This window comes from Melozone crissalis, unplaced genomic scaffold, assembly GCF_028551555.1.
Source record: "Melozone crissalis strain CALT ecotype California unplaced genomic scaffold, PUWL_Pcris_2 ptg000032l_1, whole genome shotgun sequence".
NCBI lineage: Eukaryota > Metazoa > Chordata > Aves > Passeriformes > Passerellidae > Melozone > Melozone crissalis.
In genome coordinates this window covers 5,237,652-6,375,808 of record NW_026535810.1, presented here as the reverse complement: position 1 = coordinate 6,375,808, position 1,138,157 = coordinate 5,237,652, and the positions used below count along the sequence as shown (strand labels likewise).

Sequence of the window (1,138,157 nt, the reverse complement as noted above, 5' to 3'; positions counted from 1 at the left end):
AACCAAATTGGCAACATAAACTGAATCAGTAACTATGTTTACAGAACCAGGAAACAAAGTAAAAGCCAAAAGAACAGCAGAAAGTTCAACCAGTTGAGGAGATCCCTGCTGAATCACTGTCTGATATTCCCAGTGATCATCCTTTCTCCAAGCCACAGCTGCTTTTCCGGTTTTCCCGGACCCATCTGTAAAAACCGTTATACCTTCCACTGGAACGGGAGAACAAATTTGCTTGCCTTCAAAAGGAATCTCTTTAGTCAGTGTTAGAACAGGATGAGAAGGCAAGTGATACGAGATTTGGCCTGTAAAACAAGATAAGGCAGATTGCAATTCATGATTATTTTGAAAGCACCATTCAAAATACCAGTGTTGCACAGGTATCACAATGGTCACAGGGTCCTGTCCCAAAATCTCATGACAACGCCTGCGACCCTTGATGATAATATCTGCAAAGAGCTCATAAAGTCCTGGAGCTGTTTTCCGAGATCTGAAAGATAAAAATATCCATTCCAGAATATGCAATTTATCTTCCCAATTATCATTCCATTGGCACAGTATTCCACATGGTATTTCATGGTCTTTCAAAATAAACAATTGAACACCAACAGAGGGATCTATCCTGTTAACAAATTTGTGTGCTAGGGCTAATTCAACTTCTTCTAGGGTCTTTTTTGCCGCTGAGGTCAATTGCCTCTCATCAGTGGAGGAAGTGATGCCTGAAAGCAGATCAAACAATGGTTGCATCTGATGATTAGTTATGCCTAAATATGATCGAATCCAACCTATCAAACCAACCAATTTCTGTACATCAGTAGCAGTTTTAACATCAATGTCTAACTTTACAGGTTGAGGCATAACTTGAGTGTTGGTCACCAACATACCTAGGTATTTCCAAGGCATGTGTTTCTGCACTTTCTCTGGAGCAATGATCAAACCAAAGTCTTTCAAATTTGTCACAGCACATTGTTTAAGAGCTGACAACTGTTGTTTGTTGTCAGATGCCAACAAGATATCATCCATGTAATGATAGCAGTAGCAGTTTTTAAATTGCTCCCGCACTTTTGACAAGGCCTGTGCCACAAACCATTGACAAATAGTTGGCGAATTTTCCATGCCTTGTGGGAGTACCTTCCATTGATATCTTTTATCAGGTTCAGCATGATTTATAGAAGGCACCGTAAAAGCGAATTTTTCTTTGTCCTGCTCAGCCAATGGAATAGTGAAGAAACAATCTTTTAAATCAATGACAACTATTTGCCATTCTTGTGGAATCATCGTGGGTGTAGGAAGGCCTGGTTGCAAAGCTCCCATTGTTGCCATTACAGCATTTATCTGCCGTAAATCATGTAAAAGTCTCCATTTTCCCGATTTCTTTTTTATTACAAAAACGGGGGTGTTCCAGGGACTGAATGATTCCTCAATGTGTCCTGCTAGCAATTGTTCTGTAACTAATTCTTGCAGGGCAGTAAGCTTTTCAGTAGTCAGAGGCCACTGGCAAACCCAGACAGGCTTATCTGTCAACCATGTCAGGGGTACAACTGGACGTTCAATGCCCTGCAACACAGTGGCCCCCATTAAAAATCCGTAGTAATTTTGACACCCCATTGAGATAAACAATCTCATCCCCACAAACTTTGAGGAGCATCGGCAACATGGGGTCTGATGTTAGCTTGTTGGCCATCAGGATGTTTCACATTAATTACAATGGCTGACAGGCCACCTGTTGTAGCACCACCCAACCCCAGGAGTCCAAAACTTGCATGAGTGAGAGGCCACGATTGAGGCCAGCAAAGTCGTGAGAGTATTGTGACATCTGCTCCAGTGTCAATCAAACCTGTTACTGATATAGTTCCTGGATGACATCCACTGGCGGTGAGAGTGCATGCCTTTTCTGGACGGCTCTCTGTTACTTTCTCAGTCCAAAACACTTGAGGTACTCCTGTCGATCCAAAGCTTCCTGTGCCGCGACTTCGGTCCACTGCATTTGGAACAGAACTCACAAAAGGTACAAGTTGAGCAATGCAAGTTCCTTTCTGAATAGTGACAGGAGGGTCATCAATAGATACCATAGCATGAATCTGCCCTAAATAATCAGCATCAATAAGCCCTAGATGCACATGAATACCTCTAAGTGTAGTACTTGATCTCCCTATCAAAAACGCACTCAATCCCCGTCCTATCGGACCATAGGCATCAAGAGGCACTTTACATATTTCTTTTGTTAAAATAGTTACTGTGTCAGCGGTGGGTATATCAATCCCTGCGGACCGCTTGTTGCCCCTGAGAATTGTTCGCAAATGGGTAGCTTTGCAGGGCTGGGAAGGCCCGCATTTGCTGTTGTGGTTGTTGGGGTATTTGTTTCCCCACGCGCCCCTTCGCGCTCCTCTTTGGGTTTCCCGGCAATAGCTGACCATTTGCATGATATTTACTTCTGCATTGCTTAGCATAGTGCCCAGATTTAGCACAACGGTTGCATACAATATCGCTGCTTGCCCTTGGCCTAAATGTTGTTTTCTGGACAGTACATTGTGACTTTACGTGCCCTTGTTGTCCACAATTATAACACTTCGCTGAAGGTCTTAACACTGCAGCAAGAGCTGCCATTTTATGCTCGACTGAACCAACTTTCGAGCAAGCAGTAACCATTTCAGACAAGGTGGGTTCCCTAGGCAAAGTATCAATAATCTTTCTGCAATCTGGGTTTGCATTTTCTTTAGCCAATTGTACACACAATTTGTCTCGCAAAGTTTCATCATCTACTTGTTTCTCAATAGCGGCAGCAAGTTTTTCTGCAAACTGCAAAAATGGTTCTCTCATTCCTTGTTGTATAGTAACATATTTCTGCTTTGGAGCTGCCATTTCCATTGTTTTAGTTAAGGCACTCATGCCAATTTGCTGAGCTTGTGCCAAAATCGAAGGATCCCACCTTGCCTGTAAATCTGGATTAGCAAAAGGCCCAGAGCCCATTAGGGCATCAACACCCACAGCATGACGAGGGTCGTGTTGAGGCAACTGCATATTTGTTAAAGCTGTGCGCTCAGCCACTCGCCTCCAAGTTTCTTGAAATACACCATATTGTACTGGCTGAAATAGAATTGTAGCAAGATGAGCGATGTCATAAGGTGCAAGCAAATCTGCATTAATCACACGTATTAATTGCATTACCTCTGAAGAATTAATACCATATTGAGCTACTTTCGATTGGAGGTCTTGCACAACCCTCCAGGCGAAGACATGATGACTGTCGTTCTGTCCTGTTCCAGGAGCTGCTTTGAAAACTGGAAAAGCCATAGGGTCATCACAAGCAACATTTGCAATGGCACTGTTCTCCTCAGGTACTCTTGGAGCACCTAACCTTTCTATGATGTCCCAGTTCTTTTCTTCAACTGCTTTCCTCCTAACAAATTCCCAAAACTCCTGAGGGCGTCGAGGAAGCACAGTGACTTGGCACGGAGGCAAAGTCCATGGGGCAGTAAGACTAGAGCTCTTAGGAGATGGAGAGACCAGAGCTCCCTGCCCCAACTCAGGTGTTACTGCGGGCGACTCATCACTTGACTCACTGTTGCTGTCACTGTCAGGTAAAGGAGGATACGGCCTTGCAGGTTGTTCAAGCCACTCAGAGGGGAGCGGGGGGGCAGACGGCTGGACCAGAGAGGAGGGAAGCGGGGGGGCAGATGGCTGGACCTTTTTCTCTGCTAAAGACATTTCAGCTAACTGGCGTAGCGGTGTAGTATATACAGGCACCATCGCGAGCTGCTGCGCAGGTGTGAGATAAGGAGGCTTAGGAGTCTGATAAGAAGAGGCTAGGGCAGGTTGCCCAGAAGTTTTGGCAGCTTTCCCAGAAGCTTTGGCAGCTTTCCCAGAAGCCTTGGCAGCTTTCCCAGAAGCTCTGGCAGCGTGCCAGGTAACTCCCATGGCATCCGAACTTTCTTCACCAAGTTCCCCATCAGAGCCCCCTTCTACCTCAGAGGCCCCCTCTGCCTCAGCCCCCCCCATCAGGTATCAGCCCCAACTCTTCGTCCGTATCTTGCTCCGTTTCTCTCTCTATTCTCCATTCCTTTAAAGCCTCAAAGAGCGAGTTCCAGGTTACTGCTAAATCAACAGCTGTTTTATCTCCCGCTCGAATAACTTGCCAAAGTCTGTCCCCGACTTTCTTCCATGCCTTAACACTAAATGCTGTGTTGGGATCAGTGCCAAAATTCTGTGATTTAGCCCACAGCAATATATTACGAAGCTCATAATCTGATGTATTAATTCCCTTATTTCTTAACAAAACTTTCCATGTAGACAGAACACTTTCTTCCTCTTTAGATAAATTTTGTCCCATTATTACTAGTTGGTGGCTCACCTACTTCCAGGTGTCTTGATTGGAGGGAATCAGGTCCGGACCTCCTTGTGGCTTCCACCTGCCACTCTCAGCTGCACCAACGCCGCCTCCCCCACTATGTCCCAGTGGGTCACGGTTGCCAATTGCTAGGACCCCGTATGGGCCCCCACCGACTATGTTCTTATCACGTCGGCGTCTCCAAAATGTCGCAGTCGAGGCGGTCACGACACAAAGCAGAGACCACAAGCAGTCTCAGTTGGTAACACTTGGCAACAGTTTATTAATGAAAATGGCTGATCTTTTATACACTTTCCAGTTGTTTACCCTTCCTCTACCTTAGCTATTGGCCACAATAATTCAATACCATGCCATTGGTGAAAAGTTACTCTGACTCCACCTAACTTTCTAAAAATGCTTCATCCAGCTGCAGAATGCTCTCATCTTCCTTCTCTCGATCTCCTTGGTTACGGCCTTGGAGAAAGCTCCTTATCAGCTTCTTCTTCTTCTTACTTCTCGCTCCTTTAGCTAACAGGCCCGCTGCTAGCCCCTTCCACAGATGATCATTCATATGGCCTCGGGGAATGGCAAGGGACTCACACAGAAGATAGGAGAGCTGCTGGGCACTGCTGCACGTGTCCTTCTGGGCAAAGGAGAATGGAAGGATCAATCCTCCTACCACCGTGATCTTCCTTTTCTCACAGCGCAAACTAGAAGTTGTGGTGTATGCGATCATGTTTGTGGCTTTGCTGCTTTTTTTCATCTTCGTCTTCCTGATCCTGAAGTGCATCTTCCACGTAAGCCAATTTCTTGTTTGACACAGAGCTGTCTGCCTTGTAGCTGGAGTGCCCAGGTGACAAGCCCCATGTGCCACTGCAGATGGCCCTGCATGTGCTGGCTACCACAGGAGATGTTGTTCCAAGCCTGGAGCTTGTGGCAGCATCCACAGCAGCCAGCTCAGCAGGGTCCAGCCTGCCTCAGGGAAGCTTGTCCTGCCTTGTGTCCCGGCTCTTGCCAGCTTTGCTTTGCTCTCCTGCCTCCAGCCACAGAGCCATGAGAGCTTTTGCCCTCTCCTGTTTGGCAGAATATTAAAGGAAAACTGATGTTGCAAATCTCCCATTTTCCTTCCCCAGAAGCGCTGTCAACGTTGTGAACTTGAGTCCCAACCCCGCATCACCAGGAATTTGTGTCTGAGAAGGTAACTGCTCCCTGCCCCTGCCACTGCTGTGTCACCAAGGGTCTTTCCAGTGCAGAGCAGCTCCTCCTGGGGCCCCGCAGCCACACAGGAGCCGCTGCCCAGGACTCTCCCGGCTGTGTTTCCAACACGTCGCGTTTGGGGCAGCCCCGGGCAAGCGGCTCCTGAGCGGCAGCGCTGGGCACGGCCGGGGGCTCCCAGCCCAACCAGCCCTTGCCACGCCAGCACTGGGATGGATGTCCTGGGCCCCGGTGTGCTCCCGAGTTTCTGTGAGCATCTGCAATGCCTCTGTGTTCCCAGAACAGTCTCCTCTGCTGATGGCTCTGCCCTATTTCTCCCTGCTCCCTCCCCACAGTGGCTGCTGAAGAACTCACTCCCATCCTCTCCACTTGCCTTTTGCATGCAGGGCTCATTCTCTGCATTGCCAGCCATTGCCATCCCTGCTGGGGCTCCCCATCTTCCTTGGGCTCTGCTGGCACAGCCCCGAGCAGGGAGAGGTGCTGGCACCTGCTGCAGCCCTTCCTGGCCAGACCTCCCTGCTCACGGAGCGGGAGCAAGGAGCTCTGGGCATGGGATGGCCAGAAGCCTTTTTGTCCCCATTCACCTCACTCACTCCATTGCTTTGCAGCGTTGGAAATGCCCCTTCCCAACTCCTCCAGCGGCTGCTGCCCACACAGGGCAGAGCACAGGCAGTCCAGTTGCCCACAGCCTCCATCACCAGCTGCCTTCTCTCTTTAACCCTGTTTTCCCTTCCTGATTTTTTCAGGTTCTGTGTAAAACTGCCACAGAGTGGGAGGAAGTATAACAAGGAGGCACAGCATGTAGAACAGAAAAGGGCAGATAGCTTCCTTGTGAATTGCCCCTGTTCCCAGTCTGTTCCAGATTCTTCCCCAAGCTGTTCCCCGTGCTTTTCTCTGTTCAGGAAGTCAGAATTACCATGGGTTCAACGCCTCAGGGATTCCTATGCATCGCAGAGATAAGCATCCCAGCAAGAGACACAGTGTGGAGAACTAAGGTGGAAGACTTTCAAGAAGGTAATGGGATGCCAGCAATTCTTCACTACCCATTTTAGCTGAGGCTCTCCTTGGATGCTGTTTTATTGGTTATTGTTATTTCCTTGGATGCTTTTTCATTGGCTGTTATTTTCTTGCTGCCCCTGCTGAGGGAAGGCCAGAGGGTGCTGCAGGCAAGCACAAGCTCTGGACACCCAGAGGAGGCATCTCAGGGTTTTCCTCATCCCTTGTGGCAATGTTTCCCCCTGCATTCAGTAAAAATAAAGTTTGTCCTTGTTCGTCCTGTAAAAGCAGTTTCTGTTCTCCTTTATGGAATTGGCCAAATTCAGTTTGAGATTGTTGTGGGTTCACCCCAGCCAGATGCCAGTCACTCCCAAAGCTGCTCACTCACTCCTCTCTGCAGCTGGACAGAGGGTAGAAAATTTAACGAAGGTTCATGAGTTAAGGACCCGGAGAAAACACTCATCAAATACCATCGAGTGAAAAACAGGCTTGACTTAATAATATTAAATGAATTTATTACTAACATAATCAGAGCAGGGTAATGAGAAGTAAAAAAAGCCCTTAAAAACTCCTTCCCCTCACCCCTCCCTCCTTCCCAGCACTATTGCCTACACCAGCAGCACAAGGAGACAGGGAATGGGAGTAATTCCCCTGCACTCAGAGAGCAGATCTATCACCCTGCTGCACCACGGGGCTCCTCCCATGGGAGGCAGTTCTCCAGGAACTTCTCCAATGTGGCTCCATCCCACCAACAGCAGCTCACTGCAAACTTCTGCAGCATCAGTCCGTCCCACAGGCAACGTTCCTCCCAGAGCTGCTGCGGCATGGGTCACTCTCCCACAGGTGCAGTCCTGCAAGGACAGGCTGCTCCAGCCTGGGAGCAGGGCCCCTCTCTCCACAGCTCTCCCACAGGATCACAGCCTCCTGCAGGCATCCAGCTGCTCTGCTGCAGGGCCCCTCCACAGCATGCAGGTGAATCTCTGCTGCCCCGTGCATCCCTGCGGGCTGCAGCAGCACTGCTGCCCCACCATGGTCTCCCCACTGCCTGCAGAGGAATCTCGGCTCTGGAGCCTGGAGCATCTCCTCAGCCTCAGTCTGCACTGCCCGTGGAGCCTGCAGGTGGTTCTCCTCACATGTGCTCACTCCAGCTTTTCTCTAGTCCAAATTAAAACTGTGTCACAACTTGATTGTGGTTACTTCTTAAATCTGTTACCACAGAGTTGTAAGGACCATTTCTAATTGGGCCAGCCTTGATAAGGTGCCAGAACAATCTGTCACGTCCGCCAGAGCCAATGCCAGTGGGCTCCAGGGTGGACATCCACCTTTAGGAGCCATCAAGGATTGGTTCTGTGAAAAATGCTAATCACTTGTTTTTTAAATTTTAGACGTTTAATAGTAATAAAATGGTAATAAAAAATTAGTAACGCAGTTAGAGTAATAATAATTTGGACAATTTGAATTAGGAGAATATGAGACAATAAATACAAAGAGTTACAGACGTCTGGGTACCTTTTTCTGGACAGCACGAGCCTGAAAAAGGACACCCGTTAACAGAGGATTAACCCTTAAAAGCAATAGCTTGTTGCATAGTCATACAGTTCATACATGATGCATAAATTCCATTCAAATACAGGATTCTGTCTGGCCATCGTCAACTTCTTCCTCCGAATCCTAACAGCGCCTTCGAGGCGGGAAGAAGTTCATTTCTTCTGATAAGAGGGCAATAAATTCTTTTTCTCTGCAAGATTCAGGTGTCCTGTGGCTGCTATCTCGCTGCGAGTCCTTTCTTTAAAAAAAGTATCCTACATAGCATCGTTTCTATTTTAACATTTTTTATAACCTAAAACTATATTTAACACTGTACTAAAGAGAATTAATACAGCATTTCTTTCTGACACAACACATATAATATTCATTTTAATATTTGCGAAAAGCCATTCATAAAAGACATGCATTTTTCACACTTTATTCTGTCCAGGATGTTGTTCAGGCCAGGATGTGCAACAGAAATCATTTCAGCCACACATTGCCCAGGTGTGTAGAGAAAATAATTCCATGACATATGAATTTTACTAGATTGTTTTCCTAGACTTTATACAGTCAAAATGCATAGAAATTAATTCGTTCAATGTTCATTGTTCCCAAGTTACGCAGGTCTTAGTATTTGGTTTCTTACTGGTTACAGATGTCTTCCCACCTATGCTAATTTGTTGCTCATTCCTTGGTGTTCTTATCAGTCTTTTCCAGACCAGGTGTCTCCAACTCCATCACCAGGGGTGATGTTTGGAGTTGATGATCATTAATGGTCATTACTGGTCGTTATCTTTTGTGTATCTTCTGTGCGACTCCCAGTCTGTTGACATGTTTTGTTTTTGTTGACTTTTTTTTGCTGTTTTGTAACCTGTGCTTGGCAGGGGCCTGGGGCATCCTAGTCCAGGCTCTTGGCTTCAACTGCCTTCTTCCACTGCAATTATCCTTGCATGGAAACTGTTACGCCACAGACTGTACAATGAGACAATTCCTGAAACAGAAATGAATTCCAGCTATGGAAAATCTCACTGACATATTTAGAAATACTTCAGCAAAGACCTTGGAAAAAGCTTGGGAAAGGTGATGTGTGATTACCTAGGACCCAGGAAACAGAGCTGAAGGTGGAGAACAAGCAGATAGCAAACAGCTTCCACTTCTTCTTGCTCCAGCCACTACTTCAAGTGCAGCTTCCCTGGAATTTCATGTCCAGTGTGTCTTCCAAGCTCGAAACATGAACAAACAGGTACTCCAGCACCACAGAGTACAGGTGTACTTTGACACCACAGACCCACCATGAGAACTGGAACCCAAGGTCAAATCTAAAAATTGTCCTTCCAGCTTCTTCCCATTTGGTGCTCTTATCTTTTGATTATTCCTGACTTTTCCAGTACTATGCCTAAGATGATCCTTCGGGCACCCTAAGTACACATCCAATTCAGGGAACACCAAGTTATCCCTGGGCTGGGAAACAAAAGACAAGAAGTATTGAAAAATCATCCCTTGCCTTGAGGGTGTCCAGTCCTGGGAGTATGTCCTTCCCACCACCCTTTTGGCCTTTTCCCAGTCTGAGTAATTCTGGAAATGTACATCCAAAGCCAAGTTAGGCACATTGGAGTGTGTTCTGCACACCAGAAACCACAGCCCCAAGCACTAAGAGTCTGAATATGCTCTGGATTGCAACTCACAACCTCAGTAGAACCTACATGGTAAAGCCTCCTCCGAGAGAGGAAAACACATGACATGTCAGCCCTTGTGGCAGCTGCGTCACTGAGTAAGGTAAAGCATTGGGTCTTACTCTGATACTGTAAAATACTACAAACCCTGTGGATCTGAGGTTTAAAAGTTACTTTTAAGTCAACAAAAAGGTCTCTGAGACAATTCACTGAATTCACGGCTAGACCCCAAAATATGTTTCCAAGTGCATAAAAACCTGTATGAAAAGAAGAACACAAAGCTTCCCATATGCATTTTATTGTATTTCCAGCAAACATTTTAAGACAGTTCACATCAGAATGAGGTCACTTGGTGCCAGCACAGTGTTAGAACAGGCACATCAGGAGACTCACCTGAAAATATTCACTACAGACACTACATCCTATCACTCCATCTGCAGCATCCTGATTTCTCACAGACACTCAGTTGACTCCCATTAGGAAATGGATCGCTGTTCCCAGAAGCAAATCTCCAGGGTGATTTTTTACTCTCTGCAAACAGCAGGAATGATTGAAGACAGCTGCTGTCATAGGGGGAAAAAAAGGAAGATTTTTGTGATCAGACATCTTTAGCTATGAGGGCTTTATTTTCTACCTGGAACCACTAAGCTGCTCTGCCTTGGTACTATCCACCTGCTTCCAAATGCCTCCATCGTGTTCTTCTCTTTGGATCTGCCATCCCCCCCAATCTGACAGGAAGCACAGCTCTGACACCACAGCAAGTGTCGAACACATGAACAGGTACAGGCAAGGACTCACGAAGTCCAGCAGGTTTTGCAGCACAGCTTATTGTGCTTCATGGCTTAAGGTTTTTTGTTACTAATTCACTGCAGTTTAACCTAATCAAAAACATTTGGCAAGACTTAATAATAACCCAGAAAATCAGTGAACCACCAATGTGGTATCGCAGCCAGTTCAGCTGAGTTTTGTGCAAGAAAAACTGTGTGTTTGAACCTTTATTGAATCCTGTTCCAGCGATTTTTGCTTTTCTTTTTCTCCATGACAATATGAGGGCTTTTGGTTTCTGGCTGCATAAATCTCAGGCAGTATCTGAAAGAAACTTCACAGTTCGGGTCTTCTGGGAAAGCCAAATCTACCTGGATTTATGTAGCCAGAAACCAAAACTTTTCCCCAAAACATTTTTATATATTCCTATAATTATTTTATATACATATAAACATATAAATAAATGTAATATAAATAAGATACAAAAATATTAGAATATACTATATATAAAATATAGAAAAATTTTAAATACATATATAATTTATATTCACTCATCTATTCCGACTATGTGCACTTACTCTATAGAATACCTATTTATATTTAGAGATCTATTGGCATGTATCTGTTTAACTTATTGTCCTGGTTTAGGGCAAATTTGTTAAAGAATCTGCAAAGGAGGGCCCCTCCAGAAAGCAAACCCACACGGCCCCTCCCCCCAACCGGTTTGGGAAGAATTCCTCGGAGAGAGGTGGAAAGAACCTGTTTATTTACCAGACACAGCACCCCCCAGCACACAAAATGAACAATACCAGATGACACCGCTCTGAGAAAGATGGCAAAATCAGAAAGTCTCTTTCGGGGGTGGTTGCTCTGTTCTCAGTCCCTCCGGCGCTGGGGCAGCTGCTGCAGGCCAAAACGGTGCAAACCCTCGGTGTTCCCAGGTCCCAGTCCGGAGCAGGTTCGAGATGGTCACAGCAACAGGAGAGGAGAAACAGTCCAGGAAGGAATTTGGACTGTTTAGCTAAACTAGCTAATAAGCAGAAGCAAAAGCGAAAGCAGAGAGACAGCAAGCAAGCAAGCAAAAGCAGAAAAGCCAAAAGCAAAAAGCGAAAGCAGCCCTATGTACTGCCCGTCTCTGTGTCCCTGATAAGAGAAACCCAAACAAAACTTTCACTCCTCAGAGACAGTCTTAAAGGCACAGAACAGATGAATGGGGATACAAGCGTCATAACGTCACCCCAGGACATTCCACCCCTAATGGGTGGACACTTATATATAAACCAGGACACTTATATATAAGTTATTTATAAAAAATATATATTTAGACTGTTTCGACTTGTGTATTTTGACTCTTCAGTATCAGACTTGTCTATTTCTACTTAGATATCTACTTACATCGCCCTACTGACACTAGGAAGTGGATGATCTCCTCAAAGAGCTACCACAGCAGCTGGGACCTGTGCCTGGAGCTCCCAAGCTGCTCCTGAGAACTGCACACGCACCAGGGCCGGTTGCGAGGCAGCAGCAGCCGCTGAAAGCGCCACCGAAGCGCTCTGACTCACAGGACTGGATGTTCCCTACTGGACAGCAGCAGTAAGTGTAAAAAAGCCACGGCAAACGCACAGCCACCGTCGTGTCACTGCACATCCGCACATTTTAGTTGTGGTGCCGTTTTTAGTCTGCAGGTGTCACAACGGAGCCATTAAAAATAGTGGATGTGCGTAATTCCTCGTGCCTATCAACAGGTGACAGCAGCGGTTTAAGTCCCAGCCAAGGTCTCAGATGGCATTTCAGTGACACAAAAAAGCTTTGAATACACAGATCGATTTCTATTGCCTTCATAGGGATCATATTTTCTCCTGTTTTCAAGCCATTTGTTATTTAATTTATACATACAAATGTTCTATTTTCATTTTCGAACCCTATATATCTGTATTTGGAATTTCTTATTCTCTAAGATCCTTCATATAAAGCAGTACATATGGAGTTGTATTTGGAAATCAATTTTTATATAAAGAAGAAAAGTTGCCATTTTTAACTGCCCTAACCACTACTGCTAACCATTACCCCAGACTACTCTAACCACTGACCTTAGAACTACCCTAACCGCTGCTCTTAACCACTACCCCTGACCACTACCCTAGCCACCATCCTAACCATTACCTCCCACAACTAAACACAACTGGGCAACCCAGCCTCCTGTAGGCAGATCAGATGGCCCCCAGGAGTCCAAGGTCAGACAGAGCCATAGCTCCTGGCAGCTTTCTTCTGGGAGAAATTCTCATTCTTTCACAGTTCTAGGAAGCAGAATCCCACTTTCAGCCACAGGCCCCTGGCCTTTCAGTGCAGCTCTTTTCTCCAGCAAGGAAAGCCCAATGCCCAAATGTCTTTGGGACAGCTGAGACACAGCCCCTTAGACACCAAGGCCAGTGATACCCATCAGTCCTGTCAACTTCCATGGCACCCATGACTGAAAGTGGGAGTCCATCTCCTAAAGCTGCAAACTGTCACCCTGTTTTTCTAAGTTTTTCTAAGCCTTCTTGTGTTTACATTCTTGTAACAAACTTTCTCACACACTTTATGTAAATAACTCATTGTTTTGCATTCTTTTATGGAGGAGGAGAAATTTGATGGACTGCTGGTTTGTCCAATGTCATTGGAGAGGCGGCACTTTCACCCTCCAATCCACCGTCACTTTTGTAAATCTATAAATGTTGGAGTCAGAAATTAAAAGCTCTCTTTTTTACTTTGGGAGATATGTATCTCCACGTCATGTTATTTTATGTCCTATACAACAGCAAACATCTGAAGATTGCTTCCTGACAGAAGCTCCACAACTGGAAAAGGACTTCTTGGTAAGATTGCAAAATGCTATTCTTGGATTCTAATGCACAAATTCTGTTCTTTCACGGTTACTCTCAAGTTTCCCTGACTCAAGGGAGTTCAAGCCACGGATAGGACTTCCCTCTGCAAGCTAAACTAAGTAAGATATTAAAACTAGGCATTTTAGCAAACTGCAAATAGGAATTGCCTTCTTCAGAGTCTTTCCAATGTCTTGGCTTTCCTCTGAATGCCTGGTAGGAATCTGAATTCCCACTTCTACACATTACAGCTTTCTGATACTGGCAGCCAAGTAACAAAGTTTGCATGTGAATCCCATGCACAGAGTTGGGTTTTGAAGCTTTGAATTCGAACTGATACCTGTATTCAACTCTCATTTTGTAACTCACAACTTCCTGCCTACACATTCCACACAAGGAGAAGTTGCAAGGCTCATTCCTTCCTCCACATTTTAAAACTAGGATGAATTCCAAGTGTGCATAATTGCTAGATTATTTAGAGTAACATTTTTGTTTCTTTCTTGAGGTGTTTGATATCATATTATACTGCTTCAATTTTAAGGTATTATTTGTGATGTATTCCTAGTGATGCCAAAAGGACCTAAAACATATGGTTAGGTGCCCTTTTCAGCATTTCTACTCATATAAATAAATAATTCAATGTGCCAGAGTCCATCCTATTAACTAGAGAAGATGCACAATCTGGTAGAATTGTCTTTCTCAAATTATTTGCTGTAAACAGTGTGTATTCTGATTCTGCATGCCTTCTAGCATTATACATAAAAGAAAATTATTTCCCAGAATACTGTGTCAGAAGCATTCACCAGCAAACTATTTTCTAGATGGTTGATAAAATACACATGAACACAAAGCCTTTTACTTAGGCTGAGATTGGCTGACACTCAATGAAAGCCTGAAGAACATCATCATGGCTTGAGAAGAAAAGAATGCAGAGAGCTAGAGGGAAAGAGACAACAGTTAAAAGAACAATCTGAGGAACCCTCATAAGCACACTAAAGCATAGAACAACATAGCAAAAAGAATACAAAACCCCAGTTATAGCCTCTCCCATGAGACCCATGAGAGGGACACACCACCACCCCCAAACCACCTAGAGAAAAATCTGAGGTGTTTTGCTCAGAGTCTTGTGTCAGATAAATTCACAGTTAAGGGTGATGCTGCTTCCATTTGTAGGCTAGCTGGTCCTGCCTCTTCCTACTTAAAATTTTCAAAAAGAGTATGGCAGTTCTCAGAAACACCATCAGTAATTTTTATCAAGTTTGAATTTACATTCAACATCCAATTTACATTCAATGTGAATTCTGTATGTGCACATGTACAAAAATCCCTCCTGTCAGCTGTTCTCCCTCTAACGCCCCTTCAGCTCCTCTCTCCCTCACCCTGCCCCAAATCTACACAGCATTTCTTGTCTCTAATCAGTGCAATAGAGCCATCTCTGTCTTGAAATAAGGATTACTCTTCCATGACAGAAATACTGCACAGTGTATTTACAGGGGAAATAATTATTAATTTCTATATATCATGTCACTATTGGTGCTTGGATTTTAATTACAGAGGCAAAATGCAAAAAAAACCCACTTGTTTGTCAAGAGTGAGACAAAATAAATGTTTTGCCTTGAGGATTGATTAGATTCACTATTTGAAGAAAAAGTATTCAATTAGAAACATAGAGCAGAAAATTGGGAAGGCAAAATCAATTGCCCCTCATGGAACATTTCCATGGTGCTGCCTTTTATTTTGTGACAGTTACAAGTACCATGAAATCTTCACTTCCCACAGGTGGTCAAGATCTTTTGCTGTATCTCCCTCAGAATTAGCACTTCTAGAGAGCTCACACCTCTTTCATGATCTGTTTCAGGAAAGTTTAATACCATCTGATTCTGCACCTAGCTTCCCATTGTGCTTTCCTTAGAGACCTTCCATCTAGGAATGTAGGAAATTAATTCCTTGTTTTTCATGTTAGTGATTATTATCTACATTAATTAGATTTAAAAAGGAAGCAGCCACCTCCTTCCAAAAACCATACATGTGTACCATCTCCGGGTTCTGGATTTTACATCTCTAGTTTCAATTGTACCATCACTTTATTCCTTTTAATTTGTGCTTGGTGGTTGCCATTGCTCTTGTCTAATCAGTATTTGACATTTGCTTTCTTCCTGATCTTCTCTAATATTCACTGGGCCAGACCCATATCTCTGATGCCTTTTAGTCATTTAATGTAAAAGAGGTCAAATACCTACCCAGCCACAAGACAGGTTACCATTACTGAAACATGGCCTGAGTGTAGTCAGTTCTACCACCCTCATGTAGTTCAGCACAAAGCAGTCACCAAGAAGGGAAATGCAGATTCGGGTACTGTTATGAACAAAAATTCAGTTGATTTTTTTCTGTGAGAAAAAAAGTTACCACTACTGCTGGGCTGCTGCCTGTGTTATGGTAATTACGGGTCGTTGTTGTTAATGGTTGTTTTTGTATTAGTAAAAGCCCTGGCTAGGGCGAGGTAATGGCCCTTCTCTGACACAGTGAAGGGTGGGAACCCTCCCGAACCGTGAGGAGAAGAGACCTGGAGAGGGGGGGTTATGCAAAGTGACTCCAGGACCAGCATGCTGTGGGGGACTATGGCTCCAAACGTACTGGGAAAACCCCAAAAACAACGAGCCAAATAAGAGTTGAGAGACTGGAGTGATGTCTGGACGTGAGGAGCCGAGTGCTGAGCCTGCAGAGATGCGGAACACCTTCGGAGTCCCTCTTGCCCTGACCAGAGGAGTCGTCCCCGGAGATGAGGGCCGGCTAAGACAGCCAGCAAACCAATAACGGAAGTGAACACCACGCCCTAAGGGCTCCCACGAGGACCTGTTCCCTAGTTCTGTCCCTAGTGGACAGAGCTGTGCATCTCCTCTTGCTCTGAGTCGTCCTGGGAGAGACAATGGGGGACTGCAGCCCCGCCGAGCTGCCCAATCCTGAGCTGATCCCTTTTAACAAAGGTATCAAAAAGGAGAAGTCTCCTGGCCCTGTTTATTTCAGGTACGGGCCATGCTCACATCTAGAGCCTGTGCACCCTCACAAGCACAGAGCCGTGCACGCTGACACACATGTGCGGAGTCCCAGGCCCCAGAACAGACGGGCACACACACTGGCACACGTGCACAGCCCTCCCCCAGAGCTCTCCTGGCCCTGACTTCTTGGTGAATCTCTCCTGTGATGGTGTTCACAGGGGTCCCAGGATCAGGGAAGAGACAAGAATCTTGACTCCATGTTTCAGAAGGCTGATTTATTGTTCTATGATATATATTAACGCTATTCTAAAAGAATAGAAGAAAGAATTTCATCAGAAGGCTTGAAAGGAATAGAAAGGAATGGAATGATAAAATCTTGTGATTGACCAGAGAGTCCAAGACAAGTGGACCGTTATTGGCCATTAATTAAAAACAACCACATGAGGCCAATCAAAGATGCACCTGTTGCATTCCACAGCAGCAGATAATTACTGTTTACATTTTGTTTCTGAGGCCTCTCAGCTTCTCAGGAGAAAAAAATCCTGGCAAAAGATTTTTCATAAAATATGTCTGTGACACTCTCCCTCTGGGATTACATCATGGTGAGGATGGGACAGGAGAAAGTAGTATGGGTGGGACATTGTGTCACAGTCTTCTTCACCTTTTTGTCTTTTTTTTTTTTTTTAAACATGCTACTATAAAGAAAGGCCAGGCCAGTCTGACATGAGATGAACCACATCTACTGCCTGTTACCCTCTGGGCAATATTTAACTGTTTAGCCTCCCAGCATGCCACTCCCAGTGGGGTCCTGGAAAAGAGAATAGTAGCACCCTCTGTGCCTTCGGGGTAGGAATAGACAGTGCTGTCCTAAAGGAAAGGAGAGACCATGCTGGATTCTTGCCTCCTGCCTCTTACCCTACAAGGGCAGGAGGGCACAAAACTGAGCACCTTTTGCTGTCCTGTCTTCCCCAGGGTCTTGATTAGCATGAAGGAGAAGATTGGGAGGATTTATTGAGGAAAACTGCTAGTGAATAGCACACATGGCATCCCTCACCCCTTACATTAGGAGAGGAGGGGAAGGGGAAGTGTAGGTGACAGTAGAAAAACTGTTGTGTTTTGTCAAGGGGCAACTCTTGCCCCTTAACTGAGGGGAGGTACTTGTGGTCCCTGTTTCTGTGGAAGGCAGCTCACAGTCTCTTGGGGACCAGGCACACATGATAAGAAAAGCTCCAGACCTCTCTGCAGAGTTGACAGTGATTTCGAAACAGAGTTCATCATGATTGTATCTCAAACTGAAAGAGGGAAAGGTTTTGACACCCAAGCTCTTCTCTTAACTTGAAAGAGAAGTGGCACTTGTTAGTGTTAAATTTGAGTCTGCAGATGTTGAAATAAACAAGGGCCAGGAGACTTCTTCTCCTTTTTAATGCCTTTATTAAAAGTGATCAGCTCAGGATTGGGCGGCTCGGCAGGTCTGCAGCATCTGTCATCTCTCTCAAGGCGACTCAGAGGAGGAGGATATGCACAGCTCTGTCCACAAGGGGCAGAGCTGGGGATCACGTCCTCGTGGGAGCCTTTAGGGCCTGCTGATCCCCGTCAGATGGTGCCCCTCCCACTCAGTCGGCCTGGTCTCACCGCCGGGGTCGTCTCTCTGGTCAGGGCGAGAGGGTCCGAAGGTGTTCCGCATCTCTGCAGGCTCAGCATTCGGCTCCTCACGTCTAGACATCACTCCAGTCTCTCAACTCTTAGATGGCTCGTTGTTTTGGGGTCTTCTCTGTACACCGGGGGACCCATGCTGCATTGTGGTCTTGGAGTCACTTTGCATAGCCCCCCTCACCTTCTCAGGTCTCTTCACCCTTCTGGGAAAAGAACACTTTAGCCTCGGGCAAGGCTCTGCTAATACAAAAGGAGCTTCAACGACCTGTGATTACAATAACAAAACACGAAGAACTTGGGCAGCTACTGTGCTCTGGCTGCCTTTTTGTAACTTTTTCTCACAAAAAAAATATTACTCGAATTTTGTTCATAACAGTCCCCCTTCTTTTTCTTTGATTGAGCTTAAATTCTAAGCTCACATCAACTCACAATTTTTTGTTTTGAATCTACTATAAATCTCTTGTGCACTTTGGTAATCATGGTTACTTAACCTTGTTACTTTCTTTGGTTTCTTCAGGTTGGTCTGCACGGCAAGTACTATTCTACTAAGACAGATTAATAAGCATAGTAAAAAAACTACCTTTTCTCATACATCTTTTTTGAAAATCTCTAGGTTCTCCCACCTACTGGGATCAAGTGTAGGAGTTTGTTCTTGATTATTTACACATGCTAATCTTTTTAATTCGTTTGAAATGTTCTTAATAATTGAATTCTTTATTCTTAATACTGCCTGGAGGCGGATTACTTTATCTAACATAGAAATTGGGGTCTGAATTTGGCTTTTACAATTTTGGATTTTCTCAATTTCTATTTCACTTTCCCAGTTCTGTTTATTTTCTTCCAAATCATTATATATAGGAACTCTCAAACTTGATCTAGTTTCTTTGGGTAATAAGAAGATTGGTTTTATCACTCTAGTAATGCAGCTGCCAGATGAGATCAAACCTAGGTGTTTAAAGTTCCCCTGAAATGTGTTCCAAAAGGGGTTTATTTCTTTTCTAGTACACTCATATAAATACTTGTAACAAACAATTTTTCTTACTATTTTCACCATTTCTTTGCTTTTTACTAGATCTGCTGAACTTGTTTCAGCAGCATCACATTCAAAGCACAACCAGGCTTCCCCTATAGTACACTCTCTTAGGAGTGGCTGCCCAAAAGTGGCAGTATTGTATGCTCTCCAATACACTCTCTTATTTTTCTGATAAAGGACCAATTGGGAGGGGTTAACACGATCAGGGTCAGAACTGATGTGGACTCTCGACAAGGAGCTCACTTCCTCCTCATAGAGGGGTTGGTAGCATTCACTGCGCCGCTCAGCTGGGCTTCTCAGAGCACTACCAGCAATCAGAGCCATCAGTACTACCCTTCCCAAGAGTCCGGTATGGGTCATCTTGCACAGCCTGCCCACCCGGCCTTGCCTCTTGGGGAATTTTACTGAGGAAAAGCTTCTAAGCTCTTTAGAGTCCCTTCTACTCGCTTCTCTGGTTAAACCCCTCTTGGTCTGTTCTCTACCAATTTTGGTTTGCCCCCCAGGGGAGTGCTCTGTAGAGGATTAACCTGGAGTCTTTAGAATTAAATTAAGGAACTTAACCAGAATTACTTATTTACAGTCTTAAACTTTTTTCTAACATAGTTTACACTTAACAGTTTTGAAACATTTTAAGCAATATTAGAACTCTTGATACTAATTTTTTCCCACACAGTTCAGTCTTTTTGACTCTTCTTTCTGACAGTCAACTTTAAATCACAGTATACTCAGGTGAATTAACTTGTGAAGCAGATGAATCCTTATCTAGTGCTTGGAGGTGAGAGTGGTGTGGACTCTGGCCCAATGCCAGAGGGAAAAACTGGGAGTCTGGCCCAATGCTAGAAGGAGAATGGGGTGCAGTCCAGTCTAATGCCAGAATGCCAGAGGGAAAAAAAACTTGATGTTGAATCCTGGTCCAATGCCAGGGGGTGAGAGCGATGTGAGTCCAACCTTTTTCTTTTGGTCTGCACATTTGAATTAGTAATGAAAAGTACTTGAAACAGGCTTTCAAACAGGCATTATGGTCTGCTATTTAATGATTTTATCAAAACTTAGTTTCTCTGTTTAAAATTATTGGTTAATTTCTCTTTTTCCATAGCTTCCATGTTTCTCTCATCAACTTCTGCATACTCCGTATTTTGCAAGGAGTTGTATTTCTCAGCTAACTTAACTCCCAAAGTATTTTTATTCCCCTATTTTTCTGCGTATTTAATTCACTGGTTTTCTGTTCTATTTTCTAAGATCTTATTTATCTCTTGCTTCTGTTTCTTACTTTCACTTAGAGCTTAAATACTTCTTTCAACTCTTTACACCTCGTCTATATTCACACTCTTATTTCTCATTCACTATCACTTACTCCTTCACACCCTCAAGACACAAACTGGATCATTATTGCTAGAAAATCACTGGTCCCTGTAGCCCCCCCCCTCACCTTGGGGTTGGCCCACAGGTCTCAGTATCCCTGGGCCTCTTGGAAGGGCCCTGACTCTGGTTGCCTCTGGTGCACATTCACCTGTGAGGCTGTCTGTGTGTCACTCACGCTCTTACAGCTACGGCTCCCTCACACATCTGTGGAGCACTAGTCTGGTTTGCAGGTCACACACACACACACACACTTCTACTGCCCCCTTCCCACCTGCCTGGGAAGTTGAGGCTGACTTTGCTTGTGACTCACTCTCACACACACAACAAGACAACAAAAAGGTACCTTTTACTTTCACATAATTTATTACAAGTAAAGCATTACTGGCCAGTCTTGGTGCTATTGGATATCTTTTCTACTTAGCTGTTTTTGTCTAACTTCAGATGTTTTTTCACTATACTATACTTTTTAGTACTTTGTTGAGACAGGACTTACCTGCTCCTGTATCTACTCAAAAATTCAAATTCTTCATTTAGGGGTCCCACTTCAAAGTTTACCAAGGGCTCTTCTAGATGTTGCATCGGGTCCCCTATAGTGTAAAGCCCCTGACCCTCTAATCATCACTTCTAAGGATCTTCTCTAAATTCTCTTGTTCCCTGGCTATTGCAGCATCGAGACTAAGCTTTCTACAAAACTTCTTGACGTGTCCTGGCTCTCCACAGTAATAACAATGTCGTTCTCTCAAAGGGCCTTGACGTCTCTCCATCCCTCTTGTACCTGACAGTACTGGCCTATCCTTGCCTCCTCCTGGTGGTGGACCCACCCACCCTGCACTTTCTCTAGCTACAGCAACCATGATCTTAGCCTTGGCCTTTGCTTTTTCTTCCTCCCTCCTTAAATACACCTTCAATGCTTCTCTTAATAACTCATTAATGTCTTTCTCTTGCCAATCTTCCATCTTTTCCAGTTTTCTCCTTATATCAGGCTAAGATTTGGTAACAAATTGGACTTTTAGCAGCATTTGACCTTCTGGGGTGTCTGTGTCTATTTTAGAGTACAACTGGAAGTTCCACCTTAGGCAATTTAGCTAAGCAGCAGGAGCTTCATCCTTCTCTTGTGCACTCTCAAATGCCAATTGGGTATTAGTTCTTTTGGGAACTGACTCTTTGATCCCCCGTATCATCAAAGACCTATATTCCCACATGGCCTTCCTCCCCTCCTCCTGGTTAGGGTTCCAGCTGGGGTCTGTTAGTGGCAATTTCTGTTCACCTGTTGGCACCTGGGGTCCTGGACTGTTATCTTTCTCCTATATTCTTATGCCAGCCGCCCTTATCATCTGGACCTCTTCTGGGGAAAATAATATACTCAGGATGGAATTCATCTCCCCCCAAGTGTAGATATTTGGACCTAGAAATTGATCTAGTTGGTTGGCTATGCCCACTGGGTCCTCCACTAAATGCCCCAACTCTTTCTTGAATCCTCTCACCTCAGAAGCAGTTAGGGGAGCATTCACAAAGCCAACACCTCCAGCTACTCCTCTCATAGGAACCTCTCTGAGGGGAAAGAGTCTCTCCGCCTTGGAGGTCTTGGATCTGGTGCTGCAGTATGGCCCATCTTCAGATGCCAAACTACTTTGAGGGGCATCTGGGTTACCCTGAACTTCCTGCCCATCAGCAGGTGTATTTGCTGATAGCTGTTTACTGGGCGAGGAGGCATTTGTGTCCCAACTAGGAGGAGGTATAGGGACAGCAATAGCAGAGGGAGAAGAGCCTGAGTGAATATTCAGCGGAGCTGGAGAAGGGGTGGAGAATACAGCAGGTGGAGTAGGTGCTTGTGGTGATGCAGAAGGAACTGGAGGAGATACTGGGTTTATCATAGCGGAAGCTGAAGAGGTAGAAGGAGGAATTTGAGCAGGTGGTAGTGAGATGGCAGCCGGGGGAAGAACCGGACCTGCCATTTGAGGTGCTTGAAGAAGAGGATTATAAGGTGGAGGGGCAGAAGGAGGCAAATAATCCAGGGGGTTCCATCTTTTACTAGTTCTATCATCCCCTCCTTCATTCCCCTCTTTCTTCCTCTGTACCTTACAAATTCACACTCCTTCATCCTCAACAGCGCTCTTTACCCAGCAAGATATATACAGTAATTGCTCAGGATTAGTATCTCTTCGAGCTGTCAGATAATTATTTAATAGTTGGCACATCCACTTATCCTTTGTCCCACACCAAGGCCATCCCCCTTGCAGTTCTAATTCTGGCCACACTTCCATACAATAATGGATTATTTTTACTTTATCTAATCTCTCCGTGGCCTCTATAGAATCTCATTTCACTAACAGTTCTCCTAAGGGACTACCGGGAGGTATGTCTCTCAGTCTCTTGCTGGTCTTTTTACTACTACAACATCCCATTTTTCAGGTCTCAATAACAAAGTCTCAAAGGTGCCTCAACTGACCGGTAATTTCAAAAAAAACCTTGTTTGAGGAGCTTCAGCCTCCTCCACTGAACTTCAAATTTCTGCCTGATGCTCAGGACTTTATACTGAAACAACTGCCCAATCTCTTGATTGCCCAACTTTCCCAGCGTCAGGTCTTACATCTATCGGGACTTGAACACACGAAGCCTCGGCCAAGAATCCGGGTGGTGCCTGACTCCCTCAGTCAGGAAAAACAACTGCCTGATTTTTAGTTTGCCTAACTCACCAATTTTTAGGCCTCACCGTGTCAGGACTTAAAAGCAAACCACAGCCTCCTTCACTGGGGTTTGTGCCTGACTCCCTTTGTCAGGACTTACTTTGCCTGCATGGCTTGTGCAACACCCGAATCCTTCTCGGGACTGACAAATCTTACGTGAATCCTTCTCGAGACTTACAAAAGTGCCTGACCTCCCTTTGTCAGGACTTTGGGGTGCGTGCCACTCATACACAGTAATTCACTCCGCACGCCCGGAGTGGGGGGGCCCTTTATTCCCCCTTGGGAGACGATTTCACTCACGCTAATTCTACTCGCTTTCCCCTGTTTCCGGCGTGCCCCTTCGCAGGGAGTCAGGAAACGCGGTACTGAGGGGTCCCACTCGCTTCGAAGGTCCGGCTGCCGGCCCTCGTCTCACTCACACACATGCGCACGTCTCTCACTCTTGCCACCGGATTTCTCACCAGTCCGGTGCTCCGGTGCTCCTCTGCGTCGCTGTCCTGAGCCGATCCCTCTTGGTCCTGGTAGCCAGCTGTCGTCTGAAGATCCAAGATGGCCAGTCTTGAGTCTTCTTGCGGCGTGGCTATTCCGGACGAGCGCCCCCAGCTGAAATAAACAAGGGCCAGGAGACTTCTTCTCCTTTTTAATGCCTTTATTAAAAGTGATCAGCTCAGGATTGGGTAGCTCGGCAGGTCTGCAGCATCCGTCATCTCTCCCAAGGCGACTCAGAGGAGGAGGATAAGCACAGCTCTGTCCACAAGGGGCAGAGCTGGGGATCACGTCCTCGTGGGAGCCTTTAGGGCCTGCTGATCCCCGTCAGATGGTGCCCCTCCCACTCAGTCGGCCTGGTCTCACCGCCGGGGTCGTCTCTCTGGTCAGGGCGAGAGGGTCCGAAGGTGTTCCGCATCTCTGCAGGCTCAGCATTCGGCTCCTCACGTCTAGACATCACTCCAGTCTCTCAACTCTTAGATGGCTCGTTGTTTTGGGGTCTTCTCTGTACACCGGGGGACCCATGCTGCATTGTGGTCTTGGAGTCACTTTGCATAGCCCCCCTCACCTTCTCAGGTCTCTTCACCCTTCTGGGAAAAGAACACCTTAGCCTCGGGCAAGGCTCTGCTAATACAAAAGGAGCTTCAACGACCCGTGATTACAATAACAAAACACGAAGAACTTGGGCAGCTACCGTGCTCTGGCTGCCTTTTTGTAACTTTTTCTCACAAAAAAAATATTACCCGAATTTTGTTCATAACAGATGTCACTACGGAGTCTGTGCTACACTTGATTAAAAGTTAGAGGTCACAGAGAAAGCGGAAAAGCTAGGATGAGGCAAAAGGAAGGAGGAAAACAAAGCATACACCATGCCAGTATTTTTCTCGAATTCAGGACTTTTAGTTTGGACAGAGTAGGGTGCAGAGTAGCTTTCTTTTGAGATTCAGGACTGAGAAGCTAGAGCTAGAAGGGTTGTTCAGTGAGAAGTCCCTTCTCCCTGATCTGTACTGGCGTTGTTCTTTAATTTTCATATGGACGTTTAAAACCAGACACATCCACTCTTTTTTCTGCTCACTTCGGCCAGTACACCTGGTTGGACCCAGTCTCCCTCTTAGTCCACTTTATCACACAATACTGCATAACCTTATCTTTACTCTTGGTGTTGGGGTCACATCTCCACCAGGTTAGTTTTCTTCCCAAGGGGCTGTTTAGGGTTATCCTTTCATTTTTTCCCTCCCCTTGGGGATTCTTTACTTGTTCTTAGTATCATTTCTTTCTATCAGCCCTCTGCAACAAAACACCCCTCTTAATAGCTACTCACAGATCTTTGCAAGGAAATCTCGCCTTCTTAACTCAGCTAAGAGAAGACAAAGAAAAGGAAAAAAAATAAAGAGAAAAATCCCCGCCTTTCTCTAAGAAAGGAAAAGCAAACAAACAGAGAACTTAGCGAGACACTAGGTGACTAACTGTTCTTGCTAAAATGAGCTGATGAGGCTCATATCTATATATCTCATATCCTTATATCTATATTCACAATTTGAGGACATTATAGAATGGAGAATGGGAAAGGTGAGGTACCATATTAGCATGGTAGTAGGTCTTATGTGCATATGAAGCAGTAGAAATAAGGTTCTAATTTAAGCAAAATGGCAAAAATGAGGATATTTATCTTGACTTTAGTAAAAGCTGGATTTTTATAACCTGTTCTATAGGAATGAAAATGTCAGTTTGCATAGAGGTGCAACCCTCTTGACAATAACAGGAGACATTCCAACCTCATCAATTCTTTGATTTCTGCCCGGGCTTTACTGCACATTGCTAGTGTCGGCTCCTCGCTCTCCCGGCCTACCCAGCAGGAGCTGCTGCCGCCGCTGGGCGCCAGGGACCGCGGCAGGCTGGGGCTCCCCCGCCCCTGCGTGCTGCTCCCGCACTGGTGCCCCCGAGTCGCTGTGTCGCCCACGTGCATTCCCGCGGCCCCCGGCCCGAAAATCGGGTCCGCCCTGCCGGGCGCTGCCGTGCTCGGCGCGTCCCAGTTGCCGCCGGCAGCCCTGCATAGAGGAACCTGCGGCGCCGGGCTTTTACTGCGGCTAGTGTTATGAACAAAAATTCTGCTAATTTTTTTTGTGAGAAAAGGTTACAAAAATCAGCCAGATCGCTGTTGCTGCTGAAGTTCTGCTTGTTTTGTTATTGTAATCACGGGTCGTTGTGGCTAATTGCTCCTTTTGTATTAGCAGAGCCTTGCCCGAGGCTAAGTTGTACTTTTCCCCAAAATAGTGAAGAGACTGGGGGGGGGGGGTGGGGGGGGGGGTGGTGGTGGAGGCTCTGCAAAGTGACGCCAGGACCAGCATGCTGTGGGGGACTACTGCTCCAAACGTACTGAGAAAACCCCAAAAACAGCGAGCCAACTAAGAGTTGAGAGATTGGAGTGATGTCTGGACGTCAGAAACGGAGTGCTGAGTCTGCAGAGATGCTGAACATCATCTTAGTCCCTCTCGCCCTGAGCACGGGAGTCGTCCCGAAACTGGGAGTGGACCGAGAGATGCGGCGGCACTAATATTGCAAGGGGTCACCACGCCTTAAAGCATCCCATGAGGACTGGACCCCCAGCTCTGCCCATAGTGGACAAAGCTGCGCATGTTCTCCTTGTCGTCGCCCTGGGAGAAATGACAGGAGTCTGCAGACCCATCGAGCTGCCCAATCCTGAGCTGATCACTTTTCATAAAGGCATTAAGAGGAGAACAAGTCTCCTTTAGTGTTTATTTCAGCTAGCGCTTTCGTTCGCAGCCGCTAGCGGCGGCCCCGCACACCCGGAACCTTGCGAGCTATGAGCACGATCGGCGGCTCCGCTCACGGGCGGCCCCGCGCCCCGGGTCAGTCCCCGTCCGCGGGCTGGCCCCTGACCATTGGCAGCACCTGGCGGCAGCCTCCTACAGCCCGCAGCTTTCCGCCGCTTGCCGCAGCCGGCGGCCCTGGACGAGCGAGGTCCTGGCCGTTCTAACACCCCCGATATCCTCTAGCTCTTCACCTGACGTTCCCAGGTGAGCTTGAGTTCCTCTCTCGCTTGCGGTTCCCTCCGCGGGTTCTGTTCTTTTTTTTTTTCCTTGCCCCTCTTTCACTCGCGTCCCGCCCTTTGCGGTTCTCCCAGTTCCCTCTTACTTCACCTTGTTAGGAAAATTAATCCACAAACACCAGAAGTTTATGTCCAAAAAGGAGAGAGAGGAATCCTTTTACTTTACTCGAATAAAGGGAGAGGCCATGGGGCATTCCCCTGGGATCTCTCCAATTTTTGGAGGACGCAGCCTCCTTTTTATCCCAATTTCCCGGCCGCATTTCCCTTCTCTCTTTCCCCATGGGCTGAGGTACTTGAGAGGTACGGACTTCCCGGAACGCCTGATACCCGAGATTTCCCTCTAATGTATAACCCTTCCTTTTAATTTTTAATTCTTATGGAATTTTAGGGAGTTTTCTTCTCCATTGTTTTTTTCATCTTTCAATGTCTAATTTCATTTATCAGCAAACCTAAAATTTATTTGTAAAAGCAAATCTTTTTCCGTTCATCAATCAGTGGAATCCTTCCCATTGTTTCTTTTATCTCCCAGTGCTGGTTTTATCTACCAGCAAACCCACAGCTTGTTTGTAAAGACAAATCCACCTTTCCTCTCAGCGTCCCACCCTATATCTGCCGAACCGTGGTGACAATACGGGAGTTGGAAAGGGGACTATGGGGAAAACAGAGGACATCTGAACCACAAACCGCAATAACATAACCATACATCAATAAAACCTCTTTTAACATACACAAAATATTAATCCCCTAATTGTGAGAGCAAATCATTACATTTCCTATCTATAATATTGGGTCACGTCCTCACTGCTTTCTTCTGGCTGTTATAGCACTTTATCAGTTCTCTTTTGTTGTTGAGCTCTTTTTACCAGGAATGACTAAGAAATTAGGCCTATAAGGACTTTTTTGACAGTGCTGATTTACATGAGTAGAGATACAGCCAATGCTAACAAATCACCAACTCTTTTCAGTAGTTTTGGCAGCAATGAATTAGAGAAACTTAAACTAAAGGTGAAAATGAGGGTTTGATGAGGTCTTTTTCCAGCATTGTTCTTATGATAAGCATCCCAATCCATGTGAAAGCTCTTCTTGGCTTAGTGAGTACAATTTCCATCTTGAGAGATCCCTCATTATTCCGCTCATTTCAGGCATACACACAGAAAGAGTTAGGATCCATTTGTGCTGTCATTTGTGACGAAGTCAGAGGGCCAACCCTATGGACATGTCAAATTAGAACCCATTTCCCCTCTCTTAGCTTGTTACAAGCTTCAAAACAGTGGATGAAAATTTCCAGTTAATTGGCAATTAAACTCTGCATGGAACTGTGTTCTGTACCTTGCAAAACTCTCTGGAAGGACATATTTTATGTTTTTAAATTCATAGACTGTCTTTTCACTGGAGTATTAAGGGTGTACTTACTCTGCTCTAAAAAAAAAAATCACATCAACTGATCCAGCGGCTGCCTGTGGTTTGTCTGAAGTCTTTCATCAGTCATCCTGAAACTACAGGGCTAGTGACTTCCTGACTGTCTTGAAGTTGGGAGGGATTTGAATTAGAACCCAGGCTATGAGATGTTGGATTTTTGTGAATCTTTTATAGTCTTCTAATTTTGAAATGTCCGATTTAAAATAACACTGTGATAAGAATAATTATTTTCTTTTGTTGCTATATGTGTATCCTTAAAATTAGTGGGTATTTTGGGCTTAGTTATGGCTGAACATCATTAAAAACAAGACAACACCTCTCAAAAAAACCCAAAGAAACCTCACAGTTTTCTCCTGAAAAACCATTGGTTCACAATAAAAAGTGAAGTAATACTTTGAGATGAAGCACATAAGTCCCCTCTCTGTGGTGTATTAGTTTTGGCAGTTCCACAGATTCTCACTTGAAATATCATTTTGTCTGTCTATTATAATAATATTAAAACCTTTCCATGTGCCATTCAAAAAACAGAATGCAGTGCCAGTGCCAGCTGAACTCAGTGGAGAATTTTACACTCCCAAAAATTGGGCAAAAGAAGGGAGATTAATTTTAGATATCCCCAGTACAAAGCCAATATCAGTTGGCCACAGTTTTTTTAAGGTCGATGTACAGTCTAAGATATAGAAATATGCTCTTCTATATGTGGTTCATCTTACCTTGCAAAAGATAACTTTAACTGGTTAGAGGAGCCTCGCTGTGGAAAATCTCATCTTTTTAACAGCATAACCAGGTAATCTAGAAATACCTCTGAAATTCTGGGTTCAGGTGTGAGATACCAAGTAACAGGTGAGAGGACTAGGTGTAGAATCTGCTCTGGTGGATAGGACTCGTACAGCAGCAGGTCAGAATTATAGCCAGAATGAGTCTGGTTTCTGAGCAGCCTCAATTATTAGTTAATGCCCCAGCATTACATGGTCAAATGTGCTCTGAATTTGTCCAACTCCCTCTCCTGTAACGCAAGCCCGTTCATACATGTGGTACATTTACTGCAAGCAGGAGAAACAGTTCAAAATGCTAAATATTTTGATTTGCTATAATTTTCCTAAAATAATCAGGTATTGAAGTGACAGCTTTAGTGTCAAATAATGCAATGTTGCAGCCAGAAGTTGTAGATAGCCTGGCTGAAAACTCCACTGAGGAGGCTGTCGGCAACAGGCAGAATGAAAGCAAAACCACTTTCAAACAAGCCCTTCAGAGATAATACTGAATTAAAACACAGAGCCATGGCAGGGGTTTGGGTTGGATTTTCACAATCTTTTATCAGTTGATCATTCAAATATTTTGACACAGAATCATTTACATTCAGTTGTGAAGTACATGTACTTTTTGATACCTGAGTTGGTCGGCTCCATGCAATAAATCATCACAGGAAAAACGAAGGAGCAGAGGCACTGTCCCAAAAGTGGCTCAGTGGTGGAACTGCTGCGTCTGTGATGGACAATTGATGAGACTTTGATCCTGTTTTAATAAAAGTTTACCATCAGTACTCTTCTGCTACTGAGCTGTTTGCATAATTTCACCTTTCACTGATGCAGGTCCGTGTTTCTACAGCTTGGATGTGGAACAGGGAGTGAAACCAAGAGCTTTCAGTTATAGGAGACCTTTGGCTTTTGGAAAAAGCCCTGTCTACCCCCCTCCCATCAGCCAAAGCCCAAAGAGAGGATAGAGATTTCCTCATACTCCATGTGCCATCCTGTGAGGAAGGGGCAGAGGGCCTTGATCTGACCCCACAGGTTGTATCAGCAAATGTCATGTTCATGCGCCTCTCTTTGAGTCTCAGTTCAAATTGGACTTGGAAATGACAAACACCAAGTGCAGATGACACACTCTCTCCCACACGAATCTCAAAAGAGTACATTCTTTTCTTTAGTCCTAGTTTAAGTTCTGTTGTACTCCAAAGTTTGAGTGTTATTAGCACGTTATTAAATCATCATTAAATACATAAAAATATCTGACGGTCTGGTAGTCTTTCCCCATGTATAAAGTTAATTCCAAAAGCCAACAACTTAAAAAAAAAATAAGAATTTACAACTCTAGATTTGTCTTAGTACCAGATGCTTAAATGAAACAAATCTTTTAAATATAAAGTAATAGGTGGGTACAATTTAATGGCAAACCAGTCATGTCTGTTTACAAGTCATTTTGATATTGAATGTAATCCAAAGCTTTACTGTATCTTAAGTATTTCCACACTTGTCTTTTTTTTAAGCATTTCCATACCTTATTCTCTTACAAAGCATTCTCTTTGCTTTTTCTAGCTATATTAAATTGTACATCTAATCAGTGTTAAAATGGGAAATCTTTATTGATCTTGGCTGCCTTTCTCCTGATGCTCAAGACAGCTAAAAGCAGAGGAAAATGAAAGTCAGCTTTGGAGCTTAGAACTCCAAAAGACCTTAAATTTTTGCAAAATTCTTATTTAGTTGTTTCCATTAAATATTAACTAACTCCTGAATTGTCAAGAGGGATGTTAGATATAAATGAAACACATTAGACATCAAAAAGAGGGAGGAAAAAATTCAGGAAACGCAAGTTTCAGAAATTAGGAAAATTTACATGGCATCGAGTGTGAAGTAAAGATATTTATTGAAGTTCTCCACAAAAGCAATAAACAATGACAAGTAAAAAGAAACCCCCCACAGTGTACAAGTTCTGGCTGTTGGGCTTTAGTCCTTTAATTCTTTGAAAGTTTGTTGCCCTAAAATTCAATTGGTTCCGTGTTTTATGTGCTGGTGATCCCTGATTCTTCGTTTCAATAAAATGAAATTGCCTGTACCAGCACTTACAAGCTTTTTCTGGAACCTCTAGAAAGAATGCTGGCATCTCTTTAAAGACTTTTTGCATTTAATAAGGCTTTTGTTCTCATCTAATTCTAACAAAGTCACGGTGTTTTCTTTCCTTTGAGCTGATCAGGAAATTCTGCATACCCACCCTGTTTACCAGAGCATTGCTAGCAGTGAGGCATTGACATATGCAAACCAGGGCAAGGAGCTGGATTACTTTTTAAGGTGCCGTGACAAACTAAGAAAATTTCTAATTTCTTATATTTTCTGTAAGAAAATACTCTGCTTTTACTTGCAAGATGATTTTGTATTCTGTGGGTTAGAGCATTGAGCATTTACTCATACAGGTGTGATGTCAAAGAGCAGGGCTCCATCAAACAGAGGAGGAGCCCCAAGCTGTTTTCCACACCAAGTTCAGTGTCTGAACAAAGACCAGCTGAAGCCTTATCCTTTGAGGAAACTTTCTGGGTCGTTTCTTTTCTCAGGATTCAAGACCTACAACTACATTAAGCCATTGGATTTTTAGGTGCCCATCCCTGCTGAGTTCAGAAGGATGTTGGGAGACTCCTAGTAACCTGCTAAAACCTATTCACAGTTTTAATTTTTTTTTTTACCTTGCATTCCAGACAAGAATTTTAAAGAGGTGCTGGTATTACCGATTAAAAAAAATATGTTTTCAGCAGTCTTTGTTGTTCAACAAATTCTTTCAGTCTGTGTCCCCTTTCCCTCACTTCAAACTCTGTTTTGCCTCACAGCTTTTCCTGAATGTGACCATTACTCCAGGAAAATAAAATCATCTTCAATCCTGCAGTACATCTAAGCCACAGAAATACCTACCCCGGAACATATTCTATGAACAAGAGGGTTTTTAATTGAATCAATGAGAAGTAAAGAAAAAAAATTAAATGTAGTTATGAAACTTGCTTGAACTTACTTTTTATTGATACTTCTATCACCTTGTGAGTCAGGGATCACTCACTCCCTATGTCTGAGTATAACACACTCTACATTTGCTCTGTGCCTTGTGATTGTAAATCTGCTGCCTCCATAGTTCCTACTCACAACCTTCACTTTGATCTTGGAGTTAAAATATCCATTGCACAGGTATTTTATCTATTTTCCATTACAGAGGTATTTTTCTTTGTCCCAATTCTGATTTTTATTGGCTATTTAGGCAAAGTAAACTTCATATTTAACTAAGTTTTGTGGACAATGATTATTGACTAAAAAGAGATTAACTCCCTGTTCCTGATGTAACACTGCTGAATTGTGTTACAGAACGGGAATTCCTGTCCCTCAACCAGTAAATGGGGTTGTATTTCTTTAAAAGGCTGAAATAAAATGCAAATACAAGGGTAAGAAAACTTTCTTAATAGTAAACTATTTATTACTCTAGCATAATAATATTCTCCAGAGTGTGAATTTGCCTTCTTTGGCCAAACCAGATACTTTTCCTTTACCTTCCAGGTCCTATTACAATCTATTATCCACGTAGTGAAGAGAAAAATGAGAATCCATATTTTAAATAGGCATTTTCTCAGTGACTGACAGGTATTTTGTTATCTTGCAGATCCATTTACTGAGGAGCTGATGATGAAGTTGCAGATTGTGATGCTGCTGCTAAAGTGATGTTTCTCTTTCAAACGTGCCAGTTGCAGGAAAACAGCACATATAAATACGATTTAAAAGGCTTAGAATGACTGGCAACAATGTGAAATGCCAAACGAGTGGAGCAAGGCTTCAGCTCCTGTGTCTATAACACAACTCACTTCTCAGGAAAGCTCAAACAGCTGCAGTGAGTCCCTTTCCTTTCATGGATGCACTTCCCCTTCCATGGGTTTTGGCCAAAGGATTACTCTTCGGTGCTGTTGGCTGGGGCTGCAGTGACACCTGGTAACTGCTTGACTGATTACAGCTGCGACTTTCACAGGCTCTATCCCATTAGCTCCAGCAGTGAGGAATTCCTACAGCAGGACTTGCCCTTTCCACTTCCAGCACATTGCCTTCCATCAGAGCATGGCGCAAAACATTCTCAAACACAGAGAGACAAAAAGTGACTTGCTGATGCTGACACATTCCTTAGAATATAAAATCATGTTTTGAATTAAATTTTAACAATTAATGATCATGTCTCTTCTAAATAGACCTTCCTGCTTTTTTTAAATAACACTGTCCCCCATCTAGCCACTATGCCAACAGAACTACGTCTGGTAGTTACTGAATGGACCAAATTTACTTCTTATATAATATTGGAGAGTTAACAATGCTATAGATTTGACAAACCCATCAAAAAGAAAACTGCTTCTCCAGCTGTATTGTAAATAATAGCTAATCTAAGCAAGCAGGACTCTGCATGATTTTGCGTGATTTGCAACCAGTGGTTTGAAAAGGTTTTCCACATATTAAAACTTATCAACACTACTGTAAGGATTACAAAATTGCCATTTTAAGCAAAAAGACACTGAGGCATTGCAGTTCTTAGAAGTTTATGTGTAGTGAGAAAACCTTATTTACACCTTGTACTTTCTCACAGTAAGTCAAACTGTATAAATGAAGGCTACATCACAGCCTTTGAATGATGAGGAAGCTGTTGTACCCTCAGATGGGCAGCAGAACCAAGTTTGGAAGGGGTTGTGCAGGTGCCTTAGAGAGCAGAACAGCAAGATAACTGTGCAGATAATGGCAATCAAAATAATTACTCAGTGATTGTTCTCTATCTCCAAACGTAAGACAGCAATGACTTTTCATCTTGTTAGCTTCACTTAGTTTTTTTTCTTGTTGTTGAAGAAAAGAATTCTAAACCACCCTTCGTTCTTTACAGATCCTGACTCTGAGAAAAACATATAAAACTCTCATGACCTTGGAATTCCACCAAGAAGCCTTTATATTAAGTACCCTTTTCACTGTTTTTTTATACTCCTACTTTTCTCCTACTTTAACTAAAGCCAAAACAAGCGTGTTTATGTCACAGTCCTTTTTTAACTTCTACCGTTGTCTTTTAAAGTCCAAACACTGACAGCTAATTACTTTCAAAGACCACAGGTCAAGGTAACCAGTAGTGAAGTCAATGGCATTTCTGTTGATTATGTCCCAAAACTGCCTCACCTAATTGGAAACAGTTGGCTAGTAAGTTGTGTTTATAACTAACCTCCTTTAACTTTTAAAATCACAAGCTGTGGAGATTCCTGTAGTCGCCTGATGTGCGTCTGGAGTCACCTCTAAGACTGACATACTTTGCTTCTGAGGTTTCTTCTGATTAGAGTTTGAGCTTATAAAGTGATGTGATCTTGCCCACAGCTTCCAGCCAAGGGGACCAGAGCACACTTTGACATCTGTGAACAACACATAGAGTGTTTTCTCTCATCTGGAATGTGATGAACTTTCAGGAAAGTTCTTGTATTTTACATTCTCTAATAACTATCATGGCCTCAACAAAGTGGGAATTTTCCTTTGTTTTATGAGGGAGAGTGTAGGCAGAAAGAAAACAATTGCTCAGATCTTGACTTCAATGCTGGCACATAGAGTTGAATCCACCGAAAGCAACTAGAAAATACAGCTGTTATTTGGAAGCGAAGCTAGGAAAGAGCCTGAATGTTTCACTGCACTGTACAGTAAAAAGCCTGAACCATTTGCATCTCAGCCAAATAACTGATCTGTACAAATTTGCTGTATAAATTCTTTCAAGCTTATTTTTAAGGCACAGATTTGTACATGAATTTTCTGAATTCTTGCCTGATTTGCACATTTTCTCAATTACATGAACTTGAAACATTTTGCTTAATACATTATAATTCTTTTTACTCTGTGACAAGATGGTATAATTTTGTAAATTTTAAGGGACTTATTATCCCCTATGCTGCTGGTTAAGTCCATACTGGTTATTGTCCATCACTGGAAACCTGATCCATATGTGGAACTGTGCTCACTGGTGTTCACATTGGACCTTACAAACTGAGTACTGAGTGAATTAGAAGGTAACAATTAAGCATGAACTGGTAATCATCCCAAGTGAGGAGCACCCAGCATATTTGATTATTCCTGAAAAAAATCACTTACTAAGCAGACAGCGCATTCACAGAACATTGGATTCCTACTTTATCCCACACAGATTAATACCTTCTGAGTCAGGCTTATGTCTGGCTTCTGGGAATAAGGAAAGAAAGGTCTTGTGGTGACTAGTTTTGCACAAACTGGTTGTTTTTAGAGCAGCGGTTTTTACCACAGAGTGAAATGAAAACAGCTGCCAAGAGCAATTTAATTCAAAAAGGCAGTGGCCACTGGTCACAGCCCAGACACATCCATGTCTCTGGAAAACCCTGGCCTCTGTTGTGCTGCAACCCCTCAGCACATTCATGTTCCTGAACATGTAACACAGAACTGTGGCCTTCGCAAGCAGCACTGTGCTGGATCTGAGTGGCAGAGAGCAGCTCAGCTGAGCAGGCTCCTCACCCTCTCTGCACTCTGCTAGCTACAGCTTGTAGACAAGCCCACCACATGCCTTAAGTAGAGCTGAGCATGAATTCTGCACTGCCTATGCTCTAGGACTCCCAAATATACTAGAGTGCTTCCCACACACTGTGGATATTGGGGCCATCTCAGTGCATGGCTACAAGCATTCCGTGCAAATGATGAGTAGGGCATAAGCAGCTTAGGCCTGTTTTTACCTATCAAATTGAGGGATTTAGCCTTTGAGGGCAGGATTCTGTGCACATGTCATCAGGTGCTATGTAGACACTGCAGCTCACCAAGCTGCCCTAGTCTCCTCTTTTTATTCAAAATAGGGAACTTTAGGTCACTGTTCACCTGACCCAATTTAGGTCTGCCAACACCCAGTGAGTGCACCAGAACTGACACAACGGGAGTCTCAGGCTGTGCCAACACCCTGGGCTGACTCAGATTTATCAGATGAAGCCCAGCCTGGGGTCTGGGTGTGGTGTGCTGCCCTTGCATATGCTATAAACTGCTTCTGAAAATAAAAGGGACATTTCTCTTCCACACCCCTACACTAGCCTATGATCCAGGGCTGATCTGTGAGCTAACAGGCAGCTCACCTGCCGGAGACTAATTTAGAATGTGCTAGTTGCCTGCTTTGGAGGTGCTGCCTTCCCTCTATCTGATACCTTGGTATTCAGCAGGGAAATTAAAGGGGATTGAAATAATGAGGCTATTTTGTATCCTTCTCCAGATGAATCCATTCTGAACCAGACCTCATGGAATTTTCTAAAGCGTCTTTTAAAATGAGCATGCTCAGTTCAAATTTCAAAGAGTTGATAAAAGGCAGACATTCTTCAGGCCTGTGAGAAAGAGCCTCTGGTTACTAGAAACTGTGCTTTTCCCCAAAGGCCACATTTCTTTTGCATTAAAATATAAATAAATAAACCACATTCTGATCTTCACTGTTTCACACCAGTAGTACAAGCTTTGCTGAGATTCGTTTGAAGAGAAAACACATACCTGACTTCAGGTCAGATCACCCTGAGAAGGTTTAACTCCAGAAGGAAGATGAGTCCAGTTCCCTTTCCCCTGCTGCAGTGCAGTGTCCCTCCGCGTTATTTCTACTGCTGTTTACAATTAAACAGAGCAGCACTCCCTGAGATCCTCTCACCTCTTGGGTGAAAACCAGAAGAGAAAAAGAATTTCTTCCTTCAAAGCATCCTGAGAGTTTCTGCTCCAGGTGCCTGCCCTGTGCTCTTCACCCAATCAAAGACAAAATCAAATGGGCCCAGTAAACCCAAACAAAACCTCATTGAAATTTAAAAGCTGTGTGGATGAGGCAAGTAGGAGCATGGGTTAGTGGTAGTTGACAGTGCTGGGGGAACGGTTGAACTCGATGAGCTTAGAGGACTTTCCCAACCTAAAAAATTCATGATTAAGTGATTCTGTGATTATGAAATCGCCTCTCTCCTGGGCACAGTGGGCAAGCGGGGAAGTGCTGGTTCTGACCCCAGGGAAAGGAGTGCTGGGTGTGCACAGCCCCAGGACAGGGAAGCCCCAAAGAAGAGGGAGGTGAAGAAACAGCACCCAGAGACCAGTGCAAGCAAGGGAAGCCTGATGCGTGGGAGCACTCCAGCCAACACTTCCAAACAACCAGTGGAACAGAGACACCATATCCATGGGACATGCAACCAAAACACACAAGGAATCAATTCAACATCCCCCTCACCTGGGCACCTTGGAACCTCCTCTGCTGCAGGCAGGAAAGGGTCATTTCAGCTTTACAGTCATTACTTGTTGGGGACACAAGGAAAGACAAGTTTTGCTTTTCCCAAATAAAAGGAAGGGGAAAAAAATAAAATAAGTGGGTAAGGAAATTTTATTTCCAAGTTTCTAAAAGGAACTTACAAACCACAGAGAGTAAAAAAAAGCATATATATATATATAAGTGTGTGTGTATGTATATATATATAAATATATATATCTATATATTTGACAGGGTCCTGTTAAGCAATTCTTCACATTATCTAATGGTGATAGATGATACCATGTAACCATATATGTGTTTCCCTGTAATCCTGATCACTGCTGACAGCTCACAAAACTCTTCTCAGACAACATTTCTCCTAGAGTGCACAGATTTATTTTCTCAAAAGCAAAGGAGAAGGAAAAACTACAAAGTAATCCAGAAGAAAGGAAAAAAGAAAATTCTCTTAAACAAGGTCTTCCAGGTTGGACTGGGTGAGAGCCAAGTCTAACAACTCCTGCATGGCTATGGGACCTCCTTCCCAGCCTCTCCATGGTACAGAATTTCCTCCAGCACCTATCACTCCCCACCATCCCACCATTAATGCCCTGTGCTACCCTGCTCCCCCCCTGCACAGGGTCTCATCACTTCAAAGGAGCCCCGACTGCCCAGCTGCACCCTCAGCACTGCTCTGCCCTCGCACCTGCCCATCAATCCTAACCTCAATCTTTATTTTTTAGGACTTCCTAATATCTGACCATCCAGGAGTTAATCCTAGACCTCCACCCCACCAGCAGCACAGCTTCCAGCTCAGGATGCTATTCCAAGCACCCCTGCAGCAAGAATTCCAGATGCTGGGGATGAGAAGGGTTTCATGCTTGGCTTTTCAGGCTCTAGCTCCCACATCAGGAAGGCATGGGCTCAAGGACAGAACCAACTGCTCCAAACTAGAAAGGACTCAGGAAATAAAGGCAGAGAAAGCTGAGAGAGAGAAATGGAGCTGGGGCAGATCTATGTGCTCCAGATTCTTCCTCACCCTGAAATTTCATGGCAGCTTTCGTAGGTTGCCAAAAATTAAACAAAAACTAAGCAGTACCCGGTTCCCCCATTCCACCCCCCAACAATTTTTTTAACACTTAATGTCCAGCTTAAGTGTTCATCAACAGATTTTAAAATGCACACGGGTGTCAAAAAAGAGACTTAGAAAAATTTTCTTGTTCCCGTTCTTACAGCAAAACCAACCCCAACTCGAGCCTCAGAGGCAGAGGGCTAAAGGCAACATCTTTTGTAGGACTGTGTCACCCCACTTCAGAGGTCCAAGGGGCTCTTTGGATCCCATTCCTAGCAGGGAACTGTCGTTGAGGACCTAACAACTCTCGCTGTCTCCAGGCATCCTTCATCCCAGGATGCTGCTGCATGCAGCTGATGGAGGATGGCTCAGCCCTGGGCACCCCCACTCCTCCCTGCACAGCTCAAAAGCCAGGCAGGAAGCCACACACTGCCTTCCTCCTCCACCTCCTCCTCTGCTACACCCTACATGGAAACAGGCGACCACACACACCCCAGTCAGCTGTGTGAAAAAATGTATATATTCAGCACGCACTCAGTACAGTATAGCAACAAAAGCTACCATAATTTCCTTAGAAAACCAACAAACCACCAACTTCAAAATAACCACCAAAACTTCCCAAATCCTCCCCACTCTAGAGCACTGATCCTCAGCATTCTGGGCCCAACAAGGCACCAGCGGCAAGTGACCCCAGCCCCAGGCCATCCCTGCCTGACAAGGCACAGAGGATGGTCCCAGATCTCTGGCAGCATCTCCTGCCCCAGCACCCAACTCCTACTGTGGGCTCCGGGGTGCTGAGGGCGCTCAACCAGAGGGGCTGGGCCAGCATTTTGCTGGTGTGCTCTCCCGTGCAGTTATTTGGGGGACACACACATCAAAGAAAATGGGACAAGCTCTGGCTTACAGAACAGGGAAGCTGCCACAGCGCCCCTGGGGCTGTACACAGCCCTAGGAATGTGCCAGGGAGGAGAGGATTCCATCGTTGATCCTGCGGGGCTCCATGCTAGGATCCCCGCAACAGTGTGTCTGCTTTCTGCTGGAGGCGGGGATGAAGCCGAAGAGAGGGAAGGAGCGGCACAGTGGTGGGGCTGGGAGCTGGCAGGGCCCTTGCCGCTGCACACAGAGGGGAGGTAGATCGGCTTTAGACACCTCTTGCCTGGGAGGATGTCTTCGTGGACACCAGCTCGGTTCGTGGGGGAAGAGCCTGCTGCAGGGCCCTGAATCCCTGTGCTTGCCTTCTCCCAAGGCAAAGGTGTCTTGGAGCCCATTCATGCCACTGGAAAGCTCTCAAACTTGTGCAGCAACTTCTCTCAAAACTTTTTATCTCTGAAACTGCCACCACAGCTGCTGCAGGCAAAATCCCAGCAGCTGGGGACAAGCCCAGAGGTGATGGCAGTGACATGCCGGGCAGGAGGGACCCTGGCTCCCTCTTGCCCACCTGGCTGGACCGCAACCCTGATCCCAGCCCCTCTCCCTGCCCTGCCACACCAGTCCTGCTGCCACCCCTGCCCCGTGCACCATGGGGATAGCATGCATGATGCTCTCCATCCTCCCCCCTCCCCAGATCCCCATCCCCAGCATCCCCTCTGCCATTAGTCCTGCTGCTCGTTCATCTCCATGTCTGACACCAGGATGTTCTTCTCAGCAGATTCACTGGGGTTGGAGGTGGTGCGGCTGTAGCGAGCGCTCTCGAAGGCGCCCTGCTCTGCGCCCTGTCGGCGCTTGTACAGGAAGATGACGACCCCCAGCACGGTGCACAGTGCCAGTGTCGACAGCACAACCACTGCGATGGTTGTTGTGTTCTCTGGCAGAGCTGCAGGGAGGAAAAGGCTGTTGAGAGGCAGACAGATGGCTCCTGTTCCCTGCTCAGCCTGCAGGAGAGGCTGAGGCTGGTGGGGCTCCAGCTAAACCCGTGTTTCTGGGCAGGGTGATTTAATCATAGATTGTCCCGAGTTGGAAGGAACCCACAAAGGTCACCAAGTGCAACTCCTGGACCTGCACAGGACACCCCAAGAATCCAGCCCTGTGCCTGAGAGTGCTGACCAAACACTTCCTGAGCTCTGGCAGTCTTGGGGCTGACCACTGCCCTGGAGAGCAGGACAGGACTGGAATGAGATTAGCTCAGTTGGTTAAGCATGATGCTAATAACTCCAAGGTTGTGGATTTGATTTCCGTATGGGTCATTCACTTAAAGAGCTGGACTCAATGATCCTTGATCCTGGTGGGTCCCTTCCAGCTCAGCATATTCTGTGACTCTGCCAATCTGCTTTGGTGTTTTGTGGACATCTTGCTCTGGGCAGACCTCCTGGGGCTGGGCAGACTCCCTGGGTCTTTTGTGGTGTGTATGAACATTTAGCAGGTGCCTGGGATGGATCTTTGGGATCCTACCAGCAAACATGCTGGCCATCCCCCTGACTGACCAGGCAGTGTGGGCACTGGAAGGAGAGTCTGGCAAGCAGCTGGGCAGACACACACCTTCATGAAATGATGGCTCCTGCTGCTGAGAAGTCCTAAGTCAAGGCCAAAGTCACTTGGGAATGGCATTCCCCACCCGTAAACCCCATTCCTTTCATTATTTACATAAGTCGGGCTGTGGCACAGGCTCCCAGTCCTCGTTTCCAGTCCCAGTACTATGCCCAGGCTGATGGTGCTACTCACCTGCCCTGGAAAAGCTGCTCTCCTCCACTGCAATGGCAACATAGACAGGTGAGTGCATAGCCAAGACACCCTCCCATCTTCCCACAACCAGCAACTCTGGACCCACACTCTGCACTGCTCCCAGTGCTGCACCACACGGGCAACAGGGGATGAATAGCTGGGCTGGTCTTCTGGCTCTGCTCTACCACTGTCCCACCGGCCTCATCCCGCCCCAAGGAGCTGACACAGCCAATGAGACACATTGGGCGCAGCCCCTCACTGAGCCCAATGGAGACCTGTAAACCCCAACACCAACCCATACAAGCCCCTGCACTGGAATTACTGAAAACATGTGGCTGGTGCTGCCACTGTGACAGTTCTGCTGTGCACCATCCTGCCCAGACCCCCAGCTCACCCTACATCAGCCCAGAAGCCTCAAGCAGCAGAGGGGGCCCTACCTCGGGGGATCTTGCAAATGACCCCCATGGTTACGTTTGTGCAGGAGCCTAGACGCCACACGCCGTTGCTGCTCTGGATCCAGTAGCAGCTGTTCTGGCTAAGCATGCTGGGCCCCGTGTCATGCTGGCCCCAGTTGGAGTAGTTCACAGCACTGTTGTCATGCCAAACCAAGGTGCCACCTGGAAAATGGGAAAATTAGGCTTAAGGAAGCTGAAGAGGACACCTCACCTTTGCTCCAGTTCAGAAAGTACAAGGAAGTGTGACAGGGCTCTGGGAAGCCTGGTCAAGTAGAAGGTGGGCCTGTCCATGGCAGGGGGTGAGACTGGATTGGCCTTAAGGTCTCTTCCAACCCAAACCATCCCATGATTCTGTGATTCTATGGTGAGGTGGTGTGATGAGGAGGACCAGGGGCTACAGCGCACCTTCCTGAATCTGCAGGCTCCAGTGCCTTGAAGAAGACTTTGGGTTTCCTATCCCACCGAACCAGAGGAGGGCACACGCAGTATGTCCAGCACAGCCTGAGACTCTAGTGTGCCTGGTCACACTATGGTATGAGCCCTCCTCACTGGTGCCACCACCAAGGGCTTCCTCTGCTCACCACAGACTTGGTGGGAGTTCATGGAGGTGCCTGAGGGAATATCTCAAACCTCATTCCTTCCTTTGTACCTTTGGGGTTGAAGGTCATGCCCAGCCAGGCCCCCTTGGAAAGGCCCTCATACGCCTGGAGATGCTCCCACACAAAGACATTCTCCATTTCATCCTGGATGGACAACACTGTGCCGCCAACTGCAGAGGGAAGACTGTCACGGAGAAGCCCAGAACTGAGAGGATTGAGTTAGGGAGCAGCAGTGCCCAACAGGACAAAGTTCAGGACCCACCCATGAACCACGTGATGACTGGGGAACCCTAACATGGAACAGCAAGGAGATGATGGCTGACCAAGACTGGACAGGGGCACAGGGACAAGGGGGCTCTGCTGCACCCACAAACATCCTGGGGATCCCACTCTTTTCCATTTCCAAGGAAGCATCACCCTCCTTTACCACCCCAGCTCCCTCATACCTTTCTGGCACCTCTTCATGGCATCCTTCTGCCCAAGAGTGATCTCCATGTGGAAGGTGTAGCAGTGATCCCGGAAGGGGATCCAGGACGAGTCCTCCAGCGATTTGGGACAGCTGCCACTGTAGGTCCACTTGTGCGTGCGGGGGTGACCTGGGAAGCACATGGTATATTAAAGGTGTGGTGGGGCACAGGATGTTGGGGTCCCAGAGCACAAGACCCACAAGGACATGTTCCAGAAGGTCCCTGGTGGGATGCCGTCTCCATCCCTTGGTCACACCCCACCCAGACTACCCCAGGCCGCTGGCCAGCACCTGTTTGGAACTGACAGATGCCCCCCTGCAGCCTGGTGTCACAGCCAGCTGTGCGCCAGCTCCCGTCCGTGTCCATGTAGGAGCAGCCAGTGATCTGTTGAGGCTCCCCGTCCTGCCAGTTGGTGTAGATGAGATTCTCCTCCGTCAGCCATGAGTAGCTCCGGCCTCCCTGGAACACCACAGGGAGGAGGTGCTGGGAGGCTGCTGTGATCCCTCTGGGGACCCGTGCCCCAGGTGCCTGCCCCCTTCCCTCACCTCATCATTGGCCAACCCAATCCAGAGCGGAGCCTGCAGGCTGCTGACGGCCTGTGTGAGGAAGGCCTGGCTGTAAGGGTTGGAGATGGTGGCCAGGGTGGCATTGAGGGTCTCGCAAAGCAGCAGCGCCTCGTGCCACCTGAGGGGTTTCTGCAGGATGCGGTAAGTGCTGTTGTGGTAAAAGAGGGTGCCAGTAGGAGAAAGGGGGAATGGTGCCTGCGCAGGGCTCAGGGCCGGGTCTGGAGGAGAAAAGAGACATGGTCAGAGGGCATGGAGGATGTTCCTGCATCCCAGGTGGGTCACCCTTTTGTCCATCCCTACCCAGGCCAGTCTGCCCCTAGCAGTGTTGTGCTGGTTGCATCTGGCAACATCCTGGTGCAACTGGGAAGGGCAGAGGGACATCCTCAGGAACGACAAGCAGTGACATCCTAGCAACATCCCCACCTAGGAGCTGTCCACCAGGATGCACATCCCTGTGGGGACACACTGAGCCAGGTTGGTGTACACAGGTTTGGGGCTGTCCCACAAAAGGCTGGGATCAGAGACCTACCCACCTAAGTTAAGTCCGTCTCCTCAAGCTAAACCCATTGCCCCAGGTTCCCCAGTCCCATCACAGCATGGGGCACCAGGGTGGCAGTGACAGCTCCTCAGCCAAGAGAGTTGGGGCTGTCTCCTCATCCCCCTCCTACCTATGCTTCGCTGGCAGACATAGCCGTGTTTCTCCTCCAGGCAGCTCCGGTCATCCCAGCGTCCCGTGAAGAGGGGGGGTGAGCCATGCCACACCACAACGCAGTTGGTCTGCACAGCCAAACCACAAGGTCAGCACTGCTCTTAGCACTGTTGTCCCACACAGCAGAGATTCCTATGCCAGAAACCCCCACCCTGCAGGGCTGCATCCTGCACTGCCCTCGGAGAGCCATCCCAGCCCACTAAATCTTTCCTTTTCCAAGGCTGGGCCTGGCACTGTGGGACCTTCCTGAGGGAAGGGGGTGCTATGGGGAATCTCCCTCACCGGCTTGTCATTGGGGCTGGAGGAGCTGCAGCCTGAGGGCTCTCCAGGTGCCCAGCTCACGTGCCGCAGCGGTTCCCCCTCCACCCACTGGAACTCCCCCTGGGCATCGTGCAGGCCAATCCAGAGGTCCAAGGAGATGTTGGGCAGCATGGAAGTGATGAAGGCTGCAAATGACAGGTCAGAGGCTGAGGACCACCCCTGGCAGATAGAACCCTGGTGGGGTGGTGGGGCAGAGGAGACCTACCCTGCTCCAGGGGGCTGGCAATGGTGGCCAGGATGGCACCCTGGCTCTCACACAACTGCTTCGCCTCAGGCCACTTCACTGTCTCGCCTTTGTTGTGGCCATTGAAGCTGAAACACTGCAGACGCAGGGGCACAGGATGGGCCAGGAGATGCAGCTGACCCCAGTCCTGAGCCCTGCACCCTCCCCACTCAGCCACCCTCTGCAGCCCCATTCTGCCACAATGGTCCTTCTCCCCTTCACACCCTCATGCGGGCCACCCCCCAACCCCTCTGCCCCTTCCACATCTCTCCTGGCAAACCTGTGCACACACCTCACCTTCACCATCCCATAGCATGTCTCCCAGCATCCCTGTAAATGCACCACCCAGCACTCCCCACAAAACATGTGCAGGCATCCCCATCCTGCCATTTTGCAGCCACTCTCTCTGTGGCTCCGCAGGGCTGGTGGAAGACTAGGAAGCAACTGTCACCTCTCCATCCTGCCATCCCCTTTCCCATCCTGCTGTCCCCTTTCCCTCCACTGGTACCTTGCTGAGGAAGGGCAGCCAGCCTTGGGGACAGCCCCCACTTGTGGCAGCAGGTACCGGAAAGAGGGAAGGCTTCACAGCTGTCGCGTTGCTTCGCTTGCAGATGTAAGGAAGTGCTGTCATGCACTTCTGGTCCCCCCAGTCCTCTGTGGGAAGGGACAGGCTGGGCATGAAGCCCCTCTGCACTGGTACGAGTGCCCCAGCCACTCAGAGCCCCATGTGGAGCCCTGCCCTGCCCTGCCCTGCCCTGCCCTCACCTCGGCTGGCTGTCATGTACACACACTTCCTGTCCTTGCTGATGGGCCGAGGCTTGCCTGGTGCCCAAGAGACAAAGTTGAGGAGGGACCCATCAGACCACCTGGAATAGCATCAGGAGGATGAGCAGTGACTTGGTGAATGGGACCACTTGAATGCCCTAACTGGGAGCGTTTTCCACCACTACCCTCTTGGGTGAGGAATCTCCAGCCCAGCACCCCAGGATGAGACCCAAGATGCAGCTGCTGAGTCACAGCACTCTGAGATGTGGGGACAGTGGTGTGCAGGGACATAGTGGTATGGGGATGTCATGGGCACTGTAGGGTAGGGATGTCCAGGGATACAGTGGTTGTGACTTACTTGAACCTCCCGTCGTTCTCGTAGGTGTGCAGCCCAATCCACCAGTGCTGCTCCTGGCCCCTGGAGAACTGCACGCCCAGAGAGGACATATCAGTGCCCTTCAGGGACTGGAGAGTCTTTGGGGGCAACTGAGGCTGCCATGGGGATCAGACACCCTTCCCCAGCTTGCAAAAGCAAGGCAAAAAACATCACTTTGCTAAGACCCAAACCCACCCCCAGGCATCAGGACCAGCCACCACACAAATCCATCATGACTCCAGCAAAGCCTAGTACCCCCAAATATGGTCCCTCCAGAAAAGGGTGAAAGAAGACAAGGAAGAGCACCCACAAGGTAGCAGAGCCCATGGCCACTGGTGCCCTGGGAAGTTCCTGTCCCCTTGGTACCTTCTTCAGGTTCTGGCCCAGGAACTGCAGCTCGGCCTTGCTGTGCACTGACGTCAGCTCAGCCTGGAACCAGCTGCAGATGCGCTTTGCCTGCAGCCATGTTGAGTGGTGTTCAAAGAACTTGTACTCAGCCTCCTGGTACTTCACCCACTCTTTGCTGCCTGCAGGCACAGACCAGACCTTACAATGAAGCTGACACCCCTGCCATGGTCACCCTGACAGGACATCCACATCCCTGTCTACTGGGCTGCTTTGCTTTTGTCCCTCTCCTGCAATGGAGCTGCAGCGGGATGCCTGGATTCCCCTCCCTCCCACAACCCTGCCCAGGATCCATCCTCTTAATAACACTGCAGCAGACATCCATTGAAGACATCAGGTGGTCTATGCATGACCTGAAGTTGAGCCAGGAGAGGTTGAGGTTGGATATCAGGAAAAGGTTCTTCCCTCAGTGGGTGGTCAGGCACTGAACAGGCTCCCCAGGACAGTAACTATGGCTCCACGGCTGCCAGAGCTCAAGGAGCATTTGGACAACACCCTCAAGCACAGGGTAGGATTGCTAGGGTGCAGGGCCAGAAGCTGGACTCAATGATCCTTGTGGGTCCTTTCCAACTCAAAATATTCTGTGACCGTGTCAAAAGGCTGTGGCTAACACACCTTGGGTTGTGATCTCTGGCTCCTTCACATCAGCACCTGGAGAAAGGGCAAGAGAAGGTGTCAGCGGGGTGCAGGCTGGGATGCTCCCATGGATGCTTCTCTGCAAACCATCCATGGGCTACAATGGCAGGATGCCCCTCCTGAATTCCCCCAGAAGTGACAGTACCTCTCCCAGTCCCTGAATTAGGAATCACCCTCCCTCCTCCCAAGGATTCCACCCCCCTACAGCCCATGCTCCTCCAGGTCAGTCACAGCTGATGGTTTTGGGGACCCCTTTGCCAGCACCTTTGGGCAGTTTGCAGATCCAGTCCAGCTGGGCTTCACACTGCATCGGCATCCACTGCAGGGAGGCCAGATCCAGCACTGTGCAGCTCCGGATGTCATCATCATCATAGTTGCTGCGGTCGAAGTTGTGGTAGAAGAACTGGGGGTTGAGAGAGATGGGCAGTGTTGGTCCTTTCCACCAGCACCAGATTCGTCCCTCCCACAACTGAAATGCCCCCTGGACTCACCCCCAGCCCGTCACTCCACCTCCAGCTCTGGTCCCCAGCAGGGTCCCGCCGGTTCAGGCCAATCCAGAACCAGTGCTGCTCATGAAGCTCCGGTTCTGACTCCCTGTGGGGACCCAGGGGCACATGTGAGTACACAACCTCCTTCAAACCAGAGGGGTTTATACTTCTCTACAAATATATATTTATAATCAAGGCTTTTTCTGTTTGTTTTCAAAGCCCGCCATCCCCACATACCTGAAGATAGGAACTGGGATAACAGGCATGCCATCTCAGGACTGGAGCTGCTTTAAAACCAAGCTCCATCCCCAAATTACACTGAACTTCCTGTGCATCTCCCACATTAGCCACACCAACTGATGCACTTTCTGTACACTGGTCTGTGCTCAGAGAGATCCATCCATCCATCAGTCCATCCGTCCATCCATCCATCCATCCATCCATCCATCCATCCATCCATCCACTCACATGTGCTAGACCACCAGGAGGGCTGTGGGCTTGTGGCAAGCACACACCAGCACTGGGACACACACTGATGCCCCCAGCCTCTCACCCAAAAATCTTGTTGAGGGTGTTGGCAACAAAATGCTCCTCCTCATAGCTGCCTAGGCTGAGCAGCTGGGCTCCCAGCTCCCGGCAGAATTCCTGTGCAGCGATCCACGTCTTCTTCTCTTGCAGCTTTTCGAAGTTGAATACCTGCGAAAGCAAAAACCCACAGCATGGGAGGCTCAACAGCAGAACAGGAGCAGAACCCTGTTCCAACCTGCAGGCAGCCATGTCCCAGGACACAGTGGTGCCATCCAGCCCCAGCCAGGGTTGTGGAGTGCCTCTTGCAAGCACCAAAATGTGCCCCTTCACTCCCCTGCACAGGGGAGGCATGTGCATCCCCACACCAACCTGTCCAACCCCCCTTCACCTTGTAGCAGTGACGAAGTTTGGGGTCGGAGCTCCATCCTGGGGGGCAGGTGGCAGTGAGGCTGGGCGTGGGGAAAGGACTGGGCAGTTCAGGATTGACTGGGGTGCCCAAGTTCTGTCGACAGATGTACTTGGCCTTGAAGGTGCTGCAGTTCTTCACCTCCCACAGCCCCATGGAGCTGCCGGTGGCCAGGGCCACGCAGCCACCCTTGTTGTAACCTGGAGTGCTCACAAGAGCAGGGGAGATGCCAGCCTTAGAGTTGGACTGTTCTGGAGGGCAGTGCCAGCCCTGCCCTCCATGAAGGGGGAGTCCTCATCCCACCCCCATCCCTTACCGGGCTGGTTGCGGTTCCAGTGAGTGTACGTCACCTCATCACCGCTCAGCCAGTGGAATGCACCTGTCTCATTGATGTCCTGCAGAGCTGTCCAAAAATACTCCCCATCCCAGCCATAGATGAGACTGCTCACATACGCCTGCTCAAACCTGAAGGGACAGTGAGAGTGGGATTGTCCACCGAGACACTGAGCTGCCCATGATGCTCCAGCCCTTGGAAGTCACTTCCTTGCAGGGCTTGTTTTGGGGCAAACCCACCACCACTGGCATGGCACTGACCTGTTGGTGATGGTAACCAGCGTGGAGCTGTAGTCAGAGCATGTCTTGCGGGCATCACTGTAGGGCACACGGTCCTCGCCCAGCCAGAAGCAGGATGGGCTGTGCCACTTCCAGCCCTGGGGACGGGTGACAGGGAACATCCACCACTGCCCACCTGGACCTCCCCAGAAGGATGGGAGCAATCCCAGGGCACAAGAGCAACATCCCAAGTTCCCCACCACCGCCTCTGCCTTCTCCTGGGAGGTCTCCTGCCCCCAGCTGCCCCAGCTTGACCCCGCTCAGCTTTGAGCTTCAACAAGCCCCTGGCCCCAGAGGACATGGCTACAAGGGAAAACAAACACCCAGGCAGCTTCAAAGCTGGGGAAACAGCTCTCCCTGCCAGCGTCAAGCCCCGGCCAGGGAGCAGGCAGGGGAACACAATCCTCCTCTTTACACTGCAGGACTGAGTCCAAAGCCAGTACCACCACAGCCAGCTTTAATCCCCTGCCTTGTTGATGTTGGAGTCTCTCCAGGGTTGGAGACACAATAGTGTCTCTTTTCTGCCAGAGCAGGGAGCAGGGTGGCCCTGGGGGTCGCAGCAGTGGTGGCAGAGTCAGGAGGGACATGGGGACTCATCTGCAAGAGGGGACACACACCCTTCAGAAGGGTGAAGTGGCTCAGCCAAGGAACCAAGTGGCTCCAGGCTCATGGATCCCCTGGAAGGGGGAAGCATCACTAGGGTTCCACTCCTGAGTCCCCTGGGCATTGGAAGGACAGTGAGGGCACATGCCATATGTGTCATCAGTGCAGTGTCATCAGCACAGTGAGGAAGGAAGCAGGAGAGGAGAGCAGCTTTGGGAAATGAAAACAACTGCAAATCCCAGTTTTTCCTCCAAGTTCCTGCTCCTACAGACTTTCTCCAAGCTGGCAAATCCAGGTACAGACTCATAAGCTGGGTCCCTCCGGAATAGCATAGATGCAACTGAGCAACCAAGAAAGGAGGCGTGTCCTGGGACAATGCAAGGTCCCCAGATGGGTCCCCAACCAGCACCAGCCTCAGCACCCCTAATACCCCAAGGGTGCACTCCCACATACAGCACCACAACTAGTCCCTGTGATCTAAAAGAGGACCAGGACAGGATCCCCAACCCCAAGTGCTGCCTCCAGCTTCCACCTCCAGTGTGCCCCCACATCCCTCCTGATCTGCCTTTACCATTGCCCAAACCTCTATACTTCATTGCTTCCTTTTTAAGGCTGTTGCTGAAATAAAGGAGATTTTTTAAAGGGGGAAAAAGCAGCAAGGCCACCATGAAAAACCAGCGCAGTGGCTGGAGTGGATAGAACCGAATGCCTGAGCAAGATGTGCCTCCTCTCCACCAGCTTCTGCCTCTGGGTGGCAAAAGTCCTCATTGAGAATGAGTAAGTAGAGGAAGGATGGTTCTTGGTTCATTTGTCCCTTGCATTGGTTCATTGGTTCATTTATCCCTCACAGTTCGTTTCCCAGTGCATCTCTGCTGGGCACCCAAGGCCAAGCTAAGACTGAGGCTGGAGAGCCAAGAGGGAGTTAAATCTCAACAGGGAGTCCTCAGGACCGCTTTGGGGACACACAGATACACGGTAGCAGAACTCTGCAACTGAGTGTCTCATCCATAGTACCTGTGGACACGGAGGCTCTTCCAGCTATGTCTGGCTGCCCTCAAATCTGGCTCTGCATGGCAGCTCTCCTGGCTGCTGTGCTCCCCCAAGCTCTGGCATAGCCAAGCAGCTGCTTGAAATGGGGCTGGGACACGGGAGGAGCCCAGCAGCACCTCCGGGAGCTGGCCTGGAGTGGCTGCTTGCTAGCCAGAGCACAAGCATGCCGGCCAGCTCGGAAAGGCTGGGAGAGGTTCAAGAGCCACGCTGCTGCCAGACTCAGTGCTTGGAGGCTTTGCAGAGAACCACAAAAACCACTTCCCAGCAAGCGTGGGAACAGGCCGGCTTCAGCCCTGTGTGACGGCTGGGGAAACCGAGGCAGGGCACAGGCTGAGTGAGAATCTGCTGGTTTAGTGTCCCCAAAATGCCCATGCCCTGCCCGGAGGAGGCAACCTGCCATCTTGTCAAGGCGTAGGGCTGGCAGCCACCTCCATCCTGCCAGGTTCCCACGTGCTCCTGTGTTTTAGCACAAAGAGAGGGAAGGGGGGATAAAATGAACATCCCTGCTGGCAGCCAAGGCTGCCTGATGGGGAAGAGTCTTGGACAATGTGCCCAGACACATGTGTTTTGTGTCCCAATTTCTTCCCATGGACTCCTCTACCATGGCAGCGAGGGGCTCAGCAGCCCCAGAGTGCTCCAGCTCAGCAGCTCTCAGGCACACACCAGCTGCTCTGGGTGCGGTTCATCGGGGCTCCCCAAAATGGTTTTAGGGAAAGGTCCTCTTGAAGCCTCAAGCACCATGCAGAACCATGGAGCAGCCAGAGCTACTGCTGCCCCATGTGCCCCTCACCTTTCGGCACCCGTGGTCATCCTCTTCCTTCTCCTGGCTCACCCGACCAGGCTTTTTGCAGATGGAGGGCAGGGTCTGGTTACAGGGGCTGTCATTCCACCTCCCTTCCTGCAGGATGGTAAAAAAAGTGGCAGTGAGCCCATCTGACAGCCTGGGGAGTGTCCCCGTCCCTTCATCTCTACACTGGGTCCAAAGACTTTACTTCCCTACACCAAATCCCCAACGATGATGAGATAAATTCCTCCCATCCCAATGGCTCAGATGAGCTAGCTGAACCCAGCTGGAGACACTCCCTGAGGAATGCCTTCCTCAGCAATGAGCATGCTGCAGTGCTCCCTGCAGAGGTGCAGGATAACCTCCCATCCCCTCCGGGCTCTCACCGGTCCCCAGATGGTAACACAGTCCTCCAGGCTGTCACGGAAGTTGTTAGGCTCAAAGGGGTGCCAGTACGTGAACCTCACAGGTGTCCCATCTGACCACTCAAAGTTCATTTGCAGCTTGAGGTCATTTAGGCCAATCCAGAGCTCCTCCACATCTGCCGGGACAGGAAGGGAGGGAGTGAAGTTCGCTCCCCCTGGCTGACCCTGTGCAGGCCCCCCATGACCTCAGCCCTCATGATGGAACTGGTCTCTGCAGCAGCACCTGCCAAAACCCACTCAGGGCTCAGCTCTGAACTCCTTGTGCCAGTGGACAGGAGAGGGCAGGACAGGGCAGGGCAGCTCCTGCCTGCAAGGATGGACCCCTGGAGTAGGAAATTACAAGGACATGGACCCCCAGAGTGGGAAACACACGGACATTTGCCTGCAGCTTTCAGAGAGGGGCTAGCAGTATGGGAGTACAAGTCCAGAACTGCAAGCTCAGGTCCAGTGAACTACTGGTTTTCAACCATTCCTTTTCAGCACATCCCAATCTGCTCCCAGCCTGGGGGCAGCAGTATTTCCTCTCCTTCCTCCACTCTCCTATACCTCCTTGTTGGCCTCCTCCAGCAAGTCCAGCAGGACTTTTTTTCCCATCTTTTCCTACATTAACTAGCTGGGACTAGCACTATTCCCAGCTGCCACTGTATAGTTTTGACTTAGCACTGCCTGCTCTGGGAACAGCTTTTACATTTGCTGGATGGAGGACGCACCCAGATTATGGGCTCCTCCAAGGAACACAGCACCTCCCAGCCTGGGACCTCCGCTCCCTGCACAAGCACAAAGTCAACTCTGCAGTCTCCAGCACATCCAGGGACTTTTCCATGGACCCCATAGGACAGGAAAGGGGCTGCTGGCACAGAAAGCTCCTCTTACCTTGCTTGATCTCCTTGGTGACAAATTCCAGCTCAGAGAGCGTGTGGATGCTGACCAAATCACCCCCACTCCGCAGGCAGGTCTTCTTCGCCTCCTGCCAGCTCTTCTTCTCTCCTACCAGCCGGTAGCAGTTGGACTGGAAGGGCTGCCAGCTGGGCTCGCAGTCCACCTTCACCTCTGACCACGAGTCTGGCAGGACATAAAGCAGCCTGAGGGTTCCTGCCCAGCTATCCAGCCCTCTCCTTGCCAGGGAAAGGACCACAGTCCTACGGGTGCTCAGCAGGCGAAGCCAAAGCCGCAGTGGGAAAGCCACGGCCAAAACATAATAGGCAGTGCAAGGTGTGGGAATGGTGTCTTCAGAGCTCCAGGGACAAAATAAAATCCCTTCTGTCTGCAGAAGAATGAGGACAGAGCAGAGAGCATCCCCTCCCCTGGGGACCACGGGGACAAGCTGCTCTCCATCCCTCCCTTACCACACAACCTGGAATGGCATAAAGCACTTCTTGGAAATGTTCCTTGGGGATGACTTTTCCTAAATCTAGGGAGCTCAAGCCCTGCTCTGCACACTTAGGACACCAGCAAGCTGAGGATACCGGGGGCACCCATATGGGCGGCATCCCCTGACCATGCAGGGGTGGGAGCACCAGATGGGTTATGGAGCTGGCCCATTCCCAGTGCTGGTCACCCCCTGCTCACCCGCCAGGAAGGGGTCGGCCGTGGCGTTGGGCTTCTTCTTGCAGACGTAGGGGAGAGCGATGCCACAGTCACGGTTCTGCCATCCCCCGGACGACTCGGTGCGAATCACCCCGCAGTTCTCCTCACTGGGGTTGTCAGGCTGGTCTGGAGAATGGGATAAGGAGGGGACAGGCTACTGGGGATAAGGAGGAGTCAGGACAGAGCCACCAATGCAGCTCTCCCAGCTTCAACACCATTAAAACCCCTTTTATTTTGTTATTTTGCATGACGAAGACATGACCCCAGAATTATTTATAGTGCCCAGGATTATTTATAGTGCCTCAATAAACAAGAACCCAAAGGGTCACTGTTTTACCTGGAAATGTCAATAGCAGTCAAAGGGTCAAAATACCAGACCTGAACTTCTCCCACCTGTCCTCAAACCTCCTCCAAGAGTATCACTATATTCCCCCAAATGCCTTTGGGTGATGGCCCCAGGCATGACCAATGGGCCCTCTTCCCTCTGAGTACCCCAGGGTTAGGGATGGGTGTCTGCAGCTGGGAACCATTCCTCAGCCACACGCCAGCACTAAGCAGGGATGCAGCAACTCGCCAAACAAGGAATGACAATCCACGTTATCCACAGGGTCAACGAGTGTTTGCAGAGGGCCAATTCCTCCTTAGCACCCTGTGTCCCTGCTCCAGCCCCACAGAGATCCCAGGCTGTTACACAGGCCCTGGGGCTCCCTGTCCCCATGCAGCAATGGGACACCCTGCAGCAGCCTGGGCCACCTCCCTTGCCATGGAGCCACCTCTGGTGATCACTGGGTGTTCCTCAAGCCCCATCACCACCACAATCTCCCCTGTCTCACCATTCTCCCAGTTGAGGTACTTGAGGGGTGAGTTGTCTGACCACTGCCAGCCTCCATTGATGTCCAGGTCATTCAGGCCAATCCAGAGCGTGGAGCTGTACCCAGTCAACAGACCTGGAGCCAACACAGCCAGCAGGGCAGACTCAGTCCCCCAGCCCAGCTCAGTCCTCAGCTTGTCACCCCCTCAAACGTGGGGCAAGCAGAACAAACTGGCAGTGGCAATGCCCACATCACCATCAGCTCTACTGCAGATGAGGAGTACCCAGATAGGCTGCCAGAATCTCACCATTGATGTAGGTCTGCTCATGGATCTCTGTGATGCTCAGCAGGTTGGCCCCTTGCTGCTCACAGCTATTCCAGGCTTCCTGCCATGACAGGGTCGACTGGAAGTTGAACTGGTAGCAGCTGTTTGTGAGGTGGTCCTTGTCCCAAAAGGTCTCACAGTCATTGCCTGTGGGGATGAGCGGGGTGAGCACCCAACACAGACACAAGAAAATCCTCAATAACCCAATAAACCCCAGCAACATGCTGCTCTGGCACTGCAGACTGCTCACAGGGGGAGACGAGAAGCCTGGAAGTCCCTAAGAGGGGATTTGGGATTTTTGCTTTTTTCCATGGGATGTGTCCCCCTACTTACTCTTTATGGGGCAGAAGCCCCACCGCTCATCCTTGCCATAGTCCTGGGTGGTGGCACACCAGAGGTGCCCATCCTCCCGTCCTGTGCTGGTGCACTCGTGAAACCACTGGTTGTCGTACTTGAAGGGGATGGTGCAGGGCTTCCCATGGGAGTTGCCCTGGATGGTGTAAATCTCTGAGGGAAAAGAGGAGGCCTTGCCTGAGGATGTGTCTATGGGGGCTGGAGGGAGATTTGGGGTGAGTGGTGCAGGTTGGCCCAGTGTGGGGGGCTATGCGGTGCCCGGAGGCTTCCCACTCCCCATCGCCCTGATCCTGCCTGGTTCTGCAGCCCCAACAAGCTGGGACTGAGCTTCCCAGGCAGGACTCAGTTGCTGCAGCACCACAGCCTCAGCTCACATTTTGGGGTTAGCTTGAGTTACAGGAAAACACCAATGCCCAAGGAGGCGTTACCAGAGTAGGACATGGAGCACAGATCTTCCTCGGTGCCGTACGTCCTCCACTGTGAGCCATGCACCTGGTCCCCCCTGTCCAGGGAGGAATTGCCCAGGCGGGCACCTAGATGCTGCGAGAGCTGCTCCCCGAGCCCGCGGCAGCTCCAGCGCATGTTGACTGACTCACGGTCGCACTCATAGGTGGCCAAGAGGTGAAGCCCTGCTGTGGCATTGGTCCCATGCCATGATACTCCCAGGCACTGCATGGCCCCCACATTGAACAGGCGATTTCGGGAGACCCATTTCCACTGCTGGGCTGTGGAACTGGCGTTGCAGCCCTTGGCCAGTCGCACCAGCGAGTCCTTGGTCTCCAGGCAGCCCTGCGTGCCCGTGTTGTAGATGAGAAAGACTTTGGAGTCTGGGGAGAGAACAAATGGAAAGGGTGAAAGCATTGAGGGGTGAGATTCAGTACGTGCCATGCATGGCCCTGACTCTTGACAGGATATTCTGGCTCTGTGCAAAGCAAGTTCTGGCATGCATCCCCGGGCACAGCACCTGGGATGCTGGGGACCACCACCTCCCTTCAGCACTGACTCAGGGTTTGCCCCAGTGCCTATTTCCGCTGGTGGGCTGCAGGCAGAGTGACACAGGCGGGTGTCTGTATCTACTGCGGCATCACCAGGGGTGGCTCCTGGGCATGGGACCCAGCACAAAGTGCTCACCCACTCTAACTGCATCGCTAGAGCTGCTCAAAACTGACCTCCCATGGGCAGCAGTTGGCTGCAGCATTCCCAGGCATTGCCATGCTGCCAGTGCTGAGAAGCCAATGGCTTCACACCACCCATCTGCTCCAGGCGGAGAAAAACAGAGCAGGGAAACAGCGCATCCATCAGTGCTGTGACGTGTGTCTGGGGACCTGCTAAAAACTATGGAGCAAACAGGAACTGCTGGGGAAGGTCTCCCATCCTGTGAAGGAAAATGCCTGCACAGCCCCAGTCCCAGCAAATACAAAATGTCATGTCAGGACCCTTTGGAATCCCAGCCCACACACTGGGAGGCGGAAGCCAAGTGAGGGGAATTGCTGCCAGCAGACAGAGGTGCAGCCGATGAGGGAAGACAGGCTGAGATCAATCCTAACTCCACAGACATCCCACAGTCCTGCCTGCTGCCACGGGCCAACCATGATTCCCCAAGAAAATTCCCTGACCCCCACCATGTGACTTTATCCCAAAACCTGCATAAACCAGTAAATCCCAGACATGATGCTGGGACATGCTGCTCCAGCTGATGTGTCAAGTTTAAAAGACACTTTACTCCTTCAAATGAATGTTTCTAAGCTAAAAAGCCACCTCAGGTCTTGTCACTGTCTCTTCTTATCCCAACACCCCAGCAAGAATCCTCCTAAAGCACCACATCAACATCAGCACTTTTGTTGTTCTTTGTTATAAAACACCAACTTTTTTTCCACCACAAACATTCACCAGAAGTCCAAGTGAACTCACAGGCCCCACTATATTTAGCTTTGGTTTGCTTTGGTTTTTTGCCATTGTATGAATTCTTTGGGCTGAAAAGGTTTTCATTTCCTATTTCCCCACAACCTCACCCTGGCCCAGCTCGGTTGTTACAGACAGCTCCTGCACATTCAAGCAACAAATATCTTGTTTCACAGAACTTTTCTGCTCTGTGTATGAAAGGAAAAAAGAAGTAGAGGAAGACAGATATTCCCATTTCTTCTGGGAGTTCCAGCATCGACCCAGTTTTGTGTCCAAAATTATGTCAGAGGCCCCTTCCTCAGTCCAGATGACATTTTTTTGATTATGTCAAATGAACAAAAGTGAAGCTTGTTTGCAGGGCTTTATTTAATTTTAAAGATTTATTTAATATTTAATTATTTTAATAAAATTTTATTTTATTTTATTTATTTATTTCATGTTAATTAAACATTTCATTTCACTGAAAATATTTTTAAATATTTTAGACAGGGCTGATTCTGGCTGGCCGAAGCTCAGGCTCCTTAAGCTGGTGCTGGTGTTTCTCCAGCTGGAACTGGCCTGATCCCGACCTGGACAGTGGGAGACCAACTCCTGTCCCACCAAACACCTTCTCCCACACCCAGCCCATTGCTTTCCCCTTCCCACCTACAGAGAGGGCAGTGAAGCCCCTCCAGCACCTGGGCTGTGGGGGTCTATAAGCAGGTTCGGGTGATGCAGCATCAGGGCTGTGACCCACTGGAGAAGGATGAGGCCTCCCTGGGGCCTGATACCACAGTGGCTCCTCTGCAAGGAGCCAAACACCAGTGCTTTGCTCCTTCGAACAGAAAAGCTGCTCCAATATGAGCATCACCACAGAGAGCATCAGCAACAGGACATCTGTGAGCCCTGTCTTTCAATAAAAAATTAATACCAGGTTGGAAAAGCCCTGGAGCAGCTCAGGAATCGGTGTCAGGGTGCTCAGTGCCACACTGGGGCTGGCAGCACCATGCAAGGGCCACACTCACCAGTGGTCCTGCAGTGGCACCACATTCAAGGAAGCCATCCAGACTGGATGGGGCAGGCCTGGGGCCAGAGAAGCACAAAATACCATTTTACTCTAAAAAGAGAAGAGCTGGAGGTAGGAAATTATAGGCTATGGGATTTGGGCAGCCCCTGCATGCCGCAAGCAGCTCAGCCCATTGGCTCACAGAAGGCAGGAGAGGCCACACAGTGTCCCCAGGGTCAGCTGGGCCGTGGAGGAATGGGAAAGCTCCAGCACCAGCTCAGCCCTGGCATCCCCCTCAGCTCTTCCAGCAAAACTGCTCGCTGTGCACTGCTGGGGAGGAGCTGGGGGATGACCTGCACGAGCTCAACACAAGGCAGCAAAGTGGTGTTTCATCAAAAATACACCTTTCTTTCCCTAATTTCTATGGAATTTGGAATAGACTGGGTCCATGACATTGGCAGTGGTGCTTGGATAAGCTCCTGGGCACTGAAAGGAGCATTGAGCATTCCTGACCCCAGGATACATGTTTAGTTGGGTGGGAGGAGGCAAGTTTGGATCAATGAATCCCTTTCCCCAAGCTGGTATTCTGCAGAGCAAACCCAATCCTTGCAGGAGGTGGCTCCAGAGGAGCATCCCAAAGAGACTGGGAATGTCCCCATCCTTTCCAGGACCTGCTGTCCTGTACTACCCTCAGTAGCCATGGCACAGCTATGGCTGACTCCTTTCAGAGATGTTCCTCACGTTTTGGTACCCACCTGTGGACCTGAAATCACACAGGCAGAACTTTCCAAACACCCCCCAGTTATGCAAACCAAATCACATCAACACCTGCAGATCCTTCCCAAAGAGGGGCTGTCCTCTGGCACAGAACAAAGAAAACACAATCCTGCTGGATGATCTGCCTGGAATCACCAAAATTAAACCAGGGCTGGTATTGGCACACTCCGTCCCTCCCTCCTGCATCCTCCCTCTTTTGAGCAGGGCCAGCTTGGAGCAGCTCTAACCCATCACATCCTGGTCCTCCTCCTCCTCTGTGGAGGACTTGTGAAAGCAAAGCAAAATCCCACACATTCCATCAAGGATGGTGCCTTGCTCCAGCCATGCAGCCGCTGGGATGCTGCCTGCAGCCTGCTGGTGGAATCACAGAAAGCAGCTGGTGCTACAAGGCAGTGTGATGGTGGGGACAGGGGGAACTGGCACTGACAGCAGGACACTGGCTCTGCCAGCAGAAACACTCTCCTCACCCACGTGGTAAATACTGGATGCTCATGCCTGCGCACCACAGGAGAAATTGGCCTTGGCACTGGTAGCTGAACACTGCGGGATGGAGAAGCTGCCATCTTTTGAGGCAGCCCTCAAGGGAGCTTTTATACCCTGTGCTGGCTCCAGATTCTTTTTCTTACTCAAAAAAAGCAAGTTCTTGGCCAGCAGGAAGCCTGAACTGAAGGAACTCAGCTCAACCCTTTCCACAACAGCTTTACCATCCTCAAGCAAATATGGAAAACTGCACAAACTTTCAGCTGTTTTGGGGACTGTGGGCAGCACTGGATGAGAGAGGCCACAAGGACAGTGGACAGAGAAAGCCCTGCAGCACAGCATGGATGGGCATCCTTGGCATCACCCAGCACATTCCAGCTCAGCCACCCACAACACCCAGAGCATCCCTGCTCCATTGCATTTGTCACCCTCCTATCACCAGCAGGGAGCAAATTCAAAAAAGGACCCCAGCCCCAGTTATCCTGGACTGGAGCAGCTCCAGGGCTCTGGCTTCAGTTATAACTGAAGGCAAATACTGTCCCCAACGTGTCAGTGCTGCCAGGCTCTGACACCACATCCCTGCCAGCCCCTGCCACCTCTCTGGCTCCTCGCTGAGGGTGATCATGGCACCGTGTGATGCCAGAGCCCCTTGCAAACCTCTGGAACTCACCCCTGCCCTGCAGCTGCCCTGGGAAAGGTGCTCCCTGCCCTTGTTCTCACTCAAGGTTCCCCTTTATGTGGGAAAAACACATAAAGTCCCAAAAACACAGCTCCAAGTTGCTTGTGCAGGAGGCTGAACACCTCGGGAGCCACAGGGATGGATCCCCCTCGGAGATTCCTGTGCTGCAGACACACGCTGGATTTGATTTGCTCCAAACCAGCCAGTAAAGGCAGCAAAGCCTTGAAGCCCACAAGGTGCCCTAGCCATGCCAGCAAACAGGGCTCCGCTGGCACTCTGAGACTCACGAGCTCCCTCAGGGGCTGCAGCCCTCTGTCCTTACTAACACCTTCATTTGGATTTGTGAGCCCAGGAAAAAGTTTTACCTGTAATGTCCTGCAGCAAGAAACCCACCCTTCACTTGCAAGGTGAAGAAAGGAATCCCCGTTTCAGCCTGAACCTCCTCATGTAATGTTTCTCACCTGCCAGCAAACAGGGCACACCAGCCCCAAGCCACCTACTCCAAACCACCATCTTTTCAGCCCATTTTTGCAGCCCAAGGGTGAGCAGTGGCTCTGAAACCCACATGGCCCTGATGAGTGAAAAACTGTGGGAACTGGGAACTCATTCACAATAAACATGGTGGGGATGCACCAAGTATGGGGGAAAGATCAGCAGCAGAGAAGAAAAATTCCCCTGGCATTAAAAAAAACCAGAAAAATATGACCAAAAAATACAGTCAGGCTGGAAGAGCTGGGGATGTTCAGCCTGGAGAAGTTTCCAGGGAGACCTTAAGAGCTCCTTCCAGTGCCTAAAGGGGCTCCAGGAGAGCTGGACAGGGACTTTGGACAAGGGCCTGGGGTGACAGGACAGTGGCTTTAAGCTGGAGGAGGGCAGGGTTAGATCGGAAGAAATTCTTCCCTGCGAGGGTGGAGTGGCCCTGGCACAGGTTGCCCAGAGAATCTGTGACTGTCCCACCCCTGGGAATGTCCAAGGCCTGGTCCATACTAGTGGAAGGTGCCCCTGGGTCTTTAAGGACCCTTTCAACCCAAGCCATTTTGGGACTCCACAAAGAACCAAAAATCATTGCTCATGGAACACAGGAGAGTTTCACCTGACAGAGCATCAGCTGGGCCCAGCTTGCACAGCCCTGATGAAGAGAAGGAACTGCTGGAATGGGGAGAGACCAGCCCAACAATTCACCTTCCAGTGACATTTGGGAAGGGAGGACCCCAGGACTGCCTCTGACCATTCCCAGACAGTTCTGCTGAGGGATACACCAGGGTCACAGAAAAGTCCCAACTCCATCTTGCATTTCATATTACTGGACAAATTATTCCTCTGCAGGAAAATCCCCTTGCTGGAGAGAAGTTCCCAGCAAAGTCCAGCTCCAGCAGTCAGCGCAGGCATGGCTGATGCTTACAGTCTTGGTGTGGAGAAGAGCAAAAAGCACAGCCATTGCCATGAAGAGCACCAATTTTTGGCCAAAGGAAAGAAGCCTGTGCATCCTTCTATGGGCTGGGAATGGGAAACAGTGATAAAAGCATCAGCTGTGCCCATGGGAGCTCCCAACAGCAGAGCTTGAGCATCCCTGCTGCCAGCGATCATGGGACACGAGAGCATTCCCAGCCTGCAGGAGGGAGATCACGGCTCTACCTCACCACCAGCTGCCTCTGGCGTCGGTAACTCCATGCAACTCCTTAGAGAGGAACTTCAGACTAAAAAAAAAAAAAAGGGAAGGAAATGCAGCCGTTCTGGCAGGCCCAGGACACGTCTGGCTCAAGAAAGGCACCAGTCCTGTCTGCTCCTGAGCTGAGAGGAGACACAACCCCCACCCCTGACACTCCTAAATTAGAGGTTTACAGCATATGAGCAATGATGCCCAACATCCCACAGCATTACTCAGCACAGCACAACCCTGAGGCTAGGCTGGGGCCAGAAGCAGCTCTGGGTGCTCCAAGCCAAGCTTCAGAATAAAAGAGGGTCGTTTTTGTTTTGTTTTAAAAACAGACCTCAGGGAGTTAAGGACGTCTTGCTGCAAAGAAGAAAGTGAAGCTTCTGATAGTCTGGCTATGGAGGGTATGGAGAGGCTGGATGTCCACTTGGAGCTGAGAAACTTCTCTTGGCTGGCCCAGCAGACAGACAGAAGCTGTTGTTTGTATGGTAGGAGCTGTACATGATGAGCTCCTTACTTGGCTGCAATGTTGACGGCTACCTACCACCCTGCTCACTCCTGCTGTCTCATAAAGGCTTTGGAAAGGGGCCCCATACTTCACTTCAGCCTCTCTACAGACATTAAGAAGCCCATTCTCCCAACATCCTGCCTGGGTCACAGATGAATGAATGCATTCCAGAAGGGATGCTTGTCCCTTGGCAGCCCAAGGGACTCACCACAGCAGTGGCCACAAGGGAGACAAGAGCCCCAAAATCTGCCCTCAGCACCCAGCAAAGGACAGAAGGATGGAAATTTTCCCCAATTTCTCCCTAGACCTGGCCCAGGCTCCAGCCCTGCAGCAGCTGCATTCACCCAGAGGTTCTGACTCCCAAGAAATGCAAGGACATGAAGGCAGCACTATCCTTCAAATGGCTCCAGCCAGAATGGAGGAATGCAATGGATTCCACCAAGAACACAGTGGGAGAGGCAAAGGCTCTCTCCCAGGACACAGTGGTCACTCACCCCTGAGCACTGCTCTGGTCCCAGATCCTCTGACTGTCCCCACTCCCTCAGCCACCAGCACCCCAGACCCCCAGTGGTGTGATGTGACACGCAGGACAGCCCTGACATGTCCTCATAGACAAGGTGCTTCCAGCACAGTTGGCAGAAGACTTATCAAATATTTTAAACTACTAAAGGAACTCCCCCCAAAATGATGAAAGATCCATAGATTTCTTCTCTATTGTTTTTCCAGCACCACTCCTAATGTTACCTCCCTGAGCAGTGGTATCACTGTCTCTGGACAGGGACACCCCTATTCACCAAACCTAAGAACATTCACACTACCAGGGGCAGTCTCTGGTGTCCCACATACATATTTATTTTTTAATTAAAATTATTTTTACCATGAAACTTCCCACCAGCTGCCCTTTATCTGCCTCATGCCCAGCACTTCCAGACCAGGCATTACCGGGGTAATGGGACCTTTACTACAGAGCCCCAAGCTGCCGTGTTGGGATTCAGACAGAGGAATGGGAAAAGCTCAATCTGTCCATTCCACCTATGCACCATCCTGCAAACAAGGCTGTTTTACATGGAAAATCCCATATGCGTCCCTATTGCGACATCACAAAGTGCAGTGGAGAAGTGAAAGAAGACAGACATCCCCATTTCTTCTGGGAGTTCCAGCATCAACCCAGCTGTGTGTCCAAAATTATGTCAGAGGCCCCTTCCCCAGTAGTATAATTTCCCATGGAAATTATACTGGAAAATACTCTGTGCCCCCTGAAAGCACCAAACCTTTGCTCCCAGACTAAAGAGTCCTCCCAGGAATTTGCAAGTCAATCCACTAATCATATTCTAATCCTTAAGAAATTACAGATGGGCTCTTTAAGAACAAGAGCATCTGTGTGGGTCTCTTTTGGGCTCCAAGCAATCTTAGGAATGAGAAAAATGTTGATGCTCTGCGAGCTGTGCACAGTTCAGATTAATTAAAATCCTGCTCCTCACTGCACGTGAAGAAACAAATTTTACAAATTGCTTAAACAACCGATCAGGAAATGCTGGCTTAGGCTGGGTTGGAGTGGGTTGGAGGGCAGCTACCACTCCCCCTCCCACCCAAGATCCAGCCACATTGATGGAACTGAGCAGAGCATGATGATCGTGCAGCATTGGGACCTGTGGCAGAACTGGACCAAAGCCTTCCCTTCCCTGCTCCAAGCACCCACCGACTCAATGGGACCAGAGCCTCTTGTGATGGATTTATCATCTGGAAAAAATTATTTAGTACAGAGGGATGACAGCACCCTCAGCACACATTTGCTTTGATTTTGGGGCAAAACGTTTCCTTGGAAAACACTTAAGGAAGTAATACTTAAAGAGAGTGCCTCTGCCTGCAGGGAAAGGTGCAAAATCCAGCCAGAGAGAAAATGAAACCAGAGAGAAAAATCTGCAACGTGGCTTTAACCATCACCAAGACCTCAAAGCCTGAAAATGCCTTTGCACACGCTGTCAAGGAGCATCTCCCCATGGGAAACCACCTGGGGTCCCCACACCAGCTGGGCGGCTTTAGGGGAAGAGGACAGTTTTGCAGTCGAACAGTTTTGCACGGAAGGTTAAATTAAATCTCTTTTCACTCTTGTCATCCCCATCCCCAAGCCTGCTGCCACGTCCCAGTGCTGCTGTGGCTGCAAATGGTGGGGAGGTGAGGTCCCCACTGTCCCTTGTGCCCTGCAAGGTTCCAGCTCTGACCCCTTTTCCTGCTCCCAAACAGTCTGAAGAAGATCGAGATATAATTTCTTGGGACTGCATTTGCCATACAACAAGCTATTTCCATTATGAAAGGGGAAAATGGGGGGGAAATTAATGTAAAGACTGCTGTGTTTGCTCTACAGGCTCTAAATTCTTTCCAGGTCCCTTTTGCATTCTCTCTAACCCACAGCTGACATGGCAGGATCTACACCGAGCACTGGATAGGTGGGAAGTTGATCCAGCAACCAAGTCCTGGCATTGAGATAAGGATCTTGTCCTGCCTGCAGCCATGGCAGGATGGCAGCTGCTGCCTCAGTTTCCCTGAGAAGGTATGCGGGTGCCCACACAACGCTGCACAGATGGGTGAACTGAAGAATACTCCAGCAAGGAGCCCCAAACCTCCAGCCAAGAGCTCTGCTCCACCTTTCTGGCTATCCTGGAGGTGAGGGTTTGGCACAAACCTCTCAAAGAAGCAAGAGCAACCCAGGGGAATCAATGCTTGTCTGCTGGGCTGGCCCCCATTGAGAGCATCCTTGTGAACAAGGAACTCTTGGGACTATTCCATCCTGATCCCAAACTCCCAGTAAGGATCCTCTCTGAGCTGCAGTCCGGGCTGGTGCTGGGGGATCCTGGATGTGGCACCTCCATTGGTGCCATCCTCTGCCCCCTTCACCCACCAGGTCAGAAGCAGGACTGATGCAGGGCAGGAGCAGCTGACAGTGGGGCTGGGGAGGAGGAAGAGCTGCGGGTGCTCAGCACCAGCGAGGCGTGAGTGACGTGGCCCTGGCGGCCGCTGAAAGCCGCCTTGTTCCTCGCCCAGGCCCGGCACGGGCTCGGCCGCCACCGCTCCCGCCCCAGGACAGGATAGAGGTGCCTCTGTCCTCACAACTGCCAGACTTGGAGCCCACTGACATTTTTTGGGATGAAACAGCCAGAATCAGCCTGTAAAGGTAGCAAAACCTTGCTGAAATGAAATAACCCCCTAAAAGCCCACAGAAGGAGGAATTCACGGCCCTCAAGTAAATTATGGGGAGGTCTAACAGGAATTCAGCTGTGAGAAGTCCAGCTGAGATGTCTACAAACAGCAGCAAACCCTGACCGCTCTTCCAAGTGCCCCACGGTGAGGGGTCTCATTTCCCATTTCTTCCTACTTTCTCCATCTCCCAGCCAAGCAGTTTCTCCTCTGATGCCAGAACCGACCCCTTGCTTGCCTGGGATTGCTGCCCACCATCTTTGAGTCCATGTTTGCCCCTTGAGTGAGGCACCCCAGGCACTGTGAAACTGAGGGGAGAGGGGAAAGCCCTGGGGGGGCAAGGGGAGATGGGAGAGGGGATCAGTGTGTTCCTATGCTGCCACTTCCAAGTCTGCTTTGGATTTGCTAAATGTGCTCTGACAAAATAGGCCAAGGAATTACAGTTATTTTCGGGCAAAAGTAGGCAATTTTGCTCTTTTCAAATCTTAAAATTTTCTGAATAGAGCCAAAATAATTCAAGGAAGTCCCAAAAGCAGTTCTTTAGTTCTAGGCTAGACTGTCTTGGGATGAATAGGGTCTCAAACGGCAATTTCAAGGGCCATGAAGAGGAGCCTCCAGCGTCTGGCTCATGGTGCCTTCAGAAGATTAAAAAAAGCTAAAATAGAACCCGTTGACTTAATTGTGAAGACTTACTAGAAGAAAAAAAAAAAGTTTGCAAATACACACTCGGGCCCCGATCCGATCAAAAAAAGATTTTATGAAAATCTTTTTCATAAGATTAACACGTCGGGAGAGGGGAGTGGGTCAGGATGCGAGAGGGCGGCAAGCTCCAACAAATCCCTTCGGCCCCTTCCCGACCTCCCGCTCGGCGAGCTGCGGTCCCCGAGAGACAAAGGGCCGGCGAGGGGCCGCGGAGCGCCGCGGGCCGGGGCCGCCCTAGGCCCGGAGCCCCCCTGGCCCCTCCAGCGGCCGCGGAAGCGTTTCTGCCGCCTCGGCCGGCGCTGCGTGGCCGCTCGGCGCGCGGAGTTAAACTCAAGAGTGATAAAAGGGAGTGAAAACGCGGCGGGACGGGAAGAAAACACGGTGCGACCAAACTGCAGAAAACAAAATGCGGCGGAAGGCACCACGACCGGAGAGGGATGGAGTAAAACAAACCGTAGTAAAAGCAAATGAAACATTCCGCGAGGAAATAGGCCACAGCGATGCGATCCGCGTTAGAGCGAGGCAGACCCCCCCGCCCTGCGCGCCGCCGCCGGGGTCCCGGCACCCCCGCCCCGGGGGAGCCCGGCCGGGGGGGCGTCCCCAGCCCTGCTCCGGCTCCTCGGCGTGGTTTGGCTCCTCGCCCCCCCTTTTCCCCCCGTAAGAAAACTCGGGAAAGTGCAGGGAGGGAGGGAGAGCGCGGTCCCACCTGGGTGCGCAGCGCCGAGCACCAGCTGGAGCCCGAGGAGGCAGCAGAGGGGGCCGCGGAGGGGGGGGCACAGCGCGGAGCAGACGGGCCGCGGTCCCGCCGAGCCGCGCCCCATCCCCGGCGCTGCCCGCTCCGCTCCGCTCGGGCCCCTCCTGCCGCTCCTGCCGAGCCGGGAACGCGGACGGGGAGCGGGGCGAGGGGAGGGGGAGGAGGAGGAGGAGGAGGAGGAGGAGGAGGAGGGACGCGAGCGGGAAAGGGAGGGAAAGGGTGGGGGGAGAAATGTTACAAAATAAAATAAGAAAAAAAAAAAACTGAAGCGTGCTCGCCGGGCTCAGACACTGCGTCAGCAGACCGGGGTCCGGCCCAGCGGGGGCGAGAGTGCGGGGCGCGGCCCCAGCCCGGGGGGGCTCCGCCCGCTGCAGCGCATCGCTGGGGCCGGGGGTCCGGGAATGAAGCCCAGCCTGGCCAGGGCATCCCTGCCGACGCTCGGGGACGGCTGGCTCCCGCAGCAGATACCCACGCAGCCCTCTCCACACGCCGGGCGGCCGCAATGCCTCGGTACGGGGCGGAGGGTGTCGGGGAGATGCCCGCGGTGCCGCCGGTCGCCAGCGTGGGACCCCACCTGGCCGGGGAGAGGAGCCAAGGGCTGCCTTGTACTCCCGCCACAGAACATCGCTTGCACCTCTGGGTGCCAGGCAGAGTTATCTCATTCCAAGCGCAGCCAGCCCAGCTGGATCCTCCTCCATCCATCCCTGCGGTACAGAGCTAGGCAGCTCCCCGTTCAGCTGCGGACGCTGAGGTTGGACACGGCTCACTACACTCCCACCACAAGCCCAATCCCTCCAGCTGTGGGGTGCTGGTGCAGCTCTCCAACTTCTGGTGTTTTGCTTCGGGCATGAGACAAAGAACGTCCACAATATCCAATCTAGGCTTCACATACAGAGCTGAACATAAAAGGCTTTTAAAAACTTTTAAAGAACTTTTAAACTTTTATTTTCACACCTCCACTCCTGCAGGGCTGCCCAAGGCCACAAAAGCCACTCAAAGAAGGCAGTATACATGGAAAACACTGGAAGCAGGCATATTCCCGGCTTTTTACATCCATTTGGTGCATTTGGGTGATGCTTATGGTGCCCATTCTTGTGGGAGCATCCTTAAGGGTGTAGAAGCCTTACCTCCTCAAACCCTCCTGGGATTTGAGCAGTGCAGGGAGAGTCAGTCAGTCCTTGAAACACAAACTCTGCCATACAGATTGATGGGAGATGATGCTTTTGAGGAGACCAAGCTGATGGCAGAGCTCCCTTGAGGAGGAAGCAGGATCTGGCCCCAAGATGGCACAAACCCCTGAGGGGGTGAGGAATGGGTGTGAGCCAGCCCTATTTTGGCTATTCTTCAGAAAATAAAGGAATCTGTTGTTTCCCAGTGGTGCAGGAAGGACCTCCAGGCTGGTGCCAGGATGGGCTTTGGGGATGCAAACCCTCTGGGGGAGCTAATTAAGCACATGAGCATCTGGACTGTTGGTTTTTCTAAAGCAGGGATTATTTTTTAATTGCTACAGCACTGAGAGAAAGGCCTTGCTGGCCTCCATGGCTGCCACAGGAAGCAAGCATGACAGCCCAGGAGAGAGGAAGGAATCAGCCAGATCCTCTCTCCTGTCCCAAAAAATTGGAGCCCACTTCAGGGGGATGCCACGCACTGAGACACCAGGGGCTGGACACGATGGGGCTGTGAAGTCCCCATGAGTGGGACCCTCCACACATCCTGGACAAACCTGACATCCCTTTCAAGGAAGTTGAACTGATTCAAAAGAAGGAACATAGCAGAGTCAAAAGGTTTTGGATCCCATGGAACATTGCTGCTTCCTGGCCTGGTTCATCCTGTGTCTTGGAGGCCCCTATGCTGCATGTGATTAGCAGATAATTAGCACTTCTTAATTAATTTCTTCAACACAAGCCAACAGCTCCTTACCTACTCTCTTCCTAATCTGGTTTAGTACCAGTTGAGTCGCTACTCAACTGAGTGGATCAGGTGGAAATGTGTTTTTCCCTTGGGACGTTTCCAGGCTGTCTGACCCCTCTGGCCCTAATGAGTTGCTGCCAGGCAAGGACAAGGGGACATGGCTGAGTGCAAGGGATGGCCAACTGCACCTCTGGCCACAATCTCAGGAGAGCTCCTTGCCTCCGAAGATTGATTTGGAGCAATGGGCTTATCCCAGGATTACCCAGAACTTGAGATATTCAGTGTCAGTAGCTGGTTCCCACAGTTGAAGCATCTGTATCTGGTCATTTAATTGGAAAAATAAACTCTGGGTTTTGGCCAAAACAATATCCCATGTAGGGAGTGGTCACAGTGGCAGGACTGCAGTAGGATGGGTGAAACAGCATTGGCTCGAGTGAAAGTCATCCTGCAGAAGGTTTGAAAAACATTTCTGCAGATAGATCCAAGCCACTTGCCCGCCTTTGGCTGGAGGTCTGACCAGGTCAGGAGCACTTGGGAAAAAGCAGGTCAGTCAGGATGCTCAGCAAGTTGCAAAATATGTCACCAACGTGGAGTGGGACCCAACCATAACTGTGGGGGAGAAACCTCAGATTTGGAGCAGGGGTGCTCAGTGGCAGTGAGGCACCCCATGACCAGCTAAGGTTGGGGCTGTCATGGGGCACGTTTGTTGTTTGCTTACGTGAGAGGCATTAGAGGAAATGATTTGGGGACCTGTGGACAGCCTCTGTAGCCTTCAGAATTTTCTGAAGGAAGGTCTGGCCACCTATGAGGGCTGGCAGGTTCTAAGGGTCTCTTTATCGTATGACCAGGGAGGCAGCATGTCCTGCTCTGTTACACTCTTCCAAGGGTGTTCCCCCAGCCCATGGCTCTCTGCAGGACTGAGGGCTCTAGGAGAGCAAAGCCTTGCATGTGGGCAGCCGCTGTTGGGGGACTCTGGTGTCAGGGGCTTTGCTTTTTTGGGGATCAGCAGCACCTGCCAGGTTCTGACAAAAGCTCAGCACTGCCTTGGCCTCATTCTGGCCCCAAAATAGGGCTGGTTGGGCCAAGATCAACACCCACCTGGCAGGCACTGTGCTCTGAGGTCACTGCTTGGGGAAGAGGCCGTCTTGGCGTCTGCTGGCTCCTTCTCCCTTATGCCGGGAGCAGCAGCAGCAGCAGGGAATGGCCACGTCGCTCTCTCTGTTGGAGACAGGCAGCAACAGCCAGCCCAGCTCCCTCTCAAGCTCCAGGCTTTGCACAGCAGGCAGTGAGGGTGATTGGTATCCTCTCGCTGGGATGTGAGGTTTGGTGGGGAATCCCATGGGGGTACAGCAAGGGACTCATCCCCGAGCTTTGCATTTGCACCCTTCCCTTTGGGGAGAAGCCTGGGGACACCATGGAGGGGCTCAGCTCCTGCACAGACCCGGGCACGTTGGTTGTCATCAGGGCCCCATAGTGATGCTCCAGAGGGTTTGGTTTTCTCATTATGGTTCAACATGGCAACAGCAGTTCTCGGCGCCGGTGGCTGAGGCTCCACTCCCAAGCAGGGAGTGTCGTAGGGCACCTCCTGTTTGCGTCCCGTGCTCCTCCCAATGTTTGGGATCAGCCCCCTCAACACTCAGCTGCGAGTAGAGGGATCCTGGCCAAAATGAAGGGCCCTTTCCCTGCCTCCGGCCCAACTGTTCCTTTGGCTCTTGCAAGGAGCAAATGGAGCTTTGCCAGGTTCCCTTAATGTGCTTGGTCAGCCTCATTCCCCCGACCTCCTTCCCAAATTTGCTGTCTCCCAGCACTGCAAAAGAGGTCCCTTTGTGGGTGCCCCATACAGCAGCTCTGAGTTCTTTGCTGCTCTGTCTTCTGCAGCCCTGAAAAGTCAGACAAGTTCAAGCTGCAAATAATTTATTAAAACCAGATGTGCTCACTTGGAGCTGCCATGAGGAATTTCAGGGCGCTCCAGCCTTGTGAAGAGCAGCGCTGAGATCCTGGCCTTCCGCTGCGGGGGCGAGACAAGGCTGGGGGCTGCCCAAAGAGCAGTGCTGCCTTCTGAGCCTGTTGCCTCTCCTTCCTGCCTAGCCTCCCCTGGAGGGCTCCTGGAAAGGGGCAGAGAGAGAATTCCAGCCATTTACAAGAAATTTTCCTTTTAGAAAAACACTTGCTCTGCATGACTCAAGAGCAAATTGGCAGAACTGGCCTGCAGAGTGGGGAGGGAAAGCAGCTGGAGAGTAGTGGAGAACAGTACATCCTGAACAGCATCTTCCTCCTGCCAGAAGTGGGTATAAGACCACAGAGCAGAGATCTTAACCCTGTTCCCTGGCCCTTTGCAGCAAGAGCAGCATGGTCCAGTTGGCCCTGAGTGCTTCATTTCCACCTCTGCCACTGCCTTACCTCATAGCCACGGGCACGTTCTCTTCCACTTCTATCCCTCACCAGTTCCTTTAGCCTAGGGGGGTTTTGGCATCAATCCCAGCCAGTCTCCTGGGTTTGGGTGTGAGTGTGTGGTTTTTCAGGATTAGTAGGAGCTGGGATGAGCCAATGCTGAACAAAGCAGGTCTGGAGTCCTGATCCTGATGTGGAGCTGAGCCAAGAGCAAGGCGGTTGCCGACAGGGCAGCGCGTGCTCGCGGTTCTTATGCAGCCGGAGCTTTCAGTCGGGAGAGGACAGGGCTGAGCAGAGCTCTGCATTTTTTTCTTCCCCTGAATGCAAAGCAGAGCCAATCACCTTGTAACTTTGCTGCTGGTGTTCCTCAGGGCAGCCCAGGGGGGAATGGGAGATCTGGCCTGAACATGAGGCTAGATCTCCCTGTCTTCATCTTGCTGCTGCTCACAGCAGCCCTGCATTTTTTTCTTAATTCCTGTGTTTTTATCTCCATCCCAGTATTTTAACTCCATTTGGACCGTGGCACTGCTCTGCACCATCCCTGCAGCCCAAGCAGGGAGGATGGGAAAGCAGCTCCTGGCCAGGGCAGCCTGGGGGCTGCTGAGGCTCATCCTACACTAGCGGGGCAGATGGTGGATAACCTCTATTTTCAGGCTTTCCTGAATCAGCTGAAAGCACTTCAGCCACCCCTTCACTGAATGTGTTTGGAAATGAGTAGCAACAGAGTGAGTGAAACACAAGCTGCAGCTGAAGGTGGAGGGAGAAAAAGACTGCAGTAACTCATCCCAGGAGGAGATCCAGGCTGGGAGCACAGAGGAGCAGGGAACAGCACACAGGGCTGATGGTAGCATGAGCTCTGTCATGAGCATGAGCACATGCCAGCAGCTTCTCCTGGCCTTCACACCCCCATGCAGCTACAGCATGGAATGGGGGTGTGTCTCAGCCCGCTCCCAGAACAGACAATAGTGTCCTTGTGGCCAAGAGCCTGCTCCTGGGTGTGAATGTAGCGAGGGGAGGCAGAGCTGCTCTCCGTTTGTTTGGCCTTTTGCCCCCACCCAGAGTGATGGGCAGGGGGCACCCAGCTGCCCCTGAGGGCAGCACTGGGGCCAGGGAGAAGCAGAGACCACAGGGAGAGCCATGTGCAGCCGTGGAAAATCAGTCTTGGTGCAAAGATGCATGAACATGTGGTAGCAAAGCTTAGGTCCAGGCTCACTGGGTGCCAGGGTTGTGCCTAATTATGCTCCCACACACTCCAGTCTCCTGTTCTCCTCCAAGCTGTGAGTAGGAAGGTTTCGTTTAAGGCTGCTTGAGCCAAGCTTGCGTAGCACCCATAAAACAGCATCCTCCAGCAGCAGATCCCAGGCAGACAGTGGCAGCGGTTGCAGAGCTCACACTGTGGGTTTGCCAGGTCACAAAATAAATTGGGACTGGCCCATTTCGTAGAGGGAAGCTCATTTATAGCATGACTCCCAAATGCGAATGCAGGAGGCAAAGCATCCAGCGAGGCAGCCCCTTGGTGAATCTTGATCCTGAAGGTGTCAAGGTGTGTCCCTGCACGTGCCTACCCACTGCAGGACAATGATGATGCTGCTGATGCTACTGAAACATCATTGCTGCCTCTCCTGGCCCAAATTTGTCACATCATCTGAACTGGAACAGGGGGCTGGAAATGATCAATTGCAGCAGCAGGGAGGGAGCCAAACTCGCACAGTGTTTGGTTTCACTTGCACTCACTGAGTTTGACTTCAGGCACAGTGAAGGTCAGGTCAGGTTTGCAGAGTAACCTGGGGCCTGGTGACTGTTCATCTGAGGAAGCAGCCCTGGCTCCTGGGGGATGCCTGGGGATGGTCAGCACATGCCTGTGGAGGAGCAACAGAGTGAGTTGGGCCCCAGCACTCCCCACTCCAGATACAAACAGACTCAACATCTTCAGCTGCCACCATCCTTTTAAATTTTCTGTTGTGTATTTTTGTAAAGCTGACAAAGCCCAGCCCCAAGAAATTAAAGGAGCTGAGTTTCATCACTGCTCAGGGTGGTTATTGTGGGTGACTGACAGGGGAGATTTGAGTGTCCATGTGTTGGGGAGTGGATGGGGGATTGTGACCCACAGATTATCATAAAGAGAAAAGGTGTTTTTTTGTGTCCTCAACTTATATGGCTTCTAAAGGGCAGGCGCTATTCTACAGGAAATGAGGGACAAATCCACCTCAGCTTTCTAATTTATGTTCCAGGACAAGATCAATATCAGTAATTAGGTGACTCGATAATTTTCAGCGATTCCCCCTCTGATGCAGAGATCTCACTGCTCTGAGCTATGGAATACACCCTTCCTCCATCTTCCCTCATCCTGTCTCGTGTCATCTCTGTGCAGCCACTGCAAGAGAGCTCATGCCAATACCAAGAGCAGAAAAACAGTAAAAGCCAAGCAAATCAGTTTCTTAAAACTTATTTTAATATCCATATCTCATCTGTTGGGTAGAGCCAAAACAGTCTGGCCTGGTTTAAGTTACAAATTCTTCATACACTTTAAGTAAATGAACAGTGTGGCAATAGGGTCTGTTATTGGAAGTGAAACCCATCTTAACAAGGGAAGTGTTGCAGCCAGAATTCTACCAGGGTTCTTCCCTGCTATCAGCCCCAAAAAGCCGTCACTGTCCCCTGGCCCTGAATGGGTGTCGCACAGCAGGAATAAATGCTTTTGACACAAAACTAATCACACCCACAGAGATGCACACACTGGATGGCCAAGAAACAATGGGACCAGGATAGAAAAAAACCCTTTTAGAATTCTCCCCAATGTGGACAGATACCAAATCACCAGTTTCGGCAAATGGGATGAAGCACCAACCCTGATTTCTCCTGACAGAGGCTTAATAAACATTTCGAAGCTCCTTGCTGAACAATTAACTTCTGGCTTAGAGCAGCAGGCATGGAAAGGGCTAAGAGAGGATGGCTGAGGATTTAAAGATGCAGTATTTTTGTTCTTTGTATAAAACACTACAGCAGTTTAGACACCACCCTAAATGCAGCTGCAAGGGAGTAAATCCAATTAAAAGCCCAAGAGTCACTACAAAAATAGTAAGAAAAATCAAAGCAGCAGTTCTCCACTTCCCTGGCCTGTTGCTTAACTCCAACAGACTGCTCCATTTCTCAGTTAACAAGTTCCTGATCAGGTTTAAGCACAGTATTTGCAGATGATGGCTTACAATAAGGCGGACAAGTGGCAGTTCTGAGTGCATGATGGAGAACAGCACTTGCCAGGAGATGCCAGTGGGGTAACAGAACCACCCAAACAGCCCACAGGCCACAGGCTGCCACAGCTGTGGGTACAATCCTGGAGCTGTCCCACAAAGGATCCCCCAGCCCACAGTGGTGCAGGGACTGGGTTGGGAAGTGTGCACAGGGTGGTTTGTTTTTTAACCAGCATCCTGAATTGCAGTAGTGCAGGGCTCGTCTCCCCCCCGGGACAAACCCTGCTCCTTGACACTGCATCTTTAAATATTTCTGGCTAAGAACTCCCGCCACATGTTAGGAGCACTCCAACCTGGCTGCCACATGTTCAATTGCTGCGCTTTTTGTATTTTCAGTTTTCCTTCTATGTGGGAGGGAAAAGGAAGCAGAGTGGGAGGCTCCTGCTACACAGCAGGCAGATCCAGCTGAAGGTACAAGACCCCTCCACACAGATTACAGGAGGGAGACAATAATTAGGGTGTTTGCTCCTTTCAAGAACATTATCTCATTCCCTGCCACCTGAAATCGGATGCAGTGATGGCAGCAAGTTTCATGAGTCAGCAAGCTTGAAAACTGTTGAGGGAGGATAGGAAGCTTTGCTGCCAAGTCACCCAACAGAGAGGAGCAGACAAGGCTTCAGCTTCAGAACACTCTAACATGAACAAGAGCAATAAAGAGCTGTGTGGGCACAGATCACACCTGTGACACCTGAGCCATGCTTCAATCCCCATTTGCTCTCTGCCTGCCAGCCAAGATCAGGCTCACAAGTGTGGAAAGCAATGTGAGCATGATGGACTGGGTCTGCAAAACCAGCAGCACTTCAACACATTAAAACAGTGCAACCGTTGGGAGAGCAATGAAGCAGCAGCTGAGACCTTGTGGCAGCCTGAGCTGTGATCCACTCTGATCACAGAGTGACGCAGGCCTGTCCTCCTAGGGCTTCACCACCCTCCTGAGAAGGTGAATCATTCCTAAGAGGCTGTCCCAAAGGAGCAGAAAGCTGCACCAGCTGCAGAATGGACACTGCCACATACCTGCTAATACGGGTTTCACTAAGACCAGAAAACTGTTTTCTTCCAAAAAAATGTTATTTTAAAAAAATTGAAATTAATTAGGGGTAAAACACTAACTCTAGTGCCATGAACAGGCAGGATCAACTTTTTTCCCCTCCAAAGGGCAAAGAGTCATATACCATCCCCAGCTGAACCTTGGTGCTTCGAGCTTTTCAAGGAGATGTTACCTAAACTTTATTAAAAGAAAAAGAACAATGTTTAAATATCAACACTGGACTAGCCCAGTCTTTTTTCCAAAGTCCACATTCTTCATATGAAGCACACACGGCGTCCTGGATTCCCCAAGGCTGCATGTTCAGAAGTTCACAGTACATGGAACCATGTCTTTTTGTTTTTTTTTTCTTGAGTTTCCCCTCCTTGCTCAGAGCAGCCACCCTTTTGTGGTCACTGACTGGACAAACCTCAAGCCATCTCCTATCCATATGGCTCGGCCTAGATGCTGAAGGCTTTCTTGATGAGAGTTGATGTTGTCATGCTCTATGGATGGAAAAAAGCAAGAGAAAAAAGCACCTGGTACAGGTTTCTTGAGACCCTTGTGGATTCCTCTGTTCCAAAGGTGTTTCTGAAAGTCTTTTTGCCGGTTTCTCAAGCAGTTTTTGGCCTACTATTCTGTCTCAGTTTGAAGAGCTGTTATTGGATGATCCAGAGGTTGATGCAATTGCAGCTCCAGCTGGGCTGCTTGTGGATACAGATTTGCGGATGTGAGGCAGCAAGTAGGGGTCACAGGCCAGCTGCTGGACATCTATCCTGTCCTCCTTCCGATAGGCCAGACACCGCCTGATGAACGCCTGCAGCACCCCAAAGCCAAAGCAAGAATTAGTTTCTATGACAGAAACAGGAAGCTTTTGATTCTTTGGGAGTGGGGACAATGTGACAACCTCAGTGCCAAAATTCCTTCCCTAGACACAGCCCAGCTCCCACACTAAATCTCATTTTGGACCAGGAGAAGCATGGGCAGAGGCACCCAGTGTTCAGTGCTCGGCCTGACAGCTGCAGTAATCATGGAATCACAGAATGGTTTGGATTGGAAGGACCTTATAGCTCATGTCATTCCAACCTCCCTGCCATGGGCAGGGACACCTTTCACTAGACCAGGCTGCTCAGAGCTCCATCCAGCCTGGCCTTGAACACCTCCAAGGATGGGACATGCAAAGCCACTGATGACTGTGTGATAGGTGAGCATTAAACACAGAACTCCTGCTGGCTTTATGAAAATCAGCAGGCTGGAACTGCCTGTGCTGCCTGAACCTCAAGCAGATTTACCTTTGCTTCTGGTGTGACTACTGGTTTTGGAGGGAATTGCACCTCAGTAGCTTTCAGGATTGTGTTCTCCTGCAAGATGTCCTGTTGTGACTGGTTGTGACCGAAGGGCTTCCAAAGGAAAGAAAAAAGTCGTTAAAGGTTGGTGACAGGCATAAAAATCCCACAGCTCTACTGTTTATCATCACCTGACATCAGCATTTTTCCAGGCAAGCAGCCCACAGCTGCTGGGAAGGTGCTGCGGATACCAGAGGACCAGGACACATTGCTCCCATGCTCAAATGAACAAAAGGGATCAAGCTGGAACATGCCTGGCTTGCCCAGTAGGGATCTCCACCTGCTTCCAGACCTTGTGAGTCTGTTAGACCATTGCCATCCACCTGAGCTAGCAGAGATTCACCCACTCATCTCTGCTGGGCTGGTTCCATGTGTCTGACTGACAGCACCAAGCAGCACGTGTGTCAGCCCCAGCTTTCACAACATTTAGTTACCAGGGACTCCTGAAAACAAGAGCCCATGGACTCCTTTCCCTTCTCCATCCTATCTTCCCTGTTGTCATAAAGCTGACAAATCACCTTTTCCTGATCCACGCTTTTTTCCCTTCCAAAAAAGTCATCCTAAAAACTCCTAAAGTGGGTCTACTTCCCACCCCCACCCCATAGCACTTGCAGCCGTCAAGACCAACAAAGACTCAGGGCATGGAAAGTGTCACAGACAAGACCAGACCAAAAACCTCAGATGATGAATGACACACCTGTCCTGCCCAAAGCAGCCTCAGTGGGGACATGCCCGGTGGAAAGGGATGTTCTGCAGAATGTCTTTTCTGAAGGAAATGCTAAAGGTAGAGCACAACACAGCCTAGTCTATGCTCCCCACTTCCATTAGCATGCACTCTGCCCTGAAACTGATGGCAAGGAGACAAGGGAGCACATTCTGAGTCTGTGGAGAAGGAAGCAGAAGCCTGGGTTGCCTCCCAAAAGGTTTGGGAAACACCACTAAGAAAAGAAATTAAACACCTTCTTACCTTTCTGCCATATAGACACTGATAGAAGATGACTCCCACTGACCAGACATCAACTTTATTTGAAATCTTTGGAGGCTCTTTCCCAACCACAAAACACTCTGGTGGTAAATACCTGATTAGAAGGAAGTGTTAAGAAGTTATGAGCAGCAGCTTCAAGTATTATCTATGATTTCCTTTGGAACAGAAAATTCTATGATCAGATACTGGCTTGGGACTCAAGGGTCCCATTTCATTCCTGTGCATCTCTGGGCCAAGATCACCAATGCCTACTCCTTCTGGGAACAGTGATCCCAAGGACTCTCCAGACGCTTGTGTTCTGAGCTAGTCAGCACAGTCAGTTTCTTTTCACCAGAGCACGTAAAACAAGCCCCATTCTCTTTTACCTTCAGAACTTGTATTTGCTGTTGAAAGGGCTTGGCCAATAATTCCACAATGAAAAGCACACAGCCAAAATACATATTTCTAGAAGCACAACCCCATATGCCATGCCCCAGTTAAAGACGCTCAGCTTCACTCAGGGTACAGCTAGTTTAATTTTTAGGAACAAAACAAAGCTGTACAACACAGAATGGCCCAACAAATTTTCTGTTGCCCATGGTGACAGTTTGCAGCTTGGGTGCCATCTAAGAATCACACTCGGTGGCACTCACCAAGTGTCTGCTCTCAGCCAAGGGTGATACAGTGACACTTGGCACAGAAGATAAAGAATTGCTGAAAACATGACATTCAAATGAACAGACAACACCATGAGATTTACGTGTTTTTCGAGAGCTAGTTAGGGATCTTCACCTCCTAATTTCAGAAGAATACTCTTTATCTCCCTGATGCACCTGAATTTTCAAATAGGTACAGTATTTCCCTTGTTCTTGCTTAAGATGCGAGATGGAGCCACTCTGGATTGTGAAAGAGCAGCCAAGCCTCACTCCAGAGCTCGCTATCTCAGCAGCTTTTCATCAGCCTTTTGAATATGAGCTGGTTTTCAAACACTGACCTGTTGAACAGTAAAAAGCTGCCAGCCTCAAAAAGAGCCATGTGACAACAAAAGCAGTTGCCAGGGTCCCAAACCTCCAGTGTGTCAAGCTAATAGCAGCACACACAGAGCTGACACACTTCCAAAGCTGTTTATAAACTGCTCTTGATCTTAACTTGCAAGTGCCCCAGGCATTGCTTACCAGTAAGTACCAGCCCCCTGCGATGTCAGCTCCATGCCATCAACTGAGTTGTAGCTGTCATCGTCCATGATTTTGGAAAGTCCAAAATCTGTGATTTTTATCTCTCCACATGCAGTACCATTGACTAGAAGAATGTTACCTAGAGAGAGGAAGGAAACAACCCTTAGGATACACATTTATCAAGAATAAAATTGCATTGAGCTCTGCATAATGACAAAGGACCTACAGTGAGCTGCACCAGATGTTTTAACTCTCAAAATCCTGAACTTCAGAGACAACTCGGGGACTACCAAGTGCTAGAGCTGATCTGCTCGTCTTGAATGACCTAAGTGACCTCATATTGCTTGGAGCCTTCAGATCCTGAGCCCTGTTAGCCAAATGAACTTCAAGCCCAGGCTTTGACCCCTCCCAAAGATCTTGTTGGAAGGGCAGGTCAAAAAGGAGGATTAAGGAGAGAAGTACACATACACAGTTATGACTCATTCTGCCCGTAAGTTTTGACTTGCCCTGTCTTCTCAACATGCCAGAAATTTTCTCCTTCCTGACAGTGACTTTCTAAGCTCAAAAAGGACAACTACTGCTTAGGCAAGAGTCTTTTATAAACCCATCAAGAAGTCAGATCATCACTGTTTTTCTCCAAGCCTACAATAAAGTAGCAAAACTGTGTGTGATGGCAGCAGATGAATCACAGCTCTAGGCAGCTGCAGGCAGAACCCAGACAACTTGGGAACAGCCGGGGAGGAAACGGGGTCACTACAACCAGTGCAACAGCACCATCTCCCGTACACATTCCTCATGCTGATGCAACAAACCACATCACAAACCAGTTACACAATGCTGATGAGGTGCCACCAGTACAGGGAGACAAGCTAGGGATAATTCATCCATCTCTTTGGGTAGCTTACTGGATTAGGAAAAAAGCTATGTAGCTAATATGCATCATTGCAAAATGAAGCATTTCCATTTTCTCCCTTGTGGCTCTGCCCCAGCAGTAAAAGGGAAATACACAACACCATTTGGGGAGGATCTTCTCCCCAGCAGATGTAACTGAATTAACTCAAAGGCAAACCTGAGCCGTCTGACTGTGCATCCTCAGCTTTGGGAGCTGACACACAATATGAAAAAACAAACATTTCAAAATTAGCTTCTGCCATCAAATTCTCAGCCAGATGATTACAGAAAGAATAAGCCAGAAGAATGGGAACATGAAGCACACCAGTAATTGTGGGAGACTTTATGAAGCAATAACAAGCTCTTGAAGCGGAATACAAGCAGGACATTAAGAAAACTAACAGAGCCACTTGGTGGTTCAAGGTCTCATTCTTGAAAATGTTACATCTCCTTGTTTTACACGTTACTCCTCCTTGTTTTATGTTGCAATTCTGGCAGAAAACATCCTTTACACATTTTCCAAAGGTTCTATGCATTTTACATTTTTTTTCTTGCTGCAAGTTAGCATTCCCAGACAGCCCTGTCTTCTTTCTGCTGCTTGAACAAAGGAAACTGCCTCATATTATCTGTAACCCATTACATTTCCTTAGCATCCTTAAGCATGCCAGCACAGCATACCTGGTTTAAGGTCATAGTGTATGATGGGAGGTTTGATTTCATTTAAGTATTTTAAAGCATTCACAATCTGCATGATAATGGATCGTGCCTCTTTCTCCGACATTAGCTTGTGCTGTTTCAGGTAGAAGTCCAGATCATTCCCCTCACAGTATTCTAACACTGTACAAAACCTGAAAGAAAAACAGGAGTTGTTGCAATTAAGGCACCTGATATAAACCAGAACACTGTTACTGCTTGTCTGTAACTCACCCATTTGGCCAATATATTAATTTAAGAGTCCTTCAGCCTATGAATCCCTTTCTAAAAGTAAGCTACCAGGAGCACAGGCCTCAATGCTCAACAGTACAAAGGTCCAAGATTCCCCATAGAAGACCCAGAGGCTGAAAGCAGTGCCAGCTGTGGGATTTGCCCAGGGTCAAGAGCAGGATTTACCAGTAAAGCACCACATCTGACAGAATACACCACATTAGTTTGTGAGCTGAAGTCTCCAGAAGATCAGCGTATGCTGTAACTACACCTTGGTTATCTCTGCAGTAAAGTCTAACATTGGTGTGGACACCTTCTGGACTTTCCTGAAAAAGTTTTAAATACTTTGTCTTTAGTGAATTGGTCAAAACGATGGGAAAGGACAGAGCAACACAACTTACGAGTCAGTATCCAGTGAGAAGTAGTCATATAGTTTAACTATTCGAGGGTGATCCAGTTCTTTGTGAATTCTGTACTCTCTACATGCATGTCTGAAAACAGCAAAGTCTGAGCATTAGTCATACAAGTGACTTAATTCTAATTTTTCCAGATAGTGAATCCAGACACACCAGACAGCATCCAGCCTCAATCAAACCCATGCACGTTCCTCAGACAGCTTCAGACAAATCAAGTGAAGGAGGAACTGCACAGAACAGCTCTTAGGAACCACAAAACCCCAGTGCAGCTCCAACCCTGGCAATGCTACAAAATAACTCATCTTGATTAATGGTACTGCTTGCCAAAATAGAATAGCCTCATAAATCCTCAAGAGATTCAAGACAGCTGAATACAAAAATCAGCAAGTTCTAGAATTCCATGATGCTTAGCAGCCTGATTTCCAGGCTTCAAATTCAGCTTAATTTGTCCCAGTGACTTGTTGGGGAATTAAGAACATAGCTTTATCTTGGATAAGGCTTGGCTGTTACTCTACAGAGTTATCTAACCCATGGCATTAGGGAGCAAGAGTTACCAACAGCAAAAAGCTTCCAGTAAAGAATTTCTTCCTAAGAACAAATTAATTTATTTTAACCCTGCTCTCTTTCAGGCTGAAGCCATTCCTCCTTTGTGCTGTTACTCCAGGTCCTTGTAAATAAGTTTATTTTCATCTTTCTTGCAGGCTCCCTTCAGGTAGTGGAAAGTCACAATTATGATCACTTATTCTAGGAAACAAAGAGAAGGGGGAGGCTTCCAGAGAGCACAATGCAGGTGTGTACCTGAAAGATGGGGAGGAAAAACTATTTCCCATGGAATTGCTTGAAGATTTCAGAGAGAAGCCACTTCAGCACTTTTCTCACAGAGCACTGATGCTTTAAAATGCAGAGGCACAGGGCTTATACAAAACTTTGCGTGCATATGCACATATTTAAAGTATTTCTAATCTGACCAGAACTTTTGCAAGTAGCTATTGGGATAGAAAGTGGCTTTTGAAATGCAGCAAAGATAGGAAAAAAATTGGCAGCCTGTTCACAGGCACTGGATAACCAAATGCAGGAGGAATTGGGAACGTTGCTGGCTGCTTTACAAACTCACTCACTTGTGATAGTTTTCTTTCTTCTCATCCCTCCAGTTTTTATTTAACTGGTGTATTTTCACAGCTACATATCTCTGTTCTGTTAAATCAAATGCCTGCAGAGAGAAGAGCTGAAAATCAGTAGGAATCACAGTCTGAAGTTAATACTGCAAAAGCAGACAAGCTCTAACAAACCAATATCCCCACCCAGGAAATCAGCATTAAAACAGTGAGGGAAAAGCAAACTCACATTTTCATTTGATAAGTTGCACTAATGAATTCAAGCAACTTTGAAAACAACTGAATATTCTGCACTTTGATCTGACCTTCCCCATGGGATCTAACTCACACTGCATTGATTTTGGCATTTTACTATCAGAGTTGCAAAAGGACCAGGAAGACTAAATTACCAAAATATAGAAAGTTTTTATACTGGGAAAGACCCTGCTATTATTCCCCCAAGTCCAAAATTCATTTTCTACACTTCGGTTAGTAAAAAAGAACCCTCAAAATACAGAAGATTTTTCAATGCTTCGTTTCACACTGGTAGCTCAGCTCTCCAACTTAAAACATAATGTTTCAGCACATGTAAAAACTGGAGAATTCAAGAATTCAGCAGAGCTGTGTGATCCTGTGCTTTATCCTTCCCTCCACTTCTTTATTATTTAAACAGTCCTTAAAGAATGGACCTCTGAAAATGCACTCATGGAGCAATGCAGAAATCTTCTACCTTGCCTGAGAGCAGCAATAATAATATAATGATTTCCAGGCCAGGACAAAATGTTGTGGTAAGCAAACAGGCATAATGTGTGTTCATCTCAAAAGTTGTCTACTTAATTTCTAATGCTTAACAGATTGGCCAAGAGGAAGGGCAAAGCACTTCTTTGTTTTAATAACAGTTACAACTCTTAAGAGCAGGCAGGTAGGAAACACTCATGCCCTCTTGCTTTCATCTGTGGAACCAAAACTTTCTGTTTAGTCAGCAAAGCAGTTCAAAGTACTTAGACACAGCTCACACTTTTCCCCTCCATGTGAGCAGTCTAGTCCCCTTAGTTTAGGTTCTTATTTTTGTGCTGCATCAAAACAATAAAGCACCATGAAGTTTCCAATATTTGCACTGGCACAATTATTTCCATTCTAGCCAAATTCAACATGAATTCCAAACTTCTGAGTACAAATGGGGTATACTGAGAAGTGGAATAGCTCGAAGTGTAATAGTCAAATAACAAGCACCAAAGTATCCCAGGTCTTGGCTGTTAAGAGTGTTGACACCAGGAATTCTCAGCTCTAAGGAATTCCCAAAACTACACAAACACACACACACTGCCCCCAGTCTGCTATTTCAGAGGGTGAAATGAAGGCACAAGAAAAAGAGACACAAGAGCCTTATACCCTCAGGAAGTACAGGCTTTGCTCTTATTATTGGAGCTATTTTCACTTATTTACAGAGATGTTCAGACTTGATGTGCCATCTCAGTAAGGCTTAGCCACTGCAGGTACTTGTGCATAGCATTTGAAGAAACAAGTGGTTTGCTTCTCTGTCCTAACAAAAATTGAAGACTTGGTGCAACACTTTCTGACACTCATTTCAAGGAAATTTGACCCCTGAGGACAAGGCGAGCACCTGAAAATCTCAACTCTGATGTCTAATACAAGCCAGATGCACCATGAGTTTTGTACCCCTTTCTTCCCTCCATAACTTGTACAGCATTGAGAAAGCAAGTGTAAAAACTCTGCTTCCTGCAGATCCAGATTACGCCAGATTGCCATTTCCAAGTTACCTTATATACTTCACTGAAGCCACCTCTACCCAGAAGATGTAGCAACAAATATCTATCATTTAGCGTTGGATGGTCTTTAAATCTGGTAAGAAAGACACAGTGTAAGAAGACAGAAACAATGACCTCCTCTGCACAATAAATTACAGCTACTGCACAGCTAAGAAATTATGTTTTCACTTTCAGACAGACAAATATAATTGTGTTAATGACTGACAAATTTGATGCTATTTGATACTCTGCACTAATGAAAGACTATTTAAGGATACCTTGATGAATGTGGAAGCCTGTCTTACATGAACTTAAAGCTATACCTGTACCACCCCACAATGAAGTGACTATTGAGTTATAAAACCAATTTAAAAAGGATTACCTAAGAGATTATGAAAAGATTGTTTCTCGTTATGAAAAGAACAAATAAAAAATTACTTTAAGTTCTTATCCCTGAATCCTATGTGCTTACTGTGAATTATCTTCATTGTGTATCCTTTTCAATTCCCTGATGTGCAGATTTCTAACCCTCTCTAGTCGTTCCAGTTCTGCCTGGATCTCAGCTTCTTCCTGCACAAGGAAAAACCAAAAGGAAAACACAACACTCTGTAAGATACTGCAGCTAGTGTTTCCACCTGACTTATGGAAACACAAATGGAATTCCACTTTTGAAGAGGTTATTAGCATAAAACGCATCTGGGAGATCAGAGAGATGGTCAGAGTCAATTTGCAGTCATGTGGCGAGTAACAGGAATGGAAACTGACTGGGCAGTTCTATTCACACCTACACAGACAGGAGGAGACATATCTTTACACCTCCTTGTTTATAACAGTTTCTGTAATTAAGAAGTCTTGTGGCTCTGGTCTTGCTCTTTCCCCACAGAAGTGCCATGCAGCTGTTTTTGAAGGAATTTCAGTTCTGGTCGGACAAGAGAAAGAAGACAACCCACAGCAGCTTGAGCAGGGATGTCAAGATGACATATGGGATGGGGCAGCATCTGGACAGGATGGGAAGTGTGAGAGAATGACATTATATTCTACTAGTGATAACTGCTCAAACAGGTCAGAGTGTTCCTCAATGCCACGTGGGAGTTCTGACATAGTGTTTGTCTAGCTGAAAGTTCTGGTGCCCTCAAAAATTACGCGAGAATTCGCATCATTGTGGCCAGGGCTGCAAATCTCAATTCAAACATGCTCCCTGAGCAGTTCAATTTGTGTATGTGACTCAGGGGACACTGTTACCCATCTGTCTTGTGACTCTGCTCCTTTCCTTTCCAACTAGTTCTATTATTAGACATAAAGAATGAGCCAGTTTCCAAAAGTGGAGAAGGGTAAGCACAGCTTCAGACAATGCCACGATCCCAACACATTACTTCATTTTCTATTAAGGTCCATTTCCAAATGGATTCCTCCATTCCAGGGTGGCAATGTTATGCCATGATAGATGGACCTGCAGTTAATCCCCTGGAGCAATATGGGACCTGTAGAGCCAGCATGCCAGCAGCATTCTCTTGCCTGTGTCATTTCTCTTTGTTCCCAGGTCAATAAAGCATAATGGGCAGACTGTCAGCAGATTCTGGGTGAGCAGTAACCTTTCCTCTCCACAGAAAATAACAAGGAGTACAGACACATTAATGAAGCCTTGCATTCAGCTTGTGTGTCAAGGTTACAGGAAAAAAACTAAATGCAGAGCTCGAGCAGCACCTGAGAAAGGAAGAGGCACTCCAGCAAGACATTTACTTCTTCTTTGGTTCATTTCCAAAAGAAAACTCCTTGACCTTAGCAAAGATCACACATAACCAGGAAATGGCAGAAGACATCTACATTTTTTCCCAATATTTCATCTGTTGAAGTGTTCCAAAAAACTTATTTATAGGTCACTGAAATCACTTTCAAGGTAACCAACAGCTTATCTAAATATAACCTCACCTGCAGGTACAGTTTCTACTGAGGCCAAGGTATTTGAGAACAAACGTGCAGTGCCGCTGCCTGAACAGGAATGGCTTGCAACAGCCCAAGAGATTTTATTGGAGTCATAACACTGGTTACTCAATATTGCAAAGAACTGAGCAAGTCAATGACTTGCATTTTTTTGCTGTGTTTTTATAATTTTCTTCCTTTGGTCCATTCCTTACTGTTCCCTCATGTTATACACATTCAGAGTCCACCACTAGACAGGTCACAGTGACAGAAGGTGTATCAAAAAAGTAGAATTTCTGCACGAAATCCTAACTGTAAGGACAGAGAAAGCTATTTATTGAAGCAAAGAACATCTTCTGTGAATATCACCGCCCCCAAAAAATTATTACAAAACTCTGGCTAATCCTTACAACTGCAAAACCCTCTTGATTATCAAACGAGTAGTGACCTCTACCAAGAAATGTTCTTGTTCTCAGAATACTGCACAAAAAGCCTTTGCTGCAATTAGTTCTTACCTTTTTAAGATGACCTAGTCGGAGTTTGAAGATTTCCTCCTGTTCATGGTATTCTGCTAATGTTAACCTGCATGAAAAAGGAAGACTCAACACATTAGGTTTCCAAACATCATAAAGTGAACAATCTACAGAATGCACATTGCCAGTGGAAGTAACAACTCCACAGAGTAGATCAACAGCCAGCACAAAAATTTTTAGATAAACTCTGCAACCTATATTTTTTAATAATCAGTCTAAAGGAGAACAAAACCTTAAACCTCAACAATATTCATTAATTTCAAATTCAAGTTCCTAATAACACCTATATAGGCTACTGACTGACTTTTAAAGAAGACAGCTAAACCATAATCTAAATATAGAAAAGCAAAGCCCAAATATTCCACATCTTATTTTTCTGTGTAAAGTTCACTTTACTAACTCACTTTCAAATTTTTCTTTAAAATAAATGCTGGATAATTCAATCCAGCTATTCACTCTGAGACTAGAAGCACACCTGGCCACACAGCCAGTGAACAGAGCAATGACCTGAGATTCAGAACTTTTTCCTGTTTCAGGTTCTGTCAAGTGGCTTCCAGGGAAACCTTTGGAAATTTACTTTATCATATTTTCAACCTCACATGTAGTTAGGAGAAGCAATGGGATAAGGTAAATAATCCCTATGTTATTGATAGTAAGTTATGTGCAAAATTTCTGCTCTAGGTGGGAGGTCAAAAGAAGTTTCATTTTGTTTTCAACCTCTTTTCCATGCCAAGCATGCTACGAAGGACAAGGCAAAGCCTTATACTAAAAGAGTGACAGAGCCCATCACTAGTGAAATGCAATGACACACTGAGGTCTTTAAGACTAGAAAAATTTATCACTATATTAACCATCTCATTACTATCAACAAGGAATTTGATAAAAGCATCATATGTGAACATAAAGCTATGACATGCTTATCAATTGCATCTGTTCACTCTGTAAACAAGACCTGCACGTGACAGCATACAAATATCTTCTTCTAAACCTAAATTGAGTTCAAAGCATATCCCAGGAGGATTTCTGCAATACCAATTATGCTCTACACAGTACTTTCACACAAGGTTAGTGCAGGAGGCCTCCAGAGCATCAACGCCTCAACTTCTTTCAAGGGGGGACTGAGTCCTAGGGTTGTGCAAGGAGACCTTACTCAGTAAATTGAGAGGTGAGAGCATTCAGCTCATCAAGCACTCATCTTGAAATGTCCAAACTTCCCTCTGTTGATAAGGCACAGAGTCCAGGTATTTGAAACAAGGCCTAAAGCAGTTGTTACCTGATAAATTTAATGAAAAACTCATAAGCCAATTTCCCTATGAAAGAATCTTGAGCAGAAGGAACTGCTTATTACAAATTAAAGATACATAAAAAACAAAGCCGGTACCAAAAATGGTCACATGTTGTCTCATTTCCTATAAAACTGCTGACGGCCCTGAGCTGGACTTGAGGATCCTTGGGAGTCCTCTCCAACTCAGGTTATTCTGTGATTCTATGATTCTAATTCACACACACAGCATGAATTTTATTGAGATTAGATAATCTAAAAGACCGTCCCAAGAGTTTAGGTCTTTGTGATTCTGTGATTCTTTGGTTGCTGTTGCTGTGTAAGGAATAAAGAGTAAACTGAATAAACCAGCAAAAAGGTTTGCACGTGTTTGTGCACAAATAACAAACACCATCAGTCTACTCATTAGGGCAGAGATGTAACAAGCACCACCAGGCTAACAATGCCCAAAATAGCTGTCTGTCACAGCAACCATAACAAAAATGAAGGGGGCTCTGAGACAAACACGGCCCTGTTTCACAGAAACATGCTAGAAACACCCTACACCTACCTCTAGCACAGCTGAAGGCTGCCCTAATGAATCTCAACCAGCCCCAGCGCAATAATCTTCCTGAATGAAATCTCTTTTCTCATTCACAGGCTAGAAAACTCATTTTGGAAGAGATTGTGTTTAAATTTCCATCACAGGACCTTCTTCTCCTTTTTAAGACACAGCAGCAACCATAAACCATAGAGGAACCAAAAATCAAAAAGGAACTTGGCTGTCTGTTTCTCATTCAACTTTTAGAAACATTTATATTTAAATTGCCTAAAAATCAGCCTCTGTAAGAGTTCAAAAACTGAAGGGAAAAGCCTCCCTCCAGAGGTCAAACTGGAGGGAAAAGCCTCCCTCCAGAGGTCATAAAATTTTGTTCCTGATACACCATGGTCCAACAAATGCACTTACTGGATAACTAATGATTAAGCAAGTAGTCAGTCAGTCCAGTTGCTACAGCTGACTTGCAAAAACACCAGTGTTTTCACATAAGCTACAACACTCCACATGAACCATATCCATACATATCCTGGCAAGCAGTTTTTAATCAAGTACATGACAAGAAGCTTTTCTAAACCACAAAAATATCACCCTAAAACATATCAGTGAAGAATGATACACCAGTAAGAAACAGAAAAAGCCTTGGGAGCCCAAGAGGCTTCCTAGCAGAGCATGGTAAAGCTGGATTATGCCAGGGCAGGCTCACAGCGCAAGCAGAAGCATCACAGACATGACCAGGATTCACCAGGAGCTGTGCTGCCACGTCTCCAGAATAAGGTATGCTACAGCTGCACCAGACTGCTGGAGAAAAAGAAGTCCACAAAAATGGGGAAAGCTCATCCTGCCCTTTGAAAGGGAAAGGTCACCACAGTGAATAGCAATATTTCAAAATATCCATGTAGAGACATTCCATTTGCTCCTCCCAGCTCAAACCTGGCAATAAAAAGGATGACTTTAAAGTTTTATCTAGTTCTTTTCAGGCTCCCTTGGCCAGAATGAGGGGGAAATGTCTCCAACCAACTTAGTTATTTGCAGAAAACACACAGTGCTCTCCAACACAACCCACCTAATCTGCAGGCACCTGTATCCCACTCTGGGGTCACAGCCCTGGAGCTGAGGGCACCCTGAACATCACGATTCACACATTTGTGTGCCATCTCTGCTGAGACTGTGAAGGCAGTGGGAGCTTTTGCTTCACATGTCCTTTTAAAGATTAAGACCAAGAATTCAAAGGGCTTCTGGAACTTTGAGGTCAAGTCAAGCCCAGGAGATTTAATAATGAAAAACGAAAAGTGTCAATGAGGGTTATGGTATTAGCCTACAGCAATAAAATTAAGTCTATAAAGGGAACTAGGAGAAGGCAGGGCTAAGTCTATGACTAAATGTATTTCCAACTCACAAAAGCTTCTCAAAAAATAATGTTCTAAAGTTCTTTCAAGTCCCAGCCTTACTCTAGAAGACTATCAAGTCTTTTGGAGCATCAGTAACTTCAAAAGAGGCAGGGGAAAAAAACCCAAAAACAAAACATGAGAAGAGTAGCATTTCCACCATCTCCCTGAGTTGCCTATGTGTGAAGAACTGTTTTGGAGAACAGTCCAATGCTCAATGCACTGTCTCTATCGAGGGCATCTTACTGCTTCAGCATGCCAAATAAATTGTATCAAAACCCTTAACTCAGAATTCTCCACAGTAAATATATAGAAGTTGAGGCTTCTAAATGTGTACAATTTTGTTTTCCTTAAAAAAAACCACCATGTATACCCTGATACTGATATCAATTCTGAACATACAACACTAAAGTGAGTGCCCACTTTTCAAACCTGACCACAACAGAATACTGAAAAAATTACTGGACTCAAAAAAAAATAAAGTTAAGCTCATATAAAGTCTGGACTCAGCAATGATCCTTATTTTACTTCAATGAAAATTATTTAGAACTGGAGCAAGATGTTGCTGAATGCCAGGCTAATTCCACAACATTCATTCATGGATTGAGGCCTGGAGGCAAGGGCAAGATTCCATTTCCCAGGAGATATTTTGTGCTCTAATCAAAGCATGTGGCTTTGCCATACATGAAGAAGGCCACAGAACCTACGTTTCATTTTCTGCTCCATTGGTCTTGCTCTTGCGCTGCTTCTGCTCGGTGCTTGCTGGCGGGGTCTGGCCCATCGCGGGTGGCTTCCTCTTTGCTAACATTTTTCGTTGTCTTTCTATTTCTTCCCGCTGGGAATTTATCCTTTCCTGTTGCCTGAAAAGCAGAGAGGAGAAAAAACATGACAGATAACTATGGGTGTGCACTTGGTTGTCTTCAGCATCTGTTCTTACCAGATTGGACCCATGAATTTCAAATCAGTTGCGCCTGTAAGATTTGTAACAAAATATTTTTGTACAGAAAAGGGAAATGTGCCAAATATGATGAGTCAGAGTTTTAAAGGTATTTTTACGTAAAACAGGATTATTTTCCTGGCTCACAGAAATCTTCCAGTAAGTGAAAGGTTTAATTCATGCAGAGGACATCCAAAGGACTTGCTAACCCCATGGAAACCTAGGATCCATGGCAAGTCACTAACTTTCCACACACTTTTTCCTAAAAGCCTCTGTTCAAAATCTCAAGATTTTCCTGTTAAAACTATTGCTGAAGTCTGGCACTATCTGAGAAAGTATCCTTACACTTCAAAAGTACAGTTAAGCTACCCTAAATTCTCTGGAATATAACCAACATCATTCCCGATTTCACTATGGAACTGTCTCTCCTCCAAGATGAAAAGACTATCTCAAACATTTTATAGTGACAAAAGCACTCTTGAAATTTCAAGTCTAAATGATCTAAGCATTTGCTTACCTATTTCCTTTTAAAAAGGGACTGAGACTGCAGGTAAGTATTCCAGAAGTATTTTTCCATCATTTCCATAAACAAAGGAAAAATTATAAAGTCCTTAATCTGTGCCTAACAAGAGCACCTCCCTATCAGACTACAGAGAAGTGGTGTGATTTTAAAGGATTGCACATAACCCTCTAATGCAATTAATTTGCCAAGTCCTACTTAAAGGTCTAGGCCAGGTGGGAATTGACTGGACATTTCCATTAATATCCTGCATAAAGGGTCTCTGATCTTCATTTCCAGGTTTCTGCAGCCCCTTTGATCACTGTTACCAGAAGGCAAAACAAGTTAAATAGTACGGATTTTCTCTTTCAAGCTTCTATACTTTCTACTTAAGGGAAAAAAAAAAATAGTGCAAGCTAATTAGCCTTCTTTGACTAATATATGCAAGGATGCAAATCAAATTGACTGACTCACAATATATGCGAGATTTTGGTCCACCCCTCCACCCCAAGCACTACACAGCCAGGTGGGTGCACCGAGGATTTCTGACAGGTAATAACAGTTGGCCCAGAGGCCATCTCAAACCGTTTCACTCCAGTTCAAGTCTCTGGAAGTTTCAGTGGAAATGGATTTCTCACTTCAGCGTGAAAAAGTTCCCCATTGTCAGGAGTTCCTATCTGATCCTTCCAGGCATCAGTCACACCATTCTCACATTCTGACATGCAAGACATCACACACAACTGCTAGGGTTTTTTTCCATTTCTGCCTCTGAAGTTAAAGACAATCCTGTTTGTCCTCACTTGATGAGGTTCTGGAAGGCATAGCCATCTGTCCACTGCTCGGTGAAGGATGCGCCGTGCCGCACCGTGGTGAAGTGCCCCAGCCTCAATCGATCCTGCATGCTCTTATCCCGGCATGCCATCTTCTCCTGCTTTGACTGAAAGCAAAATAAAGCCATGTAAAAATACAAGCTATAAATTACTAGCTAAGGGCTGTGCTGCATTTTAAATCACCACCAATTCTTTCCACTTTCTATTATTTCAGTTCTGATTATCTGAAATCCAGCTGAGTATCACTGACCAAATTATTGCTGGCGCTTCACACTGGTCTGGCAAGCATTTGTTCACCTCCACCATGGCATTTCAGCCTCACTCTTCCCTCCTGATGACTACCTGGGCAGCTCACCCATCCTATGATCAGCTGAGATCAGTCTGGCAGTAGGATTATAATTGTCTTTTTGTATCAGTAGCCAAGACAGACTGCAGGCCCAGTTCTCACCAGGCCCTTATTCAGGAGATGAAGAAACAAAATGTACCTTGAATCACTCTTAAGACTAAGATACAGTGATCAGCCAGCTCAGTCCTTGTCCTGTACATGTCCAGAAGTGACACAATCTCAGCTAGGTCACCACTCTGGAGAGGGGAGCCCTGCTCAGCCAAGAACAATCAACTCTGTGACAAAATCAATTCAAACAGACGGCATGTTCCAGCCAGCACCCGAGTAGTTTTGCCCATCCAGTACCCACAAACAATAGGTATAACTGGCCAACAGGTGAAAGAGCAAACAAACCCTCACACTGTTTAACCATCAGGAAAGCTGGAAATCTTTCTGTAATGAACCAGGCTGCATGTTGGTGAACCTGGCACTGTTCCTAGTGTGCTGTTCCCAGTGTTACACAAAGCAACAATCTCCAACTTTGCCATTTGAAAGGTCTAAATCGCCTGCCCATGTCCCAGAGCATATCTGCAATTCCACTGCACAATGGGACACTGCTCCTGCATTCCCAGAGCTGCACAACATTGCTTTTCAAGTGTAGAGCTTTCCAAATCAAGCAATGCCTGCTGCATTTAGAGCTCTTTCATTTAAGCAAGAGATCACTCTGCCACTGTGGAAAGTGACCAAATCTGAACATTGTGAACCACTTCAGCCTTTGGATTACATTCCTGTTTGCAAAGAAGTAATTCAAGACAGAATTCCAGTTATCTTTTATCACTGAAGCAACAGGAGCAGGTTTTTACTGCTAAGACAGAGATATTTTCAAGGACATGAACTGTGGCTGCAGAGATGTCCTCTGCTAACCTTTTCTATCAGAAGCTTCTTGCTCATCGTTACACATCGATTCAACCGCTCCTTGTACTTCTCCAGCATCTTTTGCTGCTCGTCTATCTGCCGTCTCAAATCACAGTTGGCCTAAAAGTGAACAGAGAACAAAGCCTGTGACTTCAAACCACTCAGAAGAGCCAAACTAAGCATCACGTAGGAAGAGCCACGGGGATTGAAGTCAGCAAACCAGCAAGATAAAAGAACAGGTTTTGTTTAGCAAAACATCCAAGACAAACTCCAAAGTTTTTAACTCACTCACACCTTAACATCCCTCTAGAACAAGGAAGTTCTGTCATCCTGGTTTACACGTAAGGAATTAAAGTACAAAGAGATTGAAGACAAGAAGTTGTTTTTGGGCTTTTTTTTTGTTAAGCATTGAAGACCTTGCCACAGCTACAAAGTCTCAAAATAGCTTAGTCATTGCTGGACTATCCTCCCACTTTAGCCACAATATTGGCAGAGTAAAAGGATGGTGAAACTCTGTATTTTCAGATAAATTCTTGTTTGAGTCACTTTCCATCAGCCCTTCTACACAGACTGCTCCCAGTGGCAGCCGCTGGTTCACACCACCACAGCATGCAGCACGACTCTATGTGTAACCACTTTCATTAACAGAGTTAAATGTAACCATTTCCCTTCCAACTAATGGTCTTGTGAAAGCAAAAATAATTTAAAAAAACTGCAACTATTTCCTGCGTCATGGATTGTTTCCCACAAGCACACATGTGCCCCATGTCTCCAATGAGCTTGACTGAGCTCTTTCAGGTGCTGAGACCAGACACACACAAAGCCTTCCCTCTACTCCCTTTAATGTGCTTTCTAACGCTTTCCAGCACTTTACAAGAGCTGCCTCTCCCAGCTGATGAAAGATAAGTCAATTTGAACTCCTCCATTAAAACAAGATCCTTGATTTGAAGGCATTTATCTTTTACTTAAGAATACTAATGGGTTAAGGGCTTTTTTATTTTGGTTTGGCCAAAGGATATTCTCATCTCTATACATGTCTCTGATTCTTCTCAATGAGCATTTCAGAACACGGCTTCCCAGGCTACTGAGAGGCTAGTGAACATGCTGCCAAACAGAAGGTAGAGTCAGCTCCTCAGGGCTTAGAAGAAGGGAGTAACTGGGTGGAGGGAAAAGGGAGTCACCATCCCTGGAAGTGTTCAAAAAATGCAGATGTGGCACTTGAGGACATGGTTTTGTCAGAACATGGTGGTGGTGCTACACTGATGGTTGGACTTGGTGATCTTCAAAGACTTTTCCAACCTTAATGATTCCATGATTCTGTGAATTCTGCAGAGAAACCTGTTAGGTTAACCAGCACAATACACAAGTGTGCAACAGATCAAAGGGAGAACAGCACTGCTGAGGACAAAAACCCCAGAGCTACAACAACTCTGCATTGTACAACCAGGTACTGCTTAGGTTCAATCAGGCCCAAACAGTGTCCACAGGCCAGACAATTATCCTGCTGGTAAGGGATCATTGGATTTGTTTTACCTTGCAAACGTTGGTTCTACACCTGGTATACAAGCCCCTGCTCTGCAGGCCTGGCTGGCACAAGCATTCTAAGTATCTTTAAATAGCAGCATTTAGAAAAGTTGTCCCACTTTAAATACTTACTCTTAATAAGTCATCTATCCTCCCCTCCTTCTTCTCCAAGTCAGAGTTCTTACTGTTTTCTAGTGCAGATATTTTTTCCATTGTGAGGTCAGACTGTAGGGAAAAATCACCATAAACCATGTTTAAGACAAATGGATAATGTTTCAAATAGTCAGCACTAAAGTCCCAGTGTAACCCCCTGCTGAGCCTCAGAAGAACTGATCCCCTGCATCCTGACATTCAGGGGAAGAATGTTCTCCATTATTAATTTTGTTGTTGCATGGTGGGCTCCTCCAGCACAGGAGGTGCAGTCAGCCAGCACAGAGCTCTGAAGAGCACAAACCGGTAACTCTCAACAGCCTAAAATATTCTCTGTGTCCTGTGAATTTTACATTTATAGCTTAGTTTTGCATACTCTTTGGTGGTCTCTATGTAGGAGAGCTTACACAGAAAAAAGTCTTAAGAAAAAAACCCCCCACTAAATCCCAGTCCTTAGCAGGACTATCAACTTTATGACCTTTCATGAGCACACACAGCCACCAGCAGACAAAGACAACACCTGCAGGCTCTAAAGTGGTCCTGACAGAAAACACAGGTATTCATCTTAAAATATTGTAACAGATTGACAACAAGAATATTGGGCACAAGCTTTTGTTTCTGATAAGCTAAACCCACTGGGGACAGGAGCTTTATAGCTCTTCAGTGAAAACTATCTGGAAAGTTTTAGGGGATCCAAAACATCTCAAATACCTTCAGAGAAGCAGTGAAGTGAGAGTTATACCTAAGAACAGAAGACACACACTATATTCTTTGAATATTTCAGATTTAGCACTCCAATTAAAGGGTGGTGAAGGCGAAGGAGTCAGTATGTGCCTGAACACAGAATCTAAAACAGTCAAGTCAACACAGAGGAAACTCTCCAGGATTGTACACACAGAGTTGGCAGGCACCTATTCCATTTCTGAGAAGAGATTGCAGAGGCTTACCTGTGGAGATGTTATATAAATATTCTCCAAATTTCAAGCTTGCCTGGAAGCCAACATCATGGAGTAAGAGACAAACCTGGCTCACTGCGGCTTCCCAACATATGCCCAAGTATGGAAAAGCTCAAACAGAGCTCCTGCCAACATGGCACATCAAGCAAGATGGGTCTAAAATACCAAGAGACAAAGAGGTGGCCTGGGCAGGTCACCTCACTCTGACTCAACTTGGTGCATGCTTCCTTGCCTGCAGGAAAGGCTTTGCCATGGGAGGCACCATGCAGGATGTCTGTGGAGAACCTGGTGCAGCTGGTGGCCAAACAGCAGAAAGTTTCTTTAGTAACTGACTGTTATTTCACCTAGGCAAGGGCAGGGACATGCTTGTCCCATGTCAGATAGTCAGGATACATACCCTTACATGTGACTTCACCCCAAGCCACCTCAGAGCACTCAGGCCTTAGCACTAACTGAAAACACTGAGGAAATCATGCTGATTTGTTTCTTGCACTGCCCCAAGTGATTCAAGCTGGGAATCATCGAAGTGTATCTATTTTTTAACTCTATCAACTCCTAACAGGCTTGGGAGGGAAAAACCAAGAATGTGTACAGGACCTCATCACACCACCAAACATCTTCCCTGATTCTTTCCTGCACATATATGCCCCACCTAGACCTGTGGGGAATATCATGAAGCTGAACACTGGTGGAAAGCTTGTTCAGATAATGTCTTGCTTAGAACATGGACCTTGTGGGTGTGTTAAGCACAGAAGAAAAAACTTTTTGTTTTTTCCTCCAGGTTACACCACTGTTTGACCACTGTTTTAAGCATGGGTCTTGGAACAGCAAAGATGGACATAATCTCTGGCAGGTTCTTGAGTTGTGGCATCATTCTCACACACAGACCTCTACATGCACTGTCAGGAAACAGGGATCTTCCCAAACCAACATTTTAAGAATACAGACAACAAATGCGACCCTAGTAGCAAAATAGAGCCAAGACTTGAGCAAGTGAGTACCCACAGAGGGGAGATTGCTGTCCTTGAACAGAGAACTTCTACCACCTGCAGGGTTAATGGAGAATGGACCTTCCCAGCAACAAAATAACCTCTGAGAGAGACTGGTGCGAGGAAATGATAGTTTAAAAGGGGAAGACACAGAGATCTGAGATGAAAATCCAAAGACTAAAAACAGGCTTGGAGAAGAGATAAACCAGGTGCATTGCAGATAAACCTGGGCATCCTGGTAAGCAACAGAAGATAACACAGCTAAAAGAATCTCAGTAATTTAAAAGGTACTAAAAAGGTTGCAGCGCAGTCAGAAGAGCTACTCCTCTTCTTAACTCCACATCAGTGAAGTTGCTGGGAAGCACTTTCAGGAATACACCATGTTCCACCTTGACAGGACAACTATTCCATGAGTGGACTCTGCAGAGGTCAAAGAGCTGCCAGCAAGACTGTGGTGATCTGTACTGTAAGCACCGTGATGCACCCATGACCCAGTGCCTGAACAGAGACATTCACAACTATCACTCAGGTTTCCCTCTCACCTTCACTTCCAGAGAGAGGAAGAACATTGAGGATACAACAGAGCAGAAACAGATAGAGCTGAGGTGTTCCTCTCCCAAGCACAATCACACACAGCTGACAAACTGCCCACAGCACTGACACAGAAAAGCCTCAGTAGCAGATTGGACAAACTCCAGCAGCAGCAACTGAAAACCTTCTATACAGGATGAGGAACAAAGCTCAGAGCAATTAACTTCATTCAGTAGTTACAGATGGAGTTGGGAATACTGGCTCTTCTCACTGGAAACATCATGCCCACTACCAGCAGCACCCTCTAGCACAGAAGACAAGCTGCGTCAAGCTTCAACCTCACATCCAAGAGCTACGTTGTCTAGTGAGCTATACCTGTGACTGTTTGTGCTGGATGGAAATCTGTTTTTGGGAGGTGCAGGAATGCTCAGTGTTCCCTGATCCGGTAGAAGATGGGCTGCCTTGCTGGGCCTGTAAAAGAAAGTTGTGTATTGTTACATGTCCCTCAGCATGACCACCAGTGCCTGTGCAGATACATTAATCTCCACACTGGAGCTGCAGTCTAGCCTGCACCACACTTTCATGCTCAGGTTTAAGGATGCTTTAGAGATACAGCTCAATAAAAGCAGAGTCAGTTTCTTCCAAGAAGCCTGGTCCAACCTGCTGAAGACAAAGCTTTTAAAAGCCTGATATAACTCACAGCAGCTGAGATTGAGCAAGGCTAATCCAAACACTTCTCTCAACAAGACTATACTTCAATCTTTTGCTTTTCTGCATCTATCACATTATCCCCTCGGATGACATCATTTTGATCTAGGCAAGATTTTGAGCTGTTAACTTAAAACTCATGCCATTTTATTAAATAAGCAAAGCCTGGAACCTAGAACTCTTCACAAGGAAGATGAACTTACCAGAAGGTGACAGACTGGGATCAGCAAAAATGAGGCTGCACTTGGGCAGAAAAGCTTCTAATTCCCCATCCCTTAACTAGACACATGCCTTAGGATTCAAATCTTTTCAGAGCTGCTCACCGAGACAAAAGTAAAACAGAGGCCACCTCCCCTCTGTGCCAGCTGCTCATTCTCTAGCCGCTGCTTCGCCAGCATCACCGACATCAGCGTTGGCAGAGCAGAGTGTTCCTCCTGCGGCTCCTTGGCTGCGCTGCCGTCTACCCCATACAGCGGCTGCTCCATTCGCCGCTGCAACACAGTCAAAAAACAAACAATGAACTACTTTTTTTTTTTTTTTTTTAATTAAAAGAAGCAATTCTCTGACTCTGCCAAAACTGTTGTCAGCGAAGCAGCAGCTCAGGAATGAGCAGGCAGCATGGTGAGGATCTGATAACTCACACAGGACTCCTGCAGTCATTGTTCCAACGGCAGACGGCAACAAGGAAATGAAGTTAACAATTGAAAAAAACCCTAACAAATGAACACACAGGACAGACTTCCTTGTCAGTTAACACATCCTCCTCCTCAGAATCAGTGGAGCAAAATAGATTGCAGGTCCAAAAATCTACATTGGGATTGCAGTCAATACATCCACAAGTATAATTTTTTATGTTTCTTAAGGACTCATTTTCAAACAGCCAATTTCACGATACGTTGCTATTCTGGCAAAGTAAACTGAGTCAGAAGTGCTAAATGGCAGCAACCTAACCATGTCTAGGACCCAGACATCAGGGTATGCTCACTTTTGTCATTACAGCTGGGGCCCATCTCCTGCAAGGTAAGTGAAGTACTAATTCATTACCAAAATCCTTTAAAGTTCCATTACATCTCCTAAGGGCTAGCTCCTTTGTCCTGTAGTAGATTAGTTTTCCAACTGTGGTAGAGGAACTGAGTTTAACAAGAAGAATCATCTGAGCTACACTGATCACAGCACACAGCATCTCAATGCCCTGGCTTCCAAAGCCACACCATCACTGCTAAAACTTGGCAATCTGGGTAATAATCATGCAAGTCCTTCCAAGCTGTAACTCCAGGCCAGGCAAATGCCTCAGAGAAATCAAAGAGTCAGGTCAGGCTTCAGTTTTTCCTAAAAACCTAAACTGCAACCTGTTTTCTGGTTAACATTACCAATTCCAAGAGTGTGCTTCCTTCCCTAAAAGAATGCTTGTGCCTGAGAGTGGCCTCACAAGAGTCTCAAGACCTGCAGATCATTCTAATCAAGTGAGAAGTGAGGCAATTCAAATCAGCCAAGAGATTTGAAGAGAAGTAGTTACATCCTGAGGCCATTACAATTCCTCTGCAAGTTCTGATTGCAGAAATTTTCCAGTACAGTACAGATAAATTCAGATCTGGAGGAGGTTTGTAACATGTGAAAGACATTTTAACACTCTGCTTCCTTCCAAGATCATTACTAACACCTGTAATGGGTAAGACTCAGTGTCCTCCAATTTTCACTCATCCCCTCATTTTTTTGGGGACTAGATCAAAGCGTTGACATTCAGTTTGTAAGAAGAGGACAGATCTTGTAAAGGCCCAGAACAGTTTGTTGCGAATAAGCAAACATCACAGGTTTAGCTGCAAGAGGAAAGAGCAGCAGATAAGCACCTGTGTAAGGAGAGAGACAAACTGGCCTGGCTGAAACTAACTGCAACATCAGTATTGAGCAGAAACACTGTTCCACTTTTACCTACTCAACATATACAGGCATAGAAGAAGAAAATCACAGGAAGAATCTACTTGTTCCATTGTGGGTTATCTAATCTGCTGGAATAAAGAATTGTCCCTAATCCCTCACACATCTGCAACGTTCAGAGATGCTATTTTTTCATTAACTTCTCTTTAAAGAGATGTATTAGTGAATTGACAAATGATAGCATGAAAGTCCATTCAATTAATAAGATCTACTTTAATTTTTAGAAACATTAAAAAGTATCTAGAAGTGTACATGAAGCTCTCCCTTCAAGCAGCATTACAAACCTTCTGAAATCTATCAACACATGGAATTCTGAGCAGTGTTTAGTGTTGAGGTTTAGTTCAGTACATTCAGCAAAGGTCTCTGCAGAATAATGTAATCACTCAAGACTTTGCATTTGGCTTTGGGAATCCCAACTTTCCCACAATGTCTCCAGTCTTTTGTGACACTCAATAAATGCTGAACATTTTTAAAGAGGGGCCCAGCCAACACTAAAGCCCAGGCAACGGAGCCTCTGAATACTGCTTTGCTAGTTGCAACAATTTTTTTAGCTGCTCTGTCCTAAAATGGTTTAAAAACACATGTTACTTCTCCACATCCAGACCTCACAGAAATGCTGCAAGAAAAGTGGAATTACATGCCAAAACCCAGCATCAGCTGGGCATGTACACATATGTCTCTGGAAGCTTTTGCTAACGCCCCTTGCAAGTCATGTGCACACAAACAGAAGTAAAAGGCCTTCCCAAAATAATTATGGTGGGCACATTGTTCAAGATACCCAAGGGGTCCAATCAAAATCGGAATAGCCCTGATAGTGCTGCACAAACACACAACATACTCCCGACTCCATGGAGTTCATGAGCTACAACAGAATAAAGGGTAACTAACAGGTCAGTTCCGCCTTTATTAAGCACCGACATCCCTCTCTGCTCAGGCAGCACATAAGAAACATTCATCCTGTACAATTTAAGCTCAGATATTCATGACAGCTATGGCTGGACTAGCTGCTGTCCCAGGGTCCTAGACATGGCTTTGCTCTCAGAACCCAGTTTCAGATTTAAAATGGAGAACAAGCCAACTCACTCACCAAGAGACAGAACCTTGTATTACCTGTCTGAAGCATGGCCACCAAGTTAACTGATGCCAGGCCACCAAGCGTGTCCCCAAGAACACTCACCGGCAAGGGGTTGGACAGGGAATGCTGCGGAGAGGATCTGGCGACGGGCGGCACACTTCTACCAGGACTGGTTCCTGGGCCACTGCCCCCAGCAAACTGGGCACACAAACAGATTTCATCATCAGGATTTCCGCAGAGATAGTACATTCAACCAAAATTAACACAGACAAAAGAAACACATTCACCTTAAAAATGAAGCTGTAAAGGCTTCAGGGAATAGTTTACATAAACTGAAGATAAATTAAGAGGAAAACCTTAACAGTTCACAGAGCTTCCAAAATAACTGAAGTACCTAAAATAAACTTGTATTTTCACTAAGTACGTTTTCCTTCGTAACTCAAAAAGATATAAACCTGAATGCTTGGCCATAGATCAGTTATTTAGTCTCTGGAATTAGGAAGCCCATTCCCTGTGAGGAGACGTGTCTGATGTGCACCACAGGAGTGGTAGGTAATGTTCATCTCCACTGAAGCACCTGTGCCAGTCAGTGTTAAGAGGCAGAAGAGGTAAGGAGCTGGGGAACTGCTCCAGTTGGTACAGAAACTCCTACAGTGTACTGCTCATAAAAAAATTTACCTGGGAAAGAAGTAAGCACTAATAAGCACTTAATTTCTGACTCCAAGTTACTCCATAAAATAAAGAACAAATTTAAGAGAAAAGCTACAGCTCTGGATTGTGCAGACCTAGAAAAGTTTCAGATATTACACAGTGTAAGAAGAATACTGGTTTTAGAATGTCCATCACTGTTTTGGGGAGGGGTTTGGCCCCTATGGCACCAGCCTCCCATGAGAAGTTTTTCTCAAGAGGGAACCCTGGAAACAACTTCCCACTCCAATCAGCAGGTTTGTGCAGGTAGGCTCTTTTTCAACTCTGGATCCTTATCAAAACTGTTTGCAAACCTAGAGATATCCTCAACTGAGATAGAGGTTCCAATGGAAATCAACCTCAAACCTACACTTAAATGAAAAAAATGCCTTATCAACTGTTCAACTAACTGTTAATTTAAAAATACATTTCTTCATATCCTCTCCCTAATCAGATCTTAAGTGTATCAGGTTGACATCACCAATCCATGATCCCAATGACAGATCAGTAACATGTCACATCACAGATTTCTATCCACAGATTTTGCAAAATGTGAATTAAGGCAGATTTGTCAATGAAAAGATTCTTACCTCAAAATAATCACTAATTTTATGTCCTCTAGGAGTGCCTTTCCCTAAAAAGGAAAGCAAAGGACTAAAATAAGAGTTGTACTTTAGAGAAGTTACCATGCCATCCTAAAAATCTCCTCCTACATTTTGACACTCCTTTTCCTGTTCAGTGCAACACCTATCACAACAAAGCTTCCGCATAACAAAAACCCGCCCCAGGGTGACAGCCCTTGTGCTGTTTTTGGGAGGCTCTACAGTTGACAATTCAATTAACTCTCAATTCCAAACATGTCAGATCCAATCAAACAGCATTTGCACTTGCTGAAGTACTTAGAAAACACTGAAGGTCTTGACTGTTGCATAGGTTCTCCAAAATTTCCTTCAAGATAAGGACAGAGCAAAGGGTACTATTACTCCTCCAGCTTCAGCTAAATTACTGCATATTAGATCTCTCACAAGCATTCCTGTAAGAGTTTGAGAGATAATTAGCAGTGGCTTAACATCAGCTCATTAAAACCTAGTCCTTTTTTCTTACTATCACATTATCAAAGCAGTCTTGTCAACACAATTCTCATTACTTTCTTGTTGAAGAATGAAAGAACTCAAAATCCACCCCTCTGCCCATTTGCTAGAAAATGTGAACTTGGATTGAACACACCAGGTTTTCCACTCAGGACAGCACTGCCTGCTTAGGCACAACTTATTCCTGATTTGTCATGGTGAAAACTTGCTCCAACAAGGCAGGCACATGTCTTGGAAAGCAATACAGACTGCATTCAGAAGTCTGGCTGCTGTATACATAGTGACACAGGACCAAAACACACTTGGGAGCAGAATATGAAAACCTCTGGGCAGCCTGTCCCATAAAAATGCAAAAGTTTGTGCAAATAAACCAAGTATTTTCCTGCCAATAAGGGTAACAAGGCTCCCAGAAGAGAACACACCATCATGGAGTAGTTTATAACAAGCTGCCTGACACACCCTTGAGAAGAGCCATTAGTTTCCTAGGACACTGCCTGTGCACGTTGTGCCCAAGTTACCAAGCAAGCGGCAATCCCATGGCAGGGTGGCAGCATGGATTACCTTGGCTGGTCTCGTAGGCTTCTGCTTTCCTCTTCCTATTCCGCTGGTCATTCTGCTTTTTCTCAGGAGTCTGTTAAACAATACTTCAAAATTAACGTTACTGCAGTTATTCCAAGATTTAAAGAAAATGTCCAAACACAATGACCTGTTCCATATCCCCAGTGGCCATTTCATGTCTCTGGTTAATTTCTTTCTATTGCTGGTACTTAAAGAAACAGCTGCTCTCAAAGAGTTGCTACCGTCTCATAGATGTGCTGCAGAGGGAGAGAATGTGGTTAACAAGAAGGTAATTTATTTTTTCTATTTTAGCTGCTGCAAGCCAGTGACCTTACAGGGTTAGCAGAGCAAGCTCAACATTTATAAAAACCTATGTAAACCCCTTCAAGGTGATCACAGTACTGGTACAAGGGGAATAATGATGAGAGTTTCAAGTACTGACATCCAAATCTGCAGTCCAATCACAGTCTCTAAAGCCAATTCACTTTGCCTGCAGCTAATGCTTCTTCTCAAAGCCCACTGCAGATGGCTGCAAGAACTATCCCAGGACAGCAGGCAAGACAAAGCTGTTACAGATGCAGCCATTCACCTAGACTTCTGTTTGCTCCTCACCAGCTCTCATTAAAGTCATGGGTCAGGTGCATGTGCCATTTCTGTGAGCACCCAGAGACCTGATGGGCAGCTGATCAGTGGATTTATGCACGATCAATTTATTTATGCACAGGCACAACATAGAGCACAGCTGACAGGCCTGAGGGCTCCAGAAGTGTCATGCCTATCTGTCTGTATGAGGCTAGCAAGGCTAAACATGAGAATGGAGGAGACTCTGGTGCTTTCCCCATCACCAGGATCACATCTGTGGCCAAACCTGCTGAAGACATTGGGAAGCACTGCTGGAAGCAGCTCACTGAGGCTGCTGGAAAGAGATGTCTTGTCATTCTCATTACCACTGTCATTTTAAAATTGCCCCAAATAATTCCCAAGCTGTATGTTCTCCAGTCACTGCAACCACCACTGAACCATAGCCTGGGGGCAGGGAGAAAAACACTGTGCAAAACACAGCTCTGGGGGAGGGAAAGCCATGGCCAGAGAGTCTGTGGTAAATCTAAGTTTCATGCTCTTTGGAAACCCAAATCTCAAGTACCCTCTTTAAAGATCTCTACCAAAAGACTTACTCATACTGAGCATAGAAATCAATCTCCTTCCTTTAGTAGGATAAAAAGGAAAAAGTTGAATCTAAACCTGGCTGTGTGCTCCCAGTGGGTGCTGGACATCTACAGCCCCATGTTACGAGCTGGGCACTCACAGACAGGGCTGTTTTGGTAAGACGATGGAGGGCATGTTAAGACAAAGGTGGTTATTGTGTCTGCAAGGTACTTTTTTAGAATGAGGGGACTGAAAACTCCAAAACTACGTAGAGACTTGCTGCTGCAGCCCCTCTATGTGTAAAAGTCAGAGACATTGCCTCCTCAGTGTCTAGTGAAGAGCAGCTCCTGAACAGCGTTGGCGTGACTGTAACACCACAGGCTCCATTACAGCCTCCATGGAGCTGTGAGCATATTAATGAGAATCAGTTTAAGTTGTTTTTCCATTCAAGTACTTACATAATAAAAATGACACACAACATTATCTCTTACAGACTGAAAAAGCAAGGAATGGGAGATTCGAATACGTCAGCTTGGTCGATTTATATCTCTCCACAGAAGTACATTAAAAAGAAAAACAATTAAAAGAATGAATACTCAGATTTTCACTATTAACTACTCTTTATGGAGTTTAAGACACTGCATCCCTAAAATACCCTCATACTAGTACTGACATATAATAGAGGGAAATATGACCCAAAACTTACCTGGTAACTAGGGAGGAAGTTCATAAGAAATGCATAAGAAAATGCACTTTCATTTGAGGTTTTGGTTTACTAACACAGAATTTTAGAATAAAATTAGATTTAGATTTCAGAATAAAAATCCAAAGACAATTCATTTTGCTGCTTTGATGAGCATTTTGAAATAGTTAATCCTAAAGAAGTGAGACTAACCATGGACAAAGCATCAATTTTCACCTCCCCACACTTCCACAGAGTAATGCACAAAATGCTCTGCCTTGTACAGGCTTAGGCAAACTCACATTTTTGAATAGATATGGCAAACTTTTCCATTAATGCTCTCTGGCTTTTTATGTGTATCCAAAAATGTATCCCAATGAGCTGAAAACAGTTTCCCAAACTGAGCTTTACAAATGCTGTGTTTGGGATTAGGTAAAACCTTCCTGGAATGGTGGGAAGCTTCAAGGAGGAGCTTCACAGAGAAGCTGAAAGCCTGCAGGGGCAAGGTAAATACTTCCCTGGTCCCTTTCACTCTCCAAACTAAGACTGTCACCGATTGTCACAATTTCTTCCATGCTTTGAGATGGATCATGTTCACCTTAAACCCAACTACCCAAGCAGTTGTGCCTGCTTACCTCCAACTCTTTATCACTCAGAGAGCCCACGCTGCACAAGCTCTGGTTGGAAGACTCACTATTTAACGGACCCTAGTGAGAAGCAAGCAAAGACTGTTAGAAACAACTTCCTACAAGGCAGACCCATCCTAAAAATCACTCAATCTCTGGGCTAACTACAGTTACAGCAGCAACATGGGTCAAACTCCCAGACAGGGGATGGGGCACTAAGAGCCTTCAGAAGATATTTGCAGCAGGACAATTGTATTGTTCAACTTTCTTTTTCTCAGGATAATGATCCAGCTTTTGGAGTATTTCTGCATCAGTTCGTTTCCTAACTGGTCTATTTACCCACATCCACAAAATAGCCAAGGTGGTATTTTTAGAAGCCTAAGGCTTGAGGAAGAAAACCTAAATTTGTTGAGTAGCAGGAGTTCTCCAGGCAAGCATCTGCTTGACCCTAAGCTAAGCATTTAGATGCATCCTCATCTAGCAAGCCAGCTCTTACTGCTATCAGATGCTGACGGTACCATTGATTTAAATGTGTCATTTTATGCTTTTTTCAACACTAGGAAAGTGAACAAGTGAAACTTGTGTTAAGAGCAGTACAACTGGTACCCATAACACAACCTTTCCCACTTGGCTATTTTATGGACCCACGTGTGACCTGCCCGCAGAGCAGCTGCTCCCACCAGGCCAAAGCAGAAACTCACAAGACCAGAAAAAAGATTTACCAAAATTGTAACCAGGTACCTCAAGAGTCTGCTGCATCTTTTCAGGCTCTGCTGGATACACATCTGCATTTTTACATATCCAAGTAGTTTAAAAATTATTTAAGATCTCTAATAAAACCGGTTTTAAAAGGAAAAAGTGAATCATGCAAAGTCACTGTGTTTTATCCTGACACAAAAGTATCCTCCTACAGATCTAACTTAAGAAATTAAGACAAATTTGACAAAGATGTAAAAACAAGATTCACAATTAACAATGGAATGTATTAACAGGAAGAATGACATGATAAAGCCACTTCTCAATTAATAACTTGGGAGCATCTTTTCCCAAGATGCATTCTATTTTAGCATTTTTAACTTTGCAGTAACCACTTCCCACCAATCAATCTTTCCTCAAAGCAAAGCCACTTCTCATTATACACTTGAGCAGAAGACTCAAGTGGTGGAGTGGGGGAGAAGCCTTAACACCACAGAGAAACCCCACACTAGATAATTTTTAATAGATCAGTTCTCTCTCCCCTGTTTAAGGGCCAAACACCACTATCAAATTGTGACATAATCTAGCTATTACTAACCTAAATTCCCAAGCAGGCATGTGCTGAAAGTAGATGTTTACCTTCTGTGTTCACTGTGAGTGTTAAATATCAAATTCAGTTCTCCTAAAACAACATGCTCAGTTGCTTAAAAAAAAAAAAAAAAAGAAACCCCAACACCTGAATAGCTCAAGAAGCTGAACATTTAGGATTCTCTTAAGGAAAAATTGCAGGTTTACATTCTTTAAGCCATACTATTATCCCTTCAAGGGATCACACAAATAGCTCAGGAGCAGAAAAACTGTTTCATTTCATCTCTTCAGCAATAGTTTCTTTTAAGCAAAACAACAAGCTCCTTACCACCCAATGTGACGGCTCACAAATGTTACAGGTACAACTCTTGGTTATTCCAGGAATTTACTCCTGGGCCAACAGGACCTAACAGAAGTGCCAACATTAACCTTAGCTACATCCACATGAAAGCCTCACTGCTAAAAAAATCTTATGGCAAGTGGCAACAGAAAGTAAATCCTTTCACTCATGAAAAAAACTTGTTTATAAACTGCACAAATGCTGCTCTCCAAAATCTGTCTGTTCTCTCAGGAGCTCCAACCCCAACAGCACATCAGAGGCACCAATCAACCTTCTGTGCCAGGTGAGAACTTTGTGACATACAGGAGCTTCTCTCCAAATGAGTGTTTGCTGGGCTCACACTGGGCTTCTGACATGATAAAGATGAAAGTGAAAGTTGTTTCCACATTTGCTTAAATCTTGCTGTCTCCATTTTGCAGATGGATAGCAAATGACAGGAGCAGCTGTTTCAAAAACACCACATTTGAACTTTCCATGAACATTATGATTGAAGGGGAACATCAGTGGCATACACAGGACAACTCTTCTGCAAGGCCCCTGTATTCTGGGATCACCTGGAAAATAAACTGATGGGGCCACTTTTAGCTAAAAATTATACTAACACTTTTTGCAGAAATGCAAGTTTATCTTCAAGAAATCCACTCAGTTTGCACCTTAATGTAAAGTTCTGGGATGCAAGCAGCTGGAAAAATGCCCAATACAAAATCCACAATGTTTTTCTTACTTCCAGTACTACGAGTACCTGCACTCACTACCCTGCATGGGAAATTTTTAGCTCTACCAGCCTGAATCAAAATCATGTCTCACATCAATAAAAGAGGAGTTCGATGCTGGTCAGATTCTTGACCAGAAACCCCCCCATCCCTTTTTTTTTCTTTATTTCAAATGTTTCTCTAGAACCTACACTGATGATGTGGTAAAATTCTCTCAGTGCAGTAGCAGAAAGGGTGAAAAGGAACCAACTTCTTCATTACGGAACTGGCACAGAACAGCTTGTCATTGTCTACAGGTATCTAGCAATTTCACTGTCACGTGTACTGATTTATGAACAAATGCATAATTAATTCTTCGTAGACATGTTTTGACCCATGCAATGGAGCAAATGCATCACTTTGCTTTTCCCCTGCTTACATTTAAGAGGACCTTCCATTGACACTTTTCTTAGTCTAAAGGATAAGACCTTTACAGACAAGAGCTGAACTTGGCAAAGTTGGCAAAAAGTCTTGTTTTGAAGTATTTTGGCTATGGAAACCCAAATTATTCACTAGAATGTGCTGTACTCAAAGCAACAAAGATGCAATACCTAGGATGTTTCAGGAACATGGCCTCATGCTCAGCTGCACCTCTTCTCATGTAATATGTCAAGAGAAAGGAAAAGCAAGTTTTCCTGATTATCCAGATAACATGGGGTTATGTGTAAAATTAGGTATCAGCTGGTTATAGCAACAAGTTTAGGCATGGATGCGACAAACGATATATCTGAGTATGTCCCTTCAGCTAACAGTCAGTTAGTGCATCTATAAAAAATGCTTCAAATTTATATTTTAGCATTCCTGACTGTTTATATTTAACTCAGCAACTGACTTGGGATAAATGTTCAGTACTTAATTTAGCATACAATTTTTAAGTGGACATGACACAAAAGGAATTGAAGGAATGAACGTGAATTTTGAAAAAAAAAACCTGAAGTAAACAAAGAACATTAACATGAGTATATTGCAAGGGAAGTAGCAGGGTGCACATTAGCGCATAATATACATGCAATAGTTTATACAGATAAGGCTCATGAATTTTATTCCAGAAGTTATCTGATTTTTCTAGCACAGACCACTTTGGGATAATACTGCACTTCTCTGCTCTCACTTCCAGCCCACTCATCCACTGTGCCCTGTCAGGGCAATTGGTGATGGGGCTCAGCAAAAATTCAAAATACGTGGGTCATCTGAAACAAGCTAATAGTACCTATAGTGTTTACCCAAATGACAAGCACAAGAACAGCACACACTTCCTCCTCCACAAGAAATTTCTCTCCAAGATAAGCTGGCATGCTTTTTTCCCTGGTGATTCACCTATCAACTGCTGCTTCAAAGTCTGTGACCTACCTATGCACAATAAAGCCTCCATGTTGAGAATTGGATGCAACAGCAGCAGGCACTTTGAAGACTCCTACTCAAGAGGCAAGAATATAAAATCTGGCCACTCACAGGAGCTGGTTAGTCATTTCTCCCTTTGCCAGAGCCTCTGGAAAGCCCACAGTGAGGCTTCAATGGCTGAGACTTCCAAAGAAACAACTGATCCTGCTAATAGCTCCCACCAGATCATCTAGAACAACACCAAGCAGACTCAGCCCCCCTTACCATTTCTGTCTCCCATGACTTGTACATTTCCACAGCCTCCCCAGCTTCCCAGAAATGATCCATCACTCCACAACTCAAAGTGGGCAGTCTCCATTTTGTGCTCTCCAATTCCTCGTACTGAAAAGGAGCTCTAGGAATTCCAGCTGCCTAGCCAGAGTCTCCAAGAGAGGCTTACAGCAACATGCACAGCAAAATTCTCTTGCTGTCTAAACGAAGGAGACACGGAGATAGACATGCTTCATTACCTCAAGCCAGGATAACCAAGTTCCTCTGAATTCTGTAGCAGATCAATGGATTTCAAAGGCAAAGAGTCAATCCTTCGTTCCACTAAAGACTAGTGCTGACTCCACACAGGTTTACACCAAAGTGAAATGGTCAAATGGCTCTACAGTTACTCTGGTGTAGTGCTACTATGTCAGGTTTAATTAACATATTCTTATCTTATTTCAAGCATCATGTAAGTATGAGAATTACAACCTACTTCTTAACTAGACGTTTAGAAAAGCTCAGTATTACTGCTGATAATGAAATCCCTGAATCACTGAGGTCTTTTTGCCAAGAGAAGTTAATCTACTCTCAGATGTTCACAGGTAACCCCCACTCTATCAGATGGGCAAGTAGATTTGCAGCAGGATTTGCTTGGCTTCCATTATGCTTCGAGAGTTCTCTATGATTGGAAAGATGGTATTTTTACTTTACTGATGGCAAACTGGACAGAAGGGTCACACAACTCATCCTAACCCTCAGCTTAGGAGCAGAAATAGGACTGAGATCTGACAACTATTTCTGGGCTCTAGCAGCCAGACAACACATTTGAAGTAATGTTGCACACAGAAGCATCCAAACAATTTTCAAGTATCTGGCATAAAGTCCTGGCACACTCTGCAGGAGCTGCAAAATTCAATTCTAATTTTTACAACTCTTATTAACTGGTTCTTCTCATGGCCTATGACACCTGTTGGGCACCACCACTGTGCAGCACCACTTCCCTCCAAGGATGATATGATTATCCTCAAACACAAATTCTCCACATGGTAACCTTGCTGCTAAAATTATTGCTGAGTACATCACAGAACTGGAGTTGCTGAAGTGATCAAGACTTCAAAAGTTACAGAGAATAAGTAAAAACCAAACTAATCCAAGCAAATGCTGTTGTTTATGAACAATTCTTTGGCAGCATATATTCTGCATCATTACCTCAGAGCAGGAGGAAAAAGAGCACTAGCTACCAAGACCAAGACTTTTTAAACTCTGGCACAGTCAGATGAATCTACAAGACTCCTATAGCCCAGCTATGCTCCCTAGAAGTACTTCAGCCATTTTAGTTTAACTATAAAAGTGGCACACAGAGCTTTGTTCAGAGATCTTTTGAAAACCAAACTTGTAGAAGATACATGTGCTGCTGTGAGGATCCACCCTGGTTAAGCCTGAGACGGGCAGTGTACAAATACAGGTTCACCCATCACAATTACTGATTTAAATTCTTATCCAGGAAAAGTCTGTGGAAATGACACAAATCCCTTCAAGATAACCTGCCTGATATCTTAAAGGCAGCACTCAAATAGGAGAAAGGGAGGTGGAAGATGAGAACAGACTAAATTAAACAATATTATCTAGAGAAACAACTCACATTTTGTCTCCTGGGCCTCCTGACCTAAGGAAGATGTCTAGTCAGCATAATGCCTCATGGGAATATACACTTAGGTTTTCCCAGTATGTAAATATAAACAGGAGCTAAATAAGCAGGAACAGTCAATGTCAGTGTCATGTGTTAATTCAGGGACTTGCTCTGGGAATTTAGTGAAGAATGGCACTTCACCATATGGCAAGAATAGACATCTAAAGCATCACCAGCTTTATGAAGCTGTCTAGTGACATGGGTGAAGCACAGGAGTATAACAGTTGCCTAGAAACATTCCTTGCTCATAAATTTGATTCAATGAATTAACTCCAAGCTTCTAGTGAGATATATTCTTCAGCTACTAAGTAAGAAACTTCATCACAGACTTGCAACAGAATTTTGAGGCTTTTGGAGCTGCAAATGACCTTGGTCATTGGGTTGTGCCTTCAGCTACCACAGGAGGTGACAAGCACACAGTTGTTTCCAAAACACTTTAGGATTTCTATCCTCTACTGTTGTTACTGGAAAGCTCTTCCAGAATCCCATTACTCTGATGGCTAGAAGCTTTTTTCTAGTTTCCAGCCTGAAAACTTGTTCTAGATCAGCTTGCTCTCATTCATACCTCCAAACACTTACAGCTGCTCTTTAACAACACAGAGGAACTGTGGGCTTGAAGCTGAAGTTGTATTAAGGCATATACGAATGCTTTCATTTTATACAGGTCCAAAATATACTCTGTGCTGCTAAACATTGAAAAACATTAAATGCTGCTAAACATTAAAGAAAGACTCCATACACAGCAAGATACACCCAGTGGGAGGAAGGCAGGAAGCTCAATGCAACTGCCTGCTGCCTTCATCCAATCACATCTGAGATGACACTTCTTCCTTTTATGCAATAAACAGCACCAGATACCTTCCATCCCAGGAGGATGGGCCAGGCCCTGTCCCACTAGATGGCACTCACTTACTCCATGGTTCTTTCGTTAAACATTTCATTGGATCCAGCTAAAAACCTCAGCTGAATCACACAAAATTGTATCACAGCTTTCCCAATATATTCCCTTGAAGACAGTGACCTACCAATGCCAGTGCGGAGCATGACGGACGGAGGCTTGGGGGGGTAGGGAGGGAATTTGAAGCACCAACCTGGGAGGGAATGTAGTAGCTGAAATTAATATTGCAACCAAAATTTGCTGCAACATAGTAGAGTCATGCTAATTTATATCAATGGTTGGCTGATCTATTGCAAATTAGCAAGAATGCAAGTAAATAAATATATTGTTCGCAGTAAGTGTAATGCACTTGAACAGTTTACTGGCTAGTACAACATAAAACCCTGTAACAACAGGTAAAAATAAAACTCAGTAACAGAACAGCTTTGCTCAAAGTGAGGCCTCCAACAAATGAGGCTTTTTTTCCCTGGATTGCTTTAAAAACAAGTTTTCAATATTCACCCCTACAGAAAAGGGCACATACTTTCTGCTCCAAACATATTGGAAACATAATTAAGATTTGCCTTCCTGTATCTCTCAAAGGTTATTCCTTTAAAAGGAAGAGTTCCTAACATTCTTTGTGAAAGCTAAGTACATCGGTACTGCTTTAAAGCTATACCAGTGTCTATGCTTTTAGCTGTTCTAGTAAGATGTTTGGGTTTATCTGCACTGGTACAGCTAAGGAGTCTGAAGTGACAAAATGGGGGGCCAGGAGGCAAGAAACAGGTGATAAAGTACATGAAAAGTTGTAACATTGTATGAAACAAGATCACAGTACAGTAAATGCCATCAACTTTCATGCAATAAAAAGAACTTAATATGTTAGAAGTCTTAAGAGTAGGGGAAAAGATAAAAAATCCCCACACTTACTTCAGCAACTGAAATTGTTACCTCTTAACTTCTAGTGTTAAACTTTCTTAAAACTGAGCATTTGGCTTCCTTTTGCTCTCTTCCCAGACTCAACTCTGTCTGAGACGCAGAGCAGAAAGAAAAGTGAAAATCCAAACAAAACTCTTTCAAGTTTTGAATCACTTTGTGTTTTTCAGAGAAATGTGGCATCTACAAGGTTTTATCTCAAAATAATTTTAAATGGCTTTAGAAAATCATCTAACAATGTGTTGCTTTACCTTCATGTTCAAAATTCAGTATCTCCCTCAAAAATTAACTCATTATCCCTGACCTAGTTTAAAATGAGTTCTGTCACCATTTCATTGCTCAGAAAGTCTGACATTAACACTACCAGCACCTTGAGAACTCACAGCTTAATGCCAGGACACGAAGCAATGACACAAGGTTGTTACTCAGGTGCCTTGCTTTAGATAGTGCCTGACCAAGTGGAAGCTGTACATGAGGATAAAGATGGGATTTTATTGGCAGGTTGTGGATCAGACACAGGAGAGCTGCCATGCAAACATTTTTTTGTATGTTCCGTCTGATGGGGTAGAAAATTTTAGCTCCTGCCCCCAAAGAATAGGACTCAATGTTTCAGTCTGGTTATGTGTTGTATCCAACACACAACACTTGAAACTGTATCCCATCAGCAGCCAAATTCAGCTCTCAAAGATGTTACTGGAGAAAGGAAGGGCCAGATGAGATTTCCAGCTCTACAAAGTTGTCATGGAGTTTTTGGGCACACAAGATGCCTTAAGATGGAACAATTCCTAAGAACTTAATTAGAGCCCAAAATCTTCTGTACAGCAAAACATCTGCTCAGAGATCCCATTTTTATTCCTCTCTAACATACTTCACATATTAGAGTTCAAAAAACAACAAGTGACACAGAATTTGTTTGCAAAGATAAATTAATCATGTAGAAATCAAAAAACCCAATGGAAGCACAAGGCAGGATGGCTAAGCAATCATACCTGTCACCACAGGTACTCACACTCACCTTGGCAACCCCAACCCCGGTGAACCTGGCCTCCAGGAGCTCCTGCCTGCGTGGGTCCAGGCTATGCAATTCTTCCATCATTTCTGCTGCTATGGAAGAATAACACTCAGATTATGAAATGCAAGGAAAGGAGAGAGACATTTAGTATTCCGTGCCACTGACGAAACTTAAGAGTGCCTATTCTGCAGCACAACCATGCAGAGAGCATTTTCTTGCAAGAGAAATGCAAGATTACCATGTAGTAACAACATGACTTTGCCACCATATTATAGTATTTAAACCATAACCCTGCTGGAGTTTCCTCTCCTCTGTTGTACCAGCCATTTCAAGATCTCTAAATCCAAGAAACAAATTATGACACATTTTCCCACTGGATGCTTTATTAAAATGAAAACATGGGACCAGAGTGTTATGACTAAAAGCTTCAGAGCTTTTCATCTGTGCTGCATGACTAGAAGAAAAAAAAGCAACATTCTTTACCCCATAATTTATTTTTGGCCAATCCTGGAAATACTCAAGCTCCATGAACTCCAGATTTCACTGATAACAGCTTTGCTTCTTCTGAGCACAGAATGGGATTATAAGAAGAAAACAGCACACAATTAAACCTCTTAATTTACAAGGTAAAGCATCAGATACTTCTGAAATAGCAGCTTTTACACCCAGGAGGTACCTGGGGTACCTCTTGGCAACCCAACACTATGGGTGGCCTTATTTGAAGGGTTAAAAATCTACCCTGCATAACTGTGTAAACAGGTTAAAAATCAGGAAATACATAATTCAAATCCTGAACTGAGAAAAAAATGGGACAAAATTCACCGTTCATTACAACTGTGAATCACATCTTCCCAACTGCACCAATCAAGTTCATTTCCAGAAATGTCTGTTCCAGTTCCATTTTCTGGACTCAGGTAGAAAAAAAATAAAAAGGCCAGAAACAGAAGATAAAGATTTGCTGTGTAAAGAGCATATGCGATGAGGAAAGTTCTTGAAGGGCAGCAAGTGCCCTCTAGAACAGGCAGTGCACAATTGTTCCTTTTATGAACTGTCCATTTTGTCCCTGCTGCTTCCTCCAAACGCCGCGGCTCCAAATCACAGGGGCAAAGTGAATCCATCCGGGGGCATTCTCAACTGCTCTCCCAAATCAGTCCCAACCTTCAAAAACTAATGGGATCCTAAAAGTGGTTATTAAACAACCATATTTCTGCCACGGGCTCTAAAAGCCCAACAAAGCTCTCAGCCCAGTTTTCAAAACAGGAAATCTGAGTAGCGAGGAAAATGACAGACAAGCTGCAAACGCCAAGATGTTCAAACGCTCCCAGGGCTCTCGTCCATCATGGGGCGACCATCCGCAGGGAATCGCATCCCCACACCGGGATGCTGCTCTGGGGAAGGGGCTGACACAAGTTCCCCCCGCCGGGGGCTGCTCCGGGACCCGCTGCATCCCTCCAGGCAGGGCTAGCATTCCCTCCTGTCCTCCTGGGAGGGGATTTCCAACACCCCTCTCCTACCCACTCGGGACGCAGACGCAGCAGCCGCCAAGCAAGCAGCCTTGCCCCGCTGCCAGCTGCTGCACCGCCTCGGCCTCTTCCTCCTCCCCTCCAGCACCGCCTCAGCCCTCATCCCGAGGCTTCGCAGGCCAAGCCCCTCCGCCGCCCCCAGCTCTCACCCCCGCCCGCCAGGCCGGGCCGGGCCGGGCCGCGGGGCCTGCGCTGCTCCGTGCCCGGCGAGGGGCCCAGGCCGCGCTGCCGCCGCCCTGGCTCTCAGGCCGCGGCCCTGTAACCGTGACCCGGCCCGCGGTACCAGCCCCCGCCACCGCCTTCCCCGTGGCCGCCCCCACCCACTCTCGGGCCGGGCGGGGACGAGGCGAGAGGTGTCCCCACGCTGCCCCCACCGCCCCTGGGGGTCTCACCTGGCGCTGCCGCTCCTGCCGCCGCCGCCCGGCCCAGCGCTCCCCGGGCACCGCGCGGATCCCGCCGCCGCCGGGGGCAGGAGCAGCAGCAGGAGGAGGAGGGAGGGAGGGAACCTGCTGCGGCGGCGGCGGCACGGGCGGGAAGAGGAGGCCGGGGGCGGCTCCGCGGCTTGAACCGCGGGCACTGAGGCTGAGAAGGGCGGAGGGGAAGGGTGGCGAGGGGTGGAGAGGGAAGGCTCCGGACTGGGGGTAGGCCGCGGATCCCCGGCCTCGCGTGAGGGGCCTGGCCGGGCCGGAGCGCGCGCGGGCCGGCGGCGGCAGGACAAAGGCCTCGCGGAAAGACCCGGCGGCCAGGTGGGGCGTGCGGACGGGGCGGGGGGTGCACGGGGCCGGCGGGCGCGGTGGGGCCGGGGCAGGTGCGGCCCCTCGTCCCTCCCGCCCCGCGGCGCTGGGCCCGGCCCGGCCGATGGGGGCACACGCGCTGGGGAAACCGCGCCGCGTCTCGCGAGACTTGCGCGGCGGGAGGGGGGAGGGGGGTCAGAGGGGGCGTGGCTTCAATGGGGTGGGGCCTGAGGGGGCGGAGGGAGGGGCGGGGGCGGCAGGTGGGGGGGGTCAGTGGGGCCGGGGGGTCAGGGCAGGGGGAATGGGCGGGGGTCACACAGGGCAGGGGGGCAGCAGGGATCAGAGTTCTACGGGATCCGGGGTGGGGCTTGGCCCTCATTTGGACCTGCGGCTCAGGGCAGGTCTGAGGGGGCATGGCAGGTGTCACACAGGTCTGGGGGAGCAGCAAGGGCTAAGAGGGACCATGGGGTTACGGGATTCGGAGGGGCTGAAGGGGCAGCAGGCTCAAGGGCAGTTCAGATCTAGCTCTGGGATGGGGACAGGCCTGGGGGGCACTGGGGAGTAATACACGTGTGGGCAGGAAGCAGAGGTTCAGTGTCCGTGGGCTCGGCGGGACTTGGGTGGTAGGCACAAGGTGGGGTCAGAAGGGCCTAGGGGTCAGGGCAGGCCTGGGGGCCGCAGGACGGATGGAGGGTGATTGTGAGACAGGGCTGAGGGGCAACACAATGTCAAGGTGAACTATGGGGTCATGGAGGGATGTGGGGGCAGGCACAATGCAGGGCTTGGATCCAGCCTTGGGGTGAGGTCAGGGCTGAGGGCCAGCAAGGTGGGGCAGGGGGTGATCACAGATGGTGGGGCAGCAAGGGGCAGGGGGCAGAGGGTGCTGGGGCATGACAGGCACAGGGAGAGGGTCAGATCCAGCCAGGGCCTGGGAGTGGGGCAGGGCAGGCCTAGGGACATGCTACCACCAGGGTAGAAAAGGTTGACCTACCCCCTGTCCCAGGATGCCCCAGAGAGGGGGTGCATGTATGACATTCCACCCCCCAGTTCTTCACCTCCTCTCCAGTCTCCATCTTACACACCCACAAGCAATCTCACTCCCCAAACCACCCTCATCCCCCGGAGTAAAGGGTGCAAGGGCGCCTCAGCACCCCCAGCTGATCCCCACTCCATCCTTGCCCCCTGGGAACACCACCTGGAATGGGCCGGGCCCCTGGTTCAGGGCTGATCCAGCAGGTAGATCATCTGTGAGACACAAACCGGGTGCCTCAGCAGCCCCCAAGACACACTCTCGCCTTTCCAAGGCCAAACTGCCACCACAGTCGGGAAAAGAGGCCTCAAAATTAATAAAGATAGGTCTTGTTCCAGCTGGAATGAAGCAATTCCACTGCAGTTCGTTCGGCTCATTGCAGGCAGCAGGAGCAGGACCCACAGCGCTGCGGGTGTTGCACCCGCTCGCTCCAAGGCTGAATCAGCTTTCCTAAAAGCAAACAAGCAGGAGAGGATTGTTGGGAGAGGAAGTGGCCAAGCCTGTCCGAGGGGAGGCAGGCGCGGATTAGCAATGGGAGCGGAGGTTCCTGGAGCTCGATAAAGGATTTGCCAGGGCTGGGAACACAGAGGGAGCTCCGTCCCCTCCCCTTCACTACGTGACATCAAGTGATTTATGACCGAATTGGAGCCGACTAGTTTGGCAAAAGAGACGTGGAGAGGAGCCGGCAGAGCATCGTGGAAAAACTGCTCCTGCAAGGCGATGGGGGAAATTGTGTTATTTTAAAATTGCTAATTTATTGTACTTTGTTAAGTTGGTGCAGCAAATGGCTCTGGGAGTGCTGCCTGCTTGTGCAAGCTGCTTTTCCTGTGCTTTAATCTGTTTTTCTTTCAGTACAAGAGCCACTCCAGTTTCAGCTCCTGCTCTGTAAGTTGCATTTTCAGCATGATTAGTGGTAGGAATTTGTAAAATAAATATTTAAATAAATAGTTGTTTGTGTCTGTATTGGGTTGTGTTTTTAAAGAAAAAATCCTGGAGTAAATATTCCATCAGCTGGTAGCTAATTACAGCCATTTAGGGAACATTAATTAGGACCACTTGCAGTGAACATTGTTCAAGGAGGTTTAAATTTCATTAGTGCATTTCAGTTTGATTTTGGGTGGAGAGAAGAGGAGTTGTGGAAGCTGTTACACCTAATAAAGGGACTGACTTACTGAACCCTCTAGCTCTTCTGGACTCCTGCTCTAAGAAACCCCTCCAACTCCAAAGGGAGCAGTTCACCCTCTCAGAGTGGACACCAGAATTGGACACCAGCAGCAAGCAATCTATGGTACTGTCCCCCACCTTTGTGTTTTAGAGGTTATAGGGGATCATTTTGGTCTAATTTTTCCTGTGCTTTTTTGACAGTGCTTGATGGAGCACTTCCTCCTCCTTCTCCATACATTGCTAGGGACTGCCTTGCCAGGTATCACAATGCCATCAGTATTTCCATGTAGGCCACCAGAAGAAACTTTTGCTGTCACAGAATCATAGAATGGTTTATGTTGGAAAGGTCCCCAAAGGTCCTGTCCCACGCTCTACCACGGACAGGGACATCTCCCACCAGACCAGGTTGCTCTGAGCCCCATCCAACCTGTTCTTTTACACTTTCAGGGATGGAGCAGCCACAACCTCTGTCATTTCCTGATGGTCATTTGCTCACTGTCATTTTCAGTGAAATCACAGACCAATGCCCCTCTTCTCCTTCCCTCCAGCAGGGCCAAATTCCCAGGGAGAGCCTCCTGGAGAATCCACTGCAGCCAGGAATGTTTTTCTAGACATCCCTTGATGCACCACCGAGTTCCAGGCCTGTCACAGGACCCATGGCAACAGCCCTGGGCTCTGCCGGGTCAGGCCAGAACAGAAGGTGGTGACATCTGATAAGGAACAGATGAACTCAGGTTGCACTGTCCTCCTCCTGTGACTCCCCCTCTCCTGCCCTGCATTCCTCTGAAATAACTGGGGTTTCTCTCCTCACTCCCAAATTCGGGACTGGGGCACATCCCCTTCAGCACATCCTTTAAAGGCAGCCCTTGTGTTTTGCAGTCCAAGTGCTCTGCTACCTCAGCTCTGCTCCTGCATGTCCAGAAGCTCACCCTCGCTGCAGTCATATCCTTCCTGACACTCCTCTGCTGCACACTGAACTATGGTCCTCTCCACCTTCATCCTCTGAAGAGCTTCTCAGAGCAACACTTCCAGCTTCAACTTCCTTTCCAAGATGCCAAAATTGCACCTCACACCAGACATGGCAGCTGGTCCCTTTGTGGCACAGAGAGGGAAGGAATCAACAAGTTGTAACTGTATTTCTGGCTGTAAGCAGGAATTTCAGAGCAGCCTTTAAGGATCCCACTTGCTGTCAGCAGAGTACAGGTAGGTACAAGGGATTTTTAGAAAAGTTTGTCAGATAACAGTAGGAAGGAAGTTACTGGATAAATTTCCCAGTGATCTCAGAACTTTTTCCTCCTACACTTCATCAGGACATAGCTCTGAACAGAGATGCACTGCACAGCCCAGCCTGGTACAACACTTCCAACTGTGATGTGCCAGCACACATGAGATTGGGCTCACTGGAACAGCAAACGTCTCTCAGGTAAAATATAATTATCAGTGTTGACACATCACACTTGGACTACTTTTTATGACATATTGTCTCCTGGGAGCTGATCCCCCAGGTTTGGACTCAGCAGAGAATTGGTGGAGTGTTTTTGTTTGTTTTATGTTAGTGGATTTTTTGTTTTGAGGGGTTTTTTGTTTGTTTGTTTGTTTGGCTTTTTGGGTGGTTTTTTGTTGTTGTTGTTTTTTCAATAAGGAAAGCCAACTTCTCGGAAGGTGCTTCTGGTCAGAAAACGTCAGCTTATTTCTGTTCTTACAGGGAAAGGTTTGCTCTTCAAAGTGGCTGGAATATGTGAATAGTTCACCATTTTGTACAGGAAATTTTCTGATTCAATTAAAAATTCTAATTTCAACTTCTAAGATACTACTTCTAAAAGCTTATAAAGCCTCAAAACTAAAACAATGTAAGTTTAGAAATCAAGATTTTATTGACCTCGACTTGATTTCTCCCATCATATTACAGTTAGGGAGCAATTTCTGAGTGTTTCACATTCTGGTCCAGCAAGAGAAGAAACTATTTGGACCTCCAAGAATTCTCATGCAGGAAAACTCCTCCTTCCAGCCCACACCTGAGTGATGTATGAAACTATTCTGTTTTCCCTTTTTCTCATTAACTTTTTAAGAGCCCCTAAGCTCTGGTCCTTTCAGAGGAGCTCGTTATGAGCAACAGAGTATGCACATGGCTGACCAAATATTATCTCATCCATGGGGACAAGCCAGCTCTCTGCCAGCATCGGCTCTGCCAGATCTCTCCTGTCCACATCCTGCTCTCCAGGTCTGCCATCACCCAGTGTTAATGCCTCTGACTACATTACTGTGGTAGCTCTCCTCTTCTTGTCTCAGCCTCCCTGGATGTCAGTCATATGCTTAGTACACAGCACTTGTATCATGTTCTGAAAAACCACTCAGCTGCCACAGCCATCTTATTTCTCACTGGAGCTTGGAGCTCCCCTCCACAAGCACAGCACACTCAGCAAAACAGCAGCAAGCCCTGCCTTCCCACCACAGCTTTTCTGCTAACCCACAGGACAGATTAGACCAAAGTTGGGTAAGATTTTATAGAGATTTTAACAGAGCATATAACAAGTTCCTTCTGCCTTCAATTTTGAAAAGATAAAATGTCAGAAGTAAAGATTCTGATATTTTTAATGTGTTTTTGGTGACTTTGCTTTGTCTCTGCTTGCAAGGCTTGTGTAATACACTAACTGCATTTTCCCAAGCATTTCTGTACTGCCATAAGGTCTGGAAATCTACTGATATAAGGTACACAACAGAAGAGCTGAGAGTCCTCAGTGATACTAGGACACAGGCAGCTGGGGACTGGAGAAAAACAACAAATAGCCCGAATATTTAAAACATAAAAGCTGGCATAAGTGATCTCAAATCCAAAAATTTTATAGCACTGGGGAAAATAAAAAACAACCAAAACTCACAAGAGTACAACACTCAACAGGGTTTTGAAGATTTTAGCACCATGGATGATGTCACCTCCAGGTATCACATCCTGAAGAGGCCTACCCTTGTCTGCACAGCAGATATTGTTAGACCTAATGAGGCATGAGCTGCCAGTGAAGATTTTTCTAGGCTTGGGGCATTCAAAACATGTCCATTCAAAACATGTTGCCCTTGTATGGATTCTTGTCTACTAAGGATAGGGCTTTGCCACTCTAGGAACATTAGTAGTGTCTTTCCTCATTTTCCTTAGGGAGACAATTGATATTTGAGATTTGAGCGCCTCAAAGATAACAGGTCAATGCCTGATTCCTTCCTGAGGCCATTCCAGAATCTCCACCCTCCTACACAATGGAGTTTATCTCTGAGGTTGTTCCTGCCCCTCCCTCTCTCTATACCTTCAGGTATCCCATTAGGGAGGCTTTGATACCCAAACCCAGTAGGAAGGCATCCAGGTCACTCTGCCTTCACAGGAGCAGCAAGCCATGCCCAGAGCCCTGATCCAAGGCACTGTGTGTCCTGCTGCTGGAGGAGGAACGTGGCTGTGGGCAGGCACCTGGAATTGTGCAGCCACCTGCAACTGCACAGCTGCCGTGGCCCAGCTGAGGGGAAACAAGCATTGCAGGTAGGAAAGGAAGATCTCTGTGATCCCAAAGCACACACTGCTGGAAACGTTCGCTGGTTCTGCAAGCATTTGGAACAATGTGATCCTCCTGAAGGTGCCAGCAAGTCCTTCCCTGTCCTTGCTCACTCTTGGATTCCCAGAATATAAGAGGACTTTATTCTCAACAGGGATTGCCCCCTGCTTTTCTTTCTCCTGCATAAAATGGGCAAAACAGTGGTCAGAGACAGGATGGAGCTGAGCTGCAGGCCGTGGCACGCACCTGCAGGAGTGCAAAGAAGCGCATGGCAGCACAGAGAGGCTTGTCTCTGCCTGACCTTGGGGCAGGAGGTGCCACGTGGCAGAGCCCTGCACAGAGGAGCTGCCAGAAGCTGACAGATGGGTGAACAGCCGTGACCACCCCACAGAAGGATTTTAAGAAAGCGCGTTGCTGACGTGGTGATAAGTGATAGGTCGCTTAGTGAGAATTACCGTATAAGGAAATACTGTGTCTTGAAGAAGTCTATAAAACCATCTTGTTTCTTTGAATAAATGATTCTGATTCCTTGCCGGTCTGAGTCCGTGCCTCAGTTGTTAATGGCATCCCAAATTGGGACTTGATAGGCAACAAGTGGTTGCACCGGTAGCAACGCTCGGCTGAACTTTACAGGTGGCTGAAATGAAGCCTGGGAGCTCAAACGAAACTTGGGAGCTGAAATGAAGCTCGTGGTGCCAATCAACTTTTCTGCAAGAAAAGGTAGCAGCTGAGAACAATGGGGGATGAACAGAACGCTGCAGAGACATTAGAAGAGATTTTTAAAAAGCGTGTCAGGAAAGTTGAATCCACAGATTTGGACAAAAGACTAGGATTCAACTTTAGATAACACCAATATTTTTGACCCTCAGACATGGGACACGTTTGGGCACGCACTGTGGGACAGAGTTATGCAAGTCAATGCAGCACTGACAAAGCTTTTGTGTCCGTGGTGGACAGTGTGCAGGCACTCATGGTGCATGCGGCACCCGCAGACTGGACAATGAAGGGCACTTGTGCCACTGCAGGAGCCGTGCTGACCCCTTCTGCACTGTCAGCAAATGACCCTAAGTCTGTTGGGGCTGATGGAGGAGAACCAGGAGATGGCTTCTGGTTCCCCAACCATTTGATCCCGGAGGGGACCCTGATGGTATCCTAGAAGTGCTTGCTCTGCCCTGTGCCATCAGGTGGAGCCATGTTGTGGTGAGCAGCTGGAGCCAGGTGGGCCATTCACAGTACCTGTTCCCACTCTGTGTGCCATTCACGGTACCGTGTTCCCTCTCTGTGTGCCATTCACGGTACTGTGTTCCCTCTCTGTGTGCCATTCACGGTACTGTGTTCCCTCTCTGTGTGCCATTCACTGTACTGTGCTCTCTCTCTGTGTGCCATTCACGGTACCTGTTCCCTCTCTGTGTGCCATTCACGGTACCGTGTTCCCTCTGTGTGCCATTCACGGTACCGTGCTCCCTCTCTGTGTGCCATTCACGGTACTGTGTTCCCTCTCTGTGTGCCCTCTGCAAGAGTGTGGCAGCAGCAGCAGCAGTGGGAGGGCATGGGCAGCTGCAGGGGCACAGCGCTGTAGCCGTGGTGGTGAGCGCAAGGCGCCAAGCACATGGTGGCGGGCACATGGCAGGGCTATGCCATGCTGGCAAGCACATGGCAGGGCTGTGCCATGCTGGCGGGCACATGGCACAGCCAGGGGATGGCGGCAAACGCTGCGCTGGTGACGGAGCAGGGCTGGTGGGATGTGAGCAGCTCTCTGCATGTGGGCAGTAAGAAGGGGGCCCAAGGAGCCTGGTGGCACTGGCAGGTGCAGTGCCACATCCCTGCTCCCTGCACAAGGCGGGGGTTGCCCAGGGGGACTGGGCCGCCACCTTCTGCAGGGGTGGCTGCAAGCCTGGGATAAAGCTCCTGCTGCTGGTCTGTGAAACTGTCCTGGTTTTGTTACTCAGAATGTTGCCACAATCCTGGAGCCTATCTTAAAGACTGCTTTTTTACCACACTACCTTGTGACCCCCTGGATTGTTCTAATTGCTTTTTGTTATGGATGCTCCTGTGTTTTTAAGTATTTTTTTGCTGGTGTTAAGAACTAACTTTATAGTTTCGCTAAGCTGTAGGTTTTAACATGACTGTTAATTAGATTAAAGGTTAACTGGGTGATGGTAGTATATTTCTGGATCCAGAGAGCATTAATACATAGAGTTTTTAGGAAGGCATTTAGTTGTGAGATAATTATTTAATGTTACTTATATGCATTCTTTTGGTTACATTAATAAAGGTTTTCTTGTACATATCTTGGGGAAACCCTTCCAGTCAAGGCTTGGGCCCTGGCCTAGCCCTGGCCCTGGCTGGTTAGGGAAATATACCATCAGACCCAAGTGTTTTTGCACTAGAAATGTAATCAATTCATTTTGACTTGCTGATTTGGTCTTATAAAAGCTGGACTCCCGTTTGAGGCAAACTTAGAAACCTTGTCCAGGAAAAGTTTTCCAGGTCTTCACTGTGAAATGGGTCTCTGTGGTGGCAAACAGCAGGCCTGTATAAGGCCTTGCAGGCTGAATCCTACCTTGGTCTGACATAGGTGTGAGAAAGCTAACAGCTCTTCATGAAAACAGAAGCCTGTAATGGCAAAAACCAACTTGTTTCCCTGCAAAAGAATTCTACAGATTAGGACTGCTTTCTTGTTTCAACAATCCCAACCGTCTCAGCAAAAGAATAAAACAATATCTCACAAACAACCCTTTCTTGCACGTAGACACCTTGTTCAAGACTGACCAATTCCTATGGAGTAACAGCTTATTACTGACCAATAGGGGAGAGACATGGGAGGGTTTGTAAAACTATATAAAGGGATATATAAAATGAAGTGGTAGATTTTTTCACATCTTAAAAGAGTGTGTCTTGTCTCTCTGAAATGAGATCAACAGCAACAGGGCTCTCCAGCGATGGCAGACTGTGGGTGATGGTAAAGTATTTAGGCAGTTAAAGGTATTATCTGGCTTATTTTTGCTCAGTAGTGCTTGTTGTTTTTTAGATGCACTATTTTACTGGGTTGAAACATGTTCATGTTATAGTTGTTAAAACAAAAAAGAGGGAGTGTGGGGATGGGCTATATTCCCCACAAAGGCCTTACATGTTCTTAATTTTTACAATCACATTCAGAATGACCTAACTGCAGTCTAACAACATTTTTGTGAATCACAAGCTCACTCAGACTTACTAAGAATCTTGAAAGTAGAAAATGGGAAGGACTCTTTCCATTGATAACCTGGGGACAAAGTTATGCTTGTGTTTTCACAGATTCCAGTCCACGATGGGTACCTGCAAGAGTGATTCCACCAGCCTTGGTTGTTCTGGCTTTATCATCAGCTTGTGGGGAAGCTGAGAGAACAAGAGGAATGGAGCTTGTTTGGATTGGGTTGTGGGCCAATGTTGGAATGTTCTAATGTTGGGAGTGTTTCGTATAGTGATTCTTGTTTGTATAAAACAAAAAAGAGGGAATTGTGGTCAGAGACAGGATGGAGCTGAGCTGCAGGCCGTGGCACACACCTGCAGGAGCACATGGGAGCACAAAGAAGCGCATGGCAGCACAGAGAGGCTTGTCTCTGCCTGACCTTGGGGCAGGAGGTGCCACGTGGCAGAGCCCTGCACAGAGGAGCTGCCAGAAGCTGACAGATGGGTGAACAGCCGTGGCCACCCCACAGAAGGATTTTAAGAAAGCGCGTTGCTGACGTGGTGATGGGTGATAGGTCGCTTAGTGAGAATTACCGTATAAGGAAATACTGTGTCTTGAAGAAGTCTATAAAACCATCTTGTTTCTTTGAATAAATGATTCTGATTCCTTGCCGGTCTGAGTCTATGCCGCAGCTGTTACACATAACAACATTCTACCTTACAGGGCTTTGTAAAGCCTTATTTAGACAAACTGCTCTACGATTAGTGTAAGAGGAAAATCCAAACAACATCCTATTGTAAAGCCAGAGTTACTGCACACACTTTTTTCTAAGTATATTCAGCCTCTTTGTGAATGTCTGCAAATACATTCCAACCTTCCTAATGAGGCTCATCTCAGTAGGGAAGAAGTCACTTGCAGTTGTGGAAAAGTCAAGATTTAATTTTCTGCGTAACCTCCATTGACCTCTTCACATCCACTATTGGCACCGAATGTGGAAAAAGCTATGTGACTGTGTAATTACAGAGTGCAGTGAGGTACTCTGTAATACCAGGTACTGCTCCCCAGGTGAGGGGGATATGCAGCATGCCTTGAGCTTGGTCCCAGGAATGAAGGAGTCTGAGGGGAGATCAGGCAATTTAATCTCCAAATGAGGAAAGCCACATCCAGTGACCCCAGGGAAAGGTGGCACCTCTCTCGTTACACCTGAGCAGATCCCCTCGTGTTCCACACACAGCACAGAGGTGTGTGCCTGGCCCGTGCAACCACGGACTATCAACAGCAGCTTCCCACTTCCCAGGAGCTGAAAGTAAGTTTCATATTCCAAAGATTTGGCAATCCCCCAGAACTCCCTAACTTCCACATAACATGAAATTACAAGAGCTATGAGTGTCCTTATCCAAAGATAACCTGAATACAGCAGTCACGCTCCACCCCAAAATCAAGATGCTGATCCCATGCTATGTTTGTACTTGCAGTGAAGGCTTTTTAGGTTTAACACAGTTTAGAACAGCAGGGTCCAAATCTCACCAGGATTTTCTTCTTTCCTGGAGACTGCCAGCAGGCTGGGAGCTGCTGGCAGGTGCTGACATGTAAGACTTGCCAGTGAGCTTTGCCATCACTGCTTTCCAACTGCTGCCATTTCCTACTCATCCCACTGTGGGTCAAAGACCAAGAATAAAAGCCTTCACTGGCATGAAAACTGCCATGCCATACAATCCCTGGGCAGGAGGGAAAAGCAGAAGCACACATGGCTCAGATTCCCTTGCCTTTCCCTGCCTGTGTTCCAGCCAAGTGTCCAGGCCTGGCTCATGCTCTTCTGACTCATGCTGTATCCTATTTAGTTCAGATTAGCACTCAGGGCTGCCTACAAAGGTAATTTCCTGCAATGTGTCCCACTTTTTAAGCAACACAAGCTCCTATTCAGCCAGGCAGCCACACACAGGAACTTATGGCCTTCAGCAAGAGCTAAAAGCACAAACTCCAGAGCTTTGCTGGTTAAGCACAGAGCTGACAACTCCTTTGCTCCAGAGCACCTCACTTTGCAGAAGGGTCCTTAAAAAATTCCTCCTAATCATCATTTTCCTGGTAATTTCTGAAACAATTTTCTGGTAATTGCCCTGAAACACAGTTATATTCAGAACTTCTGTTGAAGTCAGTGTCTAGGGACACTACACTCAAGAATGTGTGCCAGGCACCCCCATCAAGGAAGAGAAATAGTAACAATAGCAAAAATGGTCCTGATTGTGGCATTCTCTCTCACGGATTTATTTTCTCCAATATGGCAATAAACCAAAAATGGTGGCACTTCTCTGACTGACATCAGATCCTGCTGACTGATCAGAACAAAGACTGCATGACTCAGTTTCCCTTCATCTGTGCTTACAGAGATGGAAGGATGGTCCCCAAATCCTGTAATAACTTGATCCCTGCAGCCCCATCCCCACTTCTAGGCAGTAAAATCTGTGCATCTTTCACCAGCGCTCAGGAAAAACAGTAAAGTTCAGTTTGGGGCTGCAATTCCTGTAGGGAATCCAGTGGGGACAAGCCAGAGTTCATCCCAATGCCAATGACAGCAAGAAGCTCTTCCAGCTTTTGTTATGATGCAGTGCCAAAAGCAGCTGGTGTGTGCTCAAGGAGGTTCCCTCTGCTCACACTTCTATTGAAAATAATCAGGTTTTATCCCAGAGCTCTAGAACTCACTGCAGATTAGAAATAGTGGTGGCATACTCAAAGAAGGCAGAGCAGAATTATTTGGGAGAGAAGATAATTGTGTCTGATCTCACATACCCCGATCAAAAGAATTTTTTGACGACCATTGTTGTAACAATCCAAATCACTATGGATGACTGTTGTTCTCACTTTGCTGTGCTGTCAGGAAGATAAGGTGAAAGCTCTGGTTTGCAGTGGAATTTACAATTTACTCCATTTTGAAGTGATAGCATCAGAAATACCCCACAGCCCCTTGTTCACATCACCTCCCCTGTTCCATCCTGCCTCCCAATTCATAGCCTGTCTGTGAAACCACAATGCTCTGAGTATGATGTACCTGGGGAGGCAAAATCTTCTTTGCCCTTCACTGGAGCCAGTGAAGGGAGCCCTCAGCGCCACAGCTGGATCAAAGTCCTTTCTGAAGGACTACCTCCAAGTCCAAATCAAAGTCACAGGCTTGACAGCATTATCCCTACATGAAAGGATTATGTGAGGTGTCACAACAGGTGATGATAAAGTTCCCTTCCAGTCAAAACATTCTATGAATCTCCAAGGAAATTCACCATCTTCTGGCAAGACCGAGGACCAGATTTTCCGAAGCGTAACAATGCCTGGCTCCAAGATTGCCGGGGCAGCGCATGTGCAAACTATGAAATCATCTCTTCTGCTTAGGAGGTTCATCAGGCCACACTGGCATTGCCTGTAGGCCACAGACCACAAGACTTTATAATGCTGGGAACAAAACCAGAGCAGAAATGCTTAGGAAGGCTTTAGAGTTAACGTTACTCTCCTAAGAAAGAAGAGGGGAAAAAAACTCCCAAAACACTAGTGGCACTTAACCTGTCTTTTCAGCATGGTAAAAGTCAATGTGGAAATTTCCTTTGAACATGCTGGAAAGCTTGAGCAACCCAGACTGCTCAGCAGACACAAAGCAGGAATGGCAGAAGCTGCTGCAAGTCAGAACCAAGGTACTTGAGCAGAGCTGTGTGGGAGGCAATGCCTGGAGTGGCAGGAGAACAGCAGCTTCTGAGAGAGAGGAGCTGGCAGGGATTAGTTAAGGAAGCTCAAACAGTATCTGTCTGTAGGAGGCCTGGCTCAATTCAAGGGCATTAACTTGTTGCTTTCTGAACACCACCGAGAGGAAGGGAAACAAAAGCACGTCTGCCCAGCATGGGCCCTGCTGAGTGACTGCTTAAACACTCCAGCAAAACTAAGAGCATTAAGAAAGGCAAAGAGCAACTTCAATGGCTCCAGGCTCACAGGGCTGCAAGTTTTTGCTTGAAGTCCAAGTTAAAACCAGGCAACTGGGATACAGCCTTGAAAGCACAAACAAGTAAGCCTTCATTTTCTCCCATTCAGGAATTTGAATTTAAAGGGGAGTCTATCAACTTACATAAATTGTGTTTATAATTAAAAACATATTTTCCTGCACTGCTTACAAGCCTTTGGATGATTAATTAATAAGGCATTTCTCAAATTACTTTAATTCACACTAATTATGCTGATTGTGTACCCCAATAATTTTTTCTTGCAGGGAAATAAAGCTACCCCAGGAGGAGGTCTTCCTTCAGGGACCAAGAGGGAAAGGACCCCAGGGAACTGCCTGAGGACCCAGAAACACAGAGGAGGTCTGTCACTGAGGAAGTTACATGAGTCATGTCAGGTCTAATGCTCACAGGGCTCTTGCTAAGCCTGACTCTGCACCTGGATAAGCTGAGGAGACTTCAGCTGGCTCAGCTGCTGCCAGAGGATTGGAGCTGTGTTTTGCCTAGACCTTGACTGAGGCCTCAGCCTTGCCAGGGAACCAGACTTTATAAGTTTAGCATGAAAACACAGCAGTGACTGCAGAGCTTCTGGGGTGGGTCAGGCCCGTGCTCGGCAGAAGCCAAATAGGAATCTTTACCTACTGGATTCCCAGAGGACAAGAGCTCCATAACCACCACTGGACCTTCAGAGGAAGATCAGACCCTTCTACAGGATCACTGCTTCAACAGAACCACATCTGCCACCTCAAGAGGACTGCAGTCACCATTTAACGGGACTATCACCACCACGACCAACAGGGTGTCAGGTTGTATCCTGACTCTGTCAGGTTAAGCCTGTGTTTCTTGCCTTTATTTACCTTCCCTATTAAATTGTAGCTCTGACCTGAGATCTCCCATTGGTTTGTTTTCAAACTAGCACAGACTCTCTCCTCTGGTTCAAGATAGCAGTTATTTCATAATCTATGTGGCTCTAGAGGTGAAAATGTCAAGCTCCAAATACAAGTGTCTGGCAAACAAAATACAGGGGAACTGTGCTCCAGCCAGCAGGACACACACAACACATCTTGATGCTTCATGTACTAAAATAAGGCAAGAAATACCAGCCAAGGCTTTTTCTTCTTCAACTCAAGGGCAGGCACTAGTGAGACTTGTAACAGGAGAAAACTGTAGTTCCCTAAGGGTGGCCCAGGCTCACATGAGGTTTTTTGTGGGATATGAGGTTGTAACTGTTAAACTGCTGAAGTTGCTCAGGTTATGCTCACCAGAAGGCCCTGTGGGAAAGGCACAGCTGCAGGTCGGACGCGTGGCAGTCGGTTGAGGGGGGAGAGGCAGCTATGAGTGAGGAGAGAGTCAGCTGAGTGACAGCTCAGAGTGAGGTTGTGATTGGCTGGAGGAACGCACAGGCAGTGTATCTGCAGGAAGCTGATTGGCTGAAGGAACATGAGGACAGGGTATGAGCAGGAAGCTGATTGGCTGAAAGAATGTGTGGACAGTGTATGTGCAGGAAGCTGATTGGGTGATAGGATGTGCGTACAGTGTAGGTGCAGGAAGCTGATTGGGTGATAGGATGTGTGGACAGCAGTGCTGCAGCTGAGCTAGCCAATGGGTGCTCTCTTTCTGTTAAGTTCTGTTAGGCCTGGGTTTGGTTTCAGTTATGTCAGGTGGAGATTAAAGGTATAAAAAAGGGCGATTTCTACCATAAAGCAATCTCCTTTGGATGCATAAGGAGGTCCTTGTCACTTTGTTCCCCATCGCTACAGAATGGCTGGCCTGAATCAGGACCTTTAAAGTGGAGCAGGGTGTGTGCTGTTGCTCTGGTAGCAGCTCCCACTGGGCCAAGGGATGGGCCGGCTGGGAAGAGTCTGGGAGGGATCCAACGAAAAGGATCCAGGAAAGTTTGGGAAAGAATTCAAGAATCAAAGGTGCATGCACCTCACCTAGCATAGGTGAGTATACCCATGTGGCAGTGGGGGTTTGAAGATATTGGTCTCTCCCTGCCTATAGCAGTGGGGGTTTGAGGAGTATGTTTCATCTCTGTCTGGGGTTGTTTGCCCCCGTCTTGCTGTGGCAGTTATAATTCCAGATTTTTCTCTGTTTATCCTCAAAAATCCTGCCCCTGTAGATCGTCTGTCATGACTTGTTACAGCCCTTTATCTAGAGAATTCGCTGTCAGTTACAATTTTCCTTTCTGCCATTGGTCTCTGACTTTCCCGCACTAGGCTATGTTTACATTTGTCCCCTCAGACCCCTCCTACCTAGGCAGACAGTCCCCTCCCAGGATTCCACCCCCATCTCCCCACAAAAGACATTGTTTATCTCTGTTTCCCCACTCTTTGCCACTGCACCCTCTTTGAGCCGCGTGGGTTCTGTGCTCCACCTGCGCTCCACCGGCAGCCTCATGGGGCAGCTCTCTGCAGCCAGCACCGCTCTCCGCCGCAAGAACGAACACCACCCGTGTGGCATCAGCTGCCCCGCTCCTGCCGTGGGAGAGATCACTGCCGTGGCCGCCGCCACCCACCGCTGCCACTGCCCATGAGTGTTATGTCACCCGCCAGGCTTTGGTGCTGCTCCTGCCGCAGGAAAGAACAACTCCTGTGCTGCGCTGCTGATTCCACGCGGCGCCACCCTGGCACCGCTTCTGCACGGGGAAGAAATAAAGCAGCTCGAAGGAGCAAGCAGAGTCCATCCTTTTTTCCTTTGCCCCGATCCTTTGGCGTTGGGTCCACATTTATCGGCTGCTTCTGGTGGTCTGGATCCCAGCCAGTGGCCGAACTGTGATCCTGCTTGCCTGCGGCAGAGGTAGGGCGCGGCCATTCTGGCACACATGCCGATCAACCCCTGCGATTGGGACTCAACGCTGTATCCGTGGAAAGAATATTGGAGGTGGAATATCCCTGGAACAAAGCAGGAGCTTGGACCAGGTATGGCGGCTCCTACATCAGCAATCTATTAATATGGCTGATGTGAAACTGAGCATCCTGCTGGACTGGGTGTCTAGTCATGTTAAAGACTTTCCCTTTAACGGACCCCTTTCATCAGACCGGCACGTGATGGGGCAGAGACCTTTTGATACTACCAAAGGCCGCTATGCTGAAACTTGTGGGCACCTGGCCACATGGGGCACAATCATGGTGGCCATTAAAGTAAATTGTGAGTGGCAGCCATTATGTGGCTTCAAAAATTAATTTCTATGAACCCTCAGTGCCACCAGATCCCATACACAACCCTGAGGTTAACCATACTCTGCAGAATTGCCTTACCCCGAGATTACCCAAGCCCCATGCAATTGCCTTACCCTGATGGAAATCCTTGTATAGTTGATCGCCTCAGTGTGGAGTTCTGGTGCCACACATGGGTGCAGGCTCTCTCCCTGCCCAAAATGGCAACGCAGTAGTCCAGCATTGGCAGAAATGCAGGGAAGCCACCATGAAGGAGGGTGACTTGGCGGTTGTTATAGCCTGCTCAGTAATGTATGTGTTGAAAGAACACTGGCGTACCAAGAGCTAGACTATAAAGTAATGAGAGAACTGAGGACGCTAGTAAAAGAAAGTGGCATATCTTCCCATCATGACCTAAGCTACCTAGAGTCTATCAGGACTGTGTTTGTCCTCATACCTAATGACTAGAAAAGCATAAAGAAAATTATTCTAACAGCAGCGCAGTTTGCAGTCTGGCTAACCAATTACTGAGAGCTGTGTACAACACAGGCAGAAACGCTGTGAGACAGAAATCCACCAATTGTCATTGCAGCTGACCAGGGAGGGTGCTTTTGCAGTCCCTACAGCACAGGCAGGCTACCCGTGTATGATATCATCACCCACCTAGCTTTGCAAGCACTGTGGTGACTCCCAGGGACAGGTATCAATTCCAACATGTCATTTGTTAAGATTTTACAGGTCTGGAGGAGTCGTTTGTGTAGCTCCTCGACAGACTACAAGCCACGCTCTCCTGGCAAGTTGATAATAATGAAGCCAGAGTTATTCTGTTGCGGCAGCTTGCTTTCACAAATGTGAATGAAGATATTCTTCGTTCATGAAGATATGCCTAAGAAAGGCATTGCTCGCTGTTCGCAACTCGCAGACTTGTGACATAGCAGATATGGTTAGAACATGCCAAAATGTGGGAACTACTGCTTATAATACTAACTCTCAAGCAGCAGCTTTAGCCACACACCTCCAGATTTTGGACACGTTGGTGGGGGGTTGTTTTAAATGCAGTTCAATGGGTCATTTTAAAAAGGATTTACAAAGGGATGGGATAAAAATACCACCTAGAGATTGTCCTCAGTGTGGAAGAGGGGGAGCTGAGGTGCCCTCATGGCAGACTACCTAAAGCCTTATATGTCCTGAATTTTTTTAAATTGGGATGAGATGGGACAAACTGCATCTGAGAGACAGTATTCCTTCAACACAAAGACTCATCTAAAATCTCCAGCAATGATGAAGGACTTTGGTAAAATAAAATTTAATGGTAAATTAACTGGACAACGGAAAGGACCCCTGGACTTAATGACATGGGGAAGAGGTTAAGCCTCTGTCTCCACAGGCCACCACGTAGAGTGGATTCCATTACGGTGTGTGCCACCTCTTGTTGCACCATTCTGATTCCATGTGCATATAGTTGCTATGTTATAAGCATGTTATAGTTTTTGAAAAGCTTTTATAGTTATTATTGTTGTCACTGTTAATAATGTTTTAGGAGTTTTTTAGGTTTTTTCTTGTAGGTTTTTGTTGCCTAATAAAAAAAAAAAACAAAACAGGCAGGGAGATGTGGGATATGGGGGTATAATTGTTAAAGTTGCTCAGGTTATGCTCACCAGAAGGCCCTGTGGGAAAGGCACAGCTGCAGGCTGGATGGCAGAAGTTGGTTGAGAGCTGAGAGGCAGCTATGAGTGAGGAGAGACACAAGCTGGGACTGAGGTTGTGATTGGCTGGAGGAACATGTGGACAGTGTGTGAGTGGGAAGCTGACTGGCTGAAGGAACGCATGGCCAGGTAAGAGCGGAAAGCTGATTGGCTGAAGGAATGTGTGGACAGTGTATGCGCAGGAAGCTGATTGGGTGATAGGATGCACGGACAGCAGTGCTGCAGCTGAGCCAGCCAATGGGTGCCCTCTTTCTGTTAGGCCTGGGTTTGGTTTCAGTTATGTCAGGTGGAGATTAAAGGTATAAAAAAGGGCGATTTCTACCACAAAGTAATTTCCTGTGGATGCATAAGGGGGTCCATGTCACTTTGTTCCCCACTGCTCCAGTCTTTGCAAGCATGATTTACATTAATCAAACCAACACTGAAAAGCATGAAACTTATTCTAATATCTGTCGTACCACACCCTAAAAATAATAGAAGAAAACAAGCTAAGATAAAAGGTATTTGCTGTCAAAGACAGGGAAATCCCTTCTGAAAGCCACAGTATTGGCTTCCTCTTAAGAAATGAAACAAGAGTGCAAAAATTAAACCTCCTGGAGATTTCAGATTAAAGAAAGTGTCTCATGTGTTTTGGTTTAGCACACCACCATGGCAGGGTAGTCTGTGACCTGGGAGCTGCAGCCAGTAGGAAAAGCAGGTAATTATTTATAAACCCTGGTCCTGTTAGCTGCTTCTGATCTGCTGCACTCTGAAGGTGCCCTAAAATCGGCATCAGCAGCAAACTTGAAAACCTGAACCCTGCCTGAGAGTAATTTATAGCATCTGAGCTATTATTTGCTGATTCCCTGGGAGGACATTCATGTGGACAATGAGGGCAGAACAGCATCATTTGCTTTCTCCACACCTTGAATCATCTAGGGAAAGCTGGTACAGAGAGACTCGCATGGTCTCAGTTCCTGCCCTCAGATCAATGTAGTTTAACTCATGGATTGGCACACACCTGAGTGACTAGGAAATAGCTGCACGAGATAAGCTGGCCAATGGCTTCATATCAGTGAGCAGTTGCAGAGAAGAGCAGGTTTGTCCTTTGTATGCTTGTTGCCAAGACAAGAGTACACAAGACAGAGATAAGGTCAGAGCTCTCCTGTTTCATGTGGAAATGCAGAGTATGAGCAAGTAGCTACTCAACTTGCTCAGCTGCTGTAAGACCCCATGACCATCTCTTAGGTTAAAACCATAAATAATTTTTAAAACGCAGACCAGTAGCATGAAACTTAAAGGGCATCTTCTCAAGCCTGTGCTCTTCAACATCCACATTAATGACCTGGATGCAGGACTTGAAGGAATACTTAGGAAGTTTGCTGTCTGCACTGAACTGGGAGGAGCTGTCGAGTCTCTCAGGGGCAGAGAGGGCCTCCAGAGAAACCTTGACAAATCAGAGAAATGGGCATCACCAATTGTGGGAAGTTCAACAGGGGAAGTGCTTGATTCTGCATGTGGGAAGGGGCAAGCCTGGATGTGTGGGTGGACTGGGGAATGAGGCTGAGAGCAGCTGTAGGAAAGGACTTGGGAGTCCTGGTCCATGGCAAGTTGAACATGAGTCAGCAGCATCCTGGCACCACGAAGGACATCTCTGTCCTGGGGCATTAGGTAAAGCATTCCTGGTCAGGCAGGGGATTGTCCTGCTCTGCTTTGGGGCAGCCCCACCTCAAGTGCTGGGGGCAGTTTTGAGCACCACAATATAAAAAAGACATTAGGCCACGAGAGACCATCCAAAGAAGGGCCATGAGAATGGTGAAGGGCCTTGAGAGGAAGCCATATGAGGACTGGCTGAGGGCACTTGGTCTGTTCAGCTGGAGGAGACTGAGGTCAGACCTCACTGGGATCTTCAACATCCTCCTGAGGGACAACAGATGGGGCAGGGGCAGGAACCAATCTCTTCACTCTCCTGACCAGGGATAGGACTTGAGAAAATGGTAGAGCTGTGTCCAGGGAGGATTAGGCTGGATATCAGGAAAAGGTTCTTCCCACAAAGAGTGGCTGGGCACTGACCTGGTTCCTCAGGGAATGGGTCACCGCCCAAGGCTTCCAGAACTCAAGGAGTGTTTGGACAATGTGTTCACGCACAGGGCGGGATTGCTGGGGTGTCCTGTGCAGGCCAGGAGTTGGACTTGATCTTCACAGGTCCTTCCCAACTCAGTATATTCTGCGATTCTATGACATCTAAAATGCTTGCTCTACTCTCAGGGCATTGATCCTTAGCAAAACTCACTTGAAGTGATGCCAGGCATGGTACAAGGCACTGAGGTCATGGGTGTGCAGAATGGCATGACACACATGTCACCAAGGAGGAGATGAAGAGGCTCCAGCCCAGAGTCCACACGCCTCATGGCTGAAGGGTGCTGGGTTTGCAGTACTTGCACTGGATCCACACCCGATACATCGTCATCTGCTTCCCACGGTTCACTTGCAATCGCCGATCAACCAGATTCTGGACTTTTTCCAACCCAGCTGTGGTGAACAGATGATCTAACTCATCTGGAAGCAAAGAGAAGGAAACTGAGTAGACCATAGCTTTTCTTTAACTGATACCTCCTCACAGGTATCAGTATCCTGCCAGAGGAAACCCATGGTCTCACCTTAGCAGGGAAATGATCAAACAAGACAACTACTTTACTAGGGGAGTTTACCATCACAGTTTTTCAAGTTTTCCTTCTAGCAAAGAAGGAAAGAATTATTTGGAGTACATCTGGAACTAGAGACTTGACAAAGGAAACAGCAGCAGTTTCAAATAAGCGTACTGCTTGTAGTAAGCAATTAAGGAGCATCTTCTGGCAAGCTGGGACAGAGCTATTACTTCTCCCTTGCACAGAGGAATTTCAGAGTCCACAAGAGCAAAGAACAGGATCAGACCTATGCTTTTAAATAGTGGCAGTTAGATCTGTGCTGCCTAGGCTGGAGGGGAATGGGATTCATTAAGGTTAAATTTGGAAAAAAAAAAATCCCCCACACCCTGTTGGGGCCCAATTAAAGCACTAAGAGCCCTTGAGGCTTCAACAATTCCACTGGCAGATAATCCTGACCAAACAAGTAAGTCTCACAGTGCCCCAGTCCTGCTGAGCAGCAGAGCTTACTCCCAGAGCACGTGGTTTGTCTGGAGTTTCTGTAGGAAAAGTCTGACAGGTTTCAGCTTGTGCTTCTTTATCAGATGCTTTCCATTGTGAAGTGTTCACCAAACATGCATTAAACATTCATTTTGTTGTGCCAAACACGACTTGTGCAGAGGGGAACAGTTCAGTTGTGCCACTGCTCTAGAACTGACTGTACTCAGAGGCCTGTAGTGCAGGGACTGGAGGTGCAGCTGGTGATAAATGGGAGAATAACAATTGCTGCTAACACCAAGCAGCAGCTGAACTGGAGGGGCTGCCTCAGCTCCATGCTGAACCACACCCTTCTGATTTCCTCACAGGAGAGCAGGAAAATTAAGGGAAGGCCTGTTAAGTGGTGTCCATCTCTCTCCATCATCTGCAGCCAATATATAAGGAGAGCTCCTCCAATCCCACCCCTCCCAGGGTAGCAAACACACCAGTCTTCCTCTTAAAGGATTTTCCACTAAGGAAATTGACCATGTCATGCCTGCACCAAAAGCTGAGAAGCCCAGGTCACTGTTTAATTGGGAGATACTTAACATTTCACAGTGCTCCAAGAAAGAGGCTGAAAAGATCTAGTGGCCAGTCAGGAGGGCACAGGGACAAGAAGTGGTGAAGAGAGTCAGAGGGATGTTTCTGGCCTCCTACCTTGTGTGAAGAAGTAGACTCTGGTGCCATCACCTCTTACATAGAAGTTATCAGACAGACATTGACCTAAGAGAAGACAGATATAAACAGTTACCAGTGATCACTTAAAAATCAACAACTGCCATCCAACAACAGGCCCTTCTCCAGCACACACTGTGCTTTGCAGAATTAATGAGCTGCTTCCAAACAGGGCAGACACATCTTCAGAGAAGCAGAATCTACTAGTGATGGGGCAAGAATTCCCAGGGGAAAGGAAATACCTTTCTTAAACCGAAGCTGGGCAAGATCATAACGGCCGTAATCTCGCAACAAGATCATTCCCCCTGGTTTCAGAAGGCGACTCAGTCTGGTCACAATGCACTGCATTCTGAGAGAAGAACAAACCAGGAGCACTCAACAAGCTGCAAAATCATGGTTCTTTCCTTCCAAAAAGATGGAATAAAGTTCTTTACGTTTCAACTTCATATAAAGAGCTACCCAAAGCCAGCAGCATTCTGAGCTCTCCCAGAGTCAGGTGGGTTCATTTTATTTGGCCTCTATTTTTTGACATTGCCCGATTATGCTTTTTTTCCTACAAGGATAACATCCTGCCACAGCAGGGATTAACTGCTCTCTCTTCCTGATTACAAAAGGATCTCCACTGGTTTCTGCAAAACAAGAAGTAAGCAAACTTGAAGAGAAGTGTTGTGAAGTAAAACTAAAGGGAACCAAAAAAGCGACTAGTGTAGGTTTTAACAATTATCACACTAAGACTACAGCGCTTTCTTTACATTTTTCCTGAACCTGAACCCTTCTTTCTTGCTGCCTCCCATGTTAGAAATTAATCTACCCTCTGAGCCTGAAAATCCAGCAGAATACTTTCCAAAGTGAGTGCTCAGTGTGGCTGGGGCTCAGAACAGTGATCCGAGCAATGATCACCCTGTCCTCTGTCAGAATTGGTTACAACAGCAAATACCTGCAAATTTTGTTTGCTGAGGCTTCATGGAAAACTGGACCACAAACAGAACAAACTTTAATTTTCTTTGATAGGAGATTATTAAAGAACTCCAGTCATAAAAGAATTATCTTCTGCAATCAGAAGGAATTATTAAAACTTACTTCTCTGGGAGAATTGCTGAGAGGACAAAGATAAGAATAACAATGTCAAGACTCTCCTCTGGCATTGGAAAAGGACTTTGGTCATTGCACAGGTCATGGACAAATGCAAAGCAGCGAGAAGAATCATATTCTGCATTGTTCTGTATTTGAGGGAGAGAAATTAAGAACATTAGTAGCAGACTCTGATCTCAGTATTAGCTGGACTATATGGATTATTAGTATTATATGGAGTATTTTAAATTTCACATTATCAAGAGGTGTGTCCAGAGATCTGTTGCAGTCTCACTGGCCTTCTGTGTCAGGTATATTCCTTGGTCAGGCAAGGAACAGGTGTGAAATGTGAAGAAATATTTACACACAGGAGATTTACAGAGCTTTGGTCTTGTTACAGTCAATCAAAAATACCCATAAAACTGAACCAGGGTTGATCACAATTTTAAGGTCAGAATTTCCACTAACAGTGGTAAGAAATGAGAGATTTATACTGATAAATTGGAAACCTTTACATAAGTGAGAGTATCAGGGCACCTCTCTGCATCACTGAAATCAATATTCATTTAATCTACAAACAGATATTCCCTATACCCCAAAAATAAAACTTGATTGCCTAAAGTTATAGCCTTAAAAAATCAGATTTAGCTGCTGCTACAGATTGCAGAAGCCTCTACAAACAGTGCTTGTGTCACATACAGAAGATGAAATGGATGCTGACTGTGGTCCTATGCTCCCCTGTCATCTCAGGATTGCATTTGATACTTCATATATTCTCAGTACTGCCTTGACCAGAAATTTATCAGTGGTATTTGTCCTTTGACCAAACTCCAACCTCTTGCACCACAAACACGATCCCTCCTCAGGTGCTTGTATAGACGAAATCAGACCATGTTCCCAGAACTGTGGTGACAGTGACACACACAAACCAAAACCAGCTTAAGTTCCTGTTAAAAAACAGCCTGAATGTTTTCAAGGTTTGAGTTTTTTTCAAGTTACTCAGCTAAAAGAACACTGCATTGAGAAAAGTACTGCCAACCACAGGGGAAGAAAATCTGCTCAACTTGTTTGCTGTCAACGTGACATTTTGAGAACTTTTACTTCCCTAATTTCTACTATCTTTGATGCCTCATTTTCCAGATTTCCCAGTGCAAGGGTCAGCACCAGGGCTGGCTAAAACCAGAAAGCTGCCAGCACAGCCAGAGAGTCACTGGCAGCTGGTATAGGTTTGTGTAAATGGGCAATTGGCCCCAGATACTTCCCACATCTTCGTAAGTCACCCCTGAGATTACCTGGACAAGATCCACAGCTGCTGTAGAAAAATCACAGCAATAAACGAACAAGCCTGGGTCACTGCAATAAATCAAAGAAACTCATCATTTATGCTGAGGAATTCAGGAGTGTTTCAAATGCACAAAGCCCAGAAATCCTAGGCTTTAGTTTTTGTGCAAAATCTGGTGGATTCCATTGCTCCTTTATGTCCATTCTTTTCATATGGAACTGACTGCTTCCTTTTCATTTTAAATCTAAAACCAAGGGCTTCCAAGCTCAAACCACAATAACCTGAAGCTGCAGATGGCAAAGATACCATTAGCATTTGGCTTTTCTCTGAGCTTGTCATGGAACATTTTTCCAATTGTTTTTCAGAGGCTGGTATCTCATGCAGGTAAAAGCCTACTGAGAATTACTTCACAGAATCCCAGAATGGTGTGGGCTTGGAGGAACGTTAAAGATCATCCAGTCCCACCCCTGCTATGGGCAGAGACACCTTCCACTAGACCAAGGTGTTCCAAGCCCTGTCCAACCTGGCCTTGGACACTTCTAGGAATGCGGAAGCCACAGCTTTTCTGGACAACCCATGCCAGGGCCTCCCCACCCTCAAAGGGAACAATTCCTTTCTAATATCCCATTTATCTCTGCCCTCTGGCAGTGGGAAGCCATTTCCTCTTGTCTTGTCTCTACTTACTTGTTGGTTTGTAAAATTGGGAAGACTGTATTCCCAGCCCCACAGCCAACCTGCATAAACAGAGCAGATGTATACAGTGAAAATAATTCCTTCAGCATGTACATGCAGATAATTTTCAATCATCTCTCTACAGCCATGTAAGGAAGAACTATGCATTAGTAAAGCTGAGAATGGCAGCGACTATTCTTAAGTGTCCATGCAAGATCTGAGCGTGTTAAGGTCTGAGGAACAGGATTACATGCGTGGGAAACCACTAAGCAAGCTCTCGTCAAAAGCTTAATAACAAGCTATACATTGTTACTCTTTTGAAAGCTGTTTTTGCTGGAATCCCAAGCATAACAACCGGAAAGAGTCACTGAAGCACGGGCAAAGGCCATGGATGAGTTACATTCACTTCCACAGAAAATCAGAGCAATGGAGAAGTTAGGTTTGCTTTACTCTAATTACTCCTTCTGCTTGTTCCCATTTGAAGAGATGATGGCTCACACAACTGGGTTTAGGGAATTTGCTTCTGAATGTTTAAAGGATCAGTAAAATTGAAACAGACTGAGCAGAAAACACCACAGAAGGTTTGCAGTGACAGCTGTAAGTTAAAGAGCTCACTCAGGTGAGATAGGAGATGCATGTTGAGAACACTGTAGTCTGAGGAAATCGTAAAAGTGTCAAATTAAATTTAAAAATTCAGGACAGTTCATACTAACTCTCCCTGGAAGAGCAGGACTTTCATATAATACTAAGTAATAAACAAATCCAGTAATATCTACAGTGAACAACTAGTGGTGACAGAGCAAAAAGGTCACAACCAGCTGTCAGCCATCCAATACTTAAAATTGTCACAAACTTCTCTGGGACAAAGCCTGTATCAGTTTGGGATTCCCTGTTATCACAAGGGCCCTAAGGAACAAACCCAAGAGCATCTTTACATTCTTGGCTTCACTGCTTTGTTTCACATCTCCCAAGGCAAACAGGAGTCAGCACAAACATGCAGAAGACAATGACAAGGTGTCCTAGGGTGACTATATGATGCTTGTATCCCTGCTTGTCAGTTCTGTTTATGCTGGATGTTAAGTTCTGCATCTTTAAGACTGGTTCCAAGAGTGAAGGAGGAGAGAAGAAGTGTGCAGTTTGTTTGCAGAAACTGTACTTGCTCCCCCTGCTCTGTGTTCCTTCTCACGGATTGTGTTGTCTGCAAGACAGGCAGTGGGAGAGAACTCTGCTTTACTCTTAGTTTTTAGCTAGCTGAGCTAGCAAAGTTCCCCAGACTGTGGTTTTTCTTTTCCTTGGAACTGATCAACCCTGCTCTGGGCTAAAAAACCCCAGAACACTGGGAGCACACATCTGTGGCCCACCAGGGCCCAGGATGCAGCATTCCAGCGCTAAGGGACTGATAACAGACTGAGTGAGCCAAGCTACACACCACGACAGGGGTTTTCTGAAGGTGCCATCTCTTCAGAACAGTGAGAGGTTTTATCGTTCAGTATTATTCATTTTTTATGCCTGTGAATACTTTGCTTGTTAAATAAACAGCTTTTTTCCACTTTTCTCCTGGGAAATATTTTCCTGAACCAGTTGGGGGAGGGGCCACTTGAATCTGCTTTCCAGAGAAACCGCTTTGTAAGTTTCCTCCCAGATTTGCCCTGAATCAGGACAGAAGGGGAAGCTTTATGCAGATAGAAGAATCAGCTTCTTCAAAAGATGACTTTAAAATGCTTGTTTGAACATCTGATAGCAATAGTTTGGCTTTTAAACTTGTAAACTTCTTATGGTTCTTGTGCTCTGCTAATTCAGAGTCTGAACCAAAAGAATCCCAACAGATTTAGCTCAGTTCTAAACTACCCTCCAAGTTTTGTGTTTTACTGACTGAAGGCAATCATCCCCTCCCTTGCTGTTTGGCAGTGACACACATTTTTATGTCCCAGTCACACTGACACTAGAGAGGCTTTGATGTGTGACTTTGATTTCCAGCTCTTACCTCTAATATACGGTAAGATGCAGCTGATCCTGGGTAATGCCCATCACTGCTTTTCTGTGCAGCCAACTCCTCCGTGTGGCCTCCAGGTGGGCTTTTGATCAGGTTTAACTGTCTCTCTGTCCTGGTTTCCAACGAGCAATGGCAAATTTCACAGCTTCCCAGCCCTTCCTTTTTGGATTCTTCTTTGTTACTAAATCCATGCACAGAATCTCCATTTTGGCTTGAGCTCCTGTGAGGTGCCAGCTCAGGAAATTCAGTGAACAGCCAGTGCCTGTCCTTGAAGAAGCCGTTTTCGTGGATTTTATAGAAGTCATCCCAGTATTTCTTAGCATTCACCTCATATTCCTCTGTGAACACAAGCAAAAACATCACCAGGCATCAAATCAGAAGGTCTCAGGGTTTAATCAGTTCAGAGAGTGAGGGATCACTGCAGGCACCTATGCACCAACCTGCTGTAATAAGTGACATTACTGACTGAAAATCCTTTATTTAAATTTGCAATCCTACACAAACACTCAGCCTATGTCCTCACAGTCACTTTGTTAGGACTTAAAAAGGGAAAAGAGAGAAGAAGAAACTCTGTCTCCTGGTAGGATTTAAAGGAAGCCGGCAACAGAAAAAGTCTCTTTAAAGGAGATTGGATTAAAGAATTCCAGGTTTTACTTCCATCTCTAACACTGACTTGTTCAGCTGACTGGAACAATTAATTTGGAGCCTGGTGACATAAGTGTAAAGCACAACTCCTAAGGAATTTTCTGAGAGCTGCCTGGAGCTGAAAGCTCCTGTCCAACACACTGCTCTTATTTTCAGGTGGAGAAACCGAAAAATGAGTCAACTCTCCCTGCTGGCAGGAAGCTCAGTTGGAATTCATGCAATCCTGCAGGTAACAGGACAGCATGTTTTCCACATTTTGCTGGAGTCCAGTCCAGATAACTTTACTTTCCATAGTTCTGTGCATGTCAGAGCATCACACATTTATGAACTAAAACAAAAGAGGGGAATCAACAGTGACCACTGCATTAAAGTACCAGTGGAGAACTAAGGTGGACAGGCTAAAGATGAACAGAATTAATTTGAGCAGCAGCACTTTCACATCAAATGGTTCACTTCAGGAGCAAGAGGAGTATTACAGGGAGCTGGAAAAGCTTACAAAGCCACGATTGAGTGAAATTTGAGTCACCTACAAACTTATTTCCACACACTTTCACAGATTTCAGATCAAGTACAGTCTGGGGGAACTATTTCTTCCACGAGAAGCTACAAATCCAAGTGACTTTCTATGACTTCATCAATGTGACGAGTCCTTTGTTCTGGGAATTAACACCTAATTATAGCATCCTGTGCTTGAAATCACCTACAGACATTAACATCCACAGCCAGAAATCCCAACTGCATGCCAATAACAAGTAACTCCTCAACCATCTTTGGATGGCAACAAATGCATTACTGAATAAAAATGACTGTAGGGTATTATTAGCTGAACTGCTGTTTATTTATTAGTCTTCCTGAAGAACATAAAACTGTTTCAAAGTGAGATGGTAAAGTGAACCCAGAACACCTGGAAAAATATGTAGCCTCAGCCAAATATAGACAAAAATGGCTTTAACAAAGAAGCACTAATCAGTCATATGTCTATTTTTAGTAGGATATATCCCTGCAGCACAAAAACCATATAAAAAATAATCTCTTTACCTCAACTACAAGGATTTTCTCCTTTTAAGAAGCCTGGTTCTTACACACAAAGATGAAGGAAACTTTAATGTCTGGTATTAGACACAAGCAGTAAGTTTGCACCATGATCTCACTGTAGGTCACAGTGAACAGGGCCAGGTCAGTTCACTGTTTGCATGGAAGGAGTCAGTGACTGCTGATGCTGAAAGAAGTGCTATTGACCCAAACCCTTGCACACTCTACCCTAAACTTTCTTTCTCCCATGTACCAGCAGGAATATGCAAGGCTTCTGAGGCTGAAACTCTCTTTCACCTAACAAAAATACAGATCCTGATTCCTGCTCATCTCCAACAATTCCATGACAGCCTGACTGCTGTGGAATGTTCACCTGAGACACTGGGACAAAATTCCAGCCCAGCCATTTTGGATTGCCCATATTTTTGCCACATTACACTGGTGAAGAAGACATTGTACTCCTCCTTTGTTACATTAGTTTGAAATTCTGTTGGATGCTATTGAAGAGCTGTCATACTCCAAACTACACGTGGGGAAGCTTTATTTAAAGCTCATTTACCTTGGAGCCTGCTGTTTTCAAAGCCCTGAATAAATGATCAGTAACAATGTAAATACAAAAAATTAAGGGCCAGATGACAAAGATCATACAAGAAACAGATTTAGGCAAACATATGACCGTGGCTTCCTGCCAGAAAAGTTCACATCACACTTATTTCAGGCCCTTTTGGAGTATTAGTTCACAGTGCCATTGGTGTGCAAGCCAGATTTATTTCAGGCCCTTTTTGGAGTATTAGTTCACAGTGCCATCAGTGTGCAAGCCAGATTCCTCCAGACTTTCCTGATAAGGACTCCTGACTTCCTGCTCACCTTTGTAAGAGCATACCCCCAAAGCCAAGCCCATGCTCACCCCTTCACTGTGCAAAAGAAGAGCAAACAAAAGTAACTGTTCAAAAAGACCAGAGGAGAACCAGGGACCTCATGAATTGCAAGGGGGCTAATCCTGAAGCCTCAAAAGGAAACCAAGAAACTTGGATTTCTTTCTCTTTCTTTTCCCAGCCAGGAGACACATGTTCCACATAGCCACAGAGCTTCCCTCCTTCTTCAGAACAAATCCTGACATCTCCAAGTAGTCCACAGAATAATACAGTCATAATGACCAATATTGTGCCTTTGTTCTCCTCCTTGGACATCCTGATTCTCAAACTACCAGACCCTTCAGGCACACTTGCCTGGGCTGCTTTCCCTGCTTTCCAGCCATTCCATTGTCTCCACAGGCTTCCCAGTGAATAGCAGCCATCAACATTTGACTGGCCTCCATTGTTCACTCTGGGAAATACATCATGGAGCTCTGACAAACGGTTCCAACAGCAAATTACTCCACAATTTCCTAGCTGTATATAGGTTCTCAAAGCATGACAGACAGCACGCTTTAATGCTAACCAGATTTTAAAATGAGCTCAACACAATGGGCATCACAATGGAAAACTGCTGGATACCTCTAGGAGTCCAAGAAATTAGGAGGGTTACTCTTTGCTGAATTAAATTTGCTATTGTGAACACAACTGGAAGCTATATGGAAGTGTCTCAATAGTTCCAGTAGTGCTCAGCATCATCTGACCGGTGACACACTCAATTTAATTTGCACAAAAGGAGCAGATACACCCTAGAGCTCAGCAGGGTATAACAAGATCATCATCAGATAAGTTTCTTATCACACCAAAGAACCATTTCACCAACATTTGAGGGACTAGATGATCTCCACCAGGTGTGGAGAAAATGCATTATTAACCATCTCAGAATGGCTTCAACCATGACTTAACCAAAGACCTGAGCACCTCGAGCTTGATTCAGAGACAAGTAAGCTCTGCATTTTGGAGAGATAAATATCCTTTAAATAATACAAAATTCAAACTTTGGAATCCCTTTGCTGTCTATCTGAGGATAAACAATCAAGATAAAATAATTTTTCTTCCTCTGATTAAATTGTTCTCATGTGGTTTGTTTGCTTTGTAGAGATATAAATATCTCTTTGTAGAGATATGGACACTACTTTCTCAGAGCCTTTAAAGAGAAAATCAGCTTGGATCAGGGCTCACTCCACAGCAAGTCAGCAAAATCCGTGTACTAGCAGTTAAGCTTTAAAGAGCAAAAATAAGCAGAGGCAACAACTCTACACTCAGAGAGGTTTGTTGACAATGAACACTAACAAGTATTTAACACACACATCATGACAGAGAAGCACAACCCAATCTGACTCCTCCCAACCAGCAGGAGTCTCTAGTGAAGGTGGAAGAGTCACAGGGACATAAATTAAGAACAGAAAGGTTCCTCCCCCTCAATTTCCCATTATCACAGCTGTGTTAATGCCTTCTGAGTGACTGGGAGAGGGGGAAGAGAGGAACTGATGATGTTGTGATGTGGCTCTGGCCAGACTGTTCCATTCCTGGCACAAAGCTGACTCACATGAGGACACTCTCCAAAAGTACCTTGTTTGTCTTGTGGCAATAGTTGTGAGCTGTTTTCTTGAACTTTACTCCTGGCACTGGCTTCCTGCTCTTCTGACCATTCCACATTATCCCTGTTGTGAAAAATAAGATGAACTAGAGCTAAGCATGGTAGGAAAGAGAAAGGTCCGGAGAGCCCTCCAAATGGACGGGGTGCAGATGTGATCCCCAATTCCAGCCCAGCACCAGCACAACAGCCCAGTCAGCATGTGCAGGTCCTAGTCCTGAAGGAACTCATGGAATTGCAAACAGGAGGGATCCTAAATCTGTCCCATTTTGGATGCTCACTCAAGTCAAATTTGAAGAGAATAGATCCTTGATAAAACCATGAGAGCACTCAGCACAAAACCACATTGTCTTTCTCAAGTTAAAGCAAAAAAGGCAATTGGGTTATTTGGAAGGTAACTGTTAAATGAAATCAAATGATGAGAAAATTAGGGGAAGCTTTAAAGCATTAAGAATTATTAATAACTTAAATGCACATACACAGCTATGCAGCCATTAAAGTGATTCACTTGGCCTTTTTTCATTGAAACAAGTCAATGAAAAGCAGAGTACAAGGCTCAAGAAGCAGTTCTTGTCTCAAAAGGAATCAGTCTTCTGATTTTAACTCAAAAAACAAAGGCTTAAATATTAAGTCTGTGAAAGAACAGATTACTAAGAATTTCCACAGGAAAACTAAGGATATGCTTTTGTAACATACCTTTTGTATAGAACAGTCCCAGAAGGAATGACAGGCTGACACATATAAATATTACTTAATTACAAATTAAACACACCCAATTCTTAACATGGTATAGCAGCCATAGACCAAAAGTGGATCTATTTACCCCAAAAATGCAAAATACCTTCACTTCCCAGCAAATTAGAGAATCTGGATGTTTAACTGACTTAAAACAACTTCTGCATCTACATAAAGAGCTGCTGTTCCAAGCACACACTTGGCACAACCTTACTGAAGGAATGTCAGGTTATGGATATTCTGACAGAAGGTAATTTACCTTTATTGACCACAGCAATAAAACAATTGCTACAACCACAGGAGCCTGAGGAATGCTACTGCTTCAGGAGGAGTTGAGAATGACTCAGAACTCCCTGTTGATCAGTCCTGAAGATTCAGGACGCTCTGGGGATCAATCCCAAAGGTTCAGGAGCCCCCAGAGAATCAGTCCCCAAGGCCCAGAACCCCGCAGGGAGCAGTTCCAAGTGCTCAGGACCCCCGGACACCAGCATTCCCGACCAGCACTGGGCACACAGGGCAGTGCCCCGCTCGGGGACGCCGGTCCCCGCCCGGCCCGCAGTCGCTGTGCGGCCGCCAGCCCCACACCCACCGCTCCCCCGGCCTGCTCCACGCCCTCAGGGTGCCTCTCGAGGCACGCCCGGAGAAGAGGGCGGTCACCGCGGTCAGGGCCCCGTGAGGCGGAGCGGGCGCGTCGGGCCTGGCCCATTACACAGCGCTTGGCCACAGACACCGCAAATAGGAGAGGCGGCGGCGAGCCCGCCCCGGCCACCCCCACCCCACCGCCGGGTGCGGGGCAGCACCGCAGGGCAGCAGAACCCCGGGCGGCTCACGGGGGTCTAGAGCGGGCAGCGGCGGCAGCGCTCACGCACCAGGCGTTGTGCTGGAAGAGCCGGGAGGGGTCGGTGAGGAGCCGCCTCCCGAAAGGCCGCCGCTCCCCGGCCTCGCTGGGCGCCGCCATGACGGGCCGGGAAGCGCCGGAAGCGGAAGCGGCCCCGCGCGCTCCGACCCGAAGGAGGACTGCGGGCGGCGGTCACGTGGGGGGGGGGGGCGGTCGGGTGAGGCGGTGCCGTGAGGGGGAAGGGCCCGCCAATGGCTCTGGGGAGTTTATCTCCATTTATCGCGTTCCAGGGAGTGCCGGAACGGGACAGGGCACTACAGGGCTTCTTCTGCCCCAGCCTTGCTGCTCCAGTGGGGTCATTCCAGAGTACATGGCACAGAATCCCAGAATGGTTTGGGTGGGAAGGGATCTTAGAGACCACCCAGTGCCACCTCTGCCATGGCAGGGACACCTTCCACTGCCCCAGGCTGCTCCAGGTTCTGTCCAGCCTGGCCTTGGGCACTGCCAGGGATCCAGGGGCAGCCACAGCTACTTTGGGTACCCTGGCCAGGGCCTGTCCAGCCTCACAGGGAGGAATTTCCTCCCAACATCCCAGCAAATCCTGCTCTTTCAAATTGAACCCATTCCCCCTTGTCCTCTTAAAACGAGGTATAATGGGTTCAAATTTAAAGGATTTGAATGGATTGCCTGTGAGATGCAAAGCTGTGTTTCATATCAGGTACAAACAGGCGATGTGTGTATTTTGTGAATGCGAAATGTGTGGACCCTGACAATGGGAGAGCTGTGAATTCTAATAATAACTGAGGAAAATAAAGCATGGAAAAAGGCCTTTGAACCTATCTTTTGTTTGCAATTAACCCTGGTTGATTTAGGAGCATTAGAATTCAGGTGTTAAAGATGTTGCTTTTTGCTTGCATTTAATCCATAAAAAGCTCTGCAATAATAACCTTTTGAAGTATCATTTAGAACATTACTTGTATCCTTGAAACTATAGCTTTGGAATATATATAAAGGAAATATGCTTATCTCACGCCTTATTGAAACAGAGAAAAACAGCTTGAGAAAGGAAGATGAACATCACCTCAAGGGTTTATGGGTTCGACCAAAGGGAAGCTGGACATCACTGTAATGAGATTTATAGTCTCTGCAATTAAAAGGTGGACACACATCTGGGGAGCTGGACCGCACCAGATGGGATTCGTCTTTCTTCTTTCGGAAACTGGACCATCACCATCTGGGGATACTCCTTTGAGATACATCCTGAGAAATTAAAATTACAAGAGTGTATAGAATTGTGATGTAATAATTTGAAATAAAAATTGCTGATGAGTAAAAGATTGTAAATGGAAACTGCTGAAAAAAAAAACTGATGAGTACCCCTATAAATACCTGTAACCATCAATTATCGGTGTGCAGTTGGAGAGAAAACTTCCCCCACTGTACGTGGCGCTGTATTGCTCATACTTTACCACATTAATTAATAAATTGATTGCTGCTTGAATATTGGCCTAGTAAAGCTTCTTATTCATCACATTGCCCAGGACTGCCTCCAGACAGTTCTGGAATATCTCCAACAATGAAAGCTTGACACCTCTGGACAATCTCATCCAGTGCTTGATCACTGCACAATGATGAAGTTCTTTTGCATGTTCAGGTGGAACTTCCTGGGCATCAGTTTGTGCCTGTTGCCTCTCGTTCTATTGCTCAGCACCTCTGAGCAGAGTCCAGCTCCATCTTCTTGGCACCCTTTTAGATATTTATTTATTTGGCCTTCTGGGAAGAGGGAGGGAAGATGAAGGAGGAAGGACAGAAATTGAGGAGGGCACCAGGATGATCAGAAGGATAGAACACCTCTTGTACAAGGAAAGACTAAGACAGTTGGGATTGTTCAGCCTGGAGATGGGAAGCTCTGTGGTGACTTGAATGTGGCCCTTTCCAGTACCTGAGGGAAGTCTCCAAAAAAGATGGAAAGCAACTATTTACAAGGGCCTGGAGTGACAGGACAAGGGGGAATGGCTTCACACTGACAGGGGGCAGGGTTAAATGGGATATTGTAAGAAATCCTTCCCTGGGAGGGTGGGCAGGCCCTGGCACAGGTGCCCAGAGCAGCTGGGGCTGCCCCTGGATCCCTGGCAGTGCCCAAGGCCAGGCTGGACATTGGGGCTTGGAGCAGCCTGGGATAGTGGGAGGTGTCCCTGCCATGGCAGGGGTGGGGCTGGGTGGGCTTTAAAGTCCCGTACAAACCATTCTGTGATTCTGTAATTTTGTTCATAGCGTGCAAAAGGAGGCACAGGGTGACTTTCCAAATTTTGGGGGGCATCTTTCTGCAACACTTGAAGGAGTCTCTATCCATCCACACTGGCTGGAGCTGTCTCTGAGCTCCTGTGGGTGGCAAAAGTGAGAGACACTGGCTTGTGAAACAGCCCAGCCTCACTCAGCGCCAGCTGCTGCATCCGTGCCTTTGGAGGGACCTGGTACCTGAGGAGTTTAAACTGCACAGGGGTGTGACATGCCCATGGTGGCACTTCCAGCAGTGCCTTTGCAGAGCAGATGGCAGCCATGCAGATGCTTCTGGATGTGCAACCAGAGAAAAAGCTTTTCTGGAAATCTCATCTTGGGGCCCCTGTGTTTTGTTTATGTTGTTATATAAGGCAGAAATATCCCAGTAGAGAGGGGCACTTCCCTCTCAGTCCCACAGAGGCAACTCCCCTGATAATCTGAAACAATTCTCCTGAGGCAGAGTTGCCAACTCCAACATTTCCCAAGGACTTTGGGGTGGAGGATTCCTCTGGTAACTGTAGCTGCCTGAGTAATTTTTCCTATGGGCTGAAGAGGAGGAGAGTGGTTGGAGCTGTGACTGAGCCTTGTCCTGCTTTCACAGAGCTCAAAGGGAGCAGAGATCCCGGCAGCCTTGAGAAGATCTAGACAAGTTATGCCATGGGGATCCATCCCTATTTTTCACACTGCTGGTTAGGTATCTGGCAGGGAGGACAATTCCCTGCAGTTTATCATTAGCCAGAAGAGGTAAGGTTGACTCTTTCTATGTTCCATCTGCTAAGGGAAGAGCTTGGCCTCTGCTCTTGTAGCCAGGAACATCTGAAACAAACTGGAAAAAGGGGGAAAGTGAGAGTCTGGACTAAATCCAGGGACAGAAATCCCCATCATATCATGATGCCTGTGTGGCACCTGGAGGTACAAAAATAAGGCATCAGACCCTGCTGAGACAGGGAAGGATGACTTTCCTGCTGGAGGAGCCATCAGTCCCTCACCACCAGAGACTTGCTTCCATGTTTATCCCATGTGGGTGGGAACCACTGCAATATTTTAAGGGAACCAATGGCCTCATGTTAACATCACATCCTTGTCATCTGACAAGCACCAGTACAGGCATGCAGGAGGCTTTTAACTAATCTGTCGGTTTACAAAGATTTCTAGGTTTCCTCCAAGGAAAAAGACCGTAGATACCTAGCCTTACCTTCCTCTGTCCTAAGGCTTCCAGCTTTCCTGGCTGGTCAGGTGAGCCCTGCTGGCTGTGGAGCCCAGGATGGAGTTGGGGCCCTGGGTGTCACCCTTGTGCCCTAGGGAAGTGCCCAGGCAATGTTTGAGTGGAGCAGGCGGTGTTGCCAGCACTCCAGGGAGATTTCAGTCTTTGGGAGTGACACCAAAAGGGCAGCTGGAGAGACTCCATCCACAGAATCCAGACCTGACACCTCCCATGGCTCTGGGGTCAAGCGAGTCTCCTCTGTGACCAGATCAAAGCCCAGATTGTCCACAGTGGTTGTGCTCTTTGTAACAAGAAAGTGTTGGAAAACTTCCCTGCCTGCTGGCAGTCAGCACAGAGAGACTTGCCAAAAAGAGGTTAATAATAACAATAATTTTAATAGTGTCTCCTTTGCCTTTCACCCACTCCTTCCATCTCAGGATCTGAAGAAATGTAGCCACAATAATGCAATGAAACTCCCTTCCTCCCAGCAGGGTTGGATGCTGAGGCCAAAGAAGATTAAATTACCTTTCCATGGCCACTCATAACCCATCACTTCCTTCAGTGCTCCACCAAGCATACAGCCCTTTCTCTTATGCCCTGCTGAGGGGTGGCACTGCTGAGACACACCGAGTTCACACTGTGCCTCTCTGCCATATAATGCAAAGCAAAAATTCAACCCAAGATGAAGAGGAGTGCAGAAATAGAGAGAATTTAAGCTGTGCTGAGTGCATGGTGTGTCCCATGCCAGAGTGAGCCAAAGAGAGTTGCAGAGACCCAGCAGCCTCCCTGTGTTTGTGTTGCTGGGTAGCTGAAGGAGAGGCCAGGTAGGAGCAGAGAGCAAGGAGGTGAATGCCAGTCCCCTCCTGTGGTGTGTTCTGGGCTTCCTGCAGCTCCTTGCTGGCCAAGGGGATAGCCGGAATCAACATTGTGGGTGTCAGCCACGTCCCCAGGACTGTGAGGGAGGGTGGAGTGAGTCAGTGGGGAGATACCACAGTCACGGAATGGTTGGGGTTGGAAGGGATCTCAAAGGCCATCTCATTCTACCCACTGCCATAGGCAGGGACATCTTCCACTCAACCAGGTTGCTGCAAGCCCTGCTCAACCTGGCCTTGAACTCTTCCAGGGATGGGGCAGCCACAGCTGTTCTGGGCACTCTGTGTCAGGGCCTCCCCACCCTCACAAGGAAGAATTTCTTCCCAATATCCCATCTAACCCTGCCCTCTGGCAGTGGGAAGCCATTCTCCCTTGTCCTGTGACTCTAGGCCCTTGTAAAAATGTCTCTCTCCATCTTTCCTGTCAGGTTCTTCAGGTTCTGCAAGGTCACAATGAGGTCATTCTGAAGCTTTGTTTCTCCAGGCTGAACAATCCCAATTCTCTCAGAAAATATGTTTGAGGAAGGGGAGCCCAAAGTACAACAACCTAAATTATTCCGTGATTTTGTGCCAAGGAAAATGCAACATTTTGCCTTTTTGTTTTTAATTCCAGCTCTTTCTTCTCTTCTCCAAATCTTAAGTTTTCTGCCCAGCAGATGCTCCAGATCCTGAACTATGCTGAAGTGCTGATGTGCTCACCATCTACAGTCAAGTCCTTCAGTACCTCCTGGAGACTCTGTTCTGGACAGTGGATTTCCATTGAGAGTGTTGGGACTTCAGCACTCCAACATTGACCTGCTTCCCTAGAATTAATGGGGAGATGTGTTTCATTTCAGAAAATTCCCTAGACACGTAGAAAAACACTTTCTGGGCTGTAAATCAGACAAAACACACCTTTTGTCATCTTCTGTCTGTATTGGAAGTGCTTTGCTTTTTTGGGGGGTTTATTAACAGAAAACAGTTTACAAAAGGAGTTGACGGGGTCCAAGGAAAGAGCACTTCAGCGCTTCCAGGAATTAAAGTAGTAGTAAAAAGAATTCTGGCCTTAAGTGTTGCTGTGTTAGTGGGATGGGTTTCAGGGTGTCCCCACGCCCTGGAAACCTCCGTGGGGCAAATGTCCCTGTCCAGTGTGGGAGACGATCACTCAGCAGCCCAGAAAGTGCAAGGCTTGGGCCGAACACGTACAGACACCACCATCTAGTGGTGCCGGGCTCCAACAGCCTCCATGCAGCCCGGAATCCGCACGTCCCGCTCCGTTGGACCTACTACCGCTCCCAAATGGCTTCTCCCAGGGAGCTGAGAGCAACCACAAAGTCCACAAAGCCCTGCCCAAGGAGGGACCTCCGGCTGCTCCCTCTCCTCTACTCCGGCCGGCACAGCGACGCTGCCTTGAGATTTTGGGGGGAAAAGTCACTCCCGACTCCCAACAGCTGCTCCTCGTGGTCATGGGCTTGATCCTGCAAAGAGCCGTGCCCCCTGGCATCAAGGGCAGTGAACTGGGATAAACTGGGGCCTTGCCTCATTCCACAGCTCCATGGAAAATGGAAGTCTCCTGCCTGAATAGCATATGTGGAATTGTTGGAGCTTCTCCTGTGGAAGCAGCCCCAGGCAGCCTGAGGGGAGCTCATCCTGCTTCTTCAGGCTCTGCTTTTGCCTGAGCCCACTGGCAGGCAAAATGATCAGCCTGGGGCCAAACCAAGATGGGCCTAACTCCACTCAAGCCCAGATTCCACTTGGGTGCTGGAATCACCCACTGAGCCCCTGCCTGGCACAGCTGGGGACACTGAACACTGCCCAAGGTGCCTGAATATAGTGTGGGTTGGGAGCATCGGGTAGCACGGGGCATGTATGGGGTGTCAGAGACCCAAGCAAACAGGATGTTTCATGCTGGGGTTCACTCCTCTTCCATGGGAGTGAAGTGCTGCCAGTACCATAGTCTGCAGTGGACTTTGGCCCATCTTGTGCCCCAACTTGTTATTGACCCTAAGGAGGGAACCAGTAACAGAGCAGAGACCCCCATGGGGATCCCATGGCCTTCCTGGCCCTGCTTCTGAAGGATCTGCAGCCACACAGCCCTGTTTGCCCTGGTTCTGCCATCTGTCAACCCATTTCATCTCAAACCAGCTCCCCTAGTTGTGCTGGGGTGTCAGGGGCTGCCCTCAGGGCAGAAACCTGGGCACAGGCTGGGAACCACACTGATAATAGTCCAAGTAGTGTTTGTTTTTTTCCCTGGTTTTTGTTTGTTTGTTATCATTTTTATTTTTGTCATGTGAATCACTGGCACTCTGGTGCTGCCCATCCATTCCTGGCCCCCCTCCAGGGCTCAGCCCCAAATCCCACCCAGCACCAACTGCTGCCCCTGCTCCCACACTGCTGGGACAGGCCAGCCAGGGAACAGGGACACAGGGCCACCACCAGCTCAGCCAACACACTGCTGGGGCCGTTGGGGCCAACCCCACAATGGGAGCAAGGTCACTGTTGCTTTTTGGGGCAATTGAGGGGAATTGAGCCATGTGCTCTGGCAGGGCAGGGACCAGGCTGCAGCACTGTTACAGCCCAGCACTGCTCCTGGGACAGCTCTTTGTTTTCCTCCACAGGAACACACACCCCCAGGCAGCAGGACATAGCCTGATCCCTGCCTGCTCTTCTGGAACCCTGAGCACACACAAGTCCAGGGGTGGTGCAGTTACACAATCAAAAAACACAGTAAGGGGAGAGAGGTCTCATGACCCTCCTGAAGCAGCTGCTTGCACATCCATGTGCACTGTGGCACGGGGACAGTGGAGGCAGGCAGGAGGAGCTCAGCACCATCCCAGGGGCTGAGCCAGGCTGAAGCTGGTACCAGCACAGCTGATGCCACACAGAATTGGCAGGTGAATGCATTGGAGAGAGCTGTGGATGCATTGGAGGGAGGGCACTGTTATGCGGAGCACAGCTTTTCACCACCCTGGGTCACAGCAGCACCAGTGACATATGGCTGCAAGAAGAAAGGAGATGCTGGGCTGCTCGAGCAGTGTCCTGAGCCCCCAAAGCCAGTGATGGCTCCTGCCTGCTGGCAGCTGCCCTGTCCCAAAGGAGAAGGTCCCTGTGCTCAGAAGGACCGAGGCCAGCGGAGAAGGGAACTCCAAGTGGGCAGAACTTCACCAGCACACACCGTGGAGGAGAGCACAGCTCAGCATGTGATTCAAGCAGTTGCTCCTGAAATGCCTGTGGCCTGATGAGCACCAAAGAGTTCACAGACTGACAGAGATCATCCCATTTCTCTGTGTTCAGTGTATGGGGGGGCTGGTGGCTTTGTGAGCGACCTGCTGAGGTAAGGACCGAGGTTTGTCATGGAAAGCACATCCCTGCAGTTACAGTGGGGTGACACACAATAGGGGTTGGAGGCAGTCAGGGACTTGTTAAATCACATACAGTCATTCACACAGGCAGACACAGACAAGCTCTTCTGTAAACTGGGTTCCAGGAGATCCCATGGATCATCAGCTGATCCCATGGCCAGTGCTGGATGGACAGGCATCCTTACATGTTCCCACGGTATGTAACGTTGGTGAAGGTAGATGTGGCCTCTTTATATAAAGGATTGTGGGTCTGGAGGAAGAAAGAAGATGAAAAAGAGCATCATCACTTTGTGCTTGGCATCAGCATTTGTTCTGCTTAACATCTGGGGTAACTGAGGCACTGTCTCAGCATGGAGTAGTGGATCCCTGTCTCCACCCAAGGCTTTGGATAAGCAGTTTAATGGCTCCCCACAAGGTTTCATGGGGCAGAATAGGGAAAAGCTGCTGTGGAGGAAAGGAGAAGCAGCAGGAGCTCAGGAGGAGAGAGACCTTTTGAAAGAGCCTCCCATCCCATCCCATCCCATCCCATCCCATCCCATCCCATCCCATCCCATCCCACACCATCCCTTCACTTTGTGAGGGGTTAGGAGATGGAGGAGAGGTGGGGGACAGGTATCAGTGCTGTCCCAGCCCCCTCCCTTGTGCTCGGGGTTCCTCAGTGCTTTCCAGCATCTTGTGGCAGGAGGGACCTCCTGCCTCACTCATGGGATGGAAACACTGCTGTGAGCAGTGAGTAAGGGGGTCATGTTGCTGACAAGTGCTTTGGATATGCTGGAGGGGTGAAAATAACCTAGGACATCTCCTATCACCTGTGCACAGCCCCTGGGACCACAGGGAAGGGGTGTCCTGGCTGGCAGTGTCACCTTGAGTCCTGTCTGGGACACTATCCCAGGCTTTGGAGAGGAATGGGGCAAGCTGGCCCTTAAGGACCATGTCATGGGACAACAGACAACAGCTGGGCTCCCATGCCAGGAGCACTGGGATCTGGATCCCTCAAGGCAGAGGCTGTGGGGTTTTGGGACTCCAGCCCAGCACACCCAATGCACTGCTCCTCACCGTGTCCCACTTGGCCCTGGCCTTCTCCTCCTCGAAATGGGCGAACTCACGGCGGTCATGGATGGTGATGAGGAGCTTCCAGATGAGCAGAGCAGCAAGGCCAATGAGCAGGATGGCACCTGTCACTGAGAGCAGGACCACCAGGACGTCTGGCCCCTTTGGACAGTCTGGAGCAGAGGGGAGGGTAGGGTTTAGGGGAGCTCAGCACCCCCAGGGCAACTTAAAGCAGCTCTGGGTCTACCTGGCCATGTGTACATGGAGCTCCTTTGGTCTCAGGAGGGCATCATCCTCCTCTGCCAGCAAGCAGGAGCCTCTACCCTGAGCACAGCAGGCTCTGTGAAGGAGTATCCCATCCATGGGGCATCTGTGCCCAAGCACTCGAGTACCTGTCTGTGGGGTGGGGGTCTGCACCCAAGCCTGGAGCTAGATCAGGGGCATCACAGGTCCCACCTGCAGTGGGGGATGACACCAGAGACCAAGTCCTTGTGCTTGTGAAGTTTGCCCCAAACCACCAGCCCACTGACACCCTCCCCAGCCTCTGGCTGTGTGCCAACACTGAATTGGCAAATAGGGGCAGGGAGATCCGTGTGAGACTCTGCAGCTCCTGCTCCCCCTGCACAGTGCCCTAGGCCATATGGCCACTCCAGCCTTCGCCCTGCCTCTCCTCCTCTCCTCTCCCATCTGGCTGTGGGGCTGGGAAGTGTGGGCTGTACCCTGCCCATGGCAGACAGCTGCAATGAGAGGTGGTGGCTGCCTTCCTGGTCCTGCTTCTGAAGGATCTGCAGCCACACAGCCCCAGGCTCAGCTGAGGTCAGTGGAGACCCCAGGGCTGCTGATGGGAGCCTCCTATCTGCTTCCCAAGAAAAATCACCCCCACAAAGTCAAACACAGGATGAGGGCGGTGGGAAGGTTGAACCCCCATCCTTGGTTTCAATGAGGGGATGAAATAACTTAGGAAATGTGATACCTGAGAGGCAGGAAATCATGGCCTGCTGGCACGGAGCAGGGGACAAAGAAGTTCTTTAATCCCTCTCAGCCCCCAGCCGTGGTGCCCCATGAGCCTGGCTGGAGTGGGAGGTACAAAGGGAATGCAACATCCACCCCCACCTGCCCCCAGTCAGCACAGAAACCCAGCAGAGTACATTCTGCAGTCCCCAGCCTAAGCATGGCAGCTGGGTCTTACCAGGCTCCTCGATGACATAGAGGATGGACTTGCCACTGGAGTCCTCGTAGTACTGGAACCTCATCACACAGTCATTTTCATCCTTATAGGTGCAGTTCACAGCATCCTTGCCCCTGTCACCTGCCAGAGGGAGATGCTCAGAGTCCCCATGCTGAGGGGTGCATACACACAGGGAAAGTATGTGGCATATGCAGCCCCCTGGGTTTCCACATATTAGGAAGGGGGTTGGGTCTCCTCTTACTCAGTTCCTGCACCGTCTCAATCTCGTCACGGCACATGCGGCTGCAGGACTGCTGCTCCGCCAGCTTTCCCCGCTCAAACTTCTTGCATTCCACACAATCCCTGTGGAAGAGGAGGGAGGTACCATGAGCTTTTCCAGGCTTTCCTCAGGCAACTGTCACACCTTTCAGTTTCAGACTGTGGAAATCACAGGAGTCCCAACCCTACTGGGCTGCAGATAGTGAGAGCTCCTGCCACCAGTGCTCCATGATGGGATATGACCCTTCTCAGCTCTCTGCCAGCTCCCCTGCATTCCACTGCATATGACCTATCCCAGCTCTCTGCCAGCCCACACTGAGGTATGACCTGTCCCAGTCCTCTGCCCTTTCTCACTTTTTGATGGTGCAGGCGTCTGGGCAGGTGGGGCACTTCTCGCAGGTGTCTCCGTAGGAGCCGGGCTGGGTGCACTCGCAGCGGCCGCACACGCAGGAGCCGTGGCCGCTGCACACCAGCCCATTGCTGGACATGCAGGTGTCGGTGCGCGTGGTGCAGTTGCAGTAGTCTCCTGTCCAGTCTGAGTTGCACACACAGTCCCCACAGCTGCACTGCCCATGGCCTGGGGACAACCAAAAGGCATCAGAACTCTAAGTATCTCCACAGAGCCTGTTAGCAATTCCCCATATGGATGCCTATGACCCAGAGGTGCAACTCATCCTCTGTGGGCACTGCAAGGCAGACCAGCCACCTGGGACAATTCCTTTGCACTGTCCTTGGGATTGGGAGAGTGCAAGGTGTGAGAAGCTCACACCAAACCCAGATCTTCACCATGTGCCAAACACTCCTCTTATCCCACCCAAGCAAGAACTCCCACATTTCAGGCTGAGCTGCCCCAGCTCCGGCAGCAGCAACTGGAGATACTCTATCAGATCTGTCTCTGAGCAAGTCAAGTTCTTTCTGTGGCTTTGCATTTCAGATTGAATCAGGACATCTGGTCAAAGCCCCCAAGTCTGACTCCTTTCTCAGGCCTGGACCAGACAGGGAAAGCTGACTGCTGGGAAAAGCCCAACACACGTTCGCTGAGACTGGTTTAGTCAGACAGACAGACAGGCATGCTCAAATCCTGCCAAACCCTGGAGCTATTTGGATTGTGGTTTATTCCAGCTCAAAGGCCAGACACAGCAAGTGGTGGAAACCCTGTGGACCTGCAGGCGCTGACCTGTCCTGAGCCCTGAGCACAGTGGGAGGGACACATTGGGAATGCTGCTCCCGGCAGGGGATCGGCTGGGCACTGTCCCAGCCATGCCCTTGGAGGCACTGGCATGTGAAATAAATGTATAACCCCATTAATGAGGAACTAGGGGTGAGTCACAGGAAAATAGAGCCATGCTGGGTGACAAGGCATGGAAACAGATGGGTAGGCTGGGGAGAAGTGGCTCAACAGGGTCAGAGAGTTCAGGTTAATTAACAGCCCACCCTGGCCAGGAGCAGCTCTTCATCACTGCCCTTCATCCACCCTGGGGACCTGCAGCCCCTGTTCAAACAGGAACAGGCTCCTTGAGGACACTGACTACTCAGGGTGGGGGACACCCAGCATTTCCACCTCCTTTATCAGCAGACTGTTAAGATAAAGGATCAGTCTGAGCAGCACAGAGGCAGTGTGAGCCATGAAGTTGGCCTGAGGGGCAGGTGGGATCTCAAAAACTCAATTTGGGGACATCAGGGAACAAGAATCAAGTGTCATCCGGCCCCAGGTTTCACCTCATCCAGGCTGGGCTCCAGGAGTGGAATCAGCTTTGGCCACTGATGTTTTCCTGGGGATTTTCGGGATTTCAGCAGGGAAGTGATGTCTTTTTCTGGCATTCTGTTAGTAGTCACCTATCCTGGGCTTACAGAGGGAGGCTAGGGCTAGGAATGGGAGTGGCTACCCCTCTCCCATTCCCCACTTAAATCAGTTTTGGGGTGCTCTGCTCCTGGAGACGATGTGCCACAGTTTCATGCCTCATTCCTATGCACTGTCATCTCTCTCACATCCCTTAAATGCATGAGATGAGCAGAGCACTGCAATTCACTCAGACCTTCAGTGTTTACTGGAGATGTGGGCGGAAGGAACCTTAAATGAAGGTTCCTGGTGGGTAAGAGGCCCTGGCATATCAGGACATTTGGAACTGCTGTTGGGATGGGGTTTCTGCGGGAGGGCTTCTTCACTGGGAGAAGAACCAGAGAACCCAAGGACCTGGTCCTCTCTTTCCAGCACTGAGAGCAGCTGAACTGGAGAGGGGGAGTGTGGGAGCATGTGGCAGAGATGAATATTAAGGAGGGGAGATGTTGTAAGACCAGCAAGGAAGGAAGATTTACTTCCCCCACTTTTGCCAATATGAAGTCTCCCAGAACTGGGTGGATGATAAAACCCACCTCTCCCCACCCTTCCCCCTCCACCCTAGGGTTTCCTCCTGCAGAGCAGCACTTCTGATGTGCTTGAGCTGTATGGTTCAAGCAAGGTCCCTGCTCTGTACACCCCAGAGCTGCTTCGCTTGGTCCCCACCAGGCCTCCTTTTTAACCTTCTAGCCCATCCCCACTCCCCGCTCTCAGGCACAGGAGGTGATATCAGTGGCCAGAAAGGTAATAATTCCCCTTGCATAACTTCAGACCAGGGCTGGTGCAGGGAGATTCATGGCTGAACAAGTCAGAGGTGGGGACAACTCACAGGACAAGCCCCAAAATGACTGGCATCCCCCTTGCCCAGGATCTCAGGCAGCCTAAACAGCCCCAAGCCCAGCACTCACCCGAGCACATCTGGCCCTTGAAGCGAACGCAGGAAAAGTCGTCGCACTCGCAGTACTTGCCCGTCACCTTCCCGAAGTCGCTGCTGTGGCACACGCACTGCCCGCAGATGCACTCGCCGCGCTGGCTGCACAGGGGCTGGCCCGGCCGGGGGCTGCAGTTGTCCTGCTGGGAGGGGTTGTACTCCTCCTCGGAGCACTCGCAGTGCGAGCCCAGGCGCCCGGCGTTGCAGCGGCACACGCCGCACTCCAGAGTGCCATTGCCATGGCTGCAGGAGGGGCTGCTGCTCTCGGCGAGGCTCTCACAGGAGCACTCGCAGTCGAAGTTCACCAGCACCGTCAGGCTGTCCTTGAAGCCCACAGGTTTGATGGTGAAGGATTTCTGCTGCTCCTGGGGGCAGCCCCGCACTTTGGCCTCGATGCTGAAGCTCACCTGGAGGGCAAAGGCGTGTCTGGATGTCAGTACCTGCTCCGGTCCATGCCCCAGCTTAAGGAGCTCAGAAATGGGAGCCACCAGGTCTCTTTGGGCTCATCAAAGTTTATCAAAGCTGTCCCAGCACAATGTGGGCTAGATAATGTGCTTGCCACAGCAACCAGGAAAATTTTAGGTTCAATATTAGGAAAAATTTCTTCACTGAGAGGTTTGTCAGGCTCTGGCACCGGCTGCCCAGGGAAAAAGTAGAATCACTGTCCCTGGAAGTATTCAAAAACCTGTAGATATGGTGCTCAGGGACATGGTTTAGTGGTGGACCTGTCAGAGATCAGTTAGTGGTTGGACTTGATGGTCTTAGAGGGCTTTTCCAACCCAAATGATTCCATGTTTCCATGCCCTGTGGGCAGCAGCCCAGGCTGAGCTAGAGAGATCACAGAGTTTGCATCCAGCAGATTCAAAAAAGCATTCTCCTCCTTGCACCCACCCTGCTGGACCTCTCTCTCTCTCTAGTGCTGAGATTCCAGGGTCCGTGTCACCTGGGAGGTCGTGGGATGGTGCTGGTGCAGAGCAACAGATGACCTGGCAGTGCTGCTACATAGAGGGGAGAAAAGCCAAGCCCATGAGGGGGATCCTCACCGTGTCCCCGATCTTGAGCCCCATGCAGGACTTGAGCCCAGGGATGACCTCGTCGTTGAGGCAGGTGGCATTGAAGGTCAGGGACAGCTCTTCAGGGAGGTCACGCACCTCCAGCTCCACTTTGGAGCGGATTTTCTAGGGAAGGAGAGAGGACTGATGAAGACACAGCACAGGCTGGGCAGGGCTTAGCCCTGGTGGGGTCCTCCCCTGCCCCCAGCACCACAGTGATGCTCCCATGCACATGGGAAAGGAGCCAAGTGCCCCAAGTCTTTCTCAAGCCTCAGCTGTGTCATTCTCTACGGGGAAAAGTCTTCAAGACAGGAAAGGGCAGGCAGTGAACATAGTGATCTCACCCTCGGGGTGCCTGCACACAGGGGTGGAGGCAGATGCTCACAGCTGTTCCAAGGAGGATGCTTGGGACTGGGGGAGCTGACAAATCCGTGGGTTGTTGGCAGTGGGAAGCTGTGGCTGTTTTGTTATGAAGAGTGCTGTTATGGGGCCATCACACTGCACACTCACCCCATAGGAGTCCACTATGAGCTGCAGGACGTTGCTGGAGTCTCTGGACAAGGTGCCCACGGTTGTGCCTGGGATCAGCTCGCTGTAGTTCTGTAGGAGTATCATAAACAAGGTCTGTTTGTTATGGGTAAATGTGCCATGACTGGGTGAAACCCTGTCCAGGAACATGGGAGCTTTGATAGGACAGACCACCAAGCCATGTTCAGCCACCCATGGCCCACCAGACCCCCAGGAGGGTGGCTTTGCAGCTGGTACCTGGTAGAGGCCAACAACTGTATCTGTCACAGCAAAGATCAAATTGATGTTCTTCTGTGAGAGTTTCTCAGTCATCAGGCCCAGAGAGGGATAGTCCTGGGGAAGAGGAGAGCTATAGCCTAGGAACATGTACACCCTCCCACCTTGGTCCCCATCATGCTCTCCAACCACGGCTGAAACACCTTTCCCATCCCATGGGGACCCAACAGGTGCTCTGTTGGGGCTCCACAACCCCATGCCTGGGTCAGGCTTTACCAGTGTGGTGGTGGCAGAGTAGAAATTATCCTTGTCGATGTGGCACTGGGCATCATTGGGCTGCACGATGCCAGCCAGCCGCCCGTCCAGCGCGATGTGGGTCTTGGCGTCCGTGGTGAAGACGAGCAGATGGGAAGCATCATTCCTCCAGCCAATTTTTTCCTGCAGTGAAAGGCAGCTCCCAGTCATGTGTCAGCGCAAGCTGAGGGCAGCCCCGTGTGCCAACACCCCACTGCTGCCTTTGTGCCAGGGGGTGACGGCTTGGCTGTAGAAACCAACCTCTGCACGGAAACCAAGGCAATTGCTCTCGCAGGGAAGTGCTGTGGGAGTGTGGAGTCTGGAAGGGGGGCATGGGCTGCTTGTAGGTGAAAGATGAGTTTAATTGGTTAGAGTGTTTATCACCATGGTTAATGACTCAGGGATGCAAGATCTCCAGCAAAAGCAAGGTGAAGGCACAGGAAGTGTTGTCCTTTCTGGACTGGTCACTGCAGGGCTGACAGGGGATTGTTCTCGAGCACCTGCTCTGCTCCTCTCCCCTAACATGATCTCATGAGAGTCCTCCTCTTCCCTTGACTATTGGGCTGGAAATGTCTCACTTGAATGTTCACCTTCTCCAGAAATCAGTCACACATCAGTTGCAGTGTGTTGCAATTTCCTGTTTTAGACTCCCCAGTCCCTTCCCAGGTGTGGCAATACCTCTCTTCCCCTTCCCCCTTGCCCCCTGCTGGGCTGTCAATCAGTTTTAGCATTCCAGCAAGGCCATCGTGTGGTTGGTCAGGTTCAAAGGATGCCCTTCAGGCCTGGGGTCATTGGCCTGTCTATGTGTCCCTCGTCCCCTGAGACCCTCCTCCTCCCACCTGGTTGGTGCTCACTTGTCCCTTCCCCTCCCTCTGTCCCTGGGCTTAAATTGAGCCAGGACCATGTGTTCAGCATTCTGTTGGAGCTGTTACCAAGATTCAGATGTCTGTGACCATGGAATAAAACTCTGGATTAAATCCTCCAACAGAATCCATCTCCTTTTCCTCTTCACCTTAGCCTGAAGCCCTTCCGCCTGAGGTAAACTGAGTTTCTACAAGCCTGGGTTTGTTTCAGCGCCCAGCTGCAACATCCAGCCAGCCAAAGGTGTCTTCCAACAACTCAACAAGGCTTATGATCATGTCTGGGAAGAATTGATTGGTCCCTGCCAACCCTGCCAACCCTGTCCTGACGCCAGCCAGGCCTTCCTGCCCCTTACATCGCACACGGTGGCCTGGATGATGGCATCGAAGCCGCCCTCAGGAGCATCGCGGTTCCGGGAGACACTCTGCTTCCGCACCTCCTCGTTGAAGCGAGTCACCTCATCCGTGAGCGACAGGACGTGTTTGTACCCAAACATGGGCAGGCAGGTTTCCCCGATCCTGTAGGAGGAGAGCGCTCAGGGCACAGGGCTCATTGGGCTCTTCCAGCTCCCATCCCTGCCCTACAGCCATCCCACATCCCATGGTCCTGCCCAGGATGTGCTGGAGGGACCCAATGCTCCCCAGGAGCCTGAGGCTGGTGAAGGACCTTTTAAATAAAATTGATGTTGTAGGGATGCTGGGCTCAGGTCAGCTCCCAGCCTCAGTCCTGCTGGGATTTTTAGGAGTAATTTTCTTCCAGCCTCAACATTTCTTTTGAGAACATGATGCAAATTTTTTCCCTCAAGAGCTTTCTCTTGATAATGATATTTCTAATTTAGACCTGCTCCTCCTCCCTGTGTCAGCAGAACACAGATTGCACCGAGGTTTAAACACTGTCCAGAATCAGGCACCCACTTTCTCCACTCCCCTCTTCTCCTCCCAGGCTCAACGTCACTTCTCTGCCTACCCCCGTCCTAGTAGCACAGAGGAACAGGGAATGGGGATGAGTTCAGTTCCTAATACCTCTGCCATTCCTTCTTCCTCACACTCTTTCCCTTTTCCAGCCTGTTGTCCTTCCCTTGGGAGACAACCTTTCAAGAACCTCTCAAACACAGGTCCTTTCTATGAGTTCTTCACCAACTCATGTGGATTTCCAGCCACATTGTAGTGGTGTCCCATCAACTTCTGGCCCTTACAGGACTCCCTCAACCTGGACTTACTCATAGCAAGGGTTCTTGATGGCTTCTGGAGGAGATATGTACATGTAGGGGGAAATGGGTTTGTCCACAAAGGCCCCGAAGCCGATGCGTAGGTTGCTGGTGAGCTTACGCATCTCACTGGCCAGTTTTGTGCCCAGGTTCTGGATGTTCCTCAGATCATCCTTCATTGAGTTAGACAGGTCCATGAGGTAGTAGATGTCGACAGGGTAATCTTCCACTTGACGCACTTGCACGTGAAAGACCTGGGAGTCATCTGCAAAGTGACAGGGCAGTAGAGTGAGATCCCGTCTCCTGGCAGGGGGGCTCACCACAGGATTAGGGGGGAGGGATCAGCAGGAACCCAAGGGGATGGTTAAAGCTTTTAGGAGGAGAATATTACCCTTAGACAGAGGGGCAAAGCCCTTAGTCAGGTGCTTGCATAGGAGATGCGCTGTGTACCCCCTGGAAGTGTCCAAGGCCAGGTTGGATTGAACTTGGAGCAACCTGGGATAGTGGAAAGTGTCCCTGCCCATGGCAGGAAGTGGAACAGCATCGTCTTCAAGGTTCCTTCCAATCCCAAAACTGTTCTGGAATTCTATGGCAGATGGGGGTTATGTCTCCTGTTCTCCTAAACTCTCAGTGCTGGGACATGAGCAGATTTTCCTGTCCAGGGTTGACCTCTCAAGATATCCTACAGGAACAGCTGGATGGAGCGAGGGAAACCCCCAGTGTATGGGCAGCAGGTCTTACAGGGATCACAAGGCAGGCTGCAAGACTTCTTCGGACTTCTCTGAGCTTGCAAGGAATCTGGTCATTTTCTGCTCCCTCCCCCATCCCCGTTCCTTTCCTCTCCTCTTGGCTCTCCCAGCCCCTTCTGAGAAAATTTTGGTGAAACATTTTCCATTGAAACAAAAACCTCCTTAGAAATAACCTCTGGGAAACATCCCAGTTTTGATGACTTTTGCACATATTAAAAAAAAAGCTGAAAACACTTAGGGTTGACTTTTTCTTTCTCCCTTTTTAAGAGACACAGGTCCTTTCTTCTGATCTTTGAAATGGTTTCTTTGAAACATAACCCAGGGCACAGCTGCAGCCTTGTCAGAACACCTCACATGTTGAGAAGAAAAGGCCTTAACTGAGCTTAAATTATTATTGTTTTCACATTTCTGTCTAAATCTGCATGCCATGTTCTTTCAGGATGAAGAAAGTTTCAAAATTTATGACAGCTCGAAAAGCTCCATCCCCTCTCCAGCTGTGCTGGGAGCCAGGGGTCCCATTTTTGTGCTTAGGAAGCAGCTGTTTGTCCTCATTGAGCTAAAACCATGAGGATTGTGAGCTTGTGGAACATGAGCTGTGACCTGTCCTGCTTGTACCCTTTGTGATTTGGTATTGGTTCATGAGTCAAGGCAGATGACTTATGCCAAACCTTCTTGGTTCAGCAGAGATGGTATCAAGCTGGGGGTTTCTCCTCTTTATTCCAAGGAACAGGGATTTACAGCACTCAGAGCAGCATACTCACCTTCTTCCTGACAACAACCTCTAGAACTAGAGAACAAGGGCACTTAGAAGCTCCATGTCCTGATTGTGTGGGGATTCCTCTGCCTGCTGTCCTTCCAATGGGGCAGGACTCCAGGGATGTGCACAGAGGCCATGTGCCCTATAGTTTTGTCTCCTGCCTGGCATCCTTGAAACTCCTGGATGCTGGCAAAGGACCAGAGCAGTTAATTGGCTCCAGCCTGCCTGGCTGAGCAGAGCAGAGCCTGGGATATTACAGGGATCTGGTGGCAGCTCCACGGCTTGTTAGATATGAGCTGACTTCCACTCAGGCATTCTGAGCACAGCAGCAGTGCCTCAGGTCTGAACAGCTTTATGAAATACCCCATTGTTTAAGTCACATCCTATCCTGCCCCTCAAATACCTCAGGACTGAGGCAGGAGAACAAACACAGCTATCAGAGAGCTCAGCTGCCCACCAGAGATGTTCTGGAGGATTCTGTGCTGCTGGCATCCTGGCCTTGGCCCTGAAGGACATGAGGCCACCCCGGCCAGTGAGGCAGAGTGATGGCTCACTCGGTGCCTGAGCCCTTTGGGTTATTCCCACTGCATGTCCCCCTTCCTGCAGCAGTCTGGGGGCTCTTACCTGGCCGCAGGTTCAGCTGTATCCTCTGGGGGCTCATCTGGGTGGTGGCAGAGCCCCCCGAGCCCTTGTTGCTGAGGGGCCGGGCCTCCAGGATGGTGACGCTGCTGCTGGGGAACTCGATGTGCTCCTGGCTGCAGCCGTGGTGCAGGAGGTTGGCGTGCAGGTCGCAGCGAGGGCTCGACTGTGCCCAGACCTGCAGGGCAGGGACACATCAGGAGCCTCCCAGGACTCTGCTGAGAGTAGGAGAAAGGCCCCACCTTTTCCCTGGAGAACCCCTGCTTTGTCACACCTAACTCCAGAAAAGGATCAAAGGCTTCTTGGGGCACATGGTCTCTTGCCTGAGGAAGGCAGCAGACAGACGGGATTTGGGATCAGCAACTCCTGCAGGAGCAGCTCCTGCAGGAGCCCATCAGCCCTTGCCAGGGAATGATGGATAACACAGCCCTGCCAACCTGCTCCTGACTCCTAGCAGCTGGAGCCTTAGGTCTGGGTTTTGGCAGAGCTTAAAGGAAATCCTGTCTCTCTGGGATGGCTAGAGGAGGGTGTGGCAGGATGTGAACACGGCAAGCTGGGTAGAGGCAGTGTGGGACTTTTAAAATTATTTATTACTTTGAAAAAAGACAAATCACCTTTCCCCCCATTTTTCCAACATGGGCCCTTAGAAATCCTGCCATGAGCAAGAAGTGTGTCCACTGTGGGCGAGCTCATTGCACAGGGCAGTGCTCAGTTCCTGTCTGGAAGTGGATCAGACTTATCTCCAGCTCTCCAGCTTCCTAATGGATGGAGCCGACTGGGGAAGGGAGCACCAAAAAAGGAGAGAAAGAGTCCAAAGGCACTGGGGCTGCGGGAGAAGCCTTGAAGGGCCTGTCAGGGGTAGGAAGCACAAAGTGTGGAGTCATGGTGAGCTCCAGCCTTGTCCCTCCTTTCCTAGAAAGCTTCTGGTTCCTTGTCCTTATCACAGAACATTCAGGAGGGTTCCTACTCCTTTGGTTGCGTATGAAGACAAATATAGGAAGAATTTATCTCCCAGCCCAACACTGCTGTGATCTGCTGCCTCATGTTCCTGCTCAGGGAGCACCCACCCTCCCCTCCAAAGGGATTCTTTATCTCCCTCCCTCAGCCCAAATCTTTCTGTATTAGAGTCTTCCAGCAGAGCACCACCACAGCCTCTTCCTGCAGCAAAGGGAGGTGGCACAAGTCCTGGTGGGGCTGGTTCAGTGCCCTCCCTGCTCCTGGAATGCTGGAATCCACTGCTGAGCTTTCTAGTGCTAGACAAGTTCCCATGCAGGTTATCAACTGCCCTGAACTGGGTTCAGGCTGGTTGAACCCAGGGATGAATTTGTATGTTTTATGCAAACGAGTAGGAAAACACAAATGGTGTCAGGAGGCCCTGGCTGGCCCACAGCCCTCTGCAAACTGTGGCCAAGCAACAGCCAAAAAATACATCAGCAGGCGTGTTCCTACCCTGGGCAGTGTGCTGGCAGAGAGGAGGACGAGTCATCCCTGCAAATCAGCTCCCTCACACCCACCCAGCCACCCAGCCAGCCATAGGCTTACTCCACAGGGCTCCCTGCTGTGGGAAGGGGTGGCTGGTTCACCCCAGATCCCATCAATCGTCATGTACACTCCTGTCCCAGTCAGGGAAATCACTGGAAAAATATGTGGGCGAAAATCATGCTGGGCAGGTGGGTTTTAACCATGGTGCTCAGAGATACCTGGGGATCGTAAGGAGCTGCCAGGAGCTCAGAGGTCTCATGGCACCTTATGGGATTAGCAGCATCAATCCTGCTGTGAGATTTCCATGGAGAAACTGTTTAACCCCAGGGCTGCATCCTTCCCCTTTCTTTGGAGTCCTAAATATAGTGATTGACTGAAGACTTACAGGAGCCTCCCCAACAACAAAAACTACCACAAAAGTGGGACATTTGGCTACAAGGCCCTGGCAGCCCCCAGTCTGTTTTTGACCCTGGGCTCTGCCACTTTGCTGACGCAAAACCTGGGGCACAGCCCTAGTTAGGAGTGACCTGGAGGCAGCCCAAGCTTGCTGGTGACAAACTCACAGCACAGGGATTTCATCCATGAGAAACCCATTCCCTGTCAGCACAGCCCTGATGGCACCAGCTCCCTACAGGGAGATGTGTGCACCCTTCCCATCCCAGCCATCCCACAGCCATCCCAGAGATGCTCACCAGCTCTCCCTGCCCTGTCCCACTGCAGAGCAGACATCTGTTCACACTCCCTTCAGAATGGGAAATCTGATTGTTTTATCCCAATCACTGCCTCCAGAGCTGATTAGTGAGGGCAGGGGCAGGCAGGGCTCTGGCAGAGCCAGTTCCATCCCTGAGCTCCCAGGGTGGAAGCCTGTGGGGATCTGCATATTCCCCAGGGCATCTCTGATTTCATCTGGGACACAACCACATGCAGCATCAGCTTCTCTGCAGGACAGCTCTTGGAAGTGCTCAGAGCACAGACATCTCCACAAATTAAGCTAAAACCTTCCAGCAGCTTTTCTGAAATCCAAATCTGGTCCAGTCTAGCCTCCAAGAGACCCAGAATGGGTGACATTTTGGGTGGGTGAGACCCTGAAGGATCTGCCACAACAATCTCCAAAGGGATTTTAGAGATTTGTCTCAGTGTTACGGCTTGCCTGGCTTTTTCCAAAAAAGCAGATGAGAACATCTATTTGTTGGTAAGAGTGGTCAAGGTTTCTGAAAAATAAATAAAACTCAACTCTGCTCTGCATCAATGCTCGGTGGGGTCAGTGATGACAAGAAACCACAATGAAATGCTTCTCCAACCCAAAACCAGGACGGAGCAGGAATAAATCATCACCACAGGCTCCTTGGGAAGGCAGTGTGAGCGGAAAAGGGCTGCAGTGGGAGCAGAAGGAGCACAAATATGGGCACTGTCCCTTTAAAAACGGGGGGGGGGGGGGGTTCAGTTTCAGAACCCTCCCCCACCCTAGGGAAATTAAACAAACCCACAGAAAAAACCCTCATTTGCTAAATTAAGACAACGTGGTCCAGATGTTGGAGGCAGAGCTGATGAGCACAGAGCACAGCCAGCTCTCCGGGGGCTGGGTCTAGCAGCAGGACGGCTCCCTCACTCTTGCCCGGCAGCACAGCTCAGAGCAGCACTGGAAATATTTCCTTTTTTGGAAACCTTTGCTGTTCTGGAGGAAAAAACCCCATCACGGCTCCCTCTGCACCGTCAAGCCACCAGTGCAGCCCAGGATCAGCGGCTGGGAAGGAAGAGCCCGGCCCGTTCCCCTCGGAGGGGGGATGGAGAGGGAAGCCAGGCCCCTTATCAAGCTGCACGACTCAGCCACTCCTTGTGGGAGATAAGATGGGCACAAACATCTTTATTAACACCACACCCAAGGATCAGATCTGATGGGCACAGCAAGCCAGAGGCCTCCCCTCTGGATGTGCATTGATCCCAAAGCATCAGACAATTGCTGGCATGATCCAGCAGCCCCAGGTCCTTTCCAAGTCCCAGCGGCATTATGGGCACAGCGGCAGCTGACAGAAGTGGGTCTTCAAGGATAGAGAAGGAGAAAGCAAGGAAAGCCTTTAAGGTTTCATCACCTCTCCCCATCCTCATCACCTCCCTTGGCTCTGCCCTGGGGCTCCTCTCCCATCCCCTTGGGAAACTCCCTCCTCTTACCCAATGGATCAACCCCCAGGGCAGCATTTTTGGAGGGCAACGTGGCAGAGCTGCTTGGCTCTCACCTACCCAAACAGGATGATTTGAGAGCCACAGCTCAGCACTCCCATCCACTTCAGCTTAGTAACCAAAAACAGGTACCTTGTCTTCTTCCTTTATTTCTAATGAAAAAGGTTTTAAAACCCAGCCTTTAACTTCTGATGAGTATTTTCAGTTCCTTCTTGCGAGCCTTCCAGGCCCCCTTCCTGTTTCACCCCTTCCAGGAATTAGGCTCCTTCAGTCAGTGCTTTACAACAGGTTTCCAAGAAGCAAACCAAAAGTAAACCAAGTTTTTAAATGTACATTATTTGAAAGATAAAGTGAATTCCTAGTGGAAACACCAACATTTCCCAGCCAGCTCAATGTAGCTCCCACCAACACACCCAGAGAAGGGGCATATTTTTGGAGCGGGGCAGAAAGCGGTGCCCTCTGACCAAGTGCCTTGAGCTGAAGTTCTGAGCCAGGTGCCACCAAGGGATCTGTTTAGATACAGTGGGAACAGATGGAGGCTGAGCTTGTGGCTGTAACCTATACTTATCCCAAAGGTTCCTCCCCTCCTTTAGATCCCCTGCCCTTCTCAGGGCCCTGCTTAGCCCCCAGCTCTTACCTCAGCAGAGCACCAGGCACAGAGGGGGCTGACAGCCAGGCACTGCTTGCAGGAGTTCACCCCACGGGTGGTGCAGATGTTGCCCCCTGAAACAGCAAAACAGAGCAGTTACAGGCCACAGAACCCAAACTCACACGTGTGCTCAGCCACCAGCTTCTGAGCAGCCAGAGCCCCACCAGGACCCTTCTCTATCCCTTTTCCCACCTGCAAACCCTGGATGTTGTCTCCTTGCTCTCTCTAGCCTGGTATGAGCTGGGCTTCATCTTGCCCACGGCTGAGCATCATTCCCTACCTGCCAGCTCCTCAACAGGTCCTCTCACCCCTGCAGCATCACATGGGTGTTGGAGTGAAGCCCCCTGGCAGGGAGTTCATGTATCCTTGCTGACACTCCTGCAGATGCTTTGGGTCAGCAGGGGTGGAAAGGATGAATTCCCAAGGGTACACAGTGATACCCACAGCCCTGCCAGGGACTGTCTGCCTCTTCCCATCACCTTGATCCAGGGTGTTGTTGACACCTTGAGCAGACACTAAACTCAGTGGCTGGTTTTGGCTTGGCTTCAAATCCAGGGAAAGGAGGGCAGTGAAAGGGCAGAAGTTCAGAAATGTGCTGGTGGTGGTTGGCACCAATGTCCCAGGAAAGCCCGGGCTCTGTCAGTGGCTGTGGGGGCTCTGGGAGATACCTGCTGCTACCAGTCCTGAAGGTCAGAGGCTGGTGAGCCTTTGGGGGAGAACCAAAGGCCATAAAATGCCTGTGGAGCCCAGGGGCAGGAGGAACTCCTCTGCCACAGACCAGGGTGGGCAGCCCTGCGGTTCCTGCTGCCAACGGCCGGTGTGACAAGTGGCGGGGACAGCGCTGCCTGGTGTCACCCTTGGCTCCTCCTCTCTCAGGCACAAGCATCTTGGCAGCTTTAGGATTCCCTGGGCAGAGAAAACTGGAGCCAAGTACCCACTTGGCTGGGACACGCTGCAGCCTGGGGAGCCTGGGGGATGCTGGCAGGGAGCAGTGGGCACCAGGGCCTCCCCTCTGCCCTGTGTGCCCCCATGGTTGCCCAGGGCTGTCTGAGCAGTGTCCCACAACCACAGGAAATGGAACACAAAGCAGAAAGAGGAAATGGTGAAACAACATCATCAGATCTTTGAGCAGAACCACAACCACAGCACCGTGCACTCCTGGCATGTAGCCAGGGAGTGTACACACGTGTTCACACCTGTGTGTGTATTTGAGGGTGGTGTCCCAGGCTGTGCCTGTCCTAAGGACCAGCAGCTGCTTGGGGATGTGCCCCAGAGCGTCCCCATCGCACCTCTGACACCTGCAGCTCCCACTTGTCCCAGACTAAACCAAAGGCTGAGCCCAAGTGCCTTGCTTAGCACCAGTTTTGGGGCAGCACCCACGGCCAGAGCTCTCATCATACCCTGAAATACTCGGCTCCATGTGGGGATGGGACAGATTTCAAATGTAACATTGCCCAGAAGAGTGACAAGTTAGTCTCCAGTGCTTCCTGCACCTCAGCAATGTGCCAGCAGCAGCACTGATCTTTGGGTGGACAGGGCTGGAAGAGGGAAGGCAAAGGGCTCTCTGAAACCAATGACACCACCACCTCCCTGGCTCCTGCCGTGTCCATGAGAAATCCCTCCTGCCCTGCCAAGGGCCGGTGGCTGCAGCCAGAGCACGTGCCATGGATTTGTGCTGTGCGGTGCAGCTGGGAGCCAGCTCAGCCCTCGGGGAAGCAGGGAGGCACTGCCCAGACAGCCCTGGCAGCCCCAGGTGCTCTGGACTAAATGCTCAGGGCTGCCAACCCCGGGGCCACTCGCCCGAACACAGAAACAGCTTCCAAGTCTGCAGGGGAGCCCTGGTGCTTTGATATGACAGCCCCTCGTTCAGAAACGAGGAGACGTGCCAAGGACCCACCTGCCACAAGCCAGGGGTATCCCTGCTTTCCACTCCCACATCCCTCATGCAGTGGCCATGTCCAGCTGCTGGCTCATAACTGTGGTTGCTCAGCTCTGCTCAGGCAGTTACAGCACTGAGTGCCACCAGCAACACTCCTGGTCCAGGCTCCTGTTCAATGCCAGGGTGGGTTTTGTCCCCTCATGGTGGGTTTTATCTGGTTTAGTCACTTGGCCCTGCCCCAGCACCCACCTTGCTGGGGAAGGGCAGAGCTGACAAGGCCTCCATGAGGGCTCTGGGACATGAAACTCATCAATCCAAATCCTTCCTCAAACAGGTTTTCCCTGTGACTTGACCCAGTTCCTCAGCCACTCCCTGCCTCAGTTTCCCCTGTGCAGTGTTAACCCTGGTCTCAACGAGACCAGGTTCCACTAAACTCCATGTGGAGGATTCCAGGGTTATGTCTGCTGGCAGAGCCCCAGGGTGCCTCCTCATGCCATGAAATCCGATCCTGAGCCCCAGGAGCTCCAGGACCCTCTGAGCTCAGCTGCTCCTCACCATTTGGTACAAATTACCTCCTGCCTGTGTGCAGGCCCTGGACCCTGGTGGTTTCCTTTCCTCTCGTTCTGCTGCCACCCCAAAGCCCAGGGGTCCTTTATCTGGTGTCCCCTCTCTTTGCTGGGGATGTAAATCCAGTCTTCTGGTGGATTTTGGAATGACACAGACCTAGGCAGAGCACTGCCATGGCTGGGGAGCTGCACACGGGATCAGGTGCAGGTGCAGCTGGGAGGTCCCTGTGGGAGGGATGCTGCCATTCCCAAGGCTGCCCTGGGGTCTCATGTCACATCATGCCACCGTGCATTGCTGGTGGCTTTGCCTGGAGGGTCTCTGGAGGTCTGGATCTGCTCCCAGACACACACAGCCCTGTGGTCCCTATGATGTCCAACACTCCATGACCAAGACACTTTGCTGGGGATGGAGAGCCCTTCCCTTCCTTGGAACCAATCTCCAGCACTGTACAGGGCCATTCTTGGCTGCATTTCCATGGGGCTGGATGGAGCAGGGCCTGGGCAGTTATGACCCTCCAAACATGAGGCTGGTCCTGCTGTGAGCAGGCAACTGCACACCCCCACCATGGGGAAATGTTCCTTTTTTGGCATTCCCAGCACTGGCTGCATGGCTGGATGCAGGGATGCAGTGTTGGAAGAGTTTTGTGGGAGCAGGGACCTTGTGAGGATGTGGGAACAAAAGCACAGATGGGCGGAAGTGGAGGATGTGGAGGAGGTGAAGGATGTGAAAGATGGGGAGGATGCTGCAGCTGGAGTCCTTCCCAAACTCGGACACTACCTGGCTGTGAGCAGGTCAACACCATCCCAGTACAGCCTATACTAACAAATTCTGTGGTTTTTAGTGACTTTTTTTTTCCATCTTTGGAGCTTTTTTCCCTAGCCATAAAAACTAATAAACCCAAGTACAAAACCTGCATTTTTAAATTATGATAGCAGCTGCTCTCACACAGTGAGCTGATCCTAAAGACTCCAGTTTATGAAAAAAAAGCAGTCCTGAAATACAAGGAAATGGGAGATAAACTGCTCATGATGATGAGAACCACCCACCTGGGGCTGGGCAGAGCTGTGGTCCTGAGAGAGATAAAAGCAGGGAATCCCTGACTGGTTTGGATTGGAAGTGACCTTAAAGCCCAACCAGTTCCACCCCTGCCACCTTCCACTAGACCAGGTTGCTCCAAACCTCATCCAGCCTGGGACTGAATTTAGGGAATTCAAGGAAATTCCCAGACGTTCCATGTCTCTGAAACACCCCAGACGTCTGTGGCTCAGCATCACCCTGTCCTGACTGGAGAAAATTACTCAGTCCCAGTCTGCAACCAGAGTAACCTCCAAGTGGTGCAGGAGCAGCCACGCTTTGTTTTCCCCCTTTGCCAAACTGAGCAAGAATGAGCACAGAGAAAACCTGATAAAGACATTTGAGAAAACTTGATAAAGGTACAAACCACATCCTCTCCAGCCTTTCCCCTGACTACGTGATAAGGACATGGGCTTTCTTGGCAGATCCCCACCCTACCATTCTGGGGGTGTTTCTTCTTTGAAGCCTCTCCCTTCCTGCCAGCATCTTCCTGGGAATGGGATGCCCCAAACCGAGCACAGGCACCAGAGATATGTGCACAGGCCCAAACTGCAGCTCTATAAACTCAAACTCTTGCAGGGGTTATCCCATGTCCTGTACTAATGACAGCTCCATCCGGCAGCAGATCAGAGCCTCAGGCTGTTCCTGGGAATTCACTAAAGTCTGGAATTCTTTAGACAGAACAATGTTGTCCCAAACCCCAAGTCTGGCTGTGAAAACAATGTGATCAATTTATAAATCACCATACTGCAGTTTCTAGATTTCCCTTGAGGCCTAGAGACTAGGAACACACCTGGGGAGGAGATAATGCTTTTCCAGGCTTTTTTGTACTTCTGACATTGGAAAACTTTTTAAAAATACAAACTACATTTATCCTGAGATCATATGATGCCAAAAATCAGATTTCTTAAAGAAAAGCATAAAAAAACCACAAGAAAAATAACACAGGACAGCAATGTTGACATAAATGCCCCCCCACCCCCCCGCCCTTAAAATGTACTGACACAGGAAGGAATTACCTGACGTGATTTCTCCAAGGGAATTTTCTGTTTACAAAGGACGAAGCCCAAGTCACACCCCAGTCCTTGCATTACAAACCAGTAACCAGAGCCAAACACAGAGTGGGTAGATCCAGTAAGATCTACCACATCCAGTAAGAATAACCCACAAAAGTATGTACGCCTTGACCCTGTAACATCCCTGAGAAGTTCCCAGCCCGACCCAACGAAGCCCGACCGGCCCGAGCGGTGCTTCCTATGCGGGAACGCGCTGCAGCTCAGGCTGCCGGCTCCCCCTCCGGGTGATTTTCCCGTGAAATCACAGACCCTGGGAATGCAGAAAGTCCTGGGATTCGTAGAAGCAACAGGCAACATCTTCACTACACGGTTATGAACAGTGACAGAGTGAACCTACCCCAGGTGCCGGCAGCGCAGAGCAGGAGGATGCCGAGGCTCGCGGAGCGCGGATCCATCTCTGAGCCCCGGGCTGGGGGCTCTGCTCGGAGCGGCCCCTCAGGAGCGATGGGCAGCGCTCGGGAGCCGCTGGAGGCTTTCAGCGGCTGAGGCGATGAATCACAGGGCTGGGAGAGTGACACACATGGCCGGAGGAAACTGCAGCCTCGTCACTTCGGAGTCCGGAGTGTCCCCGCCCGCTCTGCCGCCAGCTCCTGATGAGGTTTGCACTCTCTCGGCTTAAACAAGGACCTCATAAACCCTGGCAGCGAGTCCTCCCTCGGCGCTGCTGACCTGCAGCCCCGGCGCTCGTAACAGGCTCTTTCCCATAGGCTCTTCCGCCTGGCTTTAATTCCTTACAAAACCTTGCTCGCTCCTTCCTTTTATTAACTCTTGAAAGGCAGCTGGTTTTAAACCCCATCTGAGCTGCTGGAGTTCAAGGATTTAAGGAGAAATAGAGCAAATACACACTGCTATGGAAGTGTGTGTTCTCAGCTCCCTCACCAGAGAGGGAATATCCCGGCTAAAGCAGAGCTGGAATTGAGGGAGACCCAGCCAGGAAGCACACCTGATGGAGCCAGAAGTTTGGATATAAACCTGGACTTCTCAAAGGGAGGGAAGCTCCACTTGGGGTCACATAATTTGGACCTGATTTTCTTCTCGCTTGTACTGTTTTTTCTTTTTGTGTCCTCAGGAATTGATCATGTGCTGAACAAATCCAGGGATTGGGATCTGCATAGGGACTGCACCCACTGAAACATAAGAACTGCCTCTGGGTGTCTCTCAAAGGTGTTTTGTAAACCTCTTGTTCCCGTGGAATACCAGGGTTGTAGTCAGAGCTGGGGAAACTGAGGCACTTGGAATACACATTGGGAGCAAAAGAGAGAGAGGGGCTGGAGTAATTTCCCTGGGATGCTCTCTCCCACTGGGTGACAGGAGTTGGTGACCACAGCCCTGGGTCAAGACAACCCAGCACACAGAAATACCAAGCTGTGGAAAAAAAGTTTTTGTGAGTGCCAAGAGCTGCAGCCACATCCTGGAGATGCTGGAGGCTACAGATGCCCAGAGCTGTACAAGAGCCACAGCCTCATGCTGGGAGATGGGACAACAGCACTTGTCCCAGACCTGGCAGCTGTCCACAAGAGGTAACAGTTTTTGTGAAAATGAGGTAGAATACAGACCCTTCCTCAGGACCTGGGGACTTTCCTTGGCTTTAAAAGAAGTTTTGGCTCCTCTTTGCTCCTCCACACTGCCCCACCAATCTTGAGGATCCTGCTGTCCTCCTCTGTGGGGATCATTGTCCACCTGGGATCCAACTCCCTTCCTAGGGCTTGTAAATGAAGATTTGGCAAGGGGCACTAGGAGAAGCCCATCAACCCTCATGCAGTATCAAACAGGGCTGTACCCTGGCTGAGACATCAGTACAAACCCCAAACTTGTTTTTGGGCATCTCTAGTCTTGCCCTGCTTCAGATCCTGGAGCCATATCTCACTGCAGACCCCATTAGCCAGTTTTAGGGCATCCAAATTCCTTATTTTCCAGCCTGGACATGCTGCCTATATGGCCTTTCCCATCATGTGGGGCTTTCTGCCCACACGGTTGCCTGTCCCCATGTGCTGCGCTGTGTCATCCTGTGACTGTGTCTGAGTGTTTCATGGAAAGGAAGATTAGTCTTAACTGTCTAGAGAGGACTATGGCATCCTGTTTGGCTCTGCACACCCCCAGACCCAACCTGCCATCCACGTCCCAGGCCCTCTTCACCAGGGACTCATCCTGCCCAGCTCCTGGCTGCCCAAACTGGCAAGTGCTGCTGCTCCCAAAGGACATGTTGCTCTGTGTGTCCTGGAATCTCCTGCCCAGAATGGGCTGTGATACTTTCAGCATGGTGCAAAAACTCTAAAGAAAAAGGAAAAAGTCACAAAATGAAGTATTTGACCTGCCTTCACCTTCCTGGGCTGGTCCTCTCTGAGGACAAGGATGGAATGAACTCAATCCAAGATGCTTAGGTGGAATTCCCTTGCGAACTGCAAGAAGGTGCTGCTTGTCCTAAAAACATTGCAATGTGAGTGTCCCATCCCTGGCAGTGTTCAAGGACAGTTTGGACAGGTCTAGCAGAAGATGTCCTTGCCTGTGACGGGTGTTAGAACGACTTAAGGTTCTTTTCAACTGAAACCATTCCAAGATTCCACAATGTTACCTCCAGGCACTGCATAATAGGCAGTGGGACGCTCCAGATTTTGGGATCCCTGGTGGGATGAAGGCAGAAGCCAGCAGGGGAGTGTTTGGGAGCCCTGGCTGACCCATCACCACAGGCTGTGACCCGGGAGCAACGGGTGCAGCCCAAATCCATGCTGGGGTGTGCCGGGAGAGGAGATGTTGGAGCTGGAGCCACCAGAGGGAGCAGAAACTCCTTCAGTCTGAGAGCACGCAGGGAGAGGATCCCCAGTGCCAGGCTGGGGCACTGGGGATGCTCTGATTTCCCGTGGGATTGTCCCAGGTTAAACACAAACAGATGCTCCTTGGATCAGGGTTTTCCCCTCCTTCCTGCGTAACTTCTGCTGCAACTGCTCTACAGAGTGGGCAGCAACCCAGAGAGAAATGCCAAATTCAGAACAAGGAAGAAAATGCAACAAGTAAACCCTGAACTGAACTGGTCTGAGCCCCTAAAGGCACAGCAGCAGACCAGTGGATCCCAGCTGCCCAAAAGGAAGATCACTTGACACTGTCCCTGCCAAGCTGCCCGCCACCCTCAGCCACCCACATGTTCCTGACTTGAGCTACAACTCATCAACCCTCATTTTTGTTTTATTAGAATCTCCTCGAAGGCTGGGCAAAGGAAACAAGCCAGCATGTACATGGATAAACCAGGGCAAAGCTCTCACATGGTACTTTGGGGGTAATCTGCTACGCTGGGCCATCCAGACAGATTTCCAGGCAAATGCCAATGGACACAGCCAGGGAGCTTGGACATGGCACTCCTGTGGGCACAGCCCTGGGATGAGCAGGAGTAGGAGTAAGGCTGACAAGCTGGGCATCCTGACTCATGGTGTCCCTTTGCAGGCACAGAGAGGGGAGTGATGGTGAAACTTCCCCTGGAATTGCCTTGGTGGGGCCAAGGGGCCTGTGATGCCCTGGGTGCTGCAGTGACGCTGCTGTGGGACCCAAAGCTGGGGATGGAGCAGAGATCAGGGGGCAGTGCCTCCCTTTGGAGGAGCCAAAGTGAGAAGGGGAGGAAAGGGAGACCACGTGCCCGGAGGAAGAAGCCCCCAGCCAGAGAAACGGGATGCAGAGAGGGGCTGTATGCAGCTCTTCTCTGGAGGCACAGGACAGGCATCACCAAGCAGAGCTGGGGGTGGACTGGCTGGATAGGACCTCACTGCTCGGAGAAGGAGTGGGTGGCACAGAGCAGCAAGAGGAGATCGGTGACAGCAGCGCTGACCTGAGGCTTACAGGGACCTGCCAGCAGTCCGGGATGAACATTCACCATGCAGGATGCTTTTGGGAGCAGGTGGGAGGGCTGGAGGGAGGGATGAGCTGGGTACCACCCTGCAGGGCCTTAGGGGTGGGTCAGCCCCCACCTGGGGGTGGCACAGGGGTGGGGGTGGCAGGGCAGAGATGGGTGTGCAGCATGGGAAAGGGGTGGGCAGCAGGGTGAACATGAGGGGGAGGAAGGCGGGCCTGGGGGGAGGCTGGAAGGGGGTGGAGTTGCTGTTTTTTCTTTGAGCACAGTGAAGACTTTAGCTTGTAACTTGCATTTGTGGAGCTCCCAGCCGGCAGACACCAGCTCTCCTTGCAGCGGGAGAAACGCCGGGATCTGGCAGCACTGCTTCACTGTTTGGGGGCAGGTTGGGAGGGCAGGGGGCATGGGGTGGTCCCCGGCTGCCATCCTCTCCCCCAAATCCCTTTCTCCTTTTCTCTGCCTCTCCTTTTGCTTGTCTGGGGGCTCGTGCTAATGCTCTGCCACGAGAGATCTGGGATCCAGACATCTGTCAGCTGCACGGACCGGCTTCCCACCTGCTCACAGCCTTGAGGAAGTTCCCTCTCCATCCCGGGCACTGAGAGAGGAAGCACAGGAGGTTGCTTGGAGCTGCTGAACTCTGGCTTGTGAAGGGTGGACAGGGGGATAACAAGCTTCCCTTTTACCTTTGCTGAAGATTTGGGGTCACACATAGACCATGAATGGATCCTTTTTCAACCAGACTCTCCTGGAGCAGGCAGCTGACCCCAACAGGACTCAGGGCTTGGGGATGCTCCTGGCCTGCTGCAATGGGACCAGCACGGTGCTGGCAACTGATGGCGGCTCCTTGGTCCTGGCACCCGATGAGAGGAGCCTTTTCATCACAAGGGTGGTGCAGATTGCTGTCCTCTGCGTCCTCTCCTTGACTGTGATGTTTGGTGTCTTCTTTTTGGGCTGCAACCTGCTCATCAAGTCGGAGAGCATGATTAACTTTCTGGTGAAGGACCGAAGACCTTCCAAGGACGTGGGCGCTGCAATCATGGGACTTTACTGAAGCCACCGGGCTCTTGTAGGCAAGTGAACTGTATGGACCTGGTGTTGAGATGCACATTCCCATATGTTTGGGGCGACTGGGTGGAGTGAGAAGTGAGGGAGGGGTCTTTTAGTCTGTCTGTGTCCATGGGAAAGCAAACCTGTTTTTCCCAGTCAACAAAACGTGGTGGCAAATGGGAAAACCACCCTAGAGCTGTGTGAAGCACAATGAATGACCAGCATTGTGTTGCATGCAGAAATTGCTTAAGTTTTGCATGAAACTTGCAGAAACAGTGATAGTGTGGAGATCTGGACTCCTTACTGCTGTTACCTTGGATACCGCTACCTGGGATTTAGAGCTAAAAAAAAAAGGCAAATAAGTCGTTACAAAAAGAAAACAAAAGAACAAACTAATGGGAGAGCAAAATACAGGGCACAGACCTCATCTTTGAGAGGGGCAGAGGAAGGGAAGTGTGGGTCATAAAACAAAGTCTGCATGTTAAAAAATGTCAGTCTGTTGTGTTTTGGACCTTGAGCATGCATCTTCTGGTAGTTTTGTAACAGGGAAAGCATGTTGTTCCTTATTTTCCTGACCTATCCTGTTAAATAAACTGGTACTTTCTTCTTTTGCTCTATGGTGGAGGAAGAAAAGAACACGGATAAATATAAACCCCTTTCCACCCTTAAAACAAAAGCATGCTTGTTTTGTACATACTAGCCTCTTTTTCCAAGTGCTACGTTGTTACAGTCTGAGATTTTGTAATTTTTGAAAACTGGTGAAAATTCAGGAAAAAACCAACCTGTTTCAAAAGAATTTTGTGCTGTCTTTATTACTTCTCTGTGTGTGTGTAGTTCAGGAATTTCAATCCTAGTTCCAGGTATAATCATCTCACCTTGAAGTGAAGTGTAATTAGAGGTATTTCTTTAAAGCAGAAACAACTATCATTTTTCGCAGGCAAGTATCACTTTCCACAAGCAAATGAATTAATCAAGAACTGTGTATTCCAGGCTCGTGTTGAATACCTGCACAGTGCTGAAACACAGACTCATAAAAATGCTCTGAGTGCCTCTTGCCAAGCAAGATTTCAGCCTTTGAGGTAAAACCTCTAGCAGATGACCTGTCAAAGTTGAATTATGTGAGAGAAGGAAGACTCCTGACCTTTGTTCTGTTATGGAATTACAGCTCTGGCTGTGGGTGTGAGGTAGAAATAATTTGTGTTTTGTTGCACCAACAGTATTCCTGCTGAGTTCACTTCTGTAGTGGGAAAGCAATCCTGGATACTGGAGGAGCTGATGAGCTGAGCCACTTGGATATACATCTAGAGGAACAGATCTCTGCCTTTCCCAGAGGGAAAAACATGATTAGAGAATGTTTTGTAATTAATCATTATTTGCTGAGTACCTTCTCAAGGTTCCCGCACGATGCAGAGCAGGACCAGTGTGGTGCTGTCTCTGATTGCTGCCACTGACCTGTTGCGTGTGTCAGCCTTAGGAGCACAGTGACAACGTGGCAGCAGGGGCAGAATTTGTGATTCAAAACTTTGAAATGTCCTCTTGGTGCCAGTGGAACAGCTGAATAGGCAGCTCTGGTTTTTACAAGCAGTTGCAGGTCTGCAGACCTGAGCCACCTTCTCAGTGAGAGGGTCTGCTGCCCTGCTGCCACGTGTAAAGTGGCCTCACACAGCAGCCTGGAAGGGGATTTTGGTCCATGCTGCTGCGAGGGGTGTTGTGACCATTGATCTCCTGGAACAGACTGCTCAGAGTGATGCCTTGGATGCAAACTGGCACAGAGTGCCCAGAGCAGCTGGGGCTGACCCTGCATCCCTGGCAGTGTCCAAGGCCAGGTTGGACAGGGCTTGGAGCAACCTGGGATGGTGGAAAGTGTCCCTGCCCACAGCAGGGGCTGGAACTGGATGAGCTTTTAAGATCCCTCCCAACCCAAACCATTCTGGGATTCCGTGATTCCATGGTCTCTTTGCTAGAGTGCAGACCACTCCCATTGGAGGAGCACAGCCTGGTCAGACATCAGGGTAAGACATGAAAAACCCCAAAGCATGCAATGACCAAGCTCTGCAAATTCTTGGGCTGTACTTGTGTTTGTAATCTAAACGTGTATCTGCATCTCCAGGCTGCTGTGCTGTCACAGGATAACCCAGATGCACCCACTGAACTCCCATCCCATCCTGCTTTCAGCTGGCATTTGGTCCCTCTTGCCAATCCATCCACCAGCTGGAGGTCCTCAGAGGAAGCAGTTGGTGGCACCATCCACCTTTGCCATATCACAGCGCGCCCTCGTATGCTTCTGCCTTTCTTGTGCAGGGTTGAGACGCTTAAAACACTTGCACACATCCGTATCCAATTAGATTCCCAATAAAAGGCTGATTACCCCACTGAGGGGGAATTATTTGTGGAAAAGAAGGCTGGCATCATGAAAGAACCCCTTGGGTGAGAGGTTATGGGTCTAAAGACCATCATGGTTGCTTAAGGGAAGGTACTGAGGGTACCACAATGCTCCCCAGATCTCAGGGGAAGAGCTGTGATCTCAGATTCCGAAAACCCAGCTGTCCTGCCCCAGAGACATGAGTTCTGCAGCTGGAGGATGAGGTTGCTACTGAAGGGCCACCATAACAGCTCTTTCTGCTGCCTCTCCCCACAAGCTGTAGTTTTTCATGTAACACCTCCTCATTTAGCAGAAGCTCACAAGTGCCAACCTGCTCCCAAGAAAATTCAAACAGTTTTTTTGTAACTGTTATTTATGACTATATTTTAAATTTTTGTTGGCAATTGTTTCTTGTAGCACAATAACTTCCAGAGTGCCACTGGGGTGCCAGGAGCTGTTCAAGCATGACTGAGAGATGCTGCTGGAGGGACAGGGAGGGAAGGGATGTGCTTAGATGGATCATTCACATCAGTGGCAGACTGAGGATCAGCCATCAAGTCTCATCTAAGATCTCCTCCAAGCAGTGGAACACAAGCCCGTGGGACTGGTTACACTGGTCTGAGTCACTGATCCATTTAGTCTGCATCTCTTCTCTGAAAACATCCATGACTTTAGGCAGTACATGGTCTCGGGGGTCCTTCCCAACCTTAATGATTCTTTGACTCTATGACTCTGTGGTCAGCCAAGTTGTCCTGCCCACCAAGAGCAACCTGTCCTGGATCTTCCCCATCCTCCTCCAGGCACAGCTGCCTGTCTCTGGTCTGGTCCCCACTTGCTGTGATTCTGTTGCAGCTGGAATTTTTTCTTTCTAGACAGGCAGCGGGGAGACAGCAGAGAAAGGCAAGTGATCACATTTTCCCCTGCCTGCGAAGGGAAATCCTCTGATTATGGAATCACTGTCTGTACAACTGCAGAAATAGAGGTGGTTTGACCCACCTGGAAAATGATGGCCATACAGATGTCCCTGTGGTGGGGAAAGCACCAACGTCCCAGATGACACCCACCTCTTTCCCCTGCCTTGGCAGTCTGGACTGAGGGAATGGAAGAGTTAAACACGATGAGACAGACAGACAGATTGTGGGGGGAAGAAGGATCCCAACCTGAGCCTGGCATCAGAGGCACCAGAGCACCTGGACCAAACATGTACAGTATTTAATAATTCCTGAGAATCGCCATGGTAATGAAGCACAGAGTCAGGTTGCTATGGTAACAGTTTGGGTGTTTTTTAGGCAGGGAGGCATTACTCAGGTTGTAATCTCAATCCAGACTAAACACATTTCTGAGAGCTCAGAAAATAAGAAAAGAAGTAAAATGAAATCAAATTAGATAAGTGGCAGTTTCCTGTCTCTTTTCTGGCAGTCCTGGGTTTGTTCTGTAGATAGATGGAGTGAACCAGGTTGTTCCAGACACATGTTGCCCTGCAAAGCCTGAGGAATAGCTGGAGTGCATCTCTGCAGGTTTAAACTGGATGCTAGAGGGGGTGAGGGGCTGAACCCCTCTCATGGTCTGGGATGATGGCCTGCCACCACCTTGGCTCCTTGCCACACCTCTGGCTAGGTCCAGGTGTGTCCCCAGCTGGCTGAAGGGAAGGACACTCTTGTCCTTGCAGGTGTGACACACCAGGGAGCAGTGATGGACAATCGCTGGTCCTGGCTGGGCCCACAGCAGGGTGCAGTGCTCCTGGGTAACATCCTCCCCACATCCCAAGTGATGGATGTCCCAGAGCTGGTCTCCAAGACAAGACAGGCATTTGGGGGCTGGAAAGGGGTGACAGACCACTTTTATAAATCCTCATGACAGACCGAACAAGAGAACACGTTTCCTGGGCCCTGGCAAGGTCTCCAGGCTGCTGTGCTCCCCAAAGGGGCATCTATTAAGCAAGATGGAAATTTCCTGTGTCTCCCTTCTGCCCTCCCAGCTGTGGGCAAAAAGGCACTCCCACCTTCCCTCCCAAGCCAAAGAGTGGCTCCAGCCACCAGCAAGTGTATGAGGTCTGTCCAGCTGATGCTCATATGGAGTTTAAATTCAGTCCTGGTTAAAGCAGCAGCTTTGTGACCCTGTTTTCTCTGGAGGAAGCTGAGGCAGTGCGTGTTGGGTTCACTTAGCAGAGACATGGCTTGAAATCTGCAGTGCCTTTACTCAGGAGCATCACTCCACAAATCCACTACCCTCAGCAGGGATCTCTTGTATGGGCTGTGCAAGAGCCATTAGCCTCCAGATAAAGCCTCTGTAGTCCTTTAGCTCTGCCAGAGAGGGACAAGTTGATGCCATCAGAGTCAGGGACTCAAGGGAGTCTGAGGCCAAACAGTGACAGAGTTCAGAGCCAGCTTTGCCTTGTTGAAGACTTTGCCTGACAGCTTCTCTGTTTGAAAGGGAAATGTTTCCCTCTTTCTGTGTCTTCCAGCTGCTTTGCTGCTGAGGCTGCTGAAGATGTTTTGGTGTGGAATTCCTCAGACTCCCTGCCCTGCCCTGGCCCCGGCCCCATCCTTGAGCATGACTGGAGCTGCCAGCTTGGCACTGGGCTTGCTCTCTACTCACGTTTGCAGAGTACCTGGTACCCACCAAAAACCTGGGGTAAAGAAAGCTGATTACTTCCAAATACATGTGATTTTGCCAAATCAGAGAAGTTTTGGGGTGGTGTGAGCATTTAAAGCCATCCTTGGAATAAAATGAATCTTACAGCTCCATCTGTGCCAGAGAGATGGAGAACACCAGGAACATTTCTGGGCATGGGAACTTCACTGCTGATACTGTTAATGTGTGAGAACGGTTCTGGTGTGGTTCGGACCTGTGCCAACAACCTGACCTGACCAGTGGCAAAATGACAGAAGTAAAAGACCACAGAGGACTCAGGGACATTGCTCTGGGCTTTGCTGTCTGTGCACAGGGAGTGTCTCATTAGATTTTGCAAGTGTAGATGCCTTTAAAGCAGTTATTTGGCTTCCTGAATCCAACTTAGTGTTCTTAAGTATGAATGAGGGATTGAAAACCTCATTTAATTTTAGTCCGGAGGATATGTCTGTGTAAAACAGTGAACACAGGGAAGAACTAAACCTCAACGGCCTTGAAAACTGCCTGATCCAGCTTTCTGTTGGAAACACCTTTGGCTTTACACTAGTTCTGCCATTAGGATGACTTAGCCAAGCATTTCCCATCAATCTGGCAAAATCTGTGCTCCTCTGATTTTAGAGACAGACATTTTCTCGGACTTGTTTGTTCCATAAGCACAGGGTTATGGAAACTTGAGTTAAGAGAAAATCAGAACATTGCCAGCAAAGAGTATGATTTGGCACATCCCTGAAACTGTCACTGTCAGTGAGACAGTGACACACTCAGAGACAGAAACATGTATCTGAAGTGACTGTCTCCAATCTGAAAGATGCTGCTTATCTACATGTATTTCAGGTTGTACGTGAAACACAAGTCTTGCTTCAGAGAGGCCTTTGCTGCTCTCTTCCCTGCCAGAAGCTCATTGCTGGGGATGACATTTTCATAGCAATAATTTAAGGCAGGTTAATCAACAACAAAGCAAAAATGTCTTTCTGAGAGGTGGGTCTGCATGGCAATCTTGGCTGTAGGTCACAGGTGCCTTCAAGGTGAAAGCAGCAGTTTTGTCACTCTTTGTCAGCCCATGGCATTCAGCTGGGAATAAGCACGGTAAAGTGTTCTGTGCTGGGATGCAGTCCAGGACCAGCTTTAATTTAAATCAAATTGATTGATCCTTTTTTTGAATTAATAAGACCTGCCTGAACATGTCATCTCAGAGGAATGGGGCTCTCTTGCCCCAGTGACAGCCTTTGAAGACACCACCTCTGCAGCTGGATTTATTCTCCTAGCAGGGAGCTGTGAGACCAGAGGACTCAGAACCAGAATCCACAGTTGGATCTGCTTTTTCCTTCCATGTGGGCTCAATGGCTGTTTATGAATTTCAGCAGCTCCAGCTGTGCCAGCTGACATGTGCTTTCAGAGAACACCACTACTTCTGGTTTTTGGAATGACTCTAGAGGAAAAGGAGATGAGATCAGCCTTCCTGTGATGCTCCACTTCTTCTGAAAGGATCAATACTGTGAGACCATGAGTTACGACTTCCATCTAACTGCATGTGGGACACTGGAAATGATGGGCAAGACAATAAGCAAGGAAATGAGAAGAAAAATAAACACGGAGAAACATCTACCCCTGTGGTATCAGGCAACAGGAGTGGCCTTTCTGGAAAAGGGGCTGGAATTGCAGAATCAGACAACTCTAGTTCTCCAGAAAGAGCCAGTTTTGTTTCCTTGGTGTGTGTTGATTTTGGAAGCTGATACACATGGGTGTGAGGGTGGACTCAGGTGCTCGTGCATCTTCCAGGAAAACCAGGTGTGCATGAAGTAAGCCCAGAGCACTGTTCCCTTTCCATGGCAGCTGTCTGACTGGTGCTGGATGCTGACTCTCTGCTCTGGCATGGCTCAAGCTGTCACACATGCAGAGTTAAATCCAGAGTCATCCTTTTTGGCAAGCCCTACAAGCATTCCCATCTTACAGGTTTCCAGGCAGCTGTGAGTGCTCCCCTCCTGCTTGCATCCCCAAATGCAGGTTTAATAGGACAAGACAGATGAAGAGCTAGTCAAAATGTAATTAGACTTTAATAAGCTAAGTTCTTTCTCTCAGATAATTGAAAATCAGACTAATTGGTTGCAATGAATTCCCAGGGCAGCCATTCACGCAGCTTGGTGTGTGCTCTGCCAGCTGCTATGAGGACCAGCCTGGAAGCAGAGCACTGCTCTGCCATGCTCTGCAGGGCCCAGCTCCTCAGCCCCAGAGAGGTGTTAAAGGCCTCAAACCCCTCAGGCTGAAGCCAGGGAGGTTACTGACCCATGGAAACAGCAAGGCTCATCCTGCCTCATCCTGCATTTCACAAACCAGGGAGCACATGGGCCACTAAATCTCACGCCCCCGGCAGGACATGCCAACACTCCCGTGTGACAGGACATACCCTTGGACATCTGCAGCAAGCCAGAGGGTCACAGCTGGAAAGGACAAGAGATTTAATCTCCACTTGCGCCCATCATGACCACAGTGTGCAGGCAGCTGACCGATCTCAGAGTCTGGCTGTGAGCAGTCGTTGCTGAGCCAGCTGCTCATCTCCACTCTGCCCAGCTGGGGGGTGTTCCAGAAGCTCTGGTTCCAGTGGTGGCTGCCCTCCCCACCAGGCTTCAAGTTGGAGGTGGCAGTGACACTTCTAGATCAGCCCTGGCAATGATGTCTGGTAGCAACCCACAGATTTAGTGTAGAATCACAGAATTGTTCAGTCTGGAGAGAGCTCCAAGATCACCAAGTCCAACCATCTACCAGCACCACCATCATGTTCATCACTAAACCATGTCCTCAAGTACCTCATCCACATGTTTTCTGAACACTTTCAGGCACAGTGACTCCACCACTGTCTTGGGTAACCTGTTCCAGTATTTGGCAACTGTTTCCATGGAAAATTTTTCCCTGGGCTCCAATATTTTCCCTAATTTTCCTGGGTCTGCCTGCCACAACCTGAGCCTTCTGGCTCTACTGGAGCTCCCTTTCACATGAATGAAACTAAAAATCTCCACCATAAATGTGGATTAGACAAAGTGAAGCACTTTCTGGCTGGGGAGCTTCAAGAAATAGGTTGCTTTGCCCAGGTGCACACAGTTTTTCTACCAAGTCCCTTTGAGACTCCACATCAGTTACGTGGAGCAAAGGCTTGGTCTCTGGTACAGATGGCAATTCCCAGTGGCCAGGAATGGTTCAGGGAGGATGCAAAGGTAGGAAAAACATCATGATGTTATTTTCATTGCAGCACTTGCAAGATCATGCCTAGAAAAATGCCAGACTTGCTCTGCATCCTTGGCTCAAGTTTCCCTTCTCTCTTGGCAGTGTGCTGTGTGCCAGGTGGTTGCATTTCATTACTTAGTTTGTAAAGTTCCTGGGGAAACAAGGAATGAGGAGATGAAAAATCTGTACAGAAATGTGATGGTCCTTGAGCTGGGCAAAGGTGCAGAAGGGGAGCACTGATCACATTTACATTCCCACAGGTCATGGCTTTTTTTTTCACACCTCCTTCTGCCTGAGCTGCATCACTAGGGATATTTCTTTTGATTTGGGGTTAAAACAGCTTCTAGTTTTTGTGCTTCCCACATGACTGGGAAGGAAAAAGAAAGAAGGCAGCTCTGCCGTGGCAGGAAGCCCTAGATAATTCTATTTTCAAGTCAAGACCTGACATCTGATTTTTCCTTTGGGTTGCAAAGCGATTTCAAAGCACTCCCCTCTACTGATCACAATTCACAGAGGTAGAGATGGCTCTGCCCAGTCATCCTCAGGTATTTACTGGATTACTCTTTAACAGACAGAAGGCAAAAAACACTTGGCACCAAGACACAAAGAAACCCAGCTGCCCACTGGATGCAGTGGGCCAAAGGCCCTTTTTATAGCTCCCTCCTCATGTGAGGGGGTTGTGAGATGAAAGAATAGAAGAGCAGTGAAACCAAAGCTCAGCCTCAGCACTGCCCTCCAAATTGTGATGGGAATGCCCAGCTGAGCCCCACAGTTATGGACACTCCTGGAGGAGGGGATTGTTTAGGATTGGGCTTTTATCTCCTAAAGTGAGGGATGGACGGGGGGTTTCACTGTGGGGACGGACGGAGATGAGAGATCTCTGCAGCCAGGTTGTGGAACTTGGGGTTCATTGCAAAGGGCCTGGGTGCAGGGCCCTGCTGGGAGCTGCCAAACACAGCTCAGAGCAGGCTGAGAGAAGAGAGGGGGAGAGAGGATGAGAGGGTGAGAGAGTAAAAGGGTAAGAGAGTGAAAGGGGTAAGAGTGTCAAAGGCAAGAGCTAAGAGACAAGAGGTAAGAGAGCGAAGTTCCCATTCCAATACAATAAATCTTCTCCCGTGTTGAATATTCTGATTCTCACTCACCAATCCAGTACAAGATACAAATCCTATAGCATTTACATACAGCCTATAAGAATCATTACATTACCATACTGTGTTACATTTTAAACCCTAAAAACTCCTCTTTGGGCCCCTCCTGCCAAGCTGTAGGGTCTGCTCTGACCCTTGGGCCTGTCTGCAAGCAGAGGGTGTTGTTCCATCAAAAGGGGATTACCTTCAGCCGGCCACACCATTGTTGTCCAGTTGTTCAGTAACTGAGGTATCTCAAAGCTTGCTTTCATTTCAATCTCGCTTATAGTTTCCATATTCTCAAAATCTTTTGCCAGACAATCATATTTATCAGGCTTTCCTGTTTCATCTTCCCCAACACTAAAGCTCTTGACATGAACAGCATAGAGCATCCCCAGCTTTCTGCATCCTTGCTGCCAACCTGGCAATCCCACACAAAGGGGAGCAATGCTGTGACCCAGAATAGGGAACCTGAAAATATCCCAACATAGTAAACTAACACTAAACATCATTTCCATGTTGCTCAGGTTATTCCCTGGTTCACCAAGCAGCCCCCAGGCATCACTTCTGGCACAAGAAACAGGCTGCTTAGGAATTTGCCATGTGCACAGTTAATTTAAATGTCTCAGGCTTCCTGCCTGCTGTAGGGAAGAGGAGGGAAAGGCTATAACTTTGTGAAAGGTATTTCTCAAACTCCCCAAGAAATATCTTTAGAAGAGTTCTCCTAGGGATTGGATCCAGTAAAACCCCAGGATCATTCCTGTGCCTAGCTCGCTGTTCCTCACCCACAATTCATGGAGCTGATAACCATGGCAGGTTTGCAGAGCTCTGCCTTTGCTCCTAGTGAACCCCATTCCAGGGCTAATTCAAGCACATTTCTGGGCTATTTCTCTGTTTTTCTGGGCTCATTTCAAACTCTTATCCTGTCTCTCATCTTGTCTTGCATTTCTCACACCTCTCCTCCCAGTGCAGGGGTGTGCAAACATATTACACATCCTGGAGCAGATGAACCCCCTGTGATCCCTTCCAACCTTGCAGTCTGTGATTTTGTGATTTTGTAATTCTGGTCTCCTTTGCCCAAACCATCAAACAGTCCTTGTGCAGAAGCCCCCTGAATTCTGTCAGCTTCTCCCTCACTCTTCTTTTCTGGGTGCAATGGGGTACTTTTGGGAAGCACAGGCAGCATGGCACAAATCTGCCACCTTCAAGTCAAAAATGCCTTGCCAAAAGCACCTTCCATGAGACCTGTTGCTCCCTTACTCAAAGCTGTCTTCAGTGTAACTCAGCTCACTGCTGAGATCATTGAATCTGGGAAATCTCACTCCCACTTTGAAGTTGGATGACAATGCAGAGATGGTGGGAGTATGTGGCATTGGTTTCCTGCTGATGGATTATTTTGGAGCTTGGGAAATCAACAGAAAGAGACAAAACATTAAATTCTCATGATAAAACTTGGCTTGCTTTGCCATAGTTCAGCTGCCACATGGTGTTGCCATTTCTCAGGCTTTTTCTCCCTTCTTTTAGTCCCCATTCATTGCACTATGACAGGGAAAAAAGTTTCTATTACAGAATTGGCCCTTGTCACTTTGTTTATGTCAAAATGCTCTTCTTCCCCTACCTCATGTTTTTTTCCCATTTTCCTTCAAATTTTCTCCCTTTGTCCCTGGGACAATCTTCCTGTGAATCCAGACAACTTCAAGGAGATTATTCCACTTAAAAATATCCCAGAGGAACTAATTCTAAGCTTTTTTTGTCATAGACTGTTTTGTGTGGGTCTCCTGCAAGTTATTCCAAACTCAACAGAATAAAATTACCTGTCTCGTTCCCTGAGGAATAATTTCAGCTGGGTAATGAATTGCCTGGGAAATGACTACGGAAGGTTCCTCCAAAGGCCTCCAACAGAACAGCCTCCAGTTCTGTGCTATTAATGCTCCTCCTGAAATGTGTCAAAACTCCACCAGCCCTTGCTGTGTCTGCTCTGGGGGTGCTGCCCCAGGACCAGGAGAATGTGAAGGCGGTGCAGAAAGAGCAGGGCTGGAGGGAAACATCTCCCAAAGGCCAGGGAGCTCTGGCAGAGCTCCTGGGCTCACACAGGGAGCTCTTTGCACTGTGCTGGGGTGAAAGTGGCCCTCAGCACCTCAGGCTGTGTCTGCAGAACCCACCAGGCTCTGAGTGTGCCGCAGTCCCCGGGGCAAAGGCTCCCTCGGCTGCATCATTCCCTGCACTGACTGTGGGCTCAGCCAGCTGGAATCCCAGAGCTGTCCCCTGGAGTGATCCTTCTGAACTGAGCATTGCTGAGACAAGCTGGATGCTGCAGTCAGTTCTGGGCACCTTGTGACAATACAGACATTGAGGGGGTGGAGTGTGTCTGGGGAAGGGTCTGGAGCCACAGGAGCAGCTGAGGGAGCTGCGGGGGCTCAGCCTGGAGAAAAGGAGGCTCAGAGGGGCCTTCTGGCTCTCCAAAATTCCATGACAAGAGGGTGAAGCCAGGTGGGGATCGGGCTTTGCTCCCAGAGAATAAAGAACAGGACAAGTGGAACCAACTTCAAGTTGCACCAGGGACTTTTAGGTTGGATATCAGGGAAAATTTCTTCACCAAAAGAGTTGTCCAAACCTGGCACAGGCTGCCCAAGGCAGTGGTGGAATCCCTGTCCTCGAAATGTTAGCAAAATATGTGGATGTGGCACTTGGGAATATGGTTTAGGGGTGGATCTGGCAGTGCTGGGTTAATGGTGGGACCCACTGGTCTTAGAGGGCTTTTCCAACCCAAATGATTCTGTGAAGCACGATCCCACACTGGTACAGAAAGTGGGTACTGGGTTTCCTTCTCCCATCCCCTCTCCTGTGTCCATCAGTGAGGCAGATCAGGGAGCTGATCTGGCTGGATAGTGAGGGGGTTTTTTGTCCTCATCTGTCTGGATCTGCTCCCTGCCCTGATTCACAGAGAGCAACCACTTGTTGCCAGTTCCATCACAGGGGAGGCAAGTGAGAACATGGGATCCTCCCCTGGCAGTGCCCCATGTCTGCCTGCCCACAGCACCCAGACCATGGTCAAACCTTCAAACAAACCAACTTCCCACCACGACGGGTGGTGAGGCAGAGGAGGGGCCCTGCAGCTGCAGGTGCTGGACATGGAACAGTAAAGATCTCAGAATCACAGAATTAGAGCTGAGTTGGAAGAGACCCACAAAGATCACAGAGTCAAGCTCCTGCTGGTGGCTACAGCAGTGACTGAACCCCAGGGTGGCTTGGGGTGCATGGGGCACCTGCATCCTGTGTTGTGTCCCAGTGATGAAGCCAGTGGTCCCAGTGCAACACCGAACAGCCCTGTGCTCTGTGGGATCTGCTCCTGCTGGATGCTGCTGAACCAAAATAACTCCTTGTTTTTCCCAGCTGGTGCTGAGCTGGGATGCATTGGGAAGGTGGCTGCGACACTGTGACAGATGGCCAAGAAAGCAAATGCTGTTTTTTATGTCACCTCCATGTTTCCTCCTCTGCTGTCTCCTGCACTGGGGGTGGTGTTTGGAGATGGGTTGTGCTGCCAGCACACACCAGAGCTGAGGAGACAGCAGAAGGTGGAGCAAGGTGCTGGCCACCTCACACACATTTCTCCCCCAGCTTTCTGATGCTTTTTGACCTTCATCAAAGCTTCTCCTACAGAGATTTATGCCAAAGGGGGCTCAGAAGTGGGCTGTTGCTTGAGTGGAGTGTTTGCTCTTGCAGAGCTCCCTCATTGTGAGCCCTGTTCCAAACCTCCTGCAGTGGTGCTGGCCCAGGCTGGTTTTTTTTTTTCCCCAAAGAGCCAGATAAGCCAGGAAAGCTTGGCCAGGAGATCCTCCTGCCAGCTGGTGACCAGTCCTGGCTCTTCTTCTGTGGGCTCAATGCCACCTGCATGTAGAGAGGACCCTGAGCAAGTCAGAGCTTCGATAAAAGTCTTTCTGAAATAAGGCTGGGTTGGACAGGGCCTAGAGCAACCTAGTGGAAGGTGACCCTACCCATGGCATGGAACTGGATGGTTTTTCAGGTCCTTCCCTATGAAAACCATCCCATGATTCCATTAAACTTCTTGATGTGCTGGAGCCTCTCCTCCTCCTTTGTACTCAGGATCTTTGGGCAAGAGACCTCTCCTCCCCTCCTGGGGCACAAACATCATGGCAGTGTTATGGAGGCCTGGACTGGTGAGAGATGGAGCCCCGGACCCCTGACATGCAGTGAGAATTCAGCAGGAAGAGCACACTCAGCAAGAGAAGGGAGCACAGGGAAGCTGGTGACAGTGAACTGCTGTCCCTTGGGTTGTACCTTGGAGGAAGCAGAAATAGCCAGCCCAGGGACACAGCCATGAGCCCACCAGCCCATGTAGGTGTCTGGTGCCTCACGCTTGGGCTCTGTTCCCTGGCAGGAGGGGACACTTCTGCCGCCATCTCAGCTGCCAGGATCCAGCTCCTTTCTCAGCCTGCCTGGTGCAGAAGGAGTGATGGACATCGCTGTTGGCATGGCCTCTATCTGCCCCCTGTTCTGCCATGTTGCACTTGGCAATTCTCCCCCTTCTGTCTCTGTTTTTCCAGTAGGAGAGCTCACAGTCCTCTGCCTTAGCAGTGGGCAGACAAACAAGAGGGGCTGGACAGACACATGGTCTCAGAGGCTCTCCTGTCATGAATGGAGCCTCCCTGAGTTCAAGGATCCCTGAATTCAGATCCCTGAATTCAAGGACAGGGCATTGAGCAGCGGGGATCACTGGTGTTTGAGGCACTTTTCCTAAGTGTCCTGGTTTGAAAAGCCAGATGTCTGCTCAGGAAGGCAGGAGCCTCCCTTGAAATGAAAAATGTAAACTCCCTCCCTCCACATTTTGAAATTAAGAGGCTCTTGGACAAAGATATGGGAGTAGGAATAACAGTTCTTTATTAGGAAAAAAAAAAAAAATGCAGTAAAACAAAACAGCCCTGCCAGAGTCAGAGCAGTCCCTGCCCCCTGTGTGTCAGGGTGGTGGCCCAGCCCCATCCCATGGGGGCTCAGCCCTCCTGCAGTGCCAGCTGTGGTTCTGCTGCAGCAGGGATCCTGAACAAGGGGGGAGATTTCCTCTGCAGCTCCAGGGCTGCTGCAGATGGGCCTGGGCTCCCTCTGGCAATGCAGGGCAGCAGAAAGCTGCTCCTCTGGGAATGCAGTGGGCAAAGGCTGCTGGGGTGTCCCAAACCTCAGAATGGATCCAGGTAGGAATGCTTGGCTCCTCCACTGGGCAGAGTATCTCCCCATGGGATGATGGAATTTGATCAGCTGTGCAGGGACACTCACTGGCCATGGACAGAAGAGATCTCCTGGAGGGAAAATGAGTTGTGGAAGAGATAAAGAAAACTGCCCCATCTGGGTTTAACAGGTTGCCTAATTAACAGAAGATAACTGCCCCACTTCTAACAGATGCCAATGGAATACACACCCTCAGCCACATCTTGCATTTCTACCCTAAGATAAGAGAAACTGAATTCTGAGAGGTTGGTGAAAAATCAGTGTCACACAGTGACACAGTTATGAACTGGTCTAATTTCCACTGTGGGCTGGGAGCCCCTGGGGGCTTAGGGAGCCCCAAAGGGCTCAGTGCAGCAGCTTCCATGTTCCCTGCCCCGAGGAGCAGAGACCACAAGTGAAGGGTGAGCAGCTCTGCTTTGGACTGGTGTGCTGGGCTGTGCTTGCTGCCTCCTTAAAACTCTGCAGGAGAAACCCAAGCCCCATTTAGAGACAGTTCGGGAGAATAAAGCAATAGAGACAGTGGTGGGCAGATAGGGAGGTGACATAGGACAGATGTAATGACAGGAAAATTCTGTGGAGAAGCAGCCCAAAGTACGTAGAGGCAGAAAGGGGCTGGTCTGCACCCACACACCCAGGTCCATCCTGGTGCAGGAGCATTGAAATGGAAATTACTTTCTATTTACAGTTCCAACATCCTCCCTGCTCCCCCCAGGAGCGACTGGGACCTTCCCTGCCTGTCTTGGGTGACTCTGTGGAGGGAGCAGAAGGATGCTGGCACTCAGTGTCACAGACAGGTGTGCGGGGGGAACAGGGACGCTCTGAGGCTTTGGGAAGCAGGCTCAGCTCCCTCATCCCCTCTGGACAGCAGACACCTGGAGTGGGCAGCATGCTCATGGTTAAACACTCACTCTGCCCTCAACACCTCCCTGGGTCACTCCACAGTCATTCAGGGGCTCAGGAACAAGGCAAGGTGGGACACACAGGGGCTGGGCAGATTCACAGCTTCCTCCAAATAGCAGAAGAGCCCAGAGGGTATTTCAGACCTCCCTAGAAGAGCATGATCATTATTCTGCAGCATTATTCTGCTGTGCAGAAAGACATATGTGGGAGTGCATAAAAGCAATGTCAGCCCACGTCTGTGCTTCTTTTACCCACAGAGGCAGCACTGGCAGCAGAAAAGAAACTTGTTCCTGTGCTGTACCCACCTGGCCCCAGGGAAATGACTCTGTGCTGCAAGAGCCAGGCCCCAGCATCTGCAACAGGTGCCAGGGAGCAGGAGCTGAGGCTGAGCTGGGCCTGGAGCCAAAACCCTCCCTTGAGCTGTTCAGTGGCTGTGGAGGCCTCCCAGCCTTCAGTGGGCCCTGGAGCTCAGCCTCCCGGACACAGAGCATGGAGCAATATCAGGGATCACTGCCAGGGCCCCCAGGGGATGGATGTGTGGACACAGAGCCTGGGAAGAGCACCCAGATCTTCATCTTTCTCCACACTGCCACACACAAAAGGCCCCAGGCCTAGAAGAGGTAAATACCACTCGTGCTTCACTCTTCAAGAACTAGAAAGGTGGAACTGAAAGGAGATGATGAATTAGCAGGTGTGACAAGGATACATGTCAGTATTTTTGCATCCTTCATTACCCTTGTTGGTTTGTGGAACTCAAGCCATTGGAGACTCCATGTGGGGTGAGAGGCCCTCAGTAAGATCCCCTCACCAGCACTTTTCAGCTGTAAAACAATCCCATGTCATCTTTTCCTGCTGAAGGAACTTGCACAAGCAGAGCTGGGCCATCCATCTCTGCCCTGTTACTCATGTGCTTCAGTAAGCAGCAGTGCCACAGGCAGTGCTGAGCCCCAAACCCTTGAGCTGGACCCTGTCTGCCCGTTCTTACCCCTGTGTGTTGCTCAGCTCTGTGTGAGGAAGAAGAGGCAAATTCCACACCCGTCTGCTCACCTTGGTTGGTGCAGGGCAAGCTTTTTAGGACAAGATTTCCTTGAATAACTCTTCTCATCTGCCGAGCTCAAATTAAAATTTGCTGCCAACAGTCATGAGCCTTCTCCCTCTCCTTCCTTCTTCTCCTCTGTTTTTTTGGATAATTTTCTTTATTAAGATAAATGAGTGATAATATCATGTTGTGCATTAAACACTGGTCCTTGCAGTTTGTGAAACAAAGAGCATGATGGAACTCTGAGATTCCAGCTGTTGCTAGTTCATTATATTTAGGCAAGTCAGATTTTAAAGAAATTTCTCAGAACAATTCTTTCAGATTTCCTAAGGAGCCGATAACATGAAACTTGGTGAGAAAACACTATCACAGAATCACACTGTCATAGAATGGTTTGGGTTGGAAGGGATCTTATAGATCATCCCAGCCATGGTCAGAGACACATGGTCAGATTCTTCCACTATCCCAATTTCCTCCAAGCCCCATCCAACCCGGCCTTGGACACTTCCAGGGATTCAGGGGCAGCCACAGCTTCTCCAGGCAACCTGTGCCAAGGCCTCACCGCTCTTAAAGAATTGCTTCCAAAAAGCCAATCTAAACCTACCCTTCAGCTTAAGGCCATTTCCCCTTGTTCTGTAGATCCAGACCCTTGTCTAAAGTCCCTCTCCAGCACTCCTGGAGCCTCTCTGGGTGCTGGAAGGGTCTCTAAGGCCTCTCCAGAGCAGCCTGAATTACCCCAAATCTCTCAGCCTGCAAGCTGTGAGCCCCAGACCCAGAGAAGTCCTGGAGGGCCTGCTGTTGATGCCTTTTTTGTGCAGGGAAGCAGGCTGGTTCTGGACTGGAAAAAGCAATGTGGGTGAGAGCCACCCAGCTCTGCATGATGCTGTTAGGGTACCTGCAGTGGGATTCTCAATTTTTGACCATCTTTAAGATGATGCCAGTCTGCTTTCCAGGGTAAAAGGTCCTACTTTTCTGTACCCATACCTGGCACTTATTTCAGTGTGTTGGGTTTCCCAGGAAGAAAATTCCTGCAAAAAATGGTCCGGTGGTTTATCTGGCAGATTTTCCTGTTGCTTGGAAATCTACAGGAGTCCTGGGTGCAGTGACACAAACCTACTTCTTCTGCAACAAAGGTGTTCTACAGTCATGGAAAAGTGAAAGGAATGGCTCAATGGGTGGCTTCCACTGGGGAGTTAGTGTGGGCTTTCATCCAGCAGCGATATGCTCACAAAGCCAACAGTTCCCTCTTTCCCTCATGGCAGCAGCCACAGAGCAGATCAGTGGAGTGTGAAACTTCCCAGCAGCTGGGTTTGCTGAAGCTCAGACAACCCTTTGGCTCCCAGAGGCCCTGGGAGTAGCTGTGTGTGGACGAGTGTCTGCAGAGCACAGGAGTGATGGGAAGTGCCCCACTGAGGCACCAAGCAGGAGAGGAGACCCTGCTGAATGGCCCAGCCCCACCACTCGTGGACATCATGCGCACCCTGCCCTGGCAGCCCTGCCGGCAGCAGACCCAGGTCTGTTGCGGTGTGATGTCAGGGTTTACCTCAGAACCCCGAGTTCCTCCCCTGAAGATTCCTTCCCCAGGTGTGTCAATTATCCCTCCTTTCCCCACCCTGACCCCTCCCAGCACTGTCTGTCAATCCTGGAATTCCAGAAGGGTGTCGAGTGATTGGCAGATTCAAAGGATGCCCTCTACCCCTGGGGCGCATTGGGCCATCCAGGTGTCCTTTGTCCCTTTGTCCCTCCCCTCCTGTCCCTGCTTGGTGGCTCCCTGCCCCTTCCCTGCCCTCTCCCCGGGGTTAAAGGAGCAGCAACCACGGGCTCAGGGAGTTCTGTGGGAGCTGGTGCTGCATTCAGAGGCCTGTGGGCCAGAATAAAGCTCTGCATCCAAACCCTCCATCAGAACCGACTCCTTTCCTTCACCATCGCCTTAAAGCTTCTCCACAGAGGGAAACCTGAGGAGCAGCCCCTGTTATGGGGGGAAGCTCCATCCCAGCACCACCAGAGCTCCTGCAGGCCTGGACTTGTCTCTAGTGCCCAGCTGCAACATCCAGCCGGACAAAAGTGTCTGTGGGTGAAACACCACACACCCAGCCAGCCCAAAGTGTCTGTGGGTGAAACACCACACACCCAGCCAGGCAAAAGTGTCTGTGAGTGAAACACCACACACCCAGCCAGCCCAAAGTGTCTGTGAGTGAAACACCACACATCCAGCCGGCCCAAAGTGTCTGTGGGTGAAACACCACACACCCAGCCAGGCAAAAGTGTCTGTGAGTGAAACACCACACACCCAGCCAGCCCAAAGTGTCTGTGGGGTGAAACACCACACACCCAGTCAGCCCAAAGTGTTTGCGGGGTGAAACACCACAGTGCTGCTGTTTGGCTCAGCCGCAGGACCAGACAAGCCAAGGCACGTCCCATCCCCAGTATTGGTAATACCAATACAGATCCATGGCTTCATTTCCCATCACCTCTAACTGGTCTATTCTAAGAGAGTCTGCCTAGGATTCATCCACCCAAAGCATCACACTTCACAGCTTCCTTCCCACACAGAGCTTGGTTCCTTGCTCTGAATAAACATCTCTTCCCTGCCTGCGTCCCCACAGCCAGGCTGCTGCCTGCCTCCCCCTGTCCCCTAGGGAGGTGTGGCATGTCTAATCCATACCTTGGGAGCTGTGTGCTGCTTCCCACCACGTGCAGGGGAAAGGAATAGGGATAAAAACTACACCAGCCTCTTTGGTTTCCATTTCCAGTCAGGGCAGGCAGAGTACCAGGTACTCCTGGTACTCCCAGATGGCAGCACCAAAAGGGTCAGGGCTCAGGGATCCGATCTCAGGCAGGTTCCAATCCACTTCCCAGTGAGCAAATGCCAGTTTTAAGGACAGCAGATGGTTTGTGGTTCCTGAAGAGTTCTCTTCCTTGACACAGAAAGGGCTGGCACTGCTCAAAAGCTCCTGAGTGATGTCCAGAGAATGGTTCCAGACTCTTTTTGGTGGTGCTCAGCACTAGGAAAAGGAGAAATGGCCATAAACTAAAACACAAGTTCCACCTCAACATTAGGAAGAACTTCTTTCCATGGTGGCCAGCAGAGCCCTGGAGCAGCTGCCTAGGGAGGGTGCGGAGTCTCCCTCTGGAGACATTCCGAACCCACCCGGAAAAATTCCTGTGTCACCTGCTCCAGGTGACCCTGCCTGGGCAAGGGTTTGGTTTGGAAGGTCCCTTTCAGCCCTAATGAATCTGTGATTCTATGATATGGATTTTGTCCCAGGTGATACGCATTTTGTCCCAGTCCTTCCTACAACAGAAACAACTAATTTGTGTGAAAGCTCTCTGTCAGCTCCATTGCAGGACCAGTGCAAGAGACTCAGACAACCTCTTGAGGCATCTCAGATGTTACCACAGCCAGAACCTAAGGGCAGGTTCAGAATCCTGCTTTTAGGACTCAGGGTAATGCTCAGTAATGAAAGTGTACTGACCCTGGACACAGAATACCATCCAGCTCTGGAAAGACATTCCAGCAAGCAAAGATTTTGTGACAGTGGTTCATCTGTGACATATGCAGGACAAGTTTTTCAGGAAAGAGATCAAGAACTGGTTCTGTGAGGACTGATGGGATGTGAAAATCCAGGGAAAAACAAAGAGAGATTTGGCCACTTTGGGAATGTATTTGGGGAGAGCCCAGCAAGCCCAGATACTGGAGATGACGACCGAGATGGATGAAAGGACTTAGTCTTAAGCTACACCAGAGAAAGTTCAGGTTGGACATCGGGAGAGATTTCTTCATGGAAAGGGTGGTCAGGCTTTGCAGGGGCTGCCCAGGGAGGCAGTGAAGTCCCCATCCCCGGAGGTGTCCAAGGAAGGGCTGGACATGGCCCTCAGTGCTCTGGTCTGGGTGACAATGTGAGCATTGGGCACAGGTTGGACTCGATGGTCTTGAAGGTCTTTTCCAACCTGGCTGATTCTGTGATATCACCACAACCAGAACCATTAAATAGTGAAACTGAATATTTCTATCCTATTCCAGTCTCTCACAGGGATAGTTGGCAATACATGAAAGCTCCAACAAACCCCATGTTGCAGCCTTACAAACATAATCATCCAACACATTGAATTATCCCAGGGCTTCAGTTATGAAAAATTCAGAGAGAACTAAATTCACCATTTTACCACTTATTGCAGCTATTAGCTCAATGTCAGGCCAACCAGGGCAGGCAGTGGCTCATATCTCTATAAATCTGCTATTTTTATGTCATTTAAGCCCTGAAATTTTAGCCCACTTTGGCCTGAGCAGACTTCAGTGTCCCCAGGCTGAAACCTGAATAACTAAGGACAACTCTTTTCTCCTTCTGCCCCTCAGTTTTGGCTCCAAAGGGCATTCTGCCACTGTTGCATTAAAAAACCCCCAAACCCAACAAATAACTACCATAGTCTGGTAGATGGTCTGATCCAGGGCTTTTAGCAGGTGTGCCTTGAGGCAGCTGTAATCACTCATTTAAATCTCATTTATTTTTATTTTAGAGGGCTTCCTAACAGCACAAAAGATTTCTTTCCTGCATCTCATTGGAATTGTGTGCACATTGCCATGGCAACACATGCCTGAGATTTTTGTGGTCCAGGACCCATCTTATTGGTTATTAACTATCTGTGCAACAACAACAACAAAAAAATTAAAAAAAAAATATATATATAGCTTTGTTCTCCCATCTGTCTGTTCCATCTGTTTATTTCCCAGTGAAATACAATCATTTGGCTCAGCCACAGCTTTCTCCCTTTCCTCATGGGAGTGGCTGAAGGAAACAGAGGTGCATCTAATGGTGGTCATGGAAGTGGTGGAGGGGAGGAAGAGGAATGGAAGACATTGATGTGGACACCAACCTGACCATCACACACATAGAAAATCCTTTAACTGATGATAACACCTTGTAGTCTGAATTGCTGCCCTTTCCCAGTTATCTCCCAGGTGGGAAGGGGAAGAGAAGCTCAAGAGGACTCCAGCCAACATATTCTCCATCTGCTGCTGGTGGAGCAGCAGTGTCCTGGCTGCAGCTCAACCACAGCACGTTTGTTTCCTGCCAGGGGTCACTGGGGAAGTGGAGTCAAACTGGTGTCGCTGGTCAGCAACAGGAAACATTACAAGTCAGCTGCTTCCACTGAGAGTCCTCCTTACCTTCCCGAAAGATAAGGACCAAAGTGTCACTCCATCCCAGTACACACTGTTCTGTGGAATCGAAAAACAGCAGTAAAAAGATCTCTGTGCTGAACTGATTGTGCTCTTCCCAATAGACCCTCTGTGCCACACTGACTGTGCTCCTCCTGACAGTCTCCTCCGAGCTGAACTGACCCTGTTTGTCCAGCAGCCCCGTGTGCCAAAGTGGCTGCTGACAGTTCCCGCCTGGCTCAGAACCCGTGCTGACAGCTGTGTGACACCCCCCCTCCCAGGCACTAATTCCTGCCGGCAGTGTTTGCCTTGCCTGCCCACCCCCACAGCTCCGCCGGGAGAGAGGATGTGTTCCCAGCTTCCCAGCTCCCTCTCATTATTTAAGCTGTCAGTTGTTAATTATAGTGCTGCATTTCAACTTGATACTTCCCAGGGGGCCAAACCATGCCAAAAGACCAAAATCGCTTCCCAGTGGAATATTTTTGGAGACTCAGCTAGATGTGAGCCCGTGCCTCTGTCAGCCAGGGTGAGACATTGCTGGCTGCTCTCAGGAGACTGGAACTGCACTCGCTGCTCTAAGACCCACACCTGCACTTGTTACCCTTCAGAGCCAACATTCCCACTCCGGAGATGGGAGTCATGGCTTTCTTAAGGATATGAATATAAGGATATATTGCTTTTAATGATACAAAGCTATTAAAAAAGTGTCCAAAGGAGGACTATGAAGATGGGGAAGGGTCTGGAGGGGTCACACAAGGAGCAGCTGAAGTAATTTGGCTTGTTCAGCTGGAGGAGACTGAGGGGACACTCACTGGGGTCTGCAGCTCCTCCTAAGGGGCAGCTCTGATCTCTGCTCCCTGTGACAGGGACAGGACCCAGGGAATGGCTGGAGCTGGGCCAGGGTAATTGGGATGGATCTCAGGGAAAGGCTCTTCCCTCAGAGGTGCTGGCACTGCCCAGGCTCCCCAAGGGATGGTCCCGACCCCAAGGCTGCCAGAGCTCCAGGAGGGTTTGGACAGCGCTGCCAGGGATGCCCAGGGTGGGATTGTTGGGGGGTCTGTGTAGGGTGAAGAGTTGGACCTGATGATCCTGTGTGTTGCTTCCAGCTCAGGATATTCTGGGATTCTCTGAATCACACAACCATGACCACCAGGCCTGTGGGACCCACACATTCCTCTCAGTAAGGAAGGTAATCCCATGAAGCTGCCAATCGAGTGGTCAAGTGAGAGCAAACACCTAGGAGATAGATGTGATGCTGATATTCTCTAGCTTGTAGAAACATTACCCAGCCAAGTTTTCCCTTTGCCTCGTGTGACCACAGAAACCTCTGCTTCAAATGCAGAAACCAGTGAACAAGTGCAGTGATCAAACCACCAATCTGCCCAGGGGAAGAGCATGGCGGGTGGGGGGAAAGGAGTAGACTGTACTACTGTGAAAGGCTTGATCTTGACAGAAGAGCGCCCGTCTCCCTTGGCTGTGTTAAATGAGACATTGCTTTGTGGGGATTCTTTTCCAGGAGAATCAGATGAGATGGGTCAGATGGGCCAGGGGAAACTTATGGGCTGGATGAAGAGTGCTGCAGAAAGTACCTGCTGCTGGCACCACATACCAATTGTGGTCACTCAAGGCCAGCTGAGCACCACAAAACACAGCCCAGCACAGGGACAACAGCCAGGAGAGTCCAGCTGCATCTCTGCCTCTCTCATCTGGCCAAAAGCATTTTACTCAACACTTACAGAGAAATCACTGTAAGAGAGTTCACAGCATGCTTAACAGGATGTAACTCATCCTAAAAACAACAAAAAGCAGAAAAGAGGCAATAAATGAAAAGAACTAAAATAGAAACATGAAAATTGTATTGCATTGAGATGTAACTATAGTTGAGAACAGCCTTTGCACCAGGAGATTCAGGGCGGCTGTTCAGCTCCTCAGTACTTTGCCAAATTTGCATAAAACCACCTCAGTAATTATAATTTCGTCATGAATAGGTATTGTTTTAATTGTGACTGCTTTGCCTGCTCTGCATTAACTGTAACAATCAAAAAAGTGCAGCAGGAGGGCTATGGATGACTTTGGCTTCTTCCTCCAGCCATCTCAGTGACCCATCAAGATCCTTGCTCTGACCCCCCCACAGTCTGTGCAATGCAAAACAAACCCTACAGTGTTGAAATAATCACAGCCCCTAATTACAGCCCCAGAGGCACTGTGCAAAGAAACCCAGTACCTTCCTACCCAGGACGATACAGCTCCAGCAAAGCTGCCTCAGAACATGATGCCAAGCACAGAACCACTGTGGCACTTTGTGGTGAGGTCAGCAACTTGAGCTCCAGGTGGTTTCAATTAAAATCGACTCCTTTGACAAGCCACTGGTTCTCAGAGAGCTTAAACCCTCAGCAAACCCTCAGAGAAACCCCTTTAAGGTATCACTCACTGTCATCTGAGTTCAATAATTTAATTCTCATTGCATGATAATCTAATATCCATCCAAAAACCTTGGAACAGTCTGGTCTACTGGAAGGTGTCCCTGCCCATGCAGGATGGTTTTTAAGTCCCAACCTAACCCATTAATATATGATTCTATAAATTATGCTGATTTGCTCACTTGTCTTTCAGTGTATGTGAACAGTCATTTATAAAATATCATTTCTGGGACTGATAACCCCTACCCCCTTAACCTTTTCTGACCTGACCTGACCACGCTTGACCTCACAGTTCTATGGAGGGAGTGGTTCAGGCAGGGACCCCTCTAATTTGTCATCTTTTAAGGCATGATACAAAAAAAAGACAGTGTCCAGCTGAGAACTCCTCAGCAGTGAGCAAAGTGCATTAATTGTCTCCTTCATCTTGCAAATGGCAGTAAGTGCTGTATCCTTGGAGGAGGAAGAGCAGACTAAGTAGTTCGTGGCCCTTTTGAGCTTGAAAGAAAAGATATGCAAAATTACCCAGGAACACTTTTAATTAATTGCTGCCTACTGACAGTGCGGGCAGAGGAGCCCTTTGCCCGTCAGCATTCAGACAATTAACACTGTCCACTTGAGATGGTGGAGCAACTCTGGGTTCATATTTTGGGTGAGTTCAAAGTGAATTGCTTCTGTGATTTATTTTCTGCACAAGAATCTCTACATCTCATTTCTTCAAAGAGTGCTGTCTCCAGCTGAGGGATCAAAGCACTGCCAAAGAGACATTCTCATCTGGGGAGGGTCAGCAATGAGTTTTCCACTTTGCTGGTGCCTTTTGGTAGGAGCTGTCTGTGACAGTGAACCTGTCCTTAGAATCATAAAATGGTTTGGGCTGGAAAGGGCCTTGAAGATCATCTCATTTCACCCCCTGCCACCTTCTGCTGGACCAAATTGCTTCAATGCCTCACCCTCTGGAATGTCTGTGCATCACCACTGATACCAGAATGCTGAAGACACTATGTAGATTTTCCTCTGGAGCATCTCACCTGTGTGCCACCCCTGGCTCATCCCACGTGTCTTCAGGACATGCACTACCGCCCTTTGGCCCCCTCAGAGCCCCAGAAAGGGGGGCCTCTGGTGCAGGAGGATGGTTTGAACAATTCCTGAGAGCACAGAAAGGAGCAGTTGTCATGGATACCAACATGCAATGGAAGGGTCCAATTCAGCTCTGCTCCGCTGGTCCTCCCTTGGCCTGTCATGTGGATCTGTGGAGTACCCATTCCACAGCATGGAGGTAAAGAAAACCGAAAATTAAAATCTGCATGGGAGCAAAAATGCAATATTTAAGGGCAGAGTCCCCTGCCTTTCCAACCAGGACAGCTATTTCCACATACACAAAGCCAGGATGTACTTTGGGGTATACAGTTGCTGCTGCTGGAAAGGAAAATGAGGGAAGAGGTACTTGCAAGGAAAGGTGTTTGGCATCTTGGGGAGATTTAAATCCTGAACTTACTGAGGAGATAAATCTTTTCTCAGCTGGGTTCAGGCCTCTGCAGAACACAAGGCATCAGCTGTACTTGGCACTTTCCCCCTGGCTGCGTAACACTGACTCTGTGACCTCCAGAAATTTGAGAAATTTCACCATGTTTTCATTTTCAGAGAAAAACCTCTCCCCAGCTATATAGCTGACTGGTCTGATTATTTTATGCTGAAATGTTTTGTGTTTCCCATTTGAAATTAGTATTTCTATTTATCCCATACATTTTGTTTGTCTTTCGTTCTGGCTAATCAAATTTTCTCATTGCTTTTTACCCAGAGAGTTCATCACAGTGCTCTGGTTGGATTTTAGGCATAAAATAAATTCTGGACCAAAAGACTTTTTGTTGTTGTTGGTGTTTGTTTGTTTGTTTGTTTTAAACGTCATTTATTGTGGGACATGGGAAGGATGAAACTTTGGTTCCTGAATTACTTCTGAAAGGGTTTTATTATATGCACACACATGCACAGAATTGCTCTAACGGAAGACATTTTTGGATCCAGCAGGACTGAAATCTAACATAAATTAGAATATTTTCAAGATGATTGCTTGCAAACATAAGCATCAATTAGTTATCTCAGTCTGGTTAAGCAGCAGCGTGGGCAGATGATTACAAGTAGTTGTGTTGCTGCCACTTTCTGCCTTATCACCCCACACCAAAAATCCCTCTGGTTTTCCTAATGATCTTGGTCTTTTTCTTAGATCTCAGTCCAGGCAAGCATCTAAACCTACATTGACACAAACAACCCCAGATGCTGAAAGTAACGTGGGTGCTTAACAGGCTTTTGAATTAAACCCAAACAAGAGCAGCCTTTGTTTATCACATTCACTAGGAACGGCAGCCCCAGGATGGCAGGGGGGTTTAAACTGTCACATGGTTTAGGGGAGCACCAGAAATGCACAAAACTTGGTGAACCAAAAGAGATTTTTCATGAATCCTAGGACAGAACATTCACAGACCTGTGTGCCAGACCTGGGCTTGTTTCAGCCATGCTGGACATCTGCCCATCTCCGGGCCACCAGTCCTGCTTGGCTCAAACCTCTTGCATGGCCTGGTTCTTTGAACCCTCCAGGAGGAGACTGACTTGGGTGCTGGGAATTTAACTGCCAGGCTTTTTGCTCAGCCCTCACTGTAGGGGTGAACCAACTTGTATTGAGAACCATCCATTCCTTCCCCATCACCTTGGACTCAACGATCCTTATGGGTCCCTTCCAACTCGGAATATTGTGTGATCTGTGAACTCCCAGTCCAGCCCACCCAGCTGGGGACAGGCGACAGCCACAGCCCCCAGACCCTGCCACAGACCTGCTAACTACACTTGTCTCAAGATTAGTCAGGAGGAATCCGTTCCCTGCAAGCTGAGCTGAGTTTGGGAGCAGCTGCCACTGCCTCCTCATGCCACACAGTGCCAAGCTGGCCTCGTGACACTCTGCTGGATTCCTGGCACTGGCTCAGCCTCCTCAAGGCAGCAGAGGGGCATTAGCTGTGCCTCATTAGCATGGTGGTGCTTTGGGCTGCAGCACTGCAGAGTCATTCCAAAGGGGTTTCATAGAATCCCAGGATATCCTGAGTATGAAGGGATCCACAAGATCATCAAGTGCAACTCCTCGCCCTGCACAGACCCCCCAACAATCCTGCCCTGGGCATCCCTGACAGTGCTGTCCAAACACTCCTGGAGCTCTGACAGCCTCAGGGCCAGGACCATTCCCTGGGGAACCTGGGCAGTGCCAGCACCCTCTATAGTTGCAGCCTCCTTCAGGATTTTGCAGAGGGGAGAAGCTGGGAGTGAGTGAGGAGGTTGAGCACATCCAGACTCCACAGCAGAGAGGGAGCCCCAGTGCTTCTCTGTCCTAGTGTCTCAGGAAACGCACATATTTCCTCTGGGGGCTTCACCTCCAGCCCAGCAGAGAAATTTAGGGGACAGATCCAGAACTGATTCACCTCTTCCCCCATCTCCTTTCGTCAAGGTCTCCCCTGTCCCTGACTCAGACATCCTGGAAGCTAGCACTCTCTTTTTCTACACCTTCAGCCTGCTGATGCCAAAGTTGCGTTTAAACCCCTTCTGCAGCCCCACAGACTGAAGAGCTGTGAGGAGCAGCAGAACTGTGGAGTTTTATAGGGAAGCACAGGCCCTCCTGCAAGCTCCTACCTGCACCTCCCACCTGAAGCCTCACAGTCCTGCCCTCACACAACCACACACTCATCCCCTGCTCCACCTCCACTCCATAGAATTGTTCAGGTTGCAACAACTCTCCAAGACCAAGGCCAACCATTCCCCCAGCACTGCCAAGCCCACCACAACCCACATCCACTAGTGCCATATCTGCAGGTTTTTTGAATGGTTCCAGGGATGTTGATTCTACCACTTCTCTGGGCAGCTGTGGGAACTCAGCACATCACTCCGGATGTCCAGAGTTACCGAGACAACCCTTGGGGGGCTCAGAAATCCTGGAATGTTGCCAGAAGTACCTGGTGGCTTGACTTTGACCCTTTGAGGGATGTGCCACCTGTTTGAGGACATGAGAGTCACTTGGGAATGAATGGTGTAAGAATGATGTATTTACAGGGTGAAATATAGATTTTAGGGTTTTGGTACAGGGGGGTTATGGAGACAAGATGGACGGATCAGGGCGTGTCTTGTCCTTCTTTCTTCTTCTTGTCATCCATTTTCTGTGGTGATGTTGGCACTTTGGGATTGGTGCTTGGTGAAGGTGCACGTGCTAATATGGGTGAAAGGTATTGGGAAATATAGGTAAATATGATGTGCTGCTGGGTTTGCATGGGTCTTTCAGGGTGAAGAGAGAGGCGAGAATCTTGACTCCATGATCAGAAGGTTGGATTTATTAATTTATGATATATATTACATTAAGACTATACTAAAAGGAATAGAGAGAAAAGTTCAGAGGCTGCTAAGCTAAGAATAGAATAGGAATGAATCAACAAAGGAGCTCTCTCTGATTCTGTCTCAGAGAGCTTGGCCCCTGATTGGCCCTTAATTGTAAACATGCAACATGGGCCAATCACAGGTGCACCTGTTGTATTTCACAGCAGCAGATAACCATTGTTTACATTCTTTCTCTGGGGCCTCAGCTTCTTTGAAGAGGGAAAAATCCTAAAGAAAAGATTTTTCACAAAAGATGTCTGTGACAATGATGTACGTAGTTTTTAGTATAAAAAGAGACGACTGCCCAGTGGGAGGTCAGAGTGCACTTGGCTGCCTTGCTGGTCAGACCTCTGTCGGGCTGAAAGAAAATTTTATAGCTCAGTGTGAAGGTGGGTGTAATCTACTCTGACTCCTTGGAAGACTGACTGGAGCCATGGAGAGGAACTAGAGTGAGGTGAGCACTCTAGAAATAATAAACAATTATTTAGTAAACAATTATTTAATAAACAATTCTAAGACTGAAAATCTGAAGAGTCCAGACTCGTCCTTTGAAGCGCGGGCTGTCCCAGAGCCATCCTACGCGTGTCCGGGCAGAGACAAACAGGCGAAGCGGACGGGCAGCCTGTGACAGTGCCTGACCACCTTCTCAGTGAAGGAAGGCTGGTCAAGACTTGAAACACTTTGCTCCTCCCCCTCCTCTCAGCTCCAGGCAGCTCCTAGCATTCCTGCCCAGGATGCTGTGGAGGAATTGTCCTGGTTTCTTTGTTGAACCTCAGCAAACAGTTGCCAGCCCAGACTTCCTCTGAAATTTCTCTGGCCAGCTTCATGCCCTGAAACTACTGAGCACAAGCCTGGAGCTAGGCCAATGCTCCCACTCTGAGTTACATTCTATGCTAAAAAGCAGAACAAGCCTCTCCTCCTGCATTTTAGATCCAGAATATCTATTCTCCAAAAGGACCCAATTTCTGTTAAAAGTGCCAGCTTCCTGCACAGTATTGCTGCCCTCTTCTGGGCTCTCTGGCAGCCATTGGGCTCAGCAAAATTCCGGCTACATACACCAATCCTTGAGGTCAAGAAGGTGGGAATCCTTTCCAAAGCCCTGTGTCCCCACATGCCAAGACCTGGCTCTGAAAACGAAGATATTTGAGGTGGTGCTTTCTCTTGTCCTGTCCTATGAACCTTGACCCTAGTAAATGCTCTGGCTTTAGCTCTTCGCTGGGGCTGCTTTTTCAGTGGTGTGTAAAAAGTGGTATGGGAAAGAAACTGAGTGCAAGACTGACTGGGAATGTTGCTTCCTCTCACCTCAGTTAACCTCTATGGGTCTCCCACTAACTCCCAAATCCCACTGTGTCTGGAGCAGCCAGTGTTACAGAGAACAATTAGAAGCCAATCTTTATTAGCAAAAAACGTGGTCGTAGTCCGAGGTATTTGGGATGAATGATTTAGAGAGAAGGGTGTTCCTCTTGTCCCTTGCTGGATATTTCAGCTATTGTGATGTGGTTGGTGGGACAAACAAAATGGTCAGTGGTGGCTGGAGGGATGCCGGGTCTCATGAGAATCTTTATGTGCCCCTCACCTGCTCCACACACCTGCTCCTTCCGAGCCAGGACCCCACTGCCTTGCCTTTTCCTGCCCAGCAGCAGGTGGGAGCAGCCACCTCCAGCCCAACAGGGTTGTGGCAGTGAGTCCAGCCTGCTCTCCCTGTGGAAGAAAACATGGCCCAGGACAGAGAGGGACACACACGAATGCTGGGGACACATCTGAGGAATTTCAAGGCATTGCAGAGAGCAGGCCTGGAGCCAAGGGGAGAGGAGGGCTGGGAATTCACTGAGGCAAGCTGGAAACCTGTGTGGCATGTGGATGGATGCAGCCCCACACAGGACCATCCTGCAGGCAGACTTGAGGCTGTTTATGAGCTTAGAGGAGGAAAATGTTGAAATAAATGTCAGGAAGTGAGTCTGTGGTAACAGAGCTGTGGAGACCAGAGTCAGACTGGGACACCTCTGCTCATGTTGGCTGTGACTGGGAAGTCACATCCTCTGCCCAGGTCATTGGCAGAGTGGGCAGAGAGGCAGAGTCCTGTCACCAGCACCTGGACACAGGCTGGATGTAGAGCGCTCCAGGAGAGAGGAGCTGTGGGTAAAGGAGGTGTCACAGGGCTTGCAAGGGTCTTCAGGATGAAGAGAGAGGCGAGAATCTTGACCTCATGTTCAGAAGGCTTGATTTATTATTTTATGATATATATATTACATTATAACTATACTAAAAGAAATAGAGAGAAAGTTCTCAGAAGCTAGCTAAGCTAAGAATAGAAAAGGAATGAATAACAAAGTTCTGTGTCCAAGCAGAAAGCAAGAACAGCTCTGCCCTGAGAGGTCAGTAAATCCAAACATCCACAGGAGACCAATCATGGATCCACCTGTTGCATTCCACAGCAGCAGATAACCATTGTTTACATTTTGTTGCTGAGGCCACAGCTTCTCAGAAGGGAGAAAAATCCTAAAGAAAGGATTTTTCACAAAAGATGTCTGTGACAGGGAGGTCCAGCAGGAGAGCCCTGCAGCTCTCACCTCTTGGGGTTCCAGCTGGAGATGGGAAGGTGCTGGCAGGCAGGCACAGTGGCTGGGAGGTCCCAAGGCAAGAACAAGAACAGAGGATCCCCAAGGGGGAAAGCAGAGGGCCATTGCTCAGGCCCAGCTCAGGGAGTGCTCACCTCACTCTAGATCCTCTCCATGGCTCCAGTCAGTCTTCCAAGGAGTCAGAGTAGATTATACCCACCTCCACACTGATCTTTTACCTGAGCAATTCCAAAGCACCACAGTCAGCATCCCTAGGGTGTCACAGACATCTTTTGTGAAAAATCCTTTCTTTAGGATTTTTCCCCTTTCTGAGAAGCTGTGGCCTTGGCAACAAAATGTAAACAATGGCTATCTGCTGCTGTGGAATGCAACAGGTGCATCTGTGATTGGTCTTGGGTGAATGTTTGGATTTACTGACCACTCACGGCAGAGCTGGGTCTCACTCTGTGGGGTCTGTGTCACTCTGTGCTGGGACACAGACCTTTGTTTATTCATTCCTTTTCTATTCTTAGTTTAGCTAGCATTCTAAGAACTAGCTTAGTTTAGCTAGTTCTCTAGAGAGAACTTTATTTCTTTTTAGTATAGTTATAATGTAATATATATAATAAAATAATAAATCAAGCCTTCTGATCATGGAGTCAACATTCTCGTCTCTCTCTTCACCCTGAAAAACCCTTGCAAGCCCTGTAACACTAGGGTCCCCAACACCTTGGGTCCCATGGGTAGACACGTGGAGCACAGGGCATTCTGCCTGCTGGGCAGTGTGGAGCATCCAGTTACCATGGCAACAAGGAATCTGCTGCATCTCCCTGTCACCTTGGTGATGCCTCACAAGCTGGGCAGCTCATCTTCCTGCCCACCTTGCTGACATTCACCAGGTCTGGCCTTTATGGAAAACATGGCCCTCGGAGGAATCTGGGAAGAGAAAATACAGCTGGAACATCCTAGAAGGAGAGGATGTTAGGAGATATGATCAGAGGGATGGAGAAGTATGAGAGTGCAGTTCAAGGCTTTTTTTGGTGGCAATTGTAGCAGAGCAAGAGGCAGGGAAAACCCAGAAACCCAGACTGAAGGTCAATTTGCCTTGCACTTCATGAGGAAAATTCTGGGTCTCCATCTGTGCAGGATACCTAGAACTGGCTCTGGGGTGGCTGAAAAAATAAGACTATATTGAAGAAAATAGGGAATGGTGGTTTTGAGGGGAAATTATATTTACAGAAGTCTCAGGGGAAGAAAGGACAGAAATTGCTGAGCAAAGTTTGAGGTGTGGCCACACACTAGGGAGGACTTCCTGCCAGCTTGGGTCATCCTAAAAAGCACATCAGCAGCTCCCAATAGGAAGCTTGGATTTAAGCCTGGGATACTTGAGGCAATCTCTTAGTTTGGATTGGAATCTCTTTTAAGAAGGGTGTGTTTTCTCAATGTTGCAGTTTGTTCTGGAAATGAAGTTTAGATTCCTATGATTATCTATTGAGATCTACAAGTGAAAAGTTTAAATATACGGACAGCCAGAAACTTGGGAAGAGTAAAGCTAAAAACGCCTTCTCATTTGTACCAGGATTTCTGGAGGTGGGATGCTGGGGGAGGGAGAAGTGTTTTTAGGGTAAATATGTTCAGATCATCCTGCTGGCTTGTGAAAAAAATGTGTCTATAAGAAAACAGCACAAGGTAAAGAAAAAAAGAGAAATATGAAAAACACCCACCACTTCATTTAAGATCCAACAGAAATAAAATGCACACAACAGCTCAGGGAAGCAGAAGGCATGAGCAATTATTCTTGGGGAAAATCTTGTCAGGCTAAGATGTCCCTCCCTCCCTCCCTCCCTCCCTGTCCTCGCAGAATGATGAAATAATGAGAAAATCCATTAAAAACTTACACTTCCCAGCCCCATGGCTGGGAGGGGTGGGGAGCAGACACAGCAGGAGCAGCCTCACCCCTCATCCTGGCTGGAGCCAAAGGAAAGGGCAGGGCTGGGGAAGCGTGTTTGTTTCCAGCCTGTGCCTATGGAGAAAACTTCACCCTAGTGAACAATGGGATGAGCAAATCCTTAATGTTTCTTTTAAAAAAAGAATAAAAAATCGCACTACACCCTGGATCTAAGATTCCCTCCCCCCCCCCCCCCCCCAACAGTTGTAGCACAAATAAACGAAGTCTGGTCTGAAATCATTTGGGATAAAACCAAGCAGGAGAAGAAGTGAAGATTTCCTTGTGGTTTGTGGTGTGGAGCTGTGATCTCTCCTGCCTGGTGTGCGCTGAACCATGGGGATCTCCCTGATCACCCTTTTTCCTGAACATGCTGGAACTTGATAGTTAGTACCTCTGATATCTCCACTTCATGAAATCAGAGTGAAACACATGTTCAGAAGTTATTACAAAGAAGGCAGGCAGCCAGGCCAGACTCTGAATGACTCAATGGATCTCATTTCCTGGGGGAACCAGGCTAAAAATAGAAATGATCTAAGGCAGGTGCCACATTTCTGAAATTCCCTGGTTTTGCATTTATTTTAACTCATCAGCTCATTAAGGGACTTGCTCGTGAGTTCTCAGATGAGTTTAGCAGTCACCGAACATGTGCTGTGGTGGCAGGAGGAGGGATACCCTTCCTACACAGCAAAGAAATTCCTGCTTGAAATACAGAATTCCAGCTCACATGCAAAACTGAACTTGGCTCATCCATAGGAAAATGCCAAGAATATGGATTCACTTTCTTATCACCTTATTGTGTTTGCTATTCCTGTGCTTGTCTTGCAAAGGGAACAATCTCAGTGCCTCAGTAAGTACATAAAAAAACCATCCCATGTTCTCCTGAGTAAGAATTAACCTCCCTCCCTCCAAAGGGGCAAAGCAAGTTACCTCCACATGCTAACTCCATTTATAAATAAGAATTGAGAGTAGTTTCTACACCCCTCCAGGGCTGGAAACAAGGGATCTGGGATTGGTGGACATTTTGCATTGTCCCTTGGCTTGCTTTACCCTGTGAAAGGCTAAGGGTTGTTAATAAAGGCAGGAGCTGCCCTGATACCACTCAGGATTAACCCTGGTGGTGCCAGGCCATTCTCTGAGACCTGAGAAGGGCTTTCAGTGCTCAGGAGAGTCCAGCTCTCCCATGGGCTGTTCAATATTTGTGAGCAATGCCAAGGGAGATGCAGGGTAGAGGCAGGAACAGGGAGACCAGCTGGGAGCAGAAAGAAGAACGTGGAAGAGCAGGATGGGAGTGAAGGGAAGCACAGCTACTCTGTATTTTGGATATTATAATATCTGGGACATGGCTCTGGGTGGTCTGGGGGAGCAGAGGGTTGAGGGGACAGGAGGCTCAGCCTGAAGGCTCCTGAAGAGACTCAGGTGTGGGATTTGAGGGATGATGATGCTGGTGTGGCAAGTGACACAGGGACAATGGAGGGAGGAAAATAGCGGTGGCCTCTGCCAGAGGGAGGTGAGATAGCAGGAAAAGGACAGCAGAGGGTAGCAAATGCCTGGATTCCTCTCCGGGGCTCTTGTGAGCCGCGGGCTCAGCAGCGTGTGCAGCCTGGTGCAGATGCACAGTGCACATCTGGGCAGATTTTGTTTAAAGATAAGAGGGGGAACAAGGCGTTTTGATAAGGTAGATATGTTCTCACCACAAAGGCTTGTTCTGAAAGACATTTCCTTTAGAAATTTTCTGCCAAGATATCCCCAGTGACCCCACTACTGCCAGGGAGAAAAGCAAGGCAGAATGTGAGGCTTTGATTAGAATCAGAGGAGAAGGTTTTGACCAAATGAAAAGAAACTTCTCTGTGTGGGGATTTAATTTCCCAGGAACAGCAGCAACATTGGTTGCTATTTGGGCAGCTTCTTCCTAAATTTTAAGGTCTGAGCTTTGCAGGGGTGTTGTGCCTGTGGATTGCAAAGATGGAGATTCTCACCCCAGGTACCCTCCACATGCCACACTGCTCTCACTCTCTCAGAGGGGAAGCAGGCTTCCTTGCAAACATACCCAGGTGCAAACCAAAAGCCCAGCAGGGCTTTGCACTCATATTTTAGGACCTGAGGCCATCCCTGGGCCTGAATCCCTCTCACAATCCCTGCACACCAGCCCAGCTGCTCCTGCTGAGGTTTCACCCCTGGCATGCCCGAGTCTCCTGCTGCTCTTTGCATGTTCCCTGTTTAATGTGGGGAGGGGTCGGGGGAATGATTATCAATGCTCTAAGTAATTACCAGCCCAGGGCTGATTATTAGGCAGCCTCCTTCTCTCTCCCCCTTCGGATGTAGATTATCCATGTCAGGCTCAGTGCTTGTCTTTGCCCCCAAAGCAGCTGGGAGATGGCCTCCGCTGCTGGCTGTGTCATCACATCAAATGGGATCATTCATCTTCGTGAGAGCTGGCTGAGAAGGGCTGTGTGTGCCACACCATTCCCTGCCCTCTAGCTGGAGGGGATTAGGATTTTTAGGTGGTGAAGGGCACAGAGCCCTGGTAGGGAATAACTGCAGTGGTCAGTCCTGGGGTATCACCAGGTATCCCAGGGCAGAGTTAAATCTGGTCCCTGCTCTTCAGTGATAATAATTTCAATCCTCACTGAGTAATTTTTATGACTGTAGGTGCTTCTACCAAGCACAAAGGAATGGCATATTAAGCTTGATAAAATCAGTTTTCAGGATCATGTCATCTGCCAAAGAGGCTCCTGCAGAGAGACAGGAGCAGCATCTTCTGTGTTCATAGGTGGCACTTAAAGTGATCCCCACTGCTCATTTCTGTGATGAGTCTTGAGTACAGTAAGTGGGTTACACACGGGACAGGAGCATTTGGGAGGAAGCCTCTTACAAGACTGCTTAGATTCACAGGGCCTGGCATGTCAGGCACATAGAGCAGGAGAGAAATCAAGAATCAGAGAGCAAATTGGAGATGCATTTTTGGGTTTGCAGGGTCAATAGTCCCCATTTAGGCTTGAGTCTTACCATCCTGTCCTCCTAGCATGGAAATCCACAGCCAAACACAATCCCCTGGCCATGGGATACTGGAAAAGTGGCAGCTTGAAACATCAGCCTGCATCCCTGACATGGCTGGGAGTACCTCTTCCTTTCCAGCTGGTTTCCCCTGTGTTGATGGCTGAAGAAGCCATGGTTCCTCTCATTTCAGCTGTAATTAGGGGTAATTTAGCCTCTCTCTGAAAGTGTCAGCAAACAAAAATGCAGTGCTTGGCAAACAGGGTGGGATGTTTGGTCTGTGGAATGGGTTATTTGCTGAGGGCTGGAAAGTGAGATTTTCCACGTCTGCTCTGCTTGAGATGATTTGGATGAATGCATCCAAGTTACTTTGCTGCATCTCAGTGCCTCCTTCTATGGGAGAAAAAGATTCTGTCTTCTGCCAAAGTGTCATGGTTTCACACTGGCCAAACACCAGGCATTCACAAAAAAAACCATTCATTTTCCTCTGCTGTAGCTGAGGAGGGGGGAAAAAACCCCAAAAGGCTCATGAACTGAGATAAGGATTAGGAGAGAACACTCTAAGGGCAAAATAGGCTTAAACTTAAAGGTACAAATCTATTATTAACAGAGTTAGAGGAAGATAATGAGAAATTAAATAAGCCTCTAAAACACCTTTCCCCCCGAGCCCCTCCCTCCTTCCCACCAACAGCACAGAGAGACAGGGTGTGGGAATTTTGGTCAGTTCTTCACTCAAAACCTTTTCTCAGTTTGCTTAGGGAGAGGAGTCTTCTGCTGTTCCATGGGGCCCTTCTCACGGGAGACAGCTCCCTGTGAACTTCTCCAGTGTGGTTCTTATTGTCACGAGCAGCAGTCCTGCCCAACCTGTGGTAATGTGAGTTCCCATGGGCAAAGCAGTCTTTCCAAAAGTGCATGGCATGGGTCACTTTAGTCCATGGGGTGTAGTCTTTTAACTATAAGCTGCTCTAGTTTGGAAGCAAAGGCCCTCTCTATCTCTGGAAGCCAGGGCCCTCTTGCCCTCCTTGTTTGGGTCTCCCACAAGATGACAGCTTTTTAGCGTCCACTCGCCCCAGCACAAGCACCTTTTCTCACGGGCTGTGAGTGGATCTCTGTATCCCCCCATGGAGTTAATGAATTACAGTGGGACTGTTGTGTTACAGTCTGCAGAGAGATCTCAACTCGGACACTTGGAGCACCTCCTCTCCCTCTTCCTTCCACTGAATGTGGTGTCGCTATGTTGTCTTCAACCACTTTCTCTAAAGGAAAAAAACCCTTCTGCCTGTAAGCACCATTACCAACAAACTCCACCAGTTCAAAGATTTCTGCAGGATTTTGCAGTGCTCAGAAGTTGACCTCACCCAGGCTCCGTGTTGGGGAATTGCTCGCCAGTCCCATGGCTGCCAGCCCTGCCCTTTTCTGCCCGCAGTGTGGCTGGCCAGAGGCAGCCTGGCAGGCAAAGCTGGCTGCTGGCCACGCTGAGCTGGCTGCTGGCTGTGCCAAACTGGCTGCTGGCCGCGCTGGGCTGGCTGCTGGTGATGCCAGAATGGCTGCTGGCCACACTGAGCTGGCTGCTGGCCATGCCAAACTGGCTGCTGGCCGTGCCACACTGATCTGACTGCCAGCCATGCCAGACTGGCTGCTGGCCACACTGGGCTGGCTGTGCCAAACTGGCTGCTGGCTGTGCCGACCTGGCTGCTGGCCACACTGAGCTGGCTGCTGGCTGTGCTGGACTGGCTGCTGGCCCTGCTGGGCCGGCTGCAGCCACATGGCAACAGCGCAGCCCCAGCTGCAGCAGCTCCACACTCCTCAGAAGAACGTTTTCATTTCCTTCTTAAATATGTCATCACAGAGGCATTAGCAGAGAGGCCAGCAGCGTGTCCATCATCAGATTGGAGATTGGCTCTGACACAGTGGAAGTCTCTAGCAGCTTTTCACAGAAGCCCCCTCTGTGGCTCCTGCTCCCCCCCACCAAAAAAAAACCAAACAAAAAAACCAACAGCGTGTGTTAAACTAACACACAAAGCCAAATACAAAATCCTAGCCTTGATGCTGGCACTTTGTGCATGCAGCAGCCTTGGGGAGTGTGGAGGGAGGAAGGCTTTAGATGCAGCAGACCCTACAGGTGCAGATATTTGTGGCATTGATGCCATCAGTTCTTAGATCTTCCTCCATCCAAAAGAGGGATATGAAGATGCAGAATGGTCTGGAGGGGCCACACGAGGAGCAGCTGAGGGCGCTTGGTCTGTTCAGCTGGAGCAGAGGGGGCTGAGGGCTGAGCTCAGGGGCTGCAGCTCCTCCCCAAGGGCAGCTCTGATCTCTGCCCTGGGACAGGGACAGGAGCCAGGGAATGGGGTGAGCTGGGCCAGGGCAGGGTCAGGTGGGAGATCAGGGAAAGGTTCTTCCTCCAGAGGGTGCTGAGCACTTTCCAGGTGTGATAAATGAATATGATTCTTGCTAACAATTGTAACTATATTAATATTTTAGAAAATATTTGTTAATAAGTAATGGAAGGAAATCTTTGTTAAAAAGTAGAGGAAAAGGATATGTAATTAGTGTCACAAAACAGATGTTTACAGATGTTAATGAGAAAATAGGATGTAGGATGTAGTTTGAGATAAGTGAAATCCCAAAAACAGAATAGGCCTTGAAATGGACAAAATTGAAATGATTCCAGTATCTATGAAATAATAAGGCTTATTTTTGGAATGTAATGCTGGCTTCTATAACACAAGACTTGGGGCACATGTGCAACCTGTGGGGTTGTTCACAGGACAGTGGCGATGAGGAGAAGCCTTCATTGGGGTGACCACCAAAACCCAGAAGACCCCTTAGAAACAAGTGGAGCATGCGCTGTGCAGCAGAGTGATGTAGATTTCAAGAATTGAAAACAGGAAGAGATTTACAGAGAAATACTAATGAATATGTATCAGCATACAGTATATGAGTTATGTTCAGATCCTTTTGCCTTTTGTACATGAGGCAGGGTGGGAAGCCCTCCCCTTACCCCAGTTGTGTCCCAGTCGGTTTTTCTTATGCTTTATCCAAAGCACTGCCAATTTTTTTTGTCTCTGCTTGATTATATTCGATTGTATTATTTTATATAAAATTGCTGCTCAGTTAAAATTGATGCTAAATTGAACTTTTTTGTTTATTGAATTAGACACACAGAACCTCATTCATAACACAGGGAATGGTCCTGGCCCTGAGGCTGCCAGAGCATTGCAGGAGCATTTGGACAGCACTGCCAGGGATGCCCAGGGTGGGATTGTTGGGGTATCTGTGCATGGCCAGGAGTTGGACTGGTTGAGTCTTTGTGTCCTTGCAGCTTGAGGTATTCCATGATCACTCCCACACCACACCCATAAAGCAGCACCCAAAATCCTGTCTCCAGCCACAGCAGCAAGGTGGCACAGCTGTCCTGGATACAAAGGAACAGCTGGAGGGTGCAGAGAGCATGGTGCAGCCTGGGGCTATCAAGGGTGGGCAGGAGCCACACTGAAGAGGCAGCAGGATGATATAGCACAGAAAGGGCCAGCAGCCTCCACTTTTCACAGGAGAGTGGGTCTGGGAGGAGTCTGAGCTCTGCCCATCTCAGCAGCGGCAATGAAGCTTTCTTCTCTCCGTTACTTTTTCAGGAAATAATCTGGCCCAGCAAAGGGCACCTTCTCCTCTGTTGCTCACTGCAGACCCACCAGTCAGGAGCTAAGGCTCTACTTTACCTTCCTTTAAAGGCATTTCTTCTACAAAGATTTTTCCCATCTGGCAATGTCCAACCTTTGCCAGCCTCCATGCTGCTCACCCCAGAATGTTTCAGTCCTTGAACTGCTCAGAGCCTTTGGGATTATTTCCTGTTGTATTTCATATTTCTAGAGTCTCATACTGTCGCAATCATATTTCTAAAGTCCCGTACCTTCTCGGTGATATTTCTTGAGGGCAGTTCTTCACAGCACAGACTTCTTCTTCTGCTTGTTGTTGCTGGGGCTTATCAGGGCAAGGCCTATATACAAATATTCAAATACAATACAGATATTACAGTACAGTACATACATTTCCCCATGACTCAAAGGCCACGTACAACACACCCAGCTCCTTGCTCAAAGGCAATATTCTCACAGCTTCTGGCTGTCACGGCTCCTCGACTCAAAGGCCATGTTCCTCCCCAACTCTTATCAATGTGGCTGTTTTATCCCTGCCACATTCTCCACAGCTCTTGGCTATCTTATCTTCCACAGCTCTCAGGCTGCACATCTCCATCATGTCGGGGTCACCACTGGTTATATTTCGTATTTCTAGAGTCCCATACTGTCACAATAATATTTCTAAAGTCCCATACCTTCTCGGTGATATTTCCTGGGGGCAGTTCCTCACAGCACAGACTTCTGCTTCTTGCTGCTTCTTAGTCAGGGCTTCTTCCAGGCTCTCCCTGACTGGCCAAGCCCAGCCCCTTTTATCACAGTTATCTTCACTAGCTACAGCTGCAGCCCATCAAGAACAACTGGGGCTTATCAGGGAAAGGCCTGTATACAGATATTCAAATACAATATAGATATTTTACTAGGACTCCTAGTATAATTTCCTGGCTCCTCTGGGGACCTCTGGCTCTTCCTTTCCTGCTCTTTCTATCTATTCCTCAATAACACAGAGGTGCCCGGACAAGGGTGGGGAGAAACAGCCTGCTTTGTGCTCAGGCAGTCAGTGTTGGAGCTGGCTGTGGCGGGGCAATGTGGTGAGGGCTGTGCCCAGGACACAGGATGGGGCTGTGCACCCAAATTCCCTCCACAGAGAGGTCACACATCCCCTGGGAAACAGCCCCACCTGCCTGGCAGGGCCTCTTGGCCGGGGATTGCAGAACTTGCAGTTCTGAATAAAAGGAGATATTGTGGGACTGCTGGGGACAGGGATCTAATAATTTCCTTACTTTATATGATAAAATGTCATGAAGAGCAGAGTGGGGGAGGCTAGAGAGCTCTGAGTCAGCTGGTGCATGATTGGTTCCTGAGGGGAACTCACTCAGATGTTGTTTGGTGTAATTCTGAGCATCCCAAATAATGAAGTTTCTAACTTTTCCACTTTTACAGGCTGATACTTTTTCTGACTGCTCGGCCTGGATCATCCTACCTCTGCTTTCACACAGGCAGCTCAGTCATGCTCCCTTTGAACTTTCTCCCACCATAAAATATTTCCTTTCCCTCCTTGGCAGTGAAATCCCTTGATACTTGGAGATTGCAATTATCTCCCTGAAGCTGAATCATCACAACTCCAGCTGGTTCTGCCTCCCTGGAGCCTTGATGTGGCTCCAGCACAGGGATTTTCCCTCCTCTCATTTATAAGCTCCATCCACCGTGTCAGTAAGTGACACTTAAACTCTTGCAGTCCTGCAACAGCACTGCTGGCTGTTCACCCACTGCTCCTAGGATGGAGGAGTTCCATCATCTACAGTTTCTCCTCCACATGACAGCTAAGTAAAACACTGTAGGTGCAGTGGAAATCATTGTGCATTACAGCAATGAGATTATTCCAAGGCTGGATGGAAAATAGCTGGCCAGTTTGGACATGTAAAGTATTTTAATGCTTCAAATGGGAAGGGAAAAATTTCCCAAATGGGAAAAAAAAATCAGGCCAAACTGTTCAGTGATTCATGATGTTGCATTTGCCTCAGACCATTTGCATCTAAATATTTATTTTATTTTACCAACATTAGTAATTAGAGCCAAAATATGTTTTGAACCAGAAAGCTGGCTTTTCACCTCAAAGCAGCCAAAATCAAAATCTAGGATGATTTTAAAGCTTTGCCAAATCTTTCCTTGAGGTCAGGAATACCTGGAGGAGCCATGAGCTGCTGAGGAAATCTTCAATTTATAGGGAGAAACATCACTCTTGGGAAGAACAGGAAAGAACAGACACTGGATGGAAAGAACAGACACTGGATGGAGCCAGAGGTCTGGCATGGTTCACATCCATCCTGGCAGGTTCACATCCCATCCTGTGGCCATGAACTGTCTGGGCCACTGGGGGAGGATTTTGCTGCAGCTCTGAGATTATACCAGAGACATCTTTCAGCATCACAGCAACAAGAATACTCCAAATAAAGAGAAAAAGATTGAGATGGGAGATGTGGGGATCCATCCCAGCAAGTTCTGAAATCTGTGTGGGTGCCATGGCATTTACTGGCATGGCATTCAGTGGTTTCTCTGGCATTTACTGGCTCTGAGCTCCGGGCAGAAGTGCTGCTAATTTTCCTTGCTCTTTCATTATTGACCAAAGGAGTGTTTATTAGGGATCTCTGTGAAGGCATGATGAGCAAAACTGCTGTTTGGAAAAGCCAGATGGCATTGTTCAGTGAGTCAAAACAGAAAAGAGAGGAAAAACAAACCCAAGTACACCTTCCCAGACAGTGCCAGTGTCCCTGCCTGTGGCAGAGGATTGGAACAAGATGAGCTTATTAGATGTCCATCCACACATCCAAGGTTGCCCCATCCCAGGTGCAGAATCCAGCACTTTCCCTTATTGAACTTCACACAGTTGGTGATTGCTCATTTCTCTGATTTGTTGAGGTCTCTCTGCAGGCCTCTCTGCCTCAATGGAGTCAACAGCTCCTCCCAGTGTAGTTTCATCTCTGGACTTGTTTAGTATCCCTTCCAGTCCTGCATCCCAAACATTTATGAAGATGTTGAAGCCCACAGGGTTGAGGATGGAGCCCTGCTGGACCCGACCAGTGACTGGTGCCAGTGTGATGTGTCAGCCACTGTCACCCTTTGGGCCTGACATGCGAGAGCACTGCTCACCCACCACATGATGCACTTAGAGCCCAGCACCAGCACAACCCCCTCTGGGTGACAATTTTTCACTTGGCATCACCTTCACAGGTGCTTTGAAACACTTTTATGCCACCGTGCAGCAGTTTCACAGTGCAGCACAGCAAGATACTGGAAATCTTCCTCAGTTTTGTTTGTTTTATTTCAACCAGTGCAGCTGGTGAGTACCTGTCAGCCCCATTGCCAGGGGTGACAAGGAGCAGGTTAATTGTGCATGGGGTATTTTTAGCTTGTAGACACCCAAACAATGGCAAAACTGGCAGCTGGGATGCTTCCAGTGGGATGAAGAGGCAAACTCCCTCAGGGATATTTTCTCCCTGGAGAACAGTGGCAGAAAAAAATCCCCTCCTTGGAGGATTTGTTTGCTAAAAAAAAGTTTAAATAACATTCAGCTCAGCGTTTACACAGAAAATCATATCTGCAAGCTGCAGTTGCTGGTTGTGGAGCAGCAGGACACCGGAGTTCTCTGATGACCTCCAGTAATAAGCTGGTCTCCAATGCAAGGAGCCAGTGAGGACAAAAACACCTCTAATATCCTGGTTCTCATGTCTTTTGTTGGTGGGATGAGGTGAAGGAGCAACTCCATCCCTTCCATAAGGGCTAGTCCAAGTCACTGTCCTGGTTTAGCCCAACAGAGCAGTTGTTGCTTGCCAAGGATCCTCAGGATGACACTCCCTGCATCTCTGGCTGTGGTTGAGAAGGATGAAGAGACGCTGTGTGGCTTTATAGGGCATCATTACTCAGCTTTGCCTGCCCCCCACTCACACCCATTAGCCCCCTTTGCTTCTCAGGCTGTGGCTCACATCCAACCAGGAGCTTAAGTTTTTAGAAGCTTGAGGGAAAAAACAGCTGAAAACTTTCAGTGAAGTTTGTGCTTATTTTTTTCCTGCAGAACCAATAAAGGCAGAGAAAGAGAGCCCTGTTATTGAAGAAAACCTCACCTAATATGAGGTAATCTTCAGTACATTTTTGTAACCTTTTCCAGCAAAAAAATATTGAATCCTCTTCAGTTTGGGAGGTAGGGAAAGGTTGTCCTCAGGCAATCTGCTTGTGCTGCTGAATATCTGGACACATCCAGGGGATTCCAGCAGTGGTGGGGCGGGGAGAGCTACATTCACACCACCCTGCTGCAAAAAGCACTGAATCCAGAACACAAATTTTGTAACACTACAACAGGAGCAGAGTCTGCCTTAAAACCCCTTTTGGGGATGGGTGAAAGATGAGGGCACAGGCAATGACAAAGGATGGATGGCTGGAATCAGCACCAGCTCATTGCCAGCCTCTGAGACACCGCCAATAGGGACATGTGGTCTTTGACTGCCTCACTATGTGCAATTTCTGCCTTAAAGTCCAAGCTGAGCCATGAGGAACAGTCCAGATTCAGCCCCATCTAGGCCAACAGCGACAGGAAGTTATTGCCACCTGCCAATGCCTTCTGACCTGCACAAAATGGGTTTGTTGGAGCTCAGTGCCCTTTTAAATGAATCCCTGGACAGCACACAAAGAGCCACTGTAGCATTTGGCCTTGGACAGCACTGGGTGACAGCTAGTGGGGGCGATCTGGGGGTAGCAGGGTGTGCCCCATGTGTTGGGTGCTCTCTGCTCAGACTTGCTCCACAACAGTTGGGAATCCACAGGCAATATCCCAGACCCATTCCTGGCTGCAGAGCTGAACAGAGAACAGGTCTCAGGCTGCTGCTCTCAGCCTCCCAGCCAGCTGCCCCCTCTCACACTTGGTCTGTGATTCATGAGCCCCTCCTGCTCTCCTCCTCCCTGCTGCTTTGTCACCACCACCACACTATTTCTGTGCATATTTGATTGATGTCAAAGGCAGGCTCAGGATCTTTCTGTTCCTGCTTTTCACCATTTCCAGCAAGAGAAGAAAGATTAATCCTGTCTGTCTGAGTTATACCCTGATGCCTGAAGGCCTATTTACACTGGGAGGAGGATGCTGCCCTCATCCCTGAGTGTCTACATTGCTGTCAGAGATGCTCCTGCATCACCTTGCTCCAGCAAACACAGGCTGTGGACTCCTGCAGCAACACAGCTCCAGCCTGGCCCTGGGATGGAGCTGAGCCACAACCTCAGGTCCCCATAGTCGTAGTCCTGCCCAGCATAGGAGCATCCTCATGGGTCACAGTGGAAGTTCTTCTCACACTGCACATCATCAACGGCCAAAACCAAGTGCTGGGGTAAGAGCAGAAGCACCCTGAGGTGTGTTCCTCACCTCCAACTATTTGTGGCTTTGGGAATTGGTGAGGCTGAAGTGGTTTCTTTGTGCCCTCTGTGCTCTGACCCCTCTGAATTTCCCTCCTACGTGGTTATCTGGTCTCACTCATACTCCCACAGATGCAGCTGGATCTCCTTGAGCAATCCCCGGGGGCACCAAGCACCGTCCTGACCTCTTCCACACCAACAGACTGCATGACACAGATTTATTAGATAAGACTGAGCTCAGCCTCTGTGTGAGCCTTGGCTTTGGCCCCAGGGGCACCAGTTTCCTATTTGGGAATACTTGGATTTTCCATCAGAAGAAATGAGCAAAACCCTGGTCCCTCCTGGCTTCTCTGATCCCACCCCTTGGCAGCAGCTGAGCTGGATGCCTTTGCTGAACAGAGAGCAGCAGGCTCGGGTCAATTGGCCTGTGAGGCAATAACTGCAGGCAGGGTCTGGGTTAGGCAAGGATTTAGCCAAGATTAGCTGTGTTAACAGGATGTTCAATTCAGCCCTGCAGCAGATTCACTGCAGCTGTGATGGCCAGAGGTGCCAGCCCGGCATGGAGAGGCTTTTTATGATACTGAATTGTATCCCCACTCCTCTGTTTAGTCCAGAATTAAGCTTAGTGCCTTTAAAACTAGATCTGAGAATGAAGGGGGGAGAAGGAAAAGCGGTGGAATTTTTTTGTGGGTGTATTCAAAAACATAGAGATAAGAGCTTCAGCTCTCTCTTGGCTCTTGGTGTGTGTTGTGTGCAGCACGGACAGGGCATGGGAGAGAACTCTCCTTTGCTTTTAGTTAGTTTTTTTGGCTAGCTGAAGCAGAGAAGCAAAGAAGTTCCCTGGACTGTGGCTTTTTTTTTTTTTTTTCCTGGAACTATTCAAACCTGCTCTGGACCAAAAACCCAGAAAAATCACTGAGAGCTCATGCCTGTGGCCCACCAGGGCCTGGGACACTGCATTCCAGCACTGGAGGGACTGACAGAGACTGAGTGAGCAGAGAAACACCCACAGGCGACCCTCTCTGCACTACAGAAGGACTGTAGCCCCACATTTCTCTTCACAGAGAAAAGGAAGGCACAATTCTTCCCAAGAATATTTCTGGGTTTCGCATTCTCTGAACCTCAGAGAAAGAAAACATAATTATTATCACTTGTTGTGCCTGTGTTGTGCAAAAGTAGAATGCAACATGGAGATTGCTTACCCAAAGTGATGGAGTTTTGTTTCCTTGGCCTGTCAGGGCCAGGTGTGTGTGTGTGTGTTGGGACTGTCACTGACAGTCATGAGATTCAGTGCAGTTGTGTGCAGGGTTGACTGCTTGGAAGGTTCAGTTTTAGATGTATAGTATAGTATACTATACTATACATCTAAATAATACAGTATAATAAAGTAATTAATTAGCCTTCTGATATCAACGGTCATGATATGATATCAATGAATGATATCAATGAATGATATAATGAATTGATACCATGAATGATATCAATTGATCATTCTGTCTCCTTCGTTTGGGTTCCCAGAGCATCTATAAAGGACTTTCTGAATTTGTCATCTCTTAAAAAGAGCAAGATGTTTTATTGTTTGATATTATTAATTTCTTATGCTTGTAAATACTTTTCTTGTTAAATAAACAGCTTTTTCCATTTTTCTCGAAGGAGATTTATCTCCTGAACAGGTCAGGGGAAGGGCTGCTGAATTTTGCCCTTTAGGGAATCATCCCTTTGGAAGTTCCTTTCCAAATTTGTCCCAAACCAGGACATGAGCAAAGCCACCTCTCCCTTCAGTGCTGTTTTCCTGTGCCAATGTTGTTCTGGGAAGAGGAGAGCCGAACCATGGATTAAGCCTTAACAGGGTGGACTAAGTGTTCCCATGCAGGAGACCAGGGGGGTGGAAAGCCCTGGGGGTGCAGGTAAGAGTGTGGCTGCCAGGGCTGGGAGGTGATCCAGCCTCCAAAGAGCACGTCCTTAATGCACAGGGAAAGGCAGGTTTTCGGAAGCATTTGGTTGATTTTGGAGCTGAGCTCCGGGAACTGGAGCTGTTCTCAGAGGCAAGTCCCAGAACTTTGAAATCAATTCCCACTGAGATTCACAGAATATTAGGAAATGAGTCAAGGCAGCAGTTTGGAATCAAACACCTGCACGTGTGACTCTTGTCTGTAGTAAGATATTAATTAGTAATATCTTAGAAACAGCCGTAATTACTTAGAAACAGCCCCTGCAAGCTCAACCCTCTGTCCACGTGTTAGGGGCTGATGCCTCATCCCATGGACCAGGGGAAGGCTCTGTGCCCAAAGGTACAATCACTGCCCTGTGGCAAAGGCATCCCTGTGTCCTTCTCACCACAGCTTTTGTATGGATTTTAAATTAATTTTTTCTGGAGTTACACCAATCCCACTTAAGGGAATGGTAGCATGACTGGAGCCCTGTCTTCAAGCAGCAACTTCCTCTGGAAAATCACCATGGAAAAATGGTGATTAAATTGGGACAGTCCTGGAGAAATCTTGGAAGCATCACACCTCTTACAGAGTGTCAGCATGGATATGTACCCATGTGCTATGAACTGCTGGGCATTTACTGCTGCAGGATTCCACAAAAGAGGAATTCTTCAAGAAAAAGGGGAGTAAAAAAAGGAACAGGAAGAAAAGAGAAGGAAGACAGGGAGAAGTTGTTGGATTTGATGATCTTATTGTTCTTTTCCAACCTAAAGAATTCTATGATTACACTTGTGGAATCAATTCCAGTTTAATTCAATTTGTGAGCAGCTGGTGGACTCTTAGTGAAAAATAGGTAAGAGGACAAAAATTAGGTAGGGAAAGTTATTGTAACTAAACACATATAGTATAGCCAGGGAAGCATTCTCCTGATAGAGAAGAAGATAAAGGTAAGTTAAATCTCTGCAACCTGCTGCTACTTTTCACCTTGAAAAAGGCACTGCATGAAACACATTTGGCGTTTGTAGCAGGTGAAGATTTTTTGGTGGGTTTATAGCTGTGAACAAGGAATCAAAGGATAAGAGAATTCTCATGGGAGCGTGTGAGTCAACAAATGTTCATGCTTGGGTCTAAATCTCATCCCTGGCAGCGTCCAAGGCCAGGTTGGATGGGGCTTGGAGCAACCTGGGATAGTGGAAGGTATCCTGGCCCATGGCAGGGGGGTGGAACTGAATGGGCTTTAAGGTCCCTGCCAACCTCAAGCATTTTGTGAATTGCTAATTTTAAATCATTTCCATCCCAGGCAGAAGAAGTGCAGCAGCCTTGGGAAGAACATTCCTCTGGTCATGATAGGATGGCCCAGCGTTCCTGCTTCTTTTCTTTCCTGCATTACCATCTACCTGAACAGGCTGGTTCCACAGGTTTTAGACATAAACTTCATCTGTAAGGAATGGAGAATGGGGAATTGGAAATGAGCAGGAGTAATGTTGGATTGGAAGCCTTGTGGGGTTCGGTTTGGCTAGCTCTGGACCCGGTTAGTACCAACAAGGGCAAAAGCAAAAGACGAGAAGCGCTCTTTCTCCTTGGAAACCAAAGTCCCACAGTTTTATTGTGGAGCCTCTCCAGGGACATCCGGGAAAAGAAAGAGAAAGGATGGCTCATGGTGGGAGATTTTAAACCCAGGGGAAGGGAGGTGGAGGCGAGGGGCCACAGCAAATGGGATACAAGTGATGGGGAGGGGCAAGGGGAGGAGGTTACCTGGGTGAAGACCACCACCACAAGACTGGAAGGAGAGAGGGGGAACAGAACAAACCATGTGATACAAACAAACCACTTTGTGTGCAATATAGAAACTACTCAGTGCAATATTCTAATCACCTAGTGCAAAATAATAACTAAATAAAATACTTAGTGCAGTACAACAGGGTAGCAAGTTAATAAATTCCGTAAGTACTAGAGGTACGGGAGGATAAATGTAAACATAAAACCAATAGAGAGGGGGAAGGGAAAAGGGGATACCAATGAGTGAAGGGAAATATCATAACTGACAATGAAGCTTCTAGATAAATGGGTGCAGCAACTTATGACAGACAAGCTGCAGGGGCAGGATTTTGGAGGATAGACAGGGTAATCAGATAATCTGGAATTATCATAACTGCCATAGAGAAAAGGTGGGAAGACAGGTGGTAAACAACTTTAGGTAGAGACTAAACATGTTATCTTCAAAAGCCCACTCCCACACTGCAGCTCCTATTTATCACCCAACTAAGAGGTGTTTAAATGCTCTGTCACACTCACCTATATCTCTCTGCAGACCAAGAAATCCTCTACCAATAAAGCATAAATTCTCAAAAGGCTTTAAGAGGTTCAGTTCACGCTGCCATGTGGCTGGGGTGGTAATGCTCCAGCTCCACTCCAGGGACCAGGCTGGTCTTTCTCAGAGGCACCATCCTCAGGGAGCCACCACTGAGAGCAAACCAAGTGGCCAGGAGTGATGCTGCTGATGTGGAGGGTCTTGCATTGCTCAGGGCTGGACGTGGGTGTGAGCATCTGATGCCCTCCCCAGCAGTCAGAATGCTGAATTAATGTGATGTCTTTAATTTTACAGGTGGGCAGGCAGGGCTCTCCCAGGAGCTTCCTACCAAGCTGGAGTGACTTCATGGAAATGGTCTTTACATCTTAATGAAGATAGAAAACCTGATTATTCCACAGAGAGTAAATGGATTACTCAGGATGCAGCAGGAGCTGGGTGAAACTGCAGCTGGTCACAATCCTATGGGGAAATCCCATCTGATCCCACTCCAGCTCTCCAAAAGTCTCCTTGCTGACTCCTTTTCAGCCCCTCTGAAATTTCTGTCATCTCTGAGTTCCCCCTGGCTTTGCTGCTGCCTCTCCTAAGTTTCCATCACAGGCCTCTGTGAGTCACCCAGGCATTCCCAAATGTAGCATTGTGAGGAAGGATGCTCCACACAGAGCCCAGCTGGCTCTGACAGCAATAAATACTCCAGACATTCATTTCCATCAATGAGTGCTCATCCTGCCTGTGTGATGGAATTACAGTGCAGTGAAAGCCTCCAGGACTGGGATTCTCCTTTATCTGTGCCCTTCTCTCCCCAGAACAGTGAGAGGAGCCGTCTGAGCTGCCTAAAATCACTGAGATGTGTCAATGAATCCCATGCCTTGAAAAACGAGCAGGTGCCTGGCTCCTCTGGCAGGAGTCCAGCTGTTGGTGTTTGGCTGCTGCAGGTCAGCAGCCAGCCTGGCCTCTTGTTTCTCATTTTGAGCCTGACACCAGTTTTGTGTCTCTCAGAGGCAGCCCTGGAGATAAAAGTGTCACAGTGCTGTGGTTTTACTGTGCATCCATCTCCCTGGAGCTGTCACAGCCAGGAGAGCCTGGCAACACAGGCACTTCCACCCAGGATGAGCAGCTTTGCACTGGGAAGGTGTTTTCTCCTATTTATTCCTTTGTCTTCAAGCAGCTGCCTGTACTGGGGCACATCATCCCTGTGCTATCGTGGCTGCTGCTCTTTCAGTGGGAGCTTGGTCTTGGAGCTGTGTCAGGGGAAGTTTAGGCTGGATATCAGGAAAAGGTTCTTCCCCAGAGGGTGCTGGCACTGCCCAGGCTCCCCAGGGAATTGGCACAGCCCCAAGGAGCCTTTGGACCCAGGGATGCTCAGGGTGGCATTGTTAGGATGCCTGTGCAGGGCCAGGTGTTGGACTCAATGATCCTTGTGGGTTCCTTCCAGTTCAGAGTATTTAATGATTCTGGTGATTTCTGATGATGCTTCAGGATCCTCCAGAAGCTGCATTTCCCCTCCCCCCCATTGCAGCTGAAGCTGCTGCAATGACACAGGACAATGAATGACACAGGACAATGAATGACACAGGACACTGCAGAGCTGCCAGTCTCTTGGGAAACCCTCTGATCAATGCAGAGGTGCATTGGTGGGGCAGGAATATGCCCCAGAAAAGAGCATGGCATGCCTTGAGTCTCCCTCCAACTTTTCTTACATGAATGAGAAGCTTCCCCAGCAATTTTCCTTCAATTGAAAGGACCAGAAGGGAGTTTTCCAGATGAAGTAAACCCCCTAATTTTGTAAGAATTTTAATGGAGGTGAAAGCAATTTAATAGAGAAAAAGGAATGGGGTCACATCTCCATGAATTTCTCAGCATTCAGTATTTGCTGAGAAATTCCTTTCATGGAAAGCAACACAATGAGAAGCCTCTTGGACATCAATTTTCTCCAGGGTCTGTGTGAGCAAACTTCACCTTGCCTCTCCTTTATAGTTTTGAGTAAATGAGAAGAAAATCTCTCCAGCTCTGAGACACTGAGGTTCAGTCATTAATTTTCCATTTGAAGGCGATTGAGGTTCTCACAGCTGCTGTGGCCCATTTTCCCATGCCAAGCTGTCTGTGCTACGCATGTCAAGCTTGGTGCCAACAGTGGTTTCCATCTCCTGCTTTATTTTTGGAAAGGATTGGAGAGATGGAGAGGATCAAGGAATGAGGCTGTTTAAATCAAATAATTCTTCACAAGAAATCAGCAACTCCACAGGTTAAGTTCACTCTTGGGCCGTGAATGAGTGAAGAAAGAGAGAAAGAGGATCCAGATGTGGCTAGGAACATCCAGGACTTCAAAACATTATCAGGAACCATGGGGGAAAGGCAGGTCCAGCTGAGCTGCAGGCAGAAGACATTCCAGTCTCTGCATTTCTCTCTTCGAATTGATTTTTTTTTTTTAATTTTTAATTTTTTTTTTTTACTGCTGCTCTGGAGAGATGCCACATTAGGAAGCTGCCTCCACTCATGCGTTGCTGCTACCCAAAACAGATGCCTTGCTAATATGTCCCATCTTGAGATCCCTTCTTGGGCTAAGGGAAGGTGAAACCAGCTCAGAGCTTCAAATTAACCTGTAAATCACTATGCAGGAGGAGCTGGGATGTGGAAGAACGTGCCAGGGATCCTCAGCTCTCACCCTGCCACAGCCATGAGAACACACAACCTGTAGACAGAGGTGATGAATGCACAGCTGCCTCCCAGACTACATCTGCTCTAGGACTTTTAAAAAAGAAATCTTAATAGAAAACATTAAACACTAAAAAGAGTTCTGAGGTTTTAAAATACTCCTTGGAAATGCTTTCATGATTTTGGTTCCTGTCCAAAACTTCACAGGTTTTCAACAACTGAAAGCTGGACACTTTGCCAGTAAAGTATTGCTTGGGCATTTGATCTTCCAGTGGGAAAGAAAAAAAAAGAAAGAAATACTTTATTAAGGAAAAAATCAGTCAGTAATCAATCCCAAAATGCAAAAAAATATGTATTTGACTGAGTGTTTTTTATGAGCCCTGACTAATTTTTTCCTTTTATTGTAGGAAAAAGATGATGGTGAAAAGAGAAACACCATCAAGCTGGCCATGGTATCCAAGGATATGGTTGTATAATATTATATTGTACATGAATATTATTGAACTGCTAAAAAAGCTCTACTCCCTTGGGTAAAGGAAGCAGTGCAGAGGCTTTTTAAAGTGCATCTCTTTGGAAACAGGATTGGCTATTTAGTGGAGTAGGGAGAGCCTGCAGAGCAGGGGGTATTAGGGACAGACAGAGAACATCAGCTCTGCTCCAAAGTCCCCATTAATAAAGGCTCATACATAAATACAGATGACAGGTATTGATTTTCCTTTGCAAGCTGAGTGCTTCCCCCTGGCTAATGAAATGCAGCCCCTTCCTTAAAAAGAGGTCACAGTGTGGTATATCCACAAAGATTTAATGGGATGGGAAAATAAATAATGCTCCTCTGAGGGAAAATGCAGCTGATCTGCCCAGGTTGTGCCCGCTGGAAAATGTCTGTCCCAGCCTGGAAATAGGAATTCAGACAAAAGAATTTTGTGTTATGAGCAGTGCTGGCACACACTGATGTATGTAGGCCTTCTGGTGGAATTTGTAAGTCTTCCCTAAAATCCAGAATGACTTTTATTTTGTCCTTAAAGCTTGAAATATCTTGCTGTGATATTTCAAAATTGCATGATGTCGATCCTTCCCAGAAGATTGATTTGGATGGAAATTTACTTTTAAAAGGAATGAGAGGGAAGTGTCTTTACAGACAAAATATGGGCCTGCTGGTAGATAAACCCAGATACTGATAGGTGAAAGAAGCAATGGGTGAAACCATAAATTTCATGGGAATTCCACTAATTGACACAGACTTTGCTTACCCAAGATCATGCTAAATTCCTGGAGTTAGAGAAAAAGAACGAGATACAAAGAAAAAGATGGGCATGTCCACATTAGAAAGCAGTCTTTATCAGGCCATTTGGGAATTCTGTACCTCTCAAGTACCTCAGGTAGTGGGGAAGGAGAGAGGGAAATGTGACCGGGAAGTTAGGGTAAAAAGGAGGCTGCATACTTTAGCAATTTGAAAGACCCTATGGGAAATGCCCTATGACCTCTCCCTTTATTCAAATAAAGTTACAGAACTCCTCTCTCTCCTTTTTGAACATAAATGTCTGGCGTTTGTGGATTAATTTTCTTGCCACTTTCAAAGCCTTTTTTTTGGTTGGGTTTGTTTTGCATTTTCTTGGACTCTTATCAGCTCCCATCCACTAAGGAATTCCTAATCCAAGAACAGAGTAAGTGATGGGGAAGGGGGTAAAGGAACACTTTTACTTGACAGAGAAATTTAGTCTAATGCAAGGTGTCTTGGTTTGAAAGACAGGTGTCTTCCAAGGAAGGTGGGAACCTCCCTTGGAATAGAGAATATGACCCCTCTCCCTCTGAATTATTGTAACTTTGAATTTAGGGGGCATTCAGGCAAAGATATAGGAAAAGGAATAACAATTCTTCAGTAGTGTATATGTATAACAAGGCAAACAAACAACAATAATGGCAGTAACAACAAGCAAAAGAAAAAAACAAAACCAGAAAACCCAAGAGTCTGTTCCCTGCTCTTCCAGCATTTCCCCTCTGGTGCAGTTCCGGGCACAGCCAGCAGGGGCGCGGCTGGCTCCCGGCTGGGCAGCTGCGATGATTCCCCCGGGGCTGCAGGGGGCGCTGTGGCCCACACAGCAACGGCAGCTTGGCCAGGACAGGAAGGGATGGAAAAAGGGCTCACTTTACAAATGTCTCGGTTTTGAGACAATTTTAGGAGGGAAATTCTCTGGAATGAACATCTTCTGTACAGAAGGTAGGTTTTGGCATTCTGTCCCCAACTGATATGAAAGGAATCTTGGAGGGAAGTGAAAAATCCTGTTTATTGAACAGCGTGCCCACAGGACATGTGGAAAAAAATGAAGTGTGCTGAACCTCCATGCTGCAGAGAAAGCTGGTGGATTCAGAGTTCATTCTTTAGCCAGCTTCCCCCAAGGTCCAGAGCTGGGATGTGGTGTCCCTCACTGCCCCGCCAGCCCACAGAGTCAGGGGTTTTGTGTTGGGGTTTTTCACGAACGAGACGGGACTGCTAGGATACGTTCCTTGAGCTTTATTGCTGTCAGAAATGACTGCTCACTTAAAAAAATTTAAAGGCTTTATTCATACTTAACAAAACTACAACAAAAGGACTAAATAAGGAAAACCAGGCCTGGAAGCTGCCCTTGCAGCTACCTACCAGGTGGCTGGCTCGACTTCAAGATGGATGCTTGGCCTTTTATACTCCTGGGGGTTGCATCAGCCAACCCTGGCCCCTCCCAAAGTCTGTCAGTCAGCTCTTCTTTGCCATTTATCAGTGCAGATTGCTTTCTTGTAACTGGATTGGGGGTCAGGTGTTGCCATGCCCACCCCCTAAGCACCCCCAAGCTTTTCCATTCCCAACTGTCCCATGTAAGGGGCGCATGTGCAGCCTGCTTTGTACCTGTCCTAGACAGCCCAGGCTGTCTGATGGCAACAGCACAGGGGGAAAGGGAACTGTGGGGAGAACAGAGGACATCTAAACTATAATAACATAACTATACATCAATAAAGCTCCTCTTAATATTCACACAATATTCATCCCTTAATGGTGAGAGCAAATCATCTCATAATTCATCCCTAACAATTGCAGCACCAGTCTCATTACTCATTGTTGAGACAATCGGAAGATGGCAAAAGCTCACGTCCTGCCAGCAGCAGCCAAAGATTTCTTTGTTACAGAGAATTTAAAAACTTTCTAGCCAATAGCATATTGCTAAAGCTTACAGACAGTTGTTCTAACCAATCACTAAAAGCACATGTATACTTTCTTCACACAGTGCCTTCACACAGGGTCTGCTTTCTATTAACAATATACAATACTTCATTATTAAGTTTAAAACCTTCTACTATCTTGCTAAGCATATTTTTCTGCAGTCCTAAGGTCTATCTTAGCCAAGTCTGAAACTCAAGCTATTGTTTCATGTCCTTGCTTGTTATACTATTGTAACTTTTCTACTTTCAGACTTTGCAGCTGCAGCTAGCTCTAAGTTTTCTGTTCTTTCTGTTTCCAAAGCCTACTTTTACAGTTTTCTGGAATTATTTTTACCTTTACTACTTCCCACAAGGCTCCCACTTATGGTCTGGTTTTCAGACCGGAGCTAAGGTGAACAGTTCCAGAAGAAGCCACAGAAGTCACCGGAGGATTGCAGTATGCAGTCCAGGAAAATGTGCTGCCTCAGCTAACAAGAAGCTAGCTAAAAGCAAAGATTGTAACTCCCTCTCTGCTGCAAGGCTGAGCACGGGAGAGTATGAGAGCTTGAACACAAACTATGTCAGCTCCATCCTGCTTCCAGACCTAGCTTAAATTTACAGGACCCATTTCTGGGCATAAAGCAAATGGTAGGGGAATACAGTGTTATCATAAAATCACCTCAAGACAACAAACCTCCCAGGGGCAGCCGATCCTGGTGCCCCAGCAGGACCCTCGGAAGCAGCAAGATGGAACCGCAGGAATGAGCAAACATCCCAGGCTGGTAGATGAGAGGTATCAGAACCTCTGCAGCTCTAGCTGGAACTGTGAGGGGAGTGTCCCAGGGGCTGCAGGGCAGCAAAAAGCAGTGGCAAAGTGTGAAAAAGGCGTAGTTTATGATTGGCTTTTTGCAAATAGTGTGTTAAATATAGTGTGTTTTATGTTATAACAGAATGTTAAAATAGAAACTGTGCTATGTAAGATACTTTTTTTAAAGACAGGACTCGCACTGAGATAGCAGCCACAGGACACCTGAATCTTTCAGAGAAAGAGAATTTATTGCTCCATTCATTAGAAGAAACGAACTTCTTCCCGCTTGCTCAGCCCTGGAGATGCTGTCTGGATTCAGAGGAAGAAGCTGACACTGACCAGACAGAATCCTTTGTTTGAATGGAATTTATGCATCATGTAGAAGATGTATGAATATGCAACAGGTTATTGCTTTTAAGGGTTAATCCTCTATTAATGTGTGTCCTTTTTCAGGCTTATGTTGTCCAGAAAAAGGTACCTGGATGTCCGTAACTCTTTGTTTCTGTTTTCTCATATTGTCCTAACCCAAATTGTCCAAATTATTATTACTCTGATTATATTGCTATTTTTATAACCACTTTATTATCATTAAACTTTAAAAAATTTTAAAAACAAGTGATTGGCATTTTTCACAAAAGCAAGGAAGGGCTGGGCAGTGGCAGCCCAGTTCCCGAACGTGGCAGAGAGAGGCTCCCTAGGACGGGAAATGGGCTCTGGGATCCCGGGGTTTCCCTGAAGCACTCCAGCAGGTGGTGAAGGGTCCTCTGTTTGGTGAGGTGACACAGCCGCTGCTCACAGCAGAAGAAAGGCAGCAGGATGCTGTATTCATATTGTTGTTATTGTATTTCTAGAGTCCCATACCTTCTGAGTGGTTTTCTCAGAGCAGCTCTTCACAGCAGTGTTGCTCCTACTTCTTCATCAGGGCTCCTCCAAGGCTCTCCCTAACTGGCCAACTCACCCCCCTTTTATCCCAGTTATCTTCATTGGCCACAGCTGCCGCCCAATTAAGGACATCACAGCTGCAGCCCATTTAGAACAACTAGGATTGGGGCAAGGCCACTTATACAATACATATATTTTACTAGGACTCCTAGTAAAATATATGTATTTTATATGCATATATTTTATACATATATACATAATATGTATATATTTTATACATATATACATAATACAATACATATATTTGTAGTAGTAAAATATATGTATTTTATATGTATATATTTTATACATATATACATAATACAATACATATATTTCACTAGGACTCCTAGTAAAATAAAAAAATTTACGTCTCCTACTACAGCAGGAGACGGAACCCGCAGTGGTAGCGGATTCTCCCCACAGCGGCCGCAGCCTCTCCCCCTGAATGCCGGAGCACAGGATGCCTCGGGGCCGTGCCGAGCCCCTTTCTGCCCAGCCCAGCTCTCGTAACTTTGTCCTTCCGACAGAAGCTCCTCAGCCCCCGCAGTGAAGCCGGCTGCACGGCTGCCCCTTCTCCGGAGTTACTTCTTTTGTCTCTCTTAAATACCGATCGTTATTGTTTCTTAGCAACAAAAATGGGAGAAAATTCCCCGAGAAAACAAAAGGAGGAAATCCTAAACTCCGGCCCATGGTGTCCCTTCCCATGGCAGGGGTATGGAACTGGGTGGGCCCTTCCAACCCAGTACCATTCCGGTATTCTAGGATTCTATGACTTCCTCCTCCACGAATTGATTCCCAGGTATGTTTTTGACTTGTGTAGCCGGGCAACTCTGGACTGTAGCTTCTGTGGCCAAATTTGCCAAATCAGCGTTGTGAGATGCAAAGCTGTGTTTCATGTCAGGTACAAACAGGCGACGTGTGTATTTGTGAATGCGAAATGTGTGGACAATGGGAGAGCTGTGAATTCTAATAATAACTGAGGAAAATAAAGCATGGAAAAAGGCCTTTGAACCTATCTTTTGTTCGCAATTAACCCTGATTGATTTAGGAGCACTGGAATTAAGGCGTTAAAGATGTTGCTTTTTGCTTGCATTTAATCCATAAGAAGTTCTGCAATAATAACCTTTGGAAGTATAACTTTACAATATTACTTGTATCCTTGAAACTATAGCTTTGGAATATATATAAAGGAAACATGCTTATCTCACCCCTTATTGAAGCAGAAAAAAACAGCTTGAGAAAGGAAGATGAACATCACCTCAAGGGTTTATGGTTTCGAGCAAAGGGAAGCTGGACATCACTGTAATGAGATTTATGGTCTCTGCAATTAAAAGGTGGACGCACATCTGGGGAGCTGGACCGCACCAGATGGGATTCGTCTTTCTTCTTTCGGAAACTGGACCGTCACCATCTGGGGATACTTCTTTGAGATACATCCTGAGAAACTAAGATCACAATAATGTATAGAATTGTGATGTAATAATTTGGAATAAAAATTGCTGATGAGTAAAATATTGGAAATAGAAACTGCTGGAAAAAACCCTGATGAGTACCCCTATAAATACTTGTAACCCTCAATTATCTGTGTGCAGTTGGAGGGAAAACTTCCCCCACTGTACCCAGCGCTGTATTGCTTTACCATATTAAATAATTTAATATTATTTATTAAATTATATATTAAACATACTTTACCATATTAAATAATAAATTGATTGCTGCTTGAATATTGGCCTAGTCAAGCTTCTTATTCATAACACAGATTGTTAAAAATAGGTTAAAAACTGTTGTAAAATAGTTGATAGATTGTAAAGCATGTATTGTTTGTTGTTATATTGTAAAAGGGGTTGAAGGTGTAGTTATAGGAAATACGGTACTCGATGTACCATAATACACCTAAGTAAAGTGCACACTCGCAAAGCAGAACCGGCCAACCTGGACAGAACTGTAATGAGCCAATCAAGCACCTAAAACCTTCATGCAAATGAAGGATCCAAAAAGAAACCGATCCAAAAAGAAACCAATCCAAAAGGACATAAAACAGGATTAAAAGGGGCTTCTGACCCACGGAATCTCTGCCGTTCCACCTGGAACATCGGGGCCATCGCTGCGGAGCAGCCCCAGCATCCTCGACAGGAGCGCTCCTGCTCAGCCCACGGGGCCCCTGGCTTTAGGCCTTTCTTTTATTAGAATAAATGCTGAAATCACTTTAGTACCGGCAGCCTGCTCTCGTTTTTAACACAGATGATTATGCTCCTCCTGCTCCTGTTTGTTATAATACATTGCAATCTTTATTGTGCCACATGCCCTGGGAAGAGATTTGTCCAGTCCCTCCCTCTATGCATCTTTGCCTCCTGAAGATTTTGGCCTACCTGCTGAACAGGCTCTCCAATTAACTGAAAAATTTTACTTCTAAATCCAGCTTTTACCTCCTTCCCTGACACATTTTACTTTGTGAAAAACTCCAATCACTTGTTTTTAAAATTTTTAAAAGTTTAATAGTAATAAAATGGTTAAAAAGAATAGTAACACAATTAGAGTAATAACAATTTGGACAAATTGAATTAGGACAATATGTGACAATAAAAGACGAAGAGTTATGGACGTCCAGGTACCTTTTTTTGGGCATCATGAGCCCGAGAAAGGACACCTGTTAACAAAGGATTAGCCCTTAAGAACAATAGCCTGTTGCATATTCATACACTTCATGCATGATGCATAAATTCCATTCAAACACAGGATTCTGTCTGGTCTTCATCTTCTTCCCTCTAATCCTAACAGCACCCTTGAGGTGGGAAGAAGTTCGTTTCTTCTGATAAGAAGGCAATAAGTTCTTTTTCTCTGAAAGATTCAGGTGTCCTGTGGCTGCTGTCTCACTGAGAGTCCTTTCTTTTAAACAAAGCATCTTACATAGCATAGTTTCTATTTTAACAATTTTTAGAACTTAAAACTATATTTAACACAGTACTTAAGAAAATTAATACAGCATTGCTTTCTAACACAACACATATAATATTCATTTTAATATTTGCAAAAAGCCAATCATAAAATACATGCATTTTTCACAACTTTCTAAAAGACTGTGGTCCTGAACAGCGTCAGGGGAAGAGTAAAGATTATTTAAGTTAAGAGGAGTGCTCTGCTTTGATGGGCTGTAACAAGGGACAGCCCCTGAGTGACCTGCCCCTTGTTAGTGCAGTGCCATGGTTAGGGAAATGGGTTTAAACTCGTCCCAAACACTGCGAGGGTGACTGAACTGCTTGAGGCTGGATTTTGAAGCCAGGACACCCAGCTGCATCCTGCTCCTGCTCTGCTGCCCTCGCTGTGCCACTGCTGCTGTAGTTTGTCACACAAGCAAGTCAAGAAGCATTAATTACCCTCTAGCAAGCAGCAGAAGGCCACAGGGCCTGCGAGGAAGGCGCCTGCGTGTCCTTCTTGCTTAGCACCAGGCTGTGGAACCTCTTGGGAAGAGGAGCTGTGATTGAGGCCGTGAGAAATTCCAGCTCAATTTCCATGTGCCAAAGGCAGGGAGCTGGCGGGGCTGAGGGATGGGTGTTAACAAGTGGCTGTGAAGTGCAGGGAGCATGGGGCCAGCCATGAGAAATAGGAAAAGAGTACAAAAACAGTCCATGCAGCACCTGAGCAGCCCCTTGGCAGGGTCAGTGCCTTCCCCAGGTCCTGCTTGCTTCTTCCAGGCAGGAATAACCCATTTCCTGCCCTCTTGCCAGGCATGCTGTGTGTCCTCTCAAAAATGCGTATTTTATAATTGGCTTTTTGCAAATATTAAAATGAATATTGTATGTGTTATGTTAGAAAGTTATGCTGTATTAATTTTCTTAAGTAGTGTGTTAAATATAGTTTTAAATTATAACAAAATGTTAAAATATAAATGATGCTATGTAAGATGCATTTTGGAGAAAGGACTCGCACTGAGATAGCAGCCACAGGACACCTGAATCTTTCAGAGAAAGAGAATTTATTGCTCCATTATCAGAAGACATGAACTTCTTCCCTCCTTGCTTCGCTCTGGAGATGCTGTCAGGATTAAGAGGAAGAAGCTGACACTGACCAGACAGAATCCTGTATTTGAATGGAATTTATGCATCATGAGATGTATGAATATGCAACAGGTTATTGCTTTTAAGGGTTAATCCTTTGTTAAAATGTGTGTCCTTTTTCAGGCTTATGTTGTCCAGAAAGAGGTACCCAGACATCCATAACTCTTTGTTCCTCATATTGTCCTAATCCAAATTGTCCAGATTATTATTGCTCTAATTGTATTGGTATTCTTATAACCATTTTATTATCATTAAACTTTTAAAATTTTAAAAACAAATGATTGGCGTTTTTCACACCCACATATACCCTGTCTTCCCTTTACAGACAGTTGACACAGTAAAATGCAGCAAATATTAAACAATATTTTATCTAAATATCTGTTATAAATTATCAGCCAGAGATCCAAATTAATAAATGCAAAAGGTTTTATTTTTGTGACCAAAATACTGTCCTCCAAAGCCACAGCCAAAGAGACAGCGTTGAGCCCGGGATGGCGCTGGGTGAACACAGATCTGACCTCTATCCCATCAGAACTCCCTCTGTTCAGGAATGCCATTCCCAGCAGGGCTGTTTTATACAGTTTTTTATGCCTGAGGCAGAGGTGCCCTGGTTTCTTTTGTAACCCTGCATATGTATGAAGGTTTCTTTCACTGTGCAGGGCTGGACAATCGCTGTTCCCTGAGTAGTGGCAGGCAATGATCATGTCAGGGGAAGTCATATATTCAGATGTATGTTCCTTGGCAACTTTGGTTATCTTGATTGATGGTATCTACCAAGGGATGATCACCCTTGGGTGTTCCCTGGTGGCTCGGAGGAAGCCCATCTCCACGCTGGCCAAGTTCTTTTATTAGGCATTGTTCTCCTGCTGCCACCAGGAGTTTCATGATTCCAATATAGTAATCTGTCTCCAGGTTGCTTGTGGTCAGAGGCTTGCTGGATATTAGATGTCACAGACATCTTTTCATTAAAATCCTTTCTTTAGGATTTTTCCCCCTTCTGAGAAGCTGTGGCCTCAGCAACAAAATGTAAACAATGGCTATCTGCTGCTGTGGAATGCAACAGGTGGATCCGTGATTGGTCTCGGGTGGATGTTTGGATTTACTGACCACTCACGACAGAGCTGGGTCTCACTCTCTGCTGAGACACAGACATTTGTTATTCATTCTTTTCTATTCATAGCTAACCTTCTGAGAACTTTCTCTTCTATTTCTTTTTAGTATAGTTATAATGTAATATATATCATAAAATAATAAATCAAGCCTTCTGAACATGAGGTCAACATTCTCGTCTCTCTCTTCATTCTGCAACCTCTGCAAGCCCTGTGATAATTAGATTCTTTTTACAATTTTTATTTTATACATTCTCCCCTTAAGCATGAATTACTTTTTAACATATACGACAATATCTATTTCTAATCAATGCCCCTCTAATTCCTAACCCCATGTCTCAGCCACTCTGTGTCCACCCGGTGCTGGGGCTCAGGCCCTGGGAGAGCCCTGTGGCTGCCGACTGAACATTCCTGGGAGCAGCAGGATGCTTGCAGGAGCAGCTGCTCTTTGCAGGGATGGACAGCTCTGCATGGAGCACGGTGTCACTGTAGAGCTATTAGCTCCTGTTTATGCGTTAGGTATGTGATTAGCATTCCATTAATGCAATTAGCACGGTGGCGTTAGCAAAAGTATGTAACTGGCACCGAGGCAGCTGCAGCTCAGCTGCTGGGCACCACATGGCGCCTGTTTCAGGGTTTATCTGAGCTCGGTGAAAGGAGACAGCTCATAGCCCCCTCCCCAGGCGCTGGACAGGCTGGTTTCTATGTGCAGCCCTGGCTGTGCACCCTCACCTTCTCCTTGCTCACTTTAGCTGCAATAGAAAGCAATTTCCCACCCTCCATTCTGGCTTCAAACTCCCAGAGCTGTTCCAGGGAGCTGACGAGGGGTGTCCCAGCTGCTTCCCAGAGCTGAAGGATGCGGAGCTGGGGTTTATCTTTTAGGAGGTCAGAGGACCAAATCTGACCTTGGTTGGACACAGGTTCTTTTCTAAGCCTTGCATTCTCCTTGTGCCTGTCCATGTGGTCACTGCCAGGGGGATGAGGGTGGACAAGGAAAGGAATCACGTCTGCCCACCGCCAGCCATACCCTGGCCCCATCCCACCTTGGCAAGGTATGAGCCCATGTCACAGCTTGGAGCTTGGCTTTCAGAGTCTTGACAAACTCCTCCCCACAGCACCAACAGCATTGGTGTGATAGATGAGTAATGCGATGATTGACACTCACAATTAACAGACAAATATCATATACAGGCTAGGAAAAGTTTTATAGGTTTATAGTTATGTTGTACCCCCTCACGCTATCAAGGGGCAGCTGGATTTGGGACATTTGGGAGGGTTGGCTTGTTACTATGGCAACAGCTGACCTCCAATGAAGATTTAAGGCAGTGATCTCCAGTGAAGGAGGAGTCGATGGACAGAACTTTGGGAGGGGTTAAAGGGTTAAAAGCAAAACCTCAATTGTGTGGTCAAGCACATGGTGGGAAAAATCCTTTGCTCCCAGTGCCATAACATTTTGTCTATTCAGCCTTCTGTTGTATTTTTGATAAGGTTTAATAAACCTTTCTAAATTTCTGAAAGTGAGTAGCATTTTCTCACAGTTGGTCTTTCAGGATGTCAGGGAAGGAGAAGGGCTGTGTGGGATGGGGACAGGCTGTGGAGGGTCCATTTCCATCCAGCTCCACCAGGGATGCCACCTTCCCAACCACCAGTGTGAAATCCCCAGCCCTTTTCTGGAAAGGCCAACAAGCCACTGACCTCTTCCGACCAGCACATTCACAGGTGAGGGCTGAGCAGGGGAAGCTGTGGAACATCAAAGTTCCCTGCCATCAAAGTTCCCAGCCCTTGCTCCAGCGAAGATGTTTGGTTTTGGGAGAGCTTCTGACAATCCTGATTAACAACCTTTTCATCTAATTCATGCTGGTGATAAGTCATGGGAGCTCTGGGCCGTTGCAGCCCTATAATCAAGATGGTTTGAAAGAAGCAATTTTCTCCTCCTGCAGGTTGGTTAATTCTCTTTTAATTGCTTCCAATTTTGCATAGATTTCCCTTGTTTGCCATGGCACTGGCTCCACACTTCCTCTTCTCCAGCAGTGCTTGACTCACATCTTGTTTTGCCAGGTTGGCATTTATGATGATTTGGGCTATGCCAGGGCCTTCAAAGCTCCCCACACAATTTAGGTGTACCATGCCTGAGTTGCAATTTCTACAGGAGAAAATCTCCAGGGACTGGGCTAGGTTTTGTTCTTGGCTATCACATTATGTGTGGGGGCACTGCTTTTGGAAAAAGAAATGGAAAATATGGGAATTACACATAGGTGGGAAATTTAGCAGCAGGAAATATATCTCCTTTGGAAAAAGCAAACCCAACCAAGCAGAATTAATTATTTAAGACTAAAGTTTTACCCTGGGGTCAAAAGAGATGAATGAAGCCTTTGTAAACTGATCTGAATTAAAATATGTGGGATTTATCCTTTTTAAAGTTGGGTTTGTGTGCAAGGGCTAACAACAAGGAGAAAAGGAGTTAGAACCCTCCTGACCAAAGAAACAAGGAAGCTGATGAAAGTTTTGCTAAGAAGCTGCAAACCAGCATCAAGGTGGACTCAATTATGTTGGGAGCACCCGATCCTGGGTGGAAGCAGTGGGACTGCTCCTGAAGTGGGTGAGATGCACTTTGATCCAGTTTGTGATTTATGTGTCAAACTTCAATTCTGGCAGTGGAAAGCCATTCCCCCTTTTCCTGGTACTCCAGGCCCTTGTCCAAAGTCCCTCTCCAGCTCTCTTGGAGCCTCTTTGGGCACCTGAAGGGGCTCTAAAGTCTCCCTAGAGCCTTCTCCAGATGAACAACCACAGTTCTTGCATGTCTCCAGAGTAGAGGAGCATCTCTATGGCCTCTGGAATCACTGCAGAAGGTTCCATGTCCTTTCTTTCTTGGGGTCTCCAGAGCTGGACACAGCATTCCCTGCATGGAAAGCACTCCCTGCATACAAATGGACATTCCCCAGAGGAAAGAAACAGTCTACTTTACGTGCTTATTTATTATTATTCAATGTGCAGCCTCTAAACACACCTTAGCCACATTAACACATTAAATATAGCTCCCTTCAGCCATCAAATAATTTTAATCAGAAACATGAGCAGTTCTATTACTCTGGCTTGGGTGGATGGAGTGTCACTCAAACTCCAGCCAGGATGCAATTTTTCTTGCCTATAATCCAAGGCTTTTCCTGAATATCTCATCCTGTTTTCCTTTTGAATTAGCTGGCAGAGTCACCCTGCTTTTTCCTGACTTGTACTAAGATCCTGCTTCTGTGCTCGTGTTTCATTCTTAGGCTGCAGTTTCCCCTGTTTGTGTTTCTCCAGGTCTCTGGCTCCTGTTGTGCCAATAATTGTTCCTCTGCTTTTGGGATTACTGGAAGTGTTTAACCCAGGGCTGCCCTTTTTGCCCCGTATTTCACATCCCCACAGGATTCTTCAGAGCCACCAGCTCCTTGGGAGTCTCCAGCCATCCCACTGCAGGAAGAGCCTCATCCACCCTCCAAGACCTCACCTGGCATGCCCAGAGCTGCAAGCACAGGGCAGGAGACCCTACTGGTTGCAGCATCACTGGATCATCTGCTCTTCCAAAAGCTGGTTTCATCCCAAACAAAGCTGACATCCTTCTGGAAGGAGAGAGATGTTAATAGTTCCTGGCAGTCAGAGAAGATCCTTTGGGCCTGAGCCAGGGGCTCTGACACCTCGTGTTTGGAGGTCAGCCACACTCAGCACACAAACCCCAAAGACTTTTTGCTGGTTGGGCTTTGACAGCAATGTCACCAACACCATGTGCTGAGAAGGGCAGGCAGGGACAGGTCCTTGGTGATTTGCCTCTATGAAAAATGGGGAGGCAGAAAATGAAGCAGCCAAGGACTGGACATGGACATCTGGATCTCAAGCATCTGCATTGGGCCCATGAGTACTGGCCCTGTGGGAACAGTGCTGAGTGAAGGAAGTTGTGACCCTTCTCCTGCTGCACCCAAAATCAGGGTCTGGCAGTGCACCTGGATACATCAGCCAGCTGGCTGGAAGTGCAAGCTCAGAACAGACAGCAATCGTGTTTGGTGGGATTGGCTGGGTCAGGGTGGGGTGCTGGGGACATTTCCTTGGGGCAGAAGGAGGTTCTGGGCTGCTGAGGAGGGTCCCAAGCCTGCTTCACACTGAAACAGGTCTCAGACCTGGATGGAGGATGCTCTGGGGCTAGAGGATGCTCTGCAGCAGAGGTGCCTGTCAGGATGGAGCTGAGCTCAGTATTTCCCAAAATCCATGGCAAATCTGTGCCTCAGTTTCCACACTAAGCAGGAGGCTCAGCAACAGATTTCAGCAGCCTAAAGGTAACTTTCTCATGGAAAATTTTGCCTGACAGGGAGGAGGGCAGAGCCAGGGATCTCAGCCATGGTGCTTGCAGAGGCTCTCCTGGGAGCAGGTGGTTGGGGACTGCAACTATTTCCAAGCAAACCTGGAAAACCTGGACAGTCCTTGGTGCAAATCCCTCTGGATGAGGGCACCAGCTGGGAGGATGGACTCAGCTGTGGGTGAGCACACGAATTCCTGGTTGTGGGATTAAGCCATCCCTGCTCTGTGCAGGGGCCAATTCAGCAGGCTGTGTGATCACACACCTCTGCTGCCTTCAGTGTGGCCCAGGGGCTCCTCAAGGATTCTCTCAGTGGCTGATCAGATGAGCTCTCCCATGGAATCACTTGTGTCTCTGATCTTTAGTTTTCCTCCAAACTGGAAAAATATGTCCCTTTGAAATTTTCATGAGGGTGGCAGAGCTGCCTGTCTCCTACCACCACCACGTGTGTCTGAGAGCCATTGAACTGCAACTGTGGTGACAAATATCAGCATGAGGCTCAAGGCTGGAGAGAGCAGTGAAGGAGGGGGGCATCGGAATTAAAGGATGAAATATTTATTTGGGAGTTTAGCAGTGCTCAAAGGACAACATATCACAGATGAGAGGCATCCTAGGGCAGACAGTGATGAAAGCCACAACTGAACTCACTGGGCTGTAAAACTGCCACGAGATTTCCTCTCCCTCCCAACCTCCCACCCTTTCCAGAGTCCTTACCTGCCTGGGGAGGTACAGCAGGGCTCAACATCCAGGAATGGTCCAAAGCTGTGGACCACCAGACAGATGTGTGTTGTGTGAGGAGGGGGAATGACAGCCCCGCTTTGCTTTAAATACCAGCCATAAACCCAGTGATTTACATGCCATGGAACTGGGAGGTCCTGCCTCTGGCAGTGGGCATATTTGCCTAGTTGGAAGGTGGAATGAAGGCACAGACCCTCCACAGGGAATCAGGACCATGAGCTTCCCTCTGCCTCCATTCAGGCTCTGGAGGGCAGGCTTTCTCCGTTGCTGGGGTTTGCTGGGAATGTATCTCAGGGCACCCAAACTCTGATCCCAGGTGGTGAGCCTGAGGGTGGGAAGTGACTCAGGATTGTCAACAACTTCCATGGTGAGTTTAACGTGTCAACCAAATAAACAAGCTAAAGAAAAATCCATCTCACTGTGCTGAAGAAGCTCCTGTGCATCATCCCACTGGGATATCCCGCAGAACCATGAGATCCCATCCTTGGAGTGCTCTTTTGCTTTTCCCAGCCCTGAAAGGTACCAGGATAACATAAAGGGTTAACACAGGAAGATCCCAAGAGGCTTCAGTCTTGTCAAGGGCACTGGATTGGCAGGTCATTAATCTCAGAGTTACTTGATAAGTTTAAATACAATCATGTCATCAGCAGGAACCCGTAATTATTATTTATGTGCATGGTGCTTACTAAATTACAGTGCTCTCCAAGGCTCTGTGTGATGAACAAATTAATTCTGCATCAGAAGAGCTTGACCAGAAATCTGTTTCTGTCTGAATTTCACTTGTAAACATTGATGTATGAAACGAAAGTCGAGTTTAATTGGCCCTCCCTCCTGCTGTGAAGCATGTTACATTTTTATTCTGTATTAGCTCACCTGGCAAAGGGGAAAACGTGGAGGACTTTCTCCAGCCCTGATGGTACTTGTCTGGAAAACCTGTGTGGGATTCTCTTGGTGTAGATACCTTTGTGGAGAGCCACCTCCTTGCTCTGGGCACATGGAGTTGGGGTAGAAAGGAGACAAAGGAGCCTCTGGACCAGTGGGATGCTGAGCCCACTGCAGCGTGAGGATGATCCCATAGAAACTGGGGAGGGACCAGGCCAGGGTTGTCTTTTCCAAAAGATAAACATGCTCCAAAAGTCCTTATAAGAGGAATTGAAGTATTTTTAATCAAACAAGACTGAGAATACACACTCCAGCTACAGAAAGCAAAGTCACATCAATTGGAGCAGACCACCAAGAGGAGAGGGGAAAATCAGTGATGTGAACACAGATGCTTCTGTTTGGGTTTCTTTCTTTGGTTTTTCAGTTTCCAGCTTCTTGCCACCAAAAGACCCCACTTTAGAAAAATCCAAGTCAAACATGTAGCACATCATTTTTTGGCAACATCACTTGCAGGGATGAGGAAAAAAGCTTTCTGGGACATTTCCCCTTCTCCATTGCCAGCAGATCATCATTAGCTCCTGCTGAGGTACCCAACAGAGAAACCAAGACACAGAAGACACAAGTCTACTCCTTGTAGGGCACCAGCAGAAAGTGTCCATAGAGCTGGAAGCTGCCACACTTTTACCACTGCATAACTCCAGGGGACTCTTCCACACCCATATTTTGAAGAAGGGGCAGTTTTGGGGGCTGTTGGCAGTGGCAGAACTTGAACAAAGACTGAAATGTGCTCTATGTGTATGGTCCTTGTTGTGGGCACTGTGTCATACTGGGAACTGATGCTGCTCCCAGCAGATTATTGGAGTCAATGGGATGTTTCCAGTTTTGCTGCACTGTAGACATGCAGGTAGAAAATCAAAATGGGAGGGAAGTGGGAGGAATTTGCTCTAAACTACTGAATTTCACAAATGTTTGAAGAAAGAACCCAGAGGATTTTCCCTATGCTTCTCTTTAAATAAAAAGATGCAAGATTTTATTCCTTTCTGGTGGTATATCCTGAGGAAATCACAAAATACTGCAATTTCAAAGATGCTTAAATCTCCCCATGGCAGGAAACATTTATGCCTGGTCTTTATATTGGGAAAACTGAGGCACACAAGTGTGAAGGGGCTCACACCAGACCCTGCATGGCCCCAGTGGCAAAATCCCTGGGATGCAGAGGGCAGGCAGCCCATAAACCTGCTGTAATCTGTCTCCTGCCTGGGCATCCCCAGACCTTGCATGGGACAAGTAAAAGGTGGCTCCAAAGAGGTCAGGGCAAATCCACTCCTCTGCTCAGCTGCTTTTGGTGACCACAAGGAAGAGGGCAATGAGAGAGGGGGAACTGGGGACAATCTGGAGCCCCCAGAATGGGGAGGGAGATAGGAAGGGAGGGAAGGGAGGGAAGGAGGCTGCTGTTCCTCCAAGGCACTTAACCCCAGCGTGGGGATGGTTTGGTCCCATCCTCCGCACAAGAGCAAGGAGCAGCTTTGGCACTGGGCCCACCTGCCCAGGTAAAAGCAGGGCAAGGAGGAGGGGATAGAGCCAGGGCTTGTCGCCCTGCCTTTGGGGACCTCAGCCACTGCAGGGCTCCCTCACCTTTCCACCCTCTGAGCAGGGACATGGAATCAGCCTGAGGTCCAGGGCTTTGCAGAGACCTGTGGATCCACCTGGGCTGAACCAGAGAATGCAGCTAATTCCTGTGCTTCCCTCCAGATCAAGCCAACTCTGTGTGACTGTTCAGAGCCCCTAGGACCCATCCCCATGGGAGGGGGAGTTACCTCCCCTCTCCCACCCCACTGCTTTACCCCACCTTTGGTGTCAAGATGAGAAATGACCTAGTCAGACCAAGCAGCAGTTACAGGACACCAGGAGACACAGCAAGAGACAGGGGAAGGACCAACCCCAGTGCTACAAAAACACAGCCACGTGAAGCGATGTCTACAATCACTCTGGGGCTCTCCATCCATTCCCTTCCAACACACAGGACTTTGGCTCCTCTAGAGGGTTCCCCACCCACCAGCAACATTCTAGCATGTGCTCACTGGAACTCTGACCCAGCTTCCCAGGGAATTAGCCCCATAAGCTGTCCCAGCATTGTCCTGGTTTCCTGTCACCTCAAAGCAGATAAACCTGATAAATCATGCCCAAACCCCGAGACATTATGCCCAGGATGGAGCTGGCAGAAAGCTGCTGCAACCTCTTCAGGTCCTTCTGGCTCTTTCTGCCATACCAGCAGGTCACATAGCTGCCAGGGAGATGACAAAGCAGCATCTCAGCTGTCCTGTCCTGTCCTCCAGGCCTGCCCAGCCCATGGGGCAGGAGCTGTGCAGGTGTCCCATGACCGAGTGAGTTCATGCTCTCCTTGGGGTCGCCGGCAGGACCTGCTCCCGTGCCGTGCCCCCCTCCAGGGGCTCCCCACAGCAGTGGGGACGTCGGCTCCTGTGCAGCCTCTCGCTCCTGGCTCAGACAGCCGTGGATTGCTTGATGCTGTGGAAGCTGACACGGGTGGGGGAGGTGGGGATGGACATGGCCCTTGCCACGCGGGCACGGATGGAGTGCTTGTCCTGCCACCGGTGCCAGCGCTTGCGCACGGCCGATCGCACCTGGGCGGGATCAATGAGGGACAGTGGTCATCACAGAGGCACCAGAGGCACCAGCCATCCTTCTCCTCAGTCCTCCAGCCAGAAATGGATTAATGATATGTGATTTGCTAACAAAACAGATTCATGCAGGGTAAACTTTCCTGAGTCAGCAAAGGTGTGGGAGTGTTTGGAGGAGGCAGAGGAAAGAACTGCCCAAATATCTGGCCCCAGGATTCACTTCTACTCTCCTTTGCTTTCTGCTTTGTGTTTTGGGGCAGAGCCTGGGAGATATCCTCATCCATGTGCAATCCACATGTGTATGGGGCTCACCCTGGGGAAGGATTTCCCTGGGATGGGGAGGGCCCTTGGCTCTGCTGCACCAATTCACACAGGTGCACCATGAGAGCATCTGTTCTTGGGGGTGGATTTTCCTCCTCCAGAGGAGGAGACAGACAGCACCCATTCCTGTCTGGGCAAAATCTGGGGCTGCAGATGTACCTGGGGCTGGAGGTAGTGAAGCACCAATTTTGATGACCAAAGACCTTTAGATGGGGAATTAGGGACTAGCACCCTCCAAGCCCTGGGCAGCAGTAGAGCCTTTTGCTGAACTTGTCTGCTTGCAAGGAAGGGTGTAGACCCCCACAAAAACCCCAGCCCATTGTGCTCACCTCACTGTTCAGGAAGCAGTAGAAGACAGAGACAAAGAAGCCCTGGAAGGAGACAAGCAGCAGAGTCACAGCAAACAGGTGCCCCCGAGCCCGGAGCTTTGGAACAGCTCTGGGGTTTGGGGATGTTGGTTTTGGGAAGGGGCAGAAGCGGGATGAGGCATCAGCCACGATGGGCTCCTCCTTGGTGAGAGGACTGGGGTGGGAGCCAGTGTGAAGGACCATTACCTGGAAAGACTCCAGAAAGGAGTTGAAGTAGATGAAGACTATCCTGGAGATCTCATCCTCCCCAGGGTTGACAAAGAACAGCATGTAGGTGATCCCCAGCAAGGGCAGCAGCACCAGTGTGGCCTTGACTGCTTTCCTAGGGAGAAAACAGGGACCTGAGCTGCTACAGTGCAGCGCTGGCCACAAGGACTCTGCCCATCCACTCCCAGCACCAGCATGGCTTGGACTGGTCTGCTGGCACTTGAAAACCAGTGAGTAGGGGAGGATGGAGCCAAGATGGGCTCCATCCATTGGTTTTCCAGTGCAGCTCCCAAGGAACTGGGCTGGTTTGAGCACTTGGCCCCTGCTCTGCTTCTCCACCCAGAAAAGAGCAGTGGAGAGTAGAGGACTGACCTTGAGCTGGCATGGAATGATTGCTTGGCTGATCTACAGCTCAATTAAAAAGGAATTAAGGAGGGTATAATAAATCACACCTTTCAACACGAGTTTGTGAACACCGTATCTCAGGTAATTAATTTGATATCTTGATGAAATTACAAGTACAGTTTGTGAAAAGTCATAGTGCTGATACAGAGAGTGTGGGAAGGATCGGGGCTTGGCACCTCATTCCTTTGGATCAGGGGACAAGAACAATGCCAAGTCATCACTTTTTGCTTAAAAATCCTGTTAATGGACAGATTCCAACAGTAGATGGTCATCCTTGGAGGGTCTGAGTTGGACAGGGAGGGGGGCTGGGACCTGTTTTGCATCTCTGATTTAGAGGGGAGAACAGTCCCTGGCACAAATGGGCTGATGACATGGAGGAGCTGGAGGGAACCAAGGACAGGAGATGGAAAACTACAGTGCAGCACATTCACTAGTGTAGCTTTCTCAATATCAGAACCAGAATTTTTCCTTTCTCAGCTGAAAAAGCTACCCTCCACCTCAAAACAGCTTCTCTTGACCAGGCACACCATGAGATTCCCCAATTCCTGCCCACAAAATTATCCAGACAGAGGCAATGATGAAGCCCAAAGTGTCTTCTATCCCAGGTACTCTGGGGAGTTGCTCTGACCATGCACCTCTTACTGCAAAATATTCCCCAACAGGCAAGGAGGGGTTAAATCTTCCTGCCTTGTGCTGTGGGAGTACTGTCTTCTTCTTTACAAGGAGGTGTTGGGGTGGCATTGATTCATCAGCTTCCTCAGCTTTTGCTTTTCTGTCAAGCAGTGATTTAATTCTCACCTCCATGCCAGGATTTGCAGCTCCCAGCCTGGAGAGCTCATCAGGTCCCACCAGAAAAGGCTTTTGCAAAGAGACTCAAATCCCAAGAGTTCACTTCAAAGGCAGAAACAGCCATCCACACTCCACATCACAAGGCTCTCCCTGGCCAGATTTAGTGACCATGTGCCTCCAAAGAGCATTTGAGGCACTCTTAGGTGTCTCTCCATGCTCCCATCCCCTTGCTACCTGGCTAATGGGGCTCTTCCCATCCCCACTAATCATGAGAGAACCCAGTTTCTAGGTTGGCTTCCAGCAGGGTTGCCCATGCTCTTACCTGTACTGGATTGTCTCTGACGTGGTTGAAGCTCGGAGCTTCGTCATGAGGATTCGGACAATGTTGAATAGAAAGATGAAGTTGATCTGGAGGAACAGGGCCACTGCTTAGTGTCTGCTCCCTCAGTATATCCTCCCATCTCCTCTGCAATGGCGGGGGGGGAAGGGGGACCAGGGCAAATGGGAAAGTTTCCTCTTGAACCTGATCTATTGCCTTCCATGCACCATGAGAGGATGTTTGCCTTTTTAAAAAACACTTCAATAATAAGATTTAGGAGTTTGGTCAGGAGATCGGGGCAGCAGGGCGTACCAGGAGATTGCCAAGGAAGGACAAGTGCTAGAGGAATGGCTGAAGGTGAAAAAGCAGAGGGAGAGGAAGAATCTAACGTAGAGAGTGGCTGCCATTACATCCAGGGTCCGCCTGGTTGCTCTCTTGGCTGCCGAATTGCTAATGAGGGAATGGGAAGGAATCTTTGGAGTTGAGCACAATTGACAGGACTTAGTAGTGGCTTGGCTGCCTGTCAGGCTAAGAAATGGGAAACAGGATCAATTATTCCATCATTCCAGTGATTTTTACTCCCTTGAGCTTTCTCAGCATTGGCCAAGGAGGAGGGAATAGTTTTGGGACTTTGTGCATGGCTTTCCCCCTGCACACACAGGTTGGACCCCCAGCTTGTGACCTGCCACCTCTGCTCTTCTTTGTCCCTCCCCAAAAGACAAAGCCCCATCCATCCGACCCTTGGATCAAGCACAACTACTCAGCTGGGGACCAGGAACAGAGAGGTGGAATCAGGATCAGGTAATGGAGTCAAGGATCCCAAGCTTCTGCAAATGCTTGGCAAAGCATCCACCCACATCCAAATAGTGCCATGGCTAGGATGGAGGGGCCTACTGATGCATATTGGAGGCTGGTGATGGGACACCCCTGTCAGAGTGAGGTTTCCAGGCTCCTTCTGCAGCCCACCCCAAGACCAAAATTGCTCAAGGGGCAGTTTGTGTGAGGGGCAGTGCTGCTGTGGGGCAGCAGAACCAGCCCCAGCAGAGTGAAGCCAAAGGAGGAGGCAATACCCTGTACAGAAGCAGCTGTGACCCAGCTGCACACAGAAGGTCTCTATTTAGCACACAAAAGGTCGATTTCCTCTTACCAGAAGCACCAGGATCATGGGGCCTTGGTAAATGTAGTCAGTATAAACACCTGCTCGCTTCCCAAACCAGCACCTGCAAGGCAAGGACAAGCCTGACGTGGGAGTGACCTGGATAGACTCCTGTCCTTGCACAATCTCTGTAAGTCGCTGTCTGTGAGGTGAAAGCACTAAAACTCAAACTGCTGCAGCCATTGTGAAATAGCTTTCGTGGGAACTCAGTAAAAGGAGGTGCATGTGACTTGTGGGAGTGTTTATGGGCCCCATATGGCTGTGGGAGCTGGTTACTGCAGGACAAGCAGGGACACCCTCCTCACAAAGGAGGTGACTGTCCCCACTCTGTTCTGCATGGGGGCAGCCTCACCTTGCATCCTGGGGGCAGTTTTGGGCACAACAATGTAAGAAAGATCTGAAGCCATTAGAGAACATCCGAAGGAGGGACATGAAGATGGGGAGTAGTCTGGATGGGCCACATGAGAAGCAACTGAGAACACTTGGAATGTTCAGCTGGCGCAGAGGTGAATGAGTTTAGACTTCATCAGGGCCTGCAGCTCCTCCCCAGGGGGAGTCCCCATCTCTGCTCCCTGTGACAGGGGCAGGACCCAAGGAAATGATCTGAGGTGGTGTCACAGGAGAATTTGGGATGGATATCAGGAAAGGTTCTTCCCCCAGAGGGTGCTTGGGATGAACAGGATCCCCAGGAAATGGTTACAGCCCCGATGCTGCCAGAGCTCCAGGAGCTTCTGGGCAATGTTCTCAGGGATGCTCTGGGTGGGATTGTTGGGGTGTCTGTGCAGAGCCAGGACTCAGACTTGATGCTCCTTGTGGGTTCCTTCCAGCTCAGGATATTCCATGATTCCCCATAACCTCTCACACAGGTCTGGGTCAGCTCTGTCCTCAGCAAACCCTGCAGGAGCTCACTCAGGTGTATCCCTGTCCTGGGAGCACCTTGTCAGGGTTGTTCAATCAGTGCCCGTGTGAGTAGCACGGGACTTCTGCAGTCGGTAGGGAAAATTACCTCTGGAAAACAGAACACGCTGCCATTCATCTCAACGGGCTCCTTTCAACTTCCCACTCTGGGATGAACTCTCAGGTCCCTGTTAAGACCTTCATCAGCAGGTGTCTGTGAAAATGGCTCAGGTGGGGATAATTTAGATCTCTGCTGGTTAAAACCCAGCTCCCTTTAGCAAACCTATTGTAGGAAATCTGGTATAATATCTCTCTCCCCTTAAAAATCACATTTGCCTTTTGAGGGGAAACCAGCAGGGGCAGGGCTTGTGCTACAGAGAGGTGAAAGGTGGGATAAAAGAAAGAATGGAAGAACATTATCCTTTTTTTCTTCCCTGACAGAATTCTGACACAACTGATCCCTGAGGATTTGGGATAGAAAGAAGAATGGAGGATAAGAGCAATCAGGCTCACTTTTCATTGTCGTAGTAGAGCTTCCCAATGGCCCAGGCAACGATGATGGGAAAGGGGATACCTGCAGGGGAACACACAGGGGAGTCTCAGAGGTGCAAGGTCGCCACAAAACCACACCATAACTAACAGGGGTTTTCTCACACAAAAACCACCCAGTGAGATGAGGTGTCCATGCAAATCAAGTGTCCATCCTCCTGCCCCTGGCACTCTTTTTGCAGCTCTTTGAGTGAAAGCAGAGCTGGAGCAGAGGCTGGAGGGGGCACCAGCCATCACTACAGCCTGGGTATCCCTGGGTGAGGGGAAGGCTGGCACTCACACCAGCCGATGCAGATGAACATCCACTTGCGGAGCTTGTCCGTGGAGTACGTGAGCACGATGGCTGTGTGCAGGTAGCAACCCTCGCCGAACATCCAGAAAAAGTTGGTGACATGGAAGTAATTGTAGGCGGCAGTGACCAAGCGGCACCAAACCTGTCAGGAGATGTGGAACCTGTTGAGCTATCGATGCACAGAGCAGCACAGACCCAGCAGAGCAATCAAACCCGTGTTTCTCATACACAGGGGGTGCCTGCCAGCCACCAGCCAGCCCTATTTGAAATCTGAAATTGCTTTTGTAGCCACATTTGAGTGACTTCAGCCTGAAGGAGGGTAGGTTTAGGGAAGAAATTCTTCCCTGGCAAGGTGGTGAGGCCCTGGAACAGGTTGCCTAGAGAAGCTGTGGCTGCTTCATCCCTGGAAGTGTCCAAGGCCAGGTTGGATGGGGCTTGGAGCAACCTGGGATAGTGAAGGTGTCCCTTGGCAGGGGGGTTGGAACTAAATGATCCCTAAAGTCCCTTCAGCCCCAAACCACTTTGCATTTCTGTAATCTCCAGGGTCCTCACACCCCCCAGCTGCTCAGGACTGGGCTCAGCCTAGAAGAGCTGCACCTACCACGTTGCTCTCGTGCACCTCTGGGTTCATGGTGAGCTGCACCACGAACCAAGTGGCATTGCGTAGGATGAAGGCTGTGATCAGGTTCCAGTGGATGATGTTTCTCAGGCACCGGATGCTCCTGGAGAGGGGTAGAACAAGGCACCATCAGAGCGGGGGGATTGGGGACAGTGCTGTCTGTGCAGCTGAGTGTCTCTGTTGGGACCCCAAGGGTGACCGGCTGGGACCATGCCCTGGGTGAGGGGGGCAGCGAGAAGAGCAGGAGGTGGAAGGCACCAAGGAGGACCCTCTGCCTCCGTAACTAGATGCTTTCAAAAAGCAGCAAAAGAAAAACAGCCCTGAGATAGGCAGGATCCCTCCAGCCTGGAGGGCAATGGCTGTGGCAGAGTAGATGGCAAAGCAGAGGAGCTGCGTCCATCCCTGCCAGAGATGACCTTGCAGGAACACGGCAGCAGGTTTGTTACTCACCGCAGGCGCATGAAGAGGACAAAGGCCACAAGGAGGGCCCCCAGCGAAACACAGTGGCCCAGGTAGTTGATGATAACAGCGATGTGGTAGTGCAGCTTGCTCTTCTTCTGGGAGTGGGGGAGATGGGCAGAGGGTCAACACCAGCCCTGGTACTGGCACAAACCCACCTCCTCCACCACATCACCTTTGGCAGCTGCGCCTCAAATCCTGGGCCCTTTTTCAGGAAGCAATTGGAGCTCACCCTGGGACAGGACAGTGGGAATGGAAGGAGATGGGGCTAATGTGGGAAGAAGAGGCCTCAGCCTGGTTTCACATCTCACTTGTACCAGAGCAGCTCACAGGACAGCTCAATGCTGCGACTTCCCAACCCCTCCCCTGGGAAAACCCTGCTGGAACTCAGTTGAGCTCACTGGAATCTTATATCTCAGTTCATCCTCACTGCCCTGGGGGCAACTGAGAGGCTTGGATGAATTTGGACAGAGGAAAGTGTGAGTGAAAATTGAATTAATTGATCACTTTTGCTCTTAGGCACTCATCCAATCAGTAAATAAGCAATTAAGTGAGTGAAAAAACATTCATGGCAAGAGATATCAGCATTTTAAATATCAGAGCTGATATCAACTGCAAATGAAAAGCTCATTTCTCTTCTCTGCTTCAAGGGGTGGCTTGATCTGCTCAGGGGCTTGATCCCCATTTTTATATCTCTTTCATCTTCCTAAATATCTCCTTTATTTCACTGCCAGCAGGGAAGGATGGGGTTTTCACTGAGTGTCAGGAGAGAGCTGCAGGAAAGTGACAGGGCTGATCTGTACCCAGAGGCCCTGGGGACCTCACCCTGCCAATCCTCTTGGATTTTTAACGGGGATGGAAACAGGCATGGCTTTATTTCTGATGGGGAATAAAAATGCAAATCAAGAAGGGGTCATAATTGCCACATGCCAACTTTATCACAGGAATGTTGCAGCATGCTCAGCCCTCAGCTCCCATGGGCCATTCCTGGCCTGGATGCTGTTGCCTTTCAAAATTCCATCATCTGTCTCTTGCACTCCTGCCAAGAGCCCAGGGACTCCCAAGCTCCTACCTCTTCACTGAGGATCTCCTGGCACTGGGAGTAGTTGACACGTGCTGCCCAGCTCCCGTTCGCAAGGCATTCCCTGTACCCATTATCTGAAAGAGAGGATGCCCATCCAAGGGTTAAGAGAGCATGGGGATAGGCACAGGCATGTGACCTGACTGTCACTAATGCAGGGCACTGCCATCAGGCCAGGCCTGGCATCTTCTGCTGTGAAGGCAGCTCAGCTACTGCCTTGGTCACAGCTGCAGTACCAAAATCCTTGGAGTATTTCAGACCCACTCAAGAGCTTTGGGTCTGCAGCAGCCCTGCCCTTGGCACTGGGGGACCCCAACACCTCCTCACCACACAGAGGGGTGCAGTGGAAGCAGCACCAGTTCTTCTCTTCTCTTTCACTCTGCTGTTTGCTTGGGTGATCATGTGCCAGTCCAGGCTCTCTGCTGAGATGGCAGCATGAAGTTTCACTTCTCTCCCTGAATTAGGAGCTTTTTTGCCTCCCAGGAAGGACAGTAGGTGTCAAGGCTGACTAGGAAGGAATGGCCCAGGCATCCCAGAGAGTCTGTCATTGGTGTCAGCAGTGGGGCAATGCTAGCACTGGGGTGAGACCAGGCTACCATTACAGGAGGCTGTGAGCCTCGTCAGGGGGCTGGGATTAATGCACAGAGGCTCCTACAGCGGCACCACAAAGCCAGAGCTGTGTGTCTGTGCCGTCCTCCATGCCTGCAAGAATGTGCAGGATGGAAAAATCTATGTTTTTTGTGAGAAGCAAGGTGTTTCTTTCATCAAAAGCAGCACTTGGGTGGTCAGAAACTCAACCTTATGCTAGGCACGACTTTGGGCACTTTTCATATCGCTACATCCTCTACTCCCAGCATGTCCCTGGCAGTGACAGTGCAACCACCTGTGCCAGGAAGGGAGGGGTGTTCAAAGTCCCCCAGTCTTTGCTCAGCTGGAAGCTTCAGGCCCCTGTACCACCTTCAAGGGCAAGGCAGGATTACTCCTCTGCCTGTGTCCCCAAGATGGGGACATCAACCCTCTCCTCCTCCCAGGACCTGCTTATAAACCTGCATCTCTGAAACGACCCTCCCTGAAATCTGGGACCTGAGGCACTGTTTTCTTAATGGTTGATGAGCTTTGTCCCCAGAGGTGTATATTGTCACTTGTGTCCCAGCGCCCTCAGTGCTGCCCCTCTTACTGGTGGTGTTGTACCGCACGCCATAGAAGTACTCGGGGCAGGGCCGAGCCACCAGCTGTCCCACAGCGCTGCGGGGCCAGCATGTGCCGATCAGGTCCACTGAGGCGTTGCACTGGGGACCTGCAAGGACAAAGTGCACAGGGTTAGCAGACCTCTCTGGGCCACCATGGGCCACTTCCAGGCTGCTGAAAGGTGAGAATTTGCTTGGAGAGCTGGGGCTGCTGCATCAGCTGGTGGGTCACCACAGGCTCAGCCCCCAGAAAACCCTCATGGCAGACACCAGATGGGCCCTGTGCAAGACTTGCAAGGGCAGGTTGAATCATCATGGCCACGACTTGTAGCAGTGGGAACAAAGCGACACAGACCGCCTTATCAAAGGAGATGGCCTTATTGCAAAATCAGCCCCCTTTTATACCTTTAATCTCCACTTGACATGACTGAAACCAAAGGGAGGCCTAACAGAAAGAGGGCACCCATTGGCTGGCTCAGCTGCAGTGCTGCTGTCCACCCTACCACCCAATCAGCTCCCTGCTCATACACTATCCACGTGTTCTTTCAGCCAATCAGCTTCCTTTTCATACCCTGTCCATGCGTTCCTTCAGCCAATCAGCTTCCCACTCATACACTGCCCATGTGTTCCTCCAGCCAATCACAACCTCATTCCCAGCTTGACTCTCCTCAGTCACAACTGCCTCTCACCCCTCAGCCAACTTCCACCCGTCTGCCTGCAGCTGTGCCTTTCCCACAGGGCCTTCTGGTGAGCATAACCTGAGCAACTTTAACAATTGTAACCTCATATTCTACAATAACTATTACTCTGGTCCTGTCTAAAACTATTGGCTAAGCCAGTAAACTACTAAAGTACTGGCTAAGCTCAGTTCTGGCACAAACTTAGTTTTAGACCTGGCTTCCAAGTCCCCTGGCTCTGGTTTCCCAGCCCTGCTCCTTCCTTCAGCCACGATGTTGGCATCCAGCCCCACAACAGGCAATAAGCCAGACTTGCTCTTCCTCAATGGTGTGTCCACTCTGGTTCTAAGTCTCTCCAAACATCTCACACCTCCTGGCTGTAAAATCTCCTTCCCAGCCATTCCCGTTGGTCTCTTCCAGTCTTTCCCGAGTAGAAAACTCCAAAGCTGCTGCTATTTCAGATTTCAAGGATTTGTGTGCTTTTCCCAGCTACACAAGTGTGCTAACGTAGGCATTAGGTATGCCAGATTGCAGGCTGTTTAATGTATAATTTGTGTATATTTAGAACAACATGTACCATAGCTAAATATGTCCCAGCCTGATCTCACAGTGAGGTCGGAAGCACAATGGCTACAATATCCATATACTACAATCTAGGGTAAGCAGGAAATGGGTGAGCAGGGGATGCTGGAAGAGGCAGAGTTCAGTCCAAAACACTCCTGGGCACCAGAGACATTTGTGCTGCTTGCACAGAGACAGAAATTGCCACTTCCTAATACAAAACACCCCAATTCACAGCTCCTTGGGTGTGAAAACACCCGAGCTTTTCCCCTCCCCCTGGATTTGTGGTTGTTATTTGAATGCCTTTCCCAAAAATTCCTATAGGTAGGAATACAGCTGGCTAAAGAGTGACCAAAGGAAAAAAAGCAAAATACTGTTGATGATGATGAAGAAGGTTTTTATGGAGGAATATTTGTTTTCATCAATTATCGGAAAAATTGACTCCGTGTTATTTTGTGATGTTCTCTCAGAAAATTTTCAGGGCTTTCAGTGTCTTCAAATATCTTAGCAAGGGAAAACAGCTTCCAAGCATGTGAGCTGGGGAAGCATCAGAGCATGGTGAGTGTTACCTTCTGCCTCCCATAGCTTGTAGGAAGAAATTAATTTTAACAATGACCTTTGTTTTAAGCTTTGCTAATGTGTAGGGTTGCTGTGGCAACGTTCCCTTTACGTTAACTGTTTTAAGCCTGTATTTTGTAGGAAACAAGGTGCCTTTTATCACATGTATGTCTGTGCCTTTCTGCATCCATTTGAATTTATTGAGCTCCTTTGTTGTTTAGACCCAAATTTGACAGAGAAATAGAGGGTCACATTTAAAAATTTTATGGTAACATTCATCCTTGTAAGGAAAAAACAACCAGTAATTACTTGAATTAAGGACAAAGTTAAATTACAAGTGCTCTCCCTGTTAGCCACTGAGGTGTGTGTGAATGTCTGGAACAGGAAAAGCTTCACTTGGAACAATATAACACAGGGAAATGGGGCTTGCACAGTACTAATGGGCATGGCAGCTCATGCAGCTATCACAGCCCCTCATGGGGACTGCTAGGGCTGGGCACAAACTCCATTTTCTTTGCATAGTTTTTTTTTGCCTCAGTTCCCCTCCTGCATTTCAGGGTCTGTTCTGGGGGCAAACAGTGATTGCTCAAGGCGGACAAACGGGAAGAGTGAGTAATTAAAAGTCAGCAGGGCCAGAGAGCAACAATGATGATACTCTCCACCAGTAAAACAAACCCACAGCAATGCCATTAATAACCAACCCAAGAGACTCATGGAAATAATGTAGCCAGACAGAGGTAAATCATTCTGTGATACATCTGATCGAGGCTGGATTGAAAATCTTCACCTTTCTCCAAGGCACTTGGTGGGATGCTGCTTGGCACTCCCATTAGAGCATGACAGGATCCCACCAGACACCAAATCCAGTGGGTCCCACCGGTCCCACCACAGGGAAGGTGCACCAGCATCACTAGGAGCTCAGCCCTGTTTGTCCCATGGGTCGGGCTGGTGCTGTGGGGTGACATTGGGGGCTGCAGTCAGATGAGGAGATGCTCAGCCAGGCTGTTGGATGCTCCTGGACCTCTCCCTGTGCTTCACCCCCATGCTGCCACTGGCAGCATTTGGAGCTCTGTCCCACCAGGTTTTCATCTAGTGGGTGGCCACAATATTTTCCCAGGCTCACACTGAGAAAGGCTTGGTGAAGAAAGCAGATGCTGCTCTTTCTGCTCTCTCCAGCATACAGAAAAGAGAGAAAAAACCTCTCCTGATGGGGAAGTGAGTGAAGACAAAGAGTGCCATGAGGGCTGCAACATCCCCTTTTGTCACAGACATCCTTTTCACTAAAAATCCTTTCTTTAGGATTTTCCCTTCTGGGAAGCTGAGGCCCCAGAAAAAGAATGTAAACAATGGTTATCTGCTGCTGTGGAATGCAACAGGTGCACCTGTGATTGGCCTGTCTTGGATGTTTACAATTAATGGCCAATCAAGGACTGAGCTCTCTTGGACAGAGTTGGAAAGAGCTCCTTTGTTATCATTCTTTTCTATTCTATTCTTAGCTTAGCTAGCCTTCTGAGAACTTTTCTTTCTATTCTTTTTAATATAGTCTTAAGGTTATATATATATATCATAAAATAATAAATCAGGCCTTCTGATCATGGAGTCAACATTTTTGTCTCTCTCTCATCCTGAAAACCCCTGTGACCACGGTCACACCCTTTGCCCAGCACAACTCCCTGCTCCAGCTCCCCCCGAATGGCACCTGGCTCCCAGCATTTGGAGCACTGTTTAGCATGGAAATATGTGTCAGTACTAAAGGCTTCCTTGCATGCTCGATGGCCCCTCCATGTCTGCAGGGGGACTGTTCTCCAGCTTCTGCACCCGAGTGCTCCGGCTTCTCAGCTCCTTTGGCAGCACAGGTTTGGTCTCCGCAGATTTACAGCATGAAAGGTCAGTGAATTTCCTACCTGCACTCAATTCCCCTAATTTGGCTTCTTCCCACACAAAAACATGGTGTTTGGAGGAGGAAGGAGCAGGCCCTACTGTGAGACAGGGAATGTGGCACAGGGGAAGTCGCTCCAATCCCTTCTCACCCTATTGCCTTTGTGTTGTGCTGCTCTAAAGCATAAAGCTTCTTCTGAAGAAAAAAGTGTCTGTCCAGGGACTTACACTGAGACAACTATATCACAATAACTGTCTCAGGATAACTGTAGCAATATCCCATCTGTTTCAAGAAAACATGCTTCTCCAGCCTGCTCCCACCACTCACAGAGACCTTCAGGATGGCTCTGAGCTAAAGCCACGGAACTGTGTGACACCTGGCAGGGTAAAGCTCTCCACTCCCAGCTAATCTGCCAAAAGATTTTGACCAAATGGAGTATGGAGCATATTTACCCTGGTCCAGCAGTACCAGACGTGTCGCCACAGTGCTCTTGAGTTGGTGCCAGGAGGTCTGAAGTATTATCATACCATCAAGCCATTGCTGGGATGCTCTGGAGAGGAGTAAAGCAAAGCACATAACTGTGCTGGTAAACACATCCTGCTTTACACTGGGCAGAACTGTGCACCAGCACAATGTCCCAGTTTGCTGCCATGCACAGACAGCCTGAGAGGTGGAAGGATGAAGCCTCTGTCCTGTTCTACAATGCAAAGGGGCCAGGAGAAATGATGGAAATCTGAACGACAGGCTCATTCCTCTGGCTGGGAGTGATAGGGTTATTTATCTAAGGTGTCTCAAGAGCCTAACAGCTGAAAGTTGCTAACTTATATCACTATCTGTCCTGAGCTCTTCTTCAACCATAGTTATCTCTGTCCAGCCCTGGTGTCCTCTGTGACTGCATTGCTGCTGCTGCCTCAAGCCTCTGGCTCCCTGAGAGTGTCCCCTGTGTCTCTGCTGCAATATTTGCATGTGGCAATCAGGGCTTCATCTCCACATCTAATCAAAATACAACTCACTGTGATGTCTGATGCATCAACTGCGAAATTGCACAAAAATCTCTCTGTGCCTCCCAGGCAGCTCCACCAGAGTGGTGAAGAAGAAAGACCCATTTCACACCTTATTGCCCCAAAACAGGGGCTTCCTTTGGGGGATGCTTTTACTTCCAGGTGCTGAAGTGCCAGGGAGGGGTGGCTGGGTCGAGCTGCAGAGTCACTCAGACGTTAAATGCTTGAGTAGCACCTTGAGGCATTGGGGGAAATAGCACCAGGGGAGAATTTATATTAACCTGGGGTGGAAATTGGGCTGGTGGAGCTGTTTGCCTTCACTGTGAGCAGGGGGTCGGTGCTCAGGATGGCTGGGAGCAGCTGTGGCTGCCTCAAAGTAGATCCTTGCTTACACTCTGCCTCCAGCACTGCTTTCAGTGGCATTGGGGGCTTTTATTTACCTTTGTAAGACTCCAGTCCTTAAAAATCCTCCCAAGCATTCAAGTTCCACGCTCCTTGATGTAAAATAATTACCCAGGCTAATTAAGCATTATGATAGCTATGGGCTGTTGTAATGAATTTTTGACTTGTTGCTATTCACCATCACTGACTGTCCCCTCGGGTCTTTGCTGCTGCTCTGGAGAAAAACAAATAAAAGGCACCAAACCTATCTTGTGCTGTTGGTATCTGATGCATCTGTTCAAATGCTGTCACTTATGATGATCCATGTACAGATTTACAGCATATATATGTATATGTATATGTATGTATATATATATGTATGTGTATATATATGTATATATATGTATGTATATGTGTGTATATGTGTGTATATATATGTGTATATATATGTACGTAATATATATGTTTGTAATATATCTAATGCATATAATGCATATAATGTATATAATGTATATAATGTATATAATATAGTGGGTTGTGTTTGGGGCTTATCTTGTTCTCCTGACATGAACCACAGTGTTTGGAGTTGCTTTATAACTAAGTGTGGCAGGAAGTTCTTTATTCCCTGGGGTTGGCTGGGATCTGGTGGTGGGTGAGTGAAACATCAAAACCCTTCCCTGGCAGTTTTCCCAGCAGAGCCTTCTAGTTTGGCTACAACTGAACAGTCTCTGGCAGTAACTTCATTGCATCCAGTCCAAAGTACAGTTTAACTGCTGTAGCTGCTACTCACACTGGGATGTGCCAGGACACAGTTTCCTACTGGAGAACCTCTTCATCTTCCCTCTTCCACTACAGTAAAATCTATGAATATCAGTGAGATGCTGTTAGCATCCCTGTTTCCCAGATAATGGAGCAGAATGGCCTTACCGACACCAGTATATGTTTAAATCCTCTAGGATTTTCCATATAAAGGAGAGTTTTGTTTCCCAAAACTACCCAGTGCCATGTCTCTCCCTCAAGTCCCTGCCTAGACTGCATCTTTAACCCTTTCTCAGCTCCTCATTAATATTTCTGCCTCGGTGGGAGAGATGCCAACGAGACTGAAAAGAGTCACTGATGTGAATTCGACCTTTATGAATTTAAATTCCAGACTCACCCCCGGGAAGTCAGTGAGTGAATGAAAGAGCAGTGGGATGAGGGCTGCTGGAGCAGCGTCAGTGCTTTGGGAGCTGAGCTGGAGTGGGTGGAAAGGCTCTTGGTCAAATTGTCACCTGCTGTGAAAGGTGTTACCAAACTTATCTGATAGTGCCTGTGAAGGATATGTTCTAATCACTCACTGCTTCTTAGCCTAAGGATTTTGCTGTATCTGGAACAATTAGATTTGCCTTATTTAATGCAAAGCTACACTCCCTTCCCCCCTTGAAAAAACCTTCAGTTAAAAACCCACAGACATTTCTTTTTTTCTGCTTAGCTTTGGTGTCATTTTTCTTTGCTTTAGGTGAACTGGCATGAAATGTTTCTTTCCTGACAAGGAATTTTCTGTGCTCCCCTCTCTCTCCTGAGCACACACACAGGATTGAGGATAAGAATTCATCATGATAGCAAGCTTAAAGGAGTGGATTGTGCAGCCAGGACCAGAGGGGGATGAGAGCAATTGGGAGGCAACTCCTTGGGCTGATCCAGGCTTGAGAGCTACGAATGGCGAAACAACCCTTTGAGAGTGCTCGGAACTTGTTCTGCTTGAGTGCTTTCTGCTGAGCTGCTTTGGAAAAGCCTCATTGTTAATTAGGAAGAGGCTTTCCCATCTTCTCAAATTGTCCTTTCCCTCCCCAGGGAAGCACTCCTGAAGCTGCAGGAAATGCTTTGCCCCGGTGGATGAAATGACCTTGCCCCTCCCTGATGGACTTCATGACAGGCCGAGAAGCAGCTGCACACAGACCGTGAGGAGTTGAAATCATCAGCCAGAGAAATCCATGGTCTGAGTCAGTCCATGGGCTGGGAGCCTTTGGGACAGCACCTGTCCACATCAGACAAGGGATGCTGATCCTCATTGTGCTCCTTTTCAAGCCTAATCTGAGACTTTCATGGCTTGCAGATGTTTGGGGGTGCAGCTGACCTGACTTCCTGAATGCAAGTCCAGCCTGATATTCCTTCTTCACTGCTGCTGTGGGAGGCAGCTTTCTGATGGAGCATTCAGCTGTGCCCTGTGTCCCAGTCCCAGCCAAAATCAGGGGCTCAGTGACAGGAATTTTTGATGGATACCTAGACTGTCAAGTTGGAGCACTGCACTGAGCCTGAATTCCCAGGGATATTACCCTGCACTGGGGGCTTGAAGGAAGATGGGTAAAACCATGGTGATAAGATGTCAGTGCAAAGGGGCCCCCAGCCATGTAATAATTAGCATAGACTCCATGCATTTACAGAAGGCTGATCAATTATTCTTTATTAAGAAACCCGTTGCTTTTTTATACCCTAGTTCACTACAGGTGGACCTAATTGGTCCTTCAATTCAAACACCATCACCATTGGCTAATTAAGAAACCACCCTTTGGTAAAGAAATTGCCACAACACATTCCACATGTTCACAACACCAGGTGCAGCAAGTGAAGATAAGAATTGCTTCTCATTATTTTCTCTGATCTTCTCACAGCCTTTCCCAGAATGATGCCTGTTTCTCTCTGTGGCCAGAGAGCTGCTGCCACAATAAGAAGGCAGGACAGGAGAGCTCTGTGAGGCTCAGGTGCTCCATGCCCTGGGATGACAGTTTGCACCACCTGCACCCCCTGAGCCTGGACAGCAACAACCCTGTGGGCCTCCACCCTCCACACCACTGCTGTGGCAGAGATTTTCCAGCTCAGTGCACATGCTAGAGAGTGCTGGCACCCTGGTGACATCACTGTCCAGCTATTTATCATCTTCAAAACGGAGAGATTAAAGGACTGGTGACCCAGGAGAGGAGGAGAGCCCATGGTGGGCTGTGTTTTGGAGGAGGGATGCTGCACACAGGCATGAGGCTGTGTACCTGTCCATGCATCCAGCAGATCCCCTGATGAGCCACGTGCTGGGGGACTGCTGGGCTTGTGTTATCAGCATGTGTCATTTCCCAAGGGTTGTGAAGGCATTAACAAATTAAGTCTCAGGGCCCTGCTGCAATTCTCATTAGCATCATCCTAACAACTCTTCATGTTAAATAGCTCAAATCAAAGTTTCCAGTTTAGTAAATATCCCTCCATAGGAATCACTGTCTCCATCAGGCAGGGCTTAAATGGACCCCAAGGACCAGGACTGGTGCTGAATTCCACTTCCCAGGCAGACACAAGACAATTAGTTTCACTTCTGCCTCTTGTTCTAAGTCCCCTCCTCCAGCTGGAAATGGCTCTCACATATGCCAGCCCCATCCAAATGAGTTGCTCAGGAATTGCAGGTTGCATGTGTAGAAACAATGGACAATTTGCAAATCTGAAGCCTCACGTTCTCCCCCCTGACAGGGGAGATGGACACTGAGGTGCGCTAAATCCTTCTTGTAATCATGTGGATAAATCCCCACTGAGCAAAGTCCAATCCTTGCCGAAAGCAGCACTCAGTGCTTGAGGATGGTGGTGATTCCAGAGCAATCAATCAGCAAACCACAGCAGAAATTCTCCCCCCTTTCGGACCTCTCCCTTGGGCTTGGGAGGTTTCAGCAGTGGGTGGGAAAGGCCATGAGCTGGGCATGAGGATTCTCTGGGACCTGCCTGCTGCCCTGGGTCAAGATTTATCACAGCTTAACTCGGCCAAGGGCAGGCCCTTGCTGAGCAGTGTGATGAAACCTTCAAGGGAGCAAAGCACATGAGTGACCACTAAGTTTCTTCTCTGACCAGACATCCAAGCATTGCCATTCCACAGGCAGCTTTTCCTGTTCCCTGGCTTTCTGCCTCCACCTCGTGGGCTTGGGAAGCTTCTTGCAGGGCAAGGTAGCCTGGATTTGGTCAGACACTGGATCAGCTGGTGCCAAGATGGGATTTGTTAAAAAGGAGCTGTTAATGCTGCTATTAATAGGTAGTGAGCAGCCATCCTTCAGCTCTGGGTCCCCATGGCCATCCCTCAGTGCCCAGTCCTGTGGCCATCCATCACCCTGACAGAGAGTTCCTTGGTGCCTGCTCTGATTCTCATTCAGTCATGGAAAATCAACACTGCAGCATCCCAGAGCTGGGGAGAACTTTTCTCCTTGTCCCTGTGAGCTCCACTCCTTCTCACACTTCTCCCCCAAAACTTGTCACTGAACCAGACCTGTCACTGCTGAGGTGACATCCAAGTCACATCCTGAATATAGGCTAAAAGCCAGTTTTGGCACAAGCTCTGACCTGATTGGATCAAACCCATGTACAATGTTGAGTAGGAGTGGGCTGTCCATGACCCTGCTGCTCCCACCCATCAGGGCTGAGCCAGCCCTGGCCATAGCCGTGTCCCCAGAAGCTCTTTGTGACTGGTGGCCTCCCAAAGTGCTCAATGGCACCTGTGTAGCAATGCTGGGGGGCAAAATTTGGCTGAGCCTGGAGCCATGGTGGCCACACTGCACTGGTGGCATGGTCTCCACAAAAAGTCAAAACCTCCAGTCATCATCCCTGGGCACAGGGATGGTAGAGGAGGGTGGACATAGGGGCCAAAGTCCTGGCGTCCCTGGGCATGGCATAGAACAGGCAGCCAGCCCTGATGTCTCTTTTTCCATCTCTGCCTCTGCCCAACAGACATTTCTCTGTTTTCATCTCCTGAGATCTGCACCTTCCACCTGCCACCACTGTCACTCTGCAAGGAGGCTGCAGCAGCACGAGCAGAGGTGCAGCATCTGCACGTCCCACGTCCCCAGAAAGGATCCATGCAGCAGCAGACGAGCCCAGAGACAGCCCTGACACCCTCCTGCAAGCACTGGCTCCCCGGGGTGGCTCAGCTGGGCTGGGGGACACTCACCAGTGAGGTTGGTGGTGGGCGGCAGGCTCTCGCAGTACTGCTCCTGGATGGAGGCTGCCACCGGGCTGTCCCACAGGAGGAATGCCTGCATGGACAGAGCAGACAGGCTGGGGTTATCTCTGCAATGTGCTGCTTCCCCTTCCCCAAATGCCCCCTTGGGTTAGATCTGAGCTTGCCCATGTCAGGGTGGGTACCACCCCCAAAGCTTGCACGATGGACATGCACCATTTACAGGATGGCATCCTGGGGGAACTGTGCTTATCTGAGCTGAAGGCTGGGGGACAGCTCTCTGTTTCCCACCCAGTTGTCACAGACATCTTCTGTGAAAAATCCTTTCTTTGGGATTTTTCCCTCTTCTGGGAAGCTGAGCCCCCAGAAAAAGAATGTAAACAATGGTTATCTGCTGTTGTCGAATGCAACAGGTGCACCTGTGATTGGCCCATGTTGCATGTTTACAATTAAGGGCCAATCAAAGACCGAGCTCTCTCTGGGACAGAATCAGAGAGAGCTCCTTTGTTCATTCATTCTTTTTCTATTCTTAGCTTAGCAGCTTCTGAGACTTTTCTCTCTATTCCTTTTAGTATAGTCTTAATGTAATATATGTCATAAAATAATAAATCCAGCCTTCTGATCATGGAGTCAAGATTCTCACCTCTTCATTCTGGAACCCTTGCAAGCCCGGCAACACCCAGTGATCCTCTCCTGCCTTGAATACCCCCCTCAGCAAACCCTTCTGCAGCTCCTGCTGAATCATGGAACCTCTGCTATTTATCATTTTAATCAACACTTTTGGGTTTACCATCTTTCAATCCTGAGAGCAGACAGGGGAAACATGATGAGCCTGACACCACGCTTGGATTTTCAATCCCTTACTGAAATCACAGCCTTGTAAGCTGTCAGTGGGAAGATGTTCATACACATCCTTAAGGAGATCTGATCCACAGACAACCAGCTCTGGCTAAAGTATTTTTTTTTTTAGGAGAATTGTCAAGCAAACACCAACATTCCCATTGAGTTGAAAAGCACTGACCACATCTACCCAGCTCTGCTAAAACTCTGCACAAGGAGCTATTTTGGAAAAATGATTATTGAATTATTGTGCCTTTGCAGGAGTTTGGGGAAACTAAAAGTGAGAAAGGCAATTGCCAGAATGAAGGGATTGCAGAGATGGCAGAGGGATGGTGCTGTTGGTCTCACAACTCACCACAGTGCCAGGTGAGGGGAGGAGGGGACCTGATATTTTGCAGAAAAGGGTGACACAGGCTCATCCCCTCTCCTCCACCAGCACTAATGGTGGATGAGACTCAACTTCACTTCTTTCACCTTCAGCGAGTGACCAAACCCCCTGGAGAAAAGTCACTGATTAAATGACAGAGCTGCGCCCCAAAAGACATCACACACAGATCCCTTGGGGAACAGCCCTGAGGTGTTCCTGAAGGCAGGAAGGGCTGTGCCTCCCCTGCTTGCAGGAAAGCTCCCAGCTCCTCGGGGACAACAACCTCTGCCTTCCCCATCAGCCAGGCTGATTCCTAGTGCCTGACCCCCCTTCCTGAGTGCCATTTACCTCCCAAACTGCTCTGAACACGGAGAAGACATTCCTCCTCTTGTCCTTGAGCCATAGAAACACTGTCTGCCCTTGCTGGCATACCCAGCCATCCTCGTGCCTTACCAAGGCATTAACAGGATTTATTCAGACACAGAGACAAGCTCAGCACCCACTTGCTCTTTTCCAAACAACTGTTTACTGCCTTGGGAAGCTGGTTTTGACAGCAAGAAAGATGTCAGGCAGACGTATAAATGGAGCAGAGAATAGCTGCCTTGTGTGACTGCCCCAGATGGCACAGAGGATCCGGCAGCTCAACCCTGCCCTGGTGTGAGAGCTGTTTGGAGCTCCTGGGTGCTGGTCCTACAGGAGCCCAGCATCTCCCAAGTCTCCTTTCAGAACCTGAGACCACATAAACTCCAGACAGGGAGGAATCAAGGTGTAGGGAGTCTTCTCCCCTCTGTGTTGATGCCCACAGCTGGTGTCCACCACACCTGGTGGCTCTTGGCATTGGCAGGTGGGACAGAAGGGCTCTACCCAAAAGATGCCTGGGATAGTTTGTCTATCTGAATAGGCTTTCAAGTGTTAATTGGATGTGTTTCTCCTAATCCCAGCCTGCTCTAGCCTGGTAGTGCCCATTCTTCTTCCAGACACAGGGAGAGGTCTTGGCACTGAGCAGCACATGGACCAAGCCACAGCCAGAGAGGGATGTGGATGGAGCAGTCACTGGCTCTTTGCTGGCTTTGTAAATGAACTGAAACAGCTACAGAAGGAAGAAAGAAAGGAAAAAAACTATCCCCAAAACAGAACTAATACTAAGAGTTTTTTTACCAGGCTCTGAGTCTTGTCTTACTGCAGTGTGGCCAAAGCTCTTGACAGAGGCAGAGTTTTGCCCCACTCCTGTCAGCACTTTGAGGGGAATAAGCAGGGGTGGTGGCAGCTGCAGGGAGATTTGCCCCAGTGAAAAAAATTCTTATTGCTGGTTGCCGTCTTATCTGTTTTGCTCTTTGTGGGTTAGTGCAACCCCTCCCTGTGCTTTTTACAGAGAGAACAGGTCAGAGCTCTGTCCTTGAGGAGCTGCTCGTGCCAGAGCATTGCTGCTCTGTAAGATGCCACATGGTGCCCAGCAGGGCCCAGCCTGGCCGGGCTGCAGCCAAGCTCACCTCAAGAGCCCCGACACGGCAGTGGGTCGTGCCTGGGCCAGAGAGGGGCCGTGTTCCTCCACCCTCCTGACCCTGCCTTCACACAGCCATGGCAGATCCTGCTCTGCAGGCAGGAACACTCTGTGACCTCCCTCAGCCTGCCAAAATCCTGGGGAGCCTCAGCTGAGCTCTCAGCTGTCCGGGAAGGAAAGCAATCTGCTCCTCTGGAAGCAGCCGCTTTGCACAGAGCTCACAGTTCTCCAGGGGAGCTGCTCCCCCAGGGATGGGTGATGGTTCTGCCAGAAGCTGCATGGACCCACCCCGTGGGTGCCAGCAGCTTCTTCTCCATCAGGAGCCACCACTGTCTCCCCTGCTGTTGCCTTAGCATCTGCCCAGCTCCCTTCCAGGCTCTGTAACGTCTGTGTTTTATACACAGACATGGTTCTGGTTTAGTCTTGGACCTCACGGAGCACCAGCTCCTTCCTTTCATTCCCTGTAACATGACCAGCCCCCCCAGTCCTCACTGCACAGCTCAGACACAAAACCCTAACACTGCTCCCATGTTTCCTGCATCCCACACAGAGTAAACATCTGTGGTTGGTGTCCCACCACCCACCATGCCAGGGCTGTCCCAGAGGGGAAACTGAGGCACTGAGGACCACCTGCCTCAGGTCACTCAAGCTGTGGGGCATCATGTGGGACAGATTTCTCTAATCTGGACACACCAACCATGTCCTGGTGCTACCAGGGCTTCAAAAAAACCCCAGCTGTTCCTGTGCCTGTGATGATGGCAGGTCCCCTGGGCCAGGAGATGCAGCATTGTGGACTAGGACAGTGTCAGCTCATCAGCACTGGGAGTCTAGCTGCTGCTGTGGGGGTGAGCAGCACAATCACACACACATGGTGTCAGTCTCTGTGACCTGCCACTGACCTGGCAGAAAAATTCAATTAATAACAATTAGGAATTAATGTCCCCTTGTGGTGCTTTTGCTCTCCAAAGCAATCCATGGACACTAATTAATACATTCACATCCAACTGCAATATCACCCCCTGCACTATGCTACCCGGAGACAAGTGTGTGTGTCATTGTCATCCCCCCCCCCCCCACTATAATGTTGCCTCAGAAAAGAGGGGATCTGCATGGCAGGAAGGGCTGACAGCTCTGAGCACAAGATAGATGCCTTGTAGCCTAATTAGCAATCTAGGACGTCCAGTGCCGAGGGGCTGTAATTGGAGAGCAGAGCGATTAGCAGGATTGAAGCCTGGCATGCAGCCCTGGGAGACAGGGGCTTTGCCCAGAATGGGGAGGGCAGTGGGAGCAGTGGACAGTGGTGGCCACCGTGATCTTCCTGGGAGGGGGGACAACCCCATCCACTCTGGAGTTCCCTTGCTGTAGGGACCTCTCTGACCCATCAGCTCTGCTCCCTGGCTTGGCTGGGCTTGCTGCCCACTACAACACTTGATGTGGAAGAGGAAAGACCTCCTGGAACACATGGGCAGGGAAGGGCTGAGCAGCTGCTGCCCTGGACCTTTGCTGAGGCTCCCCGGGGCATTAGGCTGCGATGGAGCCTGTTCTTGGCTCTGAGCCTGCAGCAAAAGGTGCCAGACGTTGGGTGTTAAATACAGTGATGTTAACAGAGCTGGATGCCAACTTCGGATGGCAGAGCAGCATCAGCGGTGTGGGGAGGGAGCGGCATGTCCTGCCAGGACCGCAGCTGGAGGCTGAAGGTGGCCTGCAACAACCTGAAAGACTGAAAGAGCTGCCCCTCAAATGTGCCTGGAGGTGCCTCCAACCCCCCCATGTCTCCTGCCTTCACTGCAAGGGATCTCTTTGCCTTTGTCTCCTCTGGCTTCCAGGCACTGTTTTCTGCAGCTGGGGAGCTCCTTACCTGCTCCACCTTGAGGGCTTTTGCTTGGAAGCATTTTGCTTGGAAACATTTGGAACAGTTTCCAAATTAAACCTCCAGGCAGCATCTGGTCCATGAAGAACCCTCTTCACCCCTCTTAGACCTGGCAGAAACCTGCTTTGCCAGCCATGACCTCAGGACTCCTCCAAGCCCCTTTGCTGCCCTACCAAGCCCCCACTGCTCCTTCATTTCTCTTCCAAAGCCCATCCCCAGCCCTGCCATCATCGAGACATCAAGGCAAAGCTCAGGCAATGGAACAAGGCTCAAGGCAAGACTCGTGCGGGGATTTTCCATGGCTGGTGTTACTCAGGGGGAGAGCAGGCAGTGAGAACATCTCCCTGCTCCATCGGGCATTAAAATCTGCGAGTTTATTAATTAATCTGTATTAGAGGGCCAGTCCCTGTGGTGTGTAAACAGAAGAATTGGTGAGTGCTTTCTTTGGGTTCAAAAACTGTTCTCACAGACAAACAGTTTATTCTGTTTGGAGTCTCTCTCCAAGTGTGCTGGATGCAGATCCTAACAAAAGAATATCAATCAGGGCTAAATGAATGCCCTGTAAAAACTGATTTATGAGCAATTAAAGGTTTTCCTGGATTAAGCTCAGGTCTCCCTCGCATGCCATAAATAATTCTGATTTCATTTATCTGTCAAGAGAGACATGAATTTTTGGGGACAGGTGAAAAAATGACTAATGGCATTTGGGTGTTGGAAGCTAGAGGCATCATCAAGCTGGGGAAGGGCACGTAATCCATGCAGCTCCTATGGGATCTGGATTTGCAGGGGCAAAGGCTGCTGAGGAAGATTGGAGTGATGGACACAAGTCCAGGGAGGGCTGTTTTTCTTAATTTTAATAAACTGTCCTACAGATTGTACATGTGGAACTCCTGTGAACTGACAGATATTTTCAGTTTGGGATTGGACATTTTCCCCTCCAGCTCTGCTCCAAAACCCTCATCTTGACTGCTCCAAATCTCCTCCTTCACCCATCACCTTTTTAGGTTTGAACATCCACAGTTAAATTCCCCATAATTTTTTTCTGGTTTATTCACATTCACAGCTCAGGAAAGCTTGGCCACACCAAAGCTGCATCTGCCACTGCTTTTCCACGGTGGATAGTGCAGATTTCAGGGTGGAAGAGGGACTGTGATCTGCAAAATACCAACACACTTTGCCCTTGGCCATTGGAATGGAGGCGACTGCTCCTAGGAGGGTGACTGTAGATAAAGCAGAGAAGGAGGGTCTCTTCATAGCTCAGAATACAGTTAGGGAAAAAAGGAAAAACAACAGATGGGCCCTGGGTATGTTATTCCTTCTTCAGAAAGAGCCACCCTCTCCTGAATGACAGCTCTGAGGTGTCGGACAATGGCTCCTGGGCTCTGCTTGGTGGGGGAACGCCGTGGTTTGGGGGTTGATTTGGGCTTTCTCTGGGTTCAAGAACTGTTCTCACAGACAAAGCCATGGATGCAGCCTCTCTAAACACTGCGGACTCAATTGCAGCTTGCACTTGTCCCTCACAGTGAACTTCTAGGCTGACCCTGTGCAGGATTTTGGGTGAGCAGAGCTGGATTTCAGGGCAGGGTTGAGCTGGTGATGCAGGATACTGTGATTGTATTCCTATATATCCTATGGTGACAGTGAAGCTATTCTGGGAACAGGCTGTGCCTTTTCCATTCACTTCTTTGCTGGAGATGTGAAACCACAGGGATGATTTCATACACACTGAATCAAGCCCAGCTTTTAAGGAAAGCGAGGACTTGGAAGAGATCCCTAGGGTCAGCACGTCCTGCAACTGCAGCTCTGCATCTTATGCAAGGATTCGAGTATGGAAGGGGCAGGGGCTGCTTTTTGGGCTTATTGCTGCTGGAGGTGGTCAAGTGAGAGGAGAGGGGAAACTATCACACCCTCATCATCAATCCCTGATTTTTCATAAAATGCTTTTGCAGTTTTATAAGCCCCAGAAATGTAATTGGCTCCTGACAGAGCTGCAGGTGGACTGGTTTATTTTTAATCACTTTTTTAGTTTGTTTTAATGACTTGCAGGGTGCCAGGGAGCACTTGGCAGCAAGTTTGGCTGCCTGTCTCCTAGTTTGTCTGTCCGACCTCCTGAGGCATGTCTGTTCAGTAAAGCAACATGAGCAAACCCATGCTGAAGTGGAGGTGCAAGCCAGGTGCATGGGGAACACCTAAACTGTGCCAACCCAGTGTCTGCAGGGGAGGTTTGTCCCTGCTGAGCTCTGGGTTGGAGCTGGGCTGCTGCAGGTCTCTGCGCTCACAGGCAGGATGCTGCTGCATCCAGGTACACCTGTTTGCAGGCATGCACTCACAGCTGGAGTTTCATGGTCCTTTAGCCCATGCTGTCCCCAGGAGAGGGTTGGGACTCTTCTGGAAAGGTATCTGAGTTTTGAATGTGTGTGTTTATAAGGAAAAATAGACAGCTTGACTGCAAAGGGGCTGGGGGGGGGGGGGGATGGTTGTAGATTGGCTGTTTCTTTTTGAAGCCAGCTGGGAGAGGCTTCTCTTTGTCTGGTCTGGTTTTTGTGACCCCTCTCACCACTCCTGGTCCCAGCCCCAGCACAGGGGCGGTCTTGTCTCAAATTCTGGAAGGTTTGTGAGGACTTGTTGCTCCACCTTCACAAGGAGAATATCCTTGGGGAACACCTGGGGATGGCAGGAGAGCCCTCTGAGCCTAAGGAGCTTTGACAGAGGATGGGAGCTGTGTCTCACACCTTTTGGCTTCTTTTGGACCACTTTTTGCTGACTAAGGTTATTAGGAGCTGTCATGCTCACATGGCTGTCCCCACCAGGACATGACCGTACTGCACTGGGTCTGTGCTGTCTCCACAGACTGGCCAAGAAGGACCTGGGCTGGGGAAAAAGATCCTGCCCTGTCTCATCTTTATTTCTTACATCAGAGCCAAACAAAACCTGAACCAGGGGATGTAACAGCAAAAGAGCTCCCATAAATCCTATCAATCAGGCTTAGTGGGTTACAGCAATAAGAGAGAGCAGCTGCTCAGAAGAAGAGTTTTTAGAAGCAATACCAACTAGGCAGGGGGTATCCTGGTGCACATCAGCTCTTCTCATCATTTAGTGAGAACTTTCCTGGCCCAGAGGAGCAGCAGATGTGTGGGGTGCACAGTGGGGTGCACAGTGGGGCGCATGGCCCGCAGGGTACGAGCCATAGTGGTGCCAGTGGGGAGGGCTCTCCCTCCGCTTTACCTGCTGTTTTAACTCTGCAGTCCCAGCTGGGCCACTGAGACACCATTCTGCAGCCAGCCAGGCAGATTTGCTCTTTTACCCCTCCCTGACACAGAGGTTGTATCAAAACCCTGATCATTTTGTTTAACTGCCACTATAAGCTTGTTCAAATAAAATTCACTGGAAACCCCTTCATCTCATTTGCCCAGAGTTTGGGATTCAAACAAGCTTTGGGCTGTTTCCCTCCTTGATGAGCCCTCAAGGAGAAGGAATATTGCTTCTGACAAAGCATTTGCATATTGTGCAGAGCTGCAAAATTAGCAGTGGCTACAGTTCTACAGCGAGCAAATTAGAGAGAAAGTCTTGTGCTTTGCAGGTGCAGGGTGGTAAAAGAGAGGGTTCCTTAGAAAATTAATTATGGGAGGTACGGCTGGACTCTGTATTTGCACTGTCCACATCCATCACACCCCCAGAGTGGCCAGCCCCTCCCAGCAGCCTGGCAAACTGGTGGCAGCTGGTTTCACTGGGAGGTGCAAGGCTGGCAGTTACTGGGAGCCCTGGGCTGAGCTCAGGAGGACCTGGCTGCAATTTTCCCCCTTCAAATGATCCTTTCACTCACTTCAGCCCCCCTCCCCGATAGTTTCTGAGCATCACGAGCTCTTGCCGAGCCCCAGTGCCTCGACTGGAGGAATTCTCCCGAGGGCCCTTTGTGTTGCGGTTTCTCTTTTTACTTTTTCCCTTCAAAGAAATTGAAAAGTCACTGCGGAGAACGCGGGCGATGCAGGGCGCAGGGGTGATGGGGAGGGGGCAGAAGGGCCCTTATGGGAGAAGAGGACTTAAAGCATCTTACCTGCAGGAGGAGGAGGAGGGCAGGACGCAGGCTGGGCACCATCCTCAGCTGCCCCTGCGCCCAGCTCCGCGGGGCATGGCTGGCAGCGTCCCCGCTCCTGCTGGGCTGCTTCTGCCGTCGGGGCGAGAATCCTCCGGGCTTGCAGCGAAGGAGCCTGGCGGGTCCCCGCGGGGCTGCGCAGAGGCTGCGGCTCCTTCTGCGTCCCGCTCCTGCCTTTTATAACCTCCCCGGAGCCGGTGCTCCGGCTGCCCACCTTCCAGCTCGCCTGGCGATGGGCTGCATCCCTCCTCGCCAGCCTCCCACTCCCCCTTCCCTCCCTCCTCCTCTCCCTCCTCCCCTTTTCCTTTCTCCACCTCCCTGGTGCCTTCCAACTCGGTTTGATTTTTCCCCCTTTCTCCTTCCCTCGCTCAGCATCCTCAGCAGCAGAAACTTCGCCCCGGCCCAGGGACCGCCCTCGCGGCCCTCGCTGGGGGGGTTTCTCCTCTCCCTCCTCTCCACCCCTCTCACTCCCATCGTGCAGACGCTGTGGGGTCTCTCCTGCGGGGCCTGGGGGCTTCCCTTGTGTCCGCAAAGGGTTTGGGGCTGCAGCGTGCCGGGGATGAGGATGAGGATGAGTGGGCGTTGTGCATTCTGGGATCTCGCTCCAGGGCTGTGTCGCAGGAACTGGGACAAGTTTCCCAGTTTCCCCCAGGTTTCCCCCGTCAGCTCTTGCAGCCCCTTTGCAAAGCGGATGGTGAACACGAAGGCAGGGCAGAGGCCTTTTTCTCCTCCACAGGGATGGGGTGGAAGGGGTTTCAGCCCTGCCTTGTGAGGGAGATGCTCCCGAGGGAAGGACGGGGATGTGGGGCAGGTGGATGCAGGTCTTTGACACAGCGGGGCTGTGCGGGGCTGTTTGACCACAAGGGCGGACCCGGAGGAGCTGGGGGTGCTGCTGGCACCGAGCTCTGTCCCGCAGGCTGGGAGGGGCAGAGGTGATGGGGCAGGAGCCTGGGGGCTTGAACTGGTGCAGAACGGGGGGGACAGTGGTGTGGGATAGCCTGGCTGATGCTCCTGAGGTCTTGGATAATGACATTTCCCTTCTCCCCCAGCATAACCCTCAGGCTTTAAAGGGTCTCCTGTCATATCTCTGTGTCTCAGCTCCTGCAGTCCCCAGGCAGCCATCCCCTGGGGAGGGATTCCCCACACCCCTGTCTCTTAGGGTTGCCATGGTCAGGATTGGGTCCATCCCTGAGCTGGATGAATTTCTGGCTCGGTTAAACCCGCTCCCCCATGCCAGGGCAGTTTCTGAGCATGCCTTCTGTACTCACTGAGGTTTGGGGGCTGCCCCAGCTGTGGGCGCTGTGCCTATCCCGGGAGTGAGCCAAGCTCCATCAGCCTGAGGTGAGCCAGAGCAGACAGCCAGACAACACACTGTACTTCCTTCTTTTCTTGAGGAAATAGGGATCAATGAGGTCTACTGCTGGGAGGAGGGTGCTGGAAAACATGGGACCACCATCCAGGGGTGGGATATTTCCCTTAGGTGCTGATGGTTCATCCACCACCAGCCCCTCACAGGGTGCTGGATCACGCTCCCAGCTGCAGCCTCTGCCTCTGGGAATGGCTGCAGACCACAGCAGGTTGCAGATGGATCAATAGGAGGGCAGTGTCCCTTGATGAATTCACAGCCACAGCCTCCATCCATCTTCACTAAGCTGCTCTTTGTTTCTGGAGCACCTGAGAGGGCAGGAGGGGATCAAGGTCCTCCCTGAGCTGCAGGACCAAGGCACAAGGACTGGCCAGGGCTGTGCCCCAGCATGTGGGGGCCCCCAAAGGGTAAATATTCCCAGCCCAGTAACTAAGGAGAATAAACAACACAGACATAAATCTTCTGGCATTAGCTGGGTTAAATTAATTATATCACTGCTTTGGCAAAGAAATCTGAAAATGTGTAAAGCTCTGGTAAATTCAGGAAACTTTTTGTTTCTGAGATTTCTTAGCATCCCTCCCATGACAAGTATGGGATGAGGCAGGTTCCAGAGCCACCCTTGAGTTACCTCTCACTTCAATAAGCCCATGGAAAATGCAGAATTTTCTAAAAATGGCTTGAGAAAGCTTGCTCCCAATAACTTTGAGCATCCTCAGCTGAGTGCATCATAGGATCATGGAATGGTTTGAATTGGAAGATCATGTACTCCCAACCCCCTGCCATGGGACAGCTTCTACCATCACAGGTCTAGGGCACAGCTCCTGGTCACAAAACACACTCTGGTTTTGGGGGCTGCTCAGGGCTTTGTGCACCCAGAATTGGACAGAAGGAACCTTGCTTGCAATGGGAAGCACCAGAGATCTCATTCCCACACCAAGATCAGGGAATGTCTTTCACCATCTCAGCCCGCCCATGGCCACCAAGTGGGACATGTGAGATGGCCATGCTCTGCTCAGGTGCCCTAAGTGTGAGGTGATGCAGGGAAGGCAGAAGTGAACACTAAGTATTTTTAGTTAAGGAATTGGTTGCCAGGGACATGAAGATAATTCCTTCCCCATATATCAGGGAAAAGGCTGCAGTGCTGTTTGAAGCACCTAATTGAGGGGATTTATAGTAAAATGCAACTTGTCAGATGTGGCAAAGGAAAAATAGAACAGTCCCTGAGACATGGGAATCAGTCCATTCGTCATGGTTAATCTCAAACTTCTCGGTGCGGCGCAGAGACAAACGTGGGACATGGGTATTAGGGATGGAGACAATGAAAAGAAATATCAGCTCTCCAGGAAGGAGGGAGGGAAAAGGTTTAGTCTGACTTATCTGCCTTTGGTAAATTATTATTATTTTGTGTAACTGCATGTGGTTTGATGGTCCTGTGTCTAAGCAGCTCCATGACAGCTGCACTTAGGGGCTGTTTGTGGGACTTACAGCACTGCCCTGCTCCTACCCTGTCCCTGCAGCCAACCCTCCCCTGGCTTGGGGAAACTCCATGTGTCCCTCCTGCACTGCAGGGATGAGACTGGTCCATGCACTGAAAGGGAGCAGGGAAATGCATCCCTGCTTCTCACATGGAGCACTGCTAGCAGGGCTTTGCTTCCAGCTGGGACATCTGTAGGAGCAAATAATCCTCAGTGTCCTGGACATTTAGGTCAGGTTGGTGGAAGGGTGGGGTTTGGCTTTTCAGCTGAAATCCCAGCTGAGATCAGCAGTGTGCCTCGATTTCCTCACCTGTGTGCTGGGAGTGTTCTTTCCCAGGAGTGGAGCTGGGAATGCAGCTCGGGGGAGGACAGGCTGTCAGCACGTGGGGCTGTGTTAGCAGCTGCAGGCTGAGAAAAAATGCAACCCAACACATTAAGTTTCTCCCAGGAGACTTGTTTTTTGCCCTGCTTTTAAAATTAGTTTCCAGGTTTTCTGTCCTGTGTACTTTTCCCTCCTCCTAGACCTGCAATGAGGGGAACACACTCTCAAACTCTGCCTGACAAAAGAAAGTGGCTGCTGGGACTGGGTTTCCCTCATTCCTGCTCACCACGTACTATAATCATGCCTCACATGTGGGTATCCCTGTTGTATTGGACCACTCTATCACCTGCTTCACCCCTGCAAGTCTCACAGCTGCTCTGAGATGAAGAGCAGGAAAGCTGAAGGCACAGCCTCGCTGATAACATTGCAGGGAAGGAAACCAAAGATTGTTACCAACCTCATTTAGTGAGTATTACCTTAGAGCTGTGCTGGCAGATTTTCTTGGTCTTGAAGGCCTTACAAAATGTTTGGGTGGCCCCTGGACACTTCAGAGCCCTGTTTGTCCCATCAGACTCTGCTGGAGATGCAGAAGTTGGCCATGCAGGAAGACAAACTAGCGTCCTGCTGGGAGAAGGAAAACTCAGACACATGGAGCTATGTTCACTCTGAATTATTGCTCCATGCAGCAAGTGACTGATTCCTTCATTTACAGACAATTCCCTCCTGCCATTTCTTCTTCCCACATTGTGTGCATTGATAGGAGATCCCACATTTACAAAAACATGGCAACTGCAAACTAAAACAAGCAAACTCAAGGAAACCCACAAAGATCTGGGATCAAACTGAATTTCTCATTTGCTTCCCAAGTTTCTCAAAAGCATTTGCCATGTTTTTCAAATTGCTTTTGGGAGGATGTGTCAATTTTGAATAGAACAGAAACACAAAAGCTTTTGTTCTTCAGCTAATTAAACCTCAAGCCAGAATGCTAAACTGATCATAATAAAAGTCATAATTATTATTTTTCTCATTCAAAGCAAAGTCAACTGAAATTTCCCAATCAGCAGTTGGCATTTCCCATCAAACAGATCACAGTGGTTTGTGGTTGGGAAAAACTCCATGGTTTTATTCTGGAAACTGATCCCACCAAAGTTCCAGCAGAAAGTGGCTCTGTCCTCACACAGTGTGTGACAGAGGGATGCACAGCCCTGTCAGCTTTGAGCCTCTTTGTGGCTGTGTCTGGCAGCACAGGGACCCATCACCATTCTGCTGTGTTGTACAGATGTACGTGAGTTCCATGGATGTACAAGGATGTACAGAGGCTCTTGCATGGATCATGGAATCATAACATTGGAAAATACCTCCCAGACCATGGAGTCCAACCTGTGCCCCATCCTCACCTTGTTACCAAGCCCAGAGTGCCATGTCCTGGTGTTCCTTGGACACCTCCAGGGACAGGGACTCCCAACCTCCCTGGGCAGTCCCTTGCAATGCTTAATAGTTCTTTCCATGCGGAATTTCCTCCTGATGTCAAACCTGGACCTCCCCTAGCAGAGCTTGAGGCCATTTTCTCTTATCCTGTCTCTTGTTCCCTGGGAGAAGATCCTGACCCCACCAGCTGCCTCCTCCTGTCAGATTTGTGGAGAGCCAGAAGGTCCCCCCTGAGCCCCCTTTGGTCCAGGCTGAGCCCTCCCTCTGTCCCACAGAGGAATGGGCATCTCCAGAGTGTTGCACTCACACCTTTTGGCATAACCCCACGGCACCATGGACATGGACATGGCGTGGGTGGTGGAAATGTCCTGCAGAGATTGGGGCAGGGATTGGGATGTCCTCAGAAATAGCTTGTGGTAAAAATACCTCCCTGCTTCTCAGGTCTGCAAATGCCCATCAAGGCAGGAAAGGTTCTGGATGTCTTTCAAATCTGGTTATTTATTCCCTGTATGTTTGATGAAATATTAATCTCCTCATCTCCAAAAGGCAATCAAATAAAACTGAGACGAGATGACGCACAGGGCCTCAACACAGACAACAAAAAGCAGCAAAATAAAAATGAAATAAAATTCCAAATGCAATGTAGAATTCTATAAAAGACATCTCTGCGCTGGCACAAAGGGCAGAGATGAAGTGACCTGGTGTCCTCAGGACTTGGCAGGCCAAGCAGGACCATGCAGGGAAGGGGATGAAGAGGACTTGGATCAGGCAATTGGTCAGGTTGGTCTGAAGCTTTTCTGTGAGAGCTGTTGGTGGGATTTCTTTGAAAGTTTCTCCTTCCGTGTGGATTAATTAGAGGGTTGGTTGGTGCCAAGGCACCAGGCAGCTCGAGCCATTGTGCTGGGAAAGGAGGGAAGGCAGGCGGTGGATGGGTTGGAGGTGGCTGGCACCGGGAGCAGCGTTCAGTGTGATGGAGACTGGCAGCCTGCTGGTCCCCCTGCAGAGCTCCTGCAAGGCCCCAGTTCCATCTGCTTTCATGGTGATGCAGCCTCAAACTGGACTCAGCCACTGTCTGAGGAGAGATGCTGCTCTGTCTGCCTGCAATGGCCCTTGGAAAACATTCACTGCTGCTGTGGATGGTGCTGGCACTAAAGGGATTGCACATGCAGCCAAAAAGAGTCTGGCAAAGGATGGCAAAGTTTTGTTCACTTTGTGACCTCTCAACCCATTTTCTTGATGTGTTTGGGTCACATCTTCTCTGTACAATAATCTCACAGATAATCTCCTGACATTTGATGAGGCCAAAAGCTTTCCATGATCTCTGTTTCTCTGGCTGTTACCAATGTGCAGGTGACGTGGGAAGTGGTGTGAGTACCTTGTTTAATAGTTGCAGTCACAAAATTATTTGGTCACGTAGGCAAAAATCCTTTTTCAAATGTTTTTCTCCAGGCACATGTTAACTGTGATCCTGTAGGGCCTCAGTGCTTCAGCTGGGGACAAAGGCCAGTCATTTATTTAGGTTGTCTTTGGGTTTGCCCTCTTGTTCTATAAAGTCTTTTAGTCTATGAAAAGCCCAGAGATTATTAATATATATAATGTTTTATCCCAGAGAGTTTAAGCTTTTAGCAGTTTGCTAACTATATTCCTCATGCATATTTTACTCCAACATTGCTCAGTCAAGACTTTTCCTTCTTTAGGAATAATTAACCACTGAGTAAAGGCCAGCCAAAGGGCTGCAGTTTATTACAGGGGAAAGAGGAAATCACAAAACTGCTCTGCTGAAAGGGATCTATTTCACCTTTCCTTACATGTCCTTGGCTGTGTTGTGGTGGCACCGTGTGTGAATGGGGAGTTTGTGCATGGCAGCTCATGGTCCCTGCAGGCACAGGGAGCATTGCTGTGGCACTGCCTGGGTCACTGCTGCGGAGCAGCCAGGAACAGGGCCCAGCTGCCCACAGAGCAGGGCAGGTCCCTTGTGGGATGGAGAAGAAAAAATGAGAAAAGAAGAGGGGAGGAGAAAAACCCTGCTTTTCCTCCTTTCCTATCTCACTGAACTGCAGTACCTCCCTCTTGCCAATCTCTCCTCCTTGCTGCCTGACTCCCCCAATTCCCCTGTGTAGGTCCCAAGCTGTCTGGGATGGGAAGCCAGAGGCATCTCCCACATCCAGGCTCCTGTTTGACCTCAGGCTACCAGGGAATTCCTGCTGGCAGAAATGATTTCCACTGGACTCATGCATGCTGATGCAGGGCTGCAGGAAGGCCTGATTTCCCAGTTATTCAGGGCCAGCTCCAGACTGTGTGAGGTCACTAGTCCCTGCCATGACTGGGCTGTGCACTGGGCGAGGACAGTCCTCGCCATATCCCAGCCACCTGGCATTAGCTGTGCTGAGCTGGGAGATGGGACACCATCCCAGAACCTCCCAGCACTGCAATTCCATCTGCCGGCAGAGCCCTCTGGGCTGCACTGACAGATTGCTGCAGCTTGTTCTTCCCTCCCATCCTTCTCCCCTGATTTTTCCTGCCTGCTGCACAGCTGACAGGCTCCAGGGTTTTGGGACCCTGGAGCAGAGCTGGGATGTGCAGCTTCAGCCACAGCATCTAATTCAATCCCACCATCAATCTTGCTGCTTGTGTTTTGCCAGTTATCCAGAAAGGCAGCTCAGAAAGCAGCCCCACAGAAAATGGCAGGGTTACACCTTCCACGCAGGAAGGGAAGGGGAAGCAGCTGCAGTCACCTCTGTTCCTGTGCCAGAGGAAGGTGCATTGGCAGCACTTGCACCTGGGAGCAGATGAAAGGCACAGTCAGCTCTGCCAGGCTCAGTCTGTCAGCCCAGCCCAGCCCAGGAGCTTCCCAAATGCAGCCACATCCACTCCAGAGCAGGGACACGGCCTCGTGGGTCTTCTCCTACTTGGATGTTGTTGCTACACAGGATGACTCAACACAGCTAAAGCCTCCACATTCCAATTAACTCGAGAATAAGCATCTAAATTAATTAATTTGACAAGGTTTGGCTCCAGCTTGGCACATCAGTGCTCTGGTCTGCCCAGAGCTGCCTCTGGCTGGAGGGTGTGCTCAGCAAAGGCACTGAGCAGAATTTGTCCATCTAAGGCTGAGTGAGCTGCTTGCCTTTGAAAGCTTGGTTGCTGCTATGAGATGTGCCCTGTGCTTGTGAATTCCCCCTACATAGGAAGGAACTGGCACTATTTGCTTTCTTGGCACAGAGGTTAACTCTGGGTTTACTCTGAGTCCCAAAATACTGGTCTGTGTTCACGCTCCAGCTCCTGACCCTGCAGGAATGGTCACTGTCCATTCACACAGGAAATTCAAGCCCAAAGTGACCCAAAGACACCCAACTTAAGAGGCCAAAAACCCCAAAGTGCATTTTTTTTTTTCTTTTAATAAATCACATGGAAATTTAGGCTTTTTAATAACTGGGGCCTTCTAGTCAGTGGGGGTGATGCACTGAGCATCAGGTGAGAGGCTCCCCTGAAGCTAAAGGTGCCAAAACATGTTGAATGAGGCACAGAAATGCCCTTTGAGAAGTTCTGGTCCAGGAGATATTTTCCTTGGTACTTCCAAGGGCAGATCACAGGAGCTATGGCTGTTTCATGGGAAGCTGTCACTTCTGCCACCCTCAAAACCTCCCAAATATTTCCTTCCAGGAAGCCACAGGGAGCAACTCAGTTCTTATAGAGTGCCTGGAGCATTCCAGAGGCTTGTCAGCTGATAAAAGGCCTTTAACCCAAAATGAGCTGTGTGGCCCAGGCAGGAGAGCGGGTGGGGAGGCAGCAGTGGCTGCTCAGGACACTCACCAGGGTCTCCAGGAAGGTTATTTATGGTTCTCCTCCATTTCTGGGGTTACTAATGCTGGCTTATCTTTCCCACAGCTAATCCCAGACAGACAATGCCAGCTCTGATAACATCATCCACTCAGCACCTTGTACAGGTTCAGGATTGAGTGAATTGTGGCTTTGCCAAGAGGTCTCTTTTCCCCCCACGGACAAGGTCAGGTCAGGGTGTCCTCTACAAGTTCATTTTGCTCCTCTGCACCAGAAGGATGCAAGGATGAGCATAAAAGCCACTCTGGGCTGCTGGGGTTTATATGGGAGCCTAGTCCACCCTCTGAGCGATGCTCTAAGGTCCTGGTGTCCTCAGATGCTGGGTAAAGGATCTAAAATATGCTTTAGCAAAGGAAAATTTCTTGAAAGAGGAGGGCTGTGTCCTTGTCCTTGGACAAATTATGTCAGAGTGGCTTCCACCAGGGCCGAACCCTCAGCTCCTCCACGTGCAAGGAGGTCAGGACAAAAGGAGTCTCCAATCTGTCAGTGTCTCCAGGCACAGAGCAGAGGTTCATTATCCCGTGGTACAAGCACAGGGAACGTGTGTCCTGCACTCCCAGCACACAGAGCAGCAAGGGCAGCAGAAGTGATGATTTATGTCATGCTGCCAACAAGCTGAGCCAGCACAGGATCCTGCTGCATGCCCAGGGCACTGAACTGCCTCCCCAGCTGAATCCTGTGTGTGCTCCAGGGGCTGCAGTCCCAGAGAACATCCTGCTCTCTGCTGAAGGGAGGTAGGTTGTTACAGTGGTCACAAGGGTTGCAGGATGAAGAGAGAGGCGAGAATGTTGATTCCATGTTCAGAAGGATTGATTTATTATTTTATTGATATATAAAATATCAATTTTATAATTGATTTATTATTCTTTTTAGTATAGTCAAAATGTAATATATACATTTATATATATATACAATATATAAATGTATATATTACATTTTGACTATACGAAAAAGAATAGAAGGAAAAGTTCTCAGAAGGCTAGGTAAGCTAAGAATAGAAAAAGAATGAATAACAAAGGAGCTCTCTCCGACTCTGTCCCAGGGAGATCTCGGTCCTTGATTGGCCATTAATTGTACACATCCAAGATGGGCCAATCACAGGTGCACCTGTTGCATTCCACAGCAGCAGACAGCCATTGTTTACATTATTTTTCTGGGGTCTCAGCTTCCCAGAAGGGAAAATCCTAAAGAAAGGATTTTTATGAAAAGAGGTCGGTGACAGTAGGTCAGGGAGCTGCTTCTCTGAAGCACCTCCATCCCTCCCCACACGGGGGAGAGGACAAATTCCAGAGTTATTTGTAAGGCTCTGCAATCTAATCACACAATCACAGAATGGTTTTGGGTTGTAAGGGACTTTCAAAGGTCATCTCATCCGACCCCCATGCTCAGAGGATAAACCATGACACACTGTTAGCCAGGGATCAGCAGCACTTGACTTCAGTGGTGGGAAAAAGGGTTCTGTGCCTCTTGATTGTGATCAGCCCTTCTTCCCCATGGTGTCATCTGGGTGCTGCTCTGGTCCCTTCAGGTTGCTTTTGTTTCATGGGAATCTCCATAAGCACTCAACTGTGTCTAAGTTTTACTCTGCCATGAGCTCCCTAGGGCTGCAGCTCCTGTCATGGATTGGGAAGGGAAACCCTGCTTGACGCAGACCAGGGTTTGACTGTGGGATTCTGGGCAATGGCTCAACCAGTTTCCATCCCTAAATCCATGTCTGGAAGCTAAAATCATCCTGTTTCCCAACAGCAGGACAAGCCCAGAGCCTGGATCTCCCCCATGCCACGCCCAGGGGAGTCTCTGCTGTGCTTGTGCTGCTGTGCTGGAGGTGAGGGGGGAGCCTAAGCCACCAAAGCAATCATGGGGAAAGAAGGTTGTGTGATTAACCTCATTATTCCAGCCAAAGGACCTGGAGCAGCCCCAGACAGCCTAATAGCTGCTCTGTGGATATTACCCAGCCCATCCATCTTCCATGTAATCACCGGGCTGTAGGGATGAGACAGAGTGATCTATGGATATCTGCTGCCATTTAACCTGCCTAGAACTGGGAATATTTAACACAAAATTATTTGGGGGCTGGAAAACACCATTCAACAGCAAAGGAAATGGGTTCACAGTGGAAAGGGCCTAAAGGCATCCTGGTATTGAACATGGGAGAGGTTTCTAAAGACACTGATGTATTTCGTATAGTGAAATGACATATTTTACCTTTTCATTCAGTTCATTTTGTTTTAACTTTTGTATTCCTTTGTGGGGAAAGGTTGCAATTTTTCACTATGGAGGCGTCCTCACTGGGACTGGTCACCTTAAACTCCTTCTTCCCATCCCAAACAACACATCTGTTAGATCAGATAAATCAAACCCTCAGGGAGCTGTAGACAGAAGAAGAAAGAAAGTTATCAGATACAGGGGAGAAAAATCGGCTTAAGGAATGGACCAAAAGCAGAGTGAAGGACTGGCTGGGCTGTGAGAAACTCTGCTGTGAAAGTCAGAATTATTTTCTGGATAAGACATATAAAAATTTCCTAAAACCTTGCTGAAAAATGAGATCTAGTTGAGCTGATGGAAGGGAATTATCCAGACATACTCTGCTAATGTGTTGTGACAAGGTCCCTGCTGCAATGTGTTAAGTTCCCACTTAAAAGCAGTGGACAGAGAGAGCGTGAATGAGTGAAAGCTGGAGTGAGATTCCTGTGCTCAGCTGTGACACCAGGACACAGACAGGGGCAAAACCAGCCAGAGACACTGATCCATGGCAGGAGACAGCCTGGCTGTGTCAACAAATACTTTGGATTATCATTGGCTCTGAAATTTGGGGTGGATGGTAGTGTTGGGTTTCCAGCTTTGCTGCTTCAATCAAAGAAGCACTGGAGATTAAGAAAACAAGCCAGGGATCAAACCCTGGTCTGGGGAATGCTGGGGAGCCACAGCACATCTCTGGACTCTTCAGTATTACCTGGAGATCAATAAATCTCAGTCAGATCCTACCAGCAAAAAAGGTGATCTTAAAAAAGTAACTCAATGCCTTTGTTCCTCTCTGTCCATGTCTCAGTATGTAGGAATTCATTTCTCCATTTCTGCTCTTTGAATACCAGCTTTTCCCTGGGGGATACTGGTGTTGGTACCTTTTCTCCAGCAGCAGGAGAAAGGAGGCTCACCCATGTGAACTGGGGAGCAGCAGCTTTTGTTCCACAGTGATTTGCAGAGGTTTTCTGACTGTGAGGGTCTGCAGGACCCTGGAGTGTTTGCAGGGAAGATGCAACCAGCAGGTCATTGGGACCAACAGACCAAGGAGGGGGCATCCTTCATCCACCTGGACTGGCTGGATTTGGACAACACCAGAGGGCCCAAGGAATCACAGAATCGGTTATGTTGGAAGAGACCACAGTGGGTCATCTGGTCCAGCCCAACCAAATTCAGAGCATGTGGCACAGGATTGGCATAGAGGGTTCTGGAATGTCTCTGGTGAGGGAGACTCCACACCCTCCCTGGGTGACTTGCTCTAGCCTGTGGTCACCCATACAGCAAAGTTCTTCCTCAGGTTCAGGGTCAATGACTTTAGTTCAGTGCCTGAAGGCAGTTCTGCTCCAGATAAAGAATATCTGAAATGCAGAGTCTGAGCCACCTCCTCAAAGCAGAGCTGGACACAGCTGAGTGTGTCCCCTCCTCCCCCCGACACTGCAGAGCAGGTGAGGATGGGACAGGTGCCTAACAGGTAAAATCCACAGCTGACTTTTCCAGTGTCCACTGCACACGGTGGCTGCTGGATGTCTCACTGCAAACCAGCCAACACCAGTGGATGCCCAACACTGCCCTGGTGGTGATGGGGGGAGCTTCCACTCACAGGGCTGTCCCCCAGGGTACGCTGGGACAGAGGTCCTTCTCCCTTGCAAGCAGAGTGGAGACCTGTGAGGTGAGGGTCCCTAGTGACGCAGAGTCCCCAGGCAGGTGCACAAGGAGAGCTGCTTTATTCCAAAAACTCAGTCTTTTTAAGCCATTAGTCAGTTATCAGCTACTTACTATTAAATAATAACAAACATAATTCAACCAGCCACCATACACCACGATGTGAACGTGTGGTGGTTATGTAACATGTTTTTCCATCCTGGATTCAGCTGAGTGTCTTTCCCATAGTCCTTTTTTACTTAGCCAAAGTAACAAGCCTGAACCGTGATTTTACAGGGCCTCCCTTTTATAAAACCTTACTTATCAGTAACAGAGACCCCTTTGCCTCAGGCAGGCTGCTGGTGATTTCCTTCCTGGTAGAGAGAATTGCCAGAGGCAAAGATCAAATCCAAAGGATCAGATGAGAGCAGTGCCGGAGGGACAGGTGGAGTGCCAGGTCCAAACCAGAGCAGAGCCCCGCAGCTGGGACCAGCTGTGACAACTGCTCTGCTCCACAGGAAGCTGCCTGCAGGACCTTTGCTGCATTAGAAAGTGTATTTCTGCCCCTAATTGACTTGACAAAAGCACTCCCTGCCAGAGACAGCAGGCGGTCCCAGGAGGAGGCTCACAAGTGCCATCACTCGTGCCCTGGCCATTGACTGCAGAGTTTTCAGCCAAGCAGCTCCTGATGGCCAAACCTGTGTGTCCAGGCAGCCCCCACACGCTTTCTTTCCAATACTCTCCCTTGTCATCTCTGAAAGGATGCAAGGGTCAGCTGAGTGACAGAGATAACCAAATTTCTGTCCCCCTGAGTTCTCCCCCTTCACCTGCCCTTGCTCACCCTCCTGCACCCTCCTCTTGCTCTCAGCTCCCTGGTCATCTGCCATGGATCTGGGTAGATGCAAACACTTCTTTCTTTCCTTGACTCTCCCAGCTGACATTGGACATCCAAAGTCTTGCAGATGCCTTTTGTAGAATGGGTAAATACTCGTTCTATGTCTTCCAGACAGACACTTTGCAATGATTCTACAGCCTCAGTAGAATCAGCACAATTTTCTGCAGATTTCCAAGCTGAGTGCCAGTCAAATACAGGAATGTTCTGCCTTCTAATTCCTCCAAAGTATCACACTGAAGTCAGAACTGTGACTCCTTCCCATGGGAATCTATTAAGTCCTAATATTATGAGCAATGTTCATTTAATAATGTTCCTACTTACTCAATATGCCATGAGTGTGTGAAGGGTGATGATCCAGCACAGCTCCTAGGTTAGTGCCCCAGAAATTTAGAAGTATATTGGATTTTCTTTTTTCTGCATGTGCTCTGTGCTGTGAGAGCAGCACTGCATGAGGGTGCTGCAAGGGGGGTGGAGAAAGAAGCCATAAGCTTTATCAGAGAAGTTGTAATTGAAATTAAATTGCATTTGATGTACCCTGCTTAGCAATTCCAGAGTGAATGTGACACAGGTAAAGTGATAGTGCTCATGTGGAATGCCTTGTTCAATCACTTCTCCACATTAAAGTCATTTGGAAGCATCACTCCTTGCCATTGGCATAGTCTTGCCTAATCCAGGAAATGTGAACTCTGAGTATGTCATTCATGGCCCAAAAAGCTGAGAGGGTGGGAAGTGCTTTGCTCTCTGAAGTGTGTGGTACGTCCAGGGTTGCTCTGTACAGACAGTGGAATGACAGGCTGGAGAGCAGCTCTGGGAAAGGGACCTGGGACTCCTGGTCAATGGCAAGGTCATTGAGTCAGCAGTGCCCTCCAGCCAGGAGGGAAATCCATGTCCTGGGAGGCATCAGGGAGGCCAGGCCAGGGAGGGGATTGTCATGCTCTGCTCTGGGCTGTGGGGGCTCCACCTTGAGTGCTAGGGGAAGTTTTGGGCACAACAATGTAAGAAAGATCTAAAACTGTTGGAGAGGGTCTGTCTTGGTTTGAAAAGCCAGGTGTCTGCTAAGGGAGGCAGGAACCTCCCTTGAAATGGAAAATGTAAACCCCCTCCCTCTGAATTGTTATAATTTTGAAATTAAGGAGCTCTCAGGCGAAGACATGGGAGTAGGAATTAAAGTTCTTTATTAGGAAAAATAAAATACAAATGCAATAGTATTAAAAAAACCCCACAACCATGGACAGAGTCAGAGCATGCCCTGACCCCTGTGTGTCAGGGTGGTGGCCCAGCACCATCCCATGGGGGTTCAGCCCTCCTGCAGTGCCAGCTGTGGTTCTGGTGGAGCAGGGATCCTGCACAAGGGGGGAGATTTCCTCTGCAGCTCCAGGGCTGCTGGAGATGGGCCTGGGCTCCCTCTGGCAATGCAGGGCAGCAGAAAGCTGCTCCTCTGGCAATGCAGTGGGCAAAGGCTGCTGGGGTGTCCCAAACCCCAGATTGTATCCAGGTAGGAATGTTCCAAACATCAGATTGTATCCAGGTAGGAATGCTTGAAATCTCAGATTGGATCCAGGTAGGAATGCTTGGCTCCTCCCCTGGGTGAGGCATCTCCCCATGGGATGATGGAATTTGATCAGCCATGCAGGGACACTCACTGGCCATGAACAGAAGAGATCTCAGATCTTCAGATCTCTTCACCCAGTCTCTCACAGATTGGGTGTGGAAGAGATAAAGAAAACTGCCCAATGAATAGAAGATAACTGCCCTACCTCTGACAGGTGGCAAATAGAATACACACATTATCTTTCAATTCAGGACAGGGTCCAAAGGAGGGACACGAGGGTGGGGAAGGGTCTGGAGGGGCCACACGAGGAGCAGCTGAGGCACTTGGTCTGTTCAGCTGGAGCAGAGGGGGCTGAGGGCTGAGCTCAGGGGCTGCAGCTCCTCCCCAACCCTTTCCACCCAGGATGTTCCATGATTTTAAGTTTAAGCCCATTTCTTGCTGTGAGTGTGGAGCTTTGCCTGAATTGAAAGCCTCGCTCTGTGCACTGGTGGGCCAATCCCTACCAAAATCATCCCCAAAAAGAAAAGGGGAGGAATTTAAAACAGATTTGGAAAGACTGGGCTAGAAAGAATTTTACCTATAAGTAGAGATGGAGCTGAAGCCATAACTAGAGTAATCTCTTTCCCCCATGCGTAGATCTGCTGCAGATGAAGGGACCTCAGGAGGATATCCCTGAGGAGGCTGCGTGGTACCAATGACACCATCACACAGCAGCAGCTGTGGTTGGACTCCAGACCTCCAAACTCTTCTTCCTGGGGGCTTTAGCCAGCCCTGGCTGTTGTCAGTGTCCTTCTGTATCCAACTGCAACCTTCTAAAGTGTGGAAGTGCAGCTGGAGAAGCAGTTGAGACCAACTTGGGAACCTCATGGAGCAGTTTATCAGAGGCTTTCCATGTTCAGTTGTGCAGATACACCCTGCAAGCCTCCACATCTGTGTCTGGTGGCCCACTGGGTTGTGATGCCACAGTTACCTTGCATGGTGGCAATGCCTAATAAAACATCTGCTTCCTCCTCACCCTGTTCCTCACCCTCAGTCCCTTATGAGGCTCTTCATTGTGCTATAAAACTTTTGAGTCTGCTTAGTCAAGCTGGCCAGGCTGGATGGGATGCTAAGCACCCTGGTCTACTGGAAGGTGTCCTTGCCCTTGGCAGGGGGCTGGAACTGGGTGATCCTTAAGGTCCCTTCCAACTCAAACCATTCTAGGATCCAACTGAACCATTGAGTTTATCCCTTCTCTCATTTTATCTGATGCACTTCTACCAGCACAAATGTAGGAAAGATGTCCCTAAAGACTCTGTCTCACTGTTTTCCAGGACCAGGTCCAGGTGCCACTGAAGGACGTTTTCTGAATGCAGAGCAACAGCATTTCTGTTTGTTTATTATTCAAAGGAGGTTCCTCAGATGCTTAAGGGTTTTCACCACACTGAACTTGCAGTAATGCAACACCAAAACAATCATTTTAAATCCTGAGAGAATGACTCTTAAATAATTCAGTCAGTGAGAAAAGCAATTCCAGGATGTTTATGAGATGCATGAAAGGTTTTTAATTAGTCAGCAAGACTTCATTTAAACACACGTAACTCCAGAAGGGGAATATCAACTCCTTTGTGGAGTTTTATGCTGTTTCCAGCATGTATCTGATGAACTGACTTTCATCAGAAGCAGAATGCAGCTTTTTTTAGCCATGATGAGGAGAAGCTGCTGGCAGGTCCCGGGTGTGCAGCAGGCAGTGCCAGGGAAGGGCTGCTGGAGGAGAATGAGGTTTCCCTTGGAACAGCAGGAAACTGCTGCTGTCTGGCAGCCTGCCCAGGCAGGGACTGTAGGAATTTCTCTGCCATTGGAGATGCCACTTCAGAAATGTGATGGGAAACACCCTGGGGAGCAGCCACACCCCCAGCTGCAGCAGCTGGAATGAGCTAAATCAGCATTTCAGAATGCTCTTACGCGACGGGGCTTCAACGTCCAGGTACCTCAGACCTGGCTGCTTTTACTTTTTGTTAAGGATGGAAAGGGTAAAGTTTTGCTGGAGTTACATCACCCGGGGAAGGCGAATTCCTCTGCTGCCTCCAGCCCTGCAGACACCCCCTTGTGAGTCATCCCCAGTGCCACTCGCTCAGTGCCTGCTCCCACTCAGGCTGAGTCACTCCCAGCTAGCGGGGTCCCCCCAGGATGGCACCAGCAGCAGGAGATCACCTGGAATCTGTGTTATTGGGGTGTAAATCTGGGAATCACCCCATGGTTCTGAGAGGAGGGAGCTAAAGGAAGGAGCTGGGGTTTGTTTTGAGTTTTTGGAGCAGGTGCATCATCCACATCTAGTTCCCCATTCCTGGACTGTTGCATGCAGGTTCATGGAGTAATCTGTGACTGCTGCTCTCCTGGAGGATGCAGTCCCACTGGAACCCCTTAGACAGGACTGCAGAGTCACTACTCAGTTTTCACATCACTGCTGCTGGACACAGGCTGTTTGCTGGAACAGCACCCAGCTTTGCTCTGGAAACAGCACAAGGATGGCTAGTCTGTGTTGCATGGATTAGTCATGCTCATTGCAGAAAAACCTTGTGCCTCATTTCCAATGCAAAGTGGCCATGGTTCGGATCCTCACCACTGCTTCTGTCTCTGCGTTCAAGAGCACTTGAGTACCTTGTATTTCCTCTGCAGGGAGACACTTATTCACTGTGATCAAATCACTTCTCAAGCTGCCTTCTTTACATTTTTCTTCCCTTTCTGAGCAGCAAACCAGACTGAGCTCTGTATGTCTCCCATGGTGTGGCATTTTCAATAGCTCTCCAATCACACCTGGTCTCTGCTTTCAGGCCCCTCTGAATTTCCACCTTCTTTTCAAGACCACAAATGCTGACAGCACCTGAGCTGTCTGTGTGGGCAGGGCCAGGGCAGCACATCTGCATTAGCTGGGCATTTCTGGTTCCTTGCCTCCAGCCCTTTTGGCAAGGCTGGTGTTTGGTGCTCATGTAGGTTCATTTTCTGAGCTGTCACATTCCCCCCACAGGTAAGCCTGGCTTGTCCTTAATTGGTTTGGGAATGATGAAGGCAAGGAAGAGGCATAAAGAGATGGGTTACAACAGGCTTGTGGTATAGGAGACTTGTAATCACGGGCCTGTCTTCTCTTCTTTGATATTCCTTAAATTTTGAGCTTTGCACATGACTTGGCTGCATGTGATTTTCCATCTGCTTCAACAGTGCTGATGAATCAGCAGAGAGGCATCTCCTAGTGGAAGGTGTCCATGGCAGGGGGTTGGAACCAGATGGTTTTTTAGGCCCTTCCTTACCTATTCTGGGATTCCATGATTGCATGACCTGGTTGCAGTTCTGCAGCTCTCCACCAGAAACATCTCTCCCAAAGATGGTTCCTTTTGGCAGCTCTTTATTCACCTGCTTCATCAGCCCTTGCAAACCTGGTTTTGCCAGGACAGGTGATAGTTTTTCTCAGTCCAGCTGGGCTGATAAAGCCATTTTTGGTTCAGTGCTGATCTTTTAACTGGTGCTAAGCCAAAGGTCTTTCAGAAATCAAAATCTACCAACTGTAGATTGAGTCCAAAAATCCTCTTGACCAAAGACAGCCTCAGTCAATGAATGGCACAACACTCCCAACCTTCAGTTCCCAATTTGCTAAATCCCAAGATCAATTTTCCCATTATGTTTCCCTTGACAGACCCCTGTTAGTGACTGTGGTCTGTGAGTGGCCTGCTGTCTGACAGCCTGCTTTTCTTCTCTGCACAAAGCTGCATTAGTTTCTGCAGTTCCCCAAAGGAAGGATTTCCCACTCATTAGTATTTAATCTCGGTGTGCTGGACAACACCCTGACCATCTTTTTGAAGACTCAGGAATAAAAATGATGTAAAATTACTGATTTGAAATGATATGAATACAGTTTTGTTCCCATCTGAAGTTGCCTAACAACCTCCTTAGTTACTAATGGACCAAAAAGTAGTTTATTTCTCTGATGCCATACCAGCCTATTTTTCTGCTCCTTCACTAATACAAAATATAAATATTATTTGAAATCTTTTCTAGACTGCCAGCATCTGTTTCTCAGAAATTTACAGCAGCATGAAAGGATGAGTCTGGAAATAACCCAGTTAGTGTTCACAGGGAAAAATATGACTGGTGTTTTTGTGAGAGAGGAAGCTATTTCTTAAAATACTTTGAAAAAAAAGCAAAGGCAACCTCTGACTCTTGTTATGCAAATTATACAGTTACACAGAGCACATTAAAGCCCCAAACAATCATTTATAGCACACAGTGTGAGAAACTGAAGCTTCCAGAAAAAGCTAAATGAAAAGGAAGAAGGGCATAGAAACAATGGACTAAGTGTCCCACTATTCCCTCATTGCTGCTGGGGGACACTGCACATTTCAGACACCCACCAGCTGCTCTCTGTCCCTCCCCAGCGAGGAAATGAGTGTTGGAAGGGCAGAGCCTTCCTCCTATCTAAGGCTGCCAAAGAAATTCCCATGCCCTGGACAGTGAGACTTGCCTCGTGGTCAGAGACAGGATGGAGCTGAGCTGCAGCACCTGCAGGAGCACATCAGAGCACAGAGAAGCACACGGCAGCACAGAGAGGCTTGTCTCTGCCTGACCTTGGGGTGGGATGGGTGAACAGCATGGACCACCCCTGTCAGAACCCAGGACATTGCTCTGGCTGCCCTGGAGGACTCCAGACCCTGGCAGGAGGCTCAGAGACCTTGGCACGGAGTCACAGACACCTGTGCCTTTGATTTTAGCCCATGGAAACAATGACCAACTTTGTGTGAGGAGTTACAAGACATGAGAGTTTGAATAGAATGATAGTGAATTTGTCACAGGGGGAAAAAGTAGAGTTTTGGGGGCGTTCAAATGGGGGTTCAGGAGGCAAGATGGAGGAATCTGGGCGCGTCTTCTTCTTCTTCTTCTTCTTCTTCTTCTTCTTCTTCTTCTTCTTCTTCTTCTTCTTCTCCTCCTTCTTCTTCTCCTTCTTCTCCTTGTCCTCCATCTTCTGCTGTGCTGGTGGCACTTTTGGATTGGTTTAGAGTACAGACAGACTGTCTAACATAGGTGATAGGTATTGGAAAATTATTGTAAAGAATGTACACGTAGTTTTTAGTATAACAAGCTAACACTGCCCCAAGGTCAGTCAGTGTGCCTCAACCCAACGTGCTGGACGGATCTCAGCAGGTCAGAGAAAGATTGTTATAGATAACAGAAAATAAACAACCTTGAGAACCAGAGCCAAGGAACCCTGTCTTCTTTGGTCTCAGGGCTGGGAAAAAGAGACTTTCCAACACCTTGGGGTCATCTCATCACCAGAGACCCCGTCACACCACAGAAGGATTTTAAGAAAGCGCGTTGCTGACGTGGCGATGGGTGATAGGTCACTCAGTGAGAATTACTGTATAAGGAAATCCTGTGTCATGAGGAAGTGTATAAAACCAGCTTGTTTCTTTGAATAAACGGTTCTGATTCCTTGCTGGTGTGAGCCCATGCCTCAGTTGTTACATTGCCTCATCCCTGATACACTTTTAACCTGAAAAAGCCTTTGAAATAGGAGGCTGAGTTTTGCAGGCACCTCAGAGGTTTCGCGCTGCCTCCGCTGCTGGCTGCAGTCATGTTCAGGAGCTGAGGGTGTGAGTACAGCCACACTCCTGGGTGTCTCAGGGTGTCCTGGTGGAGGTGCTTTGCTGAGGGCCAGCAGATCCAGTGCTGGGGCTCCTGTGCTGTCGCTACAGAGCGCGACATGGCACAAAGCACCGAGACTCCAGCAGAAGGGTGTATCAGAGAGATTTATTATAGCAACATGTTGCCTTTATAGTTTTTCAAGATACTTACATTTACTTAACAGACACATTCCCTGCCCATTGATCATAAGAAAGAAACGAAGTTCTCAGTAGGTGAACAAGGAGCCACGTCACTCTGTGAGCCAGCTAGTGTCTGTATCTTTGAACTTTCTCTCTTGTCATGGGGATAGCCTTGGTGTCTTCCTCAAGAGAGATACAGGGCTTTCCTTATCTTCAGGAAGCCTTCACTCGCTCACAAGAACAGCATAAAATGTCTTTCCTACACTGTGCTGTAGTGGATACTATGCTGATTAACTTGGAAAAAACCATTCTGTTTTCTTTCTATTGACAGGGGCTTCATGGTCATCCAAACAGAATCTTTCCCACCACTCCATCTGAGCCAACTCTTCTGTTGCAAGCCCTTACACAGAATCCCAGTGCCCAGCAGGAGGGGTGAAGGATTTGTGGAGTGGTGTGGGAGCTGGGGGGAGCAAGGCCCGTGCACTGAGTGTGGATTCAGGTCCATGGAGTGGGCGCTGAATGTTCCCCAGGCTCTGAGGAGAAGAGCGGGGCACATACCTCGTCCTTTCCCAACAAACGCACACACAGACCCAGCAATGAACAAGCTCCAAAATAAAATGGAATTTTGCCCCAGAAAAACCTGCATTATGAAGTTTAGGAGCAGGATGACTCAGGTGTCCCAATCCACCTCTGCAAGTTTAGACTGATTTCCAGCTTTGACAGAAAACACTTTTCTCCATCCTTTCAGCTCCCCGCAGCCATCGTCATGGGAAGCAAAATGTTCCTCAGAAACCCTGGGAGCTCTGAGTCTCCAAGGCCTCTGTGCCATTGCTGTTTGTGCAGCTGCTTGGAGGGGTGAGCACTGGGAGCAAGCACTAAACCCAAATCTGTGTGGCTTCTCTCCATGGCTCTCCATGGTCCCATCCAAGCCCAGCTGGGGATGGTGCTGGAAATCCAGCATGGATTGAAGCAGGACAGCTGAAAGGGCTATCGTTTGTGCTTGAAACTTAGTTTGAAATCTTTACTTATCCCATCTTAGAAAATCAAGAAACAACTTGAAAAGACATCTGGAGCTGATTAGAATTTCTAAAATATTGTGACTTGAATCACTCACCTCAAGTTGTACGAGAGGTGGAGAGGGGAAGGATGAATCCTGATTTCCTAGAGTGGTGGGGGAAGGGGTTTAGGAAAACCAGAATGAGACAAAAAGGTGGTTGTATCTTCATGAGGTGCCAAACTCAGCCAATCTCCATGAGAGTTGCACACATACATAATCCTCATTACATATTCCGCCAACAGCTTCCACTCTGCTTCCAGACAGCCACCCACCAGTCACTGATGTTCCTCGCATGACAACCACGGAGTTCAGCAGCTCAGGAGTCACATAACACAAACCAGAAAGGGAACTGTGCCACCACCTCCCTCACGTGGCTTCACCTGAGGCCAGAGGATCATTGCCCAGTGGAGGGCACAGGTCTGCAGCCAGGGCAGCAGGGTGATTCCCCACACCACATTTTGGGACTGAGACATAAACTCACACAGTGGTTTGGGTTGTAAGGGTCCTTAAAGATCATCCAGTGCCACACCCTGCCATGGGCAGAGACATCTTCCACTCAACCAGGCTGCTTCAAGCCCTGTCCAGCCTGACCTTGGGAGGGTGATGATGGAGAATTCACTGGCAGAAAATAAAAGTACTTCAGCACTGATAGTTTTGGGTCAGGAATTTTTCCTTTGTACCTCATGGCTTCAGTAGAGGCTGACTAAAATTGACACATTGAGTTCAGTTGCCTGAACACACATGGCTGGTGCTGTCTGAAGTGCTACAAGCTGTCCATGTGAGATCCTTGGGGCTGGAAAACAGGATATAGGACCAGTGGGATACTACACTCTTCTAAAGGTACAGCCAAAGGCTGAGGAGCTCCTGTTGCATCCAACACGGAGAGAGACACCTCCAACTAGGAACCACGAGAAGCCCCATGGCTGGTGAGCTGCCCCACTCCTCCTTTTCCCTTCACTGCCTTCCTGCAGCTGAGGCTCGGACACCAGCCCATGGCAGGGGCTGGAACAGGATGGTTGTGACAGTGATCACAAGGGTTTTCAGGCTGAAGAGAGAGACGAGAATGTTGACCTCATGTTCAGAAGGCTTGATTTATTATTTTATGATATATATATTACATTATGACTAAACTAAAAGAAATAGAAGGAAAAGTTCTCAGAAGGCTAGCTGAGCTAAGAATAAAAAAGAAAGAATAGCAAAGGTCTGTGTCCCGGCAGAGAGTGAGACCCAGCCCTGCTGTGAGTGGTCAGTAGATCCAAACATCCACAGGAGACCAATCACGGATCCACCTGTTGCATTCCACAGCAGCAGATAACCATTGTTTACACTTTGCTGCTGAAACTTCTCAGCTTCAGCAGGAAAAATCCTAACGAAAGGATTTTAATGAAAAGATGTCTGTGACAGATGGTCTTTAGGGTCCCACCCAACCCACACCATCGCACGGTTCCATGGGCTGACACACCTCATGCCACCTGTGGGTGCTGAGCCCGCTTTGGTCACAGCCCCTCCAGTGAGATTCCAGCAGAACTCAGCAGGGAGTTTGTTGGAGAAACAAGGGAACAAAGCCACCCTGCTGTCTCAGGCAGCTGAGACGAGGATGACTCAGCCCTCCTGGTTCCTGGGTGCCTGAATTTGTGACATGAACAAATGCTGCAAAACACACTGGGATATGCAGGTCCTGCTCCTGAGAGCACTTACTGATTTTATTCCAGTACATTGATGAATCTGGCTGTGAATCCCATGGGAGCAGCTGGGCAGTGGTGGGTTATGAACAGAGGGGTCTGCAGTCTTCCAGTGGGAAAGCAACTCAACTTACCCCTTCCAAGGGTGAACAAAAGAGCGATCTCCCTTTCCTTTCAGCTCCCGTGGGGCTCCAGTTTCACTTGAGTCCACTCTTCCTGTGGACTCAAATACACATAAAATCCAATTTGGCCTCCGAATTTTGCTTTATTCCACTGCAACGGAAGAACAAATTTTGGGTTGTTAGAACAGCAAGCTCAGGTTGGACCAGATTGGCACAACTTTCCTCCACGTCTTGGTTTGGAGCAGAGCCTCAGGCTGGACATTCAGTTAAGGATGGACCAGCCCTTGGATCTTTGGTATTCAGTATCCCAGGCTGGGAATGTCAGCCAGCTTGGTGACAAAGCCCAGTCATGATTACCTTTTCCCCTCAGTTCTAAAACTGGTATTTTCCATTAACTTCCCCCAAATTACCAACAAATAAACAACAACTAGAACAACTAATTATTTTTATTCTCATGGTGGCTTCCAGCACTGATCTAAACTTGAGTGAAATATCAGAGGGTTTATGTGAGCTCTTGTTTATTGAGATCTGAGCAAGAGACCTCTGTATCTTGGAGTGAGTGGAAAAAATAATGCAAGGGCAATAAATATTTGTTCATTTCCTGCAAAGGAATTTCCCAGTAAGTTTCACCAGTCTCCTAAAATACCCTGATATGTTATTTTCTCTTTTCTCCTGTTGATTCTTGAAGCTGTCACTGTGACAGACAGAGGAAAGTGCTCTGCAAACCCCCCTTTCAACAGGGAAAACTTTTAGCTGCTTTCAGCTTTTTGTTTAATTTGTATTTTTATGCCTTCACTGTATTTTCTGTAGCAACTCTTCAGTTCAGGAGGGGAATCATTTGTTTCCAGTCTAACTTACAGACTATCTGATTTTCTCATTATTGTGTGTTTCATAATTCCTCCCTCATATAACTCTGGAAGCAAGTTTTTGATCTGAGAATTAGCTGTTGAAAGCTAATAATGGGCTGGTTAAAAATTACTTGTTTTGCTTTGTAAGGAAAATAAATAAATGAATAAAGATTAACAGCTGTGCTACTAAAACACAAAATACCAGTGGCTGTCTCAAAGCTGGTTGGTGAGAGGGATGTTTCTGTGAGCCACTGGAGTGGTCTGTGGAGATAATTCCTCAGATGGATCTGCTCCATAGCTCTGGCTTCTCTCAATGAGCAGAGTATATTTCCTGTACATTAATTAACCATCTGAAATGGGTTGAATATATTTATAAACCTATTCCAGATGCCTGAATTTCAGTTCAGGCTTCACTCACAGACTGATTATTTTTTTAATCTTTGGGCACAGAAGAGCTGCTTGATGCCTCTAAGTCTGGTTGCCAGATAACGACAAAGAGTTTTGGAGATGATTCAGATCTTGGATGCTTTTCTTCATTCCAGGAGAAATCTCCACCAGAATGACAGAGGTGGGATGTGACACAAGGAGCAGGGCAAGGAGCAGGGATGAGCTGGGTGCTGGGGCTTGACAGCACAACATGGCACACATTTCTTGTTGAGGACCTGAATAAATTCATGAATAGGATGAATGAGTATCAGAGGTGTTCTGGATGCCCTGGTTCACAGCCTGTGTGTGGACTTGATACAACGTCTGCCACAAAAGAAAGCCATCATGTGGGGATAAGACAGAGCCTGAAATTTAATTTTTTACTATTCTACAATATTACAGTGTTGGCTGTTGTGTTGTGGGGACTGAAGGTGTGTCAAGGTGGATGTGGCAGGACCAGGAGATCATCTCTTAGTGGGGTCTTCCCTTCCTTTCTATAAGATGCTCATGGACATTCCTGTGGGATCCAAACCTCTAACTGAGGATTTAATTTAGCTTTTCTCTTTCCTTCACAGTCAGGCTCAATATGCTTTATTTCTACAAGCACAATAAGGGGAAATTCTAAGGGACTGGAAAAAAACCAGTAACTTTGGAAATGTCAGAGTATTTTAGCAGATTTTGATTGAGTCAGAGACCTCTGCATTGTCAAAATGGAAATGATTCTTTTGTGTTCATTGCAAGCCCATGAAATGCCATTTCACCTCTGCTCAAGTGAGTATAAAGTACAAGACGGCAGGTACAGAAGGGGAGCTGAGAGACAGAAATTGCTTATTCCTTGTGATCTGGAATCCCATGGAGCATGTGGGGAAATGCAATGTGGGGTTGAATGTGTGGTGTAACTACAGGAGCCCTTTTGGCTCCTGCTTTTCCACTGCATCCCTGCTCTGCTGAGACCCCTCTGGGATCTTGGGGATCCCAGCTGAGGACCTGGAGCTGCTGGAGGGAGCCCAGAGGAGGTACCAGCACCATCAGAGGGATGGAGCAGCTCCGTGGGAGGAAAGGCTGGAGAGCTGGGATTGTTCAGCTGGAGAAGAGACCAGAGGTGACCCAATTGTGGCCTTCCAGCGCCTGAAGAGAGCCTGCAAAAAATATGGAGACAATTTACAGGGGATGGAGAGACAGGACAGGGGAAAAAGGCTTCCCACTATTGGAAGACAGGCGTAGATGGGATATTGGGAAGGAATTCTTCCCTGTGAGGATAGGGAGGCCCTGGCACAGGGTGCCTGGAGAAGCTGTGGCAGCCCCTGGATCCCTGGCAGGGCCAGGGTGGACACTGGGGCTTGGAGCAGCCTGGGACAGTGGAAGGTGTCCCTGCCATGGCAGGGAGTGGGAATGGATGATATTTAAGGTCCCTTCCAAAATGGACCATTCTGTGATTCTGTGATTCAAAGGAACAAACCAAGCTCCCTGGGCAGCCAGAAGGAAGTTGATTAGTACAACATCCCCATTAAAAATGGCTCAGTCCTTTTCCAGGTAGGTGAGAAAGAGCTGAGGGTTGTGGGAAGTAAGAGACAAAACTTTCCAGTATCAGGCAAAGAGGATTACTTCCAGGGGCTCTGTCCCAAGAATTCAATTCGCAGGTGCCAAACCACTTCCTCTGTAACCTCGGCTGGAGATAATTAGAGAGCATTTAAAGCAAGCTTCCAACTTCCCCCAGCTCACCTGGGTGCTCCCACCCGGGATGGCAATTCTGCAATTTCCATAGGTAGATTTTTGCTGGGAGATTTAATGAAGTCACGGCAGAGGAACCGCAGGGCATTAGTTACAGGGCTAAGGAAACAAATCTCACAGCATAATCCTGAGGTGCCTTTAATGTTCTAATTAAACCTATATATAGAAACTGCAGGCAGGAAAAATAGTGTGAAAAGTTTCTCATCTGCTGAGTATTTTTCCATCCCTTCCCCCTGCCTCAACCCCACCTCCCTTAACCCAGAGAGGGGCTGAAAAAGATCCTTCACATTGATTTTGATGGAGAAAGAGAGAGAAATGCCAGGCAGATAGAGATCAGCAACATTTGCATTCCCTGGGCCCTTTGGAAAGACACAGCCCTGCCAACATCTGCTGATAAGGCTGACTTCTGGTCTGATAAGGCCAGGCTAGGCCAAGCCACAGAAGGGGTTGAGCATTAGGAGCCTCAGATTTTTCTCCTCTAATTGCAAGGTAGCGCTGGAGATGGGGCAATAAATGTGAGGAGATAGGAAATCACAGAGACTGTCTGGGAGAATTAGTGTTCAGCAAAGGATGGCAGTGGGACAGGAGAAGCTCACTCATCACCTTCCCATTTAGGAAGGGTCACAGGAGACAGATGAGGAAGGAGGACAAAATTCTGCACTCTTTTGCCACTCAGCAAAGACATCAAAGTGATGGATGATGAATCAGATGTTGAGAGAATTGTTTAGGTTGGAAGAAACCTCTGAGATTATCTAGTCCAACCACTGCCCCAGCACTGCCAAGGCCACCACTGACCCGTGTCCCCAAGTGCCACATCCATAGCGCTTTTAAATCCCCCCAGGGAGGGTGAGGCAGTGACTCCCCATTGCCCTGGGCATCCTGCTCCAGGACTTAACAACCCTTTCAGTGAAGACATTTTTCCTAATGCTCAATCTAAACCTCCTCAGGTGTGACTAGAGGCCATTTTATGTTATCCTAGTCAGGACATGAGTTTGGGAGACTAAAGACCCCTTGAAGCAGAAGAGGGTGTTGGGTGAGAGCTGCTGAGACAGCAAGGCCATCCCAGGATCCCAGTGGCTGCCGGGACATGGTGTTGCTCAAGCTCTTACACTTTTAAGTCTTTCACAAATGGTCCTTCTCCCTGCAATTTACCATCTGTGTTTTGAGCTTTCCTCCACCATGCATTGGACACAGAAGTTCTCATGGAAACAGCACAGGAACACAGGAACATACAGGGAGGTGGCACTTCAGGCTTATGCAACACAAGGAGGCCAGATGGAATTTAAAGTGCAAATCCTGAAGAAAGGAATCCCAGCGTTAACAGAAACCTCTTTCAATAATATCAAACATTACCCCAAACCAGGTTTTTGTCACTTGGAAGAAATGCATCTGCTTTGGCAGAGCTCTCACTATTAGTCACAACCCAGTTTGGGGTCCAGATTCCTGTGGGAGCTCCCTGGGCTATCCATGCAGTGACAGATGCTTCAGTGTGATCCTATTCCATCACAGGAGGACTGGCTGAGACCTCTTTCTCCTTTCTTTCATTTCCCTTCACAAGGTCTGCTTGGAGCTAACAGCCAGGGGTATCTTTATCCCTCTTTCATCCCTGAGGCTGAAAGGGAAGGGCCGAGCCTGCTGATGCGGAGGCGAGCTGAGATGTTCATTACCACCCTCTCCATGCCAAAGGAGCCCCTCCCACAGCAGGAATTAGTCTATAATTAGCTTAGAGAGTAAAGCACTTTTAATTAAGGATTAAAATTCAGCAGGCCATCTGCCTCATTTTATTTGTAAGCAATAGGCATCTTCTCCTGGCACCACCATTTTCCCTGGTTTCCCTGGTTCTTCTCTCTAAACCCCTCATTTGGGCTGAGAGTAGGGCTGAGCATGGGTGGTGGAGCCAGGACATCCCATCCGCATTATCCAAGACAATGCACTGCCATTTGCTGGTTGTTACAGTGCAAAGCCTCTCCCAGAGACAGCCATGGGATCTGGGATGGCATCCTGCTTTCCTTCCAGCCTTCCAAGCATTGTGACGCCTGCAAGGATCCCACCCAGGGAATCTCAGCAGATGGTTGCCCTCAGGTCCCAAATAAGCCCTTTGCTTTGCTCTGCAAACATTTAGGGGGCTCAGAAAAGCCAGAAGCACAATTCCTGACACTTTCTGCCTTGCACAGTTTTGGGAGGTAGTTAGGATATTGGGAAGAAATTCTTCCCCATGAAGGTGGCAAGGCCCTGGCACAGGTTGCCCAGAGAAGCTTTGGCTGCTTCATTCCTGGAAGTGCCCAAGGCCAGGTGGGAGAGTGCTTGGACTTTAAGGTCCCTTCCCACCCAAACCATTGTGGGATTCCATAATTCTAAAATTAGGACGGGTCTTATAAACTACAGCCATGGGATTGTTTGGGAAGCACGAGGAAAACAAACACAATTCTCAGCGTCCAAGAAACTTTCAGAGAACTTTGATGTTTGAAGTTAAAACTAAATTATACCTGGTTTGCTCCTTTTTGGTTTTCAAGCTGCAGATGGATCAAGCCCCAGCCTTTCTGCAGTGCCCTGCTGTGAGACATGGGCTGGTGCTGCACACATTGTCAAGGAACCCAAGGGTCTCAAGGGCTCCTTGCTGCCTGGAGCTTTCCCAGTTACCATCATAAAACCTGAGAAAGGCAGGAGGCACACCTGGGGCTGCTCCCTCTATTCTGGAGATGCTCTTAGAAAAGCTTTTTGTGGAGCAGCTGACTCCTACCCACGTGTCTTTTATTTCCAATGACTTCCCATATACACGTTAGCTGATAAAACTGCTGCTGCAGCTCTTTCTACTCTCCCCCAGTATTATTGTTTTTCTTTATTGTCATTGTTACTAAGGGCACAACATGATTTATTTTCTGTAAAACAAGCCATGTTATAGTCAAGGAAAATCAAAAGGGCTGGGTTAGGAAGAGACATTAAAATACATTTTGTATGAAAATGAAAGACCATAAGCAGTTTCTTGGCAGACCTAATGTCTTTCAGGGCTGTTCTTTGGGAATAGCAATTCCAGGCAGGGACTCTGGAAAAAAGTAGAGTGCATTGATAGAATGAGAAGCTGTATCAGAATGGATATGCATGAGCTGGGCAGATTAATATTTAATGAACAGTGAAGCCTGCTATCCCTAATCATGGAGTGCCTGGGATTTGCAAAGTGACTAATTTGAAAGTATTTTGTATGGAATTATTCATGCATTAAAAAGTACATGACTCCCTTGCAGAGAAATGGAATTAAACTCAACAAAATTTAGTCATCAAAATGTCAGGTGTCAGGTCCAGCTGAGACAACAGGACAAGGGTATTGCTCTTACTGAAGGGCACAGTGGAGCTGGAAATGTCAGGATTAGGGCACACAGCTTCCTGCAGGGAGGAATGGCCTCATCCCACTGGGTTTTCTTGGGAACCCAGAGCAGACAGATAATTTTTTTTCTTTCCAAAGCAAGGGAGAGCCAGGAAAAGAAACAGGACCAGCAAGAGCTCCAGAGCAGGAAAATTATGTGGATGGATGAAAAGGCAACACAAGGATTCAGGTACTGGGGCAGGAGCTGGGCTGGGTCAAAACCAGTGAATCACTTGAGTGACATCTGTGACATCACTGTCATAGTCTTTATTTTTGTTTGTATTTTGTTTTGAATGGTCTTTCAAACTTCCAAAAGTCTCTCAAACTTCCTTGTTGATCCACAGATTAATGAGACTTTGGCTTGAACAAATCTTTTTTTGGACCTCAGCTCAGACAATTCTCCTGGCACTTCTTTGTCTTTTTCTCACTGGTTTCTGATAAAAGGAGACTGTTCTAAAGAAAATGTCCTTTTCGCTTGGAAAATGGGATTATAGTTGGGGGTGGGGCGGAAAGATTTTTTTCTCCTGCCATCTTTTAAAGGTTTCCACTTTTTCCCTGACAGAAAACAGTTTGTTGAAGTTACTGTGTCTTTTTAAAAGCCATTGTTTAACCCAAGCATGGATTTTGTAGAGGTAGAGGAGGCCGAGCCTGCCTTGCCACACAGTCTGTGAACACAATAAATTCATTGGTTTCCTGAGAGGAGATATAAGAAACCACATTAAAGGTGTTTACAGCTATTTGAGTGCTACTAATTGCACCAAAGAGCATTCAGGAAAGGAGAGAAAAATTCAGCAATAAAGGTGTGGGAAAGGCAGGGGGTGGGACAGGGGGGGAGATGCCTTTGCTCTGCCTGAGCCTGCCCGGAGCTGAGCCAGGGCCAGCTGGGATGGTCCCATTGTCCCTTCCAGGACCTGGGAAGGTGCCGGTGGCAAACACGGCCCCAGGAATGAGGAAACCTCACCTGTGTCTCACCAGCTGTGACCCTGGAGGAGAAACGAGTTCTGCTGACCAGGAGGGAGGAAAAGGAGGTGGGAGTGCACAGGATCTGCAGCCTCTCCCTGGGTTTGCATGCAAGCAGTTGGAGCAGATGTATTTTGTTATTTTTAGAACAGAATGTTGACTCAGAAATCAATTTATCCTTTCTCTGCCGAAATTAAAACAAAAGGTGAGCCAGAAAATGAGGAGAAAACGTTTCATATCAGCTTGAGAAAAATGCTTTAATCAACCTGAAGTAAACAGGTTGTATTTTTTTGGTTTTTGGTTTTCGGATTTTGTTTTTTCTTTGTTTAGTTTTGTTGTGGTCTAGGCAAGGATTTAGAACTGGGCCTGTCCAAAGGTTATTTATTCTTCCCTCCTCATTTTTTATTAGATCCCTGAAAAGAAAGATCCATTATTTTCACAGCAATTATTCTAAGTACAGCTAGAAAAAGCCATGTTAAGTCCTAATTTGAATATTAAACATAATTAAAAGACTTTTCTACATTGTGAATTGTTCTCTTATCTGCCTGCCCATAAATGTCAGTGTATTAATGGCCAGGATTTGTCTCAGAGGTAGGAAATAGCTTTTTCCTCCCACTGCCTTTTTTGAGCAATGGGGAATCAAGCAGAGCAGGTCATGCCCATACAACCAGGCAAAATAGTTCCTGCTGCACTTTTGCTTCAGCTTCAGTTAAAAATCCATTTCCTTCTGGCCAACTGATTATTTCTGCTCTGAAATACAATCAAGAAATCAAGAAGTGTTATCTAGAAGCAGAAAGAGCCAGAGATATATTTAAAGTCTTTAATTTACTAAGCTACAAGCCAGAAGAAAATTGGAGAAATTAATAACTCAGAGTGTGATTAATATGAAGTTTGTTTTTTTTAATAGCTGGAGAGACAAGGAATTGGAAACTTGATGCTTTCTAATGATGTGGAGGAAATGTTCATCTGAGTGTTTGGGCACTGCCAGTTTCTCACATCCTTGTGCTTGGCCAAGGCTTTTGAGAACACTGACATCCCTGCCATCAAGGCTCTCTAGCTCAGAGAGCTCCTGCTCCCTGTGATAAATTTCCATGGACTTTGTACGGCTAATGGCCTTTAGTTATTTATTTCTTTGATTTGATTTAAAGTCTATCTCTTGGTGACTGAATCTTTTAGATATGCACAAAAGGATGGCTCCACTCCACACTCCATGAAGTGTTGCACAAAAAGGTAGAGAAATAAAAATAAAAAGAAAAAATGTGCAATTTTTCACTCCCTTGGCCAGACCAAAATCTGGGTTAGGAACAATTGGGAATCATTGTCCTTGTAAAAAAAAAAAAGAGGCAAAATACATAAATGTTAGACCTGAGCATCGCTGCAAAATAGGCAGGGAGATGTGAAACTTGCCTATTTTTGTGGTGTGTGACATTTCTGAACTTGCCAGGGACACAAAAGGCAGTTTTCTCTGCTTTCCACAGGCATTTCTTCTAATTTGCACAACTGGCTAGAAGTGCCCCACAGGTTCAGCTTTTCAGCTGCAAATAAGGATTTACAGAAACAGAATGTGCCCCTGAATTGACTGATTTTGTCAAGAGGAAGATTGAAGTGGAAACTGAAGCTTTTCCCATCTGCTTTTATTGAATTCAGGTGGAGAACTGAACAGCTGTGGCTGGAAGGGGCCCCCAAGCCACTGTGGGCTGAAGCATTTCAAGGTTTGTCACCACTTGTCACACTCTTCCAAGGCTTTATTTAGCGGGTGATTTCAGCTTGTCCCCTGTGCTGGAAGGTCCCAAGGGGTGTTCTGGGATGTGTGAGCCAGGAGCAGCAGGAAATGCAGCACTTTGGGTGAGCAGAGCTTTGGCTCCTCCTGCCCACATCTGAATGTCCCTCCCAAGAAGGTGCTGTCGGCCCTTTCCTTGTCCCTGCTTCCTTCTGCATCCACAGGGCTTTGTCTCCTCTCCCTTTCTGTATCCAGAAAAGGACAAAAACCCCATTTGTGGATTTGTTAGGAACTTGCTGAGCACAACTCACCCTCCTGAGTGTGAAGGAGCCCAAGGTGCTGTTTTGAGGCCTTTGCTCCTCTACCTCCTCCATCCCATTGATCCTTCTGCTGCTCTGGAGAAAGGTGGAAGGGAGGTGTAATATTTTCCTGCACAGGACACCTGGAATTCCCAAACAGCCACGGCAGGCTGGAGCTGTGATGGGGAGAGGACGTGGCAGCTGCCTCTGCTGGCAGCTCTGTGTGGCTGGCACAGCCCAGATTCCCCCTTTCCCACCTGCCAGGGCTTTCCCCCAGAAAAACTCCTGGTCCTGCAGAGTCTCAGTGCTGCCATTGGCCTGGCAGAGACACAAAAGTACTGGGTTAATTAAAGATCCAAGAACATAATTGCAATTAAACCCAAACAAATTGCTGAATCAGAACAGCAAATTGCCTGGAGATGGGGGGAAAGCTGCTTTGCTTTGGCTTGTTTTTATCAGAAAGGCTGAGGAGGCACAGGCAGCCAAGCAAATGCTGCAACAAGGACATGCCACTGGCAAAAGTGTTTAACTGCTGAATAAAAGATAAGGATATGGATAAAGCCAGGATTTGGAGCAGTGTGGTTGCTCAAGCCAATTTATGTTGGTTTCACCCTAGGGAAATCCCAGGGGTCTGGGAACTGTCTTGCATCTGGCAAGAGTCTTTCCAACTTGGCTGGAAGCCTTCCCCAGCTGGGGCAGCCCCACTGATCCGTCCCACTCCTGATTCCCTATCCCAGTGCTGCAAACCCATTCTGGAGTGCTCTGATGGCCAAAGTGCCTCCTTGGGCTCCTTGGCCCTCACCAGAATCCTTGCCAAGGATTTGTTCCCAAGGGATCTGCAGGAAGGACGTGGGATTTGCTCTGCAGCCTGCCTGATCCTCAAGGAAAATCTCATGGATACATCAGGAACCACCAGAAAATGATCCTGTGGGGCATGTCTGTCCTGTGCCTGGCCAGCAATGCCCCAAAGGGTGCATGGAGGAAGTTTTGGCACCTTCCCTTCCCATTTGCACTACACAAATTCTACAATCCTTGTTTGCAGCAGACCCAGATATTCACTCATCCCAGGGCTGCTTTCTGTGGAGCTGCTCCAGTGCATCCCACTGAAGGCAAAAAGTTGAAAGAAGCCAGTGAATTATAAGGTCCCCGACAGCAGGACTCAGCAAGTGGCTGCTGTTAATCTTCCCTTTGCTACTCAAGTTTTGTTCTGCCTGTAATAAATCTCTGTGCCCTTTGCTGTTCAAACTGCAGCCTCGCTACTGGAAAAGGGAGGGGGTGTGGGGAAACGCTGGAGATTGCTGTGTGCAGAAATAAAATCAGGGATTCACGTCTTGGGCTGGCCAAAACCACTCCTGATCGAGGTCTGAGCCTTTGCGTGACCAAGCGGTGTTAAATGAAATGCCAGGAGAACTCAGGCTGAACCACAAGAGATTGGAAAAGCTGCTGGATTAATGCAGGAAATGGGGCAGATGGTGCTCTGTGTTTTCTTTGAGCAGGGTAGAATGGGCAGTTGGAGACATGATGTGATGTTGCTTCCAAATCTGGAGTAACAGCAAGCTGGGAATTTGTTAATGAAAGTCTTTTCCCCAAATGCCACCTCTGTGGATTTACAGCTACTTGTGGTAAAGATAATATTCATAATAAAACGTAGAAAAGAAGAAAATCTGAGAATATCTTCTATTTGCTTTGATATAATCAAAATAATAATTACCATTTTGTTCCACAATTTCTTCCAGTCTGGGGATTTGTATAAAACAGAAGTTAAAAATATTGAAAAGTAGTAAGAGAACACAGCACTCGGCAGCACTTGAATTTCTGCACTTCTGTGCAGATTCTTAATTTGTGAAAAAGTCTGGATTTTTGACTATGCACCTGCACCAGAAGCAGGGGAAAAAAAAAAAAAAAAAAGAAATTCAGAGAAAAATGGCTTGAGGGCTTTGCTGCAGAGAAGTAAAGCAGCAGATCTTCTGGTGGTGAGAAAAGCTGTGTCCTGGTGACAATTCAAACATCCCCATCATCCCTCCCAGTTCCCTGGTCCCTCTGCTCACACGCTGCTGGGATTTGTTTCCTGTGGCTCAACAAACCCCTAATCCAAGAGCTGATTTCATGCTTGGGGGTTATTTAATGGGTAAGTCCTGATTCCTGTTGACAACAAGCTAACTTCATAGTGCTGGCCAGGCTTGGAGGGTGCAGAGCTCCATGTGCAGCCAGACAGGAGCTCTGTGGGACTGGCTTTGTGTTCCTGGGGATCACATCCCTGTGGGGCTGTCCTTGGAGCAGAGCTCGTGCCTGGTGCTACAGAAGAGCCAGGTGGGCATGGAGAGACCATAAATGTGGCATGGGTGAAGTGCCATCAGAGGGATAATGCACCAACAGATAGAGCTGGAAAATGGAAAAGCTTTTGACACCTGCCCCCACCCCTGCCTTTAACTTCTTCAGGCCTATAAATGTTACTGGCTCTTTACAGCCATACAAACAACCAGCTCTGTCTGTGAGGCTGTAAAGGATCCTCTCTGCAGGGATTAAAGTCAAGAGGGAAAAATGAATGCCAAGCCACACCATCCACCAGAGCAGGGAAGGAGGTTTGATGGCCTGGGGAAGGAGCTGGAGTGATCTCCTCACATTTAAAAGGCTCGAGAGGTCACCAGCACAGCTCCCAGCTGGGACATGGCCTCTCGCTCCTTCCAGCATGGGACAGAGAGACACAGCAGTGGGACACAAGTATGGAATGAATGGAATCATTAAGGCTGGAAAACACCTCCAGGATAATCAGTTCCAACCTTTGATTGAATAAACCACATGCCCTGTCTGCTTGCTTCTTGAGCCCCTGCAGGGATGGTGACTCCACTCCTTCTCCAGGGTTTGACAACCCTTTCCATGAAGAAATTTTCCGTAGTATCCAATCTGAATCTCTCCTGGCACAGCTTGAGGCCTTTTCCTCTTGTTGTGTTGTTCCCTGGAGCACAGCCTGACCCCTGGGCTGTCCCCTCCTGTCAGGAGCTGTGCAGAGCCACAAGGGCCCCCTGAGCCTCCTTTGCTCCAGGCTGAGCCCCTGCCCAGCTCCCTCAGCCCCTCCTGGGGCTCCAGACCCTTCCCAGCTCCGTTCCTTCCCTGGACACATCCCAGCCCCTCAAGCTCTTTCTTGTGAAGAGCCCAAAAGTGGATACAGGATTTGAGATCCAGCCCCACCGAGTTCAAGCTGCCTGAGACTGGTGGAACTGAGGGGTTGAGCCTGTTACGAACCCCATGGAAATGACACCAAGCAGGATTAATCCTAGATTCTGTAACTCCTGGGCCTTGGTTTCTTCAAGCAGCACATGAATGGTTTACCGGATCTTGAAAATTTCCATCCGAATTCGTGGGAAAGGAGGTTTGTAATGCTACACTTTCTTTGACTATGGTGGGAGAAACCAAGACCAATGGGCTTCTTCCCACCATGTTCCCAGGATGGAACACCAAAGCATTTCCTTTGAGGACAGTTCTATTATTTCCACACCTCCAGTCTGCAAATGCTGTGGATTGGTCTAGAAACCCTCACGATGGGAAGAAACTTGAGCAGGTTGATTTTGACACAGTAGAACTTTTTTTTGGCATGAAAAAGAATTCTTTTTTTGAGCAATTCTCTTGTTTAATTTCCAGCAGACAAGGAGTCACAACGAAGTAGCATTGAGTAGGAGTTTAATATGAGAAACAGACTCCTGCAGAGGGACGAAAGATGTGAACTTAATGAACTTACAGTCTCAATCATATAAAACTGAACAAGAGAGCAATGTGTTTTCTCAAGTGACAGTTGTGTCGCTGTTCCCAAATGTTATTTTTTATTCCAACTACACTAGCTGGGGTAATAAAAGATATGACTTTGCTCCCCATACTTTGCCCAGTTGATTTTTTTTCAAATATCAAATCCTGTTTCATGTCCTCAGTAGATGCAGAATTACCCAGAGTTGCCCCCAATTGCAAGTGTAAATCTGTTAGAAATGGTTTATAGTAACACACAGGCTTGGTTACCACATCACAGGGAAAATGTTTTCAAAAATGGTGTAGACTTACTCCCACAGTATGAAAATCCTTGGTCTCCTTGTTCCATTTACGTCTTACACTGTTATATCGACTCTGGTATTTTTGATACATTTTGTAGGATGTACTGAAGGGATTTTTAATATACTCAGATGTTGAAGAGTGCTGAACATTTCGCACTTTTTTTATTTACCCAAACCTTTGGACATTATTATAAAAAACCTGTGTGATATTTCTGAGGCAAATGCCAGAAATTTCAAAATTCCATAAATGCATTTTCAATAGACAGTGAAAAGCCAGAGCAGGGATTTGAGACTTCCACAGCAGCAGACCCTTCTGCTCTGTTGTGACAATGGGAATTGCCCATGATTTCCTATAAGGGCATTCCCAGTAGGTCTGTTTGCTGCTCTGCCCAAAAGCAAACATGGGCCCTTTCTTCCATTTCTTCCAAATTGCTGCATCCCAGCTATTGGTTGTGGGTCCTTTGTGTAAAGAGAAGAGAAACCAGCTGGTTAAATCCCAGAATGGTTTGGGTTGGAAGAGGCATTGAAGGGTATCAGTCCCACCCCGGGCCATGGGCAGAGGCACCTTCCACTATCCCAGGTTGCCCCAAGCCCCATCCAGCCTGGCCTTGTAAGGATGTGCATCCAAATTCATTGATGGGGGTGTGAACCCCACTCCCATCTCTGCCCTATCCCTGTGGGGCACCACAGCTGGGCAAATGAAAGAGTTAAATGAGCAGGTTGTAAAGAAAATCTCTGTGTTTGTGTATTTCCCCCTTATTTACGCCCTCACCAGAGGTAGCAGGTCTACAGCTGATGACACAGAGTTAAGAAGTAGAAACTTTTAGCTGCATTTTGGCCTTTGTGAGGAAAAAAGACGATAACACTGGGGACTGGTGGGGTGGGGGGTGACATCCTTTGTAGGGAAACACATGGCAAAGCTGAGAGTGAACTATTGTTCTCCAGGTGAATTATTAATGTTGACATAGGAAGGGATATTCCTTTGAAATTTGTTATAACTGAAATAACTCCTGCTTTTCCCCTCTGCCAAAAGCTCTCAGACAGGGTTTTAGGCCAAGGGCAGCAATCTTTGGGACTCTAGGGAAAACAAGCTTAGAGGTTATGAGAGAATTTCTCCCAAAATTCCGACTTTGCTGCTGGACTGCAGCCACTCTGTGCCTTTGTGAGTCCCAAGTGGTGACAGGAGTTCAGAGGGGTCAGTGCCCACGGCTCAGAGCCCAGCACTGACACCCCATGGCTGCAGCAGGGCATGGATGGATGGATGATGGATGGATGGATGGATGGATGGATGGATGGATGGATGGATGGATGGATGGAGGGATGGATGGATGTGCCTAAGCCCCCTGTAACTGGCTTTGCAGAAAACCAGCACTGTCCAGAGACTGCCACCAACTAAAGCCCAATGAATATTTCCATCTGCAGCTTTGTCATCATCTACAACTCCTTGGGACAGAGGGGTTGCTCATTTCATTGCCAGAGAGGTAATTTGGGGAAAAATTTCCTTTTTACCCCCCACTGTATCTTCCTCATTTATGCAGTGGAGCTTGGTCTGCTTGGATGTCCCCTGGAGCCCTGAGGTTTTTACTTCTGGGAGGTGCACACTTTCACTCAGGGATGATTTTTTTGGTTGTTCATTAGTTTGGGTGAGGATTATTTTCTTACAAGGTTCCTTTTGCCTTCTGCTTTACATACAGAGCTGATTTCTGAACGCTGCTGATGGATTTGACTGGAGTGGTACAGGACCAGAAAGGGGCAAATCCTGTACCAGTGGGAGAACACATCTCTCTGTTCCGCATCTCAGCCCAGCTCTGGGGTGCCCAGTGCCGAGGACCTGGATAGAACCACTGCAGCTTTTTCCTTTGCAGGCACTCCCACCTAGCGCAGGGCGCTGGAACTTCACGTTTTCCACTTGGATTTTATCCCACAATTGCAATCGATTGGTGGGGCTGGTGGAATAATTGGTGCTTAATGAATTAGGCACTGCTCCGAGGTGTTTGTTTTTCTTAACCACTGCAAGCCGTTCTCAAAGGGAGCACGATTTCCCCAGCCAGGCAATGGGTTCATTGTCTCCAACAGGGAATTTGCAAAGTGACTGCTGTGGTTGCTGTCAAAAGAAAGACCTTTTTTTGGATTTTGAAGTTGACTCAGTCCCTGTCTAGGCAGGCAGGATAAAATCACAGAATCCTGGGCTGGTCTGAGTGGGGAGGGACCGTAAAACCCATCCAGTGCCACCCCTGCATGGGCAGGGGAGGATACCTTCCACTGCCCCAGGCTGCTCCCCTCCAACCTGGCCTTGGACACCTCCAGGGATGGGACAGGCTCAACTTCTCTGAGAAACCTGTTCCAGTGTCTCACCATCCTCACAGGGAAGAATTTCTTCCTTATATCTACTCTAAACCATGAGTAGCCATAAGCAAAAGCGAGGGAAAGGGAAAATCCTCCCCTCCTGGGAGGTTTGTTTGTGAACCTCACACCAAGTGAGTCAGGGCTGTGGACCTTTCCCAAGGGAACTGGAGAACTGAGTGGAGCTTTCACATGGAAAAGCTTCTCCTCTGGTGCTTCCCTGCTTGTTTACCCTTCAAAGCTCTCCATGCTTCTCAGTCTGGCTCATTTTTCACGTGCTCCAAAGGGATGCAGCACTGGCCTGCTGTGCAGGAGGTCTCTGCTCCTGCCCCCAGAGCCCCACTGCTGCATCATGTGTGCAAAGTGGAAGGTGCAAACAGAGATCCCTTGGCTTCTCCATACCTGAGGAGTACCTCAGAGTTTGTCTGGATCATGCCATGATTTTTACAACCTGCTTTTCTTTCCAGGGTGCTGGCATTTCTCCCAAAATTAAAGAAAGAGGGAGCAATGTGACTGCTACCTCCAGGTGAGGTAGCTTTACATTTTGGTTTGCCTTGAGATACTCCTCCAACACAGGTTTCAAATAGAGGCTGATTTTCCCAAATATGAAGACATGTATGAAGACAATTCCAGACTTTGTGGAGATCTGCCTGCTAAGACACGATATAAAGCCATGGCATGTGCCCCCTGTTTGTCCCCAGGCCAGAGCATCCTGTTTATGGTCACAACTTGAGCCCAGAACCACGGAGCCATTCCAGTTGGAAATGACCTGTAAAATCATCAGGTCCAAGGGCCTGCCACGTTTTGTGGGAGTGAGCAATGAGCAGAGGGCTGCAGGTGGTGGTAGTGTGGGTCCTCAGCCACCTGAGCACTCTCCATCCCCACCACTCACTCACAGTCAAGCAGAAATTTGAAACAGTGGAAATTAAACGATATTATTCCAGGCAGAGCTGATTTCATGAAAAATATATTGTCTTTTCACGGCTTCAGTGAAAATATATTGGTTTCTGCCAGATTAAATTAGAAGTCATCTGTTCTTAGAACCTGTGAGGAACTGGCATGAGAGGGGAGTGGATATAAGAGACTTCAAATATCTTGCAGGGACTGAATTAACTGACTGCAGCCCTTTGCCTGCAAAGAAAATTAAGTAATGTTTCCTCCTACTAAACACGCACTACAAAATAATAATATGAAAACACTAAAATATTCATTTATTTACAATTCTAGCTCAGGAATTACTGGTTTGCTTTGTTTTTGTTTGACAGGGATGGTTTTGTATTAAAATTGAACCAAATGAGTATAACTATAACCTACCTTAAAAACAGGAGTAATTTTGGATAAAACAGGAAGTTGTATTCAACAACAACAAAAAAGTTTCTGTTTAATTTAAAAGGCCTTAAAATTCTGTGTTTATCTGTTTTTCCCAATACTGTATTGTGGCAGTTTCTGAGCTGAAAGCACAGCAATGAGAAATCAAGACACTTCATTTGGCAAGTGTCAAGACAAAGAAGCTTCACTTTTCCAGTTTTTCCACCATTTCTTTTAAGCTGAACTCATCAAATCCTCCTAAATCTTTGGGGCTGTCGAAAAGGACTCAATGTCTCTTTTTAACCCTGTTGAAACTTTGAAAAGATAAATAAACAGCCATTTGCTAAAAGGTGGTTGTGTTGATCAAAGACTGTTGGCATTGTCTTTGCTACCAGACAGTCCCAAATACATCTTCCTGCAAAATAAATGGGCTTGGATTAACTCCGTTTGGATGCTCTTGAACTGCAGTGAAGTCTCCTTGTGGTTTACCCTCTGACACCAAATTAACCTTCCCCTGAGCAAGGCATTTATATTCTGGAGTAAATGCACTCTCACACAGAGTTATTCTGCAATTACATGAACTTATCTTTGGTCTCAGTGTGACAAGAGCAAGCGTGGAGAGCACAGGGTGAGCAGAGGATGAGCAGCTCGAGCTGCTGCCTGCAGGGATGGGCTCCCTGTGCTCGCCTGCACTGCTTTCTGAACTTGGTGTTTGTGCAGTGAAGAGCAATCCTAAAATGAACCAGGACAAATGGGACTGCCCAAAGCTGCGGTTTGCACCTCAGGAATCCCAGTGAAATCCTCACCAGGGCTTTCACACCTGGCCTCTGCAGGAGGGCAGTGCTTTAACAGAGGGGACATGAATCATCCTCAAAGAGGTTTGCACATTCTCTGACTTTGCTTTCAAGTGGTCTCATGTCCATTCCTCTTAAACTGATTGGAAACTAGGGAGAGGATGAAACCAGAGGATGATTTCAGAGCCTGTAAACATTCAAGGCTGGATTCAACTGGGCTTGGAACAACCTGGTCCAGTGGAAGGTGTCCCTGCCCATGGCAGAGAATGGAACTGGATGAACTGAAAGGTCTCTTCCAACCCAAACTATTTCAGGATTCAATGGAAGAGTGTAAACAGAAATATGCCATCCGACAGCTCACCCTGACAGCAGACTCCACTGTTTGAACCAGACTGGTTTGGTAATACTTGGGCAGGGAATGGAACATAGAAATGCTTCACCTTCCTAAATACCCGAGTTCCACCACCACAGAGCAGCTTCTCCTGGAAATTCAGCCAGAAAAGCAATGGCATGCTGAAAGTGACTCCCCCAGGGCCTGGGGCCATCCCAGCCACTGAGTGCTGGGAATGTTGAGTAAATGTCGGTGGCTGAGCTCTGGCAGAACCTGGGTGCATTGCTCAGCTCTGGCAGAGCCTGGGTTCATTGCTGTGCCTGCTTTTGATTTACAGGAGTCAGCCCTGCATCTATCCTGCAAGTCTCAGCAATTTCCCTGAGAAGAGGAAACAAAGCAGCTTTTGGCAATGCTCGCTCAAGCAAATCACAATTTTCTCTTTAAGGGCTTTTATCACTTGCAAATTTGCTTTTCCTGTATTTACAGCTCCTTCCTGGCCAGACTCCAGCGTATGGTGGTGACCCACAGCAGAAATGCTAATTGCAAGGGCATGATGCTGAAGAGTTGGAGTGATGCCACCACGGGAAATGCTTTCAGGAAGATGCTTTCAGAAAGATGTTTTCAGTAGATGCTGTCAGGAGATGGTTTCAGGAGGATGTTTTCAGTAGATGCTTTCAGAAAGATGCTTCTGGGACATGCTTTCAGAAGGTGCTTTTGGAAGATGGTTTCAGAAGAGGCTTTCAGGAAAATGCCTTTGGGAGATGGTTTCAGGAAGATGTTTTTGGTAGATGCATTCAGGAAGATCCTTTCAGAAGATGTTTCTGCTCCACCATCTCTGCTGCTCTCTCTAGCTCAGCTACAGTGACTGCACTGGGGATCCTTTCCCACTTGCTGGGCTTTGCTCATAGAATCCAGACTGGTTTGGGTTGGAAGGGACATTAAAGACCACCCAGTCCAATCCCCTGCATGGGCAGGGACACTTCCCACTGCTCCAAGCGCTCTCCAACCTGGCCTTGGATGCTTCCAGGGATGGAGCAGCCACAGCTGCTCTGGGCACCCTGTGCCAGGGCCTCACCATCCCTTCCTAATCATCCTCTCAGCACTGATTCAGTGAGACCTTTCCTGGCCACTTTGTGAGTCAAGATCCTTGAAATGCTCTTCCATTCTTAGTAGCAGGAGCTGCAGCTGTGCAGTAACTGCTGTCACACCTGGCTTCAAGCACAGATGAGCGATTTTCTGCTGGTTGAGAAGCAGATTTGCTTTTGAAGTAAATTTGCTTTTGAAGTAAATTTGAAGCAAATTTGCTTTTGAAATTTCCCACCTGCCCTGGACAGCTGCTCCCTCACCACTCAGGGCAGCACCTGGGACCTGAGTCCCAGCTCATTTTCAGCTATCAGCAAACCTCCACCACATCCTGCCTGGCCAGAAATATGACCAGACATGGAACTACAGCAGGGAAACAGGCAGTGCTTGCTTTGTTCTTTCATTAGAACTTGATTTGGTGCCGTATTTAAATGTGAGTTACTGAGAAGAAAAAGACAGGGCTCTGCTCCTTGCTGGATGTTATTAAAGCTCTAAATCAGGCTGCCTACAGAGCCATTCCTGCTACCTTTGCAAAATGAAACAGGGAATTGGCCCCTTCTGTCTCAGAGGGGGTGCAAGCACTCTTGGCGATCCTAATACAGCCCCTGGATTCTCCTGAACTGCCAGGTTGCCATGTAAATCACCACAACAGGGTTGTGGAGGAAAAAGACTTGGAAATGTTCCTCCTAAATGGTAACTCTACTGTAACTCAGAGCAGCAGCTGCCCAGATCTCGTTCAGCTGTGAATTCAGTGATGGATTTCTTAGGGGTGGAGATTCATACCCCAAAATCCCACATCCAGCCTAAAACTCCAACCCAGAAACATCCCCCTTGCTGGGGCATCTTTGACTGCAGGGACCATGTGGGAATCCTGGTTTAACCCCAATTGCAACTCAACCTCACCCACCCCAGAGGGATGGGCAAAGAGAATCAGAAGGGTAGAAGTGAGAAAACTTGAGTTGAGGAAAACACTTCAATAAGCAAAGCAAAAACTGTGTGTGCAAGCAAGGCAAACTAAAGAGTCCATTCCCTGCTTCCCATCACAGGCAGGTGCTCAGCCATCCCAGGAAAACAGGGCCTCATCACTGGCATAGTGACTTTGGAAGTAAAAACCCATCACTCAGAATATCCCCTCTCTTCCTTCCTCCCCCAGCTACCAATGACTTCATGTGGTCTGGGATATCCCTGGGATCAGCTGGGATTAGCTGGGATTCTGGCTGTGCCTCCCCCAGCTTCTTGGGTACCCCCAGCCTCCCCTCTGGTGAGTGAGGAGCAGAAAAGGCCCTAAAGCTGTCAGCCCTGCCCAGCAAAAGCAAAACATCCCTGGATTATCTCCAGCACAAATCCCAACCACAGCTCCATACGAGTTATTGTGAAGGAAATTAACTCTCTCCCACCTACATCCAGCACATGGTGGGATGGGGACATTATTCTATTATATTTAGGCTGATAGAACTGATTCTCTGTTTCAAACTACTTTAAAAAAATGCAAAATTTTGGTTTTGTTTGGATTTTCATTGCTATTACACAAGATTTAGGTTCTTTCAATTTCATTTTCCAGACAGCCTTTTCCTGCCCAGATACTACTGACCAGCTTTACCACAAGAAGCTCTGACTGACCTGAAAATGCATTTCCACTGCTCAGATAATTGATCTTCACTGCTGCCTGCCAAGTGAGAGCACTGAGTCACTCCATCCCCACCAGCCTGGTCACAGCCTCCCCCAGCCAGGGGAAAGCTCTCACCCACAGAGAGGACTCAGCAGAGGGTTTTTTCCTCTATGATGGGAAAACAGAACCTTCCTTCATCTTCTGGAATGAACTCTCTGCCCTTCAGTAGAGAGGAGACCAGCAAAGACACCGAGGTGAGGAATGGTGATGTATTTCATACCATCAGAGTCCCAGACTGGTTTGGGTTGGAAGAGACATTAAGGCTCATCCAGTGCCACCCTGGCCATGGCAGGGACACCTTCCACTGTCCCAGGCTGCTCCAAATCCCGTCCAGCCCGGCCTTGGGCACTGCCAGGGATCCAGGGGCAGCCCCAGCTGCTCTGGGCACCCTGTGCCAGGGCCTCACCACCCTCACAGGGAAGGATTCATAGACAGAAACAAACTTGGATAAAAGATCTCTTTAGTCCAATCTGCAAATCTTTTTTCCATCTGAAAGCAGACAAAATTATTCTTTAGCTTTTCTGAGCCTTTTTTTCTCACCCATCACCTCAGATACCCTCTCAGAGAACATGTGATGAGCAAAGGGCTCAGGGCAGGACCCTCTTCTGTCCCATCTTATGTTACAGGGCTTGCAAGGGTTTTTCAGGGTGAAGAGAGAGATGAGAATGTTGACCTCATGTTCAGAAGGCTTGATTTATTATTTTATGATATATATTACATTATAACTATACTAAAAGGAATAGAAGGAAAATTCTCAGAGGGCTAGCTAAGCTAAGAATAGAAAAGGAATGAATAACAAAGGTCTGTGTCCAGGCAGAAAGCAAGAACAGCTCTGCCGTGAGTGGTCAGTAAATCCAAACATTCACCCAAGACCAATCACAGATCCACCTGTTGCATTCCACAACAGCAGATAACCATTGTTTACATTTTGTTGCTGAGGCCACAGCTTCTCAGAAAGGGGAAAAATCCTAAAGAAAGGATTTTTCACAAAAGATGTCTGTGACAATCTTACACAAGCTGAAGGGATGTATTAAATTGGGGCAGCTCCATGGAGCAAAGTGCCTGAGCTGCTCAGCTCTGCCAAGAGCAGCTCTGGGCAGTTGTTACTGACTTAAATCACATCCAAAGGGAACACAAATCTCATGTGCTCTTCCTCCTCAGAAAGGGCAAGGATTTAAGATGAGGTTTGTTCTCTCAGTGCAGAAACAGCTCCTCTGGGGTAGATAGAATCCTGCTGAGAGTAAGTACCATCATCTAGTTCCTGTCCCTGCTGCTTCTCAGCCCATTGGATAACCATGAACTAAATCCCCAACATTCCCGAGGGGGCAGAGGATTAGGCCCATGCAGCACCCTGGGGAGCACAAATTCAATTACATGTTCCAGCTGAAAGCATCTCACATGGCCTCCAGCAAACTTCACCCCTTATCCATGACTCTGATTTCCATAAAGTTCTAATGATGTCACAGGACACATCTCCAGTGTATCAGCAAACAGTCCTTTCAGAAATCTTCAGATTTCTGCCTTTGGGAGGTCTTCCTGCAGAGCTGCCTCCAGCCCAGTGGCTCCAGCTCAGGCAGGACCTGCAGCTGCTGGGATGGGTCCAGAGGAACCATGGAGCTGCTCCAGGGCTGAAGCCAGGCTGGGGGAGCTGGGGGGCTCACCTGGAGAGGAGAAGCTCCAGGGAGAGCTCAGAGCCCCTTGCAGGGCCTGAAGGGGCTCCAGGAGAGCTGGAGAGGGACTGGGGACAGGGATGGAGGGACAGGACACAGGGAATGGCTCCCAGTGCCAGAGGGCAGGGATGGATGGGAGACTGGGAAGTGGAAATTGTTCCCTGGCAGGGTGGGCAGGCCCTGGCACAGGGTGCCCAGAGCAGCTGGGGCTGCCCCTGGATCCCTGGCAGTGTCCAAGGCCAGGCTAGATTGGGTTTGGATCAGCCTGGGATGGTGGAAGCTGGGATTTGCTCTCAATACAAATGCAAGCAGAAGTTTTTACCCATTGGCCCAGACCCCCAACACTCCCACCCTGGGCACCCCTGGCAGCTCCAAACCCTCCTGGAGCTCTGGGACCATTCCCTGGGGAGCCTGGGCAGTGCCAGCACCTCTGGGGAAGAACCTTTCCCTGAGATCCATCCCAGATCCCCCTGGCCCAGCTCACCCCATTCCCTGGCTCCTGTCCCTGTCCCAGGGCAGAGATCAGAGCTGCCCTTGGGGAGGAGCTGCAGCCCCTGAGCTCAGCCCTCAGCCCCCTCTGCTCCAGCTGAACAGACCAAGCGCCCTCAGCTGCTCCTCGTGTGGCCCCTCCAGACCCTTCCCCACCCTCGTGTCCCTCCTTTGGACACTTCCGACACCTTTGGGTCTCTGGCACAGAGAGATGCCCCTGGGGACCCCCAAGGACAGCTGTCCCCTCTCACCTCCCAGCTCTTTGCGATCCTTTGGCACCAGGATTGCAATTAGCTTTGAGATTGTTTTTTTCTTGTTTTCCCTTATCAGCCATTTGAAGAAGGACAATCAGGGTTGCCATGGTGATGGAAGGATGACTTCTTAATTTGTGGGATTCTTTAATTATTCTGAGAATCATAGTCCCATGAAAACTGCCTCCTTTGGAGAAATTCAGTTAAGAGCTGCACAGGCTCTGAAGGAGAAGTTAAAAAGAAAGGAAAGCTAATGAAGATGGTTTTTGGGCAAAAGAATGAAAAAAAAATTGGTGCATTTTTTTGCTTCTTTCATGTGCCAACAAGAACAAATGTCTGGTTTTATCCAGAAACAAGGGCCTGGAATGGGTCCTAAGCTTGAATTATTCATGAGAAATTCAAGGTGTTTTTACAGACTTTCTGAGAAACAAGAGTATCAGGCACATATAACTGAAACACATATAACTGAAAATAAAACTGTGTAAAACTTAATGGATAACAAGTAGGATTTCAAGGGCTATTTAAATGGAGAGGCACCAGAGAAAATATAATTTTTTAGTACATTTTTTCATCCCCAAATCTTAAAGCTCAAGACACAGAACAGAAGCAGCCCTACTTTCATTTTGTATAGGATGAAGAGACACCGTGGCTTGCTCAGGGTGGGCAGTGAAGCACAGGCACAGGAGGATGAAGCCAAAGTCCCTGGGATGTCCCAGCTGGCTTTGGAGCTGAGCAGGTGCCACCTGAGTCACCTGTGACAGGAGCACCTTGGAACCCCCATGCACAGAGCCCTGGAGCTGGTAAATCAGTTCTTGCAGAGAATGGGAATGCCAGAGGGAGCAGGGCTGAGAAACACCTCTGAAAACCCAACATTGCCTCACTGGGGCCCACAGCCTCCAGGGGAGTATTAATGTGCTTTAATATTTCTGCAGGAGGAGGAGGGGGAGGAGGAAGGCACCTGGAGCATCCTCTCTGCTGCTGGGGGAGAAATCTTCCCCCCAAATCATTCTTCCAATGGAGAATGCTGGTTCAGCTCTCTGCCAATCTGATGTTTTCATCATCACCTCTCTTGGAGGGAAATGGAGCATTGAACTGCCTTACTTTCAAACAGCTTTGTTGTCCAGAGCAGCTGGGGCTGCCCCTGGATCCCTGGCAGTGCCCAAGGCCAGGCTGGACAGGGTTGGAGCACCTGGGATAGTGGGAGGTGTCCCTGCCATGGCACGGGGTAGCACTGGATACTTTTAAGGTCTCTTCCAACCCAAACCAGTCTGGGATTCTATGACCTTTCTTTGGAAGGCATTTCATGCAGCCATTTAAATATTTTTTGGTTTCTTTCAAGGAGACTTCTTTTTCTTTTCAATTGCTTTCATTGCTTTCATTTTATACTCCATTATAAATTCAAGCACAATATTAAATGCACTGAAATAAAAATTTCAATTTTCTCTATATATTAAAAAGCTGTTTAACTGAGCCAAAGCTACTTTGGAAGTGATCAGATTTAATTTCAGGGGAAACATTAACATTCAACATTCAGTTGCATGTTTAGAAAGGTGGACTTAAAGTAGCTGAGCCCTCTCTGCTCATGGGAGCTCTGTGTCCGCACTTTGAAGCCACTGGCAGTCAAAATTTAAGTGACAAGAGAGTCCAAAAAGATTGGGGGAAGCCTGAGAAATGGAGGGGAGTTACAGATCACAATGAACTTAACCAAAGTCCTTCTTCCAGGAGTCATTGTGGTAGGCCTGATGCTCCTGTTGTCCTTTCTGCCTTCAGAGCCCATGGCAAGAGCAGCATCCAGTGAGATCCCAGTGGGACATTGATGGGACATTTCAATGTGCTCAATGCAACCACAGAATGCAGCTGGGCCAGGGAAGGATCTGGAGCAGCTGAGGGAGCTGGGCAGGGGCTCAGCCTGGAGCAAAGGAGGCTCAGGGGGCCCTTGTGGCTCTGCACAGCTCCTGACAGGAGGGGACAGCCCAGGGGACAGGGACAGGAGAGGGAACGGCCTCAGGCTGGGCCAGGGCAGGTTGGATTGGACATCAGGGAAAATTTCTTCACTGAAAGGGGTGCACAGCTGCCCAGGGCAGGGCTGCAGTCCCCATCCCTGCAGGAGTTTAAAAGCCTTGTGGATGTGGCACTTGGGGACATGGTCAGTGGTGGCCTTGGCAGTGCTGGGTCAACTCAGTTGGACTCAACAGGCTCAGAGGACTTTTCCAATCTATGGACTGCAGCCATCATTGCCTCATTGCTTTTTTTATTTATTTTTTTTTTCCTTAATCCTTTTTCTCTTCAAGCCCAGAGGGGAACATCAAAAGAATGACCTGGCAGAAAAAACACAGCGATTTCCAGGGTTAAGGAGAGGGCTCTGGCTCAGGGCCGTGGGGACCATGTACTCAGCCACATGGGGGACCAAAGCACCTCATTTTCTTTGCAAAACATCCCAGGGCTGTGCCTGTGAGGTCAGTCCTGCCTTTCTCATTGCAAACCCTTTACCTGGGCTGTGCTCCCGGGAGGGCTCAGGTGGGGCTGTGGAAGCAGAGGGGCTCACACAGGTCGGGACCTTTCTTTATCCCTTTTTCTTCCTCTCATAGAGCCGTTTCCCGGGGCGTCGGGGTGGGACCCCGAGCACTGCAGCGAGTGCTGGAGACACAAGAGGGCAGGCACAGGCTGTGCAAAGGAGAGAGGGCTCTGCACAGCCTGTGCTTGCTCTCTTCCCAGCCAGCCTGGCCCTCTCCACTTTCCTCCATCTCTGCAAAGGGGTGAAAAACAGGGATATGGCTTCTGGCCCTGCCTGGCTCGTCTGCTGAAGCAAATTTGCAGCAGCATGTTCTGCGAGGAACATCCAGGGGCTGAGGCTCAGCTATGAGCTCCCTTAGCAGCTCCACCTGTCAGGGATGTTCCCATTCCCAGGCATTCCCTAGTGCAGGTGTCCTTAGCTGGGCTCTGCCACCTCAGATGGCAGAGGCTTTATGGGACCAGCCAGGCTGCTGCCTTTCCTCCCTGGCTTCATGGGAACAACCAGGCTGCCTTTCCTCCCTGGCTTCATGGGACCAGCGAGGCTGCCTTTCCTCCTGTGCTTCATGGGACCAGCCAGGCTGCCTTTCCTCCTGTGCTTCATGGGACCAGCCAGACTGCTGCCTTTCCTCCTCTGCTTTATGGGACCAGCCAGGCTGCCTTTCCTTCCCTGCTTTATGGGACCAGCCAGGCTGCCTTTCCTCCCCTGTGTGTCCCTTGGAGGGGATGTTCACATGGGTGGCCAGAGGGGCCATCAGCCCTTAGCAGCCCTTGTTTCCCACGTCCCTCAGCCTTGCTGGTGTCAGCCCACAGCCCATCCCCAGGCACTGCTTTCCTTGGCTCCCAGGACACGGTGGCCCACGGCAGCTCTTGGGCACAGCCCGAGCCACCAGCCCTCACCAGAGTGGGACAGTGCCCAGACAGCTGTGGCTGGCCCTGGATCCCTGGCAGTGCCCAAGGCCAGGCTGGGCAGGGCTTGGAGCAGCCTGAGACAGTGAAGGTGGGGTGGGATGAGATGATCCCTTCCAACCCAAACCATTCCATGATTCCGTCGTTTGTCTCCCTGGTTTGTGCCCATCCCCAGGGGCAGCACAGCCCGAGCTGGTGCCCAGGCCAGTGCCAGGCAGCTCTGCTGGGCACGGGGCCGTTCCCTCCAGGCTGCAGCCAAAGCTCCCCGCATAGTTCAACAATGAAAGGCAGCAGATGGTTTATGGTGTGAATTACAGCAAGCGGCATTGCAAAGGCAGCACTAACCGGGAGCAAATGAAAGCCTTAACGGGGAACAAATGAAAGCATTAACACACGGCCGGCCAGTGCAGGCGTGGGGAAGGGAGGGGGATTTGCAGATGGGCTGGGAGTGCCCATTCCAGCCAGGGATTTTTAGAGGGGAAGGGTATTGTCCCTGACCATGCAGGGGTGATGAGAACAAGGGGAGACTGGCAGTGAGGTCTGGAGCCAGGAGCCAGGGTGCTGTGGCCACTCTGCTGCTGTAATTCTGGGCCATAGCTTGTTTGGGTGTGCTCAGCTCTGCCTTTTCCACTCTCCTGGAAAGGGCACCACAGGGTGCAGGAGGTTTGTGCATCTGTCCTTGTCCGAATTTCTGTGTAATGCAGAAGGAACACAGCTCTGTTTAGTCACCAATGGACTGTACTGAGAGCCTGGCTTCACTCACAGGTACAGGTGCAGGAGGAGGGACCGTATTTTGCATTTCAGGGCTGATGTGGATTTGTACAAGAGCAAACCAGACTCTGGAGGCAGCTCCTGCTCCCTCTGCACCCCAGCCATTCATGACAACAGAGTGCTGGAGCCTTCTGGCTATGGAAGGAGGCTGCAGCTTCAGGGCAACGACCTGGTACAAAAAGTTCTCCTGGCAAAACCATCTCGGGGCTCCCAAGTCCTTTGTCCCCTCTTTGCCTCAGATACCCTGGTGTAAAATGGAGAAAGTAGCGTTGTAGCAGGGCTGGTATGGGTAGCTGAGACTGAGGGATATTCCCATAGGAACATCCATGCTGGGGGATGCCACAATTCCCCTTGCCTTTGGCTGCCAAGGCCCAATGTGGACACAGCAAAGCTGAAATTACCTCATCATTGGATGAAAATTGTCAGGGGGAGGACAGGGTGGCTCAGGGATGGGGACAAGGGTCTTGGGGGTCCATCAGTGAAGTCAAGCACCTGACAGGTGAAGGGGCTGAATGGTGCAAATGGTCTGTTGTCATGGTAACCACACTCAGGGTTATAAATCCAGAAACTGGGCTCATTTAATCCTTAAAGGTGGCTGAGAGTCATGAGGCATTGCCCTGCAGACCCTGACAGGCTCTGCCTGTGTTTCAACCCTCTGCTCCCACCTCATTCCAGCTGGCAAAGTCAGGTTCTGGGCGCTTGCATGCTCTGGGACCCTCACCTGCTGTAGGGCTGGGTGCTGTACAGAGACAGAAATCCTGGGGTTTCATTCTGCGTCTGAAAAAAGGCGAGCAAAGCCCCTGCTGTTCACGGAGCCGGTGTGGGAGGGAGTTACTCCGACCCTGCTCAGACCCAGCCCCTCACACCTCAGTGTGGATCCCCCTCGTTCGCACTCCCGCAGCCGCACCACGCATGCACCGAGGCATCGTCACGGATCTGCAGCATCTCCTGGGTAGAAAATCCAGTTTTCCTCCCCTCCACCCCCTCCTTCCCAGCCTCCCGGCTGCATGCACATCTGGGAGCGCCTTCCCCAAACACATCCGTCACAGGTGCCTTCGGGGCACACGGAACATCTGGAGATCCTCCGGGGGCCGAACCGGGGGCTCAGGAGCTGCTGGGCACAGCCCCGGCCCCGCCGAGGCACAGCCAGGGCCGGACAGCCCCGGCTGGAGCTGCGGGGCTCGTTCCCTCTCCCTGGCCTGCCCGGCCCTGCCCGGCCCTGCCCTGCCCGGCCCGGCCCTGCCCGGCCGCGGGGCTCCGGATTCCTGTGCGACCCACGGCTCCCAGCGCTTCTCCCTGAGAGTCCTGCAGGGCAGGAGAGCTCTGAGGCAGCTCTGAGCTCTGAGGCGGCTCTGAGGGAGCCCTGAGCTCTGAGGCGGCTCTGAGGTAGCCCTGAGCTCTGAGGGGGCTCTGAGGGAGCCCTGAGGCAGCTCTGAGCTCTGAGGCAGCTCTGAGGGACCCCTGAGCTCTGAGGCGGCTCTGAGGTAGCCCTGAGCTCTGAGGGAGCCCTGAGCTCTGAGGCAGCTCTGAGGGACCCCTGAGCTCTGAGGCGGCTCTGAGGTAGCCCTGAGCTCTGAGGGAGCCCTGAGCTCTGAGGCAGCTCTGAGGGACCCCTGAGCTCTGAGGCGGCTCTGAGGGAGCCCTGAGCTCTGAGGCAGCTCTGAGGCAGACAGAGCAGAGACGCTCCCTCCCCTCCGCTGCCCGGCTCTTGCCCTGGCTGGTTTTTGCTCGGAGCTGCCGTGATAAAGAGAAGCGGGTTAATGCACCTCTTTCCAATCTGCGTGTGTGCGTGCGTGCAGCTGAGCAGCAGTCCCCTTCTTTTCTTTTATTTTTCAGCCTTTCATTTCCCCTCCCCCTTTTGCTCTTCTATTTCTCCCTCTGAATTAGCTGCCCACCTTTCCCTTGCAAATCACACCGACAGCACAGGCTGGGTTTTCGGGGTGGTGTTTCCTGCCCAAAATGGAGAGGTGGGGAGGAGGAGAGATGCCTGAATCCTGCAGCCGCATCCCCGGAGCTCGGGGAGCATCTCCCGGTCGGGCTGAAGAGATGCGGGAAGCAGCGTGCTCGGCTTTCCGCACTAGTTAACAGCCTGGAAGCTGCCTCCGCTTGTTTTAGGCTCGCTCGCTTAATCTCAGCTCCCCTCGGCGCGTGTGTGCTTGTGTGTGTGTGTGTGTGTGCAGGGGGAGGACTTTATTGCCATTGGCTCAGCTTTCGCTGCCCACCCACATCTCTTCCACATCACCTTGGTGTCTCCCTAAATAAAACCGGCCCTCCTTATCGCGCCGAAGAAATCAAGAGCAAGAGTTTGAATGGATTTTATATAAATATTTACCCTGACGAAGCTACTGCTGAGCTCGTGGGATAAACTCGCAGCAGCTGGTCTCACTCTGCTTCCCTCGCCTGCCTCTAAAAGGGTTTAATTACTTTGGAGAGGAGAGGGGAGAGATCCAGATCCCAGTTCTGGCTCCAGACTGACCCAAAAAGCAGGACCAGGATTTAAATGAACTATGGATCTGAAGGACAGCACCAGCGAGGGCAGCATGGGCAGCCTGCAGCCTTCCAGCATCCAGATTTTTGCCAACACCACCACGCTCCACGGGATCCGTCACGTCTTCGTCTATGGGCCGGTCACCATCCGGCGCCTGCTCTGGACCTTGGCCTTTGTGGGCTCGCTGGGTCTGCTCCTGGTGGAGAGCTCGGACAGGGTGGCTTTTTACTTCTCCTACCAGCACGTGACCAAAGTGGACGAGGTGGTGGCGAACAGCCTGGTGTTTCCTGCTGTCACCATCTGTAACCTCAACGAGTTCCGCTTCTCCCGGCTCACCACCAACGACCTGTACCATGCTGGGGAGCTCCTGGCGCTGCTGGATGTCAACCTGCAGATCCCCAACCCTCACCTGGCTGACCCTGCTGTCTTAGCTGCCCTCCAAGAAAAGGCCAACTTTAAGCAGTATAAACCCAAAGTTTTTAGCATGCAAGAGTTCCTGGCACGGGTTGGCCACGACCTGAAGGATATGATGCTGTACTGCAAGTTCAGGGGCCAGGAGTGCAACCACAAGGACTTCAAAACTGTGAGTATGAGCAGACACTCTGCTTTTCTCTTCTCTGGGCATGTGGACCATGGTGTTGCAGGACCAGGACAGCCCTGGAGGTCCCTGGCTGAGCTGTGTGGGTCTGGGGTCTGGTGTGGTGAGACAGTGGCTGCCAGGCTCTGGCATGGCAGAGGAGGAGCAGGAGGAAGCCTGTTGAGCTGAAGTTTGTTTGTTGGAGTCCTAATGGGGGTTTTATGGGGCCAGACCTGCAAAGGGTTTGTAGCAGGTCCAGTCTCCATGCTGAGTAAGGCCCACGGCTCGCAGTGTTTGCTCAGGGTCAGATGGATGCTGCTGAGCATCACAGGGGGCCTGAGGGTCTCTTGCCATGGCCAGTGGATGTCAGCCAGCTGAAGGAGGCTGAGAGGGCTGGACAGAGCCAACAAGAAGGGCAGGTGCTCGGGGCTGGTCTGAGCAGTGTCCAGCTGTGTCTCTCCAGGTGTTTGCAGCGTTGCTGGAACTCTGGAATGGGAAATTTTTCTTCTTGTTCCTGGTGTTCATGGCTCATAAATTCTGGTTTACTGCAGAGTGTGGGTAGCAGCTGGGTACCTGCCTGGTACTGTGTCCTTCCTGTGCTGTGTTAGATGAAAGGAGGGGAAAGAGAAGGAGAAGAAAAGCAACTGAGAGGCTGAGCTCTGATCCCGGTCTGCTCTGAGAGGGGGGAGGTGGAGCGAGCCGGGTGCTTGAGCATGCTGAGGGAAGGAGCTGCTCTGAGTTTCCAGCCTCTGGCTGGCACCCTGATGGCAGCACAGGCTGGCCTGGGTGCTGTGGTGGTACATGTGTCAATGTAAAATAAATATTACCGGGAGGTTGCCTGGCTGAAGTGATGCCCCTCTGTGCCGCTGGGGCAGCTGAGGGGACTGGGCAGGGGCTGCAGAGGGGGCTGAGCCCCACCCTGGCTGAGCTGGGGCGTGCTGGGCTCTGGGCTGAGTCCCACTGTGCTCTCAGGCCGTGCTGGGCAGTGCCTTGGCTCTGTGATCCCGGAGTCAGCAATGTGACAGGTTTCAGGTGGTTATTGCTTGTGAGTTCTGCTGGTTGTTCTGCTAGTTATGGTGTGTCCTGCAGAGAGCAGGTCCTGGGCAGGGTTTATGATCCCCTGGTTCATCAGCAGAATCTTTGTCTGGTTTTGGGAGAAGGGAATGTTTTCTGTCTGTGCTGCTTTGGATCTCTGAACAAATGAGTCCAGCTGACTCCAGCACCTAAGTCATTGCCATCTCCTGGGCTGTGCTCTCTTTACACCTTGGAGCAGGAACATAGAATTGTACACCTAAGTGATTACCTGTGCATATCTCTGATGTGTGTCTATTTCAAACTGGCCATTCAGGCAAACCATTCCCTTGTTTCTGCTCCCTGGGCAGTCTGAGCAGGGGTTGGGTGATCCAAGCTGTAGGAAGGCGTCAACCAAGTTCCAGGGAGAGGGGCTTGCTAAAGGGAAGCCATGTGTGAACAGGTCTGGACAATGGGATAAAAAAGGAGAAACAGATCCAAAAGTCCAGGGGACAAAAAAGTTGGGAAGTGAGGTCAGATCCCAGGAGAATGGACAGACCTCTCTTGACTGTGGCAAAGTGTGGGGAGTGGGAGCTACTCTGCCTGTGGACTTGCCAAGAATGAAATAAGAACTAGCCAAAAGCAAAAACCTCAAAGCCAGGGAGCAACCAAACTTTCAAAGCACCTGCAGGGCTTAAAAAGGACTTTGAAAAGCGGAAGACAGGAGCTCTTGGCAGCCCTCCTGGGACCCAGCAGGGTGTCACCCCTAGCTATTGAGTTTTTGAGATAATTGCTTCTGAAACAATGATTTTAAATTTTTTTTCTCATGGGGAATACTGTAGTTTCCAGAAAGACAAACATTCCCTGTCTGCCAAATAAATGCTCTGCTAAAACAGATCAAGGCAAGCTAGAAAGAGACAAGATATTATGGACTGACAGCACTTGTCCTTGTCAAAGTGAGAGATTGAGTGCAATACTTCAGCCCCTTGTGCAAAGCAGCTCCTACCTGAGCCAGAAGACAACATTGTCTCTGACAGAGGCAGGGCTTCCATCTCCCTGACTCCAGGTAATCCCCCAGGTTATGGAAATCCAGGAAGTAGCACTCAACAGGGACACAACAACCCTGTTTTTCTTCCAGATTTTACCTCTCAGATAAAAGGCAGGGAAAAGTGTCTGTTTGAAGGATGAGTAGGTGTTTCCACAGGGAGAATGCTGTAAAGGTCTGTGAGCTGCCTCCAGGCTGAATCAGAACCTCATGTCCTGGATGAATTTTGCATTTAATCACCACCAACCTGTTGCAGCTGCACACAGGCTCAGTGACAGCACATCCATCCTGCTGCAGCACCCGCTGGAGAGGAGTCATCACTGGAGCCTGATTTGTTTCCTGAAGGGAAGCAGGGTGTAAATCCCAGGGCAGTTCTGCAATATGTCATCAGGGTGAAGAACTACCAGGGTTTTATGTACACTGCCCAGATTCTGGCAGCTGGGAGCAGAGGAGGCAGGAGCTGTGCAGCAGAGGCTGCACCAAACAGGAGCTCTGCAATGAGGGGCTGCTGAGGAGTCCGTGCTGTGCTGCCTCTGGTGCCTTGGGGGGGTTTGTGTGCTGGGTGTCCCTGAGTAAAGCTCACAGTGCTGCTGCATGGAGAGCAGGAGCTGAAATGAAAACACTTGACTTTACTCTCCTTCCTCCTCCACTGTCCTGTTTAAATCTCTGACACTGCTTTAATAACAGGATGTGAGCTGTGTTTTCCCTACACTTCCTGTTCCTTCTCCCCCCAGTACCTCTCAGACAGCATTTCCCATGTTAAGGGCTGCTCACTGGTGTTATCTTATTGCATTTCATATTTCTGAAGTCCCATGCCATACCAAGCTGTTCTTCTCTGCAGCACAGTTCTTCATGTCTTCTCAAGGACTCCTCCTAGGCTCTTGACCCACCCCTTTTTATTCCAGTTACCTTCACAAGCTACAGCTGCTGCCCAACTAAGGACTTTGCAGCTGTAGCTCGTTTGGAGTAACTAGGACCCACTTATTTAATACATAGATCTTACAATACATAGATCTTAACAGGGACTCTCTTCATAAGGACCTACTTATTTAATACATAGATCTTACAGGGACTCTCTCCATACACTGGAGTGAGTACCCACAGCCTTTTTGCAGAAATGCCCCAAATGGAACAGCCAGGTCTTAGCAGGATGTGCTGATACTGTGCTGGCATTGCCACACACAGAACAGCAGGGAAGATAATGCAGAGCTCTGCTGTAGGCAAAGCCAGCGAAGAAGAGAAAATTGGCAGAACATGCTTTAGCAAAGCCATTCCCTTGGAGTATGTGGAGGAGGGAAGCCTGAGAGCAGCAGCCAAGGAAATCCCCTCCTTGCTTTCTGCATTGCTCCCCCCAGGAGGTCCTGGTTGGAGCTGACCGGGCAGATGGCATTTGCTGGAGGAGCTGTGCTCCTGCTGCTCCATGTGACATCAAGGTCTTCATCCCACTGCTGCTGAGCCTGGCACAGCCTGGGCTCACCAGCCCTGGCCACAGCACTGTGATGTTCTGGGAGTGCCTGTGGCTGTGCAGCAAAGCCTCTGTCCCAGGGCACTGGGGTGGCTCGTGGCCTTCACTGTTCCAGCCTGGGGTGATGCTGGGCAGTCACAGGGGGCACTGGCAGGAGGATGCTGTGTGGGGCCCAGCAAATGTGGAGGGCAATGGGGAGAAAACCTCTGAAAACCCTTTCAGCCCATGGGGCAAACACGGAGTGAGAGATGGGATGGCCTGGGAGTGGATGCTGGGAATGTGAGCAGCAGGGGAATGGGATCCCTCAAAGCTGAGAAATGCTCTCCAGCAGCACAGCCTGCCCAGCACAGCCTGGCCCTGCCTCTGGGGGCTGCTCTGGGTGTCTGGGGTGGTACCGTGTTCTGTTTGCTAAATGCAGCATTGGGCTGTGCTTCCTCACGTCCAGTCATTCCAGCTAACACAAACTTTTCCCTCGTGCCTGCTCTGCCTCATCAGGTGTCTATTTATTGCTAGTGGCCATGACAATTGAAGGATAGAACTAATTTATTTTCAATACACATTCTTCTGACCTACAGGGTCCACATAATGAAGTGTATCTCATGTGAATATAGCTATTTTAAGACACGAGTTTCTGTCAATCTATCTGGCTTTCTCTACACATATTTTTTTTCTGCCCTTCTTTCTAGTATATCTATCAGGCCAATGTTTAGTGAATAGCTTTGGCTTTTTAGACTAACTAGTCCATTCTCATCTGTTATACAATTTTCACTTTATTCAAGAAAAAAAGAATAGTACATACTTGATTCAGAAAAACATTACATTTCTTATTTACCAATTTTTCTGGAGAGTCACAACTTTTCCCAAAGTTTGCTCCACAGTCTGAGATGCCATAATGAGATCTGCCATTATGAAATGTGCAATAATGAGATGTGCAATTCAAAAGTGGTAACTTTTACACAAAGAGGCTGTTTTTCCAGTAGGAAATCATGTAGGAAATCCAGTCTGCACTGGAATATCTCAATTTTGCAGGTACTGTTGAGGGTCTGGGTGTGGGCACAGGCACAGAGGGAGTGCAGGGTTATAATTTTGCTGCTGGTGGTGTCTCATTGGGTGTCTAAAAGGAGGTGGATTGCTCCTGGCTCAGGTATCTAACAAACCCTGCCCTTGGGAAGTGCAGACACTCATTCCACCCAGTGGTTTACTGGATTGAATCTCTCTGTCCTCTAAGGATTTATTTTTAATAAATAAAGGAAATACAAACCCCTGTTACACTGATGGGGTTTGTATTTCCTTTATTTATTAAAAAATGGTAGGGTAATATTTTATATTTTGTAGGAAGTTTCTTGGATTGATGCCAGTTGAGATCAATGCTCATGAAAAACCATTCCTGGGTTGGAATGGTCAATAGAGTTAAAATCTAATGAAAGCTGTGCAGCTTCAGTGGGGCCTTTTGATGGCAAATCCAGTTTTAAGTCCTTTAATACTATGTGTTGGTTTGGCACAGCCTGGATTTTCATTGGGGCCACAGGGGTGGCTTCTGTGAGAAGCTGATAGAAACTCCCACCATGTCTGACAGAGCCAGTGTCTGATGGCTCTGAAGAAGGACATGCTGCTAGCCCAGTTGGAGAGGTTGGCAACACCTCTGTGATGACATATTTAAGAAGAAAGTACAAAACATCACCCGTTGTATTGGAATATGATCTCAATATTAGCAGGTAGATTGTGCCTGGGCTCGTCTGACCCTTGCTGCTGGCCAAAGGTGGCAACTGTGATATTTCACCTCAGAGACACCTTTAGCTGGCTGGATGCTACAGCTGGGCAGTTAACAAGTCCAGGCTTGTAGAAACTCAGTTTACCTCAGTTTGGAAGGCTTCAGGCTAAGGTGAAGAGGAAAAGGAGATGGATTCTGTTGGAGGGTTTAATCCAGAGTTTTATTCCATGGTCACAGACATCTGAATCTTGGTAACAGCTCCAACAGAATGCTGAGCAAATGGTCCTGGCTCAATTTAAGCCCAGGGACAGAGGGAGGGGAAGGGACAAGTGAGCACCAACCAGGTGGGAGGAGGAGGGTCTCAGGGGACGAGGGACACATAGACAGGCCAATGACCCCAGGCCTGAAGGGCATCCTTTGAACCTGACCAACCACACGATGGCCTTGCTGGAATGCTAAAACTGATTGACAGCCCAGCAGGGGGCAAGGGGGAAGGGGAAGAGAGGTATTGCCACACCTGGGAAGGGACTGGGGAGTTTAAAACAGGAGATTGCAACACACTGCAACATCGCTGTTTTACCCAGGGTGGCCTGGCAGCGCTGCTGGGGCCATGCCAGCACTGAGCCTCCCCTGCCTGGCTGCCCCCAGCCAGCCCTGCCAGGCAGAGGGGCAGGGGCAGTGGGGCAGCCTCCCCTTGGCAGTGCCTGCATGAGCAGAGGCATTAATTGCACCCACGAGGTGGTGGCAGGGCCGGCAGGGAAAGCATGATGGGCGATTGCCAAGGCAGAACCCAGACAAGATCAACTTGGTGTTGCAGGATTTTGCAAGGTCTTTGAATTGGTGGAACTTGTTGGCCATGGTAGCTACGGGCATGTCTTGGTTTGGAAAGCCAGGTGTCTGCTAAGGAAGGCAGGAGCTTCCCCTGAAATGGAAACTGTAAACCCCCTCCCTCCAAATTGTTATAAATTTGAAATTAAGGGGCTCTCAGGGAAATATATGGGAGCAGGAATAACAGTTCTTTACTAGGGAAGAAAATAAAAATAAAATAAACAATGCAGTAATACAAAACAACACTGATGGAGTCAGAACACAACCTGACACCCTGTGGGTCAGGCTGTTGGCAGCAGTCCCATTGGAATTGTGGCTCAGCCCTCCTGCAGTGTCAGGGCTGGTTCTGCTGGAGCAGGATCCTGTAGAAAGGTGCAGTCTTCCTCTGAAGATCCAGGGGAAGAGGCAGCTGCTGTTCCTCTGGGGAATCCAGTGGAAAGGCTGTTCTGGTGTCCCAGAAACTCAGATTCTATGCAGGTAGGAATGCTTGTCTCCTCCCCCTGGGCAGAGCCTCTCACAATGGGATACTGTAATTTTTATCAGCCATGCAGGGAGATTCAATAGCTGTTATCAGCAGGTGTCTCCCAGGAGGGAGGATTGGTTGTAGAAGAGATAAAGAAAAACTGCTCAATGAACAGAAGATAACTGCCCCACCTCTGACAGATGGCAATAGAATATACATTGCCTTGCAATCTAGGACAGGGCAGCAGCTTTTCTTCTAGTCAGAGAAGAGGAGGAAGTGAGGAGATGTGAGGGAAAACAACGTGGTGGCACCAAGGTCAGTGGAAAAGGAGTGGGAGGAAGTATGAACACTGGATGAAACAACTCCAAAGGAGAGAAACTGCAGAAATAGGCTGCAGGTTGTTAGCTTGGGGCATTGGTGCTCCACAGTTGGGATGCTGATCTGACTGCAGACCTGACCAGAACAGTGACAGTCCTCCTTTAAGATCTTTGAAAAGGCTCTGTTTGGATGTGTTTTGAGCTGTTTCTTAGCCAGCATGCTGCCCTCCCTCACTCAGGCTTTGGGATGGGAATGATTTAAACAAGTGGGAAGTGTCAGGAAGAGGCACAGCCAAAGTGTCAGAGCCAGCTGGAGAGCAGAGGGGGATGGATGATGAGGGAGATGAGGCATGGGGAGGGCCCTGGGAGAGGAAGGACAAAGAATCTGTGTAAGAGCCAGATGTGGGCTCTGCTTCCCTTGCTGGAGCAGCTGGCACTTGGTTTGGAGGAGAGCAAGAGCCACTCCTCACTCCTGAGTGATTCCCATTTGTTAGAGTTATTTATCAGGAGTCCAGATGAGAGCTCCTTCGTCCTCCACACCCCACCTGCCCAGGGGTTTGCACTCCTCATAGCAGCTGGAGCTGGAGAAAATGCAAATCCACCCTTGGGATGGGGAAGAGCTGCTGAGCAAGGGGGGAGTCATTGGAGTTCCAAGGATAGAGGAGATGTTTGAGGGCTGCCAGGGTTTATCAGAATTGTCCTGGGAATTGTGTGAGGCTTTTCTTAGTGCTGGAAATATCTCTGAGTGCAGCTTCTTGTGCTTCAGCTCATTTCTCCTGGACAGACTCTGAGAACTGAAGTGCCCAAAGCAGTGGAGAGCCAAGGTTGTCAACAAGAGAGAGCAAATCTGATAATCATCTGGCACTCTGTCCTGGTGCCTCCTTGGCCCCTGGCTCTCTGTGACTAACACAGTTCATGTCACAGGCTCTCCCTGACAACTGGCCTCGTGTGAGCGAGTTCCCCTGGGTGCAGTTTGCTGTCTGCAGTGGGTGGAGGGTGAAAACACAGGAAGGTTTCACATGTACTTGTGCTCTGTCTGCAGGAACCAGACTTAGTCTAGTCATGTCCAAAGCTAGAAGTAAAGGCCAGGAAAGACACTGGAATATACAAAAAACCCCAGCATGGTTTCCAGCTGGAGAGGTAAAGTAGAGCAACAGAGCTTGTCCATACCCCTCCATGCAAGGGTGCTTTGGAGTCTTCTTGGCACATAATAAACAACGTCCCAGATGTCCTCCCTTGAGGAATCTTTGTGTTTATCTGACCAAATGCAGTGATGCCCTGGGAAAAATCATGGTATGACTCCTGTGGGTTTAATCTAAACCCTCCCTGAGAGGTTCTGACTACCAGGTCCATGATCCCCATAGACAGAAATGGGTGAAAATTTAAACCAGTTGTCATTAAGTTAAACAGGAGAAATTTTCACTTGATAAAAAATGAAAACAGGTCTGACTTCAGTGAGGGCCTCTGGCCTCTTGAGGTCCCATCCAAGCTGAATTATGATTCTATAACAGAAAGCAGGTGCAGACCTGCTGGGTCTTAAATCCTTTTGCTATTTTTGGAGCATCTAATTTTTTCATAGAAACATAGAAACCTGGAATGGTTTGGGTTGGAAGGGACCTTTAAATCATCCAGTTCCACTCTCCACCATAGGCACCTTCTATCCCAGACTGCTCCAAGCCCCATTCAGCCTGGCCTTGGACAATTCCAGAGATCCAGGGGCAGCCACAGCTTCTTTGGGCACCTTGTACCAGGGTCTGCCCACCCTCCCAGGGAAGCATGTTCTCCTAATATCTTATCCAAACCTGCTCTCCTTCAGTTTAAAGGCATTCCCCTTTGTCCTGTCCCTACACGCCCTTTACCTCCATCTCTCTTGGACCCCTTTGGGCACTGGAAGGGGCTCTAAAGGAGATCAGTCTCTTCAGAGCTTCTCTTCTCCAGGCCAAACAGCCTTGCAGGACCTTGCACTTGGCCTAGATGGACTTTGTGAGGGTCACTCATTCTCACTTCTCCAGCCTGTTCAGGTCCTGCTGGATCCCATCCCTTCCCTCCAGCGTGTCACACAGCCTGGTGTCATCGAGCCAAAATCCCATTGTTCATCCCCAACAGTGATGGAAACCACAGCTCCAACCCTGAGGAGCTCTGCCCATCTCTGACCTGCTCTTGTGCTCAGTTCACCCTCAGCCTTCCTGAGAAATGAAAGCCGCTTTGAGAAGACAATCACCTTCCTCTCTGTGAACTCTGTGCACAAGTTTGCATTATTGACCTAAGGACAAAAATTGCCCTAAAATGCAGAGTTGCTGACAGCTCTGTCTGCACCGAGCATTGAGGCATTCACAGCTCTGATTCCATAATGAGTCTACCACAGTTTCTCTGAGCAAACCCCTGTCTTTTCCCATTTTCTGAAACTATCCCTATTTACTTTAGAAGCAGACAGTGGTGATTCCATGAGAAAAAACCCCTCAGATCCATCACTAAGCTCCTGCTGACAAAAAATGTGTCTGGCAGCTCCCGAGGAGCAGCAGGATGGGGAGGTCATGTCCAGCATCTCCATCTCCCCTGACAGGGTCTGGAGTCCCTCCTGTCACTACAGGACACAAAATGAAACTATGTGGACACGCAGCTCTCCAAGGTAAAAAAGAGGGATGTTTAATTTCTGACTCCAATATTTATAGATTTCCAAAATGACAGTGGATTGGAGGGTGACAGTGCCACTTCTTCAATGACACTGGACAAACCAGCAGTCCATCAAATTTCTCCTCCTTCATAAAAGAATGCAAAACAGTAATTATTTACATAAAGTGTGTGAGAAAGTTTGTTACAAGAATGTAAACATCAGAAGGCTTAGTAAAACTTAAAAACCAGGGGGATACCTCCTATGCCTTCCCAAAGGCATTTGTCACAGGATTTATGCCTGGAGTGGCATCCAGGTCAGGCTGGCCATGCAGCAGGGTTCTGCATCCATTGGCGAGGTCAGGGTGATAAGGTGATAAACTATCTTGATAAGGGGGGTGTCAGGTGACTGGATTGCTGCCACAGCTACACCAGCTCTATATGGGACTCAAAAATCCAAAACCACTCTGCCTGCTGGGCTGATGAGACCCTGCAGCATTCCATAGGAAGAGCTCTTTGGGAAAACAGACCCATGGAAAACTTTCTTGCTTACAAAGTAATGACAGCTATGAGAGGGCTGGGAGTGGGGAGGACTCAGATCTTCCGGAGGGAGGAAATGGTGATGTGTGGCTAAATGTGAAGGTTGTGAAAGTCAGTTGACACCTGCATCTGCTGAGAGGTCATGATGAAAAGCCTTAAACAGGTTGACTTTGTTGAGGGATGAGTGCAACAGAATGGTCCTCTAGAAGCTTGTTGGGACTTCCTGACCTCTGGAAATCCGTGAGGAAACCTCTCAGGCATTAGAAGCTCAACAAGCTAAGAGGGAAAATGAGGTAGATGAGGTGATCATGTCTGGCTCCATCTGCCGTGGATTAATGTATGAGACCTGCACCAAGAAAACAAAATTGCCCTTGGAGGTAAAAGAGACTGAGAGTTATTTCAGCACGACTGCCACCAGCGTGCTCAGGGCCATCAAGAACCAATTTCCACCCAGCCATGAATATTTACAACCAAGCACATGCCATTACTTGAAGAAAAGCTGAATTGTTTTGATCATTTGTTGCTGTTGTGCCATGGAAGGAAGGATTTAGCCTGTGTGTTAAGGCAAGGAGCATGAAGTGAAGGAGTGAAGGGTAATGGAAAATGCACGTATATTTGCTCAGGGTGAGATGGATGAAAGGAGGCTTAATCTGCACTTGGATTTCCCAGAGGAGCCCATCGAAGGGAATGGAGCCATCAGGGATTTTCATGTGCAAGAGGAGCTGCGCAGTTGTCTGTTCCTGTCAGAGGAGGTAGTTCTGCTTCATGATTTCCTCAGGGACTGAAATTTGAAAAGAAAATCAGAAGTGAAAAAGACTGAGTCAAATTTCATCTCCTCCTCAGGTGCTCCCCCGCACTGGTCTGGCCTTGCCACGAGAAGGGGATTTCAGACTCTTGTCTCATGCCAGGTCTGTAGGCTTCCCTTTCAGTCAGTCCAAAGGTTGTCCACATCTCACTTCCTGTGTGAGTTTTTTGGGAATTTGAGTCTTTCCTGAGGGAAACTGATAGAGATGAGTCTGTCCACCTTGCCTATATGAAAAGAATCCCAAACCAAAACCCAAACCCCCAAACTAAACCACTGGAGGTCCAAAAATTTTAGAAATTTTATTGGGAACAAGTTTTAGCTGCTCTATAAAATTGAGTTTTCATGATGCTGTTTCAGCAGTGATGAAGACTAATATATTGTTACAGGGCTTGCAAGGGTTGCAGGGTGAAGAGAGAGATGAGAATCTTGACCTCATTTTCAGAAGGCTTGATTTATTATTTTATGATATATATTACATTATAACTATACTAATAGGAATAGAGAGAAAAAGTCTCAGAAGCTTGCTATGCTAAGAATAGAAAAGGAATCAAAAACAAAGGAGCTCTCTCTGATTCTGTCCCAGAGAGAGCTTGGCCTTTGATTGGCCCTTAATTGTAAACATCCAACATGGGCCAATCACAGGTGCACCTGTTGCATTTCACAGCAGCAGATAACCATTGTTTACATTCTTTTTCTGGGGGCTCAGCTTCCCAGAAAGAAAAATCCTAAAGAAAGGATTTTTCACAAAAGATGTCTGTGACTATATATAAATGTAATATGAAGATAGGCATGAAATTAAAGTAATTTAAAATGAAATTAAAATTAAAAACTATTAAAACTTATTTTGCTTTTTAAAGGTTTTGTCATTATTGGAAGAAGAAAATCAAAGCAACCCGTTTAGACATTTTTTAGTTTCTCGTTCCATTCATGTTTTCCAGGTTCTCTGAAGTCCCACGCTCGTGCAGTGGAGGAGTAGGGCAAAAATTTAACTTTATGAAAGGGGCTGAATCCCATAACAAACAGTGAACTTCATCCCATAATAGTGAGTCAAACTTTGGTTCACTGAAGGTTTGAGGGATATTAATCTTAGGCCAGGAGAGAGAATAAACAAAACTCAGGCAATGCTCTGGGTGATTCAGCTGTGTTACTGTGAGAGGGGGAATTGAAGGGCTCCGTGACAGGAGGCTCAGGAGAAGATTATGGAGCTCTGGAACAGCAGGAGGACAGGGAAGGACAGGATTCACATGAGGTTGCTCCATGACAGCCCAGCAAACATCACTACAGTTGCCATATATATATATATTTTATTTTTTTTTTATATATACGCTAAATTAATTGGAGAGGAGAGTTAATGAGCAGTGGGAGGAATTCATAGAAGCTTAACCCTTGATTATCTAAACTTCCAACAGCACCCTCCACTGCTCCCTGGCACTGAAATGGATGGTGAATGCTGAGACATCCAGGAAACCTCTCCATCCCTTCCAGGGCCTCCTGCAAGGCTTTGGAAGAGCAGCTCATGGCTCTGTTGTGTGTGAAGTGGTGTCAGCAGAGCTGTGAACTCCTCAGCAGCTCTCCAGTGATGGAGGAACCTGTGAAAGATGAACCAGGATGTCAGAGAGGTGTCAGTTCAACCTTGAATGGGGGATGGAATTATGCATTGGGACATGGGGGGACTCTCAGCCATCTCTAATGGGATGGTTTAGCTGCAGGGGACCTTGGATGGGAGCTGATATTCACCACCAGGTTTCTTGGTGTTTCTGTGAGCAGGTGAACCAGAATTCTGCTCAGAAGTACAGATCCTGTTCATCATACTGGTATTTTTGTCTGGAAATACTGCTGGGATTAGGGTTAGGGGTGGGGATCAGTATCTCACAGAACATAACAAGTTGTGTGCTCTTCAGCTCAGGAGCTGCTGGGGGGCTACAGCAGTCACACTGATATATTAATTATATATTAATTTCTTCCTTTGAAGCATTTACTGTTTGGGGATTTTTATTTTTTTTAAATGAAAAGTGGCAAGTTTTCCCATAAGGCTTTGGGAAAACTGCTGCTCTGGTCATTTCTCAAACATTTCCATTTAAACCAATCTTTATATAAAAGATGGGAACAGTTTCCATGGATAGCATGACCAGGGTGTGGAGATCATGCTGGGGAGAAGAAGCTGCTGTGCTGGATGTTAAGATTGATCCTTGTTAATTGAGCTGCATTTTTCATCCTCCACCCTGGCCTCAGATGCTGCAGCCAGCATCCCTCCTGCAGATGCTGCAGGATCACTCACAGCCATTAACTAATGCTAAATTATGATGAAGCATCTCCTGAAATACGTGTGATTTGCACATGAATAACACATGGATTTGTTTCTGTCAGGTATGGCAGGAGTTTGGAGCTGATCCACACCAATCCCAATGTTATGTTTGCCCAATTATCCCATCAAAAAAAAAAAAAACCCAAACAATATTTAAGGTAGCAGCAATTTTAATTGAATAGTTTAGAAAATACATAAATAAGGGATAATTTGGTTCAAATAATAGCGCATAAGCAAAAGAGAACTGTGGGGTACGGAGGGCAGGGTTCTGGGACCCTTGCCACCTCACGTACAAGCTTGCCAAGTGAAAGTCACCCCTTATATGCCATGTGTCAATGTCATCTCCTATTTTTGGTTCGTCATATCTCTATCTCCGCCCTCATTACCACCCTTATCACGCATGCGCCACCACTCGGTTTGGTGGTCGCACAAGTCTTTGGGGGTCGTTTTGCATGAAGGCCTCTCCTCTTCCTCTTTGTGCTTTAATTCACCTTTGGGTTACATATGCGCACAAAGCCAGTACAATGTAAGCCAAGACTAACGTATCACTGCATCTACATATCAAGGCAATAAATCCCTTATAATTAGCATTTTCTGGGACCCAACCAGGTTCTTGCTCATTTTTAGCAACTGTATCTTCAGCTTCTTTCCTGTGGTCCTTGTGAACATCTGCTAGGAAGGGGGGTGGAGCCCCTCCTCTCCTCTCTTATTTGGCATCACAACTTTTACCTATTTTATTATTCTCAAATATTAATTACTGTATCAATATATCACACCAACAAGTCCCCCAGTAATTCCAGGACAGGCATGGAGAGAGGAGGTGCTGGGGAGTGTGTGGCAGCTCAGGATGAGCTGTGGGAGGAGAGGAGTTCCAGGCTGCCAAAGCAGTCCTGGTTTATAGAACCCCAGTGGAGTTTGCCTCCTCAAGACATTAATGAGGGTGAGATCCCTTTGTTAGCCCCCACAACTGCAGCCATCCCTGCAAAAAAGAATTCTCTCCTCATTATCTCGTGGTAGAACAAAAAGACCCTCAGAGGTCAGCCTTGTGATGATGTCTCTGTACATCTGCATCTCTCTGGGGAAAAACAGGTCAAGAGGGAAAGGACTTTTCTATGGTGTTTGTGCATGATACCAGAAGAATGTCCAAGTGTCTCCTGGGATGAGATTTTCTGTGTGAAAAATGAAAGCTTTTTGTCTTAAAGCGTTTCTATTTTCCATGAAATTAATTAAAATAAAAATCTCAGTGCAAAATAAAACACTGAAACCCTGGGATGCCTCATTAAATGGATCATCTGGTTCAGAATTAAGTTGTGGAAAAAGTGATGCAGAGCTGGGGAACCTTTCACCATGTGCTGCCTCTACATCTTGCTCTTGCAGGTGAGCAGGTTCTGTTACACCCAGGTTCTATTTTATAGGTTCTATTTTTTGAGGCAAATCCTGGTGTCATCTGAATTAGTGGGTGGGAGCCCTGAGTTACTTATTCATGTCTGGCTTTCCCTGAATAGGGGGATCTAATTTACTGCTTTCAAATGAGTCCCCTTTTTCAAAGGGCAGTCAGAGCAAGATGCTTCTGACAGCCTGACCTCTGAGCTTTCTGGAGATGGTTTTAGGTTTATTTCCTGGTAAGAGAAGGTTTCAGCAATTTTCCTTCATTTGAAAGAAGAGGAGAAGTCTCAAAACCATGTGATTTCTACGAGTTTCACAAAAGCTGGCAGCTGGGAGAGACCCAAACTGGAGCCCAGAGAGGAAAAACAGGGTCAGTGCTTGTGTTGTACATTGTGTCTGACAGGGACCAGCTGGCCAACAAGCACATGTGCCCCACTTTCTGCAGGAGCAGCCTGGCAATAATGAGACAGCTCACACTTCTCTGGCAGCACAGCACAAGCAGGATCAAACGAGGGTGCAGAGAGCTGTGCTCCCCATGGGGCACAGGGAACCATGCCAGGGGGCGTGTGGGTGTGAAGGATGGGCAGGTCAGCTCCTCCTGGTTCCCTCTGATGCTGCTTGGGGTCCTGAGGAACCTGGGACAGAGCAGGGAGAAGTTGGAAAAGAAAATCCTCAGGAGCACGAGCTTCATTCATTCTTCTGTTTCAAATTCTGAATAATTCCCAGCACTGGGAGGAGGCCCACAGGGCTGCAGGACTCGGAATGCATGGAGGGACCACAGCTCTGCATCCTACTCCTCAGGTCCTGGTGGGACCTCAGCTCTGCATCCTGCTCCTCAGGTCCTGGTGGGACCTTGTTACAGGGCTTTCAAGGGGTTTTCAGGCTGAAGAGAGAGATGAGAATGTTGACCTCATGTTCAGAAGGCTTGATTTATTATTTTATGATATATATACTACATTATACATATACTAAAAAGAATAGAAAGTTCCCAGAAGCTTGCTGCGCTAAGAATAGAAAAGGAATGAATAACAAAGGTCTGTGTCCCAGCACAGAGTGAGACCCAGCTCTGCCGTGAGTGGTCAGTAAATCCAAACATTCACCCAAGACCAATCACAGATGCACCTGTTGCATTCCACAGCAGCAGATAACCATTGTTTACATTTTGTTTCTGAGGCCACAGCTTCTCAGAAAGGGGAAAAATCCTAAAGAAAGGATTTTTATGAAAAGATGTCTGTGACAAGACCTTAGCTCTGCATCCTGCTCCTCAGGTCCTGGTGGGAAATCCTGCCCAGCTCAGAGCCCCCAGTCAATCCAAGGCTCTCACTCCTCTCTTTGGGGTGGCAATAAATCTGCCATCTCCTTGAGACAAGGGCTGTTTTTCTGGTTTATGTTTGCTATTAAACATTTATTATGAAAATTGATTAAACTTTAACTGAGGGAGGGGAATTGCTTTAACCTGCTGCAGAGAATGACACGGGCTGTGATTTTGTACGGACAGGAGAAAATCCATCATTCCTGGTTGGGAGGAATTGAAACCAAACAGATTTTTCTACAAATGTCTTCGCTCAAAAAGCATTTTGAAAGCCTTTCTTACTGCATTTGCAAATCAGGTACACAGAGTACCTGAACACCCCCAGCTACTGCAGCTCTGCAAACCCGAGAGAGCCGCTGCAAGTGCCTGCAGGCTGCACAGCATCCTGAGGTAAAGCATCACCTCCCTCCACTTTGGAGTGCTGGTAATGTTGGTGGGGGTTTCTGAGCCTAAATCACTCCTCCACTGGGGGTGCCCGTGGCTGTTGGTTGGAACAATTAACTACAGCATATTTTCTTCCCATGTTTCAAACCCATCTAGCACCAGGTGTTGCAGCACAGTTACCACAGGTAAATTCGTGTGACAAACTATTTCTGGAGATCAGGCAAGGACAGTGAGTTACCAGGGGCAGGGAAATGTGGTGTGCATTTATTTTGTTGTAAATAAGGCAGGTTAGTACAGTCCTGTCACAGACATCTTTTGTGAAAAATCCTTTCTTTAGGATTTTTCCCTCTTCTGGGAAGCTGAGGCCCAGAGAAAGAATGTAAACAATGGTTATCTGCTGCTGTGGAATGCAACAGGTGCACCTGTGATTGGCCCATGTTCCATGTTTACAATTAAGGGCCAATCAAAGACCGAGCTCTCTCTGGGACGGAATCAGAGAGAGCTCCTTTGTTGATTCATCCCTATGCTATTCTTAGCATAGTAAGCTTCTGAGAACTTTTCTCTCTATTCCTTTTAGTATAGTCTTAATGGAATCTATATTATAAAATAATAAATCCAGCCTTCTGATCATGGAGTCAAGATTCTCGCGCCTATCTCTTCCCCTGAGGGACCCTTGCAAGCCCGGCAACACAGTCCCCATTTACAAAGTAATATTGAAACCTGGGGAAGAGCTGTCAGTTGTTAACACAGTTACTGTGGGTCCTTTGTGTATTCTGGTCTTCCCATGGTTTGGTTGTTTTGTTTTTTTTTTTCTGTCAGGAAGTGAAATGAGTGTCTTGAGTCAAGTATGTTCTTGTAATCCCATTTGTCTTTCAAAAAAGACACACTTTGATTAAACCCAACAAAACCAGAAAGCAGCACTGTGGCTTAGGTGCTGAGAAACCCTGTGGTTCACCCCTTCTCTGAGCTGTGCCTGAGCAGCTCCATCTCCCTGCAGTGCTTCTCACTTGGAATAATTCCTCTCCTCTTTCAGTCCAGGCACATCCAGCTGTGTGATTTTCCAGCTTTGTGGTGTGCACCAGGGTTCTCCTGTGGTGTTTGTCAGTCACGGTGTGGGCACCTGATTGTTAAAGATGATGATGGTTCAAAGATGCAGATGATGAGTTTGTATCAGTTATTGCAACAGTGATGCAGTAAATCCCAGTTTTAGGCTTGATATTCACAGGGAATCTCACATTCCTAAAATATCATGGGTAAGAGGTAAAACAACATCAAGTAGCTCCAAGGGAGGTTTAGATTGAATATTAGGTAAAATTTGGGAAAATTTCTTCACAGAAAAGGTTGTTAGCATTGGATCTTAACAACCAGGGCAGGGCACTCACCAGCTGCCCCTGGGAGTGTGAATTATGGATGTGGCACTTGAGGACAGGGTTAACAGTGACCATGGGGGTGGTGCTGTGGGTTGGACTTGGTGATCTCAGACGTATTTTCTAACCTTAACTATTCCCTGATTCTGAGATCCAGCTGGACACCCCCACAGCAGAGGTTTGGTGTCCTGTTCCTGAGCTGAGTGTCTGGAAACTGGGCTTTTCTGCCCTGCCAGTGTGCCCTTGGAGAGGGAGAAAGGGCTGCAGGAAGGGGAATGGTTGGGAGCAGTGCCTGGGCTGCTGGGGATGGGGAGGAGATGCAGGGAGGCAAACAGGAGCAGCAGAGGACATTGGCAAGGGGTCACACTGGCATGGGCAGCCTGTTCCTTCCAGGCACCAGGAGGGGCTGAGGGAGCTGGGCAGGGGCTCAGCCTGGAGCAAAGGAGGCTCAGGGGGCCCTTGTGGCTCTGCACAGCTCCTGACAGGAGGGGACAGCCCAGGGAACAGGAACAGGAGCAGAGGGAACGGCCTCAGGCTGGGCCGGGGCAGCTCAGGGTGGGCACAGCAGGAATTTCCCCACAGAAAGGGGGTCAGGGATTGGAACTGCCCAGGGAGGGTTGGAGTGCCCATCCCTGGAGGTGTCCCAGGAATTCCTGGTCATGGCACTCAGGGCTCTGGGCTGGGGACAGGGTGGGGATCCGGCACAGCTTGGATTTGATGATCCTGGAGGCCTTTTCCAACCTCAGTGTTTCTGGGATTCTATGATTGCTGGAAATAATGCGTATCTATATTCTTTCTCCACATTTTTCATGCCAAGCTGACATAAAGAATACTTTGATGCTGCATTTCATGCCTTTCCTCCCTCCCTTACTAGTAACATGGAATTATATCCCCATTCCTTTAAAATCCTGAGGTTTAGCAAGCACATAAAGTACACTTAAACCCCAGCCCTGACTGTAAAGCAAATATTCCTTTTTCTCTCAGGAAACCATTTCTTTGACTTGTTATTTTGAGCTCCATCGTGGTCGTTGCATGCAAAGGCAACTTTGTGGAAAAGAAGGTTAAGTGCTAAGGTTAAAACAGGTTCAAGTATAATCCAGAGTGCCCTTGGCAAAGACAGAAGGGTTTTAGTGGGTCTCATTTATCATTGCCTGACTGCTTAAAGTGCTTGACTGGCTCATTATTGTTTTTATATGCCTGTAGAAGAGCTGCAAAAGAGCCAGTGAGAAAAGTATCGCTGTTTTCCTCGTTTAACCCACACTCAACAGGGAACAATAATATTTAAGACTTCAGAGTGTAAAAGGTTTCCTCTTCAGAAACCAAATTCCCCAGCATGAGCCACATGGAGCAGCTGGGGCCCAGCTCCAGGGGGGAGGTTCCTCTTGGTGTGGAGTTACATCTATGGCAGAATTTTAGAGGTGAGAGCCTGGAGCTGCTCCTGCCAGCTGGGGCTCCCAGGCCTCCCTGAAACCACTGCCTGACCTTCAGCCTTTCCTCCTCAGCCATTCTGCCAAAGCTTTGTCCTCCCCCTGCTGGGGCTGCGGGCTCTGCAATGGAGAGAATGGTTGGACCATCCCTGGAAGGCAGGGAGCTGCTGGAACAGTTTTCCCCATCCCTGGAAGTGTCCAAAGCCAGGTTGGACAGGGCTTGGAGCCACCTGGGACAGTGGAAGGTGTCCCTGCCCATGGTATAGGGGGTGGGAATGGGAAGAGCTTTAAAATCTCTTCCATCTCAAACCATCCCATGATTCTGGGGTCATGGAACACTAAAAAGAATATTTTGGAGCACAGATCTCAAACATCAGTGAGCAAAGACCTGCTCCATGCTCTATCCTTCCCTGTTTTGCAGATGGATCCTGGGGGATGCAGGCAGTGCTCCCAGTGCTCTGCACCTGAGTGTGGCATTCACATTCTCTGAAAAAATCCCTTGGCCCAGGGTTTTTCTCCTGGGAAGCCGAGAAGCCTCAGATAAAAGGAAAACAATTCTTACCTCATTTGCTTCTCCTGTGTTCTACTCATGTGGAATGTGTTTGGAGATTGTTTACCCACAGGTGATTGTTCCATTGCATTCTGCTGTGAGTTGTTTTCACTCTTTGGCCAATCAGGGCCAAGCTGTGTCGGGACTCTGGAAAGAGTCACAAGTTTTATTATTATCTTTTTAGCATTCAGTAAGTATCCTTTCTGTATTCTATAGTATAGAATTGTATTCTTTAATATAATATGGTATAATAAAGTAATAAATTATCCTTCTGAGAACATGGAGTCAGGTGCATCATCCCTGCAAATGCAATACCTGGGGATTTGTGGCCAGTTGTGTAAATCACCAGGATGATATGGCAGAGGTCCTGACTGGGGGTGTGTGGGGGTTTAATTAAGTGGCTGCTTTAATTCATGGTACCTTGCCAAGGCTCTTTACAAAGCTCTTCTGGAGCTCAGGAGGTGTTAATGCCACTGGAAAAGGCTGTGGCTTCATCCCAAAGCAGCTGAATCCAACCTGGAACAGGTACAGAACGAGACTGGGAGGAGGATTAAGGAAAAGAAGCACCTGTTCTAGTGGGGAGATTATGAGAATTGAGCTTGTTTAAGTGAGTCTGACAAAGGCTGTGTGAAGGACTGGGATAACTCCGGAGAAATCCATCAAGGGAACGATGACTGGGGAGGGGAGAAATGGAGCTATTTCACCAAACCATGGTGCTGGATTTGGAGCAAATGGTACAAATTGGTCATGGATAACTTGGTGCTGGAAGTTGGAAAGGTTTTTTTATTGTTATTATTTCTTGAAGGGACAAAATGCTGAAGTAATGGGAATAAAGAACCCAGCAGGGTTTTAACCAGGATCATCCCTTGGTGGTGGGATTGTGTGAGGTGGCTGCCAGGAACAGGAGGGTTCAAGGACCTCTCCAAATCCATGGACAACAACCTTGTTCTGGACTGAAAGAATGGATGGGTGCACACCTGGATTGTGGGAATCAGGCACCTCTCACCCGGGGTCAGCAGAGTGCTGGGGTGCCTGGGAAACCTGGAGAAACACAGCCATGGCCTGGAAAGCTTTTCCCCTCAGTTCTGGAGTCACACGCTATCAATTCTGGGTTTCCTGATCCTGAGGAGACTTTAATAACCAGCTTGTGAGTTCTCAGAATTCAATTCACTCAGCCCCTGTCCATGTCTGCATGGAGACAGGAATATTGAGTCCATCGGGGTGCAAATCCTGTTAGTGCTTAGCCCGGGCCAGGGCTGGGTGAAGATCCCACGTGGAGGCTGCAGCAGCTTCCCTTGAGGGTGTTCAAGCTGCCTGCAGTGAGAATCTGCCCAAAACAAGACACCCCAACTGCAGACACTCTCTGATCTGAGCTTCCCAAAATTACAGGTTAATGTTAATGTTGAGGACACCCATGAGTGTTACTCAATTTCTCCCCTGCAAGGGAGGGTAGGAACACCCTGGGATGCTGTTAATGGCCAGTCTGACTGAAGTCAGGGCATTAGATGTGGTTGGGTTTTTGTTTACCCATATTCATATCCCATCTGGGAGCCCCTGGGATGCTGTTGTATTAGACATCACACAAAAATGGAGCAGGAATGTGATCTCTCCTCTGCTGCTTAAAAATAATAAAATTTTCTCTCTGATTTATGGGCTCTCTGAGCAGCAAGGGAGAAAAGGGGGGATTGCATCAGTTTGGTTCATTCTGACCAGTACTCACAACACAGAAAGAAAGGGAAAACCTTTTTTAAAATACATTAATAAATTTCCTCTGCAGAAATGAGTTACTTGGGCTCAATTTTACCCACCTGGGAACTCTGATTGTTGTGTCACGAAACAGAGCACCTGCTCTGTTATCCCATAAACAAGGGAGAGCAAATGCATTGTGTGCTCGTTCCAAAGCCTGGCTCCCCCGCAGGGCTGGAATGCGCTGCAGCAGAGGGAAGAGATTTGGAAGTTTGCCCTCCGGTTTCCTAGAGAGACGAGGCTGTGGGAGCAGTTAGAGAAACATTCTCTGTGCCCGCCGGGGTTCCCTCCGTGGCTCACAAGTGCTTGTTGGTGCTGTTAATTAGAGCTGCGTGGAAACATCCCCGGCAAAGCTGGAGCCGCAGCGAACGTGCCTGGCAGGGTTGTGGTCCAGGCTCCCACTGCAAATCAGCTGCTCTGCAAGGTTTGGGAGGGAACAGGAGAGCTGGAGCTCTGGCATCAGAGCTGTGGGAATGCTCTCAGGACAAACCAAGGTCCAGATGTGGGCTAATTAAGACCCACTATGTGTTGACTTAGTGGATATTTAGCTAATGAAGATAGGGCTGGCAGCCCTGCTTTGTGCTGAATGTGCAGTTCAACCTCCTTTCTCTTGCTTTTAGTGGCAGCACTGGGAGTTTGCTCTGAGTCCATCCTGTCCCTTTTGAATCCTAAATTGTGACCTCAGAATCTCCTCTGGAAGCAGGGCAGTGATGACCCTGCTACAACTCGTTTGTGCTGCAGGCAGAGCTGGCATTGCTGGCACCCTCGGGTGCTTTGCAGGGTTCTGTGCCCATCTCCAGAAGTGGGTGAAGGATAGATCAGGCTGCTAGAGCTGGGCTGCTCCTGCTGCAGAAGGAGAGATGCTCTGCTTAGCCAATGCAGAGAGCTTAAGAGGTAAATCCATGCTGGTTGTTTGGGATGAGGGACAATAAAGCTGTCAGAGAGGGTGGGGATTTTGCTGGAGCTGCCTCAGACACTGAAATCCCGTCTGGTCAGCAGTACCAGGTTCATGCTGTGAACAGAGCCAGGAGTGTGCAGGATGTGCCTAACTCACAGCTCAGCCTCACCCTGAGATCCGTGTCAGACTGGGGAGTGAGAGCTTTCCATCTCCTGCTGCTGTGTTCCAGATCATTTGCTGTGACTCTGGGCATATGTTGTCAATTCACCAGCACCTTTATGCAGTCAGTTATAATTCACATTTGCTGGTTTTAATGAATGTTTGTGCACTGGAGCATTTGCCAGGGAGTGTGTGTGGTGTGCAGAGCCGGCCCACATCCCAGCAGCCTCCAACTTGAGCTGAGCCGAGGAATCAAGCTCAGGAACAAACCAGGAATATATTTTGTGACACGCACTGCCTGCGGTGTGAGACGGAGGGGACTCTGTGAATGGGAGTCTTGCAGGAGAGTCCCAGCAGCCACATGGATGGAAGACTTTCCTGCCAAAGCAATGGAAAATCCCAGAGACAATCAGGGCCCTGCTGAAATTCCCTTAAAATCCAAATCTAGGCTCAGTCACTACCACTCTGGAGCACCTCACTGTCTGCTGCTCCCGCTGCAAGGTTTGTTGTCCTGCCTGGTGTTCCCATCATCTGGACGGGGAATGGAAGCAAACCAGGATATCTGGAATGCATGGTGATGAGGGGCCTTTGAGGAACATCCCAGGAGTCCCAGGTCCTCAGGAAGGCATTGAGAGACACAAGGAACACTGTGGGATTTTCGGGGTCCCCAGGATGAAGGAGAAATTGAGAATCTGACTCCATATTCTTAGAAGGCTAATTTATTATTTTATGGCATTATATTATAACAAAGAATGCTATACTAAAACTATACTAAAGAACAGAGAAAGGATCCTTACAGAAGGCTTAACAAGATACTGATGAAAAACTCGTGACTGACTCCTCAGAGTCCGACACAGCCTGACCATGATTGGTCATGAAGAAAAAACAATTCACATGTTGGATAAAAAAAATCTCCAAACCACATTCCAAAGAAGCAAACACAGGGGAAGCAAGGAGATAGTATCGTTTTCCTTTTTCTCTGAGGCTTCTCAGCTTCCCAGGAGAAGAAATCCTTACAAAAGGATTTTTCAGAAAATATGAGTGACAGAATACAGACAGAGCTAAGGCTGAATGTGATTGTTTTAAAGATGCAGGACTCACTCAAAAAGGGAATGTGGGGATTTGGTAAACACTTGAGAGTGTTTTGGGAGCCCAGTCCACTTTGTTGGTAGAGCGAGCAATGCAAATTCATAATTACTGCAATAAACATGTGGGAGTTAATTACTTCTCCCATTTTCTGGCTGTGTAAAAGATGCAGTGAGGAACAGGGACTGCTTCCCCTGTCCTTTGCTGGGAGAGCCAGGGCTGCAGCCTGTGCCAGGGAAAGATGTGCCAGGGAAACCAAAGAGCTGACAAAAGAGTAGGCTACAAAGCTGAGCAGCTCTGAGTCCTGCTGGGCAAAAACCTCTGACCAGGAAACTGGATTTCAGCAGCTTCTCCTTCCATCTCTTTGCCTTCAAGTGCAGCTGCTGCTTGGACAAAATCAGCCTGGCTTTAAAGTAGGTCAGAGCTGAAGTCATCTCAGGATGCTCTTAGAAGAAGAAATACATGTCAGTGTGGCACCACTGTGGCTTTTGACAGAGTCGTTCTCCACTTGCTGCTCCGTGGGACTCAGATCCAGAAGAAAAGCTGCAGCCAGGTGGGACAAGCCGTGGATCACAAATCCTACCTGAAGGGATGCACTCCAGCAGAGACGAGGACAGCACAAGGGGGATGTGGGAGTGGAGGTCCAAATTCTCAAAATACTTCCAAAAAAATGGACTTGGAGAAGCATCAGGGTCCTGAGCACCTTCTTATCAGTTTTGGGGTCCCAAAAACCTAATTATCCACTCAGAGTCTGGTGTAGTACTGAGTAATCCAAGGGGGTTTCTGGACAGACTGACAGCGATCCAGTCTGGGCTATTTTAGTAGCATGAAGACATCCTGGGTGCTCCTTTTAAGTCTCAGACACGTAATTAGCAGTTCCAGGTTCTGAGCAGCTCATTAATGTTTGGGCAGTCAGGAAGGGACACCAATGAGTTATGATTTCAAGCACCTGCTCAGCAGCTGTGAGTTTTGGGTTAGCAATGCCAGCGAGTTCCAAACCTGCTTTCAGGGAAGCATTTTCATCAGGCTGGAGAGAAATTCACACTTTTGTTCCCTGTTCCTGCCCAGCAGCCAAATTCTCATGCCTGGTTTCCTCGGGAGGAGTGCTCCAGGTGTTACGAATAAGAAGCTTGACTAGGCCAATATTCAAGCAGCAATCAATTTATTATTTAATATGGTAAAGTATGAGCAATACAGCGCTGGGTACAGTGGGAGAAGTTTTCCCTCCAACTGCACACCGATAATTGATGGTTACAGGTATATATAGAGGTACTCATCAGCTTTTTCAGCAGTTTCTATTTCCAATTTTTTTACTCATCAGCAATTTTTATTCCAAATTATTACATCAAAATTCTATACACTATTGTGATTTTAATTTCTCAGGATGTATCTCAAAGGAGTATCCCCAGATGGTGATGGTCCAGTTTCCGAAAGAAGAAAGATGGGGTGGGGTGGGGTCCAGCTCCCCAGATGTGTGTCCACCTTTTAATTGCAGAGACCATAAATCTCATTACAGTGATGTCCAGCTTCCCTTTGGTCGAAACCATAAACCCTTGAGGTGATGTTCATCTTCCTTTCTCAAGCTGTTTTTCTCTGCTTCAGTAAGGCGTGAGATAAGCATGTTTCCTTTATATATATTCCAAAGCTATAGCTTCAAGGATACAAGTAATATTGTAAAGTTATACTTCAAAAGGTTATTATTGCAGAGCTCTTTATGGATGAAATCCAAGCAAAATGCAACATCTTTAACACCTTAATTCCAGTGCTCCTAAATCAACCAGGGTTAATTTGCAAACAACAGATAGGTTTAAAGGCCTTTTTCCATGCTTTATTTTCCTCAGTTATTATTAGAATTCACAGCTCTCCCATTGTCGGGGTCTACACATTTCGCATTCACAACTACACACATCGCCTGTTTGTACCTGACACGAAACACAACTTTGTATTTCACACAGGCTGAGCTGCAGTTTCACTGGGCTCTAAGAGCTGCATTTAGCTGAGCACATTGAGCCCATCTGCTCCCCAACCCCAGCAGCAGCTCCAGCCCTCTGGGGCAGCCTGGCAGTGCTGCTGTTCTGGCCCAGCTCAGGCAGGAGGCTTTGTGGGAAAGCAGAGAAGGGAAGGAGAAAGAGGAGGAAGATGTGAAAGCAGATCAGCACAGCGCCTCAGAGGAGCTTTCCCTTCTCCCGAGCCACCCACCACACCACAGACACACAAAAGAGAGGAGAAACACAATATTTGCTGGCTCTCTGAGGAATGTGAGGCTGGAGCGAGCTCCATGTGAGGGATCCATGCATTATTTATGGCTCTGGGCTGTGCTATCCCCTGCTGGACGAGCCAAGTGTTCTCACAGAGAGCGGCTCTTGCCAGGCAGTTTAACCCCCTGCCCTCTTGTCTCTGCTGAGCTGACACTGCAAGACACAGAGGCAGAGCCCGGGTGGGCACAGCCAGGAGGGTCTGAGCCGTGCCTGGCATGGGATCCCCGGCCCTGGAGAATGGGAATGCTGCCAGTGCCCCCCAGTGCCGCCTCAGTGCCCCCCGGTGCCGCCTCAGTGCCCCCCAGTGCCTCCCCAATGTCCCCAGTGCCACTCTAGGGCTCCCCAGTGCCTCCCGTGCCCCCCAGTGCCTCCCAGTGCTCTCCAGTGCTCCTCAGTGCTCCCCAGCGCCACTCCAGTGCTCCCCAGTGCTCCCCCAGTGCCCCCCAGTGCCACCCCAATGCCCCCACAGTGCCCCCTCAGATCCCTCCCAGTGCTCCCTCAGTGCCCCCCAGTGCCCCCCCAGTGCTTTCCAGTGCCCCCCAGTGCCCCCCCAGTGCTTTCCAGTGCCCCCTCAGTGCTCTCCAGTGCCCCCAGTGCCCTCCATGCTCCTCCCAAGCACCTCCCCACTGCCTCCTCAGTGTCCCCCAGTACCCCCCCCATGCTCCCCAGTGCCTCCCTCAGTGCCCCTCCAGTGCCCTCCAGTTTCCCCCAGTGCTTTCCAGCGCCCCCCAGTGCCCCCCCAGTGCCACCTGAGCCAGCAGCACCCAGATAAAGCAGCTTTTTGGGACCAATTAATGTTCTCTTGCTCCGTGGTGCATGTAAAATCCATCAGAATGTAAATCAGAGCAACGCGAGGTGTAGGCTTGTTTGCATTTTACTCCTTTATTGCCATAAAATATGGAACTGTGTTATAGCATGATAAGGTTTTATACTGTGTTACACTGGGCTTCATAGCTTGTAAAGAATTTGTATTAAATATGAGGTTAAGTGGGTTTTCAAGCACATGTATTAAGGGGATATTTAGTATATAATAGATGATTTCATTATTATAAAATGCCATCAATATTTCAGTACAACAACCTGTTACAGATTAGAGGCAAGTTGGAACTGTCTGTTTTACCAGCCTTGAGTAAAATACTTCAGCAGTTTTGGAACTAAACAAGAAAACCCATGTGATTCATTTGGACTTTTGATCTGAAGTGGATTTCACTAAATCAAATTGACATTTTGCAGTGAAATGTTAGACACGAGATGAAACCACATTTTCCTCTCCAGGGTTTTCTGATCTTCATGGAAAGGGTGGTCAGGGATTAGAAAGGGCTGCCCAGGGCACTGCTGGAGTTCCTGTCCCTGGGGGGTTTAAAAGCCTTGTGGATGTGGCATTTGGGAGTATGGTCACTGCTGGCCTGTCACTGACATATTTTCTGAAAAATTTTTCACTACCATCTTTTCTCCTGAGAAGCTTCAGCTTCTCCATGTTTTACTACCCCAGTGGCCTTGGCAGTGTTGGGGATGGTTGGACTCAGTGATCTCAGAGAGCTTTTCCAACCTGCACAAAGCCATGATTGTGTGATCATTTCCCCACACAGCCCCTGCCCAGTGGGAGCCACCAGAGCAAAGGCTCTGAGTGTTTGCAGAGGAGAATGTTCAGTGCCTTGAGAAAAACAGCACATGTGGGCTTGTTGGGGAAGATGAAACAGGAAAGCCTTATAAATATGATTGGCAGAAGATTTTGAGAATATGGAAACTATAAGCGAGATTGAAATGAAAGCAAACTTTGAGATCCCTCAGTTACTGAACAACTGGAAAACAATGGTGTGGCCAGCTGAAGGTAATCCCCTTTTGATGGAACAACACCCTCTGCTTGCAGACAGGCCCAAGGGTCAGAGCAGACCCTACAGCTTGGCAGAAGGGGCCCAAAGAGGAGTTTTTAGGGTTTAAAACGTAACACAGTATGGTAATGTAATGATTCTTATAGGCTGTATGGAAATGCTGTAGGATTTGTATCTTGTACTAGATTGGTTAGTGAGAATCGGAATATTCAACACAGAAGAAGATTTATGGTATTGGAATGGAAACCTCATACTCATACTCTTACTCTTGCCTCTTAGCTCTTACCCCTTTTACTCTCTCACCCTCTCATCCTCTCTCCCCCTCTCTTCTCTCAGCCTGCTCTGAGCTGTGTTTGGCAGCTCCCAGCAGGGCCCTGCACCCAGGCCCTTTGCAATGAACCCCAAGTTCCACAACCTGGCTGCAGAGATCTCTCATCTCCATCCATCCTGACCTTCCTACCCCCGTCAATCCTACATGGGCTCATCCCCCTGTGCCCTCTGCATCCTTGTCTCCTGGGCTCTCCACACCACTGGCATTCCCCAGGCAGCACAGGCAGAGCAGCAGGGCTGTGGGAGCTGCTCACGTTGCATTGTGCATCCAGAGGGAGCAGGAATCCCAAAAGACCCTCCATGAACTGGGAGTGACCTGAGCTACTGATACACAACATCCCACAGAGACACAGAGGGAAAACATGCCAGAAACACACCAACATTCATCCAAACTGGGCTTGTGGTGACTGCTCTGGGCTTGTGGTGACTGCTCTGGGGTGTTAATGACTGCTCTGGGGTGTTAATTACTAATGCCTTCTTTGTTGCTATAAGCCCATCTTATACCAACAAGGTATAAGAGTGACAGCCTGGGACAAAAGGATTTGTTTTGCTTTATTTTGGCTCTGGATGTTGGATTTCTGAGGAGCCTGAGGAAGTGGAGCAGAAACTCAGTGAGGCAAGGAGCTGTTTTGCCTCCGTGGAAAAAGCTCGAGAAGGCTCGTCCAGCCACATCTAGCCATAGGAGAACCCTCTGAGGGAGCTTTGGACTGAGCTGGGGCCTCAGACCCTGCAGTGGTGAGAAATCTGTGCCAGGGGAAGGCTGGAGATGTAAGGAAAGCTCTGGCTTGGGGATCTGCAGGGATCTGCTGCTGTCTCTGTTTACTGGCAAGATATGGCCTGAGGGAAGCCTAAGGTAAATTAACAACAAACAAGGAGTGTGAGTGTTGGGAGGCAGCAGGGACCTCTCTGTGCCACAGCAGCTTCCAGGAAGAGAAGGGAAGTTTGAGGAGCCATGAGGAATTTCTGAGGCAGATGCTGATGGGTTTGGGCTCAGACAGCTCAGCAGATCTTCTAAACACATCCTTCAAGGAAGGCAGTCAAAAGGCACTACAATTTGGGCCAGCAGATCTGAGAGTGCTTCAAGGAATATTTGATTTTGGAGCTCCTCACCCTAAACTGGACCTTCCCCAGTCAGAAGGGGAAGCTCTGAATCTTCATTGTTGTTATTAAAACAGGAACAATAGGAATGTGATTTCTTAATCAGTGGACCATAAACAACCCTTCTTCCTAAGGGATGATATCTCTTATTTTTTTATCCATGGAGGAAGTAGGAAAGAGAGATTTCTTTTGGCTCTGCAACCCATCTGTGATAGAGAAAACTGTTCCCTGAATCCCACCCTATGGCCGGCCAGGGGCTATGTACAAATTGTGAAGAGGATGGGACTTCTGTGGAACACACCTTGAGCTGTTTCATTTTCCAGCCTCAGTCTCATTACATGGTGATGACAATGGGAAGATGCCAGCAGTCACATCCCAGGCAGCAGACCAAGAACTTAATGTTACAACTCACTTTAAAAGTTCTTTGACCAATCACACAAAGCAGAAGCACACTGACAGTAGTTCTATCCAATCACTATCGGCACAGGTACCTGTGGTTAAAACAAAGCTTGCTTATTTCAAATACAATACCTGCTTGTGAGCCTTAAAACACAATGCACAGAGCTCCATTATTAAGCTTTAACCTTCCTAATATCTTGCTAGATAAACTTTCTGTAGCTTAGGGAGTTATTCTAGACAAGTGTTAATACACAGACCATTGTTCTATTTGTCCTTGCTTTTCCACATTTTACATATTTTTTCTGCTGACCAATCTCATGGCTGCTGCTTAGCTCTAATCACAGTTTGCTGTCTCTGGAGCCTGCCTTTTGCAGCTTTCCCAAAACTCTCTGATTTATGGATTCCCACACACCCTGATGGTTCAACCCCTGCAAAAGCCCCTGGTTATGGGCTGCCATGGGGGTGTGCAACCAAGAGATCACCTTGGGATAAATCCTGGCAGAAGAGGAAATACATGATGTGAGGGGGTAGGGAGGTGTCAGAGCTTGGTCCAAGCACCTGGGAGGTTCCTCTCCTGACTGCTGGAGGATTGTCCCACTCCCTGGTTTGGAGCCAGGAGGAATTGGTTTTCCCAGATGCATTTGTCAAGGGCTCCATGCACCACAAAGAGAAGCACTGCACATCTGTCAGCGTGGCCCTGGGAAGACATCTCCAGGGAAAGCACCATTTTTCCTGTCTCTTCGAGGGTCTTTCGCTTTTATCCCATACCCACACAAGGCAAAGATCAGACTTGTGCTGCAGAAGGAACCCCTCATCCCTTCCAGGAGGCTTTCAGCCAAAGGGATGGGCTGTAAATCACCCTTGTTTCCAAGTGCAGCTCTGGCTTTGATATTCTGGGCTGAGGAGATAAACACACTTCGTACTCACAACAGAGAGAGTTTGTAGCATTTATTTCCAATCCTGTCCCCCCACGTGCCCACCCTGGCATGACAAATCAGATGCTGTAATTCTCTGGGAGGCAAGTTTTATGGGAAGCAATGCATTTTTCTGTCCCAGCTGCTAAACAGTCTGTGGCTCTGCAGCTGATACGAGGTTTGGGCAGTTTATTCTCTGGCAGACTTGCCACGATTTTCCGATTCACTGATCTAACATAGGATGATTAAGAGAAGTCTTCCCTTCTTGCTACTGTCATTCTTCCCCTCCTCCATGTAATTCTTTCCCAATTTACTTTCGAACAAAGGGAGCTCTTCTGTCTCCACACAGGTCTGAGTTTTTTGTTTTCTTTAGTCCCAGAGAAAGTTCAAGGAGCAGCTTTGTGTGGGTGTCTCAGTCTTGCTGAAGTTCAGTGTTTTCAAAGCTGGGAATTGGGTGATATTTAAGGTCCCTTCCAACGCAGGCCATTTTAGGATTTTATGAAACCTGAAGAATTTCTGCTGTGACCTTTAACTTTTTAAAGCCATTTAAAACCACCAGCTCTGCAGAAGAGGGGGATATGCAGCAGATGACCCCGAGTCTGAGGCACAACTCTTTGCTGTGTTGAAGATGTTTAGCTTTGGATTGAGGTAAATCAGCTCCTGAGAGTGACCTGTGCTGCCACCAAGCACTGTTTTATTTAAAACAGCCCGAGGTCCCACCAGCCCCTGGGCTCTGCCATTTTCAGCACTGTTTCTGTGGAATGTGTTGGCATGTTTGGCTCTTTCTGGATCCTTGTGCAATCTCTGCTGCTGATCCTGGCATTTAACTGGCCATCATCATTATCTTGACACAATTTGAATGCAGTTGTGTGGTTACCAGGTTATAGTGCAGCTCTCTGCAGCACAAACACAGCCCCGTTCCTCCCCCTGGGAAATGACAAATAACCTATTAAAAAATATCTGTTGTAGTGAGGTGGGGCAGGGCTCTTCTCTCAGCTAACGAGTGACAGGATGAGAAGAAATGGCTCAAGTTTCACCAGGGTGACTTCAGGTTGGATATTAAGAAAGATTTCTTCATGGAAAGAGTTATCAAGCACTGGTAGAGGGTGTCCAGGGCAGTGGTGGAGATTCCATCCCTGGAGGCATTCAAAGAACATGTGGATGTGGCACCTGGGGACACAGGCAGTGCTGGATGTGGTGCTGGTGCTGGCCTGGTGGTTGCACTTCATGTTGTCTCTCACAGACGTCTTTTGTGAAAAATCCTTTCTTTAGGATGTTTCCCTCTTCTGGGAAGCTGAGGCCCCAGAGAAAGAATGTAAACAATGGTTATCTGCTGCTGTGGAATGCAACAGGTCACCTGTGATTGGCCCATGTAGGATGTTTACAATTAAGGGCCAATCAAAAGACCAAGCTCTCTCTGAGAGAATCAGAGAGAGCTCCTTTGTTGATTCATTCTTTTTCTATTCTTAGCATAGCACGCTTCTGAACTTTTCTCTCTATTCCTATTAGCATAGTCATAATGTAAAATATATCATAAAATAATAAATCCAGCCTTCTGATCATGGAGTCAAGATTCTCGTCTATCTCTTCACCCCTGAGGAACCCTTGCAAGCCCGGCAACAGTTGTCCAACCTCAACAATTCTGTGATTCTGTAAAAAGGGTTTGGGTTTTTTTCCTGATGGTAGAGAAAGAATTACAGATAAAGGCATTGCACTGGGTTCCAGGGAAGCTGAGATGAACAAGACAATATTCTGCTTTTGTTTTGAGCACAGCATAGCTGCATCATTCAGGGGAGTTGGTACCTTGACTCTCCTGTGCTTTTTATTCACTCTCTGCACTGACTGGAGGGTGCAGAGTGCCAGGACGTGAAGGGCAGGCTATGCACACTCTGTGAACTGACGTGGGAGCACAGAGCAGGCATAAATTCCCTCCTGTACTACAGGGGTGTGATAATCTTCAACACCAGAGCAAAGAGGAGCTGCACAACTGAGACACAGCACACATTGCCAGCCCAGCCTTGGTGGCTCTGCTGCATTCAGAAACAGCACCATCCTTGTTGGTATTTGCTTGTGAAAAACGCCAATCGCTTGTTTTTAAAATTTTGAAAAGTTTAATAGTAATCAAATGGTTAAAAAAATAGTAACACAATTAGAGTAGTAATAATTTGGACAAATTGAATTAGGACAATATGAGACAATAAAAAGAAAGAGTTACGGACGTCCGGGTACCTTTTCTGGGCAGCAGGAGCCCGAAAAAGGACACCCGTCAACAAAGGATTAACCCTTAAGAACAATAGCCTGTTGCATATTCATACACCTCATACATGATGCATAATTCTATTCAAATACAGAATTCTGTCTGGTCATCGTCAACTTCTTCCTCTGAATCCTAACAGCGCCTTCGAGGCGGGAAGAAGTTCATTTCTTCTGATAAGAGGGCAATAAATTCCTTTTCTCTGAAAGATTCAGGTGTCCTGTGGCTGCTATCTCGCTGCAAGCCCTTCTTATTAAACAAATCATCTTACATAGCATAGTTTCTATTTTAACAATTTTTATAACCTAAAACTATATTTAACACAGTACTTAAGAAAATTAATACAGCATTATTTTCTAACACAACACATATAATATTCATTTTAATATTTGTGAAAAGCCAATCATAACATACATGCATTTTTCACATGTTTGTGTTGTTTCTGCCGTGGGATGAGAACACACCAGGAAAAGGGAGCAGGGAGGGGCAGGGGTTATCCCTGGTCTGGGGACAAGTGGAGGACGCCACTTGGGACTGAGAGGGAAAAGGCAAAGGCAGATCAAGGCAAAGCATCTCAAATGGGGACACAAGAATATGAATGCACTTGTACATGCAGAAATTCGTCACACGGACTAAGAATGGATTTCCCTTGACCTTCCTTAGGCTGCCCCCTCTGGCAATACCCAGACCTGGCAGCAGCTGAAACCTTCAGCAATGACAGCTCCAGAGCAGTGGCCACCATGACCATTCCCTGGCAGGGGCTGTTTGTCCATGAATGGATCATTACTGACCCAGCAGCTCTTTCACACACAGCTGGGGGCTGCTGGGACAAGCTGGTTGCGGGAGGGAAATATTGTCTTAAATGGGAAGGTTAGGAGAGCCCTTCAGCCTGTGAGGCACCTGCAGCCAGGTATCTGTGTCCCTACAAAGAAAGAGGGACCTCGAGCAAGGCCTGGCAGTTGTCTTTGCAGTGAATATCCATGACACCCTTTTATCCAGTGATTCTCTTCAAGGCTTAGCTAATACCAGAACAATTTATCTGTGCTACATTCTGTCCTTGCAAATGTAGGGTCATCTGCCCCTGTTAAAAGCATGAGAGTGCAGACAAAGTCCCTGATGGCAAGGCCTTAAATCTAGAGAGATGCCCAAGTGTGCCCCAGGTGTTTCCTTGAGAGCCCAGCCTTGCGGCAGTCATTAATTCAGTTTTAGGCCCCTCCATGTGCTTGGCTCCAGGGATGCCAGTTGTACCTGTTCATTGGGTTTGCAGCTCCCCCTCTCTTCTGGCCCAGGCAGGATCATCACTTCCCATTATTTATTAGTGTACAGCATCCTTCTCCTCTCCAGAGGCGTTTCCCCAGACTGTGGCTCCCCAGTCCAAGGGGTTTGTGATGGGAGATGATGCTTGTGCTGGAGCTGCAGCACCACAGAGAAAACCTTAATGTGTTTGTGCCACATTTACAGGCAACATTCCCACAGTTCAATCCCATGGGTCTTTGATTCCCAAATGCAATCAAGTGTTTGGCTTTGCATCCCACAAAAGGTGCTTTTGCCCCATTTTGGGGTCATAACTTGACAGATGGCACAGGTGGCATTAACTGAGCCAGTGTAGAGGAATCTTAAAAAAGGGGAGGGGTGTTTCCAATGCTCAGAGTGTCCCAGCTTCCTCTGGAATAGGAATTGCTGCATTTCCCCAGTATCCTGACTGCAGAATTGAGCAGCTCATTTCTGTCAACCATGAGAAAACAGAGCAAGGAAGACAAAAAGAGACAACAAACCACTACTGGGTTAAAGGGGGAAAAAAAGGCAGGGAAAAGTGTCTTCTGCCTTTGGTGTGCCACAATGGCTGCAGCTTCCAACAAGATTCAGGAAGGGATGAGATAAAGACAGCAGAAGAAATGAATGCCAGGCAAGACAGCTCTGATCGTTGTGGGAATTTTAACCCAGCCTGAAGCTATGCACTACAAAAGTCTGAAAGCATAACCTCTCCCTGACCTTGGAAAAGATTTTCCCCTGCTTGAAAATAAAATTCAGAAGGGAAGAAAGGAGGAAATTGGTAGAAAAAGCCCTGCAGCCTTTAAACACAGATATTATGAACACAGCCCATGCAAAGCTTTCTCAATCCCACAAGCAATTCCTTATGAAAAGCCCTCCCTGTTCCTGCATCTCACCTGCAGCTGGAGTGGCTGGCAGGGGAGCAGGGCAGAGCCTGAGCACCAAGGTTTGCAATCCCTGCAGCAGGCAGAGCAGAGCAAGGCCTGGGATGAGGGGTTGTGCTGTTACCTGCCTGCTTGAAATGCAGATCCAGCTGCTGCAATTCTTGCCAGCACCTCCAAGCTAAAAATAGAAATGTTTCCTTCACAGTTGGCATGCAGGAAGAATCTGAGTCTGGGGAGTTGGGCAATTACGAAGTTTTATGGGAACATCTCTCCTGTGCTGCGTTGGAGCAGCAATGGCAGAGCAGCAGCAGCGTTGTCAGAGCATCACCAAGAAGAGTTGGCCCAGAGCCTACAGATGCTGCAAGATCTCAGAGCACAAACTGAACATCAGAGATGCTTCTGTGGGAGCAGAATGTCGGGCAGGAAGCACTTGGCCTCTGCATCCCACGGGAATGGAGCATTTCAGCTGCCACCTCCACCCTCCCTGAGTGACACCAGGTGCCCAGAGGAGCTGTGCCTGGGGTTTCTTTGCATTTAAAGCTGGGGCAGGTCCCTGCAGCGTCCCAGCCTGGGCAGCTTCGTGGTGGCTGTGGATGGTGCAGCTGGAGTGGCCACAGCCCTCCTGTGTCAGTTCTGGGGACGAGCTCCAGAGACTGCTGAGGGCAGAATGAGCTAGAGAAGGTGTAAAAATCCCAGCCTGGCACTGGTCATAACCAGATTTTGGGTCAAGGTGAGTTCCTGAGAGGCCTGTCCAAAGAAAGCTTGGCTGGGCAGGGCAAAGGGATTCCTACCATGGTTACTAAATGGAAGGGAAGGTGGAAACACACAACACTTAAACCAGTTTCTGTACTTTATTCCATGATCAATCCACTCTGCAATCAATTCACCCACAGCTAACTCATTAGCCCAGGATCCATCTGACTTGCCACCAATGCCTTGCAGGTGAGCTGGGCCATGATGTTCCCTGGACCACACTCAGCAGTGACAGCTCCTGATATTTAACAGCCCTCCCTCCTCCTCCAGCCCACTGTCCACAGGATCAACATCTGGACTGCCAATCCCCAGCAGAGGATGCCTGGGGGCTCTGGGCCTCTTTGGGAATCTTTGCCCCTCCTTGGACCAGCTGGACAATGTCAGCAGCCTGCCAGGAAGAACAGCAAGGCAGCTTCCATCCTCTGGAGCTGTAGGAAAACCTCGACACCTCTTCAGCCCTGTTTTGGCTGCCCTCAAACCCTGGTGATCCAAGAGGATTCTGCCTGCTCTCCTGCCCCTGACACTGCAGTGACAACAGTGCAGGTCCTGGGAACCCTGCAAGGGCTGCCACACTTGGGCTCTCCCAGCCTTCTGAAGGAGCTGCACCCACTGTGGGTGTTCAGAGGGGACAGAGGGACTCTGAGCTGGCAGGACCTGCTCATGGAAGGAGCCCAGTTTGGACTGTCCTTGTTGAAGGACACACTGTTAGAGTGTTGCTACCTTGTCATGTTTGTTTGGGGCAAAGCATTGACTGGGAGTAAGGTCCATCCCTTTGGGGTTTGCAGTAGGAGAGCCCCCTTCTTTCTGTGTGTGTTGGTGAGGAGTCCCGTCTCCTCAGTTCCATTCATGAGCAGGGTGACCATGCTGTGAAATGCCCATTTACAGCCACACTTGCTCTTTTTCAACAGATCCTTTCACTCCTGGCAGGAACTCCAGCTCTGCTTTTCCTTTGGGAGGCTCAGCCCTCCCATCGTGTGGTCCTGCTGCCCACTGAGGAGCTGAGGGTTGTGTGTGGTAACGTGTGGCCCAGGAAGAGTCAGGTCCTGCTCTGTTTGCCACTTTCCCAGTGATGTCTCAGGGATGTGGCACAACCTGTCCCCCATTTGTCAGACCAGAACCCTGGGGTGGTGTCCAAGCATCAACAGGATCAACCTGAACCTTCTGAGCATGGTTTGCTGTGGAGGGAAAGGGGGAGGTGAGGTAGAAGAGATGGAAGGGAAGAGTGCAAAGCTCTTTATGCCAAAGGGAGAGGAGCTCATGACCCTTTAACTTGGATACTCTCCCCCCCCACCCCCAAAGCAGGCAGATCGGGATGGTGGCATGGGAGGAGCAAGGATTCTGTCAGTGTCATCTGTTTCCTTTCTCCACAGCTGCCACTGGATGGGAGTAACATGGAGCCCCAAACAGCACAGGTGTGTGGTGTGGCCATGCAGGGAGGAGGAGAAGCCTTGAAGCCAATACTTGGCACCACCCCAGCTCGGACCAGCCATCCAGGGAGGGATTCACTGAGGGTGCCTCCAGCACAGGCATTGCCCAGGAGGTGCCACCTGCTCAGGCACTGCTGTGAGAAGAGGACAGTGGTTCAGGAGTGACTGCAGGAGGAGCAGAGCACCCACTGTACTGAACCCCCCAGGCTCTTGTGAAGAACCAGTTCACAGTCTGTGCTTTGAGGAGAGATCATTGTACCGGGTTTGGATTTCAGACAGCCTTTGGATACCACCTTTCCCTGTTCCCTGAAAGAGCTGTCATCTCTAGGTTAAGAAATAACTAGAAAATACAATGTCAAGAGCAAGGCCTCCTCCACCAGCTCCCAGAAGATCCAGCTGCTGCATGACAGACTCACATCATCACTTGGAAACTCTTCCCAAACACAGCTCCTCAGCTCCTCTGCATCATTTGTTTCTGCCCAGGTGGGCACCAAAGTGCAGGCACTGAAATGCTCCTGAATGCATCCCTCAGTTTCTTTGTTTCTGTGGCTGTGGTGGCATCTCTTCTTACTGTGTGCCAGGTAGATGTGAAGGTGCAGTGTGAGGTGCCCTCAGGTGCTGTGTGAGGAGGAGAAGCTGCTCTAGCTGCTCTCCCATGAGGCATCTCCTCTGTGGCTCTGGGTGGGGATGTCTGGCTGATGGCTGCAAGATTTGGGTGATGGTTGCAGGCAGTTCTTGTTCAGGACAGCTCAGGCTGTCCCCTCACTCTGTGGTGCCACATTCCTGTCTGGGCTGAGCAGAATTGGGGAACTGATGGGCAGGTGAAGGTGGCTGAGCCCCCTCTGGAGAGGGGTCAGGGTGGCATCTGCTCCCAGTGGAATGTGCTGAAAGGGAGAGATTTGGGTTCCCTACTTCAGTACAGAACGGACTGGGAACACAGAGCATTTATCCAGGTGTTTCACAAGTGATACTGGCACTGAATGAACTCTGATGACAGCTGCAAGGATTTCACTAAAAACTCTCCTGGCAGCATGGTGCCTCCTCAGCTCCAGGAGCATGCCCTTCCTGAGTCTTTGGGAATCACAGAATCACAGAATTTCTAGGTTGGAAGAGACCTTTAAGATCACCGAGTCCAACCCATGTTCTAATACCTCAACTAGATCATGGCACCAAGTGCCACATCCAGTCTTTTTTTAAACACATCAAGGGATGGTGACTCCACCACCTCCCTGGGTAGATGATTCCAGTATTTGACCACTCTTTCTGTAAAATACTTCCTCCTTAATTCTAGCCTGTATCTCCCTTGGTGCAACTTGAGACTGTGTCCTCTTGTTCTGTCTATTGTTGCCCGGAGAAAGAGACCGACCCCCAGCTCACCACAGCCACCCTTCAGGAAGTTGTAGAGAGTGATAAGGTCACCTCTGAGTCTCCTTGTCTCCAGGCAGAACAACCCCAGCTCCCTCAGTTGTTCTTCATATGGCTTGTGTTCCAAGCCCCTCACCAGCCTCGTTGCTCTCCTTTGGACTCGCTCAAGCATCTCAACATCCCTCCTAAACTGAGGGGCCCAGAATGTCCCTCCAGCCGCCAGATGCAGAACCTGAGGAGGACAGGCACCAGAATGGGGGACAAAAATGAGGATATTTGTTATTATCTGGTAGTATTTTAGGAAGCTGTGGAAATCAGGAGTATGGTTCAGTTGCCCCATGATCATGGAGTCATGGATCTGCCTAGGTTGGAAAGGATGTGAAAAACCACCCAGGGCCATCCCTGCTATGGCAGGGACACCTTCCACTATCCCAGGCTGCTCCAAGCCCCAGTGTCCAGCCTGGCCTTGGGCACTGCCAGGGATCCAGGGGCTGCCCCAGCTGGTCTGGGCACCCTGTGCCAGGGCCTTCCCACCCTCCCAGGGAAGGATTCCTTCCCAACATTTAATAATTCTGCTGCAGAGAACAGACATTTCCCAGCCTGTGCCAGTGCATGATTGGAGGGGTTGATGTAGTCCCTGGAGCCCATCTCAACCACCCCAGAAAGAGGGGACCCTGTGTTCCTTCTGGAGTTATTTCTGATAGATCCAACCAGCCAGACCAACCTTCCCATGGATCCAGGCCAAGGACTACACTTGCTAGAAGGTGCTGCAGAGATTTCATATTCCCAGAGAAAGGGAGGCATCATCCAAATGTTGTGTGCCTGGGTTTAGAAGAGAAAGATTGAAATGAATCTGCACAGAAAATGAATCTGCTTTAAATCCTGGTTATTTTAGAACTACATCAAGCTCATGACAGAAAAGATGTCTTGCCATGGCTAATTCTGTCTTTGGCTTAGCTGGGCCAGGGCGTGGAATTGAGCCAAAGGGAGCCAGAAACTGCTGCTCCCAAGCACTGGCTCCCATTTGGGAGCACCACAGCCAGCTGTGCTTGGTGAGATGCTGGGCTGTCACTCAGGAATGCCCTGCCCTGATCCTGGCTCCTTGCAGATTCCCAGGGAAGGAGGTCAGCACGAGAGCAGGGCCCATTGAGTGGCTTTGGAGGCTGCCCTGCTAAACCCCATTGGGCTGGGGCTTGAGGCAGCAGAGCTCTCAGGAGGGAGCAGATGGAGTGGGAAGATCCCCCAGCACCTCCAAACCCTTCTCATGTCCCCGTGCCAGGGACAGCAGGGCCAGGCAAGGCTGGGAGTGACCATTCCCTGGGGAAAGCCAGTGGGACTGGGGCTGGAGCTTCTCCTGTGCCAGCACAGAAATCCCTGAGTGATGGAGCTGCCTGCCCTCAGGGCTGCATCCTGCACAGCTTTCCTTGGCAAAGGCCTTGGCTCCACCAGCACAGCTGGCTCAGTGTTTCCCAGCTCAATTCTCTTTTGTCTGGTTTATTGAGATTTGGGGCTAAAGTGCAGACTCTTGTTATTTTTGAAAGTAAGTTTAGGAGGAAGAATTTTCTGTTTGCCACTGCATGGTTTTTGTTCACTCTGATGTCAATAAGATTTTTCCCTGTTTTATAACCTCCTTTTTTATTTTATGCAAACCCCTACTCAGAATAAATAATCTCAAACCAAAATATTCCATCTCAGAGAATTCCCTCTCCACATCCCCATTTTTGTCCCTCTCCATTTTTTGCTTTTTTTGTTTTATTTTAATTTCCATTTGGTTTTACTTTTTTCTACAAAGAGAAACTGGCAAAAAGCTGTGATTTTCAGAGAGGGTTCTAAGGATTTTTCTAAGCCCATACCTGGCAGTTCTCTGCAGACTCAGGGAACACAACCCAAATTCATCTATTTCTCCTTTCCCAGGGGCTGAATTTCCCTTTCACGCCACACCTGCACTGAACTGAGCAGAGGAGGAATTAGATGGTTTGCTGGTGACTAAATGATATGAGAAATGATCCTCATATCATTAATGAATTGAAAAAATAATTTTAAAAAACCCTGAGGGATGAACTGGATAAATCTCTTACAATTCTGGCATTTCTTGAACAATTTTCAGCTAATAAGTCCAATTGAAGGAGGTTTTGAAATGAAACATCACTTCAAATGAAAAATAGAGCTTGTTTCTTCTCAAAGTGCCAGATTGACACTAATACTAAAAACCCCTGAAATGTTTATGTTCTTTCTTTTTCCCCCAATTAACAGCTTGCATTTACAGCATGTATTAGTAACAATGTAATTTAGGTTTTTTAAACTGGAAAAATTGATTCCATCTTCTTTTCTCCAGACTGACAGAGCTTTACCCTCTCCTTGTTACAGTTTTATTCTGCTGCCAGATTTCAAACAAATCACAGATTTAGTGTCAAAAAGCAATCAAAAGGAAGGAGGACCCGATAAAGCTTTTTGCTCAGATGAAGCGAGGCAGTTGCTTTGCACATGAAAGTCAGCATTATGAGTAAACTTGAAAATGGCCCTTTTCCTGAGTCTTGCCTCTAAATCAATATTTCAGATGAGGATGTGTCTCAGATGCTGAGCAGCACATGTGGAACTGGCTGCCACAGCCTCTCCAATGGCCCCTTCTCCACTCTCCTTGAATTTTCTGCATGAGAGCTGCAGAAATTCAGAGGTGTGTGGAAAGCAGTGCCCTGCATGCCCCTAATCCTGCCCTTTTTGCCCCTAATCCTGTCCTTTGCCCCAAATCCTGCCCTTTTTGCCCCAAATCCTGTCCTTCATGAAAACCTTCTGTGGTGGGGAAGTTCAGGATGTCAGTGCTGAAGGGATGGGATTGAGGGGTGGCACAAGGAACCCCTTTCAGGGCACTCCCAGCTAGGGAAGGCTGAGCCAGATACCACAGAGAGCATCACAGGATGAGTTTAGACTCTGAACTTCTGGATATCTGAAACCAAGCAAGAAACCCCACCCTCGGCTCCTCTGCTGCCATCCTTTTATTTTTTTTTTTTGGAGATAACAGCAGTGCTCTGTTTTCCAGAGAGGTTGTAAAGATTAATGCAGCCTTCAAGTGCAGGAGGGAGAACAGAGAAGAGAAAGGCAGGATGAGTTCTCCTGGTGCATGGGGGACAAGAGGAGGAATAACCTCTTAAACAAGAGGTTTAAGTTGTAGGAAAGAGATTTAGGTTTGATGTGGAAAACCACCTAGCAAAGTTGGACAGACAATTTGAGCCCGAGGAAGCAACACACAGACCATGGGATCCTCCTGTGGCACAGGCCCCTGCGCACTGCACACACATTGCATGGGGCACATCTGTGGGATAACACACCTCCCTGGAGGAGGATAACCCACACCTCCTTGGGAGCAGGATAACCCACACCTCCCTGGGAGCAGGATAGAACACCTTCCCTGGAGCAGGATAACTCACACCTTCCCTGGAGCAGAATAACCACACCTCCCTGGAGCAGGATAGGACACCTCCCTGGAGCAGGATAGGACATCTTCCCTGGAGCAGGATAACTCACACCTCCCTGGAGCAGGATAACCCACACCTCCCTGGAGCAGGATAACTCACACCTCCCTCGAGCAGGATAGGACATCTTCCCTGGGAGCAGGATAGAACACCTTCCCTGGAGCAGGATAACTCACACCTCCCTGGATCAGGATAGGACACCTTCCCAGGAGCAGGATAATTCACACCTCCCTGGGAGTTATTTCTGGAGCACTTGGAGCTGTGCCAGACTCCAGCATCTGGCTGAATGTTCTCTTTTGGTAAATGACAGAGCTGTTTCTACCTCTAGAGCTGAGCAGGAGCTGCTGTTCCTGAAAGGGACCTGTGTTGTGACCCAGGTGACATTTGTGACCAGGAAGTGCTGAGTGTAAGCAAGGCTCTGACAGGTGTGGAGCAGTTCAGCTCTGAACGAGTTAAATGTTTCCTGCTTAAATCCTGGACTGCTATATTTTATTTCTGTTTCCCTCCAGTGGAAAACTTGCTTCTGAAATCATTTATTAGACATTGACAGAACGTTTCTCTTCCTCCTTAACACGAAAAGATTTGGGAGGTAAGAATTAATCTTGTGTGTAAGTCACAAGTTTGGCACTGAAGCCATCCAGCTAAGTTTGGGCTCAAAGTGCCTTTCTCAGCTTTAGTCCTTGAGCTGGAAGGCAGAGTGCAGGCAGCAGTGCCAGTCTGGAGTGCACACCCAGGAAATGTCTCCAGGTCTGATCTCTGTTCCTCACTGCAGCAGGAACAGGCAGAGGCAGTGCTGAACTGCCTGGGTTGGTGCCTTTGGAGAGCTTGAAAGAGAAAGGGCTGTTCAGGAACTGACAAACCTGGTGCCTCTGAGCTCTGGGCTTGTGGCCTTTGATGAATCTGCTCAGTCATCTCAGTGTGAATGTTCTGCTCTGCCAGGTACTGAAGAACACAGAGAACACAGGCTTTGAAAAGCCACCAAGGCCCAGCACACTCTCCAGGGTGAAGAGAGGCTCTGCCCTGTCCCCAGAGTGCCCCTCCTGAGCCATGGGAGCCCCATTCCCATCCATGGGGCTCTGCCCCTCCTCAGCCATGGCAGCCCCATCCTCAGAGTGCCCCTCCTCAGCCATGGCAGCCCCATCCCCAGAGTGCCCCTCCTCAGCCATGGCAGCCCCATCCTCAGAGTGCCCCTCCTCAGCCTTGGCAGCCCCATTCCCATCCCAGGGGCTCTGCCCCTCCTCAGCCATGGCAGCCCCATCCCACAGCAGGGCTGGAGCCTTTTGCAGCCCCTCATGGACTGAACCCCATTAAAGCACCCACTGCCCACAGCAGCAGAGCACAGCCACCCCTCTTCAGAGCTGGGGTCTGCAGAGCAGGAGAGGCCATTCCTGCACCATTCCTTTCTCCAGCCCAGCTTGCCTCACTCCATCCCAGCAGGAACCAGGCTGGCAGCTGGCAGGAAGGTGCTGCAGTGCTCAGTGCTGAGCTGCAGGCAGAACATCTCCCCATCCCCATCCCCAGCAGGGCAGTTTTTAATCCAGGGGTTTCTGAGCTGCTGGATGTGCCCTGAGGGCTCAGGAGTTTCTGCTCATCAGCCTCAGGTGCAGGTGGGGGTGTTTGGCCCTGCAGGGAGGAGGATCCTCCCTCCCTGGGCTCAGGCAGTGCTCCCTGCCCTTCTGTGGTTTAGAGGGCACAGGGAATCCCACACCCTGCTCCAGGTGGGGGCTCACTCACACTCCCAGGGTGTCCAACCCCAGCTGGGTTTTTGGCAGCTCTGTGCTGGGAGAGAGGCTCATACAGAGGATTCAGCCTGAAGAACCTTTGGGCCTGCCTGAGCCAGGGAAGAGGCAGAAAGAAAGGAGAGAGTTCCATCCCTTTTGGGAGAGGGGAGGAAGAATAGGGGGTGTTTTCCCCTTTCTGAAGAGCAGTTTCCTCAGCATGACTCTGACAGCTGGAAGAGGTTGCCTGGTTTGTCTGGTTAGGACCTTGACCCTGTCCCTTCCCAGTGTCCCTGAAGCTCAGGATGTCACCACAGAGTATCCAGAGGCAGGACAGAGACCCAAAAGCCCCTGAAAACACAAGCTGGGGAAGATTCTGCTCCCAAACCCTCCACTCTAATCCAGGCTCAGCTTCTAGAAGCATTGCCCAGGGGTGCTCCCAGTTTTGGCTTCTCCACAGAAACACAATTTGCTCCTCACAGATACATCCTGCCAGCCAAGCCTGTTGCCTCAAGGATTATCCATGGCAGAGACAGAAAGACCTTCTCATTCCCAAAGGGAGCAAAAGAAAATACTTTAATTATCAGCCAAGTCCAACAAAGCAAATACATCCAGGTTAATGATCATCCCAGTGGCACACACCTTATCTAAGCAGGTAGATATTTCCTACCTAATTGAAAAGAAAAGCTGTTCACTAGGCAAAAGTTCTTTCAGGGACTTTCTTTATGCAATTAAACTGCTAATGAGGCTGCTTAGTCCTCCCTACTTTTCTTGCAGTATCTTCCCAGTGAGGCAGCCCCATGTTCCCAGGGACCAGCAGACAAACAGAGGCAAGTTTCATTTCTTGGAGGCAGCTGGTGGAATTTGGGGGGCTCAAGGCTGGCAGGAAGGGGGTGGCAGGATCCATTCCCTCTGGGGGTCAGGGCTCCAGCTGTAGGCTCTGATTTCTGTGCTCTGTCTTGTATCCATAAATCCAGCTGGAGCTGCTTGTGTCTACACTCTTCCTTGGGGTGAATGTCACTTTTCCCAGTGACAGCTCTGTCTATTTAAGACATTGTAGGTGCCTGTAACCATTTCTTGGGAGCCTCCTTCCCACCTGAGCTGCTGGGCAGTGTCTGCTTCTCTTTAATGCAGTGCTAAAGCAGATGGATACTGTGGAGGGACCTCTGCTCTCTAATCCCTTAAATGCTGTGAGCCACAGACCATTCCTGCCTTTCAAGAGTGAAAACAAACCAAAAAATAATTTCCTTTAGCCTAAAACTCAGAACCAGCATTTCCAGCCCAGGTGAAATCAGGAATTTTCTATTCCCCTGCAATGAGACTCCTGCCTTATCCAGAGGGGGGTCCTGGTTGGGCTTGGGGTTCAGCAGGAACCTTACAGTGCATTTTCCTTATTCTGCCAAGCACTGAGGCTTCTGTGGATGTGACTGAGCTTGCAAGTGCTCAAACTCTTCAGGGGAATTGCTTGTCATCCTTGGCTGCTTTACAGCTGTAAACATCACAAAGACAAAGGCATTGGAGTGCTGTACTCACGTTGTACCTGCTCTGCTCATAGTTAACAGGAGATGGACTGCAGAATGAATAACAGCAGAATTCACAGTTCTGCTTTTCTTTTTCCCTCCTGAGTGGTAGTGAAATCTTTGCTGTCTCCCACACCCACTGCTTTTATTATTTTATCAATGCTCAGCACTGCCACAGAAGTGATGGAAACATGGGATGGGCTTTATGAGCCAGCACCAGGCATGGCTACAGATCTAATTATAGATTCCTGAAATTTGCATCAAAGTGTTTGGAAGGCCTATGGAAGGGTAGAACACAGCTGTACTAAATAGGAACCACTGCAGCCTCCTGCCCAACATTTCACAGCTTAGAGAAGCCAAGAAAAAGATGGGGATGAATTACCTGGTACCAATTATGTGGTGCAGGAGGAGAATGGAGAGCAGGTGAGTTCAGGCTGAGTCTGTCCCATGGATCTGTGGTGCAGCCAAGAGGACAGCCTGGCTGGAAGGCAAATGGGTTCTTCTGTCTGATCACTTGATAACATTTCTTCCCACTGTCCCAGAATGCCGAGAGAAGGAATTTATTAAATATGGAATCTCAGAATGGCTTGGGTTGGAAGGGGCCTTAAAGCCCACCTAGTGCCACCCCTGCCATGGCAGGGACACCTCCCAAGTGACAGTGTTCACAGGGGTCTGAGGATGAGGGAAGAGACGAGGGTCTGACTCCATTTTTCAGACTGATTTATAATTCTATGAATATATATTATATTATATTATATTATATTATATTATATTATATTATATTATATTATATCTATACTAAAAGAATAGAAGAAAGGATTTCATCAGAATGCTAGCTAAGAATCGAAAAAGAAGGAATCAATAATAAAGGCTTGTGTCTCAGACAGAGTCCCAGCCAGCTGGGCTGTGATTGGCCATTAATTAGAAACAACTAGATGAGTCCAATCACAGATGCACCTGTTGCATTCCACAGCAGCAGAAAATCATTGTTTACATTTTGTTCCTTAGGCCTCCCAGCTTCTCAGGAGGAAAAACCCTAAGGAAAGGATTTTTCATAAAAGATGTCTGTGACACCTCCCACTGTCCCAGGCTGCTCCAAGCCCTGTCCAGCCTGGCCTTGGGCACTGCCAGGGATCCAGGAACAGCCACACCTGGGCACCTGTGCCAGGGCCTGCCCACCCTCACCACATTCCCAATATCCCATCCAACCCTGCCCTCTGGCAGTCGGAAGCCACCACTCCTCTCTGCTCTCTCTAAAATCCAAAGAAAACGTGCACAGGTTGCAGAGCTCAGGGATACGTGGAAACAGGGAAACACACCTGAGAAAAGTGACAGCAGAGGCAGAGAAGGACAGAGAAGGGACAGAGGAGCCAGAGGCAGCTGCTGAGGGAGTCCCTCTGCTAAACATCAGCAGATAATCAGCACATCTAATCATGTGTGATGGGCTCCATCTCCTTGGCTCTTCAGAGCCAGCAAATCTCTGCACTGCTATTGATTTTCTGTCTGGCCCCTCAGGGATGGTGCTCACTGAAGATAAGGGCTTCCCCCTCGGGCTGCAGCTGAAGGAGGCAGGGAAGGCTCTCACTGCTGGAGCTCTCACAAGCTCCTCCTGCTCAGAGCTTGCTGCAGAAAGGAATTGTGTGCAAAACCCTACTTGTCTGGGGCGTTTGTGTGTGCCCAATGCAGCAGGAAGGATTGATCCTGGCCTGAGCATCTTGGCACTGTAGGCGCTGATGGCCCAGGGACCTGGGAGTCTGCAGCTGCCATCTCTACATGCTGGATGGTACAGTTCACTTGGGCTAAATAAAAAGTTACTCTGATTCAAAAGCAAGAAGGGGGCTGTTTCTTATGCATAGAGAAAAATCTGTTTGTTTCAATGTAATGGAAATCCTTCATGTCCTTATGATATAAAAAAAACTTTGGATGAGTTGACATTTTTCTAATGGGAAAAAACTTGTTGTCAAAAGAATTCCACTCATTTTACTCCACTTCAGTGAGCCCTTGTCACTCCTTGTGAGTTTGTTTTGCACTTGACAGGAGCAGGAGACCGAGGCACCAGCAGTGCTGGACCACTGCCCTTCCCTGTCCCCTCCCCTGTGTCAGCTGTGCCCTGCTGGAATCCAGCTGTGGGCAGTCAGGAGACAAAGCCCTGTCAGACTCCTGGGCTCACCCCAGAGCTGCTCACACCACAGGCTCTGGGATCCCTCTCCTCAGGTGTCACCTCATGTAGTCCATGAACCAGCTTCTAATAGCTGAATAGCCAAAATTGGCTTTGCTGCTTTTATTCCTCCCAAGGGGCCTGGAGTCACCTCAGCAACGCTGGGAGCTGGGAGGGAAGGCTCAGTGGATGTTAACAGCTGCAGGGGGACTTTCTACCTGTTAGGGAAATTAATCCACAAACACCAGAGGTTTGTGTCCAAAAAGGAGACAGAGCTGTCCTTTTTGGCTTTATTCAAATAAAGGGAGAGGCCATGGGGCATTGCCCTGGGATCTCTCAGATTTTTGGAGGACACAGCCTCCTTTTTATCCCAATTTCCCAGCTGCATTTCCCTTCTCTCTTTCCCCAGTTTTGAGGTACTTGAGAGGTTCAAACTTCCCGGAACACTTGATACCTGAGATTTCCCTCTAATGCATAACCCTTCCTTTTAATTTTTAATTCTTATGGAATTTAGGGGTTTTTCTTCTCCATTGTTTCTTTCATCTTTCAATGTCTAATTTCATTTATCAGCAAACCTAAAGTTTATTTGTAAAGGCAAATCTTTTTCCATTCATCAATCAGTGGAATCCTTCCCACTGTTTCTTTTATCTCCCAGCGCTGGTTTTATCTACCAGCAGACCCAGAGCTTGTTTGGAAAGGCAAGTCCACTGTTCCTCACACAACCCCAAATGCTGCCTGGGGAGCTCTGGAATGGGAAGATTTAGGAAAGGTGGAGAAGCAGGAGCAGCACACACCTGCCATCCCAGAGGGTGGAGAGAGCCGATCCCATGAAGAGCAGATGAGGGAGCTGGGAAGGGTCTGGGACACCAGGAGGGGCTGAGGGAGCTGGGCAGGGGCTCAGCCTGGAGCAAAGGAGGCTCAGGGGGCCCTTGTGGCTCTGCACAGCTCCTGACAGGAGGGGACAGCCCAGGGGTCGGGCTGTGCTCCAGGGAACAGGGACAGGAGCAGAGGGAACGGCCTCAGGCTGGGCCAGGGCAGCTCAGGGTGGGCACAGCAGGAATTTCCCCACGGAAAGGGGGTCAGGGATTGGAACTGCCCAGGGAGGGTTGGAGTGCCCATCCCTGGGGGTGTCCCAGGAACACCTGGATGTGGCACTCAGGGCTCTGGGCTGGGGACAAGGTGGGGATCCGGCACAGGTTGAACTCATTGATCCTGGAGATCTTTTCCGTCTTAATGATCCTGGGATTCCCTGACCCAAATCACTGCCTTGTGCACCACAGGACTGCCCTGCTGTGGGATGTTCTGTGGGATGTTTATATCTTCAGATATAAACCACATCCCTGGGATGTTTGGAGAGGGAAGAGGCTGTGCCCTCTGTCTCCTCCAGCAAAATGTGAGACAGCATCTGGAAAAGCTGTGGCATTGGTAAAAATCACTTTCACTTTAATCTTTCATGAGCAAACACAGGGATGCCTCGGGGACATGCATATTAATGACATATCAAAGCAATATAAAACGGGCTGTGCAACAGGTTCCACACTCCAGCCCAACTCCTGGGCTCCCCAGGATTCACTTTATCAGAATTCTTTACAGCAGTGTCTTGTCCTGTTATGCAAAGAGCCTTTTTGTCCCCATTTTGGAATGTGCAATGTTCCTGTGGTTGGCAGGATGGGTGTCCTATTCTGAAAGAGTCAGATAAAACACTGGGTGATATTCCTGGCCTATTTAAGTGGAAAACTCCTAAGTGGTGTTGCTTTTCTCCCAGCCCAAATGCATTTTCTTTCTCATGGTTGAAAGCACAAGCTGTGTTTAATCCTACCCCCACAATTCCTCATATCTCTTTGCCCTGAGCATGCCAGAAATACCAAACTTGCGCTCATCCTTTTGAATTCATCTCCTTTTGGATTAGTGTCTTGTTTGTGGATTCTCTCCTGAAGTCCTTGGGTTTATTTGCTAAATAATCTGGACAAGCTTCAGCTCTGGCAGGGAGATATCGAGCCCCCAGCTGCCTTTGCCAGGAAAGGGCTGGGGATGTACACTCCAGATTACACAGCTGCCAGCCCCCTGATTTCACTCTGAATCTTGCAGAACTTCATGTTTTCCTCAAAGCCTCAGCTCCTCAGCTGAAATGTGAACCTGCCCACTGATGTCATTACAGAGCTCTGCACTCCGAGCTGCAGGAGAGAGGCTGCAGGGGGGACTGAAAAGGCTGAAAATCCAGCCAGAAAATGAAAGTGACTCGTGGCCATGGACATCTCCTTGCTTTAAAGGCAGATCTCATTATTTTGTGGATCACTGGCTGGTTTGGTTGGGCTTGTGGAGGGTCAGAGAGCAGAGCCCCTCCCCAGGCAGGCACAGGCACAGACACAGGCACAGGCATGGACCAGCAGAGCCTGAGTGTGCTGAGCTGTTGCCAGGAGAGAGGGGTAGGGCTGGCGCTGCTTTTCCACAAATTCCTTGGAGCTGCCAAACTCTCTGCTGCTCCCCCAGCCCCTGCTTGGGCTCTGCCCACCCTCTGCTCCCTCCCTGAGCTCTGCAGTGCTCAGATCCATTCTCTGAGCACGATCTTCCTTGCAGTGTCTGGTTCCAGGTGTCTGAACCTTTAAATGAGACAAAACTCCATGTTCATCCCTGGAGATCTTGGCGTCTTGGGCATCTCTTTCCCTCTGCAAGCATTTGACAAAATACAGTGTGAGCACCTGCAAAGCCAGTGCCCAGTGCCAGGGCACAGCGCCCACCTGTGCCAGGTGCTGCAGCCCTGGCCAACCCCTCTCTGTGTATTTAGAGAGTCTGAGGGTGTATGAGAAGGGTGGAGAAATAACAACTGGTGCTTTAATGCCAGCTCCAATCACAGGATGTCTTCTGGATGTGCCTTGGATGGCAGCAGAGCAGGAATCTGTCTCTGCCCTGCACATCCCAATGCTGCTCCCCAGTCCCTCAGTGGGAGCTCAGCAAGAGAGGAAACGTCCAGGCAGGGGGGTTGTGATGTGGCACATCCATCACTGCTCTGTCAGGAGGAACAAGAGGTTTTGTCTGTGGGACTGCTTGGATTGCTGCAAAGCCCTGAGATTTGTGCTTCCAGGATGCAGGAGTGCCTGGAAATGGTTCTGGCAAACAGGGCAGTGCCTGGCAGTGGAGTGAGAGCTGGAAACAAAGGGGTTCCCTTCCCAGTGCTGAATTCAGTGGGGTCAGGGGCTGGGAGAGGCAGGAGTGCTGCCTGTCCAGACTGCATCCCAAACTGAATACAGGTATTTTCTGGCAGGTTTTTACCCCAAAGAGGCGCAGAGATGTACCTGGGCCAGACCCCAAAGTCCTGCAGGTTTTGCCCTGTGACCTGTGGTGAAGGAACCTGACCAGCCCCACAGGTGCACGACTGGCCAGGATGAAGGATCTCCAGGCTGTGGCCTCAACAAGCACTGGAGGACTCTGGAAATAACCCGTGGTTTTTGTCTCCTGAGAGCTGGGGCCTCTTCAAGCATCCCAGCTTTTTCACCTGAGCTGCTGCTTTAACCTGTAACAAAACCTCTGCCAAGCCAGAGTAGGGAGAGCCTGGGTATGGTGGGACAATCAGCACACAGCCCACTCAAAGGGCTCTGAGGAGGAGATCACTGAGTCTCTTCCACTGGAAGAAGGAGCAGATATTTTTAAAAGCAGCTGTGTTTCCATAGAAACCCCAGGAAAGGGTCCTGCAATCCTATGGGGGAAGGGTGGTTTCCATCCAGTCCAAACAGCTGCTAAGAATTTCAGTGCTGAAGAAGATAAAAACACCCTGTACCACAGCTGAGCTGGAAGGGGAAGTCCTTTTCCTTTTCCTTTTCCTTTTCCTTTTCCTTTTCCTTTTCCTTTTCCTTTTCCTTTTCCTTTTCCTTTTCCTTTTCCCTTTTCCTTTTCCTTTGCCTTTTCCTTTCCCTTTTCCTTTTCCTTTTCCCTTTTCCTTTTCCTTTTCATTTTCCCTTCCCCTTTTCTTTTTCCTTTTCTTTCCCGCTTCCCATCTGTGGAAAACCAATTCCAGCCTCTCCTGCCCATCCTCTGAGCTAGATGTAGTTTAGGACTGAGATATATCCTACAGCTAGGATATATCTTCTTCTTCTTCTCCTCCTCCTTCTCCTTCTCCTTCTCCTTCTCCTTCTCCTTCTCCTTCTCCTTCTCCTTCTCCTTCTCCTCCTTCTCCTTCTCCTTGTTATTATTATGGGTCTGCAAACATGTGCAGCAGCCTGGGGAAACTTCTGCTCTGCCTTGGTCTGACCATAAAACAAGGGAATTTCTGAAAATGAAGAGAATACAATTTAACCCCCCCAGCTGTGCTTCCTACTGTGTGTTCAGAGCTCTGAGGAGCAGCTTTGTGCCAGGAGCAGGGATGAGGGATTGGACTCACAGCATTCATCAAGGTGAGGTCATTCCCAGAGATGCCTCAGCTGAAGCTCAGGGACAGCGAATGACTTGCCTGCAGACAAACAGAGGGGACTGGGGACAGTGGGCAAAAATCTTATTGCTTCTCAAATCAGATGGTGTCAGGCTGCTGCTGCCTGTGGGCCACAGCAAACAGTGCTGCTCTGCAGTCAGGCTGGATAATCCTTCCAGGCTGAAGTGGAAAATGTCAGCTCACCAAATCAGCAGCACCATCACCGCTGGAAATCGGTCCCAAGGCCAATCCAGTTTTGCTCCCACTCTTTAGCACCCCATAGCAGGCCAGGGATGATAATGAACTGCATTGCACTTGACCCTCATAATTCAATTTTCTGCCTTAGTGAAGCATAAGAGCCATATTTTGAAAAACTCATCATAGTCAGGGTACCTTTGGCCTGGGAGTCCAAGATTAGAGACATAAAGTGAAACCACCTGAAAGCAGTAAAACCATTGGCTCTCCATGACTGATTATAGGACAGGAATCCTTGCTGGATGTAAACCAGTGTCTGCTGGAGAGATTAAATTTTTTTCCTATTCAGGGCAGAAGAGAGCATTTGAAAATTGACATTCTTGACAAAATTAAATTTCTCTTCTTGCACAAGGAGACTTTCTGCTTAAATCCCTGTGAAGCTTCCAGTTCCAATTCAAAATGGACAGGAGGATTTGATTGACACACCTTGACACCAAGAGCACCTTGATCTGGGTCTGAAATTATATTTCATTTTCTAAATGCTTCACAGAAAAGTCCTTTCAAGTCTGAAAAGAAACATTTTGACTTAAGAGTTGTAAATATTCCATCTTGCCTGTTTCCACTTCCCCACTCTGTTTTCTGTATAAATTCATGTACAGAAGGGATTGGAGTTCTGCACTGGAGCTTTCTGACCAAGTGTTTCCCTGAACTCCCAGCCAGGCCCCAGGACTGTGAAGGGCTTTCCAAGGCAGGTGCATTTGCAGTACAGCAAATTACACAGATTTGACACTGGCAATGGTGAATAAAATCCTTTCTACACTTGTTAACTCTGGCAGAAGAAATGAGTTAAGCTCATTTGTCTCCTTCCTGAGATGAATTTTTCATTTTCTCTTCCAAGCCTATTGACATTTGTGAAATGATTTTCTGGCGTTTGTTCAGTCAATAAAAGCTGGGGCTGGATTTGGAGTCAGCACAAAGCCCTGCCTGCACCAGCCCTGCACAGGGGCTGTGCTCTGGCTTATCACAAAATCTCTGATTCTTACCTCATTTGGATACACTTTGGGTATTGGCTTTTTGTGTCTGTGTCAGAGCTGTCAGCAGGGCTGAACGTGGCTGATGGATTCTGCTGTCTCCACCTCTGGAAAACAACAGAGAACAACAGCTCTGGAGCTCTAAGGGAATCAGCAGCAGCCTGATAAAACTCAAACCCCTCAGTTTAAACTCAGAGTCACTAATTCACACCAAACTTTCATTTCACACAGTCTGACACCTGAAGTTTTTGGGCTGAGTAAGTCATTGAATCCTGGAATATCCTGGGCTGGAAAGGACCCCCAGGATCATCTAGTCCAACCCCAGTCCCACCCCAGACCCCCAACACTCCCACCCTGGGCATCCCTGGCAGCGCTGTCCAAACCCTCCTGGAGCTCTGGGACCATGCCCTGGGGAGCCTGGGCAGTGCCAGCACCTCTGGGGGGAGAACCTTTCCCTGAAATCCATCCCAGCCTCCTGTGACACAGCCCCAGGCCATTCCCTGGCTCCTGTCCCCGTCACAGGGAGCAGAGATCTGGATCCAAACCAGTTTTTCAAATTTCAAACTTTAGTTGCCAGTTTGTAAAAAGAGGAACAAAAATCTCCTGTGACATCTCAAGCATCATGTGGAACACAGAAGTAATTTCCTTTTTCCCTGAGTATCTCTCTGAAGCTGAGATGATAATGCTATTTTCCAGCAAACATTGGACAGGACAGCCTGGTCTCATGGAAGGTGTCCTTGCCCTTGGAGGGGGTTGGAATGAGAGGATCTTTGAGGTCCTTTTCATCCCAAACCATCCCACGAGTCTGAGATTCTATGACTTTTCCTGCAAATAGAGTAAAGCAGTGATTTAACAAGTAAATAAAGCTTTCTATTGGCTCAGCCTGTCAAACAGGGGGATGAATTAATAGGAAAACTGTTCCTTTAAACATCTCAGTGCTTAGAAATGGTGGGATCTGCCTCTGTGCCCTCTGAATGGGAAAGTGGGGGAGGCAAGGGGGGAAATCTCCCAATGAGCTGCCAAGCACTGAAAGAATTAATAAGTATGGATCATTCTTATTGGCCTGACCCAGGGTGCCACAGAATTCATTGGGAGTCCCAGCACTGATTTCTGAGGATGCCAGGCTGAGGAGAAGAGGAATAGAACAGGAATGGATTGACTTTGAGAAGTCAATGGGGATCTATTGACTTGTGCTGCTAAAGCCCTGCCCATCCTCCCTGCCAGAGCAGCCTTTAATTAGGAGTGAGGCAGCTCCAGCTCCATACTCCTATCTCCCCCTAATTAATCCCAGGATTAATTTTAAAGCTTTTTTTGCTCTTTTTGAAAGTTTCTATTCCAGAGATGCCCTTTGTCTGCAGCCAAGGAGAGCTGTGCAACACTGCCTGCGAAGGGCTGCTTGGGAAGGGGAGCAGGCAGCAAAGAGAGAAGAAATGTTCATTTTTTAAACTGTTAAATAGCTAAATAAACTTTACTGCCACTTTCCAGCCTGTCAAGTGGTGCTTCAGTGTGTTTGTGGAGGGTGTTCAGGTGTTTGGGGACAGATCTGTAATTAGAAGAAGTAAAACTTGCCATCTGTAGAGAAAATCTGCTTCCTCCTTGCTGTGGCTGAGGTCGCAGCAGCCACACATGTGCTGCCAGGAGAGTTTGCTTGCTCAGGCACCACCTGCTTGGTGCTCTGTGTTTGTCAGTGAGGGAGGGCTTCTTTCATCAATCTGATCTGCTTTGGGTGAGGGGTTTGCTTTTCCTGCAGGGAAAGTCAGGCTGATTGAAAATACTCTGAGGTATGGGTTCCAGGAGACAGCCCAGGACAATCCTTCCCTTGATGGCTCTCCTGCTGGCACTGCCTGAGATAATCAGTGGCTCTCTGAGTTCTTTTGTGAATTGGTGGTATGCAGCTTTTTGCTCCAGCAGAGTTCTCCACTGACTTGGTTGGCAGGGGAAGCTTGAAACTGAGACCCAGGAACGACGTGAAAGTTGAAATACCAGAAAACCAGTGAGAGAAGCCAAGATTTATTCAAGAGTCTGGTGCCCTGGGAAGATTCCTGTTACTTGTTCCCTGCCCTGACCATCTCTTTGCCCCATGGCCCCACATTTTGGGAAGGAGAAGGAGCTCTGCTGATCCCTCTTGGAGCACAGAGCAGGGGAGGTTGTGTTTGCTGTGACTTGCATCAGGAGATTGCACATATGCAGCTCATTCCTCCCTAAAAACAAGGAATACAGGTGCTGAGGATGTTATTTTGGTGAGAAAAAGGTTTCACTGGAGAAAACAAACCCCCTTTTTTAATGCTGTAGTAAGGAGGTTTCACACTGATCTTGCAAGTGTAACAGAGGCTCTAATGGGACCTCCAGCTTCCTGCCAAGCCCGGGGATTTGGCATCACCCCCTGTCATCAATATGCAACTAATGACTCAAGCCATTAAATCATCCTGGGTGCCTTTTCTTGCTGAGTACAAGGAAAAGACCTGTAATGGCTATTTTGGGGGTGTGTGTCTGTTTGTCTGGAAGGACTTGGAGCTTAGAGGGATTAATCTTCCCAAATAAATTACACTGGAAATATTTTAGGTGAGTGGTTGTCTTCCCCGCAGTTGTGTCCTTGTGGCAGTGCTGAGGTGGCTCCCTGGTTGTCCTTCCCTGCCCTTCTGCCCTTCTTTGTGGGAACTCAGCACATCACTCCGGATGTCCAGAGTTACCGAGACAACCCTTGGGGGGCTCGGAAATCCTGGAATGTTGCCAGAAGTGCTTGGTGGTTGGATTTTGACCCTGCATGGGATGTGCCACCTGTTTGAGGACAAGAGAATCACTTGGGGATAAATGGTGTAGGAATTAAGTATTCACAGGGTGAAAATATAGATTTTAGGATATTGGTACAGGGGGGTTATGGAGACAAGATGGAAGGATCAGGGCGTGTCTTGTCCTTCTTCTTTCTTCTTCTTGTCATCCATTTTCTGTGGTGATGTTGGCACTTTAGGATTGGTTCATTGTAAAGGTGCATTTGCTAATATGGGTGAAAGGTATTAGGAAATAAAGGTAAATATGATAACTAAAAACGTAGTTTTTAGTATAAAAATAGATGACCGCCCAGTGGGAGGTCAGAGTGCCCTTGGCTGCCTTGCTGGTCAGACCTCTGTCAGGCTGGAAGAAAATTTTGTAGATAAGAAATAATAAACAATACTGAAGACTGAAAATCGGAAGAGTGCAAACTCGTCCTTTGGAGCACAGGCTGTCCCAAGGCCATCCTACGCGTGTCCGGACAGAGACAAAAGCCAGACTGGTCACCTCTTGTCCTGCCCTGCCCTGCTGGAGCACAGCAGGACTTTGCTCTTGGTGTCCTCAGGAACCCCTGAAGATGTGAGATCCCCTGTATCTGCAGTATGGGTATGGCCAGCACTCCTGACATCCCAGGATTTCTTGACCAAGACCCAAACACACCCAGGAATTGTCAAAGGCTCTCAGTTACCATTTAAAAAAGCAATATGTTGACAGTGCAACAAAAAAAATCCCATTTTTTTCAGCTGAGTCATCCAAGTGCTTCCCTTGACTCAGGGCTGGATTTCTTCTTCCCACCCTTGGGAAGCAGATGACACTCAGCATCTTTTCTTTCACTGTTTTGATTCCAATGAATCACCTTTCAAATGAGAAGATTCATCCTGGAGAGGCCTTGGCTTTGCTGAGGGCCTGATTTAAGGAGGATACCTGAGCATGAGGCTCCTGTTGGTGCTGCTTGTTCCTCCCAGCTCTGCCCTCTGCCTTGAGGGGTTCTTTCCCACAGCTCTCCCAGGGCTCTGGCCTTGGGAACACTTTGGGATGTGTTTCATCTCCTCAGGGACCCAGAGCTGGAATCAAGCATCATTCAGGCTCTGCATGAGTCTAAAACTGTTCTTTCACTCAGTGCAAGAAGCCAGAATTCAGAACTAATCCATGCATTTCCCAATTCATTACCCGAATTAACTCTTTTAGAGCTAAAACAAAAAAAAAAAAGAACTTGTCCCATCTGCTTAAGGGATTCTTTTGGTCCAGAATTATACAAAAGATTAATAAATACTGCTTTAAAAGGCTTTTCCACAGAAAAGGGGTTTCAAAATCACTTGGGGAGAATCTACCATGACCTGAAGGTAATCTCATTGTTTAATGTCTACTTCTAAATATCACTCTACACATGGTCCAAAATGTTTGTTTGTTTGTTATTTCTGTGTTTTCATTTGAAATGAAGTAAGGGTCATTGAAGTCTGCAATGAACCTCAAAGTGTGTGATCTCCAGTTCTGATCAGTGGATGTTCAGAGAACAAGGAAAATATTATAAAGAATAAAATTCTTCAACTGCTTCCCTTGCATCTCCAGCAGTGGGGTTTGTGTTAATGCTGGGATTCTTGTCAAAGCCTCACCGGGAGACTCGTTTCCTCCCTGAGAATGCCTCTAATGGCTTTTTTAAGAGGCACCCAAATAGCTAAAGAATCATCCAGATCCTGCTGAAGCATTCCAAATGGGCTCTTTTGGAAAAGGAGACAAGGATTTATGGCTGGGGAGTACTTGTTGCACTGAGTGTGGAGAACTGTTGCTCCAATAACAAGGAGATTTATGGCTTCCAATCCATCAGAGCCTGAGCACCAGAGCTTTTTATGACTGGAACTCTGTCAAGACAATGCAGGCACCTGAAGGTGAAGGCTCTGTTTTCATGAGGAAAAGTTACAATTGAACAGTTTTGGTTGTCAGACAAGATGCCTCAATCAGCTGTAGATTAAGGGAAAAGCAGCTCTCCCAGAGGGTTTATTTGGTGCAAAGCACAGTGAGGGCAGCAAGGCTGGGGGATTCATGGAATCACAGGATGGTCTCAATTTGTGTTTGCGGAAGGTTCTCCTGTGGGTTTGACACCTCTTTGGGTGGCTGCTAAGAAGGTGCTGTGCCGTGTCACAGAGTCAGGGAATATCCTGAACTGGAGGGGATCCCCAGGGAACATCCAGCCCCACCCCAGGCTCTGCCCAGACCCTCCAACAATCCCACCCTGGGCATCCCTGGCAGCCCCAAACCCTCCTGGAGCTCTGGGACCATTCCCTGGGCAGTGCCAGCACCTCTGGGGGGAGAACCTTTCCTTGAGCTCCATCCCAACCCCTGTGACACAGCCCCAGGCCATTCCTGGGTCCTGTCCCTGTCACAGGGAGCAGAGATCTGGATCCAGAGAACTGGATCCAAACCAGTTTTTCAAATTTCAAACTTTAGTTGCCAGTTTGTACAAAAGGGGAACAAAAATCTCCTGTGATATCTAAAGCATCATGTGGAACAGGGAAGTAATTTCCTTTTTCCCTGAGCATCTCTCTGAAGCTGAGATGATAATGCTATTTTCCAGCAAACCTTGGATAGGACAACCTGGTCTTATGGAAGGTGTCCCTGCCCTTGGAGGGGGTTGGAATGAGAGGATCTTTGAGGTCCCTTTCATCTCAAACCATCCCACGAGTCTGAGATTCTATGACTTTTCCTGCAAATAGAGTAAAGCAGTGATTTAACAACTAAACAAAGCTTTCTATTGGCTCAGCCTGTCAAACAGGGGGATGAATTAATAGGAAAACTGTTCCTTTAAACATCTCAGTGCTTAGAAATGGTGGGATCTGCCTCCCTGACACAGCTCCAGGCTGTGCTCATTGGGGCCCAGAGCTCAGGAAAGCATGAGGGTGAGCCCATGTCAGGAGTGGAACTGGAGGGTGTTTAAGGTCCCTTCCAGCCCAAACTACAATTTCTAATAGAAGAGGAGCAGCTGCCATCAAATCCCTTTCCCGCTGGAATCCTGGGACTGTGCTGTGTTGAATTCAGCACCCCTGCCCCTCCTGAGCTCTGTGTATCCCTGCTGGAGCTCTTGGCTGCTCTGGATTTCCAGCTCCCTGCTCCTGCCTGCTGGAGCCTCCAAGCTGGTTGTGTTCAGGTCTTTGCTGTGCTCACACTCTGCTGAGGAGAGCATCACCTTCATCCCTACCCAGAAACACTCCCAAGAAGTGAGCTCAGCCTGCAGTGCCCCAACCCCAGCTCTCCCTTTGTCAGGGTTTCCCAAGGCCCAGCTCAGTGTGCTTGGAAGCAGACTGAGCCTTCCTCTGTGATCCTGCCTGGCTTTGGCTCCCAGGACTTTCTTCTCTTGGCTCCAGGGTTCCTCTCCGCTTGATGTCCCTCTGAAGGAGCCATTCTGGGCTTGCTGTGTAGCTCTTGAGGAGGGAGATGTCCTAGAGGGAAATTCACCTTCCCTACCCTCCCTCCACTTCCCAAGAGGGGAATCTCTCATCCTTCAGGGCTGCTCCTTCTCTCTGATAATTACAAAGGTGCCCACTCAGACCTGGATGGGTTTTGCTTGGCTCAGCCAGAGCACTTAAATGTCCCCACCTGTACAATTAACCACAAAAACCCACCCCAGTTCTACACATCACATTGAGTAAAAGGACTGAAAATGTAAAAACAAATTCCCAGAGGTGCAGTTTAAAAGTACACTCCACTCCACTTAAGTCTAAAGTTATCCTAAATAATTCCTCCTGGCAGTTTAATGGTGGGGATTTTGCTGTAATGCTTCCTCCCTGACATTTGCAATGACCCAGTTTACTGTTTTTACAAATAATAATTTGTCTTAATTTTCTCTTCGAAGTAGCAAGGAAAAGAATAAATGGGTGAAACCCAAACCTGGTAACCTTGCTGGATATTGTAGGTCAATAAATTATCTTCGTGCACAGCTTAGTGTTCCAGGTTTCCACTTGAGAGGATGAGGGCTCTTTTAATGCTTGTTAAAATAGCAGAGATAAGTGATTGCAGTCTGAGGATGGAAAACATTGAATAATGCAAAGATCTGTGGATTTTGTGATTTTACTTGGCTGGGGGAGAAAAATCCTTTGATTCTTTCAGAGCTGGATAATAAAAGCTTTCTTTTCAGTTCAGACTCTACATGCTTTTGAGCCAAACATGGCTCTGGAAAGTAATAATGCATTCCTAATGAAACGATCCAGTTGGGCTATGCCAGAGCTGGGCATTTCTGACCTGGTTTTCAGTGTAAAAGCCCAGCACAGGCTGAAGATTATTCCATTCTGAAGCCAGGAAACCTTGTCAGAAACACCATTTAGAGCTGCTGGTGCAGCTGAAGTTCTGGATGCTGGTTCTGGATGCTCTGGTGACCAGAGCTGGTGGCCAAAGGTGATTTACTCCACGGAGACCTGATTCGAAGAAGTCCTTCACGTTGACATCACTCAAAGCAGGGTAAGGTTTCTCAAGGGAAACCCAGGAGTTTTAATGAGGCAAAAATGTTCATGGAATGAGCCTGACTTCCCTAATTGTATTATTATATCCTGATAAATAAAAATCTTCAAAGTCACAGGCACCTTCTTCAAGACATCAAAAAATTTTAGCAAGAAAATTTCAAATGAAAGCCAAGTTTTCCCCCTTTTAAACTTCCATTTTTCTCTGCAAACTTTCTGATGAACTGGAAATCATGTTCTCCAGGGCCCATTTCAGCCTCCCCCAACATCAGTTTCATTTCTCCTCCTGTACAGGGAATGAGACTCATTTAGCCAATTTCTGGGGCTCAGCTCTCACCACAGATGGCCCTCCCTGCACTTGTGCTGTCTCAGCTGCCTCCTGGAAGCAGTAGCTGAAATGAGGTCCATCCTTGGAATCCCAGTGCCCTCAGTTGTGCTCATGGACTCACATTTCCAGCCCTGAAGAGTTGCACAATTTTTCCCTTTCTGATAAGCAAGCGTCGTATTCAACTGTTCTAATATTTTATTGCCTTGTCAACATGTGAGAAAATAATAATTACAGCCTGCTCTGCAGGACTGGGAATTCTAATCAACATCAAAGCAGGATCTGTACATAATTAGAAACTTGTTTTAGCTGCTTTTTCAGAATTTATCTCTCAAGCAATTGTCAGTGTCAGCAACATGGTTCAAATCTAAAAGTGAGACTTTGTTAGTGCTGCTGTGCAGATAAAATCACCATTTGCTCCAAAACAATGAAGACTAAAAACTGCTGAAAAAAGCACCCCAGATCAGTCAGAGGCACTGTCAGGTTGCCTGAAAGGTTTTGGGGTTTGAACAGAGCAGGGTTTTTCTGTAGCTTGTTGCTGTGAGGTTTTGGGCTTTGCTGTCACCTCAGGTGTCAGGGAAAGGTCATTGTCCCTGTTTGGGGTGTGGAGCAGACACTGAAATCACATCCTCAGGACTCAATCTGGGAGCCTTGGACACAAAAGGGACATTAGAAATGGAGCTGAAGAGTCCAAAGAATTTTCATTTCACTGGAGCCAGTCCAGGGTTAGAACCCAAACTCATTTCCCAGCAGTGATGAGCCCTGGCATTTCCCAAAGATCCACCTTGTTGTGGTGTTGTGAGGGTCCCCAGGACCAGGTGAGACATGAGAATTGACTCCAAGTTCTCAGAAGGCTGATATTAATTATATTATATTATATTATATTATATTATATTATATTATATTATATTATATTACATTACATTACATTACATTATATTATATTACATTGCATTACATTACATTATATTATATTATATCACATACTAAAGCTGTACTAAAGAAAGAGAGAGGATACATCAGAAAGCTAGACAAGAATGAATACTAAAAACCCATGACTGACTCAGAGAGTCTGACACAGCTGGACTGTGATTGGTCATTAAGTTAAAACAATTCACATGCTGGGTAAACAATTCTCCAAATCACATTCCAAAGCAGCAAAACATGGAGAAGCTGAAGCTTCCCAGGAGAAGAAATCCTGGCAAAGGGATTTTTTTCCTAAAATATCACAGTGACGCCACCTCCCTCCCTTCCCCCTGGCTTCCCCCCGTGCCAGGCTCGGTGTCCCTGTGGCACCAGCGCACACAGAGGGGCTGGAGCAGGTCCAGAGGAGCCACGGAGCTGCTCCAGGGCTGGAGCCCCTCTGAGCCAGGCTGGGAGAGCTGGGGGTGCTCACCTGGAGAGGAGAAGCTCCAGGGAGAGCTCAGAGCCCCTTACAGGGCCTGAAGGAGCTCCAGGAGTGTCACTGTCATATTTTCTGAAAAATCCCTTCAGCAGGATTCCTTCTCCTGAGAAGCCTCAGAGAAAAAGGAAAATAATATTATCTCATTGCTTCTCCTGTGTTTGCTGCTTTGGAATGTGGTTTGGAGATTGTTTTATCCAACATGTGAATGTTTCATTGGTTTAATGTGAATTGTTTTGACTTAATGACCAGTCAGGGCCAAGCTGTGTTGGGACTCGAAGCAGTCATGACATTCATCATCATTCTGTGTAACCTTCTGTCTGTATCCTTTCTCTATTCTTTAGTATAGTTTTAGTATGGCATTCTTTCTTTTCTATAATATAGTATAATAAAATAATAAATCAGCCTTCTAAGAACATGGAGTCAGAGTCTCAATTCCTCCTTTGTCCTGGGCACCCAGAAAATACCACACAGGAGAGCTGGGGGGAAACATTTCAGCAGGGACTGTTGCAGTAGGACAAAAAGTGATGGTTTTCAACTAAAAGAGGGTGGATTTAGACTGGATATAAGGAAAAAATTTTAAAACTAGGGTGGGCAGGCCCTGGCACAGGGTGCCCAGAGCAGCTGGGGCTGCCCCTGGATCTCTGGCAGTGCCCAAGGCCAGGTTGGACATTGGGGCTGGAGCAGCCTGGGACAGTGGGAGGTGTCCCTGCCATGGGTGGCTTTAAGGTCCCTTTTCCACCCAAACCATTCTGGGATTCTCTGAGCTGGAATTATGGCCATGTCTGATGCTGGAACACTGCTGCTCTCCTCCAGCCTTCAGGACAGGGACTCTTCCAGCAGCAGAGCTGGGCAAGCTGCCACAGTGGGACAATATTTCAGGCTGCAGGAGCTGTCCATACTAAGAGCAAGGGGAACTCAAGCCTTGGTGTGCTCCTGTGTCTGTCTGCACTGCCAGGAGGCAGCTGGTGAGCTGAAATATCATCAGAGATCAAATGTTTGGGAGCTCACAGTGGGGAGAGGTGGAAAAGTGCCTGGGACAAAAAATCCTGAGCAGTTTTATCCCCAAAATGCTCAGAGGGTGCTGCCTGCATTGTTCTGTCTGCTCTTTTCTGCCTGGGCATCTCATTTATTCCCTCTCTGACTTTCAGTCTTTGAACTGCTGTTAATTTAAGATGCTCCCTTGTTCACCTCTCTTATAGATTCAAGAGCTCTTCTGGCTGACATGGATTGGGATCCCTGGAAGGGCATTAAAATGCTGTGTATGGCAATGTTTTACTCACCTCCTCCAATCCCTCTTTCCTGCATCTTGTTCTGCATTTGGATCCATGAGTCCAGGCCCTGCAGTGCTGCTCCTGGGACTGCACTGCCTTCATTAAGTACACACACGTACCAAATTCTCTTGATTTTTGCCTTTTTTTTTTCTCTAAGCACCTGAGAAGTCTGGGAAAATGTGGGAAGGCAGGAAAAGATCTTTTAAATGCATTATAAATCCTATTTTAACTCAACTAATTATAGCTACAGCATAATTAAAAAATTGTGAAGGAAAAGAAAATAATCCTGCTGAACTGAAAGTGTGTTAACACTTTGCATCTGCAGAGTTCTGAATCACTGCACCTTTGTACCTGACAGCAAAATGCTCAACAGCCCCTTCTGCCAGAAAGCCCAAACCTGCTGAGATCAGCCTTTCTTTCCTCCTGGGGACAGCTCTGATCTCTGCTCTGGGACAGGGACAGGAGCCAGGGAATGGCCTGGGGCTGTGTCACAGGGGATTGGGATGGAGCTCAGGGAAAGGTTCTTCCCCAGAGGTGCTGGCACTGCCCAGGCTCCCCAGGGAATGGTTCCAGAGCTCCAGGAGGGTTTGGGGCTGCCAGGGATGCCCAGGGTGGGACTGTTGGAGGGTCTGAGTAGGGCTGGGATTGGGACTGGCTGAGCCTTGGGGTCCCTTCCAGCCCAGGATATTCCAGGATTCCATGATCTGTTGGCTCACTGGTCCTGGTCAGAAGGGGAACATCTCCTGATGTTAGGGAAGATGAAACAGGAAAGCCTTATAAATATGATTGTCTGGCAAAAGATTTTGAGCATATGGAAACTATAAGCGAGATTGAAATGAAAGCAAGCTTGGAGATCCTTAGTTACTGAACAACTGGAAAACAATGGTGTGGCCGGCTGAAGGTGATCCCCTTTTGATGGAACAACACCCTCTGCTTGCAGACAGGCCCAAGGGTCAGAGCAGACCCTACAGCTTGGCAGGAGGGGCCCAAAGAGGAGTTTTTAGGGTTTAAAATGTAACACAGTATGGTAATGTAGTGATTCTTATAGGCTGTATGTAAATGCTGTAGGATTTGCATCTTGTACCAGACTGGTTAGTGAGAATCAGAATATTCAACACAGAAGAAGATTTATTGTATTGGAACAGGAACCTCGCTCTCTTCCCCTTTTACTCTCTCACCCTCTCATCCTCTCTCCCCCTCTCTTCTCTCAGCCTGCTCTGAGCTGTGTTTGGCAGCTCCCAGCAGGGCCCTGCACCCAGGCCCTTTGCAATGAACCCCAAGTTCCACAACCTGGCTGAGAGATCTCTCATCTCTGTCTGTCCCCATCGTCCTACCCTCCATTGCTCCTACATCCTGCTGCTCCTGTAAACTCCCTCTTATTCCCTTTCCTAAAGGTGAGAATAAACACATTTAAATGTTGACAGCTACAAATCAAAATGTCACACCAGAAGAAAAATCCTTGTTACATAAAATTTCTCCTTTTCTATTGATTGGAAAGTTCCAGCAGGAGAAATGAAAAATGTTGAACTTGATTTCATGAGCAGAGATTTTTTTTTTCCAGTTACAAGCAGGAGAACAAGCCATTGTGCCTGCAAAACAAATGCAACTATTTCCTGACCAGCTCTACCTTAGTGATTTCAAGACTAATAAATTTGCTGGTGGAAAAATATTATTACGCCAAATATTCATCAGTCACAGAAAAGCACCAGATATGTCAAAGACTGGGGGTAATACATGTGAGATAAATATCCCTTTACAGGTCAGTCAAATCCCTTCAACCCCAAAGTGAGTGAATTACTTTGCCATATATTCCTGCTGCAAAAAGGCAGGGAAGGATGGATGGTTTTCATTGGCTCTTATTGAAACAAGGATTACAAAGTGCAGCACAGAAATTTCAGAGGGAATTTCCATGTCCCATGTCCCAGTCAGGTCAGGCAGGATGGGGATGACAATTTTTCCTTCTGGCTTTAAAGAAATGCATCTGTGAAAACACAATCAGAGCTTATGGGTCATTGGATCCATGTGCTCTGAAATGACTTTTTTAGCACTAAAAATGACATTATCTGCAAGAACAAATAAACTGTGTCTGCTGGCATCAGCAGCTGAGCTTGGAAATGAGAAAAGTATGAGGAGAAAATCCCAGCCTGCCTAATTGCCTCACAAATCAAAGCGCTGGGCAATAATTCCTGTTCAGGGGAAATTCAGATGAGAAATATGATTACTGCTCTCTGCAGGGGAAAGGCAGCACTTGGACAAAATGTGGGCTGGTTTTTTCCTAGTGATGCCCGTGCCAGGGCCTGACTTGCCAGAGCTCCCTGGGAAGGTCAAAGCTTCCTCCTGTTTCAGCAGTTTGGTGCAGGGCAGGGGGACTCGAGCTGGTGCAGCTTCTCCCATGGGCTGGGTTGGGATGGGTTGATGTCCTTCCATGTGCACCAGGCAGAGCTCAGGGCATTCTCTGGGCCAGTCCGTGGAAATTCAAATGTCTGTGGGAAAAAGAAAGATATGAATCTTCATTTTCTTTCCATGAAAACAGCTTGAGGTTTTAATAATGGGGCAGCTGGTAAAGTGTTTGTGTATAAATAACACTTAAGTGAGTGTAGTGTTGGTGTTCACATGCGTTAAACTTCCAGAATGTTCTGTGAAAAAGAACCAAATATCTTACCAGTAGGATAAAATTTGTTTTATTTGACCTGAGTTGTGCATAAATGCAGTGCCAAATGGCTCTGGCAGGCTCAACCTGTGCTGGAGTGACACGAGGGCCAAGCTGGTGTCTGATGGTTGGGGCTTTCTGGAGAGGACTTGAATGGATGGGAGCAATTCCATGTACCAAATCCACTCAGCACAAATATAAACATGGATATCTGGCTGCAGGGGGGTTGTGTGTCTTTGCACAAACTCTGAGGTTTGGGTTTGGCTGTTCTCTGCCTGTTCTGAGTCTGTTTGCATCCTTCTCTGTCAGATCACTCCATGCTGGATGTCCCCACTACAGCCTTTGTGGTTCTGTGCAGCCTCGGGGCAAGTGCCAGCCCTCAGCTCCCCCTGTTCCAACTCAGGTCTCTCTTTTTCCTTTCCATTTCTCCCTCTGAACCCCAGAGTGACTCTGGAGTGGGAAAGCTGCTCCAGGGTGGCAGAAGGACTTGCCCAGGGACAGGGGGGTCTCATGGCAGGGCTGGGCTCACTCTGAGCCATGGCCACTGCTGGCTCCCCCAGCAGCTCCATCCCTTCCCCAGGGATCTGCTCCAGGCACAGCAGGAGCTGGGCTGCTGCTGCAGCTGGGGGGGAGTGTGGGAGCTCAAGGAGAGGTTGGTGTGAAGGACAGGGTGAAACTCCCTCAGCAGGGTGAGTGTTGCAAGGGTGAAGCCACTTTCCTTTTTTTCTTGGCATTATTGAAGGGTTCAAGTGGAATTTAATTGGTGCTTTAGCCTTGAGCTGCCCTCAGTGTGGGAGCTGCAGAGCAGCCACTGAGTGCAGGGCCAGGGAACTCCAGCTCTCACCTTCCCTGTCCTCTCCAAAGCAAACAAACAACCCAACACTCCAGTAATTAACTGCACACCCAGACTGTGAGGAGCACTGCTGGGAGACATCACCCAGGAGAGGGCAGGAGGAAAACCAACAGCCTGAAAAAGCTGATCCAGGAAAATAATGAGCCTCTCCTGTGGAGGAGGATGCAAAAGGGATCTGAGCACTAAATTCCTCCTTAGAACTGTAGAATCAGGGATTTTTATAGGCTGGGAAAACCCTCTGAGATTATCAAATCCAACTGTTCCCCCCGGCCTGCCAAGGCCACCACTGACCATATCCCCAGGTGCCACATGCACATGGATTTTAGATCTGCCCAGGGCTGGGCACTCCACAACTGACTGAACCATCAGTCTCCATCCTCTGCTTGGAGAGGGTGGGCAGGTGGAGCTGCAGGAGGGAATCCTGCTCTGATTATCCATGTGAGGGAATCCTGCACAGCACCTGAACTGCTGAGTCACAACGTCAAGGAACAGCCCTGGGCATAAGGACTGTGAGAGATTCAGACCTGGGCTAAAAACCAGCTTGGGTTTGGACCAGTCCCGAAGGATTTTCCTTACAGAAATTCCTACTGCAGTTAAAGGAACAATTCCCATCCCACTGTAGAGAGAAAGAGTGGAATTGGAGTGACCTGAGCAGCTCCCCATGAGTGCCAGCAGCGCCCAAGGACAGTGTGGGCACAGCTTTGCCATGCCAGGCACAGGGCACTGCAGGGTGGTGCAGGAACAGCTGGAGATGGTGCTCCAGGCTGAGCTAGAGCAGGTCTGGGTCACGCTGCCACACTTGCACAGAAAGTTCCTTTTCCCTGTGCTTCCCTTCAGCTGAGTCAGTGCTCTGGGAGAGTTCAGCAGCAGCTGTTCTGCAGGGGGGGGCAAGGAGCAGGTACCAAATGTGCCATGTGCTGGATCTGGTGCCTCGTTTGCTCCATCTGTGGAATGGAGATCAGTTCTCTGTTCCTCTGCAACTTCCTGGGAGATGCAGCCAAGGGAGTGTTAGGTGGGAATGGTTGTTCCAGGTCAGGCACAGATTAGGCTGGGAGGCTGTCCCAGTTCCCTGCTCCCAGGATTCCAAATGTTAGAGCACAACCCAAAAAAGCTCTTCCAGCAGATGTCCACAAACTCCTTTGTTGGCTGCTCTGTGCCCTGTAGGGTTGGTCCTGGCAGAGCACTCCAGGTCCTCCCAGCAAAATCACCTCCCACTATCCCAGGGCAGTCCAGGACAGTCCAGGCTGGCCTTGGGCACTGCCAGGGCTCCAGGGGCAGCCATACCCTGTGCCAGGGCCTGCCCACCCTGCTAAAGAATTCCTGAGCTCATGGAGCATCTCCTGAGTAAAGTCCTGGGTGTGGATCTGTGTGATGGCTGCTGCAGTCAGAGAAACGAGCAGAACCCCTTTTCCAAATGTGTGTTCCTTGCAGACAGTTCTTGAGCATCTTCAAGTGTGCCCTGTAAAAATGTGTCATGCCCAGAACACTCTGAGTCCAGCCCAAATCCACTCTGTTGATATGAGCTGTAAATGTGCCCCCACAGAAAATGTCAGAACAAGAACCATCACAACAGGAGGTAAAACTGTCAGAGCTGAAGGCTGGGAGGTTTAGAAGGTTCTGTTTCATGTCCCACTGAGTGATTCTGCAGAGGACTCATTCCCAAGGCAAACCTGGAAATCACTAATGGTTCCCCTGGGAGCAATGGAGAAATGGAATTGAGCTGGATGGAATGGAATGGAATTGAGCTGGATGGAATGGAATGGAATGGAATGGAATGGAATGGAATGGAATGGAGCCAGGAAAGTTTGGCACAGGAGAGCAGCGGCTGCTCCTAGGATGGGTCAGGGGCTAGGGTCAAAAATGTGATAAGAATGTGCTTGGTGTGCCATTTAGAATTAGATATTTTCTTGTAGGTAGAGGCTCAGTAGGAGTACAAAAACATAGGCTTGGATTATCGCTACTGCTACCTCTAGGATAGTTAGTAAGAAGAGAACTGGTAGGGTTAGGAGTGAAACTGCTGGTATTGTGGAGAACGGGGCTGTTGTGGCTGTAGAGATGGTCCTGGTCCTGAAGGGCAGGTTTGGGATCTGCACAGGGAAAACTCAAGATTCCCTCTCCTGCAGCAGCATCTGTGCTGTGTCCAGCAGTTCATCTTTAGGGGACAGGCAGAGGTGCCCTATTCATCTTCTTGTCCTCCCCAGGGTGTGGAGAAGCCTGAGGAGTGCCCCGGATGATGTTTAGATGGCCCACAGGGCAGTGATGCCTCCAGCACAGAGAAATATCATCCAGGGACCCAGGGTTTATCAAGAGAAGTCCATTGTGTCGTGGAGGTCATTAGGAGCTCTGGATTCAGCGCAGCAGTTGTGCCAAGGCAGCAATAAACTCCTGCAAAATGAATTTTATTGGGCTCTTGGGAGTGCCCCAGGGGAGCTGTGGGGCAGGAGCTCGGAGGAGATAATTTCCATCTGTCTCAAATGGACTCTGGGAGCTGTTGGTGCTTTGAGTGTGGAATTACCCTGGAATTATCCACTCCACCCCTGGCCAGGAGCCACTGCACAAACCTCCCTGACATTTCCATTGCCATCCCCAGCAGCCTTTGCTGGCAGTAGCCCCTCTGATTTTCTCCCACTTCCCTTTTAAAAACTTTATTCAACAACTTTGTGGAAACTAATTTGATCTTTCTCTGCCCAAGAAAACACAATCTGGCAGGAGCATCACTGAAAAATGATGGATACAACCAAGTCCCAAGGACTTTGGCTGTTCCAGCCATGGCAGGAAGTTGGAACTACATGATCTGCAAATTCCCTTCCAACCCAAACCATTCTGGGATTATGGGATTATTCAGTTTTCTCAAGTGGAATCTCCTGCAGATGGAAAATAACCCAAGAAGAGTTATAATGGAAAGTGAGTTGGAAGAGGCCATTACTATTTCTGTGTCTCCTCTTCAATGGCTGCTCACCACAGCTGTAGGAAGGGTCCTGGAACAGCTGGAAGCTGCTGGAATAGAGGGAAATGTATCTGTTGAGCAGAAGCCTCCACACCTTGGTTTGTACAACTGCTAAGTGGGATTTTCTGGAAATTCAGCCCTATTTCTTCAATCCTGCCTCCAATTTACTGAATTTCCCCTACATATGAAGGAAGAGCACAAGCGCAGCTGGGTTTGGCTCCTGTCTGGTCTCCTGCACAGGGCATTTCCTGCTGCTGTGTCAGCCCCACATCCCCCTTGCACTGCAGGCAGCTGTGGCCCCTGGGGGTCTGTTTTCCTTCATTAAGTGCCAAGAGAAGCCAGATAACTCATTCAAATGGAGATGTCAACACTGAGGACGTTTGCATTTGGACACAGAGCATCAGCCCAGAGTGTCTGAGCATGGAGATACATTTCATCACGTTTTAGGTGTCCAGAGAGGGGATGTCAACAGCTGAGCCAAGGCAGCCTTTCCCTTCCCCAGCACAGATAATTCAGTCTCAGTGGAAAGAAAGATGACAAACCTCCCCTTTGGCTAGGAAAGGAGTCAGTGTGGCTAGCTGGATGTCAGTACAGATTTTGTGGATGACTCTGGGTGGGATTGAGCCCAAGTGTTTCACACAGCCATGAAGCAAAGGGTGGATCTCTGGTCACACATCATCATTTGTCAGAGCTCACCCTGATGGTTTAGGGAAAAATATCCCCGAGCCCAGTCTTTCTGAATGTGCTGACTGAAATTCCCAGACTCCAGCAACAGCAAAACCCAACCTGAGACTCTGCTGTCCTGTCACAACAGTCAGCAGCAAACAGATCACTCTCAGTGGGCATCTGTAGCTCTGAGCTCACCCAGAGAGAAGGAACCTGCTCACTGCTGGGAGGGTGAGGATGCACAGGTGATGCTGGCTGTTCCCTTGGCAACCATCCCCACATGGGAGCAATCTCAGGTAGGAGCTCTGACCCCTGGCAAAAAATGTTTGAGTGTTTAATGACTTAAATAAGGGAATCATTCTTGGCTGTTGGGAAAGGGAGAGGTGCTATAGCTCCAGCTGATCACTCAGAACCATAATGGGGGAACTAAACATGGGCTGGTTCCACAGGTTTGGACTTTGGCAAGGAAGGTGCCACCAAAGCCCATTCAAGAGACAGTTGGAAAGGAATAGGGCCTGATCTTCCACTCATTTCCGTTCTCTTATTCCAAATTCATGGAGAACTTCCTTTTAAAAGGAGACTAGGTGGCTGAGGTTATTGGCAATAACCAGAACATGGGTCAGCGACGGCCTTGGCAGTGCTGGAGAATGACTGGACTCCATCATCTCCAAAGGCTTTTCCAACTTTAATGAATCTCTGATTCTACAGTTCTAAGAAGGAGGAATTTGGTGCCCGGATTCCTTTTGCATCCTCTTCCACCAGAAAAGTTCATTATTTTCCTGGGCTGTTTTTTTTCAGGCTCCTTGTTTTCCTGCCTGCCCTCTCCTGGGTGCTGCCTCCCAGCACTGCTCCTCACAGTTCATTACTGAAGCATTTGTTTGTTTGTTTGGAGAGGACAGGGAAGGTGACAGCTGGAGTTCCCTGGCTCTGCACTCAGTGCCTGGGCAATTGCAGCAGCACAGGGCTGGCCTTGGAGAATCTGAGAATGGAATCCTGGCATGGTTTGGGGTTGGAAGAACCTGAAAGCCACCCAGTGCCACCCCTGCCATGGCAGGGACAACTTCCACTATCCCAGGCTGCTCCAAGCCCTGTCCAACCTGGCCTTGGGCACTGCCAGGGACCCAGGGGCAGCCCCAGCTGCTCTGGGCACCCTGAACTGCTCAGTTCTGAATTACTTCTCTCATGTTGTTCACAGAATTTTCAGTTATTGACCCCAGAGCAGTAAGAAAATGCCCACACGAGTCTCATTCTCTCATGTAATTCAGATTTTGAGCTGCAGCTTAAGGTTATCTCTGAATTGTCCATTAGTATTTATATGACAGAGAACAATCAGATAAAAATCCAGATAGCTGGAAGATCCTAAGACATTAAAAACCTTTGTAAAAAATGTGGAGTTCCAGTTTTGTTTCTTCAAACACGAACTCAGACTGCATTCAGTACAATCTTCATATTTATCCAAGGATCATAAAATTGATATTTCTGCACAGCAAGCAAACAGAGGAGTGTGTGGGGATGGATACAAAGGCAAATGTGAGCTGAAGAGAGATAAATTAACTAAAAGCCTGGATCCTGTGTGTCTACAGAGAAACCTCTGTTAATTGAAATGAAAACCTTCCCTGGATCATTTCACTAAATCTCTTCTTAGAAACTGCTTTTGGTCAGATATTCCTGTGTCTGTATCATTGATGTTGCAGCACAGAACCATGGAATTGCTGAGGTTGGAAAAGACCTCTGAGATCATCAAGTCCAACCTCTGCCCAAACACCACGTGGGGCTTGAGGCCAGCAGGTGCCCCCACCCTCCCTGTGCAGAGAACACTCAATATCCCAAGGATTGTGCTTTCCCTCTGCATGCAGAGAAGGGCTCAAAGCAGAGGGTCCCAAATTGCACAGAGCACTCCAGAGCCCAGGCTGTCCATCATTCCAGCATGGCTTGGTCTTTTCCTGTTCTTAATGAAACTTCTCAAAAGCTTCTGACTTTTCTGATGCAAAATGAAAACAAATGTGCAAACCTCAAAGAGTTTCACAATTGATTTTCTCCAGCCACACCAGATTCCTGGAGCATACCATTAATGTTCCCAGTGGAATTGCTGGGTTTCTCACTGGGGATGTGCTCCTTGCTCCCTCTGAATCCATGGATCTGTGTGTGCCTTTGCCACACTCTCCATGGATGAAGGACAGTGCAGAGCCTGTGCCTCTGGCCCTGCTCTGTTACAGGGCTTGCAAGGGTTGCAGGATGAAGAGAGAGACGAGAATGTTGACCTCATGTTCAGAAGGCTTGATTTATTATTTTATGATATATATTACATTATTACTATGCTAAAAAGAAATAGGAGAGAAGGTTCTCAGAAGGCTAGCTAAGCTAAGAATAGAAAAGGAATGAATAACAAAGGTCTGTGTCCAGGCAGAAAGCAAGAACAGCTCTGTCGTGAGTGGTCAGTAAATCCAAACATCCACATGAGACCAATGACAGATCCACCTGTTGCATTCCACAGCAGCAGATAACCATTGTTTACATTTTGTTGCTGAGGCCACAGCTTCTCAGAAGGGGGAAAAATCCTAAAGAAAGGATTTTAATGAAAAGATGTCTGTGACACTGTTCCTGCTGGCTGCTGTTCCTGTCCCGCCCTCTTCCTGCTGGATCAACCTTCATCCAGTGATGTTTAGGGATGGCAGCTGTGACCTCCCTCCCTGAATTTCACCACTCTCATGTTTCTGCAGCCCTGATCCTTCAGGATATCTGGATGTGGCTTTCTAGCTACAGAGAGAGCTTCCATTCTCCATTGGACACTGTTCCTACTGGCCCATCCTGCCTTGGGAATGTCTCACATGCTCCAGTGGGCAAAGTGTCCACAAGCAGAGCGATCCCTCCACATCTGCTGTTGCTACAAGAACAGACAAAACCCCTGGTGGAAATGAAAAGCAGCGTGAGTTGGAGTTCCTGGCAGAGCTGTGCTCTTTTTGTCTAAAGGGAGTAGGAAGATGTGGCCAGAACAGAAATTCAATTCATCAGTCTGGCTCCATGGTTACTAAGAAACAGAGGGATGCTGCTACACTGGAATTATTTCATTCCCAGATGAGAAAGGGATGCTCAAGCTGAAATATAAATGTATTTCTTTGAAATTATTCTGTTTCTCTAAGACAGGAGCCAGCAGCCCAATTTAATCTGCACTGGCAGTGATGCTCCTCTTTGCTCTGCTCTCTGTCCTTCAGCAGAAGGGGACAGGCACCTTTGTGTGCTTAATTAGTTTTTCTCCTTTTTTGCATTAACCCACATTGCCTTCAGCAGATCAGGCTTTATCCTCAGTAGGTAAAAATAAAGAAAAGGAATGGCTTCAGATGAAGGAAAAGTCCCCACCTGTTTATCGACTGAGCTTCAGGAAATCCACAGGACAAGGTAGAGACAGCAAAAAGGTGAGAGCCAGGTTTGAGAACAACAGGTTTGTGCTTAAAAGGGGTGAGGATTTTCCCACAGATCCCCAGAATCAGTGAGGTTGGGAAAGACCTCCCAAACCATGGAGTCCAACCTGTGCCTGGTCCCCATCCTGTCCCCAAACCAGAGCACTCAGTGCCACCTCTGGGGCACCCCAGGGATGGGCACCCCAACCCTCCCTGGGCAGTTCCAATCCCTGACCCCCTTTCCATGGGGAAATTCCTGCTGTGCCCACCCTGAGCTGCCCTGGCCCAGCCTGAGGCCGTTCCCTCTGCTCCTGTCCCTGTTCCCTGGAGCACAGCCCGACCCCTGGGCTGTCCCCTCCTGTCAGGAGCTGTGCAGAGCCACAAGGGCCCCCTGAGCCTCCTTTGCTCCAGGCTGGAATTCCAGCTGCTCTGTGCTCAGTCACCTCTCTCTGCAGGGAACTCCAGACTAGAAAGGCAGCTGAGGCTGAGGAGAAACACCAATGCCTCCTCCTTCACCACCTCCTCCTCCTGTCCCTTGATTTCCCCCACCAGCTCCTTGGGGAACACCCCCACTCCCTCAAAGCAGCTCAGGGAAGGATGGCACGGGCATAAACAGCCAAAAGCTTCCCTGGGGTAAGGTTTTCCCACCACAAACCCAATCCTATCCCTGCAGGATCCTCCTGCCTCCGTGACTCATCCCTGCCTACCCTAATCCTCTTCCTGTCCTTCCTCAGAGTGCTGCTGCTTCCCTTGAGCCCTGGCAGGGAACTCCATCCCACTCAGCTGATTTATTCCTCCTCTTGTGAAGTGAACACTGCTGAAGTTCATTCCAGCAGCAATGGAAACACCCAAGGGCTGCCTTGGTTCTATGATGTGATGGGTGCCCAGCAGAGCTCCCTCTCTGCTTTCTGGGGCTCCTGTTGAGGCCAGAGCATGGCTCTGGGGGCACCTTTAGGTGCCACATTTCAAACTTGGCTTCAAAATATTAAATAATGACTGCCCTGGAGGACAGCAGAGGTTTGCCAGGCGTGACAGGAGTGTGGGGGCTGTCAGTCCTGACATTCATCAGCTATGGAAAATCACAGATAGAGATGGAAGTTCAGATTTCACTGTTCTCCTTGCATCCCTCAAGAACACTGAGGGGTCCCTGCTGCTTTGTGCTCTGCTTCAGACAGCACCAGAGATTTTGGGGTAATTTCAGCTCACTAGGAATCTTGTATTTCTAATGGAAAACTGTGGTCTTTTATTTTGCTTTTCCTTTTTAAACCTATCCAATTTGTTTCCATTAAAATTATCAATACATTCACAGCTTGTGGGATGTTCATATTTTTACTGCAATGTGAACTTTAACCTTTCATTCTCCTCTTGCTGCTGGTTCCTGATGACAATCTAAAAGGTTTTACATTTACCTTTTCTAAAGCAGCTTCCATTCTGTTAAAAACTGGATGTTGCTCTTTGTGCTGCATGCTGCAAAGCCACTGTCAGCATTTATGACATAAAGCAACACCATAAGCTGCAAATACTGCCATGGAACTTTCCCAATTTAAACCAAGTTTCAAGTGAAACAAACATATTTACATAGCTCACACCTGTTCCACAGAAAATGAGAAATATTGACTTCTTGAAGGTTGCTTTCATCCCAAGTTGCAGTACAGATCAATTACTCCTGAAAATGTTATTGTTTCTGGTCATCCTTGTTATCTTCCCTTAAATCAGGAAAGCCTGGAGAAGAGGAGGCTCCAGAGTGACCCAACTGCAGCCATTCAGGGCCTGAAGGGGCTCCAGGAGAGCTGGAGAGGGACTGGGGACAAGGGATGGAAGGACAGGACCCAGGGAATGGCTCCCAGTGCCAGAGGGCAGGGCTGGATGGGAGATTGGGAATTGGGAATTGTTCCCTGGGAGGGTGGGCAGGCCCTGGCACAGGGTGCCCAGAGCAGCTGGGGCAGCCCCTGGATCCCTGGCAGTGTCCAAGGCCGGGTTGGAGCCCCCTGGGACAGTGGAAGGTGTCCCTGCCATGTGTGGGGTTTAAGGTCCCTTCCAACACAAGCCATTTTGTGACAATAAACTTCCATGCTTTCCCACTCTGCATTCCTCTGGTTTCCCATTTGCTCACTTTATGGGGTTGTCTGGAACAACCTAAACATGGGCAGCTTGCAGATTTCTGTTGCAGACATCTTTTCATGAAAATACTTTCCTTAGGATTTTTCCTCCTGAGAAGCTGGGAGGCCTCAGGAACAAAATGTAAACAATGATTATCTGCTGCTGTGGAATGCAACAGGTGCATCTGTGATTGGTCTCATGTGGTTGTTTCTAATTAATGGCCAATCACAGTCAGCTGGCTCAGACTCTCTGTCCAACACACAAGCCTTTGTTATTCATTCCTTTCTATTCTTAGCTTAGCTAGCCTTCTGAAATGAAACCTTTTCTTCTATTCTTTTAGTATAGTTTCAATGTAATATATATAATAAAATAATAAATCAAGCCTTCTGAAACATGGAGTCAGATCCTCATCTCTTCCCTCATCCTCAGACCCCTGTGAACAGCGTCACAGATTTCCAGCAGCACCACTCCTGTCCTGCCTCTGCAGTGCCAGAACAGACATCATTGATTGTCTCCTTTGCTCTTTGAACAGTTAAACAACTCCACAAGTTCAGTAATGGATGAGGATCTGGGAGCCAACAAAGGGCTTTGCTTGTGTTGGACACGACACAGAAATATTAAAAGTGTTGTTCTATTCCCTGTAAGAGCAATTACCCCTTCAGGGGAGCGACTGCAGTGCTCACAGGAGCTGCTTTGGAATTAAAACCCTTGCAGGGCTCTGACCTACCTTACATGGTCTGGGAAATAAAATCCATCTGAAAATTGCACTGTGTTTCGAAGTCAAGAGCAAAAACAGGAGGCAGGGACACTTATCATAAAAGATTTCAGTAGAATTCGCCTTCCGATTCTTTCATGGGCCTGGTCTTTGCTGTTCCTTCCCCTCCCTCTGTTCTGGGCCTTCCTCATTGCTCCCAAGCCAGCCTTGCTTCATCCAAGGCTGGGAGACACATCCGACCATGAAGGGAAGTGAGACCAACACTGACTCTCCCACCACACACACCCCTCTGGTGACCTCAGCAAGGCCATGGAATCCTGGGGTGGGTTGGGTGGGAAGGGACCTGGAACCCCACCCAGTGCCACCCCTGCCATGCCAGGGACACCTCCCACTATCCCAGGCTGCTCCAAGCCCTGCCCAACCTGGCCTTGGACACTGCCAGGGATCCAGGGGCAATTGGGAGTCACTCCTTGTTCCTCTGCCTTGGAGTTTTGTCCTGGTCTAAACTCATTCCTCAAATCCCAAATTCGTTGGAGCAGAATGTTAGACAGAAGAAAAGGAGCTGTTGAGTCCCTTTGTTCTTGCAAACGTCTTTTGACATTTTCATTCTCCTTGTAGGCTAGGCAGAGATTCTTTTCAGATGTTCTAAATGCTGCCAGCAGTTCCAGCAAGCAGGACAGGTATTATTGCCTCCCAGAGGAATCTGCCAGCTCCCCTGCCCCTTCCTGGGGAATCCAGGAGGAGCTGAGGAGTGCTGGGCTGCGAGGGGCTCGGCAAGGGCTCATTTCCCTCTCCCAGGGGATGCCTGAGCATTCCAGTGGGTGTTGTTAAAATGCTCCCAGGGCACAGAGCAGCTGTTCATCCTCACTGCGTTAAATCTGTTATGTTAATTGGTGATGGCTGCTCTCAACCCTCAGAAATCCTCTAAAGATGCCCAGCAAAGCAAGAAAACTCTCATGGAACAGCACAGCCCTGGGAATCTCACCCCCAAGGTCCTGGTTTTCACTTAGTAATTAATAATTGATATCCATTTCTTTACCCACGTGAACGTGGTACTTCCTGTCAAGGCAAGGAGACACTTCAGTTATGGAGCCCTGCACAAATCCCAAGCCCTCTGGGATTTCCTGTCTGGCTGAGATCCTGCAGAGCTGATGGGATCAATTCTATCAACACTTCCTAATTTTTCCCTCATCGTGGGAGGTGTTGTGCTTTTAAATTGAGGGTTTGGGTTTTTTTCTGGGCGCAGAACATCTGAGGGGCACTGAAATAACCACCTAAAATACAGAAATCCGCTGCAATGTTGCATCAATTTATCCATGGTCGTTAATTGAAGTCCAGTGGCAGTGGAAATTCTGCCAGAGCAATGATCAACCCTGGGCACTGCCAAGTGCTCCCAGTGCATTTCCTCTCCTCTTCTCCCTCGCCATCCAGGGCTGGCCAGCTTCCAGCAGTGTGGGGCAGCAGGCCCTGCTCACCCAGTGCCCATCTTCAGTTCAGTGAATAATCCCAGCAATCAGAGGGGATTGAGGACAGATGTCCCTGTCCCCCCAGACCCGGGGGTTCCAGTGCTGGGCCGGAGGAGGAACAGCCCCTGCTGGGCCGTGGGAGCTGAGCCGGGGTCCCAGCGCCTCCCACGCTGCCCAAGGAAAGCCGCGGTCGCCATGGACACAAAGTGAGGAGGATGCATCAGGAAACACCAGCAGTGTAAAATGTCAGCACTGAGGGGGAGCTTTGGGAGGGGAAATCAGCCCTTAGAGAGGGGACATGGTCTCTGACTGAGGGGAAGCTGGGGCTGCAGGGAAACCCAGGGGGATTTGCACCTTTCATGATTGTGAACAGCGGGGTCCCAATGTGCCGGGTGCTGGGATGCTGAGGGAGCAGGAGAGAGCCCTGGTGCCAGGTCCCAGGTTCTGGGATGCTGAGGGAGCAGGAGAGAGCCCCGGTGTCATATCCTGGGTGTTGGGATGCCAAATGACCAGTTCAGAGCCCCAGTGCCAGGTCCCAGCTGTGCTGGGTGACCAGTTCAGAGCCCCGGTGTGATGGTGTTCACAGGGGTTTTCAGGATGAGGGAACAGACGTAGATCTGACTCCATATTTCAGAAGGCTTGATTTATTATTTTATGATATCTATATTACATTATAACTATACTAAAGAATAGAAGGAAAGATTTCATCTCAGAAGGCTAGCTAAGCTAAGAATAGAAAGGAAAAGAATGATAACAAAAGGCAGCTGTCTCGGACTCTGTCCGAGATAGCTCCATCTTGATTGGCCATTAATTATACACATCCAAGATGGGCCAATCAAAAATCCACCTGTTGCATTCCACAGCAGCAGATAACCATTGTTTACATTTTGTTCCTGGAGCCCCTCATCTTCTCAGGAAGAAAAAATCCTAAGAAAGGATTTTCATAAAAAGATGTCTGCGACACCCCTGTGCCAGGTCCCGGCTGTGCTGGGTGACCAGCTCAGAGCCCCGGTGCCAGGTCCGGGCTGTGCTGGCTGTCACACCCAGCCACTGCTGCTGCTGCGGCACAGCCAGAGCCGGGCTCAGGAGCTGCCACGTCCCCAGGGTGTCCGGCTGGCACCAGCAGGGCAGGGCTGAAGGTTCAGCTGCACTGCAAAGCCCTGGTGGCCCTGGAGAGCTCAAACACAGAACTGCAGAGCCACAGGAGGTTGGGGAACCCCTCTGAGATCAACCATGAACACAGGAGTGGCAGGTCCATCACTGACTGTGTGTCCTGGGACAGGGATGCCATCCCTGCCCTGGAGAGAGTGAGAGGAAGAAGGGCAGAGCCCATCCTTTGCATAAGGAGAGGAGACCTCATTGGAAATTAAAAAGTTCCTCCCCACCCTTGCCTTTTTTTTTTTGGGGGGGGGGGTGTTTTTTGTTGGGATTCTTTTTGTTTAATTTTTTTGATTTTTTGGGGTTTTTTTTTCCCCTTTCCTTCTATTTCTCCTGTCTCCAAGTCCAAGAAATTCTATTTTCATCCTGGGACCTTCTGAAAAGGGACTTCCTGATTACCTCACAAATGCTTGTTTGCCTTGTTTGCTTTTCTTCTTGTCAAGAAATGCTGTCACTGTGGTGTTCTCAGGATTTTACACTTCCTGGAGTGCCAAACTGAAAATGTCTACCTTAGGAAATCATTCCTTTCCCTGTCTCTCACACCTGACATGTGGAAACAGCATCAGGCTGTACCTGCAGCTTTAATCACCTCGATGAAGACACCTCTCGAAGTTCCCCCATCTTTCATGACAAGTTAAGCCCCTTTAATCTCTCAGAGCCTGGCTCAGCTCAGTCAGGCCCCAGGCACAGGACAGCCCATTCTGGGACATTTTTCCTGAACATTAAAGAGATAGATCTCAATGTGACAGAGACAATGTAGGATTTTTAAAAACGGAGACCATTTAAATGTTCTGAGAGCAGCAGAAACAAAATAAAGTCTGTTTGCAAAGTAGCTCTTCAGATCTGGAACAAATACAACAAAAAATTGCATTAGTGGTGAATTATTTGCATTCCTTTTCCCGACTCCAGTTCCTCCGAGCACTAAACTTGGCTCTATTGAAGTTGTCCTTTCCACTTGACAGCCCCTTTAATCCCCTGACTCTGTAATCAGATCCATTCAGAGAACTCCAGAACACAAAGGAACTGCCATTCCAGCCCAGCCTCTGGATGCAGCCTTGGAAATTATAGAGCAAAACCCAGCAGGAAATCAGTGGATGATTAGCTCTGCGATTTGAGGAGGTTCTGATTTGAAAATTGGTGAGAAAATTCCCTTCTGGAATGATAAATGGGCTGACTTGTAAGGGCTTTGTTAGTTTTGGAGAGAGCAGACTCTACTAAGCATCTTCCCAAATCCCAGCTATCCCAGAGCAGGGTTCAGGTCTGGAACACATTGTCCAGGGAAGGAACGGAGCTGGGAAGGGTCTGTAGCCCCAGGAGGGGCTGAGGGAGCTGGGATGGGGCTCAGCCTGGAGCAAAGGAGGCTCAGGGGGCCCTTGTGGCTCTGCACAGCTCCTGACAGGAGGGGACAGCCTGGGGGTCGGGCTGTGCTCCAGGGAACAGGGACAGGAGAGAGGGAACGGCCTCAGGCTGGGCCAGGGCAGCTCAGGGTGGGCACAGCAGGAATTTCCCCATGGAAAGGGGGTCAGGCCTTGGCACTGCCCAGGGAGGGTTGGAGTGCCCATCCCTAGAGGTGGCCAAGGAAGGTCTGGAGGTGGCACTCTGGGCTCTGGGCTGGGGACAAGGTGGGCATTGGACACAGGTTGGACTCGGTGGTCTTGGAGGTCTTTCCCAACCTCAATGATTCCGTGATTCCATGTGGAATTCTATGTACAGTCACAGAATCACAGAATCACGGGGGCTGGAAAAGATCTCTGAGATAACAGAGCCCAAATTTGGAAACCCTCTGTCACCACGATATTTTATGAAAAATCCCTTTGCCAGGATTTTTCTCCTGAGAAGCTGAGAATCCTCAGAAAAGAAATGTAAACAATAATTATCTGATTGCTTGGATTGTGGTCTGGAGGTTGCTCACCAACAGGTGCATCTTTGATTGGTTCCATGTGAATTGTTTTTAATTAATGACCAATCCCAGTCCAGCTGTGTTGGACTCTCTGACTCTGTCACAGGTTTTTATTATTCATTCTTGTTTTAGCCTTCTGATGTCTCCTTTCTCTTTCTTTATTATAGTTTTAGTATATAATTTTCTTTTAATATAATATATATCCGAATATAATAAATCAGCCTTCTGAGAACTTACAGTCAATTCTCATCTCTCACCTCATCCTGGGACCCACAACACCTCAGCATCCTTCCATGCCAAATAGACCCATCCCAAAGTGCCACATCTGCCCCCAAGGGACCCAGGGCACACAGGCAGCCTGACAGGGTCTCTGGTGATGAGATGACCCCGAGGTGTTGGAAAGTCTCTTTTTCCCAGCCCTGAGACCAAAGAAGCAGACAGGGTTCCTTGGCTCTCGTTCTCAAGGTTGTTTATTCTCTGTTATCTATAACATTCTTTCCCTGACCTGCTGAGATCTGTCCAGCACGTTGGGTTCAGGCACACTGACTGCCCTTGGGGCAGTGTTATCTTTTTATACTAAAAACAACGTGTACTTTATTTACAATAATTTTCCAATACCTATCACCTATGTTAGACAGTCTGTCTCTGCTCTGAACCAATCCAAAAGTGCCACCAGCACAGCAGAAGATGGAGGACAAGAAGGAGAAGGAGAAAGACAGAACATGCCCAGATTCCTCCATCTTGCCTCTTGAACCCCCATTCTAAATCCCCAAAATGCTACATTTTCACCCAGTGATAAATTCACTGTCGTTCCATTCAAATCCTTGTGGCTTGTAACTCCTCACACAAAGTTGGTAATTGTTTCCATGGGTTAAAATCAAAGGCACAGGTGCCTGTGACTTCGTGCCAAGGTCTCTGAGCCTCCAGGGCAGTCAGAGGAATTTCCTGGGTTTCGACAGCAGCCGGGCAAGCACTGGGACAGAACAACCCAAAATTGTGTTCTTTTCCTCAGAACACTGTTTTAATAACACACCAGTGCTCGCTGTTGAGCAGTGTGGCAGCAGAAGCACCATTTCAAGCCAGCTCTGGGCTGGGATTTCCAGTCCATGTTAATGCTGTTAATGCTCTAATCCTGACATTTTGGTCATGTAATCTTATTGAAAATGGTTTGTTCCCCTTTAGTTTCATGGGATTTTCAGATTGGTGTTTCAGGTATTTAATGCATGTATTAAACCAGCCCTGGTCATTCTGCCCCAGGCAGACTCTGAAGGACTCCTGAACCACTGGATGGTTTAGTGCTGTTATTGCTGGGTGTTCTGGTGATTATTCTTCAAAAAAGATCAAAGCAGGGAGTAGGAAGTTGGTTTGTACTGCGTTGTAATTATTGCAGAACAAATCTGAGTGCAATCAGGATGTTTTGATTGCAGCCTAGTGGGATTTCTGGGGGTCCTTTTTAGCCATGACATCATGCAAATTGGATTTTGGCACCATTAGAAGGGAGGAATTGAGGAAAAACTGAGGATGCTGGAAGTACTCAGGTACAACTCAGCCAAGGGGAGACCAAATCCACTTGGTCCATTCCTGCTCACAGATAGAGGAGAAAATTCAGGGGACCAAGTTTCCAGTTTTTAATCCCCACATAAAGAATCTACACCCAGAGCCATGATGAATTTTCCCTATCAGTGTTTCTAACACAAAATTCTAGGAGGTTCAGTGTCAGAAAATTTAAAATGTTTGGTAGAATGAGTCAAACCATCCTTTGCAGCCTTAAAACCTCCTCTAGGAAAGCTGAAGAGATTGCTCTGGGATATTTCTCATAGTCCTCATAATCAGTTTTAACTGTTGCAAAGGAATGAAACGTCCAAATTATCAGCAAAACTGGCTTGGAAGTGTCTCAGGTTTGACATTAAAAGGCAGGTTAATTAATCAGTGCAGTGACAGGAAAGATATGGTTCCATTTTCATGGAAAATTATAGCTGAGTATAAATCCAGACAGTTTCTTTAGGCCTTGTCTTCAATAATTTCTCCTTTCTCATCCTAAAAATGTCCGTGGCTTCTCCAAGTCCTTGCTGCCTGATCCTCCCAAAGGACTTTCCCCTGACAGCCACAAACAGGTCATGGAACACTAACTGCTGCTCTTCAAACCAGCCCAGGTTTTCCTCATGCATCAAACAGCAGGATGGGGATGGGGGAGAAGTCTGTGCTGGAGGCACAGATTTGGAACACAACAGCACTGGAATAATTTTCAATGCAAAAGATTTTCTAGCAGCCAAACACAATTGTTCCATCAACACTGGTGGCAGGAGCCCAGCTCCTCAAACCCAGCTGAGTTTGGAGCAGCTGAGCATTTTCCTTATTTCCTATTCCATTTTTCTGGCTGGAGGCTGGATGGAAATGAGAGTGGAGAGAAGCTAAGCAGGACTTTCTGCTAAAGTGTTTGGAGACAAGGACACCACAGCTTGCCTTGTGTCTTGGTTTTGAAAGCCAGGTGTGTGCTAAGGAAGGCAGGAGCCTCCTCTGAAATGGAAAATGTACCAGCCCCCCCACCCCTCCCCCCCCCCGCAACCCCCCCACACCCAGGAATTGTTATAAATTTTAAATTAGGGGGTTCTCAGGCAAAAATATGGGAGCAGGAATAACAGTTCTTCAATAGGGAAGAAAATAAAAGGATAAAATAAACAATGCAGTGACTAAAACAACACTGCCGGAGTCAGAACCCAACCTGACACCCTGTGGGTCAGGGTGTTGGCAGCAGTCCCATTGGAATTGTGGCTCAGCCCTCCTGCAGTGTCAGGGCTGGTTCTTCTGGAGCAGGGATCCTGTAGAAAGGTGCAGTCTCTGCCTCTGAAGATCCAGGGGAAGAGGCAGCTGCTGTTCCTCTGGGAATCCAGTGGAGAAGCTGTGCTGGTGTTCCAGAATCTCCAGATTATATCCAGGTAGGAATGCTTGGCTCCTCCCTCTGGGCTCACATCTCCCAATGGGATGCTGTAGTTCTTATCAGTCATGCAGTGACATTCAATAGCTGTTATCAGCAAATGTCTCCCCAGTTGTGGAAGAGATAAGAAAATCTGCCCACTGAACAGAAGACAACTGCCATACAGATGGTAAATAGAATACAGTTGGCTTGACAATCTAGGACACCTTGGTGGTAAGAGAAAAATAATGCTATCATCCTTAGTGAATGCTGGAATGGATTGGCTTAGAAGGATTGGCATGAGGATCACCCAGAGCCAGCCCTGCCATGGCAGGGACACCTTCCCCCACCCCAGGTTGCTCCAAGCCCTGTCCAGCCTGGCCCTGGGCACTTCCCCTGTGGTGTTTGGGAGCAAAGTGGGCCTTGGGAAATGGCCCTTCCTTCTCAGGGGGGGGATTCCTAAGTGTTGCTGAACTCCCTTAGGCCCCACTCTCCCCTTGAGTCACAGATTTTGTTTTCTGAGCTGAAGTGGAGGTGCAGGAGTCTGTTCCTGTGTGTCACTGCTGCTCCAGCCATGCCTGAACATGGTGCCAGGGTTCCATGGGGAGGTGCACACAAATTGTGAGCCTGTGTTGTTAGCACTGATGAGCCAGCACCCCCAGCCTGCTTCCTGCAAGCCAAGGGGGAAGCTGCCAAATTCCCATGGCACCCGAGTCCCTGATAGCTGCAGCAAAACCTTCTCTGCTGTCTAAGACATTTTCCACAGGGCTAGAAAATCAGGATATTTCACATCTCACCTTCTTCATCAGTGCCTCCAATTCCTTGGTGATTTTTGTTTAGCCTTAGAAAGAAAAGGACTGCTGTGCTGACAAGGAATTCTTCCTTTTTGCTGTGGCGTTGCAGCATAAATGAGATATGACAGAACATCTTCAGGTTGCCTTTGGCACAGTTGTGTGTTAAATGCTGCTTTAAATTGAAGGATTTCTGTGTGGCAGTGTCAGGACACACCAGGTTTAGTCTCCTTTTCTGTTAGAGAATTTTCTCTTCTTTCCAGTTTGGGTTGGATTTGTTTCTAGGAGTCTCTTGTTCTATTTTCTGCTGAAGTACAAAGGTAAATAAATGGTATTTAGGTGATTAGAGTCCCTCAGTGCCCATTTCAGGCATCTCACAAAGCCATTAAGGATGGAAAGGAGCTGATTTGGGTTCTGGGGAGGTGCCTGTGCTCCAGCCACCAAGGCTCTGATGGCTTTGTTTGGTGTCAGTGCCCAGAAGAATTTGCTCATGTTCCTTGCCCAAAGGCCATGGGATGGATCCATCTCTGCTGTCCTGGGCCAAGTTGGCTTATTAGGGAAAACTCCTGGTGCCCCATGGCTGCAGGAAAATACGCAATTTGGCCTCCACCCCCACCCCAGCAGAGCCAGCACAGACAGCCGTCTGTAACACCATTTTCTTTCCTGCTTGAGAACTTTGACACCAGGATTTTTTAGGGTGTAGTCACTGAGAGCATTAAAAATGCTGCACAAACCTCACACCATTTCCAAAAGCTCTTGGAGTACAAAGCCTCTATTGCAAATCAAAGCAAAGCATCGAGGCCAGAGCTGAGAAAGAGATCTGCAACTTTGTGGCAATTACCAAACACAATTTTATTCCTATTATGAAGAGACTAAAAACCTCACCAAAGCTCTGTGATTCTAATTATAATCAGCAGTCAGAGATATCCATCTCTCACAGGACTCTGGAGTGAATTTAACACTTGCAGTAACATTTCTTGAATGCTTATGAACAAAAATGTGTCAATTTCTGTCCCCAGATAATGACAGAATTAAATTTCTTTATCTGATTCAGGGACATTTTGTTGTGCAACAGACCCAGAAGTTCAGGTGGAAATCAGACCCTTTTTAGATTTAAAAATAGTTTCTGATTCAATGCCATGCTGGAGGATCTGTTTGCATTCGGGAAGTAGGGGGTGGCTTTTGATGGTAAACTCAGCTTACAGCAAGGCTGATGGGTTTAACCCTGGGGCTGACAGAGTCCACCTGTGCCCACCAGCTGCTGTGCTCTGAACCCTGAACTGGGCACAGCCTCAGGAATCACCTGCAAGGCAAAAACTCTCCTGGTGGATCAGAGAGTGGCAAGAGACAGACTCAGGGGTTTATTCTCTGTTTGCCTTCATGTGCTGCAATAAAGTGTAGCAATATTGTGGCTTTCAGCAATACAAGAAACTGATGAAAGAGGCCCTTTATTAAACCTATCCTCACATTTGGTTATTGCCATGGAAAGTGAAGAGAAGCAGCTCCTGAACTACCTCCTGTAATCTCCCAGCACTCCAAGCAGTTCAGCTCTTTGTCCCAACAAAAGACCAATTTCCCTCTCCAGGCTGCTCTGGCCAAGGCCAAGTGACCCTGGCTGAGGGCAGGAGAAATGAGGCAGGCCTGAAAGGCTGAAATCCCAAGCTTCAGAGGAAAACAAAGCCAAGGCGTGCAGGAAACAATGCCAGGGTCAAGGTGTTGGATTGACCTTTTCTATTTGTCCTTTGTGCTGGCAGATGGTATAGGAAGCCACTTCACCCAAAGGATCACCAGGATATTCAGAAATGTGTTAGGCAGGTGTTTTTCAGCTCCCTTTTGTTCTGAGGTGGAGGTGTTTGAGGGCAAACAGGGAAAAATAGAGAAATAACCAAGAAAAAAAACTGGTGAATCTCTGTCTGACCTTTGAGATCATCCAGATGGGCACAGGCAGACCCCAGGATTTGACAGGAATTTCTCCCAAATGAATCCCACAGTGTCTGGCAGTACAACCCCCTGACACACACCAGATGTAGATACACACCAGGTGAGGATTGTAAGAACCTAAATGAGATGCGGGACTCCAGGCAGCTCTCCAAAATGCAGTTTATTGTATCCAAAATGCAGTTTATTGTATCCAAGAGGTTACAGCAGTCCAGGGTTGAGGGTGACAGAGCTGTGCCCACAGCTGTCAGCTCCAGCTGCAGGCAGGCCTGGAGACCCTTTGGTTTTGGTTACAATGCATTGTAGACTTTTCTTTTGGTTACAATGCATTATAGACTTTTCTTTGCTGAGCATCTTCATACAATAGAACCAATCTATACCTTAACTTTTATCTACAGCCTATCATAACCACTATCATTCATAACCACTATAATTCACGTTATTGTTCTCCAATCACTAAAAGTTAGCACATTACAGTTTAAGATAGAAGTTGTTTTTCAGTTTTCTTGCAGTGGAAAATTCTGAGACCTTTTTTCTACTTGCAACATTTGCTGCCTTGTTTGCCTGTGCTATCTTTCTGCTTGGTAAAAACATCTTGTTTGGGGTGGGTTTATCCTTTGCTCTAAGCCATAAAAACCCCTTCTAACTCACACACCCTTTGCCTTCTTGGTTATCCAGGAAAACGGGCTCAGCAATTCTTTTCTTCTATATCAAAACCTGCTTCCATCTCTATTCCTTCATCAGACTCAACATTCAAAAATCTTTCTGCTAAGCCTACATATCTCTGAGACTTTCTTGTCAAACTTTCATCCTTCCCAACAGTGGACACACCCCAGATGTGGATACACCCCAGATGAAGATGCAAACCAGATGTTTTCAGTCCAGCACATTCAAACACCTGTACCCCAACCCTGTTTTTGTGTCCCCACCCTCAGCCCCGTGGTACCAAATCTCTGGTACGATGCTCCCCTCCCTGAAACCTTTGGGAAGTTTTGCCCTGAGTGATTCCCTCAGCCATAAACTCCCAGCCACGGGGAAGAACAGCTGCTAAAGTCCCCTTTTTGTAGCATGCAGGCCAGCACTCAGGCTGTCCTGATGGTGCTGAACTTTCCTCCTGGTTTGTCAGCTGTCTCTGGGGTGGAATCTTGCCCTGGTGATAATTTTGTGGTGGCAATGTGCCAGAAGTGAGGCAGCTCTGAGCAGGACAGTCTGTCTGGCCTCCTGCTCTCTTCTGGAAGCTTTTCTCCCAGGAATGCCCACTGCCCCAGTACCTGGCTCCAACACTTTGCTCTTTTCCTGCAGCTGTGACCAGGGCACAGCTCACAGGTTGTGGCCTGGGAGCTCCATAAGGAGAAAGACTCACAAACAGCTGCTGACTGTCCTCGTCCCTCTAAAAATGACAGAGGTGGAAGGTGGGTGCTGCTGCTATTATCTGTTTCCAACAAGCATCTCCTGAGGAAAAGCTGGTTGCATTGACATTCAGGCAACTCAGATACACAGCACATCACCACATCTGGCTCAGTGAGACAGGCAGAGGGCTCCTTTTACAACAGTTAAATCCAGCCAGGTTCATTCTCTGCAGATGCTGGAGGAAAGCTCAGGCAAAAAGAGAGCAAGCACTTGTTCTGGACAGCCTGGGAATGGGAAGGGACTTGGGGGAGCTAAGGGCAGGGCAAAGGGGATTGGTGTCCATGGGAGAGGGGCAACCACCAGGGGTACCCAGCCAGGGAGGAAACAGGGAAAGGAGAAAGCAGGGGAGGCTGTGAAATAGAGAGATCAGTGAGCCAGAGGTCCATGAGGAGACTTGTCTGTACCTCAGGAGGAATGAACTCTGTGGTCAGTCTTTCCAAGACAATGCCCTTGGGAATTGGCCGAGGGGAGGGAGTTCATGGGATCCTCCTGGTAACCCAGACTTTCCCTCTTTTTTTTTTTTTTCCTGTATTTCTTAAATTAAGACTCATAGCCACTTGGATGTCTGGGCTTATTTTCAGTGTCACCAGAAGTGGTTGGTGCTCAGCAGATTAACTGCCCAAAGAACAAGAGGTTGAGAACCCAAACTTCCTGCTCCACGCCCTTCAGCTTCTGCTGTTCTCATATGTGATTTGATTTAATTTAATTTAATTTAATCTCTGTAAAACTCTTCCTGGGAGCACTCAGTATCATGAACCAGCGGTGTGCAGGGATGGCCACCCCAAACCTACAGCTCAGAGTTCTGCATCAAGAGGAAACCTAAACTGTAGGGTGTTATTTGGGGTGTTACTGGAATTTCTCCCCATTCCCACAGGCTTGGCAGCCAGGCCCCTTCCATGTCTCTGGTCAAAGTCACCTCTGTGGCACTTGGGTGAGGCCCTGGTGTCTGAGGGGTAAATGTAACTGCTGGGAACACCGAATTCCATGTGCCACCACTGAATTCCATGCCCTAACACTGAATTCCATGTGCCACCACTGAATTCCATGTGCCAGCACTGAATTCCATGTGCCACCACTGAATTCCATGTCCTAACACTGAATCCCGTGTCCCAACACTGAATTCCATGTCCTAACACTGAATTCCATGTGCCACCACTGAATTCCATGTGCCATCACTGAATTTCATGTGCCAGCACTGAATTCCATGTGCCACCACTGAATTTCATGTTCCTACACTACTGCTCTTCAGAGTCCTCCTCATCACACTCAGCAACTCTCATTTGGCAGCTCTTAATAAGCCTTAATCTCTTTTGTTGCATTTTTTTACTAAAGCTTTATTAGAAACCATCTCCAGTTGATTTTTCTGATGGAAATGCAGGGTCTATCACAGATAAAAATCCTGCTGCAGTTGGGAATTGCACATGTAATAGATGTATAATTGAATTTTTATTAACACACTTTGCTTGCACTCTTAATTGCTTTGTACAAAACGTGTAGCTGTGTTTTTCTCTCCAAGAACTCCAGGCCTTGTTTCCCAGGCAGTTATTGTCACCCTTCCTCTAGGAAAAGTTAAAATGTAAAATTTCACAACTCTCTAATTAACTTTCCTGCGCTCTGTAGTTAAAAGGTAGTTAAACCCATAAGCATTCATTCAACTTTAATGAGGATGGGGAAGTAATTGCATATGCATTTCTTTATAATTATCACTTAATTGCATTACCAGTAGATTTATCTCTTGCTTATTTAGCCAAGCTCAGTAAAGAATGTATAAGGCTGAGCTGGTGTTTGTTTGTGCTGTTCCAAGAACAACAATCAGGAGCAGAGAGCTTTGCACACCAGTTCATACAGCAGGGACAGATCTTTTCCAGGTTTAGCAAACACTTCTCCTTAAAACCAGCTTCAAGTGCTCCATCAGCTGTGGGGGTGGTACAGCTCTTCAAAGACCAGCAGGAAGCCAGATATCCATCTTTCCATTTCCTGGCTGGCTTTGAAGAGCTCAGCTCTTCTTCTTTTTGCGTAATTATATCTTCTGACATAATTCAGGCATCAAGAAAATCAGTTTTTCTGGTCCAAGGAAAGCCCCTTGTGCTGAAGTAGCTGTGATGTGTTGGAAGCTTCCTCCTCTCCCTCTGCTCTGCAGGGTCCCTGTGGGCTGCTGGGGAGCACAGGGATGCTCCCTTAGCTGTGGGAAGACAATTTCCCTGGAATTACCATGCAAATCTGGAATTCAGGGGAAAGGTGGTGATTTCCAAATGAATTTCCAAAGCACACTTATTAGTAAGTGAAGAGAAGGAGCCATTTCAGAGTGATGTTTCAAGAGACAATAAAAAGCTACAATCCAATAAAATCAGGCTGTGTCTGTCCTGGTAAGCTCCAGGTGCTCCTAGGAATAGCACTGGTTGTTGTTACCATCATGTAACAGGCTGTGGAATAAATTTGTTCCCTATTAACTGGAGCTCTCTATCTCTTGTGTGCCTTTCTGGTAATGATATTGATATTTCCTAATGCTGCTCATTACAGTTCCCAGCTTTGGCTGCCTGGGAATGTGTCTGAGCTTGTGTTTCAGGGAGGATTTCTCATGCTGTGTCTCTGCCTCACTTCTTTTCTCTTCTCCCAGCAAGATCTGTGCAGGATTTTTGCACCAAGAAATAGAACAGAGGGTTTAGGCAATGTTAGCAAATCCTCTGTGATGGCAAATACAAAATGAAATTCCACTGAATCCCATTTGTCTTGTGAGATACTCAAGCCCCCATGGATTAAAGTCCAATACAAACCAAGTGCCTTGGACTATTGTTCAAAACAATAAAAATGAAAAATCATTCAGAAGGAGAAGTTGATCTAAAATATACAGAATGTATGCTAATAAATACATGTGATGTGTATATTTAATATCTTTTTCAGTCCCATTTTTGATACCGGCTTCATTCCAGGCAGAAAGGACACAATCAATTCCCAGAGATTCCCATTCCTCTGGGAATGGCTTTTCCATTCTCCACACAGCTGAAATATTTGTAACATTTTCTGGAAAAGGCTCTCCTTACTCAGGACTTTGTTTCTGTTTCTGCCCTCAGAGAAATAATAATAATAATGAAAAGTTCAGCTCAATCCATCTTCCCATTGCCACGGTTACAGAAAATTCAGATTTTCATTAAAACCCAAATAGTTCTCAATAGTTGTCACCTCAAAAGACCAACTCTGCAAAGCATTGAAATGTTAATTGTCATTGATTTTGAGCATTACTTAGATAATTTTTTCTTTTGGATCTTGGCGTGAGTGTTTGAGAATGGCTCACCTCTGAGTTCATGGCAGCAGAACCCTGCCTGATGTTCCCTGATGGGAGAAGCCATAAGTTAAAAAGACAGGACCAGTGGGAAGGCCAGCCCTGCTCACAGCACATCCCTCAAGTGCTGCTGCAGTAAAGAGGGACTGGGAGAGCAGGAGGAGGGAATCACTGCTGGAATTGTCTGAGGGAGCTGGAAAAGGAGCTGGGCTGGGGGGGACAGCGCTTTGTGCCGCATGGAGAGAGACCTGGCACCTGCTGGGCTGCCACAGAAACCAGAACAGCTCCAGAAACCCAGAACAGTTCCAGACAGCCAGAACAGCTCCAGAAACCCAGAACAGCTCCAGAAACCCAGAACAGCTCCAGAAACGCAGATCAGCTCCAGAAACCCAGAACAGCTCCAGAAACGCAGAACAGCTCCAGAAACCTGGGCTGCTCCAGAAACCACCCCCAGCACTGCAGCTGCTCCTGAAAGGAGCAGGAATGGGGTGGGAACGTGGTTCAGATGGTCAGAGTTAGGTCCCTGCAAGGGTCTGGGTCTGGCCACGGGTTCTGATGGAGTCAGTCATGGACCCTGCTTCTGCACCTGGGATATTTGAGCCAGGAAAAGGAGAGGGCTCAGGCTTTCAGAAGGACAGATATATTCTCTATTTCCTTCTCCCCCAAAACCTAAAAATAAAGGAGAAAAAATTGGGGGGGAGGGGAAAAGCTGTACAGATTTTCTTTGGAAAAGTTCTTTTATTTTCTCTCCAGTTGTCAGCCCTTCTCAGCACATTTGGGGGATATTTTCCTACTTCCCTTGCAATACAAAGCCACAAATACACTTCCAAGTGCAAACTGAGATTCTCACACAGTTTCCTGATTCCAGGAGCTGTGGCTGAACAAAACTCCCAGCACTCCAAACAATGCAATTCTTATTTGAAAAGTGAGGCATGCTAAAGGGACCAACAGAGCTGAAATGTGAATCTGATCTGCAAAGTATTTATAGAGGGAAAAAGGAATAAGAAAATAAAGCTGAATTCCAAATGTTTTCAAAGAAAGGTGCAGTTAGCACTCGGATCACTTCCAAGGAAAATAATGAAGCAATAACTTGTATTTGAGATTTAAATTTTTTTAAAATCTCTGTGATGAATGTTGTACCTGGGCTCTGAGAGGCCCAACACCAGGCTTGTGCAGCAGAGAATCCTCACACTGGGGTGGTGGAGAGCACACAGCTCTGGAGACACAGCCCAGGGAGGTGGATCTCAATCTCATGCAGCAGATCCCTCCTGGCATCCTTTTCTTGTGAAATTTAACAATTTCCCCGATTATGGTGATCAGCCACATCTTTTTGCTGAAAATGGCCCTGCAGTGTGGCAGGACACACAGCCCAGCTGAATCATTGTGCACTCCCAGCTCTCTCTAAATACAGAATAATCTCCAGCACACGTTGGTTAAAAATTCAAGGACAGATGAATAATGAATATCAATGGACTCTCCTGCATTAAAATTCAGTGGTAGCAGAGGAAAATGGAAACACGACATTTTCCAGGATCCTGCAGGACACAATTACAAGCACTGGAACAGACTCACTCCCCCCAGTCATCAGGGATTTCCCTAAGCACTCCTCAGACATGAGGGAATGCAGCCCCTGAGCAGGGAAAGGTGCAGAGTGCTGGGGCAAAGCCTCCTTTTCCTCAGGAGCTTCTGACTGGGATGTGGAAGGAGGAACTGCTAGAGAATTACACATTTACAAGCTAGAAGTGACCATTCAGGAGTAACACAGGGCAGCAAACGGCAGCCCCTGCTCTCCTCTTCTACACCATAGAGCCTTGAGAAAGTAATTTAATCTTGATTTCAAGACTTCCCACAAGAGCAGGCTCTAAGGCCAGGAGGGATCAGCTGGTACTGGCTCTGAAAATCAGTGCTCCAGTTTAAACAGGAATTAATGAAAGAAATTCCTTTGCCATGGGAAAATGCCCATGGGTCCACCCAACAGTGTGACTTCCCAGATAACTGGAGAAAAATCTTTGCTGGCCTCAATAACTCCCTGAGGCTCTCCTTGGGGTAGTTGGAAGTTCACAGGAGTCTCCTGGAAACGTGGACATCTCTATATGCAAATATAACAATACAAGCTATAAGAAGCTCTCTAAGCAGATGCAGCACCAAGGGGGTTTTCATCCCCAACAGTGAAAGGAAAAGAGTCAGATTTTGGGATTAAACATGATAAAATGCTAAAGCAGAGTCACAATGGCTCCGGCTTGTTATGCAGAAGTACGAGTCAGGAGTGTGACAGGAGACAGTTTAATTCTCTTCTCAGTTCCCCTCTGCTGCCTGGCACAGTGCTGGGGAGCCAGGTATTGCAGCAGCACAGAATGCTGGAGAATCACATTTTCCCACTTCCTCCCTCCTCCTCCTCCGTGCCTCAGCCTGGTTCCAGCTGCCACTCCAGGCACTCCCACACCCTGCTGGGGATCCAGGGGAGCTGGGATGTGCTGGGACTCCATTTGCTCTTCAGGAGGGAGTGGATCCAGGAAAGACAGAGGCTGATTTAAATCTCCTATTTACATCAGACAGCCCCTTCCTTGTCTTCCCTTTTTTATGGCTCTGCTGGCTGAGGTCACACAGATGTGTGAAGCCATGACCTGCAGGGCTCAGTGGGACACAGGTGATGATTTGTGTTTGGATACACTCTGGATTCAGGATATTCCACCTTCTCCTTGGCTTCTCACTTCCCTGCATTTTCCTGACACTGTGCCAGCAGTGCCTGTGGCTCACAGGTGAGAGATAGAATTCCTGCACATGGAGAAGATAAAAATTCTTCGTGGGAATTTATTTTTCATGGAAATGGTTGTAAAGCATTGGCACAGGCTGCCAGGGAAGGGGTGGAGTCACCATGTGTGGATGTGGCACCTGGGGACAGGGTAGAGTGGTGAATATGATGATGGTGCTGGGTGATGCTTGAACTCAATGATCTTAAAGGTGTTTTCCAGTCTCAAGGACTCACACTCTAAGGTCAGGTCCCAAGAACCTCACCCAGTATTTGAAAGCCCAGTCTGAGTTTTGATGAATGAATTCAGAGGGATATGATCCTGCTGTCAGTTTATCCCTGGGAGATTTCCACCCCTATTGCAAGGGAAGCTGATCTCAGGAGGTAGACGCTGAACCCCGCAAGTTCAGCTCAGTGTTAATGGTTTTTTCCTCCACTGTTCTGGATTAGGCAGCTCAGCTGTGAAGTGGGAGCCAGAATTATGAATGGATTTAGTCCAGAAGGAGATGGAAGTGGGTGCCTGGGAAGGTGGTGTTAGCAAAGGTTCAACTGGGGATGGACTCTCCAGCCTCTTGGGGAGAGCTTGTTCTGCTCAGGGTGAAGTTAGTGGCTTTCTGTATTATTTTCCTTTTTTTCCTTTTGGTTTTTCCCAGTGTGGCAAAAGGAAAAGGCACCACACTAAAGGTTTGGTTTGGATGAAGTCCTTGGGTGGTTGTGAGCTCTGGCAGCACTCTCATGGTTTGTCCTCACCTGTGTCAGATTCCTGGGTATTGTATTTGCAGGGATCCTCGTGGCAGGGAGGAATGATGCACCTGACTCCATGTTCTTGGAGGCTAATTTATTATTTTATTATACTATATTATATTCAAGAATACTATATTATACTGTACTAAAGAATACAGAAAGGATACAGACAGAATGCTAAAAAGATAATAATGAAAACTCCTGACTCTTTCCAGAATCCTGACACAGCTTGGCCCTGATTGGCCAAAGAGTGAAAACAACTCACAGCAGAATCCAATGGAACAATCACCTGTGGGTAAACAATCTCCAAACACATTCCACATGAGCACAGCACAGGAGAAGCAGATGAGATAAGAATTGTTTTCCTTTTCTCTGAGGCTTCTCAGCTTCCCAGGAGAAAAATCCTGGGTGGAGGGACTTCTCAGAAAACATGAATGGCACACCTGGGCTACCCAGTTCCCAGACTGTTGTGTCCTTGGGGCACCTGGACCCTGGGATTCAAGAATGAAGCTCTGGAGAGGCAGGGCAGCCCTTGCAGCATTTAACAAAGGCTGCAGCAGCAGCACAAGAGCCCTCTCACCCAACAAGAGGGACTCAGAGCTGTGTTAGGAGTGAGGGATGTGAGGGACCCCGTGATGATATAAGGAAAATCAAGATTCTGAGCCCCACTGACTCTTCAGTGACTCCTGCAGTGTCCCCTCCACATCCACAGGCTGATACGGAAACCCAAGGGGCAAAAGTCCTGCTGGAACTCAGCCAGGACTCATTTTGCCAGCAAAATCTTTTAAAGTGACTGTGGCTGCCAATGAAAAGTTGGATTGGGAGGGGAGGAAGGGGGAAAATGAAGTGATTCAGCAATTCCCACACATGGAACCAGGATGTGCTGCACCACACATGGACTGGATGTGCTGCAGCCCCATCCAGCTGCCTCTCTGAGCAATCCAGCTCCAGCCTGGTTGGGATGCAGGAGGTTTCTGCAGCCAGGTTCAATGAGGAGCTGGTGATGACAGCAGACATTGTGGAAATGTCAGGATTAGCATGTGCTGAATGAGGGCTAGGTGGCCCAGCTTGGCCCAGGAGCTTGGAAAAGAAGGAAAAGGAAGGCTGAGGAAGGGAGAAGGGCTCTCACTTGGCTCTCCAGAGCTGTCAGTGCACCACATGGACAGTTCCTGCCATAGCTGGTGCTTTCCAGGGGTTGGAACATCAGAAACCAGAGGTCAGCTCACTGAGGCAGCATCCAAGGAAGTGGTGGGGAGCAATGTCTCCTCAGCCAAGAGTAGGTTTGATCTTAAGGAAAGAGATCCCCACATTCATTTCCAGAGCTCCTGGGTCCCCCAAGGCAGGAAAGGCTCCTTTGTGTTCAGTCTCACTGTTTCCCACCAGCTGATTACTTCCCATTTTCATTTTCCCCATCTCCTGTTGTGCTTAGAACAAAATGACAAAACAATCCCCACTGGAACAGAGGAGGTGTTTGTAAACTTCAGAGCTGCTCAGTGAGTCCTTACAAACCTTGGGAGGGGGGGAGTTATTGTTTGTACCAAATCCTGTTCTGTTGGGGCTCTGTGGAATTGTTCCAGCCCAGCTCTGTGGCTGAGGGAATGAGGGATGAACCTGGATGGATGCACAGCCTTTCCTCTGGGATCACAGCTTTGCATCTCCTTGGATCTCAGTGTCCTCAGCGTGGCAGGAATGTTTGGAAGCTGTTCCTCGGTTGACTGAGATGAGGAAGAAGAGAAGTGCAGCCTGTGCTTCCTTTCTTGAGTTCTCCCTCATTCAGAAATGCTTCTGGAAAAGGAATCACAGAATCTCAAAGGTGGGAAAAGACCTCCAAGATGCAACCTTTGACTGAACCCCAGTAAAGCATATCACGAAGTGCCACTTCTCATTTTCTGAACACTTCCAGGCATGGTGACTTCACCACTCCCCTGGGCAGCTCCTTCCAAAGCCTGACCACTCTTTCAGGAGGAGTTTTTTGCTGTTATCCAACCTGAACCTAGCCTGGTGCAACCAGACCTCCTCTGGAGCTGCTTCTCTGCTGTCTTGACAAGGACACCAGCCCAGGGTCATTCAAACCAGCTTAGGGAGCTGTGGAGCATCCTGTGGAGCCCAAGCTGTCCTGCAGCCCCTGGTTCTGCTCTGTGCACAGGGCAGGTCCTGCAGGTCCCTCCATCGCTCTGAGATGCTTTCAGAGTTAACCCTGGGAGTGCAAAGGGAGACAAAGCCCTTTTCCTAAACCAGTGACAAGTCTGTCTCACTGCAGAGAACTGCAGTGATTATCTGCAAATAAAGCAGAGGCCACCGTGTGCAGATGCATTTATTGCTGTAATTCCTGCTGAATTGGTGTGTTTGTTTGCTACCTGGTGTCACAGACACGTGCTCAGCACAGGAAACCAGATTATCCCTATTGTAAATGCTCCCATGGCAGGGCGGAGTGATGCATCTGACTCCATGCTGTCAGACGGCTAATTTATTATTTTATTATACTATATTATATCAGAGAATACTATACTATACTATACTGTACTATACAGAAAGGATACTTACAGAAGGCTAAAAGGATAATAATGAAAACTCCTGACTCTTTCCAGAGTCCTGACACAGCTTGACCCTGATTGGCCAAAGAGTGAAAACAACTCACAGCAGAATCCAATGGAACAATCACCTGTGGGTAAACAATCTCCAAACACATTCCACATGAGCACAGCACAGGAGAAGCAAATGAGATACGAATTGTTTTCCATTTCTCTGAGGTCTCTCGCTGCCTTTCAGCTTCCCAGGAGGAAAACCCTGGGCCAAGGAATCCTGTTCAGATAATGTGAATGCCACATATCCCTGTGGGAGAGAGCCCAGCAGGCTCGGAGCCAGCTCTGACTTGTGTCCCAGACACAGCTGCCTTGGTGGCTTTGGGTTCTCCCACCTCTTCTTAAGGTGTTGGGCCACAGGAACTGTAGAAACAACATTTTTTCCATTTATCAGCAGGAGATATTTGTGGTAGCAGGCCTCTAGCTGGGTAATAATTAGCATTGACTCCATGATCCAGAAGGCATGAAAGACACTTTATTATTAGAAATCTACAGTTCTTACAGAAACGATGGTGGACCTAAAACCTGATTGGTCTCAAAGTGAAAACCTCCTACACACTATTGGTGAGTATCAATAGCACACTCAGGAGAACCATATCTATAAACAATGGTTACAGAAAGAGAGATAATAATAGTTTGAATTCTTTTCCTCTAAGTTTCCCACAGCTTATACAGAGTTTCCCAGGATTTTTCTGTGGCCAGAGCTGCTGCCACAGATATTCAGCTTAGCCAATGTGAATCCAAAGCTGAAGCAGAAGTGGGATAAGCAGGAGATGAAATTAATTTGCCTGATGGAACTAAAGGGATGAAAGGGCCCTTTTCCCCCTGTTCATTTCTACCCCTCTTCTCCTGGAATCTGGATTAACATCATTAATTTCTTCCCACAGTTCCATTTGCTGCATGCAGCTAAAACAGGAGTGGAGTTCTCCTCCTCTGTGGCTGGCTAGGGAGGGGCTGGGATATTCATTCCTGCATGCTGAAAATTTGGAGCCTTGCTGGAGGCAGGGAGAGATTACTCTTCTTGGGAGCCCAGCATGAGGATCTGCTCCTTGATATTATTAGGGAAATCACCAAGCATTTCTTAATAAGATTTTTTTAACAAACTAATCAGCAATATTGGATTTTCAAGGATTTCAGAGGGAATTCTTGCTAATTGAGGTGCTTTTTTCCATTAGCAGCTCCCAGCAGGAGCCTTGCACACAGGTGGAAGAGCACCACGTATCTTGTAAAATCAATAGTGCAGCCAAATAAAAAAAAGAGCACAATTAGTGTGGCTGATTCAAATTAGAATTGCAAATTCCTAATGGATCCAGATGTCAGGGCTAGGCAGGGCTGGAGGAGTCTGGTGTGCTTAAATTCAGGGAAAAGATTGGCACAGTCCATGCAGTGATGTGAATTCCCACTCCCTTCCCCCAGCAAAGCAGCTCCCTGGAATTGTTACTCATTCTCCCAGATTCCAGGAGGGTTTAATGACAGCCCAGTGCTGATCAAACACTTCTGCCTCCCACAGATGAAGGGAACAGCCAAGTGTGGGTTTGTGTCCTTCCTGGAGCTCAATAAAATGGTGATTTCCAACTGAAAATCCAGCCCTGTGTGTTTGTACCCTGCTCTGAGCTCCAGTGGAGCTGTCCTGCCTCCCTTTGGTGTGATGAGATCAGACTTGATTCCTCTGGAGGACAGGGGCTGGGATTTCTGCCGGGAAAAAGGGGGAGAACAGAGCAGAACTGAGTCTGCTGAGTCTGTGGGAACCCTTTGGCTGCAAGTTTCCCCCATGCCTGGTCAGGAAATGTGGGTGCATTTGGAGCACAAATTCAGGAAATTCAGAAAATAAATTCAGACATTTTTCCCTGTGCAAAGAATCACTGGGCACAGGGAGGGGCAGTGAGAGGAGTCTGAGGGTGCAGAGGAGCACAGGAGGCAGAAGAGGAGCCTCCTTTGGCTCTGAGCAGTCACACAGGGAGTGTGTTCATGCTCCAAGTCTCCTGTTGGCCTGAGAAACCCCCTTGCAGAGAAAAAAAAGGGAGTCCTGGAGTGGTTTAACTGGGAAGGGACCTCAAAGGACACCCAGTGCCACCCCTGCCATGGCAGGGACACCTCCCACTGTCCCAGGCTGCTCCAAGCCCTGTCCAACCCAGCCTTGGGCACTGCCAGGGATCCAGGGGCAGCCCCAGCTGCTCTGGGCACCCTGTGCCAGGGCCTGCCCACCCTCACAGGGAACAATTCCTCCCCAAAATCCCATCCAACCCTGCCCTGCTTCAGGCTAAGGCCATTCCCCCTTGTCCTATACTACATGCCAGAGACATCCTTGTAATCTGATTTCCTGTTTCTCTCATAAATTCCTATTTACAAAAATGCATCCTAAACAATTATTTTTGACCAGCCAATCTGAGACACTGCCTGAACCAGACAAGAAAAATCTTTTCTATTGTGCAGCTGCCTCAGAAAATCTTTTAACACAACGCTGCACATCAGAAGATTCTCACAATAACCATTGCTAAGAATGTTCCAGTGTTCCTGGGGCTGTGCCCTGGACCAGCAAAAGAAATGATCCAGTGTTACAGCAAAGAGCTGCTCCTGCATCTGGGCTTGTGCTGTTTGAATCTCTGCTCTCCCTGGAGAGGGGCTGAGCAGGGTTAACCCTTTGGTGAGGGGAGGAGGAATCAGTCACATACCCACAGTGGCTGCAGGCCACGCTCCCCTGGCTTGTACAGATGTGTTATTGTGCATGGCCAAGATTTCATTGCTCTGAATTCCCAGGCTTTGGGGCATTCCTTTTTCAAAAGCTTCCTCTGCATCACATATTTTACAGGAGACTTCTGGCACTTGGGGCTTCAGATTGCTATGGACAGATCTATTCCCTGCGTGCCTTGGGCTTTATGCAAATGCTGCAAAAGAAGAAGGAAATTTTCTATAAATATAGACCCACACTCACTGTTTCCCATTCTTTTCACACACGCTGATTTTCAGCTTTTTGCTGCTAGATTTAATTGCATTCCCAAGCTGCCTCCCCTCTTCCCTTCTCAGTAAAGTAAAACAAAACACCTGGGCTCTTGCTCTTGTGTTATGCCTTATTTTCCTTTTTTTGTTAGCACAGCACACAGAAAAAAACATTCAAAAAGTGCATTGTTGAGTCTTTTTTCCAGCTTGCCATGGAACACAAATCAGCTGATGGAGCTGGCTCAGGTTACAAGAGTTTTTCTGCCTCTCTTTGTTTAAATAGGAATGGCTGAGGTGCTACGAAATGTATTCAAAGAAAATGTTCTTGGGCCTTTAAAAGAACTGAAAGCATCTTTTTCTTTCTTTTTTTCCCCTCTACTACAAATTCCTTCATTGCAGCTCTTTCTCTCAACCCTGAGTATTAAGTGTAGGGGATCTGACCCAGATTTGGTCTTCAGCTCTTCTTCATAACAGGCCTCTATTGTACCATTCCTGTGTGCATTTCCTGGATTTTCCTGGTCAGGCTGGAGCTCAGGGAAAGGTTCTTCCCCAGAGGTGCTGGCACTGCCCAGGGAATGGTCCCAGAGCTCCAGGAGGGTTTGGACAGCGCTGCCAGGGATGCTCAGGGTGGGATTGTTGGGGGGTCTGGGCAGGGCCTGGGGTGGGACTGGGTGAGCCTTGGGGTCCCTTCCAGCCCAGGATACTCCAGGATTCCAGAGCTGTGAGGACTGGATACCTCCCTGTGGTTCTGAATTTGGCTGGTGTGACTCCATCAGCTAAGGAATGTTAAAACAATTAAAACTCCAACCTGCTGATGCCAGCAGAACTCCCAGCAGGGATGCGGCTCTTCTGCCAACACCCCGCTGCTGCCAGCTCAGCTCATGGCCCTTGGGGACACTTTGTATTGAAGCTGGCAAGTGCCACACACACAGTCTGGTGGGGCAGTTGTGCCAGAGAGGATCTCTGCCATTCCAGCCTGTCCCCAGCCATTCCCTGCTTCCCAAGGCTCTTCTGGTCTCACAGCTGATCCCCAGGAATGGATTATCCCCCTTGAGCCCAGTGTGCTCCAAGCCATGGTGAATTTGGCCTCTGGTTCCTCTGCAGATGCTGGAGCAGCACAAGGCAGAAGAGTTTGGATTTCACCCTCTACAAATCTACCCCAGAAGTGGTGTTGGCCCAAAGCAGCACATTCATGCCAGGCTGGGCAGGGACTCCCTGGAGCTGCACCCGTGTCAGACTGAATGGAAAGGGCCAAAGCTCTGTTGGCTTCCGGCTGACCTCAGTGTGGGCAAACACCTCCCAGGAGTGGCCAGCACTGCCTGCAGCTCTTGGAAGGGATTCCTTTGTGTTCCCTGGGAATTTAGAACTCCTGCCACCAGCTTCAGCCCTATCCCAGCTGCAGGAGGCAGTGACAAACTCCAGCCTGTTCTCTTGGAGGAGCCTGAGACTTTCTCCACCCTGCAATCCCCCTTGTCCTGTCCCTCTATCCCTTGCCCAAACAAGCCCCTCTTCAGTTCTCTTGAAGCCCATTTAGGCACTGAAAGGGGCTCTAAGGTCTCCCAGAGCTCTCCAAGCTGACCATCCCTGTGTGCTGGTGTTTCTCCTCCTGGGCAGTTTATTAACCCTTTGTGAACCCTCTTGTTGCTGAGTGAAAGTGGAGCTCCAGGCTGGGTCTGATCTTGGAGCTGTAAAAAGCCTCTGAAAGGCTAAAAATGCTTTTTCAGCCACTGTAAAACTGCTATGGGCTAAAAGGGATCCTCAACCTTGCCTGGCTCCTGGGAGGGGTTCCTGTCATCCTTACATGAGGATTTTTCAGCTAATTGGCATCACCATGTGGACATTTGCTGTTGCTCAGTAGCACTTCCCTGCCACCAAATAACCTCTTGTGAAAAATGTGATTCTCATTTCCCTCCAGCTTCACAAGGGACAGTTCTCACTGCCAGAGCTTGGTCTGTCTGAGTGCTAGGATCCTCCAGGGAGTGCCCAAGGCTCTGAGCAGGAGCCCATCTGCAGCTCTCTGAGCCACTGGCCCGAAGCAGGTGAGGGGCTCCATGGGAACAGAGGTGTTTGAGCCCACTTTGGCTTTGTGCCTTGTCCTACAGCCCTCCCACAGAGCTAGTGAGAGTTGCAATGAACTTTGGCCAGGCCCACTCATCTGTGGAATAAGGGCTTTACAATGAAAGATTGTAAAGCAGGTATGTTTTATTCCAGCTGGTATGCATGGGGGATATTTCCACCAAAGCCATGTGTACCTGGTGAGACACGCTTCAGGTTTGAATACACATTGATCCCCCAAGTCCACACCTCCCTGCCCACCCACTCCCTGCCCAGGGTCTTTGGTGGTGTGTTGGGAAGGATGAAAGTTTGACAAAGTCTCACAGATATCTGTGCTTAGCAGAAAGATTTTTGAATGTAGAGTCTGATGAAGGAATAGAAATGAAAGCAAGTTTTGATATAGAAGAAAAGAATTGCTGAGCCAGTTTTCCTGGATAACCAAGTAGGCAAAGGGTGTGTTAGTTAGAGGGGTTTTTATGGCTAAGAGCAAAGGATAAACCCACCCCAAACAAGAAGATGTTTTTTTCCAGCAGAAAGATGGTACAGGCAAACAAATCAGCAAAGTTACAAGTAGAAAAAATGTCTCAGAATTTTCCACTGCAAGGAAACTGAAAAACAACTTCTATCTTAAACTGTAATGTACTAACTTTTAGTGATTGGAGAACAATAACGTGAGTATGGTAATTACAGTAGTTATGATGGGCCAGAGATAAAAGTTAAGGTATAGTTTGGTTCTACTGTATGAAGATGCTCAGCAAAGAAAAGTCTATAATGCATTGTAACCTAAACTAAGGGTCTCCAGGCCTGCCTGCAGCTAGAGATGACAGCTGTAGGCACAGCTCTGTCACCCACAGAGACCCTGGACTGCTGCAACCTCTTGGGTGCAATAAACTGCATATTGGATGCAATAAACTGCATTTTGGATATAATAAACTGCATTTTGTACACAAGAAACTGCATTTAGAAGAGCTGCCTGGAGTCCCACATCTCTCACTCAGGCTCTCACAGTGGTGCCATGCCTGCTGGTGGTGGTGGGTCTTCGATGAAGGAGCATCATCTTCCTCAATGTTCACTGACCCTTCCTTCTGGGCAGGTGCAGTGCAGGTTTGGCTTTCTCTCAGGCCAGTTTGTCCTGGCCAAAATCAGCAGCCTGCTTCTTGCTGGCTCCTTAACAAAAGGTTCTGCTTTATTCAACAGTACCTGAGTCTTGCTTTACTGAGTTTTCTTATCTTTATGGCCTTTACGTAGCAATTAAATTCTTACGTGTTCTGTTACAAGTTGTCTCAACCTAGCAATTCACATTCCTGTTACAAACTGCGTTCTGTACTTTTGCAAATTTACTAAACAAGCTATACATATCTCTGTTTCCCTCCACCTGCCTAAGTACATTACATGCTTTGAAAACTCTCAATTTTCATATACATAGATGTTTCCCGTATCACTACCTTCCAATATCTTTAATTTATCAGTCTGGTGGAATGGCCAGGCACCATAGGGCACCTGAGATGTGTTCAGATCAGAGGTGTTTGAACATTTCAGTGTGCTGGTTTCTCTGTTCCCAGTCCTGCTGGACACCTGGTATTGCAGAATGTGGGACAGCTTTAGGGTGAAACCTTTGAGGACTGGCAGCAGGCTGGCTGGAGAGAGCAGGAGCAAGCTCTGGGCAGGAGCTCCGTGGATGTGAAGCTTCCAAACTGAACGTGAACACCTGGAAAATCCCCAAAGAAAAGATTACACACCATAACTGGTACAAAATGACAGTAAACAAGGAGCCTGTGTGTCCCCCTGCAGCCTGCCATGGAGCTGTCTCTGGGATACACAGGGCCCTGCAGGAAAACAGGCTCCTCTCACCCCAGCTCTGCGCAGCCTCACAGCCTCAGAAACTCCCAGAAGCTCTGGGGCCACGTTCTCCCTTTGTGCCTCCCAGGATTCAGGATCCTTGGATTCTCCTGCCTGAGGAACCGTGGCTGTTTCACAAATTGCCTCATGGACATTTTCCACCCCATTTTCTCCTATACAGCTCAAAGGCTGAGCTGATCTGCTGCATATTTAAAAAGTGCTCAGCAGTGATTGAAGAGGGCAGCAATGACTCCACACGTCCTTCTGAAGGCTAGCTGGCTCACCAGGCTGGGTCTAAGGCTAATCCAGAGTGCACCATCCCACAGCAAGAGCAGCAAAGCCAGTTTGGAAGGCCAGCAGCTGCAGGAGGTGCCTCAGGAGCAGTTCGAGCTCAGGCTGCAGCACCTGAGCCCATGGCTGTTCCAGGGAGCTGTCAGGGATGCCTGGATTGTTAGAGAGAATTCAGTGTGTGGAGGGGGTAGTGAGGGACCAGTCCTGGTGTGGAGCTTTCCTGGGGCAAACCTGTCCCCAGGTATCATTGGTACCTCAGGGGATTGTGCTTCCCTAATTCCTGCCCACACCTGGGTGTAAGAGCTGTAAGGAGGGATGTGGGACTCCAGGTGGCTCTTCAAAATGCTGTTTATTGTAAACAAACTGCAGTTTATTGTATCCAATATGCAGTTTATTGTGTACAAAATGCAGTTTATTGTATACAGAATGCAGTTTATAGTATACAAAATGCACTCTATTGTATCCAAGACATTACAGCAGCCCAGGGTTGTGGGTGACAGAGCTGTGCCTACAGCTGTCAGCTCCAGCTGCAGGCAGGCCTGCAGACCCTTAGTTTAGGTCACAAATGCATTATATACTTTTCTTTTGGTTACAATGCATTATATACTTTTCTTTGCTGAGCATCTTCATACAGTAGAACCAAACTATACCTTAACTATTACCTATAGCCTATCATAACTACTATCATTACCATATTCATGTTACTGTTCTCCAATCACTAAAAGTCAGTGCATCACAGTTTAAGATAGAAGTTGTTTTTCAGTTTTCTTGCAGTGGAAAATTCTGGGACCTTTTTTCTACTTGCCACATTTGCTGCCTTGTTTGCCTGTGCTATCTTTGTGCTTGGTAAAAACATCTTCTTGTTTGAGGTGGGTTTATCCTTTGCTCTAAGCCATAAAAACCCCTTCTAACTCACACACTCTTTGCCTACTTGGTTATCCAGGAAAACTGGCTCAGCAATTCTTTTCTTCTATACCAAAACTTGCTTTCATATCTATTCCTTCATCAGATTCTACATTCAAAAATCTTTCTGCTAAGCCTACATATCTGTGAGACTTTCTTGTCAAACTTTCATCCTTCCCAACACCTGGACAATCCCACGGGAGAGCCACTGTGGGGCTCAGGGAATTGCTATTCCAAAAGACAATTATGTTAAAGCTTTAGGAGAGGCCTCCAAACAGCACAGCTGCTCTGGCAAATCCACTCAGACGATGAAAGAACATTTGAAGTCTGACAACTTCATTTTCCTCTACAAACACAAGTACCAGAGGAAAATACCAGCTGGTCAAGCTGGATAACTGAGGAGTGGGAAGGGTTTTTTGAAAGGACAGCAGTGTGTGGAGACTGAAGCACTGATAGTTCTGGTGATTTACTTGTAGTGTGTGTCTGTGAAAAGTCTCTGCATGAGCTTTGATAAATGATTCCAAGGCCTGAGGGCTCTGAGAAATGAGTTACAAAATGCTGAAATCCTGATCTCCCTCTTCTCCAGTGGCCAGGGGAGAGATCCAGCTGGCTCCAATATGGGATCCAAACTGCCCATGTTCAGAGAAGGGCTCTAAGCCCTCCTGGGACAGCAACAGCAATAAATTATGGTCATGAGCTCCACATTCCTCTTGCTTCTGATAGAGTAAGGACCAAACACATCTCTCTAAAGTGCATCCAAGGGTGTATTTCTTTAAATTTGCAGATAAAGGAAAAACAAACTTAAATTTAGTGATATGGCTTTAATCAGCTGAGTGAATAATGCACTCAGGGTGGAAGTTTTATCTGGGAAGAGAATGACCTGGTGTTCAGCTGGGAATCTTTAGGAATTCTGTGGAAACAGCACTATCTTGTACATGGGTTTTGTGTCCACTTTGGAAATAACTCGATTATAACAATAACTCTCAATTTTAGGAAATCTCCTTCCCAAAGTCCTGCTGTGGTTATAGAGAAATCCCTGTAGGCACAGGCTTTAGTCTCACTCTGCAGGTAAGCACAAGCCCAGCTTAGCAAAAGACCACTGGTTCCTGCTTTCACCCTCCCAGCAGCTCACATTTCAGAGCTGTTACATTTACCAGGATTTATGTGACCTTTGGATAAACCCCAAATCCTCCTGCTGGCCTCTCTTCCCTGCTCCTACACTTCACACAGGGTCAGGGCTCTGGGATCTCCCTGTGGATGCTGAGGCCTAGGGCAGGTTAATCCCCCTCTCACACCCATTTCAGAAACACCAAGCTCTGAACAATAAGCCTGTGGTGGAACTAATCCTTCAAAAGTCTTTTCTCTTGGAAAAGGGGAAAGCTGCAGGGACCACAGAGTGGAAGAACTGTCCTGGACAGATTGCACCTCAGGGAGATTTGCAGCAGGCCTAGAGTGAAAGTGGAGGCACGAGGTGACTCTTCACTAATATGAGCAGAAATGTTTTTAGTGAAGCTTAAATCTCTCTCACCTCTCCCAGATAGCACCTGAGCAGCACACACAGCCCCAGCTCTGCTCTGTTGGGAATATTCCATCTCCTGATGCTTTGCACGAGGATCACTCTGCTTTCCCTTCCCATTTAACCTCAGCTGTGCTGCAGGATCCTCACGGTTCAGGGTCAGATGGAGCAGAGCCAGCACTTCTTTCCTCGCTCTGCCTGCTCTAATTACTCTGCTAATTACCAGTTGTTCATCATCAGCCCATTGCTCCCCACTAATTTCTTTGAATACCTGTCTCCATGTGCCAGGCACATCACCTGGGGAGCAGCAACAAAAGCTCTGGGGGTGGAATTTCTCTTCCTGGGGCTGGGAATACCTGGGTCAGTTCTCAAGGGTATTTTCCAGAGCTGTTTTGGACATCTGAGGTTTCTACTTTGGACCTCTGGGTTACTACTGAAATCTTTTTTCAAACTGGGCTCCCCTGCCAAAGCCCAAGAGTCCAGGAAATGTTTGGAGAACACTCTCAGGCACAGAGTGGGATTGTTGGGGGAGTCCTGTGCAGGGCCAGGAGCTGGACTCGATGATCCTTTGCAGCCCATTCCAGCTCAGAATATTCCATGATTCTGTGCTCATGATCCCAGGGAAATCAGTGCTGTTCTGGGTAGAATCAGGATAACAAATGAAATCCTCCTTCATGGGCCTGCAATAGCTGCTAAGCCTGGATTCTGCCTGGGCCTTCCAAGTCAACCCCTGGTTCCAAAGGGGTCTCTGGATATTTAAATGTGATCTATGAGAATTCCAGCTGAAACCCCAATTCTAAATTCTAAATTCTTGGTGACCAGGTATGGAATCCTTCCCTGGGAGGGTGGGCAGGCCCTGGCACAGGGTGCCCAGAGCAGCTGGGGCAGCCCCTGGATCCCTGGCAGTGTCCAAGGCTGGGTTGGATGGGGCTTGGAGCAGCCTGGGACAGTGGAAGGTGTCCCTGCCATGGCAGGGGTGAAACTGGATGAGCTTTAAGGTCCCTTCCAAGGCAAACCCTTCCATGATTCCATGGTTCTAAGTTTGGAAATGCCCATGAACATCCCGGAGCCACAAGGGGAGGACAGAGCCCAGCTGATGGGAGGCAGCGATCCCCAGGGCTCCAGAGGAGAGGAAAAGCAGAGTTCTTTCCCCATTGTGCTCTCTCCAAAGCCATCTGTGTTTGCAGCCCTTCCCAGGACGTGCTCGGGAGGGAACCATCTGTGTTTTCCCTGGGAGAGACAGCTTGTGGGGAAATAGACAGGTTGTTAACGAGACAGGCAGATGGCAAATCCAGCCGATGTCGTGATGACTGCACTCCAAAGGGATAATCAATAATCAGGCAATTAGGCTTGGCTTGGATCAGGAAGAGACTGGAGATGTTCAGGAAGATGCGTTTTCCAAGCCCCCTTTGGAGATTCAGGGCTGGAGCTTCTGCAGCAGCAGAGTTTTACAGGAAGCTCCTGCAGATCATGGAACACAAACCCTTAATCACAGCTGATTGTTCACAGAGCAGCTGATTGGCAATATGGGAATATTTTATGGACTATAACTTTATTTTGTTTCAAAGTGAATGTCTCATCTTCCTCCACGATTTCTCTCCTTTTATTTTCTTCCTTTTTTTTTTTGGTGTGTGTGTTTTTTTGGGTTTAATTTTCAGAGTTCTTTTGGGGAATTTATTTAAATCTTATTTACTTAAGTTAAAATTTCTGACTTCACAAGATAATTTGAAGATAAGAGTCAAAAGCTTGTATGAAAAGAAAAAATCTTGTCCTTGACATAAACCGCTTCTCTGGTAGATTTTATATGTGGATTTCAAAGAGTTTAACATGACTGAAAATGTTTTGGTGTGCTGACTTTCACTTTACTAAAGGGAGTTCCTTGAAACAAATATGGGTTCAGTTTAACCACATAGTTCATTAGTCTAGGAGTCTAATTAGCCTCCTGCACAACACAGAAAAAAAGATACCAAGGGAAGGTTGAAAGTGTTAAAATGTGCATGTTTTTTACTGGCCAGGCCTGATTGTTCCTTTTTGAAGTCAGTGTTTGAATTTAAATTTTTTTTGCTACATGAAATAGAGTTGAATATGAAATGCAGCCCTTCTAAATTATTAACATTAAATATTTACACTGAAGCAGACCAGCACGAAAAGGAAAAGTTAGACTGTGAGCATTCATGGATTAGGAGCACCTTCTCACCCCCCTGAAATCCCCAAACAAACCCTAAACCGAAACACCACTTGCAAAATGAGTTGTTAAAAGCCTTGGGAATTGGACCCATCCGTGCAAAGGGAGGAGGATGAGGAGCCAGGGCTGGAAGACTTGGAGATTCCAAATGTTTCATTTGCTGGAGTCCTCACAAGGAACTTAAACCAGAAAAATTCAGATTGCAAGTAAAACATAAATGTTTAACAGAGGTTAGGCATTGTTGGGTTCTCAAGCTCCAGCAACATTTTAGTAAAAAAATCACTTTTTCCCCCAGAAAGATATTTTCCAGTTGAGATACAGAGTAGTTCAAACACAACCAGTGACTTGGATTATGCAGAAAAGCAGATCTCGTGTTCAATCCTTTTTGCCCTGCAGTCTGACTTGTTCTGACAGACCTTGGGCCATGTTTCCCTGCCAGCTGTTACCTATTAGAGCTGGAATTGTTATTTGTCTCCTGCTGAGATTGGCTGCTTCTGCACCAAAACTGAGCTATTTCTGGAAATCCCTTTTGGAGTTTATCGTGCACTCAGTGCAATTTGGGACTTCAGGCCAGCAAGGAGAAAATGTCCAATTTGTGACATTTGGGGCACCTGGTTTTTGAAGAGTCTCCCAGAAGCAATAATTTCAGAAAGAGAAGACAAATCATGGCCAGACTCACCCAGAATGTGACACTTTAATCAGACTAGCCTGAAATGTCAATTTTATGTAGATAAACGTGCCCACAGAAACGCTGTTATTATACCCCAATGCTGGGATTAAACCAGATTGTCAGAGTCTGAGCTTTTGACCAAGCAGATGTTTCTTATTTTATATTTTCTAGCTCTAAATTAATTCATCTCTCACCTCTATCAGCATGTTTGGCCATGGTCTCTCTGCACTTTGTCTCTAGACTGATGAGTTGAATGATGTCAGTCTGGGTATTGATGAGCCCATGGAATCATGGAATGGCTTTTCCTGGAAAGGACCTTAAAGGATCATCCAGTACCACCCCTGCCATGGCAGGGACACCTTCCACTGTCCCAGGCTGCTTCAAGCCCCAGTGTCCAACCTGGCCTTGGACACTGCCAGGGATCCAACCAAATATTCCCACAAATTCAGAGAAGATCCAGAGAAGATCCATAACTCCTGGCCTTGCTCTGGGATCAGGGAGCTGCTCCTCTGATCCCTCACCACCGATGGGGGTTTGGCTCCACAAACACACATTCCACAGGGAGCAGATTTTGGTTAAGCACCCTGGGCCACTTTGAACGTGCCCCTGCCAGAGTTCAGCTCCAACTCCCTTTATGAGGAGCCTCCTAAAATCCATTCCCCTCTTGCTCCAATTCTGGACACAGCAGGTGTGTCAACACAGGGGTCCCCCCACCATGGGTGTAATTAGCACTGACTCCATGATGCAGAAGGCTGAATCATTGCTTTACTCCTCTATACTATATGATTACTATATTCTTAAACAACTTTTAACCCCTTCCAGCCTGTCTGATAGAGCTTTGACCTCTTTGGTCAACCAGCCCAAACAGCACCACCCTTTGGTAAACAAATCTCCATAACACATTCCACATCTGCCTAGCAACTGGTGCAGCAAGTGGACATCAGAATTGTTTCAATTCTTTCTCTGAGCTTTCTCACAGCTTCTTGAAGCCTTCCCTAGGGAAAATGCCTGGGAATGCCTGTGCCTGCTCTCTGTGGAAAGAGCTGCTGCCACATGGGTGAACCACTGGCAGAGCTAAGGATGGAGAATTTCCATCTGACTTGGGGATGCAAACTGTGCTCCTGGCTGGTTCATCTTCCTCATGAGTAATGAGTTCCTCACCCAGAGAGGCACTGGAGCAAGCCCATCCCAGCTCCACAGGCAGAGCAGGTGCTGCTCTTCAGCTCCTCAGCGATTCAAGGGGAGCTTCACCCCAGGCTGGCGGGGTCTGGGAGCTCTGAGCTCAGCAAAGCTGTACCACAAACTGCACCAAGGGCTGGGAACCCCAGCAGGAAGAGGCGACTCAGGGCCCTGCAGCACTCTTGGGTTCAGTGTTGCTAGAATGGCTCCTGAGATATTAAAGAGTCTTTTTCCCAGCCCTGAAACTGAAGAAGAAGTCGAGATTCCTGATTCTCAAGGTTGTTTATTTTCTCTTATCTATAACATTCTTTCTCCAACCTGCTGAGATCTGTCCAACACGTTGGGTTCAGGCACACTGACTGACCTTGGGGTGCTGTTATCTTTTTATACTAAAAACTACCTGTACATTATTTACAATAATTTTCTGATACCTATCACCTATGTTAGACAGTCTGTCTCTACTCTAAACTAATCCAAAAGTGCCACCAGCACAGCAGAAGATGGAGGACAAGGAGAAGAAGAAGGACAGGACACTCCCAGATTCCTCCATCTTGCCTCCTGAACCCCCATTCTAAATCCCCAAAATTCCACTTTTCCACCCTGTGATAAATTTACTATCGTTCTACTCAAACTCTTGTGGCTTGTAACTCCTCACACAAGGTTGGTAATTGTTTCCATGGGTTAAAATCAAAGGCACAGGTGTCGGTGACTCCATGCCAAGGTCTCTGAGCCTCCTGCCAGGGCCCTGAGTCCTCCAGGGATTATCCTGTGTTCTGACACAGCACTGCAGTCAGAGACGCTGATTTGGCTCCCAGGGATAAACCACAATCTCTTCTCATCAGTGCAAACTCACTGTTTTATGGGACAGCTTCTGCTTTTTACTAGAAATGTGTTTGGAAGGGAGGAGTGACTGGGCTTGGAAATTGAGATACTGAACATAAAATCTTTATTCCAGATGTTTCAGTTTTTAGCTTGCATTTTTATTTCAAAACTTGTGAGATTCATCTTTCCAAGTCCTTAAGGATGTGCTGAAATGGAGGAAAAATGTGCAAGTCTGTACAAGAACAAGCCATTGAAAATATCTAAACTTTCCATTTAAAAATTTTAAATTGTATTTATTTTTGGAGTACTGGAAAGTTCTGTTCTTGATTCAGTGATTTTTCTATGCAAAATTTCCAGTGATTTTTCTCCTCTATTTGCTGCATTAGGTTGGTATCTTTGTTGAAGCAGGGAAAGATAAAGGTGCTTTTCCTCAGTGAAGGGCTGCATTTTGTGGAATCCTGGACTGGTTTTGGTTGGAAAGGCCCTTAAAGCCCACCCAGCGCCACCCCTGCCATGGCAGGGACACCTCCCACTGTCCCAGGCTGCTCCAGCCCCGATGTCCAGCCTGGCCTTGGACTCTGCCAGGGATCCAGGGGCAGCCCCAGCTTCTCTGGGCACCCTGTGCCAGGGCCTGCCCACCCTCACAGGGAACAATTCCCAATTCTCAATATCCCATCCAACCCTGCCTTCCTTCAGCTTAAGGCCCTTCACTCTTGTCCTTGTCCATGCTCTTGTGAAAAGTTCCTCTCCCGAGCTGCAGGAAATGTTTCTGTTCCTATAAGCTCATTCTGACATTAACTTTTTAGCATTTATATTGTGCATTTTTCCTGTTTGTATTGGACATCAGGAGGAATTTCTTCATGGAAAGGGTGGCCAGGCATTGCAACTGCCCAGGGAGGAGAGGAGTCCTCAGCCCTGGAGGTGTCCATGGATGTGGCACTCAGTGCTCTGGGCTGGGGACAAGCTGGAGATTGGTGACAAGCTGCACTCAATTACCTTGGAGAGCTTTTCTTTCATGATTCTACAATTCTCTAATATCTTGTATTTCATTGTTTGTCAATAGTGGACCTCAACAGATGGTGCTATCAGTGAATATCCAACAAAACTCTTTAAAAAGTGTCTAATGCTTTAGAGAAGTGCAGCAGTTCCTAAGTACTGATTGAAAATCTGGTATTTTCCACATCCAAATATCCTGTTTATACTGGAAAGTGTTTGATTACAGCAAGCTGCAGACATTTTCATCTAGAAAGAGATGAGACATTTCAATCAGTGCTGAACAGCAGAGGAACTTAATGATGTGAAAAAACCGTAAAAGCCAGACTACATTAACTCTTAAATGATAACACATTATCTGTGCTAGAGGGAGCAGAGTGTTCATGAAATAATGGGGAAATAATAAAACTAAGATACACTGGACCAGAATTCCTTTTCTGAAACCAAGGAATATTTTTAGAAAGCTGGTATCTCACAGAATTCCTGTTTTAATGAAGTATTATATCACGGAAATTAATTGTCAGGTGTTAATTTCTGCTGAAATAGGAATTCTGAACTTGGGAAGGCTCTTTTCAGGTTCTCCAGCCCAGTTTTCTAAGGAAATGAGGCTGCTGCACAGGTTTCTGTCTGTGTTTGAACCCATGGGTCAAGTTCAAGGGAGTCTGGGGAGGAATTAGTGGTATCAAAGGTCAGACAGGTCCTGTGGATTTTGGGAAAATCAGAAACCATATGAGCCCTGCAAGAGATCCCATAAATCAGGAATGGATCAGACCCTGTAAGGCCCCAGATGTCCACAGGTGTGAAGGTCCCTGCAGGAGCACTGGGTCAGGCATGAACCCAGAAGCAATTCCTGAACCCACGGGAATTCCTGGAAGCCAGGCCTGGATTCCTGGTGCAGAACCTGCAGGCTGGAGGCATTAATGGGGATTACACTGTCTTGGTTTGGAAAGACAGGAGTCTGCTAAGGAAGGCAGGAGCTTCCCATGAAATGGAGAATGTAAACCCTCCCCACCCCTCCAAATTGCTGTAAATTTTAAATTAAGGGGCTCTCAGGCAAAAATATGGGAGCAGGAAACAACAGTTCTTTAATAGAGAAAGGAGAAAAAAATTTGATAAAATAAACAATGCAGTACACTGGAACAACACTGACAGAGTCAGAACCCAGCCTGACACCCTCTGGGTCAGGGTGTTGGCAGCAGTCCCATTGGAAATGTGGCTGCAGCCCTCCTGCAGTGTCAGGGGTGGCTCTGCTGGAGCAGGGATCTGTAGAGAAGGATGTATTCTTCCTCTGAAGATCCAGTGGAAGAAGAGGCAGCTGCTGTTCCTCTGGGGAATCCAGTGGAGAAAGCCATGCTGGTGTCTCAAAACCTCTGGATTATATCTGGACAGCAATGCTTGGCTCCTCCCTCTGGGCTCACATCTCCCAATGGGATGTTATCGTTCTTATCAGCCATGCAGTGACATTCAATAGCTGTTATCATCAATGTCCCCCCCTGTGGTAGAAGTGATTGTGGGTACTCAAAGAGGGAGATAAAACAAACTGCCCACTTGATAAAGATAATCTGCCACACAGATTGTAATAGAAAACATCTAGCATTGCAATCTGGAACCACACCAAGCCCTCAGGGAGGGATCTGCAGTGGGACAGGGGGACAGGAGCTGCACTCCCTGCCCTGGGGACACGGGAGGTGCTGGGACAGACCCACACATGAGAAGGGCATTGGTGCCTCATCCTTCCCAAATGTAATTTTTGCATTCAGCCACTGGAGAAGCTCCTGGTGCCCGAGCAGGGCTCCGAGGGTCATTTCCTGTGAATATCTCGGGCATCTGTGAGCAGGGCTGACGCTAATGCCGAGTGACAGCAGCGTCTTCTAGCCCAGGGCATCATCAGCAGGGCCGGGTGCTCCGAGCTGACAGCCGGGCTCCCTGAGCTGCCACTGCCTCTCCTGAGCTGTCCCAGGGAGAACAGCAGCAGCAGCAGCAGCCATGCTGACATTGTTTAACTTCTTAGCATTTATATTGTGCATTTGTCCTGTTTGTTTTGGACATCAGGAGGAATTTCTTCATGGAAAGGGTGGCCAGGCATTGGACCTGCCCAGGGAGGGGAGGAGTCCTCAGCCCTGGAGGTGTCCCAGGGAGAAAAACAGCAGCAGCAGCCATGCTGGGGGAGGGAGGGGGCCCTGGGAGCTGTGAGGGGTGAGGGAGGGCAGGGGGAGCCTTGTCAGCCCAAACCAGGCTGCAGGGCTGCCTCAGGACCCGGAGCTGACCCACCTGGAGCCAGGGAGGATGGTGAAGGGTCGGGATGCTGCCTGGAAGTGCTGCGGGAGAAATGGTCCTGTCCTGCTCCAGCTGGGATGGGGATCATGTACTGCAGGCAACTCCTGCAGGGCTGAGCCTTGGGATCACTCTGGGAACAGGGCTGGGCTTTGGGATCACTGTGGGAACAGGGCTGAGCTTTGGGATCGCTCTGGGATCACTCTGGGAACAGGGCTGGGCTTTGGGATCACTCTGGGAACAGGGCTGAGCTTTGGGATGGCTGTGGGAACAGGGCTGAGCCTTGGGATCACTGTGGGAACAGGGCTGAGCTTTGGGATCCCGTGGGAATAGGGCTGAGCCTTGGGATCACTCTGGGAACAGGGCTGAGCTTTGGGATCACTCTGGGAACAGGGCTGAGCTCTGGGATCACTGTGGGAACAGGGCTGAGCCTTGGGATCACTGTGGGAACAGGGCTGAGCTTTGGGATCCCGTGGGAATAGGGCTGAGCCTTGGGATCCCTGTGGGAACAGGGCTGAGCTCTGGGATCACTGTGGGAACAGGGCTTTGGGATCACACAGGGCTGAGCTGTGGCTGAGCTTTGGAATCAGGCAGTTCATTCCCTGCATCAAGGAGGTTTCAGTGTCCTTGCTCTCCTGGAGAGAAGCTGCACAGAAGCCAGGAGGGAGCAGGTCCAGGACAGCTGAGCTGGCTGAGGGATATTCCAGACTGGGAAACATCATGGACAGGACATTAACTGTACCCAGCTGTGTACAAGGGGCCATCTCCTGTCTTTGGGAAGGGAACAGGGCAGGTGCATCCCTGTGATGGGAGCTGGGGACTTCACATCCTGGCTGGAGAAGGGTCTGTGTGCTTTGACCCCAGAGTGGTTTGGGTGGGAAGGGACCTCAAAGCCCACCCAGTGCCACCCCTGCCATGGCAGGGACACTTCCCACTATCCCAGGCTGCTCCAGCCTGGCCTTGGGCACTGCCAGGGATCCAGGGGCAGCCCCAGCTGCTCTGGGCACCCTGTGCCAGGGCCTGCCCACCCTCTGAGTGAAGAATTCCTTCCCAATCAGGGGCCATTTTCCTTCTGGAGAACATTTCCACAATAAAAGGGCTGGATATGAACCTGAACTTGTTCCCCTAGGCTTAGGATCATCCCTGGGAAAGCACAGAAGGATGTGAACTTCTCGCAGAGCTGGGATGGTTCCCACAGGGTTCCACAAATGTCCTGAGCAGGATGTGGGGAGGGAGAGACCTTTTAATATGCCCTTTAAATGCAAAGGGAGCAGCTGCTCCATGGCTGTTTCAGTGCCTCTTTTCCTAACACTTGAAACAACAGTGTTTGTATTGAGATATTGAATAAGAAATATCTTTAATTTTCCATGGTCCAAGGGGGATTTGGTGAAATAAATAGGGGCAGGAGATCTTTCTCCTTTTTAATGCCTTTATTAAAAACCAACTTGGGTGGGGAGAACTGACGGGTCATGTTCAAAGTGGCACGGAGAAGGAGAAAGAGTGCAGCTGTGTCCGTTGGTCTGCAGGCAGAGCTGGGGTTTCCATCCTCACCAGAGCATCAGGAGATTCCCATTTTTCAGTCTGACATTCGAAGTCCTCTTTCTGGATGATGTCTTTTAGGTTAGGGTGAAAGGTAAAAAGGATCTTAACAGACACTGGATTCAGTTCCTCACCTCTGGACATCACTTAGATCTCTTAATTCCATGGTGGTTTGTGATTTTAGAGGTTTTTCCTGCTAGATTTGGCGAGGGGTTTCCACATTTGCATACCAGCCCCAGTGTCACCTCCTCCTCACAGTCCCAGGTGCCATCTTCCAGGAAGCAGCAGGGTAATACTTGACAAAGAGGGATTTCTAACTATAAACAACAGGTAAATAAAGAAAAACTATTAACAACAGGTAACTACAACATGAAATTATCAACAACAAATAGTTAAAACTCCAACTTAGCAGCAATTGGTTTAACCTGTTAACTCTGCAACCTTTTAAAAAAATGGACAACTTTTCTATTCATAACATTTGGGGTGACAATTTGGGGTCAGTGCTGTGCAGTCAGGGCAGCTCAGGGGAAGAGCTGAGCTGTCAGAGTGGGGGTTTGGCACAGGCCCCACTGCAGTCAGCCCTGGTGCATGGATCCCCCCTTACTGGGATTCACACAGCAGCAGCATTTGAGGAAACACCTTGACCTCTCTTCCTTTGGTACTCAGAGTTCCTATACCCAGCACAAAGGTAAAATCGCCTGGGGAAGTGCAAAGCCCCAGGAATAAAACAGCGTGTGAAGCTCTGAGCTGGAAGCTCTGCAGAGGTCCAGGGAAATCTGCTGGGATCAGTTTTCACATTTTTTAGATAGCTGGGAGTTTTCTATGTGGCTTGAGAGAACCACCTCTTTTGTGTTCCTGTTCAGAGGGAGCACTGGGCTCCCCAGGAATTGCTCAGCTCCTGGTTTAATGCATGTTATATCTGCCCAATTATCCCATCACCAAAAAAAAGCAGACAGTATTAGAGGTAGCAGCAATTTTAATTGAATGGTTTAGAAAATATATAAAATCGGATACACTTGAAATATTGACAATATAATTTGATTAAAATAAGGGATAATTTGGTTCCAATAATAGAGCATAAGCAAAAGATAACCACGGGGTACAGAGTGCAGAGTTCTGGGACCCTTGCCACATCACATACAAGCTTGCCAAGTGAAGATTCCCCCTTATATGTCATGTGTCAATGCCATCCCCTCCCATTTTCACTTCTACCTCTACCCTCATCACCACCTTTACCACGCATGTGCCACCACTCATTTTGGTGGTCGCACAAGTCTTTGGGGGTCATTTTTGATGAAGGCCTCTCCTCTTCCTCGATGTCCTTTAATTCACCTTTGGGTCACACATGTGCACCAAGCTAGTATAATGTAAGCCAAGACTAACATATTACTACATTTAAGCATCGAAGCAATAAATCTCTTATAGCTGGCATTTTCCTGGGACCCAACCAGATTTTCCCTTCTCTCTGTTAATTTTTAGTAAATGTTATCTCTTGCTTTTTCCTGCCTTGAACATCTGCAGGAAAGGGGGGGCGGTGGAACCCCTCCTCTCCCTTTCTTCCTTGGCATTACATCTTTTAACTATTCTATTATTTCCAAATATTAATTAATGTATAAATATTGATTACTGCTTCAATTTTGTCAGCATGAATCAAACCTATTTGCCACAATGCAGAATTTCAAATCAGGTCTAAAAGAGCGGCCAAGACCTGAGTGAGACAGGTGCCCTCCCTGCAGCAAGGTCCAACATCCCACCTTGAACCAGAGCAGGAAAGCTCTTGTGAGTCCAGCAATGGCCCGAGGTGTCTGGGGAATTCATCTGTACTGGGAATATTGACACTTTAACCTCAGATTTACCTGTCTCACTGATTGCTGGGCTGGAACTGGTTAACAAAGCTAAATGCTTTGAGACTCTCAGATGAAAGGCAGCCTGGAGGTACAAAGGATGTAGAGCATTTATTACCAGCTGAGAGAGACATGAAGAGCTGCAGTGTGTTGAAAAGAGTCCTGCCAATTAATTTACACTTAAACAGAAGTGTTGGGGTTGTTGTACTGAAAGTTTTGTTTTTCAGAAAATTGGAAAATAAGAAGTCAAACCAAAATCAAAAAGAAAAAGGAAAGGGTCGAGACTCGTTAGATAACGAGATGCCTTTCCAGGTTCAGTTTTGCTGATGAAAGCTTTAGTACTTGAAAACTCTGTGATTCTCTGATTCTCAACAATAATGCACAGGAAATATGTAAAGGCTCATTTGCTGCTGTGAAAAGCAGGTAAAATAAAGCTGCTAAGAAGATAAGGATGCTGTGGTGAACCAGTCTGTCCACAAGGAAGGCAAAATGGTTTGCCTGCTTTCTCCTCTGAGCTGAAGTACAAGACACAACCAGAGCAGCTAAGCCAGGAATAAATCCCTGGCGTTTGGAAGGTGTGTTAATGAGTTGCTAATTAGAGGTGGGGAAGGAGGAGGGAAGGGCAGAGCAGAGGTGGGATCTGCCCTGCAGAGCCCAGCACAGGAGGGACCTGGAGCTGCTGCAGAGCCCAGGGAGGCTCCAGGGTGATGCCAGGGATGGAGCAGCTCTGCTGGGAGAGCTGGGGGTGCTCACCTGGAGAGGAGACCAGGGGTGACCCCACTGTGGCCTTGCAGGGCCTGAGGGAGCCGCAGGAAACCTGGAGAGAGAGGATTTCCAAGGGATGGAGGGACAGGACACAGGGAATGGCTCCCACGGCCAGAGGGCAGGGATGGATGGGATATTGGGAATTAGGAATTGTTCCCTGGGAGGGTGATGTTCTAGCATAGGGTATCAGAGCAGCTGTGTCTGCCCCTGGGTCCCTGGCAGTGTCCAAGGCCACCTCTCCTGAATAAGAGGTGAATTTATCACCCCCTTTTGAATTCAGAAAGAAGTTCAAGTTAAGCTCCTTGGCTCCAAAGAGCTGCTGCTGGCAGAGCTGGTGAGGGATGTGGATCTGCTGTGGAAGTTTCATCATCAGCTCCTCATTTTAGGATCGTGTTTGTGGTTTTCTGTAACACAACAGCTGTGGTACCCTACAAAGGGGCTGGAGGGGACTCTTCCCCTCTTCCAGCAGCTCCTGGGCACCGGTTCTGGAGCAGCAGAAGTCCAGAGCCTCAGGAGAAACAACCCCTGGGTGCCTCCAGGGCAGTGCAGGGAGGGCAGAGAGGGTGTGGTGGATACGGGGCAAAAAGAAATGAGATGAGAGCTCCAGGTGGAGATCGAGGGGTCTGTGAGCACCTGAACTTCATGATTTGGACTCTGCAATTAAAAATACAGACCAAACTTGGGGTAATTATCCAGAGCTCTCCTGGCAGTCCTCACCAAGCTCCAGAGAGACAAGGAACCCATCTGTGCTCAGATCAAAGCCCCTCTTTTGGAAATACAGGAGTTGAGTCATTCCTTGCTCTCCAGAGATCACAGAGCTCTTGTTTGCCATTCTTGTGGTGCAAAATCCACAAAATCTACAAGTATAATAAAAATTACGTGTGTGGGGAGAGCAGGGAAGAAATGTAAATTTGTGTTTTGATGGTTTATCTTGGAAAACAAAAAACAAAATCTCATCTGAAAACTCTGGATAATGAGACCTGTTGATTCCACCCAGACTGTGCCTTTGTTTGGATGCTTTTAAGAAAGTGAATTATATTTCTCAGTAAATATCCACTCCAGCAATGTGGGGGAATGTTGAGTTTGTGAAGGTGCTCAGGATGAGGTGAGAGATGAGAATCTGACTCCAAGTTCTCGGAAGGCTGATTATATTATATTATATTATATTATATTATATTATATTATATTATATTATATTATATTATATTATATTTGCAGACAGAAGGCTTAACAAGAATACTTACTAAACACTCGTGACTGACTCCTCAGGGTCTGACACAGCTGGCTGTGACTAGTCATTAAGTAAAAACAATTCACATGAAACCAATCAAACATTGATGAGTTGGTAAATGATCTCCAGACCACATTCCAAAGCAGCAAACACAGGAGAAGCAACCAAATAATTATTGTTTTCATTCTTTTCTGAGGCTTCTCAGCTTCCCAGGAGAAGAAATCCTGGCAAAGAGGATTTTTCAGAAAATACGACATTGACAGAGGGAATAGGGCTTTTTCATACAATCCCAGATTGGTTTGGGTTGGAAGAGACTTTAAAGCTCTTCCAGTTACACCCCTGGTCTGCTGGGACACCTTTCACCAGCCTGGGGTGCTCAGAGCCCCTTCTCAAGGTTTTGTATCCTCTGGTCCCTTCTAAAGCTGAGTGAGTGACTCATGGATGCTCTCAAAGAGCCTTTGGTGTATTTTGGGACAGGAAAAGGAGATGGTCCCAATGCAATCATTTCTCATGGATTTTTATTGCTTTTTGTCTGATTGACCCTGGCCTCAGCAAATCCTTTATTTCTAAGAAAACCACAGGGTATAAAAGAAGCGTTTGTTGTTTCTTATGCATTAACTGAACTTTGGTGGATTTCTCAGGACAGGTTTAACCTTTGCCTACTGCTGGTACAACTGGAACATGTGAAGAGCTGAAAGGATGGGCTGGGAGCATGGGGAAGGCTGGAAAATAGGCAGGGATACCTTAAGATAAAGCAGCAAACAGATGGGGGGAACAGTTTTAAAATGAGCAATGCAGAGCCAATCCCAGGGAAGTGTCCTGTGTCCCCTGGGACTCAGAGGGGCAGAAAACCTTGCCTGGAAACTCTCCAAGTCCTTTTATGCTGAATTCAGATGTTCAGACTTTCTCCTCAGTTGACAATCCCAGCACAGGGCTCTCCTGTGATGATGGAATTCTGCTCTTAGGGATCCCTGCCCCAGCTCCCTTGTGCCCAGGGAAAGATCTGAGTTACAATTCTGGTCCCAGGAACCTCTCCCTGAACCTCCTCCCTCCTCTGCAGGGCAGCTCCTGGAGCTGGGCTACAGCTGATGTGATGGTCAGTGACATTTTCCACCTGATTTCCCAGGAAAATCTGCAAAGTATCTACACATCAGCTCTGACCTGAAGTCTGATAGTGATCAGTCCTTGAAAAAATGAAAATAAAATGTCCTTGCTCTGAGGCTTTCTTGTAAACCAAGAAGTCAGGGGAGGAAGAACATCTCTGTCTCTGTGTGCTGCAAAGTGTCGCTCCCAAAGAGATTTGAGTTAGACAGGATGGATGCAGGGAATGGCAGCTTTGCTGGCACTGTAGGAGGGGAGAAATCATTCCCCATGCCAGGGCCTAATTCTGATCTGTATTTCAGACAGTCTGATGCTCTTGGTGCAACTCCTGTGTCAGGTGTGGCTTTCAAAGCAGAGGGGCTCCCATTGGAGCAATGTTTTGGTTTTGGACAGCTCAGCACAGTTCTGTGGGCTGGCCTTAGTCAGATACAAAATCCAAACAAATAATGAGCAATATCTAAACAAATAATGAGCAATATCTGCTCTCCTCTCCCTCAGCTGTCTGGCAGAGGAGGGTTCAGCTGCAGGTACAGCTCATTTGTCAATGATGCCACAAGCCCCAGTGTCCCCTGTGTGGGAATCTTTAAAATCAGAGTGTTTTGGGAAAGCTGCAAAAGGCAGGCCCCAGAGACAGCAGAAATGTGATTGGAGCCAAGCAGTAGCCATGAGATTGTCAGCAGAAGAATTATGTAAGGAGTAGAAAAGTAAGGACAATTAGAACAATGGTCTGTGTATTAATACTTGTCTAGAATACCTCCTTAAGCTGCAGAAAAGTTTATCTAGTGAGATTATTAGGAAGTTTTAAGCTTAATAATGGAGCTCTGTGCATTGTGTTTTAAGGCTTACAAGCAGGTATTGTATTTGAAACAATCAGGCATTGTTTTAACCACAGGTACCTGTGCTTATAGTGGTTGGATAGAACTACTGTCAGTGTGCTTTTGCTTTGTGTGATTGGGCAAAAAACTTATAAAGTGAGTTGTAACATTGAGTTCTGTGTCTGCTGCCTGGGATGTGAGCTGCTGGCAGCTTCCCATTGTCATCACCATGGAATGAGACTGATGCTGGAAAATACAACAGCTTGAGAGGTGACCCCAGAAGTCCCAGCCTGTTTGTGCTTTGTACAGAGATCCCAGCTGGGGACACCCCTGCAATACTTCCAGGGACTGATTACAGGGTTCAGCACTTTAACAAATGCTCCCGCTATGCACTGAGGGAAACAAAGACAGGGTAGGACTTGCTAAGTGTGGCTGGAATTGTGATGTCCTTCAACAAAATGACAAGTGTTTAGAATGAATCATGGAATCCCATGGGTTGGGTTGGAAGGGGCCTTAAAGATCATCTCATTCCATCCTCTTGCCATGGCAGGGACACCTTCCACTAGACCAGGGTGTTCCAAGCCCCATCCAACCTGACCTTGGACACTTCCAGGGGGAAGCCACAACCTCATCCCAACCTTTAAGTTCAAATTCCTCTTATACTCCACCACTCTGTTACATTTTTTTGAGCACTCCTACACTTAAAGGATGCAAGGCTGCTCCACCTGTGTCCTTCCCTGAACCTTACCAGTCTATTTTAGACCCAGATAAGTTGTGGGCCCTCTGAGGCAGAAATAAAGCACCTGCCATGGCTGCAGAGCTCCCATCAGCTCTGGCAATAATTTTAATCATGAGTAGCTTTGTAATTTGCCAACCCTTCTGCAGAAATACCGCAGACTCCTTGTGTGGGATGTGTGTGCACCAGGGTCCCAGAGGCCATCTGAGGCCCTCAGACAGTTTCATGTACTCAGTCAATTTTATGCACTCAGCCAATTTTGCATAGTTTCCCCTTAGTTCTGGGAAGAGCCCACTCAGGCAGGTAATGCCTTTCCCTCCCCTGCACGCAAGCTGGGCTCTGTGTCCTAGGTTACAATATAAAAATGGATTCTACTCCCATTGTTCTCGTTTAGGGCAAATTTGGGAGAAAACCTCCAAAGGAGGGCCCCTCCAGAAAGCAAACCCACACAGCCCCTCCTGCCCCAACCAGTTCAGGAAGGATTCCTTGGAGAGAAGTGGAAAGAACCTGTTTATTTAACAGGCACAGCACCCCCAGCACACAAAATGAACAATACCAGATGACATCACTCTTTCACCGCTCTGAAAAAGATGACAAATTCAGAAAGTCTCTCTTGGGGGGTGGTCGTTCTGTTCTCAGTCCCTTCTGTGCTGGGGCAGCTGCTGCAGCCACAAGGTGCAAACTCTTGGTGTTCCCAGGCCCCAGTCTGGAGCAGGTTTGAGTAGGTCCAAAAAGGGAAAGGAGAAACAGTCCAGGGAAAATTTGGACTGCTTAGCTGAACTAACTAATGAGCAGAAGCAAAAAGCAGGAGCAAAGCAGAAGCAAGAGCAAAGTGAAAAGCAAAGCAAAAAGCAAAAGCAGCACCATGTACTGCCCTGTCTGTGTGTACTGCTCTGTCCATGTGTCCTGCCAGCTGTGGGGGAGCGGCTGATGGCAAAACCAAAACAAAACATTTGTTCTTCAGAGCCAGTCTTGAAGGCACAGAACGTGATATCCAGCAGAAACAGAACACAGGAATGGGGATACAAGCATCATAACGTCACCCTAGGACACCCATCCTCAAGAGCTGCTGAAACCAGGAGGGGCATCATTTTTTCCTTGTCTCCTGTTAACGGGCCCATCAATGTCTTGCTACATGACTCAGAGATAACTCTCTCCAGGAGGCATTTCTGTTCAATGGGTAATCAAGGACCCACTGCATGACTCACAACGATTTCAGCTCATTGTGAGATGCTCAGCCCAGGGGGGAGGAGCTAAGCATCCCCAGCTGGATATAATCTAGGCTTTGGGACACCACAAGCAGTATTTCCACTGGATTCCCAGAGGAATGATCACCCTTACCCACTGGTCTTCCAGAGGACAAGAGCTCCCAGATGGTTTCTACAGGATCACCACTTCAACAAGACCATTTCATCTGGGTACTGCTGCCACCACCCTAACTAGCAGGCTGTCAGGTTGTATTCTGTCAGTGGCTTTTCTTTTGTATTATTGCATTGTTTTGGGTTTTTCCCCTTTTTCCTAATAAATTGTATTTCTGACTTGGAGTCTCTCACTGGTTCTGCTTTCAAACCAGAGCACTCTATAAAGATTTTCTCCATCCCAATACCCTTTGTACATGGAATTCTCCTCTGGACTGGTTCTTGCCTCTGTTGCCTCAGAGGTACAGACAGAGCAGCTGTGGAGCTCCATTAGTCTTTTCCTGCTGGCAGCATGAGAGGTTTCACCTTCCTCAGTTAGCTGTAAATTACCTGTGCTGGAGGAGCAGCTCCTGCCCTTTGCATCCAACGTTCAGGTACTTGTGAGCTCAGGTTCTCTGCTGCTGGACCATCTCCAGACAGCTCCATCCTGACCTTCCTGGACAGCTGGACATGTGATGTGACCCCAGCAGATGCTGTGGGACTTGGACTCAGCCTGGAGATTTGGGATGACTTAATTGTGACCTTCCAGGACCTGAAGGGGCTACAAGAAATGTGGAGAGAGACTGGGGACAAGGGTCTGGGGTGGTAGGACAAGGGGAAATGGCTTCCCACTGCCAGAGGGCAGGGTTAGGTGGGATATTTAGAAGGAATTGTTCCCTGGGAGGGTGGGCAGGCCCTGGCACAGGGTGCCCAGAGCAGCTGGGGCAGCCCCTGGATCCCTGGCAGTGTCCAAGGCCGGGCTGGACGGGGCTTGGAGCAGCCTGGGAATAGTGGAAGGTGTCCCTGCCATGGCAGGGGTGGCACTGGATGGGCTTTGAGGTCCTTCCCAACCCATTCCACTCTGGGATTCTGTTTATGGAGCAGAAGGGACAGAGAGTGTCACACGTGGCATGTGCAGGGAAATGTGGAATTGGTTCTTAACCCTCTAAACCCACTTAGCAAACTCCTCACAAATTCTGATGAAGGAGTCAAGGATATGGAGCAAGTAAAGAAAATCTCTGGAGCAGGTTGATATTTTAAAGGTTGTGCCAAATTTTACAGATAACATGGTGTGGTCCAGCTGCTGCTGCCTCCTCAGTCTCGGAGCAGTGCCTGGAGCTTTCTCTGTGCGCCCAGAACTCCTGTACCCAGAGTGGCACCAAAGGGCTCTTGGAGCTCCTGGGCTGAAACAGGATTTGCCAACATGCTTTTGATTGACTTATAGGCCTGGGAAAGTGCTTTAGAGAATATTAGTTATTTTCTAATTTGGTTTTTTTGTGGACCCTGTTTTCTTCTCTCCAACCTCACTAAGCAAATCCATGGGTTTGTTTCCCCCAGGCTTTATTTAAAACATTCTCAATCCAAAGGCAGAACTCAAAATCTTTTCTCTGTAGATACTTTTTGTATTTGTGCTTTTTTAATGAAACAACTTTATGGTTGACTGTTGAGTTGTGAATCTGAGCTGTCCACCTGGGATTTGGGTTAAAAAGAGGTGAGTTGGTTATGGACTGGCAGTACCTTCTCAGGCACTTCCACTTAATCTATATTTTCAATTAAAGTGGTGACTATCTTAATATCTCTTTTCCATCTGACGTGGTTGAGGATTCAGGACTTTAATGGCAATGATACTCAGCTAGAAAAGCTGGGACAGCTGGAACAATGAACTTATGGAATCATGGAATGGTTTGGGTTGGAGAGACATTAAAGCCCACCCAGAGCCACCCCTGCAATGGCAGGGACACCTCCCACTGTCCCAGGCTGCTCCATGCCCTCTCCAGCCTGGCCTTGGACACTGCCAGGAGTGATTTTCAGTCCAGCAGCTCCTGTAACCTCCTCCATTTGAATTTATTCTTCTGCCTCCTGCCTTTCCCATGCTTTTCAAACATCCTGTGCTGAGCTGTGACAGAGCTGGGCAGGTTTAACCCCAGAGTTCAGGCAGGGACTGCCAGAGGCCAAAACAAAGGGGAACAGCAGGATCTGCTTTTCCATTCTTTCTGGGCTGCAGAATGTGGAATAGCACAGAACCTTCGTGCTCCATTTCACAGCACTGATCCGTCCCTGAGGGGGATAAAGAATTTCTATTTAATATAGTTATAATTAATTGATCAATTAGAACATAGCATGGAGAATGGAGGCTTTGGGAGAGCTCATTGTGGCCTTCTAGTCCCTAAGGGAGGCTGCTAAAGAAGTGGCAGTGACAGGACAAGGGACAATGGGTTCCCACTGCCAGAGGGCAGGGTTTGATTTGATATTGTGAAGAAATTCTTCCCTCTGAGGGTGAGGAGGCCCTGGCACAGGGTGTCCACAGAAGCTGTGGCTGCACCCTCCTGCAAATCTCTGCAGAACCCAACTCTGTCTTTAAAGCAAAGCTCTGCCTGTGTGCCTTCTATGGTCCCCCAGGCCTGTTGAAAACCCCGTGCTGGGCTGCAGAACAGGGAATTTTCAACATCAAACCTCCCTCTGTCCAGTCTGAAAGCTCCCCAAGCTGCAAAATTGTGAAGATGAATTCTGATGCTTTGAGGAGCGATGACATCAGATTGTTCTGCTTCTGTTTTCTGTGGATCCAGAGTCTGTTGTCCAGATGGTGGATCCACCCTCCATATTCAGCAGTGAGAGCCTGTTCTTACAGGGAAATTGTGCTAATTAAAAAATAGCATTTTACTGAAAATAGAATAAAAATATTTGGAAGTTTTGAAGCATTTTGGAAGCAAATAAAGATACTGCAAAGAAGGACAGCACTTCTGCCTCCCAAAGAAAACAGGATTTTTTTTTTGCCTTAATTCCTTAAGAAAGTTGGGGTAAAATTTTTGGAGGAGATGCAGTATGAGGTTTTCCTTTTTAGGGACAAAACTTTCTAAGCTGCAGAACCTGAGTGGTATTGAATGGTAAGAGTGGGAGAAATTGCACTCACAGTCCCTGGGGACTGTTCCAGCTCAGGGCAGAGGTGAAGTCCATGTGAGTAAGGAACGGAGGGAGAAACAAACCCCTATCCCTTCTGTCACCGTGATATTTTTTGAAAAATCCCTTCACCAGGATTTCTTCTCATGGGAAGCTGGGAAGCTTCAGCTTCTCCATATTTTGCTCCTCTGGAATGTGATTTAGAGAATTGTTTACCCAGCATGTGAATTGTTTTTAACTAATGACCAATCCCAGCCAGCTGTGTCAGACTCTCTGAGTCAGTCACGGGTTTTTATTATACATTCTCTTCTAGCTTTCTGAGGCATCCTCTCTCTTTCTTTAGTATAGTTTTATAATATGATATGATATGATAATAAATCAGCCTTCTGAGAACTTGGGAGTCAATTCTCATCTCTCACCTCATCCTGGGGACCCTCACAACACCACAACACCCTTCCTGCAGAGAAAGGGAAGCTCCTGCCCTTGCTTCTCCCATCGAGGTGGGGGGACACTGGCACAGGTTGTGGCTGCCCCTGGATCCCTGGAAATATCCACAGCCAGGTTGGACAGGGCTTGGAGCAATCTGGGATACTGGAAGGTGTCCCTGCCATGGCCCGGGTGGGTTCTTGAAGTCCCTCCCAACCCAAACCGCTCTGGGATTCATCATTCCATGATCTCTTGTTGTTATGCCGCGAGCTGATCTGGTTCATTGTGCTGGGAGTGGTGCCAGCTCTGTGGCAAGACTGGAGCCAGGAAAAAGAGGGAATGGGGAGGAAAAAAGCCCTGAGCTGAGCAATGTCCCTGTCTCTGTGAAGGCTGAAAAGCATCCAAGGCTGCCAGATGTAAAAATTCCTCTCACTGATGTTTCTCCAGGTTTTCTCAGTGGAAAAGCAGTCAGAAATGGTGGCCTGAAATCAAGTCAGGGACTCAGTTGTCACCACTCTGTCCTGTACTCCAGAGGACCAAAACCTGCAAAGAAGGCCAGAAAAATAAGGGAGAGATAAAATTCTTTCCCCGTGGAACTGAATTCATTCTGCCAAGCAGGATTTGTGCTTTTGGGAGACGTTTCTCTTTTTTCAGCATCTGATTTGGATCTTTTATTTTCCTCTCTTTTTTTCCACTGAATTCCTTCAAACACTTCCTTGATTTTCATCGGAGTGTCATGTGGAGCCCAGTCCCTGGATCAGAGGAGACACTAAATTGGTGTTGCAGATAAAATCAGCAAATTGCACAAGTCAACAGCAAAAGCTCCTGACATGGACATGTCCCCTTAATAATGAATCATTGCCAAGCATCAGATGCTGAAGGAGAGGATCTCCTGAATGAACCAGCTCCTAAATATTTCCATTCACACTGGAGGAAGAGGCCAATGCCATTTTCCAATGAATATTTCTGGTCACAGGAAAACAAGCTGTTAACAGGCAACATCCAAAGGAATAAAGTGAAAATATTTAAGTTTCAAGGCTAAGTCTACATTCCAAGGAAGGACTGAAATATATATGCATAAATATAAATAAATACAAATCCAAAACAAAATAGAAATGTCATTTAAATGGTTTAAGTGCTTAGAAAGATCAGGGCGTTGCCACAACAAACACCTGGAAAAGCAAAGTCCCTGGAAAGGCTTCTCAGCGTGATACTGCCCTGGAAGAGCCATGGAGGAATAGCAAGTAGGGAAATGTGAACCTGTTTCCTCACAAATTTTGGTCCTATTCACACTCAAAAAATTCCCTTGGAGTGCTCAGGCCCTGGTGGGTTGGCTGAGGCTGGATTCCAGGTGCTCCCAAAGCTGCTCTGTCCCTGCCCTTCCCAACTGGACAGGGCAGAGGAAATGGGATGAAAGGCTCTGGGGTTGGGATAAGGACAAGGAGAGATCAGACAACAGCTCCTGCCTTGAGCAAAACAGACCCGTCTGGGGGAACTGAGTTTAATTTACTGGCCAATAAATCAGAGTAACATCATTGGAAATCAAACAAAATTTTAGAACCCCTTGTGCGGTGCTCCCAGGAACTAGGTGGGCCTTCCAAAGGAAGAGCCTCCTTCCCCATGTGTTTGTTCCCATTAAAACACATTTTCTGGCAGAAGGGGAGTGGTGGTTTTGTTCTCAGTTCTTGGCACCCCCCTGATGAACTTCTGCCCTGAAAGTGAATTAAATCAGTATTTTATTCCCTGTCGAGGAGACGCCGCTGCTTTGGAGGCTGGAGTGTAATGAACTTGCTGTTTATTACAATTAACAAATAAATCCCCGCATCTTTAAATTAGATCGTAAATCTCTTTGTGCAATTCAATACTGCAGTAATGATGTTTTCCTTCCCAGAAGAGATTCTTCAGTGACAGGAGCCAGGCAACTTCCCTTCCAAATAATGAGACCCCGAGGACATTCCCTGTGACACATTTGGCCTTTTTGTCAGTGGCTTCCTTCCCTCAGAATCATCTGAGATGAGCTTTGAGCACAGCTCTGCCAGCTCATGCTGCAGGGAAAAAGGCTGTCTGGAGCTTCCCCCAGGAGTCTGGATATGGCCTTGGGAATGGAGTGGTTTATTGGGGTTATGGTGCTGCCCCACTGATGGTGGTGCTGGAGGAACTTGAAGGTCTCTTCCAATGGCTGTCGCCACATTTCTCTGCACAGAGAAAAGCAAGGGACAATTCTTCCCAAGAATATTTCTGGGCTTCACATTCTCTGAACCTCGGAGAAAGGAAAAGCAATTCTTATCTCATTTGCTGTGCCTGTGTTGTGCCAAAGTAGAATGCAATGTGGAGATTGTTTACCCACAGTGATGGAGTTTTGTTTCATTGGCCTGTCAGGGCCAGGTGTGTGTGTGTGTGTGTGTGTGTGTGTCTGTGTGTCTGTGTGTCTGTGTCTATGTCTGTGTGTCTGTGTGTGTCTGTGTGTATCTGTGTGTGTGTGTGTCTGTGTGTGTGTCGGATTGTTGGAACCCAGGACATTGCTCTGGCTGCCCTGGAGGACTCGAGACCCTGGCAGGGGGCTCAGAGACCTTGGCATGGAGTCACAGACACCTGTGCCTTTGATTTTAGCCCATGGAAACAATTACCAACTTTGTGTGAGGAGTTACAAGCCACAAGAGTTTGCGTAGAATGATAGTTAATTTGTCACTGGGTGAAAAAGTAGAAATTTGGGGGTTTTAGAATGGGGGTGCAGGAGGCAAGATGGAGAAATCTGGGCATGTTCTGTCTTTCTTCTTCTTCTTCTTGTCCTCCATCTTCTGCTGTGATGGTGGCACTTTTGGATTGGTTTAGAGTAGAGACAGACTGTCTAACATAGGTGACAGGTATTGGAAAATTTTTGTAAATATACACATAGTTTTTAGTATAAGAAGATAACATCACCCCAAGCGCAATCAGTGTGCCTGAACCCAACGTGCTGGACAGATCTCAGCAGGTCACAGAAAGAATGTTATAGATAACAGAAAATAAACAACCTTGAGAACCAGAGCCAAGGAACCCTGTCTGCTTCTTTGGTCTCAGGGCTGGGAAAAAGAGACTTTCCAACACCTTGGGGTCATCTCAACACCAGAGACCTCATCATTGGGACTGTGGGCTGACAGTCACAAGATTCTGTGCAGTTGGAGTGCAGTTGAGTGCTTGGCAGGTTCAGTTTAGAGGTAATGAAACATAGTGTGATATAGTATGGAATAATATAATGTATTAAAGTAATTAATGAGCCTTCTGATAAGATGGAGTCCTCCTCATCATTCCTCCCTGCCACGAGGGTTGACCTGTCTGTATAAACAGTGATGATTCTGTGACCTAAAGGACTGAACTTGAGCTTCCCATCTTCTCCTTTCAGACTCAGGTGCTCCTGCTTGGGAGGAATTCCCTGTCCTTCTCCACCCCTTGTCTGCCCTTCTGTTTTCCCCAAGACCAATGTCACCTCTGTCTCCTCCGGTGATGTTTGGCAAAACATTCACTCAAGGCTCTGTTTGCTCCAGGTTGGTGCCACTCGAAGTTCCCAGTAATCAAAGCTGCTGCTAATTAGGTGCAGTGCAATTAAATCACTGCCTTTCAGGAAATCAAAGACACAATCCCAATTAACAATAATAATTCAAAACAATTAAGCAGCTACTGCTGGACTTATTTTCATCCAACTTGCAGTAAATGAGCCTTCTGTCCAGCAGGCCTTCAGCTCCCAGGTAAACAAACTAACAACAAGTCTATAAAAGGAAAAATCAATAAAAGATCATTTGCAACTTGTAATAGGTTTGCAAATCTGAGAATGAAGAGTAGATTGCATTTAATAAAGCTTCAATAAATTGTGTGTTTACAAGGTGGAATTTGAAACAACCAAGACTGAAGTTTCCAGAGCAGTTTATAGGCATGGGGATTAGGAACAGCTCAGTTTTTAAAGCACAGAGCCCTCTCTGCTGCTCTCTCTCTCTCTCTCCTTATGTTATTTTTTGGCAGAAATTCCCAATGGAATGATTTCAGCAGAAGTTACAGTTTTGCTTTTGAATTTACAGAAGCTTTCAAGCGCACAAGTTTTCCTGGTTTCATCGTGAGATCAGAATTCTTCTGGTGATGAAACAGAGACAGAATTGGCCCAGGAGGGTGCAGACCTTATTTCCAGTGTCTGGAATTCTGCTTTACCCCCAGCACATCCAGCTAAGTAAAACCCTTTAGGATGTGCCAGCTCTGCTCTGAACCAAAGGCAATTCTTCCTCTTTACTCACCCCAGAATCAGCTGAGCAGGGCTTGATAGGAGAGGCAGGACCAATCTGCACTTCCTTGTGTTTCTATTTTTCCTAGATTTAGATTTGTGATATGAATGTTGGAGCAGCTGGAGGCACCAGCCTTGTCCCTAGGGCTGGGTCATTCTGGCTGAACATGTTTATTAAAGCATCTGTTCCAGAAATTGGCTAAAGACATTGGATTTTGGTCATTACAAACAGCTGCCTTTGCTATTTGCAACAATAAACTCGGAGGAAAACCTGCCCTGGGACCTATTCCAAGGAGTAAGGAAGCCTGGAGAGTTCCTAGGACCAAGGAGGTATTGGAAGTTTCCTTTGGCTGGGAAATTTGGCTGTGAAAGGTCACAGTTGTTAAACTTTAAGTCCTTGCCCTTCTGTTTTATGCAGAAGCCCTTTAAGATTTAATGGAGGAGTCACTGGAGCGTGGCAGGTGAAGATGTGAGGGCCTTGGCAGAGCCCTGTGTCCTCCACCGTCCTTCCCACACAATTCCTGTCAGCTGGGAACAGCAGAAATCCCTCTGGCTCCCCAGGGAATGGCACTGAAATGTCTCAGCTGGGAAAGCTGTCCTTAGCTGGAGACATCACACAGCCTGGAATGCACCACTTCCCTTGGTCCCTGCTGACTTGGTTTGGAAAGACAGGAGTCTCCTAAGGAAGGCAGGAGCCTTCCCTGAAATGGAGGATGCAAACCCTCCCCACCCCTCCAAATTGCTGTAAATTTTAAATTAAGGGGCTCTCAGGCAAAAAATATGGGAGCAGGAAATAACAGTTCTTTAATAGAGAAGAAAAACAAAAGGATAAAATAAACAATGCAGTACACTAGAACAACACTGCCAGAGTCAGAACCCAGCCTGACACCCTGTGGGTCAGGGTGTTGGCAGCAGTCCCATTGGAAATGTGGCTCAGCCCTCCTGCAGTGTCAGGGGTGGTTCTGCTGGAGCAGGATCCTGGAGAAAGGTGCAGTCTCTTCCTCTGAAGATCCAGGGGAAGAGGCAGCTGCTGTTCCTCTGGGGAATCCAGTGGAGAAGCTGTGCTGGTGTTCCAGAATCTCCAGATTATATCCAGGTAGGAATGCTTGGCTCCTCCCTTTGGGCTCACATCTCCCAATGGGATGCTGTAGTTCTTATCAACCATGCAGGGACATTCAATAGCTGTTATCAGCAGGTGTGTCCTCCCAAGGGAGGAGTGATTGTGGTCACTCAAAGAGAGAGAAGGCAAACTGCCCCCTTGACAAAAGACAGCTGCCATACAGATGGTAATAGAATATGTCTTGCCTTGCAGTCTGGAACACCTGACAATCATGGAGCGGTTCCTGGGAAGGGACCTTAAAGCTCACCCAGTGCCACCCCAGCCATGGCAGGGACACCTTCCACTGTCCCAGGCTGCTCCATGTCCCATCTAGCCTGGCCTTGGACACTGCCAAGGATGTGCAGTCCACAACCTCTCTGGGCAAAAGCCATCTTTCCAGTTTTTTATTAATATATTTATGAACATCTTGGTCTTCTTTCACCCTGAAAGTTTCTGACTTTCATCTCAATTCAGTGAGTATTTCATTTCCAGCCAAGACATTTTATGGCCCCAGCATTGTGTCTCTGTGTGAGTGATCCCACATAAGTTCTGTTGGATCTCTTTTCCATGGCTAGAACAGCCTGACTTGGCTGGAGGACTCTTCTGCCTGCTTTGGTTTGGTTTTTGGCACCTGCCTTTGACTTCTTTGCTGTTGTTGGTGCAGAGCTGTTCTGGGGCTGCTTGGGGGCCTCCATGCTGTGAGCTGGCAGTTGGACAATCTCATCCCAGCAGCTGGAGCTGTGCCTGCGGTGTGTGTGATCCTTGAGAAACCCTGACATTGTAATGTGGGCTCTGACCTGACCTGTGGTTCCGGGATCCAGAGGGGGATCATCCTGGCCTGCCCTGGAGTGTGCCAGTCCTCAGCATGCCCTGGCACTGCTGTGGCCCTGCCTGGGTGTGAAAAACACCAATCACTTGTTTTTAAAATTTTAAATGTTTAATAGTAATAAAATAGTTATAAAAATAGCAATATAATTAAGTAATAATAATTTTGGACAATTTGGATTAGGACAATATGAGACAATAGAAACAAAGAGTTACGGACATCCGGGCACCTTTTTCTGGGCAAAATAAGCCCAAAAAAGGACCCATGTTAACAGAGGATTAACCCTTACAAGCAACAGCCTGTTGCATATTCATACACCTCATACACGATGCATAAATTCCATTCAAACACAGGATTCTATCTGGTCAGTGTCAGCTTCTTCCTCTGAATCCTGACAGCATCTCCAGGGCTGAGCAGGCAGGAAGAAGTTTGTTTCTTCTGATAAGGGAGCAATAAATTCTCTTTCTCTGAAAGATTCAGGTGTCCTGTGGCTGCTATCTCACTTTGAGTCCTTTCTTTGAAAGTATCCTACATAGCATAGTTTCTATTTTAACATTTTGTTATAACCTAAAACTATATTTAACACACTACTTAAGAAAATTAATCCAGCATAACTTTCTAACAATACACATATATAATATTCATTTTAATATATGCAAAAAGCCAATCATAAAATACGCGTTTTTCACACTGGATTATCAGGGTCCATGGCACTGGGGGCCAGGTCCCTGTGCCACTGCCACAGGAGCTGCTCCTGGTGCTGTGCTCCCACTCCAGGTGAAGCTGCACCTGCTCCCCAAGAAGTCCTTGCAGTGCAGTTGCTCCATAATGAATATCCTGATTAATCTGAGAGCCTGTGCTAACGACAGCAGTGCAAAGTCATCTGGAGTCCCAGAGGCTCTGCCATCCCCCCAGTATGTACCACTTGATATTAAGGAAGATTTTGCTAAGAGAGGGAAGCATGAATAATGTATTGCTGGATGATGGTAAACAGTGATTATTATTCCTCCTTTCCCTTGGATGTAGCAGCATTGTGTTAAAGACAGGCTTTGTTCAGAGGAAAAGGATAATTGGAAACAGGGAGGTGATGCAGTGTCTGGCAAATTGCAGTCATGTGAGCGTGGCAGACGGTGCCACCGTGTCTGACAATTGCTGCAACACCAAATTACTTCCTCGAGTCAAGAAGGCCAATTTTTGCTGGATTTGTCTGTGTTTACAAAGGATAAACAAACCTGTTTGCAGGGAAGTGTGGGAGGAAGCCTGGAGAGAGCCCCCCCAGCCCGCTCTGCCTGAAGCTCTGAGGGAGCTTTTAAGGTCCAGAGCTCTGGAGCCACCTCTGTTACCCCCAGGCAGCTGCAGAGATCTGCTGCTCATCCACCCAAAAGCTCTGACCCCTGGTGGGACCAACTGGGCTGAACTGGGCCTGGTGGAGTGTTGCGGTGTGATGTCAGGGTTTGCCTCAGACACCCCAGGTATCTCCCTGAAGATTCCCTCCCCAGGTGTGTCAGTCACCTCTCCTTTCCCCTCCCTGAACCCTGATGAGTGTTGTCTGTCAGTCCTGGCATTCCAGAAGGGCATCCAGGGATTGACAGATTCAAAGGATGCCCTCTATCCCCGGGGGGCATTGGGCCATCCAGGTGTACCTTTGTCCTTTGTCCCCTGTCCCTGCTTGGTGGCTCCCTGCCCCTTCCCTGCCCTCTCCCCGGGGTTAAAGGAGCAGCAACCACAGGCTCAGGGAGTTCTGTTGGAGCTGGTGCTGCATTCAGAGGCCTGTGGGCCAGAATAAAGCTCTGGATCCAAACCCTCCATCAGAACTGACTCCTTTCCTTCACCATCACCTTCAAGCTTCTCCAGCAGAGGCAAACCTGAGTTCCTGCATGCCTGGACTTGCCTCCAAGTTCACCATCCAGCCAACCAAAGGTGTCTCTGAGGTGAAACCACCACAGCTGCTGCCTTTGGTCAAGCAGCAAGGACCAGACAAGCCCAGGTATATTCCGCAGGTTATATTGGTAGTTATTCCAATAGTGGAGCAGCTGGAGGAGCTGCTGCAGGAGTACAGAAATCTTTGTCTGTGGGGCAGAGGCTGCTGCAGGACCACAGAAATTCTCATCTGTGGGGCAGAGACACAGCCATGCCCAAGGCAGAGCCAAAATGAATTTATCCAAGTCCAGCAGTGCCACAGCAAGGTCCCTGCTGTGAGCACAGCTGGTGGAGCAGAGGTGTCCAGCAGCTGGTCAGAAGGGAAGCTGTTGTTATTCAGAAGTCCCTGGGGATTTGTGGATGGTTGTGCACTGCTCTGACTTTCCAGTGACTGGAAGTGCCCACAGCTGAGGTGAGATTAGCACCTACATAGAAGATTTGTCCCTACTTCTAATTAATGCACAGCCAGAAATCTGCTCCTTAAAGTCTCGATGTTCCAGGGCCTCACCTGCACACAGGGAATTGTGTCCTCGCTCATTTACTCCTACCTAGACTTAGGATATACTGAATTGGGTCAAGGATTCCTCTCACTGCAGCTGAACACTTTATTATCACAGGGGTGGCAACAGCTGGGCTGCTCAAGGAACATCACATCAGCTTGATGGTTTGGCTTGATGATCTTAAAGGTCTTTTCCAGTCTCAACAATTCCCTGATTCCATGATTCTGTGATCATCCAGATGCAGGTTCCTGAGCAGGGCAGGAGCTGAGTCTGAGGCAGCATTTGCTGCTCTGCCTGAACTCGTGCGTGGTATCAGTGAAACACTGAATTATCCAGCCCCATGAGCCCAGGGTGAATCATCACCACAATGCTGCTGTCACCCTGATAATGTCACAGCAGGGCAGTGCTCAGCAGTGACGGTGGCACAGTTCAGTGTTGCCACATTTCCCTTCACAGAGAAAAGCAAGGCACAATTCTTCCCAAGAATATTTCTGGGTTTCACATTCTCTGAACCTCAGAGAAAGAAAAAGCAATTTTTACCTCATTTGCTGTGCCTGTGTTTGTGCAAAAGTAGAACGCAGTATGGAGATTGTTTACCCACAGTGATGGTGTTTTGTTCCCTTGGCCTGTCAGGGCCAGGTGTGTAGCCCCACATTTCTCTTCACAGAGAAAAGAAAGGCACAATTCTCCCCAAGAATATTCTTGTATCATTTGCTGTGCCTGTGTTGTGCCAAAGTAGAATGCAATATGGAGATTTTTTACATAAAGTGATGGTGTTTGGGTTCCTCGGCCTGTCAGGGCCAGGTGTGTGCGTGTGTGTCAGGACTGTCACTGACAGTCACAAGATTCTGGGCAGGGTGTGCATAGCGAGTGCTTGGCAGGTTCAGTTTAGATGTAATGTAATTTAGTATAGAATAATATAGTATAATAAAGTATTCATTAGCCTTCTGATAAATGGAGTCCTCCTCATAATTTCTCCCCTTTGTTGGTGGCACAAATATCCACTACAGTTCAGGGCCCTTCCCACCATGCTCAGCCCTCAGCCTGCACGGCCCTGGCACAGCTGGGGCTCCTGGCTGGCACAGGCTTGAGGCACAAGCCAAGCTGGCACCTGCAGTGCTTCCATCTCTGGCCTGTTCTGCACCCAGTTCTTGGTGTGGCCCTGCCTGTGGAGCAGCTCTGCAGCCACCTGGGCACCCAAGGATGGCCCAGCCCTGTCCTGCCTGGCCACCCAGGAAAAGTTTCAGCTCTGTGTCCTGCTCCACCTGCCCACAGCCCTGGCCCTGGCCAGGGGCCAGCCCTGCTCCTGCTGTGACAGCTGGAATTGCTCCCTAGCCCAGTTCTATCAAAATGATCTGGATTAGCTTAAAACATTGCTAATGGTAGGGTTTTGTTTGTTGAATTTTTTAAAACTGTTCTGACAGAACCAGGTTAGACAGCAAGGATCTGATCAGTGGTGCCAGCTGATGGCAGAGCTGGGAAGCTCCTACCCCACCTCAGCTGAACCCAGAGCAGCTTCTGTGGTGACAACCCAGAGTCCTTTATCTGTCTGCAGCTCTGGTGGCAGCTGGGACCTGTGTGGAGGCAGTGTGGCCCGGAGGTGGCACCTGTGGTACCCCGGGTGACCCTGCAGGGTCCTGTGGGAACTGCCCTGCCAGAAGAGCTGCAAGGAAGGATGCAGGAAATGCAGTTTGGAGAATTCAGGCTGGCTTTGGGCTGGGGTTGGAGCTCTGGCATTGTCACAACCTGTTTCGCTTTGTTCAGGCAGGATTTGGCTCCTGTTTGTCCCCTTGGGCCAGGCAGGATGTCCCTGTCCCTGTCCCAGTCCCTGTCCCCATCCTTGTTCCTGTCCCTGTCCCTGTCCCAATCCCTGTCCTCATCCCTGCCCCTGTCCCTGTCCCTGTCCCTGTCCCCATCCTTGTCCCTGTCCCTGTCCCTGTTCTGCCCACACAGAATAAAGGGAGAAGGGGAAGGGACATGAGCCACCATGCTGAACTGCCAGCCCAGGAGGCCAAACACGCTGGGCTGCACCCAAAGGGAGTGGGAGCAGATTGAGGGAGGGGATTGTCCCCCTGTGGCCCCTTGGGACCCCTCACAGCAGCACAGCTCACCCCAGGGCTGGGACCCTGAGCACAGGCAGGACCTGGAGCTGCTGGGATGGTCCAGAGGAGGTTCTGGAGCTGCTCCAGGGCTGGAGCCCCTGTGAGCCAGGCTGGGAGAGCTGGGGGGGCTCACCTGGAGAGGAGAAGCTCCAGGGAGAGCTCAGAGCCCCTTGCAGGGCCTGAAAGGGCTCCAGGAGAGCTGGAGAGGGACTGGGGACAGGGATGGAGGGACAGGACACAGGGAATGGCTCCCAGTGCCAGAGGGCAGGGATGGATGGGAGATTGGGAATTGGGAATTGTTCCCTGGCAGGGTGGGCAGGCCCTGGCACAGGGTGCCCAGAGCAGCTGGGGCTGCCCCTGGATCCCTGGGAGTGCCCAAGGCCAGGCTGGACATTGAGGCTGGAGCAGCCTGGGACAGTGGGAGGTGTCCCTGCCATGGCAGGGGTGGCACTGGGAGGGTTTAAATTCCCTTCCAACTCAAACCAGTCTGAGATTCCATTTCCTGATTCCATACCTGGTGCCATGAAGATGTTCAGGGGCTGTAAGGCTGGAAGGGTTCTCCTGGAGGACATTCCAAAGGCTGGGCTGAAGTGCCTTTTCCAGCTGTGTTTTCCTGCTCAGGAAATCAGCCTGGCAAGAGGCGCTGGGTAGAGGAGAAAACATCCCTTGGAAGAGCTGAATTCCTCCTGAAAGGTCATGGATGAGTGTTTCACTCATGACAGGAGCTGGTGAAATCCTGCTGCAATGGAGTGGGAACAGGAGGAAATCTGGGTATTTGTGAAGGAAATTCTGGTCCATTAAATACTCGAGGGAACTTCAGAAAAAGAAATCCCCACTCTTCAGGATGTCTCTTATTGAACAATTTGATCTTCAAGGCACCCAAACTTCAGAGTTATGATCCAAAGCAGGCTTCAGTTAGTAAATTCCTACTTTTAGGCATGTTGTAAGTACCTTCAGTTATTGGATTCCCAGCCTCAAGCACTCAGGGTTGAATTCTCACCATGAAATTTTAGAGCTCTGAAGGACTTGGCTCAAGAATTTTAGAGATGAGAACCATGGGGCAAATTTTGTTGCTGAACATTTCCCATTTCCTCTCTGATTTTTAAGTTGCAGGAAGCTCTCGCAGTGCATTAGAGCTCAGCATGAGTTTGCACTGAGGCTGGAGCTCAGGAATCCTCCAGGACTTCCGTCTCCAGGGCCGAAACACTTCCAGCACTTCAGCTTTGGACACACCAAGTCATGGACTAAGGCCTGGCTTCCCAGTGTCCAGCCTTTTCCTGGCCCACCACACCAGAGGTTTATATTGAAATTTTCCACCTCCAAGGAATCTCTGAAGTTTCTTCCCTTTTTTTAAATTCTTTTTTAAATTTTTTTTTTCTTGCAACATTTCTTAGGGAATTTTATCCCCCTGCCCCTTTGCTCTGGGGGCTGGGGTGGATTTGGTGTTGTGGGGAGTGTGGCAGGGCTGGGATGGTGGGACAATAAATAAATAAATAAATAAATAAATAAATAAATAAAGGCACCAGGCTGTTTCCCCAGACCTGGGGTGCTCTTTGTAACCCTTTACAAGGAAGCTGAGCCAAGTCCAAGAGCAAGCAGACAGAAACCAGCTCCTCTGGCTAGTTTAATCACATTAACCATCCAAGTGCAGCTCCCAAAGCTCTGATGCAGTTTCCAGAGCACAAGGAGCACAGACAGTATCAAACAGCTCAAAAGGGAGATGAAAAAGGAGGCATGGTGCAAAATGCAGAGCAACAAAGTCAAATCTCCATTCTGGAGCTGTTCAGCTGCATTTTGGAGATTACTTTGAAGCTGGTGAATCTGAAATCCTCATTAGTAGCCAATAACAGATACAGGAGCTTCTAATCTGGGTATGAGGAGATCATTCCAACCCTGACCTCCCTCTCTCCACTTGAGACAACATTTGCTTCAATCAAAGAGGTAATTAAACTCCTGAGATGAGAAATCCCCACAGTTCATGTCCTGAATTTGGTGCAGCAAAAGTTCTTCAGTAATGAAATGGCACAACCTGCAGTTCCTGCTGGAGCCAGACAATGCCTGAGGCAAAAAGACAGAATAACTTTTGTCAAGGATGCTCTGCCTGCCCTGAAGTGCCCTCAGGAGCCCAGGCAGGTACAGCCTCAGCATTCCAGCCAGAGCTCTGTGCAATGGAGCTCATTAATGGCAAGGGAACCATGGGCATGGGTGATCCAAGGTACAGGGAGGGGAAACTGGAGCAGCTCCTTCCCCTCTAAGGGGTTCAAATGCACATCAAACCCAGAGCTGGCCCTGCTCCAGTGAGAATGGAGAAGCCAGGAGGAAAACTGTCAATAGTGGGGCTTTTCTTTAGAGGCTCCATTTTGTCGCAGACACCTCTTCATGAAAATCCTTTCTTAGGATTTTTCCTGCTGAGAAGCTGAGAGGCTTCAGCAACAAAATGTAAACAATGGTTATCTGCTGCTGTGGAATTCAACAGGTGCATCTGTGATTGGCCCATCTTGGATGTTTACAATTAATGGCCAACCACAGCCCAGCTGGCTTGGACTCTCTGTCCGAGACACAAACCTTTATTATTCATTCCTTTCTATCCTTAGCTGAGCTAGCCTTCTGAGATGAAACCTTTCCTTTTATTCTTTTTAGTATAGTTATAATGTAATAGAGATATATATATCATACAATAAAAAATCAAGCCTTCTGAAATATGGAATCAGATCTACATCTCTTCCCTCATCCTGAAAACCCCTGTGAACACTGTCACACCATTTTGTTGAAATAAAAGCTGTTCAGGAGAACTCATCAATAGAGAGGTGGTTGAGTAATCATGTCTCTTGTCTGATCCCATGGCTGGGATGGAATCAATGCACTGAGCAGAGAAGGGCCAGCATCACCCAAAGCAAGTGGTGTGATGACTCCACCAGGAAGGGAAATAAATGCTGGGTTTGAGATCAAAGCAGGGCTTACAGGACTGCCCAAATGGAAGCCTGGTTCCTGGTGAGTTTGCAGAGTGGCTTGAGAGGGGAAAGTCTGCAGATGTCTGGGAAGCCCAGGAATTTAAACAGAAGTCAAGACCAACTGAGGCTGCTCAGCACTGCTGGGCCATAAATCCTTCCCTGGGCTTTCTAGAAAGATTTTTGTTCCTGGAACAGATTCTGCTCCTGACCTGAAAGGAAAGAGGCAGTGAAATATCCACCACAAAGCACCTCTGGAATGCCTGTGCCAGTCCGCAGAGAGGGCTGCTGGAATATACAGCAATTCCAGGGGTAAATACAGGCTGCTCCAACCCCATCCAGCCTGGCCTGGGGCACTGCCAGGGGTCCAGGGGCAGCCTCAGCTGTGCCAGGGCCTGCCACACTCACAGGGAGGAATTCCAAATTCCTTCTTGCTCCCACCAATAGCCCCCAGAGTTTTCCTGAGATTCCCAGTGCAGCTCTCCCTGGAGTTCTCACCTCACAAACTCCTGGCTTGCCACAGGTGAAGAAAATTGCTTTTGAGTGGATGTGTCCAACACACTCCTCATTTGATGTGGGTTTTTTGAGCACCCAGGCAGCAATGAGCAGCTGGGTCCCCAGCCTGGTGCCACTCCACATTCCAGAGCAGTTTTCTGTTGCACTCAGGTTTGCAGCATCAGGAAATGTCACTGGCTGTGTCTGGGGCTGCTGGGACTGTGAGACTCCTGTCACAGCTCCCATTTCCTTGGCTAATTATGCCGTGTGAACCACCAGGAGCAATGGGAGCTCTTTGCAAACCATCTGTTGATCAGCTCCTGCCTGGAGCAGAGAAATTGGGTGCTCTGGTAATTACACTCCTCCCTCCTGTCGCTGCACATGCTCTGCCTGAGTGCTGGAAATGCCTCATCCTTTCTGAGGCTGCACAGATCTGTGCCTGGTCTCCTTCTCCTTCACCCTAAGGCAAAGAATTTGATGCTGCCTCTGGAGGTCTCCCAGGATTTCCTGGATGTTTATTCAGGGTCATGGCTCAGATCACAGGGTTGCAGTTTATGCTGGTTGTGATTAACAGGACGTTTGTCTTTCCCCAGGCAAACAGCGTCTAAAAGGGACAGGCTGGGAAAGTTCTGAGCTCCTTCAATAAATTCAATTTGTATCTGAAAATCTGCAGAGTTGCATGTTCCGTGTTTCCACTCTTCCTCCTCTCCCAGGCAGTGCCAGATGTGGGAAAGCCTTTGAGGTGGTGCCATGTTCTGTGTCTTCTTCCTTTCACCTGGATCAGGAGAGGATTTGTACACAAAGCAGTCCCATCAGCACAGGGGGATCTTAAAGCATCCCCAGGAATAGTGACAGGGCACAGGGAATGGCTCCCAGTGCCAGAGGGCAGGGATGGATGGGATATTGGGAATTGGGATTTGTTCCTGGGAGGGTGGGCAGGCCCTGGCACAGGGTGCCCAGAGCAGCTGGGGCAGCCCCTGGATCCCTGGCAGTGTCCAAGGCCGGGTTGGACAGGGCTGGGAGCAGCCTGGCATAGTGGAAGGTGTCCCTGCTGCCATGGCAGGGGTGAAACTGGGTGGGTTTAAGGTCCCTCCCAACCTATTCAGTGTTTCCATGACCCTGTGTCTCTATGAACACCTTGCCCAGGCCATGGCAGGGACACCTTCCACTGTCCCAGATTGCTCCAAGCTGGCCTTGGGCAATTGCAGGGATCAGGGGCAGCCCCAGCTTCTCACCTCAGTCTCCCAAGACCAAACCTCCCTGTTTTGGGACAAAGCAGGGCATCTGTAGCCCCTGAGGTGCTGAATTCACTAATCTGCCTTCAGCAGAGCCTTTGCTCCCCTCCCTGCCCTGAGTACTTGGCCCAGCTCCTCGGCATTCCTGGTGGATTTGGGACTGCTCTCTATGGGACTTCTGCAATGGATGGGGACTCCAGGGTTACTCAAAAGATGCAATCTGGCACAAACCAGCAAAGTTGTCTAAAGCACTTGTACAAAACCCAAGAATTATTCCTAGAGCAAACTGAAGCCTGCAGTAGGAATCTGCATGTCTGATGAGCTGGAATCTCCAAGGATGGCTTTGGTTACCTTTGATATGTGCAGTGCTCAGCTTATGCACAGGGCATCATCACAGCAAAGCCTAGGAAAGGAGTTTCTTTGGGAAGTAAATCCTTGGTTTCACCAGTTTTCATGCAGTTCCCTTTCTAATTCCAAGCTGAAGCAAGCAGCATTTCTGATCCTCACAAAGAGAACACGAGGAAGGGCTGTTCTTACAGTGCAGGCCTCACCAAGGCAAATGAGAAATTAAATGGGATTAATTTAACCAGATTACATCCTTGTAGCAAATAGTCCTGGCCCAGAATCAGAATCACATTACCTTTGCCTCAAATTAATTGCCTGTCAGCCGAGCTGGTGGCTGTGGGCTGCACTCACCTGCAGCCGAGATGAGGTAGTAAATGCAATTTAATCCCTTTTCATTGCAAATGAAGCTAAATTGCTCCATCTCCCTTCCTTGAGCTGGAGCAGAGGCTCAGGACTGCTAAAGGAGCAGATTAGCATCAGACTTCCCTGAAGGGCTGAAGTGGCCTTGATTTGCTTTATCTTAATTTGCTTTAGATAAACTCAGTCACTTCAAGAAGTTCATTGTAAGGAATTGTCAGAGGGTTTTGGTGAAGACAAGCCTGTGGTGGATTCAATTTCCTTTTCTTTTCTCTCTACAAACATTTGTTTCTGCTCTGGACCAAGAAAGAGACGCCTCTGCAGAAGGTGGGAGCAGAACCAACACGAGCTCACTTCAAAGCCTCTCCTAATTTGTTTCCCCAGCTTCACTCCTGACATCAGTCGAGCTCCAGGAGCTGTTTACATTTAGCTCCAATAACTTCACATAATGTACTATTAACTGCTGAACTAATGATCCCAGACCTAGCATTTCCATCAGGACCTTGCCCCATTGAGCTGACACTCCTCAGATCATTTTCTCTCTCATTAAAGTAATTAAAGACAACGTTAGGAAAGACCTTCAGGCAATCAGAGAGAGCTGATAATAAGCAAAGCACATCCACGGTTGTGGTTCTTTTGATCTGGAGTTTAATTGCTGAAGTTGGGCATGGATTTGTGTTGGCTCCAGGGGACAGTGAGAGGCACCTGGGCCTGTCCCATCCTGGTGGCACTTCTGGCTGACAGGGAATGAACATTCCCAGGTATCCCATTTCCCTGGGCATGCACTGGCCCAGAGCTCCTGAGGGGCTTTCCTTCACTGCAGGATTCCATGGAGAAGAGGCAGAAACACAGGAGGGGATGGATATTCTGTTGTGTGAGGAATTCAGTGAACAAATTTCCCCTGGGGATTTAGGGCTGTGCAGCGATGAGGGGAAGAGCTTTGGGAAACTCAAGCCCAGTCTAAATTTGACCTTTCCCATTTGTGAAGAGTATTTCAGAGGAGTTTTGCCATTCTGTTCCCCACAGACAATAACACCATGGTACTGTCAAACATGCCCTGGATCTGCTTCATTTCTTCTAAGGAGGAATTTCTGCATGGAAGGGGTGGTCAGGCCTTGGCAGGGGCTGCCCAGGGCGAGGTGGAGTGCCCATGCCTGGAGTCTGGACGTGGCACTCAGAGCTCTGGGCTGGGGACAAGGTGGGGATCAGGCACAGGGTGGGCTCAATGGCCTTGGAGGGCTTTTCCATCCTCAGTCATTCTTGGGTTCTAGGGTTCAGTCTCCCATTCTTCATTAAAAATACAAAAGTAATTTTTGAGGACTACAGTTGCAGCAGCTGGGCAGTGGTCTCATGGCTTGCACGGGCGATCTGCTTGCTGGTGTCCTTTCAGGGCCTTGTCCCACCTGTCCCTGCAGCCCCTGGCCCAGGAGGAGCCATTTCAGGAGCACCTGAGCTGAGATCAGGGCTCATTGCTGTGGAATGGGATGTTCATCCTTGCCTGGGGCCGGTTCTGGGGGTGCCCACTGAGGCTCCCATGGGTCAGCTCAGCTGGGCCAGGACTGGGGTGACCTGGTGGGGTGGATCTGCTCAGATTTGGGGCTGATCTGCTCAGATTTGGGGGTGGCTTCTGGCAAGGGAGGGAGGAGCAGTGTGGAAGCAAGGGCAGAAGGGGAAGAAGAGGCTGCTGTTGGTAGCTGTTGGATCAGCTCATCCCCTCTGCTAGAGCTGGAGCTTTCAGAGCCTTTCAGTGCTGCAGTGCTCCAATTTCCCCACTGCTCTGAGAAACTGGGCCTGCTCTGCTGCTTGTGGAGCTCTTCTCTCTGCTCTCTCCCGTGCTGCCTTCCCTGAGGAATTGTCAGCACAGCCTCACTTTTCATTTCCAACACCTCAGCCCTGACTGGGGGATTTGATGCAGGGTGTGCTAGGGGGATGTAAAATCAGCTGATGTCTCTGGGCAGGTCTGAGCCACTTTACCATGGGTTAGAGAAATGGGGAAGGGTCTGGAGACCCAGGAGGGGCTGAGGGAGCTGGGCAGGGGCTCAGCCTGGAGCAAAGGAGGCTCAGGGGCCCTTGTGGCTCTGCACAGCTCCTGACAGGAGGGGACAGCCCAGGGGACAGGGACAGGAGCAGAGGGAACGGCCTCAGGCTGGGCCAGGGCAGGGTCTGGGGGGATACTGGGACAATTTCTCCATGGAAGGGATTGCAAAGCATTGGAACCGCCATCCCTGGAAGTGTTCAGAAAACCTATGGATGTGGCACTTGGGGATATGAGCTAATGGTGATGGTTGGACTGGATGACCTTAGAGATATTTTCCAACCTTAATGATCCCAGGATTCCGTGATTCTAAGAGCCAGGACAAAGCCAGAGGAAGCAGCAGCATGAAGGACACTTGGAAATCACGAATAAACCTTTCAAGAGTTTTTGTGTGGGTTCTTAACTGGCACAGACAGGGATTATGAAACTTGGTGTTATTTCCTTGGCTCAGACCTTGGGAAGTGTCCAGGCTTTGACAGGAGCAGTGTCCTTTGGTCTGTCTTCACTTCATCACCTTTCTGCTGACCCCAAAGCCCAGGAGAAGCTCAGGTAATTATTTTCAATTGTTTTTTGGGAAGAGCTGATTAAAAGTGACTGAGGCCCTAATGAAAGCTGACCAGCTTTCCAAACTTGAGATGAAAACCCTTTGGCTTCATTCCCCTGGGCTGGAGAGGGAACACTGGAATTAAAGACAGGGGAAGAGAGAGGAACAATTAACAAAATTTCTCCAGAGGGGCAATTATAAAAATAAAGCAGCTTTATAGCAGAAATTCATTTTTGTGCAGCAGTTCCCTAAGCAGAGCATGGTGCAGTTCATCCTCTTGTGCTGTAAATTAGTACCATTTTCGGATTTTGAAGAACAGATCATCTCCTTTTGCTGTTACTCTAAAAGCAGCTACTGCAGTCAAAGCACTGTTCCAAGGCTGCTCTGAGTAGATGCTGCCAATTTATCCTGGAAGAATACAAGTGACAGCTCTGCAGCTTCGTGACAAAAGTTTAATTCAGCTTTACACAACCCTGATTTCAATTTACACAGAGAAATCCTGCTCCAGTCACTCAGTTTTTCTTATCGGGGCTGATTCCACACTGGCTGAACAACTTGTTGTGAATCCCCTGCAGCTGCCTCGAGTCGTGGCTCAGGGATGAGCTGCTCCCTCCCATCAAACCACACCGGCTTTGTGACATTTCTGATAAACATCTCCCCATCTTCTGAAGGCTCAGCTCCTGAGAACTTGGCTTTTTCTGCAGCAATGTGGAAGAGAAACAGCTCCAGATCCTGGAAGGGGAAACAGAGAAAATGGGATGTGACCCACTTGACTTCAGGAATTTGAGGAAAAGGAAAATGTTATGAATGAGGTCCCTACATGTCTAATTTCATAAACCACAAGATCAAAAATTTAGCAGCAATTTTAATTGAGAAGCAATTTTATATAAAATAATACAATCAAATATAATCAAGTAGTTACAAAAAGAAATTTGGCAGTGGTTTGGATAAAGCATAAGCAAAACCAACTGGGGTACAATCGGGGTACAGGGAGGGCTTCCCACCCTGCCTCATGTACAAAAGGCAAAAGGCAACTCATATACTGTATGCTGATACATATTCATCAATATTTCTCTGTAAATCTCCTCCTATTTTCAATTCTTGTAATCTACATCACTCTGCTGCACAGCACATGCTCCGCTTGTTTCTAAGGGGTCTTCTGGGTTTTGGTGGTCACCCCAATGAAGGCTTCTCCTCATCGCCACTGTCCTGTGAACAACCCCACAGGTTGCACATGTGCCCCAAGTCTTGTGTTATAGAAGCCAGCATTACATTCCAAAAATAAGCCTTATTATTTCATAGATACTGGAATCATTTCAATTTTGTCCATTTCAAGGCTGATTCTCTAATTATCCTGAGGCCTATTCTGGAATTTTACTTATCTCAAGCTACATCTTGCATCCTATTTTCTCATGAACTCCTGAAAACATTTGTTTTGTGACACTAATTACATATCCTTTTTCTCTCTATTACTTTTAAACAAATATTTTCTAAAATATCACTATAGTTGCAATTGTTAGCACGAATCATATTCATTTATCACGAAAAGAAAAACACTTGAATGTTTGGTCTGATATCAATCAGGGAATCGTGGGTTGGGAGGGACCTTAAAGCCACCCAGTGCCACCCCTGCCATGGCAGGGACACCTTCCACTATCCCAGGGTGCTCCAGCCCCAATGTCCAGCCTGGCCTTGGGCACTGCCAGGGATGGAGGGGCAGCTGCAGCTGTCCTGGGCACTTCTGATAGTTTTGCACGAGAGGCATTCATGAAAATAATGCAAAGCTCCAAGCCATGAAAAAGCTGCACAGGCCTCTGTGAAAAACACACATTAAAGACAAAAGAAACCTGTGGAAAGTACATATTACGTGATAGGCTCTTTGTACATAGTATATGTGTTATGTTGTATTAATTAATAGTACTGTATTTTTTAAGTAGTGTAGTAAATATAGTTTTAGGTTAGAATATAATGTTAAAATAGAAACTATGCAATGTAAGATACTTTTTTAAGTAGCTCAAGAAAGGGATGAGATAATCAAAGAATTCTTCGCACAGAGACAACAGCAACAAGACACATAATTCTCCAAAAGAAGAATTATTGCCTTCTTATTGGAAGAGACCAACTTTTCCCATCTCCTTCCTGGCTTTAAGGAGCCAGCAGGATTAAGGGGGAGAAGTTGACAATAACCAGAAAACACTCTTTGTTTGAAAAGAATTTATGCATCATGTATGAGATATATGAATATGCAACAGGCTATTGCCTTTAAGGGTTAATCCTTTGTTAGTGGGTGTGCTTTCAGGGCTTAATTGTCCTAGGAAAGCACCCATGTTTCTTTGCTTTTTGTTGTCCTTTATTGTCCTGACTCTGATTGTCCAAATTCTTATTGCTCTAATTTTTGTTACAATTTTCATAACAATTTTATTACTATTAAACTTTTAAAATTTTAAAACGAGTGATTGGAATTTTTCACAAACCCCAAGAACTTCCCCCTTCTTTTCCGGTGGGCAGAGGGGTACCAGGGCTTGGGCCCCTGATTTGTGGAAGCAAATGAACTCCACAGCTTTTGTGTAAGTTGTAAAGCCGGTATGTTTATTACAGCACTGGGTGCATGTGGAAATCATTCCCCTAAAATGACATGCATACCTCTGGGAACTCCAGATCTCAAACACACATGCATGCAATATTACAATGGGCTTATTATGGACCAACGAGGCCAGACTTTCTTCAGAGAAAAAGGCTCTCATTTATTTAAAAAGAGCTACAGGAGATGGAAGGTCTGAGATACACTCAGACCCCCATGCAACAAGTCAAAAAGGAAAAACAGTGTGTCTACCCCATATACACACTGCATTCTCCAGGAAGTGAGTTCCTCAAAAGAACCCCGAACTCAACTGAACTCCCATTTTTATAGCCCACCTTTGGGTCCAGAATTGGTGGGTTTTGGATCCACGCAGTGATTGGCTTGTTTCTGGTGTTCCTGTTGGTCTTTATTGTCGTTCATTCCTGACCAATCATTTCCTTGGGGCCTCGAATAATTGGTTTGGTCTTTCATCTAATCTCCTTCTGTGGCGCTAGTTTTATTGTGCTGACTCTGTTTCTAGATGTTATTCTGCCCCTTTGGACCATGTCCCTGCTGTATCCTGGACTCTTTAAAACTTGCAAAGAACATTGACTAACCCCCTTAACAGTAACTCCCCTTCCCAAGGTTAACTCAACCTTAACTCAATACAAACTGAATCTCACTTGTAACAACACATTTGCCGCTAATTCTGCTTTATCAGAAAGAATTCCTGGGTCATTTTGACCCTGCTTTCTGTAGCAGTTTCTCCATCTGCTTCAGAGTTCAAGGGCCCCCCCTCCTTATCTCTGTCCCTCGGCTGAAGCAGTTTCTTAGAGCATAGGTTTTTTGCAAGAACAGGCAGTCAGATTAAACAGCAAGCTACAGACTGAACTCAAAGATGAACATTTCACCTAAATCAAAATGGATTTCTACTCTGGAAAAGTTCCACTCTGCCTCACCCCCTTTCCTGGGCCACCTGCCAGGCCCCCCATCACCTCCTGAACAAAAAAGGGGGAGTGCTGCGGAGGACAGGCAAGGCTGGAGCAGTGCAGCCAAAGTTCCACCACTGGGAAAATTCACCCACAACCATGGGCAGGGGGAAAGAGGAACCATCAACCTCCCCATATCACGGTGTGCTGAGGTTAAGGTGACCCAGCCTGGTGACAACAGGGGCATGACAGACCCCTCACAAACTCAGCAGATCCCAGAAATGCTCTGGCACAGGGACAAAGAAACAGCAACACGGCTCTTGGGGTAGAACTGGGGTAGCTTTATTTTATGCCAGTATCCTCAAGTCCAAGGTTCCAAGCCATCCAAGACCCAGGCTTGAGGTTTGCAGAAGTTTTTATGTCATGTATTGGGAGGAGGGGTTTAGGGCAACAAACCAATAGGGGTATGGTTGGGGAGGGGTCTGAGGAGGTATTTTATGCTTGAACCAATGGAGGGACAGCAGGGAGGGGAATAACTTGACTAAACCAATAGGGTTCTAAGCAATACAATATTAACAGCGAAATTTCTGGAAGAGAGGGCCGGTTTGGGGAAGGATTGACATCTAATGGGAGGAGGAGCAAGGAAGGTTCTGGGGAAAAGGGCAGGGATAGTGGGGATTGACAAATGGGAAGGGGAGGAGTTTTAGGCTTGGCAGGGGGTGGCCGGGTAACAAACAGAAGGACTGACACTTATCAGAACTCAATAACAATGAGGGGGCAAGTCTGTTTTTAGAATATTGGATACAAAATGGGGAACCTGCGCCATTTCAAAAGGTAGGGGGAGGACAATATAAAGGGATCATAAAATCACAAATAAACAGTAGGCATGCTAACAAAACTTAGAGGAAACACACTGCAACACCCCCAGCCACAACTCCCAGCACAAACAGCTAAACCCGACCAGATTCGAGTAACCATCCACCAGCCCTGAACAAAATGTTAACTCTTTCAGTGCTTCAATCCTTCTCCAAGTAAAAAAACCCAAAACACCTAAAAATACAAGCAATATAGAAGAACAACTTAAAAACCCCAAAGTCAATGAAAAAGAAGTCTAGTCCCAAATAAGAAGAATAAAGAGATACCTTTAATTTTAGACTAAAATCTTCTAAAAAGATAGAAACACTCTTAGAGACTCTTTTCCCTATAACACATACAAATATAAGGAAATAAAAATATTCAGATTGTAAACATCAAAAAAGCCTCCATACTAAAATAAGCAAATATTAAAATAGCTATAATACTATAAGAAGTTTAAACAGAGAAAGAAAGAAGAGAGAGAAAGAAAGAAAGAAAGAAAGAAAGAAAGAAAGAAAGAAAGAAAGAAAGAGAGAAAGAAAGAAAGGGAGAAAGAAAGAGAGAAAGAAAGAAAGGAAAAAAGAGAGAAAGAAAGAAAGAAAGAGAGAAAGAAAGAGAGAAAGAAAGAGAGAAAGAAAGAAAGAAAGAAAGAAAGAAAGAAAGAAAGAAAGAAAGAAAGAAAGAAAGAAAATAATATTAGAGGGCCTATACCCCCCAAAAAAGAAAAAAACTCTATTCCCAAAAATAAAAGTAATTTCAGAGATAAATAATAAAAACCTTTGCCTTTAAACAAGTGATCTTTAAAAGAATATCCCACAAGTTAACATAACATATAAACACAACTATAAAAAAACTTAGAGAAAATAAGAAAGATTTCACAATCATACATTTCCCCAAACAACTTCCATAAAATTAGGAGCCACACAGGCTGTGCCGGGAACTGCCCTGTGAGCCCTCCCTTTGCTGCTGGTGCTGTGTTGGGTTCTTTTACCTGCCCTGGAAGCAGGACTTGGATAGGGGGACCTGAGGGCACAGCAGCAACCCCAGGGCAGCTCCTGCTCTCATGTTGGGAAATGGAGCCCATTGCTGGGGATGTTCCAGAACAACAGGGGTTTATCCCAGAACAACAGGTATTGGTCCATAAAAATGGGTGTTTGTTCCATAACAATGGGTGTTTGTTCCATAACAGGTGCTTGTTCCATAACAACAGGTGTTTGTTTCATAACAGGTGTTTGTCCCAGAACAACAGGTGTTTGTTTCATAACAATGGGTGTTTGTTCCAGAGCATTGGGTGTTTGTTCCAGAATAGGTGTTTGTTCCAGAATAGGTGTTTGTTCCATAACAATGGGTGTTAGTTCCAGAACAACAGGTGTTTATCCCAGAACAACGGGTGTTTGTCCCAGAACAATGGGTGCTTTTTCCTTAACAACAGGTGTTTGTTCCCTAACAGGTGTTTGTTCCTTAACAGGTGTTTGTTCCATAACAAGTGTTTGTTCCATAAAAATGGATATTTGTTCCATAACAATGGGTGTTTGTCCCATAACAATGGGTGTTTATTCCATAACAGGTGTTTTTTCCAGAACAACAGGTGTTGGTGTTTGTCTCTTTCCTGTTCTGCTTGCTCCAGAGAATGCCTTCCCAGCTCCACAGAATCCCTTCCCTGGACAAGGCTTGGCAGGGGTGGCACTGGATGGGCTTTGACATTCCTCCAAACCCAAAGTGTTCCATGATTCTGTGACTCAGAATTGGGATCCCTGTGCTCCTGCTGTGCCAGAATGGGACAATTGCTGACATGTTCACACCAGTGGATTGGTGACCGCTGTGGGAGTTCCCTCCTGAGCAGGAATTGGGGATATTTGAGACACTTTGTCCCACACGTTGACACTCAGTTTGCACTCATTGGAGTTTCAGTTACCAGACTCCAAACCCTCCTGGTCTGAAATTGTGTTTGTGCTTGTTCCCATCCCAGCTCTTCTGAACAATTCCTGTCAGTTGTGAGAAGGAGACCTGGAGCAAATACATCATTAAAGAGCTGGAGATGAAAGGGCAGCCACAGTGACCTCAGTGCTGGCATTTATCAACTTCCAACATTCTCCTTTGGAATAGTAATGGTTCCTTAACGTACAGTTTAGAGTGGAATTACTTCTGTACACTGAACGCTTTGCAGAACACACCATAAATATTCCATGGAGCAGAATGGATTCATAAAGTGCAATATTTATCTCTGAAGGGGCAAATCTTAGCCAGGTATCACTGAGTGGTAACAGACTCCAGGGTTTTCACAGTCTCTTGCTCTTAGCCTTTATGTGATGGTTTTATTTTGGAAGAGTATTTTGCACTTTCTGTATCCAGAAAGAAAATGATGAACAGCTTGGCTCCTGTGGGACTGGAGGGAGGATGTAAGTGGAGGATTACAGGTTGTAAGGGAGCTGTGGGTGACTGCAAACAGTTTTTCACTGAGCAGAGTCAGGCTCTCCTTAAAGGAAGGATAAATCTTGTTCATTGGAACAGAACATAATTGTTCCATCAAACTGATGCTGCAGTGCTTTAAACAGCTTGGGGGAAGGAGAGGTTTCTATCCAGCCACACATTCCCACCAGGATTTGGCAGGGGAGGGGAAAAACCAGCAGAGATAGAGATCTGTGAGGGAGGAGAATTGCTGAGCTTCCTGCAGCTTGAGGTACAAACAAACTAAAAAAGCTTTTAAAAGGTTTGTGATGCTCTGTTCTGTTTTGGTGAGCAGCCAGGAAAAATAAAGAGAGGCTGTCCCAGCCCTTCCTAAGGAAGATGTGTTATTTCTTGGGGAAAGCTTGGCCAGCACTGGGTGCAGTGTCTGGGTAAGAGAACAAGGGCAGAGTTATGATGTGCAGAGACTGCAGAGGTGCCATTTGTCACCTCTGGTGCAGGGATTTGCCTGTTCAGAGCTTGCTGCACTTCCTTCAGCCCCTCATAAACCAGCCTCTCTCCTGTGATGATGTTACCAGTGCTGAGCTCTCAACATGGATGCTAAGCTCAATTAATTTGTTAAGTGCTTTGCTCTTTGGATGAAAACTGAATTTTAAGTATTGCTCTGTCAAATTCCATCTTCTCAGTCCTGCAGCTGAGGATATCCAGATGAATTTTAGGCTGATGGATTCCCAGCATGTCTCTCTGTGGTGTTCTGTGTGGATTAGCTTTACAGCCTCTTAATTCCAGTGCTCCATGTGCTCCTTTATGCAGAATAACTGCAAAGCTGTGCAGACGGAGAGGGGATTCCTTGGGTAAATGCTGGCCTTAATTAAAGTACCCGAGTTTCCTTTGGTTTATGCAGAAATTTGAAAGTGACAGAGGAGAGGGAGTCAAGGGGGTGTGGTTTGAGGGGCTGAGTTTGAATCCTCCCTGTGGTGCTCCTTTGTCCCAGCAAGTCACTCCCTGGGCCTGAAGTGCTCCTCACACTGAGGGGAACACCCTAGTGCTGGATCAGGTGATGAAAGGCTTTGAATAAACACCCTGTGTTTGCTGTTAATGTGCAATTAGTGTGTTCTGGCATTACTTTACAAATAGGAGTAATTCTGCTGGTTTTGTTGAGGGCCTGGGGCTGGTATTGCCCCAAGGCTCACAGACAGAGCTGTACATGGATCAGCCATGCCCTGTGTCAGCTCCTGGTGTTTCACCTGGGTCTGGTCTCCTTCCTGTGGGGTGTCTGAGACTGAGGCCTCTTCTAATGGCAATGAAGAGAAACAGAATCCTGAAATCATGGAATGGTTGGAGTTGGGAGGGACCTTAAAATCCCCTCCAGTTTCACCCCTGCCATGGCAGGGACACCTTCCACTATCCCAGGCTGCTCCAGGGCCTGTCCAACCTGGCCTTGGGCACTGCCAGGGACCCAGGGGCTGCCCCAGCTGTGCCAGGGCCTGCCCACCCTGACAGGGGGAATTGCTCCCCAATATCCATCCATCCCTGCCCTCCTGCAGCTGCAGCCATCAGGACGCTGAGCATTGTCACATTTCTCAAAAAACAAATCTATTCAGACTCTTTCCAAGTTGTGGGGACCTTCCTCTCCTGCTGGCTGGAAGAAGCATCCAGGAAAGTCTCCCCAGAGATGGAGCTTTTCCAAGGGAGCCCTGGTGGGGAATGCAGAACAATCCATGGTCTGTAATAGGTTCTCAAAGGGTGGGGATGTCTGTCAGCCTGAGGTGACAGCTCCCTGCCCTGTGGGTACCATCTCTGTCCCACAGCACCACACAGTCCATGCACAGCTCCCGCTGGGATCTGCTCACAGCCTTGGGAAGGAACAGGACTCACTGCAGCTCCCCTGAGCTCAGCTGCTGCCTGGGCAGTTTCCCTTCCCTCACTCAGGATTCTGTGGATGCAGAAAAATGGGATCAGCCCTGCTCTGAGGGCAGCAAGGAACCATCTCCTGACGTCTCCCACATCCTCTCCCATCCCCAGCAGCAATTCATAGCCACAGCTCTAATTTGCTCACTGCTGAACATCTGCACTGATATCAGAAACTGTGTGAAAAATCTCCTTTGGGACTCTGCTGCTCTGAGCCTTTGAAGAGATGCAAACAATGGAAATCAGGAACAAGAGATGGAGATATCAGAATGACAATGCAGTTATTAAAGACCTGAATCCTGCCAGGGGTCTGTTCTCTGGATAGAAATTAGCATGATCACAGGAACACTGAATTAAATAGAATAGTCATGAATGAAACCTCACAAAAGGCAGACATTTATTCCTGCACCTCCACAGAGAAAGGAAGAATTCTGAGAGTGGATAATCAGCCATCCTTATTTCTGTATTGTTTCCTCCACACCATTCCCCTGTTCCACCTTCACCATTGTTCAGCTGAGTCTGCCCAGGGAAAACAGGATAAATACTGTCTTTGGGACAGCAAATGCTGCCAGAGCAGTGCTGAGGGCTGGAACAGCTCCCCTGGGTGACCCAGGGACATGAGGGGTGAAGGGTGCAGAGGGAGGCAGCATTTCTGTGTCACCATCACATTTTCTGAAAAATCCCTTCGCCTGGATTTCTTCTCTTTGGAAGCTGAGAAGCGTCAGAGAAAAAGGAAAACAATATTGTCTGATTGCCTCTCCTGTGTTTGCTGCTTTGGAATGTGGTTTGGAGATTGTTTATCCAACATGTGAATTGTTTTTACTTAATGACCAATCACAGCCCAGCTGGGTTGGGACTCTGGAAGGAATCACGAGTTTTTAATTAGTATCTGGTTAAGCCTTCTGTCTGTATCCTTTCTCTATTCTTTAGTATTGTTTTAGTATAGAATAATAATATAATATAATATAATATAATATAATATAATATAATATAATATAATATAATGTAATATGCCTTCTAAGAACATTGACTCAGATTCTCAATTCCTCCTTCTTCTTCGGGGGCCCTGGAAATACCACATTTCTGGGCACAGTGAGCCTACTCAGACACAGGCTCAGTTGTCTGCAGCAGTGAGAAAACCATCTGGAAACCTCTCCCAGCAAAGTGTCCCTCCCATTCCCACTGGAAGGAGGTGTGACAGCTCCAGCAGCTCAGGATCCATGCTCTGAGTTATTCATTTGACACCTCCTTTTGCCTGACAAGCTGTACATGCAGGGCTTTGTGTTCCCTGTATCCATAGGGCTGTATCAGCAGCTTTCTCCTGGATGGACAGCCTTGAACTGGATTGTGACAGTGTTCACAGGGGTCTGGGGATGAGGGAAGAGATGAGGATCTGACTCCATGTTTCAGAAGGCTGATTTATTATTTTATGATATATATTACATTAAAACTATATTAAAAGAATAGAAGAAAGGATTTCATCAGAAGGCTGGCTAAGAATAGAAAAAGAAGGAATGATAACAAAGGCTTGTGTCTCGGACAGAGAGTCCAAGCCAGCTGAATGTGATTGGCCATTAATTAGAAACAACCACATGAGACCAATCACAGATGCACCTGTTGCATTCCACAGCAGCAGATAACCATTGTTTACATTTTGTTCCTGAAGCCTCTCAGCTTCTCAGGAGGAAAAATCCTAAGGAAAGGATTTTTCCATAAAAGATGTCTGTGACACTGGATTTACTGATTTGTGTTGTGAAAATGTCAAAATGAGCAGAAAATATTCATTATTAAGTGCCAAAATTATTTACTTGGCTTTATGAGAATAGAAGGCAGTGCCTGGGCAGAACAGGTCAGCAGGTGATGATGGAAGAGGAGAGAGCAGATCCTAGGAATTCAAACAAGGACCTCAGGGAACGGCTGGGGCTGGGGCAGGGAGCGTCAGGTTGGATCCCAGGGAAAGGTTCTTCCCCCAGAGGTGCTGGCACTGCCCAGGGAATGGTCCCAGAGCTCCAGGAGGGTTTGGGCAGCACTGCCAGGGGTGCCCAGGGTGGGACTGGGGGTCTGGGTAGGAACAGGGGTGGGACTGGATGATCCTTGGTGTCCTCCTCAGGTCAGGATATTCTGTGATTCCATGAGTGGAGGAGATGTCACAATTTGTGGAAATCATTTAGGTTCATAATTATACCATAAAGGGACAAGAAAATCTCTATTTCTCCTGTCTCTGTGTTCAAGAGCAGAACATGAGTTGGAAAAGAACTCCTTTGGTAATTCTGCTTCCCAGGGGCCCATTAGAGACACAGCCAGACGCTCCTCTGCACTCACTTCAATTGATCTCAGATCCAGGGAATTCATTTCCCATCCTCTGTGCGGGGAGACACATGTAAGGAGCAGGTCAGTGGGAGCAGGTGGGAATGGGACACAAAGGACATTTTCCATTGTGTGTAACTGGGATGAAACAGCTTTGGGAACTGCTCAGGCACTGATGCCACTGTCAGGTGAGTCTGTTCAAAGGAGTGCAGCAGTGGCTGGAGCTTCCCTGGAACTGATGCTCTCTCCAGCAGTTTGCTCCCTTTGAGAGGAAGGGCTGGGAGCTGCTGTGGATGCTGGGGCCTGCAGAGTTCCCAGCAAGGAGGGGACAGCTTGGGACAGGCTGGGGCAGGAGCCTGCCCGGGGTGGGGACCAGCTCAGCAGCACCTGGGGCCTGGCAGAGCCTCCTGGCATGGAGGATGAGCTTCAGCAGCACACAAAAGGGGGGAAAAGTTCAGGGAGGCTTTTGAAATGTCAGATACGGTGAGGCTGATCTCTAAATGGAATCACAACCAGCTCTGATCTTTAAACTTTGTAACTGGGGCCCTGTTTCTTCCTTTTTACCTTTGTTGTGTCAAGCAGCTCTTTTGACAGCATCATCTCTACATTGACTTTGTTGCCTGGTGTTAGCCTTTGTTATCTGGTATTTGATGTGAATATCCCATTGTATTATTTGGGAATAGTTCTCAGGAGTTCAGACTATTTAAAGCTACAAAGCTTCCATGAGAAATGAATTTTTCAGCTCAAGTCTAAGTCAGTGACTGAGTTCTTATTGCAAATATCCTCTCCTGCAGTGTTGTATGGAGCGAGAAATAAACCACTTAAACTCATGGCACTGAGGGTTTATTCCTCATCCTAAATTGGCCTTGGCATATTGGGGGGATGGGGGATGTGCAGTTCTGAATGTGAGATTGTCATCTTAATTATTGTTTTCAAGTACAAATGCAAAAAAAACCAACAGAGATTGCAGTTGTTTTCTTTGGTTCAATGGAGCAAAAGCAACAAATGCTTGATTCTGATTTCTATCACTGGAAATTAATTTTGAAGGTCAGAAGATGAGTAAATAGTGGAGCTGAAAAGATTCTTTTCTTGTTTAAAACCTTTGAATTATAAATAGTAATTTACTGATGAGAAAACAACAGAGGAGGAGGTTAAAGGATAAGGGGAAAAAACAGATCCTGGAAACTTCTCCACTGATAAGCTCATGAACATTTGCCATGTTTTAATCCCCATGTTTTACTTCATACTCTTTTTTTTTAGACTCTACCTTTAGCTATAGGAAATGAAAGATGGGCAGAAGATAAAGTGTAAAAATGTACAAAATGTAAATTCCATATTTTATGGAAATGGTAGGAGGAGAAAAAAGTCATCCAAACTTTCTATTTATAAACCAGAGCTGCTTATCAAAGACCCTTCCAGCTGCTTCCCTTCCTGGCAGCCAGAATTCCCTCACAAATCCCCAAAATGGGAGGACAGAAGGAGCTGTGAGAGCTCTGCTCTGTCCCCAGGGTGGTTCAGTGTAGTATTTGCAGGGAGGAATGATGAGGAGGACTCCATCTTATCAGAAGGCTAATTAATTCCTTTTTTATACTATATTATTCTATACTATATTACACTACATCTAAACTGAATCTGCCAAGCACTCAACCCTGCTCACACTGCCCAGAATCTCGTGACTGTCAGTGACAGTCCTGGCACACACATTTGGGCCTGACAGGCCAAGGAAACAAAACACCATCACTGTGGGTAAACAATCTCCACATTGCATTCTACTTTGGCAGAAATACAGGCACAACAAATTGGATAAAAATTGTGTTTCCTTTCTCTGAGGCTCAGGGAATGTGAAACCCAGAAATATTCTTGGGAAGAATTGTGCCTTGCTTTTCTCTGTGAAGGGAAATGTGGCCACAGTTCAGGCCTTCTCTGCCTGCATGATTCCATGCATGGGCTGTGCATCCACCTGGGATCCCGCCTGGGATGGGCACAGCCGGTCCTGGGGGCTGGCAGGGGCTCCCCAGGGCTTCAGGGCACAGACTGGCTCTTCATTTCCCAGTCAGGGACCCAAACATGTCATGGTTTGATGCTGGCACAATGCCACTGCCTCCATGAAAATATATTCTCCCCAGTGGCTGCTGTGAGATGTGACCAGAAATAGAGCAAAGCAGGCTCCAACTTAGGAATAAAGGAAAAAACTTTATTAACCTACAATATGCAAAAAGGAACACACACAGAACTCAGAATGAAAACCTTCCAAAACATTCCTCCTCTTCCCCCCAATTTCTACCACAGCACAATGAGATAAAACCTTGGATTCTCAATCCAGTTACCACCCCTCAGATCACCATCTCTCAGTCCGTCACCACCCTTCAGATAATCAATTCTCAGTTCATCAAGGGGTGAGGAGTCTCCCTTGTACCATAGGCTTCCCCTGGAAACACAGTTGAGACCTCTTGTGTTTCCATGTCACACATGGCACCGCCCGGAGATCATTTGCCATCCTGACATCTTCCTTCCATGCCCAGTGCTCTCACCACTGCACATGGACCAGAGCTGCTTCTAGGGTTCCCCTTTTAAGGATGCTTTGCCGAATTCCCAAAAAGAGCACAGTGTCTCACTTTTGGAACACCTGTCCCCACCAAATTCACCCTCTGGGGCCGAGGGGTCTCAAGAACAGAGATCTTCTTCTCCTTCACTGAAGATCGAGGGCACCACCACCACCGTCCTCACCCGTTGTCTCTGTTCACGCACTCCTTCATATCACATCACTGCACTCTCTTGGGTCCAAGCCATTGCATCCCCCTAAATGAAGCCTCTGTGTCACAGGAAAAATGGTTCTGTCCATGGCTATACAAGAAAAGTCCAGCCAAAGGCCACTCCATCATCTCCTCCCACCTAGGATTCTTCTCAACTTCTTCTGACATCTTTCATTTGCTCAGACCTTCACCACACTTGCCCATTTCCTTCTGTAGAAGCCCCACTTCACTGCAGGATTAGCAGGAACTGCTGGGAAATGTCCCAGACTTGGCCTTTCCCCTCTGCAGTCCTGGCAGTCCTGGCAGGACACACAGATCTGCCTCTGGGGCAGGAATTTCTGCTGGAATTCTGCTCCCCTGCCTGGACTAGGCTTTGCAAGAGGCACAACGTGGAATAAACAAGGGACAGGCATTGCCCAGCCAGGGCATGGTGTGTCCCTCCCTGGGGACATCCCAGGAGAATCTGGACACAGTCCTGGGCCGTGGGCTCTGGGATGGCCCTGCTGGAGCTGGGGCCAGAGGGGTCCCTGTGCTCCCTTCCAGCCTGACCCATCCTGGGATCCAGTGACACCCACAATAAAATTCCACCGTTGCTTAAAGGGCAAATGCTCCCTCTGCTCTCCTAGGGAAGGATGTTCACAGGAGTTTTGGGGGTATAAGCCTCCCCCTTGGCACAGGAACTCAGGCCTGACATTCCCTCCTATTAGATTTTGGATATTGGGAATTAGGAATTGTTCCCTGGGAGGGTGGGCAGGCCCTGGCACAGGGTGCCCAGAGCAGCTGGAGCAGCCTCTGGATCCCTGGCAGTGCCCAAGGCCGGGCTGGACGGGGCTTGGAGCAGCCTGGGACAGTGGAAGGTGTCCCTGCCATGGCAGGGGTGGCACTGGGTGGGATTTAAGGCCCCCCACCCCCCTAAGTCTGTGTTCCTGTGATTTTTGGTTGATTTTCACCAGCAGTTTACTCCTCCTCACTTCGCTGGTCTTATTTTATTGCTTCTAGGATGGATAATTCCCTGCCCATCCTTCTGGCACCAGGGGAACAGACCCATCCCAATTATTGTGCTCTGCCAGCTGATGAGGGCACAGAGAGTCAGGAAATCATTGTGGCTGGAAAAGACCTTTAAGGTCATCAAATCCAACCATGAACCAGCTGCAGCACCATGGTCACCACTGAGCCCTGTCCCCAGGTGCCACATCCACATGGTTTTGCCACATCACTGCCCTGGACAGCCTCTTCCAGGAGCTTTGCAACCCTTCCCATGAAATTTTTCCCCTGTTATCTAATCTAGGCCTCTGCTGGTGCAACTTGAGGCCATTAAATATAAAAGGCCATATAATAAAATAAATACAGCAGAACCATAAGGCAGGGAAACCTTCCTGTGCCTCAGGGCCCTGGGGATGCTCTTCCATCCCATGTGCAGACGTATTTTGTGCTGGAACCTGGCCAGGATCCAGGAGCATGGACAGGATTCCATGGCTCAGTGCCACCTCCTGAACAGGTCACTGCCCTGCCAGCCCCAGCACAGGAGCCAAGGGCACCCTCCCAGTGTCACCTGCATGGGGAAGAAGGGACAATTCCCAGTCACATCCCTCCTTTCCCTCTGTTCCCTGAGTTCCGGCCCGGTGCTGCTCCTCTCCCAGCTCTTCCTCAGGAAATTTAGCAGAACATGTAATGGTGTAACAAATGAAATGTTTACATGGTTAATTGAAAGCACTTTTCCCTGGAGGCTAATTACAGTGTGAGCCATTAAATGACAATTAAGATTTGTTTGAATATCCAAACGATTATGAATCTCCTTCCTGGAACAAGGAGAAGTGCAGCACTCCTGGCTGGGCCAGACAGATACCTGGATTTCTGTTTTTGCAGGAGTGCTGAGCCCTTTTCCCACTGGTGACCTGTCCAGAAAACCAAACTCCCCCAGCCTGGCTGACCCTGAAACCTCTGAGGAACTTGATTTACTGCCTGGCAGATCTCACACCTTCCTAAATCCCGGGGTAAGGGCACCAGTGGGAACTGCAGATTCTGCTGTTTACTGGAACCAGCTGAGGCTTCCAAGTCTCAGCCTCTAAGGAAACCATTTCCAACACTCCAGAGGATTTTCTCAGGGCTCATGACTGTCACCATGATATTTTCTGAAAAATCCCTTGGCCAGGATTTCTTCTCCTGGGAAGCTGAGAGGCCTCAGAAAAAAATGAAAACAATAATTATCTGATTGCTTTGGAATGTGGTCTGGAAATCGTTTACCAACAGGCGCATCTTTGATTGGCTCCATGTGAATTGTTTTTAATTAATGACCAATCACCATCAGCTGTGTTGGACTCTGATGAGTCAGTCACAAGTTATTATCATTCTTGTTTAGCCTTCTGATGTATCTCTTCTCTTTCTTTAGTATAGTTTTAGTATATAATTTCATAATATTACAATAATATAATATTACAATATGACATAATATAATATAATATAATGTAATATAATATGACATAATATAATATAATGTAATATAATATAATATAACATAATATAACATAACATAACATAACATAATATAATATAACATAACGTAACATAACGTAATATAATGTAATATAACGCAATATAATATATAGCCTTCTGAAAACATAAAGTCAAATTCTCATCTCTCACCTCATTCTTGGTACCTCCCAACACCACACATGACCTTGTGTCACTCTTTGTGTGCTGGGCACTGGAGAGGGAATTCTGTCCCTGAGCCCATGGCACTGCAGTTTGGGTGTGTTTCATTTGTGGTGTTAAACAGGGGCCTGACGTAAAAGTGCACTGAAGAAGAGGAGCTGGGCTTTAAGGTCCCTTCCAACCCCAACCATTCTGTGCCCAAATGCCATTTCCCTTCCCATGTGTGGGGGATGTGCTCTAAGGAAAAGGCAGGGGGGCAGATTGCCCACCCTGAGCTGGGAATGTATCCCTGGAGTTTCTGAGGGAATCCCTGAGAGGATTCACCCATCGGACAATCCCCAGGGACGCAGGAGCCAGGCCAAGGTGAGACACAGCAAACACCCTGCTGGCCTCGCTGTCACCCTCACAGGAGGGGGAAATTCTCCTGGAGCTTTCTAGAAAGGATAGAAAGACTAGCAAGTTTGGGAAGCTTTATTTCAACTGCAACCTTCCCTTCTATTTGTGCTCAGAGCTGACAACTGTAATTCTCCTTCCTTTTCCTTCTGTGAAGGGATAATTTGATGGTTGGTAGACAAGGCTCCAAGTGACATGTGAGGAGTTAAAGAGCCGAGATGAGGCTGTTGTGAGGAATTCTGCAGCAGCTGATGGTGCTGGGCTTCAGTGCAGGGAAATGCTGTGGGGATGTGCTCTACATGTAGATATTGATAATATTTTTCTAAAGAAAAGCTCTAAGTCTAATGAGGAGGGGCTGAGCTGGGAAGGGGCTCAGCCTGGAGCAAAGGAGGCTCAGGGGGCCCGTGTGGCTCTGCACAGCTCCTGACAGGAGGGGATAACCCAGGGAACAGGAACAGGAGCAGAGGAAACGGCCTCAGGCTGGGCCAGGGCAGGGTCTGGGGGGATGTTGGGGGAAATTCCTTCACCCCCATTTGTTGGGGAAGATGAAACAGGAAAGCCATATAAATATGATTGCCTGGCAAAAGATTTTGAGAATATGGAAACTATAAGCGAGATTGAAATGAAAGCAAGCTTTGAGATCCCTCAGTTACTGAACAACTGGAAAACAATGGTGTGGCCAGCTGAAGGTGATCCCCTTTTGATGGAACAACACCCTCTGCTTGCAGACAGGCCCAAGGGTCAGAGCAGACCCTACAGCTTGGCAGAAGGGGCCCAAAGAGGAGTTTTTAGGGTTTAAAATGTAACACAGTATGGTAATGTAATGATTCTTATAGGCTGTATGTAAATGCTATAGGATTTGTATGTTGTACTAGATTGGTGAGTGAGAATCAGAATATTCAACACAGAAGTTTTATTGTATTGGAACGGGAACCTCGCTGTCTTAGCTCTTACCTGTTTATTCTCTTCCCCTTTTACTCTCTCACCCTCTCATCCTCTCTCCCCCTCTCTTCTCTCAGCCTGCTCTGAGCTGTGTTTGGCAGCTCCCAGCAGGGCCCTGCACCCAGGCCCTTTGCAATGAACCCCAAGTTCCACAACCTGGCTGCAGAGATCTCTCATCTCCATCCGTCCTCACTATCCTACCCCTGATGCTCCTACACCCATTCCTGCTGTGGAGCCTAGTCCATGGTGGGGTCAGCAGGAGCTGCCCTGTAGCACTGGAAGGTTCTGGGGAGGTTCCTCAGACCCCTCTCCCTGGTGGTGCAGGTTGGCAGCTCAGGACAGGAACCATTTGTGCTTTTGGGGGACACAGAAAGAAAATCCTGTGTGTGAACTCAGCTGAATTTCCTGAATGTGTTTTCAGTGAGTGGGGAATTGGGTTTTAATTTTAATCTTCCCTGAGTAGCTCACAATTCTGCTCTCGCACTGTCATTGCTATCATCCAGGTAATTACAGACCCATCATGGAAAAACAGCATCCCAAATCCAGTTTAATATTAATCTGTGTCAAATTTCTAGTGACAGCAGAGAATATTGATGTCATTATCCCCTAGCAGCAATACAGAGCTGGAAAGCAACATATAGACGTCGTCTTTAGAGAAAAAAAATGTAACCAGCTCTATAAAATGTCCAGTCTCACACATCAGGAGGAATTTCTTCCTGGAAAGGGTGGTCAGGCCTTGGAAGGGGATGCCCAGGGAGGTTTGGAACCCCAGTCCCTGGAGATGTCCAAGGAAGGACTGGACACGGCACTCAGTACTCTGGGACGGGGACAAGGTAGAGATGGGGCACAGCTTGGACTCCATGGTCTGGGAGGGCTTTTCCAACCTAAAGATTGTAGAATTTTGTGATTTTGCTGCCACTGCTATTTTTAAGGATTTTCTCTGAGCCTGCTGCCTGCTGACTGTCACATTCCCTTTGTCACATTTTCCTTTCACTGACAGAGGTTCAGATTGGAGAATGAAATTTAGATGAATGAACAAAACTTTGAGCGAGATACTTCAGGTGCTGGGATTTGAAGGAAATAATTTCTGGCTCATCTCTTAGCAAAAGGAAGGAGCTGGAGTGGAAATAACTGGAACTGCCCTGTTTCATCCTCCCAAAGTCTTATGTCTTAGCTGAGCCCCAGCTCCTTTGGCCAAGGGTGATTCTGGGCTGTGGGCTCAGTTGAATGCAGCTCCCCTGCCCATCATCCATCCATTCATCCATCCATCCATCCATCCATCCATCCATCCATCCATCCACCCATCCATCCTTTATCCATCCATCATCTATCCATCTCATCCAAGTTGATTCCTACAAAATGAGTCTGATGAGTGGAAACCCTGACCCATCCCAGACTGACAAACTAAAGCAGCTTTCATTTTCCTGCCAGGAAACAATCCAGAAAATTGTTTGTGTGGATTGACCATCAGTCTGGACCCAAACAGTCTCATACTGCAGGGGAGTTGCTGGGGTTGGATTTTGTGCCTCCTGATAATTTTTTTTTTAATACCCCACATTTTGGATAAAATTTCTCTGCCAAAAGCAATTTCCCACCCTATCCTATGGCCATGAGGGTCCATGCTGCAGTTTGGGCGCCAGAAAGTTTCATGATGAGTTACACAAATCCAAGTGCTTCTGCTGCTGGGTTTGGCAAGGGAAGAGCAGAAGCCACCCAAGCCAACAGGCACAGCACGATCAGGGATTCTTATTCCAAGCTTTCAGGACTTTCTGCATGTTAAAGCAATAAAATACCACTGTTCTTCCCACAGGAGGGGGATTTTGCTTGCCAGTTCACAGCTGCTTTTGTGTTGGTTTGCTCGGACTCTCCCGGTTCCTGGTGGAAGAACACAGCAATGCAGTCATGGAAAATTGGGACTGCACTGAGATTTTGGGGAGAGGAGGGTGAGACAAGGTCAATTATCACTGCCCAGCACAAGATGTGACTGCACCAGGAGAAGGATTAAAGAATCCTGAAATTCCAGAAAGGTTTCTTTTGGAAGGGACTTAAAGCCCATCCATTTCCAACCCAGCCATGGCAGGGACACCTCCCACTATCCCAGGCTGCTCCAAGCCCTGTCCAACCCGGCCTTGGACACTGCCAGGGATCCAGGGGCAGCCCCAGCTGCTCTGCACAGCCTGATCTTCCACCTTACCTCCCCTTAGCAGGTTCTGTCAGTGATGTTCATCTGCCTAGAGCCTCTTTACGGACACAATCCTTTATAAATGTGGAAAGAAGTAGGAGAGGGTAAAGGGAAAGTTCTTCACTGAGCACTTATTGTATAGAAAATGTCCAGAAATGTTCACAGGAACAAAAGTGTTCATTTTTCTCCATTTGCACTGGGAAGTCTGAATGTCAAATTCTCTTCTGTTTCCTGCCACCCATGGCATAATGGGATAATGGGATAATGCAGCCCCAAGCAAAGAGCAGTGGGAATCACTCCCTGGGCCACTGTCCAGGATTTGCCCATAAAACCAAATCTCAGGTGCTCTGGGACTCTGATTGCCTTTGCCTGGATTGAGAATTCTGCCTCAGTTTGTAAAATCCAGCTCAGTAACAGCAGTCTGATCACCTTAACAATCCTGGGAGTGTTTTTTCTGCCTTTGTTTGTTCATAGAGGACCTTTCTTTGATCTTCAAAATTATTTAAGTTCAATTATTATGCAGTCACAAAGTGTTCAGTGTTGCTCTTGTATTGGAACCTTGACTTCATCAATATTCAGCAGTTCCCAGACTGCTGCATTTGTTGATTAGGTAGCAGTTATTGAAGATTTGGAGATGTCTGATGAGAGAACTATTTATTATCATCCCAGAATCCCAGAATGGTTTGGTTTGAAAGGGACCTTAAGGACCAGATCCATGGGCAGAGACACCTTCCCCTGGAATGGAGGGGCAGAACCACCTCCATAAGCAGTTAAAGGATAAAAAAAATAGGTTAAAATAGGTTCCCACTGTATTGTTCCTCTTTGATTTTGGAGGACTCTTCCCAGTCTGGCTGTTGAAAATGAGCTGATGTGCCCAGGATGCCAATGGGAACTGGATCTTCCCACCTTTCCCTACCATGAAATGATTTTGTTACAAGCAAATAACTTTTATTCCCCTCTCCGTGGGCCTGCTTTAGGCCTTGCTAAAGCAGGATCCTTAGGGAGCCCATGAACATTCCTTGTTTCAGGTTCCAGGGTCCCAGGTCAGTTCCTGCACTGAAATCTGGTCACAGGCTGAATTTCTGCCATTCCCTGCCAGAGAATCAGCAATCCATCAAAAACCTCCAGTGGTCTCAGTTATTGCCCCCAGTCAGGTCTGGGGGTCTCCTCCCCTCCCAGCCCCACACCTGGGTGTGCTCAGCCCCCCTGGGATCCCTGCCTGGTTCTGGGATTTACCTTTCCACACTGAACCCTCCAATGTAAAGGACCTGTGGAATGGGAAAATGACCTTTAAAATCAGGTTACTCCCTCCAGAAGGACACAGCTTCTCCACTGAACTCTCCCAGGTAAAGGACCCATGGAATGGGAAAATGACCTCAAAAATCAGGTTACTCCCTCCAGAAGGACACAGCTCCTCCATGCCCTGCCCCCTGTGCTGCCTTGGAACCAGCAATCCTCGGAGCCAGCATTCCTGCTCTGTGTTCCTATTGATCCCATGAATAAATAAATGATTGGCTCCTCGTGATGGGGAAGTGGTAACTGGAGTTTCCTTAAGGGCACGAGTGCCAAGCTAAATATTTCAAGCCCCCATAAATAATTGAAACCTCTCTTCTGCAGAAGGAGATTGGGGCTGTAATTCCCTTTCCCAGTGAGTGATCTCCGGCCTTCTCATGGAGGGAACTCACCTGGGAAGCACAAATAATTCAGCAGTTGTGTGCTGGGCTGGTTTCTGTACCCAAGGCAGGTTGTGTTACTCCTGCAGGTGCAGAGGCAGAGCAGTTTCACATTTCCCTGACGCAGGGCTGGGCTGCAAGCAGGGAGCTCCTCACTGAGGTTCAGGCAAATCCCTCAGGCTCTGCCATCCAGGAGTTGTGATTCTTTGTGGATTTAGTGAAAGATGGGGAAATTGGGGCCTTTTGGAGTCACATCTTCATGGCAGCAAAAAGTTTCTCTAAATATTCATTCATAATCTTTGTCAACATTGAAGGAATATCAAGAAGGGAGAGGACATCACTGCAGGGTTTGGGAGTCCTGGGAAGACTTGGGAGAAGATGGAGGCCGGGAAGACACAGGAGAGAGTAAATTCATTTCTTCCACCAGCAAAGGCTGACTTTGGCTGTGAGTTAGGGGTTAATACAATGGCAGAGCTCAGGAGAAAGCAGGAGGTGGAGGAGGATAAGCTGGGCCCCAGGTTTAAAGCTACAGCCCATCTAGGCCTGACTTCCATAATCCAGGAGTGGGTAGGGAGCTCTCTCCTCCTGCTCTTATCCCAGCAGCAATTTTGTGCAGATCAACACTGAAGAGTGCTCCCAGCCCAGCTGAATCCAGCACTTCCTCTGGGCCAGTAATCCCCTGGTTCCAAATGCCAGGCTCTGGATTAGTGTTGTTCCTTTAATTTGCTAATTAGGTGGGTTCATTAAAGCAGCTGGGGTTGTTTCTGCCTCCTCAGCATTTTCTCACTGCACACTGGGTTCTCAGTAGTTCACAAAAAGCTCCAGAAACTTTTTGTGTCATAAACTCTGGGATTTTCTTTGAGGTCTTGTGAGGAGTTTTCCTCAGGTGGTTTGCTGAGGAGCCTTCCAGAGGTACAGTCCCAGCAGAGGATAAATACCCTCATGATGCTGCCACTTGGCAGCACTCTGCTAAAGACAGGGAAATATTCTATGCTGTGCTGAAATAGAGAGAGAAACCTGCGACCCTGCTGAGCTCCTTGCCTTGGACTTGTACAAATCCTGCATGGGGAAAATGAGAATTTATCAATGCAGGATAACCCCCAGCTGGGGAATAACGTGCAATGACTCCAGTGATTTCAGAAGGCTGAACAATTCCTTTATTAAGCTATACTCTATTACACTATACTATACTAAACTATACTAAAGAAAGACCCGTGACCCTTTTCAGACAGTTACTACACAGCTTTGACCTTATTGGTCAATCAAAACAACCATCACCAGAGTCCAATTAACAAATCACATTTTGTAAACAATCTCCATAACACATTCCACATGTGCCAGACAACAGATGCAGCAAATGAAGATAAGCATTCTTCTTTGTTTAGAAGAGAATTCTTCTTCAATTTCTTCTTTCTTCAGAAGAGATTTTCTCTTCTATCACTGAGCTTTCTCACTGCCTTCCCCAGGCGAAACCCTGGAAAGGTTGTGCCTGCTGCTCTCTGTGAAGAGAGCTGTGGCCACAGAATTTTGGGTAAATCAGTGCAGGAAAGCTGTGGGAGCTGCTGTGACAGAGGTCAGGAGGGTTTGGCTCACAAAGCCCTTCACTGTGTAAGACACTTCTGCCTGAGGCTGGTTTGTTTGGGATGCAGGAGACAGGAGCAGTGTGGGGTCTGGCACTGCCCTGGAAGCCTTTAGGAAGTTGAGCTGTATATTCCAAGCTCCCTAATATTTACAGTGAGCTCCTCTGGTGCAGGCTCTGGCTAATCCAGAGAAATGCAGCCCTCTGCTGCAGATATTCCAGGTCCAAGTTGGGTATTTGGTGCTGCTGGAGCCCTGCCTTGCTGCCCAGCACAGCTCTGAGATGCAGCTCCTTCAGAGTGTGAAAAATGACAATCACTTGTTTTTAAAATTTTAAAAGTTTAATAGTAATAAAATCGTTAAGAAAATAGTAATACAATTAGAGTAATAATAATTTGGACAAATTGAATTAGGACAATATGAGACAATAAAAACAAAGAGTTACGGATGTCCGGGTACCTTTTTCTGGGCATCATGAGCCTGAAAAAGGACACCCCTTAACAAAGGATTAACCCTTAAAAGCAATAGCTTGTTGCATATTCATACACTTTATACATGATGCATAAATTCCTTTCAAACACAGGATTCTGTCTGGTCATCATCCACTTCTTCCTCCAAATCCTAACAGCGTCTTCGAGGCGGGAAGAAGTTCCTTTCTTCTGATAAGAAGGCAATAAATTCCTTTTCTCTGAAAGATTCAGGTGTCCTGTGGCTGCTATCTCACTGCCAGTCCTTTCTTTAAAAAAAAGTATGCTACATAGCATAGTTTCTACTTTAACATTTTTTATAACCTAAAACTGTATTTAACACAGTACTTAAAGAGAATTAATACAGCATTACTTTGTAACACAACACATATAATATTCCTTTCAATATTTACGAAAAGCCAATCATAAAATACATGCATTTTTCACAAGAGTTTGTCACTCCTGGACTCTCTGAACACTTCTCAGCTGAGTGGGATTTGTTTCCCAGCCTGGATGTTCTCTGTCCCCATGCTGGAATCACCAGGTGCTGCTCCCTTGGCTCTGCCTGCCCTTGTTCCTGTGCTCTTGCTGTGGTTCCTGAGGGTCTCTGTGGCTCTGGTTGCCTGATGGGCTGTTTGCTGGCTTTGGTAAGAAGCTCCACAATTTGTGTTTCATGAATCATCTTAGGCTGCCTTCAGCCTTTTATTTTTCATGAGGATTTCACAGCTCATGTTTGCCCAGTGCTTGGGATGAATGTTCATTAAGCTGATCCTGATCCTCAGGCAGCTCATGAGGCACCTTCAGTGAGTGCCTGCTTTGAAGCACACGAGTAATTCCAGTGGTCCCAAGGGAATTTCCCACTCAGATCTTTAAAGAGAGACACAACCACTTGTAATGTGCTCAGCTTGGGGCTTTGTTCTTAACAGAGCAGCTCTAAAATAACAAATTGCAGTGTTGGCATTGTCTGGGGAGTGGTTTCTTCCTGTGTTGTTGGGCATTGGGCAGGTTCAGGCGCTGAGAAATCAAATTTCCCTACCACTCATGGCACATCCAGGACTATTTTAAGAGATAAACTGCTGGAATATTGCTTTTTATTTGCTTAAGGTTTGTGTTTCCATCAAAATGACAAATATAAAAACGAAGAATTTAAAGTGAAGGAAGGAAGGAAGACTTTATTTAACTTCATTTAATTCTCCTCTTTGGCAGTCAGGGTATTAAAAAAAACCTCAAACTGCAATTCTCAATAGAGACAAGGTCCAGGTCCCATCTCTAGAGGAGTTTAGGAATTGTCAGGGAAACCTTGCATTGTCGAAAAATCAAGTTTCCCCCAAAGCATGGCCATTTCAGTGAAAGATTTTCCATCCAGAGAAGTGTTTAAATCAGGGAATGTTTGACTACATCCAAACTGTGTTTTAGATAAAGGTATTTGGGTAAAGGTATTGCCAAACTTGGTAAACATTCAGATTGCTGAATCTCAGAATCATGGGTTTAAATGGGACACTGGGAAGGGATTCCTGGCTGGGAGGGTGCCCAGAGCAGCTGGGGCTGCCCCTGGAAGTGCCCAAGAGCCTTGGAGCAGCCTGGGATAGTGGAAGGTGTCCCTGCTGCCATGGCAGGGGTGGCACTGGGTGGGATTTCAGGTCCCTTCTAACCCAAACTCATTTCTTTTAGTGGTAAAAGACACTCACTGAGCCCCAAATAGAGGAAGTTTCTCTGAGATGTGGAAAATAAACACCAGAAATGCAGAAATTGAACAACTCTTTTGCTGGTTCCTCGCCAATGATTTCCACTCTTGCTGACACAAATCCAGTCCTCAGTGGCAGGATTTGCCTGGGGCTGTCTCCTGGAGCAGTCAGTGCCCTGGTCAGGGGCTGTGGGCTGGCTCTGGGTTTGTGCAGAGGGTGATCATTTACCCAAATGCTTTAAAGGAGTATTGAACCTTCCTGGTTTGGGGGGGGGGGGGGGGGCGGGGCTTGGTGGCATTTTATTTATTTAACTTCCATAGGTAGATATTGATTTTTTTTTACCTTCTTGTGTGATTTCTAAAGGCTGTTGGTTTTATATTTGCTGTACAGGAAAAAGAAAGGCGAGCAAACAAGTGAATTGCAAACACAAAGGGATTTCTCTGATGGAGCTGTAAAGACAAACAAAGGAAAGCTGTGGATACTGTCACTGAGCTGACACCAACTTGTTATCAAGGGAAGCACCCTTATCAGAGCATTGTTTAATACAAATGCTCTTGTCTTGGCCTTTGTAGGGATGGAGGATTTAGACCAACCCCACCAGAACAGCAGGAATAAAAAATCCCAAACCACTCCCCGAGCTGCTCGAGAAACAAAGGGTGGGGTTGAGCATGGTTGAGATGTTTCCACTGATTGCACACAAAACCTGGTCTGGGGAAGTGCCAAAACTGTCCCTGGTGCTGGTGCCACAACATCCGTGGGGTCTGGGGATGTCTGTGGGGTCCTGGCACCTGGGCATTGCCAGGGATCCTCCCAGCACAATTCATCTGTCCCACTCCCATTCCCAAATGGAATAAAGCCTCCTGGAAAGGGATCAGGAGAAGGCTCCATAGCAGGAATTGTGCTTGGAGCTAAGTGAGAGACAGTGATTGTGTTTCATTAAACACCAACTTATTGCTATCCCTGCACATTTACTGGAGGCAGTGGTAGCTGCTGAGCTGCAGCCTGGAATCACCAACTGGACCCAGGACCACTATCACAATTCTGATTATTTGATTTAATTTTATTGTATTTAGATTTAAGCTAATAAGAATGTGGTGCTTTCCCTCTGGCATTGTATTGTTCCTGGGATCATAGGATCATGGAATATCAAGAGTTCTTGCTGGCCATACAGGCAGGGTGATGAAAAGAGGGCTCCAGGGAGCGCAGGGGTGAAAAGTGCATCTTACATGGCTCTATGCAGATATTTACTGTATGTATTATGTTGTATTGATTAGTAGTGCTGTATTGACATTTTAATAGGATGGTAAATGTAGTTTTGTAGTTAAAATGTAATTTTTGTAGTTAAAATAGAAACTATGTATGTGGGATATTTTTTTTAAAGAAAGGAATGAGGTACTCACACCAGATAACAGCCACAGGACACCTGAATCTTTCAGAGAAAGAGAATTTATTGCTCATTATCAGAAGAAATGAACTTCTTCCTGCCTCGCTCAGCCCTAAAGACACCATCAGGATTCAGAGGAAGAAGTTGACACTGCCCAGACAGAATCCTGTGTTTGAATGGAATTTATGCATCATGTATGAGGTGTATGAATATGCAACACGCTGTTGCTTTTAAGGGTTAATCCTCTGTTAATGTGTGTCCTTTTTCAGGCTTATTTTGCCCAGAAAGAGGTACCTGGACGTCCATAACTCTCTGTATTTATTGTCTCATATTGTCCTAATCCCAATTGTCCATTTTTTTATTACTCTAATTGTATTACTATTTTTATAACCATTTTATTACTATTAAACTTTTAAAACTTTACAAACAAGTGTCTGGCGTTTTTCACAGCAGGGACCCAGAGCTGTGTGGCACAGAGTTAGCACAGGCAGGGCTGCAGGTTTCCTTCCTCCTGCCAGTGAGGCTCTTGGTCTATTGTTTCTGTTAATTGTTGGTTTCTGTGTTTTTGTTGGTAATGGTTTTTACACAGTCAAAACCTGCAGTTAGTACAAGTGTACGTATCCAGGTAGAGCCCTCCAACAAGGACACGTCTGTCCTGTCAGACCCATTCCTGTGCTGAGGGTTGGAGCTCAGCAGTGGTTTCAGGGGCCACTGCAGAGGAAACCTGCCTGCAGTGTGAACAGGTGAGTGAACTCCTTTCACTGGTGGCCGAGCTTAGGGAGTGAGAGAAACAACTGCTGACTTTGAAAATTTAAAAAAGTTTATTAAACCTTGACAAAAATACAACAAAGGACTACATAAGGAAAAAGCTGCAGTGCTGGGAACTGCCCCACATGGCCAGTTCATCTTCAAAATGGATGCTCAGTCTTTTATACCCCTAGGGGTTGCATCAGCCAACCCTGGCCTATCCCAAAGTCTGTCAGTCAGCTCTTCTTTGCCATTTATTGGTGGAAACTTCTTTCTTGTAACTGGATTGAAGGTCAGGTGTTGCCATGCCCACCCTCTAAGCACCAAGCTTTTCCATTCCCAGCTGCCCCATGCAAGGGATAGATGTACAGCCTTCTTTGTACTTGTCCTAGACAGCAATACAGGGGGGGGAAAGGGACCTATGGGAAGAACAGAGGACATCTAAACTATAATAACATAGCTATACATCAATAAAGCTCCTCTTAATATTCACACAATAGTTATTTTTAATTGCGAGAGCCAATCATCTCATTATCCATCTATAACAGGGAGGAAGTTGAAAGACTAAGGAGTATCAGGGAAAGTGAAAGGGAGATAGATTGGTGGAGTTCAGCCCTTCCATCCTTGGGGGAGGCCCACCAAGGGTCAGAGGACTCCTGTGCGTCCCACAGGCAATAGAAGGGCACCTGGTAGATGAAGGGGAGTGGAAATGGGCCCCTGCCTGGGGAGGTAATAATAAAAATTCCTCCTGGCCCCCATCCCCTAGCGAGGTGCCACTTCAGAATAGGTGTGAGCCCCTGGATCTAGAGGGTCAGCCAGAAGACACAGAAAATGATCTGCCTAGTGAGTCTTCCAATTACACTTTGTCTGTCAGACAGATCACTGCCTCTGGCACTAAAAAGAAAAGAAGGTGGTGGTAGTGGGTGACTGTGACGGTGTCCACAGAGGTTTTCAGGTGAGGGAAGAGACAAGAATGTTGACTCCATGTTCAGAAGGCTTGATTTATTATTTTATGATATATATTACACTAAAACTATACTAAAAAGAATAGAAGGAAAAGTTTCATCTCAGAAGGCTAGCTAAGCTAAGAATAGAAAAGAATGAATAATAAAGGTTTGTGTCTCGGACAGAGAGTCCAAGCTAACTGGGCTGTGATTGGCCATTAATTCTAAACATCCAAGATGGGCCAATCACAGATCTGCCGGTTGCATTCCACAGCAGCAGATAACCATTGTTTACATTTTGTTCCTGAGTCCTCTCAGCTTCTCAGGAAGAAAAATCCTAAGAAGGGATTTTCATAAAAAGATGTCTCCGACAGGTTACTCCCTTCTGAGGGGAACAGAGGGTCCCAGATGTCAACCAGACCCACCCCACAGAGAGGTCTGCTGCCTCCCTGGGGCCTGGGTACAGGATGTTACTGAGATACTGCCTGTCTGATTCAGCCCTCTGATTATTACCCACTGCTGATAGTCCAGGCTGGCAGAGATGAGATTGAAAAGAGGAGTGTCAGGACAATTGAAAGGACTTTAGGGCACTGGGACAAGTGGTTGATAGGGCAGGGGCACAGGTAGTGTTCTGCTCAGTCCCTTTGGTGGTGGAGAAAAGTACTGAAAGGAATGGGAGAGCCCACATTATTAACAAGTGGCTCAAGGGTTGGTGTTATCATGAGAATTTTAGATTCTTTGGTCATGGGGCAGCTTTTATGGCACCTGGCCTGCTCGAACAGGATGGGCTCCGTTTCTCTGTTAAGGGCAGAAGGTTTTTAGCTCATAAACTGGCAGAACTTGTTGAGAGATTTTTAAACTAGGTTTGAAGGGGGAAAGGGATGCAGCTGGGCTGTCTGGAAGGAGGCCCAAGGGGGTTGAGCCTGAGCTAGGGGTGAAATCAGCAGCCCAGCTGAGGTGCATGTATACCAGTGCACACAGCATGGGTAACAAACAAGAAGAGCTGGAGGCCATGGTCCAGCAGCAGAGCTGTGATGTAATTGCCATTACAGAAACATGGTGGGATGACTCACATGGCTGGAGTGCTGCACTGGATGGCTACAGGCTCTTCAGGAGAGACAGAAAAGGAAGAAGAGATGGAGGGGTGGCCCTTTATGTTGGGGAGACTTTGGACACCATAGGCATTGAAACTAATGACGATGAAGTTGAATGTCTATGGGTGAGAATCAGGGGGAAGGCCAACAAGGCTGATCCTACTGGGAGTCTGTTATTGTCCACCCAACCAGGAAGAAGAGGTGGACAAATTATTCTATAAACAGCTAGAGAATGTTTCAGGTTCATCAGCCTTTGTTCTTGTAGGCAACTTCAACTTGCCAGATATCTTCTGGGAACATAAAAAAAAGCTGGGAAAAGGCAGTCCAGGAGGTTCTTAGAGTGTGTGGGGGACTGTGATGGTATTCACAGGGGTCTTAGGATGAGAGAAGAGATGAGGATCTGACTCCATGTTTCAGAAGGCTGATTTATTATTTCATGATATATATTACATTAAAACTATACTAAAAGAATAGAAGAAAGGATTTCATCAGAAGGCTGGCTAAGAATAGAAAAAAAAGGAATGATAACAAAAGCTTGTGTCTCGGTCAGAGTCTGAACCAGCTCACTGTGATTGGCCATTAACTAGAAACAACCACATGAGACCAATCCCAGATGCACCTGTTGCATTCCACAGCAGCAGATAATCATTGTTTACATTTTGTTCCTGAGGCCTGTCAGCTTCTCTGGAGGAAAAATCCTAAGGAAAGGATTTTTCAGAAAATATCATGGCTACAGGGGACAACTTTTTGTCACAGCTGGTGGGTGAGCCCACCACAGGAGGGACTGTGTTAGATCTGTTATTTGCAAATAGAGATGGGCTGGGGGGGAGATTTGGTGGTTGGATGCTGCCTGGGGCACAGAGATCATGAAATTGTAGAATTCTCAATATTTGGTGAAATCAGGAGGAAGACTTTTACATTGGACTTCTGGAGGGCAGACTTTGGCCTATTTAGGAGACTTATTCAGAGAGTTCCTTGGGAAGCAAGCCCTTGAAAACAAAAGAATTCAGGAAAGGTGGGCAAGCTTCAAAACAGAGATCTTAAGGGCACAGGAACAGACAGTCCCTGTGTGCCAAAAGATGAGTCCACGAGGTAAATGCCCAGCCTGGATGGGCAAGGAGGTTTTGGAGGAATTTAGGAATAAAAAAAAGCATGTATCTTCTTTGGAAGGAGGATCAGGTCTCTCAGGAAGTATTTAAGGGGGTTGCTAGGGCCTATAGAAAAAAAAATTAGGGAGGCTAAAGATCAGTTCAAACTTAATTTGGCAACTTTTGTAAAGGATAATAAAAAATGTTTTTACAAATATATTAATGGTAAAAGGAAGCGTAAGATCAGCCTTTATTCTCTATTGGATGAGGGAGGGAAATGAGTAACTGCAGATGAGGAGAAGGCAGAGGTGAATAACGCCTTCTTTGTCTCAGTCTTTAGTGGGAAGACAACTTGTCCTCAGGACAGCTGTGCTCCTGGGCTGGCAGATGGGGTCAGGGAGCAGAATGGACCCCCCATTATCCAGGAGGAGGCTGTCAAAGAACTGCTGAACCACTTGGATGTTCATAAATCCATGGGAGCAGATGGGATCCACCCCAGGGTGATGAGGGAGCTGGCAGCTGAGCTTTGCAAGCTGCTCTCCATCATTTAGCAGCAGTCCTGGCTCACTGGGGAGGTTCCAGATGACTGGAAGCTGCCAAATGTGATGCCCATTCACAACAAGGGTGGGAAGGAGGATCCTGGTAATTCTAGGCCAGTCAGTCTAACCTCAGTACCCTGTAAGGAAATTGAACAGTTTATACTAAGTGTCAGCACCCAGCACTTCCAGGATGGCCAGGGTATCAGCCAGCCAGCAGGGGTTTAGGAGGGCTGGGTCGTGTTTGACCAACCTGGTCTCCTTTTATGACCAGGTGACCCCCCTGATGGATGAGGGAAAGGCTGTGGATGTTGTGTGCCTGGACTCCAGCAAGGCCTTTGGCACTGTCTCCCACAGCACACTCCTGCATATATATGCAAATACAATGCTCTCCATTGCTGGGTGTCCCTGTGTCCCTCGGGGCTGTCCCCAGATCCAGCCCTGCCCTGCGTGCCCTGGAGCTCCCTGGAGCAGGGAGAAGCAGCTTCCAGGCAGTGGTGAGTGAGGGGGGAGCTGGGAATTGTGGCTGTGGGCTAAAACTGAGCCTCTTTCTGCAGCCTTGCTCTCAGGCCCTGGGATGAAGATGCTTTGAGAAAGGTAACAGGTTATTTTCTTATTAAAAAAATCTTTCCTAGAAGTTTCCCTGTTTATCAGGCAGAGCCTGAGTCCCCCTCAGTAGCTCAGTCTCAGGATTTTCCCAGTCCCAGCCCTAGGACAGATCCACCTTCTCTCCAAAGGTCACATGTGAAATATCCCCTAATGAATGAAGCCTTTGGGTTCTCTCGGTGCTTCTCTGCCTCATTAAACCCAGACCATCAATTAAGGAACAGTGGCAGATAGGAAAAGGCAAAATGACTTGGAAGGAATTGGCCTCTCTGGAATCTGTGAGGAAGGAGCCACAATCCTGCCTGGCAGGGAAACATCCCTGGGCATCTGTGAGCCAGGGAACGCCCAGCTGCTCCCTGCTCAGGGCCTTCTCATTGCAGAAAATGTTCCTGAACAGCTCTTTGGCTGACCAGAAATGTTGCTAAGTTACAGAGGGGGAATTTTGGAACAACAAAGTCCCTTTCTGAGGGAATATAGTCCCTTTCTGAGGGAATGTTGTCACTTTTCTCCATGCAGAGCCAGGATAACCATGGGAAGATTCTCTCAGGATAACCATGGCAAGTGTCTGTGCATGGTGGGGTCTGGGCTGTTTGGTCACCTCTTCTCAGCTCTGCTGGCCCTCACGAGGAGGGGCTGGGGCTGGACAAAACATTCCCTTGGAAGAGCTGAATTCTTCCTAAAAGAGAGGTGGGGCCAGATTAGGGAAGCTGTAAAATGGCCTGGAAGTGTCGTGAAAAGGAGGACAGGTGTGGTGTTGTGAGGTCCCCAGCACAAGGTGAGAGATGAGAATTTGACTCCATGTTTAAGAAGGCTGGTATTATATTATATTATATTATATTATATTATATTATATTATATTATATTATATTATATTATATTATTCTGTTCTATGAATGCTATACTAAAACTATACTAAAGAAAGAGAAAGGAGACATCAGAAGGCTATACAAGAATGAATAATAAAACTCGTGACTGACTCCTCAGTCTGACACAACTGCCTGTGATCGGTCATTAATTAAAAACAATTCACATGGAACCAATCAAACATTCACCTGTTGGTGAACAATGTCCAAGCCACATTCCAAAGCAGCAAACACGGGAGCAGCAATCAGATAATTATTGTTTTCATTCCTCTCTGAGGTCTCTCAGCTTCTCAGGAGAAAATCCTGGGCAAAGAGGATTTTTCAGAAAATGTCATGACAGACAGAGGAAAATGTAAAATCTCAGATGTTTCAGGAAGAAAAGGAAAACTGAAAAGAGAAATAATGATGGGAATTCAATGGTTCCTGCATCTCATCAAACAAGCTGGGAATCCCAGCCCCACATGTGGCTGTGCAAAGATTCAGCCCTGAGACTGATTTTAGAGATCTTGGATCATGGAGTGGGTTCGGTGGGAAGGGGCCTTAAAGCCCGTCCAGTTTCACCCCTGCCATGGCAGCAGGGACACCTTCCACTATGCCAGGCTGCTCCAAGCCCTGTCCAACCTGGCCTTGGACACTGCCAGGGATCCAGGGGCAGCCACAGCTGCTCTGGGCACCCTGTGCCAGCCCCTCACCCTCTGGTCTGAGAGTTGAGGGGTCACTGGTTGGACTCTGGAATCCATCAGGGAATGTGTTCCTGCTGGGATGGCTCCTCTGGGGGCCCTGATCCCAGTGAGATCCAGTCCAAGCCCCCTCCCAAACCCCCAGGGTGGCTGCACACTCTGGGACAGAGGAAAAGGGGTTCTGGTCCTGCTGGAGCAGCTGCTGCTGCCAGGAGCAGAGAAATGAACAAGGCTGAGAACACAAAAAGTGATGGAATTTCTGGATCAGGGAGGGAAGGCTGGTGGGAAGAGGCTGAAGAAACAGAGCAGGGATGTGGAGAGAGGTGTAAGGAGTGCCTGAGCTGCACTGACAGCACAAATAAAAATGCTGGGGAGAGGAGAAGGACCTGCTTCAGAGAGAGATGGAATCAATCCCTGCAGGGGGTGAGGAATGTGCTTGGAACATCCCTGCACTGGCTTTTGGATGGGGCTGGGCTGAGGAAAAAAACCCAAAAAACAACAACAACAACAGAAACCACACAAAAACCCCAAAAAACCAAAACCAAAACCAAACCAACAAAACCAAACAACAAACCACAACAAAACAAAAGAAAACCCTTTTGTTTTTCTATGTGAAATCCAAACATTTCACAAAAGTCTTTTAACACTGGAAATTCTTCTAAGAAAAGCCACAGCTACTTTTCCTGGCAACTGAAGGCGAAACATCTTTTGCTGGTTTTTTATTATTTTCTAAATTATTTTCTGTGAGAATTGTGAGCAGCTCTGAGTGTCAGTGAGCAGGATGAGCATAGGCACCTCTGCTCAGGGACGGCCTTCAGGGTGGTAATGGACTGGGAGAGGAGGAGAGCAGGATGTTTGTGCAATTAAAGCTTCAGCCTGCCCAGAGATCCAGCTCAGCTGCTCCCTGCCAAACTGAGACTCAGGTGTGAGCAGCATTAAGGGTGCCTGTGCACTTGGACAGGGGAACTCCTCCTAAATCAGAGCAGGATAAAAGAAAGCAAATCCAAATAAAACCATGTGTGGGTTTATTGGCATCTCCTGGATGTGAAGCCCGTGGGAAGGGAAGGTGGCAGAGACCCCAGGAAAGCATCTGGTCCTCCTGCTGAGGGCTCAGCACTGCATTCCCAGCAGGCTGGATCCTGGGATCAGCTCAAAGCAAGGGAGGCTGGCATCACTGCAGGGCCAGGGCTGCTCCCCTGCCACGAGATCCTGCAAAGGAACAGAGGGTTCTTCGTGCTGGGGGCTCTCTGAGTCTCCTAGAAAACATCTCCTGGCAGTTTTACTGAAGCAAATAATAATAAAAATGCTGGAGGTTAAAGCCACATCCTTTTAAAAAATAAATCTAAGAGGAGCTTGGGTGATCCAGACCAGGCTGCACAGGCAGGACAAACCAGCAGGAAGAGGAGCTGTTAAAAAGGGAAAATCTCAACCTACTGGGTGATCCTCTGGAGCACAGTAAAGCTGGACAAGATTCCCTTATCCAACAGAGGGAGATTCCTGCCAAGATTCACAAAAACTTGTTCAGCTTTAGCCGCCTATAGGGGCCTGAGTAAATATATGTATTGCAGTAAAAGATCTCTGTATTGTATAAGTGACCCTGCCCTGATTCCAGTTATTGTAAATGGGCTGCAGCTGTGATGTCCTTGATTGGGCAGCAGCTGTAGCCCATGGAGGTAGCTGGGATAAAACGGGGTGAGGCATTCAGGGAGAGCTGGGGAGGAGCCCTGTCTGAGAAGCAACAAAAACACTGCTGTGAGAAAACCACCCAGAAGGTATGAGACCCTAGAAATATGATATACAACAATATGAACACAACAGCTGCCAAAGACTGAGTTTGTGGCAGGTGAAGGTAAATGAGGCCCAGGTCTGTGAGAGCTGCAAGTGCTAGCTCTGCCTGGGCCCCTTCCTGGGGCAGCAGGGAGGTGACCTGGCCTGTGCTCAGAGCCCAGGCCCTGCTCCAGTCAGCCACACTTTGGACAATGGGGACACATCTCAGGAGCTTTGGGAGCACATCACCCTCTGAGCACCTCTGCAATTCCCTCCCAGATCAGCAAAACATTCCCCAGCCAGCAGCAAGGAAAGCTCTTCCTGAGACCAGAAAAATCCCAACAGCAACTCTCGGTCCTCGGACAGCATTTAGGAGCCTGCCCAAGCCTCAGTTAATGAATCCAGATGTGCTGCTGCTCCTCCTGCCCCATCCCCAGCAGGAAATGCTCCAGGGTTAGAAATGTGCTGACACTGGTCCTCAGGGTGCCTGAGGCACAGGGTGGTGGCTCTGGAGCTCTGCTGCTTTTATGGTGCTGATAGGGGTAAAAAAGGATCCCCATGTCAGCAGAGATGATCAGGGCTCACCCTCTGTTGGGGAAGATGAAACAGGAAAGCCTTATAAATGTGATTGCCTGGCAAAAGATTTTGAGAATATAGAAACTAGAAGCAAGATTGAAATGAAAGCAAGCTTTGAGATCCCTCAGTTACTGAACAACTGGAAAACAATGGTGTGGCTGGCTGAAGGTGATCCCCTTTTGATGGAACAACACCCTCTGCCTGCAGACAGGCCCAAGGGTCAGAGCAGACCCTACTGCTTCTCCTGTGCTGTGCTCATGTGGAATGTGTTTGGAGATTGTTTACCCACAGGTGATTGTTTCATTGGATTCTGCTGTGAGTTGTTTTCACTCTTTGGCCAATCAGGGCCAAGCTGTGTCAGGACTCTGGAAAGCATCAGAAGTTTTCATTATTATCTTTTTAGCATTCTGTAAGTGTCCTTTCTGTAACCTTTAGTATAGTATTTTCTAATATAATATAGTATAATAAAGTAAATAATTAGCCTTCTGAGAACATGGAGTCAGGTGCATCATTCCTGCCTTCATTAGGGCATCTCTGCAAATACAATACAGAGCTGATTCCAGGCTGCTTCCTGGAACTGTAGGTCCCTGGACTCACTGCAGGATTCACGTGTGTGGGAAGAAGCCTCCCCTGGCTGGGCAGGTCTCACTGAGGGCTCCTCCTGCTTGGCTGGGATGCTCCCACCATGTGCTTTAGGGTTAAAGGACAATGCACAGCAAGGGCTCCTGCTCAGGGTCAGTGCTGTAAAGTGCTCCCAGGGCTGGCTGGGGTTGTAGCCACATGCTCTTTGAATTTGAATTGCTGCAGGAAAGGGGGTAAAGGAAAAGAAGGTAAAAGTGAAGATGACATCAGAATGACATTTCCTTGGGGAGGGAGGCAGATTTCCAGCTTCTGGGGCTGTTGGCTGTGGACAGAAGCTCTGACTGGTGTGGCCAGGAAAAAAGAGCTCAGCAATTCCTCTTCCAGGAGCTCCTTTGGCAGCAGCTCAAGGGAACTGGGTCTGGATTGGGGGAGTCAAGAATTGTCTGGAGACCTTCCCAAGGAGCTGCACCTTCACTGCTGCCCATTGACCCACTGACTGCTGACCCCACTGACCATTGACCACTGACCCATTGACCCCACTGAGGCCCCTGGACGCACTGACCACTCACCCCATTGGCCACTCACCCCACTGAACACTGACCCCCCTGACCACTCACTCCACTCACCCCATTGACCATTGACCCCACTGACCACTCACTCCACTCACCACTGACCCCACTGACCACTCTGGGCTCAGCCCCTGCCCCAAAGGTAAATTTTAGGTGCCTGTTTTAGTGGAGGTAAAATGGTGCAGCTAAAGCCATTAGTGCAGAACACAAAGATTGGATTTTTAGGGGTCCTTGCAGTGACCCTTGGGGTAATGGAACAGTGACCAAGAGATTGGCTCCAAAATGTTGGATAAAAATGAGACTGAGCCATTTGCAAACCTGACAACTGAGATATTCATGAATTGCGGTTTCTCATTACTTCAGTTCTAAAGAGATTTTCAGTCTAAAATTTATTCCATCTTAATTAGGCAATAATAAGCTTTAAAAATAAACAAAAACACATTTTCAAGGGAATTCAGGTTTTGTGGAGACTGAAAAGGAATTTTTTTGTTTCCAGTTTTCAAAAAACAAACAAAAAGCCTAAACCACAAAAATAATGATTCTCACATTGCACAGAAAAAACACACCAGATTTTTCCTCTCTCTGTGTCTCTATTTTTGCTCCAGTTAATGGAGTAAATTCCCACTGTTCACACAGCTCCATGCTCACCACCTGCACAAGGTGCAGACAGAGAATTTGGATGGAGAGGAGCCTTTGGAAAACACAGAGAGCACAGGTGGCCATGGGGACAGAGCTGCACCCAGGATCTGTCACCTGGGGCTCCTCCGCTCCCTGGCCCCACACTGCCCATGCCAGGGGCAGAGTGCCCAGCCCTGGATGTCCTCAAAACCCCAATTTCTCCCAGAGGGTGGAGTTTATTGGTGACTCTGGTGCTGCTTCTGGGCTGCTGGTTGGACTGTAGGCTCTCACCCCATCTCTGGCAGTGTCCAAGGCCAGGCTGGACATTGGGTTTTGGAGCAGCCTGGAGCAGTGGGAGGTGTCCCTGCCATGGCAGGGTGGCACTGGATGGGCTTTGAGGTCCCTGCCAACACAAACCCATCCTGGGACTGTTATTTTAAAGGTATTTTCCAGCCTGAACAGTTCCCTGGCTGCCCCAGCTGCTCCTCTCTGGGTATGGTCCAGGTCTGGGGCTCTTTCCAGCCACTGCTGTTCCCTCTGCCCTGAGCCCCAGACAGCCCCAGCCCCGGGGCAGTGCCTGGTGTTTTCCATGCTCTGCTGCTCCCAGATCTCCCTGGCAGGGGAGATGAGCTGCCAGAGCTGCCTGGCACAGCTGGTGCCCACGGCTGGGAGCACCGAGGTGGAAGTGCAGCAGAATTCCTGGGATCCAGAGGCCCCAGCAGGGCACGGAACCTGAACCTGCTGTGACAGAGACTGCAAAGCTGGGCTTGTTCCAGAGCAGAGGGACTGAGGGTCCAATGTCCACCCAGCTCCTGCCCTGTGGGAACAGCTGGCAGGAGCTGGTGGTGCCCAGGTGTGGGACTGTGCCACTCCTGGCAGCTGTGCAGGGACAGCTGAGCTTGAGTTCTGCCCCCTACTAACACAAAAATGAGAATTTTGGTTCACTGGAGCCCTGCAGCTGAGCCCAGGGGTTTGCCTGAGCTTGGATTTTGCTCCTATTGATCCCAGCTGGGTTTATTTTATACAAAGGCTTTGATCAGGACACACAGCTTGCAGCACTTGCTGTGCCCTGAGTCCTGACTTGCTGTAAAAGCTGCATGAGCTGCCAGAGTTCCTAATGCTTTTTCCACTGCCTGGATTCATTCCTCTCTTTGTTTTAAGGTTTGAAACTAAGGTTTCTATTGTGGCTGCAGCTCTTCACAGAGAGTAGCAGGTACAATTTTTCTGAAGGATTTCTCCTGGAGAAGGCAGGGAGAACCTTGAAGAGAAGAAGAGGAAACAATTCTTATCTCTATTCTCTGCTCCTGTTGTTTTTGCACACGTGGACTGCGTTATGGAGATTGTTTGCCCAAAGTGATTTGTTGATTGGACTCCAGTGAAGGTTGTTTGGATTTCTTGGCCAGTTGGGTCAAAGCTGTGTCCAGGCTGTCTCAGACAGTATCTTTATAGTATAGTATCTTTTTAGTATATAGTTTAGTATAGTACTAGTATAATATAGTATATGTTAATAAAACAATTGTTCAGGTCCTGAGTCATGGAGTCAGAGCACATTATTCCCATGTCAATATTCCCAATATGGAATCAATATTCCCAGGGGCTCCCTGAATCAGTATTCTCTGATTAAATGCACTCAGCTGTACCCATCAGCTGCCTTGGTACTGGGCATTTCTTGGGAAATTTGCCCCCTAGAAGTGGTATTTGCTACTTAGGGAGTCAAACATCCCAACTCAAGAGCTTCCAAACAATTGTAATTAAAGCAATTTGTTTTTCCTGCAGCCCTCCGAGTCTGAGAGAGATCTGGGAAAGAAAACTAAGCAAAAAGTCACTTCTAGCAAAATTCAGGGTTAAATTCTTCCTTGCTGAGCTGCAGAGGTGGCATCATAATTGTGACATCAAAGGTGTGAATTCTGTGTGGGACCCACCTGTCCCTGTCAGGGCCTGCCCCAGGGCTCCTCTCACCCTTCAAGGTGGAATTCCCCCCTTTCCCTATGGAACAGCAGCTTTTCCTGTCAGGTTTGCTCCTGACCCTGCAGGGCCTTTAGATGCTGCAGACAAATATTCCAGGTGCCCCTGCAGGACCCCTTCCCTCCCTGCCCCCTCCTCCAGGACCATTCACTGCATGGCTGCATTGCAAAGCACATAAATTTCATTTAATTTGTCTGGAAATTATTCACATGCATACAAGAAATATCCTTCAGTGTGGCTATTTCCCTCTTTAGATTTATCCTTCTCCTTTGGAAGTAAATTGAAACAGCTTTACGACTCCATCCCGTAGCATGGGAATAATTTTATTGGCATTATAAGAGCTTGTAATTCACCATCTGAAGGTGTTTGATAGCACAAAAGCTGTGTCCCAAGGTTTTCCAGAGCCTGAGATAACACAACTATCCAAATTTGCTTGTTTTCATCATCAGTTTTCAGTTGAGGAAGTCAAGAATTCAATTTTAATGTTTTGTTCTCCCACCACAGTGAGAACACTGGATTTTATCATGCAATCAGCTGATATTTGCCTGTTTGGGGAAGTTCTTTCTGTGGAACATCTAAACCTGGATTGTTGTTTTTTTACTGGAAATTAATTTATTCTAAAGGTCAGCATCTCCCAAGAAATATAAATTCAATAATCCAGTGGACTTGGGTCATTTTGTTTCTTCTGAAAGTAAGAGAAATCTGATAGGAAATGTTTGACCCAAAACACTGAAAATGCTCTCCTGGTAACCTGAACGAATTTCAATTCCCAGTTAAAAAGTTGACAATAATTGCTTTTCTTCATCACCCAGTGCTAGCCAAGTATTCCTGCCTTCTATGCAAACCCTTCAATGTCTTCCTTACACATTAAATCTGAATTTTCCTTCAGAAAAGAGAACAAGAAGAGAGAGAGAACTGCTCCAGTTCTGGCTTTGAGCTGGTTTTAAGCTCCAGAACGGAGCTGGGCCTGGGCAGGTCATCCTCTACTCCTGATGTGAGAGTTGGCAATGGGAATAAATCCATTCTTGGGATGGAACAGCCTAATGAGGAGCAAATTCCTCAGTAGCTGAATTAAAAGATGAGGTTACAGATTGCAGAGGTGGACTGGAGCAGTTTGGGCTAACACTGCCCAAATCTGTGTGGATTCTGCATCCCTGGCAGCGCCCAAGGTCAGGGCTTGGAGCACCCTGGGACAGTGTGACTGCAGGGGCTTTAAAGTCTCTTCCAACACAAACCACTCAATGATTCCAGGATTCCACGGCAACATTTAAACTCATTGCTGGGCACTGCACATAAAACCCAAAGCCAGTTTGGGCACAGCAGGGTGGCTGTGGGACAGAGCAGAATCAGCCCTGCTGCTGTGGGCAGAGGGGCTCAGGAGGGAAAGGCCGAGGCTGTGCCAGGCAGGGCTGTGGTTTGGGGCCTGACAGGGTCTCTGGTGATGAGATGACCCCAAGGTGTTGGAAAGTCTCTTTTTCCCAGCCCTGAGACCAAAGAAGCAGACAGGGTTCCTTGGCTCTCGTTCTCAAGGTTGTTTATTCTCTGTTATCTATAACATTCTTTCCCTGACCTGCTGAGATCTGTCCAGCACGTTGGTTTCAGGCACACTGACTGCCCTTGGGGTGGTGTTATCTTTTTATGCTAAAAACTATGTGTACTTCATTTATAATAATTTTCCAATACCTATCACCTATGTTAGACAGTCTGTCTCTACTCTAAACCAATCCAAAAGTGCCACCATCACAGCAGAAGATGGAGGACAAGAAGATGAAGGAGAAAGACAGGACACGCCGAGATTCCTCCATCTTGCCTCCTGAACCCCCATTCTAAAAACACCAAAATTCTGCATTTTCACCCGGAGATAAATTCAGTATCATTCTATTCAAACTCTTGTGGCTTGTAACTCCTCACACAAGGTTGGTAATTGTTTCCATGGGCTAAAATCAAAGGCACAGGTGTCTTTGACTCCATGCCAAGGTCTCTGAGCCCCCTGCCAGGGTCTGGCGTCCTCCAGGGCAGCCAGAGCAATGTCCTGGGTTCTGATAGGGGCCAGGGCACCTGTGCAGGGCAGGGATTCCTCTGGCAACTGGGGAGACCTGGAAAACAAACCCTGGGATGCTCCTGCTGCTTCCTCGGAGGAGGTTCCCTGCAGCTGTGCCCTCCACAGGAGCCCCCTGGGCCATGCAGGTCCCCAGCCCCAGCCCCAGCCGTTCCCATCTCCTCCCATCCTGCTGCTCTTGTCGCTGCCCAGACTTGGCTTTTCCTCCTCAGAAATATTTGCTGGAAGCACAGAAGGGAAGTCCTGAGCAGAGAGTGGAAGCAGCATTTATTTGAAATATTTGGGTTGGCTTGAAAAATGGATGTGCAGTGGTGCAGTGACCTTTGCATGACCCTGAGCTGGAGTGTGGGGCTGCAGCAGGGCCATGCAGCATTTATGGAAGTGGCAGCATCTCCAGTGCTCAGTCTGGGAGCAGAAACCCTCAATTAATGTTCCTGCCCTCAGGCCCCAGAGCCATCCTCGCCCTCATCCCTCCTGATTCCCTCCTGCTCTCCCCTACCCCTGCCAGATTGCACAGGATGGTGAGGACGAGAGGAACGGGATTTTTAGCTGCATAAACAGAAGGAAGAGAGAAGAAATTGGATGGAAGAATGAGTTCCCAGAAATGGGAACACAGGAGGAAGCTGGATTCTCTCCCACAGAACTCTTTGTGCCTCTTTGTTGTGCTTCGAGCACTTGCTCTGATGGGCTCAGAGTTTGTGAAATATTCCCACTGGCACAACAGAGACTCCAAGGAGGGATATCTTTGGGAGCCTGAGGGTGGGGTCATTCCCTGAGCTCAGAGCTCAGCTAGGATGGGAATTCCATCCCATGGAGCTGGAGCTGGAGCTGGAGGACACTGAGGTGAGGGTGAGCATGGCTAGGAGGGGAGGAAGAGCAGTGGGGAATGGTCACTGCCAATGAGCTCAGGAGCAGGAGGTGAGATCTCACTGGAAACAGATCCAGGGAGGAAGAAACTACAGGGAAGGCTTAGCATTGTTGCTTTGATAGCAACTGTGAACTCAACCCATCCCAATCTCCAAGGAGAATGGAAGCTTCCAGAACTGGCACCTCCAAAATGGAACCTCCCCATTATACTGTGTCTGCAGGAAATGGGGAATGGGTTAGAGGGGAAAGCTGAGCTCCAGGAACAGCCAGTGTGTGCAAGGACCTGCTCAGAAAGGGGACCCCCAAATAACACCCAGCAGGGGAGACAATTCCTGGGAAAATGGGATCAAAGAGCACCAGGAGAGGCCATGGAAAACCCTTCCCAGATGAGCCTCAGGTGTTGTCTGAGAGGAAGAGGTGGTGTGACTCCCACAGCAGCAGAGCCCAGCCCAAGGAGGGGCCACAGAGAAACAATTTGGGTCAAAGCAGAGCTCCTGAGGAAATCCATCCAGGGAGGGGGAGAGGAGGGAGTTCATAGGAGGATGGGAACATCTGTAAGTGAGTGGGAACACCTGGAAATGCCTGGGAACACCTGGCAGTGACAGCAGTTAAGGCAGTTCCTGGGTTAGACTTTAACCCAACCTCAAGTCACAGGGCAGAGTCTTCCAACACCTCGGGGCAGAGATTCCCAGCACCAGGAGAAGCTGTGGCAGAGGAGCAGCACCCCTGGGCAGGGATCAGTGCCCTGGATTGCTGGTTATAGCAGTGCCAGAGCAGGCAGCAGCAGTCCAGCCTCAGGCACTGACTCTCTGCTTCCAGCCCCTGCATCCTGCAGTTCATGGGAACCACCCTGGTCTGTGTGCAGAGTTCAGTTTTCAGCCCTTGCTTGCATGAATCCTTCCTGACTCTCCTTAGATGCAATTCCTGCTGTATAGTAATTGAATCAAAAGAGAATTTTATGGAATTGTAGAATCCCAGAATGGTTTGGGTGGGAAGAAACCTCAGGGACCTCCAAGCCCACCCCTGCCATGGCAGGGACACCTTCCACTGTCCAAGGCTGTTCCAAACCCCAATGTCCAACCTGGCCTTGGGCACTGCCAGGGATCCAGGGGCAGATGGATCTTCGCTAGTTTTTCTGTGTTCTTCAAAGGACAAATTCCCTTTTCCTGCCCCTGGACAATCTGCAGTTGCAGTAGGATTCACTTTGGACACCAGTGAGACCTTTCCATGCTCTGAGCTGTGGTCCCTGGCATGATCCTGACGAGTTTTCTGCTCATTAGCACAGCAAATTGCTTTGCCCTGGTGCCTTTTGCAGACACAGCAGCTGCTGTGGGTGCAGCTCGGGGCTGTCAGGAGCTGGGAACTCACTGCTCTGGAGACACCCAGAGCCTCTGGAAGCTGCTCCTGGGCCTTGTTTCCATCTATTTTTGCACAAGCTAAGGCAGTCTATTGTTTGCATAGTGGAGCAATTATGTTAATAATACTGCAGAGCTGGGCTTTATTTTCCTATTGATTTTAGTGACTTGGATCCGGCAGGAATTTCAGTGTCTGGATGAGTAAAAAAGGCAAAATGTTTATAGGAGAGCATAAACCTCATTTCATGCACTCCATTTTACAAGTAGCTCAGAATGGTTTTTTAATAAGCTTTTAAAGTGATGTATTCTCATCAATAGAAGTTGTCATGTCTCATCTGAGAAAAAGTGATTTTAAATGGCTCTTGTAATTAACTATTTATTTATTATTAGTCAATTATTTACAGAGTTATGGGGAGGTTTGGTGTGTGAGAGCCTGCCCAGTGCTCCTGAGGGGTTTGGAGGGGCTGGGGCAGGAGCTGCTGGAGGAGGAAACAAACAAGGCTTTGACTGGGGTGAAATCTATGGCTGTGCTGCTATTGGGTTTCCTAATTCTATGGCTGTGCTGCTATTGGGTTTCCTAATTCCAGAAAGACTTAAAAACAATGGAACTGCCCAAACCTGCATCACGCTCTTTCTCTGGTTGGCCCAGAGCAGGTTCATGTCCCTGGATTTAATTCAGACCATTAGGTGGCTGCTGCCATCAATTTAAACCCAGGTCTGGAAGGGATCTCCAGAGGTCTTTTAAACTCATCTGGTTTGCTCCCAATTCAGATTTATGGCAGCAGTTAAGGATATTAATTGATATTTAGTCTTCTAAAAGATCTTAAAATCCAGACTGAATGGTTGACTGCATGCTCAGGCAGGGATGGTTTTCACAGCAGTTCCCTCCTGGACTGCTGAGGCCAAATCCCTGAGGAACCCAAAGTGGAGCTGGAGCAGGGATTGACTGTCCAGCCCTGTCTCTGTGGGAAGGGGAAGGATTGTTTTGTTGCAATCTCTCTGAGTTTTGTAGTCACAAAAGAAGCTCAATAAACCCAAGGGAGCCTGGGGAGGATGGAAAGCTCCTCTGACAGGGAATTGTGGCTCTTCCCCGCTGCTCCCCTCTCAGTACTGTGCTGTGCTTCCAGCACTAGATCTGATGGGCTCCATGGACTGATTTTTTGAAATGGCACAACAGAAGCTCCTAAGGAGTGCTGGGGAAGATGAAACAGGAAAGCTTTATAAATATGATTGCCTGGCAAGAGATTTTGAGAATATGGAAACTCTAAGTGAAATTGAAATGAAAGCAAGCTTTGAGATCCCTCAGTTACTGAACAACTGGAAAACAATGGTGTGGCCAGCTGAAGGTGATCCCCTTTTGATGGAACAACACCCTCTGCTTGCAGACAGGCCCAAGGGTCAGAGCAGACCCTACAGCTTGGCAGAAGGGGCCCAAAGAGGAGTTTTTAGGGTTTAAAATGTAGCACAGTATGGTAATGTAATGATTCTTATAGGCTGTATGGAAATGCTGTAGTATTTGTATCTTGCACTGGATTGGTTAGTAAGAATCAGAATATTCAAAACAGAAGAAAATTTATTGTATTGGAACAGGAACCTCGCTCTCTCACCCTCTCATCCTCTCTCCCCCTCTCTTCTCTCAGCCTGCTCTGAGCTGTGTTTGGCAGCTCCCAGCAGGGCCCTGCACCCAGGCCCTTTGCAATGAACCCCAAGTTCCACAACCTGGCTGCAGAGATCTCTCATCTCCATCCGTCCCCACTGTCCTACCCCTGTCACTCCTACAAAGGAGGAATAAAGGAGGAATATCTTTGGGAGCCTGAGGGCTGGGTGATTCCCTGAGCTCCGAGCTGGGCTGGACAGGGAATTCCAGGGAATTCAAGGGGAAGGCAGGGGCTGAGCTGCACATCCCCGGGACCAGGGCAGGTCCTCAGTGCCGCCCCAGAGCAGGATGGCACAAGAGCTGTCCCTGCTCTGCAGTTCCACACCCCATGTGCCAGCAAGGAGGGCACCCGGGGAACAGAGGAGTTCTTAACCTTGGCTGAGGCGTCCTCGCCATCGGCTCCTCTCCCACCTCCCCGTCTTGCCAGGAATCCTTGGAATTCCAATTTCGGAGTTCTGCTGAGGCTCGCTGGGTGAATTGCACCCTCTAGGGTTCGAGAGGAGCTGCAGGAAGCTGTGCAGCGGCTGCAGGGATGGAAGGAAAGCGGATGAAAGGAACCGGCCTGGCAGCAAAAATGCTGGAAATGCATCAGCCGGAGTTTAGGGCAGCTCTTTGGAGCGCAAAGGAACCGTGAGGGCTGGGAAAACTGGGAGTCAGTGCCCTGGGTAACTGGGCACACCCTGGTCCCTGAAATAACTGAATTGAGGGAGTGTTTGTGTGCAGCATTCCCTGTCCTGCCCCGGCAGCCCCTCCTGGAGGATTTCCACCCCTCAGCATTCCCTTGGAAGCACCACCCCAGCCGTGGGTCCCACAGGGTTTGGTGCAAGCCCAGGTCCCTTCTGGCCCTGACCCTGTTCCCTTTCCCTCAGGCCCTGCAGAGGAGCAGGGAGTGGATCTGCAGGTGCTGCCTGTGAGCTCAGGGCTGGGTTCAAGTGAGGCCTTGGGGTTGATCAGAGGATTCCCCACTGGAGCAGCTCCTGTCTTGTTGGGGAAGATGGAACAGGAAAGCCTTACAAATATGATTGCCTGGCAAAAGATTTTGAGAATATGGAAACTATAAGCGAGATTGAAATGAAAGCAAGCTTTGAGATCCCTCAGTTACTGAACAACTGGAAAACAATGGTGTGGCCAGCTGAAGGTGATCCCCTTTTGATGGAACAACACCCTCTGCCTGCAGACAGGCCCAAGGGTCAGAGCAGACCCTACAGCTTGGCAGAAGGGGCCCAAAGAGGAGTTTTTAGGGTTTAAAATGTAACACAGTATGGGAATGTAATGATTCTTATAGGCTGTATGGAAATGCTATAGGATTTGTATGTTGTACTAGATTGGTTAGTGAGAATCAGAATATTCAACAAGAAGATTTATTGTATTGGAATGGGAACTTCGCTCTCTTACCTCTTGTCTCTTAGCTCTTGCCTTTGACGCTCTTACCCCTTTTACTCTCTTATGCTTTTACTCTCTCACCCTCTCATCCTCTCTCCCCCTCTCTTCTCTCAGCCTGCTCTGAGCTGTGTTTGGCAGCTCCCAGCAGGGCCCTGCACCCAGGCCCTTTGCAATGAACCCCAAGTTCCACAGCCTGGCTGCAGAGATCTCTCATCTCCGTCCATCCTGACCGTGCTACCCCCCAACGCTCCTACACTGTCTGGCTGGCAGGAGGCTCCGAGCCCCAGGCAGGGTTGATGATGATCTAAATGGAGGTGGCAGGGAGCAGCTCCCACTGGGACACGTTCCAGCCATCCCCAGCAGGAGCCAGAGGGAAATGGGAGCCAAAGGCACCAAAGACACCGAGGTGAAAGGGCTGAACTGCCCGGGAGAGGGGTCAGACACAGAGACAGATCATGGAATCCCGGAATATCCTGAGTTGGAAAGGGCCCACAGGGATCGTCCCAACCCCTGTTCCTGCCTGGAATCCATCAGTCCTACCCTGAGCATCGCTGGCAGCGCTGTCCAAACCCTCCTGAAGCTCTGGGACCATTCCCTGGGGAGCCTGGGCAGTGCCAGCACCTCTGGGGAAGAACCTTGCCCTGAGATCCAGCCTGACCTGCCCTGGCCCAGCTCCAGCCATTCCCTCAGAAATTCCTGCCATGGGAATTCCCCGGAGAGTCTCTGCAGAGGGCACTTGATCAGAAGGTCCCCAGAATAATCCCCAAACCTGGGCAGCAGCTGGAAAAAGAAAATAGAGGCAGATAAAAGGCCAGGTTTATGATTGGATGCACCAGGAGGATCATTCCTTCAAATCCAGGAGATCTCACTCCTGCAGTTCCTTATCAAAATGCCACAGAAAAGCAAGGAAGGGGCTGCTCCTCACAGAGCAGATTTAAAGCATCTCCTGGGATGTTCCCAGCTTGGAGATGACCCTTCAGAAGATGGATGGATGATGGATGGATGGATGATGGATGGATGCAGAAAGGGAGAGGAATGGAAAGCACACTCATACCTGTGTTCTGCTCAGCTGCTGAACACACAGGAGCAATGATCCATTAAGGAACTCCACACTCAGTTCCTGGGAAAACTGAGGAGCAGTTCAGGGCTTGATTCTTTCCTTCCAACCTGGAATAAATTATTCCCTGGATGGAAAGATGTCCCTCCCAGCCGAGTTTGTGAGCTCCAGGTTTAATGAGAGCACAAAACCTCTCTCTCCTGCTGTGCAGAATTGGAGCTGTGTGAACACCCAGCACTAATCACAGGAGGCTGCAGGGAGCTGCCTGGAACTGGCAGCTTTATCCCCTGGAATTGTTCACAAAATAAGCAGATGTGAGACCTTTTTATGTGCTTTGGTGGGAATGGTGGGATTTGGTCAGAGGTTTTGGACTTGATGGTCCTAGAGGTCTTTCCAAGCCTAAATGATGCTGTGATTGCATGGACCCAGGAGCTGGATGGCAATGCCCAACTGCCACAACCCCTGTGCTGCTCTGCAGCAGCACCACAGGCACTGTCAGATCTGCATTTTAAGGATATTTATATTATTCCACACTTTCCTCTGTGCTCTCTCCTTTGTGCCACCTGTGCAGCCAGTTGGCCAGATCCAGGTGCAGGTGGCTGCAGGAGGGAGCCTGAGGTTGGCTGAGTCCTGCAGCTGCAGGAATCAGGGCTGAGGCAGGGGTGGAGCCCTTGGACGTGCTGCAGGTGTGGGATGAGCTCTGTGCTGGTTCCCTGTGCCAGAGCAGGGGCTGAGCTCTCCCAGCTCAGCACACTGGGGAGAAAGCTCCACTCCCAGCTCTCTCTCTGAGAACAGGACCAGAGGCAGCAGAGGAAACCAGGCCTGGCAGTTTTCTAACAGAATATTCCACACTGTAAATCTGATCTTTTCACACAATGAAGAGAGGCTGTTCTGTTGTAAACTTGGGGTTTTGGGAGAAGAAATGGAAAAATATTAGTTCTGTGGGCTCAAAGTCAGCATTGTCCAGAGGGAGCATGGAGAAGAAAATGAACTCTCTCTGATCACTGGGTGTTGTCTCTTGGAGATCATGGAATCCTGGAATAGTTTGGGTGGAAGGGGCCTTAAAGCCCGTCCAGTTTCACCCCTGCCATGGCAGCAGGGACACCTCCCACTATCCCAGGCTGCTCCAAGCCCCGTCCAGCCTGGCCTTGGACACTGCCAGGGATCCAGGGGCTGCCCCAGCTGCTCTGGGCACCCTGTGCCAGGGCCTGCCCACCCTCTCAGGGAACAATTCCCAATTCCCAATGTCCAACCTGTGCCAGGAGCCATCCAGAGGCTCCTGCACCCAAATCTTCAGCACTGTCAGCTGTGCCTGTGCCAGGCCCTATTCACTGCTCTGGCACCTATTTTACACTAAACTGGGTGAAAATTCTCTCTGGGTAAAATTCTCCCTCCTCAGCTGCTGTCTGACATGAAATGGAGATATGATTAAATTTCTGAGTGCCTGTTTGCCATAGAATTTGAAAATATGTGAACATTTTTCATGTGAACACTGCACAAACCCCAGTTACCCCTGGCTCAGTGCCTGGGTTTTGTCACCTGTGTACCCAATGCCCCTCACTCCTGCCCATCATAACTGGGGCCAAGGACAATGCCAGGAGGGAAATGGCCTGAGCAGAATTGCAGCCTGTGGGTGCTGATTCATCCACTCCCTGTATCCTACTGTAGGTGAGAAACCCCCTCAGGATCCAAGGAGCAAGCACAGCTTTGCTTTCAATACATTGAATTTTTCTGGTGAAGAAAGAAAAGAAACAAACAAACAAAGCCCCAGACCAAAACCCCACCTCCTGCCCAAGGTGTAAAGGGCAGCAGTGAGGTGCAGGTGAGGTGAGTCAGAGCTGATTCATCCCAGGCTTACTCACACCAAAACTCAGCTGCATTTTTAGTGCTGCACAAATAGAGATGCTAAGCAGACCTTTGAATATGTCACTGTATCTCCCATGGAAAGACTTGCATTAACTCTGTCACATCCTGGATCAGTGAACAATAACTCTGATGGATCTGGAGATTGGTGCTCCTGAGCTGCTACCCAAATAAGCAATTACTCACTTAATTGAGATTCAAGTCAGGAAATTAAAAGCAAATCTTAGAAGTATGCATGTGTGAAGGTTGGAAATTCAAAACTGTTCAAAACTGATTTTGAATCACAGAAAGGAGGCAGGATAAAATAGGAATAAAGTCACAGGTGAGAGTCAGGCTCTGCTCCCAGGGAACAAGGGACAGCCTCGAGCTGTGCCAGGAGAAGTTTGGGCTGTATTTAGGGAAAGTTTCTCCACAGAAGGACTTTTCAGGCACTGGAAGAGGCTGCCCAGGGGCTCTGACTGAGAATTCCATTATTTTAGCTTTCATTTCTGGCTGCAAGCTGGATCAGCCCCCAAAATACCAACACTGCAGTGGCACTCAGGGAAGTGTTGATTTGGAAACAGCAACCTGAAAATCCCTGTCTGTTTTGAGCAAAACACAAACCTACTTTCAAAGCAATGTCAGCTTCTGACAGATTGAAATTTCAAAATGTTGATTCAGAAGCTTCAGTTGGGAGTCTCCTGACAGGAATGCCCGTTTTGACAAGATCTGTGTTTTGTCATGTAAACTTGTCAGCAGATTCCCATGGGATCTCCTGTTCTCTCTGGGGTGTTCCTGCCTGTGCAGCTCTCCATGCACAGCATCACTCACAGTACAAGCTCACAAAAGGATTTGGAAAGGCTCTGGCTCCCTGTTTGTCCTGTCCAGAGCCAGGATTTGGGAGGTAGCCATGGAAAATCCATGTTTGATGGGTTTGCAAGCCATTCAAAGAGCAGGAGATCAGAGGGAAGATGGTATTTTGAGTAAAAGCAGCAGTTGGATGTTCCATGTTCTGGCCCTGGGTTGTTCTCTGTGGGAGCTGACCCTTGGGTGGGAGTTGATTCTGCCTCAGCCCCCAACTCCAGCCCCATCCAGACTGGTTTTGCTCTCCCCCATCTGCCTGGGACAGTGGAAGGTTCCCTGCCTGTGGTGAGGGTTGGAACTGGATGGTTTTAAGGCCCCTTCCAACCCAACGCATTCCAGGATTCTGGGGTTGGATGATTTGCTGACCTGGTGAAGTTCTCTGGAGATCTGGATCCTCCCTCATGGGACATTCACAGTCTGAGCCAAAGTTCCAGGTTGCCCAGGCAGTGAAGCTGGACTCAGTTTAGGGTTAAAACTGCTTTGGGATTGGAGTTTTCCACAGCATTTCCAGAAAAAAAATCAGTCACAGAATGGATCCTGGAATGGTTTGAGCTGGAAGGGATTTGAAAGTCCACCCAGTTTCACCCCTGAATGGCAGGGACACCTCCCACTATCCCAGGCTGCTCCAAGCCCCCATGCCCAGCCTGGCCTTGGACACTGCCAGGGATCCAGGGGCAGCCCCAGCTGCTCTGGGCACCCTGTGCCAGGGCCTGCCCACCCTCACAGGGAGGAATTTATCCCAATATCCCGTCCATCCCTGCCTTCTTTCACCTTGGGGTCATTCCCTGTGTCCTGTCCCTCCGTCCCTTTGCCCACATTCCCTCTCCAGCACCGTTGCAGGCTCCCAAATGCACCCACTCACTTCCAAAACCTTTTCCACCCTTATATTTTACTTCCAACCTTTATTTCCTTTAATTTTTCACAAGTTTCTTGCTTTTCTCCCTGCAAATCCACAATAAACCCTGGGCATTTTCCTTTTCTCTCAGTTTCCATCCCACCCCCTCAGGCGACGATAATTTTCTGTTTGCTGAGGGTATTTTTCTCACAAGCTGAGGGTATTTTTCTCATGACCTTGCTCACCTGTGTTCAATGAGAGGTGCAGAAATGTTGCTCTCAGGTGAGACAGCACCACCTGGCATTTCCTCAGCAATCAGCTCACGCTGATGTGTTTTACCCAAATCTCCCACTAGATGGTAGGAGGGGATTGGAAAGGGAATTCACTCCAAAATGGAAGGAAAATTCAGTCTAAACCTCCCCCCCAACAACCCCCAGCCTCTGAAATATTGGAATGGCAGCCAAGGATGGCAGCACTAAGAGGTGCTGCTGGGCAGCGAAGGGCAGGGCTGGTCCTGTGCCACATTCACAAAGGTGTCACAGGGATGGCCTTGGATGCACTCCAGCAATTCCCAGCTCAGAGGCTCAGTGTGAACAGGGCCTTTTCCCTCAGTTTCAGCTCTCTTGGAAAATCAAATATCTGCTCTGTAAATTCTCCTACACAGCCAGGCTGGGAGAGCTGGGGTGCTCACCTGGAGAGGAGAAGCTCCAGGGAGAGCTCAGAGCCCCTTGCAGGGCCTGAAGGGGCTCCAGGAGAGCTGGAGAGGGACGGGGGACACGGGATAGAGGGACAGGACAAGGGGTTAATCCCACTGGGGACAGATCCAGAAAAGAGGAAAAGCAAAAAGAAGTAATGTGAGACAAGAGGAAGAGAAACTTCTCCCTGTGACTCGCCATGGCAAGGTGTGGGAGCATCAGTCGGCCCCAGCTCCTCTCACTCATTCCTTGTCCCCTCAGCAAAAGAGGAGAAAGTGGAAACACACAAGGTGGGAGCAGGGACAGTTTGAAGGAAAGCAGATGAAGAAGGGAAGAGGAGTGGGACTGTAAAATGAAGTGTTTGGTTGTGAAATACTCCGGGAGCACAGAGAAACCTGAAGTGAGAAAATTCAATTTCTTCCCACTGAGCACATTCCCAGTGCTGGTGCCCAAGGCAGGGAGAGCTCCTTGTGCCACATGCCCAGCATGTCCTGTGTCACACCCAGGGTCACACCCAGAGCATGTCCTGTGTCACACCCAGGGTCACACCCAGAGCATGTCCTGTGTCAGTGTCACAGCCAGGGTCACACACAGGGTCACACACAGAGCATGTCCTGTGTCACACTCAGGGTCACACCTACAGCACGTCCTGTGTCACGCCCAGAGTCACACCCATAGCATGTCCTGTATCGGTGTCACACACAGGGTCACACCCAGGGTCACACCGAGGGTCCTGTGCCAGTGTCACACCCAAGGTCACATCCACATTATGTCCTGTGCCACACCCAGGGTCACATGCAGTGTCACACCCACAGCATGTCCTGTGTCGTACCCAGGGTCCTGTGCCAGTGTCACACCCAGGGTCGCACTCACAGCATGTCCTGTGTCAGTGTCACATCAGGATCACACCCAGGGTCACAGCCACAGCATGTCCTGTGTCACACCCTCTGTCACACCCAGGGTCACACCCAGAGCATGTCCTGTGTCACATGCAGGGTCACACCCAGGGTCACACCCACAGCATGTCCTGTGTCAGTGTCACATGCAGGGTCACACCCAAAGCATGTCCTGTGTCACATGCAGGGTCACACCCAGGGTCGCACTCACAGCATGTCCTGTGTCAGTGTCACATGCAGGGTCACACCCAAAGCATGTCCTGTGTCACATGCAGGGTCACACCCAGGGTCGCACTCACAGCATGTCCTGTGTCAGTGTCACATGCAGGGTCACACCCAAAGCATGTCCTGTGTCACATGCAGGGTCACACCCAGGGTCGCACTCACAGCATGTCCTGTGTCAGTGTCACATGCAGGGTCACACCCAGGGTCACACCCACAGCATGTCCTGTGTCAGTGTCACACCCAGGGTCACACCCAGCACATCCCAGAGCTGTGCTGGCACAGATCGTTTGTGGAGTCAGGAATTTGTCACCTCCCCTGCCTGAGGGGCTGCCGAGGCCCCAGCCGTGTTTGCCCCACGGGCAGGGCTGTGCTGTCCCTCCCAGCTGGAGTAAGGCCATGGATCATCCCCTTCCCCACCCTGCCCCTCTGCACAGCCCAGGGCACAGTGCCAGGCTGGGCTCACAAGGAGGCCAGGATGGTGCTGTGCTCTCACTCCCAGAACGGAGGGTTCATTGGCACTGACAGAGCCCTTCATTCCCTCACACCCTCCTCATCCTCCCTGAAGCCTCCTCTGGAGGAGGGAAAGCACCTGTTCATGGGAAAGGCAGCAAATTGCCTTGGGAAGCTGCACTGTCATACAGGGAATGGTGTGAGCTGGGACAGGAGAATTTGGGATGGAGATCAAGGAAAGGTTCTTCCCCAGAGGTGCTGGCACTGCCCAGAGAATGGTGTGAGCTGGGCCAGGGTAATTTGGATGGATACAGGGAAAGGTTCTTCCCCCAGAGGTGCTGGCACTGCTCAGGCTCCCCGGGAATGGCCCCAGAGCTCCAGGAGGGTTTGGACAGTGCTGCCAGGGATGCCCAGGGTGGGAGTGTTGGGATCTTGGGCAGGAGCAGGGGTGGGATGATCCCTGTGGGTCCTTTCCAGATCAGGATATTCTGTGATCCCGGACTGATGGATGGTGTTACCAAAAATCCATAAAAACAAAATTCCTTCACACCAATGCAGCATTAAGAAGCAGAAATCCTTTATTCAGATGGATGCACGAGGGGATATCTTCTCCACAATATCCTGACTGCTGGGTACAGAGAAAGCTCCTGCTATAGATTATATTTTACATACATATCCATTGATTTTCCTGGAATAAACATCCATATGATAATCATTTCCCCAAAATAATTTCCATATTTTCCCTCTATGCAGCTGCTCTGCAGTCCTGTGGCCACAGAGGGTCTCTCTGTGGTCCCTGATGGTTGGTGACCGCAAAGTCACTCCTGGCTCCTGGTGAACTGGTTAAACTGGGCACAGCTGGGCTGGGGTTTGCTTCCCAGTGCTTTTCCTGCAGAATGGGCATTGTAGGTTCCATGGGCCAGTGGATTGAAGAGTGAGCACTGTATGAACCCACTGGGGGCAAACAATTCCTCATCTGGCACCAGTGGGGCCGTGAGCCCCTTCCCTGCAGGGTCGGAGCCCTCCACAAGAACACAATCCAGAACCCTGGGAATTTTCTGCAGGAAAATGCCCACTCAGCTGGGCAGCTGACTCCTCTCTGCCCCCAGGTAAATAAATCAGTGACTGCTTTATCTCTCACAGAGAGAAAGGTCTCACTCCACCAAAACCCTCTGCAAGCCTCCCCTCGTGTTGCTGCAGGGGAGGAGAGCTCTGCTCCCCAGGCTGCAGCGACTTCAGTCACCAAAGGTGCCTGGGGGGATAAAAACCAATCAAGAGAATTTGTTCCGTGCTTCAGAGCAGGCCAGAGCTGCTCGGTGACAATCCTCCTCTGTCTGCTGGCTTTTCTGCCTGTCTGGGGTTGCCTCCCTTTGATCCTTTATTATGAAATGAGGATTTGGGAGATAGAGCCGGCGCTGCTTCCCTCAGAACCTGCCCAGGGAGGTCACGGAGCCAGGATTAGACACGTTCCCTGCAGGAGCAGGCACGGCTCAAATCAAGGTTTTTCATGGCCCTTGACGTTCCTGTGGTGTTGAGGCACTGATGTCATTTTCTCACAAAAGAAAAGGAGAGGAAAAGGAAGGGGATGAAAAATCCGTCTCCACCAGAGACACTCAGTGCCTGTCTCTGTGTGAAAATTTATTCCAAGTAAGTTGATTTAACTATTAAATAAAATGCTACAGGACCATATTTCCAGGCTTGGATGATTGACATGCAACTCAAGACTATGTCTGGACAATTAATAATGCATCCACTTACATTTGACCTTTGATCCCTAATTCCCTCTCTTCTCTCCTTTTTCTCCACAAAAGTCATGGAAAGTTGTAACAATTTTTGTTATTTTTGTGCATTTTGTTGTCGCGTTTCCTCACTGGTGGCAGCAGGACTCACCTTGAGGCTGCTTGGACTCAGGACAGGTAAAATAACCTCACAAGAGTCCCCAAACCTGCAAGGCCCAGCTAAAACTGTCCTTGATTCCTGGAGGGAAGGAATCAGTGGGCACATTTTTCAGATTTCTTTTCTCCAGATAAAAGGTGTTATTTACACCCCGTTTTTATGAGGCTTCCCTGAGCCTGAAATTGATGGAGAAAGTTTCGATCAGTCCTTCACAGTTACAAGTTACAATTTTATTATTGCTGTAAATCTTTTAACATGGCAAGGGTGCTTGCTTTGTTGGTTTTCCACTCCATATCTTTTAATTCCAGCATTCAGAGGGACTGTCCCCTTCACCACATTTCCAAATGCCAGTGGAGACAACGGGAAATACAAACCCTCCAAAGAGCCAGGAATCAGATTGGAGCTGAAAATGTGTTTTTAGAAATCCCCTGAGCCCTGGGGATTTTCCAGAGCTGTCCTGGCTGCTGGGCAGGCCAGATTCTGAGTGTTTGTGTTTGGTTCTTAAAGCCAACCACAACAGCTCCCAACCATCATTTAGTCCCCATCTCCAGGTAGTTATCTCGTTTTTCTCAATTCTCCGAGGGTGTTGTTGCTCCTCAGGACCAATGATTGCCCTTTAGAGCCCAGGGGAGCTTTCCCAGCTCTGTCCCCCTGCAGTTTGTGATGCCCAGCTGGGGAAGGAGCTGGAATGGACGGGATCCATGGGTGGGGCAGGAGCAGGGCAGTGCCCGGTGCCAGCCCTGCCAGGGGAGCTGCACAGGGAACTCCAGAGTGCCACTGTCACCGTGGCCAGCAGCACAACCAAACACTCCTCAGGTGGAGAGCTCTGTGCTACAGGGAACAGGCAAATAAAGGTTATTGTAAACGCAGGAAGGAATGATAAGGAAGACTCCATTTTATCAGAAGGCTAATTTATTATTTTATGATAATATATTATGTTAGAGAACACCATAATATACTAAAGAATACAAAAAGGATACTTACTGAATGCTAAAAGGATAATTGTTGGGGAAGATGAAACAGGAAAGCCTTACAAATATGATTGCCTGACAAAAGATTTTGAGAATATGGAAACTATAAGCGAGATTGAAATGAAAGCAAGCTTTGAGATCCCTCAGTTACTGAACAACTGGAAAACAATGGTGTGGCCAGCTGAAGGTAATCCCCTTTTGATGGAACAACACCCTCTGCTTGCAGACAGGCCCAAGGGTCAGAGCAGACCCTACAGCTTGGCAGGAGGGGCCCAAAGAGGAGTTTTTAGGGTTTAAAATGTAACACAGTATGGTAATGTAATGATTCTTATAGGCTGTATGGAAATGCTATAGGATTTGTATCTTGTACTAGATTGGTTAGTGAGAATCAGAATATTCAACACAGAAGAAGATTTGTTGCATTGGAACAGAAACTTCGCTCTTTTACCCTTTTTACTCCCCTACTTACCTCTCATCCTCTCTCCCCCTCTCTTCTCTCAGCCTGCTCTGAGCTGTGTTTGGCAGCTCCCAGCAGGGCCCTGCACCCAGGCCCTTTGCAATAAACCCCTTTTTTTTTTTTGCAATAAACCCCAAATTCCATGACCTGGCTGCAGAGACCTCTCGTCTGTCACGACCATCCTACCCCAAACACTCCTACAGATAATAATGAAAACTCATGACTCTTTCCAGAGTCCCGACACAGCTTTGCCCTGATTGGCCAAAGAGTGAAAACAACTCACAGCAGAATCCAATGAAACAATCACCTGTGGGTAAACAATCTCCAAATACATTCCACATGGGCACAACACAGGAGAAGCAAATGAGATAAGAATTGTTTTCCTTTTCTCTGATGCCGCTTCCTTTCCTTTCAGCTTCCCAGGAGAAAAACCCTGGGTGAAGGAGTCATGTTCAGAGAATGTGAATGCCACAAAGGTGGGTCCCAGAGCAGGAGAGCCAACGTTATCCATCATTCTTGACATGAACATCCCTTATCTCCGGGGTGGCAGCCCTGCCAGTGAGCCAGCAGCTCTGGGGCCTCGAACAGCTCCTGAGGATTGATGGGAACTGGGTGAAAAATCATATCTGAGCAGAGAGTGTTGTGCCAGCCTGGAAGATGGTCTGGGAATGAGAGCAGTGGGATCTCTCTGCAGGAGGATCTGACTGGAGACCCCAGGCCCTGAGCTGCCCCTGAGCTCCTGGGGGTGACATTCACATTCTGTGAACACAGAGACATCATTCTCTCTCTCAGGGTTTTTCCTAGAGAAGCACTGAGAGAAGAAAGAGAAAACAATTCTTATCTCTACTTGCTGCTCCTGTTGTTTTTGCACACGTGGAAATTATGGAGATTGTTGACCTGAAGTGATTTATCAATTGGATTCTGCTGAGGATTATTTTGTTTCCTTGGCCAATCACTCAAAGGCTGTGTCCTGGCTGCCCCAGACAGCCACAAGTTTTCTTTAGTATGTCATTTAGTATAGTACAGCATAGTATTCTTTAGTGTTCTTTGTAGTGCAGCATCTCTTTAACACAGTATAGTATAATGTAATATAATATAGTTTAATAAAGCAATTGTTCAGCCTTCTGAATCAATGGAATCAGATACTAATCATTACTCATGCCCTGATTTTACTATACCTGGGGAGGGCTGAATGCACAGGCAAGGACTGACACCTGGCTCTTGCAGGGCTGGATGTGATCCCTCGGGATGCCCCAGGCATTCAAACCCCCTGGAACAGCTGAGCCCCTTCCCCTGAGCACAGCCTGGGCAGGGACACGAGACAGGAGGGATGGGGTGGCCCTGGAGGGGCACAGGGACACGGACAGTGGGGATTTATCCCCACTCTGGAGCCGCCTGTCCGTGCTAAGGTCTGCATTCCCTGCACCATCCTGGAGAGTGGGAGCCAGGGGGGACTCAGCCCCAGCTCCGGTTTGGGGCCTCCAGGACAAGAGGGGACCTGAGGGGCTTGGGTCCTGCAGCTGGGGAATTGTCTGAGAATTGTCTGAGAATTGCCTGGGCTGGCAGGGTTTGTGTGAGTGGAAAAAAGGGAATTTCCTCTTCCCTGCACCCGCAAGGCTTTGTGACAGTCCCGAGGGAGGGTGGCACTGAATGCAAGGGGAGGTGACAGTGGGGCATTCAGCCACCGCTGATTGTCTGGATGTGTTTGAAAGCTGAAGGAAACAGGCACGACTTTGTCCTTCTCCTGGGATCAGGATTGAAATGTGTGAAGCAAATCAGGGTTTGGAGCTGCCTGTCTGTTCCAGACACTGCAGGTAATGAGCTCAGGAGGGAACATTGCCAGTTCTGGACCACCACACTGACAAGTGAAGGATCCCACTTAACCAGCTCTGAGGACACTCCCTGAACTTCATTTTGTCATGAATGATTTGACATTTTTTCCCTAAGTAGATAAATACACACATCAAATATAGCACACATTTTAACAGTGATCATAGAATCAGAGAATCCCAGACTGGTCTGGGTTGGGAGAGACCTCAAAGCCCACCCAGGGCCACCCTGCCATGGCAGGGACACCTTCCACTGTCCCAGCTGAGTTCATCTGTTGTTTGAACCTGGCTGTGCACACACAGGCCTGCATTAAATTAAATGTAAGCAACAGTGAGGGAGGGCCATTTATCAGCATGACAAATTGAACTGAAGCATTTCAGTCCAGCAGGCCCAAGCTGCATTTCACAAATAAAGTCAAACAATTCTGCTCTGGGATGATGGATCTGCCTGGGCTGTAGAGCAAAGCTTCAGCTTGGATGGCAGAGGGGTCTCTTTTCTGTTCCCAGTCTGTTCTGAAACTTGTGGAGCATCTGGAACATCTGGAACATATGCCTGGAGAGTGCTCCAGGGAGAGCTCAGAGCCCTGCCAGGGCCCAAAGGGAGAGCTGGGGAGGGACTGGGGACAAGGGATGGAGGGACAGGACAGACGAAATGGCTCCCACTGCCAGAGGGAAGGGATGGATGGAATATTGGGAATGAGGAATTGTTCCCTGGCAGGGTGGGGAGGGGCTGGGCTGGAATTGCCGGAGCAGATTCAGCTGCCCCTGAATCCCTGGCAGTGCCCAAGGCCAGGCTGAACACTGGGGCTGGGAGCCCCCTGGGATAGCGGAAGGTGTCCCTGCCATGGCAGGGGTGGCACTGGGTGAGATTTAAGGTCACTTCCAAACCTGGGATTCCATAATTCTGTCTCTGTCACTATTTTACCTCTGTCTCCAGTTCCCACTGGGGTTCCAGTAAAACCCCAGCCCAAGATCATGTCACGGGCTGGCACAAACATTCCCTGTCTTCCCATTTTCCCCAAGTCTTGAGCAGAAGGGCCCCAGGACTTTCTCTCCCAGGCAATTCCAAGGCCTGGCAGGGCAGCAGCTGCTCACAGCCCTAAGCAGGGGGGGACACTGGGGGCTGTGGCACCTCTCACCATCTCCATGCCAATAAACCTCACGGAGTGTTCAACAGCCTTGTTCTTCCTGTCAGCTCCGCTCTCTCCCTCATCACTCCTGGACCATGGAGAGGCCAAAATATTAATGAGGACATTGATGAATCTGAGGCTGAATTCCTTTAATTCGTTCCTGGCTGAGTTCCCGCTTGCATCCACAACTCCACTCCAGTTAATTCAGAGAATTGATGGCTTCAGCCTTGTCAGGTGCTTTGTAAAATCTCTATTGGTGGCTCATTAATGGGAGATTTTTCCCTTTTGGAATTCTATCAGCTAAGGAGGATTTTTTTAATAGGGAAATATAAATATCTATGAGCAGATGAAAGAACAGGATCCCTCAGTGCCTCCCTCCAGCCTCTGTCAGTGGTGGCACAGCAGAGAAACCTCCGGCAAGCCCAGGGAGACTGAGGCAGTGTGAGTGTCCTGCCAGCCCTGGGCACGTGGCTCTGTGCCACTCAGGGGGAGCAGGGGACATTTTTAGAGTCACCTCCCCTCCTTCAGAGAGCTTATCTGAACAAGCCTTGCTCCTTTAACCTCCCCTTCCTCCCATGCTCAGGGATCAGGTTGGATTTTGGGGAAATCCTTGCTGGAAAGGGCTCTCAGGGCCTGGCACAGCTGCCCAGGGCAGGGGTTGCATCCCCTCTCTGGAAGTGCTCAAAAACCAAGCAGAGGTCGCACTGGGTGCTGTTGTTTATTGGGAATGGGGGAACTCAGTCAAAAGTTGGATTTGATGATCCTGGAGGTCTTTTCCAAGCTGGGATTGCCCAGCCTGGGTCTGTGGTGTCTCTGGTGTCCCACTCCAGGGAGGGGTGGCTCTGCTCAAACAGCTCCAGCTCCTGTCACACCAGGAGCTCCTTTCTAAAGGAAACCTCAAAGGAAAAGGAGCTGGGCTTGGGCCAGCACTGCTGGGAAGAGCAGCTGCCTCCTCTCCAAGGGGAAGGTGGAGAGACTGGACAAAGGTCCCCAGGTCCTGTAGCTGAGGACAGATCATTGGCAGGGAGAAAAGGGAATCTCACATCCAAGGTCCTTCCTTGTGGCACCACCTTGCCTTGTCACTGGAAATGTTCCATTTTACTCCTTTTTTTTCTTTTTTTTAGTAGGAGACATGTCTGTGCTGAGGATTGGGGGTTTGAAAGCAAAGGAGAGGAGAAAGAAAACTATAAAAAATGCATGTGGGAAGCAGACTCTGTTTGTGAAGGTTTTCTTTAAACACTTCCAAACAAATATTTCCAGGCACACGGAAAAAGAAGTTGGGAAAAAAATAGAACTGCTTGAAAAACAAAAGGGAGAATTTCCTGCATTATTTGAATCTGAGGCAGTCGGGAATCTCTGCTCTCACTGAACAGCTCTAGGGAGGCTCATTTTCATCTTCAGGTGCAACCCTCAGACTCTGTATTGGTGTTTTCCAGCCTCCTCCATGGAAAATCAAGGAATTGATCTCCCCCTGTCCACACTCTGCTGAGGTGTCTCAGCACTGGGGGCAGTTTTGGGGCTCTCATGACCAGAAGGACCTGGAGGGGCTGGGGGTGTCCAGGGCAGGGAACGGAGCTGGGAAGGGTCTGGAGCCCCAGGAGGGGCTGAGGGAGCTGGGCAGGGGCTCAGCCTGGAGCAAAGGAGGCTCAGGGGGCCCTTGTGGCTCTGCACAGCTCCTGACAGGAGGGGACAGCCCAGGGAACAGGGACAGGAGCAGAGGGAACGGCCTCAGGCTGGGCCAGGGCAGGCTCAGGGGGGACACTGGGACAATTTCTACATTGGCCAAGGCTGCCCAGGGCAGGGATGGATTCCCCATCCCTGGAAGGGCTCATAAAACCTGTGGATGTGGCACTTGGAGATGTGAGTTAGTGTTGATTCTGGTTCCTGCTTTGACTCAATGACCTTGAAGGTCTTCTCCAACCTGAACAATTCCCTGGTTCTGTGGTTCTGTGTACAACCCTCCACAAATTCTGTGTCTGTGTTTTCCAACCTCCTCCAGGGTAAGATCCCACTTCTCCATGGGGAACAGGTGTCACTCTGTTCTTCTGAAGTTCTTCTGATGTTTACATTTTTGTAATGGAGTTTCCCATGCACTTTTCATGTAAATAATGATTGTTCTGCATACCTTTCTGGAGGAGGAGAGAATTGATGGACTGTTGATTTGACCAGTGTGGTTAGACGTGGCAATTTCATCCTCCAATCCAGGGTCACCTTTGGAATTTTATAAATATCAAGGTCCAGAAATAACTGCACGTTTTTTGCCTTGGACATCTCAGTGTGTGAATGTCGTTCATTTCATGTTGGATTGTGACAAACAGGTCCTGTCATCCCTGGCTCCTGCCTGAAGCACAGAGAAAGAGAGGATGAGAGAGCGAGGTTCCTGTTACAATACAATAAATCTTCTGTGTTGAATATTCTGATTCTCACTAACCAATCTAGTACAAGATACAAATCCTATAGCATTTACATACAGCCTATAAGAATCATTACAGTACCATACTGTGTTACATTTTAAACCCTAAAAACTCCTCTTTGGGCCCCTTCTGCCAAGCTGTAGGGTCTGCTCTGACCCTTGGGCCTGTCTGCAAGCAGAGGGTGTTGTTCCATCAAAAGGGGATCACCTTCAGCTGGCCACACCATTGTTTTCCAGTTGTTCAGTAACTGAGGGATCTCAAAGCTTGCTTTCATTTCAATCTCGCTTATAGTTTCCATATTCTCAAAATCTTTTGCCAGGCAATCATATTTGTAAGGCTTTCCTGTTTCATCTTCCCCAACACTAGCCTGTCCTGATTATTCCACTTCCCAGAGGGAATCTGCCAGCCCAGCAATCCCTGCTCCATTCCAGGAGACTGGAGCTGCAGGAGTGCATCAGCTCAGGAAATCTGATGCAGACATAGGAATCAACAGCAAGGAGAGGAAGACAAACCCAAATCAGCTCATCCCAGCCCCCCTTTCCCCCCAGGAGCAGTGGGGAGGGAGCTGGGCAAGGCCTGGCTCTCAGCAGAAGTGATTTTAGAGAGATTTTTCCTTGCTCCTGATGATTGTCTGGGTCACTAAAATGAGAAATTCTGGTTTGGTTCCTGCCAAAACAAAAAGTTCCTCCTTGATTTGGCTTTATTTATTTATTTATTTATGCCTCTTCTTCTCTGCTCTTTAGAAATCCAGTGGATCACACAGGGATGGGGAATTTAATGGATGGACAAGGGACCAATTTCTTTATTAAGAAGATTGAAATTGAAATCCCTGTGACTGGGAGGGGACAGGGAAGCAAAATTTTACTTCCTTCAAAATGTAGAGTGAGAAAAAAATCTGGCTTTTCCTCCCAGCTGGTTCTGACTCTGGAAATTGATGGGGGAAACCTCTTTGGGCTCTAAATGGGTTTTTGTCAGGGCAGAAATCCCACAGAGCTGGGGCTGTCCCCAAACCTGCTCAGTCCCAGCAGCCCCTGGCTCTTGGTGGGACCAGGGTGGGTCACACACTGGCACCTGCAAGGAGAGCTTTGATTTCTTTTAATTTAAGCACTTCCGGCTATTCAGAAATTCTGTGATTTCCCCTCCCAATTCCTTAAGAGGCCTCCTGAATTCCATGCTGGAAATCTCCAAGGGCAGGAGCAGTTCTGGACCATGATAGCACCAGTTTAATGTTCATTAACCAGTGGGAGTTCCTGTTTGAAATCCACGTCCTCAGTGCCAGGCCCTGCTGCTCCACCCTGCCTGAAACCCACCCCGAGGAGAACAAGGCCAAAGCTCCATTTCAGCTCCACTAAACCCCTGGAAAAACAACTCCCCCAGTTGTGAGCACATCAATTTTATTTCCATGGGAGAGAAAAGCTGAACAAATGGGAAAAGGGCTCCCATCAGCATCAATCCCCTCCCCTATTAAAGGCAGCTTCTTGCAGCTCTGCTGACAGCCAGCCTGGAAATGGACTGTGAACAGGATAGAAATAGAGAAGGAAAAAAATGCTGAAGGATTGGCATAGGGAGAGCACTGAAATCTTGAGTTCATGGAATCACAGAGTGGTTTGGGCCTGAAAGGGTCTTAAAGCCCATCCAAATCCACTCTCTTCCTTGGGGAGGGACATCTCCAGTTCTCCCAGGGTGCTCAGAGGTGACAGAGGGGATGTAGCCACATTTCCCTTCACAGAGAAAAGCAAGGCACAATTCTTCCCAAGAATATTTCTGGGTTTCACATTCCCTGAACCTCAGAGAAAGGAAACACAATTCTTATGTCATTTTCTGTGCCTGTGTTTGTGCAAAAGTAGAATGCAATATGGAGCTTGTTTATCCACAGTGATGGTGTTTTGTTTCATTGGCCTGTCAGGCCCAGGTGTGTGCGTGTGTGCCAGGACTGTCACTGACAGTCACAAGATTCTGGGCAGGGTGTGCAGAGTGAGTGCTTGGCAGGTTCAGTTTAGATGTAGTGTAATATAGTATAATAAAGGAATTAATTATAGTATAATAAAGGAATTAATTAGCCTTCTGATAAGATGGAGCCCTCCTCATCATTCCTTCCTTTGTCGGGGCATTCCCTGCAAATTTGATAAGGGCGTGTGGGGTCTCCAGGGTCTGGAGGTGACAGGAACTCTGTGTTTGTGAGTGACATGGGCTCTGAGAGGAGATCAGTGACATTGTCCCTGTTTTACTGCAGAGATGGGAAACAGGAAAGCAGCAGTACTTCCCCAAAGTCAGGTGGGAGTGCAGTGGCTTGGATCCACATCACCATTCCAGTCCCTGCAGGGACAGGACCCAGGGAATGGCTCCCAGTGCCAGAGGGCAGGGATGGATGGGAGATTGGGAATTGGGAATTGTTCCCTGGGAGGGTGGGCAGGCCCTGGCAGGGTACCCAGAGCAGCTGGGGCTGCCCCTGGATCCCTGGCAGTGTCCAAGGCCAGGCTGGACATTGGGGCTTGGAGCAGCCTGGGACAGTGGGAGGTGTCCCTGCCATGGCAGGGGTGGGGCTGGGTGGGATTTAAGGTCCCTTCCCACCCATCCATCCTGGCATTCTGATTGCAGGATCTATCCACCATCTCTGCTGCCAGGGAGCTCCCCAGGGATCCAGGAGAGCTCTCAGTTCACTGCTCCCTCTCTTACCAAAAGGAAGCAGGCTCAGGGCTGTGAGTGAACACATCTGAATTGCCCAGAGTGATCTGGGGACTCACATGACAGAGAGCCAGAGGTGTGGAAACCCTGCAAACCTTGTGCCAGAGCCTCAGGGGATTTGACAGCTCAGGTTTGGTGGCTGAAGCCTCACTGGTGCTCCTGTGTGGGAGCTGGCGCTGCTCTCCCAGCTGAGCTCCACATCCCTGCCCCTGGGAGAGGGAGCCTCATTCAGCAGCAGGGCATGTGCACCCAGGGGTGAGGCTCTCATTAGAGACAAGAGGAACCAGGGAAGTGAACCCTGGCATGAGCAGGGAGGGTGGGCTGAGCCCTGCCATGGCTCCATGGAGGAGCAGCAGGGGCAGAACAGGAGCAGGAACAGGAGAAGGAGCAGGAGCAGAACAGCAGCAGGAACAGCAGCGGGAACAGCAGCAGGATCAGAAGCAGAACAGGATCACCAGCAGCAGCTCTCCAGAACCAAGGGATTGTTTTCCAAGGGGCTTTGTGCCATTCAGGCTTCCCAGACTGCCACACCTGGATTTGCCCCACGCTGGAATTTGTGTCTCTGCATTGAGCAGAGTGAGGAACTGAGGGGTCACAGAGCAGCACCTTTCAGCCCTTCACTCCTTCCTTGTCAGATCATGCTCTGATATTTCTATCAGCAACAGAAATGCACCCCGTGGTTAGAAAGACCAATCTTTAGTCATAAATTTGAATTAGTCCCTTTCTCAGGCTAATTTTAGAATCCAATTATGATCAAGAGAAGATCGTGAAAGAAAAATAACAGGAAAAATTCACTCCAGATCTCTCACTGTGATAGAGCCTGAGCAGCCTGCACCAGCCTTGGCTTAATTGGGAAAAAACCCTGAGTTTATCTTGATTTGTTTTACGTGAAGACTGGGGGATAAGGATGAAGAAACTTCAGTTCTTGTTCAAGATCTAACAACTCTGACAAGTACATGGAAAACAGATCAGAGGGAAGATCTTACTGTGCCCAGATGGAACAGGAGGGGAATTAGCAAATGGCACATTACCATATTTCTGATGGCATTCCAGTCTTCCTGAGAAAGGAAAGGTTGGGAGAGATTCATTAATTAATTTGTGGGGTTTACAAGACACCTCCTCTTGCTTGGAGCTGGAGACAATGAAGTGCTGCTGCATCTGAACCAGGATCCTGCCAAAAAGAGCATGGAGCCTGAATTTCAGCCTGGAGTTGGGTGCTGTGTTTGGAGTCCTGCCTGTGGCCTCTGGAAAACATCCCAGGAATTGGGTGGGAAGTGGAGTTCACAACCTGACCCAGTCCCACCTTTCCCCACAGAGCAGTTCATGCCCTGCACAAAGTGCACAGGAAAAGAGGCCCCTGCTGAGCTGATCTGGGGCTCTCACAGCGAAAAGGGCAAAGAATCTGCAGCTCTGAATCCTGGGCTAGGAAACAGCCACAGCCCTGGAGGCTCCAGTTCCAAAAGGCTTTTGGTCAAAGAGCTCCCTGGAGCTGAGGGAGACCCAAGGAGGGGGGTGCAGAATTAATTGGTCTCACCCCACCCTGGAGAGCTGTTCCCACCCCTCTCTATGAACCCCAAAGGATCAGGAGAATGTTAAGATCAGACAAACACACCCCTGACAGGACCAGTCTGGTGTGAACAAACTGACCATTTTTATTGCCTGTTCAAGGCTCTGCCTATTTGGAATATTTAACCTATTTAACCAATAAACCCACTGAGTGCTTGGGAAATATTCTCCCAGAAAAAAGAGTCTGTGGAAAGCTCAGCTTTGCCATGATGGCTTCTCTAAAAAAACCTGCTTTTAAAGTGTATTAGAATAAATAAGGAATTCTGAGAGAGAAAGTCCCCCCAAGCTCCTTTTGTCCAGCTGAGCCCTCCCAGCTCCCTCAGCTGCTCCTCATCCCACTTGTGCTCCAAAAGAATCCATACCTGCTTCCAGAGACCTCAATTCCACAAATATCTGTGAGTAGCTGGCTTGAGGCAGCAGAGAAAATGCATTTGAAGTACAACTGTTGAAACCGAGGTTGATTTTCTAAACTATTTCAGGGATCTACAATCCTCAATAATGAAAGGAATATGAACAGCATCCCCCTGGAGCAGCACAACCAGAACCTCCCAGCACAGGGAACTCAGCTGGGAGTTTGCTCCAAAGGAGAAGGAATCATCCCTGAATTAAAGGTTCACGTTTCCTCCTCTTGGATTACAGGTGGAGTTTGTCTCTGGGGGATAAAGCAAATGAAAACCACACAAAAGTCCTGCTTCCCAGAAATCCAGGCTGCTGGGAAACAGGATGAGCTGGAGGAGGACCCTGGAGCTGAGAGGGCTCAGATGTGGTTTTGGAGCCACCCCAGGGCACAGAGGATGCTGATTGCTAAAATCACCTTTTGTTCCACCCCGTTCTGCCCAGGCCAGGCTTTGCCCAGCTCCTGCTCCTGCCTGTGCCCAGTATTTTTATTTTTGCAGTGCTGAACTTTCAGGTCAGTGGAAGAGAAAGGAGCTGTTCCCTCTGCTGGGTTTGATGTGTCAAAGAATGAACCTTGCCCTGCTCAGCTCCATGTGTGTTGTTCTCATTAACCCTTAATGGGAGCAAAGTCCTGGCACAATTCAAGCCCACAGCCCCAAATTCAGGGCTGCTTAACCTCCCCAAGCAACCAAGGGGGAGGCACCTGGGCTGCCCTGCAGCCTCTCAGCGAGAACTGAAAATGAAAGTGCATCACAATTAGTGCCTTTCACAGGAAAAGGTCATTTGTCTCTTTGGTGAGAAAGGAAAGGAAGAAAGTATTAAAAAATCAACAGGGTTCTCCAAACAAAGGGCAGCCTCTCCATTCCAAAGGGCTTTTTGCTCAGACGTGGATGTTACATGAACAGACAAAGCTTTTCAGAATGTTAACAGGGAAATGAAGCTCTTCAAAATCCTTGATATTAAATATTTCATTTATTTGAATATGTGGAAGAGACACTTCAGTTTCCCCAATTAATCTGTGAATTCTTCACTTTTCCTTTCTGTTTTGAAGAAGGATTTGTATTTTCCTTTTAATCTTGACATACTTTTTTCCCATTAAATTAAAAAACCCCAAACTTAATTTTGAGTGGCATCTTTCTCATCTTTTATTTGAGTGAGGGTTGGAAGGAATGTTTTAATCTCTGGTTTCATGGCACCAGGCTCAGTGCTGGGGTAAGTGGGAGCTCCCAGAACCTGAGTGCAGCACAGGCTTCTGCCAGGACCTTAAAATTCCATAAATGTGTTAAAAATGCAGCAGTCAGAGCTGGAATGGGGGATCCAGGAGGAGTGAACTGGTGCTGCTGATTTCATATCTTCATTTTACAATTTATTTCTCAATTTCTTTGTGCATTCAGCGAGTCACTCTAATTACTGCTTGACTGGCTGTGATGCATGGAGGCTCAAGGTCCCTGTGTCACCACAGGCAGGGGGTGACAGTGCCCAGCTGCAGGGGACAGGCTCCTCTTTGTCCCCACCCCTGACTGCCCTGTCGGGACTACCTGCAGTCATTCCCTCCAGGAATGTGGCAGCAGCTTCCAACTAAATTACTGTTGGTATTTCCCTCTCTCCTTAGTGAGTGTCTTGGTTTGGAAAGCCAGATGTCTGCTAAGGCAGGCAGGAGCCTCCCCTGAAATGGAAAATGCAAATCCCCTCCCTCTGAATTGTTATGAATTTGAAATTAAGGGGCTCTCAGGCAAAAATATGGGAGCAGGAAATAACAGTTCTTTAACAGGGAAGAAAATAAAAGGATAAAATAAACAATGCAGTAACTAAAACAACACTGCCAGAGTCAGAACCCAACCTGACACCCTGTGGGTCAGGCTGTTGGCAGCAGTCCCATTGGAATTGTGGCTCAGCCCTCCTGCAGTGTCAGGGCTGGTTCTGCTGGAGCAGGGGTCCTGGAGAAAGGTGCAGTCGCTGCCTCTGAAGATCCAGGGGAAGAGGCAGCTGCTGTTCCTCTGGGAATCCAGTGGAAAGGCTGTTCTGGTGTTCCAGAATCTCCAGATTATATCCAGGTAGGAATGCTTGGCTCCTCCCTTTGGGCTCACATCTCCCAATGGGATGCTGTAGTTCTTATCAACCATGCAGGGACATTCAATAGCTGTTATCAGCAGGTGTCTCCCTGGAGGGAGGATTGGGTGTGGAAGAGATAAGGAAAACTGCTAACTGAACAGAAGATAACTGCCCCACCTCTGACAGATGGCAATAGAATCCATCTTGCCTTGCAATCTGGGACAGTGAGGGTTCCCCCTGTTCATTCAGGGCCCATTCAGTGCACACCACCTTGGATAGTCCTGCTTTGCGCAAAGCCTCGTTTTGTTAGTTCCATGTTTAACTCAAACTTCAGGACTAAGCTCCCTGAGCACTCTGCCCTTGGCACAGAGGGGTTGGAGGGGTGGAAGCCTCTGTGATGAGAAGCCCTGGCACAGGTTGTGGGATCCCAGTCCCTGGCAGTGCCCAGGGCCAGGCTGGACAGGGGTTGGAGCCACCTGGGGCAGTGCAAGGTGTCCCTGCCAAGGCAGGGGTGGCACTGGATGGGCTTTGAGGGCCCTTTGGACCCAAACAAATTTATTTTTCTTTTAATGGTGGCAGGAACTCACTGAGCCCAAACCAGAGCAAATTTCTCTGAGACATGGAAAGTAAAATCACCCAGAAATGCAGGATTTGAGCAACACTTGGCCTCTGCAGGGGCAGGTTTTGGTCAGTGGTGCCTTTTCTGTCTGAGGTGCAGTCCAGCCCTTCCTAAACCTTGGGTGATGGAGGGGACAGACACAAAACGTGACAAAAGGTCACAAAGTCAGAAAGGCTGAGCCAGCATCGCTCCAGGAGAGCCAAATATCTCCTGATCAGGACATTCCCTCAGGAGACCAAAATTCCAGCCTTAAAACAGCCTTAAGCCTGACTCAGACATCCTGATAACCATTTCTCCACAGCTGTGGCAAGTTCTGGAATGTTCCTGGATAGCTGCTCTTAATCGTCCTCCATGCAGATGATGTGGAGCTTCAGGCTTAAACTGTTTGACTTGAGGAGCTGATGTTTAACAAGCTCTTTAATTCTATTGAATTCTGTCTGTGCAATCAAACATTGCTTTGGGGCACTGCAATGTGAAGGATTTCATTATCCTTGTAGGATATGGAGGCATCATCCAAATTATTTCCAACTACAGAGCTGAAATATTTATTAATTTCTGCTTGTTCTGTGTTGCTGGGCTGGTTTTCCATCCTGGCTGGTCCTAGAGTTACTGGAACTGATTAAGCCTGAAATTTTTAGGATAAAGTTAATGTGCTCTCAGCAGCAAAACAAATTATTTTGATCTCTGGGCTTCCTTCCCAAGGAATCAAATCAGGTTGGGAAACCCCCAGGATTCCCCCTATGGATATTTTTTATCATTTTACTGAACATCCTGAGCTGTAAATTAATTGGTTTTCTCAGAGGGGGTATGGAGGAAGATGTTTGAGGAGTTTTTATCACCAGAAAAAGTGAATTTAACAAAAATCCTCTTGAGAGTGCTTGGAGGGAAGTGCGAAGGTCCTGGGGAAGGAAGGACAGAAAGACATAAGGATGGAAGGAAGACCTATGGATTTTTGCCTAAAAGGAATTTTCTGCTGGAGGGAAGATGTTTAAAGGGAAATATTTAACCCAGCCTTAACCAGAAGTTCCCTCTCCTGAGGAGACATGGAGGATCCCTTTTGAGCAGAGCATTCCAAGAGCCACTGCTGGGATTCCCTTCTGGAGCTGTTCTGCAGGTGCCCAGCAGTCATTCCCATCAGGAGGACGGGAGAAGGAGAGGAGAGTGTTCCAGCCTTTGACTGTTGATGTGAGAGGGTTTTAGGGAAACTCACACCAATCTGTGTGTGATCCTGCTGTTCCCTGAGGGCTTTTGCTCCATTTGCCCTGAAGAACAGGAGCCATTCCCACATTCCACTCTGTAAATCACCAACTGCTCGGGGATGGCTTTGCCTCCTCCTTTAACAGTTGATTTTCCTACTCATTGCTTCAGCCTGGCCCCTCTCTCCCCCTCCAGAACAGGAAGAGAAAAACAAACATTTGTGTGGGGGCCAGGAGCTGTCAGAGCCACAACCAAATGAGCAGGAGTTTCCCTGGAATGGTAATTACAGCCTTTGAGTCGTGCTGAGCGGGGTTTGAAGTGTAAATGTGCAGTTAAATCAAAGTTCCTGAGGCAGCAGTACAGGGACAGGTGTCCAAATGCTCAGTGAGGACAGCTCTGCAGTCCTGGTGGGCAATGAGCTGGACATGGACCAGCACAGGACCATGGAATGGTTTGGGTGGGAAGGGACCTTAAATCCCACCCAGTACCACCCCTGCCATGACAGGGACATCTTCCACTGTCCCAGGGTGTCCCAGTGTCCAGCCTGGCCTTGGACACTGCCAGGGATCCAGGGGCAGCCACAGCTGCTCTGGGCACCCTGTGCCAGGGCCTGCCCACCCTCCCAGAGAACAATTCCCAATTCCCAATCTCCCATCCATCCCTGCCCTCTGGCACTGGGAGCCATTCCCTGTGTCCTGTCCCTCCATCCCTGTCCCCAGTCCCTCTCCAGCTCTCCTGGAGCCCCTTCACATCCTGCAAGGGGCTCTGAGCTCTCCCTGGAGCTTCTCCTCTCCAGGTGAGCACCCCCAGCTCCCCCAGCCTGGCTCCAAGGGAAGGTTTGGGTGTGACCCTGAAGTTTTGTGCTTTTCCCACAGAATGCAGAAATTCCTGCTTTGCCCTGAGAAGCTGCAGTTTTCCCAAGGTCTGGGATGAAATCCCTCTCACCAGGGGAACAGCACAGAAGGTGAATGTCCAAAGGTGAATGTCCAAACAATCCCATGGCCCTCTGGATCTGCCCACAAACATCCCCCCTCATTCTCCCCCACGAGGAGCAGCCCTGGTGGGGTTACTCAGGACTGAGGGAATGCTGCAGCTGGACTGTAGAGAGAGGGGGAAGGTGGTGAGGAAATGCAGGGGTTTGGCTGAAAAGAGATTTATTTCCTCATCCTGGCACTGAATTTGCATCTCTGCTGGACAAGGTCCTGCTCCTGGCAGGGATCTGCATCTGCAGCTGGCTCCTGGCATGGGGGACACTGAACATCAAACCCTCTTCTCTAAACGCTGCTCCATTATTTAAAAGCTTTTTCCTTCAGGTAATTGTTTCAGTCAGATGCTTTTTAAAGCCTTTTTCTGAGAACAGGTCCTGAATTAGAAGCAATCTCCAGCTAATAACAGTGATTGCTGCAAGGCCTGCAGTGAGGGAGCTGCTGGGGAGTTCATGGCTCCTGCCCCATCCAGGCCAGCCCATTCCTCTGGGCATTTCCCTGAGGAGTTCATGGCTCCTACCCCCTCCAGGCCTGCCCATTCATCTGGGCACTGCCCTGGGGAGTTCCTGGCTCCTGCCCCATCCTGGACAGCCCATTCATGGCTCCTGCCCCTCCCAGGCCAGCCCATTCATCTGGGCACTTCCCTGCTGCCATCCCTGAGGAGTTCATGGCTCCTGCCCCATCCAGGCCTGCCAATTCCTCTGGGCACTTCCCTGCCCCATCCCTGAGGAGTTCATGGCTCCTGCCCCATCCCTGGGGAGTTCATGGCTCCTACCCCATCCAGGCCAGCCCATTCCTCTGGGCACTGTCTTGCTGCCATCCCCACTAATGCCAGCCACAACTGCATGCCCTCACCTGCCTGTGCCAGCCTGGGGACACCACGGGGCCCTGTCCCTGCTGTCACCCTCTCCTTGGGCCCCGACTCCTCTCATGGCCACACATGTGCAGTTAAATAAAACCCTTCCAATTCTTTTAATTAGGGTTCAGTGCAATCAATATTTGGATTGATGCTTGTGAGGGCCTCTCAGGCATTGCAGGAATGCTCGATGAGGAATTGTGAGTTACCCCACGGTCACTGTGGGCTGAAGCAGCTCCAGTGACACCAGGACCTGCACTGGGAGAGCTCCTGCAGGACCTCAGAGTGTTTGGAACTGAGCCCAGGCTGATTTGGGCACGGATTATCCCTGTGCTGAGCTCACCTGGATCTCAGTGCTGGGTCCAGCTCGGGGCTGGGACAGCAGAACTCGACCTTGAGCACAAACCCTGTCCCCAGTGAGAGGATGGAGCTGTGGGGGTTTGCAGTCAGACACAGCAATTTTGTCCTTTCAGAAATGGCCCAAAACATCTCTGATTGACTGCAGGGTGGCTTTCACCCAGAGGGAGTGTTTGGAAATTAAACATTTAATCCAGGGGTCAATAAAAACAGAATGACAAAGTGTGAGCGCTTTCTTTCCCTCTCTCTTGTTAACTGCTGAGGCTGGAAACCCGTCCCCATCCCAGGAGCACCTGTAGGAGACACCTGATAAGGCAGAACAGCAAAGCCATTACCCTGGAGTCACAGATTGCTGCTCTCCTCCTGCTGAGGCTGCTCAGAGCTGGTGACAGGAGGCACAGACAGCTCCTGGCTGCAGCCTCTGATCCCACGGCAGGGAAATGTCACTGCACAGCCCCAGGGGCTGCTCCAGGAGACCCAGGAGGATCTTTCAGGTGCTCCAGGCACAGAGAATGTGTCTGGCACCCTGCAGTCTGTGTGAGGCTCTGTGGCCACAGCTCTCTTCATAGAGATCAGCAGGCACAAGTTTTCCAAGGATTTTTCCTGGGGAAAGCAGTGAGAAATCTCAGAGAAGAAGAGTAAACAATTTTTATCTCAATTCACTCCTCCTGTTGTTTTTGCACACGTGGAATGTGTTATGGAGATTGTTTGCCCAAAGGGATTTGTTAATTGGACACCAGTGAAGGTTGTTTGGATTCCTTGGCCAATTGGGTCAAAGCTGTGTCCAGGCTGTCTAAGACAGTCACAGGTTTTTCTTTAGTATCTCTGTAGTATTCTTTAGTATTTAGTACATAATTTAATATGGTATTAGTATAATACAGTATAGCTTAATAAAGCAATTGTTCAGCCTCCTAAATCATGGAGTCAGAGCACATTATTCCCATTCCTGAATCATGGAATCAGAGCACATTATTTGCTGTGTTGAGGTGTCCCTGCCTCTATGACAAGGCTCCAACAGGGTGATCCCTTTGCTGTCCCAGCCCTGTGGGCTGAGCCAGGCTGCCAGTGGCACACCAGGGCAGGGACCAAGGTGCCTGAGCCCGTTCAAACTCCTTTTGGCCCCTGAGCTGAATGTGCAGATGCTCAGTCTGGTGGCTGCTCCAGGCACAGGGCTGGAGTGGGAGAGCTGGGAAGTGCCACCCTGACCCTAGTGTGCCACCAGTGAGCTCCACCCTGGGGAAGCTTTGAGGATGAGGATGGAGGATGTTTCTGTTTGGAAAGCCAGGTGTCTGCTAAGGAAGGCAGGAGCCTCCCCTGAAATGGAAAATGTGAATCCCCTCCCTCCAAATTATTATGAATTTTAAATTAAAGGGCTCTCAGGCAAAGATATGGGAGCAGGAATAACAGTTCTTTAACAGGGAAGAAAATAAAAAGATAAACAATGCAATAAATCAAACCAACCCTGAGAGTCAGAACCCAACCTGACACCCTGTGGGTCAGGGTGTTGGCAGCAGTCCCATTGGAATTGTGGCTCAGCCCTCCTGCAGTGTCAGGGCTGGTTCTGCTGGAGCAGGGGGATCTGTAGAGAAGGATGTATTCTTCCTCTGAAGATCCAGGGGAAGAGGCAGCTGCTGTTCCTCTGGGGAATCCAGTGGAGAAGCTGTGCTGGTGTTCCAGAATCTCCAGATTATATCCAGGTAGGAATGCTTGGCTCCTCCCTCTGGGCTCACATCTCCCAATGGGATGCTGTAGTTCTTATCAGCCATGCAGGGACATTCAATAGCTGTTATCAGCAGGTGTCTCCCTGGAGGGAGGATTGGGTGTGGAAGAGATAAATAAAAACTGTCCAATGAACAGCAGAGAACTGCCCCACCTCTGACAGATGGCAATAGAATACACATTGCCTTGCAATCTGGGACATGGGGCAGTTCTGTCCCTGTGTCCAGGTGCCACCTGCCTGGGGCAGGATGTGCCCTGCAGGGACAGCACATTCCATGGGGCTCCAGAGTTCCCTCCTGTCCCATTCCTGTGCCAGCCCAGTGAGCCTCACCTCTCTCTGCTGGAAAAGAGATTTCAGAGGGTAAAACGGAGCAGCTAAGGAGGAAGTGCTCTTTGCCGTCCCTCAGGAGATCAAAGCCTCTGTCCTCACAGAAACTGTGCAGATTTTTCCTCTCCCTTCTCCTTTCCATCTGGCATTTCCAAAGCAAGGGCATGAGCCATCCCTCCCTGGCCTTTCAAGGGCAATGATCACCTGCTCTTTGGGAGCTGTCTCCTTGCATCAGCGGAGACTGTGCCCTGGGCAGCACACCAACCCACCCTGTGTGTGTCTGCACAGGGAACAACAAACATTCCTCTCCCATCAGTGTCATTGTGGCTGCCAGGCCATCCAGGAGTGTCACTGCCACTGCAAAGCCCCTCTCAGGAGTTCTGAGCACTCCATTTTACCCCTGTAGGATATTGCCATAGCTACTAATTATTAATAACCGCCTGTAGTGGAGGCTGACAGTTGTCTCTGGAGGGAGGGAATGTTCTGTAGCTTTGGGATCCATCCATGCTCTTATTTAGCAACACAACTGAGGTCTCTTGATCAGCCCCTTTCAGCCTGGAGTAAAGCAGGGATATCACAGAAGCAGTTTGGGGTGGAACGGAATTAAAGCCCATCCAGTCCCACCTAGGGACACCTTCCACTATCCCAGGCTGCTCCAAGCCCTGTCCAGCCTGGCCTTGGACATTCCAGGGATCCAGGGGCAGCCACAACTGCTCTGGGCACCCTGTGCCAGGTTCTCCTCATCGTCACAGAGAAGGATTTTTTTCCCAATATCCCATCTCCCCTTCTGGAAGGGTTCAGGAGTTTCACCATTTCTTTGTTCCTCTTCCCCGCTGGCTTTGCATGGCAGGGCTTGAGGCAGTGCCCTAAAATGCTTCAGTGTCAGAGGCCTGTGACACTGTGACATGTCCAGTTTGCTCTGTCATTCACCTGGGCATGAAGAATCCTTCAAACCTAAATCCCCCCATGGAGTCCCTGGTGATGCATGGCTGTGGGGACACTGCACTGGGAATATTTATACTGTATCTGTCAGTGGGGGAGGGCTGAGAGGATCCTGTTCCCCACTGCCCAGGGCAGGGAATCTGTTCTTTGGGCTCCTGATGATCAGGGTAAGAGCAGGAGATGCTTTTGGAGGTGTAAGGATCCAACAGGATTTGAGGCTGAACTACTGCAAACAGCTCCCAGGGCTGGAGGGAAACACCCCTGGGGAGGGTGCCCAAGGTGCTGCTGATCAAAGGTGCTGCCTTTCATTCCACTGCTGACTCCCTGTCCTCTCCCTTTTCCCTCCTGAACACATCCAGGCTCGCCTGGCTGCGGGAGCCAAGCCTGTCCTGTCACAGGCAGCCCGTGATGTGACACAGGGGAACAGGAGGTGACAGAGCAGGAGCAGCCTGATGGGCTGGAGGCTGAAACTGAGGTGGAGGCAGTTATTTTGGGATGGGATGCCAGGAATTTACAAGGGATGTAAAGCAGAGCTGACAGATGAAAGAGCCAAGCTGCTGCTCCCAGCCTTGGCAGAGACACATGGTGACCTTGGATGCTGCTGTGGTTCATGCCCAAAGCTGAGGCACATGGTTCTGAAGGGGTTAATGTTCCTGGGGACAGGGGCTGGTGGTGGGACATGGGGCTGGGGCAGTGGATCCCAGCTGGGAGGGCTGGAGCAGCTCTGGGCTGAGTGCCCTGAGCTCTAGGAGACACAAGATCACCCTGACAATGGCAGGGCTGCCCGGGGGAACAGCCCAGCCCAGGCAGGGCCCTGAGACACCTGGGCATGGGCAGGGGCTGGGCTCCCCTTGCAGCCTCCACAGAGGGTCTGGGCAGGGACAGTGTCTCGGTTTGGAAAGCCAGGTGTGTGCTAAGGAAAGCAGGAGCCTCCCCTAAAATGAAAAATGTAAACCCTCCCCACCCCTCCGAATTGCTATAAATTTGAAATTAAGGGGCTCTCAGGTGAAAATATGGGAGCAGGAAATACCAGTTCTTTAATAGGAAGAAAAAATAAAGTATAAAATAAACAATGCAGTATGCTAGAACAACACTGCCAGAGTCAGAACCCAACCTGACACCCTGTGGGTCAGGGTGTTGGCAGCAGTCCCATTGGAATTGTGGCTCAGCCCTCCTGCAGTGTCAGGGCTGGTTCTGCTGGAGCAGGATCCTGTAGAAAGATGTATTCTTTCTCTGAAGATCAGGGGAAGAGGCAGCTGCTGTTCCTCTGGGAATCCAGTGGAGAAGCTGTGCTGGTGTTCCAGAATCTCCAGATTATATCCAGGTAGGAATGCTTGGCTCCTCCCTTTGGGCTCACATCTCCCAATGGGATGCTGTAGTTCTTATCAGCCATGCAGGGACATTCAATAGCTGTTATCAGCAGGTGTCCCCTCCCAAGGGAGGAGTGATTGTGGAAGGGATAAGGAAAGCTGCCCAATGAACAGAAGATAACTGCCATACAGATGGTGATAGAATCCATCTTGCCTTGCAATCTGGAACAGGCAGTGACCTGCAGAGAGGAGACCTTGGACAATCAGGGGTGCTGTGTTGGGGGAGATGACTCCCACCCTTTGTGTCCCTGAATGTCACTCCAAAAGGGATATATGAACACTTCTGGTCTAATTAATGGTGACAACCCTTTAAACCCTGCCCTGTTATGGCAGAGCTGGCGAGGGAAGGGTCATGGCCAGGCACAGATGGGACACGGGGATTGTGGGTTTGGTTGGGGTGCATTCATTGATAAATAAAGTTTAAATATTCCCAGTGCAGTGTCCCAATAAGAACTCCCTCACCTGTTCCAATGGATTATTGAATCATCCTGTCCATCCATAGGATCAGGGGTGTCAGCGAGATCCCTTTGCTGACTCAGCTTCCCTGAGGACAATTTGGTCCACTCAGTCTCAGCTCTGGTCTCAGTCTGGGTCTAAGGGACCATAAATGAGCAGCTTTGGGCAGTTTTGTCGCCTTTGACCTTGCAGGATCTGCAATTCCAAAGCCACAAAGCACCTGTGGGGCTGCTTTGGAATTTGATCTCAGTATTAGAGCAGAGCTTGGTGCTTCCCACTCCCCTGTCCAAAGTGAGGCACCTTTGTGCCCATTCAGCTCTGCACAAATGTCATTCCACAGGTTGGGATGTGTAAGAATACAGAATAATTGTAAGAATACAGAATAATTGTGTTTAGTGCAATACAACAGGGAGGGGCAGGTGTTCATGGTGGGGGAGGCTGGGTGTGACCAGGCTGCTCCTCAGGTGAGGTCCCTGCTTCCCTCTGCCCTGTGAATGCCCAGTGCTGCCCAGGTGTGCTCTGTACATCCCAAACCCTTGGGAGTGCAGGCTGGGAGAAAGCAGAGTGTGCCCAGAGTGACTGAGCAGCTCTGCAGGACAGGAACCCCCCTGGCAGGAGGAACCTGAGAGCAGCAGGAGCTGCCAGGGGGGTTGAACATTGTGAGATGAACCTTTAGGGTGGTGCAAATGATGGGTGGGAAAAGAGGCTCCTGTTCATGCCCAGGTCCCAGAGGATTCCCATGGCAAGAACCCACAGGGTGTGCCCAGAGTGCTGCAGGGGGCGAGAAGATGGAAAATTGGATTAAATTTAGTGGAATTAAATTTAGATGGAAAATTTAGGAGCAGCTCTGGCTGTGACCTGTCCTGGTGACCGTGGGGCAGGGAGGACATCAGGGAGGGACCTTCTGCTGCTTTGCAGTGAGCTGGAGCAGAAATACCTGGGACAGAGGTCTTGGGATGGATCCTGGTGTCATTCCCAGGCAGCAAATCCCATTTGCAGTTCCTCAGTGAGGGAGACCTGCAGAACCAGGTCAGAGCAGAACCATTGCCAGAGCAGAACCATTGTCAGAGCAGGCTCTGGGAGCCAGGGAGTTGTCACCAGTCCCAGCCTCACCCTCTCCTTCTGAAGGGGACGGGAACCTTTCAGCAGAGGCGTTTCCTCCTCACACCCAATTTCCAATTCCGTTTCCATGCTGGGGAGAACAGTGAGGAGTGACTCTGGAGCAGCTCCTGCACAGGGCTGGGGAAGGTCCCTGCACTGGCAGAAACCTCAGCCCAGAGTGTGGGGCTGAAACAAAGGGAGAGTATTCCCTAGAGAGCACACTTAAAATATTTATTAGAGTACCTACAAATACCTTTTAATCCCAGATTTTCTTTTTCTCTTGCTTTATACTTTCTTTGTTTACAATATCCTCAAAAATTAAATGAGTAGGGGAAAAAAAACCCACTTTTTTTTTTTCCAATTTATCTTTTTTTCTTGCTTTATGTTTTCTTTTATTTTTCCCCAAAGCTCCACAAATATAAGAAGGGGATTTCACTGGTTTCGTTTTTGCAATGAGAGAGCAAAGCAATTCCACTTGATTTAGAGGAAGGAGCAGTTGGGGTGATGATCACGGAAAGAGGCTGGAATTACTCAATAAACTGGAAGGTCTCATCCTTCTTCCACTTCCATTAGATGTGGGGCACTCTGGGGATGAGTACCCAGGGATAAAACAAGTTTCAGGGCCTGGAGTGGAGCATCCTCATCGTGGGTCTGGCAGAGCTCTCCTGCCACAAATCCTGGACCTGTGGGGAGACTCTCCAGGAGACTTTATTCCAGCAAAATCATTCTGCTCCCAGGAGAAATAGCCTGGAATAAAATTAACTCCACTCCCCTCTGCACTTGGCACAAGCAAACAAAATGGTGTCTAATTCCTTGTTGGCACTTCCAGGGGACGGGTGGAAGGGGTTTGAGGGAGAGGGGGTGCCCTGAGCTGTGCAGGGTTGGGAATTCTGGAACTTGGAATTCCCTGGGAGCCCCTCTCTGCTCCCCTGCCTGATGGGGACAGTTCCTGTGGGGTGGGGAAGGGGTGCCTGGGGAGTGTTCTGTCACACCTGGGCTCAATGGGGTTCTTGCTTTTTGGGGTCTCAGTTTTCCTCAGTTGCAAACTCTGGCCAGGGCTGGAAGTGGCCCTTGCCTGGGGGATTCTGCTCCAGCTGTGCTGCTCCAGGACTGAAATTCCAGTGGGATTTGGCACAGGCTGAGCTGGGGTTTGTGTTCCCAAGTAATTTGCTCAGATTTAATTTCCTACACAGCTCTGTCTCTCCCCTGAGAAGTTTTGGCCCCATTTCTGTGACCTCTGAGATGAATTCCTGGAACAATTTGCACATTTTTGTTCAGACACAGCAATGCTGACATTGTTCCAGCCCTTCCAGTGGTCAAACAACAGCTCTGGAGAGCTCAGCCAAGGCATTTCCCAGCTCCTGCCAAATGTGCTGTTCACCAATGTGTTCCTCCCTCACTCCTGCACCTGGGATGCTGCTGGGCATGGAAAGAAATCTTTTTAGCTCCTGTGTTTCACTGCAGGTAAATGCACCAGGAATACAGGGATGATTCCAGTTTGTGAGGGATAAGGGGTCCAGTTTAGTGGCTGCTAAAATTCCTGCTGGTCCCTCCCTGTGGATACCTGGGATCACCTGGAGCACTGGGCTCTAGGCCAGGCTCCCACTGCTTTGTGCTTAGGCAGTCCTGCAGAACCAGCAGCACTTGGAGCTGCTCTGTAGAAAGTTTTGTCCCCCCAAAACCCCTGAAAGTTCACTTTTATCAGCAATTTACCCTGAACTCTTTAACTGGAGCAGACACAATTGTATGGAAAGGCACAGGAGGAGTCCTGACCAACACTCAGGGTCTGTGAGGAAGGTGAGACATTAATGAAGAGTTTAATCCTTCTGCCTCCCCAGTCCTGCCCAGCAGAGCTGTGAGCCTGGCTTGGGGAGGGCTGGTTCCTAAACCCCAGAGCCCTGGGAATGATGTGGGAAATGTGGAAGGTTTTGGCAGTACCCTGTGGGGTTTCTCCCTCCAAAGGTGGCTCATGGGGAGGCCCAGTATCCTCAGGTGAGGTTGAAGGCTAGCACCACCTGGAAAATTGCAATTTATCTCCTAGAGAGCTCTGATCCAGGGTTTGTGGGTGTGGGGGAATAAAAGCATTTCATGATTGCTTAGCCCAGCTCCTTAAAATGGTTTTGAGCTCAGGGGATGTTTGCTGCGCTCCAGGGCTCAGGGGGCAGCCAGAGCTGCCAGGAGGGTGAGCTCAGGTGGGTGAGATCAGAGAGGTGAGCTCAAGTATCTACACTCAGGTGTGTGACTGTCCTGGTTTAGGGCAAATTTGGGAGAAAACCTCCAAAAGGGCCCCTCCAGAAAGCAAACCCCCACAGCCCCTCCCCCTAACGGGGTAGGGAAGGATTCCTTGGAGAGAAGTGGAAAGAACCTGTTTATTTAACAGGCAAAGCACCCCCAGCACACAAAAGGAACAATACCAGGTGACATCACTCTTTCACCACTCTGGAAAAGATGACAAATTCAGAAAGTCTCTCTTGGGGGATGGTCGTTCTGTTGTCAGTCCCTCCTGTGCTGGGGCAGCTGCTGCAGCCACAAGGTGCAAACTCTCGGTGTTCCCAGGTCCCAGCCCGGAGCAGGTTTGGATAGGTCCAAAAAAGGGAAAGGAGAAACAGTCCAGGGAAAATTTGGACTGCTTAGCTGAACTAACTAATGAGCAGAAGCAAAAGCAAGAGCAAGCAGAAGCAAAGCAGAAGCAAGAGTGAGAACAAAGCAAAAAGCAAAAGCAGCACCATGTACTGCCCTGTCTCTGTGTCCTGCCAGCTGTGGGGGAGCGGCTGAGAGCAAAACCAAAACAAAACATTCGCTCTTCAGAGCCAGTTTTGAAGGCACAGAACGTGATATCCAGCAGAAACAGAACACAGGGATGGGGATACCAGCATTGTGATGTCACCCTAGGACAGTGAGGTCAGGTGAGTGACCACAGGGGGCTGAGCTCAGGTGTGCTCCCAACCAGGCAGGAGCAGCAGCTCTGTGATAATCCTCACCCCACCTGTGCCCACATCATCTCTTCCCTGTTTCCATGGGGAGCAGAGAACACTCCCAGCACTGTCCCTGGCCCACCTAAGAGTGCTGCTCCTTCTCCCTGGGAGAAACCCCTGGAACTTCTTTGTTTCCTTGATTTTGCCCAGTCCTTGCAGTGCCTCCTGGGAGCCACACCTGTCACGATCAGCTCGTGCTAGCAGGGGTCCTGAGGGTTCATTAACTCAGAGTGCAAAAACAACATGGAGGGGATTGCAGTATCAATCAAAACTGAATTTTGTTTTGATTTATATATAAATACATATATATGTATATATATATATATATACATATTTTTATGTATAAAATACACCTTTTGATTGTAAAGGTGTATTTTTAAAATACACCTTTATTGAATGACCACAGCAAATGCAATAGAGGGATTTAGAAAGGAGATAAAAGATAAAAAGAGAGAGAGAGAGAGGGGAAAGGGTAGAGCTACCAACGCAGGGATGAAATCCTCAAGGTCTGGACAATGGAAATGCATCTTGTCACATCAGGGAGAATCTCAAAGTCTCCTGGTTAACTCAGGGGTCTATTATAGTCCTTTGCAGAGGGTGGAACAGGTACAGGACAATGGAGAATGAGTCTCTTGAAATCACTGAGGGGGAGCAGGTATTGAAAATGGGCACAGACAATCCATGTTCTCAGCAGTGACCCATTGTTTTCCTGGTCCAGGGAACACACCTGGGCAAACATCTTGCTCTGATCAGGCCAGTCCCTGCCCCCATTAGGATTGCAGGGGCCTCAGTCTCAGTCCTTGGCAGGGGGCTTCAATCTCCATCCCTCACGATGGTACTGGGGCAGGTGAAGGGTTTTCCATGGGAGACCACCAAAGTTACCCCTGAAAGTTCATTTGGCCGAGAGGTGGGAAATTCCTGGGCCATTCTTGTGAAGCAGACACAAGCATATAGGGCTATGGTGCCCCTCTGGGCACCTCAACAAGCAATGCCTCCTTGGCAGCCGCTCTGCTGTCACTTTCATATTTTCTGGAAAAATCCCCTTGCCCCAGGTTCTTCTCCTGGGAAGCTGAGAAGCCTCAGAGAAAAAGGAAAACAATGTTATCTCATTTGCTTCTCCTGTGTTTTGCTGCTTTGGAATGTGTTTGGAGATTGTTTACCCACAGGTGATTGTTTCATTGGTTTCATGTGAATTGTTTTTACTTAATGACCAATCATGCCCAAACTGTGTCAGGGCTCTGGAAGGAGTCAAGAGTTTTCATTAGTATCTTTTAGCCTTCTGTGAGCTGCTCCTTGGCAGGCCCTGCTGGAGGCAGTCACTGCAGACACAGCTGTGAACACTCAGCGAGCATCCACCTCAACCAGGCCAGAACTTCAGTCAGGGTCCTCAGGGTCCCCTTTCTGTTCTTGTGACAGTCATGAGGCAAATGAGGGGAAACTTCAGAACATCTCTTACAACACCCAACTGAGAACAGGGCCAGAGAGGGCTCAGGTTTGGGTCCAAAGGGAGAGCCAGGAGCTGGGTCCTGAGATTGAAATAAATGGGGCAGGAGATCTTTCTCTTTTTTAATGCCTTTACTAAAAATCAGCTTGGGTGGGGAGAACCGATGGGTCGTGCTAACACCGCTGCTGCTCCCAGGGGTGGCATGGAGAAGGAGAAAGAGTGCAGCTGTGTCTGCTGATCTGCAGGCAAAGCTGGGGGTTCCATCCTCACCAGAGCATCAGGAGATTCTCATTTTTCAGTTTGACATTCGAGGTCCTCTTTCCAGCCGACATTCTTTAGGTTAGGGTGAAAGGTAAAAAGGGTCTTAGCAGACACTGGATTCAGCTCCTCACCGCTAGACATCACTTAGATCTCTTAATTCCATGGTGCTTATGGTTTTAGAGGTTTTTCCTGCTAGATTTGGCGAGGGGTTTCCACATTTGCATACCAGCCCCAATGTCACCTCCTCCTCACAGTCCCAGGTGCCATCTTCCAGGAAGCAGCAGGGTGATACTCCACAAAAGGGGATTTCTAACCATCAACAAGAGGTAAATAAAGAAAAACTACTAACAACAGGTAATTACAACATGAAATTATTAACAAGAAATAGTTAAAACTCCAACTTAGCAGCAATTGGTTTAACCAGTTAACTCTGCAACCTTTAAAAATAAAATGGACAACTTTTCTACTCATAACAGGATGAAGGTGCTCTCCCTGCCTGGTCCCAGAGATGCCAGCCCCCCCAGCCCTTCTGGGGACACTGTGTTTGGCCTTCAGCCTCAAGCAGCTGAGAACAAACCTCAAAAGCTTTGGTTTAAGGCCTTCAGGTGCAGGGATTTGGCCCTGAGTTAATTGGCAGTGAAGTGGAGATGATTAAGAACAGACTGGTGAAGGTTGCTTGGAGCACAGCCCTTCCCCAGAGCCGTTCCAGGGCAGGCACAGCCCAGGCTGTGTGGGGCAGAGTGCTCCCACTTGCGTCCTGTTCTTAACTGCAGGGAGTGCCCAGGCTTGGGAGTTAATTGGCAATTAATTAACTGCAGGTCAGGGAAAGACTGAGCAGTAAAAGAGCCCTTTGCTGGGTGATGTGGCCTTTCTCTGAGTGACTCCTGCACTTCCTGGGGTTTTTTTGGGAGAGACAGAATCCTGTGGGTGATGGGCACTCTGAGCTATGGAATTCCAGTGATCCTGGTGCATCCAACCCCAAAACCAGAGCCTTGAGCTGATGAGCACGTTTTCAACAAACTCAGGGAACTGGCAGAAATGGTAATTTTTAATTGCTTTCCTACCGTAGAGTGAATTAACCCTGGGATGACAGGCAGGAGAGCCCAGGGGATCTGCTCAGGTGAAACCCCACCTGCAGAGCCCAGCACAGGAGGGACCTGGAGCTGCTGCAGAGCCCAGGGAGGCTCCAGGGTGATGCCAGGGATGGAGCAGCTCTGCTGGGAGAGCTGGGGGTGCTCACCTGGAGAGGAGACCAGGGGTGACCCCACTGTGGCCTTGCAGGGCCTGAGGGAGCCGCAGGAAACCTGGAGAGAGAGGATTTCCAAGGGATGGAGGGACAGGACACAGGGAATGGCTCCCACGGCCAGAGGGCAGGGATGGATGGGATATTGGGAATTAGGAATTGTTCCCTATGAGGGTGGGCAGGCCCTGGCACAGGGTGCCCAGAGCAGCTGGGGCAGCCCCTGGATCCTTGGCAGTGTCCAAGGCCAGGCTGGACATTGGGGCTTGGAGCAGCCTGGGATAGTGGAAGGTGTCCCTGCCGTGGCAGGGATGGCACTGGGTGGGCTTTGGGGTCCCTTTCAACCCAAACCATTCTGGAGTTATGTGATCCTCTGAGACTCCTGAGAGGAGGCAGCAGCTGAGCTCAGCTCTCACAGGGGAATCCTGGGCAGGTCCCAGCCGGGGATGCTGGGCTGAGTCTGTGCCTCCCTCACTGCTGATCTCAGCTCAGGCACCAAGGCAGCTCAGCCCCTTTGATCAGGACTTGCCTGAAGTCACCTCACAGCAGGAGAGGAGAACGATCTTGGCTCAGAAGGGTTCCTGTGGCTGTCAGAGCAGCCAGGGCACAGCTCTGCTTCTCCTGCAGGGGCACAGACCCCAGGCTGAGCGAGCTTCCTTCCTTTCCTTCCTTTCCTTCCTTTCCTTCCTTTCCTTCCTTTCCTTCCTTTCCTTCCTTCCTTCCCTCCTTCCTTCCTTCCTTCCTTCCTGTGGGAGCGAGCTCGGCTCGGGAGGTGTCCCATGGCAGGCCCAGAGCCCTCCTCGCTGTCCCCAGGGCCATCCCCTGAGTGTCACCTGCCTGCTGAGGGCCTCCAGGGCAGCTGCTAAATGCAGCCCTGGGGTTTGTCCTGTGTCTCCAAACTCCCATTTCTAAGTTGTCGTTGGATCGATGGACAAGGGTTTATCTTTAACCTGAATTTCTGCTGGGTCTGTCATTTGTTTTCTGTTCCCCTTCCTCTGCTCCTGCTGAGGGAATGGAAATATGGGAATGGTGGGGAAATCAGCTTTGAGAACCAAATTATTCCTCCCCCTCCAGAGCAGTGAGGAAAGGTGACAGAGTCCAGACTTTTTGAAGGCATGACTTTATTGACTTATTTGGTCTGAATTTAGCCCTCCTTTGAATGAGGGAAGGGCTGGAGCTGTGCCAGGGAGGCTCAGGCTGGATTTTGGGAAAGGTTCTTCCTCAGAGGTGCTGGCACTGCCCAGGCTACCCAGGGAATGGGCACGGCCCCGAGGCTGGCAGAGCTCCAGGAGGGTTTGGGGCTGCCAGGGATGCCCGGGGTGGGATTGATGGGGCGTCTGGGCAGGGCAGGGGCTGCACTGGATGATCCTGGGGGTCCTTCCCAGCTCAGGATATCCCAGGACTTTATGAATTCAGACCAAGAGGTAAAGAGCCACAGCCCTTCCAGCACCTGCCTTTTCTCTGGAACCTCTCCAGAGTGGCTCTGGCAGGTTCCTGCTGTGTGAGAAGATCAACTCCATAAAGACATTTCTGGGCAGGCCCCAGGGGGGCAGGAAATCCTCTCCTTACAGGCCAGACTTGCTACAGAACAAAACCCAATAGCCTGGAAAACGAGGAGAAGGCTGTGGAACAGTGACCCAGCCACAGCAGCAGGGATTAAGGAACATCTCTAATTTTAAAATGAATTTCAGCTTCATAAAATGTTGTCAATGGTCCTGAGGGTGCAGTGGGCTGGAATGTCCTTCCCAGTCCTACATAAATCATCCTGTGTGCTCTGCTGGGACAGAGGGGCCCTGGAACAGGTGCTTTAGTTGGGATCTTTTATTGAACTGGAATTATGGTGGAGTCTGGAGGAGTCCCACAGGGCTGGGCATCTCCCACCCAGCTAAAGGCTCCTTCAGCTCCAGCTCCTGAGGGAAAAGCCTGGGAAAAGCAGGAAGCAATAGATCCCTGGATCTCCCAGGGATGGAGGGTGGGAGTTCATTTCCATTCCGTCCCTGAGTCCAGGCTGGATCCCTCTGGAAGCGCCTCCCTCCCTCCCTGCTGCCCCTGCATGTGAGATCCAGGCAGGGCTTCTAATGAAACACTGCAGCTGAGGCTCTGGAGCTCTGCAGGATGGGCTGAGATCAAAACCCCCTTCATCCTCAGCTGGAGCATCCACGTGGTGCTTCCTCTGTGCCTTTTCCCAGCTCTCATGGCCAAAGGTTCCCTGCAAAGCACCTCTAATCCACTCCAGTCTCGTTCTGTGGCTGGGTTTAAAGCTCTTCCCACATGCCCTGTTCCAGCCTCAGAAGTTTTCCAAAAGGTTCATGGGCTCAATCTGTTGCTGTGGCCTCATTTGCATATGATTTGTATTATGCCTGGGGTGGTTTAAGCCACCAGCTCATTAGCAGGACTAATTTGGGGTTGGCTGTGTCAGGTTTTAATGCAGAGATGCCCCCCTGGGCCTGGCAGGTTGGAAAATTCCTGCCCAGGGAAGGGACACCCTGTGGGTACCATGGACATGGACATTGGGGTGGATGGGGAGCATCTAGAGAGGGTCAGCACAAGGTCTGGGAAACTGGGAATGTTCAGGGGTTTCCAGGGAACCCAGAGAGGTTTTGGGGTTCCTTTTCCCACTCCAGGCAGGGTTTCCTGGCCTCAGTCACTGTGTGTTTGTCCAGTCTCTGTTTATGGCTCTGATGGAGCCTCAGCACCACCCTGGCCCCTCCAGAGCTCCCTGGACATCTCATTTAGGGCTTTTAACCTAAATTTCCTCTGTTCTTGCCAGATGTGACTCCTTGTCTTGGTCATGGGGCACACTCTGTCCCTGTCCCTATGCAGCTACTCCCTGTGCATTTGCAGATTAGTCTCTCTGATATTCCAAACCGTTCCCTGTGTCCTGTCCCTCCATCCTTGTCCCAAGTCCCTCTCCAAGTTTCTTGGAGCCCTTCAGGCACTGGAAGGCCACAATTAAGTCACAAAGGTTCTCTTGCCCAGGCCCTGCTGTGATTTTCCCACACCATTTCCCAGCTGCTTTGCGCCATCCAGGAAAGCACTGCAGGAATTAGCTCTGGGAAATGTTCTTATCCAGGGGTTTGGAGAGCAAAGCTGTGCTGTCCATGAAGGACACGATCCCAGGGTCAAATACAGAGAAACATTGTGAGGGTGGGGGAGTTTTCCTCTGTGGAGACATTCCCTGGTCTAGGGAGACACAAGAAGCTTCCCTCAAAAAGCTGTTAGACCCCATTGGCTGCTTCCACTGTTCCTGTGTCTGTTCCTATGTTCCTGAGCCTCTCCTTCCCTGTTCCCTGCTTGGCCCTCATCTTTGTATTGCCCCAAGACCAGGGTCAGCCCCCAGGCCCCGGTAGAGAGAGAAAGTCAGATTCTCTGGGTGCTGGGACCTGAACATCTCACAGCATGGCTGAATAAAACATCTGTGGAAATAATGCAAAGGTCCTTTCTGCTTCTTTACCCTGGTCTATGCTGGCAGCAATTCAGATGCTACAAATGGTGCCCGAACAGGGCATTCCTCCATCCAATGATGGCCCAGTCTGCTGAGAGTGTGGAATGCTCTGGAGACAACGGGGTCACATCAGCAGAGAAACTCCAGATGGAAGTGGGAAATGGGGTTCATCAGTGTGAAAAATGGCAATCACTTGTTTGTAAAATTTTAAAAGTTTAATAGTAATAAAATGGTTGCAAAAATAGCAATATAATTAGAGTAATAAAAATTTGGACAATTTGGATTTAGGACAATATGAGACAATAGAAACAAAGAGTTACAGACAGTTCCAGTACCTCTTTCTGGGCAAAATAAGCCCAAAAAAGGACCCACATTAACAGAGGATTAACCCTAAAAAAACAACAGCCTGTTGCATATTCATACATCTCATACATGATGCATAAATTCCATTCAAACACAGGATTCTGTCTGGGCAGTGTCAGCTTCTTCCTCTGAATCCTGACGGCATCTTCAGGGCTGAGCAAGGCAGGAAGTTAATTTCTTCTGATAATGGAGCAATAAATTCTCTTTCTCTGAAAGATTCAGGTGTCCTGTGGCTGCTATCTCAGTCTGAGTCCTTTCTTTAAAAAAGTATCCTACATAGCATAGTTTCTATTTTAACATTATGTTACAACATAAAACTACATTTAACACAGTACTTAAGAAAATTAATCCAGCATAACTTTCTAGCATAACACATATAATATTCATTTTAATATTTGCGAAAAGCCAATCATAAAATATGCATTTTTCACAATCAGCAATTCCCAAAGGGCTGGGGCCATCCCTTTAAAAAGAAAGAATGGTGAAATTCCCTTAGGATGCATCCTTTCAGAAGCTGAAAGGATGCTGCTGCTTCTTCCCTTCTTCCTTGTGCTCTATTTCAAATGAGTTCATGTCCCATAAATAAAGGCCTGGTGGAATCCCAGCAGCTGCTGAGAGCTGATCTGGACAATCCTGCCAAAGGGCCTGGCAGTAATTACCCTGTTACTGCTCCACAGCAGGAGAAGAATCTTAATATGTTATGAGAAACAGCTTAAATCAGTGGGGCTCTGATCCCTTCAGGCAGCATCAGTTTAAACTTTTTGATTTGAACACACACAAAGTCTCAAAAGTTAAAAAAAGACAATAAAAAAGCAGGTTTGTGGCATGGAAAGTGTCACAGGGCTCTGCTGGAATCTTTGCTCTGAGAGCTCCCCTTCCCTGCCAGCTCTGCTTCATAAACCCCTGGCTCCCAATCAGCTGAAGAGAACAAATCATTTCTAAATGGCAACATGGGCCCATGGCTCAGTGTGCCACCATGGCCAGCCCCAGCTGCTGCCAGGAGACACCCCAGGGAGCTGGGGAGCACCTCAGGGTCACCTCACACAATTGGGAGGCATGCAGGGATGGGGGCTCTTCACAGGATCTGCCCAAACCTTCAGCTCTGACAGAAGTGAGCAGCAGGAAACATCTGGAATTGACATAAAATTATTGTGTTCATAAAAAGGTCCTGAGGCCTCACAGTCCAAGGGAGCAGCTCTGTGGAAACACAGCTGTGGAAAACCAGGGTGATCCAAATAAAACCAGAGTGACCCCAATAAAACTAGGGTGATCCCAATAAAACCAGAGTGATTCCAATAAAACCAGAGTGATCCCAATAAAACCAGAGTGATCCAAAGTCCCAGGGTGATCCCAATAAAACCAAGGTGATCCCAATAAAACCAGGTGATCCCAATAAAACCAGGGTGATCCCAAGTCCCAGCACCCTCACAGAGACCAGCTTTCACTCCCTCAAACACCCCCAACATGCAAAATTTCTCATGAAACATTTGCTTGGAACACTCCCTAAGCTCAGGCTGATTCTGAATTTTCCTTACAGTGTCTGAAGCAGACAGGGTTCTTTATTCATCACCCAGGCACCCCTCACACCAAGGGCAGCATTTGCACAGGATGCCCCTGTTACAGAGGGCTGGTGGCACTCAGCTGGGCGTGACCCTGGAGCTGCAGCTGAGGGGACACTGAGCAGCTCTGGCTCCTGCTCACCTGGGGGCCAGGCAACCTGAGGGGTTCCTGCTTCAGCCACGGCAAGGCAGGCAGAGAATGGGGCTCTGTGGGAATGGGGATGCCAAATCCACAGAGTACCTTGTTTGAGCAGGGCTGAGCACAAGAACAGAGGCTCTGTGGAAAAGCAGAACCACAATCCAGGGAATATTTTGTTTGAGCAGTGCTGAACATGAGGAGCTGTGACAAGACTCCCCAGAAGCAGGAGTTAAATATAGCCCCTGGATTTTATCACTCTCACAATTGGGAGCTGAGCTAAAGACAATCAAATCTCATGCTTGGATGCAGGAGCTGCTGCAGGCAGCTGGAATGGGGCTCCTCCTCTCCTATGGCTCTGCAATCCATCACAAGTGATGGAACACCATTAGTAAACCATTAGTGACCAGTAACTATTCCTGATAATTAAATCTGGGACAGTTCCTGGGCCTGACTGATCCTGTCTGGCCACAGGCAGCTCTTTTTCCTTCTGCATTCCTGAATTCCTCCCTCTCAGGAAGGGAGGCAGCAGAACTTGTCTTGGAAGCAGCCTCAGGAGCTGAGGGTTGGCGAGGCCTGGTGCTCATTAGTGAGGGATTATGAGGCTTTAGGATTTGCTTCCTGGGAGCTCTGCCCAGCACTGCAGGCCCTTGGAGCAGTGCAGGGCCTGGCATGGTGAGATCCAATTCATGGAAGGAGGAATTCACCTGGAGCAGCCTCTTCTCCACATTTCTGCCACAGAACCAAACCCATCCATCCAAAGCGTAAACTGAGAAAAGGGAGAGCAGCCCAGAGTGAATAAATGGCACTGCTGTGGTGCAGGGCTGATCCTGTTCCCATCCCTCAGGGGAAGCTGGCACTGAGCTTTGCCCTCTCCAGCTGCAGTTCTGCCACGCTGAGCCTTCAGTGACCCCTCTCTCTGTGCGACTGTGATGGCACCAAGGGCAGAGCCCAGCTGGGGACAGCACTTGGCTCTTCATTAGGGCTGAAACTGCGAAATCCTCCCCAGAGAGTGCCCCAGGAGGTGTCAGGTGCCATTACTGCATTTCCAAAGGGAATGAATGCAATCGGCAGAGGCTGGGGTGCTCCAGGCAAGGGCACAGGGAGGGGAGAGCCTTCTGCAGCTCCCTTGCAATACAGGGATGGTGGGGTGTTGTAAATGCAGGGCCACCGATGAAGGAAGGAATGATGAGGAGGACTGCATCTTATCAGAAGGCTAATTTATTACTTCATTATACTATATTACATTAAAGAATACTATACTATACTAAAGAATACAGAAAGGATACTTACTGAATGCTAAAAAGATAATAATGAAAACTTGTGACTCTTTCCAGAGTCCTGACACAGCTTGGCCCTGATTGGCCAAAGAGTGAAAACAACTCACAGCAGAATCCAATGAAACAATCACCTGTGGGTAAACAATCTCCAAACACATTCCACATGAGCACAACACAGGAGAAGCAAATGAGATGAGAATTGTTTTCCTTTTCTCTGAGGCTTCTCAGCTTCCCAGGAGGTAAATCCTCGATGAAGGGATTTTTTCAGAGAATGAGAATGCCATGCAGTTGGGAGTGGCTGTGGAGCTGGGAGGAAGCTGCTGGGAGTTGTGGGAATAGCAGGAGGCTCCTTGTGTTCCACGGGCACCCCTCGTGTGCCAGGGCTGATCCAGGAGTGCACAGGGCTGCAGGAGTCACTAACTGAGGTGACACAAAACATGTGAAGAGGGGAAGCTTTGCAGAGTGAGACTGCAGGGAAAACACCTCCCCTGGCAGGGGAATTGCACAGACAGGCTGACAGGGGAAAGGCAGGAGCTGGGATGCTCCACGAGGGAGCTCTGAAGAAGAAGCTCTGTGATCCCACCCTGCACAGCTGCGCAAGGCCCATCCCTCCTGCCATTCCCTGGGAAAGCCCTTCTGGCCCAGCCTGGAGAGCTGCAGCCCTGAGCAGAAGTTCATTAATTTACAAATTGCATTATTCATTGCTGCTTTGTCCAGCTGTGGATCTCTGGTGGTGAGTGTGACAGGGTGGGTGCAGGCCACACTCAGGGTGAGCAGATTTCACACCAACATCCCCAAAACAGGCAGAGTTCTGGGCTTTGGGGGCTCCTGGCCTTGGAGCTGCTCCTGTTCACCAGAAGGATTCTGGATCCCAAGGGGATCCGTGCACTGACAGCTTCCAGAACACCCTGAGAGACACAAGAGGGGCACCACGTTCCTAATTGACATTTTCCAGCCTGGTTCTCCTCTTCCACACCTCCCACACCACCAGCATTGGGCTTTGCCTCCAGCGCAAGACATTTCCCCACAGCAGGAAGCCCCAGGGACAATGGTGCAGTTTGAAGTCCTCTCCCCTTGCTGAGAGCTTTCCTTTAGGACTTTCCTGACTTTCCCTTTTGCCCTGTTGCTGTTTCTGTGTCCAGTTCCCCATTTTTAGCTCTGTGCCCCTCTGGCTGAGCATGAACTGAATCCCAGAGCCCTCCAAAGCAGCCCTCTGGTTTCTGGGCCCTGGATCCTCCTGACAGCTCCAGCCTGGAGCAGATGCTGGACTTCCACATGCTGGGCAAGCTCAGAGACCCAAGCAGCTCTCACAGCTCCCTGGCTTCTGCTTTGGGATTGATTGAGCCAAATTCAGCAGGATCTGGATGTCTTTGGGCACTTTGAGTGGCAGCAGCAACTCAGAGCAGATCAGCTCTGTCTGAGCTGCACTGAGCTTTGATCTGAGATCTGATGGCTCCAGTGAAATCCCTGGGAGCACAAAGCTGTGAACTCTTCCGAGCAGGAAATGCTGGTCCCCTTCAGTGACCACCCATCAAATCCCATTGCCAGGTGGATTTTCACAGTAACAATCCCCCTAAACCCCAGAATTCCCTTTAGGAAGGGCTAGATTTCATCCAGCTAGGCCAGCTTTGAGGCAGCAGCATTATCCTTTATAAGATCAAGGGGAGCTGGGAAAAGCAGAGGAGCTTGCAGGCACACTTGCCATTATTCAGGAATAGAAGCATCAGATTTGAAAGCTGAATGGAGCTGGGATGATTGCTGAGGGTTTAATTCGAGCTCTATCAGTTGGTTCCTCTCCCAGGGAAGGCAGAGGTGGCAGGGATGCAGGGAGACGGTGCTGGCTGCAGGCAGAGATGTGATCACACGTTCCTCTCCCAGGAGGAGCACAGATTGAGGCACTTTGGGGCCTGGACAGCCAGGGAGCTCCTGCTGGAGCACTGTTCCCTGTGACCCATGGCGAGTCAATCCCTGCTGCTGGATTCTGGATTCTCATTCCCGGGGAAGGAGAGCCCCGTTCCTGCCCTTGCTGTTCCCCTGCTGGTGCCTCTGCAGGGAAGGGTTTCCCCGCTGTCTCCAGGCTGCCTGAAATCCCCTTTATCCCTGCACACTTTCACAGCCTCGCCCCTGCCTTTCTCAGCTTGCCAGGGAAGACAATACCCTTCCCACTCCTGTGTGCCAGCACGGATTATTTTGGGAATGTGCACCACGGAATGGAGCAGGAAATGATGGACTGCCTGGAGCAAGAGTGACATTTCCTTAAATCCTCCAAAATGTTTCACAATCATTCCCAAATGTTCTGTTCAAACCAGCACGGGCTGATTGTTGTTAATATTCCACAGAGAAACCCCACATTTATCCGGGTGTGCCATTATGGGACTTCTGTAGGAAGTTTTTCCATAGGAAGAGAAGGTGACACAGGTCACCAAAAATCCAGTTTTCAATTTAAAAGGATTAAATTCAGTCTGAACTTTGAGCAGGAGCAGCTGGGGCAGCAGCAGGGGTGACCTGCCATGAGATGGTTTGGTGATATTTCCCTGGGCTCTCATCCTGACACTGCTTTGGGCACATTCCCAATCCCCTCAAAATCACAGCTCAAATCCTCGGATTCCCAGAGTAATAATGAGGAGAGGAGTCCAGGGCCACCTGGAGCAAGACTCTTCCTTGTAAAGGAATTTTGGTTGGAATAAGGCCCCCCATTTCCTGGCCATTGCCTGTTTCCATCAGATTTGCTTTTCTCCCTTATTTTCCCCCAAAATCTTCAGAATCTGCTGTGAAAAATCAAAGTACTCTGATGCATTTTTTAGCACAGTTTCGAATCTTATGCTAAATTAAAAGTGACTCTGGTGTTGCTGCCTTCCCTCCTGCCTGGCACATTAGAGCAATAACCTGGGTCTTGTTAATGTTTGCTTATTCCTAATTTTGGCCCTGGTTTTTAGCAGCTCCCTCACCTTTTGTTCCCTGATTTCTCTTCCATCACCTCTCCAGCAGATAATCAACCTCCTTGGGAGCTGCCCTCCCTGATGAATCCTTCTCTTCATCACTCCCTGAACCAAGATCCCAGTCTGGGTTTGTCCCTGGCAGACAAAGCCCAGCTCCAGCAGCTCCTCATCAGGGAGGGCTCTGGGCAAATGTCTCCTTTTTAGTTTTGATTTTGTTCTTGTTCTTTCATTACCTTAAGAGCACTTTCCCAGCTTGACACCCTTTAACTTGGCTGTTCAGAATATTCCTGCTATTTAACTTCAGCTCAGAGCAGAGCAGCTTTTTTTCTCTTCTACATCTTCTTCCTTTCCTCCCAGAGTGATGGGGTCTCTGGTGTTGAGATGACCCCGAGGTGTTGGACAGTTGGAAAGAAGCAGACAGGGTTCCTTGGCTCTCATTCTCAAGGTATTTTATTCTCTGTTATCTATTACATTCTTTCTCTGACCTGCTGAGATCTGTCCAGCACGTTGGTTCATAGCACACTGACCACCTTGGGGTGCTCTTATATTTTCATACTAAAAACAATGTGTACTTTATTTACAATAATTTTCCAATACCTGTCACCTGTGTCAGACAGTCTGTCTCTACTCTAAACCAATCCAAAAGCGCCACCAGCACAGCAGAAGATGGAGGACAAGGAGAAGAAGGAGAAGGACAGGACATGCCCAGATTCCTCCATCTTGCCTCCTGAACCTCCATTCTAAATCCCCAAAACTCTACTTTTCCACCCTGTGACAAATTCACTATCATTCTGCTCAAACTCTTGTGGCTTGTAACTCCTCACACAAGGTTGGTAATTGTTTCCATGGGCTAAAATCAAAGGCACAGGTGTCTGTGACTCTGTGCCAAGGTCTCTGAGCCTCCTGCCAGGGCCCTGAGTCCTCCAGGGCAGCCAGAGCAATGTCCTGGGTTCTGACACCAGAGCTGCCCTGAGCTGGGATTTGCTGTGACACTTTGGGGTCAGAACTCACACCCAAGGGACACAGCCCCAGGTCTGCCCTCCAGGAGCTGCCAGGTAATGCCAGGTGTCCCTTCCTGGGTGGATTTCCAGCTTTTGGCATTTCAGGGTTGTCACAGGCTCCTTCCCCAGCCTGGATTCCCATTCCCTGCTCAGCTGCCTCCCGTTCTGCCCTGGAAGGAAATGGCAAAGGCTAAGCAGGATCCCACAGGGCTGGGCTCCTCAGGGCTCTTCCAGCCAGGAGCACCCTGGAAACATCTGACAGCTTTGCTTATGTCCATGTTGGATATTCCAGGCTGACAACATCATGGAATCACAGAATCCTGGGTTAGGTTGGAAGAGCCCTTAAAGCCCAGGCAGTGCCACCCCTGCCCTGGGCAGGGACACCTCCTCTGGGAGGGGGGACTGGGGGGTTTGGTGAAGCCCCAGGGTGACAGATCAGGGATGCAGAGCTCCTCTCAGGATGGGGAGCACAGAGCAGCTCCCTGGCAGCTCAGCGATCCATCAATCACTTCCATCAATCCATCCATCAGCTCAATCAACTTCATCCAACACATATGGGCAGGATATAAAAATTTCTAAGCCTGTGTGCAGGAGCTGAGATTCCTGCAAAGTTAAGCAGGGATAAATAACAGCCAAAAAAGAAAAAGAAAGAAAAAAAAAAAAGAGAAATTAAAAACCAAGTAAGTGATGGTTCAGCTTTCTCCATGGTTTAATTCCAGCCTTTTCTCCTGGCCCCAGTCTGTCTCTGAACCATTCATCAGGCCTTGATGATGGTTTGCAGTTTTCATTTGTGCTTTATTTCCCCCAGGAAAGCTCAGCTGTGAGCCCAGCACGGGGCTGCTGAGGGGCTGGGGAGGTTTCCAGCTGGGCTCACAAACAGGTGAGAAAGAAAATGTTTTGTTTCAGGTCACCCAGTGAAGCAGGGCTCTCCATAGGGGCTCTGTGGGAATGTGGGTTCATGCTGCAAGGCAGAGCTTTGCCAGGCTCCAGTTCCCTGCCTGCCTGCTGGAACTGGGGATGGAGGCTGGAGACCAGAGGAATGGGCTGGGTTTGGTCACAAACCTGCTGAGAGTGGGGTCACCCCTTGGAGAAAGGGGAAATGTACCCATCAGTGGCTGCTCTGCTACTACAGGCCATACTCACCTGGCACTGCAGCCAGGAAGCCAAAATTCCCCCTCTGAGGGATTCCAGGGAGTCCCAGAATCTCCTGAGCTGGGAGGGACCCTCAGGGATCTTCAACTGCAGCTCCTGGCTCTGCACAGAGCCCCCAAAAAAGCGGAGCCTGACACTGTCCAAGCTCTTCCTGCCCCCTGGCAGCTCTGGGGCTGTGACCCAGGACAGCAACAGGACAAGGCAGGCACAGGGCTGGTCAGTATTCCAGGGAAACCCAAGGAATTCCTGCACTGTGAGGCTGCCCTGAGCTCACTGAGGTCAACCTGAAGCTGCTGCTGGTGGGGCCATCATTCCTCTGCTTGGCAGAGGCAGATTTGGGGCTGAAGGAATGATTTAGGAGCAGATTTATCCCATTTTATCACTCCTCCAGGCTGCTCAGTGCATGCTGAGGTGAAACCCTTCATGTAGGAATATAAATAATTACAGAATTAAACAGAGCTCAGCCAAAAACGAAAGCAAAGAACAAAGTAAAAAGCATAACTTGAGTGTTTTGTTTCATAACATCTACAGAAGTGAAATGATTTATTGCATTTCCACATTCATGTTCAATTCATTTGATTATTGCTATGGAAAGGAAACTTGAAACTTCCCATTTCAGCCTTTTCTAAACAACATTTTGAGTGGGTGTCCAAGATCCTCCCATTCACACACAAGGAAACAAAAAGCAAAGCAGGAAGCTGCATTTTGAAAGTTAAGTGAAATAATAATTCCTTGCAGACAGTACAAAACATCTCAGTTGACCTGAAAGAAATGTTCTTGGAGAGTTTCTCTGTGGCGTTCACATTCTCTGAACAGAGAGAGACTTCATTTTCTCTCTCAAGATTTTTCCTAGAGAAGCACAGAGAGAAGAAAACAATTCTTATTTCTATTCACTACTCCTGTTGTTTTTGCACACGTGGAATGTGTTACGGAGATTGTTTACCTGAAGTGATTTATCAAGCAGATTCTGCTGAAGATTGTTTTGTTTCCTTGGCCAGTTGGGTCAAAGCTGTGTCCTGGCTGTCTGGAGAGAGGCACCAGTTTTTCTTTTGTTTGTATCTTGTATAGTATAGTATAGTATAGTATAGTATAGTATAGTATAGTTTAGTATCTCTTTAGCTATAATATAGTATTCATATGCTCTGATATAGTTTAATAAAGCAATTGTGCAGCATTCTGAGTGGAGTCAGATGCCAATCATTCCCCCCTTGGTGGGGTTGCCTGATTCCACTGTATTCATCCTGCCAGGAAGGCAAAGAGAAAGGAAGAAATAGAAAAGAACCTTTCTTTTCTCCATTTGGGTGATTTTCAGTGACCTGAACCAGGAGTTATTTCTGCAGCTCTGAGCACAGAATTCCAGATGTCTCCTGGCCTCAGTGCCAGGATTCACTCCCCGTCCCAGGTGCTGCTCCTGCTTTGGATGGAAGTGATCCCTGCCCTAGCCCAGAGCTGAGCAGGCCTGGCTGAATCCTGCTGCCAGGTGGGGATGGTGGGACCCTGCAAAGGCAGCAGGAACTCCTCTCACCAGAAACAGAGACCCTTGGCACTGGATTTGCTGTTTCTGTTACTGTCCAACTCCTGCAATCCCAGCTCCCCTTGGAAAGGCCATCCCTGTCCTTTCCTGCAGCCCCAAGAGGGCCTGGAGAGGTTTCCCCAGGGATCAGCTCCTGTCCTGGGCACTGCTCAGGACCCAGCTCCTGTCCCTGCAGCTGGGCTGGAACAGGGAAGGCTCCACTCTGCTCCTGCACTGCCCTGAGATGGAGCAGGGAATAAAAGGAATAAAGGCTCCAGAGCACCTGGAACTGGGTTGGAACAGAGAATAAAGGCTCCCAGAGCAGCTGGAGCTGGGATGGAACAGGAAATAAAGGCTCCAGAGCACCTGGAACTGGCACTGAACATGGAACAGAGGCTCCCAGAGCAGCTGGAGCTGGGGCAGCTCAGGCAGCAGAGCCAAGTTGCTGCTTTGCTCCCATCCCTTGGCCCAGCAATTCCCCCCAAGGGGCAGCCAGGGGAGCTCAGAGAATGGTTTGGGCTGGAAAAGGAACTGGGATGGAACAGGGAATAAAGGCTCTGGGAGATCAAGGAATGGTCTGGGCTGGAAAAGGACTGAGGGACCTCAGTGCAGGTGTGAAACTGTGTTGGAGAGCTCTGGTGTTCTCAGCAGGGCAGGAGAGAAGGGCAGGGGCTGTCCCAGCTCAGCCCAGAGCAGGGGATGCTCCTGGGATCCACTGGGATTTGGCAGCCCTGGAAATCCTGAGCTGGAAGAGACCCCCAAGGCTCATCCAGTCCCACCCCAGGCCCTGCCCAGACCCCCAACAATCCCACCCTGGGCATCCCCCAAGGACCCAGGCTGTGTCCAGCTGTGGGCAGGGGAGAGCTGGGGCTGCTCTCCAGGCTCTGCTCAATGCACTCCTGGAGCAGCAGCCCCTGGCAATGGCCCAGCCCTGGTTCCTGCCCCATCCAGCCCTGGACAGACCTCACACAGATCTGGGTGTGCTGCCTGCTCTGAAATGATTCAGCTGAAGCATTGCAGCATCACAGGGCTGTGCATTTATCTCCTTAAATACCCAGCAAAAACCTCCATAACTCACAGAACTCATCCTCTTTGGCAACTGAAAGAAAGGCTCTGCAGCAGGGAAGGAGAGAGAAAATCACTCAGAAATTATTGCAGCAATGTGGCTCTTCAGAGGAGTTGACAATGATATGGTTTTGATTATTTCTGAAGGAGCTTAACTGACCTTTACAGCCAGATTCCATTAAAAATGAATAATTTTCCATTTCAAAACATATTTTTCCTGTCAATGAGTAGGAAATGTAACCCGACAACTTTGTATCATTTTAAAAAAGTGTTATCCATATAATCTTTGGGAGGAATTAAAGAAAGGAACCTATCTCTAGGCAGCAGTGAAATTTCAAAGCCTCATTTTACTGCAATGCTTTAAAATAAAGAGACAATTCCATTCCTGGGCTGTAGCAGCCTTGCTTGGTCCCTGCTCCCTGAGCAGCTCTGGGGAGTAAGGATCCTGTTCTGGCCTGGCCACATCAATCAGTGTTGGGGAAGATGAAACAGGAAAGACTTATAAATATGATTGCCTGGCAAAAGATTTTGAGAATATGGAAACTATAAGTGAGATTGAAATGAAAGCAAGCTTTGAGATCCCTCAGTTACTGAACAACTGGAAAACAATGGTGTGGCCAGCTGAAGATAATCCCCTTTTGATGGAACAACACCCTCTGCTTGCAGACAGGCCCAAGGCTCAGAGCAGACCCTACAGCTTGGCAGAAGGGCCCAAAGAGGAGTTTTTAGGGTTTAAAATGTAACACAGTATGGTAATGTAATGATTCTTATAGGCTGTATGTGAATGCTATAGGATTTGTATCTTGTACTAGATTGGTGAGTGAGAATTAGAATATTCAACACAGAAGAAGATTTATTGTATTGGAATGGGAACTTTCACTCTCTTAACCCCTTTTACTCTCTCACCCTCTCATCCTCTCTCCCCCTCTCTTCTCTCAGCCTGCTCTGAGCTGTGTTTGGCAGCTCCCAGCAGGGCCCTGCACCCAGGCCCTTTGCAATGAACCCCAAGTTCCACAGCCTGGCTGCAGAGATCTCTCATCTCCGTCCATCCCGACCATCCTACGCCCCAACACTCCTACCAAGCAGTCTGGGCTTGGCAGGCAGAGGAGCTGGGGAGGTTTGGGGTTTTTTTGTGTTTAAAATGGCTCTTGAGGTATTAGAAAGGTTTTTTTTTCTTAACCTTGTGACTGAAGAAGTTGAGATTTGTTGGTTTTGCTTTTCAAAGTTGTTTACTTTTTTTTTTAAATCTATTATATTCTTTCTCCGACCTGCTGAGATCTGTCTGACAGGTCAGGTTGTGGCACACTGACTGTTTTTGGGGTGGTCTTGGGGTCTCTGTGCTCGAGATGACCCGGAGGTGTTGGGAAGTCTCTTTTTCCAAGCTCCATGATCGAAGAAGGAATCAGGATTCTCTGGCTGTGGTTTTCAAGGTTTATTTTCTGTTATCTATAACATTCATTCTCTGACCTGCTGAGATCTGTCCAACAGGTTGGTTCATGGCACACTGACTGCCCTTGGGGTGCTGTTATCTTTTTATACTAAAATCTATGTGTACTTCATTTACAATAATTTTCCAATACCTATCACCTATGTTAGACAGTCTGTCTGTACTCTAAACCAATCCAAAAGTGCCACCATCACAGCAGAAGATGGAGGACAAGGAGAAGAAGGAGAAAGACAGGACACGCCGAGATTCCTTCATCTTGCCTCCTGAACCCCCATTCTAAAAACCCAAAATTCTACTTTTCTACCTTGTGACAAACTAACTATCCTGCTTAAAACTCTGGTGGCTTGTAAATCCTCATATAAGGTTGGTAATTGTTTTTTGGGCTAAAATCAAAGGCACAGGCGTCTTTGGCTTTGTGCCAAGGTCTCTGAGCCCCTTGCCAGGAGCTGGAGCCATCCAGGAGAGCCAGAGGGACGTCCTGGGTTCCAATAGAGTGGTGTTAGCTTTTTATATTAAGAATTACGTGTACTTTATTTACAATAATTTTCCAAACCTATCTCTTATGTTAGACAGTCTGTCTCTACTCTAAACTAATCCAAAAGTGTCACCATCACAGCAGAAGATGGAGGACAAGAAGGAGGAGAAAGACAGAACATGCCCAGATTCTTCCATCTTGCCTCCTGAACCCCCATTCTAAAACCCCAAAACTCTACTTTTTCACCCAGTGACAAATTCACTATCATTCTAGTCAAACTCTTGTGGCTTGTAACTCCTCACACAAGGCTGGTGATTGTTTCCATGGGCTAAAATCAAAGGCACAGGTGTCGGTGACTCCATGCCAAGGTCTCTGAGCCCCCTGGCAGGGCCCTGAGTCCTTCAGGGCAGCCAGAGCAATGTCCTGGGTTCTGACAGGGAGGAGCTCCCAGCCCCAGCCTGGCACAGGAGCCTCCCCCAGGTGGTGCCTTGGCCACTCCTGCAGCTCCTCCCTCCTCCCTCCATGTCCTGGGGCCTGGGGGATGCTCGGGGTGGAGAATTTCCCCCAAGGCAAAGGAAATACCCCTGGGCTCTGGGAGCCTCAGGGCTGTTGGGAATGGCAACAGGGATGTGCCAGGGCTGAGTGCTCTGGGTCAGAACAGCCCAGGTGAGTTCAGGTGAGCCCAGGCTGAGCCAAGGTAAGGCCAGGTTGAGCCCAGGTGAGCCCAAATGAGCCAGGGCTGAGCCCAAGGGAGTCCAGACCAAGTTCAGGTGAGCCCAGGCTGAGCCCAGGCTGAGCTTAGGTGAGCCCAAATGAGCCAGGGCCGAGTCCTGGCGGAGCTCAGGTGAGCCCAGGTGTGCCCAGGCTGAGCCCAGATGAGCTCAAGTAAGCCAAGGTTAGCCCAGGCTGAACGCAGGTGAGCCCAGGTGGGCCTAGGTGTGCCCCAGCTGAGCCCTGGCTGAGCTCAGGTGTGCCCAGACCGAGCCTAAGTGAGCCCAGGTAAGCCCAGGTGAGCAGAGCTCAGCCTCAGCACTCCCCAGAACCCACAGAAAAGGTTCAGCAGCAGAGAAAGCCACATTAAAACAAAATCTGGAAAGCAGGAAAATTGCCCCTATTCCCATGAAATGTGTATCCCTGATGCTTCAGGAGTAAGGAACCAGACTTTGCAGGCTTTGTTTATTGATATCTGTTAATATATGAGATGTGAGGAAGATTGGAAACTGGGAAGGCATTCGTGGCTGTGAGGGTGGGGAGGGCCCATCCCTGGAAGGGTTCAGGGTGGGACAGGCTTTGGAGCAGCCTGGGGCAGTGGGGGTGACCCTGCCATGGGGTGGCACTGGATGAGCTTTAGGGTCCCTTCCAACTTAAAACAGTTCTGGGATTCTGTGATTTTATTCCAGTTTGACCAGTACCAAAGAATAATTTTTTAACCAGGGGTGTATCAGCCCACAGTGCTGTTCTCCCCATGGATTCCAGGGAAGCGGATTTCTCCATTTCCTCTGGCACAAGGGAGGCAGGAACTGATCTGCTGAAATCCTGACCCACAGGGGCAGAGACAAACATGGATGAAATCTGTCACCCTGCCAGGATGGGGCACTGCCAGGGATCCAGGGGCAGCCCCAGCTGCTCTGGGCACCCTGTGCCAGGGCCTGCCCACCCTGCCAAGGAACAATACCCAGTTCCCAATATCCCATCCATCCCTGCCCTCTGGCACTGGGGGCCATTCCCTGGGTCCTGTCCCTCCATCCCTGTCCCCAGTCCCTCTCCAGCTCTCCTGGAGCCCCTTCAGGCCCTGCCAGGGGCTCTGAGCTCTCCCTGGAGCTTCTCCTCTCCAGGTGAGCACCCCCAGCTCTCCCAGCCTGGCTTCAGCCCTGGAGCATCTCCAGGTCCTTCCTGTCCTTCCCTAGTGTGAAAAATGCCAATGACTTGTTTTTAAAATTTTAAAAGTTTAATAGTCATAAAATGGTTATAAAAATAGCAATACAATTAGAGTAATAAATAATTTGGACAAATCGAATTAGGACAATATGAGACAATAAATACAAAGAATTACGGATGTCTGGGTACCTTTTTCTGGGCAGCAGGAGCCCAAAAAAGGACACCCCTTAACAAAGGATTAACCATTAAAAGCAATAGCCCGTTGCATATTCATACACCTCATACATGATGCATAAATTCCATTCAAACACAGGATTCTGTCTGGTCAGTGTCAACTTCTTCCTCTGAATCCTAACAGCGCCTTCGAGGCGGGAAGAAGTTCCTTTCTTCTGATAAGAAGGCAATAAATTCCTTTTCTCTGAAAGATTCAGGTGTCCTGTGGTTGCTATCTCACTGTGAGTCCTTTCTTTAAAAAAAGTATCCTACACAGCATAGGTTCTACTTTAACATTCTTTATAACCTAAAACTATATTTAACACACTACTTAAGAGAATTAATGCAGCATTACTTTCTAACACAACACATGAAGTATTCATTTTAATATTTGCAAAAAGCCAACCATAAAATACATGCATTTTTCACAGCCAGTGCTGGATGCAGGTGCAGGAAATCTGGGGAAGGTTTTCAGTCAGGGGCTGTGCAGGAGCAATGCAGGGCCAGGTTTCAGAGCAGTGGCCTTGGAATGTCACATTGCAGAGCTCCAGCTGGATGTGGGCTCTGAGGAGCTCCTGCCTGGTGACTCAGAACACAGATAAGGTGTCAGTGTTTTCTATTTCTGCTGCAATAACTGAGTTTAGTTCTATTCTCCACAGTTCAGAGCAGGAGGCATTCTCCACAGTTCAGAGCAAATTGCTTTGAGGCCTTTCATGTCCTAATCCTGTGTTCCATCCATGGAGTTACTGGAAAAACCTTGAAGAGAAAACATCTCTAGGGCTGCTCTGCCCGGGGTTCCTCCTCGTCACTCACACAATGTTGGCCTCTCAGCTGTTTGTTCTGGGCCTGCTTTTACAGAGTCCAGCCAGACACAAAACCCTGCGAGACACAACAGCTCAGCTCCACTTGGAGTTTTGCTCACACAAAGAATTTGATCAGTAATCCAAGGAATGAAAAACCTCAGTGAGGGCAGAGCTGAACACGGATCAAGCAGAGGCTGTAAAAAAGCTTTCCATGGGCAGACTGCAGGGAGAGAAGACAAAGCTTCACTTGGGGACTATTGCTAAATTCTGGTGTTCTGCTGACAGCCTGGGAGCTGCCCAGCCTGGGAATGGTGTCACTCCAAGCTGCAGCTCCAGGCATTGTTTGGGTTTTGCTTCAGCCTCACAAAGAGCTCATTAGTGAGAGCTGAGTGCTCCCAGCCTGGGCAGGGACTCACGATCTGGCTCCCATTCAGAGCTCCTGGCCCTCGGGACAGGCTTTGCTCATTGCTGCCCTTTAAAGGGATTTTGGTTTGCCAGAGGATGGAGGAATGGTTGTGCTGGAGCCATTTCCAGGCTCTCCACATCCAAACAGGTTTTTGTTGGACTGGGATGGGACCAAAGCTTCCTCTGCTCCCTTGGCTGCAGGTTTGGCATCCCCAGGGCTGGCACATCCCTGGGCTCAAATGCCAGGGAGTTCTGGGCTCTGCCAGTCCTGGGCAGTCCTGAGGGGGCTGGGGGCTCATCCCTGGTGCAGTCCATGCCCATGAGCTCTGGGTGAGCAGAGAGAGAGCCCAGTGCCCCTTGCCCTCCCTGGCACCCTGGGAGAGACTGATTGGTGGGGAAGATGAAACAGGAAAGCCTTATAAATATGATTGTTTGGCAAAAGATTTTGAGAATATGGAAACTATAAGCGAGATTGAAATGAAAGCAAGCTTTGAGATCCCTCAGTTACTGAACAACTGGAAAACAATGGTGTGGCCGGCTGAAGGTAATCCCCTTTTGATGGAACAACACCCTCTGCTTGCAGACAGGCCCAAGGGTCAGAGCAGACCCTACAGCTTGGCAGAAGGGGCCCAAAGAGGAGTTTTTAGGGTTTAAAATGTAACACAGTATGGTAATGTAATGATTCTTATAGGCTGTATGTGAATGCTATAGGATTTGTATCTTGTACTGGATTGGTTAGTGAGAATTAGAATATTCAACACAGAAGAAGATTTATGGTATTGGAACAGGAACTTCGCTCTTTTACACTTTTACTCTCTTACACTTTTACTCTCTCACCCTCTCATCCTCTCTCCCCCTCCTTTCTCTCAGCCTGCTCTGAGCTGTGTTTGGCAGCTCCCAGCAGGGCCCTGCACCCAGGCCCTTTGCAATAAACCCCAAGTTCCACAGCCTGGCTGCAGAGATCTCTCGTCTCTGTCCTGACCATCCTACCTGCCATCATTCCTACAGCTGACCATGGCCAGTGCTTGTGCTGTGTCTTTTCCTGAACAAGAAAACTGCTGAGCTGGAAAAACTCCACACAAACACTCCCCAGTGTCCTGAGTGGCCTCTCTGCCATGGTATTCCTGTCCTTGTCCCTTTGGCACCTTGGCTCTCCTGCTGCCCTCTCACTGCTGCCTCACCTGATGCTGCTCCTTCCAGTGCTGCAGCCTCCCAAATGGCTTTTTTAGGGTTAAAACTGTCCTGGAGGGTGAAACCTGCCCTGAGGCTCTGGGCACCCGGGATCAGCATTGGGACAGCTCCCATCAAACCGAGATAGGGACAGCTCCTATCAAACAGGGACAGCTCCCATCAAACAGGGACAGGGACAGCTCCCATCAACCCAGGACAGCTCCCATCAACCCAGGACAGATCCCATCAGCCCGGGACAGCTCCCACCAAACCAGGACATCTCCCATCAAAGCACAGCTCCTTTGTCCCCAAGCCCAGCTCAGCCTTGGCTGCTCCCCAGCTCCCAAGCAGCTGGGATACAATTAATGGCACGGGGAATACAATTAATGGCACTTGGAATACAATTAATGGCAACTGGGCTACAATTAATGGCAATTGGGGTACAATTAATGGCAGCTCCAGCACGAGGCTCAGAACAGCCTGACTGGACTCATATTTAACATTCCAAGTCTCCTCTGCTTCTCTGCACAGACACAACTGAACTGATTCTTTTCCTTTTGTCTGGAATGGATCAATCTGGATCTTTGGGGCTGATTTATGCCTCATGTTCCTTTCTGAAAGAGCTCGTTCTCCCCAAGGCAATCGGAAAATCTCAGTGAGAGGGAGTGGGGAGGGCTGAGGCTGCTTTTCCTGAGCTGCCAACTGAGATTCCATCAGGAGCTGATCCCCTCCACCCCTGAATTCACAAGGGATGGGATTCACCTCAGGGACTGAGTGTATTCACATGACTGAGTTGTCCCGAGCTCCTGGTGGTCCCTGCATTCAGGCACTGGATGAGAGAACATGATCCAGCCATGGAGAAACAGTGTGTGTGGTTTGTAGAAATCCTGTGTGTGCATCTCCTGGGAATTTGTTGTGCTGTCCCCCACTCCTAAACCTGGAGGAGGAGAATTGAAACTTCCCCTTTCTGCTTTTGTATTTCCTTGTGAAAACTTGTTGGGAAGAGACAGGATCAACCCCAAAGAGGACAAACAATCTGTGTTGGCCACGGGGCCAGGTGGGAGGGACATCATCCCTGGAAGTGCCCCAGGGCAGGGGGCTGGAGCAGCCTGAGGCAGTGGGAGGTGTCCCTGCCATGGCAGGGGTGGCACTGGGCAGGCTTTAAGGTCCCTTCCAACCCAAACCATTCCAGGATTGCATGATCTGGCTGCCAGCTGTGTCCCCAAAGCTGGAGGACACCCAGAGGGATGTTGGGAATCAGGGGTGACACTGACCATTGCCGAGGGGATGCTCAGCCCAGCAGCCCAGCCAGGCCTGCCCCTCTCTGGAGTCCTTTGGCATTTGAGTGCTTAAATCTCCAGCACATCCCAAACACTCCCAGTGTTTTGTTTAGGGTGGTGTTATCATCATATTTCCTGAAAAATCCCTTTGCCAGGATTTCTTTTCCTAGAAAGCTGAGAAGCCTCAGAGAAAAATCAAGACATTATTTGATCTGCTTCTCCTGTGTTTTGGTGCTTTGGAATGTGGTTTGGACATTGTTTACCAACTGGTCATTATTTGATTGGTTTCATGTGGATTGTTTTTACTTAATGACCAATCACCATCAGCTGTGCCAGGACTCTGGCGAGTCACAAGTTTTTCATTAGTATCTTATTAAGCCTTCTGTCTGTATCCTTTCTCCATTCTTTAGTACAGTTTTGTATAGTATTCTTTAATATAATATAATAACATAAAATAATAAATTAGTCTTCAAGAACATGCAGTCAGATTCATAATTTCCTTCCTGCCATGGAGAACCCTGCAAATACCCCAGGGTGGGATGGCCCTGTCTGTGCTCAGTGACAGGGACATGCAGGGGGTGCTGCAGTACCAGTGATGAATCCCAGTTAACCCATTGGAAAACTGGAACTGAGGGTCCGGATTCCAGCCCAGCCAGGGCAGGATGATTCCATTTCTCTTGGAATTTTTATCCTTGCCAAGAGAACATGGTGGAAAGTTGAGAATATCCTTTCAACATGATTGGTCTGCAAGTTTTGGTTGGGTTTCCCCCCCCTGTTCTGAACACCTTTGCCCTGATGGACATTTGAAGGTTTTGTTGTTGTTGGGTTTTTTGAGGGTTTTCTCTCTGTTATGGTTTATTCACTGAAATATCAATTCCTCATCAAAAATTCATCAGTGTTTTTGGCCCTAGCCCACCACTTTCCAGCCAAGAAATGGCTTTTCTGCCTCAGAAAAAAAACCCTTTTGCTCAGGTACAACTCACATTTTGTGAACTTGTCTTTTCTCCTGAAAAACCCTCAGCTGCATGCAAACAAAAATTCCTTTTGATGGAGATAATCTTAGTCCAGTTCTACTGGGAACATCAATCTTGCAGTGTCTAAACTTTTTGGCAACTTTTGGGTTTTTTTGGGAAGGGGTGGATTTTTGGAAACACCATTTCTCCTTCTTCCAGCCTGAGTGAGAGCATGGTGGAGGCACAGCTGGAGCAGGCAGAGCCTTTCCTCTGCTTGTGCAACTCCAAAATATGAATCTCTGTCTCTTCAAAAGCTTTCAGGGACTGCAGCTCTGGAAAGGCTGTGAATTCCCACCTGGCTTTCTCCACTTGAAAGGTGTCCCTATTCCCAATTTACAGATAAAGGAATTGGGAAATGGGGGAATTAAAGTCAAAGCAGTGGTGGACATGAAGACCCCAGACCCAGGCCTTTCATCTCATGCTTTTCCTGGAGGATGGATCTCAGTGATCTTTAGGTCCCTTTTGGGGATCCTTTCCAGGATTCCCTGGAAATGGACTCTGGTCCTCTGCAGTTACACTCTGGGGTCAGAGCCATGAGCTGCCTGCTGTGACCAGGCTGTGAGCCCAGCACTAAGGATGTGCCATGAGCAGGGAAAGAGGGAAGAGCTCCAGGAGCTCTGTTCCTGCCCTGTGCAACTCAGCCAAGGAGCTCTGACTGAAGAGACTTTTGGGCTTAATGACATTTTAAGGTTTCTTTTGTCTTTTGCTCCCAGCTTTATCAGAGCTTTGGTCTGGAGCTGCAAGATTTCATCTTCTGCTTTGTTTAATGCTCCCTGAGACTTTCCCAGGGCTGAGGAGCTGAGTTTTAATATTCCCACATCCCTTAGGAAACAGTGGGAGCCTGCAGGGCTGGGAGCTGGCTGAGACCTGGCCTGGGCTTTCTGCTGCTTTTTGTCTTCCTTGCAGCAAAGGTCTTTGTTCTTCTGCTTCCCTTCACTCTGAGCCTTTCCCAAGGCCTCTCTGTCCCTGAGCTTTGTCTGACCCTGTCCTGGTTTAGGGCAAATTTGGGAGAAAACCTCCAAAGGGGGACCCTGCAGAAAGCAAACCCACACAGCCCCTCCCACCCCAACCAGTTCAGGAAGGATTCCTTGGAGAGAAGTCGAAAGAACCTGTTTACTTAACAGGCACAGCACCCCCAGCACACAGAATGAGCAGTACCAGATGACACCACTCTGTCACCGCTCTGAAAAAGATGACAAATTCAGAAAGTCTCTCTTGGGGGTGGTTGCTCTGTTCTCAGTCCCTTCTGTGCTGGGGCAGCTGCTGCAGCCACAAGGTGCAAACTCTCGGTGTTCCCAGGCCCCAGTCTGGAGCAGGTTCAAGCAGGTCCAAAAAAGGGAAAGGAGAAACAGCCCAGGGAAAATTTGGACTGCTTAGCTGAAACTAACTAATGAGCAGAAGCAAAAAGCAAGAGCAAAGCAGGAGCAAAGCAGAAACAAGAGCAAAAAGCAAAAGCAGCATCATGTACTGCCCCGTGTCTGTGTCCCCCTGACTGCTGGAGGAATGAGCAGACTGATAACAAAATAAAACAAAACAAAGCTTTGCTCTTCAGAGCCAGTCTTGAAGGTACAAAACACGATAACCAGCATAAACAGAACACATGATTGGGGATACAAGCATCACCCTAGGACAGACCCACAGAAGCAAAGTCCCAGAAATGAAATTAAATTAAATGTTCTGAGCCTCAAACTGGGGCTCTGCTGCCCCCAGCTCTAAGTCCAGCCTGGAAGGTGGAGGATGAAGCCAAACCCAAGGCGAGTCAGCCCAGCCTAGAAGGGGAGGGTTGGCGCCTCCCTCATTAACGGGCGCCGTTCATTAGCAGGGTCATTAGCGAGTCCCTAATTGTTTGATTACCCCAAGCTGGCTGTGCTAAGGACACAGAGCAGGAGGAAATCTGGGCTCTGGAATGAGCCAGCGCAGCCAGGTTTGTTATTTGTGTGCTGAGCTTAGTGCGAGCTTCGGGAGCAGCCAGGTGGGAAATGTGGGATGCAGAAGCAGGGCTGGATCCAGCAGCATGGAATTTATGTGTCCGTGGCAGAAAATGAAATAACACAGGATGGGGTAATTGGGAATAAATGGTAATGGTGGGGCATGGAAGGAAAAGCTGATCAGTTCCTCCTCTCCTCCTTTGGGGTGCTGTTCCAGGTGGGATCCTCCTGCAACGGGGTTCCAGTCAGGAATCAGAGAGGCACAGGGCCCTGTTCCTGGTGGGATTCTCCTCCAGGTGGGATCCTCCTCCAGGTGTGATGTCTCCGTGGGGCACTGCAGCTCTGGTCAGGAATCCTGTGCTGTTGCTGGGATTTGAATCCCTCCTTTGGGAAACTCCTGCCCTCCCAGAGTGCCCCATCTGAGCAGTCAGCCTCTGCTTAGCCTGGGTTCCTGGCTATTCCCTCCATCCCTTCCATTTTCCAGCCCTGGGATGGTCCAGGACCAGCAGAGCTCCAGTGCAGCCCTGCCCAGATGGTACTGGGTGAGGAAAGCTGGCCTGACTGATTCCAGGTGATGGGTATCAGACATCAGGAATAAAATAAATCCAAGCAAAAATCACATTTTCAGTCAGGCTGGATCACTGTGAACCATGAGCACTCCCACTCTGTCACGGTGTCTGGAGCAATAAACCTGGGATTCTCCCAGAGCCAGCAGACCAAGTTAATTTGATGTGGACAGGACCATTGTGAGGGGTCAGCTGAGTGTTAACAGCAGAATCGGGGTTTTATTTTGCTGCTCTACACGGGCTCCATTATCCCTTTGTACAGGAACTGAGTTTAATCACATCTGGCAGACCTGCTGCCTGTAATGTGTCCCAATATCCCATTACATTTTCAATTTACATGTATTACCTTTCCCTGGAAAAGTTCCCTGCACTTCTGTCCGCGGAATTAAATGGCCATTATGAAAACAGAGCAGGACATTTCAGTGCTCTGCGTGTTTGATCTCACCCTGGGAGGCAATTAGTGCTAATGAGTCCTGAATCCAGTGTCTACCTCTGATTTGGCTCAAAAGTAGAGCAGCTGAAAGGCCTCAAGTGGGATGGCAATTCCAGAGGGGGATTCCCTTCCCACAAAAGTGATAATGGAGAACAGAGGGGCTGGGCAGAGCCAAATCCAATCTTTAGACCAGAACATGTGTGCAGGGACTGCTGGGGAGGGAGGAGCAGCATCCCAGATCAAGGCTGGGTTAGGCCAAGCCTAAACACAAACACACACCTGAGAGGCAGTGATGGTGCTGAGATAAGGAATTAAAGAGGAGGTGTTTGAAGGCTCAGCAGAAGGAACACGTTCAGAGCAGGTTTAGGAGGAGATGAGTTTGATGCCCATAGCCTCCATTGATCCGGGCATTTCCAACTGACAGAGCAGGAAGAGGAGAGGAGAGAGCCATTGATCACAGGGAGTCGTTAATCACAGTCATTAATGACAGTCATTAATCACCCGGAGCTGTGCCCCAGGGTCCCTCAGTCCCCTCCCTCGGCAGGAACACCCACCCTGCCTGGACAGTGGTTGCAGGGTGTGTTTGGCAGGCAGGGGCAGCAGTCTCCGCGATTTATTTCCACTGAGGCATTCCCAGCCCGGAGCTCAGGAGAAGGGCAGTGATCCGAGAGGAGCAGAGCACCCCAGGGAGCTGCAGGGAAAGCCCAGCCCCAGCAGAGGGGTGAGCAGGAGAAGGTGCTGAGCAGGGAGAGGGAGGGAAAATGCAGGAGCTGACACCAGGAATGTGCCCAGCACATCCCATGTGGGAGCTGCTGCCCTGGAAATGCCACCAGGTGCTGGGCATGGACACGGGCAGAGGGATGTTGCTTTGTTTTTTTAAGTTTTTTTAAGCCTTTTGATATTTACATTCTTGTAATGAACTTTCTTGTGCCATTTTATGTAAATAATGATTGTTTTACATTCTTTTCTGGAGGAGGAGAAATTTGATAGGCTGTTGGTTTGTCCAGTGTCGTTGGAGAGGTGGCACTGTCATCCTCCAATCCACTTTCGAAAATCTATAAATGTTGGAGTCAGAAATTAAACTTCTCTTCTTTTTACTTTAGAAGTTCCAGTGTCTGTGTCATTTTATTTCATGTCCTATAGTGACAGAGGGATCTGAAGGACAGGAGCCTTCCCTGCCAGCTGCAAGGCAGCCATGAGAAATTCCAGCAACATGCAATGACAGGACAAGATGTGCTTGTTTTAACTGGGGGAGGGAGGATTTGGATTGGATTGAAGGGAGAAGATTTTCCTGTCAGGGGAGTGAGGCCCTGCCCCATCCCTGGGAGGGTCCCAGGCCAGGCTGGATGGGGTTTGGAGCACCCTGGCACTGTGGAAAGTGTCCCTGATCATTGCAGGAGGTGGGAACTGGAAGGTTTTCAAGTTCCCTTTCCACCCAAAGCATTCCCTGATTCCTGGCCTGTGACCTCTGTGAGGAAGGTTCTGCTCAGGACCCTTGCATTGATTTAACAGATGAAAATATTCCCACATTTTTAATAAATAAACACATCAGTCCAACTGCTTTACTCCTCATCTGCAGCTTTTGTAAGCTGAGTTTTATAAAGTTTTATATAGTTTTATAAACTTTGCAGCTCCTGAACATGTTGGGACCCCAGGGCCAGGAGCAATAAAGGCCTTGTTTAATGCAAATATGGGCAGCAAGGAGAGCAGCAATAATGAGGAAGAAAAATCAAAGGAATGGGTGAATATTTCACAGTCCATCATTGCCCTGAGCTCCCTGCAGGATCTGGGGAGATTTAGAGTTTGGGAGAGCAAGAAATGAGAGACAGAATGTGACTGTGCTTGGAGTTTTGTTTCCAGATGCAGGAATTGGAGCCCGGAGCTGTAGAAGCCCAGAGAAGCTGTTTTGGGGTGTCAGGTCCTCAAGGAGCAGGAGGGGTGGATATGGAGTAAGAACATCTCCCAGGACTGGTTTTGAGGGTGTTCACTGCTTTTTAACAATTCCCCCAGAAAACCTTGAGATCTATTTTTAGTGTAAAACCCCCAAGCTTTGGCTTTGGAAGCATTTGAAATGGAATTAGGATTCATTTAACCAGAGGGAAGTTCAAAGGTGACAGAAGGAGTTGGGAGGGAGCAGAACTTCGTGGAGCAGTAACAGCAAATTCAGAGCAAGGAAAATGAGCAGATAAAAGGGGGATACTCATGGGATACTCTGGGAATACTAGGGGGACACTGGAGGGAGTGGAATCCCTGTTGTGGTGTTGTGGTCCCAGGACAAGGTGGGAAATGAGAATCTGACTCCAAGTTCTCAGAAGGCTGATATATTATATTATATTAATTATATTATATTATATTATATTATATTATATTATATTATATTATATTATATTATATTATATATTAAAACTATACTAAAGAAAGAAAAAGGAGACGTCAGAAGTGTAAACAAGAATGAATAATAAAATCCCATGACTGACCAGAGAGTCTGACACAGCTGGACTGGGATTGGTCATTAATTAAAAACAATTCACATGGAACCAATCAAAGATGCACCTGTTGGTGAGCAACCTCCAGACCACATTCCAAGCAATCAGATAATTATTGTTTACATTTCTTTTCTGAGGCTTCTCAGCCTCTCAGGAGAAAAATGCTGGCAAAGGGATTTTTCATAAAATACCATGTGATGGACTCCCCCTTCAGTTCGCCTACAAAAGTACCCACTCCCCTCCTCTCAGGATGGGCTCCTGCCCCTCTCCAGCCTTTCAGGGCCTCACAAAGGCTGCAGCAATGTAAGCGCTCAGCACTTCTGGGGCTGCAGATAAAAGTTAAAGGCAGCACAGGGAGAATTTTCCTGGCACAGTGGGAATCATCCACCCTTCCCTTTCTGTGGGGGTGAGGGAATTGTTTTGGAAGCAAGAAGAAGCAAAGGGATGAAACAGCCCAAGGGCCTTGGAGACAAAGGTGTGCAGCTCCCTTCAGTACAGACCTGGATCATGGAATCCCAGACTGGGTTGGAATGGGAGAGATCTCATCCCACCCCTGCCATGGCAGGGACACCTTCCACTGTCCCAGGCTGCTCCAAGCCCCATCCAACCTGGGCCTTGGGCACTGCCAGGGATCCAGGGGCTGCCCCAGCTGCTCTGGGCACCCTGTGCTAGGGCCTGCCCACCCTCACAGGGAACAATTCCTAATTCCCAATATCCCATCCATGCCTGCCCTCTGGCAGTGGGAGCCATTCCCTGTGTCCTGTCCCTTCATCCCTGGCTCACATCCCCTCCATCCCCTCCCTGTTCCCTGCAGCTCCCTTTGGGCAGCCTCAGCTCCTCGTGGAGAGCTGTCCCCAATCCCCATCACCCCCAGGAGGTTTCAGAAAGGAATCTTTGTGAGCTGCTCCTCACTCACACCACGAATTCTGTGCTGGCAAAATCAGAGCCCTCCCAACCCCTGCTGTCCCAAAATTCTTCCTGCATCCCCTGTGGAATCACTTGTCAGCAATCACTGCCCAGCAGAGCCATCACTGCCTTGGAGCAGCCTCTGTGCAGCTGCTGGGGTGAAGCCCCCCATGTTCTCACCCTCCTGTGTCTGTGCCAGGCACAGCTGGCTCCAAGGCTCCTCCATCCCAGAATAACCAGCAGCTGTGTTAGGAAAATTAATCCACAAACACCAGAGGTTTTTGTCCAAAAAGGAGACAGAGCTGTCCTTTCTGGCTTTACTTGAATAAAGGGAGAGGCCATGGGGCATTCCCCTGGGATCTCTCAGATTTTTGGAGGATGCAGCTTCCTTTTTATCCCAATTTCCCACATTTCCCTTCTCTCTTTCCCCATGGGCTGAGGTACTTCAGAGGTACAGACTTCCCAGAATGCCTGATACCAGAGATTTCCTTCTAATGTATAACCTTCCTTTTAATTTTTAATTCTTATGGAATTTTAGGGGTTTTTCCCAGTTAGCTGAGATACTTGAGAGGATCAGACTTCCCAGAATGCCTGATACCAGAGATTTCCCTCTATGTTATAACGCCCCCTTTTAATTTTTAATTCTTACGAATTTAGGGGTTTTCCCCCTTTTTGAGGTACCTGAGAAGTTCAGACTTCCCAGAATGCCTGATCCCAAAGATTTCCCTCAAATGCATTGTAATTTTTAATTCTTATGGAATTTAGGGTTTTTTCCCCCATTTCTGAGGTGCTTAAGAGGTTCATACTCCCGAGAACCTCTGATACCAAAGATTTCCCTCTAATGTTTAACCCACCCTTTTAATTTTTAATTCTTACAGAATTTAGGGGGTTTTTCTTCCCCATGTTTCTTTCATGTTTCAACGTCTAATTTCATTTACCAACAAGCCTAAAGTTTAATTGTAAAAGCAAATCTCTTTTTCCATTCATCAATCAGTGGAATCCTTCCCATTTTTTTATCTCCCAGCGCTGGTTTTATCCACCAGCAGACCCACAGCTTGTTTGTAAAGACAAATCCACCATTCCTCTCAACTGGAACACCCCAGGCCCAGCTCCCAGCCCCGAGGTGCTGTTCCAGGAGAGCTCTGGCAGCTCCGGGGCTCAGCACACCCTGCCTGCCCCAGGGGCTCCTCTGCTCCATCGCTCCTCCCCAGGCACAGAGCAATGGGATTCTGGCAGCACTCACAGAGTATCTGGGCAAAGATCTCTCCTCTGTTGTGCAGGCAGCAAACAAAGCCAGGAACCTTTTGTGCTTATGTGAAAAACACCAATCACTTTGGGTTTTTTTTGATTTAAAAAAGTTTGATAGTAATAAAATGGTTATAAAAAATAGCAATATAATTAGAATAATAAAAATTTGGACAATCTGGATTTAGGACAATACAAGACAATAAAAACAGAGTTATGGACTGCCCAAGTACCTTTTTCTGGGCAAAATAAGCCTGAAAAAGGACCCACATTAACAGAGGATTAACCCTTAAAAACAATAACCTGTTGCATATTCATATACCTCATACATGATGCATAAATTCCATTCAAACACAGGATTCTGTCTGGGCAATGTCAGCTTCTTCCTCTAAATCCTGACAACATCTTCAGGGCTGAGCAAGGCAGGAAGAAGTTAATTTCTTCTGATACTGAAGCAATAAATTCCTTTTCTCTGAAAGATTTAGAGATTAGTCCTGTGGCTGCTGTCTGGTGCAAGTGCCTCATTCCTTTCTTAAAAAAAATATCCTACATACATAGTTTTTATTTTAACTGCAAAAGTTACCTTTTAACTACAAAACTACATTTACCATACTATTAAAATGTTAATACAGAACTACTAATCAACACAACAAAATACGTATAGTAAATATCTGTGTAGAACCATATAATGCGCACTTTTCACATTTGTTGTGCAGGCAGCAACCAAAGCTGGGAACCTTTTGTACTTATTGAGAGGCAAAAGTGCTGGATTGGTTTGGGAAATGGTGGGAAATGGTTTGGGAAGGAAAGGAAAGAAAAAAGGGAAGGAAAAAGGGAAGGGAAGGGAAGGGAAGGGAAGGGAAGGGAAGGGAAGGGAAGGGAAGGGAAGGGAAGGGAAGGGAAGGGAAGGGAAGGGAAGGGGGAAATTTTTCAGCTCCAGCAAAAGGAGCTCAGGGAATGCTTTCATCTCTGGAGAAAGTGAACTCAAATGATTCCAGCTGCCACAGCCTCCCAGTTCCACTGCTGGACACAGTCTGAAGTCTGGCCTGGAAGGGAGATTTCAACCCAAATTCCAGTGGAATGAGGAGCAGAGATCCTGGGATCCCTCCCCACCCTTGAGCTGTCAGGCTCAGTCTGTGCCTGTGGCTCATCCTCTCAGTTTGTCTTTCCCAAAACTGAGGTTCCTTTGCCCCCCACCAGTGCAGACCTTTTAAGAGGAAGCAGAATTTCCCATGCAGCCTTTTCCTAATGAAAACTTTCCCACTGAAATCTGGGACAGCAAAGGTTTCCTGTCTCACCTGGCAGAGGAAGAGGTTCTGAACCCCTCAGACTGAGCCTCTGCACTTCGGTTTTTGCTGCACTTTTCCCACTGTCAGATATCAAAAATCTCTTACTGTCCACTGAAGTATCAAATCCCCTTTTCCTGAAAAATCACCCAAAATGACATTTTAAGGCCATGGGCTTTGCTGGGAGCCCTGTGAGTTCTCCCTGAGTTCTTTCTCACTGAGCTTGGCCCAAGAGAATTTGGCTTCCTCCCACCAGAACCTGGGCAAGGCTTTGATTGTCCCAAAAGGGGAGGTGGCAACAGGAGCATCATCCTCTGTTCCAGGCAGTGCAGGGAGCTCCTGGGGCTGTTCCCCGCCTGGTGGGAGGAGAATGCCCCAGCTCCAGGGCACTGAGCTGGGCAGAGCCCCTGAGGATAAATGGGATGTGAAGAGAATCAGTCCTAAAAGCCCTGACAGTGCTTCTGTCTCCTGACAGTGATTATTGCAAACCTCTCCAGCCAGGGTTTGCTGTGATGGTGGAATTGTGCAGTGAGGTTTTTGGGGTTGTTGTTAACATTTAAAGTATCCCCTGTGCCCTGTCTGCCTTTTTGCCATCAGCAGGAGGCTGAGCTCTCTGGGATCAGCTGAATTTCCCCTTCTTGTAGGGAAGGAATAATTCCCTGTGTGCCAGATCTGCAGGAGAGGGGCCTGATTGGAAGGGGAAACAGGAGACAAAAGATGTTATGGAATCCCAGAGTGGGTTGGGTTGGGAGAGACCTCAAATCCCACCCAGTTTCACCCCTGCCATGGCAGGGACACCTCCCACTGTCCCAGGCTGCTCCAGGCTCTGTCCAACCCGGCCTTGGACACTGCCAGGGATCCAGGGGCTGCCCCAGCTGCTCTGGGCACCCTGTGCCAGGGCCTGCCCACCCTCCCAGGGAACAATTCCCAATTCCCAGTCTCCCATCCATCCCTGCCCTCTGGCACTGGGAGCCATTCCCTGTGTCCTGTCCCTCCATCCCTGTCCCCAGTCCCTCTCCAGCTCTCCTGGAGCCCCTTCAGATCCTGCAAGGGGCTCTGAGCTCTCCCTGGAGCTTCTCCTCTCCACGTGAGCACCCCCAGATCTCCTGGGCTCCCAGGTCTGATGTCAGCTTTTGTCTCTGTGTCCTGTTCCTGTTGCCAGGGGATTTTGAACACAAATTGGAAACATCCCAGAGATTGCCATGGTCGGTGGATGTTCCCTCAGGATCCCTGGGGATGTGCCCGGGGCTGCATAGAGGGAGCTGCAGCTGGGGAATGTCCCAGACAGGAGAGGCTGCTGTTCCCTCGGGAGAGGCTCTGTCTCCCTGGCAATGCTCTTTGGGAAATGTGAGCTGCTGGAGCAGGGATGTCTCCCTGGCAATGCCCTTTGCAGGCAAAAGCTTGGGAACAAAGGAGTTCAGAGCAGGGGGGGTGGCAGAGCTCACCAGGGCACCAGGGTCACCCTGAGCCTCCCCAGCCCTGCCCGGCTCCTGTGGGAAGCAGAGAGCCGGAAATCCTGAGCTGGAGATCCTGAGTGTCCCTGACTGTGACGGTGTTCACAGGGGTCTGAGGGTGAGGGAAGAGACGAGGATCTGACTCCATGTTTCAGAAAGCTGATTTATTATTTTATGATATATATTATATTAAAAATATACTAAAAGAATAGAGGAAAGGATTTCATCAGAAGGTGAGCTTAGAATAGAAAAAGAAAGAATGATAACAAAGGCTTGTGGCTCGCACAGAGTCCAAGCCAGCTGACTGTGATTGGCCATTAATTAGAAACAACCACATGAGACCAATCACAGATGCACCTGTTGCATTCCACAGCAGCAGATAACCATTGTTTGCATTTTGTTCCTGAGGCCTCCCAGCTTCTCAGGAGGAAAAATCCTAAGGAAAGGATTTTTCATGACAAGATGTCTGTGACAGGACACCCCAACCCTCCCTGGGCAGTTCCAATCCCTGACCCCCTTTCCATGGGAAAATTCCTGCTGTGCCCACCCTGAGCTGCCCTGGCCCAGCCTGAGGCCGTTCCCTCTGCTCCTGTCCCTGTTCCCTGGAGCACAGCCCGACCCCTGGGCTGTCCCCTCCTGTCAGGAGCTGTGCAGAGCCACAAGGGCCCCCTGAGCCTCCTTTGCTCCAGGCTGAGCCCCTGCCCAGCTCCCTCAGGGATTCTCCATTCCCTTCCCAGCTCTGTTCCCTGCCCTGGACACACCACAGCCCCTCCAGGTCTTGTTTGCCATGAGGGGCTCAAACGGAGCCTAGGATCTGAGGTGGGGCCTCACCTCACTCATTGAACTTTGCCTCTTTCCCTTCTTCAGCCGCACTGAAATTCCTGAGAAACCTCTTCCTGCAGAGCTGGAAATCAAAGATTTGGTCCTGCTGGTCAGGAATCCTGGAGCCCCTGTTCCCCCATGGATTCCCTTGGAATGATCCTGAGTCTGTTTTTGGTGCTTTGCTTTGCCCTAACCCAAAATTCTGGTGGAATTTGGGCTGCCTGGAACAGCCTTTTCACCCTGAAAGAATCTCTAAATAATTTTCCTGTTTGGAATTCAAAGAAAGACTTCAGAAATCTCAATTTTTTTGTCACTGCGGAAGGAAAACTTGAACAAGTCAAAACATTGGGTCTTCAAGCTGTTTATTTCCATTTGACCTTTAAAACCCATTTGTGGTGTAAACTCAGTGACATCCCTGAGCTCCGAGTTACTCCAAACAAAAACCATTTTGTTGGAAATGACAAAATGGGCTTTCAGCAATTTCTCAACATTTTTCTCCCTCCAGCAGGAGATTCATCACATTGATCCTTTCCCTGGGGTATTTTTGGCTAAAACAAATTGACATTGCTTGGAAAGGGGAGATTTTGTCAGTGGGAGAGCAGCACCAGGAGGTTTAGGAGTGACCCCGTTGGGCAGGAGAATGGAAAGGGCAGGGATGGAGGGCTTGGGAGTGCTGTGGCCCCTCCATGGGGCTGGGGGATGTCAATTTGAGTTCATCCCTCCTCAGCAGGTCCCTGATGGCCCCACGCCCTCCCTGGCTGCTGGGGGGTCCCCCCAGTGCCCCCTGTGCTGGAACAAAGCCCTGCTGCCACGTTCCCTGCTCACTCCTGGCACTGCAGCTCCAGCATTAATCAGGAAGTTTTTATAAAACATGAGTGGAATCCTAATTCCCACCCTGCACTGATTCCAGTCTCCCTGCTGCTTCTCTCCCAGTTTTGCCTGGGAGCTGCTGGTTCTGCTTTGGGGTTCTTGGGGCTCTCAGCCTGGGCAGATTGGCTGGAGGGGGTCCCAAGGACCCTGCCCTGATTAGGGGATTACTCACAGAAAAGCAGCGTCAGAGCTGCCATCCCCATACCCACATCCAAGGCTGAAAATTCCATGAATTTTCATCGGAATTTCATGGAAATTCCATGAATTTTCATGGAATTCTGGACTGGGATGGGTGGGAAGGATCCTTAAGGATCCTTTCATTCCCACCCCTGACCATGGGCAGGGCACCTCCCACCAGACCAGTTCTCACTCTCTGCATTTGGGGAGATTCCTGTTTTGTCTGAAGCTGCCCTTGCTGACCCCATGTTTGGGTGTCTCTGCTCTGTCCTTGTCTCTTCCCAGCTCCCTTTTCCCTGGCTGGCTGCAGACTCCACGTGTGTGCCTGGATTTTGGCACTGCAGGGAATTTTCTGATATTTTCCTGTGTTTAATTCACCACCCCTGTTCCTGGCGCGCTCCCAAAGTGTTTGCAGGAGCTGCTGCTCTGGGAATTGAGGCAGAGAGTGGGGGCTGGTGCAGGGAGAGAGGGAGAGGAACTCATTCCCTGGGGAAATGTGGGACCCAAGCTGTCCTTCCCCAGCAGGGATTCTGCTCCCAAGGGCTGGGACATCCCTGGCTGCAGCACACACCCAAATTTGCCTTTCCCAGCAGGAATCCTGTCACAGACATCTTTTATGAAAAATCCTTTCCTTAGGATTTTCCTCCTGAGAAGCTGACAGGCCTCAGGAACAAAATGCAAACAATGGTTATCTGCTGCTGTGGAATGCAACAGGTGCATCTGTGATTGGTCTCATGTGGTTGTTTCTAATTAATGGCCAATCACAGTCAGCTGGCTCGGATTCTGTGCGAGACACAACCCTTTGTTATGATTCCTTCTCATTCTATTCTTAGCTAGCCTTCTGATGAAATCCTTTCCTCTATTCTTTTAGTATAGTTTTAATATAATATATATCATAAAATAATAAATCAGCCTTCTGAAACATGGAGTCAGATCCTTGCCTCTTCCCTCATCCTGGGACCCGTGTGAGCATTGTCACAGAATCCTGCTCCCAAGGGCTGGGACATCCCTGGGTGGGCACAGTGGGGAAGGGGCAGGCAGGACCTGAGGACAGGCAGGGATTTGTTTGTGACTGTGATAACGGAGCTCCTGGTCCAGCCCTGGAAATCCCAAATTCCACCTTGACAAATGTGCCCAGAGCCCTTCCAGGCCTTTGCTTTATTGCTGCTTTCATTTATTTAGGAAAAACCATTGGGATCTACCATTCCCCTCCTGCTTTATTCCAGACACTCATTGGTTCCCAGCCCATCCACCTGGATTTGCACCCTAAACACACCCAGGGGGAGGAATACCCAGGAATAAATGGCCTTGGGGCAGGATCTGGGGGCAGACTGAGAACCAGGGGGGTCTCCCAGCCCTTTGTCTCCCTTTCCTTTGCATGCTCAGATCCAGCAGCTCCAGGCTGTGCATAGCCAAGGGGCAGGGATTGATTTACTCTGGAATTGCCCCAGCTGGGGCAGAGGAAGGCCCAGCTGAGAGCAGTGCCCTGGCAGGTTCAGGATGTGCAGCACTGGGTGATTTGGAGCGAGGGTGCTCAGCCTTCATCACACAGACCCTGTGTGTGTCAAACAAACCCTGCCTGTGCCCCACAGACCCTGCCTGTGTCACACAAACCCTGTGTCACACAAACCCTGTGTCAAACAAACCCTGCCTGTGCCACACAGACCCTGTGTGTGTCACACAAACCCTGCCTGTGTCACACTGACCCTGCCTGTGTCACACAAACCCTGTGTGTGTCACACTGACCCTGCCTGTCACACACAGACCCTGCCTGTGTCATCCAGACCCTGCGTGTGTCACACAAGCCCTGTGTGTCACACAGACCCTGCCTATGTCACACAAACCCTGCCTGTGTCACACAAGCCCTGTGTGTCACACTGACCCTGCCTGTGTCACCCAGACCCTGCCTGTGCCACACAGACCCTGCCTGTGTCACACAAACCCTGCCTGTGTCACACAAGCCCTCCCTGTGTCACACAGCCCCCCTGAGCAGCAGAACATCCCCCAGGAGCCTCTGGCCATCCTCTCCCTGCCTCTCCCCAGGGCTCAGGTGGGTTTTGCTCCCTCCCTGAGAGCACAGTGCTCTGACAACAAAGAGCTCTCCTCCAGGGAGGAGCCCTGTTCTGGGCTGGGGTGGATGTGTTGGGTCTGTGGGAAGGTGTGAGGGGAGCTGGAGCACGGGAGCCTCTGGAACACCTGAGAGCAGCCTGCTGGGGAGGGCTCTGATGCTCAGGAGAGGATGCTGTGCTGCCAGGAGCCAGAATGCCAAGGACAGAGTCCCTGCTAAGGAGCCTGTCCCTGCCCTCAGAACTGACCCACACTGTCCCATACGCCCCCACCTGTCCCACCTTGTCCCAGCTGTCCCAACTCTGTCCCACCCTATCCCATCCTGTCCCAGCTGTCTCAGCTGTCCCACCCTGTCCCACCCAGTCCCAGCTGTCCCCAGTGTCCCTGGTGACACTGAAGCAGGCAGAGGAAGGGAGCAGAGGTGCCAGCAGAGCCTCCTGCTCCTGTTCTGTTCCTGTTCTGCCCCTACTCCTGGTGAGGGAATGAAGTTCTGCAGCTCCTGCCAGCCAGGATGGGTTTCCCAAGGGAAATGGGCTCTGCTGTGCTTTCAGAGGCTGTTCCTGCCACAGGGGGCCTGCAGAGGGCTGACAGCACTGCTAGGGGGCAGGAGCAGAGGGAACAGCCACAGGGACTGAGGGAAAGGGGGGGAAAAGCCTGGAGACCCCTCAGAGGTGTGAGAAGGTGGAACAAAGGCACATCCAAGGGAACAAACCTGAGTGTGTCTGCGCAGACACAACTCTGGGGCTGGAAGGGCCAGGGGAAGGAAGGATGTCCTGGGGGTGTGGGCAGGCATGGGGCTCCAGGAGGCTGATCCTGAGCCCACAGAGCTGCTCAGGGCACAGGAGCTGGTTCCCAACACATCCCATCAGCCAGGCCCTGTCCCAGTACACAGAGCTGGCCAGCACCACCTGAGAGCAAAGCCCAGCTCTGAATAACCCAGAGAGCAAAGCCCAGCTCTGGAATGACCTGGGGAACAAAGCCCAGCTCTGGAATGACCCACAGAGCAAAGCCCAGCTCTGGAATGACCCAGAGAGCAAAGCCAACTCTGGAATGACCCAGAGAACAAAGCCCAGCTCTGAATTACCCACAGAACAAAGCCCCAGCTCTGGCAAGCCCCACAGGGGCTGGGGCTCCATCCCCAGATGCTGGAGGAAGGAACTGGAGCTCAGCAAAGCCCCCCAAAGGGGCAGCACACCCCCTGCAGCCCTGCAGGTGTGTTCAGCACTAGCAGAGCTGAAGCAGCTCCCATGTCCTCCCTGCAGGGCTGGATGGCAGCCAAAGGCAGGAGCCTGGATTCTGGCTCTGCAAGCCTCCAGCAGCTCAGCTCCTGCCCAGCCAGGCAGGGAAAGGGAAGGGCCAAGTCCCACTGCAAGGCTTTGGTGACTCCCACACTTCCCCACGAACAGAGCCCAGCTCTGGGGAACTCACAGGGAGTTCATTCCCTGTTCTCCATCTGTCCTTACCAACATTTACAAGTCTCCCATTCAAGCTGGGGATCAATGCCGGTGATTTAAGGGAGATGTTGTCATCAGGATCCTTCTGAGGGCTGAAAAATGGCATGGGCAGCGTTCAGAGAAAGGGAGGAGCATCCATCACGGGAACTTTGCCTCCTCTTGCTTTCCCTTGGCTCCCAGGAGCTGGGCTGTGCTTGGCAGGGACAGGCTGTGGAGCCAAGGTGACCAATTCTGCCTGTTTGTCATCCCCTGGCTCTGCCAGCTCCTGGGACAGTCCCAGGGCCAGGTCTGCAGCTCAGCACAGCCTCAGCACCCTGGGTTTCTGTGATGGTGTTCACAGGGGTCACAGGTTGAGGGAAGAGATGAGGATCTGACTCCATGTTTCAGAAGGCTGATTTATTATTTTATGATATATATTATATTAAAACTATACTAAAAGAATAGAAGAAAGGATTCCATCAGAAGGCTAGCTAAGAATAGAAAAAGAAAGAATGATAACAAAGGCTTGTGACTGACCAAGACAGTCTGGACAGCCAGACTGTGATTGGCCATTAATTAGAAACAACCACATGAGACCAATCACAGATGCACCTGTTGCATTCCACAGCAGCAGATAATCAATGTTTACATTTTGTTCCTGAGGCCTCCCAGCTTCTCAGGAGGAAAAATCCTAAGGAAAGGATTTTCCATAAAAGATGTCTGTGACATGTTCCCACCCCAAATTCCACCCCAGGCACTGCCCACCTGTGCAAACCTGGGGAGCTCTGTCCCTCTGGCCTTTCCATTCCCTCTGCTCACCCCAGGAGCCTCTTGGGGGCATCATTGGCCTGGCAGGGCCTTTGTTGGGGCTTTTGCCCCCTGGCACCACCAGGGCTGCAGGGCTTTGTCACCTCCTGGAACTGTGAGGGTTTGTCACCTCCAGAAGCTGCAGGGCTTTGTCACCTCCTGGGGCTGTGGGAGCTCCAGGGCTGCAGGGGTTTGTCACCACCAGGGTCTGCAGGTGGGGTTTGTCACCACCAGGAGCTGTGGGGGATTTGTCACCATGAGAAGCTGCAGGGGTTTGTCACCTCTGAGGGCTGTTGGGGTTTGACACCTCCTGGACCTGCAGGGGTTTGTCACCTCCAGGGCCTGCAGGAGTTTGTCACCTCCAACTGCTGTAAGTCTGTCCCAGTTCCATCCTTATCTTCCAGCCCCCAAAATTTCCTTTTTCTTCCCTTTTCCTGAGCTCCTGTTGTGTTTTCCTGTGCTCAGCACAAATCTACAGCTCCTTCCAGTCCATTTGAAATCCCACTGGTGTTTTGGGGCACATAAATGATCTGCCTTTGGAATTTCCCCTGGCTCTGGAGTGGAGATGTGCACAAACAGAGTGCCAGGGAAAATCAGGAATGCCACATCTGATTTATCAGAAAACCCAACACAGTCCCTCCAGCCTGGATTGGACTGGGAATATCCAGCAGCACCAGGGCCAGCAGGAAGAGCTAAAGGGATCTGTTGGGAAGGATGAAAGTTTGACAAGAAAGTCTCACAGATATGTGTGCTTAGCAGAAAGATTTTTGAATGTAGAATCTGAAGAAGGAATAGATATGAAAGCAAGTTTTGATATAGAAGAAAAGAATTGCTGAGCCAGTCTCACTGGAAAACCAAGGAGGCAAAGGGTGTGTTAGTTAGAAGGGGGTTTTATGGCTTAGAGCAAAGGATAAACCCACCCCAAACAAGAAGATGTTTTTACCAAGCAGAAAGATAGCACAGGCAAACAAGGCAGCAAATGTTGCAAGTAGAAAAAAGGTCCCAGAATCTTCCACTGCAAGAAAACTGAAAAACAACTTCTAGCTTAAACTGTGATGTACTGCATTTTAGTGATTGGAGAACAGTAACATGAATATGGTAATTACAGTAGTTATGATAGGCTATAGGGATCCTTCACTCCCTCACCCCCAAAAAATTTAATTCTTCTCTTGAAGCCAGGAGACATCAGTGACTGCCAGGGGGTTTTGTGTTCAGGGGCAGAACAGGGAGAGAAGGGACAGGAGGGGGTGTGACTGCTGCCCAAGCTGCATTTCTGACACTGCAGCGCCACAGGAGAGACCCAAAGGAGGGACACGAGGGTGGGGAAGGGTCTGGAGGGGCCACACGAGGAGCAGCTGAGGGCGCTTGGTCTGTTCAGCTGGAGCAGAGGGGGCTGAGGGCTGAGCTCAGGGGCTGCAGCTCCTCCCCAAGGGCAGCTCTGATCTCTGCCCTGGGACAGGGACAGGAGCCAGGGAATGGGGTGAGCTGGGCCAGGGGGATCTGGGATGGATCTCAGGGAAAGGTTCTTCCCCAGAGGTGTTGGCACTGCCCAGGCTCCCCAGGGAATGGTCCCAGAGCTCCAGGAGGGTTTGGAGCTGCCAGGGGTGCCCAGGGTGGGAGTGTTGGTGATCCTGGGGGGCCCTTCCAGCCCGGGATATTCCAGGATTCCACGAGTCCAAGGAACAAATAAGCACCATTAGAAGGAATTATTTGCTAAAAGCCTCTCTAAAGGTCCAGCAGCTCCTCAGCCCCACCTGCAGCGCTGCCAGCCCTGCCTCAGTTTCCCGGTTAATTAAGTGGGAAAGGGAAGATGATGCAGACAGGAGCCAGGGGGGTCATTAGCAAAGCTCAGCCAGGAGCGAGCTGAACATCAGACCCAGGGCATGAATTATTTATCCACGTTAACATTTCCAGCACAATGAGGAAAATGAGCTGGAAATAGCTCGGTGGTTCCTGGGCTCTGCCCAGCACCTCCCAGGATGTGATATTTCCTTCCTGGAGCAGTGATTTTCTGGCTGGCTGGGGGATTTTGCAGGACATGACCTGTGCCCTGGGAGAGCACTGTGATTGAATCCCGGGATGAGATTTATTGGAGCTGGAAAGAAAACCAATTTGACAACCCTTTGCAGTCCCCTCCAAAATGACACTGAAATTCTTTTAGTGCAGGGAAGGCTGGATGCAAAATGCAATGAGAAAGTGCAAAAATATTTGGGAGGTGCTCAGGAATGGTTTGAGCTGCCACACAATCCCCAAGGCAAGTCCAGGTTTGGTCAGATTTGCAGGAAAGCTCCAACATGAGAGGATGAAAATAAAATTTCACATCTCCCCTGGCCTCATTTCTGCCCTTGCAAATGGAGCAGCCTCCAGCTTTCTGTGTATGTCCCTTCAGTGCAGTCACATCCATATTTCCATGGATTTGGGAATCTGGTGAGCCCACACAATGAGAGAGGAAAATAACAGCAGATGAGCCCAGAGCCATGAACACAGGGAGTTCCTGTGCCCAGGTCAAGAGCTCCACTTTAATGGAAATGTTTGTTCAGCAACGCTGGTTTGGAGCAACAAATGAAGTGATTTTTATTCTCTTTTTTCCCCCCACAGACGCTTCTTTCCCAGGGAAGAGGTTTAGTATGCAGAGCTAGTTGGAATCTGCTTTGCTGGGTTTATTTGTCATAAATTGGAATCAGTGCAAAAATTTGCACTATCAGTTACAGATCGGGGCCTTCAGAGAGAATAATGAGGAGCAAACTCCCAGCTGGGGCTGCAGGGGAGCTGGGAATGAGCTGGAGATGGATGCCCAGAGCAACCCCAGGGTGGGCTCAGCACAGGGGGTGCTGTGCCCTGTGACCATGTTCACGGGGTCTGAGGATGAGGGAAGAGATGAGGATCTAACTCCATGTTTCAGAAGGCTTGATTTATTATTTTATGATATATATTACATTAAAACTATACTAAAAGAATAGAAGAAAGGATTTCATCAGAAAGCTAGCTAAGAATAGAATAGCAAAGAATGGTAACAAAGGCTTGTGGTTCAGCTCTCTGTCCGTGCTAGCTGGGCTGTAATTGGCCGTTAATTACAAATATCTAAGATGGGCCAATCACAGATGCACCTGTTGCATTCCACAGCAGCAGATAACCATTGTTTACATTTTGTTCCTGAGGCCTCCCAGCTTCTCAGGAGGAAAAATCCTAAAGAAAGGATTTTTCATAAAAGATGTCTGTGACAGTGCCTGGCCCCTGGGCAGGGTTGGCACCTCCAGGTTCCAGCCAGGAGAGCCCCAGGCTGGAGCAGAGAGCAGCCAGAGGAGCCCCAGCTCCTGCAATGCCTCAGGGAGGGTGCCCATGTGGGCCAGGCTGTCTCTGACATATTTTATAAAAATCCCTTTGCCAGGATTTTTCTCCTGAGAAGCCTTAGAAAAGAAATGTAAACAATAATTATCCGGTTGCTTGGAATGTGCTCTGGAGGTTGCTTCCCAACAGGTGCATCTTTGATTGGTTCCATGTGAATTGTTTTTACTTAATGACCAATCCCAGTCCAGCTGTGTCGGACTCTCTGGTCAGTCACAAGATTTTATTATTCATTCTTGTTTAGCCTTCTGATGTCTCCTTTTTCTTTCTTTAGTGTAGTTTTAGTATAGCATTTTCTATATAATAATATAGTATGATATAGTATGATATAGTATGATATGATATGATGGTATGATATGATATGATATAATGTAATGTAATATAATATAGTATAATATAATACAATGTGATATAATGTGATATATGATGTGATATGATATGATATGATATGATATATAATATAATATAATATAATATAATATAATATAATATAATATAATATATATCAGCCTTCTGCAACATGGAGCCAAGATTCTCATCTCTTCCCACATCCTGGGAACCCTCAAATACCACCACAGCAGGGCTGGTGCTGAGGGTGGGGTTTGGGGATGGGCTGTGGGATGGGGCTGGACACTCTGGGGAGGAGCTCTGGGCTCCCCTCCTTCCCCTCTGGATGTGCTGCCCAATTTCAGCAAATCTGACCCAGTGGTGAAAAATTCAAAGCTTGGCCAGGGACAGGACCAGGGAATGGCTGGAGATGGGACAGGGCAGGGTCAAGCTGGATGTTGGGATATTGGGAAAGGTTCATCCCCAGAGGTGCTGGCACTGCCCAGGGAATGGTCCCAGAGCTCCAGGAGGGTTTGGACAGCACTGCCAGGGGTGCCCAGGGTGGGATTGTTGGGGGATCTGGGGTGGGACTGGATGATCCTTGGGGTCCCTTCCAGCTCAGGATTTCCAGGGCTGCCAAATCCCAGTGGGGTCCCAGGAGCATCCCCCACTCTGGGCTGTGCTGGGACAGCCCCTGCCCTTCTCTCTGCCCTGCCGAGAACACCAGAGCACTCCAACCCAGCTTCACACCTGCACTGAGCTCCCACAGTCCTTTTCCAGCCCAAGCCATTCCCTGATCTCCCAGAACTCCTATGAGCTGCCCTGGCTGCCACTCAGGGGGATTGGCTGGGCCAAGGGATGGGAGCAAAGCAGCAACTTGGCTCTGCTGCCAGAGCTGCCACAGCTCCAGCTGCTCTGGGAGCCTTTATTCCCTGTTCAGTGCCAGTTCCAGGTGCTCTGGAGCCTTTATTCCCTGTTCCACTCCAGTTCCAGGTGCTCTGGAGCCTTTATTCCCTGTCCAGTGCCAGTTCCAGGTGCTCTGGAGCCTTTATTCCCTGTTCCACTCTAGTTCCAGGTGCTCTGGGGCCTTTATTCCCAGTTCAGTGCCAGTTCCAGCTGCTCTGGGAGCCTTTATTCCCTGTTTCATGATAATTCCAGATGCTTTGGGAGCCTTTATTCCCTGTTCCATGCCAATTCCAGGTGCTCTGGAGCCTTTATTCCCTATTCCACTTCAGTTCCAGCTACTCTGGGAGCCGTTGTTCCCTGTTCCAGTTGCTCTGGAGCCTTTATTCCCTGTTCAGTGCCAGTTCCAGCTGCTCTAGGAGCCTTCATTCCCTATTCCACCCCAGTTCCAGGTGCTCTGGAGCCTTTATTCCCTGTTCCATCCCAGTTCCAGCTACTCTGGAGCCTTTATTCCCTGTTCCATCCCAGTTCCAGATGCTTTGGGAGCCTTTATTCCCTGTTCCATGCCAGTTCCAGGTGCTCTGGAGCCTTTATTCCCTGTTCCATGCCAGTTCCAGATGCTTTGGGAGCCTTTATTCCCTGTTCCATCCCAGTTCCAGCTACTCTGAAGCCTTTATTCGCTGTTCCACCCCAGTTCCAGATGCTTTGGGAGCCTTTATTCCCTGTTCCATCCCAGTTCCAGGTGCTCTGGAGCCTTTATTCCCTGTTCCATCCCAGTTCCAGCTGCTCTGGAGCCTTTATTCCCTGTTCCACCCCAGTTCCAAGTGCTCTGGAGCCTTTATTCCCTTTATTCCCTGCTCCATTTCAGGGCAGTGCAGGGAGCAGAGTGGAGCCTTCCCTGGCCCAGCCCAGCTGCAGGAAAGGACAGGGATGGCCTTTCCAAGGGCAGCTGGGTTAGCAGGAGTTGGGCAACAAAAGAAACAGCAAATCCAGTCCAAAGGATTTTTTTTAATTTTTTTTTTATTATTCTGTTATGGTTTAGTGGAAAAAACAGATGGGTTGGTTAATCCAGTGGGGAAAGAAGAAAATCCTCATAAATGCAGCCCAGGAACACCTTTGGGAAGCCCAGGTTCCCCCAGAACCCAGCACAGGAGCATCTCTGGAATAAGGCAGTCTCCTGCTGTTCCAGGCAGGGTTTGCTCTCTAATCCCAGCCCAGATCTACTTTTTAAAGCTGACTCTCACCCAAGGCCTGAGGAGTTTTGCAGCTTCCCAGAAACCACTGCCACAGCAATAAAAATTACCTGCTTGTATTGAGAGTTGTATTTTTAGCCTGAGATTGAAGTGTTCTGCTCCAGAAGCAGCCACTCCTGCAGGGAGGGAGGGGTTCTCAGCACTAAAGCTGCAGGATAAAATGCAGAGGAAATCCCTGCTCAGGGTGTTTCTCCCCCAGAACTCCTGTGGAAGGACTGGCCAAACATTTTGTGCTTTGGTTTTTAGGTAAAAATTGAGGGAAGTGGCTGCTTGACCCCCAAATGCTCTGATTTTCTTCATGGAAGCAAAGCCACAACATTTCTTTTACACATGAACCTCCCATTTCTCTCTCAATTTTTTTTTTTTAGGCTTTTATTTCCAATATTGGGTTTCAGCCAAAAAATATTGGTCCTCAATTACTGAAAATCAATTTATTCTCTTTCTGAGCACTTGGCTTAATCCAGTGCAGCAAAGTCCATTAATGAACTCTCTCCCAGATGAACACAGAAGCAAAGCTTTGCATTTCATCAGCGCTTAGGGGAAGCTGAGCAACTTAAGCAGGGCCAGCAATATTTCAATTAAGCCTTGCTGAGATTGTCTCCTGCTACAAGAGCCCGTTTTAATTACATTTGTTAAAATACCCTACAGTGGATTGAGTCCCAGCTCCAAGGGGTTTCTCCATGGTGGGAATGCCAATAAATCCCTGTCAGAACCCAGGACATCCCTCTGGCTGCCCTGGAGGACTCAGGGCCCTGGCAGGAGGCTCAGAGACCTTGGCACAGTCACAGACACCTGTGCCTTTGATTTTAGCCCATGGAAACAATTACCAACTTTGTGTGAGGAGTTACAAGCCACAAGGGTTTGAGTAGAATGATAATTAATTTGTCACAGGGTGAAAAAGTAGAATTTTGGGGATTTAGAATGAGGGTTCAAGAAGCAAGATGGAGGAATCTGGGCGTGTCCCTCCTTCTCCTCCTTCTCCTCCTTCTCCTCCTCCTTTGGATTGGTTTAGAGTAGAGACAGACTGTCTGACATAGGTGATAGGCATTGGAAAATTATTGTAAATAAAGTACAGGTCGTTTTTAGTATAAAAAGCTAACACCACCCCAAGGGCAGTCAGTGTGCCTGAACCCAATGTGCTGGACAGATCTCAGCAGGTCAGGGAAAGAATGTTATAGATAACAGAGAATAAACAACCTTGAGAACCAGAGCTGAGGAATCTCAACTTCTTCTTTGGTCACAGGGCTGGGAAAAAGAGACTCTTTAATACCTCAGGAGCCATTCCAGCAAGACCAAATCTGAGTAATGCCAGGGTTTCCCTTGGCACTGCAGCCCAGGTGAGGTCAAACTCGGAAGGGGCCCTTGGGCAGCTTTAATTCACCCCCAAAATAGGGCTGAGGCACTCCTGGGCTGCCCAGCAGGGAATTCCCCTTTCCTTCCCACCAGGACAGCCCCCACTGCCAGGATCCCTGCCCTGGGATGTGCCAGCAGAGATCCCACCCCTGTGGGACAGCATCCCCCTCACCAGGGCACAGCTCAGCCCTGGCTGGGGCACTGCAGCATCTCTGGGCCAGGAGACACCTGGAGGATGAGTCCAGAGTAGGGGGAAAATATGGGAATTGTGTCCAGAGTGGGGAAAAATGTGGGGAATGACTCCAGAGTGGGGGAAATGTAGGGGATGAGTCCAGAGTGGGGGAAATGTAGGGGATGAGTCCAGAGTGGAGGAAATGTGGGGATTTTGTCCAAAATGGAGGAAAATGTGGGGAATGTGTCCAAAGCGGGGAAAAACGAGGAGGATGGGTCCAGAGTGGGGGAAAATATGGGAATTTTGTCCAAAGTGGGGGAAAATGTGGGGGATGATTCAAGAGTGGGGGAAAATGTGGAGAATGTATCCAAAGTGTGGGGAAATATGAGGATTGTGTCCAGAGTGGGAGGAAAGGTGGGGAATGTGTCCAAAGTAGGGGAAGACATGGGGCTTGTGTCCAAACTGGGGGAAGGCGTCCAAAACTCCTCTCCACACAACCAAAGTTCCTCAAACCTGAGTCCCAAGGTGTGCAGCAGCTCTGTCAGGCTCTGTGTGCACATACAGGACTGCCCCATGGTACCAAAAGAAGCTGGAGCAGTCAGATTTGGGTGTCTTAATGCACTGCTGAAGCTGTTTCAGAGGAATCCTGTGGGGTCTGTTTGTAGAAGGAGGTGGGTGCCCTGCTGGGAGGGGAGATGGGGATCACACAGCCCCTCAGAGCAGGGTCTGTGCCCAAAGGGGTTGGAAATCTGAACCTATGGCCCTTTTGTCAGGAGCTTGTGGGCCAGGAATTTCCTCTAAGCAAAGGAAATCTTGTGAGGGACATAAGAGTAGGGAAAATGTTGCCTGATTAGTTCCAAAATCAATGGCTCAGGGAAGCCCACGGAACAGGCAGCTCTCTCATCAGAAACCAGCACAATTTAATTAACTCTGAATAGCACTTGGAATGGGGAACACTGAGCCCACTGATGGATGGGCTGAAGCCTCCAGGGAGCCTTGGATTGGAAGCTCTCTCTGATTCCCTAGGTGCTCCAGCAAAAATGTGTGGCCGCATTTCTCTTCACAGAGAAAAGCAAGGCACAACATCCCAAGGATTTTCTCGGATTCACATTCTCTGAACTTTAGAGAAAGAAAAAACAGTTCTTATCTCATTTACTGCTCCTGTGCTTTGGAACAAGTGGAATGCATGCTGGAAGATGGTTTACCTGAAGGGAATTGGTGGCTGGATTCTGGTGTGAGTGTTTGGATTCACTGACCCAGTGGATCCAGGTGTGTGTGGGGATGGTGGGTTGGGAGTTCAGTGGAGTTGGGTGCTTGTGCAGATTCAGTTTAGATGTAATGTAATTTAGAATAGAATAATATAGTGTAATAAAGTAATTAATTAGCCTTCTGATAAGATGGAGTCCTCCTCATCACTCTCTCCCCTCGTCAGGGGTTGCCCTGTTTTACTATAAAATTAAGGAAGGGATCCTTTCCAAAGCCTCAGGGCTGGAGGCTCGCAGGTTCATTTCCAAACAAGGTTTTCCCTTCACAAGTTAGTTGGTCCCTGGTCCTCCCAGGAATGTGAATATTTTCTGAGTTTTGAGCCTTCCCTAAATCTATCCAGCCCTCCCTAAATCTATCCAGCCCTCCCTAAATCCACCCAGCCCTCCCTAAATCTATCCAGCCTTCTCTAAATCCATCCAGCATTCCCTAAATGCATCCAGGCTTCCCCAAATGCACTCAGCCCTCCCTAAATCCACCCAGCCCTCCCTAAATCCATCTAGGCTTCCCCAAATGCACCCAGCCCTCCCTAAATTCACCCAGCTTTCCCTAAACCCATCCAGCCCTCCCTTAATCTATCCAGCCTTCCCTAAACCCACCCAGCCATCCCTAAATGCACCCAGCCTTCCCTAAATGCACCCTAAATGTCCCAGCCGAGGGCACAGGGACTCTGGGCTGAGCTGGGCTCCCACTGCAGTGTAAGAGAGAGGAAGGGCTTGGAGAAATCCCACTGAAGAGCTGGGAAGTCACATGGAATATCTGTAAAGTCAAATTGAATATTTGCGAACTCATATTGAATAGTTTAAGTTCATATTCAATATTTTTGAATCCACATTGAGTATTTGTGAAGTCACATTGAATATTTGTTAGCTGTGACTGCAAACAGCTTCCCAGGACCCAGGGGAGGCAGTAACTTTGCCCATCCAGTGAATGATACAGTGGGAAAATCCTCCAGGTGTCAGAGGATGTTTATCTGAACTTCTTGGAGATTCCACACTGAAATGTGAGAAGTGTCAAATTAGATCAGGCCCGAGATCCATCTTAGACCTGGACTGCAGCTCAGAGAGGCCCCAGTTCAGTTTACCATCCAGTCCAGGTGAGAAATGTCCTGTTTTCCATCAGCCCTGGCAGCTGTGGGGAGCTGGCCGTGCCCATGGCAGGGGTGCTTGTTCCAGCCCAAACCTTTCCATGATTCTCTGGGATTATTCTGACTTCTGCTCTCTTGTTGGCCATTAACCATTGAGTGCAGGTTCTCTTCACTGTTTGGGTACAGCTCAGTGGCCTGACACACCTTCCCCATGCCCTGATCCATCCCAGTCCCATTCCCCAGGCCCTGACCCATCCCAATCCCATTCCCCAGGCCCTGATCCATCCCAATCCCATTCCCCAGGCCCTGATCCATCCCAGTCCCATTCCCCAGGCACTAATCCATCCCAGTCCCATTCCCCAGGCCATGATCCATCCCAAGCCCATTCCACAGGCCCTGATCCATCCCAGTCCCATTCCCCAGGCACTAATCCATTCCAGTCCCATTCCCCAGGCACTGATCTTGTCCCAGTCCCATTCCCCAGGCCCTGATCCATCCTAATCCCATTCCCCAGGCCTTGATCCATCCCAATCCCATTCCCTGTTCCCCAGGACGTGGGCAGGGGACAGGACACACACCTGGATTTGTGTGGGATGGTTCAGCCACTGATTTTGGGATCCTTTCCTCCTTCAGGCACTGAAGCCACAGCAACATTGGCTAACACTCCTCTCCTGGTCAGGGAGAGCAGATCCTCCCTGGCTCATAACTCTGCCATTGATATGAAAGGATGCAGGAGTGCATCCAGTATTTGTTTTAGGGTTGTTGGGACTTTGGGGCTTGTCCTTCTGGACAAAACCACAATTTTCCTTCCTGCAAGCTAAGCAAGAGTTCCCTGAGCTGAACGTGGATTTGGAGAGGAGGGAACAACTTGGAAATGAAAGATGCTGGGAATTAAACGTGATGTAAAGTCGCTGTCACATTAAAATGCAATTTAAGGTCCCGTATCTTCGTTCTGCAGGACTTGGACACGGAGTGCAGGCACCACTGAAAGGGAAAGCTCACCTCGATCCCAGGCACATAAAGCACTGCCTCTGCCTGGGAAGGGCTTCCAAGACCCAACAATAAATAAGAATAATGGAGCCTTAAACACGTCCCTAAGCAGGGCTGAGAAATGCCTCCATAAACTGCAGAGCTCCCTGGGGGAGCAGGGCAGGTTTCTGTGGCTTGTTTGGGAAAAACAAAGGCAGATCCGTGTCAGGGTGGCCAGGCCGGTGGGAGGTGCCACCCCCTCAGCTGGACCCCAACCCAGCACAGGGGGAGAGGACAGCGCCAGCCTCGGCTTTGCCTCATTTCCATGGCAACGCGGGGAGCATCTGCGAGCAGACAGCTCGGCAAGAGGAGCCAAACTCCAGCTCTGCCTTGGGCTCCATCCCTGCTCCATCCACCCCCTGTCCCGGGGCAGGTTCAGCCGCCAAGGGGAGCTGGCTGTCCCTGCTGGCTCACCCTGCAGTCCCTGAGAGTTTCCATCCCATTGCAGAGGGGGGGATCTTCCATGGATCTTCCCTCCTGCCCAGCCTCCTCCGCGCTCCACACGAGCCCAGGGCTGCTTTGCATTCCAGACAGGCTCGTGCTGCAGGAGCCAAGCTCAGAAAATTCATCCAGCACAGTTTGGGAATGCTCTGGGTTAATTTTGACTGGGTTAAGCCTGACTTGCCTGTCACTGACAGGGACCATGGGTGTCACCTCATGCAGGAAGAAAGGGACAACGAGGCCATGTGTGCCTGCAAAAAAAGATAATTATTGACAAATGGTTGGTGTTTATTCTGCCAGATCCCATTAAAGAGTTTCTGAGTTCTTACTGAGGGCTGGAGAGCATCCCCTGGATTTAGTGTGTGCTGGGATCTCTCTGAGAGCTGCTGGGGTTTGTGTGCATGTGACAGAGCTCAGGCTGGCTCTGTCACATGAGGGGTGCAAGGGGGTGATGCCAGAGCGAGGATGATGAAGGAGCTGGGATGGGAACAACCCTTGGAGTATGGAGGAGGAACCAGGGAAGATTTACTGCCAGATGTTCTCCTGCCCATTGCCACCAGAAAATGCAGCCCTGCCTGTGGCTGCCTGGATTCCACAGCCATCCCAAAATATTCCCTGAAGTTCACCCCACCTCTCCTTCCTCCTCTCCTGTCACTTCTGTGGGGTGACTTCATTGTGACCTTCCAGGGCCCAAAGGGGCTCCAGGAGAGCTGGACATGGACTGGGAACAAGGAATGGAGGGACAGGGACTGGCTCCCACTGCCAGAGGGCAGGGATGGATGGGAGATTGGGAATTGGGAATTGTTCCCTGGGAGGGTGGGCAGGCCCTGGCACAGGGTGCCCAGAGCAGCTGGGGCTGCCCCTGGATCCCTGGCAGTGCCCAAGGCCAGGCTGGACGGGACTGGAAGCACCTGGGAGTGGAAGGTGTCCCTGCCATGGCAGGGGTGGCACTGGGTAGGCTTTGGGATCCCTTCCCACCTAAACCATTCTGGGATTCCTGATGATCCCTGCTGAGCCTTCAAGCCTTGTCCCTGCAAATTCCCAGTTGTTCCAAGCCTGGCTGGGTTCCCTCACTCCTGGTTTCCATCCCAGGGTTTCCCAGACTCCTCATCCTCACAGCACTGTGCTGAGGCTCTGGGAGCACCAGTGGGGCTCTGCCCTTCCTGGGAACCTGCAGGAATAAAGGACTCCAACCCCAAAGTCCTTATCCAGGACAATTTCCTCTGGGTTGTGCACCTGGGGCTGTGAGGGGAGGGGATTTGTCTGAGGCTGAATCAGTGGGGTGTGGGATTTGCTGGGTCCCCAGGACGAAGGAGGAATTAAGAATCTGACTCCATGTTCTAAGAAGGATAATTCATTATTATTCTATATTATATTACGTTACGTTACGTTACATTATATTATATTATATTATACTAAAGAATAGAGAAAGGATACAGACAGAAGGCTTAACAAGATACTAATTAAAAACTCCTGACTCTCTGCTCAGAGTCTGACACAGCCCGATTGTGAGTGGTCATTAAGTCAAAACGATTCACATGTTGGATAAACAATCTCCAAACACATTCCAAAGCAGCAAAACACAGGAGAAGCAAATGAGATAATATTGTTTTCCTTTTCTCTGAGGCTTCTCAGCTTCCCAGGAGAAGAAATCCTGGCAAAGGGATTTTTCAGAAAATGTCATGATGACACCTGAAGGTCAGAAGTGATCCAGAAACGGTTTTCTCTCAGTAGAGTGACGTGGCTGTGAAGCAAAGCCCTCCCTGCAGCCTCCCTGCCACTCCCGTGCCCCTGGTGAAGGACTCTCCTTGTCCCTCAGTGCTCCCAGGCTGCTGCAGGCTGAAAGAGGCCTGAGGACAAGGGACCCCAGGCTGAGTATTTGCTCACAAATTCTGTCCCATCTCTTTATGTTCATCTCTCCAGTGTTCTCAGAGTGGAACTGAGCCCCTGGTGGGTGTGATGTTGTTTCCCTTCATGGAGGTGATATCATTTTCCCCGTGGAGGTGATGCTGCCTCTCCTTGGCTTACAGAACCACAGAATCCACAGGCTGGAGCATCAGAGAATTCCAGACTGGAATACATAACATTCATATTCAGTTATAACATTTATAACTGAATGTTATAAAGGACATTGAAGCCCCTCCAGTGCCACCCCTGCCATGGGCAGGGAGCCCTCCCCCTGTCCCAGGCTGCTCCAAGCCCTGTCCAGTCTCTGTTTAGACAAAATCCACCCTGGGGAGAGGAAGGACTGGATACTGAGCAAGGGGGAGCAGGGATTTTGATCTGAGCCATGATTTTCTCTCTTTAAGTAATTTCTCCATTAAAGGTCCATGTTTCTTTACAATTTGCCTGTTTTTAATGTTCATTTTTTAGCTGAAACAGGCACCACACGGGTGTTGGGCAGGCACTAACCCTGAGGGCATTCCCTCTCAGAGGCTCACAGCCAGGATTCCCCTCAGGAAGGGCTGCTCACATCCCCAGGGTCCCCAGCTCGTGCCCCAGACTCACAAACTGTTCAGAACCTTCCTCTGGTTGCTCTTCCTCCCCCTCAGCCCTGGGCATGCACAGGCAGAGGAATGGGAGCTCCCAAGTCCTGCTCTGCCCCATTCCTGGGTGAGCATGAATGGGGAGGGTTGGGAATAAAACCATTCCCTGAGGTTTTACAGGATTCATTAATTTTGTACTTGAACCCTGAGCCTTGAAGAACCCCTTGAAGACCCCTCAGTGTTCAGGGGTACCTCAGGGACACAACATCACCCCCAAGGCTGTTCCCCCTCCCCAGCCGGTGTCCAGAGGGGCTGAATCCCTTCTCCAGAGTCTCCCTGCCTGCCTGGAGCTGCAGGGAGGATTTCTTTTGGATCAGAGCCAGCCCAGCCACTTGGAGCTCCTGTAATTAGTCAAAATGCAAGAGTGAATAATTCTCTGACAGAAGATGTGGGCAGACAGGAGCTTTAAGGCTTCATTAGCCCCGGCAGTGGCAGGGTCAGTCCCCTGGGCTGGGTGGCCTGAGCCGTGCTGGAGAGCAGCTCCTGTCCTGGATGATGAAGGAGCAGGGGCTGATTTACCAGGCTGGGAACCCATGGCAGTGTCACCCCAGCTGAGGGATGCTGTGGGGCTGCTCCCTGCTGCAGGAACTTGTTGTAGAGTGTTTTTATACTTTGTAATACTTTGAAGTAGTTTTGTTTTGTATCCCCATATTTTCCCCAAATGGTTTATCCCAGACTGTACCCCCCTCCCTTTACCTGTGTAATCCCTTTCCCTGGGTGAGATCCTCCCCAAACCCCACCCTGGCTCTCTGTCCATCACTCAGCATCCCATCCCCTCCATCTAGAAGTTTTGGTCCAGGTCCTGGAGTGAGCAGCCAGAGACCAGGGCTCAGCCCCCCAAGCCTTACAAGGACTGTGTTAAAGCTCTACCCTACAAAAATACAAGAACTTTATGACTCCTTCCCCATTAACAGGCTAACCTATATTTAAATAGGAGAATTAACACTGTCCTAAACGTCTATCCCCCAGTACCCATCCCTTAGGGTCACTCATTGGTCAGTAAATGTTCTCTACTTTGCGTTTCCACCTCCCTTCAAATGTAACCTTGGCACATCTCCCAGGCTCTCAGCAGGAGCACCCTGAGGTGTAGGGGCTGCTTTGGGACTCCCAGAATAAAACCTTGGATTAAACCCTGTAGGAGCGTCGAGGGCTTGGACAGTCAGGATGGACGGAGATGAGAGATCTCTCAGCCAGGTTGTGGAACTTGGGATTTATTGCAAAGGGCCTGGGTGCAGGGCCCTGCTGGGAGCTGCCAAACACAGCTCAGAGCAGGCTGAGAGAAGAGAGGGGGAGAGAGGGTGAGAGGATGAGAGAGTACAAGGGTGAGAGAGCAAAAGCATGAGAGTAAAAGCCTCTCAGCTTCTCAGGAGAAAAACTCCTAGCAAAGGATTTTTCATAAAATATGTCTGTGACAGTGCAGAAACAGTGGGTGATGACAGTGAAAGTCTCCAGGCTAGAACAGACCTGGCCAGCCCCTCTCACACATGTCCTGGATGAACTGTCACTGCCTGTCACATCACAGGTGCCTCTGAGGCCAGGAGCTGAGATTTCCCAGGGTGCAGATCCTGCTGCTGTTCTGGGCAGCCCCAGCATTTACCCCAGAACACCTCTCCTTCCCTTGTCCTTGTCAGCAAGCAGCTTCCCTGGGCTGCCTGCAGATCCCATCAGGCTGCTGCCCTGGCATCCTCTGGCATCCTCTTGGGATGATGTTCTCTCACCTGTGGCCGCTTCTTTGGTCTCTCCCTCTTTCTCTTCGGCAAAATCTGGTTTGCTGTGGGGAGGAGAGGGGGCTCAGAACAACATGGGGATAAACAGTTGTGTGAAGCTCATGCTGTGGGGAACTGTGACCGTGTTCACAGGGGTCTGAGGATGAGGGAAGAGATGAGGATCTGACTCCATGTTTCAGAAGGCTGATTTATTATTTTATTATATATATTATATTAAAACTATATTAAAAGAATAGAAGAAAGGATTCCATCAGAAGGCTGGCTAAGAATAGGAAAAGAAAGAATGATAACAAAGGTTTGTGGCTTGGACAGAGTCTGAGTCAGCTCACTGTGATTAGCCATTAATTAGAAACAACCACACCAGACCAATCACAGATGCACCTGTTGCATTCCACAGCAGCAGATAACCATTGTTTCCATTTTGTTCCTGAGGCCTCCTAGCTTCTCAGGAGGAAAAATCCTAAGGAAAGGATTTTTCATAAAACATGCCTGTGACAGGGAACCTTGTGCTGGTATCATTGTGTGTTTTGGTGTTTTATCAGGCTCTATCTTGTATATGCTGAAGTCATTGGAAGTATGGCATGGTTTATATTAAAGTTGCAAACACTCATGTGCTTCTCTGGGTGTCCTGGATAAGAGGGGAAGGAGGCTGTTTCCTTTGTGTTGGGCCTGAGAGCAGGGCGCTGCATGCAGAAATGTGACTAACACTGCTGTGTTTAAATTAAAGAGGAATTCCTTAATTTAGGCTGATCACAGAATCATGGAAGGGTTGAAGATCTTAAAGGCCGGGGGCAGGGACACCTTCTCCTCTTCCAGACTGCTCCAAGCCTCATCCTGGCCTTGGACACTTCCAGGGATCCAGGGGCAGCCACAGCTGCTCTGGACAATCTGTTAACAGAGGATTAACCCTTAAAAGCAATAGCCCTTTGCATATTCATACACCTCATACATGATGCATAAATTCCATTCAAACACAGCATTCTGTCTGGGCAGTGTCAGCTTCTTCCTCTTAATCCTGACAGCATCTTCAGGGCTGAGTGAGGCAGGAAGAAGTTCATTTCTTCTGATAATGGAGCAATAAATTCTCTCTCTGAAAGATTTAATTGTCCCGTGGCTGCGATTTGGTGCAAGTCCTCTCTTTAAAAAAATTATCTTACAAAGCATAGTTTCTATTTTAACATTATATTATAACCTAAAACTATATTAAACACACTACTTGAGAAAATTAATACAGCATAACTTTCTAACACAACACATATTATATTCATTTTAATATGTGTGAAAAGCCAATCATAAAATATGCATTCTTCACATTTCCTCTATACTATATTATTACTATATTCTTAAGCAACTTGTAACCCCTTCCAGCCTGTCTGATAGAGCTTTGACCTCTTTGGTCAACCAACCCAAACAGCACCACCCTTTGGTAAACAAATCTCCATAACACATTCCACATTTGCCTAGCAACAGGTGCAGCAAGTGGAGATCAGAATTGTTTTAATTTCTCTGAGCTTTCTCACAGCTCCTCATAGCCTTCCCTAGGGAAAATGCCTGGGAATGCCTGTGCCTGCTCTCTGTGGAGAGAGCTGCTGCCACACCCTGGGGGTGATAGCCAGGGTTCAGAGTGAGAGGAATAGCGGATTTGTCTTTACAAACAAGCTCTGGGTCTGCTCGTAGATGAAACCAGCCCTGGGAGATAAAAGAAACAATGGGAAGGATTCCACTGATTGATGAATGGAAAAAGAGATTTTCTTTTACAAATAAACTTTAGGTTTGCTGATAAATGAAATTGGACATTGAAAGGTGAAAGAAACAATGGAGAAGAAAAACTCCTATATTCTGTAAGAATTAAAAATTAAAAGGAAGGGTTATACATTGGAGAGAAATCTTTGGGAAATCTCTGGTATCAGGTGTATCAGGAAGTCTGAACCTCTCAAGTACCTCAGCCCATGGGGAAAGAGAGAAGGGAAATGTGGCAAATTGGGATAAAAAGGAGGCTGCATCCTCCAAAAATCTGAGAGATCCCAGGGGAATGCCCCATGGCCTCTCCCTTTATTCAAATAAAGCCAAAAAGGACAGCTCTGTCTCCTTTTTGGACATGAACCTCTGATGTTTGTGGATTAATTTTCCTAACACGAGGGACAGCGAGCTGGCACTACTCGGGCACAAGCTCTGGCTGGAGCAGCGCTGCTCTGCTTCTCTGGGTGCTTCCAGAAGAAAAGGGAAAATCAGGGACTGCACTGGGGGCAGAGCTCGAGGTTTCAGGTGCTGCTCTGAGGTGCAGAACTGGGGGGGATTTTCCATGTTCAGGAACAGAATCACAGTGTCCCCTCAGCTTGTGCTGATCCTCAGCTCACACAGCCTGGGGAGAACAGGATCAGCATGGGAATCCCTTCCTTTGGCTTAGCCAACCAAACTGCATCCCAAATGGCCCCACATCCATCCCAAATAGCCCCAAATCCCATAAGTGTGGTAGGTAAAACTCCTCCAGCCCCTCCCTGCTGCCTGTGCAGCCCTCAGGAGCTGAAAATCTGCCCCCTCACTTTGCACAAAGTTTATGTAAAAAGAGAAGAGAGGATTTTTTCCCCTTTTTCCTCCAGAAATCACAAAATTATTGTGGAGTCACAACATCCCAGACTGGTCTGGGCTAGGAGGGACCTCAAAGCCCATCCAGTGCCGTGGGCAGGGGCACCTCCCGGTATGCCAGGTGTGACAGTGTTCACAGGGGTTCTTGACTGGGGAAGAGACGAGGATCTGACTCCATGTTTCAGCAGGCTTGATTAATATTTTTATGATATATATTATAATAAAACTACACTAAAATAATAGAAGAAAGGATTTCATCAGAAGGCTAGCTAAGAATAGGAAAAGAAAGAATGATAACAAAGGTTTGTGGCTCAGACTTTTTGTCCGAGCCAGCTCACTGTGATTGGCCATTAATTAGAAACAACCACATGAGATCAATCACAGATGCACCTGTTGCATTCCACAGCAGCAGATAATCATTTACATGATTACATATAATGTTTACATTTTGTTTCTGAGGCCTCTCAGCTTCTCAGGAGGAAAAAGTCCTAAGGAAAGAATTTTTCAGAAAATATCATGGCTACAGAGAAGCCTCAGAGAAAAAGGAAAACAGTATTATCTCATTTGCTTCTCCTGTGTTCTGCTGCTTTGGAATGTGTTTGGAGATTGTTTATCCAACTGATGATTGTTTCATTGGTTTCATGTGAGTTGTTTTTATGTAATGACCAATCTCAATCAGGCTGTGTTGGCACTCTGGAAAGAGTCACAAGTTTGCATTACTATCTTTTAGCCTTCTGTCAGCATCCTTTCTCTATTCTTTAGTATAGCTTTAGTATAGAATTCTTTATTATAATATGGACCATAAAATAATAAATTAGCCTTCTAAGAACACAGAGTCAGATTCATCATTTCCTTCTTTCAATGGGGGTCCCAGAAAATTCCACAATCTGCTGCCCTGGGTCAGGGTTGCTCCCACGGGCAGCAGAAAAAGGATTTCTGTGTCTGTGGGCAGGGCTGGGCTGGGATCTCACTGGGATCCCAAGGAATGAGGTACAGCAGCACTGCTCCCTGCTTGGGGAGGAAAGGAGGATATGGGAATAGACATCAGGGATAAATCCTTCCCTGGCACAGGGTGCCCAGAGCAGCTGGGGCTGCCCCTGGATCCCTGGCAGTGCCCAAGGCCAGGCTGGATGGGGCTGGAGGAGCCTGGGACAGTGGGAGGTGTTGGTGGCACTGGGTGGGCTTTGAGGTCCTATTGCAATGGGACACAAAATGAACAACACACACACTGAAACTGCCAAGGTAAAAAAAAGAAGGTTTATTTCTCAACCTTGATATTTATAGAATTCCAAAGGTGACCGTGGACTGGAGGATGGAATTGCCGCCTCTCCAACCACACTGGTCAAACCAACAGTCCATCAAATTTCTCCTCCTACAGAAAGAAATGCAAAACCAATCATTATTTACATAAAAGTGTGTGAGCAACTCCATTACAAAAATGTAAATGTCAGAAGGCTTAGAAGAACTTTAGAAGAACAGGGTGACAAGGTCACTCCCAACCCAAACCATTCTGGAATTCCCTGAAGGTGTGAGGTAGGACATCCCTACCAAGGGTCACCCCACCACCCTGAGCAGGGAATAAATTGGAATAAATCTCTATCCCAAGGGAGCAGCTGCTCCTCATGGAAAGAGAAGCTCTGTAAAGACTCTGCCTACAGGACAAAGTTACTTTGGAAAATAAGGACAATTCAATTGAAATGTAATTATTCACCACTAATTTTCTGACCTTCTCTTGTTAAAGAAAGGTTTGAGACATCACAATGAGAAGCAGAAATGGCACCACAAGAGATGGATGAGGAATTCTAGGAGAAATAAACGATCTACAATAAACGATAAACAGCTGAAGAGCACCTCAGTGCTCACATGGCCTGGTTAGCAGGTCTGAGTAATGAGGAAACTTGTAAAAATTAAACTGTGGGTTGTTTGTGCCACAATGATTAAAAAAAGAAGAGTCAAACAGTTGGTGAATTTATATGCAATGAATAAATGAATCAGTTCTATTTTCTCCAGAGGAATCAAAGCAAACAAGAGAAGGGCTCTGTATCTGTGCACACAGCATTGTTTTCAAACCTCAGCTGTTACAAAGCAGAAAATATTTGCAACGGGGAGAACAATTTGAGAAATTAAATCACTGTGGGAGGGGGAGTTTGCAGTTCTGCCGCTCTCCTGGTATCAGCAGAGCCCATCAGGATTTTGTCTTGGTGTGGGGAGCAGAAGGAAATGAGAATGTCAGGGGAGGACAGCACCTGGAGGAGGAATTATTGCTTCATTGTCTCCTGCAATGCCTATAATGGATCCTCTGGGAATGGGAGCTACAAAATCAGCCTGCAGCACAGGGATGGGGTTATTACCTCCGTGTCCAATTAAATGTTGGGTGATTTGTTAGGGGCCATGGTCCTGCCTTGGCCAGGGCACCCCGTGGGGCTGTGGCTGCTGTGAGCTGTGGAGGGGACTCAGGGACATTCCTGTGGGGGCTGAGGGATATTCTAGTCTGGGGGGATTCAGGGACATTCCAGCCTGGGGGGGGGGCTCAGCTCAGGAACAGGAATTTTGGAGGAGATGCCAGGTTTGTGCTTCTGGTACCTTCCAGCATGGGGGACCTTGGCATAGAGTGTTCAGCCCTGAGACCCTGCCCTGACCCCATCCCCACCCCTGGGATCAGTGTTCAGCTCCCAGTTAAAAGCAGTTCTAGACTGGAGCCCAGCCTGGACTCCCCATGCTGCACCTAGGCAGGTGTAGCCTTTTGGAAATTGCTCTTGGATCATGCACAGGGCATCAGCCTCAATCCCAGCACAAGGAACATCCTCCAGCACAGGGTTTGGGATAAAGCAGACCCATCCTGTGGCCTCTGTGATGCTCTTGGGCAAACCCCTGAGGCACAGGGTGATCCCAGAGCCCAAAAGCTGATCCCAGAGCCCAGGGGCTGATCCATATCCCAGAGCCCACAAGCTGATCCCAGAGCCCAGGGGCTGATCTCAGAGCCCAGGGGCTGATCCATATCCCTGAGCTGGCACAAAGCTCCCTGAGGACATGTGAGCATCCCTTGTTCCCTCCTTGAACAGTGTTTGCATGAAAACCCCTCCACTACTGTCCAGTGCTGTGGACAGACTGCTCCCAGCTCCTTCCCAGCGCCCCAGGCAGCACAGGGCCTGTGGAGATGTTCCCATTTTCTCCTCACACTGCCTGGCTGCCTTGTCCAGCTTGGCAAACCCTTCCCTTTGCCTGCTCTGTTTGCTGTGAAGCAGGAACAGATTGTGATGGCAGCAGACAGCAGAGCTGACAGCTCTCAGCTCCCCCAGCTGCCTCAGCTCCTTCAGCTCCCCCAGCTCCCACATCTCCCTCATTTCTCTCATTTCTCTCATCTACTTCATCTCCTTCTCTCTCATCTCCCTTATCTCCCTCTCTCAGCTCCACCAGCTCCCTCAGCATCATCTCCCTCATCTCCTTCATCTCCCTCATCTCCCTCTCCTTTCTCAGCTCCCCCAGTTCCCTCATCTCTCTCATATTTATCATCTCCCTCATCTTCCTCACCTCCCTCATCTCCCTCTCCTCTCTCAGCTCCCCCAGCTCCTTCAGCTCCCTCAGCTCCTTCATCTCCATCTCCCTCTCTTCTCTCAGCTCCCCCAGCTCCCCCAGCATCCTCATCTCCCTCATCTCCCTCCCCTCTCTCAGCTCTCTCAGCTGTCTCAGCCTGGTTTATGAATTAAGCTGATTTTTCCAGCCCCCAAAGTGCCATCCTAGGAACCCTCCGGAGCTGCTCAGCTCCCTCACAGCACCACCCAAATCCTTCATGCCCACACGTGGAGCTCCCAGTTCCTCCTTTTCCACAGAACCCCACAATGCTTTGGCTTGGAAGGGACCTTGATGATGATTTGGTGATTTTGTTCCATGGCAGGGACACCTCCCACTGTCCCAGCCCCAATGCCCAGCCTGGCCTTGGGTGCTGCCAGGGCTCCAGGGGCAGCCCCAGCTGCTCTGGAATCTGCTGCACTCCCTGCACCTCTCCCTGTGGCAAACCCTGAGGGCTCTGGCTCTCCATGGCACAGGAATTCTCATCCCTTCTTGGGCTGCTTTGCCATTCCCCACAGTCCCATCCCTCCCTGGCAGGGGCAGCAGAAGGGGCTGGATGGGATGAGGAGAGGCAGGAGGAGCCAGGAATGTTCCAGAGCCCCAGCACAGGAGAAGATGCTCCAGGCATGCAAAAATGAAGCCTAATTAAAATGAATGAGAATTATTTTTATCTCCTTAAACAATTGTACGATCACATTTTAATTAAAATAATGTTAAAACATTTCTCTCTTTTTTTGGATTTTGCTAATGTAGATGCTCATGGCCTTATCACAAATAGACAAAGAGCCTGGAAGGACTTTTCCTTTTCCTAAGAGGCTTTTAGTGGCAGTAAATTAAGATCTATGGATATGTGTGAGGAGAATGGGCATGAAAATATCCCCATTCTTTAACAGAGTTGAAGTCCATGTCTGGCTGAGGTTTTATTTTCTCCTTCCCATCCTTTAACTGGATTTTGATGTTGTGAAGTTGTTCCTGCACACGGAGCTCTTGGCTGAGAGAGAATTTATGCTCTGGGGCAGCACTGGGAGGCTCCTTGCACCAGTTCCAGCTCCTTTTAGGGAGGTTCTGAGCCCTCTGGGGATCAAATCCTGCTGGGATTCTTCCTCTGTTCCTCAGGAAGGTGCAGGTCCCTGCTGAAGGTCTGGAGCTGGGCTGGAAGGGGAGGTCTGGGGAGGATGAACGGAGTTGGGAGAAAGGGGAATCTTGGGGAAATAAGAGTGGAGGAGAAGAGATTTCAGTGGGTAAAAGCTCCTGTCTGTTAAAACGGAGGAGAATCATGGAATCATTAAGGCTGGAAAAACCTCCAAGTTCATCAAGTCCAACTGTGAATCCCATCATTCCCATTAAACCCCACCATGAAGTGCCACATCTGCTGAGCTTTGGACACTTCCAGGGCTTGGGGACTCCTCCACTGCCCTGGGCAGCCTGCTCAGGCTTTAACCACTCTCCCAGTGAAGAAACTTTCCCAAAATCCGCCCTGAATTCTGACCCCAGGTGATTCCCTTGTTACCTGTGCATGGGCTCCAAGGTCGGGAGCTTTGCCTGGTGAGATCCCAGCTGAACAAACCCACCAGAAATTCCCATCCCAGGGGCTGGTGGGGCTTTTAAAGACCCCAAAGAATGTTTGGAAATGTCAGCTGACACATGCAGGGCTCACAGCCACACTCAGAGCTTGGAACAGTTCATTTGCTCATTAACATTCAATTAAATTGGGTTGGAATGAAGCTGCTTGAAGAGCAGAGCTCAGGCTGAGAAGGTTGGGACTGCTCAGCCTGGAGAAGGAAAAGTTGTGTGGGGTCCTCATGGCAAAATTCCAGTGTCTGGAGTGGTTTCAGGGGATCTGGGAATGGAATCTGCACTGGAAACTGGAGTGAGAGGACAGGGGAATGGGTTCTGAGTGGAAGAGAGGAAATTTCAGATGGGGAAGGAATTCCTGGCTGGGAGGGTGGGCAGCCCTGGCACAGGGTGCCCAGAGCAGCTGGGGTTGCCCCTGGATCCCTGGCAGTGCCCAAGGCCAGGTTGGATGGGGCTTGGAGCAGCCTGGGATAGTGGGAGAGGATGGAACCAGATGATCTTTAATTTCCCTGCCAACCCAAACCTCTCTGGGATTTTTTGCACCAAAAATCCTGAGGGAGCACAGCAGAGCTGCCTTTACAATGAGAGGATTTAGAACTCCAGATTTTTTTTTTTTTTTTGTGCTGAAAAATAAACAGAATTTTTATCAAGAAACACCTTAAGTGGTTTGAAGCAGAAAATTTCAATGCTCTGGATTTTTGAAGGCTGGAATAAAACCTCTCCAATTTACATATTTTTTAAATTTATTTCTGGAGGGCTTTTTCTAAAAAATATAAACCTTTCATTCCTACATCTCCTACTCCCAGCACAGGAGGAGATCAGGGCCCTGCCTCAGCCAAAGGGCAAAGGCACAGCTTTACCAAGCCTTGTTCATCAATTAACCCTATTTTCCAGCCCCAGAACAACCCTAGGAGTTCTCTGGGGCTGCTCATCTCCTTTGCTCCTTCACAGCAACAGCCAGTTCTTTTTCTGCTGCCCCAGAGCAAACCCTGAGGATGGAATCAGATCATTTCTGCAAATAAAGCTGCAGAACCTGAGCCAGCCCCCTCGGTGCCAGCACGGATTTCCATCACACAGGGCAGAACTGCAGTGACGTCCCTGCAGGAAGGAGCAGCACCAAATTTCCCCCAGCAGCGATTTCCTCATCCCTGAGCTGCTCCAGGAGGACACAGATCTGTCTGTCAGCTTTGGGACATGTTCCTGTGTGTCCCTGTGGCAGCTCCATGGCACAGGTGTGACAGAGGGATGGGAGGAGAATCAGCAGGGGGACACAGCAGTGTCACAGACTGTGCATATTCTGTACATATTTTTAAGAACCACACACATTTCTATCTCCGTTCTCAGATGCACCAAGAACCACACTCATTTCCAGCAAAGGAGAAACCAGTTCTGGCAAAGACCTAATTCACACTACCCCCACCCCCCACAATTAGCTCAGAATCAGCCTCAAAACCCTTAAATATTTTGGATATTTCTTACGAGCCTCTGTGGGAACGATGGGGTTGGACAGTTGGTATGGATGGAGATGAGAGATCTCTGCAGCCAGGTTGTGGAACTTGGGGTTTATTGCAAAGGGCCTGGGTGCAGGGCCCTGCTGGGAGCTGCCAAACACAGCTCAGAGCAGTAAAGACAGAAGTAGAGGTAAAAAGGGAGAAGGCAAGAGTGTGGTAAAGAGGATGAGAGAGCAGACAAAAGAGTAAAAGAGAGCATGAGGTTCCTGTTACAATACAATAAATCTTCTTCTGTGTTGAATATTCAATTTCTCACTAACCAATCTAGTACAAGATACAAATCCTATAGCATTCACATACAGCCTATAAGAATCATTACATTACCATACTGTGTTACATTTTAAACCCTAAAAACTCCTCTTTGGACCCCTTCTGCCAAGCTGGCAGGGTCTGCTCTGACCCTTGGGCCTGTCTGCAAGCAGAGGGTGTTGTTCCATCAAAAGGGGATTATCTTCAGCCGGCCACACCATTGTTTTCCAGTTGTTCAGTAACTAAGGCTCTCCAAGCTTGCTTTCATTTCAATCTCGCTTATAGTTTCCATATTCTCAAAATCTTTTGCCAGACAATCATATTTATAAGGCTTTCCTGTTTCATCTTCCCCAACAAGCCTCCAACCAGCTCCAGTCTTTTTGATCCTGACTCCTTGGGGTTGGAAGTGCCACCACCCAGAGAATTTCCTCCTGCTGTGTAACTTGCTGATGTTGGCACCTGCTCCCAACAATTCCCCCTCCTTGTTTGTGACCACTGAACTCGTCCCTGCTCCCCGCTGGGGAAAGGGAAGAACAAGGAGCTGATCCTTGGTCAGTGGTCACAAACAATGTGGGGGAACTGCTGGGAGCAGCTGCCAACATCAGCAAGGAGGAGGAACTTCTCTGGGTGGTGACACTTCCAGCCCCAAGGAATTGGGATCAGAAGGGCCTCGAGCTGCTTGGAGACTCATAAGAAATATCCAAAATGTTTAAGGGTTTGAAGGCTGATTCTGAGCTAATTGTGGGGGGTGGGGGTGGTGTGAATTAGGTCTTTGCCAGAACTGGTTTCTCCTTTGCTGGAAATGAGAGTGGTTCTTAAAAATATGTACAGAATAGAGAAATGGTGCATCTGAGAATGGAGATGGAAATGAGTGTTGTTCTTAAAAATATGTACCGAATAGAGAAATTGTGCATCTGAGAATAGAGATGGTTTGGTTTGGCTCATTTATCAGCAAAAATGTTGATGCTTTTGGGATCCTTTCTGAGGCTGGGGCCTCCTACACCCCTGATGGTCAGGAAAGATCTTTGCTGGGAGAGGAGCTCCCCTCCTTGGGCATTCCTCATCCGTGACACAGAGCCCTGTAAAAGTGTAAAACTCCACCTTTAGCATTCAGTTCTGCAGGAATGGGAATGCAGGCAGGGAAAGGAGGATTGGAGCTGGGCAATTCAGGCATTACCAGAGCCATGAGCCCCTGCTAGAGCTCATCTCCAGCCCCAGCTCTCCATCACCCCCTCATCCCTGTCCCCTCTGCTCACTCGAGGGATGCTGTTCCCTGTCTCCACTCCAGGGCTACTGTTCCCTGTCTCCACATAAGCAGGACATTCAAACAAAAGATTCCCAAACCCATCCCGAGCTCTGGGAGCACAGCCCAGGGCAGAGTTTGTGCTCCCTGAGATGTGCAGGGCAGAACCACCCTCAGCCTCTGGAATGGTTCTGAGGGGCAGGAATCTCTCATGAGCTGCTGGTGTGGGAACAGCTGAAAAAGGTGGATCCTGCTCAGGGTTCCTTGGCTCATCACCCAGAGGATTAGAGGAGAAATCATGGAATTCTGGAATGGGTTGGGTGGGAAGGGACCTGAAACCCACCCAGTGCCACCCCTGCCATGGCAGCAGGGACACCTTCCACTATCCCAGGCTGCTCCAAGCCCCGTCCAGCCCGGCCTTGGACACTGCCAGGGATCCAGGGGCTGCCCCAGCTGCTCTGGGCACCCTGTGCCAGGGCCTGCCCACCCTGCCAGGGAACAATTCCCAATTCCCAATCTCCCATCCATCCCTGCCCTCTGGCACTGGGAGCCATTCCCTGGGTCCTGTCCCTTCATCCCTTGTCCCCAGTCCATGTCCAGCTCTCCTGGAGGCCCTTCAGGCCCTGCAAGGGGCTCTGAGCTCTGCCTGGAGCTTCTCCTCTCCAGGTGAGCACCCCCAGCTCTCCCAGCCTGGCTCCATGGCAGAGGTTTCCCACCCTGGGATCATCTTCATGGCCCTGGCCATGCTCAGCAGCATTACAGCTCCTGTTCCCTGAGTCTGTCTCCATTGCCATTATCTGGGCCATGGGGCCATGGATCCCATCCCTGCCTGCCTTTTTGGGCCATGGATCCCATCCCTGCCTGGCATCTGGGGCATGGATCCCATCCCTAACTGGCCTTTGGGTCCATGGATGCCACCCCTTGCTGCCATTTAGGGAATGGATCCCATCCCTGCCTGGCATTTGGGGCCATGCATGCCATCCCTTGCTGCCATTCCTGCAGCTGGAAGGTGAATTCCTGGTTCCCCCATACAGGATCCAAGGGAACAGCTCCAGGATGGAATAAGGAATAAGGATGGAATAAGGGTGCAGTTCCTGCCTGGCCACAGCCCCGTGTTCCTGCCAAGGGCTGCAGCCTCCTGTGTCTCTGAGCTGCAGCCACAGCTCACTGCTGCCCCAGGAACCATGCTGGCTTCCTGAGCCCTGCAGGAGTGAGGGGCCCTGCCCTCAGTGCATGGATCAGCCCATGAAGGAGGGTGGGAGAGCAGAGGGATCTCATCTGCCCCGTGGCAGCTGCAGGGCTGCAAGGCACAGGAGACAATCCATGGAATTGCTGCGTCCCCATCAGGGCAGCTCCTGCTCCTCTCCTCCATCTCCTCCTCCTGTGCCATGCTGCTGCTGTGTGGCTGCTCTGAGCTCTGGGAAGGAAGCCCTGAGCTCAGGGTTGGTGCTGCTGGAGCAGTGACATGTCCAGCCCTGTCAGAACCCAGGATATCCCTCTGGCTGCCCTGGATGGCTCAAGCTCCAGGCCAGGGGCTCAGAGACCTTGGCACAGAGTCAAAGACACCTGTGCCTTCGATTTTAACCCATGGAAACAATTACCAACCTTGTGTGAGGATTTACAAGCCACAAGAGTTTAAGCAGAATGATAGTTAGTTTGTCACAAGGTAGGAAAAGAGAATTTTGGGGTTTTTAAATTGGGCGTTCAAAAGCCAAGATGGAGTAATTTGGGCATGCCTTGTCCTTCTTCTTTTTTCTTCTTGTCCTCCACCTTCTGGGTGATGGTCGCACTTTTGGATTGGGTTAGAGTAGAGACAGACTGTCCAACATAGTTTATAGGTATTGGAAAATGATTGTAAGTAAAGTACTATCGGGAGGTTGCAGTTTATTGCAGCCCTGAGACACATGAACAGTCTCTGTTTCGGCCTGCACGTTCGAAGAATGAATCAGAGTTCTTCAGTTCTCGGTCTCAGAGTTGTTTATTGTACCTTATCTATAAAAATTTTTCTCCTGCCCTGCCAAGGTCCATCCAGCAGGACAGTTCCAGGCACACTGCCTGTCCCTGGGGCAGTGTTATCTCTTTATACTAAAAACTACGTATAACATGTTTACAATTACTTTCCAATACCTATCACCTGTGTTAGACAGGGAGCTTCTACTCTAAACCAACCCAAAAGTGCCACCATCACAGCAGAAGAAGGAGGCTAAGAAGAAGAAGAAGAAAGGCTGGACACACCCAAGTCCCTCCATCTTGTCCCCATAACCCCTATTCTAAAAACCCCAAAATCTACTTTTTCACCCAGTGATAATTTTATTATTACACTACTTAGACTTCTGTGGCTTTCAGGTCTTCATACAAAGCTGGTAATTTGCTCCACAGGTCATAATCAAACCCACAGGTGTTCTGGGCTGTGTGCCAGGGTCTCTGAGCCCCCTGGCAGGGGTCCTGGCAACTCTGGACACCCAGAGGGATGCACTGAGTTCCGACAAAGTACATGTTGTTTTTAGTATAAAAAGATAACACTGCCTCTGGGCTGGTCAGTGTGCCATGAACCGACTTGCTAGACAGATCTCGGAGGGTCAGAAAAAGAATGTAATAGATAACAGAGAATAAACATCCTGGAGAACGACAGCCAGAGAATCCTGACTCCTTCTTCAATCTCAGGGCTGGGAAAAAGAGACTTTCCAACGCCTCAGGGTCATCTCGAGCACAGAGACCCCAAGACAGCCCCAGGAAGCCCAGCAGGGCAGCAGGGGAACATTCCCTGAGTCCAGCAGAGCAGCAGTGGGACATTCATTCCCTGAGCCCAGCAGAGCAGCAGTGGGACATTCATTCCCTGAGCCCAGCAGGGCAGCAGTGGGACATTCATTCCCTGAGCCCAGCAGGGCAGCAGTGGGACATTCCCTGAGCCCAGCAGAGCAGCAGTGGGACATTCATTCCCTGAGCCCAGCAGGGCAGCAGTGGGACATTCCCCGAGCCCAGCAGGGCAGCAGTGGGACATTCCCTGAGCCCAGTAGCGCAGCAGTGGGACATTCCCTGAGCCCAGCAGGGCAGCAGGGGAACATTCCCCGAGCCCAGCAGGGCAGCAGTGGGACATTCCCTGAGCCCAGTAGCGCAGCAGTGGGACATTCCCTGAGCCCAGCAGGGCAGCAGTGGGACATTCCCTGAGCCCAGCAGGGCAGCAGTGGGACATTCATTCCCTGAGCCCAGCAGGGCAGCAGTGGGACATTCCCTGAGCCCAGCAGGGCAGCAGTGGGACATTCATTCCCTGAGCCCAGCAGAGCAGCACTGGAACATTCCCTGAGCCCAGCAGAGCAGCAGTGGGACATTCCCTGAGCCCAGCAGGGCAGCAGTGGGACATTCCCTGAGCCCAGCCCTGGCTTAGCAGAGCAGCAGTGGAACATTCCCTCCCCCAGCCCGGCTCAGCAGTGTCTGTGCCGCTCCAGCAGCCCCCAGGCACGGCTGAGCCCAGCACCAGGTCTGGTGTTTCCTCACAAGTCCCACAGCCCAGCTGGAGCGCGGCACCTGAGAGCATCAACAGCGGGAGGCAGGGCAGGGGAGGTGGGAATGAGAGGGATGGAGCTGCTCCTCCTGCTGCTCGGGGAGCGGCAGCTGCGCCTTCAGACACAGGGAAAAACCTCAGGAAACGAGACACAAACCTGAGAGCTGCCCTGGGAAACAGCTGAGCTGGGCTGCACCAGGATTGGGGAATGGGAATGGGGAATGGGAATGGGAACGGGAATGGGAACGGGAAACCATCTGAACTGGGCTGCACTGGGAATGGGGAATGGATGGGAACAGGAATGGGGATGGGAATGGGAATGGGGGATGGGAACAGGAATGGGAATGGGAAAAGGAATGGGAATGGGAAACCATCTGAGCTGGGCTGCAGCGGGAATGGGAAAGGGGATGGGAACAGGAATGAGAACGGAAATGGGAATGGGAATGGGAATGGGAATGGGAATGGGGGATGGGAATGGGAATGGGAATGGGAATGGGAATGGGAAAGGGAATGGGAATGGGAAGGGGGGATGGGAACAGGAATGGGAATGGGAAAGGGGATGGGAATGGGAATGGGGATGGGAATGGGGATGGGAATGGGGATGGGAATGGGAATGGGAAACCATCTGAGCTGGGCTGCACCAGGAATGGGGAATGGAAATGGGAACTAGGAATGGGGGATGGGGATAGGAATGAGAACTGGGAATGGGAATGGGAGAGGGAATGGGAATAGGAATGGGAATAGGAATGGGAATGGGAATGGGAATGGAGAATGCGAACAGGAACAGGAACAGGAACGGGAATGCCACAGGCAGGATCCTTCTGAGGGTCACCGGGGGGCAACAGAGCTTCAGCAAAGAAAGGAAGCACAGGCAGAGGACAGTGGAGTCCTGAGGGGGGAGAGGATGAGCCCAGCTCCCTGCTCCTCCTGCTGCCCCCAGGCTGAGAGCTGGAGTGGGGAGATGCTGTAGGAAGACACTGGGAAAGCCTCAGGACCATGGAAATGCATTTGTCTGGCTGGAGTCCCCCCTCTGCTCCTCATCAGCAATTAGAGCTGCTAATGAAGAGCTCATTTACTGGGATTTAACAGAGCCCTTTGTCCCCAGCCCTGTCCCCCCGTCCCCCCGTCCCCTCCCCATCCCTGCCAGGACCCTTTGGGCAGTGCCAGGGCTGGACAGAGCTCCCAGCCCAGCCAGGAGCCTTTCTCACATTGTGGGCAGACAGAGAGCACAAAAAGGAATCAATTTGTCAGAAAGCTCGTAATGAGCTGGTGCAGAGAGCTCAGGCAGGTTCTGATGACCCCCTGGGTTAATTAACCTGCAGCAGAACCCCGGGTCTCCTCCTCACTCTCCCTGGATGATGTTTGTCTCTGGCTGAGGAGCTGCTCCTCGTGTGACACCTCCAGGTGCTCTCCTGCCTCCCTGCTCTGCTGGCAGCGGTGCCAGGAGCTGACCTTGCTCCCAGCAGAGCTTCAGCCCTCATTTGTCACAGCTCTGTGATCACAGCTGGCAGGAGAGCTCTGCCTCCAGCCTGCTGCCATCCCAGCTCCATAGACATCCCTGTTCTAGGGAGAGCCCAGTTACAGGGACAGCCCAGTTACAGGGACATCCCTGCTCCAGAGACACCCTGCTTCCAGAGATATCCTGGTTCCAGTGACATCCTGGTTTCAGGGGCATTCCAGCTCTTGAGACATCCCAGTTACAGGGACATCCCAGCTCCTGAGACATCCATGCCCCAAGGACACCCCAGTTACTGGGACAGCCCAGCACCCAGAGATGTCCCAGCCTGCTGCCATCCCAGCTCCTGAGACATCTCCCTTCAAGAGATATCCCAGCTCCAGGGACATCCCTGTTCTAAGGAGAGCCCAGTTACAGGGACATCCTGCTTCCAGAGACATCCTGGTTCCAGGGGCATCGCAGCTCCTGAAACAGCCCAGTTACAGGAACATCCCAGCTCCTGAGACATCCCAATTACAGAAGCATCCCTGCTCTTGAGACATCCTGGTTCCAGGGACATCCCTGCTCCCAGGGACATCCCTGCTCCCAGGGACAGAGATGTTCCAGTTGCAGAGATATCCCAGTTCTAGGGACACCCCAGTTCCAGAGACACCCCAGTTCCAGAGATGTCCCAGCTCCCAGGAACACCCCAGCCTGCTGCCATCCTAGCTCCAGAGACATGCCATTTCCAGGGACATCCCAAATCCCAGGGACATCCCCACCCCTGAGTTTCCTGCCAGGAAAGGGCCTCAGTGCCAGGTAGGGCAGGGTGGGATGGGGGGAGAAGGAAGCACACATGGCATGGCCAGGGATGGGAGGTTGAAGCCATGACAAGGAGGAACTCCTGGAGTGGGAACACCTCAGAGTTCTGGAGGCATTTCAGCTCCTTCTGGAAAGAGGAGGAGGGGTTCAAACACTGCAGGTGCAGCTTCCCTGCTATGGATGGATTGTGGAGCTTCCCTGTTATGGGAATATTTAGCTCCTTTTCACCTCTAGGAAAGCAGGAATGGGAGCAGAGGGGGAGCCCTTGGAGCTGGGAAAGGACGGGAAGGGTCAAATTCCCAAGGTTCCTCTGGGGCCAGGCAGTGAGTCCTGAGCCTCTCCAGAGGATGATGGAGATTCCCACAGGGAGAGGCTGTGGAGCTGAGTGAAGGCAGCTCCTGAGGGCGGCACCTCTGCCAGGGACAGACTCGGCTGTTTCTGAGCTGGAAATGTGACTGGGAATGGGGAAGGAGCTGCCCTGCAAAAGGAGCAGCACCAACCAGTCTGCTGACAATTTCAGTCTCAGCTCCCTCCTCCGCCCCTCTGGCACTGACTGAGAGCCTCCCAAGGCCAGGAATTCCTGCTCCTCCCTGCCTGGGGGTGTGCTCCAGATGATGCTTCCTTTGCATGGATGCACTGAGCAGGATCAGCTCCTTGTTCTTCCCTTTCCCAGTGGGGAGCAGGGCTGAGTTCAGTGGTCACTAAAAAGGAGGGGAATTGTTGGGAGCAGGTGCCAACATCCTTTTGTCTCCAGGGACAGTCACAGCCATGGATCTGTCAGGAAAAGGATGTGGAGAGTGGGAAAAGGACATGGGCAGGTGATAAAAGGACATGGATAGGCACTAAAAGGACATGGCCAGGTGGGAAAAGGACATGGATAGGTGGGAAAAGGACATGGAGAGGGGAGAAAAGGACATGGGCAGGTGATAAAAGGACATGGATAGGCACTAAAAGGACATGGCCAGGGGAGAAAAGGACATAGGTGGTGATAAAAGGACATGGATAGGCACTAAAAGAACATGAACAGGGGAGAAAAGGACATGGATAGGTGATAAAAAGATATGGATAGGCACTAAAAGGACATGGCCAGAGGGAAAAGGACATGGGCAGGTGATAAAAGGACATGGACAGGGGGAAAGGGGGATGGATAGACACTAAAAGGACATGGGCAGGTGATAAAAGAATGTGGCTCAGCAGAAAAAGAACATGACCAGGTAGTAAAAGGACATGTCCAGGTGGGAAAAGAACATGGGCAGGTGATAAAAGGACATGTCCAGGTGATAAAAGGACATGGACAGGTGGGAAAACGTCATTTACCAGGAGGTAAAGTGGGAGCAGCCCAATTCCCAGGGATCAGGCTGTGAACACTTCATCCAGAAAGGGTCTCCAGGCTGTGAGTGCAGATATGAGCTGGATTTTGGGAATGTGTTATTGCATCCCTGTTCAGCCAGGGTCTGGAAATGTGCTATGGCATCCCTGTAGGGCCAGGGTTTGGGAATGTATTGTTGCATCCTTGTCAAGGCAGGGTTTGGGAATGTGCTATTGCACCCCAGTTCAGCCAGGTTTTGGGAATGTGCTATTGCATCCCTGTAGGGCCAGGGTTTGGGGAGGTGTTATTGCACCTTTGTAGGGCCAGATTTTGGGGAGGTGTTATTACATCCCTGTTCAGTCAGGGTTTGGGGATGTGTTATTGCATCCCTGTAGGGCCAGGGTTTGAGAATGTGTTATTCCATTCCTGGAGGGCTCCGTGGCACAGCAGGGATGGAAGGGGCAGAGTTCAGCCCCTGCCCCCCCCACCAGCAGCTGCAGGGGCAGGGTTTTCCAGCACAGGGCTCGAGGCTGCTGTGGAGCTGCTGGAGCAGCTGGGCCAGGCTGTTCCCTCTGGATTGTGATGGAGAAAGGAGGCCTGGCTGTGCCCTCCCCAAGCCCCAAGGTGCTGCTCCCCCAGCTGGCACTGCCCAGCTCCCCTCCCTGCTGCCCTCACCGTGGCAGGGTTTGATGTTTGTTAAACCTGCCCAGCTCCACCAGATCCCACAGTGTCCAGGTTTGGAAAGCCAGGTGTCTGCTAAGGGAGGCAGGAACCTCCCTTGAAATGGAAAATGTAAACACCCTCCCTCTGAATTGTTATAAATTTGAAATTAAGGAGCTCTCAGACAAAGATATGCGAGTAGACATAACAGTTCTGTATTAGGGAAGAAAAATTTAAAAAATAAAATAAACAATTCAGTAATACAAAGCAACATTGCCAGAGTCAGAATAGGGGGTCAGGGTGGTGGCACAGCCCCATCCCATGGGGGCTCAGCCCTCCTGCAGTGCCAGCTGTGGCTCTGCTGCAGCAGGGATCCTGAACAAGGGGGGAGATTTCCTCTGCAGCTCCAGGGCTGCTGGAGATGGGCCTGGGCTCCCTCTGGCAATGCGGGGCAGCAGAAAGCTGCTCCTCTGGCAATGCAGTGGGCAAAGGCTGCTGGGGTGTCCCAAACCTCAGATTGTATCCAGGTAGGAATGCTTGAAACCTCAGATTGTATCCAGGTAGGAATGTTTCAAACCTCAGATTGGATCCAGGTAGGAATGCTTGGCTCCTCCCCTGGGCGGAGCATCTCCCCATGGGATGATGGAATTTGATCAGCCATGCAGGGACACTCACTGGCCATGGACAGAAGATAATTAATAATTAATGGCCCATGAACAGAAGAGATCTCCTGGAGGGAGGATTGGTTGTGGAAGGGATAAAGAAAATGCCCAAAGAACAGCAGAGAACTGCCCCCAGCTCTGACAGATGATAACAGAGCACACACTTATCTGCAATCCAGGACACACAAGGATTGCTGGGGTTTCCCTCCCAGCCAGGACAATGGGATTTTGGAGCACTGGAGTTTTCTCCTGCAGGACATTGGGTTGCCCCAGTTCTACTCAGAACTTGCCAGGGCCGTGTCTGGAGGCAAAGTCAAACCTTGAAAATCCCTGAAAGTTTTGTGCAGCTCAGAAAGGCAGGACTCAGTGCTGGAAGTGGGAGCTGGAATTTGCTTTCAGCTTAACACACAAAAAAAAGCACCTAAAAGAGGCTCTGGGTGACTGAAAAATGAACATTCCTGAAATGTTCTCCACATGATAAAAAACCATCAGTAAATCCTGGGGACATCAATGACAGGAGACATCAATAACCTATCGATCTGGGGAATTGCTTGGGATTGCACTGGAAAATTTATTTGTCATTAGCAAGCAAATATTAATTATAATATTATTAATAATATTGTCATTTTGCTTGGATAAAGCCCACTGGATGGACTTTAAAGTCCTTCCCAACATAAACCAGGCTGGGGTTCTGGGATTCTGTGGTCCAGGACCTCTCCCAGCTTTCTGATAAATTAAAAAGCTGGACCTGGAATCTCTCAGCTTCCTTCCTGAAGATCTCCTGGGGACTTTGGCTCCATTCTCCAGCAATGGGAAGAGCTGTTGAAGCCCCAGGTGTGAGGAAAGGCCTGGCCCATCTGAAGGAATCAATGATGGACTAAAATCCCTTTTGCAGCAGTGCTGTCAAGTCCAAACGTCCAGAAATTTTCATTCAGCCCTGCCTCCATCACACAACTCTTCCCAGGATCATCCCCCTCCACCAGCCCTGGTCCTGGACACATTTTGCTCCTCTGCTGCTCAGGGGAGGAACCTGAAATCCTCTCCCCAAGAGCCACCTGGGAAGTTCTGCATCCCCCAGAACTTCAGAGCTACTTCCTCCAAGATGTGGAGCTTGCCTTGGAAGCATCTGCCTTTTAAATGGAAAATGTGTCAGATCCTCCTTTGTGACTGATTTGGGGAGCTGGGGAGCTGGAGGGGAGGTGTTATTTTTAAGTTTTATCAGCAGTGCTGAAGTTACTGAGCTGGAAGCTGAATCTCATCACATGCCTTGGAGTCTGGAAACTTTCATAAAAATAGAGCTCAGCTCCCAGTGCCACCTGCAGAGGTGAGCTCAGACTGCAGCAATTGGCTCAGGAAGGCTCCTCCTCAATTCCTAAAAGTTCTTTTTCTGCCAGCTTTAAGAGCCCCTGGATACCAGAGATGATCAATTATTATTGAGTTAATGAGTGCTGTTTGTTGGCTGTTGAATCCATTCTTTTTCTCAGGAACATAAAGTGGATAAGGAGTGCAGTGTAGCCTTGGAATGGTGTCATTGCCCCTCTCTGGATGTGAGGAATTGTGGTAAATCCATGTCCTGGGATGCTCCTGTGACCCCTGAGCTGGTGAGAGGAGGGCAGGTCTGGCCTGGGCCACATGCCCTGGCTCTGGAGCTCTCCGGGGTGTTCTGCTTTGGAAAACCAATGCTGGAGCTGACCCTGTCTGTGTTCTCTGGCTCCCATTGCTCAGCTGAGCCCCTGAGGAGGAGGTAGAGCAGGGAGAAGGGCAGCCCTGGCTGCCAGCCCTGCCCTGCTCGGGGCCTGGCATGGCCCTGCAGGTCCTGGCTGGCCCCATGCCACCCCTGCCCTGCCATCTCTGCTCCCCTGGCACTCAGCACAGCTGGGACATGTGAGGCTGCTCCCAGCTCCTCAGGATCCCAAAATGAGGGCACCAAAACACCAGGAGAAGCAGGAGGGAGAGAAGATGAAAGCTGGCACTTCTCCCTCAAGGCAAGGCAAGAAATAAACCCGAGTCCTCCTCCTTCCTCACTGCCTTTTTGTATGCATTACCACATTTGTTTTCTCTCTTGGCCTAGGAGATGGGTTTGTGCCCAAAATGGAGCATGTGCTCCCTCCTTGCTGGCTGACAGCTCCTGAGGGGAGCAGGGAGCTTCTCCTTGCTGCTCCTCCATTGGGGCCTGGCTGGGGCTGAGGCCCAGGGCCCCAGGAACCCCAGGGAGCTCCTTCAGGCACTTGGAAAAGGCTGGGAAAAGGCTGTGGTGACTTATTGGGGGCATTTAGGACCTCTCCAGTCCTAAAGCATCAGATTGGGGATTATTTCTGGAAAGGAGATGGTGCACCCTGCTTCTCACGGGTCTCTGAGGTAGAGTTGGGGCAGAAAGGAGCTGGAGCTGCTGGAGTGAGTCCAGAGGAGCCACAGAGCTGCACTAGGGCTGGAGCCAGGCTGGGAGGGCTCACCTGGAGAGGAGAAGCTCCAGGGAGAGCTCAGATGCCCTGGCAGGGCCCAAAGGGGATCCAGGAGAGCTGGAGAGGAACTGGAGACAAGGGATGGAGGGACAGGGTGCTGGGAATGGCTCCCAGTGCCAGAGGGCAGGGATGGATGGGAGACTGGGAACTGGGAATTGTTCCCTGGCAGGGTGGGCAGGCCCTGGCACAGGGTGCCCAGAGCAGCTGGGGCTGCCCCTGGATCCCTGGCAGTGCCCAAGGCCAGGCTGGACATTGGGGCTTGGAGCAGCCTGGGACAGTGGGAGGTGTCCCTGCCATGGCAGGGGTGAAACTGGGTGAGTTTCCCCTTCCCACCCAAACCACCCCAGGATCCTGTGGAAGTGTCTCTCTGATCCATCTGGGGAAGTCTGGGGCTCTGACAGAGTGCCCCAGGCCAGCCCTGAGGGTGACAGAGCTTGCTCCTTGGTGTGAATTCTCTGCCCAAGCCCCAGCTCACCTGCAGCCATGGCTCTTCAGGGATGATGCTGGAGGAGAAGGAGAGCTTCAGGAAACCAGGAGGGAATGGGGGAAAAGCAAAAAGCAATGGGGTCTTGGAGAGAAACTGCTCTGAAGGGAGGAGCTCAAGCTGCTGTTCCATGTCCTGACCACAAATTCAGGCAGTCACATTTCAGAGCCTCCATCTCCTTTGCTGACTGGGGAGAAATTAGAGCTCCTGCTTTGGGGTGCTGGGGCCAAGGCTACCAGAGCCAGGAGTCAGGATAGCCCAGCCCTGGGGGTTTTGTGGCTGCACTGGGTGGCTCCAAGAAGCCAAAGAGGGCTTGGTCACAAGATCTCACATTTGTAGAGGTTTTGGCTCATTTGCATTTTGGAGTTAATTGTCCAATTACAACCCCAGCCCGTGAAGTCCCTTCCTTGTTTTTCTCTCTTCAGTCCATGTTGTTTATACTCTTGGACCCCCAGATGGGACCCAAACCCACAATCCCCAGCTTAGGAAAGTGAAATGTCCCAAATGCCCCTGAGCTGCCTCTGCCAGGGCTGCTCCTGCTGCCTCTGTCCAGCTCCTGCCAGAAACTCACAACTCTGGGACTGAACCTTGGAGCTTTGGAGCCTCTTGAAGACAAGGCAGAGTCTCGGGTCGGCTGTTGATGTTCTCTGCCCCAAGATGTGCAGGATGTCTCTGTTTCGGCCTGCGCAGCTGAAGAACGAGTCTGGACTCTTCACTTTTCGCTCTTGAGGTTGTTTATTAATTCTTATCTATAAAATTTTCCTTCTGCCCAGCCGACATCTGCTTAGCAGGACAGCCACAGGCACTCTGTGTTGTCCTTTTATACTACAAACTACATATAACATATTTACACTTAATTCCCAACACCTATCACCTGTGTTAGACAGTGCACTTCTACTCTAAACCAATCCCAAAGTGCCAGCATCACTGCAGAAAATGGAGAAGAAGAAGAAGAAGAAGAAGAAGAAGAAGAAGAAGAAGAAGAAGAAAGGCTGGACACACCCAGATTCCTCCATCTTGTCCCCATAACCCCCATATCAAAAATCCCAAAATCTACATTTTCACCCTGTGATAATTTTATTATTACACCATTCAAACCTGTGTGACTGTCCGGTCCTCATACAAAGTTGGTAACTTGCTCCAGGGGTCAAAATCAATTCCCCAGGTGCTCTGGGCTGTGTGCCAGGGTCTCTGAGCCCCCTGATGGGGTCCTGGTAACTCTGGACACCCCGAGGGATTTGCTGAGTTCCAACAGCAGAGAACAGAAGAAACCTGGGGATGGAATGAATGAATGAATGAATGAATGAATGAGCATTCCCAAATCTCTGTGTCCCATGTTATGCAACAGCAGCGACATTTGTGAGCCTGATCTCAGTATTGATGTGTGCAGGGACATTTGTTCAGTGCTCACAGCAAACACCTTCCAATCGATGCCAGGAAATGCAGCCGGGGCTTTATTGTGCTCGGGCTTTGTCTTGGAGAAGAATTGGAATTTTCTCTTTTATTCCTCGCCTCAGAAAGTTTAAGGGAGTGATTATTGAATGAAGCACAGCAGGTGAAGGATGGGACAAAGGCAGGAGCCATCACTGGCAAAGGTTTTATTGCACATCCTGGGATTTATTTTTTTCCTGATCTCCCCACCCCCCCTGACTGTTTCCACAGACCAAGAGAGTTGGGGAATTGAGAAATACTGAGAGGTTGGGAATTGAGAAATATTGAGAGGTTGGGAATTGCGAAATACTGAGAGAAAGAAAAATGGGGAAATCCCTGAGCTTGGCTGAAGAAGGTCTGCATAAGGTGATCCCAATCCTCCAAGTTCTGATTCTGTGGGTATTCCCTGACTCAGCTCAGGGAATGGGCAGGAAACCAACCCAGAAATTAAATAAAATATAACAATGGGAATATAAAAATAAACCCACAGAATCCCAGCCTGGTTTGGGTGGGAAGGAACCCTAAAGGGACCTGGTGCCAGGGGTGGGAACAGTCCTGGTTTACCTGGATGCTCTGGTTTAGCCTTGGAGTGGATCTTGGTTTAACAGTGCTGCCAATTCCTGCTGCAAATCCCTCCAAAGGAGCCTCTGGCATTTCTCACTGGGGCTCAGGGCGGTTGCCTGAGAACTTCAACACCTTTCTATGAATTCCCTGTATTTCCCCCAGCTCAGCCATGAGCTGCTCCTGCCTCTGGAGTTCTCCCATCTGACAGTGTTCACAGGGGTTTTCAGATGAGGGAAGAGATGGAGATCTGACTCCATGTTTCAGAAGTCTGATTTATTATTTTATGTTATATATTATACTGAAACTATACTAAAAGAATAGAAGAAAGGATTTCATCAGAAGGCTGGCTAAGAATAGAATAGAAAGGAAAGAATGATAACAAAGTCCAGACTCTCTGTCCAAGCCAGCTGACTGTGATTGGCCATTAATTAGAAACATCCAGCATGGACCAATCACAGATGCACCTGTTGCATTCCACAGCAGCAGATAACCATTGTTTACATTTTGTTCCTGAGGCCTCCCAGCTTCTCAGGAGGAAAAATCCTAAGGAGAGGATTTTTCATAAAAGATGTCTGTGACACTCCCAGGCCCGGGTGCTGACCCTGGGCTGGAATTGCTGCCCTGGGAATGGCACTGCAGGGAGCCCAAGTGGGAGCCTGGGCAGAGCAGGGGGTGTAAAGCTCTGCTCCCCTCATTGAGTCACAGCAGAGCCTCCCCAGGGCTCCACTGAGGGCCTCATTTTTCAAACTCTCCCCGAAAAGCCCTGGAAATAAAACTGGAATTTGTTGCTAAATCAGCAAAAAGCTGAGCCTAGTTCTGCTGGCTTTGGGATCAGCTCTCTGAGAGCTGAGGTTCACGTTCAGACTGCTAAAAGCAGCCCTTCTACTCAGGTTTAAGCTGGAATTTAAGTTGTGCTGAGAGGAGGGGACTGGCTGGGCCCAGCCTGAGCTCAGCCTCACCCCAGTCCATTCATGCCCAGTAATTTGGGATCTATCCCTGGAGATCCCAGTCAGTATCAGGGGGCTTGGAATCCATCCCTGCGGAGCCCAGCCAGGATCAGGGGGTTTGGGATCCATCCCTGGAGATCCCAGCCAGGATCAGGGGATTTGGGATCCATCCCTGGAGATTCCAGCCAGGATCAGAGGTTTGGGATCCATCCCTGGGGTGTCCATCTGGGATCAGGGGTTTGGGATCCATCCCTGCGGAGCCCAGCCAGGATCAGGGGGTATGGGATCCATCCCTGGGGGATCCATCCCAGGATCAGGGGGTTTGGGATCCATCCCTGGAGGGGACTGAGAGCACAGAAAAGCAGCCATGTTTGCACAGCCCATCGCACTTCCTTGTTAATGGAAATGTAACAACTGGGGGAAATCCATGGATTTCAGAGCCAGGGCTTTCCAGGCAGGCAGAAGCAGCAGCTGCCACCTTTGGGTTTGCAATGTCAGGGTGATTCAGATGCCTGAGCCAGGCTGCCCTGGCAGACCCAATGCCTTGGGAAGGGCCTGGCTTTGGGAAGGCAGAGGAGGGGCTGGGAGGGGCCCTTTGCTCCCTTGGATCCCCAAATTCTCACAGCAGTGGGGGCTGCTCTCCTTCTACAGGGAACCCAGCTCTGCTTTTTACTTCCCTTGAATTGTTAAAAAAATGGATATTGATCTAGTACTGATATCCAGCTGTGATGGACAAAAACTCTCTAACAGTTTAGAGTTAGAAAGTGGATGTTTATTGTGGGATAACTCCCAAATATACACTGTGATTTACAGGTGACTGCAGAGTCCGTTTATCTATACAAATAAAATACAAATACATATTCATAACTTTGGTACATCCCATTCCCAGTATGGATATTGATCTAGTACCAATATCCAAACACTCTCTAACAGTTTAGAGTTAAAAAGTGAATGTTTATTGTGGGATAGCTCCCAAATACACACTGTGATTTACAGGTGATCACAGAGCCCTTTTATCTATACAGGTACTGAATACCCAAAATACAAATGCACATTCATAACTTTGGTACATCCCATTCCCCACTTCATATGGTAACTTGTTCCAAAGCCATTAAGCATGGTAATTAGTTCAAAAGCCATTAAGCATGCACAGTTTGTTCCTTGAAATGGGTCAATGGTCTCTTTCACAGGGAGGGGTCCCAAAATAAGGAAGTAAATGAAGTCTTCCTCCTTCTGATCTTTCCACCTTTTCAATGCAAATCTGACAAATGAACCCTTGGTAGAATTCCCATTCCCCATCTTCAGTTGGTTTCAGAACAGAGGAGGCCACAATTGTCTGATGTTCCTAAAACCTATTTATCAGTTTCTATATTCTTCATTATAAACCCAGCTAACCAAACATTTTATTGACAAGCAATCAATTATTAGTTAACTACTAATTCTTAACTTCATCAGGGGTTTGTTTTAATTAACTCCAATAAAGCTTATCTCGAACTAAAATCTTAGCTCCTTTAAAATCTCTAAATTCCTTAAAGTTTGTGTCTCCCCCTTTGCCCTGGGTAAAGAGGAGCCTTCTCCACGTTCCCTGCACTGGGCTGGTGCTCAGGGCCAGCCTGGGGGACGCTGAGTTTGTCCCCAGAGCAGCCCCGGGTCCCTCCCTGCAGCCCAGCCCAGGCTCCTGCACCGCCACTGCCCTGTCCCCCTGCAGGGCTCGTGTCCTGGCACAGCCTGAGAGAGGAACCCTGAGCTGCCAGGGCAGAGCTCCTGCTGCAGCACAGCCCTGGGGAGTGGAAACAGCACTTCCCTGGGGAGAGCACATCCAAAACACCCAGCACTTCCCTGGGGAGAGCACATCCAGAGCATCCAGCACATCCCTTGGGAGAGGACACCCAGCACATCCCATGGAAGGGCACCCAGCACATCCCTGGGGAGAGCACCCAGGACACCCCTTGGGAGAGCACTCTCAGTACTCCTAGCACACCCAGTACCCCCATCACACCCCTTGGGAGAGCACACTTTGCACACCCAGCACATCCCTTTGGAGGGCAGACCCAGCATTCCCAGCACTCCCAGCACATCCCTGGGGAGAGCATATCCCGCACTCCCAGCATACCCAGCACATCCCTTGGGAGATCACACCCAGCACACCGCTTGAGAGAGCACACTTTGCACACCCAGCACATCCCAGCACACCCAGCACACCCAGTACCCCCAGCACAGACCTTGAGAGGGCACACTTTGCACACCCAGCACACCCAGGACACCCAGCACACCCCTCACACCACTTGGAAGAGCACACTTTGCACACTCAGCGCTCCCAGCACACCCCTGGCAGGGCACACCCAATACATCCCTGGGAGATCACTCCCAGCACTTCCAGCACTCCCAGCAGTCCCAACACATCCCAGCACACCCCTTTGGAGGGCACATCCAACACATCCCTTGGGAGATCACTCCCAGCACACTTTGCACACCCAGCACTCCCAGCACATCCCTTCAGAGAGCATACTTTGCACATCCAGCACACCCCTTGGGAGAGCACAGCCAGCACCTTGGGAGAGCACCCAGCATATCCCTTGGGAGAGCTCACCCAGCACACCCAGCACACACCTTGGGAGAGCACACTTTCCACACTTTGCACACCCAGAACTCCCAGCACTCCAGCCCACCCACCACATCCCTTGGGAGATCACTCCCAGCACTCCCAGCACACACAGCACACCCCTTTGGAGAGCACACTTTGCACACCCAGCACTCCCGGGACACCTAGCACATCCCTTGTGAGAGCACACCCAGCACACCCAGCACACTCAGCGCATCCCTTGGAAGGGCACATCCCTTGGGAGAGCACACTTTGCACACCCATCACATCCCGCGCAGGGTCCCCGGGGCTGTCCCGCAGCTCTCTCTCGGGGCACTCCGAGCTCTCCCTCTCTGCCACGGCCGCCTGTAGCCATAGAAACGCCGGGAATTTATAGGAACCACCCGGAGCTCGGCTGGGTCTGAGTGCCAGGAGCGGCAGTGCCAGGGCCCCGACGTGCCCGTCCCCACAGGGTGGCACAGAGCTGTCTCAGGGTGGCACAGACCTGTCCTAAGAGTGGCACAGAGCTGTCCCTAGGTGGCACAGAGCTGTCCCTGCAGGGTGGCACAGAGCTGTTCCTAGGGCAGCACAGACCTGTCCCCACAGTGGCACAGAGCTGTCCCCAGGGTGGCACTGAGCTGTCCCCGCAGGGTAGCACAGAGCTGTCCCCAGGTGGCACAGAGCTGTCTATGCAAGGTGGCACAGGGCTGTCCCCAGGGCTCTGCTGGGTGACACAGGAGTCGGGCTTGGGGACAACAGTGTCTCCTGTGAAAATCCAGCCTGGATCTGGAGCTCTCTGGAGGGGGATGGGATCTGCTCCCAGCTGGAACTGAGGTGGCAGCAGTGGTGACATCCAGCAATTGTCACACCACGGTGATCTCTGATGGATTGGCACCAGCACTGCTGGGCCAGGAACATCTGTTCCTTACCAGCTGGCCCTGGAGGGACAGAAGGGTGTGTGGAGCGTTCTGCTCCAGTGGAAAATGTCCTTTCCCATGGGATTTGGGGTCCCTTCCCACCCAAACCATGCTGGGACCCTGTGATTCCATGGAAATCTGCTCCCTTTGGGGCTCTCAGTCCATTTGTGCAGTGCCCCACTGCAAAGGTCTGGCTCCAAATATCTCCACTGTGACAGGGTTCAGAAGGGTCTTAAGTTGAGGGAAGAGACGAGGATCTGACTCCATGTTTCACAAGGCTTGATTTATTATTTTATGATATATATTACATTAAAACTATACTAAAAGAAAAGAAGAAAGGATTTCATCAGAAGGCTAGCTAAGAATAGAATACCAAAGAATGATCACAAAGGGTTGTGTCTTGTACAGAGTCTTGAGCCAGCTGACTGTGATTGGCCATTAATTAGAAACAACCACATGAGACCAATCACAGATGCACCTGTTGCATTCCACAGCAGCAGATAACCATTGTTTACATTTTGTTCCTGAGGCCTCCCAGCTTCTCAGGAGAAAAAATCCTAAGGAAAGGATTTTTCATGAAAGATGTCTGTGACAATCTCCACATGCAAATTTGCTCTCTAGGATCCATTTGAATCTTCCTTCTGGAGCAGGAGCAGGGATTTGGAACCAATGTGTAGCATAAGACTCTAAAATTAAACCTGTCTGTGAAGGGAGTGGAGTTCAAAGCCAGGACAGACCAAAGAACCTCAAGTGAACCTGAAACTTTGGAAATAGCAAATAAGCTTTGGATTTTCCCATGTTTTTCCAGGAAGGCACCAGCTCCTCCTGTGTTCTTCAGGCTCTGTAAAAAAAAAACAAACCCTGAAGTCAAAACCCAAATAACTCTGAACAAAAAGACAGAAGTGCACAGTGAGAGAAGGGTGGGAGGGAACATTTCACCAGCAGCTCTGCTCAAAACAAAGAGGGTTTTCAGCTCCCTGCTCACGAGGAGGATGTGAATAAAGGAATTAAAGCTGGGGAGATTTTCTGTGATCACACAGCTCCAGGAGAGCTGATGGAGTCCTTGGGAGATGCAGAAAGCAGCTGAGAAGTGTCAGAGCAATGAAGGCATTTCAGGAGTGGCTGTTGCAAGGAAGTGACAGCAAAGCCTCAGTGCAGAAACACAGACTGTGCTGAGCTGGAGCTGGGGGGACAAGGAAAGGGGAAATTAAAAGATAATAACGAGCCAGCTGCTCTTTCCAGTGGCTGGGAATCCTTTGGACATGTTCGTATCACAGTGCAGGAGCCAAAGCCGAGCCTGTGCCAGCCAGGAGTCCCTCAAAGGCACCAAGTGCCACCCTGCCATGGCAGTGACACCTCCCACTGTCCCAGGGGACTCCAAACCCATCCAGCCTGGCCTTGGCACTGCCAGGGGTCCAGGGGCACTGCCAGGGATGGGGCACCAGAGTCCCAGGAAAAGCAGAGTTTGAGTTCACACTCAGGGCAGTTCCTGAGCTGTTCCTCATTAAGCTGGGGAGATGTCACAGACATGTTTTATGAAAAATCCTTTCCTTAGGATTTTTCCTCCTGAGAATCTGGGAGGCCTCAGGAACAAAATGTAAACAATGATTATCTGCTGCTGTGGAATGCAACAGGTGCATCTGGGATTGGTCTCATGTGGGTGTTTCTAATTAATGGCCAATCACATTCAGCTGGCTCGGACAGAAAGCCGAGCCACAAGCCTTTGTTATCACTCTTTGCTATTCTATTCTTAGCCAGCCTTCTGATGAAATCCTTTCTTCTTTTCTTTTAGTATAGTTTTAATGTAATATATATCATAAAATAATAAATCAAGCCTTCTGAAACATGGAGTCAGATCCTCGTCTCTTCGCTCATCCTCAGACCCCTGTGAACACTGTCACAGGGAGAAGGGGATGATTTTTATTTCTCATTGTTTTATTCTTTTAATTAAAAACTAAAGTAATCATAAAAAGTGTGGTCATGCCCCATCTGCAGCTGATTTTCCTGGGACTTTTTGTCCCTGAGCCACTGCTGTCCCTTAGTCCCCCGCTCACCATTTCCACCCCTCAGGCACAAATCCCCTCACCTAAAGCAGAACAATTACCTTGGGAAACATCACCTTGAAAGATTTTTTCTGGATAAAGAGTTTCTCTGCATCTTTCAGTTCCAAACCACTCCTGACACGGAGCTGGGATGGAGAGGGATCCATACATTGATTTATCCAGGATGTTGGGATCGGTGCAAAGCTGGGTTTAGGTCTTTCCTGAGGGAATTGATTCTCCCTTTTGGACCCAGCTCTGTCCCACTGCACCCTCTGGGTGTTGGGATCAGCTCTCAGTGTCAGTGCTTTGATCCCTGCACAGGGAGAGAAGGTGGGGATGGAACTTTGTCTGGGGACAACAAAACAGAGAGCAAGGCTGGGGTTGGGGTTGGGAGAGCAGGGCTGGGATTTGGGGTTGGGAGAGCAAGGATGGGATTTGGGGTTTGCAGAGAAGGGCTGGATTTGGAGAGCAGGGCTGGGGTTTGGAGAGCAGACCTGCATTTGGGGAGCTCGGCCACTAAAGGCCACTTCACTTCTCCCCATTTTTCATCTCAGGGCTGAAATACAGATTTTGACTCCTGAATTTCACTCTGGGCTCAGGCAGGGCAGCAGCTTGGGCAAGGATGTGGCTCAGTGTTTCCAGGAGAGGCTGGAAAGGGCCAGGGCTGTGCAGCACCCACAGTTGCCCTGAGTGAAAGGCTGGGAGAGCTGGGGGGGCTCACCTGGAGAGGAGAAGCTCCAAGGAGAGCCCAGAGCCCCTTGCAGGGCCTGAAGGGGCTCCAGGAGAGCTGGAGAGGGACTGGGGACAAGGGATGGAGGGACAGGACACAGGGAATGGCTCCCACTGACAGAGGGCAGGGATGGATGGGAGATTGGGAATTGGGAATTGTTCCCTGGCAGGGTGGGCAGGCCCTGGCACAGGGTGCCCAGAGCAGCTGGAGCTGCCCCTGGACCCCTGGCAGTGCCCAAGGCCAGGTTGGACATTGGGGCTTGGAGCAGCCTGGGACAGTGGGAGGTGTCCCTGCTGCCATGGCAGGGGTGAAACTGGATGGGTTTCAGGTTCCTTCCCACCCAGACCACCCCAGGATTCCATTCCATGCCAGGATCTCTGCTGTTCTTTCCATGCCCCCCTGCTCAGACCCTGCCCCAGGAGCTTTTCCAAGCTGTTACAAATCAAGGTCAGTCCCTTCCAGGCTGTGCTGACGTCGGGCTCTGCAGGTTCCAGTCCCTGGGGATCTCTTTTCCTCACTCACCATCAGCCTGTGCCTGAATCCAGATGTTCAGCAATCTCCAAATTCCTCAGCTCATTAACTGGCATCCAACTGACCAGGGAATTTCTGCTGCAGCCTCATTTCTCTGCCCCAAGGTCAGGGACAGGCATTTGAAAACCAACAAGGTTCTTCTTGCAGTAATTGAGTATGAATTATTATTATTATTAGTAGTAGTAGTAGTAGTTATAATAACAATATAACAGTAATATTATTATCTTAATTAATATTATTTTAATTAATATTATTTTCATTTTATTTTATATTAAATAATATTAATAATAAATTATTAAAATATTTTAATAATAATAATAATAGTAATAATAATAATAATAATAATAATAATAATTTACTGTTATTATCACCACCATTAGTGCAGTGCTGGGGGATGAGTCCCCTCCCAGGCTCTGGAGCAGATTATGGAGCATCCCCATGCAGGAACACAAATAACAGGGGCAGGAGGGATTATTTTAGCACAATTATTGGGATGGGAATTGTGCTTCTTGCTGGGTTTGCCTTTGCCCACGAGCATCCAGGGATTGGGACTGATATTTTTCTCTGGAGGCTGAATTTAGGGAAGCAGGACATGGGAACAGACAAGGATCTGCTGAGTAAATTGTAAGCATCAAGCAAAAAGTGAAGTTTGTGGTGTTCAGTAGCATGGGGAAAGGCTGGACATGGCTCTGGTAAGCCTGGCTCAGCCAGGCCTGGCCTGGTGTTGGGAAGTCAGGGGCAGGGTCAAGGATAAAGGACATCCCTGGGTATCCCATTCCCACAAAGGACATCCCTGGGTATAACATCCCACTAAAGGACATCCCATCCCAATAAAGGACATCCCTGGATATCCCATCCCCGTAAAGGACATCCCTGGACATCCCATACCTCAGTAAAGGACATCCCATCCCCATAAAGGACATCTCTGGGTACCCCATCCCCATAAGGGACATCCCTGGACATCCCATCCCAACAAAAGACATCCCTGGGTATCCCATCCCAACAAAGGACACCCCCAGATATCCCATCCCAATAAAGGACACCTCTGGGTATAACATCCCACTAAAGAACATCCCTGGACATCCCATCCCCATAAGGGACATCTCTGGATATCCCATCCCACTAAAGGACATCCTGGGGTATCATACCCCAATAAAGGACATCCCCAGATATCCCATCCCAGCAAAGGACATCCCTGGATATCCCGTCCCCATCAAGGACATCCCTGGATATTCCATCCCAATAAAGGACATCCCTGGATATCCCGTCCCCACAAAAGACATCCCCAGGGTTTATCACAGCAGGCATTAGAACAACACAAACTCCTGGCTGGGAGGGCTCTCAGATCTTGGCTGTGCCAGGAAAAGGCTCATCCAGGCTGCTCCTTCCCAAGGGATGCTCACCCCAGTCCATCCTGCACAGCTCCAGGGATGTTGCTTCCCCCATTCCCAGGTAATTCACCCCAGCATTTCACCAGCCCCAAGACAGAAGAGTTTTCCCCAAATGTCCAACCAAAGCCTCCCTTGTTAGGAACAAATCCAGCTGCTCCTGGTTATTCCAAAATCCTCATTTGTCAGGATGGCCACAGGGGCTGCAAAAGGCAATCCCAAGAGCAGGAGCTGTGTGCTGCAGCTTTTCCTGCAGCTCTGAGCACACAGGGATTGAATCCTGAGGCACCCCTAGAGGAGCTGAGGTTAGGAATGGAGTAACTCCTTCCTTTTGTTGCTCTCACTGGGGGAATAGCTCAGAGCAGTATTGGATTTGCTGGGAAATGTCCCTACAAAAGCAGGAATGATGAATCTGCCTCCATGTTCTCAGAAACTTAACTTATTATTTTATGATACTATATTATATTAGAAAATACCATACTATACTAAAGAATACAGAAAGGACACTTACAGAATGCTAAAAAGATAATAATGAAAACTCCTGATTCTCTCCAGAGCCCCAACACAGCTTGGCCCTGATTGGCCAAAGAGTGAAAACAACTCACAGCAGAATCCAATGGAACAATCACCTGTGGGTAACAATCTCCAAACACATTCCACATGAGCACAGCACAGGAGAAGCAAATGAGATAAGAATTGTTTTCCTTTTCTCTGAGGCTTCTCAGCTTCCCAGGAGAAAAATCCTGGGTGAAGGGATTTTTCAGAGGGTGTGAATGGCACAGAGCAGGGCAAGGAAAAGGTTTGGCAGCTCCAGGAGGGCAGGTGCACATGGAGGTGACTTGGAGACAGCCACAATAAGCAGCAGATTTTTGGGCTCAGAAGTGAAGAAATGTCCTTTTTTTCTATCAAGGAAAATCACAGAAATTGCACTTGAGCAGCTCCTGCCCTCAGGCATGAAAAGAGAGGCATTGTTTTCCCTTCCTGCACCTTTCCTGGGACTCTGAACAGCTGAAATCCCAAATCTGTGACTGAGTTATTCTCTCTTCATGTTTCTCATTTGCTTGCCAAGCTTTGGGATACAAAGGGAAATCCAGGAATGCAAAACGCTCCAAAATCCCACAAAACACGCAGCAAATGGATAAACACAAATGAGCTCTCCCTTCCAGCAGGACTGGGGTCTCCATTAGCAGGGCCAACCCCATTATTCCCATTGCCAGCAAGCAGCACAGCCATTCCCTGCCCCATTCTATTTTCTGTGTTTTCTCCCAGCTTCACTAATTCAGTTTGGTGCTTGTGAAAAAATGGAATCAAAGGTTTTCCTGGGGTAAATCAGGATAAAGGAGTGATTTACAAAAAGTGTTTCCTTCTGAAATCCTGAGCTGGGTTTTATGGGACCCAGAGAGCAATTCCTGCAAACAGATGTGACATTCCAACCATGGGAATGACCTGGAATTCAGATATCTCATCAATTCCAGAGAACTGTAAAGCATCTCAGAGCAGCCTGAGCTACAGCCCAGCTACCTCCACCAGTGCATCCCACATCCAGCTCATTGCTGTTGTTTTTTCCACATAAATAGATCCAGAAGAGGAATTAATGTATCCTGGGGACTGCTGACAGCTCTGGCTCTGCAGGAGGAGAGCAGGGAAAGGAATGGAGAGGCTCTTTGGAACAGGCAGCAAAGCAAAGGAGGCCTGAGGGAGCTGGGATCCTTTGGCATGGGGTTCAGGCATGGGATGGGCTCTGTGGGGACCCAACTCCAACCCCTGCTCACTCAAGGGCTGAGGTGGCAGCTCCTGTGACCACCCAGCCCCAAATCCGTGGCACTCCTGCTGGTTTTGGGGGGCAGCATTTCCCTTCTTCCGTGCTCCAAACCCCAAACTCCCCCAGGCTGCCAGGCAGGTCCAGCCACGGTGTGAGCAGGAGGTGACCCCGGGGCAGGTCCAGCCCAGCCCAGACCCCCCAGCTCCCACACAGGGTTTGGGAGTAGGGGATGCCCTGCCCTGCCCTGCCTCACCCTGCCCTGGTCCATTACTTTCACTTGGATTTGCACCAAGATGAGTGGCTCCTAAGACCATTGGATTACTGTTATCCTTTGAAAGTGAGGAGCCTGAGGTTCTATACTCAGATACAAGAGTTAGCAGTTCTCGCTGGATTTACCTCTCCTCGGCAGGCAAGAAGGGTCTAACTTGTATTTTTAGAGTCACAGTCTAATGTTTTGGTTGAAACTATACTTGCATATGGGGATAGCAGAGATTAGTTTGGGTTGGGGATTTGAAGCAGGGAATTATGTGCCCTGTCCTGTCCGGCCCTGCCCTGTCAGACGGACGGGGGGTAGGAGGGTCAGGATGGATGGAGACGAGAGATCTCTGCAGCCAGGTCAGGAACTTGGGGTTTATTGCAAAGGGCCTGGGTGCAGGGCCCTGCTGGGAGCTGCCAAACACAGCTCAGAGCAGGCTGAGAGAAGAGAGGGGGAGAGAGGATGAGAGGGTGAAAGAGTAAAAAGGGTAAGAGAGTAAAAGCCTAGGAGAGTAAAAGGGGTAAGAGCGTCAAAGGCAAGAGCTAAGAGACAAGAGGTAAGAGTGCAAAGTTCCCGTTCCAATACAATAAATCTTCTTCTGTGTTGAATATTCTGATTCTCACTAACCAATCTAGTAGAAGATACAAATCCTATAGCATTTACATACAACCTATAAGAATCATTACATTACCATCCTGTGTTACCCTAAAAACTCCTCTTTGGGCCCCTTCTGCCAAGCCGGCAGGGTCTGCTCAGACCCTTCGACCAGCCTGCAAGCAGAGGGTGTTGTTCCATCAAAAGGGGATTACTTTCAATCAGCCACACCATTGTTTTTCAGTTGTTCAGTAGCTGAGGGATCTCAAAGCTTGCTTTCATTTCAATCTCGCTTATAGTTTCTGTATTCTCAAAATCTTTTGCCAGGCAATCATATTGATAAGGCTTTCCTGTTCCATCTTCCCCAACACTGCCCCTCCCTGCCCTGCCCCTGCCAGAGCCCCCTTAGCAGACCCCGCTCTGCTCCCACCCCGCTCCAGCAGCAGCAGCAGCGGTTGGAGCTGTCCCCATTGTCCCCTGCATGCCCAGCCCCGAGTGTTGCTGCATTCCCAGAGCCAGCCTGGCCAGGCAGGGACCCAGGGAGCTGAGATGGGCTCCTGGAGCCTCTCTGTAAGGTGGGAATGGGCACCTGTTGGGGAAGATGAAACAGGAAAGCCTTATAAATATGATTGTCTGGCAAAAGATTTTGAGAATATGGAAACTATAAGCGAGATTGAAATGAAAGCAAGCTTTGAGATCCCTCAGTTACTGAACAACTGGAAAACAATGGTGTGGCCAGCTGAAGGTAATCCCCTTTTGATGGAACAACACCCTCTGCTTGCAGACAGGCCCAAGGGTCAGAGCAGACCCTACAGCTTGGCAGGAGGGGCCCAAAGAGGAGTTTTTAGGGTTTAAAATGTAACACAGTATGGTAATGTAATGATTCTTATAGGCTGTATGGAAATGCTATAGGATTTGTATATTGTACTAGATTGGTGAGTGAGAATCAGAATATTCAACACGGGAGAAGATTTATTGTATTGGAACAGGAACCTCGCTCTCTTACCCTTTTACTCTCTCACCCTCTCATCCTCTCTCCCCCTCTCTTCTCTCAGCCTGCTCTGAGCTGTGTTTGGCAGCTCCCAGCAGGGCCCTGCACCCAGGCCCTTTGCAATGAACCCCAAGTTCCACAACCTGGCTGCAGAGATCTCTCATCTCCATCTGTCCCCACCATGCTACCCCTGACACTCCTACAGGTACCCCCAGGCTGCCCTGTCCCGTAGAAATCCATGGAATTCCGTGCAAACATCTCCCACAGCTCCTGGTATCCCCCAAAGTTCTGCTCCAAGCCTTGGCCACACCTCCCCCAGAGCTGTTGGGAAAGGGCAGATGAACAAAAGGAAAGGCAAAACACAATTCCTGTCCTTTGAGAGCCTCAGCCTTCTGGAATTCATTTTCCTTTCACATCAGAATGAAAAGAGAAATTCAGAAATCCTTCCCCAAGCAGAAATTTCATTTTGGAAATGTCAGAACTCTCGCCTAGAAATGCTTCATTCTCCAACACTGAAGCTGGAGGATTTGAAAAAGCAAATGTAATCTATAAATATGAGAATACTCCTAAAACCTGGATCCCATTCCATATTATTTAAATTCCTATTACACCTCACTGTGTTCCATTAAAACAACGGCAAAACCCCTGAGTTAAATCCAACAAAAGCTGGAATTTAGGTGCCCTATTTTGAGCACAGATTATTTCCACTTCCAAGGGTGACCCTTCCCTCATTAGAGCTTCCCATTTTGGAAAAAGAAGGGGGTTTTTTTCCCCTAAAATCCAGTACAGATTGTAGCAATTGCTCCAATTCCTCTCAGTGCTCCCAGCCTCAGGAACATTCCCCCAGGGTGGGAGGGTTGGTGATGTGGGTGGGGGTGAAGGAAAGGAGGAGAGTAGCAGAGAGGTTTCAGCCTCTCCTAAATTCAGTAATTCTCTTTTGCTTGGGAGAGTCTCCATGGACCCCACACCCTCCTGGGTGAGAGCTCCCCCAAACCCAAGGGTTGTTGTTTAAAGGGGACACCATTAAATTAATTATAAAATTAACAATAAAGGGACACATTAAAGGGACAAACTCTACCTGGAAAGGGTTCTGAGCTGCTCAGGGAGGAATTGGCTCCCCTTGGAAAGGCCAGGCTGGACTCTGGGGCTTGGAGCACTCTGGGACAGTGGGAGGTGCCCCTGCCATGGCCCTGGGTGAGCTTTAGGGTCCTTCCAACCCCAACCATTCTGTGATTCCATAAGAGGTTTCCTGGGGCTGATAAACATTCCAGCTGGGTGGGGTAATCCAGCAGGACCCCCTTGCAGGAGCTCAGCAGAGCCCAGGCCTGGGAAAGGTCAGCCAGGGATCCAACACCCAGTGCCAGCCCAGGCACAGAGGCTGGAGGGGACACTGAGCCTGATCCCACTGCAGCAGCTGCCAGATCCCACAGGATCCCAGATCCCACAGGATCCCAGTGCCCCTGCTCCTTCCCATAGGATCCCAGTTCCTTCCCACGGGATCCCAGTTCCCCTGCTCCTTCCCAGTTCTCCTGCTGTTTCCCCCAGGATCCCAGTTGCTTTCCCCAGGATCCCAGTTATTTCCCACAGGATCCCAGCTCCCCTGCTCCATCCCACAGGATCCCAGTTCCTTCCCACAGGATCCCAGTTCCTTCCCATAGGATCCCTGCTCCTTCCCCCAGGATCCCTTGCTCCTTCCCATAGGATACCAGTTCCCTTGCTCCTTCCCAGCTCCCCTGCTCCTTCCCAGTGCCCCTGCTCCTTCCCACAGGATCTCAGTGCCCCTGCTGCTTCCCAGGCTTTGGGGGGTCTGCCTGAGGGAAGGGAAATCCCAAAATGCTGTTTCAGAGCCTCGCTCAGCCTCGCTGCCTCTCCAGCCCAGAGAGGCATCTCCATCTTTTCCAGAGCAGTGTTTGGGCTGTGTTTATGTGGGGAACACAGAAACAATTGAAGTGTGACGGCCTGAGTGCTCCTGAGCTCATTTCTGCTCACTGGGGCTGGTGTCTCTGTGTGTTCAGGCCACTAAATCACCCCTGGGCCACTAAATCACTCCCTGCTCAGCCCTGTCCCTTTATGGCAGCCCGAGGCTCTGGATGGGACATTAACTTTTACAGTGATGCCTCAGCCCAATTCTGCGTTACTGCTGGGTGTGCTGCAGAATTGCAGCTGCACAGGAAAAACTGCATCCCAGGGAAGGCTGAGAGAGCTGGGGAATGTCCCAGAGCAGCTCCAGGGAATGTCCCAGAGCAGCCCCAGGGAATGTCACACACCATCCCCAGGGAATGTCACACACCATCCCCAGGGAATGTCCCACACCAGAGCAGCTCCAGCCCCAGGGAATGTCACACACCAGCCCAGCCCCAGGGAATGTCCCAGAGCAGTCCCAGGTAATGTCACACACCATCCCCAGGAAATGTCACACACCATCCCCAGCTCCCTGAGCACCAAAGGTGTCCAGCAGCACCTCAGCTTGGAGCAGGAATTTGGGAAAGGGGGAACAGGGAAGTGCTCAGAACCCCTTTAATCCATGTGTAATAATTTCAGTGCCAGAGATCCCCCTTGGCACCTCCTGACTGGGATGTGTGCTGTAATAAATCAGGCACAGGCTGGAAATGAAGGCTGTGACCACCAGGATTTTTTCAGGGAATCTTCCTTTTGTTGTTTTTGTCAGCACCAAACAATTGCAGCTTGTGACCCCCATAAGAGGCAGAGCTGAAGCCCTGCTTGGCTCAAAATTTATTTCAGTAAAAATGTTGCCACACTCCAGGTATTTAAGATTTTAAAATTAGATGCTCTGGGCACTGAATCAGGGTCTCACTGGTCAAAAAATAGAGTTTATTTCGATTAAGAAATAGAAATGTGTGGTATTCCCATGCCTTCTGAACAGAGAGAAGCTGTGAGAGAAACAAAGAATGATCAAAACAATTCTTATCTCATTTGCTGCTCCGGGTGTTTACACATGAGGAATGTGTTGAGAAGGTTGTTTACCTGCAGGAATTTGGTAATTAGATTCTGGTAGAGATTGTTTATGTTAATTAACTATCAGGTCCAAACCGTGTAGACTGTCAGTCTAGAGGCAGCCATGAGTTAGTAGTTAGTCAGTGATAGTAGTGGAATAATCTGTGATATAGCTATACTATAATATAGTATAATAGAGAAATTAATTAATTAGTGATAGTTCTTGTTAATGGAATAGTCTGTGATACAGCTATAGTGTAATATAGTGTAATAAAGTAATTAATTAACCTTCTGATATCATGGAGTTCTGCACATCATTCTTCCCAGACATCAGGCATGGTAGCACCGACAGAAATTAAGAGGCTGAAACCAAAACCAAGTGCAGCCTTTGGATCAGTCCCTGCCTGGATGCCCCCAGGAGCAGGAATTGTGCTGGGTGTGTTGAATCCCAGCAGTTTTGCCCCAGCTCCCCGTGCAGCGCTGTCCCTGTGCAGAGCTCAGCTCCTCCCTGACCCCCTGCCCCCATCCCTTTTCTCTTCCTGGCTGTCCTCAAGATATGCAGCATCCAGAGCCAAGCAGGATCTGGAGCAGACACTGAATCCACCTCCTCTCCTGTGTCCCAGGGCCTTTGGGCACTGATCTCTGCTCTGGTGACCAGGACAGCACACAAGGGAATCCTTTTCCATGCCCCAAACTGTGTCAGGGACTTTCTCTCTGCCTGATTTCAGTGTCCCTCTCCTCCTGAGTTTTTCCTCCAGCTCTCACAGGGGTTGTGTCCAACAACCTTGGAACACAAACCCTGTGAGGAACCCCTGAGGGAGCTGGGGGTTCTCAGCCTGGAGAAAAGGAGACTCAGGGCTGCCCTCATCACTCTCACAGCTCCTGAAAGGGGCCTGTGCTCACCTGGGGCTGGGCTCTGTCTGCAGGAACTGACAGAACCAGAGCATGCAGCCTCGAGCTGCACCAAGGGAAATCCAGGCTGGATAGCAGGAAAAAGTTTTATACAGCAAGGTGATAAAGGTCTAGAATGGCTGCACAGGGAGGTGGTGGAGTCCCCATCCCTGGGTGTGTTTAACAAAGCCTGGATGTGGCACTGGGTGACAGTGTTTAGTTGAGGTGTTGGGGCTGGTTTGGACTCAATCATGGAAGTCTCTTCCAACCCAGTGATTCTGTGAATTCTGTAATTCACAACCATGAGGAAATTCCCTATAACAAGGTGACATCCTTGTCCTTGTGAGCAGAGAGGGGACAAGGGACCTGCTGGGGCTGTGTCACAGGGGTTGGGATGGAGATCAGGGAAAGGTTCTCCCCCCAGAGGTGCTGGCACTGCCCAGGGAATGGTCCCAGAGCTCCAGGAGGGTTTGGACAGCGCTGCCAGGGATGCCCAGGGTGGGATTTTGGGCTGTCTGGGCAGTGTCAGGGGCTGGACTGGGTGATGCTGAGGTCCCTTCCAGCTCAAAATGCTCCCTGATTCCCCAACTTCTCCCAGCCTTTCCCACCCCCATCCCCAGGGAAGCTGAAGTGGTTTCCCAGGAGCAGCTGCAAAGCTGGGGGAGTTTCTACTCAGGGATAAATTTAAAAAATGCTGCTGGTTCCAGTCCAATTTGGAGGAAAATCAACAAGCAAAAGGGGGGAAAAAAAAGAAAAAAAAAGAGGAATTTCTTACAAATTTGCCTTTTGGCCACCTCCAGCTCCTCAGGGATGGGATGAGTTTGGGGATGTTGCTTCTCACTTTCTGCTGGAGGACAGTTCTTGATGGCAAGAGAAATGTGCATGGAGAGGATCTGAAACCTTTGCCCTCCTGTGTGTGGTTTGTCCTCAGGACCCTGCCTGGATGGGTGCTCAGCAATCCCTGAGGCTGCTGGGCTTTTCTGGGCAGATCCAAAGTCTGTCCTATCGCTGTCCCATCGCTGTCCCCATCCCTGTCCCCATCCCCATCCCTCTCCCTCTCCCTCTCCCTCTCCCTCTCCCTCTCCCTCTCCCTCTCCCTCTCCCTCTCCCTCTCCTTGTCCTTTTCACTGTTCCTGTCCCTTCCCGGGGGCCCAAGGACCAGGTGGGAGCCCTTGGGGGACCCTGTCAGAATCCAGAGCCTGGATGGGAAGAGCCCTGAGGCCATGGAGAGGCCAGGTCAGTGCTGTTTGTCCCCAGGGCAGCACTGGGTGTCCCCAAGGAAGGGCTGGCTGTCCCCAGGAAGCACTGGCTGTCCCCAGGGCAGCACTGGCTGTCCCCAGGGATGCACTGGCTGTCCCCAAGGGCTCCTAGGGCAGGGAAGTCACCCCCAGGACACAGCTGGGTGGGTTTGGGAGCTCCGGGCCATGGCATGAGCTGTTTGCCAGGAGCTGAGAGGGGCAGGGAGCCCAGAGCTGGGCACCAGGAGGGGGCTGCTCCCTGTGTGCTCGCCAGGACACACAGAGGGGATCTGATGGATGACAGAGCAGGGAATTCATTTCAAGCTCTGTTGAGAACAGGGAGGGAAAGGAAGGAGGGGATCGATTCCTGCCAAAGGAATAAAATCCAGCAGCAGGAACATCTCATTTCCAGGGTGCTCAGGGGGCTCAGGAGGAACCTGAGGTTAATCCAGAGGCTCCCTGGGTGAGATGAATGGCTGAGGGCAGCTGAGGAAAATGGGAGTTTCTATAGAAGACAAGGATGTAGAGTAGGGGTGAGCTGAGAGTGGGATTCAGGGGGAGCCAGGGCAGTCAGAGCCCAGGGCTATGCAGAGCCTGGGGCTGGGGAGCCTTTCCTGGGAGATGGGAAGGTTCAGGGAGCAGGTTCTGCACTTGGAGCTGCCTGTGGCCCACGTTTCCATCTTGAAAAGAAGTTTTTCCCTCAGTATCCAAATGAAAATGAACACCAGAAAGGAAAATGAATATTTGGTTTTGGGAGTCTTGAACTCCCCAAGAAATTCATCAACATCAATAAAGGCATTGTGGAGCAGGTGGAAATGAAATTTACACTCCATTTTCCAGCAGGAGAAAAGGATTCTGAGCATTCCCCGGGAGGTTTGGTCTTGGGGGAGGGGGGGAGGCTGCAAACAAGGATTCACCTGTGGGCTCTGCACAGGGCAGGTGACAGTGAAGGTGACAGGGCAGTGCAGGTGACAGTGCTGTAGGTGTTACAGTGCTGTGCAGGTGACATTGCTGTACAGGTGACAGTGCTGTACAGGTGACAGTGCTCTGCAGGTGACAGTGCTGTAGAGGTGACAGTGCAGTGCAGGTGACATTGCTGTAGGGGTGACAGTGCTGTAGAGGTGACAGTGCAGTGCAGGTGACAGAGCTGTAGAGGTGACAGTGCTGAGGTGTGACAGTGCAGTGCAGGTGACAGTGCTGTAGGGGTGACAGTGCAGGTGACAGTGCTGTGCATGTCACAGTAGAGGTGACAGTGCAGTGCAGGTGACAGTGCAGTGCAGGTGACAGTGCAGTACAGGTGACAGCCACACCGAGGTCACTCCCCAGTCCCCAGGGTCTCACTCCCTGCCCAGGCACTGCAGTGACAAATGGGGAGCACACAGGGCCTCAGGGAGGTCATTCCTGGGCCATGCTCTGCAAATCTGCTTTGCCACAGCTTTTGAGCCCGGCTCTGCATTCTCTCGTTATCTCTTCAGGTTAAAAATTCATTCCATTCTCCCCATCTCTGAAACAAAACCTGCCAGACAAAAGTGAACCGCTCAGGCCATTATTTCCCCATGCATTCAGCACAGAAAGGACATTTATAATGTAGGAAGCAGGGGAGAATTGTCTGCCACTGCTCAAAAATATCTACTCCATTTCAAACATGACTTTATTGTTTCTTTTCTTGTTGTTTCTTTCTTTTCCCCCCCTAATGCAAGCGAATCCTGCAGGCAACAGCCTGGTCCTGCCCAGGGCAGCTCCATCTGAGCTGTGAGTCAGAGAGCATGGGGCAAAAATAGCCTTGATGATGTAATTAATGAGTATTTTCAGAGCAGGGACAAAGGGCTGCAGATGAAGTCACTGGGCCTGATGGCACTTCCTGGCTGCTGCTTTGCCTAATGCAGCCTTTGGGTTTAATTCAGGGTTCTGTGCTGCTGGAGGTTCAGGATCTCTGCTGTCCCTCCCTTCCCAAAGTGGGGCTGCTCAGCTGCAGGGAGAGAACTCTGAGCAGGGACTTCAGAAACGCTGGGAAGGCTTTGCAGGAGCACAGGAACCATCCTGGAAGGGAAAGGAAGGGTTGGAGCAGAGCTGAGGGAGCTGGGAAGGGGCTCAGCCTGGAGCAAAGGAGGCTCAGGGGGCCCTTGTGGCTCTGCACAGCTCCTGCCAGGAGGGGACAGCCCAGGGGACAGGGACAGGAGAGGGAACGGCCTCAGGCTGGGCCAGAGCACGTTGGATTGGATATTAAGGAAAATTCCTGCTGGAAAGGGGTGACCAGCTCTGGCACAGCTGCCCAGGGAGGTTTGCAGTCCCCATCCCTGCAGGTTTAAAGCTCTGTGGCTGTGACACTTGGGGACATGGTCAGTGTGGCAGTGCTGGGGATGTTGACTCCATGATCCTGAGGGTCTTTTCCCTGAATAATTCCATGGCTTTATCAATGTCATTTTTGGGGCTCTGGTGGCTCAGACAAAGTTCAGGTCCCAGGAGCCACCCTGCCTGTTACCAAAGAGCTCCAAGTTACCAGCTCTTACCTGAAAATACCCCAAAAGAGCCCCTTTCCCTTGATGCTCTGCACATAGAAATGCTTTTCCCTCCTTCCTGAGCCAGGCTCATCCACAGCAGAGAATTCCCAACCAGCCCCAGGCAGCTGATTGGGAATCTCGGTAGTTTTTCTGGGAACAAATGCCCAGATTGCTCTGAGCGACCCTGGGAAGATGCTCTGGGGGGACTTTGCTGAGGGAGGCAAAAAAAAAACCATTTAGGGCTGACAGTGAAGCTTTTCATCCATCCCAAAACCTCCTGCAGGGGGAATTTTTCTGGTGCCAATCCCTACAAATAGTTCTGTGATTGTTCCAGGTGGGGAAAAGCACTTTTCATGTCTAAAAGGAGCCAGTCTGATCCTCTCACTGCCTCACTCAGCATTTTGGGGGATTCTCTGGAAGACTTTGCAGCTCTGGCTGTAAAAGCCCCCAGGGCTGGAGAAGCTCCTGTTCTGTTCCTCAAGCCTGGCACCAGCAGCCAAATCAGCAGCAGGACTGTGATGGGCACAGGGGAAACTTGCACTGCACAGTTCTGGTGTTTGGAGTGGCTTCTAGGGAATCTCTTGAGTTCCAGGTGGTTCCTTCCCTCAGGACATCCCAAGCAGCCCCTCCCTGGCCCCTGGATTGTACCTCAGTGTCTTGGTTTGGAAAGACAGGAGTCTGCTAAGGAAGGCAGGAGCCTCTCCTGAAATGGAAAATGTAAACCCTCCCCATCCCTCTGAATTGCTGTGAATTTTAAATTAAGGGGCTCTCAGGCAAAAAATATGGCAGCAGGAAACAACAGTTCTTTAATAGGGAAGAAAATTAAAAAATAAAATAAAAAATGCAGTACACTAGACAGAGTCAGAACACAACCTGACACCCTGTGGGTCAGGGTGTTGGTGGCAGTCCCACTGGAAATATGGCTGCAGTCTTCATCTGGAGCACTCAGTCCTTCCCCCTCTGCAGGTGGTGCCTTTCTCTTCCAAGTTAACTTCTTGAGTTTCCATAATATCTTGGATTTGTTCATAATTAAAATGATTCCACAGGACTGGCTCACCCGGAAGGCCTAGATGTGAAATCTCAGGTCATTTCCAATGTAAGAGCATTTTGTGGGGGCAGAGAGCTCCAGAGCAGCTGAGCAGAGCCCAGGAAGGGGAGAGGGGCCTCCCTCAGCTACAGCCCAGCCCAGAGGCACCCAGAGGGGAGGAGCTGCACTGATTTCACAGGATCATGGAATGGGTTGGGAAGGACCTTAAAAATCATCCAGTTTCACCCCTGCCATGGCAGGGACACCTTCCACTGTCCCAGGCTGCTCCAAGCCCCGTCCAGCCCGGCCTTGGACACTGCCAGGGATCCAGGGGCAGCCCCAGCTGCTCTGGGCACCCTGTGCCAGGGCCTGCCCACCCTCCCAGGGAACAATTCCCAATTCCCAATATCCCATCCATCCCTGCCCTCTGGCACTGGGAGCCATTCCCTGTGTCCTGTCCCTCCATCCCTTGGAAATCCTCTCTCTCCAGGTATTAGAGTCTTTTTACCCATCTCCACGACCGAAGAAGAAGTTGAGATTACACAGCTCTGGTTCTCAAGGTTGTTTATTTTCTCTTATCTATAACATTCTTTCTCTGACATGCTGAGATCTGTCCAGCACATCAGTCCATGGCACTCTGACTGCCCTTGGGGTGCTGTTATCTTTTTATACTAAAAACTACCTGTACTTTATTTACAATAATTTTCCAATACCTATCACCTATGTTAGACAGTCTGTCTCTACTCTGAACCAATCCAAAAGTGCCACCATCACAGCAGAAGATGGAGGACAGGAAGAAGAAGGAGAAAGAACATGCCCAGATTCCTCCATCCTGCTTATTGAATCCCCATTCTAAATCCCCAAAATTCTACTTTTTCACCCAGTGATAAATTCACTATCATTCTACTCAAACTCTTGTGGATTGTAACTCCTCACACAAGGTTGGTAATTGTTTCCATGGGCTAAAATCAAAGGCACAGGTGTCTGTGACTGTGCCAAGGTCTCTGAGCCCCCTGGCAGGGTCTGTAGTCCTGCAGGGCAGCCAGAGCAATGTCCTGGGTTCTGACACACACCCAGCTCCTGCTGCCCCTCAGCCAGGTGGGAATGAAGGGTGAACTCACCCCAGGAAAGGCTCCCACACAACCAGGGAGCTCCTCAGCCCAGCTCAGGCAGATCCTCTGCTTTTGCTTTATATCAAAAGAGGATTTCAATGAATTCCCTCAGCTCCTTTCCAGAGATCTGCAATTGCTGCTGTGGCAACAGCACAGGAGAAGCTGCTTTCCACCCCATGCTTCATTAACTTGCCCCTAACTGGCCAAGTAAACAAAACCAAATTAGTCCTGGCTTGGGCTGGATTCCTTCAAGGAATCTGGAGAGGACATGGAAAGGACTCAGTGCTTGAGACAGAAGCTACACAATGAGCAGGAAATCCTTCAGGTCGAAAATACTCCTGCACTTACTGAGAATAATCAACAGCTGCTGTCCTGGCGTGCCCAGAAACATTAACAAACAGTGCCTTCATTTGTATGAGGGCATTTTGCTCTCCTTCCTTCTATTAATGATGATTGGGAGTGAATTAAGTGCTGTGGCTGCTCATTTTTCATCCTTTGTGCTCTCAGCTGCCTCTGAGAATAGAACAGCACAGGGGGAAGATTCCAAATGTGCACACACAGGAGCTGCTGAGGGCTGGAAAGCCTCAAAATCCTGGGAAAGGGGGAAGCAGCAGCAGCACCCTCTATCATCCAGGGTTCAGCTCCATGTGGTGGCTTCTGGCCTTCTGGCCAAGCCCCAAACCTGTTTTTCCAAGGGGCTGGTGAGATGATCACTGCCTCAGCCCCTTCAGCCACAGCTGGCTCCAGAGGGAGGGAGTGACAAATTCAAGTGGGCACAGAGCTCTCTGCTGAACCTTGTGGGAACTCAGCACATCCCTTTTGATGTCCAGAGCTGCTGAGGCCCCGTTGGGGGGTTCGGAGACCCTGGCATGCTGCCCAGAACACCTGGAGACTTGATTTTGACCCTTGCAGCGAGTCGCCAGCTTTGTATGAGGATGTGAAAGTCACACGGGTTTGAATGGTGTAATAATAAAATATGCACAGGGTGAAATTGTGGATTTTAGGATTTTTGGCGTGAGGGTTATGGGGACAAGATGGAGGAACTTGGGCATGTCTAGTCCTTCTTCTTTCTTCTTCTTCTTCTTCTTCTCCTCCATTTTCTGCAGTGATGTTGGCACTTTGGGATTGGTTTAGAGTAGGAGTGCACTGTCTAACATAGGTGATAGGTGTTGGGAATTAAGTGTAAATATGTTATATGTATTTTGTAGTATAAAAGGACAACACCGCCTCGGGGGCGGTCAGAGTGCCTGTGGCTGCCCTGCTGAGCAGATCTCAGCTGGGCAGAAAGAAAACTTTATAGATAAGAATTAATAAACAACCTCAAGACCGAAAAGTGAAGAGTCCAGACTCATTCTTCAGCGCATGGGCTGAAGCAGAGACATCCTGCACATCTCGGGGCAGAGAGCACCAACAGCCGACCCGAGAAACCTCAGGATTGTTCCTGTCCCCTCCAAGGGTCAGAGGCACCCAGAGCCCCCCACAGCAGCAGAATAAGGGAATCTCAGCTGCTCAGAGGCCTTGGGAGGTGGTGGAACTGGGGAGGGAACCAGCTGTTCTGGGCTGAGCTGGTGGGAGCCAGCTGCTCTGGGCTGAGCTGAATCCCAGCCCAGCCTGCTCATTGCCACCAGCACCTCCCAGCAGCCCTGCTCAGCCCCATCAGAGCCTCCTGCTCCTGTCCTTGCCCACTTTTGGAGGACAGAAGGCTGAAAAATGAGCAGCGTGTAGGGGCAGGGTGAGGAGCTGGCACTGACAGCAGGGTCTCTATCTGATAACCATTATCTCTCTGGCCTTGCTGCCTCCCTCAGCCCTTATCCCCAGATGCCCTGGCATGACAAAATCCTACTGCCTGCAGCAGGGCTGGGATCCTGCCCCTGCACTCCATAAAAGCCTCCCTGACAGCTGCTGAGCTTTGCTGGGCAAGGGTTAAAGCAGTGCAGGGAATAAAATGTTTACATCTTGGATCAGCAGCTCCTCCCTGGCTGAGTGTATTGCAGACAATTCAAGGGCAATATTTAGCAGAGGACAAAGAGGATTGGGGGGGCTTGATTTGTCTCCTTGTTCATTGGAAGCCCCCCAGATCCCAGCTCCTGCATCCTGGGAGCCCCTCAGTGCTCAGGGAGATCAGGCACTGAGCCTGCAGGGCTGTGGGATCCAGCTCCAGCAAACCTCCCCTGGCACTGGGAATTCTCAGCTGCAACTGAGATTTTCCTTAAAAAAACCAGATATTTTTCCTTATTATTGTTTCCTAAACAAGCAGTAAAGGCAGTAAAGAAAATGTGAGGGAAATGGGGCTGTTCCCAGCATGTTCCAGCTCTCGTGCACTGGGATCTTCTTCTTCTCCTGGTGCTGCTCCATCTCCTCCAGCCTGAGCTTGTCGAAAGCTTTCCTTGTTCAATGCCAGGATTTGAGCCAAGAGGGAGGTGGGAAAACCTCCCCTGGATTTCAGCAGGAAATTCAGCAGGGGATGATCCTGGGTTGGGTTCTGCAGGAATTCATAGCAAAAGGGGCTCTGGGAAAAGGTCTCTGTCCCTCCTGCCAAAAAGGGCTGAAGGGAGCTGAGAGTTGGGACTGGAACAGAGGGATGTGACTCCTGAGGATGCCGTGCTGATTCTCTTCCAGCTCAGGATGCTCCTGCCTCCATGGGATGCAGCTGGAGATGCCCAGGGCACAGCCTGTACCTGCAGGGATGCAGCCCTGGCCCTTCCCAGCTGCACTTCTGCATTGTTTTGGGAAGCTGGAGTGCCCTGAACCCCCCAAATCCCAACTCCCCAACAGCAGCCACCCCGGGGGTGGTGATGGATCAGTCTGAGCTGGGGCAGCAGGGTTTGGGGATTTGTGTTCTTGTGAGCATCATGAAATCCCTCAGAGCCTGGCCAGGGGAGTGGGGTGGGGAGAGAGGCTCCTGTTGGGGAAGATGAAACAGGAAAGCCTTATAAATATGATTGTCTGGCAAAAGATTTTGAGAATATGGAAACTATAAGCGAGATTGAAATGAAAGCAAGCTTTGAGATCCCTCAGTTACTGAACAACTGGAAAACAATGGTGTGGCCAGCTGAAGGTGATCCCCTTTTGATGGAACAACACCCTCTGCTTGCAGACAGGCCCAAGGGTCAGAGCAGACCCTACAGCTTGGCAGGAGGGGCCCAAAGAGGAGTTTTTAGGGTTTAAAATGTAACACAGTATGGTAATGTAATGATTCTTATAGGCTGTATGGAAATGCTGTAGGATTTGTATGTTGTACTGGATTGGTTAGTTAGAATCAGAATATTCAACACAGAAGTCTCGGAATCTCTGCTGGTCACAGTGACCCCCAGATGTGTCACAAAGTCTCTTTTCCCAGCCTGGCAGTCAAAGAAGGAGTCAGAACTCTTCAGTTCTCATTTTCAAGGTTTTTTACTGTTTCTTATCTATAAAATTCTTTCTCCTGTCCTGCCAAGGTCCACTCAGCAGCTCAGACAGAGGCACTCTGCCTGCCCCCGGGGCAGTGTTATCTTTTTATACTAAAACCTATGTGTACAATATTTACAATAATATTCCAATACCTATCACCTATGTTAGACAGTGAGCTGCTACTCTAAACCAATCTAAAAATGCCACCATCACAGCAGAAGATGGAGGCTAGGAAGAAGAAGGAAAAAGGACAAGGCATACTCAAATTCCTCCATCTTGGGACCCCAAGCCCCCATTCTAAACACCTCAAAAATCTATTTTTGACCCCATGACAAACTACGTATTTTTCTACTTAAACTCTTTTGACTTGTAATTCTTCATATAAAGAATTATTTTTAATAATTGTAATTGTTTTTCCATGGGTCAAGATCAAAGGCACAGGGGTCTTGGGCTCTGTGCCAAGGTCTCTGAGTCCCCCAGGTGTGATGGTGTTCACAGGGGTCCCAGGATGAGGGAAGAGACGAGGATCTGACTCCACATTTCAGAAGGCCTGATTTATTATTTTATCATATATATTATATTAAAACTATACTAGAAGAATAGAAGAAAGGATTTCTTCAGAAGGCTGGCTAAGAATAGAAAAAGAAAGAACGAATAACAAAAGCTTGTGTCTCAGACAGAGAGTCTAAACCAGCTGGACTGTGATTGACCATTAATTAGAAACAACCACATGAGACCAATCACAGATACACCTGTTGCATTCCACAGCAGCAGATAATAATTGTTTACATTTTGTTCCTGAGGCCTCCCAGCTTCTCAGGAGGAAAAATCCTAAGGAAAGGATTTTTCATAAAAGTTGTCTGCACCAACCAGGCAGGGGCTCGAGCCCTCCAGGGCAGCCAGAGGAATTTCCTGGGTTCTGACACAGAAGAAGATTTATTGTATTGGAACAGGAACCTCGCTCTCTTACCCTCTTTAATCTTCCTCACTCTCTCATCCTCTTTACCACACTCTTGCCTTCACTCTCTACTTCTCTCAGCCTGCTCTGAGCTGTGTTTGGCAGCTCCCAGCAGGGCCCTGCACCCAGGCCCTTTGCAATAAACCCCAAGTTCCAGCCCTGGCTGCAGAGATCTCTCATCTCTGTCCTACCCCTGTCACTCCTACGGCCCGCTCTGCCCATCACTGCCTTATCTCCACACTATCAACACAGAGCTGCACCTTCCCATCAGTTATCCACAAATCCCAGGTGTAGGAGCATTGGGGAGTAGGAAGATCAGGATGGACAGAGATGAGAGATCTCTGCAGCCAGGTTGTGGAACTTGGGGTTCATTGCAAAGGGCCTGGGTGCAGGGCCCTGCTGGGAGCTGCCAAACACAGCTCAGAGCAGGCTGAGAGAAGAGAGGGGGAGAGAGGATGAGAGGGTGAGAGAGTAAAAGGGGAAGAGAGCGAGGTTCCTGTTCCAATACAATAAATCTTCTCCCGTGTTGAATATTCTGATTCTCACTAACCAATCTAGTACAAGATACAAATCCTATAGCATTTCCATACAGCCTATAAGAATCATTACATTACCATCCTGTGTTACATTTTAAACCCTAAAAACTCCTCTTTGGGCCCCTTCTGCCAAGCTGTAGGGTCTGCTCTGACCCTTGGAGCTGTCTGCAGGCAGAGGGTGTTGTTCCATCAAAAGGGGATTACCTTCAGCTGGCCACACCATTGTTTTCCAGTTGTTCAGTAACTGAGGGACCTCAAAGCTTGCTTTCATTTCAATCTCACTTATGGTTTCCATATTCTCAAAATCTTTTGCCAGACAATCATATTTATAAGGCTTTCCTGTTCCATCTTCCCCAACACCCAGGCTGTAAGGGTGATTAAACCCCCTGAGCTCCCCAGCACCGGGGTCTGATGGTCCTGAGCTGCTCAGCACCCCCTGTGTGCTGGGGGAAGGTGGGATGGGAGCAGGAGAGGGGTGGGAGAGGGTTCAAACACCCTCATTGCTCCCAAACCTTCCAGGCAGAGCAAATACACAGAGAAAACAGGCAGGAACAGCTTGGGAAGTACCCCAGTGAAAGGGCTGCAGATGCCTGTGTTTTTCTAAGCAGGAGGGGAAAAAAAATTCCAACAAAATATCTGGGAGTTTATTTGGAAAGGTTCTGAAAGCCCCTGGTAAAGCTGAGGCTGCTGGGATCTAAAATAAATATTTGATTGCTGTTTCATTCTCCCTCTGCAAGAAAAGGTGAAAAATATTAAAGATGACCTCATGCTCCAGCTGTATTGGAGTATTGACTCAAAGGATTCAGAATAAATAAACCCAGAGTGCTGGGAACAGCACTCTTTTCCATAAAAAGAGGCACTTCATTGGGAAAAACACCAAATCCCAGAGAGGAAAGGTGTAAAAAACCCACCCCAAACAAACACCAAAGAGCCCCCAGTGTGATTAATAGTTGTGGTGTTGTGAGGGTTTTCAGGATGAGGTGAGAGATGAAAATTGACTCTAAGTTCTTAGAAGGCTGATTATTATATTATATTATATTATATTATATTATATATCATAGTATAGTATAGTATATTCTTATGTATAATTGTATTGTGTTTAAAATTTTAATTTATTTATAAATATATTGTATTATATTATATATATTATATATTCTGCTGTACTAAGACTATACTAAAGAAAGAGAAGGGATACATTAGAAAGCTAAACAAGAATGATAATGAAAGCTCATGACTGACTCCTCAGAGTCCAACACAGCTGGACTGGGATTGGTCATTAGTTAAAAACAATTCACATGGAACCAATCAAACATTGACCTGTTGGTAAATGATTTCCAGACTACATTATCAAGCAATCAGATAATTATTGAATGAAAACAATAATTATTTTCATTCTTGTCTGAGGCTTCTCAGCTTCCCGGGAAAAAAATCCTGGGCAAAGAAGATATTTCAGAAAATATCATGGTAACACTGCCCCGCTTCTGTCCATTCTGCTGCTCTGGGACACGGGCCTGGCACTGCCCAGGAGGGCACAGCAAACACCAGCTGCCTTTTGCCATCCCCTGATTTCCCATCCTTTCCTCTCCTGCCTCCAGCAGCCCCTGACTGGAGGATTTGGGCTGGGTTTTCAAAGCCTGGTGGAGCTGGAAAGGTTTGAAGGTCAGGGTTGGAAGGTTGGGAAGGGAGATGTTCCCCCCAGAGGATGCAAAGGCAAAAAAGGAGCCCCAGACAGACCAGGGTGGTGCAAATGTCACTGCTTTCATCCCTGCTGCAGCTGCAGGGGCTGTGACCCATCCTGCTTGGGCACAGGGAACAAATCCCTTTTCCAGCCTCTGCCTCCCGCTTTCCATTCCCTCTGCATCCTGGGGCATGGCCTTGGGGCAGCTGCTGCTCCTCTCCTGGAAATGCTCCTAAAAACTGCGGTGCTTCAGCAGGGGTTTCACTGCAAACCTCCCACAGGCTCTGCAGGTCCAGAAAATCCCCAAATCCAGGCCTCAAATCCCACCCCTGCAGAGCCCTGTGCTGCAAACCCGATTATCTGAAGTGAAGAGAAATTTATTTCCACCAGCATCCGGGGATTTCTGTGTGTTTGGAGGCTCGGAGAGAAGAGGGAGAAACATTTCCCCAGAGTTTGGAGATGATCTGTGGAAATAATAATCTGATTTTGCAGCTGCAGGGCCCAGCACCACCTCATTTCCATTGGAACATGAATTCCTGCCTGCTCCTGGTGCCCCAGAGCCACCCTGGTGCTCTCACTCAGATGCCACATCTTCTTCTTCTTCACCTTCTTCTTCTTCTCCTCCTCCAGGCAGGCTCAGCCCCTAGAGCCCCTGACCCCCCATCTCACCCCTGCCCATTCCTGCCCCCAGCACTCCAGAGGTTCCTGCACCAAGGCAAGGAGCTCTCTCCCCACATCCTGACCCTCCTTCCAAGCCTGTCCTTTGTAACCCACCCAGACCCCTCCTTTCCCCTTGGCTTTGCACCCTGCTGGCTCTGGGTGGGAAGAGGAGCAGCTTCCCCTGCTCCTGCTTGGAATAGCAAAAGTCTGGGCTTCAAACACTGCCAGTGCCCCCAAAGCCTCTCTGGTACATTTTAATTCTTCTTTTTTTTTTATTTCATTTTTATTGCCATTTTAATAAAAGGCAATGAGGCTGAGGGGAGCAGCTCTGACCTGAAGGTGCTCAGGGCTGCAATCAGGTCCAGCAGCTGCCAGGGTTTGGTCCAGGCCTGGCTGGGCTTGGGGAGGGTTTATCCCTCACTGGGAGATCTGGCACTAAAGCAGACTCTGGGGGTGCCAGTCTGAATGAGGATTGACTGGAACTGAGCCCAGCCATCCCTGTTCCAGGGGCTTTTCCAGGAGTGTCTGTGCAGGGACAGCCCTGCATGGGCCCTGGAAGTGCAGGGAGAGAGGGAGCTTCCCCTTTCCTTTTTCTTTTCCTTTCCTTTTTCCTTTCCTTTTTCCTTTTCTTTCCTTTTTCCTTCCCTTCCCTTCCCTTCCCTTCCCTTCCCTTCCCTTCCCTTCCCTGAATTTCCTTTCCTCCCCATTGCTTCCCCATCGCTTCCCAGGGAGAATCCAGACCCAGGGCAATTCCCAGAGCCTTGGGGCTCCCTTTGGAGCTGCCTGTGCTGCCCAAACCCCCCAAATTCCATCCCAGGCTCTGGGCTAAGCTGGGGCCTCAGGGATATTTCCCATTTCCCCACCTCCAACCCCCCTAGCCTCCCCACCACCTGTGCCACCCTCTCCTTGTGCTGTGGGTAATGAGGGCAGGGCCAGGGGGAGCAGGGAGGATCTGAGACTTCTTCTGGCCATGGGAGATCCCAAATCCCCCAAAATTCCCCCAAATCCCCTGTGGGGCTGTGAGCAGAGCAGAGCTCCCAGTGTCTGTTGGCACCTGCACCTCCATCACCAGGAAAAGGTGGAAATCCATTTATTCTGGATTTACTCCAGGTGACCAGGGAAAGGTGGGAATCCATTATTTATTCCAGGAGACCTGGCAAAGGGGAAAATCCATTTATTCTGGATTTATTCCAGGAGACCCCTCTTTCCTCAGGGATCTTGCCCTGCCCCTGCAGCCCCCAGGTGTCACTTCACAGCCAGTGCTGGTGTCTCCTGAAGGATTTCTGCAGGGAACACTGACCTTTGGTTTCCTCTCTTGTCCTCCCTTTGTCTCTCACCCACTGAGACATTTTTGGTGGCCACAGGATAAAATGAAACTTTTCTTGAGGGTTCCTGGCCCTGAGTGAGCACAGAGGGGAGGCTGCAAAGCCTGACATGCTGTGAGTCCCTGCATGGACCTGGAGGAGATGGGACTGGGGCAGCCTGGGTGGCAGGAACAGCTCTGGGAGAGGCTGGAGATGGGATGAGGCCAAATCCAAGGGCACCAATCCCTTCCCTGTCAGAACCCAGGACATTGCTCTGGCTGCCCTGGATGGCTCGAGGCCCTGGCAGGGGGCTCAGAGACCTTGGCATGGAGTCACAGACACCTGTGCCTTTGATTTTAGCCCATGGAAACAATTACCAACCTTGTGTGAGGAGCTACAAGCTACAAGAGTTTGAGTAGAATGGTAGTGAATTTGTCACTGGGTGAAAATGTAGAATTTTGGGGTTTTGAGAATGGGGGCTCAGGAGGCAAGATGGAGGAATCTGGGCGTGTCCTGTTCTCCTTCTCCTTGTCCTCCATCTTCTGCTGTGCTGGTGGCACTTTTGGATTGGTTCAGAGTAGAGACAGACTGTCTAACATAGGTGATAGGTATTGGAAAATTATTGTAAATAATGTACATGTTGTTTTTAGTATAAAAAGCTAACACCACCCCAAGGGCAGTCAGTGTGCCATGGACTGATGTGCTGGACAGATCTCAGCATGTCAGAGAAAGAATGTAATAGCTAACAGAGAATAAACAACCTTGAGAACCAGAGCTGAGGAATCTCAACTTCTTCTTTGGTCATGGAGCTGGAAAAAGAGACTCTTTAATACCTCAGGATCCATTCCAGCAACACAAAACCTGAGATTTCCTGGCAAGGAAGAAGCTGCTCTCATCTGGCAGGAGGGGCTTGTGAACATTCAGGGTTAGAGGAAACGGCGTCAGCTATACCAGGGGAGTTTTAGGTTGGATATTGTGGAAATCCTTTCATGGGGCAGTGTCGCAGACATCTTTTATGAAAAATCCTTTCCTTAGGATTTTTCATCCTGAGAAGCTGGGAGGCCTCAGGAACAAAATGGAAACAATGGTTATCTGCTGCTGTGGAGTGCAACAGGTGCATCTGTGATTGGCCCATGTTGGATGTTTGTAATTAATGACCAATCACAGTCAGCTGGCTTAGACAGAGAGCCCGAGCCACAAGCCTTTGTTATCATTCCTTCTTATTATATTCGTAGCCAGCCTTCTGATGAAATCCTTTCTTCTATTCTTTTAGTGTAATTTTAATGTAATATATATCATAAAATAATAAATCAGCCTTCTGAAACATGGAGTCAGATCCTCATCTCTTCCCTCACCCTCGGACCCCTGTGAACGCGGTCACAGGGCAGTGGCAGGATGGCCAAAATTCAGATTTTCACCACCAATGTGACAGCAACAGCTCAGCCTTGGTCAGATCTGAGCTTCACCATCTGAATCCTGATGGAATGTGGAGCCGGGGGAGGGCTCAGGCTGTGCTCCAGGGAACAGGGACAGGAGCAGAGGGAACGGCCTCAGGCTGGGCCAGGGCAGCTCAGGGTGGGCACAGCAGGAATTTCCCCATGGAAAGGGGGTCAGGCCTTGGAACTGCCCAGGGAGGGTTGGAGTGCCCATCCCTGGAGGTGTCCCAGGAACTCCTGGAGGTGGCACTCAGGGCTCTGGGCTGGGGACAAGGTGGGGATCAGATGGGACTCGATGTCCTTGGAGCTCTTTCCCCACCTCATCTCTGGGATCCTGAGCACCAGAATCCCAAAGGCTTTTCCCAGAAGGGAATATCCATCCAATGCAACCCCCAGCAGCAGAGGTGTCCCTGCCCCAGCCGCTTCTGGCAGGGAATATTTCCTGTTCCCCCACAGCTCCAAACCCCTCACACCAACAACGGAGAAAAGGAGCCCTGAACATCCTTAAAATCCCATTTTTGCATATTGGGGGAAAATTTCTTCCTGAACAGGGTGCTCAGGCCTTGGCAGGGGCTGCCCAGGGGGGTTTGGAGTGCCCATCCCTGGAAATGTCCCAGGAACTCCTGGATGTAGCACTCAGTCTCTGGGCTGGGGACAAGGTGGGGATCAGGCACAGGCTGATGGTGCTGGAGGGATTTTCCAGCCTCAGGGACCCTGGGTTCTGGGAATGTGTGCACTGCCCAGGGGTGTGTGTGGACAGGGGACACAGACACATTTCCATCATTTTATAGGATTTTTGTGATTTTCCCCAGGCAAACCCTGCTCCCTTCAGACCCAAAGCTGCAGGTCCAGCTCTCCAAAGCCAGCACCAGGATCAAACCCTTCCCCACCTCCCCCCTCCCAGCCCCACTGCTCCAGGAGCTCTACCCTGGCAGATTCCTTCTCCCTAAAACCTCTGAAATTGCCAAAGGCTTCAAACCCAAATTCCCACTCCCTTTTAATGGACTCCATGGTAAATTTGCTCAGGCCCAGCCTCCTGGAAAGCAAATTTGCCCAGCCCTGAGGAGGTGTGAGCAGAGCTGCCAGCCTGGCTGCATCCATCACCACCCTGCAGAATCCTTAAACACAGCCCTCACGTGGGGAAAAGGGAAAAAGGGAATTTATTGAACATTTATATCTTCTCTTTATTGCAGCAAATGCGTTTTATGTCCCAGAGATGAAATATGGAGCACGAGGCCCATCCATGAGAAGCTCAGCCCCAGTTTTGTTTAGTAAATCATTTGCTGATGGCTTTGGAGAGGAACAATCAATCTTTCCTGGACTGCTTCTTTCAGATTCTCAGCTTTTGCAGGATTCTTCATCTGCATATTCAGACATTGGTTAGCTCAATAGCAGGGAGAATTCCCAAAATTTCATTCTTTGGGAGGCTGTTCTGAGGACCCAGAGGTGACTCTGGCTTTTAATATCCACAAAAGGGCCCCAGCTTTGGGCCTCAGTGGAATATTCAGAAAATATTCCCTAACTTTGAGTTAAACCCAGGGTTTTGAGGGAATTCCCTTCACTTCCACAGCAGCAATCAAATGTAATTGTGAGAAAAGCTGGAGGTGAAAGGGGCAGCAAAATTCCTTTAAACTGGTTTTGGAGTGTTTGGAGAGAATTCACAGAGCTGTCCTGATCCACTGGGGTTTGTTTCCCCAAATCCCACCCCGAGGTCACTCTGGGGATGGTGTCAGGAGCACCCTGGGACAGTGGGAGGTGGCACTGGATGGGCTTTAAGGTCCCTTCAGCCAAAACCAACCCTGATTCCATATTTCACATTAACTTTTCCCATCAGGGAAAACATTTGAGGTCTCTGTGGATTAATCCCAAATGGGATTCTCCCATCCTTGGAGACATCAGGGAGATGGGGCTGGTTTAAATCCAGTGACCACTGACACAGCTTGTCGTGGGACTGAGGGGACAAAACCTGGGAAACACAAAAACTTCCCCAATTTTAATCCAAATGAGATTGGCCTGGATGGAAAAGTTCATTTCCATAAGGTTTGCAAAACAAAAAAATTCTATTTGGAAGCCATGGGCTGCTTATTTGATTTCTTCTTTCACTCAGGGAGAGTGACACCAGTTATCTCAAATATTGGAAAAAAGTTTTGGCTTTCAGTTCCTGAGGATTTGGGATCTGGTTTTGGAGGCTTTGGGATGTGAGAGCTGCTCCCAGGAAGAAACAGGTCTGGGAAGGAGGGGCAGGTCAGAGGGGAGTGACTTGGAACTGCTGGGAATTGGATCATGGCAAAAATCCCAGTGAGATTCTCAGAACATGTGATCCAGGGGAGGAGGGGACAGCCCTGATCCCCAGGGCTCTGTCCATCCCTGATTCCCAGAGCTCTGTCCAATTCCTGATCCCCAGGGCTCTGTCCATCCCCGATTCCCAGAGCTCTGTCCAATTCCTGACCCCCAGGGCTCTGTCTGTGCCCTGATTCCCAGAGTTCATTCCCATTCCTGATTCCCAGGGCTCTGTCCCATTCCTGATTCCCAGGCTCCCTCCCAGCCCTCAGCCCCTCTGGAGCTGAACAGAGCCTTGGGAAGGGCTCAGCCTCCCCCAATTCCTGCAGTCCCAGGGGAAAGGAGCCTCCCAGGGCAGCTCCTGAGCTCCTTCTGCAGCCCCAGGAATGGGAACCCCAGGGAACACTGCAGGAGCCACTGAAGGGGGCTGGATCCCTCAGCTGCGATGGATGGAGGGATGGAAGTGGCCCATGGGGTGAGGTCAGGGTGAGGAAAAGCAGCAGAAGGAGCCCTGGGATGTGTTTGCTCAGCTGGAACCAGAACAGGGATCTCTGCCTTGGTAGAAGGGCAATGAGGAGAGAGGGAGAACCAAGGCTTGGTGTCACTGCCTCTTCTGGATGAGAAGGAAAAGAGCAATGAGGAGCTGCATTTCCCTGGAACGAGATAATTCCTGGGAGTGGCCGGGGGCATTTTGTGTTCCCAAATCAATAAAACAGGAGCAGATGGGGAATTAATTGTTTTTTCCACATGCTGAAGTTACCAAGGGATTAGAGGGAATGCCCAGGTCCCAGGTGCCCAAGCCGATGATGGTGCGGGAGGTGCCCTGGGAGCAGGGAATGATGGACTCCAGCTCTCCAGGTGCTGTAAAAATTGGGATACAACACAAAGATTTCCCAGCAGGACAAACCAGAACCTCACACAAGCACGCAGGGACGGAGGAAGCTGACTTTGCTTCTGTGTAAAACCAAACCCAACCTGACCAAATTAAATCTAATCCAACCAAATCAACCCAAACCAAACCCAACCCAACACAGACCAAATCAAACTAAACCAAATGCAACCAAACCAAATTAAATCTAATCCAACTAAACCAACCCAAACCAAACCCAACCCAATCAAATCCTGGCACGGGTCATAGACCCAGCACTGAGGCATCAAAGGCACAACCACAGCCTGAATCCATCCATTGGCATTAAATCCAGGGATTCACCAGGATGGAGGGAATTTGGGGAGTATCACTGTGCTTTCAAGCTCTTCCCCTGATTTTTCCATCAGTGTTTCAGGCTGGTCTGAGCTGCTCAGGGCTCACCTGAGGAATGGGATCTGAGCACTTCCAGTGTTTCTGCCTCAGCTCTGCCCTGGGGAAAGGAAATGCTCATTGAAAATGTTTATTGGGAATGGTTATTGGAAATGTTTATTAAAAACATTTATTTGAAATGTTTATTAAAATTGTTTATTAATTTTTTTTTAATGTTTAGTAAAAATATTGTGCCAAATTTAGGGAGCTTTTAGTGAATCAGTCCCAGTGAAACAGAGCCAGCCCTGGGGAGGGGAACACACATTTTATGGTCATTTAATTCTTGCTTTGGATTTTCGAATGGAACTTCTGGCAGGCTTGAGGATTGTCGGGATTCAGGGATTCCTCTCCATGGTTATTACATGAAATAAATGATTTGGCTTGATGAGGGTGGGAGAAAATGACAGAGTTGCATGTTTCTGTTGGGTCTGGGTTTGCATTAATGGGAATTTTGTACAGATCCACTCAGGGTGGGGTTGGGATGTGCTTGGGCACCCTTTGGGAATGTCAGCACCTGGATGAGGCTGGGTTTGCTCACCAAGGCAAATCTTAGCTTTGTGGGGACAGCCTCAATCGGGACATATTGGGAACACCTTCAGGAAGGACTGAATCCATGGAAAACCAAAGATTCACTGTGAGGAGTTCATTTTCCATGGGTAAATCCCTCCCTTCATGCCTCTCCTCCTGCCTGGGGCCTCACATCCCCTCTTTCCTGGCCCAGGGAGAACCCCGGGGATGGGATGTCCTCCCCTGGAGCTGCCCTGGCAAAGTGTTGTCATCTTATTTCAAAAGTCCCATATGTCCTCAGTGATTTCTATCCAGCACTCTTCTTCTTGGGGGTAGTGTCTCATACATTGTCCCAACTTCTAGGCTCCCAGGTCTGCCTGGCTATGGCTTATCTGGATTTTTAGGCTCTCAGGCTCTTGGTCTGCCTGACTCCACCATCTTATTTCTCTTAGGTCTGCAGTCATCTTCCTGAATCACCTTGGGATCACATTGCTTAATACTTAAGTCCTTTTTCCCAAACCACCATAGGATCACATCTGAAGTGCATCCTTACTGCTCTCTCTACAGTTCTCTGCCCAAATCACCATGGGATCCCGGCAGAATCATGTCGGGGTCACCAATTATTACCATCATATTTCAAAAGTCTCATATTTTCTCCGTGATTTCTCATTTACAGCTCCTCACAACACTAACTCCTTCTTCTTCACAGCACAATCAACAAACTCCACCTCTCTTCTAGACCAGCTAACCCACTCTTTTATAGCACTCTTCCTTACTAGTCATGGCTGTGGCCTCTCAAGGGCAGGCCTGTTCCTGATCTTTGGTGGTTAATACTGCTGCAACTCCTCAGGGGTGAGATTACCTTCTGCACCATCTTTATTTTCTTACATTTTATCCCCGCACAGCAAAGCTTCAGACCAGCAGCTCTGGAGACCATCCCAGAGCCCCCCAGCTCTGTTTGTCCAGGGATTTCACACTTCCAAGGGCACTGAGCTCAGAAATGCAGCATTTATTGAAATCCCATCCCCTGGGACACGTGGGGGCTGATCTGGATGGCTGAGAGGCTTTCTCCAGAGCCTGGAGAATGCCACATTTCCACTGCAGGAGCTTTCCCTGCTCCCAGAGGCCTGGATGGATTGTGTGCCTGAGGGAGGGCTTGGTTACCTGCCCAGATTCCCACAAAGTAGGCCAGGATTTGTGTTTGCTGCAGGTGCAAGGAGAGCAGCCATTGTTTATTTCTGTCCCTGTGACTTCCCTGTGGAGCTTTTCCAGCCTCTTTGCCATGTGTAGATGGAGGAGGCCTCCAGTTAATCCCTGACTGAGCCATTGACACAAGGAATGGAGCCATTAAATAAGAATTAAGGATGTGCTCCCTACCTTTGGGGGAGGTGGGGATAGATTCCCTCCTTCCCTGCAATGTTCTCTCCAAAATCGTCCTCCCTGCATCTCAATTGAGCTTTGGATGACTCATAAAATTAATCCTTCCTGAGCAGCAAATCCCTTCCCTTCCAAGCTGGCATGTGAGGTGCTGTTCCCACGTTCCTGCCTCAATCCTGGGTGTTCCTGGAGCAGGAATCTGTGTCCCAGAGCAGCCTTGGGGACAGATCCCATTACCTGGGCACCCTGAGCTGCCTGGCAGAGTTTGATTCCTTATTTCAGTTTGTTCTGTTGGGGGAAGAAGTCAGGCATGGGGTCACTGTCATGAGGGACATCACTGCAGGTTCTCGAGGTGACACTGCCATGGTCCAGAAGGACCTGGAGCTGCTGGGATGAGTCCAGAAGAGGCCCCAAAGCTTCTCCATGTTAGGATACAAAACTGCCACGGAATAGCAGTGACTCCTGTTCATGTTTTCTGTGCAAGCAATAAATTGTCCATCCAGAGACAATAAATGCATGAAGTTTCAGAGACAACTAATAGATGTGGAACTAGTTAAAGCTGGAGTAACCAACAGTAGTAGTAATCACTTCCTGTCTAGCCGTTCCATTAGTGCTCTTCAATTCCAATTCTTGTCAAAAAGGTTACCAAAATACATGGTAACCCTTTTGTAAAGTCTCTTCTTACTTGGAGAGAGAGACCCCTGACTTACAGGAGCCCCTGTGAGCCAGGCTGGGAGAGCTGGGGGTGCTCACCTGGAGAGGAGAAGCTCCAGGGAGAGCTCAGAGCCCCTTGCAGGCCCTGAAGGGGCTCCAGGAGAGCTGGAGAGGGACTGGGGACAAGGGATGGAGGGACAGGACACAGGGAATGGCTCCCAGTGCCAGAGGGCAGGGATGGATGGGAGATTGGGAATTGGGAATTGTTCCCTGGGAGGGTGGGCAGGCCCTGGCACAGGGTGCCCAGAGCAGCTGGGGCTGCCCCTGGACCCCTGGCAGTGTCCAAGGCCGGGCTGGACGGGGCTTGGAGCAGCCTGGGATAGTGGAAGGTGTCCCTGCTGCCATGGCAGGGGTGAAACTGGACGGGCTTTGAGGTCCCTTCCAACCCAGATCATTCCATGATTCCATGATCATTTTTTGACACAGGTTTAGCACAGAGCAGAGGGAAGATGCTCTCTGGCTGTGAATTTCCATTTGAGGTGGAAAAATCGGTCCTAAAAATGAACTGAAATGGAGAAAAGCAGGAACCTCAGTGTGGACATTTGCCTTTCCACATAACAGTTCCCTGGGAGAAAAAAAATTCTTCAGCCAAAAATAAAAACAACAAACCTTGAACAAATTCTTTAAACCCATCGTGGATATGAGATTAAAACATGAGAAAAGGAAATTTCTGCAGCTACAAATCCCCAGTTTTGGAAGCTGGAAAGCTCCTGGGAAGGGTTTGAAGGAGGGGGGTGGGGGTGACACTGCAGGATGGGGAATCAGGATTAATCCAAAATGCAGATTAGGAAAAGAAAAGTTGATTTAATAATTCCTCTCTGTGCCTTACCTCAGTGACAGCTCCATCAAGAACAGCTCCTGGAACGCTGTTCTGAGCCCCAGGAATCTCTCTGAAGCCTTTTCCAAGGAAGCTGTTCTGGCATTTTCCCAGGCAGACACAGCTTTGCTGGGCTGGAGCAGCCCTCACATGAAAGAGTCTCCAGACCTTGTGCAAAGGAGCAGGAGGGAGGGAAGAAATAAATCCTCATTAAAAGAAATCTCACTTTGCAGTGCTAATTAGGCACATCCAGGGAGCATTCCCAGCCAGGCTTTGGAATGGGCTGGGAATGATCCTTGTCCTGCTCTGGGCAGGTTCTGTTTGCTGTAATTCCCTTCCCATTTCCAAAGGAGTCTTTGCATGTGCTGAAGGAGCAAAGGCTTTTCCAGCACTCCTCATTCCAGGGGATGCTCTGACCAGAGGGAGTCTGGGGCTAGAGACAGCCACAGCCACTGGTTCCAGTAGGATTTCAGCAGGGTTTCTTTGGCAAAAATCTGGAGGCAAGGATAATAAACCCAGGATTCATTTTTACATTTGGGTAAATGGGTTTATTTGGGGTTTAACAATGGGTTTATTTTTACATTTGTTCCCTTCCTTTATTTCCTCATCTTCCACCCGTCTGTAAAACAATTCCTTGGTTTATTGGGATGTCTGTTCCAGGGAGCTCCTGGGCTCTGACCATCTTTCCATCACCAGTCTGGTCCCTGAGTTGTTCCATTTCCTTCCAAGGAATTCTCTCTGATCCCAGATCAGGCTGAGGCTCCTCCTGGAGGTTTCTGGGAGTCCCAAATGTCCTGGGGAGGAGAAGCAGTTCCCCTGGAGCAATCCCCGAGCCCAGGTCACCAATGTCCAAGTCCTTCCCTAACAAACCCAGGTTTCCCAAACCTTCCCATCCTGACCAGCCCCACCACTGCTCCTTCCTGGCCCTGGTGAGGAGATTTCCAAGGCTTTCCCAATCCCTGATGGTGTCCTCTGGGGCTCATGATGGGGGTTTCCACCTTTCCTTGCTGGTATCCTGTGGAACTGAGTCACCCCCAAGGACAGGAAACATTCCTGCCATTAATTCCTGAACTGACTGCGAAAAATCTTCTAATTAGCACCTCATTGATTAGTGATTGACTTCCTTCAAATGTAATAGAAGTCAAGGATGGGAGAGCTGGGGGTGTTCAGCTGGAAAAGATCCAGGGAGAGCTCAGAGCTCCTTGCAGGACCCAAAGGGGCTCCAGGAGAGCTGCAGAGGGACTGGGGACAAGGGATGGAGGGACAGGACACAGGGAATGGCTTCCCCAGGGTTAGATGGGATATTGGGAATTAGGAATTGTTCCCTGTGAGGGTTGGCATGCCCTGGCACAGGGTGCCCAGAGCAGCTGGGGCTGCCCCTGGATCCCTGGCAGTGTCCAAACCCAGGCTGGACATTGAGGCTGGGAGCACCTGGGATAGTGAGAGGTGTCCCTGCCATGGCTGGGGTGGCACTGGGTGGGTTTAAGGTCCCTCCCACCCAAATCATTCCAGGATTCTCTAAACTTATCTTTTTTCTCCAGTGCGATTTCACATCTCTGGATTTGGTCTTCCCCCAAAGGTTTGAGGTTTGTTATAAAACAACCCCAGAGGTGTTTGTGGCTGAGGGACTTCCCAGGATAAATCTCTGTTGTTCCTATGCTTGAATGAAGAAATCTGAGCTGGGCATGCTGGAGCTCCCAGCTCCTTGTTCCTCAAAAATTATGATGCTGTCCCTTCTCCCACAAAATCAGATCCTGATTCCTGATGCTCCTGGTAGGGTCTGGAGCCCCAGGAGGGACTGAGGGAGCTGGGCAGGGGCTCAGCCTGGAGCAAAGGAGGCTCAGGGGGCCCTTGTGGCTCTGCACAGCTCCTGACAGGAGGGGACAGCCGGGGGGGTCGGGCTGTGCTCCAGGGAACAGGGACAGGAGCAGAGGGAACGGCCTCAGGCTGGGCCAGGGCAGCTCAGGGGGGATTTGGGGAGAATTCCTCCTGGAAAGGGCAGTGATGGAGACCCCATCCCTGCAGGGATCTAAAGCCCTGTGGCTGTGGCACTTGGGGACATGGTCAGCATGGCCTTGGCAGTGCTGGGGGATGTTGAACTCCGTGATCCCGGAGCTCTTTTCCATCCTGAACAATTCCAGGGCTCTGGAACTCACACTCACTTCAGGTAACCAGGATGCAGCAGCCAAAGTCTCGAGGCTGCAATTTCTTCACAACCCAAAATAGTCAAACATATGCAGGGAGAAAGAGCTCCAAATAAACAAACCCACAATCTGCTCCTACAAAAATATCTTGGAATGTGCACAACAGACTGGGATCCCTCAGGGCCTTCCCAGCCCTGCTCAGGGTTCCAGTGGTGACAGCTCTGAGCTGGGACAGATTTGCAGCCCTAAAAAACCTGGAGCTGTAGTAATTACTGACTCTGTGCTTGAAGTGGGAATATCTTTGCATGGAACTCTATTTTCCATTATTTCCAGATGACAGCAGACAGAGTGACAGCTCCAGCTGTTTATTTTGGGAAGGCAGGAGATTTTGAAGGTGGATGCAGGAGCAGGGATGCAGGGATAGGGGAAGGTGACTTCACCTCTGTGTAAAACCAAACCAAACTAAATCCAACCAAACTAAATCCAACCAAACCAAACCAAACCCAGTAAAACCAAATTAAATCAAACCAAACCAAACCAAACCCAACCAAACCAAATCAAACTAAACCAAACCAAATCCAACCCAACCAAACCCAACCCAACCAAACCAACCCAACCCAACCAAACCCAACCCAACCAAACCAACCCAACCAAACCAAATCCAACCAAAGCAAACCAAATTAAATCAAAGCAAACCAAACCCAACCAAACCAAACCAAACCAAACCAAATCCAACTAAACCAAACCAAATCCAACCAAACCACACTAAACCAGACCAAACCAAACCAAATCCAACCAAACCAAACCAAATCCAACCAAACCAAACCACTCCCTGCTATTTAACTCCCAATGCCATCCAGCTAATGCAGCAAAATCCTTGGAATTGACCTCCAGGATATGGCCTGTAAATGCTGTTTGCAGGATCAGGGAGGCTCCACCTTCCAGCTCTGAAAACCACAGGGAGTGTTTGAGTCACTGAAACAAACCCAGCAGAGAAACGGAGCCTGGGCCTCCAGGGAGGAGCCAATTCCAGCAGGGATTTCTCAGTGGGTGTGCAAAGTGTGCAGTGTGAAGGGATGATGCAATAACCTGGGGAAGGGGGGACACCACTGTCCCCGTGCTCTGCTTCCTGAAATTCATCCCTCCCAGGGAAATGCAGCAGCTCCATTGCTTGAGGTGCTGAGGAGCCAATCCAAGGCCAGGAATGTGGTCCTGGAGATTGCTGCCCTGGCCAGGGGGACTCAGACAATTCCTTCTCCATCGGGAAATACTGATTTGACAATGCTCAACTTTTGACTTTTAGTTGGGTTTACTAAATTATATCCTCAAGTCCTGCACGTGTTTCGGAGAGAAGTCTCCATGCAGGAATGTACTCTGGGGCTGGGGTTTGTGCTGGGAATGCCATGGTTCAGCCCCTGGGCAAGGATTTGGAGTCCCACTCTGGATTCCAGGCTTGGGAACAACAGCACCAAGTTCAAAATGTTCCTTTTCCCACAATGGCTGCAGGTTCAGGGGCTGCAGAAATGTCTTGATCCTTTTTATTTTTGGATTAAGATCTTTCAACCCTGGCTGTTTAAACCCAGCAGGGACCCCTGATGTCCATTCCCCAGACCCTTCCTGCCTCCCTCTGTCATTGCTGGGTGCCCCTCTGGCAGGAATAACGTGCTCTGACTCCATGATTCACGAGGCTGAACAATTGCTTTATTAAAACTATACTATATTACACTAATACTGTATTATAATTACGCTAATACTATATTATAACTATACTAAAGAGATACTTATTGTATATACTTATATATAATATACACATATATATTATATATATTTATATATGTATAATATAATACTTATACTATACTAAAGAAAAACCCATGACTGTCTGAGACAGCCAGGACACACCTTTGACCCAACTGGCCAAGGAATCAAAACAATCCTAAGCAGAACCCAATTAACAAATCACTTTGGGTAAACAATCTCCATAACACATTCCACATGTGCAAAAACAGGAGCAGAGAATGGAGGTAAGAATTGTTTTCTCTTCTCTCTGTGCTTCTCACTGCCTTCCTCAGGAAAAATCCTTGGGAAGTTGTGCCTGATGCTCTCTGTGAAAAGAGCTGTGGCCACATCCCTCAGGATTTGATCTCCAGGTTTTCAGCAGAAGGGAAGGGCTGCATTCCAATAATGCATTAAAGGTGTTTCCATACCCATTTTTTATTTCGCAAGCTGAAGCTGCTGTCAGGGTAAAGAGTAAGGGAATATGAAGAAATCACTTTTCTCTGGCAGGAATTGGATTCCTCTTCCTCTCCCCTGGCTGCCCAGAGCAGCAGGAAGAGGCTTTGGGAATTACCAGGCTCTGAACATGCCTGGAGCCTCGGGAGGAACGAGGTCAGGCAGGGAACATCATTAATCCCTGCTGGAAATTACTACCCTTTTAGGCTGTCTTTCACTCCTGGAGATTTTTGCCAGGTGTGAGGAGCTCTGAGGAGGTGGAAGGGAATTCAGGGCTGTTTCCAACAATTTTCCTCAGGCTTTGGGGGTCAGGGCAGTCCCAGGGCCACAAGGATCCTGCAGAGCCTTTGGATGAGCCTTTCCCAGCCTCCCAAAAGGACTTCAGCAGCGACCTAAACCATAACATCAGGGAATTCCGGAATGGTTTGGGTTGAAAGGGGCCTTAAAAATCCAGTCATGGCAGGGACACCTCCCACTGTCCCAGGCTGCTCCAAGCCCCAATGTCCAGTCTGGCCTTGGACACTGCCAGGGATCCAGGAGCAGCCCCAGCTGCTCTGTGAATTCCATCCCAGCCCCTCCCCACCCCTGGATGCAGGAATTCCTTCCCAGTGTTCCATCCAACCCTACTCCCTTTAAATCCTGCACCTTGCAGGGTGCCTGGAGCAGTTTCTGAAGCTGGGTATGGATTGAGCCCCAAATCAACCTCACTTGGAAAAACAAACAAACCAATCCAGCTCTTCCTGCATCCCAATCCCTCCCTGATGTTTTCCAAAGCAGCGAGGAAGAGATCAGAGGCTCAGGGAAGGGACGTCCCCCATCAACCCCAGCCCCAGGGACACAAAATCCAGCAGAGACGGAGCAGAGCCAGGGGCAGTGGAAGGGTCCTTTCCCACAGGAATCCTGGCTGGGATGTTGAGAATTCAGAGCTGGGAAGGCCCAGGGACAGATGGAGCCAAGGCAGGAGGAGGAGGATGTGTGGAGGAGGAAAAGCTGCAGCTGGGAGTAGGTGAACAGGCACAAACAGGGACATTGTCTGCAGTCCTTTTTGGCTGCCCAGGAGCTGCAAAACCCCCTGCAAGTGTCAGGATTTTGCTGTTCCTAGGCTCGAGGGGTTTGCTTCCCATTTCCCAGGATGCAGGGACATGCCTGCCTGGGAGCTGTCTGTGACCTACTCCACATCTAGCAGATCTTTTATTTAATAGAGAGGAATTCTGTCAGGGATTCCTGTTTAGTAGAAGCTGTGCTGAGTTTTGAGATGCCTGGAAATGAAGCTTTTTGGGAAGAAGTCTCCAAAGTGCCAAAGCTTCCCATTTCCTACTGCTGGAGGAAAGGATGACTTTGCCAAGGAGCCAATTCTCTTTGAAGAAAGAGTTTTCTGGAAGGGAAATGGGAATGCCAGCATTTCATCCTGACAGAGCTGGGCTCCAGACTGGGCCTGGGCCAGGGTTTAATTGCTCCCAGAACTGGATTTTGGGATAAATGTCCTGTGATGGCGTTCACAGGGGTTCTTGGATGAGGGAAGAGACGAGGATCTGACTCCATGTTTCAGAAGGCTTGATTTATTAATTTATGATATATATTATATTAAAACTATACTAAAAGAATAGAAGAAAGGATTTCATCAGAAGGCTGGCTAAGAATAGAAGAGGAAAGAATGATAACAAAGGCTTGTGGCTCAGATTATCTGTCCGAGCCAGCTGACTGTGATTGGCCATTAATTAGAAGCAACCACATGAGACCAATCACAGATGCACCTGTTGCATCCCACAGCAGCAGATAACCATTGTTTACATTTTGTTGCTGAGGCCTCTCAGCTTCTCAGGAGAAAAACTCCTAAGGAAAGGAATTTTCATAAAAGATGTCTGTGACAATGTCCTTTGCTGATTCAGGCTGTCCCAGGATCCCAGGCAATTCCCCGAATCCCAGACTGGTTTGGGTGGAAGGGACCTCAGAGGCCACCCAGTCCCACCCAGGACACCTCCCACTGTCCCAGGGTGCTCACCCAACCTGTCTCAGGTTGTGCTCTTTGATCCTCCCAGAGATCCTAGTTCAGCCCTGGATCTGCCTGGGATTTTGCAGCTTGGATTCCCACCCTGAGCAATGTCACCCTGGTTTTTTAAGATTTTCTAAGCCTTCTGATATTGACATTCTTGTAGTGAACTTTCTCACACACTTTCTGTAAATAACTCATTGTTTTGCATTCCTTTATGGAGGAGGAGAAAGTTGATGGACTGTTGGTTTGACCAGTGTCATTGGAGAGGTGGCACTGTCACTCTCCAATCCACTGTCATTTTTGGAAATCTATAAATGTTGGAGTCAGAAAATAAACTTCCCTTTTTCTTCACCTTGAGACCAGCGGTGTGCGCTTCTGTTTTTTCGTGTCCTATAGTGACAGAGCAAGGCTTGAGCTTCCTCCAGCTCAGGAGGAGAACCCTGGGCTGTCCCTGGGGCTCCATCCTGAGGATCCCAACCCAAAGTGAACTCCAGGATTGGTTGCTCCATCCATGGACCAGGGGATCACCGTGGGCTGCCCCCTCTGATCTGAGCACCCCAGAAACCCAAAGGAGAGGAAAGGAGGCCCCAGAGCCACTTCAGGCAGTGTTTGATCCTTGAGCTGGGATTAATGGCTTGATTTGGGTTAATTACAGGATTATCTTTCTGCCTTTTCCCTGCCCTTCCTCATTAACATTTACAGCAGGATCCAACTGCTGGGAAATACCTGTGCTTATTAAAACTGAGCCTAACTGTGCTGGGGCCAGCCATGTGAGTTCACAGCTGCTGCTGAAGCTGAGAAAGGATCTTGCTCCTGCAGCAGCTTTGCTGGGAGCAGGCACACAATGGAATTTTGTGGAATTTTGCCAATTCCAAGCCCGCAACAACTTTTTAGGAGATTTCAGCCATGGCTGCAGCTCTGAGCAACCCCAGGTGCTGATCCTGAGCTGCTCTGGGGCCATCAGGAAACTGCAAAGCTGAGACTAAACCTGGTTTAAATTCCAAATTCCAGAACTCCAATTCTTCCCAGGTTCAGAGGGATAGAACCCTGGATACTGGACAGAACACTGGACACAGCTGAGAGTTGATTGCAAGATTATCTTAGTTATGATGGTGATGAAAGTCTTTTCCTCCTTGATGTGCTTACTAAAAATGTGTTACCATTGTCCACACACACAGAGATTTTGTTCCTCAATCTTTGTCCCAAATTCCTTGTCCTGAGCTCTGTAAGAGCCCAGAGGTGCTGTGAGTGCTGGGATTTGTCCTGAGCACAAAACCCTGGAATCGTGGAATGGTTTGGGTGGGATGGGCCTTAAGGATGAGCCAGTGCCACCCCTGCCATGGGCAGGGACACCTCCCACTCTGCCAGGAACCATCCAAGGCTCTGTACTGCAGAAAAGTCTGGATTTTCCCTCAGATTTTGTGCTCATCCCTGGATTCCATTCCAAGGCTGTTGTGCGTGTGAGGGGCAGCACCTCAGACATTCCCTGTCCTTCCTGCAGAATTCCATGTTTTATTCTCTCTCCTGGAGGTGCTTCCCTTCAACAGCTCAGGCTTGAAAGGGAAAACCTGGCACTAACCCCAGGAAAAGCCAGGGCTTTCCCATGAAAACTGCTGCAAAAATGTCATTTCCTTGATTTGGGGTGGAATAGCCAAACCTTTGGGGTGGGATGCTGCAGATGGGCAGAATTCCTTCCAAAAATGCTGAGGGCTGAGGAGTGAGCAGTGTGGGGGTCCCACTGGTGTCTCCTCATTGCTGCTTTTCCTTGGAATATCAATCCCTGGCATGCAGGACTCAGTTTCCCCTGGGAAAAGCTGGGATGGGGCCAGGCTGTCCCAGGGAGCTGTGAGTGATGGCTCTGGGCTTTGAAGGCCTAAATGCTCTCTGCAAGGTGCATTTGTTGTTCTTTGGAGCTGTAAAGTCTTTCCTGAACGGAGATGGATTTGATCTGGAGAGTTCTTCCCACAAAGCAAACACAACACAGGATTTCAGCTGAAACTCAAAGGTGTTGGAGGTTTGTCTCGAGCTTTACAAAGCCAAAAACGCCTCCCCTGGGATGTCAGTGCCAAGCTGTGTCTGGGAAGGATAAAGGAAAGGTTTGATCCTTTGTAATCTGTGCTTGGGAGGAGGAGGAGGAGGAGGAGGAGGAGGAGGAGGAGGAGGAGGGATTCCCTTTTGGGGCAGAGGGAGAGGAGAAGCCACAAAAGGCCCTTGCAGGGCTGGGTTTGGCTCCCTGGTGCCAAAATCCCAGCAAGGGCTGAGCAGTTTGACCCCAGCTCAGAACAGCCCCTCCCTTGCAACCCTGTGGAAAGAGGCAGGAGGAGTCCCAGCATCCAAATCCACAGGGAAACACAACCCCTGAGGGGAAAAAAGGAACTTTTGCCAGTGTTAGGGCGGGGATGAATCCCTGAGGTGTTGGCTCACCTTGGAGTTCCGGAGCAGCTTTTCCCTTTTCCTTGTCACTGGTTCTGCTCAGTCAGAGGAGACTGAGTTTGGTTAGGCTGGGCTGGAAAATCTGGTGAAGAGTTCTCTGAGCACCTGGGATGGAGATTGTGCATCCAAACGTGTCTGTTAATGATCATTGAATGGTTGGGTTTGGGAGGGACCTTAAAGTCCCTCCAGTGCCACCCCTGGGGCACCTCCAGGCTGCTCCAAGCCCCATCCAGCCTGGCCTGGGACACTGCCAGGGATCCACAGCTGCTCCGGGAATTCCATCCCAGCCCCTCCCCACCCTCACAGGGAAGGAGTTTTCCATACATGCAATATATCCATTTCATTGCTGAAGAAGTGAGGGCAGGAGATGAAACAAATGGAAACACCTCTGGATTTGGGCAGGGTGGATTTGAACAGGAATTCTTGGGAGAAAATGAAACAGCCAAATTCTCATGGCCTCTTCCTATCAAATTCCTTCTTTGCCATCAGGAATGGGGCACCCTGGACCTGCCAGTGCCCTGGAACTGGGCCCAGCCCAGCTCTGCTCCAGGGCTCTCTGTGGATTTTGGTGGCCCCAGGGTTGGCCAGGAGCTTCCCCCCATCCCTGGGGGGCCCTAAAACTCTGAGCAGAGGGTAAAAAATGTCATGGAATGGTTTGGGTTGGTTTGGGATCTTAATTCCCCCCCAGTGGCACCCCTGCTCTGGGACACTGCCAGGGATCCACAGCTGCTCTGGGAATTCCATCCCAGCCCCTCCCTACCCTCACAGGGAAGGAGTTTTCCATATTTGCAACCAGAATCTCCCCTCTGTCAATGGGATCCATTCCCCCTTGCCCTGTCACTGCAGGTCCCAGCCCACAGGCCCTGTGCAGCTTTTGGGGCCCAGGACAGGCCCAGGGCCCTCAGGATCCTGCGGGGCCTTTGGATGGGCCTTGCCTCCAGGAGGGACTGCAGCTGGGATGGGAACATCAAATATTAGCATCAAATCAATGTTAGCATCAAATTAGGGAATCTTGGAATGATTTGGGTTGGGAGGGACCTTAAACCCACCCAGTGCCACCCCTGCCATGGCAGGGACACCTTCCACTGTCCCAGGTGCTCCAAGCCCCAATGTCCAACCTGGCCTTGGGCACTGCCAGGGATTCAGGGGCAGTCACAGGGCTGGGCAGGGTCTGATCCCCTCTGGGCAGGAGCAATCCCAGGTGTTATAAATTAGAAGCTTGACTAGGCCAATATTCAAGCAGCAATCAATTTATTAATTAATATGGTAAAGTATGAGCAATACAGCGCTGGGTACAGTGGGGGAAGTTTTCCCTCCAACTGCACACCAATAGTTGAGGCTTACAGGTATTTATAGGGGTACTCATAAGCTTTCTCAGCATTTTCTATTCCAAATTTTTACGTCACAATTCTATACACTATTGTGATTTAGTTTTTACTCCTTTTCTCCTGAAAGGAGTATCCCAAATGGTGGTGGTTTGGTTTCTGAAAAAAGGAAGGAGTATTTCATCTGGTGAAGTCCAGTTTCCAGATGTGGGTCCACCTTTTGATTGCAAGGGCTATAAATCTGGTAACAGTGATGTCCAGCTTCCCTTGGTCAAAACTATTAGTCCTTGAGTTGATGTTCATGTTCCTTTCTCAAGGTGCATGTTTCCTTTTTATATAATCTAAAGCTATAGTTTCAAAAGATCCTTACTACAAGCAATATTCTAAAATTATACTTCAAAAGGTTATTATTGCAAAATTCTTTAAGGCTTACAAGCAGAAAGTTCCTGGCCAAAAGCAACATCCTTAAAGCTTTAATTCAAATGCTCCTAAATCAACTTGTCTTGGTTTGGAAAGACAGGAGTCTGCTGAGGAAGGCAGGAGCCTCCCCTGAAAGGGAGAATGTAAACCCTCCCCACCCCTCTGAATTGCTAGAAATTTTAAATTAAGGGGCTCTCAGGCAAAAATATGGGAGCAGGAAATAAGTTCTTTAATAGGGAGGGAAAATAAAAGGATAAAATAAACAATGCAGTACACTAGAACAACACTGCCAGACTCAGAACCCAACCTGACACCCTGTGGGTCAGGGTGTTGGTGGCAGTCTCATTGGAAATGTGGCTGCAGCCCTCCTGCAGTGTCAGGGGTGGTTCTGTTGGAATAAGGGGGTCCTGTAGAGAAAGATGTATTCTTCCTCTGAAGATCGAGTGGAGGAAGAGGCAGCTGCTGTTCCACTGGGGAATCCAGTGCAGAAAGCCAGGCTGGTATCTCAAAAACCTCTGGATTATATCTGGGTAGCAATGCTTGGCTCCTCCCTCTGGGCTCACATCTCCCAATGGGATGTTATAGTTCTTATCAGTCATGCAGTGACATTCAATAGTCTGTTATCAGCAATGTCGCCTCCCAAGGGAGGAGTGATTGTGGTCACTCAAAGAGAGAGATAAGGCAAACTGCCCACTTGACAAAGATAATCTGCCATACAGATGGTAATGGAAAACATCTTGCATTGCAATCTTCAACAAACTTAAGACTTATAAAGGTTAACTGCGAACAAAGGATTGGTTCAAAGGTCTTCTTCCATACTTTATTTTTCTCAGTTATTATTGGAATTCCTCTTTATAACTCTCCCATGGTCAGTTTCCACACATCACAATCACAAATACAAATATTGTCTGTATATACCTGACATTTCACCTGTGTGAAATACAAAAACATCTGTATTTCACACAGGGGCTGGAGCCCTGCTCAGCCCCAGGAGTCCCGGGCATCTCCGAGCCCGTTCCCGTCCCAGGGGAATATGGAGCATCGGGAGCTGCTGGAGCAGCACCAAAGGCTCTGCTGAGGAAGCACCAGAGCCACTAGTGAGTGATGCATCGTTAATTAGCGCATGCAAATGAGCCCCACCCGGGCTGCTCAGCGCCCGCCTCATTTGGAAGCAGCTCAGGAAGTCAAAATGAACTCTCAGCTTCTGCTCGTGCAATTAGGGCTGTGAGAGACTCATTAATCAGCGCAATTAGCGGTGCCGGGAATCAAACGGGTCTGCGGGGCAGGGGTGGCTCCGCTGTTGAGAGATCTCCAAAGCTTTGCTGGGCTCTTGCTGGAACTCAGCACATCCCTCTGGGTGTCCAGAGTTGCTGTGACCCCTGCCAGGGGGCTCAGATGTCACCCTGGTTTTTTAAGATTTTCTAGGCCTTCTGATGTTGACATTCTTGTAGTGAACTTTCTCACACACTTTCTGTAAATAACTCATTGTTTTGCATTCCTTTATAGGAGAAGAGAAAGGTGATGGACTGTTAGTTTAACCAGTGTCATTGGAGAGGTGGCACTGTCACCCTCCAATCCACTGTCACTTTTAGAAAACTATAAATTTTAGAGTCAGAAAATAAACTTCCTTTTTCTTCACCTTGAGAACAGTGGTGTGCACTTGTGCCTTTTCATGTCCTATAATGACACTCAGAGACCCTGGCACACAGCCCAGAACACCTGTGCATTTGATTATGACCCATGGAGCAAATTAACAGCTTTGTATGAAGACCTGAAAGCCACAGAAGTTTAAGTAGTGTAATAATAAAATTATCACTGGGTGAAAAAGTAGATTTTGGGGTTTTTAGAGTAGGGGTTTTGGGGGCAAGATGGAGGGACTTGAGTGTGTCCAGCCTTTCTTCTTCTCCTTCTCTACCTCCATCTTCTGCTGTGATGGTGGTACTTTTGGATTGGTTTAGAGTAGAAACTCACTGTTTAACACAGGTGATAGGTATTGGAAAGTAATTGTAAATAAAGTGTACGTAGTTTTTAGTATAAAGAGATAACACCACCCTGGGGGCAGACAGAATTGTCCTGCTGAACAGACCTCAGCAGGGTAGGAGAAAAGTTTTTATAGATAAGATACAATAAACAACTCTGAGAACCAAGAACTGAAGAACTCCGACTCATTCTTCAAACGTGCCAGCCAAAACAGAGACTTTTCACATATCTCAGGGGTGCAATAAACTGCAAACTTCTGAGAGGCTCGCCCATCCTCTCCCATCCCGGCCTCCTCTGCAATGCCGGAGGAGGAGGAAGATGGAGCTCATCCCCAGCCAGCAGCTGCTCTGTCCCCTCTGGATTGCTGCTCCTGCTCCCTGCTGCTCATCCCTGGGGAAGGAAGGGTCACAGCGAGAGCCACGGCAGCTGTGCCAGCACAGTGTCACATTCACATTTCTGAAAAAATCCCTTGGCACAGGGCTTTTCTCCTAGGAACCTGAGAAGCCTCAGAGAAAAGAAAAACAATTTGTATCTCATTTGCTTCTCCTGTGTTGTGCTCATGTGGAATGAGTTTGGAGATTGTTTACCCACAGGTGATTGTTCCATTGGATTCTGCTGTGAGTTGTTTTCACTCTTTGGCCAATCAGGGCCAAGCTGTGTCGGGACTCTGGAAAGAGTCACGAGTTTTCATTATTATCTTTTTAGCATTCTGTAAGTGTCCTTTCTGTATTCTTTAGTATAGTATCGTATCGTATTGTATCATATCGTATCATATCGTATGGTATTCTTTAATAAAATATAGTATCATAAAATAATAAATCAGCCTTCTGAGAACATGGAGTCAGATTCATCATTCCTGCCTTCATTTGGGGGAAAAGCAAATACAATAAGCACAAGGGATGGGGGAATGCTCTCCTTGGGAACACAGTCAGGCTCTGGGCTTTGGGGTTAAATCCACCGGGGCTCTTCTCAAAGCCTTCAGCAGCAGCAGCCTGGGTTACCTCAGCATCAGAAATGCTGGGGATGTGTTGGGAAGGATGAAAGTTTGACAAGAAAGTCTCACAGATATCTGTGCTTAGCAGAAAGGTTTTTGAATGTAGAATCTGAAGAAGGAATAGAAATGAAGGCAAGTTTTGATATAGAAGAAAAGTATTTCTGAGCCAATCTTACTGGCTAACCAAGCAGGCAAAGGGTCTGTTAGCTAGAAGGGGGTTTTATGGCTTAGAGCAAAGGATAAACCCACCCCAAACAAGAAGATGTTTTTACCAAGCACAAAGATAGCACAGGCAAACAAGCCTGCCTTGCAAATAGAAAAAAGGTCTCAAAATTTTCGACTGCAAGAAAACTGAAAAACAACTTCTAGCTTAAACTGTAATGTACTAACTTTTAGTGATTGGAGAACAGTAACATGAATATGGTAATTACAGTAGCTATGATAGGCTATAGATAAAAGTTAAGGTATAGATTGGTTCTACTGTATGAAGATGCTCAGCAAAGAAAAGTCTATAAGGCATTGTAACCAAAACCAAAGGGTCTCCAGGCCTCCCTGAAGCTGGAGCTGACAGCTGTGGGCACAGTTCTGCCACCCACCACCCTGGATTGCTGTAACCTCTTGGATGGAATAAACTGCATTTTGGATGCAATAAACTGCATTTTGTACACAATAAACTGCATTTAGAAGAGCTGCCTGGAGTCCCATATCCCTCATTTCGGCTCTTACTGGGATGAGTGGAAAATCAGCACAAGGTCTACAAAACAAACCCCATAAATGTAGGTAATGAGTGGGAAGATTGGGACAACGTCCACAAAAACCCTTGTCCCCCAAAACTGAGTTACAGAGGTTGCAGAGATCACAGGGATCTGGGAATTATCCTCACTTTTACAGCACCATTAGAGGAAATCTCCCAGTCCAGCTCCTTCAGGAGTCCTTTGGGGACGCTGAAGTGGCACAAAATCCCAATATTGCTCTCTCAGGCCTTTCCTGCAGCAGGAAAAGGTTTCCCATGACTTTGTCCTACTTTATCCACAAATAACTCCTGTCCTGGCAGCTTGCCTGGGGCAGGGGTCACCTGCTGTTCTCACAGGTAGGGCAGGCTCTGCAACACAGAGGGGTGACAGGGATTTAGGAACAGCACAGAAAAGCTCCTTGCAGAGCTTCACCTGAGTGAAATATTCTACCAAATCTCATGGTCTCGATTCTTTTGGTCTCAAAAAAACCGAGAGATTTTACAGCAGCAAATTCTCTCTGCAGGGATTCCAGCCTTGCACACACAAACAAATCGGGGAAAAATGTAACTAATAAATCTCTCTTTGGGTAGAGAACTCCTCAAGCTGTAGTTACACTGTGATTGTAGAAAATACTTGGCATAAAAATGGGATATTTCATATTGGGACAAATAAATTGTTGCCCTTAACCCAAAGTTGGAGGTTTTTTTGTACTTTCTGGTTGGGCAAAAGAAGAAAAAAAAGATTCAAGGATTTGAATTTCAAGTTGACCTGACACAATTTCTTGTTTGCTCGTTTGTTTGAAATTGTCAGTGAGGCAAAAAAAATCAATTATTTCCAGAGTTCTACCTGGGCTAGCTGTGCCTGCCCAGAGGATGGGATAAACAGCCTGCCTGGCTGAACCCTGCCAGGGAACAGGAGTGCTGCTCCAGGTGGGAATCCAAGGGTGTTACAAACGGAAGCTGGGCAGGGTGAGCCGGTTCTGGAAGTCATCATCCCCTGATACAGAGAATCAGGGAATGTCCTGAGCTGGAAGGGACCCCAAGGATCATCCAGCCCAATCCCCAGCCCTGCCCAGACACCCCAACAATCCCCACTGGGCATCTCTGGCAGTGCTGTCCAAACCCTCCTGGAGCTCTGAGACCATTCCCTGGGGAGCCTGAGCAGTGCTCTGGAGGTGTTTTAAGAGGGGAACATGGGGAACTGTTCTTTCAGAAGCTATGGGTGGTGGTTGTCACAGACATCTTTTATGGAAAATCCTTTCTTTAGGATTTTTCCTCCTGAGAAGCTGACAGGCCTCAGGAACAAAATGTAAACAATGGTTATCTGCTGCTGTGGAATGCAACAGGTGGATCTGTGATTGGTCTCATGTGGTTGTTTCTAATTAATGGCCAATCACAGTCAGCTGGCTCAGACTCTCTGTCTGAGCCACAAACCTTTGTTATGATTCTTTCCTATTTTATTCTTAGCCAGCCTTCTGACGAGATCTTTTCTTCTATTCTTTTAGTATAGTTTTAATATAGTATATATAATAAAATAATAAATCAAGCCTTCTGGAACATGGAGTCAGATCCTCATCTCTTCCCTCATCCAAGAACCCCTGTGAACATGGTCACAGGTGGTAAGGCAGAGTCCATCCTGCCAGTTTGGGGATCTCCATCCCTGTTCCAATTATGGACAGTCCTGTCAGTGTGGTGGAGGTGTGTCAGAATGGGGGCCTCCATGCCCAAAATTTGCTATCCAAGACTTTGAAATCAGCAAAATCTCGAGTCTAAAACTTGGAAACAGCTGGGTGCCCAGGGCCAGGGTATTGAGAACTTTGAGAATGAAATCAGGAATGGATGCATAACAGGGGGCGCACCTCATGGGAAGCTGGTAACCACACTGCAATTGAGAGCTGATGTCTGTCCCACAAGAGAGCTCCTGGCCAGGGTGGGTATCATGGCTGTGGGATGATGCCAGGGTGGGCATGATGGCTCTGGGATGATGCCAGGGTGGGCATGATGGTGTGGGATGATCCCAGGGTGGGCAGGATGGCTGTGGGATTATGGCCAGGGTGGGCATGATGGTGTGGGATGATGGCCAGGGTGGGCATGATGGTGTGGGATGATCCCAGGGTGGGCAGGATGGCTCTGGGATGGCCATTCCAGGATGGTGTGGGATGATGCCAAGGTGGGCAGGATAGTGTGGAATGATGTCCATGATGACCCTGCAGACCCTGTGGCACTGATTAGGAGACAACAGCCCAAATAAGCAGGAGCTGTCCAACACCGGGGTTAAAAGACACAATTCCATCAGTGAGACTCTCAGCTGTGCAGCTTAGAGGGAGGACAGGATTGTGTTCCAGGAACCACTGTAAGGGATGATGTGAATGAGCTGTATCAGCCTGGTTTGATCTTTGTGAAGGGGAATAAGGAACTTGTGGCTGATGTGAAAGTGAGATATGAGCACAGCAACTCCTCACTGAGGGATGTGCTGCAGAGGAGGCCAATCAATATCAGAGTGATATTTCTGCCACAGATTCCAGATCTTGCAAAAGCACCCTTTGGGAAAAGAGTGTTCATTTCCCACATCCATCCTGTATCCACCTTGTATCCATCCCACATCCATCCGTCATCCATTCCATATCCATCCATCCGTCTTGTATCCATCCCATATCCATACTGCATCCATCCATCCAACCATCCATTGTGCATCCATCCCACATCCATCCATCCATCCATCCATCCATCCATCCATCCATCCATCCATCCTCCATCCATCCATCCATCCATCCATCCATCCATCCATCATCCATCATCCATCCCAAAGCTGCCGGAGTGGCAGGGGGTTTGGGATTCATTCCCAGAATCCCAAAGCTGACGGCAGCAGGGAGTGGGAGGGGATTCCATGACACGGAGCTGCAGAGGAGGGGTCAGAGGGGGAAGGGCAGGACCCCTCTCCTTGGGATACCCCTGGGACATCTCTGGACAGCATTGGGAAACCTCTGGGACACCCCAAGACACCTCTGGGACACCCCTGCAAAGCCCCTGAGACCCTCCAGGCTGATGGGCCCCCCAGCAGGGTCAGGGCTGGGATTTCAGCCTCCCCCCAGCCGGGGTGTCCCAGTGCTGCAGGAGCTGTGCAGGGAGGGGAGCTGGTCCTGCTGGTGTGTAGGAGCTGCAGGAGAGCTGGGCCAGCTCTGGGCATCTCCAGGAACCAGAGCAGGACCAGCCCCAGGAGCTGCAAGGAGCAGAGGAGCAGCAATGGAGGCATCCCCAAAACCTCTGTCATTCCACCTCTGGAATTCTGTCCATCCCTGCCTGCTGCAGCCATGCTGGGACAGGACCTCCTCTTTCTCCTGCCCTGAGCTCCTGACCCTCAGAATTGTGCAGAGGTGACCTCAAAGCTCCTTCAAGGTTCAGAAATGGAAAGGAATCTGAGGTTTGCTCATATTTATTCCCAGCTGAGGGTAGTTCTGTAATGTTTGGCCGCTGCCCAGGGCAGAGGAGCTGATTTCTGGTGCTCTCAGTGGGACAAACCCAGAATCCCAGATGAAGCTGAGCTGGAAGGTCCCCAGAAGGCTCCTGAAGGCCCATGCTGGGATCTGGAGTTTGGCTCCACCACACCTGGATTGTCTGCAGATGTTTGGGGGTGGGGGGCTGTGGTATTCACATGCCCTCTGAACAGAGAGACATTTATCTTTCTCAGGTTCTCATGAGAGAAGCTGTGAGAAAGCAGAGAAAAGAATGATCAAAACAATTCTTATCTCATTTGCTGCTCCTGTGTTTGTGCCCATGTGGAATGTTCTGGAGATTATTTACTGTCTTGGTTTGGAAAGACAGGAGTCTGCTAAGGAAGGCAGGAGCCTCTCCTGAAATTGAGAATATAAACCCTCCCCACCCCTCTGAATTGCTATAAATTTGAAATTAAGGGGCTCTCAGGCAAAAATATGGGAGCAGGAAATAACAGTTCTTTAATAGGGAGAGGAAAAAATAAAAGGATAAAATAAACAATGCAGTACACTAGAACAACACTGACAGAGTCATAACCCAACCTGACACCCTGTGGGTCAGGGTGTTGGTCGCAGTCCCATTGGAAATGTGGCTCAGCCCTCCTGCAGTGTCAGGGCTGGTTCTGCTGGAGCAGGAGGGATCTGTAGAGAAGGATGTATTCTTCCTCTGAAGATCCAGTCAAAGAGGCAGCTGCTGTTCCTCTGGGGAATCAAGTGGAGAAGCTGTGCTGGTGTTCCAGAATCTCCAGATTATATCCAGGTAGGAATGCTTGGCTCCTCCCTCTGGGCTCACATCTCCCAATGGGATGCTGTAGTTCTTATCAGCCATGCAGGGACATTCAATAGCTGTTATCAGCAATGTCACCTCCCAGGGAGGTGTGAATGTGGTCATTCAAAGAGAGAGATATAGCAAACTGCCCACTTGACAAAATATAATCTGCCATACAGATGGTAATTGAAAACATCTTGCATTGCAATCTGGAACATTTACCTGAGGTGATTTCTTGGTCGTATTTTGGTGATGGTGTTGTGGATTCATTGGCCAGTTGGATCCACGTGTGTGTGTCAGGACTCTCAGGCAGGAGTCACGGGTTTCCTAGTGAGTTAGTGATAGTTCTTGTTAGTGTAATATAGTGTAATATAGTTATAGTATAATATAGTGTCATGAAGCAATTAATTAGCCTTCTGATATCATGGAGTTCTACACATCATTCTTCCTGCTTGGGAGCACATTGCAAATCCAATAGGGGGTTATCCCTAACTGAGCATTCCTCACCTCCTTGTTAGTCAATCTTCCCATTCCCTGCTACTACCAAACTCCCAGCTGTGGGTGAGCTCCAGTTTTCCCTGGAGATGCTTTGCCCTTTGCACACAGCAGCTTCACTCCTGCTCTTCAAAACCAACCTCACCAAGGACCCTTTTCCCCTCCCTTCCCCCTCCCACTGTTCCATGTGGGGACACTCAGCCTGTCCCAGATCCCTGGGAACTCAGAGCCCAGGGGTTCTGTCCTGCTGAGGCCAGCCCAGAACTCCCCAGGGTCACCTCTTGGTGGGATTCCAGCAGGGAATTGTGTCCCTTGGGAGAGGGAAGTGTCGTGGTACCTGTCACCGATTCCCGAGCTTCTGGGACTCTGGCTGGGCCCTCTCAGGGGCTCCCCTATTGGGGGAGACCCTCCTGGAGTGGTTTTGTGTCAGCAAAGAGAGATACACTGGATCTTTTCAGTCTTCAGGTTCTTGTTTATTATTATCTTATCTAAAGTTTTTCATGCTGTCCATACCAGGCTCAGCGCGCTGGAAAAGCACCACGAAATGGCCAACAATCTCTTGGTACAAGGTCTTTTAAATCTAAACTATCCAATTAAGAACTGACACCTAGATTATTTTCCCTTTTAACCCAATCAATGATCCCAAAGAGCCCCCGATGTGGTCTTTTCTGTCCAATTGCAAAATGCCACCCAAACCTATGAAGAAGAAGGAAGAAGAAAAAACCCAGGACAACACCTTGTGCCCTCCATCTTGCTTCCATCAACTACACACTAAAAATCCCAAAACCTCAATTTCTCACCCAGTGATCCACCTACACTATTCTCTATAATCCATTTCACACTTTTGTGGATTCCAGTCTATCTTGAAGTCTGGGAAACTTTCTCCTTGAATGAGGGTCAAAGTCAGTGCTGCCCTGGGGGTCAGGGCACCCCAGAGCAGACAGAGATTCCCTGTGGTGCCCTGAGTTTCCACAGAGAAGGGTGTGGGATCATCCCAGAGTGATTCCATGTCTCTCCCCACATGCCAGCAGCAATGGGATCCAGCATTTGGGATGGACCCTGTGGGCTCCAGAGCATTTCCAGGCATTGCCCTGGCTCTGCACAGGTCCTTGGTGCCCCAAGGTCTCCATGGGGTGCTCAGAGCCACGAGCAGCAGCTGCAGCCTCTCCTGCTGCCTTCACAGGGAAAAGCCATTTCCTTTAAAGGGAAAAGTCATTTCCTTTACAGGGAAAAGCAATTTCTGCAGGGCTCTGTCCCTCCTCCCTGTGTCCATCCAGGGATGTGTTCCCTCCACATCAGAGGCACCTCAGAATCTCCATTCATTATTCATTTGTTTGTGTTCTTGGCTCTGATCTTTGCAGGTCCTTTAGTCCCAGTGTTGGCAGGAAAGGCCATTCACAACAATTCCTTCCAGGTCTTTTCCCACCTAAATGATCCAAAGCTTCTCTGCCTCAGAGCAGTGTTGCTGTTTGAATACACCCTGAAAATTCCCATTCCTGTCCCCTTGGAGGCCATTCAGTTTTTCTAGGAGCTCAGCTCTCCCTGAAGGAGCTGCTGGTGCAAGTCCTGCCTGATGCTGGGACAGACAACTCCTCCTGCGAGGAACAGCCTCTCCTGATGGGATTCCTCTGCCCCCTCCCCAAAGGGAATGGACTCTGGAGCACAGGGGGAGTTCAGCTGCCACTCAGCAGCCTCCAGAAATTCCATTTCTGCAGAAGCCCTGAGCTAAACCCTTCCTGTAAACGCTCTTTACAGGGTTAGGATTAGGATTAGGATTAGGATTAGGATTAGGATTAGGGTTAGGGTTAGGGTTAGGGTTAGGGCTGTGCCTGGAGCTTTGTCTGTCCTGAGTGGGAATTTCCCCAAAGATTCCCATATTTTAATATGGCAGAAAAAAAATGTGAGGGACAAAGGACAAGGGGGAATGTCCCTGGGCTGAAGGAGGGAAGGCTTGGATGGGAAATTGGGAAGGAATTCCTCCTTGGGAGGGTGGGGAGGCCCTGGAATGGAATTCCCAGAGCAGCTGGGGCTGCCCCTGAATCCCTGGCAGTGCCCAAGGCTAGGCTGGGCATTGGGGCTGAGAGCAGCCTGGGATAGGGGGGGGTGTCCCTGCCATGGCTGGGGTGAAACTGGATTGTGGTGGTGTTTGAGAGTCCCCAGGATGAGGTAAGAGATGAGAATCTTCACTCCATTTGTGAAGATTTGTTTTAATATAATATATATCACAAAGATTTATTTTAATATAATATATAAGATATTGATATAATATACAATATATAAGATTTCTTTTAATATAATATATATCATAAAATATTTTATATAATATATAAGATATTGATATAATATATATCAATATATAAGATTGTAATATATATCAATATATAAGATTCTTCAGGAGGCTGATTTATTATTTTATGATATATATTATATTAAAAGAAAATTATATATTAAGACTGTATTAACTGAAAAGGGAAAGGAGAGGTCAGAAGGCTAGAAAGGAATTAATAATAAAATCTTGTGACTGACCAGAGTCCCAAAACAGCTGGACCTGTGATTGGCCATTAATTATAAACAATTTCATGTGCTGGGTAAACAATTCTCTAAATCATATTCCAAAGTAGTAAAACATGGAAAAGCTGAAGCTTCCCAGCTTCTCAGTAGAAAAGATCCCGGGAAAGGGATTTTTCAGAAAATATGTCAGTGACACTGGGTCACCCTTAAGGTCCTTCCAACCCAGCCCACCCTGGGATTCTGGAGCAATTGAGAATCTCAACAAATTGGCTCCTCCTCTGACCAATTTCACCCCTAATTCCCAGCTGGAAATGCTCCAGAAAGAGCCATGGAGACCCTGCCTGCTGGGGAAAGGCAGTGGAAGGTTTTGGGATATTCTAATTCCCTTGTCAGAAGAGCTGGATGATGGAATTCCACAATGGATCCATGTCCAGACAAAGCAAACCCATCTGATGTGAGGAATTCATTTTTTCAGGAATTTCCGTGCCTGCTTCTCCCCGTCCTGGTGTGGGAAATGCTTCTGCTCTGCCTCCCAGCACACCCAGCAGCACTCAGGGCTGATTTTTATTGCAGGAGGTGTTTTCTTTGGGGTGGAGGATGCAGGGAGCAGCAGCTGCAGTCTCCCCTGCTGCCTACGGGGAAAAGCCATTTCCTTTACTGGGAAAAGCCATTTCTGCAGGGCTCTGCCCCCTGTCTCTCTTCCCTGTGTCCATCCAGGGATGTGCTCCCTCCACATCAGAGACACCTCAGAATCTCCATTTATTATTCATTTGTTTGTGTTCCTGGCTCTGATCTTTGCAGGTCCTTTAGTCCCAGTGTTGGCAGCAAAGCCCATCCAGAGCAATTCTGTCCCTTCTCCTTTCCTCCTCCTTCTCCTTCTCCTTCTCCTTCTCCTTCTCCTTCTCCTCCTTCTCCTTCTCCTTCTCCTTCTCCTTCTCCTTCTCCTTCTCCTTCTTCTCCTTCTCCTTCTCCTTCTCCTTCTCCTTCTCCTCCTTCTCCTTCTCCTTCTCCTTCTCCTTCTCCTTCTCCTTCTTCTCCTTCTCCTTCTCCTTCTCCTTCTCCTTCTCCTCCTTCTCCTTCTTCTCCTTCTCCTCCTTCTCCTTCTCCTTCTTCTTCTCCTTCTCCTTCTCCTTCTCCTTCTCCTTCTCCTCCTTCTCCTTCTCCTCCTCCTCCTCCTCTCCCTCCCTGCAGGCTCTGCTCCCAGGACTGCTTTGGGAATTGATTTTCTTTATGGATCAGGGAGAGCTTGGAGGGAAAGCAGGAATTCTTCCTGTGAGCCTGGGGGAGATTCCCTTCTTCTGGCTCATTCCTGGGAGGTCCTGGTGCTCTTTGGGCTGCCAGGAACCCTCCATGGGATGTGGGATTCCATCCTGGATGTCCAGGGAATATTTCAGAGCCAGCCTGGCCTCCAGCCCCTGAAGGCCCTGGGTATGGCAGGGCAGGGATTTAGGACAAAGAACCCCAAAATGTTGGGGTTTAGCAGATTGTGCTGCCCCAGGGGAGCTCTTGGGGGAAGCTCAGGCTGCCCAGACTGAGACAATCCCATGGGACAACCTCTAAATGCTTCCCTTGCTCTTTGAACAGTGCTGGCACACCAAACAGAGCCCAGGGGCCTGGCAGGGGCACTGACTGCCCTGAATGTCCAGCAAAGCAAACTCCAGGGGCCAACACTGTCCCAGGAGGGCTGGGGATGGTCCTTGGCCCTGCCCAGCCCATGGCAGAGGATTTGGCTCCCTGGGTCCCTGCCAGCTGCTCCCAGGGCACATTTGGGACTGTCTGTGTGTTCTGAGGGTGAGAGCAGCCCCAGGCAGCTCAGGCTGCTCAGAAGGCACGGCAGGGAAAGGTGATTCCTGTGCCCTCTGTGCTGCAGCTGGAATTTCAGCCTCAGGACAGGCTGGGTGGAGGTGAATCCTTGTTTAACTTAGACCATGCAAGAGTCACCAACAGAGACTGCTGGCACCAGCCAGGTGTCACCTTTGTCCCTTCTCTTGGCCTCAGATCTCATCCCTTCCTCCTTCAGAGAATATCTCAGAGACAAACTGGGGATCAAGGGCCCACAAAGACCCTTTTTTCCTGCATTTTGCTGCATTGTCCCAGCACAGCCTCCAGCCTTTCTCCTGCAAACCAGGCTGGGATCAACCCCCTGGTGTGACAGTGTTCACAGGGGTCTAGAGATGAGGGAAGAGATGAGGATCTGACTCCATGTTTCAGAAGGCTTGGTTTATTATTTTATGATATATATTACATTAAAACTATACTAAAAGAATAGAAGAAAGGATTTCATCAGAAGGCTGGCTAAGAATAGAAAAAGAAAGAATGATAACAAAGGCTTGTGGCTCGGCTCTCTGTCCAAGCCAGCTGACTGTGATTGGCCATTAATTAGAAATATCCACATGAGACCAATCACAGATGCACCTGTTGCATTCCACAGCAGCAGATAACCATTGTTTCCATTTTGTTCCTGAGGCCTGTCATCTTCTCAGGAGGAAAAATCTTAAAGAAAAGATTTTTCATAAAAGATGTCTGTGACACCCTGGGTTGGAATCCGCTTGAGGGACCTGGCAGACACAGAACAAACCAAACCCAACCTGTTCCTTGCATGATTGAGAGGAGGAACTGTGGTGTTTGTGAGGGTCCCCAGGACGAGGTGAGAGATGAGAATCTGACTCCATGTTCTCAGAAGGCTGATATATATTATATTATATTATATTATATTATATTATATTATATTATATTATATTATATTATATTATATTAATGCTATACTAAAACTATACTAAAGAGAAAGGAGACATCAGAAAGCTTAACAAGAATGAATAATAAAAACTCGTGATTGACTCAGTCTGACACAGCTGGACTGTGATTGGTCATTAATTAAAAACAATTCACATGGAACCAATCAAACTTTCACCTGTTGGTAAACAATGTCCAGACCACACTCCAAAGCAGCAAACACAGAAGCAGCAATCAGATAATTATTTTTTTCATTCCTCTCTGAGGCCTCGCAGCTTCCCAGGAGAAAATCCTGGGCAAAGTGGATTTTTCAGGAAATATTCTATTTTTCGGGAAATATTATATATTGCCATCGTGATGAGGAACCTTCTCCCACTTTGCTCCTTCTTGGAGGCCTGGATGCACTGAGGGGGTTAAATCTTGGATTTACAAGGAGCCACATCTGCATGCTGGGTTTGTTTCTGAGGGTTATTTTTAGGCTCCCAGGCTGGAATATTCCCATCACAGTCAGGAGCTGAGGAAGGTCCCATTGCAGGGAATGAGGACAGCCAGGCTCTGCCAGCCCTGCTCCCTAATTGGCTCAGTGTGGAGATGGATTTATTAATTCCTCCTTGGGAACTGCAGGCAGAGCCTCTGCCTGAGCCAAGGTCACCCCCAGAGGCAGGGCCTGGCCCAGGGATGGGCACAGAGCTCCAGGGGCTGCCAAAGCCACCAGGGGACAGCAGGGATGGGGAGACAGGGCTGGGACAGGGCTTGGAGTGACTGGGATGGCAGAACCTGAGCTGGTCCTCAGGAAGGGAAGCTCCAAAACCTTCCTTGAGATTGGGAAAATCAACCCCAAGCCAGCTGCAGGGGAAGGCTGAGAATCCTGGGCTGGGTGAGGTTGGGAGGGAGCTGGAAGCTCCAAACCTGCAACCCTGAAATCTCCATGGCCTTGAAATCTCTGACCCAACCCCACCGTGGGTTTCAATGTCAGCCAAAGTGTCCCTGGGGGTTTAATGTCATCCAAGCCCACCCAGGGTCTCAATGTCACCCAAAGTGTCCCTCTGGGTTTCATTGTCACCCAGAGTGTCCCTGGGTTTCAGTGTCATCCAACCCCACCCTGGGTTTCAATGCCACCCAAAGTGTCCCTGGGTTTCTGTGTCACCCAAAGTGTCCCTGGGTTTCAATGTCACCCAAAGTGTCCCTCTGGGTTTCAGTGTCACCCAAAGTGTCCCTGGGTTTCAATGTCATCCAAGCCCACCCTGGATTTCCTTGTAAAGGTTGTGGGACCTGATGTGACCCCAAGTGAGGAGGGTTGGGGACATGAAACCCTTGGAAAACTGAGACAGGGAACAGTCCAGGGACAAGGTGAGCCTGTCCCTGTGTCACTGCAGTGCCTGCCCTGGCTCTGCTCAGCCAGAGGCTGCAGCTCCTGGGGAGCATCTCCAGCCCTGCCTTGGCCAGGTTAGTACCAGCAGGACCTGGACTACCCTGGGGACAGTGACACAGTGACACAGTGACACTGACAGTGACACAGTGACAGTGACACAGCCCCAGTGACACAGTGACACAGACACAGAGACACAGACACAGTGATACAGTGACAGCCCCAGTGACACAGACACAGTGACACAATGACACAGACACAGTTACACAGTGGCAGGCACAGTGACACAGTGACACAGTGACACAGCTCCAGTGACACAGTGACACAGACACAGTGACACAGTAACACTGACACAGTGACACAGCCACAGTGACACAGCCACAGTGACACACACACTGGGATTGACATGGGTTTGGTGAAATCCTCTCCTGAGGGAAGGCTCAGCCAAAGGTGAGACACAAAAGGGGCACCAAGGCAGCCTGAAAGCTCCAGATCTCTGGCAAAAAGGGATTCCAGAAATCCCTTACCCAGGAATACTGGCAGGAACAGGAATGGGACAGCTTCTCATGGAGCCTTGGGGATCATTCCCACCCCAGGCTGCAGATCCATTAAATGTTGGCGTTTTCTCCCACTGACACCTCAGGGCTGGCTGCTCTTCCAACACCATCCCAAAATCCTGGAATATGCCAAGTTGGAATGGGCCTTAGGGATCACCTATGGCTGGGACACCCCCCACTGTCCCAGGCTGCTCCAGCCTGGCCTTGGGATGCAGGGGCAGCCACAGCTGCTCTGGGAATTCCTCCCCACCCTCCCAGGCAAGGATTCCCTCCCAAAATCCCATCCATCCCTGCCCTCTGGCACTGGAGCCATTCCCTGCTCCTGTCCCTCCAGCCCTTACGAAAATCCCCTCTCCAGAGATTTTCCATGGCTGTTTCTGCCACAGCAGCACCGAGTCACAAAACCTGTGATTAAAAGCAAAACAACCCTGGTGTTAAAGGAGTCTGGACTCCCCGGTAATTAATTTAAGATTAATGGGAACAAGTGAGTTAAAATCCGGTGACGATAATTAGCAGGCGAATTACAACAAAGGAGAAGGCAACAACTAAAAGTAATTACAGAGTACAGACTCTGAATCCTGCCCTGCCTGGAAAATCCCTAGGAAATCCCCCTGTGGGCAGTGGGGAACAGCACTGCCTGCAGCTGGGGGGGCAGCACAGCCTGGAGAGCCTCTGGAATGCTGCTGGAATCCTGGGATCCTGCTCAACACAGACCTGAGCAGGACTCCTGTACAGAGCTAAAGAAAACCAGGAGAATTTCCTGGAAGCTTGTTTTGGTTTGAGAAGCCAGATGTCTGCTGAGGAAGGCAGGAGACTCCCTTGAAATGGAAAATGTAAAGCCCTTCCCTCTGAATTGTTTTAAATTTGAAATTAGGGGGCTCTCAGGCAAAGATATGGGAGCAGGAATAACAGGTCTTTATTAGGGAAAAAAAAAATAAAATAAAAATGCAGCAATATGAAACAATACTGCCAGAGTGAGAATAGGAGCTGACCCCCTGTGTGTCAGGGTGGTGGCCCAGCCCCATCCCATGGGGGTTCAGCCCTCCTGCAGTGCCAGCTGTGGCTCTGCTGCAGCAGGGATCCTGCACAAGGGGGGAGTTTTCCTCTGCAGCTCCAGGGCTGCTGGAGATGGGCCTGGGCTCCCTCTGGCAATGCGGGGCAGCAGAAAGCTGCTCCTCTGGGAATGCAGTGGGCAAAGGCTGCTGTGGTGTCCCAAACCTCAGATTGGATCCAGATAGGAATGCTTGAAACCTCAGATTGTATCCAGGTAGGAATGTTCCAAACCCCAGATTGGATCCAGGTAGGAATGCTTGGCTCCTCCCCTGGGCGGAGCATCTCCCCATGGGATGATGGAATTTGATCAGCCATGCAGGGACACTCACTGGCCATGGACAGATGATAATTAATAATTAATGGCCCATGAACAGGAGAGATCTCCTGGAGGGAGGATTGGCTGTGGGAGAGATAAAGAAAATGTCCAAAGAACAGCAGAGAACTGCCCCCAGCTCTGACAGATGATAACACCCCAGCCACATCTCACAACCCAGGGCAAAGCTGCCTCATGTATGCTCTGGGTACAGGAACAGGAGGTTGGTTTTGGGTCTCCATCCATCCCTTCCACTCCTCAGCTCTGGGGATTCTGGTGGAGTTTTGTTCGGATTTCACTCTGGTTTCAGGGTCCTGCCTGCCCCAGGTGGGCACAGGCACAGCTCAGGGGAAGTGGATTTGCTGTCTTGGCTTTGCTTTTTCTCAGGGCTGGTTCTCAGGCCTTGGGTGTTTGTTAGAGGGGGAAGACCCAGACAGTTCTTGCCGAGGTCAGGAAGTCCTGGTGGTGTCCTAAGGAGTCTATGGTTTCTATACCCAAAACTGTGTCAGGAGTTTCTCTCTGCCTGATTTCAGTGTCACTTTTCTCCCGAGATTTTCCCCCAGCTCTCACACGGGTTGTGTCCAACATTTCACAACCACAAGGAAATTCCCTATAATGAGGTGACATCCTTGTCCTTGTGAGTGGGGACAGGACCCAGGGAATGGTATGACCTCAGCCAGGGGAATTTGGTATGGAGATCAGGGAAAGGTTCTTCCCCAGAGGTGCTGGCACTGCCCAGGGAATGGTCCCAGAGCTCCAGAAGGGTTTGGGCAGCACTGCCAGGGATTCCCAGGGTGGGATTGTTGGGGAGTCTGGGCAGGAACGGGAGCTGGATGATCCTGGGGGTCCTTTCCAGCTCAGGATATTCCAGGATTCTGTGTAGTGGGTAATGGGAGATGAGAACATCATGGAATGGTTTGGGTTAGAGGGACCTTAAACCCACCCAGTGCCACCCCTGCCATGGCAGGGACACCTCCCACTGTCCCAGGGTGTTCCAAGCCCCAGTGTCCCTCCTGGTCTTGGACACTGCCAGGGATCCAGGGGCAGCCCCAGCTGTTCCAAGGTTGCCAAAAGATGCTCTTGATCTTGGAAAAAGGATTTGGGATCCATCCCCATTGATCAGGATGGCGCTGAGTGCCTGGGAAGTGCCTGACAGGGGGGTTCCAGTGAGTGCTGTGGGATCTGGGCTGTCAAGAGCTGATTCCCCCTCTCTGGGGGTGATCCCTGAGCTCCATCTGAGGGGTGCCTGTTCCTGCTGGGTCTTCTCAGGGTCAGTTCCAAGGGTTGGGACAGGAGGTGGTGGATGGAGAGCTGGGATGAGCCACCCACACCCAGTCCCTGTCTGCTGAGCTGTCCCCCTGAAATGTCACTGCCACTTCCCAAGCCTGACCTGAGACCATCAGCAAATCCCAGTCCCCAGCCCTGCACTGCTGCAGCAGGATTTGGGATGGCTCCTGGAACTCCCTGCTGGATTTTAGCTTGGCAGACCCAGCTCAGGGGCTTTGTGTGGCTGGATTTACCCAGTAAAGTCAGATTTTGGTCAATCCAGACAGAATTAAACTCACTCCACCCCAGAGCCCTCATCCCATCCCATCCCATCCCATTCCGTCCCATCCCAGAGCTCTTCTCCTGGGCCAGGCTGGGATGAGATGCTGGCTCCTGCAATCCCAGGAGTGTCTGGTCCCACATCCAGCTGTGCCTGCCCTCACCTTCACATCTGCACCCCATTTCTCCTCCTCAGCCCAAATCCTGACCTCCCAAAGCTCCCCCACCCCAAAGGTCCCAGGCCCTGCAGGCCTGGCCATTGGAAAACCCTCCTGAAACACAGAATTTCCACAGTCAGAGTGAGATTTGGCAATGAAATTCCAGCCCCTGCCAACTGAGGATGTTTGGATTCAGCTTTCCCACTAAAAATGTCATTTATCCAACTGAAGTGGCTGCAGGGAAGGGCTGGAGGTGACAGCTACCCCTCCCCAGCAGCTGCTGCATGGAGAGCAGAGGCAGCTCTGCAGCTCTCAGGTGCTTCAGTGCCCCAGTCCCCATTGCCAGAGCACAAAGTTCCAGCTGAAGGATGGAATTTTATCCATTTTATTTCATTTAAATGAACTCAGTGACTGCTCAGGATGGGGCTGGGATGGAATTCCCAGAGCAGCTGGGGCTGGCCCTGGATCCCTGGAATGTCCCAGGCCAGGTTGGACAGTGGGGATTGGGGTACCCTGAGACAGTGGAAGGTGTCCCTGCCATGGCAGGGCTGAAACTGGGTGGGTTTAAGGCCCCTTCCCACCCAATCCAGGCTGGGATCCCATGATCTGTAACCCGAAGGAACTGCAGGGTCCCAAGGAACTGGTGCCATCCCAGCCCCAAAGCTGCACAAGCCCTCGTGGAGAACAATCCCATCTGTCCTATAAAAGCTTTCTGCGCCTCTTTCCCCTCAGCTTGGCTCCAGGATCAATGTGGAATTCCTCCTTCCATTTCCAAGCTCAGCACCAGGTGTTGCTGTTATCCCCAGCAGCAATGGCAGAGGGAAATAAATCACATTATTTATTTCCATTATTCCAGGGAAATATATCAGATTATTTGTCCTGTGCCATTATTACAGGAACGGCTCCCCGGGGAGTCAGTGCACAATGGGATCTCAAAGAGAAAAGGAGCTCCATTGTCATGGAGAACACCCCAGGGAGGAGGGGATTGAGGGGATTTTAGTGGCCACAGGCACAAGGTTTAAACCCAGACATTATAATGTAAGTTCTCAGACACATGAGTAAGAGTATAAACTCAGCTTTTAATGGAGAGCTTGGAAATCCCTGGAAATTCTGGGAAATTCTGAGATTTCAAACCAGGTTTCCATCAGTATGAGGTTAAGCATCACAGTAATGTCTTCATTTCTCAGAGATTTTTGATGCATCATGTTATGCAAAAGAACTTTAGAAAAAAGAGAAGAATACTCTATCCCATGATTTCTCATTAGTTAAGACCATATGCAGGGTATAGAATGCAATTAGATGTGTTTATTAATTATTGGGGTGTTGTTGTGGGTCCTGGGACGAGGTGAGAGATGAGAATTGACTCCAAGTTCTCAAAAGGATGATTATCATATCATATCATATCATATCATATCATATCATATCATATCATATCATATCATATCATACTAAAACTATACTAAAAAAGAGAAAGGATACATGTACATCAGAAGGCTAAACAAGAATGAATAATAAAAACCCGTGACAGACCAGAGTCCTGACACAGATGGACTGGGATTGGTCATTATTTAAAAACAATTCACATGGAACCAATCAAAGATGCACCTGTTGGTGAGCAACGTCCAGAGCACATTCCAAGCAATCAGATAATTATTGTTTACATTTCTTTTTTGAGACTTCTCAGGAGAAAAATCCTGGCAAATGGATTTATCAGAAAATATCACAATTAGAGACATTCATTGAAGTGGAACAAAAGCAGGAGAATCCTAAAAAGAAGGGCTAAGGTGGTTGTGTATCTCAAAGGAGACTAGAAAATAATAAAAATAAAACTTTCCTGTGTGTCCTGTCCCAGCTGTGGCACACCCCAGTCCCAAGGGACAGATGGGAAAGCAGGAGATCCTGCAGGGAAAGAAAGGGTCCTGCTTTTAGTGGGAGCATTGAGGGGGAGTTCTGGAGGGTGATCCATGGCCTGGCAGATTCCCAGCTCTGATTCCCACTTATCTGGAGCCTCCTGATTCCCATCAGCTCCTGGCACCGGGGAATTGATGGTGGTAAAGGGGACATGGGAGCATGTTCATTCCCAGATTTACAGCTGGTACACGAATCCTCCCTTCATTCCCAAATTTTATAGTAGAGGAACACAGGGGCAAATCCTCCCTTCATTCCCATATTTTACACCTGGTACAGAAATTCTCCCTTCATTCTCAGATTTACAGGTGGTACAGGAACATGGGGGCAAATCCTCCCTTCATTCCCAGATTTACAGCTGGTACAGGAATCCTCCCTTCATTCCAGATTTTAGAGCTGGTACAGGAACCTAGGGGCAAATCCTCCCTTCATTCCCAGATTTACAGCTGGTACAGGAATCCTCCCTTCATTCCCAGATTTTCCAGCTGGTACAGGAGCACAGGGCCAAATCCTCCCTTCATTCCCAGATTTACACCTAGTACAGGAACACAGGGATAAATCCTCCCTCATTCCCAGATTTACAGCTGGGCATGGGAACAAATCCTCCCTTCATTCCCAGATTTTACACTGGTACAAGAACAGGGGGCAAATCCTCTCTTCATTCCAGATTTTACAGCTGGGCATGGGAACACAGGGCCAAATCCTCCATTCCCAGATTTTACACCAGGTACAGGAACATGGGAGCAAATCCTCCCTTCATTCCCAGATGTTACAGATGGGTATGGGAACACAGGGGCAAATCCTCCCTTCATTCCCAGATTTTAGAGCTGGTACAGAAATCCTCCCTTCGTTCTCACATTTTCCAGCTGGTACAGGAACACAGAGCCAAATCCTCCCTTCATTCCCAGATTTTACAGCTGGGTATGGGAACAAATCCTCCCTTCATTCCCAGATTTTACAGGTGGTACAGAAATCCTCCCCTCATTCCAGATTTTACAGCTGAGCACGGGAACACAGGGCCAAATCCTCCATTCCCAGATTTTACACCTGGTACAGGATCATGGAATCAAATCCTCCCTTCACTCCAGATTTTACACTGGTACACGAACACAGGAGCAAATCCTCCCTTCATTCCCAGATTTACAGCTGGTACAGAAATTCTCCCTTCATTCCCAGATTTTACAGCTGGGCATGGGAATAAATCCTTCCTTAGACCATGTTGTTCTCAAAATAAAGGACTAAATTAAAAAAATAAAAATTAAAAAAAAAAAAAACACATGGAGAAGTTGCTAAAAGCCTCAAATTCCTGCAGGAGGGAGCTGCCCAAAAGCAGGGAGCAGGAAGGGTTTGATGGGAGCATTTCCAGTCAAGCTTTCTCAATTCTCCAGGGAGCTTTTTCACCTCCAGGGAAATTGTTTTAAAATATCAACTCCAGAGAGGAGATAGCCTTGGGAAGGGAAAACTCTTGGAGAAAATCGTGGAGAATCATCCAGCCCATTACCCACGGCTCAGGGAAGCTCCATGTGCTCACCCAGCCACATCCAAGGGCTGGGAAACGAGGAGAGAGGGGGAGAGAGGGGTTCTGAATATTGGTGTATTCAATATTTTGGGGGAAAATACAGAGAGGAAACAAAAGAGACCAGGAAATGTCATCCTGGTGCCTTCTACACCTGGAGCAAACCTCAGAGTGGGGAGGGAATGGATTCAAACATCCCCAGGAGGACTCAGGATATTCCTTCAGGGAATGTTTCTCCAGGAAAACAAATCCTGACAAGATCTTTGTACCAAGGCAGAGCCACTCCAAGCATCCCTCCTGGAGGGAGGAACCTTTTCCTGCTGCAGTTTAATAATAAAAATATTCCTTGTGAGGCATCAGAGGAGCCAAAGGCTGGAGTATGCAGGGAAGCATTAAAGGAAAGGATTAAAAGGGTGGATTTTAGTGGAATATTGGAACAGAATTCTTCCCTGGAGATGGGAAGGGTTATTCCATTGGTGCCCTGGATCCCTGGCAGTGCCCAAGGCCAGACTGGATGGGTTGAAGCAGCCTGGGACAGGGAAGGTGTCCCTGCCATGGCAGGGGTGGCTCTGGGTGGGCTTTGAGGTCCCTTCCACCCAAACCACTCCATGATTCTATGAAAGTCCTGAGGACGGGAATGGGAGAGGGAGCAGCTCCCAGGGGCTGGGTCCTGGCAGGAGAGAGGCCAGGACTGACCTGAGCCAGGTCCTGAACATTGTCCCAGCCTGGGCCTGGAATGCTGCTGCTGTACCTGGGGAAACTGAGGCACACTGAGGAATCATTTCCCATTTTTCCCAGTGTCTTCCCTTTCCCTGTGTCCCAGGGTCAGATCCAACAGGGATTGAGCAGAGTCCTGTGAGCCCAGGAGCCCTGAGGGTGATCCCAGGTCCCCCCAGGCTGGATGGACTGGGAATGGGAATGGGACTGGGAATGGGAATGGAAATGAGACTAGAAATGGAAATGGGACTGGGAATGTCCTGCTGCTCCTGCAGGTGCCACCCCAGGATCACTGAGGCTGGGAAAGATCACAGAGTCCAACTTCAGAGCAAATTCCACCATTCTCCTAAAAACTCATCCCTGGCTTTAACCTTGGTCCCAGCTCTGGATCCACGGGATGGGAGCCAGGAACCCCCAGAGCTCCTCAGGAAGGGCAGGGTGGCCTTTCCTGGAGGTCACAGGGATCACCCAGGCTGGAACCGGGCCCACACCAGGAGCAATCCTGGTCCCTGCTGGTGCTGGCTATCCAGGAACAGCCTGCACAGGGAATTTTGGCCAGATTCAAACCCAGACAATTCCCTGGCTGTGCCAGCTCAGCCCCTGCTCTGCTCCCTGCACAGCTCCAGTGGCATTTCAAGGCTACTGAGAGCCAAATCCTGCTTCTCATCCCTCAAAAAACCAGCCTGAAACTGCCCTGAAATGCAAGAAAACCCCAGATTTCCTCTGCTGGCAGCAGGAGCAGAATCCAGCCTGAAACATTCCAAGTTTCCTAGTGTTGTTTGTGGGTTTTTATAAAAATCAATGTCATTTACAATTACATAACTGCAAAAAAGCAGCTGAAAAACTTCAGGATGGAGCTTCTATTTTATCCAACCTTTTCTCCATTAATCTTCCCACACAACTGCTGTCACCATTAGGCTGCCAAAGGAAAATTGGTTGGATCCTTTCAGTTTGGCAGCTCCACAGGTGGCACTTACCTGCTCTGCCCCCAGCCTGTCCTGCTTCCCCAGATCCCTGTGGATGTCCCTGGGCCTGAGGTGACAGGGACAGCAGTGGGACAGACCTTCAGCACCCACTCTGCAGCCTCCAGCCCTGGAAATCTACAGGAAGGGGGTGAAAATTCCCAAATTCTCTGGTGTGTGGAGTTTGCAGCCACCTGGGATCCCACACTGGGGATGGCCTGACTGAGCCCTGCTGGGATCACTGGCAGCATTCCCACAGAATCTGCAAGGAACTGGAGCAGCTTTGGGGCTGTCAGATTGGATCCTTTGAAGGGATTTTTGACAGGAATTGAAGCTTTTTTTGACAGAGAGGGGGAGGTTTTGCCGTGAGCAGAAAGGGGCTGCTTCTCTCAGGAGGAGCTCTGGATTCTTCCCCGTTTCTGCAGAGTCTGGGAGCTCACAGGGAGCAGCGTCAGGTCACGTTTGTGCTTCCAGCCTCATCCCACAGGTGCTGCAGGGGTTTTTACACTAATTGCATTAATTGATTTCCTCCAAGTTGAGCCCCGTGCTTGGCAAGGATGAGGTGGGATGGGAACACCCCAAACTTTGGGGTCCTGTGATGTTGTGAGGGTCCCCACGACGAGGCGAGAGATGAGAATTTAACCCCATATTCTCAGAAGGGTGATTTATTTAATTTTATGAATTTTATGAAGGCTGATTTATTTAATTTAATTTAATTTAATTTTAATTTTATGATATTGTATTTAAAAATGCTATTATAAAGAAAGAGAAAGGATACATCAGAAGGCTTAACAAGAATGAATACTAAAAAACTTGTCACTGACTCAGAGTCCAACACAGCTGGACTGTGATTGATCCTTAATTAAAAACAATTCACATGGAACCAATCCAACATTCACCTGTTGGTAACAATGTCCAAGCCACATTTCAAAGCAGCAAACAGGAGCAGCAATCAGATAATTATTGTTTTCATTCCTCTCTGAGGCTTCTCAGCTTCCCAGGAGAAAATCCTGGGCAAAGAGGATTTTTCAGGAAATATCATGGTGACAGGGCCCCTCCTATCCCCAAAGCCCTCAGATCCAGGTGCTACCTCTGGAATCATCCCCAGCCCTGCTGCTCCATCCCTGGCCATGACCCAGGCTGGAGGGATTGGAGCACCCTGGGATGGTGGGAGGTGTCCCCAGGCTGGGAACAGGAGGGGCTTTAGGGTCCCTCCCAACCCAAACCATTCCAGGATTCCACCATTCCCCACACAGAGTGTCTCGGTTTGGAAAGCCAGGTGTGTGCTAAGGAAAGCAGGAGCCTCCCCTAAAATGGAAAATGTAAACCCTCCCCACCCCTCCGAATTGCTATAAATTTGAAATTAAGGGGCTCTCAGGCAAAAAATATGGGAGCAGGAAATAACAGTTCTTTAATAGGAAGAAAAAATAAAGTATAAAATAAACAATGCAGTAAATCAAACCAACACTGCCAGAGTCAGAACCCAACCTGACACCCTGTGGGTCAGGGTGTTGGCAGCAGTCCCATTGGAATTGTGGCTCAGCCCTCCTGCAGTGTCAGGGGTGGTTCTGCTGGAGCAGGGATCCTGTAGAAAGATGCAGTTTCTTCCTCTGAAGATCAGGGGAAGAGGCAGCTGCTGTTCCTCTGGGAATCCAGTGGAGAAGCTGTGCTGGTGTCTCAGAATCTCCAGATTATATCCGGGTAGCAATGCTTGGCTCCTCCCTCTGGGCTCACATCTCCCAATGGGATGCTGTAGTTCTTATCAACCATGCAGGGACATTCAATAGCTGTTATCAGCAGATGTGCTCTCCCCAGTTGTGGAAGAGATAAGGAAAACTGCCCAATGAACAGAAGATAACTGCCCCACCTCTGACAGATGGTAAATCTGGGAATCCATCTTGCCTTGCAATCTGGGACATGGGGCCAATCACTCCAACCCCTAAATGGGAATTTCTGCAGTAGCAAATTTCCCTGTAATTCCTCTACCACAAATCCCAGGATTTGGGAATGAGGAGTTTTCAGTGGCAGCTTGGGGGCAGACCCAGGGACCACTCCAGAGCTGTTCAATCCCAAAAATTCCAGCCCAAATCTCCAAGTGGAGACTCCAGTCTGGCCCAGGAGTTCCACATTTGTTTTCCAGCAGATTCAGGGAACAAAAGAACTTCCAAGCATGATCCTGGTGCTGTGGGATCAGAGGATGGTGTGGAGGTGACCCTTCCTTTAATCCTTCAGGATCTGAAACCTCATTTTCCCACCTCCCTCCTGCTGCCATAGAAGCAGGGATGTGGCAGCCTCTTGGATTGGAAACATCTCCAGGTTTGAGGAGAAAGGGCTTTTTCCCTTTCCCCACCTGAAAAGGGCTTTTCCCCTTTTCTCCTCCTGCCAGGAGAGCCCTCAAGTCCCTTGGAATGACAAGGAATTAACCTTAACTTAAGGAATTGCTCCCTGAACTTGGTTTGGAAGCCAAACTCCCTGAGAGAGAGAATTTTCCATCCTCTCCAAACACAGAGCAGTTTTCCTCCGGGTTTGCCAGGTCCAGTGAATTTAAAGGGAGGGAAAAAGGTTCAGGAAGGGGGGAGTTTGCAGGGAATTGTCTCTCCAGGCACAGGGCAGGACATGGAACATTCAGCACGGCCCTCCAGGGTGTCCCAGGGTGACCCACGGGCTGGGAAGCTCCAGTCTCCTCCTTTCCTCTTGGGAATGTGAGGTCTGGGGTCAGGGCAGGGCAGAGGAGCCTCCAGCCCACTCCAGGCTTGTTCCCATGGGGTATCCAGAACCATCCCCCAGGACAGGGAGGATGGGAATTCCCTCCCACATTTGCCCCTGTCACAGCTCACTGCCACATCCAGAGGTGATGGTGCAGGTGTAGGTCCTGCCTGATCCTAAATGAAGGTGTAGGAGGTGCCTAAATCCCAAATAAAAGTGTAGGTGGTGCCCAATCCCAAATAAAAGTGTAGGTGATGCCCAATCCCAAATGAAGGTGATGCCCAATCCCATATAAATATGTAGGAGGTGCCCAATCCCATATGGATCAGCTCCATCCACATCTCAGGACCAAAGCCTTGAACAAACCAAGTCTGAACAGCAAAAGGAGCTCAGGAAGTTTTTCCATCCCGAGATTCCTCTTCAATTAGCAAAACATCTCCAGTGGTGCCAGCCATGGAGCAAGGAGAGCCTTGGAGTGTGGTTGAACTCCAAGGGAAGGAGGAGAGCATCACCCCCACCTCCAGTCCCTCAGCAGCCAAAGCAGGAGCTCCCAGCCAATTCCAGCCCTTCAGGAACTGGGGGAAAAGGAAAAGGAAAATAAACAGGAACAAAAAAAAAACAGGCTCTGAAGTTCACAGGTTCAGGGAAAAAATGGAATATTCCGTGTGTCTGAGAGCCAGAAAACAGATAATATTCAATATTCAATATTCAATATTCAATAGTCAATAGTCAATAGTCAATACTCAAATCTTCATTGTCCTCCTGAAGCTCTTCCCAGCGTCTGGATGAGTCCCATGGATTCCCCCCCTTTCCCTGCACATTTCAGGGCTCCTTTCAAAGCTGTTCTTTTCCATTTCCCCTCTGGCTGCCCTGATCCAGGATAATTCCAGCAGGGCCAGGGATGGGGGGAAGCACCCCAAAAGCTCAGGGATGGGGCACCAAGCCCCTCACCTGGCTGTGTCCCTGCACTGTCCCCTGGGATGGAGTGACAGGACACAGGGAATGACAGGGGTGGGATATTGGGAGTTGGGTATTCCTCCCTGGGAGGGTGGGGAGGGCTGGGATGGAATTCCCAGAGCAGCTGGGGCTGCCCCTGGATCCCTGGCAGTGCCCAAGGCCAGGTTGGACATTGGGGCTTGGAGCAGCCTGGGACAGTGGAAGGTGTCCCTGCCATGGCAGGGGTGAAACTGGGTGGGATTTGAGGTCCCTTCCCACCCAAGTCATTCCAGGATTCCCTGATTTGCTGTCACCATCCCAGCTGCAGTCCCTCCTGGAGGCAAGGCCCATCCAAAGGCCCCGCAGGATCCTGAGGGCCCTGGGCCTGTCCTGGGCCCCAAAAGCTGCACAGGGCCTGTGGGCTGGGACCTGCAGTGACAGGGCAAGGGGGAATGGATCCCATTGACAGAGGGGAGATTCTGGTTGCAAATATGGAAAACTCCTTCCCTGTGAGGGTAGGGAGGGGCTGGGATGGAATTCCCAGAGCAGCTGTGGATCCCTGGCAGTGTCCCAGAGCAGGGGTGCCACTGGGGGGGGAATTAAGATCCCAAACCAACCCAAACCATTCCATGACTTCTTTTAATCTCTGGACAGAGTTTTGGGGCCCCCCAGGGATGGGGGGAGGCTCCTGGCCAGCCCTGGGGCCACCAAAATCCACAGAGAGCCCTGGAGCAGAGCTGGGCTGGGCCCAGTTCCAGGGCACTGGCAGGTCCAGGGTGCCCCATTTCTGATGGCAAAGAAGGAATTTGATAGGAAGAGGCCACGAGAACTTGGCTGTTTCATTTTCTCCCAAGAATTCCTGTTCAAATCCACCCTGCCCAAATCCAGAGGTGTTTCCATTTGTTTCACCTCCTCCCCTCACTTCTTCGGCAGTGAAATGGAAAATGGGGGGAAGAAAAGGAGATAATTGGGAGGATGCCAGCTGTGAGCTTAAAATAGATCCAAATCCTTCCTCTTCCCTACCTGCAGAAGGAAAAGAAGGAGGTATTTAAATATCTATCTCTATAAACACATTTATTTATGGATTAGCCTTTTATTGCTTTAAGGAAGGCCAGGAATACCAATTAAAGCAGACCCTGCTAATTAAAGGCAATTCAACAGCCCTGTGGGGTCACAACTGTCCCCAAGGGCTGTGGGGTCACATCTGTCCATGTGTGGCACAGGACAGGACCTTCAATCCGCAGCTGATCCCAAATTAAACCCCTGGATCAGCTCCATGTCCCCTCCAAAAGCTGAGAGGAATGAGAATTAAATCCTTTGGGATGTGCAGGGATCCTTTGGGATCAGGGACCCCCACGGGCAGGGTCCACAGCCCAGCCAAGATCTGGCTCCTGAAATCTTCCCAATGGATCCTTCTGTGCAAGCCTGGGAAATCCCACTTTATTTCCCTTACCCGGGCTGGGATTCCCAGTGTAATTCCCAAAGGAGCAGCCACACCACACTTGGGCATTTGTTTGATCTCTCCCAGATTTTTTCCTTTAAACACACACAAGGAAATGAGATATCCAAAGTTTCCCTATTTTTTATTTTTTGTTTTGTTTTGGAGCAGAGTTGTGAAATCCAAACATTTTTACTCCTCTGGTGCTGCTGGGGTGAAGCAGCAGATGCAGAAATCCTGGCACTATTTATGTGCTCCCAGTATTTTGGCATGGATGGAATATTTCACCTCCCTGCACTCAAAAAAAACCAGCCCCAAACCCCCACAGCCCGCAAAATTTCCAGAATTTCCCTGCTGGAAGCCCAAGCATTTATTTAATTTATTTGCATGAAAAATGAAACAAAGCCAAGGAAAACAACAATAGGTCCCCCTTGGGTGTTTGTGGGGCTCCCCAGGTCTCTGCTGCCCGGGGTGGGGCTGTCACATCTCGGGGCTCTGAGGCAGCAGGGCTGGCTTTAGGGCCGAGCCGTGGCTTCCATGGAAACCCCAATTTCCAATGTTTGTGCCTTTGTGCCTCCAGCAGGAACTGGTTCTGCAGGGGTGGGCAGAGCAGGGAGCAGGGAGTTTTTCCCCAAGGTCTGGGGGCTGCAGAACAGGTTTGAGGCTCATTTTGCCCTGACCCTGTGCCTGTGGGGTCACGCCTGTCCCCAGATCCTGTGGGGTCACATCTGTCTCCAGAACCTGTGGGGTCACACCTGTCCCCAGAGCCTGTGGGGTCACATCTGTTCTGGGGGGACTCTGGGGTCACACCTGTCCCAGGAGGGGCTGTGGGGTCACACCCATCCTTAGATCCTGTGGGGTCACACCTGTCCCCAAGAGCTGTGGGGTCACACCCATCCCCATGTCCCAAAAGTCCAGCCCAGCCCAGTCAGAGCTCTGCAGGATGGGCACATCCAGCTCACATCCAGCTGTTCCAGCTGTGCCCAGCAGTGCCAGGCTCTGCTCCTGCCCCTGGAGATGGCTCTGTGCTGGCAAAGGGATCCCATTCCCAGCCCAAGGGGACCTGAGCCCCTGCCTGAGGACAAGGGGCCTTGCAGTGTCTGCTCCTTGTTCTCCTGAGAGCCAGAAATCCCATCTTTGTTTTCCAGGGGCTCTGGGAGCACCAAACCCAGCCTAGGAAGGTTGATCAGGGAATCCTGGAATGGTTGGGTTGGGAGGGACCTTAAAGCCCATCCAGTCCCAACCCCTGGGATCCCTCCCACTGCCCCAGGCTGCTCCCAGCCCCATCCAGCCTGGCCTGGGACATTCCAGGGATCCAGGGGCAGCCCCAGCCTCTGCAAGGATTCTATTCCAGGGCCTCCCCACCCTCCCAGGGAGGAATTGTTTCCCAAAATCCAAGCCCCATACTGCCCCATTTGATCCCAGCCCTGTAATTTCTCCCCCTGATTCTGGTCCCTAGAAGCTCAGCAGAGCAGAGGATGTCCCAGAGCTCCTCCATGCCTGGGGCCAACCTCAGGGGAAAAAAACAGGAATAAAACCCAGGATAAATCTGCTGCTCATTCAGTATGAGCTCAGTTCCAGCAGGAACTGCTCAGGAGACCAAGGGAATAAATCCCAGAAATCCCCTGGGCTGCTCCAATGGACACAGGGCCAGGGAAGGGGGCTGAAATTACTTGGCAGAGGAGTTTGGAGGGGGATCCTCCCTCCCTTTGCTCCCTTCCAGGATAAATACTAATAAATACTACTACTAATAATAAATACTACTACTAATAATAAATACTAATATCCTTTCCAGGATAAATACTAATATTAATAAATACAAATATTAATACTAATACTGACACTATCCAGCAGAACAAAAACAATTTCATTTCCAGGGGATTTCAAGCTTTTCTTTAATCCTTTTTGTCTTCATCCAGGTCGATGTTTGAGGTGAAAATTAGGTTTCAAAAGAAGCCAAAGGTTTTGTTTGGAACAACTTCCAAAATTTGTCTTCCTGTGCCCTTTCAGGGGCGCCCAGGGGATGTTTTGGGTGGGGAATGGTGGGATTCCCCACAATAATTCACTGAATTTATCAAACTACAGAATCCCAAATCCATTCTCCTCCAGAAGGAGGAAACTCACCCAGCTCAAGGGATAATTTTCAAGTGACTTGTTGGTTAATTAGCAATATTTCTGGATCAGCTCAATTATTTCTTATTGGACTTAATTAGGTCCAATCAGCCTTTGAGCTGCTGTGGCTGCCTGAGGAATCACCCAGGGCTCGGATGCAGGGAATGAGCTGCTTTCCCAAACAACTGCAAACATGGAGAGAATTTCCAGAGGCTGGGGCCATGTCCCACCAGGTGATACCTGGGAATTTCATCCTCAGGTTTGCTTTGGCTTTGGAATGTTTTTGTGGGGAACCTTTTGGATTCCAGCTCCAGTTGGCCTTGGCCATCCCACCGTCCTTTGCCAGCTAATTTAGAAAAATTGCTTCCCTCTAATAAATCAAGGAGATATGAGTGGATCATTTGGAGTGGATTTCAGGAAAAGCTGCTTCCTGTGCAAAGCTGCTGCTCTTTCCTTCACAAGCCCCTTTTGCCAGGCTGCACCTGCCCAACAAAACCCAAAAAACCGAAAAAACCAAAGAAAAACGTTTTGGAGAAGAGAAAGAGCTGAAAGTGAGGCCAGTGCAGGGCTGGGCTTTGCCTGCCAGGGAAAGCTTTGCCACAGGGCTGGGATGAGCGTGGAGAGGGAGGGAACTCGGGAGGATGTTCATGGTCGAGCACCTTTTATTTCCTTGCGTTTGTGGCAATAAATCATGGATAAAACAGCCCCGGCCCACCTGGTGGGGAAGCACTTGGGATGCTGGTTATCCTGAGAGAGAGCCAAGGGGAAAAACTCCCAGTGCTTTCAACAGGCGGCGGGGAAAAACGAGCCGGGATCCGCCGGGAAAACGTCAGGAGAGGCTCCCTGGAGCTGCCAGAGATGCTGCTGGCATGGAGACGGGAACTCGGTTCTGAAAGGTCACGGCCGGTGCTGGGCTGATGGGAAGGATTCGCTGCTCACGAGCACTGCTAAAAAATAGGAAAATGCTCCCGAGCATGGACACGAGCTCGGGAAAAAGCAGCCGAGTTATCTGAGGGCACCTGGCTGAGCTCAGGCGATGTTTGTGCTGCTGCCGCCGCCCCCGCCCTGCAGGGCTCAGGCTCAGCCTCTCGGTCCCGTTTTCCCCCCGTGTTTTAGGACAAGGAGCGGGATTTTGGGCCGGCTGCCCCCCGAGCCGCGGCTGCTGCACGTTCGCAGCTTTGGCACAATAAAAAAAGCAACTCGCCGGGAGAGGCTGGAGAGAAGCAGGCTGTAACGACTCCATCTATTGGGTAAAAATATACGGCTCCAAATGCACAGGGAAAATTAATTCCGAGGGAGAAAAAAAAAATATATCAGAGGGGATTCGGAGCAGTTACCGGCACTTACGGCTTAATTGGACACAATTAGAGGAATGTTTCTCTGTACTGTTTGAAAGCAAAATGAAGGTAACGGCAGCTGCTTGCAGAGATCCGAGCTCAGCAATGCCGAGGAGATGCCAATCCACATCCCGAGTTATTCCCGTCGCACGGGGTGTTAAGGGAAAGGGGCTTTTGGTGGTCCGATCAGGGCAGGAGGAGCCCCTGATCCCGAAGGGCTCCTCAGGCTCGGGGTGAGGGGCAGCGAGGGGCGGGGGCGATGCTTCCCGGAACGCGTTTGTGCCTTTCCCGTCCGCTCCATGGAGCCGAGGCACGGGCAGCAGCGAGCCCGGAGCCCCCCGCACATCCATCCCCCCTCCCCGGATCGCAGCGGCCGCACGGAGCCCGCTGCAAGCCTCGCCTCCGTTACCCCCGGCTTTCCTTGATATTATGTTCTCCCCCGGGGCTGCTGAAAAGCAGAAAAACAAACTCCTGCCGGAGGAGGGAGGAGGCAGCGGGGGGGCCGGGGCCGGCGGCAGCCGGGGGATAACGGGGGGCGGAGGAGGAGGAGGAGGAGGAGAAGGAGGAGGAGGAGGAGCGGGGGGCTACTCCGGGAAAGCAGCAGCGCGATCGGCGCCGAGCATCGCTCCCTCCGCCTCCCGAGCGCCGAGCGGCCGGGACTGGCACCTCGGCAAGCTTCGTCCCGCTCTTCCTCCTCCTCAGCCTCCTCCTCCTCCTGCTGCTCGCAGCCCTTGGCCGGGGCGCGCCCGGCGGAGCGCTCGGCGATGGCAGCGCGGGGCGGGCGCGGCGCGGGGCGGGCGGGCGCGGGCCGGGGGTAGCGCGGGGGTCCCGCAGCGCTCTCCCCGCCGGGGTCCCGGGGTCCGCGGGCTCGGAGCCCGGCAGGGTCGCGGCGGGGCTCGGTCGGTGCCGGTGCCGGTGTCGGGCGGGGCGCGGCAGCGCGGGATGTGAGCGGCGCGGCCGGGCAGGGACAGGGGCAGCCACAGGGAGAGGGGCGGGCGGTGCGGGCGGCGCCGGTGGCCCCGGTGGCCCCGGGCCCGGCATGCCGCGCTGCCGGAACTGCCGCCCGCCGCGCAGCTCGGGGCCGCGGGCCGCCCGCGGGCGCTGCCCCCGCCGCTCGGGGCCGCAGCCGGCGGGGGGCCCGGGGATGGCGCGGCGCTGCTCGCCCTGAGCCCGGCCCGCAGGAGGACGAGCGGCAGGAGGAGGAGGAGGAGGAGGAGGAGGGGAGCGCCCATGGCGCGGGGGCGCCGGGCGCCGGCGCTGCGCACTCGGCTGCACGGGCTGCGCCTCATGTGCTCGGCGCGGGCGGCGCCGGCGCGCCGGGCGCTCTGGGTGCTCGCCTTCTGCACGGCGCTGGGGCTGCTGCTGGCCTGGTCCTCCGACCGCCTGCTGCACTGGCTCGCCTTCCCCTCGCACACCCGCGTGCGCACCGAGTGGAGCCGCCAGCTGCCCTTCCCCGCCGTCACGCTGTGCAACAACAACCCGCTGCGCTTCCCTCGCCTCTCCAAGGGCGACCTGTACTACGCGGGGCACTGGCTGGGGCTGCTGCTGCCCAACCGCACCGCGCGGCCGCTGCTCACCGAGCTGCTGCGCGCCGACGAGGCGCGGCTGCGCTGGTTCGCCAAACTGGCCGATTTCCGCCTCTTTCTGCCGCCCCGCCACTACGAGGGCATCAGCGCCGACTTCATGGACCGCCTGGGCCACCAGCTGGAGGACATGCTGCTGTCCTGCAAGTACCGCGGCGAGCTCTGCGGCCCGCACAACTTCTCCGCGGTGAGTGCGCGCCGGGAGCATCCCCTGCTCTCGGCTCCTGTCCGGGGTCCCCTGGGTCGTGTCGGTCTGATCCCCATTCGTGTCGGTCCAAGAGCCCTGGATCGTGTCGATTCTGTCCGTGTCCCCAGTTCTAGTCAGTCCAAGAGACCCCCGGGTCGTGTCGGTCCAAGAGCCTGGGTCGTGTCGGTTCTGGTCCATGTCTCCGGTTCGAGTCAGTCCACGAGAGCCCCAGGTCGTGTTAGTCCAAGAGCCCCGGTTCGTGTCGGTTCTGGTCCGTGCCCCTGGTTCATGTCGGTCCAAGACCCCCGGGTCGTGTTGGTTCTGTTCCCGGTTCGGGTCGGTCCAAGACCCCCGGGTCGTGTTGGTTCTGTTCCCGGTTCGGGTCGGTCCAAGAGAGCCCCGGGTCATGTCGGTTCTGTCCGTGTCCCCAGTTCGTTCAAGTCCAAGACCCCCGGGTCGTGTTGGTTCTGTTCCCGATTCGTGTCGGTCCAGAGACCCCCGGGTCATGTCGGTTCTATTCCGTGTCTGCGGCTCCTCTCGGTCCGAGAGATCCCCGGCTCGTATTGGTCCCGGTCCCTGTTCCCCGTTCGTGTCGGTCCAAGGGCACCCCTGGTTGATGTGGCTTTAAGGGACTCTTGGTTGGTGCCGGTTCCGCCCCGTGTCCCCTCCCGGCCCCGCCGCTCGCTGCGCCTTTGCCCGCGGTGCCCGGAGCGCTCCGGGGTCGCAGTGGTCCCGGTGTGTCCGGCAGGTCCCGGTGTGTCCGGCAGGTTCCGGAGCGTCCAGCGGGTCCCGGTGTGTCCGGCAGCATCCGGCAGGTCCCGCATGGCCGGGAGGTTCCCCCCGGCCCGGGAGCTCCCTGCGGGTCGCTGCCCCCCGAGCGCTTTCCCTCCCGCTGGTTTTTGCACCGGCTCCAAGTGATGCTCTCTGCTCTAAGGGGTGACTGTCTGGCGTGTGAGGAGCTGGCTGCTGCCTTGGGTTTTAATGAGAAATAATTAAATTAATGTTGCACCATCCCCGCCGGTGCCTTCCCACGTTCCGCGTTGCTCCCAGCGTAGTCGCACTCAGGTTTTTCCCCAGTGCGAGCCGAGGTTCCCCAGGTGGCTGCAGCGCGGTCCGGCCCAGCCCTGCCCTTCCCATCCCTCCCGGCTTTGCTTTGCCCGGGCTCCTTCGGCTCCCCGTGCATCCATCCCCTGGATCCGCTCCTTTGGGACCCCTGGAACGCTTTGGGATGCGCAGCTGTGCTGAGCCGAGCTGATCCCAAAGGTGTTTGAGCCCCGAGTAACCAGCGGGGTTTGGGATCAACCCCGAAAGTCGGGGCAGTGCTTTACAAAGCGCTAGGAGGATCCTCCGTGCTTGGGAGGATCCCGGTGGGACTGTTGGGAGCTCTGGTGTGTTGGACACACGTGAAGGATGCCCAGGAGCAGCGGGATGCTGGTGGTGCTGGAATATTCCAGTGCGCTGATCTCTGCGGGGCTGAGCATCCTTAAACGGCGGCTGGGGTCTGTGGGGACAGAGCAAGCTCTGCCTGCGAGCTGGATCCCAGGGATGCAGCCGGGAAGTCAGACGGAATTGTCCCTTTGGGCTTGTCAGGGCAGCCGCTAAACTGTGCAGGGGAGGAGGGATGGAGGAGCTGCCCCGGCCGTGCAGGCAGCGGCTGCTGCTGCGAGCGGGAGCGGCACAGCTGCGGGGAAATCAGGAATAAAGCGGGATTTTGGAGCAGGTCCTTCCCAGCAGGACAATCCGGTGCTGTGGCACGAGGAAATTCGGGAATTACAGCAGGGACAGGCGGTGGGCAGTGGGGAAAAGCTGCCTCCCCGTCCTGGGTACCAGGGCAGGATCTGCCGGTGCCAGGAGGGGCTGACTGCGAATTTCAGCGAGCCCTCACTCCTCTAAGGTGCAGCAAACCTGGCCAGGGTCCCGCTGTCCCGGTCAGGATAAATCCTGGAGTGCTGCTGTGGCCACGGGCTGCTCTGGGGGTGCTGCAGGAGCTCCTCAGGGATGGAATTGGGCACTCCTGAGAGCTGTCCTGAGGATGCTGCAGGAGTTCCTCAGGGATGGAACTGGGAACTCCCGGCTCTGCAGCTGCTGCTGGAGCCACCAGGCTGCCCAAAGAGTGAGGTCTCCTCCAGCCATCCTGGAAATGTCCCAGAAGCTGCTCCCTGAGGCTGAGAGGGAGGAATTGAGGGTGTTATCCCTGGAGCTCACAGCACAGAGGGCATTGCTCAGCTGAGGAAACAGGAAAAATATCCCAAAAGGGGCTGTGTGGCTCCAGGGTGGAGGGAGAGGGGAGTCCCTGTGCCAGGAACCACCTGGATCTGCCAGGAACCACCTGGATCTGCTTTCTCTGCCCCAGCTCTGCAGGTGAGGGGGGGTCGGTGCCACCTCCTTGTGTCCCAGCACATCCCTCCTGCTCCTCCTGTGTGACAGAACAGGGGAGGGAGTGACCTCTGCCTTGTCCTTGAGGGGATGCTGAGGAGCTTCTCCACCACAGGTGAAGAGAGCTGTTCCCTGTGGAGCTGCGGGGAGCAATTCCTGGGGTTGGGAGTGTCCCCAGAGCTCAGAACAGGGCACTGCCCCAAAATCCCCTTTTATTTATGACTTTCCCCCAGCTGAGTTTGGCCACTTCCTCCAGGAGCTGCTCCCAGTGTTGGCTGGGCTGGAGCACAAACCAAACCCCTTTTCTTGAACAGGGATTCTTCTGGAGAGGAGGGATGGGAGTGCTTGGGAGAGGAGGGATGGGAGTGATTGGGAATTGAGGGATGGGATTTTTTTGGAGAGGAGCATCCAACTAAGGAAGAGCTGGAAGGAAGGAAGAGATGTGTCTGTGGGATGGAGGTGCCACACCTGGGGCTGAGCCCCTCCTGTCTGGGCTATTTGGAACTTCTGCTTCTCTCCCTGGATTTGGAGGGAGAACCCCAAGGAGAGGCAGGAAAATCCTGTGGTGTGAGCTGGGCACAGGAGTGAGCCAGGAGGTGTGAAAAGATAAATGCAAATGGAATAAATGGGGATGTAAAGATAATTTTTAGATGTTTCAGACCTGCTCAGGTGTCCCCAAGAGCATCTTCTGTGCCAAAAGACCAGGGGGAGGTGAGGCTTTCCTGGGGGTTTGCACAATCCAAATTGTGCAAAAGCCCAAAGCAAAGGGGATTTGGAGCAAACAAGTCCTGTGTGAGATGTGGAGCAGAGCAAAGGGGCTGGGGAAGGGAGCTGCTCTCCTGTGAGTGCTTCCAGCTCTGCCCTGCAGCTCCGCCAGGACATTCCTGCTCCTCCCAGCCCATCTCCCACAGGAGATTCCCTCCAAACCGTGGGGGCAGAGGGTGTTGGGTTTTGTGGGTGACATGGAAAAGGAAGAGGACACTGTGGAATGAGCCCAGCAATGCCAACAGAGTGGGAAGTGTTGCTTTTATTCCTTAAGAAATGGAAATATGGGATTGCAGTGATCTTTGGAGTTTGGGATGATAAATCCCGTTAGATTTGTTCCATTTAGGAGGGCTCAGCTCTGGGTTATTTCCTGGCCTGCTCCAGGAGGGGTTTGCTGTGCCTGTCAGTGTTTTCCAGAAGGATCATCGTTTGTGAATGGATCAGGTGGAGTCTCCTGTCCTCAGTCAAGGTGTGGCTTTACTTGTTTTAGGCTGGACGTGAAGCTGGGCTGTTGGGATGGTTATCCAAGAATCCTGGCATGGTTTGGGTTAGGAGGGACCTTAAAGCCATGGCAGGGACACCTTCCACCATCCCAGGGTGCTCCAAGCCCTGTCCAGCCTGGCCTTGGACACTGCCAGGGATGGGCAAAACCACCCAGGAATGCTTGGAGCTGGATAAATCTAACCTTCCCATGTGCTGATTCCAAGGGAAGGAAGCATCCAGCAGCTCCTGGCCTTTAAAACTTCTCCCAAAACCCAAATCCAAGTGCCAGACTGGGCAGCTCAGTGAGTGAGGAGCTGCTTTCCCTGGAGTGGCTCTGTCAGGGAGGAGCTGAGGCTCAGGATGAATTGGGTTTTGCTCTGCATTCCCCGGGTTTAGGGTTGATTTATCCCTCTGAGCTCTTTGTCTCTGGAATATTCATCTTGCTTGCCCTGTCCTCTGCTCATTGATTTCTTCCTTTCTGGGATTTTTCATCCTGAGAAATTAATGAGCGGATCCAACATCCTGGGGTGTGTTCATGGCCTGGGGTTTGGGGTTAATGCTCTCCTGATTTAATAACTCCCCAAAGCCAGTTGTCACCTGGGCCTCTGCCTGGGGAGCTGTGGCAGGGTTTGGTGCCATCCTTCATGAAATCCTTGGATTTCTGGGCTGTTCCAAAGGCTCTGCAGTCAATACTTGCTCGTGGATTGATTTGCTCAGTTATTTCTTGTTAAACCATTTAATTCCTCCCCAGAGCAGGGATTACATGGGGTGGGAGTTGCACAGAGACCTCAGTGCTGCTTTTTAAAAATACTCCTGTGTGTTTGCTTGAAAATCTGATGGATATTGCTGACATCCCCCTCAGGTGGGGCTGTAATTGTGGTTGAGAATCCCCTGTGAATCCCAGGGTGAAGCTCAGCCTTGTCCCACCAAGAATGGGACATTTTAGCCCTGGGTTTGATGGGAGGGCAGAGAAGAATTCTGGAACAGCTGCAAGCACCTTAATTACCACCACCACAATCGATTGCAGAGGCATTTCAGGATGTGGGGTTGTTTATTTGGGGATTTTCCTCACCCACCCACAAACTGTTTTATGCCATTCCCTTTTCCACCTTTATTCTCTCATATTTTTATTTTAATTCTTTATTTTCGGCTTCACTTCCAAACAGAGCTGTGCCTTGGGGGTGGTGTTGCCTTTGGAAGGGCCGTGGGTGGTGTTGAACGTGGGGCTGGAGCCTGGAATGTGCTCCCAGATTGTCCCAGTGCCACTTCAGGGACCTGCCTGGGGTGAAAGCAAGGCCTGTTCTCCCATCCTGGGGGAATCCTGCTGCTTTTGGGTTCCTGGAGGCAGAATCCAAGGAGGAATCCAGGGTGGGCTCTGCCAGGTGCTGCCCCAATGCTGTCTGTGATGGCCTGAAGGGTTTGGGGTGATGCCCTGGGGGTTTGAGGTTCCTCATCTCCTACAGGGCTGGGTGCTGAGGGGATTTGGGCTTCTCTTGGGCTGGGGAATGGAAGAAGGGATGAGTTTGGCACTGAGCTGGTGGGTGCTGAGAGGGGCCAGGAGCTGTGGGAAGAGAAGGACAAAGCCCAGGGGTCCCAGAGCTGCAGGGATCCCAAAGGAATCCAGGGAGCAAGGAAAGCAGCAGGGCCTGGGCTGCTGGGGGCTTAAACCCACCCAGTGCCACCCCTGCCATGGCAGGGACACCTCCCACCATCCCAGGGTATCCCAGTGTCCAGCCTGGCCTTGGACACTGCCAGGGATCCAGGGGCAGCCACAGCTGCTCTGGGCACCCTGTGCCAGGGCCTGCCCACCCTGCCAGGGAACAATTCCCAATTCCCAGTCTCCCATCTATCCCTGCCCTCTGGCACTGGGAGCCATTTCCTGTGTTCTGTCCCTCCATCCCTTGTCCCCAGTCCCTCTCCAGCTCTCCTGGAGCCCCTTCAGGCCCTGCAAGGGGCTCTGAGCTCTCCCTGGAGCTTCTCCTCTCCAGGTGAGCACCCCCAGCTCTCCCAGCCTGGCTCACAGGGGCTCCTGTAAGTCAGGGGTCTCTCTCTCCAAGTAAGAAGAGACTTTACAAAAGGGTTACCATGTATTTTGGTAACCTTTTTGACAAGAATTGGAATTGAAGAGCACTAATGAAACGGCTAGACAGGAAGTGATTACTACTACTGTTGGTTACTCCAGCTTTAACTAGTTCCACATCTATTAGTTGTCTCTGAAACTTCATGCATTTATTGTCTCTGGATGGACAATTTATTGCTTGCACAGAAAACATGAACATGAGTCACTGCCATTCTGTGGCAGTTTTGTATCCTAACATGGAGAAGCTTTGGGGCCTCTTCTGGACTCATCCCAGCAGCTCCAGGTCCTTCTGGACCATGGCAGTGTCACCTCGAGAACCTGCAGTGATGTCCCTCATGACAGTGACCCCATGCCTGACTTCTTCCCCCAACAGAACAAACTGAAATAAGGAATCAAACTCTGCCAGGCAGCTCAGGGTGCCCAGGTAATGGGATCTGTCCCCAAGGCTGCTCTGGGACACAGATTCCTGCTCCAGGAACACCCCCAGCCTGGCTCCAGCTCTGGAGTGGCTCTGAGGCTCCTCTGCACCTGCTCCAGCAGCTCCACGTCCTTGGAATCCTGAGTGACTTCCTGAGTGTCCCTGTCCTGGTGTGCCAGGAGTGTGCCAGCAGCAGGAGCAGAGCCTGGGCTGGAGGAGGACAGAGCTGCTGGGGATGTGTGGCTGTGTAGGGAGTCAGGAGTGCAAACCCCATGGATTTGGGGAGAGCAGGGCTGGGCTGGGCTCCTTTGCACCCCACAGTGTGTCCCAGTGCCTCTGGATCCAGCTGCAGATCCAGGTTTTAGCTCCAGGTGCAGCCCCAGGTGTAGATCAAGGTGCAGCTCCAGGTGCAGATCCAGGTTTTAGCTCCAGGTGTAGATCCAAGAGCGGCTCCAGGTGTAGCTCCAGATTTTAGCTCCAGGTGCAGCTCCAGGTGTGGATCCAAGAGCAGCTCCAGGTTCAGATCCAGGTGCAGCTCCAGGTTTCAGCTCCAGATTTTAGATCCAGGTTTCAGCTCCAGCTGCAGGCAGCTGTTGGAATGCTGCACCCCTGGTGGTTTTACCAAGGCCTGGGCAGGATTCTGGGATGGGAATCTCCTGGATTCACAGATCTCCTGGGCTGGAAGGGATCCACAAGGATCCATGAATCCAACTCCTCACTTCACCATGAATGTGGGAACTGAGATTTCTGGCAGGACAGGAAAAATACCACTGAGGAAAGGATTCAGCTGAGTTTGGCCACTTCCTCCAGGAGCTGCTCCCTGTTTGGCTGGGCTGGAGCACAAACCAAACCCCTTTTCTTGAGCAGGGATTCTTCTGGAGAGGAGGGATGGGAGTGCTTGGGGATTGAGGGATGGAAGTGTTTGGGAGAGAAGGGATGGGAGTGCTTGGGAATTGAGGGATGGGATTTTTTGAGAACTGAGGGATGGAAGTGTTTGGGGATTGAGGGATGGGAGTGATTGGGAGAGGAGGAACAGGATTTTTTTGGAGAGGAGCATTCAACTGCAGGAAGAGGAAGGATTTTTAGCAGGACTTTCCTGTGTTTTTTTCCCCCTGCCTGCTGCTTTTTCCCTTTTCCATTTATTCCATCCATCCATCCATCCATCCATCCATCCATCCATCCATCCAGGGGATTCCAGGTGCTGAAGGTGCAATCATCACCCTGGGTTTGTTTGAGTCCTGGAATAGATTGCCAATAATTACTGCCCACCCTGAGCAGAATTAATGTAATTAAAGACACACTTACAGTCCCCGCCCACTCTGGGATGCTGCCAGGGCTTAATTAATGTTTGCAAATTGCTCCAGGAGCTGCATGGGACTGCACAAAGAGTGGGAATTCCTGGAATGGAGTGCCCTGGGACACTGCTGTGGGCAGGGGAAGGAAACCCAGGGATGCAGGGTGGGGCTCAGTGGGATTTGGGCTCCCAGTGCCCCTGGGTTTGTTCCCTTGGGAGCCTGAGGCTGTGGGGTTTGCCCTTCCCTCTGCTGCAGTTCAGGGGAATTCCCTTTATCCTGAAATCCCTGGAGTTTGTTCCCACTGGAGCTCTCTTTTGGCCATGTTTTTTATCCTGTATTTATCCTGAATTCCCTGGGTCACTGGGGCTGCTCCCACTGGGAGCACTGGTGGTGCCAGCAGGGCCCTGCAGCATCCCAGGCTGGCTCTGGAACCCATCCCTTTTCCCAGCAGGAGGGATAAAATTGGAACTGGGATGAGCTTTCTCTCCTGTGTTTGCTTTTCCCAGCCTGGCTGCAGATTTTCCATGAGCTGGGATGGAGGGAAGCTGCTGGATTCTTGTGTGGAGCAGCAGCTCCCATCCTGGGGCATGGACAGGGATTGCTCTAGGTTATTTATCCTGGAAATGGCTCTGAGACATGGACAGGGATTCTTCTGGTTTTGGAAATGGTTTTAGGGCATGGACAGGGATTCCTCTGGGTTGTTTATCCTGGAAATGGCTCTGGGGCACAGACAGGGATTCCTCTGGGCTGTTTATCCTGGAAAGGGGCATGGACAGGGATTTCTCTGGGTTATTTATCCTGCAGATGGCTCTGGGTCATGGACAGGGATTTCTCTGGGTTATTTATCCTGCAGATGGCTCTGGGTCATGGACAGGGATTGCTCTGGGTTATTTATCCTCAAAAGGGGCAGGGACAGGGATTGCTCTGGGTTGTTTATCCTGGAAATGGCTCTGGGACATGGACAGGGATTCCTCTGGGTTATTTACCCTGGAAATGGCTCAGCTTGCCTGGGAGCTGCTGCTTGACCAGATGTTTTGCAGCTGGATGTCATCCAAGGGCTGATCTCCCATTCCTTGTCCATGCAGGAGGCCAGGCTGGAACTGGCCTGGATGCAGGGATGGGGGGATGTCCTTTGGGATGCACAGGTGTTCTTTAGGATGTAGAGATGTCATTTGGGATGGGGGAATGCCCTTTGGAATGTAGAGATGCTCTTTGGGATGGGGGAATGCCTTTTGGAATGTAGGGATGACTTTTGGGATGGTGGGATGTTCTTTGGGATGCAGAGATGTCGTTTGGGATGGGGAAATGTCCTTTGGGATGCAGGGATACCCTATAGGATGCAGGGATGCTGAGATGTTCTTTGGGATGCAAGGATGCCCTTTGAGATGGAGAAATGTCCTTTGGGATGCAGAGATGCCCTTTGGGATGCAGGGATGCCCTTTGAGATGGGGAAATGTCCTTTGAGATGCAGGGATGTCCTTTGGGTTGGTGGGATGCCCTTTGGGATGGTGTGATGCTCTCTGGGATGGGGATCCCCTCTGTCCAGTTATAGGCGCTCCTGTGGGGCCAGGGATTGGTTGAGAAAATCCTGCCTAAATCCCAGGTTTTAAAAATGAACCCACAGCTCCCAAGATGGGAATTGTTCCCAAAACTTGCCCAGGTGTGCTCAGGGCTCCCAGCAGGGGTGGTTGGTGTTTGAATTCCCATTTTTCCTGCATTCCTGCTCTCTGGCCCTTTCCAGCACCCCCACCCTTCCCTGATTGCCTTTCCCCAGATCCCCCTTCCCTCCTGGTGTGCTTGGGAGTGAGGGCTCTGCATTTCTGTCCTGCTGAAGCCCTGAATGCCTCCCTCCAAACCCCTGGGATGACACAGCTCCTTCACTTCCCTCTCAGCACTTCTGGGACTTCTCATTCTCTCTTTTCTTCCTTTCCCCCCTGTAATTTCAAGCAATGGGAACAGGAATTTTTAATTTTTTTCCTGGATTGTTCCACTCTTCTTTTCCCAATTTTATCATTTCTTCCTGGAATAAAGCAAATTGTAGGCAAACTTCCTCCCCAAACCCCTGGAGCTTGACAATTTTTCAATAATAAAGTTGGAGTGTAAATTAGGAACTGGAGCTGTTCCCAATCCTGGGAGCACACTGCTGCCATCCCCACTTTCCTCTGCTTTATTAAATCAGGAGGAATGGCCCATTATAATCCAATTAACTGTGATTCCCAGGCAGGAATTCCTGGCTCCAGGGTGGGGGAAAAGTTGGATAAAATGATTGTAAAAGGCTTGGGATTGTGTGGTTTGGGATTTTTTTTTCTTTTTCCCTTTAAAAACCCTTCAGCAGCTGAAACCAGGGCAAAGCCATGGAGGGGAGTTGGCTGCTGGTTTTGTAATAAATTTATGGAGTGCTCCAAAGTGGCTCCTTGTGGGCATGGAGATCCTGCTGGGCTCCCAGCACATGTTCCTGCCAGGATTCATCCCATCTTTCTCCTGGAATTCACGGCTCAGTGCTCCCAGCACTCGGGTGGAAGGGAGGGACAGAAGGACCAGCAACGTGTCCATGGAATTCTGTTCCTGCAGCTCCAAAAAGCCTGGCACAGCTTGGAGAAATCTGGGGGGGTGCAGGCAGGTGGAGAAATGAGGTCATGGAGAGGTTTGGGTTGGAAAGGGCCTTAAGGGACCTTAAACCCACCCAGTGCCACCCCTGCCATGGCAGGGACACCTTCCACTATCCCAGGCTGCTCTAACCTGGCCTTGGGCACTGCCAGGGATCCAGGGGCAGGACGTCTGCCTGTCACAGACACATTTTCTGAAAAATCCTTTCCTTAGGATTTTTCCTCCTGAGAAGCTGGGAGGCCTCAGGAACAAAATGTAAACAATGGTTATCTGCTGCTGTGGAATGCAACAGGTGCATCTGTGATTAGCCCATGTAAGATGTTTGTAATTAATGGCCAATCACAGTCAGCTGGCTCGGACAGAGAGCCGAGCCACAAGCCTTTGTTATCATTTTTTGCTATTCTATTCTTAGCCAGCCTTCTGAGGAAATCCTTTCCTCTATTCTTTTAGTATAGTTTTGATATAATATATATCATAAAATAATAAATCAAGCCTTCTGAAACATGGAGTCAGATCCTCGTCTCTTCCCCAGTCTGAAAACCCCTGCAAACACCATCACACCTGCCCACCCTCACAGCCAGGAATTCCATCTCTCTTAGACCTCCTTGCTTCGCTAAATTTTATAGCAATTCCCAAATGCCTCCAATGGAAATGGGCTGTGCAGCAGGGAAACAGCCTGGCAGGCCCCTGGAATGCACCAACACAGCATTCCCACAGCTGGAAAGAGCTTTATAAGAAATATTTGGGAATAGCAATTGTCTTGGTTTGGAAAGCCAGGTGTCTGCTAAGAAGACAGAAGCCCCCCCTGAACTGGAAACTGTTAAGCCCTTCCTTCCCTCTGAATTGCTATAAATTTTAAATTAAGGGGCTCTCAAGCTAAAAATATGGCAGCAGGAATAACAGTTCTTCAATAGGAAAGAAAATAAAAAGATAAAATAAACAATGCAGTAAACTAAAACAACACTGACAGAGTCAGAACACAACCTGACACTCCTTCCCTGCTCCATCAGCATCTCCTGCTCTCCAAACTCAGCTGAATGCCCGAATTTCTTCCTTCAGGGAGTGCTGGAGCAGAGGCACCTCCCTGCCCGAGTCATTCCTGGCAAACAGTCCCAAGAATCCTGACTGGAGGTGGCAGATCCTGGCGCTGCTCCCACATCCCAACCTCCCACACCATCCAAACACTGGCATGTCAGAGCCATCAGTCCCTGTGCTCTGGTGCTGCCTGCAGCCACATCTCCCCTCTCTGGAAGCCTCCTGCAGTCCTAGGTGGTTTGTGGCACCCAGGGCTCCAGCTGGGTCCTGCTCCTGGTGTTTGATCCCCCCTCACCAGCACATTGCAGTGAGGATCAGGCAGGGATCCTCCCCAAGGACCCTCCTGACTATTTACAGACACGAACTGGACGGGGCTGCTGTGGAACGTGCTTTGAGCTGTTTTATTTTCCAGCATCAGTCTCATTACATGGTGATGACAATGGGAAGATGCCAGCAGCTCACATCCCAGGCAGCAGACACAGAAATTTATGTTACAACTCACTTTATAAGCTTCTTGACCAATCACACAAAGCAAAAGCACACTGACAGTAGTTCTGTCTACCACTATAAGCACACGTACCTTTGGTTAAACAATTCTTGCTTATTTCAAATACAATACCTGCTTGTGAGCCTTAAAACACAATGCACAGAGCACCATTATTAAGCATTAACCTTCCTAATATCTTGCTAGATAAACTTTCTGTAGCTTAGAGAGCTATTCAGACAAGCATTAATACACAGACCATTGTTCTATTTGTCGTTGCTTTTCTACAGTTTAAATAATTTTTCTGCTGACCAATCTCATGGCTGCTGCTTAGCTCTAATCACAGTTCTGCTGTCTCTGGGGCCTGCCTTTTGCAGCTTTCCCAAAACTCTCTGATTTTATGGAGTCCCACACCCTCCTGCTTTCCTCTGCAAAGTCCACTTGCCTTTCACCTTCACAGACTTCATCCCCTTGTCTTCATCCCTGGTTTCAGCCCAGCCCTTCCCTCCCCTCAGGTTTCTCCCAGAGGCTGGAGTCACCCACTGAGGGCTGGAGTCACCCAAGGTCCCTCCCTGCTCCCCCTGCGTGGGTTTGGGTGTCTTTGCAGCAGGCCCCTGGCAGGGTAATAATTGGTATTGATTCCCTGATTCACAGAAGGCTGATCAATAATCTACATCTCTATAAGAAAACCATTGCTTTTATAGACAGTTATCATACAAGTGGACTTAATTGGTGCTTCAATCCAAACCAATCACCATTGGCTAATTAAGAAATCACCGTTTGGTAAATAAATCTCCATAACACATTCCATCTGTTCACAAGTTAAGATAAGAATTGTTTCTCATTCTTTTCTCTGATCTTCTTACAGCCTTTCCCAGAAAGGCCCGGGGAAGTTGTGCTTCTCTCTGTGGTGCCACATTTGGGGACACAGCTGTCCCCTCCCTTGCCTGGGGAGCTGCTCTCTGCTCCCTGCTCTCTCCTGAAACACTGAAATCCAGTTCCAGGCAGTGAAAGTGGGACATTCCTCACCCCAGTCCTGTTTTCCTGACCCTGCAGGACAGAGGCTTCCCTTGGCTTTGTGCCACAGGAGTGAGGAGGGGAATGGGACCCATGGATGGGTTTTCCTTGGGCTGCGATTCCCAGCTCTGGGTGTGCCCTTTGGGGTTTGATGCTTGTTGTAGGTCCCTTCCACCTGAAATTCCTTCTCCTTTTCCTTCTCCTTTTCCTTCTCCTTTTCCTTCTCCCCAGAATTGTTTTGATGGTTGTTGTAGGTCCCTTCCACCTGAAATTCCTTTTCCCTTTCCCTTTTCTCTTTCCTTTTCCTCAGAATCTCCTCTACCTTGGATTTTTCCACACTGGACACTTCCCATCCCTTTCTGTCTCATGCCCATTAACCTGACTTTGCCTTTTTTGTGCCAAATTCATTGTGTTAAAATAATTGCAGTGGCTCCAAGGCCCTTAGATAGTGGGGGGACATTGGGGAGGTGGGATTTGGTTTGGGTTAGGTGGGAATAAAGCTCCTGGCTGGGGAAGGAAGTTCCTGAATTCTCTGTGGCAGCTGCTTGGACAGGATCCACTTGGGGTCTCCTGTTTTGAGGGGTTTCTGGCTGTGGGATGAGCAGGGGATTTGGAGCCCTGGTGTTTCTGTACTCACATCAATATTCCTGGTTTTCCAAAGGCCTTTCCCTCATGGAGTCAGTGTTCAGCTTTCCCTTGGCACAGGAGGGAATTTCTGCTCACCAGAATCTGATCCCCATAATGAAACCATCATTAGCAGTTAATTGGTGATGGGGGAAATTCCAGCTTCATTCTCCCTGCCCCACTCCCCTCCCCAGCCCTGGGGAGGTTTGATTTGGAATGACTCCTGCAATTGGGATCTGCCACATCCTGCAAAGGATGAGCCAGTGTGGGAAGGAGATGCCTCAACATCAGAGGCAGCTTTGGGGGCTTTCCAGAACTGGGACTTGGTGTGGGATCAGCTCCCTGTGGGATCAGCTCCATGTGGGATCAGCTCCCTGTGGGATCAGCTCCCTGTGGAATTACCTGCACACCTCAGAGAGGGGAATATGACACCAAGGGGTTCAGCAGCCCCAGATCACGAGGGTTGGCTGAAGACTGATAAAAAATATAATTTTAAGATTTTTTTGAGCTGTTTGTGTTTTGCCTCTGGCCTGGCCACTGCTTCTGATGAAGTTTCCAAGCTCTCCTTGATGGTGGAAGGATTATGGATTTAGATTAAAAGGACAGCAGAGATTTTCACATGCCCTTAGGGCTGGCTTTAAACATCCAGCACTGGGGGATGCCAGAGCCTGTGGCAGCAGCTCTCTGGCTACAGAGAACAGGCACAGACCTTCCCAGGAAAATCCTGGGAAACTTTGTAAGAGCTGTGAGAAACTTAGAGGAAAAGAATCCAGACAATTTTTATCTCTTTCATTGTTTATAGATATGGTTCTCCAGAGTGTGCTATTGATATTCACCAATAGTGTGTGGGAGGTTTTAACTTTGGGACCAATCAGGTCTTAGGTCCACCATTGTTTCTGTAAGAACTGTAGATTTCTTATAATAAAGTGTCTTTCATGCCTTCTGGATCATGGAGTCAATGCTAATTATTACCCAGCTAGAGGCCTGCTGCCACAGAAGCCCAGTGGGATTGGAGTGCCCGGATAATCTTGTAAAGACCTCAACTCCTGGCTCAGTTTTGGGCTCTTCTAAAGGAGAAGGACCTGGAGGGGCTGGAGCAGGTCCAGGGAGCTGTGGGAAAGGTCTGTAGCCCCGGGAGGGGCTGAGGGAGCTGGGCAGGGGCTCAGCCTGGAGCAAAGGAGGCTCAGGGGGCCCTTGTGGCTCTGCACAGCTCCTGACAGGAGGGGACTGTGGTATTCACATGCCCTCTGAACAGAGACATTTAACTTTCTCAGGTTCTCCTGAGAGAAGCAGAGAGAAGAATGATCAAAACAATTCTTACCTCATTTGCTGCCCCTGTGTTTTTGAACATGTGGAATGTGTTGGAAGATTATATACCTGGAGGGATTGCTTGGTTGGATTCTGGTGATGATGTTTTGATTCACTGACCAATTGCATCCACATGTGTGTGTTGGGACTGTCAGTGGACAGCCAGAAGCTTTGAGTAGTTAGTTAGAAGTAAGTATGATGTAATATAATATAATATAATATAATATAATATAATATAATATAATATAATATAATATAATATAATGTGAGTGTTCAGCATTCCAAAGCCTTGGAGTCAGGTGCCAATCATTTCCTTCATTGGGGATCCTGATTTTACAATGGGGACAGCCCAGGGAACAGTGCTGTGCTCCAGGGAACAGGGACAGGAGCAGAGGGAACGGCCTCAGGCTGGGCCAGGGCAGCTCAGGGTGGGCACAGCAGGAATTTCCCCATGGAAAGGGGGTCAGGCCTTGGAACTGCCCAGGGAGGGTTGGAGTGCCCATCCCTGGAGGTGTCCAAGGAATTCCTGGTCATGGCACTCAGGGCTCTGGACAAGGTGGGCATTGGGCACGGGTTGGACCCAGTGATTTTTGAGGTGTTTTCCAACCTCAGAGATCCTGGGATTCTGTGTTGGGAAATGGAATTGGAAGGAAAGGGAAGCTGTGTGGGTGTGAAGAGCTTGGACACTGCCAGGGATCCAGGGGCAGCCCCAGCTGCTCTGGGCACCCTGTGCCAGGGCCTGCCCACCCTCCCAGGGAACAATTCCCAATTCCCAATCTCCCATCCATCCCTGCCCTCTGGCACTGGGAGCCATTCCCAGTACCCTGTCCCTCCATCCCTTGTCCCCAGTCCCTCTCCAGCTCTCCTGGAGCCCTTTCAGGCCCTGCAAGGGGCTCTGAGCTCTGCCTGGAGCTTCTCCTCTCCAGGTGAGCACCCCCAGCTCTCCCAGCCTGGCTTCAGCCCCTCTGATCCTTTGTGGCAGAGGAGCCCCTTCCCATTGAAAATCCCACACTTTGTTTTGCTTCCTCTCCCCTTTTTGCATTGATTTTTGCCCCTTTGGCCTCCATTCCCTCCCTGGCCTTGGGCAAGAGGAGCTTCAGTGGGGCTGAGGGGACAGCAGGAACAGCAGTGCTGACCTGGGAGCCCTCCCTGTGCCCACTCAGGTGATGACTGGGACAGGGCATTTTGGGATTTCAAAGCTGATTGGGGTGGCAGTGCCGTGGTTGGGTCCTCACCTCTCATTTTGTGATGGGGTCTCTGGTGTTGAGATGACCCTGAGGTGTTGGAAAGTCTCTTTTTTCCACTGAAGAAGAAGACAGGGTTCCTTGGCTCTCGTTCTCAAGGTTGTTTATTCTCTGTTATCTATAACATTCTTTCTCTGACCTGCTGAGATCTGTCCAGCACGTTGGGTTGAGGCACACTGACTGCCCTTGGGGTGGTGTTATCTTTTTATACTAAAAACAACGTGTACTTTATTTACTGTGACAGTGTTCACAGGGGTCCCAGGATGAGGGAAGAGATGAGGATCTGACTCCATGTTTCAGAAGGCTGATTTATTATTTTATGATATATATTACATTAAAACTATACTAAAAGAATAGAAGAAAGGATTTCATCAGAAGGCTGGCTAAGAATAGAAAAAGAAAGAATGATAAAAAAGGTTTGTGGCTTGGACAGAGTCTGAGGCAGCTGACTGTGATTGGCCATTAATTAGAAACACCCACATGAGACCAATCACAGATGCACCTGTTGCATTCCACAGCAGCAGATAACCATTGTTTACATTTTGTTCCTGAGGCCTCCCAACTTCTCAGGAGGAAAAATACTAAAGAAAGGATTTTTCATAAAAGATGTCTACGACATATTTACAATAATTTCTCAATACCTATCACCTATGTTAGACAGTCTGTCTCTACTCTAAACCAATACAAAAGTGCCACCAGCACAGCAGAAGATGGAGGACAAGAAGAAGGAGAAGGACAGAACACGCCCAGATTTCTCCATCTTGCCTCTTGAACCCTCATTTTAAATCCCCAAAATTCTACTTTTTCACCCTGTGACAAATTCACTATCATTCTACTCAAACCCTGGTGGCTTTTAACTCCTCACACAAGGTTGGTAATTGTTTCCATGGGTTAAAACCCAAGGCACAGGTGTCTGTGACTCCATGCCAAGGTCTCTGAGCCCCCTGGCAGGCCCTGAGTCCTCCAGGGCAGCCAGAGCAATGTCCTGGGTTCTGACAGGGAAGGGATTGGTGCCCTTGGATTTGGCCTCATCCCATCTCCAGCCTCTCCCAGAGCTGTTCCTGCCACCCAGGCTGCCCCAGTCCCATCTCCTCCAGGTCCATGCAGGGACTCACAGCATGTCAGGCTTTGCAGCCTCCCCTCTGTGCTCACTCAGGGCCAGGAACCCTCAAGAAAAGTTTAATTTTATCCTGTGGCCACCAAAAATGTCTCAGTGGGTGAGAGACAAAGGGAGAACAAGAGAGGAAAACCAAAGGTCAGTGTTCCCTGCAGAAATCCTTCAGGAGACACCAGCACTGGCTGTGAAGTGACACCTGGGGGCTGCAGGGGCAGGGCAAGATCCCTGAGGAAAGAGGGGTCTCCTGGAATAAATCCAGAATAAATGGATTTCCCCCTTTGCCAGGTCTCCTGGAATAAACCATGGATTTCCACCTTTCCAAATCATGGATTCCACCTTTCCCAGGTCTTCTGGAGTAAACCATGCCAAGGTCTCTGAGCCTCCTGCCAGGGCCCTGAGTCCTCCATGGCAGCCAGAGCAATGTCCTGGGTTCTGACAGTTTTGCCATCTGAAGAGTCAGGTTCTGCTGTCCCCTCCGTGCTGGATGGCCTCACCCCAGAGCTTTGGCCCCTCAGTGAACCAGGGCTGACCACAGGTGCTGAGTTCCTCCAGCTGTGCTCTCCCAGCAGCTGAAGAGGAGTGCAGGAATGTGTTCCCTGAGTGAGAAACTATTTTTTGTCTCCTGAAAAAAGAAAAAAGCCAAAAAGCCTAAAAGTTTCTCTTCTCAATTGGGTAAAAAGACACCTCATAGGACTTGGGGGACTTCAAACTTAAAGATGGCCAATTGGACAGGACCCAAGAAGTCCCACCTGAGCAATTTACTAGAAAAAGAAGAGAACAAAAGGAACTAATGGCTTTTGTGAGGTGTTTTACCAGGAGCAAGAACCTCTTGCACCTGGCTCAGTTTTTCTCTGTAAAGAGCTTTGTTATTTTGCCTTTTATTAAATATTTTTTGTTTGTTTCCAACACTACCATAGAAGCCATCCTGCTGATTTTATACTTTCTAAGGTAGCTGAGCTATCTTGGGTGTGAAATAGATCTCCAAGAGCTCATGAGACCTGGCTGGAGGAGACCCAAATTTCAGAGGAGCAGGGAAAGTCCTCGATGGAATCCTCAATGTCTGGTGTTAGTGCTTCAGGAGCCATCAGTGCTCATCAGTGATGGGCACCTGGTTCTCACCCTTTTTCCTCTGGGCTGGGAAAGGCAATTCCCTTCTGCTGGGAGAATTCCCAGTCGAGGTCCTGGGATGGGATCCAGCCCTGCTGGGGTACACCCAAGGCTCATTTTAACTCCTATTTTAAATCAAAAAGCAGCACAGGAATGATGGCAGGAGCTTTGGGAGAGTTTTGGGAGGAGCTGTGGGGTGGTGGTGTTCACAGAGGTCCCAGGACAAGGGAAGAGATGAGAATGTTGACTCCATGTTTCAGAAGGCTGATATACTGATATATTATATTATATTATATTAATCACACTATATTATATCACACTTTATTATATTATATTATATCACACTATATTATATCATATCATATGAAAATGATCTACTATAACTACACTAAAAGAATAGAAGAAAGGATTTCATCAGAAGGCTAGCAAAGGAAGGGAATAGAATGAATAATTAAATCTTGTGGCTGCTCCCAGCCTCAACACAGCTGGCTGTCATTGGTCATCAAGTAAAAAACAATTTCACATGCTGGGTAAACAGTTCTCTAAATCACATTCTAAAGTAGTAAAACATGGAGAAGCTGAAACTTCCCAGCTTCTCAGGAGTAAAAGATCCTAATGAAAAGATTTTTCATAAAATATGCCTGTGACACTGTGGGGTGGTTTATGCTCTGCCTCTGGGGTGAATCGTTTGGGATTTCCTCTGGGTGTCCTTGCTGTGGGAATTGGTGCAGGTTTGGTGCTTTCAGGTGGTTTTTGCAGCGTTGCAACAGCGTGGAAGGCAGTGAGGGAGGATGCTGGGCTCTCCCTGCCCTACAGGGTTTGAGGCTGCAGGACCTGGCTCAAAGTGGGGCAAACCCAGCTCAAAGCTGACAGGAACAGATCCTGTCAGAGCCAGCTGTAGGAGTGATGGGGGTAGGACAGTGGGGACGGATAGAGATGAGAGATCTCTGCAGCCAGAGCTGGAACTTGGGGTTTATTGCAAAGGGCCTGGGTGCAGGGCCCTGCTGGGAGCTGCCAAACACAGCTCAGAGCAGGCTGAGAGAAGAGAGGGGGAGAGAGGATGAGAGGGTGAGAGAGTAAAAGGGGAAGAGAACAAACAGGTAAGAGCTAAGACAGCGAGGTTCCCGTTCCAATACAATAAAACTTCTGTGTTGAATATTCTGATTCTCACTAACCAGTCCAGTACAAGATACAAATCCTACAGCATTTACATACAGCCTATAAGAATCATTACCTTTTAAACCCTAAAACTCCTCTTTGGGCCCCTCCTGCCAAGCTGTAGGGTCTGCTCTGACCCTTGGGCCTGTCTGCAAGCAGAGGGTGTTGTTCCATCAAAAGGGGATCACCTTCAGCTGGCCACACCATTGTTTTCCAGTTGTTCAGTAACTGAGGGATCTCAAAGCTTGCTTTCATTTCAATCTCGCTTATAGTTTCTATATTCTCAAAATCTCTTGCCAGGCAATCATATTGATAAAGCTTTCCTGTTTCATCTTCCCCACCAGCCAGCCCTGCAGGGAGGATCCTGGAACACCAAATTGCTCAGGGTGTGATGGAGCAGAAGGGTTTTTGTAGATTCCAGTGCTGGCTCAGCAGAGTTGGGAGTCTCTTGGGGTGGGGTAGGGGAAGGGACCCCACAAAGGCCTCAGCCCTGGCCTGGGGTGACCAGGTGGGGATTTGCTGGTGGGATTTCTGTTATCATTGCCTGGATTTGCTGCTGAACCCTGGGATGGAGGAGCCTGGACTTTGGTCCCCTCCTGTGTGTGAGCCTGGCTCAAGGTCCCACTGCCCAGGGACTGGGGGGCAGCAGGGGCACAGTGGGTGGGAAACTGCTCCAAGGGCTTTCCCAAGGGTGGATGGAGCAGCCTGAGCTTGACTGGTGCTTGGGTGGGGTTTGGGTGAGATTTGGATGGGGTTTGTTGGGCTCGGATGGGGTTTGATGGGGTTTGGGTGGGTTTGGATGGAGTTTAATAGGTTTGGATGGGGTTTGATGGGCTTGGATGGGTTTCAGTGAGGTTTGGATGGAGTTTAGGTGGTTGAGATGGAGTTTGATGGATTTGGATGGGGTTTAGAGGGGTTGAGGTGGAGTTTGATGGGTTTGGATGGGGTTTGGAAGGGTTTGGATGAGATTTGGTGACATTTGGGTTTGGATGGGGTTTGGGTGAGGTTTGGATGGGGTTTAGGTGGTTGAGATGGAGTTTGATGGATTTGGATGGGGTTTGGATGGGGTCCTTGGATGAGGTCCTTGGATGGGGTTTGGTGATGTTTGGGTAGCATTGGGATGGAGTTTGATGGATTTGAATGGGTTTGGGTGGGTTTAGATGTGGTTGGGTGACGTTTGGGTAGCATTTGGATGGAGCTGGATGGGTTTGGATGGGTTCAGGTGAGGTTTGTGTTTGGATGGGGTCCTTGGATGGTTTCTGTCTCCTGTCCCTCCCTGGCCTTGGCACGGGGACTTTGGGACAGGCTGGACCTCCTCCCTGTGACAGAGGAAACCAAAGAGCAGGGACTGAGAAAAAAGAAATCAAACCACAGAACCAGTGAGGCAGGAAAAGATTCCCAAGGTGAAGCCCAGCCTTCCTCCAGCTCCCAGGTTTCTGGAACAGTTTTGCTGGGATTACAGGGCTCCAAAGCAGCAGCTGGCACCAGTAATTCCAATCCCACACCAAAGTGACCTTCCCTACATCCATTTTTCCTCCTCCTCCTCCTCCTCCCTCCCTGCTGGGCTCAGCTCCTGAATCTCCATCTCCTGTGAGCACAGCAGGGAAACAGCTGAAAATCCACCGAGTGCTGATGGATTTGGAGGAGGGAATATCCAATCTGTGAGTGCAAAGGGCCTTGTTTTTATTGCTGGAGGTATTTTTTGCTCCAGTTTAATGGGATTAGTGCTGGAGGTTTGGGGCCAGCTGTTCCCTCTGCAGACAGGCAGGAAAACATACCAGCATTCCACTCCTGCTGCTTTCATCTTGTAATGAGCTTGTCAGCAATTAGCAGCTCTTGGAAGGGCCACGGGAGTGACAACACCACAGCTCAGCGCCCAAAAGCTGCATTTTTAATGGTATTGGGTGGGAAAAAGGGCTGGAATGTGGGTGGTTCCAGGATTGATGGGCAGGAAGCACCGATGCTCTGCTTGGTGGCATTTCCTTGGTGTTCTGTGGCTGAGTTTGGGTTTATAATACACCTATATCCTGTGGGGCTTTATAGGGAAATCCTGTGGGAATTTATCAGGATATCCTGTGTGGCTTTATAGGGAAATCCTGTGGGAATTTATCAGGATATCCTGTGGGGATTTATAGGGAAATCCTATGGGGTTTTGTGAGGATATCCTGTGGGAATCTACAGGGAAATCCTGTGGGAATCTATAGGAAAATCCTGTGGGAATTTATCAGGATATCCTGTGGGAATTTATAGGGAAATCCTTTGGGGATTTTTAAAAATTGTCAACATTTCTCACCTGGAATTTTCCCTTCTCATAGGCAGGAGGGGAGTTCACTGAAGATTTTAGGTCTGTGAAGTCTTTTTCTAACCCACACCTAAGGAAACATGGATGGCACAGCCAGCCTGGGAGAATGGGATGTGCAGGGAATTTCTGCAGGGCTGGCAGAGCTGGAAACATTTTTTGGGCAGAAAGGAGAGGTTTTGCTTGTCCTAGTTATTGGAGCCTGGATTTTTCCCAGTTCTATCCAGGTGGAAATAAACGTGGGATAGGTTTGAAAGCCCTGAACAGAGGAAAGGCTGACCTGGAATTTTGGAGTTTGTGCTGACCTCCAACCCTGGAGAAGACTTGAAGTGCATTTCTGTGCAAAAATAATAATTTGTTATTATTTTTGAAGGCATCAGGCAGAGAAGATTCCTGAGCTTTTCCCTGCAGTTTTCCCCTGGAGCTATTCCAGAGCTGTGCCTCTGCCCTGGTTTTTGTGGCTGGATTGTTGAAGCTGAGCTGGGCTTTGCTGAGGGCTCACCTGGGCAGGTACTGGGGCCAGGGGGTTCAGCCTGGGAATGTTCAGCATGACATGAGCCAGGTATTGCCTCAAATCCTTCCCAAAATCTTCTCAGAATTACCCAGCTGGGAAAAGCCCTGTGGGACCATAGAGGCCAGCCCATGACCTGCCACTGCCTTGTCCCCAAGTGCCACCTCCAGGCTCAGGGCTGTGGGGGTGTGACAGCAGCTTTCTTCACAGAGAGCAGCATGCACAAATTTCCCAAGGATTTCTCCTGGGGAGGGCAGTGAGAACCTCAGAGAAGAAGAGAAAACAATTCTTATCTCTATTCGCTGTTGTGTTTGCTGGGAATGTCCTGACTAAGGCAGGAATGATGAATCTGACTCCATGTTCTCAGAAGGCTAATTTATTACTTTATGATACTGTATTATATAAAAGAACACTATACTACCTTAAAGAATACAGAAAGGATACTTACTGAATGCTAAAAAGATAATAATGAAAACTTGTGACTCTTTCCAGAGTCCTAACACAGCTTGGCCCTGATTGGCCAATGAGTGAAAACAACTCACAGCAGAATGCAATGGAACAATCACCTGTGGGTAAACAATCTCCAAACACATTCCACATGAGCACAGCACAGGAGAAGCAAATGAGATACGAATTGTTTTCCTTTTCTCTGAGGCTTCCCAGGAGAAAAATCCTGGGCAAAGGGATTTTTTTCAGAGAATGTGAATGCCACAATTCACTGCTCCTGTTGTTTGGCACACATAGAATGTGTTATGGAGATTGCTTACCCAAAGTGATTTGTTAATTGGACACTGGTGAAGGTGGTTTGGATTCATTCACCAGTTGGATCCACGTGTGTTGTGGCTCTGGGGACAGTCACAGATTTTTCTTTAGTATCTTTTTTTTGTATTCTTTAGTATATAACTTTAATATCTCTTTAGTATGTAATTTAGTATAATAGTGTATAGTATACTATATATACTATATATCTATAATATATATTATGTATTTATATATTATACACAATATATGTATATATAATATATATTATATATTATATTATATATCTATAATATATACTAATAGTATATATTAGTATATATTTGTAATATCTCTTTGGTATGTAATTTAGTATAATAGTATATATAGTATATGTACTATATATCTATAATATATATTAATAGTATATATTATATATTTATATATTATATAATATATATTTATGTAATATCTATAATATATATTATATTACATATCTATAATATATACTAATAGTATATATTCGTATATATCTGTAATATCTCTTTAGTATGTAATTTAGTGTAATGTAGTATAGCTTGATAAAGCAATTGTTAAACCTCCTGAATCATGGAGTCAGAGCACATTATTCCCTACATTTCCCACATTATTCCCCACCCCATTGATGGGGTCACCCTACCTCAATGGGGGGCTGCCTGCTCTCCCTGCCCTGCATCCCTGGCAGTGCCAGGTGCTCTCCTGGCTCTCCAGGCTGTGGAGGGGGACAGGGAAGGGACAAACCAGTGTCACCTGTGCTGCCCAGAGTGTCATTTCCTGCTGCCAGCTCTGTCAGAGCTCGCTGTGGTTCATTAAAATGGCCCAGCCAGGGCTCTGTGAGTCACACAATTCCCACCTGGAGCAGCTGCTCCATCCCAGCCCCGGTGCCAGCTCTGCACAGGGGGCACCAGGCAGGAGCTCCTGGCTCAGCCTTTCCAACGGGATCATTGCAGCTTTGCTCCGTCCGTGTCAGAGCCCCTGGGTCTGTCCGGGCTGCAGGGAATTTTTGAGTCCTCCCTCTCTGTCTGAGTGGGAAAAATCCCCCCAGGAGTGCCCTGAACTCCTCCAGGGATGGCACAGCCAGGCTTGTTCTGGGAAAGCTGTGCCAGCCCCTCCCCACCCTCAGGAGTTTTTAATCCAAATTCTTACCAAGTTTCCAAAAAAAAAAAAACCACACAGACTCCTTTCTTCTTGGGTCACCAGCTCCTTGTATTTTGTCCAAACCATCAGAAAAAAAAAAAAGGTGTGGAATTACCTGCCTGCATCTGTGCTGTGATTCTGCACAGAGCACAAAGGAAAATCCATGGAAACTTCTCTCTGAAAACTCCGCAGTGCCTGGGCTGGATTAAACATGATTAAAGGTTATCCCTGGATTTTCAGCCAGCTGCTGCTCCTGCTGGAAAAGCCAGTAAAGCAGCCAGGAGTGCTCTCCCTGCCCTTCTCCTTGGAGAGGCTGGGAATGCTGCCATGGAATGTTCTTCTCCTGCCAGCTCCTGCCTCAGGAACTGCATTTCCCAATGGTTTCCCTGGTTTTAAACTGGGATTAGACACAGGGATGGTTCCATACTGACCTGGGTAAAGGAGGAGCCCGGGGACACCCTCCCAGCCAGGAATCCCTTCCCTGAAACATACATTCCTTGTGGGAATTTTGCAGGGCCTGGTGACTATTATTATTATTATTATTATTATTATTATTAACCATCATATTTTCTGAAAAATCCTCTTTGCCCAGGATTTCTTCTTCTGGGAAGCCAAGAGGCCTCAGAGAAAAAGGAAAACAATATTATCTCATTTGCTTCTCCTGTATTTGCTGCTTTGGAATGTGCTTGGATATTGTTTATCCAACAGGTGATTGATTGGTTTCATGTGAATTGTTTTTACTTAATGACCAGTCATGGTCAGGTTGTGTCAGACTCTGGAGAGAGAGTCACAAGATTCATTATCATTCTTTGTAGCCTTCTGTCTGTATCAATATAATATAATATAATATAATATAATATAATATAATATAATATAATATAATATAAATCAGCCTTCTAAGAACATGGAGTCAGATATATTCCTTCCTGCCATGGAGGACCCCAGGAAAAAAAAAAGAAAAAGAAAAAAAAATAATAATAATAATTTTTATTGTTATTTTAATTTTTACTATTTTTACATTTTCACCTCCGATTCTCTCCCCATCCACAGCCAGCTCCCTGCGTTATTGTGACCCCAGCGTTCTCGTTCCTGCTGGGAGTGGGAAGCACTGTGGGGTTTTCAGGAGCTCCTCAGAGCCCATTAGAGGCTCTCTGGAGCCCAAAGCTGTCTCCTCACTGTGTGAGAATTGCGAGCTGAGTGTGCCAGACAGCCCTGCAAGGGAAGGTTCACTCTGAGGTTAATGCACTTTATCCATCACTTGAAATTCCTGGTGCTTTTTCCAGCTGAGGCACCAAGTTCATCCAGGCAGGAGCTCGGGGAAAAACAAGGGTTCCTGAAAGGCCCCCTGGACTGAGGGAGAATGCACATTTTGGGAGCTTTTTTGGCAAAAAATAGGGCAGAAAAAATGGGATTTTTGCCGAAAATCCTGGCTGTTCATCCTGGAATGGGATGAAGCTCCCTGGGGGAGTTCAGTGCCTGAGCTGAGCCCATCCTGCAGTGCCCTCAATTCCCCCATCCCAGGGGATGTCATGAGCTCTGTCCCTTCTCATTGCCCTGTCATTCCCAGCTCAGGCTTTTGGGATGCTGGAGCTTTTCCTTGTTGTTCCTTTGGCATCATTCAGCCCTGTCCTGAGCCCTGATCCCATTCCCTTCCCAGCCCAGATCCCATTCCCTTCCTCATCTCTCTCCTGAGTCCTGATCCTGTTCCCTTTCCCAGCCCTGTCCTGAGCCATAATCCCATTTTCTTTCCCAGCCATAATCCCGTTCCCTTTTCCAGCCCTGATCCCATTCCCTTCCCCAGCTCTCTCCTGATCCCATTCCCTTTCCCAGCCCTATCTGAGCCCTGGTCCCGTTCCCTTTCCCATCCCTTTCCCATCCCTGATCCCCTTCCCTTTCCCAGCTATAATCCCATTCCCTTTTCCAGCCCTGATCCCATTCCCTTTCCCAGCCCTATCCTGAGCCCTGATCCCGTTCCTTTCCCAGCCCTGATCCCATTCCCTTTCCCAGCCCTGATCCCATTCCCTTCCCTGTCCTGAGCCCTGACCCCGTTCCCTCTCCCAGCCCTGATCCCATTCCCTTTCCCTCCTATCCTGAGCTCTGATCTCATTCCCTTTTCTATCCCTCTCCCAGCCCTGACTCATCCCCTTTCCCAGTTCCCAGCCCTGATCCCATTCCCTTTTTCAGCCTTTCCCATCCCTGACCCCGTTCCCTCTCCCCCCTGCAGCAGGACCTTGGAGCAGACTCCATTCCCGAGTCCTTCCATCCCATCCAGCCTTTTCCTGCAGGGAGGGCAGGGATGGGTTTATTCCCCACAACCCTTCCCTGGCAGTGGGGCTGGGCATTCCCTGGGCTCCAGTCCCAGCTGGGATGCAGGGGATGAGCAGCATCCCACAAACCCCAGGTGTGGGAACAACTGGAGCTGTTTCAGCTCTGGCCTCAGTTCCCTGTCCTGAGTTCCAAGAGCAGTTTAGCAGAGCTCTTGTCACTGACATATTTTATGAAAAATCCTTTTGCCAGGATCTTTTCTCCCGAGAAGCTGGGAAGCTTCACCTTCTCCATGTTTTGCTCCTCTGGAATGTGATCTGGAGAATTGTTTACCCAGCATGTGAATTGTTTTTAATTAATGGCCAATCACAGCCAGCTGTGTCAGACTCGCTGAGTCTGTCACGAGATTTTATTATTTATTATTTTATTTTATTATTTATTTATTATTTTATTATTTTATAATTCCTTTTCTTTGCTGGCCTTCTGATGTCTCCTCTCTCTTTCTTTATGTAGCTTATATAGTATAGTTTTAGTATAGCATTTTTAATATAATACATATCATAAAATAATAAATCAGCCTTCTGAAACATGAAGTCAAGATTCTCATCTCTCACCTCGTCCTGGGGATCCTCAAACACCACCACAAGCTCTGAGCTGGGCTTTGGATTTTCCTGCCTCCCAGAAATGGCAATTTTTTGCACAGAATTAATTCCCTGGGCTCCGAAGCACTATTACTATTATTATTGTTAATAATAATAATAATAATAATAATAAACAATAACAACAACCTGGACAGGTTTCTGTGCTCAGTGCTGGTGCTGAGGTCATTCCATGGGCAGGATTTGCAGAAATCCCTTCCAGAGGAGATGGCCATGGATGCCCCAGGGATGGATTGAAAATTCCCTGGGTGGTTCCCAGTTCCTGGCAGGGCTTGGTTCCATCCCCAGGGCTCCCCAAGGAGAAGGCAGCAGGAAAAGCTGAGGGAGCTGTGGCTCCATTGTTCCTCCATGGGAAGGGATTCAGGGACAGGGGTTGGAGCATCCTGGGTACCAAAGGCAGCCCCAGACCCTGGATCCCAGATCCCAGCTGCTTCCTCAGGGAAGGGATGAATTCCTCCAAGAAATTCTGGGGGGTTTTCTTGGTTTTTAAAATAAAATTTGTAATATCTGCTCAAAGCCAAATGCTGCTTCTGGGGCATTCCAGGGTGGGAAGCTCAGGCACAGATTTTCCCTGGAATCAGGGAAGAGCCTCAGACCCCTGGAGTTAATTTGGGAGTTTGAACTTGCAGTCAGTGCAGCTCTGGAATTGGGGTTAATCCAGTTTATCCTAAGGTGTTGGAGGAAGGAAAGGGATTTTGTGTCCTTGAAGCATCTGTGGGACCTGGCAGCATTAATTGAGATTAATTGTTCTGGCTGATTAGCCCACATCGCTCTGGGAGATTTACAAAACACCTGGAAACCTTCTCTGGGGGGATTTTCTGTGTTTGCTTTCCTTCTAACCTATGTTTTGGATAAAAGAATTGGGTTTTGTGGCCACCAAAGCGAGGAAGAGCCACAGAGAGCTCCCAGGCCAGGGGGTAAGAGCTGGTTCTGGATCAGCGCTGGTTCTTATCATAAAAAATCTTTTTGATCCCATGGGTGCAGAATCACTGGATTTACCTGAGGATTAGGATGAAGCTTCTTAAACCTGCAGGTGCTCAACCCCAAATCAGCTTTCCTTGGGATGAGCAGGATCAGGGAGCTCTGTGACCGTGTTCACAGGGGTCCAAGGATGAGGGAAGAGATGAGGATCTGACTCCATGTTTCAGAAGGCTTGATTTATTATTTTATGATATATATTACATTAAAACTATACTAAAAGAATAGAAAAAAGGATTTCATCAGAAGGCTGGCTAAGAATAGAACAAGAAAGAATGATAACAAAGGCTTGTGGCTGGGACAGAGAGTCTGAGCCAGCTGACTGTGATTGGCCATTAATTAGAAACACCCACATGAGACCAATCACAGATGCACCTGTTGCATTCCACAGCAGCAGATAATCATTGTTTACATTTTGTTCCTGAGGCCTCCCAGCTTCTCAGGAGGGAAAATCCTAAGGAAAGGATTTTTCATAAAAGATGTCTGTGACAGAGCTCCTGGGATCTTCAGGGCTGGGAAATGTCCTGGGGTGACGGGAATGTGAGAGGGACAGAGAGAGGAGCAGAGGGAGGGTGAGGTGACAGTGGCACCACCACAGGCTCTGCCTGGCCCTGGGAATTCCAGAAATTAAAGTAGAACCTTAAATCAAACTTTGGGGACAGAAGAGCTTCAAAGGAAAGAGCTTTACCTTACGTCTCCAATTCTGGAGGCTCCCAGCCAAGAATTCCTGCCCAACATCCCACCCATCCCTGCCCATGGTTCCCAGCAGGGAGGGACCCTCTCAGGGCTGGGACAGAGACAGCACAAAGCCACACACTCCATTTTCAGAAGGCATCATTCAAACTGTTTTATTGTGGCATGCATGCTTTTTATACATTCTTACAAAACTCATCAGTTTACACTTTACTCATTGGTCACCAGAGACAAACCAAGTGCTCATTGGAACAGACGAAGACAAACAAAGTGCTTGTTGGAATAGGCAGTTGCAGGGTTTTTCTTATTTTCTTATTTTTATTCTTATTATTTTCTTAGTCTTATTTTCTTATTTATCCTTCTTTCTTTCTTGATTGCTGTGTCAATGACCTTGGTAGGAAATTTTTTCAGGGGTGAACATGGATCCTCTGGCTCACAGAAGTCACTGTAAAACCTCTTCCAGTGTTGGTGTGCAGGGAAACTCTGGCTGCAGCACCCAGGGTGTTCCAAATTAAATCTGACATGAGGTCGTGGTAGAGATGGAGACAAACTACACTCCATTTTCAGAAGGCTTCAAACTGTTTTTATTGTGGCATGCATGTTTTTTATACATTCTTACAAAACTCATCAGTTTACACTTCACTCATTGGTCACCAGAGACAAACAAAGTGCTCATTGGAATAGGCAGTTGAAGTTTTTCTTATTTCTCCTTCTTTATTTCTTGGTTTCTGTGTCAAGAACTTTGGTAGGAAATTCTTTCAGGGAAATTCCACAGCCCCTGAGGTGTCCCACATTAAATCTCACACGAGGTCATGGTAGAGACAGAGACAATACAAAGCCACACACTTCATTTTCAGAAGGCTCCAAACTGTTTTTATTATGGCATGCATGCTTTTTATACATTCTTACAAAACTCATAAGTTTACATTTCACTCATTGGTCACCAGAGACAAACAAAATGCTCATTGTAACAGGCAGTCCAAGTTTTTCTTATTTCTCTGTATTTCTTTCTTGCTTTCTCTGTCAAGGACCTTGGCAGGAAATTCTTTCAGGGGTGGATGTTGATCCTCTTCTCAAACTCCTCTCTGGCTCACAGAAGTCACTGTAAAACCTCTTCCAGAGGATCCAACCCCATGGAATGCTGTGAGCACTCCTGCACTCCCAGAGAAGTCCTGGAATGGCAGAGGAGCAGGGACATCCCTGCCGTGGTCACACCTCCCACACTCTGGGGTTCTCACTGATGGGAGGGAGCTGAATCCAGCTGGGATGAGGAGGAGGAAGTCCAGAATTCCACACTGGAAAATGAGGAGGAGGAATTCCAGAATTCCACACTCAGGAATGAGGAGGAGGAATTCCAGAATCCCACACAGGGGAATCAGGTGGAATTCCAGATTTCCACATTGGGGAATGAAAAGAAATTCCAGAATTCCACTTTCCATCTGTGTCACCCTGCCTTCCAGCCTGGGATGGCCTTCAAAGATCTGCTCAAAATTCCAAATCTGGGATCTCCAAGGATCACAATTCCAGCCCTGGGAATGTCCAGCCTGGACAGTGGGAGGTGACCCTGCCTATTGGCAGGGCTGGAATGGGATGAGTTTTAAGGTCCTTCCCTGTGGGAAATGGATTTGTAGGGAATTCTCGAAGCCTGGCAGAAGGCTCACACAGTGAGCATCTGTGTGCAAACCTGGAGATGAGAAATGCTGGCTTGGAAATGCCATGGAACAGGACAGACATTGCTGAGAGAGAAATGGAGCTAGAAACAAATTTCAAAGGATGGCCTTGCAAATAAGACTGGATAGTTTGGAGAAATAGAACTGTGAAAGATGCATTTACTGGGACCCATGAGGGATAATTTTAGATTATCGGATTTAAGGCATTTACAGCATGGGGTGGTGTGGTGTTTGTGAGGGTCCCCAGGATGAGGGAAGAGATGAGGAATCTGACTTCATGGTCTCAGAAGACTGATATTATAATAATATAATATCATCCGTCTGAGAACTTGGAGTCAATTGTCATCTCTCACCTTGTCCTGGAGACCCTCACAACACCACAACACTCAATCCCTATTTTCTGGAGGATTCTCGTGGTGCAGGATGTCCCTGCACAGCTGAAGGGTTTGGGATTGGCACAGACACTCCAGCTCCAGGTGTTTTATCCTATTTTTTCCTCAGATTCTGTGGCACTGCAGGGGAAGGGCACTGAGGGGAGCTGGGGGCTGCTCTGGGACACTTAGAGGAGATTTGGGACACTGGAATGTTGGAATGTTGGAGGAGATTTGGGACACTGCAGTGTTGGAATGTTGTCAGTGCCCGAGCTGGGCACAGAGTTCAGCCGAGGGAATGGACAGGAGCTAATTAAAGCAATCAGTGGGGATGGATGGATGGATGGATGGATGGATGGGGAGCAGAGATTTTAATTAGGATCCAGATTAATCCCAGACTGGAAGCTGTGCCTGGCACCGGCCCCAGGGCTCCAGGGCTGGGATGGAGCAGGGCTGGAACCACGCTGACCCTCCCTGACTCCTCCTCCTGCTCCATCTGCTGCTTCCCAAGGGCCTTTTCCAGGTGCCTGTGGCCTCGTGTGACCCAGCCAGCCCCAGGTGGGGACATCAGCCTGAGGTGTCCCAGGCCAGCCACCTCAGGCCACCCCTTTGCACATTCCAGGTGACCTCAGCTTTGTGCTGGGGCCTGGATTTTTATGGATTTTTAATTGATTTTAATGGATTTTTATGGGTTTTAATTAATTTTAAATTGATTTTTAATGGATTTTTGTGGGTTTTTGTGGATTTTAAAATTGATTTTAATGGATTTATAATGGATTTTTATGGATTGTAAAATTTATTTTAATGGATTTTTAATTGATTTAAAATTGAGTTTTATGGATTTTTATAAGATGAGAAACCATGACACCCTGTACTCAGCACTGGTGGGGTCACACCTCGGGTTCTGTGTCCGCTTCTGGGCCCTCAGTTTGGGAAGGATCTTTGGACACTGAGCACATCCAGAGGGGACAATGAGGCTGGAGAGGGGCTGGGAACACAAAGAACCCCTGAAGGAGCTGGGGGTTCTCAGCCTGGAGAAAAGGAGACTCAGGGGTACCCTCATCACTCTCACAGCTCCTGAAAGGTGCCTGTGCTCAGCTGGGGCTGGGCTCTGTCTGCAGGAACTGACACAGCCAGAGGGGACAGTCTTAACCTGCACCAAGGGAAATACAGGTTGGATAGCAGGGAAAAGTTTTTTACAGAAAGGTGATAAAGGTCTGGAATGGAGGTGGTGGAGTCACCATCCCTGGGGTTGTTTAACAAAGCCTGGGTGTGGCACTGGGTGACAGTGTTTAGCTCAGGTGTTGGGGCTGGGTTGGACTCGGTGATCTTGGAAGTCTCTTCCAACCCAGTGATTCTGTGAATTCTGTGAATTATTGGATTTGGGCTCCTCATTTGGGAAGAACATTCCCATTAATGCTGGGAACAGGGTTGTTCTACCTTCAGGGCCTGCCTGGAACCTGGATCAGTGGGATTTGGGGCAGCAGCCTGGCAGGGATCAGGGATCAGTTGTGACAGTGTTCACAGGGGTCTCAGGATGAGGGAAGAGATGAGGATCTGACTCCATGTTTCAGAAAGCTTGATTTATTATTTTATGATATATATTACATTAAAACTATACTAAAAGAACAGAAGAAAGGATTTCATCAGAAGGCCAGCTAAGAATAGAATAGGAAGAAATGATAACAAAGGTTTGTGTCTCAGACAGTCTGAGCCAGCTGACTGTGATTGGCCATTAATTAGAAACATCCAACATGGGCCAATCACAGATGCACCTGTTGCATTCCACAGCAGCAGATAACCATTGTTTACATTTTGTTCCTGAGGCCTGTCAGCTTCTCAAAAGGAAAAATCTTAAGGAAAGGATTTTTCATAAAAGATGTCTGCAACAATCAGTGGGGCTGGGGGCAGCAGCCTGACCGGGATCAGGGATCAGTGGGTTTGGGGCAGGGACCAGTGGGGTTTGGGGCAGGGATCAGTGGGTTTGGGGCAGGGACCAGTGGGGTTTGGGGCAGGGATCAGTGGGTTTGGGGCAGCAGCCTGGCAGGAAAGGCTCTGCAGAGCCGGAGCTGCTGCAGGGGAGCCCGGGCTGCCTTCCCTGGCAGCGCTGCCTGACAAATCCCAGCGGGAATCTCAGCCTTGGAAAAGCCTCAGCTTGTAAACACGGCCCTGACAAGTTCCCTGGCTGTGCTTCCCGGGCTCCACGGGGAGATCAGAGCCGCGGGGAGGGAGGGATGAGCGTTTCCATGTCTGACATCGCCTTCCTGACAGCGCCAACACACAGGAGTTTAACAACTGCCCGTGCACAGGGAGCAGATGCCAAACTCCTCCTCTCCAGGGGTTCCCCCTCCGGCATTTTGTTCATTTTTGGGAGAGCTTTGCCTTATGCTCAGGTGAGGGAGACCCAAATCCCCTTTGGCATCCACAGCTCTGGGATTTTTGCATTCTCCCGGTGGTTTTGTAGGATTGGGGTGTGGATAATGAATGAAGAGGGTGCCCTAAAGGCTGGGCTTGGTTTGCACCCCCTCTGCTGGAATTGGCCTTTGATTCCTTCCCTCTGCCCTTTCTTGGGAAAGGACATTAAATCCTTTATCCCATTCGAGGATCTCCCTCCTTGCCCAGTGTCAGCCCCCCTGGAAGGGGATTCCTTTGGGATCCCTCACACCCCTGTGGGCACCTGCTGGGGTTTTGTTCCCATTATTCCATTTTAAAGAATGTCCCACAGCTGCCTCCTGCCTGGGAGGATAAAGGGACCATTGGGATCGACTGGGATGGAGACTGGGATGGAGATTGGGATGGAATTTGGGACGGAGCCTGGCATGGAGCCATCCCTCTATCCAAGTGCCATCAGGACAGGGCGTGTTGCCACCCTTAAAATTTTAATTTTGGGGTTTTCACCTAAAAATCTTGGGGTTTTCCCTTAAAATCTTGGAGTTTTCCCTCAAGACCTTGGGATTTTCGCCTCCAAATCTTGGGGTTTTCCCTTCAAAATCTTGGGATTTCCCTTTCAAATTTTGGGCTTTTCACCTCAAAATTTTGGGAGTTTTGCCTTTCAAATCTTGGGGGTTTCCCTCTCAAAATCTTGGGGTATTCCCATCCAAATTCTGGGGTTTTCCCCTTTCAAATCTTGGAATTTTCCTCTCCAAATCTTGGGGTTTTCCAGTCAAAATCTTGGGGATTTTACCTCAAAATCTTGAGGATTTTCCCTTGAAAATCCTGGGGTTTTCCTTCAAAATCTTGGGGTTTTACCCTTAAAATCTTGGCGCAGTGGGAGAGCTGGGAGCCCTGGGAATGGATCCCTCTGGCAAAATCTGGGGTATAAAGTATTTTCTCCTCCTAAACAGGATCTTTTCCCCATCCTCTCATGGATATTCTTGCACAAACACATCCCAGTTTTTCAGCTCCACATTCCCCTTCTCCTGGACCCATCTTGAAAATTGCTTTGTTTTCTTTTTTTTTCCCCACTCTGATCAATACCTTGGATGTGGCTTGCTGGGAAATGTCTCTCTGAGCCTTTGTGTCTCACAATTGTGAGAAATGACTGCACAGGATTCCAATTCCCTCTTTTTCCTTGGTTTTACCTCCATCTGGCACCTCCTTCCTGCCTTACCAGTGCACCCTCACCTGCATCTCCTTCTGCATTTGGAAAAGTCATTCCCAGGCTTCCAATGAATTCCTTTTCCCATCATTTTTCTCTGGATTGAAGGGCAGATTTCTCAGGAGGAATGTTTTTTTTCTGTGCATCCTGCTAGAAGCTGCAATGCCTCATTTTCCATGACTCTGGGCAGGCCTCTGGAATGCCAGTCCCAGGCCTGATGGATTCACAGTGTGAAAAATGCCAATCACTGGTTTTTAAAATTTTAAATATTTAATAGTAATAAAATGCTTATAAAATAGTAATACAATTACAGTAACAATAATTTGGACAATTTGAATTAGGACAATTTGAGACAATAAATACAACGAGTTACGGATGTCCGGGTACCTTTTTCTGGGCAGCACAAGCCTGAAAAAGGACACCCGTTAACAAAGGATTAACCCTTAAAAGCAACAGCCTGTTGCATATTCACACACTTCATACATGATGCATAAATTCCATTCAAACACAGGATTCTTTCTGGTCAGTGTCAACTTCTTCCCTCTAATCCTAACAGCGCCTTCGAAGTGGGAAGAAGTTTGTTTCTTCTGATAATGGAGCAATAAATTCCTTTTCTCTGAAAGATTCAGGTGTCCTGTGGCTGCTATCTCACTGTGAGTCCTTTCTTTTAAAAAAGTGTCCTGCACATCATAATTTCTATTTTAACTTTTTTTATAACCTAAAACTATATTTAACACAGTACTTAAGAGAATTATTACAGCATTACTTTCTAACACAACACATATAATATTCATTTTAATATTTGCAAAAAGCCAATTATAAAATACACGCGTTTTTCACACCAGGCAGCAGGATTTGTTTATCCAGGGCTTTCTTGGAGCCTTTGGTGGTGGTGGTGTCTGCTTTGTGCTGGAATCTGTTTGGGATACCCCTTCTCTGAGTTTTAACTTCCCAAAATGATCATTTTCCTTGGCTAAGGAGGGCTCAGGAAGTCACTCCAAGACAGTTCATGGGTTGCACTCCATCCTCTCAGAGGCTTTTCCTGACCTAAACGATCCCATCAAATCCCATTCCGCAGATTTAGAATTATTTCCCTTTATGCCCAAGCAGGGATTTCCCAAGGAGCTGTCAAAGGCCCTCATGCTCCTTCAGAGGGAACAAATTGGAATTTTTATGGACTACTCTCAGGGAACGTGTCTGGAATTTTGCTTCTGGCCCTTTTTATTGGAAGTTAAAGCATTTCCAAGAGCCAGAAGGATTTTTTCCCTCTCAGCCACACAAATTGAGCTTAAATCATCCTGCTCTGCTGGTGTTTGCTGCCTGCAGTGAATCCCAGCCCTTCCAACAGCTCCAGGGTTTATCCTGATGATCTGATGATGAATCCTTTCCTGTTGTCAGGGAGCCTGGAAACACGAGAAGACTCTGGAAAAACAATGTTGGATTTCCCAGATAATCACTCCCAGCAAAGGGGAGAGGGGGAGGAAAATCCTTAGGAGGGGCTGAGGGAACAGGAGGGGGGCAGGACACAGGAAATGGATTCCAAGAGGGCAGGGATGGATGGGACACTGGGGAGGAATCCTGGAGAAATTCCTCCCTGGAGGTTGGGGAGTGTCACCATCACATTTTCTAAAAAATCCCTTCACCCAGGATTTTTCTTCTGGGAAGCTGAGAGGCCTCAGAGAAAAGGAAAACAATTCTTATCTCATTTGCTTCTCCTGTGTTTTGCTGCTTTGGAATGTGTTTGGAGATTGTTTACCGACAAGTGATTGTTCCATTGGATTCTGCTGTGAGTTGTTTTCACTCTTTGGCCAATCAGGGCCAAGCTGTCCTGGGAGTCTGGAAAGAGTCACGAGTTTTCATTATTATCTTTTAGCATTCTGTCTGTATCCTTTCTCTATTCTTTAATATACTTTAGTTTAGTATTCTTTATTATAACATAGATCATTAAATAATAAATTAGCCTTCTGAGAACATGGAGTCAGATTCATCATTCCTGCCTTGGTCGGGGGTCCCACAAATACAAGGGGGTGGAATGGAATGGAATGGAATGGAATGGAATGGAATGGAATGGAATGGAATGGAATGGAATTCCCAGAGCAGCTGGGGCTGCCCCTGAATCCCTGGAAGTGTCCAAGACCAGGCTGGAGCACCCTGGGACAGTGGCAGGTGTCCCTGCCCATGGCACTAGGTGATCCTTAGGGTCCAAATCCAAACCATTCCATGACTCCATTGATCCTGGAACACCACAGTTTCATTTATTGGGAGCTGGAATGAATGCACATGGATTTTTGAACTTGCAAATATCTTTAAAAGCCGTTAGGAAGAAGGTTTTGTGTCTTCTTTGGGAATGACAGGAATCCCTGTGGCCGAGAGGTCCCATGGTTGTCCTTTCCCAGTTCCCATGAGGTCTCTTTCCCTGGGATTGTGATTCCAGCCCTGCTGCCCCTGTCAGGTTCCATCTTTTCCTTGGATAAACACATCCTAACAGGAGCTTTTACAGGGAATTTTTACAGTCATATAAAACCACCCCATCAAGTTGCCTGGATTTATTTGCCTGCAGACTCCAAAATCAATCCCTGGGCTGTTGTTCCCATTCCAGCCTTGTTGTTTCCCCCTGATTTTCTCCACTGCAGCTTTTTCTCCTTGCTGGGTTTTAAACTCCCCTCATTAGGAATTTTTGACTTCTGCCTTCAGAGCCTATCTGGGAAAACCCATCCACGGGGCTGCTTCCAGAGGCTGAGCTTCTCTTTCCAGCCTGAGCTGTTTAATCAGTCAGGCAAGTATTCAAATGGGATTATTTTTATTTGGCTATCAAATCCTTTTTAAAGGATGTATTGTTTTTTCCCCTCACAAACACTTCCCATTTGAATTCAAATATTATTCCCTTTCTCTCCCATCCCACCTGCTTCCCTGGCACTTGGATTAGTCAGGGTATGTCAATATTTGAGGGAATAAATCTCTGCTGGCTCCGGCTTCTGTTTGGGTTTCTGACTCATTGTGGGGTCAAATGAGCTCAGCAAATGTGGGAGAGATTCTGGAGGGACTGGAGCAGCTCTGCTCTGGCTCCTGGGCTCCAAGTGCTCAGTGCTGGGCTTTACTGGTTCTTACTGGTTCCCAAACTGGTTCTTACTGGGCTTCACCAGTTGTTACTGGTTTAAGTGGTTGTTATGGGTTTAACTGGTTGTTACTGGTTTAAATGGTTGTTACTGGTTTAAATGGTTGTTATTGGTTCAACTGGTTGTTACTGCTTTAAATGGTCATTACTGGTTTAACTGGTTGTTACTGGTTTTAATGGTTGTTATTGGTTTAACTGGTTGTTACTGGTTTAAATGGTCGTTACTGGTTTAACTGGTTGTTATTGGCTTAAATGGTTGTTGCTGGTTTAAATGGTTGTTAGTGGTTTAAATGGTCATTACTGGTTTAACTGGTTGTTACTGCTCTAAATGGTTATTACTGGTTTAAATGGTCATTACTGGTTTAAATGGTCATTACTGCTTTAACTGGTTGTTACTGGTTTAAATGGTCGTTACTGGTTTAACTGGTTGTTATTGACTTAAATGGTTGTTACTGGTTTAAATGGCTGTTATTGGTTTAAATGGTTGTTACTGGTTTAAATGGTTGTTACTGGTTTAACTGGTTGTTACTGGGCTTTCTGGAGCCTTTATCTCAGGAAGCAGTTCTGGATGTCCCCAGGCTGTCAGGGCAGGGTTGGGGGGGGAGGATTGGTTGGGGTTAAATCTGGGATTTCTGGGAGTTTTCCCATTCCGGGGGGATCCTGAGCTGAGCCCAGGCCCTGAGTGGTGCCTGCAGCAAAGGTGACATCTCTGCTGCCACCAGGAGCTTTGTGTTCCCACTGGGAATTCTGTGTTATATCCTACTGGGAAATCTGTGTTTTACCCCACTGGGAATTCTGTGTTTTACTCCACTGGGAAATCTGTGTTTTATCCTACTGGGAATTCTATGTTTTAGTCCACTGGGAAATCTGCTTTATCCCACTGGGTAATCTGTGTTTTACCCCACTGGGAAATCTGTGTTATCCCACTGGGAATTCTGTGTTTTACTCCACTGGGAATTCTGTGTTATCCCACCTGGAAATCTGTGTTACCCCACTGGGAATTCTGTGTTATTCTACTGGGAATTCTGTGTTACCCTGCTGGGAATTCTGTGTTATCCCTCTGGGAAATCAGCATTTTTTCCCACTGGAAATCTGTGTTATCCCACTGGGAAATCTGTGTGTTATCCCACTGGGAATTCTGTGTTATCCCACTGGGAAATCTGCTTTATCCCATTGGGAAATCTGTGTTATCCCCCTGGGAATTCTGTGTTTTACTCCATTGGGAAATCTGTTGGGAAACCTGTGTTCTTCACATGTCCACCCCACTTGGAAACTAGTGTCCACCCCACTTGGAAACTAGTGTCCCTCCCTCTTGGAAATGTGTCCATCCCCCCTGGAATCCTGTGTCCATCCCACATGGGAATCTGTTTTTGCTCCCCTTGGAAACACTGTGTGATCCTGAAAAAGCTGTGTTCCTCTCTTGGAAACCCACGTGTCCTGCGCCTGGAACCCTGTGTCCATCCCCCTGGAAAACCCATGTTCTCCCACTGGAAAACTCATGTTCTCCCACTGGAAAACCCATGTTCTTCCACTGGAAAACCTGTCTTCTCCCACTGGAAAACCTGTGTTCTCCAATGGGTTTCCAGAACACTGGAAAACCCATGTTCTCCCACTGGAAAAACTGTTTTCTCCCACTGCAAAACCCCTGTTTTCCCTCTGGAAAACCTGTATTCTCCAGTAGGTTTCCAGAACACTGGAAAATTCCTGTTTGCCCTCTGGAAAACCTGTGTTCCACACATCCCTCCTGGAGTCCCATATCCACCCTGTTGGGCACCAATGTCCCCCCTGCTTTGCAGTGCTGGTGATGGAAGTTCCACCTGGGCTTTGCCAGGAGTTTCTATCAGGAATCCTCCCCAAATAAGACTGAAAAAGAGCAAAATGATGGAGGAAATTTTCCTCATTTCCCCAAGTGTTTTAACTCTTCCTATTTTCCAAGCAGTGGCAGAGAGAGGAATGAAGGGATGTTGGACTTTTAATGCCAGGAGAGCATTGCCATGGGCCTAAATGGGCTGAGACTCCACCCAAAACCAGGGAATTGTGTGAATTTTTAGCAGGAGCTTAAGGCCAGAGTGTGTTTGTCAGAGTTTGGATTGACTGGAATGACTCCAGGAGCTTTTGAGCTTTCCCTCCAAACAGCTTTTCCTCCCTCCCTTCCCCTCTTTTACTTTCCATAAGGAAAGCACAATGATTAAACAAATGATTAAACCTGGATGGATTTCTGGGGATATTTGTGAGGCTGTTTTCTGAGGATATTTCTGTGGATATTTATGTGCATATTTATGAGGATATTTATGTGGATATTTCTCCCTGACATGCAGCTTCTGGCTGTTTCCCTCTGCCAATTGGGAATGGGGGTTAATTCTGTGGGAAATATTCCCTAATTCCTCTCTTTTTTTCCCCACAGGTGTTTACAAAATATGGGAAATGCTACATGTTTAACTCAGGAGAGGAGGGGCGGCCTCTCCTCACCACGGTGAAGGGGGGGACAGGGAACGGCCCTGGAAATCATGCTGGACATCCAGCAGGATGAGTATCTGCCCATCTGGGGAGAAACAGGTAAGAGCTTCCTCTTCCTTGGTTGATTTCCTTGGAAAAACCATCCCATCCCACCCCATCACATGGATCCCATCCCACCCCATCCCATCCCATCCCATGCCATCCCATGGATCCCATCCCATCCCCAAACCAGCTCTGGGAGCAGGATCCTGCTCACTCCAGGATGTGTCACTTTTCTCCCTGGGGTTTGTGGTGGCCCCTTGGGAGCAGCATTTTGGGGACTGCTGGGCTTGGGTGTCCCAGCCCCAAGGTTTGGGATGCCAGGCAGGAATGGCACTGCTTGTCCTGGGCAAGGGTGGCATTTGTGGGTGACAGGAGTGTGGGGACACCTTCAGGTGCTCCAGCACATCCCTCTCCCCTGGAAAGGCATTTTTGGGAGGCTGTGTTCAAGGTGGACTCTCTGGGTTTTCCTTCTCCTTGGAATTTGGGAATATTTGCTGCCCTGAGTTGTGTTTGCTGGGTTGGTGCTGTGTGGGTGGAACAAGGACTGGGCTCCTTGGCTTTGGAGCATTTGGGGTGGATGGAATCTGTGCAGGAATGAACCTGGGCTGGGCTGAGCATCTCCAGAGGAGCTGGAACCCCTTGGTCCTGGAACAGGAGATGCTGACCAGGAGAACTGGGCTGTGGAATGTCCCCAGGGGCCTGTGGATGGGGATGCAGCTCCTGGAGTGGATGTGGAGTTATGGGGAGCACTGGTACCTTTAATGGATCATGGATCCTTCAATGCTACATGGATCCTTTAATGGATCATGGATCCTTTCATGGATCATGGATCCTTCAATGCTGCTGCAGAAACGGTTGGCAGGAGCATGGGGGGCTGGATGGGGACAGTGCCACCAGGGGCCACCCGGGCACAGCAGCTCAAGATCAGAGGCTCAAAGAGGGAGTCTCATGTGCCTGGACCTGGTTAGAGCTGGATTCTCATGTCTCAGGATCTGAGCTGGTATTGGAGCCTCCTGTCCCTGGACCTGGGTAGTGTTGGATTCTCCTGTCCCTGGGTTGATTTTTGATTCTCATATCCCTGTCCCTGGGTTGATTTTGTATTCTCCTGAACCTTAATTTCCAATTTATAACAATTCAGAGGGTATTCCCTTCTCACTGAGCTCCTGTCTCCATTGTCACTGGGAGGATGCCACAGGGTTGGTTTTGGATTCTCATATCCCTGGACCTGGCCTGATTTGGATTCTCCTGTCCCTGGTTGATTTTGGGTTCTCCTGGACCAGGGTTGTGTTGGATTCTCTTGTCCCTGGGTTGATTTTGGATTCTCCTGTCCCCGAGTTGTGTTAGATTCTGCTGTCCCTGGGTTGATTTTGGATTCTCATATCCCTGGACCTGGGTTGATTTTGGATTCTCCTGTCCCTGGGTTGATTTTGGATTCTCATATCCCTGTCTCTGGGTTGTCGTTGCATTCTCCTGTCTCTGGGTTGACTTTGGATTTTCCTGTTCCTGGGCTGGTTTTGGATTCTCCTGTACCTGGGCTGATTCTCCTGTCCCTGGGTTGATTCTGGATTCTCCTGTCCCTGGGTGATTCTGGATTCTCCTGTCTCTGGACCTGAGCTGACATTAAGGGCTTAGATTGCACTGGGAGTTACTGACATCTCTTTAAACCTGGAATTTTACAGGATTCAAAGAAAAACTCGACAAAGAGGGCTTTGATTTCCTGAAGGGATGAAGGAGAAGCTCCTGGGCTCATTCCCGGGAAGCCTTGGCCATGTTCTCACAGGCCCAGGTAGAGCTGCTTGCCCTCAGAGCTGAGAACTCCAATCTTTGCAGAACTTGGATCTTGGCCTTTGCTCAGGTGCTTTCTCCTCTCCCATCCAGCCTGTCCTGGATGCTCTGGGACTCCCTGGACACCCTCAGAATCCCAAATGGGAGCTCTGCTGGTTGAGAGTGGCTGTTGCCATGGCAATGCCTCACTCAGCTCTGCTGGTGAGGGAGGGAGTTGATTATTTCCAAATATTTGCATAATAATTTCAGTGTGCTTGGAATTCAATCCCCTCAGTGCTGCCTCCGGGCTGGGCTCTGCAAGGGAAGGAGCTCCAAGGGAATTCCAGCCTGGAGGGGGACACGGGATGGGAAATGGATTTCTAGAAAGTTCTCAAGCCCTGACAGAAGGCCCACACAGTGTGCATCAATATGCAAGCTTTGAAATAAGAAATACTGACTTAAAAATGCCATAAAATCAAACAAATATTACTAAGAGAAAAAACAAAACCAAAAAAGTTTCAAAAAATATCCTTACAAATAAGACTAAATACTTTAAAGAAATAGAATTATGAAAGATACATTATAAAAGACCCACAGAAAGTAATTTTAGATGATTAAACATCTACAATATAATATAACAAAAAACAAATAAACAAAAAATACATACAGGATATTATATTATACTATAGTACATATAGTATATGATACAATGGATACTATATATATTATATATACTATAATATAATATACTATACTTACTATATTACAGTATAGGATATTTATATTATAGTATAGTATATTTATATTATAGTATATTTATATTATGTTATGTTATGTTATATTATATATTATAGTATAGTATATTATAGTATATTATAGAAGAGTATATTATAATTAAGAAATAATCAACTTCTAACTATAATAGCATAAATTATAACATCTGTATTATCTCACCCTTCTCATAAGACTAAAAATAGAATAAAATTTTATTTTATAAAAATAAAATAAAAATAGAATTAAATAAAATAGAATAAAACTAAAAATAGAATGAAATTTTTTAAAACACCTCTCGGTTACCCCATCTCTAAATCAAAATAAAAGTATAACCCAACAGTCCCTGGTGTTCAGGGACAAAGGGATGTGACAGAGGGAGATCGTGGGATAGAAGGAATTGGGTTTTCCCTTCCACTGAGCTCTCTGTTACTGGGAGGGTGGCACAGGGAATTGTTCCATGTGAGGATCCCTGGCAGTGCCCAAGGCCAGGCTGTATTATTGTCACACTTTTAATGAAGGGGATGGGACTGCTTTTGGGCTAGGAAGGATTTATTGCTCAGATAAACATCAGTCTCAGAGGCTGTGAATGTCAGGTTTGAACAGACAAGTGTCTGCTAAGGAAGGCAGGAGCCTCCCTGGAAATGGAAAATGTAAACCTCTTCCCTCCAAATTATTATAAATTTGAAATTAAGGGGCTCTCCGGCAAAGATGTGGGAGCAGGAATAAAAGTTCTTTATTAGGGAGGAAAATAAAAACAATATAAACAATGCAGTGATATAGGGGTCTCCTCCAGGCAGGTCCCTTTGAGCTCTTGGAGATGTGTATCACACTCGAGATAGCTCAGCCACCTCAGATGGCATCAAATCAGCAGGATGGCTTCTGTGACAGTGTTGGAAACAAAAAGGTTTTAATAAAAGGTAAAATAACAAAGCTCTTTACAGAGAAAAACCAATCCAGGTTCAAGGGAGTTCTTGTTCCTGGTAAAACACTCCAGAAAAGCAATTGGTTCCTTTGTTCTCCTCTTTTTCTAGTGAATTGCTTAGGTGGGACCTTTTGGCTTCTGTCCAATTGGTTATCCTTAAGTTTCAGGTGAAGTCCCCCAGGTCCTATGAGGTGTCTTTTTACCTAATTGAGGAGAGAAACTTCTGAGCTTTTTTCCTTTTTAAGCAGACAGAGAATAATTTGGTCACTCTGTGAACAGGGGACACATTCCTACAATGCAGCAAACCAACACTGATAGAACCCAACCTGACACCCTGTGGGACAGGGTGTTGGCAGCAGTCCCATTGGAATTGTGGCTCAGCCCTCCTGTAGTGTCAGGGGTGGTTCTGCTGGAGGAGGGATCCTGTAGAAAGAGTGGAGTCTTCCTCTGAAGATCCAGTGGAGAAGAAAGTTGCTGTGGTGTCCCAAACCTCAGATTCTATCCAGGTAGGAATGCTTGGCTCCTCCCCTGGGGCAGAGCATCTCCCCATGGGATGATGGAGTTTGATCACCCGTGCAGGGACACTCACTGGCCATGGACAGAAGAGATCTCCTGGAGGGAGGATCAGGTATCCTGGCTAACTCGGGGAATTCTGGCTAATTCTAGGAATTCTGGTTAATTCAGGAATTCTGGCTTATTCAGGAATCTTGGCTAATTCAGGAATTCTAGCTAATTCAGGAATCTTGGCTAATTCAAGAATTCTGGTTAACTCAGGGAATTCTGGCTAATTCAGGGACTTCTGGTGAATTCAGGGACTTCTGGTTAATTCAGGGACTTCTGGCTAACTCAGGAATCTTAGCTAATTCAGGAATCCTGGCTAATTCAGGGAATTCTGGCTAATTATGGAATTCTGGCTGATTCAGGAATTCTGGCTAATTAATTCAGGAATTCTGGTTAATTCAGGGAATTCTGGTTAATTCAGGAAATCCTGGCTAATTAATTCAGGAATTCTTGTTAATTCAGGGAATTCTGGTTAACTCAGGGAATTCTGGGCTCATTCAGCAATTCTGGCTAACTCAGGGAACCCTGGGTAAACTCAGGAAATTCTGGCTCTCCTCAGGAAAAGGGCCAGGACACTTTAGGTGACCCCAAGCAGCCTCTAGAGATCCCCTTGCCTTGGGTGGGCTGATTCCAGAGCAGATTTTCCTATTCCATAAAAACCAATGGCTTCTCCTGGCCTGATCCCCTCTGGGTCATTCCTGCCCCAGGCCCCTTTTATTCCCATTTTTCAGGAGGATGAACAACACTGAGCCCCCTGGGTTTGGGGGATTTTTCCCAGTTTTTTGCTGCCTGGGAATGCCCAGCCTCTCCAGGAATCAGGATTGTCCCTGTATAGCCCCCGCTGGGATGGATTTTTCCAAAACAACTTCTCTGGGAATTCCAGCCCTCCCCCACCCTCCCAGGGCACAATTCCAAATTCCCAGTCTCCCATCCAGCCCTGCCCTCTGGCACTGGGAGCCATTCCCTGGGTCCTGTCCCCTCCATCCCTGTCCCCAGTCCCCTCTCCAGCTCTCCTGGAGCCCCTTTAGGCACTGGAAGTTCCCCTGGAATTTCTCCTCTCTGGAATCATCCCAGAATTTTGTTCAACCAAAGGCAGTGAACACAAATCAAATGCAGGAAAACCCTTCCAGGGCTGGGGATGCTTCAAAAGCCTCCTTCAAAAAAAGAAAAAAAGAGAAAAAAGCCCCAAATTCAAGAAAATGCAAACCTGAAGGAATCCAAACCCTCTGGCTTTGGGAATCTGGGAGAGCTAAGGCCCTAAAAATCAAGGGATGAAGCATTAAAATGAAATCTGCATTTCCAGCTTTCCTCAGAGCTTTGTTGTTCTCAAATGCCCACAGCTGAATTAGGAACCCTCAAAATAGCAGGAAAATGTGGAAAACATGGAAAATGTGGGAAAATGTGGAAAAAACATGGGGAAAACATGCGGAAATATGGAAAATGTGGGAAAACAGGGAAATATGGGGAAAACATGGGAAAACACGGGGAAACATGGGAGAAACGTGGGAAAATATAGGAAAACGGGGAAAATATGGGGAAACATGGGAAAATAAGATAAAACGTGGGAGAAATGTGGGAAAATATGGAAAACATCGGGGGAAATATGGGAAAAACATGGAAAATGAGGGAAAATATGGGAAAACATTGGGAAGACATGGGGAAACATGGGAAAATATGGGGAAAACATGGAGAAACGTGGGAAAACGTGGGGAAACATGGGAAAACATAGTGAAAACGTGGGAAAAACCATGGATTTTGGGGTGGTGCCAGCAAGGTGACAAAATCTGGGGCTATTTCCTGCCCCAGGAGCTCTAAAGGTGTTTGCAAACTTTGGATTTTTATTCCTGCTTTTTCCAAGCCCTGGGGAATGAGGTCTCAGAGCCTCAGGTGAGGTTTGGGGGTGCTCTGGTTCCCTTGGGAACCATCCCAGGCCATTCTCTGATCCCAGCCCTTCCCTGGGCGGCTCAGTTTCCCTCCTGGAGGAAGCTTGGAGCATTTTAATCAATCTCAGGGAGCCTCCAGGAGACCTCAGGGCTGGAAGAACGCTTTGGAGATTAAAGTCTTTTCCAAAGGCTCATTAAATTTATTGGATTAATCCCTTCAGCTCAGGGATAATCTTTTGCTCCCATTTTGTCCGGTTGGTGCTTGAGACCTCCCAGGTGCTTCCTGAGGGCAATTCCTGAATTCCTGGTGCTGAGGAGGGTGTGGGATAGGGTTTCCACTCCTGGGAATGGGTTTTCCCTCCTGGGAAGGGTTTTCCCTTCTGAGAATGTATTTTCCACTCCTGGGAAGGGCTTTTCTTTTAGTGAATGGGTTTTCCCTGCTAGGAATGGCTTTCTCTGCTGGGAATGGGTTTTCCTTCCTGGGAATGGATTTTCTCTGCTGGGAATGAGTTTGTCACTCCTGGAATGGGTTTTCTCTGCTGAGAATGAGTTTTCCCTCTTGGGAATGCATTTTCTCTGCTAGGAATGAGTTTTTCATTCCTGGGAATGAATTTTTCCTCCTGGGAAAGGTTTTTCCATTCCTGGGGATGGGTTTTCCCTGCTGGAGAGGCTCTGGAGGAGTTTTCCTTGTGCTGAACAGCAGCAGGAGCTGGCAGTGCTCTCTTACACCAGCATTGCTTGGGGCAGCTCTGGAGGAGCAGAATAATCTGATCTGGAATATGAAATAATCTGTTCTGGAGGAGCAGAATAATCTGATCTGGAATATGAAATAATCTGTTCTGGAGGAGCAGAAAATCTGCTCTGAAAAGGGAAACAAACCTGCTCTGAAAGGACAAAGACTCTGCTCTGGAATATTAAATAATCACCTCGGGAGGAGCCAAGAATCTGCTCTGGAGGAACAAATAATTTGCCCTGGAGGAGCAAAGAATCTGTTCTGGAATATTAAACAATCTGCTCTGGAGGAATAAATAAACAGCTTGGAAAGAGCAAAGAATCTGCTCTGAAGGACAAACACACTGCTCTGGAAGGATAAAGCATCTGCTCTGAAGGAGTAAATCATTTTCTCTGAAGCAATAAATTATCTGCTCTGGGATGCTAAATAAGCTATGCTGGGGGAGCAAAGAATTTGCACTGAAGGGCCAGAAAGATCTGGTCTGGACGAAAAAATAATCTGGTCTGGAATATTAAACAATCTGATCTAGAGGAGTAAATAATTTGCTTTGAAGGAGCAAAAAAAATCAGCTTTGGAGGAGCAAATAAACAGCTCCAAAGGAATAAAGGATCTGCCCTGAAGGAACAAATAATCTGCTCTGCAGGAACAAATAATCTGCTCTGGAATATGAAAGAATCTGCTCTGAAGGAAAAAATCATCTGCTCTGGAGGAGTAAATAATTTGCTTTGAAGGAGTAAAAAAAATCAGCTTTGGAGGAGCAAATAAACAGCTCCAAAGGAATAAAGGATCTGCTCTGAAGGAATAGATAGTCTGCTCTGGAATGTGAAACAATGTGCTCTGCAGGAACAAATAATCTGCTCTGGAATATTAAATAATCTGTTCTGAAGGGATAAATAATCTGCTCTGGAATATGAAATAATTTTCTCTGAAGGAATAAATAATCTGCTCTGGAGGAGGAAAGAATCTGCTCTGAAGGAACAAGTAATCTGCTCTGGAATATGAAATAATTTGCACTAAAGGAATAATTAGTCTGCTGTGGAGGAGGAAAGAATCTGCTCTGGAGGGACGAATCAGCAGCTCTGGAATATGAAATTCTCTGCTCTGAGGGCAGATCTGAGCTGCCCCAGGGCTCCTGCTGGGCTTTCTGGAGGAGGCAGAGCTGGGAAGGGCTCCATTGGCTTGGGGGGAGAAAATGGGTCTGTGGTTTGAAGGACCCAGCTGGGGACAGAGAGGGACAAGGCAGGGGCAGGGGTGGATCTGGTGTGGGAAAGGCACCAAATCCAGGGGTTCAGCCTCTTCCTGCTGCTGTGAGGGAAGGAATGGAGTGAGCTTCCCTCACCATGGAGTGAGGGAAGCTCATCCTCCCTGTGCTTTGGGGACAGCCCCTCAGAGGGGCCTTGGTGGCCTTGGGGCCTCCCCAGGGCTGTGGGCACAGCTGGCCTGGCACCCTGGGGACAGTGACAAGAGGCCACGGGGCGGCCTGTGCTGAGCTGGGCCCCTCCCTGTGCCACCTCTAGGCCACATTGCCCAACCTCCCTCCTGTCCTGGCCCAGCAGGATGGGGACGGGCCTGGGACAGGCTGGGGACAGTCCTGACATGGGATGGGGACAGGCCTGGGAAGGGATGGGGACAGTCCTGAGATGGGACAGGGGACAGTTCTGGAGTGGGGGCAGCAGGAAGGGAAGGGCTCCATGGGTGGAAAAGTCTCTTTTCTGTCCCTGCAAGCTCAGGGTGAGGGAAGGAAAATGGAGCTGTCCAGAGAGGAAATAGGAGAGAGGGATTTGATGTTAACCATCCCAAAATGGGCCAGGTAGGAGGGGCAGAATTCCTGGGGTTTGTGAGGAAAGATGGTTTGGAATGCAGGGTTATGGAACTGGTCAGGTTGGGAAAGTCTCTGAGATGAGTCCAGCACCCCTAGCACTGCCAAGGCTCCTGTCCCCAAGTGCCACATCCACCTGGATTTACATCCCTGCAAGGTCAGGGACTCCCCCACTGGAATTTCCCCAATATCAGCCCGAGGCTGTTTCCTCTTGCATGGAATCCATGCCTGGAGCAAAGGGCTCTGAGCCAGCTCTGCCCTCCCTGGTGTGACGGTGTTCACAGGGGTCTGAGGATGAGGGAAGAGATGAGGATCTGGCTCCATGTTTCAAAAGGCTGATTTATTATTTGATTATATATATTACATTAAAACTACACTATAAGACTAGAAGAAAGGATTCCATCTGAAGCCTAGCTAAGAATAGAATAGGAAGGAATGATAACAAAGGCTTGTGGCAGGGACAGAGAGTCCGAGCCAGCTGACTGTGATTGGCCATTAATTAGAAACAACCACATGAGACCAATCACAGATGCACCTGTTGCATTCCACAGCAGCAGATAACCATTGTTTACATTTTGTTCCTGAGGCCTCCCAGCTTCTCAGGAGGGAAATCCTAAAGAAAGGATTTTTCATAAAAGATGTCTGTGACACCCTGGGGCTCTGCTCACCTCTGACCCACCAGGGCACCTTCAGCTCTCTTGGAATTGTCCCTTCCAGGGAAGGATCTTCCCTGTTCTGCCCACATCCAACATCTCCCCAGACCCAGCCTGATCCCAGTGGGAATCCCCCAGTTTGCTCCTCCAGCCCCCAGAGTGTTCCCCTGAGGGCTTCCCTGTTGGAGTGTCAGGGGTAGCACGGTCAGGACGGATGGAGATGAGAGATCTCTGCAGCCAGGCTGTGGAACTTGGGGTTTATTGCAAAGGGCCTGGGTGCAGGGCCCTGCTGGGAGCTGCCAAACACAGCTCAGAGCAGGCCCAAAAGAGGGAGAGAGAGGTAAAGAAAGTGGTGAAGAGAAAGAAGGCAAGAGCGTGGTAAAGAGGATGAGAGAGAGAGGAAGAGTAAAGGGGAGCACGAGGTTCCCGTTCCAATACAATAAATCTTCTGTGTTGAATATTCTAATTCTCACTAACCAATCCAGTACAAGATACAAATCCTATAGCATTTCCATACAGCCTATAAGAATCATTACATTACCACACTGTGCTACATTTTAAACCCTAAAACTCCTCTTTGGGCCCCTTCTGCCAAGCTGTAGGGTCTGCTCTGAGCCTTGGGCCTGTCTGCAAGCAGAGGGTGTTGTTCCATCAAAAGGGGATCACCTTCAGCTGGCCACACCATTGTTTTCCAGTTGTTCAGTAACTGAGGGATCTCCAAGCTTGCTTTCATTTCAATCTCACTTATAGTTTCCATATTCTCAAAATCTTTTGCCAATCATATTTGTAAGGCTTTCCTGTTCCATCTTCCCCAACACTTCCCCCATCATTTTTCCAACCTTTTCCTCCCAATCCTGCAGGTCCTGCAGACTCCCTGGAATTCCAGGCTGGAGCAGCTCACAGTGCACATCCCAAGGGATGTCAGAGCTAATTCTGAGGGGTAAATCTCAAAGCTCCTCTTTATTTGCACCCTCAGCTGGGGCTGGCTGCCTGGAGTGTCCCCAGATGGAGGAGTTGGGGTTGGTATCCTGGGATAACCTGTTCCAATCTGCATCCTTTGTTTTCCCCACTGTTTTTCCTGCCAGTGGAAATGTTCTGCTCCCGTCTGGTGTTTGCCTGGGAATATTTATAGAGAGGATCCGGAGCTTTCCCCTCGCCAGACACAACCCAAGCTGTGCTGGACTCCTCCCAAATCCCTCCTTTCCCGCTCCTCTTCCCATCCCAGCCCCTCTGGGTGCTCCTTTCCCTGTCCCCATCCATCCCCACGCCCTGTGACCAGAGCTGGGGTGGCATTTCCACTGCCCACTGTGGGGTGTGAGCCCCAGGGGAGGTGGATTTGGGAGAGGAATAGGATGAAATCCAAATTGGAGCCACTCCACCCTCCAAAACTCCTTAAAAAGGGATTTTCCATTTCAGTAAGGGCTGGGCTGGCAGGATCATCACTATGGTGATGGCAGGGATTGATGGTCAGCTCTGAGGTGGCCACAAGATGAGGAATTCCCTTTTTGTCTCCCTTGGGAAATCCATCTGGATTCAGCTCTGCCTCATTCTTATCCATTGCTGGATTTCACCTCCTTCTGTTTTCTCCCCATTCCTTGAAAACCTTCCAGTGCCAGCCCCACCATTTCCTGCCCCAATTCCCATCAGCCTGGCACTGATGGATATTTTGGTTTATTTTCCGTCTCTCCAGCTCAGTTCCAGCAGCCTGAGCTGCCTGGAGGTTTCCCAGGTTGGTTGGGAAATCCTGTCCCTCCTGCTGCCCCCAGAGCTGGGAATGCCCTGTGGCTGGCAAATTTTCCATATTTCCATTTATTTATCCATAAAATCCTCCATGGGGGGGTGGCAGGAGGGAACAGGGCTGGGGGGACACCTGGGGACACTGAGGGACAAAGAGAGGGAGGTGCTGCAATGCTGAGGCATACAGAGAGGGAAAATCCTTTCCTGGAGAGGAGAAGCTCCAGGGAGAGCTCAGAGCCCCTTGCAGGACCTGAAGGAGCTCCAGGAGAGCTGCAGAGGGACTGGGGACAGGGATGGAGGGACAGGACCCAGGGAATGGCTCCCAGTGCCAGAGGGCAGGGATGGATGGGAGACTGGGAACTGGGAATTGTTCCCTGGCAGGGTGGGCAGGCCCTGGCACAGGGTGCCCAGAGCAGCTGGGGCAGCCCCTGGATCCCTGGCAGTGCCCAAGGCCGGGTTGGACGGGGCTTGCAGCAGCCTGGGACAGTGGAAGGTGTCCCTGCTGCCATGGCAGGGGTGAAACTGGGTGGGTTTAAGGTCCCTCCCAACCCAAACCATTCCATGATCCTGTGATCTCCCTTTCATCTATAACAAAAACTGGCTGGACCCTTGAACATCCCAGTCCCCTCCATCCATCCATCCATCCATCCATCCATCCATCCATCTATCCATCATTCATCCATCCATCCATCCATCCATCCATCCATCCATCCATCCATTCATCCATCCATCCCTCTATTCCAAAGGGGCAGCAGCTCTGCCAGGACCCCTCCTCATCCCTGAGAATTCTGCTTCCCTCCAGCAGCCAGAACCAGCAGCAACTTTTCCCTGTTTAATTTTTCAGGCTGTTCCAGGGACGCTCCTGGAGGGGGTGGGGGATGAACAGGATCTGCTTCTGTGCCTTTCCGAGCTGTTTTCCCTTATTTTGATTTATTTGGGATCATCCCAGTCCCTGGGGGCAGCAGCTGAGCAAGACTGGCAGATGGGTGACACCCCCGGCTCTGGATGCCGGGAGCATCCCTACATCCTTCCCTCCTTCCCTGCAGGGAGTCTCTCTCCTTCCCCAACCCCTGCTCCTGCCTGCAGCTCCTGAGGCTGCCTGAGGTGCTGTGAGATTCTGGCTCTGCTCCCTCACTGCCACACCTGATTCCCAAGGGATGCTGGGGTGGGAAGGGATTTTTATTCCTTCTCCAGCACAGAGAAATTGTGGGAGCAGCATCCCAGGAGCTGCCCTGGAATGGCCCCACCCAGGAGAGCAGGTTATGGGACACTTGTTCCCTCCTGTTCATGATTAAAAATTTAGTTTAATAGGGAGGAGCAAGGAGTTGAATATTGAATTCCTAGCTCCTGCTCATCCAGCAAAACCTTTCCCAGCCTGGGGCTGGAATCCGGGTGCTTTCTGCTGCTCCTGGATTATGTAAGGAGCTTTTTAATAAAATCCCTGGAGCTCTGGATCTTCTGGCTCTTGTCCCTCCCATGGTCACCCTTCACTGCCACACCTGATTCCCAAGGGATGCTGAGGTGGGAAGGGAGTTTTATCCTTTCCCCAGCACAGAGAAGTTGTGGAAGCAGCATCCCAGGAGTGTCCCTGGGATGGCCCCACACAGGAGAGCAGGTTATGGGACACTTGTTCCCTCATTGTCATGATTAAAAATTGAGGAGCTGAATATTGAATTCAAGGAGCTGAATATTGAATTCCTGGATCCTGCTCATCCGACAAAACTTTTCCCAGCCTGGGGCTGAAGTCCTGGTGATTTCTCCTGCTCCTGGATAATATAAGGAGCTTTTTAATAAAACCCCTGGAGCTCTGGATCTTCTGTCTCTTGTCCCTCCCATGGTCACCCTTCACTGCCACACCTGATTCCCAAGGGATACTGAGGTGGGAAGGGATTTTTATTCCTTCCCCAGCACGGAGAAATTGTGGAAGCAGCATCCCAGGAGCATCCCTGCCTGCCCTGGGATGGCCCCACCCAGGAGAGCAGGTTATGGGACACTTGTTCCCTCCTGTTCATGATTTAAAATCGAGTTTAATAGGGAAGAGCAAGGAGCTGAATATTGAATTCCTGGATCCTGCTCATCCAGCAAAACCTTTCCCAGCCTGGGGCTGAAGTCCTGGTGATTTCTCCTGCTCCTGGATTATATAAGGAGCTTTTTAATAAAATCCCTGGAGCTCTGGATCTTTTGGCTCTTGTCCCTCCCGTGGTCACCCTTCACTGTCACACCTGATTCCCAAGGGATGCTGAGGTGGGAAGGGATTTTTATTCCTGGAGCAGCATCCCAGGTGCATCCCTGCCTGCCCTGGGATGACCCCCAGGGGAGCATCTTCCCAGACATTTGTTCCCTCCTTTTAATGATTAAAAATTAAACTTAATAACTTAATTAATTAATAGAACATGAGCAAGGAGCTGGAATATTGAATTCCTGGATCCTGCTCATCCAACAAAACCTTTCCCAGCCTGGGGCTGGAGTCCTGGTGCTTTCTGCTGCTCCTGGATTATGTAAGGAGCTTTTTAATAATATCCATGGAGCTCTGGATCCTCTGGCTCTCCTCCTCCTCCTCCTTTCCCTGCCACACGTGATTCCCAAGGGATGCTGAGGTGGGAAGGGGATTTGTATTCCTTGCTCATGGAAGCAGCATCACCTGGCAGGAGCATCCCTGCCTGCCCTGAGATGACCCCAGGAGAGCAGCTTCCCAGAGTTTATTTCCTCTTTTCAATGATTAAATAGGAGTGAGGAGCTGGAATATTGAATTCCTGGATCCTGCTCATCCAGCAAAACCTTTCCCAGCCCTGGGCTGGAATCCTGAGGCTTTCTCCTGCTCCTGGATTATGTAAGGAGCTTTTTAATAATATCCATGGAGCCATCTGGCCCGAGATTTGGGATGCAAATGCAATATGTTCCCTAAAAATAGCACAGCGGCTCCATGGGGTTGTACAACACCTCCTGCTCCTCGGGAAGGGAGGGAGCTGGGAGAGGAGGAGCAGGGAAAAGCCTCCTCTCCAGGCTGGGGAGGAGCTCTGGATCCCAGCTCCTGCCCCTTCCCACTCCGTGACCCGGGGATGGGCTGGAAAGCACCCAAATAAACCCAAATCAGGAATTTCTGCAGGGAGGCTTTGAGTCCCAGCCCAGGGCAGTTGGGGGCTGGGGTTTATCCTGGATATTTATCCCAGTGATGCTGTAGGAATTCCAGAACCGTGGAATGCTTTAGGTTGAGAGGGGCTTTAAAGTGCATCCCCTGGGCAGGGACATCTCCCCCTGTCCCAGGTTCTCCAAGCCCTGTCCAACCTGGCCTGGGACACGTCCAGGCTGGAATTCCAGAGGAAGCATTGGCTCCATGCCCTCATCCCTTGCAGAGACCCCTTTGCTTCTTTGCCAGCCTTTGCTCCATCCTAAACTCCCTCTGTCTCCCTCTTTTCCTGGCAAATCCATTTTTCCTCCTCTCTCCCATTCTGGCCGTGTGCCCTCTCCCTGAAGCAAAGGGAAATGACAGCAGAGGTGACATTCTGTGGTGGCAGCTGGGATGACTCCAAACCTCCCTGGGCAGCCCCTTCCAGGGCCTGACCATCCTTTCCATTAGGGAATTTTCCCTAATTTTCCCAACCTGAGCCTCCCCTGACACATCCTGGGGCTGTTCCCTCTCACCCTGTCACTTTTCCCAGGACAAATCTCAATCCCTCAGCTGCCTCACCCTGTCTGGGAGTTGTGCAGTCAGAAGTTCTATGAGCCTCCTTTTCTCCAGGGTGGATTTATTCCCTTGGATCCAGCCAGGCTGGGCTTCCCAGACCCCACAGAGCCCCCAGGACTCACTCCTGCTGTATTCCAGGGGAGCAGCCCCTTTTCCCGGGTGGATGTGGCAGACAGATCCCTTTTATCCACCAGGAAATTTCTTGTCCCTGATTGCTCCCAGAGCTCAGCCCACAGCAAAAACACCTCCAGGACAAATCTGGAGTGAGTGAATTTCCCTGGAAAAGCTGTGTGGCCTCAGCTGGGATCAACACTCAGATTCCATCTTCTCCTCCCTGTTCCCAGGAAACTGAAACCCCAATTCCGTGGAAATCAGAGCTCTCTCGGGGCAGCCAAACTGGTGAAACTGGTGCCTTCACAACTCCACATTTTCCCAGGGTGGGATTGCAGCTCCTGCTTCCTTGGAGCCATGTTTCCATGGCAATTGGATTTTTTGTTTTAATATACATGCCTTGGTTTGAAAAGCCAGGTGTCTGCTGAGGGAGGCAGGAGCCTCTCTTGAAATGGAAAATGCAAACCCCCTCCCTTTTAATTGCTATAAATTTGAAATTAAGGGGCTCTCAGGCAAAGATATGGGAGCAGGAATAGAAATTCTTTATTAGGGATGAAAATAAAAATAAACAATGCAGTGATACAGGGGTGTCCTCCAGCCAGGTCTCATAAGCTCTTGGAGATCCGTATCACACCCAAGATAGCGCAGCCACCTCAGAAGGCATCAAATCAGCAGGATGGCTTCTGTGGCAGTGTTGGGAACAGAAAAGTTTTAATAAAAGGCAAAATAAAAAAGCTCTTTACAGAGACAAACCGAGCCAGGCGAAAGAGGCTCTTGCTCCTGTTAAAACACTCCAGAAAAGCAATTGATTCCTTTGTTCTCTTCTTTTTCTAGTGAATTGCTTAGGTGGGACCTTTTGGCCTCTGTCCAATTGGCTATGCTTAAGTTTGAGGTCCTATGAGGTGTGTTTTTACCCAATTGAGGAGATTTCTGGGTTTTTTTCCTTTTTTAGGGGACAAAAGATAATTTGGTCACTCTGTCAACAGGGGACACATTCCTACAATGCAGTAATACAAAACAACCCTGCCAGAGTGAGAATAGGAGCTGACCCCCTGTGTGTCAGGGTGGTGTCCCAGCACCATCCCATGGGGGTTCAGCCCTCCTGCAGTGCCAGCTGTGGCTCTGCTGCAGCAGGGATCCTGCACAAGGGGGGAGATTTCCTCTCCAGCTCCAGGGCTGCCGGAGATGGGCCTGGGCTCCCTCTGGCAATGCAGGGCAGCAGAAAGCTGCTCCTCTGGCAATGCAGTGGGCAAAGGCTGCTGGGGTGTCCCAAACCCCAGAATGGATCCAGGTAGGAATGTTCCAAATCTCAGATTGGATCCAGGTAGGAATGTTCCAAACCTCAGATTGGATCCAGGTAGGAATGCTTGGCTCCTCCCCTAGGAGGAGCATCTCCCCATGGGATGATGGAATTTGATCAGCCTTGCAGGGACACTCACTGGCCATGAGTAGAAGGTAATTAATAATTAATGACCCATGAACAGAAGAGATCTTCTGGAGGGCGGATTGGCAGTGGGAGAGACCAAGAAAATGCCCAATGAATAGAGATAACTGCCCCAGCTCTGGCAGATGATAACAGAACACACACCCCACCCACACCTTGCATTTCCAACCCAAGACAGTGTAAATCTTTGTTTGGGAAAAATATGAGTGTTGGGAGTTTGGTCAGGAGTCCTGCATGGATAAGGAGGGGTTGGAGGTGCAGGAGCCTCCTGAGCATTCAGGGATTCCCTGCCCAGCAGGGCCTGGGGTGACCTGAGGACACACATCCAAGTCCTGCTTCCCAGAATAATGAGGAATGTGTAATAACGTGTTACTCTTCAAATCTTATGCGCTCTCAGACAATCTTTCACACCTGAGATAGCCCAGCCACTCCAAATGGCGTAAAATCAGCAGGATGGCTTCTGAGGTAGTGTTGGAAACAAAAAGGTTTTAATAAAAGGCAAAATAACAAAGCTCTTACAGAGAAAAACCAAGCCAGGGGCAAGAGGTCCTCGCTTCTGCCAAAACACGCACAAAAGCAATTATTGCCTTTGTTCTCTTCTTTTTCTAGCTAATTACTTGGGTGGGACCTTTTGGCCTCTGTCCAATTGGCAGCCCCAGGTCTGAGGTGAAGTCCCTAGGGTCCTGTGAGGTGTCTTTGTACAAATTGAGGAGAGAAACTTGTGGGCTTTTTTCCTTTTTAAGCAGACAAAGAATAATTTAGTCACTCCATCAACAGGAGACACATTCCTACAGGAGGATTTGGGGAATCTCGGGGTTGGTGGGAACAGGGAGCACACCCAGAGCAGCCTCACAGTGCTGGGAATTCCTGCCCTTCCCAGGGGTCACACAGGAGGTGGGCAGGTTCCTGGGAAGCAGGGATCGCTGGAAAATGGGTGATCCTGGAAGACTGGGGATCCGTGGAAGTTGTGGGAGCCCTGGAAGAGGGAATCCCTGGAAGGTTGGAGATCCCTGGGAAGATAGGGGAGCCCTGGGAAGAGGGAATCCCTGGAAGGCTGGAGATCCCTGGGAAGGTGGGGAAGCCCTGGCTCACTGTTTCCATGGAAACCATGGATACCAAGGAAAGGATGCTGGAAAACCTTGGGATGACCTCAGCATCCCACAGCATTCCCAGGCCATGTCTGGCCTCTGCTCCAGGTCCTTCCTTCCCGAGGAACACCAGGAATCTGGTCCCAGAGTGCCCTCCAGGGATGCACATCTGGGCTCCCTGCCAGATGTGGCTCCTGGGGCTCCCCCTGGGCCCCTCCTGGGGTTTGGGGGCACCTGGGGGTGGGAAGAGCCCTTGGAATTCCTTGAGATGTCATTCCTGTTTTACAGAGGAGAGACTGAGGCCCAGGACAGTGAAACCTTTCCCAGTTCTGTTCCCTCTGTCCAGAGCAGGAGATTTGCAGGAATTAAGTAAGGAATTCCCAGATGGAGCCGTGTGGGACCTGCTTTGACTTTGTCCAAGCAGGAACATCCCCCCTGGAGCTGCTGGCTGGGGATGACAGTTCCAGAGGTGGGGATAACAATTCCAGAAGTACAGGATAACAACTCCAGTATTGGGGATGACAATTCCAGAGCTACAGGATCACAGTTCCAGAGCTACAAGATTCCAGGGCTACCAGGGTTACAGAATAACAATTCCAGAGCTGGGGATAACAACTTCAGAGGATAACCATTCCAGAGCTACAGGATAACAACTCCAGAGCTGGGGATGACAATTCCAGAGCTACAGGATAACCGTTCCAGAGCTGTGGGATAACAACTCCAGGATATTGTTACCTGGGGATAACAATTCCAGAGCTGAGGATAACAATTTCAGAGCTGGAGACAACAATTCCAGGGCTACAGGATAACAGTTCCAGAGCTGTGGGATAATAATTCCAGAGGTACAGGATCACAATTCCAGAGCTGGGGATAACAATTCCAGGAGTCAGGATAACCATTCCAGAACTGGGGAATTACAATTCTAGAGCTACAGGATCACAACTCCAGAGCTACAGGATCACAATTCCAGACCTGGGGATGACAGTTCCAGACCTGGGGATACCAATTCCAGAACTCAGGATAACAATTCCAGAGATGGAGAATAGCAGTTCCAGAGCTGAGGGATGACAATTCCAGAGCTACAAGATGATAATTCCAAGGCTACCAGGGCCATAGAAATACAATTCCAGAGCTGGGGATCACAATTCCAGAGCTGGGGATAACAACTCCAGAAGATAACAATTCCAGAACTACAGGATCAAAATTCCAGGAACTTGGGATAACAATTCCAGAACTACAGGATCACAATTCCAGGGCTACAGGATAACAGTTCCAGAGCTGGGAGATAACAATTCCAGAAGTGAGGAATAGCAGTTGATAACAGTTCCACCAGAAGCACTTCCCAGCCCAGTTGTATCCTCATTTCCCCATAAATCAGTGCCAGGATCAACTCCAGCTGTTAATTCCCAGGGGGAATTGGATGTGTTTACGCAGGGCCAGGCAGGGTGAGAGGGAAGCTCCTGGCTTTGGGAATCACTTGGGATTTTGATTCCTGAGTTTTCAGGGATGAGCTTGGTCCCAGCTCTGCTGGAGCTCCCTGTAGAGTTTTCCATGGATACTCTTCCCAAAAAAAGTCATGGAAAAGCAACAGCAGGAGTAAAAGCTGAGCTTCCCTCTGCAGCCATCTGGGAGCAGGTGCTGAATTAATCCCAGCTTTAATCCAAGCTCCTTTAATCCTGCAGGGGAAAGAGCAGCTCAGGATTTGTTGGGAGAGCCCGCCCTGGGAGCAGGATTGGATTTAATGAGTGGGAAAATACAGTTCTCAAGGAATTCTGGATTATTCCCAATCTGGAATGCTCTAAAACCTGAATTTCCAAGCTGGAGATGAAGGAAGAGGTTGGGCTTCCCCACATCCCAAAATAAGGTTTAAAACTGGGACGTGCCAAATCCCAAGGGATTGGGATTGATTTCGAATTTATCTGACCCAATCCAAAGATTTCAGCATTATTTTTCCCCACATTGATGGGTGATTCCAAAAAATGGGCTTAGGTGGGTGCCACCACTGCTGGGTGCAGGAGTGGATTTACTGTGTGGATAAATGCAGTTTCCAAGGAATTCTTTATTATTCCCAACCTGGAATGGGCTATAAACTGAATTTCCAAGCCCTGAGAGTGGGGCTGGGAATAAATGAAGCATTCCTAACATCCCAAACAAGGGGATGTTGTTTGGGATGGTGCATGATAAAAACTGGGAGGTGCAACCCAAATCCCAAGGGATTTGGATTGGTTTTAGTTTCTCTGAGCAAATCCAAGGATTCCAGGATTATTTTTCCACAGAGTGATGGGTGTTTATAAAAAATAAGAGGAGTGGCTCAGCCCCAGAGATCCAGGAGAAATTCCCAGAAAAAGCCATTCTAAATGATGCTAAAATTGGAAAAAAATGAAAAAAATTGTCAAATTGGAAAAAAAAAAGTCAAATTGTCAAAAACTCCTAAAATTGGAAATATTAATAAAATCATGGCGGGTTTTTTTCCTGGGATATTCAGAGCCCTCTCCAGTGCCAGGGGTTGCCACAGAGCCCTTTGGGATTTTTTGTGTGTCCAGGGAAAATTCCTTCAGAAATGAGTGGCCCCAAACCCGGATTTTTGGTGTTGCTGGTTCCTCCCTTTTACCACAATTCCAAGAAATATTTAATCCCCAGTAAAGCTCCTGGATCCCAGCATGGGTGTGGAATATTTAGGATGCAGTTAATGAGTTCTGATCTGGGCATTTCCATCCAAGCTGGGCTTTTAACTTGCCTCTCCTGGCAGCAAAGAGGAGTTTTGGAAGAAATCGATTTTTTATGAGAAGGGACAATTTTTCCAAGCCAATTCCATGTTTTTTGTTTCATCCTTGTGCAGGAGAAACAAGGGAAGGTGCCTGGGGTTGGCAGGTCCTTAAAAAAATCCTGTTTATTTTGTTTTCCTGGGTATCATCACTGATGGAATTCTGCAATTTTGGGCGTTAATCCCAAAGTTTTTTCAGTGCTTTGGCCCTTCCCTCCCTTTCCATGGGCAGCATTGGCTTCATTCCAGGATTTCCCATTTAAAATTCCAAATCCTGCTGGTTTTAAGATTGATTTGAATACCTGCAGGCTGGACTTTGGCATGGATGGACAGGGATTTACCCATGGACAGACCCCTGGGCATGGGAAATCCATGGAATTCAAGCTGGGGCAGGTGCAGAAATGGGCAGAAGAGTTGTGGATGGAAAATATTTTGGGAAAATGCCTGTTGCCCAACAAATTAAACGAAACAGGAGTTTTTTCATCTGAGGTGTCAGGGAATTAGTGAGGCAAGCAGATGGAATCTCCTCCAGAGTGCTGGAAGGGGATCAACACCCGGCAGAGCTGTGGGGGTGGGATGGGACCGGCAGGAGCAGGAAAATGGGATGGGAATTGGGGTGGGGAGATGTGGGGGGAGCTTGGGAAGGGCTTGAGCCTGGCCTGGAATGGGACTGGGGCAGCTGGGGCAGAGCCTGGGGTGCTGTGGGGCTGTGGAGATGGGATTGGGATGGGGTTGGGATAGGATTGGGATGGGATAGGATGGGATTGGGATGGGATTGGGATGGGGTTGGGATGATGTTGGGATGGGATTGGAATGGGATGGGATTGGGATGGATTGAGATGGGAATAGGGTGGGATTGGGATTAGGATTGGGATTGGGATTGGGATTGGGATTGGGATTGGGATTGGGATTGGGATGGGGCTGGGATTGGGATGGGGTTAGGATGCGGATGGGGTTGGGATGGCGTTAGGAAGGGATTGAGATGGTGTTGGGATGGGGTTGGGATTGGGATAGGATGAGATTGGAATAGGATTGGGATGGGGTTGAGATGGGATTGAGGTGGGTATGGGATTGGGATGGGGTTGGGATGCGCTCCATCACCAAAATAATTTGGGAAATGCTGGCAGGGGTTTGTTCCCCAAAAACTGTGGGAATGTGTGGTTTGGGGCTGGGGTTTTCCCAGGAGGTGACAGCAGAATTCCAAACTCCTGGATCAGCCCTTGGCCATGGCTTTGCTGAGCTGGGAGGTGACACCTCGGAGGGCTGGAAGGGAGGGGATCCGAGCACTGGGATGCTCCTGTTTGTCCTGGCAAATCCCAACCTAAACCCAACCCACCTTGGCGGCTCCTGGGTGAGCAGGGTCTGTTTAGGGGGGATTTTGGGAAGGAATTCCTGGCTGTGAGGGTGGGCAGGCCCTGGCACAGGGTGCCCAGAGCAGCTGTGGTGGCCCCAGGATCCCTGGCAGTGTCCAAGGCCAGGTGGGACATTGGGGCTTGGAGCAGCCTGGGATAGTGGGAGGTGTCCCTGCTGCCATGGCAGGGCTGGCTCTGGGTGGGGTTTAAGGTCCCTTCCCACCCAAACTATTCCATGATTCCATGATCCTGTGAGGAAAATCTTCTTGGGAAAACACAGCAGATCCCTTTGCCAGCAGAGTTAAATCCTGAATTCCTGAGATCCACAAAACCTCATCCAGAGTCACCTCATTGTCCCCTTGTCCCCTGCCCGTGTCCTCCCACCCCTCTCTGTGCAGGCCCTGGAGAAGCAGCTCCAGAGCTGTGGATGGCTGGGATTCCCAAGGTTCTCCCAGAGCTGTCAGAAATTGAAATGCACAATGAAATCGTAGGAAAATGCTACGGGGTAGTGGGAGGCTGAGGAATGATTCATCCTCCAAAGAAACTCCTCAGATGTGGAGGTGGCACTGCTGGACCCAGCGTGGATCCAGAGCCAGGAATATTCCAGGTTTAGGTCAAATTTGGCCTCATTAACAACTTCCTCTGTCAGTCCTTATTCCCAGATGGAATCTGGGGTTTGCTGGGGTGTGAGAGCAGCAGGAATCCCCAGGAGAAGAGGTGACACTGCGGGTGTGTGGGGACAGGAGCCCACAGGACTGATCTGAGCTCATCAATTCTGCTTCCAAAGCCACTCTGTGACTTCTGTCCACTCATTTTAGTGGAACAGAGGGACTGACCTCGAATTACTCCACATGGATTTGGGATGTGGGAACCTCCCATCACCCCGAGCTCTGATGTGTCCAAGCCCAAAAGGATTTCCAGCTTGGAGCAGCTGCCAAACCCAAAATTCCTTGAGATTTAGGATATTTTAATGTCATTTCATGACCAAGTGGCCTTGGGCTGGGCCAGAGATGGGACAGCAGAGGGGCATCCATGAATTCATGAACCCTCAGTACTGGAGCCCTCTGGAGATTGGGAACAGCTCGGGTTGGGGAGGGAGGAGCTGGTTTGGTTGGGTGATGTGAGAATGTCACCAAAGTGTCCTGGAACCAAATTCCAGCTGGAAAGGGGAGGTTTTCTCCTGGTTTCTCTTCCTTGGAAGTTCAGAGCAGGCTGGAGCTGCTGTGCCAGGGAGGGGCAGCTGGGATCAGGAGCTGGGGATGCTCCTGGTGCCCATGGGAGGTGATTTGGGATGAGGCCCAGGAGTGGCCTGCTCCTGGCAAACCCTGCTGCTGGATCTCCTCCCTCAGTTACCATGGATCCAATCATCCAGGTGGGAACATTCCAGCTGTTCCTGAGCTCCTTAACCTCCCCCTTCCCTTGCAGAGGAGACGACGTTCGAGGCCGGAGTCAAGGTGCAGATCCACAGCCAGTCCGAGCCTCCCTTTGTCCAGGAGCTGGGGTTTGGGGTGGCCCCTGGATTCCAGACCTTCGTGGCCACCCAGGAGCAAAGGGTAAGTCCCAAATTCCTGTTCCACCCCAGGGTCCCTCCAGGGCTTCCTGGGAGAGGTTCCTTCTCCATAATTGATGCCCCTTGAGATGCAGCTCCATCGTTAACAGGGTTTTGATGCCTTGCTTCAGATCTTTTGGGATGAGGGCAGCTTTTCCAAGTTATCTCCCATGGTTATTCCAGAGTCCTGCATTCCCACAGTTCCTTAAAGTCCCTCAGTAATTCCATCTCCAGAATGGATTTCATCTCTTGCTCTTCCATGGTTGGAGCTGAGCTGCTGAGCTGTGGCAGCTCCAAGTGTTGGGTCCTGTCCAACCCACTGTGGTTTTCCCAGAAAAAACACATTCCAAGGATATAAAAAGAGGCAGGCGGACAGAGTTTCCTGATGGAGAACAGCAGGAATCTTTCAGGTGACACCAAAATATCCAAATGATTGATGGCAAACTCTCCTGGGATACCTGGGAATCATCATCTTCTGTGAATCCCAACAGTGACCCATCCAGATGGATGGATGGATGCATGGATGATGGATGGATGGATGGATGGATGGATGGATGGATGATGGATGGATGGATGGATGATGGATGGATGATGGATGGATGGATGGATGGATGGATGGATGGATGGATGATGGATGGATGGATGGATGATGGATGGATGGATGGATGGATGGATGGATGGATGGATGATGGATGGATGAAGGATGGATGGATGGATGGATGGGGGATGGATGATGGATGATGGATGGATGGATGGATGGATGGGCAGGGATGGAAAGGGCTGGACAGGGCATCATGTCGTTCCTGATGCTCAAAGATTTTGGGAACAGCTCCTCAAGTCAGACCCACTTGGCAGCTCCAGAAGTGATTGAAAAGATTTGCCATCCTTAAAAATCCCATCCTGGACAAGATTTGGGATCCGGGCTGGGAGCTGGAGCCTGCAGAGGATCTCAAGGACTTTGGGTTAAATTGATGCAAATTCCAGGGTTTTGCTGCAGTTGCTGAAATCCTTCCCCACCCCATTGCCAGCATTGCCTGGTCCAATATTTCCACTGAAAAATGAGAATTCCAAGCAGAACATCATCCAGATGAGAAAGAGGGGAAAACTTTCCTCCCCAAATCCCCCCTTCCACGTGGGAGATGTGGAGGACAGAAGAACAGATTTAGGCACTCTCAGCTCCAGGGTCTCCCTTTTCCAGGGGTTGTGCCAGAGTTTTGGGAGAGGGAAGGGCTCATTCCTGGGATTTTCTGACTGATTTAAAATCATCTGAGGGCTCCAAAGCCTTTTCTCAGAAGAGCTGGAGGGACCTCCAGCATTCAGCTCCTACCCTAATCCCTCTTCCCAGAAAATAATTTTTAACCTAATTACAGCCATTAATAATTTCCTCTAATTAATTATTAGGGACCTTGGGCTTCCCTCACATTCCCAGCGTGCAGCTTTTATCCCAATCCCTGATTTAGTCTGGGTTTTTCCAGCTAAATCTCTCTGCCTGTGCTGCTCCTTTAATAAACCAGAGCCAAAGGTGGAAGAGCTCCAGTAAATCCCCCAGGGACTGAGCCCAGGCAATTATTGGGGTCCTGAACCCGGAGTTTTACACCCTGGGCCATAAAATAAATGATCCTGCAGCTGGCAAATGAAACAGGAATAAAGAAAAAGTGGAGCTGATTTCCCATCTTCCAGGTCAGAGCAGCCTCAGGGAGTTAAAAGCTCTTTTTACATAAAAAGTGTGGAGTGGGGAAGATTTGGGATGATGAGGAGTGGGTCAGAATTTGGGATGTTGGGGGTTCATTCCTGGCTCTGGAATTGTGCCCTGTGGCCCTGCTCAAATCCCTCCCTTCTTTCCCCATCCCACTCTGGAAATCAGAGCATTCCCTGGGATTTGCTCCCTGATTCTCTGCCTTCCCAGGGCTGCAGCTCAGCACCAGTGAGGATTCACATCTTGGGACCATAAATCCTGGCTTTCCACCCAGAGCTTCCCCAAATCTCCCTGTCCAGAGCCAGCTCTGCTCCATGGTTGGCATCTCATTAAAAATCTCCCTTCACAAGGAGCTTTAAAGCTGGAAAAACGGGAATTAAATCAGCTTTGTTCCTCCTCCTCCTGCAGAGGCTGAGCCCCGTGGTTCCTGCAAGGAGACACTTCTGGGATGCATTTCCCACCTTGGGAGTTACTGCAGGAGTGACCTTGGGAGGGACCTGGCAGAGTGGAAATGCTGAGTCAGCAGCAAAAACTGCTGAGAAAGCAATTCCAACAGGAATTGTCCATAAAATGTGGTGGATGGGTTAAAGAGCCCAAGCTGCTTCTGGACACGTGGCCAAGGGAGATGTTTCCTGGTTAAAGAAACATGGGATTGTTCATCCTGGAGGGGCCACCAGGGTTGACCAAACTGAGACCTTCCAGGACCTGAAGGGGCTGCAGGAAAAATGGAGAGGGAATATTTCCAATATTTCCATGGAGAGGGATGGAGGGACAGGGAATGGCTCCCAGTGCCAGAGGGCAGGGCTGGATGGGAGATTGGGAATCAGGAATTGTTCCCTGGGAGGGTGGGCAGGCCCTGGCACAGGGTGCCCAGAGCAGCTGGGGCAGCCCCTGGATCCCTGGCAGTGTCCAAGGCCGGGTTGGACAGAACTTGGAGCAGCCTGGGATAGTGGAAGGTGTCCCTGCTGCCATGGCAGGGGTGAGAATTCAATGATTCTTAAGGTCCCTTCCATCCAAACCATTCCAGGATTCTCTTAGGCAATGGGTGGAGATGAGGCAGAGCCTGGAAGAGGCAGAGGGTGGGAAGGGAGGTTGGGAAGAGCCATCAGATCCGAGGATGAGGGAATGGTTTGGGTTTCCTGCTCCCCCTGTGCCCTGTGGAAAAGAGGATTTTATAAAAAGGTGGAAAAGTGAGGACAGGAAAACTTCAGAGTCCAAATCCTCCCAGCCCCCAAACTGGCACCTCTGCCAGAGTTTGGGAATTGGGTCCAGCAGATCCAGGCAGAATGTTCTGGGAGAACGAGGGGGAATGGTCTGGCTGCCTCTGGGTGTGACAGGGAATGAGCAGAGAGAGAGGCAGAGATTCCTGGGGGGAATCCCCATCCCTGAGGGGTTTCATCCGCGTGGATGTGACATTTGGGGACATGGGGCAGTGGTGGCCTAGAGGGAACAGCTGGACTCAGTCTCAGAGCGCTTTTCCAACCTTTACAATTCCATAATTCCATTTTATTGGGGATTTAAGGCTGATTTTGCATCTGAGCCACAGGCCCAGCCCATCCAGGGGGAGCAGAAGTGGGAGCAAACCTGGGATGAGGCTCTGCAGGGGCTGCCCTGGACTTTTTATGGATCTCCAGGAGGTTTCAGTGCTGCTGTTCCTGTTGGATTTGCAAAGAAGGATCCTGGAGCTCCAAAATCCCAAATTCCCTGGGCACTCATGAGCGCTGTAACACCCCCAAGCTCTGCCCCAAGGGGCTGGAAGGGTCAAATTCATCCCTGAAAACCAATTCCTGAGGCAGGGAGCAAATGGGAAGGAACAGGCAGGATGGGAAAGGAGCTGGAGATGCAAACAGACAATTCCAGCACCATTGACTGGGAGCAGTTCCAGCATCATTAACTGGGAGCTGGGATCACCCAGCCATGCCTGCTCTGGGTTTCTCAGCATTCTACAAGGGCTGGAGCTGCCTGGGATGGGAATTCCAAGAAGCTGCTGCTGCTGGAGGTCTCCTTAAGGAGCAGAGGGATCTGGTTCTGGTTTGATTGGGAGCCCAGCCCAGGGAGAGCTTGGATCCTTCCTTGGGATCACTGGAGTTTGGTGCCAGTGAGGGGGTCTGGGCAGGGATTGGTGCTGGATCCATCCCAGAGCCAGAGGGAAATGGGGCAGGGAAAGGTTCTTCCCCCAGAGGTGCTGGCACTGCCCAGGGAATGGTCCCAGAGCTCCAGGAGGGTTTGGACAGCGCTGCCAGGGATGCCCAGGGTGGGATTGTTGGGATCCTGAAGATTGTTGGGATTCTGGGAGATTTTTGGGATTCTGGGCAGGAACAGGAGCTGGACTCAATCTTTGTGGGACCCTTCCCAACCTGGGACATTCCCAGATTTTATCAAACTGCTCCAACCTCTTCTGGGATCATGTCCACTCATTTCCCTGCTTGAGAAAATGAAACAGGCAGGGAAATCAGGGATAGTACTTCCAGTTAATTGAAGGAGTGACCTCTGGCTGTGGGCAGATGCTCCATGCCAGCAGCTCTGTGGAAAGGCAGGAATGTGGCCAGGGAAGGGCTGGGGCAGGTGCTGATTCTCCCCTGCCCTGGGATCTCTTCCCTCCAGGTTTTCCCAGCTCATCCCCTCTTTTCCTGGCATTTGGGACAAGCAGAATCCATCCAGCTTACAAGGAGTCAAATGAATTTTTTCTTCCCCTTTCAGCACCTGCCAGCTGGGAACTGATCCCGGTAATCCTGGAGAAAGCTGGGATCAGGAGGGCAGGAAAAGCATTTAATTCATTAATTAATTATTAATGACTGCAAAAGGGCCAGGCTGGGAGTTTGTCACCCTCAATTAGAGGCTGGAGCTGGATTTCTTATACAGGAACAGGAGGAGGAGCCCTGGGGAAGCTGCCAGGGAGCACAAATCCTGCAGGATCCGAGGGCAGGGATGTTCCTGCTGCCTTTCCCTGCTTTTCCTGCTGCTTTGCTGTGGTTTGTTGCCACTTCGGGGGCAGCAGGGGAGGGTGGATGTGGCATTCTCATTCAACAGAGAGAGACATCATTCTCTCTCACAGGATTTTTCCTGGAGAAGCACAGAGAGAAGAAGAGAAAACAATTCTTATCTCTATTCCCTGCTCCCGTTGTTTTTGCACATGTGGAATGTGTTATGGAGATTGTTTACCCAAAGTGATTTGTTAATTGGGTTCTGCTGAGGGTTGTTTTGTTTCCTTGGCCAGTTGGGTCAAAGCTGTGTCCAGGCTGTTTCAGAGAGTCATGGGTTTTTCTTTAGTATCTCTTTAGTATAGTTATGATATATTATTAATGTAATATAGTGTTAATAAAGCAATTGTTCAGCATTCTGAATCATGGATCAGATGCCAATCATGGATCAGATGCCAGTTGTGGGAATCTACAAAATCAGAGGGTTTTGGGAAGGCTGCAAAAGGCAGGCCCCAGAGGCAGCAGAACTGTGATTAGAACTAAGCAGCAGCCATGAGATAGGTCAGCAGAGAAAGTATTTAAACTGTAGAAAAGCAAGGGCAATTAGAACAATGGTCTGTGGATTAACACTTATCTAGAATGACTCTCTAAGCTGCAGAAAAGTTTATCTAGCAAGATATTAGGAAGGTTAAAGCTTAATAATGGAGCTCTGTGCATTGTGTTTTAAGGCTCACAAGCTGGTATTGTATTTGAAATAAGCAAGCATTGTTTAACCAAAGGTACCTGTGCTGATAGTGATTGGATAGAACTACTGTCAGTGTGCTTTTGCTTTGTGTGATTGGTCAAGAAAATTATAAAATAAGTTGTAACATTAAGTTCCTGGTGTGCTGCCTGGGATGTGAGCTGCCAGCATCACCAACCATTGCCAGGTGTTGGGGTTACCCTGCATTCCATAGGTGGAGGGAGCAGCTCCACATCTTGGGGCTGATCCAGCCCGAATTCCTCCCACCAACCCCCAGCTGGGATAATCTGGCAGAAGGGAAAGGGATTGATTCCCTCAGGAACCCCTGAGGAGGATGATTGATGATGATGATGATGATGATGATGATGATGATGATGATGATGATGATCTGGAGGGACTGCAGGGAGAGGGATCAAGCCAAATGAAGTCTGTCCCATTAATTCTTCCTGAGCTGAGGGCTGGGATTGCTCCCTCCATTCTGCTCCAGCTCCTTGGGGTGCCTTTCCCAGCAGCTCCAGGGCCACAGGAGCAGGAATCCAGCTCTGAAATGAGTTCAGCAGCCCCACGGGATTGAGGCTTTGCTTGGAAAGGCTTTTCCTGAGGTTGCAGCCCGATTTGGCCAGGCAGGGGTTCAGGGGAGCCCTCAGGGATGGATTCCCCCTGGATTTAAGCCCAGGGATTTCCATGCCAGGCTGGGAGCAGCAGCTGGGGGAAAACTCCAGGCATTTCCAGGGAATGTGCAGATCCTCCTGCTTGGGAGGGTTTGGTGGAACTCTTCCAGTTTGTAAAGTGGAATCTGGCAGGCAGAAATTCCAGCTGATCCCTCCACAGCTGCTGCCACTCATGAGATGTTCATTATCACCTGGGAGTGCCACCTCCAGGATGGATTGTCACCTCCAAGATGTTCATTGTCACCTAAGAGTGTCACCACCAGGACATCTACTGTCACCTCACACTGGGAGTGCCACCTCCAGGACATCATTGTCACTTGGGAGTGTCACCTCCAGGATGTTCATTGTCACCACGAGAACATTCTTTGTCACCTGAGAGTGTCAGCACCAGGACATTCATTGTCACCTAGGAATGTCACCTCACACTGGGAGTGTCACCTCCAGGATGTTCACTGTCACCTGGGAGTGTCGCTCAGTGGCACTGGGACAGCTTGTGCCAGTGAGTTATCCCAGGAGTCAGGGAGCTCCTGGGAGGGGGGATGCCCTGAGGGGCTGCAGGGGCTGCCCTGTGACAGGGGACATGTCCTGCCCTGTCCCTCTTGCTGGCCCTGGCCCTGTCCCCAGCTCATGTCCCTGTCTCCCAGCTGATGTAGCTACCCCTGTCCCTGTCCACAGCTGATGTCCCTGTCCCTGTTCTCAGTTGAGGTACCTGCCCCTGTCCCACAGTTGATGCCCCTATGCCATCCCTGTCCCCAGCTGATGTAGCTACCCCTGTCTCTGTCCACAGCTGATGTCCGTGTCCCCAGCTGACCCTTGTGCTGCCCTGTCCCTATCTGATGTCCCCATGTGTCCCCAGCTGACAGCCCTGTCCCTGTGCTGTCCCTGTCCCCAGCTGATGTCGCTGTCCCTGTCCCCAGCTGACCTCTGTCCTGTCCCTGTCCCCATCTGATGTCCCCATGTGTCCCCATCTGATAGCCCCATCTAATGTCCCCCTGTGTCCCTGTGCTGTCCCTGTCCCCAGCTGATGTCGCTGTCCCTGTCCCCAGCTGACCTGTCCTGTCCCTGTCCCCATCTGATGTCCCTGTCCCTGTGCTGTCCCCAGCTGACCCCTGCCCCCATGAGTCCCCATTTAATGTCCCTGTCCCCCTGTGTCCCCATCTGACAGCCCTGTCCCTGTCCCCCTGTGTCCCCAGGTGACCCCTGTGCTGCCCTGTCCCCAGCTAATGTCCCTGTCCCCAGCTGACCCCTGTCCCTGTGTCCCCATCTGATGTCCCCCTGTGTCCCCAGCTGACAGCCCTGTCCCTGTACCCATCTGACCCCTGTCCCTGTCCCCAGCTGACTCCTGTCCCTGTGTCCCCATCTGATGTCCCTGTGTGTCCCCAGCTGACGTACCTGCCCCCGCCGTGGGGCGAGTGCCGCTCCCCGGAGCTGGGCCTGGCGTTCTTCCCGGTGTACAGCGTGACAGCGTGCAGGATCGACTGCGAGACACGCTACATCGTGGAGAACTGCAACTGCAGGATGGTGCACATGCCAGGTCAGGGACAGCTGGGGACACCTGGGGACAGCAGGGGATGGGATGGAGGGAGGATTCCTGGCGTGGAGTGTGACAGCCTGCAGGAACAGCTGGGGACGGGGGGGACAGCTGGGGATGGGCTGGAGGGACAATTCGCATGGCAGGTCAGGGACAGGGACACCTGGGGACAGTGGGAACACCTGGGGACAACAGGGACAGCTGGGGATGGGCTGGAGGGATGGTCAAGGACAGTCAAGGACACCTTGGGGGACAGTTGGGGCATGGACTGGAAGGAGAGACCACGTGCCAGATCAGTGACAAGGACACCTGGGGATGGGCTGGAGGGACAATTCACATGTCAGATCAGGGACAGTGACAGCGGGGAGAGCAAGGACAGCAGGGGACAGCTGGGGACAGTGGGGACACTTGGGGGTGGGCTGGAGGGACAGGCCATGTGCCAGATCAGGGACAAGGACACCTGGGACACCTCATAATGGGTTGGAGGGATGGTTCACATGCCAGGTCAAGGATAGGGACACCTCCAGAGACAGCTGGAGCATAGAGTGGAGGGACAGGCCATGTGCCAGGTCAGGGACAGGGGAGACAGCTGTGCACAGCTGGGGATGGGCTGGAGGGACAGTTCACATGCCAGGTCAGGAACAGAGATGCTGGGGACAGCTGGGGACACGTAGGGATGGGCTGGAGGGATAGTTATGGACAAGGACATCTGGGGACAGGCTGGAGGGACAGGCCATGTGCCAGATCAGGGACAGGGACACCTGGGGATGGGCTGGGGGGATGATTCACATGCCAGGTCAGGGGCAGGGACACTGGGGACAGTGGGGACACCTGGCACATCTGGGGCTGGGCTGGAGGGACAGGTCACCTGCCAGGTCAGGGGCAGGGACACCTGGGCCTGGGCTGGAGGGGCTGGGGGTACCTGAGGGCAGAAGGTGCCCCTGGCCTTTGGGAAAGGCTGGATGTGAGCCAGCAGGGCCATCCCTGTCCTGGGGGATCGGGGACAGCAGAGGGGCAGGGAGGGATTGTCCAGCCCTGCTCTGGGTTGGGGCAGCTTCACTGGGAGTTCTGGGCCAGCTTTGGGCACCACAAAGTAAAAATGATATTGAGGAACTCGAGAGGGTCCAAAGGAGGGACATGAGGGTGGGGAAGGGTCTGGAGGAGCCACAGGAGGAGCAGCTGAGGGCAGAGCTCAGTGAGCTCAGTGTCCTCAGGAGGGGCACAGAAGGAGCAGCTCCCATCTCTGCTCCCTGGGACAGGGACAGGAGCCAGGGAATGGTGTGAGCTGGGCCAGGGGGATCTGGGATGGATCTCAGGGAAAGGTTCTTCCCCAGAGGTGCTGGCACTGCCCAGGCTCCCCAGGGAATGGTCCCAGAGCTCCAGGAGGGTTTGGAGCTGACATGGATGCCCAGGGTGGGATTGTTGGAGGGTCTGGGCAAGGCTGGGGGTGGGACTGGATGCTCCTGGGGGTCCCTTCCAGCCCAGGATATTCCATAACTCCCTGTGAAATGGCCAAACCATAGAAGAGAGACGTGGGTGTGGTGAAGGCTGGAAATGCCTTCTGTGATGATCAGATCCCCCCTGGGTGCTGCTCCCAGCAGCTCCTGCAGGCCAAGGCCCCTGTGGCGGGCAGAGCTGGGCACAGCTGGGCTCACCTGCCTGCAGGGGCATCCCTGGGTGTCCCCTGAGATGGATTTGTCCTGTCCCTGCAGGGGATGCTCCCTTCTGCACCCCGGAGCAGTACAAGGAATGCGCGGAGCCCGCGCTCAGTGAGTACCGGGGAGCCCTGGGTCCAGGGATGGAATGTTCATGGAATTCCAGCGGCCTGGATGCTCCTGGCTGGGCAGGAACAGGGGGTCTGCAGCCTGGAGAGGGGCTGGGATTAGCCCCAGGCTGCTGGGAAGTGCTGGATGCAGGCTGGGATGGAGTTTCTCCTGGTTCTCCATGAGCACAGAAACCCTCAGGATCAGGGGAGAGGGTTTGGGGTGGAGGGACCCATCCCCAGCCTGGATTCAGGGACTCAGCCCTGTTCTCCAAGCTGTTGTTGATGACAGAATGTCACCTGCAGCAAGAGGCCCCTCCAAGGGGGGTGAGAACTGGGATGAACTGGGAGAGAAATGTCCAGAGTCCAAAAGTTCCAGAGGAACTTCAGGAACAGCCTCATCCCAGAATCTTGGCCCCTTTGTGGGAGGGATGATCTCTGCTCCTGTCCTGCTCCGTGTCCCTGCTCCATGGGGTCCTCTCCTGCTCTGTGGAGTCCCTCCCTGCTCCATGGGGTCCCTCCCTGCTCCTCGAGGTCTCTCCATGGGACCCCGTGTGCTCCCTGGGGTCCCTTCCTGCTCCATGGGGTCCCTGTTCCATGTCCCTGCTCCTTGGGGTCCCTCCCTGCCCCACGGGGACCCCGTGTGCTCCATGGCTGCCCCCCTGCAGGTCTCCTGGCAGAGAAGGACAGCAATTACTGCATCTGCAGGACCCCCTGTAACCTCACCAGGTACAACAAGGAGCTCTCCATGGTCAAGATCCCCAGCAAGACCTCGGCCAAGTACCTGGAGAAGAAGTTCAACAAGTCGGAAAAATACATCTCGTGAGTGGGGGAGGGCCTGGATTCCTTTGGGTTTTGGGTGGGAAATGTCTGGGGAAATGCCCAGTCCTGGCCAATCCATCCCCAGCACAGGGATAAGCAGAGTGAAAACCTGGGAGAGATGAGGTTGATTTCTTCTCTGAGTTCTTTCCCAAGGATTGGCCTCATGGGAATCCTCCAGTCCCACCAAAAAAAAAAGTCCAAAATGTGCCACTCTGCTGGTCCTGTTGGAGATTTGTGTCTCTGGGCTGAGCTCCTCAGGCCATGGAGCTCTCCCAGCCCTGGGCGTGTGATTGCTGTGTGTGGGAAGTGAGAGTTGTTCCAGATCCCTTGGATTCTCTTCCCAGAATTATGGAATCATGGAATGGTTTGGGTGGGAAGGGACCTGAAACCCATCCAGTTTCACCCCTGCCATGGCAGCAGGGACACCTTCCACTATCCCAGGCTGCTGCAAGCCCCGTCCAGCCCGGCCTTGGACACTGCCAGGGATCCAGGGGCTGCCCCAGCTGCTCTGGGCACCCTGTGCCAGGGCCTGCCCACCCTCACAATCAGGAATTGCCATCCAAGAGAAGAGCTCCCAACAAAGTGAGATCCTGAGGAGTTCTGGGGAAACCTTTCCCAGGTGCTCCAAAGGCTCCCAGAGCTCCTGGTCTGCACCAGCTCCAGGTTCTGTGGGCTCTGAGGACCCCAGAGAGAGGAACAATCCATACAAAAAGGGCGATAAAGCCCCAAATCCCATTATTCCCTTATCCCAGAGGACTGAGCCACCGGTGGCTCCTGGGGTGATGTTTCTCCTGTTCCCACAGAGAGAACATTCTCGTGCTGGACATTTTTTTTGAAGCACTCAACTACGAGACCATTGAGCAGAAGAAAGCCTATGAAGTGGCAGCCTTACTTGGTAAGGGGGCGCTGGGACCAGTTTGGGGTCTCTGCTGGTCTGGGAGGGACAGAGAGAGGCTGGGGGGATCCACAGCCTTGAAACCCCCAGCAAGGCCCCATGTCTGCTTTCCTTATCCCACCTCATCCCAGGGATGTCCCCATGGATATTCTGGGTGCTCATGGAAGGTTCTGGAGCTGCTCCATCCCTGCCTGTCCCTTTTTTGGAGATTTGGGGTTGGGTGGGTGCTGGGTGCTCTCTGTGGTGCAGGGTGTGGGGGACACCCCAAAACCATCTCCCATCACCTCTTCCCTGCTCCAAATCCACCTTTTCCATCTGGCCTGAGCTCTTGGCTTATCCTCATGAAGGAGCTGAAGGGGACCCATGGAAGGTTCTGCTCTGTCCCTTTCTGCTCCCCTTTTTGGGAGATTTTGGGGCTGGGTGCTCTCTGTGCTATCCCCCGGGCAGTGTGTGGAGGACACCCCAAAATCACATCTCCATCACCTCTTCCCTGCTCCAAATCCATCCTTTCCAGCAGGAGGTGCAGGAGACCCATGGAAGGTTCTGGCGCTGCTCCATCCCTGCTTGCTTCCAGCTCCCAATTTTGGAGATTTGAGGTTGGGTGGGTGCTGGGTGCCCTCTGGTGTGCCGGCTGTGCAGGGCATCCCAAAACTATCTCCCATCACCTCTTCCCTGCTCCAAATCCAAGTTTTCAAGCAATGCTTGACTCTTGGCCTTCAACTGCTCCATGGAGGAGGAGACCCATGGAAGGTTCTGCTCCATCCCTGCCTGCTCCCAGCACTCATTTTTGGGGATTCTGCTCCTCTGGGCAGTGTGTGGGGGAGGACACCCCAAAACCATCTCCCATCACCTCTTCCCTGCTCCAAATCCACCTTTTCCATCTGGCCTGAGCTCTTGGCTCGTCCTCATGAAGGAGCTGAAGGGGACCCATGGAAGGTTCTGCTCTGTCCCTTTCTGCTCCCCTTTTTGGGAGATTTTGGGGCTGGGTGCTCTCTGTGCTGCCCCCTGAACAGTGTGGGGAGGACACCCCAAAATCACATCTCCACCACCTCTTCCCTGCTCCAAATCCATCCTTTCCAGCAGGAGGTGCAGGAGACCCATGGAAGGTTCTGGAGCTGCTCCATCCCTGCTTGCTTCCAGCTCCCAATTTTGGAGATTTGAGGTTGGATGGGTGCTGGGTGCTCTCTGTGGTGCAGGGTGTGGGGGACATCCCAAAACTATCTCCCATCACCTCTTCCCTGCTCCAAATCCAAGTTTTCAAGCCAGGCTTGAGCTCTTGGCCTTCAGCTGCTCCATAGAGGAGGATGAGGAGGAGGAGACCCATGGAAGGTTCTGCTCCATCCCTGCCTGCTCCCAGCACCCATTTTTGGGGATTCTGCTCCCTGGCAGTGTGGGGGAGAACACCCCAAAAGCATCTCCCATCACCTCTTCTCTGGTCCAATCCATCCTTTCCAGATGGGTCTGAGCTCTTGGCTCATCCTCATGAAGGAGCTGAAGGGGACCCATGGAAGGTTCTGCTCTGTCCCTTTCTGCTCCCCTTTTTGGGAGATTTTGGGGCTGGGTGCTCTCTGGGCAGTGTGGGAAGAACATCCCAAAATCACATCTCCATCACCTCTTCCCTGCTCCAAATCCATCCTGTCCAGCAGGAGGTGGAGGAGACCCATGGAAGGTTCTGGAGCTGCTCCATCCCTGCTTGCTTCCAGCTCCTGATTTTGGAGATTTGGGGTTAGGTGCATGCTGGGTGCCCTCTGGGGTGTGGGGGACACCCCAAAACCATCTCCCCATCACCTCTTTCCTGCTCCAAATCCAAGTTTTCAAGCCATGCTTGACTCTTGGCCTTCAGCTGCTCCATGGAGGAGGAGGAGGAGACCCATGGAAGGTTCTGCTCCATTCCTGCCTGCTCCCAGCACTCGTTTTTGGGGATTCTGCTCCCCTGGGCAGTGTGTGGGGAAGGACATCCCAAAAGCATCTCCCATCACCTCTTCCCTGCTCCAATCCATCCTTTCCATCTTGCTCTTTGGGTGCCTCATGAAGGAGCTGAAGGGGAACCCATGGAAGGTTCTGCTCTGTCCCTGTGTACTCCCATTTTTGGGAGATTTTGGGGCTGGGTACTCTCTGTGCTGCCCCCTGAACAGTGTGGAGAGGACATCCCAAAATCACATCTCCATCACCTCTTCCCTGCTCCAGCAGGAGGTGGAGGAGACCCATGGATGGTTCTGGAGCTGCTCCATGCCTGCTTGCTTCCAGCTCCACAATTTTGGAGATTTGGGATGCTGGGTGCCCTCTGGTGTGCCGGGTGTGGAGGGTATCCTAAAACCATCTTCCGTCACCTCTTCCCTGCTCCAAATCCACCTTTTCCATCTGGCCTGAGCTCTTGGCTCATCCTCATGAAGGAGCTGAAGGGGACCCATGGAAGGTTCTGCTCCATCCCTTTCTGCTCCCATTTCTGGGAGATTTTGGGGCTGGGTGCTCTCTGTGCTGCCCCCTGGGCAGTGTGTGAAGGACATCCCAAAACCACCTCCCACCACCTCTTTCCTGCTCCAAATCCAAGTTTTCCAGCCAGGCTGGGCCCTTGGCCTTTGGATGCCTCATGGAGGAGCTGCAGGGGACCCTGACTGAGCAGCTCAGCCCCAAATCAGCTCCAGCTTTGGGGTCCCAGCTGCAGATTTGGGGTTTGGGGTGGGGCTGAGCCCTCCCCCAGCCCTGCAGCCTCCCTGGATCCCGCTGCAATGCTGGGGGTGCTCGGCCCCTTGGGAAGCTGGGGCTGGGGCACAGAGGTGTCCCCGTGTCACCCCACACGGGTGGCCCTGCCAAAAGCCCCCTCAGGAGCCCTTCTGGACATTCTGGGGCTTTTCTAGGAATTCCAGGCAGGAAGAGGAGGCTGCTGGAGCCTCTGTGACCCCAACCCTGTCTCCACATGATAGAACCCTCATTCCCAGGGCTCTGGAACTTCAGGAACAGCCTCATCCCAGAATCTTTTTCTTAGGCCCAAAGCCTCCAGGAGAATCCCCCTGGTGTAAACCCAGAACACCTCCTGGAATCATTCAGGGCTCTCACCTTGATCCCAGACTTTTCCCCCTTTTCCTCTCTCCATGTCTCATGGACACCCCTGGAAAAGGCCCCTTCCCCTCACCCATTGGTGCCTTTGCTCTGGGGGTCAATCCAGGGCTGTTTTCCAGCAAAATCCGTGGGATTTGCCTTCCCTGAGCACCACATCCCAGTCTCCTTCTGTGACAGTGCTCACAGGGGTCTGAGGATGAGAGAAGAGACAAAGGATTTGACTTTATGTTTCAGAAGGCTTGATTTATTATTTTATTACATATATTATATTAAAACTATATTAAAAGAATAGAAGAAAAGGTTTCATCAGAAGACTGGCTAAGAATAGAAAAAGAATGGTAACAAAAGCTTGTGTCTTGGACAGAGAGTCTGAGCCAGCTGGCTGTGATTGGCCATTAATTACAAACAACCACATGAGACCAATCACAGATTCACCTGTTGCATTCCACAGCAGCAGATAACCATTGTTTACATTTTGTTCTTGAGGCTTCTCAGCTTCTCAGGAGGAAAAATCCTAAGGAAAGGATTTTTCATAAAAGATGTCTGTGACACCAGCCCAGGCTGGGGACATGTCCCACCCCAGGGGATGTGGAAATCCCTTCCCACTTTTTGCCAGGCTGGGGTTTCTCCTTGCCTCCAGGGACATTCATTCTTCCCAGCACCTTGCCCAGAGTGGGAATTGGGATTCCTGAAGGATTCCATGCTCCATTAGCAGGAAAACCATTTTGGGGGTGCCCATTTTGGGGTCAGGCCCATTCCCAGGACACCCCAGGTGCCATTGCAGGCCCTGCTGCTCTGGGAAAATTGTTCCCAGTTTGGGAGGATGGCAGGGCCCAGGCAGGGCCCAGCAGTGCCCGGGAGCCCTCACGGTGCTGTCCCCTGCAGGTGACATTGGTGGCCAGATGGGGCTGTTCATCGGGGCCAGCATCCTCACCATCCTCGAGCTCTTCGATTACCTGTACGAGGTAAGGCCTTCCCAGCCCAGGATATCCCAGGATTTCCCATCCTGGTGCTCCTCATCCCTGGATTTGCCCCTCATCCCCAGATTTGCCACTCCTGGAGCCCCCCAGCCCAATATTTCCCATCCTGGAGCTCCTCAACCCTGTTTTGGCCCTCCTGGTGCCCTTCATTCCTGGATTTCCCATCCTGGTGCTCCTCATCCCTGGATTTGCCCCTCATCCCCAGATTTGACTTTCCTGCCCCTCATCCCCAGATTTGCTACTACTGGAGCCCCCCGCCCAAGATTTCCCATCCTGGTGCCCTTCATCCCTATTTTTGCCACTCCTGGTACCCCCTTGTCCCCAGAATTGCCACTCCTGGTGCCTCCCTGCCCAGGATTTCCCACCTGGATCCCCTCAGCCCAGGACATCCCAGGATTTCCTATCCTGGAGCCCCTTATCCCTGTTTTTGCCACTCCTGGTGCCCTTCATCCCCAGATTTGCCGCTCTTGGTGCTCCTCATCCCTGGATTTCCCATCCTGGAGCCCCTCATCCCTGGATTTCTGATGTCTCTCATGCCCAGATTTCCCATCCTGGAGCCCCTCAGTCCTGTTTTTGCTACTCCTGGTACCCCCTTGTCCCCAGATTTTCCATTCCTGATGCCCCCTCATCCCTGGATTTGCCCTTCATCCCTGGATTTCCCACCCTGGAGCCCAAGATTTCCTATCCTGCTGCTCTTCATCCCTGGATTTGCCATCCTGGTGCCCTTCATGCCTGGGTTTCCCATCCTGGTGCTCCTCATCCCAGGATTTCTGGAGCCGTTCATCCCTGTTTTTGTCATTCCTGGTGCCCCTCATCCCTGGATTTTCTGTTCCCTGGGGATCCCAGAGCCCCCCCACAAATTTCCAACCTGCCTCATCCAGCTCAGGGTGGGAACAGGGAGTTTTATTGCCATGGGATGGGAGAGTTTTCCATTTTATTCATTGTTTTCCATTTGATTTAATGAGTCCCAATCCAGGCTGGGGACACATCCCATTCCAGGGAAGGGAACCCCACAATCCCACCTCTGAACTCACTTCAAATCCTCTCATTTTCTTTTCTTTTTTAATATTTTTATATTTTCAGAAAATTGCCCCCATCCCAATCCCTCCTGGGCAGCTCCAGCATTGATGCCATTAACCAGGAATAAAAAATATGGAATAATTCCAGGCCTAGAGCTCAGAGATCAACAAAAGCTGAGCCTGAATTTAGAGCTCGGCCTGGATACCCAAATATTTCGTTACATTTGCATTTCCCTGGATTTCTTGGGGATTTTTCCTAAGTAGGCCATAAGAAACCTCACAAATTTTGGTTTTTCCTCTCTGTTTTCCTTCTTTCTCTGACATCTGCTGATAAAATTTGTCAAATGTGGAGGGTATTGCTGCACTTCTTATTTTTTTCTTCTTATTTGGGCTAAAAATTCTTTTTTTTCCCCTCAGAGAAGCTCCCTGAGGATTTCCCAGCAGGGGAATCTTCACAATCCCAGATATTTAACCCCTACCAGCCAGGAAAAAAGGAATAAAATACCTTAAAATTAAAAAAAAAATCCACACAGTTTTCCCCCTCTGCTCAGAGTTTCACAAATGGGGGGTCAGCACCTCAGAAATTTGAGTTTTCAGCCATTCTGGGAACGGCAGCAACCAGATACAATTTTTTTTCATGGATTGGCCAAATTTGGGGAAATATTGACCATAAAGAGGCTTTTCTGTGATCTTCTGCTGAGTTCTGTCCTCCTGGTCCCAAATTCACACCACACTCCCCTGCAGCAACCAGGATCCACATTCCTTAGGAACTGACCCAATTTTGGGGGATTTCAGGATTTCAGCTTTCTTTTTGTTGCCTTTATTTCTCTTTTCTCCCAGTGGGAGCTTTCCAGTAAAACACTTCCCAAGTTTTATGGGCTTTTCCTGGAAGCCAAATCCTGCAGCAGCAGCAGGAAGATGAGAGGGCTGGGAAGGGAAATGGAGCTCACAGAGCTGGGAGCTTTCCCTGAACCCCAAAAGTGTCCCAAAAATGGAATTTTTGTGGTGTTTATTCCTTGTAAGAGAATGCTGGAACAGTTTGGATGGAAGGGACCTTAAGGATCATTGAATTCCCACCCCTGCCATGGCAGGGACACCTTCCACTGTCCCAAGCTGCTCAAACCCGGCCTTGGACACTGCCAGGGATCCAGGGGCAGCCCCAGCTGCTCTGGGCACCCTGTGCCAGGGCCTGCCCACCCTGTCAGAACCCAGGACATTGCTCTGGCTGCCCTGGAGGACTCCAGACCCTGGCAGGGGGCTCAGAGACCTTGGCACGGAGTCACAGACACCTGTGCCTTGGATTTTAGCCCATGGAAACAATTACCAACCTTGTGTGAGGAGTTACAAGCCACAAGAGTTTAAATAGAACAATAGTGAATTTATCACTGGGTGAAAATGTAGAATTTTGGGGATTTAGAATGGGGGTTCAGGAGGCAAGATGGAGGAATCTGGGCGTGTCCTGTTCTCCCTCTCCTTGTCCTCCATCTTCTGCTGTGCTGGTGGCACTTTTGGATTGGTTCAGAGTAGAGACAGACTGTCTAACATAGGTGATAGGTATTGGAAAATTATTGTAAATAAAGTACACATAGTTTTTAGTATAAAAAATTAACACCACCCCAAGGGCAGTCAGTGTGCCTCAACCCAACGTGCTGGACAGATCTCAGCAGGTCAGAGAAAGAATGTTATAGATAACAGAGAATAAACAACCTTGGGAACCAGAGCTGAGGAATCTCGACTTCTTCTGTCACAGGGTTGGGAAAAAGAGACTTTTTAATACCTCAGGAGCCATTCCAGCAATATGAGAAAATGAGACCCACCTTCCCAGGGAACAATTCCCAATTCCCAGTCTCCCATCCAGCCCTGCCCTCTGGCACTGGGAGCCATTCCCTGTGTCCTGTCCCTCCATCCCTGTCCCCAGTCCCTCTCCAGCTCTCCTGGAGCCCCTTCAGGTCCTGCAAGGGGCTCTGAGCTCTCCCTGGAGCTTCTCCTCTCCAGGTGAGCACCCCCAGCTCTCCCAGCCTTTCCCTGGCCCAGCCCTCGGAGCTTCCTCCTTCTCCCAGCCCTTTGGAATGCAGCCCCAAACCCACCCCAGTGCTTCCCATCCCCTGCAGCCTCTTCCCAGCCTAACCCTGCTCCCTCCTCTTGCAGCTGATCAAGGAGAAGTTACTGGACCTTCTTGGAAAAGAGGAAGAGGACGGGAGCCATGAGGAGAACGTGGTAAGGAGGGAAGGGGGACACAGGGGTCTCCTCCAGCCGGGGCCAATGAGCTCTTGGAGATTTATATCACACCCAAGATAGCTCAGCCACCTCAGATGGCATCAAATCAGCAGGATGGCTTCTGTGGCAGTGTTGGAAACAAAAAGGTTTTAATAAAAGGCAAAATAACAAAGCTCTTTACAGGGAAAAACAGAGCCAGGGCAAGAGGTTCTTGCTCCTGGTAAAACACCTTACAAAAGCCATTAGTTTCTTTATTCTCCTCCTTTTCTAGTAAATTGCTCAGGTGGGACCTTTTGGCCTCTGTCCAATTGGGTATCCTTAAGTTTGAGGTGAAGTCCCCAAGGTCTTTTTTTACCTAATTGAGGAGAGAAACTTCTGGGCTTTTTTCCTTTTTAAGGAGACAAAGGATAATTTGGTCACTCTGCCAACAGGGGACACATTCCTACAAAGGGGATATGCCCTGGGGATGCTGGAGCTCTTCCCACCTGTGTCAGGTTATTAAAACCATAATTAGAGATGCCTCTGCCCCAGTCAAGCTGCAAATGGGACCAGATGCCAGTGACAATAGTCTGAGGTATAGAAGAACTTTAGAAAAACAGGGTGACACAATTACCAAACAATCATGGCATTTAACAATCACATCATTTATCATGGTCATTAAATGATTATACAGGTGCAGTTTTGCATGATCCAGTAAAACCTAACATTGTCTCATGGTCTACCCTAACATTTTCCTAGGGCCTGCATCTTGTATTTGTGGGGTTCCCAGACGAAGGGAGGAATGATGAATCTGACTCCATGTTCTTGAAGGCTAATTTATTATTTTATGATACTATATTATATAAAAGAATAGTAAACTAAACTACTAAAGAATACAGAAAGGATATTTACAGAATGCTAAAAAGATAGCATTAATATAATATTATAATAATATATTAATATAATATTATTATATTAATGCTATATTAATGCTATATTAATGATATTAATATAATATTATATTAATATTATATAAGGTAATGAAAACTCGTGACTTTTTCCAGAGTCCCAACACAGCTTGGCCCTGATTGGCCAAAGAATGAAAACAATTCACAGAAACTCAGTGAAAAAAATCACTTCTGGGTAACAATCTCCAAACACATTCCAAATGAGCACAACACAGGAGAAGCAAATAAGATAATTATTGTTTTCCTTTTTTTCTGAGGCTTCTCAGCTTCCCAGCAGAATAATCCTGGGCAAGGGGATTTTTCCAGAAAATGTGATTATGACACCTACCAGGCCCAACCTTTTTCCAGCTCCCCTGAATACCCCATGATTTTAGAACCATTTTATCCCTGTGCTATCAGTGGGATAACGCAATTCCTGCTTTTCCATGGCAGAGCACCTGTGATCCAGTGCCAAACCACTCGGAGAGCCTGAGCCACACTGTGACCGTGCCCCTGCAGGCCCCGCTGGGGACGCTGGAGGAAATTGCCTGCTGACCCCTCCCCACCACAGTGCCCATCCCGAGGAAGGAAAACTGCACAGGGAAAACAGGGACCCAGCTCAGGTTTGCACTGGGGGGAAAAAAAATTTTAAAAAAAGATGGAAAAAAAAATATACTGGGAAAAAAAATACTGGAGAAAAAAAAATAAACTGGAAAAAATTATTAAAAAAATCTATTAAAAAATAAAAAAAAAAGAGAAGAAGAGAAACTCGCTATGCATTAAAAGAATATAAAAATAATATAAAAATATAAATTCTAAATATACTCTGCCCAAAGTGAGAGGCGCCTTGGACCTGACTCCTGTTGTCCTTTCCTCCTGGGGGTTTGGCTCCAGCCTGGGAAGCAGCTCCCAGGCTGGGAGAGCTGGGAATGTTCACCTGGAAAAGGGAAGCTCAGAGAAGAGAAACCTCAGAGCCCCTTCCAATGCCTAAAGGGGCTCCAGGAGAGCTGGAGAGGGACTTGGCACACGGGATGGAGGGCCAGGACACTTTTTGGGATTGTCCAAGCCTGAGCAGCAGCAGCAGCAGCAGCAGCAGCAGCAGCAGCAGCAGCAAATCCCAAAGGAAGCATCCCAAATATCCCGAGCACTGCACGCCAGGGCTTCTCCTGGCCCTGGGGTTCCTCAGCTGCCTCTCTCAGCTCTGTTCCTCTTTGCAGTCCCTGGGTTTCAGTGCTGCCAGAAGGAGCATCCCAGAATTCTCCATTCCCAGCGCCGTAGGCTGAGAGTTTTACAATAAAGAGATCCCAAAGTCGGCGCTTTCGGATTCTTCCCCCGGCCGCATCCTCCGCGTGAGCTTGGGCTGAATCCCGAGCTCAGCCCAAGGTGAGCATCCCTGGAGAGGAGCCACAGGCATCCCTATGGATCATCCCAGCCCTGCTGTGCCTGCAGAGGCCGGGAGCAGCAAGTGGGGTTGGGTTCATTCATTTCTTTAATTTTTGGGGGGAACTTTTGCAATTTCCTTCTTCTCCCATTCATGGATTCTGTGCTTTCTCCTCATTCTCCTGACTGATATTAAAGCTAGTCTTGTGGAAATGGCCAGGCTGTGTCATTCCTGCCTTGCCCTCATTGCCAGTGGGAGGGCAGATCCCAGGAAAAGCCTTCCCAGGGCTCTTATTTATCTCTTATCCCTCCTTTTCCTCTCCACCAGTTCCTCACACAGCTCAGGATGGGAGTGGTGCCATGGCCCTGCTCAGCTGCATCCCTGTCTCCCCTGGGATGGGGATCTCCAGGGTGTGCTGGGATCTCTGGGATGCTATAGGACAAAGGTGATGGAAACCTCTCCTTGATGTTTTGGGATTGTTCAGCCTGGAGAGGAGCAGCTTTGGGGTGACCTCACAGAGGCCTTCCAGTGCCTGAAGGGAGCCTGGAAAAACATGGACAGGGATTGGGGACAAGGAACAGAGGGACAGGACACAGGGAATGGCTCCCACTGCCAGAGGGCAGGGATGGATGGGAGATTGGGAATTGGGAATTGTTCCCTGGGAGGGTGGGCAGGCCCTGGCACAGGGTGCCCAGAGCAGCTGGGGCTGCCCCTGGATCCCTGGCAGTGCCCAAGGCCAGGTTGGACACTGGGACACCCTGGGACAGTGGGAGGTGTCCCTGCCATGGCAGGGGTGGGAATTCAATGATCTTTAGGCTGCTTCCACCCAAACTGGTCCAGGATATTGGGATTTCAACTTTTCCTTTACTGATCCACTTTAACTGGCCCCAAAGCGTAACAAGAAAATCCATTTCCATCCAAGTGCATCCCAAAATGTGTCAGCAGTGGCTCCACCCCTGGATCCAGGCACTGAGGGGCTGCTCTGCTGCATCTCCAGCACTGGGAGAGACCTGGGGACTTTGAGAGATGAGGGTCTGAAGAGGCTGGAAAAGGGCCCTGAGCCCTAATGGAGAGAGATGAGAGGAGATTTCATTTCTGATTCCAAACTTCATCAGCATTAAGGGTTCCTTTTCCAGAGAAAAAGACGATAAAGATCAGGGAAAACTGTGAGGATTATTTGGAGATTCAGGAGAAGAAACAAGCAAAGTTCAAACTCCCAACACAGCCCCAGCTCTGCTGAGTGCCCCAGGATTTTCCAGGGAAAAGGGAAGCTCCATTATTTGCAGTAATTAACCCCAAGCTGGCTTGGAGCACATTCCAAGGAAAAGGGAAGGGAGTGGAAAAGGCACTAATAGGTCCATCCCACCCCTGTTTGGTGCTGGATGGATCTGCCCAGGGATGGAGCAGGGAGCAGGGATGGGAGCAAAGATTGGAGCCAACCATCAGCTCCCAAAAACCCCAAAATCCTGATGGAAAAAATGAATAAAGAATCCCCGTGGGAGATGAAAATCCCATGGACAAGGTGGGAAAATCCAGAGTGGGATTGACCAGGGGGTTTGGCTGAGCTGCAGCTCACGAAATTCAACCTCAACCACAAATCCATCCAACAAAGCTGGAATTGCCATCCCAAGGGATAATCTGCCTTGGAGCTCCACAGGGATGGAGCACTGGGTCAGCCCTGCTGGGCAGCAGGGCCCCAGGGCTGGACAATGAGGAAAATCCCATGGGAATGCTTCAGGAAGAAAAGCAGGAGCAGAAGCAGCTCTGAGATGGGATTTCTGAAGTGCAGCTGCGTTTCTGGGGAATGGGAGAGCTCAGCTTGGCATGGAGAGGGCTGGAGCCCAGGCCAGAGCACATTCCTGGGATTTGTGGCCCAGCCACCACATCCCTGAGCAGCTCCCACAGCTGTGCTCCCACAAGGAGCAGGAAAACACCCAGGAAATGTTCTTGGAGTCTCCACTTGCTCAAGGTCACCCAGGCACCTCTCCCTGTTCCTTTTTCGTTCCCAGCATTCAGAGGCTGCTCGATCCCAACAGGATGCTCCAAGGACCAGCACTTCATCAATCCTGGGAATCACCAACTGTGAAGGACATTCCATGGCTGATTCTCCCTGCTCCTCCCCCGAGCCTGCAGCAAGGACAGCAATTAGAGACAATTAATGGGAATTTTTAGCAAGAAAATTGTCCTTGGTTTGTGTTAGTTTGGGTGGGAAGAGCCCAACACCAGTCCCAATCCCAATCCCAACTCCAACCTCAACCCCAATCCCAACCTCAACCCCAACTGCAATCCCAACCCCATCCCAACCCCTTCCAAACCCCAATCCCAACCCCAATCCCAATCCAAACCTCAAACCCAACCCTAATCCCAACTCCAACCGCAATCCAAACCCCAACCGCAATCCAAACCCCAACCCCAATCCCAATCCCAATCCCAGCCCCAATCCAAACCCCAACCCCAACCCCAATCCAAACCCCAACCCCAATCCAAACCCCAATCCCAACCCCAATCCAAACCACAAACCCAATCCCAGCCCCAATCCAAACCCCAACCCCAATCCAAACCCCAACCCCAATCCAAACCCCAATCCCAACCCCAATCCAAACCACAAACCCAATCCCAACCCCAACCACAATCCAAACCACAATCCCAACCACAATTCCAAACCCAACTGCAGTCCCAACACCAATCTCAACCCCAATCCCCTCCCCAACCCCAAACCCAATCCCAACCCTAGTCCCAATTCCAACCCAGTCCCAACTTCAACCCCAGGCCGAATCCCAACCCCGAGCCAATCCCAACCCCAATCCTAACCCCAGTCCCAACTCCAATCCCAACCCCATCCTGATGGCAATCCTTGTGATGGTTCCTCTCCCACCCCGTGGTGGTTTCTGAAGGTTTTGTTTCCTTCTCCCCTGCCAGAGCTCACTGATGATCCATGAGCCCATGGAATTTCTGGCAGCCACAGTCGGGTCGCTGTTTCCTTGGCTGGCTCTGAACACATCCACGTTTACGTGCTTCATGTCTGACTCCAGTTTTAAGCCCTCAGAAGGTTTTCCCTCCCCTCCTCCATGTGTTTCTCAGCATTTCCATTGTTATTCCAGGCAGGAACATCCCTCAGCCTCCTTAAGGAATCATCTCCACACTCTGCAGGGTTCCTGCTCTTCCTGAGGTCAGGAGCAGCCCCAGAGCACACCCAGGGAAGAGCAAAAATCCCTTTTTTCCATCAATCTCCTGCAGGAAAATGTGACAGGAGAGGAGCAAAGTGGAGCAGGACCAGGTGGGGAGATCCCACCTTTGGCTCTTCCTGGAAATATCCCAGTGATTATTCCCAACTCCAGGGGTGCAGCTTTGTCCCGGTTTCCCACATTCTTTTGGGAACATTGGTCATCCAGAGGCTCCCTGAGCGGATTTTGCTCCTTAGGGTAATTAATGGCTGGAATTCTTGAATTCCCAACTGGTAATTTAACTGTCCAATCACAAATCATTGCTGTGGGTGCAGGAGCACTGTTTCCATGAGCAGGATCTGCAGGAATAACCTGGCAGGGTTTGGCACAGGAATGTCCAGAAGAAGGGAAACAGCCACCGAGAAAATCCCAGCAACCTGATCCCAAAATAAATGTGGGATGAAGGATCTGGAGAGGAGCCCCCCGGGGAACACCTCATGGCATTGCTCTGGTCCTCACCCCCTTCTGGACTGACCCTGACTGGATCCCACCTCTCCCAAATCCCTGAACCCCCAGGAACAGCTCCAAGCCCCCTCCAGAGCACTGGGATTTCAGGCCCAGCTGGATTTTCCCAGTTAAAGCCTTGGCTGAAATTCTGGGAAGCTGTTTTAATTTGGATATCCCAGAAGTACCATTCCAACTGAAACAAATTCATTCTTGAATTCCATTTTCCATCCCCCTTCTTGCCAAGGGGCTTCCCAAGACCCCTGGAGCCTTTTTCCATCAGGATTCTCTAAATCAGGAATAGGAGCACTGGAATTTGTCACCTTAACCAGCTCACTCATGAATTCCCACCCAATCTCCAGCCTTGGGGACACCAGGAGTGCCCAGTTCCCAATTCACAGCAGTGACAGGAATGTGGCAGCACCCTGGGCTGCCTTGGCTGGACAGAGCTGAGCCAGGGCTGCTCCTGGAGCAGGAAAAATCCACAAAAAACAATGTCCAAGAGCAGCCCCAGGCCAGGATTGGAGGCAGAAAGCAGGAACAGTGGGAACAGGATCTGGGAGAAGGGCAAAGCCTCGGGAACACCTTCAGCCACTTCCAACAGGGATTTCTCCATCTACAGCCATGGAAAACCATCCCCAAAGGCGCTCTGCCACCACCCAGCAGCAGCCTGAGGAGGAAGGAGCTGCTCCAGGGGCTGGGAGGAAGCATCACTGTAAATTCCCTGTTTGTGGGCTGAGAACAGGATTTGGCTGTTTAATTATGGATGAGAAAATAAGGGATAATGGATGGATTTACAAGCAGCACTTTGTCATGTAGGGCACCCATGAAAAATTCAGGAGCTCGGGAAGTGCTTTTTTCCCTGCACTTTTTTCCCTGCACAGAATTCCCAGCCCTCCCCTCACAGCCAGGCTGGAAATCGCTCTGCCAGGACCTGGAAACAACATTCCTAAGAGGCTCCCAGTTTGTAGCTAAACTGTACATTAAATATTCCAGATTTGTGCCTGGTTCCTTGTGGGAGAGAACTCCCACATGGGAATGGAGCCTGGGAGGAGGGAATTGTGTGCAGGGATCCAGAGGAGAAGGGAATAAGGATCAAACACAGGAAAGGAACAGGGATCAGACACTGGGAAAGGGAACAAGGATCCAGAGGGGAAGGGGACAGGGATCAGACGCAGGAAAAGGGACAGGGATCAGATACTGGGAATGGGAACAAGGATCAGACACTGGGAAAGGGACAGGGATCACACACTGGGAAGGGGAACAAGGATCAGACACTGAAAAAGGGACAGGGATCAGATACTGGGAAAGGGAGCAAGGATCAAACATAGGGAAAGGGTCAGGGATCAGACAGTGGGAAGGAGACAAGGATCAGACATTGGGAAAGGGAGCAAGGATCAGACACTGGGAAAGGGAACAAGGATCAGACACTGGGAACAGGACAGGGATCAGACATTGGGAAAGGGATCAGACACTGGGAACAGGACAGGGATCAGACAGATCCCAAAGGCTGGAGAAGCAGAGAGGCACAAAAGCAGGGACTGGGAAGAGGACAAGGATCCTTTACCAGTGTCCCAGGCTTCCCCCAGTGCCTGACACTCCAAACACAAAGTAGGGCTGTGGGAAGAGCGTCCTGGGCTCCTCATCCCTCCTAGCTGGAAGGAGTTTTAAGATCCCTAAATGGGGATCAGCAGCACTTTGGAGCAGAGGAATCTGGCCTGGATCCCCAAAACGTGAGATCAGAGCTATGAAAGGAAGGAATTAACCCCAAGGCAAAAGCCTGGATCCCCAAAATGTGAGAAGATCATCCCCATCAAAAGGAGGGGGTGAATCCCCACAGAAAATCCTGGATCCCCAAAATGTGAGGAGATCATCTGCATGGAAAGGGGGAATGAATCCTAAGGGAAGAGCCTGGATCCCCAAAATGTGGGGAGGTCAGGGCAAGGATGGGTCGGGACAAGGATGGGTCCAGCCCCCCTGGGTGACAATGACATCCCCAAATCCTGAGCCACCTCCTTATCCCGCACATCCTGGCCAGAGCAGCTGCCTTGGAGAAGCAAGGCCGGGGTTCAGGGACACAAATCCAGCAAAAAGCCCCAGAGGCAGCAGGAGCAACAGCTGGATACCACCTGGATGTGCCACCCTCAGCCCTGTCCCCACCCTGAGGCAGCAGACACAGAGCTGAGCGCAGGAATTTGCCAGATCCACGGACAATGAGGCCACTGATGTGTTTTTAATGGCATTGTTTACTGGCAGGGAAATCTCCCGGAGCCAGAACTTGTCTCTCCTAATAAAAAACAAGGAAATAACAACAGGAGCGAGGAGGGAGAACATTTGGAAGCCATCAGGGTTTGATTTGATTGATCCTGGTAATAAACCAGGAATTGTTAGGCTGGAACAGAGGTTGTAGATCCCCATCCATAATTTCAGAGGGAATGAGAGCTGTGAATGTGTAAAATCCCCTCAAACTCTAGGGTGAAAAATTCAGAAAGGGTTGTGGAAAAAACTGGGAAGAAGATTGGGGGTCCCAGTGCTCAGTGCTGCTGGATCCCAGTCCCAGTCTCTGTCCCAATCCTAATCTCAATTCTAGTCTCTGTCCCAATCCCAGTCTCAGTCCCAGTCCCAATCCCAATGCCAATCCCAGTCCCAGTCTCAATTCCAGTCCCTGTCCCAATCCCAATCCCAGTCTCAATGCCAGTCTCAGTGCTAGTCTCAGTCTCAGTTCCAGTCCCAGTCCCAGTTAGGAGCTTGTGGAAACAGGACATGGGAAGACGGAGAGAGGGACAAGGGGAGAGGGAAAAGGGACATGGGAAAGGGGAAGGGGCACAGAGTGGGGGGAAAGGGACATGGGGAGGGTGGAGAGGGACCGAGGGAATGGGAAGACAGACAAAAGGAGAGGGGAAGAGGGAGCAGGGCAGAGAGGAGAGGACTCTGAGCACTGTCCCTGAGCAGCAGCAGCAGGAACAGCGTGGGATGAGCTGACTGTGGGATGAGCTGACCGTGGGATGAGCTGACCATGAGCCCCATTCCCATTTCCCTGTGCTGCCAGAGGGGTGAGGGAGAGCCTGGGAAGGAGGGAGGGCTGGTAGGGAGATTCATTCTGCTTCTCTTTTTCCTGTTCTGATTTTGCTGGGAATAAATTCAGATAATGTTCCCAAAATTCTGTCTGTGATGGGATCAGGGAGGGATCTCTCCCTTTCTTCCTCTCAGTTCCTGAATCCTTCTTTTGATTTCCGCTCCCTGTCCTGCAGAGGGGACTGAGAAGCTTTGGTGGCATCCAGCCAAGGTCACCCCAACATGTGCCAAACCCCCCCGTGCCCCCAGCCCAGCCTGGGCACAGCCCCATCCCTGGGAGTGTTCAGGGTGGGATGGGAGGGTCAGGAACATGGAAAATCCCATCCCCAAAGATCCCAGAACCACGGAATCCCAGGGTGCTTTGGCTTGGAGGGGACATTTAAAGGGCACCTGGTCCAACCCCACCTCAATGAACAACAACACAAATGAGGGACAACACAAAGAGCATCCTTAAAATCCAGTTGGGGGTCCCACATTCGCTCCCACATCCCAGGGACACATCCCAAGGACTCATTTCTGAGCCTTGCTGGGGTAGCGTGGCCTGGCAGAGCCACCAAAGTCTTGAGGGACCACAACCAGCCAGTGGTCTGAGGAGGGGACATTCCCAGTGTGTAAATTCCCCCAAAATCTTGGGGAAGTCCAGATTTCCTGAACAGGTTGTGGTGGGCAGGCGTTTCCAGGGTTCTCCCACACTTCCTTTTATCCCATTATCTCTGTTTTGCTTTGGATTCCAAGGGTTTGGCTGTAATTGTGCCCCTAATAATTGATCCCATCACAAACCTGAGGCTTTGATTGTGTCAAATATCTCCCAAACCAGCTGCTTTTCTCTGGATCCCTCACTCTGAGCAAAACATTCCCATTTTTCTCTGCCCTGGCTTTGAAATGTTCTTCCCTTCCATTTTGCCAAAGGATTTGGTCTGAAGTGGGAGCTTTGCCCTCATCTCTATCCCTTTCAGGCCTGGTTTAGCACCAATTTCCTTTCCAGGCCCAGCTTAGAACCAGTTCTCTTTCAGGCCTGGATTAGCCCCAATTCCCTTTCCAGGCCCAGTTTAACCTCAATTCCCTTTCCAGGCCCAGTTTAGCCCCAAATCTCTTTCCAGACCCAGTTTAGCCCCAATTCTCTTTCCAGGCCCAGTTTAGCACCAATTCCCTCTCCAGGCCCGGTTTAGCCCCAATTCCCTTTACAGGCTCAGTTTAGCCCCAATTCCCTTTCCAGGCCCAGTTTAGCACCAATTCCCTTTCCAGGCCTGGTTTAACCCCAATTCCCTCTCCAGGTTCAGTTTAATCCCAGTTCCCTTTCCAGGCCCAGTTTAACACCAATTCCCTTTCCAGGCCCAGTTCATCCGCAATTCCCTGCTCACTCCTGCTGGAGGATGAAGGATTTTTCTGACACAAACATTCCTCACATCTCTCTGGACACATAAAATGGTTTCCCTTCATTCAGGACCAAAGGAGGGGTTTGGATGGAATAAAAGGAGCTGTTTCTTCCCCCTCCTTGTCTTTCCAAAGCCATTCCTCAGGGAGTGGCATCAGAGCTGATTTGGGGACGTTTGGTGACAGCTCCCATCTCCCTCCCCAGCCCTTCCCCATCCCAGTTTTTGAACTGCTTCCCTTTGTTTTTCCCACATCCAACTTTTTTGAGGAATCAAAGGATCCTCCCTGCCTTCAGACTTTGGGGTTGTGCCTTTGTGCACAAAGTTGATTTCCACAAAGTAGAAGGAGCATTTTTTCACACACAACTTCCAGTTTTCCAAATTTTCCACCCCAAAAAAGCCTCATTCCAGGGGGATGGAGGCCAGAGAGAATTTGCTGCCAGCCCCGCAGCTCTTGTGGCCTCCATAAACTCAGCATTATTTATGTAAAATATTAATTTTAATCAGATTTCTGAATGCAAATAAGAGCAGGAAGCTCCCATTTCTCCCTCATGTTGGGACAGCCTTGGAGAGGCTGACCTGGGGCTCACCTGGAATTGTCCCTTGTCCCCTCACAGGTCAATGGGAACAAGCCCCACATGCACCACTGGGGATTATAAATATGATTGACCCTCCCAGGCTTGATGGAGTTTTAATTAAAGGCTTTTAAAGGTTTATTGGAGCCTTGGAGGATCCACATTCACTCCAGGAAGGATCTGCTGGAGTGGAAAATCCAGGGTGGGTTTGGTTTGTGTGCTCTGGGTCAGAGTTTGGAAATGTGGGAGATGTTCCCCCACTCTCACCTGGAGGCCAGAATATTCCTTCACCATAAATCCTCCCTTTATCCACACAATAAAGACATCCAGGACACAGAACCGCAGCTCCCGCTTTTCCATGACCTCCAGGAGCCCAAGCAAAGCTGGAGATCCACTGGAAAACCAATTCCAGCCTGGCAGAGCTCCCAGCTGTTTGTTTTATTGGGAATTTAACAAATAAATAACAAAAAGGCCTCATTAAAGAAAAATCCATTTTTCCCATTACTGCTCACCGAGCAAACCAAAATCAGGAGTGAAATTGGCAGCTCCCAGGAATCCATGTGGAAATAGGGATGGAATCAGGGAATGTTCCTGTGCTGCCTCCAGCTGGAACGACCAAACAGCAGCTGGAACTCACCTGGGGCTGCAGGAGCTGGGGGACACTGGGCACCCCTCACTCCTCTGGCTGTTCCAGGGGGGAAAATCCTGGAGATTTCCTGGGATGCTGAAGCAGGATTGGGCTCCAGGTGTTCCTGCAGTGCCTCCCTGGGTAGGGGAATTACCAGAACAGGGGGAGCCAGGGACCAACGTGGGGCTTTTGGTTTGTTATTGCAGAGGTTCCAGTCCTGGAATGGTTAGAATTAAAATCCTGGAATTATTTGGGTTAGAAAGGACCTTAAACCCCACTCAGTTTCACCCCTGCCATGGCAGGGACACCTTCCACTATCCCAGGCTGTTCCAAGCCCTGTCCAACCTGGTCTCGGACATTCCAGGTATCCAGGAGAAGCCCCAGCTGCTCTGGGAATTCCATCCCAGCCGCTCCCCACCCTGCCAGGGAACAATTCCTTCCCAAAATCCCACCTCAATCCATCCATCTGTTTTTCACATGGCTGAATCCCAACTTTATCTGCTTTATTTACCAGGAGCAGAACCATCCCAGAGCTCTCCCCATATGGAATGTGAATTATTGAAGCCTCTAAAGAGACAAGAAATTTGCAAATTAGGGCAAACCCAACTGGGGCACAAAGGAGAAAATTCCAAGGAGCTCAAACACCTGAGCAAGGGCTGCCTTGTTCATCCCTGGCTCCCAAAACTCATCTTACACATGGAAAGTCTCACCAGGAAACCCAAATCCTAATTCATGCCTTAGGGATCATCATTGCCAGGGGATGGCCCCAAGACTTGGACAGCACTCCCAGGCCAGGGTGGGATTGTTGGGGTGTCTGGGCAGGGCCAGGTTGGGAATGGTTGATCCCTGTGGGTCCCTTCCAGCCCAGGATATTCCCTGATCCTCTTCCAGCCCCTCTCAGTGGAGCTCATGCCTGAGCTTTGGTGGAAAGCACAGATCCATGTCCGAGTTTTCTCTGGTCAGTTTGACACCAGCTGGACATGCTGGGGGTTCACAAAGGTTCCCACGCGTTTTGGGAGGGGTTTGGGATTTTGGGAGAAAGGGATTTCCATGGATGGTCCAGGGCACAGGACGAGGGAAAAGATTTTATCTGCAAAAAGGGCTGCAAAGGCAAGTGAAGGCTTGGGAGTGCTGGGAAGGGGAAAGAGGCTCCCTGGGGACAACCAGATTCCATCTCTTGGTACAGGTGACTTCTGGAAGGTTTGGGGACAGGGAACCCCCTGAGCTTTCCCAGGGTTTCCAGAGCAGAAGCACAGCTAGGGCACAGAGTGAAACCCTGGGCCAGGTTTGGGATCCCAGCCCTGCCCCCGTGGCCAGAGAGGCTCCAAACATTCCACAGCCAAGGCCACCTGATCCAGATGTCACCAGTGCCACCAGTGCCACTGGTGACAGCTCTGCCAAGCCTCAGCTCCTCCTCCTCTTCCTCACCCAGAGCAGCTCCTTGGCTTGGGAAGACCCTACAAAACCCAGGGCAGGGGATAAATCCCCCCCGTTCCCCTCCCAGGGCATCCCAAATCCCCTCTGCTCCACCTGGAACAGCTGGTCCCACCCCAATCCCAGCAGGAACCTCTTCCAGATCAGAATTCCCTCCAAGCAAGGGCAGCCAGGCCTGGAGAATTCCTGCTGGGACATCACTGAGGGAGCTCCTGTAAACCTGGGGCAGTTTTATCTCGGGATATGCAGAAATTCCATGAACCAACAGGGCTGCCGGAGCTTTGTTAATGAATGCAATTAGCTCAAGGTGTTAATGAGGCTCTGATGGGGGAGTCTTTGCTGGGGACTCACTTCCAAGAGCTGATGGGAATCAGGACAATTCACAAAGAAATGAAGGGATGCTCTTCCTGAAGTTAAAACCCACTCAAAGCCTTCTCCTGGAAATACAAACCCCTGCAGCTCCCATTCCTTCCCAACCCCCAGCACTATTTCCAGGGAAGCAGTAACTGGTGATTCACAGCTCATCCTCTGCTGTTTTTCCCATAAAACGCAGCTTCAGTTCCATTTCTCCTGTGCTCATGCTGAAATGAGGCCTCATCCTCAGCTCACAGCTCCCTAAAAACCCTTTCCCACCTATTTTTTACTGCCTTTAACATTTCCTTCGCTTTCCCTTTTGCCACTAAAACCGCTGGACAAGCACCCTCAGGGATAATTTCCTGTGCTGAGAAAGGCTGGGAAGAATCCAGCAGGAGCTGCAGGATCTCCCCTGCCCTCAGCTCTGTTGGAATCCCACCAGGGAATGGTTTCATCCCAAATTCCCTCCAAATTTAATTTATTCCTTCCATGGATGGGCTGAGCTCAGCAAGCAGAGGATGGCACACAAACTGTCCCAGGAGCCACAATTCCAGCTTTTCCTTCATGGAAACTTCCAGATTAGAATGGGTTTGGGTTGGAAGGACCTTAAGGATCACCCTAAAATTTGGATTAATTCCCTTGTGGTTCTTAGAGCTCTCAGGAAACCCTGAAGGATGCAATAAAGGAACAAGGATGCAATAAAGGAACATCTTTCCTTCTGGGGTTTTGGAGGGGCCCAGCAGAGATCCTGGGGTCCATGGGAATGGATGGTCCTGGGTCATTGCTTGGACACTGCCAGGGATCTGGGGACAGCCAGGGCTGCTCTGGGATCTGTGCAGGGCCTCAGAACCCCCCAGGATGGGAGATGGGAGGGAAATGATCCCACAGAAAGGTGGGACAGCACAGAGTGGTGGAAGTGGCCATAAAAGGGAAGTGGGAGAATGTTGTGGTGTTGTGCGGGTCCCCAGGATGAAGTGAGAGATGAGAATCTAACTCCAAGTTCTCAGAAGACTGATATGATATGATGTTATGTTATGTTGTATTATATTATATTATATTATATTATATTATATTATATTATATTATATTATATTATATTATATTTCATATCATATCATATCATATCATATCATATTGTTACATTACATTACATTTATATTAAAGAAAATGCTATACTAAAACTATCGTAAAGAAAGAGAGAGGAGACATGAGAAAGCTAGAAAAGAAGCAATAATAAAAACCTGTGACAGATTCAGAGTCTGACACAGCTGGCTGGGATTGGTCATTAATTAAAAACAATTCACATGCTGGGTAAACAATTCTCTAAATCACATTCCAGAGGAGCAAAACATGGATAAGCTGAAGCTTCCCATGAGAAGAAATCTTGGCAAAGGGATTTTTCATAAAATATCACGGTGACAGGAGAGCCCAAGGGAAGGGTTTGGGTTAGGTGGGATATTGGGAATGAGGAATTGTTCCCTGGGAGGGTGAGCAGGCCCTGGCACAGGGTGCCCAGAGCAGCTGGGGCAGCCCCTGGATCCCTGGCAGTGTCCAAGGCCGGGTTGGACGGGGCTTGGAGCAGCCTGGGACAGTGGAAGGTGTCCCTGCTGCCATGGCAGGGGTGAAACTGGGTGGCTTTAAGGTCCCTCCCAAGCCAAATAATTCTGGAATTCTCTGAATCCCCTTTCCCAGACAAATTCTGCCTTTTGAGAACATTGCCTCTGTGTTCCAAACCTGCAATCCCACAACCACCACCTTCAGCTCCCCACGGGAGGTTGTTCCAACCATGCCTGCAAACACCCGATAATAAAAGAAAAACATAAAACATTTGTATTTTCCCTCTAAGAGCTCCAGGAAAGCTCATTCCACAATATTCCCACCCCCTTCTTCTCCTTCTTTCTATTGACGTGGCAGGAATTAAATCGACACTGAGTTGTTTAATTTGTTATCAATAGTAATTGTTATCAATAGTAATTTAATTTATTATCAAACCAAACCCACAGTTTTTGCTCTTGGATCACTTTTTCCTTCAGGCAGGTTTACCCCAAGAGGCAAAATCCTGTCTGCAGCTGCCTGGGATACATTTTCCAGAACAAAGGAATATTAAGATGATGGAAGGAAGGATTTTCTTTAACTCAGAGTTGGAGCAGGAAGAGCAGAACCCGCCCTGCTGTGACATTTCCCAGGGATTTGCACCTAGCCCAGATGAGCACTTGGCTAAAATCAGGATCTATGGACACCTCCAGCCCCTAATTTAACAATTCCATCAGAAATGTAATTAACTTTGTCCAGCCTGATTTATTCCTAATAAACCCAAGCTCTGTTCTGCTCCTGGTGCTCAGAGCCATTAATATTAGCCCAGCAAATTTGCTGGGATTTGAACAAAGATTCCCAGGAAGTCTTATCCATTATCCAATTAACAAACAGCACTAATCCAGTGAGCAGTGCCTGGTGTTTGCAGGGAATTAATTTCAATCCCTGCCTCTCCCTCCATTTCTGTGGAAATGCTGGCAGGAGGCTCTGGGTCAGTCCTCAAGCCAAGAAGGGATGGAAAATCATGGAAAAATGGGATATCCTGAGGTGGAAGTGACTCATGGGGATCCTCCAGTGCCGCTCCTGGCCCTGCACAGACCCCAACAATCCCAGAAGCAGCGCTGCCCAAATATTCCTGCCTTGGGCTGGGACCATTCCCTGGGATCCTCACACCAGAGGCACCTCAGATGAATGTGCTTGTGTCCCTGTGGCCCTGTGCCCCTCTGTTCCCATGTCCCAGTGTCCCTATGTCCTTGTGTCCCCATGTCCCCCATCCCCATATGCCCATGTCCCCATGTTCCCATGTCCCTGTGTCCCTGTGGCCCTATGTCTCTGTGTCCCCATATCCCCATGACCCCATAATCCCATGTCCCTGTGCCACTCTGTCCCTATGTCCCCTTGTCCCCATGTCCCTGTGTCCCCATGGCCCTATATTCCTGTGTCCCCATGTCCCTATATTCCCATGTCCCCATGTCTCTATGCCACCATGTCCCTGTGTCCCCATGTCCCCATATCCCCACATCCCTGTGTCCTCATATCACCATGTCCCCATGTCTTCATATCCCCTTGTCACTTTGTCTCCATGTCCCCATATCCCCAAGACCCCATATCCCCATGTCCCTCTGTCCCCATATCTCTCTGTTCCCATGTCCCTCTGTCACTCTGTCCCCATGTCCCTGTGTCCCCATGTCCCCATATCCCCGTGTCCCCATGTCCCCATGTCCCCATATTCCTGTGTCATTCTGTCCCCATGTCCCCTGTCACCATATCCCCATGTCCCCCATGTTCCCCATGTCCCCATGGCCTTCTGTCCCCATGTCTCCATATCCCCATGTCTCCATGTCCCCCGTCCCCATATCCCTGTGTCCCCCTGTCTCCCTGACCCCATATCCCCCTGTCCCTCTGTTCCCATGTCCCCATATCCCCGTGTCCCCATATTCCCGTGTCCCCGTGGTCCATGGTTGCATGGGGAAGAGGAGCAGATGGAGATGTCCCCAGCTGTCCCCTCCCATCTCCTGCTGTCCCCTGGGGGTGTTGGTGCTTTGGGGACATCCCGAGCCCTCTCCCACCTTGTCCTGCTCCCAGACCCCATCTCCTGCTTGGACCAGAAGTGCTCCTCCTTCTCTCCCTGCTGGGTTCCATCCCCTCCTCATCCCTGTGTTTCCCTGGAAGAGAATTAACACCTCCATGGGATTATTAAAAACTTGGGGTCACCAAACAGCCCTGAGTGCTTTCTGGGAGAGCTCCAGGAACCCAAATGTCCTGTGGATCCATATGTTTTCTATCCCTATCCCACACTGGACCTTGATCTCATATCCTGCATCTGCAGCTTTTCTCCTGCACATCCAGAACTTCCAAGTTCCACCCAGAACCCATCTCCTGCTTGGACCAGGAGTGTTCCTGCTCCTTTCCCTGCTGGGTTCTAGCCCCTCCTCATCCCTGTGCTTCCCTGGAAGGGAATTAACACCTCCATGGGATTATTAAACACTTGGGGACACCAAACAGCCCTGAGTGCTCTTTGGGAGAACTGCAGGAACCCACACGCCCTGTGGATCCTGTGCTTTCTACCCCACATCTCACACTGGACCTTGATCTCATATTCTGCATTTCCAAGTTTTCTCCTGCACATCCAGAACTTCCAGGTCCCACCCAGAACTTCCAGGTCCCTCCATCTCCTCCTCCACACAGGATTCTGTGGGCCAGAATAAAGGTCTGGATCCAAACCCTCCATGAGAACTGACTCCTTTCCTTCACTATTGCCTTAAAGCTCCTCCACCAGAGGGAAACCTGAGGAGCAGCCCCTGTTATGGGGGGAAGCTCCATCCCAGCACCACCAGAGCTCCTGCAGGCCTGGCCTTGTCCCCACGGGCCCAGCTGCAGCACCCAGCCAGCCCAAAGTGTCTGTGGGGTGAAACACCACACACCCAGCCAGGCAAAAGTGTCTGTGGGGAGAAACACCACACACCCAGCCAGCCCAAAGTGTCTGTGGGTGAAACACCACACACCCAGCCAGCCCAAAGTGTCTGTGAGTGAAACACCACACACCCAGCCAGGCAAAAGTGTCTGTGGGTGAAACACCACACACCCAGCCAGCCCAAAGTGTCTGTGGGGTGAAACACCACACACCCAGCCAGCCCAAAGTGTCTGTGGGGTGAAACACCACACACCCAGCCAGCCCAAAGTGTCTGTGGGGTGAAACACCACACACCCAGCCAGCCCAAAGTGTCTGTGAGTGAAACACCACACACCCAGCCAGGCCAAAGTGTCTGTGGGGTGAAACACCACACACCCAGCCAGGCAAAAGGGTCTGTGGGGTGAAACACCACACACCCAGCCAGCCCAAAGTGTCTGTGGGGTGAAACCACCACAGCTGCCACCTTTGGTCAAGCAGCAAGGGCCAGACGAGGCCAGGCATGTCCCACCCAGCTATATTGGTATTTAATTCCAATATATTGGTGCCCAACATGGGGCAGCTCCATCCTGGGGATGGATCAGTCAGGGAAGAGATCCCTGAGGTGGCACCCTCACTTTTGCTGCAATATCCAGCCAGCCAGAAGCGTCTGTGGGGTGAAACACCACAGTTGCCACTGTTGGGTTCAGCACCAAGGGCCAGACAAGCTCAGGCATATCCCATCCCTAATATTGGTAATACCAATACAGAAGGTTCCCAGCTCCTTTGGAGACGGATTTCCCAGGAATTCAGCCCATGGATGGCTCATTTGTCCATGCAAACCACAGCTCAATAGCAGATTAAACAAATGTCACCCAGGTCACGGCGTGCTGGGAGAGCAGGGAACACGAGGCAGCTGCCCCCATCACCTCTGCACAGCTCTGATCACACCTTGGGAAATCTCCAGGGAAACACAGGCAGGGATGGCTGGAAATAGAAATCAAGGCAAGGGAGGGCTACAAATTAAGTTTTTGATGGGAATTTGGCATTTCAGCAGGAGGAAAACATGCACAGAAACAGTAAAAAATAAGAATGAGAATGAGAATAAAAATAAGAGAGTAAGAATAAGAGGATAAGAATAAGAATAAGAGGATTAGAATAAGAGAAGAAGAATAAGAGTAAGAATATGAATAAGAATAAGAATAAGAATAAGAATAAGAATAACAATGAGTAAGAGGATAAAAATAAGAATGAGAGAGTAGGAATAAGAATAAGAATCCAATAACAAACCCAGGAGAAGGTCATGGTTTTTTGGAAGTTATTTCATTACTTTTTCCAGATCAAAGCCCATATTTCCTGGAGAAACCCTGCAGCTCCAGCCTGGTGCTGCCCAGATATTCCAGACATTCCAGCCTGGGATGGGAAGGAGATATTGAGCCCAGCCTAGGATCAGGGGTGGCTCCAGATGGAGGGAACAAGGGACAGCCCCAAGGCCAGTCTGGGATCCCAAGGGATCCAGAGGGCAACAGGCTGCAAGAACTTCTGGGATACACCAGGATTGAAGTGGGAGGATGAGCAGGGACATCCATGTCCCACCAGGAGAATGGGGGAAAATCCCTCTTCTTTGCCTGTGTCCATGGAATATCTGAATTTAGGGATTGGTTCATGGATGAGCAGCTCCAGGAGTGAGATGATCCCAGTGAGGGACCAGGAGGATCCATCCTGGACACTGAGGGGCTGGAGAATGACCAGAGAAAGGAACAGAGCTGGGGCTGGAGCCCCAGGAGGGGCTGAGGGAGCTGGGCAGGGGCTCAGCCTGGAGCAAAGGAGGCTCAGGGGGCCCTTGTGGCTCTGCACAGCTCCTGACAGGAGGGGACAGCCCAGGGGTCGGGCTGTGCTCCAGGGAACAGGGACAGGAGCAGAGGGAACGGCCTCAGGCTGGGCCAGGGCAGCTCAGGGTGGGCACAGCAGGAATTTCCCCATGGAAAGGAGGGTCAGGCCTTGGAACTGCCCAGGGAGGGTTGGAGTGCCCATCCCTAGAGGTGTCCCAGGAATTCCTGGATGTGGCCTGGATGTGACTCAGGTCTCTGGGCTGGGGACAAGGTGGGGATCAGGCACAGCTGGGACTCAGTGATCCTGGAGGGCTTTTCCAGCCTCAGTGATCCTGGGATTCTGTGAGCTGCTCCACAAATGGAGCAAAATTCACATATTTTGGGGATCTGCCCCCAAATTCCCCCACAGCTGCTCCACAGCCCCTTCTCATGCCCTGGAGCTGGTGCTGGAAGATCTGATCCCTGTTCCCTATTCCCTGTTCCCTAATTCCTATTCCCTGTTCCAGTTCCCTATTCCCTGATCCCTGTTCCCAGTCCATTTTCCCTATTCCCTGTCCCTGTTCCCTGTTCTTGTCTCCTGTCCCCTGTCCCTGTTCCCTATTCCCTGTCCCTGATCCCTGTTCTATATCCCTGTTCCCATTCCCTGTTCATCACTCCTTGTTCCCTGTCCCTGATGCCTGTTCCCTATTCCCTGTCCCTATTCCCTATTCCCTTTTCCCTATTCCCTGTTCTCAGTCCCAGTCCCTATTCCCTGATCCCTGTTCCCTGCCCATTTTCCCTATTCCCTGTCCCTGTTCCCTGTTCCCTGTCCCTGTTCCCTGTCCCCTATTCCCTGTCCCTGATCCCTGCCTGTTTTCCCTGCTCCCAGCTCTCCCCCTCCCATCCCTCCCCACTCCAATAAATTTAAAGGAGCATTTATATGCCAAAGTCCATGTTTACAGTTTCTAATGGAGTTCCAATTACGGGCTGGGGCAGCAGCTGGAATGGAGCCTGTCTCCAGAATTTATGGGCAGTGCAATCCCAACCCCAGGGATACCTCTCAGCAGGAACATTTGTCTCAGGAGCCCCAGCAGCAATTCCTCATGCTAATAGAGTCTGTGATCCCAGGGAAATAATCCTGCCCAGGTGCTGGGAGGGATGAAAGTTTTACAAGAAAGTCTCACAGATATCTGGGCTTAGCAGAAAGACTTTGGAATGTAGAATCTGAAGAAGGAATAGAGATGGAAGCAAGTTTTGATATATGAGAAAAGAATTGCTGAGCCAGTCTTACTGGATAACCAAGGAGGCAAAGGGTGTGTTAGTTAGAAGGGGTTTTTATGGCTTAGAGCAAAGGATAAACCCACCTCAAACAAGAAGATGTTTTTACCAAGCAGAAAAATAGCACAGGCAAACAAGCCTGCCCATGGTGCAAGTAGAAAACCCAGGGACAGCAGCGTCCCCAGGGATCCAGAGGGCTGGAGCTGAAGGCAAGAGGCTGCAAAAACTTCTGGGATACACCAGGACTGAAGTGGGAGGATGAGCAGGGACACCCACATCCCACCAGGAGAATGGGGAAATTCCCTCCTCTTGGAAAATCCCTTCCCTTCCTCTTGGAATACCTGAATTTGGGGATGGGCCCATGCCCCTCTGACAGCCCAGTTTGCTCCAGGCTGTTTCTCCAAGGGGAACCAGCCCAGCAGGGACTTGGACATGGGGCCTGGTGGCTTTTAGGACACCCAAAATTCAGATCTGCCCCGGGTGCCTTTTCCAGGCTGGATGAGCCCAGGTGTCCCAGCTCCTCCTGCAGAGTCCCAGGAGAGGAATTCCAAAAGCAGCAGATCTCGGGAACATTTTGGGAGTAGAAACCTTGTCCTGATGTGTCCCTGCACAAACCAGTTCATGGCAACTCCTCTGAGCATTCCCAGCTTGAAGGGACAGTGAATCATCCCAGAATTCCAGGATGGTTGGGAAGGGATCTCAAAGCCCACCAGTGCCATGGCCAGGGACCCCTTCCACTGCCCCAGGGTGCCCCAAACTCTGCCCAAATCTGAACAATTCCCAGGATCCAGGGGCAGCCCCAGCTGCTCTGGGCACCCTTTGCCAGGGCCTGTCCACCCTCACAGCCAGGAATTCCCTCCCAATATCCCATCCAAACCCTCAGTGTCTCAATTTGAAGGATGTAATTTATATTAAAAAGACATTTTTGGCTCAGTAGGCCCCATGAGGAGCAAGATTCCCAAATAAACCCTCCCCACTCTCCTCCAGTCTCTCCCCCCAGGGCTCTGCCAGGCTGTAGAAGAGCAGCAGGGCTGGGACATCATCTCCATCTCCATCTTGATGACCTTGATTTTGCATGACAAGCTGCATATTAATTAATTAAAGAACAAGCCCGGCGTTCCCTGGAAAGGGCCATTCTTTTCATCCTGACAGGTAATTACAGCAGCAGAAATGATAAATCTTCCCAGGCACTGTTTGTCTTGAGGAAAGGCTTTAATGATGGAGGCTTAAAGGCTGGAGGGAGCTGGGGATGTGTCAGGGGATGAAGGAAGGCTCAGGACCACCTGGAGTGCAGCTCCCTGATCCAGCCCCATCCCTGCCTTTCTTCCCAGCCCGTGGGAGGAACGCTCTGCTGAAGGAAGCAGCAGGGATGGGAGCAGGCAAATAAAATCCACTGGAGAAATTCCTAACAGCAGGACAGAGCTCTGGGAGTCACTGCCATCATCTGTCTCCTGGCAGGGTCTGAGGAGGGATCTCCCTTTTGTGGGGATAATGGGAAAATCCATATTTATAGAAAAGAGGGAAAAAGAAAACAGAGATATTCTGTGAGGAGTGGAAATCACAGCCTGGTTTCTCATGCACTGCTGTGCCCTTAAAACATCCCACAGCAATTCCAGCTCTTCCTGGTGTCCTCCAGAGGGAGAGGAAAGCCACAGTTTGCTTCAAATTCTCTCCAGCCACCACCAAAGCCTTGGACAAGGCAGGAATTTGGGGCTCTCTTTATCCAGCCAAGAATCTCCACAAAGCTGGAGGACTTACAGCAGCCCATTGGGGTCTACAGGATCTCCATCAGCCCATTGGGATCTGCAGGATCTCCAGCAGCTCACTGGGGTCTGTAGAATGTCCAGCAGCCCATCAGGGTCTGCAGGATCTCCACCAGCCATCAGTGTCTGTAGGTTCTCCAGCAGCCCATCGAGGTCTGTAGAATGTCCACCAGCCCATTGTGGTCTGTAGGATCTCCACCAGTCATGGATCAGGATCTGCAGGATGTCCACCAGCCCATCCGTGTCTGTAGGACGTCCACCAGCCCATTGGGGTCCGTAGGATCTCCACCAGCCCATCAGGATCTGCAGGATCTCCACCAGCCATGGATCAGGATCTGCAGGATCTCCATGAGCCCATTGACAGCTGCAGCATCTCCAGCAGCCATGAACAGGGACCAGGCCCTGCTGTCCTTGCATTCCATATCCCAGGGGATCCCAAAATCCCAGGTGATGTTTTAAGCTGCCACGGCCAAGTTCTTCCTCGTTTATCACATACCCCTGCTCAGCTCTAAGGAGGGAATTCACATTGGGAGGTGACAAATCCAAGTCCCCAAAGCCCCAGGATCAGGCAGGAAATGCTTTGGCGTCGAGCTGGCCTGGGAGGAGCAGCTCCAACAGGTCCAGGTGGCTGCTGGGAAGAACCCAAAGCAGCCACCAACTCACAGAAAACGTGGGTGAGTCCAGTTAAAGGCTCTTTGGCAATTTCTGAGGAATATTTACCTGTCCCATCCCTGGCAGTGCCCAGGGCCAGGCTGGATGGGGCTTGGGGCAGCCTGGGATAGCGGCAGGTGTCCCAGTGGGTGGGACTTGGTGGGCTTTAAGTTCCCTTCCAACCCAAACCATTCCATGTTGAACATTTCCCATTCCTGAAAAATATTAAATCCACAGAGACCCAGTTTCCTCTCGTTTTCTCTCCCATCCTTGCAATGATCACACAGCAGAGACAGAATCAGTCCCTCCACATACTGCTCCAAGGAGCTCCCATGTACCAGGACTCACTGGAATTCCAAACCCATGGGAAGAGCCCAGCCCGTATCCAGACAGGAGGTGTGTCATACACATCTTGTATGGAAAATCCTTTCCTTAGGATTTTTCCTCCTGAGAAGCTGGGAGGCCTCAGGAACAAAATGCAAACAATGGTTATCTGCTGCTGTGGAATGCAACAGGTGCATCTGTGATTGGTCTCATGTGGTTGTTTCTAATTAATGGCCAATCACAGTCAGCTGGCTTGGACTCTCTGTCTGAGACACAAGCTTTTGTTATCATTCCTTTCTTTTTCTATTCTTAGCTAGCCTTCTAAGGAAATCCTTTATTTTATTCTTTCAGTATAGATTTAATATAATATATATCATAAAATAATAAATCAAGCCTTCTGAAACATGGAGTCAGATCCTCATCTCTTCCCTCATCCTGGGACCCCTGTGAACACTGTCACAGAGGTGCTGCAGGATGGAGCAGGAGCTGCTGGGATGCAGGAACAGTCCCTGGAAAGCACTTGGCCAAGGAGATGGAGCTGTCACCACGTGTCAGAACCCAGCACATCCCTCTGTCTGTCCTGAGCAGCCCAGACCCCTGCCAGGGGGCTCAGAGACCCTGGCACAGAGCCCAAAACACCTGTGGGTTTGATTATGACCCGTGGAGCAAATTACCAACCTTATATGAGGATCAGCAAGCCACAACAGTTTAGGCAGAATAATAGTGAAGTTATCACAGGGTGGAAAAGTAGATTTTGGGGTTTTTGGTACGGGGGTTCAGGAGGCAAGATGGAGGGAACTGGGTGTGTCCAGCCTTTCTCCTTCTTCTTCTTCTTGGCCTCCATCTTCTGCTGTGATGGTGGCACTTTTGGATTGGTTTAGAGTAGAAGCTCACTGTCTAACATAGGTGATAGGTATTGGAAAGTAATTGTAAACATTGTACACGTAGTTTTTAGGAGAGGCTTTAATGATGGAGGATTTTAGTATAAAGACATAACACTGCCCTGGGGGCAGGCAGAGTGCCTGGAACTGTCTTGCTGAGCTGACCTCAGCAGGGCAGGAGAACATTTTTTTATAGATAAGACACCATAAACAACCTTGAGACCAAGAAATGAAGAGCTCTGACTCCTTCAAGCGCCGGACTGGGAAAAGAGACTTTCCAGCTTTTCTCAGGGTCACTCTGACAAGCCAGAGATCCCGACAACCACGGTGGTCCCGTTCCCAACCTTTGGGCTCCAGGCATTCCCTGCCCGGCTGTGGGGACAGGCCAAGGCTCCGGGACACCCGCAGGAGTCATTAGCGGTGCAATGAACGCTCATTAAGAGCAATCAAACAATCAATCAATCAGAGCTGAGGGGACATCAAAGCAAGGCTTCCTGCAGGAGGTGACAGCCGGGACACCCGCGCCATGGGGTCACTCCTGGTTTTCACAGTTTAAAATTAGGATTAAACACAAGGATTGAGGAGCCTGTGATCAGTCAGTGCCAGAGCCCCGAGCGCTGCGGGAAGTGTTGGAGCAGGGATCAGGATCCAGCAGCATCCCGGCTCCATCTGTGCTCTCCAGGAGGGTTTATCTCATCCTGGAAAAAGCGGAGTTCGGCTGCGGGAAAAGCCACAGGATCCTGGATCCCTGATGGATCCTTATCTCTGCTGGATGCTCATTCCTGCTGCATCCTGAATTCTGCTGTATCCTGAATTCTGCTGGATTCTGATTCCTGCTGGATCCTGACCCCTCCTGAACGCTGATCCCTGATGTATCTTGGCTTCTGCTGGATCCTCATTCCTGCTACATCCTGATCCCTGCTGGATGTGGATTCCTGCAGGATCCTGACCCCTGCTGGATCCTGATCCCTGCTGGATCCTGGCTTCTGTTGGATCCTGATCCCTGCTCAATCCTGATCCCTGCTCAATCCTGATCCCTGCTGGATTCTGAGCTCCCCACCCCCCTGGAGGCACTGTGCTCCAGGCTGGCCACGCATAGAATCTCAGATGGAATGGTTTGGTTGGAAGGGACCTTAGGGATCACCCAGTTCCATGGGCAGGGACACCTTCCAGGGATCCAGCGATCCAGGGAGGGGCCAGTGGGGTCAGATCCTGTGGAATCCACAGGATCCCTGCTGTGGATTCCTGCAGCTCCATTCCCATGGAGGGCTCTTCCCTGGTTACCAAGCCTAGATCCTGAATTCTGCTGGATCCTGAATTCTGCTGGATCCTGGCTGCTGCTGGATCCTGATCTCTGATGGATGCTGATCCCTGCTGGATCCTGATCCCTGCTCGATTCTGATCTCTGATGGATGCTGATCCCTTCTGGATCCTCATTCTTGCTTGATCCTGATCCCTGCTGGATGTTGATCCCCGCTAGATCCTGATCCCTGCTGGATGCTGAATTCTGCTGGATCTTCATTCCGGCTGGATCCTCATTCCTGCTGGATGCTGATCCCTGCTGGATGCTGATCCTTGCTCGATCCTGGCTTCTGCTGGATGTTGATCCCTACTAGATCCTGATCCCTACTAGATCCTGGGTTCCCCTATATCCTGATTCCTGATGGATCCTGATCCCATGGATCCTGATCCCTGCTGGATCCTGAGCTCCCCACCCCCCTGGAGGCGCTGCCCTCCAGCCCCTCCTGTGCTCTGTGGCAGGGCAGGACCCCTCCCTTTTCCATCCACAATCTCCAGACACAGCATTGAGACATAGCAGGAAAATCCCAAATTCCCTGCAAACCACTGGGAGCTCCACATGGAGCCCATCCTGGTGTCCCCTGGGGCCATGTGCTGCCCTTGGACATTGTCCCACCCAGGGATGTGCCAAAGGAAGCATCCCTAGATATTTCTCCTGAGTCATAATCCCCCTGGAGCCACCTCAGTGCTCCTGGAACAGAAACAAAGGATAAATCCAAATTGGGAACATCTCAATCCCTCCCTGTCCCCAAGTGAATCATCCCAGAATTCCAGCATGGTTGGGAAGGGACCTCAAAGCGCACCCAGTGCCACCCCTGCCATGGGCAGGGACACCTTCCACTGTCCCTTGAACAATCCCCATGATCTAGGGGCAGCCACAGCTGCTCTGGGCACCCTGTGCCAGGGAGCAGGGATGAGGTGTCACCATCCACAGTGACATCCCCATGGAACCCAGCTGGGGCTGAGCAGGGATGAGCCACCAGCCATGGACACCTTGCCCTGAGCTTCTGTCCCCAGCCAGGGTGAGCACACCAAGGTTTGGGGCTGTCAGGGGGTTCTGGTGGCCACTTCTCTTGAGGTTGCTGTCCCGAGGAGGAGGGGACAGCAGTGCTCCTGTGCAGGGACATTCCAGGGATGAGTCTGGAGCTGGTGAGGCATTGCCATGGAAACAGGAGCTCAGCACCTGAGCAGCCCTGAAGGGAGCAGAGAGGGGCAGGAGAACAGGGGAGATGCTCCAACCCCGGCCAGGCAGGAGGAGGAGGGAGGAAAACCGGGAAGAGAGGAAGCTGAGGAGATGGGAGAGGGAGGAGAGCTCTGTTGGGAGGGACATGGGGCCACCTGCAGCTCCTGTGTGACTTCATGGCTGGGAAAGAGACAAGTGGCTGTCACTGAGGAGGTGATGTCTGTAGGAGTGCCAGGGGTAGAATGGTTGGGATGGATGGAGACAAGAGATCTCTGCAGCCAGGTTGTGGAACTTGGGGTTCATTGCAAAGGGCCTGGGTGCAGGGCCCTGCTGGGAGCTGCCAAACACAGCTCAGAGCAGGCTGAGAGGAGAGAGGGGGAGAGAGGATGAGAGGGTGAGAGAGTAAAAGGCAAGAGCTAAGAGACAAAGTTCCCGTTCCAATACAATAATTCTTCTGTGTAGAATATTCTGGTTCTCACTAACCAATCTAGTACAACATACAAATCCTATAGCATTCACATACAGCCTATAAGAATCATTACATTACCATACTGTGTTACATTTTAAACCCTAAAAACTCCTCTTTGGGCCCCTTCTGCCAAGCTGTAGGGTCTGCTCTGACCCTTGGGCCTCTGCAAGCGGAGGGTGTTGTTCCATCAAAAGGGGATCACCTTCAGCCGGCCACACCATTGTTTTCCAGTTGTTCAGTAACTGAGGGATCTCAAAGCTTGCTTTCATTTCAATCTCGCTTATAGTTTCCATATTCTCAAAATCTTTTGCCAGACAATCATATTTATAAGGCTTTCCTGTTTCATCTTCCCCAACAGATGTCCCCACGCTCCTCTCCTGCAGGGCAAACCCCACCAGCCCAGCAGCGTGTGCAGGGAAGGATGGATTGAGATCCAGGGGCATCCTGGAGGAAGGTCAGGCCTGTCCTGCTGTGAGGACAATCATGGCAGGCAGAAACATCCCCAGGGATGTTCAGCCTTGAGACTTTCCCATAAATCCTGTAGGATTGAAGCAGCTCCCAAATCCTCTGGGCTCAGCAGGAAATCCATCTCTTTTTTCAGATGTGTTGAACTCTCCCTGCTGGAATCACCTCGTTCCTCCCCCCATTCCCTCCCAGCCACCACTTCCCCTTGCTCCTTATCCCCTGGATGTTCAGCTCTTCCAGGGATGCACCCCCTGGAATAAGAGCAGCTCCCAGTCTTCTTTCTGAGGAGCTGAACAGCTCAAACTCTTTTTTTTCCCCCTATCAAATCCTTTCTCCTTTCCCCCCATCCCTAAAAATAGAAAATAAAGGGATTTATTCTCCTTCTTCCCAAGCCCTGATCCTTGTAAAGTTGTTTTTTATTCCTCACCTGCACGAAAATTGCTCCCACAGGTGTTTGAGGGCTCGGAAAAGCAACAACTTTATCATTTAAGCATTGAAGGATTTCAAATCCCTCAATTATCCCCAGTTCTGAGTGGATTGAAGGAGCCGAGGAGCAGCAGCTCTGTAACAATCAACACAAAGCAGCTTCCAAGTGTCTCTTTAATGTGGTTTTGTCCATGATCGTGGCAGGAAGATAAATTCTGGAATTTATTCCCTCTAATCCAGGCAGGCAGCAATTGATGGGTTTTTAGGAGGGTGAAAATGGCCGAGGGATGTTCCAATGTTTATGGGCCGCTAAATTTGATTTATAGGGAATTATCAGCGCTGCCATTGGGAAGGGTCCAGGTAGCTTAATATGATTTGCATTGATGGGATTAATATCAATTAACAGATGCCAGGTTTGTGGAGTGCAGCTGAGGCCTGATTCCAGTGGCTGCAACCCCTGATTCCCAACAGCTCCAGCCTCTGATTCCCAATGGCTGCAGCCCCTCATTCCCAATGGTTTCAACCCCTGATTCCCACCAGCTCCAGCCCCTCATTCCCAATAGTTTCAGCCCCTGATTCCCACTGGCTCCAGCTCCCAATTCCCAATCCTCTTTGCCCAGGATTCTTCTCCTGGGAAGCTGAGAGGCCTCAGAGAAAAAGGAAGACAATATTATCTCATTTGCTTCTCATGTGTTTTGCTGCTTTGGAATGTGTTTGGATATTGTTTACCCAACAGGTAGTTGTTTGATTGGTTTCATGTGAATTGTTTTGACTTAATGACCAATTACAGCCCAGCTGTGTCAGGACTCTGAAAGCAGTCACAAGATTCATCATCATTCTTTGTAACCTTCTTTCTATATCCTTTCTCTATTCTTTAGTATAGCATAATATAATATAATATAATATAATATAATATAATATAATATAATATAATATAAGGGCCTTCTGAGAACACAAAGTCAGATTCCCAATTCCTCCTTCGTCCTGGGGACCTCACAAACTCAACAAAAGATTCCCTGGTCCCTGCAGAGAGCCAGGAACAAGCACCTTCCCAGGGAGGCACTGAGCCTCACCCAGGCTGATTACCAGGGTCTGGTTAATTTGGTTTCAGCCTAATGATAGAGAAGAAGGCAGAGTAACCACCTTTAACCACACAGAAATGATCCTTTAATCAGCATCTTCTGGGTTTATCCTGAACTGGCTGGGAAAGTTCCTCATTTCCAGAGGAATTCCAGCAAAGCCATTCACTGCTGGAGTCTCCACATCTTGGAAAATGTCCCAGGAGGAGGAGACTGAAACCAGCACCTGAGGGAGGGAGAGGATGGAGCCTGGTGTTCCTGGGAGCTCCAGGGGCTGCAGGGAGGGAAAATGGGAATGAGGCTTTGGGATGGAGCAGTTCCCACTCCAGCAGGGGCAGGGAAAACTGAGGAGAGAGGGAAAAAAGGGAAAAAAGCAAATTCCTGAAGGTCATTCAGCTAGGCAGGGATGGGAGGAGGAACTGATGTCCTGGGCTGTCCCCAAGCCCTGGGACATTCCATGACAACAAAACTGGAAAAGCAGCAAAGCCCTAATCCCCACAATCCCTGCCTGATTTCCCTGCAATCCCATCCCTTCTCCATCCCAGAGAGAGAAATCAGGCTCAGCTCAAGCCTTGTCCTTGCCCACCTGGTTTCCAGTTTATTTTGCTTTGGAAGCATTGCTTCCATCTCAGTAAAAGCAAAAAATCCATGAGGAGAGGCTTCTCCTGTTCAGATTTTTTTTTCTTGCCTACAAGTGGGGAAAAGGAGCTCTGGATCCTGGAAAATTGTTTTCTATGGGAAAGGGAAAGAGAGCCCTCTCTGAAGGAAGCAGGAAAATCATCTCAGTGACTTAAGAGCAGAGCCCTGGGTGTCCCCCAGGGAATGAACACCTGTCCCCAAGAGCCACCAAGAACGAGACTGGGACAAATCTCACTGTAAGGGAAGAAGGAGCCTTTTCCAACCTTTAATGCACAGGAGTTCTGCTCAGTGACACCCATGGTATCAGGAGCCTCAGCTGTCACCTGTGCCTGTGCCTGGGGTGTTGTGCTGAAGTCACTGCAGGGGGACGTCACTGTCACTTTTCCTGCCAATCCTTACCCCTGGGCAGACAGGAACTAGGCAGGACACAGATTGCTCCAAAATCCTCGAAAACTCCCCAAAACTGCGGGGAAACTCGCTGGGATGAGAGACAGCAACTACACCTGCAGTGAGGGTGTGATGCCAGCCTGGGATGGGCTCAGCAGTGAGGAATTCTTGGGCACGGAGCGGGCTCTGAGCATCTCTGAGTGCCCTGTGGCAGCACCCAGAAATTCCAGCCCTTCCCAGGATTTCCCTGTGGGTTTCCAGCGGCTCACATGGCCCCGGGACAGGGTTTGGTTGCATCTTTGGAGGTGTCAGCCCTCCCGAAGGGTTTTAGTGATGGTCCAAGAGTGCTGGGGGAGCGTCCAGGTGCGGCTGCAGAGCAGGAAGGGTTGGAGACACAGCCCTGAACCCCCGTCCCGTGCAGGGCCGGGGCGGTACCGGCCCGGACTGAGGCATTTAACGGGATTTTGGAGCATTTAACGGGATTTTGGGGCATTTAACAGGATTTGGGGGGGCATTTAACAGGATTTGGGGGGGCATTTAACGGGAATTTGGGGCATTTCGGGGCTTTTGCGCCGACCCTACCACGGAGCGCGGGCCTGCAGCGCCCCCTGGCGGCTGAATCGCGGAACAACCACGACCCCCGGGACCACCGGAACCACTGATAAAAACGGGACCCCCGGGAACACCGGGACAGCTGAGAACACCGGGACCACCGGGACCCCTGGGACCGCTGAAAACAACGGGACACCGGGATCAACGGGACCCAGACACCACCGGGACCGCTGAGAACAACGGGACATCCGAGACACCCGGGACCACCGGGACCCCAGAGAACACCGAGAAACCCGGGACCACCGGGACCGCTGAGGACACGGGACCATCAGGATCTCTGAGACCACCAGGACCACCGGGACCGCTGAGAAAACCGGGACCACCGGGACCCAGAGACCGCCGGGACCACCAGGATCGCAGAGAAAACACCGGGACCACAGGGACCGCTGAGAAAACCGGGACCGCCAGGACCCCAGACAACAACGGGACCACAGGGACTCAGAGACCCCCGGGAGCCCAGAGAACACCGAGACCCCCGGGACCTCCTGACTCCCGGGACCACCGCGACCCCCGAGACACCCGTGATCACTGGGACTCCCGGGACCCCTGGGACCCCCACGGTTCCCGCAGGTGCCGCACTCCCCACAGCTGCCCCCGGGCGTTCTGTGACCCCCTGACTCCACACAGCCCCAGCCGAGCTCTGCCCGTCCTGCGGTGACCCCGTGTCGTCCCGTGTCCTGCCCGTGCACACACGTGTGCAAACACTTGAGGTGCAAACACCCCCAGGAACCTGTGTCACACACATGGGTCACACACACCTGTGCCACACACACACCTACAGACCTACACCTGTGTCACACACACCTGCACAGACACACCTGTGTCACTCACACACATCCACACATGTGTGCACCTGCACACCCTCTCGGGCCCATGCTGCACACACACACACAGAGACACACACACACATGTTCACGCACACACACACACAGGTGTTCATACATACACACACGTGTTCAAGCACATATAAACACAGGTGTTCATACACATGCGTGTTCATGCACACACATACACACACACGTGTTCGTGCACACATACACACATTCACGCACACACACAAACACACACGTGTTCATGCACACACACATGTTCATGTGCACACACACACGTGTTCATGTGTACACACACACGTGTTCATGCACACACACATGTTCATGTGTACACACACACGTGTTCATGTGCACACACACACGTGTTAATGTGTACACACACATGCACACACACACACGTGTTCATGCACACATACACACATGTTCATGTGTACACACACACATACACGTGTTCATGCACACACACACATGTTCATGTGTACACACACACATACACGTGTTCATGCACACACACACATGTTCATGTGCACACACACAGGTGTTCATGCACACACAGACACACACAGACAGAGGTGTTCATGCACACACACATTCATGCACACACACACATGTTCATGCACACACACACACACACACACATGCTCATGCACACACACGCACATGTTCATGCACACATACGCGTTCATGCACACACATGTTCATGTGTACACACACATACACAAGTGTTCATGCACACACACACACAGGTGTTCATGCCCACACACACACACGCGCGCACACACACGTGTTCATGCACACATACACACATGTGCATGTGCACACACACACACGTGTTCATGCACACACAGACACACACAGAGGTGTTCATGCACACACACATTCATGCACACACACACACATGTTCATGCACACACAAGTGTCCATGCACGCACACACACACATGTTCATGCATACACACACACACACACACGTTGATGTGCACATACACACACCCACACCTGTTCACACACACACTCTCACAGGTGTTCTCACACACTCAAGTGCACACACGCGTACATGACACACGCCACACGCTGACGTCACACAGGCGGGCTGGGGGTGGAGCCTTTGCGGAGGTGGGCGGAGCTCCCGGGTGCGCGCGCGGCGCCGCGGGGGTTGCACTGCGGGGGAGGGGCCTGAGGCGGAGATGGGCGGGGCTCCCGCGGTGGGCGGGGTTATGCCGGGGCGGGACGCTGCCGGGGGCGGGGCTATGCCGAGGGGCGGGGCCTGAGGCGGCGGGCGCGGAGCTGTTCCCGTTCCCGTTCCGCCGCCGCCGCCGCTCGGAGCCGCCACCGCTGCCGGGGCCTCCCTGCCCCGTCCCGTCCGCTGCGGCCCCGCCATGGCCGGGCGCGGCGCCTTCCCGCTCAGCCCGCTGCCCCCCTCGGCCGCCCCGCCGGCCCCGGGGCCCGGCACCGCCCTGCTGCGCGGCCCCAGCCCCGCGCCCGCCGCCGCCCCGGGCTACCGCGCCATGGGCCCGGCCGCCGCGCAGTACCAGGTGAGAGCCCCGGGCTGCCGGGAGGGCCGCGGGGGCACCGGGACAGTGGTGGGGTGGCCGGGCGGGCCGGCGGGGCCTTCCCGGGGCAGCGCGGCCGGGCCTGGCAGGCATCGCCCGGAGCGGGCCCGGCACCCCCGGTGCGGCCGTTCTGCTGCCCCGGTTAGCCGGGACAGCTCCCTGTTAGCTGGGACACCTCTCTGCTCCCTGCTCTCACTATGCACCCTCAGAGCCCGCTCAAAGTTGGGCCGGGCCCATCCCGTCCCGCAGTAGTGAGCCGGGCCCGGCCGGGGTCGCTGCCGTGGGCCCCGGGCCCGATCCGGCTCCGCAGCCCCCTCGGCCCTACCCGGCCCTTCCCACCCCCGGCACCGAGCCGGGAGCGCGGTCGTGTCCTTGCCAAAGGCGGAGGGAACGCGTGGTGTGCACATGTAACTCGGTGTAACCTCGGAGTATCCTCGGTGTGCGCTCCGGAAGAGCGGGCTGGGTTGGCGGTGGGAGAGGGGAGCGGGCGCTCGGTGATGTTGGGGAAAGTAAATCAAGTAATGTTGGGGAAAGTAAATCAAAACAACGAGCAGCCCTCCGAGAGCACGTGAAATCACTCAGTTTTCAGCCTGGCATCTTTTACAAGTAAATTCAGGAAGTAAGAACTGTGTTTACAAGTGCCTGCAGGGACAGAGCACAGGGAATGGCTCCCAGTGCCAGAGGGCAGGGATGGATGGGAGATTGGGAATTGGGAATTGTTCCCTGGCAGGGTGGGCAGGCCCTGGCACAGGGTGCCCAGAGCAGCTGGGGCTGCCCCTGGATCCCTGGCAGTGCCCAAGGCCAGGCTGGATGGGCTTGGAGCAGCCTGGCATAGTGGAAGGTGTCCCTGCCATGGCAGGGGTGTCACTGCGTGAGTTTAAGATCCCTTCCCACACAATTCCGTGTTTCTATGCTATTCCAGCAGTAAGAAGTGTATCCTGACACACATTCCTGCTCCCCCTCGCACACCCGGCTTCCCAGTTCACTCCCAAGCTTGTGCTGAGTACTTTGGGCTGAGTTTTCAGATGTGCAGCTCAGTTTTCCAGGCAGGCTGGAAATGGAGGAGCCCCGTTGTGCAACACGTTCTCCTGGGCCGCCGCTGCCTCCTCCAGAGCCCTGCCTGATTTACATGATTTAAAACTCAGGAAATAAACCGAGCTCAGGGAAATTCCGGCTCCTTAACACAGGAGAAGGAAACAACTTCCTCCTGCAGCCTTCAGAAATGCTGTTGGAAGCTGAGCTGGCCGAGTGTGAGCCGCTGGTAACTCGAGGCGGGGGCACCGCCTGACCTTCCATGTGCAGGGTGCAAAATCCAGCTAGGAGTAAACAGGGCTGGCAGATGCTGCTGGGCTGGCAGCAGGTGTCGGGAGCAGGGGGCGATGTCCCCTCGGTGATGTCCCCATGTTGATGTCCCCATGTTGATGTCCCCGCGGTGTCTGGCACCGCTGGCACAGCGGGATCAGCCCCCGTGGCCTCTCACTGAGCCTGGGAAAGGAGAGGATCCCGAGGGTCTCTGCCCTTTGTTTTGCAATTCCCAGGCTGAGCAAAACAGCCCCTCCCTTCCCTGCCATCCCCCCAGGGCTTGGGTCTGTCCCAGTTTTAGGAAGAGCTGCGTTGTTTGGGCACCAGGAGACAGAAGAGGCCCTGGCCAGGGCAGCGAGGGCTTAGGAGCTCTAATCTTGGGATTATTAAACATATGCTTGTCCTTTGGACATCCTTGTGTCCCTGCTGGGGATTTCCTGGCTGCCCAGGCAGGGAATCCAGGGGGCACCTTTGCTGGGAGCTGGTGTTTCCAGAGCAGCCAGAGGCCCGTGCCATGCCTGGAGCAGGAACATCAGGGCTGGTGGGGCCCATCCTGATCCCTCTCCCTGCCCCTGGAGCCACGAGGCTGAGCCCCAGCAGCCAGGTTCCATGGGAGTTCAGCAGGAAGGAGCTTTCCTGGTTTTTCAGGTGCTGGTTTCAGGTTTAGAAGAGTTTTTCCCAAGTTTTGGGGTTAACACCATGGCCTGGAACAGCGTGGGATGAGACCTTGGAACTCAGCACTCTGACCTTGCAGTTACCCTCAGCTGATGCAGAATTAGGTGCCCACTGAATGGATTTTATTGGCACATGTTGGGAGGACAGGATTCCCTGGCCAGGAGGCTGCTGCAGCCTGAGCATTCCCAAGGCTGGAAGCAGCTCTGTGATCCTGTCCCTGGGCAGTGGGAAGGAGATATGTGCTTCATGGAGAAATCCATGGAGGAGCTGAACAAGTGTGGGATGTTGTGCCAGATGAAACTGGGGAGGCCTGGATGTGCTGGAGAGGGTGCAGTGTGGGAGAAATGCCCCCTTGGGGAGCAGGGAGAGCCGTGTTCCTGCTCATGGAGGGGGCCAGGGGCCAGCAGGCAGGGCTGGAGCTGTTCCAGAAGGCTGCTGGGGCTGGAGAACCCCACCCTTCCCCAGGGACAGGCTTTCCAAGGCAGGTTTCATCAGAGCCCCAGCCCGGAGCTGCTTCCAGCCTGATCCAAAGCAGATGGACGGTGTCCTCTGGAGCAGGGGGAGGAGGGCAGGGCAGAGCCCAGGCACGCTCTGCTGCTCTGGGAAACGTGACAGGGCAGGGGGAACAGCAGCTCCTCCAGCCCGGCTGCTCCCTCTGCTTCCACAGGAACCCTCCAGGAGGTTTGGCCCTGCAGGAGCACCACGGGCAGGGTTTGTGCCAGGCCATGGCTGCTCCTCCCCAGCACCTTTGTTCCTTGTTCCTGCTGCTGCTCCCGAATCCCTGTGCCCTCTCCTTTCCCTGCCCTGGGACATTCAGGGCTCCAGCTGCAGGGCTGTGGACAGGCAGGTTTGGCCAGCCCAGCTCTGCTGCTGCTGCTGGAGACATTCCAGGATGTGTCCTGGCTCTGCTGGGGGCTGTGCCTGTGCTGTGCCCTTCTCCTTTTGATTTACCACTTCCTCATGTCAGCTTTCCAGCTCAGATCTGGCTCCTGGAGCTCCTCCTGTGTCCAACACGGAGCTTTTCCAAGTGTGGGGAGTGTGGGGTTTGCAGGGAGCTGCAGCAGGGTTTGCAGCATCTCCGTCCCAGCAGCACCTCCCAGCTCAAGGTCTGTGCCAGCACCAGCCCAGGCTCTCCCTGGCACTCTCCCATGAGGGATTTGCTCACAGATAAGGAGGAACAAAGGGGAAAACCACTCTTTTGGGGTGTGCAGGGGGCTCATGATCCCAATCCACACCAAGCCCTGGGCAGCAGAACTCTCCTGGAGCCCAGCCCAGCGTGGAGCTGGAGCCCTGTTGGAGCAGGGATTGTTTCTGTGTCCCTGTGGGAAGTGCTGCTGCCTGGGCACGAGGGGAGGAACTTGCAGAAGAGCTGTTGGTGCTGGGCCAGGCTGTGCTCCAGAGCCCAGGGTGAGGATGGATGTGAGCTCTGGTTCCTGTCCCTGTGCAGAGCTGGATCCTTGAGCAGCACAGGAGGGGCTGGGGAGCTGCAGGAAAGAGCCAGGGTGCTGGAAGGGCCATGAACAAGCTCTGGAGCTGTTTGCAGAATTCCTGCTTTGCCTCAAGCTCTCTCTCTTCCTGCAGATCCATGCTGGGATTTATTGCTCCTCCTTCCTGCTGCCAGCCCCCGATTTCTGGGCTGTCCCTCCTCAAGCAGGGACCTTTGGCAGGCTCAGAGGCTCCTGCCATGCCAGCAAACATCCCTCAGGGACCCTCCCAGCTCTGTGGGTTCAGCCAGGGCCGGTTCTGGGCAGAGCTGCCGCAGGCCCGTGGGCAGAGCAGTGCCCTGGCATGAACCCCGGGCACAGCCCCGTCCCTGGCAGGGAGCAAACACGAGCTGCTCGCTGTCCCATTTGCAGAGGCTCTGCAGGGAGCTCTGGATGGGATCCAGGCTCTTCCTCCCGCTGAGCCTGCAGGGTTTGCCCTTTGTCTGCCCCTCGGAGGGGAGGGGACAGGGCGGGCCTGGGGGTGCCACAGGCACTGGGGGTGCTGGGCAGGAATGAGCTCCTGCTCAGGGCTGGTTTAATCGAATTTCCTGAGTTTAAGCCCTCTGCATCCTGGGAATTTCCAGGCAGGCTTCACCCCCAGGCTGTGGTGCTGCTTCCTGGCTTGGCTGGAGGTTTTAGGCTGGGCTTGTGTGAGAAGGGTTTGGGAACAGATCTGCCCCAGGCACTGGTGACTGAGCCAAGAGGCTTCTCTGGTGCAAATTTGAAAATCCCGAGAATAAACTGAGAGAAAAATTCCACGTGGAGGAATTCTGCCCTCCCCTTATTGCTCATCCAGGCAGTCCAGGGTGGGTCCTTGGTGGGCTGTAAGTCGCTCCCTGGCAGCTGAGCTGTGGCTGATGCTTCTCAGATGGTTTGGTGAAGTTAAAGTGTGACAAATCTGTGTGTCCTTGTGCTGAACCTCTCCCTGCCAATGAAATTGTCTCAGTGGAGCCCTGGAAGGAGCAGCTGGACACACAGGAGACCTTGCCCAGGATGTGGAGCTGTCAGAGACTCAAGCCTCCAAATCTCTCCCTTTAGGGGTAGATCCAAAATGTGCTCCAGGGAGGGGCAGAGGGAGGGAGGAGAGACCTCAGGGCTGCTCTGACTGAAGGACAGGAGCTGGGGCAGCTCCAGGCAGGCTCCTGACAGCATTCCCACAGGGCAGGGAATGTCTCTGGGGCTGTGGAGCCTCCCTGGCCCTCCAGGCACTGATGAACACCGGGGCAGGCTTTCCCTGGGAGCCATTTCCTGCTCCTGCTGCCTCCAGGCTCTGCTTCCAGCCCAGGCTCTGCACTCAGCTGCTCTGGGGGCCCAGGAATTTCAAATTCAAAGTTTCCCAGCTCCTTCTGGGGGTTTCTCTGCTTTTCAGAAGTCCTGGCAGGTGTCAGCACAGGTTTGGGTTCCCCAGTGCTGCTGGAGCTGAGCAGCAGAACAACATCCACTGTGGTTTGTGGTGTTGTACAGGCTGTGGGTCCACCCGGCCCTGCCACAATGGATTTCTTGATAAACCCCGAGAAACTGGGCCTGGCCTCGTGGTTTTGGCACAGAGAGGTGCCAGAGTCACGAGGAGCTGCACAAATGGGGCTGAGCAGGAACATCTGGGAGCAGGAACAAGGAGCCTCCTGCCCTGGGGAAGGGAGGGTCAGAGCCCAAGCTGTTCAAAGGCTGTGCAGGCTGTGTGCTGCTGCTTGTGCTGTTTGTTGTGTAACAGGCTCAGCCTGGCCTGGGGGTTTGAGCTTCCACGTGCAGCCCTAATCCTGGGGCCCTGCTGCTGCCCTGATCCTGCCTGGAACATTTCTCCTCTCAGGATCTGCCACAGGCACCAGGGGCAGCTCTTGGCTTTGTGTCCCTCTGCTTTTCACAGAGCTGGGGGTGGTTTTTGGGGTTTTTCGGCTGCAGCTTCACCAAACCAACCCCTCTGAGCAGTGTAGGGCAGGCTGGCTGCATCCCACACTCCAGCCCTGCATCCAGGGGTTGCTCCCACATGTATCCCTGCGTGCAGGGAGTAGTGAGGTTGTTCCTTGGCTCCCTGCCCTGCAGGGCTGTGGGGATGTCCTGGCACGTCGGGAGCCTGGGGCAGGGCAGAAATGTTGCTCTGCTGGCTCGGTGGCTCTCGCAGCCTCCCGCCTTGGCAGGGGGAGCTGAGGATCAGAGGATCCCCGGGTGGAGCAGGGAGGAGCAGGAGGGATGCCTGGTGTGTCCTGGGGCACCAGCCGGTGCTGCCCAATCATCGCTCTGAGGGTGCAGAGGGTCTGCCAGGGCTGGGACCCCTTTTGTGGCTCCCAGATTCCCTCTGTGTGTCCCTGGAAGGGGCAGGAGGGGGGTGGTGCTGCCAGGGGGAGCTGCCGCCTCCTCCATCCCTGTGGGAGGAACTGGCATTGGCAGTGCCCTGGTGCTGCTGTGGGGGTGGCACAGGGCCTGGCTTTGGCTCCAGTGCTGCCAGGCCAGGCTCCCCTGCACTCCTTGGCCTCTCCTGGTCCTGCTTTCCCAGAGCTTCCTGCAGCTCCTGCTGGCATTGCCTGCCCTGGGTCAGGAGGCAGCGGGGGGAAGGGGTGGCACCAAGGGGGTGGCACAGAGGTGGATGGCACTGAGGGGATGGCACCTAGGGTGGGTGGCACAGAGATGGGTGGCACCCAGGGTAGATGTCACCAAGGGTGGATGACAGAGAGGTGGATGGCACCAAGGGTGGGTGGCACCGAGGGTGGGTAACACCCAGGGTTTGTGGCACAGAGGTGGATGGCGGCCAGGGAGGGTGGTACCAAGGGTGGGTAACACCCAGGGTTTGTGGCACAGAGGTGGGTGGCACAGAAGTGGATGGCAGGATGGCATAGAGGGGGTGGCACCAAGCTGGATGGCACCCAGGGTGGGTGGCACAGAGGTGGGTAGCACTGAGGGTGGATGGCACCCAGGGCGGGTGGCATCAAGGGTGAATGGAACCCAGGGTGGGTGGCACTAAGAGTGGTGGCACCAAGGTGGATGACACCTAGGGGTGGGTGGCACTGAGGGTGGGTGGCACAGAGTTGGATGGCACAGAGGTGGGTGACACTGAGGTGGGTGCCACCACAGCCAGGATCCCGTTTGACCCCATCCCCGTTTGCAGCAGCGCCCTGGGATGCCCCCCGGGGGCAGGATGCCCATGGCAGGGCTGCAGGTGGGACCCCCGGGGGCGCCCCCGTACGGAGCAGGGACCCCGCTGCGGCCCGGCCTGCCCCAGGCCATGATGGATCCCTTCAGGAAGCGCCTGCTGACCCCCCAGGCACAGCCACCCATGGCCACCCCCCGGAGAGGGTAAGGCTGGCGTGTCCCACCCCGGGGGGGTCACAGGGGAGGGTGGGGGGTCCTGCTGGGTCCTGCTGCACTTTGGGAAATCGGGGTGGGTGGGGTGGAGGGACCTCAGAGCCCATCTAGGCCCACCCCAGAGCTCCTTCCACTCCCAGGGTGCTCCAAGCTCCTGAACATTCCCAGTCCCACCCCAGGGCCCATCCTGGCCCACCTCGGAGCCCATCCAGGCCCACCCCAGGGCCCATCCATTCCCACCTCAGAGCCCACCCAGGCCCACCCCAGGGCCCATCCATTCCCACCTCAGAGCCCACCCAGGCCCACCCCAGGGCTCCTTGCACTCTCCCAGGGTGCTCCAAACTCCTGAACATTCCCAGACTACCACACTAATCCATGGGAGCTGCATCCCTGCTTCTCAGTGCAGCCAGGCTGTGTTTCAGCTCCTGTTTTCCACCTGAACTGAGCCAGGAGCAGCTAATAATATATCATATGTCATATATCAGATATCAGATACCATAACCATATATAGTATAGGATATATAATATATAATATATAATATATTATATATTATATATTATATATAATATATAACATATAATATATAGTATAGGATATAGTATATAGTATAATATAGTATAATATAATAATAATAATCTGTGCCAGGAGCAGGTACAGCTCACACTACCACACTAATCCGTGGGAGCTGCATCCCTGCTTCTCAGTGCAGCCAGGTTGTGTTTCACCTCCTATTTTCCTCCTAAACTGCTAATAATTGATAAAAAAATAATAATATAATAATTATATTATCCATATTATAATATTAATTATCGATAATAATATAATAATATGTTAATAATATAAAATCATTAAAATAATAATAATAATAATAATAATAATAATAATAATAATAATAATAATAATAATAATCTGTGCCAGGAGCAGGTACAATAATTCATTCCCAACAGGATCTTCTGCTGGGAAACTTCCCCAGAGCACAGGAGAGCCCTGTTCAGGAAATACCTGTATAAATATAAATATTATTTAATATCAATGTAGATATCAATGAGATGTCACTGCAGACACAGAGCTGTATAAATGGATGTAATTCCATTCAGGACAGGGATCCCAGGGCTGGGTTCAGTCAGTGTTTGACTCTCTTTGAGACCCCAAAGCCTCTCTAGGTCCCCACTCAAGTGTCACGTCATGCAGAGTGCCACAGCTCCTGTCCTGCTGCAGAGGGGGGCACCAGCAGGGTTTTCCTCCAGCCTGGCACCTGCCAGAGCTTGGGAACGGGATGTTCTGGGTTGGAGGCAGAGATTCCTCACTTTGCAGCTTCCTCTCACTCTGATCTCCACACCAGGAACCAAAGAGCCTCGTGGGGTCCCCAGCAGCAGCTCCTGGGGGTCTTCTTCACCCTCCCAGGGCTGCCTGGTGGCTCTGGCAGGCACAGATGTGGCTGCAAGTGTGGGGTGGGACTGGCAGATTTTAGGAAGTGTGGGATGGGGCTGAAAGATTTTAGGCAAGTGTGGAATGGGGTGGCAGATTTTAGGAAATGTGGAATGGGGCTGAAAGATTTTAGGAAGTGTGGGATGGGGCTGGCAGATCTTGGGAAGTGTGGGATGGGGTGGCAGATTTTGGGGATGCTCCCTGGAGCTGCAGTCAGGGCAGGACTCTTTGTTTGGGCTCTGCCAGCAGCTCCTCGCTGGTTCCCAGCCCTGCTGATCCCTCTCTGGTTCCTGGAATCTCCAGGCAGGATCCCTTCGTGCTCAGCTCCCATTCCCTTCCCTGGCAGCTCCTTTGGCTTTCTGATCCCTCCTGGGCCATCCCAGCACTGCAGAGCTGGAATGAGCTGGGGCTGGGGACAGGGAGCAGCCTGGCACCCACAGGGACATCAGAGCCATCCCATCAGGGATCAGCCAGGCTCACATCTGGGCTGGATCAAGGGATTAGGAGCTTCCAGCTGCCCTGGGCTGTCCAGACCCTGCAGGAGGAGGGGTTGGATGGGGCAGGAATTGCTCCAGAGCAGGGCTCTGACCTCTCCTGGAGAGTTCTCCTGGACTGCTCCTATGTGATCCTGCTGCTCCAGGTGCAGCTGGAGGAATGGGAATTCCCTGCTCACCCATCTCCCAGGCAGGAAAACAGGGGAGCAGAGCAGGAGCTGCCTGGGCACTGGGGTGGGCTCAGGGTGATGGGAACCTGCAGAGGGCAGGGTTGGATCCAGCCAAGCTGGATTTCCCCAGGATTTCAGCCCCACCACAGCAGGGCTTGGTTTGAGCTGGGTTTAGGGGATTTCCTGGTTTAAGGGTAGTTCCTTAGGTTGGAGCACTGGGAGGATGGGATGGCTGCTTTGAGAGGGGAGATTTGGGAATTCTGTCCTGCAGCCCTGCCTTTGCCTTGGTATCACCTGGATTTCCTTCCCTGGTGTCAGGCTGCAACATCCAACACCTTCCCCCAGGAATATCCTGAGTGAGAATAGACCCCTAAGGCTCATCCAGCCCCACTCCTGTCCCTGCCCAGACCCCCCAACAATCCCACCCTGGGCACCCCTGGCTGCCCCAAACCCTCCTGGAGCTCTGGGACCATTCCTGGGGAGCCTGGGCAGTGCCAGCACCTCTGGGGGGGTGAAGAGCCTTTCCCAGTGTCCATCCTGTGGGAGCTCTCATTTCTCCTGTTTGCCAGGGTGAAGAGGAGGAAGATGGCTGACAAGGTGCTGCCACAGAGGGTGAGTGTCACCTCAGCCTGGGGGACCGAGCTGAGCTGCTGCAGGGTTGGGGTGTCCCCAAAAAGGGAGGATCTCCCTGAGTTCCCTCCTGCCCCCTGGGAGGGAACAGGGGGGGGATTCTGTGCAATCCTAAACCACCCTGGAGTGTTTCTGTCTGTGGGGTTGGACTCTGAGCAAGCAGGGAGCAGGAATGGGGTGGGATGGAGATCTCAGGAGGTCCCCAAGAGTCCCTCTCAAGATTCCAGGCTTCCATTCCATGCAGGAACGCTGCTGGGAGCAGCAGCAGGCTCCAGACTGGTTTGGGCAGAGCTTTGCAGGGCTCCAGGCTGGGTTTAAAATAAAAACTGGATGCTGGACTCATCACCTGGTGTCTCCCTGGCTGCTGGGGCTGTGGGGGGGTCCAGCCCATGTCAGCAGGCTGGGATTGAGCATTCCCATGTCCAGATCAGGGAGCTGGTCCCAGAGTCCCAGGCCTACATGGACCTGCTGGCCTTCGAGCGCAAGCTGGACCAAACCATTGCCCGCAAGAGGATGGAGATCCAGGAGGCCATCAAGAAACCCCTGACGGTGAGCTGGGGCCTGGCAGGGGCTGGAAATCACGGAATGTGGGAAAATTAAGGTTGGAAAAATCCCCTGAGGTCATCCAGTCCAGTCATCACCCTAAGCTGTGTTCCTATGTGGAATATCCATGGGTTTCTGGGATGGGGGATTCCACCTCTGCCCAGGACAGCCCATTCCAGTATTTTCCAACCCTTTCCATGGATAAATGTTCCCTAATATCCAACCTAAAGCTCCCCCGAGACCTTTCCTGTGATGCTGAGCTGGAGGTGGTGCTGCAGCCCCTCTCACGCCATCCTGCCTCTCTCTGTTCCCGTTCCACAGCAAAAGAGGAAGCTCAGGATTTACATCTCCAACACCTTCACCCCGGCCAAGGAGGAGGGAGAGGGGGGAGAACGTGTGGCCTCCTGGGAGCTCCGTGTGGAGGGGAAGCTGCTGGAGGATGTGAGGAGCCACAGGGATGGAGGGAGGAGCTCTGGTGCATCGGGAGCATCCAGGGGAGGGAGGGAGGAGCTGGTCAGGATCCAGGAGGGATGGAGTGATGGTAGGAGGAGCTGGGATAGGGAGAAGGTGCTGGTAGGAGGAGCTCGGGTCCATTGGGAGCATCCAAGGGGAGGGAGGAGCTGGTCACGATCCGGGAGGGATGGACTCATGGTGGTGGGAGGAGCTCTGGTCCATAGGGATCATCCAGAGGGAGGGAGGAGCTGGTCTGTCAGGATCCAGGAGGGATGGAGTGATAGTGGGAGGAGCTGTGATAGATAGGGATATGGTGATGTTGGGAAGAACTGTGGTCCATAGGGATCATCCAGGAGGGATCAGGTGCTTGTGGGAGGAGCTCTGGTCCATCAGGAGCATCCAGGGGGAGGGAGGGAGGGAGGAAGGAGCTGGTCAGGATCCAGGAGGGATGGAGTGATGGTGGTGGGAGGAGCTCTGGTCCATCAGGAGCATAGAAGGTCTAGAGGGAGGAGCTGGCTGGGATCCAGGAGGGATGGAGTGATGGTGGGAGGAGCTCTGGTCTATGGGGATCATCCAGGAGGGATGAGGTGGTGGGAGGTGGAGCACTGGTCCACGAGGAGAATCCAAGGGGTGGGAGGGAGGAGCTGGTCAGGATCCAGGAGGGATAGAGTGATGGTGGGAGGAGCTGGTCCATAGGGATTATCCAGGAGGGATCAGGTGGTGGGAGGAGGAACTCTGGTCCATCAGGAGCATCCAGAGGGAGGAATCCATCCTCCTATCAGGATCCAGGAGGGATGGAGTGGTGGTGGTGGGAGGAGCTGAGATAGGGATAAGGTGCTGGTGGGAGGAGCTCTGGTCCATCAGGAGCATCCAGGAGGGATGAGGGGGTGCTGGGAGCACTGGTGCTGTGCTGAGAGCTCAGCTGGGGCAGCACCTGCCCCACTTTGGAGCTGGATTTGGGATCAGGAATCTCTCTGCCCTGTCTGCAGCCCAGCAAGCAGAAGAGGAAGTTCTCCTCCTTCTTCAAGAGCCTCGTGATCGAGCTGGACAAGGAGCTCTATGGGCCGGACAATCACCTGGTGGAGGTGAGGTCCATAAGGATCCAGGAGGGAAGGAGTGACGGTGGGAGGGGATCCCAGTGGGAAATGGGGCCCTTGCTGCCCCTCTGAGTGCCCAGCTCCCAGCCCAGGGCCTGTCCTGCCGGGAGAGGGGCCTGAGGAGGTTTTTGGGGCTGGGGCAGTGCCAGGCTCTCCATGGGGACCAGGCTCTGCTGCATTCCCAGCTCAGCTTTAGGGATGCCTTTGTCCCCTGGCAGAGCTCAGCACTGCCCCCTCCCAGCCCAGGTCTGAGCCAGAGCTGGGGCTGTGTGGGGACAGGGAGGTGGCCCCAGGAACATGGCACAGCTGGGTCCCCACAGGGTGCTGACCCCACAGAGCCTCACCCCAGGGCCCTGTGGGAAGGAGGATTTGCCCTCCTGCCTGTCCCTGAGCTGGGGAGGTTTAATCCATGCCTGGGAGAGGGATCGGAGCTTCTTTGGGTCTTTGGGTGCTCCTGCCTGGAGCTCTCCTTGCACCCAGCTTCTGCTTTTGCCCTGGGAGATGCTGTGGAGAGGCTGAATCCCCTTCCAGGATTGATCCAGAAGCTGTGGCAGTCGAGCACTCAGGGCTAGAGCTGCCCCAGCCCATCCCAGTGCTGGAACTGCCCCAGTGCTGGGACTGCCCCAGCCCATCCCAGTGCTGGAACTGCCCCAGTGCTGGAACTGCCCCAGTCCATTCCAGTGCTGGAACTGCCCCAGCCCATCCCAGTGCTGGAACTGCCCCAGTGCTGGAACTGCCCCAGCCCATCCCAGTGCTGGAACTGCCCCAGTGCTGGAACTGCCCCAGTCCATTCCAGTGCTGGAACTGCCCCAGCCCATCCCAGTGCTGGAACTGCCCCAGTGCTGGAACTGCCCCAGTCCATCCAGTGCTGGAACTGCCCCAGTGCTGGAACTGCCCCAGCCCATCCCAGTGCTGGGACTGCCCCAGTGCTGGAGCTGCCCCAGTGCTGGAGCTGCCCCAGTCCATCCCAGTGCTGGAGCTGCCCCAGTCCATCCCAGTGCTGGAGCTGCCCCAGTCCATCCCAGTGCTGGGGCACAGCCTGGCTGAGAGGGACTGGGAGAGCTCTGAGCTGCCAGCACCGGGACCAGGAGCTGCCAGGGGTGCCCCAGGCTGTGCCAGCCCTGCCCAGAGCCCCAGCCCAGCTGGCAGGGTCGTTCCATGGCCCTGCCTGAGCTGTGTCCCCGTTGTCCCCGGCAGTGGCACCGGATGCCCACGACCCAAGAGACCGACGGCTTCCAGGTGAAGCGCCCCGGGGATGTCAATGTGAAGTGCACCCTGCTGCTCATGTTGGACCACCAGGTATGGCCTGGGAGGCACCCAGGGGTGGGGATGGGCTGGGACAGGGCCTTGGGTGAGGGTTTGGGGTGCAGGGATTGAAAGGAGCTCAGGGAGCTCCAGGAATGGAGCCACAGTGACACAGGGGCTGTGGGGGACTCCTGAGTGCCTCTTCTTTGGGCAGCAGGAGGAATTTCTCTGTGGAAGGGGAGTTAAAAACTGGGACAGGGCCTTGGATGAGGGTTTGGGGCATGCAAGGATCAAAAGGAGCACAGGGAGCTCCAGGAATGGAGCCACAGTGACACAAGGGCTGGGGGGGAGTCCTGAGGGCCCCCCTTCTTCTTTGGGCAGCAGGAGGAATTTCTTAATAGAAAGGGAGTTAAAAACTGGGACAGGGCCTTGGATGAGGGTTTGGGGTGCAGGGATTGAAAGGAGCACAGGGAGCTCAGGCATGAACCCACAGTGACACAGGGGCTGTGGGGGACTCCCAAGTGCCTTTTCTTTGGGCAGCAGGAGGAATTTCTCCATGGAAAAGGAGTTAAAAACTGGGACAGGACCTTGGATGAGGGTTTGGGGGTGCAGGGATCAAAAGGAGCACAGGGAGCTCCAGGAATGGACCCACAGTGACTCAGGGGCTGTGGGGTCACTCCCGAGTGCCTTTTCTTTGGGCAGCAGGAGGAATTTTCTTCATGGAAAGAGAGTTAAAAAGTGGGACCAGCTGCCCAGAGAGTGACCATCCCTTGAGCTGTCCCAGGACACTCAGTGCTCTGGGCTGGTGACAGGATGGGCTGGGTCAGGCTGGGCTCTGCTCTGGGGGGTTTTTCCATCCTGGCTGACCCCTGCTGTCCCCACAGCCCCCCCAGTACAAGCTGGACCCACGGCTGGCCCGGCTGCTGGGGGTGCACACCCAGACCAGGGCCAGCATCATGCAGGCCCTGTGGCTCTACATCAAACACAACAAACTGCAGGACAGCCACGAGAAGGAGTTCATCAACTGCAACCGCTACTTCCGCCAGGTACCTGCACATTCCCCCCTCATCCAGCTGGGAGAAGCCCCTCACAGCCCCCACAGCCCCTCCAGGCTCTGGCTGTGCCCCTGCCCTGGGCACAGGTGAGGGGAGCCCCTGCCACGGGTGCCCAAGGCTCTGCTTTGCCCCCCAGATCTTCAACTGCGTCCGCATGCGCTTCTCCGAGATCCCCATGAAGCTGGCAGGGCTCCTGCAGCACCCAGACCCCATCATCATCAACCACACCATCAGGTGGGGGCACAGCCCTGGGCTGGGCACTGGGTGGGCAATGGAGGGAGCTGAAGGGGCTCCATGGGATGGGGAGTGTCTGCAGGACTGGGGTGCCCCATGGGATGGAGAGTGGGCACTGTCCCTGGGACTGGGGGCTCCAGGGGCCAGGAGGTGTCCCCAGGGCTGGGTGAGTCTATGAGACCAGCACTGTCCCCAGGGCTGGGGGTCTCTGTGGGCCAGGTTGTGTACCCAGGGCTGGGGGTGCTCAGGAGGGTGGGGAGTAAGCCCAGAACTGTCCCCAGGGCTGGGGGTCCATGAGCCAGGTTGTGTACCCAGGGCTGGGGGTGCTCAGTGGCGTGGTGAGTGAGCCCAGAACTGTCCCCAGGACTGGGGGGCTCTGTGGGCTGGGGGCACAGGAGGCTTTGAGGTCTCCAGCCTGAAGGACCAGGACAAGTCACCTGGGAGGGGAAGAACCCCCAAATTTGAGGCTTCTTGGGGCACTGGTGTTGCTGTTGGGGGTCCATGCACCCCCAGCTCAGCAGGACCCCCCAACCCCATTCTCCCAGCGTGGACCCCAGTGACCAGAAGAAGACAGCCTGCTACGACATCGACGTGGAGGTGGACGATCCTCTCAAAGCCCAGATGAGCAATTTCCTGGCCTCCACCACCAACCAGCAGGAAATCGCCTCCCTGGATGCCAAGGTGGGAGGGGACACTGCCAGGGGACAGCTGTGTACTGGGGGGGGACACAGCTCCTCTGACCCCTGTCACCTGCCCAGATCCACGAGACCATCGAGTCCATCAACCAGCTGAAGACACAGAGGGATTTCATGCTGAGCTTCAGCAACAACCCCCAGGATTTCATCCAGGAGTGGATCAAATCCCAGAGGAGGGACCTCAAGGTAATGGGGAACAATTCTGGGGGGGTTTAGGTTGGATATTGGGAAAAATGTCTTCCTGGAAGGGGTTGTCCAGTGCTGGCACAGAGGGCAGTGGTGGAGTCTCCATGCTTGGAGGGTTCAGAACCATGGATGTGGCCCTTGGGGCCATGGGGCACTGGTGAACGTGGTGGTGGTGTTGGGCTAAGGGTGGAAGGTTTTTTCCAACCCTAACAATTCCATAATTCTGAAGCCCTGGGGCTGGGCAGAATGGGGGGCTGGGAGGGATCTGGGTTCCTCATGGAGCTCAGGGAGGGGTCTGGGTTTATCCTGTAGCTCAGGGAAGAGTCAGGGTCCATCCCAGAGCTCAGGAAAAGGTCTGGGTCCATCCTGGTGTTCAGGGAGGGGTCTGGGTCCCTCATGGATCCCTCATGGAGTTCAGGGAGGGGTCTGGGTTCCTCGTGGAGCTCAGGGAGGGGTTTGTGTCCATCCTGGAGCTCAGGGAAGGGGTCTGGGTCCATCCTGGAGTTCAGGGAGGGGTTTGTGTCCATCTTGGAGCTCAGGGAAAGGTCTGGGTCTATCCTGGTGTTCAGGGATCCATGGGTCCCTCATGGATCCCTCCTGGAGCTCAGGCAAGGCTGTGGGTCCATCTCGGAGCTCAGGCAAGGCTGTGGGTCCATCTCGGAGCTCAGGGTGGGCTCTGGGTCCCTCATGGAGCTCAGGGAGGGCTCTGGGTCCATTCTGGAGCTCAGGGAGGGGTTTGTGTCCATCCCGGAGTTCAGGGAGGGCTCTGGGTCCCTCGTGGACCTCAGGGAAAGGTTTGGCTCCATCCTGGAGCTCGGGGAGGGCTCTGTGTCCCTCATGGATCCTCTGGGTCCCTCACTCCCGCTGCCCCGTCCCGTTCGGGTCAGATCATCACGGATGTGATCGGGAACCCCGAGGAGGAGCGGCGGGCCGAGTTCTACCAGCAGCCGTGGGCGCAGGAGGCCGTGGGCAGACACATCTTTGCCAAGGTGAGCTCGGGGGTGGGGACGGGGTCGGGATGGCGGTGACAGCGCCCCGGGAGCCCGCGCAGCGCCCCCTGTCCCTCCCTGACCGCCACCGTGTCCCCAGGTCCAGCAGCGCCGGCAGGAACTGGAACAAGTGCTCGGGATCCGCCTCACCTAGGGCTGCCCGAGCCGGACGGTACCGACTGGAAGCCACAGCACTTGCACAAAGCCCCATGTGCCTGGAGGGATGGGCGGGAACCCCCCGGGGCTGGAGCACTGCGGAGCCCCCGCTCCCCCCAGGCCCCCGCAGCGCCTCCTCCGCTTTGCATCGCGTCCCTTCCCTCCCCAAAACCCCCCCGGAGCCGGGAAGCGCTGCCCGAGCCCAGGGGAGGAGCTGCCAGCCCCAGCCGAGCCCCGCAGGCCCTGCCCTGCCCCTCTTCTACCAACCAAAGTTCGTCATTCCAAACGCCAGCTCCCCCACCCCGACGTTTTGCACTATTTTTGTGAACAGGTTTTATATAAAAAGCAAAAAAAAAAAAACACGAAAAAAGAAAAAAAAGGCAGCGTTTTGTACAGTGGGTTTGTATTTGATGAATTAATTAATATATTGATTGAGTTCCTCTTCCTGCAACTGGGCTCTGCAGGGGCTCAGCGAGGCTCCCAGGGCTGCTCTGGGGATATGGAACCGAGGGCTGGGGCTCATTTTGTGACAATCAGTTTATTCCTCCCCCCTCCCGCTGTTTTACATAATTCCATAATTAACCACTTGACTTGACGAGGTTTGGGGGCAGAGGAGCTGGCTCTGCCCCAGGAGCCTGTGGGGGCACAGGGGCACCAAGAACTGGAGATGCTGGGTTGGAGGGAGGGGACCAGGGGGCAGTGCCACCACTGCCACCCCACTGAAGTGCCTTTGCCCCCCTGCAGGCTCCGGGTGGGGGGGCGTTTACAGATTCCCAGGGTTGGGCTCAGGGGTTCCTGCTCTGCCTCTTGTGTAACCAGTTTTTGTCTATTTTGGATCTTTTCTAATAAAAGCAGTTAGCAGCAGCTCTGTGGGGTGTGTGCTGTGTCCTGCAGCCCCCACCCCGTCCCCAAATCAGTCCCCAACTCAGCACCCAGGCCTGGCCACAGCAGCTCTTTATTGACAGCACAGAGGGAGCAGCTCCAGCCTCACCGTTACTTCCACAGCTTCTTGATGGACATGTTCTTCTCACTGTCCTTCTGCATCACCTGGGGGGAGGAAATGGGGGTGGGTCCATTCAGTGCCCAAATTGGGTGTTAATTACCCCAAAAACACCCCAAGACCACAGGGAGGGCTCAGCAGCCTCTCCCATGTTACTCCTGTGGTGACAACCCCCCTGTGTGTGCTCCTGGCAAACATCACCCAGGACACTTTGTGCCCCCAGTGCCACCTCTCCCCTGGCACCCACCTTGGCCACGGCCATCTCGAAGTCCTCCTGTGTGACGTGCACTCTCCTCTCCCTCAGTGCATACATCCCTGCCTCTGTGCACACACCCTGAGGGGACAGGAGGGAGCATCAGCCAGTGCCCCCCATGGCAGCCCCGTGTCCCCAGAGTCCCCAGCTCACCTTCACCTCAGCCCCCGAGGCCCCCGGCATCAGCTCCGCGATTTTGCGCAGGTTGATGCCCCGGGTCAGGTTCATCTTCCGCGAGTGGATCTTGAGGATGTCCAGGCGGGCCTGGAGCAGGGCACAGGGAGGGTTGGAGCCTGGGAACGGCTCCCAGGGACAGGGTGGGGACAGCAGGGACAGCAGGGGGTGGCTCTGGTACCTCCTCATTGGGAGGGGGGAATTCGATTTTCCTGTCGATGCGGCCGGGGCGCAGCAGGGCCGAGTCCAGGATGTCGATCCTGTTGGTGGCCATGATCACCTGCACAGGGGACAGGGGGACAGCTGTCACCACCCCGGGCACCGCAGGGCTGGCAGGACCCCAGGCAGGGCCAGCCCCTCTACCTTGATGTTCTTTGTGGCCTCGAAGCCATCGAGCTGGTTGAGGAGCTCGAGCATGGTGCGCTGCACCTCGCTGTCGCCGCCAGAGCCGCCCTCCAGGCGGGAGGAGCCGATGGAGTCGATCTCGTCCATGAAGATGATGGAGGGCGCGTGCTCCCGCGCCATCACGAACAGCTCCCGCACCATGCGGGCCCCTGCGGGCACGGGGTCAGCCTGGCACAGCTGGCACCGAGCCCACGCTGCCCCGGGAGCCCCACAGCCACCCCAGTACTGCTGTAGTGTGGTTTTATTATTTGTAATACTTCAAAGTAGTTTTGTTTTGTATCCCTGTATTTTTCCCAAATGGTTTTTCCCAATGTACTGTACTCCCCTCCCTTTACCTGTGTAATCCCTTTCCCTGGATGAGATCACCCCCAAACCCCCACCCTGGCTCTCTGTCCATCACTCAGCATCCCATCCCCTCCATCTAGAACTTTCAGTCCAGGTCCTGGAGTGAGCAGCCAGAGACCAGGGCTCAGCCCCCCAAGCCTTACAAGGACTGTGTTAAAGCTCTACCCTACAAAAATATTAGAACCTTATGACTCCCTCCTGACTAACAGGCTAACCTATATTTAAATAGCAGAATTAACACTGTCCTAAACGTCTATCCCCCAGTACCCATCCCTTAGGGTCACTCATTGGTCAGTAAATGTTCTCTACTTTGGGTTTCCACCTCCCTTTAAATGGAACCTTGGCACATCTTCCAAGGCTCTTAGCAGGAGCACCCTGAAGTGTAGGGGCTCTTTTGGGACTCCTAGAATAAAACCTTGGATTAACCCCTGCTAAGAGTCATCCCTTTATCTTCTACCAATGTCTGTAGTGTCTCTTCTGCTGCAAAGGTGACCAGCCCAGGTACTCTCAGTACCCTCAGCGCACAAGAGAGGGGAGTCAGGGTTGCCCCCTGGTGTCTGCTGAGTTGGGGCTGGTCAAGGGTCCCTGAGAGGCTCCCAGAGGGACGCAGACACGGTGCCTGCCCTGAAAGGCTCACAGAGGGACAGGGACACGGTGCCATCCCTGAGGGGCCCACAGAGGGACACGGACATGGTGCCTTCCCCTAGAGGCTCCCAGAGGGACAGGGACACAGACACGGTACCTTCCCCGATGAATTTCTGCACGAGCTCAGAGCCGGACACACGGATGAAGGTGCAGTCGGTGTGATGGGCCACAGCCCGCGCCAGCAGCGTCTTCCCCGTGCCGGGGGGGCCGTAGAGCAGCACCCCCTGGAACGGGCACAGAGCCCCTCAGAGTCTGCCCAGGGCACAGCCCAGCCCAGCCCAGGCCCCCCAGAGCAGCACTTGCCTTGGGCTGGGCGATGCCCAGAGCCTCAAAGAGCTCCGGGTGCTTCACGGGCAGCTCGATGACCTCCTTGATCTCCTTGATCTGCTTGTCCAGGCCCCCAATCATCTCGTAGGTGGAGTCTGGAACCTTCTCCACCATCATGAGGGACACCAGCGGGTCCACCTTGTTGGGCAGGATCTTGTGCAGGGTGTAGCTGTCATTGCGCAGCGCCACGCGGCAGTTGGGGGTCACCTGTGGGGACAGCACTCAGAGGGGTGTCCCTGCTGGCCCTGGGGTGTCTCTGCCCGCCCTGGGGTGTCCCTGCAGGCCCCGGGGTGTCCCTGCCAGCCTTGGGCTGTCCCTGCTGGCCCCACAGCACTCACGTCATTGATGTCAATGTTCTTGTCCACATCCACCACGAACTTCCCCTCTGGGTGCACCTGGAAAGGAGGAAAGAGCCCTGGGATTCATTTCCCTGGGAATTCCCTGCTGAGGGACATGGGGATGCCTGGGAGGAACCAGGAGCTCCAACCCCACTGGGGCAGCCTCAGGCCCAGCAGAGCCATCCCAAGGAACTCCTCTGCACCAGGAGCTCTCACCCAATGTCCCTGAGCTGTCCCATCCCCATGGGGACACGGGGCTGTCCCCCAGCCCAGCCCTGTCCCCTCGTACCTTGACCAGCACCTTCTTCTTGTCCATGGCTCTCACCACCTCTCCCACGTAGGATCCCTGCTCCTGCAGCAGCTGCAGCTCCTCCCGCAGCAGCCGCACTGCGGAGGGACAGCTCGGCTCCAGAACCGCCAGGCCCAGCCTAGAGACCCCAGACCCAGCCCAGAGCCCCCAAAGCCTGGCCTAGAGGCCCCAAAGCCCAGCCCAGAGCCCCCAAACCAGAGCACTGAGGCCCAGTCCAGAGCCCCCCAAGGCCCAGCCCAGAGCCCTCAAAGCCCAACCCAGAACCACCAGGCCCAGCCCAGAGACCCGCAGGCACAGCCCAGAACTCCTCAGGCCAGCCCAGAGCCCCCTAAAGCCCAACCCAGAACCCCTCAGGCCCAATCCAGAGCCCCCATGCCCAGCCCAGAACGCCTCAGGCCTGGCCTAGAGGCCCCCTGGCTCAGCCCAGCCCCAGGCCCAGCCCAAAACCCCCAAAGTCCAGCCCAGAACCCCTCAGACCCAGCCCAGAGCCCCCCAAAGCCCAGCCCAGAACCCCCCAAAGCCCAGCCCAGAATCCTCCAAAGCCCAGCCTAGGGCCCCCCCAAAGCCCAACCTAGAGCCCCTCAAGGCCCAGCCCAGAGCCTCCCAAAGACACCCATGCCCAGCCCAGTCCCCCAAAGCCCAGCCCAGAGGCCCCAGGCCCAGCCCAGAGGCCCCAAAGCCTGGCCTAGAGCCCCCAAAGGCCAACCTAGAGGCCCCCAGGCCCAGCCCAGAGCCTCAAAGCCCAGCCCAGAACCCCCAGGCCCAGCCCAGAGCCCCCCAAGCTCAGCCTGAGGCTCCCAGGCCCAGCCCAGAGCCCCCCAAAGCCCAGCCCAGAATCCTCCAAAGCCCAGCCCAGGGGCCCCAAGGCCCAGCTCAGAACCCCTCAGGCCCAGCCCAGAATCCCCCCAAAGCCCAGCCCAGAGCCCCCCAAAGACCAACCTAGAGGCCCTCAGGCCCAATCCAGAGCTCCCAGACCCAGCCCAGAGCCCCTCAGGCCCTGTCTAGAGCCCCCAAAGCCCAGCCCAGAGCCTCCCAAAGCCCCTCGGCCCAGCCCAGACCCCCGAAGCCCAGCTCAGAACTCCTCAGGCCAGCCCAGAGCCCCCAGGCCTTGCCCAGAGCCCCCAGAGCCCCCAAAGCCCAGCCCAGAACCCCTCAGGCCCAGCCTAGAACCCACAAAACCCAGCTCAGAGCACCCAGACCCAGCCCAGAGTCCCCAAAGCCCAGCCCAGGGTGGCAGGAGGAGCTGCAGCCCCTACCCTTGGCGTTGAGCTCGTTCCTCTGTGCCTGCAGCCGCCGCAGGTTCTGGCTCTTCTCGTTCACAATGAGCTGCAGGGAAAGGCTCTGCTGAGCAACCTCGGGCTCAGGGACACCCAGCACAGGGAAATGTGGAGTGGTTTGGGTTGGAAAAGATCTCAAAGCTCATCTCATCCCAGCCCTGCCATGGCAGGGACACCTCCCACTGTCCCAGGGTGCTCCAAGCCCATCCAACCTGGCCTTGGGCACTACCAGGGATCCAGAGGCAACCACAGCTGTGCCAGGGCCTGCCCACCCTCCCAGAGAACAATTCCTAATTCCCAATATCCCATCCAGCCCTGCTCTCTGGCAGCTAGGACAGGGACAGGAACACACCCAGCTCAGAGCACAGCCCCAGCTCGTGTCCCCAGCGCCCCCAGGGAGGGTCCTGCTTGCCCACAGCCCTGGCACACGGGCAGGGACACAGGCAGGGACACGGGCATCCCGGTGCCTCCCGCAGCTGTGCTCACCTGCAGCTCCTCGATCTTGGACAGGTAATACTGCCGGAGTCCCGAGCCGCCCTTCCCGTCGTCCATCTCCATCTGGGACAGCAGAGCTCAGCGCCACCGACACCCCCCGGCACCCCGCCGGGCCCCGGTTCCCCCATCACCACCACCGGGCCGGCTCCTGGCTCCTCTTTTCCCTTCTTTCATCCCGGTCCCAGTCCGCGGCTCCCCGTCCCGAGTGTCCCTTCCCACCCCTCACCCCTGCCCGACACCCCCGAGCCGAGTCCTGCATCCCCCAGGTGCCCACAGCAGCCCCAGCTCCCGTTTCCCTGCGAGCTCCCCGATCCCGCTCCCCGTCCCAATCTCGATCCCGTCCCGATCCTGATTCTGATCGCGATCCCATCCCGGTTCCGGTCCCGGTCCCGATCGCATCCCGGTCCCGGTCTCAGTCCCGTCCCGTCCCTCAGACTCCTCCGCCTTCCCCAGACCCGCCGAGTCATGGCGCTGCCAGGCCCCGAGCAGCCCCAACCGCAGCACAGCCCGGGGCAGCCCGGAGCGCCCCAAGTCCCTCCCTGAGCTCCGCCGGTGCCCCTAGCCCGGCCCAGCCCGCCGCACCTGCTCGGGCCCGTCCAGCGCCATCTTCTCGGCCGGCATCGGGCCCCAACAAAGATGGCGGCCGCCGCTTTCCGCTGCCCGGCTCTGCCGCCAGCCTTGATGGCATCACTTCCTCTTCCGGAAAAACACGGTCGACGGGGCAGTGCGCATGCGCGATCCCTCGTGTCGGGACTGCGCTGCCATCTTGGAGCGGTCAAAGGTGACGTGACCGTGGGTGAAGCACCGAGGGGACGGACAGGGCTGTGATCGAGGCACCGAGCGAGCCCGTTATTCTTCACCGCATCTCCGAGGGACCCGTTATCCTTCCCCTTCTTCCGCCCACAGGCGGCGGAGGAGGGGTGCGCCACTCCTAAAATGGCGGCCAGAGCAGAAGGAAGCGGAAGCTGAGTGTGCACGCAGGGCACGCCGGGAAGGCGGTGCGGGCACGCGGCGGGACCGGGACCGAGATCAGGACCGAGATCAGGACCGAGATCAAGACTGGGACTGGGATCAGGGTCAGGATCGGGATTGGGATCGGGATCGGGGTTTGGATCAGGGTCAGGGTCAGGGTCTGGATCGGGCGGGGTAAGGGGGTACGGAGATGTCAGAGCCGGGGGATGTTGAGCCCGGGTGTTCGGAGGCTTCAGGAGAGCGGCGGGGCCGGGATGCGCCGCGGGGGCAGCGGGTGCAGGTGGGCCTGAGGGGGCAATGGCGGGAGAGGTGAGGGGCGCTGGGGAGGCAGTGAGGGAGGAACTGGAGGTGCACTGGGAGGGCAATGAGGGAGGAACTGCTGGGGCACTGGGGGATACTGGGAGGGAGTGGGAGCGGAACTGGAGGGGTACTGGGAGGGCCCTGGAGGGGCATTGGGAGGGCACTGGGGGAGGAACTGGGAGGGCACTGGGGGGGATACTGGAAGGGCAGTGAGGGAGGAGCTGGAGGGGCACTAGGAGGGCACTGGAGGGCCGCTGGGAAGGCACTGGGGGGGATACTGGGAGGGCAGTGAAAGAGGAGCTGAAGGGGTATTGGGAGGGCACTGGGGGAGGAACTGGAGGGGCACTGGGGGAGGAATTGGAGGGGCATTGGGAGGGCACTGAGAGGGTACTGGGGGGGCACTGGAAGGCAGTGAGGGAGGAACTGCGGGAGCACTGGGAGGGTATTGGGGGTAACTCTGGGGGGCACTGACGGAGGAGCTGCAGGGGCACTGGGGAGGTACTGGGGGCGGTACTGGAGGGGCACTGGGAGGGCAGTGAAGGAGGAGCTGGAGGGGCACTGGGGGGTATCGTGGGGACCACTGTGAGAGAGCTGGAGAGACACAGGGGCGCTGGAGGGGCACTGGGAGGGTACTGTGAGGGAGGAACTGGAGGAGCACTGAGGGATATCATGGGGACCACACAGACACAGCTGCAGACACACAGGGGCCACTGGAGGACACTGAGGGAACACCGAGGGAGGTGGGGGCTCCCCAGCCCCTCCCTCAGCCCCGTGTCCCCCCAGGCCCGAGCCCTCAGCTGACAGCACATCCCAGCCCCCCCCAAGGGCCACCCCACCACCACCATGGGCAAGAAAAGCAAACTGGGCAAGAGCCGGCGGGACAAGTTCTACCACCTGGCCAAGGAGACGGGTGAGGGCCGTGCCCGGCGCTGGGGATGGGGGGGCTGCAGCCCCGGGCACCCCCTGAACCTCCCTCCTGCTGCCCCCCAGGCTTCCGCTCCCGCTCCTCCTTCAAGCTGCTGCAGCTCAATCGGAAATTCCAGTTCCTGCAGAAAGCCCGGGCCCTGCTGGACCTGTGTGCGGCCCCTGGCGGCTGGTGAGTGGGACAGGCCACAGATTTACTAAAAATACGGATGTTGATCTAGTGCTGATAGCCAGCTGTGAGGAACAAAAACCGTACAACAGTTTAAAGTTAGAAAGTGTGTGTTTATCGTGGGATAGCTCCTAAATGCATACCACAATTTACAGGTGATTACAGAGTTCTTTTATCTATACAGCTACTAAATACCCAAAATACAAATGCATATTGATAACTTTGGTATATCCCATTCCCCATATGGATATTGATCTAGTACCAATATCCAAAAACTCTCTAACAGTTTCAAGTTACAAAGTGTATGTTTATTGTGGGATAGCTCCCAAATACACACTGTGATTTACAGGTGATCATAGAGTCCTTTTATCTATACAGGTACTGAATACCCAAAATATAAATGCATATTCATAACTTTGGTACATCCCATTCCCTGGTATGGTAATTAGTTCAAAAACCATTAAGAATAGGGGCACCGTGCCAGGCTGAGAGCCCTGCTGGGAGCACAGTGCCAGGCTGAGAGCTCTGCTGGGCTCCTGGGAGCACAGTGCCCGGCTGGGAGCTCTGCTGGGGCCCTGCTCAGCTCTGCTCCCCTCTGTTCTTGCCAGGCTCCAGGTGGCTTCCAAGTTCATGCCGGTGTCCAGCCTGATCATTGGTGAGTTTTGGGGACAGTCCCTGGCTGTGACAGACAGAGGCGATCCTGGCAGGAGGAGGGGAAGCCCCTTGGGATGGTCTGGAGCCCCTTCTGAGGGGCTTTGCTGTGTTTCCTCACCTAGGGGTGGATCTGGTGCCCATCAAGCCCATTCCCAACGTGGTGACCCTGCAGGAGGACATCACCACTGAGAAGTGCCGCCAGGTACTGCCCGGGGTCACCTGGGGCCCTGCAGGTCCCTGTGGTGGCAGGAGCGTCACAGGGGGTGGGCTGGGGTCCTCCTGAGGGACAAACAGGTGTCCTTGTCCCACAGGCCCTGCGCAAGGAGCTGCAGACGTGGAAGGTGGACGTGGTGCTGAACGATGGAGCGCCCAACGTGGGAGCCAGCTGGGTGCACGATGCCTACTCCCAGGGTGGGCACACAGGGACAGCTCACTGCTGCTAGAGGGTTCTGGGCTGCTGTGGCTTGGGAGGGACTTTAAAGCCCATCCAGGGCCACCCCTGCCATGGGCAGGGACACCTTCCCCTGTCACAGGGTGCTCCAATCCCCATCCAACCTGGCCTTGGGGATGGGGCAGCCACAGCTTCTCTGGGAAACCCACTCCAGCTTGTCTCTACCCTCCCAGAGAAGAGTCATTCCCTCCCTCTCTCACTCCCTTTTCTCTCCTGCTGCAGCCAACCTGACCCTCATGGCCCTGAAGCTGGCCTGTGAGTTCCTGTGCAAGGGTGGCTGGTTCATCACCAAGGTGTTCCGCTCCCGGGATTACCAGCCCCTCATGTGGATCTTCCAGCAGTTCTTCCAGAAGGTCCAGGCCACGAAGCCCCAGGCCTCCCGCAACGAGTCTGCTGAGATCTTTGTGGTGTGCCAGGGTGAGCAGCCAGGGGGGGCTGGAGGGGCTGGGATGGGGCTGGGAGAGCCTGCTGGTGGCTCTGATCCCTCCATTCTGGGTGGCTCTGATCCCTCCATCCTAGCAGGAATGGCTCTGATTCCTCCATCCTAAGAGGAATGGTTTTGATGGTTTTAATTCCTTCTGGGAGAGTGGAATGGCTCTGAGCCCTCTCTCCCCAGAGAAGTAGCTCTGATCCCTCCATCCCATCAGGAATGGTTCTGATTCCTCCATTCTGGATGGCTCTGATCCCTCCATTCCAGCAGGAGTGGTTCTGCTGCCTCCATCCTAGAAGGAATGGTTTTGATGGTTTTAATTCCTCCTAGGAAGAATGGTTTTGATGGTTCTATTTCCTCTTGGGATGGTGGAATGGCTCTGAGCCCTCTCTCCCCAGAGTAGCAGCTCTGATCCCTCCATTCTGGGTGTTTCTGATGCCTCCATCCTAGAAGGAATGGCTCTGCTGGCAGTGATTCCTCCATCCTAGGAGGAATGGTTCTGATGGTTCTGATTCCTCCTGGGACAGTGGAATGACTCTGATCTCTCCATCCCATGGGAATGACTCTGATCCCTTCATTCTGGGTGGCTCTGATCCCTCCATCCCAGCAGGAATGGTTTTCAAAATCATCCTGGAGGAATGATTTTGATGGTTTTAATTTTTTCTGGGACAGTGGAATGGCTCTGAGCTCTCTGAGCTCTCTCTCCCCAGAGAAGTAGCTCAGATCCCTCTATTCTGGGTGGCTCTGATCCCTCCATCCCAGCAGGAATGGTTTTGATGCCATCCTGGGAGGAATCCTCTCCTGTCTGTGATTCCTCCATCCCAGGAGGAATGGTTTTGACGGTTCTGATTCCTCCTGGGACAGTGGAATGGCTCTGAGCCCTCTCTCCCCAGAGAAGCAGCTCTGATCCCTCCATCCCAGCAGGAGTGGCTCTGATCCCTCCATTCTGGGTGGCTCTGATCCCTCTATCCCAGAGCAATGTCTCTCATGGCTCTCATTCCTCCATCCCAGGTTATCAGGCTCCAGACAAAATTGACAGCAAGTTTTTTGACCCCAAATACGCCTTCAAGGACGTGGAGGTTGTCACCAAGTCTGTCAGTGAGCTGGTCAGCAAAAAGAAGCCCAAGGTATGAGCAAGGCCAGACACTAAAGAGGGTGTGAGAATTAAAATTGTTCAGGAGAATGCAAGATTTTGGGATGGGAAGTGTCGGAAAAGCCAGTTTGGAGCCCTAAAGTGGAGATTGTGAGGCTGGGGCTGGGTCAGTTAAACCCTGCAGTGATTGAGCACAGGGTTTATGTCTCTCTGAGGTGGCTTTAGGACACTAAGTCTGTGTCAGGTGTTGTCAGCTCAACATGGAGCTGACGCAAACCTGCCATTGTCAGCTCTTGTGTCTGGGCTGGGGCTGGAAGCTGCTGCTGGGCTGGGGCTGGTGACTTGTTCTAGCTCAGGCTGAGGGTGAAAACGATTTCTAAAGTCCTCGAGAACAACCCACAGACACATTTAGGTGGCCACTGCAGCAAGACACGAGTTAGGTGACCCCATGCACCGTTCAGGGCTGGTGCTGTCTGTCTGTCTGTCCCCTGCCCTGGCAGTCACAGCCCCTTTTCCCCCCAGGCCGAGGGCTACGCCGAGGGTGACACCACCCTGTACCACCGCTTCACCCTCATGGACTTCCTCAAGGCTGCCAACCCCGTGGACTTCCTCTCCAAGGCCAACGAGGTGAGTGCCTGCAAGGACTCCTGTCCCTGTCCCTGTGCTGTGGAGGGGAGGCTGGGATTGCAGTTTCAATCCCTTTTCCTGTGCCAGATCACCCTGGGGGATGGGGAGCTGGAGAATCACAGCTCCACCACGGAGGAGCTGCGCCAGTGCTGCAGGGACATCCGAGTGCTGGGCCGCAAGGAGCTCAGGTGCTGGGGGACACTGGGACAGCCACAGCCCCAGCTGGGCCTGGGGGACAGCCATACCCCCCAGCTGGCCCTGCTGGCTGTCCCTAACAGCTGCCACCCCACCCAGGGCCCTGCTGAACTGGAGGACGAAGCTGCGGCGGTTCCTGGCCAAGAAGCTGAAGGAGCAGGCCAAGGAGATGGATATCAAGTAGGTCCAGGGAGCAGGGCTGTCCCCAGGCTGGGGTGGACTGTCCCCAGGCTGGAGTGGCCTGTCCCCAGCACAGCTCCTCTGAGCTCCTTCCTTTTGGCAGCCTCAGCTCAGGTGAGGAGGAGGAGGGCAGGGAGGAGGACAAGAAGGAGAAGATGGAGGCCAAAGCTGCAGCTGCTGAGGAGGAGAAAGAGCAAGAGGAGGTGGAGCTGGCTTTGGCAGAGATGAAGGCCAAGGAGCTGGCAGAGCTGAAGAGGTACAAAGAGGAAGAGGAATGGGGTCGCAGCCATGGAGACAGAGGGTGGCAGTGTCAGCCTGTCCCTTTGCTGGGGGGGGTTTGTGGGTTTGGGCTCCTTGGGCTCCTCTGCTCCTCCAGGCAGGTGTTCCAGGCTGCCTCAGCACTGGCAGTGGGGTGTTTGTGTGTGATGGGGACAGTGTGGCCTCATTCCTTTGTCTCCTGCAGGAAGAAAAAGAAGATCCTGAAGGAGCAGAGGAAGCAGCGGGAACGTGTGGAGCTGAAGATGGACCTGCCTGGAGTGTCCATTGCCGATGATGGTGACACCAGCATGTTCTCCCTGAAGAGCATCCACAGGACCCCGGTGGGTGGGAGCTCCTGGGCACAGTGGGGTGAGGCAGGGCCTGCCTTGTCACTTGTGTCACTTGAGTGACTCTGAGCTGTGCTGCAGCTGCTGGATGAGCTGTCCCGGGGGGACATGGCCTCTGCTGACGCCCTGCTGGAGATCAGCCCTGGGGACGATGACATTTACGTGTCAGATCGTGAGGAAGAGGATGATGATGTGTCCCTGGCCAGCGACCTGGACCCTGAGGAGCTGCTGGAGATCGAGGCCCGGCAGCGGAAGCTGCAGCGGGAGCAGCGGGGGAAGAGGTGAGAGGGGAGAGGCCTCCTGGGGCTGGGGCTGCTCTGGGACAGCTGCAGGAGCCAGCCAGGGCTGGGGACACTCATCCTGCTGCTCTGGGTCACAGGACAAAGTTTAAGCAGAAGGAGGAGGAGGAGGAAGGGCAGGAAGTGGAGAATCCACTGCTGGTGCCCCTGGAGGAGAAGTCGGTGCTGGAGGAGCGACAGACCAGCCTGTGGTTTGGGAAGGTGAGTGCCACTTGTGGGACAGGAGTGATGGAGCAGCCTCAGCCCCAGCAGCTTCCCTGGACTGCCCTGGGGCTGACTCATTCCTCCTCTGCCCTGGGGCTGACCCCATCCCTGGCTGACCCTCCATCCCTGAGGCTGATCCCACTGCCTTGAGGCTGACCCCCATCCCTGGGGCTGATCCCCCTCCATCCCTGGGGCTAATCCCCTCATCCCTGGGGCTGATCCTCCCCATATCTGGGGCTGACTCCCTGCCCTGGGGCTGATCCCCCTCCCCAGGCCTGCCCTGGGGCTGATCCCCCTCCATCCCTAGGGCTGATCCCCCTTAGGCCTGTCCTGGGGCTGATCCCCTTCCATTCCTGGGGCTGATCCCCTTCCATTCCTGGGGCTGATCCCCTTCCATTCCTGGGGCTGATCCCCTCCATCCCTGGGGCTGATCCCCCCAACCCTGGGGCTGATCCCCCTCCATTCCTGGGGCTGATCCCCTCCATCCCTGGGGCTGATCCCCTCCATCCCTGGGGCTGATCCCCCTCCATCCCTGGGGCTGATCCCCTCCATCCCTGGGGCTGATCCACCATCCCTGGGGCTGATCCCCTCATCCCTGGGGCTGATCCACCATCCCTGGGGCTGACCGCCTCCTGCCCTGGGGCTGATCCACCATCCCTGGGGCTGATCCCCTCCATCCCTGGGGCTGATCCCCATCTCCAGGCCTGTCCTGGGTCTGACCCCACTGTTCCCCATGCCAGGATGCCTTCGCTGGCATTGAGGATGATGCAGACGAGGAGCTGGAGCTGGGCCAGGCCCAGATGTTGGCTGAGAAGCAGCGTGAGGCTCAGAGAGGTGAGGGGACACAGAGGGACAGCCACAGCTCACTGTGGGACACTGGCTCCAGCCTCAGTGGGGATGCTGCCCTGAGGAGGAATGGTTTGGGTTGGAAAGGATCTCAAAGATCCCCAAGCTTGGCCATGGGCAGGAACACTCCCACTAGACCAGAGGGTGGTCCCAGCCCGTGTCAGTAAAGAGCTCTCATTAGTGCAGTGTTAATGAGCAGGATCTCTAGAGGAGGATCTACCTTGGCTCTGCCTCACCCAGTGCTTCCCATTCCCAGACAAAACAACAAAGAAAGGGCAGAAGAAGAGGAAGGAGGAGGCCCAGGAGGAGGCTCCAGCCGAGCCCAGCCCTGCAGCAGCCCCAGCTCTCGATGCCAGTGAAGAAGCTAAAGAGGAGCAGAGCAGTGATGATGATGATGATGACAGCAGCAGTGAGGATGAGAGGTGAGGGCTGAGGGGTCTGGGTGTCCCTTCAGCTCCACAGTCCTGGAGAGCTGAGGGACCCCAGCCCTGCCCTCTGCTCTCCACAGGCCCCTGGCACCAGTGGGGAGGAAGCGGGGCCGTGTCGAGCCCTGCGGCTTCGAGGTGGTGCCTATTGAGAAGCCAGGTGAGTGGGGGGCATGGGGGTGTCCTAGGAGGGACAGGAGGCAGGGACAGACCTGAGGGTCCCTTGGGAGGGACAGGGACAGACCTGGGGGTCCCTCGGGATGGGCAGGGACAGACCTGGGGGTCCCTCGGGAGGGACAGGAGATGGAGGCAAGGACAGACCTGGGGGTCCTTTAGGAAGGACAGGAGATGGGGGCAGGGACAGACCATGCTACCCAGGGCTGCTCCCTGCCTCTTGGGCTGCAGCCAGGCCAACTTTGCCATGTCCCACAGTGAAAAGAGTCCTGGATGCAGAGGGCCTGGCCCTCGGCTCTGTCATTGCCAGCTCCAAAAAGGCCCGGCGGGACCTCATCGACGACTCCTTCAACAGGTACCAGCTGGGGCTGCAGGAGCTCTGCAGAGCTTGCTCCCTGGCAGGGACAGGTGTTCTGGGCCCCCATGTCCTGCTCACAGGTCTCCTGGCCCCCCCAGGTACTCGTACAACGAGGAGGAGGGGGAGCTGCCCGAGTGGTTCACGGAGGAGGAGCGGCAGCACCGGCGCCGGCAGCTGCCCGTGGACAGGCAGACGGTGGAGGCCTATCGGCAGCGCTGGAAGGAGATCAATGCCCGGCCCATCAAGAAGGTGGCAGAGGCCAAGGCCCGCAAGAAGAAGAGGGTGAGTTGGGGTGGGCTCCCAGGGGTGCCCTGGCTCCTCTCCCAGCGCTTCAGTCCTCCCTCTGACCCCCCTGTTCTTCCTGTGATGCTCCTGTCCCATCTGTGATTCCCCATCCTTTTCTGACATCCTGTCCCATCTCTGATACCCCATCCTTTTCTAACCCCTCTGTCCCGTCTCTGACTTCCCGTCCCATCTCTGATTCCCCCTCCTTTTCTGAACGCCCTGTCCCTCCTCCAATGCCCCTGTCCCATTTCTGATTCCCCATCCTTTTCTGACCCTCCCTGTGCCATCTCTGATTCCCCATCCTTTTCTGAACCCCCTGTCCCTCCTCCCCTGTCTCATCTCTGATACCCCATTGTTTCCTGACCCCCCCGTCCCTTTTTCAATGCCCCTGTGCCATCTCTGATATCCCATCCTTTTCTGACCCCCCCTTGTCCCATCTCTGACCCTGTGTCTCATCTCTGACACCCCATCCTTTTCTGACCCCCCATCCCATCTCTGATTCCCTTCCTATCCTTTTCTGACCCGCATTGTCCCATCCTTGAACCCCTGTCCCATCTCTGATTCCCCATCCTTTTCTGACCCCCCTGTCACTGCTTCAATGCCCCTGTCCCATCTCTGATACCCCATCCTTTTCTGACCCCTTCTTGTCCCACCTTGGACCCCCCTGTTCCACCTCTGACCTCCCCCCCATTCCTCTTCCAATTCCCCTCTCTCCTGTGACCACCTCCTCTGACTCCCCTGTCCCTCCTCTGACTCCCCTGTCCCTCCTGTGACCCTCTGTCCCCCCGGCTGTCCCCCAGATGCTGAAGAAGCTGGAGCAGATGAAGAAGAAGGCCGAGGCTGTGGTGAGCACCGTGGACATCTCGGAGCGGGAGAAGGTGGCCCAGCTGCGCCGGTGAGTGGCCAAGCCAGGATCCAGCTCGTCCCTTTGTGGCTGGGCCGTGTCCCTGCAGCCCCTGGGACAGCTCTGTGTCCCCAGGCAGGCTGATCTGGGGCTGGCAGAGCCACAGGAAGGGTGGGACTTGATGTTGTCCCATCACTGGGTTTGGTTTTTGTCCCACCCAAACTCACTCTGACCTTTGTGCTTGTGCTGCAGCATCTACAAGAAGGCCGGGCTGGCCAAGGAGAAGCACCAGGTCACCTACCTGGTGGCCAAGAAGGGCGTGGGACGTCGGGTGAGGCGTCCCCCTGGTGTCAAGGGCCAGTTCAAGGTGGTGGACAGCCGCCTCAAGAAGGACGTGAGGGCTCAGAAGCGCAAAGAGCAGAAGAAGAAGCGCCACAAGTGAGGTGGGAGTGGCTCCATCCCCAGCAAGGGACTCTGCTCGCGGCACAGGGCTGGCTCCTGTGTCCCACTTCCACCTCAGGAGCCCTGGGGACAGCCTGGGGCTTGGCCACACCTTGCTTAGTCCGTGCCTTGCTATGACAGTGCCTCGTGCCCTCCCTTGGGCACAGAGGGGTCATTTGGCCCCAGTGCTGTGGCCCCGGCCCCTGGTCACAGCTCCAGGTGTCACCAGGCTGGCTCTGCTGGGTGACTCCCCTGGGGACATCACAGGAGCATCCCCAGCTGTCCCCAGGGAGGGTGTGGCTCTGGAGACACCCCTGGGCCAGATTTGTCACTGAGGTGGCAGAACAGTGGTGGCTCTGTCCGGAGCAGCTGCTCAGGACAGCAGAGTTTGACCCGTCTGAGGCTGCCCAGGGCTGTGTCACGTGCCTGGGTGAGGTGAGGGACCCTGCTGCACATGTCCCCTTGTGCCATGTCACTGCTGGCTGTGTTCTGTGCAGCTGCTCATGCCTCCAGAGCCCTCCCAACTTTGTCTGACAGGAATTGACTCTCCTGACCACAGCAGCCACCCTGTCCCCTCTGTCCCCAGCCCTCTCTCCCTCAAGGAGAAGAAAGGTCAAGAGTAAAGAAGTGTTTGACTGCATTGCTTTATTTACACCCAGGGCAGGGGCTGGGCTCCACCCACCCTGACTGCTTTGTGCTGGGGTTGCAGTGTCCCCAAGTCCCTGGGGGTGACACTGGCATTGTGTCAGTGCTGGGGAGGGGGCTGGGGTGGCACTGTGGGGAGTGAGGGGTGGTGGGGACCTGCCAGGCAAGCTCTGGCACAAGGGAGGAGCTCTGGGTCTCCTTCAGGTGCCATGGGGAGGGGAGAGGCCAGAGCTGGCACCCCAGGGCCCTGTGCAGGGCTGGCAGGAGGTGCCCTGGGGGTGTCCCTGTGCAGTGCCCACTGTGGCTGCCCAGCCAAGTCCATGTGTGTCCTTGGGCCTGCAGGAGCCCCTCGGCTGCAGATCCTGGGGGGAAGGGGAGCTGGGGCTCCATCCAGAGGGGCCCTGCTGGGGGCCAGTGCTGCTGGGAGGGTCTCTGGGCCACCTCCTGCCCCCATGGAGCGTCAGGACCAGGCCAGGGTGGGAGCAGAGACCCTCAGCTGTCCCTGTCCCTGGTGGCTGCAGGAGCTGGGGCAGGAACAGGGATGGGCTGCCAGGCTCCAGGCTGAGTTAGACGTTTTCCTTCTCTTCAAAAGGGAATATGGGGGTGCTGTGAGAGGGGAGTCCCCAGAACCACCCCCCCCATCACCACCACCACCCTTGCTTGGCCCTGACCCTCTGGCTGAGCCCCATCCCTTGGAGCTCAGTGTCCCATCCCCTGTGTGACCCCAAACCCCAGGGGGGAGCTGCAGGGGGTCACAGGAGGCAGGCCAGGGCTGATGGGGGCTGAGCCCCCTCAAAGAGGCACAAAGAGCATCTCCTGCACCCCCAGCCTGCACACCTGGGCAGGGTCCAGTGCCAGTCCCTGACCTCTGCCCCAAGCTCTGCCCAGCAAATCCCCAACAATCGGGGCAAGACTCCAGGATGGGCTCCTCTGTCCCCACTCCCTCCCTGCCCTCCTTCCCCTGGTGCCCTCCAGGTCCCCGTCAGGATCCCAAGGGTGGGGGGACCCCTGGCCTGGCAGGCTCAGCCCCTACCTGAGCTGGGGGGTGCAGTGTAGGCCACATCCACACGGTCACCTGCAATGGGAGGGGTGGTGACCATAGGCCTGGGAGGAGCTGCTCCCTTAATTAGCCAAAGCTCATCAGTGGGAGCTGAGAGATCAGGCAGACCCCACTGAGCCCCTGGGGCTGCAGGGCTGGCAGCAGGGCCAGGGGACACAGCCCTGCAGGGCTCACCTGTCTCGTAGTAGTCGTACAGGGACACAGTGGCCGGCTGGAGGTTGCTCACCACGAAGTCCTGCTGGGCTTGGAAGGAAAAGGTCTTCTCCTCCTTGGTCAGCTGTGGAGACAGCCCAAGAGGGAGGTGTAACCACTCACCATGGGAAAACCCCCCACATCCCAGGGCTCCTGCTGCTGTACCCATCTCACCTCATCCAGATAAATGGTCACCTGGTCAGGCTGCACCTCCACCTTCTTCACCAGGTTCTGCCTCTTCAGCTGCAGGGACACGGCTCAGGAGGGGCCACAGCTGCTCCATGGGTGCCCAGCACCCCGAGCAGGTGTCCCTCCATGTCCTACAGCCCCCAGGCAGGGGCCTGTGGCCTGGGGTATCCCAAAGGGGAGCGGGGGGCTCCTCACCTCCACCGTGGATTTCTTATCGGGGCTGTATCCCGATGGCAGCTTGGCCTCGATGACAACCATGTTGGTGGCAGGGCGCTCCCCAGTGTACCTGCAAGGGCAGAGCCCCAGGGTGGGCTCAGGGATTCCCTCCCTCCCTCCCTGGCTGCTGCTGTCCCCCCCAAACCCGGGCCAGCCCCAGTCCTACCGTGCCCAGAGGCGGAGCAGGAACCCCGGGTTCTTCGTGCCTGGCAGCGGCTCCGTCTGCACCCGCAGCTCAAAGGCCCCGGTGCTGGGCGGGGGAGGCACGTTATAGCGCAGGGTCACCTGGGGAACAGGGGACAGGGGACAGCACGTTATAGCGCAGGGTCACCTGGGGGACAGGGGACAGGGGACAGCACGTTATAGCGCAGGATCACCTGGGGGACGGGACAGCACGTTATAGCGCAGGGTCACCTGGGGGACAGCACAGGGTGAGCCCAGTGAGGGCACAGCACCCAGCACAGGCAGCCCAGGTTGTACCCACCTGTGCCAGGGCACAGCCCTGCCCGCGGGCTCGCAGCCCATAGGTGCCCGGCAGCTCGGGCAGCGCCGCCCGCTGCAGCACCAGCCGGTTGCTGCTGTCCAGCACAAAGTCCTGCGCCGTCCCCGTAGGCGATGTCACCGTCACCGTCACGTCCCCGTTGTTGCCGTAGGTCAGGGCGGCGTATTTGGCCAGGGCTTGCAGGGCCACCACGGTGTCCTGTGCACGGGGACAGTGCCAGGGTCACCCCTGAGTGCTGCTCCCAGGAGGGGCCAGTTTGGAGCAGCCCCTGGAGCCCAGGGCCGGTACCTGCGTGGAGGCAAAGCCCCCGTAGGGGTTCTGCTGCTTGCAGAGCCAGCGGACGATCCGGGACGCTGTCCCCAGGTCAGCAGGGGACACTGAGGGCTGGGACAGGTAGGCCAGCAGGACATAGGCTGTCATCTCCACCTCGGCCGACGGGGCCGCGGCCCAGGACAGCTCCAAGTCCTCCTGAGCCTGCCCCTTCCTCTTCCAGTAGAGCTGTCCGTCTGCAGGAGGAGGGGCAGCAGCTCAGCCCCTGCTGCAGGCTAGGGTCCCTCTAGGGGGGCACTGCCCACAGGGCCCTGCCCAGGCAGTACCTGCACTGATGCTGTGCTCAGCCAGGCGCTGCAGCTGCGCCTGCTGCTGCTCCCTCAGCCCTGCCAGCCCGAACACATAGGCCAGCAGGGCTTGTGTGTAGAGGTCGTCCGTGGGAGAGGCCTCCAGGCACTTGAGGGCTGAGCTCAGCACCGGCTCCTGGCATGGCAGCAGAGTCAGGAGCCAGCCCAGGGCATGGGACTCGCTCAGAGACCCCAGTGTGACCAGCTGCGCCCAGTTCATGCTGGTGGCCTGGAATGGCCAATGCCTGTCCCAGCAGCTGTCCCCACCCCACCAGTCCCTGTGGGAAGAAGGGCCCATCCTCACCAGCGTGGGCAGTCCCAGCTCCAGCATCGCTGCCGTCACGTACGCCGAGAGCGAGAGCTCATCCGAGACACCACCCTGCAAGGAGACAGGAGGACATGGGTCCGACCAGGCTGTGACACCAAAACAGGGACATCCCCACACCCAGAGCACGCTCTGGGTCCCCAGCCCAGCCCTGCCCCACCTGCAGGGCGTTGTGGAAGAGTTTGCCCTCTTTGCGGAAGCAGCCGCTCTTCCTCTGGCGCTGCTGCAGCCAGCGCAGCGCGTCCGTGATGTGCCGCTCCTCGATGGCCACGTAGGCTCGGGCCTGCCCGAAGGACTTGAGGACAAACGCTGTCAGCCTGGAGCCAGGGAGACACCAGAGGGCTGAGTCAGCACTGGGGCTGTCTGGATGGCAGGAGGAGCCCTGGGTGCAGCTGCAGAGCCCTCACCAGGTGTTGCCCGAGGGATCGCTCTTGCCAAAGGCGCTGTAGGAGCCGTCGTCGTGTTTGTACAGCAGCTCCCGCTGGTACCCTGCGGGGGGACGTGGGCACAGGGCACTGTTTCTGTGCCCAGGGGAGCCAGGTGGGGTGAGGAGGGGGCTGTGGGACTGTGGTGTCCCTGCCAGGCTCTCACTGACCGCTCTGCAGGAACCCCTGGGCCTTGGCGCGGATGTCCGGCAGCAGCTGCCCGGTCTTCTCCAGGTACTGCTGGATGTAGATGTTGGGGGCAAAGCGAACCATGTTCTGCTCCCCACAGCCGTAAGGCATGGCCAGGAGTCCGTCCAGGTTCTGCAGGGCATTGCCCAGGATGTCACCTGTGCCAGGGGGACACATCATCAGCTGTGTCACCCGTGTCCCCTTCTGTGTCAGCTCTGGGTGGTCCCACATCCTGCTGAGCCTGGGGACCTCTGCACCAACCCTGTCCCCTGTGGTCCCCAGGCCCCCCCAGCCTGTCCCTTACCCATCACGTTGATGTGGGCCCTCTGGGAGCTCTCCAGGATGTTTGCAGGAATCTCCAAGGACACTTCTTCAGCACCTGTGGGGACAGGGGACTGGGACAGTGGGAATGCCCAGCTCTTCCCAGCCTGGCCGTGGCAGCCTCACCCACCCTGTTCCTGCCCAAGCACCCCTGGCCATGTCCCATGGCACTGCCCAACACCCCTGGCCAGTCCTACCTTCCTGGCAGAGCAGGGAGCTGTGCGTCTTCTCCACCAGGATCCCGCCGGGCTGTGAGGAAGCAGCACCAGAGTCAGTCAGGGGGAGGGACCTGCCTGTCCCCCAGTCCCCTTCATGTCTGGGTGCTCTCCCACTGCCCCCCAGGGGCTGTTTGCACCCAAATCCATCCCATTTTCCTCCTCCCCAGCCCTCTGACCTGCACCAGCAGGGGCTTTATCACGGTGTCCACGCGGCCCTGGGTCGGCACCAGGGGCAGCTCGTTGCCACAGGGCTCGGAGGAGCTGAGGGCCTCGGTGCTCACAGTGATGTTCACCTCCCCTGAAGGTGCAAACACGGCCCTCAGTCCCCAGGGAGCCCCCAAACCTGAGCACAACCCCCTGGGCTTGGGATGGGGCTGGCTGGACTGGGCTGGGGGTCCCCAGGGAGGGTGGGAGTGGAGCGAGGGAGAACTCCCCAGATCCCGTGGGGTTCCTGCCCTCCCTGCCCACCCAACCCCATCCCCTGAGGGGTCCCTGGGCAGCAGGGTGGGGTGGTGGCAGCTCTGTACCCAGGCTGGTGGCTCGCACGCCCCACTGGAAGGTCTTGGCTTCATCTGCACAGACACAGCCCGTGTAGGTGTCCTCTGCCCTCGGTGACACCTCCAGCTCCGCCGACTCTGCCAGCGTCACCTGAACCTGCAGGGCACAGCCATGGCTCCATCAGCTCTCAGAGCCAGGGTCACCTCACCCAAACCTGCCAGAGCATGGCACAGCTCCATCACAGCCCAGAGCCAGGGTCACCTCCATGGGCTCCCCCGAACCTGCCAGAGCGCAGCACAGCTCCATCAGAGCCAGGGTCACCTCCCTGTCCTACCCCAAACCTGCCAGAGCATGGCACAGCTCCATCAGAGCCAGAGTCACCTCCATGGGCTCCCCCAAACCTGCCAGACCAGGGCACAGCTCCATCACACCCCAGAGCCAGGGTCACCTCCCCAGCCTCCCCTGAACCTGCCAGCCCCTGGCACAGCCCCTGTCCCCGCCTGTCCCCGCTCACCCGCAGGCACTGGCGCAGGTAGTTGAAGACGGTGGCCCTGAGGGTGAAGCTCTCGTGGCGCACCACGGCGTAGGGCAGCGCCAGCTCCACAAAGAATGGCTGGAAGGCCGTGAGGGTGACAGCAGGGGACAGGCCCAGGCCCTGTGGGGCTGTACAGAACATCCCAGCCTCCCACTCTGTGATGGTGTCAGGCACTGTCACCGTCATCTCAGCAGAGCCACTCTCCCTGCATGGAGAACGTCATGAGGCCACCCCAGCACGGCTGGTGGCATGGCCTGAGTGGCACCACCGTGACACTGCTGGTGCCAGCCCACAGGGAGAAGGAGTCCTGAGGTCCCCAGGTCCCCTTGGGAGCTGTCTCTCACCCTACAGGGACCAGGTCCCACAGCCACGTCTCTGGGAAGTATGTCCGGGGTGCTGGGGGCTCTTCCCCGCCCTCAATGTCTGGGCTGGCTGAGGTGAGCATTGGCATAATTTCTTCATAATCATTGTTTCCCACCTTCCCACGGAATAGTCTCCTGTCTCCTGGAAAAGGCAAAGCAGAACTTGGGAGCCTCAGGTCCCAGCTGGACCTTGCCTGCAGCCAGCACAAGGGTGACCAAAATCCTTTTCCATCCCTGTCCATCCTCTTTGATGCCAAGGGTGTTTTCTGGATGGCTCCAAGTCCCCCTGAGGACATGACAGCCAGGACTGGCCACCAGCTCTTTGCTCTTTTCAGCCCAAGGGCGGTGCTCACCTCTAGGACCTGCCATTCCAAACATGTAGAGCCTGCGCCGGCAAGGCTCCCTGCTCTTGGTGAAGAGCTTCAGTGCTGCATCCTGTGAAAAAGCAGAGATTGTCCATCCAGCACAGCCAGCAGGAGGAATATCCCTATTCCAGCTGTGAGTAGTCCCGGGGCTACAGAAAACAGGTGGGGAAGGAGCCTGGGCTTGACAGGAAAGGGAAGTCCTGTGCTACAGGTGTGGCTTTCCCAGCACTTGGGAGAAGCAGGGGCAGCTCTGGGAGGCCCAGGGGCTTCACCTGGAATAACATGTAGGGGTCCCTCTTGGAGTCCAGCCAGTCACATAATGGTTCCTCCTGGATGCTGTGGGGGTTGCTGAATTCGGGCAGTGCTTTGTAGACCTGGGAATAAAGACATGCAAAACCCTCATTTCCAGAGCTCTGCCCACCGCAGCACTGGGTTCATGTCATAGGGACCAATATGACCCCAGCCCAGTGCAGCCCGCTCCTGGGGCTGCAGGGGGACCCCAGGCAGGGCCAGCACTCACAGCCTCGGCGTTGAGCTCAGCCTCGGGCTTGAGGAGCAGCACACTGCGATCCACGGCCCGCACAGCACACAGGGAGCCCGGGGCAGCCCCCAGCTGCAGCATCAGCGCTGCCCCAGGCAGGGCCCTGGCCTCGGAAAATGCCATCTGGACCTGCACAGGGACACAGGGACACAGGGCAGTCACCTCCCATGCAGGGCAGACCCAGCTGTGACCGTGTTCACAGGGGTCCCAGGATGAGGGAAGCGATTGAGGATCTGAGGGTCCATGTTTCAGAAGTCTTGATTTATTATTTTATGATATATATATTACATTATAACTATAGTAAAAAGAATAGAAGGAAAAGTTTCATCTCAGAAGGCTAGCTAAGATAAGAATAGAAAGGAATGAATAATAAAGGTTTGTGTCTCAGGCAGAGAGTCCAAGCTAACTGGGCTGTGCTTGGCCATTAATTCTAAACATCCAAGATGGGCCAATCACAGATGCACCTGTTGCATTCCACAGCAGCAGATAACCATTGTTTACATTTTGTTCCTGAGGCCTCTCAGCTTCTCAGGAGGAAAAATCCTAGAGAAAGGATTTTTCATAAAGGATGTCTGTGACACAGCCACACATAGGGAAGGCTCTTCTCAGAGGGTTTGGGAACAAGGAATGGGTTGGGAGACCCTGACACTGCGATGCTCCTGGGGCGGGATGGATCCCAAGGCAGCAGCCATGGACAGCCCAGCTCCTCTCACCTGGTTGGGGAAGCACTTGGCCACGGAGAGCTCAGTGCCATCAGCCACCACGTCACCGTTGGGCAGCAGCACGTACACCAGAATCCTGGCCATGGGTGCCAGCTCCACCCCGATGGGCAGCTCCAGGGAGAGGGAGGATCTCTGTCCTGGGCCATGGAAAAGAGGAGATGTTACCCAGAGAAACTGCACCTGCTCCAGTCCTGGAAGTGTCCAAGGCCAGGTTGGACAGAGCCTGGAGCACCCTGGGAGAGTGCAGGTTGTCCCTACCCAGGGCAGAGGAATGCAATGGGCTTGGAGGCCCCTTCCAACCCAAAGCATTCCTGGCTCTGTGAGGAGCAGAGCCCTGCACAGCCCCTCCATGCCATGGGACATACCAGGCTCTGCAGAGACCTCTTTCCTGAAGATGCTGGTAATGGAGCCCTTGGCCAGGACCTGCAGAGGAGGGGGGGAAAACAAAACAGATGCTGAGTATGGAATCAAAGTGCCCTGGTGGAGGATAGACCCAGATGAGAGTTCAGGGATGATTTCTGACCATGCCCAGTCTCCAGCCCCCCACCAGCTCCCATGGGGGTGCAGGCCCCACAGTGGCAGCGGCCACCTCCTCTGACAGGTCCCTCAGTCCCTCCAGGACAGGTTGCTCATTGTCCTGTCCCTGGGGACACCACCATGAACAACGTGGAGATGTGGCCCTTCCCGCAGAAGCACCCTGATTCCTGCTGCTGGGCTCACCATGAAAACCATATCCAGGCTCCTCAGCTCAGTGCCCAAAGCCTCCTTGCCAAAGATGGAATCCACGTGGAGCAGCTGGGAGTGGCCGCAGGGCAGCTCGCCCCGCGGGGCGTGGATGTGCAGGAAGCTCCCGCTCTTGGACGAGTAGGGCATGAGGGTCAGGAAGGCACCTTGGGGCCCGAGCGAGTCCTCCTGGCTCTCAGCTGTCCCATTGACTTCAGCCTGAGGTGGGAATCAGAGGGTGAATCCACCAGCAGCCCCCGAGGCTGGTGCAGCTCCAGTGGAGGAAGCAGCTCAGGACCCCCGATGGAGGGACAAGGGTGGGCACTTACCCGCAAGAAGACCCGGTCGCCCCAGCCAGAGGTGTCCAGCTGGAAGGAGGCTCTCCCTGAATTGTCAGTCAGGAGGCTTTGTGTCCTCTCTTCTCCCTTGTTGTTGATGGAGAGCAGGACCTGCCTCTGGGGCAGCCCAGAGCCGTCGGCTTCCTCCAGCCGGATCTGGGTGGGATGGAAGGGGGGGATGATGCAGTGCGGGGCTGCAGCTGGGGCAGAACAGGGCTGGGGTGGGCAGGAGCAGGGATGGGAGCAGGGACAGGGCTGGGAGAGCAGGGACAGGGCTGGGAGCAGCAGGAACAGAGATGGGAGCAGCAGGAACAGAGATGGGAGCAACAGGGACAGGGATGGGAGCAGGGACAGGGACAGAGATGGGAGCAGCAGGAACAGAGATGGGAGCAGCAGGGACAGGGTTGGGAGCAGCAGGAGCAGAGATGGGAGCAGGGACAGGGGCAGGGATGGGAGCAGCAGGGACAGCGATGGGAGCAGCAGGGACAGGGATAGGAGCAGCAGGGACAGGAGTGGGAGCAGCAGGAGCAGGGCTGGGATGGGAGCAGCAGGAGCAGAGATGGGAGCAGCAGGGACAGGAATGGGAGCAGGAACAGGGGCAGGGATGGGAGCAGGGACAGGGGCAGGGATGGGAGCAGCAGGGACAGGGGAGCCCCAGGGCAGAGGGGAGCCCCCATTACCGTCCCGCTGTAGGGGAGCCCTGGCTTGTAGGCACGATCGTGGCTCTCAAAGGTGACCGTGACAGTTTTGGATAAAACCTTGCAGGTCTTGGTGCTCTTCATCTCCAGCCCTGTGGAGAGCCAGTGGGGAGCTCAGGATGTTGCAGGACACAGGACACAGCTCAGCTCTGGCCAGTGCCCCTGTCCCCTTGCAGAAATGGGCCCTGGACATTTCAGTGTCACAGACATCTTTTGTGTCCTTTCCTTAGGATTTTTTTTCTCTTGAGAAGCTGAAAAGCCTCAGGAACAAAATGTAAACAATGGTTATCTGCTGCTGTGGAATGCAACAGGTGCATCTGTGATTGGTCTTATGTGGTTGTTTCTAATTAATGGCCAATCACAGTCAGCTGGCTCAGACTCTGTCTGAGACACAAGCCTTTATTATAATTCTTTTTCTATTCTTAGCCAGCCTTCCGATTAAATCCCTTCTTCTATTCTTTTAGTATAGTTTTAATACAATATATATAATAAAATAATAAATGATATCATAAGTCAATAAATCATTCTGAAACATGGAGTCAAATCCTCATCTCTTCCCTCTTCCTCAGGGCCCTGTGAACACCACCACATTTGGGCTTTCCTCCAGCACAGTTTGCATCTCCTACAAGAGCAGCACAAGCCCTGTGGAATATTCCAGACCTAAAGCTGAGGTGCAGCTGGGGGCAGATCCCAGCCTGGCTCAGGATGGATTTTGAGCCTGGCTTTGGGATGGATTTTGAGCCTGGCTTTGGGATGGATTTGGAGCCTGGCCCTGGGATGGATTTAGAGCCTGGCTTTGGGATGGATTTTGAGCCTGGCTCTGGCATGATTGAGCTGAGGGCACTGCCAGCATGGCACAGAGAGGTGGCATCTCCCAGTGCCTTAGGAAGGCTACAGCACCCCTTTAATCTGGGGCCATCCTGCCCTTCCAGGGGAACCCAGGGTTGCTCAGGGGTGCCAGAGGCTGAGCCTGCCGCTATTCCTGGTGCCTTGGTGACTATCAACACCTGGAATTCCAAGCCTTGCCAGGCTGCCCTGACTCACACCCTGACCCAAACACCATCCCTCCATGTGCACCCCTAAACCCCAGCAGCACTTTTGGGTGTTCCTGGAGAGCACCAATCCCTTGGCATGGCCACACCCCCAATCCCCACCTGTGCCATCCTCCACCAGCAATGCCTCGACTTCAAGTTTCTTGCTCAAAAATGAAGGCAAAATCCACTCCTTGAAGGCAGCCTGTGAAACCTCTGTGGAAAAGCAGCCGTTCTTCTCCGTCTGGAGGGAAAATCAACCCCATCAGCAGCATTCCTGGGAAGGAGCACCTGCAGGGACAGCCCAGCCCCGGCCACACTCACCTGCCCCATAACCTGGGTGCAGGTCTTCCGTAACTCATGAGCCCAGCGGTTCTGTTTGAGGCACAGGTCAGCCTGGACCTTCCCTTGGACAGGCTTCCCGTAGGTGTAGCTGTGTGGGGACAGGAGAGAGGCTGTGCTTGGGAGCCCCCACTGTCACAGCCATCTTTTATGAAAAATCCTTTCCTTAGGATTTTTCCTCTTGTGAAGCTGAGAAGCTTCAAAAACAAAATGTAAACAATGGTTATCTGCTGCTGTGGAATGCAACAGGTGCATCTGGGATTGGCCCGTGTTAGTTGTTTTTAACTAATGGCCAACCACAGTCAGCTGGCTCAGACAGAAAGTCTGAGCCACAAACTTTTGTTATCATTCCTTCTTTTTCTATTCTTAGCCAGCCTTCTGATGAAATCCTTTCTTCTATTCTTTTAGTATAGTTTTAATATAATATATATCATAAAATAATAAATCAAGCCTTCTGAAACATGGAGTCAGATCCTCGTCTCTTCCCTCATCCTAAGACCCTGTGAACACAGTCACACCCCATCCCAGTGGATCCCCCCCATCATCCCCCATTCCCTTCTCCCCTCTCACCGCCCGCAAATCTCCACCGGGATCTTCTCATCCTGCTCCCACAGCACGCTGGGGAGGTGAATGGTCACCTCAAACTTGGGCAGCACTGTGGACAGGCACAAGGACATGAGGCAAAGTGGAAATTTTCCACGGTAGAAATCCGTTTTGATTTAGGTGAAATGTACATTTTTGAGTTGAGTCTGTGGTTGGAAACCATAGTTATTTAGCCAGACTGCAAAGCCTAGGCTCAGTGAAGTTGCTTCAGTGAAGGACAGAGATAAAGGAGGAGAGACAGAGGGTGATAGAGAGAGACAGAGAGACTGCTGTGACAGCAGCTCAACCTGACCTAGGAATTCTTTCTGATAAAGAAGAACTAGCCACAAATGTCACGTGAGATTCATAAAAATGAGTATGTATGAACCTATGGTGATATTGCATGCATATGTATCTGAGAGGGGGATAAAAAGGGACCTGAAGTTCCCAGAAGTACGCATGTCATTTTAGGGGAACGATTCCCATATGTGTCCAGCACTGTAATAAACATACCGGCTTTACAACTTCCACAAAGTTGTGGAGTTTTGATTATCTCCGCAAAACAGACACGGGGGGGGTCGCTCCCGGGACGGTGACAACATCTCCCGGGTGGCTGCAGGGGCCAGGACCTGCTGCCTGTGGTGGGGTCCCCTTTCCCAGAGCCCAGTACTGTTGTAGTGTGTTTTTATTTTATAGGTTATTGTTTGATTTGTTGTTTGTTAGTTTTTTGGGCTTTTTTCCCCCTGATTTTGGAGTGACACAGACTTGTCTTTGTTATTCAATTGCGCCAGTATCCATTTATCTCTTTGCTACTTAGCTACTTTTCTGCCAACTTTCAAACCCTTTCCTCCCACATCCAGCTGTTAACCCCTCCTGTCCCAAGCAGTTTTCCTCCCTTGTGTCCCTTGCCCTTGTGTTCCACCCCTAGTTCTCCTGATTAGCTGAACATCGTGTCCTCCCTTGAGACCTGCCCCCCTGTATAAGCTGTTGCTTGTCCCCAACTCATTGCCTGGGGGACTGTCACCCTCCCACTGTCACCATCCAGCCAGGACAGGTGACGCAGTGCCACACAGTACCGTATTCCTCCACGCTGAAGGAGTGGCTCTTCCCCTCCACACTGATGGTGTAGGTGCCCAGCGCCGGCTCCGAGGCCAGCGGGAGAGACAAATCCACGATTCCCTGCCGAGGGCTCAGCTCCCGCCACTGCGCGATGCGGTTCCCACTGGGATCCTGGGGAACACCGGGATCAGCGCCAGGGAGGTGACAGAGAGCCCTGGCTGTGCCCTGGGTCCCCTCTGCCACCCCATGGGGGTCCCAAACTCACCTGCAGGAACACCAGGGGCAGCTGGAAGGCAAAGAGAGAATGGTCAGAGGAGCAGTTCCATTTCTTGGGGGCTCAGCAGGGTGGGCATGGCAGAGGGACAGTGGGATGCTGTGAGCTGTGAGCCCTCAAGGGGCTCTGGGATTTTGAGCCTGGCCCTGGATGGATTTTGAGCCTGGCTCGGGATGGAGTTTGAGCCTGGCACTAGCAGGATGGTTTTGAGCCTGGTTTTGGGATGGTTTGAGTCTGGCCTTGGGATGGATTTGGAGCCTGGCTCTGGATGGATTTCGAACCTGGATTTGGGATGGATTTTAGGCCTGGCCCTGGATGGATTTTCAGCCTGGCTCTGGGATGGATTTTGAGCCTGGACCTGTATGGATTTTGAGCTTGGTCCTGAATGGATTTTGAGCCTGGCTTTGGGATGGACTTTGAGCCTGGCTCTGGGATGGATTTTGAGCCCGGCCTTGGATGGATTTTGGGCCTGGCTCTGGATGGATTTGGAGCCTGGCCCTGGGATGGTTTTGAGCCTGGCTTCGGGATGGATTTTGAGCTTGGCCCTAGGAAGGATTTTGAACCTGGCTCTAGGATGGATTTTGAGTCACCTCCCCGTGTCCCAGCCCTGCTCTCACCTTCTGGCTGCTGGGGGTCAGGTCCTTGTCCAAAGAGACCACTCGGAACTTCACTGGGAAAGGAAACGGAGATGGAGGAGCAGCTTCATCCACATGGAGGCGAATTCCCCATGGGAAGGGGGAAGGAAACCCACCCTGAGCCCTGCCCTGCCCCCAGCAGCACGGCCCCAGTAAGCCTGGCACTGCCCTGTGCCCATGCTGGGCATTCCAGGGCATCCTGGGATAAACCCACGCAGGAAACCCCAGGATAACCCTCCCAGGACAGCCTGGGATAATGCCCCTAGGACATCCCAGGATAACATAACCCCTCGAGGAAATCCTGGGATAACCTCCCCAGGACATCCCATGATAACCCTACAGGACACCCTGGGATAACCCCACGGAGGACATACCGGGAAAAGCCCTCGAGGAAATCCTGGGATAACCCAACCCAGGATATCCCGGGATAACCCCACCCAGGACATCCCAGGACAACCCCTCACTGGAAACTGCAGGATAACCCAACCCAGGACATCCCGGGATAACTGTCCCAGCTCCAGGCAGTGCAGAGCAAGGCTCAGCCCCTCATTCCAGGGTTGTCCCCAGGGCAGGGGGTCCCTCCTGCCCCCTCACCTTCCTGCCCGGGTTTGTACACAGCCTTGTCGGTCTGGATGAACACCCCGGGGCTCAGAACTCTCAGCATCACCTTCTTCTTCTTGGAGACATCCAGGGACTCTCCTCGGATGGAGACGTTCAGGGCCACGATCTCCTCCTTCCCTTGGGCAGGGGCTGGAGCCTGGGGGGGATCAGCGGGCTCGGGGTGGGACAAGGACAGGGCCAGGGTGGGGACAAGGACAGGGCCAGGGTGACCCCGAGCACGCCCAGCTCCAGGGACCCCACACCTGACACTGGCTGGGGGTCTGTGTACAAATCACAAACAGGACGGGGCTGCTGGGAACTGCCTTGAGCTGTTTTATTTTCCAGCATCAGTCTCATTACATGGTTATGGCAGCAGCTCACATCCCAGGCAGCAGATTAAGAACTCAGTGTTACAACTTATAAGTTTTTTGACCAATCACACAAAGCAAAAACACATTGACAGTAGTTCTATCCAACCACTATAAGCACATATACCTGCGGTTAAACAATGCTTGCTTATTTTGAATACAATACCTGCTTGTAAGCCTTAAAACACAATGCACAGAGCTCCATTATTAAGCTTCAAATTTCCTAATATCTTGCTAGATAAACTTTTCTGTAGCTTAGAGAGTTATTCTAGACAAGCGTTAATACACAGACCATTGTTCTATTTGTCTTTGCTTTTCTACAGTTTAAATAATTTTTCTGCTGACCAATCTCATGGCTGCTGCTTAGCTCTAATCACAGTTCTGCTGTCTCTGAGGCCTGCCTTTTACAGCTTTCCCAAAACTCTCTAATTTTGTGGATTCCCACAACACCCAGGGACCATTCCAGCCGGGAAAACCTGAATCCAGCTGAGCCTGAATCCATGGGGCAACCCAACAATCAGGGGTGGGAAACAATCAGGGTGAGGGTGAGACCCTGCCACAAGATGGGGAAGTCACATCTGTCCCCAGCCCTGGTGGAAATGGCCTGGAGGGTCCCCCGCACCTGCTCCCAGCTCCTTTGGGGTGATACTAGGGTGGCATTGGGGTGGCACTCACAGGGAAGGTGATGTTCAGGTACAGCTGGGGCTCCAGGATCTCTCGGCTCAGCAGGGTGGTGGGAGGGGTCCCGCTGTCCCCCTGCAGCTGCACATGGAGCTGGACGGGCCCCTGGAGGTCCCTGAGGTGCACCCAGAGCGTGGCAGGCTGGGGGTGGTACAGCACAGCCGGGGACACCACCACGAAGCTCCTGGCAGGGACAGGGGACAGGAGAGCCCTGGGCTGAGGCAGATCCAGCACAGAGACCTGGAACAGCCCCTGGAGCACTGGAACCCCCCCAGGATCCCCTCTGTGCTGCTGGGCTGCCCTGGGCTCCTCAGCTCAGCTCTGCAGGTGAGGGAACAACAGCTCCTGGAGCCACCAGGGCCAGCAGGGCCAGCAGGGCCACCAGGGCCATGTCCTCAGTGCTCCTGGGCAGGGAGAGCCCCCAGCCTGAGCAGCTGGGGAGCCCTGGGCAGCAACCAGGGCATGGGAGGGATTGAATCCCACCAGGAACAGCAAGGAAAGCAAGGTTAAAGCACCCCAGCAGGCACAGGAGGGACTGAATCCCACCAGGAACTACCAGAGAGCCGAAGTTAAACCACCCCATCAAGCACGGGAAGGATTGGACCCCACCAGGAACTGCCAAGAGAATGAAGCTCAACCATCCCACCAGACACAGGAGGGATTGAATCCCACCAGGAGCAGCAAGGAAAGCAAGGTTAAAGCACCCCAGCAGGCACAGGAGGGGTTGAACCCCACTAGAAACTGCAAGGAAAGCAAGGTTAAAGCACCCAGCAGGCACAGGAAGGATTGAATACCCCAGGAACTGCCAGGGAGCCAAGGTTAAACACCTCATCAAGCACAGGAGGGACTGAATCCCACCAGGAACTGCAAGGGAAGCAAGGTTAAACCACCCGGCAGGAAGAGGAGGGACTGAATCCCACCAAAAACTGCAGAGGAGCCAAGATTAAAGCACTCAACCAGGGCACAGGAGGCATTGAATCCCACCAGGAACTGCAAGGAAAGCAAAGTTAAAGCACTCAGCAGGCACAGGAGGGATTGAACCCCACCAGGAGCTGCCAAGGTTAAACACCCCAGCAGGGACAGAGAGACACAGAGGGGACTCACGGTGCTCCAGAGGCTCCGGCTGAGAGGAGCAGGATGGCAAAGAGGATGGGAAGGGCTGGACACATCATGGCTCCAGCTGATGTGGATGCTGGGAGCAGCCCCAGCCTCCCCCTGCAGCTCTGGGTCCCTCTGGGTCTGTGTCTGACCCGCTGCAGCCTCTGCAATGGGTCCCTAGCACAGCAGCCCTGGGCACCTGCAGATAAATCCAGGCAATGTTTGCCCTCTGCCCACGGCTTCCGGGGGTCAAGGACTCCAGGCATGTTTGCAGTATTGGGAAAGGTCCCTGGAGCTTCACTCTGGGCCGGGATTCCACAGGTTTGCTGGGAAATGATGTCAGGAGGCAGCAGGAACACACAGGAAAGGAAAACAGGGAGCACAGCCTGAGGAGGGGCTGGGAGCTGGGGAGCTGATTTCTCAGAAATGAACAATTTCTAGGTATTTCAAATGCAACCAGGTTTGGGCAAATCACGTGTCCCAGGCTGGCTTTTTGCCCAGTTTCACCCAGTCTGGACAGAGGAACAGGCCAGTGTGGGGATGTGGCATCACCATCTGCTCCCATTGCACACATGGACACCCGCCAGGGCAGGGCCGAGCTGCTGCCTGTGGATTCTTCACTTCTTTTTTCCGTTAAGGGTGGGATTAAATGTGTGAGACAGTACATTTTGTTCAGATCCAAATGTTTATTGGTTCTTATTCTATGTTACAGTCTCACAAACCCTGACTTCTACAGCACTTCATTCTAACAAACTAAAAATGGAGACCTGTCTCTCTCTCTCTCTACAAGGCCTTTAAAGGATAAGCTGTCTAATAATAAAAATTGTTTATTAATTAATTATTTATTAAATTGGTTTTACTTTTAACCCAATAACCAACCACTTGTGGCCCACAATGCAGACTTTTTCATCCAATTACACAAAACCACCCAAACCCATAGAGGAGAAGAAGGAGGAGGAGGAGGAGGAGGAGGAGGAGAAGAAGAAGAAGAAGAAGAAGAAGAAGAAGAAGAAGAAGAAGAAGAAGAACCAGCCTCCACTCTAAAACCTCCATCTTGCTTTTCATATATTACTATATTCTAAACCCTTAAACTCTAAGTTTTCCACCCCCTGATATCACACACTTCTGTCCAAACTCCACACCCACCATCCCAGTTCTGCCATTCCATTTTGGAAGCTGCTCCACACCCTCAGGTCAATGCAGAGTTCTCCTGGGGGTCAGTGCCTGCCAGCACAGAAAGTCTGAAATTCTCAGTGTCCAGGGTTCCAACAGCTTCCCTGTGTCCTGGTGGGAATGTGGGACAGCTGAGGAGCCCCACGACAGCCCCACAGTCCTGAGCACACCCCCTGCTCTGGGGTTTTGCAGTTCCCTTCCCTCTGAGGCTGTGGGAACCATGGAATCACAGAATGGTTTGGGTTGGAAGGGACCTTAAAGCCCCTCCAATGCCAGACCTGCCACGGCAGGGACACCTTCCACTGTCCCAGGGTGCTCCAATCCCATCCAGCCTGGCCTTGGGCACTGCCAGGGATCCAGGGGCAGCTCTGGGTATCTGTGCCAAGGCCCCACAGGAAGCCATGGATGGGCCTGACCTTTTCCATGGCATCTCAGATGACCACAGCTCTGTCCCCAGGCCTGCCCAGCCCAGGTTTTGCTGGACACAGCTCTGTGCCCATCTCCTGCCCTTTGGAGCAGCCCCAGGGGCCATGGGTAGATGGAGGGGCTGGAGCTGCCATGCCAAGGACACGAGGAGGGAGCACGGCCCGAGCTCACCCAGCCCTGCAGGAAATGGGCAGGGTCAGTGCCCAGCCAGACATCCCAGGGGGACAGGAGCTCACAGCTCCCCCAGGACTGCCAAGGCCACCGTGAGCCCTGTCCCCAAGCGCCACCTCCACAGGGCTGTGAAACCCCTCGTTGACGATGTTCACAGGGGTCCCAGGGTGAGGGAAGAGACGAGGATCTGACTCCATGTTTCAGAAGGCTGATTTATTTATATATTTAATATATATTTATTGTATTATTTAATATTATTTATTATATTGTTTAATATATATTTATATAATATATATATTTGTATATTTATATATTTAATTATATATTTTATATTAAAATTTTGGCCATTCTGCCACTGCCCTGTGACGATGTTCACAGGGGTCACAGGTTGAGGGAAGAGACAAGGATCTGACTCCATGTTTCAGAAGGCTTGATTTATTATTTTATGATATATATTATATTAAAACTATACTAAAAGAATAGAAGAAAGGATTTCATTAGAAGGCTGGCTAACAATAGAAAAGGAAAGAATGATAACAAAGGTTTGTGACTGACTGAGACAGTCCGAGCCAGCTGGACTGTGATTGGCCATTAATTAGAAACAACCACATGAGACCAATCACAGATGCACCTGTTGCATTCCACAGCAGCAGATAATCATTGTTTACATTTTGTTCCTGAGGCCTGTCAGCTTCTCAGGAGGAAAAATCCTAAGGAAAGGATTTTTTACAAAAGATGTCTGTGACACCCCTGCAGGGATGGGGACCCAGAGCAGCTAGGCAGGCCAGACCTTGGAGCACCAGAATTTGTTTCCAGAGCCCCCATGCCAAGTATTTTTCCTCTCCTCAAGCTTTCACCTCCCACTGCCAGTACAAAACCCAGGGATGGCTCTGGCTGGGCCCCTCCAGGCAGGACAGGATTTTGTCCAGAGCAGCTGGGGCTGCCCCTGGATCCCTGGCAGTGCCCAAGGCCAGGCTGGATGGGATTGGAGCAGCCTGGGACAGTGGAAGGTGTCCCTGCCATGGCAGACCTGGATGGGCTTTAAGGTTCCTCGCACCCAAACCTTCCATGGCTCCATTGATGCTCAACCCCCCAGACCCAAACTTTGGGCAGCCAAACCATGCCAAGGGTGTGGTGGGACCCCCAGGCCAGCTCAGAGCTGACAGATCACGCCAATCCTGGGAAGCAGGAAAGGATTAAAGGAGCTTTCTGGGACGTGGGACCTTCCTGTGCCCTTGGCCATACCCATGTGACATCTCCTGATCCTGTGGGTTGTTCCTCATGGGAAGCCTCTTTGCAGTTTGATGTTGCAACAGATTTGAAGGATTTCCTCCATAATCCAGTTCTCCTGAGAGCAGGAATGGTGCCAAACCGGAGCTCTGTGCCTGGGTTTGCACCTTTTATCCCAGGGTGGGAGGGGAACCTTGCACACCCTGCTCCCCACAAGGGGACAGCCACACCCTGCCCTGTCCCTGCCCTGTCCCTGCCCTGCTGCCACCCTGTGGGCTGGCACAGGAGCTGCTCAGCTGGGAAGGAGCCAGGAGGTCCCAAATCCCTGCCTGGCTGCAGGGAATCATCCAGCTGTTGGATGGGCCGTAGTCCAGAGGCCATGGAGAGGCACCTCCAGGTGGGACTGTGTCCAGGTGGGCACCACCCAAGTGTTGCTCGGAATTTGGAGCTTCAGTGGATGCTCTTCCTGTGCATTTAGTGGTGCAGGGAGAGCCCTGCCTCAGGGGCAACCCCAGACCAGGGTAACCCTCACCCTGCCATGAGCTCCTCGCACTAGCCCTGGGGTGGGGATGCTCTGTGTTCAGGGAGCTCTGTATGCAGGGTGCTTGGTGTGCAGAGTGTTTTGTGTGTGCACTGAGCTCTGTGTGCAGAGTGCTCCATCTGCAGGGTGTTCCCTGTGCTGGGTTCTCTATATGCAGGGTGCTCTGTGTGCTGGGTGCTCTCTGTTCAGGGGGGCTCCTTGTTCAGGGGTGGTCCCTGTGCTGGGTGCTTCCTGTGCAGGGTGCTCTGTGTTCAGGGGTGCTCTGTGTTCAGGGGTGCTCCATGTTCAGGGGTGCTCTGTGTGCAGGGTGCTCCCTTTTCAGGGGTGCTCCCTGTTCAAGGGTGCTCCCTGTGCAGTGTGAAGTCCCCCCGAGGAGATGGATCCCCCTCAGCACAGTCAGGACACATCAGATCCAGCTCCAAACTCTTTAATGTCCCACCCTTGGCTCACAGCTCAGCGCCAAGGATGCTCTCCCCCCCAGGGATGATCTTCCCCCCCAGCAACCTCCCCTGGACCTCGTGTCCCCCCCAGGCCACACACTCAGAGCTGGCTGAACCCAAACGACATTTCCAGCTTGTAGGAGCCTCTGGAAGGAGAATCCATGGGGGAGCCCAACAATCAGGGGTGGAAAATAGGGCTGTGAGCCCCCAGCGCTGCCTGAGCCATCCTTGGGGACAGCCACAGCTCCAGGGGGACAACCACAGCTCCAGGTGTGGCAGAGGGACATCCAGGGGATGCAGTCACAATGAGGGGTTTTAGGGGGCACTTTGCTCTGTTTTTGGGGGCACCTTGCTCTGTTTTGGGTCCCCATCCTGCCCTGCTCTGCTCCCTTAGGGCACCGTCCTGCTGGGGCGATGGCAGGGCTGCAGGACACCTCCTCAGGGGACAAGGGACACCTCCTTGGTATCCCTGAGATCCCTCTGCCTATTTGCTGCTCCTGGCTGTGTCCCCCTGGCCCTGGGGGCTGGCCCTGTCCTCCCCTGGCCCCAGCAGAGGCTGCTTCATGTCCTGGTCCCCATGGTCACTCATGGACATCTCAGCCAGGGCCTCGGCCATGGCCTGGCGGACGTTCTCGGTCAGTTTGGGGACATCCTTTGGGCTCAGGCCACACGTTTCCACCCTGGGGAGGACTTGGATGGTGCAGGTCCCTGAGAGAGGAGGGAAAAACCAGGGATGTGTTAGAGGATCCCAGCAGGAACTGGGTATTCCCCCAGGCATCTTCCACCCCAGCTGCCTCCCCACCCCTCAGCGTCCCTCAGACACCCCCAGGTGCCTCATCCCCGGTGCCAGCCCTGCCCTCTGCCATGGGAATTCCTGCCCATCCCTTACCTGAGGTGAATCTCTTCTCCTCGGGGCTGAAGAAGTCCCTGTATGGGGAGATCACTATGGGGACAATGGGAACCTGCAGGACAGAGAGGGTCAGGGGGGGACCCCAGAGAGAGCCCTTCCCAGATGAGACTCCTGCTCCTGCCTGTCCCTCCCTGGTGCTGCCCAGCACCATGGCCCTCCTTGGGGACCAAATCCCTCCATCCCTGAGGACAAAATTCCCATCCCTGAGGACCAAACCCCTCTTCCCTGGGGATCAAGCCCCCCTCCATCCCTGGGGACCAAATCCCCCCTCCATTGCTGGGGACCAAATTCCCCATCCCTGGGGACCAAATCTCCTCATCCCTGGGGACAAAATCTCCCCATCCCTAGGGATCAACCCTCCCATCCCTGGGGACGAAATTCCCCCATCCCCAGGGATCAAACTCCCAATCCCTGGGGACAAAAGATCCCCATCCCTAGGGACCAAACCTCCCCATCCTTGGGGACCAAACCCCTGCATCCCTGGGGACCAAATCTTGCACATCCCTGGGGACCAAACCCCCATATCTCTGCCCCAGGGTTCACACCCACTCTGCTCCATCCATGGTGAGCCAAAGGGAAGGAATAATTTTGGAAAAGACCTCCAAGTCCATCGAGCCCAACATTTGATTACCCATTTCCTTACCTGGGCCTGCACGGCCAGGTGGAAAGCGCCACGCTTGAAGGGCAGCATGGACCTACCCGGGTTCCTGGTGCCTTCAGGGAAAACCCAAACACGGAGCTGCAGGGGACAGGGACAGAGGTGACCCCGTGCTTTAGGCTGAAAGGTGTGGCTGGGGTGTGTGTTCTACTATCATCTGTTAGAGTGAGGCAGTTATCTCTGTTCATTGGGCATTTTCTTTATCTCTTTCACAGTCAATCCTCGATCCAGGAGATCTCTTCTGTCCATGGCTCATTAATTATTAATTATCTTCTGTCCATGGCCAGTGAGTGTCCCTGCAAGGCTGATCAAATTCCATCATCCCATGGGGAGATGCTCCGCCAAGGGGAGGAGCCAAGCATTCCTACCTGGATCCAGTCTGAGGTTTGGAACATTCCTACCTGGATACAATCTGAGGTTTCAAGCATTCCTACCTGGATACAATCTGAGGTTTGGGACACCCCAGCAGCCTTTGCCCACTGCATTCCCAGAGGAGCAGCTTTCTGCTGCCCTGCATTGCCAGAGGGAGCCCAGGCCCATCTCCAGCAGCCCTGGAGCTGCAGAGGAAATCTCCCCCCTTGTTCAGGATCCCTGCTCCACCAGAACCACAGCTGGCACTGCAGGAGGGCTGAGCCCCCATGGGATGGGGCTGGGCCACCACCCTGTGTGGCAGGGCATGGTCTGACTCTGTCCATGGTTGTTGGTTTTGTTTGTACTATAGCATTTGTATTTTTCGGTTTCCTAATAAAGAATTTTTATTCCTACTCCCATATCTTTGCCTGAGAGCCCCTTAATTTCACAATTATAATAATTCAGAGGGAGGGGGTATGCATTTTCCATTTCAAGGGAGGCTCCTGCCTTCCTTAGCAGACACCTGGCTTTCCAAACCAAGACACCCCGACCTCAGCTGAGTGAGTCCTGCCCACAGCCTGTGGCATTCACATTCTCTGAAAAAATCCCTTCACCCAGGATTTTTCTCCTGGGAAGCTGAAAGGCAGCTGAGAGGCCTCAGAGAAAAGGAAAACAATTCTTATCTCATTTGCTTCTCCTGTGCTGTGCTCATGTGGAATGTGTTTGGAGATTGTTTACCCACAGGTGATTGTTCCATTGGATTCTGCTGTGAGTTGTTTTCACTCTTTGGCCAATCAGGGCCAAGCTGTGTCAGGACTCTGGAAAGAGTCACGAGTTTTCATTATTATCTTTTTAGCATTCTGTAAGTATCCTTTCTGTATTCTATAGTATAGTATAGTATTCTTTAATAGAATATAGTAAAATAATAATATATATTATTACATATTATATTATACTATATTCTATTAATATATAATAATAAATATTAATGTATTTAATTTACATTATTAATTCATTTATTATTCTATATTAATATTGTATTCATATAAAATAATAAATTCTATAGTAATAATTCTTTAATAGAATATAGTATAATTAATAGAATATAGTATAATAAAGTAATTATATAGTATAATAAAGTAATAAAAAAGTAATATTATAGTACAATAAAGTAATAATAAAGTAATAATTATGGAGTAATAACTCCATGTAATAACATTGAGTTAGGTGCATTGCTCTTCCCTGCCAGGGGGCTCGCTGTGCATTCACACTAACAGCCCCTGACCCCCCTGGTGTCCCCCAGCCGTGTCCCTCACGTTCTCTCTCCTCATGGTGCTGGCAGTGCGGGTGATGACCTCGATGGCCGCGTCCCTGCGCTGGCGCTCAATGAAGATGATGCCACTGAGCCAGCAGGCCCAGCCCACCGTGCCCAGGTAGAGCAGCTCCCGCTTGGCGATGGGCACGCAGCGCTCAGGAATCACCTCCACCATTCCTGGGGCGGGGAGAACACCCGTTAATACCTTCCCAACCCATGGCAGTGGCAGCAGAAAAATCACCTGGGAAAACTGCTTGGAAACGGAACCCCTGGGCTGGACCAACCAGCTGGATATCAGCAATAAATTCTGCAGCTCAGCCCTGAGAGGTGATAATTGCAGAGAGGTGATTATCAGTCCTGAGAAGTGATAACTGCAGAGGGGAACTCTCTGGAGAGGCCAAATTACATCAGTGCACAGATTATTAATCATTTATACCCTAATATAATTTATACCCTAAGTAATCATTTATATCCTAATATAATTTATACCCTAAGTAATCATTTATACCCTAATATAATTTATGCACTATTTAATAATTTATACCCTAATATAGGACCAGGTTGGGGTTGTTTTAGCCTTGATTTAAAGGACTTTAAGCTGTCCCCAATCCCAGGACCACTCTGTGGCATCACCTCCCATTGTCCCTCCTCTCCCTCCAGCACAGCCCAGTCCCAAAACCCCTCCTGGTCCGTTCCCACCACACATCCCTGCCCTGATCCCGGTGCTGACCCCCCCAAATCCATCCTGGCGCACCCCTGGGGCCCGCAGAGGTTCCGGGGGTCCCCCCACGCACCCATGAGGTCCAGGGAAGCCTGGTGGTTGCAGACGATCACGAAGGGCCCCGGCAGCCGCAGCCGCTCAGAGCCCCTCACTCGCATCCTGATGCCGTAGAAGCGTTTGAGGGGCAGGACCGCCGCCCGCAGGAGCCTGCCGAGATAAGGGACCAGATAAAGGATCAGATAAGGATCGAGATAAGGGACAACATAAGGGATGAGATAAGGGACGACATAAGGGATAAGGGAGAACATAATGGATGAAATAAGGAACGAGATAAGGCACCAGAGAAGGGACGAGATTAGGATCGAGATAAGGGACGACATAAGGGATGAGATAATGAACAAGATAAGGCAGAGGGATACGTGCGGGGAACGGCTCTGGGCAGGCGGGTTTAGGGTGGGCTGCGCTGCTGGACTCAGGCTCAGGGAATTTTGGATGGACTTCTCACACATTTACAGCCTGTGAGGCTCAGAACTCGCCTGGCTCCCACCTGAGCTGAGCCCAGCTCCTGGCTCAGAGCAGAGGGAGCAGCATGAGGTGGTGGCAGGGAAAAACTGGGCTTTTGATGTGCAGGGATGATGGGAAAGCAAAAATAGAAGGGGTGGGATGGGGATAGGGACGGGAAAAGGGGTGGAGATGGAGACAGAGACGGGAAAGGAGATGGGGGTGGGGACGGGGATGGGGATGAGGTTTGGGGATGGGGATGAGGTTTGGGGATGGGGATGGGATCTTCACATCCCACGGAGGACAAACTCTCTCTGCCCGGGGGAGCTTCCCCAGGTGCTCAGCTGGATCCGTGTGTGGATGGAAATCCCAGACTTCCAAAGCCAAAGGTGGATCCCAGCAGGGAAAAGCCGAACTGGGGACGGGTGGCAGAGGGACAGACAGATCCCCAGTGATGTGGGGGACACTAGGGACCGCCCCTGCACCGCTTTGTGCGGCAGGGTGAAGGGAAAACCAGCTCGGACATTCCTATGGGGAATCACAAATGGCTCCACCGGAGCCGCAGTGTCGGGAAGAGAAGGATCTGAGCGAACAGAGGTGTCACATCCCGGGAGGGCTGGACAGGAGGAGGAATATTGGGATGGCAGTGATGGGTGACGCTCAGGACGGGAATAATGAGAGGAGTGGAGGGAGGAGGGGGCACCAGGGATTGCAGCAGCCGAGGAGACAAAATCCTGGGACGCGTCGGTGTTGGAATGGGGCACTGTCCGACCCACAGGGGGTCTGTGCCAGGGTCCCCACATCTGTCACTGCCCCCAGGGGACAGCGCAGGGCGCAGGGAAGGGCTCAGCACCAGGTGAGAAGGGAGAAGGCAGCACAGGGTCCGCGGTATCGCCCCCATCCCTCGGGAGCCGCAGGCTCGAAGATCCCTGAGGATCCGAAGAGGAGCGGTGCCCCAAAGCCAGGATAATGACAGGAAAGCGTCATCCCGCAGGCTCCGGGATCCGGAGGAGAGGGAGCTGGGCGAGCACGGAGCTGCGGTGGGACGAGATAAGCGGCGCTGATAAGGCGGGAGAGGCGCGGCCTCCCTCGGGATCGCCGCCCAGCAGGAAGTGCTGGAGCGGCCCGGGATGAGCCCGGCGTTCCCCGGGAAGGACCCGCGACAGGCTGCGGAACCGCTGGTACTGCCGAACCACCGCCGGGAACACCACTGCAGCACCGCCGGTACCGCCGAATCATCAGCGGGAACACCGAACCACCGAACCACCTACCGGGAACACCGAACCTCGGACTGATAGCACCGAACCGCTGCCGGTACTGCCGAACCACCGCCGGGAACACCGAACCACTGCCGGAACACCGAACCTCGGACTGATAGCACCGAACCACTGCCGGTACTGCCGAACCACTGCCGGGAACACCGAACCACCGCCGGGAACACCGAACCTTGGACTGATAATGCCGAACCTCAGACTGATAACACCGAACCACCGCCGGTACCACTGAACCAGCTCCAGGAACGCCAAACTACCACCAGAACCACCGAACCACCTTCAGTACCACTGAACCACCACCGGGAGCACCAAACCTCGGACTAATATTACCAAACCTCGGACTGATAACACCGAACCACCACCGGTACCACTGAACCTTGGGCTGAAAACACTAAACCATCACCGGGAACACCAAACTACTGCCGGGAACACCAAACCTCAGACTGATAACACCGAACCACCACCAGTACCACTGAACCACTGCCGGTACCACCGAACCTCAGGCTGGGAACACCGAACCACTGCCAGTACCACCACTGCAGCACTGCCAGTACTACCAACCACTGCCTGGAACACCGCACCTCTGACCAGTACCACCGAACCTCGGACTGATAACGCTGAACCTCAGACTGGTACCACCGAACCACCGCTGGTACCACTGAACCCTGAAAACACCAAACCATCACCGGGAACACTGAACCACTGCTGGGAACACAGAACTCAGACTGATAACACCAAACCTCCAGCCAGGAGCACCAAACCACCACCGGGAAAACCGAACCTCAGACCGGTACCACCAATCCAAGTGAGTGGTACCACTGAACCTCAGAGCGGTACCACCGAACCACCACTGGGAACACTGATGCACCACTGGGAGCACCGAACCTTGGACTGGTAACACTGAACCTCTGTCTGGTTACACCAAACCACCACCAGTACCATCAAGCCTCTGACCAGGAACACCAAACCTCAGACTGATAATACTGAACCGCTTCTGGGAACACCAAACCACTACCGGTACCACTGAACTACTGCTGGGAACACTGAACCATCCCCGGTACCACCGAACCTCAGACTGATTACACCGAACCATCACCAGGAACACCAAACCACTGCTGGGAGCACTGAACCATCACCAGTACCACCAAAGCTCGGACTGATAACACTGAATCACCGCCAGGAATGCTGAACCTCAGACTGATAACACCGAACCTGGGACCAGTACCACCAAACCTCAGACCAGTAATACCGAACCACCACCAGTACCACCAAACCTTGGACTAGTACCACCGAACCTCAGACTGATAACACCAAACCACCACTGGTACCACCAAACCACCACCAGGAACACTGAACCACCACCAGGAACACTGACCCTTGGACCGGGAACACCAAACCTCCGACTGGTACCACTGAACCTCGGACTGATAACACCGAACCACCACTGGTACCACCAAACCACTGCCAGGAACACCGAACCACCACCACCGGGAACACTGACTCTCAGACCGGGAACACTGAACCTCCAACCGGTACCACCGAACCTCGGATTGATAGCACCGAACCTAGACTGATAACACTGAACGACCACTGGTACCACCGAACCTCAGGCTGGGAACACTGAACCACCACCAGGAACACTGACCCTTGGACCGGGAACACCAAACCTCCGACTGGTACCACTGAACCTCGGACTGATAACACCGAACCACCACCAGTACCACTGAACCACCACCAGGAACACCAAACCAGCACTGGGAGCATCAAACCACCTCTGGGAACACTGAACCACCGCCGGTAGCGCCAAACCTTGGACCGGTACCACCAAAGCACCACCGGGAACACCAAACCTTGGACTGGTAACACTGAACCTCGGACTGATAACACTGAACCACCATCAGTACCACCAAACCTCAGGCTGGGAACACCGAACCACCACCAGGAACACTGAACCTCGGACCTTGTCTTGGACTGATAACACCAAACCTCAAACTGATAACACCAAACCTCAAACTGATAATACCAAACCTCAGACCAGTCTCACCAAACCACTACCAGTACCACTGAACCTCCAGATGATAACACTGAACCCGTGGCCACGGTCCCACCATGGGCAAGGATCTCTCCACACAAATCCTCAGAGTTTCTCAAGCTGGGACATTTTCCTGTGTAATTACATCTGTGCTCATCCTGCCTGGGAATCCAGCAGCAGCTGGATTGCAACACCCTGAGCGTGCCCAGGCCTTCCCCTGGTGTTACACTGAGATGTTATCTCCTCCCTGCTGTTATCTCCCCGGTGTTATCTCCCTGGTGTTATCTATCTCCCTGCTTCCACCCCCAGGAACAGAGTCGGGACAGGGCTGTGATCAGGACATGGCTGTGACAGGGGAGGGCTGGGATCAGGACATGGCTGTGACAGGGACAGGACTGTGCCCCTGACAGGTGATGGCACCAAGAGATCCCAAAACCATAAAAACATGGAACGGTTTGGGTTGGAAGGGACCTTAAACCCACTCAGTGCCACCCCAGCCGTGGCAGGGACACCTCCCACTGTCCCAGGCTGCTCAAAGCCCCATCCAGCCTGGCCTGAGACACTTCCAGGAATGGGCAGCCATGGAATAATCTGTGCCAGGGCCCTCCACCCTCAATCCCTCTGCCAGCGTGCTGTTCCTGGGTCCCCCATGGGCAAAACCAGAGCCAGGGACACAGCACTGGGCATGTATCTGCCCCCTGCCCTGATGGTACCTCCAAATCCCCCATTACCCACCCAGGTGGTCACCCCAACATTGCCATGGCCAGGAATGATCCCTTTTATGTTATTTCATCCCTCAGGGACCACAAATCCCAACTCCAGCATGGCCTGACCCTCCCTGGGCACAGGCAATACCACAAGCTGCCCTTCACTGCCCCATGGATGTGACCACAGCCCTGGCCTTGGCCCCAGGGCTCTGTGACCCAGCTGTGGTTCTGGCCAGGGCAGGACAGAGCCTGTGGCCACAAACCACAGGATTTCCTTGCTGAGCCAAGCCCCAGCCAGCTCTCCCCATCCCCATCCCTCACTCACCTCATGTTCTCCACGGAGCGTCCCCGGAAGGCGGCCAGGGGGGACAGCAGGGTGGCCAAGGCCACGATCCAGCAGTTGAAGAAGGCCACCTTGCAGAGGAACTGGACGTGGGGGCTGCACCTGTAGAGCAGCAGCGCTGCCAGGGGCAGGAGCAGCAGCCCCTGGAGCAGCAGCAGGTCCATGGTGCTGCCCCAGCTCAGCCCGGGCCAGGTGAATCAGGAGGATCCTGTGTGGGTGGCTGGGGCTGGCCCAGGGGAAGGTTCTCTGTGCATCTCATCCTGAAGATGGAGTGGCTCAGGTGGAAGCAGGACACCCACCCAGGGGTGGAGAGTGGCTGTGAGTCACATGGGGACCCTGAGTCACCTGAGGTGTCACTGCTGTCACCTCCTGGGCTATTGAAGACTCCGGGTCGGTGAGATCAGACATGATGCTCACTGAACCCTTCCTGTCCTGGGTATCTGTCCTGTGTTGCCACATTTCCCTTCACAGAGAAAAGCAAGGCACAATTCTCCTCAAGAATATTTCTGGGTTTCACATTCTCTAAACCTCAGAGAAAGAGAAAGCACAATTCTTACTTATCACTTGCTGTGCCTGTGTTTGTGCCAAAGTAGAATACAATGTGGAGATTTTTTACCCACAGTGATGGTGTTTTGTTTCCTTGACCTATTAGGGCCAGGTGTGTAGTCTCACATTTCTCTTCACAGAGTAAAGCAAGGCACAATTCTCCCCAAGAATATTTCTGGGTTTCACATTCTTTGAACCTCAGAGAAAGGAAAAACAATTCTTATCACTTGCTGTGCCTGTGTTTGTGCAAAAGTAGAATGCAATATGGAGATTGCTCACCCACAGTGATGGTGGTTTTTTTCCTTGACCTATTAGGCCCAAGTGTGTAGCCCCCCATTTCTCTTCACAGAGAAAAGCAAGGCACAATTCTTCCCAAGAATATTCATATCTCATTTGCTGTGCCTGTGTTTGTGCCAAAGTAGAATGCAATATGGAGATTGTTTACCAAAAGTGATGGAGTTTTGTTTCCTTGGTCTGTCAGGGCCAGGTGTGTGTGTGTGTTGGACTGTTGGGTGACAGTCACGGGATTCTGTGCAGTGTGTGCAGGGTTGAGTGCTTGGCAGGTTCAGTTTAGATGTATAGAATAATATAAAGCCATTAATCAGCTTTCTGATATCCATGGAGTCAGACCCATTCTCTCTCCCTCACCAACATCAGAGTCACCTTTGATTCCCAATAGTCCTGGCCAGGGGCTGCCAGCCCTGGGACAGGGAGGCTCAGCTGGTGGGGACAGCAGGAGCTGCTCTGGTCCATGCTGGGCACCCAAACCTCTCCCTGCAGAGCCTCAGGTGGCTGGGACACATCTCCCATCTGGGATGGTAGCAGGAACCCCTGCTCCCCATCCCCTGCTCAGTTTGGGCAGCAGGAGCCCCTGTGCCCTTCCCCTCCAGTGCCCAGCTTGTGTCCCCAGGGTCCCACAGTGCCTGGGGACTGGGGTGGCTCTGTCATCCCCCTTTGCCAGCCCTGCAGGGGTGGCAGCCCTTGGCCCAGTTGGCAGCCAGGGGCCGTGTTGCATGAGGTGTTTTCAGGGGTGCAATTAGCACAGGCTGTAATTAACCTCTCCTCCTGCTCTGGTGCCTTGCAGGATCCAGGCCAGCCCCCTGGAAACTCCTAGAACCAAGTCCTGGTGACAGCAGGGACCAAGTCCTGGTGACAGCAGGGACACTGGGTTGGTGTCAGCCCCCAGCCCCTCTGGTCCATTCCCAAACCAGGAATCCCAGAATCCCAGGAGGGTTTGCGTGGGAAGGACCTCACAGCCCATCCAGTTTCACCCCTGCCATGGCAGGGACACCTGCCACCATCCCAGGTGGCTCCAAGACCATTCCCACCTGGCTTGGGACACCCGCAGGGCTGGGGAAGTGGGGACACCCCTGTGCTGCTGCCATCCCTGGGCTCAGCCCTGACCCAGCAGCAGCAAAATCCCCTTGTGCCTCCCCTTGTGCCTCTCTGGGGTCTGCCAGTCCCCGCAGGCACACCTGGGCATTGTCACCTCTGCTGAGACCCCCAGCCCTCCCCTGGCAGGACCCAGCCTCAGCCCAGCATCTCTGCATCACTGCCCTGACACTGTGATATTTTCTGAAAAATCCCTTTTGCCAGGATCTTTTCTCCTGGGAAGCTGGGGAGCTTCAGCTTCTCCATGTTTTGCTGCTTTGGGATGTGATTTGGAGAATTGTTTACCCAGCATGTGAATTGATTTTAATTAATGGCCAATCACAGGTCCAGCTGTGTAGGGGCTCTGGTCAGTCACAAGATTTTATTATTCATTCCTTTCTTAACAGGATTTTATTGTTCATTCCTTTCTAGCCTTCTGATGTCTCCTTTCTATTCTTTTAGTGTAGTTTTAGTATATAATTTTCTTTTAATATAATATAACATCATAAATTAATAAATCAGCCTTCTGAAAGATTCTCATCTCTCACCTCATCCTGGGGACCCTCAAACACCACCCCAGTTCCCTCCCACCCTGGAGGTGACAGAGCTGTCCCCAGGCTCTGGCCAGGCTGGAGGGTGCCCCAGTTTGACCAGTAACCCCGGGGTTACGTCCAGCAGGGCTGTTGCAATGCCCATTGCTTCACCCTCCCATTCCTCTCATTATTCTCATGTTTAAGCAAAGATTGGGTCACATCCCGAGCCCACCCTTCCTGCCCTGCCCATTCCAGGTGACTCCTCACTCCTCCTCCCCATTCTGTGTCCCTGGGGGGCCTTTGGGCACCATCTGCTCTCCCATCCATCCCAGCTCTTCTTTTGGATGCCTCCTTCAGTCCTTCCCTGTCACAGCCATCTTTTATGGAAAATCCTTTCCTTAGGATTGTTCCTCCTCAGAAGCTGAGAGGCCTCAGGAACAAAATGTAAACAATGGTTATCTGCTGCTGTGGAATGCAACAGGTGCATCTGTGATTGGTCTCATGTGGTTGTTTCTAATTAATGGCCAATCACAGCCAGCTGGCTCAGAGCCACAAACCTTTGTTATCATTCTTTCTTTTTCTATTCTTAGCTAGCCTTCTGATGAAATCCTTCCTTCTATTCTTTTAGTATAGTTTTAATGTAATATATATCATAAAATAATAAATCAGCCTTCTGAAACATGGAGTCAGATCCTCATCTCTTCCCTCAACTTAAGACCTCTGTGAACATGGTTACAACAAGTCAAGGCACATCCCATCCCCAATATTGGTAATACCAATACAGAAGGTTTCCAGCTCCTTTGGAGATGGATTTCCCAGGAATTCAGCCCCATGGATGGCTCACTTGTCCATGCAAACCACATGTGGTTGTTTCTAATTAATGGCCAATCACAGTCAGCTGGCTCAGACTCTGTCCGAGACACAAGCCTTTGTTATCATTCCTTCTTTTTCTATTCTTAGACAGCCTTCTGATGAAATCCTTTCTTCTCTTCTTTTAGTATAGTTCTATATATATATATATAATATGTCATATATTATATTATATTATATTATATTATATTATATTATATTATATTATATCCTAAAATAATAAATCAGCCTTCTGAAACATGGAGTCAGATCCTCGTCTCTTCCCTCATCCTCAGACCCCTGTGAACACGGTCACAGCTCCCAGCTGGAGGAGCTGCACCTTCCTGCTGGAACCCACCTGATCCTCCTGCTCCACATCTGGGAGCTCCTCCAGGGGCCAGGCTGGGGAGGATTTGCTCATTGCAGAGCTCAGGGAAGGGAAATCCTGCCTTCCACCGGGCAGAGGAGGGGCAGGGCAGTCCAAGGAGGGGTTTAAGGTTCTTTTCTGCATCCTCAGAGCTCCAGACCGCCGGCTCTGAGGCCTCCTGCCAGGGAAAGGCCTGGAGCCCCCCAGGGCACAGAAAGGCTGGGGGGTGGCACGGGCAGGGGACAGCTCCCATGTTTTGCGGAGAAAAGAAGAAACTTCACAACTTTGTAAAAGTTGTAAAGCCCGGTATGCTTTTATTACGATGCGCACCGGACGCAAGCCCCCAAAAAGGCATGCGTGCCTCTGAAGACCTCGGGTCTTCTTTTATCCCCTTTCTAAATGCATATGCATACAGTTTCACAATAAGTTCATACATATTCATTCCGCGTGACATTTAGCACCAGTTCTTCTTTATCAAAGGAATTTCTAAGTCGGGGGCAAATCGACTTTGTGGTCTTTTCTGTTCTTCTTTCTCTGTCTCCTTGCTGTCTCGGCATGCGAGTTTTTCCTTCAGCTTTGGCCTCACAGACTTTTCACCTTTCTTAGACACTTCACCTAATTCAGAATGGATCTTTACTCTGTCTCACCCAACGCCCAAAGCCTCCTCTGCCCCTTCCTCCTGCTCCCGGGGAGCTCAGGGGTCACTGAATGCTGGGGAACTCTGGGATTTCCATTTCAGGCTGCTCTCCCCACCACAGCCCCCCCAAAAATCCAGCTCTGGAGATTCAGCACTGCCCCAGTACCCCCTTACACCCACAGACTTGATAGGAAGCCCCCAGACCTGACAGACCCCCCAGCACCCCCTCAGCACCCCAGGCTCAGATAGACCCCCCCAAGACCTCCCCTCAGCACTCCCAGGCCTGCCATACCCCCCCAAATCTGACAGATCCCCCCAGACCTGATAGACCCCCAGCACCCCCTCACTCCCCCAAGACCTCACAGACCCCCCCAGACCTGAGAGACCCCCCCAGCACTGGCTCAGCACCCCAGGCTCTGATAGACCCCCAGCACCCCCTCACCCCCCAGACCTGAGAGACCCCCCTAGACCTGACGGAGCCCCCCAAGACCTCACAGACCCCCCCAGGGCTCCTCTCAGCCCCCCCAGGCCCTGCCAGACCCCCCCACACAGCTCTGGGCTCCCCCAGCCCCGAGGGAGCCCCTGCACCCGGGCACGGAGCCACCAGCCCATTACAGATTACACATGCAATTAATGTAATTACAGATGCTTAATTAGCGACAGCAGGGTGCTCTCTTAACAAAGCACAATAATGACAGGGGATGCTGTGCTGGGAGCTGGAGGGACAAATGGAGGTGGGGACCGTCCTCTGTCCCACCCCCGGGGACAGCACGGCCTGGAGGGGACTGGGGTGACACCGGGGCTGGGACAGCCCTGCCGGGAGGCTCAGAGGGGAAACCATCCCAAAAGCCAAAACCCCAAAAGCACAGGAATGGTGGAGCATCCATCTGGGATCTTTGGGGTCCAGGGAGGCAGAGCTCAGAGCCCCCTCTGCTGCTCCATGGTGTAAAACTCTGTGGGGTGGGATGGGATGAGATAATGAGATGGAACATTATTGGGATTGGATAGGACATTGATGGGATGGGACATTAGTGGGATGGGATGGGACTATGGGATGGAACATTATTGGGGTGGGATCCATGGGATGGGATCCATGGGATGGGATAATGGGATGGGATAATGGGATGGGATAATGGGATGGGACATTATTGGGATGGGATAATGGGATGGGACATTATTGGGATGGGATCCATAGGATGGGATGGGATAATGGGATGGAACATTATTGGGATGGGACATTATTGGGATGGGATAATGGGATGGGACTTTATTGGGATAGGATGGGATAATGAGATGGGATAATGGGACGGGATAGGACATTATTGGGATGGGGTCCATAGGATGGGGTGGAATGGGAAAATTGGATGGGACATTATTGGGATGGGATAATGGGGTGGGAATGGGACATTATTGGGATGGGATGGGATTATGGGATGGGACATTATTGAGATGGGATGGGGTGGGATGGTATCCATGGGATGGGATAATGGGATAGGATGGGATCCATAGGATCCATGAGGTGGGATGGGACGGGACAGGACATTATTGGGATGGGATGGGACATTATTGGGATGGGGCATTATTGGGATGGGATGAGACAGGACAGGATGGAATGGGGAAAGGCAGCAGGGAAGCTCAGCCTGGGGTGATGGAAGCCCGAGGGACAGCTGCCCTGTGGGGGCCATGGGGACAGTGTCAGTGTCCCCGGGCTGTCCTTACCCTCTGCTGGGGGCACACCGGGTCCCACGGTGCCGGTGGCGCTGGGGGGCGGCGGGGGGGGCACAGCTCTGCCAGAGAGGAGCAGCGACAGCTCAGTGACCATGGATGGTGTCCCTGGAGGCGCTGCCACACCGGGATGGCACCAACCCCCTGGCACTCACCGCCCTTCCTCGGGTGAGGAGCGCAGGAACAGCACGGGGGGCGGGCGGGGAGGGGTCCAGGGCAGGTAGTGATGGTGGAAAACCACAGCCTCCTCTTCCTCCTCATCCTCATCCTGCCAAGGCCCTGCCAGCGCCTGGGGAGGTGGACAGAGGCAGGGCTGGGCCGGGGATCCCAAAGCGCCACTGGCCGGTGTGGTAAATAGGTAAATAGGTATAATGCCAAGAAAGAAAGGGAGAGGAGGGGCTCCACACCCCCCTTTCCTGCAGATGTTCAAGGACAGGAAAAAGCAAGAGATAACAGTTACTAAAAATTAACAGAAAGAAGGGAAAATCTGGTTGGGTCCCAGGAAAATGCCAGCTATAAGAGATTTATTGCTTTGATGCTTAAATATAATATTATGTTAATCTTGGCTTGGTGCGCATGTGTAAGCCAAGGGTGAATTAAAGGACATCGAGGAAGAGGAGAGGCCTTCATCAAAAACGACCCCCAAAGACTTGTGTGACCACCAAAACGAGTGGTGGCACATGCGTGGTAAATGTGGTGATGAGGGTGGAGGTAGAAGTGTGATGAATCGAAAATGGGAGGAGATGGCATTGACACATGGCATATAAGGGGGGAATCTTCACTTGGCAAGCTCGTACATGATGTGGCAAGGGTCCAAGAGCACCCCGTACCGCACGGTTATCTTTTGCTTATGTGCTATTATTGGAACCAAATTATGTCTTATTTTCATGAAATTATATTGTCAATATTTCAAGTGTATCCAATTTTATATATTTTCTAAACTATTCAATTAAAATTGCTGCTACCTCTAATATTATTTTGTCGCAGACATCTTTTTATGAAAATCCTTTTCTTAGGATTTTTCTTCCTGAGAAGCTGGGAGGCCTCAGGAACAAAATGTAAACAATGGTTATCTCCTGCTGTGGAATGCAACCGGCCCATCTTGGATGTTTAGAATTAATGGCCAACCACAGCCCAGCTGGCTTGGACTCTCTGTCCAAGACACAAACCTTTATTATTCATTCTTTTCTATTCTTAGCTTAGCTAGCCTTCTGAGATGAAATTTTTCCTTCCATTTTTTTTAGTATAGTTTTAGTGTAATGTATATCATAAAATAATAAATCAAGCCTTCTGAACATGGAGTCAACATTCTCATCTCTTCCCTCACCTGAATACCCCTGTGAACACCGTCACATTATTTGTTTTTTTTAATGATGGAATAATTGGGCAAACATAACACCGGGATCACACCCAGCTGCTTCTGCTGGCTGGGTTCAGTCCCAACAAAGCCCCAGGGGGACACGGGGGGTGGCAGCCCCACAGATGGGACCAAACCCCATGGGAAGAGCCCTTTGATCTGTGTGAGACAGTCTGAGCAGGGTCCAGTCCTGGCCAGCCCAGCCCTGGTGGCACTGGGAGGGCAGGGCTGGGTGCCAGGAGGTGCCAGCTGGCAGCGAGCTCAGCAGCTGCCACAGCCCAGCCCTGCCCCAAAAGCTGCATTGTTCTCCCCGAGGAGATGAAATGTTGTGGTTTGAGATGGATTTTTAAATGGCAGCCCCTGCAGAGCTCTTGATGGGTTTGCCTGTGTTTCCAGAGGGTCCCAGCTGGGCAGAGCTCTGCCCAAGGCCTGGCTGCTGTCTGAGCTGTCAGAGCTGGGCTCCAAACAAAGCCCCAAAACACCAAAGGCCTGCTCTGAGCTGGGCTGGGACCACCCAGGTGCTGCCCCCAGAGGGTCCCAAAGCAGGACGTGGTGACCCTGAACAGCCCTGGCAGTCTCTCTGCTCCCTCTTTGTTCCCTATGCCCCCTCTTTGGTCCTTTTTCCCCCTCTTTGGTCCCTCTGCCCCATCTTTGGTCTCTCTGTCCTTTCCTTGGTCCCTCTGCCCCAAATTTGGTCCCTTTGCCCCCTCCTTGGTCCTTCTGCCCCCTCCTTGGTCCCTTTGCCCCACTTTTGGTCCCTTTGCCCCATTTTTGCTCCCTTTGCCTCCTCTTTGTCCCCTCTGCCCCATCTTTGGTCCCTCTACCCCTTCTTTGGTCCCTTTGGCCCCTCTTTGGTCCCTCTGTCCTCTCCTTGGTCCCTCTGCCCCAAATTGGTCCCTTTGCCTCCTCCTTGGTCCCTTTTACCCTCTTTGGTCCTTCTGTCCCCTCTTTGCCCGCTCTTTGCCCCCTCTGCCCCCTCTTTGCTCCCTCCACCCCATCTTTAGTCCCTTTGCCCCCTCTTTGGTCCCTCTGCGCCCCGAGCCTCACCTGGGCTGGGGCTGTCCCTGCCCCGAGGGGCATCAGAGCTGCCATGGCCAGGCCGTGCATCAGCAGCTGGTGCATTTGGGAGCCTTGGATCATCATCAGCTCCATCAAACCTGCCCGAGGATGGGAGATTGCGCATCAGAGAGGGAGCAGAGGGACCAGGGCCTGGGATCAGTGCCCGGGAGGGGGCGGCCCCAAGGCTCCTCCCTGTTCCCAAGCAGTGGGAGCACAGCCAGCCTTCCCCTACCCCGCTTTGGAAGCCTCATGTGGTGTTTAAAAATTATTTTGCTTGGCTAAAGCTTGAAAATTGCCACATTTGAGGTTTTTCTTCCTTGCTGGCTCATGTGGGGGAGCTGAGCAGGGACAGCAGGGACAGGGGCTGTGGTCAGTGGTTAATGGGGCTGGAGGGACCAGATTTTCCTCCCATTCTGGGCAGAGTTTCTGCAGCCCTGGCAGTGCCCAGGGCCTTGGGGAGCAGAGCACCAGGTTCAGAGCATGCCAGGCTCAGCCCTGCTCTGGGCATGAGGGGCAGTGCTGGGGAAGATGAAACAGGAAAGCCTTACAAATATGATTGCCTGGCAAAAGATATTGAGAATATGGAAACTATAACGAAATTGAAATGAAAGCAAGCTTTGAGATCCCTCAGTTACTGAACAACTGGAAAACAATGGTGTGGCCAGCTGAAGGTAATCCCCTTTTGATGGAACAACACCCTCTGCTTGCAGACAGGCCCAAGGGTCAGAGCAGACCCTACAGCTTGGCAGAAGGGGCCCAAAGAGGAGTTTTTAGGGTTTAAAATGTAGCACAGTATGGTAATGTAATGATTCTTATAGGCTGTATGGAAATGCTGTAGTATTTGTATCTTGTACTAGATTGGTTAGTGAGAATCGGAATATTCAACACAGAAGAAGATTTATTGTATTGGAACGGGAACTTTGCTGTCTTTGCTCTTACCTCTTTTACTCTTGCCTCTTAGCTCTTACTTTTCTATGCTCTTAGCTCTTTTACTTTCTCACCCTCTTACTCTCTCACCCTCTCACCCTCTCTCCCCCTCTCTTCTCTCAGCCTGCTCTGAGCTGTGTTTGGCAGCTCCCAGCAGGGCCCTGCACCCAGGCCCTTTGCAATAAATCCCAAGTTCCACAACCTGGCTTCAGAGACCTCTCATTTCCGTCCATCCCGAACCTCCTACCTCCTGATGTTCTTACAGAGCTGGGGGTGAGCCCAGGACCCCAATCCCCACTTCTGGGATCCAGGGAGGAGCAGGGTGTGGACGCTCAGTGCCCCCTCAGCTCCTGCCTGCTCCCTGTCCCCTTGGCTGGAGGCCACACTGGGGGTGTGAGGCTGCTGAGGCCCATCCACACAGAGAAAACCCCAAATCTGCCTCTGCACCCCAGAAGAACACCCCCATTTTCTGCAGGTGTGAAATTCCCATGGAAAATTCTTATACACCTGCTGGAATCCCCTGAGATCCTGCTGGCTTCATCCACCCTGAGCAGCTGTGGCTGCCCCTGGATCCCTGGCAGTGCCCAAGGCCAGGTCTCGGAGCACCCTGGGACAGTGGAAGGTGTCCCTGCCATGGCAGGGGTGAAACTGGATGGGTTTAAGGTCCCTTCCAATCCAAACCATTCTGGGATTCCCTGGAGTACAAAAGGATTTGGACCACCCCATAAAGGCTCAGAGCCAGATCCCCAGAGGCTCCAGAGGTGCCAGGCTGGCTCCCAGGACACAGGAGGTGGCTGTCCCTGCAGGCAGGGGCACCCCAGCACCTCTGCTGAGCAGGGAGCACCCCAGGGACTGAACTGGGGTGGGACACGGGGTGCTGGCAGCTCTGGGTGGGTCCACCCATCCCACCGGGGCCAGTCTGGCTCTGTTTACTCCACACTGATTTGCAGCGTCCTTTCTCCTATGATTTTTAAGGATTTTCCTTGGATTTTTAAGGGGGAAGCTCCACCTTCCCCCTCCCCACAACACAAGGTGATTCTGCCTGGGGTGTATCCCCAGTTATGACAGCTCTTTGTCCCTGCTGTCCCTGGTCACTACAGCCACTGTCCCTGCTGTCCCCAGCGATGACAGCCCCCTGGCCCTACTGTCCCTGATGTCCTCATTGACCCCAGCCCCTGTCCCTGCTGTCCCCAGCCCCCTGTCCCTGTTGTCCCTGCTGTCCCTGCTGTCCCCAGTCCTCTGTCCCTGCTATCCCTGGTGTCACCACAGCCCCTGGCCCTGCTGCCAGCCCCCCCCCCCCCCGAGCCCAGATTTCAGCCTGGGGGCACCCGGGTGGGTGAAGCCCCTCCAGGCAGGGGCACAGCCCAGGGCTCCAGCCCCTCTCAATCCCACCTTGCAGTTCCAGGAGCCTGTCTGTCACACCCCGGTGTTCCCTGGGGATGGATGGATGCCAGCAGGAAATGGGCGTTTGGAGAACAAAAACAACTGAATTTTGAAAACCCCCCCAAAAACAAACAAACAAACAAAAACACACCACCAAAAAAATCCACAACAAAAACAAAAAAACAACAACAGCAACAACAAAAAAGACCAGAAAAAACCAAACCAAACGAAACAAAAAAACCCACCAAAAAACAAACAAAAAACCCCCAGAAAACACCTAAAAACCCCAAAAAACAACAAAAAAACCACAACAAAAACAAAAAAATCCACAACAAAAAACAAACAGAAAAAAACCCAAAAACCCCACAAAAAAACACCAAAAAAACCACAAAAAACCAAGCAAAAAAAACCAAAACAAAAAAGCCCCAAAAACAAAAAAAACCCCTAAACAAACAAAAACAACCAAAAACCCCAGAAAACAACAAAAAAACCCACAAAAAACCCACAAAAAAACCACCAAAAAACCTAGAAAAAAAACAAAACAAAAAAACACAAAAAACCCCAAAACAAACAACAAAAAAAAAATCAACAAAAACCCTCCCCTCCCCCCCCCCCCAAAAAAATCAACAGAACAACCAAAAAAACCCCAAAACCCAAAAACTGTTTCCCGGGAGCATCTTGGAGCCCAGAGTTGGTAAAAGCCGCAAAATTCTCAGCCGGTGGGGCTGAACGCCCACCCGAGGACCCAAGGATGGATGGACACGGCTGAGTGTGGCTCTGCCCGCTGCTCTCCCCCGGGAAGGGCCCGATCTGGGATCTGGGATCAGGAGCGGCTGAGCCCGGCCCGGTTCGGCTCTGCCCTGCCCGGTTCTGTCCCCACGAACCTGGCCCGGTTCGGCTCTGCCCAACCCCCCGGCTGAGCCCGGCCCGGTTCGGCTCTGCCCTGCCCGGTTCTGTCCCCACAAACCCGGCCCGGTTCGGCTCTGCTCTCCCCGGTTCTGTCCCCACGAACCTGGCCGGGCGGGCGGGGGTCCCGCGGGGGCGGCGCCGGGCCCGGGCAGCGGCTGCAGGATCAGCACCGGGCACCGGGAATGCTCCGGGAACGCTCCGGGCTGCGATCCCGGGGCGCGGGGCTGCGAGGGAGGAGGGGAGGGAACACAGGGATTGTGAATTCAAAGGTTAATGCGGAGTCCTGGCAGCGGGACACGGCTGGGGACAAGGGGGACACGGCTGGGGACAGGCGGGACCGGGACCGGGGTGGTGACGGGGAGGAGAGGGGACGGGGCTGGGGGCGGGACAGGAGGGACAGAGGAAACAGGGCTGGCAGGACAGAGGGGACAGGGATAGTGGGAGGATGGAGGGGACTGGGATGGGGGCAGGATGGAGGGGACATGGCCTGGGGCAGGACAAGGATGGTGGCAGGACTGGGGGACAGGGGTGGCAGGAAGGAGGGACTGGGACGGTGACAGGACAGAGGGGACGGGGCTGGGGGCAGGACAAAGGGGACAAGGGTGGTGGCAGGACAGAGGGACAGGGATGGGGGCAGGACAGAGGGGACAGAGGTGGCAGGACGGGGGGACAGGGTTGGTGGCACTACAGAGGGAATGGAGGCGGTGGTAGGACAGGGCTGGTGGCAGGACAGGAGTGGTGGTAGGACGGAGGGGATGATGGTGGCAGGACAGAGGGGACAAGGATGGCCGGACAGGGGGGATGGTGGTGGCTGGACAGAGAGGACGGGGCTTGGGGTGGGACAGAGGGGACTGGGATGGTGGCAGGACAGAGGGACAGGGGTGGGGGCAGGACAGAGGGGACACGTTTGGGGACAGGCAGGATCGGGACAGTGATGGTGCCAGGACAGAGGGGACAGGGGTGGTGGCAGGACAGGGGGGACAGAGGGGACAAGACAGGGGGGACAGGGATGGCAGGACAGAGGGGACTTGGATGGTAGTAGGATGGAAAGGACAGGGATGATGGCAGGACAGAAGGGACATGGCTGAGGGCAGGACAGAGAGGACTGGGATGGGGGCAGGACAGAGGGGACGGAGGTGGTGGCAGGATGGAGGGGACGGGGCTAGGGACAGGACAGAGGGACAGGGATGGTGACGGGACAGGGAGGACAGAGGCGATAGGGGTGGGGACAGGACAGGGGCGACACGTCTGGGGACAGGCGGGATCGGGACTGCGATGGTGGCAGGACAGAGGGGGCAGGGGCGGTGGCAGGACGAGCAGGTGGCCCAGGGGAGCAGGACGGGAGCCCTGGAGATGGGAATTCTCTCTCCCTTGGTTTTCCAGGGACAGCGCCCTCCCATCTTGGGTCACTCCCAGACCCGTAGTGTCCCCACCCCTGGGGACAGGACCCGGGCACCTTTCGGGGTCTGCGGGGCACTTGCAAAGCCCGTAGCCCACCCAAAGCCCCGAGCCCACCCAAAGCCCCTCTCCCAGCCCCTCTCTACCCCTATCCCATCAATCCCGAGGCAGGAGCGCTCCGGGCTCACCCCAAGGACGGGGGTCCCTGCCCGGGGGTGCCCCCAGAGCCCGCGGGGGTCCCGGGCCTCTCCCCGCTCCATGGCTCGGGATCGTCTCCAGGGCTCCGGGCAAACAAACCCGGCCCAGGGAGGCTGGGCCGTGCCAGGAATGTCCCGGGCGGCTCCTCCCGGCGGGAAATGCCCGGGAAAGGCCCTGTGGACACCGGCCCGGGCTGTTCTGGGTCCCCACGGGCTGGGCCTGTCCCCGAGTGTGACAGCGATCACAGGGGTGCCAGCATGAAGAGACGAGGATCTGACTCCATGTTTCAAAAGGCTGACTTATTATTGTGAAAAATTCTTGTATTTTATGATTGGCTTTTCACAAATATATGTGTTGTGTTAGAAAGTAATGCTGTGTTAATTCTCTTAAGTACTGTGTTAAATATAGTTTTAGGTTATAAAAATTGTTAAAATAGAAACTACGCTGTGTAGGATATTTTTTTTTAAAGAAAGAACTCACAGTGAGATAGCAGCCACAGGACACCTGAATCTTTCAGAGAAAAGGAATTTATTGCTCCATTATCAGAACAAACGAACTTCTTCCTGCCTCTTGGCGCTGATAGGATTTGGAGGAAGAAGTTGGCCATGACCAGACAGAATCCTGTATTTGAATGGAATTTATGCATCATGTATGAGGTGTATGAATATGCAACAAGCTATTGCTTTTAAGGGTAAATCCTTTGTTAATGGGTGTCCTTTTTCCAGCTCCTGCTGCCCAGAAAAGGTACCCGGAAGTCAGTAACTCTTCGTTTTTATTGTCTCATATTATCCTAATTCAAATTTTGCAAATTATTGTTGTTCTAATTGTATTACTATTTTCATAAGCATTTTATTACTGTTAAACTTTTAAAATTTTAAAAACAAGTGATTGGCGTTTTTCACATTATTTTATGATATATATTCTATTAAAACTATACTGAAGCATAGAAGAAATGCTGGGGAACAAATATCTCCCAAAACTCTCATTCTGCCCCAGAACAGCACTGGAGACCCCCCCAAATTCCCCCTCCAGCCCCCAAATCCCCTCCTCCCCCCGAGCCCGGCTGCCTCAGCCCCTCCCTTGGCTCCAGTCCGGGCTATTTTCTGCTTGATTGGGTTTTTCTCTGTGTTCCTGATTTTCCCGACCCCCCCTGGATTGCTTTTCTGCCTTTTGTTAGAATCCTAAATTCCCATTATTTGCCCGTTTAATTACCGTGCTGCTTCCTGCCCGTTTTGGCAGAGCCGGGCTGGGCTGATCCCGATCTTATCTCCCCTGCGGAGGGGCTCAAACACCGGTATGGGGGTGAGGAGTGCAAGGGAGCCTCGTGCCAGGGACAGGAGGGGTGACAGGGACCTGCTCGGGGTGTCCTCAGCACCCCACGGCAGCCTGAGCCCTCTGGGGGGACAATGTGGACAGAGGGGAGGAGGAGGAGGAGAAGGAGAAGGAGAAGGAGAAGGAGAAGGAGAAGGAGAAGGAGAAGGAGAAGGAGAAAAAGAGAAGGAGAAGGAGAAGGAGAAAGAAGGAGAAAGAAGGAGGAGGGGAGGGAATTTGGGAAGTTTTCTGCAATGGGATCAGAGGGATCCCCTGGAGTGGGATCAGAGGGATTCCCTGCAATGGGATCAGAGGGATTTCCTGCAATGGGATCAGGGAGATCCAGTCCCTCTCTGGGCATCACTCAGCGTTGGCAGCAGAGCAGTGCAGAGGCGGGCAGGGCATGGGGGCGGCTCAGACCGGGAGCACCGGGAGGGGAGGAACCGAGCCCTGAGCTGCCCTGGAGGTGCCAGCACATCCCTGCTGCCGCTTCCCTTCCCGGGACGCCGAGAGTTTCCCAGAGTGAGCAAACCCCGGCAGGATCAGCCTCGCCCAAGCCTCGGGGGAGATGAGGAAACGCCGCGGCTGAGGCACCACATCCCCCGAGCTGCTGCTGCATCCCGGGGTTCCCAAAACCAGCCCCGGACCAGTCTGTCACTGCACACCGGGACAAACCCTGGCAGAGAGGGAGCTGCTGTCCCCTGGGCTGCCCACCATCACTGTCACACTCAGGACACACCGCTGGGGACGCTCTCTGCGTCCGGAGCTGTCAGTGGGTTTAAGCGCCTGTCCTGGTTTTACATGGGAGTAATAAAATGGTTATAAAATAGCAATATAATTAGAGTAATAAAAATTTGGACAATTCGGGTTAGGACAATATGAGACAATAAAGACAAAGAGTTACAGACAGTCCAGGTACCTCTTTCTGGGCAGTATAAGCCCAAAAAAGGACACCCATTAACAAAGGATTAACCCTTAAAAGCAACAGCCTGTTGCATATTTATGAACTATAATTATTTTGAACGATAACTACAAAAATCCCGTTTCCCTTCCCAGGAGGTCTCACACTGCCAGTGCTTTGATATTCATCGTCCCCAGGTTGTCACCAGCCTCCTCTTCCTCGGAATTCCCCTTCCCAGACTTGTCTCCTTCCATAGAGGAAAAGACCAGAAGATGCAGCTGGCGCGGGGCGGGGACCGCAGCTGGCACTGGCTCATTCCCTTCCCTTCCCTTCCCTTCCCTTCCCTTCCCTTCCCTTCCCTTCCCTTCCCTTCCCTTCCCTTCCCTTCCCTTCCCTTCCCTTTCTCTCCTCTGTCCATCACCACTGCCACTGTCACCGGACACAGCTACCCCACATGGGACCCGTGGTGGGTTTGGGTCCAGGATTTGCAATCCAGACAATTTGTCCTCATTTCTGTCCCTCTTGTTGCTGCCAGAGGGGACAATGAGCCCGGGCCAGCAGGGCTGGAGAGGTCACCCTCACCAGGAGGAGGTCAGGCCAGCACTGCAGCTCGGGAATGTGCACTGGGAACTGCCCCAAGGAGCCCGGAGTTCTCCATCCCCCGGGAAAGGGGAGAGGGGCTCTGTGAAAAACACCAAACACTTGGTTTTAGAATTTTAAAATTTTAATAGTAATAAAAAGATTATTAAAATAGTAATATAATTAGAGTAAGAAAAATTTGGACAATTTGGGTTAGGACAATATGAGACAATAAGAACAAAGAGTTACGGACATTCCGGGTACCTTTTCTGGGCAAAATAAGCCTGAGAAAGGACTCACGTTAACAGAGGATTAACCCTTAAAAGCAACAGCCCGTTGCATATTCATACACCTCATACATTATTCATAAATTCCATTCAAACGCAGAATTCTGTCTGGTTAGTGTCAACTTCTTCCTCTGGATCCTAACAGCGTCTTCAGGGCTGAGCGAGACAGGAAAACACGATAACAGCAATAAATTCTTTTTCTCTGAAAGATTTAGGCACCCTGTGGCTGCTATCACAGTGCAACTCCTCTCTTAAAAAATATCTTACGTAGCATATGTAAGATATCTGCATATGCAGATGTATATATAAGATATATAAGTTATCTATTATTGATACATATTATAATAATATACCTATACATATATTAGGCTCATATATCTATATATATAGATAGATATAATATATCTATCTATATATAGACTCAGCTTATATTATCTGCAGTCTATTATATTATCTGCATCTAGATATCTATTTTAACATTATGTTATAGCCTAAAACTGCATTGCTTAGTAACTGCATGATGTTATAACCCAAAACTATATTTAACACACTACTTAAGAAAATTAATACAGCATCACTTTCTAACATAACACATATAATATTCATTTTAACATTTGCAAAAAGCCAATCATAAAATACACATTTTTCACAGGCTCCCAGCCCACAGTGATGCTCTCCCGATTTCCTCTGCCCTTCCAACCAGCCCAGCCTGGCCACAGAGCCCACGGCCCATTTGCCACCAGACCAGACTGGAGCCACCAGTCACCCTGGGCCAGCAGAGCCACCCTGGGGACAGCAGAGCCACCCTGGGGCAGGGCTGGAGGAACCGTCCCAGTCTCCGCCAAGGGATGTGACCCTCGCTCACATCCCGTCCCAGCTGCGCCCCATTCCTGCAGCCTTTTTCTAGTGGTTCTCCAGCCGTTCTCCAGCTGTTCTCCAGCTGTTCTCCAGCGGTTTTCCAGCGGTTCTCCAGCTGTTCTCCAGCCAGGCCGCCCCGAGGGGCCGGGAGGGGCTCGGTGTCCTCCTGGGTGTCCCGAGGTGCCGATGGTGCCCGTGGGGGGGGGCAGCGCCAGCCCGGGGTCCCTCCCGAGCTGCTCCATCCATCCCGGCGGAGGGAGGAGCCTCCGCATCCCCGAGCGGTGACACCGAGCCCGGCGGCGACAGCGACAGCACAGCGGGGACAGGGACAGCGCAGCGGGGACGCGGACAGGGAAGGGTCCGGAGGGACACGGGACAGGACAAGGCAGAGGGAGGTGCGGGGCACACCCCGAGCCCCGGGCCGTGAAGGAGCAGCCGGGCTGTCCCCAGACCCTCCTCGGGGACAGAGCCGGGACCCCGCTGCCTCAGCCATGGGGGGACCCTGGCAGCCGCCCCGGCCCCGCTCGCTGCTGCTGCTGCTCCTGCCTGCGCTCCAGGTGAGGGACCCTGAGGACAGGGTGGGGGGCACCGGGGGTCCCCCATGCCAGACACCTGTGGGGATGGGAGCAGTGAGGGGTCCTCCTGCCCAGGGTGGGGGTTCCCATCCCATTATCCCATCCCATCCCATCCCATGGATCCCATCCCACCCCATCCCATGGATCCCATCCCATCCCATCCCATCCCATCCCATCCCATCCCATCCCATCCCCCTCTCTCATGCTCCAGACCTGGGGGATGCCCTGCCAGACCCCTTGGGGACTTTCCCTCAGCTCCTGGGGACAATGTGGTGACAAAGGTGATGCTGGGACCCAGGGCAGAGGTCCTGAGGGTTCAGGTCCCAGGGATGATCCCTTGGGAATGGATCCTCCACCCCACACCATACAGAGCACCTCCAGCACTGGGGTTGGGTGCAGGGGGTGCAGGGGACAGGGACAGCCATGGGTGACCCCCAGGACAGGGATATGGGCATGGCTGGCACCAAATCCCTGCGGGAATGGGGGCACTGGGGCAGTTGTGCTGCCAGAGGGAGAGAAACAGCTCTGGGGTGGTCAGGCTGTGCTGGAGAAAGGGGAGGGAGGGGAAAGGGGAGGGGAAGGGAAAGGGAAAAAGGGGGATAAGGGGGAAAAGGGGGGGAAATGGGAAAAAGAAAAAAGAGAAAAAAGAGAAAGAAGGGAAAAGGAAAAAAGGGAAAGGGAAAGGGAAAAAGGGGAAAATGAAAAAGGGAAAAGGAAAAAACTGAAAAGGAAAAAAGAGAAAAGGAAGAAAGAGAAAAGAAAAATAGAAAAGGAAAAAAGAGAAAAGGAAAAAGGGGAAAGGAAAAGGAAAAGGGAAAAAGAAAAAAGAGAAAAGGAAAAAGGGAAAGGGAAAAAAGGGTAAACAAAAAAGGGAAAAGGAAAAAAGCAAAAGGGAAAAAAGAGAAAAAAGGGGGGAAAGGGAACAAAGGGGGGAAAATGGAAAACGAAAAAAGGGAAAGGGAAAAAAGGGAAAAGGAAAGGGAAAAGAGAGGGAAAAGGGGGGAAAAGGGGGAAAAGGGAAAAAGGGGAAAAGGAGGGAAAAGGGAAAAAAGAGGAAAAAGGGAAAAAAGGGAAAAGAGAGAAAAGGAGAAAAGGAAAAAAGGAAAAAAGGAAAAAAGGAAAAAAGGAAAAAAGGGAATGGGAAAAGGAAAAGGAAAAGGGAAAGGGGAAGGGGGAAGGAGAAGGGAAGCTGGGCTGTGGGAGCACTGGAGGCTCACAGGGTATTAGAGACTGATGGCATCAGGCTCCTTCCAGTGGGGAAACTGAGGCACAGCAGGAATTCCCTGCCCTGCAGGGAGCTCGGAACGGAGCCCTGCACATTCCCTGTTCCTGTCTAGCATCCTGGCCCTGCTGCCATAAATAACAAACCAAACCCAGCAGCTCTGCAGCCAAAGAGGGGTGAGAGAAACCCCCCTGCCCCATCCATGCCCCCATCACTGGCAGGATGGAGGAGGAGCAGAATTCCTGGGCCTTCCCAGTGCTGTGCCCAGAGCCATTCCCAAAATGCCTTTTCCAGGCTGAAATTCCCTTGAAATCTTGTGTTCAGCAGGAAAAGGACACAAAATCTCCTGGGGGAGGTGAGAGGACCCTGAAGAGGGGCTGCTTGGCCAGGACAGGGCAGGGCTCAGCCAGGGGATGCTCCAAGGTCCCACATTCCCTGTGTTGGGAAGCTCAGGGATCCGCCCTCATCCCTCTGTTCCTGCAGCTCCTACACCTCTGGCCCCTCACTGGAACAATCAGCAACACAAACCCAGGTCTGGGCATCAGATCCATGTCCCAGACAGACCTGGACCTGCTGGGATGCTCGGGAATGGGCAGGGATGTGGGAATGGGCATGGAGAGATACATAGGAATGGGCACTGACACCTGGGAATGGGCAGAGATGTGTGGGGATGGGCATGGAGGAATATATGGGGATGGGCATGGACACTTGGGAATAGGCAGGCATGTGGGAATGGGCATGGAGGGATGCTTGGGAATGGGCAGGGACACCTAGGAACAGGCACAGACATTTGGAAATGGGCAGGGATACATGGGAATGGGCACAGACATTTGGGAATGGGCAGAGATGTGTGGGAATGGGCAGGGATGTGGGAATGGGCATGGAAGGATGATTGGGAATTGGCATGGATATGTGGGAATGGGCACAAACACTTGGGAATGGGCATGGAGGGATGTTTGGGGATGAGCACAGACGCCTGGGAATGGACAGAGATGTGGGAATGGGCATGGGCACTTGGGAATGGGCAGAGATGTCTGGGAGTGGGCACAAACAAACACTTGGGAATGGGCACAAAAACTTGGGAATGGGCACAGACACTTGGGAAGGGGCAGGGAATGGGCACAAAAACTTGGGGATGAGCAGGAATGTGTGGGAACGAGCATAGACATTTGGGAATAGGCAGGGAATGGGCACAGATAGTTGGGAATGGGCACAGACACTTGGGACTGGGCACGGATACCCAGCAATGAGCAGGCAGAGTTCCTGGCGTGTCCCAGTTCAGCCTGAGTGTCCCAGTTCTCCAGCTGGGAGCTGAGGAGGCAAATCCCAAATCAGGGATTCCCAGACAATCCAATCCAATCCAATCCCTGCAGCCACCACGTCTCCCACATCTTTGGGATCTGGACATTCTCCCTGGTGCTCCATCAGCTCTGCTGGCAAAGCCCAGGGCTGGGAATGTGGGGTCTGCACTGCCCACATCCCACTGGGATAATGGGAGGTGTCCATGCCACTGGTGGGGGGGGACTGGGATGGGTATGTGGTCCCTTCCAACCCAACTCCACAATTCCATTTCTACAATTCCATGACTCCAATTGCACAATTCCATGGCAGGTGGCGACTGGGATGGATATGTGGTTCCTTCCAGTCCAATTCCATTATTCCATTTCCACAACTCCACTATTCCATTTCTACAATTCCATTACTCCATTTCTACAATTCCATGATTCCATTTCCACAATTCCATGACTCCAATTCGACAATTACATGGCAGGTGGGGACTGGGATGGGTATGTGGTCCCTTCAACCCAAATCCATGATTCCATTTCTACAATTCCACGACTCCATTCCACAATTCCAAGACCCCAATTCCACAATTCCATGGCTCCAATTCCACAATTCCACGGTTCTCCTGCCTGCCCTTTCCCCTCTCCAAGGTGCAGGGGACTCATCCCGACTGCTCCGTCGTGCTCCACTTCCAGCAGCTGGAGGAGGAATGTCTGCAGAGGATCCGGAGCGAGAGCCCCAGCCCGGGGCAGGCAGGGCAGGGTGAGCCTGGATCAGCTCCCTGGGAGCAGGGGGGAATCCTGAGGGGTGCCTGGAGGGTGACCATGGGAGGGGATTGCAGAGCACTCATGGGTTTGGGATTTCCAGGGAAATGAGAACAGCACTAAGGAAAGGCCAAGGAGAATCCCCGGAGAGTGCCAGAAATGCTGTTGGGATGGGATAGAGGGGATTGAGGGGGATTGAGGGGACACAAATAACAGCCAGAACTCAGCCCCGGTGGGTTTAGAGAATCCTGGAGTGGTTGGGACTGGGAGGGACCTCAAAGCCCACCCAGTGCCACCCCTGCCATGGCAGGGACACCTCCCACTGTCCCAGGCTGCTCCAGGCTCTGTCCAGCCTGGCCTTGGGCACTGCCAGGGATCCAGGGGCAGCCACAGCTGCTCTGGGCACCCTGTGCCAGGGCCTGCCCACCCTCCCAGGGAACAATTCCCAATTCCCAGTCTCCCATCCATCCCTGCCCTCTGGCACTGGGAGCCATTCCCTGGGTCCTGTCCCTCCATCCCTTGTCCCCAGTCCCTCTCCAGCTCTCCTGGAGCCCCTTTAGTGCTTGCAAGGGGCTCTGAGCTCTCCCTGGAGCCTCCTCACCCCCACAGGGAGGGATTCATGGAATTTGGCAGTGCTGGGTTGGTCCCTGCCCCTGGCAGACTCCCCTCCATCCCACTGCACCAATGCCAGGCCTGTGGCCACCAGCACCGGGGCCACTCCGTGGTGTCACCACCTCACATCTGCTCCCCTTCCTAATTCAGTAAATTCTACTGCCTGCCAAACATTTTTTGAGCAGCTCAGTTTTCCCATATCTGAGGTTTTAAATGAATTAACTGGTTGAAAAACCAATTTTCAAGTGCTGCTTTTGGACATCCTTTTTTTTAAATTGCATCTCAGTTTCCATCCAAAAGTGGAATGGCCCAAATCCCAGGCAAAAAATGTCACCTGGAGAATAAGGAATGCATAATTCCAGGAGTTTCATCTCATAGCAGTGGAAAAATTAAGCACTAAATGCATATGAAGGTGCATAATTGCTTGAGTAACTCTGCAGAGATGTCATTTATCCTTCAGCTTAGCAGGGAAAAGCCAAATTGATTGGAAAAGGTCCATTTTGCAACCTGAACTGTGCCTGCCAAGGGGGAGGAACCTCACTGCAGGAAAATATCCGAGATGTGGGAATGCATATTAAATATCTGGATTTTGTCTTGGGGCTTCTGCTGTCCCTGTCCACCTGAGCTGCATCCATCCCTTTCCCTGCTTGCACCAGCGTGGGGAGCCTGACTCCAGGACAAGCTCAGATCCCATCAATGGGGAGGGAGGGCCCTGGAATCTCCTTATTCCTTATTCCTTATTCCTTATTCCTCATTCCTCATTCCTCATTCCTTATTCCTCATTCCTCATTCCTTATTCCCTATTCCTTATTCCTTATTCCCAGTCTCCCATCCATCCCTGCCCTCTGGCACTGGGAGCCATTCCCTGTGTCCTGTCCCTCCATCCCTGTCCCCAGTCCCTCTCCAGCTCTCCTGGAGCCCCTTCAGGCCCTGCAAGGGGCTCTGAGCTCTCCCTGGAGCTTCTCCTCTCCAGGTGAGCACCCCCAGCTCCCCCAGCCTTTCCTCTTCCATCTCTTCCATTCCTTGCACCATATCCATGGTATCCTCTGGACTATGGGGGCTACAAATTCCAGAGGAGGACCTGGAGAGGCTGCAAAGGCTCCTCTGGATCCAGGCTGGGAGAGCTGGGGGTGCTCACCTGGAGAGGAGAAGCTCCAGGGAGAGCTCAGAGCCCCTTGCAGGGCCTGAAGGGGCTCCAGGAGAGCTGGAGAGGGACTGGGGACAAGGGATGGAGGGACAGGACACAGGGAATGGCTCCCAGTGCCAGAGGGCAGGGCTGGATGGGAGACTGGGAATTGGGAATTGTTCCCTGGGAGGGTGGGCAGGCCCTGGCACAGGGTGCCCAGAGCAGCTGGTGGGACGGTGTTCACAGAGGTCTGAGGATGAGGGAAGAGACGAGGATCTGACTCCGTGTTTCAGAAGGCTGACTTATTATTTTATTATATATATTACATTAAAACTATACTAAAAGAATAGAAGAAAGGATTTCCTCAGAAGGCTAGCTAAGGATAGAATAGGAAAGAATTAATAACAAAGGCTCTGTCTCAGACTCTCTGGCCAAGCCAGCTGGGCTGTGATTGGCCGTTAATTAGAAACAATCATATGAGACCAATCACAGGGAAGGGAAGGGAAGGGAAGGGAAGGGAAGGGAAAAGGGGAAAAAAGTGGAAAAGGGGGAAAAGAGGAAAAAAGAGGGGAAAGGGGAAAAGGGGGGTAAAGAGAAAAAGGGAAAAGGAAAAAGGGGAAGGGAAAGGGAAAGGGAAGCTGGGCTGAGGGAGCACTGGAGGCTTGCAGGGTTTTATAGACTGATGGCATCAGGCCACTTCCAGCGGGGAAACTGAGGCACAGCAGGAGTTGCCTGCCCTGGTGTCCTCTCCCTCCCCAGGCTGCCCCACCGAGTGGGACGGGCTCAGCTGCTGGCCAGCCCTGCCTCTGGGCCAGTCCCGAGCTGTCGCCTGCCCCGAGATCCTGAGCGTCTTCAAGAAGTCCAAAGGTTTGAATCCAGCAGGGATCGCTCATCCCACGGCCCCACCCGCCCCGTCAGGGCCCCCAGAGCTACCCCAGCCCTTCCCTCTGACCCCACAGCTCCTGCCTGTCCCAAAATGTCCTCGGTGGAAACTGCAGCCCCAGCAGGGACAGAAAAACAGAAATTTGGGGACCCAAATCCTTCCATCCCTATGTGGGTGCAGCTCTTGGGGACCTCATCCTCCATCCTGGTGGCACCAGGACAGTCCCCTCACTGCCGTCCTTTCCCATCCCAGGGCTCCCGAGCTCCCACTGGAACGTTCCAGCACTTCCTCAGACAGGAGTAATTCAGGAAATGTTGGGAAATGTTTGCTTTGGGGTAGGAACAGCTCAGGAGAGGCTCGACGGAGCCCTCACAGGATGACTGAGCACTTTTACAGCCCTAATTCCCAATTCCCTTCCCCTGGAGGGATCTGTGCCTGTTTTCACACCCTGTCAGAAGTTTTCCTGGCAGCTCCAGGCATGGGGCCATGGGATCCAGAAGGGATGGGATAGCAATGGGATTTGAGAGGGAGGGGTGGGGTTGGGGAGGGATGGGGCAGTGATAGGGTCCAGAAGCAGCAGTGGGATCCAGGAAGGATGGGGCAGCCCACAGGTACCACGCTGCTCTCCCTGTCTGTTCCAGGGCCGCCATTTTGGGGGTGCCATCAGAGGTGACACCCGTGGCTCCCCTGAGGTCCCCCCTTGTCCTGCAGGGCTGATCCAGAGGAACTGCACCGAGTGGGGCTGGAGCCCCCCCAGCCCCCCCTACCACAGCGCCTGCCAGCTGGAGATGCTGGGCAGCAGCAATGACACCGAGGCCAAGGCATGTGGGACACCTGGGGCTGTGGGGATCTGTCCCCATAGCCCCATGGCCCCATTTCCCCTTGGCCACATGTCCCCACATGGCCCCGTGTCCCCATGGCCCCATGGCTCAGTGTCTCCATTGTCCCCATGGCTCAGTGTCCCCATTTCCCAATGTCCCCAAGGCCCCATGACACCATGTCTCCATTTCCTCATGTCCCCATAGCTCTGTGTCCCTATTTCCCTATGTCCCTATGGCCCCATGTCCCCACGCTGCCCCATAGCCCCATGTCCCCATGTCCCCATGTCCCCACACTGCCCCATGTCCCTGTGCCCCCATGTCCCCATTTCCCCATGTCCCTATGGCCCTGTGTCCCCAAACAGCCTCTTTTCCCAATGTCCCCATGCCCCTGTGTCCCCATGTCCCCATGGCTGTGTCCCCATTTCCCCATGTCCCCATGGCCCTGTGTCCCCACACTGCCCCATGGCCCTGTGTCCCCATGTCCCCACACTGCCCACTGGCCAAAGAACCATGGAGATGCTCCTGGGTTATCCCATCGCCCCTGGCTGTCCCTGCCTGTCCCACACCAGCCCTTCCCAGTCCCTGTCCCCTCCCTCCACTGTGCTGTCCCTTGCAGAGAGGCCACTTTGTCACCATGAAGGTGCTCTACACCTGTGGCTACTCCACGTCGCTGGCAGCGCTGCTCCTGGCCATCGGCATCTTCTGCTGCTTCAGGTAGGGCTGGGAGCTGCTCCAGGGCTGGGGGGACACAGGACAAATCCCGGCAGGAACGGCTGCCCCCAGCCTGGCCCCTCCTGGAGCAGCCAGGACCCATCCCTGCCCACAGGGAAACTGGGAATGCAGGAGAGCAATGGCAGCCTTGTCCTTCCCTGGTGGCCCTCTCAGGTTCTGGTTTTGCAGATGTCCCTGCTGCAGGTTTGGGCTCTACAGAGGTTTCTGGGATGTTCCCTTGTCCTTGAGCAGCACCAAGAACAGCACTCTTGTATTTGCTAGGAAATGTCCCAAAAAAGGCAGGAATGATGCCTCTGACTCCATGTTCTCAGAAGGCTAATTTATTACTATATTATATTATATTATATTATATTATATTATATTATATTACTTTATTAATATATACTATTATTTAATATAACAATATTATATTAATATTATTATATTAAATAATATATCTATTATTATACTATATTATACTATACTATACTATACTATACTATACTATACTATACTAAAGAATACAGAAAGGATACTTACTGAATGCTAAAAAGATAATAATGAAAATTTGTGACTCTTTCCAGAGTCCTGACACTGATTGGCCAAAGAGTGAAAACAACTCACAGCAGAATCCAATTAAACAATTACCTGTGGGTAAACAATCTCCAAACACATTCCACATGGGCACAGCACAGGAGAAGCAAATGAGATAAGAATTGTTTTCCTTTTCTCTGAGGCTTCTCAGCTTCCCAGGAGAAGAATCCTGGGTGAAGGGATTTTTTCAGAGGATGTGAATGGCACACAGCACAGCCCTGCCCTTTCTGATTTTAGAGCAGGAAAGCTTCTCCAGGGCTTTGTGACCATCACCAGCAGTGATCCCAGGGAAGGGGACAACAAAGTACCTTCTCTGCCCCTGTTTGGGCCCAGCCCATCTCTCCCTCCTGCAGGAAGCTGCACTGCACCAGGAATTCCATCCACATCCACTTCTTCACCTCCTTCATCCTGCGGGGCACGGCCGTGTTCATCAAGGACAGGGTCCTCTTCTCAGACGAGTCCATCGACCACTGCACAATGTCCACGGTGAATCCCAAACTGCTCCAAACCCCAGCCCTGGAGCACAGCAGGGGCTCCTTGGGAGGGGTCTGGTGGCACCTGGGGGGATTTGTCACTACAGAGAGGACAGAGAGGCTGTGGGATGGAGGAAATTCTGTCCTGGGTGGCCCTAGGGAGGTTCAGCACTTCTGCATTTCCCTCTGTGCACGGAACAAGTTCTGTCCTCAAAACTGCTCTGGCCTCAGGCTGGGTGTCCCCAGTGGGGATGAAGCTCAGCACAGCCCCACCAGCACCAGGTACTGCTCAGATCTGAGGTTTTCAATCAAAACAGGAACCCCTGAGCGAAGACACAGCACTGAGAACACCACAGACACAACCACGGGGTTTTTAAAGATCCAGCCCGTGGTCACCTGCCCGTGGGCCACAGGCAGAGCAGAACCCGGTGCAGGTGATGTGAGGGGCTGGGGCAGAGTCCCTGGGGCTGCACAGGGAGGCCATCACTGAAAGGCCATCGCTGAAAGGCCATCACAGGTGTTCTCAAGAGGGTGGACAGGAAGGTGACAATCCCCTGTGCTGCACCCTGAGCCGTCCCCTCCTCCCCTGGCAGGTGACCTGCAAGGCAGCCATCGCCTTCTTCCAGTACTCAGTGCTGGCCAACTTCTACTGGCTGCTGGTGGAGGGGCTGTACCTGCAGACGCTGCTGCTGCTCACCTTCACCTGCGACAGGAGCTACACCTGGGGCTACGTCCTCATGGGCTGGGGTGAGCCTGGGGACATCCCGGACATCCCTGGGCAGGAACCACCTGGGAATGGCCTGATCCGAGACCCACCTGGCCAGAGTCCAGCATCTCCCCACCCCAACATCTCCTGCATGGCCTTGGTGGGCACCCACCTGCTCCTGCCAGAGCCCAGAGCTGCAGGGGAAGCATGGCCTGGTCAGGGCAGCTCCTTCCTTCTTCCCACACCCACCTGGGGCTGGGAATGCCCATCCCAGGTGCCTCAGGGTGTGGGGACAGGAGGGTGACACAGACACGGCACCACCACTTCCTTCTCCTGGAGAAGGTGGGATGGTTGTCACCTTCCTGCCACATCCAGAACTGAGCTAGACACGTGTTCTGGGGACAAGGGACAGAGGGGTGGCACGGGGGCTTCCCAGAGCACTGGAGGGGCCATCCCAGCCTGTGTCCTATCCTTGCAGGTGTCCCCATGGTCACAGTTGGGGTGTGGGTGCTCACCAGGCTCCAGTATGACAACCACGGGTAAGAGCAGGGGGGGTTGGGTCTTTCTGGTTGTCAAACTGTCCCTTGGCCTCGTCCAGGCCACCCCAGCCACGTGTCCCAGTCCAAGGGCTGGGAAATGAACCTCTGGCATGGGATGGATGCTCAGGAGGGGAGGACTGGGCCAGCCTTCATTTCAATGTTATTTCCGTTTTCTGGTGGGTCCTGTGGCAAGAGGGGTGCAAAGGAGTCAGGGGTCTGGCCAAAGAAATGGCAGGGGGACAGCTGGGCCATGTGGGTCCCCGTGGGTGTCAGAGCCACCTCTGCTGTCCCATAGGTGCTGGGATGACTACTCCAGTGTGTACTGGTGGGTGATCAAGGCTCCCATCCTCCTGGCCATATTTGTGAGTGTGCCCCCTGAGAGTCCCCCCCCAGAGCCAGGGTCCCACACGGCCAGGGGACCCATCCAGGGACTGTGCAGGGCCTGAGACGTGGCCTTCCTCCTCGGGCAGGTGAACTTCCTCATCTTCCTCAACGTCACCAGGATGTTGGCACAGAAGATCCGGTGCCCGGACCTCAGCAGAACCCACAAGCAGCAGTACATGTAAGGGGACAGGGCTGTGCCCATCCTGGGGTCTAGGGCGGGGACAGGGCTGTGCCCACCCTGGGGTCTGGGGTGGGGCAGGGCTGTGCCCACCCTGGGGTCTGGGGTGGGGCAGGGCTGTGCCTACCCTGGGGTGTGGGATGGGGACAGGGCTGTGCCCACCCCGGGGTCCCAGGGCAGAGGGACCTCCCTTGGAGGAGCACAGAGCTCAGCCCTGGAGCCTCCAAGACCTGCCTCTCACACAGAACCTCTCCAAGGTTTTGGGGAGGTCTGAGGGGGCAGCAGGAGCCTCCAGAGCCCTGTCCCTCTCCACAGGAGGCTGACCAAGTCCACGCTGCTGCTCATCCCCCTCTTCGGGGTGCACTACGTGGTGTTCGCGCTCTTCCCCGAGCACGTGGGCGTGGACGCCCGGCTCTACTTTGAGCTGGTGCTGGGCTCCTACCAGGTGAGAAGGGCAGAAAGCCCCATGGCCCCATCCCAAATCACACCAGGACCCTCTGGAACGTGGGGGTTTGGCCTCTTTTGGGGGAGGGTGCCCCCAAACACCTGGGGCAGGGCCTGGAGAACCTGGCACTGATTCTCCAGTGGAAGGAGGTAAAGGTAGGGAGAAGATGAGCACAGAGGGGTCCAACCCCTTTCTCTGGGTGCAAATTGCTCTGCCTGTCCTCTCCAGGGCTTCCTGGTGGCTCTGCTCTACTGTTTCCTCAATGGGGAGGTGAGTGTGTGTCCCCACCCCAACCCCGGGCACCACAGTGGGCACGGGGACACCCCGAGGGTGCCCCAAAGCTGGGGTGGGCAGGGTCAGTTCCCCCTCCCCTTGCACCCCAGTCCCCTCAGTTGGGTGGTGTCTGGCGTCCCTGGGTGCCAGCACTGCCCACACTGGTGCAGGTCCAGGCTGAGATCAGGAGGAACTGGGGAACGTGGCAAAGATCCATGGAGAGCAACGTCTTCAACCTGGCCACCCAGGACTTCACGGCGTGAGCAGGACAGGAGAGGGGCTGATGGAGGAGCAGCTCAGTGGCTGCGGCCACAGAATGACCCAACCACCCTGATTTTGGGGGTTATGGGTCTGACACCCTCAGAGGGAACAACCAGAAAGACCCAAACTCCGCTCTGATTTTGGGGGTGTTGGGAACAAGCAGAAAGACCCAATCCCTTGTGATTTTGGGGGTTCTAGGTTTGACACCCTCAAAGGGAACAACCAGAAAGACCCAACCCTTTCTAATTTTGGAGGTTGTGAGTCTGACAACATCAGAAGATGTTGGCAACAACCAGAAAGACCCAACCCTGCCCCAATTTTGGACGTTCTGGGTCTGACATCCTCAGAGGGAACTACCAGAAAGACCCAATCCCTTCTGATTTTGGGGGTTCTGAGTCTGACAGTCTCAGAGGAAACAACCAGAAAGACCCAAACTCCCCCAATTTTGGAAGTTCTGGGTCTCACACTCTCAAAGGGAACAAGCAGAAAGACCCAAACCCCTCTGATTTTGGGGGTTCTGGGTCTGACACCTTCAAAGGGAACAACCATAAAGACCCAACCCCTTGTGATTTTGGGAGCTCTGAGTCTGATACCCTCAGAAGGTGTTGGGAACAACCAGAAAGACCCAACTCTCCTGATTTTGGGAGTTCTGGGTCTGCCACCCTCAGAGGGTGTTGGGAACAGCCATGGGAGAGGTTCTGCATGCTCAGTGCTGGTGTATCTTGCACCTTGTGGTAGCACCTCACCCCCAGAGCTCTCACTGCTTTGGGGCAGAGTTCCAGGCAAAGAGAAGGGAAATTCTGCACTTTTCTGCCTGAAACTGGGAAGGAAACACAGAAATCCTTCACCCAAGGACAGCTGGTGGGTTTTGTCTGCACTAAAGGAAAAGGAGCAGTGCTGATACTGAAGAGATTCACTGATGGATGTTTTCCCCTTTCCTCGGTTTACAAAATCATTTCCTGCCTGGGAAGATTCCTAAACACAGCCAGGACCCCCCTGGGGATGGGGGGAGGATACAGACAGAGGCCAAACCCCAAACCTCTACAAGAGACCCCCCCCAAATGGCCTCGGGGCCCAGTTCCTCCCCATTCCTAAAATTCTTCCCTTTCTCCCATGTGGATTGAGTGAGCTGGAGATGTTCCCGTGCCAGGAGAGCTCTCCCAGCCCTTTGCTCTGAGGAATGGGACTCACCTGGCATCCCTGGGGGGTCAGGAAGGGTTTTGCCAATAAAGTCTCATTCCAAGTCCAGCCTCACTTTTTAGAGTCTCATTTTGCTCCACAAACCCAGAGGATTTGGGACTGGGGGCGCTGCAGGATGAAAACCCTGCCCATGATGGAATTCTTGGAGGTACCTCCCAGGCAATCTCTGCTTTTCCCCTGCCTGGTGAAGCTCACAGAGAGGAGATGGAGGAGGAAGGTGAGGAAGATCTCGAGGGGGGGGCACCACGAGCTGTCCCAAAGGTCCTGGGGTGCCCTCTGGGTGCCCCCAGCCTGTTCCAGCACCATGAACATCCTTCATCCTCCCAGCTGAGCTCCTGCCCTCCAAATGGTGCCTCCAGGAGGGAGAGAGGCCCCAAATGCCCTTTTTCCAAACTTACTGGCCTCTCCCCTGCTCCTGAGGCCGGAGCCACCCGATCCCAGCCTTGCTTCTCACCCTGCCTGGGTGCCATGTGTCCTTCCCTAAATAAACCCCACTTGCTGGCCCCTGTCCAGCTGCAGGATCTCCAGAGATCCCATCTGGGAGGGCACCGAGAGGGAAACAGAGGCCCAGAGCTGATCTGGGGTGAGACGGGAGAGGTTCCATTAAAAATCCCTCCAGAGCCAGCACATCCTGAACCATCAGGAACCCTCCAGAGGGTTTTGGAAGGTGTCAAATAAATCCCTGTCTGCAGCCAGGAAGGGACCAGAGGTGAAGAGAATCCCTCTCCATCATCAGTGAGGATGGGATGAGACAGCAGCAGACTGAGCAGGACTGGGGATGCTCAGTGGGAAAGCCTGTTTCCATTAAACTTTAAAAAACTCTGGATTTGCACCTATTTCCAGCTGCAGATGGGGTTTTGGGGTGATAAATTACCCCATATGACCCTCTGGAGTTGGCTGGGCTTTCAAGCCCCTGCAGGACAGGAGCCCAGGGTGGCTCCAGGAGGGGACTGGGAATCACCCTCAGCCTGCAGGAAAGGTTTTCCAAAGGCTCCCCATGCCCTGCATCTGCAAAAGATCATGGAAAGGGATCTTAAAGTGTTGAAAGAGACCTTAAATCTCATGGGCAGGGACACCTTCCACTATCGCAGACTGCTCTCAGCCCCGTCCAGCCTGGCCTTGGACACTGCCAGGGATCCAGGGCTCCTGTGCCAGGGCCTGCCCATCCTCACAAGGAGGAATTTCTTCCGAAGATCGTCACAATCTCACAGATTTTTCCACTCTAAGGATGCTGAGGGTGTGTTCGGGAGTGCTGAGCCCAGGCAGAGGAGGGTCAGCGTAGGATTGATGGCATTAGGACGGTCAGGATGGACGGAGATGAGAGATCTCTGCAGCCAGGCTGAGGAACTTGGGGTTTATTGCAAAGGGCCTGGGTGCAGGGCCCTGCTGGGAGCTGCCAAACACAGCTCAGAGCAGGCTGAGAGAAGAGAGGGGGAGAGAGGATGAGAGGGTGAGAGAGTAAAAGGCAAGAGCTAAGAGCTAAGAGGCAAGAGTAAGAGTATAGAAAGTAAGTGAGCAAAGTTCCCGTTCCAATACAATAATTCTTCTTCTGTGTTGAATATTCTGATTCTCACTAACCAATCTAGTACAAGATACAAATCCTATAGCATTTCCATACAGCCTATAAGAATCATTACATTACCATACTGTGTTACATTTTAAACCCTAAAAACCTCTTTTTTGGGCCCCTTCTGCCAAGCTGTAGGGTCTGCTCTGACCCTTGGGCCTGTCTGCAAGCAGAGGGTGTTGTTCCATCAAAAGGGGATCACCTTCAGCCAGCCACACCATTGTTTTCCAGTTGTTCAGTAACTGAGGTATCTCAATGTTTGCTTTCATTTCAATCTCACTTATAGTTTCCATATTCTCAAAATCTTTTGCCAGGCAATCATATTTATCAGGCTTTCCTGTTTCATCTTCCCCAACACGTCAGGCTTCCCGCATCCCTCCCCCAGGAGTGCCCCATCCTGGCTCCCTCCTCTCGCATGGAGGGAGGGTGTCGTGTGTCCCCCGGTGTCCCCCGGTGTCCCCGCAGCCCCAGTGTGTCCCGTGTGTCCCGTGTGTCCCCAGCGGTGCCCGGGCACGGCGCAGTTTTGCCCACCCGGAGCCGGAGGGTGGCACTGCGGCCCCTCCGCAGCGCGGGCACGGCGGGGATGGCAGCGCTGGAGCGGGAGGACATCATCCCCACAGAAACCCCTGCAACAACCACACCACTGTCCATTAAAATAACTGCCCTGATCGTAACAGCCCTAGGCATCGTTTCAGCCCTAAAAATCTCAAAAATAGCCCAAACACTCATCCTCACAAAACAAACTCCTCTCTCTCAAACTTTTCAACATCCCTAGGGTACTTTAACCCCTTAATCCACTGCCTAAGCATAACCAACTTCCTCAACGGAGGACAAAACATTGCCTCCCACCTAACTGACCTCTCCTGATACAAAATATTAGGCCCAGAAGGACTGGCCAAAGACTGAAAACTAAACCCCTTCTTAGAGTTACCCCACAACCCCATCTCAGGTTAGAATGAGGACGTTGGCGAGTAGGGTTCAGAACAGGATTTGTGATAGAGGGCAGAAGGTTATTGGGTTATTGGCCCTGAGAGCCCCAGAGGGTGAGGAATGGGTCACACTGCTTGGGCACTCAGGAACAGCCGGGCAGCCCCGGCCAGGCACGGGTTAACCTGCGGTGCCCGGTGTGGGAATCCACAAAATCAGAGGGTGTCGTGGGAAGGGGACCAGGACACCAGGTGGTTCATCACAGGTCCAGTTTATTAAAGAAAGCATCAAACACTTATACAGCAAATAATAAGCTCATGAATATTCTGTAAGCCAAGCAATCTATTGGTTAAACTATACCATTAACTCTTCCTCATTCCTTAGGGGTTACATCTCTCCTTTCTCATGTCTCTTTCACTATTTGTTATCCTACAGTAGTAGGATACGCTATCTCACAGGTGCAGGACTTGGAATTAGCCACGGCTTTGTACTTTTCCAGTCCCTAGCAGCTAAATTCCCAACATCTCCCCTGTTTTTATTTTTTATGAAAAGCAAAATTCTATGGGCTAACTGTGTCACACTCTTTGCAACAAAAAAAAATAGGCAATTCTAATAACTAAACAATATTCTCAGCTAGTAAGATTTCTCTCTTACAAGGGATCTAAGCCAGGGAAACAAACCAAAAAGGCTATCACTATGTATAGGATATGCTATACAACAGATACAAAAAGGATTCTATGTGCTACAAGGCTCAAACAAAACTCAGGTGTGCTAATACAACCTACAAAGGTAAGCTAAAGGAGTAACATGTGCGCAGGTTTCACCTGCGTTGATTGTCTGGTAAGTTTGCTTTCCATCTTCAAACAGCAGATATACTTCAAACAGGAACGGCTTTACTCACAAATGCTTTTGATTGTCCCTTTTAACTAGAGTTTCTCTGATGTTCACAACAACACTTTGCACACAAGTCATAAAATAAACGCCTATCATAAAAGCATAAATCTATCTAACATCACTTAAACCCAATAGCACCTATACTTAAAATACTTAAACTTAAAACATTTAAACTTAATAGAACTTAAGTTTAAGTAAAGATAAGTTTAAGTAATGTTAACAGATTTTTAAATCAACAGAACTTACATGTAAAATCACTTAAATCTAACAAAACTTTAACAAAACTTAACTGACTTTAAATTCTACATAACTTAAACCTAATATAATTTAAACAGAATCTAGCATTATTTAAACTTAATAACACTTAAACTTAACAGGAGATAAATTTAAAAAAACTAAACCTTAACAGTATTTAACATTTAACGGCACTTAATAGATAATTTAACTTAAACTACTTAGCAACGGATGAAACTTACTATAGAAATAAAATATAGCATTTACTATAACTTACTTACAGGCCTGATTCTAAAATATTAAGCTAAAATAACTTTCTTCACGTGTTTGCTGCAGCATTTTTATACTTAAATACATTTAAACATAAGTTTATTCAAGGTATACCTGTGAAAAAGTTCTTTTGAATTCAGTGCTTGCTTTTACGTCTATCACATGTAAACAAAGCTTAAAAAATACAAAAAACACAGTCATTACATCTTACTTCTACAATCACTTTAACACATCTTTAACAATTTTAAATTTTTCAAAATATAATTTTAGAGTCTGATGTTCCACCAATTAAAGTCTATGCTTCTGATGTTTAAAGTCTCTGTTAACACCGGTGATTTTAAGACAGCATAACGAATGCTAAGCCAATTCGGCCGAAATTTGACTCCCGGATTCACTACGCTGATTTGTCTTTCACAGTCTCTGCTAGGAAAAACAAAAAGGGTTTTTCTAACTTAGGTGAGAAACGCTGGCGCAATGGTCCTTGGTGTCGCTTGTTTATTATCACCGGTCTCTTAATTGCAGTAGGAATCTTTCCTTTGTTGACAAGAGTCGGATTCATTACGGCTGTGAGATCTCAAACTGTAGCTTTTGCCGGCTGCAGGGAAGCGCTGGCGCTGGAAAAGCGCTCCGGTCCCGCGGCGCGCGTGTCGGAGCGGGCGAACCCCCCGCGCTGGGCTCTTTGCTGACTCCCCCGCAGGCTGACTCCGCTGCAGCCTCCGCTGGGCGGGTCGCTCCCCCCGCGGCTGCCGCCGCTGCGCCCATGCCGAGCTCGGAGTAGCACAGGCCCGCGGCCGCCCCGAGCCGCGGCTGCTGCTTTGCACTCAGAGACCATCACCCGCCATGGCTTGCTCGGTTTCTTTGCCGACTTATCATCTTCTAACACTGCTTCCCATAGTATATCCCCAGATTTTCTCCATTCCGAGAGTTCATAGACCTTATGAGGGTTAAGGAAAGTTTCTTCAGCGTATCCGTAGGCTAATAAAAAAATCTATCGCCTTTATCCCTCGCCATTCTAGATACGCGGCGAATAACTTATATGCTGCTTGCCTTTTCATACCTCTTTTGTGAGCGCTCTTGCAGCTTTCCAGGCTTCCGGCAGCACGTAAATGGCTTGAGTCACCCATGTGAACCCCAAAGGTGCTTCAAAACTCCGGCACCGTCCCGGCTGCGAACAGGACCCAGCTCCAACTTCCTCGACCGTGGGACGTTCTCTCCCCCTTTTTCTTTTAGTCGAGACGAGGGGTCAGCGTTCGGGGTCAACCATTTATCGTGGAAGGAGACCCTGACACCAGGTGGTTCATCACAGGTCCAGTTTATTCAAAAAAGCATCAAACACTTATACAGCAAATAATAAGCTCATGAATATTCTGTAAGCCAAGCAATCTATTGGTTAAACTCTACCATGAACTCTTCCTCATTCCTTAGGAGTTACAACTCTCTTTTCTCTTGTCTCTTTCACTATTTGTTATCCTACTACAGCTAGACCCAAGGACACGCTATCTCACAGGTGCAGGACTTGGAATTAGCCACGGCTTTGTACTTTTCCAGTCTCTAGCAGCTAAATTCCCAACAAGAGGGTTTTGGGAAAGCTGCAAAAGGCAGGCCCCAGAGACAGCAAACTGTGCTTAGAGCTAAGCAGCAGCCATGAGATAGGCCAGCAGAAAAATTATTTAAAAAGTAGAAAAACAAGAACAAATAGAACAATGATCTGTGTATTAACGGTTGTCTAGAATAACTCTCTAAGCTATAGAAAAGTTTATTAGCAAGATATTAGGAAGGTTGAAGCTTAATAATGGAGCTCTGTGCATTGTGTTTTAAGACTTACAGGCAGGTATTGTATTTGAAATAAGCAAGCATTGTTTAACCACAGGTCCGTGTGCTTATAGTGGTAGACAGAACTACTGTCAGTGTGCTTTTGCTTTGTGTGATTGGTCAAGAAGCTTATAAAGTGAGTTGTAACATTAAATTCTTAGTCTGCTGCCTGGGATGTGACTGCTGGCATCTTCCCATTGTCATCACCATGTAATGAGACTGATGCTGGAAAATAAAACAGCTCAAGGCAGTTCCACAGCAGCCCCGTCCTGTTGGTGATTTGTGCACAGACCCCTGGCTGGGGACACCTGGGGTGCCTGGGGTGCCCTGGCCACGTTCCCTGATCCTCTGGAGCTGCTGGGGCTCCCTGCCTGGCACAGAGGGTGCCCTGAGCTTCCATCCCCTCCTTCCTCCCACTCCGGGATGGTCCCAGTGCTACAGCTCGGGGAATTCACCCTCCCCATGTCCCAGCACACCGGGATTGCCCCTTCCCTGCCTGCACAGGGACCGGCAGCTGTCACAGACATCTTTTATGAAAAATCCTTTCCTCAAGATTCTTCCTCCTGAGAAGCTGAGAGGCTCCAAGAACAAAATGTAAACAATGGTTATCTGCTGCTGTGGAATGCAACAGGTGCATCTGGGATTGGTCTCATGTGGTTGTTTCTAATTAATGGCCAATCACAGCCAGCTGGCTCGGACAGAGCCCAAGCCACAAGTCTTTGTTATCATTCCTTCTTTATCTATTCTTAGCTAGCCTTCTGATGAAATCCTTTCTTCTATTCTTTTAGTATAGTTTTAATAGAATATATATAATAAAATAATAAATCATGCCTTCTGAAACATGGAGTCAGAGCCTCGTCTCTTCCCTCATCTTGGGACCCCTGTGAACACTGCCACAGGCAGAGACCCTGGGACACAATGGGGACACAGCAGGGACAGAGATGGCAGTGAACAGAGCTGGAGAGGGACTGGGTACAAGGGATGGAGGGACAGAACACAGGAAATGGCTCCCAGTGCCACAGGGCAGGGCTGGATGGGATATTGGGAATTGGGAATTGTTCTCTGGGAGGGTGGGCAGGCCCTGGCACAGGGTGCCCAGAGCAGCTGGGGCTGCCCCTGGATCCCTGGCAGTGCCCAAGGCCAGGCTGGACATTGGGGCTGGGAGCAGTCTGGGACAGTGGGAGGTGTCCCTGCCATGGTACTGGGTGGGCTTTGAAGTCCCTTCCCACCCAAACCATTCCCTGATTCTGGGATCCTGTGGTGGATCCAGTACCACAAGCCAGGGCACCTCAAATACCCAAGGCTGGACCAAGCATGGCCCTGATTCCACCCTGGAAATCCAAGGACACATTTTTCCCACCCTGATCAGTGTGGTCAGTGCCTCTGGGTGCCCCAAGCTCCCTTTCCCATTGGGATTTCCTTGGTTCTGCAGGCAGAAGAACTGCAGACAGACCCTCGGTGTCCCCACATCCCACAGGGCAGGAGACACATCCCAGGGTCTCCAGCCTCACTCCAGGCCTGCTCTTGGGCTGGGAAAAGCAAAAATTGACCTGTGGAACACAAAAAGTCCCCCTGTAGTGTCAAGGCTGCGCTTGAGGCAGCTGCTGGGAGCCACCAAACATCCCCTGAATTTCCTGCTGTGACCAACAGAGCAGTGGAAAGTCCCCAGAGGCACAGCAGGAGGGTGGCTCTGTCCCTGTGCCTGTCCCTGTCCCTGTCCCTGTCCCTGCTGTCCTCCCAGCCAAACCCTGGGATGCACTGGGAATGCTCCATGCCCTTGGATCGTGGCTGTTGTTCTGCTGCTCAGCCCCCAGTGTGGGCTCCTGTTGGATTCAGCCCTTTTCTGACTCAGACATGGGGTAAATGAGAGGTGTTTTAAAAACTTTTATTCTATTTTCAGTCTCATGTGAAGGGTGGGACAATACAGATCAGTGGCTAACTGTCCACAGGCTCCCAGTGCCAGCCATGCCTGTAGCCACCCCTGGGAGCTGCTCTGGGCTCTTCCCTCCCTCCTTGCCTTTGTTTTATCCATTCTGAGCCTGCTCAGGGCTCCAAGCCAGCCAGAAGGGCCCTGGTTTTTAATTGAAGAGATCCAAGTGATGCCTCCCAAAACACACCTTTGGTCTCTGTGGCCCTGATTTTTTAAGATTTTCTAAGCCTTCTGATGTTTACATTCTTGAAACAAACTTTCTCACACACTTTATGTAAATAACTTATTGTTTTGCATTCTTTTATGGAGGAGGAGAAATTTGATGGACTGCTGGTTTGTCCAGTGTCATTGGAGAGGTGGCACTGTGCAACATTTATAGATTTCCAGAAGTGACAGTGGATTGGAGGGTCAGCAATAAGTTTCAGGCTCGGGCACAGCGCTGGCAGCGCCGCTGGCACCGGCTGCCCCCTGGCCCTCACACTTGTCCTGCTGCTCTTCCCAGCCCATCACTGCCGGGGAGGCGCTGGCCAGGGTGGCTCCCACCTCCCCTCCACTTCCCTGTGTCCCTTGGGGTGCCGGAACTGGCCCGGAGCCACTGCACACCTGGGGCACTGCACTGTGCCTGGGCAGAACTCCCCGCGGGGGCCGGGGGTGATGGAGACGATGGGGGCCATGGGGGTGATGGGGGCCATGGAGGCCATGGGGACCATGGAGACCATGGGGGTGATGGGGGCAATGCAATGGGCACGATGGGGGCCATGGGGAGATGGGGGCCATGGGGGTGATGGGGGCGATGGAGGGCAATGGGGGCCATGGGGCCTGTGAGCATCATGGGGGCAATGGGGGGCATAGGGGCTGTGGGGCCCATGGGGGCCATGGGGGATAATGTGGGTAATGGGGCCATAGTGGCAAGGCCATGGGGGCCATGGGGGCCGGGGGCTATGGGGGCTATGGGGGCCATGGGGGCCATGGGGGCTGGGGTCGATGGGGGCAATGGGGGCCATGGGGGTGATGGGGGCCATGGGGGCGATGCAGCCATGGGGGCTCCGGCCCCGCCACCGCCGTGATTGGCGCAGAGCGGAACGGAACGGAACGGAACAAATGCCGCAGCTGAGACGGGCCAGGCTACCTGAAGGAGCCCGCATGTCCTCAGGTTTCACTCATGACCATCTGACAGCAGCAGCAGCTGCGCTGCCAACTCGCCGAGCCAAAGGCTCCAGGAGTCGAAGGAGAGGGAAATTCTGGCCCTAAAAGGTCTCTCCTTGGGATTTCGCACTCTCCACCCGACAGTAAGTACCGGGGTCAGCGCTGGGCGGCTGCCAGGCCCCCGGGCGGGGCTGCAGGGTCGGGGATGTGCCCAGGTTTGTCACTGTCACCGTGCCTGGAGCGGTACCGGCAGTGTCCCGGGATTTGCGGTCTGAATGCTGGGGGTGGACAGGACCAGGATGGACTCTGGAGGCTCTGGGGGGGTGTCTAAGGCTGGAGGCACCTGCTGGACCCCCCTGCATGAAAAACTGTCCGGGACAGGGGACAAAGTCCCCACAAACGTGCAGGCAGGGCACGGACGAGGGTGGCAGCAGCCAGCGGGCTCTCGGTGGCCACAGAGCTGTGTCGGGCTGAGAGGGGACAGTCAGGGCCAGCCAGGCCATGGGCTCCCGAGCCACCTTCCCCGTGTCACTGAAGGAGCCACGGGCAGGGCGCACAAGTCTCAGGCTCCTTTCTCCTGGCTTCTCCTCCTGCAGGTCTAAATATAAACCCCGGCCTGGGCAAGCCAAGGTTGCAGGAAAGGTCTGCGGGTGCTCCCAGTGTCTCCTTTCGGGAAGGGCCCTGTCCCTGCAGAGCCCCCGTGCTCCATGGGGCAGCAGGGGGGACCCCCAGGGCAGCGGGGGTGCTGGACCCCTGTGCCATGCGGGAATGGGGTGCCAGGGAAGGGGAGGCTGTTCCCACCCCGGGGCTGTGGGCACAAAGGCACAGCCCAGGGTGGGGTTCAGAGCTGGATCCCCCACGGCAATCAGACAGTGTCAGGCTGGGGTTCAGCTCGGGGTTTTTGGGTGCTGTATCCCCCCTGGCCAGCTGCCACCCCCTGCCGCATGGGCAGGGCCCGCTGTGCTCCTCCAGAGCCCTTTTGGGGTTTGTCCAGGGGCAGTCAGCACCATTCCCTCCCTTCCCCTCCATTCCTCCCATTTCCCCCCATTCTCCCCATTCCCCCTCCTTCCCCAATTTCCCCCATTTCCCCCATTTTCCCATTCCCCCCATTCCCCCCCTTTACCCCCCATTTCCCCCTATCCCCCCATTTCCCCCATTCCCTCATTCTCCCATACCCCCATTCCCCTCATTTCCCCCCATTTCTCCATTCTTCCCATTTCTCCATTCCCCTCATTTCCCCATTGCCCCCATTGCCCCATTCCCCCCATTCTGCCCATTTCCCCCCATTCCCCCCATTTCCCCCATTGCCCCATTCCCCCATTTCCCTCCATTCCCACCATTCCCCCATTCCCTCACATTCACCCATTCCTCCCATTTCCCCATTCCCTCCATTCCCCCCATTCCCCATTTCTCCATTCTCCCATTCCCCTTATTTCCCCCATTTCCCCCATTCTCCATTTCTCCATTTCCCCCCATGTCCCCATTCCCCTCATTTCCCCCATTCCCCATTTCTCCATTTCCCCCCATCTCCCCATTTCCCCCATTTCCCCCCCATCCCCCCATTACCCTCTTTGCCCCATTCCCCCCTTTCCCCTCTTTCCCCCATACTCCCCTTCCCCTCATTTCCCCCCATTTCCCCATTCTGCCCATTTCCCCATTCCCTCCATTTCCCTATTGCTCCCATTGCCCCATTCTCCCCATTCTGCCCATTTCCCCCCATTCCCCCAATTTCCCCCATTGCCCCATTCCCCCATTCACCAATTTCCCCCATTCCCCACTATCCCCATTCTCCCATTCCCCTAATTTCCCCCATTCCCCCTATTCCCCCCACTTCCCCGTCCCTGCAGAGGGACGTTTTCCAAGGAGCACAAGCATTTCCTGCCCTCGGGGCACTGATGGAGCTGTCAGGGATCAGCCCGCAGCAGGCGAGGGATGGATCTGCGGCTGCCAGCAAGGGACAACAATTCCACAAAGCCCTGGGGACAGCAGGACATCCCAGTCACTCCCATTATCCCGGGGAGATCCTCGATGGGTTGATGCAGAGCTGGAGCTGCCCTCTCTGGTTCTTTCCAGAAAAAAATGTTTTATTTATAATGGTTTGAGGGGGAAAGAGCATATTTACAGGAACTGGTTAACGAGCACAAAGTCCTGCCTTGACCGTGCTGTGCTAATATTTAAATAGCATTTTCTATTTTGTAATGCGTGCAAAAGGGTCCAGTTCAGGATTTTTCCTGGCTCTGTGGAGTCCCTTGGGCAGCTCCAGCTCCACTCAGGGAAATTTGATGGATTTGGGGTTATGAGAGCGAGCAGCAGAGCCATGAGGAGACGCCCAGCACTGTTTCTGTTTGGAGCAGGTTGGATTAATGATATTCTGTTTGCAGCAGGTTGGATTCATGAGGTTCTGTTTGTAGCAGGTTGGACTAACGAGGTTCTGTTTGAAGCAGGTTGGATCAATGAGGTTCTGTTTAGGTTGGATTAATAAGGTTCTGTTTGCAGCAGGTTGGATTAAGGAGGTTCTGTTTGCAGCGGGTTGGATTAACGAGGTTCTGTTTAGGTTGGATCAACGAGGTTCTGTTTGCAGTGGGTTGGATTAACGAGGTTCTGTTTAGGTTGGATCAATGAGGTTCTGTTTGCAGCTGGTTGGATCAATGAGGTTCTGTTTGCAGCAGGTTGGATTAAGGAGGTGGTTTCTATGCAGGGCAGAAAGGGGAGAAGGTGGTGGATGCTTTGGGAAGTTGTGAGAGAAAAGATCCCAGTTTAGCACAGGAGAGGGCAGGGAGAGTGCTCAGCCTCTGTGCCTGTCCTGCTGCCTCCCTCCTGGGATCTATAAATCCCTGGAACATCTCATCTTTGGGTTCCCCTTCTCCTTTTCCAGGTGGATCTGGATGAGATCCCTGGGGTTATGGGCTCAGCATCTCTGCCAGCTCCAGGTGCCCCGTGCTGGTCCTGATTGGCAGGGTTTGCTCCAGGGCATTGGGATCCAGAGGCTGCAGTGGGAAAGGGGCATCTTCCAGCTGCAGGGATCCCAATATTGCAAATCCCACGGGAGCAGCAGGGCTGGGACGTGCTCCTGGTGCAGTGCTCGGGATCCCTGCGGGAGCTGCTGCCTCTCCGGGCATCCCCCAGGGCTGGGGGCATCCCTGCTTCTGTTCCCCGAGCCTGGGGGGGCAGGAGGTCACTGCAGCCCCACGCCACCCTCCCTTCCCCCTCGCTGTCCCTTTGCTGTCCCCTCGCTGTCTCTTTCCCTTCCCGGCACGGCTCAGATCTTTTCCGAGCCTGACACGGGAGGAGCCGCAGCTCCGGCTGACACCCGAGTGCAGGGTGGGCAGTGGGCAAGCGCAGGGTCCCCTTTAACTTTAACCCTTCCCTGGCTGCTCAAGCCTCCAGCACTGCCAAATCCCCCTAAAATAACCCCGAGCGCCACCCAGGCCGGTGTCCCCTTTCCAGCAATGCCCTGTGCCCCGGCAGGGACAGCGGCAGTGGGGTTGGGGTGGCATCCCCGGCTGCGGGCAGGAACGGGTCAGTGCGTGGCTGCAGGATGGTGCAACCTCCTATTTCCATCTGCGGCCGGGGAGAGCATCCCAGGATTTCACAGCTCCCGGGCCGTGTGTGCCACCCCCACGCTGAGCACAGCAGGTACAGGCCCAGGGCGGCGAGCCCCGGGAGCTGCGGGGCAGCCGCGATCCGGGAGTTGCGGGGAATTCCTTCCCACGTGGGGCTGGTACTGCTGCAGGAGCGGAGGTGCCTCTGCAGGGCTGGAATTTCGGGGCTGATGTCCCTGGAAGAGCCGTGGCCCCCTAGAGGTTCAGCACACAGGATTTGGTTTTCCAAAGGAAGGCAGAGCTGGGATGGGCTCAGCTGGGATTTGCCAGGAGCTGGAGGAGGGAGCAGCGCTGGTTTTGGCAGGAGCAGAGCAGCCAGAGCAGTGCAGAGCGCACAAAGGTGCTGCTGGAATGGGACACAATTCCAAAGGAACTGTGCATCCATCCTATTCCATGGAAATGCCCAGCACAGCTGCAGGGTGTCCCTGTCCCAGGGCAGCACCCAGGCTGGAGCAGCTTGGATGCTGCCAGGAAAAAGCTGCAGAGTGTTGGGAAGGCTCCTTTCTGCTCGAGGCAGGCAAAAAGCATCGTTCCCATAGCAGGGAATTCATCCTCTGTGTGCTTAAAACCATGAAATTGGGGAAATTGGTTTGGGTTGGAAAGACCTTAAAGCTCATCCCATTCCATGGCAGGGACACCTTCCACTGTCCCAGGCTGCTCCAGCCTGGCCTTGGGCACTGCCAGGATCCAGGGGCAGCCCCAGCTGCTCTGGGAATTCCATCCCAGCCCCTCCCTACCCTCACAGGGAACAATTCCTAATTCTCAATCTCCCATCCATCCCTGCCCTCTGGCAGTGGGAGCCATTCCCTGTGTCCTGTCCCTCTGTCCCTTGTCCCCATCACCCTGTGCTGCTGCCCTGGTGACCCGTGGGTGACACGCAGTGGCCTGGCTGGGAGACAGAGGTGGCACACGAGGAGCAGGAGCTGCTGCAGCATCTCAGTGCTCTGCTCTGGCTGGGAAGAGGCACCCAGCAGTGCTGGGCTGGCTCTGGAAGCGTTTCCCAAGGAAGGACCTTCCCTTTGGCTGGGCTCGGGGGCATTCCAGGCAGCCCTTGGTGACGGATGCACTTGGAAGCATCCCCCATCCCTGCTGGCACGCCTGGCTTGGGCCACGCTGCAGGCAGAGAGCAGCAAACCCCCCCCCCAGAGCAGGGCAAAGAGCCGCGGTGGTGACAGGAACCCGTCCTGGGGACGTGTCACTCAGTGTCACTCACAGAGCCACTGGTGCCAGAGGTGTCACAGCCACACGGCCCCACCGGGTGCTTAAAACACCTGCAATTCAAAGCATAACGCTGGAAAATGAAAAAAAAAATTTTTTTTTCCTCACTCTAAAGCCCATCACTATTTTAAAATAGAGTGGGAAAAGGCTTGGGGTCACTTAATTTTCTTACTGGTGTTGTTTTCTCATTAAAATCTCCCACCCTCTGCCTTTAAAGCAGCCTAAAAATCCAGCAATTTTCCAGAACCACTGTGCTGCTGGAATTCCCACAGCAGCATCCTAAGAGCCATTTGTGTGTGAAAGGAAATCCTGGAGATTTCTTGTATCTTTCCAGATGTTTTTTGTGATGGAGTTACAGCACAGAATTAAGGGACCACAATTTCTCCAGGGGTGGAAGCATCAAACTCTTAAACAGCACAGAAAGGAATGTAAATTTGTTTATTAAATGGTTGATTTTGTCTGGCACAACTGAGGGTGCCAGAATCCCTGAGAGAAACTTCCATAATCCTGAATATTCCACAGGAATATTCTGCAGGAGCTGAGGTGAATCTCCCCCACCTGCAGGGTTGGAGTTCTCCACCCCCTGTGCCACTTGTGGATAAAAAAACCAACATTTCACATCAGATTTTTTTTTCAATCTTCCCATGTTTTTTCCTAAAACTTGCGGGAAATACAGTAGGAACTAAACAAACAAACAGCCTACAGGACTTTTTGAGGTCATGGCATCCCTGGGACCATGCCAGGAGGGTTTTCTGCACTCATCAGATTTTCCAACACAGCTGAGGTCACCCTGCAGGCCCCTGCTGCCCTGGCTAGGTTTGAAGCAAATTTGTGTTTTCTTGGGAGCTTAATCTATGGAATTTTTGGGCTTTAAAACCTGTTCAAAGCATGCAGGGGTGGAGAGGAGATTTCCTGGACACACAGCAGGTTTGGGAGAGCAGGGTTAGGAATGGCTCAGGGATCTGATAATCATGGAAAGGGCTGGGTCAGAAAGGACCTTAAAAACCATTTAAATCCACCCCTGCCATGGCAGGGACACCTTCCACTATCCCAGGCTGCTCCAAGCCCTGTCTAGCCCGACCTTGGGCACTGCCAGGGATCCAGGGGCAGCCCCAGCTGCTCTGGGCACCCAGGGAACAATTCCCAATTCCCAATATTCCATCCAGCCCTGCTCTCTTGCAATGAGAGCCATTCCCTGTGTCCTGTCCTCACCCAGCCCTATGTGCCTGGGGGAATCTGCATTTTTCTGGTCACCTCAGAAACTCCAGGGCTGCAGGTGCCCCTCAGTGTGGCATTCACACTCTCTGAAAAATCCCTTCACCCAGGATTTTTCTCCTGGGAAGCTGAGAAGCCTCAGAGAAAAGGAAAACAATTCTCATCTCATTTGCTTCTCCTGTGTTGTGCTCATGTGGAATGTGTTTGGAGATTGTTTACCCACAGGTGATTGTTCCATTGGATTCTGCTGTGAGTTGTTTTCACTCTTTGGCCAATCAGGGCCAAGCTGTGTCTGGAAAGAGTCACAAGTTTTTCATAATTATTTTTTTAGCATTCAGTAAGTATCTTTTCTGTACTCTTTATAGTATATTATATAATATATTTATACATAATATAATATTATATAGCATATATAAGATATAATAATATATAATAGATATACATAATTATATAGTATATAATATAATAATATATCATATATAATATTATATAGTATATTATTCTTTAATATAATATAGTATAATAAAGAAATAAATTAGCCTTCTGAGAACATGGACTCAGGTGCATCGTTCCTGCTTTTGTCAGGGCATTTCCCAGCAAGTACTACACCCCAGAGCACAGGAGGCTACAGGCTGGTAGGTGATTCCCCCAAAAAATAAATGCCTTAGGGAGGAACTGGAGCCTGGATCAGGCAGGTGAGGGAGATCCCAAGTCCCTGTGTCCCCCAGAGCTAAGAATTCCCTCCCCCTCTCTTCCCCAACCCATGGAGGTTTTTTCTGGGCAGAATGAAGTGCCTGGATGGGGTGGCTTTTCCAGCAGCCTCAGACTCCTCACTGTCCTGTTACACAGATCCTCTTACACAGCATCCCTGGGAGCTCCCAAACCAGTCCTGTTTTACTTTGGTGCCTGGTTCCTTTGTGTGCCCTCAGCAGCAAAAATATCAAGGGGAGCTGAATTTCTCTCCAAGTGCAGCCTGGGCACCCCTGAGCCAGGAGCTGCTCCCAGTTCCCTGCTGGGGGTTGAGATTCTCACCCAGGACGTGCCCTGGGCAGTGTCCCAAAGCTGCAGCTCACCTGTGTCATGTCACAGCAGCAGCCCCCAGCCAGGTGACAATTAGCATTGGCTCCATGATTCACAGAAGGCTGATCAATCTCTTTATTATTACATCATTATTAAGAAACTGTCTATTTATAGACAGTTACAATACTCTTTGCCTAATTGGTTCTCCAGTCCAACACCACCACCGTTGCTAATTAACAAATCATCCTTTGGTAAACAAATCTCCACAACCCATTCCACATGTTCATAAGTTAAGAATTATTTATCATTCTTTTCTCTGATCTTCTCACAGCCTTTGCCTAGGAAAGTTCTCTGTTGCTCTCTGTGCCACAGCATCACAGCAGAAAGGAGCCATTCATCTCAGCTGGGTGGCCAAAATTTAGGAAGCAAATAAATCAGTGTTCTGTAGAGACATTTTAAAGTGATTGATTGCCCAGCCGGAAAGATGAGGGTCAGGGATCTTCCTTAGTCAGGGACATTTGGAGGACTCAGGTGCTGGAGAGGGACCTCATGAGCGAATTGCGCAGATTTGTCACTGACTTTACCTGTGGCAGCACAAGGAGTTTGGTCTGGCTTTGTTTCCGAGGCTGGGAGGCCACCAGAGATGCTGGTGGGTTCTCCCCTCCCCTCTGAGTGGCCCCAAAGGGCTCAGAGCAGCACCAGGAGCTGCAAAAGACCCTGAAAATCCACAGATTCCATACAGGGGCAACACCTCCTTTGAGCCCCCCAGTGTAATCTCAGGCAGTGCTGCCCTGCCCCAGCATCTCCCAGCCCGCTCCTGGTGCTGCTCCATGGCCGGGGAGGGGCTCGGGGGGTCCAGCACAAGGACAGGAGAGGGGACACAGGCAGGAAAGGGGACACAGACAGGAGAGGGGACAGGGGCAGGAGAGGCGCAGGGAGAGGGAAAGGGGCAGGAGAAGGGACAGAGGCAGGAGACGGGACAGGGGCAGGAGAGGGGATGGGGCAGGTGAGGGACAGAGATAGGAGAGGGGACAGGGACAGGAGAGGGACACGGAGAGGAGAGGGGACAGGGGCCACGAGAGGGGACACCGGCAGGAGAAGGGATCGGGGCAGGAGAGGGGACAGGGACAGGGAAAGGGACACGGGCAGGAGAGAGGACACGGAGAGGAGAGGAACAGGGGCAGGGAGAGGGGACAGTGGCAGGAAAGGGACACGGGCAAGAGAGGGACCGGGACAGGAGAGGGGCAGGGGCAGGAGCAGAGCTGTGGCTGCTCGCAGCAGCTCCCCGGGACAGGAATGAGCAGAGTCATGGGGCTGCAGAAACCTGAGCCCGGCGCTGATCGCTGGTGGCAGCTGGAGGCAGAGCCACCTCCGGCAGCGGGGACAGCGCTGGGCACCGCGGTGGCAGCACCCGGGCAGCACCCCCGGCATGAGCGGGGACAGCAATGGCACAGACCCTGGCACCGGCTGCTCCTGACAGCTCTGCCCATTGCCAGGGAAACTGAGACTGTCCCGAGTAACAAGGTGCACCAAGGGAAATATAGGCTGGATATGAGGAAAAAGTGTTTTACAGAAAGGTGATAAAGTTCTGGAATGGCTGCCCAGGGAGGTGGTGGAGTCACCATCCCTGGGTGTGTTTAACAAAGCCTGGATGTGGCACTGGGTGCCAGGGTTGAGTTGAGGTGTTGGGACTGGGTTGGATTTGATAATCTTAAAGGTCTCTTCCAACCCAGTGATTCTGTAAATTCTGTGATTCTGTGAATTCTGTGCTTATGTGAATTCTGTGCTTATGTGATTCTGTGATTCTGTGACTCTTTGAATTCTCTGACTCTGTGAATTCTGTGGTTGTCCCCCCCGGCCCCTGTGGGTCCTGCTGGAGCCTGGGTGCTGCTCCCTCTGATGACCCCGATGGATCCATTCCCAGCTGAGCTGTTCTGTGATCCCCTGCACCAGCACATTCCCCCTGGGATTTAGGGTGATAAATCCAGCCACAGCCTTGTGCTTCTCAGCTTTTTTGAGCTCCCTGTTATAAAGGGGAGGGTTCCAGAGCTGCTCAAGTGGAGCAGGAGCTGGGTGTAAGTCCTGAGCAATTCCATGAGAAGCAGCACTGGCGGCACCTCTGTCCCTTGCCCAGGCACCGTCCCCTCTCAGACACACCTGGGACCCCAAATTCCCTTTTGGTTTGCTTTGGTGGGGTCTCACCTCTGGGGTCCATCCCCCCATCCATGTGGGGCCAGCTGGGACCAGTCTCCATTTGCAGTGATGTGACAAGCTGGGCTGGGGCCAGACTCCATTTGCAGGGATGTGACTCAGTTTGTGCAATTAAATTACCCCACGCAGCAAGGACAGAGCTCTCCCTGAATCAGAGGGAGTCAGAAAAGGTTGGAAAAACCCTCAGAGAGCATCAAGCCCAACTGTTCCCCCACCATTGGCCCCTGTCCCCAAGTGCCACATCCACAGGGCTTTTAAACACCTCCAGGAATGGGAACTCCAGCCCTGCCTGGGCAGACTTTTCCAAAGTCTGGCCAACTTTTCCATGAAGAAATTTTCCCAACATCCAATTTAAACCTGGCACAGTCGTTCCCTCTCCTCCTGTCCCTGTTCCCTGGAGCACAGCCTGACCCCCCCGGCTGTCCCCTACTGTCAGGAGCTGTGCAGAGCCACAAGGGCCCCCTGAGCCTCCTTTGCTCCAGGCTGAGCCCCTGCCCAGCTCCATTTCCAGTCTCTTTTCCCATCAGGGCTGTAAATGTCCAGTTCGCCCTAATCCCAAAGTGTGACCGTGTTCACAGGGATCCGAGGACAAGGGACGAGGATCTGACTCCATGTTTCAGAAGGCTGATTTATTATTTATGATATATATTATATTAAAACTGTACTAAAAGAATAGAAGAAACGATTTCATCAGAAGGCTAGCTAAGAATAGAATAGCAAAGAATGATAACAAAGGATTGTGGCTCCGAGCCAGCTCACTTTGATTGGCCATTAATTAGAAACAACCACATGAGACCAAATCACAGATGCACCTGTTGCATTCCACAGCAGCAGATAACCATTGTTTACATTTTGTTCTTGAGGCCTGTCAGCTTCTCAGGAGGAAAAATCCTAAGGAAAGGATTTTTCATAAAAGATGTCTGTGACACCAAAGGGCTGAGGGTTTCCCGCTCTCAGCACAGCAGAGCTCCGGTGATTGTTGATCCTGAAGGTTTTTTGGGGGCAGGTGCTTGGCAGTTCCACAGGAAGTTTGGGTTTCCAGTGGGATGCTTGGTTTGGGAGGGTGAGGCACAGAGGTGCTGCTGTCCCAGTGTCCATGAGAAGCAGGGTTGAGTTTTATGGGATGCTGGGTTCATATCCCACACAATCTGGAGTTATGGGACACTATCAAAGCACAAGAACGTCTGTGGTGTTGGAGGAGCCTCTGCCAGCATCTCCACCTCCCCCAGGGCATGTCAGCCTCTATGCAGCAGAGCATCCTTACCTCTCCTAACCCACCCACCCTATTCCCTCTGGGAAGACATCCCGATCCCTGTGACATCCAAAAATGCCATTACTGCTTCACTTTTTGGCTCAGGACAAGCCTTTGACCCTTCCTGGGAGCAGAGCCACCCAGCAGAGCAGGTTCCTTGTGCTTCCCATGAGGAAGGACCCAGCTCCTGTGGCTGAGGAACCTCCTGTTGGAGGCACCACGGGCCCCTTGCAGGAGCAAAGCTGTTGATGCTGTGCCAAGGGGAGGCAGCTGGAGCAGGGCTGCTGCTTCCCAAGGTGTTTGGTTGTGTTGAAACACCGTGTTTGGGGTGTGCAACTGTCTGGCACTGCCAGGTGGTGACAGGGACACCAGCTGTCCCGGCCTCATGGTGCCTCCTGACTGGAGGTGGAATCACAGAATCAAAAATTAGAGAATCACAGAATCAGAGAATCACAGAATTAATGAGGTTGGAAAAGACCTTTGAGATCTTCAAGTGCAATACATGACCCAACACCACCTTATCACCACTCAGTGCCACATCCAGGCTTTCCTCATGCACCTCCAGGGATGATGACTCCACCACCTCCCCGGGCAACCCCTTCCCGTGCCCCATCTTTCTCAGAAAACATTTCTCCTGATGTCCAGCATAGAATTCCCCTGGTGCAGCTTAAGGTTGTGTCCCCTTTTCCTGTCACTGCTCAGGGACTTGTGGAGAACCAGAAGGTCCCTCCTGGGCCTTCTCCAGCCTGAGGCTTCCCAGCTCCAGATGGGAAAGGGTGTCTGGGAGGAGAAGGAGCACCCTGGGTGCTCTGTGATCCATGCACAATAACCTTCCCTGTGAGCTCAACATTATATTTCTGCCATAAATGCATTTGCTAAAACCCTGCTGAGATCCTGCAACCAACTACCCCTGAGATGTCCCCAGGTGGTGTTCCTAAAACCCCAAACACCACTTAGATGCCACCAAACACCCCCCAAAATGCCCCCAGGTGGTGTTCCCAAACCCCAAACACCCGAAGATGTTCCCAGGTGGTGTTCCTAAAACCCCAAACACCCCTGAGATGCCCCCAGGTGGTGTTTCTAAAACGCTAAACGCCCCCGAGATGCCCCCAAAGGCCCCCGAGGTGTCCCCAGCTGCTGTTGCCAAACCCCAAACCCCCCTGAGATGCCTTCAAACGCCCCCAAGATGCCCCCAAACACCCCTGAGATGTCCCAGGTGCTGTTCCCAAACCCCAAACCCCTCCGAGATGCCCCCAAACCCCCCCAAGATGCCCCCAAACCCCCCCCAAGATGCCCCCAAACCCCCTCCTGAGACATCCCCGGTGTGCAGCAGCCCCTTGTCCCTGCAGGCCGGGCGCGGCGGGCCCTGGAGCAGAATGCGAGCATGGCCGGCCTGCCGCACATCCCGGGCCCCGAGAACCTGTGCCCCTTCACGCCCGCCTCGCTGGCCGCCATCGAGCAGCGCATGGCCGAGGCTGAGGCGCTCCGCATAAAGAGGCAGCAGGTGGAGATGCCCGAGGAGGAGGAGATCAAGCCCAGCAGTGACCTGGAAGCCGGCAAGAACTTGCCCCTCATCTATGGCGACCCACCCACGGAGCTCATCGGGACCCCGCTGGAGGACCTGGACCCTTTCTACAAGGACAAGAAGGTGAGGGATGGAGCTTTGACTGTGGTAGGTGTTTTGTGGAGATAGCTAAAAACTCCACAACTCTGTAAAAGTTGTAAAGCCAGTATGTTTATTATTATGTTTATTATTACAAGCGCTGGACGCATGCGGAGATTACTCTCCTTAAAAGACGTGTACTTCTGGGAACTTCAGATCCCTTTTTACCTTCTTCTCAAATCCATATGCATAGAATTTCACCATAGGTTCATACATATTCATTTTTACAAATTTTGTGTGATATTTGCAGCTAGTTCTTCTTTATCAGAAAGAATTCCAGGTCAACAATTCCAAGTTGACCTGCTTTCACAGCAGCCTTTTTGTCTCTTTTTATCACTCTTTGTCTCTACTCCTTTATCTCTGTCTTTCATTGAATTAGTTTCTTTGAGCTTAGGCTTTGCAGTCAGGCTACATAGCTATGTTTTCTAACCACAGACTCAAAGATGTACATTTCACCAAAATCAAAATGGATTTCTACTCTGGAGAATTTCTACTCTGTCTCATAGGCTTGGCCTCAGGGGTAAGTCCCAAGCAAAAGACCCAAGCAGGGAACTCCTGTGCTTACCTGAGCCCATCCTGGTGATCCACTATCGGTTTCTCTGGGTCTGGATTGAAGGCACTTGAGACAGTAGTTCATGTTCAGACTCAGGTGTTTATTATTTCTGATCAGTAAAACAGTCTCATTACTGTGAGTTGGGCAGCTTTTCATTAGAAGGCACAAAATGGCCAACAATCTCTTGTTCCAAGGTCTTTTAAGACTAAACTATCCAATTAAGAACTGACACCTGGATTATTTTCCCTTTTAACCCAATAATTGATCCCAATGTGGACTGCCCAATTACAAAATGCCACCCAAACCCAAGAAGAAGGAGGAAAAAGAAGCATGAAGAAGAAACCCAGGACGACACCCTGTGCCCTCCATCTCACTTCCATCCACTACACACTAAAAATCCCAAAACCTCAATTTTTCACCAACTGATGCACCTACACTATTCTCTATAATCCATTTCACACTTTTGTGGATTCCAGTCTAGCTTGAAGTCTAGGAAACTTTTTCCATGAATGAGGGTCAAAGTCAGTGCTGCCCTGGGGATCAGGGCACCCCAGAGCAGACAGAGAAATATTCCCTGTGTGCTGTTCCACAATCCAGAACTCCAGACTGCTGTGGCTGCGTCTCTTCCAAAGCAGAGAGCATCTCCAAGCCTTTGGAGCTCCAAACATGCAGAGGGATCTCCCCACTGAGGGCAGCCCTTGGTCCGTGGTGTTTGGGGGGTGTAGAAGGACTAACCCCTCCTTCCCTCTTTTCTCCACAGACGTTCATAGTCCTCAACAAGGGCAAGTCCATCTTTCGCTTCTCGGCCACCCCTGCCCTCTACATGCTGGGGCCCTTCAACCCCATCCGCAGAGGAGCCATCAAAGTCCTCATCCATTCATATCCTTGGTCTTGGTCAAACCCTGGTGTTCAGAGCCCAAACAGCCCCAGGAGAGGGGCAAGTGAAGGGGTTGATGGTGGGGTGGTGTGGAAACCTCCTGGGCCCCCAGCACAGGCAGGACCTGCTGCCCAGAGCTTTACCCCAAGGAGCAGGTCCTTGATGGGCACCTTGGAGGCACCAAAACCTTGTTCTGGTTGGAGAAGGGAGGAATCAGTTGGGATGGAGAAGGGAAGAAGCCCAAGGGGTGAAGCTTCCTAGGGAGAGGATGAAGGGTTTTGAAGTCTGGGGAGACTTGGAAAGGAAGGGAAATGTTCATGGGTCAGATCTGGTCCCACTGGGAAGAGGGTGAGCAGGGACGCTCCAAGGAGGCTTTGGGAGAGGGAAGCAGAGGAATCAGGACAGAGAGGGAAAGGCAGGAAAGGAGCCCAGGAGCATGAGGGGCATTGCAGGGTGGGTGGAAATGATCCCAGCAGAGCTCTGGAGGAAGTGGGGATTCATGGCCATGAAGGACAAGGAAAAGAGGGAGGTTTTGCAGCATAGGGGTCTAAGCCTAAGAGTTAGAGCTTTCTAGAAAGATATGAATGTTTTTGAGGTCTGGAGAGACTATGAATGGAAGGGAAAGCTGTATCCAAACGTGATGGAGAGAAAGGAGCACAGGGGACAGAAAGGAAGGCAGAGCCAGCACCACAGAGCTGGGAAGAAAGGAAAAGAGCAGAAAGGAAGGAAAGGGGCTGGGACCATGCATGGAAGCAAAGAGGAAAACAGGGAAGGAAGTGTGAGCACAGGACTGAGGTAGGAGAGCAGCAGGAGAAGCAGGACAGGGTGAGGGACCAAAGTGGCAGCCAGGACAAGAGGAACAGGGACTCTTGGCTTCCTGACCATGGGGAGAGGGGATCCAGGCACCATCCATAGCATTTGTCCTTGACCAGGTTTTAAATTATTCAGCATGTTCATCATGATCACCATTTTAACCAACTGCGTGTTTATGACAATGAGCAACCCCCCACCGTGGTCCAAGAACGTGGAGTGAGTCCTGAGACCTCCCCTGGCCATGGGGACAGCCCAGCCTGGCAATGTCCCCCAGGGGGGACAAGACCAAGGCTGAGAGAGGGGATGGGGATCCAGGCACCCTTCAGCACAGGGGAGGTGTCACTGGGAGGTGCTGATGGTCCTCAGAAGGGATGTCCACACTCTCCATAGGGCATTGAAGAGTGAGAATGTTTCAGAGCTGCTCAAATTCTGGTGGGATCCCCATGTCTGGAGAGCCCTGAAGAGCAGGTTGGGCTGGGCTAGGTCAGCACTGCCAGTCTGGAGAGGCTGAGCTGATCCACCTGTCCATGGACAACCCAGGGGAGAGGGGAAATCCAGCATTTTCTGCTGTGGTTCTGCACAGTCAGGCCTCAGCAGGGAGCATGGGGGTGGTGGGACATCATCAGGAACAGAGGTGATACAGAATGGTCAACAGAGGGATTGGTACCTCAAGATGTCCCAACCTACCTTACAAGGTGAGGAGTATTGGAATATTTACCAATATAGCCGGATGGGATGTGCCTTGGCTTGTCTGGCCCTGCTGCTGAACCAAATAGCAGCAACTGTGTTTTCACCCCACAGACCCTTTTGCCTGGCTGGGTGTGTGGTGTTTCACCCCACAGACACTTTGGGCTGGCTGGGTGCTGCAGCTGGGCCCGTGGGGACAAGTCCAGGCCTGCAGGAGCTCTGGTGGTGCTGGGATGGAGCTTCCCCCCATAACAGGGGCTGCTCTTCAGGTTTGCCTCTGCTGGAGAAGCTTGAAGGTGATGGTGAAGGAAAGGAGTCGGTTTCTGACAGAGGGTTTGGACCCAGAGCTTTATTCTGGCCCACAGGCCTCTGAATGCAGCACCAGCTCCCACAGAACTCCCTGAGCCTGTGGTTGCTGTTCCTTTAACCCCGGGGAGAGGGCAGGGAAGGGGCAGGGAGCCACCAAGCAGGGACAGGAGGAGAGGGACAAAGGGACAAAGGACACCTGGATGGCCCAATGCCGCCCAGGGGTAGAGGGCATCCTTTGAATCTGCCAATCACTCGATGCCATTCTGGAATGCCAGGACTGACAGAGAGTGCTGGGAGGGGAAAGGAGAGGTGACTGACACACCTGGGAGGGAATTATCAGGGGAGGGACTCGAGGTTCTGGGGTAAACCCTGAAATCACAACACAACAGAGGAGCAAACCTCTCCCAGTGCTGAAGCACCCCAAAAACACATCAGCCCCCAGAGTCAGCTCCTCAAGACATTCCCCCTGGGAGGGGTGGGCAAACCTTGGACCTGGGCAAGTGTGTCCTGGGTGACCAGTCCCGTTTCAGATACGCCTTCACTGGGATCTACACCTTCGAGTCTCTCATCAAGATCCTGTCCAGAGGCTTCTGCATCGACGACTTCACATTCCTGCGTGACCCGTGGAACTGGCTGGACTTCATGGTCATCTCCATGGCGTGAGTCCTGCGGGATGGCGAGGAGCGAGGAGTGCTCTGGGCAGAGCCCCTGCAGCTCCTCCCTCTCCTGTCCCACAGCTACATCACCGAGTTCGTGGACCTGGGGAACATCTCTGCTCTCAGGACCTTCCGTGTCCTCCGTGCCTTGAAAACCATCACAGTGATACCAGGTGGGACTTGGGGCCTCCCCTCTGTGCATTCCCCTGAGCTCAGGTGTTCCCGCCATTCCCAGAAATTCCTGCTTATTTGGCCAGCTCCAAGGGAAAACAAAGAAAATTAGGTATTCCATAAATTTTCCATGTAAATTCAGCTTTTGGGCCAGGTCCTGCTGATTTTACATCTTGAAATTAGCTGCACTCATCAGGTTGTTTGGCAGCCCCTGAAGAGGCGGATGTGATGTTTTTAAGGCTCCTTGGAGATGAATTAAGGGAATTTGTGCTCCCAGTGGATTTATGGGTTTGATAAACCAAATCTCTCCATTTCTGAAGCTATGGACTCAGTTTTCTGCCCATTGTTAGCTGTCTGGTGCTGAGGCTGGGCTATTTAACAGGTATTGGTTTAACATCACCCAAAACACCCAGACTCGTGTGAGGAGCACCTTATCAAATCCCTCTGATTGCTGATTTCTGAATTTGATACCATTTCAACACCTGGTGCAAGCACAGAAATCTGAACTGTGAGATTGAACTGAAAATGAAAATTCCTTGTGGTGAATAAATCCTTGTGGTGTCCCTGCAGGCTCCAGATCGTGAGGGTTCACATTTGAATGTTTTTTTCCTTCATCAAATAGGCTAAAAATTGCATTGAGCAAAATGTAAACTGCTGCTTCTTTCTGGAATGACATCCCCAAGGGCTCTGCAGAAATAGCAGTGGCAAAAAATAAGCTGGTTTGGAACATCTGACCTTGGTCAGGCCCGTGGAGAACAGGATTTTACTTAAATAGTTTGGGGAACGATGACCTGGCAGGAGGGCAGGGCTAAAAGTCATTTCCTTGGAGAATTTTTCCATGTGAGAAAGCCCTAAAGATGAACATTGGGATGTCCCGGCATTGTCCATCACCCATGTAGACCTTGACTGACAGGAACTCCATCCTCCATGGAAAAACCCCATTGAGGATCTGTGGATGAGCCTCCCTGGGGAGGGATCAGGGATGGTGTGGGGAGAGATGAGTTAATCCAGGTGCAGATGTCACTTTGTCACCTTCACTGGAGCACACCAGGGATTTGCCAGCTTGAAGGGATCAGGATGAGGGGTCTGGCAGGGCTCCCACCACCCAGGTGTGACGGTGTTCACAGGGGTCCCAGGATGAGGGAAGAGACAAGGATCTGACTCCATGTTTCAGAAGGCTTGATTTAATATTTTATTATATATATTATATTAAAACTATACTAAAAGAATAGAAGAAAGGATTTCATTAGAAGGCTAGCTAAGAATAGAAAAAGAAGGAATGATAACAAAGGGTTGTGTCTCAGACAGAGAGTCCGAGCCAGCTCACTGTGATTGTCCATTAATTAGAAACAACCACATGAGACCAATCACAGATGCACCTGTTGCATTCCACAGCAGCAGATAACCATTGTTTACATTTTGTTCCTGAGGCCTGTCAGCTTCTCAGGAGGAAAAATCCTAAGGAAAGGATTTTTCATAAAAGACATCTGTCACACCCAGGGACAGCAGTTAGGCCAGGGAGGCTTTTCTGGAGCTGGGAGAGGTGCACAGCATCAAACAGCTGGGCCAGCAAAGATCTTCTCCATGTCCCACTCTGAAGTGCTTCACTCCAGTGGCTTGGTACAAAAAAATGCCAGATTTAGGGGAAAAAAAAAAAGAAAATGCAAAGGAATTGATGGCTGCCAGTCTGGGGTGGGCTTTGGTTTGGATATGCCAAGGCTGGGATGGGGAAGTCACCAGCACCAACCCAAGGGTGACAGCTGTGTGTGAGCACAGAGCTGGGGGTCACTCAGGGGTGACAGCCAGCACCTTCTGGGGACACCACAATTAACCAAGAGCAGTCAGCTCAGTGGTGGCGCCTCCCCCAGGGCTGAAGACCATCGTGGGGGCCCTGATCCAGTCGGTGAAGAAGCTCTCGGACGTGATGATCCTCACGGTTTTCTGCCTGAGCGTCTTCGCCCTCATCGGCCTGCAGCTCTTCATGGGCAACCTGCGGCAGAAGTGCGTGCGCTGGCCTCCCCCCAACAGCACCTTCCTGCAGGACCTGGGGCTGGACAACGACACCTCGGCCAACTCCACCTTCTACGACTTCGTGGATGACTTCACCGGGAACTTCACCGGGAATTTCACCGGGAACTTCACTGGGAACTTCACCGGGAGCACCTTTGACTTTGAGGCCTACATCAGCGATGAAGGTAAAGCTCCTGCACCCCTTCTCCCCTGACCTCCACCCTGGTTTGCTCCCTCAGTTTCCTGCTCCTCCTGGCCACACCAAGGTTTGCTCACAGGGACCTTCCTGCCCAGGCTGTGCACCCTCACCAAAGGGAGAGACGGGATCAAATCCCCCTGGACAGGACAGTGAGGTCCACCTGGGCAAGCTGAGCTCTTCCAGGAAGGTTTCACAACAGCAAGGTTGGGATGGACCAGAGTGTCCACCTCTCACTTGATGGTCAGGGCCAATGTGCCATCGGGGGGGTTATAGCAGGGAGACCAAACCCTTGAGGAACCCAAAGTTCCACATGCTCCTCTGGAAAACCAGAGGAAAAACTCTGGAAAACCAGAGGAAAAGGTGCAAGAATGACATTTTGAAGCCACTTTTCACTATGAACCCTTTATGCAACACCACAAAAGCCACAGGAGGGCAGGCAGGGAGAGAGGGAGGGAGGGGTAGGACCAGCACAGCTCCTCAGGAAGATCTAGCTTTCTCCTTTCCTACCCCTTCTTTGAAAATTTTCCCTGAAGTGTGGTGAGGTTTTTGCTTGTTCTTCAGTTTTGTGTTTTTAAACTCCACAAGAATGTAAGAATCTAGCAAATCTGCCTGGTAGAGCTGCAGGGAGCCCCACAGGGATGCTCCACACCTCATTCAGGACACTCAGCAGAGCTCAGAAGGCTGGGCTGGGTCTCAGCTGAGCTGCTTGGCCCAACAATCAGCTCCAGCATTCACCACAGGCAGGTTTTGGTAGGGGACAAGTTCCATCCATAGGATCTTGGATCTTTCATCCATGATGAGCTCCAAGCAAAGAGCTGCTGCCCAAGGCCACGAGTGCAGCAGAGCAGCTGCTGGGGCCAGCCCAAAAACCTGGAATTGCACAAACAGGGTATTTCCTCCCTGAGCCCCCACAGGATAAAGAGAAGCCCCATGGCAAGAAGGCAGGCAGGGCCAGGGAGGACCCAGGAAGGCCCAAAATCTTGCGGGGGGGGGGGGGGGGGGGTGGGGGGCTGTGCTGGGTGATGTCCAGGACTGGATCCAGCTGCCCTCTGCCACATCCAGGTGTGGGTGTCTGCAGGTGCTCCTCTGTCCCTGGGCAGGTCACTGTGGTGTCCCTGCTTGGCAGCTCCTGTGGAGCCCTCATGAAGAGCTGTAAGGACCCCTGGGGTCCCCACCAGCGATGGGAGCAGCAGGAGGAGCTGCAGCCATGGAGCAAGAGCATTTCCCCAGGTTGTCCTGGTTCTCCTGCCATGCCCCATGCTTGGTGCTTCCTGCCAGTGCCCCAATTTGCCAGGAAAACAGCCCAGCCTTGGTCCTTGGACCTCGTGTTAACCCATTCTCCAGCTGGCCTGGCCCTGGCCAGATCCAGAGGGGTTTCCAGGCTTGGGAGGGACCTGGCTGGATTGATGAAACAATCCCAGGAGCTCCCTGAGACAGAGCCAAGACCACCAACAAGTCAACACAGAGTAGACAACCACCACATGCCTGACACTGGGAGTCAACAAATTCCCCTGGGATTCAAGGAATTTCCCTGACAGCAAGTTGCACCCAAGAGTTTGAAAATCAATGTTTGTGCTTATTTATTTATTTATTCATCCATTCATTTTTATTCCTTGCTCTTTTCCCACCTGCAAAGCCAATTACTACTTCCTGGAGGGAGCCCTGGATGCCCTGCTCTGCGGGAACAGCAGCGACGCTGGGTGGGTGAGACCCCCTCCCTCTGCACCCCAAATTTATATTATTTAAAATGAAATAGTACATATCTATTAGTAGTAATGGGATGAGATTAAGGTACTTTCATTAATTTTTTGCCTTAATTCACTGTAATCAATTTTTTTGTGTGTGACAGGGAAACTAATTTTATTATCAGTTAAAAGGGAAGGGAAGGGAAGGGAAGGGAAGGGAAGGGAAGGGAAGGGAAGGGAAGGGAAGGGAAGGGAAGGGAAGGGAAGGGAAGGGAAGGAAGAAATCCCCAACGAAACACCTTTCCCAAAGAAATCCCCAAACCCTAAATACCTCAGTGTACAACCCAATCCCAAGCAAAATGTGTTTTCCCACTTTAAACAAATATGTATACTCACAGCTTGAGGGGTCTCAGTCTGAGCCCCCTGCCTGTGTCAGCTTTGGGGGGCATCAGCTCTCACACAGGGGCAGGTGCTGCCAGTCCAGGTGTTCCACCTGTCCCATCCTGGAGGGGAGGGTCCCTCTCTGCACCCCGTGCCTCAAGGATGGGTTTGAGGGGAGGGTCCCCCCTGCACCCCCCCTGCACCCCCCCTGCACCCCCTCCCTCAAGGATTCGTTTGAGGGGAGGGTCCCCCTGTTGCACCCCCTCCCTCAGGGATGGGTTTGGCTCTGGGCCATGCCAGGGTCTCACTCCTGCTGCCCCCTGGCAGGAAGTGCCCTGAGGGCTACGAGTGCATGAAGGCCGGCAGGAACCCCAACTATGGCTACACCAGCTACGACACCTTCAGCTGGGCCTTCCTGGCCCTGTTCCGCCTCATGACCCAGGACTTCTGGGAGAACCTCTTCCAGCTGGTAGGCACCGCCCCTCCTCCCCTGTGCCAGCTTTCCTCTCATCTCTGTGCTGCCCCTGAGGTGAAAAGTCACTGACTGGAACCTTGTGGGCCCTTCTGAGGTTTAGTAGATCCAGCCAGGATCAGTGGAGGTGGAGATGGTCCCATTTACAGCTTCCCTAACATGGAAGACACTGTGTTTCAGTGCAGTGTATTTCCCAGGGTGCTGCCAGCTCTAGCAGGGAAATCAGGGATTTATAAGATTGTCCAGAGCACCTCTGGCTCGAGTTGAGGGACAGGGTTCACTTGTCCCCACCTTGAGTTGTCCTCTAGGGAGACACCACAGAACCCCAGCTGACCCCGGCCCCAGAGGCTGGCCAGGTAAAAGGGATCCCACACCTGAGGCTCCCCCTGTCCTCTGAAGGTTTGCCCAGATGGTCACAGTCAGAAAAGGACCCTGCTGCCCTGAAGGTGGGCCCTGAGAAGGTGGGGCCTGAGCAAAGCGAGTCAGTGATGGAATATTGGCCCCACCTCCATCACTCCCAGCCCTCAGGAACTTTGTGAACCAAGGCTTCTCTGTGCCTACCACCAGTCCCAGCCCAGTGCCATGGCTGCAGGAAGGTCCACTGGGCAATGACCAACCCTTGGAGAAGACAGGAGCAAAATATTTCCCTCCTACCACAACCAGGAGGGGCAAAACCTTCTCTTGGGAGCGCCACCAAAGTGACACAGTGACATCCCTGCCACCTCTCCCCACAGACACTGCGGGCAGCAGGGAAAACCTACATGATCTTCTTCGTGGTGGTCATCTTCCTGGGCTCCTTCTACCTCATCAACCTCATCCTGGCCGTGGTGGCCATGGCTTATGCCGAGCAGAACGATGCCACCATGCTGGAGGAGCAGCAGAAGGAGGAGGAATTCCAGCAGCTCATGGAGCAGCTGAAGAAGCAGCAAGAGGAGCAGGAAAGGCTGGTAAGTTGGAAGAGTGGAGGCCCTCCACTCTTGAGGGGTCTTGGGGATAGGGAGAGGAAATGGAGGCAGCAACAAGCATGGTGTAAAATCTGAATAAAAACTCCCTTTGGTCCATAGGAAGTATAGAAAAAATGGATCAACTGTTTTGGACATCACATCTGAATCAGAAAACTGAGATACTATCATGGGTGGGGACAAAAAAGGCTGAAAAGATCAAATTTCCACATCCAAATCCCAGCCTGGGATGCACTGAGAGGCAGCAGAGAGGAGCAGCACAGGGATGTTTGAGAGGAGGAAGAGGTGAGGGACATAAAAGGCCTCAGAAGCTCCAGAGGATCTCCTGCAGCACTTCAGGAAGGCTGGCAGGAGCCCAGCTCAGTGTCACCAGGACGCAAAGGAGCACTCAGGGAAGATGGGGCAGCTCAGCTCAGTGTGTCAGCAAACCCTGGGCTTTGGGGGCACAACCAAGGGCTTGAGACACCCTGAGCCTCACCAGGGAGCTCCTGGTGTCCTTGTGGCAGCCAAGGAAACTGGAATGGTGGAAGTGTCCATGCTCATTGCAGGAGGGTTGGAAACTGATGGTCTTTCTGTCCCTTTCCCACCCCGTGATCCAATGAGCACCAGGTAGAAAGGGACCTCCAGGATCATCTGTTCCAGCCCTGCTTGGCCAAAGCACAACATGGACAGGAGATATCCCATTGTGGTGTTACCTTCACCCCTTTGCCATCCTTGGGAATGTTTTTCAGTACAACATCCCTATAAAAACACGGCCAAAAGCCTCTGGTGCTGCAGCCCAGCCATTTTCCAGCTCTAACCATCCTTTTGGTCCATGTCAGCAGTATCCCCTGGAGACATCCCAGAAAATCTCTTTGGGCAGGTCACCAACTCCCTCACATGTAGAGAGACACAAACCAATGTTTGACTCTCTCCAGACCTCTTATCTCTCTTCTCTTATCTGTCCAGAGCTACAGCATCCCCTGGGAAGTGGCTGCTCCTCTCTGGCTGCTGCTGTTTGCAGGAAGGGTCTGAGCCAGCCCTGCCCAAGGGTCAGGCTGGTGCTGAGGCCCCTTTCTTGAGCAAATCCAGCAGGGAAATGCCCAAAGGCCTTTTTAAGGGATGTCTTCCTTTAGAGTCACACAGAGAAATGGAAAAAACAGAGGGAATTAAGCTAAGAGTGAGGGCAAAACACCTACAAGAAACTATAATTATTAATTTTTATATTAATATTTAATATCCCATGATTAAAGATGGAAAATGTCCTGGATTTCAGCAATGTGCTGTGAGAACAGAGAATTTCCCACTCCACTGTGGCATCCTCAGTGCTATGAGAGGTGTAATAAACTTCAAATTTAATAGCACTGTTGAAAAGAAAAAAAAAGGACAAAAAAAAGACAAAAAAAATTTTTGCATGCAATGGAAATGTGTTAATACAACATTTAGTGCAAGTGCAAAAATCCTGGAGGTCACATTTCAGCAAGCGCCTTGCGGATTTTGCTTCTTTGCCACTTTGGATGAGAGCTCATTGCAAAGGGCAAAGTTTCCTGCTTGAAGAACCAAGGTTTGCTCAAGTTTTTGTCCTCAGGAACTATTCCTGACCAAACCTGAACAAACCTAACACAGCTGTGGAGAGCTGAGTGCAAGGGGTGCAAGAGAAAGGGGGAACTGTAATTTGTGTAATTTTGTGTAAAACTTTGTGTGTTATTCTTTTTTATTTGTGGTAATAGAAGTGGTTAGAGGTGGTGTTGTAGTGGTAGGTTGGTAGTTTTGGTGGTTATAAAATAGTGTTTGTTGTATTGTGTGTGTATGTTTGGTATTGGGGGTTGTTATTTTGTTGTAAGTTAACATTTTGTAGGGAAAAGGGAAAAGGAAAGGAGAAGGAGAAGGAGAAGGAGAAGGAAGAAGAGGGGGAAAGGAAAAGGAAAAGGAAAAGGAAAAGGAAAAGGAAAAAGAAAACCAGGACAGCTTGGGTTGGAAGGCACATGGAAGTTCATCCAGCCCCCCCTGCCATGGTACACCTCCCAGTAGCCCAGGCTGCTCCAAGCCTCCTCCATGCACCACTTCCAGGGAGGGAAGGAATGTTCCCAGCCCCTGGAGCCCCCAGCCACGGTGGGATGTCCCCATGGCTGCGGGCACAAGGGTGACAGGGTTGTGCAGTTGCAGGAGCGCTCATCCAGCAGCAATTCCCTGCCCAGCAGCGTGGCCGGGAAGGGACAGGACTCGGACCTCAACAGTGACCAGGACAAGGCCAAGGACTGCAACGGGCAGGTGGTGCCCAAGATCACCCTGCAGAGAGCCGACACCGTGGTTGATGTAGGTGCCAGCCCTGCCCCTGCCATCCCCGAGGGTGCCCACCCCCCTGAGTGCCCACCCCACTGTGGGTTGGGTCCCACAAGCCTTTTTGGGGTGTCCACCTTGCACTCAGAGGTCTTTCCAGACCATTCCCTGTTTTCTGCCTGCTCTGCCTTTCAGAGCATGGAATAACTCTGCATCCCTCCCTCCTCTCCTCCCAGTTCAACTCCACCCATGAGCTGGAGAAGCCAGACCTCAACCACCTCACTGTGGGCAACCAGGATGGGCCAGGGCTGGAGAAGAGGGTGGGAAGTGCCATCAGTGTCATCTCCAACGCTGTGGAAGGTATGTCCTGCTGGGTTAGGGTCCTGCTCAGTGCTGGAGGGCCTGGGTTGGTGACAGTGGCTGTCCCAAATTCCCAGCCCCACACAAGGGATGGCTCCAGCCCTGGGATCAGTGATGCTCAAGCCAGACTTTTTATCCCAGCTCACTGGGATGATGCCTGGAGGCAATAATCCAAAATCTCACACAAATTAAAGAGATTGCAGCTGGTCAGAGGAGTTTCCAGAGCCAACTGGGAACTGCTGAGCAGCTCCCCAGGAGCTGCAGTGTCAGCTTCAGCAAAAAGCACCATGAACTCAGCAGTTCATGTGCCCTGTCCCCCAAGAACAGGCAGAAAACGCCCTGGTCAGCCTAGAGCAGTCCCCTTGGGTGTCCTGGCAATCTCAGGGTGGCAGGGACGCCTCAAATCCTGCTCAGGGGCTGGGAGCAGGATTGGATCCACAGTTCCCTGGCTGATCTGCCTTTCCATCCCTCTCCAGTTTGGAGGGTCTGCATCATCTCCATGCCTGGGCATGGGAAAGCTCCTCCTTTTAGCCCCTGAATTTTTTGGGTGCCACAACACAAAAAGGATCTAAAGCTTTTTAAAAGTATCCAGAGGAGGGCTAAGAAGATGATGAAGGATGTGGAAGAGCCACATGAGGAGTGGCTGAGGTCACTTGCTTTGTTCAGCTGCAGAAGAGGAGCGTGAGGTCAGACCTCAAGGGGCAGCTCTGATCTCTGCTCCCTGGGAATAAGGGAATGAGCCATGCCAGGGGAATTCGGGATGGATATTGGGAAAGGTTCTTCTCCCAGAGGTGCTGGCACTGCTGAGGCTCCCCAGGAAATGGTCCCAGAGCTCCAGGAGGGTTTAGATAGCACTGCCAGGGATGCCCAGGGTGGGAGTGTTGGGGTGACTGAAGCTGCATCAATGATCCCTGTGGGTTTCTTCCAGCTCAGGCTATTCCATGATACTAAAGTCATAGATCATCCAGAGCTGGTCCAGGGCCTCAGGAGAACTTCTCCTGAATGTCAGCACTTGCCCACCCAGGTGAGGACAAGATAATCCCACACTTTTCTTTTCCCACCCACAGAGCTGGAAGAAGCTCACCAGAAATGCCCACCCTGGTGGTACAAATTCGCCCACACATTCCTGGTCTGGAACTGCTGCCTTCCCTGGGTGAAGCTGAAGGAGTTTGTCAAGCTGGTGGTGATGGACCCCTTCGTGGACCTGGGCATCACCATCTGCATCGTGCTCAACACTCTCTTCATGGCCATGGAGCACTACCCCATGACGGAGGAGTTCGAGAATGTGCTGACCGTGGGGAACCTGGTAGGGAGCTCCATTCCCTCCTTCAAACCCCCTCCCCAGAGGGCAGATCCCCCCCTGCTGCTGTGTGAGACATCCCAGGTCTCTGCCCACAGCATCCCTGAGCAGGACTGGGCTCTGGGATGGACCAAGGGCTCTGATGGGATTGGGATCTACCATTCCTGCTCCCCTCCTGCTGCATCCTGAGCCACCCTGTGCACCACAGCCCTGGGTGACACCACAGTGTCCCCACAGAAAGGTTGGGTGGCCACGGGGCAGAGCAGAGGGTGTTCAGATTGTGGAAACAAACAGGTCCCTGCTGAGCAGGAAGCAACAATGCAGCATTAAAATTAATAATAATCAGGGGTTTGTCCAGTGCAAATCTCAGCTGTCCTGATTTTATAGGTACATTTAGTGGCTGCTCCTGCTTGGAGCTGGTGGCAAATGTCTGTGGTGGCTCTTCACTGGGGGTCACTAAACGTGGTTGTGTTTGTAGGCGTCTCAGTGTCACAGACATGTTTTATGGAAAATCCTTTCCTTAGGAGTTTTTCTCCTGAGAAGCTGGGAGGCCTCAGGAACAAAATGCAAACAATGGTTATCTGCTGCTGTGGAATGCAACAGGTGCATCTGGGATTGGTCTCATGTGGTTGTTTCTAATTAATGGCCAATCACAGTCACCTGGCTCAGAGCCACAAGCCTTTGTTATCATTCTTTCTTTTTCTATTCTTAGCCAGCCTTCTGATGAAATCCTTTCTTCTATTCTTTTAGTATAGTTTTAATATAATATATATCATAAAATAATAAATCAGCCTTCTGAAATACGGAGTCAGATCCTCCTCTCTTCCCTCACCCTGGGACCCCTGTGAACACCACCACATCTCAGGACAAGGGAAGAGATAAGAATCTTGACTTTATGTTTTAGAAAGCTGATTTATTATTTTATGCTATATATTATATTAAAAGAAAATTATATACTAAAACTATACTGAAAGAATAGAAGAAAGGATTTTATCAGAAGGTTAGCAAAGAAAGAATGAATAATAAAATCTTGTGACTGCTCACAGCCTTGACACAGCTGGCTGTCATTGGTCATCAAGTAAAAACAATTTCACATACTGGGTAAACAATTCACTATGTCACATCCTAAAGTAGTAAAACATGAAGAAGCTGAAGTTGAAGCTGAAGCTTCCCAGTTTCTCAGGAGAAAAGATGCTGGCAAAAGGATTTTTTATAAAATATGTCTATGACAAATGTCTCTGAGCTGGATGGATCGGTGGTGGGACAAGCCCGGAGCCCCTGGCAGGGGTGGAAATGCTCTGAGGATGGGAGCGCTCCCATCCCCCGGGCTGCCCCAGCACCTGGAGCGCAGCCCCGGAATGACAGACGCCGCTGTCTGTCCGGCGGGCGGGACCGGCTCCGGTTTCACTCAGGAAATACAAGGGGATTAATGGGCCGGGGCTCAAGGCACGGCCCGGCTCGGGCGGCTCCGGGGCTTCCTCCGAGCCAGGAGCGGATCCGGGGATGATCTGCAGGGGAACGGCCGGGCGGGGATGGAGCAGGAGGAGGAGACACCCCTGAGACCCCTGGGCTGCCCCAAATCCCCTCCCGTGCCCGGGGGGGAGCTGCCTGTGCCACCCCAGGGTGTGCAGGACAGGGCAGGGCCAGCTGGGACCTGCAGGACAGGGGATGTTTGTGGGCTGGCATGATGGGGACACATGGGGACAATCCCCTGGGATACTGGAGCAGGACAGTGGATGTTTGTGGCCATGTAAAGGATATGTGGGAACAATCCCCTGGGACACTGGAGCAGGACAGGGGATGTTTGTGGCCATGCTGGGGACACAAGGAACAATCCCCTGAGACACTGGAGCAGGACAGGGGATGTTTGTGGCCATGCAAGGGACACATGGGGACATCCCCCAAGATGCAGGAGCCTCCCTGCTGCTCCTCCCTGCTCTGTGAGGGACAGACCTGTCCCAACACCATCTGTCACCAGGCCCTCTGCATGTGCTCTGCCATGGAATGGCAGCAGGGATGGTGACTGTCACCTGGCTGAGCCCTCTCTGCAGTGACACAATGCTGCGGGTGCTGCTGTGGTCCCAGGAAAGGAACAATGTGTAAAACCCAGCTCAGCTCTCCCAGGGCTCAGGGAGGGACAGGGGCATCCCAGCAGCAGCCCAGCTCCCAGTGCTGGGATCTGTGATTTCCCAGTCATTCCAAAGGTGTCTCCTCACCAAGGAAATTTTATTTTTAATTTTCAGCTGCCAACACTCACCTTGGTGTCCCTCCAGAGGAATCAGTCACCAGTGCTCCCAGTCTGGCTTTACCACCCCACTGGGCAGCACCTGGGGAGCTTGTTCCCAACTGGGACTGGCCCTAACAGGGTGAAATGGTTTAGGAGCACCCCAAAAAAGAGGGATGATGCCCACCCCACCCCACAGCTCAGCGCTGATGTAAGAACAAATGGTCAAGGGTGCTGCTTCCCACAGGTTTTCACAGGCATCTTCACAGCAGAGATGGTCCTGAAGCTCATTGCTCTGGATCCCTACGAGTATTTCCAGCAGGGCTGGAACATCTTTGACAGCTTCATCGTCACCCTGAGCCTGGTGGAGCTGGGCCTGGCCAACGTGCAGGGGCTCTCGGTGCTGCGCTCCTTCCGCCTGGTACGTGCTGGGGACACCTGGGCGGTGACAGGGACAGGGATGGCTTGTCCAGCCATGTTTGGCTCAGCTTGGGAGGGCCCAACTTGGCCTCTGTTGAAGACAAGACAGAGTTAAATATTCAGGGAAGTTGGAGTCAGAGCAGATGTGGTCTCAGCGCTTCTGCTGGTTAGAGTGACCCCGAGATGTGTTAGAAAGTCTCTTTTCCCAGCCTGGCAGTTGAAGGAGTCAGAACTCTTCTAATCTTATTCTCAAGGTTGTTTATTGTTTCTTATCTATAAAACTATTTCTCTGGCCTGCTGAGGTACATTCAGCAGGTCAGACAGAGGCACACTGTTGTTATCTTTTTATACTAAAACCTACATGTACATTATTTACCATAACTTCCCAATACCTATCACCTATGTTAGACAGTGAGCTTCTACTCTAAACCAATCCAAAATTGCCAGCATCACAGCAGAATATGGAGGCCAAGAAGAGGAAGGAAAAGGGACAGGGTACTCCCAAATTCCTCCATCTTGGGACTCCAAGCCCCCATACTAAAAATGCCAAAAATCTATTTTTCACCCCATGACAAACTAATTATTATTCTACTTAGACTTTCATGGCTTGCAGATCCTCATGTAAGGTTGGAAATTTTTTCCATGGGTCATAATCAAAGTCACAGATGTCTTGAGCTCTGTGCCAAGGTCCCTGAGCCCCCTGGCAGGGATTTGGGCAATCCAGGACAGCCAGAGGGATGTCCTGAATTCCAACAGTGTGGGTTCAACCCCTCCTGCCTCAGCCAAACAGCCCCAGGAGGGTGCAATGGCAGTGGCACAGCCTTGGATTTGCACCAAGATGAGTGGCTCCTAAAACCATTGGATTACTATTATCCTTTGAGAGTAAGGAGCCTGAGGTTCTATACTCAGATACAAGAGTTAGAAGTTCTCAGTGGTTTTACCTCTCCTCAGCAGGTAAGAAGGGTCTAACTTGTATTTTTAGAGTTGTGGTCTAATGTTTTGGTTGAAATTATACTTGCATATGGGGATACCGGAGATTAGTTCGGGTTTAAGGTTTAGAAGTATCATGGGAATTATGTGCAGGGCTATGAGGAGATATTCTCATGTGGAGGAGTTTTGGATTGATGTGATCTGGGATGGGAGGGTACCTCATCGTGTTATTATTAGTATGTATAAGGTGTATGAGGTGGAAAGTAGGATTGCAGCCCCTGGTAGGATAATTGAGAAGGCGGATCAGTTGAAAAGTGCAATTACAATGTTAGTTCTGCTATGAGCTTTGTTGTTGGGGGAAGGGCCATGTTTGTTAGGTTGGCTAGGAGTCATCAGGTGGCTATGAGTGGTAGAAGGGGTTGAAGCCCTTGTGTAAGTAGGAGGATTTGGCTGTGGGTTCATTCATAGTTGGTATTGGCTAAGCAGAATCTCTCTGCCCCCCCACAGCTGAGGGTTTTCAAGCTGGCCAAGTCCTGGCCCACTCTCAACATGCTCATCAAGATCATCGGCAACTCCGTGGGCGCCCTGGGCAACCTCACGCTGGTCCTGGCCATCATCGTCTTCATCTTCGCCGTGGTGGGGATGCAGCTCTTTGGCAAGAGCTACATCGAGTGCGTGTGCAAGATCTCTGTGGACTGCACCCTGCCCCGCTGGCACATGAACGACTTCTTCCACTCCTTCCTCATCGTCTTCCGCATCCTCTGCGGGGAGTGGATCGAGACCATGTGGGACTGCATGGAGGTGGCCGGCCAGACCATGTGCCTCATCGTCTTCATGATGGTCATGGTCATCGGCAACCTCGTGGTGAGCCTGGGGCTGGGGACACGGGGGTGCTGGGCTGGGGACGCCTCTGTCCAGCTCAGGGCTGTGCCCGTGGCAGGGTCTGGTTGGAGCTGTGGGGAGCACAGGTATTCTCCTCCTTCTCCAGGCCCTTTGAGTGGGCTGTGTCACCTCTGTGTGAGACAGAGGGAGGAGGAATTGTTCCTGAGGGACCTCCAGCTGAAACCAGACTGGGAACTGGGGGGAAACTGAGGCACAGAAAACACAAATAGGCTTAGGCAGAGCAGGAGCAACTCTGGGATAAAACAGAGCTCAGCTTCAAGCTGCCTCATGTCCTCCACTTGGCTTTTCCAGCTTTCCTACCCCGTTTCCCACTCTCCTGATGAGGGATGGAGGCAGAGCTCCATCCACCCATCCACCCATCCATCCATCCATCCATCCATCCATCCATCCACCCATCCATCCATCCACCCATCCATCCATCCATCCATCCATCCATCCATCCATCCATCTATCATATATCCATCCCACCCTTTGCTCCAGGTGCACCCTACAAGGCTCCTGCAGATCCCCAATCTCCCCAGCCCTCACCGTGCTCTAGGTGGCATCTGCTGATGGCCACCCTCCTTCCCTGAGTCTGTGGGACCCTGTGCTCCCCTCACCCCCGCCCTACACCCCCCCCTCCCCACTCCCCCCGGCTGCCTGTGCTGCCTGAGCCGCAGGTTTGCGAGTTCCAGGCGAGCGTGAAATCCTTTCTAAACTTGGTAACCCCGTCGCTGGCAGCTCTGGAGCTTGTTTTGCAGCCTGCGTGGGCCCTGCTCTCCCTTCTTGAGGAGCAGGGCAGGGGAGGGAAGCGCCGACTCGCTCCTATTACTTGCCGCGGTTGTGTAATCCCTTTGGAATTTGCTTTGAAAAACTATCTGCCCCCGGGAGCCGCTGACCCCTGTCCCCAGGGAGGCTCTGAAAGGAGCCTGAGGAGAAGCCCAGAGCAGCCCCCGGCTCAGGTCAGCTTGGAGTGTCCCACTTTGAGGGCAGAAAGTTGGGATTTGGGTGCCTCTTGGCTTCTCTGGGATTTGGGGCTTTGAAGGGAGAGCCCCAGGGAGGTGCTGGGCAGAGAGGGCAGCAGCCCCGTGCCCATCTCCCACAGCCAGCAGAGGCTGGTGATGCCACCTGTCCAGGGGATGGTAAGGCTGAAAATCACCCACAAGGGCCCCTGTAAGGAGCAGGAGCCTGTCCAGAGCCATCTGCAGGGAGTGCAGGAGTCTGGACTGGGAATCCCAGCTGGGAGTCCCTGCAGAACCCTCCCAAAAGGGGCTCTGGGAGCTTTCCCTCTTCTGGAGCTCATTTTTGGGGCAGCACAGTCCACTCACCTCTCCAGGGCACTGCTCTGAGGAAGAGACAGGGGCAGCACGATTTCAGCTGGTGGGGTCAGTGGCAGCCCTCCCTGAGGTGCCACTGTCCCCTCCCAAAGGTGCCATGTCCCCATCCCAGAGGTGTGGGTGCCCCCTCCCCGAGCTGCCATTATCCCCTCCCAGATGTGCAATTGTCCACTCCCAGAGGTGCCATTGTCCCTATTCCAGAGGTAAAAGTGTCCCATCCCAGAGGTCTGGGTGTCCCCTCCCCGAGGCGCCAGTGTCCCCATCCCAAAGGTGCCATTGTCCCATCCTAGAGGTGCAGGTGTCCCCATCCCAGAGGTGCCATTGTCCCCTCCCAAAGGTGCACCCCAGCTCTCGGGGCAGCTCTCCAGCTCCTGCAGGGATCCATTTACAGCCCAGCAGAGAAACACGGAGCACAAACACGTCCAGGGCCCTCTGTGCCGCCCTCCTCCTCCTCCTCCTCCTCCTTCTCTCTGCCAGGCTCTCCTGGCCGTGCCTCAGGTATTTCCGAGCCCTGGAGCCTGTCCCAGAGGCTCCCAAGGCTCCCCGTGCAGGGAGGTGTGTGTTTCTCACGCAGGAAGAAGGTGACCTGTCCTTTGCTCTTAATGACACTTTGAGCATTTCCTTTGGGGTTATTCAGGGAAAAGGGAGGAAGTCAGTCGGGTGACAAGGTAACAGAGTCCTGTCCTACAAAGCCAGCGGCGCCCATTAACTGTAACTGGTGCTTAATGGGGTAATTGCCTGTTGGGCCCGCGGGGATTTATTTAAAGACGTGCTTTAAGGCACAAGGCATGAGCCATGTGAAAGCGGCAGTGTCCTTGGATAGCAGCTAATTCCCGTCTCAGATGCCTGCTGGCACCGCGGCACAAACACCGACAGCTGTGGGCTGGCTCCGTCCCTGCTCTGCCCCTCGGGGTACCTATCCCACCCCTCCGCTCCTGCTCCTGGCAGGCAGCAGCCCCAGCTGTGCCAGGAGAGGCTGTGGTGGGCTCCAGGCACGTTTTGGGACGGTGAAGTAGAAGGGGAAGCACACGAGCCCATGCCTGGAGTTACACTGAGCATTTCCTGGCTTGTGCTGGGGTGAAACACGGCTTTGATGGAGCAGAGCAGGGATGGGGTCACAGCCAATCCAGGCTCCTCCATGGCCCCAGGGTGTGGGAGACCCTCAGCAGAGTCCATCATCCATCCTTGCTGGGAATTGCTGGGGCTTGCTGGGAATCTGGGCTGCCAAAGCTAGGGAAGAGGAGAGGAAGAGCTGCAGCTGAGAGGACAAGCAGGAGGTTTCATTCTGGGGAAGATAAGGGACATAATCACAGCACCATGGAATCCCAGACTGGTTTGGGTTGGAAGGGACATTGAAGAGCACTCAGCCCCACCCTGTGACTTGGCCAGGGACACCTTCCACCATCCCAGGCCGCTCCAATCCCCATCCAGCCTGGCTTTGGACCCTTCCAGGGATCCAGGGGCAGCCACAAGAGCTGAGTTGCATCCTTGGGGGTGATGGGGAGAAGCAGCAGAGGCTTGAGCAGCCCCCCATGGGATTCCTGGAGCTCCAAGGGACCAAAGGAAGGGACACACTCACAGATCCACAGGAGAGCTTGAGGGGAGCTGAAACCATGGCTGGCATCACTTGCAGCAGGATCAGCAGGACTGTGGGAGCCCAGGGTGCGGTGGAAGGCATCAGAGCCCAGGGGGTTTGAGGAGGAGCATGTCCATGCCCTCCAGGAACTGGGACTGGCACCTCTGCAGCCCCCAGAGCTGGTGAGGGCAGGGCAGAGCCCACGAGGTGCTCAGTGAAGGGGCTGAAGCCACCAGCGATCCCTATTATATTTGGGTCACCCCCAGACAAAGGAAAGACGGAACGATGAATCTGACTCCATGTTCTCAGAAGGCTAATTTATTTTTTTAAGATACTGTATTATATTAAAGAATGCTATACTATACTGTACTATACTATACTATACTAAAGAATACAGAAAGGAAACTTCGAGAAGGCTAAAAAATAATAATGAAAACTTGTGACTCTCTCCAGAGTCCTGACACAGCTTGGCCCTGATTGGCCAAAGAGTGAAAACAACTCACAGCAGAATCCAATGAAACAATCACCTGTGGGTAAACAATCTCCAAACACATCCCAAAGGAGGAAAATACAGGAGAAGCAAATCAGATAATTATTGTTTTCATTTTTCTCTGAGGCTTCTCAGCTTCCCCAGAGAAAAATCCTGGGCTGTCACAGACATCTTTTATGAAAAATCCTTTCCTTAGGATTTTTCCTCCTGAGAAGCTGACAGGCCTCAGGAACAAAATGTAACCAATGGTTATCTGCTGCTGTGGAATGCAACAGGTGCATCTGGGATTGGCCCATCTTGGATGTTTGTAATTAATGGCCAATCACAGTCAGCTGGCTTGGACAGAGAATCCGAGCCACAAACCTTTGTTATCATTCTTTCTTTTTCTATCCTTAACCAGCCTTCTGATGAAATCCTTTCTTCTATTCTTTTAGTATAGTTTTAATATAATACATATCATAAAATAATAAATGAAGCCTTCTGAAAAATGGAGTCACATCCTTGTCTCTTCCCTCATCCAAGAACCCCTGTGAACACCATTTCACTGGGCGAAGGGATTTTTCCAGAAAATGTGAATGCCACAGATCCCTGCAGCTGCAGAGGGAAACCCTAAGGCTCAGCATCCAGCTCAGGGCTGATGTTTGCTTTGTCCCCCCAGGTGCTAAACCTGTTCCTGGCTCTGCTGCTGAGCTCCTTCAGCGCCGACAGCCTGGCAGCATCGGACGATGATGGGGAGATGAACAACCTGCAGATCGCCATCGGCCGCATCAAGCGCGGCATCGCCCTGGGCAAGGCCGCGCTGCTGGCGCTGCTGCGCCGCCTCTGCAAGGGCAAGAAGGTGGCACCCGAGGAGGAGCAGGAGCCCAGCAAGAGGGACAACCCCGCACTCAACCACCTGGACACGGCCCTGGAGCCCAAGTCGGGGTACCTGGACGGCATCACGGGCAAGGAGCACATCTTCATGGACGAGCTGGAGCACATGAACTTCATCAATAACCCCAGCCTGACGGTGCAGGTCCCCATCGCCTCTGAGGAGTCCGACCTCTACGAAGAGACCAGCACCCAGTCTGACACCGAGGACACCAGCAAGGTCAGCGACGGGGTGGGAGGGAAGGGTTTCACCCAAAACTGGGGCTGGCCCATTCTTGCTGTGCTGCCCAAAGAGTGATGTTGGTTTGGGTCACTTGCAGCTTTCCCACAGGGCATGGCACGGGCCAAATTTGGTGTTTTCCAAGCTGGCATTTCCCAGCTGGAGGGGAGAGGAGGGTCCAAGCAGGGTTTTGGCTGGTTTGGGTCAGGCTGTGGGGTCATTGCTGATGCCAGAGGGCCCCACAGGGGCAGCACAGGGCAGTGCAAGGGTCAGAGCACCCTGTTTGGGGTTAAAGATGTCCCGGAGGAACCTGATGCCAGGAAATCTGCTGATGGCACTATCATTGGATCCACTGCTAATGCCTCATCCTGGGGGGGTCCAGACCAGATGGAGGAGCTTAGCAGGGGTGAACATGAAGCGAGGGGTGGGGGATCCAAAGCTGAGACAGCTGAGCCTGGTCTCCAGGGCACTGCTGGGGTCCACTGGGGAACAAGAAACTTGGGAAGACCCAAGTGGACACAAAAGGGTGTGGGTGTGGTGGGAAATTACTGCTCACACCAAAGTCCTGGGGACACAAGGTGCAGCTGGAGGTGCTGATGGGGACAGGAACAGGTGCATCAGCCTGGGAAGGGGCTTTGCTTGGGCAATAGGACACCTCCGAGCAGGGATTTGTCATGACTGGATGGCAAAGGTGTTCCAGGAGCTGAGGGAACTCTGGAAAGCTCCATCCCAACCAGCCCTGCCAGGCCCAGGAGGCACCTGGGTGGGACTGCACAGGGAGCCCAGGAAAGGCTGGAAAATGAAGCAGGACTCCCAAAACCGCAGAGCCTCTCACCTCCCTCCCCTCTGCAGGCTCCTCACAGCTCAGCACGGTGACAGGGACCCAGCTTGGCACAACCTGGGGCAAGGAGAGGGGACAACCATGATTAATTAGTGTTATATGGGGCAACAGGGAGATTTCAGCATTTGGGGTGCAGAGGGGGGCAGGAGAAAAGTGAGGCTGGCCCCTTTCACTGCCAAGCCCTACAGAGGGGACAAACTTGCATGGAGCACCTTGGTCAAGGGAATGGGCCAGGGGAGTTGCTGCTCTCAGCTCCCTCAGAGTTGCCACCAGGAGGGCTGAGAGTTGGCATTTCCTCCCATATTTTTCCTACCCAACCCCAGTCCCACAGCAGCAGTGCCCAGCACACTGGGCACACTGCAGAGGTGATGCCAATGCCAGCCTGGCCATGATGGGAGGGGACACACAGGGTCCCCATGGACCTCAGCTCCCTGTCACCCCAAAGTGCTTCCCAGCAGGTGGGAAAACCTTGGGGTGCAGCCATGGGACCTGTCCTGGCACAGCTCTGGGCTTTAGGGTGTGCTCACAGAGAGCACCCACTCCAAACACTGCGTGGGAAAACTCTGGGCTCAGCAAAGGCAAAGGGCACCTCTCAACCAATAAATACCAGTTCAGCCCATTGGGGCTATTGGGTTTGGTGCCTAAATTCAGCCAAAGTTGACTTAGGTGGGAGCCAAGGGAATGCATTAAAAACAGGGGCCCTGCCCAGGCAGGGGGAATGATGGGCTGCAATTTATCATGAAATCACAGATTGTTTGTGTTGGTGAGAGCCTCAAAGACCATGTAATTCCAATTCCCTGCCATGGCAGGGACAGTTTTGTGACAGTGTTCATGGGGGTCTGAGGATGAGGGAAGAGACGAGGATCTGAAGGCTTGATTTATTATTTTATGATATATATTATATTAAAACTATACTACAAGGATAGAAGAAAGGATTTCATCAGAAGGCTGGCTAAGAATAGAATAAGAAGGAATGCTAACAAAGGTTTGTGGCTGGGACAGAGAGTCCAAGTCAGCTGACTGTGATTGGCCATTAATTAGAAACAACCACATGAGACCAATCACAGATGCACCTGTTGCATTCCACAGCAGCAGATAACCATTGTTTACATTTTATTCCTGAGGCCTCTCATGTTCTCAGGAGAAAAAACCCTAAGGAAAGGATTTTTCATAAAACATGTTTGTGCCACACCTTCCACTGTCCCAGGTCACTCCAAGCCCCAATGTCCCACCTGGCTTTGGGCACTGCCAGGGATCCAGGGGCAGCTCCAGCTGCTCTGGGCACCCTGTGCCAGGGCCTGCCCACCCTCCCAGGGAACAATTCCCAATTCCCAATCTCCCATCCATCCCTGCCCTCTGTCAGTGGGAGCCATTCCCTGTGTCCTGTCCCTCCATCCCTTGTCCCCAGTCCCTCACAGCTCTCCTGGAGCCCCTTTGCGCCCTTAGGGTCTCTGAGCTGTTCCAGCCACTCCCCATGTCCAGGTGAGCCCCCCCAGCTCTCCCAGCCCGTGTTCACCAGGTGAAATGACAATGATTTAATTCAGCACTCGGGCGCTGAAGGGAGGGATCCCTGCGCTGTCCCGGGTCCGGTGCCGGGTGCGTTCACAGCCGGGCTCAGCTGCAGATGGAGCCAGAGCCCCGCGCAGCGCAGGCTCCGCTCCCACCCCAGCAGCTGCAACCACCCCGCCAAATCCTCCCCACTTCCAGAGCAGCTGCTGTGCAAGGAAAAGCTCCTTTTCGGGGAAATGGCAGGGGCAGGATCATCGCAGCCACAATCGCAGCTGGTTTCTCTTGGCAGCTCCGAGCAGGGAGGAGCTGCCAGCCTGGACATTGGGGCTTGGAGCCACCTGGGACAGTGGGAGGTGTCCCTGCTATGGCAGGAGATTGGAATTACACGGTCTTTGAGACTCTCAAATTTGTGATTTCACGGTAAATCGCAGCCCATCATTCCCCCCCTGCCTGTTTTTAATGCATCCCCTGGCTCCCACCGTGTGGCTCTGCAGAATTCGTGCAGGGTTCAGGGCTCTTCCAGGGGCTCCTCCCACGGGGCTCCCACCCTGCTGGGCAGGGATTGTGTTCTGAGATGCTCCTGGCTCTGTCAGTGGGGCTGAGGGAGCTGGGCAGGGGCTCAGCCTGGAGCAAAGGAGGCTCAGGGGGCCCTTGTGGCTCTGCACAGCTCCTGACAGGAGGGGACAGCCCAGGGAACAGGAACAGGAGCAGAGGAAACGGCCTCAGGCTGGGCCAGAGCAGGTTGGATTGGATATTGGGAAAATTCCAGCATGGAAAGGGGTGTCCAGCTCTGGCACAGCCTGAGGGTGGTTTGGAGTCCCCATCCCTGGAGGTTTTTAAACGCCCTGTGGATGTGGCACTTGGAGACAGGGGACAGTTGCAGCCTCAGCAGTGCTGGACTCGATGGTCTCACAAGGCTTTTCCAACCTGAACAATTCTGTGATTCTCAGGGCTGTGGATTTTGGGGTCAGGTGAGTGAGGCTGGGACAGCCCCAGGCAGGCTGGAGATGCTGTGCCAGGTGTAGGATGGAAACTGCTCCCCAAACCTGCTGGTTCCAGGGGTGGGATGGAAATTTCCCCCCAAACCTGCTGGTTTCAGGTGTGGGAAGGCTCAGGAGCCCCCAGGGATGGGTTTTATCCCTGTCCCTATTCCCCAGGGATGGGTTTTATCCCTGTCCCCACCCAGCGGAACCAGCCCTGAGCTCCACCCACAGATCTCCTGGGCTCCCTGAGCCATCCAAGGCCCTTTTGGACCTTCCCCCACAACTCCAGGGCAGCTGCTCTGGTTTGTCCCCAGCCTGACCCTCTCTAAGGCTGTCCTGGAGGCAGATGGCTCCTGTGTGTCCTTCTCTGGGGTCACAGCTGGCCTGGCTCTGTGCTGAGCCTCCCTAATCCCCCCGGCCCTCCTGTCCCTGCCCCCAGACTGAGGGTGGTCCCAGGGGTCCCTGAGAGCCACCAGCTGGGAGCTGGTGCCACCCCTGCTGCTGTGTCCTCTCCTGCCTGTCCCCAAAGGTCCCCACAGCCACATCTTCTCTGTGGCCCCTGACTGTGCCTCAGTTTACCCCAGGAGCTTCTCCCTGGTTTTTGGAGGATGGAGCAGCTCCTTTATGGATTACCAAAAGCAGGAGCAGCCTGAGGGAAGGATTGTCCCCTTCCCATGTAAGCCAACACCTTCCTGTGCTGGAAATACCATCCTGGACCCTCTGGTTCCTGCTGCTCCCAGGCAGGATGGGCAGGGCTGGGGATCTGCTCCTTCCTCAAGTGTTGCACGAGGATCTTCTCAGAAAGCCAAAAAAAAACCAGAGGAAAAAGAGTCCCAGGGGCTTGCCAAGGCTGTCCCTTGTTATCAGCCCCTGTGGCCTTGCTGAGTGGTGTCTGGGAAGGAGCCAAGCTGAGCTGGGAGCAGGATGGAGCTGGGGAGAGGCAATTGGGATGCAGGTTTGGAATTGGAGAGAGGCATTTGGGATGCAGGCTTGGAGCTGGGGAGAGGCATTTGGGATGCAGGTTTGGAATTGGAGAGAGGCATTTGGGATGCAGGTTTGGAACTGGAGGAGGCATTTGGGATGCAGGTTGGGAATTGGGGGAGGCATTTGTGATGCAGGTTTGGAATTGGAGAGAGGCATTTGGGATGCAGGTTTGGAATTGGAGAGAGGCATTTGGGATGCAAGTTTGGAACTGGGGAGAGAAATTTGGGATGCAGGTTTGGAACTGGGGAGAGAAATTTGGGATGCAGGTTTGGAACTGGGGTGAACCTCGGGCTGAGGGCCCTGCAGCACGAGCTGAGCCAGAGGGAGGAGAGAGCAGAGGCTGCTTGGGTTTCTGCACCAAAAGGGGGTTGGCAGAGCAAGGCTTGGATGGGGACAAAGAGGAGGAGGAGGAGGAGGTGAGAAAATCAGAATCAGCCTGAGGTGGTGGCACAGGTTGATGGGAGATGGAGCTGCTGTGCTGGGAGGAAGGCTGGGATCAGGGCACCTTCTGTTCCTCTGAACCTGGATGAGAAACAAAGCTCAGCTATCAACAATCCTCCAAGGTTGGCATGCCTGGATGATTCAACAGCTTCTGGGCTGTGTGTCCATGGAAGGGGATTCAGAGCATCTGCCAAACAAGGGCCTCCCATCACCCAGGAGTCCTGCCAGGCTCTCTGGGGCATGAGGAGCATGGCTGGAGCTGGCCAGGAGCCTGGCCTGAGCTGCTGTCCCCCTGCAGAACCCCCTGAGCAGCGACAATGCCTCATCCGTGTGCAGCACGGTGGATTACAAACCCCCTGCACCCGAGGAGGAGGAGGTGGCAGAAGAGGCTGAGGAGAGCAATGAGCCTGAGGAGTGTTTCACTGAAGGTGAGGGCAGGGCTGGAGACCCTGTGGGCACGGGAGATGGGTGTGGAGAGGGGAAAATGGGGGTGGAGGGGCCACTCTCGACCTGTTCTTGCAGCACAGGGACCCCCAGGCTCTCTGAGCTCAGCCCCAAATCCTCCTACAACACCCCAGAGAGGATCCCCATGGAGCTCCCCTTGTGCACCTCACCTAAACCCAGCAGGATTCCTGTGACAGTGTTCACAGGGGTCTGAGAATGAGGGAAGAGACGAGGATCTGACTCCATGTTTCAGAAGGCTGATTTATTATTTTATGATATATATTATATTAAAACTATACTAAAAGAATAGAAGAAAGGATTTCATCAGAAGGCTGGCTAAGAATAGAAAAAGAAAGAATGATAACAAAGGCTTGTGGCTCGGACTCTCTGTCCAAGCCAGCTGGCTGTGATTGGCCATTAATTAGAAACAACCACATGAGACCAATCACAGATGCACCTGTTGCATTCCACAGCAGCATATAATCAATGTTTGCATTTTGTTCCTGAAGCCTGTCAGCTTCTCATTAGGAAAAATCCTAAGGAAAGGATTTTCCATAAAAGATGTCTGTGACAGATCCCAGTCCAACTTCCACCAGGGAGGGTTTAAAATGCCAATAAAACCAGGAACAGTGAGAACACCCTGGCCAGGAGTGACCTCAGCCCTGTGTCCTCAGGCTGTGTGAAGAGGTTCCCCTGCCTCTACGTGGACATCACCAGTGAGAAGGGGAAGATCTGGTGGAACCTCAGGAAAACCTGCTTCCGCATCGTGGAGCACGACTGGTTCGAGACCTTCATCGTCTTCATGATCCTCCTCAGCAGTGGAGCTCTGGTAGGTGCCACCTTCCCCTGCCCCCAGGGCTCTGCAGCAGCTTCCCAGCCTGGGGGAGCCCAGGGAGGGTTGTAGGATTGATGGGGTAGGATGGTCAGGATGGACAGAGACGAGAGATCTCTGCAGCCAGGTGTTGGAATTTGGGGTTTATTGCAAAGGGCCTGGGTGCAGGGCCCTGCTGGGAGCTCCAAACACAGCTCAGAGCAGGCTGAGAGAAGAGAGGGGGAGAGAGGATGAGAGGGTGAGAGAGTAAAAGTGTAAGAGAGTAAAAGTGTAAGACAGCAAAGTTCCTGTTCCAATACCATAAATCTTCTTCTGTGTTGAATATTCTGATTCTCACTAACCAATCTAGTACAAGATACAAATCCTATAGCATTCACATACAGCCTATAAGAATCATTACATTACCATACTGTGTTACATTTTAAACCCTAAAAACTCCTCTTTGGGCCCTTCTGCCAAGCTGTAGGGTCTGCTCTGACCCTTGGGCCTGTCTGCAAGCAGAGGGTGTTGTTCCATCAAAAGGGGATCACCTTCAGCCAGCCACACCATTGTTTTCCAGTTGTTCAGTAACTGAGGTATCTCAAAGCTTGCTTTCATTTCAATCTCGCTTATAGTTTCCATATTCTCAAAATCTTTTGCCAGACAATCATATTTATGAAGCTTTCCTGTTTCATCTTCCCCAACAGAAGGTGTTATATTTACCTCTTCAAGCCAGGTCTAATAAACTCTTGGACACCCAAGATATCTCAGCTACCCTTGGAGGCATAAAAATCAGCAGAATGGCTTCTGTTGCAGTGTTGGAAATAAAAATGTTTTATAAAAAGCAAAATAACAAACAGAAAAACCGAGCCCAGTGCCAGACGTTCTTGCTCCTAGTAAAACACTTTACAAAAGCCAGGCTCTGGGCATCTCCTGTGCCCAATAATCCAGCTGTGGGCAGATTTTTGATTTCAAACCCCATTTGGCTCAGCTCTAACACCTTCCAGGAGCCCTGGTCACCCTCCCCAGCATTCCTGGACCATCATCCACAGGCTGTGGTCCATGACTCGAGGGGATGCCACTGCCCACAGCCACCACTGCTGCTCTTGATGCTAACTATGAACCATCTGAACCATTTATTGAGCTTCCTGTGGTTCCTCATTTCACCACCTCCATCACCAGCTGTCAGGAGGTGCTTGACAAACAGTTCATGGTTTATATTCTGCTGTTCAGCACCTCCATCAGTGCCTGGTGCCCCCTCTCAGAACCTGGGTGTTCTTTTAAAACAACCTAATTCATTAGCAGTGTTTGCCTGGTGCTCTTCTCCGAGTGTTTGGGCTGGATTTAACCCAGGAAATACAAATATCTCTGCAGGTTTGGAGGTGAAGAGAGAGGGAAGGAGAACAGAGGGACTGAGAGGCTTTTCAGACACACTTTACATGTCTGCAGCTCGCTCTGAGGCGGTTTGGGGATGTCTGAGGTTGTAGCTGGTGCAGGAATTGAAAGCTGTGCTACCCCAGCTGCGCAGCACCTGGTCACCACACCCCTACCTCCAGTGCTTACTCAACACGTGGGTGTGGCACTCAGGGCATTTTCAAAATTCCCAAAGCATCCCAAAGTGTGGGTTGCTGTCCTGGCTTTGAGCTGAGACACCTGGGAGCTGGATGCAGCTGGACCTTGGCTTCAGTGAAGCTCTGCTTTGGGGCCAACCCCACAAAGGAGGAGCTGGACCCCAGGGGATCAGCTCCTCATGGACCAGCCATCCTTGGGCTCCAGCTTCCTGAGCCCTGGAAAGCAGGGCTGGGAGGAAAACTGGGATCAGGGCACCTTCTGTTCCTGTGAACCTGGATGAGAAACAAAGCTCAGGTACCAACAATGCTCCAAGGTTTGCATCCCTGGATAATTCAACAGCTTCAGGGCTGTGTGTCCATTGTAGAGGAAGGCAGGGAGATGCCAGCAAGGGTGTGTTCTTGGATGCCACAGGTGCCACAGAAGGATGTGACTGTCATAGAGTTCTGTGGGGTCCCATGGAAGGATGGGACTGTCACAGAGCTCCATGGGATCCCACAGAAGGATGGGACTGTCAGGGAGCCCTGTGGGATCGTGTGGAAGGATGGGACTGTCACAGAGCTCCCTGCGGTGCCACAGAAGGATGGGACTGTCACAGAGCTCTGAGGGTCCCATGGAAGGATGGGACTGTCACAAAGCTCCCTGGGGTCCCACAGAAGGATGGGACTGTCACAGGGTTCTGAGGGTCCCATGGAAGGATGGGACTGTCACAGAGCTCCATGGGGTCCCACAGAAGGATGTGGCTGTCACAGAGCTCCATGCTCCTTGCAGGCTTTCGAGGACATCTACATCGAGCAGCGCAAGGTGATCCGCACCATCCTGGAATACGCAGACAAGGTCTTCTCCTACATCTTTGTCATCGAGATGCTGCTCAAGTGGGTGGCCTATGGCTTCAAGGTGTACTTCACCAATGCCTGGTGCTGGCTGGATTTCCTCATCGTGGATGTATGTGATGGGCAGGGCCAGGCCAAGGGGCTTGGGGCGTTAGGGGCTGCTGTAAATGAACCCAGATTGTATTTTAGAGGATAGAAGGGTGGCTCTGGAATGAGGGCTAATAGCATTACTTGGAATAATGGTCCCCCACAAGATGGAACACTTCATTGGTTGCAGGAACCTTTCAAACCATTGTGTCTTACACCCAAGCCAAGAACAGGCCCTGCAGTTCCACCAGGCCCAGCAGAGCTGTGAAGGGACACAGGGTCTCCCAAATGGTCCATGACAGAGCAATCTGTCCTTTCTGTGCCTCACATCAATTCCAACCTCACACTCAAGAGGTGTCATCCTGCCCCTGAATCCCTGGCAGTGCCCAAGGCCAGGCTGGACAGGGCTTGGAGCAGCCTGGGATAATGGGAGGTGCCCCTGCCCACAGCAGAGGTAGCACTGGGTGGGCTTTAAGGTCCCTTCCAACCCAAACCATTCAGGGATTTGGTGGCCCTTGAGGTGTCTGGTTACCAGGAACCCCAAGGACTCAATATCTCTGTCCCAGGGCTAGAGGATGATCACCAACCTGAGGGACTGGGGAGAGAGGGAAGGGCAGGAGCTGCAGCTGTGTTTGCACCTGAGGTGCTGCTGATCACTTGGGCTGCTCCTTCCAGGTGTCCCTGGTCAGCCTGACAGCAAACTGGCTGGGATACTCCGAGCTGGGAGCCATCAAATCCCTGCGGACACTGAGGGCTCTGCGACCCCTGCGTGCTCTGTCCCGCTTCGAGGGCATGAGGGTGAGTGTGTCCCCGTGTGCTGCTGGCCCTGGCAGGGACATGAGAGCCCTCAGCAGTCCTCCACGTCATGGATGGTTTTCAGGGGCTCCAGACTGGTGAGATCAATGCTGAGGTACCTTTGGTCCAGTCTGACCCCACTCAGTGCTGCTGGGGAGGGTGAGGTTGGGCATGGGGACACATGAAGGTCCCATCCAGGTCCCCCACAGTCTTTTCTGTCCTTGCAGGTGGTGGTGAATGCCCTGGTGGGTGCCATCCCCTCCATCATGAACGTCCTGCTGGTCTGCCTCATCTTCTGGCTGATCTTCAGCATCATGGGGGTGAACCTGTTTGCAGGGAAGTACTACAGGTGTGTCAACACCACCACCGGGGAGCTCTTCGAGATCGACGTGGTCAACAACAAGAGCGACTGCATGGCCCTGCTCCACACCAACGAGGTCAGATGGGTCAATGTCAAGGTCAACTTCGACAACGTGGGCCTGGGATACCTGTCCCTGCTGCAGGTGGTACGTCATGACATTGGGTGTCACCATCCAGGATGTGTGGAGCAGGGCAGTGGGATGAGCATCAGGGCTGGTGTGGGATGGGGTTTCTTAGCTGCTTCTTAGCTCCAAAGCTGGTTTTTAACACGAAAGAAAAAAAAACAAACCCTTAGGAAAGGAGGGAAACTCCTAGCCAAGAGGAAAAGGGATGGGGTAGAAGATGAGGAAGGTTTCACCAGGGAGCTGCTGCACCCATCTGCAGCACCAAGGCTGGCACTGCAGAGCAGCCTCTGCCCAGCACAGGGTGGTTTTTAACACCAAAAAGCCCCTTAGGAAAGCAGGGAAACTCCTAGCCTAGAGGAAAAGGGACAGGGTAAAAGATGGGGAAGGTTTCATCAGGGAGCTGCTGCAGATGGGTGCAGCAGCACCAGGGCTGGCACTAAAAAACAGCCCAGCACGGGCTGGTTTTTAACACCAAAAAAGCCTTAGGAAAGGAGGGAAACTCCTAGCCTAGAGGAAAAGGGACAGGTTAGATTATGGAAGGGAAAGGTTTTACCAGGGAGCTGCTGCACCCATCAGTAGCAGCACCAAGGCTGGCACTGCAGAGCAGCCCCTGCCCAGCACGGGGTGCAGGAGTCAGGAGGGGAGGCTCTGGTACCCCTGCACCCCTTTGGAAAGTTCACTCTGCTCCAGCTGTGGGTTGTGGGGCTGTGCATGGGGCGGGTGACGACTGGAAAAAGGACACACGTGTCCCCTGGGGTTCCACTGAACTCCCCACAGCTGGGCCAGGCAGTAAAGGGGAACTGCTCCCCACAGCTTTGATAAAAATATAGATGTGGGCTCCATTATTGGGCAGGCTGGGGCTACTCCCATCAGATCCAGGGGAACTGGTGGCTGCAGAATCGGAAAACAACCCCAGCTGATGACTCTGCTTCTAAATTCAGCTTCCTCTTCAGCCTTGTTGTTCCATCAGATTCAGGAAACAAAATGTGCAGACCTTTTGTTTAACAAATCAGCAGCCAAAGGCTGTAAGAGATGCAGGGGAGACCCTGTAAAAGACTTGGTGTGGTCCCCCCACCCTGCTGGGATGGGAATTCAGCAGAAGCAGTGGCAGGATGTGGAACTCAGGGCTATGGAGGTGGCAAAGTTTGGGACTGCAAAGGAGGCAGCTGGCCCTGGCACAGCTTTGACTTTGGGAAAATGAAGAGAGCAGAAAGGAGAAAAGATTCAATTGCTTCTGTTCCCTGCCTTATTTGCAGTGGTGTTTTGGAAAGTCAATGGTAGCCTCAGCCCCAGAATGGTCCATGCATATTCACCTGGGAACTCCATATTTCTGGGACATTTTTCTTGTGGATTCAACCCTTGTTCCTCTCCTGCCCTTCCCACAGAGTGCTCAGAGCTGAGCCCCAGACACGCACCCATCACCTTCCCTTTGTTCCCAGCCACAAACAGCTCCCAGAAGATACATTCTCCACTGCCACAGAATCACAGAATCCTTTGTACTGGAAAAGACTCCAAGTCTGACCATTCCTGTTCCCACAGGCGACCTTCAAAGGCTGGATGGACATCATGTATGCAGCCGTGGACTCCCGTGAGGTGAGGGACACACAGGGCTGGCTCCAGGCTGGATTCCCCTTGGCACACTGGGAACAGGAGCCCAGAGCTGAGGCTGGGATGGATCCTTGGCTACAGCATCACCTCTGGCTCTGCCTTGTGGTGCTGCATCCCACCCGTGACTTCAGCCAGGACATGAAGGCTACAGGGTGGAGAACCCCCCAAAATGTATCAGATCATGGAATCCCAGCATAGTTTGTGTTGGAAGTGACCCTAAAGCCCACCCAGTGCCTCCCCCTGCCATGGGCAGGGACACCTTCCACTATCCCAGGGTCCTCCAGGCTCTGTCCAACCCAGCCTTGGACACCTGGGCAGCCACAGCATCACCCTGCTGAGGTGCACAGCCTCAAAGAGGGCAGCATGTGTCCCTGTGCCACCCCTGTCATTGTCACCTGCAGCCTGGCCCCACACTGGGCTCCCACCCCACAGCTGGGGCTGAGTCTGCTCCACTCAACTTCAGCTCCAGGGGCCAAAATCCCTGTTCTGTCCCCACTGTTCCAACCTGGAGGGTTCATCCTTCTGCCTGCTGTGACATGATGTCCTCTGGGACCCCTCCAGATGGGAAAGCTCATCCCATCCTGGAGAAAGTACCTGGCTTGCCTTGAGCAATCAGTGGGTTATGAGAACAGAGCAGCCAGCATTCAGTCATGGGGTTCAAAGAGTTATTAAAAAACCCCAAGTGTTTGAAGAGTGACATGCAAAGGCTGTTCCTACTGTGACCCACCCCCCAAAAGTGTCCCCACAGCAGAAGGGGTATCCTACTGTTCTCCAATGACACTGGGGGTCACCCCACACACTTACAGGCCTGAAGGGGTGATTTTCATTGCCCTTTTTTAGCTCCCTTTCATCGCCCTCTGAAAATCCCTCAGGCCTCTGCCCCACCTGGGGCAAAGCTGGTTTGAGAGAAAATCCTTCCTGCTCTGCCAAGAGCTTCCCTCAAACTGGGGGAAGCCAATGGGGTCACCTTGGGGCGTCTCTGGTCAAACACAGAGTGGGACTAAGGGATGCTCCTTGGGATGAGGAGCATTGTCCAGGGATGTCAGACCTGTCACCCAGCTGGTGCAACAAATTAATCCACTTTTCCTTTCCCCTCTCAGATATATTTAAGCCCTTGGAATGCTGATTATTGGGAAGAAACTCATCAGCTCATTAATATCACTGCAAAGGACATCCTTTCCCATTCCCCAGCCCATGCTGTGGGGCACCATGTCCTTGTCCCTCAGTCAGTGCCACAGGGATGTCCTTTCCTGTGGCTGCTCCCATTGGGAACACACAGCCAAAAGTTTTGGAGCAGCCACGCCCTGGCTCTGTCCAAACGCCACAAACCCCTGTCTGGGGGCTTGGGGACACCTTTTTGGGACAGGGTCAACCTCACATTTCCCATCTCTCCTGGCCAGATTGAAGAGCAGCCACAGTACGAGATCAACCTCTACATGTACATCTACTTTGTCATCTTCATCATCTTCGGGGCCTTCTTCACCCTGAACCTCTTCATCGGCGTCATCATTGACAACTTCAACCAGCAGAAGAAAAAGATGAGTATTTCCTGGCTCCTGAGGGGCTGCTCTGGGCTGGAGGGGGCCAGCACAGCAGCGGGGTGATGGGACCAGGGCCACCATGCCCAGGACTGGGATGGATCCCAGGATTCTTATCCATTAGTGGTGTCCTGCACTGGGCAAACAGCACATGGAGCTTTGTGTCCTGGTCACAGCAGTTACAGAGGACTTCATTTATGGGTGCAGAGGCAGGAAGCAAAGGGAGGCTGGGTTTTCTCTTGCCTGGGCCATCACTTTTATTTTCTTTTCCCACCCTGGATCATTTTCCCATGCACGAGGTTGAGACTCAACTTCTCCTTCCAAGCCTGTAGCTCAGGACTGCCAGCCTGGAGCAGGGGAGGAGGGTGGGCAGGGCCAAGCACACTGGTGGTGCTGAGCAGGCTCTGCAGGGCACAGAGAGGACACCTTGCTCCCAGCAGGATCTCTGGGGCTGGAGACACTTGGTGGGGAGGGACAGGGTCAGACACACTTGGTGGGAAGAGAATTCCCAAGACTAACAGTGGTGATTCCCTTTATACTTTGGAGGCAAAGACATCTTCATGACAGAAGAGCAGAAGAAATACTACAATGCCATGAAGAAGCTGGGCTCCAAGAAACCCCAGAAGCCCATCCCCAGGCCAGCGGTACGTTGGGCTCATCCTCCTGGAGTGGAGCACACAGGGAGCACTTCAAGCCACCAGCTGTCCCAAAGGGAACAAAAAGGGTCCAGGGAAGACCATTTGCCCCATTGTTGTTCTTCTGACAGGACCTGGCCAAGAGCTGGGGCTTCAGAAGAGGCTGACATCCTGCCACCTCCTTCGGGTCTGCCCTTTACCCCTTGGTCTGCTGGCAAGGGCAGTGATGGGGTTTCTTTTGCAGGAATTTGGGGTTTTTTCCTGGTTTGCCTCTCAGCTCCTCTCTGGCTCTCTCTCCTCTCAGGGAAAGCTCAGCTTTCAATGCCCCAGAAGGGACCCTGGTCCAGCCAAAACATTCTCAGTTGTGATTTGGGTTTTGCAGCCCTGCACAAGGGAGGTCCTTCCCACATGTTAATTTGTGCCCTATTAGCTGTGGGTGTCATTAGCAAGTGGCTGTGCCCTGTGCCCACTCCTCCTGGCTGTGGCGTTCCCAGATGTGCTCCATCCTGAGAGGTGCTGGGAATCCTCCCCCCATAACTTTGGGGGCTGTGAGAGCCATGCTGGCCACAGCCCTGAGGTTTCCCACACCTGTAAATATGGTTCCTTCTTCTCTATCTGCTGTGTTTTTGTTTTGCTGTGTCTGTCCTGTGTTCCCTTCTCTGGTGCTCCATTGTTGCCCTTGTGTCCCTCATTGCAGAACAAAATCCAAGGGAAGGTGTTTGACTTCGTTACCAAGCAAGTGTTTGACATCACCATCATGATCCTGATCTGCCTGAACATGGTGACCATGATGGTGGAAACAGATGACCAGAGTGAGCTCAAAACCTCTGTCCTCTACAAGATAAACCTGGTCTTCATCGTCATCTTCACCGGCGAGTGCGTGCTCAAGATGTTCGCCCTGCGCCACTACTTCTTCACTGTGGGCTGGAACATCTTTGACTTCGTGGTGGTGATCCTCTCCATCCTAGGTGAGTCCTGCTGCTCCCACCAGTCCCTCAGGGATCCCACAGGACAATGATGAGTGGAAGTGGTCTCACCAATCCACACCCACCAGGCTGTCACTGGACCCTGCTTGCTCCCATCCTTTGAGCAGGGCCAAGCCAGCAGGACCCTGGGGCATGACAGATGTGAGGCCATTCCAGGCTGGCAGAGGGGCTGGGGATCTCTGCTCCTCCTTTATCATTGTAACGGGCCCCCATCTGGATAATAATTAGTATAGACTCTATTATGCACAGAAAGTTGATTAATAATAATCTTTATTAAGAAACTTATTGTTCTTATAGATAGTTACGATACAGTTGGACTTAATTGGTCCCCTAATTCAAACAACATCACCATTGGCTAGTTTAGGAACCACCCTTTGGTAAACAAATCTCCATAACGCATTCCACATTCACAATACCAGGTGCAGCAAGTTAAGATAAGAATTGTTTCTTATTCTTTTCTCTGATCTTCTCACAGCCTTTCCCCAGAACGATGCCTGGGAAAGGTCTGTTTCTCTCTGTGGCCAGAGAGCTGCTGCCACACTCCTTGCTGTTATTTCCCTTGTTGTTCTCTTTCTCTGAAACAGAGCAGCCAGAGTTTAACCCTTGGGTGTGTGCCCAGAGGTTTTTTTTAAATATTTTCCCTGTCACTGGAGGAGCCATTGGGGTGGCCACACCTCTCTGTGTCTGCCCAGGTGGAGCCAAGCATCTCCCCTTCACCTCCCATTGGCGGCACATCAAACTCATCTGTCCTTCATCCATCCACAGGTATCGTCCTCTCAGACATCATTGAGAAGTACTTTGTGTCCCCCACGCTCTTCAGGGTGATCCGGCTGGCGAGGATTGGCCGCGTGCTGCGGCTGATCCGAGGAGCCAAAGGCATCCGCACGCTCCTCTTTGCGCTGATGATGTCCCTGCCCGCCCTGTTCAACATCGGCCTTCTGCTCTTCCTCGTCATGTTCATCTACTCCATCTTCGGCATGTCCAACTTCGCCTACGTCAAGAAGGAGTCGGGGATCGATGACATCTTCAACTTCGAAACCTTCGGGAACAGCATCATCTGCCTCTTCCAAATCACCACGTCAGCGGGGTGGGATGGGCTCCTCAACCCCATCCTCAACAGCGGCCCCCCAGACTGCGACCCTGAGCTGGAGAACCCCGGGAGCTCGGTGAAGGGAGACTGTGGGAACCCCGCCATCGGCATCTTCTTCTTCTGCAGCTACATCATCATCTCCTTCCTCATCGTGGTGAACATGTACATCGCCATCATCCTGGAGAACTTCAGCGTGGCCACGGAGGAGAGCAGCGAGCCCCTCTGCGAAGATGATTTTGAAATGTTTTATGAAACTTGGGAGAAGTTCGACCCGGACGCCACGCAGTTCATTGCCTACAGCACCTTGTCTGACTTTGTGGACACCTTGCAGGAGCCTCTTCGAGTTCCCAAGCCAAACAAGATCAAACTCATCACCATGGATCTACCAATGGTTGCTGGGGACAAAATCCACTGCCTAGACATCCTCTTTGCCCTGACTAAGGAAGTGCTGGGAGACTCGGGCGAGATGGATGCCCTGAAGGCCACCATGGAGGAGAAGTTCATGGCTGCCAACCCCTCGAAGGTTTCCTATGAGCCCATCACCACCACCCTGAAGAGGAAGCACGAGGAAGTGTGTGCTACCAGGATCCAGAGGGCGTTCCGGAGGTACCTCCTGCGGCGCTCGGTCAAGCAGGCCTCCTACATGTACAGGCACAGCCAGGACACACTGGGAGAGGACGCGCCTGAGAAGGAAGGGCTGATCGCCACCAAAATGCAGGAGATCTATGGGAACTCTGGGACAGATGTGGAGACAGCCCCTGCCCTGGGCCTCAAGCCCATTCCCAGCTCAGAGACGCCCCAGGATGCTCCTGAGGAAGCACAGGTTTGGCGTAAGGAACACGTGGTGAAAGAGTCGCTGGTGTAACCACGAGGAGGTTCCACCTCTGGCCCAGCCTGAAGAGACTTCATTTGTATCTCCTGTTCAAAGCTCTTCCACGCACAGATCTCTAGATCTTAGATATTGAGCTAATTTCAGACATTTCAAGCAACCACCTTGAATTTCAAAGCAGGATCTCCTCCTGATCCTGGGTTTTACAGCCCACTGCACTTGCAAAGAGTTAAATTCTTTTTCTTATGAGAACTCAAATGTGAAATCTGTTGTCGGTGAAAGAGAAACAAGTTAGTTTTGAAATCATCTCATCACGGTAACGATGGTTTTCAGGCGTGAACAGAAGAGTATGGTTGTCCTTTCACTTAAAGTAATTATTTATTAATGTTATTTCACAATTAAGAGATTTTCCTGTATTTTATTCTTCCAAAGTGCAGCCAAGCAACCAGTAAAGATGAGCCAAGTGAAATAATATTAAGAATAATTACGGAAAACAGAAGGTTTTGTGAACAAAAATCTCCAAAGTCTTAAAGCAGCACCTTTCTTTTGAACCTCTGAATAAGCTTGATGATTATTTTTTGTTACTTACAAGAGAAAGTGCAATTATGTCTTAAAAATTGGTTTGCAAAGCCAAAGCAAAGCATCTGCAAATTTGTTCTCAGGGTTAAATATAAGGTTTCAAAGTCTCTGAATATGCATTGAAAGCAGGAATCATTCAGATCTCTGTAGGACGAATGTAAACACTATTTATAGTCAGTATTTTTACTGTGTTTTCCCATTTCCATCCAGGTTTTGTGGCAGGAAAGCAATGGGCAAAGATAGGATTTGGAAAAAGTCCTCCAAGAATCCCCAGTCCCCGGGACAAAACTCTCCAGGGTTTTCTTCCTAGCCCTGTTGCAAGAGGAACCGTCCCACTGGAGTGCTCTTGGTTGGCATTCCAAATGTCCTCTTCGTTAGTGTTAATTAATGAGATGTACCCCCAGGGATCAGAGCAGATGTTTGAATGATCCTTTCCATCAGCTGCCTTAGGGATCCCTGAAATCCCACCCAAGCCCCAAGTGGCTGCATGGAATAAATGATCCCATTGGGGTGTGAATCCCAAAATCCTCAGGCAGAGCATCCTTCCCTGGGCTGGGGCTGCAGAGAGGCCCTGGTGGCACGTTCTGGATGGGCCAGGCAGGTCCTCACCAGGAAACCTCCAGGCAGAGGAGCGTTTTCCCAGAGGGAAAAGGGATTTGCTGTTCTTTACACAGGTGAGCAAAAATGAAAGTAAATCAAGGAAAATCACCCAGGCACAGCTGTGGCTGCCCTGGGGCCCTGGAAGTGTCCAAAGCCAGGTTGGATGGGGCTTGGAGCATCCTGGGACAGTGGAAGGTGTCCCTGCCCATGGCAGGGGTGGCATTGGATGAGCTTTGTGGTCCTTTCAACCCAAACCATCCTGTGATTCTGTGAAAAATGGGCAAAAGGCCCCAAGTTCACCTCTGACCACCTTCTGCCTTCAAAAGGGGAAAAATCCCTCTTGAGATCAAAACAAACATGAACCAAAACCTCTTCCAGTTCAAGCAAGGCTGTTCCTGTAGCAAAAAACTCTGATTTTTTGTACTCTGATGATTCTCTTCTCTTCCTGGGCTGCTTCGGGCGCTGCCACCCCAGGTGCCCCACGGCCAGGCTGGCCGGGAGCGGTGCTGAGCCACTTTTCATGGCCAGCATTTCCATGGGAAGCATCCCTGGCACGGCAGCCCCTGCCTGGCCCGCCATTCACAATCGATGCTGCTTCTACGTTTGTGTCGTCGGGGATGGGGAAATGCCCCAGAGCAGGGTTTGTGCGAGCTAAAGCCGTTTTTCTTTGTACATTTCTTACAATAAACAACTGTAAATGATCTGTTATTACGGTACCAAGTTTGTTGGGGCATCTTGAGGGGGGGATATATTTTTGTAGTGCAGAGCTTTAACACGCTTTATTGATGAGGACCCACAGTATAATTGGGAAGTCAATATTTATCTGCTCGTAGAGATTGTATTCTTTTTTAAAGGAGCTGTACCCCCTTTAAATTGCCTTTAATTCCCTTCCTTAGGTTTCCTTGGAGAAGAATTAAGAGTGAACTTAGATTTGTTTCACAGGCAACACCCTCCAACACCGCTGTGCTGGGAGGGGTGAACACCCCTTCCCTTGGCTCCCTCTGCTCAGCCAACCTCAGCAGGACCTGGGGGTCTCATGCTGCACAGGAACCTCCAGGTTGTCCTCTGAGACCTCCAGCCCAGCTCTCAGAGCTTCTGCTCATGATCCCATCCCCTGGAGCCCTCAGTGCTCACCAGGAGCCACAGGAGACGCTGCTGTGGGCTCCACCAAGAACAGAGGAGGGTTTGGAGGCGTGGGGATGTGGGACCCTCCCCGTGTGGCCACCAGGTTCCCCTGCAATCCCTGTCATGCTGTGAGCACAGGGGTGACTGAGCCTCCCACTGCATTTCAGGGGTGCCAGGGAGCCCTTGGGCAGCACAGATTTGGCCACTGTCACTGCAAACCCTCTTCAGTTTGTGCCCCACTCCTGCTTTTACCTCCCAGGGCTTTCCCAGGCACCTCCAGCAGCCCAGCTTCCATCTGCAGCCCCAGAACCCCATAAAAACCCCTCCAGTGCCTGCCAAGCACATGGGCATCCCTTTCCCTTTGCTCTGCTGGGATATCAGGGCCAGGCTCTGCTCTTCCACCCAGACCAGGGGTAATGGCAGCAGGGACTTGGCAGCACTGCCCTGTATACAGAACCAGGAGAAGGCAACTGTCCCATCATCATGCCCTTATGGAGCCAGTTTTTCTCTGGAAAATTTTATTTTTTGCTTCCTGTTCCTTTGCATGCAAAGTCAGGCTGGGGCTGGTACCCAGCACCCATCAGATGCTCGGAACTGGCAAAAACCCCAGCCAGGCTGCAGAAGATGAAGGTTTGGGGAGGCCCCGGGCAGAGGCACCAGGCCCTGGGGACCAACAGGACTGGCAGAAGTACCCAGAGGTGTTTTTCACTGGAGTTACAGTTCAGTGCTCACTCAACGAGCAACAACGGGGGGGCAGAGCCTGGGGGAAATGCTCCTGCAGCAGAGCTCACCTCGGGGGCCCTGCTGATCTTCCCTGGGCCTGGCTGTGCCAAAGGTCCCATGGAGAAGGATCTTGGAAGTGGAGAGTGGTGGGCATGGCTGGTACCCAAATGACTCCTTGTTTTGGCCATTTCCCCATCTCATCATCTCCCTAGAAGGGCTCAAGAAACGTGGATGTGGCACTTGAGGATGGGTTAGTGGTGATCATGGTAGTCTGCTCATCCTAAAGGTCTTTTCAAACCATGATGATTTTGTGATTGACTCATGCTTCTCTGATTTTAGATTTCTGGGCTCCCTGGGATGCAGGGATGGGAGCTGAGGGGCCCATCCCACAACAAGCAACCCCACAAACACCCCATATTCTTATTCCATTCCTGCTTCAGCTCTTGGCTTCTGGGTCACCATCAATCCCTGCCCATCCCCTTCAGGGCCAAACACCCTGGGGGGATCTGTGGAGCTGGGGGGAAGCCCTGGGGGTCACTCCCATCCTGTCCTGCCCCCAGAGATGTGGCCAGAAAGCACCAATGCCATTCCATGGGCACATCCCGTGCTCAGCCAGGTTTGGCACTTCCTGCTTTGCAGATGGGCTCATCCCCAGCTCTGCTGCAGGGCCAGTCCTGGCCACCCCCAGGGAATATGGGCACCACAGGGAGCCAGCAGGGGACACCAGGGTGGACAGTGCCCTGGGACAGGGAGATGGATGTAGCCAAAGGACATGAGGATGGATAATGCCAAGGGACAGGAGGGTGGATGAAGCCCAGGGACAAGAAGAGGGAGAATGCCCAGGGACAGGGAGATGGACAATGGACAGGGACACAGAGATGGACAATGCCCAGGGACACAGAGAGGGACAATGTCTGGGACCAGGAGGGTGGATGAAGCCCAGGAACAGGAGGATGGACAATGCCTAGGGACACAAGAGTGGACAATGGACAGGGACATGGAGAGGTACAGTGCCCAGGGACAGAAGTGTGGACAATGCCCAGGGACCTAGAGATGGACAATGCCCAGGGACAGGACAGTGGACAATGCCCAGGAACACAAGGATAGACAATGCCCAGGGCTCCGGGGCTCACAGGCTCCCCAGCGTCTGCACCACATTCAAAACCAGCCCCGAGGGAAAGTCCCCGGCGGGGAGGATTTACATGAGCAGGAAAGGGGCCGTGTTCAGAGCAGCAGCTTTGCCATTTTTAGGTGCTGGGGCCAGGGTGGTGGAGCAGCCACTGTTTCTGCAGAAGCACAGGTTGGATGTTTTCCTGCCCTGGGCACTGAAGTATGGCTGCTCTGGGCACGAGGCTCTGGCTGCTCCCGGTGACCCTCTGGCTGCTGCCTCTGCTCACAGGTAGGCACCAAACAGGCTCTGCACTCGAGAGCAAGGAGCCAGGACACTGCCCTGGGCTGTGCCCGCTGCTCGGGGCCTTCCCCCTGCTCTGCCTCTCAGTGCAATGATTTTAACTTTTGTGCTGGTCTCTCTCAGTCCTGCTCTGTGCTGGGAGCCTCACGGGGAGCCCAGGAGGGCACACAGGGCTCAGAGCCCAGTGCCTGCCTGGGGTTTGGGTTTGGCTTCCCTCAGGGTGTGCAGGCAGGACATTGTAGGGCAGGCAGGTGGCTTGGGCTGAGCGGGTGCAGAGCCAGCCCGGCTGGGGCTGCAGGTGGCAGGAAAGAAGGGTTGTTGAGGTTTATTAACCATTTCTAACTCTCAGAGGCCTGGGGATGGGGCTAGGACATTGCCATGGGTATGGCCTCTGCTCTGTGGGGTTCAGTGCCAAGGAGCAGAGGAGAAATGGCAGGAAAAAGGCTTTTGGGGTGATTTGTGGAGTTTGTGTGAACATGTGCACTGTTCCCCTTGGAGAAGCAGCAGCAACAGCCAGGACATGGCTCCTGTCCGCTTCCAGCTCCTCTTGCCTGGTGCAGGGACAGCTACAAGAACCTGCAGCAGATCCCACCCTCAGAAGGAAACATATGCCCAGGGGACAACAGGAATTTAAAGGTGGCCAGACAAGTCCAACATGGATTCAAGGCTGCAGGGTTTGAACGTGGCTCTCATGATGATTTTGGGGGAGGATGGGGAAGTTCAGCCCCCCTGTGGCTGCAGTGGAACCCTCAGAGGGGTGTGAGGGACCAGCCTGGCCTTCCTTTAGAACCTGGGGAGCAAAGCCTTGGCTGGTGGCACTGCAGGTGACAGGGACACAGCCAGGACAAAGGGCATCTCTCAGCCTGGAACACAATGGAATGGGGCTGGAAGGGAGGATTTGCCTGCAGAGGTGTCGGTGCTGAACGTGGGCAGGGCAGCAGGGACCTGGAAGGGGCTCTGGGGCAATGAGAGGAGCCCCTGCCCAAGCCAGGAGTCTGCAGGAGGCTGGCACAGAGTTCAGCCTGGGGAACCGAACCTTTCTTCTTCTTTTTCTGTTCCTTCTTCTGGGGATGGGGAGGTTTGCAGCTGCCCTGCAGGGAGGTGCTGCAGCCCCACCTCGTGCCAGCTCCTCCACAGGGTTTGGTGAATCTCCATCGAGAGGAGGGAACGGGGCACTCAAGCGGGGCAGTAAACAGGGCTGGGGCTTCCTGCCCAGCTGCAGCAAGAGGAACCAGCCCAGAGGCACTGGAGCTGTGGGCAGGGCACCCGTGGGTGCTGGGGGGGTCCCCACCTGCCCCTGCTTCCTGCGCTGCAGGCCCACAGCACCAGCCCTTGTCCCGGGGGGCTGTGTGGCCACGGGATGTGGGGACACCCCTGGCCCCCACAGGGCTCTGAGCCAGGAAATCCCAGCAGGGAAGGGTTCCTGGTTGGGTCAGGGAGTGGGGATGCAGAGCTGGGAGTATCTGGAGCCTTCTCAAGAGGCACCAGCCTCAGGGACATTATAGAGAGCAGATTTCACTGGGGTATCAACCAGAAAACAAGCTAGAAAACTTTCAGGAGACAGGATGGAAACCGAAGGGTTTGTACCCAAATCTGTGCTGCCCCAGGCCCTCTGAGCAGTGGGCAGCTGTTGTCCTGTTGTTGCTCCATCCCTATGGAGTGGGCAGGAAGGACCAGGGCACGTCCATCCCTCTGGGGACATCCTGGTGGGCTCCTGGCCACGCTCTCAGGCCCTTCTCCTGTCTTCTTGCAGGTGGGACCCCAGCAGAGAAGAAGAGCACTGAGAACAGCACAGGTACCCCCAGACCCACTGGGCTCCTCCCCTCCGTGTGTCCCCAGGGTCCCCCTGTCCCACAGAGCTGCTGTCCCACCCCCCTTGGGCTTTCCCATCCCAAAAGGCATTCCCAGGCTGTGATATCCCCATGGATTATCCCCAATCCTGCTCCTTCCTCTCCCTCTGCAAAGCCAGATCTGCTTTGATTTTCCCGAGCACCCACAGGTTTTCCCTCTGCATGGCCAAGTCTGGGACAGGCAGTGGCCTTGTGCCACTGTCCTTGGCCATTCCCACCCATGGGGCCCTAAGGGTGACCTCTGCAACCCAAAAGGGCTCCTAAAGTCACCACTCTGGGACTAAAACATGGCCAAAAAAATACATAATAAAGCAAAAGGCCAAAAAATGTGGAAGAAAAAGAGAAACCAGCTGGGATTCCACAGGCTGCAATTTTGGAGCTGGGATTAACTCAATGTGCACAGAGAGGGGTGGGAGCAGGACAGAAGGATTGGATCAAGGGTATTCCCACAGAAAATTGGAGTTTCCATTATGATGCCTTGTGAAGGCTGACCAAGAATAGAGACCAGACAGAGCTGAAGGATATCAGGGCAATCCCAAATCTGGGAATGATTGGCATCTGACTCCAAGGCTTCAGAATGCTGAACCCTCCCTTTGTTAAAACTATGCTATAAGACATCACAACTACATTAAAGAGATACATACTATACTATATAATACTTATTTCTAACTACTGAAAAATACTCAAGAAAACTCGTGACTGGCTCCCGACAGCCAGGACACAGTTTTGTATGATTTGGCGAAGGAAACAAAACAATCCTCAGCAGAATCCAATTACCAAATCCCTTCAGGTAAATAATCTTCCAACACATTCCACATGTTCACAAGCACAGGAGCAGCAAATGAGATAAGAATTGCTTTGATCATTCTTTTCTCCACTTCTCTCACAGCTTCTCTCTGTTCAGAGGGCATGTGAATACCAGACAGGCTTATTTATTTATTGGAAGGCCTCAATGGATCCACCTTGGGCTGCACAAGAGCCCAGCCAGGGTTGCACCCCAGGTCACTGGTCACGGGGTCTCTCACGTTTATAAGTTCTGCTCCATTTGCATTGTTCATTGTCCAATTCCAGCTTTAGCCCATGCAGTCCCATCCTGCTTGTTTTCTTCTCTTCAGCTCACGTTGTTTGTGCTCTTGGGCCTGAGATTTGGATCGTTTGTCCTTGGTCCCCAGCTAGAGAAGGAATTGTTTTGTCTCCCTGCTGTGTGCACAGAGCTCACCATCCCCTAATATGAAGCCCAGAACCACCACTAAAGCAGAAAAATATAAAAGTTAAAACCTGAGGCATCAATTAAAAGCAGACTTCCACCAAAAGCCTCAGATCTCATGGAATCACAGAATATCCTGATTGGAAGGGACCCCCAAGGACCATCCAGTCCCACTCCTGGCCCTGCCCAAACACCCCAACAATTCCACCCTGGGTATCCCTGGGATTGGGGTCCAAACCCTCCTGGAGCTCTGGGACTATTCCCTGGGGGATCTGGGATGAGGATAATTCACCAAAACCAAGCTGGATGCTCAAAAGCAGCATGAAAACAGGAAGGGGGGGCTCTCATGGGTGTCTGCAGTGACAGCCTTGTCCCCTGCAGATGGCATGTGTCCCTCGGTGCACCAGAACGTGCGGTACGTGGCCATCAAGAAGAACATGCCCATCTACTTCGTGTGCTACTCCCAGGAGCCCGAGGACATGCAGTGGTACAAGACAGCAAAGGACAGGGAGGACCTGTCTGTGCTGGATCAGAACACGGCCAGGTACCACGTCGAGAGGACAAACACCTCCATCAACCTGACCCTCCTCAGGACCAGCTCCGAGGACAACGGGATCTATGTGTGTGACAGGAAGGGCCTGCGGCAGAAGGAGAAGCTGCACTCGTGTGGGACAGAGCTCCGGGTCATGGGTGAGTGAGTGGCAGCTCCGTTTGGGCACCAGTCTGTAGGAACATCACGGGGGTAGGATGGTCAGGATGGATGGAGATGAGAACTTGGGGTTTATTGCAAAGGGCCTGGGTGCAGGGCCCTGCTGGGAGCTGCCAAACACAGCTCAGAGCAGGCCCGAGAGAAGAGAGAGGTAAAGAGAGAGAAGGCAAGAGTGTGGTAAAGAGATGAGAGAGTGAGGAAGAGTAAGGAGGGTAAAGAGAGAGTAAAAGAGGACGAGGTTCCTGTTACAATACAATAAATCTTCTTCTGGTCGTGGAACTTGGGGTTTATTGCAAAGGGCCTGGGTGCAGGGCCCTGCTGGGAGCTGCCAAACACAGCTCAGAGCAGGCTGAGAGAAGAGAGGGGGAGAGAGGATGAGAGGGAAAGAGAGTAAGGGAGTAAAAAAGGTAAGAGCATAAAAGGGGTAAGAGAGTGAAGTTTCTGCTACAATACAATAAATCATCTTCTGTGTTGAATATTCTCCTTCTCACTCACCAATCTAGTACAAGATACAAATCCTATAGCATTCACATACAGCCTATAAGAATCATTACATTACCATACTGTGTTACATTTTAAACCCTAAAAACTCCTCTTTGGGCCCCTTCTGCCAAGCTGTAGGGTCTGCTCTGACCCTTGGGCCTGTCTGCAAGCAGAGGGTGTTGTTCCATCAAAAGGGGATTATCTTCAGCCGGCCACACCATTGTTTTCCAGTTGTTCAGTAACTGAGGGATCTCAAAGCTTGCTTTCATTTCAATCTCGCTTATAGTTTCCATATTCTCAAAATCTTTTGCCAAACCATCATATTTATGAGGTTTTCCTGTTTCATCTTCCCCAACACTCTCCCATTTCCCCCTCCATGGTGCTCCCACACCTCCCACACCCCCTGTGCTGGTGGGACCCTCTCTGACCCAGCTGTGGGTGCTCTGTGGCACCCCAGAGGTTCCATTCCTCACTGCCAGCCCCAAGGAGCAGGACAACCTCCCTGGGTCTGCCCTGGCATAGCCATCCTGCACAAACCAGGGACATGTTCCTCTAATAAATCAGATTTGTCCTGCTCCTGGTGGTCCCTGATGCCAACCCTGGGGGCAGCTGCAGTGCTCTGGTCTCTCCCAATGCAGAGGACAGGTCACTCTGGTCCCCACATCTCCCCTTGGTGACACACTCTGGCCTTGGAGAGCTCATCCTCCCCTGCAGCCTGGCCCATAGGTGACCTGGGCTCTCCCTGTGTGCTGCTTCCAGGTACCAGCAGCATCAAGCAGTTCCAGAACAGGAACACGCTGAAAGATGCCATCATCATCATCCAGTCCATCCTGCTCGTCATCTTCATCAGCATCCCCATCCTCCTCTTCCTAGACAAGGCAAGTGACAGTGCCTCCAGCAGAGGGGATGTCCCTCCCCAGTGTCCTGCAGTGCATCCCAGGCAGGCCAGGCTGTGGGATGGGTTTGGGGTTGTGGGTGGGATGTGGATATCTGAAATGGGAAAAAATGCTGTGTGGGACTCCATGGATGTGCCTGTGGAAGTGCTGGGACCTGGCCTGGGGGAGCAAGGCTGGGGACAGGGGATCCTGGAGGGTGCTGACCCCAACGTGTGACTCTCCATAGGGTGAAGAGAAGAAGAGCCCAGAGGAGGACCACACCTATGAGGTAATTAATGATAGCAGGACCTCCCTAACATCACCTGAGCCTTCACACAGGGCATTGTGCCCCTGCTGGGTGTCTGCTGGGGCTCACCTTGTAGTCCCTTCCTTGGGACGAGGATCAGGGCACCTTCCTCCCAAATTACACATCAGCTGTGCTGAGCTGCCCCAGGAAGCACCCAGTGCACATCCAACATCCAACACCCAACCATGCCCATCCTCTGTCCCTGTCAGAAGCTGCTCCAGGCTCAGGGAGGGTCCCCAGCTGGGTGTCCAAGGGATGTGCCATGGTTGGAGCCTCCTGCCATGTCCCACCCTCCTTGTTGTTGCTGCAGGGGCTGGAGGTGGAGCAGATGGCCACCTACGAGGACATCACTCCTTTCCGGGACGTGAAGGCCAAGTGGACGGTGGGGGAGCGCCCAGGTGAAGAGTGAGGGGTCCTGTGCCCCTGCCAGCCCTGCCAGCCCCCGTGGGGACAGATCCCCTGGAGCACGGCTCTGCCTGGAGCCCAGGCTGCCAACACTGCACAGCCCAGGGCTGGGAGCCCGTCTGGGGTGCTCATGTGTCTGGGCTGTGTCCCCGAGGCTGCCCTGCCCCACTGTCACTGTCCCCACCCCGCTGACCGACCCCTAAAGCCTCTGTAGAAATTAGGAGCCACCTGTGGTCCCCCAGCATCAAACTGGTCACACAGCCCAGGAATGGCTGGGAATGAGGGCTCTGCTCCAGCCCCACCACCCCGGGAAGGACAGGAGCAGGCACTGCAGGGACACAGCCAACAGCACCGTGGGGCTGTTGTGAGAAGCAGATTTTGGGCCACTCTCCAGCTGCCAAAGCCAAGGCTGTGTCCAGAGCCCCAGCTGGCAGAGGTCTGAGGTGCAGGATCCCCAAAAGCACCTCCTGTTCTCCAAAGACTATAGAAGAGCTGGGCAGAAAGGTCTCTCCCAAAGGCTTGCTGCTCCCCAAGCAAGAGCTGGCCCCTGCCATGAGGTTGTCCCCATGGTGAGGGACATGTGTGACCTCAGAACATCTGGGAAAACTGTAAATTGTGGGACACAAACCTCCAACTGCTTTTGAAGTCCTAATAAAGGTAATGGGTGAATCCTCATCCTGCTCCATCCTGCTGTGCCCATTCCAGGGGTGTCCCACAACCCTGGTGCTGATTTCCTGGGAATAATGAGCAGCTTTTTGGGTCCAGCTTAGCTGGAAACCAAACTTCACCTCTTCAAACTTCACCCAGAGGGCAGGCAGGGGTGGAAAACCAAGAGCAGATGTGAGGCTACCCATGGGGACCTCAACAGTGCCAAAACATCGGCTTGGGATGGGACAAAGAGAATCACCAGGCTCCAGAGCAGGAGAACAGGACCAGCAGCTCCACTCTCAGCTACATCTGCGCTTGAAGGAGAAGTTAAAAAACATCTGGAGATTGGGTTTGTCATTAAATTATCTTGGCATGGCAGCAACAGCTGAGGGTGGTGGGCTCAGGGCCAGCTGGGCACCCAAACCAGGGCATGGGGGCTTGGCTGGACGAGGGTGACAAGGACATTGTGGCTCAAACTGTCCCAAGGCCTCTCTGTCCTGGTGTTTCACGACATTTTGGGCTCCAAGCAGCTCCTGCAACTGCTCTGCACCCCAAAAACAGCCAGAGAAGGGTAAAATTCTAAGCCAAAAAGGCTTTTGAGAAGTAACAGGACGATTCTTCACCAGTAAAGCAACTCTGTGGAAAACTGGAATTCAGTTTAAACAGCACAAAACCCAGCATTTTGGAATTGATTTGTACTAGTTAAATAAAACTACCCCAAATTAGTTCTGCCACATATATATATATATATATATATATATATATATATGTTATTTAAGCATATTTTACTTATAAAATTGGTTAATTAAAAAAAAAAAAGGAACATTCACAGGGACAGAAAAGAACTGGCTGTTCCTGGTTTCCATGTTTGCCAAGATTTAAGGACTAGCAGAGCTCATCCCTCCATTCCTTGTTTTCAGTTTCCAAATGAAAGATGGAAGTTGGTTTGGTTTTCTTTTTGCTGGCCTTCCCAGCTCCAGATTTCTCAGATTCAGATCTCTGTAAATAACTCACTCAAGTGACTCAACAGAATAATAGAAAAAAAATAAAGACAATTTGCTGTTTGCACCTGGTGAGGAACCACTTGTGTCAAAAGCAGTTTTTGTGACCCCAGTCCTGCTCTGCTGCTCTCTCAGCTCAGGGCTTTGGCCTCCTTTAAAATGCCAGAAGTAAATAAAAATTTCTGTAGTGTTATTGGTTTATTTGAATTGCCTGGAGTAGTTTCTAAGGAGCCTGGAGATGCCTGGGGTTCATTTCATTCTATATTGAGAGTGGTCTGCGTTTAATACACATTTAATGTAAATAAATATATCAGTCTATACAGCCCAGGCTGTGTATTTTGTCCTGGTTTCTGTCATTGAGTCATGGAATCACACAGCTGGAAAAGCCCTCTAGGATCATTGTGTCCCCTGCCACTAGCCCCTGTCCCCAAGTGCCGCATCCACACACCTTTTAAATCCTTCCAGGGACAGGGACTCCACCACTGCCAGGGCTGGACAGCCCTTTCAGTAAAGGAATTTTCCCTAATATCCAATCTAAACCTCCCCTGGCACAGCTTGAGGCTGTTTCCTCTTGTCCTTGGCAGAGGAGACCGATCCCACCTGGCTGCAACCTCCTTCCAGGTAATAGTAGGGAGGGAAATTCCCTGTTTTCCATGGGGATGCTCAGGCAGACAGGTGGGGCTGCCTGGGGAGCTGAACCTGGGGGTTCACCCTCATCTTTTCACAGGAAAACCCAGGAGTTCCACCTCTGGCAAATAATCCCTATAAATCTGAAATGGAATTTCTCCTTGAGCAGTGAGTTAGGAGAGATAATCCCCACACCCCAAACCTTCTGCAGAGCTGGGCTGTGGATCAGCAGCAGCTCCTGGGTCAGGATTCCCCGGGCTGGGGATCACCAGGATCCCGGGAGCACCCCCAGGAAAAGCTGCTTCTCTTGTTTAAAACCTCGGGGAAAGGTGGGCGGACACAGAGCCATCCTGAAGAGAATGGAGGGATTTTTTTCTTTTCCGAGGAATGTGGAAATCATGCAGTGTGACGCTGCTTTAGATGGCTGGGGAATGCAGGAATTGCAGAGCCAAAAATTGGCCCGGGTGAGGTTTGGGAGCCGCTTGTGCAACCGCGGCTCTGCCTCTGACCCGGCGCTCGTCAGGCGCCGCTTCTGCCTCATTTACTGCGGGACAGCGCCGGGACAAAGCTCCTTGCCGGGACCGGGACAAAGCCTGCCTGGGGAAGCGCTCCGTGCCGGGACAAGGCCAGCTCTGGGGAGCGTTCCGTGCCGAGACCAGGACAAAGCCAGCCCCGGACAAAGCTCCGTGCCGGGACAGAGCCAGCCCCCGGGAGCCTGGCCCGGCTCAGCCCGGCTCAGCCCGGCCCCTCCGTGCCGGACCATGCGGGTTTAGCACGGCTCTGACCCAGAGCAGCGCAGGACGCAGGATCTCCACTGACACAGCGGCGTCATGCGGGGCTGGGCTGGGCTGAGCCCTGACGGGTTTAAACACGAGCGGGAGCAGAAAACACAAAAACACGCCCAGATGTTGCCGCCGTGGGGTGACGGGACACCTGATAGCGCAGGACCCGCTGTTCCCTCCGCTGCCGGGAGTGACATTTCCCTGTGGCACCTCCGCGTCTCCAGCAGCAACACCCGGGGATTCTCGGAACAGCCCTGCTCCCCTCATGTTTATCGAGCAGCGCTCCTCGCTCTCCTCCCGCGGCTCCAGCGGCTCCGGGGGTGATGCTGCTGCTTGGAAACCAGAGCCACACACAGCAAACGGGGGGCCTGGGCGAGCCAAATCACCCCCGGACACAGGACACCCCCTGAACAACAAACAAAGGCCAAACCAGTCTGGTCTGGGGCAATGGGAGGTTTATGTGGGGTAAAAATCCTTTAAATACCCCTGGAACTGCCCATCCCACATTCTACCTTGTTTTTCTCCAAAGCAGGGATGGGTGGGCTGTGTCCTCTCTTCTCCAAGGCCAGGCTGGACAGGGCTTGGAGCAGCCTGACACGGGGGAAGGTGTCCCTGCCATGGCAGGGGTGGCACTGGGTGGGCTTTAAGGTCCCTTCCAACCCAAACCACCCCATGATTCTCTGATTCCCTTCCCCATCTCCTCTTCCCCATCCCTCCTATCTGCTTTCCCCACCATTCCTCTCCTTAATCCCATGGTATTTCATATTTGCATCTCAGGCAGAGCAGGAAGATGCTCATGACCAGGTTTGCCCCCATCCTTGTCCAGCTGAGGATCAGAGAAAGCTCCCAGAGCTCTGGATTTGCAGTGGGCAGGTTGGAATCCAAACCAGCACCAGGGCAGGACAGCTCCTTGTCTCCCCTGTGGCAAACCAGCTCAGCAAAAGTGTTGGCTGAACTTTTGACATTTTGGGAGAAATCGGAAGCAATTCCTTGGCAGAAATGGGATTCATCTGACAACATCCAGCCAGCTGTATCCCCACAAACAACAGAGAGGAAAACATCGCACAATTACAAATCTTTTAGGTTGGAAAAGGTTTCCAAGATTATCAGTCCAACCATTCCTCCAGCACCACCAAGGCCACCATTAACCCTTGTCTCCAAGTGTCACATCCACACTGCTTTAAATCCCTGCAGGAATGGGGACTCCAGCACTGCCCTGGGCAGCTGTGCTAGGGCTGGACACCTCTTTCAGGAGGAACTTCTCCTCAATATCCAACCTAAACCTCTCCTGGTGCCACTCTCCACTTGCTTTAAGCCAGAAATGTCCCAGGGTGAGTGCTCATTCCTGTGGGCCAAGGTGGCAGAGCCAGGCAGGAACACCAGGAGGACACAACCAATCCCACCACGGTCTCATCTGGGCCTTGCTGTGATGAGGAAACCTTGAATTGCAATAAACAGGAGAATATGGCGAAATCATGGAGCACTGGTCTCATCCTGAGGCAAACAAAGCTTCCCAAGCTGCACATCTGTGAAAATGCCTGGGATGAGGTAGCACCACCGTGAACACTGATGCATTTATGCAGGGGGAAGGTGCAGAGCTGTTGTTGTGATCATGGACACACAGATCCATTTTAAACAGACCCCCTGCTATATAAGGGGGTGCTCCACAGTTTCCTTCACCAGGTGAGAGAAGGAAGCATTCCCAACCAAGCCACACCTGAGCAACTCACCAGCAGAAATGGCTCAAGGTACATTTTATTTCAGTTTTAAAGGATTTCCAGTGCTGGGTGTGTAGGGTAACAGGAGATGATGATGACGATGGGGTAGTTCTGTGGTGGGCTACACACACTTCTTACCATTCCTAAATTAAAATATGTCAATTTCTAAATCCATGAAAAAGAAAACCTTTCCCCGAAGTATGACTCTAATCCACTAATTAATATTTAGGTTAAAGTGGGCAAGGAGAGTGTTGTGAGCTTAAAGAAAAGATCAAGCCAGCTGTAATAGTTACTATTAGCATAAAAGTTGGCAGGGATAATAACTCATATTCCAAACCTCAGACAGGGATGAGGATGATGTCTAATAATGCCCAAGTCCTACAGGCTCCAGGGCATTCCTCCTCCTGAGGGTCTTTGTTTCAGTTGAGCTTTGTGGTCTGTGTGAGCACAGGTGGACATTTGTGTTGGGTGTCATGGGCTGAAAACCTTTAGGCTTGACCAAGATCACCAAATGCTAAAGGTGTGACCCAGGGACCAAACGCAGCTGGTCACAGCACAGGTGATGCCAGCCAGGACAGGGACAAGGCCTAGGGGAAAACATCAGAGAAAACCACAGGGACACCCCTTATTTTTCATGGAGCAACCACAATTCCAGCCAGGAAGGCGCTGCTGGTCTCAGTGGGAGCAGCCCCAGCCCCAAGGGCAGGTCCAGTGAAAGGGTCTCCCTCAATTTTGGGAGGGCTGAGCCCACCCAGTGTCCAACAGGGCACTATGGAAGGTGAGCATGGATCCACCACGGGCAGAACAGGCTGGGAATGAACTCCCAGGTGCCACCTCCTCCTCAGCACAGTCCCAAGGACTCCCAACACCTTCCTCTCCACTTTGCAGACTCCTGGCTCTCTCCTCTGGCCATTGCTGTGATCACCGTGGCACTGCAGTGGCCACAGGCAGCTGCCACCTTCCCGGCCATGCCCCTGTCCAGCCTGTTTGCCAACGCTGTGCTGAGGGCTCAGCACCTTCACCTCCTGGCTGCCAAGACCTACAAGGAGTTTGTGAGTGCTGTGGCCTGAGGGCATCTCCTCTGTGTTTCCTTGGTGGCTCCAGGGCTGTAAAGCTTCCCAGAGAATTCCCAGCTCTTGGTGTCTTTGCCAGCTCTCAGCGAGGAGAAGAAACCTTAACAGGATAGGGCAGGTTGTGTCCCACCAGCCTGGACACTGTCACCTCTCTGTCTCCTCTCTGATGCCTCCTTGGGGCCATTTCCACCTGTGTCCAGACCCCCTGCACAGGGGTAGATGGGAGGTGACACAGATATTTTGCAGGATTTTCCTGTCACCTTTGTCCTGCTGGGTCGGAGTGCTTAAACCCATCAAGTGCCTGCTGCTGCCCAGGAGCTGGCATGGGCTGTCCTTTTGGCACATGCTGTCCCTTTGGCACACGATGTCCTTTTGGCACACACTGTCCTTTTGGCACACGCTGTCCCTTTGGCACACGATGTCCCTTTGGCACACGCTGTCCCTTTGGCACACGCTGTCCCTTTGGCACACGATGTCCCTTTGGCACGGGCTATCCCTGAGGATCATCTCCTCCTTGGGAGAACCTGTCCCAGGTGTGTTCTGCTGCTACCCAGGATCTGGCATGGGCTGTCCCTTTGGCACACAGTGTCCCTGGGGATCATCTCCTCCTCAGGAGAACCTGTCCCAGGTGTGTTCTGTTCCTCCTCCTGCTGCAGTCACCTGGAGCAGTGCCTGCCCACCCTTGTGACACCCTCTGGTGACACTGAGTCGCCTGCTGCCCCCGGGCACAGCTGACCCTTACTGAAGAGCAGCACCTTGCCCTAGGGAGAGGGGGAATTTCAGGGCAGCTGTTGTGCCAACACACAAACTCCTGTTTCCCACCCTGTCCAGAGGCACCTCCTGTCTCCCATTTATTCCTTGCAAAGAGGAACCATGCAGGACAGCTCGGGAATTCTCTGTGCTCTTCTCCAGCCCACGGGCAGCAGACCTGAGTGTATCTGGGATGTCTCCACAGGAACGCAGCTACATCCCAGAGGACCAAAGGCACACCAACAAAAACTCCCAGGTAGCCTATTGCTACTCAGAAACCATCCCTGCTCCCACGGGCAAGGAGGATGCCCAGCAGAAATCGGTGAGTTCTGACCTGGGGCAGGCACAGACCTGTCTGTGGAGTCCCCACTGCAGGATCAGAGCGTTTCCACCTGTGAAACCTTTGGTGCTTTCACCCTCCTCTCTCTTTTTTGCTGTTTCAACCCTGCAGACTCTTCTGGTTACACTGTAAATCATATTCCCAGCTCCAGCATGAGAACACTGCTGTCTGCACAGGACCTGGGGCTGTGTGCTGCCCTCAGCCTGCAAACTGAGCTGCAGGAGCAGTGTCCCTCTCTGGGTCACTCCAGGCTGCTCCAGAGGGAGCAGGACACTCCACCAAACACCACACCTACTCAGCTTTGACCCTTTCCTGCCTCAATTTCAGGACATGGAGCTTCTCCGGTTTTCCCTGGTTCTCATCCAGTGCTGGCTGACCCCAGTGCAGCACCTGAGCAAGGTGTTCACAAACAACTTGGTTTCTGGCACCTCAGACAGGGTGTATGAAAAGCTAAAGGACCTGGAAGAAGGGATCCAAGCTCTGATGAGGGTAAGTCCCAGCTGTGGGATAACAGAGATCTTCCAGGCACGGGGCACTCTCAGGGATCCACAGACCACGAGAAACCTCCCTGAATTCCACATCCTTTGGACTTTGTTTCCCTTTAGATAACAAGATCATGTCCCCCCCAGTGCACAGGTCCCACCACACAGGACAGGTGTTACCAGCACCCCTCAGGGAGCAGATTCCACCAGGAATCACAACATTCCAAACCCAGCACCCAACATCAGACAAACAGCAGCACAATATCTGTTACATCTCCAGGCAAAGTACTTTGAAACAGGCACATTTTGCAAGGTTTGAAACCTCACAACATTTTATAAACACATTTTATACAGGGAAGGACTTGCTCTGATGTTTTCCTCTTCCATTAATACAACACTCCAAGCTCAGAGCTGGAGGGGGTTCTCTCCAAGGAAGATCTTGTCAGAGAATCCCAGAAAGGTTTGGGTGGGAAGGGATCTCAAAGCCCATCCAGTGCCACCCCTGCCATAAGCAGGGACACCTTCCACTATCCCAGATTGTTCCAGGCCCTTTCCAACCTGACCTTGGACACTGTCAGGGATCCAGGGGCAGCCCCAGCTGCTCTGCGCACCCTGTGCCAGGGCCTGACCACCCTCCCAGAGAGGGACTTTAGTTTAAAACCATTCCCCCTTGTCACTCTCCCTCTCTTTTAAAGCCCCTTTAACGTCTTCTTAATTTTGGGTTTGTTGTTTTAAATTAAATCGCCCATTATCTGCCAGGACACCCTCCAGTTATGCTTATTCTATAAGTTTATCTACCAGAGTCACCCTGAAGCTGTAGCTGTGAGAAATGAGTCTGGGCCATTATTTACATCTTCTAGCTGTCAAATAACTCTTCAAGTCAGGCCCTGTGAGCACTCCCAGAGTTTCTGTGCTGGAGTAAGAAGGCAAAGGAATCAGGGTCACTGCAGATTTTGCTCTGCATTCTATGTGTGTTTGGGCATTGGGGAGCCACACACTGAAATGACACAAATATTCCTTTTTCACCAACTGATGACACTTTCTACTTCACCAAAACCATTCTGATGCTGAGCACAGCAGGGGGAGTGGGTCAGCACAGATCTCCATATGGAGATATGGGGCTGGATCAGAGCTTTGGGAAAGTGGGGGAAGAGAGAATTATTTGTGCAGTTCCCCATCCCTTTGGCTGCTTTTACAAATACATCAGCAAAAAGGGGAGCAACAAGGAAAATTTCAGCTCAATGGGGTTTTCACTGTCAGTGGGGTTTGATCCACCAGTATTTCTCTGTGATTTTGCCCTTATTTTAAGCCCCCCTAGGACACTCCTGCCTCCCCACAGCCCCGTGTGTGTCACTGGCACTCTCAGTGTGCCATCACCCCACGGCACCACCTCCACCTGCGCCCAAAACGGTAGCAGGAGTCCTTGTAAAGCATATGTATTGTATAAGTGGCTGTGCCCCAGTCCTAGTTATTCTAAATGAGCTACAGCTGTGAAGTCCTTAGTTGGGCAGCAGCTGTGGCTCGTGAAGGCTACTAGGATAAAAGGGGGTGCGTTGAGGGCATTGGAGGAGCCCTGATGAAGCCACAAGGAATTACACTTCTGAGAAGAGCTGCATGTGAGAAAACGAGCCAGAAGATTTGGACTCTAGAAATAATAGAACAACAATATGATTACAATGAGTGGTGACCCCGACATGATCCCTGATGAGATAGTTGGTAGAGATAAGAACAGCCAAGAGCTGTGGATGGCCTTTGAGCCAGGACTGTGGGAAAGACAGCCAAGAGCTGTGGAAGAACATAGCCTTTGAGTCGAGGAGCTGTGACAGCCAAGAGCTGTGAAGAATACGGCCTTTGAGCAAAGAGCTGTGTGTGTGTTGTACAAGACATTTGAGTCTTGGGGTAAAACATGTATTGTGGGAAATGTATGTCTTGTACTTAAATATCTGTATCATATTTGAACATCTGTCAGTAAAAGAAAAAGGGGGAAATGTAGGAGGAGTCCTTGTAAAGCATGTGTATTGTATAAGTGGCTGTGCCCCAGTCCTAGTTATTCTAAATGAGCTACAGCCGTGAAGTCCTTAGTTGGGCAGCAGCTTTACAAGGACTCCTGCTACACAAAACCCCACCTGAAACCCCATTTAAGAGCGGGGGGCAATGCCCCTGACCTGTCCCAGGGCTCGGCAGGAGGTTTGTCCCTGGGAGACGCCCCTGTCCGGCCCTGCCTCTCCCGGAGTGTCCCCGTTGTCCCGCAGGAGCTGGAGGAGCGCAGCCCGCGGGGTCCGCAGGTGCTCAAAACCACCTACGAGAAATTCGAGCTCCACCTGCGCGGGGAGGACGCGCTGGTCAAGAACTACGGGCTGCTCTCGTGCTTCAAAAAGGACCTGCACAAGGTGGAGACCTACCTGAAGGTGATGAGGTGCCGGCGCTACGGAGAGGGGAACTGCGCCCTCTGAGCCCGCCCCGCTCCAGGGAGAAGAAACTGGAGAATAAAACCCGCTACTGCCGACATGAGTCTGGCTTTGGGGGGCACGAGTTTGGCTTTTCGGGGACACGAGTCTGGATTTTTGGGGGGCACAAATCTGGATTTTTGGGGGCACAAGTCTGGCTCTTGGGGGGGCACAAGTATGAGTTTTGGGGGACAAGAGTCATGCTTTTGGGGAGCACAAATCTGGATTTTGTGGGGGTCACGAGTCTGGGTTTTGGGGGACAGGAAGCTGGGTTTTCGGGGGCACGGAATGTTCGGGGGATGGGAGGGGCGAGATGCCGCAGGGAGAGGTGTGATTTGGGGCTGGGAGGTGTATTTTGGGTTGGAGGATGAGGATTTGGAGCTAAGGAAGGGGGATTTAGGTCTGAGAATTTGCTTGAATTTGGGGTGGAGTTGGGAGCAGGGGATGAGGATTTGGGGCTGGGAGGTCAGATTTGGGGATAGACTTGGGACTACGGGGTGGATATGGGGTGGGGCACAATTGGGGCTGAGATGGGTGGATTTGTGGCTTTGGGGAGATTTAGGGGTAGATTTGGGATTGGGTGGTGGATTTAGGGCTGTGAGGGGGGATTGGGGAGAGGATTTGGGGCTGAACAGCAGTTTGGGCCTGGGGGTGGATTTGGGGCTGCAAGGATGAATTAGGGCTTGGATTTAGGGTTGGGGCAGAGTTGGGACTGAGGGGAGTGAATTTGTGGCTTGGGAGGGATTTGGGGGTAGATTTGGGACTGAGAGGCAGATTTGGGGCTGGGAAGGTGGATTTGGGGTCTGAGGAGGGTGGGGGCAGGGGGTGAATTTGGAAGGTGCTGAGTCCAAGGTGGTTGGTTGGTGGTACTCATGAGGTGGGTGCTGGCACCAGCCTTGGCACAAGCCCTGAGCAGAGGATTTTTCCTGTCACTGCATTTGGGACCACCACAGCTTCCCTGGGGAGGCTCAGTTTTGTGCCACAGCCCACTCACCTCCGCAGGTGCAGGCACTTATCACCACAAACCTCATGGCAAAGGGGGAAAAGCTGACAGCAAGGGAAGCCCTGGCCCTGCAGGGTCATGCTTGTTATCGAAGCAGCTGAAATGAGGGCACACAGAGGTGTCCCCAAATCCCCTCAGTTGTTTTAACTTATTCCCAGTGCTCAGCTCCATCAGTGCTTGTCCTTGTGGTGCCATTTCCTGGGACCCTGATGTGCTTCCGCTTGTGCCACTAAAAGAAGGGTTTGCATTTCCTTGTCTGCTTGGAAGGAGCCAACTCCATGGTGGCTTTGGCTTCTCTGGAGCTGCTCCTGCCATGAGCCAGCCCTGGGCACTGCCAGGGAATGGTCCCAGTCCCCAGGCTGCCAGAGCTCCCAGGGATGCCCAGGGTGGGATTGTTGGGGTGTCTGTGCAGGGCCAGGGGAGGGACTGGATGATCCTTGGGGGTCCCTCCCACTCAGGATATTCTGACTCTTCCTGCAGTTTGCCTGGAGCAGTGTCTGCCCACCCTTGTGACACCTGGTTCCCTGTGGTGACATTGAGTCACCTGCTGTCCCTGGGCATGGATCCTTACTGAAGAGCAGCAGCAAAACTGGAGCTTTTTGGGGTTTGACACAACCAATACCCATCAGATTTTTTGTTGAGAAGATGGAATTTCTGCTGGCTTGCTGTCTCTCCACACTCCCCCTTGCAGGCCCTGCTCTCCAGCCCCTTCCAAAGGCACAGCAAGCTGTGGCCAGTACTGCCCCCAAGGGAAGGGAGCAGCAGAGTCAAACAGAAAGCTCTGTTCCTGCAGAACCATCCCTCAGCTCCCTGCCTGCTCCCTTCCCTTGGGACAGGGTGGGAGGCAATTAAGAACCCACCCTCCACAAAGCACTGTCCAGCCCAATGGAAAGGGGAACAGACGGGGATTTGGAAGGACTTGCTCAGGATGAGAGTGGCCGTGTGTCCTCCTGGCTCATTGCCTCGTGATGTCAGTCAGCCCTTCCAAAGCAGAAACATTCCCAAGTGGTAAATTCTGGGGAAGCTGCCCCTCATATATGGCAAAAATATGTGCACAGGGAGGAAACTAGAACACGTTGTAGAGAGGAATTTACACTTGATTTCTCTCCCAGGCCAATGAATTGTCTTTGGAACAGTTTGACCTCAAAGAAGAAGTTTTGTTTGATCTCAGTTTTAATGATGCCACAGAATTAAAGCAGCTCTGTCTTCATCGTTTCCAAGAGTTTTGCAGTGTTTTATTAGGGATGAAAGTTTAATGTTCTGAGACACCATGTGCGTCGCATCCAATGTCTGCTTCTCCTCCAAATATGTAACAGCAACAGAAATGGGCAATAAACCTAAATGCTACTAAAAGTAAGCCCCCAAATAAATGCTGGTTTTAGAAAGGAGGTGTTTTCCTGTCAACTTATTGAGGTCAGCTATATCTGGAACCAGCAGAGCTGCAGGATTATTTAGACAGAGTATCAGACGTGTGCAGCACTTCCAGAACAACAAAAGGAAAAAACCCTCCCTGCAGGAGCCCACGTAAAGCCCAGAGCTGCTCTGAGAAAACTGGAGGGGGAAGGTGTCTTACCAGCAGGAGTAGCTGTGGGACTTATTTGCACAGGCACAGGAAAAGTATTTCTCTAAGAAGAGAAAAAAAAAAAAAAAGCCTTGTAATAAATGTGTTGAGCCACAAGAGTCTTGTCAACCACAGGTGTTGAACCCCAAGTAGTTGGGGCATTACCATTACGTAAAACAAAGGTTCCTTCTACTTTCAAACATGTTTTCCATTAAATGAAATGAGATTGTGTAACCTGGTAATGAATAACCATCTGAGGCAGCTCAAGCAATGGGAAGGGACACCAAGCTCACCAAATCATGAAGGGAGGGGGGTGTCTTAATTCATAACAAACTCCTGCCCAGGTATTTTGACCTCGCTTTGCAAAAAGAAAAGCTCGGGGATGAGCCACAGGAATGATGTGAAATCCCTCTTGAAATTAGAGAAATGTAACCTGTTTAACAACTAGAGAGAGCAAAGGGGTGATTTGCTACAGGAGAAATCACCTGGCCCTGGCTGAGCTTGAACCGCAAAGGCAAAGGTAAAGCAAAATCCAGTGTGAGGACACAGAACTTGGGGAACTCCAAGTGGGAAGATGTGGTGATTCATAAGGCAGTGACCAGGGAGCCTGGTATCTGTGAAGGTATATCCCTGCTGGGGCAATTTCTATATTCTATTGGCTTATAAATGCATCAAAATATGAAATTATCACCATCCCCAGCAGTGTCACCAGAGGGTGAGGGGGGAATTCTGCCCTGCTCAGGTGAGACCCCACCTGCAGAGCTGCCTCCAGCCCTGGGGTCCCCAACACAGGAAGGACGTGGAGCTGCTGGAGTGAGTCCAGAGGAGGCCACGGAGCTGCTCTGAGGGCTGGAGCCCCTCTGGAGCCAGGCTGGGACAGCTGGGGGTGCTCACCTGGAGAAGAGAAGGATCCAGGGAGAGCTCAGAGCCCCTTCAGGGCCTAAAGGGGCTCCAGGAGAGGAGAGGGATTTGGGACAAGGGGTGGAGGGACAGGATAAGGGGGAGTAGCTTCCCCAGGATTAGATGGGATATTGGGAAGGAATATTCCCAAAATTCCATGTGAGGGTGGGGAGGCCCTGGCAGAGGACTGAGCAGTAGGGGCAGGGCTAGCTCCTGTCATGGTAACAGAATCACAGAGTCAGTGAGGTCAGAAAAGCCCTCCCAGATCATCGAGTCCAACCTGTGCCCATCCCTGTGGAAACCCAGGGCACCACAGGGAATATTTCTCTCTCTGCTCTGGGGTGCCCTGACCCCCAGGGCAGCACTGACTTTGACCCTCATTCAAGGAGAAAGTTTCCCAGACTTCAAGCTAGACTGGAATCCACAAAAGTGTGAAATGGATTATAGAGAATAGTGTAGGTGGATCACTGGGTGAGAAATTGAGGTTTTGGGATGTTTAGTATGTTGTGGATGGAAGCAAGATGGAGGGCACAGGGTGTCATCCTGGGTTTCTTCTTCTTCCTTCTTCTTCGTGGGTTTGGGTGGCATTTTGCAATTGGACAGAAAAGTCTGCATTGTCGGCTCTGTGGGATCAGTTCTTGGGTTAAAAGAGAAAATAATCTAGGTGTCAGTTCTTAATTGGATAGTTCAGTCTTAAAAAACTTTGTACCAAGAGATTGTTGGCCATTTTGTGCCTTCTAAAGAAAAGCTGCAGAACTCATAATAACGAGATGTTTTACTGAGAAGAAATAATAAAGACCTGAGTCCAAACATTAATTACTGCCTCAAGTGCCATCCATCCAGACCCACAGAAACCAACAAGTGGTACCCCCACAATCCCCACCTTGTCCCCCAGCCCAGAGCACTGAGTGCCACAGGCAGCCAGGTCTCAAGCACCTCCTCAGACAGTGATTCCACTGCTTGAGCAGTCTATTCCAATGTTTAATCCTCCTCCCTGTGAAGAAATTCTTCCTAAAGCCCAACGTAAACCTCTCTGGCACAACTCAAGCCATTTCCTCTCCTCTTGTCCCTCGAGGCAGCCCCTCATGTCAGGGAGAGCCAGAAGGTGCCCCCTGAGACTCCTTTTGTTCAGGCTAAACAGCTCAGCAAGAGAGAAGAGAAGAGAAGAGAAGAGAAGAGAAGAGAAGAGAAGAGAAGAGAAGAGAAGAGAAGAGAAGAAGAGAAACTGCTTTTACAAACATACCAGCAAAATGGGGACTAACAAGGAAAATTTTAGTTCAATGGGGTTTTCATAATCAGTGGAGTTTGATCCACCAACTCCATCCCAGGGGTTTAATCCCTGCCAGGTCAAATGTGAGTCCTGCTTCTGGCACCAGACAAACGAGCATGCACACATTCACAAAAAAACACGTGCACAGCCCTGAACATACACAGATATTTCTCCCAGCTCACAGCTCACTCTGGCTGCACAAAACCAACATTAACTAGGAAATAACCTCCAAGGAAAGAACAGTCAAAGAAGTAATACTGAACAGGGAAGTGGAAAGATAAGGAGTGTCAGGGTTTAGGAGAGGAAGAGGGACTGCTGGAGCCACTCTGAAGCCGCCATTGGACAAATGTCCCAGACAGACACCTGCCAAGAAGCCGAGGATCACCAAGGGTGTGACCAGCAGGCAGAAGGAGGGGACCCAAAAAGCAGGGGGAATGGAAACAGGTCCCTGCTGTGGGCAGCAGGGGAATCCCCTCCTGGCCCATCTCACCTTCCCAGCTCCCTCTACACAACAGGTGGAGGCTCTGGGCCTCTGGGGCCGGGACAGTCACGGTGTGGGCAAGCTCCATCCAGGCTGGAGGGGCTGCCCAGGGGAGTCCGTCCAGCCACGCTGTTTGAGAGGCTCCCTGGGGACGCTGTGCTGAGGGGCAGAGGAGTCCAGGGAGGCTGCACATTGTGCAGGGAGAAATCCTTGAAGGCACAGGCAGGAACAGGCCATGCCCGTGTGCCCAAAGACGAGCTGGTGGGGAAGCAGAGCGGCTGAGCAGGAAGCTCTGCCTGGGACTCCAGGAAAACACAGAATTGACAGCTTTGCAAGAAGGGCAGCACACAGGAGGATGGCGAGGATGTCGTTGGGGCATGCAGGGAGAAAGGTAGAAAAGCAAAGGCCCAGCTGGAACTGAATTTGGCCAGTTTCATAAGGGAGAGTAGAAACTGCTTTTACAAAGACATCAGCAACACCAGGAGGAACAAGGGCAAACTTTCTTTATACTGAAAGCAGGGGCAAACATTGCCACAAGGCATGAGGACGATCCTGCAGTACTGACGGCTCCTCTGGGTGTGGCGAGGTCGTGGCCACCCACAGCTCTCTCCTCTGTAGAGAAGGATAAATGTGCTGGCTCATGGGGTGCTCTGCAGTCACTGGGCACAGGCACCTCGTCCTGGGGTGACAGCATTCCCTCACTGCTGCTGCTTCTCTGAGGCACTTCCCTCTCAAGTAACAGCAAGGAAATAACAGGAAGAAAGCACCCAGGGCAAGCCTCAGCAGTTTCTTTGTTCACACAGGAGGTGGAGGACAATGGTTGGTGTCCCAATCACTGTGTCACCTTCTTAAATACTTTTCCCCATCTCCTGAATTCTTTGCATTGCGTCACATCCTGGAATTCTTCTTCTTTATTAGGGGCATCCCTCATGTATTGAGGGGCAGGAGGACTCATCCTGAGAAGGACACGTGCAGCTGTGCTCAGCAGCTCTCCTACTTTCTCTGTGAGTTTCTCTGCCCTCCCTCAAGGCCATGTGTCTGGACATGTTTGTGATGATGTTCACAGGGGTTTTCAGGTGAGGGAAGAGACGAGAATGTTGACTCCATGTTCAGAAGGCTTGATTCATTATTTAATGATATACATTGCATTAAAACTATACTAAAAAGAACAGAAGAAAAGGTTTCATCTCAGAAGGCTAGCTAAGCTAAGAATAGAAAAGAAAAGAATGATAACAAAGGCAGCTGCCTCAGACTCTCCATGGGAGTCAGCTCTGCTGTGATTGGTCATTAATTACAAGCAAGCAGATGAGACCAATCATAGCTGCACCTGTTGCATTCCACAGAAGCAGATAGCCATTGTTTACAGTTTGTTCCTGAAGTCTCTCAGCTTCTCAGAAGGAAAAAATCTTAAGGAAAGATTTTCAATGAAAACGTGTCTGCAACAGATGTTCTGTTGCAGAGGACACCGCACCGGCCCATGCCATCGTAGGCGCCCTTGTTCTCCTTCCTCTCACTGAGCACCTTTAGAAGCAGCCCCGTCTTTGAGACCATCTTGGCACACACCACCTTGAGCTGGGGCAGGCTGCAGTCCATCCTCAGGGCTCGCTCCACGTGGGCCGTGAACATCTGCACGCTTTTGTCCGGCACCAGCAAGCGCAGGTGACGATCAACCACGGCTTCCAAGAGCTCTCCTGGAACTGGTGCAAGGTCTGGACCTTGGGGTCTCCAAGGTTTATTGAGGAAAGTGGAGTCTTCTTCCTGCTGCTTCCAGTGTGTGCCTGTGGTGTCGGGCATGATCAGGAGGTGTCCACCTAGAGAGGATTGCTCCTCCTCAACTGTGGCTCTCCCTCTGCTTTCACAGGGCTGAACACCTGGTAGAAAAGCTGATTATGTCCAACCCAATACTGGCTGGCCTCCTTCTTTGGCTGTTTGTCAGAATTGACATAGTTCTGCCTTGGAGCTTGAACTTTCTCATTATGTATGTGTTGTCTGTGAACAGACTTGTCATGAGCGGAGTTTAATCCACAATCTACATCCCAGGGGTTCAATTACTGTCACTTCAAATGTCACTTCACTCCTGCTTCTGGCACCATGTACGCAAGCACAACCCTGCACACATGTGTGCAGCCCCACAGAAATGGGCACAACCCAACAAACGTAGACACTTGCAGGAGTCTCTGAATGTACACAATCAGAATTGATTGGGAAAGCATTCCCAGCCGGTAACAGACACGGCAGCTGCACACAGGGGGCTGTGCAAGGGGGCCCTGTCACATGTGCAGGGTGTCCCCAGGACGCCATGGCCCTGGGAAGGCTGTGGCTCCAGAGGCTGAGCTGTGGTGACTGCCTGGGACACCTGGGCCTTCCTGGATCCCTCCTGTCCCAGTCTCCAGGGGACTTTGGGGTGTCCTAAGCATGGCAGCCCCCAGCAGCATCCTCCTCTGCAGTGAGTGGTCATGGAGTCAGCAGCTGAGAGCGTGGGGTGCTGGATGCAGAGCCGGGCCCAGGCAGGAGCATCTTGTCTCTGGGTAACACCGTTTTCTTAGGCTTCTTCCATCTGGAATGACAACAAGGAAACAACATCTGAGGAAATAAAGGCAAGCAAAAACTCAAGGAAACAGCAGGAAGGAAATAGCCAAGGGAATAGCCACCAAGTCAACAACAAGGATCCAGGGAAATAGAGAAGAAAATAGCATCCAAGGAAAGTTCTAGCAGTTCTTGTATCGCAACAGGAGCCTGAGAAGAAGTGCTGGCAACTTACTTTCTTGTTCTTGACATCTTGAAAATCTTGTCTCCCTCCTTTGAGTTCTTCACATTGTATCTCAACCTGGGAGACATCTGTGTTCTCTTTCTCCATTTGTTTCTGCCGTTCTTCTTCCTCCTTGTCAAGAACATCCATGATGTACTGAACCAAGAGCAAATCAGCCTCACTGAGCTCAGGCAAACCCTGGAAATTGCCATGGAGCAGAAGGATTTGGAGAGGTGAGGAAGAGCAAGAGGTGCAGGCAGAGGAGCAAAGCGGCATCTGCTCCCTGCCCTTACCTGCTCTGCATCCTCTGCCTCCCTGTACTTGTTCTTCCTCCATGTCTGTTGCAGTTTTACAAACAACCTGAAAACCAAAGAACATGAGCAGGGAGGTTTGGGCAGGGAGGGCTGCAGGAGGTGCAGCTACCTGTCCCTGCTTGGGGGCATTTCAGCTGAGCCCAGGGAAGATGGGGGCTCCAGAAAGGACATCCCTGGCTGGCCCAGCACATGCACCCCATCCAGGGCAGCATCACTGGTGCATGAAGGGCTGGTTGGGCTGGGAGCCCCCGGCCGTGCCCAGCGCTGCCGCTCAGGAGCCGCTCGCCCGGGGCTGCCCCAAACGCGACGTGTTGGAAACACAGCCGGGAGAGTCCTGGGCAGCGGCTCCAGCGCGGCTGCGGGGCCCCAGGAGGAGCTGCTCTGCACGGGAAAGACTGTTGGTGGCACAGCAGTGGCAGGGGCAGGGAGCAGTTACCTTCTCAGCCACACATTCCTTCTGAGTAGCTGGCAAACAGCTGCAGAACATTGGGAACACACCTGGGAAAGGAGGCAGACGTTTAATACCAAAGTTTTCTTGTCATGCTCTACAGAACATGGGAAACCAAAGATTCTTCATCCAACCCAGCCCGTTCTGCACACGTGCGAGTCTGTGCCAGCAACAACAACTTTAAAGAGAACCTATCCTCCCTTCCCAGTTTCCTGTCCCTGTCTGCAGCAACTCCAAGAGCTGTTCTGAATTCCCACAGCTCCCAATCTCATGGCTCTGTGGCTGAAGGGAGGAGAGCAAAGCAAAGCTGGGGAGAGCCGGGACAGAAGGCAGGACAAGCTTCCCTCAGGCGGGCTGGACCCTGCTGAGCTGGCTGCTGTGGATGCTGCCACAAGCTCCAGGCTTGGAACAACATCTCCTGTGGTAGCCAGCACATGCAGGGCCATCTGCAGTGGCACATGGGGCTTGTCACCTGAGCACTCCAGCTACAAGGCAGACAGCTCTGTGTCAAACAAGAAATTGGCTTACGTGGAAGACACCCCGCAGTATCACCAAAACAACTGCGATGACAGACAGCAATACAACAAACGAGATCGTGTCATCCATGGTCTCTGGCTTTGGCTGGGAGAATAGGAAAGAAGATGGTGGGGCTAAGAGAATTACTCGTTCCATTCTCCCTTGCCCAGAAGGACACACGCAGCAGTGCCCGCAGCTCTCCTACCTCCTCTGTGGGCTCCTGATCCTCCTCCAAAGCTGTGCGCCTGGAGATGTTCTCTTGCAGAGGACACCGGCCCATGCCATCGTAGGCGCCCTTGTTCTCCTTCCTCTCACTGAGCACCTTTAGAAGCAGCCCCGTCTTTGAGACCATCTTGGCACACACCACCTTGAGCTGGGGCAGGCTGCAGTCCATCCTCAGGGCTCGCTCCACGTGGGCCATGAACATCTGCAGCCTTTTGTCCGGCACCAGCAAGCGCAGGTGACGATCAACCACGGATTCCAAGAGCTCTCCTGGAACTGGCGCAAGGTCTGGACCGTGGGGGCTCCAAGGTTTATTGAGGAACCTGAAGTCTCCTTCCTGCTGCTTAGAGTTTGTGCCTGTGGTGTCAGGCATGATCAGGAGGTGCCCACCTAGAGACGATCGCTCCTCCCCAGCCGTGGCTCCTCTCCTGCTGCTCCCAGCGGGGCCTCTCTGAACCAACGGGTCAGAGAGGAAGTCCAGGTTCCTGTTTAGACGCAGCTCATCTTTGGTGACGGTGGCTCTGGGCTCTCCCTCTGCTTTCACAGGGCTCAAACCCTGGTAGAAAAGATGATTATGTCCAACCCAGTAACGGGTGTCCTCCTTCTTTCGCTGTTTCTCAGAATCGACATAGTTCTGCCTTTCAGCTGGATCTTCCAAGTCATCTATGAGGTATCTGCCAACCAACTTGTCATGAATGGGGTTTAACCCACCAACTACATCCCAGGGGTTCAGTGCTTGCCAATTCAAAAATGGTTCCATCTGCTTGTGATCCCAGCTTGAGCGTGTCTTTTTCACCACATCCCTGAGCCTGACAGGCTGCGGGTGGTGTGGGACAATGCTTTTGGCAGTCTTGATCCTTTTAGTCTTGTACAGCTTCTTCTTGACCTTGGCTCTCAGGTCATGAGCGCTTGTTTTGCCTTCACGCCCCAAGAGATGCTGAGGGGGATGTGAATTTGTACTGGAACTGTCCAGGCTGCTGACATCACCCTCAGATCTCAGGGTCAGGCCAACAACAAGCATTACACTTTCACCATCTCCCAGTGAAGGCTCCTTGGGCTTGAGGCTCAACACGGGGATGGTGTTCAGCTCTCTGCCTTGTTCCAAGTCCATTATTTCTCCTCGACTCTGTAGAAGAGTTCTGTGAGCTGGAGAACAGCAAGAGAGCAGATCAGCAGCTGGGCACAAACACAGGCTCAGAGGTTATCCAAACCAGCAGGAGCTCATCTCAAGGCCAGGGAGTACAAGAACAGAGTGGAGGATGTGTTGTGGTGAGGAGAAGAGCCCTTCAATCCATGCCATTATGCCCTTGGGGCAGAGCAGTGAGCTGGTTCTTTCCTGGTGTCTCCTGGGGCTCTCTTTGGATGGAACGGAAACATCCCAGGGGAACGGGATTGCTGTCGGAGACGTTCCCACAGCTCCAGATGAGCAGGCTTGGCTTGCACTGCAGGAGCCAGTGAAGAGGCAGAGACCCCAGAGGAAAGATCAGCACTGCAAAGGGGGCACACACTGGCAGGGGAGGAATGCCCAGGGACTCCTTTGCTCTGGGGCCGTTGCCAAGAGCAGCAGCTGAAGCTGTCAGAGCATGAAAAACTTCCTCAAGCGCACCAGAGATGTGGGACTGTGCTGGGGGAAACCTGGGGCTCAGGCAATGAGAGAAGCGAGCTCCCTGGGGCCCTTGCAAACCTGGCTGTCTCTGTTTGCAGAAGGGCAGCCTGGCCCTGCTGTGCACAGCATGTGCTGTGCCCCGTGCCCAGCTAGAGCAGGACGGGGCTTTGCTGCCCCTGCACAGGCCAAGCGGGGCATGACGGTGCTTGGTGTTCACCCTGCAGAGCACATCAGGGGCCCTGCCCTTTGCCCTGCAGTGGGCACTGGGGTGGCACAGAAACCAGGCTGTTAGGGCAATTAGGGGCCTTTATGGGCAGACCTTGCCTTCCAGCACCTGGGAAGGGCACGGGGCATTCCTGCTTTCCTTTCTTGGGGGGCATGGTGTGGGCAGGAAATGGGTAGGTTTGGTGGGCCCAGTGAGCTGTTCCTTCTCCAGACAGTATGTGACACACAAGATAAGTACAATCACCAGGAACTTTCCTTCCCAAGGTGTTGTGTCCTAGGCCTGTACTGCAAGGGCAGGTCAGCACGCCCCAGCACGGGGCAGTGCTGCAGCATCTGCCCAGGCTCAGGAGAAAGGGCAGATTGGAGCTCCCCCAGCCCCTCCGCACACTCACCGCACTGCGGGGCGCTGGTGCTGCACAGCTTCTGGCACAGGAACTGGATGGTCCTGCAGGGGCTCTCGGGCAGGGGACGCTCCTGGCACAGGCAGCAGGCCGCCTCCTTGGGCACTTGGCTGCAGACAAGAGGGGATTCTTGGAGGAACACCCGGCCACCCAGTGCATGGCTCAGAGCCCAACTCAGGGAACACACCCATACCACGCATGGGGCTGGTGCCTCACTGTGTGCCACAGCTCTGGGAAAGGGCCCTGACTCCCAAGGCAAAACATTAAAAAGGGGATTTTATCCTGGAAAGTAGAACAGCTCCCAAAACACCACGTGACACAGAAATGCACCTGCCTGGAGTTCAAACTCCCCTTTGAGCAGCCTGCAGCAAGTCACCCCAAAGGTGAGATTCTGCCTCTGAGCTGGTGAGCTTTGGCACTTTGCCCAGGAGGAAACAGCAGCTCTTGATCTTACTGGGCTTGTTCTGATTTTGTGGCACACGGATTTGTTTCCCAAGCAGATCCCCTGTCCCACCACTCTGGGCCTGCTGGCGGCTGGGGCTCAGTCCCACACACTCACAGGGTTTCCAAGCTCACTGTGGTCTGCAGCAGCTGCAGCAGCATCTGCGATTTCACTTGGGTGGCACTCAGGTCTCTGCAAACATTGGAAAGAGCTGATGAAACTCTCTGGTGACATTGCCACAACTCTGCTCTCAGAGCAAGCCCAGGGCCCGGATGAAGGTGGTGCTGTTGGCAGAGGCATCCACTTCTGCCTGCTCCAAGAGAAGCCAGGCAAGTTGTGTCTCCAGCAGACCCAGGCTGGCCAAGAGGGAAATTTGCTCCTGCACCACTTGTGCTGCTTTCCTGAGAACAGGGCACTGCAGAGAGACACAGCTCTCTGTGCATCTGCTCCAAATGAGCCAATACTTACAGAGAGCTCACTGAGGGCAGCTTGAAGAAGGCAGCATCATCAATGACAGCCAGCGGGTTGTGGCTGAGGATCCTGAGAAACAACAGAGCTCTGTCAGGGCTGATGGCAAGGATGTGAGCTGGCTGTGCCGGGCACGTGGGCAAGGCCTGGCCCCATTCAAGGAAGCCTTGCTGGGGAGGAGCAGGGCAGGGGAAAGGGCCTTGGCAGCTGCACACTCCTGGTGCTCCCTGGCTGACATCCACAGTTGGAATCAGGACTTTGCCAAGGGCAAATCTGCTCTTGCCCACTGACCCTGCAGAGACCCTGCAGAGACTCGCCCTGCCGTGCCTTTAGCCCCGGTGCCACTTACAGCTCCTGGAGGAACTGCATCCCATGCCAGGCCTGGAAAGTGTCACTGCGGATCTGTGTGAGGCCATTCCAGGAGAGATTTCTGGGGAAAGAGGAGGTCACACAAAGCAATCAGGCCTGCCCTACAGAGAGAGGGGGCAAAGAAGGAGCCCTTTGCAGGAAAGGTGCCAATCCACAGTGGAAGAGGGAGGAAAATGCTGCTTCCTCAGCGTTTGTAGCCTGCCCAGGAGGGCAAGTGAAGGACACACATGCTGACTCTATTTCTGTTCCAGGATGCAGCCAAGGCTGCAAGAAGTGGCTGCTCTGATGGCTGTGTGTGGACAACCCCGCTGGGCTCTGTCCCCTGGCGTGGCCGCCCAGCCATGGGCATTGACCTCTGCAACTCAGCTGGGCTCTGGGCAGGGCAGATTTAGGAACTGTGGGGAAAACAACAGCAGCATTTGCCTACACAGGCAGGGTGCCCATGGAAAGACTGAGCTAAAACCACCAGAGAGAGACTTAATCACTCACAGAGACTTCAGGAAAGGCAGTGGCTCAAATGCCCGTTCCTCAACGGACAGGATCTCATTGCAGGACAAATCCCTGTTGCAGGTACAACAACAAATGTCACTTCCATTTGCTCTGTTGCTTTTACCTGCCTCTGCAGCCTGGATCCCAGGAGGGACAAAGGCCATGTGCCCGTGCCTGGGCTGAGCAGCAGGGCCCCAGGCAGGGGCAGGCAGGAGCCCCCCGTGTGGGCAGGGCACGGTGCTTACAGGCGCTTCAGCAGGAACAGCCCCTCCAGGGAATGCCTCTTCACTGCCCGCAGCTCATTGTCCCTGAGCACTCTGCAAGGGAACACAGGGACATTGTGACAGCGCCCACAGCCCAGCAGCAATTGGGATTCTCATGGGAAAATCTCCTGCAGCAGCTTGACTGAAGCATCTCTTTGGGGCACCGCTGCAGGGATCGTCCCCACTCCTGGCCACAGCAGGCCCTTGCTCCTGGCCGGCTGACGCTGACCACAGCTTGATCCCTGGGCAGACAGACATGGGGATGGTGCCCTGGCTGATAGAGACTCAAGGCAATTCTTGCCATGCTGGGAAGCTGTGGTGATTCACACCCCTCCTGGCAGAGCAGCCAAGCTTGGAATTCCAATGAAAGCGGGTGGTGTGGGGGCTGCTGCTCCAACCCCAGACCAAAGGATGCAAACTCCCCACACTCCTGACATTTGAAATGCGGCAGGGCACTTACAAGGTCTCAGTCCATGGGTAGTGCTTCCAGGTTCGTTTTCCAACATCCGCAATGGAGTTGCCAGTGAAATCTCTGTAAAGAAACAAAAGCCCCGGTTTCCCCTCAGGAAAGCCCATTTCCCTGCCTTTCGGCTGCTGAGCTGGAATTGGGCTTTGCCTGGAGAAGGCGCAGCGTGCCCAGCCTGGCTTCACCTGGCTCATGCTGAGCTCAGGCCCACAAACCCCCCCTGTCTCTGGCCAGGGATTGCCCCGGTTGTCCCTGGAGGGGTTTGCAGAGCCAGGGAGCCGAGGAGGGGCAGCTGCAGGGCTCTGAGGGGCCACGGCACTCACAGGAAGGTCAGGGCTCGGCGGCGGCTGCCCGGGGGCACGGTGGCCAGGCCGGCGTGGCCGCAGTTCAGCCGCCCACGGCCTGGGCAGTGGCAGGGCTCTGGGCAGAGCTCCTTGCACACTGCTGGCGAGGGGACCACTGCCAGCAGCAGGGCCAGCAGGAGCAGAGCGCGCACCAGACGCATCTCCAGGCCCATGGCTAGGCAGGACTGGCTGCAGTCACCTGGGACGCAGACCTGAGCTGCAGCTGTGGCAGCTCCTGTGTCCCAGTGCTGCTGCCAATGTCACAATGGTCCTTCTGATGACACTCTAGCAATGCTCTTGTCACCGGGATGGTGCTTGGCATCAGAGCTTGCAGCAAACCGCAGTTCAGGCCATGCTGTCACCAAATGACTCTGTCTCAGAGCCATCAATCTGCAGAGTCATGGAATGGATGGGCTAGGAAGGGGCCTTAAAGCCCGTCCAGTTTCACCCCTGCCATGGCAGCAGGGACACCTTCCACTATCCCAGGCTGCTCCAAGCCCTGTCCAACCCGGCCTTGGACACTGCCAGGGATCCAGGGGCTGCCCCAGCTGCTCTGGGCACCCTGTGCCAGGGCCTGCCCACCCTCCCAGGGAAGGATTTCTCCTGAACACAAGATCTAAGCCTGCCCTGTGTCACTGTGAAGCCATTCCCATCTGTACTGGGTCGGTGTGGCCAAGTTTTGGCATGGCTTTGGGGCCACAGGTGCTGTTGAAATTTATTTTGCTTCTCATTATCCTGTCTGATTTTATGGGTAATAAATGTAATGAATATCCCCAAGTTCCGTCCGTTGTGTCCGTGACCGTGGAGGCATCTCTCCCTCCCTTTCTGTAAAGTCATGAGCCTTTCGCTGTCCTTTTTCTCCTCTCCACTTGTGCGGAGCGCTGAGAGCGCCTTTGGTGGGCAGGCGGCAGGCAGGCAGGGCCAAAGGCCGCCTGGCGCTGGGAGGGCGCGGGGAGCTTGCCGAAAGGCGGGCAGTGTGGGCATGGCCGCCGGCAGAGGCTGAGGGAGCCGCAGCGGCAATGGCGGGAAGCGCCGGGAGCCTGAGGGGCGGCAGCTCCGCCTGAGCGCGCCGGCCCCGGCAGCGAGCGCCGTGCAAAGGGAGCCGCGGGCAGCTCGGGCAAGGCCGGTGCGGCCCCGCAAGCAGCGGCCAGAGAGGCGGCCCGGCCCGGCCGGGAAGCGCGGCCGCTCCGCCGCACGGGCAGCTCCGGCTCCGGGCGGCGGCACCGGCAGGGGCCGCCCCGGCCTGAGGGGAAACGCGCGGGACAACAGCTCGGGCCGGGGCGGCTGCGGCAGCACTTGGGCCAGGGCGGCCTCCAGTCCTGGGCACAGAGTCACGGAGCCTCAGAGTCACTGAGAATGGAAAACACCTCCGGCTTCAGCCAGTCCATCCTGGGCCCCATCCCCACCTTTGCAGCCAGGCCACAGCACTCAGTGCCATCTCCAGCCCTTCCTTGGACACCTCCAGGCATGGAGAGTCCAGCACCTCCTTGGGCAGCCCCTGCCAAGGCCTGACCACACTTTCCATGGAGAAATTCCTCCCTGATCTCTGTGTTCCCTGTCTTATACACCCTGACACTATTTTAAGCCTATTCTGAGCCATATTAGACAAAGGTGCCTTTCATGCATGTGCATTAAACCTCCTGGAGAAGATGATTCTGCTCAATGACAGCAGCTCTTCAGCAGGAGCTGCAACAATGCAACCATGACCCTGGGAGCCAGGTGGGAGTGAGAGAGGGCAAAGGGAAGGAGGACAAGGCAAAAACCTCAGGAGTGCAGAGGGGACAATGCTGCTTGTGCAGCACCAAGCCAGCACCACGGGGACACCAGTGCCATGGCCTCTGCAGGAGGACACGGCCATTCCCCTTCCCATCCACCAGCCTGAAGCACCACTGCAAAGCCTCTTACTTTGATATCCAATGAGCTACCCCGGAAGGCCTCGTTGGAATGGGAAAACTCTACAGGGAGTGCTGGAGCCAGGCACTGGCACTGGGGCTGGCAGAAATAACACCTGGGTGAGGTAGGACCAGGTGCATGCTCTGCTCAGCCCAGTGGCAGAGCTGAAGGGGGAAGTGGAAAGATAAGGAGTGTCAGGGTTTAGGAGAGGAAGAGGGACTGCTGGAGCCACTCTGAAGCAGCCATTGGACAAATGTCCCAGACAGACACCTGCCAAGAAGCCGAGGATCACCAAGGGTGTGACCAGCAGGCAGAAGGAGGGGACCCAAAAAGCAGGGGGAATGGAAACAGGTCCCTGCTGTGGGCAGCAGGGGAATCCCCTCCTGGCCCATCTCACCTTCCCAGCTCCCTCTACACAACAGGTGGAGGCTCTGGGCCTCTGGGGCCGGGACAGTCACGGTGTGGGCAAGCTCCATCCAGGCTGGAGGGGCTGCCCAGGGGAGTCCGTCCAGCCACGCTGTTTGAGAGGCTCCCGGGGGGACGCTGTGCTGAGGGGCAGGGAGGAGTCCAGGGAGGCTGCACATTGTGTAGGGAGAAATCCTTGAAGGCACAGGCAGGAACAGGCCATGCCCGTGTGCCCAAAGACGAGCTGGTGGGGAAGCAGAGCGGCTGAGCAGGAAGCTCTGCCTGGGACTCCAGGAAAACACAGAATTGACAGCTTTGCAAGAAGGGCAGCACACAGGAGGATGGCGAGGATGTCGTTGGGGCATGCAGGGAGAAAGGTAGAAAAGCAAAGGCCCAGCTGGAACTGAATTTGGCCAGTTTCATAAGGGAGAGTAGAAACTGCTTTTACAAAGACATCAGCAACACCAGGAGGAACAAGGGCAAACTTTCTTTATACTGAAAGCAGGGGCAAACATTGCCACAAGGCATGAGGACGATCCTGCAGTACTGACGGCTCCTCTGGGTGTGGCGAGGTCGTGGCCACCCACAGCTCTCTCCTCTGTAGAGAAGGATAAATGTGCTGGCTCATGGGGTGCTCTGCAGTCACTGGGCACAGGCACCTCGTCCTGGGGTGACAGCATTCCCTCACTGCTGCTGCTTCTCTGAGGCACTTCCCTCTCAAGTAACAGCAAGGAAATAACAGGAAGAAAGCACCCAGGGCAAGCCTCAGCAGTTTCTTTGTTCACACAGGAGGTGGAGGACAATGGTTGGTGTCCCAATCACTGTGTCACCTTCTTAAATACTTTTCCCCATCTCCTGAATTCTTTGCATTGCGTCACATCCTGGAATTCTTCTTCTTTATTAGGGGCATCCCTCATGTATTGAGGGGCAGGAGGACTCATCCTGAGAAGGACACGTGCAGCTGTGCTCAGCAGCTCTCCTACTTTCTCTGTGAGTTTCTCTGCCCTCCCTCAAGGCCATGTGTCTGGACATGTTTGTGATGATGTTCACAGGGGTTTTCAGGTGAGGGAAGAGACGAGAATGTTGACTCCATGTTCAGAAGGCTTGATTCATTATTTAATGATATACATTACATTAAAACTATACTAAAAAGAACAGAAGAAAAGGTTTCATCTCAGAAGGCTAGCTAAGCTAAGAATAGAAAAGAAAAGAATGATAACAAAGGCAGCTGCCTCAGACTCTCCATGGGAGTCAGCTCTGCTGTGATTGGTCATTAATTACAAGCAAGCAGATGAGACCAATCATAGCTGCACCTGTTGCATTCCACAGAAGCAGATAGCCATTGTTTACAGTTTGTTCCTGAAGTCTCTCAGCTTCTCAGAAGGAAAAAATCTTAAGGAAAGATTTTCAATGAAAACGTGTCTGCAACAGATGTTCTGTTGCAGAGGACACCGCACCGGCCCATGCCATCGTAGGCGCCCTTGTTCTCCTTCCTCTCACTGAGCACCTTTAGAAGCAGCCCCGTCTTTGAGACCATCTTGGCACACACCACCTTGAGCTGGGGCAGGCTGCAGTCCATCCTCAGGGCTCGCTCCACGTGGGCCGTGAACATCTGCAGCCTTTTGTCCGGCACCAGCAAGCGCAGGTGACGATCAACCACGGCTTCCAAGAGCTCTCCTGGAACTGGCGCAAGGTCTGGACCTTGGGGTCTCCAAGGTTTATTGAGGAAAGTGGAGTCTTCTTCCTGCTGCTTCCAGTGTGTGCCTGTGGTGTCGGGCATGATCAGGAGGTGTCCACCTAGAGAGGATTGCTCCTCCTCAACTGTGGCTCTCCCTCTGCTTTCACAGGGCTGAACACCTGGTAGAAAAGCTGATTATGTCCAACCCAATACTGGCTGTCCTCCTTCTTTGGCTGTTTGTCAGAATTGACATAGTTCTGCCTTGGAGCTTGAACTTTCTCATTATGTATGTGTTGTCTGTGAACAGACTTGTCATGAGCGGAGTTTAATCCACAATCTACATCCCAGGGGTTCAATTACTGTCACTTCAAATGTCACTTCACTCCTGCTTCTGGCACCATGTACGCAAGCACAACCCTGCACACATGTGTGCAGCCCCACAGAAATGGGCACAACCCAACAAACGTAGACACTTGCAGGAGTCTCTGAATGTACACAATCAGAATTGATTGGGAAAGCATTCCCAGCCGGTAACAGACACAGCAGCTGCACACAGGGGGCTGTGCAAGGGGGCCCTGTCACATGTGCAGGGTGTCCCCAGGACGCCATGGCCCTGGGAAGGCTGTGGCTCCAGAGGCTGAGCTGTGGTGACTGCCTGGGACACCTGGGCCTTCCTGGATCCCTCCTGTCCCAGTCTCCAGGGGACTTTGGGGTGTCCTAAGCATGGCAGCCCCCAGCAGCATCCTCCTCTGCAGTGAGTGGTCATGGAGTCAGCAGCTGAGAGCGTGGGGTGCTGGATGCAGAGCCGGGCCCAGGCAGGAGCATCTTGTCTCTGGGTAACACCGTTTTCTTAGGCTTCTTCCATCTGGAATGACAACAAGGAAACAACATCTGAGGAAATAAAGGCAAGCAAAAACTCAAGGAAACAGCAGGAAGGAAATAGCCAAGGGAATAGCCACCAAGTCAACAACAAGGATCCAGGGAAATAGAGAAGAAAATAGCATCCAAGGAAAGTTCTAGCAGTTCTTGTATCGCAACAGGAGCCTGAGAAGAAGTGCTGGCAACTTACTTTCTTGTTCTTGACATCTTGAAAATCTTGTCTCCCTCCTTTGAGTTCTTCACATTGTATCTCAACCTGGGAGACATCTGTGTTCTCTTTCTCCATTTGTTTCTGCCGTTCTTCTTCCTCCTTGTCAAGAACATCCATGATGTACTGAACCAAGAGCAAATCAGCCTCACTGAGCTCAGGCAAACCCTGGAAATTGCCATGGAGCAGAAGGATTTGGAGAGGTGAGGAAGAGCAGGAGGTGCAGGCAGAGGAGCAAAGTGGCATCTGCTCCCTGCCCTTACCTGCTCTGCATCCTCTGCCTCCCTGTACTTGTTCTTCCTCCATGTCTGTTGCAGTTTTACAAACAACCTGAAAACCAAAGAACATGAGCAGGGAGGTTTGGGCAGGGAGGGCTGCAGGAGGTGCAGCTACCTGTCCCTGCTTGGGGGCATTTCAGCTGAGCCCAGGGAAGATGGGGGCTCCAGAAAGGACATCCCTGGCTGGCCCAGCACATGCACCCCATCCAGGGCAGCATCACTGGTGCATGAAGGGCTGGTTGGGCTGGGAGCCCCCGGCCGTGCCCAGCGCTGCCGCTCAGGAGCCGCTCGCCCGGGGCTGCCCCAAACGCGACGTGTTGGAAACACAGCCGGGAGAGTCCTGGGCAGCGGCTCCAGCGCGGCTGCGGGGCCCCAGGAGGAGCTGCTCTGCACGGGAAAGACTGTTGGTGGCACAGCAGTGGCAGGGGCAGGGAGCAGTTACCTTCTCAGCCACACATTCCTTCTGAGTAGCTGGCAAACAGCTGCAGAACATTGGGAACACACCTGGGAAAGGAGGCAGACGTTTAATACCAAAGTTTTCTTGTCATGCTCTACAGAACATGGGAAACCAAAGATTCTTCATCCAACCCAGCCCGTTCTGCACACGTGCGAGTCTGTGCCAGCAACAACAACTTTAAAGAGAACCTATCCTCCCTTCCCAGTTTCCTGTCCCTGTCTGCAGCAACTCCAAGAGCTGTTCTGAATTCCCACAGCTCCCAATCTCATGGCTCTGTGGCTGAAGGGAGGAGAGCAAAGCAAAGCTGGGGAGAGCCGGGACAGAAGGCAGGACAAGCTTCCCTCAGGCGGGCTGGACCCTGCTGAGCTGGCTGCTGTGGATGCTGCCACAAGCTCCAGGCTTGGAACAACATCTCCTGTGGTAGCCAGCACATGCAGGGCCATCTGCAGTGGCACATGGGGCTTGTCACCTGAGCACTCCAGCTACAAGGCAGACAGCTCTGTGTCAAACAAGAAATTGGCTTACGTGGAAGACACCCCGCAGTATCACCAAAACAACTGCGATGACAGACAGCAATACAACAAACGAGATCGTGTCATCCATGGTCTCTGGCTTTGGCTGGGAGAATAGGAAAGAAGATGGTGGGGCTAAGAGAATTACTCGTTCCATTCTCCCTTGCCCAGAAGGACACACGCAGCAGTGCCCGCAGCTCTCCTACCTCCTCTGTGGGCTCCTGATCCTCCTCCAAAGCTGTGTGCCTGGAGATGTTCTCTTGCAGAGGACACCGGCCCATGCCATCGTAGGCGCCCTTGTTCTCCTTCCTCTCACTGAGCACCTTTAGAAGCAGCCCCGTCTTTGAGACCATCTTGGCACACACCACCTTGAGCTGGGGCAGGCTGCAGTCCATCCTCAGGGCTCGCTCCACGTGGGCCATGAACATCTGCAGCCTTTTGTCCGGCACCAGCAAGCGCAGGTGACGATCAACCACGGATTCCAAGAGCTCTCCTGGAACTGGCGCAAGGTCTGGACCGTGGGGGCTCCAAGGTTTATTGAGGAACCTGAAGTCTCCTTCCTGCTGCTTAGAGTTTGTGCCTGTGGTGTCAGGCATGATCAGGAGGTGCCCACCTAGAGACGATCGCTCCTCCCCAGCCGTGGCTCCTCTCCTGCTGCTCCCAGCGGGGCCTCTCTGAACCAACGGGTCAGAGAGGAAGTCCAGGTTCCTGTTTAGACGCAGCTCATCTTTGGTGACGGTGGCTCTGGGCTCTCCCTCTGCTTTCACAGGGCTCAAACCCTGGTAGAAAAGATGATTATGTCCAACCCAGTAACGGGTGTCCTCCTTCTTTCGCTGTTTCTCAGAATCGACATAGTTCTGCCTTTCAGCTGGATCTTCCAAGTCATCTATGAGGTATCTGCCAACCAACTTGTCATGAATGGGGTTTAACCCACCAACTACATCCCAGGGGTTCAGTGCTTGCCAATTCAAAAATGGTTCCATCTGCTTGTGATCCCAGCTTGAGCGTGTCTTTTTCACCACATCCCTGAGCCTGACAGGCTGCGGGTGGTGTGGGACAATGCTTTTGGCAGTCTTGATCCTTTTAGTCTTGTACAGCTTCTTCTTGACCTTGGCTCTCAGGTCATGAGCGCTTGTTTTGCCTTCACGCCCCAAGAGATGCTGAGGGGGATGTGAATTTGTACTGGAACTGTCCAGGCTGCTGACATCACCCTCAGATCTCAGGGTCAGGCCAACAACAAGCATTACACTTTCACCATCTCCCAGTGAAGGCTCCTTGGGCTTGAGGCTCAACACGGGGATGGTGTTCAGCTCTCTGCCTTGTTCCAAGTCCATTATTTCTCCTCGACTCTGTAGAAGAGTTCTGTGAGCTGGAGAACAGCAAGAGAGCAGATCAGCAGCTGGGCACAAACACAGGCTCAGAGGTTATCCAAACCAGCAGGAGCTCATCTCAAGGCCAGGGAGTACAAGAACAGAGTGGAGGATGTGTTGTGGTGAGGAGAAGAGCCCTTCAATCCATGCCATTATGCCCTTGGGGCAGAGCAGTGAGCTGGTTCTTTCCTGGTGTCTCTTGGGGCTCTCTTTGGATGGAACGGAAACATCCCAGGGGAACGGGATTGCTGTCGGAGACGTTCCCACAGCTCCAGATGAGCAGGCTTGGCTTGCTCTGCAGGAGCCAGTGAAGAGGCAGAGACCCCAGAGGAAAGATCAGCACTGCAAAGGGGGCACACACTGGCAGGGGAGGAATGCCCAGGGACTCCTTTGCTCTGGGGCCGTTGCCAAGAGCAGCAGCTGAAGCTGTCAGAGCATGAAAAACTTCCTCAAGCGCACCAGAGATGTGGGACTGTGCTGGGGGAAACCTGGGGCTCAGGCAATGAGAGAAGCGAGCTCCCTGGGGCCCTTGCAAACCTGGCTGTCTCTGTTTGCAGAAGGGCAGCCTGGCCCTGCTGTGCACAGCATGTGCTGTGCCCCGTGCCCAGCTAGAGCAGGACGGGGCTTTGCTGCCCCTGCACAGGCCAAGCGGGGCATGACGGTGCTTGGTGTTCACCCTGCAGAGCACATCAGGGGCCCTGCCCTTTGCCCTGCAGTGGGCACTGGGGTGGCACAGAAACCAGGCTGTTAGGGCAATTAGGGGCCTTTATGGGCAGCCCTTGCCTTCCAGCACCTGGGAAGGGCACGGGGCATTCCTGCTTTCCTTTCTTGGGGGGCATGGTGTGGGCAGGAAATGGGTAGGTTTGGTGGGCCCAGTGAGCTGTTCCTTCTCCAGACAGTATGTGACACACAAGATATGTACAATCACCAGGAACTTTCCTTCCCAAGGTGTTGTGTCCTAGGCCTGTACTGCAAGGGCAGGTCAGCACGCCCCAGCACGGGGCAGTGCTGCAGCATCTGCCCAGGCTCAGGAGAAGGGGCAGATTGGAGCTCCCCCAGCCCCTCCGCACACTCACCGCACTGCGGGGCGCTGGTGCTGCACAGCTTCTGGCACAGGAACTGGATGGTCCTGCAGGGGCTCTCGCGCAGGGGACGCTCCTGGCACAGGCAGCAGGCCGCCTCCTTGGGCACTTGGCTGCAGACAAGAGGGGATTCTTGGAGGAACACCCGGCCACCCAGTGCATGGCTCAGAGCCCAACTCAGGGAACACACCCATACCACGCATGGGGCTGGTGCCTCACTGTGTGCCACAGCTCTGGGAAAGGGCCCTGACTCCCAAGGCAAAACATTAAAAAGGGGATTTTATCCTGGAAAGTAGAACAGCTCCCAAAACACCACGTGACACAGAAATGCACCTGCCTGGAGTTCAAACTCCCCTTTGAGCAGCCTGCAGCAAGTCACGCCCAAGGTGAGATTCTGCCTCTGAGCTGGTGAGCTTTGGCACTTTGCCCAGGAGGAAACAGCAGCTCTTGATCTTACTGGGCTTGTTCTGATTTTGTGGCACACGGATTTGTTTCCCAAGCAGATCCCCTGTCCCACCACTCTGGGCCTGCTGGCGGCTGGGGCTCAGTCCCACACACTCACAGGGTTTCCAAGCTCACTGTGGTCTGCAGCAGCTGCAGCAGCATCTGCGATTTCACTTGGGTGGCACTCAGGTCTCTGCAAACATTGGAAAGAGCTGATGAAAGTCTCTGGTGACATTGCCACAACTCTGCTCTCAGAGCAAGCCCCGGGCCCGGATGAAGGTGGTGCTGTTGGCAGAGGCATCCACTTCTGCCTGCTCCAAGAGAAGCCAGGCAAGTTGAGGCTCCAGCAGACCCAGGCTGGCCAAGAGGGACATTTGCTCCTGCACCACTTGTGCTGCTTTCCTGAGAACAGGGCACTGCAGAGAGACACAGCTCTCTGTGCATCTGCTCCAAATGAGCCAATACTTACAGAGAGCTCACTGAGGGCAGCTTGAAGAAGGCAGCATCATCAATGACAGCCAGCGGGTTGTGGCTGAGGATCCTGAGAAACAACAGAGCTCTGTCAGGGCTGATGGCAAGGATGTGAGCTGGCTGTGCCGGGCACGTGGGCAAGGCCTGGCCCCATTCAAGGAAGCCTTGCTGGGGAGGAGCAGGGCAGGGGAAAGGGCCTTGGCAGCTGCACACTCCTGGTGCTCCCTGGCTGACATCCACAGTTGGAATCAGGACTTTGCCAAGGGCAAATCTGCTCTTGCCCACTGACCCTGCAGAGACCCTGCAGAGACTCGCCCTGCCGTGCCTTTAGCCCCGGTGCCACTTACAGCTCCTGGAGGAACTGCATCCCATGCCAGGCCTGGAAAGTGTCACTGCGGATCTGTGTGAGGCCATTCCAGGAGAGATTTCTGGGGAAAGAGGAGGTCACACAAAGCAATCAGGCCTGCCCTACAGAGAGAGGGGGCAAAGAAGGAGCCCTTTGCAGGAAAGGTGCCAATCCACAGTGGAAGAGGGAGGAAAATGCTGCTTCCTCAGCGTTTGTAGCCTGCCCAGGAGGGCAAGTGAAGGACACACATGCTGACTCTATTTCTGTTCCAGGATGCAGCCAAGGCTGCAAGAAGTGGCTGCTCTGATGGCTGTGTGTGGACAACCCCGCTGGGCTCTGTCCCCTGGCGTGGCCGCCCAGCCATGGGCATTGACCTCTGCAACTCAGCTGGGCTCTGGGCAGGGCAGATTTAGGAACTGTGGGGAAAACAACAGCAGCATTTGCCTACACAGGCAGGGTGCCCATGGAAAGACTGAGCTAAAACCACCAGAGAGAGACTTAATCACTCACAGAGACTTCAGGAAAGGCAGTGGCTCAAACGCCCGTTCCTCAACAGACAGGATCTCATTGCAGGACAAATCCCTGTTGCAGGTACAACAACAAATGTCACTTCCATTTGCCCTGTTGGTTTTACCTGCCTCTGCAGCCTGGATCCCAGGAGGGACAAAGGCCACGTGCCCGTGCCTGGGCTGAGCAGCAGGGCCCCAGGCAGGGGCAGGCAGGAGCCCCCCCGTGTGGGCAGGGCACGGTGCTTACAGGCGCTTCAGCAGGAACAGCCCCTCCAGGGAATGCCTCTTCACTGCCCGCAGCTCATTGTCCCTGAGCACTCTGCAAGGGGACACAGGGACATTGTGACAGCGCCCACAGCCCAGCAGCAATTGGGATTCTCATGGGAAAATCTCCTGCAGCAGCTTGACTGAAGCATCTCTTTGGGGCACCGCTGCAGGGATCGTCCCCACTCCTGGCCACAGCAGGCCCTTGCTCCTGGCCGGCTGACGCTGACCACAGCTTGATCCCTGGGCAGACAGACATGGGGATGGTGCCCTGGCTGATAGAGACTCAAGGCAATTCTTGCCATGCTGGGAAGCTGTGGTGATTCACACCCCTCCTGGCAGAGCAGCCAAGCTTGGAATTCCAATGAAAGCGGGTGGTGTGGGGGCTGCTGCTCCAACCCCAGACCAAAGGATGCAAACTCCCCACACTCCTGACATTTGAAATGCGGCAGGGCACTTACAAGGTCTCAGTCCATGGGTAGTGCTTCCAGGTTCGTTTTCCAACATCCGCAATGGAGTTGCCAGTGAAATCTCTGTAAAGAAACAAAAGCCCCGGTTTCCCCTCAGGAAAGCCCATTTCCCTGCCTTTCGGCTGCTGAGCTGGAATTGGGCTTTGCCTGGAGAAGGCGCAGCGTGCCCAGCCTGGCTTCACCTGGCTCATGCTGAGCTCAGGCCCACAAACCCCCCCTGTCTCTGGCCAGGGATTGCCCCGGTTGTCCCTGGAGGGGTTTGCAGAGCCAGGGAGCCGAGGAGGGGCAGCTGCAGGGCTCTGAGGGGCCACGGCACTCACAGGAAGGTCAGGGCTCGGCGGGGGCTGCCCGGGGGCACGGTGGCCAGGCCGGCGTGGCCGCAGTTCAGCCGCCCACGGCCTGGGCAGTGGCAGGGCTCTGGGCAGAGCTCCTTGCACACTGCTGGCGAGGGGACCACTGCCAGCAGCAGGGCCAGCAGGAGCAGAGCGCGCACCAGACGCATCTCCAGGCCCATGGCTAGGCAGGACTGGCTGCAGTCACCTGGGACGCAGACCTGAGCTGCAGCTGTGGCAGCTCCTGTGTCCCAGTGCTGCTGCCAATGTCACAGTGGTCCTTCTGATGACACTCTAGCAATGCTCTTGTCACCGGGATGGTGCTTGGCATCAGAGCTTGCAGCAAACCGCAGTTCAGGCCATGCTGTCACCAAATGACTCTGTCTCAGAGCCATCAATCTGCAGAGTCATGGAATGGATGGGCTAGGAAGGGGCCTTAAAGCCCGTCCAGTTTCACCCCTGCCATGGCAGCAGGGACACCTTCCACTATCCCAGGCTGCTCCAAGCCCTGTCCAACCCGGCTTTGGACACTGCCAGGGATCCAGGGGCTGCCCCAGCTGCTCTGGGCACCCTGTGCCAGGGCCTGCCCACCCTCCCAGGGAAGGATTTCTCCTGAACACAAGATCTAAGCCTGCCCTGTGTCACTGTGAAGCCATTCCCATCTGTACTGGGTCGGTGTGGCCAGGTTTTGGCATGGCTTTGGGGCCACAGGTGCTGTTGAAATTTATTTTGCTTCTCATTATCCTGCTCTGATTTTATGGGTAATAAATGTAATGAATATCCCCAAGTTCCATCCGTTGTGTCCGTGACCGTGGAGGGATCTCTCCCTCCCTTTCTGTAAAGTCATGAGCCTTTCGCTGTCCTTTTTCTCCTCTCCACTTGTGCGGAGCGCTGAGAGCGCCTTTGGTGGGCAGGCGGCAGGCAGGCGGGGCCAAAGGCCGCCTGGCGCTGGGAGGGCGCGGGGAGCTTGCCGAAAGGCGGGCAGTGTGGGCATGGCCGCCGGCAGAGGCTGAGGGAGCCGCAGCGGCAATGGCGGGAAGCGCCGGGAGCCTGAGGGGCGGCAGCTCCGCCTGAGCGCGCCGGCCCCGGCAGCGAGCGCCGTGCAAAGGGAGCCGCGGGCAGCTCGGGCAAGGCCGGTGCGGCCCCGCAAGCAGCGGCCAGAGAGGCGGCCCGGCCCGGCCGGGAAGCGCGGCCGCTCCGCCGCACGGGCAGCTCCGGCTCCGGGCGGCGGCACCGGCAGGGGCCGCCCCGGCCTGAGGGGAAACGCGCGGGACAACAGCTCGGGCCGGGGCGGCTGCGGCAGCACTTGGGCCAGGGCGGCCTCCAGTCCTGGGCACAGAGTCACGGAGCCTCAGAGTCACTGAGGATGGAAAACACCTCCGGCTTCAGCCAGTCCATCCTGGGCCCCATCCCCACCTTTGCAGCCAGGCCACAGCACTCAGTGCCATCTCCAGCCCTTCCTTGGACACCTCCAGGCATGGAGAGTCCAGCACCTCCTTGGGCAGCCCCTGCCAAGGCCTGACCACACTTTCCATGGAGAAATTCCTCCCTGATCTCTGTGTTCCCTGTCTTATATACCCTGACACTATTTTAAGCCTATTCTGAGCCATATTAGACAAAGGTGCCTTTCATGCATGTGCATTAAACCTCCTGGAGAAGATGATTCTGCTCAATGACAGCAGCTCTTCAGCAGGAGCTGCAACAATGCAACCATGACCCTGGGAGCCAGGTGGGAGTGAGAGAGGGCAAAGGGAAGGAGGACAAGGCAAAAACCTCAGGAGTGCAGAGGGGACAATGCTGCTTGTGCAGCACCAAGCCAGCACCACGGGGACACCAGTGCCATGGCCTCTGCAGGAGGACACGGCCATTCCCCTTCCCATCCACCAGCCTGAAGCACCACTGCAAAGCCTCTTACTTTGATATCCAATGAGCTACCCCGGAAGGCCTCGTTGGAATGGGAAAACTCTACAGGGAGTGCTGGAGCCAGGCACTGGCACTGGGGCTGGCAGAAATAACACCTGGGTGAGGTAGGACCAGGTGCATGCTCTGCTCAGCCCAGTGGCAGAGCTGAAGGGGGAAGTGGAAAGATAAGGAGTGTCAGGGTTTAGGAGAGGAAGAGGGACTGCTGGAGCCACTCTGAAGCAGCCATTGGACAAATGTCCCAGACAGACACCTGCCAAGAAGCCGAGGATCACCAAGGGTGTGACCAGCAGGCAGAAGGAGGGGACCCAAAAAGCAGGGGGAATGGAAACAGGTCCCTGCTGTGGGCAGCAGGGGAATCCCCTCCTGGCCCATCTCACCTTCCCAGCTCCCTCTACACAACAGGTGGAGGCTCTGGGCCTCTGGGGCCGGGACAGTCACGGTGTGGGCAAGCTCCATCCAGGCTGGAGGGGCTGCCCAGGGGAGTCCGTCCAGCCACGCTGTTTGAGAGGCTCCCGGGGGACGCTGTGCTGAGGGGCAGAGGAGTCCAGGGAGGCTGCCCATTGTGTAGGGAGAAATCCTTGAAGGCACAGGCAGGAACAGGCCATGCCCGTGTGCCCAAAGACGAGCTGGTGGGGAAGCAGAGCGGCTGAGCAGGAAGCTCTGCCTGGGACTCCAGGAAAACACAGAATTGACAGCTTTGCAAGAAGGGCAGCACACAGGAGGATGGCGAGGATGTCGTTGGGGCATGCAGGGAGAAAGGTAGAAAAGCAAAGGCCCAGCTGGAACTGAATTTGGCCAGTTTCATAAGGGAGAGCAGAAACTGCTTTTACAAAGACATCAGCAACACCAGGAGGAACAAGGGCAAACTTTCTTTATACTGAAAGCAGGGGCAAACATTGCCACAAGGCATGAGGACGATCCTGCAGTACTGACGGCTCCTCTGGGTGTGGCGAGGTCGTGGCCACCCACAGCTCTCTCCTCTGTAGAGAAGGATAAATGTGCTGGCTCATGGGGTGCTCTGCAGTCACTGGGCACAGGCACCTCGTCCTGGGGTGACAGCATTCCCTCACTGCTGCTGCTTCTCTGAGGCACTTCCCTCTCAAGTAACAGCAAGGAAATAACAGGAAGAAAGCACCCAGGGCAAGCCTCAGCAGTTTCTTTGTTCACACAGGAGGTGGAGGACAATGGTTGGTGTCCCAATCACTGTGTCACCTTCTTAAATACTTTTCCCCATCTCCTGAATTCTTTGCATTGCGTCACATCCTGGAATTCTTCTTCTTTATTAGGGGCATCCCTCATGTATTGAGGGGCAGGAGGACTCATCCTGAGAAGGACACGTGCAGCTGTGCTCAGCAGCTCTCCTACTTTCTCTGTGAGTTTCTCTGCCCTCCCTCAAGGCCATGTGTCTGGACATGTTTGTGATGATGTTCACAGGGGTTTTCAGGTGAGGGAAGAGACGAGAATGTTGACTCCATATTCAGAAGGCTTGATTCATTATTTAATGATATACATTACATTAAAACTATACTAAAAAGAACAGAAGAAAAGGTTTCATCTCAGAAGGCTAGCTAAGCTAAGAATAGAAAAGAAAAGAATGATAACAAAGGCAGCTGCCTCAGACTCTCCATGGGAGTCAGCTCTGCTGTGATTGGTCATTAATTACAAGCAAGCAGATGAGACCAATCATAGCTGCACCTGTTGCATTCCACAGAAGCAGACAGCCATTGTTTACAGTTTGTTCCTGAAGTCTCTCAGCTTCTCAGAAGGAAAAAATCTTAAGGAAAGATTTTCAATGAAAACGTGTCTGCAACAGATGTTCTGTTGCAGAGGACACCGCACCGGCCCATGCCATCGTAGGCGCCCTTGTTCTCCTTCCTCTCACTGAGCACCTTTAGAAGCAGCCCCGTCTTTGAGACCATCTTGGCACACACCACCTTGAGCTGGGGCAGGCTGCAGTCCATCCTCAGGGCTCGCTCCACGTGGGCCGTGAACATCTGCAGCCTTTTGTCCGGCACCAGCAAGCGCAGGTGACGATCAACCACGGATTCCAAGAGCTCTCCTGGAACTGGTGCAAGGTCTGGACCTTGGGGTCTCCAAGGTTTATTGAGGAAAGTGGAGTCTTCTTCCTGCTGCTTCCAGTGTGTGCCTGTGGTGTCGGGCATGATCAGGAGGTGTCCACCTAGAGAGGATTGCTCCTCCTCAACTGTGGCTCTCCCTCTGCTTTCACAGGGCTGAACACCTGGTAGAAAAGCTGATTATGTCCAACCCAATACTGGCTGTCCTCCTTCTTTGGCTGTTTGTCAGAATTGACATAGTTCTGCCTTGGAGCTTGAACTTTCTCATTATGTATGTGTTGTCTGTGAACAGACTTGTCATGAGCGGAGTTTAATCCACAATCTACATCCCAGGGGTTCAATTACTGTCACTTCAAATGTCACTTCACTCCTGCTTCTGGCACCATGTACGCAAGCACAACCCTGCACACATGTGTGCAGCCCCACAGAAATGGGCACAACCCAACAAACGTAGACACTTGCAGGAGTCTCTGAATGTACACAATCAGAATTGATTGGGAAAGCATTCCCAGCCGGTAACAGACACGGCAGCTGCACACAGGGGGCTGTGCAAGGGGGCCCTGTCACATGTGCAGGGTGTCCCCAGGACGCCATGGCCCTGGGAAGGCTGTGGCTCCAGAGGCTGAGCTGTGGTGACTGCCTGGGACACCTGGGCCTTCCTGGATCCCTCCTGTCCCAGTCTCCAGGGGACTTTGGGGTGTCCTAAGCATGGCAGCCCCCAGCAGCATCCTCCTCTGCAGTGAGTGGTCATGGAGTCAGCAGCTGAGAGCGTGGGGTGCTGGATGCAGAGCCGGGCCCAGGCAGGAGCATCTTGTCTCTGGGTAACACCGTTTTCTTAGGCTTCTTCCATCTGGAATGACAACAAGGAAACAACATCTGAGGAAATAAAGGCAAGCAAAAACTCAAGGAAACAGCAGGAAGGAAATAGCCAAGGGAATAGCCACCAAGTCAACAACAAGGATCCAGGGAAATAGAGAAGAAAATAGCATCCAAGGAAAGTTCTAGCAGTTCTTGTATCGCAACAGGAGCCTGAGAAGAAGTGCTGGCAACTTACTTTCTTGTTCTTGACATCTTGAAAATCTTGTCTCCCTCCTTTGAGTTCTTCACATTGTATCTCAACCTGGGAGACATCTGTGTTCTCTTTCTCCATTTGTTTCTGCCGTTCTTCTTCCTCCTTGTCAAGAACATCCATGATGTACTGAACCAAGAGCAAATCAGCCTCACTGAGCTCAGGCAAACCCTGGAAATTGCCATGGAGCAGAAGGATTTGGAGAGGTGAGGAAGAGCAAGAGGTGCAGGCAGAGGAGCAAAGTGGCATCTGCTCCCTGGCCTTACCTGCTCTGCATCCTCTGCCTCCCTGTACTTGTTCTTCCTCCATGTCTGTTGCAGTTTTACAAACAACCTGAAAACCAAAGAACATGAGCAGGGAGGTTTGGGCAGGGAGGGCTGCAGGAGGTGCAGCTACCTGTCCCTGCTTGGGGGCATTTCAGCTGAGCCCAGGGAAGATGGGGGCTCCAGAAAGGACATCCCTGGCTGGCCCAGCACATGCACCCCATCCAGGGCAGCATCACTGGTGCATGAAGGGCTGGTTGGGCTGGGAGCCCCCGGCCGTGCCCAGCGCTGCCGCTCAGGAGCCGCTCGCCCGGGGCTGCCCCAAACGCGACGTGTTGGAAACACAGCCGGGAGAGTCCTGGGCAGCGGCTCCAGCGCGGCTGCGGGGCCCCAGGAGGAGCTGCTCTGCACGGGAAAGACTGTTGGTGGCACAGCAGTGGCAGGGGCAGGGAGCAGTTACCTTCTCAGCCACACATTCCTTCTGAGTAGCTGGCAAACAGCTGCAGAACATTGGGAACACACCTGGGAAAGGAGGCAGACGTTTAATACCAAAGTTTTCTTGTCATGCTCTACAGAACATGGGAAACCAAAGATTCTTCATCCAACCCAGCCCGTTCTGCACACGTGCGAGTCTGTGCCAGCAACAACAACTTTAAAGAGAACCTATCCTCCCTTCCCAGTTTCCTGTCCCTGTCTGCAGCAACTCCAAGAGCTGTTCTGAATTCCCACAGCTCCCAATCTCATGGCTCTGTGGCTGAAGGGAGGAGAGCAAAGCAAAGCTGGGGAGAGCCGGGACAGAAGGCAGGACAAGCTTCCCTCAGGCGGGCTGGACCCTGCTGAGCTGGCTGCTGTGGATGCTGCCACAAGCTCCAGGCTTGGAACAACATCTCCTGTGGTAGCCAGCACATGCAGGGCCATCTGCAGTGGCACATGGGGCTTGTCACCTGAGCACTCCAGCTACAAGGCAGACAGCTCTGTGTCAAACAAGAAATTGGCTTACGTGGAAGACACCCCGCAGTATCACCAAAACAACTGCGATGACAGACAGCAATACAACAAACGAGATCGTGTCATCCATGGTCTCTGGCTTTGGCTGGGAGAATAGGAAAGAAGATGGTGGGGCTAAGAGAATTACTCGTTCCGTTCTCCCTTGCCCAGAAGGACACACGCAGCAGTGCCCGCAGCTCTCCTACCTCCTCTGTGGGCTCCTGATCCTCCTCCAAAGCTGTGCGCCTGGAGATGTTCTCTTGCAGAGGACACCGGCCCATGCCATCGTAGGCGCCCTTGTTCTCCTTCCTCTCACTGAGCACCTTTAGAAGCAGCCCCGTCTTTGAGACCATCTTGGCACACACCACCTTGAGCTGGGGCAGGCTGCAGTCCATCCTCAGGGCTCGCTCCACGTGGGCCATGAACATCTGCACGCTTTTGTCCGGCACCAGCAAGCGCAGGTGACGATCAACCACGGATTCCAAGAGCTCTCCTGGAACTGGCGCAAGGTCTGGACCGTGGGGGCTCCAAGGTTTATTGAGGAACCTGAAGTCTCCTTCCTGCTGCTTAGAGTTTGTGCCTGTGGTGTCAGGCATGATCAGGAGGTGCCCACCTAGAGACGATCGCTCCTCCCCAGCCGTGGCTCCTCTCCTGCTGCTCCCAGCGGGGCCTCTCTGAACCAACGGGTCAGAGAGGAAGTCCAGGTTCCTGTTTAGACGCAGCTCATCTTTGGTGACGGTGGCTCTGGGCTCTCCCTCTGCTTTCACAGGGCTCAAACCCTGGTAGAAAAGATGATTATGTCCAACCCAGTAACGGGTGTCCTCCTTCTTTCGCTGTTTCTCAGAATCGACATAGTTCTGCCTTTCAGCTGGATCTTCCAAGTCATCTATGAGGTATCTGCCAACCAACTTGTCATGAATGGGGTTTAACCCACCAACTACATCCCAGGGGTTCAGTGCTTGCCAATTCAAAAATGGTTCCATCTGCTTGTGATCCCAGCTTGAGCGTGTCTTTTTCACCACATCCCTGAGCCTGACAGGCTGCGGGTGGTGTGGGACAATGCTTTTGGCAGTCTTGATCCTTTTAGTCTTGTACAGCTTCTTCTTGACCTTGGCTCTCAGGTCATGAGCGCTTGTTTTGCCTTCACGCCCCAAGAGATGCTGAGGGGGATGTGAATTTGTACTGGAACTGTCCAGGCTGCTGACATCACCCTCAGATCTCAGGGTCAGGCCAACAACAAGCATTACACTTTCACCATCTCCCAGTGAAGGCTCCTTGGGCTTGAGGCTCAACACGGGGATGGTGTTCAGCTCTCTGCCTTGTTCCAAGTCCATTATTTCTCCTCGACTCTGTAGAAGAGTTCTGTGAGCTGGAGAACAGCAAGAGAGCAGATCAGCAGCTGGGCACAAACACAGGCTCAGAGGTTATCCAAACCAGCAGGAGCTCATCTCAAGGCCAGGGAGTACAAGAACAGAGTGGAGGATGTGTTGTGGTGAGGAGAAGAGCCCTTCAATCCATGCCATTATGCCCTTGGGGCAGAGCAGTGAGCTGGTTCTTTCCTGGTGTCTCCTGGGGCTCTCTTTGGATGGAACGGAAACATCCCAGGGGAACGGGATTGCTGTCGGAGACGTTCCCACAGCTCCAGATGAGCAGGCTTGGCTTGCACTGCAGGAGCCAGTGAAGAGGCAGAGACCCCAGAGGAAAGATCAGCACTGCAAAGGGGGCACACACTGGCAGGGGAGGAATGCCCAGGGACTCCTTTGCTCTGGGGCCGTTGCCAAGAGCAGCAGCTGAAGCTGTCAGAGCATGAAAAACTTCCTCAAGCGCACCAGAGATGTGGGACTGTGCTGGGGGAAACCTGGGGCTCAGGCAATGAGAGAAGCGAGCTCCCTGGGGCCCTTGCAAACCTGGCTGTCTCTGTTTGCAGAAGGGCAGCCTGGCCCTGCTGTGCACAGCATGTGCTGTGCCCCGTGCCCAGCTAGAGCAGGACGGGGCTTTGCTGCCCCTGCACAGGCCAAGCGGGGCATGACGGTGCTTGGTGTTCACCCTGCAGAGCACATCAGGGGCCCTGCCCTTTGCCCTGCAGTGGGCACTGGGGTGGCACAGAAACCAGGCTGTTAGGGCAATTAGGGGCCTTTATGGGCAGCCCTTGCCTTCCAGCACCAGGGAAGGGCACGGGGCATTCCTGCTTTCCTTTCTTGGGGGGCATGGTGTGGGCAGGAAATGGGTAGGTTTGGTGGGCCCAGTGAGCTGTTCCTTCTCCAGACAGTATGTGACACACAAGATATGTACAATCACCAGGAACTTTCCTTCCCAAGGTGTTGTGTCCAAGGCCTGTACTGCAAGGGCAGGTCAGCACGCCCCAGCACGGGGCAGTGCTGCAGCATCTGCCCAGGCTCAGGAGAAGGGGCAGATTGGAGCTCCCCCAGCCCCTCCGCACACTCACCGCACTGCGGGGCGCTGGTGCTGCACAGCTTCTGGCACAGGAACTGGATGGTCCTGCAGGGGCTCTCGCGCAGGGGACGCTCCTGGCACAGGCAGCAGGCCGCCTCCTTGGGCACTTGGCTGCAGACAAGAGGGGATTCTTGGAGGAACACCCGGCCACCCAGTGCATGGCTCAGAGCCCAACTCAGGGAACACACCCATACCACGCATGGGGCTGGTGCCTCACTGTGTGCCACAGCTCTGGGAAAGGGCCCTGACTCCCAAGGCAAAACATTAAAAAGGGGATTTTATCCTGGAAAGTAGAACAGCTCCCAAAACACCACGTGACACAGAAATGCACCTGCCTGGAGTTCAAACTCCCCTTTGAGCAGCCTGCCGCAAGTCACGCCCAAGGTGAGATTCTGCCTCTGAGCTGGTGAGCTTTGGCACTTTGCCCAGGAGGAAACAGCAGCTCTTGATCTTACTGGGCTTGTTCTGATTTTGTGGCACACGGATTTGTTTCCCAAGCAGATCCCCTGTCCCACCACTCTGGGCCTGCTGGCGGCTGGGGCTCAGTCCCACACACTCACAGGGTTTCCAAGCTCACTGTGGTCTGCAGCAGCTGCAGCAGCATCTGCGAGTTCACTTGGGTGGCACTCAGGTCTCTGCAAACATTGGAAAGAGCTGATGAAACTCTCTGGTGACATTGCCACAACTCTGCTCTCAGAGCAAGCCCCGGGCCCGGATGAAGGTGGTGCTGTTGGCAGAGGCATCCACTTCTGCCTGCTCCAAGAGAAGCCAGGCAAGTTGAGGCTCCAGCAGACCCAGGCTGGCCAAGAGGGACATTTGCTCCTGCACCACTTGTGCTGCTTTCCTGAGAACAGGGCACTGCAGAGAGACACAGCTCTCTGTGCATCTGCTCCAAATGAGCCAATACTTACAGAGAGCTCACTGAGGGCAGCTTGAAGAAGGCAGCATCATCAATGACAGCCAGCGGGTTGTGGCTGAGGATCCTGAGAAACAACAGAGCTCTGTCAGGGCTGATGGCAAGGATGTGAGCTGGCTGTGCCGGGCACGTGGGCAAGGCCTGGCCCCATTCAAGGAAGCCTTGCTGGGGAGGAGCAGGGCAGGCGAAAGGGCCTTGGCAGCTGCACACTCCTGGTGCTCCCTGGCTGACATCCACAGTTGGAATCAGGACTTTGCCAAGGGCAAATCTGCTCTTGCCCACTGACCCTGCAGAGACCCTGCAGAGACTCGCCCTGCTGTGCCTTTAGCCCCGGTGCCACTTACAGCTCCTGGAGGAACTGCATCCCATGCCAGGCCTGGAAAGTGTCGCTGCGGATCTGTGTGAGGCCATTCCAGGAGAGATTTCTGGGGAAAGAGGAGGTCACACAAAGCAATCAGGCCTGCCCTACAGAGAGAGGGGGCAAAGAAGGAGCCCTTTGCAGGAAAGGTGCCAATCCACAGTGGAAGAGGGAGGAAAATGCTGCTTCCTCAGCGTTTGTAGCCTGCCCAGGAGGGCAAGTGAAGGACACACATGCTGACTCTATTTCTGTTCCAGGATGCAGCCAAGGCTGCAAGAAGTGGCTGCTCTGATGGCTGTGTGTGGACAACCCCGCTGGGCTCTGTCCCCTGGCGTGGCCGCCCAGCCATGGGCATTGACCTCTGCAACTCAGCTGGGCTCTGGGCAGGGCAGATTTAGGAACTGTGGGGAAAACAACAGCAGCATTTGCCTACACAGGCAGGGTGCCCATGGAAAGACTGAGCTAAAACCACCAGAGAGAGACTTAATCACTCACAGAGACTTCAGGAAAGGCAGTGGCTCAAATGCCCGTTCCTCAACAGACAGGATCTCATTGCAGGACAAATCCCTGTTGCAGGTACAACAACAAATGTCACTTCCATTTGCCCTGTTGCTTTTACCTGCCTCTGCAGCCTGGATCCCAGGAGGGACAAAGGCCACGTGCCCGTGCCTGGGCTGAGCAGCAGGGCCCCAGGCAGGGGCAGGCAGGAGCCCCCCCGTGTGGGCAGGGCACGGTGCTTACAGGCGCTTCAGCAGGAATAGCCCCTCCAGGGAATGCCTCTTCACTGCCCGCAGCTCATTGTCCCTGAGCACTCTGCAAGGGAACACAGGGACATTGTGACAGCGCCCACAGCCCAGCAGCAATTGGGATTCTCATGGGAAAATCTCCTGCAGCAGCTTGACTGAAGCATCTCTTTGGGGCACCGCTGCAGGGATCGTCCCCACTCCTGGCCACAGCAGGCCCTTGCTCCTGGCCGGCTGACGCTGACCACAGCTTGATCCCTGGGCAGACAGACATGGGGATGGTGCCCTGGCTGATAGAGACTCAAGGCAATTCTTGCCATGCTGGGAAGCTGTGGTGATTCACACCCCTCCTGGCAGAGCAGCCAAGCTTGGAATTCCAATGAAAGCGGGTGGTGTGGGGGCTGCTGCTCCAACCCCAGACCAAAGGATGCAAACTCCCCACACTCCTGACATTTGAAATGCGGCAGGGCACTTACAAGGTCTCAGTCCATGGGTAGTGCTTCCAGGTTCGTTTTCCAACATCCGCAATGGAGTTGCCAGTGAAATCTCTGTAAAGAAACAAAAGCCCCGGTTTCCCCTCAGGAAAGCCCATTTCCCTGCCTTTCGGCTGCTGAGCTGGAATTGGGCTTTGCCTGGAGAAGGCGCAGCGTGCCCAGCCTGGCTTCACCTGGCTCATGCTGAGCTCAGGCCCACAAACCCCCCCTGTCTCTGGCCAGGGATTGCCCCGGTTGTCCCTGGAGGGGTTTGCAGAGCCAGGGAGCCGAGGAGGGGCAGCTGCAGGGCTCTGAGGGGCCACGGCACTCACAGGAAGGTCAGGGCTCGGCGGCGGCTGCCCGGGGGCACGGTGGCCAGGCCGGCGTGGCCGCAGTTCAGCCGCCCACGGCCTGGGCAGTGGCAGGGCTCTGGGCAGAGCTCCTTGCACACTGCTGGCGAGGGGACCACTGCCAGCAGCAGGGCCAGCAGGAGCAGAGCGCGCACCAGACGCATCTCCAGGCCCATGGCTAGGCAGGACTGGCTGCAGTCACCTGGGACGCAGACCTGAGCTGCAGCTGTGGCAGCTCCTGTGTCCCAGTGCTGCTGCCAATGTCACAGTGGTCCTTCTGATGACACTCTAGCAATGCTCTTGTCACCGGGATGGTGCTTGGCATCAGAGCTTGCAGCAAACCGCAGTTCAGGCCATGCTGTCACCAAATGACTCTGTCTCAGAGCCATCAATCTGCAGAGTCATGGAATGGATGGGCTAGGAAGGGGCCTTAAAGCCCGTCCGGTTTCACCCCTGCCATGGCAGCAGGGACACCTTCCACTATCCCAGGCTGCTCCAAGCCCTGTCCAACCCGGCCTTGGACACTGCCAGGGATCCAGGGGCTGCCCCAGCTGCTCTGGGCACCCTGTGCCAGGGCCTGCCCACCCTCCCAGGGAAGGATTTCTCCTGAACACAAGATCTAAGCCTGCCCTGTGTCACTGTGAAGCCATTCCCATCTGTACTGGGTCGGTGTGGCCAAGTTTTGGCATGGCTTTGGGGCCACAGGTGCTGTTGAAATTTATTTTGCTTCTCATTATCCTGCTCTGATTTTATGGGTAATAAATGTAATGAATATCCCCAAGTTCCATCCGTTGTGTCCGTGACCGTGGAGGCATCTCTCCCTCCCTTTCTGTAAAGTCATGAGCCTTTCGCTGTCCTTTTTCTCCTCTCCACTTGTGCGGAGCGCTGAGAGCGCCTTTGGTGGGCAGGCGGCAGGCAGGCGAGGCCAAAGGCCGCCTGGCGCTGGCAGGGCGCGGGGAGCTTGCCGAAAGGCGGGCAGTGTGGGCATGGCCGCCGGCAGAGGCTGAGGGAGCCGCAGCGGCAATGGCGGGAAGCGCCGGGAGCCTGAGGGGCGGCAGCTCCGCCTGAGCGCGCCGGCCCCGGCAGCGAGCGCCGTGCAAAGGGAGCCGCGGGCAGCTCGGGCAAGGCCGGTGCGGCCCCGCAAGCAGCGGCCAGAGAGGCGGCCCGGCCCGGCCGGGAAGCGCGGCCGCTCCGCCGCACGGGCAGCTCCGGCTCCGGGCGGCGGCACCGGCAGGGGCCGCCCCGGCCTGAGGGGAAACGCGCGGGACAACAGCTCGGGCCGGGGCGGCTGCGGCAGCACTTGGGCCAGGGCGGCCTCCAGTCCTGGGCACAGAGTCACGGAGCCTCAGAGTCACTGAGGATGGAAAACACCTCCGGCTTCAGCCAGTCCATCCTGGGCCCCATCCCCACCTTTGCAGCCAGGCCACAGCACTCAGTGCCATCTCCAGCCCTTCCTTGGACACCTTCAGGCATGGAGAGTCCAGCACCTCCTTGGGCAGCCCCTGCCAAGGCCTGACCACACTTTCCATGGAGAAATTCCTCCCTGATCTCTGTGTTCCCTGTCTTATACACCCTGACACTATTTTAAGCCTATTCTGAGCCATATTAGACAAAGGTGCCTTTCATGCATGTGCATTAAACCTCCTGGAGAAGATGATTCTGCTCAATGACAGCAGCTCTTCAGCAGGAGCTGCAACAATGCAACCATGACCCTGGGAGCCAGGTGGGAGTGAGAGAGGGCAAAGGGAAGGAGGACAAGGCAAAAACCTCAGGAGTGCAGAGGGGACAATGCTGCTTGTGCAGCACCAAGCCAGCACCACGGGGACACCAGTGCCATGGCCTCTGCAGGAGGACACGGCCATTCCCCTTCCCATCCACCAGCCTGAAGCACCACTGCAAAGCCTCTTACTTTGATATCCAATGAGCTACCCCGGAAGGCCTCGTTGGAATGGGAAAACTCTACAGGGAGTGCTGGAGCCAGGCACTGGCACTGGGGCTGGCAGAAATAACACCTGGGTGAGGTAGGACCAGGTGCATGCTCTGCTCAGCCCAGTGGCAGAGCTGAAGGGGGAAGTGGAAAGATAAGGAGTGTCAGGGTTTAGGAGAGGAAGAGGGACTGCTGGAGCCACTCTGAAGCAGCCATTGGACAAATGTCCCAGACAGACACCTGCCAAGAAGCCGAGGATCACCAAGGGTGTGACCAGCAGGCAGAAGGAGGGGACCCAAAAAGCAGGGGGAATGGAAACAGGTCCCTGCTGTGGGCAGCAGGGGAATCCCCTCCTGGCCCATCTCACCTTCCCAGCTCCCTCTACACAACAGGTGGAGGCTCTGGGCCTCTGGGGCCGGGACAGTCACGGTGTGGGCAAGCTCCATCCAGGCTGGAGGGGCTGCCCAGGGGAGTCCGTCCAGCCACGCTGTTTGAGAGGCTCCCGGGGGACGCTGTGCTGAGGGGCAGGGAGGAGTCCAGGGAGGCTGCACATTGTGTAGGGAGAAATCCTTGAAGGCACAGGCAGGAACAGGCCATGCCCGTGTGCCCAAAGACGAGCTGGTGGGGAAGCAGAGCGGCTGAGCAGGAAGCTCTGCCTGGGACTCCAGGAAAACACAGAATTGACAGCTTTGCAAGAAGGGCAGCACACAGGAGGATGGCGAGGATGTCGTTGGGGCATGCAGGGAGAAAGGTAGAAAAGCAAAGGCCCAGCTGGAACTGAATTTGGCCAGTTTCATAAGGGAGAGTAGAAACTGCTTTTACAAAGACATCAGCAACACCAGGAGGAACAAGGGCAAACTTTCTTTATACTGAAAGCAGGGGCAAACATTGCCACAAGGCATGAGGACGATCCTGCAGTACTGACGGCTCCTCTGGGTGTGGCGAGGTCGTGGCCACCCACAGCTCTCTCCTCTGTAGAGAAGGATAAATGTGCTGGCTCATGGGGTGCTCTGCAGTCACTGGGCACAGGCACCTCGTCCTGGGGTGACAGCATTCCCTCACTGCTGCTGCTTCTCTGAGGCACTTCCCTCTCAAGTAACAGCAAGGAAATAACAGGAAGAAAGCACCCAGGGCAAGCCTCAGCAGTTTCTTTGTTCACACAGGAGGTGGAGGACAATGGTTGGTGTCCCAATCACTGTGTCACCTTCTTAAATACTTTTCCCCATCTCCTGAATTCTTTGCATTGCGTCACATCCTGGAATTCTTCTTCTTTATTAGGGGCATCCCTCATGTATTGAGGGGCAGGAGGACTCATCCTGAGAAGGACACGTGCAGCTGTGCTCAGCAGCTCTCCTACTTTCTCTGTGAGTTTCTCTGCCCTCCCTCAAGGCCATGTGTCTGGACATGTTTGTGATGATGTTCACAGGGGTTTTCAGGTGAGGGAAGAGACGAGAATGTTGACTCCATGTTCAGAAGGCTTGATTCATTATTTAATGATATACATTACATTAAAACTATACTAAAAAGAACAGAAGAAAAGGTTTCATCTCAGAAGGCTAGCTAAGCTAAGAATAGAAAAGAAAAGAATGATAACAAAGGCAGCTGCCTCAGACTCTCCATGGGAGTCAGCTCTGCTGTGATTGGTCATTAATTACAAGCAAGCAGATGAGACCAATCATAGCTGCACCTGTTGCATTCCACAGAAGCAGATAGCCATTGTTTACAGTTTGTTCCTGAAGTCTCTCAGCTTCTCAGAAGGAAAAAATCTTAAGGAAAGATTTTCAATGAAAACGTGTCTGCAACAGATGTTCTGTTGCAGAGGACACCGCACCGGCCCATGCCATTGTAGGCGCCCTTGTTCTCCTTCCTCTCACTGAGCACCTTTAGAAGCAGCCCCGTCTTTGAGACCATCTTGGCACACACCACCTTGAGCTGGGGCAGGCTGCAGTCCATCCTCAGGGCTCGCTCCACGTGGGCCGTGAACATCTGCAGCCTTTTGTCCGGCACCAGCAAGCGCAGGTGACGATCAACCACGGCTTCCAAGAGCTCTCCTGGAACTGGTGCAAGGTCTGGACCTTGGGGTCTCCAAGGTTTATTGAGGAAAGTGGAGTCTTCTTCCTGCTGCTTCCAGTGTGTGCCTGTGGTGTCGGGCATGATCAGGAGGTGTCCACCTAGAGAGGATTGCTCCTCCTCAACTGTGGCTCTCCCTCTGCTTTCACAGGGCTGAACACCTGGTAGAAAAGCTGATTATGTCCAACCCAATACTGGCTGGCCTCCTTCTTTGGCTGTTTGTCAGAATTGACATAGTTCTGCCTTGGAGCTTGAACTTTCTCATTATGTATGTGTTGTCTGTGAACAGACTTGTCATGAGCGGAGTTTAATCCACAATCTACATCCCAGGGGTTCAATTACTGTCACTTCAAATGTCACTTCACTCCTGCTTCTGGCACCATGTACGCAAGCACAACCCTGCACACATGTGTGCAGCCCCACAGAAATGGGCACAACCCAACAAACGTAGACACTTGCAGGAGTCTCTGAATGTACACAATCAGAATTGATTGGGAAAGCATTCCCAGCCGGTAACAGACACAGCAGCTGCACACAGGGGGCTGTGCAAGGGGGCCCTGTCACATGTGCAGGGTGTCCCCAGGACGCCATGGCCCTGGGAAGGCTGTGGCTCCAGAGGCTGAGCTGTGGTGACTGCCTGGGACACCTGGGCCTTCCTGGATCCCTCCTGTCCCAGTCTCCAGGGGACTTTGGGGTGTCCTAAGCATGGCAGCCCCCAGCAGCATCCTCCTCTGCAGTGAGTGGTCATGGAGTCAGCAGCTGAGAGCGTGGGGTGCTGGATGCAGAGCCGGGCCCAGGCAGGAGCATCTTGTCTCTGGGTAACACCGTTTTCTTAGGCTTCTTCCATCTGGAATGACAACAAGGAAACAACATCTGAGGAAATAAAGGCAAGCAAAAACTCAAGGAAACAGCAGGAAGGAAATAGCCAAGGGAATAGCCACCAAGTCAACAACAAGGATCCAGGGAAATAGAGAAGAAAATAGCATCCAAGGAAAGTTCTAGCAGTTCTTGTATCGCAACAGGAGCCTGAGAAGAAGTGCTGGCAACTTACTTTCTTGTTCTTGACATCTTGAAAATCTTGTCTCCCTCCTTTGAGTTCTTCACATTGTATCTCAACCTGGGAGACATCTGTGTTCTCTTTCTCCATTTGTTTCTGCCGTTCTTCTTCCTCCTTGTCAAGAACATCCATGATGTACTGAACCAAGAGCAAATCAGCCTCACTGAGCTCAGGCAAACCCTGGAAATTGCCATGGAGCAGAAGGATTTGGAGAGGTGAGGAAGAGCAAGAGGTGCAGGCAGAGGAGCAAAGTGGCATCTGCTCCCTGCCCTTACCTGCTCTGCATCCTCTGCCTCCCTGTACTTGTTCTTCCTCCATGTCTGTTGCAGTTTTACAAACAACCTGAAAACCAAAGAACATGAGCAGGGAGGTTTGGGCAGGGAGGGCTGCAGGAGGTGCAGCTACCTGTCCCTGCTTGGGGGCATTTCAGCTGAGCCCAGGGAAGATGGGGGCTCCAGAAAGGACATCCCTGGCTGGCCCAGCACATGCACCCCATCCAGGGCAGCATCACTGGTGCATGAAGGGCTGGTTGGGCTGGGAGCCCCCGGCCGTGCCCAGCGCTGCCGCTCAGGAGCCGCTCGCCCGGGGCTGCCCCAAACGCGACGTGTTGGAAACACAGCCGGGAGAGTCCTGGGCAGCGGCTCCAGCGCGGCTGCGGGGCCCCAGGAGGAGCTGCTCTGCACGGGAAAGACTGTTGGTGGCACAGCAGTGGCAGGGGCAGGGAGCAGTTACCTTCTCAGCCACACATTCCTTCTGAGTAGCTGGCAAACAGCTGCAGAACATTGGGAACACACCTGGGAAAGGAGGCAGACGTTTAATACCAAAGTTTTCTTGTCATGCTCTACAGAACATGGGAAACCAAAGATTCTTCATCCAACCCAGCCCGTTCTGCACACGTGCGAGTCTGTGCCAGCAACAACAACTTTAAAGAGAACCTATCCTCCCTTCCCAGTTTCCTCTCCCTGTCTGCAGCAACTCCAAGAGCTGTTCTGAATTCCCACAGCTCCCAATCTCATGGCTCTGTGGCTGAAGGGAGGAGAGCAAAGCAAAGCTGGGGAGAGCCGGGACAGAAGGCAGGACAAGCTTCCCTCAGGCGGGCTGGACCCTGCTGAGCTGGCTGCTGTGGATGCTGCCACAAGCTCCAGGCTTGGAACAACATCTCCTGTGGTAGCCAGCACATGCAGGGCCATCTGCAGTGGCACATGGGGCTTGTCACCTGAGCACTCCAGCTACAAGGCAGACAGCTCTGTGTCAAACAAGAAATTGGCTTACGTGGAAGACACCCCGCAGTATCACCAAAACAACTGCGATGACAGACAGCAATACAACAAACGAGATCGTGTCATCCATGGTCTCTGGCTTTGGCTGGGAGAATAGGAAAGAAGATGGTGGGGCTAAGAGAATTACTCGTTCCATTCTCCCTTGCCCAGAAGGACACACGCAGCAGTGCCCGCAGCTCTCCTACCTCCTCTGTGGGCTCCTGATCCTCCTCCAAAGCTGTGCGCCTGGAGATGTTCTCTTGCAGAGGACACCGGCCCATGCCATCGTAGGCGCCCTTGTTCTCCTTCCTCTCACTGAGCACCTTTAGAAGCAGCCCCGTCTTTGAGACCATCTTGGCACACACCACCTTGAGCTGGGGCAGGCTGCAGTCCATCCTCAGGGCTCGCTCCACGTGGGCCATGAACATCTGCAGCCTTTTGTCCGGCACCAGCAAGCGCAGGTGACGATCAACCACGGATTCCAAGAGCTCTCCTGGAACTGGCGCAAGGTCTGGACCGTGGGGGCTCCAAGGTTTATTGAGGAACCTGAAGTCTCCTTCCTGCTGCTTAGAGTTTGTGCCTGTGGTGTCAGGCATGATCAGGAGGTGCCCACCTAGAGACGATCGCTCCTCCCCAGCCGTGGCTCCTCTCCTGCTGCTCCCAGCGGGGCCTCTCTGAACCAACGGGTCAGAGAGGAAGTCCAGGTTCCTGTTTAGACGCAGCTCATCTTTGGTGACGGTGGCTCTGGGCTCTCCCTCTGCTTTCACAGGGCTCAAACCCTGGTAGAAAAGATGATTATGTCCAACCCAGTAACGGGTGTCCTCCTTCTTTCGCTGTTTCTCAGAATCGACATAGTTCTGCCTTTCAGCTGGATCTTCCAAGTCATCTATGAGGTATCTGCCAACCAACTTGTCATGAATGGGGTTTAACCCACCAACTACATCCCAGGGGTTCAGTGCTTGCCAATTCAAAAATGGTTCCATCTGCTTGTGATCCCAGCTTGAGCGTGTCTTTTTCACCACATCCCTGAGCCTGACAGGCTGCGGGTGGTGTGGGACAATGCTTTTGGCAGTCTTGATCCTTTTAGTCTTGTACAGCTTCTTCTTGACCTTGGCTCTCAGGTCATGAGCGCTTGTTTTGCCTTCACGCCCCAAGAGATGCTGAGGGGGATGTGAATTTGTACTGGAACTGTCCAGGCTGCTGACATCACCCTCAGATCTCAGGGTCAGGCCAACAACAAGCATTACACTTTCACCATCTCCCAGTGAAGGCTCCTTGGGCTTGAGGCTCAACACGGGGATGGTGTTCAGCTCTCTGCCTTGTTCCAAGTCCATTATTTCTCCTCGACTCTGTAGAAGAGTTCTGTGAGCTGGAGAACAGCAAGAGAGCAGATCAGCAGCTGGGCACAAACACAGGCTCAGAGGTTATCCAAACCAGCAGGAGCTCATCTCAAGGCCAGGGAGTACAAGAACAGAGTGGAGGATGTGTTGTGGTGAGGAGAAGAGCCCTTCAATCCATGCCATTATGCCCTTGGGGCAGAGCAGTGAGCTGGTTCTTTCCTGGTGTCTCCTGGGGCTCTCTTTGGATGGAACGGAAACATCCCAGGGGAACGGGATTGCTGTCGGAGACGTTCCCACAGCTCCAGATGAGCAGGCTTGGCTTGCACTGCAGGAGCCAGTGAAGAGGCAGAGACCCCAGAGGAAAGATCAGCACTGCAAAGGGGGCACACACTGGCAGGGGAGGAATGCCCAGGGACTCCTTTGCTCTGGGGCCGTTGCCAAGAGCAGCAGCTGAAGCTGTCAGAGCATGAAAAACTTCCTCAAGCGCACCAGAGATGTGGGACTGTGCTGGGGGAAACCTGGGGCTCAGGCAATGAGAGAAGCGAGCTCCCTGGGGCCCTTGCAAACCTGGCTGTCTCTGTTTGCAGAAGGGCAGCCTGGCCCTGCTGTGCACAGCATGTGCTGTGCCCCGTGCCCAGCTAGAGCAGGACGGGGCTTTGCTGCCCCTGCACAGGCCAAGCGGGGCATGACGGTGCTTGGTGTTCACCCTGCAGAGCACATCAGGGGCCCTGCCCTTTGCCCTGCAGTGGGCACTGGGGTGGCACAGAAACCAGGCTGTTAGGGCAATTAGGGGCCTTTATGGGCAGCCCTTGCCTTCCAGCACCAGGGAAGGGCACGGGGCATTCCTGCTTTCCTTTCTTGGGAGGCATGGTGTGGGCAGGAAATGGGTAGGTTTGGTGGGCCCAGTGAGCTGTTCCTTCTCCAGACAGTATGTGACACACAAGATAAGTACAATCACCAGGAACTTTCCTTCCCAAGGTGTTGTGTCCTAGGCCTGTACTGCAAGGGCAGGTCAGCACGCCCCAGCACGGGGCAGTGCTGCAGCATCTGCCCAGGCTCAGGAGAAGGGGCAGATTGGAGCTCCCCCAGCCCCTCCACACACTCACCGCACTGCGGGGCGCTGGTGCTGCACAGCTTCTGGCACAGGAACTGGATGGTCCTGCAGGGGCTCTCGCGCAGGGGACGCTCCTGGCACAGGCAGCAGGCCGCCTCCTTGGGCACTTGGCTGCAGACAAGAGGGGATTCTTGGAGGAACACCCGGCCACCCAGTGCATGGCTCAGAGCCCAACTCAGGGAACACACCCATACCACGCATGGGGCTGGTGCCTCACTGTGTGCCACAGCTCTGGGAAAGGGCCCTGACTCCCAAGGCAAAACATTAAAAAGGGGATTTTATCCTGGAAAGTAGAACAGCTCCCAAAACACCACGTGACACAGAAATGCACCTGCCTGGAGTTCAAACTCCCCTTTGAGCAGCCTGCAGCAAGTCACGCCCAAGGTGAGATTCTGCCTCTGAGCTGGTGAGCTTTGGCACTTTGCCCAGGAGGAAACAGCAGCTCTTGAGCTTACTGGGCTTGTTCTGATTTTGTGGCACACGGATTTGTTTCCCAAGCAGATCCCCTGTCCCACCACTCTGGGCCTGCTGGCGGCTGGGGCTCAGTCCCACACACTCACAGGGTTTCCAAGCTCACTGTGGTCTGCAGCAGCTGCAGCAGCATCTGCGATTTCACTTGGGTGGCACTCAGGTCTCTGCAAACATTGGAAAGAGCTGATGAAACTCTCTGGTGACATTGCCACAACTCTGCTCTCAGAGCAAGCCCCGGGCCCGGTTGAAGGTGGTGCTGTTGGCAGAGGCATCCACTTCTGCCTGCTCCAAGAGAAGCCAGGCAAGTTGAGGCTCCAGCAGACCCAGGCTGGCCAAGAGGGACATTTGCTCCTGCACCACTTGTGCTGCTTTCCTGAGAACAGGGCACTGCAGAGAGACACAGCTCTCTGTGCATCTGCTCCAAATGAGCCAATACTTACAGAGAGCTCACTGAGGGCAGCTTGAAGAAGGCAGCATCATCAATGACAGCCAGCGGGTTGTGGCTGAGGATCCTGAGAAACAACAGAGCTCTGTCAGGGCTGATGGCAAGGATGTGAGCTGGCTGTGCCGGGCACGTGGGCAAGGCCTGGCCCCATTCAAGGAAGCCTTGCTGGGGAGGAGCAGGGCAGGGGAAAGGGCCTTGGCAGCTGCACACTCCTGGTGCTCCCTGGCTGACATCCACAGTTGGAATCAGGACTTTGCCAAGGGCAAATCTGCTCTTGCCCACTGACCCTGCAGAGACCCTGCAGAGACTCGCCCTGCTGTGCCTTTAGCCCCGGTGCCACTTACAGCTCCTGGAGGAACTGCATCCCATGCCAGGCCTGGAAAGTGTCGCTGCGGATCTGTGTGAGGCCATTCCAGGAGAGATTTCTGGGGAAAGAGGAGGTCACACAAAGCAATCAGGCCTGCCCTACAGAGAGAGGGGGCAAAGAAGGAGCCCTTTGCAGGAAAGGTGCCAATCCACAGTGGAAGAGGGAGGAAAATGCTGCTTCCTCAGCGTTTGTAGCCTGCCCAGGAGGGCAAGTGAAGGACACACATGCTGACTCTATTTCTGTTCCAGGATGCAGCCAAGGCTGCAAGAAGTGGCTGCTCTGATGGCTGTGTGTGGACAACCCCGCTGGGCTCTGTCCCCTGGCGTGGCCGCCCAGCCATGGGCATTGACCTCTGCAACTCAGCTGGGCTCTGGGCAGGGCAGATTTAGGAACTGTGGGGAAAACAACAGCAGCATTTGCCTACACAGGCAGGGTGCCCATGGAAAGACTGAGCTAAAACCACCAGAGAGAGACTTAATCACTCACAGAGACTTCAGGAAAGGCAGTGGCTCAAATGCCCGTTCCTCAACAGACAGGATCTCATTGCAGGACAAATCCCTGTTGCAGGTACAACAACAAATGTCACTTCCATTTGCCCTGTTGCTTTTACCTGCCTCTGCAGCCTGGATCCCAGGAGGGACAAAGGCCACGTGCCCGTGGCTGGGCTGAGCAGCAGGGCCCCAGGCAGGGGCAGGCAGGAGCCCCCCCGTGTGGGCAGGGCACGGTGCTTACAGGCGCTTCAGCAGGAACAGCCCCTCCAGGGAATGCCTCTTCACTGCCCGCAGCTCATTGTCCCTGAGCACTCTGCAAGGGAACACAGGGACATTGTGACAGCGCCCACAGCCCAGCAGCAATTGGGATTCTCATGGGAAAATCTCCTGCAGCAGCTTGACTGAAGCATCTCTTTGGGGCACCGCTGCAGGGATCGTCCCCACTCCTGGCCACAGCAGGCCCTTGCTCCTGGCCGGCTGACGCTGACCACAGCTTGATCCCTGGGCAGACAGACATGGGGATGGTGCCCTGGCTGATAGAGACTCAAGGCAATTCTTGCCATGCTGGGAAGCTGTGGTGATTCACACCCCTCCTGGCAGAGCAGCCAAGCTTGGAATTCCAATGAAAGCGGGTGGTGTGGGGGCTGCTGCTCCAACCCCAGACCAAAGGATGCAAACTCCCCACACTCCTGACATTTGAAATGCGGCAGGGCACTTACAAGGTCTCAGTCCATGGGTAGTGCTTCCAGGTTCGTTTTCCAACATCCGCAATGGAGTTGCCAGTGAAATCTCTGTAAAGAAACAAAAGCCCCGGTTTCCCCTCAGGAAAGCCCATTTCCCTGCCTTTCGGCTGCTGAGCTGGAATTGGGCTTTGCCTGGAGAAGGCGCAGCGTGCCCAGCCTGGCTTCACCTGGCTCATGCTGAGCTCAGGCCCACAAACCCCCCCTGTCTCTGGCCAGGGATTGCCCCGGTTGTCCCTGGAGGGGTTTGCAGAGCCAGGGAGCCGAGGAGGGGCAGCTGCAGGGCTCTGAGGGGCCACGGCACTCACAGGAAGGTCAGGGCTCGGCGAGGGCTGCCCGGGGGCACGGTGGCCAGGCCGGCGTGGCCGCAGTTCAGCCGCCCACGGCCTGGGCAGTGGCAGGGCTCTGGGCAGAGCTCCTTGCACACTGCTGGCGAGGGGACCACTGCCAGCAGCAGGGCCAGCAGGAGCAGAGCGCGCACCAGACGCATCTCCAGGCCCATGGCTAGGCAGGACTGGCTGCAGTCACCTGGGACGCAGACCTGAGCTGCAGCTGTGGCAGCTCCTGTGTCCCAGTGCTGCTGCCAATGTCACAATGGTCCTTCTGATGACACTCTAGCAATGCTCTTGTCACCGGGATGGTGCTTGGCATCAGAGCTTGCAGCAAACCGCAGTTCAGGCCATGCTGTCACCAAATGACTCTGTCTCAGAGCCATCAATCTGCAGAGTCATGGAATGGATGGGCTAGGAAGGGGCCTTAAAGCCCGTCCGGTTTCACCCCTGCCATGGCAGCAGGGACACCTTCCACTATCCCAGGCTGCTCCAAGCCCTGTCCAACCCGGCCTTGGACACTGCCAGGGATCCAGGGGCTGCCCCAGCTGCTCTGGGCACCCTGTGCCAGGGCCTGCCCACCCTCCCAGGGAAGGATTTCTCCTGAACACAAGATCTAAGCCTGCCCTGTGTCACTGTGAAGCCATTCCCATCTGTACTGGGTCGGTGTGGCCAAGTTTTGGCATGGCTTTGGGGCCACAGGTGCTGTTGAAATTTATTTTGCTTCTCATTATCCTGCTCTGATTTTATGGGTAATAAATGTAATGAATATCCCCAAGTTCCATCCGTTGTGTCCGTGACCGTGGAGGCATCTCTCCCTCCCTTTCTGTAAAGTCATGAGCCTTTCGCTGTCCTTTTTCTCCTCTCCACTTGTGCGGAGCGCTGAGAGCGCCTTTGGTGGGCAGGCGGCAGGCAGGCGGGGCCAAAGGCCGCCTGGCGCTGGGAGGGCGCGGGGAGCTTGCCGAAAGGCGGGCAGTGTGGGCATGGCCGCCGGCAGAGGCTGAGGGAGCCGCAGCGGCAATGGCGGGAAGCGCCGGGAGCCTGAGGGGCGGCAGCTCCGCCTGAGCGCGCCGGCCCCGGCAGCGAGCGCCGTGCAAAGGGAGCCGCGGGCAGCTCGGGCAAGGCCGGTGCGGCCCCGCAAGCAGCGGCCAGAGAGGCGGCCCGGCCCGGCCGGGAAGCGCGGCCGCTCCGCCGCACGGGCAGCTCCGGCTCCGGGCGGCGGCACCGGCAGGGGCCGCCCCGGCCTGAGGGGAAACGCGCGGGACAACAGCTCGGGCCGGGGCGGCTGCGGCAGCACTTGGGCCAGGGCGGCCTCCAGTCCTGGGCACAGAGTCACGGAGCCTCAGAGTCACTGAGAATGGAAAACACCTCCGGCTTCAGCCAGTCCATCCTGGGCCCCATCCCCACCTTTGCAGCCAGGCCACAGCACTCAGTGCTATCTCCAGCCCTTCCTTGGACACCTCCAGGCATTGAGACTCCACCACCTCCTTGGGCAGCCCCTGCCAAGGCCTGACCACACTTTCCATGGAGAAATTCCTCCCTGATCTCTGTGTTCCCTGTCTTATACACCCTGACACTATTTTAAGCCTATTCTGAGCCATATTAGACAAAGGTGCCTTTCATGCATGTGCATTAAACCTCCTGGAGAAGATGATTCTGCTCAATGACAGCAGCTCTTCAGCAGGAGCTGCAACAATGCAACCATGACCCTGGGAGCCAGGTGGGAGTGAGAGAGGGCAAAGGGAAGGAGGACAAGGCAAAAACCTCAGGAGTGCAGAGGGGACAATGCTGCTTGTGCAGCACCAAGCCAGCACCACGGGGACACCAGTGCCATGGCCTCTGCAGGAGGACACGGCCATTCCCCTTCCCATCCACCAGCCTGAAGCACCACTGCAAAGCCTCTTACTTTGATATCCAATGAGCTACCCCGGAAGGCCTCGTTGGAATGGGAAAACTCTACAGGGAGTGCTGGAGCCAGGCACTGGCACTGGGGCTGGCAGAAATAACACCTGGGTGAGGTAGGACCAGGTGCATGCTCTGCTCAGCCCAGTGGCAGAGCTGAAGGGGGAAGTGGAAAGATAAGGAGTGTCAGGGTTTAGGAGAGGAAGAGGGACTGCTGGAGCCACTCTGAAGCAGCCATTGGACAAATGTCCCAGACAGACACCTGCCAAGAAGCCGAGGATCACCAAGGGTGTGACCAGCAGGCAGAAGGAGGGGACCCAAAAAGCAGGGGGAATGGAAACAGGTCCCTGCTGTGGGCAGCAGGGGAATCCCCTCCTGGCCCATCTCACCTTCCCAGCTCCCTCTACACAACAGGTGGAGGCTCTGGGCCTCTGGGGCCGGGACAGTCACGGTGTGGGCAAGCTCCATCCAGGCTGGAGGGGCTGCCCAGGGGAGTCTGTCCAGCCACGCTGTTTGAGAGGCTCCCGGGGGACGCTGTGCTGAGGGGCAGGGAGGAGTCCAGGGAGGCTGCACATTGTGTAGGGAGAAATCCTTGAAGGCACAGGCAGGAACAGGCCATGCCCGTGTGCCCAAAGACGAGCTGGTGGGGAAGCAGAGCGGCTGAGCAGGAAGCTCTGCCTGGGACTCCAGGAAAACACAGAATTGACAGCTTTGCAAGAAGGGCAGCACACAGGAGGATGGCGAGGATGTCGTTGGGGCATGCAGGGAGAAAGGTAGAAAAGCAAAGGCCCAGCTGGAACTGAATTTGGCCAGTTTCATAAGGGAGAGTAGAAACTGCTTTTACAAAGACATCAGCAACACCAGGAGGAACAAGGGCAAACTTTCTTTATACTGAAAGCAGGGGCAAACATTGCCACAAGGCATGAGGACGATCCTGCAGTACTGACGGCTCCTCTGGGTGTGGCGAGGTCGTGGCCACCCACAGCTCTCTCCTCTGTAGAGAAGGATAAATGTGCTGGCTCATGGGGTGCTCTGCAGTCACTGGGCACAGGCACCTCGTCCTGGGGTGACAGCATTCCCTCACTGCTGCTGCTTCTCTGAGGCACTTCCCTCTCAAGTAACAGCAAGGAAATAACAGGAAGAAAGCACCCAGGGCAAGCCTCAGCAGTTTCTTTGTTCACACAGGAGGTGGAGGACAATGGTTGGTGTCCCAATCACTGTGTCACCTTCTTAAATACTTTTCCCCATCTCCTGAATTCTTTGCATTGCGTCACATCCTGGAATTCTTCTTCTTTATTAGGGGCATCCCTCATGTATTGAGGGGCAGGAGGACTCATCCTGAGAAGGACACGTGCAGCTGTGCTCAGCAGCTCTCCTACTTTCTCTGTGAGTTTCTCTGCCCTCCCTCAAGGCCATGTGTCTGGACATGTTTGTGATGATGTTCACAGGGGTTTTCAGGTGAGGGAAGAGACGAGAATGTTGACTCCATGTTCAGAAGGCTTGATTCATTATTTAATGATATACATTGCATTAAAACTATACTAAAAAGAACAGAAGAAAAGGTTTCATCTCAGAAGGCTAGCTAAGCTAAGAATAGAAAAGAAAAGAATGATAACAAAGGCAGCTGCCTCAGACTCTCCATGGGAGTCAGCTCTGCTGTGATTGGTCATTAATTACAAGCAAGCAGATGAGACCAATCATAGCTGCACCTGTTGCATTCCACAGAAGCAGATAGCCATTGTTTACAGTTTGTTCCTGAAGTCTCTCAGCTTCTCAGAAGGAAAAAATCTTAAGGAAAGATTTTCAATGAAAACGTGTCTGCAACAGATGTTCTGTTGCAGAGGACACCGCACCGGCCCATGCCATCGTAGGCGCCCTTGTTCTCCTTCCTCTCACTGAGCACCTTTAGAAGCAGCCCCGTCTTTGAGACCATCTTGGCACACACCACCTTGAGCTGGGGCAGGCTGCAGTCCATCCTCAGGGCTCGCTCCACGTGGGCCATGAACATCTGCACGCTTTTGTCCGGCACCAGCAAGCGCAGGTGACGATCAACCACGGCTTCCAAGAGCTCTCCTGGAACTGGCGCAAGGTCTGGACCTTGGGGTCTCCAAGGTTTATTGAGGAAAGTGGAGTCTTCTTCCTGCTGCTTCCAGTGTGTGCCTGTGGTGTCGGGCATGATCAGGAGGTGTCCACCTAGAGAGGATTGCTCCTCCTCAACTGTGGCTCTCCCTCTGCTTTCACAGGGCTGAACACCTGGTAGAAAAGCTGATTATGTCCAACCCAATACTGGCTGTCCTCCTTCTTTGGCTGTTTGTCAGAATTGACATAGTTCTGCCTTGGAGCTTGAACTTTCTCATTATGTATGTGTTGTCTGTGAACAGACTTGTCATGAGCGGAGTTTAATCCACAATCTACATCCCAGGGGTTCAATTACTGTCACTTCAAATGTCACTTCACTCCTGCTTCTGGCACCATGTACGCAAGCACAACCCTGCACACATGTGTGCAGCCCCACAGAAATGGGCACAACCCAACAAACGTAGACACTTGCAGGAGTCTCTGAATGTACACAATCAGAATTGATTGGGAAAGCATTCCCAGCCGGTAACAGACACGGCAGCTGCACACAGGGGGCTGTGCAAGGGGGCCCTGTCACATGTGCAGGGTGTCCCCAGGACGCCATGGCCCTGGGAAGGCTGTGGCTCCAGAGGCTGAGCTGTGGTGACTGCCTGGGACACCTGGGCCTTCCTGGATCCCTCCTGTCCCAGTCTCCAGGGGACTTTGGGGTGTCCTAAGCATGGCAGCCCCCAGCAGCATCCTCCTCTGCAGTGAGTGGTCATGGAGTCAGCAGCTGAGAGCGTGGGGTGCTGGATGCAGAGCCGGGCCCAGGCAGGAGCATCTTGTCTCTGGGTAACACCGTTTTCTTAGGCTTCTTCCATCTGGAATGACAACAAGGAAACAACATCTGAGGAAATAAAGGCAAGCAAAAACTCAAGGAAACAGCAGGAAGGAAATAGCCAAGGGAATAGCCACCAAGTCAACAACAAGGATCCAGGGAAATAGAGAAGAAAATAGCATCCAAGGAAAGTTCTAGCAGTTCTTGTATCGCAACAGGAGCCTGAGAAGAAGTGCTGGCAACTTACTTTCTTGTTCTTGACATCTTGAAAATCTTGTCTCCCTCCTTTGAGTTCTTCACATTGTATCTCAACCTGGGAGACATCTGTGTTCTCTTTCTCCATTTGTTTCTGCCGTTCTTCTTCCTCCTTGTCAAGAACATCCATGATGTACTGAACCAAGAGCAAATCAGCCTCACTGAGCTCAGGCAAACCCTGGAAATTGCCATGGAGCAGAAGGATTTGGAGAGGTGAGGAAGAGCAAGAGGTGCAGGCAGAGGAGCAAAGTGGCATCTGCTCCCTGCCCTTACCTGCTCTGCATCCTCTGCCTCCCTGTACTTGTTCTTCCTCCATGTCTGTTGCAGTTTTACAAACAACCTGAAAACCAAAGAACATGAGCAGGGAGGTTTGGGCAGGGAGGGCTGCAGGAGGTGCAGCTACCTGTCCCTGCTTGGGGGCATTTCAGCTGAGCCCAGGGAAGATGGGGGCTCCAGAAAGGACATCCCTGGCTGGCCCAGCACATGCACCCCATCCAGGGCAGCATCACTGGTGCATGAAGGGCTGGTTGGGCTGGGAGCCCCCGGCCGTGCCCAGCGCTGCCGCTCAGGAGCCGCTCGCCCGGGGCTGCCCCAAACGCGACGTGTTGGAAACACAGCCGGGAGAGTCCTGGGCAGCGGCTCCAGCGCGGCTGCGGGGCCCCAGGAGGAGCTGCTCTGCACGGGAAAGACTGTTGGTGGCACAGCAGTGGCAGGGGCAGGGAGCAGTTACCTTCTCAGCCACACATTCCTTCTGAGTAGCTGGCAAACAGCTGCAGAACATTGGGAACACACCTGGGAAAGGAGGCAGACGTTTAATACCAAAGTTTTCTTGTCATGCTCTACAGAACATGGGAAACCAAAGATTCTTCATCCAACCCAGCCCGTTCTGCACACGTGCGAGTCTGTGCCAGCAACAACAACTTTAAAGAGAACCTATCCTCCCTTCCCAGTTTCCTGTCCCTGTCTGCAGCAACTCCAAGAGCTGTTCTGAATTCCCACAGCTCCCAATCTCATGGCTCTGTGGCTGAAGGGAGGAGAGCAAAGCAAAGCTGGGGAGAGCCGGGACAGAAGGCAGGACAAGCTTCCCTCAGGCGGGCTGGACCCTGCTGAGCTGGCTGCTGTGGATGCTGCCACAAGCTCCAGGCTTGGAACAACATCTCCTGTGGTAGCCAGCACATGCAGGGCCATCTGCAGTGGCACATGGGGCTTGTCACCTGAGCACTCCAGCTACAAGGCAGACAGCTCTGTGTCAAACAAGAAATTGGCTTACGTGGAAGACACCCCGCAGTATCACCAAAACAACTGCGATGACAGACAGCAATACAACAAACGAGATCGTGTCATCCATGGTCTCTGGCTTTGGCTGGGAGAATAGGAAAGAAGATGGTGGGGCTAAGAGAATTACTCGTTCCATTCTCCCTTGCCCAGAAGGACACACGCAGCAGTGCCCGCAGCTCTCCTACCTCCTCTGTGGGCTCCTGATCCTCCTCCAAAGCTGTGCGCCTGGAGATGTTCTCTTGCAGAGGACACCGGCCCATGCCATCGTAGGCGCCCTTGTTCTCCTTCCTCTCACTGAGCACCTTTAGAAGCAGCCCCGTCTTTGAGACCATCTTGGCACACACCACCTTGAGCTGGGGCAGGCTGCAGTCCATCCTCAGGGCTCGCTCCACGTGGGCCATGAACATCTGCAGCCTTTTGTCCGGCACCAGCAAGCGCAGGTGACGATCAACCACGGATTCCAAGAGCTCTCCTGGAACTGGCGCAAGGTCTGGACCGTGGGGGCTCCAAGGTTTATTGAGGAACCTGAAGTCTCCTTCCTGCTGCTTAGAGTTTGTGCCTGTGGTGTCAGGCATGATCAGGAGGTGCCCACCTAGAGACGATCGCTCCTCCCCAGCCGTGGCTCCTCTCCTGCTGCTCCCAGCGGGGCCTCTCTGAACCAACGGGTCAGAGAGGAAGTCCAGGTTCCTGTTTAGACGCAGCTCATCTTTGGTGACGGTGGCTCTGGGCTCTCCCTCTGCTTTCACAGGGCTCAAACCCTGGTAGAAAAGATGATTATGTCCAACCCAGTAACGGGTGTCCTCCTTCTTTCGCTGTTTCTCAGAATCGACATAGTTCTGCCTTTCAGCTGGATCTTCCAAGTCATCTATGAGGTATCTGCCAACCAACTTGTCATGAATGGGGTTTAACCCACCAACTACATCCCAGGGGTTCAGTGCTTGCCAATTCAAAAATGGTTCCATCTGCTTGTGATCCCAGCTTGAGCGTGTCTTTTTCACCACATCCCTGAGCCTGACAGGCTGCGGGTGGTGTGGGACAATGCTTTTGGCAGTCTTGATCCTTTTAGTCTTGTACAGCTTCTTCTTGACCTTGGCTCTCAGGTCATGAGCGCTTGTTTTGCCTTCACGCCCCAAGAGATGCTGAGGGGGATGTGAATTTGTACTGGAACTGTCCAGGCTGCTGACATCACCCTCAGATCTCAGGGTCAGGCCAACAACAAGCATTACACTTTCACCATCTCCCAGTGAAGGCTCCTTGAGCTTGAGGCTCAACACGGGGATGGTGTTCAGCTCTCTGCCTTGTTCCAAGTCCATTATTTCTCCTCGACTCTGTAGAAGAGTTCTGTGAGCTGGAGAACAGCAAGAGAGCAGATCAGCAGCTGGGCACAAACACAGGCTCAGAGGTTATCCAAACCAGCAGGAGCTCATCTCAAGGCCAGGGAGTACAAGAACAGAGTGGAGGATGTGTTGTGGTGAGGAGAAGAGCCCTTCAATCCATGCCATTATGCCCTTGGGGCAGAGCAGTGAGCTGGTTCTTTCCTGGTGTCTCCTGGGGCTCTCTTTGGATGGAACGGAAACATCCCAGGGGAACGGGATTGCTGTCGGAGACGTTCCCACAGCTCCAGATGAGCAGGCTTGGCTTGCTCTGCAGGAGCCAGTGAAGAGGCAGAGACCCCAGAGGAAAGATCAGCACTGCAAAGGGGGCACACACTGGCAGGGGAGGAATGCCCAGGGACTCCTTTGCTCTGGGGCCGTTGCCAAGAGCAGCAGCTGAAGCTGTCAGAGCATGAAAAACTTCCTCAAGCGCACCAGAGATGTGGGACTGTGCTGGGGGAAACCTGGGGCTCAGGCAATGAGAGAAGCGAGCTCCCTGGGGCCCTTGCAAACCTGGCTGTCTCTGTTTGCAGAAGGGCAGCCTGGCCCTGCTGTGCACAGCATGTGCTGTGCCCCGTGCCCAGCTAGAGCAGGACGGGGCTTTGCTGCCCCTGCACAGGCCAAGCGGGGCATGACGGTGCTTGGTGTTCACCCTGCAGAGCACATCAGGGGCCCTGCCCTTTGCCCTGCAGTGGGCACTGGGGTGGCACAGAAACCAGGCTGTTAGGGCAATTAGGGGCCTTTATGGGCAGCCCTTGCCTTCCAGCACCAGGGAAGGGCACGGGGCATTCCTGCTTTCCTTTCTTGGGAGGCATGGTGTGGGCAGGAAATGGGTAGGTTTGGTGGGCCCAGTGAGCTGTTCCTTCTCCAGACAGTATGTGACACACAAGATAAGTACAATCACCAGGAACTTTCCTTCCCAAGGTGTTGTGTCCTAGGCCTGTACTGCAAGGGCAGGTCAGCACGCCCCAGCACGGGGCAGTGCTGCAGCATCTGCCCAGGCTCAGGAGAAGGGGCAGATTGGAGCTCCCCCAGCCCCTCCACACACTCACCGCACTGCGGGGCGCTGGTGCTGCACAGCTTCTGGCACAGGAACTGGATGGTCCTGCAGGGGCTCTCGCGCAGGGGACGCTCCTGGCACAGGCAGCAGGCCGCCTCCTTGGGCACTTGGCTGCAGACAAGAGGGGATTCTTGGAGGAACACCCGGCCACCCAGTGCATGGCTCAGAGCCCAACTCAGGGAACACACCCATACCACGCATGGGGCTGGTGCCTCACTGTGTGCCACAGCTCTGGGAAAGGGCCCTGACTCCCAAGGCAAAACATTAAAAAGGGGATTTTATCCTGGAAAGTAGAACAGCTCCCAAAACACCACGTGACACAGAAATGCACCTGCCTGGAGTTCAAACTCCCCTTTGAGCAGCCTGCAGCAAGTCACGCCCAAGGTGAGATTCTGCCTCTGAGCTGGTGAGCTTTGGCACTTTGCCCAGGAGGAAACAGCAGCTCTTGAGCTTACTGGGCTTGTTCTGATTTTGTGGCACACGGATTTGTTTCCCAAGCAGATCCCCTGTCCCACCACTCTGGGCCTGCTGGCGGCTGGGGCTCAGTCCCACACACTCACAGGGTTTCCAAGCTCACTGTGGTCTGCAGCAGCTGCAGCAGCATCTGCGATTTCACTTGGGTGGCACTCAGGTCTCTGCAAACATTGGAAAGAGCTGATGAAACTCTCTGGTGACATTGCCACAACTCTGCTCTCAGAGCAAGCCCCGGGCCCGGTTGAAGGTGGTGCTGTTGGCAGAGGCATCCACTTCTGCCTGCTCCAAGAGAAGCCAGGCAAGTTGAGGCTCCAGCAGACCCAGGCTGGCCAAGAGGGACATTTGCTCCTGCACCACTTGTGCTGCTTTCCTGAGAACAGGGCACTGCAGAGAGACACAGCTCTCTGTGCATCTGCTCCAAATGAGCCAATACTTACAGAGAGCTCACTGAGGGCAGCTTGAAGAAGGCAGCATCATCAATGACAGCCAGCGGGTTGTGGCTGAGGATCCTGAGAAACAACAGAGCTCTGTCAGGGCTGATGGCAAGGATGTGAGCTGGCTGTGCCGGGCACGTGGGCAAGGCCTGGCCCCATTCAAGGAAGCCTTGCTGGGGAGGAGCAGGGCAGGGGAAAGGGCCTTGGCAGCTGCACACTCCTGGTGCTCCCTGGCTGACATCCACAGTTGGAATCAGGACTTTGCCAAGGGCAAATCTGCTCTTGCCCACTGACCCTGCAGAGACCCTGCAGAGACTCGCCCTGCTGTGCCTTTAGCCCCGGTGCCACTTACAGCTCCTGGAGGAACTGCATCCCATGCCAGGCCTGGAAAGTGTCGCTGCGGATCTGTGTGAGGCCATTCCAGGAGAGATTTCTGGGGAAAGAGGAGGTCACACAAAGCAATCAGGCCTGCCCTACAGAGAGAGGGGGCAAAGAAGGAGCCCTTTGCAGGAAAGGTGCCAATCCACAGTGGAAGAGGGAGGAAAATGCTGCTTCCTCAGCGTTTGTAGCCTGCCCAGGAGGGCAAGTGAAGGACACACATGCTGACTCTATTTCTGTTCCAGGATGCAGCCAAGGCTGCAAGAAGTGGCTGCTCTGATGGCTGTGTGTGGACAACCCCGCTGGGCTCTGTCCCCTGGCGTGGCCGCCCAGCCATGGGCATTGACCTCTGCAACTCAGCTGGGCTCTGGGCAGGGCAGATTTAGGAACTGTGGGGAAAACAACAGCAGCATTTGCCTACACAGGCAGGGTGCCCATGGAAAGACTGAGCTAAAACCACCAGAGAGAGACTTAATCACTCACAGAGACTTCAGGAAAGGCAGTGGCTCAAATGCCCGTTCCTCAACAGACAGGATCTCATTGCAGGACAAATCCCTGTTGCAGGTACAACAACAAATGTCACTTCCATTTGCCCTGTTGCTTTTACCTGCCTCTGCAGCCTGGATCCCAGGAGGGACAAAGGCCACGTGCCCGTGCCTGGGCTGAGCAGCAGGGCCCCAGGCAGGGGCAGGCAGGAGCCCCCCCGTGTGGGCAGGGCACGGTGCTTACAGGCGCTTCAGCAGGAATAGCCCCTCCAGGGAATGCCTCTTCACTGCCCGCAGCTCATTGTCCCTGAGCACTCTGCAAGGGAACACAGGGACATTGTGACAGCGCCCACAGCCCAGCAGCAATTGGGATTCTCATGGGAAAATCTCCTGCAGCAGCTTGACTGAAGCATCTCTTTGGGGCACCGCTGCAGGGATCGTCCCCACTCCTGGCCACAGCAGGCCCTTGCTCCTGGCCGGCTGACGCTGACCACAGCTTGATCCCTGGGCAGACAGACATGGGGATGGTGCCCTGGCTGATAGAGACTCAAGGCAATTCTTGCCATGCTGGGAAGCTGTGGTGATTCACACCCCTCCTGGCAGAGCAGCCAAGCTTGGAATTCCAATGAAAGCGGGTGGTGTGGGGGCTGCTGCTCCAACCCCAGACCAAAGGATGCAAACTCCCCACACTCCTGACATTTGAAATGCGGCAGGGCACTTACAAGGTCTCAGTCCATGGGTAGTGCTTCCAGGTTCGTTTTCCAACATCCGCAATGGAGTTGCCAGTGAAATCTCTGTAAAGAAACAAAAGCCCCGGTTTCCCCTCAGGAAAGCCCATTTCCCTGCCTTTCGGCTGCTGAGCTGGAATTGGGCTTTGCCTGGAGAAGGCGCAGCGTGCCCAGCCTGGCTTCACCTGGCTCATGCTGAGCTCAGGCCCACAAACCCCCCCTGTCTCTGGCCAGGGATTGCCCCGGTTGTCCCTGGAGGGGTTTGCAGAGCCAGGGAGCCGAGGAGGGGCAGCTGCAGGGCTCTGAGGGGCCACGGCACTCACAGGAAGGTCAGGGCTCGGCGAGGGCTGCCCGGGGGCACGGTGGCCAGGCCGGCGTGGCCGCAGTTCAGCCGCCCACGGCCTGGGCAGTGGCAGGGCTCTGGGCAGAGCTCCTTGCACACTGCTGGCGAGGGGACCACTGCCAGCAGCAGGGCCAGCAGGAGCAGAGCGCGCACCAGACGCATCTCCAGGCCCATGGCTAGGCAGGACTGGCTGCAGTCACCTGGGACGCAGACCTGAGCTGCAGCTGTGGCAGCTCCTGTGTCCCAGTGCTGCTGCCAATGTCACAATGGTCCTTCTGATGACACTCTAGCAATGCTCTTGTCACCGGGATGGTGCTTGGCATCAGAGCTTGCAGCAAACCGCAGTTCAGGCCATGCTGTCACCAAATGACTCTGTCTCAGAGCCATCAATCTGCAGAGTCATGGAATGGATGGGCTAGGAAGGGGCCTTAAAGCCCGTCCGGTTTCACCCCTGCCATGGCAGCAGGGACACCTTCCACTATCCCAGGCTGCTCCAAGCCCTGTCCAACCCGGCCTTGGACACTGCCAGGGATCCAGGGGCTGCCCCAGCTGCTCTGGGCACCCTGTGCCAGGGCCTGCCCACCCTCCCAGGGAAGGATTTCTCCTGAACACAAGATCTAAGCCTGCCCTGTGTCACTGTGAAGCCATTCCCATCTGTACTGGGTCGGTGTGGCCAAGTTTTGGCATGGCTTTGGGGCCACAGGTGCTGTTGAAATTTATTTTGCTTCTCATTATCCTGCTCTGATTTTATGGGTAATAAATGTAATGAATATCCCCAAGTTCCATCCGTTGTGTCCGTGACCGTGGAGGCATCTCTCCCTCCCTTTCTGTAAAGTCATGAGCCTTTCGCTGTCCTTTTTCTCCTCTCCACTTGTGCGGAGCGCTGAGAGCGCCTTTGGTGGGCAGGCGGCAGGCAGGCGGGGCCAAAGGCCGCCTGGCGCTGGGAGGGCGCGGGGAGCTTGCCGAAAGGCGGGCAGTGTGGGCATGGCCGCCGGCAGAGGCTGAGGGAGCCGCAGCGGCAATGGCGGGAAGCGCCGGGAGCCTGAGGGGCGGCAGCTCCGCCTGAGCGCGCCGGCCCCGGCAGCGAGCGCCGTGCAAAGGGAGCCGCGGGCAGCTCGGGCAAGGCCGGTGCGGCCCCGCAAGCAGCGGCCAGAGAGGCGGCCCGGCCCGGCCGGGAAGCGCGGCCGCTCCGCCGCACGGGCAGCTCCGGCTCCGGGCGGCGGCACCGGCAGGGGCCGCCCCGGCCTGAGGGGAAACGCGCGGGACAACAGCTCGGGCCGGGGCGGCTGCGGCAGCACTTGGGCCAGGGCGGCCTCCAGTCCTGGGCACAGAGTCACGGAGCCTCAGAGTCACTGAGAATGGAAAACACCTCCGGCTTCAGCCAGTCCATCCTGGGCCCCATCCCCACCTTTGCAGCCAGGCCACAGCACTCAGTGCCATCTCCAGCCCTTCCTTGGACACCTCCAGGCATGGAGAGTCCAGCACCTCCTTGGGCAGCCCCTGCCAAGGCCTGACCACACTTTCCATGGAGAAATTCCTCCCTGATCTCTGTGTTCCCTGTCTTATACACCCTGACACTATTTTAAGCCTATTCTGAGCCATATTAGACAAAGGTGCCTTTCATGCATGTGCATTAAACCTCCTGGAGAAGATGATTCTGCTCAATGACAGCAGCTCTTCAGCAGGAGCTGCAACAATGCAACCATGACCCTGGGAGCCAGGTGGGAGTGAGAGAGGGCAAAGGGAAGGAGGACAAGGCAAAAACCTCAGGAGTGCAGAGGGGACAATGCTGCTTGTGCAGCACCAAGCCAGCACCACGGGGACACCAGTGCCATGGCCTCTGCAGGAGGACACGGCCATTCCCCTTCCCATCCACCAGCCTGAAGCACCACTGCAAAGCCTCTTACTTTGATATCCAATGAGCTACCCCGGAAGGCCTCGTTGGAATGGGAAAACTCTACAGGGAGTGCTGGAGCCAGGCACTGGCACTGGGGCTGGCAGAAATAACACCTGGGTGAGGTAGGACCAGGTGCATGCTCTGCTCAGCCCAGTGGCAGAGCTGAAGGGGGAAGTGGAAAGATAAGGAGTGTCAGGGTTTAGGAGAGGAAGAGGGACTGCTGGAGCCACTCTGAAGCAGCCATTGGACAAATGTCCCAGACAGACACCTGCCAAGAAGCCGAGGATCACCAAGGGTGTGACCAGCAGGCAGAAGGAGGGGACCCAAAAAGCAGGGGGAATGGAAACAGGTCCCTGCTGTGGGCAGCAGGGGAATCCCCTCCTGGCCCATCTCACCTTCCCAGCTCCCTCTACACAACAGGTGGAGGCTCTGGGCCTCTGGGGCCGGGACAGTCACGGTGTGGGCAAGCTCCATCCAGGCTGGAGGGGCTGCCCAGGGGAGTCTGTCCAGCCACGCTGTTTGAGAGGCTCCCGGGGGACGCTGTGCTGAGGGGCAGGGAGGAGTCCAGGGAGGCTGCACATTGTGTAGGGAGAAATCCTTGAAGGCACAGGCAGGAACAGGCCATGCCCGTGTGCCCAAAGACGAGCTGGTGGGGAAGCAGAGCGGCTGAGCAGGAAGCTCTGCCTGGGACTCCAGGAAAACACAGAATTGACAGCTTTGCAAGAAGGGCAGCACACAGGAGGATGGCGAGGATGTCGTTGGGGCATGCAGGGAGAAAGGTAGAAAAGCAAAGGCCCAGCTGGAACTGAATTTGGCCAGTTTCATAAGGGAGAGTAGAAACTGCTTTTACAAAGACATCAGCAACACCAGGAGGAACAAGGGCAAACTTTCTTTATACTGAAAGCAGGGGCAAACATTGCCACAAGGCATGAGGACGATCCTGCAGTACTGACGGCTCCTCTGGGTGTGGCGAGGTCGTGGCCACCCACAGCTCTCTCCTCTGTAGAGAAGGATAAATGTGCTGGCTCATGGGGTGCTCTGCAGTCACTGGGCACAGGCACCTCGTCCTGGGGTGACAGCATTCCCTCACTGCTGCTGCTTCTCTGAGGCACTTCCCTCTCAAGTAACAGCAAGGAAATAACAGGAAGAAAGCACCCAGGGCAAGCCTCAGCAGTTTCTTTGTTCACACAGGAGGTGGAGGACAATGGTTGGTGTCCCAATCACTGTGTCACCTTCTTAAATACTTTTCCCCATCTCCTGAATTCTTTGCATTGCGTCACATCCTGGAATTCTTCTTCTTTATTAGGGGCATCCCTCATGTATTGAGGGGCAGGAGGACTCATCCTGAGAAGGACACGTGCAGCTGTGCTCAGCAGCTCTCCTACTTTCTCTGTGAGTTTCTCTGCCCTCCCTCAAGGCCATGTGTCTGGACATGTTTGTGATGATGTTCACAGGGGTTTTCAGGTGAGGGAAGAGACGAGAATGTTGACTCCATGTTCAGAAGGCTTGATTCATTATTTAATGATATACATTGCATTAAAACTATACTAAAAAGAACAGAAGAAAAGGTTTCATCTCAGAAGGCTAGCTAAGCTAAGAATAGAAAAGAAAAGAATGATAACAAAGGCAGCTGCCTCAGACTCTCCATGGGAGTCAGCTCTGCTGTGATTGGTCATTAATTACAAGCAAGCAGATGAGACCAATCATAGCTGCACCTGTTGCATTCCACAGAAGCAGATAGCCATTGTTTACAGTTTGTTCCTGAAGTCTCTCAGCTTCTCAGAAGGAAAAAATCTTAAGGAAAGATTTTCAATGAAAACGTGTCTGCAACAGATGTTCTGTTGCAGAGGACACCGCACCGGCCCATGCCATCGTAGGCGCCCTTGTTCTCCTTCCTCTCACTGAGCACCTTTAGAAGCAGCCCCGTCTTTGAGACCATCTTGGCACACACCACCTTGAGCTGGGGCAGGCTGCAGTCCATCCTCAGGGCTCGCTCCACGTGGGCCATGAACATCTGCAGCCTTTTGTCCGGCACCAGCAAGCGCAGGTGACGATCAACCACGGCTTCCAAGAGCTCTCCTGGAACTGGCGCAAGGTCTGGACCTTGGGGTCTCCAAGGTTTATTGAGGAAAGTGGAGTCTTCTTCCTGCTGCTTCCAGTGTGTGCCTGTGGTGTCGGGCATGATCAGGAGGTGTCCACCTAGAGAGGATTGCTCCTCCTCAACTGTGGCTCTCCCTCTGCTTTCACAGGGCTGAACACCTGGTAGAAAAGCTGATTATGTCCAACCCAATACTGGCTGTCCTCCTTCTTTGGCTGTTTGTCAGAATTGACATAGTTCTGCCTTGGAGCTTGAACTTTCTCATTATGTATGTGTTGTCTGTGAACAGACTTGTCATGAGCGGAGTTTAATCCACAATCTACATCCCAGGGGTTCAATTACTGTCACTTCAAATGTCACTTCACTCCTGCTTCTGGCACCATGTACGCAAGCACAACCCTGCACACATGTGTGCAGCCCCACAGAAATGGGCACAACCCAACAAACGTAGACACTTGCAGGAGTCTCTGAATGTACACAATCAGAATTGATTGGGAAAGCATTCCCAGCCGGTAACAGACACAGCAGCTGCACACAGGGGGCTGTGCAAGGGGGCCCTGTCACATGTGCAGGGTGTCCCCAGGACGCCATGGCCCTGGGAAGGCTGTGGCTCCAGAGGCTGAGCTGTGGTGACTGCCTGGGACACCTGGGCCTTCCTGGATCCCTCCTGTCCCAGTCTCCAGGGGACTTTGGGGTGTCCTAAGCATGGCAGCCCCCAGCAGCATCCTCCTCTGCAGTGAGTGGTCATGGAGTCAGCAGCTGAGAGCGTGGGGTGCTGGATGCAGAGCCGGGCCCAGGCAGGAGCATCTTGTCTCTGGGTAACACCGTTTTCTTAGGCTTCTTCCATCTGGAATGACAACAAGGAAACAACATCTGAGGAAATAAAGGCAAGCAAAAACTCAAGGAAACAGCAGGAAGGAAATAGCCAAGGGAATAGCCACCAAGTCAACAACAAGGATCCAGGGAAATAGAGAAGAAAATAGCATCCAAGGAAAGTTCTAGCAGTTCTTGTATCGCAACAGGAGCCTGAGAAGAAGTGCTGGCAACTTACTTTCTTGTTCTTGACATCTTGAAAATCTTGTCTCCCTCCTTTGAGTTCTTCACATTGTATCTCAACCTGGGAGACATCTGTGTTCTCTTTCTCCATTTGTTTCTGCCGTTCTTCTTCCTCCTTGTCAAGAACATCCATGATGTACTGAACCAAGAGCAAATCAGCCTCACTGAGCTCAGGCAAACCCTGGAAATTGCCATGGAGCAGAAGGATTTGGAGAGGTGAGGAAGAGCAAGAGGTGCAGGCAGAGGAGCAAAGTGGCATCTGCTCCCTGGCCTTACCTGCTCTGCATCCTCTGCCTCCCTGTACTTGTTCTTCCTCCATGTCTGTTGCAGTTTTACAAACAACCTGAAAACCAAAGAACATGAGCAGGGAGGTTTGGGCAGGGAGGGCTGCAGGAGGTGCAGCTACCTGTCCCTGCTTGGGGGCATTTCAGCTGAGCCCAGGGAAGATGGGGGCTCCAGAAAGGACATCCCTGGCTGGCCCAGCACATGCACCCCATCCAGGGCAGCATCACTGGTGCATGAAGGGCTGGTTGGGCTGGGAGCCCCCGGCCGTGCCCAGCGCTGCCGCTCAGGAGCCGCTCGCCCGGGGCTGCCCCAAACGCGACGTGTTGGAAACACAGCCGGGAGAGTCCTGGGCAGCGGCTCCAGCGCGGCTGCGGGGCCCCAGGAGGAGCTGCTCTGCACGGGAAAGACTGTTGGTGGCACAGCAGTGGCAGGGGCAGGGAGCAGTTACCTTCTCAGCCACACATTCCTTCTGAGTAGCTGGCAAACAGCTGCAGAACATTGGGAACACACCTGGGAAAGGAGGCAGACGTTTAATACCAAAGTTTTCTTGTCATGCTCTACAGAACATGGGAAACCAAAGATTCTTCATCCAACCCAGCCCGTTCTGCACACGTGCGAGTCTGTGCCAGCAACAACAACTTTAAAGAGAACCTATCCTCCCTTCCCAGTTTCCTCTCCCTGTCTGCAGCAACTCCAAGAGCTGTTCTGAATTCCCACAGCTCCCAATCTCATGGCTCTGTGGCTGAAGGGAGGAGAGCAAAGCAAAGCTGGGGAGAGCCGGGACAGAAGGCAGGACAAGCTTCCCTCAGGCGGGCTGGACCCTGCTGAGCTGGCTGCTGTGGATGCTGCCACAAGCTCCAGGCTTGGAACAACATCTCCTGTGGTAGCCAGCACATGCAGGGCCATCTGCAGTGGCACATGGGGCTTGTCACCTGAGCACTCCAGCTACAAGGCAGACAGCTCTGTGTCAAACAAGAAATTGGCTTACGTGGAAGACACCCCGCAGTATCACCAAAACAACTGCGATGACAGACAGCAATACAACAAACGAGATCGTGTCATCCATGGTCTCTGGCTTTGGCTGGGAGAATAGGAAAGAAGATGGTGGGGCTAAGAGAATTACTCGTTCCATTCTCCCTTGCCCAGAAGGACACACGCAGCAGTGCCCGCAGCTCTCCTACCTCCTCTGTGGGCTCCTGATCCTCCTCCAAAGCTGTGCGCCTGGAGATGTTCTCTTGCAGAGGACACCGGCCCATGCCATCGTAGGCGCCCTTGTTCTCCTTCCTCTCACTGAGCACCTTTAGAAGCAGCCCCGTCTTTGAGACCATCTTGGCACACACCACCTTGAGCTGGGGCAGGCTGCAGTCCATCCTCAGGGCTCGCTCCACGTGGGCCATGAACATCTGCAGCCTTTTGTCCGGCACCAGCAAGCGCAGGTGACGATCAACCACGGATTCCAAGAGCTCTCCTGGAACTGGCGCAAGGTCTGGACCGTGGGGGCTCCAAGGTTTATTGAGGAACCTGAAGTCTCCTTCCTGCTGCTTAGAGTTTGTGCCTGTGGTGTCAGGCATGATCAGGAGGTGCCCACCTAGAGACGATCGCTCCTCCCCAGCCGTGGCTCCTCTCCTGCTGCTCCCAGCGGGGCCTCTCTGAACCAACGGGTCAGAGAGGAAGTCCAGGTTCCTGTTTAGACGCAGCTCATCTTTGGTGACGGTGGCTCTGGGCTCTCCCTCTGCTTTCACAGGGCTCAAACCCTGGTAGAAAAGATGATTATGTCCAACCCAGTAACGGGTGTCCTCCTTCTTTCGCTGTTTCTCAGAATCGACATAGTTCTGCCTTTCAGCTGGATCTTCCAAGTCATCTATGAGGTATCTGCCAACCAACTTGTCATGAATGGGGTTTAACCCACCAACTACATCCCAGGGGTTCAGTGCTTGCCAATTCAAAAATGGTTCCATCTGCTTGTGATCCCAGCTTGAGCGTGTCTTTTTCACCACATCCCTGAGCCTGACAGGCTGCGGGTGGTGTGGGACAATGCTTTTGGCAGTCTTGATCCTTTTAGTCTTGTACAGCTTCTTCTTGACCTTGGCTCTCAGGTCATGAGCGCTTGTTTTGCCTTCACGCCCCAAGAGATGCTGAGGGGGATGTGAATTTGTACTGGAACTGTCCAGGCTGCTGACATCACCCTCAGATCTCAGGGTCAGGCCAACAACAAGCATTACACTTTCACCATCTCCCAGTGAAGGCTCCTTGGGCTTGAGGCTCAACACGGGGATGGTGTTCAGCTCTCTGCCTTGTTCCAAGTCCATTATTTCTCCTCGACTCTGTAGAAGAGTTCTGTGAGCTGGAGAACAGCAAGAGAGCAGATCAGCAGCTGGGCACAAACACAGGCTCAGAGGTTATCCAAACCAGCAGGAGCTCATCTCAAGGCCAGGGAGTACAAGAACAGAGTGGAGGATGTGTTGTGGTGAGGAGAAGAGCCCTTCAATCCATGCCATTATGCCCTTGGGGCAGAGCAGTGAGCTGGTTCTTTCCTGGTGTCTCCTGGGGCTCTCTTTGGATGGAACGGAAACATCCCAGGGGAACGGGATTGCTGTCGGAGACGTTCCCACAGCTCCAGATGAGCAGGCTTGGCTTGCACTGCAGGAGCCAGTGAAGAGGCAGAGACCCCAGAGGAAAGATCAGCACTGCAAAGGGGGCACACACTGGCAGGGGAGGAATGCCCAGGGACTCCTTTGCTCTGGGGCCGTTGCCAAGAGCAGCAGCTGAAGCTGTCAGAGCATGAAAAACTTCCTCAAGCGCACCAGAGATGTGGGACTGTGCTGGGGGAAACCTGGGGCTCAGGCAATGAGAGAAGCGAGCTCCCTGGGGCCCTTGCAAACCTGGCTGTCTCTGTTTGCAGAAGGGCAGCCTGGCCCTGCTGTGCACAGCATGTGCTGTGCCCCGTGCCCAGCTAGAGCAGGACGGGGCTTTGCTGCCCCTGCACAGGCCAAGCGGGGCATGACGGTGCTTGGTGTTCACCCTGCAGAGCACATCAGGGGCCCTGCCCTTTGCCCTGCAGTGGGCACTGGGGTGGCACAGAAACCAGGCTGTTAGGGCAATTAGGGGCCTTTATGGGCAGCCCTTGCCTTCCAGCACCAGGGAAGGGCACGGGGCATTCCTGCTTTCCTTTCTTGGGAGGCATGGTGTGGGCAGGAAATGGGTAGGTTTGGTGGGCCCAGTGAGCTGTTCCTTCTCCAGACAGTATGTGACACACAAGATAAGTACAATCACCAGGAACTTTCCTTCCCAAGGTGTTGTGTCCTAGGCCTGTACTGCAAGGGCAGGTCAGCACGCCCCAGCACGGGGCAGTGCTGCAGCATCTGCCCAGGCTCAGGAGAAGGGGCAGATTGGAGCTCCCCCAGCCCCTCCACACACTCACCGCACTGCGGGGCGCTGGTGCTGCACAGCTTCTGGCACAGGAACTGGATGGTCCTGCAGGGGCTCTCGCGCAGGGGACGCTCCTGGCACAGGCAGCAGGCCGCCTCCTTGGGCACTTGGCTGCAGACAAGAGGGGATTCTTGGAGGAACACCCGGCCACCCAGTGCATGGCTCAGAGCCCAACTCAGGGAACACACCCATACCACGCATGGGGCTGGTGCCTCACTGTGTGCCACAGCTCTGGGAAAGGGCCCTGACTCCCAAGGCAAAACATTAAAAAGGGGATTTTATCCTGGAAAGTAGAACAGCTCCCAAAACACCACGTGACACAGAAATGCACCTGCCTGGATTTCAAACTCCCCTTTGAGCAGCCTGCAGCAAGTCACGCCCAAGGTGAGATTCTGCCTCTGAGCTGGTGAGCTTTGGCACTTTGCCCAGGAGGAAACAGCAGCTCTTGAGCTTACTGGGCTTGTTCTGATTTTGTGGCACACGGATTTGTTTCCCAAGCAGATCCCCTGTCCCACCACTCTGGGCCTGCTGGCGGCTGGGGCTCAGTCCCACACACTCACAGGGTTTCCAAGCTCACTGTGGTCTGCAGCAGCTGCAGCAGCATCTGCGATTTCACTTGGGTGGCACTCAGGTCTCTGCAAACATTGGAAAGAGCTGATGAAAGTCTCTGGTGACATTGCCACAACTCTGCTCTCAGAGCAAGCCCCGGGCCCGGATGAAGGTGGTGCTGTTGGCAGAGGCATCCACTTCTGCCTGCTCCAAGAGAAGCCAGGCAAGTTGAGGCTCCAGCAGACCCAGGCTGGCCAAGAGGGAGATTTTCTCCTGCACCACTTGTGCTGCTTTCCTGAGAACAGGGCACTGCAGAGAGACACAGCTCTCTGTGCATCTGCTCCAAATGAGCCAATACTTACAGAGAGCTCACTGAGGGCAGCTTGAAGAAGGCAGCATCATCAATGACAGCCAGCGGGTTGTGGCTGAGGATCCTGAGAAACAACAGAGCTCTGTCAGGGCTGATGGCAAGGATGTGAGCTGGCTGTGCCGGGCACGTGGGCAAGGCCTGGCCCCATTCAAGGAAGCCTTGCTGGGGAGGAGCAGGGCAGGCGAAAGGGCCTTGGCAGCTGCACACTCCTGGTGCTCCCTGGCTGACATCCACAGTTGGAATCAGGACTTTGCCAAGGGCAAATCTGCTCTTGCCCACTGACCCTGCAGAGACCCTGCAGAGACTCGCCCTGCTGTGCCTTTAGCCCCGGTGCCACTTACAGCTCCTGGAGGAACTGCATCCCATGCCAGGCCTGGAAAGTGTCGCTGCGGATCTGTGTGAGGCCATTCCAGGAGAGATTTCTGGGGAAAGAGGAGGTCACACAAAGCAATCAGGCCTGCCCTACAGAGAGAGGGGGCAAAGAAGGAGCCCTTTGCAGGAAAGGTGCCAATCCACAGTGGAAGAGGGAGGAAAATGCTGCTTCCTCAGCGTTTGTAGCCTGCCCAGGAGGGCAAGTGAAGGACACACATGCTGACTCTATTTCTGTTCCAGGATGCAGCCAAGGCTGCAAGAAGTGGCTGCTCTGATGGCTGTGTGTGGACAACCCCGCTGGGCTCTGTCCCCTGGCGTGGCCGCCCAGCCATGGGCATTGACCTCTGCAACTCAGCTGGGCTCTGGGCAGGGCAGATTTAGGAACTGTGGGGAAAACAACAGCAGCATTTGCCTACACAGGCAGGGTGCCCATGGAAAGACTGAGCTAAAACCACCAGAGAGAGACTTAATCACTCACAGAGACTTCAGGAAAGGCAGTGGCTCAAATGCCCGTTCCTCAACAGACAGGATCTCATTGCAGGACAAATCCCTGTTGCAGGTACAACAACAAATGTCACTTCCATTTGCCCTGTTGCTTTTACCTGCCTCTGCAGCCTGGATCCCAGGAGGGACAAAGGCCACGTGCCCGTGCCTGGGCTGAGCAGCAGGGCCCCAGGCAGGGGCAGGCAGGAGCCCCCCCGTGTGGGCAGGGCACGGTGCTTACAGGCGCTTCAGCAGGAATAGCCCCTCCAGGGAATGCCTCTTCACTGCCCGCAGCTCATTGTCCCTGAGCACTCTGCAAGGGAACACAGGGACATTGTGACAGCGCCCACAGCCCAGCAGCAATTGGGATTCTCATGGGAAAATCTCCTGCAGCAGCTTGACTGAAGCATCTCTTTGGGGCACCGCTGCAGGGATCGTCCCCACTCCTGGCCACAGCAGGCCCTTGCTCCTGGCCGGCTGACGCTGACCACAGCTTGATCCCTGGGCAGACAGGCATGGGGATGGTGCCCTGGCTGATAGAGACTCAAGGCAATTCTTGCCATGCTGGGAAGCTGTGGTGATTCACACCCCTCCTGGCAGAGCAGCCAAGCTTGGAATTCCAATGAAAGCGGGTGGTGTGGGGGCTGCTGCTCCAACCCCAGACCAAAGGATGCAAACTCCCCACACTCCTGACATTTGAAATGCGGCAGGGCACTTACAAGGTCTCAGTCCATGGGTAGTGCTTCCAGGTTCGTTTTCCAACATCCGCAATGGAGTTGCCAGTGAAATCTCTGTAAAGAAACAAAAGCCCCGGTTTCCCCTCAGGAAAGCCCATTTCCCTGCCTTTCGGCTGCTGAGCTGGAATTGGGCTTTGCCTGGAGAAGGCGCAGCGTGCCCAGCCTGGCTTCACCTGGCTCATGCTGAGCTCAGGCCCACAAACCCCCCCTGTCTCTGGCCAGGGATTGCCCCGGTTGTCCCTGGAGGGGTTTGCAGAGCCAGGGAGCCGAGGAGGGGCAGCTGCAGGGCTCTGAGGGGCCACGGCACTCACAGGAAGGTCAGGGCTCGGCGAGGGCTGCCCGGGGGCACGGTGGCCAGGCCGGCGTGGCCGCAGTTCAGCCGCCCACGGCCTGGGCAGTGGCAGGGCTCTGGGCAGAGCTCCTTGCACACTGCTGGCGAGGGGACCACTGCCAGCAGCAGGGCCAGCAGGAGCAGAGCGCGCACCAGACGCATCTCCAGGCCCATGGCTAGGCAGGACTGGCTGCAGTCACCTGGGACGCAGACCTGAGCTGCAGCTGTGGCAGCTCCTGTGTCCCAGTGCTGCTGCCAATGTCACAGTGGTCCTTCTGATGACACTCTAGCAATGCTCTTGTCACCGGGATGGTGCTTGGCATCAGAGCTTGCAGCAAACCGCAGTTCAGGCCATGCTGTCACCAAATGACTCTGTCTCAGAGCCATCAATCTGCAGAGTCATGGAATGGATGGGCTAGGAAGGGGCCTTAAAGCCCGTCCGGTTTCACCCCTGCCATGGCAGCAGGGACACCTTCCACTATCCCAGGCTGCTCCAAGCCCTGTCCAACCCGGCCTTGGACACTGCCAGGGATCCAGGGGCTGCCCCAGCTGCTCTGGGCACCCTGTGCCAGGGCCTGCCCACCCTCCCAGGGAAGGATTTCTCCTGAACACAAGATCTAAGCCTGCCCTGTGTCACTGTGAAGCCATTCCCATCTGTACTGGGTCGGTGTGGCCAAGTTTTGGCATGGCTTTGGGGCCACAGGTGCTGTTGAAATTTATTTTGCTTCTCATTATCCTGCTCTGATTTTATGGGTAATAAATGTAATGAATATCCCCAAGTTCCATCCGTTGTGTCCGTGACCGTGGAGGCATCTCTCCCTCCCTTTCTGTAAAGTCATGAGCCTTTCGCTGTCCTTTTTCTCCTCTCCACTTGTGCGGAGCGCTGAGAGCGCCTTTGGTGGGCAGGCGGCAGGCAGGCGGGGCCAAAGGCCGCCTGGCGCTGGGAGGGCGCGGGGAGCTTGCCGAAAGGCGGGCAGTGTGGGCATGGCCGCCGGCAGAGGCTGAGGGAGCCGCAGCGGCAATGGCGGGAAGCGCCGGGAGCCTGAGGGGCGGCAGCTCCGCCTGAGCGCGCCGGCCCCGGCAGCGAGCGCCGTGCAAAGGGAGCCGCGGGCAGCTCGGGCAAGGCCGGTGCGGCCCCGCAAGCAGCGGCCAGAGAGGCGGCCCGGCCCGGCCGGGAAGCGCGGCCGCTCCGCCGCACGGGCAGCTCCGGCTCCGGGCGGCGGCACCGGCAGGGGCCGCCCCGGCCTGAGGGGAAACGCGCGGGACAACAGCTCGGGCCGGGGCGGCTGCGGCAGCACTTGGGCCAGGGCGGCCTCCAGTCCTGGGCACAGAGTCACGGAGCCTCAGAGTCACTGAGAATGGAAAACACCTCCGGCTTCAGCCAGTCCATCCTGGGCCCCATCCCCACCTTTGCAGCCAGGCCACAGCACTCAGTGCCATCTCCAGCCCTTCCTTGGACACCTCCAGGCATGGAGAGTCCAGCACCTCCTTGGGCAGCCCCTGCCAAGGCCTGACCACACTTTCCATGGAGAAATTCCTCCCTGATCTCTGTGTTCCCTGTCTTATACACCCTGACACTATTTTAAGCCTATTCTGAGCCATATTAGACAAAGGTGCCTTTCATGCATGTGCATTAAACCTCCTGGAGAAGATGATTCTGCTCAATGACAGCAGCTCTTCAGCAGGAGCTGCAACAATGCAACCATGACCCTGGGAGCCAGGTGGGAGTGAGAGAGGGCAAAGGGAAGGAGGACAAGGCAAAAACCTCAGGAGTGCAGAGGGGACAATGCTGCTTGTGCAGCACCAAGCCAGCACCACGGGGACACCAGTGCCATGGCCTCTGCAGGAGGACACGGCCATTCCCCTTCCCATCCACCAGCCTGAAGCACCACTGCAAAGCCTCTTACTTTGATATCCAATGAGCTACCCCGGAAGGCCTTGTTGGAATGGGAAAACTCTACAGGGAGTGCTGGAGCCAGGCACTGGCACTGGGGCTGGCAGAAATAACACCTGGGTGAGGTAGGACCAGGTGCATGCTCTGCTCAGCCCAGTGGCAGAGCTGAAGGGGGAAGTGGAAAGATAAGGAGTGTCAGGGTTTAGGAGAGGAAGAGGGACTGCTGGAGCCACTCTGAAGCAGCCATTGGACAAATGTCCCAGACAGACACCTGCCAAGAAGCCGAGGATCACCAAGGGTGTGACCAGCAGGCAGAAGGAGGGGACCCAAAAAGCAGGGGGAATGGAAACAGGTCCCTGCTGTGGGCAGCAGGGGAATCCCCTCCTGGCCCATCTCACCTTCCCAGCTCCCTCTACACAACAGGTGGAGGCTCTGGGCCTCTGGGGCCGGGACAGTCACGGTGTGGCCAAGCTCCATCCAGGCTGGAGGGGCTGCCCAGGGGAGTCTGTCCAGCCACGCTGTTTGAGAGGCTCCCGGGGGACGCTGTGCTGAGGGGCAGGGAGGAGTCCAGGGAGGCTGCACATTGTGTAGGGAGAAATCCTTGAAGGCACAGGCAGGAACAGGCCATGCCCGTGTGCCCAAAGACGAGCTGGTGGGGAAGCAGAGCGGCTGAGCAGGAAGCTCTGCCTGGGACTCCAGGAAAACACAGAATTGACAGCTTTGCAAGAAGGGCAGCACACAGGAGGATGGCGAGGATGTCGTTGGGGCATGCAGGGAGAAAGGTAGAAAAGCAAAGGCCCAGCTGGAACTGAATTTGGCCAGTTTCATAAGGGAGAGTAGAAACTGCTTTTACAAAGACATCAGCAACACCAGGAGGAACAAGGGCAAACTTTCTTTATACTGAAAGCAGGGGCAAACATTGCCACAAGGCATGAGGACGATCCTGCAGTACTGACGGCTCCTCTGGGTGTGGCGAGGTCGTGGCCACCCACAGCTCTCTCCTCTGTAGAGAAGGATAAATGTGCTGGCTCATGGGGTGCTCTGCAGTCACTGGGCACAGGCACCTCGTCCTGGGGTGACAGCATTCCCTCACTGCTGCTGCTTCTCTGAGGCACTTCCCTCTCAAGTAACAGCAAGGAAATAACAGGAAGAAAGCACCCAGGGCAAGCCTCAGCAGTTTCTTTGTTCACACAGGAGGTGGAGGACAATGGTTGGTGTCCCAATCACTGTGTCACCTTCTTAAATACTTTTCCCCATCTCCTGAATTCTTTGCATTGCGTCACATCCTGGAATTCTTCTTCTTTATTAGGGGCATCCCTCATGTATTGAGGGGCAGGAGGACTCATCCTGAGAAGGACACGTGCAGCTGTGCTCAGCAGCTCTCCTACTTTCTCTGTGAGTTTCTCTGCCCTCCCTCAAGGCCATGTGTCTGGACATGTTTGTGATGATGTTCACAGGGGTTTTCAGGTGAGGGAAGAGACGAGAATGTTGACTCCATGTTCAGAAGGCTTGATTCATTATTTAATGATATACATTGCATTAAAACTATACTAAAAAGAACAGAAGAAAAGGTTTCATCTCAGAAGGCTAGCTAAGCTAAGAATAGAAAAGAAAAGAATGATAACAAAGGCAGCTGCCTCAGACTCTCCATGGGAGTCAGCTCTGCTGTGATTGGTCATTAATTACAAGCAAGCAGATGAGACCAATCATAGCTGCACCTGTTGCATTCCACAGAAGCAGATAGCCATTGTTTACAGTTTGTTCCTGAAGTCTCTCAGCTTCTCAGAAGGAAAAAATCTTAAGGAAAGATTTTCAATGAAAACGTGTCTGCAACAGATGTTCTGTTGCAGAGGACACCGCACCGGCCCATGCCATCGTAGGCGCCCTTGTTCTCCTTCCTCTCACTGAGCACCTTTAGAAGCAGCCCCGTCTTTGAGACCATCTTGGCACACACCACCTTGAGCTGGGGCAGGCTGCAGTCCATCCTCAGGGCTCGCTCCACGTGGGCCATGAACATCTGCAGCCTTTTGTCCGGCACCAGCAAGCGCAGGTGACGATCAACCACGGCTTCCAAGAGCTCTCCTGGAACTGGCGCAAGGTCTGGACCTTGGGGTCTCCAAGGTTTATTGAGGAAAGTGGAGTCTTCTTCCTGCTGCTTCCAGTGTGTGCCTGTGGTGTCGGGCATGATCAGGAGGTGTCCACCTAGAGAGGATTGCTCCTCCTCAACTGTGGCTCTCCCTCTGCTTTCACAGGGCTGAACACCTGGTAGAAAAGCTGATTATGTCCAACCCAATACTGGCTGTCCTCCTTCTTTGGCTGTTTGTCAGAATTGACATAGTTCTGCCTTGGAGCTTGAACTTTCTCATTATGTATGTGTTGTCTGTGAACAGACTTGTCATGAGCGGAGTTTAATCCACAATCTACATCCCAGGGGTTCAATTACTGTCACTTCAAATGTCACTTCACTCCTGCTTCTGGCACCATGTACGCAAGCACAACCCTGCACACATGTGTGCAGCCCCACAGAAATGGGCACAACCCAACAAACGTAGACACTTGCAGGAGTCTCTGAATGTACACAATCAGAATTGATTGGGAAAGCATTCCCAGCCGGTAACAGACACAGCAGCTGCACACAGGGGGCTGTGCAAGGGGGCCCTGTCACATGTGCAGGGTGTCCCCAGGACGCCATGGCCCTGGGAAGGCTGTGGCTCCAGAGGCTGAGCTGTGGTGACTGCCTGGGACACCTGGGCCTTCCTGGATCCCTCCTGTCCCAGTCTCCAGGGGACTTTGGGGTGTCCTAAGCATGGCAGCCCCCAGCAGCATCCTCCTCTGCAGTGAGTGGTCATGGAGTCAGCAGCTGAGAGCGTGGGGTGCTGGATGCAGAGCCGGGCCCAGGCAGGAGCATCTTGTCTCTGGGTAACACCGTTTTCTTAGGCTTCTTCCATCTGGAATGACAACAAGGAAACAACATCTGAGGAAATAAAGGCAAGCAAAAACTCAAGGAAACAGCAGGAAGGAAATAGCCAAGGGAATAGCCACCAAGTCAACAACAAGGATCCAGGGAAATAGAGAAGAAAATAGCATCCAAGGAAAGTTCTAGCAGTTCTTGTATCGCAACAGGAGCCTGAGAAGAAGTGCTGGCAACTTACTTTCTTGTTCTTGACATCTTGAAAATCTTGTCTCCCTCCTTTGAGTTCTTCACATTGTATCTCAACCTGGGAGACATCTGTGTTCTCTTTCTCCATTTGTTTCTGCCGTTCTTCTTCCTCCTTGTCAAGAACATCCATGATGTACTGAACCAAGAGCAAATCAGCCTCACTGAGCTCAGGCAAACCCTGGAAATTGCCATGGAGCAGAAGGATTTGGAGAGGTGAGGAAGAGCAAGAGGTGCAGGCAGAGGAACAAAGTGGCATCTGCTCCCTGGCCTTACCTGCTCTGCATCCTCTGCCTCCCTGTACTTGTTCTTCCTCCATGTCTGTTGCAGTTTTACAAACAACCTGAAAACCAAAGAACATGAGCAGGGAGGTTTGGGCAGGGAGGGCTGCAGGAGGTGCAGCTACCTGTCCCTGCTTGGGGGCATTTCAGCTGAGCCCAGGGAAGATGGGGGCTCCAGAAAGGACATCCCTGGCTGGCCCAGCACATGCACCCCATCCAGGGCAGCATCACTGGTGCATGAAGGGCTGGTTGGGCTGGGAGCCCCCGGCCGTGCCCAGCGCTGCCGCTCAGGAGCCGCTCGCCCGGGGCTGCCCCAAACGCGACGTGTTGGAAACACAGCCGGGAGAGTCCTGGGCAGCGGCTCCAGCGCGGCTGCGGGGCCCCAGGAGGAGCTGCTCTGCACGGGAAAGACTGTTGGTGGCACAGCAGTGGCAGGGGCAGGGAGCAGTTACCTTCTCAGCCACACATTCCTTCTGAGTAGCTGGCAAACAGCTGCAGAACATTGGGAACACACCTGGGAAAGGAGGCAGACGTTTAATACCAAAGTTTTCTTGTCATGCTCTACAGAACATGGGAAACCAAAGATTCTTCATCCAACCCAGCCCGTTCTGCACACGTGCGAGTCTGTGCCAGCAACAACAACTTTAAAGAGAACCTATCCTCCCTTCCCAGTTTCCTGTCCCTGTCTGCAGCAACTCCAAGAGCTGTTCTGAATTCCCACAGCTCCCAATCTCATGGCTCTGTGGCTGAAGGGAGGAGAGCAAAGCAAAGCTGGGGAGAGCCGGGACAGAAGGCAGGACAAGCTTCCCTCAGGCGGGCTGGACCCTGCTGAGCTGGCTGCTGTGGATGCTGCCACAAGCTCCAGGCTTGGAACAACATCTCCTGTGGTAGCCAGCACATGCAGGGCCATCTGCAGTGGCACATGGGGCTTGTCACCTGAGCACTCCAGCTACAAGGCAGACAGCTCTGTGTCAAACAAGAAATTGGCTTACGTGGAAGACACCCCGCAGTATCACCAAAACAACTGCGATGACAGACAGCAATACAACAAACGAGATCGTGTCATCCATGGTCTCTGGCTTTGGCTGGGAGAATAGGAAAGAAGATGGTGGGGCTAAGAGAATTACTCGTTCCATTCTCCCTTGCCCAGAAGGACACACGCAGCAGTGCCCGCAGCTCTCCTACCTCCTCTGTGGGCTCCTGATCCTCCTCCAAAGCTGTGCGCCTGGAGATGTTCTCTTGCAGAGGACACCGGCCCATGCCATCGTAGGCGCCCTTGTTCTCCTTCCTCTCACTGAGCACCTTTAGAAGCAGCCCCGTCTTTGAGACCATCTTGGCACACACCACCTTGAGCTGGGGCAGGCTGCAGTCCATCCTCAGGGCTCGCTCCACGTGGGCCATGAACATCTGCAGCCTTTTGTCCGGCACCAGCAAGCGCAGGTGACGATCAACCACGGATTCCAAGAGCTCTCCTGGAACTGGCGCAAGGTCTGGACCGTGGGGGCTCCAAGGTTTATTGAGGAACCTGAAGTCTCCTTCCTGCTGCTTAGAGTTTGTGCCTGTGGTGTCAGGCATGATCAGGAGGTGCCCACCTAGAGACGATCGCTCCTCCCCAGCCGTGGCTCCTCTCCTGCTGCTCCCAGCGGGGCCTCTCTGAACCAACGGGTCAGAGAGGAAGTCCAGGTTCCTGTTTAGACGCAGCTCATCTTTGGTGACGGTGGCTCTGGGCTCTCCCTCTGCTTTCACAGGGCTCAAACCCTGGTAGAAAAGATGATTATGTCCAACCCAGTAACGGGTGTCCTCCTTCTTTCGCTGTTTCTCAGAATCGACATAGTTCTGCCTTTCAGCTGGATCTTCCAAGTCATCTATGAGGTATCTGCCAACCAACTTGTCATGAATGGGGTTTAACCCACCAACTACATCCCAGGGGTTCAGTGCTTGCCAATTCAAAAATGGTTCCATCTGCTTGTGATCCCAGCTTGAGCGTGTCTTTTTCACCACATCCCTGAGCCTGACAGGCTGCGGGTGGTGTGGGACAATGCTTTTGGCAGTCTTGATCCTTTTAGTCTTGTACAGCTTCTTCTTGACCTTGGCTCTCAGGTCATGAGCGCTTGTTTTGCCTTCACGCCCCAAGAGATGCTGAGGGGGATGTGAATTTGTACTGGAACTGTCCAGGCTGCTGACATCACCCTCAGATCTCAGGGTCAGGCCAACAACAAGCATTACACTTTCACCATCTCCCAGTGAAGGCTCCTTGGGCTTGAGGCTCAACACGGGGATGGTGTTCAGCTCTCTGCCTTGTTCCAAGTCCATTATTTCTCCTCGACTCTGTAGAAGAGTTCTGTGAGCTGGAGAACAGCAAGAGAGCAGATCAGCAGCTGGGCACAAACACAGGCTCAGAGGTTATCCAAACCAGCAGGAGCTCATCTCAAGGCCAGGGAGTACAAGAACAGAGTGGAGGATGTGTTGTGGTGAGGAGAAGAGCCCTTCAATCCATGCCATTATGCCCTTGGGGCAGAGCAGTGAGCTGGTTCTTTCCTGGTGTCTCCTGGGGCTCTCTTTGGATGGAACGGAAACATCCCAGGGGAACGGGATTGCTGTCGGAGACGTTCCCACAGCTCCAGATGAGCAGGCTTGGCTTGCACTGCAGGAGCCAGTGAAGAGGCAGAGACCCCAGAGGAAAGATCAGCACTGCAAAGGGGGCACACACTGGCAGGGGAGGAATGCCCAGGGACTCCTTTGCTCTGGGGCCGTTGCCAAGAGCAGCAGCTGAAGCTGTCAGAGCATGAAAAACTTCCTCAAGCGCACCAGAGATGTGGGACTGTGCTGGGGGAAACCTGGGGCTCAGGCAATGAGAGAAGCGAGCTCCCTGGGGCCCTTGCAAACCTGGCTGTCTCTGTTTGCAGAAGGGCAGCCTGGCCCTGCTGTGCACAGCATGTGCTGTGCCCCGTGCCCAGCTAGAGCAGGACGGGGCTTTGCTGCCCCTGCACAGGCCAAGCGGGGCATGATGGTGCTTGGTGTTCACCCTGCAGAGCACATCAGGGGCCCTGCCCTTTGCCCTGCAGTGGGCACTGGGGTGGCACAGAAACCAGGCTGTTAGGGCAATTAGGGGCCTTTATGGGCAGCCCTTGCCTTCCAGCACCAGGGAAGGGCACGGGGCATTCCTGCTTTCCTTGCCTGGGGCCATGGTGTGGGCAGGAAATGGGTAGGTTTGGTGGGCCCAGTGAGCTGTTCCTTCTCCAGACAGTATGTGACACACAAGATAAGTACAATCACCAGGAACTTTCCTTCCCAAGGTGTTGTGTCCTAGGCCTGTACTGCAAGGGCAGGTCAGCACGCCCCAGCACGGGGCAGTGCTGCAGCATCTGCCCAGGCTCAGGAGAAGGGGCAGATTGGAGCTCCCCCAGCCCCTCCGCACACTCACCGCACTGCGGGGCGCTGGTGCTGCACAGCTTCTGGCACAGGAACTGGATGGTCCTGCAGGGGCTCTCGGGCAGGGGACGCTCCTGGCACAGGCAGCAGGCCGCCTCCTTGGGCACTTGGCTGCAGACAAGAGGGGATTCTTGGAGGAACACCCGGCCACCCAGTGCATGGCTCAGAGCCCAACTCAGGGAACACACCCATACCACGCATGGGGCTGGTGCCTCACTGTGTGCCACAGCTCTGGGAAAGGGCCCTGACTCCCAAGGCAAAACATTAAAAAGGGGATTTTATCCTGGAAAGTAGAACAGCTCCCAAAACACCACGTGACACAGAAATGCACCTGCCTGGAGTTCAAACTCCCCTTTGAGCAGCCTGCAGCAAGTCACGCCCAAGGTGAGATTCTGCCTCTGAGCTGGTGAGCTTTGGCACTTTGCCCAGGAGGAAACAGCAGCTCTTGATCTTACTGGGCTTGTTCTGATTTTGTGGCACACGGATTTGTTTCCCAAGCAGATCCCCTGTCCCACCACTCTGGGCCTGCTGGCGGCTGGGGCTCAGTCCCACACACTCACAGGGTTTCCAAGCTCACTGTGGTCTGCAGCAGCTGCAGCAGCATCTGCGATTTCACTTGGGTGGCACTCAGGTCTCTGCAAACATTGGAAAGAGCTGATGAAAGTCTCTGGTGACATTGCCACAACTCTGCTCTCAGAGCAAGCCCCGGGCCCGGATGAAGGTGGTGCTGTTGGCAGAGGCATCCACTTCTGCCTGCTCCAAGAGAAGCCAGGCAAGTTGAGGCTCCAGCAGACCCAGGCTGGCCAAGAGGGACATTTGCTCCTGCACCACTTGTGCTGCTTTCCTGAGAACAGGGCACTGCAGAGAGACACAGCTCTCTGTGCATCTGCTCCAAATGAGCCAATACTTACAGAGAGCTCACTGAGGGCAGCTTGAAGAAGGCAGCATCATCAATGACAGCCAGCGGGTTGTGGCTGAGGATCCTGAGAAACAACAGAGCTCTGTCAGGGCTGATGGCAAGGATGTGAGCTGGCTGTGCCGGGCACGTGGGCAAGGCCTGGCCCCATTCAAGGAAGCCTTGCTGGGGAGGAGCAGGGCAGGCGAAAGGGCCTTGGCAGCTGCACACTCCTGGTGCTCCCTGGCTGACATCCACAGTTGGAATCAGGACTTTGCCAAGGGCAAATCTGCTCTTGCCCACTGACCCTGCAGAGACCCTGCAGAGACTCGCCCTGCTGTGCCTTTAGCCCCGGTGCCACTTACAGCTCCTGGAGGAACTGCATCCCATGCCAGGCCTGGAAAGTGTCGCTGCGGATCTGTGTGAGGCCATTCCAGGAGAGATTTCTGGGGAAAGAGGAGGTCACACAAAGCAATCAGGCCTGCCCTACAGAGAGAGGGGGCAAAGAAGGAGCCCTTTGCAGGAAAGGTGCCAATCCACAGTGGAAGAGGGAGGAAAATGCTGCTTCCTCAGCGTTTGTAGCCTGCCCAGGAGGGCAAGTGAAGGACACACATGCTGACTCTATTTCTGTTCCAGGATGCAGCCAAGGCTGCAAGAAGTGGCTGCTCTGATGGCTGTGTGTGGACAACCCCGCTGGGCTCTGTCCCCTGGCGTGGCCGCCCAGCCATGGGCATTGACCTCTGCAACTCAGCTGGGCTCTGGGCAGGGCAGATTTAGGAACTGTGGGGAAAACAACAGCAGCATTTGCCTACACAGGCAGGGTGCCCATGGAAAGACTGAGCTAAAACCACCAGAGAGAGACTTAATCACTCACAGAGACTTCAGGAAAGGCAGTGGCTCAAATGCCCGTTCCTCAACAGACAGGATCTCATTGCAGGACAAATCCCTGTTGCAGGTACAACAACAAATGTCACTTCCATTTGCCCTGTTGCTTTTACCTGCCTCTGCAGCCTGGATCCCAGGAGGGACAAAGGCCACGTGCCCGTGCCTGGGCTGAGCAGCAGGGCCCCAGGCAGGGGCAGGCAGGAGCCCCCCCGTGTGGGCAGGGCACGGTGCTTACAGGCGCTTCAGCAGGAATAGCCCCTCCAGGGAATGCCTCTTCACTGCCCGCAGCTCATTGTCCCTGAGCACTCTGCAAGGGAACACAGGGACATTGTGACAGCGCCCACAGCCCAGCAGCAATTGGGATTCTCATGGGAAAATCTCCTGCAGCAGCTTGACTGAAGCATCTCTTTGGGGCACCGCTGCAGGGATCGTCCCCACTCCTGGCCACAGCAGGCCCTTGCTCCTGGCCGGCTGACGCTGACCACAGCTTGATCCCTGGGCAGACAGACATGGGGATGGTGCCCTGGCTGATAGAGACTCAAGGCAATTCTTGCCATGCTGGGAAGCTGTGGCGATTCACACCCCTCCTGGCAGAGCAGCCAAGCTTGGAATTCCAATGAAAGCGGGTGGTGTGGGGGCTGCTGCTCCAACCCCAGACCAAAGGATGCAAACTCCCCACACTCCTGACATTTGAAATGCGGCAGGGCACTTACAAGGTCTCAGTCCATGGGTAGTGCTTCCAGGTTCGTTTTCCAACATCCGCAATGGAGTTGCCAGTGAAATCTCTGTAAAGAAACAAAAGCCCCGGTTTCCCCTCAGGAAAGCCCATTTCCCTGCCTTTCGGCTGCTGAGCTGGAATTGGGCTTTGCCTGGAGAAGGCGCAGCGTGCCCAGCCTGGCTTCACCTGGCTCATGCTGAGCTCAGGCCCACAAACCCCCCCTGTCTCTGGCCAGGGATTGCCCCGGTTGTCCCTGGAGGGGTTTGCAGAGCCAGGGAGCCGAGGAGGGGCAGCTGCAGGGCTCTGAGGGGCCACGGCACTCACAGGAAGGTCAGGGCTCGGCGAGGGCTGCCCGGGGGCACGGTGGCCAGGCCGGCGTGGCCGCAGTTCAGCCGCCCACGGCCTGGGCAGTGGCAGGGCTCTGGGCAGAGCTCCTTGCACACTGCTGGCGAGGGGACCACTGCCAGCAGCAGGGCCAGCAGGAGCAGAGCGCGCACCAGACGCATCACCATGTCCATGGCTAGGCAGGACTGGCTGCAGTCACCTGGGACGCAGACCTGAGCTGCAGCTGTGGCAGCTCCTGTGTCCCAGTGCTGCTGCCAATGTCACAATGGTCCTTCTGATGACACTCTAGCAATGCTCTTGTCACCGGGATGGTGCTTGGCATCAGAGCTTGCAGCAAACCGCAGTTCAGGCCATGCTGTCACCAAATGACTCTGTCTCAGAGCCATCAATCTGCAGAGTCATGGAATGGATGGGCTTGGAAGGGGCCTTAAAGCCCGTCCGGTTTCACCCCTGCCATGGCAGCAGGGACACCTTCCACTATCCCAGGCTGCTCCAAGCCCTGTCCAACCCGGCCTTGGACACTGCCAGGGATCCAGGGGCTGCCCCAGCTGCTCTGGGCACCCTGTGCCAGGGCCTGCCCACCCTCCCAGGGAAGGATTTCTCCTGAACACAAGATCTAAGCCTGCCCTGTGTCACTGTGAAGCCATTCCCATCTGTACTGGGTCGGTGTGGCCAAGTTTTGGCATGGCTTTGGGGCCACAGGTGCTGTTGAAATTTATTTTGCTTCTCATTATCCTGCTCTGATTTTATGGGTAATAAATGTAATGAATATCCCCAAGTTCCATCCGTTGTGTCCGTGACCGTGGAGGCATCTCTCCCTCCCTTTCTGTAAAGTCATGAGCCTTTCGCTGTCCTTTTTCTCCTCTCCACTTGTGCGGAGCGCTGAGAGCGCCTTTGGTGGGCAGGCGGCAGGCAGGCGGGGCCAAAGGCCGCCTGGCGCTGGGAGGGCGCGGGGAGCTTGCCGAAAGGCGGGCAGTGTGGGCATGGCCGCCGGCAGAGGCTGAGGGAGCCGCAGCGGCAATGGCGGGAAGCGCCGGGAGCCTGAGGGGCGGCAGCTCCGCCTGAGCGCGCCGGCCCCGGCAGCGAGCGCCGTGCAAAGGGAGCCGCGGGCAGCTCGGGCAAGGCCGGTGCGGCCCCGCAAGCAGCGGCCAGAGAGGCGGCCCGGCCCGGCCGGGAAGCGCGGCCGCTCCGCCGCACGGGCAGCTCCGGCTCCGGGCGGCGGCACCGGCAGGGGCCGCCCCGGCCTGAGGGGAAACGCGCGGGACAACAGCTCGGGCCGGGGCGGCTGCGGCAGCACTTGGGCCAGGGCGGCCTCCAGTCCTGGGCACAGAGTCACGGAGCCTCAGAGTCACTGAGAATGGAAAACACCTCCGGCTTCAGCCAGTCCATCCTGGGCCCCATCCCCACCTTTGCAGCCAGGCCACAGCACTCAGTGCCATCTCCAGCCCTTCCTTGGACACCTCCAGGCATGGAGAGTCCAGCACCTCCTTGGGCAGCCCCTGCCAAGGCCTGACCACACTTTCCATGGAGAAATTCCTCCCTGATCTCTGTGTTCCCTGTCTTATACACCCTGACACTATTTTAAGCCTATTCTGAGCCATATTAGACAAAGGTGCCTTTCATGCATGTGCATTAAACCTCCTGGAGAAGATGATTCTGCTCAATGACAGCAGCTCTTCAGCAGGAGCTGCAACAATGCAACCATGACCCTGGGAGCCAGGTGGGAGTGAGAGAGGGCAAAGGGAAGGAGGACAAGGCAAAAACCTCAGGAGTGCAGAGGGGACAATGCTGCTTGTGCAGCACCAAGCCAGCACCACGGGGACACCAGTGCCATGGCCTCTGCAGGAGGACACGGCCATTCCCCTTCCCATCCACCAGCCTGAAGCACCACTGCAAAGCCTCTTACTTTGATATCCAATGAGCTACCCCGGAAGGCCTTGTTGGAATGGGAAAACTCTACAGGGAGTGCTGGAGCCAGGCACTGGCACTGGGGCTGGCAGAAATAACACCTGGGTGAGGTAGGACCAGGTGCATGCTCTGCTCAGCCCAGTGGCAGAGCTGAAGGGGGAAGTGGAAAGATAAGGAGTGTCAGGGTTTAGGAGAGGAAGAGGGACTGCTGGAGCCACTCTGAAGCAGCCATTGGACAAATGTCCCAGACAGACACCTGCCAAGAAGCCGAGGATCACCAAGGGTGTGACCAGCAGGCAGAAGGAGGGGACCCAAAAAGCAGGGGGAATGGAAACAGGTCCCTGCTGTGGGCAGCAGGGGAATCCCCTCCTGGCCCATCTCACCTTCCCAGCTCCCTCTACACAACAGGTGGAGGCTCTGGGCCTCTGGGGCCGGGACAGTCACGGTGTGGGCAAGCTCCATCCAGGCTGGAGGGGCTGCCCAGGGGAGTCCGTCCAGCCACGCTGTTTGAGAGGCTCCCGGGGGACGCTGTGCTGAGGGGCAGAGGAGTCCAGGGAGGCTGCCCATTGTGTAGGGAGAAATCCTTGAAGGCACAGGCAGGAACAGGCCATGCCCGTGTGCCCAAAGACGAGCTGGTGGGGAAGCAGAGCGGCTGAGCAGGAAGCTCTGCCTGGGACTCCAGGAAAACACAGAATTGACAGCTTTGCAAGAAGGGCAGCACACAGGAGGATGGCGAGGATGTCGTTGGGGCATGCAGGGAGAAAGGTAGAAAAGCAAAGGCCCAGCTGGAACTGAATTTGGCCAGTTTCATAAGGGAGAGTAGAAACTGCTTTTACAAAGACATCAGCAACACCAGGAGGAACAAGGGCAAACTTTCTTTATACTGAAAGCAGGGGCAAACATTGCCACAAGGCATGAGGACGATCCTGCAGTACTGACGGCTCCTCTGGGTGTGGCGAGGTCGTGGCCACCCACAGCTCTCTCCTCTGTAGAGAAGGATAAATGTGCTGGCTCATGGGGTGCTCTGCAGTCACTGGGCACAGGCACCTCGTCCTGGGGTGACAGCATTCCCTCACTGCTGCTGCTTCTCTGAGGCACTTCCCTCTCAAGTAACAGCAAGGAAATAACAGGAAGAAAGCACCCAGGGCAAGCCTCAGCAGTTTCTTTGTTCACACAGGAGGTGGAGGACAATGGTTGGTGTCCCAATCACTGTGTCACCTTCTTAAATACTTTTCCCCATCTCCTGAATTCTTTGCATTGCGTCACATCCTGGAATTCTTCTTCTTTATTAGGGGCATCCCTCATGTATTGAGGGGCAGGAGGACTCATCCTGAGAAGGACACGTGCAGCTGTGCTCAGCAGCTCTCCTACTTTCTCTGTGAGTTTCTCTGCCCTCCCTCAAGGCCATGTGTCTGGACATGTTTGTGATGATGTTCACAGGGGTTTTCAGGTGAGGGAAGAGACGAGAATGTTGACTCCATGTTCAGAAGGCTTGATTCATTATTTAATGATATACATTGCATTAAAACTATACTAAAAAGAACAGAAGAAAAGGTTTCATCTCAGAAGGCTAGCTAAGCTAAGAATAGAAAAGAAAAGAATGATAACAAAGGCAGCTGCCTCAGACTCTCCATGGGAGTCAGCTCTGCTGTGATTGGTCATTAATTACAAGCAAGCAGATGAGACCAATCATAGCTGCACCTGTTGCATTCCACAGAAGCAGATAGCCATTGTTTACAGTTTGTTCCTGAAGTCTCTCAGCTTCTCAGAAGGAAAAAATCTTAAGGAAAGATTTTCAATGAAAACGTGTCTGCAACAGATGTTCTGTTGCAGAGGACACCGCACCGGCCCATGCCATCGTAGGCGCCCTTGTTCTCCTTCCTCTCACTGAGCACCTTTAGAAGCAGCCCCGTCTTTGAGACCATCTTGGCACACACCACCTTGAGCTGGGGCAGGCTGCAGTCCATCCTCAGGGCTCGCTCCACGTGGGCCATGAACATCTGCAGCCTTTTGTCCGGCACCAGCAAGCGCAGGTGACGATCAACCACGGCTTCCAAGAGCTCTCCTGGAACTGGCGCAAGGTCTGGACCTTGGGGTCTCCAAGGTTTATTGAGGAAAGTGGAGTCTTCTTCCTGCTGCTTCCAGTGTGTGCCTGTGGTGTCGGGCATGATCAGGAGGTGTCCACCTAGAGAGGATTGCTCCTCCTCAACTGTGGCTCTCCCTCTGCTTTCACAGGGCTGAACACCTGGTAGAAAAGCTGATTATGTCCAACCCAATACTGGCTGTCCTCCTTCTTTGGCTGTTTGTCACAATTGACATAGTTCTGCCTTGGAGCTTGAACTTTCTCATTATGTATGTGTTGTCTGTGAACAGACTTGTCATGAGCGGAGTTTAATCCACAATCTACATCCCAGGGGTTCAATTACTGTCACTTCAAATGTCACTTCACTCCTGCTTCTGGCACCATGTACGCAAGCACAACCCTGCACACATGTGTGCAGCCCCACAGAAATGGGCACAACCCAACAAACGTAGACACTTGCAGGAGTCTCTGAATGTACACAATCAGAATTGATTGGGAAAGCATTCCCAGCCGGTAACAGACACAGCAGCTGCACACAGGGGGCTGTGCAAGCGGGCCCTGTCACATGTGCAGGGTGTCCCCAGGACGCCATGGCCCTGGGAAGGCTGTGGCTCCAGAGGCTGAGCTGTGGTGACTGCCTGGGACACCTGGGCCTTCCTGGATCCCTCCTGTCCCAGTCTCCAGGGGACTTTGGGGTGTCCTAAGCATGGCAGCCCCCAGCAGCATCCTCCTCTGCAGTGAGTGGTCATGGAGTCAGCAGCTGAGAGCGTGGGGTGCTGGATGCAGAGCCGGGCCCAGGCAGGAGCATCTTGTCTCTGGGTAACACCGTTTTCTTAGGCTTCTTCCATCTGGAATGACAACAAGGAAACAACATCTGAGGAAATAAAGGCAAGCAAAAACTCAAGGAAACAGCAGGAAGGAAATAGCCAAGGGAATAGCCACCAAGTCAACAACAAGGATCCAGGGAAATAGAGAAGAAAATAGCATCCAAGGAAAGTTCTAGCAGTTCTTGTATCGCAACAGGAGCCTGAGAAGAAGTGCTGGCAACTTACTTTCTTGTTCTTGACATCTTGAAAATCTTGTCTCCCTCCTTTGAGTTCTTCACATTGTATCTCAACCTGGGAGACATCTGTGTTCTCTTTCTCCATTTGTTTCTGCCGTTCTTCTTCCTCCTTGTCAAGAACATCCATGATGTACTGAACCAAGAGCAAATCAGCCTCACTGAGCTCAGGCAAACCCTGGAAATTGCCATGGAGCAGAAGGATTTGGAGAGGTGAGGAAGAGCAAGAGGTGCAGGCAGAGGAGCAAAGTGGCATCTGCTCCCTGCCCTTACCTGCTCTGCATCCTCTGCCTCCCTGTACTTGTTCTTCCTCCATGTCTGTTGCAGTTTTACAAACAACCTGAAAACCAAAGAACATGAGCAGGGAGGTTTGGGCAGGGAGGGCTGCAGGAGGTGCAGCTACCTGTCCCTGCTTGGGGGCATTTCAGCTGAGCCCAGGGAAGATGGGGGCTCCAGAAAGGACATCCCTGGCTGGCCCAGCACATGCACCCCATCCAGGGCAGCATCACTGGTGCATGAAGGGCTGGTTGGGCTGGGAGCCCCCGGCCGTGCCCAGCGCTGCCGCTCAGGAGCCGCTCGCCCGGGGCTGCCCCAAACGCGACGTGTTGGAAACACAGCCGGGAGAGTCCTGGGCAGCGGCTCCAGCGCGGCTGCGGGGCCCCAGGAGGAGCTGCTCTGCACGGGAAAGACTGTTGGTGGCACAGCAGTGGCAGGGGCAGGGAGCAGTTACCTTCTCAGCCACACATTCCTTCTGAGTAGCTGGCAAACAGCTGCAGAACATTGGGAACACACCTGGGAAAGGAGGCAGACGTTTAATACCAAAGTTTTCTTGTCATGCTCTACAGAACATGGGAAACCAAAGATTCTTCATCCAACCCAGCCCGTTCTGCACACGTGCGAGTCTGTGCCAGCAACAACAACTTTAAAGAGAACCTATCCTCCCTTCCCAGTTTCCTCTCCCTGTCTGCAGCAACTCCAAGAGCTGTTCTGAATTCCCACAGCTCCCAATCTCATGGCTCTGTGGCTGAAGGGAGGAGAGCAAAGCAAAGCTGGGGAGAGCCGGGACAGAAGGCAGGACAAGCTTCCCTCAGGCGGGCTGGACCCTGCTGAGCTGGCTGCTGTGGATGCTGCCACAAGCTCCAGGCTTGGAACAACATCTCCTGTGGTAGCCAGCACATGCAGGGCCATCTGCAGTGGCACATGGGGCTTGTCACCTGAGCACTCCAGCTACAAGGCAGACAGCTCTGTGTCAAACAAGAAATTGGCTTACGTGGAAGACACCCCGCAGTATCACCAAAACAACTGCGATGACAGACAGCAATACAACAAACGAGATCGTGTCATCCATGGTCTCTGGCTTTGGCTGGGAGAATAGGAAAGAAGATGGTGGGGCTAAGAGAATTACTCGTTCCATTCTCCCTTGCCCAGAAGGACACACGCAGCAGTGCCCGCAGCTCTCCTACCTCCTCTGTGGGCTCCTGATCCTCCTCCAAAGCTGTGCGCCTGGAGATGTTCTCTTGCAGAGGACACCGGCCCATGCCATCGTAGGCGCCCTTGTTCTCCTTCCTCTCACTGAGCACCTTTAGAAGCAGCCCCGTCTTTGAGACCATCTTGGCACACACCACCTTGAGCTGGGGCAGGCTGCAGTCCATCCTCAGGGCTCGCTCCACGTGGGCCATGAACATCTGCAGCCTTTTGTCCGGCACCAGCAAGCGCAGGTGACGATCAACCACGGATTCCAAGAGCTCTCCTGGAACTGGCGCAAGGTCTGGACCGTGGGGGCTCCAAGGTTTATTGAGGAACCTGAAGTCTCCTTCCTGCTGCTTAGAGTTTGTGCCTGTGGTGTCAGGCATGATCAGGAGGTGCCCACCTAGAGACGATCGCTCCTCCCCAGCCGTGGCTCCTCTCCTGCTGCTCCCAGCGGGGCCTCTCTGAACCAACGGGTCAGAGAGGAAGTCCAGGTTCCTGTTTAGACGCAGCTCATCTTTGGTGACGGTGGCTCTGGGCTCTCCCTCTGCTTTCACAGGGCTCAAACCCTGGTAGAAAAGATGATTATGTCCAACCCAGTAACGGGTGTCCTCCTTCTTTCGCTGTTTCTCAGAATCGACATAGTTCTGCCTTTCAGCTGGATCTTCCAAGTCATCTATGAGGTATCTGCCAACCAACTTGTCATGAATGGGGTTTAACCCACCAACTACATCCCAGGGGTTCAGTGCTTGCCAATTCAAAAATGGTTCCATCTGCTTGTGATCCCAGCTTGAGCGTGTCTTTTTCACCACATCCCTGAGCCTGACAGGCTGCGGGTGGTGTGGGACAATGCTTTTGGCAGTCTTGATCCTTTTAGTCTTGTACAGCTTCTTCTTGACCTTGGCTCTCAGGTCATGAGCGCTTGTTTTGCCTTCACGCCCCAAGAGATGCTGAGGGGGATGTGAATTTGTACTGGAACTGTCCAGGCTGCTGACATCACCCTCAGATCTCAGGGTCAGGCCAACAACAAGCATTACACTTTCACCATCTCCCAGTGAAGGCTCCTTGGGCTTGAGGCTCAACACGGGGATGGTGTTCAGCTCTCTGCCTTGTTCCAAGTCCATTATTTCTCCTCGACTCTGTAGAAGAGTTCTGTGAGCTGGAGAACAGCAAGAGAGCAGATCAGCAGCTGGGCACAAACACAGGCTCAGAGGTTATCCAAACCAGCAGGAGCTCATCTCAAGGCCAGGGAGTACAAGAACAGAGTGGAGGATGTGTTGTGGTGAGGAGAAGAGCCCTTCAATCCATGCCATTATGCCCTTGGGGCAGAGCAGTGAGCTGGTTCTTTCCTGGTGTCTCCTGGGGCTCTCTTTGGATGGAACGGAAACATCCCAGGGGAACGGGATTGCTGTCGGAGACGTTCCCACAGCTCCAGATGAGCAGGCTTGGCTTGCACTGCAGGAGCCAGTGAAGAGGCAGAGACCCCAGAGGAAAGATCAGCACTGCAAAGGGGGCACACACTGGCAGGGGAGGAATGCCCAGGGACTCCTTTGCTCTGGGGCCGTTGCCAAGAGCAGCAGCTGAAGCTGTCAGAGCATGAAAAACTTCCTCAAGCGCACCAGAGATGTGGGACTGTGCTGGGGGAAACCTGGGGCTCAGGCAATGAGAGAAGCGAGCTCCCTGGGGCCCTTGCAAACCTGGCTGTCTCTGTTTGCAGAAGGGCAGCCTGGCCCTGCTGTGCACAGCATGTGCTGTGCCCCGTGCCCAGCTAGAGCAGGACGGGGCTTTGCTGCCCCTGCACAGGCCAAGCGGGGCATGACGGTGCTTGGTGTTCACCCTGCAGAGCACATCAGGGGCCCTGCCCTTTGCCCTGCAGTGGGCACTGGGGTGGCACAGAAACCAGGCTGTTAGGGCAATTAGGGGCCTTTATGGGCAGCCCTTGCCTTCCAGCACCAGGGAAGGGCACGGGGCATTCCTGCTTTCCTTTCTTGGGGGGCATGGTGTGGGCAGGAAATGGGTAGGTTTGGTGGGCCCAGTGAGCTGTTCCTTCTCCAGACAGTATGTGACACACAAGATATGTACAATCACCAGGAACTTTCCTTCCCAAGGTGTTGTGTCCAAGGCCTGTACTGCAAGGGCAGGTCAGCACGCCCCAGCACGGGGCAGTGCTGCAGCATCTGCCCAGGCTCAGGAGAAGGGGCAGATTGGAGCTCCCCCAGCCCCTCCGCACACTCACCGCACTGCGGGGCGCTGGTGCTGCACAGCTTCTGGCACAGGAACTGGATGGTCCTGCAGGGGCTCTCGGGCAGGGGACGCTCCTGGCACAGGCAGCAGGCCGCCTCCTTGGGCACTTGGCTGCAGACAAGAGGGGATTCTTGGAGGAACACCCGGCCACCCAGTGCATGGCTCAGAGCCCAACTCAGGGAACACACCCATACCACGCATGGGGCTGGTGCCTCACTGTGTGCCACAGCTCTGGGAAAGGGCCCTGACTCCCAAGGCAAAACATTAAAAAGGGGATTTTATCCTGGAAAGTAGAACAGCTCCCAAAACACCACGTGACACAGAAATGCACCTGCCTGGAGTTCAAACTCCCCTTTGAGCAGCCTGCAGCAAGTCACGCCCAAGGTGAGATTCTGCCTCTGAGCTGGTGAGCTTTGGCACTTTGCCCAGGAGGAAACAGCAGCTCTTGATCTTACTGGGCTTGTTCTGATTTTGTGGCACACGGATTTGTTTCCCAAGCAGATCCCCTGTCCCACCACTCTGGGCCTGCTGGCGGCTGGGGCTCAGTCCCACACACTCACAGGGTTTCCAAGCTCACTGTGGTCTGCAGCAGCTGCAGCAGCATCTGCGATTTCACTTGGGTGGCACTCAGGTCTCTGCAAACATTGGAAAGAGCTGATGAAAGTCTCTGGTGACATTGCCACAACTCTGCTCTCAGAGCAAGCCCCGGGCCCGGATGAAGGTGGTGCTGTTGGCAGAGGCATCCACTTCTGCCTGCTCCAAGAGAAGCCAGGCAAGTTGAGGCTCCAGCAGACCCAGGCTGGCCAAGAGGGACATTTGCTCCTGCACCACTTGTGCTGCTTTCCTGAGAACAGGGCACTGCAGAGAGACACAGCTCTCTGTGCATCTGCTCCAAATGAGCCAATACTTACAGAGAGCTCACTGAGGGCAGCTTGAAGAAGGCAGCATCATCAATGACAGCCAGCGGGTTGTGGCTGAGGATCCTGAGAAACAACAGAGCTCTGTCAGGGCTGATGGCAAGGATGTGAGCTGGCTGTGCCGGGCACGTGGGCAAGGCCTGGCCCCATTCAAGGAAGCCTTGCTGGGGAGGAGCAGGGCAGGCGAAAGGGCCTTGGCAGCTGCACACTCCTGGTGCTCCCTGGCTGACATCCACAGTTGGAATCAGGACTTTGCCAAGGGCAAATCTGCTCTTGCCCACTGACCCTGCAGAGACCCTGCAGAGACTCGCCCTGCTGTGCCTTTAGCCCCGGTGCCACTTACAGCTCCTGGAGGAACTGCATCCCATGCCAGGCCTGGAAAGTGTCGCTGCGGATCTGTGTGAGGCCATTCCAGGAGAGATTTCTGGGGAAAGAGGAGGTCACACAAAGCAATCAGGCCTGCCCTACAGAGAGAGGGGGCAAAGAAGGAGCCCTTTGCAGGAAAGGTGCCAATCCACAGTGGAAGAGGGAGGAAAATGCTGCTTCCTCAGCGTTTGTAGCCTGCCCAGGAGGGCAAGTGAAGGACACACATGCTGACTCTATTTCTGTTCCAGGATGCAGCCAAGGCTGCAAGAAGTGGCTGCTCTGATGGCTGTGTGTGGACAACCCCGCTGGGCTCTGTCCCCTGGCGTGGCCGCCCAGCCATGGGCATTGACCTCTGCAACTCAGCTGGGCTCTGGGCAGGGCAGATTTAGGAACTGTGGGGAAAACAACAGCAGCATTTGCCTACACAGGCAGGGTGCCCATGGAAAGACTGAGCTAAAACCACCAGAGAGAGACTTAATCACTCACAGAGACTTCAGGAAAGGCAGTGGCTCAAATGCCCGTTCCTCAACAGACAGGATCTCATTGCAGGACAAATCCCTGTTGCAGGTACAACAACAAATGTCACTTCCATTTGCCCTGTTGCTTTTACCTGCCTCTGCAGCCTGGATCCCAGGAGGGACAAAGGCCACGTGCCCGTGCCTGGGCTGAGCAGCAGGGCCCCAGGCAGGGGCAGGCAGGAGCCCCCCCGTGTGGGCAGGGCACGGTGCTTACAGGCGCTTCAGCAGGAATAGCCCCTCCAGGGAATGCCTCTTCACTGCCCGCAGCTCATTGTCCCTGAGCACTCTGCAAGGGAACACAGGGACATTGTGACAGCGCCCACAGCCCAGCAGCAATTGGGATTCTCATGGGAAAATCTCCTGCAGCAGCTTGACTGAAGCATCTCTTTGGGGCACCGCTGCAGGGATCGTCCCCACTCCTGGCCACAGCAGGCCCTTGCTCCTGGCCGGCTGACGCTGACCACAGCTTGATCCCTGGGCAGACAGACATGGGGATGGTGCCCTGGCTGATAGAGACTCAAGGCAATTCTTGCCATGCTGGGAAGCTGTGGTGATTCACACCCCTCCTGGCAGAGCAGCCAAGCTTGGAATTCCAATGAAAGCGGGTGGTGTGGGGGCTGCTGCTCCAACCCCAGACCAAAGGATGCAAACTCCCCACACTCCTGACATTTGAAATGCGGCAGGGCACTTACAAGGTCTCAGTCCATGGGTAGTGCTTCCAGGTTCGTTTTCCAACATCCGCAATGGAGTTGCCAGTGAAATCTCTGTAAAGAAACAAAAGCCCCGGTTTCCCCTCAGGAAAGCCCATTTCCCTGCCTTTCGGCTGCTGAGCTGGAATTGGGCTTTGCCTGGAGAAGGCGCAGCGTGCCCAGCCTGGCTTCACCTGGCTCATGCTGAGCTCAGGCCCACAAACCCCCCCTGTCTCTGGCCAGGGATTGCCCCGGTTGTCCCTGGAGGGGTTTGCAGAGCCAGGGAGCCGAGGAGGGGCAGCTGCAGGGCTCTGAGGGGCCACGGCACTCACAGGAAGGTCAGGGCTCGGCGAGGGCTGCCCGGGGGCACGGTGGCCAGGCCGGCGTGGCCGCAGTTCAGCCGCCCACGGCCTGGGCAGTGGCAGGGCTCTGGGCAGAGCTCCTTGCACACTGCTGGCGAGGGGACCACTGCCAGCAGCAGGGCCAGCAGGAGCAGAGCGCGCACCAGACGCATCACCATGTCCATGGCTAGGCAGGACTGGCTGCAGTCACCTGGGACGCAGACCTGAGCTGCAGCTGTGGCAGCTCCTGTGTCCCAGTGCTGCTGCCAATGTCACAATGGTCCTTCTGATGACACTCTAGCAATGCTCTTGTCACCGGGATGGTGCTTGGCATCAGAGCTTGCAGCAAACCGCAGTTCAGGCCATGCTGTCACCAAATGACTCTGTCTCAGAGCCATCAATCTGCAGAGTCATGGAATGGATGGGCTAGGAAGGGGCCTTAAAGCCCGTCCGGTTTCACCCCTGCCATGGCAGCAGGGACACCTTCCACTATCCCAGGCTGCTCCAAGCCCTGTCCAACCCGGCCTTGGACACTGCCAGGGATCCAGGGGCTGCCCCAGCTGCTCTGGGCACCCTGTGCCAGGGCCTGCCCACCCTCCCAGGGAAGGATTTCTCCTGAACACAAGATCTAAGCCTGCCCTGTGTCACTGTGAAGCCATTCCCATCTGTACTGGGTCGGTGTGGCCAAGTTTTGGCATGGCTTTGGGGCCACAGGTGCTGTTGAAATTTATTTTGCTTCTCATTATCCTGCTCTGATTTTATGGGTAATAAATGTAATGAATATCCCCAAGTTCCATCCGTTGTGTCCGTGACCGTGGAGGCATCTCTCCCTCCCTTTCTGTAAAGTCATGAGCCTTTCGCTGTCCTTTTTCTCCTCTCCACTTGTGCGGAGCGCTGAGAGCGCCTTTGGTGGGCAGGCGGCAGGCAGGCGGGGCCAAAGGCCGCCTGGCGCTGGGAGGGCGCGGGGAGCTTGCCAAAAGGCGGGCAGTGTGGGCATGGCCGCCGGCAGAGGCTGAGGGAGCCGCAGCGGCAATGGCGGGAAGCGCCGGGAGCCTGAGGGGCGGCAGCTCCGCCTGAGCGCGCCGGCCCCGGCAGCGAGCGCCGTGCAAAGGGAGCCGCGGGCAGCTCGGGCAAGGCCGGTGCGGCCCCGCAAGCAGCGGCCAGAGAGGCGGCCCGGCCCGGCCGGGAAGCGCGGCCGCTCCGCCGCACGGGCAGCTCCGGCTCCGGGCGGCGGCACCGGCAGGGGCCGCCCCGGCCTGAGGGGAAACGCGCGGGACAACAGCTCGGGCCGGGGCGGCTGCGGCAGCACTTGGGCCAGGGCGGCCTCCAGTCCTGGGCACAGAGTCACGGAGCCTCAGAGTCACTGAGAATGGAAAACACCTCCGGCTTCAGCCAGTCCATCCTGGGCCCCATCCCCACCTTTGCAGCCAGGCCACAGCACTCAGTGCCATCTCCAGCCCTTCCTTGGACACCTCCAGGCATGGAGAGTCCAGCACCTCCTTGGGCAGCCCCTGCCAAGGCCTGACCACACTTTCCATGGAGAAATTCCTCCCTGATCTCTGTGTTCCCTGTCTTATACACCCTGACACTATTTTAAGCCTATTCTGAGCCATATTAGACAAAGGTGCCTTTCATGCATGTGCATTAAACCTCCTGGAGAAGATGATTCTGCTCAATGACAGCAGCTCTTCAGCAGGAGCTGCAACAATGCAACCATGACCCTGGGAGCCAGGTGGGAGTGAGAGAGGGCAAAGGGAAGGAGGACAAGGCAAAAACCTCAGGAGTGCAGAGGGGACAATGCTGCTTGTGCAGCACCAAGCCAGCACCACGGGGACACCAGTGCCATGGCCTCTGCAGGAGGACACGGCCATTCCCCTTCCCATCCACCAGCCTGAAGCACCACTGCAAAGCCTCTTACTTTGATATCCAATGAGCTACCCCGGAAGGCCTCGTTGGAATGGGAAAACTCTACAGGGAGTGCTGGAGCCAGGCACTGGCACTGGGGCTGGCAGAAATAACACCTGGGTGAGGTAGGACCAGGTGCATGCTCTGCTCAGCCCAGTGGCAGAGCTGAAGGGGGAAGTGGAAAGATAAGGAGTGTCAGGGTTTAGGAGAGGAAGAGGGACTGCTGGAGCCACTCTGAAGCAGCCATTGGACAAATGTCCCAGACAGACACCTGCCAAGAAGCCGAGGATCACCAAGGGTGTGACCAGCAGGCAGAAGGAGGGGACCCAAAAAGCAGGGGGAATGGAAACAGGTCCCTGCTGTGGGCAGCAGGGGAATCCCCTCCTGGCCCATCTCACCTTCCCAGCTCCCTCTACACAACAGGTGGAGGCTCTGGGCCTCTGGGGCCGGGACAGTCACGGTGTGGGCAAGCTCCATCCAGGCTGGAGGGGCTGCCCAGGGGAGTCCGTCCAGCCACGCTGTTTGAGAGGCTCCCGGGGGATGCTGTGCTGAGGGGCAGAGGAGTCCAGGGAGGCTGCCCATTGTGTAGGGAGAAATCCTTGAAGGCACAGGCAGGAACAGCCCGTGCCCGTGTGCCCAAAGACGAGCTGGTGGGGAAGCAGAGCGGCTGAGCAGGAAGCTCTGCCTGGGACTCCAGGAAAACACAGAATTGACAGCTTTGCAAGAAGGGCAGCACACAGGAGGATGGCGAGGATGTCGTTGGGGCATGCAGGGAGAAAGGTAGAAAAGCAAAGGCCCAGCTGGAACTGAATTTGGCCAGTTTCATAAGGGAGAGTAGAAACTGCTTTTACAAAGACATCAGCAACACCAGGAGGAACAAGGGCAAACTTTCTTTATACTGAAAGCAGGGGCAAACATTGCCACAAGGCATGAGGACGATCCTGCAGTACTGACGGCTCCTCTGGGTGTGGCGAGGTCGTGGCCACCCACAGCTCTCTCCTCTGTAGAGAAGGATAAATGTGCTGGCTCATGGGGTGCTCTGCAGTCACTGGGCACAGGCACCTCGTCCTGGGGTGACAGCATTCCCTCACTGCTGCTGCTTCTCTGAGGCACTTCCCTCTCAAGTAACAGCAAGGAAATAACAGGAAGAAAGCACCCAGGGCAAGCCTCAGCAGTTTCTTTGTTCACACAGGAGGTGGAGGACAATGGTTGGTGTCCCAATCACTGTGTCACCTTCTTAAATACTTTTCCCCATCTCCTGAATTCTTTGCATTGCGTCACATCCTGGAATTCTTCTTCTTTATTAGGGGCATCCCTCATGTATTGAGGGGCAGGAGGACTCATCCTGAGAAGGACACGTGCAGCTGTGCTCAGCAGCTCTCCTACTTTCTCTGTGAGTTTCTCTGCCCTCCCTCAAGGCCATGTGTCTGGACATGTTTGTGATGATGTTCACAGGGGTTTTCAGGTGAGGGAAGAGACGAGAATGTTGACTCCATATTCAGAAGGCTTGATTCATTATTTAATGATATACATTACATTAAAACTATACTAAAAAGAACAGAAGAAAAGGTTTCATCTCAGAAGGCTAGCTAAGCTAAGAATAGAAAAGAAAAGAATGATAACAAAGGCAGCTGCCTCAGACTCTCCATGGGAGTCAGCTCTGCTGTGATTGGTCATTAATTACAAGCAAGCAGATGAGACCAATCATAGCTGCACCTGTTGCATTCCACAGAAGCAGATAGCCATTGTTTACAGTTTGTTCCTGAAGTCTCTCAGCTTCTCAGAAGGAAAAAATCTTAAGGAAAGATTTTCAATGAAAACGTGTCTGCAACAGATGTTCTGTTGCAGAGGACACCGCACCGGCCCATGCCATCGTAGGCGCCCTTGTTCTCCTTCCTCTCACTGAGCACCTTTAGAAGCAGCCCCGTCTTTGAGACCATCTTGGCACACACCACCTTGAGCTGGGGCAGGCTGCAGTCCATCCTCAGGGCTCGCTCCACGTGGGCCATGAACATCTGCACGCTTTTGTCCGGCACCAGCAAGCGCAGGTGACGATCAACCACGGCTTCCAAGAGCTCTCCTGGAACTGGCGCAAGGTCTGGACCTTGGGGTCTCCAAGGTTTATTGAGGAAAGTGGAGTCTTCTTCCTGCTGCTTCCAGTGTGTGCCTGTGGTGTCGGGCATGATCAGGAGGTGTCCACCTAGAGAGGATTGCTCCTCCTCAACTGTGGCTCTCCCTCTGCTTTCACAGGGCTGAACACCTGGTAGAAAAGCTGATTATGTCCAACCCAATACTGGCTGTCCTCCTTCTTTGGCTGTTTGTCACAATTGACATAGTTCTGCCTTGGAGCTTGAACTTTCTCATTATGTATGTGTTGTCTGTGAACAGACTTGTCATGAGCGGAGTTTAATCCACAATCTACATCCCAGGGGTTCAATTACTGTCACTTCAAATGTCACTTCACTCCTGCTTCTGGCACCATGTACGCAAGCACAACCCTGCACACATGTGTGCAGCCCCACAGAAATGGGCACAACCCAACAAACGTAGACACTTGCAGGAGTCTCTGAATGTACACAATCAGAATTGATTGGGAAAGCATTCCCAGCCGGTAACAGACACAGCAGCTGCACACAGGGGGCTGTGCAAGGGGGCCCTGTCACATGTGCAGGGTGTCCCCAGGACGCCATGGCCCTGGGAAGGCTGTGGCTCCAGAGGCTGAGCTGTGGTGACTGCCTGGGACACCTGGGCCTTCCTGGATCCCTCCTGTCCCAGTCTCCAGGGGACTTTGGGGTGTCCTAAGCATGGCAGCCCCCAGCAGCATCCTCCTCTGCAGTGAGTGGTCATGGAGTCAGCAGCTGAGAGCGTGGGGTGCTGGATGCAGAGCCGGGCCCAGGCAGGAGCATCTTGTCTCTGGGTAACACCGTTTTCTTAGGCTTCTTCCATCTGGAATGACAACAAGGAAACAACATCTGAGGAAATAAAGGCAAGCAAAAACTCAAGGAAACAGCAGGAAGGAAATAGCCAAGGGAATAGCCACCAAGTCAACAACAAGGATCCAGGGAAATAGAGAAGAAAATAGCATCCAAGGAAAGTTCTAGCAGTTCTTGTATCGCAACAGGAGCCTGAGAAGAAGTGCTGGCAACTTACTTTCTTGTTCTTGACATCTTGAAAATCTTGTCTCCCTCCTTTGAGTTCTTCACATTGTATCTCAACCTGGGAGACATCTGTGTTCTCTTTCTCCATTTGTTTCTGCCGTTCTTCTTCCTCCTTGTCAAGAACATCCATGATGTACTGAACCAAGAGCAAATCAGCCTCACTGAGCTCAGGCAAACCCTGGAAATTGCCATGGAGCAGAAGGATTTGGAGAGGTGAGGAAGAGCAAGAGGTGCAGGCAGAGGAGCAAAGTGGCATCTGCTCCCTGGCCTTACCTGCTCTGCATCCTCTGCCTCCCTGTACTTGTTCTTCCTCCATGTCTGTTGCAGTTTTACAAACAACCTGAAAACCAAAGAACATGAGCAGGGAGGTTTGGGCAGGGAGGGCTGCAGGAGGTGCAGCTACCTGTCCCTGCTTGGGGGCATTTCAGCTGAGCCCAGGGAAGATGGGGGCTCCAGAAAGGACATCCCTGGCTGGCCCAGCACATGCACCCCATCCAGGGCAGCATCACTGGTGCATGAAGGGCTGGTTGGGCTGGGAGCCCCCGGCCGTGCCCAGCGCTGCCGCTCAGGAGCCGCTCGCCCGGGGCTGCCCCAAACGCGACGTGTTGGAAACACAGCCGGGAGAGTCCTGGGCAGCGGCTCCAGCGCGGCTGCGGGGCCCCAGGAGGAGCTGCTCTGCACGGGAAAGACCCTTGGTGGCACAGCAGTGGCAGGGGCAGGGAGCAGTTACCTTCTCAGCCACACATTCCTTCTGAGTAGCTGGCAAACAGCTGCAGAACATTGGGAACACACCTGGGAAAGGAGGCAGACGTTTAATACCAAAGTTTTCTTGTCATGCTCTACAGAACATGGGAAACCAAAGATTCTTCATCCAACCCAGCCCGTTCTGCACACGTGCGAGTCTGTGCCAGCAACAACAACTTTAAAGAGAACCTATCCTCCCTTCCCAGTTTCCTGTCCCTGTCTGCAGCAACTCCAAGAGCTGTTCTGAATTCCCACAGCTCCCAATCTCATGGCTCTGTGGCTGAAGGGAGGAGAGCAAAGCAAAGCTGGGGAGAGCCGGGACAGAAGGCAGGACAAGCTTCCCTCAGGCGGGCTGGACCCTGCTGAGCTGGCTGCTGTGGATGCTGCCACAAGCTCCAGGCTTGGAACAACATCTCCTGTGGTAGCCAGCACATGCAGGGCCATCTGCAGTGGCACATGGGGCTTGTCACCTGAGCACTCCAGCTACAAGGCAGACAGCTCTGTGTCAAACAAGAAATTGGCTTACGTGGAAGACACCCCGCAGTATCACCAAAACAACTGCGATGACAGACAGCAATACAACAAACGAGATCGTGTCATCCATGGTCTCTGGCTTTGGCTGGGAGAATAGGAAAGAAGATGGTGGGGCTAAGAGAATTACTCGTTCCATTCTCCCTTGCCCAGAAGGACACACGCAGCAGTGCCCGCAGCTCTCCTACCTCCTCTGTGGGCTCCTGATCCTCCTCCAAAGCTGTGCGCCTGGAGATGTTCTCTTGCAGAGGACACCGGCCCATGCCATCGTAGGCGCCCTTGTTCTCCTTCCTCTCACTGAGCACCTTTAGAAGCAGCCCCGTCTTTGAGACCATCTTGGCACACACCACCTTGAGCTGGGGCAGGCTGCAGTCCATCCTCAGGGCTCGCTCCACGTGGGCCATGAACATCTGCAGCCTTTTGTCCGGCACCAGCAAGCGCAGGTGACGATCAACCACGGATTCCAAGAGCTCTCCTGGAACTGGCGCAAGGTCTGGACCGTGGGGGCTCCAAGGTTTATTGAGGAACCTGAAGTCTCCTTCCTGCTGCTTAGAGTTTGTGCCTGTGGTGTCAGGCATGATCAGGAGGTGCCCACCTAGAGACGATCGCTCCTCCCCAGCCGTGGCTCCTCTCCTGCTGCTCCCAGCGGGGCCTCTCTGAACCAACGGGTCAGAGAGGAAGTCCAGGTTCCTGTTTAGACGCAGCTCATCTTTGGTGACGGTGGCTCTGGGCTCTCCCTCTGCTTTCACAGGGCTCAAACCCTGGTAGAAAAGATGATTATGTCCAACCCAGTAACGGGTGTCCTCCTTCTTTCGCTGTTTCTCAGAATCGACATAGTTCTGCCTTTCAGCTGGATCTTCCAAGTCATCTATGAGGTATCTGCCAACCAACTTGTCATGAATGGGGTTTAACCCACCAACTACATCCCAGGGGTTCAGTGCTTGCCAATTCAAAAATGGTTCCATCTGCTTGTGATCCCAGCTTGAGCGTGTCTTTTTCACCACATCCCTGAGCCTGACAGGCTGCGGGTGGTGTGGGACAATGCTTTTGGCAGTCTTGATCCTTTTAGTCTTGTACAGCTTCTTCTTGACCTTGGCTCTCAGGTCATGAGCGCTTGTTTTGCCTTCACGCCCCAAGAGATGCTGAGGGGGATGTGAATTTGTACTGGAACTGTCCAGGCTGCTGACATCACCCTCAGATCTCAGGGTCAGGCCAACAACAAGCATTACACTTTCACCATCTCCCAGTGAAGGCTCCTTGGGCTTGAGGCTCAACACGGGGATGGTGTTCAGCTCTCTGCCTTGTTCCAAGTCCATTATTTCTCCTTGACTCTGTAGAAGAGTTCTGTGAGCTGGAGAACAGCAAGAGAGCAGATCAGCAGCTGGGCACAAACACAGGCTCAGAGGTTATCCAAACCAGCAGGAGCTCATCTCAAGGCCAGGGAGTACAAGAACAGAGTGGAGGATGTGTTGTGGTGAGGAGAAGAGCCCTTCAATCCATGCCATTATGCCCTTGGGGCAGAGCAGTGAGCTGGTTCTTTCCTGGTGTCTCCTGGGGCTCTCTTTGGATGGAACGGAAACATCCCAGGGGAACGGGATTGCTGTCGGAGACGTTCCCACAGCTCCAGATGAGCAGGCTTGGCTTGCACTGCAGGAGCCAGTGAAGAGGCAGAGACCCCAGAGGAAAGATCAGCACTGCAAAGGGGGCACACACTGGCAGGGGAGGAATGCCCAGGGACTCCTTTGCTCTGGGGCCGTTGCCAAGAGCAGCAGCTGAAGCTGTCAGAGCATGAAAAACTTCCTCAAGCGCACCAGAGATGTGGGACTGTGCTGGGGGAAACCTGGGGCTCAGGCAATGAGAGAAGCGAGCTCCCTGGGGCCCTTGCAAACCTGGCTGTCTCTGTTTGCAGAAGGGCAGCCTGGCCCTGCTGTGCACAGCATGTGCTGTGCCCCGTGCCCAGCTAGAGCAGGACGGGGCTTTGCTGCCCCTGCACAGGCCAAGCGGGGCATGACGGTGCTTGGTGTTCACCCTGCAGAGCACATCAGGGGCCCTGCCCTTTGCCCTGCAGTGGGCACTGGGGTGGCACAGAAACCAGGCTGTTAGGGCAATTAGGGGCCTTTATGGGCAGCCCTTGCCTTCCAGCACCTGGGAAGGGCACGGGGCATTCCTGCTTTCCTTTCTTGGGGGGCATGGTGTGGGCAGGAAATGGGTAGGTTTGGTGGGCCCAGTGAGCTGTTCCTTCTCCAGACAGTATGTGACACACAAGATATGTACAATCACCAGGAACTTTCCTTCCCAAGGTGTTGTGTCCTAGGCCTGTACTGCAAGGGCAGGTCAGCACGCCCCAGCACGGGGCAGTGCTGCAGCATCTGCCCAGGCTCAGGAGAAGGGGCAGATTGGAGCTCCCCCAGCCCCTCCGCACACTCACCGCACTGCGGGGCGCTGGTGCTGCACAGCTTCTGGCACAGGAACTGGATGGTCCTGCAGGGGCTCTCGCGCAGGGGACGCTCCTGGCACAGGCAGCAGGCCGCCTCCTTGGGCACTTGGCTGCAGACAAGAGGGGATTCTTGGAGGAACGCCCGGCCACCCAGTGCATGGCTCAGAGCCCAACTCAGGGAACACACCCATACCACGCCTGGGGCTGGTGCCTCACTGTGTGCCACAGCTCTGGGAAAGGGCCCTGATTCCCAAGGCAAAACATTAAAAAGGGGATTTTATCCTGGAAAGTAGAACAGCTCCCAAAACACCACGTGACACAGAAATGCACCTGCCTGGAGTTCAAACTCCCCTTTGAGCAGCCTGCAGCAAGTCACGCCCAAGGTGAGATTCTGCCTCTGAGCTGGTGAGCTTTGGCACTTTGCCCAGGAGGAAACAGCAGCTCTTGATCTTACTGGGCTTGTTCTGATTTTGTGGCACACGGATTTGTTTCCCAAGCAGATCCCCTGTCCCACCACTCTGGGCCTGCTGGCGGCTGGGGCTCAGTCCCACACACTCACAGGGTTTCCAAGCTCACTGTGGTCTGCAGCAGCTGCAGCAGCATCTGCGATTTCACATGGGTGGCACTCAGGTCTCTGCAAACATTGGAAAGAGCTGATGAAACTCTCTGGTGACATTGCCACAACTCTGCTCTCAGAGCAAGCCCCGGGCCCGGATGAAGGTGGTGCTGTTGGCAGAGGCATCCACTTCTGCCTGCTCCAAGAGAAGCCAGGCAAGTTGAGGCTCCAGCAGACCCAGGCTGGCCAAGAGGGAAATTTGCTCCTGCACCACTTGTGCTGCTTTCCTGAGAACAGGGCACTGCAGAGAGACACAGCTCTCTGTGCATCTGCTCCAAATGAGCCAATACTTACAGAGAGCTCACTGAGGGCAGCTTGAAGAAGGCAGCATCATCAATGACAGCCAGCGGGTTGTGGCTGAGGATCCTGAGAAACAACAGAGCTCTGTCAGGGCTGATGGCAAGGATGTGAGCTGGCTGTGCCGGGCACGTGGGCAAGGCCTGGCCCCATTCAAGGAAGCCTTGCTGGGGAGGAGCAGGGCAGGCGAAAGGGCCTTGGCAGCTGCACACTCCTGGTGCTCCCTGGCTGACATCCACAGTTGGAATCAGGACTTTGCCAAGGGCAAATCTGCTCTTGCCCACTGACCCTGCAGAGACCCTGCAGAGACTCGCCCTGCTGTGCCTTTAGCCCCGGTGCCACTTACAGCTCCTGGAGGAACTGCATCCCATGCCAGGCCTGGAAAGTGTCGCTGCGGATCTGTGTGAGGCCATTCCAGGAGAGATTTCTGGGGAAAGAGGAGGTCACACAAAGCAATCAGGCCTGCCCTACAGAGAGAAGGGGCAAAGAAGGAGCCCTTTGCAGGAAAGGTGCCAATCCACAGTGGAAGAGGGAGGAAAATGCTGCTTCCTCAGCGTTTGTAGCCTGCCCAGGAGGGCAAGTGAAGGACACACATGCTGACTCTATTTCTGTTCCAGGATGCAGCCAAGGCTGCAAGAAGTGGCTGCTCTGATGGCTGTGTGTGGACAACCCCGCTGGGCTCTGTCCCCTGGCGTGGCCGCCCAGCCATGGGCATTGACCTCAGCAGCTCAGCTGGGCTCTGGGCAGGGCAGATTTAGGAACTGTGGGGAAAACAACAGCAGCATTTGCCTACACAGGCAGGGTGCCCATGGAAAGACTGAGCTAAAACCACCAGAGAGAGACTTAATCACTCACAGAGACTTCAGGAAAGGCAGTGGCTCAAATGCCCGTTCCTCAACAGACAGGATCTCATTGCAGGACAAATCCCTGTTGCAGGTACAACAACAAATGTCACTTCCATTTGCCCTGTTGCTTTTACCTGCCTCTGCAGCCTGGATCCCAGGAGGGACAAAGGCCATGTGCCCGTGCCTGGGCTGAGCAGCAGGGCCCCAGGCAGGGGCAGGCAGGAGCCCCCCCGTGTGGGCAGGGCACGGTGCTTACAGGCGCTTCAGCAGGAATAGCCCCTCCAGGGAATGCCTCTTCACTGCCCGCAGCTCATTGTCCCTGAGCACTCTGCAAGGGAACACAGGGACATTGTGACAGCGCCCACAGCCCAGCAGCAATTGGGATTCTCATGGGAAAATCTCCTGCAGCAGCTTGACTGAAGCATCTCTTTGGGGCACCGCTGCAGGGACCGTCCCCACTCCTGGCCACAGCAGGCCCTTGCTCCTGGCCGGCTGACGCTGACCACAGCTTGATCCCTGGGCAGACAGACATGGGGATGGTGCCCTGGCTGATAGAGACTCAAGGCAATTCTTGCCATGCTGGGAAGCTGTGGTGATTCACACCCCTCCTGGCAGAGCAGCCAAGCTTGGAATTCCAATGAAAGCGGGTGGTGTGGGGGCTGCTGCTCCAACCCCAGACCAAAGGATGCAAACTCCCCACACTCCTGACATTTGAAATGCGGCAGGGCACTTACAAGGTCTCAGTCCATGGGTAGTGCTTCCAGGTTCGTTTTCCAACATCCGCAATGGAGTTGCCAGTGAAATCTCTGTAAAGAAACAAAAGCCCCGGTTTCCCCTCAGGAAAGCCCATTTCCCTGCCTTTCGGCTGCTGAGCTGGAATTGGGCTTTGCCTGAAGGCGCAGCGTGCCCAGCCTGGCTTCACCTGGCTCATGCTGAGCTCGGGCCCCCAAACCCCGCCTGTCTCTGGCCAGGGAGTGCCCCGGGTGTCCCTGGAGGGGTTTGCAGAGCCAGGGAGCCGAGGAGGGGCAGCTGCAGGGCTCTGAGGGGCCACGGCACTCACAGGAAGGTCAGGGCTCGGCGGCGGCTGCCCGGGGGCACGGTGGCCAGGCCGGCGTGGCCGCAGTTCAGCCGCCCACGGCCTGGGCAGTGGCAGGGCTCTGGGCAGAGCTCCTTGCACACTGCTGGAGAGGGGACCACTGCCAGCAGCAGGGCCAGCAGGAGCAGAGCGCGCACCAGACGCATCTCCAGGCCCATGGCTAGGCAGGACTGGCTGCAGTCACCTGGGACGCAGACCTGAGCTGCAGCTGTGGCAGCTCCTGTGTCCCAGTGCTGCTGCCAATGTCACAGTGGTCCTTCTGATGACACTCTAGCAATGCTCTTGTCACCGGGATGGTGCTTGGCATCAGAGCTTGCAGCAAACCGCAGTTCAGGCCATGCTGTCACCAAATGACTCTGTCTCAGAGCCATCAATCTGCAGAGTCATGGAATGGATGGGCTAGGAAGGGGCCTTAAAGCCCGTCCAGTTTCACCCCTGCCATGGCAGCAGGGACACCTTCCACTATCCCAGGCTGCTCCAAGCCCTGTCCAACCCGGCCTTGGACACTGCCAGGGATCCAGGGGCTGCCCCAGCTGCTCTGGGCACCCTGTGCCAGGGCCTGCCCACCCTCCCAGGGAAGGATTTCTCCTGAACACAAGATCTGAGCCTGCCCTGTGTCACTGTGAAGCCATTCCCATCTGTATTGGGTCGGTGTGGCCAGGTTTTGGCATGGCTTTGGGGCCACAGGTGCTGTTGAAATTTATTTTGCTTCTCATTATCCTGCTCTGATTTTATGGGTAATAAATGTAATGAATATCCCCAAGTTCCGTCCGTTGTGTCCGTGACCGTGGAGGCATCTCTCCCTCCCTTTCTGTAAAGTCATGAGCCTTTCGCTGTCCTTTTTCTCCTCTCCACTTGTGCGGAGCGCTGAGAGCGCCTTTGGTGGGCAGGCGGCAGGCAGGCGGGGCCAAAGGCCGCCTGGCGCTGGGAGGGCGCGGGGAGCTTGCCGAAAGGCGGGCAGTGTGGGCATGGCCGCCGGCAGAGGCTGAGGGAGCCGCAGCGGCAATGGCGGGAAGCGCCGGGAGCCTGAGGGGCGGCAGCTCCGCCTGAGCGCGCCGGCCCCGGCAGCGAGCGCCGTGCAAAGGGAGCCGCGGGCAGCTCGGGCAAGGCCGGTGCGGCCCCGCAAGCAGCGGCCAGAGAGGCGGCCCGGCCCGGCCGGGAAGCGCGGCCGCTCCGCCGGACGGGCAGCTCCGGCTCAGGGCGGCGGCACCGGCAGGGGCCGCCCCGGCCTGAGGGGAAACGCGCGGGACAACAGCTCGGGCCGGGGCGGCTGCGGCAGCGCTTGGGCCAGGGCGGCCTCCAGTCCTGGGCACAGAGTCACGGAGCCTCAGGGTCACTGAGGATGGAAAACACCTCCGGCTTCAGCCAGTCCATCCTGGGCCCCATCCCCACCTTTGCAGCCAGGCCACAGCACTCAGTGCCATCTCCAGCCCTTCCTTGGACACCTCCAGGCATGGAGAGTCCAGCACCTCCTTGGGCAGCCCCTGCCAAGGCCTGACCACACTTTCCATGGAGAAATTCCTCCCTGATCTCTGTGTTCCCTGTCTTATACACCCTGACACTATTTTAAGCCTATTCTGAGCCATATTAGACAAAGGTGCCTTTCATGCATGTGCATTAAACCTCCTGGAGAAGATGATTCTGCTCAATGACAGCAGCTCTTCAGCAGGAGCTGCAACAATGCAACCATGACCCTGGGAGCCAGGTGGGAGTGAGAGAGGGCAAAGGGAAGGAGGACAAGGCAAAAACCTCAGGAGTGCAGAGGGGACAATGCTGCTTGTGCAGCACCAAGCCAGCACCACGGGGACACCAGTGCCATGGCCTCTGCAGGAGGACACGGCCATTCCCCTTCCCATCCACCAGCCTGAAGCACCACTGCAAAGCCTCTTACTTTGATATCCAATGAGCTACCCCGGAAGGCCTCGTTGGAATGGGAAAACTCTACAGGGAGTGCTGGAGCCAGGCACTGGCACTGGGGCTGGCAGAAATAACACCTGGGTGAGGTAGGACCAGGTGCATGCTCTGCTCAGCCCAGTGGCAGAGCTGAAGGGGGAAGTGGAAAGATAAGGAGTGTCAGGGTTTAGGAGAGGAAGAGGGACTGCTGGAGCCACTCTGAAGCAGCCATTGGACAAATGTCCCAGACAGACACCTGCCAAGAAGCCGAGGATCACCAAGGGTGTGACCAGCAGGCAGAAGGAGGGGACCCAAAAAGCAGGGGGAATGGAAACAGGTCCCTGCTGTGGGCAGCAGGGGAATCCCCTCCTGGCCCATCTCACCTTCCCAGCTCCCTCTACACAACAGGTGGAGGCTCTGGGCCTCTGGGGCCGGGACAGTCACGGTGTGGGCAAGCTCCATCCAGGCTGGAGGGGCTGCCCAGGGGAGTCCGTCCAGCCACGCTGTTTGAGAGGCTCCCGGGGGATGCTGTGCTGAGGGGCAGAGGAGTCCAGGGAGGCTGCCCATTGTGTAGGGAGAAATCCTTGAAGGCACAGGCAGGAACAGCCCGTGCCCGTGTGCCCAAAGACGAGCTGGTGGGGAAGCAGAGCGGCTGAGCAGGAAGCTCTGCCTGGGACTCCAGGAAAACACAGAATTGACAGCTTTGCAAGAAGGGCAGCACACAGGAGGATGGCGAGGATGTCGTTGGGGCATGCAGGGAGAAAGGTAGAAAAGCAAAGGCCCAGCTGGAACTGAATTTGGCCAGTTTCATAAGGGAGAGTAGAAACTGCTTTTACAAAGACATCAGCAACACCAGGAGGAACAAGGGCAAACTTTCTTTATACTGAAAGCAGGGGCAAACATTGCCACAAGGCATGAGGACGATCCTGCAGTACTGACGGCTCCTCTGGGTGTGGCGAGGTCGTGGCCACCCACAGCTCTCTCCTCTGTAGAGAAGGATAAATGTGCTGGCTCATGGGGTGCTCTGCAGTCACTGGGCACAGGCACCTCGTCCTGGGGTGACAGCATTCCCTCACTGCTGCTGCTTCTCTGAGGCACTTCCCTCTCAAGTAACAGCAAGGAAATAACAGGAAGAAAGCACCCAGGGCAAGCCTCAGCAGTTTCTTTGTTCACACAGGAGGTGGAGGACAATGGTTGGTGTCCCAATCACTGTGTCACCTTCTTAAATACTTTTCCCCATCTCCTGAATTCTTTGCATTGCGTCACATCCTGGAATTCTTCTTCTTTATTAGGGGCATCCCTCATGTATTGAGGGGCAGGAGGACTCATCCTGAGAAGGACACGTGCAGCTGTGCTCAGCAGCTCTCCTACTTTCTCTGTGAGTTTCTCTGCCCTCCCTCAAGGCCATGTGTCTGGACATGTTTGTGATGATGTTCACAGGGGTTTTCAGGTGAGGGAAGAGACGAGAATGTTGACTCCATGTTCAGAAGGCTTGATTCATTATTTAATGATATACATTACATTAAAACTATACTAAAAAGAACAGAAGAAAAGGTTTCATCTCAGAAGGCTAGCTAAGCTAAGAATAGAAAAGAAAAGAATGATAACAAAGGCAGCTGCCTCAGACTCTCCATGGGAGTCAGCTCTGCTGTGATTGGTCATTAATTACAAGCAAGCAGATGAGACCAATCATAGCTGCACCTGTTGCATTCCACAGAAGCAGATAGCCATTGTTTACAGTTTGTTCCTGAAGTCTCTCAGCTTCTCAGAAGGAAAAAATCTTAAGGAAAGATTTTCAATGAAAACGTGTCTGCAACAGATGTTCTGTTGCAGAGGACACCGCACCGGCCCATGCCATCGTAGGCGCCCTTGTTCTCCTTCCTCTCACTGAGCACCTTTAGAAGCAGCCCCGTCTTTGAGACCATCTTGGCACACACCACCTTGAGCTGGGGCAGGCTGCAGTCCATCCTCAGGGCTCGCTCCACGTGGGCCATGAACATCTGCACGCTTTTGTCCGGCACCAGCAAGCGCAGGTGACGATCAACCACGGCTTCCAAGAGCTCTCCTGGAACTGGCGCAAGGTCTGGACCTTGGGGTCTCCAAGGTTTATTGAGGAAAGTGGAGTCTTCTTCCTGCTGCTTCCAGTGTGTGCCTGTGGTGTCGGGCATGATCAGGAGGTGTCCACCTAGAGAGGATTGCTCCTCCTCAACTGTGGCTCTCCCTCTGCTTTCACAGGGCTGAACACCTGGTAGAAAAGCTGATTATGTCCAACCCAATACTGGCTGTCCTCCTTCTTTGGCTGTTTGTCACAATTGACATAGTTCTGCCTTGGAGCTTGAACTTTCTCATTATGTATGTGTTGTCTGTGAACAGACTTGTCATGAGCGGAGTTTAATCCACAATCTACATCCCAGGGGTTCAATTACTGTCACTTCAAATGTCACTTCACTCCTGCTTCTGGCACCATGTACGCAAGCACAACCCTGCACACATGTGTGCAGCCCCACAGAAATGGGCACAACCCAACAAACGTAGACACTTGCAGGAGTCTCTGAATGTACACAATCAGAATTGATTGGGAAAGCATTCCCAGCCGGTAACAGACACAGCAGCTGCACACAGGGGGCTGTGCAAGGGGGCCCTGTCACATGTGCAGGGTGTCCCCAGGACGCCATGGCCCTGGGAAGGCTGTGGCTCCAGAGGCTGAGCTGTGGTGACTGCCTGGGACACCTGGGCCTTCCTGGATCCCTCCTGTCCCAGTCTCCAGGGGACTTTGGGGTGTCCTAAGCATGGCAGCCCCCAGCAGCATCCTCCTCTGCAGTGAGTGGTCATGGAGTCAGCAGCTGAGAGCGTGGGGTGCTGGATGCAGAGCCGGGCCCAGGCAGGAGCATCTTGTCTCTGGGTAACACCGTTTTCTTAGGCTTCTTCCATCTGGAATGACAACAAGGAAACAACATCTGAGGAAATAAAGGCAAGCAAAAACTCAAGGAAACAGCAGGAAGGAAATAGCCAAGGGAATAGCCACCAAGTCAACAACAAGGATCCAGGGAAATAGAGAAGAAAATAGCATCCAAGGAAAGTTCTAGCAGTTCTTGTATCGCAACAGGAGCCTGAGAAGAAGTGCTGGCAACTTACTTTCTTGTTCTTGACATCTTGAAAATCTTGTCTCCCTCCTTTGAGTTCTTCACATTGTATCTCAACCTGGGAGACATCTGTGTTCTCTTTCTCCATTTGTTTCTGCCGTTCTTCTTCCTCCTTGTCAAGAACATCCATGATGTACTGAACCAAGAGCAAATCAGCCTCACTGAGCTCAGGCAAACCCTGGAAATTGCCATGGAGCAGAAGGATTTGGAGAGGTGAGGAAGAGCAAGAGGTGCAGGCAGAGGAGCAAAGTGGCATCTGCTCCCTGGCCTTACCTGCTCTGCATCCTCTGCCTCCCTGTACTTGTTCTTCCTCCATGTCTGTTGCAGTTTTACAAACAACCTGAAAACCAAAGAACATGAGCAGGGAGGTTTGGGCAGGGAGGGCTGCAGGAGGTGCAGCTACCTGTCCCTGCTTGGGGGCATTTCAGCTGAGCCCAGGGAAGATGGGGGCTCCAGAAAGGACATCCCTGGCTGGCCCAGCACATGCACCCCATCCAGGGCAGCATCACTGGTGCATGAAGGGCTGGTTGGGCTGGGAGCCCCCGGCCGTGCCCAGCGCTGCCGCTCAGGAGCCGCTCGCCCGGGGCTGCCCCAAACGCGACGTGTTGGAAACACAGCCGGGAGAGTCCTGGGCAGCGGCTCCAGCGCGGCTGCGGGGCCCCAGGAGGAGCTGCTCTGCACGGGAAAGACTGTTGGTGGCACAGCAGTGGCAGGGGCAGGGAGCAGTTACCTTCTCAGCCACACATTCCTTCTGAGTAGCTGGCAAACAGCTGCAGAACATTGGGAACACACCTGGGAAAGGAGGCAGACATTTAATACCAAAGTTTTCTTGTCATGCTCTACAGAACATGGGAAACCAAAGATTCTTCATCCAACCCAGCCCGTTCTGCACACGTGCGAGTCTGTGCCAGCAACAACAACTTTAAAGAGAACCTATCCTCCCTTCCCAGTTTCCTGTCCCTGTCTGCAGCAACTCCAAGAGCTGTTCTGAATTCCCACAGCTCCCAATCTCATGGCTCTGTGGCTGAAGGGAGGAGAGCAAAGCAAAGCTGGGGAGAGCCGGGACAGAAGGCAGGACAAGCTTCCCTCAGGCGGGCTGGACCCTGCTGAGCTGGCTGCTGTGGATGCTGCCACAAGCTCCAGGCTTGGAACAACATCTCCTGTGGTAGCCAGCACATGCAGGGCCATCTGCAGTGGCACATGGGGCTTGTCACCTGAGCACTCCAGCTACAAGGCAGACAGCTCTGTGTCAAACAAGAAATTGGCTTACGTGGAAGACACCCCGCAGTATCACCAAAACAACTGCGATGACAGACAGCAATACAACAAACGAGATCGTGTCATCCATGGTCTCTGGCTTTGGCTGGGAGAATAGGAAAGAAGATGGTGGGGCTAAGAGAATTACTCGTTCCATTCTCCCTTGCCCAGAAGGACACACGCAGCAGTGCCCGCAGCTCTCCTACCTCCTCTGTGGGCTCCTGATCCTCCTCCAAAGCTGTGCGCCTGGAGATGTTCTCTTGCAGAGGACACCGGCCCATGCCATCGTAGGCGCCCTTGTTCTCCTTCCTCTCACTGAGCACCTTTAGAAGCAGCCCCGTCTTTGAGACCATCTTGGCACACACCACCTTGAGCTGGGGCAGGCTGCAGTCCATCCTCAGGGCTCGCTCCACGTGGGCCATGAACATCTGCAGCCTTTTGTCCGGCACCAGCAAGCGCAGGTGACGATCAACCACGGATTCCAAGAGCTCTCCTGGAACTGGCGCAAGGTCTGGACCGTGGGGGCTCCAAGGTTTATTGAGGAACCTGAAGTCTCCTTCCTGCTGCTTAGAGTTTGTGCCTGTGGTGTCAGGCATGATCAGGAGGTGCCCACCTAGAGACGATCGCTCCTCCCCAGCCGTGGCTCCTCTCCTGCTGCTCCCAGCGGGGCCTCTCTGAACCAACGGGTCAGAGAGGAAGTCCAGGTTCCTGTTTAGACGCAGCTCATCTTTGGTGACGGTGGCTCTGGGCTCTCCCTCTGCTTTCACAGGGCTCAAACCCTGGTAGAAAAGATGATTATGTCCAACCCAGTAACGGGTGTCCTCCTTCTTTCGCTGTTTCTCAGAATCGACATAGTTCTGCCTTTCAGCTGGATCTTCCAAGTCATCTATGAGGTATCTGCCAACCAACTTGTCATGAATGGGGTTTAACCCACCAACTACATCCCAGGGGTTCAGTGCTTGCCAATTCAAAAATGGTTCCATCTGCTTGTGATCCCAGCTTGAGCGTGTCTTTTTCACCACATCCCTGAGCCTGACAGGCTGCGGGTGGTGTGGGACAATGCTTTTGGCAGTCTTGATCCTTTTAGTCTTGTACAGCTTCTTCTTGACCTTGGCTCTCAGGTCATGAGCGCTTGTTTTGCCTTCACGCCCCAAGAGATGCTGAGGGGGATGTGAATTTGTACTGGAACTGTCCAGGCTGCTGACATCACCCTCAGATCTCAGGGTCAGGCCAACAACAAGCATTACACTTTCACCATCTCCCAGTGAAGGCTCCTTGGGCTTGAGGCTCAACACGGGGATGGTGTTCAGCTCTCTGCCTTGTTCCAAGTCCATTATTTCTCCTCGACTCTGTAGAAGAGTTCTGTGAGCTGGAGAACAGCAAGAGAGCAGATCAGCAGCTGGGCACAAACACAGGCTCAGAGGTTATCCAAACCAGCAGGAGCTCATCTCAAGGCCAGGGAGTACAAGAACAGAGTGGAGGATGTGTTGTGGTGAGGAGAAGAGCCCTTCAATCCATGCCATTATGCCCTTGGGGCAGAGCAGTGAGCTGGTTCTTTCCTGGTGTCTCCTGGGGCTCTCTTTGGATGGAACGGAAACATCCCAGGGGAACGGGATTGCTGTCGGAGACGTTCCCACAGCTCCAGATGAGCAGGCTTGGCTTGCTCTGCAGGAGCCAGTGAAGAGGCAGAGACCCCAGAGGAAAGATCAGCACTGCAAAGGGGGCACACACTGGCAGGGGAGGAATGCCCAGGGACTCCTTTGCTCTGGGGCCATTTGCAAGAGCAGCAGCTGAAGCTGTCAGAGCATGAAAAACTTCCTCAAGCGCACCAGAGATGTGGGACTGTGCTGGGGGAAACCTGGGGCTCAGGCAATGAGAGAAGCGAGCTCCCTGGGGCCCTTGCAAACCTGGCTGTCTCTGTTTGCAGAAGGGCAGCCTGGCCCTGCTGTGCACAGCATGTGCTGTGCCCCGTGCCCAGCTAGAGCAGGACGGGGCTTTGCTGCCCCTGCACAGGCCAAGCGGGGCATGACGGTGCTTGGTGTTCACCCTGCAGAGCACATCAGGGGCCCTGCCCTTTGCCCTGCAGTGGGCACTGGGGTGGCACAGAAACCAGGCTGTTAGGGCAATTAGGGGCCTTTATGGGCAGCCCTTGCCTTCCAGCACCTGGGAAGGGCATGGGGCATTCCTGCTTTCCTTTCTTGGGGGGCATGGTGTGGGCAGGAAATGGGTAGGTTTGGTGGGCCCAGTGAGCTGTTCCTTCTCCAGACAGTATGTGACACACAAGATATGTACAATCACCAGGAACTTTCCTTCCCAAGGTGTTGTGTCCCAGGCCTGTACTGCAAGGGCAGGTCAGCACGCCCCAGCACGGGGCAGTGCTGCAGCATCTGCCCAGGCTCAGGAGAAGGGGCAGATTGGAGCTCCCCCAGCCCCTCCGCACACTCACCGCACTGCGGGGCGCTGGTGCTGCACAGCTTCTGGCACAGGAACTGGATGGTCCTGCAGGGGCTCTCGGGCAGGGGACGCTCCTGGCACAGGCAGCAGGCCGCCTCCTTGGGCACTTGGCTGCAGACAAGAGGGGATTCTTGGAGGAACACCCGGCCACCCAGTGCATGGCTCAGAGCCCAACTCAGGGAACACACCCATACCACGCATGGGGCTGGTGCCTCACTGTGTGCCACAGCTCTGGGAAAGGGCCCTGACTCCCAAGGCAAAACATTAAAAAGGGGATTTTATCCTGGAAAGTAGAACAGCTCCCAAAACACCACGTGACACAGAAATGCACCCGCCTGGAGTTCAAACTCCCCTTTGAGCAGCCTGCAGCAAGTCACCCAGAAGGTGAGATTCTGCCTCTGAACTGGTGAGCTTTGGCACTTTGCCCAGGAGGAAACAGCAGCTCTTGAGCTTACTGGGCTTGTTCTGGTTTTGTGGCACACGGATTTGTTTCCCAAGCAGATCCCCTGTCCCACCACTCTGGGCCTGCTGGCGGCTGGGGCTCAGTCCCACACACTCACAGGGTTTCCAAGCTCACTGTGGTCTGCAGCAGCTGCAGCAGCATCTGCGATTTCACTTGGGTGGCACTCAGGTCTCTGCAAACATTGGAAAGAGCTGATGAAACTCTCTGGTGACATTGCCACAACTCTGCTCTCAGAGCAAGCCCAGGGCCCGGATGAAGGTGGTGCTGTTGGCAGAGGCATCCACTTCTGCCTGCTCCAAGAGAAGCCAGGCAAGTTGTGTCTCCAGCAGACCCAGGCTGGCCAAGAGGGAGATTTGCTCCTGCACCACTTGTGCTGCTTTCCTGAGAACAGGGCACTGCAGAGAGACACAGCTCTCTGTGCATCTGCTCCAAATGAGCCAATACTTACAGAGAGCTCACTGAGGGCAGCTTGAAGAAGGCAGCATCATCAATGACAGCCAGCGGGTTGTGGCTGAGGATCCTGAGAAACAACAGAGCTCTGTCAGGGCTGATGGCAAGGATGTGAGCTGGCTGTGCCGGGTATGTGGGCAAGGCCTGGCCCCATTCAAGGAGGTCTTGCTGGGGAGGAGCAGGGCAGGGGAAAGGGCCTTGGCAGCTGCACACTCCTGGTGCTCCCTGGCTGACATCCACAGTTGGAATCAGGACTTTGCCAAGGGCAAATCTGCTCTTGCCCACTGACCCTGCAGAGACCCTGCAGAGACTCGCCCTGCCGTGCCTTTAGCCCCGGTGCCACTTACAGCTCCTGGAGGAACTGCATCCCATGCCAGGCCTGGAAAGTGTCGCTGCGGATCTGTGTGAGGCCATTCCAGGAGAGATTTCTGGGGAAAGAGGAGGTCACACAAAGCAATCAGGCCTGCCCTACAGAGAGAGGGGGCAAAGAAGGAGCCCTTTGCAGGAAAGGTGCCAATCCACAGTGGAAGAGGGAGGAAAATGCTGCTTCCTCAGCGTTTGTAGCCTGCCCAGGAGGGCAAGTGAAGGACACACATGCTGACTCTATTTCTGTTCCAGGATGCAGCCAAGGCTGCAAGAAGTGGCTGCTCTGATGGCTGTGTGTGGACAACCCCGCTGGGCTCTGTCCCCTGGCGTGGCCGCCCAGCCATGGGCATTGACCTCTGCAACTCAGCTGGGCTCTGGGCAGGGCAGATTTAGGAACTGTGGGGAAAACAACAGCAGCATTTGCCTACACAGGCAGGGTGCCCATGGAAAGACTGAGCTAAAACCACCAGAGAGAGACTTAATCACTCACAGAGACTTCAGGAAAGGCAGTGGCTCAAACGCCCGTTCCTCAACAGACAGGATCTCATTGCAGGACAAATCCCTGTTGCAGGTACAACAACAAATGTCACTTCCATTTGCCCTGTTGGTTTTACCTGCCTCTGCAGCCTGGATCCCAGGAGGGACAAAGGCCACGTGCCCGTGCCTGGGCTGAGCAGCAGGGCCCCAGGCAGGGGCAGGCAGGAGCCCCCCGTGTGGGCAGGGCACGGTGCTTACAGGCGCTTCAGCAGGAACAGCCCCTCCAGGGAATGCCTCTTCACTGCCCGCAGCTCATTGTCCCTGAGCACTCTGCAAGGGAACACAGGGACATTGTGACAGCGCCCACAGCCCAGCAGCAATTGGGATTCTCATGGGAAAATCTCCTGCAGCAGCTTGACTGAAGCATCTCTTTGGGGCACCGCTGCAGGGATCGTCCCCACTCCTGGCCACAGCAGGCCCTTGCTCCTGGCCGGCTGACGCTGACCACAGCTTGATCCCTGGGCAGACAGACATGGGGATGGTGCCCTGGCTGATAGAGACTCAAGGCAATTCTTGCCATGCTGGGAAGCTGTGGTGATTCACACCCCTCCTGGCAGAGCAGCCAAGCTTGGAATTCCAATGAAAGCGGGTGGTGTGGGGGCTGCTGCTCCAACCCCAGACCAAAGGATGCAAACTCCCCACACTCCTGACATTTGAAATGCGGCAGGGCACTTACAAGGTCTCAGTCCATGGGTAGTGCTTCCAGGTTCGTTTTCCAACATCCGCAATGGAGTTGCCAGTGAAATCTCTGTAAAGAAACAAAAGCCCCGGTTTCCCCTCAGGAAAGCCCATTTCCCTGCCTTTCGGCTGCTGAGCTGGAATTGGGCTTTGCCTGGAGAAGGCGCAGCGTGCCCAGCCTGGCTTCACCTGGCTCATGCTGAGCTCAGGCCCACAAACCCCCCCTGTCTCTGGCCAGGGATTGCCCCGGTTGTCCCTGGAGGGGTTTGCAGAGCCAGGGAGCCGAGGAGGGGCAGCTGCAGGGCTCTGAGGGGCCACGGCACTCACAGGAAGGTCAGGGCTCGGCGGGGGCTGCCCGGGGGCACGGTGGCCAGGCCGGCGTGGCCGCAGTTCAGCCGCCCACGGCCTGGGCAGTGGCAGGGCTCTGGGCAGAGCTCCTTGCACACTGCTGGCGAGGGGACCACTGCCAGCAGCAGGGCCAGCAGGAGCAGAGCGCGCACCAGACGCATCTCCAGGCCCATGGCTAGGCAGGACTGGCTGCAGTCACCTGGGACGCAGACCTGAGCTGCAGCTGTGGCAGCTCCTGTGTCCCAGTGCTGCTGCCAATGTCACAATGGTCCTTCTGATGACACTCTAGCAATGCTCTTGTCACCGGGATGGTGCTTGGCATCAGAGCTTGCAGCAAACCGCAGTTCAGGCCATGCTGTCACCAAATGACTCTGTCTCAGAGCCATCAATCTGCAGAGTCATGGAATGGATGGGCTAGGAAGAGGCCTTAAAGCCCGTCCAGTTTCACCCCTGCCATGGCAGCAGGGACACCTTCCACTATCCCAGGCTGCTCCAAGCCCTGTCCAACCCAGCCTTGGACACTGCCAGGGATCCAGGGGCTGCCCCAGCTGCTCTGGGCACCCTGTGCCAGGGCCTGCCCACCCTCCCATGGAAGGATTTCTCCTGAACACAAGATCTAAGCCTGCCCTGTGTCACTGTGAAGCCATTCCCATCTGTACTGGGTCGGTGTGGCCAAGTTTTGGCATGGCTTTGGGGCCACAGGTGCTGTTGAAATTTATTTTGCTTCTCATTATCCTGTCTGATTTTATGGGTAATAAATGTAATGAATATCCCCAAGTTCCGTCCGTTGTGTCCGTGACCGTGGAGGCATCTCTCCCTCCCTTTCTGTAAAGTCATGAGCCTTTCGCTGTCCTTTTTCTCCTCTCCACTTGTGCGGAGCGCTGAGAGCGCCTTTGGTGGGCAGGCGGCAGGCAGGCGGGGCCAAAGGCCGCCTGGCGCTGGGAGGGCGCGGGGAGCTTGCCGAAAGGCGGGCAGTGTGGGCATGGCCGCCGGCAGAGGCTGAGGGAGCCGCAGCGGCAATGGCGGGAAGCGCCGGGAGCCTGAGGGGCGGCAGCTCCGCCTGAGCGCGCCGGCCCCGGCAGCGAGCGCCGTGCAAAGGGAGCCGCGGGCAGCTCGGGCAAGGCCGGTGCGGCCCCGCAAGCAGCGGCCAGAGAGGCGGCCCGGCCCGGCCGGGAAGCGCGGCCGCTCCGCCGCACGGGCAGCTCCGGCTCCGGGCGGCGGCACCGGCAGGGGCCGCCCCGGCCTGAGGGGAAACGCGCGGGACAACAGCTCGGGCCGGGGCGGCTGCGGCAGCACTTGGGCCAGGGCGGCCTCCAGTCCTGGGCACAGAGTCACGGAGCCTCAGAGTCACTGAGAATGGAAAACACCTCCGGCTTCAGCCAGTCCATCCTGGGCCCCATCCCCACCTTTGCAGCCAGGCCACAGCACTCAGTGCCATCTCCAGCCCTTCCTTGGACACCTCCAGGCATGGAGAGTCCAGCACCTCCTTGGGCAGCCCCTGCCAAGGCCTGACCACACTTTCCATGGAGAAATTCCTCCCTGATCTCTGTGTTCCCTGTCTTATACACCCTGACACTATTTTAAGCCTATTCTGAGCCATATTAGACAAAGGTGCCTTTCATGCATGTGCATTAAACCTCCTGGAGAAGATGATTCTGCTCAATGACAGCAGCTCTTCAGCAGGAGCTGCAACAATGCAACCATGACCCTGGGAGCCAGGTGGGAGTGAGAGAGGGCAAAGGGAAGGAGGACAAGGCAAAAACCTCAGGAGTGCAGAGGGGACAATGCTGCTTGTGCAGCACCAAGCCAGCACCACGGGGACACCAGTGCCATGGCCTCTGCAGGAGGACACGGCCATTCCCCTTCCCATCCACCAGCCTGAAGCACCACTGCAAAGCCTCTTACTTTGATATCCAATGAGCTACCCCGGAAGGCCTCGTTGGAATGGGAAAACTCTACAGGGAGTGCTGGAGCCAGGCACTGGCACTGGGGCTGGCAGAAATAACACCTGGGTGAGGTAGGACCAGGTGCATGCTCTGCTCAGCCCAGTGGCAGAGCTGAAGGGGGAAGTGGAAAGATAAGGAGTGTCAGGGTTTAGGAGAGGAAGAGGGACTGCTGGAGCCACTCTGAAGCAGCCATTGGACAAATGTCCCAGACAGACACCTGCCAAGAAGCCGAGGATCACCAAGGGTGTGACCAGCAGGCAGAAGGAGGGGACCCAAAAAGCAGGGGGAATGGAAACAGGTCCCTGCTGTGGGCAGCAGGGGAATCCCCTCCTGGCCCATCTCACCTTCCCAGCTCCCTCTACACAACAGGTGGAGGCTCTGGGCCTCTGGGGCCGGGACAGTCACGGTGTGGGCAAGCTCCATCCAGGCTGGAGGGGCTGCCCAGGGGAGTCTGTCCAGCCACGCTGTTTGAGAGGCTCCCGGGGGACGCTGTGCTGAGGGGCAGGGAGGAGTCCAGGGAGGCTGCACATTGTGTAGGGAGAAATCCTTGAAGGCACAGGCAGGAACAGGCCATGCCCGTGTGCCCAAAGACGAGCTGGTGGGGAAGCAGAGCGGCTGAGCAGGAAGCTCTGCCTGGGACTCCAGGAAAACACAGAATTGACAGCTTTGCAAGAAGGGCAGCACACAGGAGGATGGCGAGGATGTCGTTGGGGCATGCAGGGAGAAAGGTAGAAAAGCAAAGGCCCAGCTGGAACTGAATTTGGCCAGTTTCATAAGGGAGAGTAGAAACTGCTTTTACAAAGACATCAGCAACACCAGGAGGAACAAGGGCAAACTTTCTTTATACTGAAAGCAGGGGCAAACATTGCCACAAGGCATGAGGACGATCCTGCAGTACTGACGGCTCCTCTGGGTGTGGCGAGGTCGTGGCCACCCACAGCTCTCTCCTCTGTAGAGAAGGATAAATGTGCTGGCTCATGGGGTGCTCTGCAGTCACTGGGCACAGGCACCTCGTCCTGGGGTGACAGCATTCCCTCACTGCTGCTGCTTCTCTGAGGCACTTCCCTCTCAAGTAACAGCAAGGAAATAACAGGAAGAAAGCACCCAGGGCAAGCCTCAGCAGTTTCTTTGTTCACACAGGAGGTGGAGGACAATGGTTGGTGTCCCAATCACTGTGTCACCTTCTTAAATACTTTTCCCCATCTCCTGAATTCTTTGCATTGCGTCACATCCTGGAATTCTTCTTCTTTATTAGGGGCATCCCTCATGTATTGAGGGGCAGGAGGACTCATCCTGAGAAGGACACGTGCAGCTGTGCTCAGCAGCTCTCCTACTTTCTCTGTGAGTTTCTCTGCCCTCCCTCAAGGCCATGTGTCTGGACATGTTTGTGATGATGTTCACAGGGGTTTTCAGGTGAGGGAAGAGACGAGAATGTTGACTCCATGTTCAGAAGGCTTGATTCATTATTTAATGATATACATTGCATTAAAACTATACTAAAAAGAACAGAAGAAAAGGTTTCATCTCAGAAGGCTAGCTAAGCTAAGAATAGAAAAGAAAAGAATGATAACAAAGGCAGCTGCCTCAGACTCTCCATGGGAGTCAGCTCTGCTGTGATTGGTCATTAATTACAAGCAAGCAGATGAGACCAATCATAGCTGCACCTGTTGCATTCCACAGAAGCAGATAGCCATTGTTTACAGTTTGTTCCTGAAGTCTCTCAGCTTCTCAGAAGGAAAAAATCTTAAGGAAAGATTTTCAATGAAAACGTGTCTGCAACAGATGTTCTGTTGCAGAGGACACCGCACCGGCCCATGCCATCGTAGGCGCCCTTGTTCTCCTTCCTCTCACTGAGCACCTTTAGAAGCAGCCCCGTCTTTGAGACCATCTTGGCACACACCACCTTGAGCTGGGGCAGGCTGCAGTCCATCCTCAGGGCTCGCTCCACGTGGGCCATGAACATCTGCAGCCTTTTGTCCGGCACCAGCAAGCGCAGGTGACGATCAACCACGGCTTCCAAGAGCTCTCCTGGAACTGGCGCAAGGTCTGGACCTTGGGGTCTCCAAGGTTTATTGAGGAAAGTGGAGTCTTCTTCCTGCTGCTTCCAGTGTGTGCCTGTGGTGTCGGGCATGATCAGGAGGTGTCCACCTAGAGAGGATTGCTCCTCCTCAACTGTGGCTCTCCCTCTGCTTTCACAGGGCTGAACACCTGGTAGAAAAGCTGATTATGTCCAACCCAATACTGGCTGTCCTCCTTCTTTGGCTGTTTGTCACAATTGACATAGTTCTGCCTTGGAGCTTGAACTTTCTCATTATGTATGTGTTGTCTGTGAACAGACTTGTCATGAGCGGAGTTTAATCCACAATCTACATCCCAGGGGTTCAATTACTGTCACTTCAAATGTCACTTCACTCCTGCTTCTGGCACCATGTACGCAAGCACAACCCTGCACACATGTGTGCAGCCCCACAGAAATGGGCACAACCCAACAAACGTAGACACTTGCAGGAGTCTCTGAATGTACACAATCAGAATTGATTGGGAAAGCATTCCCAGCCGGTAACAGACACAGCAGCTGCACACAGGGGGCTGTGCAAGCGGGCCCTGTCACATGTGCAGGGTGTCCCCAGGACGCCATGGCCCTGGGAAGGCTGTGGCTCCAGAGGCTGAGCTGTGGTGACTGCCTGGGACACCTGGGCCTTCCTGGATCCCTCCTGTCCCAGTCTCCAGGGGACTTTGGGGTGTCCTAAGCATGGCAGCCCCCAGCAGCATCCTCCTCTGCAGTGAGTGGTCATGGAGTCAGCAGCTGAGAGCGTGGGGTGCTGGATGCAGAGCCGGGCCCAGGCAGGAGCATCTTGTCTCTGGGTAACACCGTTTTCTTAGGCTTCTTCCATCTGGAATGACAACAAGGAAACAACATCTGAGGAAATAAAGGCAAGCAAAAACTCAAGGAAACAGCAGGAAGGAAATAGCCAAGGGAATAGCCACCAAGTCAACAACAAGGATCCAGGGAAATAGAGAAGAAAATAGCATCCAAGGAAAGTTCTAGCAGTTCTTGTATCGCAACAGGAGCCTGAGAAGAAGTGCTGGCAACTTACTTTCTTGTTCTTGACATCTTGAAAATCTTGTCTCCCTCCTTTGAGTTCTTCACATTGTATCTCAACCTGGGAGACATCTGTGTTCTCTTTCTCCATTTGTTTCTGCCGTTCTTCTTCCTCCTTGTCAAGAACATCCATGATGTACTGAACCAAGAGCAAATCAGCCTCACTGAGCTCAGGCAAACCCTGGAAATTGCCATGGAGCAGAAGGATTTGGAGAGGTGAGGAAGAGCAAGAGGTGCAGGCAGAGGAGCAAAGTGGCATCTGCTCCCTGGCCTTACCTGCTCTGCATCCTCTGCCTCCCTGTACTTGTTCTTCCTCCATGTCTGTTGCAGTTTTACAAACAACCTGAAAACCAAAGAACATGAGCAGGGAGGTTTGGGCAGGGAGGGCTGCAGGAGGTGCAGCTACCTGTCCCTGCTTGGGGGCATTTCAGCTGAGCCCAGGGAAGATGGGGGCTCCAGAAAGGACATCCCTGGCTGGCCCAGCACATGCACCCCATCCAGGGCAGCATCACTGGTGCATGAAGGGCTGGTTGGGCTGGGAGCCCCCGGCCGTGCCCAGCGCTGCCGCTCAGGAGCCGCTCGCCCGGGGCTGCCCCAAACGCGACGTGTTGGAAACACAGCCGGGAGAGTCCTGGGCAGCGGCTCCAGCGCGGCTGCGGGGCCCCAGGAGGAGCTGCTCTGCACGGGAAAGACTGTTGGTGGCACAGCAGTGGCAGGGGCAGGGAGCAGTTACCTTCTCAGCCACACATTCCTTCTGAGTAGCTGGCAAACAGCTGCAGAACATTGGGAACACACCTGGGAAAGGAGGCAGACGTTTAATACCAAAGTTTTCTTGTCATGCTCTACAGAACATGGGAAACCAAAG

The 1,138,157-nt window shown here is 50.7% G+C and overlaps 17 protein-coding genes and 1 long non-coding RNA gene across 26 annotated transcripts; 9 read left to right on the top strand and 9 right to left on the bottom strand.

Annotated features, from left to right (window-relative positions):
• Window positions 1-39,747: 39,747 nt before the first annotated feature.
• On the bottom strand, window positions 39,748-66,017 carry MRC2 (mannose receptor C type 2). 3 transcript variants are annotated; one of them, XM_054281471.1, is made up of 30 exons: window positions 65,903-66,017; window positions 54,743-55,141; window positions 54,294-54,467; window positions 53,943-54,107; window positions 53,657-53,770; window positions 52,806-52,949; window positions 52,110-52,298; window positions 51,198-51,352; window positions 50,818-50,925; window positions 48,357-48,472; window positions 48,079-48,227; window positions 47,745-47,962; window positions 47,382-47,524; window positions 46,832-46,934; window positions 46,605-46,743; window positions 46,320-46,355; window positions 45,666-45,826; window positions 45,282-45,349; window positions 44,924-45,024; window positions 44,667-44,812; window positions 44,141-44,255; window positions 43,897-44,060; window positions 43,574-43,682; window positions 42,885-43,123; window positions 42,630-42,798; window positions 42,319-42,468; window positions 41,923-42,042; window positions 41,256-41,435; window positions 40,819-40,845; window positions 39,748-39,973 (listed from the first exon to the last, which is right to left on the bottom strand). In XM_054281471.1, exons 1-30 carry the CDS (start codon window positions 66,015-66,017, stop codon window positions 39,753-39,755), a joined length of 4,437 nt encoding a protein of 1,478 aa, XP_054137446.1. In that variant the 3' UTR covers window positions 39,748-39,752. The 3 variants fall into 3 exon arrangements, with proteins under 3 accessions (XP_054137446.1, XP_054137445.1, XP_054137447.1); XM_054281470.1 differs by lacking the exon at window positions 65,903-66,017 and having other exon boundaries at window positions 54,743-55,460; XM_054281472.1 differs by lacking the exons at window positions 39,748-39,973; window positions 40,819-40,845 and having other exon boundaries at window positions 41,348-41,435; window positions 41,923-42,056.
• Window positions 66,018-72,682: 6,665 nt separating this feature from the next.
• On the bottom strand, window positions 72,683-135,784 carry TLK2 (tousled like kinase 2). 6 transcript variants are annotated; one of them, XM_054281692.1, is made up of 23 exons: window positions 135,682-135,784; window positions 113,416-113,504; window positions 111,613-111,678; window positions 104,938-105,009; window positions 102,478-102,547; window positions 101,416-101,459; window positions 100,241-100,336; window positions 97,452-97,619; window positions 96,796-96,891; window positions 93,927-94,019; window positions 92,280-92,390; window positions 91,001-91,137; window positions 89,472-89,624; window positions 85,542-85,608; window positions 83,579-83,676; window positions 83,119-83,200; window positions 81,362-81,453; window positions 80,229-80,318; window positions 79,582-79,751; window positions 78,013-78,151; window positions 76,841-76,952; window positions 75,820-75,927; window positions 72,683-75,344 (listed from the first exon to the last, which is right to left on the bottom strand). In XM_054281692.1, exons 1-23 carry the CDS (start codon window positions 135,746-135,748, stop codon window positions 75,171-75,173), a joined length of 2,394 nt encoding a protein of 797 aa, XP_054137667.1. In that variant the 5' UTR covers window positions 135,749-135,784; the 3' UTR covers window positions 72,683-75,170. The 6 variants fall into 6 exon arrangements, with proteins under 6 accessions (XP_054137667.1, XP_054137669.1, XP_054137670.1 ...); XM_054281694.1 differs by lacking the exon at window positions 135,682-135,784 and adding an exon at window positions 115,328-115,623; XM_054281695.1 differs by lacking the exon at window positions 135,682-135,784 and adding an exon at window positions 115,328-115,623 and having other exon boundaries at window positions 113,416-113,501.
• On the top strand, window positions 118,064-121,671 carry LOC128940349 (uncharacterized). Its single transcript, XR_008483288.1, has 4 exons — window positions 118,064-119,066; window positions 119,174-119,286; window positions 120,497-120,572; window positions 121,015-121,671. It is a non-coding gene; the product is annotated as an uncharacterized LOC128940349 (long non-coding RNA).
• Window positions 134,472-148,144, bottom strand: LOC128940346 (tRNA N(3)-methylcytidine methyltransferase METTL2-like). Its single transcript, XM_054281705.1, has 9 exons — window positions 148,035-148,144; window positions 146,406-146,497; window positions 142,234-142,580; window positions 140,262-140,311; window positions 139,588-139,648; window positions 138,305-138,444; window positions 137,467-137,573; window positions 137,207-137,272; window positions 134,472-135,947 (listed from the first exon to the last, which is right to left on the bottom strand). The coding sequence occupies exons 1-9, from the start codon at window positions 148,121-148,123 to the stop codon at window positions 135,796-135,798; spliced, it is 1,104 nt and encodes a 367-aa protein (XP_054137680.1). The 5' UTR covers window positions 148,124-148,144; the 3' UTR covers window positions 134,472-135,795.
• Window positions 148,145-154,727: 6,583 nt separating this feature from the next.
• ITGB3 (integrin subunit beta 3) lies at window positions 154,728-176,592 on the bottom strand. The gene is made up of 15 exons (XM_054281698.1): window positions 176,511-176,592; window positions 171,566-171,651; window positions 167,254-167,446; window positions 165,136-165,388; window positions 164,272-164,434; window positions 163,038-163,199; window positions 162,783-162,878; window positions 162,528-162,617; window positions 162,009-162,143; window positions 160,943-161,372; window positions 158,552-158,774; window positions 158,181-158,281; window positions 157,940-158,059; window positions 156,757-156,923; window positions 154,728-155,950 (listed from the first exon to the last, which is right to left on the bottom strand). The coding sequence occupies exons 1-15, from the start codon at window positions 176,566-176,568 to the stop codon at window positions 155,882-155,884; spliced, it is 2,346 nt and encodes a 781-aa protein (XP_054137673.1). The 5' UTR covers window positions 176,569-176,592; the 3' UTR covers window positions 154,728-155,881.
• Window positions 176,593-180,273: 3,681 nt separating this feature from the next.
• RPRML (reprimo like) lies at window positions 180,274-181,851 on the top strand. Its single transcript, XM_054281707.1, has one exon. It carries the CDS (start codon window positions 180,724-180,726, stop codon window positions 181,057-181,059), a length of 336 nt encoding a protein of 111 aa, XP_054137682.1. The 5' UTR covers window positions 180,274-180,723; the 3' UTR covers window positions 181,060-181,851.
• Window positions 181,852-249,201: 67,350 nt separating this feature from the next.
• On the bottom strand, window positions 249,202-279,055 carry LOC128940344 (corticotropin-releasing factor receptor 1). Of its 2 annotated transcripts, XM_054281702.1 has the most exons (13): window positions 278,928-279,055; window positions 270,287-270,371; window positions 260,272-260,391; window positions 259,086-259,171; window positions 258,005-258,111; window positions 257,537-257,657; window positions 256,924-257,077; window positions 256,608-256,668; window positions 255,189-255,261; window positions 254,045-254,130; window positions 252,508-252,643; window positions 252,283-252,324; window positions 249,202-251,635 (listed from the first exon to the last, which is right to left on the bottom strand). In XM_054281702.1, the coding sequence occupies exons 1-13, from the start codon at window positions 278,967-278,969 to the stop codon at window positions 251,495-251,497; spliced, it is 1,254 nt and encodes a 417-aa protein (XP_054137677.1). In that variant the 5' UTR covers window positions 278,970-279,055; the 3' UTR covers window positions 249,202-251,494. The 2 variants fall into 2 exon arrangements, with proteins under 2 accessions (XP_054137677.1, XP_054137678.1); XM_054281703.1 differs by lacking the exons at window positions 270,287-270,371; window positions 278,928-279,055 and adding an exon at window positions 264,409-264,483.
• Window positions 279,056-332,178: 53,123 nt separating this feature from the next.
• LOC128940342 (acid-sensing ion channel 2-like) lies at window positions 332,179-810,510 on the top strand. Its single transcript, XM_054281699.1, is given in 12 exon segments — window positions 332,179-332,964; window positions 766,738-766,830; window positions 766,832-766,889; window positions 789,548-789,675; window positions 797,085-797,235; window positions 798,945-799,001; window positions 799,663-799,816; window positions 800,620-800,711; window positions 804,657-804,736; window positions 807,919-807,987; window positions 809,367-809,536; window positions 810,131-810,510. Coding segments are annotated over 11 exon segments (1,548 nt in total). The 5' UTR covers window positions 332,179-332,400; the 3' UTR covers window positions 809,469-809,536; window positions 810,131-810,510.
• Window positions 810,511-841,425: 30,915 nt separating this feature from the next.
• SMARCD2 (SWI/SNF related, matrix associated, actin dependent regulator of chromatin, subfamily d, member 2) lies at window positions 841,426-858,471 on the top strand. Its single transcript, XM_054281701.1, has 13 exons — window positions 841,426-841,455; window positions 848,035-848,222; window positions 850,894-850,936; window positions 851,381-851,503; window positions 851,819-851,938; window positions 852,940-853,035; window positions 854,245-854,346; window positions 855,177-855,338; window positions 855,484-855,581; window positions 856,127-856,262; window positions 856,340-856,462; window positions 857,350-857,451; window positions 857,552-858,471. Exons 1-13 carry the CDS (start codon window positions 841,429-841,431, stop codon window positions 857,603-857,605), a joined length of 1,374 nt encoding a protein of 457 aa, XP_054137676.1. The 5' UTR covers window positions 841,426-841,428; the 3' UTR covers window positions 857,606-858,471.
• Window positions 858,472-858,546: 75 nt separating this feature from the next.
• Window positions 858,547-863,841, bottom strand: PSMC5 (proteasome 26S subunit, ATPase 5). Its single transcript, XM_054281704.1, has 12 exons — window positions 863,759-863,841; window positions 863,168-863,239; window positions 862,661-862,730; window positions 861,384-861,481; window positions 861,095-861,151; window positions 860,733-860,963; window positions 860,527-860,653; window positions 859,398-859,588; window positions 859,216-859,314; window positions 859,014-859,124; window positions 858,855-858,941; window positions 858,547-858,654 (listed from the first exon to the last, which is right to left on the bottom strand). Exons 1-12 carry the CDS (start codon window positions 863,795-863,797, stop codon window positions 858,601-858,603), a joined length of 1,236 nt encoding a protein of 411 aa, XP_054137679.1. The 5' UTR covers window positions 863,798-863,841; the 3' UTR covers window positions 858,547-858,600.
• Window positions 863,842-864,283: 442 nt separating this feature from the next.
• Window positions 864,284-874,266, top strand: FTSJ3 (FtsJ RNA 2'-O-methyltransferase 3). The gene is made up of 22 exons (XM_054281690.1): window positions 864,284-864,300; window positions 865,232-865,358; window positions 865,439-865,544; window positions 866,150-866,196; window positions 866,318-866,397; window positions 866,507-866,606; window positions 866,869-867,063; window positions 868,088-868,203; window positions 868,692-868,796; window positions 868,884-868,984; window positions 869,091-869,171; window positions 869,275-869,427; window positions 869,635-869,770; window positions 869,858-870,057; window positions 870,156-870,276; window positions 871,020-871,113; window positions 871,382-871,547; window positions 871,634-871,710; window positions 871,983-872,079; window positions 872,181-872,364; window positions 873,168-873,262; window positions 873,464-874,266. The coding sequence occupies exons 2-22, from the start codon at window positions 865,292-865,294 to the stop codon at window positions 873,651-873,653; spliced, it is 2,511 nt and encodes an 836-aa protein (XP_054137665.1). The 5' UTR covers window positions 864,284-864,300; window positions 865,232-865,291; the 3' UTR covers window positions 873,654-874,266.
• A 597-nt stretch (window positions 874,267-874,863) lies between these two features.
• LOC128940118 (alpha-2-macroglobulin-like protein 1) lies at window positions 874,864-890,077 on the bottom strand. Its single transcript, XM_054281415.1, has 36 exons — window positions 890,010-890,077; window positions 888,900-889,089; window positions 887,851-888,013; window positions 887,239-887,291; window positions 886,613-886,633; window positions 886,365-886,518; window positions 885,277-885,361; window positions 884,689-884,797; window positions 884,488-884,608; window positions 883,316-883,425; window positions 882,627-882,791; window positions 882,295-882,516; window positions 881,940-881,997; window positions 881,566-881,711; window positions 880,832-880,981; window positions 880,584-880,685; window positions 880,300-880,381; window positions 879,929-880,088; window positions 879,564-879,789; window positions 879,079-879,205; window positions 878,728-878,849; window positions 878,531-878,582; window positions 878,317-878,391; window positions 877,994-878,170; window positions 877,806-877,887; window positions 877,559-877,715; window positions 877,378-877,452; window positions 877,053-877,209; window positions 876,745-876,962; window positions 876,439-876,654; window positions 876,121-876,239; window positions 875,934-876,024; window positions 875,724-875,792; window positions 875,532-875,634; window positions 875,331-875,372; window positions 874,864-874,880 (listed from the first exon to the last, which is right to left on the bottom strand). The coding sequence occupies exons 1-36, from the start codon at window positions 890,075-890,077 to the stop codon at window positions 874,864-874,866; spliced, it is 4,284 nt and encodes a 1,427-aa protein (XP_054137390.1).
• A 4,191-nt stretch (window positions 890,078-894,268) lies between these two features.
• On the bottom strand, window positions 894,269-902,960 carry LOC128940347 (1-acyl-sn-glycerol-3-phosphate acyltransferase alpha-like). Its single transcript, XM_054281706.1, has 6 exons — window positions 902,779-902,960; window positions 898,013-898,146; window positions 897,220-897,395; window positions 895,538-895,633; window positions 894,874-894,946; window positions 894,269-894,692 (listed from the first exon to the last, which is right to left on the bottom strand). Exons 1-6 carry the CDS (start codon window positions 902,958-902,960, stop codon window positions 894,469-894,471), a joined length of 885 nt encoding a protein of 294 aa, XP_054137681.1. The 3' UTR covers window positions 894,269-894,468.
• A 4,814-nt stretch (window positions 902,961-907,774) lies between these two features.
• PRR29 (proline rich 29) lies at window positions 907,775-916,117 on the bottom strand. The gene is made up of 6 exons (XM_054281414.1): window positions 916,004-916,117; window positions 914,563-914,683; window positions 911,229-911,338; window positions 909,002-909,113; window positions 908,819-908,941; window positions 907,775-908,052 (listed from the first exon to the last, which is right to left on the bottom strand). The coding sequence occupies exons 1-6, from the start codon at window positions 916,115-916,117 to the stop codon at window positions 908,018-908,020; spliced, it is 615 nt and encodes a 204-aa protein (XP_054137389.1). The 3' UTR covers window positions 907,775-908,017.
• A 1,234-nt stretch (window positions 916,118-917,351) lies between these two features.
• LOC128940116 (vasoactive intestinal polypeptide receptor 1-like) lies at window positions 917,352-931,881 on the top strand. Its single transcript, XM_054281413.1, has 13 exons — window positions 917,352-917,357; window positions 923,723-923,834; window positions 926,334-926,441; window positions 927,169-927,278; window positions 927,895-927,992; window positions 928,937-929,069; window positions 929,650-929,803; window positions 930,241-930,301; window positions 930,597-930,663; window positions 930,772-930,863; window positions 931,179-931,308; window positions 931,537-931,578; window positions 931,752-931,881. The coding sequence occupies exons 1-13, from the start codon at window positions 917,352-917,354 to the stop codon at window positions 931,842-931,844; spliced, it is 1,206 nt and encodes a 401-aa protein (XP_054137388.1). The 3' UTR covers window positions 931,845-931,881.
• Window positions 931,882-953,724: 21,843 nt separating this feature from the next.
• SCN4A (sodium voltage-gated channel alpha subunit 4) lies at window positions 953,725-993,150 on the top strand. Its single transcript, XM_054281435.1, has 25 exons — window positions 953,725-953,988; window positions 955,317-955,435; window positions 956,373-956,462; window positions 957,773-957,901; window positions 957,980-958,071; window positions 959,938-960,264; window positions 961,915-961,978; window positions 962,672-962,813; window positions 963,551-963,763; window positions 965,918-966,073; window positions 966,274-966,397; window positions 967,465-967,703; window positions 970,169-970,342; window positions 971,779-972,135; window positions 976,215-976,646; window positions 981,703-981,832; window positions 982,523-982,677; window positions 985,000-985,173; window positions 985,824-985,946; window positions 986,171-986,449; window positions 987,968-988,021; window positions 989,437-989,574; window positions 990,114-990,218; window positions 990,907-991,177; window positions 991,961-993,150. Exons 1-25 carry the CDS (start codon window positions 953,725-953,727, stop codon window positions 993,148-993,150), a joined length of 5,541 nt encoding a protein of 1,846 aa, XP_054137410.1.
• A 4,323-nt stretch (window positions 993,151-997,473) lies between these two features.
• On the top strand, window positions 997,474-1,003,392 carry CD79B (CD79b molecule). Its single transcript, XM_054281644.1, has 6 exons — window positions 997,474-997,540; window positions 999,306-999,347; window positions 1,000,991-1,001,299; window positions 1,002,561-1,002,679; window positions 1,002,924-1,002,965; window positions 1,003,294-1,003,392. The coding sequence occupies exons 1-6, from the start codon at window positions 997,474-997,476 to the stop codon at window positions 1,003,390-1,003,392; spliced, it is 678 nt and encodes a 225-aa protein (XP_054137619.1).
• A 5,543-nt stretch (window positions 1,003,393-1,008,935) lies between these two features.
• On the top strand, window positions 1,008,936-1,013,262 carry LOC128940115 (somatotropin). Its single transcript, XM_054281412.1, has 5 exons — window positions 1,008,936-1,008,942; window positions 1,009,053-1,009,216; window positions 1,010,193-1,010,309; window positions 1,010,655-1,010,816; window positions 1,013,062-1,013,262. The coding sequence occupies exons 1-5, from the start codon at window positions 1,008,936-1,008,938 to the stop codon at window positions 1,013,260-1,013,262; spliced, it is 651 nt and encodes a 216-aa protein (XP_054137387.1).
• The last annotated feature ends 124,895 nt before the right edge of the window (window positions 1,013,263-1,138,157 follow it).

Coding starts and splice junctions, on each gene's coding strand:
- FTSJ3 (XM_054281690.1), top strand. CDS start 865,292: ATGGGCAAGAAAAGCAAACTGGGCAAGAGCCGGCGGGACAAGTTCTAC. Junction 868,985..869,090: donor CTGGGCCGCAAGGAGCTCAG/GTGCTGGGGGAC, acceptor CACCCCACCCAG/GGCCCTGCTGAACTGGAGGA. Junction 871,711..871,982: donor GGTGCCTATTGAGAAGCCAG/GTGAGTGGGGGG, acceptor CATGTCCCACAG/TGAAAAGAGTCCTGGATGCA.
- TLK2 (XM_054281692.1), bottom strand. CDS start 135,748: ATGTGTGTCATGCCATTCTGCACACCCATGACCTCAGTGCCTTGTACC. Junction 105,010..111,612: donor CATGCTCCGCACTGGCATTG/GTAGGTCACTGT, acceptor GCTTCTCACTAG/GGTCCGTTAAATAGTGAGTC. Junction 89,625..91,000: donor GCCTTCCAGAACCTCATCAA/GTGAGGACAAAC, acceptor TCTGCTTTTCAG/GCAACAGGAAAGGATAAATT.
- SMARCD2 (XM_054281701.1), top strand. CDS start 841,429: ATGGGCCCGGCCGCCGCGCAGTACCAG. Junction 855,582..856,126: donor ATCATCAACCACACCATCAG/GTGGGGGCACAG, acceptor CCATTCTCCCAG/CGTGGACCCCAGTGACCAGA. Junction 857,452..857,551: donor GCAGACACATCTTTGCCAAG/GTGAGCTCGGGG, acceptor CCGTGTCCCCAG/GTCCAGCAGCGCCGGCAGGA.
- CD79B (XM_054281644.1), top strand. CDS start 997,474: ATGGCTGCTCTGGGCACGAGGCTCTGGCTGCTCCCGGTGACCCTCTGG. Junction 1,001,300..1,002,560: donor GACAGAGCTCCGGGTCATGG/GTGAGTGAGTGG, acceptor TGCTGCTTCCAG/GTACCAGCAGCATCAAGCAG. Junction 1,002,680..1,002,923: donor TCCTCCTCTTCCTAGACAAG/GCAAGTGACAGT, acceptor GACTCTCCATAG/GGTGAAGAGAAGAAGAGCCC.
- LOC128940116 (XM_054281413.1), top strand. Junction 923,835..926,333: donor CCCGGGGCAGGCAGGGCAGG/GTGAGCCTGGAT, acceptor CTCCCTCCCCAG/GCTGCCCCACCGAGTGGGAC. Junction 930,864..931,178: donor ACCCACAAGCAGCAGTACAT/GTAAGGGGACAG, acceptor CCCTCTCCACAG/GAGGCTGACCAAGTCCACGC.
- SCN4A (XM_054281435.1), top strand. CDS start 953,725: ATGGCCGGCCTGCCGCACATCCCGGGCCCCGAGAACCTGTGCCCCTTC. Junction 961,979..962,671: donor GGGAACAGCAGCGACGCTGG/GTGGGTGAGACC, acceptor GCCCCCTGGCAG/GAAGTGCCCTGAGGGCTACG. Junction 981,833..982,522: donor TGAGGAGTGTTTCACTGAAG/GTGAGGGCAGGG, acceptor CTGTGTCCTCAG/GCTGTGTGAAGAGGTTCCCC.
- LOC128940118 (XM_054281415.1), bottom strand. CDS start 890,077: ATGATGTGTCCAGCCCTTCCCATCCTCTTTGCCATCCTGCTCCTCTCA. Junction 878,392..878,530: donor CTCCCTGCTCTGCCAGGAAG/GTAGGACTGGCC, acceptor CTGTCCCCACAG/GTGCTGAAGAAGTGTCCTTG. Junction 877,888..877,993: donor CCAGGGGTTCCTGCAGAGCG/GTCAGTGAGAGC, acceptor GTCCCCCCGCAG/GGTACCAGCGGGAGCTGCTG.
- LOC128940346 (XM_054281705.1), bottom strand. CDS start 148,123: ATGGCGGCGCCCAGCGAGGCCGGGGAGCGGCGGCCTTTCGGGAGGCGG. Junction 140,312..142,233: donor CATCTTACCGTATATTAGAG/GTAAGAGCTGGA, acceptor CTGTTTATGCAG/GTTGGCTGTGGGGCTGGGAA. Junction 137,574..138,304: donor TCAGCAATTCTCCCAGAGAA/GTAAGTTTTAAT, acceptor TTCTTCTCTCAG/AATGCAGTGCATTGTGACCA.
- LOC128940115 (XM_054281412.1), top strand. Junction 1,009,217..1,010,192: donor CCAAGACCTACAAGGAGTTT/GTGAGTGCTGTG, acceptor ATGTCTCCACAG/GAACGCAGCTACATCCCAGA. Junction 1,010,310..1,010,654: donor AGGATGCCCAGCAGAAATCG/GTGAGTTCTGAC, acceptor CCTCAATTTCAG/GACATGGAGCTTCTCCGGTT.
- ITGB3 (XM_054281698.1), bottom strand. CDS start 176,568: ATGGATCCGCGCTCCGCGAGCCTCGGCATCCTCCTGCTCTGCGCTGCC. Junction 158,060..158,180: donor TGAGACGGTGCAGGAACTGA/GTAAGAGGAGAC, acceptor TCCCTCTGGCAG/GTGACAGGGGCAAGGATGCT. Junction 156,924..157,939: donor CTATGTCATCGAGGAGCCTG/GTAAGACCCAGC, acceptor CCTCTGCTCCAG/ACTGTCCAAAGGGGCCAGAC.
- MRC2 (XM_054281470.1), bottom strand. CDS start 55,460: ATGCAGTTAGAGTGGGTGAGCACTTTGTGCTGGGTCCCATGCCCAGGA. Junction 45,025..45,281: donor GAGAACGACGGGAGGTTCAA/GTAAGTCACAAC, acceptor ATGCTATTCCAG/GTGGTCTGATGGGTCCCTCC. Junction 44,256..44,666: donor GGCTGCCCTTCCTCAGCAAG/GTACCAGTGGAG, acceptor CTGCGTCTGCAG/TGTTTCAGCTTCAATGGCCA.
- LOC128940344 (XM_054281702.1), bottom strand. CDS start 278,969: ATGGTGCCCAGCCTGCGTCCTGCCCTCCTCCTCCTCCTGCAG. Junction 260,392..270,286: donor GCCCACCACCAACCTCACTG/GTGAGTGTCCCC, acceptor TTGTCCTTGCAG/GTCCCCAGTGCAACGCCTCA. Junction 258,112..259,085: donor AGGAGATCCTCAGTGAAGAG/GTAGGAGCTTGG, acceptor CCCCACTCCCAG/AAGAAGAGCAAGCTGCACTA.
- PRR29 (XM_054281414.1), bottom strand. CDS start 916,117: ATGGAGCGGGGAGAGGCCCGGGACCCCCGCGGGCTCTGGGGGCACCCC. Junction 914,684..916,003: donor TCGGGATTGATGGGATAGGG/GTAGAGAGGGGC, acceptor CCTCCCTCGCAG/CCCCGCGCCCCGGGATCGCA. Junction 909,114..911,228: donor CAGGGACAGCCCCAGCCCAG/GTGAGGCTCGGG, acceptor CCACCTCCCCAG/GCGCTGGCAGGGCCTTGGCA.
- PSMC5 (XM_054281704.1), bottom strand. CDS start 863,797: ATGCCGGCCGAGAAGATGGCGCTGGACGGGCCCGAGCAG. Junction 862,731..863,167: donor CCAAGATCGAGGAGCTGCAG/GTGAGCACAGCT, acceptor CTTTCCCTGCAG/CTCATTGTGAACGAGAAGAG. Junction 859,589..860,526: donor GCAGAAATTCATCGGGGAAG/GTACCGTGTCTG, acceptor CCGTGCCCGCAG/GGGCCCGCATGGTGCGGGAG.
- RPRML (XM_054281707.1), top strand. CDS start 180,724: ATGAATGGATCCTTTTTCAACCAGACTCTCCTGGAGCAGGCAGCTGAC.
- LOC128940347 (XM_054281706.1), bottom strand. CDS start 902,960: ATGGACCTGCTGCTGCTCCAGGGGCTGCTGCTCCTGCCCCTGGCAGCG. Junction 897,396..898,012: donor GGCTTCCCTGGACCTCATGG/GTGCGTGGGGGG, acceptor TCCCCGCCCCAG/GAATGGTGGAGGTGATTCCT. Junction 894,693..894,873: donor GGAGAAGAGATTCACCTCAG/GTAAGGGATGGG, acceptor CTCCTCTCTCAG/GGACCTGCACCATCCAAGTC.